The 1,108,523-nt window shown below is 43.1% G+C and overlaps 10 protein-coding genes and 1 non-coding gene across 23 annotated transcripts; 5 read left to right on the forward strand and 6 right to left on the reverse strand.

The window, feature by feature from the left end:
- The first annotated feature begins 4,512 nt into the window (after positions 1-4,512).
- Positions 4,513-533,237, forward strand: FBRSL1 (fibrosin like 1). 7 transcript variants are annotated; one of them, XM_066603438.1, is made up of 20 exons: positions 4,513-4,608; positions 86,761-87,709; positions 202,729-202,929; positions 267,455-267,556; positions 276,847-276,882; positions 399,681-399,710; positions 493,008-493,056; positions 508,342-508,720; positions 508,920-509,182; positions 511,920-512,080; positions 513,102-513,152; positions 516,687-516,782; positions 517,031-517,102; positions 517,924-517,953; positions 518,364-518,435; positions 522,823-522,952; positions 527,211-527,294; positions 528,386-528,469; positions 529,178-529,403; positions 530,529-533,237. In XM_066603438.1, exons 2-20 carry the CDS (start codon positions 87,422-87,424, stop codon positions 531,766-531,768), a joined length of 3,594 nt encoding a protein of 1,197 aa, XP_066459535.1. In that variant the 5' UTR covers positions 4,513-4,608; positions 86,761-87,421; the 3' UTR covers positions 531,769-533,237. The 7 variants fall into 7 exon arrangements, with proteins under 7 accessions (XP_066459535.1, XP_066459532.1, XP_066459533.1 ...); XM_066603435.1 differs by lacking the exon at positions 511,920-512,080 and adding an exon at positions 512,171-512,400; XM_066603436.1 differs by lacking the exon at positions 511,920-512,080 and adding an exon at positions 512,171-512,400 and having other exon boundaries at positions 527,211-527,288.
- A 53,886-nt stretch (positions 533,238-587,123) lies between these two features.
- Positions 587,124-649,823, forward strand: CHFR (checkpoint with forkhead and ring finger domains). Of its 2 annotated transcripts, XM_066603444.1 has the most exons (19): positions 587,136-587,208; positions 597,973-597,996; positions 598,238-598,370; positions 601,254-601,353; positions 606,277-606,386; positions 606,603-606,662; positions 620,699-620,866; positions 621,048-621,212; positions 625,235-625,385; positions 627,046-627,200; positions 627,362-627,524; positions 627,800-627,939; positions 628,366-628,485; positions 628,734-628,817; positions 631,093-631,163; positions 641,473-641,560; positions 643,172-643,279; positions 644,844-644,916; positions 648,946-649,823. In XM_066603444.1, the coding sequence occupies exons 3-19, from the start codon at positions 598,250-598,252 to the stop codon at positions 648,986-648,988; spliced, it is 1,920 nt and encodes a 639-aa protein (XP_066459541.1). In that variant the 5' UTR covers positions 587,136-587,208; positions 597,973-597,996; positions 598,238-598,249; the 3' UTR covers positions 648,989-649,823. The 2 variants fall into 2 exon arrangements, with proteins under 2 accessions (XP_066459540.1, XP_066459541.1); XM_066603443.1 differs by lacking the exon at positions 597,973-597,996 and having other exon boundaries at positions 587,124-587,208.
- Positions 649,824-657,421: 7,598 nt separating this feature from the next.
- LOC136627925 (uncharacterized) lies at positions 657,422-707,444 on the reverse strand. 2 transcript variants are annotated; one of them, XM_066603445.1, is made up of 7 exons: positions 707,310-707,444; positions 682,477-683,411; positions 672,381-672,435; positions 671,860-671,965; positions 667,214-667,356; positions 663,845-664,078; positions 657,422-659,861 (listed from the first exon to the last, which is right to left on the reverse strand). In XM_066603445.1, exons 1-7 carry the CDS (start codon positions 707,382-707,384, stop codon positions 659,181-659,183), a joined length of 2,229 nt encoding a protein of 742 aa, XP_066459542.1. In that variant the 5' UTR covers positions 707,385-707,444; the 3' UTR covers positions 657,422-659,180. The 2 variants fall into 2 exon arrangements, with proteins under 2 accessions (XP_066459542.1, XP_066459543.1); XM_066603446.1 differs by lacking the exon at positions 707,310-707,444 and adding an exon at positions 692,744-692,792.
- A 16,717-nt stretch (positions 707,445-724,161) lies between these two features.
- GOLGA3 (golgin A3) lies at positions 724,162-780,610 on the forward strand. Of its 2 annotated transcripts, none has more exons than XM_066603447.1 (24): positions 724,162-724,388; positions 726,178-726,488; positions 739,746-740,018; positions 741,529-741,641; positions 744,154-744,836; positions 758,675-758,786; positions 759,077-759,383; positions 760,151-760,353; positions 761,210-761,347; positions 761,542-761,703; positions 761,814-762,182; positions 762,326-762,403; positions 764,326-764,589; positions 765,341-765,435; positions 766,450-766,666; positions 766,799-766,942; positions 767,662-767,859; positions 770,107-770,223; positions 770,467-770,606; positions 771,180-771,312; positions 773,381-773,503; positions 774,176-774,340; positions 776,757-776,917; positions 778,168-780,610. In XM_066603447.1, the coding sequence occupies exons 2-24, from the start codon at positions 726,374-726,376 to the stop codon at positions 778,376-778,378; spliced, it is 4,521 nt and encodes a 1,506-aa protein (XP_066459544.1). In that variant the 5' UTR covers positions 724,162-724,388; positions 726,178-726,373; the 3' UTR covers positions 778,379-780,610. The 2 variants fall into 2 exon arrangements, with proteins under 2 accessions (XP_066459544.1, XP_066459545.1); XM_066603448.1 differs by having other exon boundaries at positions 739,746-739,904.
- Positions 780,611-790,275: 9,665 nt separating this feature from the next.
- Positions 790,276-823,063, forward strand: ANKLE2 (ankyrin repeat and LEM domain containing 2). Of its 2 annotated transcripts, none has more exons than XM_066603451.1 (13): positions 790,276-790,337; positions 801,302-801,736; positions 803,313-803,504; positions 805,581-805,774; positions 807,188-807,376; positions 807,458-807,580; positions 810,403-810,469; positions 813,094-813,266; positions 815,338-815,444; positions 815,569-815,759; positions 816,025-816,670; positions 821,433-821,564; positions 821,661-823,063. In XM_066603451.1, exons 2-13 carry the CDS (start codon positions 801,313-801,315, stop codon positions 821,890-821,892), a joined length of 2,670 nt encoding a protein of 889 aa, XP_066459548.1. In that variant the 5' UTR covers positions 790,276-790,337; positions 801,302-801,312; the 3' UTR covers positions 821,893-823,063. The 2 variants fall into 2 exon arrangements, with proteins under 2 accessions (XP_066459548.1, XP_066459547.1); XM_066603450.1 differs by having other exon boundaries at positions 790,294-790,908.
- Positions 823,064-840,691: 17,628 nt separating this feature from the next.
- PGAM5 (PGAM family member 5, mitochondrial serine/threonine protein phosphatase) lies at positions 840,692-849,207 on the reverse strand. 2 transcript variants are annotated; one of them, XM_066603453.1, is made up of 6 exons: positions 848,982-849,207; positions 847,062-847,240; positions 846,271-846,396; positions 844,187-844,275; positions 843,489-843,619; positions 840,692-841,402 (listed from the first exon to the last, which is right to left on the reverse strand). In XM_066603453.1, the coding sequence occupies exons 1-6, from the start codon at positions 849,119-849,121 to the stop codon at positions 841,252-841,254; spliced, it is 816 nt and encodes a 271-aa protein (XP_066459550.1). In that variant the 5' UTR covers positions 849,122-849,207; the 3' UTR covers positions 840,692-841,251. The 2 variants fall into 2 exon arrangements, with proteins under 2 accessions (XP_066459550.1, XP_066459549.1); XM_066603452.1 differs by having other exon boundaries at positions 843,489-843,622.
- Positions 849,208-864,329: 15,122 nt separating this feature from the next.
- ZDHHC8 (zinc finger DHHC-type palmitoyltransferase 8) lies at positions 864,330-946,353 on the reverse strand. The gene is made up of 11 exons (XM_066603454.1): positions 946,118-946,353; positions 901,726-901,847; positions 898,477-898,634; positions 895,417-895,589; positions 894,133-894,235; positions 893,660-893,751; positions 886,583-886,715; positions 886,386-886,503; positions 881,598-881,707; positions 879,274-880,307; positions 864,330-873,600 (listed from the first exon to the last, which is right to left on the reverse strand). Exons 1-11 carry the CDS (start codon positions 946,219-946,221, stop codon positions 873,420-873,422), a joined length of 2,328 nt encoding a protein of 775 aa, XP_066459551.1. The 5' UTR covers positions 946,222-946,353; the 3' UTR covers positions 864,330-873,419.
- Positions 946,354-970,838: 24,485 nt separating this feature from the next.
- Positions 970,839-987,910, reverse strand: RANBP1 (RAN binding protein 1). Of its 2 annotated transcripts, none has more exons than XM_066603457.1 (6): positions 987,763-987,910; positions 980,440-980,576; positions 979,877-980,034; positions 978,473-978,601; positions 976,320-976,385; positions 970,839-972,335 (listed from the first exon to the last, which is right to left on the reverse strand). In XM_066603457.1, the coding sequence occupies exons 1-6, from the start codon at positions 987,775-987,777 to the stop codon at positions 972,211-972,213; spliced, it is 630 nt and encodes a 209-aa protein (XP_066459554.1). In that variant the 5' UTR covers positions 987,778-987,910; the 3' UTR covers positions 970,839-972,210. The 2 variants fall into 2 exon arrangements, with proteins under 2 accessions (XP_066459554.1, XP_066459553.1); XM_066603456.1 differs by having other exon boundaries at positions 970,839-972,338.
- Positions 976,165-976,293, reverse strand: LOC136630993 (small nucleolar RNA SNORA77). Its single transcript, XR_010792994.1, has one exon. It is a non-coding gene; the product is annotated as a small nucleolar RNA SNORA77 (small nucleolar RNA).
- Positions 987,911-988,073: 163 nt separating the features above from the next.
- TRMT2A (tRNA methyltransferase 2 homolog A) lies at positions 988,074-1,030,598 on the forward strand. Its single transcript, XM_066603455.1, has 12 exons — positions 988,074-988,222; positions 998,295-999,047; positions 1,008,148-1,008,256; positions 1,010,519-1,010,700; positions 1,012,523-1,012,637; positions 1,012,715-1,012,830; positions 1,015,647-1,015,758; positions 1,016,605-1,016,727; positions 1,020,073-1,020,148; positions 1,021,630-1,021,746; positions 1,027,678-1,027,774; positions 1,029,890-1,030,598. The coding sequence occupies exons 2-12, from the start codon at positions 998,308-998,310 to the stop codon at positions 1,030,131-1,030,133; spliced, it is 2,031 nt and encodes a 676-aa protein (XP_066459552.1). The 5' UTR covers positions 988,074-988,222; positions 998,295-998,307; the 3' UTR covers positions 1,030,134-1,030,598.
- A 4,590-nt stretch (positions 1,030,599-1,035,188) lies between these two features.
- Positions 1,035,189-1,066,733, reverse strand: DGCR8 (DGCR8 microprocessor complex subunit). Its single transcript, XM_066603458.1, has 14 exons — positions 1,066,647-1,066,733; positions 1,060,860-1,061,855; positions 1,060,401-1,060,560; positions 1,059,009-1,059,151; positions 1,058,314-1,058,575; positions 1,056,656-1,056,853; positions 1,051,545-1,051,646; positions 1,050,522-1,050,620; positions 1,050,349-1,050,431; positions 1,049,113-1,049,213; positions 1,048,887-1,048,993; positions 1,048,152-1,048,279; positions 1,046,962-1,047,075; positions 1,035,189-1,041,164 (listed from the first exon to the last, which is right to left on the reverse strand). Exons 2-14 carry the CDS (start codon positions 1,061,589-1,061,591, stop codon positions 1,041,081-1,041,083), a joined length of 2,313 nt encoding a protein of 770 aa, XP_066459555.1. The 5' UTR covers positions 1,061,592-1,061,855; positions 1,066,647-1,066,733; the 3' UTR covers positions 1,035,189-1,041,080.
- Between the last annotated feature and the right edge of the window lie 41,790 nt (positions 1,066,734-1,108,523).

The raw sequence follows: 1,108,523 nt of genomic DNA on the forward strand, positions 1-1,108,523 counted from the left end.
GCATAAGACGACCCCCGACTGCAGAGCAGATTTTTCGGGGTTCAAAAGTCGTCTTATACGCCGGTATATACGGTACGTGAAGTATAGTGCAATCCCGCAGTTTTCAGTCTAGTCACTGAGCCCTCACAATGTGCGGATGCTTCCTGTTCTGTAGAGATCACTTTTCAGCAGATATCTCATTATCATCACAGGTAGGCTTAAAATGAAAGCTAGGCCATCACTATCACATCAGTGGGTGTCCAACTCTCCAGACTCCTACACCTACAGCAGGTGTATCGAGCAGTGTAAACAGTGAAGAGGGCACAGCACTCACCAAACTACTTTGGCCCTTTCAAATTATTAATTGATTGATGGTGGGTGGACCCCTGCCAATCTGATATTGATGGCCTTCGTATAAGCTATCAAATCCTGGAAAACCCCTGTAAATGCTAACTATCAGAATGATAGACCTGTGTCACCAAGCTTTTAAGCATGTTCATCCTGCAACATAAAATGCAAATAGTTCGTTATAAATTAACATAATTTCAGTTCTAATCAAATGATGATTCTGTAGGGACAATACAGCTGTGCTCATTAATGTGCTTTTTAAAACTTTATAAAGTGTTAAACTTAAGGTACTGAGAGTGCCCACTCTACCCCATGAACCATAGTTTGGGGAGCTGTACACTGTGTATTTTACTAGCCAAATAATATATACTACATTATAGTGTTTTTAGAGGCTTTGTAAGAAACACCATGAATTTTATGCGCTTTTATCCAAGTGTGTTCAAAGGTAACTTTTTATATACCCTTTTTTTTTCAGGCGCTTTTTTCTGTAAAGAAGAAGTCTACAGGTAAAACGCGGAGAAAACTCCAGACCAAGAGCGTGCTGCATTTGAAAAAAAATGTTCTGAACCCAAAATATGCAAGACAAGTTAAGAAAAATGCCACAAAAACAAACAAAAAAGCTTTGCATAAATCGAACATCTACTTTAGGCCCCCTGCACACGGGCAGAAATTCTGCAGTGGGATTTCCCACAGAATTTCTACCCCTGGACGCCTGCATAAGATTGCATTGCAAAACGCAATCCTATGCAGATAGCCGCGATTTGTCCGCGTGAAAATACACGTGGAAAACAAATCGCGGCATGCTCCATCTCTAAGCGGGTCTCGCAGAGGCCCGCACAGAAATGTCTCTCCCGGTGCCCCGGCTCCGCTCTGCGCATGCATCGGCTGGCACATCAAAGAGCCGGAGGTGAGGCGAGTACCACACTGGTCCCTGCAGGGGCTCGGGTTGGGTCCCGCTGCTAGAATTCTTGCAGCGGGATCCGACCCGGCCGTCTGCAGGCGGCCTTAACTATGGTAACATTGTGATGTAGTGTATTTTGACACAAAACGCTACATGTTGCAACCCCTTAGGGAAGCTCTGCATTGAGTTTCCTGTGCTCCTTATGTTTATGGACTTTGAATGCAATGACAGAACTTGCTCAAACTGTGTTATTTGCTACAACATCTTCATTTACCATAAAAGTGCAAGCTGAACTGTCAGGGAGGTTCATTGCCTGGGCCCCCCCTCTGTTCTCCTGATTGTCAGCGACCATAGAAATCAAAGTATGTTCACTTCAATTAGTTTCTTGCAATGTTGTGTTTTCTCAGTAGCCAGAAACTGTTTTCAGAACTGGAAACAGGGCAATTGCCAAAGGACGGGAAACCAGAAGAGCAAACTAAGACCACCCAGTATATTTTAGCCGTTTTTGGAAATTAAATTGCACTAGTAGTTAGGCTCTTTAAAAGGATTATTTTGGATATAGCAAGCTATATGGTGGTATCATCCTAACATTATCTGGCGGTATGATGATCTTAGGAAGGCTCAAAACGGTTTTAAAATGGAAAGCAGGTGGGCTTCTGTGTTGTTGCCTACAGCCTCATTTTTACAAAACTAGCTCTTCCTGCAGTGGCACTAAAGGGATATTTAGCATTTCAAATGTTCTGCATGCAACAATAGCTGATTGCAGCGAGATTGCAGTATCACGATTCACTTACTGGTTAGTTCATCTTCCAGAGCCCCAGAAACTTAACTCATTAGAGACTTAAAAGAACACACAAAAAACCCACAAAGCATATGGACTGCAACTGTTGTATTATAATTGGAACTCTTACCTGAATTTTGCCTACTCAGGGCATCACATAACTGTACCTACACTGACATCCAAGAAGGGAATTGTGATTAACTGATTTTAACACAGGCACAAACAGTTAAAATAAAGAAGCCGTATCTTATTAAAGTCAGGGGGCATAAATCTATTGCAATATATAGTTGGAGAACTATACAAACACTATAAAGGCTATTTTTAAAAAGCTTTTTGGAAAATAGCTGCAATTATATAATGGTGGTGATCACAGATACTTCTTATTCGTCTGACTGAGCACGATGAGCAATTGAAAAACTGAATCTCAAGTAATTTGACCAATTAATGCTGAAATAAAGTAATCTTCTATCCAGGCAAGACTGCACTGAGTGGAATATGGTGACAAGCCAGTGCTTGTCTCTGATTTACAGAAACACTATGGTCATTGTCAAACATACAGTAAGAAATGTGGGAAAGCGTTTAGAGACTTGTGACGAGTGTGACAGAACACTTTTAAGCCTACGGCTTTAGTTCAGACTTGGCATTTTTCAAGCTGTGTAAAAGCTCGATATTCGTTACAATTTTAAGATCTGTAGCATGAATGTCATTTGAAAAAATAAATCTCATTGCCATTTTGTGTTTTTCTTAGATCATACATGGTCTGCTTGTTAAACATTTTTTGTATATCTTCCTAATCGTATTCAACAGGAAAACACTACAATGAAAACCAAAGTTTTGGGTGCTGTTCACAACCTTTGTAGTTCCTGTAAAAAAGGATACAAGAGGAGTGCATGAGAAGGAAAACCCTATGGCCAGATCCGCACAAGTGCATTATCACACATCCATCCGTAATACGGACGTGCCACAGATGACATTACGGTCGTTTATCATCAGTATTTCATTATTGCTTGACTTCCATTTACCTCCATATTCGCCATCATTGATTTTATTTTCTACTGGCTAAACACAGATCGGTATTTGCCAAATAGAAACTATACCAATGAATGCGAATACGGAAGCAAAAAGGACTAGAATGATGCCAGTCTTGCTTCTGTCATGTGCTCCAGCATTTTCCCAGACAAAACAGAGCACCATGCTGCACTACTTTGTCCGGGATTTTTGGACAGATCTGTGCTGGAGGTTCCTAGCGGAGCCTCTGACGCAGATGTGAACGGAGCCTTGAAGAGTGGGCATAAACAAATGTGCAACGACTGAAAGCGCAAAAGGAGAAAGTGATGGAACAGATATGTATGTATTATGTATGTAGTGCGTGGAGAGACTAAGCAAAAAGACAAAGTAACAAAAATGAACTGAGAGATGATAAAGATTGTATAGAAGAACTCGAAATCTGGGTGACCAAACATTCACAAATTCCCAGAGATTCACAAATTCATAGAAAATTAAAGCCCACGTGGTTCATCCAGTCTGCCCTAATATTATTTCCTGTTTCTTTCTTAGAATAGATCATTTATGGTTGATTTTCCAACCACCTCTGCTTGAAGTTTGTTCTAAGCATCTACTACTCTTTCAGCAATATAATATTTCCTGACATTGCTTCTGATTTTCTTAACTAAACTCAGATTGTGCCCCTTGTTCTTGTGTTGTATCTCCCCTCCTGACCTTATCTACCCCTTTAATATATGTAAAGTTTGGATCATGACCCCCATCCTTCCTCCAGAATATACCATTTAAGTTCTTTAAGTCTTACTGTGGCGCTGGGGGAAGTAGTCCTTGTATTTTACAGGTCACGGGCTACTAATGTCTTCAGATCACTACTCTCACTTATAGACAGAAGTCACTTCTAATCTGTAAAATTCATTATTGTCTTCCAATCAGTCATTAAATCCCACAAGGCAGATAAAGTCAGACATAACACATTATAATCGCAGCACATTACCTGACTTCAAGCTGTGGGGCCCATCCAGTCTTATACCTCCCCCACAATCCTCAGCAGAACTCCCCCACTTACCTTCCAGGTACTTACCTGCATGCACCTTCTCACTGGGATCCCTCTCACAGAGACAGCAACTCCAGAGGAAAGGATGGAAGGCGGCTAGAAATGACAAGAGGACGTTACAGACTCCTATGTACAAACATCCAGAGGACACAGCCGAAAACAAAGCACCTGTCAGGAGCTCTGCCTGTCACTAGCTGCTGACAGGTCAAGCGCTCCCGCACCCACAGCCGTTCCGTTCTCCGCAGGTTATGGGCATTATGCAATGACTGCCCATAGACTATAGGACTACTTTCTCCTTCTCACTGGCGCCCCTTCTCCTTGTGCACAGGCAGAGGTACGTGCGGCTCCCCTCGCCTTCGTCTCCTGCTATCACTGGGATTGCAGGTCCCTCCTCCTCAGCCTCCTCGTACAATCAAGCTTGGGACTTCTTTCTGAGGCTGGTGCCGCGGAGTAATCTCTCCCCTCGTATCGTGCGGAGGAATCCCTTCCGTGCTTTTCTGTCAGCTCGTCCCCATAGAGACCGCCCGGACCCGCCGCCGTGCAGTTAAGTAACCGATTTTCTGTCTGTCCTCCCGGAGACTGTTCCTTGTGGTGGCCGTTACCTCAGAGATAACGACTGGAGAGCGTGAGAGGGGCCCCTTACCGAGACCTCACAGCCGAGGGGTGCGGGGGAGGGGAATAAAACGTAGGGCTACCACACAAGTGATGGGTCCTCCGTGAAGGAGCCGGTTCTGTCAGCCCGCTCCCCTCACAGAGCGCCAAGTTAGCGGCTGTAACCCCTTCCCTGCTGGCAGGTGACATGTGCGCCTCACACAGCAGGGAGGACGAGTAGGAGTTGAAGGGTTAGTCAGTGTAAACAGTCAATGGCCACTGAGTCCTGTAGGGGCTGTGAAGAAGGGCACATTGTACACTGACCCCACGGAGGGCTTTCTGACAGACAACCACTGGGGGCCTTCTGAGGTGACAGGAAGGAGGCAGCATGTTGTCATGTGGGGCCGTCTGTGGAGACTTACAGCTCCTTGTTTATTCCAGTCACTCCAGCCAGAAGTTAGAGGAGCCCTGCCATACGTCCGGAGCGAGCGCAGAAATTCTAGGAAAATCACATTAAAGGGATATTCTGGGACTTGTACTCTTTGTACTATTGATCAGCTGATCCCAGCCCAATGCTAACATCACTGTCCTCATTGTGGTCGGAGACGGAAGTGTAATAGAAGGCATAGCGCCCATTGATTTCAAAGGGAGCTATGCCTTCTACTACACTTCTGGCTCTGATTGCAGTGGGGACAGACCTGGCTTGGACACAATAAGGCTGGGTTCTCATATGGTGGAATCCCGCCGGGAATCTCATAGTTTTGCCGCAGTGAGATTTCCTCCGGGAAAGCGCTGCTTCAAAACCCGCAGCACTTATCGGTGGGTGTTGGAGCTGCTTGGCCGCATGCTTTTCCGTTGCGGACGGCACTTCCATAGAGAGCAGTGCGGTCGCAACAGGAAAAAAAAATAGACATGCTGCGGCTGGAGAATCCGCGCCGGCTTTGCCACAACGGATTGGCCGTCCCATGTAAACGAGATTTTTGACAAATCTCGTCCACGTGGCTGGCTAATACCGGGCTTATCGGCTGCAGGCAGATTTGCCGCAGCAAAGTCCCGCACAGAATTTCCGTGGCAAATCCGCCCTGTGTGAACCCAGCCTTAGTGCAAGGGCTGACATTAAGCTGATTGGTGGGGGTCCCAAGCAGTAGACCTTTACCTTTGCGATCAACTATTGCTGACCTACCCTGAGGAGGATAAAGGTACCTGAATACCCCTTTAAGGGAGGTGGACCAAAGTACCCTTGTCTGGAATCCTGCAGTGAAATGTTAAAGGACCACTCCAGTGAAAATAGGTTTTTTTCATGCCTGCCCCCCTTACCTGATGGCCTGTCACACTCTGGAGGTGTCCTCTGTGTATTCCAGTCACTTCCATGCAGTGTAGCCCCTGTCTGATGCTTATCAGGTACTATCTTGAGCATAAGATTTTTTGCTTTCAGTTTCACATCTATCCCATGAGGCATCCGCAAAGCATTAGTTGAGGCAATACCATTGTGCCTGCTTGGGTGGAGAGCCAGTTCAACTATCATTACATTCTATATTTATCTAAATAAGCTACAGACATAGTGAGGACGATGAGCTGTGATCTCCTCTAATATAACTGTGTGACAGGAGCTGTGTGGTCATCATCATCAGTAACTGTGACAGCAGTGCCTGTATCCCCCTCTAAGGCTCTATGTCCGTGACGGAATATCGCTAGTGATGTTCTGCTGCGGGGGAGTAGGGGGAGAGCTGTCAGGTCACCGCGCTGAGCATGCCGCAGTTTGAATCCTGCGAGCGGAGAATTGCTATGATTCACTGCTGGTGAACATCGGGGCTGCGCTTTTCATAGCAGCGCTATGGAAAGCGTTCACTGCGTTACCCGCGGCCGGATTATCGCCAGTTTCTGCAGTATGGATTATGTAATGGTATCACACAAACTGAGAAATTGACTAAAAAATGTATCTATAACCCCAAGCGGATCTGAGATGGTCAGAATTGAGGTCACATGACCTCCTGAGGAGGCTGGGAGTTTCAGATAGAAATGACTAACCAAGGTAACACTAGCTCACTTATATATACTGGGGGGTTAGGTACATAATGATTGAATTAAAAAAATCACTGGAGTGGCCCTTTAATGCTGTCAGTGAGGGAACTGGTCAAACTGCCAGCTGTACAGCATGACACTCCTTTTGTTTGCAAATGGTTAACACATTTGTTTAAAAAGCTTGGAATTGTGTCTAGAATCTCTTCTACAGAAGAATGGGAATGTGATGATTCATGAAAAAATAAAGGTGGTTATCTGTTCCTCTGTTATTCCTCCAAGAAATGAATGAATAAACTGAGACCTGGATGTTATCATTTGGGAAAAGGGCGGAGTGGGGGTCTGCATAGAATCCCATCCTCCTATTAGTGGGGACAGTACCAAAATGTAAGGACACAACTGTTTGAGGAGGAGAATGGTAACACCCAGTTGTCAGCTTATTCAAAAATGCCTAGGAGGAATAACTGAGGAACAGCAGAACACACAGCTAAAGGAAAATCTGCTCCAGAATTGTTACATGGTGCAAAATACAACTGTTTACTAAAACAGACCTGTCAGGAGAGGCGACAGGTCCTCTCTAAGGTTAGGTTAGGGCTCCGCTCTTACCTGCATAAGAAGCTTATTTCATTCAGATTCTAAAAACTCCGGTAAGAATGGCATTGTATGCTGCTGTCCAGCGCCAGTGTTTACCCTGACCGCAATGCAGCCTCTTCAGCCCCAGACAGCTGTTGTATGTCATCTTAGGGCCGTTTACACCAAACGATTATTGTTTGAGCGAGCGATGTCAGAGTTCGCTCTGTTTATACAGGCAGATACATCGTTGGCTCGTTCAAATGAGAAATTATTCAGTCGTTCACCATATAAGTGGGAACGGCTGAACGGGCGGTATGTAAACCGAACAATTAGTGAACAAGCCAATGATGATTTTTATGCCTGTATAATAGGAACGGGGAACAAAAGGCGATCGATTTATTGTTCGATTGTTGGCTGCGTTTACACTGAACAATTGTTCATTTTTGCTTGCTTGGACGATTTTTTGAAAGATAACCGCTGCGTGTAAAAGGGGCTAAACACATGCTAGAATGAAGCAGAATACTTAATAGGAAAAGACTGAAAATCGTCCTGTGCATCAGCCGTCTTCAGTTTTCTCAGAAAGAATGAAAAGCTGATGGATGGTGAGGGTTTACAGCCCAGTATCCAACAAAGAAAACTTCATGTATGTCTCTCTGAGAAGTAGAGGTACACCTTAAGTCCAGTGTATCACTAGCACAGGCCTTAAACTTACAGCGCTGAGTTCAAATTGGGTTAAAGGAGTGAAATCCGCTGTGAAAATAAACGGCATACATTAACATGCCGCAGATTAAAAATCTGCAGTGGTTTCTGGCACAGAAATTTCCAGTACAGTATAGATGAGTTTTTTAAAATCCCACCCATGTGGTTTGTGTTGTCGATGCTGCATATTTTCCATGTGGACCATACACTTGGCATCGCATGTGGACCATACACTTACTACACAGATACAACTAGTCGATGGCACAAACAATTTTTTTCAGTTTGAAAGAAGAGGACAATTTGAGTAATTGCTGAGGCTTTTGGGAGAAATGCTCCATAACGTTAGGAACATAGTTAGATTTTATTTGTTAATATGATAGTTTTATGGTGGAGAATATTACTGGAAGATGATCACTATGAAATTTAGAATAAAGCATCTTTGAATCAGTAAATAAGTTAGTAGACTGTAGAGCAAGAATTCGGAGCTTGGTGATCTAGTTGGATGACACTTTTTTTTTGCAAAGTTATTGCTGGGTCTAGGTTAATCAAGCGTTGTAGAATTTTCCATTGAGCAAATACCCCAGCACTTGATAATGACGTGGAGAGTTATACTGATTGAGGTTCTGTTCATATCTGCTTTGTGGCCTGGGTTTCTAATAGAAACTGAAGCAGCCGAGTGATGGATCCCAATGGCATCCAACAGACTTCATTGACTAATGTGCTCCCTTGTGTGATAGAAAGAATAGCGTTATGCCTTTTTGCTGTCAAAATGGACAGAATTGCTGATAGAGCCTCCAGCACATGTATGGCTTTAGATATGGGATTAGGCTTTGTCAGATCACTGCTTTCCTCAAGATGAAGTGAGTGGTCTCTAGTAACAACTGTGGTAGTTGATTCAAAGTAGATCAAACTGATTTTTGCCAGTTTCTGTTCTCTATGTATTTTCTGCATAAAGCGGCTTTTAAAAGTATCTTTATAATTGTTTAAGGGGATAGCCACCTTATATATAAGTTGTACAGGAGTGCAGGGATTGTGGGTATTGGTAATTTACTAATATACATTCCTGAGACGTTCTGTGCTGTTAACATTTCTGCAGCCATGCCCCCACTTCTCTCCATTGCTCCTGTTCTTCAAATGGCCACTGATGGAGGGGCACGTAATGCGATCCTGTCCATCAGCGCCCCCCACTGAAATGCATTGTGCCTGCGCCATTTTCCTTCCTGGATGTGCAGGAAACTGATGCAGGGGAAACTGGGCAACATTTTACAAACCACCAATTGTTGGTTGTTTGATAGATCTTTATGTGTAGAGGGGCCTTTGCACAAACAAGAAACAGCAGGCATGAACACTAAAGTTCAATTAGCTTGCAATCTGGTGGAGAAGTAATACAAACAAGAGATAAGGAGCAAGTTTGCAGTGTGTGTATTCTGTGCCAGACGGAAGTGAGAGAATGTTAGATCAGATGAACAGAGAAACGCCTTATGAGCTAGCCATACACATTATTCTGTGTACACATCTGGTGCATTTTAAGACTCGGCCCTTATTAGAAAATTTTCAAAATTGTGTAGTCAGGCGTAGAAGGAACCTTTATATAGGCCGATAGTCACCCGAATAATCACTCAAACAAGCAATTATGGTTGTCTGCTTTTCAGGAGCTTACACCAAGGATAGCATGAAAACGAGATGTGAACTGGGCTGTAGAACATGAGTGGCTCTTGACTGATCGTACATATGATGGATCAGTTGTATGAATAATTATCGCTCCCATGCCATATGGCATTGATAGTTATAATACTATAGTGGAATCCTTCACACCCCACATTTTCACAGAAGTGGTGTGTGAATATAATTCTAAAATAAATGTATGTACATACTGAACACATACCATTGCAGATGCTAAATGTCTAAAAACACTTAACTTCTCATACCAGACCACATTTTCACAGATGTTTCTAAGATGATCATGGACCATACATGCAATATTTCTGCTACACAATTTCAACTAGTTTCTATCTAATAAGCAAAGCCAGTGTTGTTGTTGTAAAGTTATGACTTGTGACCCCCATAAATATAATGTTTCTCCAGAAAGTCCTTTCTTCTTTATGGCATGTTCATCATAGGGACTTAATGTTATCTGAGGAGGTAATGTTAATTGGCTTTGCCAGGAGAAAGAGAAGAGGCACAGCACTGAACAATCCTGGAAGTGTGTGAGCAGAAATAATAAAGGGGTAGGAAGGGACTGCATGTAAGTGTATGTTCTGTTGAAATTCAAGGATATGGAAGAGAGATCAGGAGAGAGCTGTCTGTAGACTGTGTGTAAATGAGGAGGAATGTGAAGATCAAAGAGCAAGAATACTCATTATTAATCCATATAGATTGTCTCATAAACAGTCCCTTTCCCTGCGGACACTGTAGAGGGTGTTCCTATGGCTAGAATTCACCTCTGTGAGCCAAAACAGATAGCCAGTCTTTAACGCCGTTTTCACGCGCTGAGAAAATCGCACAAGATTTGTGCTTTGTGAATGGGGTCATACACATGAGCAATTTTATTTCCCACATCGTAAACAAATCGCGGCATGTCCTATCTTTGAGTGTGCTTTCGCATCGCCCGTTGTTTTCCCCAAAGTGATGCCTGGCAATTTTGAGATAATGCTTTTAATCTGCAGGGAAATTGCATGTTGGCGGGCGCGATATTGGGCTGTGATTCACGGCCTGATATTGCACTCGCCTGTGTGATATTAGCCAAAGAGTGGTTTCTGCTCAGGTGAACTCGAATAGGCACCAAGTAAGGCCTCCTTCCCACGAGCGTGACGGGCTCCGCAGCGTAATATTCCGCTGTGAAGCCCGTCACGGCGCCCCCCAGAGCCCCTATACTTACCTGCGGGAGATAGCGTGAAATCGCTTCCCCGCCCACCACCGCCGCGTCACCGCTCGTCACCGCTCGTCACCGCCCACCGCTCTCGCGTCACCAGCCGTGTCACGTGACGCGGCCGGACCGCGTCATTTGGCGTCATATGACGCTCGGCGGTGGGCGGGAAAGCGTTTTTTCACGCTATCTCCCGCTGGTTACAGCGGGAGATAGCGTGAATGGACGGCTTCCATTGACTGCAATGGAAGCCGTCAGTGCGTACAGCCCGTCCTCACCCGCAGAAAATAGAGCATGCTGCGGGTGAGGACGGGAGAAATCGCGGTGCGTAATTCCGCGGTGGAATTACGCATCGTGAGCATGGAGCTATTAGGTTCAATAGAACCTAATAGCTGCGTGCAACGCAGCGGATTTTCGCCGCGAATTACGCGGCGGAAATCCGTTCGTGGGAAGGAGGCCTAAAGCTGCAAGGGAGTTTCTGGTCCAATGCAGCTTCCCCAGCTATTACTGATCACCCATGTGCTAGAGATGCCAGATCTGCAGCAATCAGCTAGTTGCAAGCCTGGTGTCTGTTTCAGGGCTCCTTCACACTGGTGAGAAAAGTGAGCTATTTTCTCGTGAGAGGGAATAAAAACACATGATTATGAAACCAAAAATTTTCAATGGTTTCGTTCTCATTTGTGATATTTTCACTCCTGGGATGCTGCGTGAAAACAAATTGCAGCATGTCTTTTCTTTTTTGCGATATTGCCTATTGTTTTCAATGGGGCCGGCGGCAGCAGCGCCCGCTCCATTGAAAACATTGGGAGAACTTTGTGATCCCTTGGCGCGGCTGTGAGAGCTGCGGGGCTGAAGGGATTCCCTGCAACGTGGATGCTAACGTTTTGCCAAAAACAGATCAGATGTCCTCATATGAAAGCAGAAAGGTATATGGATCAAAATTACAGCTGAGTGACAAAAGTGTTATGTTTATACTGGGCATTTGGTATTTTACACATTAAAGCGGCAACCAAGTAATGCATGTCATTCAACGGGATACTATAAATTCCCATGCATTTTATTTTCTAAAATCGGACTACACTATTCCTTGTGTTATTAGTTCCCCGTCGTCTATAAATAACTGAGGTTCCACATGTGTTTTGGTAATGTGTATGCTTCTTATTGCCCATGCAAGATGAAAACATAAAAAGGCATGACAAAAGCATAAAATAAACACTTGTATAAAATACCCAACTCTGAGTGTGAATTCACTTGAGATCGCCTCTCTTGAATTCCAGGTGAGGATATATTTGTTTTATCAAGCTTCTTGTCTCCTACATCTTTTTTTGTCAAAATGTCCCTGTCCTTTCAGAAACCCATGTGTGCACAGCACAAAGTTGCATGAAAGATTTGTACAAACAAATGTATTACTTAAATGCCATTTGCTGACAAACTATTGAGAAAGTACTGGTCCCACTACAGAAAAGAGGTCATGGTCAATACCTTGAATAATGGGAACAGAAATCTGCTACTAGCCGTTGAGTTTGCACCCGGGCTGTGGGGTCTCTGGAGGAGAAATTAGTACAGTTCTCATATTCACGGAGGTGAGAGTCCTGGGAGACGACTGTGGAGGCTTTCTCTTGAGAATCCTAGCTTTAGCACTGAGAACACAATCGCAGGCCTCTCTCTTTGGCTGGCTTGTGTAGGCTTCAAAGGAGGCTTTTGTTTAGATAAGAATGAGAAAGACCCTGCAGCTGATATTTGCCTTTTTTCTTTGTCACATGTCACTTTGAATGTTAACATTAGTGAAACAAACTGGTTTGGTTTCCTAGAAATTAATTCATAACATGTTTTCTAAATAACTTGAAGAAATGTTTTAGGAATGCCTTTATCTGATACAGTCTGTATGAGACTTGTCTGGGGTACTCTGTGCAGCCACCTTGGGGTACATGTTGGATGTGTATTATATGCTGAATTGACTGTACTGCTTTTTTTTCTAATTGCTCACCCTGATATATGAGGAACAGAATTAGTTCATATGCACATTGGAAATAATGGACAGATTTGCTTGTATCTGGTTAATAATTAACTAAGATTACTACTGGGATACTCCTAAAAAAACAAGCTTACTACATTGATGCAGTACCCAATATAGCTCAGATATGCACCTATCGTATTAAGAGGCCTCTTAATAAATTTGGGACATTTCACTCCAGCGCATATACCTACTAGTAAGGCCCAGAACTAGCGCTGCAAAAAGAAATCCTTTTTAAACTTTATTAAAACCTAGATAAAATACAAAACCCTAACAAGTTGAAGATCTCATACTCTTATCTGATAGCTCATGAGAACGGAGAATGCAAGCAAACATGCTATAATCTGTAAAACGTGTACAGTCAGGTACAGTATTGTTCACCACCTTCAGGACTGACCCTCTTAGAACCTATGTTTTTTTTTTTTGTTTTTTTTTTAAATGCTGTAATGACATCAAGTGCTCAGTATTGCACACAACATTTAATATGAACTTTTCTTTCATTACGCTATGATGATTTGTCTTTATACATCTAACACCTTAAAGACAGACCACTTTTTTTTTTTCTTTTCTCTTTTTTTCCCTCCCCATTTTCAAAAATCCTAACTCTTTTATTTGTACATCAACATATATGTCTGAGGACTTTTTTTTGTTGGACGAGTTGTATTTTTTAATGGTACTATTTAATGTACAATATAATATAATTCTAAGTGGAGTGAAATAGAAAAGAATACGGTATTCCAACACCTTCGGGGGGCTCTTGTTTCTTTGGCATACACGCTGCAGCATAAGTGACTTCATAACTTAATTCTGTGGATCAGTATGATTTCGACAATGCAAAACTTATATCGTTTTTGCTTTACTACTTTAAAAAAATAAAATATCCTTGAAAAAAATTAACAATTTTCTCCTGCCATCTTTTGACAGCCATAACTTTTACATTTTTTCATCAACTTAGCTGTGTGAGGGCTCGTTTTTTAATGAACGTCCTTGTACTATTTTGGAGTGAATATGACTTATTGATCGTTTTGTATAACATTTTTCTTGGAGACAGGGTGACTAAAAAAGTTATACTCTGATGTGTATTTTTATATATTTTTTTCTGACAGCATTCACCCTGCAGGATAAATAATGCACTATTTTGATAGATCAGAATTTTATGAATGCAGTGATAGCAAATATGTTTTTTTTAATCTTTATTATAAATATTGGATAACCCTCTTTTTTTTTCAAATTGCTCAACATGGGAGGGCCGTTCAGGATGTCCGAACTCTGATCATGGCATTTAAGTGCCGCTCTCAGCGGCATTTAAAGGGTTAACAGTTGTGAGCGCTGAGTTCGGCTTTTGCCAGTGGGTGATGGCTGTCTTTGGAAGGATCAGGGTCAACCCCCAATCCCGTTCCATACAAACCCCAAACCTCTATGGAATAATGTATGTCCTGGAGCGTTAAGGGGTAAAGGTGTATAGGCGTTCTTGTAAACCCCCTTGCAGTGTCTTTGTTGCTTCTGAATACAGCACTTAACATTGTGTTTGCAGATTGATTACTAATGGCTGCATGGTTTTGAATGGAAAATTACTGTTTACCTGCAAAATCATGTGGCCATTAATGAATAAACCTTTTAATGTATACTGTTTTTGTTATGGATGCAGTAAAGATGTTCTGTGTGGTTCCAGTTTTCAAAAAGGTCTTTTTTTTTTTAAAAGTAAAACCAACATGCAGAGGCGTAACTTGAAGCTTCTGGGCCCCAATGCAAAACCGGTAACAGGGCCCCCAACTATAATGCTTTATTCATAGTGCTGGGCTCCCTGTATGGCAAAGAGATGCTTTATGGGCCCCCTAAGGCTCCTGGGCCCGGGTGCAACTGCATCCCCTATAGTTACACCAGTGCCAACTTGGCTTCCCTAATATACCTGATGTGAAATTGCACAAGAATACCAAGGCAGTCAAAAAATACCAGAATATCCGAAGTAGCCATATATGAACAGAGCTGAAAGGTACCCTTTACATTATTGGGGGAATTCTTATCCCAAACATATATGGTATATCCACAGGATATGCCATACATGTCGGCTAGATGTGGGTCACTACTCTTGCACCCGTACCAATCTCGAAAACATGTCTCACCTGGCCCTTCCCTTCGCATTCAGACAGCTAATTTCATCTCAGCCATGAATAGCTGATTTGGGAATACTCCTTTTAGGCTGGTTTCACACAAGTATGTTAGAGGTGCATATACAGTATGCGTGTCCCAGACTCACCTCGGGGCTTTTGGCCCAAATTCAGAAGATCCTAGGAGTCTGAGGCTCTGCGTTCGGGTCAGGATATCCACAAGTCAGCCGGGGTTCATAGTAGAAACTGTAGATATGGAGAAGGGCTTCAACCATTAAAAATAATAACTTTATTAATTAAAATGCATACATTTTACAGGTAAATGTTGAACACGTTTCGGCCAGACAGTGGCCTTTGTCAACAGCTGAAAAATGTAGTTAACACATAACTTTTATAGCAAGATACAAATCTATGGGTTCATAGTACTTGTTCATATAAGGGACACATAAATGCACCTGTAATATCCTTGCATGACCGGTCTTAAATCAAGTTTGTAAATTAGTCTATTTTAAACCACTTCTTGCCTCGTGCCTTATGGTTTTGTGGTGTTTTACGTTTTCTTCCCCATTTACTTTAACTAAAGAAAGTTATTTTATATAAAGCTGTAATTGAAAACCACTACTAGTTTATATTAAAATAGTTTAGTAAAAGTTCATGGATATCAGTGATACGCGGTATGAATGAGCAAACGTGCTCCTAGACTCATCCTTTTGTAAAACAAGCTGAGACTGCCATTAAGGGCACAATGTTTTGCCCAATATTTTCTAAGGAGGACCTTTTCACTCTACTGACATGCCTGTTTTAGTAAATTGTATTCCTCATGACATAACTATTCTGAAGCCTATTTTCTTGTATGTTGTGTTGTTCCTACTAGACCAGTTGGGGTGTCCTTACAGCCTGATACTGTCCATTCATTGCTGATAGTATCAGACTGTGACAGACACATCTTTTTAACAAAAGGAAAAGCAAGACCCAGTTGTCAATTTCACTGAAACAGACATGTCAGGAGAGCTGACTATTCCTCTTTAATTTGCAATACTTGTTAATTGATACAGCTTTCTATACTCTCATTCTTCTTTAAAAGTCCAATGCTAGAGGTTCTCCTAAATGTAAAACCCCATGCAGGTTCCCTAATACACTTGATGTAGAACAGCCCTTACTGGATAAGGGCTAATTAAAGAAATAAATAAAGTGTATGCAATAAATTGGTAGTTAAAACTTAACATTTATATTTTGGGAGGCGTCAAAAACATTGAGTTTGCGAGCAATGCCCAATTTTATTTATAACCCAAGTTATTCTGCCTTTATGGATTAGGAAACAAAATTGCTAATATGGTTACCCATGAAAAAAATATTATAAATATAAAGTGTTGGCTTATTTGGCAACAGCACGGTTTAAGGATGGTTTCAACTTTTTAGTGCTGTTTCTCTATTTTCTTTTCTCTTTTTTTTTTCGTGCAAAAGACACCTACTAAGCCCGGTGTTGCAAATGCTGGGCTTACTAAGTGTCGTCCATTGTGCTTCAGGTAATCACAGAAGTGGTGGGGCCATCTTCGTTTGTCTGGGACTACAGGGTCACTTTATTTATTTTTTCCTGATTTTCTACCTCTCCCTTTGGATGGGAGGGAATTAGAGATGAGCGAGCATACTCGCCAAGGGCAATTGCTCGAGCGAGCATTGCCCTTAGCGAGTACCTGCCCGCTCGAGACAAAAGGTTTGGGTGCCGGCGCGGGGGAGCGGTGAGTAGCGGCAGTCAGCAGGGGGCAAGAGAGGGAGAGATCTCCCCTCCGTTCCTCCCCGCTCTCCCCCGCAGCTCTCTGCCTGCCGCCACCCGAACCTTTTGTCTCGAGTGGGCAGGTACTCGCTAAGGGCAATGCTCGCTCGAGCAATTGCCCTTAGCGAGTGTGCTCGCTCATCACTAGAGGGAATCATTGGATTGCAGGGAGAGGGGTATTCGTGGGTTCCTGTATTGTGAACAATTGGTTGTTTATGGCTGCTTTCAAATAACCATATTTTAGCTCTGTATTTGGTTTTTGTTTTAGGACCCATTAACATGGGATGGATGACCTGTCAGGCGCAGATTCCCAACAGGCCATCCTAGCGATGATCGTTCCTATACTTTTACACACGGACAATCATCGCTGATTGAATGGAGGCGAAGCAGGCCTGGGATTGTTCCAGACCCCCATGCCTCCATTCACAGTACACAGGCAGTCGTTCGCAGATGAATGACTGCCTGTTTACATAAACCGGTTATTGTTCAGTTTTTATGCATGCATAAATTGAACAACGAACGATCAGAGAATAAATGTATCATTCATCGTTCAGTCGGTGCATGCATTTGGAATGAACGGCAATTTTTCTGATTCCCACTGGATCGCAGGAATCTGAACGATTTAACTGGGCCCTAATACGGAGCTAATGTCAGACTATGTAGCTATTCACATGGCTGTATTTTAAATACAGAAACAGTATTTGACCATTAGAAAATAAATATGATGACAGCAAATACTGATAAAACACTGTTGACATACAGCTGTGATGTCATTTGTATTACGGACATATTACAATATGCTCTTCTGAGACTGTCCTAGAGGAAATGCTGTATATATTTTGTTTGTATTATATTTTAATTTGTGAGATCTCTAAATCTCTGTAGTCACACACACAATGTATTCTATGAGAGATATTTGCCAGAAACATTACTTCATTCTCTTCTTTTCTACCAGTAAATGTAGTCCTTTTTTATTCATTATTAGCTTTGCTTCCTTGGTCTGCAAAAGGGTTAAGTACAAAAATAATGATTTCAGCCCAGAAAATGGAGTACATAGCACAGCTATTTCTAAGAATAAATTCATTGTACAAAGGCTTCTAGCCTTCACAGGGAGATAACCTTTATTGTTAGCAGTGTAATGTAGAAGCAAAAATATACATTACCTGACATTAAAGTTAGAACCCTGGGGACTTAAATTGTATAATAAAAAGGTACTGTAGGAATGTTTTATTACAAGAAGCAAATCTGAATTATTCTTAGCGGTGGGAAAGGTTTTAGACTTATTTGGAAGTCTGTTTAAATTGCCTGATAACTATAAGTAATTTGAACAATAATCACTGTTGGAGACTGGTCTACAAGAAGTAGTCAAGATCTGAAGAATATTGTTGGAAAGTTAATTCGCATCAACTTAAATGAATTATGGTAAATATGCACTTGAGGCACATCAGTATTTTTTTTTAAATGCCCCTCTTTTGTAGAAGCAATTGGAGTAGGGTGATAGCCCATCTTCCATTTAGAAGAACTATCTGTTCTAGTGCCAGGGATATTCAACCCCTTAAAGGGGTTGTCCTGCGAAAGCAAGTGGGGTTAAGCACTTCTGTATGGCCATATTAATGCACTTTGTAATATAAATCATGCATTAAATATTGGCCATACAGAAGTTATACACTTACCCCCTCCGGTGTTGGTGTCCCCGTCTCCATGGCGCCGACCGAAGCCTTCTTCTCCCTCGATTAGACGCACTTGCGCAGTCTCCTCTTTTGTTCTGTTGAATGGGGCCGCTCCGGTGTGCTCGCGCCGCACAGGTCTTCTGCGCATGCATCCCTAAGAGTTGTCTATATAGTATATAGTCACGTCATTCAGCCAGGCTGTTTATTTGCCCCACTGAAATACTGCTCATTACTGGTATTAACACTGCTGTACATGCTATAATTCGTGCCTTGCATTGGAGTGTATGGACATTTTCTCCAATAGTTGAGTCTGAATTTTCTTTTTCAGCATCCTAATGCATTTCTTTCCAAACCAAATGACAAGCTGTCTGACCTGTCTTTATTGTACTGCAAATATACTTAGGCAGCTGATGTAGAAAGCTTGCCTTTATAGTCTGCGATGGCTACATTTATTTAGTGGCCAATAGGATTTTATATACAGTTATGCAGTTGTACTTTTCCAGTTAAATGGATGGCAAAAAAATTATGCCATATTTAAAGGTCCACTGAAACTTCATGCATGATCACACAGCTCCTGCCACAAAGCTATAATCAAGGAGATCACAGCTCATTAGGTATATAAAAGGTAATGATAATTGAACGGCTGCCCTCTTACCTTACAAAAAAAGAAGCATAAAACGGTAACTAATTCTGTGTTGATGCATCATGGGATTGATGTGAAACGGAAAGTAAAAAAATCTCAGCCTCAAGATGATGTCTGGCAAGTGTCAGACAGGGGGCGACACTGCATAGAAGTGACTGGAATACAAAGAGGAGACCCCAAAGTGTGACAGGCGAGGGGGCAGGGATGGAAAAATGTGTTTTTGCCAGAGTAGTTGTCTACAGAACAGAATTTGCCCTAATCAATAAAGACTCCACTATAGTTTGATGATTTAATGGATTAGAGGTTTAACCTGTTGATAACATCTGCTGACATCTCAGTATAGGCAGACTGATCCTAGGTGTGCTTTTGTCTGGATGGATTTGCAGTGGCTATTGCCCTCGTGAAATAAACAGGTGGTTTCATTTATGTGCATAGCTTGATGCTGCATGACGTTGAAGCATTCCTGCTCAGCAGAGTTCATGTCTGAGTTTGCTCCAGACAACAAATAAATGTAACATCAGCGCTTGGACTTTATCCCATATCTGTTCACAATAAAGATTGTGTTCTGCTCCTGCTCGCTGAAGCCTCTGAAAAAGATTTACTTTGGTGCTCATGAGCCAGGGGGCTTTGCTTGCTCTATAGCCCAGGAGGAGCTTGGCTGCTTGCAAATCTGAGTTTATTTTCTTCGCAGAATGATTGCTAGACATAAGTGTCAGAGACCGTGCATGGAGTGGCAGCGAGGCGGGCGGAGAGAGCAGCAGCTGGCAGACATCAGACGTGGGAGGGGTCGCTAACAATCAGTGGTTGGAGGCACAATGGTACAGAGTTGAACAGAGTTCCCTGCTGGCTTTATTATCATGCTTAAAAAAAAAAAAATTACTGGATCGAATCACTGGAACATTTACCTCTGTAAACAAATGCTGTAAGGTGGCCATGCACTAAAGATGGCTGTCGACCAACACCTACTTCTCCAGACCAGCCCATACACCTGTACGCTAACCTCAGCCGCGCATACTTGTATTTTCGATGGGCAGAAGCTGCTGCTAAACATTTCTGGAGTTGGCTTTTGTCGTGTCACCACAAATGGCTGTAGTGCCAGCCCAAAGCACTATTGTGACGCCACAAAGCGCTATGGTGAGCGCTAATTTTATTATTTCTTTGTGGCTGGCAATTCATTGTGATTTGTTTTGTTCGGACGCCAGTGCACTTTTGGGCACAATTTGTAGTTGAGTGGTGAGGTGTGGAATAATACAGAGAGTCAGATATTTTGCTTAAATTGTTGTAACCACGATATTATTAAATAAGGCAGTAAGATGAGGCCATTATCTTCATCACATTCAGTGCATAAAGGATACTTCAATTGCAACAATGTAGAGATCTGTGTCTAACTCATCCATATACTGGGAGTTTACTCTGGATTTCTTCTATCTATCCTTCTTTGTATTTATATCTCTTTATTTCTTTATCTCCCTCTCTTCATATTTACATCTTTTATTTTCCCTCTATTCACTGTCAAAGCTGTCGCTCCTCCTCAGTTACTCATGGTTTCTCTGATTTGTTTCTCTCTTTTTCTCTCTCTGTCACGGCTGATCTCTCTCTCTTTTCACTTCTCTCTCCTGCCTGGCACTTTCTTTCCTCCTGTCGGGCACTTCTTTTTCTGGCGCTCTCTGCCTGCTTTGCCTGGTGTGTCTCACTCACTAACTGCTCACTGTGACCGTTGTCCGGCTCTTTAGAATTTGTCACCTGACCAGTTTGTCTGCAGCCAATCACAGCCTATTTGGTTGCTAAGCTACCTGCCTCATCTGAGTCTCTATGCATTTTTCCTATGTTCTGCAGCTGACTAATGAACGTCCTAACTGGTTGCTAGGTTACCTGCATCCCCTGTGTAAACTGACTCAGATTAAACTCTAGGGCCGGTTATTATATTACCGGTCCCCATAACTAAACAGTGCAATGTAGTGCCTGTTTCCAGGCCACTACAGCTTATCTCCTGTGAGAACAAAAAATTTTTATGTTGAAATCCAACATACCTGATCCTTCTTTTCCCCAGCATCTGCTGTTAGAGAGAAACTTGGGCCCCCATATGTATTAGATGATCAGTCAGTCCCACTGAAATCGGTGGGTTTGGCTGATGTTCATCTAATTTATGTGGGCAACCATATTGGCTGACCTTTTTGAGTTTTTAACTAGAATTTTATATTTGTGGAATCTGATAAGCACAATACAGTTGTCTTCAGATGGCCATACACAACAAATCAATATAAACTGATGATCATCTAGTGACCAAATATGTATAGATGGAAACCATTGGAGAGAGATAGAAATACTAAGCATGTTTGATTTCAGTTTTCCTATCCTATGAAAATTATTACTCGGGTGAATGGTAGCTACTTATCTCTTTCTCTCTACTGAAATAAGCACACATGCTCAGCCCATCTCAGAAGGTATGCTTAAGCTGGCCATACATTTAGGGTCTTGATTGGTTGTGGGATCATTAGTACAAATGAGTCGACCAGCAACAGTAAAAATGGTTACCCGAGGAGGAAAGAAACTAGTAGAGTGATGTAATAGGATAAAAGTCTTAATACTTGCCTTCCCTCCCGGCACTCATATTCTTCCAGCCGCCAATCCCCTACTAGCTCTCATTTCCTTAAGCAATGGTGGAGCGAAATAGCCTTTATTGGGGAGATGAGAGCTATAGCTGTCAACCAGTGAAATATTCAGCTGACAGCTGCCTTATTTATATGTCCAGCTTTATCATAGTGATGGATAACATAACGTGGACCGTATACAATTAGCAAGCCCTTTTTTTTAAAAAAAAAAAAGCCAATAAGAACATCCGAATATCTTAAAAGATAACCGGGTAATTTCAGGACAAATCACCCAAGAGGTAACACCTGACTATCTTCGATTTTTACAAAACTTTACACATTTGTTATTTACTACAATATATGTATAGAATCTCAATTTTCAGACCCATTGGATCATGGGGTCAAGAAATACAAAAAAAATTAATTCTTGACCTCTTACTGACAATAACATAATGCACAATTAGGCCTCACGCACACGGGCGGATTTGCATTGATCCGCTGCCCTTCCGCAGTTGACATTGCGGAAAAACTGTAGCTTCTGTGTCATCGCTAGGCGATGACGTGGAAAGAGCAGTAGTTTAAAAAAAAAAAAGCGAACCATCTGCAGTACAGGAAAAGCAAAGAAATTACAGATACGCACGGATGACGCTGCTGCCAGGGCCGGATCCCACTGTGGGATTCCACATGCGGAATCCAACCCACCCGTTTGCAGACGGCCTTAATGATACTGACAGGTGATGGTCACCTGTCAAATTTGTGAAATTTCTATATCTAATAGACCTTAAAGTGTTAAGAAGCATCCAGTGGTTTAAGCTTGGTTTGGTCTATGATAAAGCATTAAAAAGCTGAATGAAGAAATGCGGGTTATATTCAACTGAAGACCAGTGACAGAAAAATCAGTAGTAAGGAAAATAAAAGATGGAGAAAATTAAATATTGCACACTTGCACAGGCAAGTCCTATGAAGAACTGGAGGATATTTGCACATACCATGCCAATAAGTGGATAAAAGAATTTTATTCAAAAACAACAAGCTTGCTGCAATCCATTTATAAACCATCCAGCAGAACACAATCTCTGAAAGTGATAAACTCAGCTCTGTATGGGAAGCTGAAATGTGTGTATCCAGATGCTGTGCTGGGTAAGAAGCTATGCATAACATAGTAGTAACATACCGTAGTATGCTAGGCTGAAAAAAGACAAATGTCCATCCAATTCAGCCTGTTTCTAACACCGCTTGTTGCTTCAGAGGAAGGAAAGAAAAAAAAACCCAATGAGGCAGAAGCCAATTTACCCTATTTTGGGAGAAAAAAACCCTTCCTGACTCCATAATGGCAGTTAGAATAATCCCTGGATCAACATTTGAATAGTTCCTACCTGACTCCAAGTCCGGCAGTCGGAAGATCCTCGGATCAACAGCCCTTCTGGTTATTATATATAAATGCAATAAGAAACCAGTTTCCTTTGGTGAAATGGAATTACATGCTGAAGAATATCGACCTGAGGAAGCGCCTGGGGATGGGGGTGAATTGGGTATAGCAGCAGCTGCAGAAAAATCTGTAGCTGGACCATCATTGTGATTATCAACATGTTATGTCCCTACAAAAAGATGCAAACTCTTTGTTACTGTTGTTGCAGTGAACACAGTTTTAACCTCACTAGATGACACCCCTGTAAAACTGAAATAACTTTCTGCATCACAGAAGAAAACTAAAGTGAAAACTAAATTTTACAGAGAGTGACAGGCTCTTTAAAAACAAAATTAGAACAAAGTTATGATGTCCAATTTGATTAATCTGATGAGGAAGATGAAAATTTCAAATGCATGAAGTTGGATGACTTGAAAGCATATATCAAAAATTAAAAGAAACGTTCAATTCAGAATCCTCATACCAAGAAAAATTAATGATTCTTACCTAGTCTCTATTTGAGCTTTAAAGAACAAAGGAAACATTCGGTGCATCAAATTACTTAGTAAAACAAAGTAGGAAACTTGTGAAACACGATGTATTATCCCAGAGACTGAAAATGTGCAAAGGAAAAGTCTTGGCCCAAGAAACAGTTGATAAAATCACTGGAACATATGAAAGTGATGAGGTCAGTTGTATTATGCTGGGGAAAATCACTGAGTGTTAGAGACAAAGACAGGGGAAAAGCAACACAAGCAGAAATGAACGTGAAAGAACTTTATGAGAAGTTTAAAGAGGATGAAGATGCTGCGAGAACAGGCTTCTCCACTTTAGCACTACTGAGACTTTCGTGTTGCATTTTACCAGGCCCAAAGGGTGTGTGTGTGTGTGTGTGTGTGTGTGTGTGTGTGTGTGTGTGTGTGTGTGTGTGTGTGTGTGTGTGTACGTACGTACGTATCCTTAAAACATACATCTAATGCTGGCATCCATTCCGGCTGTGCAAAGTTTTTAATATTTCAAACATTTGGAGAAAGTAGTTTGTCTTGTTGAATCAGAAAACTGCATGATGCAGATGTGTGGCAACTACCCAGGAACTGTCTGGAATTGCAAAGGATGCAGACTTGATACAGATCTTTGAATTACAAGATGAAGTGCACTAAAAACAATGAGTTTCAACAGACTGAACCTGCTTGACAGATGTAATGGAAACTGTGGATGAGCTTCTGGATACACTCAGTTCTACAGTTGTAGCATTAACCCGTCATCACTATATAGCAAAAGCACAGTTCACTATATGAAAGAACTGTAAAAGAGTCTGCCAAATTCAGAAATGGTACAATGTAGCTTTTCAGAAAATTATTCAATAGTAAATCAAGATGAGAGCCAAGGATTTCATTGGGAAAGTGCACAGGTCACAGTTATCCTTTCAGAATACTGTATATTATCGTCACACTGATAATACACTTGACCATATGAAATATCATGTTTTATGTGACTCAACTGAACATACTGCAGTTCACTTGTATTTACAAAAACTGTCTCTGCTTCTTACTGTAATGATTTGTGGAAGTTTTGCTTTAAGTACATTATTTTACTGATGAAAGTGCTACAGAATACAAAAAAAAAAAAACTTCATAAATTTGTGTCATAAGGAAGATTTTTGACATGGAATATGAGTGTAATTTTATTTGCAACTTCTCATGGTAAAGGGCCTTGTGATGGAATAGTTGGAACAGTAAAAAGGACCGTGCCCAAAGCTAGCCTACAGTGTTTTGTCCATAATCAGATCTTGAATGCCAGTGACATATTCTCTTATTGTTCTGGGCAGTTTACAAACAAAAAACTTTATATATGTGACAGTAAAGAAAATACTACAAACCGGCAATCAACTGTCAGACAGGTTTCAAAAAGCACTTCCACAGATTTAAACCATTTTCACAAAGTAAACTTAAAGCGTATGAAGCTGACATCTTCAGAAGATTTTTACTGGTTTGGGATCATATTAAAGAAGTCAGGGTTTTGTGACTTTTAAAATCATATATAAAATATTTTTTTCAGCTTTCTCTCTGGAGTGGCTCACTTCCAAAAATAATTTTGAAATTTTTGTTCTAATTTTACTATCACTTGTATTGAAATTACAATGTTAAGAAAAACTATATATATGTTATAATTCTACATATTACGAAGATGACACCTTGCACATATTCCTGCGCCCAATAGTTTGAGATCTGAATTCTAAAAAATGATAGTTCTTGCTGACCTTTAAAAAAAATTGCCCCCGCCCCAACCCCCTGTATTTCTTGACCCCACGACCTGATGGATCTGAAAATTGAGATTTTTATTTATATATATATATATATATATATATATATATATATATATATATATATATATATAATTTATATTTTCTACTAATGAACAAATGGGCAGAGTTTTGAAAAAATCCGAAATGGTCAGGTATTACCCCTCTGGCTGATTTGCCCTGGAATCACCCAACCCCTAAAATTAGACACCAAAATTTTATACAATATACATTGGAGACCAGATTCACAATTATTGTAAAGTTTTCATGTTTGGGACATGCTATATCATTGTTAACACATAGAAAAAACAAGTTGTATTGAGCAAGTCCTAGTAACTGGAATCCCAGACACTATCTTAATGTTGAGATTTGGATCTGCTTTCCTTTCCTCTATGCTATGCTAGCATTCCATGTTGCATCAGCACAGGATCACATGACTAGCTAAAACCATTACCATCTCTGCCTGGGTACTGGTGTATCTTGACATCACCGGAAGCTAGGGGCTGACCTGGCTTTGCTGGGGTTTACGCCCCCTGGCCAGCCCCTAGCTTCCGATTGGACAATACAGCAGCAGGGAACAGTGACAGCAGGGCTAGGTCACGGGCGGCATTGCGCTCCCCCTTCCTGCGCTGCAGGCTCACGTATTTTGGCCATGTAATGCAAGTAAAGTCGCTAGAAAAATCTAGGGGGTCATTAGGAGCTCACATGACCCAATTGAAGAGAAGTTTTGCAGGTAGAAAGCAAGAATTAAACAAGCTAATACTAATTGACTTATATATACTGGGGGACTAGATGGATAATGAATATATAAAAAACAAACACTGAAGTGTGCCTTTAAATAGTAATGTGTATTTGTAATAAATGGATGTCCATGATGAAATCTTTATATAGTGTCAGCATATTGACCAGTACTTGATAAACACTGTAAGTATGACAATAAAAACAAGTGGACAATTGTGGGAAAAGGAAGAAGTTCTTGCCCATAAGAAATAATGTAAACGTGACGTAATATGTGCATAGTTGTAATTCTGTCCATTACTCTGGTCCCTTGTGCTGACATGAGGAATATACATTTTCCCTGTCGCTGAGTGCCTTTCAAAATATGCAGTTTCTATGTCATGTTGTGGTATTTCTTTTTTTGTTTGTTTTTAAGCCCACAGATTTTCCCATTCAATTTAATATGAAAACCACAAAAAGGATCTCAACCTACTTGGGTATTTTCCTTCCATGTGGTTTTCCTATTACATTTTCCCTCCTGAAGTCTATGTAGGAATAAATAGCAGGCACATACAAAGGATAGGGCATTCTCTGCTTTGATAAATTTGCAGATTGATGAAAAAAGGTGTATTTCCCCTGCACCGCTGTATGTAACTAGGTTCCATAAACTGTAGGTTGGGACATAGACAAAAATGCCAAATGTTAACTACTTATGATTGATTGAGTAGGAATATTCTAGCCCATTGGACAACCTGAATATGATCTGCTCAGTGCGTTGGAGAGTGTGGGGATGAAAGAAATAAGCAATAACTGCTTTAATATTTAGGGGGATTTTCTTTGTTAAATTAGGAGTAAAAAGGAAACACTGCTTCTGTTGTCTAGTCAAACGGTGATTTAATGTTCTCTTTTTCACTTTGATGCAGAAAATCAATTCTTTACTATGTTATAGTAGTTCAGTGTATTGAGCAGACTGAGCATGGATGGGAGTACTTGAACCCGCTGGAAAATGGTGTGGGATGCAGGAAAATATTAATTGGACACGTACAACACTCTCTAAGTATTCATAGTATAATGTGAAAAGAGATAATTTTGTCCATCAAATAAATAGAATTGTGATCTTCCAAACCATTGTTATAACATAGTAATTATGTTTAAGCCCATGTACAGACTTGTTGTGCAGTAGCTGCATTAGCAACAAGTGGTGTCCACACGACTAGCTAGATTTTTGCAATTACTTTTTTGTACTAAAATGCCTTTCCTATTCTTATATTCTTTGGGGCAACCATGGCATGAAAACCTCTAGAATTTTGCTACATGCTACAAAATTTACTTCTATGAACTGCAACAGTCGCATTGCAAAATGTTTTTTGCATAGCTCCAGCTTTCAAGGAACACTAAACACAGAAAATGGGTGCTGTATGCTAATTATCATTAAAGAGTCATCCGGTTATTGCTGCTTGCGGAGGAAGAGTAATGAAAAGTAAATGAACAGTAAATGATTTACTTGCATTTGGATGTAACAATTAGCGCGCATCTTCGTTCGTTTGAACGAATTTTGAGCCATAATCGTCCTGTGTAAATGGCCTTTTAGGCAGTCCAGTTTCCAAATCCACCCCTCAAGTCTTGATTGACATTCCCTGGCTGCATTAAGTCACTAGCAGTCTCCTCAGATCTAAGGTGTATGGCATTGCCTTGTACTCCTGTGCTGAGGTGCACTGTGCCCTCCTTCATCATTGTACTGCGCAGACAAGAATCCTGTACTGATAGTCCCTCATTAACCAGTACATGTGCAGTACAGGGATGACCCGATCTCATCCATATGGGCCTTCAAGTGAGTTAAACTTTATGGAGTCTAAGATTACATTAATCTCCAATAAGCACAAGAAAAATATATTTTCCAACCATTCCCATGAGCACATATTTCTTTACTTCCTCACTGTAGAGCTACGGTATTGCTAACACAAATGATAGGATTTTATTTAAGCATAAAAAGATATTTTAGAGTGCATATTAAAAATTCCTTTTTGATTTACTAGCAGGTTAGCACTGCAAAAAATATGGAAGATGCCCTGTTATATATGGGTGATAAAACAGAGTGATAATTGTTCTGAATAGTCTAGCTCTGTGTTCTCATGCAAAACATTCACTCCCACATAGCATCACATTTCCTCCATACAAATATTTTATTGCTGTAGCTTGTTGTTCAGGGTTTACAATACATTTTGTCACATGATATTCTTGTGTGGAGCCATTAAGGACACATAGGGGTATAATTGCTTCAGTAATGGGGCTTATATGCTAACATACACTGATCAGCCATATCCTTAAAATTAATATTGTGTGCGTCCTCTTTGTGTCACCAAAATAGAAATGACCTAGAGAGATATGGACTGTGGGGAAAAAAACCTCTGAAGCTGTCCTCTAACACCAGCATGTTGGCAGCAGTTCCCTTAGGCTAGGGCTACATGGTAGTTTTTGGCAGTAACATGGGTTGAGCAACCAGAATTCGCTCTGTAGCTCTGCAATGTTGAGGTTGGATTTTTTTGCGAACTCTGACCCCTTTTGATCTGAATGTGTGCAACATCACAGGGCTGCACAGCAATTTCTAGTTTCGCAACCCCTGTGGTGGCCAAAAGTCACTGTTGTAGCCCTAGCCTGCTGTAAGTTGCAAGGTGGGGGCTCCATAGATCGGACTTGTTGTTCCAGCGCATCTTACGGATGGTTTCAGATTTGGAGAACTTAGAGGCTTAAAGAGGTTGTCTCACGCCGAAACAGTTTTTTTAAATTCAATAGGCCCCCCGTTCGGCGCGAGACAAACCCAAGGGATGGGTTAAAAAAAAAAAAAAAAAAAAGTTTATTACTTACCCGAATCCCCTCGCTGCGGCGACTTCTTTCTTCCTTTACCAAGATGGCCGCCGGGATCTTCACCCACGATGCACCGCGGGTCTTCTCCCATGGTGCACCGTGGGCTCTGTGCGGTCCATTGCCGATTCCAGCCTCCTGATTGGCTGGAATCGGCACACGTGACGGGGCGGAGCTACAAGGACCAGCTCTCCAGCACGAGCGGCCCCATTCACCAGGGAGAAGACCGGACTGCGCAAGCGCGTCTAAAAACGCCAGAAGACAGCGAATTTAGACGGATCCATGGCGACGGGGACGCTAGCAACGGAGCAGGTAAGTGAATAACTTCTGTATGGCTCATAATTAATGCACGATGTATATTACAAAGTGCATTAATATGGCCATACAGAAGTGCTGAACCCCACTTGATTTCACGAGACAACCCCTTTAAACACCTTTCAACTCTGTCCTGTTCCTCAAATCATTGGTGAACATATTTTGCACTGTGGCAGGGTTTATTTATTGGGGAATACTGTGCTTTTGCAGTGAAGGGATGTATTTGGTTTGCAACAATGTTTAGTTGCATATCCAGTTAGCCAATATTTTTTTGCACATTTAGCTAAATATACTTAACCCTTTAATAATAATTTTTTTATTAATCCGCCAATGTAGCTGCCTTTTATTTGCATACGCAACTGCTGCCACTCGTTTATTCATTCTTGGAGCAATGTAGTATTACATTATACCGTGATCTGGCAAGTAGTCTTCCATGCCATGCCACAGGTATGGCTTTATAGGCAATCTGCAAATGCAGCCCTGGGAACATTCAGAAGGCCTCCAGCTGCCATGACAGCTGAATGGCACTCCGAAATCTCATAGCATGCTGGGGGGTGGAGGGAGCGTTCTGGACCACCAAACTCCGATTCAGGCATTTAAATGCAGCTGTCAGAATTGACTGCGACATTTAAAATGTTAACTGACACGATCGGCGTGAGCCCTGATGGAGGCTATTGTGGACATTGTATGGAGCGAGATCGACCCCCATTCCCGCTCGATACAAACCTCCTTGATGTAATTGTACTACATAGAGCGTTAAGGGGTTAATATAATTTCTGTTGGAATCAGCTGATTGTTACATAGTTATGGCTGTCTGCCTGCAATGGAACAGTCTGGTTTTCAACTATCTAATCTCTATGAAGCCTAGCAAACCCTCAATTGAGTTCTCTGGTAAAGGGAAACATCATCTTACTGATTCTTATTTTTGCTATCGGTGAATGTGTCAAACTGTAAGGTTGTAAGTGATAGCAATTTCTATGCTTGATTCCTTCCCAGCGATTTGGTGATTCTTAGTTTTCTTGGATATCGGCAGTATATTAAATAACAGATAACATGCACTCAGTCAAACCGAATATGCATGGTAGCATCGTGGTTCACAACTGCTGGCCAGGCAATCGTTCAGCCTACAGTTATGTCTATCCTTGCCTAAGAGTAATTTTTATATGGTTTCATTGGATTCATTTAGTAGTATTAAATTTGATACTTTTATCTAGTTTTCAAGATTTAAAATAAATGTAATCTTTTGCTCAGTCTCTACCTCTTTTATTTTTATTTATTTTTTCCATAGTTGCTACTAGCAAGTATCTTCTTAAGGGCTCAGTTAGACGGGCGTTTTTTCGCGCGATTTGCGCATGCGTCCGGCGATTTTATAAAACCATTGCTTTGCAATGGTATCGGACACATGAGCGCTTTTTATGCGCTCGTCCGATAAATTATAGAACAGAAATCGCAGATCGCACCTATCTGCGATCTGCGATTACTGTTCTCTTCTCTATATGCGCTCAATGGGGCCGGCGGCAGCACGATGAATTTTCGGGAAGGGCTTAAAAATATAAGCCCTTGCCGGAAATTCATCCAGAAATGTGTAAAAACAAAAAATATATATATACTCACCTGGTCCCGGCAGACAGAGTTCAGCGCGGCCGGCAGTTCTCCTGAGCTGCTCTGAGTAGTATTCAGCAGCCGGGGATTTAAAATCCCCGCCTGCTGAATGAGCTGCCTCTGATTGGTCACAGCCTCACCAGTCAGAGGCAGCTCTCACTCACACCCATTCATGAATTCATGAATGGGTGAGTGAGTGCTTGGTGAGGCTGTGACCAATTAGAGGCAGCTCATTCAGCAGGCGGCTGTATTGCCGGCTCCATTGAATTCAATGCGCTGGACAGCTCCGGCCCGTTTCTGTTGAAACGCGGCTAGGAGCAGATTTTTCGACCGATTTTTTTTTTTTCGGCCCCGGTCACGCGATTTGCGGATGTGCATCCGTCATGCGATCCACAAATCGCGGCAAAAAACGCCCGTGTGACTAAGGCCTAAAGGTGAATGTAGACTGGACTTTCATGCATTACTTAATTTTCATACCACAGGTCTTGCTGCCCTCCAGTTAGGCCAGATTCACACAAGCGTATTTGCACGTGTAGTCAATACGCAAAAAATGGAACCCATTGATTTCAATGGATTCATTCAAATGCGCGTATATGGCGGGCGCAATTCAGTCACGCAAGAAACCCCCCACAAAACGGCATGCTATATTTTCCTGCGCATTTATGTAGGGGAAAAAGAGCATTTTGAACTTTGAAACTTTGGCCATATCAATGGCTAAAAGAGTCAGTATGTGTTTTACTGCACGTGCAATTACGCATTACTTGTGTCCGCAAAAAGTACAGTAAAATACGCTGATGCACATTCAGATGTGCAATGCCCATTCTACAAAAATGCTCGCAAATACACGTAGGTTCTTGTGAATTCAGCCTTGGGCCGGCTTCATACAAGTGTAAGCACAATTTCTCACGCTTTCTTATGACTTTTATGGACTATGAATGATGCTTTTTTGCACGGAAGTCTGCATGTTTCTTTCGGAACTGTTGATGTGTAAATACGAGGAAAGGGAGAACATATTCCATCTCTTTTAGCATGACAGAAATGTGTTCTATTCTCCGCATATTGTGCTCATAACCTATGAGCCGGCCTTGGGCCTCCTTCACATGGACGTATGCGTGCCTCAGTGCTCTGTTTTTATGGAACGTATTGGCGTTTTTTGTGCACGTGTTGGCGAATTTTTCAGTTCTTTCTCTGCCCGCAGGGCATGTTCATTTTCGCACAGTACACAAGACGTACCACTTGAATCGACCAAGGCTGCCTGTCCACGGGCGATAGTCATAGCGTTATCTGGGTTGATAAATCGCCCGTGAATAACGCTATGAAAAGATTTCCATAGGCTAACTATGGAAAGCGCAGCCCGACGTCATAGTGATTCTCTGCTCGTGTGATTAAAATCGCTGCATGCCGTGATTTGTCGTGATTCTCCACGGTGAGCCTATCAATTAGATAGGCTCATCAGACACATTACAGTGCTCCTCCCTCACAGCGGAATATCGCTAGCGATATTCTGTCCTGGCCGTAGGCAGGCGGCCTAATTAGTTTCAGAAATGTTTTTTTCCAGTGGATTTATGCAGCATATTGTGCATCTCCTTGCATACTGTGTGCACCCCCCATTGACTTCATGTCGGGACTTTTGGTGTGCAAATGTACTGAAAAGTATAGCATGCTGGGGTTTTGCGTAACCGAAATGCGTGCAAATATGCCTGTGTGAAGGAGCCCGTTCTGCTAACTTTGCTTTAGTAGATCATTTGTTCCTGTGTCACCCTCTTCATAAAGGAATCTCTGCAGGAGTGCTGAACCAACCTTTCTACTTTCAATAAAGTTGTGTATTATAGACAGTTTGTTAGAAAAATCTGACTTCCCAAGGGAGCGTTGTAAAACGCACATAATATTTTATCACCGTTGCTTTATTGGTAAAGGTCGAGTGCCACTTGTCTGCTGTGCAGATTTCTCTGCTGCTAGCAGTTCACTCTAGTCTTTTAACAGACGTTTTACATGATAATGATATGCTTGAACCATCCACTTTGGAGTCCATACCTCGAAAAGATATGAAATGGTTATACAGCTATGCTGGATATTTTAGTGTTCAAGTATATGCCCCTCGTGGAAATGCACATATATTGCTGTGTACATATAAAAAAATCTTTATGTATAGTATATGTTTACTAAACGTGTTCTGCAGATTGTATTCTCACAATTTCCCATCAGCATTTTTTTTTCTAAGGCAGTAAGATGTACATATTCCTAAGAAATTAGTCTGTTTTCGGCCGCTTTCACATCTGCTTCGGGGGTTCTGTTTTACCTGCTCCGTTATTGGCGCAGGAAAGGAAAGTCCCTGGCTGAATGGACCCACAGCACTGATCAGCACCAAATGGGCTCCCTTGACTTTAATGGGGTCTGTTTTGGCTTACACTCAGCTGTCTGGCATTTTACCAGATGAAAAAGCGCTGCATGCAGCTTTTTTTCTTTGGCATATTGTGCTGGATCTACAACGGAACCTGAGAATGGAGGTTCTAGCGTAGATGTGAAAGTGGCCTAGCATGTTCTGTCTCCTGCTCTTTCTCTGATGAGAGGCACATGGCAAAGATCAAGTGATGCAGCTTCTTCTAACTATCAATAGAGTCTCAACAACCAGACTTACAAAGGTCTTTTGACATGTCTCTGATATGTTAGTAGATGGTTTTGTGCAAATTTACTTTGAATGTTGTGGAATTGGATAAACCGCAATCAAATCTATTAGCTACTAATCAGAATTGCTACTTACCAGAATGGCTTTCATTACCGTTCAGGGTGATTTAATAAAAAGCTATTAGGACTGAAAAGAATTGAAATTCTCTGCTGTTGCACGGTCTGTCAGCAGTTTGTGACAGCAGGTAGTGTATAGAACACCACACGCAGGCAGGTGTTGAAAAATTGCATATGCTTGCTTACAGGTTGACAATAGATGAAAAGTCCTTATATCTTGTATCTAATGTATAAGAGAATTTGCTTTTATGCCATTCGCTATTATATTAGTATATAGCAGTGGTGGGAAAGATTCTGTTTAAAAACAGTAAACAGTAACAGCTTTGATAGAAAACAAGCCAAAAATAATGGCCATGCACATAAGAGCGGCTGGCTGAATGCTCATTTGGCAGACTGTTATCTCTTACAAGATTGGATCAACCAAGCATTAAAGGGATAAGGTCCTTTTATACGGGACTTTAACTCTTTAGTGCTCATTCCTTGACGATGGGCAGTATAGAGAGAACAACGATTAGCCAACAAGCAAGCAAATGATTGTATTTGAGATGGGGTTTTTTATGGCCCAGTTACAATATTTACAAAATAAAATTAATTGTTGAAAACACCTCCTTCTCTAAGCCAATAGTTAGTCCATTAGGGGGAGTGCTGTTTATCTATGTTATTGGGGCCGTCCATCAGATTATTAGTAAAACGAAAAAAGTTTGGTACCGCACTAGCCAGTAGAGCAAAATGTGATTGAGAAACCAAGTAATCTTGTAGATATGTCTTTTTGTTAGCCATTAAAAGATATGATGTTATAGCGAGCTTTTTGTATTTTTGTTAGGCATTAAAAGGTATCCTATCTACAAGATTCCCTTACTGAGAACCATCACATTTATTAGTAGACATGCATTCATCTACACAGGAGAAGCGGAGAGATGCTGCTCAGTGAAAGAGCTTTTGACAGATTTATTGATAGCGGCAGTATGGCTCAAGGCTTTTACTTTTGCCTGGAACAGTGCTGCAGTGAATTATCATACCCACAACTGCCCCAGATGTGATAAGAACTTAGTAAGGGCTGAACTTTCATTTGTATTTTTCTAGCAGTGCAGGGAGAGACCTGCTTTCAGAGCACTTTAGACAAATGAGTTCTGTTTTATTTAGCTGGCAGCAGTGATGTAGGACTAGACCAGGGGTGTCCTGCCCGCAGGGCACATGTAGCCCAGGATGGTTATGTGTGCAGCCTAACACAAATTGGAAGGGGGCCCGCACTGGCTAAAACTAAAGGAGGCGAGGCCACAAGCAATACCTGGCAGCAGCAGGCTTCCGCTCACAGACAGGCTCATACAAATGATGAGGCAGTGGGTTGCATTTGCAGCTCTGTGACTGTCTGACTTAGGGTCCAGCGTGTGGCAGTGATTCTCCTACCGGTCATCCTGAGTCCTGACCGCTCTTGGCCAGCCGACGCTCGTGTCCTTCCACCAGTGTGAGAAATGGGCCTGTGGCCGTGAACTGTATGTGTGAGCCTGAACAGGTTTCTGTGTTTAGGCTTGTATGTAAAAGCAGTCACTAACTCCAGTCTGGAGGAGGCAGTTATTTTGGAGGATGATGGGGGTTGTTTGGAGGACTATGGGAGATGTTTGGAGGACTATGGGAGATGATGGGAGTTTTGTGGAAGACAATGAAGGATAATCCCCTGCATTTTTAGTGTTTGTGTGTTCAATGTGTGACCCAAGACAACTCTTCTTCTTCCAATGTGGCTCAAAGACTCCAAAATGTTGGACACCACTGGACTAGACTATTGACCTACCCCCCTTACCAAAAAGTCTATTGAGATAAACCTGTAACAAGAAAAATTAAAAGAAGGGTTTGATTAGTATGAAACATTGCATAAAGCATATAATTAAGTTACATTTTGCTAAAACTGAATTTATGACTGAAAATGTAAGTACAGCATAAGAGGAGACAATGTCATCAGAGTGTGTCATCACAAAATAACCGTATAAATCACATCTTTATCTTAAGGTAAAGGACTTTTGGTGATTTTGTTTTTTTCTCCAATTTTCAATATCAGTCTGCATTATAAAAACAAATCCAAAAATCTTTGAGTTTTCCCACAGACCACTAAAGGCCCATTTAGACACAACGATTATCTCTCAAAAGCAATTTTTTGAGCGATAATCGTTGTGAGCATTTACACGGCAAGATGATCGCTCAAACGGCAGTTTGAGTGGCAGTTTTGAGCGTTTACTTTGCATAAGCTCTTAGGTAGCTAATTAAATACTTAAGAGCTTATTAGTGTGTTAATGAAGGCTCCCGCTGTATACAGAAGACAGCAGGAGCGCTGTCTTCTGTATACAGCTGCTGTGTTCTCGGAGCGCTCAGCTGGTACACAGCTGAGCGCTCCGAGCGGGTTATGCAGAAGACCGCTGGAGCACTGTCTTCTGTATACAGCTCCTTTCTTCTCTGAGTTTTCAGCTGGTATCCAGCTGAGAGCTCCGGGCAGGGTATACAGAAAACAACTGGAGCGCTGTCTTTAGTATACAGCTAATGTGTTCTCAGAGCACTTAGCTGGTATACAGCTTTGCGCTCCGAGCAGGGTATACAGAAGACAGCTGAAGCGCTGTCTTCAGTATACAGCTGCTGTGTTTTTGGAGCGCTCAGCTGGTATACAGCTTTGTGCTCTAAGCGGGGTATGCAGAAGACAGCTGGAGCGTTGTCTTCTGTATACAGCTCCTTTCTTCTCCGCGCTTTCAGCTGGTGTCCCGCTGAGAACTGACTAGAATTTTATTAGTGCTACCAGCTGAGATATCAGCTTGTGCACCACTGATAAGAGTCATCGCTCATTTCTAGAAAACTAGAAGTGAGCGATGAACGAAAAGTGCAGGATGGGCAGGCGTTTGGACGCAACGGTTATCGCCCAAAAGACGGTGTTTGAGTGAATTTTGAGCAATAATCGTTCCGTCTAAATGGGCCCTAAGCCTAATAATTGTCTGACATCCTGTTCTGTAGAGAGAACTTTTCAGCGGTTATCTCATTATCATCACAGACAGGATTATCATGAAAGTTGACATCTACATATACCGTAGTTTGCATTGGATGCAACACTCACAATAGGTGATGAGCTGTGACTATCTACTCCCTCTCCCTGCAAAATGACCTCTGCACGGGTCAGAGCATGTCTAGAACAGTCCTATACAAGTCAATGAGTACCCTACAGTCAATTGTGTGAATGGCCCATGGGCTAGTTGATACTGCTGATAACATTTATCTTCCAGGGGAACAAAGGAGCAGACGTGTCCAACACACAACATGCCTACCTGATCTTGTGTTCCCCTCTCCCCCAACTGCCCTGACATTTATCTAACATGCCTGCCAGAATTGGGCACCATTTCTAAATTTCTAAGCGGATTGTTGGTGAGCCCATTAACACATGCCCATGACAATCAGATTAACTATTTCTTTACTTTTTATTTTGTTTCAGTCATTTAAAGGGGTTGTCCCGTGCCGAAACGGTTTTTTTTTCTTTTTCAACCCCCCCCCCCCCCGGTCGGCGCGAGACAACCCCGATGCAGGGGTTAAAAAGGAACACCGGACAGCGCTTACCTGAATCCCCGCGCTCCGGTGACTTCTTACTTACCCGGTGAAGATGGCCGCCGGCATCTTCTCCCTCGGTGGACCGCAGGGCTTCTGTGCGGTCCATTGCCGATTCCAGCCTCCTGATTGGCTGGAATCGGCACGTGACGGGGCGGAGCTACACGGAGCCCCATTGAGAAAAGCAGAAGACCCGGACTGCGCAAGCGCGTCTAATTTGGCCATTAGACGGCGAAAATTAGACGGCAACCATGGAGACGAGAACGCTAGCAACGGAACAGGTAAGTGAATAACTTTTGATCACTTCTGTATGGCTCATAATTAATGCACAATGTACATTACAAAGTGCATTAATATGGCCATACAGAAGTGTATAGACCCACTTGCTGCCGCGGGACAACCCCTTTAAGCATTTTTTTACATTTAGTTTAGTTTTTATAGTAATATTGTTGCTCTGTAATACTTCAATCAGTAGCTTTACGTTGGTCATACCCGCGTTGACCAAATTGTGCAGAATGAGCAGCGGCAACCTTTATTGAGGTCTGTTGAACTCGAGAGAGAGGCTAATTTTGTTCAACTGCACTTTTACATGCCAATATGCTGCTCATTGTATTACTGTAACTCTTGTAAAGCATCATTAATGCATGTCCTCTGATCATTTCTATTCGAGAAGAAAGGCAGAAAAGTAGTAAAGCATAAATATTTGTTATTTAATGTAATGAGCTGCATCAAAAATTAATTAAACATGGGGGCTGGTGGGATGGAGAATATATCTGCCTGAGGTTTTTGGAGTAAGCACTAAACATCATTTGTGCCCTATGCTTCACCGCCCTACGCTTGCCTTTTGGAGAGATGAGCTTTAGTGCGCTTTGAGAGTTAAACGGATAAAAGGATAAATTGTTATGCTTCAGCAGTCCAGAGAGTACAGCTGTATTTTTGGTAATCAGATCTTCATAGCGGTAGGAGTTAGGATTTATCAGTTTATTGCTAGCATGATATGACTTTGGGTTGATCTAGAAACAATTTGCTGTGCGTTGGCTGTGACATTTGAAGAGTGTAATAAGTGTCAGTTCGTATGACAGTACTGTGATCTGTGGAGCGTTCTTGTAATTCTACCAGTCTGCAGCATATGCTCTAGTGAGAAGACTTATCTTGACAAGATCACGTTTGTTTTGATAACACACATGATAAGGTCACAAATGACTACAGAGCTGGAACTCGCAGACATATTCTGTGGGACAAGGTTTGTTAAATTAAACACTTTAAGAGTATTTCAGGCCTTTTGCGGTATGTTAATTTGTTACATAGAACATTCACGTGGAAACAAACTTCCTTATGCTTTTCAAGATTTCCCTTCACGGACAAGCAAACAGCTTAAAATATGAAGAACTCTTCTACTTAAACAGCCAGAAGTCTGATTAGCTTTGTTCCAGGAGTTTACACAGTGATCTCCAAGGTTGGACATGCAGTTCTGATAGCTGTGGGCTGAACGCGCGTTCAGCTGACGGCTACACAGTTGCAAGAAAAAGTGAATGAACCCTTTGGAATTACCTGGATTTCTCCATTGATGATTGTTGCCAGTGTTCCAATTATAGATAAACACAATCTTAACTAAACTTACGGTACTAGTATCTTTACTCAAGGCAATTATTGCTCGAATAATCAAAGGAAACTGCAAATTCGAGTGATCATTGCCCCTTGTAGAAGCAGCTGCTGACAGGCCCTGAGCGACAAGTAGCTCACTTGTTGGAGTCAGTTGGTTTTTAATGGAACTAAAAACCAAGCGACTATTGGCCCGTGGAAACAGAAGTTGCTCAATCTTTGAGCAAATGCTTGTTTGCAGTGAATGGAGGCTGGCGGCTAGAAGAGATCTCAGGCCCACTCTGACTCCATTCACTGAACTACTATTGCTCTTGTGTAAAAGCACAGGAGCGATAGTTGCTGGGATGGGTGCCAGATGCTAATGCGGCCAACAGTCGTCCCGTTTAAAGGGACCTTAACACACAAACATTTGTATCTTTTTTTTTTTTGATAATATTGAGTCAACCTCTATAATGCTTAGAGAAAATGTAAGTGAACCTCTAATAATGACGTCTCCAAGAGCTAATTAGCAAAAGGTGTTTCAGTGACGGAGAGGAGATTGGAAGTGTGAGTTTTAAGGTGCTTTGCCCATTAAATTAGGACACACAAAGAAAGATGAGTTGGGCCACTCTCACACATGCGTTCAGTTAAACGCCGCTCGGAACTGCAGCATTTTGCCGCGATTTTCTCACGATCGCCCATGTGTAGCCAGCGTTAGTGTCAACCATGCTTTGATGCAAAAAACTTTCAGAAGACCTCAGAAGATGTGTAATAGGACTGCATGAAGTGGAAAAAGGCCACAACTGCATTGTTGAAGACCTGAGTGTGCATGAATCCACTATTAGACAAATTATCTACAAATGGAGAAAACTCATTACTTTTGCTACTTTTCCTTAGGAGTAGGCTTCCTTTTAAAGATTACTCAAAGAGCACAATGGTCAATCCTGAAAGTAGTGAGAAAGGACCCAGAAGTAACAGCAAAAGACCTACACAAACTGAAAAACCTCTGTTCACATGACTACTTAAAGAAGCACCAAGGAAGATTCCCACTGTGCAAGTGATCACTGGGTACCAGTTTCCCAACATGAAGACACATTGCAAAAAAGGATCACAACATCACATGAAATTTCTGGACAAAAATGTTGCTGTGTATGCAAAAGTATATATCCATAATAAAGTGCAACATTTAGGCAACACATACATGCTTTGCTTGTAAAATAGAATGTTTATAGCCAGCTTTAGGTGCACATTCATGTTCAGGTAGATATATTAATGTTTTGAAATTTATGAAAGGAGCAATCTATGCACTAATTTCTGATCTTTCAAGAGATGCCCTATAAAATAGCAAGCTGCATCGACTAAATAGAATATCACAGGGACATGGCTCAATAAAACATAGCAATTAATTGTAAGGTAAGTACCAAATCAAGATATCAAACAAATCCACAGCCCATAATACACTAGTGAGATGTACAATAGTAAATAAAAAAACAAGAGTGGTGCTGTCCAGTATGGACAAACAATGAAATATACAGCAATAATTCCCAGGCTGCCCTTGCGAGTGCAGCCGGCAAATCGTACTACTATATGAATATTCACAGTACTCCTGTAATGGCACCCACAGGAGAGTAGTAGTCTGATTTAATGTTAAATTGATGTTTTTGCTTATTCCACAAACAGACTGCTGCAGTAGAGACCCTGCCATGGGGCTGTAGGCATAAGATGCTGGGAAACATCAGCACTGTATTCTTGTACTCACTACTAACATACATGTATACAGAAGTACACCACCCATCCAAGGAAGTTTCTAATAGGCTCCTCTACTAAAAACCTTTCCCATTTTCTCTCCCCATGAAATTAGGAGGCAGATTTGGCCTCTTTCCATTGATGGGAGTATACTTCAGTCTGAGGCTTTATCATTTGTTTCCTTATATAGTCACTATGGCAAGTGGTACCAACACAATTTATATTAAGGGTAGGTTCACATGAGTAGGATTTTCTGTGGACAATTTACACAGCAAAGCATTAGGAAAAGCTGCATCAGGAAATCCACACCAAATTGGGCAGACTTGTTGCTGCTCATTTCCTAAAAAGAGAAAAAAAACCCATCCATTTAAAATCTGAACTTGTAGACTTTGCTGCAGGTCTGTCGATTATTCTGCAAAGAATACACAGCAGTACAGTACATTTTATTGTGGATTTTTACTTTACCATTGAAGCGAATGTGGAAAATCTGCAACAAATCCGTGCTCGGTCCACAACAGAAATTTACGTGCTGCGGATACAAAAATCCACACCACAAGTCAATTTCCATGCAGAAAACTTTAATGGCTTGTGAATGTGATTTACTGAAATTTATCACTTATCTTCTAATGTATTCCAGGTCTTAATATTGTAGAAGTTATTTTTGGCATGGGAAGTGTCCTATAATAAGGCTCATTAAAGGGGTTATCCCGCATTTAAAAATTGATGGCCTATCCTCAGGCTGGAATTGTTTGTACTGCTTTAAGGTCCATTTACACACATGGATCATCTCTCAAAATTCGTCAGAAACTGACAGTTTTGAGCGATCATTTTGCATTAGTTACTAATGGGCTAATCGGCCCATTAGAACTATTTTCATTTGCATTTATTTAGAGAACAGCGGGTGGTCTGTTCTCCAAATAAATCGCTCACTATTGTTCTCCAGTGGGACAGCTGCTAAAAGAATCTCAGCAGTGTGCGGTCCCTCTTACCAGGGACAATGGATTTTAAGTTGAGCTGAACTCAGCGATGGACGAAAAGTGCAAGATGGGCACACGTTTACACACAATTATCGCTCAAAAGATGGCTTTTGAGCGATTATCATTGTGTGTACATGTACCTTTTTAGATGTGAGTCTTTTAGATTTCAAAACGTTTGCCTCACACACTTTTATCCAATTTAGTTAGAAGTTTCCTTATATAGAAAGTGTAAGAAAATTATGGAATGTGCAGTGCCTTAGGAAGGCACCATGTTGTGAAACAAAGAATGCCTACAAATCTATAATGTGGATCAGTAGGAATGCTGTGTGCCACCATACACGGTCCATGTGTGCATTAACCCTGATTTTAGCTAAAGCTATGCGAATCCCTGAAAGTGCTTAGTAACCTGCCTTCTCATGGACAAACTGAATTTTATCCGATGATAGCATCTTCAGTGTTTCTATAGTATCTTTCTTTTTCTTTTTTTTTTTTTTACCTTTGGATCGCAACACTAAACTATATATTTCAAGATACATTGCTGTATCTGTTGGTGTAATGTGTACATACAACTTCTGTGTGTTAGGTAAATTGCAGCTGCTCACGTTTTAAGCTCTGGTAAAATGGCACACGTCAATGCTGATGTGATTTACATAGGAGCTGCTTTGTTCAAAATCAATAGTGCAGAATGGAAGAGCTTTTTGTAGTGACCCATCTGCATTGTAAGAACATACACATGTATTGCACTAAGCAACAAGAGAGCTCTCTGTGAAGAGAGGCAGGGGATTAGACACTGAAAAAGCAGAGCTCGAACCCCTATAAGGTTATGAAGCTAGAAAAAGACGGCTGAGGGGCGACCTAATAACTATGTATAAATATATCGGGATAAATAGATCTCTCCCGCGATCTATTTATACCCAGGACTGTGACTGAAGCAAGGGGGCATCCTCTACGTCTAGAGGAAAGAGGATTTCTACACAGACATTGAAGGAGGTTTTTTTTTATGTAAGTGCAGTGAGACTATGGAACTCTCTGCCTGAGGACGTGGTGATGGAGAGTTCGATAAGAGTTCAAGAGGGGCCTGGACGCCTTTCTTGAGTGTTACAATATTACATGTTATAATCACTAATAACTACAAAAGGGTGGTTAATCCAGGAATTAATCAGATTGCCAGATTGGAGTCGGGAAGGAATTTTTTTCCTTAAAAAGGTAGAAACTAATTTCCCAATTTTTTAAGTTTTTTTTTTGCCTTCCTCTGGATCAAAATTGGGGCGGTAAAAGGCTGAACTGGATGGACATATGTCTTTTTTTTTTCGGCCTTATGTACCATGTTACTTTAGAATTTAATGTACAGTATTTAGGTAAAGGAACAAAGCAAACTAAACACTTTAAGAAATGGCATACGAGTTATTGTCAACATAAATGGATTGTAGATGCCGAGGATATTTTGTTTAATTAACTTTGACCTTTATCCGAACAAATGTTATGTTAAAATGACTGTAAACATTGGGTGACTATGGTCTGAACCATCCAGTTCTCTAATGTGCATGGGGGCCTTGCAACTCCCCTGACAGCAGATATTGGAAAACATTAGTACAGGGCACGGGACTCTAACTGCCTAATCTTTTTGTTGTCCGGGTACAAGCTGCTGCCAGGGGTGTCTGACATCGACTTTATCCGTTCTCCATATTTGTAACACATGTACCCTCAATTGATCTGATCGTACATGTGTATGGACACGTCGAGTGAGATAGCCGTTGGCATAACAAGCTTTTGGCAGATTGCTATCAAATGTGTATTGGCAGTCTTAGGAAAGTAGTTGATTTAATAAAAATTGAATCGCCATATATTTTGACCAAAAGACACTAAAAAAAATCTTGCTAAAAAATGCTTTCACCTTGTAGTCTGAAGTCCAGACCTCCCTCCCGACTGCTACCTTAAAGGGGTTTTCCCATGACCTAAAATTTCTTGACAACCACTCTGTCTTACCTGGTTCCTGCTGACCAGGACATGTGACTGCTACAGCCAATCACTGACTAAGAACTTCTCTGCTGTGCCCAGTGATTGGCTGCGGTAGGCACAAATTCTGGGCAGCAGCAACCAGGAAGGACAGAGTGGTTGTTGAGCAGTTTTAAGTCATTGGAAAACCCCTTTAATGATTTGAGAAGAGCTGGTTAGGCGCTCTGTGAGATCACTGTACACTAAGGGCCCTTTACTTATCAAAAGTGGCTAACAGTAAAATTGACTATTGTCCATAGCAACCAATCAGAGCTCAGCTTTCATTTTTCCACAGCAGTTTAAGAAATTAAAGCTATGCTCTGATTGGTTGCTGTGGGCAAGAAAGACAGTTTTAATGTTAGGGCCTCATTTATCAAAAATGTCTATTTGACTGTACACTCTCTTCTCTGCCTGTCTAGTACCAATTTGTGTGGCCTGCGCTGGGCTGGAGAGGAAGTGCTTCCAGAGAGCACTTATGTAGAGAAATACTGACCACCCAACTGGCTGGTAGTCCTAAATGCAGCCCAAATAGGAAATTGGTAGGCAGCATGGTCAGCAGCAAGGAGATGAAAGGTCCTGGTCTGAAGAACTGTTCTGATGTCACAATCATGTGACCAGTTAGGAAGGAGTTAGACTCCTTATTTGCATATTACCCAGAGGAGCATGGATGGCCTTATAAGTCTCCTCACTCACCTTCTTGGTGCTCTCCCTAAGAAGAGATATTACCCCTCCCGACCTATGAGCAAAGTAAGATGAGGTTTTAACACTAGCTAATTGCACTTTTTATGCCTAGTCATTTTTTATTTTAATAAGATGCTTGCAGCACAGTGCGTACAGCAGAGCTGTGTGTTCATAAAGTGAAAAAATACTTAAAATAATGCAGTAAAATAAAAAGGATAAAACGGGACAAGAACACGTGCTACCCAGAGGATTACATGGCTAGAGTGTAATGAGGCTTCTACGTGCACCATTGCAATTTGTTTTAATGGTCAAAAAGATGAGGACAGACTACATTTTAGCAAAAGCAAACTGTTGGCTATTAACCCTGAAATATATAGAAAAGAGGTGCTGCCATAGACGACCAGTTATTGACATTGATCCCTTCACTTCCTTACACCACCAGGGAGGTTCTAATTAATATGAAATGTCTGTTTTTCCTACTTTTTGTTGTCTAAACCCATGGTGCATTTTATAGTCCGAAAAATCCAATAAGTCCTTTTGAACTTTAAACAGTGAAAGTACATGCTTGTAAATTCACTACACACAAATAACGTAAGAATGAAGAACCAGTGTAACAAGTGTAACTTCTTCCATATAATGACTTTAAATGGGAATTCTCGGACTAAACTATTAACTGCCCTATAAAATCAGAGTGGTGGGGGTCCACCTCTTGGGACCCTCGCCAATGAGCTGTTTGAAGAGGCTTTGGCGCTTGGGTGAGCGCCGTGACCTTTTTCCAGGCCAGTGATAGCTTTTTCATTCATCACATGACCTGATTGCCGCTTAGTTCCATTCAAGGGAATGGAATTGAGCTGCTATACCAGGCACTGTAGCAATGAATTATATGGTGACGTACATTGTATGTAGAGAAGAACCTGCGATGCTCACATAACTGATCGGTACGAATTCCAGTGGACTTTCCCTGATCTGATATTGATTATCTATCTTGGAGACAGATAATCAATATTTTCATCCTGAAAAATCCCTGTAACTTGTCAAATGCATGCAGCTACTGCAACAAGTGAAAATCAATAATAGCATTTGTGACTTCCAAAGTCCATATTGTAATTGCTTTGTAACTGTTTATGCTAACAGGAATAATTAGTCCCAGAGGCATAGCTTGGCTGTCTGTCACCCAGGGCAAAGAATCAGCTTGGCGCCGAGTCTACTCCCCATTCTGTGGAAACTTCAGTTTTCACTTTCAGGTGTAGGGAGGCCCCACCCCTGCTCTGCAACAGACATGACAGCTGTAAATTCAATATTCCCAACCCCGCTTCAGATGGCTGTAGCTGATTCTATAAGGGCTATAGATATGGGAATCCTGGCTTTAGAATGATACCAAAATTATGTTGGTAGCACAGACAGAACCGGAGCTACAGCTGTTTGAATTTGACCTTATGTATAATGGCCAACATTCCACAGTAACTGTTAGGATTGGAGAAAACTCTGATCTCAGTCCATAAAGAAGTTTTGTCATTTAAAAAAAATTTTTAAAAAAAATTCTATACTCCCCTATTCCTCCACAGGCAGTCTCTTTACTGCATCCTCTCCTCCCTGAGCTTCTCCAGTGCCCTGGGTCATGTCACCTCCAGGCGGCAGGCTTGGGATATAGCATGCATTCCTCATATTCTTCTTCCGGCAGGTTAGTGAAGGTCACGTCCCTGTGACCTAGCATTCACTGGTGGGAAGGAATGCTGATCTATTGCAGAGACAGAGCACATGAGCAGTCTCTGCAATAGCTTGGCACTCCATCCTAGACTGCGAGCTAGTGACATAGCTTACATTGCCAGGCAGGAAAAAGACTACCTGTGAATGTACGCTTCATGACAGGAAGCAGAAGAATCAGCCAGCTGGAGTTGAGGTTACCTGGGGGGACAGCAGGAGACAGGAGAACATAGGTGAAGTGAAGATCTGGTAAGTAGACTGATGGGGAAGAAATAGGTAAGTATAGAATTTTTTGATTAATCACAGAACCCCTTTAATGCAGAACTGGCCACTTCCTTATGGGGTTAAAATCAATATGCATTAACAGATTATTGTTAACTTCCATTCACTTCTATTGGAGTTATGTAAACCGCTTAGAACAGGTGACTTGGCTGTTTGTGTATCACCTGGCCACTTCTGTTCATGCTGACTGAGCTGAGAGTACCCCTTCAAAGGGCCACTCTGGTGATTTTTTGTATTCATTACTCAGGTATCGCCCCCCCCCCAGTATATAAAGGTGTGCTAGTGTTACCTTGCTTGGTTATTTCTTTCTGGCTGAATCTTCCAGCCTCTCTTACCTCAGATGGTCATGTGATCTCAGTTCTGACCAGCTCAGATTTACTTGTGGGTCATGTGTTCATTTTCTAGGCCATTTCTGAGTTTGTGTGCTGCTGTTATAGGTATCTACCACATAAACAGCCTAGAGGGGGAACCCAGACTCTATTGTCACAGTTACTGATGATAGTTATAATAGAGGAGATCACTGCTCATCCTCTTGACTTTTACTTATGGTCTGTAGCTTATTTAGCTGAATATATAGGGTAATGATAAACTGTCATGCCCCCCTCCCCTGCAACAAAAAATGGTATAGCCTTAACTAATGCCGCACTGATGCATCATGGGATTAATTGAAAGTAAAAAAAAATCTTATGATCACTATGGTCTCTGATAAAGGGGCTGCCTGGCATGAAAGCGGCTGGAATACACAGAGACCTCCAGAGTTTCAAAGGCAATCAGAAGAGCGTCAGGCATGAGAAAATGTGTTTTCGCTGAGTGGCCCTTTAAGGTTAACGTTTAAGACAACTTTCATGTTTGCCATTGCCTTCCCCAATCCTCTTTTTCTGGTACTGCGCATGACAACGTATCTCACGCACACGGTCATGCGCAGTGTGCCTTTTGCCCTTTTTTTTTTAAATTCCCCACTCTGTCTCATAGCGGGGTTGCGTATGTAGCATCACCCATACACAATGTATTGACTGCGGGATACGTGGTAAAATAGAGCATGCTGTGATCTTTTTCACACGCGTATCTACAAGCAGCGTTTGCATGCTAATGTGAATGATTCATTGAAAGTACTTTAATTGACTCCATTCACTGCGTATCACACGGTCGTGCATTGCTTGCATAATACTCGCCATAATCACGGTCATGTGAATAAGCCCTTAGAAGAATTCGTATATATATATTTTAAACAATCTTGATGCGATCTGCGGTAATATATTTTATGCATGAGCTTCTCATTTTCATTCAGTTCACTGGAATCTTTGGCTTTCAGATTTTCATTACAGTTGAATAAAATACTGCAATGTTCCTGAGATTGATTGGGTCATATTTTCTAGGGACTGGTTAAATCAATCAGCTGCGGCAGGCAGGATACAAGGCTGCTGCAGTGAGACCGTGGAGTTTTCTCATGCCTAAAATGAACTACTGTGTTTATGGTACATATCCCTTAAGAATAAGGTTGTCATATTTTCTTTAGCTATCACCACTTCATTTATTCTCATTTGTCTCTAAGCCCAACTGGAGAAGGTGTGATCACACTTTGGTCTTATATCTGAGCAGTGAGTGAGGCATAATAGGCCATCAACAAACACTGTCCAGGCGCGGTGTGGCGTAGAAGAACAGGTGCATTCAGTCATCGAGCCAAATTGTAGATTTTGTGTTATGTTTTGAATAATGTAAGTAAATGTAAAATATTTAGGGGGTGTTTTTTTTTTTCTTTTCGTACTATAGTGCACAGTTGTAACACTATGTGTCTAAAGACAGTGTGAATTTAAGTATTTCACCGCTTAGAGACCAGACTATATTGTATTTTCATCATCCTATTTCAAGACCATAACTCATTGATTTTACCTTATAAGGGCTTATTTTTGTGGGAATAATTTTTGTGGGAAGAGTTGTGATTTTTTTTTTTTTAATGGCACCAATAACTTCTATTGCATTTTTGGGGGGAGAAGATGGGAAAAAAATCCTGAAATTCCACCGTTGTTTTTGGGTTTTGTTTTTACAGTGTTCACCATTTGGTAAAAACAGCTTTCTTATCTGGATCAACACTATTACTGCAGTACCAAGTTTATATAGATTTTTAAAAAACATTTTTTACTACTTTTGTACAAGAAAAACACGTCTTTAAAGAAAAACAATTGACTCTGCATTGTCGCCTTCTATGACCCATAACATTTTCATTTTTCCAGTAACGGAGCTATCTATGTGAGGTCTTGTCCCACTCCAGGGCGTAAGTCTACGTCCTGGCAGCTGGGTGCTTCCCGCAACAGGGCGTAAACATACGTCCTGGGGATAGCACGAGATAACATATGTCAGTCGCAGCCGGCATCCCACTGCAACCCCTTCCCTGCCACGATCTAAGTAGATATAAGTAGCGCGCTCCCTCTGTGTCTTCAGCCGGCTCCCGCGATGTTATCCTGTATTGCCAGTGCCTATTATCGCTCTATAAGCGATAAGGCATGGCAGGGCAGTAGCCCTGCCATGCCTTATCACAGCGATGGGGCAGTACTGTGGTCAAAGTCCCCCAGGGGGACATAAGTTGTGTGTTAAAAAAAAAAAAAGTTAAAAAAATACCCTTTTTTTTAATGCTTTTTCTCATATTAGCATAAAAAAAGGTTAAAAGAAATTAAAACCCCACATATTTGGTATTGTCACGTCCGTAACGACACGTACAATAAGCTGCACATGCTTTTAAGTGTGCACAGAGAAAAACGTTAAAATAAAAACGCTACAAAACAGGCAAAATGCTAATTTTTAGCATTTTGCCTCCCTAAAAACACAATAAAAATCATCAAAAAAGCCGTATGTACCCCAAAATGGTGCCAATAAAAACTACAGCTCATCTTGCAAATAATAAGCCCTGAAAGAGCTCCATACATAAAAAAATAAAAAAGTTACAGGACTTTGAATGCAGTGATTTAGAAAAAAAAACATTTCCAAACAGTGTTTTTATTGCAGAAAAGTGCAAAAAACTAAAAAAATGTAAGAATTTTGGTATTGTTGTAACCGTACCGACCCGCAGAAAAAATGGATTGTCATTTATGCTGCATGATTAAAGGGGTTGTCCCGTGAAAGCAAGTGGGGTTATACACTTCTGTATGGCCATATTAATGCACTTTGTAATGTACATCGTGCATTAAATATGAGCCATACAGAAGTTATACACTTACCTGCTCCGGAGACGAGGACGCTAGCACCGGAGCAGGTAAGTGTATAACTTCTGTATGGCTCATATTTAATGCACGATGTATATTACAAAATACATTAATATGGCCATACAGAAGTGTATAACCCCACTTGCTTTCACAGGACAACCCCTTTAACACTGTTAAAAAAAAAAAAATCTATGGCAGAATTGATGCGTTTTCTCTCCCTGCCATCATAAAAAATAAATAAATAAGTTTTACTATATAGTCAAATGTACCTAAAAGTGGCACTGATAAAAACGACAGTTCGCCACGCAAAAAAACAAGCCCTCATACGGCCACGTTGACGGAAAAATAAAAAAGTTATGACTTTTGATAAATAGAGAATAAAATCCGCCAAAAATCATTGCATCCTAAAGCCCAAAATAGGTCATGTCCTTAAGGGGTTAAAGCCCCATTAGTGTGGTCAGTAGAAAGTCATATTGTGGTCTCTAATGGGTTAAGTCATGCTGCTCGGTTTCAAAAAGTAGCAGCATACTTTCATTCTTCAACAGGTAAAAAATACAGTATACAAAGCCTTGTACCTCAGCTGGCTTTTTCAAAGAAACATTCACTAGGTATGTATATTACAATTGTTACTTAGAATAACTTATATATATATATTTTCAGTAAATATGAATGGATCATTTGCTATTCCAAGCCACACATGGGAATTGGATAATCATAAGTGTAAATATACTGTATATACATACTAAAGAGAATGGTGGAGATTTATGAGAATAAGAAAAAGTCTAGGAGTTGACCATAGCAGCCAAAGAGGTCGCCAGTTTCATTTTACAATGCACTTTAGAAATATGAGTGCTGAAATCCGTTTGTTGTTGTTAGCCGTTTCATGGCCTTGTATGGCTTCCGCTTTGAGTTGTTTGTAACGCTCATTTCAGTTCATTTACTTGTCTTCCTTACTGCTCACTGAAAATTGGCATTTAGTTGCCCAACTTTATCTTTGTTGCCGGCCACTTTTGCTGCCCTTCGTTTATCGGCTATTCTGAGGGTTTTCTGGGATGTAGTTTTTCCTGCTTCTTATAGGTGAGATGCTTACTGGCCCGTTCCATAACTGTGGACTGTATTTCGTGCGATAGTTCCTCTGGATGCTTTTCTGATGTGTCAAGCAGTTCAAATCGGTTTGCCACCTCAATAGTGTATGATAGGGGGACTTTAGAGTATCCTCTGGGCTGAGTGGCCTACCATTGGATATCATATCTGAATAATGTGGTTACTATGTGGCAATTCCTTTCATTTACCTTTGTATTAGTTGTATCTTTTTCTGTTGAATTTTATGGGGTTTTTTTTGTTTTTGTTTTTTTAGAATTTAAAAAAAGGGGGGGCACTGAGTATGGGTCCATAAAGTGCTATGTGCCCCATATTATGGATACCTAATAAGGTGTGCATGAAGCCTTAGGGCTCCTGCACACTTGCAAAAAAGTCGATATGGCTTCCTAATGTTAAAAACTGATTGTAATTTTTGTGCGAGGCGTTTTTAATATTCGAGAGTCCTATTGACTTTTGCGTTAAAAAAACACAGCAAAATCGTGTGAAGAAAATTTGTGAGAAAAACACAAGTGTGCAGGAGTTCAGAGCACAATGGATATGTATATTTTGTCTGTTTGCTGCATTTTAAAACATGTAACCAGAGACTGAAAGGAGAAAGAGAACTGATAAAAATGATCAATATGTTGTTCTGTATTTTTTTATTACAGGCTTTTTGTTTTAAAGTTCAGGCAGACAATTTGATACACTTTTATAAGGCAATATGTTATATGCAGCAGACATAAAATAAAAAATTGTTATAAAACTCTTTGATGTTTAGTAATTTGTTAGTTACAGATTATACTGACTTCCATATTCTTGTTCTGTGTACTGTCTGTATATTTGACCAAGTGCTCATGGACACATAATAAACAATGAGGTTATTCACACAGGTGATTTTACACACAGGTCGAGAGAAAAACGTTGCAGCCTGTCCTATTCTTGTATCTTTCTATGGACAGGAACAGGACATGCAAGGCCGGGCACCCTTATACTCCACAGTGTTTTTTGTGTCTGATTTATACGGGCACAACATGGGTATAGTCATCTGAATAAGCCCAAAGGGTTAATAAAAAGATTGCTCACTGCACCCATATAAATTCCATGGAACTGGCTGATACCAGATTTTGTTACTGCATGTAATTCCAGTGCAGTTATTGATGGGCACTGTCTCCTAAGAAGGAGATATCTGCTCTTATTAAAGGGAACCTGTCTTCACCTATAAGCACCATAAATTAACCAGTGCTCATAGAATAGATCCTGAGGAGTCTGGGGGTGAGCTTTGCATACTTTAGCTGGCTCACCATTCCTGTACTGTCACCCTTGGAAGTTGGTACTTGGTTTGTGAGCATAAGTATTTTTTTCAGTCCCTATGCGATCACATCCATAGAGAACAGTGTGTACTGACTGAAGAGAAGAGTAATGTTCTTAGACCAAGCGCAAACCTCCATTGATGACCGTGCAGGAACAGGGAGCCAGCAAGTATGCAAAGCACATCCCCAGACTCCTCCGGAACTGTCCTGTGAGCACCATAACTAAGCTTATGGTGCTTATAGGTGATGACAGGTATCTTTTAAATATTCATACTTCTACAAGAACACTGCATTCCTCTGGAAGATTTATAAGAGCAGGTACACAACTTCATAACCTCATGACTACTGTAATGCCCTAAACATAGGCCACCCAGACAAAGTAATATGCCAGTAACACCAATCCTTCACACAGTGCACTCACTGCCCATAAAATGCAGAATAACTTTTAAGATCTGTTTGTTGATCTTTAACCCCATAACCAATGATGTTCCATACCTAGCTACATCTATTTCATGTAGCTGCCAGCCTCCAGCAATGGAGCTAGTTGACTGTGATGTCTAAACATCTAGACAAAGGAGGCAAAACCAAGCCTGATATGATTTCAGCCTATTAGGACTTAGTAGTCTGGCATTAGAAACACAATACGCTGAAGTATTGCAGTATATTGTACAAGTGATTAGTTTATCACAATTTTAAGTCTTCTGTGGGTTCTAAAAAAAAATTAAAAACAAGTTTAATAAAATTTGTTCTTAAATATCGTAAAAAAACTGTCCAAATAATCTACTTGATATCGCTGCTTCCATAAAAGTCCAAAATAACAAAACGTCACAATATTTATTCTGCATTGCAAATGCCGTAAGAAAAACATGATATGTTTTTTGAAACTACATCACTCAGAAAAATTGAATAAAAAGTAATCAAAAAGGTATAAGTACCCCATAATGGTACCAGTAAAAATTACAGCTCGCCCAGTGGACAGAAAAATAAAATTAGGGATGTCAGAATGTGGTGACAAAAGGCTTTTTTTTTTTTTTTAATTTAAAAAATCTTATTTTTGTTTTGTTTTAAGTGCATCATACTGACCTGCAGAATGAGGGCTTATTCACACAAGCACATATCGGCACTATTCTCAGGTGCAATTCAGATCGAACACCACACATTGACATGTACTATATTTATCAGAGAATCTGGCAAATAGAAGACATGCTGCAATTTTTTGTTTCAATTTGGAGTATTCGTCTAAACTAAAAGAAAAGGCCATGTGAATACACCCATTCAAAGGTATGAGTCCTATCTAATTTTGATTTTCAGACCGATTTTTTTTGTGTACCCTTACTCAGTTAAATCTGACCTAAGGAAACAGGGCTGGACCATATTGTTTTGGATAAGCCAAATAAGGTAAATCAAAATGACAGTCTTGCCCCGTGTTTACATGTCTTCCCATTAATGTCCCTTTGATGGACCTGACAGATATTCGATAAGCAATCTCTAGTTTTATCTGGGGACATAAAAACCCCTGCATTAAACAGAAAATAACATACTGTTATAAAAGGATAGGGACTGGTCCCATTATGGGTAGAAATAGAATATTCGCATCTAGTCCGAATAAAGTTAAATTTCATGTTCTGGGACAAAAATTTGGACCCCATATTCTTCCATCCTATCTCTAACCCACCATGTCTTTTTGATGTGTAGAAAAAGCAGATTTCAATATTCACTTGTTAGCTTCCTGCCCCGCTTGCTGCCTATTATTTCTAGCCAGGTCTTCCCCATGAGCATGATATTCCCAGCAACTTTGGTGGCAACCTAGAAGACTGACACTGCTGTTTCACTAATTGCCCCTCTGCAGAGTCCTTAACCCCCCCCCCCCCCAGCAACTTATGGATGAATTTGAAATGCCAATACAACGCAGGCTCAAGCTGTCCCAAACCTATAGCTTCATTCTATCTCTGTTGGGATCATCCCTCCCAGATGTGCCTACCACCTCTTCAACCTGGGGTCTTCTCACTTTTTTATATGTGAATGAACCAGTTTCTGCCTGATGTGAAATAGCCATACATGCAGAGTTGGGGACAAAACTAAATATTACCCTTTTGAGATAGCATTATTACTGTACCCTTTTATCTTCAAGTCATCAGGTCACTTTGTCTGAGCCTTCAATATAAATCCTACACAGAACATATCTAGCATTTTCAAGGATGCTGCGATCAGGGATCCATGCTGCATGTCTGGTGGACATGTCCCAAAATAAGGCCCTTCAAGAGTTTAGTGGCTAACCTTATTACAATAGTTTTTAATAAACCCTCTCCTCTTAAGTCCTCTATAGCTTTCCTCACTGAGTAACCATCTGGGTTTAATAACAAACATCATAAATTATCACAAATTGTTTGCATGGCAACTAGAATTCATGTGGTCCCTTGGTGACTATTTTGCCAACTTCTAAATTCACAAATGTAAGGCTTGAATTTCAAGAATGATGCCATATGAAAAGTTATCATCTATGAGAGATTAGATTTGAATTATTTAGGACCTGGCAACCTTGGGCGATTTACCTACACATACCAGGTCTATCCCATTTAAGTACTCACTTGACAAATGCCTTAATGCTGAACTGTCATGAATGAGGGGCATCACATTACTATTCCTCAGCCTACCCATAACATTTATACATCACTGTAAACATGCAACAGATACTCTAGCTCAACCATTAACTTGTGGTCGTATCCTGTTATACTGTTCGCGGTTTTCTTTTTGCACCCTTTACATGGGGACTGTGTTGGCACTCAAGCCTACTATGTATCTTGTTAAAACTACAATAAATTGTTTAAAACAAAAAGAAGTGCGTGAAGGAAGCCTTGTTCAACTTTTCACATAGAAATTTGATGGCAGAAAAAGACCAAATGGTCCTTTTAGTCTGCCCTTATATTACTTACTTGTTATTTCTCTTTGGATAGATCTATGCTTATCCGAGGCACGCTTGAATTAATTTATTGTTGATTTTTCAACCACGTCTGCTGGAAGTTTGTTCCAAGCACCAACTACTCTTTGAGTAATATTTTTTTGACATTGCCTTCCTTTGTTCTAGTGTTTAGCTTCCTAATAAAATCACTTCCATCCTGAACCTTATTGATACCTTTAACCTATTTAAAGGTTTCCATCGTGTCTCCTCCAGGCTGTACAAATTAAAGCCCCATTTACGCAAATAATATGCCGCAAAATTCATTCAAACGATGGCATATGAGCGATAATCGTTGCGCGTAAATGCTGCCATCATTTACCTTTTGGCTGAACGATTATGTTAAGGTGAGCTTAAAATCCATCATTTAGCCGGACAGAGATAACAGGACGCCACGCTGTGTTCTGCATGGGAGTCGGAGATTACATTGTACTCCCGAACAAAGGAGCTGTGTGCAGAGCTCAGACCACAGGCTGAGTTCTGCAAACAGCTCCCTCAGGCTCATTTACACGGAAATGAAGATTATAAAGTGCTAATGGAAATAAGTGTCCATTAGCTTTTTATGCAAAATAATTGCTAAAACTGTCAATCTTTCAATCGTTTGAAAGATTGTCTTTGCGTGTAAATGGGGCTCTAGTTCTCCAAATCTTTCCTGGTAAGTTTACTGCCTTAGGGCTTATTTACACATTTGCTCCTGAGAACTCACATTGGACAACAAATGGACACACATTTGTGTGCTGTCCAAGCGGCAGGGACATTGCATATCCTACTCTAGGACATACGGCAAACTTTTTGCATGGACCATGGTCCTGTGAAAAAAATTGCAACTCTGAAAAGGCCCATTGAAGTGTAAGAGTCCGTGTGCTGTCTGTGTACAGCCCATTGCAAACACAGACTTAAAATGGACAAAAAAAATCAGCTGTGTGGATAGGCACTTTCTTTTCTTGGTCTTCGTGCATTATCCAAAGCTTATCTTGCCCAAAGCTCTGTACTGATGACCACAGCAGTGAAACCTCTTTAAAGTACAACAAAGCCCAGTTGGTGAATACAAAGCTACGTTGCCTAGATTTCCATGCATACTAGTGTTCTCATCTCATAACCCGTACAGTCTAATTGTATTGAGCTCACATAGTATTTTCCTGAAACAAACTCTATAAATCATTGTTTTCAGCCTTACTGAACAGCCATGTGGAGCATTTTGTCTTTTGATTGTGCTGCAAATGAGGGATCAGAGAGAAGCTCTTGCTGGATATTTGCAGTATTGTTTTTGAGCTGCTCACATGGTTCCCTGTCACTTGCAGGACCATGTTCTGATGGTTATCTAGATTATGTAGAGAGTTGGAGCAGTAATTCACTATGTCTGACGAGCAGGCTTTCTAAGCCCCTGGATAAATAATCATCCCTCTGATACTAAGCCTGCTGTCAGAAGTGCCTTTCTGCCTTTAAGTCAGACAAAGTGTACAGCTGGCTTTCAGGTAATAACCTCTTTATAGGTCTATGGGGGTGTAAAACTCCTTGCTGTCAAATTAACTCCTTGTTAGTTGGAAAGCTTTGTATAGCTGTGCAGGATAATATAGAATAGGCTATTCATAAATGAGCCTTACTTGGTGACTGGAAATGATCTCTCACACGGTTATCCCCCCCCCCCCCTTTTTTTAAGCTGATTTGTAGTTCTATAAGTTAAAACATTAAAATATATCAAAGTTCACAATTTTGATTCATACAGCTCTGCTTTACCTATTCTGTTCACTTCTTCACACTTGCTAATATTGTTTTGGAATAGTTATTACATGTTATTTATACATTGGTATACATTTGGTAGCCGATTTCAACAAGCATAATAACTTTTTCAAAGTAATCTAAATGTTTTTCTTGGATCTGATCTCCATTTTGGTAAAAACTGTATGAGTCCAATATAGAGCCATACTACTGCCCAATGAGTGGCTTAAAGAGGACCTGTCGCATCCTCTGACAAGTGAAACTGGCTACATACCGCTACAGTCAGTTCTTTACTGATTCCATTACTGCTTTTAGTATGTAGATAGGTGATAAATGTTTTATGGTAAAATCCCTTTAATAATGAGATGACTCTGAGGACCATCTCCCAATCTATACTGAAAAGTGAGCTGCAGGAAATGTCATTCTGTTGTGCTTCACTGACTAGCCTGAAAACTGGATTATTTCTGGATTTTTTTATGTAGATGAAAAACACTAATATATAAATAATAAACGCCTGATTTAAATAATTTCAGATTATTTTCTGACAGGTTAATTCCAATGATTGTGAATAATAGTAATGAGTACGGAATAATTAAAGGAAGTCTGTCAGATGAATTATGGCTAATAAAGCAATATAGCACTGGGTGTGGCCTTTGAAGCAGTCGGACTTTCAGACAAAGCGAAATGTATTTCCATATAAAAATGAGCTCACAAGTGGCCAGCAAGCAAGTGGGGCAATTGGTGTGACGCTCCTCATTGAACTCTCCCCAATGCCTTCGTCTGAGTGTTGGTTAATTGGCTCTCGCGTTATGTCAGTGTAACAGGTACTGAAATCTTGCTGGACCTGTTAATCAATACCAAGGAGGAGGTGTTCAATAAAGAGAGCCAGAGCCCTCGCTGCGCTTGGGATCCGCTCACCAGGTATTTGGGAGATTCTTACCATTTCAATAGTTTTTGTCTGAAAGTCAACCTCTGTCATAAGCCACGAAGTGATGCTTTTACATGTGCTTAAATCCTCATGGAAAATCTGCAGCATTTACGCCACATGGGAGCACACCGTAACAACATGCTGCGGTTGGCACAATATGTACAGTGCTACATGACCAGCACATATCCCAAGTAGCGGAGTGTGGAGCAGAAACAAATGCCCCAACAAAATCTATAGAAAAACTTATAAGATAACAAAATCATCTGATTGTCTCATCTTTTTTTTTTGTTTTGTTTCTTAACTCTCGTTTCTATTTGACCCCTGCCTTGTTCATTGCAGTCCTGCACTTTGAAACTGACATCACACAAGGGTTAAGCTAGTGGCATATGGGCATATTTTAGGGCGATGTGCTGTCTGTCTACGGATAGCACAAGGTCCCATTATAACCTATGAGGTGATACATATGGACATTGTATAAAAAAAGACCCATGGTCAGCATCAGAGGTGTAACTTGAAGCTCCTGGGCCCCAATGCAAAACCTGTAACAGGACCCCCAACTATAATGCTTTATTCATAGTACTGTGCTCCCTATATGGAGAAGAGAGGCTTTATGGGCCCCCTAGGGGTCCTGGGCCTGGGTGCAACTGCATCCTCTGCATCCCTTATAGTTACGCCAGTGGTCAGCATTAAAAAACTCATGGCGTGCCCTGTTTCTGTCTGCAAATCAGAAAGATGGAAAAATACCTTTACAGCGCCATCTATTAGATGGCAGCATTCCTTCAATTACCTTATAAAAAAGTCTGGCTTAGTCTATGATGGGCCTATGACGTGGGTCAGAGGTGGTGTCGTGTCTCCTTAAGGAGAGCACCCAAAACGTGTGTGGGGACACCTAGGGGGTGAGTGGATATGGGGATGGTATAGAAAGCCAGAGATCTACTGCATACTGATGAGGGGCAAACACCCCAAAAAAGTCTGTATATGCATGGTTTCTGGCTTGGTTTAAAAATCCCAATCATTGTAGACTTTTTTTTTTTTAATAAGGTCATTTTGAATTGAAGAAATGCTGCCATCCAATAGATGGTGCTGTAGAGGTATTTTTCCCTCTTTCTGATTTGCATAAATTTCCAAGAGGAGCATTGCCTTATAAGTCTTACTTGGCTTTTAGGTGTCCCCACACCCTTATTGGGTGCTCTCCTTGGGGAAAGACTATACCATCCCCATATCCACTCGGTATTATTGTATCTTGTCACCACCAGGAAGCTAGGGGTTTGACAGGGCTTACATGTAGGAACGCCCCTGTCAGACCCCTGGCTCCTGATTGGTAGACATTTTTAAGGTCCTGGAAGGTGCTACCAGCGTCTGTATTGATTGTACCATCCCCTGGATGGTTAGGGTTAGGGTTAGGGATTAGTATTGCAGGCTTATTTTATGTGCTGTAAATGCTTCCATGTCACAGCAGTAACATGGAAGCACTTACATTTTATAATCTAAGGCTAACTGCAATACTAATCCCTAATCCTCCAGGGAATGGTACAATCAATACCGATGCTGTGCTCCCATATGCTGTAACGCAGAGAAAACTGTGTGGCAGGGCGGGCGGCCGGAAACACTGTTTTGCGTCTGCCTAACATACAGCCTGATGCCGCAGCTCTACCCTGTGCTCTAGCGCTCAGATGCGAGTGCTCAGGGCTCCTGCACTCCCCAGCTACATCTCAGCAGTGTCGGCGCTGACACGTGGTGAGCGCAGAGAAGGCAAGGGAGTAGAGTATCCAGGAGCGGCTGCATCCCCTTTCACGGCGGAGCAACGTGGAGTGTCGGCGTGCAGTCCCCGCAAGGCACCAGCGTAGCACAATCACGTCGGCCGGAGATACGGAGGAGCGGGAAGCAGCGCTGTACATTAAGGACGGTCAGAGAGAGGAAACAACCGCTACAGCCACCGAAAGGGGGCAGCCCAGTGCAGCACATCCAGTATTGCACGAAGGGGTGAGTGTGAGCTGAGGGGTGAACATCAATACGCAGCTAGGACCTTCCAGGACCAGGAAAATGTCTACCGATCGGGAGCTAGGGGTGTGACAGGGGCGTTCCTCAATGGAAGCCCTGTCAAACCCTTAGCTTCCAGGTGGTGACAATATACAATAATACCTATCCACTCACCCCCTAGGTGTCCCCGCACACTTTTTGGGTGCTCTCCTTAAGGACACCCACGATACCGATTCTGACCATTTTCTGGATTTAGGTTTATTTTTACATATTATATTCACTGACTGCAAGCTATAAGAAAGGTCAAATGCCAAGAAATCTTTTAAGACTTTGTTAAAATGACTGTATTTGTACAGATATCGAAGAAGGCTGTAGTGATGTTACTAACCAGTAGGTCTGCCTATTTAATGGGAAAGTCCAAATGCTAAAAACGCAAAAAGCATTATGTGCCTACTGATAATTTGCTGTGCATATACATACTTTGTATTATTGCTATTGCCTAGACAGCATGGACACACTCATTTCTCGGTAGTCATAACCTTTGTATGTTCAGTGTAATATATAACAACTCACACTGTGAAGTGTCAGGTTAAGAGCATTAGCCCTATTAAATAGATTGATGTGCGCTGTCTCATTATGGCATCCTGAAGATGGGCTAAACACCAGCTGAGCAGGGTTGATTGTGTTCATGTTTAGACACTATGTAACATATATAAAAATGTTACTCAGAATAGATTGCACAAACACAATACTTACAAAGGCTGTTATTAATGACTTTGTAGCTATGAGGCTGCTGAGTCAGAAGGGGTGCAGTGAAAATTTCCTGCACATCTTTGATTATTGGAATGGCACCTCTAAACAATGTCACTAATTATGACTAATTTGTTCACCGAAGCCTATAGTCATGATGTTTTACAGCTTTCCTGAATACCCTTCAGCTGAGACGTTTTACTGGAAGAAGCAAAAAGTACCTTCTAACATTTTAATTGAGAAGTGACAATGGTTGTAGCTTTCAGTAACCCTCCCACAGACAGCAAGGTGTGCGTTCTGATTTCTGGCTTCCACACGTTTTCTAATACGAGCGCTTACAGCAGTTTATACTGAGCAGGAAGTATAGAGCATAGGCTGATGCATTCTGAAGTGTCAGACTGGCAGAAGTTGATCATTGCTCCTATAAACAAACAATGAAGCCTATTCAAAAATGCTTCATAAATCCTATTTAGTCCTAAGGTTACAGAGGCATTTTTTGTTTTTATTACCACTAGAAATCCCAGTGATGCATCGCCATATTTATAACCGATTTTAAAGGGAATCTGTAACAAGTTTTCTGTACATTAAACCATTACCAATGGGAATTTTGCAGGCTTTCCCCGACTCCTTTTATTAATTTCAATTAAAGCATACCTGTATAATCGCTGTTTTAAAAATCTCCCACACAGTATGCAAATACAGCTGAAGTGTGCAATGGGTGTGCCGGACTACCTCTCCTAGCTGCATTTTTTTCTACAACGACCGCCTCTTTTGTCCCCTGTGACGTGGATGATATAATTGTCATCCACCCACCACTCTGAAATCTCATGTGAGAAAACTGGTAACAGGTTCCCTTTTAAAGGGATTGTTTCTGAAATCCCAGGCTATTACCGGTGTGGGAAGTTGGGGCCAGTTATGCATTTTCAGCCCATGTAGTATCTCTCTGAAAAAATAAAAATCAAGTACCTAGAAGGAGTTGTGGTTCGGTTGCAAAACTTGGCATGTAGTTACATCTCACACAGCTATGCAAATGATTAGAATTGTGACATGATTAGGTGAATGGTCTTGCCAGCTGAGGCACTAAAAGTGGTTCCACCCTTGGCCTATAAAAAGGCTCTTAGAGGCTACTTGTCTGTGGTGATCTTTTTTTTTCCGATTTGTTGTAGATCGTGTTGACCACTAGACGCCTCTATGATGCAATCAAAGAGATGTCACCCAGTTAAGAGTTTGAGATGGGGAGCATTATTGGAATGTGAGAAGCTGGATGGTTGTATCGATAAATTGCCTGCTACCTGTGCCGTTCTGTTGTTGGCACCAGTGGATGCATGAAGGCACACACACAATGCAACTGGGTTCAGGATGCCCTCAATAGACCACCAGTAAGAGGATTGTCTGATTGTCCGACAAGCAGCTCCCACTTTTTTCACTGCCATCCATAGACAGGTAGTGCCATCGTTACAGGCCCCTTTGTCTGTCAGAACCATTTTCAGGCGTTTCGCTGAAGGACATTTGGTCTCATGGCGCCCATTACATGTATGGCCTTTGACACCCAGCACCGCTCTGTATATGGTAATGTCCTGAACGACTAAACTGGACTGCTACAGAGTGGAACTAGGTTGTTTTCAACAAGGAATCCTATTTTAGTTTGGGCACTGATGACTGCAGTGTTCGTGTCTGGAGACCTAGGGGTGAACGCCTCAATCCTATCTTTGATGTGGGGCGGCACACTGTCCCCACTGCCTGTGCGATGGTGTGGGGGATCATTGCATATGACAGTCGGTCACTCCTAGTAGTGATATGAGGGACAATGACAGCTCAGCGATATGTTCAGGACATCCTGCAGCCATGTGTGTTCCTCTCATGGCAGCTTCCAAGAGGCATTTCCCAGCAGGATAATGCTCGTCCGCACACACAAGGGGATCACAGGAACGTCTCCACAACATTGCCACACTTATGTATGCCATACTGTATGCCTTCATGTCTGCCCGTATCACATCTTGCATCCAAGCTAGAGGCGGTCCAATAGGGTACTAAAGTGTTCAGTTTTGCGCAATAAATTATCATTGTCCTCTGATATTGGAATCACTTACTTATATCAACATTACAATCACACACACGTTTCATTTGATTCTGACAACTCCTTCTAGGTGCTTGATTAAGCCTATATTCTCTAATGAGGATAGAAGACTAGAACATTAGCCGTGGCAACTAGGGTTTGATTCTTGCATTCATTGACCGCATCCAGATCCACAACTTCCTGCTGATGCAGATAACATGCAAGGACTGCACTGTGCCGCTTCTGCATTGATTAGCAAAGATTAATGCTGGGAGCTGCATACAGCAGCCAGCAAATAGGTAAGAGTCCTTTTAGACGAGCCAATATCATTTTAATGAGCAGTAAATTTACAGCGCCTGGTCCTGGGCTTTAATTCTGTCCGAGAGCAAAAGTACAGCGCAGGATTAAAGTGGAAAAGTGTGAAATTAATTAAATAAAACAAGACAATGTCATTGACCCCCAGAGGCCTTATATGACATCCTGGGGGGATATAGATGCTAAAAAAAAACTGTTAGAAAACTAATAAAAAATAAATAAATGTAAAAAAATTACAAAATAAAATATACTGTATTTTCCGACGTATAAGACTACTTTTTAACCCCGGAAAATCTTCTCCAAAGTCGGGGTCGTCTTATACGCCTGGACTACGCTGTAGAAAAAGAAAATCTATACTCCCCTTCCGCTGCGCTGCTGCAGGTTGTCGCTCCCTCCTCCACGCTGACAGAGCATTGCTTTCTGGATGCGGGGCTTGAGTGCACTGCCTCCAGAAAGCTAATGCTCTGATTGGCTAACTCAGCGCGGTGTTAACCAATCACAGCCATTCAATGATGTGAGCATTGATTGATTGATTTATTTATTTTTTTCTACAGCGTATTCCCGGCGTATAAGTCTACAGTTGGGGGTCGTCTTATACGCCGGAAAATACGGTGTATATGAAAAGGAAAATGACCCACCGTCGACACCAACCCAAACCATCGCTATATGCACCCTGTAGTCCAAAACTATACACATTATATATCGAGCTCTCTGAAACAAAATGAGGAACCCGTTCGCATACTTTATTTTAGCGTAAATATGCAAATTTTAAAAATATTTTTTTTAAAGTTTTACCCCTAATAAACCTGAAAAACAGAAAAAAGTCTATGTTAGATGACATAAAAAAAATAGCCCTATATGTCACGGTGGAAAAAGGCCGCAGCAAAAATAATTTTTGTAGCTGAAGAAAAAAATAGGGCAGTAAAACCACTAAATGGGTAAAATAAAGTGTCTGGTCCTTTAGGACCAAAACACTGGACCTTAAGGGGTTAAACTGAACGACAAGTGAAGGAGCCAACGATTATTTCTATACCTGCCTAAAATGATAATCGTTCACTTTTTGCTCGTCATTGGCTCACGTTTATACTGAATGATTATTGTTCCCTTTCGCTCCTTTGGACGATTTTTTTCAATGATAATCGTTCTGTGTAAAAGCCCTTTATCTTATTTCTATGCTGCTTTCTGCCTGCATTAGGTGCATCGCAAAAGGTAAGTACATGGGAAGAGAAGGCCTGCTATGCCTACTGTGATGGAGAGAGTCCTCTGACTGCTGAGAGGGCTTAGGGACGCCTGTAGAGGGTCCTGCTGGGACTACTGAGAGGAGATGATAGGGCTGCCTGTTGTGATCACTACATGGGGGGGAACTAAGGAAAGTCCTATTTTGTCTACTGAGGGAGAAGAAAGTTGGAGGAAGAAGTCTACAATGACCGAGGGAGGGAACTGGGTGCAAGGCTTGTTGTGGCTACTGAGGGGTAAGGGGTCGGGATCTTCGCTGTGAATACTGGCAGAGTGGTGGGACACAACGATTAGCACTCAATTCGCCCTAAAGCCATCTTTTGAGTGATAATCGTTGTGTCTAAACGTGCTGCCATCGTGCACTGTTCGTGCACTAGTCGTTCATCGTTGATTTCAAGTAAGAAATAAATGACTGCTCAGTGACAGATTTTCTCAGCGGGCGGTGCTGATAGCATTCTTTCAGCTGGTATTCCACAGAGACTTCCCAGCGGGATACCAAATGAAAGCTCTAATAACAATGCTCCTGCTGTTTCTCTGAGCTATCAGCTCAGCGGGACACTGCTGATAACTGTGAGAACAAAGCAGCTATTTGCAAATGCAAAACAGCTGCTTTTCTAGGAGTTATCAGCGGTGATTTAGCTCTTTAAGTAGCTAATTAGCTACTGAAGAGTTATGCAAAGATGATCACTCAAAACTGTCACTCAAACTGTTTGAGCGATTTTTGAGCGATCATCTTTCAGTCTAAATGCACCTTTACTATTACTGCCTGTAGATAAAGGGATAGGGGGGTTGGACCTGCTCCTATGCATAAATGATGGGTCTTCCTGTGAACACTAAGGTGGGAGAGGAGAAAAGTTCTGCTGTGACTACTGAGAGTAGAGGAGGTTTGGGAATTCCTGTTGTGAATTACTGAGAGGGGAGATGTCTTGCTGTTATTCCTGAGATGGGGTTGACTACTATTTGAAGGGGGGCTGGAAGAGGCCCTGCTGTGCTTACTGAGGGGGGGGGGGGGGGGGGATGGGTTGGGAGTTTTGCTAAGAGTAGTGAAAAAGGAGGAAGCTGAGAGGGTCACTGTGAACTACAAGAGTGCATTCTTGTGAGATGGCATTCATACATTTCTAGAATAAATGACAGAGGAACATCTTAAAATAGAGTTCTAAGAAAAGACATTGCATAATTATTATTTCATGAGGATACAAGTATTTACTAAAATGCACATTAGGAAAGTTGACAGGTCCTCTATAAAGAAAAAAAAACAAGAAAACTAAAAATGAATTCTAAAAATAAACCGTAGATAATCTTGTCCACACTATTTGTCAGTATGCAGGATTTTCTGCATGCTCCTAAAATACAGTTTTGAAACTCCTGTAGAGAGAGCACAGGGGTTTACAGCAGTTGTCCAGCCCAAGGGCCTGACACCCACCCCACAAAAAAAAAGGAAATGTTTCTGATTATAATATATTTGGAAAAGGCTGGGCTCCATAAGAAAATTCTAGATGGGCACAACCCAGTCCTCTCTCCAGCATTTACATTGATCAGCTCTATGTAAAAGTCCAGATACGTGGACACTTTCCTGCCGACTTATGCTTAACAACAACAACAACAAAAAAGACCGTATGTGTGCCCTTACCCTAACTGGCTTAGGAATAGTGTACAAACAGCTAAGTGTTAATAATGTTACCACAGACCCCCAAATAATATTACATACCATATATACAAGATGCAAATGCTGTCACCATTCATGCTACGTTCATACTGTCGCTGAACAAAACCCACTATACCAAGACCTGCATTACTAATAACACTGAGGGTCAAATAATACCACCTGAACATGATCACATGTTGCCATCACATAGGGACTGAATAATACCACCATACTGTTGCAGAAAAAAAAACCTCAAATACGGTGACCATATATACCATATGATAGATACCAGCTCTGCACAGGTGCTTTGCATACCATATAAATGATTACAGTGCCGTTAACTCCAGTGATCAAAAGCGAATTTGTCTGATTTGGAGTTGTTTACTATCCCTTTTCTTCTCCGTCCAGCTCAAACCACTGTGATGACTTCTCCCAGTCACAACTTCTCCCTGCAGAATGCTACACAGACCTTACTGGCTTCTCAGTGTTCAAACACGCTCCATATGTTTTCCACGACTCCACTCAATCCCCTTAAAAGTAGTAATGTCACCTGTGGGTGCCCCATACAGTAATAGTATTCCCTTTTTGTGCTCCCTGTAGGTGCCACATAGTAAGAGTTTCTTATAGTGACCCCAGATAGTAAAAGTCCCCATACCTAGTAATAATGCTTTCTTTATGCCCCCACTCAGTAAGAATACCCCATTTTGCCCTTTTCAGTAATGAGCCCCCTTTTACACCTAGCCAGTAACAATGTCCCTTATAGCTCCCAGCCAGTAATAATGCCATTGCTCCTTTTACATAGTAGAATAAAAAAAACTGACTATACTCACATCACCCTGGGTATTGCGCTCATCACTGTTCCTTTTCAGCTCCCCCACTGACTTCCGGGTTGTGTGATCACCTAATACCAGACACATGATTGATGTAGCTGGTTTCCTGGCCTCACTGACACAGGCCGGGATTGGATGCATCAGTCTTGCGTGCTGAGTCACGTGTCCGCACAACCCAGAAGGCAGTTGTGGGACTGGCACAGAATGGAATGGCACCAACTGCACGGAAAAGACAAAAGGAAGTATAGTCAGTTTTTAAAAAATGTAACTAACTGGGTCCGACTGCTATGTCTCAGCTGGTAGCCTGGGCTCCCTTTGCCCTTTGGACCCTTTTTCAGCCAGAGTGGCTCAGTGAACTAAAATTATAAAGCAATATTTCTGTGAGTGTTATAGAAACTTAGCAATGATACTCAATTTTTACTACTTCCTTTATCCCCCCTTTTGCCCAACAGTCATGTGACCCCCAAACTGCGGTGTTTGTCGTGGCAAGATGTCCAATCTGCTGATCATGTGACCTCCCCCTAACTTGCTGAGCCCCTTACATGGAGCATGACAGTGCCTGCCATGTGGACAAACTGCCTACTCATTTCTATAGTGCAGGTGTACTGTATGCCTCAGCTATCTTTAGCATTCCTGTTGGAATGAATATAGCAACAGCACCCATGCTGGACAACAGCTCCATTCATTCAGTGACCATTGGGACACTTATTCTTGTGATCAGTGGGGGTTCTAGCAGTAGGTTCTTCATCAATCAACTAATTATCCCATATGCTGTGGACAAAAGATAAACGTCTTTTGGTGGGTCAACCCCTTTAAGTTTACGAGACTTTCTAAATTATCTATTGACTGTTTCAGGAGTTCAATCTTTAAGATTAGATCAGTGTTGCAAACTGCTCGGCAGTAGATTGCAGCCATTCTTTTGCCTTTAATTTATATACCGGGCTCCAGGATGGTCACCAATGCACCTAAGATTGTGCAAATGGCGACAAGGTTTTTCAATCTTGTTGCCATTCGTGACTGGCCTTGCTGCCGTGCTGAGCACGTGCCTGAGCGCAAGAGATGACTCTTCTGCATGTAGCAGACACATACGCTGGGCCCAACAACTAACCCTAGAACTGCCTACCAGGAGCTGAGGGGGGCAACATCCATGTTACTTCCACATTCTGGGTCTTCTCCTTAGTACCGGCTGCCCACCTGAAGAAACAATTAATTTGAGCCACACATCTCTTAAGAAAAGAAAAATGTCATGCCCATGGTTGTGGGCTGGGGGGGAAGAGAGATAAGTGATTTGCCTATGTACGAAAAGGGAGCTTGGAAAAGACAAACCGCTTGCCTACAGATGGGGAGGGGGGGAGTGGATTTTAGCCTAGTTTATCTTTATTATGGCGCTTTTGATTGTAGTAATGTATGGGAGAGAGGGGCACTGGATGTAATTATATTGTATGGAGGGTGGTGGACTGAATGTAATTATACTGCAAGAGGGATATGGGACACTTCACACAGTAAATTTTATTTATTACTAGCTGATATACCCAGCTTCGCCCGAGTTAATTTGGTACAGGTGTTTACGTGTTGTTTGCACTGAAACTTTTATAAAGTTGAGGAACAAAATATGTATACACAGAGGAGTGTTACATTCTCCTCAGACTCCTCCCACTGCAAAATGTTCCACCTTTCCCACTGTACTCACTTTATAATTTTAAGGGTAACACCCCTTTTTATTCAAATTTAACCTCCCACTGGAGGTTTAAAAGCTTCCTCCATCCCTGCAGTTCATGGCCGCTTTCTTCTGCTCAGTAAATGCACACAGAGATGACTTAGATTCTTTTTAGTATATACACATAAAGGAGCTATAGATCGTTCTCAGTATATACACGTAGAGGAGAGGTAGATTCTTCTCAGTATACAAATCCTTTCTCTAAGCTTTAAGGTTTCTGAGAAAAGAACTATGTCAAGTATCGTGGATTTTTTCACACTTAAAATGGATTATTAAAGTTGCGACCCCTTTACTTTTCTTATTTAGGATGTAAAGAATGAATGTGGCAAATTTCTTGTTTGTGCGGTTCAGATGTGTGTTGTTAGTTACATTACATAGGGGTGCACTTACTTTTGCACTTGGCATTGAATAATCGAGTTGGGACCCCTTTACTTTTCCTATTAGGACCTAAAGAATGGTCGTGCCAAATTTCATGTTTGTACGACATTGAGAATTTAGAGAATTAGTGGCGAGTCAATGAGTGAGGGCTTTCACACACATATTACATATGTAAAAAAAAAATTTTATTTGGCTGCTAAATTTTTCAGCTTAGAAGCCAATGCCTTCCAGGTAATTTTTTAGTCTAAAGCCCTGGGAAGGGTGGTTTTACACACAGTGGGAAAATGCCACTACAAATTTAAGTGCAGTTTTTTGAGCCAAAGCCAGAAGTGGGTCCAGCATGCAGGAGGAGTATAGGTCCTTTCTTTATTTCCAGTTTCATTTTGAAACTACTTCTATCTATGGATCAGAAAAAATTTGGTGCGCAGAAAGCACATTCTGCATTTTTTTTTCCGTAGCAAAATGGATGTGCAAAATACGGAAATGTGAACAAACCTATTGAAAGGAATGGGTTTTATTCATTGCATAATGCGTGTGCGAATACACCGTGTGAAGTAGCCCTAAAGGGAGTATTGACTAATTCCGTGAAATAGTATATACTGATTTTTTTATTTTTTTTTTAACAATGCAATAATGAGTTTCTGAAAATCTTTAATTTATAGTTATCAATTTACTTATTGATCTATTTTTGAAACCGCCTGCGTAGATGAATGGTCTTCACACTTGTTTGCTCACATCGTTTCTGACAGCTCTTTTAGCATCCTCGCTGACTCAAATAGCTTGCTTTCTCCTGTATGTGTAGGGAGTAGAGATGAGCGAGCGTACTCGGAAAAGCACTACTCGCTCGAGTAATTTGCTTTATCCGAGTATCGCTGTGCTCGGGTCTGAAGATTCGGGTGCCGCTGCGGCTGACAGGTGAGTTGCAGCGGGGAGCAGGGGAGAGCGGGCGGGAGAGAGGGAGAGAAAGATCTCCCCTCCGTTCCTCCCCGCTCTCCCCTGCAGCTCCCCGCTCCGTGCCGGCACCCGAATCTTCAGGGACGAGCACAGCGATACTCGGCTAAAGCAAATTACTCGAGCGAGTAGTGCTTTTCCGAGTACGCTCGCTCATCTCTAGTAGGGAGATAAAGCTATTTTGCTATACTGCGGCAAAACGACTCTCTACTGACTATAAAAAGTAAAATTTTCAAAAACTAAGTTGTAGGCCAGTTTTCATTTTTTGCTTCTTGTTTTAATTTGAACCATATGTCGAGGAACATTAGAAAATGCAGCTACATAAGAGAAAAGTTTCCTGTTGGGGAAAAGTAGCTTTAAAGAGATAGATATTCCATCTGAGACTTTCATGGCATATTCAGTTTGCAATGAAACCCAAATCTCTTGTTGTGGCCCCCACTCCCCCCCCCCCCCCCCCGGCCTGGCTGAATGTGGTGGTGCGAACCTACGGAAACGCAAAGTGGGCTTTTCTACACTGTTTCCTCCACGTCCGTAGACATCAGTGGCGGTTACGGAAACGGCACAGCTCTGTTATTTTAATTTTTTGGAGACTGAATAAGTGAGCTGGGTCATATTTTGAAAATTAGCTCCGTCCCTGTCACGCCTCTTCTCATTGAAAATAGTGCAGGGGGTTGGAGAGGGGGTAGAGAGGGGGCGGGAGCTAAGAGCACTGCTCCTGGCTCTTTCAGCCTCCTCCCTCTGCAGAGAGAGACGCCGTATATCGGCCGGCTTGAATACCCGGCCGCTATACGGTCGTCTGAATACACCCTTAGTTCCACAAGACGTCGCTAATTCTGCAGTGGTAACCGTTTCTGCTACGAAAAAAAGACCAGCGGATTTGAAATTATGCAGATTTCAAGCCTCTATGGGGCTGCAGAATTGTCCACGCAGACTAATTCCGTCCCTTGTGAAAGGTCCCTAAGGGATCAAAGTGTGCAAAGTTCATAAATACTACAACATCTACATCAACATGAGCTTTTGTTCTCAAAAACCCTAAAAACCAAGGTCATGCAATATTTAGCTGTCATTCACAAATGTGTTAAAAGCATGTATGGCTCAGAGCAAACCACTACTATTCTACCAAAATCACATTTTTTCAGATTGCACAAGCAACTTTTATACCGTGACCTCTTCAAACAGCTGATGACTGACCCCCGCCAATCTAATATTAATGACTTATCCTGAGGATAGGTTGGCAGTATCTTATTCCTAGAAAACACTTTTAATAATTTATACACACCACTTTCATGCAACTTTGCATCAAACTTGATTATAAACAAAAAGATTGCTTGAAAATTCAAATTTGCAACTACAATGCATACTCAAGCAGACCTCTTAGGGACATTTCACACGGACCGAAATTAGGATGCATGACGCACCACAAGCTGCGGTACATCCAGCACCAAAATGCACAGACTACCTGATGAAATTGGCCTAAAACCTACTTGCAATTCTTCATCAAAATCTGCAATTAGACCTGCATTTTTGGGTTTGTTGTGCATCCTAATTCCAGCTTGTGTGAAAGGTCCCTTAGGCCACATTCACATGACCACATGTGTGCGTACAATACGCAGTAAATAGAACCCATTGTTTTCAGTGGGTTCGTTCACAGCGCGTATTTTTTGTGGGCAATTCCATCACTCAAAAAAATATGCATCATGAGCTATTTTCTTGTGCGTTGGCTCAAAATAATCATACGGAACTAATTACACTAATTGGCTATTTTAAAAACGTATAGTAAAAACAGAGCGTGATCCTTCTCAGTGAGAGAAACCAAGTAATCTTGTAGATATGATACCTTTTAATGGCTAACAAACATACATCATGCAAGCTTTCGGATCTTCTATTGATCCTTCCTCAGGCTAAAATGAGAACAATTACACTTTGCTCTACTGGCTAACACGGTACCAAAACTGAGGCGCGTGCAAAAACGCAATGCCCGATGTGTAACCGCCAATGATGTCTATGAATGTTAAGGAGTCAGTGAGTGAAAATGTTTTTTTTCCTGACTGATGAAAATCTTTTTTCTGTCAGAGACGTATTCCACATGAACATAAATACGCAGGATGAAGCTCATTGATTTCAATGAGTTCATTTATGGCTGGGATTTTTCACATTACTCTCAGCCATGTGAAAAAACCGCAGCATTCCCTATCTTGGTGCATATAACGCACTGAAATCATCCACTGAATTTAATGTGCGCACGGAATTACACAGGAAACCTGCATATTTGTGCACAAAATCAATGGGATGTCGTGTTTTTTTACGCACTTTAAAAAACTGCAGATAGACAGAAACACAGGGAATTTGCGTATTTTGGTCTATGAATGTGCTGAAATACGTAATATTGCCTTGTAAAAGAGTCCTTAGACATTCCCCTGTAGTGATGCTCGTTATCTCTATAACGGGTATTGCTAGAGAAGCAGTGAAGACTGGCCAGAGACAGGGCACGGACAGTGTACGAACTCTAAGGAGGTTTGTGCAGCCTGTTTGATGCTGTGATCCGGATGCTGGTGCACATCCTGGGTTGTAGAGTCAGTAAACAGCCTAATTAGGTACAGAGGGGCGATTAAAAGAGGAAGAGCTCATCTTCTAAAGACTTTTCTGATGGAAAGAAAAAGACCCTCGTATGTGACAAAGATTTTGTCCAGTTTGCCTGCTACTGCAATGGCCGTATTCCAGTCCCATTTACCAGAATTAGTCTATTGATTGTGAGAAATGATACTATCATCAGCTAAAGAGTATTCTTATAGCCTAGCACTGTGGGTGAGTAAGGGTGCATTCACACAGGGCGCTTGCAATGCGGTAAAAACAGTACCAAAAACTGCATCAGAAGAAACGCATGCGCTTAGGCACAATTTTGCAGCTTTTTTGCTGTTTTTTCCAGCGAATGCAACAAAAATACATGCACATTTTTTTCCACTGCAGTTCTTCTCACTATATCAAAACCACCCCATGTGAATGCACCCTTAAGTTACATTTGTTTTCTGCTGAGAAATCATTTGGTTCTTCACGGTGATTTGTCTATACTTACTTTTCTGTATAAGGGCTTATTCACATGGGTGTATATCGGTCGGTTTTCACGCCCCAGCCGATATATGCTGCCCCTCTGATGCATTAGTTTACAATGCATCAGTGCACAGGGGAGTATCTCCGCAGCGTAAAAGTGCCCGGCCAGGCGGCAGCTACATTGACTCCTATGGGAGCCAATGACAGGTGCAGGAGAAGGGAGTTTAGCAGCGTGACTGCTAAACTCCGTCTTCCTTCTCTTTTCCTCTCTGCCCCATGCTGCTGTTTGCAATGGGAGGGGTGGGATAGGGGTGGAGCTAAGGCCCTCCCCCACTCATTGCAAACAGCGGCAAGGGGCGGAAGCTCAGCACACTAGCTCCCACCCAAACCCGCCCCACCTCTTTCCTTTGCAGAGAGCCTGTGAGGGGGAGGGTAGGGCTGTGTCCCCCTGCCAGACGACATATATGTTGGCCTGTGCATCACACGGTAGCGTATATCGGCCGGCCGATATACGCTTGTGTGAATAAGCCATATGTAGCAGTTGCTGTGTTTTTACTGTAAACTTCAGGGCTCTGTTCTCAGCTCTATTTGGGTTGTTATGTAGACAACTATCTTTCTAGCATATTATAAAAGTCTAATTTGTGTTCAGCACAGAGAATTGTAGCACAAAGCACAACATTTTAATGTAACTGGAGAAGCTGTAAACAAACCAGGTTGCCTAACTTCAAGGTTCAGACTGTCATTTAATGGGTAGATTGCAAGGTCATTGAGTGATGAAGCCACATAATCTAATATCCGCTAAGAAGTACTTGTCTCAGCAGATCATTAAAGAGAACCTGTCATCAATTGGATCATGAACTGCACTAGTGCTACACAGGAATAGTAATGGCTTCCTAAGGCCTCATTTACATGAGCGTATTTGTGCACTGTATTACCATGCGTAATATGGATAGCATAAACCCCATTGATTTGCATTTGGATATTCCCCAAAAAATTGCAGTATGTCTTATTTTGGTCTGTATTTGGGCTTATTCAGACGACCGTATATAGGCCGTGTATTCACGCCGGCCGATATACGGCGTCCCTCTCTGCAGGGGGAGGAGGCTGGAAGAGTTGGGAGCAGTGCACTGAGCTCCCGCCCCCTCTCCGCCCCTCAGCACTATTTGCAATGAGTGGAGTTCGGACAGGGGCGGAGCTAATGCCTGGAACTTAGCACCGCCTCCGTCTCGCCTCCTGTCATTGCAAATAGTGCAAAGTGGCGGAGAGGGGGCGGGAGCTCTGGGCACTGCTCCCGGCTCTTCCAGCCTCCTCCCCCTGCAGAGAGGGACGCCGTATATCGGTCAGCGTGAATACCCAGCCGATATACGGTCATCTGAATAAGCCCTTAAAGCCCAAAATTGTCCATTATAGTCAATGGATCATGTAACTACATAGTGAATATGTGTGATACATGTGTATTCACTGTGTAATTATGCACAAAAGCAGGAGAAATTTATGGGGCCTTCCTGCGTTTTTTGTTTGAGTGAAAAGAAAAAGGATATGCGCACAAAAAAGAAATCAGAAGGATCAAATACACAGTAAATAAATGCAGTTTCAGTCCATAAAAACGCTGCGTAGTCCATGAATTGAAACCGCATACGTCCGTGTGAATGGATGTATTTTTCACAGGCTTTTTTTTTAACTTGGACTATTGGAGAATCTTTTTGGCGCAACTTTTAAATCACCCATTTGCAAGTAGATTTAGTCCAGATTCACACAAGCATATGCATATTTGCGCATCGGGTGTTGTGTATTGTGCGCGCAACTGCATTGTTTGCACACCCCCCAAAAATGTGCTGATACTCTCAGCCATTGAAATGGCCAAATAATTTATAGAGTTCAAGATGTGTCCATTACCGGAGCATGCTGCATATTTTTTTTTGGGCACAACTGAATTCCGCACACCAAATACGCGCATATGAATGAACCAATTGAAATCCATGGGCTCTATATTCTGTGTATTGCGCCGCAGATCTGGCCTTATGAAGAGGAAATATTCATGTATATTCAGTCATATCTTCTTATGTTTACCTTGTTAGACCATTTTGCCTTCAGGGTACCTTCACACAAGACGTTTCAGGTGCAGACAATCTGCTACAGAATTTGTTACATTTCTGTAGATGGCTGAAGTTAATGAGCTTTTTTCCGTGCGGATTTTCCTCTACAGAATGTTTAGCATTCTTGTGATACGCTACTAGCTTCTGCTTTTAAGGTCACACCAGCAAATTTTATTATCAAACAGCAACTCAGATTTTCAAGTGGATTCAGAGCGTTTCCGCAGCAGACAAGCTGCAAAAAACACAACATTACTCTATTTGTGAATTATAGTGTGCCTCTTTTTTATGTAACCCATTGATCTCCCTGGCAAAAAGCCTCTGCAGATACGCTCGGTTTCTGAAACATAAATGAACCTACAACGGATTCGGAATCCACAGTGTTTTTCAAATGTCATACTTTTTTGCAGCAGAAATAATTCGCAACGTGTGAAGGAGATTTGTAAGATGTCATTCACTTGCCTTGTACTTTAAACGCTGCGGAAATTCCATGGCATTTACTGCCTGTGTGAAGGCAGCCTAAGGATTCACTCAGACAAGGGTATTCAGCCTGGGTATTACGCGCTTACGTGTAGTATGCAGTACGCAGCGAATATGCATGTAACGTATATTTACAGTGGGTTTTTTGTAACCAGACTTAGTAATGGTGCGTAATACGCGTGAAAAACACAGGTCTGAATGGCTCAATGTAAATAGCTTTTAGCACTTCATATTGGAAGCGCAAAAAACGTGCGTAATATGCACTTGTTTGAGTGAGCTGGAAAGCCGGCTTAACACTAGTGTATTTGCAATGTGTAGATGGAACACATTGATTTAATTAAGTTTGTTCACATGAGCGTATTTAATGTGCGCATGCTCTTTCTGCTTATTTGAGCACCAAAGATTCCCATAAAAGTCAATGGAGGGTAAGCAAATTTGCGTGCAATATGTAAGAAGATGCGTGAAACACTGCATAATTGCCCTGGAAAAAACACATCTGGAACTAATTAGCCATTTCAATCTGTGCTTGCATTTAACGCGGGCAGATGAACATGCCCTGCGGGCAGAAAGGGTCCGGTAATAGACACTTGACACATGCACAAAAAAGCTATGTTCATTGCGCAAAATACATCGCACTAAGACACGTGCAATCTTACGCTAATTTGAAGCCGACTCAAGGTTATATTCACACAAACGCATTTGTGCAGTGACTAGAACTAGAGATGAGCGAGCGTACTTGGTAAGGACAGATACTCGAGTGAATATCATCCTTACAGAGTACCTGCCAGCTCGCCCGCAAAGATTCGGGTGCCGGAGGGGGGCAGGGAGAGGCGGGGGAGAACGGGTGGGAGATCTTTCTCTCTCTTCCCCCCGCTCCCTTCTGCTCACTCCCGCAACACAGCGCTCACCCACGCCGGCACCCGAATCTTTGTGGGCGAGCAGGTAGGTACCCGGTAAGGACGATACTCGCTCGAGTATCTGTCCTTACAGAGTACGCTCGCACATCTCTAACTAGAACCCATTGATTCAATGTTAGTTTACATGAGTGTATTTTGCATGTGCATTTCATTTGCAGCATGTTCTACTTTTGCGCGTTTTGCGCTCGAACATAGCACATATTAAACTCATTTAACTTAATTGCCTATTGAAATTAATGGGAGCATGCTTGCATACAAAGACGCAAGCCCATCACGCTTACCTGAAGTGATAGAAAAAATACTGCCACTCTTCCATCCTTGCTGATCAGTGGGGTTCTAGCGCAGAGTACTGTGCATTTATAACTTGTAATCATATAGCTCACAAGACAAAATCACGGACTTTCCTAACAAGAAGTGCCTGGGTGCACTGCTACATGTGGATACACTGAAAGGAACTGCAAGCTACGGTCACTAAGGGTACACGCACATGGATTGCAATGCTGTGTCACTTATTCCTTGCTGTATGTTTTTATAAAATCAATTTCTCTTCTTCCGCGGAAGCCAAGGTTATCGTTCTCGATATTCATGAGTGACAGGCTAACCCCGCCCTCCATCTCTAATTGACAGCTGTCTTCCTATACCGTGAAAGCCGCCAATCAAAGATGGGAGCATCATGAGCTCATGAATATTGTAGATTATACTCCACACACATCATTATCGGGGCTATCTTGTTCCGCTTGTATGGCATCAGTGATTTTATGAAAAGCACAGCAAGAAATAAAGTAAGAAACCCAGTTTTCGAATCGGGGTCTTTTGTCACTAGTTTATGCTGCCCTCAGATAAAGGCAATGTAGCTACACACCGGACCCAAGCCCAGATAAATAGGGAGGGGTGGAGAAAGCGATGGCAAACTATTCCACTATTTCTGTCAAAATGCATCAAGGTTCACAGCCAGACAAGGTTAAGAAAGCAAGGAGACCGATAATCCATAAAGTGACTGAAAGTCAGCCTCCACTGAATAGATAATCATCATTTGGAAATGCAGATTAATCTGCGGGCAGCAAGGTATAGAGCAAGTAGGAGCTGAGCAGATCTCGGAGAATAGATGAACATCTAATATTTGTAGACAGTTGTAGAACTATTAATTATTTAAAAGCCTCTGCTTGTTCTGGGATTAGAAGCCCAGTGGGTGATCCTACCAGAGTGATGGGCAGCTACCTCCTTATAAGTGTGCTTACAGAGATGGCTGTCAATAACCACAATCCGTGTGCTAGAAAAATTATTTTGTGAAATGACTTTTTGTGAGACTTTTCTAAGTCTAGGCTACAAAACAAAATGTGGCACATGATGGGATACATTGTTGCCACACAGTGATGCCATAGTAAAATGATTGGTGTGGGACATGGCGCAGCTGGAACTCCACACTGTTGCAGGTGGTGTAGTCACTACTGCAGGCATTTTTTCACTTCAGTTTTATATACAATGCATCAGTTTTTATATACATTTAAAAAAACATTTCTCAAAATGAATATTTATTAAAAATGCAGTTTTACAGTACTATAGCATGACAGATTTCAGTTAATCTAGCAATGGGTAAGATGTATAGTTTTTCTTACAGTATGTGGATCACGTTGTGTGGGTGTGGATGGAGAGAAGCTTGGACTGCAACTTCATTTTATAGTCCAGTCTTCGTTGTCTACTTTGGAGCATATTTTTGCTTTGTTGTAGTGACCGGCATTTTCTTTTCCATTTTACTCACTGTTTTAGAACAGGAAATTTTATAAATCTACTTCAAAAATAATGAAAGAGGATATAAGAAATTTCAGGTCAGAAGAGAGACTCTTTTATAACTTGTGGATGTATAATGCATTGTAAACCCGCACAAATTGCATTGCTAACTGTTCCCCTGGCATCGGTAGTAATCTCAGTGCTTTTCTGTGCTAGAGGCTTGCATCCCTTATCATGCATCTCATTTTACAGCCCCTGATCACTTAGCATTTGCTTAGAATTGTAATGCATAATGAACATGACTGTGGAAAGCCATTGGTTTCAGCGTATAACCCCAGATGTACTTTCTGTTGTGAAATGTGGGATTGATTTGGCAAGGGAGAGTGTACATTTCATTTATACAATCAATGTCTAATAGAACATTATTGTTTTTCCTCTGTTCTTTGCAAATTGCTTATTATTTATATGTTTCAGTCCTTCAGACATAATAGGTGTGAGTGCAATGCATTTCCCAGGGATTCACATGATGTTTTGTTTTCTATCCTTAGGCACTTAATTTGCTATCTGCTAAACATATCTGAACTACTAATTTTTAAAACCTGAAAATGTGAATGCACTGGACCAGAGATGCAGCAAAAACACGTTTCCATCCCTGCTCCCCTCACCTGATTGCCTGTTACATTCTGGAGGTCTTCTTAGTCACTTCCATGATGTGCAACTGCCTGTCTGATGCTTACCAGACACCATTTTGAGATTGATGTTAAACTGAAAGTTAAAAAAAAATCAATCTCATGATGTATTAGCAAATATTATACTATTCTGCTTCCTGGGGGACAGTTTAATTATCATTACCTTCTGTATTCACCTATATAAGCTACAGATCATAGTATACAACCAGGATCAAGGGCTGTGATGTCCTCTATTATAACTGTGTGGTTATCATCCATAACCATGATAGGAGTGTCTGCAACTCCTTTTAAGGTCTCCCCCACAGAGGCGTTTGCAGAAACGCAGTGTTTCTCAACGCTGCGTTTACTGCTGTTTCAGCAGCGCTGGTATGCGTTATGCCAGCATTTTGGCTGCGTTTTCAGTGCAGCTGAAAAGAAAAAATAAATCCATACTCACGTAGGCGGTGTCGTCTGTGTCCCCGCCGGTGTTCTCCCGTAGTGCTGGGTACTTGTCAAGCCGACAGAGGATCTTTAACGTGGTTAAAGAGTACCTGCACTTGTACTTCGAAGCCCCCCAGTTCTGTCTGCCATTTTTGGCTCCTGGCAGTCAATAAGGCCAATCCGTGTAAAGCCGGCTGGCGCATTTTCCACATAGAAGCTGTGTCATTCATGAATTGTCAAGTCTATTATTATTTTCTATGACTTGGATTTCAATATCTGCAAAAAAAACCATTCAATATAATGCTCAGATAGTTGTGATTTGGGCGCAGAATCCATGCTGAAATTGCGCTGTGTGATCGGGGCCTGACAGTGTGCTGAGATCTTGGGATTTCAGTGCACAGGTGTAACATTAGTGAAGGGGAATTTATAACATTTATGTCTGTGAATTTAGATCTTGCTTTTGGAGAATTGCAGAATTCACTATATGTTGGTAGTAATAAATAGACTGGTGATATTTTTCCAAAGAGTGTGTGGGGGAGGGGCATGAGAAAAAGACCATGCCTTTAAATTTATTTGTATAATCAATTTGTTATTATGTTTGAGCTTGATAGCATATCTCACGCACGCTGTCATGGCAGTCTAACAAATTTTTTTTTTTTTTTTAAATTCCCCGCTTTGTCTCATAGCAGCGTTGTATATTCAACACTGCACAAATGTATTGCGTATGTACCGCATTGAATATGCAACCTGTAGAGAACATAATACCTGGTAAAATAGAATATGCTGCATTCTTTTTTTGCGCAGGTACTATACACATTGACCATTCTCAAGTGTGAATGAATCTATGAAAATCAATGTACTTTCATTGACTCCATTCACTGTGTAATACACGATGTAAATACGTTTGTGGGAATGAGCCCTTACTAGAGTGCCTCCTCTTCATACACTGTTGATGGATAGTTTCCTGTTAGCGTGATTTTACATGCAGGTTGTTTTTATCTCCTAAAATGCAGTTTTTAAGCCAAAGGTGGCTAATGCAGGAATAAGAGGAGTGTAAGGCTAGCTTCACACAGGCGAGCGTAATATGGGGCCGTGAATCATGGTCCCCTATCGCGCTCGCCAACATGTGAATTTCCTGTGGATGCAAGCCTTTTTTTATTTCAAAAACAGCCTGGCATCACTCAGGGGAAGAAGCGATCCTCCACCGCGGCTGACAGGATTGTGGAGTTTCCCCCCATTGTTTTTAATGGCAGACGTCGCATCGGGTGCCCCAAGCATGTGGTGCGATGTGAGAGCACGCAGAAAGATAGAACATGCCACAATTTGATTTCCGCATCGCTCATGCGTACGACCACATTCAAAAGAGTGGGGTTCAAATTTGTGCGAGATTTGTGTGTCTCACAATGCACAAATCTCGTGTGATTTTTCTCGCCCGTGTGAAGGCAGCCGAAGTTCTTCCTTTATATTTCCCATACCCTTGAATCCTTTTGCTCAAAACGTTGCATCAACAACTGCCACAAAAACCAGTGTGTAAAAAACCTCCCTAGAGCTATGTTCACATGGGGCGGATCATCTGTGCGCAATTTACACACAAAACCCACTGCATTTACAGTCTTTCCTTGCAATTGGACAGAACTTGTGTGTGAAAACTGTGTGAACAACAAATACTGGGACAGATAGTAGTCATTGTTATAGGCCAGATCCATCAGTGCTCATCAGTCCTGACATCACTTTTGTCATTGAAGTGCGCCCATCATTTCACTCTCCCTTCATAGGTACTCTATGCTGCCATACAGAGATGCACTTTTTATGGCAGTTTTTCTTTTTTTTTTTTAAACTGAAGCCAGAAATGGATTCAAAGGGAATAGTAAATAAAAAGAAAGAACCTGTACTTCTCCTCCCTGTTGGACCCACATTTGGCTTTGGCTCACAAAACCCCATCAAAGACTGCAGTGGCAGTTTTCCAAAAGATGCTGTACGTGAGACCATCCTACTACTGTATATATGAAATCACAGGCTTATGTAGGTACCGTACTGTTGTATTACAGCTCCGCACTATTTGTCATTACTTTATAAAACCAGATTAGTTGTTAAACAAGAAAATGTGACCTTAAAGTCCCCCCCCCCCCAGTTGTAAAGAGAAATTATTAGTGTAAGAATCTACAAAATAATTGTATCTCTTAATTATGTAATTGAAAATTCAGCTTTTAAACAGCAGCAGTAATGTGCCGCGGGCCACCAAGCACTAGACTACTATGCAGTAGGAGACGGAGCTTTCTAGGTCTTCAGTATGTGAGCTAATGCTGTAATTTGTAACGTGATCCTACAGTGCTATAGTAGCATTCATAGTAGCAGCAATGTGGACGAGCTTTTATAAAGCTCATCCTCATGCTATAGAAAAAAATCTGCGCTAAATCATTGCGGAAATTGACACGTGGTGCAGAATATACATCTGCGGTATGTCCATTTTAGCAGCAGATTTACAGTACAGACTACACCTGTTTAAATCCGCACCAAATGCTTAATCTGCAGTGAATCTGTCCCGTGTGGACATGGCCTAATATATTCATTTAAATCTCGTTCTGGGCTTAGAGGTCCAGTGTGCGGTCATATCAGTGATTGACAGCTGTGTATGACACTACATAAGGAGCTGTCAGTCACTGATGGGACCTCCCATTGGACCCCTAAGCCCAGAACGAACAGAATTGAAAATAAATAAAATACAAGTTAGAGCTCACTCACATGAGAGTATTTTCTGGTGGATTTCGACCATATTTTGGAAGATCCACAAATGTCTGCAACTGCATGCAAATGCAATTTGTGTTTTTAAAAAAGTTTGTCTTAGTTTTTTTTTAAACCCCCTCAGTGACTGGCCTATCGTGTTTTTACGTCATGCAGATGCAGGACGTGTATGAAGGTAGATCACGGGGGGACCTCCCTTCATACATCCTGGGTGCTGGCTGTTTCTTACAGCTGACACCCGGCAGCAATAGCTGTGATGAGCCGCAGGGCTCATCAGAGCTGTTAACCTTTTAAATGCCGCTGTCAATTCTGATAGCGGCATTTAAATCCCCCGAACGAAAAAATATTTTAAAAATTATTGCGCGCAGAAGATGGTGGCAGAAAATAATTTTAAAACATTTAACTAGCTTTGAAAATAAATACAAGTAGTACAGCAAGAAAACAAAAAAAAACCTAGAAGTTTGGTATCTTAGTAATCGTACTGACCCATAGAATAAAGTTATTGTGGCAGTTTGTGCGCCGTAGAAACAAGGCGCACCGAAAGATGGCGGAATGTTTATTTTTTTTCTATTTCTCTCAAATTAGAATTTTTAAAACATTTTTTAATACAGTATAAGATGCATTAAATAGGACCATTGAAAAATACAACTTGTCTCACAAAAAACAATCCCTCATGCAGCTACGTCGATGGATAAATAATGGAGTTATGTTTTTTTAAAAGCAGAAGGAAAAAACGAAAACGGAAAATAGCTTTGTCACTAAGGGGTTAAGATGCAGACTGTATTTTCAAAATAACAGCAGGCTCTATGGCATATTACAGAACTTTTCACTATCGAAAGCACTGGAATATGTTCAAGGGCTTATTCACATGAGCGTATATTGGCCACTGTTAACGGCTGCCCGATATACGCTACCATCTGATGCATTGGATTCCAATACATCAGATCACACAGGCATATTCCCACAGCGTAAAAGCATCCGGCAGGAAGGATAGTCCTGGAACTATCTTCCTGGCCAGACTATGGCCATTGCCATAGACTCCTATGGTCGCTGCCATAGACTCCTATGGTCGCTGCCATAGACTCCTATGGGAGCCAATGACCGTGACTGGAGAAGGGAGGTGGTAGGGAGTATAGCAGCGGGACTGCTAAAGTCCCTCCCCCTTCTATTCTCCACCCCTTGCCACTGTTTGCGACGGGAGGGGGCGGGATGTGGGCAGAACTAAGCCCCTCCCCTCCCATTGCTGGTTGCGGGGAGGGGGCGGGTGCTTAGCTTCACCCCTGCCCATTGCAAACAGCCGGAGAGCAGAAGAGACAGCTTAGCAAGCTGTCTTCCCATGCCTGATGGCATATACGTCAAGCCCGTGCATCACATGGTAGCGTATGCTGGCCGTGAAAATGCCGGCCGATATACGCTCGTGTGAATAAGCCCTAAAATACATAATATGTGCTACTTTTGTCCACTTTTGGCTGTATATTTGCATTCTTTGGTATTACTTTCTTTTGAACAAATACAAATCTGCATTTGACCAGTAGAAAATAAAACCAATGAAAGTAAATCCTGATGCAAATTCATCTGTAATACATCCATATTACAGAAACATACAAATACGCTCGCCTAAATGAGTACTTAGGCTTAGGATTTTTTTTTTCTTAAACAAGAATTGCAAAAAATAGTACATAGTGATTTTTTTCAAACTTGAATGAATTGGTTTGACAGAAAAATCGCTTGTTGAATTAACCCATTCATATAAATGTGTTCTTTTCCTGTACGAGTTCTGTCTATCTCAGAATTGGACAGAACTTGCACAGAAAAATCACCCATGTGAATATACACTTAGGCCAGGCTGACACTAGCGTAACTGCATGCTGAGTTTTGTAGCAAAGCGACAACCTTTAGGTGCTTTATTTCTTGTTTTGTTACATCCACGTGGAACATAAATGGCGTGGATATCCTGTTCTAAAATTCCACAATCTTTACAATTGCAGTGAAGTACATGAGATTTAAAGGGAACCTGTAAACTAAGTTGGGGAGGTGACAGGGAGCCAATATTTTGTATACTCTTCCGCTCTGTGGTTCCAGCACTGTCACCTATTGGAGAGCGTGTGCACAGCAATCTGAAGAAGGGTCAGCGTGTGAGTGGCATCATGAGAACCAGGAAGCGGGTGGAAAAAAAAAAAAACATTGCGTCTCCTCGTCACCTCCCCTAACAGTGCCATAGCTTGGTGCTGGATGCAGGTGACAGATTCCCTTTTAAATAAATCTCATCTATGCACTGACGAAACAATTCACAGAAGATCTGCAGCTTATCGATTTATGCTGCAGATTTTCAGTGCAGAATTAATCTGTGGCAATGCAAAGCTACGGCCAATCTGCACTGCGTTATGGCACTTAACGCACCACATCACCTATTGCAATGATGGAGTGTTTTAAAAACGCTGTTGATCGTGGCGTTTAAAAACACAGCGTTTTTCAAAACGCCTTTGTGAGACTGGCCGTAAGCATTGCGTTGCGGAATCCGGAGTGGGTGTCTGTCTCCGAATTCCGCATCAAATACCTTTTATAGCATACTATGGAAAAGCAGTTTTTCCTGCCCACAAGCGAAAGTCAATTGCGATTTTTACACTCATGGATGGAAAAAAAATGCAGCATGTTCTATTTGAAGGCGGATTCCGTGCGGACGGCTTCCATATCAATGAAAGCTGTCCGACCCGTGGCACTTCCGCAATCATCATTGCAAAAAAGTCGCAGGATCTGCGTCACAGCCTGACGATGGCGTGGCATTATCTGTACTGTGCATGTCCGACGGCTCGCTGGCCGGCAAATCCTCAATACAGAATTGAAGAATCCGGACAGGTACGCAATGGTCACCTGCCGGGCATCAGGTGTGATCCCGCTGTGGGATTCTGCATGTGAAATCCGATCCAGTCGTGTGCAGGTGGGCTTGCTTTGGATTTTCCGCTGCAGAATATTCTCAGTGGATCTGTCTTGTGTGGTGTGTGTGTGTGTGTGTGTGTGTGAATATAGTCAGATGTTTGAGGTATATTTTCTAAATTTGTTACTTTAGATATTTTCACAATGTTTTCAAATATATTCATGTATACAACGAAATATGATGCAACTGAATGCCAACTATATGTTTCTCATAGATCCATTTGTTTTTGGTTCTGTTACCGTATCTGTGCAGTAGCCTTAGCCCTTGTACCATATCTATACAGTATGATCGCTCATCTCTAATCATCTATTTACTAAGATTGATTTAGTTACTGTATATGTAGTAAGCTCAGTTCTGTTACTATATCTATGCAGTAATATTGGTTCTGATACAGTATTTATGTAGCAAGCTTAGTTCTGGTATTGTATCTATGTAATCAGATATGGTGCCAGAACATATCTATGTAGCAAATTTGATTCTGGTAACGCATTAACATATTAAGATTTGTTTTGGTCCTGTATCTATGTAGTAAGTGTGTTTCTGTTACCATATCTATGTAGTAAGCTTGGTTCTGGTATTGGATCTATGCAGTAAACTTGATACTGGTATTGTATTTATGCTGTCAGTTTGGTTCTGGTACAGTATATAGTAAGCTTTGTTCTACAACTGTACGTATGCTAAATAGGATAAGGGTGGAAACACATGGTGTGGCTTGGCACATGCGGCGGTAGACGGCAACACCATTTTGTCGGTGACTTGTCCGGTCGGTACGGTTGGCTACATGTGGCCAGTTGCACTGTGTTTCTATCCTTAGGCCAAGCTCACACGGCCATAATTAACTACATGCCGCTGCGAGAGACGTGTGTACGTCACGCAGCAAGCACACGATAATGCATACTCGCTGCGTGCCGCCAGTCACCATGTACTATCCTGGCGTATATGTGCATGTAATACACAGAGATAGAACATGCTGCGATTTTTATAATTTTTTTTTTAAATGCACATCTTTTGCATGCAAAATAACAACCCGCATAGAGTGGTGTGAGCCGGGCCTTAATAACACGAGCGGGAGCCGCAGCGGAATCTGACTGTGCCCGGATGGCATCGCTGTGTACCTCCATCTGTACTGCAGATGGTTCGCCGTCTGACATGCGCAGTACAGATTTTTTTCCCCTTTTATACGCCTGCTTTTCCCGTGTAATCCGCGGCCCGTCCACCTTCCATTGACTTCAATGGAAGCCGTCCGTGCGGGAACTGCAGGAAAGTGGCGCATGCTGCGGTTGTATTTTGGTCAGCAGAAACCGCAAATAGGTTTCCGCTCGTGTGCATGAAGAATCATTTTTCCATAGCAGCTATGGGGGGTTATTGCTGCGAACCTGGAGGCGGGCGCCCAATTCGGATTCCGCAGCAATAATCCGCCTGTGTGCGTGAGGCCTTAGGCCTCATGTCCACGGGGAAAATCAGATCCGCTGCAGATTCTACATGTAGAATCTGCAGCGGGTCCCTCCTGCCCCGCGGACATGAGGGCTGAAAATAGCAATTTAAAAGCATTTACCTATCCGTAGCGGGCGGCGAAGGTCAGCTGTTCCTCACGGCCGGATCTTCATTTTCGGCCGGCGGATGAATTCCTGACGCCGGCGGCACGTCGTCGACGTGCCGCGCGCATGCGCCGGGCACATCCGCCGAGCCGAAGCAAGGGAGATGCGGCCGTGAGGAAGAGCAGAGCTTCGCGGCCCCGCTGCGGGTGAGTAAATGCTTTTAATTCCTATTTTAGGTCTCCCGCGGATCCGGACGGCTTCCATAGGCTTCAATAGAAGCCCGCGGGAGCCGTCCCCGCGGGAGACCCGCATGAAAATGGAGCATGGTCCAGATTTTTTCATGCTCCATTTTTTTTTAAATGCCTTTTATTGACGATCCGCGGGTATTTATGTACCCGCGGGTGGTCAATGCATCCCTATGTGGTGCGGATCCGCGCGCGGGAGATCCGCTGCGGATTTTAAATGTCATTTTGCCCGTGGACATGGGCTAGTGGTGCGGCTGGACTTGCCTCCAGGCTACAATTTGCTAACTAGCCCCTGCCTCCTGGGGTCTGAAGCTAGACTACCCGGCAGGGCCGCCTCGGTGTACCGCCTGCCGCCATTGTTCCACCACCGGACAGCGCTTCTTTATTTTGTTCCGCTTGATATGCATTTCTTGGCAGAGCGGCCCCGTGACCCTCGGCGTGAGGGCGGCCGGTCGATCCGTGTGACCCCCTCCGTGGCGGAGGTCGGCCGGTGTGTATGAGGACTCTGTTAGTATGGCGACGCCCCGCCCCCACGAGCCATGGCTGCCGCCCGCTCTGCGCCGAACGGGTTAATCCCGGAGCCCGATGTGAAGTGTAATAAAGTGTGTGACTTCCTGTGGTGATTACAGGCTGCCGGAAGTACGTCACTTATCTGCTTTGGGCTTTTTTCTGCTGCACTGTACAATTCAGAGAGGAGAACATTTCCTCCCCTCCTCCTGTCTCTTTAAGAGCTCCGATCGCTCATCTAACCTCTCCCCCATTTGTGTCTGCTTGTAGGATCGGACGATCGGTGACCCGCAGGAGGCCGGGGACTTCCGTCCAGCACCCCATCCGGAGCCAGAATGGAGGGGATTTAAAGAGAGAATGGCACCAGCGGCGGCGGCGGCTCGGCGGTCGGTGTGACTAGGAGCTTCCGGCTGTCTCGGTGTCCATCTGCCGGGATCCACCCCCACCCGAGCGGAGGATCCGGGTGATCTTGGCGGAGGGGTGTCCTCACTTCCCTCCTTCTCCCTCCCAGCAGCAGCAGCACCACAACATGAGGGCTGTGTGACCCCCTCCTTCTCCTTCTTCACCAGGATGCTGCTGCCTTTAAAGCTTCTTGGGCAGTGTCTCAGCCATGCAAATGGGAAATATGGTGGCAATTTAATGGCACGGAAAAGTTGCAATCCAAGTGGTTACTGAGCAGAATTGGGATTTGTGTGCAGGAAATCTTAGCAGGTAAACAGTAAGCCTGTCCTGCTGGGAGGGATCTGTACACTTCATTGTGGATTATTCTCTATTTATACACGGATATTTCCCATTCAATCTTTCCTCCATGTAAGTAGCCGTCGCGTCCAGTGTCACTTGTGCTTAGTAATTGGATTGCTTGGATTCAAGGTCACTCGTTGGAATTTTCCCTGTGGATTTATAATTAGCTTATTTTTTTATTGAAAAGAAGATGGATGTCAAAATAAAACAGCAGAGCAGGAGATCCAGGTCTCAGAGGGACAGGGTGAGGAGAAGAGACCCATCTGTCAGGGATCCCCGAAACCAGAGCCCCTCCTCCGGCTCCGAAGCTGAAAGGGGCCTGGGAAAGGAGAATTCCAATCAGAATGGTAAAAATCCAGCTGCTTCAGCCAGAAATGCCAGACCGCCCAGACGTAAGCGGAGAGAATCCAGTTCTCAGGAGGAGGATATAATTGATGGTTTTGCAATTGCCAGCTTCAATACCCTGGAAGCCTTAGAGGTAAGAAGAATTGGTCACGTCACCTTCTGTATAGTTGAGGCGCTGTTTATCTCCAGCTCCTATTTTACATGAATCCTGGTGAAGTGTTCTTTGTCCTGTGTGCCAGCAGTATATAGCATTGTGTGCCGGGCCCGGCTTTTATGTGGACACTTAAGTGGCAGCTTTCTTTCTAGGCAGTAAATGATGTCATTCTGTCACCTGTACAGTAATGAGAGGGTTCCCTCATTGTTCTCCTCCGACCAGTACTTGCAAGTATATTCTCACAGGTTTGAAGTTGATACTTAATGACATATGAAATTCAGAAGCTACAATAAATCATCATCCTGTTCCGACCAACTTGCTTTAAAGCACTTTTAGTACTGCGGTTCTTGAAAAGTGTTCTTGACCCGACTGTTGAACTTTCAACCCACTGCTTAATTTGTCCTATTTGTGCAGTAGTAGAAGTGCCATGTTGGTCAGTGAATAAGTATTTAAAGGGCTTGTCTGAATGTAAAGCAGTATTTAAAAACAAAACAAAAAAAACCCCTTTATCCACACCTGTTAAAACAATAGAAGCAGCCCCAGTAATCTGGCTCTGGGGTCCTCCAAGGCTTTTTTTTTATTTTTATTTTTTTTTTAGAATGGCTGCATCGGTCAGGGAGTAGCCAATTGGAGCCACAGCGGTCAGGTGCTGTTCTCCTGGCAACATGGCTCCCAGTACCTGAGTGGTGATGCCAGGAGAATGGCAGCGGTCGGGGGGTAGTTGTTCCAGCACTGCAGCCCCCACAATCTTTGTTTTGGATTGCTGGGGCAGAGGACAGGTAAGTCCTTTAAAAAAAAAATTGCCTCACACCCGGACAACCTCTTTAAGTGCCTATTTTTAGCTGATTTGTGACATTCCTTCCTAGTTATGTTCTGCCTTGTCAGTATATGCAGTGTAAGGGGGGATTTTGATAACAATCCCTGGAATTGTGTTCGGCAGAATATGATAATGTTTCTATGATAACCCTTCTTAGGAATGTCCTGCTAAGAGCTGTCCCTCATTGTCCTGTAATGTGTACCTTTTAAATTAGGCTTTAAATTCCATTCTGTCTTGAGAGGTTCCTTAACAGCATACTACAAATAATCAAGTTGACAAAACTCTCACTAGGGAACATTTATGAAAACTTAGTTGCCCACAGCAGCCAATCACAGCACAGCTTTCATTTTCCAATGGCAGAATGGGAAATGAAAGCTGCGCTGTGATTGTTATGGGCAATTAAGACAGTGTTTCTTTCAGACCGATTCATCAATTCCCCCACAGTTTTTCTTTTTTAAACTGCATTCCATTTTATATATTAAAAGTGACAGTTTCTGGTTTGTTGAATGCAGCAGTTTGGAGAGTCTGAACCTTAATGGGGTTGTCTGAGATGTGTTTTTTTTTTTTCCCTTCAAAACCACATTCCCCATGCAACACATAGCAAAAAGTGATATACTCCCCTCTTCTTGCTCCTTACTATGTCCATGCCAGGCCTCCCCTGTGACATAATGTTCACAAGCAGCAGCAGCCTGTTTAGAGGACTTTACAGGCTGCTGCAGCCAGTGACAGAGTTCAGGGATCAATAGCTGAGGTCTGTCATTGGCTGCAGTGGCCTGTGACATCCCATAAATGGGCTGCTGTTGCTTGTAAACATTGTTATTGGGGAGGCCTGACGTGGCGATGCTGGACACAGTAGGGAGCAGGAAGAGGGGAGTAAATCGCTGTTTATGTTGTTGCATGGGGAATGTGCTTTAAAAGAAAACTGACAACCCCTTTAATTAAAATAAATTAAGATAGTCATTAAGGCTGGCTTCACATGGGATGGATTTGCTGTGGAATTTCCGTGCGGATAGTCTGCACAGAAATTCTGCTCGTGGCTCCTAATCCCGGGATTAGCCGGCAAAGTGGACGAGATTCTGCAAAAATCTTGTCCACGCACTGCGGCCAATCCGTTAGGGACGTATGGTGCGGAAACTGCCATGCGGCACGGAAATTAAGAATGCAGTATGTCGGTCCCCCCCCCCCCCCCCCTTCCCTTTTTTCTCCCGCCGTGGCCTCTCTCTCCTCTATGGGGAAGAGATGGCCGCAGCAGAAATGTAGGCGGCGAAGTAGCTCCAAAACCCGCAGCTGCGGTTTTCCAACGGAATTCTCGCGGATTTTCGGTGCGGCCAATCTGCGAGAATTCCGCTGGAAATCCATTTCATGTGAACCCAGCCTAAAGGTGATTGTGGATTCAGCACATGGTATATTTTATTTCGTATGCAAAGTATTGTTTTTGTGATATTCTTGCTGCTCTTGGTGTTTTGTGCATATTGTGTGTATATAAATATTGTGGTGTCTTTCATTCTAGTTGTTAGGGATTCTGGAAGTACTTCATGACTCGGCCTGCATATAGTCTAGCTGATAACACCCAACTTCTTAATGAGAAAATTACCATGGCAGGAAAGTATACCACTCCGCGAATCAATCTGACACTTGGCTTTTAGTGGCACAGCAATGTGAACTGCGATTTTAGTCAGTGAAAAACTGGCTGATTTCATTGCAAGTGCATCTAATGGGTATTTTACATCAGTCTGTGGTTTTAATGCACAAGTGTCATTCAAGTGCAATCCGGTTTTCAGGTCTGTGAAAAGAAAAAAGAACAAAATTGGTGGCTGAGTTGATGTAATTTAAAATTCCCATTGAAGTCAATGATTTTTTTTTTTGCCGCCACACCCATTGACTTGATTCTGGTCTGAGAATTGCACCAGAGCAGGACCATTTTAAAATCACAGAGGTGAGAGAAAAAACCGTTCAAAGACATAACTCACAGAAAGAGAAGCCAAACCTGCATCCCCTGATACGTTGCAGGATAGGCTCAATCACCATGTTCCCTGATAGCATGCAGAGAGACAGACCGCAATAAGAGGTAGCAATTGCTCAGTGCCGACTAAAATGCAGCCATACACCTCAAACCAAATTGGGGAAGGGGTGACTGCCGACAAAATAATTTGCACATGGGAACTGATACCAAAGATGTCAGCCACTTATCCCCCAATTTGGTTTTGTGGCGTGTGGCTGCGTTTTAGTCGGCACTGAACAATTGCTGCTTCTTATTGCTTTTCATTGACCTACTCACACTTGCGCTTTTTTTTTTTTGCGCATAATACGCGCCTAGAAAGGAATGCTGCATGCTCCATTTTACGGCGTATTACGCTCAATAAAGCCCTATTGTTCTCTATGGGTGCGTAATAAGTACTGTATATGTGCAATCATATTGCATATGTCCAGCATTTATACGCAATGTTGCTAAGCGTCAGAGCGGGGGGGGGAAAAGTCAGACTGCATGATAGCATGCGTGAGATACGCTGTAATGTGCAGTGTAAAATCGCTGCAGCTCACACAACGGTGAAACGTTTTCAGCATACGCTCGTGTGAGCCGGTCCTGATAGACGGCTGTAGAGCCCATCCTAAGGCTACCTTCAGACAGACATTCTGCCGCAGAATTTCTGTTGCTTTTCTGCAGACGGCCAGAGATAACTTTGTGGAATTTGCTGCAGTTTTTGTTGTAGATTTTGGATATGTACTGCATGTGCAGATTTTCTGCTGCAGAACATGTTGCTTTGTGCTCTGGTAGTTCACGCTGGCAAACTGTATTTTCAAACCTCAACAAATGCAGATCTCTATGCAGATTCAGTGCGTTTTTGCAGCGGAAACTCCTCAAAATCAGCAACAAAAGTGCATTAACAGATTTTGTTGCAAATTTTACGCTCGCCATCCATCTCTATGGCAAAACTTGCAGCATTTTCGCTCAGTTTCCATAACCTAGACATGCTACGGATTTGTAATCCACAGCAGTCTTCAAAATACCAGCGTTTTCACAACAGAAAGATCTGTGATTTGTGAAGGAGATTTGTACTGCAAATGCTGCAGAATGTTTGCAGCTATTCCGCCAGCGGATCCTGCATGTGTGAAGGCAGCCGAAGGCCGGGCTCACACGCCTGTATGCAGAATCTGCTTGCGTCCCTGCGTACGGCCGCGTAATGTACTGCGCATAACTGTCTACTTGCACAGGCGGCCATGTGCAGAACACCTTTTTTGTTTGTAATTCCCGCGCAGTCGCTTATTAATGGCGCAGGTACCCACAGCCCACACATAATGTTATTGCGTATGGGCTGCGGATATATCTGCCAATAGAGCTCAATGGGCTCTATTTCACGGAATCCGCGGTATTATAGAATATGCTGCGTTCTATTGTTCGTGAGGAGATTAAGAAATTCCAACCCGCTAATGTAAGCAGAATTGTGTAATCCAATGCATTTGATTGAACAGCGTATTGCCGCAGACCATGCGATTGTGGAATCAATGCAGGCTTGTGAGACCGGCCTAGGCTCCAGAAACGGCCTTCCATCTGCACTGGAGGTTCTGACACAGATGTGGACAGGACCTAAGCTGTATGTACTTATCTCATAGTGTGTTAGAATTGTACCTCGAGTATGGAGAGCTGCACTCGCCAAAGCAATCATACGATGATGGGTGAGCATCCTGCATGGGTCCTATTGTAATTTGGCTTTGTACTGTTGCTTCTGCATCATCCAAGGTGCGGTTGCATCTGTTCACGTACACCTTAATATGTAGAAGTAATGGTCGGTGTTGTGCTGATTTTCTGGCTGCACTTGTACTGGAGGTCAGCGCACGCTGTACACCTCGCTGCTCAGTACTGGGAGGCAAGTCACCAATTCTTAAGTAAACAGCACAGCTAAGTAAACAGTACTTGTCCTCACAAAGTAGAGGGAATGTTTATTTTTATTAAAGCCTTTTCTTCTCCTAGACACAAACTGCTCCAGATTTCTTTCCTTCTGTTTCCTCCAACTCTTCTCCCTAATATATACAATTTGTGTTGGTGTAAACTTTCTTTTTTCCCACAGTCTTCTCCTTTCTAGTTCTTGCAGAAATGTAAATCATTATTGGTTTTTTTTTTTGGTCTGTTTTAACATCTTTCACGACAATGGCCCACACTTATTAAGTCACAGTTACAAGGTTGCATCTAAATTTGCACTATAATTTGTGACATTTTAATTTCTTAAAAAACTTATCAGAAGTGGGTGTGGCCACGTGGTACACTAATTTTTAGACTTTTTAATCATTGAAAAATTAAAAATGGTGTAAATATACAGCTGTCCATAGCAGATGTAGAAAGAAATCAGTAAAGTTTTAGTGCACTAGATTTAGTGTTGGCCTTTTAATAAAATGAGGCGTACTTCTTGCCAGCGGCTCACTAACTTCATTGGTGCAAAAAAGGCCATCATTTAAAACAAACATTGGGCCAATGTGTTTGGCCCCCAATGCTGTCTTTTAATGTACATAATATTAACGCATACCAGAGTTTTCAAGATTTCCAAAGCAGCCAGGTCATCGTAGGCTACTTCATTTGCACCCAGTTTAAGCTCTTATCAGTTCAATTTTCCATGTAAATGTTACTATTTTTCTGCGGTCCTGCTGTTTGCAATCCATCGGTGGTGGTGGTTTTCTGTTGAAGAAATGCCTAGCAGGCCGCAGCTTTCCACTGCAGAATCGGATGTTTGCTGGGACCTCCTATTCTGAAAGGGATTGTCTTTGCTGATTTACCCGTTTAACTCCTTCCTGACACGTATGTGCATGTTGTCTGTCATTGACAAATGACACCCGCCCCCGCAACAGCCATGATCAGATTACATGAATGGCAATCTAAAAAGAGATTTTTGTGGAACACACAGGCTTCACTGGTGGACTTTGCGGGAATGGGAGAGCAAAGTGCTCATATGGCACAGCAGATTCCTTGAAGTCCGGGGAGATATTTCTTATACTTGGCTCCCCGATGCAGAGCCATCAACCCTGAAAGTCAGTCCAGACCGTCCAGCCAGACCCCCGTAGCCATCAATAATGTCTATGCTTAAGAAACGGCACGTCACTCTCTGTTTATGTGTTTCCTGCAGACAAACCAATTGTACCTTTCTACTATGCATCATTTGCAGGATCTTGGACTGTCTTTTCTGGTACATTGAATCCCCTCACATTGAAGGATACCATTATAAGGCACGCCATAGCTTTAGGAGGTTAGGTGTCACCTTGGTGGGTCTCACCCCTCTGTCTGGCCACAGGGCACACCAAATAAAGGAAGAGTCTGCAAGGATACAAAAATTTGTAATAAAATAATTTACAGCCAAAAGCACAACATGTACCCTACTGTTAAGGCAGCTAAAAAAATCAAGAATTCAACTTAGAGATCAGAGGGGTGTAATTCACCCATATCGGGCCTCATGCCTTTTGGGGAGACTAGGCAACTAAGCATGTAGAGAACAGAAGCACTCCCAATTTTTGGGAAAAATAAATGGAGGCATTTAATTTAATAATAAAAAAGCTTAATGCTTAAGGGGAAAAACTGGAGAAGAAAGGGAGTATTCCTCTGCCTATTGGGGGGGTCTAGTGTTCGGCCCCATAACCATATTGTAAACCAAGGTCTTCTAATGAGGTAGTGGGGGCTTAAGGTGAAAAGGCCAAGATAAAACCTGTCAAGTGAGGAAGAATGTCAGCAGAAAAAGCACTGAGACAACGGAGTACTAAGATGACCCGGCTGTTAATGTGGAGGCCTAAATCACGGAGTCACATGAAGACACAAAACATCGATGAAGAGTTATTTTGATGGCGGGTGAGCCGACAGTCTACCTGGAATACTGGGAGGCAGTCCTTCTTGTGAGCTTTGTAGAGACCGAGGAGTGAGATGGGATCCCCGAGAGGAAAGGGGAAATGCTGTATGCCAATCTGCCACATTCATTATCAGCAAGTCTAAGGGGTCAGAAACGCTCTTTTCTCCTTAGGGAGAGCAACTATATACGATAAACTAAGTGAGGAGACTCAAATGGCCACGCACGCTCCTCTGGGTAATATGCAAATAAGGGAGATGGAATAAATCCTCCACAGTGCCACCTATTGAAAGGCAGCATTCCTTCGAGTCAAAGTGGGACTTTTTATACAAGTCTTGTTACAATGACTGGGAATTCTTTTAGACAATTTTCATAAAACTGCTCCATTGACCATTCATGAATATTTTGTCTCATCTATTCAGAATTCGGTTTGGGTTTCAAAGTGGTTGTCCCACAAAAACAAGTTATCCCCTTTCCCCAGGATAGGGAATAACATGCCGATTGGACCCCCATGGATCCCGAGAACATGGGTGTGGAGTGTCCCGCAATTTAGTTACAGTTGCACCTGTGCTCCATTGACTGCTGGAGAGATCCAAGTTCTGAAATGTCTGACTGCTGTAGACCCCTGTTCTTGGGATTAGTGGGGGGATAACTTGTTTTTGAAGGGGTATTGCGGCAGTAATTTCTTTTTATTTTCTTCAGTTATGATCCATACACAGTGCTGTGCTATCTATCTGCACCATTGAAAGGATTGATCAGTTGTAACCCATTTAGTGGATGGCTGCAAACTGAAAAATCTGCCATTGGATTAGCCCTTTAAGGCTCTGTAGAATTTCTGTTGCCTGGTTTGTTCATGAACATGAGGCTTGTATGACTTGGCTCCTAATCCCAAAAAGTGTGATTCGGTCTCTTTAAAGAATGAAAAGAAAACCTTTCCCACAGGAAGCTGCTTCTTTCATTCTCATACTGATAGCCGTTTCCATGTTCGTAGCAAAAATACAACAAAAACTCCAGATTCAATGCACCTTAGATGTATATCTAAAAAGTTCAGCATTGGATCTGTTTAGTAGCTGTGAGCAAAGGCCTCCTGGTTTATTAGATCTTACAAGCTGTTCATTCATTTTAGAAGACCGTTAAAGGGGTTGCCTGGATCGATCCAATTTGGTTAATACGGTATAACAAAAACAGCAGTACTTGCCTGTGCTAATCTCCGATGATTCAGCGCTACAGCTCCTAGGGTCCTGCCAGGCTTAAATTAAGAGCGGCTACCACCTAACTGCTGCAGTGGTCAAGTGCTATTCTTCTGGCATCATGGCTCCCAGCATCTGAGCGGTGATGCCAGGAGAATGGCAGAATGGCACCTGACCACTGCAGCAATCAGTTGGTCGCTGTTCCTAAACCAAGACTGAGAGGACCATGGGAGCTGCAGCGCTAGATTGCCCAGGTAGATGATGGACAGGTAAGTAGTGCTGCTATTTTGGTTTCTAACATTTTAAGATCAATTTACAAAAACAATCCTATAAACCCCGGACTGCTCCTGTGGCAAGTTTTATGATCTGGACAGTGAATAATAAAGTGAGCTGTTCTACTTGTAGCTGCTGATCCGAATACTTTGCATCCATTCTTGCTGCAAGTGGCTGCAGAGATGTCTATAAGCCGGGTTGTTAATCCGCTCCGCCGTGATGAACCATAGAGTATACCGAGTGGCCTCATTCTTCCTGAGGAAGGGCAGCTGTACAGCAGTACTTACACTGAAGAAATGTCATTTTATGGTGTCCTGCGACAGAGGAAGACACAGCAGTGCATCGTATGGTACCGGTAGGAACAGGTTGTTTACCATAAACCTGCTGGAGAAAAGGGCCATTAGCAAGGGTTGGCATTCTTAATGTACTCATTAAAAGTGCTTGAACAGCCAGTCTTTTTTTCTGGCTGATTTTTAGAGTTCCTGTTCTGTCTTCTATTTTTATTTTTAATTGCAGACTTGAGAAAAACATCTAGTTGGAAGCTGTAACCACTCGGTTTTGTCTCTGCTTCAAGTAGTTCTCCTTTTGTTTTCCATTCACTTTTCCAGCAGTCAGTGATTAGGAGAGATTGGCCTTCTCAGCTCCCTTTCTTGCAGTAATTAAAATGCCTTTTGTTTTTACTTTTTTTTAGTGTTGTAATTTTTTTAAAAGTGGGATTGTGGGAAAACAAAGGCATCTCAAAGACAGGAGTGTATTATCCTCTAGTAAGTCTCTTGTACAATGTAACAACTTCCACTTGTGCCGCGCGATCATCCATCTCTCCGTCGTCTGTTTGAAAATGAATGCAGAGTCCATGTTTATATTACTGATTAAGCCCAGATGCTTACACTTTTTTTTCCCTAATCTGTTTTTATTTTCTGATGGTAAATATTTTTTTATTCTCTCTTCTCTACACGAGGCGATGTTCAAACAGGTCAGAGAAATTTTGGTCAGTGAAAAACTGACTGTTTCCTATGCTGTTTTCTTGCAATTTTCACACAAGTGAAAAACACACATTTTTAACTCCTTGTTTTTCTCTGCTTGGCCCTCTTGGTTCTTTTTTCATGTGGTCAAGTGAATGTTTGTTTTTTTTGTTTTTTTTCCCCCATGCAAGTTCTGTGAATCTTGGAATCGAACAAAACTCATATGGAAAAATCACTTGTGAATGCACCCTAGCTGCGTGGGCTGCCATCTTGCTTGAGCTGCAGTTTTAGCTTTCAGAGAGATGCTTCAGAGCTGAACTTGCAGGCGAGAGTTACCTATAGTTTGGAGATGACTTTTGAACTTCTAAGGCCAGCTTCACACGGGCGAATCCTTGACAGGATACGGGCGTTGTAAACCATATAAAACCACTTTTTCACTCACATTCACGGATACGATTTGCATATTCCGTGAGTGGAGGAAAAATTGCAGCATGCTCTATTTTGCAGCAGACTCCGCACAGACTGCCTCCATTGAAGAATGGAGGCCGTCTGACCCACAGCCCATACACAATTAACATTGTGTATAGGCCGCGGGGACCCAGGTTGTCGCTAAGCAATGATGCGGGCAATGTAAACCATGCAAAAAAGTACTGCGCATGGCCGACAGCGAGCTGCCGCAATCATACGCAATACAGAACATTCAGATGCACGGGGTTGCTGGCCGGCTTCACAGCCTGAATCCTGGCATATGGAATCGGATCCGGCCTAATGGAAAGTATTCTTGGCATGATCTGTGACATGTGGAGGTCCTTTGTGCCTGGAGGGGGAGAACGTTTGTTGTGACCATCGCCTTTTTTGAATGGTGGTGGATCCTGTGCGGTCTGTGAGTTGGTGTTACTTTTCATTGTATTGCTGGCTGTAGTGATAAGGAGAGGACTATGGAAAGTGTTTTTTTTGTTTGTTTTTTTTTCCCCTCTACAAGAGAGAGGCTTAATGACCATTGTGCAAACTGCAAGATTTTAGGTTTTTTTAAATTATTATTATTTGGTGACATGGAATTTAAAAAAAAAAAAAAAAGTTAAAAGCTTGTCTAAGGGCAAATACACAGGGGTGTTTTTGTACTGTGGGGTCCGGGGCTCCGGATCCCACAGGGTAAATACAGCTCCTAAGACATGCATTAAAAAATGCATTCCCATGAGCGTAAATCAACTGTGATATTCCGCTTGCGGGGTGGATATTGCAGCATGTCCTATTTCATTGCAAGCTCTGCACTGCGCATGCGTAGCTGTGCGCCAGCCGGCACATCCACAGTTCAGAGAAAAGACGCCGGACAGGTAAACGGGAGGTCACTACAGGGGCGGGCACAGGTCGTATCCCGCTGCGATAAATCTCGCAATCGGAATCCGACTCGGCCGTCTGCATTCGGCCTTAAAAATGGGAGATTTTCTGATGACTCGTTCCCTTTGAACAGATTCATTGTCTGATTCCTTTCTATTAGCCACTGCTAATAAGCACTCGTCCCCACCATTAGTAAATTATCGGTTTTAGTTCATATGTCTTAACGATTATTGGGCTTGAGCGTCAGCAATGCGCGAGCAGATACCATGACATTGCTGCTGATTTATTTTCCAAGCATTGTCTTGCAAGAAATTATGCATGAACTGTTGGTTGACTAGCCATCAAAAGAGATTTTGAAATGTCCTGGCATTGTTTATTGGAGGCGATTATGAATATATGTATATATTCCTATACAGTGGTCTTTTTCCTTGAGGGAAGTAGGAGCACAGAAGGGATTTCTGTAGTTCGAGTTATTTAAATTGTAAGGTTCAGGGCAATCTCTGTGAAATCTTACCCATAATCATGTTGTCTGAAGCCAATGCTGCATAATGATACCTGCTGGAATTTGTGCCACGGCTGCTGCATAACAATCCTTCAAGAAAATTGAGAATTGCTATTCTCCTGTGTCCTCTGCATTTGTCACCAAAATATAAAGTTATCACCTATCCACAGGGCAGAGGATAAGTTTACGATGGGTGGGGGTCCTACTGCAGGGACCCCAATTAATTTCGAGAATAGGGGTCCCGACGGTTCTCACACAAATTAAGTGGTAGTTGTACAAGTGTGCTGATGCTCCATTTATTTCAGTGCTAAGCGCTCGTACTAGGCAATACTGGGTGTACACGTGTAACTGCCGCTTCATTCATGTGGGTCCCACTAATTGGACCTCCCCACTGATTATAAAGTTATCACCTGTTCTGTGAATAACTTTATATTTTGGAACGACCCCTTTAAGTATTTCCTTCTAGATCTCTCCTCTTCAGAGCTGCAGATTTTATAGTGTCCAGAAGTTCAGTTAAATGGCTTAGATTTGTTCTTTGGGGAAGAGGGAGGCATTATGGTCGGTATTAGTGTATCTTGACGTCACCTGAAGCTAGGGGTTTGACAGGAGGAACACCCCTCTCACACCCTAGCTTCGGATTAGCTCAAGAGCTGAAGGTCCTAGTACTCTGGATTTGTGACAGAAGCCGGCGAGGCTCAGCGAAATAGGCTACGTCCTGTTTCTCTCTGCTTACTGATAATGACTCTGCCCATGTGTCCCAGTCTGCACAGCCAAGCTGACAAGTGAGCTATAGAAACAAAAAGCAAAAGGCTATTGTTACTGCTCTAGTAGTTAGTGTGAAAACAGAAATATTTTAAGATTTTTTATTTATTTTTTTTTCTTTTCTGTGTGAATATTCACATAAACACAAGATGCTGCTAAAGTAATTTTAAAAATGTTTACAATAAAAGCCCGGTTTTCAAATGAGGTAATTTTCTGATCTATTCCCTTTTAAAGTATACTTACCTTCTCAGTTGACTTTTCGAAATAAGCTGCCATGCGTGTTCATGAGAAATAACACAATTTCTGGTCATCATATGACTTGAATGCTGTATTTTTCACTCATCTCTCTTAGAACTGGTGGGAGGAGCCTGGTGGCTGTACTGTGTTCTATACACTGCACACAGAGGAAACTATAAATTCTGCTCTGTCTGGAACACACAGGCGTGACATCATGTATGACAGTTTACAAAAGTACAGAGCAGTATAGATGTGAATAAACAGAGCAAATGTCAAATTATTTAGGGCTAACATCACCTTAGTATTTTTGCTTTCATTCTTCCTCCTCCCCTCTGCCCCTCTAGACTCCAATGAGCAGAATCTCTTATCCTCCTCCTATACTTCATGTTCACTTGATAACAGGTAGTCTATAACAGGTTAGAAGGAAGAGAGACCTCTGGCTGCCAGCACTGTAGAAGAATTATTATTCAGCACCATTTTCTTTCACTTAAATGAATGTATTTTGAGCTGACAGTCATTGTTGCATTAGAGATTAATTAACAATTTTGCACCATTTGTCTTCCGCAGCTTCTACATATAAGGCCTCCTTCCCACGAACGGATTTCCGCCGCGTAATTCGCGGCGAAAATCCGCTGCGTTGCCCGCAGCTATTAGGTTCTATTGAACCTAATAGCACAATGCTCACGATGCGTAATTCCAGCGCGGAATTACGCACCGCGATTTCTCCCGTCCTCACCCGCAGCATGCTCTATTTTCTGCGGGTGAGGACGGGCTGTACGCACTGACGGCTTCCATTGCAGTCAATGGAAGCCGTCCGTTCACGCTATCTCCCGCTGTAACCAGCGGGAGATAGCGTGAAAAAACGCTTTCCCGCCCACCGCCGCGCGTCATCTGACGCCAAATGACGCGGCCGGCCGCGTCACGTGACACGGCCGGCCGCGTCACGTGACACGCTCGGTGACGCGGCGGTGGTGGGCGGTGACGGGCGGTGACGCGGCGGTGGTGGGCGGGGAAGCGATTTCACGCTATCTCCCGCAGGTAAGTATAGGGGCTCTGGGGGGCGCCGTGACGGGCTTCACTGCGTAATATTACGCGGCGGACCCCGTCACGCTCGTGGGAAGGAGGCCTAACTGTTTCTAAACACTGCAGTCTAAGTCTTCATAGGAGAGCCATCAGCCGGAAATACATGCATTTAAGTGAACAAACAAATTGCCTCTCAAAGGAATTTAAGGGCAATATATAATGTCTTGTGTAATATATAATGTCTTGTGTAATATATAATGGCTTGTGTAATATATAATGGCTTGTAAACACATGCTGTTAGAGGTAAATATATTTCAAAGAGAATGGGAACCTTTATCCTAGTGGCTCGCTGTGTTTGTGGTTCTTCTTGTTACTGTTAGGAAATACCCTTGGTAAACTTTTGCATATTCATAGTGAAGCTTTTGTATTTCGTTCTGTTACCTGGAAGGATGATGTCAGAGGGCTAAGTATTCAGCATACAGTATGAGAGTAAGACGCTAACATCAGCAGGCCCTATATGACGAATCAGAAATGACAACTTCATTAGCAAGCACATCTGAGACCTGATGAGCCATAGCAGGACTGCAAGTTTAGCGCAAACACCATATCTTTTCTGTTCAGATAAAATGTCTAATCTCTTCTGACAATATGTGGCGAGGCGACGTGATCCACAATCAGATGAACTGGTGGATTTTAAACTTGGTGGATCCTGTGTATGCTGATGTTGAATATACATTGGCTTAAACCAAGGACAGCGGTGAATCAGATTTTCCAGATAAATTCATTGTCACAGAATGTTAGAAAACAATATTGTTGATTCATTGTACCTATGAATTGCAGGTTACTTCCACACTGCACACGGCTTCTGTGCTTTATCTGTCGGAGACCGTTGGTGCATATGAAGATGTGTGACTAATGAGAGTGATTCTTTTTATCTGTGGCAAGATCTGGATAACCTGAGGCCAACCACACATGAGAAGTTAAGAGGAACAGCTTGGGGCTTTTGTCAGCCTCTTGCATCTGTTTGATGCTGGCTTGTGTTTGTGTAGTGACTAGAGTGCTACCGACTTGTACAGCATCCTCGCTATGTGATATCTTAGGATACCAAGATTGCCGTCCGGATGGCCAGAATGATTAGTTTTCTCTTGCTTATGGCAATGAACTAAATTTACAAGAAGCGGGGAGGTGATGTAATTATTATTCTGAAATCCCTCTAAATCTGTAAGGATTGTAGTGGCAGTCAGCAGGGCTTTTTCTGATAAAAGGTGACTGTTTTGAACAGTTGAACAATCAATTGCAGTTTTTCCCCTATGACGATGTGTGTGTACGTGTTGGTGGAGTGTGTGGGCTGTGCTGGAAAACCCCATTATGTATGTTGCACTGTTTCAAGATTTGGCATTGTTTTGAGATTCAATATGGTCTTTAAGACTGCACATTTACAGTAAGAGTATATGTGTGTATGAGCGAAAAATAGGCTGGCAACAGAAATATTATTACATTAATATGAATATAGTATTCCTATCTTACACATTTATGGCACATGCACCTCAAATACTTGATAGGTGAAATGCAGGCCACACATCTCCTCTAACAGGAGAATAAGGACCCAAACAACCACTGCAACCATGATTAGAATTAAAGGAGATGTCCCGAGGCAGCAAGTGGGGTTATACACTTCTGTATGGCCATAATAATGCACTTTGTAATGTACATTGTGCATTAATTATGAGCCATACAGAAGTTATAAAAAGTTTTATACTTACCTGCTCCGTTGCTAGCGTCCTCGTCTCCATGGTGCCGACTAATTTTCGGCCTCCGATGGCCAAATTAGCCGCGCTTGCGCAGTCCGGGTCTTCTGTAGTCTTCTATGGAGCCGCTCGTGCCAGAGAGCGGCTCCGTGTAGCTCCGCCCCGTCACGTGCCGATTCCAGCCAATCAGGAGGCTGGAATCGGCAGTGGACCGCACAGAAGAGCTGCGGTCCACGAAGGCAGAGGATCCCGGCGGCCATCTTCAGCAGGTGAGTATGAAGACGCCGGACCGCCGGGATTCAGGTAAGCGCTGTGCGGGTGGGTTTTTTAACCCCTGCATCGGGGTTGTCTCGCGCCGAACGGGGGGGGGGGGGGTTTAAAAAAAAAAAAACCCGTTTCGGCGCGGGACATCTCCTTTAAGGGGTAAGCTAATTTTTCACACTCAATGGAAAATTCACAAGAGATGTCCTAAATCTCTGATGGGTGAGACCCGTACCTATCGGTCAACCAGTGGTCATTTTCTGTTCTCTAAATCAGTCTGGTCACTTGACCCACTGACATCGGGTACGCAGCCGGCAGCTGCCTGGCTCTTTCTGTACATGCGGTTCTCCCAGTAGGATAGGTGCACATTCCTATCTGTTGTCCATGCACTAGAGAATTTAGATGCCTGTGTTGGCTAATTTAGAGAAGGATCAGGTATTTTGATAGTAATGTGCTTGACCTTTGTTCCCAGGGAAGATAAGTCATCGCCAGAGCTGTCTGGCAGTGGTTTATTCCCCTCTCCCTTGAATAACACATGTATTCGGCCAAGCATTTGGCCAACAGCAGTCTAAAGTATATGGCCAGCATGAGGATAAAGCCATAATTGTCGGATCCGCAGAAAATCTGCAGTAGTTAAAGCAGCACCAAATGGTGCAGCTTTTGGTGCATAAGTGCTACCGCATTGCAAAGGGTGAAATTTGCACAGGAAACCCGCAGCATAAATTGACTGCAGCTGATTGCATGCTTTTTTTTGTCTCCCCACACCATGTGGATAAGATTTGTTAAAATCTCACCCACGTGGCTTGTATTTAATTCCTTCCAGATATTCCACACAGAAAATCGGCAGCTTTTATGCTGTTCGAACATGTCCTTAGTAAGCAAAGTAATGTCTTTGTAGGATTAAGTCATGTTCAAAGAGGGAAAAAAATGCAGCATCCAAATGTTAGTGTACCTGGCCCTTCAGGTAACTTTTCAGATTGAGCTACCATATGAAAGTACATGAGGAATACCATCTTCCATTTTCCTCTCTGAAAAACATATACAGGCTGCAGTTTTCTTTAAGCTAATGGAAGTTATGCTGTATTCTATACACTGCACCCAGAGCAAAGTGCAGATTATGCTCCCAGTCTGTCGAACCAACAGGCGTGACACAATCAGGGAGGACATTCGAGAAGTACTGAGCAGTGGAGATGTGAATAAATAAAAGTAACTTGCGACTAGTTCTAACAGCATGTCTGTGTGAGTCGTCTTCTCTCTTCCTCCTTCCCACTATACACTTCTATGGGCAGGATAAGCCACCCCCTCCTTTACTCGCAGTTCTCAGTCTTGTTACTAGAGACAGTTGTAACTTAACAGGTAATGGGCGGCAAGTTAGAAGGAAGGGAGACTCCTAGTGGCCAGCACTTTAATTTTTCAGCACAAAAGTTTTTTTCTTTAAGTAAATGGCCAATGTGATAATGTGTAATGCTATCATATTAACACAAATTGCTTGAAAGGTCAGGCACCATTTAAATAATGTGAATGTGATTTTTGTATTACAAAAAGACTTTCTTGCATTCGGCAGTCCTATATTTTAGAGCTACAGTCACAGTGGTTCTCAGGGGGCATTTATACAAATGATTTCCCTGCGCAATTTGTGTGCTTTGGGAGATGCACAGGAAAAGAGCCCGTTGTTTTTGATGGTTGCATTTCCATGTGTGACTTATCTCTCTCAGCGCTGCGAGGAGAAGTGATGCGAGAGAGAAATTGCAGCTTGTCATATTTTTGGAGATTTTCTTGCTCATTCTTCCCTATGAGAGCAGAGAAAGTTACATAGTGCTCACATGGACATGCGAATTTAATGTGAGTGCGATGCGTCTTTTGTTCGCATAAGGAATAATGGTAATGGTCAATTTTCACATGTGTAAAAATCGCATTGCAGTGCAATTTATTATTTTTTAAATCTGCCCTCGCAAAATGCATTTCACTTGCGTAAAAATTGCCGGCTTGCAAGTCTGATATCAGCTCGAGTTTCTCAGGCGGAGGGCTCTTTCACACAGGCGCATATATGCCACCTTTTTTACGCCCAGCTGTATATACACTACCGATGTGAAGCATTGGTTTCCAATGCATCCGTTCACACGGGTAAATATACGGCGTGTAAAAACGTGGAACCGTGAAAAATGAAACCTATGTGCCGACGCATGTACGTTGGGCAAAAAGATAGTTCTGGAACTATCTTTTGGCCAATATGCACTGGCGGGTCCCATAGACTCCCATGGGAGCAGGAGAAAAAAGGGAGAGGGGGGGGGGGGGCATTTTTGCAGCAGCCACCACATTTCGAAAAGCTTATAGGTGTCTCTATGTAGGCATTAGAAGTCAATTCAGAGGCTTTAAGCCGATCAAGGGTTTTCCGGGGTGCAACGTATTTTTTTCGCTAAACACCACGGTCATATGAATGGGGGAGAAACCGCTAATTACCCTGGCGGAAAAAAGTCCCATCACGCGATTTTACAGCATCGTCAAGAAAACGTAAAATCTTATATGCCCGCGTGAAAGAGCCCTGATATTGCACTTGGCTGTGTAAACGCACCTTAATGAGGCGGCTGCACAGCATGAATCTTAGTATTCACCCTCCCTAAATGGAGCCGCTGCAGGAGTGTCTGACCTGTGCAGGAGCCGTATGTCTAACTGCTCCCTGAGGCTTTAATAACCTGCTACTAATGGCCTGAAAATAATATAGGGTAGAAAGCAAGCAGACGCTGATGTAGTTACCTTGGTGTAGATTAACCTAAGCCGTGGTGGATCTTGTTGCTGTGGTTTCGATCACTGCTGCATTGTACTTTGGTTCTTGACAGTACTCTAGTCTTCGTTTCCAACCTATATCCACAGAAAAGGATTTTATTTTAGATTGTCATTTTCATATGTTGATTTTTTAACTCTTTTTCTACTTGCAGCGCAGGAATGTTTTCTAAATTGTTCACCACTTGTAACAGGCGGCGCAGACACTTGTCAGGATGGCGCGCTGAAGGAGTCGCACAAGTGCAGCTAATGCTAACGTACGCATTCTCTGAGTAATGCATGGAATGTCTATTATCACATGGAACGCCCTAGACTTTGCTATGCCCTTCACAAATATATTATCCTGTGTTGTAATAATTGTTACGTCACTTCAGTCACAGCGAACAGCATGCTTTGAGCTAATGTAGATAAGATACACGTGTCAATAAATCTGCCAATTCAGCCCCAATTAGTAAGGATGGTAGACCTTCACATATTGGTTACCTTTTTATAATTATATAGACATTTCTTTCATTCCTCCAAAAAGTTGTATAGTGTTTTTTTCCTTTTTCCCTTATTTCCTTTTTAGCACTGGTTGCAGTCAAGTTTCCTGAAGGTGTTGTGTATATAGATAAGGCCACATTCACACAGGCAGGCGTGATATTGGCATGCAATGTGTTTCACTGTCCCATTGAAAGCAATTGGTGATACGTTCCAAGGGACACACAAAAATAGGCCTCTGTGAAGTCAGCACCCCATCTTTCAAAAAAGTTATTTTTTTTATGAGTTCTGGATGCACCCCAAAGAGTTCTAGAGTTCCCTATTAATTTTTAAAATAGTTCTAGCGAATTAGGCAAAAAAATCAACAAATGTATCTCTGCGGTGCTAACTTCCAAAAATGATATTAATAAATCAGCGAGAACTTTGTAAATATGGGTATTAGAGCTTCGAGCATTAAGAGTTTTCTTCAGAACTCTTGAGGTGCTACCCAGAACTCTTATAAAATCGCGGGATTTCCCCAAATTTTTTTTTTACACAACTGAAATTTTTTTGATCCGGCATTTGAAAATCAGCGAGAACTTTGTAAATATTGGTTCTAGAGCTTCAAGCATTAAGAGTTTTCTTCAGAACTCTTGAGGTGCTACCCAGAACTCTTATAAAATCACAGGATTTCCCAAAAAATTATTTACACATAATAACTGAAATTTTTGGATCCAGCATTTGAAAATCAGCGAGAACTTTGTAAATATTGGTTCTAGAGTTTCGAGCATTAAGAGTTTTCTTCAGAACTCTTGAGGTGCTACCCAGAACTCTTATAAAATTGCAGGATTTCCCCAAAAATTATTTACACATAACTGAAATTTTTGGATCCGGCATCTAAAAATCAGCGAGAACTTTGTAAATATTGGTTCTAGAGCTTTGAGCATTAAGAGTTTTCTTCAGAACTCTTGAGGTGCTACCCAGAACTCTTATAAAATTGCGGGATTTCCCCAAAAATTATTTACACATAACTGTAATATTTGGAGCCGGCATCTAAAAATCAGCGAGAACTTTGTAAATACTGGTTCTAGAGCTTCAAGCATTCAGAGTTTTCTTCAGAACTCTTGAGGTGCTACCCAGAACTCTTATAAAATCGTGGGATTTCCCCAAAAAATATTTACACATAATAACTGAATTTTTTTTTTGATCCGGCATCTGAAAATCAGCGAGAACCTTGTAAATATTGGTTCTAGAGCTTCGAGCATTAAGAGTTTTCTTTAGAACTCTGGAGGTGCTATCCAGAACTCTTATAAAATCGCAGGATTTCCCAAAAAATTATTTACACATAATAACTGAAATTTTTGGATCCGGCATCTAAAAATCAGCGAGAACTTTGTAAATATGGGTTCTAGAGCTTCGAGCATTAGGAGTTTTCTTCAGAACTGTTGAGGTGCTACCCAGAACTCTTATAAAATCGCGGCATTTGAACAACAAACAATATCGACTTTATATCAGATGTTGGTTGAGGAGGACACGCGCAATTGCGGGAAAAACATTGAAAGGAATTGTGAGCGAGAACTAGGTGGCGCCCCCAGAGGAGTCTTGGGAAAAAAATCATACATCCTGTCACATAAAATGTCGATTTCTAGCAAGGTGCAGGAGTTAAACTACAAAATACTAACAAGATGGTACCAGACCCCAGTGAAACTAGCCAGGATATTCCCCCAGTATCTGGATAAATGTTGGAGATGCCAATCGGAAAGAGGGTCATTTGTTCACCTCTGGTGGTCATGTCCTCTGATGCGCCCATTCTGGCAGGAGATCAACACTCTTTACTCCACGGTATGCAGAACTCAGGTCCAGTTTACGCCAGAAATAGTAGTACTGTCTATGTTCCCAGGATCAGTGGCACATTTGAAAAGCTCCCTACTCAGATTTTTTATACTGGCCATGCGACAGATAATCCCCAGAATATGGAAATCTACGACACCTCCCTCTAGAATAATGTGGTTGGAAGCTTTAGATCACCTGAAAGATATGGAAGAGCTCAGTGCCAGAGACGAACTAGGACATGAGAAATGTGCCTCTATCTGGATGATCTGGAACCAGTTTCGATTTTCTCCGGACCTAACCACATGGTTTCATTTCTTTCTTTTTTCCTTCTCTCTCATCTTATTTCACTTATATTCCCACTCCATGTTTGCTTGATATACCGTATATACCGGCGTATAAGGCGACGGGGCGTATAAGACGACCCCCCAACTGTCACCTTATACGCCGGTATACAGTGGAGAAAAAAAAATAAATTCATTACTCACCTCCCACGGCGTTCTGTCGCGCTCCGGCAGGATGTCGCTCGCTCCGGCAGGCTGTCGCTCGCTCCTCGTCCCCGGCGCAGCATAGCTTTCTGAATGCGGGGCTTGAAATCCCCGCTTCCAGAAAGCTAATACACACGCCGGCAGCCATGACATCATTGAATGGCTATGATTGGCTAAAGCACACGTGGCTTCAGCCAATCACACTATTCAATGACATCATTGAATAGGTGTGATTGCTAACACGTGCGCCTTCAGCCAATCACAGCCATTCAATGATGTCATGGCTGCCGGCGTGTGTATTAGCTTTCTGGAAGCGGGGATTTCAAGCCCCGCATTCAGAAAGCTATGCTGCGCCGGGGACGAGGAGCGAGCGACAGCCTGCCGGAGCGAGCGACATCCTGCCGGAGCGCGACAGAACGCCGTGGGAGGTGAGTAATGAATTTATTTTTTTTTCTCCACTGTATACCGGCGTATAAGGTGACAGTTGGGGGGTCGTCTTATACGCCCCGTCGCCTTATACGCCGGTATATACGGTATATCAAGCAAACATGGAGTGGGAATATAAGTGAAATAAGATGAGAGAGAAGGAAAAAAGAAAGAAATGAAACCACGTGGTTAGGTCCGGAGAAAATCGAAACTGGTTCCAGATCATCCAGATAGAGGCACATTTCTCATGTCCTAGTTCGTCTCTGGCACTGAGCTCTTCCATATCTTTCAGGTGATCTAAAGCTTCCAACCACATTATTCTAGAGGGAGGTGTCGTAGATTTCCATATTCTGGGGATTATCTGTCGCATGGCCAGTATAAAAAATCTGAGTAGGGAGCTTTTCAAATGTGCCACTGATCCTGGGAACATAGACAGTACTACTATTTCTGGCGTAAACTGGACCCGAGTTCTGCATACCGTGGAGTAAAGAGTGTTAATCTCCTGCCAGAATGGGCGCATCAGAGGACATGACCACCAGAGGTGAACAAATGACCCTCTTTCCGATTGGCATCTCCAACATTTATCCGGATACTGGGGGAATATCCTGGCTAGTTTCACTGGGGTCTGGTACCATCTTGTTAGTATTTTGTAGTTTAACTCCTGCACCTTGCTAGAAACCGACATTTTATGTGACAGGATGTATGATTTTTTTCCCAAGACTCCTCTGGGGGCGCCACCTAGTTCTCGCTCACAATTCCTTTCAATGTTTTTCCCGCAATTGCGCGTGTCCTCCTCAACCAACATCTGATATAAAGTCGATATTGTTTGTTGTTCAAATGCCGCGATTTTATAAGAGTTCTGGGTAGCACCTCAACAGTTCTGAAGAAAACTCCTAATGCTCGAAGCTCTAGAACCCATATTTACAAAGTTCTCGCTGATTTTTAGATGCCGGATCCAAAAATTTCAGTTATTATGTGTAAATAATTTTTTGGGAAATCCTGCGATTTTATAAGAGTTCTGGATAGCACCTCCAGAGTTCTAAAGAAAACTCTTAATGCTCGAAGCTCTAGAACCAATATTTACAAGGTTCTCGCTGATTTTCAGATGCCGGATCAAAAAAAAAATTCAGTTATTATGTGTAAATATTTTTTGGGGAAATCCCACGATTTTATAAGAGTTCTGGGTAGCACCTCAAGAGTTCTGAAGAAAACTCTGAATGCTTGAAGCTCTAGAACCAGTATTTACAAAGTTCTCGCTGATTTTTAGATGCCGGCTCCAAATATTACAGTTATGTGTAAATAATTTTTTGGGAAATCCCGCAATTTTATAAGAGTTCTGGGTAGCACCTCAAGAGTTCTGAAGAAAACTCTTAATGCTCAAAGCTCTAGAACCAATATTTACAAAGTTCTCGCTGATTTTTAGATGCCGGATCCAAAAATTTCAGTTATGTGTAAATAATTTTTGGGGAAATCCTGCAATTTTATAAGAGTTCTGGGTAGCACCTCAAGAGTTCTGAAGAAAACTCTGAATGCTCGAAGCTCTAGAACCAATATTTACAAAGTTCTCGCTGATTTTCAAATGCCGGATCAAAAAAATTTCAGTTATTATGTGTAAATATTTTTTGGGGAAATCCTGCGAATTTATAAGAGTTCTGGGTAGCACCTCAAGAGTTCTGAAGAAAACTCTTAATGCTCGAAACTCTAGAACCAATATTTACAAAGTTCTCGCTGATTTTCAAATGCTGGATCCAAAATTTTCAGTTATGTGTAAAAAAAATTTTTGGGAAATCCCGCGATTTTATAAGAGTTCTGGGTAGCACCTCAAGAGTTCTGAAGAAAACTCTTAATGCTCGAAACTCTAGAACCAATATTTACAAAGTTCTCGCTGATTTTCAAATGCCGGCTCCAAATATTACAGTTGTTATGTGTAAATAATTTTTTGGGAAATCCTGCGATTTTATAAGAGTTCTGGGTAGCACCTCAAGAGTTCTGAAGAAAACTCTTAATGCTCCAAACTCTAGAACCAATAGTTACAAAGTTATCGCTGATTTTCAAATGCTGGATCCAAAAATTTCAGTTATGTGTAAAAAATTATGGGGAAATCCCACTATTCTATAAGGGTTCTGGGTAGCACCTCAAGAGTTCTGAAGAAAACTCTGAATGCTTGAAGCTCTAGAACCAATATTTACAAAGTTCTCGCTGATTTTTAGATGCTGGCTCCAAATATTACAGTTATTATGTGTAAATAATTTTTTGGGAAATCCGGCGATTTTATAAGAGTTCTGGGTAGCACCTCAAGAGTTCTGAAGAAAACTCTTAATGCTCGAAGCTCTAGAACCAATATTTACAAAGTTCTCGCTGATTTTCAAATGCCAGATCAGAAAAATTTCAGTTATGGGTAAAAAAAATTTTGGGGAAATCCCGCGATTTTATAAGAGTTCTGGGTAGCACCTCAAGAGTTCTGAAGAAAACTCTTAATGCTTGAAGCTCTAGAACCAATACTTACAAAGTTATCGCTGATTTTCAAATGCTGGATCCAAAAATTTCAGTTATGTGTAAAAAATTATGGGGAAATCCCACTATTTTATAAGGGTTCTGGGTAGCACCTCAAGAGTTCTGAAGAAAACGCTGAATGCTCGAAGCTCTAGAACCAATATTTACAAAGTTCTCGCTGATTTTCAAATGCCGGATCAAAAAAATTTCAGTTATGTGTAAAAAAAAAAAATTTTGGGAAATCCCGCGATTTTATAAGAGTTCTGGGTAGCACCTCAAGAGTTCTGAAGAAAACTCTTAATGCTCGAAGCTGTAGAACCAATATTCACAAAGTTCTCGCTGATTTTCAAATGCCGACTCCAAATATTACAGTTATTATGTGTAAAAAAATTTTGGGAAATCCTGCGATTTTATAAGAGTTCTGGGTAGCACCTCAAGAGTTCTGAAGACAACTCTTAATGCTCGAAGCTCTAGAACCAATATTTACAAAGTTCTCGCTGATTTTCAAATGCCGGATCAGAAAAATTTCAGTTATGTGTAAAAAAAAATTTTTGGGAAATCCCGCGATTTTATAAGAGTTCTGGGTAGCACCTCAAGAGTTCTGAAGACAACTCTTAATGCTCGAAGCTCTAGAACCAATATTTATAAAGTTCTCGCTGATTTTTAGATGCCGGATCAAAAAAATTTCAGTTATTATGTGTAAAAAAATTTTTGGGGAAATCCCGCGATTTTATAAGAGTTCTGGGTAGCACCTCAAGAGTTCTGAAGAAAACTCTTAATGCTCGAAGCTCTAATACCCATATTTACAAAGTTCTCGCTGATTTATTAATATCATTTTTGGAAGTTAGCACCGCAGAGATACATTTGTTGATTTTTTTGCCTAATTCGCTAGAACTATTTTAAAAATTAATAGGGAACTCTAGAACTCTTTGGGGTGCATCCAGAACTCATAAAAAAAATAACTTTTTTGAAAGATGGGGTGCTGACTTCACAGAGGCCAAAAATAGGACCTGCAGCGATATCTTTTATCTCATGCGAATGACTGCTTTCAAAAGAATGGAGTTCATATTCGCAGGAGTTTCGTGCGCCTCGCACGTACAAAACTCGCGCTCGTGTGAATGTAGCCTAAGTTTTAATATGTTATACACAGTATGCTGTGTGTTCTCCAGTAAATTGTGGATTTTGGTAGCATTAGCCGCCTTTGTGGAGTGCGGTATAAAGTTTTAACAGGGTGTTTGACAAATATTGCATGCCTTATGTTTCATCCTCTTTGAGAATAGAGGCTCTTGTTGATCGTGGTTCGTTTGAACTTTGCACACCTTGATGTGTTATATTTATATTATCTTTGGGCTCATTCACACGGACATATGCATGAGTATCCTGCAGAGTTGTACGCATCGCCGCCATTTAGCTCTGCCGGCAGAGACCGTGTACGGGCTCTGATTGGCACTGCACATGCCCAGGTATGTGACGTCACGGACGTGCAGTGTGATGGTAGGCTTGTTTCCTACATTGTCAAGAAGTCTTTCTTTGCATGTAAAGCTGGGCTGGATTATGACATTTGGTTGCACATGAATCAATGTAAAATTGAGGCATTAACGTGACACAGAATTACTTCAATGTTCCCCCGTGGGGAAAAGGCTACTTGTCATTTTAGTGAATTATGTTTCCTTCTACAGACTCTTGTAAAATGCTCACACAGGGTGTGCTAAATACATACATAATGATTGGCCACTTGGACTCTTTTTCGTCTTGAAGCTTAATTTCTTTTTAGCCTCACACAAAACCTGCTTTGTTCTGAGCTGGCAAAGGAATAGTTTATGGGTATTGGAAGGTGTTGACGTGTAAGCGCTGCAGCAGCCATGTACAGGTAGAACCAGGGTTGTCTGGACATGCTACTACACCTTGGTGCTCACACCTATGTCAAAACTGCAGACTTAAGTCTATGTAGTTTTTTTTATGGAGTTAGAGAATGGGTCACCTCATTTTAAATTTCAATTTTTTTCCAGTATCAGATTTTACATGTTTTTATTTTGAGGGTAGATTTTTTTTTTTTATTATACATAATAATTAGCGATTTTATAGAAGGTGAACATTAGAGATGAGCGAGCATACTCGGAAAAGCACTACTCGCTCGAGTAATTTGCTTTATCCGAGTATCGCTGTGCTCGTCCCTGAAGATTCGGGTGCCACTGTGGCTGACAGGTGAGTCGCAGCGGGGAGCAGGGGAGAGCGGGCGGGAGAGAGGGAGAGAAAGATCTCCCCTGCAGCTCCCCGCTCCGTGCCGCCACCCGAATCTTCAGGGACGAGCACAGCGATACTCGGATAAAGCACATTACTCGAGCGAGTAGTGCTTTTCCGAGTACGCTCGCTCATCTCTAGTGAACATCTTCATTGACTACTATGGGAGAGGATTCTAGGCATGTTGATTGACTTGTGCAGGGAGGGAAGGAGGGCAGCTGTGACCATTAACTGCATGATGTAGCATGATGTAGCCTGAGTAATCTACATATAGGTGTTACCTTTCCTTGCAATCATACCTCTAATGATAATGAAATGACTACTGCGGAAAGGGAAGTGTCAACCTATTATGAAGCTCAGAAGTCAGGTTGAAAACGTCAAGATTTTAGTTTTTTGTTAAAAAAAAAAAAAAAAAAAAGATATAGATCTCTATCTCGTTGAAATTTTCACCAAAGCTTTTTAAGACCTATTGAAAATAAAACAAGCACAGCCCCTTTCAGAATGTGGGGCCAAGCTTGGGCCAAGAGCCAATTTGTCCCAGATCTCACTGTTGCAGAAAGTTGCTAGCAAGCATTTCATTACGAAATCTAGTATTACAGGATGGGCACTCGGATGATCGGTTATCCTGCAATGGCACAAGGTTTGCCAGAACGACAGTCTTGATATTACAGGTCTGATATCTGACCATATGAACGGCGTTGTTTCCTTGCCACAACCCCTTTAGGACGTTTTTACTGATGACTCGTTCCCTTTTAACTATGAAGGTGTATTTGAAAGCCACCCTCACACAATATACATTTTGCATGCAGGGCCTTCTTTGGACTCAGAGCCCCATATAGTTGTGGTCGGTAGAACTACAGCTTGTAAAAAAAAATAAAAAATAAATGTATTAGAACTATGTATAATTTAATTCAATGCAGAATCCGTTGCTTATCTTCTTTCATAGTTAGTAAAATTTTGTGTTCTGAAATTGTATCCCAATCAATATGTTTAACGTTGTATCTAAATAGCTTGATTATTTTATCTTAATGCTGATGAAACAGCCTGATGATAGCATTTTAGAACAGTAAATTTATCACTTAAGAGTCTTGGAAAATTGAGTCCAAGGGATGGCTTACCGATTCTTCAGCCCTGCTTGCATGTATTACAAGTCCACGGACAAGTTAATGCCTTAATGCTGCATGATGTATAGTTACGGCATGGAGGTTCGGGGTTTGTATGGAGGGGGATCGGAAGCCTAAACAGGCTGCACGAGAGCAAACGGGTTAGCGATGACGTCATTCGCTCGTGCGCTCTTTCAAAAAAGAATCTGATCGTGTAAAAGGGGCATTAGTTTTTGGGGAGGACATGGTAGCTGCTGAAGGGAGACAAACAGAGAGACTCGTGTAAAAACCTGCTGTAGCTTTTAGTAAGTGTTTTTATACTTGCACACCTTAGTAGTGCTGTATAACATCCTCCATGCTTCAGCTGCTCCTCTGTGTATGAGAGGTAGGGGACCAAAGTCTATTGGGCTTCCCTCACACATGAACGTGGCAAAGCGCCGCTATTTAAATCATTGCACTTTGATGCATTTTTACTTTTGAATTTGGCTGCAGCATCAATTGATTGAGGTGCACTAAATGCCAAAAAATTGAACAGATTTTTCAGTGCTGCGATCAAGCGGCCGTCTATGAGGCTCCATTAAAAAGAATGGGAGCCTCTCGCAGCGTTTAGCGCAGTGCTGGAAGTGCAGCGCTAAACTCTGAAAAAATTGTCTGTGTGAGGGAGGCCTAGTTCCGTGTCTGCAATGTATGGGATACATCATAATAATCATAATAGCGTGTCCCCACTCACCAACCAGGGAAAGCTGAAAATTATAAATGTAGACTGCTGTGGCAATGGTGCAAAGTGCTGAGTACAAGTCTTACAATGGGCAGAAATAGGTGCTGCTCCTGATCAACACAACAGCGCTGAAAAGTTTCTTGAGTCTGGGTGTGCTTCATTGTATTAATATGTAATATTTTTAGTTTGAAGCCGGACTTGAGAGTACAGATATTTCTACCAATTCCACTCAAAACTGACTCTGAATCCAGCTCAATAAAGCCACTGTTTCTGGCATTTTAAGTTGGAACGGTCGCTGTAAATAATCTTGTTACCCAAGGAGCCGCAGTACTACCCAGTTGTCACACCTGACCACCTATCCCGGCCATAGACACAGAAGAGCTCAACTTGTTACAGACAGTGCAAAAATGTGATGTAATAGTACCTAACATAATTAAGCAGCAGAGTCTGAGTGTTGCATCAAGCATGACCTAAAATGATTTACTGAAGCTCTTAAAGGGGTTGTCTCGCGGCAGCAAGTGGGGTTATACACTTCTGTATGGCCAAATTAATGCATTTTGTAATATACATCGTGCATTAAATATGAGCCATACAGAAGTTATTCACTTACCTGCTCCGTTGCTAGCGTCCCCTTCTCCATGGCTCCGTCTAATTTCGCTAGCTTCTGGCGTTTTTAGACGCGCTTGCGCTGTGCGGTCTTCTGCCTGGTGAATGGGGCCGCTCGTGCCGGAGAGCTGGTCACCGCGTCGTCATTGTAGCTCCGCCCCGTCACGTGTGCCGATTCCAGACAATCAGGAGGCTGGAATCGGCAATAGAACGCACAGAGCCCATGGTGCACCATGGGAGAAGACCCGCGGTGCACCATGGGAGAAAACCGCAGTGCATCCCTGGGAAAGGACCAGCGGCCATCTTAGGGGGAAGATTTTTTTAAACTCCTTATTTCGTCGGATCGGTGAGTAGCAAGCGGTTTAAAAACCGCTTAAGGCCGCCTCCACACGAGCGGAAATCCCGCCGCGGGATTTCCGCCGCTGAAAGTTTGCATAGGAGTGCATTAAAATACGCACTCCTATGCAGACGGCCGCGCGAAATCCAGCGCGGCAAACAAACCGCGGCATGTCCTAATTTTCTGCGGGGCACGCACTCACCTGGCCGCCGGCTCCGGTCTGCGCATGCGCCGGCTGCGCGGCAGCCGGCACATGAAAGAGCCGGGGCCGCCAGGCGCGGGTGAGTACGCGCTCGTCCCTGCAGGCGCTCGGGTCGGATCGCGCGGCGAGAATTCTCGCTGCCAGATCCGACCCGCTCGTCTGCAGGCGGCCTAAATTTGCTATTTTATGCCAGGGGGGTGACAGGGGGAATGGGGTAAGGTAAAATTTTGATGCTTGCCGCGAGACAACCCCTTTAAGTACTTCCATTCTTAAGACGTTGCAATGGAAATAACCCTGTCAGGCACACGGCCTCTTTTTTTTTTGCCAGGTTATATAAGTGCCTTGTGATTCAGACTCATGTCTCATTGTGCTGATCTATAGAAAACTGCATTTTATTTGACCAATGGTTGGTAAGTGGAATATTACCTAGCTGAAAACCAAACGTGAAAGGGTGCAAACAGCCCCGGAGCCAAGAAACCCCCCCCCCCCCTCCCCTCCCGTCCTACACCCATCTCTCCTGATGCTTCATAGACCCTTGTGCAACATGCGCATACAATTAGGCGCGGTCCACGACGGCCATCCTTCGCACCCCTGCCACCCCCCCCCCCCTATCGGGGGCCTAGGGGATGCCGAGGTAAGGCTGGGGGCCAGCCCCTACCCCATGTTCAAATAGTTCCCCCCTCCCATTACTAACACACCTTAGACCCCTCCTACCCCTTTTCCCTTCCATGATGTTACAAAGTTTTAGAATAAGACGATCATAATAGTTTACTAGAAGCAACTACAAGTGTAATTAGCAGGGGTGGGTGGGATGAAAACCTTTATTAAGTACAAGCAAGAAGCTTAATGAGCAAGAAAGCAATGGAGGCTGTTGAAATGTTTTTGGAAATGTTTTTGAAAATGATTGTACAACTGAGTATTGAAAATTAATAAAAACACTTTTAAATACAAAAAAAAAAAAAAAGAAAACTGCATTTTGTTGTGTGGTGCTGACCAGCTGCTGCCGCTGATCCGTTCAGTCGCATCCGACCGTCGGTCACTCTATGGATCAATGTTCTACACGCATTTCTGTCTTTCACGGCTTCTTTCAGTTCGGCGATTGACATGTTGGTGATGGCCCTTATAGTATCTAGCCATCTTGTTCTTTTTCGTCCTGATCTTCTCTTTCCACTGACTTTCCCAAGCATCAGTATTGTTTCCAGGGAGTTAGCGCGCATCACATGGCCAAAAAAAGAGCTGCTGTTTGACTTTGCCCTCTAGGAATATTTTTGGTTTGATGCGATCTAACACTACTTTGTTCATTGTCATGGCAGTCCAAGGTATCCGTAGCATTTCCCTCCAGCACCATAGTTCAATAGCATCAATTTTCCTTCTATTTTCCTGAGTGTCCAACTTCTGCAACCATACGTCGTTATGGGAAATACGATTGCATTGACCAGTCTGGTGTTTGTTGCAATGCTAATACCCTTGCTTTACCAGATCTTTTCCATTCCTTGCATTGCATTCCTACCAAGTGTAATCTGTCTCTTGATCTCAGGTCCAGATTGCCCGTTGCAATCGATTTTTGGATCCAAGGAAGATGAAATCTTGGACCGACTCGACTTCTTGTGGAGTCGTTAATTTTTATGTTCCCTGTACCGTTGCTCACTGTGGTCATGACTTTCGTTTTCTTGCTGTTGAGGTACAGTCCCATGCGTTCGCTTTCCTTTTGCACTCATTAGATAAGGTATTCCAGGTCCCTTTCACTTTCCACAAGCAGGGTGGTGTCATCTGCATATTGCAGGTTGTTGACATTTCTGCTACCTATTTTGACTTTGATTTCTGATTCGTCCAGATCACATCGCCTCATGATCGTTTCTGCGTACAGATTGAAAGGACTGGTGATAGAATGCAGCCTTGCCGTTCGCCTTTCTCGATTCCGAACCAATCCTTGTTTCCATAAGCTGTCCTGACTGATGCTTCTTGGTTGTTGTAAAACGACCTTATTAGCTGTTCAATATGTTCTGGGACGCCCATTTGCTTCAGACACTTCCAAAGCTTGTCATGTTCAACACAATCGAATGCCTTACTGTAGTCGATGAAACACGTGTACATGTCCTTATAATACTCTCTGGTCTTCTCCATGATCCAGTGCAGGTTCGCAATTTGGTCTCTGGTGCCACGTCCTTTACGGAAGCCAGCTGGAATGTTCGTCAGTTCCCTTCAGAAATTGTCGCGGTGCGTTTTTGTATGATCTTTAAAAGACTTTTGCACACGTGAGGTATGAAGGGTGATGGTGCGGTAATTGGAACATTCTTGAGCATCACCCTTTTTTGGGGAGAGGGGGGCGAAGACAGATCTTGTCCAGTCTTTGGGACATGATTTGGAGCTCCAGATCTTTTGACATAGGTCAGTTAGGGTCTTGACTGACACTGGTTTGAGCAGTTTGGCTGGTATGTGATCAACGCCTGGAGCTTTCCGGTTAGGAGGCAGTTTCAGGGCCTGTGACTTCTTCCTCTAGAATGCCCAGTCCTCCCATAATTGGTCAGGGTCTTTTTCCGATGGTGCTGAGCATTTCAAATCAGTTATTCATTTCGACTGCATATCATGAAGGGATGTTGTCTACATCGAAATGCTGGTGACCTTTTGTTGTTGCTGAATCTGAGCTTGATATTTGCATCTAGTATCTGATGTTCGGAGCCGCAGTCTGCAACCGGAAGGGTTCTCATGGCCAAAATAGAGCTTTTCTAATGCATTTGACATAGGAAGTAGTTGATTTGGTTTCGGTGCTCACCATTTGGGGCCGTCCATGTGTACAAATAGCGTTTTGGCTGCTCAAACTATGTGTTCATAATCGATAGGCAGTTTTCCGTGCAACATTGGACAATACAGTCGCCTGCATTATTCCCCTCACCCAATCCAAATGTGCCAACGACCGGTAGGGCTACTCCAGAGCTGATTTTTGCATTGAAATCCCCTGTTATAAAACGAATATCCTTGGCAGGGGTCTGATTGATTGCTTGCTAGAGATCAGCATAGAATTTTTCAATGTCCTCATCTGTTGCATTGGTTGTGGGTGCATAGACTTGTGGAATTGTGATTGAGCGAGGATTCCCATTGATGCGTATGGATACGATCCTGTTTATGGCATTGAAACAATGGACAGCTTTGGCGACTGCCTTCTTTGCGATGAATGCCTGATAGTGTCATTGCCCGAGTAGAAAGCGGTTTAATCATCGCTATAGAAAAAAAACGTTTCCTGTCCAGTGAAACTCTCCGATACCCAGCAGGTCAATGTTGAGCCGTTCCGTTTCAGTTTTTTAGGATTTCCAATTTGCCCGTGTTCATGCCACAGATGTTCCACGTGCCGATGTTGTGAATCTTTGAGAAACGCAAATGAAGCCTTTCACTAGCAGTGCTTTAGGATTAAACAATGCCTGCCTGCTATGCACAGTGTTCCGGCCTCAGACCTGCCTCCAGGCACTTACAGCATGGACTATTAAACAAGGGCTTTTGCGCCTATTCTTAATTCTGCCATTTCTTTTTAATCCTTGTTAGAGGGCTTTTCAGTTGCTCGGCCAGGAAAACTCTTGTTGTGATGGCAAATTTTGCAGATTTTTTTTTGACATTTGACTAGCGTTAATATAGCCTGTCACAGCCTGGGACATATGACGACACTAGAGACTTTCTTTGTAGAAGTCCTAGTCATAACATCCTGCTAGTTTTAAATCTCTGCATGCTGTGAGCAGCTGAAGAAACTGTGCTTGTTATTGCTGTGTGTGGTGTGAATACGTTCTAGTCAGGGTGCCAGTTCTGCAAATGGAAACACATGCGGGGCTCTCCTCCTATAAATGTTCACTAATACGTTCACAGAGGTCCTGTGCCAGATAAATGAATAGGCTCATTTGAGAAACCAATAAAAACAATAACATTTTTCCCTCTATACTACCAGTTTTTGGAGGTTGCTGACATGTGGAACGTGTGTTCTGATTCCTCGGGGACATATGTAGTAGAATTGGATAACTGTATTCCAACAGAGAGTGGCGGTTTATTACTCCTTTTCATTAACTGCTACAACATGGCAAGTATTTTCTCACTTCCATATTGATGTCTCTGTTTTGCCTAAAATATCCCATGTATGAAGTTAGGTTCTTTTCATCTCATTCACAGCTAATATGTAGCTCGTTGCTATGGCTGCTCAACGTCTTATCCAGCATAAGTGATATTTTCCACAATTTTTAGAGGCCCTATCCAGTGCGTACCAGTTGTTGGGGTCTCTTCACGTCCCAGTTTAGCCATCTGTTTAATAGAAAAAAATATATTAATATGCATTGCTCGACGTACCTGTAGACTGTAACTGGTCAAACAGTTCAAAAGTGCACACTGTTGAGTATGCTTGACCTCCCTTATATTTGTGAAGAACCAAGTGCAGTATGTCATACTTTTCCATCCCACAAAAAAACACGTCATGCATTCTTAATTTGTTTTTAAGATTGCAGTCAATGGCAACTGTGAGGAAGCGAGCAGCTGTACATCAGCTTATATTTAACGTATGCGTAAAGAAAGTAGTGATTACAAAACCTCATTTAAAAAGTCCACACAGTGAAGAACGTACTTCTTCAAAATGTAAAACGGAGCACAAATGCCTGGAAACTTATACTCTTGTATACATTTATCTGCAGTTCTTCCATGTATGTTTAGTGCATATGTGAAACGTACATTAACATCCTAATGAGAACAGCCCCTTGGATAGTTACTTTCTTTTTGTCGTCTGACGGAAATTACTGGGAGAATCTGTGATTGATGGTTATGATTTAAGATTAGTTTTTTTTCTTCCCTCACATTTCAAATGTTTTCCTTAGTGAACCTACACACGCGACGACTATCACATGTATAGCATGAAAGAGCGAATTCAAACTATGGTAGTTCAGTGTAAACATGGCCACCGACAGGGTGTTAGGCCGCTAGTCATTTTATTTCAGCTTGCTAAATAAAAGTGATTGGCCAAAAGCTGTCTGGTGTAAAGTCACTGTCCGTATTTGAATGACTTGCCACAAAATCTGCATGGACATCTCGTCCAAGCGATATGTCGGCAAACCGCTAATGAGCAATTATCGCTCTGTGTAAAAGCTGATGAACGACTGCCATTTGTACGCTTCAACGACTTTTCTGATTGACTATATGAACTCCGTGTAACAGTATTTTATCTGGATACGTGATGCATGCTGCTTTGTTCTGTTCATCAAAGAGAAATGGGAACCTAAGGCTGCCTGTCCACGGACGAGGTGGAATATCTCTAGCGATATTCCTCCGCGGGGAAGCAGGGGGAGAACCTACAGGTCTCCACAGTGAGCCTATCCGATAGAGCGGAGAATCACTATGATTCTCAGCTCGTGGACATTGGGCTGCGCTTTCCATAGTTAAGTCTGTGGAAAGCCTTCACTGCAATACCCACAGCCAGATCATCGTCGTGGATAACGCAGTGACATATCGCCCGTTAACAGGAGCCCTAAAGGAAAGGGAATACAAGGATGAAAAGAACTGAACACATCCCAGTCTTTAATCCTTATAAGCAAGGCCAGTCATGTCTCATAGTGACCCTAGATGTAGCAGCGAGGCCACATGTATGGTAACTATATGCAACGTTGCTGCTAATCTGTGCAAATTCATTATGCAAATTTTTTTTTTTTTTGACCTTGCATGTTTTTTCACTGCTACGTAACATGTTGTACATTTAGAAACCTAGCCGTAAATAGGGTGTATTGCAAAACCGCCCCAGTTCAGGGTAAAACTGCATATGGTTAACTGTAATTGCTGTTTGTATAAAGTATAGGACTTGAGATTCTCTTTGCTTGCATTCCTTGCTCCTGCAGTTACAGGAAAGTTCAAAAGACAAGGCAAGGCATTTTAAGTCAACAAGATTAAGAACAGAATGCTTAGTGCTGGTTGTTTCCATTCTTATCACAAGGACAAAGTATTTACTTCTCAATGAACCATACCAAGATTTGGTGGCATTCATAGGATGTAACCTATGGCCATGAATATCCTGGTGCCTTTTATCTGACCATGAAGAGTTCTATGTCATGTATCTTCACCTTGTATCTCAACCACCTCTGCATCAGTAAAGGAAGCATTTACCCTTTTCATTTACACAGGCCAATAATCTTGAATGAGCTGTTTACTAAAATGCTGTTTCACCTGATCATTGACCTGTGTAACTAAGGCTTCTTTCACACGAGCGCATATCGGCCAGCCGATATACGCTACGTTGTTAGTGAAAGATTTGGTGAACAGGCGCACAAATCAAACATTTGTGCGCCCGTTCATATGGCCTAATGAGTCCGGCACAAATGTGCCGAGCTCACCAGGCCATCTCCTCCCTCCCCATCGCAGACTTATCCTCTCTTCCTTGTTCTGTGCAATGTGAGGGGGCGGGATGGGGTGGAGCTAAGCATCGGTCCGCCCCGCTTCCTCCCATTGATGGCTGTGGACAAGGGGTGAGGAGAGAGCGGGCACTTAGCTCCTCCGTCCCGCCCCTTGTCCATAGCATCAACGGGCAGAGGCCCCCTCCCATTGCACAAAATGAGAGGGGAAAAAGACAGGTGAGCCTGCACGGGTGGGGGGGAGAACAGAGCGAGGAAGTTTAGCAGCCACGCTGTGTGAGTAAAGCCTGAGGCTGGCTGGCTTCATATGAGCATATATATGCAGCTATTTACCCCCATAAATATGCCGGCCATCAGAAACAATGCATTAGATTCAGTGCATTCATTTAGCTGGCCCGGCGTATTTACATAGGTAAATAGTTGGGTATTTACGCTCATGTGAATAAAGCCTAAAGGCTCATTTAAACACAGCGATTATCGCTCAAAAGATGTCTTTTGAGCGGTAATTGTTGTGTGCCTTTTACAGCGCAAGGTGATCGCTCAAACGTTGAGCGATCACCTTGCACTCTGAGCGGGGTATGCAGAAGACAAGTGGGGCCACTTGTCTTCTGCATCCAGCTGTTCTCTGCTCGGAGCGCCCGGCTGGTAGACAGCTGAGTGCTGCAAACAGGGTATGCAGAACACAGCTAGACCCCTGTGTTCTTCATACTCCGGCTGTTCACAGAGCGCTCAGCTAGCATACAGCTGAGCGCTCTGAGCGGGGTATACAGAACACAGCTGGACCACTGTGTTCTGCATACCCGCCTGTGTTCAGGGAGCGGGGTAAAGCTGAAACAATAGTATCAGCTGTATCCCGCTGTGAATCCCTGATAAGGCTCATCGTTGTCTTTCAGCACGCTAAAAAACAACGATCAGCGACTGCTTAACGAAAACTGTACGATGTCAGTGCAGTTACACACAACAATTATCGCTCAAAAGACAGCTTTTGAGCGATAATCGTTGTCTAAATGGGCCTTAAGGCCGTATTCACAAGAGCGTATTTGTTTGTGCAAGAGATCAGAATTTTTGCTGAACGTAGTTGCTTTTTTGTGCGTGCATTGGCGTATTTTACTTTATTTTTTACATGCGAAAGTTTTCAGCAATTATGCGTGCAAATGATATACACCAATTCTCAAATCCTAATTAGTCCAATGATGGACGATGAGCTGAACAATTAACATTCAGTGTAAATAGCAGCCGTTCAGTATTGAACGACCGCTATGTTAAGTCAGTGGAGAGTAAAGAGAGAAATCTCCTATAGCCTCCCCACTCCCCTGCTGGCCGCTCTGTGAGCGAGCCAGCGATACTGGCTCCTTGATTCTCTCTGTTTCCAGCCAAAACAAGTGAGATGCTACTTATTTCCATGTCAGATTGTTTTTTTTTTTCCTTCATTTTTTGCTGCATTACATATAATATTCTACAGAGATTCTCCATAGCATGTGAGGAGCGTTGTGGAAACCCCATTCGCATTAACGTCATTAGATTTGAAATCCAAGTCAAACCTGATGTACAAATGGAGGGTTTTTTTGTGGCAATTTTTGACATAATTAACATATTTACGGATTCTGTCTAGTATCACAAATTTTTTGTTTTCTGTTCATTTTGTTGTAAAAATGATGGCGTTTTGTGTTTCTGTATGAGGCATAGTCGTTGGCACTTTTTAACTTTGCCCTCTTTATAGACACACAGAAATCAAACAGAAAAACCTGAAAAAATACACAAGCATTACAAAATTGCTTGCACCGCTGGGACCCTCCCCGCTGTCAGGGTCCCGTGTCACCCCATTTGAATGGCGCTCTCCGGCTTCATTCACCTCTTTGGTAATAAGCTTGTACTTGGTTATCTCTGGCAGTCCTGCTGAAATGCATGAAGCAGCAGCGCACATGCCCCATCACCGCTCTCATGGTAGGTGGGGGTCACAGGATCAGATAGTGTAGTTATCCCCTATTACTGGAATGCCTCCTTAGGTCTGATGAACTTTACAAAGCTTCTGCCTTAAAAGCCTGAGATATTCTGTAGTGACGCTTAGGAAATCCAGCAAGAACAAGGTCTCACAGCAGCCACCAGACATGCAAAGTTTTCTAATAAGATCCCAGAGGACGCTGAACTGATCTCAGCATTATTATTGTTTTTCAGATAACTCATTTATCCAAACAACTTGTAACCTCTCAGCTGCGGCTGTGAACGTCTTCACCCTGCAGTCATGAGCGTAATTCACAGTTTGCAGGGTTATCACAAATATTTACAGTTCCTTCACTCTAAATTATGTGTGTGTCATTACCATCGCTGTATCCCCAGTGAAGAAGCTACTTGGCTTTCCTTTTATCGCAGGAGGCTGTAACACGAGGGCTGCTATGTTATTTTACTAAATGACTTTTACCCCTCAATGGAATTTACTTTGCCTGGGCAGCTAACTCCTAAGCGCTTATTTAGGCAGGCGCCTCTGATTTTGATTGGGGAAAAACAGGCTGATTTTAATTTGCATTGCATGTGTCCCTTTTTTCTTTTACTACTTGTATTGGAGATTCCGTGATCGGCGTCCGCGCAGACTTCCTGCGGAAAAACGCAGGCATTGAGAGGCATGTAGTTTTGATTTTTCTTTTACACTCGCGGGTACGAATTGCGTATTTCATGAGCTGAAGAAAAATTACAGCATGCTCTATTTTGGCGCAGAATGTAGGCGTCCGCGACGGCGTGGGAAATGCAAGCAAACTGAACAGAAACAAAACTGTATTGCTCATGACCTCCTGCGAGATTCCGCGGTACAGTTTAGTGAAGTACACTGGGTCACCGGCCAGGCTCAAATCCGGAATCCGCTGCGGGCCTCCCATATGCACAATCTAACCCGTTAGTGTTATCCATATTTCTTACACATAACAAAAATGAAAGGAAGCTCATACTTCTTTTTTTTTTCTTCTAGCATTGATTAGCAATGATTTATGAAAAATAGAGCACTCCGACTTATTATTTATGCACATCTACTGACTTGAATGGGTGACTGATGTCCAAGAAAGCAGACCAGCATGGGGTGTGTTGTGTTTTATATACATACATACATACATACATACATACATACATATTGATCCTCATAAGAGAGCGAGAACGTGACCTGTCTGCATAGCCCCAATGACTGTCATGGGTCAGCATGCTGTCCTTATGTAGTTTGCTGTAAACACGGATGTCATGAAAATAGTCTGGGTGAATAAGGCCTGATGTCCCGGTCTTACCAGTAAAACACTTCAGGTCTCCCCACAGCGTCTTACAGGTGTTTGTAAATATCATCTCTGCCGGCAGACACTGCATATGGGCAGTGAATATACTGCTCATGTATCGTGTATGGACAGCGTTTGCATACGCTGTGTGGTATGCAGAGAAATAGAGCATGCTGCACTCTATTTCTCTCATCTACATGCAGTGTCTAGATGCATATGTATCAATGAAAATCCATTGAATTCCGTTGACCGCATTCACCGCATATCATGAGAAAACATCTGTGGACATGAGTCCTCTAGCAAAGTGGCTCTTTTTTCAGAAAGTAATGCATACGTTGATGTACAGCTCATTAAAATGTTTAGACGTGTCTTAGTCAGCTTTTTCGAGTAACTATTGAGGGAAAACCACGGTCTTGGGGACTACACATGCAGGGTGCACCAAATTTGTGAAGTAGTCATTCAGGGCGACGACTTACTAGACCGGCTTCAGTGCCAAGGCTGGGTGCAAAGCAGTTTGAGTTTTTTGGGAGTTGGTGTAGACATGAAGAAAGTAACACACAAGGAGATGGATATTAAAGCTACCTGTTAGATTTCAGCTTTAATTGTCAAAAGATCCTTTGCTTCTTTCATTCTGAAATCTAGCTGCCCTGGCCAACTCCTCCACTTTCCTTTGCACCGCTTGTCAAGGAATCTCTCCCATAGAGTTTCAGTATTCATAATTTACAATAAAGTGGGCAAATTCACCAGTTTCTAAAGAATTATCAAGACATCTGTGTTTTCATGTGTCATGAACTCATTCTGCTTTAGCTGAAAATAACAGACAAGTTTACATAATACGGTTACTATATTGTATCTTCAAGATGTATAATTGATACATTTTTTGGCTTTAATAGAAACCCTTTGCACATAAAAATCAATTTTGGCCTCTTGTTTAACAAAATGCCAGAGAAGGCACGTAGGGGAAATTCAGAAATGACTTTACACCAGGATTCTAGCATTAAAAAAATCCTGCCTTTCCTGCATTTTTCTGCCACCCTCACCACTTTTGTAAAATAAAAAGTGGACCTGGCTTGGAAAGAGGGGTAGGGACTGCCCATGGCTTGCCATTCATTCACTACATTGTACACCAGAAACTGATGTAAATGATAGCACAGACCTACGATGGGCTTTACATCCTGTAGATTTCAGCATATGGCGAACGGCTGGCCGAAAATGCAACAAATGTACTGAGAGGCTTTTGCCTCTTATTATATTTAGTGTATCTTCTTCATCACAGATCTATGAAGATCAGTTATAAAACATTGGTCTTAGACAAATACCCCCATAGTGTTCACTCAGCATAACATATTTCCCCCCAATCATAGCAATGTAAAAGGTCATTTGAATCCACCCCTCCCCCCCCCAAATACATATAGCACTAGATACAAGTTCTGGTGTACCACACACTCCATTGTATTCTCCCTGTCCATATTTCTCATTTCACGGTCTTGTTTTCTAAACTGCTCATATGAAAGACTTGTGTCCTGTATCCATTGTGCAGAATAATCTTCTAGCTACTATTGAAGTGGAAGATCCATGCTTGCAGCTGTACCCCAACCGCTGTGGGCAGCTCAGGAAATCCGTGTGCACCAGCTCAGTCCTGCCCCACAGTCTTCCTTCTGCATGGCAGCACACGGCTCAGCAGCTGAGACAACTGGGACGTGTGCCCAGCACCGTATCCAGTGTGACGTATGTGGGGGAAGTGATCATGGCCGCTGTTGTGGAAAAACTCTGAGCAAGCTTTTTGTTTCACAGTCAATAGTGCGGCCTCATGTCCTTTTAATAGCTGCTTAATTCTCTCTCTTTGAGGAAAGGTGAATGCATTCTTATCAAATTCCGTATAATAGAGCTGCACTTGTAACAGGTGGCAAGTGATCTTCTCCCAGTGAAAACATATTGAACTGTCTTTACTGCTACTTAGCCCTCAATTAAGGTCATAGATTAAGGTTTAGTAGCCTTTATGCCTTGCAGTGTGAACTCACAGCTGTCTTGTCTGGAATAGGGGTTAATTTACACGGTCAGATGACCTAAAGGGTCCTCTTGATGTACAGCCCCAAAATGGTGACTGACAGCAAAATTAGATCTAGAGAAAACCGCTACAAAAGACTTATCAGCTCACACCTATGGCGCACTGCCTGTCGCCATACAGCCCTAGTGACAGGCTGGCAGCATATTAGCCAGATACTGAACCTGTATTATAACAGGGGTTATAGCTTCAAAATGAAAGAAAGAGAGCTATAGAAGAGATAGATGGTCGGCTGCCGGCCTCACATTCCAGATAGTTCTTGATTATTTTGTTTTGCGTGCCTTGATTTTTAATAATATTAATAAAAGTTACATTTTAGGAGTTTTATTTTTTCCTTTTGTTTTTGTCTGAGATTTAGTTTGTGTCCCCTTCTAAAGAGCTTGTGTGGTAGGGTCCATCCCACAAGAACTATGCTGCCAGAAAAAAAACTGACTAATTTGAGAACACATAAAGCCAAGTAAATCTCAACTAATCAGAATGAGATCACATGACCGCCACTTGAAGAGGGGGAGGCAAGGAGCTTCAAATGGAAAGATATAAGTAAACAAGGTATATACTGGGGGCTGATTATTAGAGATGAGCAAACGTGCTCGGCCCCGCCCCTTTTTCGCCCGAATACCGCGATTTCAGAGTACTTCCGTACTCGGGCGAAAAAATTCGGGGGGCGCCGTGGCGGCACGGGGGGTCGCAGTGGGGAGTGGGGGGGGGGAGAGGGAGAGAGAGAGGGCTCCCCCCTGTTCCCCGCTGCTACCCCCTGCACCGCCACGCCTCTCCCCGCCCCCCGGCGCCCCCCGAATCTTTTCACCCGAGTACTGAAGTACTCGAAAATGGCGGTACTCGGGTGCGTAAGTACTCGAAACGAGTACGTTCGCTCATCTCTACTGATTATATCATTAATACAGCAACAAAAAAAAATCACCGGAGTGGCGCTTTAAAGGTAATCCTTTCCAAGCCATTACACGGTCTTGCATTGATTTTCAGGCGAGGTTGCCAGGGTTGTCACTAGCATAACAAGGTTTGGTGTATTACAATAAACTCATCTGATATCACTTTGGCCATGGTGTGTTTTTTTTGCTTTTGTTCCTAACGCAGCTAATTGCTTTGCTGTTCCCTGCCAGGGATAAATGCGGCTCCCGCTGCACTTAAGTGGGGGCTGTGGAAGAAATGGATGCAATCAGAAAACTGAATAATGTGTCCTCTCCACCTTCGTAATTCACAGGCTTCTATAATTACAAGCACATATTCGATTCAGATATTATCCAAGCCCTGCAAGAATCAAACAGGTCGGTCAGAAGAGTGTAATCTATCTTGCTGTTACTAGCAGGACCTGTGTTGGATGAATCGCGTTGTAAATGAGATGCAGAGGTATAGTGTAAAAAATACTAGGATCTTCCCGATCTTCATTTGATATACACTCTTTGCCAAAAAAAAATCCAGCCCTAAGAAGTTGTGTTGCTGCAAAACTCGGCATGCAGTTACATCTCAGGCAGATATGTAAATGATTAGAGTTGTCGTGTGATTAGATGAACTGTCTTGCCACCTTGAACCGTAAAAGTAGTTCCACCCTTCGCTTGTAAAAAGGCTCTCAGAGGCTACTTGGGTGCCGTGACCTCTTTTTCCACTTGTGTAGAGCTTGTTCACTAGACGCCTCAATGATGCATTTGAAGAGATTTCGCCCAGTTACCAGAGTTTGAGAGGGGCACATTATTGGAATGTGAGAAGCTGGATGGTCGTATTGATGAATTGCCGCCACCTGGGCTGTTCTGACCAGACTGTCAGGAGGTGTTTACACCAGTGGATGCATGAGGACATGTATATAAGTGACTCCGTTGACAGACCACCAGTAAAGAGTACAAGCAGCTCCAAGTGTTTAGTTGTCTACCATCCAGAGACAGGTGGAACCATTGTTACAGGCCCTGTGTCTATTGAAAAAATCATTTCTAGACGCTTGACTGAAGGACCTTTTAGTTGCCTTCATTTGCAGCGGTGTCATGAACGATAAAACTGGACTGCTATGGAGCGGAACAGAGTTGTCTTTAGCAACGGATCCACTTGGTTTGGACACTGACGGCCGTGTTTGTAGACCTTAGGTTAAGAGCCTCAATCCTGCCTTTGCTGTGGAGCAGTACACTGCCCCCTGCTGGTGTGATGGTCTGGGGGGCCATCACATATGACAGCCGGTCACCCATAGTAGTGGTACGACGGACAATGACAGCTCAGCGATATGTTCAGGACATCCTGCAGCCACATGTGTTCTTATGGCGGCTTCCAAGAGGCATTTTCCAGCAGGATAATGCTCGGCCGCACATACAAGGGGGTCACAGGAATGCCTCCACAATATTGTCTCACTTCCGTGACCTGACTGGTCTCCAGATTTATCACCAGTAGAACATGTATGGACCATCTGGGATGCCAACTTTGACAGCCTACGAGTTTACACAATCTAGAAGTTCAATTACAGCAAATGTGAAGCAATTGCCATACAGAACCTGTATGCCTTCATGCCCGTCTGTATCACATCTAACATCCAAGCTAGAGGCGGTCCAACAAGGTACCAGTGCGTCCCTTCAGTGGGTCAGTTTTCTGCAATAAATTATCCTTTTAGTCTGATATTGTAATCCCTTACTTAAATCAGCGTTACATTTGCACATAGGAGGAGTTTATCTTTTTTTTTTTTGCTTTTCTCTGGAACAACGTTGAGGGGTAATAGGCGGAACTGGATGGACATGTCTCTTTTTTTTTTTTTTGGCCTTACATACCATGTTACTAAAGTTTCACTCCATTCTGACAACTCCTTCTAGGTGCCTGATTTTTTTTTTCTTCATTCATTTTATTTTTTTTTAACAATGAGTACAATCAGGTGCTGCTGACTTTCTGTGAGTTTTGTGGTTGATCATTAACCACGTTTTAAGATGTAGTTCAAAGACAGGAATACAAAAGTGAGTAACACTCTTTATGCTACTGATTATATATTGGTTGTGCCTTTTTACAGCATAGGAAAGTTGGCATAGTATCTGGGAAACCTTTAGATGCTGTTTGAGTGAGTGCTAACTCGTGCAACCTGTTTAGATAGGCGGATCATCGTTGAGAATGTGTTCACTTCTCGTTCAGTGTTTCACATGCCTATATCGGGAGGGCTTACCTCACTCCTTAGGGAGAGCACCAAGAAGGTGAGTGAGGACACCCATAAAGCCATCCATGCTCCTCTGGGTAATATGCAAATAAGGAAAATGGAACAATACCTCTGCAGCGCCACCTATTGGATCGTTTTTCAATTCCCAATCATTGCTCTACAGACCTGTATAAAGGGTCAAACAATAATTTGAAGAAATGGTGACATTCAATAGGTGGCGCTGCAGAGGTATTGTTCCATCCCCCTTATTTGCACATTCCTTTGTGAAACACTGAGTAGGAAGTATTTGCATGCAGTGACAAGTGAACGAGGCAACAATTATTTTTATGCTGGATGAAACTGAACAACGAGCGAAAAGCGAACTATTCTCATTCGTCGTTGGCGTTTAAACTGAACGATTATCTTTCACTTTCGCTCGTTTGAGCATTTTTTTTTTTTTTAAACGAAAATTGTTACATGTAACGCAGTATAAGTCTGTTTTATCCCTACAGCCATTGCAGACCTTGATGCTATATTGACTGCGGAGCTTCATGCTGTTGGTCTGTGCCACTTCTTCTCTAACCACAGGCAGCATGAACCCAGGACAGGGATGCCGTTGCCCATGTGTGCTTCTTATTCTAAAACGCTGTGGTGATTCAGAATGAATACACTTTAAAGTTTGACTCGAGTTGAGGTCTGAGTCACATGGCGGACCACGCCGCCTCTCCTCACCCACATCATGAGAACTGACCACTTTCTCTTTATGCACAAAAGGGGAAAAAAAGCTGCCTGTCTTCATGCATTGGGCAAGGAGAGGCCGGCGCGGCCCGGCATATGACTCGGACCTCCGCTCCCAGTCAAACTGCAAAGCATATTCTGAAATTCTGCAGAGTTTGAGAATATAACGCACACGGTCATCCCTGGTTGCTGTTGTCCGTGGTTCAGGCAACATGAAACATACAACTATTGTATGACTGCATTAAAGCAAAATCTAAAAAAAACACCTGTTATTGGCTATTAAACTGCAGTTCTTGCCATTTCATCTGTATATAATGCCCAGCCATGCCTGAGCTACGTTTCATCCAACAGTGAATGCCAGGGACATTTTGCATATTTCAGTATGTGGAGGGGTGCAACATTGTCTTTCAGTTGCTTCTTGATGAATACTGTATTACATATTTTCATATAAAGTACGGATAATATGTGTAACTTTCAAACACTGGGCATTTGTCTTTTCGTTTCAGTTTTCAATGAAACCCAGTTGTTTTAGAGTGGTTACAAAGGCGGCTGATTGATAATGTGTTTTTTCTGTAGCACTCCCCCCTCTTCTCTGCTTAAACATTGTCTGCTGTCAAAGCTGTTATTAAGCTGTGGCTCTGATTTTATCCCTCCCTGATCTGTGCAGCTGATTTTTCCTCTTCCCTATTATCATTGTACTGTAAGCCTTTCACTGAGTGGGCAGTAATGCCATAATCTTTCATGTCTACTGCAGAGATTTTCTATGATGTAACTGGTTGTTAACTGATTATGAACACATTAATTGTTCCTTTCTCCCCTTTCCATCCTCGGGTTTTCTATCAGGCAAAATACAAAAGTGATCAAAAGGCAAAATGTCAAAAAATGCCTCTGGTTCAATCGACTAACTTCAGCAGTTTAGAAACTTTCGGGTATAATTGTAATGTTTATAGCATGCATAGACAACATGATGGGAATTGTTCCTTCTTCTAAGTTCCTAAGAATGTCTATTTTCTTTGATGGTTTCTCAGAGGATTAAACCTGCGGTAGGGCTGGGACTTGTGACCTTACTGCAGTAACTGCAACGTAGGTTGCCTGTCCACAGGCGTTTTTGCATTGCGTTCTCCGCAGCGATAATCTGGCCGCGGGGAACACAGTGCATGCTTTCCATTGTGTTGCTATGGAAAGCACAGCGCCCATGTCCACGAGCAGATTTTCGGCTCGCAGCAGGCAAATCGCAGCATGCTACAAATTGCCGCAATTCTCCGTGGTGAGCCTATCTGTCAGATAGGCTCACAGCGGAGATCCGTCCTCTGGCTCCTGCTTCCCGGTGGAGATCCGCCGTGAGATACCGGAACGCCCAGTAGTGATCTATAGAATAGCTATAAATGCATTTCATACATTTCAAAATATATCAACCCAGAAGTTAAATGTTATTCGAATTTTCACTAAAGTGTGCTCTTTATGTAGTACAAATCTATCATTGTGGCCTAGAGCAGATGGAAAAAAAGTTTGTGCTCCCCAATTTGCTCTGTGAGTGTGTTCCAAGTGCCAAGGATATTTCAGATAGTTACTCAAGGCACATATGTAATGATGCCATTTGGACACCGCAGAACTTACCTTCACCTTTAACAATTGCTTTTATGGCTATTAACTGTGTCTCTCAGTAGTCATATAACCACAGGACGTACTGTAGAGCTAAATAGTGTAAAAACCAACCAACCTTTAACATCCTAGTTTTTATTTGTGTCTTGCAAGAATAGATATGAAGCACATAACAGAAAATGCAAAAACTAGGGACTTGCCATTAGAAACGGGGGCAGAAGGTGGTGGTAATTGGATGAAACTTTCAGTGGAAGCTGGTAACCAGGGAGATGCTAGCTCCCCTCATGTCTTTCTCTAATCTCTCCCCGACACTAACCCTAACTCCAGACACCAGTGTCCCTAAATAGTGATTTACCTTCAGAGTGTTACAATGTGGTAAAGACATACAGTATAACACTAATAATCATCACACCAAAAAGGTTTATGTAGCACAAAGTAAAGGTGGTTTTTGTAAGACTCCATGTCATTGGTACAACCAGGTGGCAGTTTGAACCACTACTGCCTGTGTGACGTAGTGCACATTCCTTCCTATATGAGCCCCGCTGTGTTTATTAAACTCACTAATGCCTTTTGGATATACCTGAAATCTCTGCAGCTAATCACTACTGAATTCAAAGGCTCAAGCCTTAAAGGGGTTGTCTCACGAAAGCAAGTGGGGTTAAGCACTTCTGTATGGCCATATTAATGCACTTTGTAATATACATCGTGCATTAAATATGAGCCATACAGAAGTTATTCACTTACCTGCTCCGTTGCTGGCGTCCCCGTCTCCATGGCTCCGTCTAACTTCAGCGTCTAATCGCCCGATTAGACGCGCTTGCGCAGAAGGGTCTTCTGCCTTCGGGTCTGTCCGGCAGCAGCTGGCTCCGCCCCCTTCAACGCGTCATCACGTAGCCCCGCCCTGTCACGTGTACCGATTCCAGCCAATCAGGAGATTGTGAAGACCTCCCTAGGTCACGCTGACGCATCACATGGTGGGATCTGTGGCAGATCCACATCAGATAAGTGTCCCATTTATTTGAATAGGAATATATGCTGCATAGATTTGAACTGTCTCTTCTTGGTGAGAAACCTTCATCTGCTTTTCTGCATGCAGATAAGTCCCAATGGATGAGGTAAATCTGCGGCTGCTGTATTGCAAATCCTCAGCAGAAATCTGCACTTAAATGTGCAGATTGCAATTGAACTCCATGTCAGATTTTGCTGACATACATTCCTATCGTTGGAAGACGGCCGTACACATTGCAGTCAACTGTCAGTAATAATTGTGTTCTGAAAGATAAACGCACGTATGGCCAGGCTCACACAAGTGTATTTCAATTGTGTATTATGCACACAGACTACTCAGTCCATGGAAGGAATTCAGATACATTGATTTTTGTTGTTACAATCACACTAGCATTTTTTCATTTATGTATAATATGCAAGTAAAAGAAGAACATTTTGGGCATGTACAAAACGCTGTACATATACCATTACATTGCATATGGGCAGCGTTTATACGCAACATCGGTAAGCAACAGAGCGGGAAATGAAAAAAATAAAACCAGGAAGCCTGTGCATGACGGCGTACGTGAGATCCTATGTCAGGCGCACGCAGGGTGGTATAAAGCTGCATTATATACGCAGCGCTTTACCACGCACTGCTGTGAGCCTGCCCCCAGTGGCGGGTTTGTTTTTAGCCTGATATTCTGCATAGCAGGAGCCCAGTTTCAGTGACTTTCTGCTGAACGTCTATATTCTACAATGTTGTCTTTCTCCATATATTATTACATTGCTTTTTAGCCGCATTTAACCCATTTATTTCTTTAGAATCCCTGGAGAAAGCTGTTAAGTAATGTAGTAGGTGTCTCCTGAGTAAGTGCAGGCATTGATGGAAGGCTTCATGTTGAACATGAAGTGCCACAAGGTCTCCAGGGCTAGCCTGAATGTTTGTAAAGCAAAAGGGAATCCTTTCTTTTTTTCAAACTCTCTTTAAAGCCATCTGAATCAGAGAGCAAAGGAAATCTTCTTACAAACACGCTGGAACAGAACGAGCTCAAAGGAGGCGAACATCAAGAAACCTGAAAGTAACAGCAGCGGCATAGAAAATTGCAGGAAGGATGCAATTACAGAGAGAAGCTGGGTGCCCACACCTGTAGAAGATGGGGGGTCACAGATGACCAGCTGCTTTATGGAAAGATGTTGGGTATATTGCCTGAGAACGCAGTCCAAGTTCTTTAAGTAAATTGTGTGCCCATTCTTTCTACTTGCAGCTATAATGAACCAGATGCTTAAAGAGTAACTGCACTATTTCAATGTACAGAATAGGCCTTTTGTATCAGAAATGTAGCAATGCAGAAGTGTCCCTACATATCCTTTAGGGCCAAAGCAGGCAACTGTTTGCAACCCTTTGTTCAGCAGAGGGTCTAATTATCTAAGTAGGATCTTGTCCATGGTCATTAACTTTGGAACTACAACTTGGCTCATCCCATAATTTGTGACAGCACTGGTCTAGTGGCCTTGTGATGCCAGAGTCACATTCCCCCTGGTAAATTTATATAGCCTTAAGGGGTTGTGTCATTTAAAAAACAAATATATATATTATATATATACACATACCGCATGCTGGCCAGCCTCTTATGAAGGCTGCATTCCTCACATTCCTTCCGGCTGGGTCAGTGAAGGTCACATCCCTGTGATGTAGCGTTCACTGCCTAAAAAGAAATTCTGATCTATTGCCGAGATAGCTCGTATGAGCAGCCTATGATGATCGGCACTCCCCCTGCCGGCCTGTGAACTGTGACGTAATGTACATTGGCTGGAAGGAAGAAGACTGTCGGCAATGTATGTAACCCCAAAGGATGGAGAGGAATCAGCCAGCTGGAGGTGACACCCCCCCCCCCCCCCCCCCCCCCCCCCCCGGACTGCAGGAGATAGGAGAAGATAGGGGAGGTGAAGATCTGGTAAACAGACCGACAGGGGAGGAATAGGCAAGTATATATAGAATTTTTATTTTTTTCTTTTATTTTTTTTAATGACAGAACCCCTTTAAGTTAAAAGGGCTTTCTGGGACTCAAAAAGAAAAAAGTATATTTTCCTTAATCACAAACCATGTAAAAGTAAAGCTGGCGTGGAAGAGCAATGGTAATTCTAAGTCCCTTTCTTTTTTTTAATTAAGATATGTGGTTATTTTTATAGCGTTAGTAAAAATCTCATTCTCTCCATAATATCTGTTGTATAAATGAGCTTTTCAAGTGCTTCTCCTACTAATTAGGCTAATTAAAAAAATTTAGAAAGTGGGTAGTTTTACAGGAGATGTAATATTTATCAAATAAAGCAGAAAAACATGTAAGCACAAATATATGTCTGCTCATAGCGAGCTTAAAAAGATTATCAGACCGTAATCACCAAAACCGAATCAGAAGATAGAAAAGTAACATCTTTATGAAAAAAAGTCAAGTAAAAACCTATACAAAAAAAGTAAAGTCCTAGTCCTATAAAAAGCCAAAAGGAGGGTAGTAAGTAATATTATATGAGGGATACCCATAAGAAACAGGAATCTTCTTCTGGTGAGGGCATTACTAGTTCAGGCTTCTGTTGCTAGGCGAATGGCTGCAGAACCCTTCTCAGGCGGTGTGCCAGCTGATGATGTTGGCGAAGGTTATGTTCGGCTCCAGTGATTTTTCTTTTTCAACAAGTTGTTCAGTTTTTCATCTATTTTGTGATGGCTGATTCATACAAGAAGTAAAGCTAAAGGTGAAAACAATGCTCATTTGTTTCTTTGACGTGAGCGGGATCGTGCACTCAGCATTTGTACCCCTGGGTCAAACAGTCGACCAAAGGTTTTATTTCAAAGTTTTGAAAAAGGTCTTGTCACGATGTACGGAGAAAATGTCCCGATTTCTGGCAAAAGGGTGACTGGTTCTTCCATTATAATAACGCACCTGCTCAGAGAGCCGAGCGTGAAGCAATTTTTGACGTAAAGTGGCATGACACCCGTACCTCACCCTCTGTATTCACCCGATCTCGCTCCGTGGGGCTTTTTTATTTATTTTTTTGGGGGGGTTAGAGACCTCAAAAGAAAACATTTTGCTGATGTTGAAGAGGTGAAAAAAGAAATGGCACAAGTAGTAAAATACATCAATGCCAAGTTTAAAAAATGCTATGAGCAGTGGAAAAATGTATTCCTTACATGGAGGGGACTCTGAAGGAGACTGAAGGTTCAAGATGTACAAATTAGATTATTTTTAATAAATTTGATTGTTTGTTTTTCTTTTGGGTACTTCCTCGTATAACTCAAATATAAGCCACCAAAAGTCTCTTAATGTTGTTAGGTCCCCATAGAAGTCAATGAGGGGTATGCAAATGCATGCGCAATGGACAAGGAAATGTGTGAGACACTTGTGTAATTAAGCAGAAAAAGAACACATCTGGAACTCATTAGACAACATTAGCTATTTTAATCAGAGTGTATTTGTGTCCCGTGTCCAAAAAAAAAAAAAATGCCTTGTGGGCAGAAAAAAGTACAGTAAAATATGCTGACATGCAAAAAAGTTGTACTAAGGCGTGCGCAATTGCCTATACTCTAGTGTGAAGCCGGCCTTACTCTAAGGACATTATAGACAATTCTATTGTAGCTACTCCGTGTGTCACAGTATGGGCCCATACATGTCTCTAGGCATTGTGTTACCAGGTCCATGATATGGCCTGAGGCAAAAGTGTGGACCAGTCTCCATAGTCTGTTTATTGGGGCTTCTACCCACTTGCGTCTCTTTTAACGCTGCTTTCTTTTAATGTGATTGTCAATAGGACTTTCTAATGTTAAAATCGCATCGCACAAAAATCGCAAAGCACAAACTTGCGATGCTTTTTTAACATTAGAAAGTCCCATTGACATTTGTGTTAAAAAAAACGCAAGTGGGTAGGAGCCCTCAATGTCATCGATTTTCAGTTTTTTTTCCAAGCATGTTGATATTCAAGCGGTTGGGTCCTAGTTTCCGTTTCTGAAAAATGTTTGGCAGCCATTGGGCAGTTTCCATAGATAATGTATGTCGGCAGGATCTAATATTCATGACCAGCTTTACTCAAGAGGTGCGTAGGCACACGAAACAGTTGGGCGATGTCCACACGGGGCGCAGGCTACTGCAGTGTCCGCAATGGCCATTCTTCAGCGCAAAATCCACATCAAAAGTCACACTTTGAGGTTGAAATCACCGCCCATTTGAAGAGGTGGCATTGGCACAGAATTTCCTCTGCTGTCATTAACATACCGCAGATTTAAAATCTGTGAATTTCCACTCAGGTTTTACGTGTGTTATTTTTCTGTGGCATGTGGATGAGATTTATAAAATCTCACCCCCTTTGCTGCTACTATAAATATTGCGGATTTTCCATTCAAGGGTGCCATATTGAAAATCCATGACAAACCCTCCCTGTCTGCATGTGGGCATGGGTGGGGAATTCTGCGGAAAATCCCATTGGTGCAGGTTGTAACGCAGACTTCACCCTCTCATTTGAAGAAGTGGAATCAAGCCTGAAAATATGTGGCATAAATTGACATGCTGCGGATTGGGGCCGCTCTCTCGCATGCATCAACGAAATGCTGCGTCCAGAGCCGTTGCGTCTTTACTGTGATTTTGCGATTTTTGAACGCATGTTACAGCGTTGGACATCGTTTTTAATGCACACCATCATTGTGATGGGTGATGAGGTCTGTTAAAAAAAGCGCTTAAACGCATGAAAATAGAGCAGATAGCACTCAAAAATCACAGCGCTAGTATCCCGCGTTCGAGCGCTAATCTGCAAAGCCCCATTAAAATCAATGGAGGTGTTGTACCGTGGTTAGTGCGGTGTTTGAAACACCGCAGTAAAAAGCGGGCTGTGTGAGGGCGGCCACGAAATCTCCACCTCATATTCATTCGGCTGTGGATTTTGTATGGAAGTTTTCAGCACAGGATTTCTTTTAACCTCATCCACGTCGCTTGTAATGTGAATTCTGCAGAAACTCTGTGGGAACATACCCGAATACGTCAGCTGACCTGTTCATAGTGTATCTTTCATATAATGCCAGTGATGCTGAAGTGTAAACTGTCCGCCATAAAGGGCTAATGAGAATATTTACAGATGCACTTGGAAGGACGTGGGATATTTCACAGTGTTTACATTAGCCGAATGATGATCTGTGCAAGACGTTGTGGTTTCCGCCAGTGGAAAGTTAATTCTAAGGACTATTACCTCACCCCCTTCACCACCAGACTGTTATTTCCCATCAGATAAGCGTCTGAAATATAATCCGCTACATAATAACCCAATGTTACATAATTGAGTAACAATTAGTGCTTCTTTATGTAGAATGCAGAAATGGTATTGATAGATAGTTTTATGGCTCTCCTGCATGGGGTGTTATTACTTTAGGCTCGGCTTGGATTTGTTACATTACTGATGAAAAGCGTTTCATGCCTGGTAACTGTATACTGTATATCTGACGGGCTATTATTGAAGTAATTTGTCTAGTGTTTACTTACAATTAGGATTTAATTAGCCTTTACCTGAAGGCTCCATTACTATGAAGACCTTGAACGGTGCTATCCTTTAACACGCTGCCAGGCGTACACAAAAATCTGTCAAGAGTCGTTCCCTGCAAAGGAAAATAAACAATGTTTTAGGCATTTCCAGGACAGAAGGACTTTCTAAGTGTCTGACTTCAGGTCTGGGAGCTCATTTTTCAGTTCTTGTTGTCTGGAGCCGTTCCCAGTCCCAGACTCGAGCTGACAACTGTAGACTTCTTTCACGGCTGCTAATGTAAGCGCCGCTAATGAGGCAAAATAAGCAGCGCGATTGTGAGGAGGGGAGAGTTTCCTAGCAACTCCCGAGGACGGAGCCCCAGACACACTCCTCTGTCCGCGATCGCTCAGGAGTGCGGTGCGTATTATGTCTTCATGTGTTGTACCTTTTAGTGTTATTTTATATACTATCATTTTTTTTGTTTCTACTAGTCCAGATCACCGCTAAACATGATTATGCTCGTTAGCCCCTCACCTTCCATCAGATGTCTTTATCTGCAGTACTTGCCACACGTACGGTTTTAATGAGTGTTGTAAAAAAGGGGCGCACAACCTTTCATGTCTGAGGGCCACAATGTCCTATTAAACCACTCCCAAAGTCTGTGCTATATTAACAAAGGGTATTGCCATCAGAGGCATTTATCACATAGCAAAAGTATTAAATCATAAATATCTGGTAATGAAGGTCCCACTTCCAAGACTCCCACCTATTGGGAGAATATGAGCCTCCTTCTCCCCCAATCCTCCCCCATTTAAGAACCATAACTTCGTTTTTTATTCTTCTGTTAACATTAACTGTACAAGGGCTTGTTTTTGTGTGATCAGGGCTCACCTTGAGAGCCATAGGTGGTTAACTGGTAAGCTAGGAACAGATTTAGACCGGAGGGGTGTGGGTATGGAGCTTCAACATTAAAGACTTTAAGTTCAAAGCCATTTGGGCTCAAAATACCATGGTAGCATAATTTTATGTCTTCCTGATCTCCTCCTTAAACTCTCTTGTGCTAGTTAAGAGCCGCAGCAGGAGTTTGGGCTGTAAAGAACAGATAACTGCACCCACTGCCAACCTTCACTTTACAGCCCCAGTCTGCAGGGGGTATGAGTGGTTAGCTCCGCTGATAGTCACTCATCTTGGACAATATGGCGTGAAGACTTGATTCCCATGGTAGCCACTGAGCCTTGTGTGGTTATTTGCACCACTATGTCATCTAGCCTGGCTTGGCCTCTGCCTGGCATACCAACGAGATCTCCAGGCAGTGCATCTAATACCAAGACAGTCAGGCAATTACAACAAGGGTGACTTACTTACATCTGTGACCTACCCTGCCATTGCAGCCTGAGCAAGGAAAAAGCCACATGCTTTATTCAGACTCTGCCATCATATTGCAGTTTATTACTGCAGAACCACATCAACATGCTGCTTCACAAGTCCATTCATTCCTCTCCCTGTCATTCATAGTAATGAAGCTATCTACAGTAATTGTAGATACCCCTCCCCCGGGGTCTGTAGTGATTGAGGCTGTTAGTGAATTGGTAGCATGGCGCAGGTTACTCATTTGTCAGTTGGCAGCAGCAAAGCGCTGACGTTATCCCTCGTAGCGGGTAGGAACTCTCAACACTCCAGTTAGTTGCAAATGGTGACCAGGTTGAAAAAGCTTGGCGCACTTGCGGAATCTTGGGCCATGTTGGATGCCATCTGGAGCTATGAACAGTAGTGCCGCTTCCGTGTCTTCTACTCTTGCTTCTTGTTGAATGTGGCTCAGTGTTGTAAGTGGCTGTCATAGTAGGAAGGGATGGAGACTGGTGATTTAAATGGTCTGTCCGTCTCCCCAAGCTCTTTGCTCCCAATGAGTAAATGTAAGCAGTCCGTGGCCAGCTTCCTTATGGCTATGGAAGTATACTACTTGTAGGTGATTTCCTCAAATACAACCTAAAACTAAATTCTAAAGATTTAAAGCAAGTAGTTTCATAGACATCTGGTTGATAGAACTATATTTTACCTTCTAGAGTACAGACGTACAGTGGGGTGGGGGCAGTTCTGCTGTTAGTGGGGCACCTCTAAGCTCCTCCTCTTTACTTAAACTACTTATTCTACATACACTAGCACTGGATACTGCCTAAGAATGGATGACTTCCTTTCCATTCTCTATTGGCCAGACATTAAAGTGGGTATCCCATAAAAAAGGATCATCTACCCATTGGATAGATGATACATATATGATCTCCAAGGATTGAGAGTGGTGCATTCCTCTTAGTGAATGGAGCGGCGGTGCGCATGCATGACCACCACACCATTCACGATCTATGGAGATAGCTGCGGACATATTACGCAGTCTCTTAGAAAGTAATGCATCGGCGGTCCCTTGCGCGCCACTGCCTTATTCGCTAGTGGGACTTGTGATCTTTGGACAGGTAATTTGGAAGATGGGGAAAAGGTTAGAAGGTGGGATTGCGGTTTTTGTCACGCATGGATAATCCACGGATGAAAAATCCACAATCTCCCGCAAGACAAAAAAATACAATTTAAAGATCACCCACAGTGCATCTGTTGCGGAAATCCGCATCAAATAGCCGCGTGGGCCATATTATACCCATGGACATGAGGCCTAAGGGCTCATGCCCACGGCCAGATCGGATTTCGCCTGGGAAATCTCGCAGCGGAATCGAACCCGGCGCGGTTTCCTTAGATACCTTCGCTGGGCCCAGAGTGTGGAGTATCGCGGGTCCAGATGGCTTCCATTGACTGCAATGGAAGCCGTCCGTGCGGTTTTCCGTACAAGTTAGAACATGTTGCGAATTCCCCCGCGAGCGGAAAATCACAGCTGATTTTCACTCCTGGGCACGGGAGAATCGTTTTACACAGCATGTCTATGGACGGACATTTCTGCAGAAATCGCGGAGGATGTCTGACCGTGATTTCCACAGCAATAATCCGCCTAGGCATTCGGTGTGGTGTGATGGTAGCAGTGTCTTTCTAATCTCATACAATCCTTTCTATTAGTTAAGGCTTTTGACCTTTTACATTGCTCAGCTACCCGCTTGGACATGAATACTAATCTGCATGTGGTATTGGGTATTGATATGACAGGTTTTGTTATATGGAACTACAGCAAGGACTATACAGAACATCGCTAACCCCATTTTTCTACTTTTTTAGATAATATCCAAAAATCACTGACAAGTCAGATTTCTTTCACGGACAGTGGGGAAAAAAAGTGCCCTATTTTGACGGACTGTCCACAGAGTATTGCGGACTGTTGGCAAACCTGATATATTAATAATCTCTGTATCTTTCTTAGCGTCACACTTGTGTTATCGCTGTTGTAGGCCCGGTTTCCGCCTTTTCTTTGACGACCCAGTTGTGTGCAGCCATCGGATAGATTTAGTCCGGCTAGCATTAGTTGGCTAAGTGCTGTAATTCTCCGGGTCCCAGAGGGGTTCACATTCTTTCATCATACCAAGTGCAACCTATCAGACTCTCAAAATATTCACAATCTTTCAATTAAACTTCTGTTTCTAATTTTATTTTGAGCTGTGCTCAGACCAACCCCTGAATTTGTGCCAAAGCTAATTTCCTATTTTCAATCAGGAAATTGCTTTGCCTTATTTTTCCTTTTGCTATGAAAGAAATCCTGAAAAAAAGTCAGACAGACTTCTGCGCATTTGAGAAGGTGAGAGGGGCTCTGCATACCAACGACGCTCACAAAGCCCGAGTCTGGCCGCCTTGGCTTTGTGGTTTATCTGTTCTGTGCGAGTATCCTTGGCCACTTCCACGCAGCAGTATTTTAGTCAGTATTTTGTATCACTAGTTTTGTCAGCCAAAACCAGGAGCAAGAATAAATAAATAGAAAGAAAGTAAGATGGAAAGATTTGCACCTGTGCCGTGTTTTAGAGCAACTCCAGGTTAGGGCTTACACTGCTGTGTGAAAGTGGCAAAAATCACGGTAAGGCCCCCTGTCCACAGGCGAGGCCTGGGGGAGCAGGAGGGAGAAATAACACGTCTCCGCGGTGAGCCTATCTAATAAGCCCACCGCAGAGAAACGCGGCAAATCGCAGCATGCCACGATTTGAATTCCGTGAGTGGAGAATCGCTATGACTTTCCGCTTGTGGACGTCGGGCTGTGCTTTCCATAGTTAAGTCTATGGAAAGTGTTTACTGGATTATCGCCACGTATTGACATATCGCCCGTGGACAGGAGATCTAAGGCCTCGTGTCCACTAGAAAAATACAATCCGCGCAGAATCTGCTGCAGATTTCCGCAGCAGATTCCACGCAGATTTGCTTTAAATGGTTTTTTTTTTTCATGCGGATATCCGCACCTATTGATAGCAATGTGGCCGATGCGCGCGAAATCTGCGGTAAAATGGAGCATGTCGCATTTTTTTCTCCCACACGTGAAAAACGCAAATCTATTAAAATGCCATCCGCGAGTGCAAAATTTAATTTAATTGACCGCGGATGGCCAATGATTCCCTATGGGCAAAATTGAATGCGGATTCCGCAGCGGGAATCCGCAATTCAATTTTGCTAGTGGACATGAGGCCTACGGGTACATTCACTCAGGGGAATCTAATGCCACAGTTTTAGCTATTGTGGATGGGCAAACTCCACATGTAGAGTTTCCAATGCGGATCCATGTTAAAGCGACCCTCCGAGCCTGAAGAAACAAAGATGGCCGCACCAGCTCTTCTGGCTGCCTGGTACACACTATACATTAGTATGCATCATTCCTCTAAGGGCCCTTTTACATTGGAGGACTTGCTGGGTGTAGATGGCCAAGAGGCTGTCCCAGTGATAATAGTTCCTGTACTTGAACATGGGAACAATTATTGCTCAGTGAATGGAGTTGGAGTAGAATGATTATCATTCCAGACTGTCCGCCTCCATTGACAATAAACAGGCAGGCGTTCATAAGTGAATGGCTGCCTGTTTACAGATGTCGATCCATCGTTCAGTTATCTGCATGGAGAAACAAATTCTCGTTGGTCGTTGAGTCGGTGCATGCATTCATACTAAACAATGATCGTTCAGGTTCTCCCTAGATGAGGGAAGCTGAACTATTTATTGGCCCCTGTAAAAGGGCCCTGAAACACTACACCCGCTTTGATGAACTAGTGCTGTTCGCTTGGCCGCTGTCATTGTGTACAGAGCTGGGAGCAGATGGCGCCATGCTCTTCGCATCGGCGCGGTTGGCGTTACAGGCATTGTTCCTGTTGAATAGGGGAAGCGCATGATTTCAATCTGCCTCAACTGTAGAAACTAAAAAGTGCATCAATTTATGGCATTTCACAGTAAAACAGTGTTTTGATGTGCAATAACCATGCGCATCAAAAGCGCTTAGAAAACCGTGTAAAAATACAAAAGAAAAGCCGTGGAACGGCCCAACGGGGTTATCATTAGAGATCTTTAAAGGGATTCTGCCATGAGGTTTGTGCTGCCCAAACCACGCAGAGCCTGAACCCAGGCAGGGATGCCCGTTACCCCCATGGGTGTTTCTATACTGAAACACTGCAATGTTTCAGAATAAATACTCTTTGAAGTTTGGCAATTAGGGCAAGTCTAAACTGGGTACTTCAGATGCTACTTGCAGGCTGGACGCTATGTGCACCTCCTCATCCACAATCTGCTTGTCTTCACACGGGACGACTCTTGTGCACATAAGCGCCCAGTAGCCGTCCCACGGACGTGTGGATGAGCACTTAATTCAATTTCTCTGCTTCAAAACTGGAACAAAGAGAGATGGGGAGCAGTAATGCAGATGTGAACGAGGGCTTACCTACTTTCCCTCCACGGTCAGCTGGAAGGACTAAATGTCTTTGTGACAAGAAAGGAGGGAACAGACATGAAATGCATTTCTATTTTAGTTAGCTTTAGATGTGATAATGGTTTGTGTGCCCTTTGTCTGGGCGGTAGGTGGGCGACTACCTCACCCCGGCCTGCACACAATGGCAGCACACATCGCTTGGTGAAGGGGTTTACTTTGTCACTATGCCTTCCCCTAAAATTTGTCTTTTATTGCTACTGTCGAACATGCCTGTAGGTGTTTACACATTGATGTAAGTAACAGGATTAAACAGCTTTTCTACTAATCCCTTCCAAATAGCAGAAATTTCCAGCCATATTGATGGCGTTTATGTAGAAGGGGAACAGTTTTCAACCGCAGGGGAGTTGAGCTGAATGCACAGGCAGCTCCAGAGAGGCAGACAATCGAATAATAGCAGTCAAAATATGCCTCTCAAAGCTGTTTAAATCATAATAATACACAATGCGAATTTATTACTAGTCCAGCCTCCTCAGGGGATCAGGAGCCAAGTAACGTATTAAACGATGGAACAATAAATATATCCTGCAGAGCCGCTGCGGAGTGCTGTGTGGAGTGTGACATCTCGGCACACTGTGTGCTTGACGCATTTCTCCAGAGACGCCGTCTCCTCGTGCGCCACAGTTGTAAATATATTGTGAAAGTACACCTTCATTGCCACATCCATTGTACTCGGGGCTCTCCTTCCGAATGCATTTATTTCTATTGTATCTACTAAATACACAAGTACTGGTCGTCATTTTCTAGAAGAGCTCTAATATTTTAGGGCTTAGTCACGCACGCATATTTTGCACATAATGGGCAGTGAGTAGAACCTATTAATTTCAATAGGTTCATTCATATTAGCATATTTTTTCATGTAATGTGTGATCGCGTGACAAAATGTGCATGAGATCATGTCGCGTATTTGCAATTGGTGTAAATGCGCATGACACAAACAGAAAACCTGTGTATTCGCTGTGCATATACACACAAAATCAATGTGGTTCAATTTGCGCACACATACACGTGGAAGCAGGTAAAAGCGCATTTCAGTCATGCAAACATATGGCGTATTTGCGCAGCCAAAATGCACTTACGCCTGTGTGAGCCCGGCCTTATATTGAAGTAGAAGCGATAGCCTGAGAGTTTTCAAAATTCTTTCAAAATGTTGTTCGTACTTTATTGCAGGTAGCATTAGTTTCTAGTATATTTGCCTTGCTGTTCTGTGCTTTTTGTAAACTAGATAAACGCAATCTGACTAAACTAAGGTGGATTTAGGACGAATGTCAGGCAAACGATGCCTGACACACATCCACGCATACACTCGCTCCCACGCTGTTGAACAGGAGCTAGTATCCCTGGCTCGCTCACAGAGCGACCAGCAGGGGGCGCGGGGAACTGCAGGAGATTTCACTCCTCTCGCTCCCCCGCCCCTCTCCAATGACATAACACAGCGTCCATTCAGTACTGAACGGCCGCTATTTACACTGAGCGATCAGGTCATCGTTCATTTATGCAGCATAAACGATGGACGATGAGCTGATTGTTCAGTGTAAATAGCAGCCACTTAGTAGGCTATGTTATGTCATTGGACAGGGGCGGGGGAGCGAGGAGTGAAATCTCCTGCAGCTTCCCCGCTGTGAACCAGCAATACTAGCTCCCGTGCAGCAGCATGGGAGCTAGTAGTGCGGGGATGAGTGTCGGGCATCGTTTGTCTGACATTCGTCTTGTTTAAATGGGCCTTAACAATGCAAACCGTTGCACTATTCATGTATTTTGCGTAAATGACCATAGTGCAGGGAGAAAAAGCAAGCCATTGAATTTAATAGCTTGTTGGTCTCCCTAAGCCGAAATCCCTTCTACACGAAACGTCTCTTGTAGTTGCAAATAAGGTTTACAGAATATTGAGAAGAAATTTTGGACCATTGCTCCCTGCAGATGTGTTTCCGTTCATCAATATTTCTGGGATGCCTTTTGTGCACAGCTCTCTTCAGGTCATGCCACATCTTGATGATGTGATGATAAGGGCTCAGACTTGGCCATCCCAAAACACTAATCCTCATCTTTTTAAACTGTTCGTTAGGGCTCACTCACAGAAGCATAATTAGCCTGCGTATTATGCCTGTACTTTTTGCACACGTAATATGCAATGCTGAAAGCCCATTGATTTACATGAAACAAGTAAAAGAAAAAAGTTTTGTTTGGCTCACCTTCTCAAGCGGGACCTCCCAGCTGCCTGATGCAGATCCTCCACGGAGCTCAGACTTAGGCCTCCAGCTTCAACAGGGCAAGCAATATGCAAACATTTTTAGTAAGAGTCGGCTGCACGTGAAGTAATCTTCTTTATTTACATTTCTTTAAAACAGAGACATGACAAGCTCCGTAGTGCCAGACATGTTTCGGCTGCAAACCAGCCTTTTTCATAGCTGTGAAAATTGTTTTTGCATATTGATTGACATGGGCCATTCAAACCTATGTTTTTCACAGCAGCATGTCCTATTTTGGTGCATATTACACATTATTATGGTGTGATGTATAAAATGCACTGTAAATATGCATGTCACGGTGGTTTCGCATCTGCGTCCGAACCTCCAGCTGGTGGGTCAGTCATAGATGTGGCTGAAAATAACAGTGCTTTTTCTTCCATCCAAAAGCTGGGCAGAAAGCGGGTAGACCCCATTATAGTAAATAGCTTCTGCCTGGGGCTGTTCGGTTCTGGCCAGAGACTGAACCATTGGGCTACGTAGATTCCCCTTTTTCGTATTACACAGACTAAATATGCTCGTCAGAGTTGATTTACTTGTGTGCTTTGGGTCATTATCATGTTCCATCCCCCAACATCTCTTCAGGTGGAGGGTATTTACAAGTCTTCCCTTAAGGCCCATTTAGACACAACGATTATCGCTCAAAATCGTCTTTTGAGCGATAATTGTGTGTAACTGCACTGACATTGTGCAGATTTTCGTTTCCCCCCGTCGTTCATCACCTTCTTTCAGTGTGCTGAAAGACGACTATGAGCCTTATCAGGAATTCATAGCCAGATACAGCTGATCCTATTGGTTCAGCTGTATCCCGTCCCTGATAACAGGCTGGATATGAAGAACAGAGTGGTCCAGCTCTGCTCTCCACACCCCGCTTGCCCTCTGCATCCTCCGCTCTGAGCGCCCGCTGTATAACAGCTGGGCGCTGGGAGAGGGGGAACAGCTGGATGCAGAAGACAAGCGAGGACACCCCGCTTGTCTTCTGCATCCTCCGCTGGCAGTGCAAGGTGATCGCTCATCTTGCGCTGTAAATGACACAACGATGATCGCTCAAAAGTCGCTTGAGTGACATCTTTTGAGCGATTATCGTTGTCTAAATGGGCCTTACATTCTCTTGTACAATGTTTGGCACCAGCTTTTAAAAGTGTTTTTTTAAGGTAACAAACGATATAGAAAAGTACTTCTAGGGGTGTGAATTGTGGGCAGGAGATGCCAGTGCAGCGCCGAATATATTTCATCTTACTCCGCTCTGTGCAGCTCATGTTTTATTGCCAGGGCTTGTGTGAGTGAGATTACCAATTAAATAGGACTACAGTTCCCATGATTCCTCTCTTCTCACGCGGTCATTGTCTCTATATACTGCTGCCTGCATGCTCCTCATCTATTTCAAGGCAGTGCTGTATTTGCTCCCAAGTCTTCCCAGATTCCCCCGCTCTACTCCATGATCTGCTGCCCAGCACGTAAAAATGGCTTCCAGAGGCGTTCCATCTACAGATAGTCCACTAGTAATACACTATACTGCACGGAAATAATTAGAACAACATTTTATGGACTATAAAACCCCTTTATGGCTAACTTCACATAATTTTTTTTTTTTTATAGAAAAATACAACTGCAAGTTTTGATGCAGTTTTTTGAGCCAAAACTAGGAGTGAAACCAGCAGGTCTTTGCTTATATTTCCATATTAACCCCTTGAGTGGCACGCCCGGAAATTTTCCGGGACGAGCTCCACTGCTCATAGCAACATAGCCCGGAAATCTTCCGGGCTATGTCTCACTATGGGAGCTGCAGAGCACAATGCCATAAGCTGTGACAGTGTGCTCTGCCTGCACAGTCCCACAGAGAACAAAGCAAGGGCTTTGAAAAACCAGCAGAAGATATTGCCGATATGCCGGCAATCTCCTGCACTGGTTTGTTTACAGGTTGCCATAGAGACCATCGGCTTGTCAGAAGCAAGCCGATGGTCTCTGTGGCAGGGAGAGCTGGTTGTTAGCTGTCAGAGGACAGCTAGGTACTAGCTCTTACAGCAGAGATCAGAGAAAACCTCTGATCTCTGCTGTGTTAACCCCTTACATGCTGCAGTCTATGTGACTGCAGCATGTAAAAGGGCTGTCACCATCGGACCCCCGGAATGTGATCAGGGGTCCTGATGGGTCCCTGTGGAAGTCCCCTAAAGGGACAAAAGAGAAAAAAAAAAAGTAAAAAAATTATAAAAAAAATAATAAAAACACTTGTCTCCCTTTACTTTGTAAAAAATCAAAAATACAATCACACATGTGGTATCCATGTGTCGTAATGACCCAGAGAAGAAAGTTAATACATTATTTAACCCCTTAATGACATGGCCCCTTTTTTTCTTTTTTCCCCATTTCTTTTTTTCCTCCCCCCTGTTTAAAAAATCACAACTTGTCCCGCAAAAAACAAGCCCTTATATGGCCGTGTCAATGGAAAAATGAAAAAGTTATGGCTCTTGAGACGCAACAGCAAAATTAGTTGAAATTCAATGATTAGACCATTTTAAAAAACCTGCCCTGGTGGGCACGACAGGGTGGTAGGAAACCCGCCACTCAAGGGGTTAATGCACAAATCCACTTTTGGCTTTGGTTGAAAAAAACTGCTGCTTGGGGGAAAAAAAAGCTGTGTGTGAAACCACGCTGATCATGTATGTCTGCCCAGGAAAGAGGACCACAAATGATCCCTAATAATAATTTGTGTGTTAAGCCCAGGACAGTCCTATTAGATCAACCGAACATCTAATTTTGGTAAAAAGTACATCCCACTAGTAGCCATGAGCCTGTTATGGATTAGGAGCTGTAAAGCCGGGAAGTCATAATGCAGTGTAAAAAAAATGGTGTAATTTCCGGCCACATTCCTATGCATTTTAGCTAAAATATGGGTCATTTACTTGGTGCAAGAATATTACATGTTCTGCAGGGAACTAGAAACGCTAATTTCACCTTTAAGCATGTGCTTGCACATTGTGGAAATGTTATGTATTTGCAGGATTTCCGCAATGCATTTGCAGCAAATCTTAGGTTAGATTACAGTACCGTTAGAGCAGAAAATCTGCAGTTTTTCCCTCTACATGTGGCCAGGATTGGCTTTAACATCCTTCACTTTGATAGTACACTTTTTGGCTGTGGGTTTTCTGCAGTGTGTGAACGCACCCTAATGGCTCGCTGTCCTTCCTTGCCTTGAACAATACAGACTGCATGAAGATCTTCTATTTCCTGCTATTTGCACAGAACGGTTTCCTGCCACTGTGGAAGAACATAGTAGCATATTAACCACTTAATGACATTTTCCCTGCTGTGCTTGTTTGTGGTACCTATAGGATGCCGCACTGTTTGGCGGTAGTAATGATAGTAGCGTTTTTCAGATTGGGCAATAAAAGTATCACCTCAATAATACTTCTGCCTCTTTGATGCCAGCGCATTTAACATCTCATAGATTTTTCCAGCTAGCACAGTAGTGCACGGTTTTTGTTGTACAAATTTAATGATTGATGCCTGGATACTCTGGAAAGTGGGCAGCCAATATGCCTGGTGTACAGGCACCCTTAGGGAGCTTTCACACGGGGTGGAATATTGCGTACCAGCGTTGCAGAATATGCCCTCTTGCAGAATATACAGAACCAGAATCCAGGCTGCTAATTGTGCAGATTTTGGTACAAAATTGAAAATGGCTGAACTCTGTCGTTAATTCCACATAAAAACCTTCATTTACATATGCAGGTTTTAATATGTAACTCTAGGACATTGTATTCTGCACCCATAGGGACCTTTCACACATGCAGAGTATTTCTCCAAGACACTCCTGAAGACGAAGAAAATTCTGCACTAAACCCTCATATAAACGCGGGGTATGTGGAAGAAACCTGCAGCAGGAGGTGAAGCGGTGTCTTAGGTGCGCCTTGTGAATATTCTGCATGTGTGAAAGGTCCCTTACAGTGTAATTAGCTGAGTGTAAGAATTTTTGGAAAGGTCTGAGCAAAGTGAAGTAGGTCTGTGCATGTATGTTGCAAAGGACGAGGTTACAGACAAAAGCTCCTATTGTTACGATTTTGATTGATTAAACTGACAAATTGGCACAGCATTTACTTTCCAGTGGGCCATATGTTTCTCTTTAATCATCCATAAAAGCCTTTGTGCTTCTCTGGGTAACCTAACAGGTGTGGAATTAAAAACTTAACCCCGCAGTTGTGGGTGACGCTGCTGGGTTTTCATCAACTTTAGTCTATTGCATTCTCGCACGTGCATCCTGCTTTCTAATGACTGCTTGCACAGTACACTTTTCCTATGTCCTTTTGTATAGAAATACATGACTCTTAAAGTTGTGGTTGAAGTTAAATTCTTGCCGCACGGCCAAGTTCGGTGCCGTAAAAAATGCATACTTTTTTCTTTTTTTCCACAAATTGCTGCGGTTTTGCAGTTTTAACGAGCTTCACCCTGTGCCATCTGCTGAACAGTGGTAAAACTGTAGCAAGAACTAGGCCTCAACTGAACTGTAGGCCCTAAAGCTCTTCTTCACCTACACCATAAAAAAAGCTTGTCTGACCGAGGCCTTGTTTTTTTTTTTGTTTTTTTTTAAAGCACATGTTTAGGCGGCTATAAGAACCAATGCTTTCCAATGAAAACAGTCACATGTCTGATTTTTACAAGCAAAAAATAATCGCACCTGTAAAGGATAGGACAGCGTTTATAAGCGCACATCGCATCGCACTGAAGGATTCCCCTGCCACAGCTGAGGCAGAAGAGTGCGATGCTATCCCATTGCTTTGTGACCAATCAGAGGCAGCGCTTTCAGGAGGCAGGGATTTTTCAATCCCCGCCCACAAGAAATAAAGAAGAGGAGTATCGGGGACCATAGAGTAGAGCCGGAGTGCCGGGGCAGCAGAGGTCCAACCTTCCTCTGGAAATCACGTTGCCACAAGAGCTACATTGTTTTGTAAACAATAGTTTTTTATTTTAATACAAATAAGGCAGTGAGTCGGGAGCCTATAAAGTTGGTCTCCATGGTCAATCAACTGTATATAGGCCTAAAATAATTGTATGCAATGGTGACTATTAAGGCTGTAGTGGTGTAAGGGTGCTTTTACACGTGACTAGTCGGGTGCAGATGTCCGACAGGCCGTCCCAGCGATGATCGCTCTGTGCCATTACACAAGAATGATCATTGCTGAGTGAGTGGAGGCAGAGCGGCCCGGGGATTGTTCCAGTCCACCCACCTCCATTCACAATAGAGCAGGCAGCCGCTCATAACTGAATGGCTGCCTGTTTACAGGGGCCGATCCATTGTTCAGTTTTCTGCTTGCAGAAACTGAAGGACGAACGATAACTGAATGAATTCTCGTTGGTCATTCAGCCGAATGTACACTGAACAATAACATTCAGATTCTCGCTGGATTGTGGGAATGATTTATCGGAGCGTGTAAAAGGGCCTGAAGGCACGCTGTCACTGGAGTCATGTAAATGTGTTTTCTGGGGCGAAAAATCACATTTTACTTTTTGGCAGTCTGATGGATGAATCTGAGTTGGGGCTTGTGTACACAGGTGATTCTCACGTCCTTGTGCTGCCCATATTTCCAACTGACTGCGCACGGATAGCGCTCTCCTCTATGACAGTCAATGGAGTAATGCAGACATGTTTTTGTTTTTCAAGGGCTAGTGGTCTGTGTTACAAAAAAACTAAACTGGTAGCATATCCTATTCTGGTGCAATGTTTCAGATATCGGTCAACCATTCAAGTCAATGAGGGCCCAAAAAATGTAGCGCACAGAGAGGTGAAAGAATCTGCAACACGGACATGTGCATGGATTAAAATCAGACATCCTCGTCTAAATAACGGGCGTATGCATAAAACGCTGCGTAAACATCACAGTATTTTTAAATGTGGTAAAAATACACCCATGTGAATGAGCCCTAAGATGAATATTCGAATAATGCTACTTACTGGAGTGCATGGTGCTTACTGTAAAACTTGGTGGAGTAGAGATAATGGTATGGGGGGCTGAGCTTGGACTAGACCTATTACTTCTAGTGAAGGGTAATGTTGATGTTACAACGTACAAAAAATTTTTGGACAATTGTATGTTTCCAGCTTTGTGTTGACAGTAAGAGGAATTCCCTTTCCTGTTCCAGCGTGACTGGTCGTCTTCTGGTGCCCTTTCCATCCCCATTCTACTGATGTAGCCAGTTGTGATTACTTGTATCGTTAGAGTAGGACACATTTGTAGATGCCTGTGCTGCCAATAAACCCCCAAATGTTTAACTCTTCCAACACCAGGGAAATTGGTGATCACGACAGGACTGGGCAGAGTTCACTTGAGGCCATTCATATGGCTCCTCTCCAAACTGTAATCCTACCGTACAGATCAGTGGCTTAACACCTCAAACGAGAAAAGTCAAACACAAAAGCTTACTTTGTGTCTAAAAATAATTAATGAAAGTAGAAGTTTTCCTCTTTTTGTCATCGTCGTCGCTTCTTACCTCTAAAAATGAGAGCGCGATATGGAATGTAGTAATACCTAAAGCATTATTAATCAAAGCACAGGGTGCAGCAAACAGAACATAAGCCTTTATTCACACCATTGTTTGGCCATCACATACTCTGTACTGAGCAGCACTTCTAATGAGAAAAACAATGCAAGTGATTTAAAAGTGAGACATTTAATAGCCGCTAACGGAACAACAAATGTAAGCTTTCAGGGCTCGCTGAACACCCAATCGCTCTTCTTTTATGAATTGTCTGGGGATTGTTCTGTAGCTGTTAAATGAAAAGCTTCATGTCCCCTTACTTGTATTGTAATAGCAGCAAGAAAACATATAGCATAACACAAGCCTTTATTTAGCCGTACACCACCTACATGTGCAGCCACTTCCAGAAAACTAGGGGACATAAATAGTCTTATTGAATAGCTGTTCAGGATCAAGCTTGTCCTTACAGGTAGGAAATACTGTGGATTCCCTGTGGATGAGTACCTTACACTTGTTTTCCTTATCGCACTATGGTGGAACAGTAGTTGTATACTGTCCACATAGATAATTTGGAACGCTGAGTTTTTAGGTGACTCTTCAGATAACCTTTCGTATGTGTGTGTATGTATTTATGTATGTACATGAGCAGTAAACTTCGGTTGGAGGTTTCACTGCAGATCCGGCTTAAAGTACCCCCAAGAGAAAGCGCTGCATGCAGCGTCTAAAGGCCGGACAGAGCCCATTCTAGTCATTGGTGTCCATTCGGTGCTGGTCGTTTCAATCCTGAGAGGGGACAAACGGAACAGGAAAGCGGAATGCTGGGCACAAATGTGAAACTACCCTTATATGACTTGTATCATGCATTTTTACCAGTTTTCACCTCTCCATGTTCCAGGTCTAATGTTCAGTTTTCCATGAACAGGTGAGTGTAGACTAGATGGGCTGGGCCAGGGGGCAGTAGGGCATTAGCCCCCTTGGATGGTCCCCCAGTGGATGTTTAGAGCCACCTGAGTTGTGCTGTGCTTTTTTCTGCTTTCCTCTGCTGTAATTCCCTGTGTGATGCTTGCAATAATTAAAGGGGTTGTCTCGCGAAAGCAAGCGGGGTTAAGCACTTCTGTATGGCCATATTAATGCACTTTGTAATATACATCGTGCATTAAATATGAGCCATACAGAAGTTATTCACTTACCTGCTCCGTTGCTGGCGTCCCCGTTGCCATGGCTCCGTCTAACTTCGGTGTCTTCTTGCTTTTTTAGACGCGCTTGCGCAGATCTATCTTCTCCATTCGGCTCGTCTCGGCATCACCGGCATTTTGGCTCCGCCCCCTTGTACGCGGCATCGCTAAGCCCCGCCCCCGTCACATGTGCCGATTCCAGCCAATCAGCGATGATGCGTACAAGGGGGCGGAGCCAAAATGCCGGTGATGCCGAGACGAGCCGAATGGAGAAGATAGATCTGCGCAAGCGCGTCTAAAAAAGCAAGAAGACACCGAAGTTAGACGGAGCCATGGCAACGGGGACGCCAGCAACGGAGCAGGTAAGTGAATAACTTCTGTATGGCTCATATTTAATGCACGATGTATATTACAAAGTGCATTAATATGGCCATACAGAAGTGCTTAACCCCACTTGCTTTCGCGAGACAACCCCTTTAAGTAATTACAAGCATCACACGGGCCAGCAGTACATGTCAGAAAGCCCTAGGTTATCAGATGTGCGACCTGGCTGTCACCTATGTAATCCCCTGCCCCTACCAGCACTGCAGTGGATGTGTCTCACTACCCGCCCCACCTTCCTGCTAGCGGTGACTTCGGGGCAATACACCCTGTCAGAGCAGAATACTGTAGCTGCCCTGTATCTTCCCCTATGCTCTCCTCCAAATCTTGCTGGAGCGGTCATCAGTGCAGCCAATTCATACTCTTCGCACATATGATTCTTTGTTGTGACAATGGATGAAGGAGCCACATACAGACACACAGATCAGCAGAAGGTGACGAGAGCTCAAGAAAGTGTCTGTTTTTGTGATTTTACACTTTCGTAGTGTGATGGGCACATGCTTCTTATGGCAGAGTTCAGATGTCACAAACCACAGTTTTGCTGTTATTTGCACAAACCTAGCAAAATAGCGTATTTTTGCTGTGATTTGCATGAATCATGGCAAAACTGTGTCATTTTACTGTGATTTTTCAAAAAGTTGTTGTAAATACAATGTAACTGTAATGTTCAACTCACCCAATGATTGGGTTCTCATATTGTGGCTTTGGTGCAATTTATGCCACGTTTTTCTAAAACCTGCCAGGAGCTTTGCATTTAGCTGTGATCTTAGAAGCATGGCTAAAGCTGTTTGGTGGTCACAACCTGAGTAACCCGACCGAAGGGTATATCCAGACATGTTCTGGGAATGACGTGGCTTATTACTATTACCAAAGTCACAGCAAATCTAATACACAGTCACAGCAATAGCCCCCCCCCCCCCCCCCCCAACACATCTTAGATGCCTTTCACCCCTGTGTTTGGGCTCCGTTAGGGCCTTCTGTTACCCTTTTGGAAGCAAGAAACTGAATTTAAACTGATGCCTTTTTTTTTTTAAACTGCAATCAATGATAGGAAAAAATGGAAATGTTTCCATTTGAATCCGTTGCGTTTGACTTCTGTTTCATCTGCAGGACCAATGGAGCTGCAGGCTGTGTTTTTGTTCAAGTTAAAAAAAATGAAGCTAAATGGAACTGAAGCAAACTAAAAGTAATCGACTTTTTTCCCCCATCGATTTCAATGGGTTTTCAAAAAAAAACTAAGTTTTTTTTTCCATTTTATATCAGTGTCTCTCCTCAAAAAAACTAAGCAGAGAGTCAGAGACCCTGAACTGAGCCCTAACACAGATGTGAAAGCAGCCTTACTTGCAGCAAACATGTGGCTAATAACCACATGGTAGAACCACAGAAAACTGCATTAAAACGCATTCAGCTCTTCTGCACGTTTTTTGGGGGTTTTTTTTAATCGTGCAGCACAGTACCTGTCCGTGCGAATAAGCCATTAGTGATCAAGGATTGCAGCATGTAATATCAATATGGGTAGCAGAAATCGAAGCAGTTCTTAAGTCATGCCCATGCCACTTTTTTGGAACAATTTTTGCAAAAAAGGCAAAAATGTGTGTTTTTACCACAAGTTTTTATAAAGGTCAGCAACAAAAACTTTCTCAGTCCCCCTTACTGTTCTGTACATGTCACCCACCACAAGTGTCAGCAGTTTATGTTCTTCCACACAATCGCACATGAGGCATCTAGAGATGTAGATGGCATGCTGAGTGGTATAGATGCCGAGCTGCCTTTTGTAAAGCACAATTAAGGCGCATCCAAATGGACGTAGTGGAAGAAATCTGTGATTGATTCACGACAAAATTGGTATATACTGTACCTGTGGGTTTTGTTCCATATTCTGCAGTGATAATTCACAACATCAATAGATACAGTATGCTGCGATTTACAACCCGCGCCACATATTATTTTCTGCAGGCTACGCTCATATTTTCTTAGCAGATTTGTTAATATCTCATCCACTTTGTAGCTGCTGTGAGCAGGGTGGGGGAACAAAATGCCTTGGGGGGCTTCTGCCTTTTATCTATTAAGATCTATCATAGTTAATGGTGTCTGCTGTGCAATCATGGTGTGCAGCATATGATGGATCCAACACTGCAGTTCATTTCCCTGTGTTTGTTAAACACTTGGTTCTGGTACCGTATTTATGGTCTGTGCTTGGTTGTGGGACTGTATTTATGTGAATACCGGTGGAGGTAAAGTTAAAGGTGTTTCCTAAATAACTAAATTATTTTTGGCCGGATAATTTTTCTTCTAAACTCTTATACGCGCCCGTCGCAGGTCCCCAGAGCTGCAGACGGACCACTGTGGTCTGTGGTTAGCTGCAGCATCCTGTGACGTTCTGTAAGCATTCTGACTGCAGCATGTATATAGAGTGCCAGCTGACAGAGATGTGATGTGGGGCTGTAGCTGTGGGGACCTGGACGGGGGAGTATAGGCTAGTTTTTTGCTTTTAGACATTTACTCAGAAAACCCCTAAGTCTGGGCAGCTACTTGTGGTGTTGCCTCCTTGGCTAAAATTTGCCATACAGCCCCTGGCTGAGTATTCCGGTAAGAGTTATTCCCTATCCACAGGAACTAGCTAATTGGAGGGGTCTGACTGCAGGGGCCCCACTGATAGCTAGAACGAGGGTCTCTTGTTTCCTTAAGGGACTGGCAAATGCATAGAGCAGCAGTGCGCATGCCTGAGCCCCGCTCCTATTGAAATGACCAGAGCGGTGACTGAGCATGCTCGCTGCCACTCAATACATTTGCTAGTCTCTCAGGGAGACACTGGTTTACCGTTCTGGCGATTTGATGGGGGTTTGAGCAGTCGGGGCCTCCACCGATCAGCTGGGTTATCCCCTATAACTTGAATACCCCTTAAATGATTCAATAAGTGAACAATTTTCTGCCCATGCTTGTACCCATCTCTATATAGTGACAGTGGAAATCAATTGGCTAAAAATTTTTTTAAGAAATGACAAAAAACTTCCAGCATAGATGACGTCTGCTGTCCGTTTTTACGTCATTGCAGACTGACCCAGTTACAAGCTGTCGTTGGCTAGGCCATGTTTCTGCATTGCTGTTCTCACGGCCGTGCCCTGTGTTTCCCGTGTCGTTAGTACATTAGAGAGCCTCCACCTCTGGAGCGCAGGCAGTTAGTACCACTGAGAGCCGCAGGGCCTCGCATGGCTAACGAGGATGGTTTTCACAGGCCTGTGGGCTCCGCGTTCTGCAGTGCGGTTATCGGGAATGAAATCAGAGCCGCGCTCCTCCTCACCTGGATTACATTACTCTCTACTCTGTCCCATTACACTCGGAATGTTCTTGCCTTTCTGCCTTCTGGAAAACAATAATGTTTTTCCATTGCACTCGTGTAAAGGACATGCTCTGTTTGTGATTAACATTACATTGCAATAGCTCTCATTTGGCACACGGGAAGCAACATCTGCAAGCAACGCTGAAGCAGACAAAGCCCACTGATGATATGCTGTTACCTGGCATCACATTGGCTCTGCACTTGCTGGTCTATACAAGTCTGTCTGCAGTGTCTGTAGCATCTGGTCACCGCGGTTTGGGGATTTTTTTAACATGTGAATGGCCAGAATATCACAGTATCACATAGTGTGAACACAGTCAGAACGTCACGTTGCATACACCAGATCCCGTTTGTAGAGTATTCAAAGTCATACAGTGCAGAAGCATCATTTCCTTCATTACATCCTACCCATTCAGCAGAAACTTGAGCTGTCAATGTAAGGGTCCTTTCATATGGTATTGAATTACACCTCATAACCTAGCCAAATCTGTGGAATTTCACATCAAAATTCGCAGGTCTAACTTGCAGGCAGGGTTTAAGCCATTTTCAATTCCCCATCAAAATCCGAAATTTACAGTGGCTTGCATTGGATCCCGTGGCGTAATTCCGTCTTGTGTGAAAGGTTCATAATTCTCCTCTTGTGGTAGCGGTGTCAGAAACTAAATTGACTTTGATTCACACTGGAACTTCCAGAATACTGCAATAGGAACCGCTGTGCACGTTGCCTTTCTCCTTCATTTCCTAAGGCTGGGTTCACGCGGGTTGGAGTTTCAGCACGGAAGTTCTGCATGGGTTCTGAAGCCCGAGACAAAGCAGCCGTGTGGACTAGCTGCGCGGAAACTGAAGCTGCCTTTCCACTACATACACCTCGTGGAATTTCCGTGCAGTCCCGCTGTGGACACTCCGTGGGATTTCCGTTCCGTGGCAACCGGCCTAATGGTTTTGACAGAATTTTTTGATAGTATCTTTGTAGTGTGAATATTCATTTTTTTTTTATTTATTTATTTTTTTTTTAAATCCTAAAAAAAAAATCACACCTTTCTTTTTAAAAATACAGATTTGTGGGTTAAAGAGGTTTGCATCTTGAGGTCTAATAAAGCTTTGTGAGCCAGTCAGCCAGCAATTATCTGCAGTAACCCGGATATAAAATGCATGGTAATAAAGGAACAGCTGTCTGTACGCTCTCTGCCTCCCGCGTGCAGCTGTTTTCTGTGGCGCAGCGCTCCCTTAGAGATGCACGGAGCCTTTACTGTCTCTCTATGCTTCCAAATTCAGACAGAGGTTTTGTCTGTCAAATTTCATGAGACTCTGACATAGAAATTGTGGCATACACCCGTGTCGTATCTTGGAAATTCTGTCCCCAGCAGCATTGCTTCTAGTACAGAATACAGTTATACCTCTACTTTCGTCGTCATCTTCTTTTGCTGGTTTCTAGTTTCACCGATTCTTCAGCGCAGAATTGTGCCTCTACTTGCGTTGCCTGTTTCTAGTTTCGCCGGTATCCGCTGACCCACGTGACCTTGCTGTCCAATGACAGCTATTCATGGATGAATGGCTGTGATTGGAGCATCTAGCGCTGGCTGTGATTGGCTGAGCAGGCTGTGACTCAGCCAATCAGAGCAATCTCTTGCTGGGAGGCGGGGAATTCAATTAGCAACAGATGCTTTGCCAGCTTCACAAGCAGCCGGCCAGAAACTCTGAAAGCAGCGGTGGGGACCCCGACAGCACCTGAAAGATGAGTATTGATTCCCCCCCACCCCGCCAGGTTGTGTAGCTAGGGTGTTTAGCGCTGCCAAAAAGGTGGTACCAAGTTGTCGTGTTTTCGGGAGCACTGAAACCGCTGCCCATTAATTTCAGTGGGGGACGCAGGGCCAAAATAGCTTGTATTGAAATGAATGGGAGCATTGTACAGCGTTTAGTGCAGCGCTTAAAAAGCAACACTAAACGCAGTACAAAAATGTGGTTAGGTGTGTTTTTGGAATGTCTAGAGCTAATTAATTAGATTTACATTGATTCCTATGGAAATAATTGCCTCGAATTTCATTGATTCTCAATTTTAGCCGATTGCTTTCGAACGGATTACCAACGAAACTAGAGGTTTGACTGTATCTCTACATGAAGACAGAGCGTACTACAGTAATATCTAGGATTAAGATGTATAAAGGCTGCTTTCAGACAAGCGTATTTTAACTCCGTATTTGGGTCGTGTTTTGCGGACCGTAATGCAGAACTAATTTAAATCTATGCATCCATTCGCATAACAGTATTCTTCATGGCAATTTTTTTTTTATTTTTTTTTATTTTTTTTAGCGTAGTATAATCCTATTTTTTTTCAGTTTTTGCCTCAATATTACTATTTTCTGTTGGGCAAATACGAATCCGTATTTGCGCAATAAAGAATAAAATACGGAGGTGAGTACTGATAAAATACTGATGACCTATAGTTGTAACATCTCTGTATTACAAAAGTTACAATGCACTCTTAAAATGGCCTAAAGCCCCATTTACATGCAAAGATGATCGTTTAAAATTTGCTCAAAACACAGTTTGACAGTTTTGAGCGATTATTTTGCATAGCTACTAATGGGCACTAATAATGCCTATTAGTAGCTTATTAGCTTCATTTTCATGTAAATGAAGCTCCCTTCACTGTATGCAGATAACAGCAGGTGGTCTGTTATCTGCATACAGCTCAATTGTTTTCCCTGCGGAACAGCAGCTGAAAACACCGGAGAATCACAGTGTGTGGTCCCTGCTATCTGCTGGCCATCCGAATGATGGTTTTTATACTGAACTAAAAATCATTGTTCGGCCGAAAATGCAACCGAGGCCAAGTAAGAGGAGTACAGTACATTTATTTTTTTGCTTTTGTATTGCTGAAACCATTACTTAAGGCCCATTTACATACAACGATTATCGCTCAAAAGACATTGTTTGGACAAAATATAAGCGATAATCGTTGTGTGTAAATGGGCCTTAAGTAATGGTTTCAGCAATACAAACGCAAGAAAATTAATGTACTGTACTCCTCTTACTTGGCCTCGGTTGCAGGTCATTCCTGATCACTAAGCAGCATTTCCACCCTCAAGTTTGTGTTCCTCATCTTCATGTAAATGATATTCCTTCTCTCTTCCCTTGTGTATGTTTCACTCCAGGCTTCCTTTCCTCTGCTCATTTTCATATCATTTATTGGCGGTTGCTACAAATCACTTGTGCTGGCATAAAGCATTACAAGAATCGCACCTCCACAAGGTATAGATTCCCCCTCAGCTGAGTCCTTTCACAACACACCGGGTACGAGCAGCCGCTCTGATGTGTTTTGGGTCCCTGGTGGATTTTGTCAGCTCTGCTGTTCAAATGAGTGCAGTGATTTATTACATAGGAACATCCTGTTACTGTCAGATTCCTAATAACACACAAAAATCTACATATGAATGTATTTGCATTTTGCTTTGTCTAGGCTGCGTGCTACAGAGATTGGGATAGAGGTTGATGTGAAGCATATTTGAAGTGCATGCATGTGCCCCTAAGTTTAATTTTTCCCCCCCAGTATTTACATGTACTGACTTTTTTTCCCTATAGAGAAATCTAGTGAAAAACATGTTACAAAGAGCATGCCATAAAAACAATGCCATGAACCAAAGAAGCCACCAAAAGTGAGGTAAAATACAGCAAAGAAAACTGTTTGCAGAGCACTTTCTATTGGCCTGTTGGCTCACAGTTTACATCTTACTGCAGCAAAAAGGGAACAAATACCAGGATACAATGCTGCAAAATATGCAGAAACTGCATCCATCATTGCCTGCAGAATCCCTGACCGTTAAATGGGCAGGATTGGAGTTCTATCCCATCATGGCTTCTGCAGTCACAGCTGACATCTGCTCCGGAGCCCCCTCCACACAATTACAACATGCATCGTTATGTCTACGGAAGATACCTGGAAGGGTTAATGTACACGGTAGTAGTTTGGTCACGATTTTGTATTTGTAAACCAAAAGTGGGTTTAAAACATAGAAGAAGTACAAATCTGTTATTTATTGTATTGCTTCTTTATGTATATTCCACTCCTGGTTTGACTTACAAATACTGATGCGAAACACAGACCCAAATACTGCCGTGTGAAGGAGGCCTAAACAGCATTCTGTATGCTGGGATGCAAAGCCATTTTTCAGAGGAATTGTGTTTTATTGAAGATATCTTTGCATGTATACCCCATTCAAAACTATTGTCTCAGCACTCCACAAATCACATCTGTAGTCAGCCTGAGGTTCAGTTCACCGGGAATGGCGGTGGGACAAAGCTGTACCACTTCCATACCAGAATAAAAAAAACCTAGAACTGTGGCAAAATATATCAATGCTGAGGAACGCAGCATGTTGGTATATAGGACTACCAAGTGCATAAACAGTCAAAGAAACAAGGGCATTTCCCAAATAGTGATGGTGTAAACATCTCTTTCTGTAGCAAGCTCAGATACAATTCCACCTGCAGGTAAGTGCTTTGCTACAATGTGTTCCTTTCAGCTACAATTCAATTTCTTGGAGATGTGTAATTCAGTGGTAGCCAACTCTCTAATACCCTCATTTGAGTTTTATTGAGTTGATTCCTCTTCTTCTTAACAGGACTCTCTCTCAACATAGCGATTAGAGCTTTTATGGTCCAAGTCATAAAAAATGTAAAAAAAATAAATAAACAACCTTTTGCGCACTTTCCCCTCTTTGTATAAAAAGTAAATAAAATTTTATTTTAACACACTATTCTGCAAGGCAAATAACATTTAAAAACACCTCTAAAAATGGAGGCTAAATACTTCCCTTGTTTCTGGTCCCAAAAACAGCAATAGAAGTGCTAAAAAGCCGTATGTACCCCAAAATTGTACCAATAAAAACTACAGCTTGTTACGCAAAGAACAAGCCCTCATAATTTTGGTATTATCATAATCGTATCAGGCCGCAGAAGAAAAAATATCATGTTATTAATGCTGCATGATTAACACTGTAAACAAATACGGCAGAATTGATGTTTTCTCTCCCTGCCCCCGAATAAAGATTAGTAAAAGTTTTACAATACACTATATGTACTGAAAAATGGTACCAATAAAAACTACAGTTCACCACGTAAAAATCAAGCCCTCATGGCCGTGTTGACGGAAAAATTATGGCTTTTGAAAAGTGGAGATTAAACTCCCCCCCAAAAATTGATGTGTCCTTATGGCCAAAATAGGCAGTGTCCTAAAGGGGTTAATATCCGTTTTAGGTTGATGCTGTACTTGTCACAAAATAACCCAGCTCACAGACAAGCCTTCTGCTTCTCACCACAATCCAATGTGTCATTGACATTTGTTCAAGAGGTTTCCTTTTATGTGTTTGTAAGCTGGGTTGAGCTTATCAAGACGCTACTTGGCATAAGTATCAGTGAATGAGTCAAAGCTGATTTCCTTCTTATGCATGGTGAGCAGCTCTGAAACTGCAGCTCTGCCCACAGCTTCACCCATCAGTAGCTCTTCAGAGCAGCTGTCACAACGCTGCTGCACTTTTCAAAAGACTCCTTTTGTTTTTTAATGAAATGATTTCAAAGTTGTCTGCTGCAGACCTGAGACATCTAGGTGTCTGAGCACAGACCGAGCCACGCCAACCAAAGTATCCAGACAACAGCCTTTCAATGTAAACTGCTAAGTGAAACAATGCAGGGGCTTGCTCACAAATAACTATCAGGGAGTTGACTGTCTGGATAGCTGCAACCCAATCGTCCCTTTCTAGGGTGATTTCAGAAATGGCAGATTTGGGGCAAAAATTTCTGCAAGTGAAAATAATTTCAATTCAGCTGAATAAGGTTGATTTGATGGATACCAAGGGAGAACTAAGCGAAGAGGGGTGCCCACAGGTAAAGCAAGTACGCAGACAGAATGTACAGCAAGGACAGTGACAACAGCGGGGAGGCGGGGGAAATTACCTGGGAGTCGCGGACCAATAGCCAGCTGTGTCCCATTTTACTCCAGCAACACAACCCCTTGTCTCCACCCACAGTTCTGATGGAGACAAGATACAACAGTACCCACATGAGCCACCTGAGGAGAACAACTCCAGGAATTTTCAGTTGGAAAAGAATAACTAAACAAGGTAATACTAGCTGACATATACATTGAGAATAGAGTTAAATAATGGATAAAACATAATATTTCACTGGCCCTTTAAGAGGAGTCTCATGGGAGTTACATGAAATACAATACTATCTTTAACATGTAGTCAGGCGTCCTAAATGTATTGTAAAGTCATGCAGTTGATTGCAATGGGTAAAGTGAGCATGTTGTTGACTTATTTCTTTGGCTATGGAGTCTGATGCCATTACTCTTCTGCAGTCTGTTGGGGTGCGTCCTGTGGCATTGTGCGCTGCAGGAAATCTGAGGCAAAATCTGCATGTTACATACAGATTTGTCATGGATTCTCATCCTCTCAGTCAAAAGGATGGAATCAGTCTTGATAAGCCGTACTATATAGTGATATGCTGCAGATTTAAAATCCGTACCACAGGTCAGTTCTGAAAAAGCTTTTCCGCATTACTTGTAATATTCTGCAGTTTCTTTGAAGCAACAGAATAGCACTTCCTATGAAGGAGTGTAAGGCCCATTTAGACACAATGATTATCACTTAAAATCCACTCAAAAGCCTTCTTTTGAGCGATAATCGTGCACTGTTCGTGTACTATTCGTTCATAGGTGATTTCTAGTTTTTCTCAGCAGGCGGCGGTGATAGTATTCTTTCAGCTTGTATCCCGCTGGCAGTTCTCGGAGGGACACCAGCTGAAAGCTCCGAGAACAATGCAGCTGTTTGCATATACAAAAGAGCTGCTTTGTTCTCTGCCTGCATTAACTCTTAAGTAGCTAATTAGCTACTTAGAGTTATGCAGATGATCGCTCAAAACTGTCAAACTGTCGTTTGAGCGAATTTTTGAGCGATTATCTTTTAGTGTAAATGGGCCTTTAAGCACCTACTACAGAATGTATTGGTGTTATGCAACACAGAGGAGATGCTAAATAAAGAAAAGTAATCCTATTGTGAGAAATTCTGCAGATCAATCGCCGATAAACCTGTATGTAACATGTGGATTTGTTACGGTTCTTGCCATTTATCCGTTGAGAATCCGCTGTGGACAATTTGCCCCGTATGCGCGTAACCTAAATTGACTTTTTTCAGCCACGATGGCTTAGTAAAATCTGTTTACAAACCGATTCTAGCAGATTCTGTTAGATCTCTTTGACTTATTATGGGTCTTGTGGGGTGTTTTGTTTACATTTTGCTATATCAAGAATAGTATTTCACACTCTGGTGGTATTGCCATCAGAAAGCAGCAGAAACGCATCGCCAGCATAATCGGCTTTATGAGCGATAGTGGGGAATTGAACCATATAGCTGAATGTTTACAATCTCTGTGGCAAAACATACTCTGTGGTCTTTCAAAAAAATAGTATACCAGCCAGAGAAGTGCCGGAGAACAAATGAACTGAGGTTTCTGCTTCCTATTCTGTATCCGTGGTATGCAATATAAGGGCCCATTCAGATGACCGTGTGCTGTCTATGTATTCCATGGACAGTAGGCGGCCTCATAATAGTCTGAGACTATTGACCTGGCCAGTTTTTCACAAGGATTGACAATCCAAGCAAAAAAAAATGGCCGCATGTCCTATTCTCGTCCATTTTTATGGGGGACAATAGTACATGCACTTTGCAGAGTTTGTGCGTATTGAATGGCATACAGATGCAAGTTGTGCCTGAGTTTTTTGGGCACCATTTACACGTGTCTGTCTGAACACAGATTTTCTTTGAGGTGGAGGAGTGCACCAGATTACAGGACAATGAAACCCTGCGGCTCCGAGGAGCACATCGAATAATGAATACATGTTAAATAGCACACTCTATAAGGTCTTGTTCACACATGTTTGGTAGGGGGGGATAGTGGTATGTACGGGTGTCAGGTTGTATTCTCATGATTTTTGTAAAGCGGCAAAAAAAAAAAAAGGGGGTTGCTTGAAAAATAAAAGTCGCTATACTATACGACCGTCTGTATGTCCGCTATTCTCTTGCACTGCTGGTACAAGAAGAGTCCTCTTTGGAATAAGTGACCTAATCTAAAATGGTTACATTCCAAGTTACACAGTTTCATGTTTCTGAAGTGTTTGATCTTTACACTGGAATTGTACAGATTTGTATGCTGCAGTCATAATCTAATATGCCACTGGCAATGAACTTGTGCGCTTCTATTGAAGGGGGTCAATTAATGAGCAATTAGTGTAAACTTTCACAGACTTGGAATGATAAATGAGCTCAGGTAATAGTTTTCTTTACAATCCTGATTATTGCTTGCATATATTCCCCTCTCCGTTCTTCCTCTTGAATCGCTCACCCAGTGCATTTAGAGCTATTGTGTAAAGCAGCAGTATTCGCTGTTTGAAGTAATCTGTCATTAATTCAGATAATAAATCACACTGCTAGAACAAGAGTCGAGCAAGATTAACATCTACAATCAATTAGGAGTTACAACATTGGCACTGTAACATCAGACAGCTGCTAGGGCACACAGTTTTTCCTGCTTGAATTGTAGTATTTTTTGTTTTTTTAAAATGTTCAGATTACTTTTTTTTCTTTCGTTCAAGTTTTTGGGTGGCAATAATATTGAATTCTGCGGCGCTATTCTTGCCATGAAAAATGCCAGAACCCTGGTTGAATCCTGACAGCCCACCGGGTCAGTCACTGGCTTCAGTATTCATGTAGATCATTAAGAGAGGTTTTTCACAATTTTAAGGGAACCTGTCAGGTGTAGTGACGTGTGATGGTTTCCACAGTCTGTCACTTATGGGAGTAATGTGCAGTGGTATTCAAGAACTTACAGCTTGTTCCTGCAGCTCCCAGCAACACATCAGTCCGGTGTATTCATAAGCTGCTGCTTGCCTTGACCATCCATTTAGAAACGCAGTTTGGCTATTACACTGCATACTGAGACTAGTGCCAATTACAGGGGGTGTGTGGGGCTAGCGGCGCCTCATGAATAAACTGGACTCTTCTCTTGGTGGGAGCTGCAGGAACAACCTGTAAGTTTTTAACCACTGCACATTACCCCATACACTGTTCAAAACTAAACCCTGACAAGGTTAGGGCTGTATGTTCATGTGAGCCAAGAGAATGGCATTGAATGAAGTAGAGAAAAAAACTACAATCACATAAGTCATATTGAGGATCTACATTGTCTGACAGTTCATTGCTGTAGGCTTGTAGGTGGCACATTCACACAGCTTTTTTTTTATTTTTCATTTTGCATCTTAACCCCTTCATCCAAAAAGATGCACGTGTACGTCCTTCGGGTGCAGGATTTGTATGGATCGGGATCATCAGCCTGTTGACTTTGACAACTGACAGCCACGATCAGGGCAACTGCTGTTAACCGTTTGAATGCCCTGAGATCAGATTGCGAGGTGCCATTGTCATAGCAGCCCATGGTCTCCTGAAGGCCCCCAGGGCTGCCATGAATGAATGACAGACTGACGATCAGAATACTGATATTGCATTATGCTGTATGACAGATTAAGCCTGGGGTCACACGGGTCGGATTTACCGCGGAATTTGCTGTGGCAGATCCGCCTGTGGCCGTTAATCCCAGTATTGGCCAGCCATGTGGACAAGATTTGTCAAAAATCTTGTCCGCACAGGGCGGCAAATCCGTCGCAGCAAAGCCGGTAGAAGCTGTTGCTGCGTCGTGGATTCCTGGGATGCAGCATGTCCATTCTTTTTTGTTTGTTTGTTTGCGGCGGCTGCGCTCTCCTGTATGGGAGAGCCATCTGCAACAGAAAAGCATGCAGGGAAGTCACTCCAAAACCCACAGCTAAGTGCTGCAGGTTTTGAAGCTGTGCTTTCCCGGCAAAAATCTTGCGTTTTTTGTGCTGCGGCAAAACAGTGAGATTTCCCCGAGAATGCGACCCATGTGACCCCAGTCTAAACACTTTGTTTAATTTGTGTAAAGGTTTGGGGGAAAAAAACACTTCCCATGTTTACAATAATAAAAGAAAATCTCAAAAACTTATTTGGTATTGCCACATCCATGAAAGTTCAATCCTTCAAAATAATGTACTACTTAGTCCCGGAATTTAGCTCCGCCCCTTCCCATTGCAAACAGTTGCAAGGGGCGGAGAGGGGGCGGGAGCTCAGTGCACTGCTTCTTCTAGCCTCCTTCCCCTGCAGAGAGGGAAACCGTATATAGGCCGATATATGGTCGTCTGAAGCCGCCCTAAGCAACCTGCATGAGATCTAACAAATATTATCCGCATGGTGTGGAAGTGTTTTGTGGTGGAATTGGCATGAGTTATAAATTTTATGCTGCGGGAATTCATGTCCCATATGGGTCCAGACGGAGCCTGAGGCCTTATTCACACGGGCGTATTGTTCCTCAGTATTTTGTGAGCAGAAATCAGGAGTGCGTCCAAAATATGGAAGACATGCAAATTTTCCCGTTATACTTTCTCTCCACTCCTGGTTTTGGCTCACAAAATACTGATGTAAAATCCACCCGTGTGAAGGAGCCCTAAGGCCGCCTGCAGGCGGCCAGGTCAGGTCCTGCTGCCAGAATTCTCGCTGCGGGACCTGACCCGCGCCCCTGCAGGGAACAGTGCGGCTCTCACCTTCTCCCGCCGCTCCGGCTCTCTGATGTACCTGCGCATGCGCAGAGCAGAGTCGGGGCCCGGTAGTGACATTTCTGTGCGGGCCTCTGCAAGACCCGCACACAAATAAACATGCCGCGATTTGTTTTCTGCGTGTGATTTCACACGGACAAATTGCGTCTGTCTGCAAAGGATTGCGTTTTCTAATGCAATCCTATGGCAGCGTCCACGGGCGGAAATTCCGCCCATGTGCAGGGGCCTAAAGGAGTGAAAATACTTGCCCAGGTCCCTTTTCCCTGCAGACTTTTCCACAGCATATCGACAAGGTTTCTTGAAATCTCTTCTACCCTGCTGGCACTATAAAATGTTGCGGCATTTTCACAAAGTGTGAATGTACCCACAGGGCGCCTTCACACTTGTGAGAAAATCATTCATTTTTTGAGCAATGTGAGAGTGAGTGAAAGCGCAGAATTATGAATCCCGTGCTTTTTCGATAGTTTCATTTGCATCTGCGATGTTTTTGCTCACGTGATGTTGCAAAAGAAAAAAAAAAACGCAAAAAGCAGAAAGATGGGACATATCACAATTTCTATCTTCCATGTTTCCCAATGGAGCCTCCTTTTTATTGTATTGCAAAGCATGAACTTGCGACTTTTGTGCAATGTGTTTTCAACATTAAAAAATCCTATTGACTTTTGCGCAAAAAAATTGCAGCAAAATCACACGGAAAAAAACGTGAGACATCGCCTGCGGCAGCAATGTTTTTGTGAGAAAAAGCAGTGCTGATGCTCAAAAATTGCAGGGAAAAAGTTGCGATTTTCCCACGAGTTTCTCAAAGCGATATTACGATCGCCAGTGTGAAGGAGCCCTCAAACTCATGCTTGTAGAACATAGAGAATTTTTTTTCCATTTTTTTTTTTTTAAATTTTGGAATGTCTTTTGTAAATGGTTTTTCTGCTGTTTTTTGAGTTTCTGGTAAGTTCAAATAACACCACTGAGCCCTGAAATACTACAAAAAAATAGAGCAAAAACAACTGTGTATGTAGACAGTTTCACATTGTAGACTTTAAAGGGCTACTTCCATAAGAAAGGGGTGTTTTTTAAACCTCAATATTTCATGGAAAGCAATTTTTGTCAATTTCAGGATTACTATGCAATTAAAGGTCCACTCCATTGAAAACACACTTTTTCATCACTGCACACCTTACTTATGTTGCTTCAGCACAGAATTATATGCTTAACTAGAGCCATTACCATCTCTGCCTGCAAGGATGACAACGTGATTTATCACTTCTCTGTATATTCACCTAAATAAGCTACAGACCATAAATATGAAGTCAGCAAAATTAGTGGTGATCTCCTTCATTATAACTGTGTGACAGGAGTTGTGCAATCCTCATCACACTCCCTCCCCCAATTATAAAACATTTAAAGCGCAGTGTTTGTTGTTCGCCTCATAACTTCGTATTAACCTACAGCAACCATTTGGCTGCTAATGGCAGGAAAACACTGCAAGAACAGCTCCTTGGAGATCGCACAGCGCATGGTGCTTCCAGCGTGTTCCTATTGTAGTTATAGCATTTCCGGGCTGCATGTTAATTGCACATCAAAAAATGCTTTCTCAAAACACAATCTTGCAATGTGGTTTTCAGCTTGGTGGCTTGTAGAGCGGAGGAGCGTTAATACAACGTGCTTCACCTGTAGAAACAGAATGGCTGAAAACTGCATCGAAAAACTGCAGCATGTTGTGGCAAAATGTATTTTTGATCAGCAATTAATATGCACATCCCAAACCCTGTAGGACTGTCGTAGAAATGCGCTTGCGGCGCCATGTAGGGACGCAGCCTGGTGGTAACCTCCTCTGATGACTGGCTCAGAGCAGTCATGTACGATGTGCAGGAAAAGTAACATAACTTGGGAGCAAAGTTGACCTTTTGGCTTTCAGTCCGTAGAGCTTGATTTTTGTTGGCAGAGCACGGTGTTGTTTCCCCTGGCTGTTGGCACTTGATGGGTAACAGGGCATGCATTGATATGCAGTGTGCAGAGCCTGTCGCTGCCGCCAGCACACTTGACATGGAGAGGCCTCTTTGTGCTTGTAACTCCCATGCGAGCAGCAGGTCAGGCAGTGAGCGGAGTGTGAATGAGCAGTCCTTGTGTCTCCCTCGCTGCGTCCCTCAACACACGGCAGCAGAAATGTCACCCGCGCAGAGGCCAGCAGAATACAAAGGGGAAGCTTACTAAAAGGCAGGCTTCCTCCATTGTCTTAATCTTATGCAAACCTTTTTATTAAGGACCCGGGAGTGTATATGGAGAAAAAATACTGTATGTATGCTGGCTATCAACTTCACCGTTTTATTGATGCATAAACTTGCAGTCTTGGTAGATTCCTAAATACATAAAACAACGTTATCTTCAGCTGGTTAGCTGGTAATATTTACCTTGGTTTGGCGTGACGGTTTCCGGGGGTCAGGCTGACCGCGAGTCAAACGGCTTGAATAGCAGCAACAAAAGGAGAAAAGCTGGCTCCTTAAAAAAAAGAATAAAAAGTGTTCTTAAGGAGCCGGCTTTTCTCTTTTAGTTGTTACAGTCTTGATACCTGAAGAACTCCGCACCCTTATCACTAGGACAACCCCTCCTCTATGGACACATTGACTGTTTGCATATATCCTGGTTTATGGCCATATTGGATATAGTGTAATGGGAACATGCTGCTTGTACACGGGATGATTACCGCCTCAATTCGCTGTTTCCAGCAAGGACTCAGATGACAATCGCCCCATGTAAAGTTACCTGAAGGCGTGCTATTCTTCATGAAGGATGTCGGCTCATAAACACAGTGATATGTGAATTAGGATATTGTACAATAATGTCGAGCGGTGTGGATCTTTATTTATGATCTCAGCAGCTTATAGAAGGAGTTTGTGAAACCTAAGCTGGTTGCACCAGTAGTGCCAAGACCGCTGTCCCCTGGATTAATGTGTAACCTTTGATCTGCTTCTCATTGCTGTTGACTGTGGCAGCCGCCCATTGTTTGAAAAGAATTAGGAAAGTGTGTCACAGCACTCGAAGCCAACTCTGGTTTCTGTAAATGACTCCTGCAAGTAGCGCGCTTTAACTATATGAATACTTCTGTTTTTCTTTTTTATTGGAAGACGCCTTACGTTTATACACCCTCCCGTTCTGTACATGTACTTACCATCCTTTGTAAAACGGTACTTTGAGTTGTATTACCTCAAAAATATTTTGCAGTTTTGTTTTTTTTTTCAATGTGTTTTAAAATGTAAAGATTGTGGATTTCTTTTTGTTTCCAAGTGGGATAATTGGGGTATGATATGATCATTTACAGCTAATGGAGTGAAGACTTTAGGCTGGGTCCGCATGGGGCTGATTTTTGGTGGAATGTCCGCAGAAGAGGTGGCGATAAAGTTGACATGCTGCAAAATTGAATCCCGCACTGCAAGTCAATTTCTGCACGTGTTTAGGCCTCATGTCCACGGGGAAAATAAGATCCGCTGCAGATTCTCCATGTAGAATCTGCAGCGGGTCCCTCCTGCCCCGCGGACATGAGCGCCGAAAATAAGAATTTAAAAGCATTTACCTATCCGGCGCGGGCGGGGAAGGTCAGCTGTTCCTCACGGCCGGATCTTCTTTTTCGGCCGGCGGATGAATTCCTGACGCCGCCGGCACGTCGCCGGCGTGCCGCGCGCATGCGCCGGGCACATCCGCCGAGCCGAAGCAAGGAAGATGCGGCCGTGAGGAAGAGGAGACCTTCCCGGTCCGCTACGGATGGTAAATACTTTAAATTCCTATTTTAGGTCTCCCGCGGATCCGGACGGCTTCCATAGGCTTCAATAGAAGCCAGCGGGAGCCGTCCCCGCAGGAGACCCGCACGAAAATGGAGCATGGTCCAGATTTTTCCATGCTCCATTTTTTTTAAAATCCCTTTTATTGACGATCCGCGGGTATTGATCTACCCGCGGGTGGTCAATGCATCCCTATGGGATGCGGATCCGCATGCGGGAGATCCGCTGCGGATCTTAAATCATATTTTGCCCGTGGACATGAGCCCTTAGTGCAGATTTATTTCTGCAGCTTGTGGACGAAAATAAACAAAAAATTAACCACTTTGCTGCTACATTAAATTCCACAGCAAATCCACCCCATGAGAACCACACCCTGTAGTGAATTATAGGTTAGGCTCTCTTCACAGTTGTTTTAGGCCTTCAATCAGGGATCCAGTATTTTTGCCATTAAAGATACACTGTTTCCCTTAAGATAAGACCTACCCTGAAAATAAGCACTAGCATGATTTAACAGGATTTTTAGGGATGCAAAATGATTTTTTAGGATTTTTGAGGATGCTTGAAATATAAGCCCTACTCCAAAATTAAGCCCTAGTTAGTTCATAATAAAGTCAACTTAAATAGTGTCCAGGCAGCTATACATGTAAAAAAGTGAAATCTTTTTGAGCAAAAATTAATGACACTGTGTTATTTTGGGGAAAAAGGGTACCATAACCAGAAAAGAAACCTGATTGACCCTATTATAGGTTGCAGATGGAATACACGACATTGTAGATAGTCTAATTAAGGAAACTTCTTGGATTAGTTGGTTGTGCAGGTTCATTTCTATAGTGATATGGGGACCTGCAGCTGCTTATTTTCTAGGGAACTAAAGCCAGGCTCACCTGGCTGTAATTAGCTGCACGCTAGCACACAGCAAGTATGGAATGACCTGCGAATTCATACCCTTGCACATTTATACATGTGGGATTTTATTTTATTCCCCCCCCCTGTTATTTCTCACCGCTCATTTGAGCGGCAACATGAGGGGAGTGTATGGGAGATTGGCACGGCGTATTGTGCGCACAAAAACTGCGCAGATGGTATACAATTAGCATGCAGTCATGTGAGCCTATCCTATGGATTGTTTCCAATTAAACGTACCAGATCCTGACAACTGACTGATCCCCATACACATTATGAGCTGGAATATGGTTTTCTCCAGCAGGTTTCGGGGTATTTTGTAGCTTCCAAATTGTATAGTGTGCACACATCATCGACCAGATCAGACACAAGTTATTAGTCTCATATCCAAAATGGCTATGGGCAGGAACGTCCAAACAGCCTCTTTTATTACAAGACATAACACCTGCCCTTTAATGGGCGTGCAACAGATTACATCAGTAACATATAGGATTCTTATTTGTCGGATCATATAGAATCCCCCGCCTCCCCCTCTCCCCACCTCTCTCAAGTAGGAGCCTTTGTCTTAACAACATGTGGCCAAAACTGAAAGTAAGTATCTCTTTGTTGAAGAAGATTCTGTGTGGGGGATGGGGAAGGACTGGGAAAACACAAGATGAACACAAGCAATAACATATAACACTGTGATTTAACTCTTTCCTTATGCAGCAGAGTTCCACATTAGGCTGAAGTCACAAAACACACATCTTTTCACCATGCCATTGTCCAGCAATTACTATAATGAAATTATGCAGTCATTAGCCTCTAAGAGTTAAAGTCACTACAGCTGCGTAATACATCTAGTTTAGTACAAATCAATAGACATTTTACACTGACTAATCATCATGTCTATCACAATTACTTGGTTATTGGATCTACTGACACTTGTGTATGCGTAATGATAAATCTCCCGTGTAATGCTGTGCTGTATCCATTGCTATCTCTACTGTAAGAGCAGACTCACTGCTCATGATTGCAGACCTGATGGAGGACAACTTGTATGGGATCTGGAAGGGCAGCTAAAATTTCTTAAGAGCACATTTCCAAAATTCTGAAAGGGTTTGCACAAAAGCAATCTAGATTTTTGTGAATGCCAAAGCTTATAAGGAACAAGAGGCATGTATAATTTATTTTTCTACATTGGGCAATGAGGTGCATTTGCACATAGAGCTGGTCCTTTGCCATCCTATGAAACCATTGTACCGGCTTAGTAATTGTATAAGTGCATTTTCTCTCTGATTGTTTTGTGGTTAAATTGCATTTAAAAATTCTGACCCTCTAAAAATCTATTTAGCGATCTGTGTATAATAGGCATTTTATTGTATATGGTGTATTTATATATTGTATTCAGGTTTAGGTAGATATAAACAATCTGCAGATTTATCTTTTTGTTACTTCTTCTTTCCCTTACATGTTACATATCACCTGACACAATGTAAAACCTTCTGTATGAAACGTGAATATTATCCTGGTAGAAAAAGAGCAGTGTTCATAGAACCATTAATTATAACTACAGTTCAGCACAAGAACCAGCAGACATGAGGCAGACAGCGGCCACAACCTTCATCTGGCTCGTCACTTACCATACAAGGTGTAAGATGAGGGGTCCGTAGAGGAGAACACAAGCGTCTCTGTCGTGCTGTGCAGTAACATTATGTAACCCGTCCGCCTCACACGTCCCTCAGGGCAAAACATGCTTACTTAACAAAGAGAAGGGTTTTGCACGAGGACTGTTTTCTGCTCCGCTGACCCTGCGTATTGTGCGCACATCTTGTATGCCGCCGAGTGATTTCTACTTGACAGTGCGGTTTCATGTACAATATGTACTGCTGGATTCTACATCCACCCCCACCGAATACCAAATGTAAATGGATTATATTTAGTTGTCACTTTCCACTATAGGTTTTATAGTGGTACGCTCTATTCCAGATGCAGCTAGAAGAGATTGTTGTCTTCTGTCTTATAATTGCTAGGCCCTCTTGCCAGTGGCATCTGTATTGTCTATGTGTAAATGATTGCAGTACTCTCTATAGCTTCAGAAAGTGGAATTAAAGAGGTCCGTTTGCAGCTATATGGTATTCTGTTGTATATAGGCTCAGAATTACATTACTGAAAAAAGCCCCATTAATACTGTATATTGTAGAAATCTCATAGCATGCAGTGCTGAATGTTCTTCTAATACATATATCTCATCTTAAAAATTTTTTTTTTTTGATACCCTACTTTTCTTCCATTATTAAGGTGGCTGACCAACTGATTTCAGTGGTCATGTAACAATACACGGAAGGCCGGGCTCACATGGCTGTATGCAGAATCTGCTGCGGGCGTTCTGCAGCAGATTCCAGCTGTGAGGCTGTGTTCGTCCACGTAATTGTGCTCACGCAGGCGGTCATTCGCAGTACACCTTGTTTTGTTTATATTTATCCCGCCGCCGCGTAGCAATGACGTGGATACCTGCAGCCCATACACAATGTAATTGCATATGGGCTGTGGGTATATCCACGACCACAGAGCACAATGGGTTCTATTTTACCACGGCTGCTTTCTATTTTCTGCGAGTGGATTATGCAATTGAGACCGGCCGAAGAGTTTGATCACAGTCTTATAGCAGTATTCTGCCTCAGTATTTGTAAAATAAAAGCAATAATGGGATCCACGGAGAGAAATTATAGTGTAAAGCTTTTTGCCGTCTCTGTTCTTTGACCCTCGACTGGTTTTGATACAAACTTCCCAAGGTTTCAGGAACCGAAGGTTGGACTAGGTAAGCGTTACATATAGAACTTTATGGGGTTATGTCACGCCTCTAATCATGCTCGGTTCCCACCCAGTTACATAAACCTGTGGATTATAGGGGTATTCTGGCAATTGAAAGTGAAAGTTCTCTGCTTCATAAGGTGATAACATGTAAGTTTGCAATATAATGTTATAACTTGTTTTATGAAGCTGCAGAGATATTGCTTTACCTCTTGTCTCACCCCGGCTTACTTCTCCATTGGTCTCCAATGGTTACGACCTGTACGCTCCTCTGTTTACTGGTCGGGCATGCTCAGTGGCTTCACATTCTGTAATGATGACACAGTTTGTACAGTTGTGAAGGTGCACTAGTCAGTAACTGGCAGTAGGGCATTGTGGGAGATGTAGTTTTTGCACTCCCCAGCGGCCGTTTTAAACAACAATGTGGAACTCTGAAGCTGGCTGGAAAGCTGCGGTGGTGCAGAACAGCAAAAGAAGGTACTGGAGTTCAGTTAAACTATTTACATGCTTGTTTGGAATAATGGCAATAAGTGGAAATGTTAGGGAAATTTCACCCAGTCTCCGGAAAACCTTTTTAACTGACCACAGCGTTTGCACTGAGCCCAATGAAAACGGAGAGCTGGCAGCCAGCCAATCAGCTCGCTACTGTTCATATTGGTACAAAGACTGCAAGTGATGGGAGAGAGAGACTGCCAGCTGGCTCACTGCACTACCCCAGGGGTCTGATCACATGGGGGACAGAGGATGGGGCAGGGGCTGAGAGAATGGGCTGTAAATAAAACATTCTGTACATCTCCGGCTACTGCCAGTACAGGAAACGGGCAGCACATCATGATCTCCCTAATCTCACTCCCATATACCCCAAAATATAGGCAGTCCAAACTTACATATACTTACTGATCTCTTCATGCCGCACCCTCAGCTCACTGGAAAACCCTTCTGCATCCTGGTCTTCCGGCTGCTCCTGCTACCCATGTTCCTAAATGACTGCAACCATTAGGCGATCAGAAGACACAAAGAAGTACTTCTGTATTTCAAAGTAACCTTATCTTTCATGTTAAATCAGTTGAGCTATAAATGTTAAAAGTTCAGAACACCATCTAACTGTTTTGGTAAAAAGGAGAATCTTTTGCCTTGAGGGCCGGGCAGAGAGTATTGCCCACATATACTAAAGGCCCACCTGTAAACACCAGCTCTGCATGCTTCCACTTTTTCTTTCCCTCTAGCAGTAACCTACTTTCTGTAGTCCATCTGTTCTCTACAATAATGATTATTATTATACATTTCCTGATTTCATCATGAGTTATATTTGGGCACTTTGTTTTCCTCTGCTGGCTGGATGGCATATCTATAAGTACTGTGGCATAGCATTTTATTTTTGCTTTTGCATTCATCACTAATCACACGTTATCGTTAACGTAATTGGCTGCCCATAAATACTTTGTAAATTATACTCCGAATCGAAGTTGAAACAAATAATCTCGTGTTCATTTTCTGCTTTGGCCCAGGTTCAAAATGTATAAATGTATTTTTTGTATAATATATATGTGTATAACTTTGTTTTATTATTACATAATGTGTTTTTATACCTTGGAAATAGTCCTTTATACAAGAAGGGAAAAACTAATGTCAAGGAAACCTTGGCGGGAATCTCCAGTTACCTTTCCAAGAAGTAGCTCTGCCTAATCACATTACAGCTTGCAGCATTTATGTTATCACTCATTATATGTGCTGCTGGCCAGTTTTGTATTTGCAAAATGAGATTACGGGATTTTATGATTTCCCTGGTCTTTGTAAAATCTCAGGATTTTTTTCAACTATATTCACACCTACATATCACTAAGAATACAGATATTTTGTGCTAACGTTTAACTGTTTTCATGTGGCTCTTCAGAATAAACTGTAATAAGCTGTTAGGTGGAGACTAGCTGCTGTGATGGCTGCCATACACAGCACACATGGGAGAGCAGGATATCTTCTCTGTAACGAACCTTCATAAACAATAAGACCTCCTGCACACGGGCGGATTTGCATTGCGAAATCCGAAGCAGGATTCCGCCTCCACATTCTGCAGCAAATCCAGCCCATAGCATGCTATGGCAAAACATGATTTTCTGCCCACAAGCGGAAATTGATTGCAGGAGAGAAATCGCAGCATGCTGTGATTTTGTGCTGGCTATGAACAGCTGTCTTCCATTGAAATCTCTGGAAGCCAACCGTCTCATGGCCATTCTGCAATTCTCATTGGAGAATGGTCACAGCAGACGCGTCATCGCCATAGTGACGGCACAGTATCCTCTGTAATGCGCATGTACGCCGGTGCGTTGGCTGGCACATCTGCAGCAGAAGAGAAGATGCCGGACAGGTAATCAGGGGCCACCGGCCGGGCATAGAGTTGAACTCCACTGCGGGGTCCAACCTGCCCGTGTGCAGGCGGCCTTATACAGCAGTACAGAGCAGTGTAGATGTCATTTAATTAGCTATGAGACTGTATACTACTTACAAGCTAGCATTTTTCTGTGTGTCTCTGTGCTTCTCTCCCTCCAGCTGCTCCTCCTTCATCTTTCCCTTTCCTTAGACTTCTATGTAACCTGTTATGTCTGTGAGCTGCTGACTTGTCTTAACTAAAGATGAATTAATTTTGTAAATTGAGATCAGGGAAGGGTGAGGGAGGTGGAGACAGGAGCCTGATATTTGGAGAAAGAGACTTTGTTCTGTAATAAGCTATATAACGGACTTTCTTATATTCGCCTATACTATTATTTTATGAAGAAAATTACATGTTCGTCTTTAAAATAGACTATGATGGGCTACATACCCTTACAGCCCTTTTGTTTTGAAACTTATACGTTTTGAGTTTTGCAAATTTTCCAGCAATTCCCAACTTGGGTATTACAATACAATAACAGAATAAACCCAAATTAAAAGAGAAAACTCTGTCACTGATGGACATAGCGGCAAAGAATATAAATTCTAAGAAGGGGCCTGGAAACAGCCCAGCAACAGTGGCACACAAGGAAAAACATGAAATGGCAAAAAAAAGTAGTCGCCCATTAGACTGCCATTATGCAAGTATGTAAAACTAAAAATTCAGACAGCCTAGCTAGCTTGTGACAAAGTGCAGAGATGGGGAAATAAAAAGGAAAGGTGACAGAAAAGCTGGAAGGAGCTGAGGGCAGCCTGCGCAGTACTACCCGATTGGGAAAAAAGCTAGCCGGACAGCCAACAAAAATCAAATCAAAAAGGGCAAATGGTGCCACCGCATAGAAGGTCCAACCAGAACTGGTGTAGTCAACCCAAAAAAGGATCCTCTCCATTTTATCTAGCAAGACGACCATAAGCTTCTCATTAATCATGTACCACGACACAAAATCTGCAGCGTCTGTCGATTCCACTACAGATTCTGCATGGCCTTTTTGCACACTGGATTTGTTAAACTGTCACCCACATGGCTTGTACTGTAACGCTGGGTTCACTCTTCTGCAGCAGAAAATACACAGTAAATTTTGGGTTAGAATTGTTATGCATTTGCTGCATTGAAATCCACACTGAAAATCCACAAGGCAAATCGACAGGCTGCAAATGTAAAATCCGCACCACAAGCCAACTTATGTGGGAGGTTGGTGCAGATTTTTTGAGAGCGAGGAGTGAAATCATCTGCAGCCGCCCCGCTGTGAGCCAATGATACTCGCTCCTGTGCAGCAGGTATCATTTGCCCAACACTCGTCCCGTGTAAATGGGGCTTAAGGGCTCATGTCCACGGGCAAAATGTGATTTAAAATCCGCAGCGGATCTCCCGCGCGCGGATCCGCACCCCATAGGGATGCATTGACCACCCGCGGGTAGATAAATACCCGCGGATCGTCAATAAAAGGCATTTTTAAAAAAATGGAGCATGAAAAAATCTGGACCATGCTCCATTTTCATGCGGGTCTCCCGCGGGGACGGCTCCCGCGGGCTTCTATTGAAGCCTATGGAAGCCGTCCGGATCCGCGGGAGACCTAAAATAGGAATTTAAAGCATTTACTCACCCGCAGCGGGCCGCGAAGCTCTGCTCTTCCTCACGGCCGCATCTCCCTTGCTTCGGCTCGGCGGATGTGCCCGGCGCATGCGCGCGGCACGTCGACGACGTGCCGGCGACGTGCCGCCGGCGTCAGGAATTCACCCGCCGGCCGAAAATGAAGATCCGGCCGTGAGGAACAGCTGACCTTCGCCGCCCGCTACGGATAGGTAAATGCTTTTAAATTTCTATTTTCAGCGCTCATGTCCGCGGGGCAGGAGGGACCCGCTGCAGATTCTACATGTAGAATCTGCAGCGGATCTGATTTTCCCCGTGGACATGAGGCCTAACAAAGCAAGCAGCTTCATTGCCAAACTCTGAATTAGACAGGTGTCGGTGTAACCATCATAGTTATCGGCACCCATGTTTTTACATGTCTCCCAGTGCTTTAGGCAGCAGGTTCTGCAAGCAAACACGTCTCTTTGCATGTGATTAACTGTCTGACTGTCAAAGGTTTCATTTGTAGTGAAAATACAATCTAGATGTAATGGCATCCAGGGAAGTACTAGGCTCATTTTCTTAATATTTTTTCACAGATAGTTGGGAGAGGTCCACATGACTGTCCTATCACGTACCCACGGCAGCATATACTAAGTAATCTATTTTTTATAATCCCCTGCTTCTGCGATCCAGAGCTGTCACCTGCTGAAGATCGTGGCGCACATGAAAATAGGACTACAATCAGGTTCTCTTGTACGGGAGAGCACGTACACAGAATGCTGACGAGAGATTTCTGTGCGTCACATGATCTTCAGCGGGTGACGACGCTGGATCGCAGGAGCTGGTGAGTATGAAAAATACATCACCTGACTCCCTGTCACGTCCCCTAACCGCGCCAGAACTTAGTGTCTGATGATGTGGGGACGTGAGAGGTCCCCGTAAAGACCACACTCAGATGTGCTGGAATCACTGTAGATCTGTTTTATACAGATTCAGCACTGAAAATCTGCAGTGATTTATGCTACAATACATGTGGATGCTTTTCCTCCCCCTCATCCACATATAGCGGGAAAAGCTACGTAGAAATCAAAGCTGATTTAAGTTTTGTAACACGATCATTCTGCCATGTAAACGCCGCAGATTCTCACCACAGATTTCTGCAATGCATGGTATAAAATACATGTCAGAATGTAATTCACGGAGGAGGAGTAGGACGTAGATGTGCCGTGTCTATGTATATCGTGCAGCACACATAGTGGTGTCCATGAGCTGTCCGATGCACGTTGTGCCCGAAACGCATGCTATTGCGATTTTTACCATTGAAATCTAGTAGAAGCACTTGTGATCTTTTCAGGTGCCTGAAAATAGTAAGTACATAGATACAAGGCAATGCTTTTTTTAAAGCAAAAATGCATTGCGCTCACGCTCAAATTCACAATTTTACAAGTGTGATATCTGTCTGAGTTTCTTAGGCCAATATTGCGCTCGCTTGTGTAATTGCAGCCTCAGGCTGCATCTGTACTGGCTACAAAATCTCGCTACTAAGCATCGCTCATGTACATCGCTCATGTAGTCGTCATGCACTGCGACGACTGTTGGTCATTTCTGCACCTGACAATCATCTTGTGTGAAAGGGCCCTAATTTAAGACTTGTTCTTAGGTGTTACAAAAAAAACAAGCCTGCGGTACAGACAATGGGTAGTCTAAGGCTGGACTGCGCCAACAGAACAAGGTGTAGGTCCGCAATCTCATATAATAGAAGTTAATGTGGGTGGTAAGTCCCTGTTCATTAATTACTGTGTGGCCTGCATTAGGGAGGTGGCTTCCTGCACATTTGTTTTTTGGGAAAAAATCAACTATATTTGGAGCTTTTTCCTAGTATTTTTTCCCATTTAAGCAAAAAAACAAGTCAAAAGGAATCAAATGTGCCACAGTGGGTTTTTTTAATGGCATTTCCTACCTTTTGGAGCATTTACTGGATGAGTGCTTTTTTCATAAGTTCTTCATTCTCCATAGGACTGGCAAAACACATTAATAAAAACTCATGTTAAGAGAGTCTGTGGAGGAAAAGCGTCACCAGAAAGTTCTTGTAAAACCCACCTGAAAGTTGTAGCCTTTTTTTTAAAAGTCTGAATAAAAATCTCACTTTGAGTGGTTTACCCCTATAAAGCATTTAACCTTTTCATATCCTATTTAAAATGGCAAGCATCAAGGGATATAGGATAGATAAAGGTTAAAAAGCTACGTTCACTGAAGGGAACTTGTGAGAGTTATTTGAGTGGTCAGGAGCTTCTGGCCCTCTACAGATGGGCAGATTTTCCTATCAATGACATTGCTACTATATATGATATGTAGCAAGGTTTCTGCATATACTGTAACAGATAGCTGCATAATGTGTTTCCAGTGTGTTTCACTGGTCATGGATCTTCTAGGCTTTACGGCTACTAAACCTATAAAGAAATTAGTACCCTTTAAAATTCCAGCATGTTATTACACCTCCATAGCTAAAAGGCACTGTGCCATGTTATGTGAGAATAAAAGGCCCCATTGTGAGGCATTCCTCCACTGTCCTGCTGCGGCTGCCCACTGTTTACTGTTCATGGTTTGTAATATTGGAGGACAGATCTTTAGAACAGATGGCAGATTTCTTAAAATGATGCTGAGCAAAATCAATGTAGTTTCGCAGAGATAGTAAGAACTAATCTCTGCCGCACTACGTCAATTTCCTTCTTACTTTCATTGCGGTAAGGTCTTCATGGAGGTCTTGGCACTCGACATGATAAGGCTGGGCTCATATAGTGGATTCCAGAGGAAGGGATGCAGGATTTCTGCTGCTTTAAACCCCCAGCAATTTGGGACAAGCCCTGCTTCAAATGGCTGTATGTCCGTTCTATCTGGGGTACCAACATGCTTTTGGTGTTGTTTTCGAAGCTCTCATTGTAGCCCTTACAGAAGCGGAGTTAGAGCCGTTTGAGGTGGAGTCCGGAATACTGGATTTCCAGCTGTCATTTGTCAGTGTGCAGGGGGAGAGCAGCCCGCAGCAGAGAAGATTTGTGATTCCCCTGTATATCTCTTTCCCAGCAGAGGGGTGACATGAATTCTTGTTCATCCTATACCACCCCATTAGGGCTCTCTCACTGAGGTTTTTCTTTACAGCATTTTACACTTGCGGGTTTTGTGCGTGGAATATGCGGTAACTAACTTTATATTACTTTCATTGTCGCCTCTCACACACAGTGCCCAAAATATGTGTGCAAAAAAAAAGAATGTGACATTCTCTCTTGGCGTGTATTATGCACACATACACGCCAAGATAGTGTGTGAGGATTTGTCGACATGCAAGATATGATACAGCCGGGCATGGAGACAGACAGGTTCTGTATGGTATCCTGCGACGTATCGCTTCACATTTGCTGTAACTGAGCCTCTAGATTGGCATCCCAGATGGTCTCATACATGTTCTATTGGTGATAAATCTGGTGAGCAGGCAGCCACATAAGTGTAGCAATGTTTTGGAGACATTCCTGTGACACCCCTGCTGTGGGCGGCCGAGCATTATCCTTCCGGGAAATACCTCTTAGAAGAAGCCTTGCCATGAAAGACAACAAATGTTACTGCTAGACCATATCATTCAGCTGCCATTGTTCCTCGTACCACTACTAGGGATGGATGTCAAAGGCTGTACACGTAATGGATGCTGTGAGTCCAAATGTCCTTCAGCCAAGCCCCCGGAAATGGTTCCAACAAACACAGGGCCTGTAACAATGGTGTCACCTGTCTCTGGCTAGCAGACCATGAAGCATTTGGAGCTGCTTATGCTTGTTAGATGATCAGATAATGATCTTTACTTGTGGTTTGTTGAGGGCGTTCTGAGTGCGTTCGCCTTGTAGGCATGCTCCCAAGCATCCACTGGTCCCAACACCACCTAATAGTGTGGTCAGAACGGCCCTGGTGGCGGCAATTCATCAATACGACCATCCAGCTTCTTGTACTCCAATAATATTCCCCTCTCAGACTCTGGTAACGGGGTAAAATCTCTTTTCTTTGTCGAAGAGACGTCTAGCGGCCAACAAACTCAGCAGAAGAAGAGGTCACTACACACAAGGAGCCTTTCAGAGCCTTTTGTATTGGCCAAAGGTGAAACCACTTAGGTCCTCAGGTGGCAAGACGATTCATCTAATCATGTCACATCTCTAATCCTTTTCATTTCTGCCTGAGATGTAACTGCATGCCGAGTTTTGCAGCAACAAAACTCCTAGGGGCCACTTCTTTTTAATTGTATCCGCTGTATGACACATTGTACACAGCTTGTCAAAGAAAGGGAAAACAAATTTTATGACCACTGAAACACAAAAGGGTAAATGATTTTAATGGCTCTTAAGACTAAAATTAGTTACGTCACTAAGGGTTTAAAAATGCACTTAAGGTGACTAAATTTCTTTAACGGTTTAAAAAAATAAACTAATTACTGTATGTAATCCGTGGATTTTGACACAGATTTCACCACCTCATTTGAACAGGGGAAATCGGCAATGAAAATCTGCAGCATAATTTGACAGGCTGTGAATTTAATATCCACATAGCTTGTCAATTGTGCTGTAGATGTTTTTCTGTACCGTGGTGATAAGATTTGTTAGCTGGTCATCCACATAGCCTGTGCTGTATATTCTGCGTGGAAATACCACAGCATTGATGCTACTGGTTTATATACCGTAATATTTCCCCCAAAACATCATCCCTAAAAACTGCTTACATTTTTCATTAAAGGGAGTTTGTCATCTTCAGTCAGCACCATAAGATAAATGTATGGGGTTATAGGAGCTACAACACTGTATCTAGGTACAGGAGTCTTATAATTGTTCTTCTTGCTGTCCCCCGCCTTGCACTGTTGAAGCCTCCGCTGCTTGCACCTGGCGGGCTACATAGGCATACGCATGGAAGAAGGGGTTCACAGCTGCTCCTGGTTGACATCAAACACCCGACATGTATGTAGTAGGCTCGGATCCATACAACCCCACTTCTGGAGAAAGCACATGCATGCCCTTTTGCCTGCAGGGGTTAAGTATTACTGTTTCCAGCTGTTCTGCTCAGTTAATAGAGCCGAGGACATACTGCTATTCCATATAATAATTTTTGCTTCCTGAAATAGGCTGCAGCTCTTGTAGACATGCCAGAGGTTGCATAGAATCTGTCCCTTCTCATTATGGTGTTGGCCTTGACATAAAGCATTCTTTATCCCTCGCTGCATAGGCTTCCTGTTTTGATCTTTTCCTCTAATCTTTGATGTAATCCAGTTTTCTGCACTTGGTAAAATGATTCCATCTTCACAAAGTAAATATTGTTCTTTGTCAGCTGGTTGTCAGTTCAGCAGCACGGTGTCCCTTCAGCTGAGTAGTATATATGTGTATCTAATGGCTTGTTCACACATTGTTTCCAACTCGTGGTGCTCCCATATAATGCCATTCAGGTGTGCTTTCTCAAGGCTTTACTAATGCAGCACTAATATTTCTCATCAGAGGACTAGAAGGCATGCCTATGAAGACATTGCATATGAATTACATTTTTCTCAACATTTTAAGCTTTTTTTTTTTTCCTTTTCTCGCTGCGGGATGTGGACCCGTGCCGCTGCAGAGACCTGCTGCTCACCCGCTCCCGGCCTCTTCTGTTTTCTGCTATGTGCCGGCTGCCAGCCCGTCGGTGCATGCGCAGAGCAGAGCTGGCGCCTCACCAGTGACATTTCTGCGCGGGCCTCTGCGAGACCCGCACAGAAATAAAACATGCGGCGATTTGTTTTCGCGGCCGTCTACATAGGATTGCGTTTTGTAATGCAATCCTATGCAGGCGGGCACAGGCGGAAATTCTGCGGGAAATCCCACAGTAGAATTTCCACCCATTTGCAGGGGGCTTTAGGCCTCATGTCCACTGGGAAAATAAGAATTAAAATCCGCAGCGTTTTTCCCGCACGCGGATCCGCGCCCCATAAAAATGCTCTGACAACCTGCGGATAGATAAATACCCGCGGATGGTAATTTTAAAATTTCTGGAGCATGAAAAAAAATGGACATGCTCCATTTTAGTGTGGATCACGCGTGCGGGAGTCTCAGAGCACATAGCTCAATTGATCTCCCGCATGAAAACAAAAAAAGGAATTTAAGTTCATCCGCACTGCATCTGCAGCCCAAAACCGTGTTACAAATCCGCTGCGGATCTGATTTTCCCTGTGGACAGGAGGCCTTAGGCCTCCTGTCCACGAGGAAAATAATATTTAAAATCCGCAGCGGATCACCTGCGTGTGTGAACCGCATGTAAAATTTCCCATAGGAATGCATTGACCACCCGCAGTTATATAAATAGCTGCAGATGGTATTTTAAAGGGATTTAAAAATTCCATGTGTGTGAAAAAAACCGCGACATGCTCCATTTAAGTGCGGATCACGCATGCGGGAGCTCATGGCTCAATAGATCTCCCGCATGAAAAAAAAAAGGAATTAACATTAGAAAGTCCCATTGACAATCGCGTGAAAAAAACACAGCGATATTGCGTTTAAAAAACGTGCAAGAAAAGGGCAAGTTTGCAGGAGTACCGAGGGATGTTTTTTCCTAACCAGGTTATAAAAACAACACAAGTGGGAGTCAGACCTGGGTTCTCCACTGTTCACAAAATTTGGTTGGCTGTTTAGGACAGTACTTTTTACCCCCAAGAAAATTGGCTTCTCGCACATGGCAAACTTTCTGTCTGAAAACAAAGATTTGGGGCCCTTTGACCTCTGAGAACACCAAGGGTTACAGATAACTCCTATTTAGCAAATGTTTGTGGCTTATCAAGTACAGTGATGTTGGCAGTAAGCCAAGCTCTTTAAGGTATGTTTGATTATTTGAAAATTGCTATAATCTGGTGGGAATAAGAAACCAATCCTCTGCTCTTACTGCTCTTCAGTACTCCTGAGCACTTGGTGGCTTCGCTGATTCTTCTGCCAGCCATATGCCCCAAACATATATAACTGTATGCTGAAACAGTTACATAGGCCAGTGACTTCCACTAAGCAAAGAAATATATATTGTTTTGTACTGAAGTGTAGTCAAATATACATTTTAATACAGCTGAAAGAAAAGGTAAATCTGTGTATCCGAAAGATTTTTGGCATGAATTTGCTGAAGGGAACCTCTCGGGTCATCTTTGAGCCCTAAACTGCTGTTGTGGCTATATATATATATATATATATATATATATATATATATATATATATATATATATATATATATATATACAGACAACCCATGTATGGTAAATCTGATGCAGCCAAATCACAAAACATTTTTAAAAATGTTGTGTGTTTTACGCAAATTACCATTTAGGATGGTCTATGGGCTTATTTAATATATATCCTACAGCGTTTCACAAGTTCTAATAATATCATACAGTAGTAGAGTTGGAAGGGACCTCCAACCCCCTGCTCAGTGCTGGATTCACTAAATCATCTCTGCTTCTGTTTGAACACTTCCATTGAAGGAAAAACTGTTCCACTCATTGATCACCCTCACTGTCAGAAAGTTTTGTTTTTTTCTGGTATCTAATCTGTGTTTCCTCCCTTTTAGTTTCATCCCATTGCTTTTGGTCTTTCTTGCTAATACAGTGTGAACATACCGAGATGTTGAACTTTGAAGCCTCAATTTTAGTGATCATTTAAATGTTTGTTTTTACATTTCTTTTCTTTTTGTTATCTTTATAAACCGAATACAAACATAAAACATTACCTTATAGCTAGAGATGAGCGAGCACCAAAATGCTCGGGTGCTCATTACTCGGGACGAAATTTTCGAATAACAAACCCCATTGAAGTCAATAGGCGACCCGAGCATTTTTGTATATCGCCGATGCTCGCTAAGGTTTCCATTTGTGAAAATCTGGGCAATTCAAGAAAGTGATGGGAACGACACAGCAACGGATAGGGCAGGCGAGGGGCTACATGTTGGGCTGCATCTCAAGTTCCCAGGTCCCACTATTAAGCCACAATAGCGGCAAGAGTGGGCCCCCCCTCCCAACAATTTTTACTTCTGAAAAGCCCTCATTAGCAATGCATACCTTAGCTAAGCACCACACTACCTCCAACAAAGCACAATCACTGCCTGCATGACACTCCGCTGCCACTTCTCCTGGGTTACATGCTGCCCAACCCCCCCCCCTCCGCACGACCCAGTGTCCACAGCGCACACCAAAGTGTCCCTGCGCAGCCTTCAGCTGCCCTCATGCCACACCACCCTCATGTCTATTTATAAGTGCGTCTGCCATGAGGAGCAACCGCAGGCACACACTGCAGAGGGTTGGCACGGCTAGGCAGCGACCCTCTTTAAAAGGGGCGGGGTGATAGCCCACAATGCTATACAGAAGCAATGAGAAATATAATCCTGTGCCACCGCCATCAGGAGCTGCACACCTGGGCATAGCAATGGGGAACCTATGTGCCACACACTGTTCATTCTGTCAAGGTGTCTGCATGCCTCAGTCAGACCGCGTTTTTTTATAAATAGTCACAGGCAGGTACAACTCCGCAAGGGGAATTCCGTGTGCACCCACAGCATGGGTGGCTCCCTGGAACCCACCGGCTGTACATAAATGTATCCCATTGCAGTGCCCTGGACAGCAGAGCTAACGTCAGATTAAATGCAGGTGGGCTTCGGCCCACACTGCATGCCCCAACCTGACCGGGGTTTTAAATTCATAGACACAGGCGGTTACAACTCCCTATTGTGAAGTCCCTGTGGACCGACAGCATGGGTGGGTGCCAGGAAGCCACCGGCGGTACATAAATATATCCCATTGCATTGCCCATCACAGCTGAGGTAATGTCATGTTTAATGCAGGTGGGCTTCGGCCCACACTGCATGCCCCAGTCAGACTGGGGTTCTTTAGAAGTGGACACATGCAGTTACAACTCTGTGTGGACCGACAGCATGGGTGGCTCCCTGGAACCCACTGGCGGTACATAAATATATCCCATTGCAGTGCCCATCACAGCTGAGGTAATGTCATGTTTAATGCAGGTGGGCTTCGGCCCACACTGCATGCCCCCAGTCAGACTGGGGTTCTTTATAACTGGACACAACTCCGTGTGGACCGACAGCATGGGTGGGTGCCAGGAAGCCACCGGCGGTACATAAATATATCCCATTGCAGTGCCCAGCACAGCTGATGTAACGTCAGCTTTAACGCAGGTGGGCAAAAAATTTATTGGATTACACTGTAGGCAAGGGCCCCAAAAAATTGGTGTACTAATGTACGTCAGAAACATTGCCCATGCCCAACCAAGAGGGCAGGTGAAACCCATTAATCGCTTTGGTTAATGTGGCTTAATTTGTAACTAGGCTTGGAGGCAGCCCAGTTAAAATAAAAATTGGTTCAGGTGCAAGTTTCAACGCTTTAATGAGCATTGAAACGTATAAAAATTGTTTACAAAAATTATATGGCTGAGCCTTGTGGGCCTAAGAAAAATTGCCCGCTTGGCGTGATTACGTCAGGTTTCAGGAGGAGGAGCAGGAGGAGGAGGATGAATATTATACACAGATTGATGAAGCTAAAAGGTCCACGTTTTTGATGGTGATAGAGAACGATGCTTCCATCCGCGGGTGCAGCCTACGTATTGTTTAGGTATCGCTGCTGTCCGCTGGTGGAGAAGAGAAGTCTGGGGAAATCCAGGCTTTGTTCATCTTGATGAGTGTTAGCCTGTCGGCACTGTCGGTTGACAGGCGGGTACGCTTATCTGTGAGGATTCCCCCAGCCGCACTAAACACCCTCTCTGACAAGACGCTAGCCGCAGGACAAGCAAGCACCTCCAGGGCATACAGCGCGAGTTCAGGCCATGTGTCCAGCTTCGACACCCAGTAGTTGTAGGGGGCAGAGGCGTTACGTACTCCCTCACCATCCTTTTACAGTGCTCCCGCCGACTCAGCCTTGACTGGGGAGCGGTGATACAGTCTTGCTGGGGAGCCAGAAAGCTGTCAAAGGCCTTAGAGAGTGTTCCCCTGCCTCTGCTGTACATGCTGCCTGATCTCCGCGCCTCCCCTGCTACCTGGCCCTCGGAACTGCGCCTTTTGCCACTAGCGCTGTCGGATGGGAATTTTACCATCAGCTTGTCCGCCAGGGTCCTGTGGTATAGCATCACTCTTGAACCCCTTTCCTCTTCGGGTATGAGAGTGGAAAGGTTCTCCTTATACCGTGGGTCGAGCAGTGTGTACACCCAGTAATCCGTAGTGGCCAGAATAACGTGTAACGCGAGGGTCACGAGAAAGACATCCTAACATGAAGTCAGCCATGTGTGCCAGGGTACCTGTACGCAACACATGGCTGTCCTCACTAGGAAGATCACTTTCAGGATCCTCCTTCTCCTCCTCCTCCTCCTCAGGCCATACACGCTGAAAGGATGACAGGCAAGCAGCATGGGTACCCTCAGCAGTGGGCCAAGCTGTCTCTTCCCCCTCCTCCTCATCCTCATGCTCCTCCTCCTCTTCCTCCTCAACGCGCTGAGATATAGACAGGAGGGTGCTTTGACTATCCAGCGACATACTGTCTTCCCCCGCCTCTGTTTCCGAGCGCAAAGTGTCTGCCTTTATGCTTTGCAGGGAACTTCTCAAGAGGCATAGCAGAGGAATGGTGACGCTAATGATTGCAGCATCGCCGCTCACCATCTGGGTAGACTCCTCAAAGTTTCCAAGGACCTGACAGATGTCTGCCAACCAGGCCCACTCTTCTGTAAAGAATTGAGGAGGCTGACTCCCACTGCGCCGCCCATGTTGGAGTTGGTATTCCACTATAGCTCTACGCTGCTCATAGAGCCTGGCCAACATGTGGAGCGTAGAGTTCCACCGTGTGGGCACGTCGCACAGCAGTCGGTGCACTGGCAGATGAAACCGATGTTGCAGGGTGGCAGCGTCCGTGTGGGACTTGCGGAAATGTGCGCAGAGCCGGCGCACCTTTCCGAGCAGGTCTAACAAGCGTGGGTAGCTTTTCAGAAAGCGCTGAACCACCAAATTAAAGACGTGGGCCAGGCATGGCACGTGCGTGAGGCTGCCGAGCTGCAGAGCCGCCACCAGGTTACGGCCGTTGTCACACACGACCATGCCCGGTTGGAGGCTCAGCGGCGCAAGCCAGCGGTCGGTCTGCTCTGTCAGACCCTGCAGCAGTTCGTGGGCCGTGTGCCTCTTCTCTCCTAAGCTGAGTAGTTTCAGCTCGGCCTGCTGACGCTTGCCCGCCGCTGTGCTGCCGTGCCGCGCGACACCGACATCTGGCGACGTGCTGCTGCTGACACATCTTGATTGCAAGACAGAGGTTGCGTAGGAGGAGGAGGAGGGTGGTTTAGTGGAGGAAGCATACACCGCTGCAGATACCACCACCGAGCTGGGGCCCGCAATTCTGGGGGTGGGTAGGACGTGAGCGGTCCCAGGCTCTGACTCTGTCCCAGCCTCCACTAAATTCACCCAATGTGCCGTCAGGGAGATATAGTGGCCCTGCCCGCCTGTGCTTGTCCACGTGTCCGTTGTTAAGTGGACCTTGGCAGTAACCGCGTTGGTGAGGGCGCGTACAATGTTGCAGGAGACGTGGTCGTGCAGGGCTGGGACGGCACATCGGGAAAATTAGTGGCAAGTGGGAACTGAGTAGCGCGGGGCCGCCGCCGCCATCATACCTTTGAAAGCCTCCGTTTCCACAACCCTATACGGCAGCATCTCCAGGCTGATAAATTTGGCTATGTGCACGTTTAACGCTTGAGCGTGCGGGTGCGTGGCGGCGTACTTGCGCTTGCGCTCCATCACTTGCGCTAGCAACGGCTGGACGGTGCGCTGAGAGACATTGGTGGATGGGGCCGAGGACAGCGGAGGTGAGGGTGTGGGTGCAGGCCAGGAGACGGTAGTGCCTGTGTCCTGAGAGGGGGGTTGGATCTCAGTGGCAGGTTGGGGCACAGGGGGAGAAGCAGCGGTGCAAACCGGAGGCCGTGAACGGCCTTCGTCCCACCTTGTGGGGTGCTTGGCCATCATATGTCTGCGCATGCTGGTGGTGGTGGCTTCCCGGCTGATCTTGGCGCGACAAAGGTTGCACACCACTGTTCGTCAGTTATCTGCACTCTCAGTGAAAAACTGCCAGACCTTTGAGCACCTCGGCCTCTGCAGGGTGGAATGGCGCGAGGGGGCGCTTTGGGAAACAGTTGGTGGATTATTCGGTCTGGCCCTGCCTCTACCCCTGGCCACCGCACTGCCTCTTCCAACCTGCCCTGCTGCTGCACTTGCCTCCCCCTCTGAAGACCTGTCCTCAGTAGGCTTAGCAAACCAGGTGGGGTCAGTCACCTCATCGTCCTGCTGCTCTTCCTCCGAATCCTCTGTGCGCTCCTCCCTCGGACTTACTCCAATTACTACTACCTCAGTGATAGACAACTGTGTCTCATCGTCATCGTCCTCCTCACCCACTGAAAGCTCTTGAGACAGTTGCCGGAAGTCCCCAGCCTTATCCTTCGGACCCCAGGAACTTTCCAAAGGTTGGGCATCGGTCACGACAAACTCCTCCAGTGGGAGAGGATTCGGAACCATTGCTGCCCATTCTGGGCAGGGGCCCGAGAACAGTTCCTGGGAGTCTGCCTGCTCCTCAGAATGTGTCCTTGTAATGGAGTGAGGAGGCTGGGAGGAAGGAGGAGCAGCAGCCAGAGGATTCAGAGTTGCAGCAGTGGACGGCGCAGAACTCTGGGTGGTCGATAGATTGCTGGATGCACTTTCTGCTGGATGCACTTTCTGCCATCCACGACAGGACCTGCTCACACTGCTCATTTTCTAATAAAGGTCTACCGCGTGGACCCATTAATTGTGAGATGAATGTGGGGACGCCAGAAACGTGCCTCTCTCCTAATCCCGCAGCAGTCGGCTGCGATACACCTGGATCAGGAGCTCGGCCGGTGCCCACACCCTGACTTGGGCCTCCGCGTCCTCGCCCGCGTCCACGTCCTCTAAGCCTACCCCTACCCCTCAGCATGCTGTATTACCAGTAGTGCAGAAACAGAACGCTGTAATTAAATGTACCGCTTATTGGCCTGTGGTTGGAGGCTGACTTCGCTTACGGAACGCACAGCAGAGCCAGGAAAGAATTTTGCGCAAGCCTACTGTAACACTTAGCTGGCTGCGTATGAATTAGGACAACTACCCCCAGCAGAGACGCAGTACAGTCAGGACGGTCACAGGCAGCCCAAATAGATTTTTTTCCCCAAAATTTTTTTGGAAAAGCCCACTGCCTATATAGACTGTATATGTCTTTCACTGTCCCTGCCTCACCACCACTACTGGCCCTGGACTATGTAAAATTACTGCAGACTGTTTCACTCTGGACAGGATGACAGCGGTGATGTAAGAGGCAACGCGGAGCCAGGAAAGAATTTTGCGCAAGCCTGCTGTAACACTTAGCTGGCTGCGTATGAATTAGGAGAACTACCCCCAACAGAGACGCAGTACAGTCAGGACGGTCACAGGCAGCCCAAATAGATTTTTTTCCCCAAATTTTTTGGGAAAAGCCCACTGCCTATATAGACTGTATATGTCTTTCACTGTCCCTGCCTCACCACCACTACTGGCCCTGGACTATGTAAAATTACTGCAGGACGCAATGCTCTGCACGGCCGATATACAAAAAAAAAAAAAGTGCAACACTGCAAAAAGCAGCCTCAACAGTACTGCACATGGTCAGATGTGGCCCTAAGAAGGACTGTTGGGGTTCTTGAAGCCTAAAATCAATCCTAACACTCTCCCTATAGCAGCTCCGGCATTAGCAGCACTTTCCCTGATCTCTGTCAGAATGCATCTGTGGCGAGCCGCGGGAGGGGACGATTTATATACTCGGGTGACACCTGATCTCGCCAGCCACTCACTGCAGGGGGGTGGTATAGGGCTTGAACGTCGCAGGGGGAAGTTGTAATGCCTTCCCTGTCTTTCTATTGGCCAGAAAAGCGCGCTAACGTCTCAGAGATGAAAGTGAAAGTAACTTGAACATCGCGTGGTACTCGCCTCTAGTAACGAGCATCTCGAACACGCTAATACTCGAACAAGTATCAAGCTCGGACGAGTACGTTCGCTCATCTCTACTTGTAGCACAAGCTGATACAAACAGGCACCAGAGTGAACATATATTGATTGTTGGTTAGGCTTAATCATCATGCTCTTCAGATAAAGAAAAAAAATCATGACAGCAGGCATTTAGATTTTTTTTTATGAAGTTGCAAATTCTAAGTAAGAAGAAGCCTAGTAACAACTGTGGAAAAACCCATGGTGGTTATATCATTTCTCTCAAGTGAAGGCAGAACATGCTTGAGGTCAAACTATCCTCTGAGATCAAGCGCTTAATGGATTTGCATGTTTTAACATTTCTGAGGATTTTTCAGGTTGTACGCGTCAAGTTGTTAATGTCACGTTGTACAATGACCAGCTGTCTAGATTCAGATCGTAATTTCTGAAAACTCATTAAGTTCATAAATATGTCAGGCCGTGTTCATGCAGATAATCTTTCTGATAGGCTGTGGTAATCAATTTTTTGAATCCCCTTTAATCATTGTATTATTGACTGCTGCGATACGGAGCGTTCGTTTTTTTATTTTAGTTTTTTTTTTTTTACTGCAGTGTATTCTGCTGGTTTTTATATATAAACTCCCAACTATAAAAATGTTCACTTCTAGAACATTAATATATTTGGTAGTTTTGCATTAATGTTATGTTTAGTTGACTATTGGAGTCACACTTGTGTCTCTGTAGCCAACTTCCCATAGTAAATAATAACAGGGATGACCTTTTGATTACCCTCATTAAATATTTTATTGCTGTCATTGTTTTCAAAGCATTAACCTTGAATATGTCTAATGATGTCACTGTTTACACTTGTGTTGACAGCTGGGTGTGCCACCTTTGTTGGGGCATGTTCACACCACATTCAGGCCTCTGTTCTTGGGTTCTGTCACAAGTTTTCTTCTGGATTGCAAAAACTTACATCCAAACGGAAACTTAGAAGGAACCGTAGGCTTCCATTCTTCACATGGCGACCAGTAAGGTTTCCACGTCAGCAGTGTTTTGTTTGTTTCAGGAATTTGTGCTGGAGAAAATAGCGCATTCGCCTCTGTTGAGTAATGGAAGCCTATGATTCCATTTAGGAATCTATCCGGATGCCATACTTGGGGATGTAGACTGAAACCTGTGGAAGAATCTGAAGACTGAGGTGTGAACCATTGTGTGAACAGACTCTTCAAAGGGTTTTCTAGGCAGCGGTTTTTGCTGACCTAGCCACCTCAGGATTACCCCTGTGCCACATGGCTGTCACTGGTAAGTGCAGGCACCACTCTCAGTGATTTAAATGAGAGCTGCACCTGCAATTACCAGCACCAGCCCATACTCGGGTAAAATGATCTGCTTTTGCTCCATGCTTTGTCTTGTATGGTGCTTTCAGACGCCCAAACAGCTGATTGGTCGAAGTTACGAGCAGAGCAGTGGACAGTCAATCAGCTATTGATGATATACCCAATATCAATTGCCTGGTATGGTGCATACTGATATGTGCCACCAGCAGCCCAGAAGGGTGAGGTGCCTGCCTTGCCTGATATTAGTGTATCTTGATGCCACGAGGAATGCCTTGTGGAATCAAAATTGACAAGGGGTGCAGCCCCCTGATGCTGATTGGCATGGAGGTGTGTTGGCTGCAGGTCCTGCTAGGCCAGTAAAGTAAGGTTGTAGCAGCAATCTAGGGCGGCTTGCAGCACAGTAGTTTTGCGGCCCCCTCGCTGTAGAAGAAAGCCCCTTTCCCTCCGCCGGGCGTGAGCGCGGCCCCCCCGCTCTGTGTAGAAGCGCAGAGCGGGGTGGCCATGAGGGAACGGACAGTGCCATAACGCGGCTTTAGCGCTAAAGCCGTTGGCCGCATGCTGCAGCTGTGTCTCCCCTCCGCCGGCCGTGAACGCGGCACCACGCTCTATGTAGAAGGGCAGAGTGGGGGTGGCCATGAGGGAGCGAACCCTGCCGTAACGCGCCTTTGCTGCTGAAGCCGCATCCCGCAGCTGTGTCTGACATAGCGGTCGGCTGCAGGGAGGACAGAGCAACGCTGTTCCAGGATGGTGGAGACGGCGACAGCAGCACCAGAGCACTGAGCTCGACGTTCCAAGTTCGTTCCCCTCGCACACGGCGTAAGCAGCACTGAGAGCTGGAGGCAGCGGCCGCACCCAGTAGAATTAGGCCTCCCTCACACAGGGCATTTGCAGAAACGTAGCGTTTTTCAACGCTGCGTTACTGCAGATTCCGCCCGGTTTCAGCAGCGCTGGCATACTTTATGCCAGCGTTTTGGCTGCGTTTTCAGCTCGGCTGAAAACGCAGCGAAGAATACTGAAAAGAAAAAAAATAGTAATGCTCACCTAGCCGCTGCAGTCCGGGTCGCAGCCGCTGGTCTCTGCCTCTGATCCGGGCTTCCTCGGCACTCCCAAGTCTATTGCCGGAGGCCAGGTTTGAGAACCCCGCCTCCGGCAATAGAGTGCTGTGATTGGTTGTCGGTGCTTGCTCGATGCCGAATCACAGCCCTTCATTGACTGTCTCAGCCAATCAGAGCTTGCCGGCGCTGATTGGCTGAGACAGTCAATGAAGGGCTGTGATTGGTTATCGGCACGCTCGATGCCCAATCACAGCACTCTATTGCCGGAGGCGGGGTTCTCAAACCTGGCCTACGGCAATAGACTTGTGAATGCAGGGGAAGCCCGGATCAAAGGCAGAGACCAGCGGCCGCGACCCGGACTGCAGCGGCTAGGTGAGTATTAACTTTCTTTTTTTCTCTCTACCTAGCTGGGGCACATTTTCGGGGTAGGGCTTCTAATACAAGCCCTCACCCCGAAAATCGGCCAGCGGTTAACGCTGCCAAAAACGTGGCACCAAGTGTTGCCGCGTTTTCAGCAGTGCTAAAACCGCTGCCCATTCATTTCAATGGGCGACGCAGGGCTGAAAACGCCCCAAAATAGAACTTGCATCGCTGTCAAAGCGCAGCGTTGCAAGGCGCTGTGTTTTCAGCCCTGTGTGAGCAGCCCCATTGAAATGAATAGAAGCCTTGTACAGCGTTTAGCGCTGGGCTGAAAAGGCAGCGCTAAACGCTGTACAAAACACCCTGTGTGAGGAAGGCCTTACGGGGACATCCAGGGACCTTCACTAACAGCGCTGCGGTAGAGCGACATGGCGGGGGGCTATGACACATCTAGGCAGCAGCCCCAGACACCCGAACGAGGAGCACACCTGGGAGGGTGGGGGACAGGCGATGAGCTGCGGTAACAGCGGGGGAGCACACTGGTTAACATAGACGTACGCCTGCTCACTTACTACCTCCTATGCCGCTTCCCACATAAATCCACTTTTGGTTCTTCCAGGACCTTTGTGTCTTCACCCTATCGGGAACTGGGGGTGTGACTGGGGCGTTCCTCCTGTCAAACACCTAGCTTCTGGTGGCATCAAGATACACTTATACCGTCTTGTCCTAGGGGCATGGATTGCTACAGTTGAGTCTGGAAGTTTTTGGACAGTAACACAAGTTTCATTATTTAGGCTTAGGAGGGTATAGACACCCTTAGCATACCGCCACATGGGGCGAAATGTCTACAGAAGAAATTCCATTGCAGATTTTGCCACAAATTTACTGTAGAATCTACATGTCACACATACGAAGTTGACGTGGAATTCACCCCGTTTATTGAGAGGGGTTAATTCAGCAGTAAAAATCCACAGCACGCAATTGACATAGGGTGCATTTACACTGGCGCTTTTTATTCCCATGTGAGTTCTGTGCGTTGTGAGACACACAAAACTTGCATGGAAATAGAACCCATTATTTTCATTGGGTCTATTTACATAAGTGATGTTTTTTTTCTCTCGCAGCGATGCTACGAGAGAAAAACGTTCCAGCATGTTCTATTTTTAGGGCGAGATCAACCATTATTTTCAATGGACTTGCAGAAAATGGCATAGCAGATCATGTGATTTTTTTTATTTTTTTTTTAACATGAAAATTACAGGTTGCATCAATGCGATGGGTTTTTCTTGCAAAGTGTCTCGGAGCAATATCGCGTTCACCGGGGTAAAGGTGTAAATGCACCCATACTGTGGATCTCCCATTCCTATTGCAGGTTAATTCCACGCTGACTGATTCCACAGAATGTGGATGAGATCTGTTAAAATCTCAACCACTTTGCTGCTACTTTATGGCCTCGTTCACAGGGGCTACAAAATCATCACTGTTTTGTAGCCTGAAAGAACCCTTTGGAAACCACAGCCTTCACATACATGCGTTTTGTAGCCCGTGTGAACAAGGCCTCATGCTGCATGTCTTCCACATGTAGGTCCTTTGCAGCGTTTACCCGTTATAGAAATACCCTTAGGGCAGAGAGTCCCTAATCTTTTGTACCATGTCATCCACATCCACCCTTGAGGGATAGTCAGGAGTCAGATTAAATTCCCAAATGAAAGAGGGGCATTTTAAATGTGCAGATACAAGAAATCATGAATTCACAAACACTTGCTGCTCAGAATTTGTCACTAGTGTTATGCAATTCAGTATGTCCAATGGTTCGGACATGTCTAAGACCGGTTTCACACAAGTGTATTACGTGTGAGTGTCCTGGCCTGACCACTGCTGTTCTAACTCTGAGCATCAGGTCAGAATAGCTGTCAGGCGGGACAGCTGTCTGTATGATGGATGCACCTGTAACACGCTGATATGAAACAGACCTGATGTACAATAAATTGCCAGTGCATATGAGACCTCCACAGGCCACCGGTTACGGACCACTGCCTTAGGGTGTCCATACACGTTCTAGTATTCAGCAAACCATCCAGCAATGCTGCGCAGTCTTCTACCAGGTACCATACGTCAGTTTGCAGACTCTTATATTAGTATCTTCTTAAAAATCCAATTAGTTTCAAAAAGGCATTTCATTTGCCGATTAATGAAGCTTATTAAAAAATCTTAAGTAAAACAGGAGTTCAGAAGCCTGTGTTCTTGTAATGAAATTACCTGATGGATGTGTCAGAAGGGATGCCTGGTGTTACTTTATAATAAGAGCTAGTCACTCTGGAGAATCGCTGCCAGCTCATTCTGTGACAGCATTGTACATTTTCCTCTCAGCTTAATTGCTTCTCATTATTTTTCTTCAAAGTTCTGGACACTGTAAAATAATCTGCGGATATTTATAGGCATCTGCCTTTGTCTGTCGGTATCAAGAAATTCAGATCTGTGTTCCAGCGATGCATATAGAGTCTCCAAATAGTGCGGTCCGTGTCCCAAGACTTCTAGCTCTCCCCATACCTGCACTGAACAGGACTTCTTTGTCTTGTTAACGGCTGAGATTTTGTTTTCAGAGATGGACTCCCTTTTACTAGATTAGCTGTAGACTTCAACATAAATGACATTTCAAAACACAATTGGATGAATTTCCCAGGGGTGGATCGTGAATGACATGACCTGGCTGCTGCCATGCTGCTTTCTCTGCTCTCTTGTAATTAGTGCCAGTGCAGTTTTGTGCGGACGCCGTGAGTTGTTTGAGACGGTCCGGGCGCTGTGACTGCCGCCTTGCAAAGATCTAGTGATTTTAAATGTGGATGTTCAGTTGCAAGTGCCTAATAACTAGTCTGTGCAAAAGCCGTTTATCGCGATGTGTGGGCAGGAATGCAGGACTCTGAGGGTTTCCCTAGGAGTCCTCAAGGCATATAAACAAGTCTGTGCATAAAAATACCATATCGGAATACCATTGAAAACTGCTGCCCTCCGATAGGGAAGGATAGGAAACCTGACAGAGCCACTTCAAGCACAAGTGTCAAATCACTGTAGTATTGGTGGCCATACACATTTGACATCTGCTGAACTGTCGTTTTCAGCAGGACAAGCCACTCATCTAATGTGTATGGGAGTGTTCTGGCCCTCACCCGATGGCAGATATTGGGGAAACATTGTACACGCTTATTGGATTTGTTCTCAGAGGACATAAGCTGCCACCACAGGTTGTCTGGCGGCAGCTTCTCCCTACTGAAGAACACATGCCCCCTTGTCAAACTGATTGTGGGTGGTGGGGAGTTGGACGAAATAGCTTTAGAGAAACAAGCTCATTCAGCTGACTGTTATCTAGGCTGCTGTACAAGTGCAGTTTTTAATCAGGTTTTTTAAAATGACGTTTTTGAAGGCAAAACCAGGACTGGATTGAAAAAAATAGTAATTGTATTTGTTTATACTTTCTTTTTATTATTCACACCTGGTTTTTGGCTTCAAACGCTGCATCAAAAAACTTGAGCAAAGTTTGCACTTGTACTGGCACCCCTAGGCCGTATTTTACACGGCCGAAAGCGACTTGCGCGAGATACAACTCTCATTGCACAGCACAAGGACACCCCGTCTGTGTACTGTGCAATATTCTCATGTGAGACGAAAATAGGACGTGCTGTGATTTTTCAAAATCCGTATCAAAAATTGCGCGGGTACATGAACCCATTGAAATGGTTTCTAGTGTCAGATACTGATACTAGACATTAATACATGCATCAGAGCAGATAATGGCGCCAATATGTTATTTCATGAAACATTTTATCTTCTTACCACTTGTTACTTTTTTTAGTTATAGACGATGCTTTTCTGAATATGATACAAATTTACCAGCAAATATTGTAGCTCATATAGCACTATATAGTATTAATAAAAACAATGGGGATTTTCTGCCAGCCTCCCAAGTGAGTGGTTGTCACAAGCAGAGATGGCTGAGCAATGTTATCTAAGTGATACATGTTCTTAAGGGTTGGTTGCGATATTTCACTGAGACACACTGGATATATTGTCTGTAGACTCTGAGGGAAAATCTTTGTCTTCATGATTCTATTATATGGTTTTGGATGTGGAACAAGTGGCTATTGTTAAACAACTTGTAATAACTTTGATGTAAAAAAAAAAAGGGTAAATGGTCCAGTTTTATATAAGAACCATAAAAGGATTGTGTTGGCAGCTTTTGAAGCTTCAGAAGAGCAGTATGCTAGAGAATGCAATCTGCCAGGCCCTGGCATTGTTACCTCGTTTATTTCCTTTACTCACCGATCTTCTTTTCTTACCTTTGCAGAAAGACCTGGCCTTGAAACCACCTGAACGAAAAGAGAAATTGGAAGGACATCCGGCTAAGAAATCCAGAGAGTCAGGGAAATACATTTGTGCAGAGCCGAGTGAGAATGGACACAACCATGATGCGGGTAGCTCGGAGAGGGAGATGGAGAGAGGAAAGGAGCGTGACAAGAAGAAATTCCCCCTGAAGACATTCAATCAGGTACGGCTGTAAACTCACACGTGGTTTGGGAGTGACATGATTATTTTTATACTGCTCAAAAATTTGGCCGAAGTATTTTTTCCACTACAATTTGCGTCAGTATCATTTTTTCTTGAACGTTTTAATAGTTTGTCTGCATTGTTCCAGGTTTTCTTCTGAATGAGGCTGTGTGCGCCCAGCATGTGAGCCTTCTGTGGAGGTATATACTCCCAGCAGGTAGCTCTGATGTATGCCCTTGTGTAGGCCTACAGTCATATAACTTTCTTTTGCTGTAGATCTCTAGATAAAGTGCAGTTTTGTGTGATTTCCTAGACAGTTGAAAATAAGGTATGTAAACGCATACCGGACCAATGTAGGCTAAAAGGGGAAACCTGTTCTCCAACATGTGATTGGAGATAGATAAATAGATAGATTATGAATATATATAATATGAATATGCCTCCAATCACATGTTGGAGAACAGGTGTGTGTGTGTGTGTGTGTGTGTGTGTGTGTGTGTGTGTGTGTGTGTCGTAGGATAGACATTTCTCTGGACTATGCTGGACGATATACACTCATTGTAAAAAAAAAAATAAAAAAAATCCCCCCCTCCCCCCAGAAGGTGTTGTCAGAATCGAATAAAACTTAGATTTATAATGTTGACATAAGTGATTACAATATCAGAGCAACAGAATAATTTATTAAAGCCTGCTTTGCCCAATTCCTCCCATTCTGTATGTGCTTTTTTCATTTTTCTTTTTTTTTTCTTGCCCAGATGTAGGACTTTGCATTTCTCCTTGTTAAATACCATTCTGTTAGTCGTCACCCATTGCAAGTTTTTCTAGATCTTTTTAAATACTCTCTCTTCCCTAGTGTTAGCTATCCCTCCTAGCTTTGTGTCATCATCAAATTTGATCAGTTTCCCATCAATTCCCTCCTCCAGATCATTTATAAAAATGTTGAACAGCACTGGCATAGGACAGAGCCTTGTGGTGCTCCACTTGGTACATTCTTCCACTTGGATGTACAGCCATTTATGACCACTCTTTGAGTACGATCACCCAGCCATTTGTGAATCCACCTAACAGTTGCCTTGTCAATCCCATATTTGGTCATTTTTTTCAATAAGTATAGTATAGATACTTTGTCAAATGACTTTACTAAAGTCAAGATATACTATATCCACCACATTTCCCTGATCAACCCAGTCAGTAATTCTGTCAGAGAAGGAAATTAGATTTGTCTGGCATGACTTGTTTGTTACAAACCCATGCCGGCTCTGGTTAATTTTTCCATTTTTATCTAAGTACGTGCATACATACCGTATTTTTCGCTTTATAAGACGCACCTGATGATAAGACGCACCTAGGTTTTAGAGGAAAGTAGGAAAAAATATTTTGAACTAAAAAGTGGGCTTAAATATTTAATAAAATAACAGAATAATATGTAAACATGAACAGCAGTCATTCAACAGCCGCATTAAGAACTATTATTACTGTAATTAACAGATGAGCAGAGTTTTATTTTAGAACAATACACCTCTAGTCATCAGGAAACCCCAAAAACTCCTCACTGCTGTCCGAACTTCTCAAGCTCAGTGACTCACTATCACTGGTGTCAGCATCTTCATAAAGGATTCCATCCTCAGAACCGTCCAAGGCATTACTGATGCCACATTTTTTGAAGGATCCTACAACAATTTCCTCCTTCACAGCCAGCCACGATGTTTTCACCCACTCACAAACCTGAGTGATAGTGGGCCTTTTCATGCGTCCGGTGGGTGTCAGGTCATGATTCCCAGCAGCCATCCACTTGTTCCACTCCTCTCGCATGAACACTTTAAATGGCTTGTTAATAGAAACATCCAGAGGCTGCAACTGGCTGGTAAGGCCCCCAGGAATTACAGCTAGATGGGTCTTTGCTTCTTTAAATATTTTTTTTGTGTTTTCACTGATATGTGCCCTAAACTGGTCAAGTACTAGCAGGGCAGGTTTCTTCAGAAGCCCTCCAGGGCGTCTGGACCACACTTTTTCGATCCATATTTTCATTCCACCTTCATCCATCCTTTCTCATCAACATGGGCAATAACTCCTCGTGGGATTTCCTCTTTTGGCATGCTTTTTCTGTTGAAGATTAGCATTGGTGGAAATTGGGTGCAATCTGCACAGCAGGACAACACAACCGTGTAATGCGTTTTCTCATGACCTGAGGTTTTCACAGTTATGGATTTTGCACCTTTCAAATCAACAGTCCTGTTTGATGGAACATCAAAAGTTAAAGGGACTTCATCCATATTCCCAATCTGGCCTATTTCAAAGCCATTTTTCTTTCTTGCATCAATTACAAATTTATGAAAAGACACAATCTTGGCTTCATATTCTTTAGGCATTTTTTGCCAAATCCTAGTTTTGGTGCGCATAGCAAGGCCACATCTCCTCATGAACCTGTAGCACCACGATGCGGATCCAGTGAAGTCCTCAATGCCTTTCTCTGCAGCAAGACGCTTGGCTTCAAAGATGATCATTTTTGTAGAGACTGAAAATCCGTTGTTCCTGTGACGTATTATCCACTCTTTCATTTCCATGTCTAGCTGTGGCCATTTTGCAGTACGCCCACAAAAAGTGTGCTTACGTTTATTTGCTTTTTGCAGCTCCTCCTCCTGTTTCCTCCATTCACGTATCATTTTTTCTGTTTGAGGCGGCCCAAAATGTCTCTCAGCTGCTCTGTTCCCATGTTCTTTGGCGTATTTCACTACCTCCAGTTTAAAAGGGATTTTATATGCTAGTCGTTTCTGCTTTGACATCTTTCTAAAATTGGATGGATGCAGCAGGAGACTAAGGTAGCTTTGTCATGCAATAATGAAAGAACTGTAAGCACTTCCTCATAGGAGGAAGGGGTCAAGCTGGTTGGTGGAGGAAGGGGAGCAACAGTTGTTCCCGCCGGCGCTCACCACCAATCAGCGGGCGGCAGTGCAAAGGAGAGAGAACTGATTCTTTGGCCGAATGTTCGCATGATTGCGCGTTAAACTCGCGATCGCGCGAACAAGCGGCACATTCGCTCTATAAGATGCACTGACTTTTCTCCCCCACTTTGGGGGGAAGAAAAGTGCGTCTTATAAAGCGAAAAATACGGTACTGTTTAATAATTTGCTCAAAAATCTTTCCTGGTATAGAAGACAGGCTCACAGGCCTGTAGTTATGTTGATCCACCTTCTTCACTTTTTTGAAGAAGGGGAGAACATTTTCTCTCTTCCAATCTTCTGGGACTTCTCCTGTTCTCCAGGAATTTTCAGAGATTATGGTGAGTGGTTCAACAATTACCTCCACTGTTTCCTTTAGTATCCTAGGATGTAATTCATCTGGACCTTGAGACATGAATTCATTGAAGTTAGCTAAGTGTTCCCTCACCATCTCTCTGCTTACAGGTAGCCTGCCTTCTTTTATTCCCCCAATAGCACAGGGTAGATAAGTTGATGCTCAATCTACTTTCTGAGAGAAAACAGATACAAAATAGGAATTTAAATGTTCGACCTTCTCAACATCATTCTTAACCAATTCACCATTTTCCTCTTTTAAGCATCCAATAGCATCTTTGACTTTTCTTTTGCTTTTGACATACCCCCCAAATCCTTTTTTATTGCTTTTGGCCTCTGTTGCAAGCTTCAATTCATTATCAGCTTTAGCTTTTCTGACACTCGTCCCACAGTTTCTGCAGATCGCATTATATTCTTCTTTAGATATTCCCCCCATCTTGTGATAAACATGTTTCTCTTCATTTTTAACATGTGTGCAAGTTCTGTGTTAATCCATCCTGGTCTCTTTAAATACTTCCCATTCTTCCTTCTTTAAGAGATTGCAAATGATTGTGCTTTGAGAATCTAATTTCGCAATATTTCCCAACCTACTTGGACATTTCTGTCCTTTAGGCTGCCTGACCACGGACGTTGCAAAATCCTGCGCCGGAGAGCCACCGCCCGTGAGCAGGAGCCAGCAGATGGATCTTTGTGGTGAGCCAGATGGGCTCACCGCGGAAAATTGCGGCGATTCGCAGCATGCTGCGAACTGCCGTCCGCGAGTGGAGATTCGCTATGATTCTCCACTTGTACGCAGTGAGAATTCACCCGTGGACAGGACTCTTAAGAACATCCAGCCATTGGATTCTTTCTACCCTTTTTCTGAGTTCATTAAAATCTGCCTTTTTGAAATCCAGCCTTGAGGTCTGAAGTTTCTTAGGTCTTCCTCCTCTTTTTATCCAAAATTGAAGGATAGCATGATCACTGCCTCCTAAGGTCCCAGCCACCCTTACTTCCTCAACCATTTCCTCCCTGTTGGTAAGAAGTAGCTCCAAGATACCAGATCCCCTTGTTTTTTCTTCTATTTTTTGGAAAATAAAGTTGTCAGCAAGAGCGGATAAAAATTTGTTGGATCCATTACTTTTACCTGAGAGAGATTCCCAACAAATGTCTGGATAGTTAAAATCTCCCATTATCACTATGTCATGCTTTTTTGAGAGCTTGGCCAGCTGATGTAGAAAGAGTTCATCAATATCTTCTGCTTGTCCAGGTGGCCTATAGCAAATGCCTACAATAGTGTCCTTTCTGTTAGTCTCTCCTTGTATTCTTACCCAAATAGTTTCAGTAGTATTGTATCTTGTCCCCACGCTGCTAGAACCTTTTGAGGACCTTGCTGCACACAGCCAATCAGCAATGTGTGGGCGTGCACTGGGCGCATACAGGCCATCACTAGCTCTCCACCCATTCTGCTGGTGGTCACAAGACACAAGAATACTAACCGTTTCTACAGAACTACCAAGCTCTGAAGCTTGAATCTCTGTGGAGATGAATGATTTCCTAACATACAACACAATACCTGCTCTCCTTTTTTTTTAGGTCTGTTTCTTATAAATAAGTTGTATCCTTCAAGCCTTGTGTTCCAATCATTTGCATCATTCCACCAAGTTTCCGTGATGCCTATGACCTCTTATTTCTCTTCCTGTGTTTAGGAGCTCCAATTCTCCTTGTTTGTTTCCCATGCTCTGTGAATTTTTGTAGAAACCTTTTAGTTTGTGATCGGTGTCTCTTGCTCCTCTACTTTCCCTCTGAATTTTTTTGTCTTTGTTCTTTCTTTCCACTTCTAATAGCAAAATTCTCAACTGTATTAATTAGCTGTATATTTTTACCTGGCCTTTCACTTCCCTTCCCATATTGTTCTAGTTTAAAGCTCTCCTAATGAGTGAAGCAAGGCGCCCACCAAATATATGCTTACCTGTTTTTGTAAGGTTCAACCCATTTCTAGCAAGCAGTCCATGATACAGGTAATTCACTCTATGGAGGCTCTAGTACCTCTAGCTTGGATGCAAGATGTGATACGGGCAGGCATGGAAGCATACAGGTTCTGTATGGTATCCTGCGGCATATCAGTCCACATTTGCTGTAACTGAGCCTCTAGATTGTGAAAATTCCTAGATTGACGAAGTTGGCGTCCTAGCCGGTCCTATATATGTTCTATTGGCGATAAGTCTGGTGACCAGGCAACCACAAAAGTGTGACAATGTTGTGGAGGTATTCCTGTGACATCCTTGCTGTGTGTGGCTGAGCATTAGCCTGCTGGAAAATGTCTCTCATGGCGGCTTCTAAGAGTCAACACATGTGGCTGCAGGATGTCCTGAACATATCGCTGAGCTGTCATTGTCCCTCATACCACTACTAGGGGTGACCAACTGTTGTATGCGATGCTCCCAGACCAACACACCAGCAGTGGAGGCAGTGTGCCGCTCCACAGCAAAGGCAGGATTGAGGTGCTCAACCTTAGGACACGAACACGTCTGTCAGTGCCCAAACTACACCTGGATTCATTATTGAAAACGCTCTGTGGCAGTCCGGTTTCGTCACTAACCACACCACTACAAACTGAGGCGACTGTGGGTGTGTGTCAGAGGCAGTACATGTACTGATGGTGCCACCTGTCTATGGTTGGCGGACAACAAAACAGTTGAAGTTGCTCATGCTTGTTGGTGATCAGACGATCTTCTTTACTGATGGTCTATCAAGGACATCCTGAGCCCGGTCACCTTGTGTTCATGCCGTCAAGCATCCACTGGTCCCAACACCTAACAGTCTGGTCAGAACAGCCCAGGTGGCGGCAATTCATCAGTATGAGCCTCCAGCTTCTTGCACTCCAATAATGCGCCCCTCTCAGACTCTGGTAACGGGGCGAAATCTCTTCTCTGCGTTACACAGACATGTCTAGGGGTCAACAAGCTCTACACAAGTGGGAAAAGAGGTCACTACACACAAGTAGCCTCTGAGAGCCTTTTATAGGCCATGGGTGGAACCACCGTTAGTGCCTCAGGTGGTAAGACCTTCATCTAATCACCCCACAACTGTAATCATTTGCATATCTGCCTGAGATGTAACTGCATGCCGAGTTTTGTAGCAAAAAACGGCAACTCCTTCTAGGGGCTGGATTCTGTTGTCATACATTTCATGAACTTCAAGTAATACCAAAGAGCGTGCAAATCTATATCTAAGAATTTTATATTAATTATGTTTAGCACTGGCACTATTGGTATTAATGAGATATTTTTTAAACACTGCAACTAAAAAATTCTCCATACAATATCAATTGTAAGTGCATGTAAACTTAGAAGAAGCAATTAGGGAAGCATCTGTATTGTGGAGTGTTGCTCATCTTGGCGGTGCGTCACTGTGGATTTGAAGGTTAAAATCAATTAGGGATGTGGGGTTGTGGATTTTTTCTCCCGCGGATGATCCGTTGTGCATCTGCGTGGGACAAAAAAACCTCAATCTGTGATCTCCCGCAAGCAATAAAAAATCAATTTACTGATGACTCGCAGTGCATCCGCTGCGGAAATCCGCATGAATAATCTGTGCGTCCCGTGGAAGGAGGCCTTTGTGGATAGGTCTGTCATAGTGACAGGTTCGCTATAGTTCCGCATTGAACGCTGAAGCCTTTGCTGTATTTATGAGTGATTCCAGCAGCTCATTTACATGATGCAAAATCCCATTTTTATTGTCTCTTTAGAAGTTATTTGCTTGTGTTTGTGTGTAAACATGTCTGTTCTGCCCATTTGATCATAGTGTATAAAGCTTGTCATGGTGAAAGAATTCTGTTTACCACCATAGTGATTTTCTTGTATTTCTGGTTTTATCTTTTTCTTCATTTCAAAGCATTATATCATTGTCTGATGACAAACATATGGCTTCTACATTATTGATGAAAGAAAATGGGTTTTCCATAGAAACTGCGAGGGGTTTGTTTTGCATTCCTTGGTACAAGGGAGTAGTGTAAGCCAGTTGTCTGAGTGCAAACAAATGGACGAGGATTTTATGCCGCTAATGAGTAGATCTTGCAAAATTGAAACCAACACATTGTGGCCCAGTGCTGTCAAGACGGTGAATTATTTGTGTCAGTCCGATAATGGAGGGGGCCATTGTGGGGTTGCAGGGTCTGGAGGAAAGGAACAACGGCGCACTGTGAAGAGGGCACAGATGGCTGTCCCTTCTACTGCAACAATAATCTTTGACTGCATCAAATTCACAGCTGCTCACCCAATTCACGAGGGGATCCCCGGCTCGGATGTAGCGCAGGGAAGCTCGGGATACAGAGCTTGATTGAACTCATTTCCAGCCAGACCATGTAATATAGCGGCTCCTCCATCAGAACTTACTTTAATGATCTACAGTGCTGATGACAGATGGATTAAGCTAAAGCAGTGAAAGGGGGATATGCTTCTCTTATAACGGTACCTTAAAGGGAATGCATCACCTACTTTTAACTAAAACCAAATGCTGGCATGCAGCTTTTAGATTTATTTTTTTGTTTTTCAGTACATGATTATGAGGTAGCCATTTGCTGATGCTGCAACTCAAAGATTGGTTTGGCAGCAACCACATGGACAAAATAAACGGTCTGGAAATGACTCATTAACTTCTATAGGATAAAGTTCTAGGCATGCTTTGTGATCTGAGTAGAGGTCATTCTGCAGGGAGGGAGAGGAGGTGACCTGTGATCATCACCTATAGTCAATGGGGGATCCCATCCATACACATTATATAGCCATTGGCCAAATGTTTTGATTTGAACAGGACCAGTCAACCATCTAATGTTTACAGGGTATTACTATTGTACTTTGATGGCAGATGTTGGGGGTGGGGGGATCAGGCAGTTGGATTTCAACATGCCTGATCCTTTTGTTCTTAAGTATGTTGAGGAGAGAGGTAGCAGCAGCCTATTCCCCTCTATCAATTGAGAACACATGTACACTCAGAAGAGCCAAGTCTACGTGTGTAGGGAAGGGGAGGAATTAGATGGAATAGCTGTTAGAAGCATTTGGTACAGTATCTAATGAACATTACCAGTTTCTGTTGTCTACCTTCAGCTTTACAGTAAAGGTTTTGTCTTCCTTCCTGTGATAATGGGATGACTGCTGAAAATTTGTCTACAGAACAGGAAGTGTCAATCTATTAGGCTTAGTGGTCTGAGTGAAAACTGCAGGATTTCAGGAATTTTTTGAACTATAGTGACATGGAAAACTAAAAAAAAATTGTTTAAATGTTTAAAAAATATTTTTAACCTAAAAGCTTGAATGAAATAGTATGTCAATTTGTGACAAAGCATCCTGTCTACTAGGGTCACTCACCTTGTAGGGATAACCAGTGCAGTATAGAATTGTTCTTTGGAGACATTTAGAAGACTGCAGGATTGATGTCTCCATAACCGCACATTATAGAAGAGGATTTGAGTGGACCTAGCATGTGCCATAGCCACCTTAACCTTTAGTTTTTACTGTAAAGCTAAAATTTTGATATTTGTAATTGGTATAACATGTAGGTATGCCTTTTGTGTAGGTATATTTATCACCATGTCATAAAGTCCTGCTTTTGCATTGTTGACCTCCCATAGCCACACCTGATGTTAAACTCTACAGGTATGAAGGTATAAAGCCTTTTAGATATGGAATACAGGGTTTATATATCATTCTAGAAATAACTTCAGTGACATTATATTGCCTTATGCAATTGTTCAGCTTAGTCTACTCATGGGAGAAGCTGCTTTTGCAGTTCTTGTTATGAAGGGGTTGTCTGGTTGACAGCGCTTTCGATAGCGCTCACTGTAGTAAGATAACCAACTGAGCTGTACCTACCCCTCCTCTGCCGTGATCCTGCGCTGCAGCCCTTCCATTGTCCCGGAGTTGTTTGTGACAGCTGACGTCATCGGAAGTCAGATGGCTGCAGCGAATCGCTGCTCATTCTGCTGCTATCAGCACTCACATCCTGGCCGCCATGATGTTGTGAGATCCAGATGGTGGTGATGCAGTGGTGACGTCGGTGATTGTCACAACAAACACCGGAACCACAGCGGGGCTGCAGCACTGGATAACGACTGAGGAGAGGGGTAAGTACAGACCAGTACAGGGAGCACTAATAAAGGCATGTGGTCCTGTAACTGGACAACCCCTTTAAGAGGACACACTTTTTTAATTACAATATTAATGAAAGCATTTATTTAATCTAAGTAGTGCCAGTGCGGTACACAAGTTGTCCTAACTCACTTTAGCTCCAATTCTTGGAGGGGCTCATAGTAGAATATCCACGTCTCCGAACACAGAACCTGCTCCAGTTTCACATAAAGCCTATTATTATGCCTTTTTGGAGTGTGCGGGTATCCACAACTATGTGATGAAGATACAGTTGTGGCTCTGGTTGTATTAGTACTTATTGCTACTGATGTGATGAAATACAGAATGGAGAACGTTAAGCCTTATGTACAGTGGTTTCAGAAAGTTTTCAGACCCTTTCACGGTTTTTACATTGTGAAAATTACCAGAATTCAAGTTTTTCACGATCATTCTGCACTCACTACCCCATTATGACAATGTGAAAACAGAAAGGTAGAAAGCTTTGTACATTTAAGTCTGAAAAACTAAATGTTTTGCATTGACATAAGTATTCACACCTTATACTCTGTACTTAGTTGAAAGACCTTTGGCAGTGATTCCAGCCTCCAGTCGTCTTGGGCATGATGTCACAAGATTTGTACACCTGCATTTGGAGATTTTCTGCCGTTCGTTTTTCAGATCCTCTCAAGTTCTGCCAAGTTGGATGGGGACCATCTGTGGACCGTCATTGTCGGGGCTCTGGCTGAACCACTCGAGGACATTCACGGAGTTGTCCCTAAGCCACCCCTGTGTTGCCTTGCTGTGTGCTCAGGGTCTTTGTCTTGTTAGAAGTGAGCATTTTTCCATCCTGAGGTTCCTTGTGATCTGGATCAGGTTTTAATTAAGAACATCTCTGTACTTTGGTCAAGAATGATAGAAAGCTGAACGGAGCAGTCTGCCTTTCCCAAGCCACTGAAAGCACCCTCCCATCATGATGCGGAGACCACCATACGTTACTGTAATGCTGGTATTGGGCAGGTCATGAACCTCGTTTCTTACAGACCTAATGCTTGGAAATGGGGTCTAAACGTACAATCTTGGTTTCATCAGACCAGAGAATATCGTTTCTCACAGTATGAGCGTTCTTTAGGTGCTTCTGGGCTTTCATGTGCCTTTTACTGAGGAGCGTCTTCTTTCTGGCCACTCTGCCGTAAAGCTCGGATTGCTGGAGAGCTGCAGAGCTGTTTGACCTTCTGTAAGTTTCCCCCACCTGCACATAGGTTCTTTGGCACTCAACCAAAGTGACCATTGGGTTCTTAGTCATTTTCTAACCAAGGCCCTTTCCCTTTGATTCCTTAGTTTGGTGGGTTGAACTTTGGAGGCCGCTGTGTGCTTTGGAACTTTCAGTGCAGCATAAGTTTTTAGTAGTGTTCTCCCACACAATCCTACCTCTGAGCTCTACAGGCAGTTCTCTCCTCGGTATTATTGTATCTTGACGCCACCGGAAGCTAGGGGTTTGACAGGATGAACGCCCCTCTCACATCCATAGCTCCCGATAGGGTGAAGGCTGGAAGGTCCTAGCTGCACAGTGTACATTGGTTAGTGCCTGGCCTGAGCCAAGCCTGAGGGTTACTTGTCTTTGTAGGTGTACATTATTAGATGTGAATGTTGCCATGTTTGGCAGCATTAACATCTAAGAATGTAAGGCTATGCTGGAAATTAACCCTCAGGCTAAGGCTGCAGCCCAGGCACTATTACATACACACACCGCAGTGATTTGGCTGTCAGGTCCATGCCACGTGCCACCTCTGTGCTGCCTGACGCCCGTTCCACCGCTCTCTATTGTTGCCACAGGCCGTGCATTTGCCTCACCGTCTTGACAGCCACCTGGCTGGCCGCCGTCTCTGTGCCACGTGCCGGCATCCGGCTGTTGCCTCCGTACCACCCGCTGCCTTAGGGCTGCATATTGTTAGCTCCCCCACTCTCTCTGGTCCCAATTGTGCCTGCAGGCCGCGGTATAGCCGTCCAGCGTGTCTGTGCTGCATCCTGCCATCCATCCTGTCACCTCTGTGCTGGCCGCCGCCTCAGAGCTCCATTATGTCAGCTCCCCTAGCTGTGTGCTCCGTTGCTGGCAATCCTTTAGTGGCCTTCCAGGACCTTCAGGGCAAGCAGCTGTGCAGCCAATCACATTCAGGGGGCATCACCCCCTTGTCAATCTTGACTCCACCAGCAGTGCCTGGTGGCGTCAAGATACAATAATACCTCTCTCCTCCTTATGGCTTGGTTTTGGCTCTGATATGCATTGTGAGCTGTGAGACTTTATATACACATCGGTGTGTCTTTTAAGATTATGTCCACTCAACTGAATTGACCACAGGTGACTCCAATCAAGGTGTAGAAATTAAATCAAGAGTTAAATTTCAAGTCTTATATTAAAGGGTCTGAATACTTATGTCAATGCAAAATCTTCGTTTTTCATATTTTAAAAAATTACAAAGATTTCTAACATTCTGTTTTCACTTTGTCATTATGGGGTATTGAGTGCAGAATGATGGGAGAAACTTGATTTCTCCCCCCCCCCCCTCTTATTTTGCACATGACCACAACATAACAAAATGTAAAAACGAAGTGAAAGGGTCTGAGTTTCCGGATCCACTGTGTACTTGGCACTTATTTGCACATTGGCACGCGCTGTCCCTGTGGCACCAGAATCATAGGCAATCTGTGTACAGAAAAGGGTTAGGTAAACATTAGTACTGAACTGTAACCAGCCAGGGTGGCAAGCTTCTGTATTTGGTTGCTAGTTCTCAACATTTGTAATGAATCAGAAAAAAATGCAATCTGTGAGCTTTACACAAAAATATGTTTAGGGATCTTCCACTTACACTTTTAGAAGTTTTTTCCGGGCTGCTTAACCATAAGGCCTCCTGCAGACAGGCGGATTTGCACTGCGGAATCCCGCTCCGGATTTCGCAATGGGCTTAGGGCTCAGCATGCTATGAGAAAACGCAGTTTCCTGCCCACGAACGGAAATTGATTTGTGATTTTCTGCTCGCAAGGGAGAAATCGCAGCATACTGCAATTTTTGTGCGGGGTATGCACGGCCGGCTTCCATTTAAGTCAGTGGAAGTTGTCAGTCCTGCGGCCATTCTGCAATCATCATTGCAGAATGGCCACAGGAGCTGCATCATCGCCATAGCGTCCTCTCAAGTGCGCGTGTGCCGGCCAGTGCTCCGGCTAGCACATTCGCAGCTGAAGAGAAGACTCCAAACAGGTAAGCTGGCGTCACTGGCCGGGCACTGGGCCGTGTGCAGGCAGCCTGAGCCAAATGGTGCATCGCCAGCGGCATCAGTTGAAATGTATTGCAGAGCTCCAAAAGTAATAAAACCAAAAATTCCTCGTGTACCTGACCTCTCCATACTGCTGGTCTCCAGTCATATGCTCGTTCCGCTGCAGCCAACCACCAATCGCGGTAATGATGACACCAGTGATTGGTCGCAGCCGTCACGTGCTTGGACAGGCACATGGCTGTTTGTACCAATTAGGCAGCGGAGACTCAGAGATGAGGGGGGGGGACCCATTTTAATACCCTTACACTTATACATTAAGACCGCCTTGAGTATTTGGCCTCATGTCCACGGGTACGCACGGTTTCCAAGTGTGGATTTCCGCAGTGGTTTCAACCCGTGCCCATAGCCATGGCGGATCTCTGTCCACGGCCAGATCTCCTTTCTTCTGCACTGAACATGCGCTCAGCACTAACTCCTGCTTTACCGCGGATCCGTGGCACGTTCACAGTTTCAGTTCTATTGACTTCAATGGAAGCCATCCGTGCGGGAATCCGCAGAAAATGGAGCATGCTGCCATTTTCCTCCCATGTGTGTGATCTGCATGCTGGGGGGAAAAAATCACATCCGCATGCTTTAAATTGTTTTGCGGATGCTAATGCATCCCTATGGACAGCTTGATTTGTGGATCTCCTATGCGGATATCTGCCCGTGGACATTGGGCCTTTCAGCTTGTTTTTAGTGTATCAACAATATGTTGAGAATACACAGTAGAAAGGATAAACTGATTAAAAAGAGATTAGTGAGGGTATAGTTACATAAGATTGTTTTTAGCACATGTAGTATTGCAATTTCATGGCAGAAAAAGTAATAAAAACTGCAAAGAAAAAAAACAGTGCGCCCCAAAAATAAGACCCTGTCTTATATTAATTTTTGCCACAAAGACGTACTGGGTCTTATTTTTTGGGGATGTCTTATTATACTTGCCTAGCAGGCTGGGTCCTTGTCTCTCCTGCTGCTCTCCACAGCTCCGACACGCTTCCTGCAGTCCTCTGCTGCTCATGAGTGGTAATTGGTTTTTCGATCTCTGCTCAGCCAATCAATGCATTGCTGGATGAACCAATGCGATGGCTGTGATTGGTTTATCCAGCGCTGCATTGATTGGCTAAGCAGCGGTCAAAGTACCAGTCACAGCCATCGCTTCCTGGAAGTGGGATTTATGAATCCCATAACCAGGAAGTGATGTACGAGTGGCCGAGGCCTGCAGGAACCACACTGAACCTCTAAGAGAGCAGCAGGAGGGACATGTACCAAGCCGACTAGGTAGTGTATTTTTTTAATGTAGTGTAAATTAGGGCTTATTTTTTTGGGAAGGGTTTATATTTCAAGCCTCCCTGAAAATTAGGCATAGGCTTATTTTCGGGGTAGGTCTTATTTTCAGGGAAGCGGGGTATAGAATTCTTACTTTGATCACCATTATTGTTGCATGATGATGTGGGTTATTCTTTTCTTGCAGTTGTGTGTTTTGCCCCCACCTTTCCCCTCCATCAGCCGACATATCTATACCTCGCCCTTGTGCTTGCAGGGAGCAACTGAAACACACAACCAGAATGTATCAGTAATTAATTAAATCCTTGATAATGAGAAACCTCTTGAATATTGTTGGTATTGTATCCATGGATATGAGGATTCATCCACCTACTTATTGTGGAAAAGCAGCACGAAAACTATTTTAATAGGTAAATGTGTGTTATACGTATCTAAGGCTAGGAATGAGTGGCAGTGTGTAATCTATTGGGAAGCAGCTGTGTAGGTTTACTAGCCGATTGAGTGCATATTGTGCAGGTCAGTAGAATCCATGGGTTGTGCGGGCAGAAGAGGTGGCTGTCGGGACAGATGGCGCTATATGTCCTCCTTATGCATCTCCTTGCTGCCCCCTCTAATCTCTGCTCTCTGGATGTCATCCAGCATCATAGGAATATCACAGTAACTACAATTCAGGCTGATACGACCGTTATTACAACTGTCTCTGCGTGGCACACTGTATTTTTCAGTTACTATAGGTTATGGATGACGGGGACTTGGGGTTTGCTGGCAGAGAGCATTTGCCATCCCCTCCTATATTGCAACTCTCCTAGTGATTCCATCTTTTCAGGGTTGGACTGTTGGGAAATTTCCTGGCGTAGCATATAATGCAACTGTAGTCTTTGATGTGGGATGTTTCCTGTCTTGTGGTGATAATTGATATACCTTGTAGACATACTGTCAGGGACAGCAGGAAGGGGAACTCTTGTAGAGGTCAAAGGAAAATTGGTCTCAAAATGAGGAATTGTTGTAACGGGACATTGAGTGGTTTCCTTGTATCAAAGAAGTCAGTTTACACCATAGTCCGGTGTTGTCTGCCAAGTATCATGTATGTGCCCGTTCATACACAGCAGATATTTGAGACCATTCTGATTATATAATAATTTTTTTTTTTTAAATTGATCTCGGGAAGAGTTTTGAGTCGGCTTCTATCACAACTCTAATATGCGTTTATAATTTTAATTTTCCATTTAGAGAGTGATTGGTAGGATTTGTGAGTAGAATGTATTGTAGTCAGCTTCCAGTCCTAACAGCTCCTATCTCGATGATGCAATGGGTTTGTGGATGGCTCAAGGGGTTCTGTAGTTTTAAGTGAAAGCCAATGCCTTGGGGACATGCGCTATGTACTTGTGTTGTGTGATGATATCCGTATAGCACTGTATTTAGGCCTTCCGTATGTACTAAAGTCATGAAAACTAGTACAGATAGTGTTAAGGCCCATTTACACAGACCGATGATCGCTGAAATGACAGTTTGAGTGAGAGCTTTGAGCGATCATGTTGCATAAACTATTAAGTAGCTACTCGGCTACTTAATAGCGATTTAATAACCCGAGGGCTCTTATGTGCGCTCAGATCCTTTGTTCTCCACGGGGAAGCAATGCTGATAAGGCTAAAGGACGATTTTTAGGTTGGACTTAATTTAACAATCAGCTAGCAGTGCACAAAAGTGCACGATGGCCGCGCGTTTAGACGCAACGATTATCACTCAAACGATCGCTTTTTAGCGATTTTTAAACGATCATCGCTTTGTGTAAATGGGCCTTTAGTCCTGGCCGTGATAAGGACCAAAATAGGACTTATCATATGAACCTAATGGGCTAAATTGAAATACCCGGACCGCACATACAGGATATATGCCTTTCTGAATGGACCCTTAGTGTGGGCAATTTTAATCAAGCGGATCACTGATTGCAACTCCTAACCTGCTGAGGACAAATGAAAGCTGAAATCTTCTATGAAAGCGCCACTTAAAGGGGTTGTCCCGCGCCGAAACGTTTTTTTTTTTTTTTATAACCCCCCCCCCCCCCCCCCCGTTCGGCGTGAGACAACCCCGATGCAGGGGTTAAAAAAACAACCCGCACAGCGCTTACCTGAATCCCGGCGGTCCGGCGTCTTCATACTTACCTGCTGAAGATGGCCGCCGGGATCCTCTGTCTCCGTGGACCGCAGGGCTTCTGTGCGGTCCATTGCCGATTCCAGCCTCCTGATTGGCTGGAATCGGCACGTGATGGGGCGGAGCTACACGGAGCCGGCATTCTACACGAGCGGCCCCATAGAAGACTGCAGAAGACCCGGACTGCGCAAGCGCGGCTAATTTGGCCATCGGAGGGCGAAAATTAGTCGGCTCCATGGGAACGAGGACGCCAGCAACGGAGCAGGTAAGTATAAAACTTTTTATAACTTCTGTATGGCTCATAATTAATGCACAATGTACATTACAAAGTGCATTAATATGGCCATACAGAAGTGTATAGACCCACTTGCTGCCGCGGGACAACCCCTTTAAGGGCTCCTTCACACTGGCGATCATTTTGCCGCGAGAATATTGCAGTAAAATCGCATCTGTGTTCCCGCTGCCTTTGGTGGCAATGATGCTTTTTCCTGGGAACAATCCCGCATTGCATCGCTGCCACCCACGATTTTCTCAAGCGATAATATCGTGCGAAAGTCAATATGAGTTTCTAATGTTCAAAATTTATCACACAGAAATTGCATGTACGTGCGTTGCAATGCAATAAGAAGGAGGCTCCATAGGGAAACATGGGAGATAAAAAAAGAAACACAGAAAGATGGGACATGCTGCGATTTTTATTTTTATTTTTCTCACTCCACATCGCATGAGTGAAAACATCGCAAATGGGAATAAAACCATTGAAAATCATTGGTTTCATAATTCTGCGTTTGCACTCACTCTCACATCACGCAAAAGTAGCATGATTTTATTGCAAGTTTGAAGGCATTGCATCTGTACGTTATGTCACGCATCTGCAAAAAATCCAACCGTGTTGGACTGAGATCATTGTGAATCCTGATGGGTTTCCCACCTCCTTCTTAATGCAGTCCCGGTAAGTGTATTGTATGTAAAGCTCATGCCTTAGGCCACTCTCGCACAGTCGGGTTCCTACAGCGTTTTTAATGCCCGCTACGAACACTGCACTGAGCTTCCATTCATTTTAATGGGGCTTCTCAGACAAGCGCTTTAGCGCAGCGTTTCTACCACGTGCTAAAATAATGCCGTATGTTCTATTTTAGGGCGTTCAGCACATTTTTTGACGCCCTGCATCATTCGTTGAAATGAATGGGGTGCTTTAAAAACACTGTAAAATGGTAATGCTGCTTACTATGCCACCACTACGACATCAGCCGGCTTTGCCTACGTTGTTTCGGCAAAAAATATGTAGTAAAACGCAGGCAAACGTGCACAAAAATGCAGCTAAATGTTGCTCTTAACGCTGTAAAACGCTGTGTTTTTACAAACGCTTGGTGAGAGCGGCCTTAGTGAAGCTCTGGTATCTGCGAAATGACGTGTCCATGTATAATCTAGTAGAAGTAGTATATAAAAATCATCTGATTGTATATTCCCCCTCCACCTTGGCATGCCTTGCAGTTTGGCCTCATGCACACAGCAGATTTGGTCAGTATTTCGCATGTTAGAAGTAGAAATGAATCTGAGAGATAGAAGTAGTTTATTGGAAACATTTATACTGTTCTTTTTGCATCCATTCTGGCCTAATAAGTAACTAGTAGAGAGCTGCGAGGCCTTCCTGAGGAGTCGTGTGCAGGAACAGGTGCAGGAGCCTCGCTGCCCAGAACACACTGATCACTTCTCTGTCAGATGCTGTCTGGCAAGTGAGGTCACCGGAGAGAGCTTTGGCCTCGGGCGCAGCCGGCGGACATGCAGTAAAGACGTGCGGGCTGTTATTGTTTAGAGGAACACACTGCGAACATTCAGGATTTGCTCTTTGTTTTTATTTTACCCTTTCATCTCCTTATCCCGGAGAATCCTACTTTGATTTATATCTAGCGGCAGCCGTATTGATCAGCACACTTCTTGCCTTCTGCGTGCTATGAAGTATTCGAGTTCTTTAACGGTTTGGTGATGCTACATTGATTCTCAATAACCAGGTCATAAGTATTAGCAGCTAGATTGCATTACATTAACCTTGTTTCTGGCTACAAAGCCTACACCGAATTCATACATGCCATTGCTAGCATGCAGGTGCAAACCGGTAATGTTATATTATACATTCTGCACACAATATAAGGAAGTACCATCTAAAAACACTCTGCAAAATCTATGGACAACCCGAAGTCTAAGGCTGGCTGCACACGACTGGGTTTCAATTGCGGAATCTGTGATCGTCACCTGCGTGGATGAACCGCAGTATTACGCATCTGTTAAAAAAATAGACCATTCGCATGTCTGCTCAGATGAATGGATAGCGATTTGCAATTTCTGTGAGCGGATTTAAAATTGCAGCATGTTCTATTTTTGTGTAGAATCCTCACAGACGGCTTTTATTGAAGTCAATGGAAGCCTTCTGACCCGTAGGCTAGCTGTAAAGTTAGTTGTGGATTGGCTGGGGGTACCCGCATCATCACCTAGCAATGGCGCAGGAAATATAAGTATTAAAAAAAACCTGTACTGCGCATGACCGACAGCGAGCATACGCGGACATCCGCAATACAGAAAAGAGGAGGTACGCAGGGTCGCCGGCCGGGGTCAGAACCGGATTACACTGCGGGCTCGCCCGCTGGCTTCATGCATGCCGAAATCACTGCCACCATTCTACAAATGAATACCCACTGTAAATCTGCAATGGCCAAATCAATATAATTTAGGTGCAGACTTGGCTGCATTTTTAACTGCAAACCTGCTGCAGGATTTAACACTTTTATTCCGAAGGTTGAATTCTGTTGCATGAGTTCACAGAAAGGAAAGGCATGCTGTCCATTTAGAATCTGCAGCATTAAAAAAAAAAAAAAGGGTTGATACATTGCAGAAAAGTTTTGTATCATGTAAAGATTTTTGTTTTTTTAAATCCCCTCCACATAGCTTGTATTGTGAATGCCGCTGAATTTCCTGCCCATGTGAATCCAGCCTGGTCATCAGGTGACATCTGTAAGATTTCCAGCAGAACCTGCTCAAATCAACTGGTTGTCAACAAAAGCCCTTTAAACCCCTTGGAGTTGCAGCCTTTTTTTTTTTAATTTTTCCCTTTTTTTCCCCTTCATTTTACATCTCTGCCTTTTATAAGTTGTTTGTTTTTTCATCAACATAGCTTTGAGAGCTTATTCTTTGTCGGACGAGCTGTTTTTTTTTTTGTTTTTTTTTACTGGTAGAGTTTAAGGTACCATATAAGACCTCCTGCACACGGGCGGATTTGCATTGCGAAATCCGGAGCAGGATTCTGCAGCAAATCCAGCCCATAGCATGCTATGAGAAAACGCAATATCCTGCCCACGAGCGGAAATCAATTGTGCCAGCTGTAGCTCCGGCTGGCACATTCGCAGCAGAGGAGAAGACGTCAGACAGGGCAGCTGATCATGTTGTTGGCTTACCTTTTTTAAACATTTTGATAAAATTTGAATACTTTTGTGAGGCTATGTTCCCAGTTGATGTCTGAATCCTGGTTTTACCTCGTTTCTGTGGCCATTTCTAAATGTGCATGTTAATTGCATATGATATAATGAAAACAAAGATCTGGTACCGTGTTAGCCAGTAGAGCAAAATGTGATTGTTCTCAGCAAGAGAAACGACGTAATCTTGTAGATATGATACCTTTTAATGGCTAACAAAAATACATGATGTTATAATAGCGAGCTTTCGTACCAACGCAGGGTACTTCTTCCGGCTAAAATGGATTGGATCTGAAGAGGCATGCATATTTATACACACTTATAACATACATACTTATGACAAGGCACAGATATGGATGTGATTGGTTCGCACTTAAAAGGAGTTCTGCAAAACAGAAAACAAACTTTTTTTGTCTAGGCACTGATAGCGGAGTGAAAGTTTTATGATCCCTAAATTACTGTTGGAGGGGGGGAGGTCAGCAGGCTTGACTTTCTACAAGAGATACACAAACATTTTTAGCTAAATACTGATAAGGGAGTGAAAGTTAATGGCCCCTGAATTACTGCTGATGGGGGTCTTATCTGTGCAATCAAGTCTCACACTTCCCATTCACGCATAAATCCTGGGGAATAATTTAACCCAGTATTCAGCGTGTCAAAGGTTGTTATCAATTTATATTCCCAAATTCTTCTGTGGTTTTGTGACTTGAAACCACCCTTCAATATCAAAACTCTCATATCTCCTATGTCATGACCGTGGTTAGAGAAGTGTTCGGCCACAGGTAATTCTCTTCTTCTGTGTTCAATCGTGTGGCGATGAGATCTCATCCTGGCTTTGAGTTTCTGTCCTGTTTCTCCAACATAAAGACCCCCAACAGGACATTTACTGCACATGATTAGGTACACCACATTGGACGAGGAACATGTAAATGTCCCTGGGATCTTATAGTCCTGCTGTGTGTTGGGAATCCGTATCCTGTCCGCAGTCAGTATATGTGAGCAGGTCTTACAGCTCCTTACATTACAGGGATAAGTTCCTTTTTGTGTGTCAGAGGGTAATGCACTCCTGATTATAAAGTTCCTCAAGTTAGGGGGTTGCCTGTAACACAGAAGCGGAGGGTCCGGGAATATGGTTTTCAGACGGTCATCCTTGTGCAGGGTATGGTGGAGTTTTCTTGCGGTTTTCCTTAGTACCTCTAGTTGCGGATTGTAGGTCACTACTAGAGGCACACGATTGTTTCTTTCCTTCTCCTTGTATTGGAGTAGTTGACTTCTGGGTATCCTGGTGGCTCTGGTGATTTGGTCATCAATTGAGGTGGGATGGTAGCCCTGATTTATAAATGTTCTTTTAAGATGGTACAAGTGTTCCTCTCTGTCTGTTGGGTTGGAGCAGATCCGGTTGTATCTGATGGCCTGGCTGTAGACAATGGACTTTTTGATGTGTTTAGGATGGAAACTGTCCCATCTGAGGTATGTAGGCCGATCAATCGGTTTTTGGTACAGGGATGTCTGTATTGAGTTATTTGAAATCTTTATGGTGGTGTCCAAAAAGTTGATTTCTGTATGCGAGTAGTTTAATGTCAGGTTTATGGTGGGGTGGAATGCATTGAATCTTTCATGGAATTTTATTAATTCTTGTTCGGTGTTGGTCCAGATGATCATGATGTCATCAATGTAGCGGAAGTAGGCCAATGGTTTGCTGGGGCAAGAGGCCAGAAAGTCACTCTCCAGTTTTGCCATAAAAAGGTTGGCATATTGCGGTGCCATTTTACTGCCCATGGCAGTCCCTGTGAGTTGCAGGAATTTCTCTTTGCCAAAGGAGAAATAATTGTGTGTGAGAATGAATCTTGTGAGTTGTAGCACTGCATCAGAGGCAACCCCATTGGCCTCAAGGTGCGCCTGGCAGGCAGTCAGTCCATCCTCGTGTGGGATGTTGGAATACAAGGATTCCACATCCATAGTGGCCAGGATGGTGCCATTGGGGAGGGGACCTACAGTTGACAGTTTGTTCAGTAGGTCCGTGGTGTCTTGCAGGTACATAGTGGCCAGGACCACGGACCTACTGAACAAACTGTCAACTGTAGGTCCCCTCCCCAATGGCACCATCCTGGCCACTATGGATGTGGAATCCTTGTATTCCAACATCCCACACGAGGATGGACTGACTGCCTGCCAGGCGCACCTTGAGGCCAATGGGGTTGCCTCTGATGCAGTGCTACAACTCACAAGATTCATTCTCACACACAATTATTTCTCCTTTGGCAAAGAGAAATTCCTGCAACTCACAGGGACTGCCATGGGCAGTAAAATGGCACCGCAATATGCCAACCTTTTTATGGCAAAACTGGAGAGTGACTTTCTGGCCTCTTGCCCCAGCAAACCATTGGCCTACTTCCGCTACATTGATGACATCATGATCATCTGGACCAACACCGAACAAGAATTAATAAAATTCCATGAAAGATTCAATGCATTCCACCCCACCATAAACCTGACATTAAACTACTCGCATACAGAAATCAACTTTTTGGACACCACCATAAAGATTTCAAATAACTCAATACAGACATCCCTGTACCAAAAACCGATTGATCGGCCTACATACCTCAGATGGGACAGTTTCCATCCTAAACACATCAAAAAGTCCATTGTCTACAGCCAGGCCATCAGATACAACCGGATCTGCTCCAACCCAACAGACAGAGAGGAACACTTGTACCATCTTAAAAGAACATTTATAAATCAGGGCTACCATCCCACCTCAATTGATGACCAAATCACCAGAGCCACCAGGATACCCAGAAGTCAACTACTCCAATACAAGGAGAAGGAAAGAAACAATCGTGTGCCTCTAGTAGTGACCTACAATCCGCAACTAGAGGTACTAAGGAAAACCGCAAGAAAACTCCACCATACCCTGCACAAGGATGACCGTCTGAAAACCATATTCCCGGACCCTCCGCTTCTGTGTTACAGGCAACCCCCTAACTTGAGGAACTTTATAATCAGGAGTGCATTACCCTCTGACACACAAAAAGGAACTTATCCCTGTAATGTAAGGAGCTGTAAGACCTGCTCACATATACTGACTGCGGACAGGATACGGATTCCCAACACACAGCAGGACTATAAGATCCCAGGGACATTTACATGTTCCTCGTCCAATGTGGTGTACCTAATCATGTGCAGTAAATGTCCTGTTGGGGGTCTTTATGTTGGAGAAACAGGACAGAAACTCAAAGCCAGGATGAGATCTCATCGCCACACGATTGAACACAGAAGAAGAGAATTACCTGTGGCCGAACACTTCTCTAACCACGGTCATGACATAGGAGATATGAGAGTTTTGATATTGAAGGGTGGTTTCAAGTCACAAAACCACAGAAGAATTTGGGAATATAAATTGATAACAACCTTTGACACGCTGAATACTGGGTTAAATTATTCCCCAGGATTTATGCGTGAATGGGAAGTGTGAGACTTGATTGCACAGATAAGACCCCCATCAGCAGTAATTCAGGGGCCATTAACTTTCACTCCCTTATCAGTATTTAGCTAAAAATGTTTGTGTATCTCTTGTAGAAAGTCAAGCCTGCTGACCTCCCCCCCTCCAACAGTAATTTAGGGATCATAAAACTTTCACTCCGCTATCAGTGCCTAGACAAAAAAAGTTTGTTTTCTGTTTTGCAGAACTCCTTTTAAGTGCGAACCAATCACATCCATATCTGTGCCTTGTCATAAGTATGTATGTTATAAGTGTGTATAAATATGCATGCCTCTTCAGATCCAATCCATTTTAGCCGGAAGAAGTACCCTGCGTTGGTACGAAAGCTCGCTATTATAACATCATGTATTTTTGTTAGCCATTAAAAGGTATCATATCTACAAGATTACGTCGTTTGAATTGCATATGAAAAACACCAACCAAAAACCACAGGCATTTTACACACAAAAAAAAAACACCTTAGTTTTGTGATGCGGTTTTCTGATCAGCTTCTGCAAGTGTAGCACATTGAAATATCTAGAAGATATTGGTAGAAAACTGAATCAAAGTTAACATGCGCATCAAAAACTCTTAGAAAACCGGGATTCAGATGCCGTGTGGAAACGCAGCCTCGATTACTTGTGGATTTGTCATCCCAGCTGACATATTTCACTTGGTGCACTGCTGCACCTCAGTCTCCTGTCCACTCTAGTAAAACTGTTCAGGTGTTATGTGCTATAGCCCTGCCCTTAGGGCTCATGTCCACGGGCAAAATAAGAATTAAAATCCGCAGCAGATTTTAACTCCTCTTCTGCCCGTGGATCCGCACCCCATAGGGATGCATTGACCACCCGTGGGGTAGATAAATACCCGCGGATCGTCAATAAAAGGGATTTTTTTAAAAATGGAGCATGAAAAAATCTGGACCATGCTCCATTTTCGTGCGGGTCTCCCGCGGGCTTCTATTGAAGCCTATGGAAGCCGTCCGGATCCGCAGGAGACAAAAATCGGATTTTACTCACCCGCTCCGTTTCTTCTCTTCGCCGCGGCGCCATCTTCTCTCCGTCGCGGCCGGATCTTTTTTCTTCGGGCCGGCGCATGCGCGGGGCACCGACGTCATCCTGCGCATCCGCCGAGCTGAAGAAAGAAGATCCGGCCGCGACGCAGAGAAGATGACGCCGCGGCGAAGAGAAGAAACGGAGCGGGCGAGAGGTGAGTTTATTCTTATTTATTCTTCTTTTCAGCGCTCATGTCCGCGGGGCAGGAGGGACCTGCTGCAGATTCTCCATGGAGAATCCGGAGCGGGCCTGATTTTCCCCGTGGACATGAGGCCTAAGGGTTTATTCACCAGATGTGATCAGGTCACATTTTATGCAGCGATTTTTCTGAAATTGTAGCAAAATAATGTGATTTTAGCTTTTAAATTTGAAAAAATTGCAGCAAACAATGCAGCATGGCTGTGACCTGAATATACCGATACTATGTTCACATGGCTGAGTCCACATCAAATTTTTCTGTGCGGATTCCACTTCAAAATCCATGGCTGAGCCAAAGCTCTTAGCTTCAAACTAGCAGCTGATCTGCATGTGGATTTAGCACTTCTCATTGGACAAATTCTTATGTGAATGTGGCACAGAATTTGGGTCAAGAAGTATGTTATTCTCCCCCCCCCCCCCCCCCCACACACACACACTGCTTTCAAATCCGTGTGTCAAAAAAAATAAAAATCTGTGCATATATACTGCAGTGCAGATTCTGATTAGAAGCATTGGAAAACGGAAATGATGCGATTTCGAAATGGAATCTGCGCAGATTCCACAAAAAAATCATGGCACTATCCGCTGCATGAATACACCGCAAGTACTTGCTCATTGGATGAGCTTCGGTATTTTATTATTCAGGTATCTGGATCATAACACACCCAACTTTGGCTTCACTGCCCACTACTACATAGACTATTTCAGACAGTGACTGGCGTATCCCGTTCCACCATTAGATGCCCGAGGACGTTTAAAAAGTTGCACCTGAAAATCTGCACCATTCAATTAAAAGGATGAAATCTGCTGCGGATTTGTGTCAAAATCCGCAATAAATGGTGGGGGTTTTGACGTGGATTTTGGTGCGGATCTGTACCAAAATCAGCAGCGTAAAATCTACCGTGTGTGAATGAACCCTAACTGCAGGGTTTTTTCTGACTATATTATTGATGGTGTGGTAAAACGGGACTAAATATCACCTCTAGAGAGAAAGTTGGCACCTGACAAGGTTTGGTAAAAGGGAGATGATCCCACAGCAGTCAGGATGAGGATCCCGAGGAAGAGCGCAGTATCCCTTTATTGGTTACCAGGCACACGTCAATGGGTCTGAGCTGCTGTACCCGGTAACCCACTACCAAATATATGGAGCTGTGCTTGGTAAACAATAAGGGGCACACCACGCTCACTGCATTGCTGTAGTCCCTTCAGCTAGCTGATTGGTGGGGTGCCACGAGTTGGACCTCCACTGATATGGATGGCCTATACTAAGGATAGATCATCAATATTCTAGTTCTTGTAAGACCCATTAAACCTTGTAATTGTTTAAAGTAAGAGAAAAGAATGTTCCTAGTCATTTTACATGCACGTATTTATGCAGCAGCCAATAGGGAAAAGACACGTGTGAACAGACGTATTCATAAGTCCTGTGTGAATCCAGATGCATAGAAACTAAATAAAGTTTCATAACAAATATTTATTTTTATTCTAGATTTAAGGCATTCATTAACTTACATGTAAAGAAAAAATAAAATGTGATGTTAAAATCAAACCGTTTTTTCAGCATTCCCACCCACTGAGCACAATATATATTCATTTATGGGCACACTTACTATAGAATAGGATGTGTGATTTATTTAATTGGCAAACACCGGTAAGGAGCCTCGTGCCTGGCCTCTATGAAATGCAGTGTTATGGAAACATAAAACTGTGAATTGAACATACCTCTTGGGAAATCTTGGCAGACTGTTCTGAGGCCTGCTCTAGGTCATACTGCATGCAGCAGAGCTGTTGGACTGACGCATGAAGACATCCAGCAATGAGTGAAGCACTGAGGAATGGACATGGTCTTCATTCAGCCTAACATACTATGTAATGTGCTGCCCCACAATCTGCTGGGGAAGTGTTATTATTCCAGATCAGTGTAATGACTTCACACCACCTCCACTGTCACCTACAAAACAATCTGAGCTCCTCTGCTCTCTAGTCTTAAGAAGTAGGACCCGGTGGGGCAAACCTCCCTCCTGGCAGACATTTCTGTGATTCCCAAACCGGAAAGACTCATTAGATAAGCAGAACTACCGCTCTAGTTCCCTCATCAAAGTGGATATGAAACTTTTTACTAAGATCTTAGCATCTCACCTAAATGTTGCTCTTCCACTGATGGTAGGAAAAGAACAAGTTGGACTTGTCTCTGGCCATCAAGCCTCAGATAATTGCCAAATCACCCATCTCACTTACATCTGTCGCTCTTGGTATCCCTGCCTGTTACTCTCCCTGGATGTATAGAAAGCTTTTGATACTCTTAGTTGGTCAGATCTGTTCTCAGTGCTTGAACATAGGAAGTTTCCACAGAATTTCGTACCTGGTTGAGTGTGTTCTACACTTCCTCCCCCAAGGCATCTGTCTGTTACAAAGGCTCTGTTTGGATAACATTAGCTGAGGCACACGACAAGGTTGTTCCTTATTCCCCCTCCTTTTATATCTTCGCTATGGAACCCTTGACTATCAAAATTTGCCATAATCCAGACATCACAGGGGTTGAGATTGTTAATATCCTATTCCTAATTTGTTGACAGAACTGTTCAGGTCTGGGTTTCTGTCAGGCCTAATAATAATACAAAATCATGAGCCTTTAATCTTGCATTGTCTCAATATTTGGTTTCGCAACTCTAGTCGAACTTCCCCTTTCAATGGTCATTCGGGTCATTGGAATATCTGGGCGTTCACCTAATCAACTCATACGCATCATATGCTCAGAATTAGCCTCCCCTCCTCTGCAAACTCAGGTTGCTCCTGGAAAGTTGGAAGCGTTACCATAGTTCATAGATAGGAAAAGTTTACACATTAAAAATGACATTCCTTCCAGAACGCTTTTTTCGTTTTTTGAGATCCTCCTGTCCGTGTCTCGGGACACATTCTGAAAACATCCAACAAATGTCTCCGTTTTGTCTGGAAAGATTCTGTTCCATGGGTCTCGCAGTCTACTTTGTACGGGTACACGCTGAAATTAGGTCTAAGCCTTCCAATTTTTTTTTTTTTAACATTACAAAGCTAGCACTTCTCCAATCTAAATCTAACTGGCCTCTATAGAGACCATGATCTTGTGGACCCTACCAATACACAGACCCCCTATTTCATACCCTATTAGGAGACATTCTCTTAATGTCTGGGGCTCCATTAAGTATTGGGGTAATTTTATTTCCCTCACTTACCCCTTCTGCCTTTTCTACAGGACCCTATTTTCTACAGCCCTATTGACAGCTGTGAGGGCTGTCAGGGTTTCTACACCTGACAGTCGTTCCGTGTATAGGGCCCTTAAGCTGGCCACACACATTAGACACAAGTAGTTTGATGGTTGAATGACAGTTGAACCAACCATCGTCTGGTGAATGATCATTTTGCCAATGCAGCCATTCACATTTTTATTTAAATAATTAAAACTTGCCAAGTTCAATTATATAGGGCAATGGGCAAATGATCTTCTCGGAATGTTCTTTCAATATATAAAAGAGTTCAGGAGGGGCCTGGTTAGTGCAACAATATTGCATGTTATAGTCACTAAAGACTTCAGAAGGGTTGTTGAGCCAGGGAGTGATTTTCACTTCCAGATGGTAGTCTGTAAGAAATTTTATTTCCATAGAATGAGGAAAATTGGCCTCTAGCTCCATGGTTTGTTTTTTTTTTGCCTTCCTCTGGATCAACTTTGTAGAATAGGCTGAACTGGATGGACGTATGCCTTTTTTTGGCCATACATACTATGTTATGTATTCGTGTGCGATGAAGTCAGTGTGTTATTGGTCAGCTAAAACCCAATGGATGAAATCATCTGTTTTGGTCAGCTAAAACCCAATGGATGAAATCATCTGTTTTCATCAACTTTGATGTGTATGGGCACTTAAGGCAGCTAAATGTAAGGAATCTGACGTAGGAGCTCAGAATCCCAGATCCTGTTTTACTGCTAATAATACTGTGTGCTCTACAAGGTGTGGAATAATTGCCTTCATCATTTGTTTGCCTGCACTCCTGCTGTGCCACAATATTTCTGATTGTATTGAAAGCAGATTTTGTTTTATGACAATGACCATTGTTAGTGCAGTTATTAAAGGGGTATTCTGGGTACAGACTAACCTTTTAAAAACTAATGTATATCAGCACAGTAAACCAGCTCTACGCATGCCAGAAGCAGTAGGTAAGTCTGTCACTGTGTTTACTGTGGAAGTGATACATCTAAGCACAGCAGCAGATCGATGGCTGCACGTGACGAAGAGGAGGGTACAGAGTGCCAGATAAAGGTAAAGGTAGTGCTACTTAGCTGTACCTCCCAAAAAACCCTTTAGGTTAGCGAGCAGTGTCCTTTTTCTTTTTTTTTTTGTATTGAGGAACTGACTATAATATTGCTTGCATAATTTGTATAGTGCTGACAAAATACTGTTGTGGTGTACGAAAAATATAATTTAATGTATATTTGGATGCAGGTTAATTTTTTTCAATTCGTTACCGTGTCCAGATCCCGTAAATTACACTCTTAAGGGCTTATTCAGACGACCATATATCGGCCGGGTTTCCACGATAAAAACCCGGTCGATATACGGTCGTCTGAAGCCACCCTAAAGCCCAATTTCCACTAGCAAAATCGAATTAGTGAATCCACGCGGGTGTCCCACACACGTGATCCACGCCCATAGGGAATCATTGGACACCCGCAGGTAATTAAATACCTGTGGATGTAATTTTTCCCCTGCTGCGCGGATTGCACGTGCGAGAAACCACCCGCAGCATGCTCTATTTTCTGCAGGTTTACCGCACAGACAGCTCCCGCAGCTTCCATTGAAGCCTATGGAAGCGTCCGGCCCTGCGGCACACTCACAGCTGTCACTGCGTCCGTGCCGTGGGAAAGCTGGAATTAAAAAATAAAGTGTGCACGGCGCATGCACGCTGCCGGCGTGCCGAGCATATCCGCCTGGCAGAAAAATAGAAGATACGGCTGCAACGGACGGGAATCCGCACCATCAGGACAGGTAAGAATATTCTATTTTATGGCCTCATGACTGCGGGAAAGGAGGGACCCGCTGCGGGATTCTGCAGGAGGAATCCATGCGGGCTCAAATTTCCCTGTGGACAATGAGGCCTTAGGGCTTATTTACATGAGCATATATCAGCCGGTGTTTTTACAGCCAGCCAATATACGCTACCATGCGATGCACGGGCTCAGCGTATATGCCGTGCGGCAGGGCTCTGCTAAGCGGTCTTCCTTTTCCCTTCACCTCGCCTGCTCACCTCCTCTGACCTCCCCTCCAGCTGTTTGCAATGGGAGTGGTGGGATGGGGGTGGAGCTAACCTCCCACCCCTTCCTCTCCCCTTGTCCACAACTAGCAATGAGAGGGGGCGGAGCTTAGCTCTGCCCCATCTCACCCCTTACCATTGCAAATAGCGGCAAGGGGCAGAGAAGGGAGAGGGAGTTTAGCAGTCACGCTGCCAAACTCCGTCCCAGTTCCCTTCTCCGGCCGCTTTCATTGGCTCCCATAGGAGCCAATGGCAGCGGCTGTAGTCCGGCAAGGAAGCTGGGCGCTTTTACGCTATGGGAATACGCCTGTGTGATCTGATTCATTGGAATCCAGTGGATCAGATGGTAGTGTATATCAGCCAGCTGTAAAAACACCGGCCGATATACGCTTGTGTGAATTATCCCTAATGCTGTTTTGCGTGCTGTGCATCATATTTATAGTATTTTACACACACTTTGTTGTGTTGGAAAAAGGTGTGTGGCCTAGGCCGGCTTCATACGGCTGAGAAAATCGCGCAAGATTTGTGCATTGCGAGACGCACAAATCTCACACAAATATCGTGAAGGAGGCCTTTAGCTGTAGTGAGAGCGTGATCACAACACGCACCGCCAACAAGGCACCAAATATATTACTATACTGCCTACATTTTGACGCATCTTTTGCCAGCAGGCTGCAGATAAAGACCCGCAGCTGTCTGACTGGTTGCTAATGGGCGCTAATTTTATGCGCTAAACTGCTTACTTTAAAAAAAAAAAACAACCTTTTCCCTATTCACAAAATAAGTTTGAAAACTAAACTGATTTCCAGTAAACTGCCTTTTGAGGTGGTTTTCATCAGTATGATAGCTGCTACATGGGAGCTCCTCTCTCAGGCCACAGGTCTGTTGATCACCCATGAGATTATTTTACCTTCTTTCTATTTGTAAGCGCACAGCACCACCTGCGCCTCGCTGAACCGTGTGCTGCTTCACAGCAGTCAGAGATTGCTGTGTCTTCGGTGCCCTCTAGTGGAATAAAACGGAAACTATAGAGCCCTTTGAACTCCAGAAGTCACATGCTGTAGCTGAACGATTGCCAGAGATGTTCTCTTTACCTCATTACTTTGTCCTACTGTAAAGTGCACACAAATATCGTTAGGTCCCACATAAATGAGAATAGCTATGTGTCTCCTATCAGAATAGCTTGAAATGCACTTGTAAGACTTGGGAGGAAACTTAAGGGCTGGAACAGGATCTGTGCAATAGGCAAGCTGATCTTCTTGCGTTTAACCACAGCAACACATATCAAGTGCCCTGAAGCTAGTGAAACTTCATTGTGTTGAGTTGACTCCTGTTGATGCCAGTCACCCATCTCCAGCACATTCCAGAGTCATTTCACTGTCTGCAGAACATGATACAGGAGTCTAATCCAATAGACAGTAACTTCTGACCTTAGGGGAAATCCAATTTGATATGCAAAGATCAGTAAACCGTTCACATTACCTACCAAATGCAGCTGCTGATGGTGGAAGTATTATACCCATATAACCCATTGTCCTTTATGACTGTATATCATTTGTTTCTTCACACTTGATTTTAGCATTTACAAAACCCATAAAGGGACAGATCTCTATTAGTTGTGCTAATCCGTAGTCTTGTGATGTCCTGACTGATGAGTTCAATCTCCATTTGTTGAGGCAAAGACATTGAGTGATAGTAGTTAGCCCACAGATCTGTCGCTGCCTGCTACACAGTGACTGTCAGGAATTTATGTCCGTTCAGCACAGTTAACAATCCCCGACAGTCCATGAACTGTAAGGAAATGCTAATAAAGAAAGACAAGGGAATGGATTCACCCTCTGGACACAAAGATTTGGATTTAAGGAGGACTAAACTGCTGAAACAAAGTTCATTTTCACCCTGCATCTGACATTAGCCAGATGAGCAATACATTTAGGGCTCGTTCAGCCTGTATCCAGAAGCGGAACAGAGACGGAATTAAAATGTTCTGTATTTTTCCCCATTCATTTCAATGTTTTTTTTTTTCTTTTAAATAACTGATAGCTTTCAGTTTACTTTCATTCCATTAGGTTTCTATCAGTACAAATAGGACAGCCTGAAGCTGTAGTGTGCGAGAATGACTTAAAAGAAATTCCTTCCTCTTTACCTGCTCTCCCTCTCTGTGCGCTTGCCCGCGCTCTCCCTCTCTGTGCGCTTGCCCGCGCTCTCCCTCTCTGTGCGCTTGCCCGCGCTCTCCCTCTCTGTGCGCTTGCCCGCGCTCTCCCTCTCTGTGCGCTTGCCCGCGCTCTCCCTCTCTGTGCGCTTGCCCGCGCTCTCCCTCTCTGTGCGCTTGCCCGCGCTCTCCCTCTCTGTGCGCTTGCCCGCGCTCTCCCTCTCTGTGCGCTTGCCCGCGCTCTCCCTCTCTGTGCGCTTGCCCGCGCTCTCCCTCTCTGTGCGCTTGCCCGCGCTCCCCCTCTCTCCCCCTCTCTCCCTCCAACAGTTATGTAGTGAATGGGACTCCATGAATATTGAACAGTGCAAAATTAGGGGTCCATGTGCTGTCTGATGATTCTTGTGTTAGAAATTCTCAGACACCGCCCAGCCCAGGCCCGTGTTCATACAGCTGTAAAGGGAACCGGTCACCAGGTTCATTCTACCCGAACGACAGGCAGCATTAACCAGATACAGGTATGCGTCGTGTTTATTCTTAAATGCTGCAGCATTTTAAAATAAACACACTTTGAAGTTTGACTTGGAATGGTACTCGGGGTCAGAGGTAAGTCGCTCCGGACCCAAAACCCCCCAACTACTGCCGTGCGCATCATGCAGAGTGATAGTTCTCCCCTTTTGTGTATAGGTAGAGGGCGGTCGGTGTGCATGCTATGGTGGAACTCAATTCTGAGACGAACTTCAAAGTTTTTATTCTAAAACGCCGCAGCATTTCAGAGTCGCACCCACATGTGGAAAATGGGCATACTTATCCCGGGATCATGGTGGCCGTGGTCCAGACAGCTTAAACCCGATTACAGGTTCCCTTTAAGCCGTCCATACACATCCAGCAGCTGTCGGATGAATGGTTGTGTTGGTTTGACCGCTCTTTCCTCTGGCTGCACCATACACATTAACTTTTGGCTTGGTTGAATGTTCATGCGTTTAGGGAAGAAGTGCCTTAGCATGGCAGCTCTGGCAGAGGTGGCATATCTTCTGGGGATGAAAAGCATCGGGCGCTGAATTTCAGTGTGCCCGTGCCTTTTTTCCTCTGACATTTGTTGGAAAAGTTTAGTTGCCCCCCTACACATCAGAGAGTCATCTGACCCTGCCATTATCGGCAGGTTTGGCCAACTAAAGTCTGTGTATGGGTACAATCTACTACAGTTCTTGTGTTCTAGTAGTATGGCCGGCAGGGAGTACAAGCCTGAAGGCGCCTGCTGTCTTTACACAAGCACAGTCCATTATTGCTCCATTCCTAGATAGGAATGAACAAAGTTCTGTGCTCCTGACATTCTGTAATCAGACCCTTAGCTGGGAGAGATTACAAGGGGTTGGGCTCATGATTTGTCTGGTTAATGTTACACACGGAGAGATAAGATAGCAAGATAGAAATGTCCCTGAATTCTAGCGTCTTATCACTTGTGGCTCATTAATACTTAATTGTTCGATTTAATAACCTGGCATATTCTGAGATAAGTTTCTCCTCCTTGTGGAATAATCACCTGTGAGTTACCAGCTTCATTTGGGTTTACACCTTCTCTGCAAGCGGGCAATGTATAAGACAGGTAGGTAGTTGGTGTCAGTGGGAGTTGCACAATCCGGGCTGGTTATGTCTACAGGTCCCTGCTGGAATAGGCTTTCACATAAAAAACAAATCTGTTCCTAGTGCTTGTAGATGTGGAGCTTGTATCGCTCTAGTGAGATAGACATGGTCGTAGGAATGCTTTATATCTGTGTGAAGGTAATGTTTCCAAACATACTGTTTAAGATCTTCTTTGTCCTGCTGTAAAGCTTTGATATCTTTGTAAGAGGTTGTTTACCCCACAAAATGATGTAAAAGTTTACTGCATTCACAGATTGTAAAAGTGAAAGATTACAGGCAAAATCCGTTCTCAGATAATGTCCGGTATTGCTGGAGAATGTGTTGCTGCAGCTCATTGCTCTACCGCTCATGGCGGGCTCACACGCAATACCTAGACTTAATGTATAGCGGTATCTAGTTGATATTGATTAGAATCCCTGTTCTTGCCCCTAATTAACCCATTGTTATAGTTGATGGAAGCTGGCCTTCTAGAATGACTGCACAAACATGCAGAACGTTTCGAGATACATTTACATGGTGGGGTGAGGGGGGGGGGGGGTAGGATGCAGTAAAAGCCGCACGAGAAAAAGTGTCTGCACTTTTGTTTTGAAATGTTTTTCTTTTTCTGTTATTTAACCACAGATGCTGCAAAACGGTGTCAGAAATACAAGTGTTTCAGTCCTGTGTGGTTTGTGATGCAGTCTTTACTGCACATAGCCCTGTGTGAGTCTTAAGTCACTTGAACAAGAGTTCCTTAGCATAAAATTTGTGATAGTGTCCGGTTTGATTATAATTACCTGGTTGTTGTCATGATTGGATTTGTGCTGGCTAGATAGACCAAGACATGGAGTCTTAAGAAATGTTTGCATTTTACCTTTAACCCGTGCAGGGAGGTTTGGCTGCAAGGTTTCTAGGTTGCTTTTCCCAGAATGGTCTCCAGCAAGCAGCACCTTGCAAGATGCTGAATGCAGTGGTCATAGTCTGGGACTTAGCCAGGATATTGGAGCAAGATGTGCCAAGGGATGCTTGATGGACATGAACCAGAAGCTGTGGCTGGAGATGAATAGAGGTCAAAACTAACCAGGAAAAAGATTGAAAACCAATTGTCAGCTGCATATAGGAGATAAGCAAACTCTGTTTACTCCTATAAGCTCCGAAAGCTAAATTTAGGGGCTTATAAGAGCTGACATGCTGAGTCCGGGGATGTGAGTCTTAGGGCTCATTCACACGGGCGTATGCAGTTTTCGGTCCGTGAATACGCAGCGTTTTCACAAGTCGACACACTGTGTATTTTCTGCGTACTTGCCCCTGCTTGTGCTTTCTTGTACACATATTAACAGCGTTTCTCATGCGCGCAAAAGAAAATGCAAGCTGGTACATTGATTTTATGTGTAAATATATAATGAATATCGACAAAAATAGGACCTGGTTTTTGTTTTTTTTTGTCACGCGCTAAAATAACACAAGTCTGAAAACCCCAATAAAATCAATGGGAATTGAGCACTGTGTATTATGCATGCAAAAACCACATGTAACATGCAGCGTATTTACACTAGTGTGAATGAGCCTTCATACCTGCCTTACTAGCCTTCCTTTTTTAGTCAGGTCTAAACAGCTACACCACCTATACCATTCCCACAAATCTAGACAATGAGTGATGCAGCCAGGTGTAAATCATTTAGAATAGGTGTGTGAGGTTCCAGAGTAAAAAAAAGCCTAATTTTATATTTAAAAAGCGCAAATTCTTTCATAAATCTCCCCATCGTGTATAAAATAACCCGTCAGCTGGGATCAATTATAAACTCAGATAACATCGGGTGACGGTTCCCAAGGACTAGAGCCTGTGAGTGGCTGGCTAGAGCTGTGCAACAGGTATTTAAATAAAGGTCACCTGAAAAACCATTTACTAAAATTCCCTCTTGAATGTTTTTTGTGACCTCAACACAAGGAGGTATGGTCGGCCAACATGGATGTGTTGTGGGCGGTTCACTATACTTGCTGCTTTTGAGTCACCTGCAAGACCTATCTCTGACAAAGGTCATTGATTCCTTCTGGGTCTGTTCACACTGGTTAAAGCCACATCTGCTTCACTAACTAGTGATTCCTGTGAGAAGAAGCAACTTCTCTATTCTGCCCTAAGATAGAAAAGGGAAAAACACACAAGAAATTTCTCTATTCTATGTTGTTCACACTCCTAGGTAGTGAAAGAATCACATACTGTGTTTCCCTGAAAATAAGACCCTGCCTTATAGTATTTTTTTGCCACAAATGAGGTACTCTGTTTTACCTAGCAGACTCGTCCAGGTCCAACACGCTGGTCTCCGGCATTCTGGCACCCTTGCTTGTAGTCCTCGGCCGCTGACACAAGATTGCTTCCTGGTAACAGGGGTTGTAAACCTCTCCTCCTGGAAGCAATGGCCCTTATAGGTTCCTGAGCCCCGCGGCGCAACCAGTCAATGCAGCGCTCAAAGAACCAACCCCGGCATTGCATTGTTTCATCAAGCGCTGTATTGATTAGCTGAGCCGCGGCACTCGAGAACCAGTTGCAGCCATCACTTACTGGAGGCGGGGTTTACGAACCACATTACCAGGAAGCGATCTTATGTCGGCACCTGAGGACTGCAAACAAGTGTGCTGGAACTCTGGAGACCAGCAGGAGAGACCTTGACAAGCCTGCTAGGTAATGTATTTCTTTTTAAGCTAGGGCTTACATTTCAAGCCCCCACCCCTGAAAATAAGGGTAGGGCTTATTTTGGGGGGAAAGGGTAAAACCTATTTCTTAATTCTAACAAACCTTGCAGATTGGAATCACTGACCTCAACAAGCCAGCATTTTAGTGGGTTAACACCAGAAATAGAAATTCCTAAATATTCAGTCTTGTAAGATATGATTTTTGGTTTCAGCTAATGAAATATTCTCCAAGGCCACGTTGGTTGCCTATAAATACAGTGAGGACCTTTTAGCCGAGCAGTAAAAATAAGCATTCAGTGATCGCTGTCAGCCACACAGTGTCTGTTCCAAGACGGAATTGAATTTTGTGCAGTAAAAACCATTTGAGTAAAGAATAACAGATCTATCAGTAATGTACACGGCCAGGGCAGCAGTAAAGTCAGGCATTATTACTTTCTTATCATACAAGGATGTGTTTACAAGTTCACGGAGTTACAAGAGCATTGCATTAGAGCTCAGTGAGATAACGTATTTCATACAAAGGCCGCACAGTACCTCATGCTAATCTGGGGTTTGAGTGGCTGGAGAGAGGTGGCCTCTTGTATTAAGGGTTCGAGAAGGACGCTGAATGTGAAGTCCCAGTTTTTAGTAGTAGCCCCTGTATATAAGCATGAAGTTTTCTGTGATTGCAAATGGCCATAAAATTCTAGCTGCTGTTTTTATGAAGCACACCTTTTTAATGGGGTGATAGATGTTAACAGATCCAGATAATGTGTGCACCATCTAATAACTTTGGCCCAGCATAAACACTGGGTTAATGATCTAACCTAAATTTACCACATTTTCCAACAAATATGTAATTATAGCCCTTGACTGTTCTTTTGTCCACTTTTTTATATATGGCAAGACGGTGTAAGCTAAATGGGTTGTTCACTCATAAACTATTGATGGCCTATCCTCGGGCTAAGTCCGCAATAGTAGATTGGCGCAAAGCTCCCTGCCCATGAGCTGTTTGCCAGGCCAGCATGCTTATACACTGAATTGATTTCTGCAAGAAGCAGACTGCTCCGTTGTTACTCTAGTGGCCAGGCTTGGTATTGCAGGCCAAGTTTACATTCATTTCAATGAGAACTTGGCCTGCAATACCAAGCCTGACCGCTAAAGTAAGAACAGAGCTGTCTGCTTCCTGCAGAAACCAATTCAGTGCATAAGCATACAAGTGCATCAGTCTGATGAACAGCTGATTGGCAAAGGGGCCAAGACAATGGACCCCCAACAATCTGCTACTGATGACCTATTCTGAGGATAGGCCATCAATAGTTTACAACCGGGCAAAAGTGCTTGGCTTGTTGTAAATGAAAAACACCTTACTGAATTGCTAATAAAACGTTCTCTTCAGAACCCTAACACTGATGGTAAAACTTAAGTACAAGTTTTTCCATTCTTATCTAGAACGCCAGCTCAAATGATTGTTAGCATGTTGCATGAGTGTTCTCAGATCTGCACAAACTCATCTGAGACCATGCACGATGTGATCACGATGTTGTGTCCTATAGATTATAATCACAAAACGCCGATCTACAACCCTCTAGATGTCAGTAAGATGGGTCTGTCGTACTAAAGGATGGGTTTGAGATGGACAGTGAGGCGTACGAGACGTTTGTAGCCATTTTGCATATTTTAAAGGGCAGCAGCCCAATACTGTGAAATATTTAGTATTCACCTCACTATTAGTAATTGTGTTGTCTTGAGGGTCAATTTTATTTCTATGGTATTTTCTCACAAGTTATAGCGCAATCCTTGAGAGCTTGTTGCTGGATGCCAAATTGATCCTTAAGGTCCAGAAACTGCCTTTCCTGCAAGTATAGAATACGGTATAGTATGTCAGAGACCTGCAAATCATTAACTAGTTTGTCTGTGGGATGTAACACTTCTGCAGCTTATTAATGGCGCTGATAGGCGCTCATAATCGTAAACCAGCGCTCCCTGGAATAGCGTTGTTCCAGACCTTTGACCAGTTGGTATTCTATTTGTAGCTGAATGTAGCGACTCAAATATGTTGGATGTTCGGCTAACTAATGACTAAGGTTTATGGCATACTTTAAAATGTTATTACTCTGACATTGTTTTTATGTTATGAGTTACCTGTAATGTTTATCTTTCCCTCAGCGTCTTCAGCTGCAAATCTTAACCACAAGCTAGCTGCGTGGCACGTATTAGGGGAATTATACTGGGCTGCATGAGACCCAATGTTTACGGGACCCTGTTAGCAGATTTACATCTCGGGTGCCTTAGGGCTCATTCACACCGGCATAAGCGCAATTTGGTTACATAAATATGACTTTCTGCGTATTTACGCACACTACTTGATTTCATTGGGCTTCTACAGTGCGTTATACGTACCAAGATCTGATATGCCGTGCATTTTTTCACACGATCACACATCATGTGACAAAGTATGCTCATGTGAACAAACCCATTGAAATCAGTGAATTTTATTCACTGCATATTACATGCACTACAAGTGGATGCATAATGTTGTTGCTGTTAGCAGTTTAGTTGTTCACGAGCCTAAAGACGAGCTCTCTCCATTTTTTAATAGCTTTGCACTGCTTCTTCCTGTTGTGTGATATCCATGCCAGTATCAGCTCTGACAGTATCAGCCATCGTGTCCTTTGGCGGCCATGTCGTCTTTTATCACTGATCTGTCCAAACATTCTAGATTTTTCTAGCAACTCTGCTCGCATTACATGGCCAAAATATGTGAGCCTGAGCCCGGTCATCTTACCCTCCAGTGATGTATAAAGCCTCGTGTGGCGCAGAGTGTAAGCTCTCGCCTACGACCTGAAGGTTGCAAGTTCGATCCCCACATGATTGAGGTAGCCGGCTCAAGGTTCACTCAGCCTTCCATCCTTCCGAGGTCGGTAAAATGAGAACCCAGCTTGGTGGGGGGCAATAAGTAATAATTACCCGAAAGCGCTGCGGAATAAGTTGGCTCTATACAAATACCAAGATTTATTCTAACATTCAGGACTTGTCTGTTTGTTACTCTTGCCATCAAGGGCATACGCAGCAGCTTTCACCAGCACCACAGCTCAAACGCATCAATCCTCCTCCTATCAGCTTTTTTCGCAGTCCAGCTTTCACATCCATGTGGGGAAAGCAATGGTTTGTAACCTTTTTTTACAATACTGATATCCCTACTTTTCCAGATTTTGTCCATGTTTAGCATTGCGCTTTGCCCCAATGCTATCCCACGTTTTATCTCTGGCATAGATTCTCCAGCCTGGTCAATCTTTGAATCAAGGAAGATGAAGTCTCGCACACATTCTATGGCGCCAGTGTCCATTTTTTACAGTTGTCATAATTTTAGTCTTCTTTAAATTCAGGTAGAGGCCAATTTTTCACTTTCAGTTTAAATCTTACATATCGGCTGCTTAAGACCTGCTTCTGTTTCTGCAAGCAGAGTTGTGTCATCCGCATAACTGAGATTGTTGATGTTTCTGCCACCTATTTTTTACCCCAGTTTCCAATTCGTCTAGGTTTCTCATGATCACTTCCGCATATAGGTTAAACAAAACGGGGGAGAGGATTCAGCCCTGTCGGACACCTTTGCCAATCCCAAACCAATCTGTGTGCCCATACTGTGTTCTCACAGTGGCTTCCTAATTGATATAAAGTGATTTTATCAGCTAGACTAGATGTGCCGATATGTCCAGCTCTTGTAGGGCGGCCCATGGTTGATGCATTCAAAAGGCCTGATGTAGTCGTTGGTCTTTTAGTATTCTCACGCTTTTTCCATTGTCCATCACAGGTGTGCAATATGGTCGCGGCTGCTGCGTCCTCCTCAGAATCCTGCCTGCGCATCAGGGAGCACCGCTTAAACTACTGATCTCAGTCTTTCTTGTATTATTTTGAAATGGATCTTGCTTCCATGCGGGATGAGGGCTATTGTTCGGTAGTTGGGGCAATTCTGGCAGCCACCTTTCTTTGGTAGAGGGATGAAGACAGATCTTTTCCAGTTCTGTGGACATTGTGTGGATGCCCATACTGCCTGGCGCAGAGCTACCGGCATGTTATCTATGCCTGGCATTTTATTTTTGGCTAGTTGTTTCATTCATAATGGAGGGTTCCAAGTCCACAGGCTCCACCTCATACAATAGTCCAGGTATGTGATTGCAGGCATATAGTTCCTCTGAGTATTCCCTCCACCTATACTTGATACTTTGTTGGTCATTTAGTTTGTTGCCATTTTTGCCTTTGATTGTGCTATTGCGTGCCATGAAAGGCTTGCAGGCTATCTTGACCTGTGAGAATAGGCCTTTCATGGCTTCTGCTTAGAGTTGTTTGCAATGCTCATTTCAGTCCATTTACTTGACTTTCCTTGCCACTCGGAAAAAATCGGCATTTTGTTGCTTACCTCATTGCTGCTGCTCTTTTATTGGCTATTCTGAGGGTTTGCACGGACAACTAGTTGCGTTGTTTTTCCTGCTTCTTATAGGTGAGATGCTTACTGGCTGTTTCCATAACTGTGGACTGTATTTGTGCCATAGTTCCACTGGATGCTTTTCTGATGTGTCAAGCAGTTCATATCTGTTTGTTACCTCAATAGTGTATGATTGAGGGATTTTAGAAGTTTCGAATTTTCTCAATGGATTACGTTTCTAAATGTGCATTTACACATAAAGATGATCGCTCAAAAGATGGCTTTTGAGCAATCATTTTGCATAAGCTACTACTTGATAGCATGTGAGCCCCCAGGATCTGTATTCGGAGAACAGACCACCTGATGTTCTCTGAATAAATTCCCTTTGTTCTGCCATGGTGCTGACAGCTGAGACAATGTAATCAGCGCTCTCCAGGCAGAACACAGCGTGCGGTCCTTCTTATCTGCTGTTCTGACGAATGATGGATTTCATACTGGACTGAAATTCATCATTCAGCAGAACAGTGAAAGATGGGCACATTTACATGCAATGATTCGCTCAAAAGCCATCTTTTGAGCGATAATCGTTGTGTCTAAATGGGGCTTTAATGCTCCTGTCTGACTTTCTGTTCCTATCACAGCACAGGTATGACAATAAATCTAGCAGGGCTGCGAATAGCAATCGACACATCTGGCTTTTAATAGTTGAATTACTACACTGTCACACTATTGTTTCTTTACTAGATATCAGGTTAATCCCCACAGTATGTTCAGACACAATTATGATTTTATCCATTATATTGCAGTGATATTGATATTCCGGTATTGGCATTCGAAAGTATCAAATTTAAAGATTTTTTTTTTCTGGGAAACACTATTCTTGCTTATCCTTAGGTTAGGTCTTTATAATTGATTGGCTTGGGTCTGTCGCTCGAGACCCCGGCTGATTAGCTGACCAGTTTCCGCTGTCGTTGCCACTACAGAAAGCTTGCGTAAACTAATCCAACTAAGTTCGTCCTCACACGACTGTGTTTGCGTGGGTATTTGCACGAGTAAAATCTGCGCATGCAAAACGCATAGAATAGAAACCATGGATTTGAATGGGTTCGTTCTCAAGTGCGTGTTTCACACGCATTTCACACACATGCAAATAAAAGTAGGTCCTGCTCTATCTTTCCATATTTTGCGCACCAAGGGCCTCCGTAGAAGTCTATGGGGTGTGCACAATCATGCAAGGGGGAAGCGTGAAGCACTGCGCAAAATGCGGAGAAAATAACATCTGGACCTCATTAGACTAAATAACCTTTTTGCCACGGAAAGGGTATGTCGCACGAGGGTGTGAACTGGTCCCATGTGCGCAAAGAATGCCTTCCTATGGGTAGACATACACACAAATCAACCTCATCCAACCTCATTCATGGCAAATACGTTTAGCTGCAGCAAGTGTTTTTGCACATACGGTCATCTGAATAAGCTCTAACCCAATGGTATAAAGCTGCACTAGATTTATTATCCAGCCTTAGCCAGTGTGTGATGAGCTGGCGCATTTTAGTCAACGTTTGCATGGTCTTAGGGCTCCCATATGCATTTAGCCTGCATATTACCCACAAGTTTTTTGCATTCGTTATGTATGGTTCTAAAAGCCCTTTGATTTAACCTGGCCCATTCACACCTGCATTTTTCACGCACGCGTATTATGCTTGTGACAAAAACTGCATGCCCTATTTTGGTGCATATTATGCACATAATGCACACCATTATCATAGTGTGGTACAGTAAATACACATGTTACGTGTATATTTGCTGTGTACTGTGTATTACATGCATTAAAAAATCCATGTGTAATACACAGGCTGAGTACGCTCGTCTGAGTGAGCTCTAACCATTTGACAGGATAGTAAATCTGCCCCATGTCATCATAGTAATTTATTGCAGTTTTCATACCTTGCTTGTTCTGTTAAACTTGAGCACTAATTGATTTTAAGGATTGGTAAATGAAAAGAGACAAAAGGGATAATCGGCTCTCTGAGTCAGCAGGTCGCATTATGGGTAGAAATACAAAAGGAGTGCTGCTGGCTCTTAAGTGTTTACCTCGCGCATTGCTGGATTTACAGCTGCACTGCTCAGTCCTGCTCTATGTCCTCTCCATGCTGCTGTGTATGGGAGACCTTACAGCTACTAGTCACCACCCACCAGCTATGTGAAAACTGGGAATTAGAGGGAGAGTTCACAATGGGGAAAACTGGTGCAAAATTCCATATACAGTATATATGTCATATAATGCTCAGAAACCTGTATAGACATGGCAGCCTATTGAAAAATTGATGCCTGAAACAATAGGTACACTTTAAAAAGACTAGAAATAAGCAGAAGTCAGTCAAGTCACGGACATGATATATCGTACATGATTTTATTAAAGCTGGATTTCATAACAACTGAAAAAAACAAAGAACATGATATGTAAGGGCCACTCAAGTACCACCATAGGGTATACGTCCCTATCAGCTGTTCCCAGTTTCAAAAGAGCTGTTATCTGCAGAACCTTATCAGGTTATTATCGCTCTCCAGTGCTTATCTAAACCAAACAATCACTGAAACAGCAGCAGATAAGCCGGCCTCAGAGTAGGTTCAGCAATTAAAGCTGAATAACAAATCCCAGCCCAGGAGAATAGTTTAAAGTCCTTTCTCCTCTTGATGCTTTTACACATACAGATATGTGACCAATTTATGTCCAGTCAGACTAGTATCAATCTAATGCTACCTTTAGACTGCACAATTTTCCTTCTGAAAATCGTTAAATAATAAAATAATAATCAATAATAAATAATAAAACCCAGCACAAACTTGTGCACTTATCGTGGAGCTCAAACACTGATCAGCGTTTCACGTAGGAATGTAAAAGCTGAACAATTAGTGCTAAAGAACTGCATGATTCGCATCGAGAATCGTACGGTATAAACGCTGCCTGAGCACGGACGATGGTGATGACATCACTTTACAGGGGACTGTCGGACACATTAGCATCTGACACATTAGCATCAGACAGCCCTTCCACGGACTACAGCCCGATTATTGCTGCTGTGCTTTACACAGGAGTGATAGTCCTTCAAGTGATTGGAGGTGGAGCGGCCAGGGATTGTTCCACGCGCCCGCCTGACTTCATAGTGAACAGAAGTCGCTCAAACATTCATATGGCCTGATAGTTACTTTGTTTTTAGTTCTGCTAAAAACCAAGCAACTCCAACAGGTGAGCAATTTCTCGCTCAGTGCCACATCGGTGGCAGCATGTATATGGCACAATTGTCGCCCAAATTTGCTGCTTCCGGTGAGAATTAGAGCGATATAATCGTCCTGTGTAAAGGTACGCCATTGTATCTTGAAAACAGCGGTCATTTTGTACGCGCAATAACTTTTTTATTTTTCCGTTGACGTAGTTGAGCAAGGGCTCATTTTTTGCGGGATGTCCTGTAGTTTCCGATAGTATCAATTTGGAATACATACGACTTTTTGATCGCTTTTTATTGCATTTTTTCTGGGAGACAGGGTAACTAAAAAAGTGCATTTCTGGCGTTCTTTTTTTATTTTTCGGACGATGTTCACCGTGCGGTAAAAAATAATGTGCTACTTTGATAGATCAGACTTTCACGGATGCGGCGATACCAAGTACATATTTTTATTTTATGATTTAGATTTTTTAATAATCGATCTGGCAAAAGGAGGGTGATTTAAAGTTTTATAACTTTTTTTTTTACAATTAAAAAAACCTGTTTGTTTTTTTTTTTGTTCGTTTTTTACTTTACTTTGAAGTCCCCCTGGGGGACTACAAGCAGCGGTGCTTTGATCGCTCCTGCAGTCTCTCAAGCCACCCCACAGGGATGGCTTAATAGGCAGTCTGGTAAGGCAGCCCTGGGGTCTTTCATTAGGCCCCCTGCTGCCATGACACCTGCACGGCTCCCCCGATCTCACCAATTTTCCATCCCTGGCCCCCTCATCTGATTGCCAGTCACACTCTGAAGGTCGCTTTGGTGTATATGCAGTTCAGCCTCCTGTCTTTTGCTTGCCAGGCACCATCATGATTGTGCTTTCTCTTTCACTATTGTGTACTATCAATCCCATGATGCATCAATTAGAGGCTGTACCATCTCCCTTGCTGGGAGGATAGATCAATTATCATTGCCTTCTATAGTCTTCTAGATAAGCTACAGACCATAAGTATAAAGCCAGGAGGATGAGCTGAGATCTCATTCATTATAACTATATGACAGAAGCTGTGTGACCATCAGCAGTAATTGTGATAGTCTTTGTCCAGGAATTATGCTCACTGCAAAACTGACTAGTTTGAGAACACACAACCCCAAGTAGATCTGAGCTGGTCAGAACTGGGATAACACGGACACCTGAGAATCAAGACGCTACGAGTTTTAGATGAAAATAAATAACTAACCAAGGTAACACTAGCCGACTCCTATATACTGGGGGGTTAGCTACATAATAAGAAAAGAAAATTCACCCGAGTTGCTCTTTAAGACAGAAGTCCAGAGAAAAGTATATGTTGTGAATACACAAGTCACAATCCATGTGATGATTATGCTTGGATCACTGGTGTATTTTCTTCAGCTGCAGACTTCGTTGGCAGAGAAGGGTTAAGACCCCCTGGGGTGAAGCAGCGCCTGTGACAGGACCCGCAGCTGGTGAATTCTAATCAGGGGCAGATGTGCAGCAGGATCCATCCCATCTCTGGCAACATTTATACAGAGATAAATAGGTCTTAATCATCTATAAATAACAGCGTGTCATGTCTAAGAATCACTAACCTTCTGTGCATCTCCCTCGGGACCCAGGGCAAGACTTAATTACTGTAGCCTAATGCAAAGGACCAAATAATCAGATGTTTGAAGAAAGAGTGGAGTCTCTTATCCTGGCTTGGCAATACAGATGATGAGGAGATCCCCATGTGGTTAACCCCTGCCTCACTGATGGGTGCCCCACATTCATGCCTTAGTGGATATGGGCTTATTTACAGGAAGTGAGAAGCAGCTCGGCGTCTGGGCTCTGCAGCGGGTCTTTCATCTCATTCATTTTTTTCTGCATGATGATGGTGGTCAGAAGCAAAATGTAGGATGCATATTTATGATCTGTATTTCATGGTGGTGCATTGGTGCCACACTGTGGGGAAAGTGTATAACAATCCTGTAGGTAATGGCTTTACACATAAATGACGCATGTAAGCTAGGGCCACATGATCTGAGAAATATCTGCTCGTTAATACTGCTGATTTGATTTTTAAAAAATGTACTTATTAGAAATGTTTTTCCCAAACACTTATGATGACTTGGCACAAGCCTCATACATAAGGCAGGGAAGGATTTCACATGTGGTTTACAATAGAAAGGTCTAACCGAGTCGGCTAAACATATATTGTGTGAGAAAAGGGATTAGACCTAGAATAAGTATGCGGCTAGTGGCTCAAATCATTAGAAATAACAGAATTATGTGCAAATGTAAGCTCATTTGTTTTTATTAGGAATTCAGGGCCTTTCTTTCATTCCCGCTGTCAGTATTGTCTTCTTCTTTTGTACTGAAGCTCCGTTTCACACTGAGTTAGAATTGTGATGGTATGGCAAGAGCCCAATAGCAATATGTGGGCTGTGTCTGGATGCCGGAGTCAAGAACAAGACATAAGGGCTTCCCTTGAGGGAGGTCAGGAATGTAACTGGTGTCTGGGGTGACATCAGACTTCCAATCCTTCTGTCTGTGTCTAAAGCCGGGCTCAGCATCAAGGAGATGTGATGTTCACGGCTTTACAAGAAGAGCCTGCAGACATCACAAGAATCTCGCATTCACATATGTAAGCTATTAAAGTTGGACATTTTGTCCCATAAGCTGTGCCTTTACACATTCACTTAGTGCGTTTTAACTTGAGGATAAAGCATTGGTCAGTACTGTATATTAGAAATCCTCAGTTATTTTGGAGAGAGCAAATTTTTTTCTTCTTGGGGGCTGAAGTTCAAGCACTGCAAATGTATCTGGAGCTTTAGTCCAAAGAAAGCTTTGTGACATAGTAGTTAACCATCAGCCGCTTGCATTCTTTAGGCTAACCACATTCTGCTATGTAACTCCCCTACGCATTGCCGTACAGCATGGACAGATTTAGCAGAACCCATCTGAACGCTCATCTGTTTCTTTGTGCACATTAATGGCCCACTAAGTTAAAGCGACCCTCTGGTCCTGGACAAAGCAGGATGGCCACACAACTTCTCTGACTACCTGATGAACACTGTGCATCAGTAGACTAAAGCAATACATGCTGCTCTGATTGGCGAGTACTGCTCAGGTCCGCAACAAAATGGTCAAACAGCACAACATTCAGTGTCTTAGACTATGTTAACATGGCAGAGTGCGATATCGGTCTGAGAAAATGGAACTGATATCGCATTTGTAAACCTGCACTTTTCCAGCGATTGCAATGCATCACAGCGTTTTACATGCGGTTTTTTTTTTTTTAAATTAATTTTTTTTTAACATGCATGAAAAAAAATTACATGTCTTTCCAGTGGTTAAAATGGGGAAAAAAACTAGTCCTGGGATACGTTGGAGAAATGGCCGTACCAGTGGTTCCACGACCAATTCAGTATAACGCTGAGCTGTTATTGTACCAGGGATAAAGATTAGAGGGTTCCGGCTACCCTACATTATGCCACCAGACACCAAAATCCTTGGAGTAGGACCGGTGTGACGTTCCCTTATGAAGGCCTTTTCATGGCTTTCTCACATGGTCTCCAAACCAATCTCCCACTATCATTGTGTTTGAGACAAAAGTGAGACCCGTCACCATCTTCTCCTGTACCGTGATAGCCTTTTGAGCGTTGTGGCATCCAAGTGCCTTCTGATGGTTTGTGTAGACACTGTTCGAGGCCCTTGGCTTGGGATGTGATGGGATCAATTTTAACTCTCAGTACAGAATGCATCGCTACGCGCCATTCTTCTAACCTGACAATCCGTCATGCAGAGGTTCACCGCTGCAGATTCTTGCTATCATTCGAGTTTGCCATTGTTCTCCAAACCACTGGGACACGCAAAGTAGAACAGGTCTCACACCTCGGCCTACCCGCATAGAGATCTGCCGGAGGGATAAACCAAGGTGTGTTCAAGGATTCTGTCCCTCTCAGTTGGCAACAAGTGGCCATAATTGGCACATCGATTAACAGGAGGCACCATACATTCATATCACAGGATTTATGTAATTTTTGAGGTTTCATCTGGCTGAAAAACCTTTCTTTCAATCTGGCTTTTATACCATTGAAGCCCCTCCCACATGCCACAGATTGCAGCTAGGTGCTTGAAAATTTGATCAGTTGTATATCTTAGTGACACCTTCTACTTCCTTCTTGGTTTTGCCATTTCTATAATCAATTTCTCCCAGATGACAAACATCAATTAACGACTCTATTAGGGGACAAACGTTCCCCATAGTGTTTCAGCAGCGCCTTGCCTGTTCCCATGGGGGGAGACGTGCAGCCGACTGATTTCTTTTGTGCCTCATCAAAGAATCAAACATTCAACAAATGAACATTTGCTCTTCCGTCAGCTGATTGTCTGCACCTTCTTATCACCCCATGTTCAGGTAAGCGATCATTCCTGGGAATGTTCTTGCCCGATCGATGGGCCATGTAAAAGGCCCTTAACAATGAGTTATGCCAGGTGACAAACCCATCTCTGCTACAACTAAATACATGAACCAGTAATGTTTATCTTCCAGCAGCGAACAGGTAAATAGAGTGTGACGCTCCCTGAAACCTTAGGTAAATGGTTCCATATGTATTACTGTAGCTGCACGCTACAGTCTGACAAATGTTTTTGTATGGCTTGTAAAATCATTTGTCTTCCCTTTTACTCCCTGATGCTTCCCGCACCTGGGACAACATGGATTTAATGGAATAAAGATGCTGTCACAAAAGACTGCATGCAGATCCTGACGGTAACTAATGGGGTCCTGAATCTCCATAACTAGATGTACTGTGCATGTTTAGAACCACCAGGCAGCTCACTATTTCCACCAGACTTTGGCTGCCATGCCATCCTATTCATCCTTTTTATTTCTTATCTATTGATTATAAAACTCACGCCAGTGACTGTTATTAAACTGAATTTTTGCATTGGATTTTAATATATTTAAATAAAGTATATTTTGATACCTCGACATATTAGTTATTTTATCTACTCTCAGCGCTTCATTTTATCTGAATTTATTTACTGCAATACCCTATGTCGTGTTATGCAAGCAATTCCCATTGCCTCCGGGTTCTGGTGGCTTACTTGCCGTTGTAGTACTTTACAGCAGTGACTAAAGATGTGCAGTGCTAAGGCCCGTTTACATGGAGCGATGATTGCTCAAAAATCGCTAAAAGGCGCTCGTTTGAGCAATAATTGTTGCGTCTAAACGCGGGGCCCTCGTGCACTCTTCGTTCGCTGCTGATCGTTAAATTTAGGTCATCCTACAAATCGTTGTGCGGTCTTATCAGGACCGCACGCTGAGTTCTCCACGGGTTGCGCTGAAAGTATTGTTTCAGCTATTTAACCCGTTGGAGAACAATGGAGCTGAATGGAGATAAGAGCCCTCCGACTATTAACTGCTTTCAGCTAAAGGCTTCATTTGCAAACTAAATAGCTATTAAGGAGCTGAGTAGCTACTTAATCATTTATGCAAAATGATCGCTCAAAGCTGTTACTCAAACGGTCGTTTGAGCGATCATCGCTCTGTGTAAATGGGCCTTGAGTGACTTTTACTTTAAACCAAAGTGTAGTCTAAGTACAGTTATTTTTGTGGTTGTTTTCTTATTGTTTTAACGAGGAAAATACACTGTAGAAAAGTGCACTTGAAGTAAAGGGACTTCACATGTTGTGGATTGAATGTGTATTTTCGGTTCATAAAAGTTCCACTAAAAAAGTTGAAGGGATTTCCTAGTTAAGGGAACCTCTGTCACGGGGTCCCCTACACTGTAAAATAACAATCCAGTGGTTACTTACCTCTCCCTGAGCCCGTCTGCAAACAAGCTGCAGCAGCCAATGACAGCGCTCAGCGATCGTGAGTGTTGTCATTGGCTGCTGCAGCAGATCTATGCAATGTCACAGCAGCCTGTAAATAAAGACAGCGGAGACCGCAGCGGGTGGGGAGGCGAGTAATCGCTGATTTATTATTTTAACCCATGGAGGACACAGTGAAAGTGGTTGGGGTTACCTGAACTTGGACAAAACCTGACACACTGTGAAAATGCTACCCAGTAATTTACACTGGCACCTTCATACAGTTTGGCATCAAGGCTTAATATTTTGTTAAATGATAAACGTCTGGCCCAAAGTCTGAGCTGCACAACCCACCTAAATACACTGTTCAAAAAACCTTAAAATAATGCAGTATGACCCCAAGTTACTTCAAGGTGGTGTCTGGGACTCTTTGATTTATTTATTTTTCCTTATGTTGATGACCTGTACTAAGGGGATTGTGGCATACAGCAATTGCGCATATTATTTCATGCATGCTCGCCAGCAAACACATTCATATGAGCCCAGCCTAAGTATGTTATATTCCTCATGAAATAACAATACAGAAGCACCTTTTAGATTCCCCTTATTCCTCCTAGAAATGTACAGAATGGAGAATCTGACAACTATATACTTTTATTCCCATTGTTAATGGAGCGTGTTGCTAAGCTCAGTGATCTTGTACAATCGTAGCATTGCCAATATTTGGCATTCACGTGACCTCTTGTTGTGCTTTCACACATGCTAAATATTGGCATCATTTTACTGTGTGGCAAAACGCCATTTGGGTTACCATGAGTTGCCGTGGTTTTGTCACATGGCTGCTACAGGTCAAACAAACTGAAAAATCTACTAGTTTCACCTGTAGGAACTATATGGGCAAAAACCACAATGCAAATCTGTGGTTACTGTTGAGATAACGCTGATACCGGCATTACAGCAAAGGGTAATATGCAGCAGACACCCACTACAGATGGTGTCACGGCTCTCCATGCTGCCTCATACGTGTCACAGCTCTCCATGCAGAATCCTACATGTCACGGCTCTCCATGCTGCATCATACATGCCACGGCTCTCCATGCTGCATCATACATGTCACGGCTCTCCATGCTGCATCCTACGTGTAACGGCTCTCCATGCTGCATCCTACGTGTAACGGCTCTCTATGCTGCATCCTACGTGTCACGGCTCTCTATGCTGCATCCTACGTGTCACGGCTCTCTATGCTGCATCCTACGTGTCACGGCTCTCTATGCTGCATCCTACGTGTCACGGCTCTCTATGCTGCATCCTACGTGTCACGGCTCTCTATGCTGCATCCTACGTGTCACGGCTCTCTATGCTGCATCCTACGTGTCACGGCTCTCTATGCTGCATCCTACGTGTCACGGCTCTCTATGCTGCATCCTACGTGTCACGGCTCTCTATGCTGCATCCTACGTGTCACGGCTCTCTATGCTGCATCCTACGTGTCACGGCTCTCTATGCTGCATCCTACGTGTCACGGCTCTCTATGCTGCATCCTACGTGTCACGGCTCTCCGTGCTAATCATACGTGTCACGGCTCTCCGTGCTAATCATACGTGTCACGGCTCTCCGTGCTAATCATACGTGTCACGGCTCTCCGTGCTAATCATACGTGTCACGGCTCTCCGTGCTAATCATACGTGTCACGGCTCTCCGTGCTAATCATACGTGTCACGGCTCTCCGTGCTAATCATACGTGTCACGGCTCTCCGTGCTAATCATACGTGTCACGGCTCTCCGTGCTAATCATACGTGTCACGGCTCTCCGTGCTAATCATACGTGTCACGGCTCTCCGTGCTAATCATACGTGTCACAGCTCTCCGTGCTAATCATACGTGTCACGGCTCTCCGAGCTACATCATACGTGTCACGGCTCTCCGTGCTACATCATACGTGTCACGGCTATCCGAGCTACATCATACGTGTCACGGCTCTCCATGCTGTATCATATTTGGCATGGCTCTCCATGCTGTATCATATTTGGCACGGCTCTCCATGCTGTATCATATTTGGCACGGCTCTCCATGCTGTATCATATTTGGCACGGCTCTCCATACTGTATCATATTTGGCACGGCTCTCCATGCTGTATCATATTTGGCACGGCTCTCCATGCTGTATCATATTTGGCACGGCTCTCCATGCTGTATCATATTTGGCACGGCTCTCCATGCTGTATCATATTTGGCACGGCTCTCCATGCTGTATCATATTTGGCACGGCTCTCCATGCTGTATCATATTTGGCACGGCTCTCCATGCTGTATCATATTTGGCACGGCTCTCCATGCTGTATCATATTTGGCACGGCTCTCCATGCTGTATCATATTTGGCACGGCTCTCCATGCTGTATCATACGTGCCAAGGTTCTCCATGCTGCGTCATAGGTCTCACGGCTGTCCATGCTGCGTCATAGGTCTCACGGCTGTCCATGCTGCGTCATAGGTCTCACGGCTGTCCATGCTGCGTCATAGGTCTCACGGCTGTCCATGCTGCGTCATAGGTCTCACGGCTGTCCATGCTGCGTCATAGGTCTCACGGCTGTCCATGCTGCGTCATAGGTCTCACGGCTGTCCATGCTGCGTCATAGGTCTCACGGCTGTCCATGCTGCGTCATAGGTCTCACGGCTGTCCATGCTGCGTCATAGGTCTCACGGCTGTCCATGCTGCGTCATAGGTCTCACGGCTGTCCATGCTGCGTCATAGGTCTCACGGCTGTCCATGCTGCGTCATAGGTCTCACGGCTGTCCATGCTGCGTCATAGGTCTCACGGCTGTCCATGCTGCGTCATAGGTCTCACGGCTGTCCATGCTGCGTCATAGGTCTCACGGCTGTCCATGCTGCGTCATAGGTCTCACGGCTGTCCATGCTGCGTCATAGGTCTCACGGCTCTCCATGCTGCGTCATAGGTCTCACGGCTCTCCATGCTGCGTCATAGGTCTCACGGCTCTCCATGCTGCGCCATACGTGCCACGGCTCTCCATGCTGCGCCATGCGTGTCACGGCTATCCATGCTAACTGCATAGTCCCAGCACTGTAAATGTATGACGTGTGGCACTAAGGGTTTAATAAAAGTATACTTATAAATAGCAGTGTATTTGCTCCTGGTGGTTTGTTCAGATAGATACTTTGATTTAGTGCAGATACAGTGTGCACTCTTCACCTTACTTGTTAACATCACATCTGTCCGCTGAGCAAAAGCATCTTTTCCAATCAAAGCAGCCTATAGAAGATGGTAGGGAAACAAAGCCGTGTATTTTTGTTGCTGCAGGCCCGTCTGCTGCCTTTTTTTTTAATCATCTATGTTGCAGCTCATTCCCAAACTACAATTAAAATGTTGACACCTGGCTCGACTGAGCCGATTAGGCTTTGATTCTCTGTAATTATACGTTATCGCTCACATCCAGTGGCAATATTACCTTCTGTACTGTACGATAACACTTATTAATTCAATAAAAGAAATCAATTCACAGGCAATTTTCGATGTAACACCTTGGAAACAGTGCATTAACCAATCTCAGTATGCATCAGAAGGCCTTTCTTGTCATTTAATCAGGACGGGCTGATTACAAAGCTGAGCCATGTCGGAAGCTAATTAAGAATAGCAGAATTCAAGCTTTGCTGCTGTTGCTGTGCTGGCTTTCTGAAGACCATTTATTTTAGGTATCTGCTGAAGAGAAGATGGGCTTTCTACCAGCTGACATAAAAGAAACTTGGAGGGTTTCTTAAAGGTTGACCAGTCACGTACACACAAGACACGGACTCACTTTGGCTCGGGTCACTAAATCTTTAAAATGTTGCACATTTCTGTTATTCTGCCATCTGCCTGATAAAAAGGCCTCTCTGCTCTGAAAGCTCACAAATACAGTATATTTTCTTTGGTATCACCTCTTGAATACTTGTATTATTTTACAGAGAAGTATTTAACCTTGCTTGTATCACTTATTAGACATGCAATAGTCTGCAGCTATTCCCACTGAGGCAGATTTGCCTGCATTGCTTGAAACTGAAGTTGTGTAATGATGGAAATTAGCAAACTCGGTCACACTTTAAAGATACAACAACGGAGTACAGATATTGAGTGCTATTGGCCACAAGACCACTTTTACTCCATGAATTGTGACACATTCGAGTTAACAGAGGTAGCATTGGGAACACAGTGCAAGTGCTAATCTCATCATCATCAATGAATGCAGAGTGAATACGAAATACCACATACAGTATGCGTTTCCTTTCTAGTTAATGTGGAAATAGTGAAGTATTGTTCTACACATCAAAGTAAAACGCCTCTTTGAAATTATTGCAATTTCTGTAAGCCACAAACCATTTTTTCCCAATATGTTTTAATGCTTTACACCTTCTTTTATTGTCAGCTTCAGCAAAGACTACATAAAGTACTACTGAAGCTTTTAAAACACAGATGGCGTCCAATAATCCCAAGTGTAAGAACAGACTTCTCTTTTCTAACTCGGATTGTGTTATTTTTTTTCCTTCCATCTTTTGGTTCATGGCAGGCTTTGACAGATCAGAAGAAATTTTCACAGCTTGATGCTGCTGGATTTTTCTCTTGCATGAAAGAGAAACATCTGGAGCAAAATCAGTGAATTTTACCAAAGGGCTCCAGTAAAGTGTTCTTGCATCTGTTGTAGTGACACTTGTCCCACTGCATACTCAGCCGGTTATGGCTTTGCTTTAAGACATTGCTTTTGGATCTCATAATTTCTTGCTTCTCTCATCATTAAACATTAAGGCAATGGAATTGTGCTTCATTGTTCTGAGAAGGAAGTGATGGGAGGAGAGTAGGACGCTGCCTTTAATAGCTATGAGGAGCACCAAAAATGATCATGTCGTTTGACCCCCTTTTTTCTCTATTATGCACATTTCTATAGGGTAACATGTTTCTGAAATTGTAAAAAGTAAAGTTGGCTTCAGCAACCTATAATATTCCACCACATGTTTTTCAGATTGCATAATCAATTAAAAAAAAAAAAAGATTAAAAGGATATGGGGATATTTTTTCTGACCTGCTATTATGTTGGAAGGTAATTTACTTCATATTGCAAACATTACATGCAGTTTTGCCCGTACATAAATTTAACAGACGCTGCCACCCCCAACTGAACGTTGCGTTCTATCCGGCAGCCGAGTGAACAGTTGTGTGACTCACCGGTCACAATAAATCCCAACAGAAGTTATTAGCAAGCTGAGTTACTAGAAGCCCACCGTTATAAATGGGAGCAGCCTCTCCCATGAAAACAAACCAGTAAACAACAGAGTTTGCTGGTCAACACCACAGCCAGCCAGATATTTACCCGCTCGCAATGCGGCTACGTTCTTTTTCATTATTTGTGATGCAGGTAGGACGATACCGCATCTTGCCGCACAAGAAATGGCTATACCAGCACAGGAATTGTCAGAGTACGTTCACCAAAATCTAGGACAGATGGTTACAAGCCACCACAACTACATGGCCCCTTCAGAATATGTTGTGTGACTTGCCTCCCAGTCCTCAACTGTGAGTCATCTCTGCTTACTAGGGTCTTGCTATAAAGTTATAACTATTTGCTTTCCCACCCTCAATTTCTAATAACCCCGTGCGAGATAACTGCCTGTGGACCTTTAATGTTGTTTTATGCAATTGTTTGTATATATAGAAGACTTTTGTTCATCAACATTTTGGGGTTTTTTGCTTTTTGAGTATGCTTACACAGTGCATTCAAATTTTAAGGTCTCCTATTTTTTTTCCTAAAAAACTTACACCAGACAGTATTGTCACTTCTCAACATGGTCGTCCTTTTGACGTACACATTTTTCACAACGTCTACGACATGATTCCATGGCCGCTGCAAGTGCTTCTTTAGGAGTCTGTTTGGCCCATTAAAAAAATTGTTAATGTAAAAACAACATGACTAGAAAATGTGTGATCACGGAGATCGTCCTTCCGAAAAACGGCATTCATTCATTATGACAGTTGATAGAATGAAGGCACCATTCATGTCATCACTTGTCAAGACCACCTGGCACATTGCTGCACGCAACCTTCTGTCCATCACTCAATATTTGCAGCACCCACCTGGAGGAAACGTTCCACATCTTCAGATCTTCACGCAAGATGGTGTGCACAGATCCTATGGAAATACTGACTTTGCAAGCAATCTCTTTCAATCGGTGGTCCTCCATAATCACTTGAGCCACTTGCGTAGTCATGTTGTTGGACCAGTTGACAGGCCGAAGTTCCCTTGGTTGGTTCTCACACAACGTTAGGCCTTCTGTAAACTGCCGCACCCACGAACGCACATTTTTTTTGTGTGTGTCCATGAAACCTTCACCACATGCGTCACTCAACTGACGATGAATGTTCTTGAATGTGAACGGCAATATTTTAAGTACTGAAAATGCTACTAACCCCAGCCGCTGTCAAGTGGGTTCTGGACACTGGATGATGCCGCCATTTGTCTCACTCATTGCCGAAGAATGCCTGCATCTTATAAAATGTGTCATATGTTTCTATCTGCTGCTATTCCCAAGAAAATACTTAGGGGACCTTAGAACGTGACTGTACCACGTACAAACCTCTTGGGTTTTGTTACGGGATGCATGTGTTATAATGTTACAGTATTTCCTTACACCCTGTAAAGCAAAGATACAAAACCACAGGTGCAGATACTTCTGTTCATATTGTGTCACCACTTCCTGATACTGTGCACTTTTTGTATGTTTTATATTCTTGCTAATTATAATTCTGTATCATTTACTCACACATACTGGCTCAGCTATAATAAAACTGGATTTTAAAAAATCTTGTGCATTAGAGTGATCCTTAGCCTTTAGTACTGCAATGGTACTTCATCATTGGCTCAAATTCCAAATCTGTCTGTTTGCGAATCTCCTAATCTTTGTCCATGCTCTGCATACTTTACTTGTAGGAAAACTGACTAAAAGCAAAAGTATATATATGCAGTTCTTAAAGCCTTCCATTAGCCTAAGTTTGTGTTATGGCCTCTGTTTAAAAAGGAAGCTCAAGCAATCTGTTTCATCTGTCACACAGCGGACACCACTGGTGCCCAATGGATCAGGAATTATTCTTCACATCAGAACTGTTTCTTGAAAGCGGGGGTTCTCTGTGCATTCCACATGACGCAATGAAATCTGACGTTCGCATGTCATGTGGTTACAGAGGATCTAGGGGAATAGGTGATGTCCAAAGTGCCCGTCTACAATCAGTCTGAAATACACAAGCAAGCTGGACAAGGTTCCCAAGTGATCTCATTAGATGCTAGGACAGTCCAGTGCCCCCAGGAATGCATTCCATTTCACACACTGAAAGGAGGAACTCAACGGAGCTAACCACTACAAATATACTGACTGTGTCTCTCAGGAAGACAACTAGGAATGAGTGAATAGGACAATGGAGTGTCAACTGCTCCATTACTGCATCAATAATTCCAAACTTACTGACTTTTTTCAGATAGCAACTATGGGATATTAATCATATCTTGCAATATGGTGTCAATGCGGCGCTTCAGGTTTGACATGACTGCATCATCTTCCTTTTAGATATGACCTTTATTTAGCTCATGCAGGTAATGGAAGTTTACACATATACTATTAGCAATACAATAGAGGAGATTATCGTGGACGCTTTGGTTAGTAGCACAAGGTCGTGCTGCTTATGTGCACAATGTGCTCACTTGGAATGATAGAAACACCCCGAAACAGCTATATGTGCATGGTTCTCTGGCTTACTATTCCCAATCATGGTTAAGACTTGTTGAAGAGTCACATTGATTTGAGGCAATGCTGCTATCCAATAGATGGCGCTGTAGAGGTATTTTTCCATCTTCTTTATTTGCATAAATTACCCAGAGGAGCTAGCATGGCCTTATAAGTCTCCTCACTCTCCTTCTAGGTGTCCCCACACCACTTTTGGGTGCTGTCCTTGGGGAGAGACTATACCAGCCCCCGACCCACTCACCCCCTAGGTGTCTCCACACACCTTTTGGGTGCTCTCCTTAAGGAGACACGACACCCTTCCTGACTCACTTGGAATGATTACACACTGTATAGACTGTAGATAATACTCCATAAAATACTAGATACAGTAATATTTCATATTAAAGGAGATGTCCCGAGGCAGCAAGTGGGTCTATACACTTCTGTATGGCCATAATAATGCACTTTGTAATGTACATTGTGCATTAATTATGAGCCATACAGAAGTTATAAAAAGTTTTATACTTACCTGCTCCGTTGCTGGCGTCCTCGTCTCCATGGTGCCGACTAATTTTCGCCCTCCGATGGCCAAATTAGCCGCGCTTGCGCAGTCCGGGTCTTCTCCTCTTCTCTATGGGGCTCCGTGTAGCTCCGCCCCGTCACGTGCCGATTCCAGCCAATCAGGAGGCTGGAATCGGCAATGGACCGCACAGAAGCCCTGCGGTCCATGAAGACAGAGGATCCCGGCGGCCATCTTCAGCAGGTGAGTATGAAGACGCCGGACCGCCGGGATTCAGGTAAGCGCTGTGCGGGTGGTTTTTTTAACCCCTGCATCGGGGTTGTCTCGCGCCGAACGGGGGGGGGGTTTAAAAAAAAAAAAACCCGTTTCGGCGCGGGACATCTCCTTTAAATTCATCTGTTTATAAGAAACATGGGATAGCATTCTATAAAAATACCTTACTTGCAAGTTTGCTTCAAATGATCTGAACATATCTAATATGTAAGTGTTGGAAGAATGTCTGTGCGTAATAGCACTTTTGTGTTTTCCATATATATATTTGCAAATAAATGTTCAGCTTGAATTTGGCAGTAAATTGCCTAAAAAGATTGCTGATGGCTACTGAAGGTAATTTAGTGAGTACTCAGTAAGATGCTCCCAGATACAGAGGTTGTGTCCTTGGTTTGCAGTTCACATAAAGGTAGATCGTTTCAAGGCAGGACCTTTTAGGTACTTGCTTATGGCAAGCTATTTCTAGTGCCTAACTCCAGCTGACTTCCACTTCTTTCCTCCAGGACTATAAAGATCTGTGTTCTTTTGATGTCTCCAATCAGTAATAATTTCAGTTACATATGTAATTACTTTGTCATGATTTTTTTGCGTCATCTTGTAAAATTTCTAAAGTCTGTTCTATTTGGCACACATTTTTTCATTGAAGCCTTTCTAGTTGGCATTCAGGATGCCCAGTGAGTAGATATTAGGGCCGCTAGCTATATCAAGCATATTACCGGTTTGTATATATAGAATTGTTGCTTTCCATTGTGTTTGTAGAAGGGTACAATGCTATATTCTGGAGAATATACAATACACTTGACTAGACAGCATAGAAAAGGGTTAACACAAAATATCAATAGTACAGTTTGTACCTTTAAGAGAGAGCAAAACCAGCCGCCTATATAAATAAATAAACGTTCAGCCTGTTTGCAGCAGCTGTAGCCGTGGTTCGTGCGGAAAATGAAGGCAGATGATTCAATTTGGCCTGTGCCCCGAGTACATTTCCAAATGCTTCTGTGTGTGCGCAAGATAATGAACAAATATATTGAGATGGCACAAGATCAGTGCGAGTTTACCGCTGTGAAAGCATCTCCCTCTCCCCCCAGTGGGGGCAAGCAAACTCTGCTGGGTTAATGGGGGTGAGGGTCCCTTCGCCCGCCACCTTTCAGAACAACTTAAGAAAAGAATTTGTCTCCTTTTGCCCCAGGCTCCCTGTTGTGCTCAAAGGGAGCTTTTGATAAATGGAAGTGTATTTATTAATAATGAGCTGGGGCTGGCTGTCTGTGATCTGAAAAGTGATGCTTATCAGACACTGTTTTCCTGTGGCATTCAAATGCTTTGAGCACTCTAAGGTATGGAGAATGTGCAGTGAGGTGAAAGCTCTCACCCAATTAACACCCTTTGATTTAGTTTTCCAGCTACAATTATATTGTATTTAGAATAAAAATTAACATTTTCACCACCAGTTTTCAGGATTCCTCAAGTTGACTCACTCAATAGACCCTTTAGAACATTACTCAACCTTCTATCTTGGGTTATGCTACTGGCTTGTTAGCTGTGTGGTCACTATGTATGGAACGCTAAAGGGATTGTCTCCCTTTCAGATTGTGGCTCTCCGCAAACAGCTGACTTTGCCAGGTAAAGCTGCGACCACTAAAGGTTAAATGTAGTATTACATGGCAGCTATTCAGATAAATATCAGTCCTTGAAATAATAAGATGGCTCGAAAAGGAACCGCTCATACAAAGGGGCTTTTATATATACAGTGTTTCACCCGAAAAGAACACCATGTCTTATTTCAATTTTTGCCCCAAAAGAGGCACTAGGTCTTTTATTTCGGGGAGGTCTCATTTTACTTCCCTTGCAGGCGCAGTCCGGGTCCATTACGCCGATTTCCGGAGGTCCGCTCTGTTCTTCAGTACTAGCCGCTCGTACATCATCACTTCCTAATGATGGGATTCATAAATCCCGCCTGCCGGAAGCGATGTCTGTAATTTGCTCTTGAGCGCCGCACTCATCCAATCAATGCATGGATAAGTCATCAGCAGGTGATGGATGGGGATCACCGCTCGGGGGACGCCGTTCCTCAGCTTACTGTCACTGGAGTGGCACCGGACGTTGTCATCAGTGAACAGGGAAGGAAATGGGAGCACCTGCTTAACTTTCATTGACATCTATGGGAGCACCGATCTTCTATTGCACTTCCTGCTCCTCATTACGAACAGGATAGTACGTCCGAACCCGCCTGTAACAGGGGCAGAAAGTGTAATAGAAGCGCGGCACTTCCATTAGTGACGCCAGTGCTTCCACTTCCTCTCCTGTCCCCTGATGACAACGATCAGCTCCACAGTGACAGCGGGACAGACGATCAGCAGATGGACGGAGATCCCAAGTACTAGATCCTTGTCCATCAGCTATTGATGACACTGTTGACCACAAACTCCTCCTCAGTATGCTACGCTCCATTGGCCTAAAGGACACTGCCCTCTCCTGGTTCTCCTCTTACCTATCTGACCGCTCTTTCAGTGTCTCCTTTGCTGGCTCTACCTCCCCTCCTCTCCCCCTTGCTGTTGGGGTCCCCCAGGGCTCGGTCCTTGGCCCCCTTCTCTTCTCTATCTACACAGCCCCTATTGGACAAACCATCAGGAGTTTTGGCCTCCAATACCACCTGTACGCTGATGACACCCAGCTATACACCTCTGCCCGTGACATCTCTGCACCCTTCCTCCAAAACATCACCGACTGTCTGTCCGCTGTCTCTAACACTATGTCCTCTCTCTACCTAAAACTAAACCTCTGTAAAACTGACTTACTGGTATTTCCGCCCTCCACTAGCCAACCTCCTCCTGACATCTCCATCTCAGTGTGTGGCACCACCATAACTCCTAGACAACACGCCCGCTGCCTTGGGGTCATATTTGACTCTGATCTCTCTTTTGCCCCCTACATCCAATCTCTGGCCCGAACATGTCAGCTGCACCTCAAGAACATCGCAAGAATCCGCTCTTTTCTCACTGTGGAGACGTTAAAAACGCTTATTGTCGCCCTCATCCACTCCCGGCTCGATTACTGCAACTCGTTGCTGATCGGCCTCCCCTGCACCAGACTCTACCCTCTCCAGTCCATCCTGAATGCGGCAGCCAGGCTCATCTTCCTGTCCAGCCGCTACTCGGACGCCTCTGTCCTGTGCCAGTCACTGCACTGGCTGCCCGTTAAATACAGAATTCAATTCAAACTCACTACCTTCATCCACAAAGCCCTCCATTGTGCAGCGCCCCCCTATATCGCCTCCCTTATCTCAATCCATCAACCAGCCCGGGCTCTCCGCTCTGCTAATGAAACCAGACTGAGTGCCCCTTTCATTCGAACTTCTCATTCCCGCCTCCAAGACTTCTCCAGAGCAGCACCTGTCCTCTGGAACGCACTACCAAAGGCTACCCGAGCAATCCAGGAATCGCAGAACTTCAGGCGTGCTCTAAAAACGCACCTCTTCAGGGAGGCATACCGCATTCCCTAAGAAAAAACCTCTCTGTACTCCGCCTGATAACATGCTCCCTGACCTACTGACTGCAATCCCTGCTAGCCATCATAAACCGCTCCTGCAGTCACACCGTTTCTGCCATCACACGGCTAAATGTCTGACCATTGTCTATGTGTATAACATCGCTCACACTTCGCCATACCGTGCACATCTCCAGCCCCTTTACCTTCTGTATCACCCCATTACTTGTAGTATGTAGGCTCGTTGGAGCAGGACCCTCACCCCTATTGTTTCCATCAACTGATTACTATATGTAACCGTGGTTCTGTAATGTTTGTATTTTGTCTTTCTGTATCCCCCCCTGTCTATATGTAAGCGCTGCGGAATATGTTGGCGCTATACAAATAAAGATTATTATTATTATTATTATTGATGATCTATCAAGAGGATAGGTCAGCAGTGCAAAGAAGATGCCTTTTAATAAGGCATATAGATAGGAGTTGTCTAGGTGATATAATAATACTAAATGTAGCCAGGAGAACTGGTAAAAAGTAAATGATATGAAAGAAGATAATCTTCAGTCTTGCATATTGCCCTTGTGCTTGTCTAATGTGCAGGGATCTAGGTCTGTTTTTGTGTCTCTTAAACAATTCTTTCACTAGACTTCTCATTGAAAGGTATAGATTTTAGCACTTGCTGACTTGATTCATTTTGAAGCTCAGCATCTGTGTTGATACCAATTGATGTAAATCTCTGTTATTTGTTACTTTGTGGTAATTAATACTTGTGTGAGCTGCTCAAGGACTTGCATTATTAGGGTATTTACTGATGAATTTAGGCAGGCGTCACCCCTAGTCATAAGCAGCAGGTGTAAATGAAGATGATCTGTCACAGCCACTGGCAGTGCTTCCTAATTCCCAGTAACAAATAGAGACCCAGAAGCCATGGTACATCTAAAAATTGATATTCACTCGGGCAGGTTAATAACGTCAGCCAGGCCTCTAATTTGATTTCCATTGCAGAGCGTCATTAAAACTGACAGATTCCCTTATAAAACTGGCCCACTGTTATACCATAACTAGTGACTTCTTAATCATATTTGGAAAAGAACAAAGGTATTAATAAAACTGATGACTAGATCAGCTCAAACCGTTTGTTGGTAGGTGATTCGATGTGCTCCAAATCAAATGGGTGTATAGGCAAACTGCACTAGTATGCGGATGAATATAGAAGGTGAACCAAGTATACCCAAGAGCTTGAATCAACTCCTCTGTAAGGCCCTAGTCACATCTGCGTTTGAGCTATGTTGGGGCTTTCTGATTCTCTGTTCTGTTTTTGAAACAGAAAAACTGAAGTTAATCTGAGTTTAAATGGATCAGTTTTTTTAAATTGAAATCCATGTTTAAAAAAGGGGGAATGTTTCTATTTGCATCTCTTCCGTTTTGAATTATTATTATTTTTACAGGACCTTTTTGCCTTTTTTGCTGTTGCATCACATTGTTGACTCTTGTTCAGTCTATGATCTATTAGTATACTCAAGTCTTTTTCACGTGTTGTTTCTTAGCCCAATTTCTCCCATTCTGTATGTGCTTTTTTCATTTTTCTTGCCCAGATGTAGGACCTTGCATTTCTCCTTGTTAAATACCATTCTCTTAGTCACTGCCCCCTGTTCAAGCTTGTCTAGATCTTTTGGAATCCTCTCTCCATCTTCTAGTGTTAGCTATCCCTCCTAGCTTTGTGTCGTCAGCAAACTTGATCAGCTTCCCCTCAATTCCCTCCTCTAGATCATTTTATAAAAAATGTTGAACAACACTGGGCCTAGGACAGAGCCTTGTGGTACCCCACTTGCCACATTCCTCCAATTGGATGTGCAGCCATTTATGACCACTCTTTGAGTATATCTTGGGGTATGTTGAATTGGTTGACTGAATCACGCTACAGTAAAGCCAGCTTCACACGACTGGGGCTGATTCCGAAAGCGAGATACCACACCGAAATCCGACCCATGACCCCACATACCTGCCTTTCTTGATCTTCTGTACTGCGGATGGTCTGGACAGCTCACCGTCAGACATGCGCAGTACTGACTTTCCCGTGCCATCGCTAGACAATAACACAGGTCCCGCAACCTTTCCGCAATGTTAATTCCTGCGTGCGGAGCCCGTACAAAAATAAAACATGCTGTGATTTTTCCTCCGCGAGCAAGAAATCGCAATTGATTTCTGCTCGTGTGCCAGCAAAGTCGCTTTTCAATAGCATATTATCGGTGGTGTTTGCTGTGGAACCCGGGGGTGGACACCTGCCCTGAAATTCTGCCGGCACTTGGTAGAAAATGTTGACATTAGAGATCCCCCTATCAAATCAAAACAGATTTATCCTCAAAATGAAAGATGTTTTTATTTTTTAAAGGACATGCGTACATCGCAAAATATTTATTTCAAAACTCCCTAGTGTTTAAAGGGAATGTATCGCCTATATGTTTTTATACTTATTAAAGCGAGATAGTGAAACATTTAAAAAATTTTTAATCTGTTTTGATTTTCTGATTTGTAGTTTTTTTCCGTTCTATCTATGTACATGAATGTAGGGGGGCCATCTTGTTTGAGTCGCAGTTAACCGCTTTTAGATATATGCTTTGCAACATTCTCATGGGGTCATTCACATAATGACAGAAGTTAACTCATTGACTTCTATTGGAGAGCATTGTGGGCATGCTCTGTGACATATCAGAGTTCATTGTGCAGGGAGGGGAGGAGATGAATTGTGAACACCTCCTATTTCGAATGATGGATCAAACCTAGCTGTGATGATAATGAAGTGACTACTGGAAATAAATCTCCACAGAACAGGAAATGTCAGCCTATTATTAGGCTTAGTCTGTTTTTTTCTTAAACCAAAAATAAATAAAAAAATCACAATCTTGATTTATATAATAGATCATCTATTTTAGCAACTTCTTTCTAAATGTGCTTCTCTTTATTTTTCAGGTCAAAGCACCCAGGAATAGAAATGGCAGAAGCAATGATGACAGCAGTATCAAAGAAGCCATGAGTTCTCAGCGCAGCAGCTCTCATGACTGTCTCAGTGATGTAGGTATTTCTGTATTGTAGGATTTTACTTGTGTGGTTTATTTGTGTACATCTTCACTACATTTCGCCCCCAAACCCTCATGAATAAATGTAGTCCAATGTTAAAGGCTGATAAAAGAAAAGGAAAATTCAGAAATGGTCCCAAAGTCTGTGCCCATTACAACAAATAGTATGCCAGGTGTAAACATGACCACAGTGGCTAGTTGGCAGGATGCTTAATGGTGTTATCCTATTAGGACAAACCGTATCCATAAGCCCTTTGTGCGCATATTAACGTCATCGTGCTCAGGCGCACCTCTATTTGACAGAGCAGAAAACTATTTCAAGAAGCAGTTTCTGTTCTGGAAGTTTCAATATAATTCTCTATTACATTTGGATTAGAACTGAGTTCAAAATATGGATACATTCTATCACTAGACGTTAGCAGATGTTTTCCATCTGCAAAACTAAGGACAGTAGGGCATCCTGCATTTTTAAATACTCTCATTCTATACACTCATGTGAACTTCAACATTAGATAACATTAGCTTTGTATTGCAGAACTAAAGACACTTGTGTGAAAGCATCCTAAAAGCTATTTGCATGCAGTACAGTTTGCTCTATCACATCCATAGATTTTTTTTTTGCACCAAACATTTTAATTAAAGGAGTGGCTCTGAGCACTTGGGATATTCCCCCCCAATGTTCATCAAGAGGAAGGCGGAAAACCCCCAATAAATTAGAAGGCAATTTTCCCCATTTAAGGCTGGCTGCACACGACCGGGTCAGATTCCGGACGCAGGAGCCCACACTGGTATCTGACTCCCGTGCCTGGCCGGTGACTCCGCATACCTGTGTTTTCTTCCGTTCTTCTGTACTGCGGATAGTCCGGCCAGCGAGCCATCGGACATGCGCAGAACAGATTTTCCCCGTTCCCTTGCTAGGCGATGGCACGGGTCCCTTGACCTTTCCGCAATATTAATTGCAGAAGGGCCACTGTTCGGATGACTTGCATTGACTTAAAAAAAAGAGCATGCTGTAATGTTTCCTCCTTGAGCGGAAAATCGCATTTGATTTCAGCCTGTGTGCGGTAAAAGCTTTTTTCCATTGCATTCTATGGAATGTATTTGCTGCGGAATCTGGAGGCAGACTTCCGCTCCGGATTCCACAATGCAAATAAGCTTGTGTGCAGCCCCGTCCTTAGGGAAAAAATTCCTTCACGACTCCAGTCTGGCAATCTAGAATAATACTTGGATCAACAACCCTTCTGAAGTAATTAGAGACTTTAACATGTAATATTGTATTGCTCAAGAAAGGTGTCAAGGTGCCTCTGTAACTCTTTTATAGAATTTGCCATCACCACATCCTCAGGCAGAGAGTGCCATAGTCTCACTGCTCTTACAGTAATGAACCCCCTTCTATGTTGGTGTAGAAACCTTCTTTCCTTTAGACGTAGAGGGCGCCCCTTGTTACAGTCACAGTCCTGGGTATAAATAGATAGTGGGAGAAATCTTTGTATTGTTCCCTGATATATATTCTAAACTCTCTCTGGGTACTGTAGTCCGCCCATTCCATTTATTACTTTATTTGCCCGCTTTTGAACCCGCTCAAGCTCTGATTTGTACTCCTTGAGTGCCAGTGCCTAAAACTGTACACAATATTTCATGTGTGGTCTAACCAGTGACTTATAAGGAGAAAGAACAAGATTCTCGTCATGTGCCCTTAGACCTCTTTTGATGCACCTCATGATACTATCTATTTGTCTTGGCAGCAGCAGCCTGACACTGGTTGCTTTAGTTAAGCTTACAGTTAACTAAAATCCCCAATTCCTTTTTCCATATCAGTGTTATCCAGTGGCTTCCATTTAGTGTGTAATGGTGACATGCATTTACCTGCCCGTGTGCATAACCTTACATTTATCCGTGTTATACCTCATTTGCCACTTTTCTACCCAAGTCTCTAACTTATCCAGGTTCTCTTACAGCTGCCTTGCGTCCTCTCTTGTGTTAATTTCTTTATTATAGTTTTGTATCATGTGCAAATATTGATATTTTACTGCACAATCCTTCTACCAGGTCATTAATAAATACATTAAAAAGAATAGGGACCAGTTACACACATTCTCATTTTATATACCAACCTTTTATGTGGCACAGTATCAAACACTTTGTAAAAGTCCAGATACACCAGATCCAATGACTCTCCCCGGTCCAGTCTAGAACTTACCTCCTCATAGAAGCTGATCAGATTGGGTTGACAGGAGGGATCTTTCATTAGCCCATGCTGATACGGAGTTATACAGCTATTTTCCTTGAGGTACTCCAGGGTGGCATCTCTTAGAAACCCTTTAAACATTTACCCGCAATAGAAGTAAGACTTACCGGCCTGTAGTTTCCAGGCTCCCTTTTTCACCCTCTGCTCCTCTACCAGACGCGCTACTACACTCTTGTAAGAGCATCACAGTGCCAGTCAATCACATGATTTGATGATAAATCAATACGAACAGGACAGTAAATCTGCTTTCAGTCACATGGGACTCTGTTGACTTATTGACAACTCTAAAGGAATTACTGTTTTTTTTGGGAACACATGCCCAGACAGCTAAAAAACAAGTTTATTCACTAATTGCTCTACATATTCTATGGGATCATTGGGAGATCATTTTAAGACTTTGGATAATTCTAATCAAGCAGTAATGGTGATAAGAAACTTTTTATATGCAGATCAGTTACTGATCTGAAATCTTTGTGCGAATGCAAACTAGGATACATCACCCAAATGTGTGCTTTAAGGAAACCTGTCACCAACTAGAAGCACCATAAATTATGTTGTGGTGCTTATAGCTTAGATGATGTGGAGTCTGGCGAGCTGTCCTTCATACTTACACGGTCCCCCACCCCTGCGGTGCCCCCCTACAAAATCGGCATGCACACAAACATCAAAGAAGAATCACATGACCATGAATACATTTTACAAAATGTTGAAAAGTCTGTGTGATCAGGAATGCTTGTGATAACCATAGAAGGGTCTAATTATCAGTTCAATTATTGATGAACTATTGCACCCTGTATGGCTGTCATTACTGTGCTTAGCATAGGGGAACATATACGCTAGTTGGCTCTACTTATATAGAGGTAAAGGAAAGAAGTCGAATTCCTCTAAATCTGTAATTAGCTCCCTTATTACGACACCTTTTATCCTAATGAATTAGAGTGGAAAGCCTTGCCTGATATTCTGCAGAGGTTTAGAGAAAGAAAACAGCTAGAGTTTCTGAAATATTGGATTTAACATTTCAATAGCTTTGCATGTAACCCCCTCCGTCTACCACCCTACACGTGGGACTCATGTTGAGTTCTATTAATGTAAAATATGCTTCATAAGTACAGCCTGTCACAAGGAAAGCTTTGTGCCAGCTAGATTCAATTGGACAGCTAATTTAGGTTTTAAATTGAAAACACTGCCTCTTTTTCAGAATGCAAAGCAGTAGGTGGAGAGGTGGAGGTCTCCGAGGTTTTCAAAACAATAACATTCGACATTAACCAGCTCCATGCCTACAGTGATGAGCTGAAGTGCTCTGCATGCAAATCTGAACCATACGTTTAGAGTATATACATTAAATGTATCCGTGGGGTTTCAGTCACTCAACAAACCTCTATCAGGGTGGTATGTGTCAGCATATCTTTTTTTATTAGCTGTGAAAAGCAGACTTCACTTTCATATCCATATCTGCATGCAACAATGAAAAAAGGAAAAAAATTGTCACATCCCTAAGGCCAAAATAGGCCACGTCCTTAAAGGCACTCCGTCATCCCCTTTGATCCTAATATTTAAATTATTGGGCTCATAGAAGATGTTGCCCTCACTTCGTGGATGTCTCACATATATATATACTTGCTTTCCTCGTGTTTTTTTGCTGTTTGCCCACAAAGCTGCCGCTCCATGCAACCCGCTAACTACCAAGGTGCGCGCTCATAATGAGAGAGCTTGTCCTACTCTTAAGTAATCCGCAAGATGTGTGGAGCAGCGCTCTGTGGGTGGTCAGTAGGGGAACATTGAGGAAAGTAATTATAGGAGAGGCATTCCCAGACTGAGGGCTGCATCTCTTATGAGCCCATTTGCTTATTGGGCTCATAGGACATAACTGATTCTCATTAAGGGGAAGGGATAATTCAGTGTGTTAGCCTTTTGTTTATCACTATTTCCAGGATATTTCTTGTAAACACTTTGCCTGTTTGTCTCTTAAAAAGGACAAGATCCTGATGAGGTTTGTCTGCACAGGAAAAAATAGTTCACTTCTATCAGTTACTAGGTTTTTCAGTCTTTTACCATACATCACTCATGCACTAAACACTCATTAGTAGAGATGAGCGAACGTACTCGGATAAGCACTACTCGTCCGAGTAATGTGCTTTATCCGAGTACCTCTCTGCTCGTCCTGAAAGATTCGGGACGCGCTGCGGAGCGGGGAGCTGCAGGGGAGAGCAGGGAGGAACGGAGGGGAGATCTTTCTCTCCTTCTCTCCCGCCCGCTCTGCCCCGCTCCCCGCTGCGACTCACCTGTCAGCAGCGGAGCACCCCGAATCTTTCAGGACGAGCGGAGAGATACTCGGATAAAGCACATTACTCGGACGAGTAGTGCTTATCCGAGTACGTTCGCTCATCTCTACTCATTAGCCATTATATTCACCTTATTATTTGTTAGTCCTCGCTCACACAGGTGCTTGGAGAATCGCAGCATTTTTCAACACTGCGTTTACTGCGGTTTCAGCAGCGATGGCATGCATTTTGCAAGTGGTTTGGCTGCGTTTTGAGCACAGCTGAAAAAGCAACCAAGGAAGCTGGAAAAAAAGCAAATACTTATCTAGCAGGCTCTGTCCGGGTCCCTCCTGCTGCTCTCTGGAGCTCTGGACACTTGTTAGCACCGACAGAGCGTCTTTTACTGGTAACGGGGTTTGAAGACCCCGCTTCCAGCAAAAGATTGCTCTGCTTGGCTGAGTCGGTGACAAAGCCAATCAGAGACAGCGCTGTATGCAGCAATCACAGATGTTCATTGATTAGCTGTGATTCGTTCATCGAGCGCTGACTCTAATTGGCTGAGCCAGAGCTCGAGGAACCAATCGGAGCAATCTCTTGCTCGAGGCTGGGTCATCAAGCCCGTTACTAGCAAAAGATGTTTTGTCTGCACTGACAAGTGCCTGGAAGCCTTCCTGGAGCTCCGGAGAGAAGCTGCAGGGACCCGGATGTTGCTCTGAAACCGCTGCCTATTCATTTCAATCAGCGACTCACAGCTGAAAACAGCCAGAGATAGAACATGCATCGCTGTCAAAGCGCAGCGTTGAAGACCCTGCGTTTTGATGCTTGTGTGAGCAGCCCCATTGAAATAAATGGGAGAGTTTACAGCATTTAGTGCAGCGCTGAAAAGGCAGCTCTAAATGCTGTACAAAAATGCCTGTGTGAGATAGGCCTAAGGCCCAATATCCACGGCACGCAGTGCACCCGCTGCAGATCTAAGCTTCAGATCCGCAGCAGGTGCACGGTGGATCGTGTTAAAAATGATTTTTTAATAATTGCGAGTGGTCGCGGATTCTGTGTTTTTTCCGCACTGGTTACACGGATTTGAATTGCGGATTCCGCGCGGAGAGTAATAAAAAACAAAGTGGCCGACATGATTCTGAGAAAACAGCATTTCCCCACCCACCAGGCTTCAAATCCGCGCTTGTGAGCCGCAAATGCATTTAAATGTATGCCGCAGATCCGCAGCTCCCATAGACTTCAATGGAGCAAGATCCGCGATGAAAATGGAGCATGCTGTAATTTTAGATCTGCGCAGATAGTAAATAAATACCATAAAACAAATCCACGGACCTAAAATCAATCGTGAAAGCTCCATTCATTTCTATGGGCGGCGAATCTGCGCGGATTTCGCAAATAAAATCCACCCATGGACATTGGGCTTTAGTCTTTGTAGACTTTATCCATGATTATTTGTGGTGTGTTACATTAATATTCATGACTTCTATAATGTATTAGCCTAGAATCTTGATCTACATATTTGGGTTATCCAGGTTAAAATGTTTGTTTTTACATCATTCCTAAAATAAAACTGCTAATACTCACCTCTTCTGGGTCCCCGCATGTGCTCTGCCAGCAGTGCCAGGTCTTCCCTGTGCTTGTAGTCTTTACAGACTGCAGCAGCCTGTGCACAGAACGTCACAGATGGTTGTAGCTAGCCACAGAACTCTGCCATCAAGCATTGGGCTCTGTGATTGGCTGTGCAGCCTGTGATATCCTGTGAACAGGGGAGACCAATGACTGCAGTGCAAGACATGCGGGGAGCCAGGAGAAGGGAGTATTAGCTGTTTTATTATGTTGGGGCATGAGAGAGATTTTTTTTTTTTAATTTAACTCTGACAACCCCTTTTAATTTCATTGCACCATCAGAATGAAAGCATAAAGGAGCACTCCATTTTTTTATTGTTTTTGGAGACTCCTCACAATATCATTGACTACTCCTGTGGAGAATTCAGTTCTGCAGCTCATGTCTTCCAGGCTGTGTATTCTGCACTTTACTGTCATCTTCCAGGTCACATCAGTCTGCCCCATTAGAAGCAGGGCATTGTCAAAAGTGCTGGTCATGTGACCTGGAGGCCAGAAGAGAAGTGCAGAATCCACAGTCTGGAGGGGACAAGCTACAGACCTGGATTCTTCACAGCAGAGGTCATTGATATTGTGAGGAATATGTCAGGAAAAAACGCAGAGTGGTTCTTTGAGGGTAGGGTTCACCCTGAAATAGTGAGCACAGTGCTAAAGATTTTGGAGTGTGCAGCTTGTATCGGTTTACACTGCAGCACGATCATTCACTGTATGGGAGAAGTTGATTCCCAAACAGTATTTTCTGCTTTTAGTCTCCCTGCCTTTATTCTGCAGGGAAGGAGAGGGAGTACGGGGGGAGGCGGGAAAGGAGATATCTGCAGCAAATGTGTTTAAGAGCTGAAAGTATTTATTAAAAATGTCAGGAGAAAAGTGCTCCTGGCAGATTAAAGCTGTATTTGAGTTGACAGCTTTGACAGGCGAAAGTGATGGGAGGGGAGGAAGAAAAAAAGGGGCGGGGGACTGTAGCTGCACATTTCCTCTAATGCGGATTCCTGGGATCAGGAGCAGAGTCGTTGTGATTCAGATACGGGATGTTAATTAAGAAGTATGACTTGGGGAGGCATGCAACGGTTCTTTGCAGGCAAAACAATCTCTGCCATCTTTTCCCGCTTATTCGCAGATATGTACTGGGGCCGAGATCGATGGTACGTGGAGTACACCAAATATGAAAGTTTATTCTTATTTAATATTAGAAGCAGCCCCCCCCCCTCCTTTCCTTCAGGAGGTGGAAGAATGAAACATAATAAAGAGCTGTGGAGGCCAGAAGTGTTACTATAGCAACAGCGGAACCTATCCTAGTTCTACGTAATGATGTGCTCAATGCAAGCTCGCCATGTGGGGCATTTTGATTGGTGGCAGTAATATATTATTAAGCATAGCGGCCAATGAGACTGTATCATTTTATCTGTGAGCAACGCAGCTAAGTGTTCATAGGACAAAATATGCTTATTACTTTCCCACTTCAGAGGCCAGTATCAACCTGTTTTATCTAGTATCGCAGATTTCAATCTAGTAATATGATATTTTTTTTCCTCCGGTGTATTTAAACAATTATGCTCTTTAGGCCCTTCGTTGCTCTGTACCTTGGCATGTAAATAAGTCTAACGTCCCTGTGTAATTGTTCTCTTAATCTTTTGAGATGTTGCGACCCGTGTTAAAATCTATGCATGGCCTCGCATAATGCCTGTAAGACAACGGGGAAAAAAAATTGTATTCCTTTTTTTTCTTTTTTTTTTTTTTATCTGTTCATGACCCAGCTTAAGAGCTGCCTGTGTTTTAATGGATTTTCTCCCTCGCTCAATTGAATGGATTGTCCCTCATTATCATTTAAATAGAAGCCTCAGTCCCTGTGAACATGGAAAATTTGAATGTGGTTGTAAAGCTGTGATAATGTGAAATATTCTGAAGGTGAAGGGAGGGTGTGAGGAGGCAGGGAGCGGAAAGGGAAAAGAGAAAAAAACCTAATGTAATTGTTGTAGATTTCTGATTTCCCTAGCACCACCCATTACATGATGCGAAAATAGACTAATAATTGTCTCCCTGGCCTTGCCAAACTGGCTGCCCTAGTTAGCTGAAGCTAACACTCTAATTGTCAAGTGCAAACTCCCCCAAGATGAATGAAGATGTATTCAGGGCACAGCAAGGGCTAAACATGAGTGATACCAAGAGGCAAAGATTAAATTGGCAATTATTGGCTTAGCAGAAAAGGTTGGCAGGTGCACTGTGCTCCTCTGACTCACCAGGGAAAAATAGGAAATGCAGCTGCATTATTCACCCGTATGCTGTGCTTAACTACTTCATCGCCATCCGCACGCGCATACATTTGTGGCTTTTAGGGAGGGATGTCTTCATTTACATAGTTACATATGAAATGTTGGAAGTGTAGTTTTGCAGAAATGTCACTTAGTTGATAGAAATATGTTGTGGAGACTCCATAATAATTTTTGGACCCTAAATTTTAAGTCATCTTTCACAATTTGAAAATCCTGTTTAGTCCTTTACTATATCTCTATCTCCTTTCTGCCGTTGAATGTTTACATTTACTCCCAGCAAATAGATGATACGAAACACAGAGATTGTAAGAAAGTTACTAAACCCACTGGAGATAATCATTTGCATGTCCATTTTTCAGTTTGAAGGTAAACTATTAACACTGACTATACGTTCTAATTATCAAGTCTCGGGGACAATCATATGCATATGGAGGCAGCCCTCACTGTCCCTGTAATGTCGAGGACTGAACCTGTTGCTGTCACTGAAGCAGTAAACATGCAGGGGTGATGGTTGCAGATTGTCTAAAGTTTATTGTATTTGTAACATACACAGCTTTTGCAATATTTCTACGTTTGTACAATTTTGAGATATATCTTCCATTTACCATTTGATGGTAGAGCATCTTGATATTACAGATCTTTTAACTATGTGTAAATAAAATGGGGAAGTACAGATTACCATGGCAAAGAATGTTGCAGATGTCCTTTTTATTCATTCAGCACCAGTATGTTTTCCTCATTTTGAGACTCTCGCCTATATTTACCCTCAGCTATGTCTGATGTGAAACTACTTGTGAAAACAGCTAAGAGAATTTTTATTTTGGCAGTTTTCAAAGTTCAGAAACTTGAGTTTGTCTTCGCTGACCTTGTTCTCCTTCCTTCACAGAGCTCAGCTCAGTCACTTTCTGGACGCGGCTACTCAGTAAGTGTTTTCTTTCCTTGTTATACTGTACCTGCTAGTGAGCAGATCGTTTGGTTTAAAGAGTAATAGTCCAATTGCTCTAGATGTCCAAGAAAAAAAATATTCCTCTTCTACTTGTGTAAATTCAAATCTTATCTCGAGTCGTGAACTTTGTATAAAGCTGATCACACACATTAGGTTTGAAGGGGCTGACAGATGAACGAACAAATGGTCGCTTGTACTTTTAGGTAATGGCAACACGAACTTTAGGAAAATCAAGAGATTCTTTAGGGGAAAAGGAATGTAGAGAATAAATATTTCCATGAAAGATCATGGCCGAGAATTAGAGGAAATAATTAAAAACATGCGCTGTGGCTGACACATATCCCGTGTGTGGACAGCTTCACTCTTTTCCACTGTAGTATTCCACTTTTTATTTTCCTGCGACATAACTAAGTTAGGGCTTGTTTTTTGTTGGGCGAGTTTTATTTTTCAGTAGTGCGTTTTAAGATACCATATAATATATTTCGGAAAACTTTTAAAAATTTCTGAGATGAAATGGAAAAAACACAATTTCATCATTTTTTTGTGTGGGTGTATGGGGGTTTACAGCATTCAAGGTGCGGTCAACTAGACATTATTTCTATTCTGCGGATGCCTTCAATACCAAATATCCATTATTTTTTTTATGGTGTACTAATTAAAACTAACATAACTTAGTGCTGTGTGAGGACTCAATTCTTGTGGGGAGACGTTTTGTTCTTTTGGTTCCATGTTGGGGTTTATAAGACTCTTGGAGTACCTTTTTATTCAATTTTTCATTTGAAAAATAATAATACACAATGCTTTTTTGGTTACCCCATTTCAATGTGTGGTATAAACAATATATTGGGACCTGAGTTATCTCTGATCCCAAAAGATCCGACTGGGTGTCAGCTGTCAAAGACAGCCTACACCTGCCAGGTATAGAGCAGTTTTAGTTTTTTAATTGCCATTATATTGTCATATAATGTGTCCTAACCAACAGTTATATGTTATGTTATTGGTTTGTTGGTATTATTGCTTTTGGGGATGTTTATAATTGAAGTGCACCTTTTAGATAACTCCAGTTATGATAATGCTTTTTATTATATGGCACTCCCCACAATGCTTGACTCTCTAGCCCTGATGTGTTTCACATTTTCTTTTGTGATTAAAACCGTTTCCCAACCAATGCTTTCTTACTCTTTTATCAATATGAGATTTTTCTTCCATCATGCAACAGCCATTATCATTGGCCTGCTTTTCACATGGCTGACAGCAAGCTCAACATCTAATAGGCTGTAGTATAAAAGAAAGACACCAAATCAGGAACTAATGAGGAGCTAAAACTCTGAGATACATCAAAATGTATGAACTAGAATAAAAGAGCCTTCCTTGGCAATTGTTCCTCTGCTTATATATGTGGCACAAAGTAAAAACCTGTATTGCTCACCCCTCATCAGTAATACAGGCTATCATGTAGCAGACCTTGAAGAGAGCGAGAGATTGGAAAGGATAAAAGCTGGAAATGGAAAATGAGCAGCTCAACATAACTCATCCCGCACGTCCTTCTTTAGCCAGTGCTTATTTTAATGGTTAGATTTCTACTTTTAGTTGTTAGAAAAACTAAATTAAGACGCCTTTTGTTGGAAACCTACTTTAATCTGTTTTAATTCCAGTAGTATATTTAATACCATATGTTAGAAATGCCAAATCCTATTACCCGGTTTTGAATGGTGTGTTATGCATCATTCGGTCAGCAACTATGTGCCCAGACTCCCTCATAAACTTTGACACTCAGATTATACATAATTGCCTACACAGGGAAAAGAAGAATATTAATAGCTGGATTTTTGTGTAGTTTTACCTAGAATGGGGGGAAGAAAATCACCAAAGTGCTACTTTAAACATTGCTTGTGGGTGCTACCACAGACACTAAATAGCCCCCAAAAATGCGTCCAGCTTAGGCCGTTCAAATGTACTCCCTGGATGCTGCTTTGGAGTACTAACTGCATGATCCCTCTCAGAAAGTGCCTTTTGGGTGGCATGTTCATTGGGTACACCTATTAGACATGTGCCCTTATGCATCCTCCAGGCCGGTTTCACACACCTAAGATTCTCGCGCAAGATTTGTGCATTGCGAGGCGCACAAATCTCACACATATATGAACGTCATTCTTTTGAATGGGATCATGCAAATGAGCAATTTTTTTTTCTCACATCGCACCTATTACAAAAACGTAGGGAAATCGAACGTTGTCGAGCGCAGTATTGGGCCACTATTCACGGCACTCGCCCCCTGTTAAATTGGCTTAAGGATGCAGTCGTTGTTTTCCCCAACATTTAAAAAAAAAAAAAAAAATCATAACTCTTATTTATCAATCAACGTAGCTGTCTGCAGGCTTGTTTTTTGTGGGATGAGTTGTGTTTTTCAGTGGTAATATTTACTGTACCATATAATGTACTGAAAAGCTTTTTTAAAATTCTAAGTGGAGTGAAGTGGAACCAAACAAAATTCCACTATCTTTGTGGGGACTTGTTTCAACAGTGTGCACTGCAGCAAAATGACATAACTTTATTCTATGGGTCAGTATGATTACTACGATACCAAATTTATTTAGGCTTGAGGCTTTTTTTCTTTTTTTTTTTTGCTGTAATAATTTTAAAATATCTTTGGGCAGAAATAGTTATTTTTTGCCGCATCTTCTGACAGCCATAACATTCTTTATTTTTCTGTTGCCCTAGTTTTGTGGGGCTCATTTTTTGAGGGACATCCTGTAGTTTCCACTGGTATTATTTTGGAGTACATGACTTTTTGTATCCCTTAATTACATTTTTTATTGGAGTTGGTGTGACCAAAAAACCCCCAAAATTCTGGCATTATTTATTTTATGGACGACGTTCACTATGTTGCTTTCACTATTTTTTATCGTTGATAAAACAATAGGGGACAAGAACTTGCTATGGTTGGATTGCTCCTGCAGTGTGATGTAATACCATAGTATTACATTACACCACGATCTAACAGGCAATCTATCAAGCCACTCCACAGGCATAGCTTGATAGGCAATCTGCAATGGCAGCCCTAGGGACTTTAAGAAGGCCCCTGGGTGCCATAGCAACTGCACGACACCCTGCAATTTCGTCACAGGGCGCAATTCGTGACCCTTAAATATCGATCGGGGCATTTAAATTCCACTGTAAAAATTGACAACATTTAAAGGAAAGGGAGCGGCGATCAGAGCTGTTGTGGGTGGGTGTCTACTGTAGGAAACAGCCAGCACCCACGTTGTATGGAGTGGGATCGACACCACCCCCACCCCCCGATGCCTCTTCAAACATACCCTGAACCTCCATGATGTAAATGTACATAATGAAGCGTTAAGGGGTTAAATGGAACCTGTCTTTGGACCAATCCTTCTAGGATAAAGGTGTAACGTTCAGCACCCATAACCATAACCATTGGGTCCATTACTTCAACAATGCCTGCTTTCTAGTATTAGTATAGTGTTGTTACATGACATGCTATACAACTCTCCTTCAGTAGGCTAAATGAGTGCTCACATTATATAGGTGGCTGCACGTTTTTCTCTTGCTTTTTTTCATGGTGAAAAGTAACTGCAAAACTATTTTGCATTTCAGGGAATCGGACATTTCACTATTTGGTTCCCAGTAAGCCGCTCACGCTTCCATGCAGTTTTTAGGACAGGCTTCCTTTCTGTAGCATTAGAAGATTGCATAAAAATTGTGACCGCTGCACCATGTTTTATTATCTATAGAAGCATTTCTAGGAACATTTCCCAGAACTACTAATATGGGGAAAACATATTTGGATTGCAGCCAAGCTTGCGTGTATTAATAATATGCCATTTTTCCTTGGCTTATAGAGGACATTATGAACCCACCCTGCCCATGTCAGATTCTTGAAATTCCCTCTGGCAAATTGGCAAAATAATGCATCAAGTGATATGTTGAGCCGACTATTCACGCCAATTGAAAGCATTGGCCATTCTAATTGCTGGATATTTTTTAACCCGTCTAAGTAATCTGGACATTTTGATCAGTGCAGCGTACATAAGTGTCTTACTACTGTAGCATGCCTTACTCCCCTTGTACTGTAAATTGTCCCAACTCCAAGATCCGCTGAAGTGACATGTGCGTCTTCTGTGATCAGCAACTAAACCCACAGTGAAAGTAATATCCAGTAGGATCCCATCTCCTTTGTGTGTTACAAATACCTTAAAGAATAAATGCTCTTTGCTGTCTCTTTGAAGCGCTGTCACATGGGATAAGCACGCTTACCGGATCTACACATTGTGGCGGTGGAGGAATAAACAGCCGTAAATAATCCGCCACTTGTCTACGGAGATGTGAAAATTGAGTACAGGGGGATTTGGCTTCTGTGCAGATGCTGGAAGGGGAGGGAGGAGAGGTTATGATCTGAGCTGGGATGCAGGCTGGAGCCATAACTGGATTTCACTTTGACACATTGATGTACGTGGCAGGATTTTCACTCTACATCAACTGTTGAAAATAAAAACTCCTGAGCAGTATGCACGAATTTATCTACATTCACTAAACTATTGTCAGGTAGATTGTACTGCAGCCCCAGCCTTTATAAAGAGGAAGTGAAAGAAATGGCAGTTTCAGAGCCTAAACTCTGATGCTACTTTCACACGAGCGTGAATCTCGCGCGTTGCAAAATGCACAAAACTCATGCAAATATGAACTCCATTCTTTTGAATGAACTGACTATGTGGACCCTTGACCGAAAAATATAAAAAAATATAGCTTTTATTAAAGAAATAACTAAAAGGAAGAACATACACACATAAATCTAGATCCAGGAAAACCCATGGAACCGATAAAAATATATTGATACCACTGTCCATAAACAGTAATAGACCGGTCAGTCTGAGTATCGTTATGACTCAGCCAATTAGTGTATTCGGTCTCTTTGCAGAATCTGACAGGATTATCAGAATCTATTGTATACACGTCAACCTAATCAGGAGATGAAAAAGTGACATAAGTCCGACAGTTGGATGTTACAGAACGTGACCCAAACTCCAGAGATCAGGTTCGGTGATGTATACGTCGTTCACATCGAGAAAATAAGCTATGCCGGACCACTAAAAATTGTAAGCGTAACCCAACGCGTTTCTCCCACAATGTGGGTTCATCAGGGGTTTCAATACGCAAAAAATGGTACTTTACTGGTTTAATGACTCCCAGTCAGAAATCGGATAGTGGTACAAAAATAAAAATTGATGAAGCCTCAAAATGTCCAGCACTGTCAAATAAATGACACACTGGATATAGAGGGATCAATCAGAGTAGAACTGTCATTTCCACTGGTGACGATTATATTACTAGATAGATTATTGTCGCCATATAAGATAAATGAACTGACAGGACTACTCCATGGAGAATCCGTAGCGGGCCTGATTTTCCCCGTGGACATGAGGCCTTAAGCATTTGAATACATGTTTTCTAAAATTAGAAAAGTATGGCTGCTTTCTTCCAGCACCACATCTGTCCATGGGTTGGGTGTGATATTGTAATTCTGATCCAATGAAGTGAATGGGATGAGCTGCAATACCAAATACAAAATGTAGGTAGGTGTAGTGCTGGTTTTGGAAGACAGCAGTCATGTTTAACTAATCATTGCTAACCCCTTTAAGGGTAGGATAATATTTTCCACGTTAGGTGAGGCCTCAGGTGGCGCCAACTCCTGCAAAGATGGGAGGCATGCATAATAAGCATGGAGTTACAGATATAAGGCTGGAGAAATAGCTGCTGCCACAATTATGCATCTAGCCCCTCCGTTTCTAAGTTTGGCCATAAGATATGCCAGAAATGGACTTTAGTGTATTTTGTTCAAAATACATAGTTATACAGACTCTGCAGCTTTATCCCCATTGACTATGCTTTTGTCGTTTGACATCTGATCGCTGACACAATCTTACCCGGCAATGTTTGGGTGAACGCATGTTCAGACGAACATTCATCCTTACTCATTGGACCCTCTATAAGGGCCTTAAGAATGGCCACTTTTTGTAGCAGCTTTTAAATCTACCTTATTATTAAGCGATTTATCACTCAGTATCCACGCTATTAGCCAAAACAAACCACTTCTTCTTGTGGACTTGGTGCAACCATGTATTATTTTCAATTCCTTAAATAGGCACCATGTCTAAATTTTCCCTGCAGTTCCTTGCCCAGGACTCCAGCAGACTCAACATAGTACAAGACAAACTCTGAGAAAGAAGTTCTTGTGAAAATATATTCTGCTAAGTGATAGTTGACAACCATGAAACCCATCAATGTATAACTAAGGCCCCCTTCACAGGGCCGAGAAAATGTGTGAGATTAGTGCGTTGTGAGGCGCACAAATCATGTACAAATATGAACCCCATTCTTTCGAATAAGGTCATATACATGAGCGATTTTTTTATTTTATTTTTTTTTTCTTATCACATCGGGGTCCTGGAAAAAAATCGTAGCATGTCTTTTCTGAGTGTTCCCTCGGAACGCCTTGCCCATTGTTTTCAGTGGGGCCAGAAAACACATCGCACAGCATGCAATGTGCACACAATGCAAGGTTTCCCATTGAAATGCTTGCCGATCACAACTACTCTGAACTGAGGCGAGGCGGTTTTAACACAAAAACACCTCATATCTGCAGGGAAATCGCACATTCCCAAGTGCGATATCGGACTGAGTTTCACGGCCCAATATCATGCTTGCCCATGTGAAATTAGCAGAACTATCTGTCTGTAATATCCGGCAGCGGTAGTAATTTTTTTTACTTATCCCATTAACACTTGGGTGGTTTCACTTAGTGACATGTAAACTATCAGCTAGGAGGAGGAAGAGGGGCACAGCGAAACTATGGCCTCCGGCTGCACAAGGGGTCTGACAATGTGTTTGTCAGAAGAGAAATGTGTTCATCAATATTCCTGAGGTGAGAGTCAATCATGAATGATGCTAATGCCGCTTCCGGGGAACTTGTTTTACTCCATTATGATAAGAGTCAGAGGAATGCATAGAAAGGCATCTTACCAGACCTTGCTGAGCACAGGATAACGGCACCTGAACCGGTTCTGGGAGATGAACAGCGGGAGCTTTTTTTTGCACCCCCTAGTTAACCATTGATGAGCATTTTATCCATTCTTCATATTTAAATCGCAGATTCTTTTGGCAGCAGCACTTTAAGACCAAGAAATGACTATATTATTAAAATGCATATTAACCAAAATATATCAGCTTGATGCCCCCCCATCCATTTTAAAAACTGTACTTCACACAGGAAAAGATAGCTGTCAAGAAGGCTAATGCTGTGTTATCATTGTGCCAGTTGTGGTCATAGTCCCATAGTCTGCGGCCAGCCAGCCTCAGCTTTTCTGCACAGTGAGTCACTTAGCCCTAAATACATTCTCCTTCCTGCTGAAGCTTAGGGTTGTGTGGGGAGGCGGAGGAGCCCTGGCTTTCTCGCTGTGGTTTCCCCCTTGCAGTGCAGCGGAAAAGCTTAGGCTGACTGAGACGGAAATCACTTGGTTAGCTGACGGCCACCATGCATTTAGATAAAATCGGCTTAGCAGGTTTTTTTTTTGTGTGTACGTCTCAGAAAATGAATGAAAAAAATATCTATTATATGTAACCTGCAGTAAAGACTTCACTGTCTACAGCGTCTCAAGAGTCTTTTTTTTTCCCTCCTGAAACATGAAGGATTTACCAGGAGAAATATCACTATCCTTTTTTTTTTTCCTTTCTTTTTAGAGAGTATACATGCGGGAAGCCTCTGGGTTTTTTTTCATCACTATCTCATTCATTCACAGTACCTTTATTCTTCTATTCACCATTTTCAAATGTGCTGCTAAGGTTATATAAGGCACATCATTGAAATCGGCCCTTCTGTCAAGACCTCACACGGAGAAATCTGAGGTGCCTATGTGTGAATGACTACATGAGATTATTACTCATTTCAACATCTTTCAGAGGTGTAAAGATAAGACAGACACGACAAAAAGCCCATGTAGTATCCAATGCCCGAAAGTAGCTATGCTTAAGCTGGTCATACACGTGATATTTATCTGCAGACCACCAGCAGATCCAGCCAAAGGTGGCCATACATATTCGATACAGATCAACCAAAACCACTGTTTCAGAGACTAGAGAAACGGCACCTTCTGGCCAAACAGATCTGTCTTATGATGGAACAGACCCCCTAGGGCCTAGGCTATAATGGGCTCCATTCGGTTTCTGCCAAGGCTTCCACCTTTTTAACAGGGAAAATAGCACAGCATGCTGGACATGGTGTCACTGTGACCTGAATGTCACATACAAACCCAAGTGGGGAATACGTCTTATGATGAATGGGTGTGGGGCAGTGAGAATTTGATGTCTCATTGAAAAACTACATTTAGCCGTGGATTTTAAAGACCACCTCTCTCCTGTCTCGTCTCATCTTATGTATAGAACACGGTGGACTGTAGTTATACTTTCATCAGTGGCCACTGTGTGTTCTATCTATCTATCTATCTATGTATATATATATATGTGTGTGTGTGTGTGTGTGTGTGTATATATATATATATATAATATATATATATATAAAATTATAGTGTCAGTCTCCCAATTAATTAAAGTTTAAAAGATGAATCTCCATTTTGCCAGTATTCCTCCTCCGGGGTCTGGGGCATATTAAATCCATGCTCTGCAATGAAGCATCCATTTTAATCCCTGAAATATTTATTCGTGCTGCACAGTAGCCATAATTCTCCTGCAGGCAGTGTCTGTTAATATGCATGTGTCTGGCAATTACATGTCTGCAAAAGATTTCTTGTCCTAGTAGTCTGAAGATAGAAAGAAAATAACTCATCCTAAGATTTCTCAATTTTTACCACATTATTTACATATTGCAATTATCATTGACGCCTGGGTTCTGTCAGGGTTTTGTTATTTCTACAAACTAAAACTAGCTAATATTTGAAAAAAAAAAAGTGGATTCTGTGTGTCTTATCAGCTCCACCCTCCAGTCAAAGTTTCACTTAGTTGTTCATCACTGGACCTGGAATGCAGATTGCTATTGGTTAAACCAATACATATACAACGCTTGGTTCTAGGCTTTAATCATGGTCCATAGTAAATATATGGGGCGGGATTAAAGATTCTTCTCCTCACAGGAGCATGAGGGTTCCTCGGGTGTCAGTGAGAGCTGAGGACCCTGAGGAGAAGGTAGAAGCATTTTTTAACCGCTTTTGCCTTCTCTTTTGTGGGCTACATAGCGCGCAGTGAGCGCTATGTAGTGAATATAGAAAGCGGAAGTTCTGTTTCCACTATTTGACCCGGCAATCATGTGATTGCTGGGGGTCCCCTGGCATATCAAAGTTGCAGGGTCTTATCAGACTCAGATCAGCTCTGCCAGTGACTATTGTCACTACAAAGGGATGTTTTCCCCTATAATTGGGGCTCCAAGGATGCCCCTGCTACAGTTGCAAAGTGTGAAATAGAAAAAGAAGAAATTGTGAATGTCCCTCAGAGGGTTGTGTAAGGTGTCATGGTGGACATAGATGTCTATAATAAAAAAAAAAAAGGAAAAAAGTATTATAGAATAATAAAATTTATATATATATATATATATATATATATATATATATATATATATATATATATATATATATATATATTGTGGCCAGCTGGGGTCACTCGCCTGCGGATTGCCGATTCTCGGTCTAGACTTGGGCAGCACACATGTAGAAACTGCTCCAGCCACTTGGATTTCAGTAAAACTCTGGCAGCTGCCAGCATTTATTTATCAACACAGCAACGTAAACAGCATATCATACAGTCCAGAATACACGAACGCACAGGGTCCCCGTCACTAACCCTGCCCGGGGTGTCTAGAGAGCGTCATCCTCTTTCTAGACTAGATTAACAGGCGCAGACTGCTCCGAACCGGACCTCAGGCTCCGAGTTTCTGACACGGCTCCTCACACCGCCTCTCACTCTGGCTGGCAGCCAGCATTACACCTGAGTATGGCAGGAACTGTTCTTTTTCTCTTACTTCCTTCCAACCCCCATCCCAGGTGTTCTCTCTGTCTTTTAGTACCAGAAGTCCTGTCTGCAGCCCTCTAAATGCCCTTCTATGTACTGCACTGCCACTAATATATATTTATACAAAATGTATAATAAGCAAACTACCCACCACCGACGCCAACTTATAAAATAAATTTAAATATGAAAAATAGCCCTTTATGTCACTGGGGGGGGGGGGGGGGGAGAGAATACAGCAAAAATGGTTTTGGTAGCTGAAGAATAAAAATAGCCTCAAAACCACCACATGGGTAAAATCCCTAAAAAGGGTCTGGTCACTTAGGACCGAAACACCGTGGTCCTGCACAGGTTAAATTAATATCACAGCGCAGGAAATATTCTTAAAGCAGCACATTTCATTGAAAATCCAACAAAGGAACCTAACAAAGGCTTTTTAGGAAAGAAGGGTAAAATGACTGAACCATCTCCAAACTCTGTGTATTGTGGCATGTTTATGTTTAGCATGCTATGTGTAATTGGATTGTGTGCTGGATTCTATCCAGGTTTACTGCCCTCATTCTCTGTCATAACGAGCCACCAAACCGAATGTAACATAAGTGGAGAGTAACTGAAAACAGGTCTGTCTCACCGGAAAGCCAGAGTAGATGGATCATGGCTTTGAGAGAATTTTGAGACCTTGGGATGGAGGCAGACAGACCGAGTATAATCAGTCTCAGGGAAATGAAGACGTATTCTCTCCATTATTTCATTTGCTGGCTACAAACATTTAAGGCTAAGCGCTAATAATAGTTGTGGAAAAAGAAATGCATTCTGAGAATCTGATAGTTTAGAAATTCTGATAATCCACAAGTCACATTTTCTGTAGGATGTGATTAAATTGGGAGAAGAGTCTGTGGTTTCACACACAGGTTGTTTCAAATAAAAATCCAGTTTTTGTTGCGATTTTCCATGGTTTTTTAAGGCAAAGTCATAAGTGGACCCGACAGGGAGGGGAAGTACAGTATAAGCTTATCCATTTATAGTTCTCATTCCTTTTGAATCCACTGCTGGCTTTGGCTAAAAAAACACCAAAAAACTGTGGCTTTAAAGGAAACCTGTCAGGTCCCCTAAGCGCAGAGTGTTACGGCAGCAGAAATGCAGTCCTAAGCTCTCACTCACGACCTGACTGTTGTGGGTTCAATCCCCGCATGGTTTAAGTAGCCGGCTCAGCTTCCATCCTGCCGAGGTCAGTAAAATGAGTACACAGCTTGCTGGGGGGTAAAAGATGACTGGGGAAGGCAATGACAAACCACCCCGCAAATACAGTCTACCAAGAAAACTTCACTTCAGTCATGATTCGGTGCTTGTACTAGGGGACTTTACCTTGACCTTCACTTATACCAATCAGTTTGGTGGTTTTGCAAACCTTACTTTTCAAACTTTGCAGGGCTGGACTGCTGGACATCCTCCAGATGCTCATTGTCAGGTACTTCTGTGTTAATGTGCACAGGAAAAAACCTGTCAATCAACATCTGTGGGGCAGGAGATTGTGCATATATGAATATGCATGAGCTTCATTAGATGCATCTTCCGGCTATGCACAGTTTCAAAAGAAAGATTTGCAAAACTACTAAACTGATGTGCATAAGTGACAGACTGCTGAAATCCTTGTGCCTGTCACTATCCTGTGCTTCCAGCAGCCTGGGCAGCTTACGGACCTGACAGGTTATCTTTAAGGCAGGGGTCACACAGGACCGATTTCCAACAGAATTCCCACAGAATGGCCGCACCAGAAAACCACGAATTCCGCTGGAAAAGCGCAGCTTCAAACAGTTCAGCGGTTTTGTAGCAGTTTCACCATCAGCATTCCGCTGCGGCTTTCTCAACTATAGAGAGGAGAGAGGCCACTGTGGAAAAGAGAAAAGAATTGACATGCCGCGGAATTGTATTCCACGCCACATGTCAGTTTTTATGCGGCTTGGACGAGATTTTTGCAAAATCTTGTCAATTTTGCTGGCTAATCCCGGAATAAGGAACCGTGGGTAGAATTGCTGTGCGGACGTTCCGCACGGAACTTCCGTGGCAATTCCGCCCCATGTGAACACATGGTTTTTTTTGTTTACTTGTACGAATAGTCAGAGTAAAAAAAAGAAATACAGCAAGTCCTGTTCTTGTCCGATTCTCGGGTGAGAAAAGCACATGTAAATGTGTGGGGTCAGACATCTGACTGTTGTCTGATCCGAGTTGCGCCCAAGAATATCAGACTCAACTTGTCCAGCATCGGCGTGCATGTGCCCTAAAAAAAAAACAACAAACCCCTGTTTGTGAAACCACCCTACAGCCGCACTTGATAATTGAAAACCTTCACTAAATTGAGTTTCTAGTAAAATTCTAGATGAGATTTTTGATATTCTGTAATACCACAATGTTTCTGAATAACACTTACATGGGGGCAATGGACATACCTATCCGGGGTCAGCACGAACCCTGTGACGAGTCCCTTTAAACAGTAGATGATAAATAGATTTTTTTCTATTGAAAATGTTGTGGCCAGATGTTACCATAAAGTCTAGAGCAAACTGTTGAAAAGTCTACATACACAACATGCCTCAGGTGTGAATTTTCTAGTGTTCTAGCCATAGTCTTCTCTCTAGGACTTGGAAAACCTGTAGGAAAGACACGTTTTGCTTATTAAATGCTTATAAAAAAATTATATATGAAAAACACACACACACTATATATATATATATATATATATATATATATATATATATATATATATATATATATATATATATATATACACACACAGAAAATAGTATATGCAAAGGAGTCTGATCTTTTAGAAAATCAGTTACAAAAAAATATTCTCTGCCAGGAACAATCCTTGCCCTGCAAATAGTGGACAATGCCGGCCTGGCCTCTCCTCAGGAAAATTAGCTTTTCCCATAATGCATTGCATATCCTCTTGCAGGTGTTCCCGCAGCTCAGCCTCTCACATCTACAGCAAATTAGTAACAGAAGCTAATGGCCCAGCAGGAGCCCATCAAACCACTGACAATTCCAGCCTTTCTAAAGGGCCTTTTATGTCAAAACCTCCATGTGAGACCTGTCCAGCTGTAAAGCCTATTTGTCTGTCCTGGTGTGGGGGCTGGCATTAGCAAGTAGACCTGCTGCTGGAGCCCACGCTGGGACCATGACTGTTGCCTCTAGCAACAGAGAAGAATCACTGTTAACCACTGCAGGGATGGCAACACATCAGTCATGTGCTTACAATAAAGGCACAGAGGTCTTCAGCCCGGCTTTAGTTGTCGCTAAATAATTTCCAGTGGTTGAACATACTATGGTGTAGGTTGGGTAATTTAGTCCACAAGACTTAATTTAACTGAGGTTCTTTGATGCCATCCCTTCCCCCATTCTCCTGCCAACTAGACTAAAGACTTTTATCCTCGCTTACTAGCCTGTTTGCCCCCTCCCACCCATAAATGAATAGGATTATATTGCAGAGAAACAAAGTGTGAAACCGTCTTATCCTTCAATGTGCTAGTCTTATTTGTAGTCGTTTGTGCACCACATATTGGAATTAACAGCAAAAAGCGATGCAGGGCCCTGATGGATGACACTTGTATAGATAGTATATGTGGCTGCTAGCAGTGGCGCAGGGGTCTGTGAAGTTACCAGGGCTCTAAACACTTCACACACTTGGAATATATAGGTGCTTCATAAACTCTTTAACTTGACATTTGAAATGGTATATGAGGTGTTAAATGTTAGCCTAAAGTGTGTTACTGCTGTACATGGTATGTAATGTGTCGAATGTAAAGTTAATATATATAATGTTGCAGCCTGTACATAAAATTGTACTAGAGAAATGGGGGAAGCATGCATACACCTGTAGAGAGCTCAACGAAATAATACTTATGGTTAGTAAGTAGTTTCTTCTTGTACAAATATTGTGCAATTACACTGCTTTGTACAGCCTATAATTATTTTTAAAAAGTTGTAGTTATACTTATTAAAAATGTTACTATCCCCAGATATTCCAGGACTAATGTTATAATAGTGCCACCTGCTGTTTCTGTTGTGTCCCCTCAGTAATTGTTCCAACCACTCCATCTTGCTTCTCTCTCTGCTTCATGGCAAAGAAGAAAGCCTGAGCATGTGTGACCACTTTAGAACATTCACTAAGGTGGACCATCCACAGAAAGGCTCTTCAATAGAAACAGCAGGTGGCGCTATTCCACATTATGCCTGGATTGTCTGGGAATAGAATTTTTTTTTTAAATAATTGTAAATGGAAAAATATAATTAGGCGCTATAAACAATAAATTTGGGTGACCATTTGGTATCTAATTTGGTTGCAAACTGCTTTTGGTCAAAACAAATATGTAGACTCCTTGGGTAACTATTACCTATCCAGCCAATTTAAGCAGGGTTTGGAAGCAGCCTTCACCTGTATGAGTTGCATCAGAAACACAAGACCAACTGATTTTGGTTGGAGCTTTTGTTTCAGCCTATTATTTTTCCTTGAGGGGGTTGTTGTGGACTTTTGTTTTCTATTGATTGAAGACAGGTCAGGAACGAATGATCAACAGGGTTTTACTGCTTGGGATCCCCGCCAATCAATTAAATGCTGGTGCCGATGTCACTGCGAAAAGCCAAAGAAGCAGATTGCTCTGACCATATCGCAGTGGTCCGGATTGGTATTGCAGGCGCAGCTGCCATTCAATAGCATAATCTGCTTCCTGCACTTTTAATAGTGACAGCAACGCCTGGCATCAGCTGATTGGTGTGCATCCCTAGCAATTTACCCATTCAGCTCACATACCTTCATGGGAAATAAACTTGTATAGTTGTGCCTTATGAACACGGATTCCCATACGGCTTCATATTATCAAGCCATTTCATTTGCCACCACACCATGCTCCATTGAGTGCTGTATGTATGGATGAATACTTCTATGAGAGGAAATCTGAGTATACAGCATCCTTTAGAGCGTGTCACAATTGTGTTTGTGATATTCACATCTGAGATACCGCAAGGCCCATGCACTCCTATTGTTACGACCCCTTACAAACTAGGACCATATTGTGGTTGTGTGCATGAGGCCGCCCGAGTACACCTCTTCCTTCAGGCTAAACCTTTTCTTGGGGTACAAAATGTCTACATCGTCATATATACGGATTAATTTACATAGTTATATTTTTAATCAGCAGCCAGAAAGTAATATTTCACATGAAGGCATATATTTAAGAGGTGAGCTATTGCCATAGTTTAAAACAAGAAGAAACCCCTGATAAAATGTCTGTTTCCATTCCAGCTGTTGAACACTTCTACCCTGCAGGGTCTCTGGGTACAATGAACATTAGATAACTTGCACTTGATTCCCTGCTGTTTCCTGTTCCCAAAATGTAATCCCTTCCTTGTCTTGCTCTATTGATTGGGATACACACAAGCTTGTATTGCTTGTGTAATGCCGTTGTAAAACCAATGATGATTGCTCAGTATGCGCTCACCCTGATAGGTAAATTAATTCTCTGTTGGCAGCAAGTCTTGCTTCAAGAACAGGTTAATACCCAGTTGGAGTACTGAATTTACTTAATGAGTAAAAAATGTACAGTGCATTCCTGAGCACATTTCTATTAATCATATTAATGCCAGCGGCTGGTAATCATAAAGCAATTTTTTACCTTTGACAAGGACACAATATCTATTTTTTTCCCCCTCCACAAAGTAGCTGAGTGCCAGAATAGGTCCCTCCTCAGGTACATAAACCTCCCCTTTGGCTGCAACAAAGAATAAAACAAGGAACCCAAAGGCATCGGCTCATCCTTTGAGCCCTCCTCATGACTTTATTTCATTAGACCTAAAGTATAAGGAGGAAAGTTAATGACATCATAAAAGCCAGGACTCCATAAAAGATGTTTCTGCTGATTTACAGCCCGTGTACGCACAGCGGGTCGTATAACTGCCCATTAAAGATGCTGGGTCCTGCTTTGCCTGCAGCTCTCCTTATCTGCAGTCTTTTATTTATGGCCAGAATATTGAGACTGGCTGTGCACTGTAAATCATAAAACCTATTTTATTGCCTGTGTAATTAACCCCTCAATTATCCGCCTCTGCAAGGGAGCTGGCGTCCTTCTCTAGGCCTTTATTAAAGGCTGCAAGCAGCTATTGTCTTTGTGAGAGGTGCAGCCCTTCTAGCCTATGTATTTACTGAGGTAGCAATAAAGTGGCAGCAGTAAGCGCCTCCTATATTGTTTCTAATGCTAGATTATATTGTCTTCAATGGACTATTGTTTTCTAAAACAGGAAGAGTTGAAGAATAACATCCTCCATCCTGTGATTCACTCTCATACACTGACTACCTCTTTATTTTGCATCTACATTGATATTACATATTGGTGTTCACAGTTCGATAGTATTTCTGTTGTACTACAGATAGCGGCGTAGTTTACTTGCATCAAGAAATACGACAACTCAATTATTATGGTCAAATACAGTATATTCTTTCTTCAATCGCAATCCAAGTATGTAATTTTCAACATGGTTGATATGATTAAGTAGCAAATGTTATATTTATGTGAACAGTAAATCCATGGAGCCATACGCCACTTCTCTGTACGTCTGTATTACCAGCATTCATCATCTCCACTGTAAAATAGTGCTCCTTGGTGCTCCCTTTATGTATATGTCCCCTCTCTCCCAGATTTATATGCATGGAATGATTAGGATGATTTGCCCGGTGATTCATGTACATATTTATGCTTTACACATATCCTACATGTTCTTATTCTTTCAGAGTAGCAATGATTTCCCCTTATTAATTAATGCTCATATATATGAAGTTAAAAGTTGAGAAGAGTTGTGTGAAAATGATGAACAATTATTATAACCACATCCTAAATTTTCTACCAGGGGCATTTACATAGCTGGCATAAACACCTAGTATTATTTTTTTTAAGTCCCTGACTTTCACAGCACTGACAAGTTGTTCTTGGAAGAGAAAACCAATGTAAATATCTTCCGTCTGCTAGTTGGGTAGGATCCGGTTCCCACAAGCAAGGAGACATTTGACTTTCAGCACTAATAAGGGAGAGTGTTTGATAAAAATATGTTAATGTAGTTCAGGGAAAAATTGATAACAAATATCTAGCTAGAAAATTATTAGGAAAATATGCCAGGCTGTATTTAACATATGTATTTAACATATTGCTCTCGTTAGAGAACACTCAGCATTTCCTCTGAAATAAATATAGGGGATAGTACATATCTTCCATACGATGCTACAGGGAACTGCTTTTCATTCTAGAAATCTCTCAGTAGAAAAGAACAATGTGGTCTATTTTCTGCTAATTTTGCTCGCAGGAGTCTTATGTTGGGAGTTGCCCAATTGTACAACCTCTTTTGCTCATTCAGAAGACAAAGTAACCATACTTTACATGTGAAAGATTTGGGGCTTCAGATCTCTCCCGTAAAGTATTTTAAAAAAATCAAAAGTTGTAATCCCCTATTATTCTTAAGTGTATAGTTTATCAATCTTTTACTACTGGGGCCTCAATAATCCGAAAACGCTGACTTCTGGGCCCCAACATTGGTCGTCGTCCATGCCGGAATTAATAAAAATCCCTGCAGTTTCTCTCCTGAAATCAGTAGAACATTAACATAACCCCAAAAAGGTAAGTGATCTTGCCTAAAGGGGTTTTCTGGACACAAAATAGCAATTCTAAAAATGCTGAAATCTGATACAGATAAAAGGGACAGGTTGCCACTACTTATCTGCTGCTCTGGACCCTCTTCTTCATCCCTTGCAGCTGCCAATCTGCTGCAGTTTACATGCATCACTTCTGCAGTAAACACAACAGACTGTTCCCTACAACTCCCAGCATGCATAGAGCTGGTTTACTGGCCACCACTGTAGCTCCGCCCACAGCACCAACCCCCCTCTCACTGGGTGCCAGAGAAAGCTCCTGAAGCAGACAGACCGGACCCACTGATACTCTGAACTGCACATACAGCACAGTGCCTCCGCCCCTGTCCTCCCATCATGCACTGCTCACAGGATGTTTGAGGCTGTACATGGGGGAGGAAGTAGCTAATGCAGACAAGATGTCAGAAAAAGTGGAGTTACTTTTCAGGCAGAGGGTCACGTGACCTAGATTAAAACTGAAAAAAGTAGCTAGACCGGGTACAGTGAACCTATTATAAAATGACTTTTTTTGGTGATGTACATTCACTTTTAAATGTTAGTTTGTGCTTTGAATATTCCTTTAAAGGGACACTGTCAGCAGGAATACCACCATAAACCGTTATGGCGCTGTTCCAAGTGGTGACGTGGTGGGGAGCTTTTTAAAACACTTGCTGCCTTTTCCCATGATGTTCCTCCATGAAGTCCACAGAGCCTGAAGATTTGACCCCCATAGGCTTGTATAGGAAAGCGTGCGCACATGTGGGCACCATGGTGGACTTCACAGGTGGGCACCATGGGAACCCAGTAGCGGGTGAGTATGAAAATTGCAGCGCCCAGCTCACTGTCACCTGTTACTTTTATGGTGCTTTAGCCAAGTGACAGGTTCCTTTTAATGGTACTCAGATACATACATTTGATATTAATGAAAACTGTAAAAAAATTTCATTAAGACTGTCCTTGTTGTTGCTCATAGCAACCAATCACAGCACAGGTTTTATTTCTCAAGCCGATGAGGTAAAAAGGAAACAGCTCTATGATTGGTTGCTATGAGCAACAAGGACAGTCGTAATGTTAGTTTCGCTAAATGAGGACCAAAACATGGTATTCTGCAGACTTCGTCACTGGGGGGGATATGAGACAAAATGTCTGCCAACAGAAGCTGGAGAGCGTTTTGTTCCTTGGTTTTCACGTCTCCCGGTCGGTCGTTAGTGCGCAACATCATTTTCGAACAAAGTTTGGTGAAGATTCACCCAGTGGCACACAATTCGTAAGTCGTACTCCAGTTTTAATGAAAAATATAGTATCTGTAAGTGAAACTCATCCGTCCGTCCACCAGTCGGCGTGGAGACAGTGGAGCGCGTCGGCGCAGGCCCCACAGAGTCTGCAAACTCTAATGGGAAGTGATGGCTTCATGGAATCTGTAGTGATGAAGCCGACATCCATCTTTTGGGAACAGTTAGCAAATGTAATGTCAGAATCTGGGGAGGGTAAACCCACCTGTCTACGTGCAGCGTATGCATGACTCCCCCACGGGGAATGTGTTTTACACTAGAGCCTGTAGGAAAGTGAATGGACCCTTTTTCAATGAAGATACAATCCCGGGGATTTCGTACCTGGATGCTACAGAGATGGCTTCTACCGCAGCTGGATAGGAAATCCCAGGTTTCATCTTCTAACCAGATGGGGCACCTCTCCATTTTCACAATTAAGTCAGACGTGAGCTCAATAGGCAACTACCAAGCAGATGAATTGGCCGTGCCGGTCATGACGATAGTGATCTTATTCCTTGGCCTCCATGTTCCCCAAACCTTACAACTTGTGTTATTTTTCTCTAGGAGACTGTTAAAGATAGTCTACAAGCCCCCATTACCATCCACTATGTATGATCTGCGAATACGCTTCACTGAAGCCATTGCGTTAGATAATCGTGACGCGCTACAGCGTGTATGGAAGGAACTTAACTACAGACTCAAGCGACAAAGGGGCTCACGTTGTTCACCTCTGATGTGGAGAACATGTTTGATGTTGTGCAACAAAACCTTCTGAGCTGAACAGTCCATTGGGCGGTCCTATCAGTAATTGACAGCTACCCCAGGAGTTTGGTAGTGGCTTCGGGCCCTTTTACATGGGCCAACCTGTCTGGTGCACATGCCCGACAGGTTGTCCTAGAGACGATCATTCCTGTGGCTTCGGGACCTTCCGTCGTTACGTTTGCGCATTTATTTACACTGAACAATACTCGTTCACATTCTCGCTGGATCACGGGAATTCGAACTATTATCGGCCCATGCAAAAGGGCCTTTACTCTGCCAGCCCATTCCAAGCACATATGGAGGGGTTAAGAGGAAGAACTTGTTCTGGCAACGGTCTAATGTGTATGGCCTGCTTAGTAGTGTCACACAGTCAGTCTGCAGCTATTATATTACAGGCCAGATAAAACAGTACAGCACTGATGAAGCAAGTTGAAGACTGTAATTCATTACACCTAAATCCATTGACTTTTAGTCGATGTCTAATTGTAGTCATTAACCATCTTTTACTTCTCCATCTGTTCCTGACCATTACAAAGGATTCCTCATGTTTGGACACTGCGTTAGCCGATTGAAATTCTGACTGTGGTTCCGTGTTAAGTTACCTGACCAAAGGCGTTTTTGGATTGCGTTCCCCACGGCGATAATCCGGCCATGGGAAACGCAATGCCCGCTTTACATAGCGTTGCTATAGAAAGCGCAGCCCCCCTGTCCACAAGCAGAGAATCATAGCGATTCTCTGCTTGTGGGATTCAAATCGCAGCATGCCGTGATTCTCCGCGGTGAGCCTATCTGTCAGATAGATAAGCTCGCCGTGGAGATCCGTCAGCTGGCTCCTGCTCCCCGGCAAAGGCTCCCGTGGCAGAGATCCATCGCAGGATATCGCAACGCCCGTGGACAGGCAGCCCTATTGTGGTTACAGGCACACTTCCTTCATAGACCTCCTTACTAGTGAAAATTGTGCCCTAGCCACAAAACACGTGTTTATACTCTCTCGGACTCTTTAATTTGGTTGCGTCGATCATGTCTATTTTTTTCTCCTCTGCACTTTATATCCATCTAAACACAGACAATGGGCCGTCCACTCTGATTGGGTTTTTAGATTGACATATTGCAGTATAATTTGATACTGACAAGGGGTGCCCGACCATATAAAAAGCTATGACCATCCCCTATCCTTTATTCCTATCATGCAGTGCAGTTCATGAGTAGAGCTCTATCCAACCCATCATCCCTTCTGAAGAACAGACGCAGCTGCAGTAACAAAGTCCGCCTGTGGTAGCTGTGGGGCTGTGATTTGTTGTCCGTTTGTAGGGGTGACGTGTGTGACTAACAAATTGTAATTATTTAAGAAGTAATGTTTAACTCTCCCAACACATTATTATTTCTGAGTTACATTTTATGTTCTCATCTATAATGTGCATACTGTCTGCCAAGACATAAGCTAAAAAAGGTGCTAGTGTCTGCTATTCCTGTTTTGGCAGTCTCTGTAACACTGATAAATTCACGTACTGATGTAGAGCAGTGGGAGCTTTTTATGTGATGGAAATCCATCATGGTTACTATAAAATTATGGTGTTCAGCTGCATCCTCCGGCAAACAGAATATCTGTCAACGTGCCTTCTTTCTGCAAAATCTCATCTACAGACCAGTAGCTGCTCCTCCGTGTCTCTGTTCGCAGTTCCTGCTGGGTGACATTACAGAGCTCCAGGCATCATTAGCTCAGACAAGTGGATTCCCAGCATCACTACTGCATCTTTTAAACCATTTAAATAGTCTAAATGTTGTCTTGATGTTGTAAGGGAAAGAGGGGAAAACATTTCTCTAATGTGTGTGTATATAGCCATTTTACTCAGTAGCTAATAAGGGATGTCAAGCAATGTGGCACCTTGCCAAGGATAATAGGTACTAAAATCACCTGTAAGACGTAGTAGATCTGTCTGCTGTACTGTCATAAAAGGGAATGTCTTAATATATACATTTTTTAAGAATTTTTGATTTTTCTTGTCCAAGTAACGGTTTATTTTTATAAAGGTAAAGTCCCCTTGTGCAAGCACCGAGTCATGGCCGACTCCTAGGGTGACATCAGATTGTGACGTTTTCTTGGCTTTTGCGGGGTGGTTTGCCATTGCCTTACCCAATTATCCTTTAACCTCCACCAAGCTGGGTACTCATTTTACCGACCTCGGAAGGATGGAAGGCTGAGTCAACCTTGAGCTGACTACCTGAACTACATGGGGCTTCAACCCGCAATGTTTAGGTCCTGAGCAAGAGTTTAGGACTGCATTTCTGCTGCTTTAACACTCTAAACACATGAGTCTCATGTTTTTATAAAACAGTCTTGGAATCTAGTAGTTCCTGTTCTGTAGAGTAAACTTTTCAGCAGTCCTCTCATCATCACAGGCAGGATTACAATGAAAGGTAATATGTGCGGACTTCCGAAAAGTCTTCCAACTTGATCACGGGTCTCCTGACCCAAATTCGAAGCATCATGTGCATGATGCTGCATGCTTGGGTCTGGAGACCAGTGGTCAGGCCGAGAAACACCTCAGAAGTCCATTGGTGAAACAGATGGAGCTAAAACCAGTGTGGTTAGCCCCTCACTAAGGGCATGTTATCACAGTTGATTTTAGCAATAGAATCTGTGTCGATTCTGCCGCACATCTGCATCCATTACATATGTGAATATGTGCTATTATCTATATAGAAAAGGGGACGTCACTTCTTGACGCAGATTACACACCATTTCAGTGTTGGCCATTCTGCATGCAAAAGGGTTAAATCCGCAGGTAGATCTGCAGGTATAAATGTGCATAGCTGCGGTTTTCTGATGCAGCTTTTAGAAGATCAATCTGTCCAGAAAGATCTATATGGGATTATGCTGTGTGAATATACTCTTTGGGTTGTGGCAATGAGACAGCTGGACATGGTGCACTTACTACTGGCATGGACTTAATACTTACCTGGCATGTACTGCAGCCAGGGAGGTGGTTATTGCTGCTATATGTACAGTATAAATTTGTCTTGATGTATTAATAGTTTATGATGTAAAGCTTTAGTTTCATAGATGAAAAAATTCACAGAGTAGATAAACTGGATCTTGTAAATCTAAGTGGAGACGGCACAAGGATTACATAAAATGTAGCATGCTGATATATTGCCATACCCAAGCTACTATGAAATTGGCTGTAGGTGGCAAGAAATGGCAACCATCAAATGCCTATTGCTGGCCTGAAATGTGAAAAATACTTACGTTGATTGTAGGTGCTTACGGTAGGATTTTCTGTAATTCCCTCATACATATGGTGGACGTTGCAAACGCCAACTTGTTCAATATACTAATGCCATGTTACGAATGTGTGTATCTGTGCATACATGTATGTATGCTGTATATGTCATTTCAGCTAATTGATATGAGTGTGTCTTTGAGGATGTATGCGAAACATCTGAAGGTTTGTTACAGTGTACACAGCGCTCTGATCTGCATGCAGCATTCTCATTAATGTCTCTTCTGTCCTGGACTCCAGACTGACAGGTCTGATACATTGTAAACAGTAGCGACTCTGCGGGCATGTATTTATGCCCATGTATTTTTTAACTCCAGTGTAACAGTGTTTGTGTACAGCACTGCCCACAAATACTACTCTGCGCCTCTCGGCATCTGGTGCCTGGCAATGAGTGGCACCCTGGAGGACGACCTTGCGCCCATCTCTGACAGTTATTATTTACAACCCATAGACATTGGATAGTTGCTGCTGAGATGAGACAATAAAAAAGGGCAGGCGCCTCATACTTGCTGTGGTGAGAAGGTCTGTTCTCCAGCGACAGCGCAGGCCTTACCCGTGTGGGCAGCTTCAGTGCACGTCCCTGGTGCACCTGGCCAATAAGAAGCTATTCTTGTGTGACTTGTAATAAAGCCCCGCCGTCCAGGTCCTGTTACGCTGCCACTGTTGTGTGGTGTATAATACAGCAGCTACAAAGTGCTGACTGCATTGAATTGTAACCAGCAGTGTTCTTTCTGCTTCACTAACAAAGTAAGAGACCACACAGACCCCGTAGGGCTAGGCCTACATAGTAAGCGACTTTCAGACAAGTTGTATGACTTGTGTGATTTGCTGCTGTTCTACTGTTTAAGAGATGTGATTTGGCTGTTGAGAAAAAAGACTGGCAAATTGCAGATCGGTCGTAGGCAAGTCGAAGTTGCAAGGGACTTGCATTGTAGTCTGGGATGGCAAATGAATTATATAGTCTAGTGCATTTTATATTTCCCCAGTACCTTGCAGCTAACATCTGGCCGCAGCATTTAGAAGACAAAAGAAGAAAAGAAATAGGAAAAAAGCTGCAAAGAGCATGGCTGTTTTATTAAAAATGCTTTGTGTGGAACCTCCCTGGGAGCTGATAATCTACTCTGCAGCATGCTGTCTGGGGCAGTTTTCAATGAATTTCACTTATTTAATAAACAGGTGAAATATACAGTAGTATATACAATACATGTAATTTTACTGATGTGTGTGACCCACCTTGGCTCCGTCACTCGAGGTCCTGCATAAGCCTGGGTACCACCTATATAAACACAACATAGGCTCCACCATTCACAATAAGTGGTTACAATTCACCTCCTCCCCTTCCCTGCGCAGGTCACAGAGCACGTCCATAACTTGAAACCTTCGTCTTTGAATTATAACCTATCTAAACAACTTGGTATGGGAATAACTTTAACCTCAAATCCAGACCAACTCTTTGAGCTTAATTACAAACCGGCGCTCTCCAAACTAGAGAAAGACTTACAATTGTGGAGGTCCTTAACAATGTCATGGTTCGGTCGGATTAATGTCTTAAAAATGGTCTCCCTACCTAGACTTTTATATCTATTTCAGACTCTTCCCATTAAGCTCCCTAGAGACTTTATGACTCGTGTCAGACGAATAACGACGAAATTTGTCTGGGGGAGATCCAGGCCACGACTAAAATTTAAAACACTCACTAGAACTAAGGAAGCGGGAGGAGTAGGCCTTCCAGACTTTGATTTATATTACAAGGCAGCAATATGCAAATGCATCCTGGATCTTCTACACAATAGAAGCACCAAACTTTGGGTGAATATGGAACAGGAAACAATACCAGGGGAAGCAAGGGGTTTGTTCTGGATACCCAGGGGTGAAAACAGGAAAGAACTGAGACTGCCTCCCCTCTTAACAAATATTTTAGAAATTTGGGACAGGTTTGGGAAAAGAAAAGGCTTGGTGTCGTGTCCTGGACAACTCACCCCACTTGTAGGAAACCCTGGGCTGCCAATTCCGACAGATGACGGATCGCTAGTAGCTAGGCTAGGGGTCACCACACCATGCATCAGAGATGTGATGGAAAATGGGCATCTCAAAACATTAAAAGACATTCTGGGATCCGGGGGTCCGGTAGCCGGAGCGTGGTTCCAGTACTTGCAGATTCAATGTTACGTTCGATCTCTGGGTACAGTGGCAACACTAAACAAACCATTGACGAGGTTTGAGGAGTTGTGTGTGGCGAAGGTACCACCAATGAAAGAGATCTCCCTCTCATATCGCATACTGCTAGCGGAGGAAACAAAAGACGAAGCAGTAGGGTTCAAGGCACAGTGGGAAAGGGAACTGGGGAGACCAGTTCCAGACGGAGATTGGTCAAAAGCTATGACTCTGACACATAAGATGTCAATCTCGGGTAAAATGCAGGAAATGAACTACAAGTTGCTTTCCCAGTGGTACAAAACACCATCCAAATTAGCCAGAATATATCCTCAGCTATCAAGTAGATGCTGGAGATGCGCAGTAGACGAAGGGAACTTCCTACACATATGGTGGTCGTGCCCTGGGATCAAGAAACTGTGGGAAGATGTTAACAGGCTATACAATGCCCTGACCCATGCCGGGATCACCTTCACTCCGGAAATGGCCCTGCTATCAATATTCCCAGGTTCCATATCAGGAGCAAAGAAGGGCCTACTCAGATTTTTTATCATGGCCTTGAGGCAGGTGATCCCTAGGCTATGGAAGTCGACAACAATCCCAAATAGAATTACCTGGCTGGAAAACTTAGATAGTATAAAACAACTAGAGGAAACCATCGCCAAGGATAACAACAGGCGCCAGAGGTTCTATGCGACGTGGGCGACATGGGTGGCATTCCGATCTTCCGACCGAATTAAGGAATGGCTCCTGAGAGGGGAAATATCTAGATAAAACACTACGGCTCCAGGAAAATATAAAGTATAAGTTGACGGGGGGGGCGCACCCACCGGGCGCGTGGGAGATCTTTTTTACCTATCCTTCTTAATCTATATCTCTTACTTTCAAGCTCTAATTTCTGAAGTTCTTTCTCTTCATACAATTATTTGGTTAAGAAAAACTAGTCATTTCTTTTCTATGCAAAGTAAGATATATGAACAAGGTTTTTATGTAACTGTTTACACAAGTTGAAAAAATGACTAAATAAAATCCGTTTGAACTTAAACAACTTGGTATGCAGGTTGTCAATTCGCAGTTCAACTTGCCAGCATTTCCTGTGAGCTTTCATAAGGAACGAAAGAAGCATTCCATTTCCTTGTTCATCACAGTTTCATTATTCACACCACTGGCTTCATTAAGTTAACGTGTCTGCAGTATTACAGCTGAAACAGTAATATGACTTGGGGGAGAAAAGTACATCTCCTTCACTTGCAATATCGTCTCGCTGCTTCTTGGTTCAATACATTCAGAGGCATATAATGTTGGATGACACATGGTTCCTGTTTAATGCCCATGCTTAGATGTAAGATTTTATATAGATCTCAAACTCTTGCAGAATGGTCAAAATCTCTGTGTTTAGGTAACATCCTAGTGTGTGAGTGTGTGTGTGTGTGTGTGTGTGGGGGCGGGGGGGGGAGATTATATAATAACCTGCAGAATTCTGGATAGAGCATATACATGTTGCGCTGTCTTATAGTGAAAAGGCATTGGGCAGGTTCCTTTATGTCTTATTAATCCAACTAAGGTACTTTTTAAGTCTATTTCACAAATTGTTCTCCAATGCATATGCGTAAAAAAAAACAACACTATTTATTTCTTAAACCCTTTTTATTTCTTCAAAACATAAATATTTGTAATAATATTCAGGTAGTATAAATACGGCAATATCCTGCAAGATAGTGTTGAGTGGGTCGTCTCCAAAAAGTGATTGACAGATAACCCCCAATAAATGCTCTATGAAGCTAGGGCTACACAAGGACATTGCTCATATGTTGAAGTATCCATGCAAGTTTGACACCACTTTCTTATGACTTTGTTTCTTGCCTGTTTTTCCCTAGTTTATTCTGTATGGTGTAGTATTGGTAAGTGGGACACGTCCCCCATTGAAATGAATGGGATGCACTGCTGTGCGACTGATTGCATCATACTGAATTTGTAGTAAGCTTTGGTGCAATCAGAAGTAGCAAAAAATAAAACACAAATTGTGATACTCAGTGCTTTTCCCTGAAAACTTTAAGGTATCTTTACATGATGGGACTCTCAGATATAGAAGTACTTTTACACAGGAGCAATAGTTTGACAAAGAATGGAGCGAGACAGATCTCTTCCGACCGCCTGCCTCTGTTCATTACAAACAGGTCGTCGCTCAGAGATCGAGCAACTCCCGTGCCTGTGTAAAGATACCTTTAATTACATGACTTGTAGTCCTACTCTTAGTGTCCTTCATTGACTGGCTGCCAGGATTAGCCGGACTCTGGACTCTCTTGGCTCGTCAGCATAACTTGTGCAATACTTGTGCAATACTTGAGACTATAAATAAAGACACATAGAAGTGAATGAACGTCAGCAGACATGAGAAAAACCAAACGTATGCTTTTTGTACAGTTATTCTGAAACCCAAGATTGTTATCATGGTTGTTTTTGTACTTTTAGCGTTAGTGGGAAATCAAGTGATATGGTAGCTTCTGTATGTCCACAGAAGATAGAGTGAAAAAGTTGTTGTCACGAACATGTCTTGGAAACCTCACACCTGATTTTTTTTCTTTACTGGAATTGACTGATAGCATCTAGTGAGGTTAGCCGCAGAAGTCACAAGTCAGAAAAAGTGCTGCGCATCAACAAAATATACTCACTCGAAGGCTTATTTGATCCTCTATGTGGGCTGACATTCACATCGCCAGATTTGGTTACAGAGTTTCACTGATCTCATAGAATGGTTTTCAAAAGATGCTGGCAAATAATGAACACAAATATGACCTGTTTCAGTAGAAAAGCCTCTGCTATGTTTAATAATCTGAGTGCCATTGTTCAGGAAAACCTTAATAATGTTGCTGTAGAAGGGATGGTGCCTTTGCGATTCATTGAAATACAGCCTTCACAACAGAGGACTCCTGGGTTTTCATACCTCTTTTATAATGTCCTGCGTATCAAAAGCTCGTTTTAATGAGTGTTTTCTTTAATGTTGTGTGTAGTGTATACGGCTCATGCAGGTGTGATGAAGCACTGTGGTATCCGTAAGATGTGTACATATTAAACACTGCTACAGTTTCCAAGCTTTCTTCTGCATTAGGCCGCCTGTCCACGTCTGCGACGGAATATCGCAAGTGATGTTCCGCCGCAGGGGAGCACTAAAGGTCACCGCGATGAGCCTATCTTAATGATAGGTTGATTGCGGATAATTGCAGCATGCTGCGATTTTTAGACGCGAGCGTAAAAATCACTATGGATTTCCCGCTTGTATACATCAGGCTGCGCTTTCCGTAGTTATCCTATGGAAAGTGCTTCAAAAGTGATCTGCGTGCGATTTATCGCCCCAGATCGTGCTATGTAATATCATCCGTGGACAATTTTATTGTGACGGACAGTGTATCCTTAAAATTACAGCTACGGAAACTGCATCAGGGGTGTAAGTTTGTGTACAAGAAAAGTAGAACATGAATCACATGAATTTACCGTCACGTTAAGTGGTTTGGTATATCATACTCTGCTGTTTCGCTGTAAGGCTCTAATATGTATACGGGCTTGCTGAATTTGTCTGCCAACATGAGTTGTTGGAACAACATCAGATATGTTGGATTTTGTCCTGTTTTATTTTACCTTGGCAGATAGGCACTGCTAAAGATGTCTGACAGGAGCTCCTCATCCTATAACTGTATGCAGCCTATCCAAATATTAATTTTACATGCAACCGCTGTCGTTTGGGAATAGTGAGTATGACCGTCATCTCCACCCATGCAGGGCCAAGTGAAGGGTAGGTAAAGCCGGCTGCAGTGGGGGGAGGAGCACAATTTATTACTTTAAATGAGTTCCTCGGTCAGCTGCTTAAATGTGCTGCAAACACTGTGTCCCCAGAACAGCTCTGTGCTTTAACACATTGAGTGCCCAGTGCTTTGCTTTTAGACTGTACCCCCGGTGGGGCCAAAATTATAGCGCGTCTCTCACGCTTCTCATCTTTACACTCAAACACTCCACTCCAAATGTCTACAAAGTTCTATTCACAGTATCTCCATTTTAGGGTAAGCTATTGACACAAAAATGTTACAAATGCAGTAGTAAGAAGTTAAGATCATATTCTAGGCTTAAAACATTTATTTTAACACCATCACAAAGTATAATTAAATAGGTGTTCATCTTTGGAACGGACAACCGTATAGAATCAGCCTACAACTGTTAAACGTAGTCCGAAGTACTGCAAGTGAAAGTGAGACAGAAGTCTCTGAAAAAGTTAGATAATTCAAATGATAACGAAGGAAAATAAATATCAGATTTGTCCAGTTCTGAAGAAAGTGACTCTAATTTAGCAAATGATGAACCAGAAAAAATTATAGAAGAACATGTGCACAGGAATGAAGAAAACATGCAGAAACATACTGGTCACCCACTTTTGGGTGACGTGGCACTCCTTGTTGAGTAGCTGCTCAATGCCATTTACTTGAATAGAACAAAGGTGTAGTAAAACTAATATCTGGCACAGTCTCTACTAAAATAATGGAGTTGTGCTTGGTAAACAATCAGGCACTTTTGGCCCTTCAAACAGCCGATCATTAGGGTAGCTTAGAGTCGGACCCTCACCGTTCTAATATCCGTATTATAGGCTATCAATTTTAAAGACCTGAATAATGTTTAAAATAATTTTGGGGATTTTAATTTCTTTATGCAACCAATACGTCCCAGTTGTATCTGAGCTGTTCTCCGTGGTCTAAGGGTCATGGTACAAGGAGTTCTTTCCTGTAGTAAGGAGCAGCTGAGTGAAAAGAAAAATTGTTGGGAGGCCTTATGTCATTGTGCAACTATGTATCTATATTATACAGGCAACCTCGGGCTACAAACAAGATGGGTTCTGTTGGCTTGTTATTAAAGGGGTTGTCCCGCGAAAGCAAGTGGGGGTATACACTTCTGTATGGCCATATTAATGCACTTTGTAATATACATCGTGCATTAAATATGAGCCATACAGAAGTTATTCACTTACCTGTTCCGTTGCTAGCGTCCTCGTTTCCATGGTGCCGTCTAATTTCAGCGTTTAATCTCCCGATTAGACGCGCTTGCGCAGTCCGGTCTTCTCCCTTCTGAATGGGGCCGCTCGTGCCGGAGAGCTGCTCCTCGTAGCTCCGCCCCATCACGTGTGCCGATTCCAGCCAATCGGGAGGCTGGAATCGGCAATGGAACGCACAGAGCCCACGGTGCACCATGGGAGAAGACCTGCGGTCCACCGTGGGTGAAGATCCCGGCGGCCATCTTCGCAAGGTAAATAAGAAGTCACCGGAGCGCGGGGATTCGGGTAAGTACTATCCGGGTTTTTTTTTTAAACCCCTGCATTGGGTTTGTCTCGCGCCGAACGGGGGGCTATTGAAAAAAAAAAACCCGTTTCGGCGCGGGACAACCCCTTTAAGTTGAATTTGTATGTAAGTTGGAACAAGTACATTTTTTAACTAACTCCAGCCAAAAAATCTTCATTTAGTTTTGGATAGCACAGGGAAGAGTTAGCACCCCTATATCATTTGTTTTGCTGTCTGGACAGGAGTGAATTTCCCTTCCTAGGCGCTATATCCTCTCACTTCCGGGTTTTCTCAGGACCGGAATGAGGATATAAACAGCAGTAAAAACTTCACAGTGACTCTAACCCCATACCATACTAACCAAGACTAAAAAAAATAAATTTGCATGGAGTTCTACTTTAAATGTAAGTTGGACAGATGTTGCTCTTAACATATTACATGTAAATGCTTAAACATTTTCAAATACTATACTACCTTATACAATCCTAGTAGAGGACGATGGACTTGTTGGGTAGGATGGGTCTAGTATTAGAGAGTCAGAGTCTGATTCTACTGCTGCAGTCTGTTTCTTGAAGTAGACATCAGGGGAGGTTTGCAGTGAGCTTTTCTTTTTGTCATCATAAATAGCCTTTTAGCATCTTAGGCCTTCAGTAACTGTATGGTGAACCTCTCTGTACTAGGATCTTTCTCCACTAACTTTGCCATTCCTGTTTCAAAGCATCCGCTAACTCTTTTGTTGAAAACTTTTTCAAGTTTGGAATTTTTAGGTCCGGAGTTTCCTCCCTAAAAGCGATCATCTGCTGCTCTAGTTTCATAAGGTCTACAATTGCATATTTCTTTACCAAGGGAGTTGTCTACATCTGTAATATCATTTTCATGGATGTCCAACTGCAGTTGATTACCAGTAGCAACCAAAGCTTGCCTGGTTTCAGCAATGTCTTTATCTGTTAAAGGAGATGTCCCGAGGCAGCAAGTGGGTCTATACACTTCTGTATGGCCATAATAATGCACTTTGTAATATACATTGTGCATTAATTATGAGCCATGCAGAAGTTATAAAAAGTTTTATACTTACCTGCTCCGTTGCTGGCGTCCTCGTCTCCATGGTGCCGACTAATTTTCGCCCTCCGATGGCCAAATTAGCCGCGCTTGCGCAGTCCGGGTCTTCTGCAGTCTTCTATGGGGCTCCGTGTAGCTCCGTGTAGCTCCGCCCCGTCACGTGCCGATTCCAGCCAATCAGGAGGCTGGAATCGGCAATGGACCGCACAGAAGAGCTGCGGTCCACGGAGGAAGAGGCCATCTTCAGCGGTGAGTAGAGAAGTCACCGGAGCGCGGGGATTAAGGTAAGCGCTCCGGTGAGCTTTCTTTACCTCCCTGCATCGGGGTTGTCTCGCGCCGAACGGGGGGGGGGTTGAAAAAAAAAAAAACCCGTTTCGGCGCGGGACAACCCCTTTAACCCCACACTTTTTGTGTAGATTGGGCATGCAGTTTGTTTCAAACTCCTCTCATATTTGGCTCTTTTACTTCATCCCAAGCATCAGCAATATTTTTGATGGCATTATGTTGTAATTCTTCCAGAACTTCCTTAAGTTCATGTCATCATTTTTGGTAGCTGTGACACCTTTTGAAAATGTCCTCTATAATAGGCCTTAAAGAAGGCTATGACTTCCCTATCCACTGGCTGAAGTAGTGATCCAGTGTTAGGGGTGAGTGGGGTTAGAAACACCACCTTTACATTGGGGCGCATGACATCTAAAGACTTTGGCCTAGAGGCATTGTCAAGGATAATTGTGAAAGGAATGTTTTTGCCCAAACAATAAAGTCAACCTATGCTTTGTTACCTTATGTCCTAGTGCACTATTTTTCCTATTTTGAAATGTAGATCCTCAGGGCTTTTTTTTTCTAAAGCAAGGCGATTTTGTCTACCTTAAAAATCTGGCCTGGCAAATATCCTCCATCTTCAATAATTTCTTCCAATATCTTGTGAAAATCACTTGCAAAACTTACATCTGCACTCGCTGCTTCACCTTGAACTTTATTATGCAAATTTGCTCTTTCTTTCAAGCAACTGAACCAACCTCTACTTGCAACAAATTTTTCATTGCAGTCGCCTTCACTTGCTGTACGAGCAGCTTTTAAATCCTTGACAAGGCTGTTCTTGCATTACAGAAAGACTGCCAGGCATGTTATACTGATTTTAGTCTTCTATCCAAATTGCACTTACACCTGTGTGAACAAGCCCTAAGATTTGTGGAATGGAGCCAAGAGAGTATCTACAGGAGCTGGTGGGTTCTACTAGATATGTGGTGGAGTAGCCAGCTGGCGCTGTATTGAGAAGTGCTCAAATAGGGAGGAACTGTACATGATGGAAAATTACTATGTACAAGTATATGGATGGCAGTAATTCAGAGGGCAATTAAATATGATTGCCAATTGACCGGTTTTCATGCAGATCTTTAGGTTCTGCAGGGTTGAGTGGGAGGCTCACTCTGGAACCCCTGTCTAGAGCACCATGAAAACCTGTTTCTAACCCTGTATGCATGTGAATATATCGCTATACAATTGCATTATGTCGCCCCTGCATACCACAGCTACAATGCCGCTGTTCTCTTATGTTATGGATGAGACGTTTTAGCCTGTGCCAGGAAAAATCTGTACTGCTGCTTAGTCTTTTGTGTCATTTTCCAGGCATGTGACACTTGTATTATTCAATACCACACATACATTGTCAAGTATCTACAGGGTAAAATTGTGCAGGTGTATTAAATAGTTCTATAAATTATAGAGAGTTGTGTAAATTATAATTTTAAAAATTATGGTTTGTAAGTAAAATGTGTTAGAGAGGAATTTCTACTTTTGACTTAAAATAATAATGCAGTGAACCATTAAATAGAGAACATGTTCAACATCTTGTGACCAGTTCAGTAGCTAGTCGTCTTTACAAACCTGTCATTATAGAAAATTCTTGACAATTTTCTGTTTTCTCATTTCATTGTATTATACTTTTTCAAGCTGATAATTTCACAAAGGACTCAACACTTGGGGCCCTTTTACACACAACGATTATCACTCAAAATTCGCTCAAAAGCCATCTTTTGAGTGATAATCGTTGTGTGTAAATGTGTGCCCATCCTGCATTTACCGTGCACTTTTCATCCATCATTAAGTTCATCTCAGCATGAAATCCATTGTTGCTGATTAGACGGACTGCACACTGTGTTCTCCGCAGCAGTTCTGATAACAGCTGATAACACTCTTTAACAGCTGTTAACAGCCACTGTCCCACTGGAGAGCAATAGCAAAGTATTTAGAGAACAGACGACCCGCTGTTCTCTAAATACATGCCCATGACGTACTAAAGGGCTGATTAGTCTATTAGTACCTATACAAAATGATTGCTCAAAACTGTCAGTTTTTTACCAACTTTGAGTGATCATCTGTGTGTACATGCACCTTTTATTTTTCGCTCAAGTCCTATTTAATTCAAAATTTCAAAACCTGTTATAAAATGTATTTTTATTTCCCTAATTTTTCTAAAATAGTCCATATATCCGTTATGTAAATCTTATCTATAAACCCCTTACAATGCAACGAAGTTGATTTATCAATGCAGTTATGGCATTTTTTTTTTTTTGCTAAAGAAAACCTGTAATCTGCCCAAAGCACCATAAACTAACTTATGGTGCTGTTAGGGCTGGTGACCGGGATCTGGGTGAGGTATTTTTCACACTTGCCCACTTTCTGGTTCCCATGATGCCCATCTATGAAGTCTATGCATTGGGCAAAATTCTGACTCTCTTCAGAGTCCCGTGTACACACTCTCCCATAGAATTATATGGAAGAATGCACAGGATATAGAAGAATCAGATTTTGTTTGGCACGCAGGCTTCACAGACGGGCACCCCGGGTACCAGGAAGCAGGTGAGCAAAATGCATCAAATGCTTTGACCATTGTGTTTGCATTACTGAGAGGTGCAATGATGCGGTGAGGAGGTTGGTAGAATTTGCTTGCTCAGCTCCTGCAAACCCAGTAGGGTAAGCATGGCCCTTTTTTATTTACTTCATCTGCATTTGCAGAATCTATTATGCAGGCTATTTAAGCACAAGTTTATGGTGTGGATATGCAAAATGATACTCAAAATGAACCTACTCTACGCAATGTTTTTCTAGCTGTAACTGAAAGCAATACTGTTTTGGCTTCCCTCTCTGCTCAGGTTGGTAGCCTAAAAGAGGAAGTTGGATTCATAAAACACAATTTGCAGACAGTTACTGAGAGATTGTCTAAAGCAGAGATATGTATTAATTAACTGGAAGAAAAAAATGTCCCTAAGCAAGGATACAACTAGTAAATGCGAGCAGTCTATCCGTATTTTGCAGTATAAAGTAGATAATCTGGAAAATAGATTAAGGGGAAATAATTTTCGCCTGGTGGGGGTTCAAGAATAGGTGGAAGGATTATATCCGAGAAAATTTGTTTGAGGGGTGGCTAAAATCAAGTGTTGTGGAAGATATTTTGTCAGCTTTCTTTGCTGTGGAAAGGACTTATAGAATTGCTGCTAACCCACCTTGTGCCACGCCGAGAACTGTTTTGATAAAACAGAAAGCGAGAGAAACTAAAGAGTTAATTATGGACAGTCAACCTATAGCCATCTTCCAGATTATTCAGTGCATATACAAAAAGTAATGGATGCTGTTTCATAATATTAAGAGAAGGTAGCAGGGTTTACAGCTGCCTTATGCCGTTTTGTATCCTATACAGCTGAGAGTTGTGATGCAGGGGCAGACCTTTTTCTTTGCTAACTCTAGGGATGCTCCTCCTGGATTGATAAACATGAACAGCACTTATATAACAGTAATAAGTAGTCCTTTTTATTAGTGGATTATGCATGGAGTATTTGACCACCTGAAATGACATTATTTGTTAGATAAATGGTGGGTTCCTGGGTACTTCTACTTAGTATTACTGACCTTGGGGCAGCCTCACATGACTGTTTGGAGATTGTGTATTACACGTGTGGGTTTTGGGCACGTAATATGCTGTACTAATATTGCATAGGCGGCCATGTTGCTCTATCTTGGCGCGTATTACACGCACCTTCATGCCAAGATAGTACATGTCGATGGCGGTCTACAGCCCATATCCAATGTCATTGCATGCAGGCTGTGTGCTGCCCACATATATCTTGCAGCCCGCACACTGTGAGATAAGCTTGTGTGAGTCCTGCCTTATTGTGATATTGTGTTTTTTTGTTTTTTTTTTTCTTTAACCATTGTCACTACACCTACGTGCTTAAAGACCTAGGGGATAATTGTATGGGTATGGGGTTGGGGTTGGGTGTGGCGGAATGTTTGTTTTTGAACATTGTCACTACACCTAGGTAATTAAAGCCCTGGGGGATAATTGTATGGGGTTGGGTGTGGCGGAGTGGTATTTATTTATTTTTTTTATCCACTTCTCTCTCTTCCCTCTCTTCCTACCATGCAATGCCTTGGTATTAGTGTATCTTGACGCCAAGGTAGAGGGACGCCCTGTCACAACCCTACCTCCACATTGGCAGTTAGTGAGCGTGTAGTGCCATGCCCCCGCAACAGTGTTACTCACCAGCCGGGCACCTCGTTGCTCTGTGGTTCAGCGCGGGTCCGTTGGGTGCTGCTTGTGGTGCGGCAAAGGACTTCAGTGAGGCCGTCCACTGCACGGCCGAAGGAGCGGGTGAGGCATAGCGGCAGTGGGGAGCAGCGCCGTGGACATAGCAATGGCGCAGCCTCCAGGGGAGACTGCAGGCGGCCCCACCTCAGACTCCAGAACCCAGTGGTGAGCGTGGAGCACAGCGGGCGACAAAGCGGAACACTGCACATGACGGGACCGGAGGCGCTAAGCTACTTCTGGAGTCGGCCGCAGCACGGATAACTGAAGGCAGAGGGGAGCTGAGGAACGCCTTGAAGTGCACCGCCAGAGGCTGCAGAGCAGCCGGTGATGAGGTGGTGAGCAGCTCGATCGGCCGATCACGGAGCTGAGACGGGCACATGAGCCTTTAAGAGCAGCGCTGTAGCCCGCAGTGCAGCTGGGGGAGGTGAACATCGCAGGCTGGGGACCAGGGAGCACAGAGGAAGGGTGGGAGGAACTGAAGCTAGGCTATCCTTCAGCTCTTGAGCCAATCGGAAGCTAGGGGTGTGAGAGGGGCGTTCCTCCTGTCAAACCCCTAGCTTCTGGGGGCGTCAAGATGCTCTAATACTCAATGCCTCCAGTGTTTTTAATAATATGTGTAAAACATAAATAATGAATATTATTTACCTTGGTTCATGAAGTTAAGATAATTTTGTGGAATGTGTGATTATGGGGGACAAAACTAAAAGATACGCAATTTTTTTCATCTATTCAACTATTTCAACCAGCTATTGTTTGTCTATTAGAAACACATTTAACAAGATACTATACGCTTTCTTCACCATTTTGTTTAGGTACATTCTTTTCATTCTGTGTACTTTAATAGATTCCATGGGGAGATTCGTTTGTCTTAAATGTACTATTGCACAAAAGAAATATTTTTTGATGGTAATATATATCCCCCCTGCAAATCTCTTTAGAAAGTGATTGAGTTTGTAGCTAGATTCCCTGCTGTTCCTACATTAACTGTGGATGATTTTAAAAAGTGGCTGGATCCCAGTTTGGATATATTTATTAAAGGTCCTATAGTGACTTCTCCTTTCCCAACTATGTTTTCATGTTTATTAATGCGATTAGGTTTATTTGATCTGTGGAGATTAAGAAATCCAGAAGTTCGACAATACTCTTGTTATTCAAGTTCATCTAATACATATCCAAGAATATATCTCCCAATAGGTATTTCATCCATCTATGTTTGTAGAGTGGAATATCTACGAACTGTGTCTGATCACTCTCCAGTCTACTTGTTGTTGATTATGAATGGTGGGAGACTTAGTTTGAATAGGGTTTGGGGGTTAAGTCACTTTTGGCTGATCTGCTTGATGATAATGCTAGAATGGAAGAGACTGTATTGGAATTTTTTCAGTCTAATATTGGCTCTTATTTAGTGTCTGTATTGTGAGATACTATAAAGGCATGTATACGTTATTATATACAGAAGATTAGCTTGTACAAGTCTAAATCTTGGAATGCCACTAAGGCCCTTTAGCGACGAGTTTTAGTTGCAGAGCAAGTGTATTTATATTCTCCCACTAATCAGGTGGAAATTAATTGGAAAGAGGCACAGTCTCAACTTGCGAATCATCTGAGAGGTGTTGTAAAAAATAAGCGCCTTTTTATGAAGTGGAAGATCTTTGAGCAAGGGAAAGCAGGGGGTCGTTTTTTGGCTTCTAAAATCAAGGTATGGGATTTACATGGCAGCATCGAGAAGTTTATAAAGGAGGATGCATTTTTGGAGACATTTTTTCTCATTATTTTAAAAATCTGTATGCTTCTACTTAAGATTGGATTGTGAAGATCTTTATGAATGTTTGCCTTTGGTGCAATTGCCAACTTGGCTGATCAAGGAGTGATGTTAGAGGCTCCTTTTGGTACTGAATGAGTTAAGGGATGCAGTAACAGCACTTTCTAATGAAAAGTCGCCTGGGTTGGATGGTCTTCCAAATTAATTTTTTAAGTGCTATCAGGATATGCCTCTTCCACATTTATTGCCGGTGTTTAATGAAACATTGCATGACTGCATACTTGCACCATCAATGAGATGCTATGATTGTTTTAATTCCTTAACTGGGAAAGGATTTGTCTATTTCTGGTTCCTGTCGCCCAATATCTCTTCACCACTGGTGTTAAAATCGTGGCGATGGTACTTGCAAATAGATTAATTTTAGTAATGACTCGTTTGATACATGAGGGTCAGTCCAACTTCGTGCCAAACAAGTCAACTGCTATTAATATCGGAATCTTCAGGGCTTTTTTTCACTCGACACTGCCAAAGTTTTTGACAATATCAAAAAGTATTTTTGGGCTGTTCTTCATATGATTGGTTTTGGTTAGAAATTTTTGGCATGGGTTAAACTGCTATATTCATTAACTGGGGCAAGAGTGAGAGCAAATAGCCGTATTTCTGGTCTGATGGCGTTAGAGAGGTGGAAAAGGCAGGGGTGTCCCCTCTTCTCTTTGCCTTGACAATCGAGCCCCTGGCTGGTTTGATAAGGCAATCACCCGATATGGTTGGATTGCGGAATGGAGAAATTGATGAATGTATCTCACTATATGCAGATGATCTGTTGTATACAGGGGATGTGAGTATATCAAGGAGTCCTATTTTATGTCCATTTTTATATATTTGGTAAGATGTAGGTCTCGCTCTTAAATGGGGGAAATCTTTGATTCTTCCTTTAGATCCCTTGTCCGTGGACTATTCATTGGAACATACACAGCTTCAAATAGTGAAGGAGTTCAAATATTTGGGAGTTGTGGTATTTTCTAAGCCTCAAGACTAGATTTCTGCCAATTTGCTTTCATTGGTACGAAAGTTCGAAGATGAGGTCCAGGTTTAGAATCGTAATAATTGGAGGAAAATCTTATTAAAATGGTTTTGATGCCACAGCACCTTTATATACTTCAAAACTCTCCTGTTACTTCTGGATATTTTTTAGACACCATACGATATTTAGGAGTTTATTATGGAATAAGACCTCTGCAAGAATTAAATTGGAGACCCTTTAAAGGGATGAACAGTCTGAAGGGTTGACGATTCCAAATGTTTGTATATTATTTCCCCCTGTGGGGGACCCTAAATTGACACAGTTTTTTTAAGTTGCAGAAAAGAGGGTACTCTTTTTGGAACAGAAAAAATTCTGGGGTACTTTTTTATAGTTTTGAACAATTTAGAGGGCTTTATGATGATCCCCTTAGTTATTTTTTCCAGTCCCTTCAGTTACAACATGCATTTGCTGCTCAGGCCCGTTCAGTTTCTGTGCTTACAGTTCAACACCCTTTGGTGAATTTTCTTAGATGTTCTGGAGCTACGAAAGGTATAATATCTTATTTATATATACTAGATGCTTTCTTACTATTTACAGCAATTCCGAATAAAGGTACAATAAAGATGGGAAGAAGATTTAGGTCATATTAGTGAAGATGAAAGCGCCGTAGTGTTGTCTATGATTCTAATGATATCTTTATCATTTAATGATGTGACAGTCAATGAGTATCACAATTGTATTTAGTCAGTAAAGTTTATCGTAATCCATTAAAGTTGTTTAACATGCCTATTCGATTAAACTCAGTGTCCGTAAAGTTAGATAGATGGTGCAGATTTAATGCATATGGTCTGGGATTGTGTGTATTTTGAATAGGGTATAAGAGATAACTACAAAAATATATTTCATTGATCTTGGTTTTAATCCTAGAACTTGTATATTTGGTATTGTTGATGGGCATACTCTTTTGGGAATTCAGAGAACATTGCATCAGGCACAAGGTGATTACTGTGCGTTGGATACTGCCTGCCCCCCAACAGAAGATTTTTTTGAATAAAAAAAAGTTACATCTTTGGAAAGATGATTGGGGGGGGGGGGATATATATATATAAACTGTTTGACTAAGGCTGGCTTCACACAAGGGTAAGTGCAGTTGTGTGTACCTCAGTGCAGCGTTTTTGTACACTGAACGAGGCTTTTTTTACACATGTATCAGCATATTTTACTGTCCTTTTTAATACCGCAGACTGTGTTCATTTGCAAACTAAAGCACTGATTGAAATAGCTAATTAGTTCTGAATGTGTTCTTTTTCCAGCGCAATTACACAGCGTTTCACGCTTTTCTTTACATATAGCGTGCACATTTGCGCATCACCTATTGACTTCTATGGGGGACCCTTTGGTGCACAAATATGCAACAAGATAAAGCATGTTCTATTTCTTTTTTTGCAAGGCTGAAATGAGCACGCAAAATACATACATGTAAATGAACCCATTGAAATCAATGTGTTCTATACACTGCGTATTGCACATGCAAATATGTCTATGTGATATATAAATTTGGGATTGTTGTAATCGTACTGACCCTTAGGGTGCCTACTCACTAACGTTTTTTTCTGCTGCGAATTCGCTGCGTTTTTTTTCCAATTGTCAATGGGACTTTCTAATGTTAAAAACGCAACGCACCAAAAATGTAAGTTGCGTTGCGTTTTTAACATTAGAAAGTCATATTGACAATTGGGGGGGAAAAACGCAGAGAATTTGCAGCGGAAAAAAACGCTAGTGGGTAGGCACCCTTAGATTATATTTATGGGATTTTCCCTGCAGTGTGCAGGCTATGAGAACAAGACCCCTCCACCGCGAGATGGCGGAATTGCGTGTTTTTTTTCCCCCATTTCACTCCAATTAGAAATTGTTTAAAAAAATTTTCAGTATATTATATGATACATTACGTAGTGCCATTGGAAAAAAAACAACTCACCCAGCAAAAAACAAGCCCTCAGGCAGCTGCATTGACAGAAAAATAAGTATTACAATTTTTTGAAAGTGGGGAGGAGAAACCAAAAATCTAACAAGTAAAAAGGACTGTGTCCAAAAAGGGGTTGACGTGTAACTAAGCTTTTAATGGACAATATATTCTTTGTGACTGCTGTGGCCTTTGTTTCCAGGGTTGATGATCATACTGCTGAAATTATTATTAGACCTTGGGGAAAGGCTCATGAAGAAAACTTATCTGGAGAGACTTAAAAGAACTGGCAGGGGTTGGCCACTTCATATAATCCAGCACCAACATTACAGGTTATACGCTTTATTCATTTCCAGTAAAAGGATATTGTTAAAGTCCACATCTGTGTGAGTCCACACGCTTACATACTTCAAACTGAAAGCCTTTATTGTTCTTGGTTGTGATCAAGATGTGTAAAGGCTAACTTCACACGGGCGAGTTTAATATCGGGACGTGAATCACATCCCAATATCGCACTCGCCCGCATGCGATTTCAGAAGAATGCGGTTCATAGTCATGCGAGATTTGTGCATTTTGCAACGCATAAATCTTGCACGATTTTCTCGGCCGTGTGAAAACGGCCTAAGTGCTTGGAGTAGTACTGATAGTACCCGTGTGGTTAGTACCAATGTGGACTTATAGAATATACTTTTACGGAAATTAATAAAGTATATCATTTGTAATTCTAGTGGCAGATTTAAGTACCGTGCCACAGGCCAGTGGCTATTCCTGACACAGAAGCTTCTGCGCTGAGTGCATGAGTCCATGGAAGCATGGCAGTGAGGATATTTAATATAACACTTTATTATATTATATTAGTAAGCTACCAACTAAGTGCTCATGCCCACGGGTGCGTTTGATTCTGCATTCAGGAGCCCGCAGCGGAATCACACCCTGCCCACGGCCAAGGGCCCTGCTTACGTGTTCGGGTCTTCTTTTTTTCTGTTCTGTGGATGTGTGCGAAAGCGCTGGACGGCGCACGTGTGCACTAGAGGGTTTTTATGGTCAAACTCCTGCTTTCCCGCGGAATCCGTGGCTCATCCGCGGATCAATGGAAGCTGTCCGTGTGGGAACCGCACTGAAATGGAGCATGCTGCGACTTTATTTCCTCACCCAAAGGTCCGCAAATCAAATCTGCATGCTTTAATTCAGTTGCGGACGCCCATGTTTCCCTATGGGCGGCTTGAACTGTGAATCATCCACACGGGTCCCGCAATTCAAATCCACCCTTGGGCCTTACAGTACACACCATCTACTGCCCTGCACTTATTAGATATGACCCGTTTAATTTGTATAGCCTGGAATAAAGAGGGGAAAGGGGGGACTTAGTCGGAGTGGTCTAAACCTTATGTTAAGGGTATAAATAAGGTTCAGGTGGGAAATGTTTTTATTAGTAAACTAAGCACTAGAACAAGACAAGCAGGCACAACCAGAGGTTAGTTGGGGGGAGATCAGAAGCAATAACAGAAAAGATTGTACTGAAAGAGTAGTAGATGCTTGGAACAAACTTTAGGAATAAACTTCCAATAGATATTTTTGGAAAATCTACAATAAATGGATTGAAGCATCCTGGGATAAGCATAGAGAGAAATCAAAAGGACATATAAGGGTAGGCTAGATGGACTGTTTGCTCTTTTTCTGTCATCAGTCTTCCATCTTGCTATTTGCCTTGCTGTAAAGAAACCTAGGATCACCCTAGTGAGCGTCCGAGATACCATCTTACTTGACTTGACCTGAAACGGTCAAATGTCAAGCAGTGGGGATGACCTATATGTGGCCCTATTTAGTGTGCAATTAAATATCAGATCAAAATCGTCTCCCACCCCCCTTCCTAGTTAATCCTCTGAGGCATTGGGTTTGTGGCCTCCTGACCTTGCTAATGAAATATCTAGCTCTGATGGAGTTTTCCTCAGCTGTCATTGAAAACGTATGTTGTACTTAGTATCTCAGGGGAGATGTAGCAATAATTTCTGAAATGTAAATGTAATCTTCTCTACCTGCGGTTTCAGGCAGGGACATGGATGTGGGGTGGGGAGGAGGCAAGCAATGTCTTCTTTATGCTAGCACTGAATGGGGAGAGAACATCCTTGAAAGCAGAATAGAAGCTCATGATGGAGTATCTGCTGCTGCACTCCTCTAAATCCACAGAGGAATCTTAATCAGGGGCTGAGAGGATAAATGTATCATTATTACACATAGTCTGTCCCTGAGAGTAGAAAGAATTAAAAGCTGTATTCTGTGCTCAGAGTCAGTAATTATTCTCTTTGAAGTCTTCCTGCCAATGTTTTTTTTTTTCCTTCTGAATTAAATGAACTCTGGGTGTTTGTCATTTTGACCTGGTTTTATAGAGCACACTTACGAGCCGTTTAATTTTGTAAAGATTAATTCACTGTAAATTACCACATTTTTTCCCACTCTGCTGGTTCGGTCTGACATCTCTCTGCTTTGGCTGAACAAAAGGACATAGTTTATTCTTCCATGAACAGCCAGTATCAGACGCTCACCTGAGTAACTGTTGGGAGAGAAAACATGATTTCCACAAGAACCGTCACTAAATGTTGTTTTTTGTGAGAGGAGTTGTATTTTTCAATAGCACCATTGAAGTACATGTAACTTATTGATTATATTGTTTAACTTTTATTAACTCTCTTTTACACCTTTCACCATGTAGCATAATTTAATGTTACTTTTATTCTATGGATCAGTGCGCTTATGGCAATGCCACATATATATAGGTTGCCACATTCAGAGAGCCATACTTTTTTAATATTTTTTTTGTTAATGCATCTGTATGTGGACATGCTTTTTTTGGGATGAGTGATATTTTTTTATTAACAAACGATCACAGAAAAAGGCCATATACTTTGGTAGTCTGCTACCTGCATGTTGAGGGGATGCAGCTATCTGCATCCTAAGGAGGGCAGATTGCTGCATCCCCTCAACATGCAGGTAGCAGATTACCAAATGAGGGAGCTAGTTACACCTGTGAGGGACACCGATGAGACAGCCACTCACACTGCCTCTTAACATAGAGTGGGGTAGCTGCTTGGTGTATACTCCCACACAGAGTAGATACAAGGTGCCAGACCTTCTGATACATGCAGTGCACCATGCAGTCTAACAACCTATTATTGAAGCCATAATAGTTTGGCGGGCTGCTCTGTACCTCAAAAAGTGAACCACATTGGTACTGCCACCCTGGGCTCCCCGGGCATTTTAAAGCCGCACTGCATGTGAATAATAGATAATAAATGCAAGGTATTAGTTGGATTTTTTTTGTTAGAACTATTTTTGAGGTACATATAACTTATTGATTAACTTTTATTAACTTTTCTGGAAGAGAAAATGAAAAAAAAAATAACAGCAATTCCATCATTGTTTCTTGCACTTTAAATTTACACCATTCACTGTGCAGCATGACTACAGTATCGTGTTCCTTTTATTCTATGGCTCAGTATGATTATGCAGTACCAAATATGTGTACTTTTTATGTTTATCTACTTTTGCACAATAATTGCACGTCTCGTACAAAAATATAGTTTTTTTAATCATTGCATTTAGATTGGCTTAATAATAAACAAGTTATTTTAGTATGTTAGGCTGAAGGGAAACAATGTCCATCTAGTTCAGCCTGTTTCCACCCCCCATTGCTGATCCAGAGGAAGGTAAAAATAAAAAAAAGAGGCAGAAGCCAATTTAGCCTATTTGGGGGGAAACCTTTCTTCCCAACTCCATAATGGCAGTCAGAATAATCCCTGGATCAACGTTTGAAAGTTCTTACCTGATTCCAAGACCCGGATCAACAACCCCGCTGGTTATTTAATGTCTATATCTGTAATATCATAGTGCTCTAAAAAGACATCTAGTCGCCTCTTAAACTTCTCTATGGATTTCACCATTACCACGTCGTCAGTCAGAGAGTTCCACAGTCTCATTGCTCTTGCAGTAAATAACAACCTTCTATGTTGGTGATGAAACCTGCTTGCTTCTAGACGTAGCGGATGCCCTCTTGTTACCATCGCAGTCCTTGGTATAAACAGATCATTGGAGAGATCCTGGTATTGTCCCCTAATGTATTTATACATAGTTATTTCGTCCCACCATAACCGCCTTTTTTTCCAGGGTAAATAATCCCAATTTTGTTAGCCTCTCTGGGTATTCCAGTCCTCTCATTCTGTGTATTAATTTATTTGCCCTTCTTTGAACCCTCTCAAGTGCTGCAACATCTTTCCTGAGCACCGGTGTCCAGAACTGTACACAGGATTCCATGTGGGGCCTGACAAATGCCGTATATAGTGGATGAATAATGTCCTCATCCCTCGCCTCTATACCTCTTTTAATGCATCCCAAGACTTGATTTCTTTAACAATTTTTATTTAGTCCCACTAAGGGACATAAAAATATGACCATTTGATTGCTTTTATTAATGCTTGGTTATGTTCAGTATACGAAAGCATTATTCTCCTTTGCCTTTTAGTTTTACACTTAAATTATTAGATGTGGTGAAAGCACAACCTAATAGACACTCGGCCCCTGGTTGCCATGGCAAAGCATCAGCACCCCATTGCAATCATGTTGGCTGATGGAGAGAGAGGGAGTCCTGTCGCTGTTTTAAACCACATGGATGCCGCTGTCAGCATTGACCGAGGCATCTAGGGGGTTAAACTATGACAATCAATGTGACATAAATGTCTTTCATGGAGGCCTAATACAAACCTTTCCATGAAACACATTTACCTGCTGATGGGGAAAGGGAATTCTATGCATATGTAAGATGTATCTCTTCAGAGTCTCTTACATGAATGTCAAATGGCTTATTTAACTTCTTAACTGGCTGCATAGTGGTCCTGCGATCCCCCTGACATACCCTGTATTGATATGTGTGTGACTGACTGAAGCTCTTGGGCTCCCAAGCTGAAAGAAGAGGTTCTGTGTGGAATGCTACTGTCCTCAAAGCACGGCAGGGAAAGAGACACTCCGTGTGCATTGTTTGTGTAATGTTTTGAGGTGCTAAGAGAGTTGTAGAGAGGGTACAGTGAAACGTGTAGTAAGAGGCCAGACGGCCAGGACTTTGCTTTATGTGCCCATGCACTGTAGTGGTGTGGTGTTCTGAACTTGCTGTGAAGGCATACAATAAAGCTGGCTGAGGCCAGAGTTGATTAGAACCTTTATTGTGGACTGAGTTCCTGAGCATGTGCTAACTGTATTTCAAGAAAAGATGGCTGTCCCAAGATGGTGGCAAATCCCCTAATGTCACAACATACATTCAGGTTTCCTACATACACGGGTGTAATGCATCCTGCTAGACAGCCAAAAAAGTTACTAGTAATCGCAAATTTAATAAAGGCAAATAAGCCTAAATTGTTCATGCTAGATTAATTTACTGTTTATTTCTGGGGAGAGTTTAGAATGTGTTTTGCTTATCAGTAAATATAATGTATACACAGAATGATAACGTGTAATTGGTGTGTGAAAGCTTTGCTTTTCTCTGAGGTATGAACCGCCGTTTGGTTAATTTCCATGATGTAATCTGCCCTTCCAGGATATAATTACCTGATTTACTTGATTGCCTTGTGGGATTTTTTTCTTTCTATATTCACCTCCGCTCCCAAATTGACTTAAAATTGTTTATACCGTGGCAGTCTGATAATTTCATCAAGCTTTTGCCTGTTTATATGCTTGAAGTTATCTATGCACTCAGAGGAGGCTGGAGAAACAAGAACCTGATTAGTTCTCTCTGTTCCACTAGACTAGGGACGGTCATAGTGCTAAACAACCTGTAATGATATTATAAAGGCTGTGGTCCGAAGAGTTTGACCCTGCACAGTATGAAAATGGAAGTGCCTCCCCATATGCACCAACATATTTATAACCTTGAAATTCGCACGGCTTCCTATGTGCCCATCTGAAATCTGGTCCCAGCATCCTTTTTTTTTTTTTAACCTCAACCAGTGGCCATCAAGGTCATACTGATAGCTCAAATCACTGATTCTTGGGTTAGAGTAAAGTACTGTGCAAACGTCTTAGGCAGGCGTGGAATGATGCTGCAAAGTAAGAATTATTTAAAAAAATAGAAGTGTTTACTAGTTTTTTCATCAGTTAACAAAATGCAAAGTGAATGAATAAAAGATAAATTTAAATCAATATTTGTTGTGACCACCCTTTGCCTTCAAAACAGCATCAATTCTTCTAGATACACTTGCACACAGTTTTTGAAGTAACACGACATAGAGGTTGTTCCAAACATCTTGGAGAACTAATCACAGATCTTCTGTGAATGTGGTAGGCTTGCTCAAATCCTTCTGTCTCTTCATGTAATCCCAGACTGAAATAGTGATGTTGATAGCAGGGCTCTGTGAGGGCCATACTATCACTTCCAGAACCCCCTTTTCTTCTAAAAGCTGATGATGGGTGTTAATGACGTTGGCCTTATGTTTGCAGTTATTGTCCTGCGGCAGAAGAATTGTGGAGTCAACCAAATGTTTTCTATTTTTGAAAAAATTCTTACTTTGCTGCTTTGAAGGCCTGTTATCTTTAAAGGTATTGACTCATTTCTAGCTGTTTTCCTGCAGGAAGCAGACAGTTCTGTACATTGTGAAGTGGCCTGGGTTGGTACTGCAGACAGAGTTCAATAGGAATCACCCTGCATTACCAATCTGGGGCACAATGTACAGAGCTGCATGCTTCCTGCAGCAAAACTAGAAGTGGGGCACCCCCTTATTAAATAACAAAGACCAACACTAGCCAATATCTTGTGTGACCCCCTAAACTATCAAAGATAGAGACTCTGTGCTATAGGGTATAATTGCAAATATTGATAATGGTATAGTTAAATGTCACACCGTCAGCACACCACAAAATATGCTGTTTTTAAGTGTGTTTTTTCACAATTAGGTGGCTATTTTGAATATAATAAGTTGATTATCCATTGAAAACCGTTACTGTAATTGCAGCAAAACTGCAAGAGATTGTTTACCCTGAATTCTGCATTGCCCGTAATAGGTGATCTGGTGCATGATTACCACTGCTTTTAACTATACATTTTTTGTAGCTTATGAAGTGATCTTAAGGGCTTATTCAGACGACCGTATATCGGCCGGGTTATCACGCCCAGCCGATATACGGTGTCCCTCTCTGCAGGGGGGGGGAAGGGGCTGGAAGAGCTGGGAGCAGTGCTCTGAGCTCCCACCTCCTTTCGTAACTTAGCCCTGCCCCCTCCCCACCCTTCACCTTGGAAATAGTGGTGAGGAGTGAAGAGGGGGCAGGAGCTCAGTGCACTGCTCCCGGCTCTTATAGCCTCCTCCCCCTGCAGAGAGGGACACCGTATATCGGCCGGGCGTGAAAACTTGGTCGATATACGGTCGTCTGAATAATCCCTTAGACGTGGGCTATACTGGTAGTTATAGTCCAATTTCACAGGTGATGTATCAGTCTTTTATAGTCTTTTTTTTTTTTTTTTTTTTCTTGTAGAGATTTCCAAAAAAAGAGCACGTTATATTCAAAGTCTCTAAGCTGCTGTTAAATTTTCAAAGCAGTTTAGCGTGCACTTTTATCTGCTTTTTACATTTTGTTTCTAAATGTGTCTATTTTCAAAAATTGGAATTCTCTTTGGAGACTAAACTTGCAAATTTCTGCTTTACACTTCTGAATGCGTCCACAGCAGATGAAATGACACAAAATCAGGCTTTTTAATATAAATTTACAAATGCATATTTTGAAAACAACTTAAAAAAGCCCTACAGGATGGCAAGTACTCATTAGCATGTGCTATAATGCAAGCTCAAATGCAGTCTAGTGAACGCAAGTTCAAAGCCATGGTGGGCTAAAGGCTTCCAGCAGGCATGTTTCCAACTGTGGGGAGATCTGGCACAGAGAGATGAGAAATAATGTTTGTTTCCCTGCTTCCTTTTAGCACCTTTCTTTTCCTACATCAGACAGCTGTGAACGCATACAATTAAGGAAGAGATAACAAACCACAGCTACCCCTTTAATTTGTTTAGACTAAGTGAAGTTTCTATTCACATGCTACTTTATATACTCTGCTGCTTAGTAAGTTGGAAAGATGTACAATATTTTATAGAACCTGATCTGAGATAACGACGTGAAGGAATATGAATCACAGTTTCCACAGTGTAGAGATGTATGAAGGTGTGATAGAGCACCCGTAGAAGGCTTTGAGGCCATGCTATGCCTCCATATGCTTCTAATTTCATATGAAGGCATACATATGTATTCTTAGTTTATTAAATAAGGTAGGGAATTGTCATGCCCAATTGGATGACCTATTGCAGAGGATTGCTTATAGTCCAGGTCTAGTGACACGTTGTGTCTATAGCTCTGTAGTATTGTACCTTAGTAACCTCCTTCCTATGCATGATTCAAAAATATAGTTAACATACCTGGTGCCCGTCTTTTCAGTATTTCTGCCACAGTTCATCCAATTCCTAGTCCCCTTTTCATGAATGTAAAATGCTTACCAGATTCTGAGATTATACAATGCACAGTGCGCTTTGGTAGTCTTGACTAGCCAAGCCAGAAACCTACTACACACTGATGGAGAGCAAAACCCCTGAAACAGCTGACTGTGTATGGTATTCTGGCTTGGTTTTCAATTCCCAGTCATTGTTATAAGGCTTGTCTCATCCATGAGAGAGGGGAAAAAACATTTGGCCAGAGCATGCCATGGGTGGTATTTGCTGCTGAATCCAGAGGCAGGCGCCCGCTATGGATTCCGCAACACAAATCCTCCCGTGTGCAGCCAGCCTTAGGTGTAGTTTTATCATTTTCTTATCTTTCAGAAAATCGAAAGATTATGTTCAGTTCTGCTGAACTGCATCATTGCTTATCTCATCCATATATGACCCTAAGAAAAATCAGACTTTCTGGCCAGCATTGACATAGTGATGGGCAAAGTATATAAAAATCTGTACTATCGAGATTTATGGGGTGACAGTCACTAGAGTATAAGAGGTGCAAATAGCTATTCACTGTTCTACTTCTGGGGAAAGATTATTCCCATAAGGGCCCATTCACACCAGTGGTTTTTTCATCCATGTGCTGTCTGTGTTTTTAGTTGACAGCACACATTAAAGTAAATTGGGCTATTCACATGGCCATTTTTATTTTAATGCAGCCTAATGGTACATGTAAAAAGTACTGCAGCATGTCCTATTCTGATCCAGATTCATGGACCGGAATTGCCCATGAAAGTCTATGGGAGTGTGAAAAGAGAGGTGAACACGGATGTTTTTTTTTTTTTTTACAAGTGTTGCCAGGAGGCAGTGACAAAAAGAAGTTGCATCAACTTCATGCGCCTTCATGCCGTTTTCTAAAATCTTTTGAATGAAAAACGAATGGCACAAGGACATAAAAAAGCAACAAAAACACATGCAATGAGATCAGGTCCTTTTTTTCCCGGACCAAAATTGCATACGCCGCTGTGAATGAGCCCTAATTGGTTGAATAAATGTAATATTTTATCACAGCCTACTTGTTTGGTTTAGTTGCTAATTGTGTCGCATGTCCGTGCACTAATTGTGAAGTCTATCATGTGTAATCTTATACATCATATATAATTTTCCATTTTCCTAGTGGCATAGTAACACTCAATCTATCAGCCATGTCTTGAAAATACCTGCTTGAGAGGAAGGTCTGCAGAGCTCATCGCTGCACTCCTCCTAATGGTCTACAGCTGTGTTCCAAGGCATTTACATGTCATTGAGATTCAGTGTGGGCAGCGCCAAACAGTTTGAATTTTTATAGAGCAGAAAGGTAGTTTTGATATCAATTCAGAGATGGAATCCGTAAGGTGACCTCTGAAATGAGACTGGCAAATCTCCCGGTGTCTCATAAAGTTCTGTGGGGAGGCAGACACATGCACCGTAAGATGAAAATAATTGCTGGATCTTAGCAAGTGGAAATCTTTTCATATCAATCCATCATTTATCAAAACGACAACTGTTCCTTCAGTTCGTTGGCATTAATACTGCGGAAGAGCTGTAAAGCAGAATAAAACTTTGACTTTAAAATATCATAAGGTGAAAGTGTTCTTGGTGAGGGAATGTAGGTTAGCCTGACTTATAGCAGAAGATTCTACAAGAAATACAAGGAGAATGAAGAGCTTGTATTTCAGTAGCCATGTAAAGGCTGCTTCACGAAGCATGGCAGGCATTTTGTGTGCCAGTTGTCTTTTGGTATGAAACCATCTTGTGCTAGTTGGTAATATTAATATTATATTATTGCCTTTTCATGCTAAAGTATTTTTTTTGTATAAAATCAGTATAGCGATGTCCGCCACAGATTTTACATATGTACAGATTGTATCACCATTTATGATATAGTTCTGTCTGTATTAAATTGCCTGCTCAGATTATACCCTCAGAAATTGTGAGGGAATTTGGTTACACTGTTGATTCAGGGATATGCCATCTTTAAAAGGATTCCTAGAGGAAAAGAGAAAAAAAAAGTTACATGTTAAAATAAAAAAAAAACCTTTGTACTCTTATTAAATCCCCTCCAATGGTGGTTTACATCCTAAAAGAGTGATGACATGCTGTTCTAGCATATGACCCCTGTGGCTAGTACCCGGCCTCAGCAGTCATTTACTGTACTTTCCGCCATTGATGGGCTACACTGAAGACATTTTGTTACTTGTCTGTGGGATTCTAATTGAATTAAGCAGTTGTGCTCATGCATGACCATCATTCCATTCACTGCTCTGGGACAGTGGGAGATCCATGAACTTGGCTGTCTTCATCCATCATCCCATAGAAGTCAATGGAGTGGTGGTAACGCATACACACTGCCCTAATAGACCCATTCCAATAAGGTCCACCTTTCTCAGGATTCCTTGGGGACCGAGCGATGATGGATACATCCCCTATCTTGTGACTTGGGATAAATTTTTGTAGTGGGAAAACTTTTCAAATTTGTTTGCTACAATTTCTTCTTTACTCCCGGGCAATCCCCAGTTTTTACTTTCCACTTTCAAAAATCATAACTGTTTTATTTATCTTTTGACATACATGTCTGAGGGCTTGTATTTTTTCAGGATGAGTTGTATTTTTCAGTGATACTTTTTGGTACATGGTATACATACTATGCAAAAATGACATAACTTTATTCTGTGGCTCAACACAATTACGACGATATGAAATCTATATGAAATCTATATGACAAAATATCTTCAGAAAATTATTTTAAAAATGTCTGCTGCCATCTTCTGACCGCCATAACCTTTTTTTTCTGTCGACATACTTGTGTGAGTGTTTGTTTTTTGCAGGACATATAGTTTCTATTGGTACTATTTTGGAGTACATATGACTTTTTGATTGCTTTTTATTAAATTATTTCTTGGAGATGGGGTGACCAAAAAAGCGCAATTCTGGAGTTGTGTATTGGCCTGACCGGCAATCGGTCATGGCAGCACTGGGGGCCTTTAATAGGCCTCCAGGCTGCCATGGCAACTGAACATCACCTTGTGATCGCAGAGGGCTGTTCAGGATCACCGAACTACGATTAAAGGATTTAAATGCCGATGTCAGAACTGACAGTGACATTTAAAGGGTTAGCAGCCGTGATTATTAATCACACTGATCGCAGCCATTGCCAAAACGTGCCATGTATGCAGCGGGATCGGCTCTCGATCCCCCTTACATACAAAGCCAGAATGCACAGAACATAAATTTATGTCCCGTGTCGTTAAGGGGTTAAATTCAGCATTTTGCCTTTAAATCTATTAGTAAACTGTTATTTCCAACAACATGTAATTTGCAAAGGGACTAGAGGCTTTTGTAAAGCAATATAGTCTGCTGACAAGAGGAGAGCCGCCTTGTCCTATGTTCACATCTGTGTCGGAAGCTTTGTTCAGTGTCTCTAGTGCAGACGCAGCACAAAATCCCTGCCGAAATGACGCAGCATGCAGTGCTATTTTATTTTGGGAACTACCAGGTGACCTGCCAGAAACTGGATTATAGTCTGTCCAGTGCCCCTCAGATTAGTATATGTTGGCATTTCAAGCTTTTCTGTTGTTCTGCTTCTAGGACAGAGCCGAACAACAGCAAGACTTAGTACTGGTGTTTACAGACAAGGTTTAGAACATAATTACAGCTAAATATGTTAGCAAGACATTAACCCTTTCCAATCCAATTTGTATCCTGGTTTTCCTAGGGGTTTACTTTTTTCTGCTGTCTCACAATGCCCCTATATGCTGGCTAAAGCCAGTACTGCATGAGGTGACACATTAGATAGGCTCTGACAGAAGAGAGGCTGGCAATATACAGTAAGAGAACCCCGACGGATGTCTTCCAACATCGGAGCTGTACAGCCCTAAATCATAATGTCTTCAGAGGTCAGACAATGGATTGGAAAGGGTTAAAGGGTTTTACCAAGATATAGTGTTATTCCTATCCACAGAATAAGGCCGGCTGGACATGGCTGGGTCAGATTCTGCTTGTGGAATCCGTCCCTGGCGGCAGCGGTGTCAGTGCGTACCTGCTTTCTCTTTTCTTAATCCGTACTGCAGATGGTCTGCATGGCTCACTGTCGGACATGCACAGTACAGATTTTAATTTTTTTTTTTAACGCCTACTTTTCCTGCGTCATTGTGGAAGGGCCGTGGATCGAATGGCTTCCATTGACTTCAGTGAAAGCTGTCCACGTGGAATCTACGCAAAATTAGCACATGTTGCAATTTTTCCATGTTCACAATTGATTTCAACTCGTGTAGAGAAAAAAGCGTTTTCCATTAGCATGTTATGGGCGGTATTTGTTGCAGAACCCGGAGGCGGACACCCGCTTCAGATTCCGCAATGCAAATCTACCCGTGTGCAGTCGGCCTTAGGGATAACTTTGTGACTGGGGGGGTTCAACCGTTGGGTTCCCTACTGATGTGAAGATTGAAGCTCAACCAGTCCCCGCATGAGTGGAGTGGAGGACAGACATGAACTCGATTAATTTCAGTGACCACGCTGGACATTGCAGAGCAATTGCACTCACGGCAGCGCACATGCATGTCCTCCCTTTTCATTCATGCCAGGAACATAGGATCGGTGGGGATCCCAGCGGTCGGACGTCCGCCAATCAGTCATGCAGCCGCTTCAATGCAAGTATAATATAATTGTGTCTCTTAACCCTATAAATATAGCTTCCTAAAACTGGTAAAATCTGATAAAATTTGGACATATTATAGGTGTTAATTTAGTTGTTTTTTCGGCTGAACTCCTAAACTATGGCCAAGAAAATATGCGGATAAGGTGGTTAGATTCCTCTATTTTGGCACCCGCAGCATTATTTCCAGATCATGTAAATGGATTATGCTTGAACTATCATTAAAAAGCAGCATATGCTTGCTCTTCCTTTTTATGTCTTTATTCTTAAGAGGTTGTAGAAGTCAGAGCTCTGCTGATTGGGCCAGAAAGGGGTCACATATCATGAAATCAGCCTGCCACAGACATGAGCATGTGAAGTGCTTCAGCCATTGACCTTGGTCCACCTCAATATTTCCACTGAGGCTTCCTGACAGTTCACACACAGTACAGCCAACTGCACTGCCTAATAAGGTTGTATAATTTTGATATAACAGCCTAGCTCTGTTGTACTATTAAAGATTTAAAATATTAATGCTTATTAATGGTGTCATTCAGCCACTTTATATGATTAGTTTTAAGCCTCTCTTGGGCCAAAAAGAAGGGGAATTTTTAATGAAATGTTCCCTGCACATCTGACCTGCTATATTACTGCATGAATGCCATTTTTATGAGGCAGGTTTATAGCATTCATTACTCTGCTCTTTCAGCCACTTCATGGCTGCTGTAATTTTTAAAGAAGAGATAAAAATAAGTCAGTTCGTTCCTTGCAGTCAAGACACTCTGCGTTCTGGCATTGACCTTTAAGCTGTCATGCATGGATTAATCACATTTCTTGTGGAGATTGTCTTAGGCTTAATACAAGCTGCGTAGTGATTAGCTGACTCGCCTTGCCCGCCTTGTGTTAAGGAGGCTTGTCAGTGCCGACAGAAACCATGTTCTCTTCTGCCTCCTGCTTTCTGGCCTTTGACACCCTGTTATCTGCTGCTTGTGATGTGATTTGTGGAAACAAATCACCCATAACGTCACATATTGTATATGTGTTTTGATTAATTCAAGTGAAGGCACTGTTCACACAGCAAGAGAGGTTTCAGATATTGCAGAGTGTATAAAACACACCCAGTTTATCCTATTCTCATTTTCTTTGTTCTCACAATGTGTTCTTAAAAGAAACACATCCGGGTTGCAATATGGACACAAACTGCTGCATTAAAGGAGATGTCCCGCGCCGAAACGGGTTTTTTTTTTTTAAACCCCCCCCCCGTTCGGCGCGAGACAACCCCGATGCAGGGGTTAAAAAAACCACCCGCACAGCGCTTACCTGAATCCCGGCGGTCCGGCGTCTTCATACTCACCTGCTGAAGATGGCCGCCGGGATCCTCTGTCTTCATGGACCGCAGGGCTTCTGTGCGGTCCATTGCCGATTCCAGCCTCCTGATTGGCTGGAATCGGCACGTGACGGGGCGGAGCTACACGGAGCCCCATAGAGAAGAGGAGAAGACCCGGACTGCGCAAGCGCGGCTAATTTGGCCATCGGAGGGCGAAAATTAGTCGGCACCATGGAGACGAGGACGCCAGCAACGGAGCAGGTAAGTATAAAACTTTTTATAACTTCTGTATGGCTCATAATTAATGCACAATGTACATTACAAAGTGCATTATTATGGCCATACAGAAGTGTATAGACCCACTTGCTGCCTCGGGACATCTCCTTTAATAGTTTGTAGTATTAGAATTGCCACAGCCCTAGCCTGATTTTCAGGAAGGCTTGAAATACAAGTCCTACCCCGAATATTAGCCATAGTTATATTACATGGAAAAGAAATAAGAATACATTTACCTAGCAGGGTTGGTCCAGGTGTCTCCCGCTGCTCTTCAGAGCCCAAATGCAGCTCCCGTAGTCCTTAACCGCCCACACAAGATGGGCTCAAAAAACCAATCACAGCTGTCATGTCATGGAGGCGAGATTTATGACCTGGCTGAGCCTCGGATCAGTGAATTTATAGATCTAGTCTCCACGAAGCGTTTGCTGCGATTGTTTCATCAAACGCTGCATTGATTGGCTGAGCAGCGCTCAAAGAATCAATCACAGCCATCATGTTGGTTCGAGTGCTGCATTGATTGGCTGAGCAACGCTCAAAGAACCAATCGCAGCCATCGCATTTGTTCATGGAGCACGGTTTTCATTGGCTGAGCAGCACTTGAAGAATTAATTACAGGCATTGCGTCGTGGAGGCGGGGGGATTTATGGATTGGCTGAGCCGCAGCTCAGAGAGCATGAGAGGTTTGAGTTAAAGTTAGTAAGGGCTCTAACCCACTAGCGATATGTTTTCTTGCAATGCGAGAGCGAATGAAAATGCATGGTTATGAAACCAATGATTTTCAATGGTTTCATACTCGTTTGCGATGTTTTCACTGAAGCCTCGCAGCAATAAGAAAAATATGTGCTATCGCCCATTGTGACCAATGGGGCCGGCGGCAGTAGCGCCAGCTCCATTGAAAACATAGGGAGTACATTGCGCTCCCCTGACACAGCTGTGATAGCTATGGCAGGGGATTCCTTCAGTAAACCTATCGCTAGTGGATAGGAGCCCTTAATCTGATTTTGTTATTGGAGTGGAGGGCGCGGGCTGGGTGGTGGATTGAGATGAGGGATGCAATATAGGGGGGACGTGGTGCTGTTGGGAGCTTTGTGGATGAGGGTGGTGAGTTTAAAATGAATTCTTTATTTGACGGGCAGCCAGTGAAGTGACTGCTGGTCAGCAGGAACCCGAGCAGCGGGTCCCCATCAATCCTCTAGTTAATGACCTGTCGATCATCAATAGAAAAAGTTAAAGTCCTGGAATACTCCTTCAATTCCAGAGTTCTATTCACATTCACACACGGACACTGTGTTTCTTGAGAAATTACTATTTTTTTTACCTTCTGTATTCTTTGAAAAGAAAAAAGCGAGGCAACAAACTTGTTGTGCTGTTTAAGTGTAATTTGGATTTTAAAAAACTGATTAACCTCTTTTTCTTCTGCCGTCAAACACTATCATGTCATCAAATTCTCTTATGCTATACGGGCAGTACCTACGGTATATACCTTAGCACTGTATGTACACAAACCTCTTCCCATGTTCCTTATGGTGTGTATTGTCTATCTGCATGCACCAAGAAGTTCATCAGGTCAGAAGCAGAATGTTGAGCATCCTCTGAGGCCTGAAAACTTTTGACATTTCATGACTCAGTGATCAAAGAAAACAAGTAAAGTGGAAAAATAAGGAAATGCCAGCGTGGAGCCCCTAGCTATTGCTGCTTAAATGTTTTATGAACTTGGGGAATTCTTAACTGAAATTACATTATCATCATCAACATAAGTAGTATTTTTAAGATTATTATAACTTTAATTCAGTGTAATTGTACATGTTTTCCCAATTAATTTGTGAATTATAAATGTGGTTACCGATGGTTCACAGTGTTAAAATTGTTTTCCGACAATTTAGAAAATTGGGCAGATAGGTATGCAAAATAGAGGAAAAGAACATGATTCGCCTCTTAAATGTTCTGCTGCTTTGACATGGTCCTGGAAAGTCCTGAAACCATTCAGCTGCCCTTCATCATTCATGTGACCACTGCAGCCAATCACTGGCCACAAGGGTCATGTGCCATTCATGAACACATGAGCACTGAGGCCAGTGATTGGCTGCAGCAGTCACATGAAGGTTGAACAGCGTGCAACCCCTGCAGGCACTTCAGAGACCTGACCAGTTGCACTGAAGTGGTGGGACATTTAAATTGTGACTCCAGTTTTTTTTTTCTTCTTTTAAACACTTATTTGTGATCTGCCCGATTTTCAAAATTGGTGTAAAACCTCTTTAATGTGGAACTTTGCAACTTGACCTCAAACTTTGCTTATGAGGTTAGTAGAGATAAGGATGGGACCAGCCAAAGAAACTAGAATGTCATGGGAATGGAATCTCTGGTGGTTTGAGTTTGTGGCCCATAACATCATATTAGGTCTCATGCAAACACACGTGTAGATGCACATGATCCATATTTTTCTATATGGTGCCACCATGCATTATTTCCAGGGGGGAATACAACTGTATTATGACATGTGATGCAGTATACCTTTATTTAAAATCTGAAGTACTGTATGGGCCTATAGCAGTTAATGGGTGCTGAATTAGGGGCGCACACAACAGTTGTGTACATGAGGCTTTATAGCCTTGGTGACTTAAGGCCCTTTTACACTGAACAGCTATGGTTCAGATTCTCACTGGATCATGGGAATCTGAACGATAATCATACAGTGTAAATTATACTTGCAGGATCTGAATAACAAATAGTTTGTATGGTGCAGGCATAAAAATAAAATGATCAGCCTGTTCATCTGTGCACAACTGCCTGTTTACGGTGGGCTGAGGCGGACGCACTGGAGCGATTCCCAGTCAGCTCCTCCTCCATTCATTCCTGTGTAAAAGCATAGGAGCAACTATCACTAGAATGGCTGTTATGTTTCAGACACACTTTGTGCCTTACCGGTGGTGTGGTCTAGTGGGGACCAGGCATGGCTTCAAATGCTACAATGTGTCAAATTAGACAAAAGTGCAGTGAGCTACTGTGGTAAATTTGGCACTTTCATAGACTGCCTACAGTAGTGCCTAAATATTAGACAGAATTAGTAAATTTGTGCCACTTAATCAAGATTTCTTGTGATTCTTGTTTGGATGCAGAATCATTATTTAAGACCATCCAAGATGCTAAGGTGGGTGGAGATGATGCATCCCTGAGGATGTGAGGGAATTGATGTGGTGGTGGGGGGGATAAGATGCTAGAGAGGCATTGCTGAATATGGGATTTAGTTCTGATGAGCGAGGGCACCCTGCTGATAGTAGATTGCGCAGCGAGCACCCAGAGAATAATAAGACCTATTCAATGATTTTATATTTATTATATTTTACATTATTTTCAGTTTACGGCATATATGGCTTTGTTTGACCTTTTAGACCCCGTATGGCTGTTTATTCACACTGGTTTGGATATTTGCTTGTTGTATGGCTGTTATCTGCGCCCTGTATGAATTTTGTGGTCTGTTTCCTGTATGAATTTGCTGTCTGTATCCTGTATGTATGTGATTATCTGCATCCCATAACGCTCTGTTTGCATGCTGGCACTGTCCTATGCGCTGGCTTGTATTTGTGTTCAATGTGGTCGTGGTGTACATACCATTCTATTTGTTGCATACAAAGAAATAACCTTCTCAAGAGAGCATTAGAGACATTCTGAGCAGTGTAGATGTGAATAAATAGTAAATGACTTACTAGTAGCTTGAACAGCACATATGTATGTATTTCGGCTTCTCTCGGTCTACTCTAACCACTCCCCCCTCTATTGACTTTAATAAGCAATATTAGTCATCCCCCACCTTCACTTCCTGTTCCTCATTCTACTTTCTCTGTTACTAAATGGGTATCGGGTAGTGAACAGGAAACTATAAGGAAGGAAGACCCCTACTCGCTAGCACTTTAAACTGATTTTTCAGAACAAAAATGTTTTTTTAGGTAAATAAAGGGAATTGCTCTTTTGCTAGTTACCACATTGGCCATCCTGTAAGCAAAAGTTGTTTGAAAACTTAGTGACCATTTAAATTCCAAAGCTTATCCATATTTTTTTTTTTTTTTAAGTGTGGGAGAAAACCAGAGTATGTGGAAGAAACCCACACAAAGTTCATGTAGATCCCCATTTTTTTTAAGATTGTGTCTACTAGATAGAATAGTATAGCATCCTGTGTCTGGCTTGTTGTTGGACAACAACTAAAGCCTGAAACATTTGAGAGAAAAATAAAAATAAAGTGTCTTAGCATTAGAAATGTTGTGTTTCCTAATAGATGCTGTAATTAAAGGGGTTGCATTAGAGAAGCCATTCTTGTGATAAAGCTGGCCCAACAAGCAAACTGATCACTGCAAGTGGAGCTTCTAAACCTCCAAATGATCAGCCGCACCACCAGAGAGAAGTTGTGGCACTGTTTTCTATGGCAGCCATTTAAATCCACGTCTGTTCTTGTAATGTATGACTAGGCAGGGTCTGATGGAGCGTTAGTTGCTCATACTTGGCAACTATGCTCTAGCTGCATATGGTCTAATAGGAGATGTATTTAGCGGAGCCCGTCACGGCCGTGGGCATAAGGCTTAGTGTTAGGATGCATGTGTGTGTGTCTGCAAGCACGGCAAAGCCACATCAAAAACACATGCGTTTTTTCCAAAGTTGCTTTGGTGCAGCTTTTACAGCAAGCAAACCACCCCGTGTGAATGCACCATTCTTCAGATACCTCGCTGTATTTCCTATTCTGACACGTATCACAGATAAAGTAAGACATACAATGTACGCTGCCGCCACCACCCAGACAGCACACAGAGGTAAGTCCATGTGCTGTCCGATGCAAGTTATGCCCAAGAATCTCGGGTGAAACTTGCATATGCCCATCTGAATCCGGCTTAATTTGGGATTATAGCTTTGCTAATTCAACAACACCATGTTTCACAGTTTAACATTAGCTATTAGGACTGCTGTGGGTCTTAAAAATAAGCTACTTGTATATTATGATCAGTGCTGGTTATTCTTTGTATCTGCCAGATTATCCCCTTATGCAGAGGTTTAGGTTGGTACTCTGGGGTCTGGGGTGTATATGCATTTGTGCTGTTTTTAAGCAACTGTTTGAAGGCTGCTGACTACACGGACCTTGTCCTCCACGCTGCTGTTTTATCTCTACATTTTCCTTACCTTCTAGCCTTTCTCCGCTTCTTCACATTGCGGTCTTTGTCAGGGCTATAGTGCTTCCCTTTACCGACAGAAGGTTATAAAAACATGTCCTTCATTTCTATCTATTCTTAGATTTTGCTAAGACAAGGCAGTTAAACCAAGACCTACAGAATGGGGCACAGAGTGTACATTTAATGTGCTTATCTGTGTTCCACCCATGCAGGTCAATCAGAGATGTAGGCAGTCAGTCATATAACATGTTTAATCCTATATACTTCTCATTAAGCACCTAAGTGCGTCTGTATGTTTTCCATGGGTTGTGGAGTAGAAGTTGCCAACAATTAGTGGTGTGTTATTATTGCTTATATAACCCTTCTTTCCCAGCTAATATACTGTTGTTATTTTATTATCAAGTGATCAACCTTCTAACTTGAATGTTAATAAAGAGCTCCATTTGATTGTTCCCTTTTGGTGCCGTACTATGTTTGTGCGCCTTCCTGCTTTATTTATTGGGGTTATGGCCAGGTTAATTTGGCGCTGTCATGATTAAGTATTCACACGGCAGCAGCTGCTTTGAGCAGTAAATATTCAATTGATTTAATTGATCTAAATTTGAATTTAATTACGCAGCACTACCTCGGATAAAACATCCGGACTGCAAAAAGAAGCCGATGCTTAACCTTTTTTTTCATTAATAAATGTTTACATTGAAAAAGTTACTTTTCATAAAACATATTAGATATGTCATTTGTTTTATTTTTACTTTATTTCTTTAATATGGTGCTTAGATTTGGCTTAGTACATATGCAGTAAGGATCATAGAGAAGGGTCAAATGATATGTGGGATTCTTAAATGCAGCAACTTGACAATAAATGATATTGACAAATGGATATTTGCCCTTAAATTGGTTAACCCAAATGGTTTAAGGCTGGGTTCACACTGGGCGTATTCCCGTCGGAAATCTCGCGGTTTGGCCGCAGCAAAAACCGCAAGATTTCCGCCGGGAGAACCGCCGCGGAAAAAGCCGCGGCGGCTTTGAAGCGGCCCGGACGCTCGCTTTTCCGTTGCGGCCGGCGCTCCATAGAGGAGAGCGCGGCCGCGACGAAAGTAAACAAAAAAGAAAGGTAAATAGACATGCTGCATATTCTGAAGCGGCGGCCGCAACCGCGGTTTCAGCCGGACTTACCGCAGCGGATTAGCCGTCCCGTGTGGACGAGATTTCTGAGAAATCTCGTCCACATGGTTGGCTAATCCCGTGATTAGCGGCCGTGGGCGGATTTGCCGCGGCGAAATTCCGTGCGGCAAAACCGCAGCAAATCCGCCCTGTGTGAACCCAGCCTTAAGGTGGGCATGCATATTAAATAACTGAACCAAATGCTTGTTTGGCCTACAGCGATTCCTCCCAACTCTACCAATTATTCAGCCCACTGTGTACTAAATGTTTATTTCAGTGCGGACTGGTGAATACGCTGCCTCCAGACCCCTCCAGCAGCTCTTTCACAGGATCAGCACTTTGAAATCCAACATGACCCTTTTACACGGAACAATGATCGTTCAAAAAATTGCTTATACGGGCAAAAATGAGCGATAATCTTTTAGTATAAACACGGCCAATAATTGAACGATGAATGATAATTTGTTCACATATCGTTGGTTGTTCATTTCATTCAAGCATCAAAATCACCGTTGGCTCATTTGCTGATCGTTCAGTTTGAATACCCATCGTTTATTCGTTCTCATTCACTTATCCAGGAAATAACTGAACGATTTAGTGAGTGAACGAGTCACCGATGTGTCTGCCGGTATACACAGGCTGTACGAGCGAACTCTGACATCGGTCCTTCATTCGAACGATAAATCGTTAGCTGTAAAAGCGCACCCGGTCCTGCTTTCCCCCACATCTGCCATTGGTGGAGAGTCAGGAGACCCCCTTATAGTTTTTGTGCTCTTCCTTCCTCTTTTTGTCTCATAGTAGCTCCCACTTTTGTACTTGTAGGTGGGTGCCTTGCACAAGTTATATTAGCCTACATCTGTGAATTACTGCACTATTTGTCTTCTGCCCTCCTAAAGGGCTCACCTACCTATGCATACATACTCTAGGTTCTTCTTGTAACAGCTGGCAGTCATTGGGATTGTTATCGATATTATTCTTCAGCTTTTGACATCAAGCTTTGCAGAATTTGATATAAAGGCATTTAAAGCTAAAGATAATTGATGAAGTGAGCTTACCTGCAATTGCTATGTGAGCATTCATTGCATGGTGCTTGTACAATTTTGTTTTTCCTTCTCCTGAATGTGTGAGCATTCACACTTCTTGCCATCGCACTTGTTTAATTACAGCTCCAGGAACATAAAGCCTGTTATTATTTTAATGGAAGGAACTGAGAATGAAATAAAACTGAGCTGGGCCCATGTCTTCTCCTGGCAACTAGCAATTTCACGGATGAAAAAAACACCTGTTCAAAACTGAAAATCCTTATCATTATCGTTTTTATATTTGTCTATTAATTTATTTTTCAGTCCCTGAGGAGAGTGAAACAAGCAATCTTCCTATGTGGTTATCCTTCATAACATTTGGATTTAATAGGCAGTTATAGTACATGGTTGTTTCCTTTTTATGCAAATTAACTATTTTGTGTTGGTTTTTATGTTGGACCCACACATACTTTCTCTGTAGAGGTTAATATGAGCAGTTGACGACGAAAAAACAAATCATTCTATGCAGCTGCATTTCATTGCTACAAGGTTTAGAACTCCTCAAAATGATTGGCCACATGCAGTGGTCCCTCAAGCTACAGTGGCCTCTGGTTGCAGCCATTGAAATGAATGGGAATTTGGCCTGCAATACCAAATCTGGACACTGCAAAAAGAATGTAGCTGTCTGCTTCCTGCACAAATCAGCTCGGACCACAAGTGCTGATCTTAGCGTACTACTGTTCAGTTGGGGTCCTAGAAGACTGGGTCCCACTGATCTACTATTAATAACCTGTCCTAAGGATAGGGCATAAATAGTTTACAAGTGGACAACCCCTGTAACTAGTAAAGAACGCATATTACTGAAGTGTATGCACAGACTTGCTGTCTAGCAGCGCCTCTCTGTGATAAAGTACTACGTGTTCTGTACTGCTCTTTACCTTTGCTAAGATGAGCTCCCCATTTGGACACCAAGTGAGATGTTTAGTAATAGTATCATATGGAATACGTAACATGTGAAATAGTGGTTGAAGATTAGGACATCTATACACTGAACAATCACATTCAGATTCTCGCTGGATCATGTGATCTGAAAGATCATTCAGTGTAAATGCCGCCAGCGATTGGCCGATAATTCATTCACTTATCGTTTGTAGTTTAGTTTATGCAGGCATAAAAATCAAACTACCTGATTACTGTGAATGGAGGCGGGCGGCTGGAGGTGGTCTGCGGCCGCCCCGCTACATCCACTGAACGATGATCGCTCCTATGTGAGCGCAAGAGAACGATGATGGTTGGGATGTCTGTCGGTGCTAAAGTGCCCAACAGTTGTCCATGTGAAAGAACCCTTACAGAGATGTCTCGCCAACCATTGCTGGTTTTTCTCGTAATGTATTGTGTTCACATTACAATAATGTCACTTTTGTGTTATTGTTTTGAAAAAATATAAAATTTGGGGTGCTTTCTGATAGACGGGATGATTTCTCACATCACTGGAAGCCCATACACCTCTATTTATGGTTTGCATTGAGCAAACTGCAAACCATTTACTAATCTTCCCCTATCTGTATAAGGATGCCTGTCCACGGGCACTTTTGCATTGCGTTCCCCGCGGCGATAATCCGGCCGCGGGGAACGCAATGCACACTTTCTATGGCCTTCCTATGGAAAGCGCAGCCCCCCCTGTCCACGAGCGGAGAATCACAGCGATTCTCCGCTCGCGGGCGGCAAATCGCAGCATGCTGCGAATTGCCGTGATTCTCCGCAGTCGACCTATCTGTAAGATAGGCTGATTGTGGAGATCCATCTGAAGGCTCCTGCTCCAGGGCGGTGGCTCCTGCAGTGGAGATCCGCCGCGGGATACCGCAGCACCCGTGGTCCGGCAGCCATGTGTAAAATGAGCAGTAGAAAGGCCTCAGACATAGGATTAGAATGGGGCTCATATGGATAATTCTAAATTCTCATTTATGTATTACTGCAGACATATATTGCAGAGGTTGGCCACTTTATAGCTAATATTAACCCTTTCCAATCCACTGTCTGACGTCTGAAGACATTCTGATTTAAGGCTGTACAGCTCCGATGTTGGAAGACGTCCGTCGGGGTTCTCTTACTGTATATTGCCAGCCTCTCTGCTGTCAGAGCCTATCCAATGTGTCACCTAATGCAGTACTGGATTTAGCCAGCAGATAGCGCCGTTGTATAACGGCAGAAAAAGAGTAAGCCCCCTAGGAAAACCAGAATACGAATTGGATTGGAAAGGGTTAAGGCCTCCTTCACACGGGCGACAAAGTTGCGCGATTTTGTAGCATTGCTATGATGCTACAAATCGCATGTATGTGAAGCCCATGGTTTCCTATAGGTTACTTCACACATGAGATGTTTTGTAGCATGCTACAAAACGACACACAAACCTCGCAGGTCCGGCGATATGCCCGCGACACGCGAGGTTTTGTAGCCCATGTTTCTCTATGGAGCCTTCCTCTCTGTTGCATTGCATCGCACGAAAATGCGGTTTGCATGCGATGCAACTTTGACAGTAGCAGATGCTCCAAAGTCGCGTGATTTTGTAGCATCACATGCGACTTTGTATCGCTACAAAATCGTGGTATTGCTGAGAGAAAATCGCAGCGATGCGGTGTCGCCCGTGTGAAGGAGGCCTAATGTCTTAAGTTGACTGAGGCGGCACTGCAGGTGAAATGATCAGTTGCTGTCCCTCCCCCTCACAGAATATGGTGATCCCTGGAGGTCCCAGCAGGACTCCCTGAACCAGAACCCTTCTAACGAAAAGAGTTTGGTCATGTTGGGTTTTTGAAGTTCCTACTAGATAAAAACAAAAAGCTAGGGGTTTGGGATTTTGTAGCGACTATTCTTAGGCTGCACTTTTTTCGGTACAGCCTGGCTTAGGTCTGTAGCATGTGCCATGTTAGGAAATTCGGGACACTACTGGGCAGTGCGCCAATCTTTGTAAACCTACTCTGGTATGCCTTGTTCTCTTTAATAAATAAAATTACACATGTAGACTTATATGTCCGTGAATTGGCACAAAAAAAAGGCTTTGATGAAAAGAAAACCCAATAAATATACTATTACGTTGTGTTTAATTAGCTTTTTATTTATTTTAATATTTAGAAAACACATCAACTCTTGGTGAACATATAAAATACTGCAGCTTTGCCAGCTGTAAAGCTTTGTGTCCTTTATTAGAAAAATCACAAGTGAAAACATCAGTCATACAAAAGGTGCCTTCCATCTTCCATGTTCTCTTGGATCAGAGTGCTCACGTCCCCTTGGTCTTCTAGTTTCAGTCTGCTGCATGGAAATCGACAAGCTTTTATCACAGTTTAAACAAATGTTTCCGTGGAGCACATGAAAGGATCACTGGACCAAGAAAGAGTTTAATGTTTTGATGATCGAGCCTCTAAGCTTTAGGGGGAAAAAGAAAGACGAGAAAGAAAATCAGGCTTGTCGAGATGCATGGCGCAGACAGATGCTTTGCATAGCTATTTATTTAGCTTGTAAACAAGCCACCAAAAACATTTCTCATAATGACAAGGAGACCGCAATTACATTGTTGTGGGGATTTAGAAAGGATTTGGCACACAGCTCTGTTTCACAAAGCAGAAATCTTTCATTCCCTGTGTGGATTGAGCAAGACGCTCCTTTTACCTTGGAAGTCTGAGGCCCGCGATTGAACACGTCAGATCTAAAAACGCAGAAGAATTTTGGCTTTCCTGTAACTTTATTCTTTCCATTATTGGAGTTAGTTCTTTTCCAATATGCTAGGTTTTTCATTTAAATATTGTGAATGCTATTTAAAGTGGAGATAAATATCCAAATATCTTGAACTGCAAGGAGCGAGGGGTAGCTTCCAAGGATCCAGCAAGTGTTAGGCATCTTGGTGTTTCAACACTGTACTCTTTGTTTAGGCTTTGGGTAAACCTACAAACCTTAAAGTCAGTCTCCGGTTGCAAATGAGAGTTTTTGTCAAGAAATTGGATTTCTGAATCTAAAAGCAGCCCTACTCAGGCTGTATACTTTAACCAAACCCCCTCCAGTCCTGCCCCATGCTCAGGCCTTTAGGAATGTTCTCACAGTGGATTTTTGCAGCAGATGTGACGTATATGAACATACTCTTACACTGGATTTATGGACTCCAAAGTTGAGATCAGAGTAAGGAGCTAAGTTAAGCTAAGACTACTGGTGAAATATCTGCTAATTGAGGGCACTAGAGGGAAAACTTAATAGTGGAAAGAGACCTTAAATGGAAAAATCCATTTTATTGTTGGGTAAATGAGTTATGGAGCACGTTCCATAGTTTATATGACCATGGTTAAGTGGTTCTACTTTGATGCACAGTTACTAATGTATACAATAACATGACCGCCGGCAGTGGTGTTCAGTGGCAGTTGCCGGTGTGCGCTGCGCTCTTGGTACAGCGGCGCACAGTATTGCGAGGTGAGAGGAGCGCAGCACAGGCTGAAATCAGCTGCAGATTCACAACTGATGTCAAATCCAACTCCACACCAAGGGATTTTGATGGGACTTTTGATGTGTAAATGCTGTGGATTTCGCCACAGAATTTTCCACTGCAGAAAATCTGCAGCATTTTCGCTACATGTGAATGTACCCTAAAGCAACTCTTCAGTCCTGCACAAACAAAGATGGCCACACCGCTTTTCTGACTACCTGACGTACACTGTGTATTAGTATGCATCATTAGTCTGAGACCCTACATGATGCTCTGACTGGCCAGCATTGCTCATCCGGACTTGCACTGGCCAATCACAACCGCATGTAGTGACGTAGACTACCGATACACACTAATAATGCACAGCATGCATCAGGTAGTCAGAGGAGCCATATGGCCATCCTTGTTTAGGACCTGAGGGTTGTTTTAGGTTCAGCACAAAATATATGTAGTAATTTACCTTTTCCATAATTAATGAGACATAGGGGACGTCTACCTGCTGAACTCTTCAGTTCATTTGTATTTTATATGTTCCTCCTTTCTCCTCTTTTCCTCTCAAAGATTTCTTCTGTGAAGCTTGGTTATGCGAAAATCCTCCCATTAGTTTCCTGGTTTTGTGTCAGTAAATATACAGAATAGTGTGTGGCGAAAACCATCAAGCACTGATATAGAAGAACAGAAAAAGATGGAACCAGCCAAATTAGGCTATAGATGGTGTAACTCTGATGGGGATCCTCAGTACACCCATGTGAATGAGGCCTAAAGATGGAGGAACAGAAAATAGGTTGTTGTTGGTGTTCTACAACCTCCTACTCCCCCAAATTGTATTGACACCTCTATATAGAATGCTGGGATAAGAGAAACCAGAAATCGGTTTTCTTAAATTGAGGGGCTCAGTGAAATAAGTGCACATTGCAACAGACTGTTTTTGAGAAATGTGCAGTAAAAACCTTTTTCAAGAAAGGAATTCATGTAGTGCTTATATCTGAAAGATGTTTTTTTGTTTTTTTTTATTCTTAACCCAATCCATGTGAAAATCTTGCTTGAGAATACATTCTTAGAGTGGCAGCCGATGAAATCTCACTTTTGGCCGGGGTTTGGGATATGCCGTTCTTGCTCTCGGCCCCTGAATTCTTACTCCTGTACTGCAATTTCATTCTTTTCTGGCTGAAACAATATCACATTTGTTTACGGTTTCCATCCGTGAGATCTAATGAAGAATCCAAAAATCCTATAACCTTGGGCTATTCGAGAGGGCTTTGATTCAATCTGCCAGCCTCATTCCACTGAGAGTCATTGCTCTGACTTTCTGAATTTGGACCAAGTCCGCTTTCCTGGGGCTCTCCTGGAACCTTTCTTACACTTGTCGGCTTGATGAAGAGAAGCAGTCAAACCCTTTACTCTTTCACCTCGTGCACCTTCCCCAAAGCGGTTTTAAAAGGTGTCCTGAGGTGGTTTATACAGAGCTCCCTTCTCCAGAACTGATTGAATCCAGATGACACAGACCCCAAAACACAGTTCCTTTGTTAGTGAAAACAAAGGCTCCGGTAATTGGATTCACATTTAGGGAGGCACTTAAAACAGTCCAGTAACAAGAACAGTCTGCGGGGTTATGTCATAACTGCCAGAGATGGTGTCGTGTTGTTTTAAAAGAGCATAACAGAGTGATTTTTACGAGCTTAGTCTGATGTATTGCAGAGGGAGATTAAATAATAATAATAAAACAAGATCCAGGCTTGCGGTGTACACGTTATGTGAATGCCAAGCAGGGGCATATTGGACATATTGCCTTTGAGGGATTTTTGCCTAATCCCTTTGTTATTTCGCAAGCAGTAACATGGATGCTGCTTGAATATATACAATTAGAAGCGGTGTAAAGCAGACTTGGCCCAGTGTTTTCTGACCTGAACGGGCGCTTGCTGCAGTGCTCGTTTGCATCCCGTATTATCGTTCTGATCCAACATGTATTTTGGCAGACATCTCTGATTTCCATCAGGCTGCCGTATCCCCCTGTAGCGCAAGCAAGTCTCTTTCCTCTATTCACTTCTTACCCAATGAGCAAGAGAGAATTAGGCAGAACATACTGGAAGTGGATTCATGGCAGTTAGCGGTTTAATTTCACTTGCCATGTCTTGTGATTTGTAATAGGGGAATTAAATCTTCTGCCGAGTCTGGTTGGCCTGAAAAGTCTGTCCCAACATATCACTCATTTTAAAACCTAATTTGCTTTGCTGCAGTGTAAACTTCTCAGCTTCCAGTTGGCTCTGCCACCAGTTTTCCATTTGTGCAGCCGTCCTGGACAAATCAGTTGGGGATCAGGTCGTTTCTGAGTGTGCTGGAGCCTCCTGTAAGTGCTTAACCTCTCTCCTGCCGGAGCAGCAACAGAGCTAAGGACAGCTAATAAATTCCAGTCTTGGCAGGAGATTTAAGTGAACAGATGGTCATTATGTGAAAGTGTTTCCAGCACTTGGAAAAAGTCTGCTTCATGGAATTTAGCACTAGAAGGTGGGGACATTTTTAAAGCCCCCCTGTGCCATGGTTATCTCAGGCTTTGCAGGGGTAACGTTTACCCTCTGATAATTTGCAGCCAGTGGATTTGTTCCCTAAACCTTATTTTGCAGACTTCACTAAGACCTTTTCATAGCTGTATTTAGTGGATTTGTGCATTGCTTTGCAGTTGGCAGCTGTGCAAATTTTTATTATATGTATTTGAAATATGTGCTCAGGGAGCCAGGAAAGGCACTGCCATTAGTTTTGAAACACTATAGTTTGATGCTTCTTAAGCCCCTTAAGCTGTTCACTTTTATCTTGACTATTCGTTCCAGTCTACTACTTAAAGGAGCAGTGCACATAGCATTTTGTTTTAAATTTGCTCTACATTATAAAACACAACTGTATGGCCTAAGAAGCAGCTCTTATGTAGTCCCTTAGCCCGGGCTCAGACGGCTGGAATTCACTGAGTGCCGCCCCTGAGAGACACATGCAGCAAGTACACAATGACTTTGCCACCCATCGCCATGCACTATCTTGGAGTATATGTGTGTGTACTATGTGCCGAGATAGAGCATGCTGCAATTTTTCTCGCATGCGTATTTTGCACAATCTGTATGATTGGCAACATGGTAGCCTATGGGGGACTGGTACAGCGTATTACTGAAGGAAATCATGCTGTGACCATACGCTCCTGTGAGCCCAGCCTTAAACTGCTTATATCCTCTACAGGGTAAAGAAGCTTAAATGTTTATTTATGCTCATCCTTAGAAGTGTGAGGTGACTACAGGGATCTATGTATATACTCTGGATATGTAAACCAGCAAAAGCAACCAAACAAATTTCTTCCACCTATTACTATCTATTAGCATCTGTTTTTCATTTACTATTGACTTATAATGCTTCCACTGAGAAAGCAACATGGGCCAGCATTTTCGAAGTAATTTCCATGCACACTTTGTGACTCATCTTGGCGTAACGCACTCGGTGTTATCAGCATTCCTTGAGCCAGTCTTTAATCTAGAGTTAATTGAATATTAGGGATATACATCAATTAGCCATAACCTTAAAAGCACTGACGGGTGAAGTAAATGGCATCAATTATATAGTTACAATGGCACCTGTGAGGGGGTGGGATATTTTGGGCAGCAAGTTAACAGTTAATCTATTTTAAAGGCTATTGGGGGCAATTTTGTTTTCTCTTAATGCATGTATTTTCGTCTGACAGTCTTCTTTGGAAAAGCCTTTGATTAAAAGAAAATTAGCACCATTTTGCCTTCTGCAGCTTCTGTTTATCACTGTACATGGTAAACTGCAAACTGAGTCTCTGTAGGAGATCCGTCAGTGTGCTGAACTGATTTAAGGCCCATTTACGTGGAGAAATTATTGTTCCAAAAAATCATTCAAATGAATGAAAATGAACAATAATCGTTGAGTATAAACGCCGCCAGCAATCAAACAACTAACAAATTGTTCATCGTGCGTTTTATGCAGGCACAAAATGTTCATTGGCTCATTCACAAGGTTTAAATACCAATTGCTCAGTTGTTCTCACTTATACAGTGAATGTGAACAACTGAACAATTTTTCGTTTGAACGAGCCGATGATGTATTTGCCTGTATAAACAGGCTGCCCGAGTGAACTCTGACATTGTTCGCTCATTGAAACGCTAGATCGGCAGGTGTAAATAGACCCGTAGTTTTAAGTCCTTAATAGCCCATTTACACGGGACGGTTATCATTCAAATTCCTGCAGTCCAACCGTAATATGAATGATAATAGTCCAGTGTAAATGCATGCAGCGACTGAACAAGAGTTGTTCAGTCGTTCAGTTCCTGTATGCAGAGAATTGAACGATGAGCCATTTGGTATAAACGGCAGTCGCTCACTCCTGAAGGGCTATCTGTTTACAGTGAACAGAGGTGGGCGGGGGGGAGAACGCTTCCCTGGTCTGCCCTGCTTCCATGCTCGTAGCGCTGTGAACGATGTCAGCGATACTCGCTCCTATGTAACAACACCGTAGCCAGCATCACGACGATTAAAGTTGATGTGTTGAAAGGAGGCACAATGGCAAGTGTAAGGGTCTCTGACGTGGTAAAAATTGTAATGGCTAAATAATGGGTCAGAGCATCCAAATCGCTGGTTTTGTGGAGTATGTCCCACTGTGCAGTGGTTACTACTTACCATAATTCCAAAAAAGACGAACGGAGAACTGGCAACCGGGTCATGAGCGCCCAAGACTAAACAATACATGTGGAGGTTGAATCCTGTCTGGGTCAATCCTACGGAAAAGATACTGTAGCACAAACTGGGCAAAGTTTCTATTGACTTTAATGTAAAGATATCAGAATACACAGTGCATTACAGCTTATTTCCTATCAGCCTTTGTAGCCACAGACTCTTCAGAGTGCCTAATCTACCTCTGTCCCACTCCAAAAGTACCAACAGTGGGCATGTGAGCAACAGAACTGGATCACAGAGTAAAGTAAGTGGGCTGCTTCAATGAATTATGTGGTTGGCTCGGTGCAATGACATCAACATATTTATAGGATGTATAGGAGGAAGGTAAACTGGCAGAAGCAGTGTGATGCTTTGGATGATTTTCTGCTGGGAAAGCTTGGATTCTGGTTTCTGTGGATGATACTTTGACATGTGCCACCTACCTTACAGAGAACTTGTTGGTATTTTATGCTGTGCCCACTGAGGGCAGCACACTCTAGTGACAGACCTGCTGATTCCAGTGGTGTGTCACTTACAGGGTAATGTGCAGGGATTTTGGAGAACTTGTAGCGTGTTTCTGCAGCTCCCCACAAGAGTTGAGTCCAGCTTATTCATGAGAACCTAGTAACCCCACCCACCCCGACTGACAGTCCTCTCGCTATTGCACTGAATTCTTAGGAAGCTACCAGTCATGGAGGTTGGATGGGGTTAGTAAGTCCTCATGAATAAGATAGAATCAACTCTTGCGGAGAGCTGTAGAAACATACAGAAACAAGCTAAGTTCTTTAAAATTCCTGCACTTTACGCTATAAATGACACACAACTGGAATCGGCATGACTGACACTACAAGGTGCTGTCCTCAGTGACCGCAGCATAAAGTAACTGAAAGGTTCATTTTAACATTGTTTCATGCAGAGTACAGCCCTTCATGGCAGTGAGATTTGCTAATGGCAAAGGCCTCTTTCAGTAGGATAATATGCCCTCCCATACTGCAGAAATTGTTCAGGAATGATTTGATGAGCATGACAAAGAGTTCAAGGTATTGACTTGGCTTCCAAATTCCCCAAATCTCAAACTAGTTGACTATCCGTTTCAGAAACAAGTCCAATCTATGGAAGCCCCACCTTGCAACTTACAGGCCTTAAAGTATCTATTGCTAATGTGTGCCACTACCAAACTCCCTCACCACCTTCCTCCAAAGGTCAAAGTACTCATGCATCTGACACTTGCAGCAGACACTGTGTTCTCTTCCATCACTGCTGCCTCAGGGGTCTGTGCCAGTCCGCCTCTTGAAGGGAGAGTTCCCACCCAGCTCTCCAGTTTCCAGCCAGTGCGAAAAGACTGATCTACTTAAGGTGACCTCCCTCACTATAGGGTGCCTAAGTGATTAGTTTATTAGTGTACAAAGGTGTCACAGTGTCTTCTGTTTTCCTCATTTTGAACCATTCCACTTGGCTTTTCTGACTTCTCCTTTTCTGACCTCAGCTAGTTGTTTAATCATGATTATTCTGTCTGCTGCTTGCCCTGACCTTTTAGCCTGATTCTTCATTCCAAAAGTACTCCACCTGCCCTGACCTCAGCTCCATTACATTAACACGCCTCTGTCTACACCATGCTCTGGTACCACGTTATTGAAAACTTGACCAATTTGCGTCGGCTGCCTCTTAACTGAGACTGCTGCATGGGTCTCCAGAATTTATTCCCAGAAGTAAAGACCATATCCTGATTGGGAGGTTAAAACCAGGGAACCCCAGGTACAGCCCCTGGATCAAGTCCTAAGCCGAATTAGAGGCACAGCGGATCTACTTCCACTGTCGTGGCATATTGTCTTCGTGGAATTACTGTTTTTATGGATCATTAACCTACACAATATTAGCCTTTTAATGGTTTTGTTCTTGTGGATGATCAATGTATATTCAGAAATGTAATATCTTCATTGTCCACTCCTATGACATGTAATATGAGAGGAAGCTACATGATGTGCTAACACACATTCTAGATGAGTTGTACAAGAGCAGCTACAGTAAGATGCTTGCTAAATATAGAGCATACTCCATGTCCAGTGACGGCTGGTGCCATACTAACATGTGGAGATTAAGTGGACATGTTGGGCATTAACTGCCTATCATTAACATGGTGGGTTATGATGTTGTTACTGTTTAGGAATCCCTGGACTTTCCTCATTGGATGCCTTTAAGGTCGGGTCCCATTTGGGAAATTTATCAAAAACGTTCAACTAAAAGTAAAATTAAAACAAGGGGGATAGAATCGATTAAGAACAGCATTTCAAACACATTAGTCCTAATATGATTCCTGGAGCCAATAGATGCGCCTGTTGTATGAGGAGGCGCACACCTCTCCATGCATTCGGCACATCTCAGGCTGTTCATGCGCCTAAAAGTAATAACGTCAGCTGAAGTAGCCTCCTTGTATAATTTCCGCCTGCTTATGTTATGTTATAAATGTTGGGGTGGTCACACTCCCTTTAGAAACAAAAAAAAGTGCCTTATGCTGGTGTGAATTAAAAAGGTCACCAATTTTTGTGCAAGCAGGGTTTACACCAAAATTTGTGGCTGTTGTACGCAAATTCTCCATTCATAAATCCCCACAACCACATATACAAGCTTTAAATGCCGGTCCTTCGTTTTTTTCCTATGAAGTTGTCCAATATTTTAATCAACATTCTGAGTGGTGGCAGCCATTACTATAGCTTTTAGAATATTGTCGCCTGCCTTTCCACACTCCTAAATAACAAATTTGCTTAGTTTTGCAGTGACATAAGCTGCGTGACAATCCCTCTAAGAGCTGTAATGAATGCTATTACTGGTGTATTAAGAAATGGCTGAATAGAATTTTTTTTTTGCAAAATACTACTTGGCATGGACTTGTATTCACTGGTTTAGGTGTAAGTGGCCTTCTTAGCATAGCTCCATATACTGTCTTCCTTATAGGAGGCAGGCTCCTGGACAGTAGTATTAAGATTATTGTAAAATGTCGTCTGAATTGTGATGTATTGGTTTTCTTCGCTCTGTGAACCCCAGTAGGATGGATGAAGTTTCAGGCTTCTATCAGCGAAGTCCCAGATATGTTCTGCATGGTAGGACCACTCCTGCTGGCAGACCTGTCTTGCTGCAGACTCTCTTAAAGCAGCACCACTGGCTTCCCTGATTACATGTCTAAAAGTAAAATTCAATTATGAAGCGCATGCAGGCTTTGCTGTGACACAGAGGGTTAGAAATTAATGTTAACACTGTTTCTGGTTAAGACTTTTTGTGTTTATAAATAATTCATGAGGCAGTTAGCTCTTTGAATCTTGACAACACAAGAATATATTAATACAGTAGACACTGTGAAAGGTCAGCGGCGTACAGTGAAGTATCAGAGGCATCTTTTATTCATTTTCTGACACAGACTCATTAATTATTAGCGCATTTGAAGGTCTACATGGGAAATGTGCTAATGAGGAAAAGAATATTGCATTCAAAATCTGACACTCGCTTCTATAATAGTTTAAACAAAAATGGGATTCTCATTATCTGGCAGATACTTTCTGAAATTCTTTTCTGATTAGGCCAGCCCCACACCTTCTCATGTGTGCCATATGGCAAAAAGCAGAAAGGATGTCAGGCTGCATTTGTTTTTGATCACTGTTTTGATTAGAATCATTCGACCACTGACAACAGGTGGATCATCCTGTGTGGTTAAGCCCAAACAAGGCATTGCCGATTATGGGTTATAGTGAAAAACAATTATGTAGGAATAGTATAAGTAGAGTCAGAAGTGTAACTATGGTAGGTTTTCCCACACCCACGTTTTTAGCCCTTCTCCCATAAAGTGAAACTGCGGTTGTTTTCTCTTCCTCCACACCCCTAAATAAATGTGAAATAACTTAATGGTGGTGTCTGAGTTTACAAAACATCTTGTCGGCAAAGTTCTCAAAAATAAAGCTGATTACAGGTTTGGTCTAATGGAGGATATTCTCGAGAAAAAGGGGGCCCTTTCTATTAACTCACTATGTCAAGAGTACTTAAAAATGGATTCTCTAAACCAGAGGATCCTTTGTACTTAAAGCCTATGTTCAATATGGGTGATACTCAGCGGGTATCACATCCTTATCAATCAGGTACGCCCGATGCATCAGAAAAGAAACCATGAGAAACACTCAAGTGATATTTCCAAGCTCTTCTGAAGCGTTTTATTTTTTACATAGTTTATATAGAGAAATGCAAAGCAGCAGTAAAAATTGCCTAACTATCATAAGTAACAAACATGCAGCATTTTTTCTCCAGGATTTTTTGCAAATCATAAACAAGGTCTTCTATGATGTTTGCATGCATTAGTTCATTTCACATGCTTCTTACAAACTGGTTCTAGCCATCCTGTTCTGCTTTTGACCATTTTCATGAGTCTCTTTTTCAGTGAACTATATTAACTTTGGGGAATAGTGCCTAGACGGTAAGTGAATTTTATTAACCTGGGGGATCATGTGCAGAAATAACTGCTAGGTTCCTCTTACATTTTCCTCTTTTGTTTCTACGCATTATTCCTGAATTGGGTATATCCCTTAATCCAAGGGGAGGGCTTTCATCCTTCCCCGAGCCAGGGATAGTCTCTGGCCTGGACTCGTCTTCACCTCGTTTCCCAGTTCAGTGACCCTTAGGGTTGAGGACAGCGCTCATAATTTTGTGGTACAGTGTTACAACTTGCCATTGGATAATCATAGTCATAAGGGTGTTGTCTAGGGTTTACCACCCTGGTAACTGTCTTAATTCCTTTCTTGCAAAAGATATGGTATGCAGCACATAAGCAATTTGAATACAACTTAGGCAGCCAAACGTGGTAGCAATATCTGAAATATAGCCTGCATTCTGATTTACCAGTTGCAAGACTGCAAATATGTGGTCATCTGAATAATCAGTGGCCACTACCAGCTTCTCCCACATTTGCATAAGCATGGGATATAAGAAAAAAAAATCTTATTAATTATTACTCATAAATACTACAAGGGGCTTACCATTGGGCCTTCAGACATTGTCTCCCGATCTCCTAAAAAGGGTGTATTTAGGGATACTCATGTAAGAGAGACCATTGTGTGAAAGTACAAAGGTGGCAGATGTAAGGTGAGCAAGGGTACATAACTCTGTCTTGTTCAACAGAAGCCCTCCATAGGCCTCAGGTTGGCATACAATTTAGATGCTTAGAGGGTGTGCTAGGATAGTATGGTTGAAGAAAACCACTAACCACCAAGCCAAAACGATATCTACTGTCTCTTAACTAACTGTCTTGTCTTATTGCAATGACTGCAAGACAGTTTAACTGATCTAAAGTAATTACAGGAGTAGACACTTTTAATTACGGTTCTCCTCCTGTGTGTAATGAGTTTCCTACACAAATTGTATGTGGCGCGTGTGGAAAGAGTGGATCTCCTGCACTGATACTTGTGATCTGGACACAAGAGCAATTTGACCCAGTGGGAAAGCATGCCGCTATGGTCGTTTTCTGAGGGCTGAAGTGAGAGAGCACATTTCTACCTTGCTTGGTTGACAATAACTGGTTAAGGATCAAAGCGTTTTCATAGCATATGGCTACTGGGAGCTTGTTGGAGCTCACTGGAGCGTATGGGGTGTTGGCCAGATCTTTTTATTCGAACCTGTTAAGGGGAATTGCTATATATGGCATAGTTTTTTTTTCCGTTGTATGACTATGTACATCTTCAGCAATTTTTACGTTTCTATGATTTATCAAAAGTCTAAACAATAAGCTCTTGATGCTTAACAACTCATTGTCCCAATTCTTTATTTAGTGCTTTATAGAGTTGTAGAATCCCTTTATACTGAGGACTGTCCATGACAGTAGAAACGGCCTTCTAAGCATTCCTGAGGTTCTGGAGCTAAAACATTTTTTCCCAATAACTAGCCTGTTATTACAGGGGTCCTAGCAAACAAACCTTCATATGGGGACAGCTTGGTGTTTCTATTAGGTATGGTTCTTACTGAGCAGAAGGCTAAAAATGTGTACCTATATTACTTTCTATGAAGTCTGATACACCATATGTACAATTACTTAATTCAACAATTTCTTGGCCTTAGCCTGCGCTCACATGACTGTATCATAAAATGCTGTATAAACATCGCAGCGTTTTACTTATGTAGGGAATCTTGTATCCCCACTTATTGTCGTGTCTTTGTTCGCTTATGCCTACGCATGTACAGCGTATTTTACGTATGCTGTCATGCACTGGCTTCATGGTTTCTATTATTTTAATTTTCTACGAATTTTCAATTTATAGCCTCGTGTGACACAGAGAGCTAAGCCAGCAGAAATGCAGTCCTGAAGGTTGCGAGGCGATCCCCGCATGGTTCAGGTAGCCGGGTCAAAGTTGACTCAGGCATCCTTCCGAGGTCGGTAAAATGAGTACTCAGCTTGGTGAGGGATAATAAATAAATTACTTGAAAGTGCTGCAGAATAAGTTGGTGCTATACAAATGGCAAGATTTATTTTTCTCATGTCTCCTGCAACATGCGTAAAAACGCCATACATTTGCAATGTAATTCTGTATGCGCTGCACTCTAAACGCACCCGTAGAAAACCATAGGGCTATAGACTCTGAGACCCAGTTTTGCAGAACTGTCTGTATGGCCTCTGAGTATTGCCCTTAGGAGTTAGCTGCTCTTTGCGGCAACACACGCCAGCAATATTGCTTGCCACAATGTGTGGAAGTGAATAAGAGTTGGGCACTCTTTCGGGGTACACTTAAAAAAGCGTTTGCAAGTTCCACCACTGTTAAGAAGCTGGAGCTGGACAGTACCTGTGATAACATATGCTGATTTGGCATCAATTTTGACAATATTTACTGCTGCTAAATCTTGGATCATGAAAGAGGTTTGAGGTTACCCTTGGCAACCTTTTTCTTTACTGGTAACAATGGAGTGTTATAAAGGGAATGACATAACTGTATGATCCCCTTTTCAAGGTAGTCGTAGAACTGCTTATGAATACAGGCTTCCTATGCAGTACTCAAAGGGTATTGCCTGTTGTTGGGTAGCTGTTGGCCAGGTTTGACTTTAACATCCACCAGAGTGATATGCAGTTGTCCAACATCCATTTTGTCTTTGGCCCACAGTGCCTCTGTTACCGATGCAAGAATTTGTTGCGTGTAAGGAGATCCTTTTTGGGGGAATCTGTAAAAGTAAACACAGTACTAATGGTAGTTAACTGTTAGTTAGGGGGATTAGTCACCTTAACACTACTTGGGGTATACTCAATTGTTGCTTGTATCGCTGTAAGCATGTTGGCCCCTAATAAGTTGACATGGCAGGTCTTTGACTAAAAATCTACCTACATTGAAAATGTAATATATTTTAAGTAAACTCTCATTATTGATTTGATTCTGTTTGTAATGTACTTATTGTGCTTTTCAAGTACACAATTATCTCATTACTGTTTTGGCAATATAATTCAATAGTATTCAAAGATGTAAAACCCAATATATATTGAATATACCATGTACTCGTGTTGTGCGCACATCAAGAAAATATACATATACACACAATCCATTCAAATGGAAATACGCATCTTTTTTGCTATGTTGGTCTGTGTTAAGGATTCTTCACTGGAGCAGAGAGCTTGAATTGGAACACCCTTCACAGACTAACTAAAATATATTTTATTAATTAAATAAGTGCTTAAAAAACATGTATCGGGTACCTAGACGAACACTTGCATATAAATGATACTAGCAAAATGTAAATATCCAAATAAACTGATGAGAAAAACCACTGTTGTTAAATTAGTGGTAATAACTATTCCTCATTATTGTCTCTATACCCAAACATAAATTCTGGGTTCTGATGTGATATAGGAGAAGAAAAAGGATTTTACCAGAGTATAAAGCACCTTTCCGGGTGCCAGATAATATAATACTACTAAACCTCTGGGATCGTGTAGTTCTTAGGGAGCTAACTACTCACGTAGTTCTCAACCCTAATATAACTAGTCCTGGTCTAACACGTTTCTCTAGAGGTCATAGAGCATCAGGGACCTCAATAGACCTCAGAGATAGTCTTCAAATATTGGTTGATAAGTGGGTTGGTATGTACAGTAACAAATTTGTACCCCCAGGTCGGGTATCCTTTCAAATATACATTCTTCCCAGAGAGAGGTCTAATTCACCTTGACAGCCCACCTGTTGGCTGGAGGGATATAATACAAGTTGAAGACGTGGCGAAACTTCAGACCTCAAGCAAGCTGATCCCTAGTCTTCAGCTGTATCCTACTGGAGAATTAATCCTAATTTAAACAGTCTTGATCTTTATCTGGTATTCTAAGGCAGCACTGTGCTATCTGTATCTAAATCAAGCTAATACGTAATGCTAATAGCCAGGCCCTAGCTAACTAAATGATGTTAGTGCATACTAGCTAGCTCGCTGCCCATACTGGATTGCTAGTCCCTAGATCTAGCTTGCTACAGCATGATAGTCTAAGCTAATATAGTTTAGAGGTTCTCTGAAAGCTAAATCAAAGAAAATAAATAATAAAATGGCCAGCAGTCCTGATGGTGGGCTGGTGTTAAGGAGGGTCAAAACTATTACATCTGAGAAATCTTACTCCTCTTTCCTCCCTCTCCTTACATCACCTAGTTCCGTCCCTTTGTGGTCTAGCTAACTGTTTGGACGTGTCTTTCTTGAAGGCCCTTCCCACAAAATCAGAAAAATAAGAAATCCATATATTTTTTTTTTTTATAAATTCTTTATTTATAATGTTTTTCTCTTTTTTTTTTATTCCTCCTTAAAACATCATAATTAACATTGTTAGGACATGTAAGGGTAATAACAAACCAAAACAAAAGTGGTAATGCACATTTCACATTGCTGATGTGTTACATAATACTACTAACCAAGCGGGCCCACCTAACTCTAGACCATGGAGCTACTCGGATGGTGAATAGAGAATTGGTGGAAAAAAAACGGGGGGTGGGGGGGAGTGAGTATTTTGAACCCCGATTAGTGAATTTTGCTGGAGATAGAGGATTTATGTGTAAGTATTCGAGCATTAAATAATTTATCCTATTATAAGAGTTGTGAGGTGGCGAGAAAAATGTGTACTTTGTTAGATAAGTGCAAGCTTCGCCATACATCTACTAATTAGTGTTTGTGTAATGTTTTGCGGAATCTACGATTGCATGCTGGTAAACTACCTGACCCTCTAGATCAGTGGTCCCCAACTCCAGTCCTCAGGGACCGCCAACAGGTCATGTTTTCAGGATTTCCTCTATTGCACAGGTGATTGTAATTATTGTCAGTGCCTCAGGCATTGCCACAGGTGTTCTTACCATAGGATATCATGAAAACATGGCCGGTTAGTGGTCCCTGAGGACTGGAGTTGGGAACCCCTGCTCTAGATGAATCTAATACTGGCTCTAGAGAAATATTCTATTTCACATTCTCCCCTCCCCCCTACTTTACCCTCCAGTATTAGGGTGCCCTCTCTGAATTCATCCAAATCCTCCAGAGCCACCTCAAAGAAGGAAATCTGGCCGGAGTTGGGCTGGTACACAGCAACCAATGTGACCAACATTTTGGCAAGCTTACCCTTTATGAACAGGTATCCATCCGCACCATTTTGTCGCGTCTCAAGGTATTCCCAGGTGATTGAACTGGTGATTAGAATAGAGACACCCTTCGTTTTGGAGTCCTAGCATGGACTGTGGTAGCCATCTGGAAAACAAGCATCTGTGAGTCTAGGAATGGAGTCTCGGCGGAAATGTGTTTCTTGTATAAAGGCAACATGTGCCCTTTTCTGCTACAGGAGACGAAGGAGGGAGGACCACTTTTCAGGAAAGAAATCCACATTATTTATGATCAAATAAGATCAGATTTGACAAAAAAATTGCATCCTAATTCTCTTGTGTAGCAATATCACAGTCTACCAGCTCACACATCTCATGCATGCAATCCCCCTCCCTCCAGAATGCACTTGATCTCTTGTGCACCCCACACTGTGGAATGCACCTTCTCTGTCATAAAATATTTAACTCTTTTTCACAATTTGATGCAACCGAGAGAGGCACAACATGTAAATTTAAAACTGTGAAGGTGTTTCCAGATTCTGTAATCACTGTAGGGAAATATTGAACTGTTACACAAGAAGGATCAAATGATTCTTGTATATGTAACAAATGAACACTACAAACACTGTCACACAGTCTGGACATCGTTTATTCATTCACATAAAGTACACAGAAATAGAGGGCTTTACCTTTCTCAAGACAGCAGACAGGACTAACAAATAGGAAGAAGAGTCCTGCTCACCGCGGTTTTCTGTTTGTCCAGTGTCTACCGTCCGAAGACCTAAACAGTCCCTAGAACATTCCACTTGCCTGCAGTCTCTACCAAAATGTTAAAGTATACGTTCAATTTAGATTATACTCAATGGGTATTGTAGCCTTATCAATCAGGCATGCCTAATTATTCAATACATCAGAGAAGAAACGAGAAACACTTAAAGGGGTTGTCTCGCGAAAGCAAGTGGGGTTATACACTTCTGTATGGCCATATTAATGCACTTTGTAATATACATCGTGCATTAAATATGAGCCATACAGAAGTTATTAACTTACCTTCCCTGCGCTGGCGTCCCCGTCTCCATGGCTCCGTCTAACTTCAGCGTCTAATCGCCTGATTAGACGCGCTTGCACAGAAGGGTCTTCTGCCTTCGGGTCTGTCCGGCAGCAGCGGCGTTCTGGCTCCGCCCCCTTCTACGCATCATCACGTAGCTCCGCCCCGTCGCGTGTGCCGATTCTAGCCAATCAGGAGGCTGGAATCGGCAGACGTGATGGGGCGGAGCTACGCGATGACGCGTAGAAGGGGGCGGAGCCGGAACGCCGCTCGTGCCAGACCGAGCCAAAGGCAGAAGACCCTTCTGCGCAAGCGTGTCTAATCGGGCGATTAGACGCTGAAGTTAGACGGAGCCATGGAGACGGGGACGCCAGCGCAGGGAAGGTAAGTGAATAACTTCTGTATGGCTCATATTTAATGCATGATGTACATTACAAAGTGCATTAATATGGCCATACAGAAGTGCTTAACCCTACTTGCTTTCGCGAGACAACCCCTTTAATTGATGTTTCCAAGCTCTTCTGAGGTTTTATCATTTGCATATTAACCCTGGGGGATAATGTGCAGAAAGAACTGCTAGATTTCTTTACAAGTCCTATAAACTAGTTATCAACTCATAGGAGAGGGGGCAGCAAGTCCAGGTTTAGGGTATTTTTTATACTTGCCTGCCTCACATTTTACACGGCCTGATCCTCTACTGTTATGAGTGAGTGCTGATCGACATAATAACAGATTGGTAGATGCTGTTCTACTTTTTAAATTGTTCATCAATATATCGCTAATTCTCTGCCAATTGTCACTATATTCATTTGTCCCCATACACAGTTCATTCTTCGGCAGCACAGCCAACTGTTCACACAGGGAAATGTACTGCCAACAATGAGTTTTATGCCTGTATAAAAGATCAAATTATCTGACAAAAGAGCATTTTACTCATTCGGCAGCTGATCACCATCATATTAAGATGCGCTGATGATTGGGCAAGTGAATGTTAATGCACGATCATCTGCCTGTGTAAAAGGGTATTCTGATGAGATTAGGTAACCCCTATCTTCAGGTTAGGTGATTATCAGCTTTCTATTGGGGTCCAACCACTTTGACCCCCAACTGATTGCCAGAATGGTGGTTCCATATCTCTACAAGAGAATGACAAAATGAATGGAGCGGCAGTGTTTATGCTCTGTCACTGCCGCTCCAATGAGACCACCGGAAATTGATGGGCGCTTCAAATCTACTAAGTTCTGCGCACTCTCATTGAAATTAATGGAGCGGTGACTGAGCATGTGCGCTGCCTTTCCATTCATTTTGCCAGTTTCTTCCAGAATATGGGACTCCTGTTCTGACGATCAGTGGTAGTCCAAGCTGTCAGTCTCGGTACCTATCAGCTAGATATCCACTATCCTGCTGATAGAGGGTAACGTAATGTCTCTGGAATACTTCTTTAAAAGAAAGGAGGCAAGTGGAGCCTATGCAAGGAAGTTGGTGGGACATATATTTTTGAGACAGGACAAAGGCACATGTGTAGTTCCAATAGGGGGAGTAGCTCAGGAAGAAAAGGACTACTGTGTCTCCCTTTTTTCAAAGTAAAAGTGCCTTCTTGCATCCTCTTATCTTCATCTGCACTGAACGGCCAGGGTACATGCCTTGCCTGGCCATCAGCTTCGCCCCTGAGTAGAGCCTCCATGTTTTGGGACTTGCAGGTGAATAGTACAAGTTATGTAGTAATGCTGTGACATTAGCTTGGTTTTCTGGTGGCAGTTGGATGGTTGTGGCACAGTCATTGCCGACACAATCTGGACAAGCCTTGTGACAAGGAACAATTTCTACTACTTAGTAAATTAGAAGTAAATCTTTTAGACATTGAAAAGTCCAATCGAGTATTCTTCTATCCAGCATTAAGTATCTAAAAAAAAAAAGTTAATTATTGTCTTTATACACATGTTCTTAAAAATGGAAGCCATGTTATACTGAGCTGTTGAGGATTCACATACTCGCATATACTCATGTTATTGTATCTTTTTCACTCACTGTATGGGAAAATGTCATTCTGGTACCGTTACATAATTATTTCGATCAGCTCAATTTACACCACCAGGGCCTTTGTCGCATGTAAATTCCTGTAGCTTTCAGCACTGCTCCCAGTTGGGAAGTTCTGATATAAGCTCGCTTGTAGCCTGTAATGAAGGGTGTGGGGGTTTGCGTACATTATAATGTGACTAGTCTCAACTCCCCCAGTAAAGCAGGCTGTGAAGTGAAGAAAAAACCCTGAGCATAATGTAACATCTCTTGGTATGTCGTGCCTGCTACAGCTGTGTATAAATTTGTTTAATGGGTCTCTAACTCACCATCAAGCTCATAAAGGCAGCCACTGTACAGGCTATTAGGCTGCAGTAACTTAATTGCTCGTTAATTGGGTAATTAGTGCTTTGTTTTGCTTTAAAGCCTAAACACTCATAAAAAGTGAATTAGCTGAGTAAACAAGAATGGGATTTTCATGATATGCAGTCCCAGATACAGTGCATAATTAATCAACCTTTTATTATGAAGCTTCCCCAAACCCCCCACCCCTGCTCTCCTCACTTATTTGATTCGGGGTGAACATTGAAACAGAAGGAATCCCGGTACACAGATATGTTGTTCTGTCATCACAAGTTTTTCGGAACCCTGTAATTTTATCTGTGCCGCTTGCTTTAGTGACTTTGTTGATTAAACTTGGGGAAACATTGCTTGTGGCTGTTTATTTGTAATGTTGTGTGACTTGATTGTCTTGCATGTGGGAATACAACTATCCAACCATTTGAGTGGCTTTTACATTATGTAGTAATGAGAAGGCTTCATTTCTGGAATTGCTTTTCTTTACCTGCTTTCACTATCCAGTAACCTGGGGACTTGCTGGCTGCTCCAATGCCTCAAGTTGTTTTACCCTGATCTGCTTTTCTCATATGGAGGATAGCCCTTAAGAGACTTTAGACGTGGAAAGATTTTAGTGTTTTAGATTCTGCATTCACAGTTCTAAGGTAAAATGTATCTTAAACACTTAAATAGTAGCCATATGATAAGAGACTTCGAAGTTAAAGGCTCATGCACATATACTAATATTATATTTTATAGTAAATGCTTTAAAGGAGAACAAAGGCCTATACAGATCTTTACTAGGTATAATTTAAGTGTTCTGTGTATCACTGAATTATGTCTCCATTAAACAATATATTCTCCCCAAGAAGCAATATTCTATAATTTGGCAGACCCCTTATTGTAAGTCCGAGGCAGGTACAGTATGGAGTGATAGCTGCCGGTGATGCCAAATTACCGATCTGGAACAGAGACGTGCATGAACCCTACTTATTATTCTATTGCTACACAGCAACCTAAGAGTAAGGCTGCCTGTACATGGCAGAGCCCGATTCCGCATGCGGGAGCCCATAGCGGAATTTGACCCCGACAGCAGGCAGTGTCCGCATGTACCGGTCTCTTTTCGACTTCATCTGTACTGCAATTAGTCGCAGCAAGCCGCTGTTGGACATGCGCAGTGCAGATTTTTTTTCTTCGAATGTTTATTTTTCCCACGCCAATGCTATGCGAAGACGCGGAATCCGCGACCTGTCCGCAATCTCGCATGAGTTTTGTACGTAACGAGACGCATAAAACACACGTGCATGTACTCCATTCTTTTGAATGGAGTTATTCACATGAATTATTTTTTTTCCCTCACAGCGATGCTGCAAGGTTAAAAATCGCAGCACGTCCCATTTTCTGGTGCTCTCCTGGATCGCCTTGCCTATTGTTTTCAATGGGACCTTTAAAGACCTCGTATGCCATGCGATGTAATGTTTCTCATGGAAAACAATGGGCAACACTTGCAATCCTCTGATGCGTGTGAAACACGTGCCCGAGGATCAGAATTTCACAGAATTTATGCAAGCCGTTATTTAATGAAAAACACCTCACATCCGCGTGTGTAACGCACATTGGCAAGCGTGATATTGGGCCGAGTTTCTCGGCTCGATATGGCGTTTGCTCGTTTGAATGCAGCCTCAGGGTCCCATGTAACAGCAGCTGTATGTGACTGAGAATGACACCCATGTTTATTAGGTGGGGTGTTCAGATAGATTGCTAACTGGCCACACAATTTAGCTGGAGAATAGTAGTTTTACTTAAAACTGAGCGACCATTAATAGTTAATGAGCTATATGCTTAGTAAAAATAATGGGATTGGATCCTGTTCTTGGAGACCAGGAAAGCCTTTCCTAGAGGCTTTCCGATCTCCCAGGATGGGATCTGATCCTGTCCTTGCTACTATGTAGACGGTATCTGCATGGAGCTGTGGTACAACACTGTGCATTAGCCAAAAATCTGAACTCCTGGTCCTACATTTCAGTGGTCTCATGTATAATATCTCTTTATTCTGTATTAGAAGGCTGTCAGATAAAACTCCTTCCCTCTGTTTGAATAGATCTAATTTACAGGACTAAGGTAGGTGTAAAAAGATGAGAAATGACCTTTTCAACATGACTCCAGATATTAAAATGATCTTACAATCTTATTATCATGAGAACATTTCGCAAAGTATTAAGCTCAATAAATTACCTTTTCCCCAAGCTTCTAACCCACGATCCCCACGGGCTGGAAGAGGAGCTCCGCTGATTCATGGCCTCCTTATTTTAGCTGAATTGCTTAATTGGTATGTGTTCTACATCCTCAATTGAGTATTTGGAGCACAAATGAAGGTTAGAACCTTTGCACTAGTTATCGACTGAAAGAAAATTGATTCGAGCTGAAGAGTGCAGGAGAAGCATGAATGTCTCCTAGGAATGAAGGTTTTTTCTTCTGTTAGTTATTAATGTGCTGAATACAAAATATCTTCTATCTCGGTTACCTATGTTGGAGATGCAACATGTTTGTATTCATAGCACTGAATAATTTCTTGTTTATCCTCAGAGCTCAACATCTTAAGACATAAGGCAGCCTTTCATTATGGCCTTTCTATGAATGTGGCCCAATGTAGTTTCTAGTGATTTCGACTGGGAAGCAGTTTCTGCTCTCAGATGACCCCATACATCAGTTGTTCTTACTGTTCTGTTTTATAGCCTAATAATCCTCTCAATTTAGGAGAATTATTGACACCGTGAAATTACATGACCATTCATAGAACAGCACTACAGTATTGCTTCCCTTTTATTTAGGAATTACTTATGTATTCATTTCCCACTGTACCTTGCCTGAAGTTGGCATTACTCAATGTCCAGACAATACATACGTGGGGTATAGTTAATGTCAGAATATCTTTGATGTGAACGCGTATAAACTGTTAACTGTAATGCTTATTTTCATTCTTTTACACAATTGCCTCTGTATGCCATTCGTTTTCCGAATCCTGCATTAATATTGAGCTTAAGCCCACTTTTTCATTGCCGCCGAACAAGTTTTCTTCCAGGCTTAGTGCACAGATTAGTCAGAATTCTTCCTGGCACATAAAGCTTATCAGGTATGCCAACACTTACGCTAGAGTGCCAAGCTGGTCAAGTCGACTCTCTTTCCATAAGCAATTGACCGTAAAGAGAGAGCATCTCTTTGTACTTGTGTAAAGATGACTTGAAGTCATTGGCCTGGGACTTTACAACTACTGAATTAAAAAAGGCTAAATATTGGCTTTATCCCTGTCTTTTTAATAATTTTTCTCTCAATTCTCTTGACCTAGTACCATCTGTAACCTTAAAAGAAGCATTGCCAGGCCTTCTACATGGTCAAAGTTCAAAAGTTTTGCTCAGCAGTTAGAGTTGTATAGGATTAGAAAAACATGGCTGCTTTCTTCCAGACAGAACTCCACACCTGTCCATGGGTTATCTGGCATTGTAGCTCAGCACCACTGAAGTGAATGGAGCGGAGCTGTAATACCACATATAATCTGCGGACAGGTGAGCCACTGATTATGGAAGATAGTCACATTCTCTAATCCTGTACAAACCCTTTCACTATTATACCAGGTTATGATTAAAGCAACCCTCCAGGCCTGGAGAAACAAAGATGGCTGAGCCGCTTCTCTGACTGCCTGATGCACACTGTGTATTAGTATGCGTTGGTAGTCTAAGACTCTACATGCTGATCTAACTGTTCAGCACTGCAAAGGCGGTGTAGTGTCTTCGGGTGCTTTTACACAGGACAATCTATTGGGCAACAAATGCCCTACAGCCGACCCAGCAATAATCGTTCCTGCGCTTGGAGGTGGAGCGGGCCGGGATCATTCATAAGTGAATGACTGCCTGTTTGCACGGAATGATACGTTGTTCAGTTTTCTGCCTGCAGAGACTGAACGAGAAACGAACGACTTCTCTTTCGTTGCTCAATAAATTTACGCATTTACGCTGAACGATAATTGTTCAGATTCTCGCAGGATCCATGTAAAAGTGCCTTTAGACTAATGATGCATATTACTGCACTGTGTGCATCAGGTAGTAAGAGAAGCGTGCATCAGGTAGTAAGAGACGCATGCAGACACCTGTGTTTTCCAAGAGCGGGGAGTCTCTTTTGTAAATGGAGTCACATAATTTCAAAGAAATACAACGAATTACTATTGCCTGTGTTTATCAATAAATCCTTTAGCAGTAAACTCACTAACGGGACAACTAATGTATATGGTTTCTGCTTAGTATATCCTGCGCAGAGCAGCAGTTGGGCTGATAATATCAGAGTTTGGCACTTTACAGACATATATATGTAGTAAAGTTTAACTTGACTCTTAACGCTTTTACCCTTTTAATATCTTTTAATAGTGTTTTTTGTATTACAATAACAATAGCTTTTCACTGACTTAAAATAAGCAGTCGCAAAAAGTTGTGACAGTCGGGTTACATATACAGATGTAGCAAAGTTTAATGAACTAATGCAGTTTAGGGATTCTCAGCAAAAATTTGTTGAATCACTTAAAAATGGACCTACGTGTCATTCAAGAGCCTAAAGGGATGGAAATTATGCATATAAATGGCAATCGTCCAAGTTGATGAAGCAATTCTTTCACAGTTAGCGGGGAAGTGCAGATAATATCTCAAGTGTGTTTCTCTGGTAGGCCAGAAATAAGAGATCACTGCATCAGTCAGAAACAGAGATTTGGAGAAGGTCCATATATCGTATTTCTTATTCTATGCTACGGAGTGGCTTTACAGGTTCAGTTTGCCTAATAATAATTATTCAGTGATGCAGGCCGCTGTACATTGCTTGTGCCATATGCTTCCACAGAGGATTTGGCTACACTGGCTTCATAGTGTGGTTGTAGCAATGCGACTGATATGCAGGAGCCTAGCGGATACATGCATTAAACACTTTGCAGTCGGGTCATTCTGAAGTAACAAATTTAGCCCTGACTTTACAGACATATGGAAGATCACAAGTGGGTTTGTCACAATGGTTTTTAATGTATGAAATATTTATTTTAAATTGACAGCATATGGGGAAGGTTTTAATGACATTCAGATGGGCAGATGGAGATTTGCTTCTGTTTATAAAAAGAACACACAAGCTTTCCTAGTTATCCACTCTACCTTCTTTTGAGAATTTGCATGTTTCTTGATGTACTTGTATTATTCTGTATTGCATGTTTTTTTATTCTTTGCCATCTACCCTCCCCTTGCCCATTATCCGACTTTGCTTGGAAGACATGCTATGTCTATAGTAATCATCACTTTCATGAAACACTGTGGTAATAGAGAAATTCTCTTCTTTATTGACCTTTGTAGCACGCTGCTTATCCCGATCAATACAGAGGCGAGCAGTGGGAAGCACTGCAACATTAGCTGTTCAGGCAGTAAACAACCCGTAGAGCTTACACGCCTCGCGCTCTGCATGCTCCTGCTACAATCAGTTTGCCAACTCTCATCCTGCCTAACAAATAGCATTGTAACCCTTGCTCTACTAGAGGATTCACATCAGAGTTTGTGCCATAGACAGAGGGGGGCCTTTCTTCCAAAAATGGATAAATGTTAACATATAAAGACCAGGGTGATGGGCAATGTACTTGTTGCTTATGATAGCTTGAAAGGGATATTTCACAGAGTCGTCTTTATTACTTGTTCTTGCACTTTAGGCTCCATTGAGGTCTCATCACAAAAGTTCTCAGTCTAGACAATTCATGATGTGTTAACATGAATTTTTCATTCACCTGACTGGAATCCTCTAGAATTAACAGCATTTTTACCATAATTGTTGATCTGATTTGCTCATGGCTACCTGAGATTTTATCCATGAGGGATTTTATTTACAACAGTAGCAAATGAAGTATTTATATTTGGTTTTTGAATTGAAGTGAACATGGATGGTCAGCATGAACAACACTGATCATTGAAAGCTTGTATGAGGAGCTGCTTGATATGCCTACAGCTTTGACTACAAAATATTGACGTAGAACAACTACATTTCACAGTTCTACCTAGTCCCCTCAGATATGAATCCATCCAGAATCGCTTGTGTTGGGTTGCAAACGAGGCGTCGGCCTCTGTAATTATGTTGGGGGCAAGGTTGGGTTCCCTTGAGGCTTTTCTTAAAATTAGAAAAAAGATGATAGTTCGAGGGTGCCAGATTAGGTAAGTATGGAGGATGATGATCCAGCACCTCGTAGCCCAGCTTGTTTGCTCTGGGTGATGGTTGCTGCGCATGGGACGATATGTTGTCATGCAAGAACACAACACTTTGGATCAAATGTCAGCACATTTTTTACTTCAATGCCGCCTTCAGTTTATCCAGAAGTGTTATGTAATGTACATCCATGATAGTGGACCACTTTGGAAGGCAGTTCACAAGCATTATCCTATGTTTATCCCAGGAGACAGACACCTTGGATGATGACTTTTGCTATGGTGTCGGGTGCATATGGCGGTTACAATATTTTTGTTGCTCAGCTTTGAGGATTGACCCAAACACCAGAAATCTTAACAGAGGCAGGGTGCAGGTCTGCGTGAGACCTAAGAAACATATTGTATATGTAGGACATATCTTTCAGGTCTGTGTCACACGGGGGGGAATGTGCGCAATCTGCAGTGAATAGGACCCATTGTTTTTAAGGACCCATTGCTTTCACATAAGCCTATATTTGCCTCGGATTTCTTTGCGCAAAATAAGCAGCAGTGTGCTGTATTTTTCTGCGCATTTGCGCACGGAAATAGCACGTTGGACTAATTAACCTAATTGCGTATTTAAATAAATGGGAGGATGGTCTCGTGTTTTTTTGCTCATGCAATATTTGCACACGATTTACGTGTATAAAAAGTATAGTAAAACATTCAAATGTGTGCGCAAATGTGCTCGCCTGCATGTGACACTGGCCAAGTTGACATTTTTCCTTTTGTTCGATGTGACTTCACATCAACTTTTGTATTTCATAGTGACCCTTTCTCTGCTTTCCTGCCCCAAAAATTAATCTTGAGTGCACTAGTAGGTGCAAGACATCAAAGAGCGGACGCTTTAGTGGGATCTCGCTGTCCGTATGAGAAGCATGCTGTGAGAGGACAGGAAGGATGATATAGGGAGCATGAGTCCTCCATACACATTAGAGTTTAGTCATCCAAACACACCCATAATGTGTATGGGGGGGCGGCTAAACTAAACTCTCCTAATAGTTGATGCTGGCAAAAAGAATAATAAGAGGTCTTGAATTTCAGCACCTTATCCTTTTGTTTCCAGGAGATAATTCGGCACCAGAACTGTGTGGTTGCAGCTTACCTCCCTAAATACACCAACATTCGGCTGAACCAAAGATTCATGTGTATGGGACAGCAAGGGAAAATAGCTGTCTGATGAACCAATGTTTGACACTTGTTGAAGGTATATGGGCACCTTTAGGGGATGTTCAGAAGTGCTGGAGTGAAACCTGCAGTGAATTCACATCAAAATCTGCACCAATTGCGACAAATTCTTCAGATTTTTCCACTGCAGGAAAATCCACAGCAAACCCACCACATGTGAACATACCCTTAGTGTGTCAGTCTTTGTGTGAGCCTGCATGGATGGAGAATAGCGGTAGGAGCAGCAGGCAGATATACCGTAGGCTCAGGGAATACAACTTGGCTCGGACATCTCTCCAGGACCAGCTCACCCACTCATGGAGAGGGAAAATGAACAGAAATGAATCTTCCGTGTTATATCATTAACAAAAGAGATGTGAAACATACGTTGTGTTTCTAATCTCAGTTCCTGATGAGTCAATACAACTGTTTCATAAAGCTGCAGTAGGAACATAGACGTTAAAAGGGTATTCCCACTTTAGACATTTATAGCACATAGAGAGGACCATATATAATAGATGCAGGTTCCTCCTGTGGGATCCACACCTATCTCCAGAAAGGTGGGAATACTTATTTTAAAGCGGCTGCCTTTTTTTCCTCCACTGTGCTTTAATGGCCCGTAGGGAGAGTCGAATTCCTGCTGTTGCATCCACAAGCTGCTGCTGAATATGTATCACTTCAACAGTAAAGGTTATAAGCGATGGAACCATGCTGAAGACACAACCAGACACCATCAAAACAATCTGAAATGCTTTGTAGGACTAATTTTCCTACAATAGACATTCTTATCACTCTTCTTGATAGTATCTGGTGAAGATGTCATTATTTCATCTCAGAGATGGATATCTTATGTAAATTAGACCTCATAGCTGATGGCAGGCATGCACAAGTTTTACTGAGGTCATAGTGCTGACTTTGTGGAAGTACACTTAAGTAAAATAGCTTTAAGGCCACTCTCACACAGGATCTTTAAAAAGCGCTTTGTTTTTTGACGCAGCTTTTACTGCGTTTTCAGCTGTTTGGACATGGTTTTTTTTTATACAGCATTTGACTGCATTTTCAGCACAGTTATAAACGCAGCCAAGCAAGCTGAAATGCCAGAATTGAAAAAACGCAATAAAAAAGCACCGTAACCCCATTTTACTGCATTTTCAGCAGCCCTCAAAACGCACCCCATTAATTTCAATGGGCAAAGTATGCTGCGTTTTAATGCTTGTCTGAGAAGCCCCATTGAAGGCAGTGGTAGTGATTGACAGCATTTAGAGCTGCATCAAACACAGAAAAAAAACGCCTGTGTGAGAGTGGCCTAAATGAGGTTTCTTATTACACAACCCATTTCCATATGTCAAATTAGATCACATATAGTGGATATGATAGAGAAGATCAGGCATTCAGTTTGATTGGCTAACTCTTTAAATTGCATTAACATTTTATAAAGCAAAACATGTTGTATTTCACTGTAGATACTGTACTTTGAGACACAGTGCTTGCCCTGACTTTTATTTACTGGCTGATGTTTGGCTGAATAGTGAAATGCAATTAATCTAAGATTAACCCCTTCAGTGGCAGGTTTATTATTACCATGTCAATCCTCACAGGGCAGGTTTTTTAAATCAACAATGCAATTTAACCACTTAAGTGATGCATTTTTTAGTTATTTACGATTTACAAAATGTCATTTTTTATTAGCAGTTGAAATTCTATGATTTTTTTTCTGAACTTGGGAGTGTAATGTTTTTAAAAATATTTAGTATAGTTAAGGAGATATGATGCTACAGCAGTCGGCCCCATTGAAAGCAATAGGATGCAGGCAACCCCAGCAGTGATTTTTGGGCAAGGGTTTGAAATATAAGCCCCTGAAATAATATCCCTGAAAATCATCCCTAGCTTGTGTTAAAAAAAAAATGTAAAAAAAAAATGTAAAAAAAAAATAAAAAAATATATACCGTATATACCGGCGTATAAGACGACTTTTGAACCCCGAAAAATCTGCTCTGCAGTCGGGGGTCGTCTTATGCGCCGGTAATACAAAAAAAAAAAAAAGTGTAAAAAAAAAAATTTATTACTCACCTCCCACGGCGTTCTGTCGCGCTCCGGCAGGATGTCGCTCGCTCCGGCAGGCTGTCGCTCGCTCCTCGTCCCCGCCGCAGCATAGCTTTCTGAATGCGGGGCTTGAAATCCCCGCTTCCAGAAAGCTAGTACACACGCCGGCAGCCATGACAGCATTGAATGGCTGTGATTGGCTGAAGGCGCACGTGTTAGCAATCACACCCATTCAATGATGTCATTGAATAGTGTGATTGGCTGAAGCCACGTGCGCTTTAGCCAATCACAGCCATTCAATGATGTCATGGCTGCCGGCGTGTGTACTAGCTTTCTGGAAGCGGGGATTTCAAGCCCCGCATTCAGAAAGCTATGCTGCGGCGGGGACGAGGAGCGAGCGACAGCCTGCCGGAGCGCGACAGAACGCCGTGGGAGGTGAGTAATAAATTTTTTTTTTTTTCTCCACTGTATACCGGCGTATAAGGTGACAGTTGGGGGGTCGTCTTATACGCCCCGTCGCCTTATACGCCGGTATATACGGTATATATATATATATATTCATTCGCCTCTCCAAATGGTATCCTAAAAATCTTCCATAGCCTTTGTAAAAAATATATATACTAACCTCTCCGTCGCTGTATGGGTCCGGCGGGTCTTGCCGCTTGTCTCCCTGCACTGCTCTGAAGATCTTTCAGCCGGGGGGGGTTTAAAATCCCTGCCTGCTGAAAGTGCTTTGTCTGATTGGCTGAGCGCTCAGCTAATCACAGGCAGCGCTCAGCAATTCATTGGCAGAGAGGAGAGTGTATATATATTTTTTACACACGTTTGGAATGATTTTTGGGGAAGAGCTTATATTTCCAGACCCCCACCCCTTCCCCTTGAAAATCATCGCAACGGGGAGTCCCCTCATCACTAAACACTGTGACAGCACTGTCACAGTGTTCAGCGATGAGAGGACTCCCTGCGGGGGTGAAGGAATCCTCTGCCACTGCTGTTACAGCAGTGGCAGCGGATTACGATCATCGCCTATTGATTTCAATGGGGCCCGAGCCGCTCTCACGCATCACATGGCATGTGTTGGAGACCAATTTAAATTTTTTTCTCCCTAACGCATGCCTGATGACGGAGTCAGGCAAGTGGTTAATCTTGCAAGTATTCAAAAGTACTGGACTACTTTGACAGTTGATATTATGGCAGGGAAATCTCCAGGGCTTGCCCCAGGAGATTTCCGATGACAGCGCAGTGCTCTGCACATTTCAACTGTATAGTCAGTGCAGCAAGCCCCAGAGATTTTCCGGGCGTGGCACTAAAGGGGTATTTTGAAAGTTAGGATAGGTTGTCAATATGAGATCAAGGGGGGGGGGGGGGGGGGAGTCTGACGCTTAGCTTTTTTCAAAGGGCCATGGTGCTCTGGCAAGTACTGTAACTTCTTCGTTGCATATTAGGCATAGTGCCTTACAAGGTGTATGGGCAGTGCCTAGTATCGCAGCTCAGTTTAATTCACTTGAGTGTTAGCAAGCTGCAGAAAGGAAATGTGACTGATGTATTGTCATAGGTCGAAAAAGAGGCTTTGGCCCACCCCTGAGCTATGGATGGGACAGCAATATTCAAGTTCTGGATAACTCCTTTAACACTAAATTTCATTGAAATAATGTACTATTTTGCTAAGCCACAATTTTAGTTTGAAATTTGCTGTTACTGAGATGCTAAGCATGTACTATATGTTTTATGTATACAGGAGACTCCCAGAAACAAGCTATTGTAGGATCATTTTGTCCTCTGCAGAACAAATATTTCCCATTATTAAATCTAGTTTAGCTTAGAGCCATTTGGCTGACAGTTTTTCCTTAGTGAGCATTTGAAATGTCCTCTCTTAAGTCTGCTTTCACTTCCCGTTTCACCTTGTCTGTACAGTTCCCTTAGGCCCTTTATGGATAATCATAAATTCCGACGAGAACTTTTCAATTCTTTTTATCCTTGCTTAATATCCTGCTCTGTTACCGTTCTCCAGGGAACTTCTCTGGAGACCTATTTCAGGCTGATTACAAGGTACTGCATACTACGAGGAACTGCATAGCAGGAAATACCATTAAATCAGCACACCTGTAAATCATATTAAAGCCATAGCATGAATGAAATCTGAAGTTAGCATATTGTTGTGGACAATGCAGAGATCAGATGAGGACACCATTGAGTTTTGCATTTTTTGGAAGCTTTATTCCATTCGCTAATACCGATTAAATGCCACACAAAAGGCTGAATGTCCTCTGGTGCCATGCTTTCCTTTGTGTGATATAATTCATGTGTTTGTCACACTCACTCAGTAAATGATAGCCTGCTCTATATGTACAGTCATACACACATGGCTGCCAATCACTGATAGCTCCGCCCATTGGACTGTTCAGCTCAGAATATACTGAGGTTTAAATGAATAAAATCCAAGTTATACTGAATCTTTCCCCATAAATCTATATATCATTCTGCTCAGCTCCTCCTGCTCTATAACATGTTGTCTTTAATTTGGAGCGCATGTTCAAGCTGACAGACTCGCTTCAAGTGCCCAACAGTCATCCCAGCGATAATGGCTCCTGTGCTTTTACACAGGAGTGATGATCTCTCAGTGAATGGAGGCGGAGCGGACTGAAGATTTTCTTACATGGACCCACTACCTGTTTACACAGGTCAATCATCATTTGCTTTTTATGTCTGAAGAAACCGAACAATGAATGAAAAGCCATCACATTATCGTTCATCTTTCAGTTTCTGATAGCGTTGACTCTGCACAACCCAGCCAGAATGTGAACAATAATCGCTGCGTGTAAAAGGGCTCTAGCTCATTGACATTGGTTGTGGAATACCTAGCAATGCTTCTAATTCATTCCTTTTCATTTCAAGTCCTTTATGTTTTTTCTATTTGCTGTTTTGGCTGTAGCTGTCATAATTCAAACACAATGTAGTAAAACTATGCAAAATACAATATCACGCTCCAAGAGAGTGTATGTACTTCAATGTTATACTGGCTAGTGAGAGGTATAGATACTGATTTATGTAGCTTCTGTATCATTAACCCCTTAATAACATGGCCTATTTTGGCGTTGAGGACCAAGCGATTTATTTTTTGGGTATTTTTCCATCTCCATTTTTCAAAAGCCATAACTTTTTAATTTTTCCGTGGACGCCGTATAAGGGCTTGTTTTTTGCGTGGCGAACTGTAGTTTTTATCAGTGCCACTGCGGGCCGGTACAGTAACAATGATACCAAAATTGTTATATTTTTTTTTAGGTTTTTACACTTTTTTGCAATAAAACCCCTTTTTTTTGGAAATCTTTTTTTTCCTCTATAGCTGCATTCAAAGTCCTGTAACTTTTTAATTTTTTTATGTACGGAGCTCTATGAGGGCTTATTTTTTGCGAGACGAGCTGTAGTTATTGGTACCATTTTGGAAAATGTACGGCTTTTTTGATCACTTTTATTGCGTTTTTTGGGAGGCAAAATGCTAAAAATTAGCATTTTGCCTCTGTTTTTTAGCTTTTTTTTAACGCTGTTTGCCGTACAAAATAGAAAGTGTGTTCAACTTTTTGTACACGTCGCTATGGCCGTGTCAATACGAAATATGTGGGGTTTTAATTTTTTTTACCTTTTTTTTATGCTAATGTTAAAGAAGCACAAAAAAAGGTTATTTTTTTACATCTTTTTTTACATTTTTCTTCTTTTTTTTTTTACATTTTTTTACCTTTTTTACCTTTTTTAACTTTTTTTACACTATTTGAGTCCCTCTGAGGGACCTATGATCGCTGTGATAAGGCATGGCAGAGCTACTGCTCTGCCATGCCTTATCGCTTATACAGCGATCATAGGCATTGGCAATACAGAACGCCAGTGTCTGGCGTCTAGTTGCCATGGCGACAGGCCAAGCTCTCGCGATAACATCGCGAGAGCCGGCCGGAGACACAGAGGGAGCGCGCTCCCTCTGTGAACTCTTTCCCTGCCGCGATCTAGATCGCGGCAGGGAAGGGGTTAACAGCGGGGGGCACATCTCCGATGGTCCCCCCCCCTCCCCGCGCGCGCTGTTGCAGCGGGACGCCGGCTGTGACTGACAGCCGGCTCCCGCTGCGGGATAGCGTGAGGTCAGTCATGATCTCGCGCTATCCCGATGACGTACCAGAACGTCCTGTTGCGGGAAGTACCAGGCTCCCAGGACGTACTGGTACGTCCTGGGGAGGGAAGGGGTTAAAGGAGATGTCCCGAGGCAGCAAGTGGGGTTATACACTTCTGTATGGCCATAATAATGCACTTTGTAATATACATTGTGCATTAATTATGAGCCATACAGAAGTTATAAAAAGTTTTTTACTTACCTGCTCCGTTGCTAGCGTCCTCGTCTCCATGGTGCCGACTAATTTTTGGCCTCCGATGGCCAAATTAGCCGCGCTTGCGCAGTCCGGGTCTTCTGCTGTTCTCTATGGGGCTCCGTGTAGCTCCGTGTAGCTCCGCCCCGTCACGTGCCGATTCCAGCCAATCAGGAGGCTGGAATCGGCAGTGGACCGCACAGAAGAGCTGCGGTCCACGAAGATAGAGGATCCCGGCGGCCATCTTCAGCGGTAAGTATTGAAGTCACCGGACCGCCGGGATTCAGGTAAGCGCTGTGCGGGTGGTTTTTTTAACCCCTGCATCGGGGTTGTCTCGCGCCGAACGGGGGGGGGGTTTAAAAAAAAAAAAACCCGTTTCGGCGCGGGACATCTCCTTTAATGCAGCACAATCTGAGCCAACTCGTGATTTACTTTTAGACTGGGTTCACACCATGGTCCACCAGTGGGAAGGGTAATGCAATTAAGGTTTTTGAAGCTAAACTTAAAAGATTGGTCTCATACAGTGTTGGTTTAGGGTGGCTTTACACGAGGCAACTGTCAGGGACTAGTCTTTCCAAGACCATCGCTCCTGTGCTCTCACACCGGAGCGATGGTCATTCAGTGAATGGAGGTGGAGTGCACTGGAGATCTCTTCCCGCCGCTTGCTTCGCTTCCATTCACTGTGAACAGGCAGTCCTTGAAAGATGTTTACATTGAGCAAGAACTCGTTCACTAGTTGCTTTGTTTCAGTGAGCTGGCACAAAGTAACTATTGACTACTGAGCGATTTCTCACTCTGTACCCTGTCAGATCTTATTATTTACATGGGACAACTATCCCTGAAAGTCACTAGTTTGAGAAACTTTTCCACATGATAATTGTCCCGTATAAATCCGCCCTTACAGCTGTCTTTTTTTTCTTCTTACAAATACGCAGATTTGCATGTGGAAAACAGCATATCTGTCCTGGCCACAAGTATGTTATTCCAGGAAGGTTAGGTATATTGATTGTAGAAATGAATGGAGAATAAGGATTCCTTCATCCCAGCCTTGGAGACTTACAACAGTTCAGTACAGACATAAACTTGTGATCTCATGAGAGCGTAGCAGATACTTGCTTTATTTGTTTTAGTCCCCAAAGTCTTCATGTAACGGCTAAAAGCTAAATCACAAGGAAGGGAATGACAAGAGATTAGTGTTCACATGTGCAGGAGGGTGATCTGAACATTTTGATATTTGCACCTGTGCAGCACCACCGAGAGTTACAGACAGCGACTTGTTTCCCCCTATCGGTATTCGCTAAACAACCACAGCATCGGTACTTTTAAATGGCATTTCATTATACTGTATAAGTCCAGTCAAAACCTGGCTAGTGATTTTCTGATTTCAGTTCAGTCCTAGTCACAGTCACACTGGCTATAACCACACCTTCGCTAGGATGTACATGGCCAGTGTGAGCAGTAATGCTGGACAACTTTGAACATGATTAGTCAAACCCATACTTTGGGGGGGGGGGAGGGGGGAGGTATGCTTGTCTGGTTCTCTAATTGATCTGATCTGTGAAAGAAAACCTGGATTTGATGATGCACTTTTTGCTGGACCCTAGATTAAACCACGCCTATAGTTTTTGGCTTCTGTCAGTCCAGAATCTGCCTTGTTGTTCTGCATTTCCTGATAACCTCTTCATCAGATATTCTGAAAGTGTGCAAAGGGTTTTTTATATTTGTGGCATTGAGGTGAGTTGTTGGTGAATGAGTAAGAATATCTGTTCTCTGTCAACCATATGAGATGCATTGATCTTCCTCATTTTACCAAGAAATGGTTAATATGAACCTGGTCACAGCAAAACCGCATATTAGTCAGACTGAAAGTGATTGAAGAGGGCAGAAATGATTCAGTTTATGAGGAAGTCTGTGAAATGATAATGGTACAAAGTGAAGACCTCAAGCTTACACAGTGCATTCTTGTCAATATGTTGTGCCAGTTTGGACACTGATTATATTATAATCCACACTTTGGATATTTTAAAAGCCTCCTGTTGAGTGATGCCAGTGCACCGCATGGGTGAGGTAAGTCAGTGGCAGCGCGTCACCAGCATAGTACAATTATGCTGTTAACTTAGTGGTATATGACAGATTTTCTCTCATTTTTCCATGTCTAAATTGCACACAAAATAGTGAATTAAAAAAAATAAATCAATAAAACGACATCGTGTAGCGTGTATGAGTATAATATGACTAAAATGGTATCCTAGTTTGTGCCCTTTTGGCACATTGATACTTTTTGTGAATTTAGACATTTTCTTAAACACTTGGATTGTATGTGATATTGCGACTTGTTGCTTTTTCATGGTATGTTGAATAATGACCATTTACCTATGCTCTATTATCCTCTTTTTACTTGAAATGTCTTAAGTTGCCTGTCAACAGGCATTTTTGCATTGTGTTGCTATGGAAAGTGCTTCCCCTCTGTCCATGAGTGGAGAATCATAGCGATTCTTCGCACGCGGACGGCAAATCGCAGCATGCTGCGAATTGCCACGATTCTCCGCAGTCAGCCTGTCTGTCAGATAGGCTCACCGCGGAGATCCTTCAGCTGGCTCCTGCTCCCCGGTAGAGATCCGCCGCGGGATATCGCAACGCCAGTGGGCAGGAACCCTTAGGTGTTAAAAGTAGAAACATCTTTGAACCTAAGGTGTATATGAACCATACAAGTCTATGATGAATACACTTTTCATAGGTTGAGGTTGGTGAAAGCATCTTAAGGAATGGTGATGTTCAATAAGTCTCTATGTGATCTATAAAGTACATATGAGTAGATGTTTTCATTCTGCATGTTATCATTGAAAGCATACCAAAGCTTTACAGTTTAATGGCCTCATTCACATATAGTGAAAAAAATAAACTTCTTTATATATGTTCAAGGGATCATACACATGCCTGTTTTACAGCTCCATCCCACAGCTATATATTCAATGTAAAGGACAGGATCAGATCACATCTTGAGATTAGAAAAGCCTTCCCAGATCCCATCATTGCTGCTTAAAGTAAACCTGACATGTCCTCATATGAGTGGGGTGGCTGCATAGCTTTGCAGCTGTGGCCCTGCAGACTCCAACGATGTCTCAATTTTTTTGTTCTCCCATATGGGCTCATTTTAGTTTAGCTGTGAATATATCAAGTGGGTGGTCCTCACCACCGGTTGTCAATCAAGTCTGACATCAACCATTGATAGTCAGAGGTGAGGACTGCCGACTCAACACGCTTAGGCTGGGTTTCCACAGGGCGGATTTGCTGCGGAAATTCCGTCCGAAATTTCACCACGGCGTATCCGCCTGTGGCCGCTAATCCGGGGATTAGCCAGCCATGTGGACGAGATTTCTCAGAAATGTGATGGCGAATCTGTCGTGGCAAAGCCGGCAGAAGCTGTGGCGCGGATTTGCTGGTCGCAGCATGTTAAATTGTTTTATATTCCACTGCGGCTGCGCTCTCCTTTATGGGAGCGACAAACGCAGCGGAAAAGCGAGCAGCCAGGCTGCTTCAAAACCCGTGGCTAATTGCCACGGGTTTTGAAGTAGTGCTTTCCCAGCGGAAATCTCGCAGTTTTTCACTGCGGCCAAGCCACGGGATTACCGCCGGCATTCCGGAGTGTGAGAACCCAGCCTTTCTCTTCTGAGATCTGAAACTAAGAAGACCCTTTATGGTGAAAAGGGAGAAAAGACAGATCTCATGGAAGACAGTAGGGCCACAGCTGCAAACCTACACATCCACCATGCTGACATAAGAACATGACAGGTCCACTTTAATATACAGTACATCCCTGTACATGGAGCATTAAGCTAGGGGTTTACTTTTTGCCATTAGGATTAAACACAAATTATTTCAATAGTCAGGTGGATTCTTGTCCAGTTGCATCTTCCAGAACACTTTCTATAATAAAAATGTTAGGCCTGTGCAACTTCATGAATTGTAAGGGTATGTGTACATAGAGGAATTGGGCTGGGTGGTGCACGGACAGGAGAGAAACAATGTTTGGTGGCGTGGCGCCATGCAAATACACAAATACGCTTCAAAAAAAGGAATTTGAGGTTGAATTCACCTGGAATTTTTCCACTCTGAATTCCACTATGTGAGCATACCCTTAAAGGGGTTGTCCCGCGGCAGCAAGTGGGGTTATGCACTTCTGTATGGCCATATTAATGCACTTTGTAATATACATCGTGCATTAAATATGAGCCATACAGAGGTTATTCACTTACCTGCTCCGTTGCTAGCATCCCCGTCGCCATGGTGCCGTCTAACTTCAGCGTCTAATCGCCCGATTAGACGCGCTTGCGCAGATGGGTCTTCTCCCTTCGGCTCAGTTCGGCAGCAGCGGCGTTCTGGCTCCGCCCCCTTGTACGCGTCATCGCGTAGCTCCGCCCCGTCACATGTGCCGATTCCAGCCTCCTGATTGGCTGGAATCGGCACATGTGACGGGGCGGAGCTACGCGATGACGCGTACAAGGGGGCGGAGCCAGAACGCCGCTGCTGCCGAACCGAGCCAAAGGGAAAAGACCCATCTGCGCAAGCGCGTCTAATCGGGCGATTAGACGCTGAAGTTAGACGGCACCATGGCGACGGGGACGCTAGCAACAGAGCAGGTAAGTGAATAACCTCTGTATGGCTCATATTTAATGCACGATGTACATTACAAAGTGCATTAATATGGCCATACAGAAGTGCATAACCCCACTTGCTGCCGCGGGACAACCCCTTTAATGTCTTGGTTACAGAATGCCAGACTTTCAAACTATCTTACATTTTGTACTTCAGAGCCGGATATTTACCTTTTTTTTTTTTTTTTTTAATTTGCATCTTAGGCTAGGTTTATACCAGAGTTAAGGGCTCTGTTCAAGTTTCTGTTTTCTTATGGGAACAAGAAACTGGAATCCCTGCCCAAATGTATCCTATGATGAAACTGAACAACCTTTGTTGACTAGAATGAGGTCTGTATAGCTTTTGTTATGCTGGCCAGTATATTTTTTCAGATAAAATGCCCCAGCATGGTATGCTACTTGGCAAAGAACCATCCAAAAGTCCCAGACAGAGGCCCTGAATGGCGCTTCCAACACAAATCAGAACGTAGTCATAATTGCTTTGTTGATTATCTGTAGTATTAGGGGTAAAGGTGGTAATACACATTGGATAGAAGGCGGTTGATGGTTGAACAGCCGTTGAACGATCATCTGGTAAAGGATTGTTTCACATTTAGTCTTTTAGTAGTGTTTTAATGCATATTTTTTAATGACGCTGGGCATAATGGAGGACCCTCTTTTCTGAGTGCCATAGGCACCATTTACACAACAAATGCAGCCTTCCTCCAACAATGTAATGCCCATCTCCCAGGTGTTGCATATACAATTACTATTTCTTATATCTCTATAAACATGCTTGTATTCAAGTATGTTAATAAATCTTCATATCAAGCAGCAGATCTTGCCTGAGAGAGACGTGATTTCATCTGCATACCCAAGATATATACCTTATATACTATGATATATGGGCGAGCAGTCTACTGGGTCATGGGAATCAATGTTCATTAGAAACAAGTGTTTTTACCTAGGGAAAAAGTGAAATAAGCCCTTGTCGCGTCTCCTGTGATCTCCTTTCTGTGATCTCTTACCGTAATTTATATTATGTCTTCCTTTCACATGAAGCCATCTGATGTTTATTCTTTCTGTCATAACCGACGCTAGTTTCACTCTCAGAAGATGCTTGTGACTCACAGTGAGATTACTGAGATGTGGGTACGATTCAAGAATCTCATTTGTGGGATTCCACCTTGGGTGAAAGAAAGAAACAGTACAATTTTTCAGCTCCTCTCTTGGTGAGAAAGAAGAAAAAGTAGGCTGTACAGCAACACTTGTGTTTAGTTTCCATCGCCCCATATAGGCAGAATAATGGAGTCTGCTGGTCTATTTAGTCCAGTAAAGAAGAAAAGAGCTAAAGTCAGGCAATCCCCCATTCAGTCAATTGGGAGGAGATGGGGGAGGGGTCGAATCCTGGAAAGATACAGCTAATGCATTTTTGGAGATCGATCACCGGAGGGCAATGAACATAACGGGGATGCTGTAATCCTATTGATGAATCTATTCTTTTTTTAATGCCCATAGATGCTACAGTGTCTTTATGATACTAATAAGCAGTCACAGCTAATATGACTGACTCAACAGCCTACATTATATGACCATGATGCTTTTCCCTGCTGCTGTTCTCTGCCATACACCTACATAAGCAGCCAATTCGCAATACTAGGGATCACTCCGCATACGTGGAGGAGCAACAGGAGTCAAGCTTGAGCATGTCACCACCTTGGAACATTTTGGGAGGTGGACACAGAAAGTCGATTCAATAGAAACAGCAGGGGGGGCTGTTCTAACGTTCTTTGTGGAATAGCTGGCGATAGAAGCATTTTTTAATAAGTCTAAATACAAAAAATGTTTAGAATTCTGCGCTGGATTTAACTATAAACAATATTCTTTGTGGGGCAACTCCTTTTATAAAATCTAATGTAAAAATACAGATCTGGTCATTGCTCCATTGATCCAGATTTAAAGAAGATGCTTGGCTTTCCTTCCCCTTCCATACTGCAGTACCTGTGTGACTGTCGGACATCTTGTGAAGGTCGCTGTGCTCATTTATTCAAAATGGGATAAAATCAAAGACAGCTATTCCCTCTTCTCTCATGCCTCTGATTAATTGCCTCATTCAGTTTTAACTTTATTGCAGTTAAACATTAATTCACCAGGACCTAATAACGGATTCTGTTATGATCTTGCTTTTGCATTAATGAAAATGCTGCGTAATTTTTTTTCTTTGTGGAGGGATAATACATAATATAGCATTATCCAAACCTTCTACTCAAAAATTTGGTGTTTACTGCATAGTAAAAGACCAAAACTGTATCATTTGACATGAAAGGATGCAGTACTGCAAATAGTTAATTTGTATTTTCTTTAATTATTTCTTCATATGAATGTGCTTGAAACACCCAGTGCAGCAGTGTAAATCAGGAAAAAGGTGTAGATCCTGCGCTCATAGGAATATATTGCATATGTAACTGTTGAAAGAGACTTCTAGGGGAGGTCCCAATCCTTGAGACCTCCCTAAAATGTCCAATGGCAGGAGAGAAAGAGGAGATTCCACAGGTCTTCCAGCAAAGGGGTTTATTTTCTCCAAAGAACAATCAAGATTTCCAATATGCAAGCAATGCAAACAAGGTGCCAGAGTCCAAATTGTGTAGATAGCGCAACTCATTTCAGAGGGAATCAAACAGAGGGCCCCTTTATTAAGCATGTCACCTACCAAAGTATAAGCAGTTTTAAAGTGGTGATTCATGTGTGTAGCATTCTTCCTGGAATGGCCACACTCCATGACATCATCAGAATAGGACAGTATGTAGTCAGCAGACAGATTACTGCATTGGAGTCACTAGTGTAAAATACATGTGTCCCAATGCATACAGCGGTGCTAAAAATGTTAATCAATAGAAAATATAACCTGAAAAAAGGGGGAAGAGAAACCAGGAAGCCGTCGGGTTAGTAATATGACATAGTGACGTCATGCGCACTCAACGTTACATCCCGTTGTGTGTTCCACATGATGTTGCGCTGTGTTCCAAAGCAGCAGTGATCTCTTCTAATGGTTTTCCAATATGAATCCTTGCTGGTAACGGGTATTGTTAGGTATCCAATGGTTTTCTCATTACCAGTAACAGGTCTTGAAACCTTTTTTTGCTGCATATAATTAATCAAATGTACAATGTCTCTGAAAAAAGTAACATAGTTACTAGCTTATCACGACCTTTGGGAGTCATAGGAAAAAAATATTCGCTCCTTCCCCAAACTTTACAGTGTATGACCACTTCTTCATAAAAAAAGCCCCAAACATTACTATTTGCCTGCTACTTGATTGTGAATCTGGTCTCCAATGAATATTGCGCTCAGCCGTGTACTTTCTGGCTGGAGTGAGAGTGAGATATTAAAAGTGATTTACTCCCAGATTACACATTAACTTTTGATCAAATCTTTCTTCAAATGCATAACTAAAAGGTCCCCACAGGCATTACCCCAATGACAGCTATTGTATAATGCTCAGTCACATGCATCTAATTTCCCAATTGTAGATGTTGTCTACATCGTGTTTATCTTGTTAGTAGAGTAACCAGTTAGTTCAGACCTCGGAACATCAGATAGATTTCTAGATAATGGATATTAAAGGGAATGGACTGCAAAAATTAAGAAGGCATAAAATATTCTTTCATGCATGGTGTGTACGGCTACAGTGGCAGCAAACATCTACTTCCCTGCATTTCCGGGTTTTGCCACCATTGTTCGGTTTGAAAAGCAATAAGAAAGAGACCTGAGAAACCTGTCCGCGGAATATCGGCCCTGTTGTCCATAACCAACAGTAACTGTCCATCTGCTATGTTGATCAGTGTAGTTGAGAACATGGAAGCCAAGCTCAGGCTGGTTGGTATTGGCAGCAGCTTTCACGTAGGCCTACGTGTTTCTGTGAGTGATAAGACTGCTGTTTACTGCATTCTGCACGGCTGTGAGGATAACCCTTATATGTTTTCCAATGAAAGGTAAAAAGCACATTTCAACAAGATGCGTTATGTTTATTACTGTACTTGTCACAGTAGGGGCTGTTTTTTGTTTTAATTGTTCCACACTTCTGGGAACCCGTTTGTAATACCCTGGAAATCACAAAAACACAAACAAACAAGGGCAGTGCAACTGGCAAGTCTTTTTCCCAACAATAGGATCTGTCCCAGAGCCCTCACATCATCACTGTGCTGAAAAAATGTACAACCCACTTAATAACAATTATTAAAGAAGAGGCTTTGTTGAACATTGCACATTAATTAGAAGGTTTGCTTTGTTGTGGCTTCATTTTGTTGGATTCTTTTCATTAATTGTCTGTTCCTTGGTGCTTAAATATGGCTTCTAGTCCATGAGTACTTCATACCATTGTTTAAACACTATGTAGAAATTCCTAGCTTAAAGAAAGCTGCCGCCTTAGTATAAGAGAATGTCAAGCCCCTACACCCTTTGTACCAGTGTCACATTTCAACACATCATTACTGTTAGCAGAAAGCCATGTATTTTCACACATAGCTGCACAAGTTCCTAAAGTGCAGCTCAACCTTTGGAAACCCTTCGCTGCAGGTTCCCTCTGAGTGCCATCAGCAGGATGTAGACACCGGTTATTGCTTCAATATTCTTTGAATGGAGCCAAAAGGAGCCATTGAATGTGCACCTCTCGTCTACTGATGTGCGGGCTGAACAGCTGTAGAGCAATGTTTTTAATGCAATGTTAAAAACCAAAGGTGGTGCTCCACTTAAACTCAAGGATCTGTCACCCCTCAAAGTTAAATAGCATTAGCAAACCTATTCAAAGTCTAACAACTTAACTGCGTCATCCATGTTCTTTAAAGTTTACTTAATGATACAGATGACTTTTTAACTGCCAATATTGTCTGTCAATATGCTGCAATGAGTTTGTACATGAGGAATAACATTATTTTTGCCCCTTTTATGACTTGCATCCTGTTTGTCTCAATTTTCCCCTTTTCCGGGTGTACATCTAATTTCCAGTCCTCAAGACTGGTGGTGGAGTCTGGCTGCTGTGCTGTGTTCTATAGATTGGGCCACAGAGAAGTACAGATCCTGCTGTCTGTCTGTAGCACACACAGAGCCACACATCATCATCATTATGTAGGAGTGTATATCCTTAGTAAGCAGTGTATATGTGAATAAACAGCAGCAAATAACTCACCATTAGCTCCTGCACCACTTTGTGTGTGTCTCTCTCCTTTCTCTCTGCTCTCTATACAGTTCAATGAGCATCCCTCTCCTCCATCTCGTTTCATCTCCAGTTACTCATTTGACAACAGGCGGGGGACAGCAGGTTAGTCGGAAGGAAGACTCCTAGTGGCCAGCACTGTAGAGAGATTTTCAGCACATAAACATAATTTCTGGTAAATTCGTAGCAGTTTTGCTAGTTATCACACTGGCTATCATATAATTAGAAGTTGTTTGAAAAGTTTATGAGCATTTAAAGTTTATTTGCAGGTAGTCACATTGCTTTAGGTTTTATTGCCAACATTTCAGAATAATTTCATACACAGTAGTAGCAATTCCTATTGATCTCTTCTTCACCCCTGTCAAGTGTAATAAAATAAATCCTATTTTACAATGCTTCATGCTATAAAAGTGTTTTCTTATTTCTACACTTCCTGTCAATATTCCTTACTAAGAGCTCTTTTACACTGAATGATTATCAATCAGATTCTTACTGGATCGCCACAATCTGAACGATATTCAGTGTTAAATGCTGCCAGTGGCTAAAGGGCAAATAATTCATTGGTTGTTCAGTTTCTTGAGGTATAAAAATCAAATGACGATTGGCCTGTGTAAATAGGCCGTCATTCCTATATGAACAGCCTGCTTACTGTGAAAGGAGGCGGGGAAGGGGGGGGGGGGGCAGAAGAGATCTCTGGGGACACGAGGACCCTTGTTTTAGTGATTCTGGGGTCCCAGCGGAGGGACCTCCACCGATCAGACACTTAGTTGTAATTCAGGAAATACCGCTTTTTAAATAGAGATTTCTATTGGAGTCCTGTGCATTCCTGTGCCTACTTAGCACAGCCTTCTTGCCAATAAAGTTAGCCTTGCAGCTGGGGTATGCGCAATAATGAAGTGACCCTGCCAATCAATGCACTCTGCTTTATATTACTTATTACTAAATTGAAAAGGGTGTTTTACTACTTCAATAAAGAGCTGATACGGCATGAGGTACATTTTTATACAACTCTATGAACTTTGTCATTGAAAACATTATAGCCTTGAATGTGAGAGCACAGAGAAAAGCAATATAATTTGATTACCTATATTAATCAAGTAGAGTACAACATATAAAACCAGTAATGCGAATGTCTGACTGGAGCCAGATAACAGTCTTATGCATCTTAGGAAGATTTATTTTCAGTAATATAATTCATTTGACATGAACGGATCATCATAATTGCTGTTGCCATGCTTTTTTTTTCTTTTAAAGGAGCTGACTGTTAGTGAGAAAGCGTTGCTGACTTGAAATTAAAAACAAAGATTTGTGCAGAGTAATTGTTCTGGGTTTTCATTAAATGTCTAAGCTGGCAGGGTAATTGTGCCTTAAATGCTGTGTAGATGGAGAATGGCATACTGGGGCATGTATGGGGAACTGAGCAGAGATGAGGAGTTTACAGTAGCTCAGATTGTAGTGAGGCAGGGGCGTAACTATAGGGGATGCGGTTGCACCCGGGCCTAGGAGCCTTAGGGGGCCCATAAGGCCTCTCCTCTAAATATGGGGAGCCTAGTACTATGAATAAAGCATTATAGTTGGGGGCCCTATTACAGATTTGGCATTGGTGCTCAGAAGCTTCAAGTTACGCCTCTGTATAAGGTGCTGCTTTACACTTTGCTTATGATTTCCAAATCACCAGAGATTTGCACCCCTATTACTTAGTCTGTATGACTGTCTGCTCAGCATAATAGGAGAGTGTAAAATTTATATTAAGAATAATAGGATGACCCATCCATGGTTGCATGTAACCGCCTTGTTGACAATAACTGAAAGTTACAATTTCATGATAGAGAAGTGTAGGATACTGTATGTTTATAAATTTAAAATATGTGGCTAAACCAATATATTTCAGTTTCCGAATTTAGGACTGCCCAAAATGCTGAAAATTCACTAATTGTAATGAATTTGAGGTATTTCACCCATGCCATATATGTATATATATATATATTTTTTATAAATCTGCCCCAATGTCTTTCCTGTAGTGCTGTGAAAAAAAAAACGGTTCTTCATTTAACTCCAGGATCTTTTGTGAAATATACACTTCCATACTGATATTTACTTAAATCGAAGATAGATGGTTTCATTGTGATTTTGCTACTCCAATTATTGTAACTAATGCTTTGGGATTGTCTATACAATGTATTTCATTACTGAAAATTATGTTGAGGCAAATTATGTTATACCTGTTAATTTAATTTGGTTTCTTAACTCATTTTTGAATAGTATGATTGTAACTTCAAAATTTAAAATTGTAAGAACTGTGATACATTTTGGTCATGAAGCTGTAGTGCTTCACATATAGATAAAAATGTAGCCAATGTTAACATGACTGATGTATCGTGATAACCTTATAGCTTTGCTGTAGATTGTAGGTAATTCATCATAACGCGTTAAATGACAAGTTAATGTTTGCTACTTCTGTAAATGGTAGGCCTTTCATGTCTCCTGAGTTAGTCCATATGTAGGACAGGCAGATTGGAAGACTTCTTGAAACTACTACTCCTTAGTGCTCTCTTCTGTATTCCCTGCTCATGGGCACTCCAAAAAATCCACTTCTTGATTGCCACTTCACAACAGGGGCTCCTGAGAGCTCACAGCAAACAGACCAGAAGATGCTTCATTGCCTCTCGAAATGAGCTCTGCCGCTCAGGGCCATCGGCAGCTGACAGAAGTAATACAGAGCGTGTTTCTCCGTTGTTTTCCTCCTAACTTGCTATCATACCTTCTTAGTCCCCAAAAGCTGCTATGTTAAAACCCAGCGGCAAATGTAAGGCTTGTTATTGGATAGTGCAAGCGGTAAAAAAAAAAATCATTTTTCATAACATTGATGCAAAATATAAGCGCTGTGAAATATGTTGGCGCTATACAAATAAATATTATTAATATATTGAAAACGAATGAAATTCAGGTGTAACTTAAAATGTAGAATAAAATTCTGTTTAAAAAGCATTGATTATTTTATCAGCTCACAGTTTATACTGTTAACCATTAGTGACTACACAGAAATGCAAGGGTGGATGTCAAGTATTTTTTCACAGTAATGTACAGTTTATGATCTTGGAAGCCCTACACGTTAATAAGTAAGGGTACTTTTACATGGACCAACTATTGATCGTAAAACTCACATGAGCGATTTTGACCAAGGACCCGATAGGGTACTGAAAAAGAAGTCACTCCTTAGTTGTTTAGTCACTTTGTACAGTTCACTGAAAGTGACTAGTGAGCAACTTCTCGCTTAGTACAAACAGGCAGTCGTTCATCTTTGAATGACTGCCTGTTCATAATAAATTGAGGCGGGTGGCCAGAAGGGATCTCCAGTGTGCTCCGGCTCCTGAGCAACTATAAGCACATGAATGATACTCATTGGGACACTCGCCCTATCTAAAAGTACCCTAAATGTTATAAAGTGTCTTGGCTAACTGGTACAGCAGTCCTTCAGGTTACAATATTTGTTCCTGGACGACCATTGTAAGTTTGCGACTATGATATTATGGAAAATTAGTAATTGGTTTCAGGGTCTGCAAAATGTCACCCCAAATAAGAAAAAATGTAGAGTAAGGGCTCATTCACATGGGCATATTGTCACGGCGTATTACGCATGCGTATTTCCCGTGCATAGCAAGCCGTGAATGGAGTCAATGAAAATCAATGGACTTTGATTGATCCATGCACACCTACGTATGGGTACTGCATATCAATATACAGGAGAAACAAATTGCAGCATGCTCTATTTCTTTGCGTAACATACGTAGCCTTAGTATGGGCAGCGTATGATACGCTGTCCATACACATGCATTGCATATGGGCAGCATTTCCATACGCATCCGCATTCTACCAGGATCTGAGTTCTCTAATGTGTTCAAATTAATTAGCGATAATCATCGGAGAAAGAACAAGAGTCCTCAACTGTGTGAAGTCACTATTGTCCTCTTTCTGAGGACCTAGTTCAGTGTTAACTTTATTAATATTGCAAAGTAGAACAAAGAAGTGTGTAATGGTTTAATCACAGGGGACAACACCCGAAGTTACACCTTACTGCTGCAGAAAAATAGCAAATCATTACAAAGTTCAGTACTGACAAATGAATACTTAATATGACATAGTGTGCATTAACTACATTCGTAAGAGCGAAGAATGTGGATGCAATGACTTAATATAGTCTCCAGGAAATGCTCAAGACCCCAATATCAAGGACAGATCATTCTAGTATATGCCGCTTTACGAGCTTTGGACTAAACTCTATTGACCCCTGAATAACAAGTGTAACGCAGGTCCTCTTAATACTTTCACAACAGTATGTGTCATTTTGTGTTGAATGTGGTTTCAAGTTACATTGGCCCTGGAAAGGTTATACTGCAAGTGTTGTAAGTTGAAGGACCACAGTACATGTATACAAATATATGACTAAAACCCCTCTTGCACTCAGCTATTATCCTTCAAAAAATCGTTTAGACGAGCGAAAATGAATGATAAACATTTAGTGTAAATGCAGCCAGTGATCAAACAGCGAACGATGAATTGTTTGCTTTTCATTCGTCGTTTATTTTATGCAAGCATAAAAATCATTGTTGGGTTTACATACCAATCGTTCAGTTCTCATTCACGTATACAGTAAATGTGGTCAAGTGAATGATTTCTCGTTTGAATGAGCCAGCAATGCATCTGCCTGCATAAACAGGCTGACCGAGCGAACTCTGACATTTTTCGCTCATTCAAAGGAGAAATTGGTAGGTCTAAATGAACCCTTATGCACAATGCCGTGATCTCAGAGTTTCCTGAAAAACAAGTTTGTGCTTTTTATTTACTTTTTAATTTAGAGCTTGGTGATTTAAAACTTCCTGAACTTCATTTAAATTGATGTGTGACTACAAGGAAACGACTCGTGTTGAATATCAGTCCGTGTGCATTTGGTGTAGTCTAAGGAATGCAGCTATTATAAGGACAATTCAATAAAATCATTAAGAAAAAAACTGTTCTTTTGCGGACGTTTGCTACATGACATTTCCAGTTGTCGGATGCTGCATGGCAACTGACTACAAAATGACTTTTTCTTAGCATCACAGAGTGTTGACTCCATGCCCAGTTTTTAGTCTGCCGCTAATGCTAAGGAGCAGGTAACAGACTTTTCTATTTCACATTGTAGATTTCAGCAAGAGGAAAATTTTACCCTAAAATTCTCCAGTGGAAATTCTTGGTTGTCACAGCTTAATGTACAGCAATCTACTATTCTGCAGTCCTAAGGAAATTTATGTTGTGAGTTTTTCACCCTACAGTTCAGCTGTTGATATAAAATCTAATTACAACAATGCCTGGGGCCCAATGCCAGGGTGGTGTGTTTTATTTAAGTTTTTTTTAAGGTCTCTGTGAGTTATGGGCCATTTAGACACAATCGTTGTGTGCATTTACACAGCAAGACAATCGCTCAAAATTCGCATAAATGGTAGTTTGAGTGACAGTTTTGAGCGTTCACTTTGCATAAATGTGTAAATGAAGGCTTATGCTGTATGCAGAAGACAAGCGGGACCGCTGTCTTCTGCATACAGCTGTTGTCTTCTCAGAGCGCTCAGCTGGTATACAGCTGAGTGCTCCGAGCGGGATATGCGAAGACAAGCGGGGCTACTTGGCTTCTGTATACAGCTGTTTTCTTCTCAAAGCACTCAGCTGGTATGCAGCTGAGCACTCCAAGCAGGGTATACAGAAGACAGCTGGACTGCTGTCTTCTGCATACTCCTGCTGTGTTCACGGAGCGCACAGTTGGTCTACAGCTGAGCGCTCCGAGCGGGGTATGCAGAACACGCTGTCTTCTTCATACTCCGGCTGTGTTCTCTGAGCAGGATACCAGCTGAAACAATAGTATCAGTGGTATCCCGCTTGGAACTCAGTGTGTGGCATTGAAAAGGCTCACGAAAGGCTCATTAACGAAAAACTGCACGATGTCTGTGCAGTTAGACCCAGCGATTCTCGCTCAAAAGACTGCTTTGAGTGATTTTTGAGAATTGTTGGGTCTAAATGGGCCTTTACTTAATGTTTTAGTTTTTATTCTTAGAATTATATACAACACACATATATTATATATATAATCTCAAACCCGTCCTTACAAAATGTGTCCAGTAGTTTTTATTGCCTGTAAAGGTGAATACTTTATTTCAATTTGTTCCTTCGGAAAGCAAAATAGTTGCAAGCGTTACCCTACATTACTGTTTCTATGACATGCATATGGATTGCTTTGACACTTCCTAAGCAACAGTATTGGGTGGTTATTTATGTCTGTTTGATCTACAGTATCACAGACACTTATTGTTTGTTGTGTGTGAAGTGTAACCTCATAGAGATCTAATTAGAAGCAATGCAGAGGTGCAAAGCTCCACCATATGGAGACCTGTGTTCTAAGTCTGCAGACGTTCTCTTTTCAAATAATGTATTACAACATTTATGTTCTAGAAATAAACTCAGCAATGGGTTTAGTTTGTGACTATTGTAAAGTTGTGTAATAGTGGTCATGAGAGGACCTTCAGAAATGTTCTGACACTTTTTAAATATTTTATTCTATTGTCCAACCCATGATTTTAGACACAGACAGTGATATTACTATATAAATAAATAAATAACATAAGGGCTGCCTAAGGCTCAATCTGTTCTTCGTAGCTCCAGCCTTGCTCACTTCATCCTTTCTGCTGAAAGGCCACAGGGAGGCCCAGGCTCATTTTATCAAACTGTCAAGGAGCCGCTAGAGCTAAGAGAAGCCCTCTGATGCCTGGGGTGAGATCGAGACAGCATTCAATTTCCAGCCCCGTTTCATTTCCGTGTTGCTGCCGGGCAGCTTTGGATCTGAACTCAGTGGCTCAATGCCATCCAAAAATGGCTTGTGGGACCCTCCAAAGGATAGAGTGCTGAAATTGCTGCTATAAATCAGCATCCCCTCCTGACTTGGCAAGAGCTGGAAGTTCTGGCACTGTGGCTCTGCGGCTGCTTTGAGTCCCATTAGCAGGTTTTGCTGTCAGCTTGGCTCCGGATAAAACCCTCCTCTCCTATCATCGTCTAGTACCCCTGCAGACATGAAATCTGTGCCAGGCTGAACAAGTCTCTCCACCTTTCTGCAATCCCATGCCAAACTCAAAAGGAGTGAGATCCGGAAAGAGGAGGAGAATGTGGGGGAGTGCCTAGGCTCACAAAATATGTAACAAAGGCTGCTAATTACATTCTTTCTCTATCATTTAATGAATAAGAGCTTTGAAAATTGAAATGGAATCTACAGAGCTAAATAAAAAGCCTATGGAGATGATGTATAGGCCTCACACTGGACCTGCTCCCTGTAGAGAATCTTAAACATTACAATGTTTTTAAGCTTCTGACACAAAGGTTTTGTTTACAGACATACAAGTGTGCTAATAAAATGTTAAATTATAGGTTTTGGCTTTCATGTGTCTGAAATGACAGATTTTGCAAGAATCTATGACCTATAAACTGCATTTTCTGTATAGAAAGGGCAGCTACCTAGCAACTGCTATTTGGATAGGTTTCTAGCCGCCATTCTTGCTGCTGTGAAAGCACAGAGATTGAACTTGTACACAAAGTGCCACATAGTGAGGTGCTTTTCATCAGAATCCTTTTTTTTTGGCCTATCTTTTTGTTAAGTACAGTAGATAAGATAGCAATGCAACATAGCAGCTGCTACCTTCAGGGTTCTTTCACTATACATCTTGCAGTGTTTGTCAAAGATATACTTTTCCCAATGTATACCTCTGATGAATGCCCCCATGGTATCCTTTTTTTTTTTTCTTAAATGGCACTTTACATAATTGAGCAACAAACTACATTATTGTATACAGTGCAAAAATCTATACCAATGACTAGCAGCCTGGGCCTATGGATACGTTGGGTGTATGCATTGACAGCTGTTCTGGCACATCGAGCAAGCAGACACTGCAAAGCGTAGTGTGAAAGCAACCTAATTTTGCAAATAGACAGAATTGGGATGCAATGGGGACAGTGTTAAACTGTAAGAGAAAGATGAATATGTAGGATACAAAGCCGAACATCAAAGGCAAATAAAACTGGGTCATGCTTTAGATATGTGCTAATGTTATGGCTGCTATTGTAGCTCACTAATAGTTCGGGTCAGTGTTGGCTTCTTGGTCTTTTGTAAAAAGACATTAGAATGTGAAGGAATTCCGAAAATCGTGTATATTGCATTAACATTTACTACAAAGAGAGCTGAATGTAAGAGGAAAGTTTGAGGCATTGTTGGGTGAGAACTTTTAGCTTGGAAAGAAGCCACCCATGCTCAGGGATTGGGCAAACTAGAACTTTCTAAGTGGGTGGTCTCACAAATTGGAATTTCTTTATATTGGCACTAAAAATGCCTTATAAATATGCCACCTAACAACTTTAAAAGAGCGATTTCAGCAGGGAGACAAAATATCCTCTTGAGTGCTGCAAAATTTGTTAGCACTGTATAAATAAAGATTTATTCTTGTCTTGCCATCATTTGCTCCCAAGGTATAATTAAAACTAAAGGAAGCGCCCTATGGTGCAACACAGCAATAAAGGAAGCGCCCTATGGTGCAACACAGCAATAAAATGGTGGCAATCACTTAGGAATAGTGCTACCTGGCTGGGTTGTGTTACGTAGCTGCAGTTTCCCTCCATGGAATAGTGATGCCTCCAATGTACGTTAAAGAAGTAGAAGAAACAGCTGGGGAACCACTGCAAACATCGTGAAGGACTCAGTTGGATAGGCCTTCTTCATCATTTGCTCTGAAACATGCACCATTAAAATAATACCATGCAGTCCACAGTTCAGCAATAGTTGGCAGACATCCAACTGTCCCTGGCAGCATAGTTTCACACGCCAACAAACCTGTTTAGTTTAAGTGGCACTGGTGGGGTTCTCTAAAACAGTATCTAGAGAGATCTAACCATGGCAATCACCAAAAAGCTCCTATCATAAACATGAAGATATCCAAGTTGTTGTGTCATTTTTCACTAGGAAGTAGATTCCCTGATGAATGATCACAATAACTGTTTCCCTTTAAACACAGTTAGTGGGGGGTAAACCTCTGTAAGGATTACTCTTTTGGCAAATAAAAGTTTTAGTTGTTGCAGTCTCAGGAAAGACTTAAACTTAATTGTATGGCCTGGAGAAAAGAAGGCAAAGGGGGGCATAATTGAGACCTTAAACTACTTTAAAGGTTTAAATAAGGTTCATGAGGGTTTTTATTAGGAAACCAAACACTAGAACAAGAGGGTACAGTCTGAGATTAGTTGGGGAGAAGATCAGAAGGAAATATTATTTTACTGCAAGTCTAGTAAATGCTTGGAACAAACTTTCAACAGAAGTAGTTTAGAAATTAACTACATAAATGTAAACCTGCCTGGGATAAGCACACATCTACCTAAGGCCGCTTTCACACGGGCGACAGAATCGCACAATTTTTTTTTATGATGCAACAGTGCTACAAATCACATGTATGTGATGCTTTCCAGTGGGTTCCTTCACACTAGCAATGTTTTGTAGGGTGCTACATTGCGAGAAAAGAAAATCGCAGCATGCTGAATATTGCTGCGATTTGCGATGTTTTGTAGCCCATGTTGCCCCGTATCACACAAAATCGCGATTTTGCGGTTTTACAGTAGGAAGTCCTACTGTTTGTCCCTAAAATAAGCCCTGGCTGCATAAAAAAAACACATTGAATGGCTGTGATTTGTTCGAGTGCTGCAGTAATTGGCTGAACCGCGGCGCTCGAGAACCAATCAGTTGGTGCTTCCTGGAGGCGGGATTTTTAACCCCCCCTGACCGATTAAGAACTGGCTGAAGGCTACAAACAAGTACCGTGGAACTGCATGAGAAGAAAAGCACAGTGAAGCGGACAGCGCCTGTTAGGTTATGTATTGTTTTTTTTAAATGCAGCTAGGACTTATTTTTGCGGAAGGGCTTGCATTTCAAGCCCCACCCCTCTACCTCCGAAAATCCCAGCGAAAGAGCGCTACAAAGTCACGTGCGTTTTTTACAGAACCACAAAATCGCGATATCGTTGCAAGAAAGCGTACCGATATCACACATAACACAGCTGTAAAATCACTGCGATTTTCTAACGGCAATATCGTATCACCCATGTGAAAAAGGCCAAAGAGGGAAGTAAAAAGGAGTAAGGGTAGACTAGATGGACCATGTGGTCTTTTGCTGCTGTCAGTCTTGCTGTGTTCCTATTTAGGCATAAAATCATGATTGCTTGGTGTGAACTCTGCTATTCCTGATGTGACAGAGTAAATGGGGCACCACTGATAAATTCACATTGATACAAATAATAATGTTTTCCTGCCCGAAACAGATTGTATGGCTCTCTGTAGATATGAGCTAAATTTTTGGCCTTTTTGGCTGCTTTCAACTCTTCACACCCAATTATCAGTAATTAATTTGCAATGTTCTTTGAAAGGCCAATCAGTAAGCCATCTGTTGGGAACTTTAAATATCTTCATAACTAAATATGTCTACTGTTACTTTAATGAGACATACATAATCGTCTGCCTAGAGTTTTGGCCTTTGGGTTGAAGAACATTGTTATAATTATTATAGTATTGCTCAATCTGCCGAAGAGTAGCGTTCTCCCTTTCTCAGAGTAAAAGTCCATTTACAAGGGCCAAAAATTGGCTTGTGTAATGAATGCCAATTAACAAAGCATGTCGATCAGCACGCATTCACCGCCTTTCATATGATTGACTTTATGTGGGTGAACAATCGTTTATACGATCTTTCTTTCACACAGAGCTGTTGTCGGTCAGCGGTACATCTCCCTGTTCACATAGGGAATGTACGGCTGACCAGTGAGCATTTTTTAGCATAAATGAGCATATCAGCTGATGAACAATCATTTGATCTTTTGCACATTCAACCAGGCCAGTTATTGGGAAACAAATGTTCAAAATATTAAAATGAGCATATTTGCACTATGGTCACCCACCCCAAATAGTCAACTGAAGCATGCGGGAGTGGCATTAGAACGTTGAAGGCACATGTAAACAGTAACAGCCTGTAGTATGTTGGAAGAGAATAATGGGATCAATGTTTGATAAACAGATATGCACATGCATTCAGAATACCTGCCTTGGCCTGGCCACATACATGAGATAGGTCAGCCAGATCCATTGATTTTTGTAGGACGGAGTTGATCTAATGTGTATGGTAGTCATCCTCCTCCAATGGCAGATATCAGGGGAAGAGGGATCGGGTATGTGGGATTTCCACAAGCCTTATCCTCTGTTATCATGGGAGATTTCACTCTCACCTTGGACATAAACATAATATAATGTATATAGTTTATAATCCTGCTACACCCGGGTAGAACACACTCCGTAAATCTCCCTAATGCCCAATTTACATGGCAGTTTTTACATTCGAGTTCTGTCTGGATTTGTAACTGAGTAAATTCGTGCAGAACTTGGACCCATTAAAATCAATGGGGCTATTCAGAGAAGTGATCTTTCACATAGACCGTGTAAAAGAAATCGCAACATGTCCTATTCTCATCCCTTTTCATGGCCTGCGTGGTCTGAGCAGCTCGGACAGCAGGTGGACAGGAGGTCCGTGTGTTGTCCTAATCTCAGGCATCACTCTCACACACATGGCTGTCTGAATGCGGCCTTACAGTGTGACCAAGAATAGACCTGTGAGGTCCTCATGCTTTAAATACTACAAGACACCTTCATTTGTGTCTGTCACATTCCAAAGTTAGTGTCCCAACTTGAACCTGCTAAGGGAGGGTTTTGTTTACAAGATGAGGGGGCAATTAGCTTGTGCTTTACAAACATTCTTGGTGGAATTAAAAGGCAATTGGCACAACTAAGCAAGTAATCCCTTTACAAGCTTTTCTGAAGGAGGCCCACTGGGCTGTTTACTGTTTAGTTTCTTCTCTGGGAGTGTTAACAGGGCCCTTTGGAAATTCCAGGTAATTGAGGCTCTTGTCTTTTACTGAGCGCTCCCAGAGCTGTCATCAGTTGCTATTCTGTACATTTCTTTACCTCGATATTTTGACAAGGGCTTTTGTCCTGATGACAACAGCTGCGTGGGAGGCAGAGCTGAAGGTCTTTTTTTCATCTCCTTTGTGCAGGCCTTTTTCTCCATTGTTGACATTCCTTTGGGCAAAGCTTGTGTGCAAACTTGTTGTGTAACTTGTGAGTTGTGTTCTCAGACTTTTTTGTCCTATAATGAAGCATAAGAACCTTCCCTAGTCATCTTTATAATGCAGTTTCCAGAATAAATCAATGGATTTTTCTGTAGGTCAGTTTGAGAGGAGTATTTTCTTTGCTTTTAACTAGAATTGTGATCTTAGCCAAAGGCAGAAGATTAGTAGATTAGTCACCCGACTATAGACTTTACAACTATGTAGGCAAACATCTCCAGATGCACTAGGTAGAATGAGAACATCCATCTTATGGTATACGTTCCATTTTCCAGCTAATTGAAGTATTGTACCATAACGGACATTACAATTTACAAACCGTTCAATGCAACATTGTGATTTTTCAGTTTTTTTGCATTAAAGAACAGGGCGACTAATGGGTTGAAAGTGGTTAAAAACATTCAGAATCCTATGTTTTGTCTGTTTCCAGCTTTAAAATGGTCATACATTAGATATTTTGGAATTATGAAAACACCATGTAAGACAGTTTTCTGCCAACCATAAGCTTTTTCATGACATGACGAAGTATAACAGATGGTGAGCAATTCCAGATATCCATTGAAAAGTTGATCTGCCATGTTGGCTTTTTTTCAATCGTTGTTGGTTGTTGTAGTTGAACACTTTAGGTGAAACAAATTATGTTTTGATTGATCAAAACATCTGATAATCCCATTGAATTGCATTCATCCAGGCCTTCTGCTTGTTTAGCTGTAACTACTATGGTTTTTGCAGAAATTAGTTTGTCTGTCACCACCATTAGAAGTGAGTATTATCACAATTTCAGCTGTAAATAGAGTTGTGACAGTTAATGATTAAAGGAGTTGACCCGTGAACAACATTTATCGCCTATCTACAGGATGGGTGATAAATGTATGATCCCTGGAGGTCTGACTGCAAGGCCCCCAAAGATTGAGTATGGGGGTCCCAAGTTTGTGTGTGAATGGAACAGTTTTATAGGACTGATGGAGATAGCCGAAGCATGTGTCTTGCTATTGGAGGATCTCTGCTGTCTTGTATTACTCAGATACCCCAATGATTGGAATAGGCTCATACAATGCTTAATCCCTGTAGACAAAAGTTAAGAATGTGGACAGAGCTCCGAAATAAGCGATAGAGGGTTCACGCTCTCCTAGGGGGATTGAGCGTCCATTTCATCCAAATATGGGTTTCAAAGATAAATAGAGAATAACACCCAGATTATTGTTGTGAATTCAAAAATCCAGTTTCTTATTGGATCTAATGTATTATGCATCTATGTAATAAATTAAGTTTTTGAATTTGCAACTACAGTCTGGGTGCTGGGTATACTTCATTGTTAGTTTTCCATATAGTGGTGGTGCAAAGAATTTAAACTCTTGCAGACAAGTTTCCTAGTAAATAATAGCTGTTTGCTTTGTATTCCAGCAGAGACTTTGTGAACAGCTTATTGTCAATTTGGGGATTTTCCAAAGCGAACAACCCTTTTAAATTGGTGAAAAATGTTTTGGTACAAAAATGCTAAATATTCAGGTTTTTTTTTCTTCTCTAAAATAGGAAAGTGACCCAACATAATTATTCTAAGAGCTAATTCACTACTTCAAAAGGTAAAGACAGGTTGGTCTAAGCATACTACAAGAACATTTGAAGCTATGGGCATACCTAGGTCATATGTAGAATGACCATGTGCTGATAACTAGCCTAAATCATGATTGTGTAGTTATTTATTATATATGTTATGAGTATGCTTGTCTAAATGGTATAAACCACTTTGTAGAGTATTATCTGTATTCTAATAGATTACTTTCCTTTTTATTACAGTGTGACAGTGAAAGTGATATTGACGATAAGGTAAGACTGCAATGTGTAATTTGTATTTTCAATTAAAGTTGTTTTTAAAACCTAGAAACTCTGGAAAGTTTTTAGTTATAAAATTCTTTTATGGTTGGTTGTATAACCAAGGCTGCGTTCAGGGGTGAATGGAAGCCTAGGAATTCATTTGCCATATGTGCCAGGAGCTTACCCTATACATACATTGAATGTGAACTGCAAATATCTAAGACTTTATGAGCAAGAAAGCATTGGGAACTGCTGTCATAGTCCCAGAGAATGGGAACAGAGCTCTTCCTTGGCTCCACGTATTCGTTGCTTCCACAGAGCTGTTATATGACCATGTGCACAAAGAGGAAACAACTCTAATGTAAGGTGCATCCACATGTAGCTGATTTGCTGCAGATTATCCATAGTACAAAAAATCTGTAGCAAATCTGCACTAAAATCCTCACCATTGGGTGCAGTTGTTGATGCCGATCCACAGATTTCACCCTTTCAGTTGTTTACTCCACATAATAAATGTGCCCCCACTGTGCTCCTACAAAGTAAATATGCTCACACACAGTAAATACAGATCCTCTGTGTCCCGAAAAGTTAAATGTGGTTCATCTCTGTTCCCCTACAAAGTATATGTGGCCTCTCTGCTTATACGCCCACAAAGTAAATGTGGTCCCTCTGCCTGTGCCCTCACAAAGTTAATGTGCCCCTGAAATTTCAGCTGCTTCATTCATTCCATATAACTTGGTCTCACTCATACTGCTGCCTACCCTACAAAGTAAATGTGGCCCCTCTATGCCCCGGCAAAATACAACCCCAATTCCCAAAAAGTTGGGACTCTTTGTAAAATGCAAATAAATGTAAAGAAAAAAAGGATGCAATTTGGAAATCTCAAATAACCATGTTTTATTTACAATAGAACACATATCGGAAGCTGGAAGTGAGACATTTTTCCATTTCCCTTAAAAAAAAAAAATTGCTCATTTAAAAATTGATTGCAATAACACATCTCAGAAAAGTTAGAACAGAGGTAACAAAAGGCTGGGAAAGTGGTACTAAAGAAAAAAGGCTGGAGGGTCAATTTCATATGACTCAAAAGGGCATGTTAAAGAGGCAGAATCTCTCCGAAGCAAAGATGGTCAGAGGTTCACCAATCTATAAAAAACTGTCTGTATAAATTGTGCGACAATTTCAGAAAAATGTTCCTGAACGTAAAATTGCAAAGAATTTGAATATCCCGCCATCAACAGTACATAATATCAAAAGATTCAGAGAATCTGGAGAAATTCAGGTGCACAAAGAACCAGGCCAATGGTCAGTAATGCAAATCCCTGCATGGGCTCAGGAATACTTCCAGAAATCATTGTCTATGAACACAGTTTGTCGTGCGATCCACTATTGCAAGTTAAAGCTATATCATATAAAGAAATAAACATATATTTTAACACAATCCAACAATGCTCATGTCTTCTCTGGGCCAAAGGTCATTTAAAATGGACTGAGGTAAAATTAAAAACTGTTCAGTGGTCAGATTAATAAAATTTGAATCTCTTTTGTAAACCACGGACGCTGTGTCCTGTGTTCTCGAGAGGAGAGGGAACATCCAGCTTATCAGCACACAGCTCAAAAGCCTGCCTCTCTGATGGTATGGGGTTATATTAGTGCCTATGGCATGGACAGCTTACACATCTAGAAAGGCACTGTCAATGCTGAGCCGTATATAGAGGTTTTAGAAGCACAGAGTCTCCCATCCAGACAACATGTCTTCCAGGGAGGGCCTTGTATATATCCGCAAGACCATGCTAAACCACATACTGCATCCAACATAACAGCATGGCTTCACAGAAGAAGAGTCTGGGGGCTGAACTGGCCTGCTTGTAGTCCAAACCTTTCACCAATAGAAAACATTTTGGCACATTATAAAACAAAAAAGACGACCCCGGACTATTGAGCAACTCAAATCTTAGATCATACAAGAATGGGACAACCTTCCTCTCCCAAAGCTTCAGTAATTGGTCTCGTCACTTTCCAGACGTTATATAGACTGTTGAAAAACAGGAGGGAATGCTGCACAATACATACACAGCCCAGTCATAAGTTTTTTGAGGTGTTGCTGCCATCAGTTTCTAAATGAGTTAATTTTTTTTTAATTAATTGCAGAAATGCCTCACTTTCACCTTCTGATGTGTGCTCTATGTTCTGCTGTGAATAAAGTATGGTTACATCAGATTTCCAAATCATTGCATTCTTTTTTTTTTTTATTTACACTTATTTACATTTTACACAGCCTCCTAACTTTTTGGGAATTAGGGTTGTAAACATGTCCCATCTGTGCCCCTACAAAGAAAATGTTGTCCCTCTGCTTATGCGCCCACAAAGTAAATGTGGTCCCTCTGGGCCTGTTCCCTCACAAAGTTAATGTGCCCCTGAAATTTCAGCTGCTTCATTAATTCCATATAACTTGGTCTCACTCATACTGCTGCCTACCCGCCCTGCAGTGAGTACATGCCCTCAGACTCCTCCCCCTTTCCTTCTGTCCCGGACTTCACTGAACTCTGGGACCTGGATGAAAGGAACAGGGGAGGAGTCAGACTGTGTATTTCACGGAGGGCAGGCAGAAGCGGGAGTGAGAACAAGTAACACAGAGTAAATGAAGAATTCAGGGGTCGAGCATAGGCTGTTGCATGCCACTCAGGACCAACCTAGCTGGCGTGCAGTTGCATAATTACATGGGTGAACGGTGGGTGTCATGAGATGACCAGATGAGGAACCAAAAAACTTGAGTGACTCCCTCGTAAACCAGGAGACTTTTCATGTCTAGTGTGAGATTCTGTACTGTTAACAGATAGTTATTCATCTAACCCCCTTCCTGATGTTCAGGACATCATACATTACATGCCTGTTATCTGAGGAGGCTATTGTGTTTCACATGCTGGGTAGCAGATTGTGCATTGAACAGCAAAACATTTTTCAGTAGCTGATCTGTGTTGTCTGTGAAAACATGGAGTAGTTACAGCAACCCCTTATACTCTGTAATAGAAGGGCATGCTGGCAGCTGGAAATAGCGACAATAACAGTTGAGACAAGAAAGATGACTCTTGGGAGCTGTAGTCTTTCCCATTGGTAATCCCACCCATAGCAAGTAGTGACAGCATCAAAACAAGGGTGCTAGACAGAGCTGGGTGAGATAATGAAAAATAGCCACTTCTGAACTATGGTGGCATCACCTGGTGAGCATTCAGACACATGTAGGTACTTTTCTGTGTTTCACTAGGCCATTTTGGTTTGGGATCCACAATTTGAAATTCTGACTCGAGATAGCTGATAGATGAGTGTTGTGCTCAATAATTAAGTCATTTAATTTGCATCTTCACAATTTTGTCCGATATAATGGCATGTCCATGCTATTCATCCATTAAAGGAGATGGATGAGGGGGGTTATCACTGGAAGATAATGCATAACAGAGTTTCTCATAACTGCCAGCTATTGGGCGATGTAATGAGGACTGACAATCTTTCTATTTAGCCTGGGAGATAATGCACAACAACATTTTTGCACTAATTAGTGCCTTCTTACTGTGAGTAAAAGGCTGAGACCATGTGTTCTAAAGCTGGCCATACTCGCGAAAGAATGGTCACCTGAAATAACCATCCGTTGGACAATGAGTATGAAGATTGATGACAGACTATAGTGTGCTAAAGATGCGATTTATCCTCTGACAGAAGGGGTGCTGATCTGTTCCCGATTATGCAAAAGGGATTGTGCTGCTTATTTGTCTATACATGTGACATATTATATATATGTAATATATTTAATTCTGAGAAAGGGACAGCACTCCAAAGATTTTCTAATGAAAAAAGTTGATCTCTATTTTTCAGCCACATGTGCAATGAACATGTGGATTTTGTTGTGGATTTTTCTGCAGCATCCTGTGGACTATGCTGTCCCATGTGAAAGTGCCCTTACTGCTCCATGTACTGCTATACAAGCTCTATCAGCTGCATTATGTACATAGCTGTTCTCCCCTAGAAGCATTGCTTTAGGGGGGAGAATTGCTCCAGATTCAAATGGCATCGTGTGGCTCATGACATATCCTGTCAGATTCATACTTGTAAGATAGCACCATTAAATGGCTGTGTGCATGAGGCATCAGTTCGTTCAACAGTGGTTTTGGTCAAGAATAATAACTAGGTAGGCCAGTTTTATATTGTCATATTTACTGCTCAAAAAGATTAAAAATATCCTTAAAGGGGTTTTATTATGACTATAAAAACTTTTCTAGTAGCTGGACGATACTCAAAGGTGAACCTGCCTGTCTAAACAGGCTGCACTCGTTGCGAACGGGCTGGTGATGGCGTCTACACCTCGTTCACTGATGCAAACGATTCTCGTTCAGTGTAAAAGGAGCATTGCAGTCTTTTTACATGGCTCAATTTAAAAGGCTCATTTTAAAGGCCGTTTCGCTGCCTGATGTGCTCCGCAGTGTTGATGAACAATCATTAAAGTGATTGTTTGCCCCCAATACGATATTATTGTTGGCAGCACATCCCCGTTCACACAACGAGATGTGCTGCCGATAGTGATATTTTTCAGCTGCACAAAAGATGCAATCAGCTGATAAACAAGCTTTTATATATTCATTGGCTGATTGCTTGTAGCTTCAGACAAATGTTCCTACTGCGTGTAAATGGGCCCTCAGGAGTCCAATAGTTTATCAGAAGACACTGTTTGTTTACAAGAACTGTCATCTGTGCTAAGAATTTGTTTTAAACCAGAGCCCAGGAAACACTTGAGATTTTACTTCCTCCCTCTTTATGCTTCTGGGGTTAAAACCTTTTTTTCCCTTTTTTTTCACAATTGAATGGACTAAAAGCAATTGCTCAGAAAGCTGTTTAAAAGATCTGCCTGTCAGAGTTGAGATGAAGTTGTAAGTGGCATGTAGTTTTATAATACAGCTCTGCTATTAATGATTGTCTAAATTACAGCAGCAGGCCCAGCCAGCTGCATTACATTGGAGACTGACGTCCGCTAGATTAGGTTTGACTTCACCTTGTAGTGGAGAAATTGAAATCTGAACAACATTGATTAGCTTTCAGAATGCGAGATCGGAGGTTACCTTCAGGGGAGGCTGCATTGTGTGTGACTGGTAAGTTAGTGTCACAAGCAGAGCACACAGTAATAGAATTCCATATTGTGATTACTCTATTTCCTTGCCTTTCTGCTCTGCAATTGAAGACTTTTCTCTCTTTAGCCGTGTGTATTAGTCCAGTCCCAGTGTTGGGTTTATAGAAATGCAGCTTTTTGTTGTAGGCAACAAAAGTCAACAGTTTGACAATCCTCATAATCTGAAACACTTCCATTGATTCCTCTGCTAAATAGAATGTGAGCAAAATAGTGGAAATAGTCCCACATGGAACCCTTTTGAAGGTAACGCTCTATGAGCGCACATTTTTCTGTCAGCCTGTGCCTGTTCCACAGCCTTCATATTGGCCATGAGTTTGGATAGATGAGTTATTGTAAAAATAAAGTAGGAACGTGTGCACAAACGAGATTTTATTTGGGCATTGAGTAACCATTAGCATAATATCATGCCTCAACTGGATTACCGCAGCTTCATATCCTGCCACTTGTAAACAGGTTGGCACTTCTTGATTTTTATACCAAACACTGCATTGCCCTCTTTTCTTATACAATTCCCATAAGTCCTTCCACCAATCACTGTGCGAATACATTTACAACTACAGACTGGCTTCTATACACATTTGTCCACTAATCTCTTGATAACCACCCAAAGCACATCCTACCACCTCCTTATATTATCTCCTCCAGGACTTTGATGGTGTCTGTTTTGTCTTCATATTGTAATCCATCCATCACTCGCCCAACTCTCTACAGGCATACAGTCTGGTAGTTTATTTCATCAGTTTCCACTACACTGCTACTACCCATCAAGCAAGTCATGTCTCCTATTGTAAATATGGTCTACACCTCTCGCCTTATGATTCTATCCCTTGTCCTCTAGAACACACATGCCAAACACACTGGTCGAATCCAGCCTGCCATCTTATTTTATGTGTCCCACTGGCTGGGCAGCATCCCTACAAGCATTACTGGAGCTGTAGGCTGGGTGAGTAAAATGCCTGTAGGGATGCTGTCCAGCCAGAAACCAAGAGGGGGGGGGGGGAGTCGCTATTACTACTGGGACTACAAAGGGGGTCACTTATTACTACTGAGGCCAATAAAGGGGATACTATTACTACTGGAGCAACTATGGATTGCAATATTACTACTGGGGCCACCAATATAGGGAATACTTGCTACTCAGGCGACTATGGAGGAGGTTACTATTACTAGTGGGTCCACGATGGGGAACTCTATTACTACTGGGGCCACTATAGGGGCCAAAATAAACTGCTGTTCTACGTTTTTCTTCCTATCGGCAGTCTTTTTACTTGTCTGAATATGCATGCTTGAAGTCTCATTCATTTTGTGCGTACATACGCAGCAAATTTGCCGGTTTTGTGTGTATTTTGCAGCGAGGCTTGAGTGAACACATCACATATGAGAATGAAACCCTTGAAAATCATTGGTTTAATAATCATGCGTTTTCGCTCACTCTCGCATCGCTAGAAAACCTATCGCCAGTGGGTAAGAGCCCTAAGGCTGATGTGGCCTGCGGTGAAAATGTTCGACCCTCCTATTCTAGAATGCAGGGGTGGGTTCACAAGGGACAACTATAGTGCAAATAGTCGCTGGAAATATCCACTATAGCGAGTTGTTAGCGTACAAACAACTGTTAGTGTGTTTTTGCGCACAGCGATTGTGGCCATGCTTACACAGAACTGTTATTTGCATTCACTCAATCGACTGATTATTCAGACAATAGTTGTTCCATTTAAAGCCCATCCTAAGTCTATGTTGGCATTATTCTGTCTACTATTGTATTTTACCACTGCCATTCTTAGATTTAGGTTTGTTACTTGTTTGTAACTTTGCTTATTTTACATCTTTTTCCAATGTGTAAAAAATAAAGGTGAAGGCATTGTATAATTATTAGTGATACTTTACCGGAGTATCGTGCTGGTCTTTTGAATGAGCACAGTCAATAAGAAAAAAGCCACATAAATGCAAGGAAAAGGGTATGCTGGAGTTGAGAAATCTACAATAGGTCCTAAAAATTGCACAGCTTTCTACCACATTGTGTAAAAGAGACTTCAAAACATTCTCCTAATCATCTTTGAAAAATCCCATGCAGCCGGACTGGGCCAAAAGCAGTGTGGATTGGATCTATTAAAGTATTAACTATGTATGCGCTCGTGTGTTGTACAGTTCTTTTTTTCTTTTTTTAATCACCATGACTACAGATGAAATGTATGTAGAAGAAAGTATTTTCATAAGGGAACATGCATGTGGCATATGCAAGGTAAAGATCCTAAACAGCAGCACACAGAGTACCTACAATTTTATATTATATGTGCCAATTCTGTAAGGCCCAGGATCTCACCTATAAGCCAGGCTTGTAGAATACTTCCTCTGCAATATGGCATGTATTAGAACATGTTGCAATTTTCTTTTATATGGAATCCATAAGGTGAAACTACTTGCCTATGTTTAAAAATAGGAAGTCTAAGCACTTTCCTGTAAGACCGCTAGGTGTGCACAAGGTGCAATACATCTGCCTACTGCTATAGTCTGAAGATTCAAAATATTGCACTAAGATGAGACGGTTTCAGAATGTTTCTTACAAAGATGCATTGTGATTCTTCTGCCATTTTGGCCTCATGCATTCTAAACATCACTACAGAAAATATATACTTTCTTTAATAGCAACAACAGCATTAACAGACAGCAATTACCCTTCATTTTCTGGAACGATAAAGTCTCCATTAATTCAAGATTTATGTAGTTATAGCATTTAGCTCAGAAATAACACCGCAGAGAATTGGGTTATACACATGTAATGAGAGAGCTTATGGCATACTTTAGTGAACATTAACATAATAGAGTAATATAAACCATCAACACTTCCACTTATTGTCTCTTACCTACTTCAGGATGGCAGAGAGCAGGCTGAAAATATATTCGATCTATTAGCTTTTATAGTGAAAAAGAGGTATACTTGGCAGTGTCTATAGGTAATCAATTACTCTTAAATAACAAGCATGTCATACAAAAGTAAGATGGGAAGTGGCCCTTCAGCTTGTACCTTTTTCAAATCCCTTTCCAAAGTTTTTAGGTAGATGTTGGTACCTAGTAAATTATGGATAACTTGATCCTCACAGAGCTCCCCCCTTAAAATGACACTGCAAGTTACCTGGGTACTACCCTGCTTAGAGGTATTAACCTTCCCAGTCTTAAAGACTGTGTACCTCTTTTGAGTCACACTTTTGTTTTTCACTTCAAAGCATGTAGTTTGGGCAGTCAATTGAAAAGGTTGCACTTTTTTGTCTTCTGCAGCTCCTGTACCTCACTGTACATAGCCACTGTACTCCAATGGTCCTTTTAATATGAGCCTGATGTAACAAGTGCCGATTTGACATGCATGTCAAACAACACTTCTTTCTTTTACACAAGCCAAGAATCCGCTTATGGGGACAAACAATCGTTAATACGATAGTTTATCTCCATAGATTGGCAGTATATCTCCCTGTTCACACGGGGTGATGTCCCACCGATCAGTGAGCAAGTCGACTGAAGGATGAAAGTTTGTCAGCTGATTGATGATCCTTTTACACAGCCTAATTGTCGGGCAAATGAGTGTTTGGAGAAACACTTAGGCCTGATAATTCCAAAAGTCTCAATAGAAGATCTGTTAGTGAAACTGGCTTAGGGTGCTTTTACATGGACCATAAGTCACCTGAGTACTTGTTCAAAAGAGCAATTTACAAGTGAACACAGAGACCCAGAAGGGCAATTGAGTGAGAATTGCTTAATTGTCACAGTTACTTGGTTTTTAGCTCACTTAAAAACCAAGCAACTGCGGGCCTGGGCTGTGTAAACAGGCAGTCATTCATCTATGAACGACTGCCTGATTACTCTAAATGAAGTTGGGTGTCTTAAAGAGATCTCCAATGCACTCTGCCTCCATTCACTGTTTGATCATCGTTCCTCTGTGAAGCACAGGAGCGATAATCACTAGTATGGCTGTTGTCCCAAGTAAAACTACCCTAAAGGCCCATTTAGACACAACGATTATCGCTCAAAAGCAGTCTTCTGAGCGATAATCATTGTGTGTAACTGCACTTACATCGTGCAGTTTTCGTTTTTCCCCGTCGCTCATCGTCATCTTTCAACGTGCTAAAGACAACGATGAGCCTTATCAGGGATTCACAGCGGGATACAGCTGATACTATTGTTTCAGCTGTATCCCGTCCCTGATAACAGGCTGAGTATGAAGAACAGAGCGGTCCAGCTCTGTTCTCCATACCTGGCATGGAGCGCTCAGCTGTATAACAGCCGGGCTCTCCGTGCAGAAAACATCTGGATGCAGAAGACTAGGGACAGGGACACCCTGCTTGTCTTCTGCATCCTCCGCTCCGAGCGCTCGGCTGTATGACAGCTGGGCATTGGAGCTGGGGAACAGCTGTATGCAGAAGACAAGCGGGGACACCCTGCTTGTCTTCTGCATCCTCCGCTCCCAGCACTTGGCTGTATAACAGCCGGGCGCTCGGAACGGGGAAACAGTTGTATGCAGAAGACAAGCGGGGACACCCTGCTTGTCTTCTGCATCCTCTGCTCCGAGCGCTTCGCTGTATAACAGCCGAGTGCTCGGAGCGGAGAACAGCTGGATGCAGAAGACAAGCGGGGACACCCCGCTTGTCTTCTGCATCCTCCGCTGGCAGCGCAAGGTGATCGCTCATCTTGCGCTGTAAATGACACAACGATGATCGCTCAAAAGTCGCTTGAGCGACATCTTTTGAGTGATTATCGTTGTCTAAATGGGCCTTTAGTTTCCCTCTTCTCTCCTGCAAGTTTTTCTGTGGTCATAAATTAGCTGATAAAAAGTACAATAGAGGAAGTCAGCCTCTTAAGGCCTATTTACACGAGCCGATGATCGCTCAAAGATCGTTCTAATGACAGTTTGAGTGACCGCTTTGAGCGATAATTTTGCATAAACCTTTAAGTAGCTACTCAGCTACCTAAGAGCAATTAAGTCTGCAAATGAAGCCTTAGCTGAATGCAGTTAATAGCAGGAGGGCTATTATCTGAATTCAGATCCTTTTGTTCTCCAGCAAGAAACTATCCCTGTGGAGAACTCCTGATAAGGCTGAACAATGATTTTTAGGTTGGACTGAATTTAACAATCAGCTAGCAGTGCACGATGGGCGCACATTTAGACACAACTATTATCGCTAAAACGATCGCCTTTTAGCAATATTTTTTTTAGTGATGATCGGTTCATGTAGATGGGCCTTAAGTCCAGCCTTGCTAACAGATCTCCTACTGAGACTTGGACTGTAGTTTCTTTATACTGTGATTCATAGAAGCTGCAGAAGACAAATGGTGCAAAAGGTTTCATTAAACTTTATTGCAAAAATGATTGTCAGCCCAAAATGCATACATTTCAGTGGATAACGTTTTTCCGCTCAAGGTGTCCATAGCCTTTAAACTGACCAAACATGAGATTTTCCCGAGTCATTTTTCCAAACTGCTCAGAAACATTCCCATTCAGCTCATCGAGCAGGCACGAGGACTTCGATAAGTAACTGTGTCAAGGAAAATAATACAACTGGGGAGGTTGAAATCCAACCTCTCCAACTTCTGTTTTGCATGCAGTGGACATTAGGGGTCAATCAGGCCATTCCTATAGATATGTACAGTATTTTTTTCTGCAGGAACTATCCACCAAGGCCTTTTGCCTACGGCCATCTTTATTTCCCACTATCTGTTTGACAAGTAAAAGTGACAGTAAATGAGTCGATTAGACCCAAATGTATACATATATAGCAGGGCTCAGTGGTATCTTTCCATTTGACCAGCATCGACTCCCTAACAGTTGAAACAACACTTTTGCTTGTTCCTAATTAAATCAACATGCATCATTTTGACTTGTACAGTGTCACAATTTCCTGTCATAGTTGATATAAGAGGTAAGGCCAAGTCACTTAAACTATTAAGTGTTTGGCACCTAGTCAGTTGATCTCATGGTCCTTTATAAATCTCCATAAGCATGTAGCATGCGCTCTTAAAACAGGAAGGGTATTTTTATTACACGGAGGATAAAATGCGCTTAGATAAATAGTACCATCATATACAAGCTGTATTTCAATCAAAGGCTGTTACATGGTTGTACTCAATTTAGCAATTTTGCAGTTTCAAGGAAACTGTAGAAATTAAAGGGGTTGTCCCGCGCCGAAACGTTTTTTTGTTTTTTTTTCAATAGGCCCCCCGTTCGGCGCGAGACAAACCCAATGCATGTGTTAAAAAAAAAAAAAGTTTAGTACTTACCCGAATCCCCGCGTTGCGTCGACTTCTTCCTTACCTTACTAAGATGGCCGCCGGGATCTTCACCCACGATGCACCGCGGGTCTTCTCCCATGGTGCACCGTGGGCTCTGTGCGGTCCATTGCCGATTCCAGCCTCCTGATTGGCTGGAATCGGCACACGTGATGGGGCGGAGCTACGAGGACCAGCTCTCCGGCACGAGCGGCCTTATTCACCAGGGAGAAGACCGGACTGCGCAAGCGCGTCTAATCGGGCGATTAGACGCTGAAATTAGACGGCATCATGGAGACGAGGACGCTAGCAACGGAGCAGGTAAGTGAATAACTTCTGTATGGCTCATATTTAATGCACGATGTATATTACAAAGTGCATTAATATGGCCATACAGAAGTGCTGAACCCCACTTGCTTTCGCGGGACAACCCCTTTAAGTTACTGAACTCATATTGAAATACTGTAGATTGTATCTCAAAATGCTCAAGTCCTTTATAACATGTAATATTTAGTGAGTGCAATGTTAACAGATGCATGATAACCTATAACAGGGTGATAAGCTCTTATTGGAGGAGTATGTGAACCTGGGAACTTCCCTGTCTCCTTCCTAATATTTCCTTTGAGGTTGTCCATAACTTTTTTGCAGTGAAGTTAGAGAAGACGGCACCAAGTTTTTATGGTTTCCCAGCTGTCGGTATTGAGATGATGACTCTTGGAGGACAACTCCATAGGTAGCATCAGGCAATAAGAAAACCTCTTTTGTTCTCTATTAGAGATGAGCGAGCATACTCGTCCGAGCTTGATGCTCGTTCGAGTATTAGGGTGCTCGAGATGCTCGTTACTTGAGACGAGCACCACGCGGTACTCGTCTCGATTAAACGAGCACTGACCATTGAATTCAATGGAGCCGGCAATACAGCCGTCTCTATTGAAAGCAATGGGCTGCCAGCGTACGCGGGATGAATTGTCGGGAAGAGCTTAAATATATAAGCCCTTCCCTGCAATTCATCTAGAAATGTGTAAAAATAAAAAATATATATATACTCACCTGGTCCCGGCAGAACGATGTTAGCCCATTGAATTCAATGGAGCCGGCAATACAGCCGACTCCATTGAAAGCAATGGGCTGCCGGCAATCGCGGGATGAATTGTCGGGAAGGGGTTAAATATATAAGCCCTTCCCTGCAATTCATCCAGAAATGTGTAAAAATAAAAAATATATATATACTTACCTGGTCCCGGCAGACGGAGTTCAGCGTGGCAGGCTGCAGTTCTCCTGAACTGCTCTAAACAGCTGTGAGTAGTATTCAGCAGCCGTGGATTTAAAATCCCCGCCTGCTGAATGAGATGCCTCTGATTGGTCACAGCCTGACCAATCAGAGGCATCCCTCACTCACACCCATTCATGAATTCATGAATGGGTGAGTGAGGGCTGCCTCTGATTGGCTCAGGGGCAGCTCTCAGCTGTCCCTGCGCTGAGCCAATCAGAGGCAGCCCTCACTCACCCATTCATGAATTCATGAATGGGTGTGAGTGAGGGATGCCAATCAGAGGCAGCCCTCACTCACCCATTCATGAATTCATGAATGGGTGTGAGTGAGGGATGCCTCTGATTGGTCAGGCTGTGACCAATCAGAGGCATCTCATTCAGCAGGCGGGGATTTTAAATCCCTGGCTGCTGAATACTACTCACAGCTGTTCAGAGCAGTTCAGGAGAACTGCAGCCCACCGCGCTGAACTCCGTCTGCCGGGACCAGGTAAGTATATATATATTTTTTATTTTTACACATTTCTGGATGAATTGCAGTGAAGGGCTTATATATTTAACCCCTTCCCGACAATTCATCCCGCGATCGCCGGCAGCCCATTGCTTTCAATGGAGTCGGCTGTATTGCCGGCTCCATTGAATTCAATGGGCTAACATCGTTCTGCCGGGACCAGGTAAGTATATATATATTTTTTATTTTTACACATTTCTGGATGAATTGTAGGGAAGGGCTTATATATTTAAGCCCTTCCCGACAATTCATCCCGCGTACGCCGGCAACCCATTGCTTTCAATAGAGCCGGCTGTATTGCCGGCTCCATTGAATTCAATGGGCTAACATCGTTCTTCTCTGCCACAGCTGTTACAGCTGTGGCAGAGGAGAACGATCTTTACGCTGACAGTGGGGGGGGGGGGGGGTCTCACTCTTGCCGCTATTGTGGCTTAATAGTGGGACCTGGGAACTTGAGATACAGCCCAAAATGTAGCTCCTCGCCTGCCCTATCCGTTTCTGTGTCGTTTCCATCACTTTCTTGTGTTTTGCAGATTTTCACAAATGAAAACCTTAGCGAGCATCGGCGATATACAAAAATGCTCGAGTCACCCATTGACTTCAATGGGGTTCGTTACTCGAAACGAACTCTCGAGCATCACTGAAAGTTCGACTCGAGTAACGAGCACCCGAGCATTTTGGTGCTCGCTCATCTCTATTCTCTATACAATTTAAGTCCAGGTTCTATACCAGGTTTTTGGTCTTTTGACCTTGAGTATCCTAGGGACCATGTGAGGATGCTTTTAAGACAAGGCAGTAAAGAATCTGCTAACAGTTTGGTAAGGGATGGTACTATTACTACTGTAAAGCAAACGCTATTCAAGGAGGGAGAAGATGATGCAATACAGTTCCATAGCCAACCACTAAAATGATTAATACTGATAGTGATTGTCACCAGCATTGACACCTGCTAAGCAGAAGCTGTGGCCGTGTTAAACCGACAGAGGAAATCCCCCACAAAAGGTGTAAATGTCCTGTAATGCTCCATAAATATCTGTAAAATGTGCAGTGAAGAAACGATCATGGTAATAGAAGAGATGTGCATTTGGCGTGCAGTTGTGCCTTTTAGAAAGAAATGAAATACTAGCACTGTACATGGAAGCCAGTGAGCGAAGAGGAAGGAGTTAACGGGCGCCGTCTGCTAGAAGGTTCTTTGCTTCAGCATTTGACAGCAGCTCTGCGATGTGCTCTAGTGATCCCGACAGCTGACGGGGGAAGCAAAGCGCAGCCTTCATGTGCAATAATAAAGAGCCCACCCGCAGACGCCATGACAGGCTTAATGGCTTTTCATAGAGAAACGGACAGACTTAATGTTTGGACCGTAGCGATCATTCGTTCTGATCTTCTTAATGAAATTAGATTAGGCGCACCTGGGAAATTGCTGAGACGGCACATTGCTTTCATCACCTTCTTTAATTTAAAAGCAATTTGCAGGGAAAATATTCTCTGAAGTAAAGAGACGTGAAGAGAGAGAAAAATCTGATGTAGAGCAGAAGAGAGACAAAGAGAGACAGAAAAGTGAGGACAGTGCTAAGACCAAGGAGTGAATTATATACCGAGTGTGGGCTGTAGATGGGGAATACAATGTCTTGGGAGGACATACCGTAAGAAGACAACAGATGGGACTGGTGCCCATGTCTACACCTTTATCTCAGTTCAAGAACTCGGTCCCTTAATATTGTGTCGGAGATATTAATGGACTCCAAGAATAATTTAGTGTGTTGGACCTCATAGATACGGCAGCAATAACCCCAGTTTTGTGGGCATTTTAGCTGCATGCAGAAGGCAGTAATGCAAATGCCTGAATACCGTATGCATCCTGTACACCGGGAAAGGTGGGTGGGGGAATGGAGTCAGGACAGATACACGAGCAGCAAGCTATGTGCCAGAGCAGGAGTTCAGCGAGAGTGCAGGCTTATTGAGGAACATTAATGCTAATTAGAAACAGCCCGTGGAAATTAAGTGCTGCTGCGATTAGCCACCAAATTTATGCTTCTGTGCATCTCCAGATCTCATCACTGCTTAAAATGATTTTAATTGCGCCTGCAGAGCTGTAGAAAATCAGAGGGATCGTTTTATGAGTATTTCCTCCTGATGTCTCTGCTGAAACACAAGAGAAGACACTGATCCACAGTGTTCCTATCAGGGTAGTACATGGGGTACAGTATTCGGAGGCACAGTCCTCTCGTTTGGGGAAGCTATACAAATAAGAGTTGCAGAAATAGCCATTTAAAGTTACATATATTTTAAAAATGTCTGTTTAGTACCGGTAAATATTAGCTAGATATTACATTGTTAGAAGCAGTGAGCTTAGAATTGTAAAAAAGGTAGTTTGTTTGAAAGGGTCTTAGTAAATGTAGCTTTCACTGTAAATGCTATATTTCATGCAGTTATGTCAGAAATCTGGCTTAATTGCACTAGTAACTAAATAACCTTAGTTTAGTTTTTTGGAAGCTTGACCGATGATCGAGGGGAGGAGAGAGCAGAATAAAGTCAGCGTGTCTATACTGCACCGTGAACATCTTTAAACCAGACTTATAAAGTTGCATTAGGCCTCATGTCCACGGCACACGTGGATTTTTCATGCAGATTTCCACAGTGGATGCACTGCGAGTTATCATAAAATTTATTTTTTTTATTGGTTGCGGGAGATCGCGGATTACGTTTTTTTTCAGCATGGAAAAAATCCGCAACCCCACTTCCCAATTGATTTTCACCTTCAAATCTGCAAATGTATTTAAATGTATTTGCGGATGCACTGCGGATCGTAAGCTCCCATAGAGATGAATGGAGCTACACTCCGCACGTGATTTGCGATATAATGGAGCATGCTGTGATTTATTATCCGCACGTGGCATCCGCAAATCATTTGAAATCAAATCCGCAGAGATGGGAGAAGACCCTTCTGCGCAAGCGCGTCTAATCAGGAGATGAGACGCTGAAATTAGATGGAGACGGGGACGCTAGCAACGGAGCAGGTAAGTGAATAACTTCTGTATGGCTCATATTTAATGCACGATGTACATTACAAAGTGCATTAATATGGCCATACAGAAGTGTATAACCCCACTTGCTTTCACGGGACAACCCCTTTAAATGAAGTGCAGATGCTCCATGCTTCTCTATCAGCGGCTTGAACTGCAGATTGCGCAAATCAAATCCACTCGTGGACATTGGGCCTTATTGTTGTTTTTCTATTGCCCCACCCAAAAACTACTAAACATTTTTACATGCACTCCAAAATAGCACCATTAAAACATACAACTCGTGCAAAAAAACAAGTCCTGACTGCGTCTACAGAAAAATAAGAAAGGCCTCTTGGAAGGCAAGGATGAAAACTAAAATTGCTGCGTGTTGAAGCCCAAAATAGTCCAGATCCTTCACGGGTTAAAAGCTTTAATGGAAACTGTTCTTTGTCTGAAATTCTACCAGAAGCATGTGATCCTAATGTTTGAAGGGCGCACTCAATGTTTTTCTCATGTCTGTGAACATTACATGCACGTGTGGCATACATGTAGGCATTTGCAGTGATTAAGCTCTGATGCTTTCTGTTTTTCTTCGACCCCCACAATGTGCCTAATTAGACAAAGATTAAATAAAACCAAGACCTCAGAAGTCTCCCATCAGCTCAGTGTCTCTGACAGATGTAATCCATATGGGGACATGAGTTGGGGGATTCCTCTTAATTGTTCATGTTTAGCTTTTACATTATGAAGTAATTCTAAAATGTAGCAGCTAAGTGCACTTTATCCAGTCATTATGGTCCTAGCAGTAATTGCTTGCAGGTTTGCTGGGAGGCAATAAACCAGAGATTTGTATGTTTTGCTTCCTCAGGTTTTGGAAAGATTCCCTGGACGTTTTATGTATTATTGTGCGTGCGAGTGTCATCTGTTGTGTCTTTCATGTGCAGTACAGTGTGATGAAAGATATGGCATTGTAGACCTCAGAGGTGGTAAGGGGCTAACTGCACTGTCTTTAGCTCCGTCTATTATACGGACAGAGTTCCTAAGTTGGGGCCCGGCCTGACCGCAAGTCTCCGGACCCAAACTGTAAGCATCATAGGCGTGTATGATGATCCAAGTTCAGGGCCAGAGACCTGAGGTCAGGCTGGGACACACTTGGGAACTCTGTCCGTATAACACACGGAGCTAAAAACAGTAGGGTTAGTCCCTAAGTTCGCAATGGACATTGCCACATTTCAATAGCCCGTTAAAATGTCCAATTTCTTTCATTAGTCTTGGAAGCTTCTAAAACCTTCATTCATATTTCTCAATAAGGGCTCATTCACGTCAGCACTGAAGGGTTCAATTTTCCTGCTCCGCTTTGGGAGCAGGAAAATTTAACCCAGTGGCCAGATAGAATGTATGATGGACACAAACAGCAGCAAACAGACCCCCTTGATGGTAATGGGGTCTATTCAGTTTCCTGCCAGCCATACAACATTTTACATGATTTGACAGAATGAAAGCGCTGCATGCAGCTCCATTTTTTCCTATATTTTAATGAAATTCAGCTATAAAAGTTTCGAACAGAACCTCCAACACTGACGGGAACAGGACTTTAAATAATATGATACATCACTGGATGTATGGGTTGTTTCCATGTAATAACATGTTTTTTTAAAATTTACCTTGTTAAAGTGGCATGTAAAGCCCACCGCACACGAGATCTGATTGTCTGACAGATCTCTCACCCAACCTCCCTCTTGGATTGTCCAATGTGCACCTTTCAGTTAAGGGTTTCACAGTTACAGGACGAACACCTCGATGAAAAAATGGATATGTCACAGTAGGGTTCAGTTAAGTCTCTAAAACATAGCTTTTATTGAAAAACTAAATAAAAAGGAGTTTGTAACACAAAGTCCTAAACTCTAGACACAAATACACAAATAAATAAAAAACTGCACCCCTATGTCAAATGAGGGGAAAGCAGTATATACGTTGCCTAGGAACCGATATTTTCTCCCAACGGAATTAAAGTTTCTATTTTTGTTCTCCGTGGTATATATCCTAGAGCTAGTTGGATAGGCTTGTTTAAGAATGGTGTTCCAGCTTGTATAGACAGCTATAGATATTCAATAGATGGGGGACTTGTATCCGCTTTTTAGAGCACGTGCGTTATTCCTCCCAAATAGAGAAAAATACATAGACTGTCAAACAATGCCGTAGGTGAGAGAATATTCACGCTACTTTGGCTAGTTTCAGAAAAATCCGATATAAAGCTGATATCAGAATGCTGTAGCTTGCCAACGTTTTTTGCGAGTTGTAGCCACCAAAACAAAAGTTATAATGCAGTACACCAAACTGCCAGCTCAATTATTTTGTAGGTTCAAAAATCAGTGGTTCAACGCGTTTCCGCTACCTGTTACGTAGCCTCATCAGGAACCATAAGAGAGTTTTTACAAACAAATCAGCTTCCAGCTAAATGGTTAATCCCCAAATTGGGATATTATAACCTTTTAGGAGGAGGGAGGTAGATAATCCTATCACTAGGTAGATCAAGATAAATGAACCCAGTTTCCCCCCAGGAAAAATAGCTTCCAGCTAAACGGTTAGTCCCCAGATTGGGAAATCATAACCTTTAGAGAGAGGGAGGTAGACAATTCTATCACTAGGTAGATCAAGATAAATACTCCCAGTTTCCCCCCAAAGATAGCAGGAACAAAAACAAAAAGAGGCAGCAGCACCAGTCTCTGTGGTAGATAGCCGCCAGTCTACCACAGAGACTGGTGCTGCTGCCTCTTTTTGTTTTTGTTCCTGCTATCTTTGGGGGGAAACTGGGAGTATTTATCTTGATCTACCTAGTGATAGAATTGTCTACCTCCCTCTCTCTAAAGGTTATGATTTCCCAATCTGGGGACTAACCGTTTAGCTGGAAGCTATTTTTCCTGGGGGGAAACTGGGTTCATTTATCTTGATCTACCTAGTGATAGGATTATCTACCTCCCTCCTCCTAAAAGGTTATAATATCCCAATTTGGGGATTAACCGTTTAGCTGGAAGCTGATTTGTTTGTAAAAACTCTCTTATGGTTCCTGATGAGGCTACGTAACAGGTAGCGGAAACGCGTTGAACCACTGATTTTTGAACCTACAAAATAATTGAGCTGGCAGTTTGGTGTACTGCATTATAACTTTTGTTTTGGTGGCTACAACTCGCAAAAAACGTTGGCAAGCTACAGCATTCTGATATCAGCTTTATATCGGATTTTTCTGAAACTAGCCAAAGTAGCGTGAATATTCTCTCACCTACGGCATTGTTTGACAGTCTATGTATTTTTCTCTATTTGGGAGGAATAACGCACGTGCTCTAAAAAGCGGATACAAGTCCCCCATCTATTGAATATCTATAGCTGTCTATACAAGCTGGAACACCATTCTTAAACGAGCCTATCCAACTAGCTCTAGGATATATACCACGGAGAACAAAAATAGAAACTTTAATTCCGTTGGGAGAAAATATCGGTTCCTAGGCAACGTATATACTGCTTTCCCCTCATTTGACATAGGGGTGCAGTTTTTTATTTATTTGTGTATTTGTGTCTAGGGTTTAGGACTTTGTGTTACAAACTCCTTTTTATTTAGTTTTTCAATAAAAGCTATGTTTTAGAGACTTAACTGAACCCTACTGCACCTTTCAGTTAACAATGAATGACTGAGAACTAAGTGTGTCCGACGTCCCAGTAACAAATGTATTTTGCCCAGTACCAGTTGTCTCACTTGTGCAGTGCCCAGTCCTTGATGAGCCAATGGCACTAAAAACTGAAAGGATGCATTGAAAACAATAGATATGCATTACATCTTATGGGTGTCCTGTTGCCCTAAGTTTTCCTGCCTGGGGGGCTCCAATAACCTATGCCTGTTGTTCAAGAGATCCCAAATAAACTGCTAGTAGAACTTTTGGCAGTCAATCATGAGGTACAACTCCATTTATCAACATTATGGAGATCTCCTGCTGCTCCACCATTGCCAATCTTTGATGCCTAGAAAAGGACTAACCCAAGATTCTTGTCACTTGCATGCAGCTCACTAAGGGTCTTAAGGTCTATATCTCTGGACCAGCACTGGTATCAGTGATGGATTAAAAGCTGTCAAAATGGGGTGAGCTGGGGAGGATGGAGGCTTTGTTGCTTTACTATTTCTCATAAAAGAGAAAATTGCTTAAAATGTATCAATAGTGAAAAAAATCTCTCCTGTGCTTCTAACAGATGTGTTGTATGCTAGGCAGGTCTGCAAGAAGATCTGCCCCTGGACGACACACTGTCAAACTGTCATGAAGGGGCTAGATAGTGACATGCAAGCTGCCCTTCCTGATGTGTTCAACTTAACTTACATGGCTGCACACCACGCTATCTGAGCCGCACTGCCAGCGGCTTCTATTATTGGAGGGGCGGGGGGGCTGGCTGCGCTTACTGTGGGCATAGAGAGACCCCAAGCTGATGTTACTGTGGGGATTGGTGGGGGAACCTGGCTGCTGTTACTTTGATTGCGCGTTGTTGGCTGGCTACATGTGGGCACAGCGCCTGTTAATGGGGGAAGCTTTGAATTAAATTATTATGCTGTGGAAGAACGCTGTGGATGGCATTATTATACTTTAGGGGTTCACTCTTGGTACGATTTTTTTTTCATACAGCGAGGGGGACACTACAGGTGCAGTTATTCTACTGCAATGGGGAATGCTCCAATTGCAAATATATTGTAAGGGGGGACACCCAGGGTACAATTATTTTATTGCGAGAGGGATGTTTTGGGTGTCCTACTGCAAGGTGAGCATTGGATTTGTGTACTATACTGGGGGCTTCACTCTGGACGTCTACATGAATACACACAGGAGAGCGGTGTTTTGGGTGATGATATGTGTAGATTATACTTGGAGGGGATTCTGGAAGTGCTTAAGTAATTTATAGATTAATTTGTATTTGGCAACTTTTTCAGTTTAGTAGCAAAGTGACTTCTAGGTAATTTTTATTTTATTTTTTGGCTGTTAATGGCTACTCAGTCTCAGGCAATGGGCACAGCTATTAACAATTAACAGCCATTTATGGCTTAATCAATTAGCTCAGTGGCTAGCACTGTTGCCTTGCAGCACGGGTGTCCTTAGTTCAAATCTGACCAAGGGCAACACCTGGATGGAGTTTGTATGTTCTCACAGTGTTTGCATGGCTTTCCTCCATATACTCAGGCTTCCTCCCACACTCCAAAAAACATACTGATAGGTGAATTGAAAATTGTGAGCCCCAGTGAGGACATAATCCAAAAATATCGAGTGATGTAAAGTGCTGCGGAATATGTATACGCTATATAAATAGAGGTGATTATTATTATTAATTTGCGAGGCACACAGACTCGGAGCTTGCAGCTGCCTCGGCGTGGGGCGCTACCCAAAGAACGTTCTGATTGGTTAGAATTCTGTGTCAACCCAGCTTTACTATACTTGGCAATTAATCTTTTAGTAACCTTAACAACATATAATTAACACTACATTTTAAAAGTATGATAATGATCTGAATAAAGACCAATCGAAGAAAATTTGTGGGAGAGAAGTCAATTAATGGTGTAGCTTGAAATCCAAGAAATGTTCTCACTGCTGTAAATAAATAAGTACACTCTTCCTAACGTCTATCAAGATAGCTACAGTGTGTAAAACAGAATTAGCTGCTGTTCATAAGAGATTCCTTTTAATTACTACAACACTTCATTCCTGTAATCCTCCCACGGCAGAGGTGTAAAGTGCTTTAAACATTGGCGCTTCCATTGATAGTTATGAAAACAACACTTACCCCAGCCATCTTCTTTAATGACCAAATCACTGTTGACTATGTAAACAAAAACACACCACTGGTAATTTTGTGTCTGTCCCCCTGCAGGGAACTTCCTTGACAGGAGCTGTGAATTTAGCTGCAGGCACTGTTCTTGTTTCTTTGTGAAACATGACCCTGGGCATTGACCTTTCTGCTGCCTGTCAGTCAGAAGTCAACCTGGCTCCCTGTTAACCTGTTCCCCGCATGTTGAGTGGCAAGTCTGCTGCAGCGGGCCTGTCTGCTCTCTGTGCAGCGTGCTGCTGCGGCTCTTTCCTCTTAATAACAAGTATGTATATAGTACTATAGCTGACATGATGCATGTGTATTCTACTTATAGAATTTCTGTATACAGGATAGGAAGTAAATTATAATTATCCCCATTTTTATCATTGTGGCATTTCTCTCTCAATTTAAAAGGGCCATTAGGATCGTTGAGTGGTCTTCAGAATTCTGTTTTGCGGGGTTTTTTTTTGTAATATCAGTTTTGGATTGACAGTATGGTATTTTTTTCATTTGTTACCCAGAATCGGGAAATATATTAGATATACAGTTATACTAGGGTAGAAGATCACTGCCAGACTAAGCAGACGTTGAATTCAATACTCTTGATCTGAAAAGCTAAGTGAAAACAATGCACAGTCTGTTATAGAAAATATATTGGTTGTCAACAGATATAACAGCTGACTAACTCCTCTGATACACTTGCCGTGTGCCTGAGTTGCGCTGGAGAGGCTCGGGCGCAACTCTCATCAGAAGCCACGCGGATACCTGTCCGTGTGCTGTCCAAGCACAGACTTGCCCGCACATTGACATGTGAGACACACAAGAAAAGCACATGGTGATGAGTTTTTCATCGGCTTGCATAAAAAATGGCAGTGTCTATAGCCCCTTAGGCTATAACGGGTGCATCTACTGCCCATGAATTAACACAGACAGCACAAAACCCAGATACGGTGGTTTGTTGGAGGCCAAAGACTTATATTTATTGGTATCTGGAGCAACAACTTGGTATGACTATGTATTACTTGGTTGCCCATTCATTTATTTAGGTAGGATGAAACAAATAATTGTGAGAAGATCCAGTAGCAGAACCTGCAATAGTTTGCAAATGATCAGGGGATCTGCAAATTAAAAGTGAGCTGACTGGTCCTCAGTTCAACAAAAGCTTCAATATTTGGCTGTTTTTCATACAAGGCATATTGCCTACGGACTTTCCATAGCAAATCCGCACTAAATCCACAGTAGCCAAATCCACACTTAAATGGTGTGGATTTAGCTGTGTTTTTAATTGCAAATCTGTTGTAGGACTTAACCCTTGTATTTAGAGGATTGAATTTTGCAGCTTAAATACACATGAGGCAGATTTGGGGTGCTGTTGCAGAAATATTCTGCATCATATAAAGAATTTTAGAAATATATTTTACATGCCTAAGGGTGCCTTCAGACGACCGTATATCGTCAGGGTACCGATATACAGTGTCCCTCTCTGCAGGGGGAAGAGGCTAGAAGAGCCGGGAGCAGCGCACTGAGCTCCCGCCCCCTCTCCGTCCCTCGCCACTATTAGCAATGGGAGAGGAGGGGCAGAGCTAAGTTGCCCCAATTAGCTCTTCCACCATCCCACCCCCTCCTATTGCAAATAGTGGCAGGGGGCGGAGCTCAGTGCACTGCTTCCAGCCTCCTCCCCCTGCAGAGAGGGACGCCGTATATTGGCACCCGGCCGATATACGGTCATCTGAAGGCGCCCTTATACTGTAAATGCTGCAGTATTTCCACAGCAGAATCCACTGTGGACATTCTACAGGATTGACGCTACATGTGAAGTCGCTGGTTCACGCAAAATTTTTAAATCACAGCATTAAAAAAAATGCATTAAAAAAAGTTAAAAAAAAAAAAAAGCATGCATTGTTAAAGACTGCGCACAGGGTAAATTTACAAAAAAGCATGCGCGTTTTAACAGTGCATGTAATTTTTAAAAAACAGCATGTGCTTTTTGAAAAACATATGCTTCTTTTCGCAGTTTTTTTGCTATGGTTCAAAAACGTAGCAAAGAAACGCTAAGCATGAACGCAGCCTTATTCACCTATTAATAATAATGTTCTAATTGCAAACGTGTTCGCTTAATATTTAGTTGTCAGTTGTGGCAAATTGGGACATCGTAGAGCATTTAGTGCAAATTGTTGTTAGGTAGTGCTGTGATATTTGTCTTCAGTTACAATAGAGCTGTCTCTCCTCTCAGGGATAGAAAGTCATTGTTAATTGATTTGTTGTTTATCAGTAAATAGGCTGAATTGACATTGAAACCTTTAATAAGTGGCTGAGTGCTTTGCCTTGGGGCATATGATTCAACACCCGCCTGCAGTGCTTTGCCTTGGCTGTTTTCTCCAAGTCCTTGCCACAATAGAGATGGCGAAGCACCATTACACGTGTCAATAAGGGTGCATTTACAGGACATCTTGTAATGCACAGAAATCGCAGGAGAAAAGAACCCAATGTATCTAATGGGGGCTTTTACATGTGTGATTTTTCTCTCGCAGTGCTGCAAGAAGCAGTGCGAGAAAAAAGTTGCAGAATGTCCTATTTTTAGGCCATTCTGTTCAAGAATTGCCCATTCTTCCCTATAGCAATAGAAAAAAATAAATCTCATCACGTTTGCATGTACATTCCGGGAAATTATTCCGATACGTATGCCTATAGATTACATTAACCTGAGTTCTGTTATATATCTGTATACATTTGCCTCAGCGTTTCATTCTTTTGAATTTATTTTCGTAACATGTCACACGATAAAGGACTGCTTCACACTAGCGTAGTTCGTTACATGACTCCTACACAGGGCAGCAAGTATGCAATGATATTATGTACTTGCTGCATGCTGACGATCGCCATGCGCTATCCTGGTGTGTATGCGCGCATAATAGGCAACAACATAGGACATGCTGCAATCTTACTGTGAGCAGCAACATGAGAGCCTATGGCAGATAAGTACAGCATATCACACGTAAAACCTGTGTGCGTAATAGGCTGTAACCATACATTTGTGTAAAGAAACCCTAAACGCAATGAAAAATTAATAAAGTTGGATATTGATAGCCCATAAATAAAACATATAAAAAGCATACACATCGTTTGATCACATGGAATATCTGAGACCTAAAGGGAAGGTGTCATCCACTATAAGCAACAGAAAATAAGTAATGGGGTTTATAGTTTAGGTGATGGAGAGTTACTCATCAGGTCCTCTGTTCCTGCGGTGTCCCCTGCAAAGTCAGCGCATGCACAGCAGCATTCATCTCCATGGGAGTGTGCACACATAGCCTTGGGATGAGAGCAATGCTGGCTATGCGCTCGCTGATTTTCCCAGGGCCCACCACAAGAATGGGGGACCGGGTGAGTATGAGACACAGCTTCCCCCCATCATAATAATAATATATAATAACCTTTATTTGTATAGCACCAACTTATTCCGCATCACCTCAACTATAAGCACCATGACTTTTATGGTACTTATTATAGTGGATAACAACTTCCCTTTAATTTATAAAATTTCTCTGTATTAATAGTTTAGTTTTCTCCTCTTATGGAAGGTAGTTGGGGAGATATTAAAGGCTGTGAAGCGCATTACTTATTATGACAAGCAGGTGGGGAGGAAAAAATGTAGTCCCCTTTTCTAGACCTAAAACTCAGGTATGTTGTGAGGCCATGGTGTCTTTTAATCTTACATGTAGAGTCTAGATCTTGCACAGAGGAATGCCATGGAGGCTCTTATAAGTGCTTTTGGTAGGACTCTGATTGAATTAGACCATTCTGGTCATATGTAGATCGATGAAGTAGGTGAAAATATGTTGTTTTTGTAAACCTAATCCCATCAGTCTCATCATCTTCAATGGACCCTTGTGGTCCCAGTTAATTAAAGCCACTAAGGCAATGATCCAATTCTATTGGTGTAGTATAGAAACACCATAAGTTTCCCATTTATTGAAGGTGTCCCAAATATCCAGACTGGCAGGGTTGTGTGCTTCGGATAAAGGGAATCCTCTTAATCATCTTAGTCAATTACATTTTTCAACACAACTGTATGTAACAAAAAAAGGTCATATTTCAATGTGAGTCAATGATAGATGAATATATACAGCAAAATCCCCAAATACAGTGTGATCCTTTTTGGTCAGATCATTACTAGCTATCATTTACAACCCCAATTCAATTGAGTTTAAAGTGGTGTCCCCATTGTAAAGAATCTGTCTCATATTACTCAAGTTCCCATTTCAGAACTAAAAGCAAAGAATGGGAAAAGGTCTAGTACCAATCCATTTCTTTCTCTATTTTCACATAATGCCATTTTGATGCAGTTTTTTGAAGTCCAGGCAAGAGGTAAATTAAAAAAAACAAGAGCTGGAGTGTTTCCTATACACCTTCCCTACTTTTATAATCCACTCCTGCCATTGGCTTAAAAATTTGCATCAAGAAGCATGTGTGAAAGCACTCTGATGATTGATTGAAAGGGCCCTTTACATGGCTCGATGACTGGGCAAGAACGTTCATAGGAACATTCAATTGCCTGATCATTGGGCCTTGTGAAGTTGCGTCTGATCAGCCATACAGTCATTTGTCCCAATGCATTCTGAATTTGCTTGTGTGAAAGCCAGGTAAATTAGCAACGATCTCGTTAAATGGCAGTCATAATTGGGTTGAGATCAACATGTGTAAAAGGACTTTTAAAGAATTTGCTTCTGGTCATTCCCCCTCACTGCTAATAAGAGCAGAAAATCCACCCATAGTGAATTACAGCCCTTTGTAATAGTAGTTCTCTCTACTCTTCTCCACCATTCCCCGATATTGTCACACAGCCCTCCATAATAGCTCAGTGGAAGGGTAGTCAACACACCTTCACAACAGGGGAAGAGACTATGGAAGGAGCCCTGATGTGTTGGTCACTGCATGTGACCACTCAGCCACTCGCAGGCTGCATTGGTGATTCTGAAATGAACGGTTCATGACTGCTGAATCATATAATTGTCTGAAAGCCATGTTACAATAGACAGCACGACTGAGCTGCTTCTGGGATTACAGTGGCGGGGACCAGAGGTACATTTAGGGACAGGACAATGCCTTCTTTTTCTATTATATTAGATTTCCTATTTTATCGGTCTTGGAAAACACTTATAATAGCCAATTAAGCTCCATTTAGACAGGACGAATGTCAGGCAAACTATGCCCGACAATCGTCCCCGGCAGCTAGTATTGCTGGCCCATGGCGGGGAGGCTGAAGGAGATTTCTCTCCTTGCGCTCTCCCGCCCCTCTCCATTGACATAAAATAGCAGCCAATCAATACTGAATGGCTGCTATTTACATTGCGATCAGCTCATCGTCCATCCTCTCCGCTCCCCTGCTGGCCGCTCTGTGAGCGAGCCAGAGATACTAGCTCCCGTGCAACAGCATGGGAGTGAGGACACACAGGGACAAGTGTTGGGCATCGTTTGCCTGACATTCGTCCTGTCTAAATGGAGCTTAAGTCTGCAGTTAGTCACTTAAGGCCCATTTAGACCTAACAATTTTCGCTCAAAGCCGTCTTTTGAGCGCGAATCGTTGGATCTAACTGCATGGACATCATTCAGTTTTCGTTAGAGAGTCATTCATCATTCTCTTTCAGCGAGCTGAAACAGAACGATGGATCTTATCAGTGCCGCGCGCCGAGTTCTCAGCGAGATACCACTGATACTATTGTTTCAGCTGGTATCCCGCTCAGAGAACATAGTCAGAGTATGAAGAAGACCGCACTCCTGCTGTGTTCTGCATACCCCACACGTAGCGCACAGCTGTATACCAGCTGTGCACTCCGTGAACACAGCAGGAGTATAGGATGCCGGCACACCCGCAGTGATTTTCGGAGAAGGGCTTTAAATATAAGCCCTTCCCTGAAAATCATCCATAGCATGTGTAAAAAATAAAAAAAATGTATATACCCACCTCTCCGCCGCTTCTGGGGCTCAGCCACGTTTTCTCCCTTAACTGCTCTGAAGTTCTTTCATCAGGTGGGGAGTTAAAATCCCCCCCTGCTGAAAAAGCTGTATCTGATTGGCTGAGTGCTCAGCCATTCAATGAATTCAATGAATGACTGAGCGCTGTGACCAATCACAGGCGGCGCTCAGCTGTCATTTTAATATTTTTCAAAAATGTAGATTATGCCCCCCCCAAAAAAAATAAATAATCACTAACAACTCTTAAATATGTCTAACACAAAAATGTGATTTGTATTTGTTCATTGTCTGTTAACAACTCCTCTTTAAAGCGACCCTTCCGTCCTAGACAGAGAAAGATGGCCACGCTGCTCAATGCATTATTGTACATTGGTAGTCTAAGACCGTGTTTCTCAACTCCACTCCTCACGGACCCCCAACAGGTCATGTTTTCAGGATCTCCTATAGTAAGAACACCTATGGCAATGTCTGAGGCACCGACAATAATTACATCACCTGTGCAATACTGAGGAAATCCTGAAAACATGACCTGTTGGCGGTCCCTGAGAATTGGAGATAAGAAATGCTGGTCTAAGATGCTACATGCTGCTCTGACTGGCCAGCACTGCTCATGTGGGCAGTACTGGTTAATCAAAGCAGCGTGTAATTTTATAGTGTGCATCAGTTAGTCAAAGAAGGTGAAGGGTCATCTTTGTTTGTCCAGGCCCGGGCGTGTCACTTTAAAGGAACACTAAACCTATAAATTAAAGGAGTTAGCCACTTTATACCTAATAAAAAAAGTGGCTTTGCAAGATGCTTAACCCCTTCATGACATGGCCTATTTTGGGCTTAAGGACGCAACAATTTTTGGCGGATTTTCTTCTCCGTTTATCAGAAGTCATAACTTTTTTTATTTTTCCGTCGACGTGGCCGTATGAGGGCTTGTTTTTTGCGTGGCGAACTGTAGTTTTTATCGGTGCCACTTTGGGGTACATAGACTATATTGTAAACCTTTTTTTTTTTTTTATGATAGCAGGGAGAGAAAACGCATCAATTCTGCCATAGATTTTTTTTTTTTTTTTTTACAGCGTTAATCATGCAGCATAAATGAGACATTCCATTTTTTTTCTGCGGACCGGTACGGTTACAACAATACCAAAATTCTTACATTTTTTTTTAGGTTTTCCCACTTTTCTGCAATAAAAACCCTTTTTTTTGGAAATCTTTTTTCTATTCTAAATTGCTGCATTCAAAGTCCTGTAACTTTTTTATTTTTCGATGTACGGCGCTCTATGAGGGCTTATTTTTTGCGAGACGAGCTGTAGTTTTTACTGGTACCATTTTGGGGTACATACGGCTTTTTTGATCACTTTTATTGCGTTTTTAGTGAGGCAAAATGCTAAAAATTAGCATTTTGCCTCAGTTTTTTAGCGTTTTTTTCCGTGCACAGTCAAAAGCATGTGCAACTTATTGTACGCGTCGTTACGGACGCGACAATACCCAATATGTGGGGGGGTTTTTACCTTTTTTTATGCTAATCTGAGAAAAAGCCTAAAAAATGTTTTTTTTTACTCTTTTTTAAATTTTTTTTTTAATTCATTTTTTTAATCTTTGTTTTTTTTACACTGTCTGTGTCCCACTGCCCTGATGATCGCTGTCATAAGGCATGGCAGAGCTACTGCATTGCCATGGCTTATCGCTTATACAGCGATCATAGGCATAGGCAATACAGGATGCCAGTGTCTGGCGTCCTGTTGCCATGGTGACAGGCCAGGCTCTTGCGATGACATCGCGAGTTCCAGCCGGAGACACAGAGGGAGTCCGCTCTCTCTGTGAACTCTTTCCCTGCCGCGATCTACTTAGATCGCGGCAGGGAAGGGGTTAACAGCAGGGGGGCACATCTCCGATGCCCCCCCGCTGTTGCAGCGGGACGCCGGCTGTGACTGACAGCCCGCTGCGGGATAGCGCGGGATCATATGTGATCCCGCGCTATCTCCAGGACGTAAGTTTACGTCCTGTTGCGGGAAGTACCAGGCTGCCAGGACGTAAACATACGCCCTGCAGCGGGAACGGGTTAAAGGAGTTGTCTCACTTCTAGCTGTTTTTTTGCAGGAAGCAGACCGCTCCATCCATTGCACAGTGGCACGGGTTGGTACTGCAGGGTGAGTACCAACCCGGACCACTGCCCAATGTACAGAGCTGGCCGCCTTCTGCAGCAAAACAACTAGAAGTGGGACAAATACTTTAATGTCAACTTATATTGCTTTTATTGAAATTCTGCATCTTCCTACTGTACTAGTGAAGCCATGCCCCCTCGCTCGGTCAACTTTTATTTTCACCTTCTCAACCTCCACTGTGCCATGTATCACTATAGAGGAGGCTGAGTGACATGCATGGTAACATACCCATCCATGTGCAGCGATCATATGGATGAAAGAGTTGTCAGACCAAGGGGGCATGGCGTCAGTAGTACAAAGGAATGACGCAGAACTTCAATAAAGGCAATTTTATCAAATTCACATAAAGTTGAGAACCTGTCCTTGATGTTTATCAGTTGGAAGAATTTTCTGCATACTCCCAAAGTCTTTAAGAAATCTTGCAGAAAATACAAGGGGTTAACTTCTACATTTACCCTGCAGTTGCAAGGATGCTATATTGTAACATTACATGAGTCATTCAGATAAGTCTTCATGCATGTAAGACATGGAAGCAATGGGTTGGGTAGATCAGTAGCCAGACTTATAGAGCATCTCTCCGTTCTTGTACAAATAGGAGGGTCCTCGGCTCTGAACATGCGTCTGCCCTAGTAGCCTAGGCACAGGGGTTGTAGTCCTGGGGGAGCTCCTTATTGCGGTTGCCCAACCACTTAAAATTATTTAAGAACCACTTAGAAAGCTTTAAAATGAAAGAATGAATACTCGCCTTACTGATCCCTCGCAGCTTGTCTGTTAGGTCAAACGCTAACGGTTTTTCTTCACAAAACACTAGTAGACGTCTTCAATGAATCATTCAATCTTGTCAATGCTTCCTAGCAATCGTTTCTGATTCTTTAATCCTCTGTTGAAGAACTATACAGAATCAAGGCCTTGAGCTGGTTATACACCTTAGATATCTGTTGGCCAAATGCTCGTTCTACTGATAGCTATTCCCACCCCCACCCCCAAATACATGCATGTGTTCCCAATAGAGGAGAGTACAAATCAGCACCAGACACCTCTAATGATGCCATATCTCTATTGTGAACGAAAGGATCAGCCATATTGAAATCCAGCATGTTTGATTCCTCTTTCCTTCAACATGTGCTATCAGGGGAGAGTCAGGACACACTAATACATATTAGAAGGGGCAGGCTGGGCTGGACAGCGGTCCATGAGCTTAAGGGTGCGGGCAGACGAGCGTAGGCGTATTTACGTTCGCACGAGCGCAACGTATAATCGCCCGAGCGATCGTTTTTCTCCGATCACGACCAGAGCTAGAAAGCGTATTTTCGTTTGTTCCTACTTTGCAAACGGTCTTTTCGGCGATCGAATATGCGTTAGCGCGTATTTCGGTCGCATATGTTCCGTTTTTTTTCGAATTGCCGTTTTTACGCGCCGTAAAATTGCCCATGTGAACGAATACATTCGAAACCATTGCCTCAGATGGTCACGTATATACGTTTGGTCGCAAAAACGCGCCGTTTATGCGCTCGTCTGCCCGCACCCTAAGGGTGAAGTCACACGAAAGTATATCGGCTCGGTTTTCACGCCGAGCCGATATACGTTGTCCTCATCTGCAGGGGGGGGAGGATGGAAGAGCCAAGTGCAGGCACTGAGCTCCCGCCTGCTCTCTGCCTCCTCTCCGCCCCTCTGCACTATTTGCAATGGGGAGAGGTGGGACGGGGCGGGGCTAATTCGCGGACCTTAGACCCGCCCCTCCCCGCCTCTTCCCATTACAAACAGTGCAGAGGGGCGGAGAGGGGGCCGGGAGCTCAGTTCCTGCACTTGGCTCTTCCATCCTCCCCCCTCCCCCCCCCCCTGCACACTAGGACAACGTATATCGGCTCGGCGTGAAAACCGAGCCGATATACGTTCGTGTGACTTCACCCTTAGGCCTTAGTCACACGGGCGTAAATACGCGCGTATATACGCGCATAAAAACCCACGGGCGTATTTACGCGCGTAAAAACGCACCTACAAAAGATAGAACATATTGGTGGCAATGGACATGGTCAAGCGTTTTTTTTACGCGCGTATTTACGCCCGTGTGACTAAGGCCTTAGGGTGCGGGCAGACGAGCGTAGGCGTATTTACGTTCGCACGAGCGCAACGAAAATCGCCCGAGCGCAACGTATAATCGCCCGAGAGAACGTTTTTCACCGATCACGACCAGAGCTAGAAAGCTTTTCGGCCATCGAATATGCGTTGGCGCGTATTTCGGTCGCATATGTTCCGTTTTTTTTTCGGGTTGCCGTTTTTACGCGCCGTAAAATCGCCCGTGTGAACGAATACATTCGAAACCATTGCCTCAGATGGTCACGTATATACGTTTGGTCGCAAAAACGCGCCGTTTATGCGCTCGTCTGCCTGCACCCTTAGGGCCACCTGCTCCTAAAGGACTGACTGCTGGTACCGCTTGCATTAGCTTCTTTCACTTATGCAGACAGGATTTCAGTCTCCTGTCTGATGCTGTGCAGTGCGCGCTATATATCACTGTTTCCCCCTGCTGCAGTGTTCACTCTGCTCTGTTTGCTGCAGCAGGTAGGAGGAGTAATAATATAATACTGTGATAGAGAGAGTGCATACCGCACAGCATCAGACGGACGTCCGGTGTGTATGAAAGAAGCTAATGAAAGCAATCCCAGCAGCCAGATATTTAGAGCTACATAGAGGTCAGGGCATCAGGCATATTAATTATAGAGCAGAGGGTGAAGGGGACCTATTAAAGAGCCACAGGTGGGATCCTATTTATTATGGAAACAAATGGAGGTCATTTTACTAATAGGGGCCACAGAGGATGTGCTATTAACTAGGACAACAAAGAAGGGGTGGCCAGAGGTTCTATTGCTAATTAGGATCTCAAAGGGGAACATATTACTAATTGGGTGACAAAACAGAAGTTCTATTACTAATTGGGGCCACAGTGGGGGCTCTGTTACTAAATGGGGCCACAGTGGGGTTCATTTTACTAACTGGTCCATAGAGAGGTCCTATTACATATGTGGGGCCACAGTAGACACACCATTACTTAGTGGGGCCACAGCCAGGGCACCATTACTTTATAGAGCCACAGTGGGGGTGCTAATACTGAGGACCCTCACTGGGGCCCTATAAAGCCACAGAGGTTTTATTACTTAGTGGGACCACAGCGAAGACACTATTATTATGGTAATGGGCCACAGTGGCACATTGTTACTATAGGAAGGCACTGAAAAGTCCATTAGGGGTTGTGGCAGCAGGATTGGAAGAGTGTGCAGAAGCGAGTCATGGCTGGAAGAAATCTCAGTGTACCCAGAGAGAAAAAAACAAATATGGACAACTTCAAACAGATGGGACCTAACATTTGATCATTTGAAGTAACTGCATTGTAATCGCTATCGCTAGAGAAGAAATATATGCTGCATTTATGTCATAAGCTTAGTTCTATGGGTGTATTTGTTAGCTTGGTTCTGGTGGTATATTTATATTATGAGCTTGTCTCCAGTGCTGTATTTGTTCTGAGCTTGTCTCTAGTGCTGTATTTATTTTGAGCTTGGTTCTGGTGCTGTATTTATGTTAGATAAACAAGTTAAAGATGGAAGAACAGGGTGTGGCTACACGTATAGAGGCAGACCATGTCCACCTGCGGCAGCCAATGGTCATACAATCTTCCCAGTAATATGTGGCCATGGTTTGGCAGGTGTATTTTTCTGTCTGTGTGCTATCTGCAGCTCAAAATCCACACCATTTGCTGCAAATTTTGGTGTGGATTTTGCCATGGAATTTGAAGAGGTGGAGTTCGCACCGTAAACCCACTGTTAAAATTGGCATGCTGCGGATTTAGATTTCCCACCAAAGGTCCATTTTAGTAGCACATTTTTTATGAAACGTATGGGATTTTGAAAATCTCATCCACCTTGCTGCTACTGTAATGCTGCGGATTTTCCGTGTGAACAGTCCTGATGGAAGATTTATAACAAATAGGCACCCATGTGAGCATGGCTTTAAAATAAATGGGTGTATTCAGCCGGTTTTTGTTTATTTTTTTTATATATTGTTTATTTATCAATATGGTCAAGGAAAAAAAGAGGGGGGGTGTTACAAAGGTGGGGGTAGAATCACATTATAACTCATTTAATTCTGTAAACAAACAAGGAAAAAAGACCGTTCTATTGATACTCTATAGTAAGGAGTATCAGAAAAAGATTAAAACAAAAATACAAATAAGATATTCCTGCAGTGTGATCCAATAGTGAGGTAAAAGTAAACTAGAGGGCATTAACGTGGTGGTGTTTTAAAAAACAAAAACAAAAAACATTGCACATGATCTCTTTTGGTCTGTATTGATGGACCAAAATTGTCGACGAAAGTCTATGAGAACATAAAAAATGCAGCCAACACGGATAACATTTTTTTTACACATACTGCTAGAAAAAGTGACAATTGGTGGTTTTTGCAAACTAATAATGCACAATTGGCACACAGGTGTAAAAAGAAAAAACACACATATGCAAAATGCACACACTCTGTCAAATCGGGCCGTTTTTCACAGACCCAAATTGTCTACACTCATGTGCTATCCTCACTGCTTGCTGACTACCATTGATAACCCTTTTTATGATGGTGTATTATTCATAGCGTGCATCTCCTTCAGCCGCTTAAAACACAGTCCCAAAACTTCGCTGCCGTCTTTGCCCCCCTCCCTTATCCTCCATTTCTCTCTCCACCCTCCTTCCCGTTCCCTGCTCTCTCCAAAGAGTTGTCAGAAAATTCGTTCCACATCTGTAGAGAGAAAGAGAGGTGTAAACTGCCAAGAAGTGTTTTTAATGATGGCTGGAGATAAAAGCTGCCAGATGGCAAGCACTGCTGGGGCTGCGGTTGGTATTTAACTGCTTTTTTATTGGAAAAATATGGGGTGAAAAATTGTGTGGGACTCATTAGGCAGCCTGCTGTGATTGTGATCAGCCCTGCCAATCTGTTCAGGATGGCACCGTGCCAAGCAGCCACACATTTTAGCAGTGTCTTATAATCGACAACTTGGAGTGGATTACGCTTTTTGTTGTTTTTTTTTTTTTGCCTTTGCTTTTCTGTCTTTCTGTAAATCTCAGGCGCCTTCTTCTCCTCATCTCCCGTACCTGCCAGTCAGCAGGGGAGCAGAGACTCCTGTTTAGACCAATCTGAGCTATTAGACTGTTTGTTTCTCTTTTTGATTTGCAGTTGTTTTTGTGAACATTGTTTTTTAAGCTAATATAGCGGAAAACGGTCATATTTCCATCTCCATTGTTGTTGATGGGAAAAGATGAAGGGGCAGAGGCAGTTTTGCCCTAAACTGCTGCAGTATCGGTTCCTCTTGGATGTGTCGGCTCATCTATACGGCTCGCGGTTTGTTGCATATGTACATGTTCAGAGTCAGGTAGGTCCATAGAAATAGTGAGGCTCAGTAGGTTGTGTCATTGAAATGTGCAGCTTCTAACCCAGGAACACCTCCTCCCGCCTACCGCGGGCATCCCAGGAGAGCGCTAAGATTATGAAGGAATTCTCTGAGGCCATTACTGGGAAGAGGGAAAAGGCTTCGCTACAGACAGCTTAATGGACTAATTTGTAACTCGAAGAGCAGGAGAAATGAGTTGCTGGCTGCGTTTTAATTTGACAGCGAGAGGCAGAACGAATGTGAAATGGGTTGACAGAGCAGGAGGATCTCAGAGAGGGAGCACCAGCGTGGCATGGGGGCAGGGCTGAGGAGAAGTGTGACTGCCAGCATTAACCCCTTCCACCATTATCAACAAATATGAAGTAGGAGCACTAACTACAGATTAGACAAATCCACGGTGACTGGGTTATTTTAGTTAGCTTCATCTTAACGATTTGCTCCTGGTTTACTAGAGCCGGGCAGTAAATCCACCCTGGAGTCGTAAACCTCCCTTCTCCTGTGCTGATGCTCCGCTGTGACTTTTTCTTGCTATTTTGAAATAAGTATTGCCAGTAAAAGCAAAGACACGGAAGACTTTTTAACCCATAAACAACCCAAAGATTACTTTAATTCTATCTTTTACACTTCATTCATAATGTTAGAAATAAATTGATTGCCAAACAGCCCATACTTTATCATTCACCGAAAGCCTGCATGTTCAGTATATACCACAGCTCTGATTGTCCTCACACATCCAGTTTGTGCGGATAACGGAAGGGATTTTATTGAGATCCCACTTTTGTCAAAGTTCGTAATTTCTCAGAGTTCATTAAAACAAAAATCAGTTCATCTTTTGCATATTTCAATACAACTGTATGTATATAAGCAAAGGGAAAACTCAACAAAGTGGTATACTTTTTTTTTTTATTAAATGATAATCAATAGCAGACACAAAAACCTCATGAATGGACCTTTTTTTATACAGGACAGAATATGCCTTCCTGCAGAATATTCAACTGCAAAATCCGCACCGCTAACATGCAGAATTCAGGAACCGCATATTCTGCAAATCTGTTGTGGAATACTCCATCCCGCGTGAAAGGTCCCTTAGGGTGCGTTGACACGTAGTGCAGATCTACAGCAGATTTCACCTCTTCAATTTGAATTCAAAGGAAAGAGTAAAATCTGCTATAGATCCGCAGCAAATCAGCTACGTGTCAACGCACCCCAATTCAAATTCAGGATCATTGTATTATTTTTTTCAGATTCTCCATTGTGAAGTATAGACATGCCAGTATTCTAAATTCTACATAGAATACACTTTTTTTTTCACTTGCTGCACATAATGAAGGCTAGAAAATATTGACGTAGCATGGGGGCTTTTTGTCTACCCTAATAATCAGATGATCCCCACACATGGAGAAAGAATAGGGGAAAAAAAACTCCTTCAGAGTTAGCTGTCTGTTCTCCTTGTGAAATGTCCTCTCTCAGAATGGCATGGACTGCATAGATAACATTTATGTAGAGTTTAATTCTTCTCGGGTCACCATGGTAACTATTGAAATGCTTTACAATTCCAAACTGAAAGGACAATGACAATGGAGTAGAAGTTAGAAATGTTGTTTGAGGTGATCAAACCTTAACGCACAGAGCAGTTGTGCGTGTATGTTAAAAATAATGATAATAGTTTAGAGAATACATAAATATTTTTTTTCTCAAGCGCTCTACAGAGCTTTCATACACAACAATACAAAAGAGCAGTGCCCAGCGTGCATAAAAATTGCATGTTTTACACTAGGATGTTTTTTCATATATTTCAGTTTATTAGTATTCCAAACATTAAATGGAGACAATGCCTCCATGAAAAAGATCAGCTGTAGAAATTACTGTATACACTTAGACAAGGGCTATATAGCAACTTTGGTCACAGTAGGTGTTGCACGACCAAGGATCGTTGTGTAGCCCTATGAGCACCTGTGAAGTCAATGCTGGTCATATTACAGGTCGCCACAATCCGCACATAGTAAAAATCCAGCTTCACTGGACTTCTCGAATTTTGCAATTTGTTGGTTCACAATACAAATCGGTTCTGGACCGTTGGGCTGCCTGTATACACATCAGATGGTCTGCAGTGAAGTTCCATCGCTAGCTTAGGGCCCTTTTACACAGGATGACCTGTCAGTGCAGATGCCCAGCAGGTCATCCCAGCAATGATTGTTCCTATGCTTTTATACAGGAACGATCATCGCTCAGTGAATGGAGGTGGAGTGGTCCGGGGATCGTTGTTCTCCAGCAGCGCTCATCCAAGAGCCAAGCTTCCAAGTGGCCCTAGGGGTCATATGTCCTTTTGTAATTCCTTTTCTTAAAGGGATTTTATCATTACTATAAAAACTTTTCCAACAGCCAGGTCCACCATAATATAAAAAAATAGATAGTACTCCTCTCTCCTCGGACAAGTGGAGCTAAGTGGCTCACTCTGCCCTGTCTCGTAAGTCGACGAACTGGTGAAAGCATATGACTTCTGCGGCCAATCAGAGGCTGCAGTGTCACATCCTCGAACTCCTGGCATCATGGCGCCTAGGATATGAGCACTGATGCCGGAACAACTATAGTGACGACGTGGCCTGTGGTAGAGCACCGCAGTCACATCCTTCTGTCAAGCCGTCTACCCAGAAGCCAATGCATGGGCAGTGTCAGTCGCTCAGCTCCGCTTCAGGGGTCTGAGGAAAGGTGAGTATTATCTTTTTTTTATTTTATAACTGGCTCAGCTGCTGGAAAAGCTTTTTATAGTAATGATAAAACCCCTGGGTTCACACATGGCGGAAGTCCCACGGAATGTCCGCAGCAGGATCGCACGGACATTCCGCAAGATTTCTGCAGCTTGAAGTTCCGCGGGTTTTCAAGCGGCTTATTCCGCTGCAGCCAGCTCTTCCCCATAGAGAGGAAAGATGGCCACAGTGGAAATGGCGACCAAATTGACATGCCACGGCTTTGAATTCTATGCGGCATGTCAATTTCAAAGCGGCTTGGCCGCAGCGTGTGGACGGCCTTTTTGCAAATCTTGTCCACTTTGCTGCTGTATCCCGGGATGAAAATTGCAGGCTTAATTTCCGTGCAGAGAGCACACAGAAATACTGCGGCAATTCCACCCCGTGTGAAGCCAGCCTTAAGGGTACATTTCACACGTGGTGTAATTGGTGCAGATTTTTCGCAGCTGAAAATTCGTATCAACATCCACACCATTGGTGCAACTTTTGGTGTGGATCCATAGCCGAATTCACCCTTTCAATTGAATGGCTGAAATGTGCTATAGATGCATGACCAAAACTATGTTAAAATCCGCACAAGTGAACCTACCCTAATAGTCCTGAACTACTCATTGCAAATTAGAGCCACCTCTCTCATGTAAAAGTATCTGAAAAGTTTTGATGGCTCAGGCTATTATTAAATGGTTAAATAATGCAGTGCTGTAAAAGTGTATAGTTCTCATTTAGCTACAGAGCTGACAGCTGTCACTGACATGATGCAAGGATTAATGGGTACAAGTTAATGCTGCTTGTTTTTTTCCTTCCCTTCGTTCACTACTACACCAAAGGTTTTTCCTGTGTGTGTGTGTGTATGGTATGTCTAAATCCTCTATACAAATTGGTGATCTCCAGGAAGTCCCAGTGGGGCCTATTACTGCCTGCAGGGCAGGGAAGATCATTAATAGCACTGTCAGCCAAGGCCGCCAGTTAAATTAATCCATCTCCTTCATTAGCACAGCCGGGAAGGGTTGGCTTTGTCTGAAAGCAAGAAGAACAGAGATCTGGAAGCATAAACTGGGGTGCAGCATTCACCCTTTACATTCAGAATAGTCCTGCTGTAGACAGATTAAACTACAAATCAATTTAAATGGAGTTAGCCATACAATAGTGATTGTAGACTGCAGTATGGTGAATAGTTGCTATGAAAGGTCATCATTTTTAAACAATAACCCCTTACATCACACTGAAAAATTGCAAACGGTGCACAGATTGATGCCTTGTTCTGTGACCAGGGCAGGGCAGGAAGTGTCCGAATGTCTGTGCCATGCCCACTGGTGTGATGGTCTGTCTTTTGTCATGAATCATGCCAAAGACGGCACCTGGCAGTGATTGAACAAACACTTTAGATTGATCTCTACACAGATATCTGCCTTTAATCAACGCCAAGATACACAGGGGTCAGAGCGCACCTGCAATTACAAGAGCCGGCCACTACACAGAAGTTGGAGCCGCGGCTTTAGCTCCAACCCCCACAAACCAGCGGCTTTAGCTCCAGCTGTCTCTGACAGTGGGCCCCCAATCAGCTGAGTGGGGCGGACCCCAGCCAGTCAACTTTTGATGACCTATGAGGATAGGTCAGCAGTAGTATTTTGCATGAAAAAAAAATCCTTTTAAGGGTATTTCGGGGAAATGCTGTTAATTTTACACAGCAGAAAATTCCACTGCATAATCCGCAGCATTTCTGCATCAAAGAGTCAAAATCAGCTGCGGATCTGCTTGTGCAGTGGTCCTCTTACCTCCCAAATACTGCCCGTACCCAAAGCACAGCACACACTAGGATGTCCTACTGAGCGGCGCTGGTAGTCACTTAATGCACAGGTCATGTGATGCGACTAATGTATCACATGACCGGCTGCAGCGCTCAGTAGCAGTTTCCGGCATGTGCTGCGCTCTGAGTGCAGAGCAGTTTTTGGGAGGTGAGAGGAGAGCGCTGCACAGGTTGAAATCAGCTGCGGAGCTACAGCTGATTTATTTTCATTCGGTTTTGTAGAAATGCTGCAAAATTTGCTGTGGATTTTTCTGCTTTGAAAAATCCTCTGCATGTTCACTACCCTAATGAAAAATTATCTCACCTATAGAAGAGCTTTGCGGTACTTGTAGTTTGTCTGCCCAAAGGAAAAACAACCTTAGATCCGTTGAGCCATCCGGTCCTATGGCTTGTTCATTAGCAAAAAAAGGTGTGGGAATCCGGACACATGGATAAAAAATTTTTACGCCGATACGCGTTCTTGTACTTGTAAAACCATGTACCTGTGAAACCATGTACCTGACTATGCAAGCCTGATATGGAAATAAAGCAAAGGAAAAATTTTATCCATGTGTCCGGATTCCCACACCTTTTTTCACTACCCTAAGGCTGGGTTCCCACAGGACAGAAATCCTGCAGAATGTCCGCAGGCGGACTGCACGGGAATTCTGCATCATTTCTGCAGCGGAAAGGCTGCTTTAAAACCCGCGCCATTTGGTAGGGGTTTGAAGCGGCTTGTCAGCCTGTATTCTGCTACGGAAGTCTCTCCCCATAGAGAGTAGAGAGCTTGCAGCGGAAACAGCGATACAATTGACATGTCGCCGTTTCTGCTTGGCTTGTGTGGACGAGATTTTTGCAAATCTCGCCCAGTTTGCTACTTAGTCTCAGGCTGAAGATTGCATGCGGAATTTCCGTGTGGAACGTCTTCCCGGAAATTCTGCTGCAATTCCGCCCCATGTGAACCCAGCATAGGGCTACTTGCACACGGGCCTGCGCAATATCGGGCTGAGGCAAATATGCCTCCCATCACTCCAGTAAAGGAGCCATCCTCCGGCGCTGCTTTCAACTACTTTAGAGGATTGGCAAGTGTTTCTCTTTGTTTTCAATGGAAAACCTCGCACTGCATGCTGTGTGGTGTGTTTTACTTGCCCATTAAAAACTATGGGAGATGCATTCTGAGGAGCGCGAAAAGATAGGACATGCAGCGATGTGGTGCGGGAAAACATCTCTCTTGTATATGACTCTATTCAAAAGAATGGGGTTCGTATTCGTGCCTAAGGCCTCCCTCACACAACGTTTAGTGCTACTCTAAACACTGTACAAGGCTCCCATTCATTTCATTTGGGCTGCTCACACAAGGCTTAAAACGCAGCATATCCAACGCTGCGTTTTGAAGGCGTTGCATGTTCTATTCTTGGCCGTTTTCAGCTGTGTGTCTCCCATTGAAATGAATGGGCTGCATTTTTAGCACTGCTAAAATCGCGGCACAACGTTGTACTGCGTTTTTATAGCGTTAAACGCAGGTTGCTCTGCCAGTTGGCTCAGCTCTGGCATTTCCTGCTTTCTTAGCTGCGGTTTCAGCTGTGCTAAAAACGCAGCCAAAATGCACTCAAAACGCATGCTAATGCTGATGAAAACGCAGTAAACGAAGCGATAAAAAAGCTGCGTTTTTCTAAACGCCTGTGTGAGGGAGGCCGTAGTCTCCTGGCGCCTGCTAGGAGAACCTGTAATCCTCCTGATCTACATTATATCCCCACCCTGCCAGGCAGAAACCTACACTGATGAGGGACAAAAACTACCAAACAGCTGTCTGTACCTGGTTATCGTAGCCTTCTGTAGAAGTCTCTGGTTTTGGCCCTCTGCACACTGGCGGAAATTTTGCTGCGGGATTTCCCGCAGAATTTCCGCTGTGCCCGCTGCCATAGGATTGCATTAGATAATGCAATCCTATGCACACAGCCGCGATTTGTCTGTGTGAAAACACGCGTGCAGAATAAATCGCGGCATGTTCTATTTCCGCTCTGCGCATGTGCTGGCTGGGCGGCACCTGGCACACAGCGCAGAGAGGGGGAGCGGGTGAGCCGCAGGTCTCTGCAGGGGCACTGGTCCGCATCCCGCTGCAAGAATTCTCGCAGCGGGATCCGACCTGTCCGTTGTCTGCAGGCAGCATTTGGCTTATATTCCCAGTTGTGTTGCTAGGCCTATTGAAAGGTCAGACACTGGCTTTTGGGAAAGCCATCTTCTAATAGGAGATGTTACATTTGCCTCGGCAGTGCAACCTATTTGTGTACTAACATTCTTTACGTGTGATAAAAAAATGAACAACAGTCGGCAAGCAAGACGTCTTTTTTTTTTTTATGTAGCCAGCTTTAGGCCAGAACATGCGCTCGTGATTTAAGAGGGTTTTCCGGCACTGTAACATAGATTGCTTAAGCTTTGGATAGATCATCAATATCTGATTGTGGAGGTTTGAACTTCCGTCACCCTTGCCGATCAGCTGAATAATGAGACTGAGCTATCCTGCACGGCTGCAACCAAATACACAGTGCTGTGCCTGGTGAAACATGAACGGGATGTGGAGCTCAGCGAGCACCTCATCATTCAGCTAATCTGCAGGAGTGACTGGAGTCAGGTCCCCACTGTTCAGACATTGGTGAGCAATCCAAATGATGGTCATTAAAGGGGTCTTCTATGTTTTTAATTTTTTTTTATCCTGCTCCCAGCGGACAAAAATAATTAAAAAAAAAACAGATTACCTTTCCGAGGTCCCTGTATGTCCAGCACCGCAGCTCCATTCTCCGTGCCCGGTCTGTGTTGACAGGTTGCTGTCAGTCTTTTTACAGAACGTGACAGACTGCTGCAGCTAATGCCTATAATACATCTCATCACTTTCAGATTATAAAGTGTTAAAAAAAAATGTTAGTTATTGCAAAAATACAATTTTCTATTCTATAACGATTATGCCATGGTGCAGCAAAACCTTGAGATGGACCACAGTACCCAGAAGGTAATGGTATTGTCACGCACTCCCAATTACTACTGTAAATGTTAGAAAACTATTATTTGCGGGATAATAGGCAGAACTGCATGGAAATATGTCTTTTTTTTCAGCCGTACAGACTACTGTACTATGTTCCATGTATATTGTGGTTTGTACAGACAGACCTGGATCTATACTGCTAAAGTACAGGAAGGGTTGTGCCCATAACATGTGTTGAAGGCTTTTCTACATCAAAGCGTATGCCTTCCTGACCTCATTTCCCCTAAAATTGTGCTGCTCCTCTCCTTTCCCTCCACAAGACCTGCTATAAACAATTAATTGTTTTCCTGAAGGAAGTAAGATAAAATGCACAGCTTTATTTCTGAGCCAAATCCTCAGCAGGAGGAAACGCATATACACATTTATCCACAGAAAGCCCAAAGCCTGTGTTCAAACAAGCTCTCGCATAGCTTACAGAACTGCTTTTACTGGTGCCAGTAACCACAGATGTGAGGACCGTATAGAGGTTCTCAACTGGAAACTAACATTTCCTTATAGATTTAAAGGGAATCGGTCACCTATCTTTAACCCTATAAGCTAAGCTTATGGGCTGAAAGTAAGTGACCTGCTGAATCCGGGATTGCAAGTGTTAGGTTGGGCTCTCACAGGCGGTTTTAGATTCCGGATTCCGCGATTGCTGTCCACGTGGGGGATCCATGGTAAAACGCAGGCATTAAAAGGCATGCATTTTTGCTTTTTTGTTCACACTTGCAGATACGAATTGCGTATTCTGCAAACAGAAAAAAAAATCGCTGCATGTTCTATTTTAGTGCAGATTCCGCTCGGACGGTCCGCATTGAATTCAATGGATGGGAGTGTTCCGTTGCCGATACACAATTAACATTGCGTATAAGCAGTGGAAACACGCAAAGGCAACCTTTTAAACGATTGCTGAAACTGTCAATCTTTCAATCGTTTTGCATAAAGTGTTAATGGACACTGTCCATTAGCACTATCTGCTTCATTTGTGTGTAAAAGGGCCTCCAGGAGCTGTTTGCACACAGCTCCTTTGTTCTGGCACGGGCTGTCAGCAGAATACAATGTAATCTCCGACTCTCCTGCAGAACACAGTGTGCTGCCCGTGTTATCTCTCTCCGTCTGAACAATGGATTTTAAGGTCACCTTTAAAATCATCATTCAGCCGAAGAGCTAACGGTGGCAGCGTTTACATGCAATGTTTATCGCTCCTATGCCATCGTTTGAGCAAATTTTGAGCAATAATCGTTGCGTGTAAATGGGCCTTAAGGGTGGCGAATGAGCGAATACAAATGCTCACTAGTTGCTAGTTATTTTTTTCTTAGCTCACCTGAAAAATACCCGCTGGTTGATCAAATTTCTGGAGTAAAGTCGTTCACATTTAAACAACTTGCAAATGAATTTGCATGAAGGTATCGTTCATAGTGAAGCTTGCTCCTGTGCTGTTACACAAGAGCGATTATGGCTGGCATCGCTGAAAGCACTGCCGGGAAGAATGGTGAAGCGGGAAAGGGACCGCTTTATCCCCGCTCGCCTACATTTACTGTAAGCAGACAGTCGGTCAGAACTGAATGACTGCTGTTTACACTGAGCGAATCTCATTCACTTTTCTGCATGCATCTACACAGGACAACTATCGTTCAAACTCCTACGGGAGCGCAGGGATTTGAACAGCTCTGAACGATAATCATCCTTTGTAAATGGGCTTTTAGAAGAAGGGGAAAGATGAGCATTGTTTGCCTATTGTGTGTTACTAGACTTATGAGTTGAACCTATGTTTAATGGAGCCCCTGCCCTCTCCAGATGTGTGGAAAACAGAGCAGGCATCAAATGAGAGCCATATGGATGCTTAGAATTTATAGTTTTGCCATTGTTGACACCAGAGGCTTATCCTTCCTGTCTGGGTAGTGGAGGAAGGATACAAAATTGGTCTCACAACATAACCCGACCAAACGTGTCTGAGAGATAGGACCTTCAGTTATTTAGCGAAGGAAATAGTGAAAGATTTATTAATAACCCCGGGTGGCTTCAATAACTCTAGTGCTTTCCATATGTGACCCAGAGAACAACTCTCCTTTGGCCGATTAGACTTAAAATGTTTAACTGCCTTCCACGATAATTCTCAAAGGCAATCCTTGTAAAATAACAAGTCAAAGATACCTGGAGAGGCTGTGCTGCAACACGTGTAACCTTTGGCCCCTCCAGGACATGGTGTGCTATGGGCCATACTAAATCATGGTGTCTGATATTAACCTTGAACATTGGCTGCATAACTCCTCAGAGTTAAATAGTGGCAGCTGTCATGTTTTTGCAGCGTTGGATGCTGCTAAACTTCCTCCCCCTCCCTTTTTTGCAACTGTCATAGGAGTCTATGGGAGCTGCCAGCATATATCGACCCGAAAGATAGGGCAATACCTATCTTTTCCAGCTGCAAATAAAATCGGGCGCCGTTTTTGGTCGTTGATGTCCTATTTATCTCAGCGCAATGTTTTTGCGTAGCTAAAAATCGCTTATCTGTATGAGTACATTGGAAACCAATGCTTCAGATGGTCGCAATTTTTGATCGCGGCTAAATTAGTCGCGTAAAAACGCTTGTGTGAATAAGGCCTAATATGCAGCTTGCTGATCACATCTGAAGGATGGGTGAAGACAGCGAGAGGCAGGGGAGGGGGTACTCTCCTCGTGACGACACAGAGTTCATAACTATATAGGGCAACATATTAAGCTGACAGATCCAACCAAAGCTACATAACTGTAGTATATGGCGCCCCACAAGGGCTGGATGATTAGTTTTCAATGTAGGTATTTTAATGAGCATCAGTGAAAGTTTGGCTATTGGTGTTTTTAGACGTACAAGAACATTCCGCCAAGAAGGAAGTACAAATTGAGGCTAGAACGTGAACATCAAATCTATTGCACGTTATCCGTGTTGGTGAATAGGTATTTAAAATTCTGTTGCAAAGTAGTTGTGTGTCTGGAAAGAGCATTGCGGTTTCTCTGCTTTATACAAGCCCTCAAGTCTACCAAGCAATATCCTTTCCCCTCTATCTTCTCTTTTGCTCCTAGAATCTAATCAGGTTTCACTTCTTGCCGACTGTATTGATCTTCAGCTCTGGAAGATGCAAATTACCCCAGCTGCCAGGATTCAGGGTGTTTTATCATCAATGCAGAGTAATTATCTTTGGCTGCACTGATATTGGATTGTTAAGCCCGGGGATAATGCACCAGGTAAAGACATTTAGAAAGCAGTCCACCAAGGGGATTTGTGTAAATTTGATGGATAGAGTGAGAGAAGTGCTGCTGACGTGCAAGCCCCAGGGAACATATAAGGCTTCAAAGGGGTACACACAGAGCATATACTGGAAACAGATAGCAGATATGCCTGAGGCCTGATGATTCCTCATGTGTAAAGAGTGCTGTACAGCCACCATGCAGATTTTCTCCTGGTAATAACATGCATTTGAATGTAGACGCTGTGTGAAAACAAGTATAAAAACAAATCGCTACCATACTGTATATTTTTAGGTGGACTCTGGTGCTATCTTGCAAAAGTCTAATATTAATGGTGGGGAGAACTGATAAGGGGAGGTGAACCTTGAAAATTGCAATTTAATGCATCAGTGAGTTTCCTACTTAGGAGCTCTATATGCTCCATTTAAGGCTAACGCTACACTGCTACTTTGGGCATGACACTGGTCGCACAGCCAAAGATCACAGTATAGTCATGTAATCTCCTAATCTAATTGAAGTAAATGTGGATTACATTGTGTTCCCTTAAAACGACCGGGGAACACTCCGGGACACAATCTCATCCCACTGCTGGGAGTAGATTACCTGCAGTTGTTCTTCTCTGCTGTCCCTCCGATTCACTGGTTCCCAGGCCAGTCATCAGCCGTCCAAGATGGCCGTTGCAATCTTCAGGTTGACTAATCCCTCAGTGTTAGACTACTATGCTAAAAAAACATAGGTCTGAATGGCCCAATGTAAATCAATGGGATCTAAAAACTGTATTATATGTGTGTAAAATATACACAGGCAACATGTGCCCGTGTGAGTGAGCCCCTTAGGCTGGGTTCACACGGGGTGGAATGACCACAGCAGTACCGTATAGAAATCCCGCAAGACAGCTGCAGCGGAGATGTAGCTTCAAAACCCACGCTGTTCGCTGCCTGTATTCCACTATCGCCATCTCGCCCCATAGAGAGGAGAGAGCAGTTAGCGGAACCGGTGATACAATTGACATGCCGCCCTGTGTGAACCCAGAGGAGGTATAATCAAAGTTTTTTGTAGCAAATTAGTTAGGGTTACTAAATAATTAGCCCAAAAAGCCTCTTTACATTACAGCATTATTCAGAATCCAGATTTATCTGCTATATGCATTAATTCCCCACTTATCTATGACTCAGTAGTTCTTACCCTTAGGAGCTTTCTGTTGAATGAGTGGCACGGTCCATTGTGTCCCGTCTAGTAGGCTGTCCTGCACGTGTTCCCAGCTGTTAGATATTGTATATTTGGGAATCCGTCATCCATTCAGACCGGGAAGGGAAGAGCACTGGGTGGCATCTCACTCAGTGAGCAAGATGTGGTGGAGACATGTGTCTGCCTGCCTAAGGCCGGCTCACACGAGCGGGACAGATTCCGCGTGCGGACATCCACAGCAGAAGACCTGTGAATGCACGCGGAAACGAGTTGCATATGGACGCGTATGCATGCAGTTTTCTGCACAGATGTAAGCATATTGTCCGCACGGAAGAAAGATCGCAAGCAGGGAATGAGACTAGAAAGTAGCCTGACATTGCTCAGACGACCACCCAGGCGACATATTCATTCTCTCTCTCTCGCCACCCATACACAATGTTAATTTTGTATGCACAGCAGATCGAACGCTTCCATAGAGATCAATTGAGTCCATACACGCGGAATCCGCGGTAAAATAGAGCATGCTGCCATTTTTCTTCCACTCGCAGAATCCGCAATTCCTGTCTGCAAATGTGAGCGAAACTTCAAGTCCATGCCTTTCAATGCCCGCGTAGCGATCACAGAATCTGCAATGCAAATCCGCTCGTGTGAGACGCTCCTTAATCAGATTATACACTGGGTACATTGGTGAGGGTATATGCAGGGTACACTGGTAGGGATTTGTACTGGCTAAACTGATGGGGAGTTCACATTGTATTTGATGTACAGGGGGTTCTGGTGACCTCTTGCACACTCTAGCCATAGGGAAAGGATAATGCTGTGTCTGACACCTCAACCTGAGCTCCATGTAGCAGCAGTGCCTGCTATTTAACATAATCCCATTCACTTGAATAGAACTGGGCTGCCTGTATGCCACGTGGCCAATGAACGTGATGATAAGAAAAGGCCGCTGTGCTCACCCGAGCTCCGTGGCCCCTTCAAGCAGCTTATCAGTGTGGGTCCCGGGAAGCAGACACCTACCAATCGGATATGGATTATCTAACCTTGGGATAGGTCATCAATATCCAAATCCTGCAAAACTCCTTTAAGGGCTTCAAACTGTTAACAATTAAAATTAGCTTTTTCTTGAAACAGTGTTAATATTTTTAATGTTTGTCTTACGCCCTAGTTGTGAAAATTCTATCACATTTGGCACAGCATAGCTCCACTGAAAGAGACATGAAGGAGTTAAGGCCGGCATATCTTCCCAGACACCCAGTAGCACAAAAACACAAATGAACACTGATGCTGTGAAATGACAGGCGAGAAAGGCCACAGTTAATGCATTCAAGAGACAATGGCATGATTTGATTCCCCAGGATCCATACATACTGCTGTTATTTAGAAGGATTTTGCTGCCCCAGGCAAAAGCAATCAAACTGGAGGCAGCACCCTCCCAGATCCTTGTTCCCTTTAATTGGAGACACAGCCTGGGATGCCCGCAGGCAACTGACAGTGTTTAAATGCAGCGTGTGCTGCGGAGGAATGTTCTAGAGAACAAAGCCGAGCACGCTCCTTTGTGTTCTTGTTTTATTAGATTTTTTTTCACTTCTGTAGTGTGTGAAGGAGGATGGAAGGGTGTAGATTCATTATTACAGTATGAGATGTAAGAAATGTTGAGGATCAATCTTTGCTTCTTCCCTTTCTTCTAGATGCACCGGCATCCATATATGCAGATAATAGTATTTATACCATATCTGATAAGTAGTAACGCTGCCGTAGATTTGCACAACACAATTATTTCAGCGGTTATATTTTTAGGTAGTGTATGTATTTGATAATGTATATTTGATTATTGATGTTGACAGAACTGTACTCCTGTATAGAACAATGCTGGGGTGTAACTAAAAGGGACATTACGATGGCCAATTAGGACTTAAATAACCTTCGGAAACAAGGAATCTGGGCGATGGTCGCCCTGTGTACAAAAGGACACCGGCAGGGCATCGTTAAGAAGGAAAATGTGTTCAAGTGATACAGATTTCAAAAATTACCTTCACAAAAACCTGTGTGAAACCACCCCGACAAGGAACTGACACAATGCCGAGGTCTAAGATACCCCAGAATTATTTCATGAGTAATACAAGTATTTGCTAAAATTAAGCTGTCAGGAGAACGGAGAAGGTCCTCTTTAAAGGGGTATTCTGGGCACAGATTAACATTTTAAAATGGACTGTACATCATCACAAGTCATTTTGTAATAGTTTACTGTACTTGGTCTACATAGTGTATTGCTTTTCTTGTCCGCCTGAAAAATATCTCCACTTTCTCCGACATCTTGTCCGCATTAGCTACTTCCTCCCCTGGTCATAGCCCTCAACATCCTGTGAGCAGTGCATGATGGGAGGACAGGGGCGGAGGCACTGTGCTGTGTGGCTCATGTGCAGTTCAGAGTGCTGGAAGGTCCGGTCTGTCTGCTTCAGCAGCTTTCTCTGCCGCTCAGTGAGAGGGGAGGTTGGTGCTGGTAAGGTGCTCCTATAACACTTCCTGCACCTCATTATGGACAGTACCAGACTATGCAGAAGAAAAACCAAAGAGACGTCGGTCCCTTCTTTCTGGATGTGGATCCTATCCTACCAATATTGTATAACATAAGATGTGGGAAAACCACAGGCTAAGGGAGTTCTCCAGCTTTAAACTATTGGTGATCTACCCTCTGCATAGGCCATCAGGAGTAGATTGGCGGGTGTCTGCCTCCCAGGGCTCCTGCTGATTAACCGTTCGTCAGGCCAATGTGTTCATGCACTAAGCTGATTTCTGCTGGAAACAAGACAGCTCCTTTCCGCTGCAGGGTCCTGGGTTGGTATTACAGGCAAAGTGCTCATCGAAGTGAATGGGAGCTTTGTGTAATAGCTCTGATCCCACTGCAGTGGCCCAGGTTGATATCTGCCTCCAGGAGATATCCGCTCCATATACAAACTCATCTGCTTGATGAACATCTGATCACTGGTGGTCCGGGGTGGCAGATAGCTGCTGATTTACTATCGATGGCCTATCCTGAGCGTAGACCATCACTAAGCTGGACAACCCTTTTAAGTGGTAGCATTTCTTGTTGTAGTCAACATTGCGTGAGGTTTTGTTCCAGAATAGAGGTAGGCCAAAAAAATCCCTAAAGTGTGACCATGCATTTGGGATGATTATTTGTAGCATTGTAAAATAACACTTTTCAAAACCTCATTAATTCTTCTACTTAGGATCCTTCACTTGATGTTTTGTTGCTCTACTTTTCTGAAATCATCTAAATCTGTGGTTTTCCAAGCAGGCTTCGGGCTGTACAAGGTGCTGTGATAAAGTACAGATCGGCAGACAATGATTAGAAGGGGAAAAACACCATCAAGAGAACTAATTGTTGTTCCAGTAAAAACCTTGATAACCCCTAAGCAAATAAATCCTGGCCTGCTGATCTATATCTTTACACACACAAATTACTTAACCCTTTCATGACCAAGAGACATTGAAGCACCTGCATCCAGTCACATTCTGCAGTTCTAGTATTCCCACGTTCAAAAAAAATCATAATTTTATTTTTCAAGTGACATTTCTCCATGCAGGCTTGCTTTTTGTAAAATAAGTTGTATTTTTCTATGGTACCATAGAAATTTTTTAAAGTCTTTTAGAAGTAGGGTGAAGGTGGAATCCGGTAAAATTCCAGACAGCTGAACACAGAACAAGCTAGGATACCATTCTAGTCAATGAGGACCATTTGGCGCTGTTTGGTTCCGTCATAAGATGGATCCGCTCTGCCAGGGGATTCCCCTTTTCTGCTTCAAAACAGAACCCATCAATGTAGATTTGAACATAGGCTAAAGGGCCATTTACACGGGATTATTATCACTCGAAATTCGTTCAAACAAACCAAAATGAGCGATAATGAGGAACAATTTTGAACAAAAAGTTAAACTTGGTGATTAAAACAAGTCTTGGGCCCCTCACAAGGTGTGCAAGCAGTTTGTCGAGAGTTTACAGATGTGGACGAAGACATGTGATAAGTTACCATTTGGTATGCCTATGGTTTGGCAGAGCCAAGAGATCATTCCAGTGATCATTCCAAGTTATATCTTGAAGTTTTCACTATACAAGATTAACGCAAAAAATGCGTCCCGTGTCTCATTCAGCTGAAATCCCAGTGCTAGTTTTCATTGAACCACCCTCTCTTGAAGAACATGATTATGGTGAAGAACTAAGTGACAGCAATGATAAAGATTTTGAAATTAAAAATGACTTAGTTTGTAAGGCATTTGATCAGCATGAGCTGAATGCTTTTTAGCATGAGATTTGGGACTATTAAAAACAGCTTCAGAACTCCTAGCATCAAGACTGCATGAGAAAAACTTCCTTGAAAAGGAAGCGAGGATATCCTGCTTTCAATCCAGAGAAATTGCATTAATGCAATACTTTGTGTATTGCCATAGCATACATGGTTTAATGGAGGGATTGGGAAATCCAATCTATAACTCAACCAACTGGCGACTGTTCATCGATAGCTCAAAGCGGAGCTTAAAGTTTGTCCTCCTCTACAATGGCAATTTATTTGGTGCAGTACCAATTGGCCATCCAGTTTCTCTTTGTGAAGAATATGGAGATATAAAGAGTCATTGAGTTGTTGTAATATCACAAACACCATTGGATCATTTATGTTGATTTTAAAATGGTATGCTTCCTTGGTTAGCAACACGGATATACAAAGTATCCCCATTCCCTTTGCATGTGGGACAGTAGAGCGTGTGAGAAACATTGGGTAGAAAGGAATTGGCCTCCAAGATCTGACCTCAAATCTGGTGACCCAAATATTCTACATGAGCCACTTGTAGACCGAAAGAACACTATATTCCCACCCCTGCACATGAATCTGGGTCTCATGAAACAATTTGTTAAAGCTTTGCCAACTGAAGGAGACTGTTTCAAGTACCTCATTTTGGCATTTCCTGGCCTGTCATTTGACAAAAAAAATAAAGCCGGTGTGCTTGATGGTCCACAAATTGGGCAACTCATCAAAGATGAATATTTGATTGGGATAATGTCAGAACTCCTAAACAATGCTTGCTTATCATTCAAAGACATTATCAAGGAATTACATCGAGTGTCCAGAAACTCTTGGAGAGCTACAAAATGCTTGGTTACAACATGGGCATCGAGGTGCATTTTCTGCATAGCCATTTTGATAACGTCTCGGAAAACCTTGGTGCAGTCAGTGATGAACAAGGTGAACGATTCCACCAAGATTTGAAGGTCATGGAGGGACGGTAACAGGGTAGATGGGATATACACATGATGGCCGACTATTGTTGGAGCATCAGGCGCGATTGTCCACAGATTGAACACTCCCGGAAAAGCTATAAGCGGTTCATTTTTACCTTAACTGCTACTACTGGCACACAATTTGATGTACAAAAACAATATATCCTTTGTATGAACAAGAGAACGTTAAATAAACATTACATCCAGGTAATTTTTTGATTTTCCATTGTATGTACATGTTGTATGGTTTTTGAGAAAAATGGAGGGTATCCTGTATCATAAAAAGTTGATGTGATAGAGAAAAACGGGGGTCATTTTTGGATTCATAAGCCGAACGTCCGTAAAAAAAAACAAATGTAAGATCTAAGTCAACAAACCTTGTGATCCCCAGTGAACCATCCTGTGTAAATGGAAACAGTTTACTATTCGTTCACTTTTGGTTGTCGCTGACTTTCAGTCAGCATAAAAAGCATTGCTGGATCCCAGGTTTCTCACTGTGTGTAAATGCTCAGTGCTTCACATAGAATGTGAAACGCTAAGCAGGAAGCCCACCATCCAGTGGACTTCTCTGCCTGTCTAAACGCTCTGCACGAGCGCTAACGACCTTAGCCGTGACGTCAGTGCTCGTGCAGTCATTTACCCAACTGTTGTCCCTTCTCAATGGGACTTAAGACTAATGATAGTCTGACACTATGCTGTAGAGCTTTCCAGTCATCTCTTTATCATCTATATATAGATAACACAGGATCCACCAGTCAAGATAGCAGACAATCACATCTGTATCTACTGCCCCTCCTTTCACAATGACATGCATAGGTCACAGGGCATGCCTAGGATTTCAATGAGAGCTATGCCTGCAATTACTAGCACTGGCCACTACAAAAGGTCGGGGCAGCAGCTTCCGCTCCGGCCTCGGTGTATTTCAGCACTGACCGCTGGTGCTGCCTGGAAAGCCATTACAAGCGCGGGCGTACATGGGTGGAAGCACATTTTGACTGCCCAAATATGCCGCATGTTTGTGCAACCGCAATGCGCATTCGCAGGTAGTCTGCATATGTTGTGCGCAACTTGCATAAGACGCCACTCTGGCATTCAGTCCAAGTGCTGTCCAATGTCCTGAACACTGCCCATGGACATAAGCTATTTTCATCCAAAAATCGGTCCAGAATAGGACATACTGCAATTTTATTTTTACTCTATTCGTTCAAGTAAAGAAAAAAAGCCAGTGTGCCTGCACTCGTCAGAATGAATGGGTGCTATATCTGTCCAATTATTATTGGACCAATTTTTCAGTCCAAAAATCAGACGGAAAAAGGCCTGTGTGCATGTACCCTAAGAAGGGTAACGTTTGGGATTTCAATGTCCCAAGTCTGTAACTTGAACATAGAATGGCCACGGAGTCCTATAGCCGATACAGCACATATAGCAGGCGGTGAGGGGGGCACATTCTATACTGACCCCCCTGAGGGCTTTCCAACAGACAACCAGTGTCTGTCATTTGTAAATTAATGTTAGTGATGATGGGGTCCCCTGAGCCCCTCCTATCTAATGAGCCCGGTTGCAATCGCAACCCCTATTGCTCCACCACTCTATGCAGTTGCTGAAGAGGCTGTGTACTGGCGCACAAGCGGTTAAGTTCCTGTAGCAGCACGCCCAGCCTGTGAGACTGCTCATGCCTGCCTCTAGAGTGCAATCGTGATATCTGGGCTGGATTGGTCAGGCCTGGAGGAGTCTGCTGTGAGCAGTGAGCACCGCATTCGCCTGTGCTCAGCCTCGGGAGGCATATTAACTTTTTCTTCCCCAGTTCTGCCCTAATCAGCAATTCCAGCAACCTGATTGGTTGTTTGGGTTGGCTGGATGTGCATGAGGATACAGTTACAGAGATGTGCACATGAAGCATGTGCTGAGCCGTCAGTGGCAGTGATCGGAAGCTCGGTGCTTATGTTTATGCATGTGTTATGTGGCGCATATTAGTGTGTGGATATGTGTGTATGCAGGTATGTGTGTTAGGCTACTGCGTGGTGGTGTGCTAGCATGTGCTCATCGGTGTATGTAGTTTGCGTGTATGTGTTGTGTTAGTGTTTTTATACAGTACATGTGGTGTGGTCGTGTGTATGTGGTACATATTAGCGTGTGTAGGCTGCGTGTGGTTCTCTGTGTATGTGTGGTCGTGTGTATGCGGTATGTGTGGTGTACTAGCATGTGCTTGTGTGTATTCAGTATGTTGAAGCATGTGTAGGCTGTGTATGTGTTGTGCAAGTGCATGGTCCTGTTTGTGCAGTACATGTGGTGTGTGTTATGTGTATATGGCACATATTTGTGTGTGCGCGCGATGCATATTACTGCGCGTGCGCGCACAGTTCATATTAGCGCATGTCTTTGAGCACGCAGTGTATATTAGCGCATACGCGCGGTGCATATTAGCACGTGTGTGTGCGCACTTTAGCGTGTGTACATTAGCATGCATGTTTGTGTGCACGGTGCATATTAGCGCATGGGGTGCATATTAGGGGGTGTGCACGCGTGGAGTGCATATTAGCGTGTGGTTTTGTGTGTGTGTGGTGGGGTGCCTGTTACCGTGTGGTTGTGTGTGTGGGGGGGGGGGTACCTGTTAACTTGTGGTTGTGTGTGGTATGTCTCTTACCCCACACACACAACCACATGGTAACAGGCACCCCACCACACACACACACAACCACACACTAATATGCACTCCATGCGCGCACACACCCTAATATGCACCTCCTGCGCTAATATGCACTGCGCGCACAAACATGTGCTCAAACACGCATGCTAATGTGCACGCTAATGTGCGCACCAAACGTGCTAATATGCGCTCTCAAGCATGCCTAATAAGCATCGCACGCACACGCGCTAATATGCACCACACGTGCTAATATGCAGTGTGCGCGCACATGAGCTGATATGCATCGCGCGCGCACACAAATATGTGCCATATTTACACACCCCACGTACTGCATAAACAGGACCACGCACTTGCACAGCACATACACAGTCTACACATGCTTCAACATACTGAATACATACAAGCACATGCCAGTACACCACACATAGCGCATACACACGCATGACCACACATACACAGAGAACCACACACTTATATGCTCTGGCTACACCACACACAGCCTACACACGCTAATATGTACCACATACACATGACCACACCACATGTGCTGTATACTAACACACCACGTACAGGCAAACTACATACACCCATGAGCACATACTAGCACACCACCACGCAGTAGCCTAACACACATACCTGCATACACACATATCCACACAGTAATATGGGCCACATAACACACCACATGCTAATATGCACCATATTCACACAACACACCATCTGTACTGCATAAACATGAGCCCCGAGCTCCGATCACTGCAACTGACGGCTCAGCACGAGCTTCACGTGCACAGCTCTGTAACTGTATCCTCGTGCACATCCAGCCAACCCAAACAACCAATCAGGTTGCTGGAATTGCCGATTAGGGCAGAACTGGGGAAGAAAAAGTTAATATGCTCCCGGGAGCCGCATTCTCCTCGCCAGTCCGGCCGGAGCCATGGAGCCTCAGAGCTCGTTTGTGCGCGACCCCGCCGGATGCCTGCGTGCATAGAGCTCTGTGCGGAGCTCCCCGCTGTATGGGCACTGCGCTGGGATATGTATGCTCGTGGATTTGCTGGAAGTCCTAAGATAAGCAGCAGCAGCAGCCTGGAAGGAGCCGCTCCTTCCTCCCAGCCGGGGATCTGCTCTGGGGACAGAGGAAGTTTGGATGTACAGGGCTCCGTGATTGTATCCTGGGCTCCCGGGCGACGCCGCCGCTTCTGGGCTTTACGCTTGGGGATTTATTGTTTGGGATTTACCTTTCCGCTTGTGGATTATTGCAGCTGTCCGTGATCTCCGGGTGCTGGACTGTGCCGGTAAGTGGTGCTCGGTGCCGGGATGTGGCAGCTCCGCTGATCAGAAGTTTACTGCAGTTATCAATCGTGTCCTTCAGCACCCTTTATTGCCCGGGCACCCCCGATGTGCCCCCCTGCAGGGTACAAGGTTTGACTGGCACCACAGGGCGTTCCTCTGCGGGTCTGTTCTCTACATTCTCCATTAGTAACAGGGATTACCGATAAATCACATCTGACACTAAAGGTCAGCCACATTGTATCATGTTATCACATCCTCCTGCAGGCTGGAATCCTTGTCAGATTATCATATATATATATATTTCTGCATAAAAACTGTAAGGAAATGATCATTTATATTGAGTTAGAAAAACACAAGAGATGATTGTATTCTGCATTCACGTCAGTCGGGTGCAGAATATCCCAGTGTGTGGCCATATGGAGACACACAATGGTAGGATGGCATACAGATGAATGGACGGAGACTTTGGACTTGTGGTCATACTGCTTTCCAGGCAGATAATTTGTTTATGCCTTCTTGTTTCTTGAAGTTGCAGAAAACAGAAAAGCCTGGGGGATGTTACTAATTTAATATGATCCTGTTGACCGACCAGACACTCCCTGGATGGGAGCCAGGGGGTTAGTGGGTTGGCAGGAGTGAAGCAGCCCTGGTGTCATCACTCCAGATGAAGAGAGCAGTACTGTTTTGGCACATTGTCTGCTAGCTTAACCCTTGCCAGTGTAAAGTGTAATCTGCAGCTGTCAGGTTTTATAAACGGTGTAAATATGTTGCTGTGTTGGTGTTGCCATCTATCTACAGTACTTGGTGAGGAGAAAACATTTATTTGTTTGCAGGGCTTATTTCCATCTTTGTAGCAAAGGTAATTCTGCTATTGTGTAGTCTGCTGCCAGTAAGTGCAGAGCTGATAGATATCAAATACAGTGACACCTCTCACCTTCCTGCTCAAAAGCTGCATGAGCACAAAATGTTATACCTCTACATGAGCCTGAAATCCAATCCCTAAGTCTCCCGCATATGAGCATTACATAGTCTGTGTGGTATGTAAGCTGTTATATTCTTACCTCTCCTGGAATCTTATTTACTTGCAAACACTGCGTTGGTGAAAAGGGATGTAAACCTAATTTATCCTTCAATCACCTGGCTGCTGAATAGTCTGCAAAGTTGATCATTGCCGCCTTCCATGCCACAATAATAACCCTCAACTCCTGAACTAAACCTGACCACACACAGCACAATCTGAGCCCTGTATAAAAGATCGAAATGTATCTGATATTGTGGTGCTCCTTGAAGAATGCCATTATTTGGTTCCACGTATAGTTATTTAAACAAATATAAAAAAAAGAATAAAATGTAAAGGCTATAGAATAAATGTAAGTATAGGATTGTTGTAGCATATAAGTGTCAGTTCCTCCCCATCTGCTTTTGTGTGTGGTCACTTCCAAATTGCAAGTTCTTTAATGTTTCATTAAATTGATTTACAAATAGTCATCCCTACCGTATGTAATATAACTATTAAATAGAAAATAAAAAATGGCCTTGGATTTATGCACAGTTCAGTTTGATTTACCCAATGCAATGCTGTGCTAATGGTGCCCGCTTCTTCATCCAGATCTGAAACATTGCATGGGTGAGAAGTGATCTGTTCGCTGCCATCAGTTTTTGCCTTTGTCAAGGAGCTGTGAAGATCAAGCCCTGAAATGCTTGTACCCAAACACATCAGAATAGGTTGTAACTGTGTAATAGCACATTTGTAAATCTAATTAAATAGGCTTATATTAGTAATGTTGGCAGTCACGGTACCAATATATGGAAGGAGCTGAAATAACAATTTTATGGCAGTGCCCATTTTTTGAATGCACAACCTGCACATGCTACAATCTCTCCTCTATCATGGCTGTGTAAACTCTTTATCTTTCCAAACCATATCAAATAATGTCTTATCTCCGAGGATGTTAATGATTAACACTTGTTATTTGGATGGGTGAATGCTCATAGTAATGCTTACTGTAATGTATTCTGTGACAAAACAGGGATAGCCTTGGTCTTGTACTATTTCCAAATGTCCTGTATATTCAGGCGTCAGCTTTAATACGTATTGTCAGTCTGGCCCCTGTGCTGCATCAGTCGCAGTTTTTTAACAGATTGGTGTTGGCCACTGAGGTAAAAATGAGGAAATCTATTCCTTGCACATTGATCAACCATGTCTAACATTAAATGTGCTCTGCTCAGTGCTTGTAATTGTCCCGGAAACGGCATGAAATGTGGCTGTGTAACCGCCCTTTGGCTTTTGAGGGGTTAAACTGATCCTCTTTTAGCCAGCACTGCTAATCCCTTTATATCCCCTCTCCTGTGCAGATTACCCAGCAAGGAATAATTAGCAGCTTACAGTTCACCTGTCACAAGCAATAACTCCAGCCTTGATTTACTGACAGGTCTGGCATGCGAGTGATCATCTTTCTTCAGCCCTCTTTTTAGTCTTTGAGAGACCGGCTCCTTTGGGCACTTAAAGGACCAAGAAAATGCCTATTAAGAAGTAGATTATCTTTTAACATGCTCATATGTATCGAATGTGTCAATCAGCCAAAAAACTTTGCCATCCAGACTTCACCTTTTTGGGGGGTAGGGGGGAGTGAATGAGCTTTTGTCCCCCCTCCTTCCCATCTCGAACACTATGGGTGTCATAATTTTTGCAGAATGTTCTCATGTAATTTAATGTAGGGAGAGTATCAGCGGTCTAATCCTGCCTAGTTCATTTGTTGTGTCTACAACTTGGATGAACAGCTGCTTGGCATGACAGATAAGCCACAGTACCCAATGATTATGAAAAGCCAGATATGAAGTATAGCAGAGCAGTCTAGCTCTATCAGTAGAGTAGCAAGGGAATATGTTAACCCATTTAGCACTTTAACTTCATTCTACAACATGGCCACCTTTTATCTAGACAAACTGCCAATTTGTCAATGTTCATTATTTCATTTTCCCCCAAGGCATCTACCAGTTTACATCAGTTCTACAGTGCTGCCCAAAAATGGGAAGAAATGTCCCATATAGACCGATGGAGAACACACAAACTCAATTCTGTTTTACTGGGTCTGTGGAACAGTGAAAAGTTGCAAGAAATAGTCAATTTGTAATGGTGGAGTAGGACTTTTAATGGATGCACATATTCTGTACCTTGATGTGGTATGTGATGCCGGTATGATTGCTTGGCAAAGCTAACAATAGTATTAATAAAAGCAAGACTTTGGATTAGCAGGGGGTCTTGGTCACATTTGTAGCAGTTTTGTCATGACTGATTTTTAAAAAGGACAGGTTTAATTTGTGCGCTGCTCATTTTCTTGTCAACATGTAAGTCACATCACAATGCGACATCTATTACTACTTATGAGGAAATGTAGTTTGCAACTATCCTAAAATTTCCAACTATTATTTCTTTTTAGCGTGGGTAGTGATAGTGGTTGTATTGCTCCTGTGATTTTAGTCAAGTTTCTATGTAGTCTTTGTTTCTGAAAAATGTGTTTTTGTTTTTTTTGAGTTGCACAATATTCAATATTATTATTATCTGTCTATTCTATAATCCTTCTAGAATGTTACAACTTAAATTGTTTAGCGTTACTGCGATTTATTCTGGCATTTTTATAGTACACAAACCCATAACTTAGCGTTGGTGGTTCCATTACCTTTTTTAGGGCTGTATTTTCACTAGAGCATACATTTATCATATGTGCTATGGAAAATTAGATTTCCATGTTTTAAATGCATATAAAAATGCCTGCTGTTTACTCGCTATGTTATGTCTTAGGTGTGTGTTTAGCCTTAATATAGTATGTTGCCAATAGTTGCACACCATCTATAGGCCTGAAGCTGTTGGCATGGTCAATAGACGACCGCACTGATGTCTGTAAACAATATTCGCCGATCATATTGTAGGTTCATATAGACAGATATAGATATTTTCCATCCTACTGTATAGCAAGTAATATGCTATTGAAACCCAATACAATATAAACATGGCCGTGTAACGCTACCGCAGTCAGCGGATTGTCCTATTTAAAAGTTGCTTTCAAGACAATTGAGTTTTCTATCATTTTGATGTAATTCACAAAGAGATTTGTAGCATAAATCATGTTTGCCTTTTGTCAAGGGCTAAACATTGGCCTTTGTATATGCAGAATTGCTTGCTGCTCTGGCCTAGCCACAAGGAAAGACAGGCTCTGCTCTTCATGCTGTTTTACATTTTATGCTGCTGAATTTTCCATTCCATGTTTAAAACATCCCAATCACCTCCCAAAATATAATGCGATAACTATGTTTGGTTTATGCATTTTACCTCTTCCCATCATTTAAATCCTCTCCCCGGGGAAGGAGAGCCTGGCACACTGAAATATTGGCTGCTTAAAATGCAGGCACTTTTACAAGGATTTAATGTCCTTGGGAGCTGAGGTGTAGCAGTTTTATAGCACAGTGTTGTGTTCTGGCAGACTCCGAGAGCCACAAAGTCACTTAAAAATGATATGCTGTAAAATGAAAGCTTCCTAGTAGATTCATATGAGCTGGACTTCTAATTAATGCGCCAGATGCATGTTGCCACACAGATATATTACGTGGTACTTGAAAACCTGTCATATACAACCCTTTTATTGTGGTATGTGATACTAAAATCTGCCATACTACAATTTCTACGAAGATTCTTGAAGCTTCTGAGTATTCCTTTTCTTGACTCTTTTCCGAATTTACCCCCTTACTGCTAAAGCTGATACCAAAATATCACCTGACTCTACAAATGCCGATATGAGCAGAATCAAATGTAACTTATGGCAGAGTACTACTTGGGCTCTGTTCACATCTGCATCCTGGTTTCCATTATAAATGGAAACCATGGCATGGTGCTGGGTCTGTGACCCAGAGGACACTGGCAGGGACCTACAGATCCCATTTACTTGTTACAGGGGTTCGTAGGGCTTTACCGAGGTGTCTGCCATTTTGACGAAAAAATATGTAGCTACTTGCTGCACTTTTTTTCTTTTTTTTACATTTTCCATCACAGTGAATGCAATTCATGATATAGGCACCTAACAGAGCCTAAAACACAGATGTGAACATGTCCTAACGATGCATTCAAATTATAAATATGTGTCTGCATTTTAGCAGTCATATTATGGTCTCCAGACCAGGTGACCAATATTCCTACTGAAGCTTATATTTAGGAACCTATAGACTGGAGATCTAGGCATAATCCACAGGTCACTGTGCAGGGAAGAGGGGGAGGTGAGCTGTGACAATTATATGTTGTGAACTGTTTGATCTTCCATTGATATAAAAATATAATTTAAACAGTAGGTTACTTTCTGACTATACATTCCCTTTAAGTCTCAGCTGTATCTTTTTTTTTCTTTACTTGTATTCTAAATTAATTTTTTATTAAAGCTATTGTGTCAAACTGAGTCCTGGCTATTACAGAGGAACAGGACTTGAAAGGGTTATTCAGGGTTAGAAAAAGAGGAGCCGCATTACTCTTGACCATGGTGTTGTAGCTCAACTCTATTCAAGTAAACGGAGCCAAGCTGCAATACTAGACCCTGATACCAGATCCTCCTACTACCCCATCAACTTGTCTTAAAGGTATTTTGTGGCAGACATATATAATTTTTTTTCGTTATGCTTAATCAGCTATTATTAAAGCATTTCAGTTTTACATAACCATAAATATATATTTTTGTTGTAAGGCTACTAGTGGAACACTATGAGTGGTGACAGCTACACCCCGGCTATGTGGAATCCGCAGCACAGCTAACATGTGTTGGTAGCAGCAGTAAAGCTGTGAAGTATGTTTCATTTTAATCAGTTGACCTTTTTTAGACTGGAGAGCATTTTGCCGAATTCTCTGCAATTAGAGAACAACACAGCTTTTTTTCCCCAGCCATGTCTGGATGTCTGCATGGAATTCTGTGTCATTGTATTGTCATGCTGTGCCCTTTGCAGAGACAAAAAAAAAATAAGCTAAAATGTGAACAAAAGGTTTAATTTTTTTCTTGCCTTTTGTCTTTGAAAGCAAAAGCTATGCTTATGACAGCAGCGTGATACTCGCTTCATTTATGACCATATCAGTTTTACTGAAGACATGCCAGGCAGCTGATACATCTTTACTAATCATCGTATTATTGACGCTTAGAAGGTCTGTCCCATGATGTGTATTTAAGCAGTTCTGGCTGTATAATTGGAAGCGATCAAAGGCTGGATTCACACTTTGTTTTTGGCCTCTGTTTAATGTATACGCTGGGAAAAGCTCCAGACATATACGTTAAATAAGGGCTGTGACGGATGCCAAATAGTGGCCTCTGTTTAAAGGATACTTTGAGCTTTTTTTGTGATGGATCCATTAAATGGATACCATTATGGTGTATGTGCCACTGTTAGGTATCTGGTTAAGGCATCCATTGTCCATAGGCTATAATGGTATTCATTTACGACTCTTGATGAAGAGCTATTGAAAAGCTCCGTTAAACGGATGCTTAAGATGAATACCATCGAGTGTTATCCATCACCCATAGGTTGTGTTATTTAAAGGGAACCTGTCATGTCCCCTAATAGCACCTTAACTTTATGGTGCTGTGTGGACGTGTCAGGTTCTCGTTAATGGAAACCTGCTTTCAAACGACGTTCCTGCGAGGATTAGCATAGTCTAACAGTCTAGTCTTATATTTTTCCTTTATTTTATTTTATTTTTTAACACGCTTAGTGTAGGAAAAACCTTAGGGCCCTTTTATAATGCAAAATAAATGAGAACGAGCATGCAACAAGAGGTAAGGTAGTGATCCTATATCGTTCGCTTGGCGTGCATTTCCACCAATTGGGTAGATTTGATTGTTCATCCCAACATAAGCACGCCTCTAGTCAACCCTTGTACCTCCGCTTTCTATTTAGCAAATTGTTATAATGCCTGTTTACACAAAAAGATTTGCAGCTGGTGAACAATGATTTTTAGGTCCGCATGTAAAATCCAATCTGCGATAATTGTAATGATTTATTCGGTCAGCACACGTTTTTACACCTACCAATTATCATGCAGACCACTCAATGATCGTGCCATGTAAAAGGGCCCTTAGTGTGAACCCGGTCAAGAATCTTACTCTTCTTCCTGGTGCCCGGAATCCTCTACAATATTACTATATGTTGGTAAGGTTGATAGGAAAGTGTTAAAATAAACATCGACAAGGGAAATCCCTGCAGCCAGAAAGAAGTCTTGAAGCCATCTAGAAATTTACAACTGATGCCAGACTTGTTGTGTTTTCTATTTGTGTAATAGCCATCTCACAGCTTTCCACTGTACTGACTGGCTGTATTACATTGGTACAATCGATTATACGGCATATTAACACGGCATATTTGCACAGCTTATTACGCAGTGAATAGAACCCATTAATTTTACATCTTTTTTTCGCACGATTTCCGGCCATCAGGCACCAAAATGGGCCAGTACATCTACGCGAGAAACCTACTTATCCACTGAGTAAATGCGCAGCAAAGCAATGGGCCCTTCTGTGTATTCTTGTGTGCGTGCAAATATGTTGCATATTTGCACATGCAAAAGCCCACAGGAAGGGCCGAACTACGCATACACCCATGTGGACTAGCCTTAGTGTTGTGGAATTCAGTTTCCAATATAGTTGACCTGTCAATAAACCATCAATTGTTTTCACCACAGAACTACAAAATAATCTCGCTACCCAAGAGCTTTTTATCTTTATAAAGCAATTTTCCGTGCTTTTTTTGTTGCGGTGTGGTAATCCAGAATATTTGATGGAACTTTTGGTTTTAGAGAGTGGGTCCCTGATCAGAGGGCTTATACCCTCTAAGTGGATAGAGGCTGCGTGCATGTGCTGGGTCTGAAGCCGTGCAGTTTGGTGTAGCTTAGAGCATGTGTTATTGCTGGATCTCTTGATAAAACCATCTGGATAGACCTCAAGAGGGCTATCTTTGTCAGTTAGTCACACATGTGCTACAAGGTGACAATCCATTTAATCTGTTCACTGCAAGTCAAGAGCAAGATGGAGTGTTTGTGCTCCTCGCACCTGTTCTGCTGCTGGTTCTGTACAGGGCTACAACACAAACTGTTTGGGCAGCAAATGCCGCTTTGATCTCTGGCAGTCAGGCCAAAGGTTCATTTACTGGTTTGTCCAAGGAACTCAGTCCATTAAACACAGTATGCTGAGACAAAGCGATTAACAAGCTTTCAGCTGCAGACTCTCTAGATCCTTTTGTACAGCTTTTACGTATTGGACACAATAAAAAGCTCATATGAAATCCTCTCAATAGAGACAGAGTTTGCGCTGTTTACAAATTTTCAGTTTTTATTTTATTTTATTTTTTCTTTCACCATATTTCATTCTGTTCTCAGGTTTTCTGGACTACCATTCACTATGTCAAGGATAGATCAGTTACTCTAGACATCATAGAGTTGACAAGGAGGCTATTCACTAAGTAGCCGGAGAATAAGAACTTTAATAGATGTCAATAGAGAGCAGCCCAAAAATGTAGTCACCAGGAACACATAGGTACAGTGCTGTACTCCAGGAACTGGCTTAGACCCATGCTATATAAATATATACCATACATATGAATTTGAAGTCTTCTCCTTGTGACCTGTCTATTTTAGTAAATGTGTTTTCTCTAAAATATTTCTGAAGCATCTTTCCTTACAATCTATGTTGTGCCATTCCTGTGTTATTCCTCCTAGAAATTTATAAAATTTGACAACTGGTTGTTAACATTTCCATTGTCAAAGAGATCTGTCCATGCTGTGTGCTGCTGCAAACCCTGATTGGGCAGTCAGACTGTGTGGTAACACCCAGCTGACTATTTATTCACAAACTTCTAGGAGGACTAATAGAGAAATGGAACAGCATATATGCCCACATTTATCAAAAGTGGCGCCATTATAGCCAGTTTCCAAAGGTACATTTACACGGGACGACTGTCGGGTACATAAGCGCCCAACAGTCGTCTCGCAGCTATGCTTTTACACAGGAGCAGTGAGCGGTAGTCGTTCAGAGAATGGAGATGGAGTGAGACGGAGATCTCTTCCAGCTGCCCGCCTCCATTCACTCAAACAGGTTGTCATTCAGGGGCAAACGACTTCCTGTTTACATGGGTAGACAACTGCTTGGTTTTTAGGTGAGCTAAATCTTGCTCAGTGCCATGTCAGTGGCAGCGGGTTTCCAGCAATTATCAAGCAATAATCGCCCCGTGTTATGGTGCCTTCATACTTACCGTTGCGATATCGCTGCTTTTTTTAAACTCAATAGTCAATAGGTCTTTCTAATGTTGAAACGCATCGCACAAAAATCGCAAAGCACAATCTTACGAATTTTGTTTTTAACATTAGAAAGTCCTATTGACATCTGCGTAAAAAAATATCGCGTTTTAAAACGATATCGCGATCGCAAGGGTGAAGGTATCTTAAGGTAAACGTAGACTATTGATGTATGTTGTAAAACATTTATCAGTGAAATATCCTTTCTCTGCTAAATTGCGTCACTGTAATTAAGCTGAAATGACGCCACCGTTTGTATGCTAGATCTTCATGGAGCAGAGATACAATTATTTTATTTTTTAAGGAAAACTTGCATTCATAAATCCTGTTAAATCAACAAGCCGTGCCCACTATTCACTCCATTTACATTGCATACTGTAGATGGCTGTAAATTCTGCCGTAAATAGTTAACATGTCCCAAAGCAGAGAAGACGTTATTTGGGAGTAAAATGCACCATAATTTAAAAAGATGCAAATACATTGATAAATGTGGCCCGAAATACTGAGAAAAGATACTCCGGATTATTTGTTGGTCAATCAAGTATTTTGTCAAATAGATGAGTTAGGAGAGCTCACAGCTCGTTAAGTTCTAGTAGTTTGAGCTGTAATGTATACTAATTATAAAAAATGTACCAAGCACTTAGAAGGAGTTGTTGCTTTGCTGCACAACTCGGCATGTACTTATATCTCGGGCAGATATGCAAATGATTTGAGTTGTGGCGTGTTTAGATGAAACCGTCTTGCCATCTGAGGCCCTAAAAGTGGCTCCACCCTTTGCCTATAGAAAGTCTCTCGGAGGCTCCTTGTGTATAGTGACCTCTTTATCCGCTTGTGTAGAGCTTGTTGACCATTAGACATGCCTCTACAACTTAATCAAAGTCGTTTGCCCCGCTAATGGAGTTTGAGATGGCACACAATATTGGAATGCAAGAAGATAGGTGGTCATGTCGAGGAATTGCCAGCCACCTGGGTCGTTCTGACTGTTAGGAGGTGTTTGGACCAATGAATGCGTGAGGGCATGCACACAATGTGATTGGGTTCAGGGTGCCTTTGGCAGACCACCGGTAGAGAGGATTTTCTGATCGTCCAACAAGCACGGGCAGCTCCAACTGTTTCGTTTTTCACCATCCAGAGACAGGCGGCACAATTGTTACAGGCCTCTGTGTCTGCCGAAACCATTTCCAGGTTCTTGGCTAGAGGACATTTGGTTTCATGGTGCCCATTACGTGTACAGCCTTAACACTCATCTTCGCCTCCGTTTGCAGCGGTGTTGCTAACGATATAACTGGACTGCTATGGAGTGGAACTTGGCTGTCTTCAGCAATAAATACAGATTTAGATTGGGCACTGACAACAATTGTGTTTGTAGACCTAGAGGTGAGCTCCTCAATCCTGCCTTTGCTGTAGAGCGGCACACTGGGGGACCATTGCATATGACAGTCGGTCACCCCTAGTAGTGGTACAAGGGACAATGACAGCTCAGCGATTTGTTCAGGACATCCGGCAGCCACATGTGTTCTCTCCTGGCGGCTTCCAAGAGGCATTTTCCAGCGGGATAATACTCGGCCGCACACAGCAAGGATGTCACAGGAACGTCTCCACAACATTGTCACACTTCCGTGGCCTGAGCGGTTGCCAGATTTATCACCTATAGAACATATATGTTGCCATCTGGGAAGTCAACTTCGACAGCCTACGAGTTTGCACGATCTAGAAATTTAGAGGCTCAGTTACAGCAAATGTGGACTGATATGCCGCAGGATACCATACAGAACCTGTATGCTTCCATGCCTGCCCGTATCACATCTTGCATCCAAGCTAAAGGCGGACCATCAGGGTACTAGAGCCTTCATGCCCACCCGTATCACATCTTGTATCCAAGCTAGAGCCGGTACAACGGGGTACTAGAGTCTCCCTTCAAGGGTTCAGTTTTCTGAAATAAATTATCCTTTTGCTCTGATATTGTAATCAGTTATATCAACCTTTTAATCAGACATAGAAAGTTTTGTTTGACAAGTCCTTCGAGGTGTTTGATTATTTATTTTTTACAATGAGTTTCTATAGAAATAAAGTAGACTAGTTGTTTATAAAGGCCTTCATTCATGTAAGCTACAGTGTATAATTCAGGCTGTGTATACCTGGACTCTACTAGCAAGAAGCAATAGTTTGAGCCGCATCGGTGACATCCATGAGGGGAGATAAGTGAAAGTGTAGTGACAATACCCATGTTATAGATGTCTTCAGATACAATTCTAGCAAGACGTTCATGATTACAGGGTAATTTCCGAAAAAACAGCAAAGCAATGCACCTCTTGTAAGCTGAAGGACTGCCTGGCACAATAGTTGGTTTAGCTGACACACATTAAAGTGGCTTTCCGGTTATAAACTATTTATATCCTTAAGACAGGTCATCAATAGTAGATTGGCGGGGGGTCACCAAGGACTGCGCCTGAACAGCTGCGTGCCCAGGCCAGCATGCTCGTGCACTGAGCTGCTTTTGGCAGGAAGCCATTCATTTCAATAGGAACTTGGCCAGCAATACCAAGCCTCGCCACTGCAGAAAGAACGGAGCTGTCTGTCGCCAAAATCAGCTCAGTGCATGAGTACACCAACCTGGAAAATAATACAACTGGACATCCGCTTTAAAGAGGTGTTTCCATCTTAGACATTGGAGATATCCTCTGAATGTCTGATAGATCTGCGTCCTATATCTATCTTGAAAATGAATGTCACCTGAAAAGATCGCCATCCTCGAGCTAGATGTGGGTCACTGAGGTGAGACCCTGATCTATCGGACATCCATAGCATGATGCCCATGTCAGATCTATCATACCTCCCGACCTTCAAGGCAATAGTGCAGCTACTTAACCATGTGATCCTTCCAGTGGCTTTGTGTTCTGGTGCTGTTCCCGTGTCAAGCCAAGTCAGTGACAGCAGTGAATCGCATGCATTGATTTGTCTTCTCCTTTCTTTGTCCTGGATAAATGTACTGGAACAAACAATCCTCAATTGAAATGGAGATCATTATCCAGTTACAGGCTACAGCCCCAGGGTATCTCGCAAAGGAACCTCATTCACCTCGTTGCACCAGGAAGGTTAAAATCCGGGATGGAATCCAAACTGCTCAGAGCATCTGGAATGACATACTTTCCAAAATAAGCACATCTGATTTTATCTGTTTTACAAAAACAGGCCTTTTATTTCCATCATTATTTCATTTATTTACATTTCCCTACCGGGGGAGCATGGCATCGCATACCACAAAGTGTCTGATCTGGAAAACGTAAGGGGTTGTACCCACGTGTCAGAAAATCCAGCGTAAATTCACAGCGGTGGGAATATTTAGTGCAGATTGCACTCCCCCATTTCAAGAGTTGGAATTTGCCCTGAAAATACCTAACATAAATTGACATACTACGGATTTAAGCTCTGTACCTCATGCTCTGCGGTGGCTTTCGTGAAGAATTTTTCCATCCCATGTGGATGAGATTTTTTTTAAAATCCCGTCCACATAGCTTGTAGTGTAAATGCTGCAATTTTTTGTGTAAAATCCACAGCATTTCTCCCCCATGGGAATACTAATGCCCACTAAATGCTTTAAGTGCTTGCTGACTGTGCATGCTTAATGGTCATGCGGTTTGCCTAAAACCGTGTTGCCATTAACCATGCACTGTCCCAGTCAGTAAGCACTTAAATCAATAGAAAACCAGAGTTTACTGCGGCAGGACGACTGCATCTCGGCCACGCGGGGTGAATTCTTCATGGGATCCTACCCTATCACAAAAGTGCTTAAATGAAAATTTGTTCTTAAGCAAATGCAACCACCTCAAAAATGTGTCTGAGTCTGACATTTGATTGCCAGTTGATTTCACTGCAAGTACGCAGCAAAAGCCGTTTGTGTAACAAGTGGATTTCGGCTCTTATTTCACCCCTTGAAAATGCTGTGCAGTGGATTCCATGCAGAATAAATCCTCAGTAGAAGGATGACATTTATTCACATCTCATCCACATGCCCAGTACTGTAATTGGCTGCAGATACTCTGGATGCAAATCCACAGCTTTTCAGACACGTGTTGTGGGAGAAAAGTCTTTGTTTTAGGCACCATTTACATATTGCATCTAGGCTGGCAGTTTTAGCCATTGCAGCTGTCTTACTGCAGAAACCAGTTGCTTCTCGTCACTCAGTGGTGTTTGCTTTGTGATCCTGATTGCGTTGTGTGGCTTTTTTTTTTTTTTTTATCCCTCAGGCTGGATTCACACGGGCATATGCGTTTTTACATGTGCCTGCCGGCGCCATAAAAACACGTGCATGGGTGCACAAATCTAACGTTTAGCTCTGCTAAGCTGTCTTCACTCTCCCTCCTCCTTGCCGGCTCACCACCTCTCTCCTCCCCTCTGGCCGTTTGCAATTGGAGGGCGCAGAGCTAAGCTCCCACCCCCTCCTGTTGCAAACAGTCGGAGGGGAGGAGAGAAGGGGCAGGGAGTTTAGCAGTCACGCTGCCAAACTCCCTCCCACCTCTTTTCTCCGGCCGCTGTCATTGGCTCCTATAGGAGTCTATGCAGCGGCCGACGTATTCTGGGCAGAAAGATAGTCCTAGAACTATTTTTCCTGCCTGCGCTATATTTGCCGGCTGGGTGCTTTTACGCCGCGGGAATACGCCTGTGTTATCTGATGCAGTAGAATCGAATGCATCAGATGGCAGCGTATAATGTCCGGCCATGAAAATGGCGCCCAATATACACTCGTATGAATAAGCCCTTAAATTTTAACCTGCAGAGGATGAGAAATGGTTTTAGCTTATTGTTTTCGATAAAAATTAAGAGGGGATTTTAATTAAGACTTTGTAAGTTTGCCGTTTGTTGGCATAAGTTGGGCCAAATTTATTAAGAACTACAGCACTTTTAATTAATTTGGAGCATCTTTGGCTAGTCCCTATGCCAGAAAGGTAAATCTCCAACAACTAGGAGCTGAAATCTGCGCTGTAATTTACACCAGTCTTCAGGCTACGCCTTACATCAAGCACTGGTCAGGTTTCAGAAAATATCAGTTGTGGCGCAAAAAAAAAGTTGATAATCTTCACAAAATAGCATTGTGCCAAAATTTGTGACTTTTCCGCCATAACTCCCCCCTGGTACTCAGAAGGAATAAGGGGCTCATTCTTTATGCCACATTGTGTGATTGACCGTGGTTATAAAGACAATACATACTTCTCTACACGGCATGTGTTTATGTGTAATTGGTAACCAATCTATATATCGGGTTAAAAATTGAAACTTGCAACGCAATGAAAAGGATTATTGCCCAGTGACAGGAAGATTCCTTCCTATTAGCGGATAACTGTTATCTGCTCCATATTAGAGCAGTTATCACAAGTACAGATTGCTGAACATCTGTGCAGTTTAACTTTGTGGCTACATCATGCAGATTAAGCGAGGTTGTGAAGCGCCAAAGTCGAGGTAGCATGGAGAGATCCTCCGAGGCCTTCTGACTGGAATGTTACACTCTTGTTAGGGTTCTGTGATTACTCCTGCACCTGTTCATCTCTCGAACAGACCGCCTTGCTTAGCATTAAGTGAAAAAAGTGCTGTTTTTGTGCTTCTGGATTTTAAATCTGCCGTGATGCAGTGTAAAGCCCTTGAATTATGCATGACCATGTTCCAGAACCACAGTTGAAGAGCCGCCTGTGTCCTTGAGAAATGTTTACTGCAGTTTGGCGCCCCCATCCCTTTTGATCATCATCTTCAGAGTGTTTTTGTGGCACAAGCGCTGCAGGTGTTAGCTGTAAGTCATTAGGAAAATCTGAAACCAGTTCCATATAGTGTGCTTCTCGTGGAGGTTTTTTTCACAGTTGGTGATTTTTTTTGGGGGGGGGGGGGGGGGTCAGTCATCTTTGTTTTTTGCAAGAGATTGTGCTCTGGTTATGGCGTTTTTTGCTTTGGTTTTTTGCCCCGTAGATGTTCTATCATAAGCTTAAAAAAGTGACACAACTTTTGCAAACGGTCTTTGGTTAAAGACTTTTTCCTTTTGTGTATGCCTTTATGCATATCTAAGTTTCTCTCTGGTAACAGACTACAAATAAATTCTATATAGCGTGATCCTCTAGTCATATCTCCATCTGTCTATGGTCGGGTCCACATGCTGCAGAAAAATCCACAAACCTACCATGCACTTGCAGCAAAATTTGCATGTGTAACGTTGATCTTTCTGCTAATTTCGCTCCTCTACATTTTTCCGGAGTGTGGATGAGATTTCAGTCTCGCCCGTTTCGCTATTACTGTATTCCAATGCATTTTCTCATGCACAAATCCACACAGAAAATCCTCAGCATTTCCAGCCTTTGTAGACCTACTGTAAGGCATCATTCACATCAGCATTATGTATCCGTTATAAAAGTAAAGCAAACTGATGAGAAATGGAGGCATAATCTAAGTGTTGTTTTTTAACGGAAAAGTTTGACGTATCTGTAAAAAAAACGGACACTTTGATGTTTGTTTCCATTGTGCTTCTCATCAGTTTGTGACTGTTCCCTATTACTTTGAGCGTGTGCAGTTGATAAAAACTGATCTGTTAAATTGAATAAATAACGGATAGAAATGAAAGCCCCTCCCCTTACATCGGTTTCCCATGGACTTCAGTGTTTAAAAAAAGAAAAGAGAGAACAACCGAATCGACCGTTCTGTCATAGTTCCGTTAGTTTGAATGGAAGAAATAGCGCTGCAGGCTGCCCTATTTTCTCCATCTAAAAACAAGAACCATGATTGAACTGATGCAAACTGTAGTGATTGGAAGAGCTTCACCCCTTCACCCAATGAAATCAATGGGGCTTTTTTAACAGATCCATTTATTTTCATTTTTCTGGCCCGAGAATGGAACAGAAGAAAGAAATCCTAATGCTGATGTGAATTGAGCCTGATATGCATTTGGCAAATTAGCAAGAAGTGGACACTTGGAGAAAAGGCTGACTGCAGGATCAGACTGCACACGGGGTTTGTTTGTAGTCTGCTACCATGGAGATGTATCGGAGCTGTAGGCATAAAACATTTAGGGCTCACACACAAGTGCATTTTCTTTGTGTATTACATGTGTACTTTTTCGCATAGTACACAGTGCTGAAACCCACTAGACTTGCATTAGGATATTCAAACATGCATTTTTCACGTGTGTATTTTATGCACATGAAAAAATTGCAGCAAGTCTTGTTTTGGTCCGTATTACAGACCTAAATCACCTGTGTAAGTCTATGGCAGCGTTAAAAATACACTGAATATGCATGATGCACCCATATTCACTGTGTATGTACGCAATAAGGTGGGAGAAATCCCCTGGCCCTTTTCTTTTTCATGCACGTGAAATGTGTGTGCCAAAATCAAGTAACAAGGATCAAAATGCGCAGTAAATGCGTCTGTGAATGCGCTGTGTATTTTATGGACTTAAGCTGCCCATGCCTCTGTGAGCTCTTAGGCCAGTCTCGCACATGGCGTCGGCAAAATGGTGCGATTTTGATTGTGGCATTTTGCCGCGATTATACCGCCGTTTTTGGACTCGGGTTACTGCGTCTGACAGTGTTTTTAACACACCCCATCATTGTGATGGCTGAGGTGCATTTAAACAGCACAAAGAGGCTGCATAATAGAGCAAACGGTGCGTTTGAGTGCAGGTCTGTGAGTCCCTATTGAAATCAGTGGGAGCGTTCTACCACGATTACTGCGGCATTCAAAGCTCTACGGTAATCGTGGTCAAATGCGCATGTGTGAGAGCAAGGACACGTGGTCCCGCACTGCACATGGCTCAAACATCTCTGCAGCCGGTAGAAATGGGAACGCCTTTGAATTGGAGTAGAATCTTAAGAATTTGCAGCTATGCAGTAGAAGGGACATGAGATCTGTCATATTGTTCCTGTTGTAAAGTGATATTTTTCTGTAATGACAGTATATTAGAAGACTGATACTTAATTAAATGTAGACTGGGGAGAAGCATTACTCTGAAGCAGCGCTAGATTTTTATTAGCTTCAGCCATCTTGGTGGGATTTGTCTTTGCACCATGTTCTCTACAATGTTTACCCTTCGAGACGGTTGATGTGCAAAGAGCGCTTAGTCTGCAGCAGCCCTTCCCAGCCTTTGTATGTAGCAATTTAGTACTAAATGATATTGTATATTTAATTTCAGAAACAAACAATTGTCCAAAGCCCATCCTGTTCCCTAATGTTACAGGGAAGTATAATTTGGCTGATTCTGGTGCCAGATTGTCCTCTGGAGATGTGACATGAGACAGAGGAGCTGGGAGGGAGAGGAGAGAAAATACGATCTGTTTGGGCTGTCTGACTCAGAAAAGCCCTGAATGCTCATTAACAAGGACATTATTGGTGTAGAAATTACAGTGAGGATGACAGGAAACAGAAGAAACTGTATCCAGGAGAGACAGCAACAGTACTGGGATCTAATTTTCTTGTGCTTTTCTTCCCTTTTGTCTGAATTTTATATACAAGGGTCAGTGTGGTTATAGTGGTGGTATAGTTTTATCAGGTAAGGCTCTATTCACATCTGTGTTATGGTCGCGTTACGGCTTTCCGTTTCTCTGTTCCGTTTTTTGGAAAAACTGAAAGCAAACTGAAAAGAAGAAAACTGAAATTTTTCCGTTTCCTTATCTGTTTTCTTAGAAACCCTTTGAAATCAATGGAGGAGATTGATCTGTTTATTTCTGTTTGAATTAAGTTTCTCTGTTCCAAAACCGGAATAGAGAGGCACAAGCCCGCTGTACCCTAACGCAGATGTGAATGGGCCTAAGAGACCGCTGTTGGTGGAGTTGTGTATTTTTGCCATGGGACCTCAGCTGCACTCCGATAGTATTTTCAGCATTCTATGTATTCTAACCCTGTGTCCACACAAAATGTGTTTTGTTTGGGTTTTTTTGCTGGGCAAAATCCTCAATGAATCTGCAGCAAAAATCCACATTTGTTGTATGTGGATTTTGCTGCAAATTTCTTATGAAGCGCTGCGGAATATGTTGGCGCTATATAAGTAAAGATTATTATGATGTGCCATGGATTTTACCACATTCATTAGAAGGGGGGAAATCCAAGGTGAAAATGCGCAGCATAAATAGACATACTGCGTATTCTGTTCTTGGAGAACGGTGTAGGATTTTTGGTTTTTTTTTTTTCCTACCGGCAGCATTTCAGAATGAAACCAACATGGCTACCTACGGTGTATGTACCTGTCCCAAGAGTTCATGCTGCTTGTGGCTTGGGCAGTATAAATCTAGTGACAGGTTCTCTTTAAAATAGGAACTTACTGGCTAATAGACTATAATTTAACTAATAGTATTTTACTGGGCTTTACAATATTTTTTCCTGTCTTTATTTCAGTTTCCTCTTCTTCTTTTTTTGTAATACTTTTTACTGCAAAATAAACCACAACTATATGCAAAAAATATTACCACCCCCACCAATACCATTACTCACATAGTGCTGCAAGCTAGCTTCCATTATTATTATATACGACATGGTTGCTCTTCAGTGTCACTTTGATGTAGCGAAAAGCATATGAATACTATTCCTCCTTTCTCCCCTTCTCATTTTCTTCTCACTCAGAAGGCCTTGTGAACTTGAGGAGAAATCACCCCTGGCAGCACATCACATTCTCAGTATGCATAGCTAGGATGGAAAGAGCACTTTGGCTGTACCTAGCAGGGAAGCAGAAAATAATTTTGTGAGGCAAGTTGGGTAGAACAGCGACCTCGGGAAACGGATAATACAATCTGCTGGAGAACAAAATCCACAATGGAGCAGATTTACTATTGAAGATTTGTCACCACATTTATGAGGTATTTTTGACACTTTTCACATTGCCTCTGAAAAGGGACGTGGCTTTGTGGAAAGTGGGCATGGCCTACAAAAAATTGAGCCAAAATTTTGGCACAAAATCTGGTGTAAACGAAGGCGACTTATGGGTAGTTTAAGTAAGGGTAAGTTCTTATTAGGACAGTTCGTCCCCATAGGCCAGCTGGACATCTCCCTGTTCATACAAGAAGAGATGTACAGCCGATGTGCGAATACTTTTATGTTCACTGAAACCAAATGATCAGCTGACAAATGACTGTTTGCATGTTTATTGGTCCTTTTGCGTGGCTTAATTGTCAGATGAACAGCCATTCACAGAAACATTCAGGTTGCTTGTCTTCTGCATCCAGCTGTTCTCTGCTCGGAGCGCTCAGCTGTTATTCAGCTGAGCGCTCCGAGCAGGATATGCAGAACCCAGCTGGACCGCTGTGTTTTTCATACCCCGGCTGTTCACGGAGCGCTCAGCTGGTATACAGCTGTGCGCTCCATGTGGAGTATGAAGAACACAGCTGGACTGCTGTGTTCTTCATACCTTGACTGTTTACTGAGCGGGATACAGCTGAAACAATAGTATCTGTGAACTCCTGATCAGGCTGTTTGTTCTCTTTTAGCACGCTGAAAGACCACGATCTGCGACTGCTTAACGAAAACTGCACGATGTCAGTGCAGTTACACACAACGATTATAATCATAATATATAGTTATCGCTCAAAAGACGGCTTTGAGCGATTTTTGAGCGAGAATCGTTGTGTCTAAATCAGCCTTTAGCTAGGGCTTTCTTACATTGTCCTTAGACTTAGTTAAGCATTTCCATTTATATTTTAGTTTCTTTGCTCATTAAACGTTTCCATTTTGTTCCCCATTGATTTCAATGAATTTTCACTAAAAATAAAAACATTTCATTTTTAATTCTGTTCTTTTTCATTTCCGTTTTTCGAACAGAACAAATAGCACAGCTGACTGTTAGTTGTTCTCCTTGAAAAGCGGAACAGCAAGATTTCTATTTTTAACGTAATCCTATTGAAATCAATGGGGAACAAAATTGAAAGGTTTAATTCCGTTTCTCTGCTCCTCAAACAGATCAGAAACGCTTAACTGGGCCTGTTTCTCTAACTGTAGTATGAACAAGGCCTTACACTGTCTATTACCCGGTATAAGTAAATCTGCCCCAGTAAGAGGGCAACATGGACAGCTTTGGAGTTAAGGTGCCCATACAGATCAATGTTCCAGACTAAAAAATATTTGTTAGGAGTAATTGGCTCCTAATCTGAAAACTTTAGCAGTCAAATACAATTTGTAGTCATCAAATGTAAAGAAATAAATTATAGAATGCTATAATAAATGTGACTTAATGTGTGGAGTGTCCTCCTGCATCTGCCATGCACAATATAATTACAACCAGCCCCCTCCTCCACACACAACACAACTACATCCAAACTGCAGATAAGCAATCCGCTCATCTACTGCTCCGATATATGGACATGCAGCTTATCTCCCCCTCCTTCCACAGGCAAGCTGCTGTTCTTAAAGTCCATCCAGTGATTACCTGCTCCTGGCAACATAGCTCAAGTTAGTTCACAAGGGCAGACGGTGCTAGGGAGAGAACCTAGAATCAGAGCGCAGAAAAAAGATCTTTCACATTACAACCATGAACAGCATAGCAGCCGGGCTAATCGCAAATGGCAACAAGATTGAAAAGTCTTGCCGCCATTTACAAAATTGTAGGTGCATTGGCGACCATTTTGGCTGCTTTTTGGAGGCCGCACATCAGACAAAAGTTGTCAATTTAAATAACACTATTAGCCAATATCATCAAAAATTTGTGGCTACATTGGCATAAAGATAGTTCACCAGACAACATTCATTCAGTGGTTGCGCAAAGAACAGCCATTTATCTACTGTGTATGGCCACCTTATTGTGCCAGCTGTGACCTAGTCTGTTATACAGTCTCTGTTTTTGGGCATAACAGCGATATTTGCTACTGGGATTCCAAAGTCCACATCCCTAAAACAAGGAGCTGGAGGACATTCTAAGACCTATATTTGGTTACTTTACCTTCATGAACTCTTAGTTAACGTAGAATGTAAAAACCATGGACCCCTTTGGGGGGGAAGGGTTTTTTTTTTCTCCTTTTCGCTTAAATACATGTATTTTGGGCTCACAATTATTTTTTGTTTCCCTCTGCTCACTTGCTCTCCTGAACATTTCCTGTCAGCTAATTTATGATCAGAACAGAGTTTGGTTTTTTTGTCATAAATCGGTGGATTAAAAACTGCAGGAAAGAGAGTAATTCTATACAGTCTGATGCTCGCCTAAGTAAATGACGATTATGGGCAACCATTGTACCATGTAAGTCTCTTGGTTTTTAGTTCGCCTAAATTCCCAGCAACTATTGGACCGTGTAAACAGGCAGTCGTTCGTCTTTGAACGACTGTTTATGCTAAATGCAGGCGAGCAGGCAAGAGATCTCTGGCACGCTTTTCCTCAAATCCAATGAGTGATTATTGCTCTTGTGTAAAAGCACAGGACAAGTTGTGCCGTGTAAGAGTACCTTAACTAGTCAGTCCAGCTTAACTGATAGATCTCCTTTTGACACTTGGACTGCAGTGTATATACATTGATATGTAGAAGCTGCAGAAGAGACCGTGCAAACTTCTTAATTAAACCATATTGCTAAAATGATTGTCAACCCAAAATACATTTGGCCTTTAACATCTTGAGACCTTAAAGGGATTCTGCACATATGAGCCCAATAAACTAAAGTTATGGGCTCACGGGAACTGAAGTGCAGATTCCATGCTTGTGACACTCATATTTGCCTTCCTTTATGTTCCCACGGTGTCTGCTTGCAAAACAGCCACTGTATGCATCTTGGGGACTACATAGACGTACGAGTATGATGATAGGACTAGTCCTCTTATTATGAGCACACTTCTAGGTAGTCCGCAGGACACATGCATGCAGCAGCAGCTTTGCAATCAAATGGCGAGGAAGGCAAGTATGAGTGTCACATCCCCTGATTTAACAATTCAGTTCTCATGAGCCATAACTTTAGTTTAGAGGGCTAATGGAAGCTGACAGATTTCCTTTAACCTAGCCATACACATTAGATTTATATCTGCCAAACCCACCAACTTCTGTGACACTGGACACTCTTCTAATGTGTATGGTGGACTCTTGACCCTCCCTAACTGTAGATATCCAAAAAAGGAGGATTGGGCTGTTGAATTTCTATCTGCCTGATCCTTCTATTTTTGGGAGATAAGTCACTCCCAGAGGTGTCTCTACATGCAAATCGCATGCATGCTCAGCCGTACATGTGTATGGACAGAGTGGGGGAGATCTCATTCACCCAACAGCTATCTATTGTACATGACCAGCCTTACCCTACTGTACAAGGGTTAATTGTTCAGAACCCATTAATGACCATTCTCCCTGTGTATGTTGTGAACCTTGCTGAAGTATTGATGATTGCTTCCTGTCTGCATGGCTCCCACCAATGTAATGCTCTTCCTGATGCTCCTTCTACCTCTGTCCTTTTTTCCTGTGTTCTCAGCATGGCTCAAGACCACTTTACACGCTTGAGCTGATGCATCCATTGAAAGTTTCAGCAGGACTGCTATCGCCTGTGGAGACTAAGGGCATTTGCCATTGCTCCCATCCCAGCATGCAGCAATCTACTCCTGTCAGAGGAAGCCACCATGCAGTGCAGAATCAGAGAGATTAGCCTAGGCCTCCATTCTTTCATCTCCGAGGGAGTTTTCTTCAGTCTGCAAATCTGCAGCTTCCAGCAGTCCTAACACGGATCCTGTTTTATTGATTGATTGTGCATGCAGGGTTTGAGAAGCACCAGTCTATGTTTCGAAGAGATCTCTATGGACCATAGGAGCCTGTTCCAAAAATAATTTGTCTCTTTCATGTATTTGGGTTCCTCTGGCTTTTATTTTATTAACCTTTTAAATACCAAGCAATGGTAAATGAGTGCACACGAGATTTGATGTTTCCAATAATTTAGGACTGGGCTATTCACAAAAGGTAAACTACTTTTGAGAGACTTGAAGTATAACTTTCTAACACACAATAGATCCCTGCAAGAATTGGTCATACATGGCATTCAAATGTGGTGTTGGTGTTTCTTGAGGTTTTACAAGCTACAGTGCAGGAAAAAAAAGCTGCCCTGACGTTAAGGCTATGGTCACAGGTTCTGAATTTGATGACCATGTAGGTACGGATCCTAATCCTCATAAAATTTGTTGACATTTTGTCTTCAGTGCACGTACATGGGGCTTCTCACATTACTTGTTTACATTTTTTTTTTCAATTATTGGAAATAATGTAACTAGACCCATTGCAAATAAAGAGTTCAATTTCCTCAACGCACAAAACTCGCGTTTTACCACTTTATGGTAATACAATGTCATGTTTATATGCAGAACATTAAAGGGAGTCTGGCGTCTCTGAACAGCACCATAAACTAAGTTATGGTGCTGTTCGAGGAGGTGACTGGGAGCTTGGGGATGTATTTATTATATACTCGCCCACTATCCCAATCCCACACTGTTACCTGGTGAAGGGCACTTTTGGCATGAAAATCTGACTCTTCAGATTGCCATGTGTGCGCTCTCCCATAGAAGACTATGGCAGAGCACGCACATGGCAATCTGAGCTTGTTTTTTAACTTTATTCTGTGATTCGGTATAATTATGGCAATATCAAATTTATATAGTGTTTTTTTGTTTTGTTTTTTTTAGTGCTACTTTTGACAAGTTAACTTTTTTAACCCCTTCCCCCGACCCACCATCTTTTGACAACCATAAATTTCTTTATTTTCTGCCAATAGGGTTATGTGAAGGCTTGGTTCTTATGTGAAAATTTGTAGTATTGATTGATACCATTTTTGGGCTACATATGACTTTTTTGCATGGAAACAGGCTGACCAAAAAAATAAAACTGTAATTCTATTGTTGTACATTAGGTTTTCTTATGGCATTTACTGGGCATGATACATTTTTTAATGTTAAAAATGAGAAAGGTGTTTAATTTTTTTTTGGGGGGGGGGGGGAATAACTTAGCTTATTGGACTACTAATTACTTGTTAGCCATTGCAATGTACTATCGATAGGTGTTCTGTTAAGCCTTTCCACCGACAGGGCTTAGTACACAAACAATCATTGTATCCCTAGTGACCTTTATAAAACTCCAGGCTGCAATGACCTATAAACGGCCACCTGCAATCTTGTTGGTGGTGAACCATTGGGGTGACAGTGGGAGCTGTCTCCCTCTGTTGGGCCATTTAAATTCTGACAGCAGCATCTAAATAGTTAAAGGGGTTTTCCAAGTTGTTAGTATATAAAAGAAAAATACTCACTGTGGTGGAGGTCCAGCATCTGACAGGTGACATCCCCTATCTCGTAAACCTGCCACGTAGAAGCCCCACTGCAGATTTACAGAGTGTCACTCTTGACATCTCTGCTGGCCTCCTATTGACTGCAGCGGTCACGTGGGTGAAGAACTCATGTAACCACTGCCGCCGAGTGAACGGAATGGCAGTGGCGGGAGGGGAGTGTGTAAGTTATTATCTCCAATCTCGCCAGGTATGCTGCAGGCTCGGCTGCATGCGCTTCCTGCGCACATGTACAGTGTTACACTGGTAGTACAGAATTTTAAAAAATGATGGCTTTCTTCCTAAACTAGTGCTGCAGCAGCGGTCCACTGGTTGTGTCATAATTTCAGCTTAGTCTTTTTCAGTTCAATGTAACAGAGCTGCAGTACCGGACACAAACCACAGACAGTGGTGGTGCTGTATTTGGAAGAAAGCTGCCATGTTTTTATAATCGTGTACAACCCCTTCTATGTAGGAGCTATAGCTTTTCCCTACTAATAAAAGGCTACTAAATAGTGATGAGCGATGCCGGCGGCGGGCAGGGAGCTGCGGGGGAGAGCGGGGAGGAACGGAGGGGAGATCTCTCTCTCCCTCTTTCCCCCGCTTCCCCTGCTACCTGCCGCAACTCACCTGTCACCCACGCCGGCACCCAAACCTTTTATCTCGAGCGGGCAGGTATTCGCTAAGGGCAATGCTCGCTCATCACTACTACTAAACATGTAGGGTTAGGCTCTGTTTCTTCATAGCAGGGGTGCACAACTCCAGTCCTCAAGGGACCCCAACAGCTCATGTTCTCTGGATTTCCTTAGCATTGCGGTGATGTAATTATTGTCAGTGTTCTTACAATGGGATATCCTGAAAACATGACCTGTTGGGGTCCCTCGAGGACTAGAGTTGTGCACCCCAGCTATATATGAATGTGTTGTATTGGGTGATCAGTTCACATGAACCATGATTTTTCCTGTGTTCTCCATCTTGTCACTTGGTTTCTATCTATACATTATTTTGTACATTTATAAACCTTGGGGATTTGGATTTTCTATAAGTTACAAGACTAAAGGGGGAAATAAAAATCTTCTTCAATCCAAGCGCTCCCAGCACTTAGGCAGTTACATTATGTGAGATGTTTATCCTTTCTTCTGAAGCTGAAAGAAAATTGAGAAGCTCATTTTCTAGCCCAGTTGGAATCCTTGATATGATTTCCCTGTACTATGGGCTTGGTTTTCAGTTCAAATCCATTACTTAACCCATTCAGCACTGGAAAGGCATGTGCAATGTGTTAGGACTGGGTAAATATATATTCAACCGTTTATATGGCGTTACCAAGTTGCACATTTTTGGGTTTTTCACACTTGCACACACCTAGCTAGTCCTGTCCGGGCGCCACAAGCAGGAGCAGAAGGTGTCAGTCATTCAGCAAGGGGTAGGGTTTGGACACCGTCTCGGGGTGACTTGCATATCGTGTGCTGAAGGACAAATATAATTTTAGGGGTACAGTAGTAGTTTGAACTGAAAATGATGTATGTATATACTGCTGTTTATCTCCCACCAATGGTTTGGGTTGTTTTTTGTTGGTAAATACTGATGACTGAGCTGGCGATGGAAATGATCTTTTGGATAGATTACTCCTTTCTTATCTGTCAGTATTCAATAGCATTGAAATATACAATCATTCAGATTACAGCAGACTTCCAGCCAGATACGACAGATCACATTGACCATCTACAGCTATTATGTCAGATGTAAGAATGTGCAGTATTAAGGCCAACAATCGGGCAACAGTTCTCTTATGGCCAGCTTTAGTGGCTAGTGCAAGGACTTGAAGCATGTGCAGTGTATTAGAAACAGGCCTACGGTGTCTAGTAGATGAATGTATAATTTATAAAACACTAAGCATATTACAGATCCTATGCATGAGTAAACGCCTACATTTGTGGTGTCAATGCAGTTTATTCTAGCACACTGCATCCACACTGGGAGAGAACCTCCGATTCCTGAATTGTGTGTCATTACATCCGCAACGTTGCCCATTGGAGAGCTCTTCTATCTTGCCTCTTGATGCTGCTCTGTAGGCCACTATTAATTCTTGTCCACATGATAAAACTATGATTTGGTCACCCCAAGAAATACAAGCATGAATGTGTAACATCGAGCTGTCTGTCTCACACATATGCTGTATGAAACTATTAATTACCTTGTGTGTGCTTTTTGTAAATATTAGTACAGTATGTTATCCAGCTTCTGTATTGTTCAGGCAGTCGTTGGGCAGTGATATGTGGCCATTGTTGGCCCACGGTTCTGCTACCTGAACAGTTAATGGTTGTTACCATAGCTGCAGAATTGCCAGAAGGGATGAGGACGTATGTCACCATATGCATTATGGGTATGGGGGTTGTATCTGGCTTTTTATATTTTCATTAGAAGATTTTATTTCTATGATAAGGCTAGAAATCGTTGATTTTTGCCAAGTGCAAATTGATCTATACTTATGTAGAACTGAGAAATCTATGAAGTATAAATATTGCTGTCTGATGCGATTGTCTCGATTCCTACACACCTGATAAGTTTGGGTTTATAAGATGGATGATGTCAAATGCTTTTCATACTGTAGTAGTCTATATACAATATTATTTTTAGGATCTTCCTGTTTTAATTTTCCAAGACCGATCTCACACATGCGTTCGCAAAACGCGGCATTTTATTGAAAAGTCTCATGGAATTTTATGAACACTTGTTACAGTGTTTGACAGCGTTTAACTTGGGGTGCGATAAAGAACTCTAAAGTACGCAAAAATAGAGCAGATAGCGCTCGGAAATCGCACATTGGAAACAGTGTTCGCGCTGGTCTGCGTTCCCCCATTGTTATCAATGTGAGTGTTGTAACACGATTAGCTCAATGTTTCAAACCCCACACTTATCGCAGTTAAAAAGCGGGCGGTGTGGGAGCAGCCTTAGTTGCTGATTTGCTAGCATTCTTGACTCTTAAATATGGTTTTATGCAGGCTATCTTCAGCCATAATAATGGGAAATGCGACCATGTGTGCAAGTTGTACATCACTTGTCGTATGATAACAAATGGGCATATTAGTTGTAAGCGACTTGACAGTGGCCAAGTTCTCTTACTCCTCTGCCAGTCGTATGCAACACAAGCTAGGGTACATGGATGTACACCAAGTAAATCATGCAGCCTGGCAGCTTGTAGTGCTGGAGCTGCCTGCGGTCCAGGGCTCTATTGCCACAGGTGCATTGGCACGGGCACCCACACAGATGCAAATTCGCTTCCTGCAAGGGAAAGTAGCAGGCGCAATAAGGGGAAACTGAGCCCATCTGTATTAAAAACTACATGCTGGAAAATGCCAACTGCTTCCAGGCATGCTGCATGCTTTATACCCCTATTTTTAACAAATGCTATTTTTCTGCACGTGATTTAAGAGACTATCCAGTTAAAGCCAGTTTAAAGATTTACATTAGGGCACTGCATAGTCTTTTGATTTAATGTTCTTTAAATGCTCCTTTACCTTGTCAGCAATGTAAAATGCTCTGGCACCTGAACTGTCCTGCCGGAGGAGCAGCCCTTAAAATCCAAAGCTGTTGACTCTTGCAAGACAGGTTTGAACCTTTTTAGCCGTGATTGTGCTAAAAATAAAATAAAATGGTAGTCTAGTTGCAAACTATTGATAGTTTATGATGGCTGGGGAGACGGAGGAGCGCAGATAAACACCCGCTTCAGCCGCAGGAAGGGGGCAGTCCATGTTGCCAGGACCTTCCAGGACCTGGAAAATGTCTACTAATTGGGAGCTAGGGGTGTGATAGGATCGTTCCTCCATGGAAGCCCTGTCAAACCCCTAGCTTCCGGGTGGTGACAAGATACAATAATCCCCTATCGTTATTGATAGGTCATCAATAGTAGATCTGCTACCCAGGAGCCCTGTCAATTAGCTGTTCGTTGTGTCAGTGCATTTTGCAGGAAGCAGAAAGCTTTATCCCCACTGCCCTGGCTAGACTTTGTATTACAGGTTTAAGTTTTTCTATTGACATGAATGGGAGAGAGCTGCAATACCAAGCCTGGCCACTGCAGTTGGAATGGAGCTGTATGCTTCCTGCAGGAATCTGTTCAAAGCACAAGCACTCTGGCCTGGAAAACAGCAGGTCAGTAGGGGCCTTGTGTGGTGAACTGCCACAGATCTACTATTGATGACCTATCCTAAAATAACTTGTTGCTGGATAATTCCTTTAAGGAATTGCTAATTTGTAGATACATCTCTTAAAGGTGATAAGGTTGCCCAGTACAACAGCTTCGCTTAATTTTAAATGGGTTTTCCAGTTGTAACTAATAAAACCTTAATTGTCTAACGAAAAATGTTATACAGTTTTAAACTATTTCTTTCACTTTCTCACCACTTCAAATCTGTGTGAAGTTAACCGAAACAGTCTTGTCTTGACACACAGTATGTATTACTAGCCTCAAAGCATATGTGAAAATGTATCTTTTGTCACCTTCCATTTTTCATCTTGGGCTACAGTTACTCGGTGACATCACACTCCTATGAAGCCTGGACATTTCCTCGGGAGGGAAATCATTGCGGTCAGCTTGTGATGATCACACTGTGCAGCTTTAGCCTCAATCATTTATGTATAGTCATCTAATATTTAATTTTTTCTAAATATTCACTGAGGGATTTTCTGTCTTTTGTAAATATTCAATGAATGTTTCTGTTGTGGATACATTAGTACTGGGCAAGTTCTGTGGATGCAGCTTTTCTCTAGTGTACTCACTGTCAGTACGGAGGGAGAAGAGAAGGAAAATGGGACATTTATACGGTTGGGTTGTCAGAGTATGGAAAACCTAGTCTGATGTGCCAAGTCTTTGTTTTTGAATATAGTAAATTGTATAATTTTCTTTTAAGATACTTTATAAAAGGCAGATTTACTAAAGAAGATCCATTTACATGCCACTAATTGCCATTAACGCTTTATTATTTTCATTTGCATTTAAAAGGGCCTCCAGGAGCTGTTTGCAGAGCCCAGCATGTGATTAGTCACACACCCAGCTGTGCACACAGCTGCATTGTTTTTGTTGGGGCTGTTGGAAGAATACAACGTAATCTCCCAACTCCTGTGGAGAACGCAGCACACGGTCTGTTGAGAGATACTTTATCGTTCTGCAGCTGGACCAAAAATTTTAAGTTCACCTTAAAATCATCGTTTAGGCGACAAGTGCACAATGCCTCCGTTTACATGTAATGATTATCGCTCATCTTCAGTCGTTTCTACGAATTTTGATTGATAATTTTTGCATGTAAATGGGTCTTAATGCTGTCTGTTAGATCGGGCTCACACAAACACCATTTGCATTGTGTATTATGTGCGCATGATACAAAATATACGTATGTGTGAGTGGAACAATGAAAATCGATGTACTTTCATTGACACCGTTTACTGTGTATGTTATGCGTGTAAAAAGCATGTTCTAGTTTACTGCTTATTACGCACGCAGGAGCACTATTATTCCCAATGGGTTCGTTCAAAACGCAGTGCATGCGCAATCACGTTGCAGATGTGCAGTATTTTTTTACTTATGCTGCTAGGAAACTTGAGAAAGAAATTGAAAACAAAGTAGAAACCAGGAATCCAGTGCAGGATAGCATGAGTAAAATACGTTGTACATGCGCAGGCATGTGCCAGTAACAATGACCATACGCAGGGAATAAGGAAGATGGAACAATACCTCTGCGGTGCCACCTATTGGATGGCAGCCTTCCTGCAAATCTATGTCCGACCCTTAGGTATTGTTCCATTTTCCTTACTTGCATATATTTCCGAGAGGGACATGCATGGCCTTATAAGTCTCCTCACACACCACCGAGGTGCTCTCCTCAAGGATAGATGATACCCCTCCCGACCCACATCATAGGCCTCTCACTAGCCAAGCCAGAATCCTACTGCAGACTGATGAGGAGCAAAACCCCCAAAACAGCTGTCTGTGTGGATTCTAGCTTGGTTTCCAATTCCCAATCATTGTTATAAAGACTTGTATAAAGGGTCGGACATTGATTTGCAGTAAGGCTGCCATAAGGTGGCGCTGTAGAGGTATTCCACTTACCCTTATTTGCATATATTTCCCAGCGGAGCATGGGTGGCCATATAAGTTTCCTCACACATCTCCTAGATGTCTCCTCAAGGAGAGATGATATCTTCCAACAATACACAGAGCTATGGAGTTCCCTACGCTGGTAAAACACTGCAATTTCCCACAAGACACGCAATGCCAATAATCCATTGATTTGTATTGGACCACTCACACCAGCATTTTTTTTTCCACACGTTTACTACTTGCACAAAAGATATCGCAGCATGCTCTATCTTGGTGTGTGTTACGCTTGCTTACATGCCAAGATGGTGCGTGGGGATTGGCAGCACGCGTATTTGCGCATCACACAACGGCACAGATAGTCAAGTAAACCTGGCCTTAAAATGTGCAAAATATATCACCGTGGCTCTGATGAATGATAAGTTGTCTAATAGAGGGTCTAGACTAATAGCCCCTTTCCATAGAATGATTGATTCAGTTTATAGCTGGTTTATAATCTTCAGTGTAAACACAGCCTGTGACTGAACGATGAATAGTAATTAGTTTCCTTATCTTCGTTCCTTCAGTTTATGTAGGCATACTAATATGACAATCGGCCCATGTAAACAGGAAGTCGGTCATCTATGAAGGACTGCCCGTTTACTGCGAATGGAGAAGGGCAACCAGAGCGATCCTTGGCCTGATCCACCTCCATTTACTGAACGATATCGCTCCTGTGTAAAGGGACTCCGAAAATTACTCTAAAATTGGGCGCACAATGTTCCATTTAGGTCATGACCATTTTTTAACGCACAGTAAATGTGTCCCAAAGCATGTTCCCCAATTTTTCTGGCACAATTTGAACCATTAAATGGTCGAACTCCCAATAGTAAATCTGCTGCGCTGTATGCAGCTATAAAAGACCAGGACTACAGTAGTTAAAGAACCTTGTCATATAATGGTGTACATGGAAATATTATGGGTCCATAGGCGTTCCTATTGCTGCCACGCACATAAAGTAGCCTTGGTCAAGTAGATCTAAACACACACATACATGAGGTAGAGAAAAATGGTTGCCAAATACATCAGACATCAAGGGGCTCTCAGGCTGAATATACAGGTGTATATAATGACCGTTGGCTGAAAATGGTGGATTGTGGTGACCAGCAGGAGTTCTGATTTGCGAAGTAATAGTTATGTAGTACCAAGCCGCAATATAATAATCGAGGAGGATTTGTCTGGATGTCACTCCAGTATATGAGGATCTTTATCTTTAACAGAATTCCAGAGCCACATGGATGGAAATGTACTAAAGCCATTGGGTCCGAGGCCAAGAGAGCTGCTCAATTGAATAATCATGTTCTGGTGCACCGTGCACAATTCCTGCTAATGCCTTAAACAGTGTTATGACTTTCCCAGTTACTTGTCCAGGGCTGGCTCTTGCACAGGCTGATGAAACAAGACCTTACTGTGACAGGGTGGCGGGAGGAGGGGAAAGATGGTGTTTTGGATGCTGAGACAAGGCCCCATCCTTTTCAAGCTGGCAAAGATTCCTCCGTGGGCATCCATCACTAACACTGCACCTCGGTCAGCACTGCCAAGAATTTCTCGCACCTGGTATTAAATCAGCCAATGCCTTCCACCTCCTGCTGCCTGCAGTTATGCTCCACGCAGCACAGTTCTATGCTTGTTATTGCAATTTTGTGGAGCTCTTTTGATTTACAGCTGTTTTTACGACCGTTGAGACAGCCACAAATTGAGGAAATCTCATAAAACAGAGAGCAAACGTCTCCTTCACAGCTCAGGCAGAGTTCTGGCAACACTACTTTATTCCACTGAGCAGGATGTGTAAACAATATTGAGTCTCCCGAGTGACTGTATCAGTACAGTTAAGTGGTAACAGCTTGAAAAATGCCTTTCCCCGAATTAGAGGTAAAACTTTCAATGGGCCCCCAGGCTAAACTAAATTGGTGACATTTTGCAGAAGGAAGAAAGGGATAATCTTATGCATATAAATACAGAGGGCAAGAGCTGGAAAGATGTCAGGGCTTAAACTGAACTTAGGATAAGCTATGGGAAAGGGGCCAGTGCTGGATTTGGACCCTTCTGTAATGGATCCTGCACATTTCCTTCCAACTCTGATCTTCTGTGCGTCCAAAACGCCTTTTATGGAGTATCAAGGGACAAAGCAATCAGAAAAAAAATATTCTTATGTTCCATTTAAAACAAAGCTTATAGTTTATATGAGATAATTTGTGCTATAGGCACTTTATATTGAAGAATTCATCTGCATGGTGGAGTTCTAGTCTGGTCTATGTCTTCCTGATGTAACCATCAATCAGATAAGTCCCTGCTCTATTGGGTATTATATGCCTTGTTCCTATTGCTGCTGTGCTATTGGTATAAATATCTGTCACCACCTTTTACCATCTAGAGACAGTCTAGATTGTCTACTGGTTCTGGACGTGAGGCCACCATTGTCAGGTAGGGTTTTCCCATATTAGTGTGATGGGGTAGAGATTTCCTTTTTTCGTGTTTACAGTTTTGTTCTCCACGTTTTCAAAACTGTGTGTATATCCATCCTGTTGGACATCATCTGATTCAGAAGATGTGTATTGGTGTTTGGCTCGGACATAACACTGGGTTTCCATATATCCATTGTGTCCGGCCATTGTTTTTATGCCAGAACCAAATACAACTGAACGGGTCCAGCATCCATAGCAGGACAGTAAAATGCTGCATGCAGCATATTCCAGCCAATGCAGCGAGGCATCCAGCATCAATCATGATGATCCCGGATGCCTTGAACGTTTTCAATGGGATCAGTTTCCCTCCTGTATTGTACTACCAGACAGTCGAATATATGGGAACACAACCATGCACTACATTGTCCTTTTCCTTGCACTTTGTCCCACAGTTATCTGTTCCTGTATGAACGGTGCTCAGTGTTTGTTCTGTATAATAGACAAGCAGCATATAAAGTCTTACCTCCTGTGATTAATCAGTTCTCATGGCACGGTTGGGGTGTTAATTTATACAGACAGAGGACAGACCGCCATGACAGAATGTGACAGCTGCTATATGTCATAAGGTCACTACATCTGAGCAGTAATACTAATTGGTGCATGTAGCTAATCTCCTTTTAACTGTCACGGTGTGTAAATGATCTGAAACATTACTATGCTGCTTTGTTGCAGTTTGCCCAATAAAAATGCTGGTTTTGGGTTTTTGTTTTTTCTTTTTTTAATCTTCATTGCAACAATTCTATAAAATATTACCGCATAGGATGCCATGGACTTTGTTTTAGGAATAACCCTAATTCAGCATGGTCTGTCTTTGTTACAATCCACATCTGCTCTCAGCATTTTTAATGAATTAGGGTGTTGCCCTTTTATACGCACTGTATCCACTTTCAGATGCTTGTGTATTCCCATTAGGCCTCCTTCCCACGAACGGATTTCCGCCGCGTAATTCGCGGCGAAAATCCGCTGCGTTGCCCGCTGCTATTAGGTTCTATTGAACCTAATAGCACAATGCTCACGATGCGTAATTCCACCGCGGAATTACGCACCGCGATTTCTCCCGTCCTCACCCGCAGCATGCTCTATTTTCTGCGGGTGAGGACGGGCTGTACGCACTGACGGCTTCCATTGCAGTCAATGGAAGCCGTCCGTTCACGCTATCTCCCGCTGTAACCAGCGGGAGATAGCGTGAAAAAACGCTTTCCCGCCCACCGCCGCGCGTCATCTGACGCCAAATGACGCGGCCGGCCGCGTCACGTGACACGCTCGGTGACGCGGCGGTGGTGGGCGGTGACGGGCGGTGACGCGCGGCGGTGGGCGGGGAAGCGATTTCACGCTATCTCCCGCAGGTAAGTATAGGGGCTCTGGGGGGCGCCGTGACGGGCTTCACAGCGGAATATTACGCGGCGGAGCCCGTCACGCTCGTGGGAAGGAGGCCTTATGGCTCTTACAGAACTGAAGGGACGCCTTTGAAAGGTCTAGACTGTGGGACATGTCTGCTGTTGTTTCTGCATGTGTATCTTCCACATTTATGATGCATGCAGTATGTCTACTGGGTCTAATTAGTTGTTTGACGCACAACATATCAAATGAAAAGGAAATACCAATGTGAGACAAACAAACGCTGCTGTAGTGGAGAAAACTTTGTGTTATGATCCATGTGTTTTCTTTTTGAGTATGGAGGTAGACACTTTGTGCATTTTTATTCAGGAGATTGGATCTAACATTTTGGATACCCTGAAATTACAAAGAACTTTCTTTTTAATATCTATTTCTAAGAAGCTTTGCAAATGGAAAGCTTCTCCAGCTAAATCTAAAGTTGTATTGTGGAGTATCAGCCACATCATCTTCTGCTTCCGTTCCTCTTATTCACTCCATATGCCATGTCTGCCCTGATAAATACAGAGGCTTTGCCAAGACTGCGCTGGGAAGCTTCTTGGCTTTGCCAATCCTGTCTGGTTCTCAGTTGAGGCTGATGTTTACTTGTTGACTTCAGCTGATCGAAGCCAAACCCTGAAGAGCAAATCAATGACCACGGTCTTCAGGGAAATGGGATTGACTTTTCCCCTAACATTGCTATTATTATGTGAAACCTTTGAGGAACTTTCTGCCGCTGCTGGGTTTTTCTGCTAACAGGACATCTGGTCTATGTTGACCATGTAACATTATATACAGTACGTAAATGTACGTGCTTTAAATGTAATGTATTCTAATTTGTCAGTACAGCTGAATTTTCTCTTCAGTTTGTTTGAAAGTTGAAAATCTTTCCCCCTTCAAAATCTGCAGCATGCATTTCTAGAAAAGCTGTCTGGTGTTAGAGTTCAACCCCTGCAAGTAAATAGAATTGAGCTATAATACCAGAAACGAACTATGAACTCAGTGGTGCTGCTTCTGATAATTAAAAATCTATTCTACAGTGTCTGCTAGGGTTACACCATTGTTCAACTTTGAGAAGACTTGTTGTTTGGTAGCGAAGTGCATGTAAGAGAAATTAGGATGATCATAGGGGTTAATGATGTAACGGTTTTCATGTTAAACTGGTAAATCCAATACCACTAGTAAACCACGGGTAAGGGCTCACTCACATAAGCGCGTATGTGGCCCGCACATAATGCAGTGCTAAAAGGCCATTGATTTCTTTTGGGCTACTCACACCTGCTTTATTCACACCTGTATAAAAAAGCAGCATGTCCTATTTTGGTGCATATTGTGCATCTATATAGGCTATGGGGATTTAACATATGCAGCAAATACGCATGTTACATGCTTACTTACTGTGTACTGAGTGAGCCCTTACAGCACTACATTGGTCACTGTTGTACTTACTGTAGGTCTTGATGACCATGTCCACCTACCATTTAGCCATCAAAGTAGCTTTCTAGTAAGCTCTATACAGCACATTATCTAGCTTTTGGGCTTAAATGATACATATGCAACCTAAATTGCCATTTATACATATTAACCAGACTTCTGATGGTGCTGAAAGTACCCACTATGAAGGAGCAGCTCCAGAACTGAACGTGGAAGTTTGTGATAGAATGCAATTAATCATCTGTATCTGTTTACCTTGTGTTGTGGTTGGGGAGCTGTAGCACAATATACACAATGTTGTAAAACAACTCCCATCAGTTTAATATTTCACCATTGCTAATTGTGTTCTGTTTGATAGCTCAATGTTGCACCCTTGAGGCCAATAATAAAAAAGCCGCTGCATAGAACAGAGGCTGGCTTTGTTTTAGAAGGAAACATTAACAAACAAAGCATGATTTTTTTTCCAAATCTTATATTTAACCAATGTGAAACTTGTAAACTATCTGAAGTGAATAGAAATAAATGCATATTGTGATCTTAAATGTAACCACTCTCTCTTTTTCTTTTTGTTAGTGCTCCAATGTTGGCTCTGAGATACTCTTTGCCCCAGCTGCGTCCGCAGGTAAGCATGTCTCAATTAAATTCACCTTTAATAACTGTAGCGCAGAATGGACATATTTTTTGCATGTTTTGCATATATTACATGACATAATTAGAACTGAAATGTCCTCTTTAAAATGTTGTTTTCTTATATTACGCACGGTGACTAATTCTATACACAATGTTGCTTGGTGGTGATGTAGTTTAAACCTACAAATAAAATTTAGGGTGGGAAGTTACATTTTATTGGTGGAAGTCTATGATTGTATCATAAATGGTGATATGACCAATGCAATGAATGAATGGATCCTTGACCTCCTGCAGCCCCCACGCACAGGAGGCTGTGTGTTTTGCATTGTTTCCTCTTTCCCTAACAGGTCAGGCATTGATCCTGGGGTCAAACTCTTCTGTTTGAACTTAATAAACAGGGAAGACCTGGTATGGCCCATAGGAAGAGCTCCAATCCTCTATATATGGTAGTGCAGTTACTTACTAGATCAGTCAAGTAGATGATGGGACATATATTTATGTTCTTTTATGGTCTTTTACTCTATTTTACATGTCTGGGTGACTTTCTTTGTGTTGTAGAACTATGGTGAGATTTCTGGTAACAAATATTAGTATGTATGTAGGCACAATAAGTATCTTAGGAATTTCCAGCTCCTCTATATGGGATCCTATTTATCTAGCAGAAGTACAAAATCTTATCCCTATATTCTGACTTGTTTTCTAGACTAGCTGTCTGTGTCGTCTTTGTAGGCCTGAGACAACCAGTACTATTGAGAACCTCAGTATCTGCAAGGCCTCATATACAGTACACAGTCATTAAAAAGCAAAGCCCCGTGAATGCTCCGTAAACGATACACTAGCGTTTGCCAAGCTTCACAAATGCTCTATGAAGCTATTGAAGTAAATGAGGAAATCAGCGCTGATTGCACATGAATCTTGTAGTCTGTGTTGGTTTTGTCAAGAATCAAGTATTCATAAAAATCTCCCCTCGCTGGGCCAGAACACCAATGTGTTATAAGATGTGTCCCTATGGTGTACAGCAAGTTGCCTCTATTAGGGCTTTGGTTTCAGATTCTACTCTTTAGGTATGTGCAGACGAGTCGGACCCGCCGCACATTTTCTGTGTGGAAACTACTCCACATTTATGCCATGTATGATAATACACTTACAGAAATACTAAAGCTAAAAGCCATAGCACACAACCCGTCTCCAAGAATTGGTCTGCAAGGGAATGATGAGCCGTGCTAATCCACCCTGCAGTATCCCAGACATCAGAGACACTTATTGATTCTCAGATTAGTGTTTTCACCAGTGCCAAACCTTGCTCTGCTTATGAATAGACATAGCTCCAATACCCAGGAGATAATACCCCCTCAGTTAATAGATGCATGCGGAGCAATAGTTATCTTTCCTTACATTGTCACCAAGCAAAGCATGACATGAAAAGGTGAATTTTTGTCCACATGTAGGATGATTGGTTGCATCCGAGGACTTACTGCTGTTCCTAGTGGTTACATATAATTTATTATCATTTTTAATACTGAAAATTCATTAGCCACCCCTTGGCATAGAGTTTACATTCTGGCAACCAACAGGACCCTTGTTGCAGGTTGGGCAAAAGTAACCCACCTAAACTGCAGCAGCCAACCGTCTGCTCGCTGCACGGGGTGTTATACCCGTCCTGCTACCCTTACAGAAGGCAATCTGTCCAAATCTGACCAACAACGTAATTATGTAACTGCTGTGATGAACACCTTCCGACGTTGCAGATTTCTTTAAACGAGTGTAATAGTTATGGTTTTCAAAGTAAAACAGAAAAGATGGGGAAAATAAAGAGCAACCGTTGTACACAGTCCTAAATAAAGCCTGTCTCTGCCTATAGAGTCTTACCTAGTAGTGAAGAGGTTAAACCATCTTGACTGCTCACACTGCTACACTGCGTTGCCATGAGAACAGGATGTATGGGACACTTGCCATACAAATCAAGGGTCTTAATTAGCAACTGGTAGCTCATCTCCTCCTGGTTTTAGGTTGTAAGCCTTCACTGTGGTCACATTTATCTCGCATTTTCCTGATCCTCCCCAGCAGACTCAGAATGATCGCAGTGTTATGTTAATAATCGATGGATTAATAGCACTACCTGCTGCCCCCTCTGTTTCCCCATAGATGGATGTGTAGAACATCCTGCTTCAATGTGTGATGTACATTTTCTAACACCTTTATAATCAAAGCTGTTCCTAATTGTTATGTATTGTGGACGGATGTTGCGGCTGCCTGGACGCTTTGGTGGACATCAGTAACGCCATTTTCCCACCAGAACTAGAAACATGACTGCTGAAACAGGATTGTCAGTGTCTACAGAAACCACAACTAGTTTTTATATATGTTCTCCATGATGATCGTGTACTTTATGATGATTGTGTAACTAGTATCTTTAATATGTGGTTATTTGCAAAATGTGTTTAAAATGGTAAATATTTGCAGAGAAGGTCATGAGGATAAATGATAGCTATGGGATGATTGCTGAGCAGATACCTTGTTTCTAGGCTGATTGTACATTCACAGGTTGTGTGTAGCAGTCCAGAGATGTCTTGTTCTAAAGGGATATTTACACAACACCCAATAGGTCAACTGAAAAACTGTTGATTGTCGATTAAAATTGCTTGTGCATACGTACAAATCATTGCTCTCAGCCATCCCTCCCCACAATCACATTTTTCCAGAGCTTTTTTGATGGTTTTCTGGATCCTTTAAAAATGGCCGCTTGGTTCAGGTAGCCGGCTCAAGGTTGACTCAGCCTTCCAAGGTCAGTAAAATGAGTACACAGCTTGCTGGGGGTTGGGGAAGGCAATGGCAAACCACACCACAAAACAGCCTGCCAAGAAAACATAGCGATGTGACATCACCCTAGGGGTCAGCCATGACTCAGTGCTTGCACGAGTGGACTTGACCTTACTATGTGTCATGCCAATTCTGGAAGAAGGCCTTTTTTATTACCTGAACCATTAAACCCTTTTAAGAAGTTTTTGTGCGCCAGTAGAAATAATGTAAGGATGGTATCACGTTTTCACTGTCTGAGACTTCTTGGGGGTTCTGTGGTCAGATTTCACTTACCCATGAGCAGTGGTGCAGTGTTTCCTAGATCCGGTGCACTCAAGTCACTTTTGTCAAGCAGTTAAGCCCCGCATGATATGTGATCCATTTAGTGGGACATGTATGAAAGGACTTCTTCGGATCCTGGTATTTGTAACTTGTGTGGTGCTTCGTAGTAGAAAAGAAATGACCAGTATCATTGTTTAAACATGTTTGTTTTTCTAATGTATCACCTTGACCCCAGGGAACACAATATTATGTAGTTATACAATGTATCTTATTAGTCATCCTGTCTTTGCCCATAATGGTCCAATAGATTGATAGAGGCAAACCATTTGGTAGTTCTAGTCTCAATGTATTGCCTCCTTGAAGATGTAGCTTGTAAAGCTCTGTACATCTGCTCAGCTATACTGTAGGTCCGTGTATCTATGCAGTATTTTACACGCTGACAATCATAAATATGTTACACAGACCTGAATTATGAAATCTTTGCAGTATGACACACAGCCCTAATATTCCTACAGCCGGCTTCTTGCTAGGCTCTAAATAATAGGCAGCCGCATTACAGTGAACAGTAATTGCTTCAGGAGGTTTGCTGCTATCGATCTGTTGGTAGGAGCTCAATATGTGCAGCAGGGCCGTGTTCATGATTTAATTGCTGTGATTAATAACTCACTCAGAGGGCTAGATTACAATCAATATGAATAGTAAGTGACAGCCGGCAAGTCTTGCTCTTTCTATACATGGCTTTTGCGGTTTGTCTCCCTGTCTGCCTTAGAAGCAGCTGGTAACCCCTCCACTACTGGATGGATTGTCAGGGTGCAGTCCACTGATGGCTTACAAATTGTGAATAGTGGCACATCACTTAACCGCTATTGCAGTAGTCGTAATGTGGATCGCTAGGATGCCGCTGTTGTAATAAGGTTAATGATTTAGAGTCTCCAGAGTGCTGCAGAAACACATTTCATGATTTGTTTACTTCTGTGGATCAGATGCAGTTGAAAGAACCAGATTTCTTCAATATACTTAATCTAATACCTATCACCCTGGAAGGGATAAATCCCTGTATGTAGCTGTCAGTTGCATCCTCCTGTGGCTCATGCTGTCACAGGCTTTCACAGTATGGAGATATATATATACAGTCTCAGATGTTCCCGCTGCCCCAGAGCATCTTCTCTCTTTCCCCTGACGTGCTGCTTAGCTGCCTCCATCAATTTATCTCTGTCTGCAGCTTGTCCTGGCCATCAGGCTCACACCGCAGGTGCTGAATCCCTAATGTGGGGGTGGGGGGTGTCTTCTGAAAAGCTCTATGGCCTATGAAAGGTAAGGTAGCCTTGAGAGAATAGGAACTGACCTCTTTCTGGACCATTCAATCCTAGTGCTAAGGACTAGGGCCTGATAACTCTGAGGTATAACTGAGAATGTGACGGTTACCTGTCCACTGTGTTTTCCTTTAAGATATATGCAGTACAATGGTTTGTAAATGTAGATAATGTAGGTTTGTTTGTATATCTTACAGCAGGAATATAACATTTGATGTAGACCTTTAGGCATCCCTCGCACAGGCGGTTTTGTACAGCGTTTAGCGCTGCCTGTTTTGCACTGCGCTAAAGGCTGTGCAATGCTCCCATTCATTTCAATGTGGCTGCTCACACAGACGTCAAAACGCTGCGTTTTGACAGCGATGCATGTTCTATCTTTGGCCGTTTTCAGCTGTGCGTTGTCCATTGAAATGAATGGGCAGCAGTTTCAGTACTGCTGAAAACATGGAACAACTTGGTACCACTTTTTGACAGTGCTAAACACAAGCGCTAGCCTACAGTATAAAAAAAAACAAAACAATACTGACCAAGCTGGCCCCATCCTGGTCCCTGCTGCTGCTCTTCGGAGTTCTGGGCAGGCTTCCTGGCACTTGTCATCGCCGACAGAGCATCTTTTGCTAGTGACAGGGTTTGAAGACCCCGCCTCCAGCAAGAGATTGCTCTGATTTATTCATCAAGCGCTGGTTCAGCCAATCACAGCCATTCAATGAATAGCTGTGATTGGTGCATTCAGCGCTGAGTGTGATTGGCTGAGCCTGTGAGCTCAGCTAATCACAGCAATCTTTTGCTGGAGGCGTGGTTTTCAAACCCCGTCACTAGTAAAATATACTCTGTCGGTGATGACAAGTGCCCAGAAGTCTGGTCTGCCCAGAGCTCTGGAAAGCAGCAGCAGGGACCCGGATGGCGCCAGCTAAGTGAGTAATGATTTTTTTTTCAGCTTCCTTGGCTGCACTTTTAGCTGTGCTGAAAACGCAGTGAAAACATTGTCAAAAATGCTGAAACCGCAGTAAACGCAGCATTGAAAAACGTTTGTGTGAGGAAGGCCTAAGAGTTTGTAAGAACTTCCAGGGAGTCAGTTTTTGTAGTAGCCAGGCAATAAGAACTTCAGAGACCTCTATAGGAAAAAAAAGCAAGAAGTTAGGGTTATGTAGCCGATTTCTTGGTGCTTTGACTATATGACACTTGAAGCTTCTTCATCACATTCTTACAGTAGACTATTCAGCGATATGAAGTATTCCTGAAGATATGGTTATTAACTGACAGAAGGACTACAAATGACTTGGAAGGTTTTTTAGTTGTGTCAAAGCTATCGTAATGTCTAATCCTAAACAAGTGTATAAGGTTAGCGGCTGCGAGACCTTTTTGCTTCCTCTTTAGAACTTGTTGGGCCTGTGGCTGTCTTGCAGCTAACATCACCAATCCCGCATAGTTTATTAAAACTGGCAAATGTCTGTTTCACTTCTTCCCTTGACAGTCAAGGCAGACAATAAGAGAAAATTGACAGTGACATCTGTTATAAGGTTGTAGCTATTGTGTTTATTTCTCATGTTGTCTTCCACTGGCGCATATATATTTACTAGAACAATTTGTTTTTCTGTTCAGAATACTGGTGTTCACTATGTGGAATTTCGCCTAGTTGTTATAGATCCTTCAGTCTAAAACTGGCCATACACCTCAGACTGTTGTCAAGTCATCAGCCCCAACTCCTGCATAAAATACATGCCTAGATTAGCTGAGCATGCCTGTTAATTCCAGTTGATAGAGGAGATCACAGGGCACTAGCTTTCACAGCATTTATCTACTTGACGGCGGCAAAGGTTTTGGTATTTGAAATCAACATTTTAGATAATCATTCCCTAAAAAAGAACCATCAGGCTACCTGATCCCCACACGAGTATTGTTTTGTCATCGAGTCTACCAGTAGTTGACCAGTTTAAGACCACTTTAAGACGGCTATAATACATGCACATTTAAGCATCTGTAAGATGGCCACAGTTCTCAAGACTTCCCAATATTTCAAATGAACAGGGGTTGTAAAACTAGAGCATTAATTGGCCTTCAAGCAACTTAAGTTGACTATTTTGTATTGTAGTTTTACCATAAGGGTCATTCCAGGACAAGACCCCAAGAGGAAACGCCCTACCATCTCAGAGTTTTACGTAACTTTGCACATTTGTTTGTTACTAGCTTGCATTTAAAAATCTCAATTTTCAGACCCATCGAGTCATGGGGTCAAGAAATACAGGAGGGTCAATTTTACAAAGGTCACAGAGAACCAGAATTTTTGATAATTCGTGTCTTGGAAATTATTAGGCATAGAAAGCAAGGTGTCGTTCTCTTTATGATATGTGTAACATATTTCCCCTAATACTGTAATTGTGCTGTTAAAAATGTTTAGAAATTTCTTCAATATCCGTATAAAACATACTTTTCTTGCCATAAGATGCATTTTTTTAGCAAAAATAAATCTTGCTCAAGTGTCCCTGTGCATAAGACCCCATTTACACTAACAGATGATCGCTCAAAAAAGTCTCTCAAACTCCATGTCAAAGTGATCTTAGAAGGGGATTCCCCTTACCCATCATTCAAATGGACAGTTGTCATTCCAATTTTACTTCAACTTGTATTGGAATTACAGTGTTAGGAAAAAATATGGACACATAATGACCAACAGTTAATATCCAGAGTAACTGCCATGTGCCGCATGGACAGCAGCTAGATTGGCTGGGAGTGACTCAATAAGGTGCTGGTAGGTTATCTCATTTAGCTGGAGTCATGCTGACTGCAGTGCTTCCCACATTTGCTTGAAGGTGCGTGAGGGAGGATCCATAGAGTAAACCTGATGATTGAGATGGTCCCACAGATGCTCAATTGGATTTGTGCTCTTCCAACCACTGCTGGATATTTCTAGCCATGGGACATGTTGCATTGTCTTACTGGAAAATCAAATCTGTCCCAGGGAAGACAAACCACATATGTGGGTGTACATGACCTGCAAGGATGGATTCATAATCAAATAATTTCAGAGTGCCTTCCACATGGATGAATGGGCCCAGAGAATGCCACAAAATTATTCCCCAGGCCATAATGCTGCCAGCTTGCAGTGTTGTAGCCTGAAGCCACAATGAAGCATAACTATCGCCTTTATAAATTCCCTACCAACCTGCTCGCTCTCACCATCCTCCTGTTACTAGCAGCAGGGGATATTTCTCCCAATCCTGGCCCACCCTCTAGTGCCCCTAACTATTGCCTCCAACCTCCCCAAATCAGACACCCTTCTAGCTCAACTACTAGTCCGTGCATACCCTCTCCGGTTTTCCTTTCAATGTGCACTGTGGAATTGCCAGTCTGCATGCAACAAACTTCCTACCATCCATGACGTTTTCACTGCTAAATCCCTTAACCTGCTAGCTCTCTCAGAAACGTGGATGCAGCAATCTGACACTGCCTCCCCTGCTGCATCGTCTTACAGTGGCTTGCAGTTGTCCCATACTCCAAGACCGGAAAACTGGTGTGGTGGAGGAGTACGTGCTCTTCTCTTCCAGCAATGCACCTTCCAGGTCATCCCCCCGATACCCTCACTCACTTTCCCATCATTCGAGGTACATGCCCTACGACTTTTCTGTCCGCTATACATGCAAGTAGTCGTTATCTACCACCCATCCCTACCCCCGGTCCTGCTCGCCTGTTTCTGGATCACTTTGCCGCCTGGCTCCCTCACTTCCTCTCCTACGAAAGCCCAAACCACCTTCTAGGAGATTTAAACATCCCCACCAATGACCCCATCTCCCTATCTGACTCTCAGCTTCTATCGCTCACCTCCTCGTTTGGTCTCTCTCAACTCACTGCCTCTCCCACTCATAGGGATGGCAATGCTCTGCATCTAGTCTTGCTCCGTCTCTGCTCTGCTTTCAACTTCACTAACTCCCCTCTCCCACACAATAACCTCCTCTCTTTCTCTGTCAAGCTTCCTAGCATATCTCCAAACCCTTCTACCTACCGTACGTACAGGAACCTTCAGGCCGTTCACACCCAAAACTTTTCTGAGTCCTTATAGTCCTCTTTGTCTCTTTATCTCTCCTCTTCTGCCCCAAGCTGGCTGCCGCACACTTGAACAGCACTCTCAAACATGCCCTGGATGAAGCTGCACCCCCTGTCACCAAGCCATTCGGTGCAGACCGCGGCAACCATGGCTCATGCCTCAAACGCGCTTCATCCAGTGGTGCTCTAGATGTGCTGAACGGCTGTGGAGAAAGTCCCAAAAGTCTGCAGACTTTCTCCACTTCAAATTCATGCTCAGAACCTACAACCTAGAACTCCACCATGCCAAACAAGTCTACTTCACCTTTCTCGTCTCCTCACTATCGCAAACAGCTCTTTGATACTTTTCACTCTCTTCTCAGCCCAAAATTGCAGCCTCCAGTGATGGATCTCAGAGTAGCCCTGACCCTAGTCTCTTCAGTACTACATCTAGCTCCTGCTCACTATCTGACAGAGGAAAAAGTCTCCAGTTTGTTTTCTTCTGCTCGCTCCACCATCTGCGCTAGCGACCCTTTTTCCTCACACCTCGTTCGGTCTCTGTCTCCGGTGGTCATCTCCCACCTCACCACTCTATTCAACGTCTCTCTGGCCTCTGGCAACTTCCCTTCCTCATTGAAACATGCTGTCATATCCCCACTGCTAAAGAAACCAAATTTTGACTTGACTGATGCTGCCAACTACCGACCCATCTCAAATCTCCCGTTTGTCTCCAAACTATTAGAACGCCTGGTTTACTCCCGCCTTATAAGCTATCTCTCAGAAAACTCTTCTCTACCCACTACAGTCCAGCTTCCGCCCTCTACACTCGACAGAAACCGCCCTGACTAAGGTTTAAAAGACCTTCCTGAAGGCTAAATCGAGGGGCAACTACTCCCTACTAATCCGCCTCAATCTTTCCGCAGCATTTGACGCTGTTGACCACAAACTACTCCTCATTATGCTTCGCTCCATCAGACTAAAGGACACTGCTCTCTCCTGGTTCTTCTCCTACCTATCCGATCGCTCGTTCAGTGTCTCCTTTTCTGGCTCCACACCCCCCCCCCCCCCCCTCCCCTTGCTGTTGGGGTCCCCAAGGGCTCGGACCTTGGTCCCCTCCTCTTCTCCATCTACACAGCCCCCCCCCCATTGGACAAACCTTCTGGAGATTTGGCTTTCAGTACCATCTCTATGCTGACGACCCCCAGTTATACACCTCTTCCCGTGACATCACAGTAACATTCCTCTAGAACGCCACCAACTGTCTGTCTGCTGTCTCTAACACTATGTCTTCTCTACCTAAAACTGAACTTCTCAAAAACGGAACTCATCCTGTTTCCACCCTCTGCTAACCGACCTCATCCTGACATCTCCATCTCAGTGTGTGGCACCACCATAACTCCAAGACAGCACGCCCACTGCCTTAGGGTTATATTCGATTTCAATCTCTCCTTTACCTCCTATATCCAATCTCTGTCTCGAACATTTCAGCTGTACCTCAAGGACATTGCAAAAATCTGCCCTTTTCTCACCGATGACACGCTAAAAACGCTGACTGTTGCCCTCATCCACTCTTGGCTCAAATACTGCAAATCGCTGCCGATCAGCCACCCCCACGCTGGACTCTCCCCTCTCCAATCCATCCTGAATGCGGCAGCCAGGCTCATCTTTCTGTCAAGCCACTACTTGGATGCTTCTACCCTGTGCCAGTCACTGCAAATACAAAATTCAATTTAAACTCTTCACCCTCATCCACAAAGTCCTCCACAGCACCGCACCGCCCCACATTGCCTCCCTCATCTCAATTCACCACCCAGTCCAGGCCCTCCACTCTGCTAACAAAAACAGACTAAGTGCCCCTTTAATTCACACCTTTCATTCCTGCCTCCAAGACTTCTCCAGAGCAGCACCAATCCAATGGATCTCGCTACCCAAAGCTATCCAAGCAATCACTGACACAAAAGTTCAGGTGTGCTCTAAAAACGCACCTCTTCAGGGAGGGTTATCATATGCCTTAAACCAAACCCTCTTTACGCCGCCTGATAACGTGCTCCCTGTCCTACCAACTGCAATCCCTCCTAGCCGTAATGAACCTCCCCCTAAAGTCATACCGATTCAGCCACTATACGGCTCAATTTGACTATTGTCTATGTGTATAGCATCCCTGACTCTCTCTCTCACCATACCGTGCACATCTCTAGCCCCTTTACCTTTTTGTAACACCCCATTATTTGTAGTATGTAAGCTTGTTGGAGCAGGACCCTCACCTCTACTGTTTCCACCAATTGATTACTTCATGTAACCGTGGTTTTGTTTTTATTACTCCTGTCTTGTAAGCGCTGTGGAATATGTTGGCGCTATATAAATAAAGATTTTATTATTATTATAATAGTAATTTTCGCAAGGTGTCTGTTCTCTGATGTTTCTCACCCTACACGCCAACGTCCATCTGTTCGATGAAGCAGAAAACGTGACTCATCGGAGAAGGCAACCCTTTGCCAATTGGTGGTGGTCCATTTCCAATACTGCCGTGCAAATTGAAGCCTTTTTTTTCCATTGCGCCTTTATTAGCGTAGGTACAGTGACCATCCATCTGCTTTGGAGACTTATATTTGGTAGGGTTCACTGAACTGCTTTAGACATGTCTGGTAGCCTCTTGGTTTATTTACGTGATGAACTGCTCCACTGTAGCATATCAGTCAGCCGCTCACACACCTTCATAGCCGTTCACCATTTACATTAATGGCACGTGGTGCTCTGTAGTTTCCACATTGGTTATTCGCAATGCAGCCATTTGTCCACTCACAATACAGTTGATACACTAAGCCAGCCCACGACACATCCCTTCCTTCATGGGCAATGGGCTGCCAACGGATGTTCATAATAATGTGACTAGACTGTATGTTTGTATCTAGATATTATTATGAAGACGCCCTTTTACAAATGACTTTTATCGTTCCCCACTGTGCTTTTGAACGATAATCGTCCCGTGTAAAAGCATGCAGATAGTTAACCACTGGACAAGAATCATCCAGTCGTTCATCTTTAAGCAGCTTAAAAGATGATTGATCATCGTTCGGTGTAAGCAGCAGCTGTTCAGTACTGAACAGCCGCTGCTTACAGTGAATGGATAGGGGTGGGAGGAGAATGGGGACAGAATGCTCCTCCAACCGCCCCACCTCCCTGCTGGCCACACTGTTAGCGATCCACCAATACTCGCTCGCGTGCAGGGCGAGCATCACAGGGACGGATGTGGAGCATCGTTTACCTGGCACTCGTATGTAAAAGCACCCTAAGCCCACTTATTTCTAAGATGAAAATGATCAGAAATTATGGTTCTCTGTGACTTTCGGGAAATTGACCATCCTGTATTTCTTGCCTGCATGACCCAATGGATCTCAAAATTGAGATTTTTATATTCAAGCTAGTAACAAACAAATGTGCAAATTTGTGTAAAAATTGGAGATGGTCCCTTGGGGGATTTATCTTGGAATGACCCACAAATTAATTTTTGAATTGTGAATCTTTCCACCTGGCACAAATTATACCTTATTGATACTTACTAAAATTATTCCCCAAGCTGCATATGGGACTTTATGGACTACAAAAAGTATCTTTTTTTTCAATTTCCAAAAAAGGATTGACAAAATTTTCACTCACATGATGGATTGACAGATTTTCATGTGTATTACTAAGCTATTTCTTTAAATAACCATGGTATGAAAATGAATAACCAACCTGAACAGCAATTTATTTGTGAATAGAAGGTTTATTGCTATTTGGCTATGCTCTCTTGATTTGCTACCTGTTTTGCATGTTAAAAAGCTGTAAGAAGGATGATTTTAATTTTTTAAAGTGTGTGTGGAGGGGGGAGGGGGAGGGGCGGCTCATAGTACCTGCAAGGTAGATGTGTGGACCTCATGGGAAACTGATGATTTGTAATAACAGATAACTTTGAAATGGATTAGAATCATACTGTAGAAAATTGACAGCAAAACAGCACAATGTGGTTCATTTAGTCTGCCCTAATATTATTTTGTTATTCTCTTCAAATGGATATATATTTACCCTATGCATGCGAATCCCTTTCAAGACTAGATGTTTTAATTTTTTCAGAGCTGCTGTCCAAGAGCCCATTACTTTTTTCTTCTGCTGTGAGCATAGCTGTATGAGTTCTTGTTTTTCATTGGACAAATTGTATTTTTTAATGCTATAGGCCGCCTGCAGACCGCCGGGTCGGATCCCCTGCGAGAATTCTCTGCTCTCACCTGCTCCCGCGGCTTCGGCTCTGATGTGCCGGCTGCCACCCAACCGGCGCATGTGCAGAGCGGAGCCAGCGCGCCAGGAGTGACATTTCTGTGCGTGCCTCTGCGAGACCCGCACAGAAACAGAACACACTGTGATTTGTTTTCTGCGTGAGATTTCACGCGAACAAATTGTGTCCAGCTGCATGGGATTGCGTTTTATAATGCAATCCTATGCAGGTGGGGACGGGCGGAAATTTTGCGGGAAATCCCGCCGTGAAATTTCCGCCCGTGTGCAGGGGGCCATAGTTTGAAGGGGCTCTCAGATTACCGAACAATGTCCCTTCAATAGCACTCACTGTAGTAAAATAAATTGATTAGTACTTACTGCTGTGGTCACGGTGTCTGTTGTAACAGCTGACATCACTGGAAGTCACCTAAAATGTGTGCCCCAATGCCAGGAGAATGAGAGGTAACACTGCAGCCTTTGACTGCAGTGGTCACATGGCTTCTGGTAACGTCAGCGATTACAAGAGACAGCGGGATAACAATGGGGCTGCAGTACTGGATCCTGGCGACGGACGGGAGGTAAATATCTGTTTATTTTACTACAGTGAGCACTATTGAAGGATGCTGTTTAGTAATTGGACAACCCCTTTAATGTACCATATAATTGAATAACTGAAAATTGTTTGAAGGCCCCTCCAATGAAAAAAGATTTTTCTATCCCTGCGCCCCTCACCTGACTGTCTTTCACACTAAGGAGGCCTCCTCTGTGTATTCCAGCCACATCCCTGCAGTGTATTCCCCTGTCTGATGCTTATCCGCCACCATCTTGAAGCTGAGATTTTTTTTACTTTTAGTTTCGCATCTATCCCATGATGGATCCGTATCCGCTTTGTCTGCAGGGGGGCAGTTTAATTATCATTCCCTTCTATATTCACCTAAATAAGCTGCAGATCATAAGTATATGGTCAGGAGGATGAGCTGTTATCTCCTCTATTATAACTGTGACAGGAGCTGTAAGGTCATCAGTAACTATGACAGGAGTGCCTGTATCCCCCTGTAGGCCGTTTCTGTGGTAGGATTCATGCAATAGCATCACAGAGACTGAGAATTTGACTAGTTTTAGAGATCATAACACCAAGCAGATTTGAGCTGGTCAGAATTGAGATCACATGCCCATCTGAGGGGAAAAGGGCTAGGAGTTTCAGATAGAAATAACTAACCAAGGTAAAATTAGCTCACTTATATATACATAGGGGCTAGCTACATAATGAATTGAAAAAATCACCGCAGTGACTCGTTAACATTTTTAAGTGAGGAAAAATGAAAATAAAGCAACTGCGCCATTTTTGTGGGTGCTTTGTTTTTATAGCTTTCATACTGTGGTAAAAATCACATGATTAATTTATTCTGTGGGTTGGTATGAATACAGCGATGCCAAATTTATAGATATAGCGGTAATTTAAATTTATAATATTTATACCTTTTAACATATATAAAGGATTTGATCATGTCCCCACTTTCCCTACTTTTCTCCAGACTATACAAATTAAATTTTTTTAAACCTTTTTAAATTAAATTCTATGTTTGAGACTTTCCACCATTTTTGTTGGTCGTCTTTGGAACTGTTCTATTTTGTCAGTTTTTTTGTGTCCAGAACTGAACAGAGTATTCCAGATGTGATTTAACCAGAGCTCTATACAGTGAGATCACAATCTCCCTCTTTCTACTAGTTATATCTCTAGCTATGCTGCTGAGCATCCTGCATGCTTTCCCTACTGCCTGACCGCACTGTGGACTGATTTTTAAGTTGTCAGAAATCGAAACCTCTAAATCCTTCCCTTCTGAGGTCCTGGCTAACACAAAGCTGCTAATACAATATTTAGACTGAAGGTTCCGATGGGTGTTCTTTTATGATATAGTGTTTTTATTCTTTGAAGGGAACCTGTCATGTATCTTTATAGTATCTTTACTGAGGGCAGTATAAAGTGGTGACAGATATGCCGATTTTAGCAGTCTGTCACTTACGGGTTATTGTGCAGTGGTTAAAAACTTACAGGTTGTTCCTGCAGCCCCCAGTAAAAGATAAGTGCAGTTTATTAATAAGGTGCTTCAGTTCCACCAACCTGTTCCTATTCACTGTTTTCTAGGTATTATACTTTTTACTGAGAGAACTAGCAATTGGGGCAAGTGAGCAGGGTTAGCATTACCTTATGAGTAAACTGGACTGGGACCTGCAGGAACAAGCTGTAAGTTCTTAAAAACCGCTACACATTACTCCCATAAGTGACAGACTGCTGATAACAGCATGTCTGTCACTACTTTATGCTGCCCTCAGTGAGCGGACCATGAAGTACATGACAGGTTCCCATTAATATTTATGTTGTTTTTATCCTTTAATATTTCTGTAGTAGTGGTTTTTACTTGCTTTTAGCCTGTTTGCTAATAATGCCTATGCATTGTTCTCAGAAACGTTGTACCCTGGTGTCAACACGGCAGTCATGTATTTTTATTTATTTATATATTTGCTGTTGGATAACCACTGTGCATTACAGTTTATTTTTCCTTACAGAACAGCTGTTCATACTAATATCTATGCCACATTGGTGTTTTCAGGTGCACTTGTGAATGACAAAGCGGAGTCACAAACGACTTGTCTACCTAAAGTATCTGGGCTGGAGCGCAGCCAAGAGCTGAACACGGAAGTTCCATTTATTCCTCCTGTGCATAGTCCACAACCTCCTGCTGCTGCTATTGTGACCTCTGCCTCATCCACGCCAGCCTCTAGTACCCGGGCCAGCCCTCTAGTAAAGAAAGAGCCAACTCTTGTAGCTCCTGCTCCACCACGACTTACACCACAACCCCAACCTCGTCCCCAATCCCGACCTTTGTCTCAACCTCAGTTGTTGCCTCCAGAACTCCGAACTCCGAATCATATTCCTTCACACCTCAATTACCCTGTACATTCACAGATCAACGGAATCACCAGCATCAGGTAACATTGTGGAGGAAAAAAGCATGTGATTGATACAAAGTAAATGTCATTTGCATGCTACATATGTTTTCAAATGTATGTGTGGAAAATATTAGAAATAGCCTTGTTGTGTTAAAAAATGACATTTGATGCTGAGACCTGGAATTAATTAATTGTGAATACTGAATTATTTTCTGTTCTTTTGTTATCTCCTATGCAGCCGCAGCAGTAGTGCTAGCAGTGCAGCAAGTATCAGCCTCCCCAAGCACCTTCCGTCTTCCCCCCAGATTCCTTCTCATCACCCTGCGGGGCCGGGTCTGCCCCTATCCATACCCAACCTTGCTACCTCGCACTTTGCTATCAGATCTCAACCCCAGCACCATCCGGCCATGTTCGCTACCCCTCCTTCACTGCCACCACCACCATCTTTACCTACTAATGGCCTTGTAATCCCCGGCCACCCTGCTGGGGCAGGATATTCGGGTAAGTATATCTGTACTACTGTCTGATTGCGGTGTATGCCAAGAGACTGATTAGGAAAATGTATGAGGTGCCTGTTCTTGAAACTTAATGGTCCTCATGTAGCAGTTGTTTCAGAGAAAAAGCTGCCTTTTAGCCCTGAGGAATTGGTCAGAAATATTTTATTTTCCTGTCTGCTTTAGAAAGGTTGAATTCTACTATAGGCAACAAAGCCACTCTTTCTCTGAAAACCATTTTGATACATGAGACCAATCTGTGCATTATTCAGAACTTTGATGAATTGATCACCTAGTTAGTTCAACTATAAAATACGGAGTCTGATGCACTTAATTAGGTAGTATTATGAGTAATGATAGCTAGTAAACATCCTCAAAGTACTATTGAAGAGATCACTTATGCTTTTGTAGCTTATAAACCAGTTGCTACATACTAGTGTTTGTATTTATATGCAATACGTTTGAAGTTTTAGTTGCCCCCATAATGCACCACAGCAGCTACAACACATCAGATTTTCCTAGTAACATAACTGAGTAATACAGTAAAATTGCGCACACTTATGTCCCTGGGCAACAAACTAAACACCGACAAAATTTACAGAAAATGAAGTGCACTTGTGTGTATTTCTCTTTTGTAAGAGCATCTTATTACGTCAAAAACCTTGTGTATCAGTCTTAAGGCCCTTTTAATCAGGCTGATGATTGGGTGAATGTTTGTTCCTAATCATTGCCCCATCTAAACATTTCCAGGAGTCAGCTGGGAAAAGAGCAACCATTTGTTTGTCATTAATCTCTTTTTTTAAATTTTAGCATTAAAATCATTATTTGTCGGCAGCACATCCCCTCATCTAAACAGGGGATGTGCTGCCAACAAAGGAAAAGTGTACGGCGATGAGCAGTCATATTAACTATCATCCCCATGCACACGATACATGTAAAAAATGTTTTAGTCAAATCAGCCCGTAGTGTTAAACTTGGTTGTAACTGCACTTATTAAAAATAGTTTCTATCCCCAAATATTGCAGAACTAATGTTAGAATAGCACCACCTGCTGTTTCTGTTGTGGTCTTGTGCTCTGTCTTCTTGCTCCATTGGCTATGTGGTGAGCCGCTGCTTCTGAAGTTGCAGCGTCTTCTCTGATGTCAGAAGAGATGCTGAGCAAGGGATAAGAGAACGAGACAGAGCTACTGCACAGAAGCAAAACTTATGAAATGTTCCAAGGTGCGCATATCTAGTATCATAGTAGAATAGTAGGTGGTGCTGTTCTAACATTCGTCTTGGAACATCTGGGAATAGAAACATTTTGTAATAACTGTAAATACAATGTTTAGAATTATGGGCTGGATTTCATGACAAACAAGGTATTTTATGGGGCAACCCATTTAAATGATCGCCGATCAAACTGTTATATTTCCATCACTGCTCATTGCAGGCAGGCAATCTGCCTGTGTAAAAAGACCCTTAGTTGCTAACATTTATTACAGGAAATGGTTGACTTTAAAAGGGCAATTACAGCTAAAATAATTACCTGATATCCAATAGACGCTTGTCAGAAGTTTTGACCAGTGCATGACCTTAAATCGCCTCTGATTTGTAAAATCAACGGACCCTAGGATGTTGTAGAGCAGTCAAACCTTATTTAAACCACTTGGTGATTACTATTACTAATAGATGAGACTACATTCTTCATTCTTCCTATTTGATTGACCCCTTAAGGATATGTTCACACATTGCAGATTTTCTGCAGTGACTCCGTAGCAGCATATCTACACCAACTAATACAGCTTTGCCACAAATTCACCCCATTCATTTGTAGGAGTGAAATTGACATGCAGCGGATTTTAAAATCTGCTGCCCAGGTCAATTTATGCCACAGTTTTTCTCCGTACGCTAACTGTAATGCACATTATGTAAAAATATAAAGAACTGGGATCAACTGTTAAGTAGCATTTATTTAAGCCATCAGTTCTATACAATATTGATACTACTTATATGCATTAAATGATATCACTAATGTAAAATTAATTAAAAAGGGGTTGCTTATAACTACGTGTTAGATACATTTGGTACTTGCTAAGAATAGTGCACAGAGTGGTGAATGAATGCTTTATTTACTTAGCATGCTTTTATTTCTGAATCAAGCAATGTGTTCACTTACAAAACCTAATGTGTGTTCTGCTTCTGCTATTTTTAAAGAGTAAATGCACTTTTTCAAAAATGTTTGACATGTCAGAGCAACATATCAAATGTTTTGATCAGTCGGGCTCCAAATGTTGAGGCACACACTGATTGCTCAAATGACGCTGAAGACGGACGCAAAAATGTCTGTAGAAGTCTGTGTCTGTCTTCAGCTGCCAAAAGGAGCTGACTGCCAGCGAAGACAGATGAAGGTGTACAGGGCTCAAGTGAGCACTGCTGCCCCTCATTTTAGTAATCAGCAGGGGTCTTGACAGCCGGACCCCCACTGAGCAAGTTTTGACATGTCACTCTGAAGTGTCAAACCTTTAAAAGTGCAATTACTCTTTAAGTCTCATGGCTTGTAACTTCTTGCCGTTTTTAGCATCAATACCCTAAATTTATATAATTTTAAATGTCACTGCAGTGTCCAATTTAAGATTAATTGATCAGGCCAGTATTTGGGAAGAGGGTTGGAATTGGATTGGTATAGTTTGTTATACTGCTTTATAAAAAGCCCCATTGTGTTTTCTCCTGAGATGACTCATGGTGTTCTTTCTTGTCTTTAGATACCAGCCTGTTGATATCATTCAACCAACCAATCATGTATTGCCAGCCTCATTCGGGGATTCTGATTGGTACTTTGTCACAGGCATCTCTCTTACCTCCACCAATGAGTCCTCACGTAGAAAACCACCACAGCATGACCTGCAGAAACAGGGAATGCCAGGTGAATATCTGCGCTTTTTCCTACTTTTACTTTGGGGAAACTGATGGGCCGATGGGCCTCTGTGTTTTTTTGTCTTTCTGTTTCTTATAGATCATGAACTTCTCAGGCAGGAGCTGAATAACCGTTTTCTGGTTCAGACCTCGGACCGGGCCAGTGCCCCCCTCAGCTCTGTGCCGTTGCTGAGGGCGGAATTTCACCAGCACCAACACACGCACCAACACACGCACCAGCACACATTTACCCCTTTTACATCCAGCCTACCCCAGACGCAGCTCATGCCGCCAAATGCACCCCATATGGTGCGTAACCCAGCTCGAAATGTGAGGATAAGTAGAGCACATAAGTCCAAATCCACTTCCCTATCCCCCCACTTGCTTATTGCTGGGGACATTTTTTGGTCCAGTTGGTATGTGTTTCTGCACATGTCTGGTCTTGGAACATATTTGCACAACATTAACACTTTTTTTTCCCACAGCAAATGTACTAACTTTTAGTATTGTCACCGGAATTGTCATGTATTTTTATTTGCCGTACACATTTAGGCAATTACGCAGAAGTATATAAAGTAGATTTACAGACCAGATAATTGTTCAATGGTTTTGTAGACCACTTAGGATTTTGAACTGAAGCAGTAAAGTGGTTGGGGGAAAGTGGTCTATTTTCATGGTTTAGCTTCATTTACATGTTGTTTTTCATTGACATAAAATATCCATTTAGGCAATTTGATATGTTTACAGAACTTGTGCATGCATAATGTTGCTTGTATTTCTTTCGCTAGAGGGGGTGGTGTACCATGCATTCTGCTTTTTAAGGATATAGTTTAATAACAAGTGAAATGAATTCTTGAATGTTTTCCAAAGTTTTAAACCCCTTTCAAAGTTGGTTTATTGGGAAATGGGCTACAGTCAATATGGATATAATTTTGTATTAGTGTAAATCTGACAATGTTGGCAGCTAATAAATGATGCTGCCATGCTTTTTACCCTGTACCCATTTGCTATTGTTTTCTCTTCCATTTTAGTTTGACAAGTACGCTCCCAAGTTAGACAACCCATATTTTCGTCATACCAGCGTGAGTTAATTGTGTTTTCACAGCAATCTGCAGTACTTGCACCCTGCACCTAAAGCTTATTTACTGTAGTGTACCTGTGATTTTCTTTAATTTCTGTTTACTGATCTCTATTTCTTGCTGCCATGATGCAAACATCTGTGACTGACAAGGCTAAACACTGTAGGCTTCTAATAGAATCATACACAATGTGATATGGAGCATATCCGCTCCAATCTCATTTAGTGGCCACCATAATAATTGGTTATAAACAATAATCTAATCACATTTGTTTGAGCTTTTTCTAATTAAGTAAGATTGTCACCTATTATTAAACTGGGGATTTGATCCATTACAATCTGTACTTGAAGACAGATTGACTAGAATAATCATGTCCCACAAAACATACATAACTCTGAAGTCCTCAGAATCAATTTTTTCTTCTTTTTTTAAGCTTATGAAGCACTGCTATATATAAATCTAAGAGCAGCTGTATGATACCAGCATTAGTGTGTTAATTCTTTTATTAGAGCGGTCTGAGATAGCAAATCTATTTTTTTTTTCATGTTTAGGCCGGCTGCACACAAGCGGATTTGAATTGCGGAATCCTAAATGGGGCGTCCGCCTCTGGATTCCGCAGCAAATACCTTCCATACATGCCATTTCCTGCACACGAGCGGAAAGCAATCGCGATTTTCCGCTTGCGGAGAGAAAATTACAGCATGCTCTATTTTTGTGCGGATTTCTTCCATTAAAGTCAATGGAAGCTCTCCGACCATGGCCCTTCCGCAATTGACATTGAAAGGTTGCAGATTCCGCGTTATCGGAATTTAATTTTAAAAAAATCTGTACTTCCCATGTCTGACGGCGAGCAGTGAGGACCATCCGTAGTACAGAACAGGAGAAGAAATGACAGTTACGCACGGACGCCGGCTGGACACTGGGTCGGATTCCGCGCGGGTTCCCCCATGCGAAATCCAACCAGGTTGTGTGTAGCCAGCCTTACAAAAGAAAGGCCTATTTAGTATCTAGCTTTACATGGCCTATGTTCAGAAGATGGAAAGTATAACTGTGGTCCACTTTGCTATGGATAGTTACAAGTCTGTAACATCCATAAATTTATTTCCATCTAAAAATAAAACCACTTTTTGACTCGATAGATTTTTATCAGTTGTTAAAGTAACAATGTTATAATAATGAGTGAAATTGTACTTATTGACTAGTTCCCATAACGCCTGATTAAGACCCTAGATTAACCTCTTATGTACACTACAGCTCATCAATTTCAGTACACCACATATAGGACAAATAAACATACTTTATGCCCATACACATTGCTTACTGATGAATTGAGTCTTTGATTTCCTTGCGTTTTTCTCTCCTCAAAGTACCCACCCCTAGCAGCGATCGCAGTATGTATTCGCCTAAATAATTCCATATTTCTCACAAACTAGCTTCTCTTGTTCATTTTCAAATAATCAGCAATTTGGGTGGCGTATTGAAATTAATGAGCTGTAGTGTATGTAAAACACCGTATCTCTCTTGTGTAGGAGTACAGGTGAATTACAATGATCACTGAGAGTGAGTTCTCACTTGGCATTTTGCTGATAATTTTTATGTACAGTATGTCGAATTTGATACTATTACAACCGCATATTAACCCTTTCCAATCCAATTTAGAGTTCAGGGTTTCCTAAAAGGCTTTCTCTTTTTGCTGTTATACAACGGTGCCATCTGTTGGCTAAAGCCAGTGTGTGTGTGCCAGAAAGTCTCTGATAGCGGAGTGGCTGGCAATAGACGGTAAGAATACCCTGTCGGACGTCTTCTAACATTGGAACTGTACAAGCTTCAAGCAGAATGTAGGAAGACGTCAGACAGTCGATTGGAAAGAGTTAAAGGGGTTTCCCAGGTGGCGCCTGTCTGTTGGTGTTGGGATACACAGCGGTCGAAGCAGAAGCCACTGCTCTGACTCCTGCATAGTGGCTGGTGCTCATAATTGCAGGCACAGCTCTCATTGAAATTAATGGCTGCCGCGCTTGTAATTCTAGGCACTCTGACCTCAGTGTATCTTGGCACTGACACTAGGCGCTGCCTGGAAAACCCCTTTAGGTCGGCTGTCCACAGATGTTGCGATATACAACTGTGGATTTCCGCCGAGGGAGAACACCTTGTCACCGCGATTTTCTGTGATGAACCTATCATTATGATAGGTTCATAGCGGCATGCCGCACATTTTATACGTGAGCGGATAATCGCCGCAATTTTCCGCTCATGTACATCAGGCTGTGCTTTCCATAGTAATCCTATTGAAAGCGTTCATTGCGTTACCTGCATGCGGATTATCACCACTGGTAGCGCAGTGAAATATTGCCCGTGGACAGGAGGCCTTAAGGCTCTGTTCATATTTCCATTCTTACATTCCATTATGGAACAGAAGAATAAAAATAAACCTGGATCTGTTAAAATAACAGATCCCAGTGGCGTATAATGGGACCCATTGACTATAATGGGTTCTGTGCGGTCATTTTACCAGAAAAAAATTGCACAGCATGATGGGCTATTTTTTAAGGTATATGTGACAAAACGAGCTGATTGAGAAATGAACAGAGCGTTAAGCACTATATGGGCATCTACTAGATCCCCTGGTTTAAAAGAGATTGCAGCAACTTTTTATGTTGCAGACATCCGTTGTCTGTCTGCCCGCTCCATTTTAAGAGTAGGTGCGAGCAAAGCCCAAGGGAAGGGTTTAGATTACTGTGTACTCCTCCTATGCATACTGGTCAATAATACTGTACTATGATAAAATGCTTTTTACTGTCTAAATAAAATGTTCTTCATTTTAGCTTCTTAGACCATGATGTTTTAAAGGTTTTATTTTACTTTGACATGGACTTTTGCGTAATCACTTGCCAGAATACAAAATGAGATCTACAGAGCAGACGTATTTGTACAGAGTAAATAAGCACTACTGTAACTAACCAGTAGCTTGGTCAAGATAGAGGACCTTTTACACTACTTTTGTATTATATTTATACACTTACAAAGCTATAAAACACTGCATTTTATATTGTTTCAAACCACTTATGATTCATAGACATAAACTGTTCTAAAGTATTCATATATACATAAGAGATCCAATGTAAAACAAATTTAGACTTTACATCTACTGAGTTGTAGCTACCATTACTCAAACCAGTCTTGAAATTTTGGATTAATGAACTTGGTAAAAGTGACTTGTTTTGTTCAATTGACAGGATGTGTATCTTTCAATAATCCATTACTCAAGATCAGTTTGTATGTTTGAAACATGCAGCGTTTGACCTCCTCATTGCAATTAGTAAGGTTAATACTAATGCATAATCAAAACTGCTGAATAGACTTTGAAATGTACCAAGATTAGTGGAGCATATGATACGGAGAGCCCAGAGTTTGCTTGCCTTACTTGCTATGCATCCAATCTTCTGTCCGCTCAGAATCTTTTCATTGATGCACATTATATCTTACGCTATTCTCCTCTTTGCTCATGTCAATAAGAAACATTCTCTGTTCTTCTTGCAGTTCTTTCCGTCATATACTTCTCCTATGCCCGGAATGCCCACAATGCTTCCACATTCAGGTCCTTTTAGTTCTCTTCAGGGAGCTTTTCAGCCTAAGGTGAGTGGATACTGTATAATTGCTTTTGTTTTTGAGGGGAACATATTAAGGGGAAGCTATATCTAGAGGTCATGGTTAAATTATTGCAATCTTCCATATTATGTTCATATAATAAGTCTTTCAGCAGTCTATTTGTGTTGTAAAAAATAGATATAATACAGAAAACGATTGTAGCATGTAAATTGGTTATTACACAATTTTTTAAAAAAAAGCACAGACCGATTTTTTTTTTCCTTCACGCACAACAGACCTCAAACACACTTGATGTCACTAGTAGGCCTGGAGCAGTGCATCCCACCCTCCTGCAGAAGACTCCTGGGGTTTGTACAACTTTGTATACATATTGTATATAAGATGTGCAGTATAAGATGTACTAATCTACAGTTGATGATGAGAAGCCTGAAACATAATTATTACTTTACTGGTTCTGTAGTGAGTTCAGGTTATACAATTTTTTTTTGTTCTCTGATACGCGCCAACATTTTACATATAAGGTGGCCGATAGCAGAAGAAATTTAATCCTTTTTTTTCCATTGAGGGACAGTCAGGTTGGGTGACCAGCTTCAGAAATAAATGGAGAATAAAAACCAAGTAACTCAAAGTCAGAACAAGACAAGTAAAATAAGGGATAGATTTTAACGTTGGAGTATTGCCACTTGCTTAGAATTTTGTAATGTGCATTTTCATCCATGAAGTTGTATATTAATGTATTCAGTCTGCATGCATGAGAAAATGGGTTATGTGGTTATGTACTCTTCCCTGATAGGTTTCCAATGTATTGGAAAATACTCTTGTGAGATATCCAGTGACCTTATCAATTCAACAGGGCCTAAATATGTGCTTTTTTATTTAGGGACAGAAAGTGACATTAAAATAACTGTAATGTATCACACCGGATTATTTGGTTATCCTGCTGTAAAACCTAGTTGTCATATTTCCGTGATTTATGTAAGAGACCATTTTTGACTCTAAGCAGAGTATTCTATCAATGTCTTGTTAAGTGTATTTACAGGCTTTACAAAATATTGACAATAGTTTGGATATGCTATACAACAGAAATGTTGGTTTACCTAATATTTTCCCGTGTGTTGCCAAGAACTACAGCACAATACAAAGACTAACATATCTGTTTCCATTGCAGGTAACAGACCCATACAGGACATCTGTAAGAGTATGTATTATAATGCCATTAATAATAATCTAAGACTCTATAAATCATATTGTTAAACAAATCTGCACTCCTTCTCTTACCTCTGTTCTTTGAAATATACCTGGACATAGTTTACACCGCTCTTCCTATGATTAGTAACCCTTTCACTTCTGAGAAAGGTTGTCTAACAGCACCGCAGTATACAGCAGTTGAGAGTTAGTCCCCAAGCCCATATCCATCAAGTAGTCCATGACAAAATGTACCCAAGCATGTAATGGAACAGTTACAAATAATGCTAATTTACTAAGCTGAAAAGTTCAAGTTTACATCTATCTAATATTGATTCAGTTAAACTTGTCTTGTGGCCCCTGTGAACTATCTTTGGCACAAAGCCTTTCCCGTACTCACTTGCAATTTCCTTGCTTTTGCAGAAACCAGGCAAGTGGTGTGCAGTACATGTCCAGATAGCTTGGCAAATCTACCACCATCAGCAGAAAATGAAGGTAAATGCCATGTGTTAGAATTTGTGGTTCTGAGGTTATACTTGATGGCGAACCCTTCTTAAGACCCTTACCTATTTAATCCCAATGCCTGAAAGCAAACTCCACAAATGTCATACATGTATTATGCTTTTTCGAACAAATCCCTGAGGATTTATGGAGAAAGCTTCAGTTGAACTTTAAAATAATGCACTGTTAGTGTAGCAAACAGTATCCGTCTAGAGCAGAAAGGAAGTTTGTGCAAATCTGTAAACTAAAGTAGAGGGACATTAGAAATTATTCCATATTTGCATGCTCTAATCTGTTGGAATTGTTTTTCTTTTTTATCCTTCAATAAGCAGGAAATAATTACATGAAATATAGTCATAGCCTAGTATCATATTGCCTGACACAGCTCCTGTCTAAAAGGGGGGGAAACTGCGTCTAATCTGATTTGTGCAGGGCTACTATCCAGGGTCTCTCAAATTCCCTATTCTGGCATTTTTGGCTTTAATGTGTGCTGTCTGCTCCCTTTACTTTAAGGCAAGGCACTTAAATATAAAACATGTATCAGTAATCTGTAACATTTACTAATTGGAGAGTGCTGCTAACAGCAACGTATAGTTTGACACACAAACTACAACCATGTATCTGTTTCATTAGAATCTTTTTGCATGTTATCCCTCCTCAAAAAACTGGCCAATTTTTTTTTCAGGACTAAGCTGTCTTTTTTTCCCCGTCAATGTATGCTTTGTCAAAAAAAATCAAGCACCTACCCTGTTTCCCTGAAAATAAGACAGCATGATTTTCCAGAATTTTTGAGGATGCAAAATGATTTTTCAGGCTTTTTGAGGATGCTTGAAATATAAGCCCTACTCCAAAATTAAGCCCTGCTAACAGGTAATTAAAAAAGTCAATTTAAATAGTGTCCAGGCAGCTATACATGTAAAAAAGTTAAACCTTTTTGAACAAAAATTAATATGACACTCTTATTTTCGGGGAAAGACGGTAGAAGTTGGCTTTTTGCATCAAAACTCGGCATGCAGTTACATCTCAGGCAGATATGCAAATGAGTAGAGTTGTGGTGTGATTAGATGGACAGTCTTGCCACCTGAGGCCCTAAAAGTGGTTCTACCCATGGCCTGTAAAAAGGCTCTCAGAGGCTCTTTGTGTATAGTGGACCTCTTTTACTGCTTGTGTAGAGCTTGTTGACCACTAGACATGTCGATACAGCTCATTCAAAGATATTTTACCCAGTTAACGGAGTTTGAGAGGGGACCCATTATTGTAATGTAAAGCTGGATGGTCTTATTGACAAATTGCCCCCTACCTGGGCCGTTCTGTCCAGACTGTTAGGAGGTGTTGGGACCAGCAGATATGTGAGGGCACACACAGAAGGTGACCAGGCTCAGGACACATTCAACAGACCACCAGTAAAGAGGATTGTCTAATCATCTACCAAGCACAAGCTGCTTCAACTGTTCTGTAGTCTGCCATCCAAAGACAGGTGACACCATTGTTATAGGACCCTGTGTCCATTGGAACCATTTCCAGGTGCTTGGCTGAAGGATATTTGGTCTCATAGCGCCCATTACATTTACTACCTTTTAACTCCCACCCACCATCGCCTCTGTTCGTAGTGATGTGTAAGGCCACTGTAACACGGGCTACAAAATTGCACGATTTTCTGGCGATGCAGCAGCGTTACAAAATGCATGTTTGTGAAACCCATGCTTTTCAATGGCTTCCTTCACATTAGCGATGTTTTCACTGATGCTATGTTGCGAGAAAATAAAATTGCGGCATGCTTTATCTTTCTGCGATGTGCAATATTTTATCTCCAATGTTTTTCCTATGGAGCCTCCTTTTTTTATTCGTTCGCAATGAACGAACGTGCGATTTTCGTGCCATGCGTTTTTAAAACTAGAAACTCCTACCGCAAGCAGCAGCGATGTGAGATTATTCTCAAGAAAAGGCATCATTGACGCTACAAATTGTGGAAACAAAGCTGTGATATCGCCGCAATATTGCTGAAGCCCGTGTGAAAAAGACCTAAGGGTACTTTTATGTGCGCCGACAGTTGCCCAAGTAATTGGCCAAGAGCGTGATTACGGGCGGCTGTCAGCCCATGTAAACACTGGACCCAACTGCTCAAATGATCAAGAAGAACTCTCTTGCTGGAGTCACTTGGTGCGACTGTCAGACGTGTAAACAGGCAGTCGTTCATCTATGAACTACTGCTTATTTACTCTGAATGGAGGTTGGTGGTCGGAAAAGACCTTCGGGCGGGATCAGTCTCCTTTTAGTGAGTGATTGTCGCTACTGTTTGAAAGCACAGGAGGCGATGATCATTAGGACCAAAGTCGGGCACTAAAAATACCTTTAGTATGATTACATTAATACCACATTTAAATACTTTTGCTGAATAATAATGTACATTATGGGGAATAAATTTTTGTGTTGCCACATTCCCAGACTCCTGACGTTTTATTATTTATTTTTTGTCAGCACAGATGTATGGGGGTTTGTTTTTTGTTTTCATTTCTTTTTAGTATATAATATATGTATGTTGACATAGACTATGCCCCTTAATTTTTTTAAACTTTTTTATATTTCTGCTCTTTTTAAAATAATCAGGTATTCAAAGTTATTTTATTGCCTTGTGCTGTAAAACTCTTGCCTGTAGCATGGCCTAATAGGCAGATGCCTATGGCAGACTTTGGGGGGGGGGGGGGCATTGTCAGGTTCTAGGCTACCATCAAATCTAATACCCCACAAAGATATCGTGGGTGCTGATTGGCTAAAAGAGAGAAATCTCCTCCCTCTCAAAGTTTTTTGATGCTGTTGACCACAGAATTTTAAAGGGTTAGAGGGTTTTTCTGCGCCTTAGAAAAAAAAAAGGTAGAAGGACTTAAAATTTAATAAAAATTGAATACCGTACTTGTCTATCCTGGCGGATCCCCCCCCATCGAGCCCCGATGCCCACGGCACACAGAACCTGAAAGGAGCAGCAGGTGGTCACATGCCATTCATTGTGCACGTGACCGCTTAGCCACTTGCAGGCTTCAGCAGCCATAGAAGAATCCCCGCCGGAGCCTGTGTGTGGCTGTGTGAGTTCTTGTGCCACTGGACTTAATACTAGATCCATTTGTAGTAATAACCTGCAATTTGTACATAATAGGACTTCTGATATATCTGATGGAAGAGGTTCAAGAAATTGTTCCCATGCCTTGAGTGTAAATTCCCATCCGCGGTTTTGTGATTAGAGACTTATGCATTGTGGCATTTTACACTTTTAGTGAGTACTTGGGCATATCAAACTAGAAATAACAAAGCTGCATTTAATCATACTCCTTTGGTGGAGAAGAAGGGTGGTTGTACAACAGTGGATGACATTTTCAGAAAATATAAATTTCAGTTCTGTACATCTGGAAATACTGAAACAATCCCCTTTTCCTCATTTTGACATTTACTTATATCATTGTATTTACTTGGATGAGCCTCACGGTGCCTGCTCATCAGCTGTTAATAGTTTTGTTGTACAGGTTGCTTTTAGGTCCAGTTCTTGATGTAATTCTCAAATTAGACGGAGACTTAGTGGTTTTATGGGATTCCTTGTTTCAATTTGGAACTGTAGTCATTGTCTTGTACAGTACAGAATTATTGTTGCATTGTGCAAAGAATCTAATTATAATTGATGGCCCACAGGGAATAACCCAAATAATGAGGAGCAAAGCCTCAGACCTCACTGGCATAGTTCAGTTCATTGGTGGGGGATGGTGCCCCAGTGCTCTAGGCCTGCTTTGAAACGAAGCATAAGTATTTAATACCGCTCCCGTGGATCAGTAACCTTTTCACAAGCCTATTGAGAGAATTGAGTCTGACAGAGCCGGAGGTGTTAATCAGAGTATCGCTGGGTCAAATTATTTTCCAAGGGCATATGCATATGTAAAACCTCAAAGGGAACTTCCCATATTTCCAATATTATTGCAAACATGTATGCAGTGTAGCAATGTACTGTTATTAGTATGATAAATCATTAGACTAAAATGAAATAGTAGGTGCAACAACAGATTAAAGCATAAAAACACACCGGTTTTAGGAGATTAGACTAAAAGAGGTAAGAGAAGGTGAGGATGTGGAAAGTGGCTGAACTGTTCTTGGCCTTTTTCATTAATCATATTTCTTTGCCCGTAAAGCAGTGTTTGTAAAGTTGTTTCACAGAACCCTTTTTTTTCTGTGATACCTGTAAAGGTTAAAAGCAGTTGAATGTTTTTGAAACACCTTGATGCTCAGAAGTTGATCTAGTAGACGCTGATATTTTTACTAACTGCATGTTAAAATGTGATCGGAGTGAATAATATATTGTGCTCTTGTATTATCCCTGTTTTTTGTTGTTTTTTTGTAACAGATGCAGATGGATCCTCATAAGCTGGACATTTGTGGCAAGCTTGATTTGTTCAGTAGACCACCTGCTCCCGGAGTGTTTCCAGGATTTCCGTACCCACATGATTTAGCCAGGCCTTTATTTTCTAGCACTAGTAAGTTGGCAATGACATTCTCATTTAGCTTGCTAAATTGTGCTGCTATAACATGAACCACTTGAAAATTAAAGTTTCGCTTTACCTATCATTAAAGTGATTACCCCATGATAAATATTACATTTTAGTGCTGGATCACACAAAACGGAATAGTTGCACAACTAGAATTATGTAAAGAAAAATGCTCATGTGTAGACGTTGCTGTTTCAATCACTCTGAGCGTCCACACATAATGTGTCGGTGGTCACACGCGCTCAGTCCCTCTGTGCTGCTAATGTGTAGACCAGCCATTAAGAATGGTGTACTAGGAGCCGCGGCTTCTCACCAACACTGAATACATTGAGTGAACATTCTGAGAGGCAATCAAAAGAACACCAGGGGGCACCATAACAAGTTTGTAACACAAAAAGGGGTTGTGTGATGTAACTGTAAAATACTTAATCGTGGGACAAACCTTTTAATCTTGGCTATAAAATCAACAAATGTACAGTATCTTTGTGATATATCGCCATTATCTTTTTTTGCTGTTTTGACTTACTAGCGTCTCTCCTGTTTTTACCAGGAAACATTTGACAAGTTGTTGATGGATCTGTTAATCTCATATATATCTTTTTCGTCATTGAAATGCTGAATTATGTTTTGAAGTGGGTCTGTTGGCTCGTTAACAGCTTGGTACCTCTGTACCCTGCTCATTAACACATACGCAATGCAAGTATAATTGCATAAGTTTATTTTCACTATTTGGAGATTCCTGTGTTAATGAGAATTAGATATTTGTGTGTTAGGGAGCACTCCCACAGCGTTCTTCACTGCGCTCTGGGATTCCTTCTAGGGGTTACATCACAGGTGCCAAAAACAGCACTAGAATAAAAGCCCCAAATGAAAACATCCACTGTTATTAGTGAAGCGGCCACCACCTTCATGTCTGTTTGACAGGGTTTGCGTTTGTTTCCGTTATATTTTCTGTATAGAATAGCTCAGTCGACTATGTTATTCTATACTTCAGATATAACGGAAACTAACAGAAACCCTGTCAAACGGACATCAAGGTGGTGGCCACTTCACTAATGACCGTGAATGGTTCTATCCAATTTCCATTTGGGAGTTCCGTCACAGTGCTTTTTTCGGTACCTGTGTGATGTAACCTGCACTACCTCGTAGTGAGAAACGCTGTGAGAATGATCCCTTACTGATCCACGTTGCCCTGGGTTTTTACACCTGTCAAATCTGCCTGAAGCCATGCACCTACTTACTGATGGTTTCCAGGTAGTTAAAAAATGAACTGAAAGTAAAATGACAAACAAGAAAGCGAAGATATACTGAACATGTAACCATTTGTGTGTTCACCTTAATTCTAGGTACTTGGATATTTCAGTGCTTAAAAATTCTACTAATGGTACTTAGAGAGGAGCGGCTTCGACCTAAGTAATAATTGAAGCCACTCAATTATTTCTTAAACTTTAACCCAGAAATAGTTTTTAAAATATCAGACATTGACAGAGTTCCAGCCCCTGGCATGGTGTATCATAACAGGAGAAGACTGATTTATCATTAGGACTACAATGCCATGAGGAAGACCCCACAGAGCATAATGTCAGTGTAACACGTTCTAAACTATTCTTTAAACGTTCTCAAAGTGCGCCAACGGTCTTCTAGCTGCATAATGGAGGCCTTAATGCGTGGTTTTGTCTGGCCATGCTCGTAGCAGTGTGTCAGTGAAGACAGATTCTTTACACTATCGTTGCTCCTTAATGGCATATTATTATTTGGATATATGCGTTATTAATATCAGCTAAATTTGTGAAAAATAACCACTTCAAAAGGACACAATTTTCCTAACAACCATTTGCTATTCACCATTTTTAAAGTCCATTGAAAACAAAATTGACAGACTACAGGTAGTAAACGCCAGGCTTCCAATTTAGATAGCAGAGCTGAGGCGTTGCAGCATCAATCAGGGAATAAATAAAATGCCTTCCACACAGTATCTGTGTCATCCTTCTCTCCTTATCAGACAGGAATGTCACAGCATGAACCATTGCTCCGGCTGAGCTCCCTTGTTACTCACGGGTGCGCCATCTATCTCCAGACTCGCCGTCTGTAAGATGGATGTGCAGCCGCTTGAGAATTGTTCCATTTAATAAGCACAAGACAGCTCTAAGGGCTCTGCTGCCGTCTTCACTTGGAGAAGGCTTTTTTTTTTTTTTTTTTCACAAGCCTTGAGTGAACAGCGCTTGGAAGCGCTCCCCGCACCGAGCAAATCCCCCATTATTAACAGTCAGGGATCTTCAGGGAGCAGAATAGCCAGTTCCTGGTGCAAACACTGCTCTGTGAAGTGGAAAATGGTTGTTTAAAGCCTTTACCAGCTCAGTTTGACTTTGGAGAGCTGCTTGTCCTTGACCTAGAAGAAATCATATCTAAGACAAAGATGAACAGTTCCTGGTACTGTCCTAAGTGGGAGAATAACCACTAAATATTAAATGCTGATATATATATATTTTTTTCAAAACCAGAGACTAAATGTTTTTCACATGAAAAGATATTGACGTATTTGGCTAGTATGCAAATTAGATGGTTATTCAGAATTAGGAAAAGCCTGTGCATTTGTTCCAGAAATGGCTCCATGTCTGTCCAGGGGCTGTGTCCGGTATTGCAGTTCTTTGCCGTTCTAATGATTAGGGCTGTGCTGCAATACCACGGTCCATGGAGAGTGGTGTGGGTGAGTACACCTCTTGAAAAAAGTACACTCTTCTAATCCTGGCTGACACATTTGTTGCTGAATTCATGCTATACCATCATAGGCCGCCTGCAGAGGGCCGGGTCGGATCCGGCTGCGAGAATTCTCGCAGCGGGACCCGACCCGAGCGCCTGCAGAGAGCAGCGTGTACTCGCCCACGCCCCGGCCGGTGAGTGACGCTTCTGTGCGGGGCTCGGAAATAGAACATGCTGCGGTTTGTTTGCCCCGCGATATTGCGCGCGGACAAACCGAGGCTGTCTGCATCGGATTGCGTTTGCTAACGCAATCCTATGGTAGCTTCCAAGGGCAGAAATTCCGTGGGAAATCCCGCCGCGGAATTTCTGCCCGTCTGCAGGCAGCCATACTGTATTGCTAAACTCTTCTGGCTCCATAATAATAGTTTGTTACTACCTTGCTTCTTGGAAGCTCTGGTCCCATAATTTTAGTCTTTTAACCCTTTCCAATCCAATTTGTATCCTGGTTTTCCTTGGGGGGTTTCTGTTTCTGCCGTTATACAACCTTGCTATATGCTGACTAAAGCCAGTACTGCATGAAGTGACACGTTGGATAGGCTCCGACAGCAGAGGGCCTGGCAATATACAGTAAGAGAACCCCGACGGACGTCTTTCAACATCGGAGCTGTACAGCCTTAAATCATAATGTCTTCAGAAGTCAGACAGTGCATTGGAAAGGGTTAGGAGCAGAAGATAATATGCTGAAGTGTCTGTCACAGTACCTTATAAGAGGATGAGCCTGGGACAATACTGGGGGTTCATAGCATTGAGGCAGATTGTAGTTTTAAAAGTTACACAACGGATATTAAAGGTTTTAATTTTATTTTTTCAACCTGATCAGTCCCTGGTGCTTGTGGTACAACCAGGGACAAGATTTCCATTGGGGTACAAGCATCAGGCAGGATCCTTTCTTCCTGTCTAATGCTTTTGTTTCCTCAGTTATCTGGCTGGGCAAGGGAATAGCTGTCGGGGAAACGCTAAGCATGTGGGCCGTATGTTTTTAAAAAGAGAATTTTTAATCTTTTTAAGATATTAAGAAAACTGCAGATATGAAGTGGGAATATGTGACACATACAACTTTGCACTTTTTAAAATATTACCAACAACAGTTTTACAATATCACACACTGCATAACTAAATTCAGATTTATATCTTTTTTGTCAACATGTTCATTTTTTACTAATTATAAAATTTCTATAAGGAGGGGGCGTTGTTAGTAAAGGAAAAAAAAGGCATAATTTGTTTAATTATTTGGATGTTGCGATGAAAATTCTATAGCTTAAGATTGTGGCAATTCTTGTTCTGCCCATATGTGCAGCATGCGTACGTCGGCATAAAGGTAAAATGCCACTGGGACTTGTGTGGTTGAAGATTCTGAGTGTTCCAGCGGTCGTTTACAAGCCGTCTCTTCTAGCTGTTCTGATGGATGAATAGTTGTGTATATACAATATATGGGCGTTCTCTCTGTATACTGGTTGCTGACCCAGGTTATTCTCTGTATGTCCAGATTCAGCACACCCTGGAGCCACAGCATATGGACCTTCTCCACATCACAGCAGTTTTCTACCCACAAGCCATCTGGCTGGTAAGTGTAAGTAAAATCCATTCCTCACTTTCACATAGTTTGTGGCTGTGCTATCAGTATGGTGGTATAGTTGATGGAAGGAAGGTAGGTGAGAGAACCTCAGGGCACTAGAAGCAGGAGTTGCAAAGACACCCTTCAGCTTTATACTCTTTTTAAAGTGAAATCTCGTACGTCACCTCCAGTTCATAAGGTTATTTTATACGACATTCAGTTTCTAGTATGCCAATGTTGGAGGGAGTATGTTGAGTTTGGATCCATCTTCACAAACCTGTGTACTTTGTCGTACCTGTTACTCTGACACACACTTGTTCTGTCAGAAGCTGCTATTTAATTCTACAGCATTGACACTTTACAGTTGTTGGTGTCGCACTCTAATCATTATGATATTTTATAGAGGGATGCCCAAAGTGCTGGACCAAAAAAAAAAAAGTTTAATTTTAATGGATGTTAATTTGCTTTCAGAATCTATACTTAATTGAGTATTCTGCTGGGATTTATTTACATTTTTTACAATTGATGGCTGGCGTAGTGTCATGCCCCAAATCCCCACCATTCAGCTGTTTCCTGTGATTGTTGTTACCGCTGTCAGATCAGAAAGCACTGACCATGGCGCGGTGGCCCTAGTTGGTATTGCAGGCGTAGCTCCCATTGAATTCGGTGAGAGTTTAGCCTACAATACCAGCTGTGGCCGCTGCGCTGACGACAGTGACAGCGGCCAAAGGAATCGGCTGATCATGGGGATCTGAGTGGCAGGTTCCCCCTGATCATCTATAGATGACCTGTCAGCCATCAATAGGAAAAATAAAAAAAAATAATCTCAGAATACCCCTTTAACTAATGTTGGCCTGTCCTCTCCCCGCCCCCACCAGCCCCTTAAAAAACGCATAACACAAATGCATCTTTTTTTTTTTTCTTCCTTTTTTTGGCTGTCCAGCTATCGCTGCTAAATAAAGAAGCAGCATTGATAGGAAAATCATGAAAACAAGTAGAACTAAGGCCCAACCATATAGATAGGACATAGTGAGAGGGTCAGGAGCGCGTTTCATTCTTTAGTGCTCTTGGATAAACGCCTCTTCAATCCCTGTTTGCCTTTCCAGATCCATTTAGCAGGTCAAGCAGCTTCAGCGGCCTTGGGAACTTAGGCAGCAATGCCTTTGGAGGATTAGCCAGTCATGCTCTAAGTAAGTACTGGCTCAGAGTTTTGCAGTCAATCGTAAATTAGACTGGGTACGTCCGTATAAATCCTTGCATTTTGATTGGTCACCTGCTGCCCCAGGGTAGATGAGTAGTAATCATTTCTGGGTCACACGGGCACCTTTCATTTGCATATCCGCTGAAGTGCTGCAAGGCAATTCTAAATGTGCTTTGGTGGCAGTGGTGCTGTGCTTGTGATTTGCATAGTAGTGCAGCCAGAGAAGTATCAATGCTGATCTTTGTTGTACGCTTTTTACGATACATAAGTAATTCTCTAAAATGAGAACATCGCCTGCCAAGCAGAGCAGGGAGAATGAAGTGTGACGTTGAAAGCAGCTATGCCTTTTACTTAATGCCATCTATTTAGGAAGGAAAATCTTCATGCAGGGTGTATTCTGTCCACCACTAAAATTCATCTTTGCAGTTTCTTTGTCTCGTCTCTGCATGAGCACAATAGCTTAAAAAGCTCATGTGGGTTGTGCAAGGGCACATACGCACTGCTCATACTGTACTCGTGTTCTGGAGCTGAAAAGCTTTTAGACATATTATTACAATTATTGGGATTACACGTTTGAGCATTTTTATCTGATTTCCAGCAGAGCAATCTCGCTGGCACTGCTGCTTTTAGGCCACACTGTTTTAAGCAATTTTCTTTTCTCAATCATAACAGAGTTTATATTTCCATACTTCTACAGCTCACAACAGCTTATTCGCTCACAAAGAAAGTCCAACTCTGCAGAGCTTCACCAGCCCCCATGAACCATGGAACCGACTACATCGGACTCCGCCATCTTTTCCAACACCACCACAGTGGTCTAAGGTTGCAGACCCGGAGAGGAGTTCATCTGTGAACAACCATGAGAGAGACAGGGAAGACAAGAGGGAAATCTCTCTTGCAAAGGATGAAAGAGACAAAGAAAGGTAGTTGCCAAGAAATCGGCCATTATTTTCCAGTTATATTTTACAAATGTTTATTAAAGGGAACTTTTCATGTTAAACATGTAGTGAAGTCAACGGGCAGCATATTATAGAGCAGGAAGGGCTGAGTAGATTGATATACGGTATAGTTTTGTGAAAAAGATTCAGCAAATGTGTAATTTGTTCATTTTAAATACCACTCACTCTGGGCTTAAAGCCCTTTTACACACAACTACTATAGCTCAAAAAAACGCATGATTGAACAAACTGCTGACATCTTTGAATAAAATTAAACGTGCAGATAATGGCTTTTAATCATCTGCATTTCCTCCACAAGTTGTTTGCTCAGCTGGGAGTGTGTTTATGCGATGGTTATCTGGGCTGCAGGATTCCATTGTCTCCTCCTGGCAGAGTACATAATGAGTCAACTGTGTACTCATGTATGCGAGGCAAACAAAACCCATCGCTCAAAATTCTATTCACACTGAACGACCAAACGATGGTTTTTATGCTAGCTAAAAACCATCGCTAAATAACAATTGAATGAATAGTAGACAACTGCCCGTGTTTACATGTAACGGTCACTCACTTTCAGCCTTTTAAACTAATTTTGAGCGATAATCGTTGCGTGTTAAAAGGCCTTTAGCCTAGCTAGTAGTATTAGCCTTCCTTATGAAAGAGATACAGAGCTAGTCATCAGTTACTGACTAGTATTGCCTGCTGGATTCCTATTGTCCAGAACAGGTAGGAATTAAAATGAAAAAAAAAAACCACTTGAGGCATGGACAGCATTACCATATGTATGTATCCCAATATGCTGCTGACTAACTTCCAGCATTCTCTTTTGCTAATGATCTAAATTAAGAAGTACCAAGAGACAGACCTGCTGCACAAGCTGGCCCAAAAACCTACTGTAGAGAAACGTGTAGCAAAGTACTTTTGTATTCACTGTTAACGAGCAGGAAAAATAGGAGTAGTCCAAATAAGCTGAGCCGTGTATGGTCAATTTGAATGTCATTGTGCTGTCTTTGTATAATAATTATAGTTCTGTCATCTAGACAGTAGCTGCAACTATTAGTGAAAATTGCATAAATATAATTAAGTATCCTGTCTTTTTTTTTAACTTAGGGACATCTTGGATAAGAACAGACATCATTCTAACAGATCTTCTCCAGCATCTGCCCCAGTCAGCCACCAAATAAGTAACCTCATACGCAGCAATAGCCAGACATCCAGTGATTCCCTGAGACAAGGCAGTCTAGGGGACAGATCCAAAGATATTGATCGAGAGAGTGTAGATCGGCTACGAGACGTTCCATCCACAGAGCACAAGATCAAGGAGAGTCGTTCACCAGTAAAGGAATCCTCAATTCATGAAAAAAGGACGATGGAAGATGGCAACAAACCAGTCATACAGTCTGTATCACCTTATGGTAAACAAATCCTAAGTGAAAGCTTAAAACTGAGCAGCTTAGGAAAGGAGACTGAACGAAAGCCTGAGTTGCCAGCAGATCTCCAGAAAATAAAAAGTGATGTCAAGGTTAAGGAGGAACGCAAGGAGGATTCAGATGTGTTAGTAGTGGGCTCAGAGCCTCCTCATCCAGTTAGGACAATGGAACATCAGCCACCTCACCCTCCTACTTCCCTCCATGGGTTATCGTTGCACCATTCAATGGCGGCATCTATGCCTATTCCAATGGGTAGTGTCCACCAAATGAACAACTTGAATATGCTGGACCGCAGCAGGGTAATGACCCCACTTATGAGTATGAGTCCCCTGACTGGCAGAGAGAGGCTTCCACATGCAGGTTTTGCCTGGGACCCTGTGAGAGATCCATTACGTGATGCTTACCGCACCCTTGACTTGCAGCGGAGAATGGATTTTCACTTGCGTGCTGATAGCATGCACAGATACCCAACAGCTCCTGCCAGCTTCTATGACCATGAGAGATCATACCGAGATCGTGAGCCTCATGATTACAGCCATGAACAGCTCTTAGAGGCAAGGAGAGAACAAGAACGGTTGCGTCATGCAGATGAGCGAGAGCGGCTGCACCTAAGGGAAGAGATAGAAAGGGCACGCATGCACCATATGCACTCTTCTCCACTAGAGAGCCATCTGGCACATATGCCCTCCTTTATGCCACATTTGAGCAGTGTACCTTATCCTAGACTAAGTCCTTCAAGCGCCATGCACAATGGGATCCTTAACCGGACCCCTCCCACAGCAGCACTAAGCGCACCTCCACCCTTGGTGCCTGCTAGCAACACAAGGCCCGCCTCTCCCCGAAGGACTAATCCCCTCACAAGTTCTGAAGCACGGGACTTCTCACCCTCCAGAAACCCTAAGGAGGTTGAGGCTCGATAGTCTGCTCCTTTGGAAAGGAAAAAAAAAAAAAAGGACCCACAGGAATCAAATACCATGAATTTTAAACTTGTATATAAAATCTTTTACGAAAAGTGCACTGCTCAAAACCTTCTCTTTTCCTCTCCTGTTTTTGTAAATGTAAATTTGTAGGTTAAGCACACCTTTTTTTCTTTAGCCAGGGGGGACAGTTTAGGGGTGATAAATGTTCCAACCTGGAAACCAAGGGTTCCACTCTAAAGGTCTCTGGTCATGTGACTTTTTTCTTTTTTTTGACATGGGAGGCTCGGTAGCTTGTGGGACAGGTTTAGCCAGGGGAGGGACTTTTTAAATGGATTTTTGTAGTTTTTACAGTATTTTGTTTTTCGCTACGGTGTTCCTAGTCTCCTCCGTAAAAAAGAAAAAAAAACACAACACAGAAAAAAAAAATTCTTTAATTTTATATTAGTTGCATTTTGCCTCTGGTGAGGGAAAAAAAAATAAGTAAATCTGTTCTTTCCATGAAATTGCATAAGAGTTTTTCCCCTTCATTACAGGAGGTGTCCTTGAAACACAGCAATGCATATTTATACCTATGGTCTGTTGAAGACACCTCCAGCACTGAAGGGTCATAATGAATTACTATGTTTTTCTTTATTCTACAGCTAACAGATCAATCTTGCTATGATTTTGAACAGAAATCGCAGATCTATTATTAAAATAATAAGATTAATGTACAAAACGGTTGCTTTTTTTGCCTTATTTTATCATAAATTTTTATTGTTATTTTTTTTTTGCTGTTTTTCTGGAAAAATTCAAAGATTCTTGCAGGATTGTATATATTCATTTTACTATGTTCCTACGCCTCATATGAATTGGATCCACCACAGACTTTGTGACATCCACACACGAACAGAACACACGGATTTCAAGGATCACACTCGCAGCTTCATTTACACCTCGTCATCTTACTATGCAATCAGTGTGAGGCGGGTCCTGGAAGAGGGAATCCTACTATCTCTCCAAATTCTGCCTTCTACCCCCATGTACCATGGCTCTCAAAGTCCCCCAACCACTGTCCAAAAATATAAAAGGCACTTGTTGACTTGGAACACTGGAAGAACCAAAATGCATCAAGCTGAGTTGGTGTTTCTGATGGAGTGGGCAGTAAAAGGACTGAAGAAACATCTTCTATTGCCATCATTATTGGAAAGGTGGCAGGTATCTTCCACCTCTAATTGCCACCTCAGCCGGGCCAGCAAATGGACCTGATTTATTTTCCTGTGAACCCTTTGTGCTTTAAACCTGTGCAGTGTTTTCATTGAAATCTGTATACAAGAGCGGTAGAATCTTAGGAGTGCACAAAAGCAAATATATATAAATATATCTATAATATCTATATATATAAAATGGTGGAAAGAAAAATGTTTAAACATGAGCAACAATCTTTTGGTCCCCTTTATTATTTTCTTCAAACATGATCCTGCAGCTTGGCTACCGTGTCTCGTGTTTTACTCTGTTTAAGCTATGTTTTAAAGGTCCGTTTCACACTCAGAATTCTGTCCTATCACAAGAGAAGAATTGTTATAGTCAAAAGAATCAGCCTATTTTATTTCTGGCGTAAAGAGATTTTGATTGCCAGTGCTGGTCTACATGCAGTTTCACTAGTCAACCCCAAATGAAGGCTTGAAATTTAGGTTTCCTTCTGGTTAACCCATTCGTGATCACAATACGGCTTTTTACTGACTTTACTTAATGGGCTTTAAACCTGCACATACATCTTGATAATGTGGTGGCTTGACTTACTACTGACTGAAAGGCTCCAGCTCTAACCACCAGGAGAGAAGAAACCTTAGATCCTGGCTGATTAACCCCTTACATGCCATAGTCAATAGCATCTGTGGCAGGTAAGCAGATGACAGGGCTCTTTCTATCACCCATCGACCCTCTCAGAGTGATCGCAATGTACCAATGGGTTCCCATGGCATCCGGAAGCCTGACAAAGGCATCCATGTTTGTCATAAATTTCAGCCTCAGACTCCTCTACCACAGAGTCTAATTGCCTGTTGTTATAGGCCTAGTAGGATGCACTACATAAGTAATGCAGCGTACTATCCAAGCAATCAAATGATCGGATATTCAGGTCCCCTTCAGGGAATAAAATATTGTGTCAAAAACAGCACAATAATGTTTAATTGAAAGCAAAACATCAATAAAATACACCCAAAATCTTTTTGTAAAGCAACACACATGTATTGCCGCATTCGTAATGACCCAGACAATGACAATATTTTTCATTTATCTTGCATGGTATGATGGTATAATTTTTAAAAAGTACCAAAATTGCCATTTTTCTTTTGTTTGCCTCCCAAAAAAATGTAATAAAGTGTTATGTACGTCAAAATAATACAAATGAAAACTAACTCTTCCCACAAAAAACAAGAACTCGCATCATGCTGTTGCAGTTGTTTTATGGTGCAAAAGTAGTAAAATAACTTTAAAAATCTATATGAACTTGGTATTGCAGTAACCGTGCTGATCCAGATAAAGTTATCACGTTATTTTTACCAAATTGTGATGCTGTAAAAACAAAACACAAAAACAGTGGCAGAATTTCTGGACTTTTTTTTTTCCATCTCCTCCTCAAAAATGTAATACATTATACAATACACTATATGTACCCCAGAATGGTGCAATTACAATATACAACTCATTCCCAAAACAACAAGCCCTCACATGGTTATGTCAACAAGTTACAGCTTTTGCAATGCGGCAATGAAAATCGTTTGGCGTTTTAAAGGGGTTTTGTCATTAGAAAAAAAAACAAAAAACAATTACCGATTACTTCCCAGGCAGTCTTCTTCCCACATCTTCTCCTCGCTGATCTTCCCCTGGCTTCTGCCGTTTCCCAGGTCACCTCACTTCCAGACGGCCGGATCCTCTTACTCCTGCAACGTTATGTACATTGCCGTCATTCTCCTTCCTGCAGGTCAATGTATGCTACGTCAGTGATGTAGCGTTCACTGCCTAGCAGTGAATGCCGAGCTATTGCCAAGACTGCGCATGGGCGCTGTCTTTCTGCAATAGTATATGAACACTTGCCGCAAGACAGCACGCATGCGCAGTCTTGGCAATAACTCGAATTCCCTGCTAGGCAGTGAACAGTACATCACTAGTTACCTAACGTACACTGACCTGCAGGAAGAAGTATGCAGAGAATAGACGCCACATAACAGGCAGAAAAGGATCTGGACGGCTTGTGGTAAGGTGACCCTGGGGACTGGAGGAGCCAGGGGAAGATTGGCGTGGAGAAAATGCAGTAAGAAGACTGCCTGGGGAGGAATTAGGTACGTTTTTTTTCTAATGACAGAACCCCTTTAAGGCGCAACATAGGCTGGTCACAAAGGGGTTAACTTTTTTTTTGTCTTGTGGCATTATTGCTCATTTTTCGTACAATTTTTGGTCCGTGGTGTAGTTTGTTTTTTTTCTTTCAGACCTCTATAGAGGAAAAAAAACTGAAAAGCTACATATGAATATAAAGAAAATCACTACCCAGAAAATCCTTATGAACATGAAATACATGAGTTCTTTGTTTTTTTTCTTACAAATTTGAAAACAAAAATGCCCCCCCAAAAAACTGTGAAAAGGCAGCCTTACAGAATCTGTCTCAGAGGAATTTCTCCCATACTAGATAAGGGAGGCATTTTTGTCAACCGATCGGCAAACACAGGCGCAGTATTTATGTGTATTTTGCCTATCTGCAACATGCATGAAATAATGCCATATTTCAGAAGTTCAGCCTGTTGGCAGATCACTCCGGCTCATGAGGGAAACAGTTATAAGAGGATTACATTTATAGTACTCAATTTCCCTGAAAATAAGACCTAGCATGATTTTTCAGGGTTTTTGAGGATGCAAAATGATCTTTCGGGATTTTTGAGGATGCTTCAAATATAAGCCCTACTCCAAATTTAAGCCCTGTTTACAGTTAATTAAAAAAGTCAATTTAAATAGTGTCCAGGTAGCTATACATGTAAAAAAGTTAAATCTTTTTGAGCAAAAATTAATATAATACACTGTTGTATTTTCGGGGAAACTGGGTATCTTCTATGAATATCATTTCCCCTTTTGGTGAACCTTAACTTTTAGCATAGTGTTTGGTACATATTCTTTGGGGCTGACCAGACTGGCACCAAACATTATATAACCCAATTTGGTTCGATAACTTTATGAACAAAATTAAAATAGGCAGTTTCATCTCACCCAACATTTCTTAGCATCTAAAAGGTATTATACCCGCTTGATGTATTAACTTATCGAATAACCTTTTTTTTTTTTTTAATTGAAACTGTGGTCCTTTATAATTTCATGTATGAAATATCCACGCAAACAAAAAGACATAAGCTGCCGTAGATGTAATATTTTAGCTGCCGCAGTTCCCAATCTGCCATTACATCACTGCTATAAATTTTGGAACTATACCTCAGGCTGTGTACATGGTGGGGAAACTGACAAACATTCCATGGTAAAATCCTCTTTCCCAACAAAGGACTATGTGTCAATGCCCCCCCGCTCTCGGCTCTTTAGGCATGCAATTTTTCGGCATACGCTCAAAAAAATTGACAATTCCATCTTTCTAGCAGCATGGAAGTCGTGGATTTGCATTACACTGCTTTTGTATGGCTTGCAGTTGTGTGCAGGAGATATGATGGTATAAACAGGTCATCTAAAAGTGTCTGAGCTAGTAGAATATTACAACACATTTATGAAAACTATTGCAGAGAGAAAAATGCAATCTAATTATTTGCTTTCAGCGTTGCAAAGGATCTAGTTCCATGGGACAACTGTCTAGTGCAGGGGTGGGCAATTAATTTTCCCATGGGGCCACATGAGAAATTGGAATGGTTTTAGAGGGCCAGACCAACATACGAAGGCTCCATGCACATTGCCTTAATGGGGCCGTATTCCAGCCGCCCGATTTGCGGCCAGAATACGGCCGCCATTGAAAATGAATGGCGCTGTAATACGGCTCCTCCAACAGTGCAACAAATTGTCTGTGATTTAGTGCTCTTGCCCTGATGAAATTAACTATCTTTTGCGAATGCTTCTTTTTTCTCAGGACAAATTAGCGCTGCAGAGTCCACCAAACATTCTTTGACAAACTCCCCATCAGAGAATGGTTTACTGTTTCTTGCAATTTTGTAGGGTACTACAAAGCAGGTCTTTACGGCTGCATCCCTGGATGAGTGAAGCTTTTTAAAAAATCCTTGCTGACTTTGCAGTTTTGCTAGCAAATCTTCAGATACCCGTGCCCGCTCTGCCTCCGTCAAGTTCTTGTATTTCTCTCCGTGTTTAGTCTCATAATGGCGATGCAAATTGTAATCTTTAAATACAGCTATCTGCTCTCCACAAACTAAACACACAGCTTTACCTTTGGTTTCAGTAAATAGATATTTAGAAGTCCATTCTTTGTTAAAAACTCGGCATTCTGCATCAATTTTTCTTTTTTTAATGTTAGCCGCCATATTTAAGGGTTAACAGCTAACCTCGGAAAATAGATTTTTTTAATACACAGTAGTATGCTCCTAGGAGAGGGCACAGAGAGCTGCCCGAAGAAGAGAGATTAAAAAGTGAATATTATTAGTATTATTATTCTAATTACAATGCAAAGGGAAAAGTCCTGACACTTACCAATGACGAGCGTGGAACGATTGTCCTGGCACTCCCCAAGGTCCGCAACGAGCATCCTGGCACTCAGAAGTTACAGTGGCATCACTTACTCAGCATCGGGAAGCAGTGAAACTACAAACTCCGAAGCCTTGTCCATTTTGTTAACTTATGTGCTGTTTAATAGTTATTCAAGCCTACGTCATTGGTAGAGGTGCTTGAATAAGTAAGGCCTGAATAACTATTAGCACAGCACAGAAGTGAACAAAATGGACAAGGCTTCGGAGTGCATAGTTTCGCTGCTTCCCGTTGCTGACACCGGACTCATTGGTGAGTCACCAGGACACTCTTTGCGGGCCGGTCCGAGCTATTCAGCGGGCCGGATGTGGCCCGCGGGCCGTGCTTTGCCCAGGTCTGGTCTAGTGCCTAAACGCCTAGTCTTAACCCTTTACAATCCATTGTCTAACGTCTAAAGGCATTATGATTTAAGGCTGTACAGCTCTGATTTTGCAAGACGTCCGTTGGGGTTCTCTTACTGTATATTGCTAGCCTCTCTGCTGTCGGAGCCTTTCCAAGGTGTCACCTCGTGCAGTACTGGCTTTAGCCAGCAGATGGCGCTGTTGTATAACGGCAGAAACAGAAACCCCCCTAGGAAAACCAGGATACAAATTGGATTGGAAAGGGTTATTTATCACTCCTGTGCTTAAAAATGTACTAGTATTTCCATATAAAGTGCTCCTGTCCTTTTATCCTACATGTCTGTTTTAGTGAATACTTGCATTCTCTATAAAATAATTGTGCTGCTACTCTGCTAACACTATACAGGATTATTAAAAGAGCAGATATTTATTTACAATGACAGGTGCACAATCCGCACATCACTGAAAAGACGTAGGTTCAAAGTGTTTTTTATGACATACCAGTAAGTTCCATTTTCTGCCACATTGCAGCGCTGGGTGTCTGATTTACAGTGTTATGGTCCCCAAGGTGCGTGGGGTGGTATGTATTCATTTCTTCATTTTCTTTGACACTCATAAATTTGCTTGTGACAAGCCGCCTGTTTTGGGAATTGATGCCAGAATTCACGTTGCACTGGAACAATGGATTCACATGTGGCAAACTCAAGCACACAAAACTATTTCTCCTGTGGTGTCACTATTTTCCTATAAACTACAAACAACAAAAAAACAGCGCTGCGGTGTGGCAGAAAATCAAATTTACTGGTACGTCAAACTTTAAACCTTCCTCTTTTCAGTGATGTGTGCCTGTCTTTTGTACTTTCTTCAGAATTAAATCCACAAATCTGCACCTTCTTTTTGAATATCCCTGTATAAAAAGACAGCTGTGCATTACCATCCCCTATAGATCTGACACTGTCCAATGATGATGCCACACTTAGGAATGGTAATGCCTAATTGTCAATCTCCTAATGCATATTCAGGAGGAACACCCTGTCATAAGAGAAGGTACTCTAGAATTTATTTTATGCAAGGATTTACTAAAACCTGTCAGGTGCATTGGCGGGTCCCTAGAAGAACAGGTTTGTACAAGAGCCAGACTTTAGGCCTCCATCAAACTCAAAATTCAAGCTGTTCTAATCGTTTCACCTGATTTTTACATGCTCTATTACACAAGCGTCTATAGTTGCATGCAGCTAGAATCAAATACATTGCAGCTCCCTCTGTTAGTAGAGACAACTACGCTATGATATTTAAAGAAAATAAGCAAAAAGGTAATATTGCACTAAGGGACCACATCTTTGTATTTATTACATCCAGGGGTTTTGTTAACGTTTACGTCTAAACTGAGGCCAACTCCTGTATGAAATGCTGGAAATAAATGAAAATCTTTTGAAACAAGAGAGCGTAATGTAGCCTATCATTTTTGAAAACTGGGATTTCAACAATAATGATCTGTTCTGTTTTTAGGGGTTTAGCCATAACCTCTAAAACCTATGGATGTAATAAATAACTAATGTGGATGTAAGGCTACATTAAGGCCCCCTGTCCACGGCCCGAGAGCAGGAGCCGGGAGACAGATCTCCGCTGTCAGCCTATCTGACAGATAGGCTGACCGCAGAGAATCATAGCAATTCGCCGGTCAAATCACGCCCGTGGACAGGGGGCTTAAAGCAAAGTTAAATAATTGTGTAAACATAGATCTGTTCACCCTTACCTTTACTCCATTTTAATTTAACGACTCAATTTCTTAGGATACAAAATCAATACCATCTCACACCACCTAGTAAAAAAAAGTATATGATATATGTATATATATTTTTTTTAACATGGGATCCTTTGCCCAACGCATATTATGTGCCACAGGTATACATTTGTTCCATCCAGTAAAAATATACATTCATACTTTACATTTTTTTAATTTATTTTTTAACATGGGAGCCTATGCATAGAGGGTGGCCGACAGATATCATCTCTTGGGGGCATCTGTCACAGGTATACATTTTTTCTTTGACATGGGAGGCTATATCTTCTTGCACCAGTCATCTTGGTATTTAGTATGACCAGCCAAGAGGAAAGTTTAAATAGTTGCCCCACATCTAGCTGGTTTGCTGCAGGAAGCAGGTGCCTCCGTACATTACTCAGTGGCCTAGTTTGCTATTGCAGGCCGAGTTCTATTGAAGTGAATAGGATTCAGCCTGCAGTACCAACCTGATGCACTGCACAATGTACAGAGCAGTCTGCTTCCTGCAGCAAAACAGCTAAAAATGGAATAAACCCTTTAAGGGAGGATACTTATTTACATTGTGTGAGTTACGTTATACACCTAACATAGTATGTTAGTCTGAAGAAACACACATGTCCATCTAGTTCAGCCTGTTACTTCCCCCCACCCCCCCAAATTGTATAACACCGAACTCCATTCGTAATGTTCCTGTTGTTGTTGGAAAGGATGATCACACGAGCTTCTCTGACTGCCTGATGCACACTGTGTACTAGAATGCATCATTAGTTGCAAGACCCTACACTTGCTTTGAATAACGAGTGCTGCCCATGCGAGCAGTGTTGGCCAGATCAGCATGTAGTGGCTTAGACTAACAAAGCATATCATGCCCAGTATGCTTCAGTTAGTCAGAGAAGCCACACAAGCTTCTCTGCCTACCTGATGCACGCTGTACTTTAGTATGCATCATTAGACTTAGACATTACACCTGCTTTCGATTAACCAGTACTGCCCACATCAGAAGAGCTTAAGAGCTTACTAGCCAGTGCAACATGTGTCTTGGACTACCAATCCATAGTGCATCAAGTAGACAAAGATGGCCACACTGCTTTTCCGGCTAAGGCTGGGGGGTTGCATTCAGGGGTGTAGCTAAAGGATCATGGGCCAGGTGTGAAAGTTCAGCTTGCGCCCCACCCCCCTCCTCCCTCACGAATTTCCTTTGTCTGCACAAAAGAAACTCTGCAAAGAACTTTACGTTGCGTCACTGGGTTTTTTAAGTGACCTATTGATACAGCACTTGCAGCCAGAGATGATCATGATGGTGGTATCCCTTGACCCCCATTCCCTCTACCCTCAAAAAAAAATTATATATACATACACATTTTTAGACCGATAAGATGACTTTTATAACCCTGGGTTCAGATACAACAGCTGTGCTCTACTATAATGCAGTCACAATATAATAGACTAGTTCTATGCTGTCATAGAATGGTAGAGTTGGAGGGGACCTCAAGGGTCATCAGGTCCAACCCACACCTCAATGCAGGATTCACTAAATAATTCTGGACAGATGTCTGTCCAGCCTTTATTTTAAGACTTCCATTGAAGGAGAAGTTACCACCTCCCATGGCAACCTGTTCCACTCATTGATCACCCTCACTGTCAAAAAGATTTTTCAAATATCCAATGTCTCTCCTCCCTTTCAGTTTCATCCTAGTCTTCTTCCATCTACTTCTAGTCTTTCCTTATGCAAATGATAATAGGGCTGATCCCTCTGCACTCTCACAACCCTTTAGATACTTGTAGACTGCTAATACGTCTCCTCTCAGCCTTCTTTTTGCAAACTAAATTTTCGTAGATCCTTTAACCGTTCCTCATAGAGGATGATTTGCAGATGGCTCACCATCCTGGTAGCTCTTCTCTGAACTTGCTCCAATTTGTCTATGTCGTCTTTTAAATTCCGGTGCTTCGAACTGGACACAGAATTCCAGATGAGGTCTGTTTAAAGTAGGGTAGAGGGGGATAATTACCTCACATGATCTAGACTCTATGCTTCTCTTAATACATCCCAGAATTGTATTTGCCTTTTTTGCTACTGCATCACACTGTTGACTCATGTTCAGTCTGTGATCTATTAGTATACCCAAGTCTTTTTCATGTGTTGCGGTTTTGCCCAATTCCTTCCATTCTATATGTGCGTCCTTCATTTTTCTTGCCCACATGTAGGACTTTGCATTTCTCCTTGTGAAATATTAGTCTGTTAGTCGCCGCCCACTGTTCAGCCTTTTCTGGATCTTTTTGAATCCTCTATCTCTCTTCGCTATTGTTAGCTATCCCTCCTAGCTTTGTGTCATCAGCAAATTTGATTAGTTTCCCCTCAAGTACCTCCTCTAGATCATTTATAATAATGTTGAAAAACAGTTGGTCTAGGACAAAGCCTTGTGGTATGCCACACTCTGCATCCTTGCATTTGGATGTGCAGTCATTTATGACCACTTTTTGAGTACAATCACTCAGCTAGTTATAAATCCACCTAACATTTGCCTTGTCAATCCCATATTTGGTCATTTTTTCAATAAGTATGGAATGAGATACTTTGTCAAATGCTTTACTAAAGTGAAGATATACTATATTCGCCGCATTTCCCTGATCAACCCAGTTCGTGATTCTGTCACTGAAGGAAATTAGATTAGTCTGGCATTACTTGTTTGTTGCAAACCTATGCTGGCTCTGGTTAATTATTCCATTATCATCCAAGTACTTGCATACATGCTGTGTAATAATTTGTTCAAAGATCTTTCCCAGCATAGAACTCAGTTTCCTGGGTCCACATTCTTCTCTTTTTTGAAGATAGGGACAACATTGTGATAGTTATTACAGTACAATTACCTCCAGTAATCACAGGTGGTTGTGATAGGTGTTATTAACTTTTCCTTCTTGTAAAAACAAATATCTGCACACTTTTCTCATCCTGCCACTATCCCCAATGCGCCTCTGTGTCTTCCCATTGTTATAATGCTAGCTTTTGTATCCCAAACTAGTAGTGTCCCCTGTTGTGCCCTGCAAAGTAATAGTACTTCACTACGGTAAGGGTATATTCACACATAGTGAAATTGCGGAAAATCTGCATATAAACCCATACTATTGGCGTGTATCTTGGTATTTCATAACCGAATTCACCCCTTCAATTAAAATTGTGAATCTGCTTCAGATCCGCATTAAAAACCATGTCAAAATTCACAGCAAATGGTGTGGATCTTGACATGGTTTTTAGTATGGATTCACACCAAAATCCACAACACAACTTATATTGCAGATTTTGGTGCAGATCTACACCAGAATTCGCAACGTGTGAACATAGCCTTATTTATCCTATTGTACTCACCACAAGAACTAATTCCCCTTCTGAGTCTCCCTCAGCCCCCTCATAGACAGGATGGACCCCCTACTGCATCAACTTCTGCACCCCCATGCTCAGTGGGGCCTCCCTCCCATCCTCCTTGTGGTTCCACTTCTCCCTCTAGTCACACAGCTCCCTTAAAGCTCGAGCCAGGAAAATTATAGGTTGCTGCATTACTCACCTTGCCACGCCACAGCCAGTCACAAGCTTTGGATAAGGGGAGGAGCTAGTCTGTGCTATGCGCCCAGACATTCTGTGACTGGCTGTGGTGTGGCAGTGTGAGAAACGCAGCAACCTGTAGACTTTCTAGTGGGAGCCTCGGGGGCCTGCAACTGTTGTGAGGGGCGGGCCCCCACAGCCTTAGGGGCCAAGTTGTATTTGTGACCCCCTATAGATACGCCACTAGTCACTTTAATGAAACTGAAAGTAGAATAGAAGAAGGGTGTAGAAAAATTAGGGATATATTTAAAATAAAAAGTAACCAGCCGTCCAGCCGGCACATACGCAGAGCGGAGCCGGCCATCCCTAGTGATATTTCTGTGCGGGCCTCTGTGAGACCTGCACAGAAATAGAACATGCCGTGATTTGTTTTCCGCGCATGTTTTCACGCGGACAAATCGCGGCTGTGTGCATAGGATTGCATTATTTAATGCAAGCGGACACGGGCGGAAATTCTGCGAGCAATCCCGCTGCCGAATTTCCGCCCATGTGCAGGAGACCTATATCAGAAGAAAAGTATGATTTAGCAGGAGTAGTTGAAATATGGCTGGACTACATCTAGGACAGTACGGTTAATAGGATTACAGTTTGTTCAGAGTAAATCCTGAAAACTAGAAAGGTGGGAGGGGTTTACCCTTATGTAAAGTCCTGTTTAAAGCCCAGACTACAGACAAGTAAATGGGAAGAAGGTGAATATACTGATAAGGGTTTGATTTAAGTTACTAAATAAAACAATAGCCACAGAATATCTATTTTGCATCAGTATTTGTAAGTCAAAATCAGGAGGGCGTCCAAAACACAGAAGGGTTACAGATCTTTTCATTTATAGTTTTTTTCTCTGTTGGTTCCACTTTCAAATACTGATGTAAAGTACTTCTGTTTGAATGAGACCTTAGGGGGTTTTTACATGAGTGCTAGCGCTCATGTTTCCCCAACGGCCGGGCTGAATGTGCAGGTGCAGCCTAAAAATTAGCACTATTAAACATGCATTAAAGGCACTACCATCCACTAAATGGAATGTTTATAAGGGACCTTTCAAACGGGATGGAATTCATTAAAGGACGCAGCGCAGATGCGGACTTTGTTGAGGTTTTAACTGTGGAATGTCTTGCGGGTTTTTTACACAGATTTTAATTACGGAATAACATCTCCTGTGTGTGAGAAATGCACAACAACAACTCCATAAGAAATCCTTGATTCCTCAGCAGAAAGCTTTACTGCTGCAGAATGTAATCTCGTGGTTTTGAAGTAAAGACGTGCGGATTTTAACAAGTGCGGAATTCAAGCCCCATAGGGATAACATTGTGACGCAAGAATGTCTGCTCAAAACTAATTCCATCCAGTGTGAAAGGTCTCTAACAGCATCTTGAATTTTCTTTGCGAGAGGTGCATATGGGAATAAAATATAGTTAGAAACACAATGTGGATAAATTAAAATCTAAAGGGGGCAATAACTACACTCCTCAGCATTGAAATTACAACACCAAGAAGGAAAAGTCGTGGAAATCACAGGACTGATAGATACGTAAATAAGAAAAAAAATGGAAACAAAATATTCAAAACGTCTCGATTTATTCAGTATCAAGTATGAGAGCCATGTGCAGAAATACACGCACTTACACGCCTGGCATGCTATCAATGAGGGTATTAATGGCTGTCTGAGGAATGGTCTGCCGCTACTGGCAGGTCCCTGTGCAATTGCTGACCAATGACATCCCAGATGTGCTAAACGTGACACAAATATGGAGACACTGCAGGCTATGGCAGTACATTTTGGCCTCGCAGGATACTCACAGTTGTGGACTGGCGTTGTATTGAAAAAGAGCTCCTGGGCCACTTCAATGAAATGACAAGCCCCACTCACTTTTTAAAAAGTGCTGAAGCTGGCACAAAGAAGTCGTCATATTGCGTAAATACCCACTTGCACAAAAATTGGGGACTTTTTTTTACACAAGAAACTGGCGTAAAATGCTCTAGAAATGTTCCCCATAATGTATTGAGAAACTTTAAAGAATTATTAAGTGGGGTGAAAATGAAAAAAAATACAGTTTTGCCATTGTGTGTTCTTTTTACAGCATTCATGGTGCAGTACAAAGACTTGTTAACTTTTCAAATTTTTATATATAATATAATTACCTTTTACTGCTTTTAAAGTGCATTACTTTCTGTCACCATATTTTGAAATCATTAACTTTCTATTTTTTATTTATTTTTTCTTGTTGAGGGCTCTGCGAGGGTTTGTTTTTTGTGGGGCAAGCTGTGGTTTATATGAGTAACTTTATGGAGTACATACAACCTTTTGATCGCTTTTTGTTCAATTTTTCTGTAGAGATGGTGACCAAAAAAACCCCATAATTCTGGCACTGTGCATTTTGTTTTAGAATTTTCACCATGCAGGATAAATAATGTGATATTTAATGATTCAGACTTTTATAAATTTAGCAAAACCAATTATGCTTAAATAATTTATTGCATCCTACAATCACATCAGAGGCGGAGGATGGAGGAGAGCCACCTGGTTAACTGTTTAGATACTGGGGTTAGCATTGACTGGACATGTAAATGGTTAAATGGCCGCAATCAAAGCTAGCTCAGGTTGTTTGATGCAAATGGGTGTTAGCAGTTTAATAGAGCCAGCATCTGCTAAGAATGGTGTGGGCTGAGCTCTAGTGATGAATGAACTTTTCAAAAGTTTGGTTCTGCCAGTTCACCCAATGCGCACACTTTGTAGTGGTTTCAGGCACTTGGTTGGAGCCTCAGGTGCAATAGCCGCAGGTCTGGAGAGTAGTCAGGAAGAGCCAGGAGTCAGCAACGGGAGGTCTCTGTTTGCAGTACAGATAGATGAGATGGGTAACATAGTCAGAAGGGAAGCCAGGGATTGGCAATGGGAGGTCTCGGTTGGCAGTACAGATGGATGAGGCGGGTAATGTAGTCAGAAGGGAAACCAGAATTTGGTATCAGAAGGTCTCATAGCAATAGCAAAGGAGCAAGCAGAACTGGAGCTTGATCAATCAATGCTGTGGAGCAGAATAATCACGCACTGGTGCAGTGACAGGTTTAGGCTTTTATAATTATCCCAATCAGGAACGGAGACAGGGTCACGGTCAGGAACTAGATAACTGGAATCATGAAACAAGGCTAAGAGGCAAGGAAACTGTCCACAGGCTGTATGGCTCAGTAGTGAGAGCTATCGACTGGAGCGCAGGAGGTCCCTGATTTATTTTGTGACAGTGGACCCCTCCTTCGAGGATTGCCTCCGGACACCCCAGGGCCTGGTTTACTGGGGTACCTCTTTTGGAACTCCCCTGTGAGCCTTGGAGCATGTATATTTTCTTCTGTCCCCCAAGAGTTTTCCTCTGGCTCCTATCCCTTGCACTGCACCACATACTGAAGTTTTCCTCTGTGTTTTCGGGAGTCCAAGATTTCCTCAATGATGAACTCGTCATGCCACTAAACCTTTACAGGAGGGAGAGGCGGTTATTGTCTCTCCGTGGAGGTATTCTCCCAGAATGGCTTTAGCAGGGACACATGGAAGACTCGGTGGATCCTTAGGCTGCCCGGGAGCTTCAAGTGGAAAGCTGCCTGACCGAACCTTGCTGAAATTTGGAAAGGTCCGATAAACCTTTGCCCAAGTTTGGTAGAAGGTATGTGGGTCTTCAGATTTCTGGTGGGTAACCATACCTTCTCTCCAACCTGGAAAGGAGGAGCCGTTTGGTGGTATCAGTCTGCCACTTCCTTGTAAGCATCCTGAGCTTCCCGTAAAGCCTCCTTTAGTTTCTTTGAATATCTGCCAATGCTGCCAGTCTGTGGTTGACTGCCGAGACAGGAGTCTTCGTAGGAAGGCGAGGAATGAAAACGATGCATTTCCTAGTTTGCATAGAATGGACTCTGGGTGGTTGAACTACGTTGGGAATTGCTTTACGTAAACTCCACTGTTGATAAACGGCATGCAGGATACCTAAAAAATTATTACAGAATTGTGTAATCTGTATTTGACCTCTCTTTAGGCTCCGAAAATATTTTGGACAATGGATCCGCCTTACCATTGCACAAGGCATGTAGCTGCATCTTATTTCTGACTCTTTGTGACAGGATAGCTCCCATTGTTGAGTCGGAGATGGCCTGGGGGGGGGGGATCAGTACTGGTGCTGAAGTAAACAATGTCTTTAGTTTCTCCAAAGCAATTTGTGCCTCTGGGGACCAGGAAAACGTGTGCTTTCTTTGTGAGGAAGGTGATGGGAAAAATTACCTTCGGGAAGTCCTTTAATAAATCTTCTGTAGAAGTTTGCAAAATTGATCAGGCGCTGTACTATTTTCAAATTTCTTGGAATGGGTAAATCCAGGATGGCTTTAATCTTGCTAGGATCCATATTTAAGCCATCTGGGGAGATAATGTATCACATGAATTGCATTTGGGTCTGTTCAAACTCACACTTCTCTAGTTTGATGTAGAGATTATTCTTTTGGAGTCGTTCCAAGACCACCCAAACATGCCTGCGATGTTCCTCCAAGTTATCAGAGAAGATGAGGATGTCATCGAGATATGCCACTACAAATTGGTCCAACAGGCCTTGAAATACATCATTGATAAAGTAATAGAAGGTGATAGGAGCACTGCGAAGGCCGAATGGTATCACTAGGTATTTGAAATGTCCATGTTGCTGTCAGGATCGGCGGCTCTCGAGGTCTCCGTACCCACACCACCGGTCCTATCACCCGAGCTGATCGGGTGCGTCGCAGGGAAGCCCTGTCTTGGTGACCTCCCTTGCCCGCTGGGGTCCCGGACACTGGCTCCGGGCGCACGCTCCCTTGCTCAGGGGGTGGCGCCTGGGTAATCGATTTGCTGGGGATGCGGTGGATGCTGTCCCCGTTGCCATGACATCCTGATTAGCATGTTCTGCACTCGCTCCTGGATGTCTGGGTCTCTGCACTCGCTGCCTTATGTCTTGGTCTGGCTGCTGGCAGGCTCGCCGCGCCAATCAGTTGCTGGGGTGGGAGTTCTGACAGCATTTAAATATGCCTGTTTCCTTCCAGCATTGCCAGTGTATGTTTGTCTCCAGGCTACACCCTCGTTATTCTGATCTCATTTCCCGTTGTGACCCTCTGCTTTTGGACCTGACTTTGACCTCGCCTGATCCCTGGTACCGTGTATTCTCCTGTTGCCGACCCGGACTTCCTGACTTGCCTCTGTGTCTGTTTGTCTCTGTATTTGTTTGTAAGTCTGCCCCCTTGCCCAGCTTCCCTAGGGAGTATAGGGACCGTCGCCCAGTTGTCGCCCTGGGGCCTAGCTCAGGGGGGCAAGTAGGTAGGGACAGGGGTTGCGGATAGCTTTTAGGGACTTCCGGTACCCGGACCCCAGTCCCTTGACAGTCGCATTCTAAAAGCAATCTTCCACTCATCCCCTGGGCGAATCCATACAAAGTTATAGGCCCCTCTTAGATCTAGCTTAGTGAAGATCTTGGTAGAGTAGTCTCACTAATAGTTCTGGAATCAAGGGAAGGGTGTGGCGATTCTTGACCATTAGCTGGTTGAGTCACTCTTTTCCATGAAAAATATGGACGCCCCAGCTAAGGAGAAAGAAAGACGAATGAAACCTTTTTCAAATTTTTGTCCAGGTATTCTCGGAGTACCTTCATCACTGGTTCTGAAAGGTTGTAATGCATCAGACATTTGAACCATAGTAGTCGTGAAGGCATCGAGACTCTCAAGAAGATTACTGTTGATCTCCATGTATGGTGAGGACCAGACAAGCGCCTCATCGGTGAGGAGGTTGATGATAAAGAATACATTTTTCCAGTCACTGGTAAACAAGGTGGGCTGCATCTGAAAATAGATTTGACATGGAGTTAGGAAACCTCAGAATTGGCAACGATCTACCGCAAATCTCGCTTGCAGTGGCATGCGGACGTCTGGCGCTGAATTGCGCATCTCCAGGAGTTGCCTCTGTACTCCCTCGATCTCTCATTGCATACTTGCAACCTTTTCCGGGCAGGAGGCATAAAATTCCTGAAGCTGCGTAATGTGTTTTCTCAGAGTCGCCACTACGGGCTCCATGTTTGGGCATGATTATTTTGTAGTGGTTTCAGGCACTGGGTTAGAGCCTCAGGTTTAATGGCCACAGGTCTGGAGTGTAGTCAGGGAAGAGACAGGAGTCGTCAATGGCAGGTCTCGGTTTGCAGTACAGATGTATGAGGTGTGTAGCGTCAGAAGGGAAGCCAGGGGTCAGCAATGGGAGGTCTCGGTTTGCAGCACAGATGGATAAAGCAGGTAACGTAGTCCGAAGGGAAGCCAGAAGTCTGTATCAGAAGGTTTTGTAGCAATAGCAGAGGAGTAGGCAGAAATGGAGCTTGATCAATCAATGCTGTGGAGCAGAATAATCATGCACTGGTGCAGTGGCAGGGTTCAGGAGTCGTCAATGGCAGGTCTCGGTTTGCAGTACAGATGTATGAGGTGTGCAGCGTCAGAAGGGAAGCCAGGGGTCAGCAATGGAAGGTCTCGGTTTGCAGCACAGATGGATAAGGCAGGTAACGTAGTCCGAAGGGAAGCCAGAAGTCTGTATCAGAAAGTTTTGTAGCAATAGCAGAGGAGTAGGCAGAAATGGAGCTTGATCAATCAATGCTGTGGAGCAGAATAATCATGCGCTGGTGCAGTGGCAGGGTTAGGCTTTTATAATGAGCCTAATTGGGAACAGAGGTGGGATCAGGACCAGGGGGCAGGAAGTAGATAACTGGAATCATTAACTCATCTCAATGAAAATGTGGCACAAAATATGCATACGTACACAACTTCTGGCATATCATGGGCTGTTGCCATGGTAACCCCTTCCCTTAACCTTGTATGGGAGCGCCTTACAAAAGTGTGAAATTCTCAACTAATTTGCACCAAAATCCATGTCAAAATTTGCATGTGTGAGTGACATGGTATTTTTAGGAGATCCATGCAGAATTGCTTAAAAAATTCCATGTGGGGATTTTGCCCATAGACAGGCCTAAATCTGTGGCAAAATACATGGCAGAAATATGTGGCTTACCCATGGTTTAGCAGGCGGATTGAACATGGAAAACTTTGTGTCGGATTCCATCGTGTGAACATACCCTTACACTTATTTCTGTTGGATCCTCTTCGGGCTTTGATACAAAAAAATGCATGAAAAGTTGGCACAAAACTATTTTTTTCTAATAAAAAAAGTGGAAGTACCCTATGGCTGCTCTCACACAGGCGCTTTCTACCTCGTTGCAAACGCAGTAGTAACCATGGTATAACGCTTCCATTGATTTCAATGGGATCTCGCAGACATGCGTTCGATCGCAGCACTGGACGGCACTTTACTCATCACCCATCAAAATGATGAGGTGTGCTACAACATGCTATTGGCTGCAGGAACCTGCGGCCAAGAGCTAAAGTGAAATTGTAGCGCTTTGCCTTGTCCATGTGTGAGAGTGTTCTATGTGTGGAAAGGCAGCAGAATTGCATGCGGAGAATTAGCAGCATTTACTGTAGCAGCAAAGTAAATGAAACTTTAATAAATCCGATCCACATATTGCAGAAAAAAAGTCAGTGTGGGATTGACCTATGGTGCAGACTTGAAATCTTCTGCATGTCATTTGTTTGCTGCAGATTTTCATCCCAAACGTCACTGCTTTAGATCGGTCTCCCATGACCAGATTTGAATTACAGATTTCGCGAGCGTATGATTCGCGGATCAATCAAATGCATTAAATTACACAGTTTTGATCACATTTATATGTCAAAATTGCGTAATCCGCGAGTGGAAAATAAAATGTAGCATGTTCTATTTTACCGTGGATATCCGCGACAGAGCCCATTGTTCCTGTGATCCTGTGACGTCCGATCCTGTGAGCTCGGACGTCATCGGGAGGACCCTAAGAAGATATAGTATTTTTGGAAGCCATGTCATTTTGATTGCAGGGATGCGTCTGATCCAGGATATAGGAAGGGATCTCCAGGTATCATAGAATGGTAGAGTTGGAAGGGACCTCCAGGGTCATCTGGTCCAACCCCCTGCTCAGTGCAGGATTCACTAAATCATCCCAGACAGATATTTGTCCAGCCTTTGTTTGGATATTTCCATTGAAGGAGAACTCACCGCCTCCCGTGGTAACTTGTTCCACTCATTGATCACCCTCACTGTCAAAGTTTTTTCTAATATCTAATCTGTCTTCTGCCTTTCAGTTTCATCCAATTGCTTCTAGTCTTTCCTTGTGCAAATGAGAATAGGGCTGATCCCTCTGCACTGTGACAGCCCTTCAGATATTTGTAGACAGCTATTAAGTCTCCTCTCAGCCTTCTTTTTTGCAAGTTAAACATTCCCAAATCCTTTAATTGTTCCTCATAGAACATGATTTGTAAAGTGGGGTGCTTAGAACTGGACACAGTATTCCTGATGAGGTCTGACTAAGGAAGAGTAGAGGGGGATAATGACCTCACGTGATCTAGACTCTATGCTTCTCTTAATACATCCCAGAATTGTGTTTGCCTTTTTAGCTGCTGCATCACATTGTTGACTCATGTTCAGCCTATGATCTATTAGTATACCCAAGTCTTTTTCACATGTGCTGCTTAGCCCAATTCCTCCCATTTTGTAAGTGCTTTTTTCATTTTTCTTGCCCAGATGTTGGACCTTGCATTTCTCCTTGTTAAATACCATTCTGTTAGTCGCCGCCCACTGTTCAAGCTTTTCTAGATCTTTTTGAATATTCTTTCTCTCTTGTCTACTGTTGGCTATCCCTCCTAGCTTTGTGTCATCAGCAAATTTGATCAGTTTCCCATCAATTCCCTTCTCCAGATCATTTATAAAAATGTTGAACCACAGTGGGCCTAGGACAGAGCCTTGTGGTACCCTACTTGATACATTCTTCCACTTGGATGTGCAGCCATTTATGACCACTCTTTGAGTACGATCACTCAGCCAGTTGTGAATCCACCTAAGAGTTGCCTTGTCAATCCCATATTTGGTCATTTTTTAAATAAGTATGGTATAAGATACTTTGTCAAATGCGTTACTGAAGTCAAAATTTACTATATCCACCGCATTTCCCTGATCAACCCAGTTGGTGATTCTGTCACTGAAGGAAATAAAATTAGTCTGGCATGACTTGTTTGTTACAAACCCATGCTGGCTCTGGTTAATTACTCCATTTTTATCCAAGTACTTGCATACATGCTGTTTAATAATTTGTTCAAAGATCTTTCCCTGTATCTTTCTAGGTGTCTATCAAAGCCACAAGGGCCCTAATAGAAGGGGGATAGTTAGCAGGATAAAGGTTGAAGTAACAAGGACAAAGATTAACCTTCAGGTATGATAGGGAGTCCACCCAACAGAAAAACATCAGCATAGTGACCAATATAAACATTGGAGTTGTCTCAAAACCTAGAAGGTAATTAAAACTTCACTACTTTCAATTAGCAAAGTGAATTCTCCAGTAAATTCGCAGCAATATTTGTGACAAATCTGTATTTAATATTTGTAGATTTTGTAGCAGTTTTTGCCATGGAATCGCTTAGAGTACTTCCACACGTAATGTAAATGCCAAAATTTTGTGCAGCGAAATTGCATGAGGAAAATCTGTAGCATTTTAGTGTACAAGAAATGCGGACGAGATTCCAAGAAATCTCATCCACATGTTGCAGTTGGGTAGTACTATGGCATGTTGGTGACAGCACTGAGGCAGCACATATGTTTGTTTGGTTTTTTTTTTATATAAAAGCAAATTTTACTTAACATCAACAGAAAGTGTGTTTTTTCTTCACAGGAGGGCACAAATTACTTAAATGTTTCATAATATAACGACTCTCTCGGTTATGAGCCACAACGAGTTAGCTTGCAAACGCATGCTGGCCTTTGTCTGTCATCACTGATGCTGCTAATTTTTGCCTTGACCTTTTTCCTTTTATCTCGTAGAAGGAGTGTCTCCACCCCTAAGACACCAGATGTTGTAGACGTCAACTATCACAATTGTCGCAGGTTTCTACCAGGCTTTAACACATTAGATATGCTTACTGTTCCCAGTGACTCGTTGCACCCTAACATATAGCATTGGGCTAATAAAACAAAACAAACATTCACATTACATCACAACTCAGGAACCAAGATACATAACTTTAGTTAAAGGGGTTGTCCCGCGCCGAAACGGGGTTTTTTTTTTTTCAACCCCCCCCCCGTTCGGCGCGAGACAACCCCGATGCAGGGAGGTAAAGAAAGCTCACCGGAGCGCTTACCTGAATCCCCGCGCTCCGGTGACTTCTCTACTCACCGCTGAAGATGGCCTCTTACTCCGTGGACCGCAGCTCTTCTGTGCGGTCCATTGCCGATTCCAGCCTCCTGATTGGCTGGAATCGGCACGTGACGGGGCGGAGCTACACGGAGCTACACGGAGCCCCATAGAAGACTACAGAAGACCCGGACTGCGCAAGCGCGGCTAATTTGGCCATCGGAGGGCGAAAATTAGTCGGCACCATGGAGACGAGGACGCCAGCAACGGAACAGGTAAGTATAAAACTTTTTATAACTTCTGCATGGCTCATAATTAATGCACAATGTACATTACAAAGTGCATTATTATGGCCATGCAGAAGTGTACAGACCCACTTGCTGCCTCGGGACATCTCCTTTAACTCAGTCCAGGCTCAACTCTGGTACTCTTGTCACTATGAAAATGGAGCTTTTATACTTCCTACACAGCTAACAGGCCTGATAGCTAACTATCAAGTCTCTTACATGGTGTACACCGATCAGTTTTGTCTTAGCCCAGTCTATTTGTGATCTAATGTCCAGCTAAGGACTTAGTCCTTTCTGTGGTACCTGTTTCCCCATGATGCCATCCAGAGGTGTAACTTGAAGCTTCTGAGCTCCAATGCAAAATCTGTAAGAGGGCCCTCAACTATAATGCTTTATCTATAGTATTGGGCTGCCTGTATGGAGAGGAGAGGCCATATGAACTCCCTAAGGCTCCTGGGCCCAGGTGCAACTGCATCCCCTACAGTTATGCCCCTAATGCCATCTTTTTCTGACAGTCTCTGCTCTCCTACTGCAGCACAATCACACAGTCTCTGTGCTGCCATGCTCGCTGCTCTTCGCAGCATCACACACTGGGTTGCAATACTGGGCCTCTTGTCCCCCACCGTCCTGCTGGCCCACCATCATGTTTCCTTGTAGGTCTCAATTGCTGCTCCTTCTAGACACTTTTGCACTGATTCTCCATTGTCTCACTCACTGGCCAAGATAGTCACCATCATGTGATCTGGGAGCAGGGTCTGGCCCCATACATAGCCCCAGCACTTTCTCAAGCCCTCTGGCTCATTCCATAAGGGGGGAGGCGGAACCTCCCTCCCTTTTATTCCTGCCCTATCAATGGGATTTCTTCTGGGCGGTGATGTGCTAGCCATATCGCCACCCACATTATCAAAGGGGTAGAACCTCCTCTTGGCAGCGCGTAACTAGCACGCTATCCTGAGCAATTTTCCACACTCCTCCCCACCCCTGTCACTAGGCCAGTGGTCAGCGCTGTTTTCACTAATGGCAAGCGCCTTGCTGACCCTCCTCGCAGATGGGTACTGGTCCCCATAGATGGGGATCTCCTCACAGCATGGGGGTCACATAATACAAGCTCCTGTCAGCTACTACACTGTAAAGGGAAGAGTGGTAGTGCTACCCCCTTACATATACACCTAAGAAAAATCTGCTAAGTAAATTGGCCTGTGCTGCAGATTTTAAGAAGCATGTTGCAGATTTTCCCAGTTTCACCCTTTCAAATGATGGGGAGAAAACTGCAGAAAATTCATACCAAAATCTCAAGTAACACAAATTATGTGGACATACCGTTAAGATACACAGCAAAAAATATGCAGCCCATCTACAGTGGAAAATCAGCACCAATATCCACATGCATAATTGAATCGCGGATGATCCGCAGTTAAATTTGCCCATAGACTATCATTAGGCATTTTTTTCCATGTTTTTTTTCCATGTGCTCCATGATTCTGCAGATCCCGCAGGGACGGCTTACACTGAAGTTAATGGAAGCTGTCCGGTCCACGGCACGCCCACAGCTGACACTACCAATGTTCCGCAGATCCATGGGAAAGCAGGAGATTTTTTTAAAAGGCATGGCACATACGCACGCATGCTGACCGGTGTGCTGAACGCATCCGCCGTGCAGAAGAAAGAAGATCCGGCCGCGATGGAGGAGACCCGCTCTGCGTCCGAACAGGTGAGTAAATGTCTTTTTTGCTTCATGGCTGCGAGCACGGCAGGTATCCGCTGCGGGATTCCACACTCAGAATCCGTGCGTGCCCGTGGACAGGAGGCTTTATTTCACCACTTCATTTGAAGAGATATAATCTGGACTGAAAATATGCAGCATAAATTGACATACTGGAAATGTAAAATCTGCAGTGGTCAACTTATGCTGTGGATTTTGTCTAAAGTGTGTGGGTGGGATTTCTAAAATCCCATTCACAATGTTTGTAGTGTAAATGCTGTGGATTTTCCACAGCCAATTCCACTGCAGAAATTCTGCAGCATTTCCAACCTGTAGAGCAATGTGGGGAAATTCTACAGCATTTACAATGCACCCTAAGGGATCGGTCACACGGGCGCATCTTCAGACACGTCCGTCTCCTTCCTGCAGTCACACGGGCGAATCGGCGCTGGTGTACGGATGCCGATGCGCCCATGTGACTGAGCCCTAAGGCCTGTGTCACATGAAGATATTTGTGCATTGTTTTGCGTGTACAAAATGTGTGGGCTCAAATACACTACACAGTGAATAGAACCCATTGATTATGGGCCATGTGTTGTCCGAATCTAAATCTGTGTCTTTTTGATGCGATTATTCACACTTCTGCATTAAGAAGTGACAATATCATGTGTGATAGTCTTCTCCCCTAAAACCACTCTACTGGAATTGTGTATCTATTCGTAGGGTATCTCTGAGGTAAATAATAAATCCGAAAATCGGATCAGAAAGGGCTCACCGTTCTGAGGCTTGACAGTTCCATTGAGCTGTGCTGAGGAGATCTAATGTGGGGACTTAGTAGGCTGCTAGCTCATGCAGCTGACAAACCGAAAGAGCAGGTAACCTGCTGCGTAGATCTCCAATCAATGATACTTTATTTCATCTTCATACAGGGCAGTGAAATATAAACTTTAAAAAGTTAAGCAACCTAAATTCAGCGAACTTAACTCCACTTTCTTCAGGGAGTTTCAGCGGCGTTAACTTCGCGTAGATGGCTTAAGGGAATGCTTTTTAAAGTTTATATTTCACTGTCCTGTATGACGATGAAATAAAGTATCATTGATTGGAGATTGACGCGTTGAAGCAGGTTACCTCCTCTTTCTATCTCTAATGTAATCTCACTTGGATTAAAGTAAAGAATTGTAAGCAAATGCTTTATCTTATCATAGGCGAAGCAATTGGTGTACTGAAGACAGGTAATCTTATCTGCATAAATTGGTGTCAAAGTTTGAAACCTCTGAAGGCTGCTGACTGCAGCCTGTAAACAAACAGCACAGTGGAGACCCAGTGAGGGACAGGCGTGGAGAGGCAAGTATCAGCTACGCTGTTATCTTACACCACAGGGGACCTGTTGAGACACTCTTTAGGAGACACGCTTAGCTCCGCCCGTGCCCCGCCCCCTGTCCATAGCCATCACTGGAGGAGGCGGGGCAGATTGACGCTTATCTCCGCCCCCTCCCATTGCACCGAACGAGCGGGGAGGAAGACATGTAAGCCTGCATGGGAAAGAGGAGGAGAATAGAGGGAGTGCTAAACTCCCTCCCACCTACAGCCGCTGCCATGGGCTCCCATAGGAGGCCATGCAGCGGCCAACGTATTCCGGCCCAAACATAGTTGCATAACTATGATTTGGGCCCAAAGTAAAAACGACGGGCGCTATATTGGCTAGGCCGGGTGTTTTAACGTCTCGCAAATACGCCCATGTGATTTGATGCATTGCACTTGGCTGATATGCACTCATGTGAAAGAAGCCTTAGATACATTTGGACACTTTATTTTTTTTTTGCTGTGTCCAACAAATGGGATGTGGCCTAAATTGCAGCAAACTGCCAGAATTTAGACACAATTTTTGAGGTAAACTAAACCAACTATAAGGTGGTCTAAACTTTCATTAGATTCAACAGATTTATCATTCAGCAGAGCTACTGGTGCATTTTAAAACTGTCTTGTCTAAGGGATTTCTCATACGGATGTATGTCGCCCACGTATTATGCGCTGATAAAAGCCCATTGATTACTATTGGGCCACTCAACTTGCGTTTTTTTTCACGCGTATGGAAAAAAAAACAGAGCATGTGCTATTTTGTGCGCATTATGCGCCAATATAGGCTATGGGGATTTAACATACACAGCAAAAATGCATGAACATGTATTTGCTGTTTACTGTGTATTTTACATGCTTAATACGCAGGACACATATACCCATGTGAGTGAGACATAAGTTTGCACTGTCTTTATTAGTAAATAAGCCTCATGTCTATGGCCGTTTTTTTAAAACTGTTTACCAGTGTTTGTAAATACCCAGTCATCTGGCAGAAACCACGTATGGCTGCGAGTGTGCTGCACATGCCCGTATATCAGACGCACGCAGTCATGCACAGTCTGCCTCTTTTTTTTTTTATTCCCTGCTCTGTTTTATAGTGGGGTTGTGTATGAAAACGCCATTCATACACAATGTATTGCATACGCTGCCTATACAAATGTATAGGGCTAACACTGCGTCCTACACATAGCATTAGAGCATGCTGCGATCTATTTCTTGTGCACATTTACACGCAGTGTCTACATGCACATGTGCACGAATCAATGAAAGTCCATTGACTTTCATTAACTGCATGCACTATGTGTTACGCGGCCGTAAATCACACGCGTAATACACAGTAAAAAAACACCCCACTGTAGCCTATGTGGCTATACACATTGCCATTCTTTCACACAGACCATTACATATCCTATTTTTTTTTTCTGCATCACGGACGAGAATTAGGTCATGCAAATGCATGTCCATGCAGCCTGTGAATCAGACAGCATACAGATTGGTATCTATGTGTTGTCCAATACAAGTTGAGCCTGAACATATGGGCGCAACTCGCATACACAGCAAGTGTGCACCTGGCTTTCTTCCGTGGATTTTCATGTGAATCAGCACATGGATTTAAGCCAAGTCCAGGTTCAGTCCAGCAATTGGCTGGGCTGTTAATGCTTGTGTGTTAGCTCTAATTGCTGCTTTGCACCTATTCCAGCAGGTTCAGCCCATCAATTGTCAGGAAGCCGCCAGCTGCCTAAAACCAAGATAGGTTTTGTGGACAAGTGGTCAAAGGGCTACACTGCGACTTTTTGTAGTGCTGCTGATTGATTTTAACTATCAAGTGACTGCTGCAGTTTACATGATTGCATAAAGCTCAATGGACTCTTTTGGGCTGCGGTTGTAGGCTGGATTCAGACGAACGTATATCGGCTGGGTTTTCACTCCCAGCCGATATACGTCGTCTCTCTCTGCAGGGGGGGAGCCTGGAAGAGCCAGGAGAAGTGCTCTGAGCTCCCGCCCCCTCTCTGCCTCCTCTCCGCCCCTCTGCACTATTTGCAATGGGGAGAGGCGGGGCAGGGCAGGGCCAATTCTCACAACTTAGCCCCACCCTGTTCCGCCTCCTTTCATTGCAAATAGTGCATAGGGGCGGAGAGGGGGTGGAAAGGAGGCAGAGAGGGGGCGGGAGCTCAGTTCCTGCTCCTGGCTTTTCCATCCTCCTCCCCCTGCAGATGAGGACACCGTATATCGGCTCGGCGTGAAAACCGAGCCGATATACGGTCGTCTGAATCCACCCGTAGCTTGAAAAATCTAATTTAAAATCAATAATTTTGTAGCACTACAAGAAGTCTCAGTGTAGCCCAGGCATAATTGTGATCTGCTGCATTCTAATTAATAGAGCAATAATGATTGTTGCTTTTCTGCCAATCTGATCCATTTGCCCATTGCAAGTTCCCGGATATTGCCTGATAAGTAATCAGGTTTTTTTTGTTTTTTTTAAAGAGCTATGTTCCCAGTGCCAAGTAAACCTGCAGTTTATGGCTTGTATCTTTTCTATGGTTTTATTATGTATCAATAGACTTTGATATAATAAACTATAAAACAGTTGATAGTAGCAGTAATCTTATGTAGCTTATCTAAGGAAATTTAGAAATGTAGCTATAATTAGACATTACTATCAAGGAGTCTGTTTTGCAGAAGAACACAAAAGATAACATTTCAAGGAGATAAAAGCTACAATGTTGTTATTGGTTATTAATAACAAGGTTTGGTTAAGGCTGAATTTGAGAACTAGAATAGACAAGTAGACTTAAGACTAGTAGTTAGTTTTGTTTTTTCAGACTTTTTTTTAGTCCAAACCCCACAAGCAGTGAGTCCCTGGTGCTAAACTATTGATAACCTATCATGATGCTAGATCATCAATAGGATTTCTGTGGCTTCTTGTTTCCTGTGTATTCACTGTGTATTTGTGCTGGCCCGTTCACTTCTATGGCCTATTTTGGTGCAAAATATGCACCAAAATAGGACATACTATGTATTTTTTCACATGACTGAAAATCATAGGAAAATACGCAGATGTAAATAAACCCATCGAAATCAATGGGTTCTAATTACTGCATATAATGTACATGTGAATGAGCCATGCCTCCTGCTTCCCAGGGGAAGGCTGCCTCCAAGAACATGGTGCAGACTATACCTTGTGCTTGTCGCATATATCTATATTACACTCAAGTTCGGCACTATGGAGCAATTCCAGCAACCTCATTAGTTCAGATTCACAATTCCAGCAACCTGATTGGTTGTTAGTGCCGAACTTGAGTGTAATATAGATATATGAGTACTGTTCAGGCAAACCAGAAACTGAAAGGTACCTTTCAGGTGTTGGTTTAACCCCTTGAGTGGCACGCCTGGAAATTTTCCGTGACGAGCTCCACAGCCCATAGCGATATAGCCCGGACGATTTCCAGGCTATGTTTCACTATGTGACATGCAGAGCACAAACCCATAAGCTGTGGCAGCGTGCTCTGCCTGCACAGTCCCACACAGAACAGTGCAGGACTTTGAAAAAAGAAGCAGGAATATATTACCAATCTGCCTGCAACTTTCCGCTTCTATTTTCAAACTCCTGCACTGCTTTGTTTACAGGTTGCCACGGAGACCATTGGCTTTTCAGAAGCCAGCCGATGGTCTCTGTCGCAGGGAGAGCTAGTGCTTGGCTTTCAGAGGATAGCCGGGCACCAGCTCTTACAACAGAGATTAGAGAAAACCTGAGATCTCTGCTGTGTTAACCCTTTACATGCCGTGGTCTATGCAACTGCAACATGTAAAGGGCTGTCACCATCTGACCCCCAGAATGTGTTTAGGGGGTCCTGATGGGTCTCTGTGGAAGTCCCCCAAAGGGACAAAAAAAATTTTAACGTTTTTTTAAAAAGTTAAAAAATTATTTAAAAAAATAAACACTACAATTTTTTTTTACAAAAGTTATGCAATACATTATATATATCCAAAAATGATGCCATTAAAAAATACAACTTGTCCCACAAAAAACAAGACCTCATATGGCTGTGTCAATGGAAAAATGAAAAAGTTATGGCTCTTGGAACGCGACTGGAAAATAAGTTTAAATGAAATAATTGGCCCATTTAAGAAACCTGCCCTGGTGGGTCTAACCACTCAAGGGGTTAATGGTTAAGAATAGAGATGAGCGAGCGTACTCAGAAAAGCACTACTCGCTCGAGTAATGTGCTTTATCCGAGTATCGCTGTGCTCGGGTCTGAAGATTCGGGTGCCGCTGCGGCTGACAGGTGAGTCGCAGCGGGGAGCAGGGGAGAGCGGGCGGGAGAGAGGGAGAGAAAGATCTTACCTCCGTTCCTCCCCGCTCTCCCCTGCAGCTCCCCGCTCCGTGCCGGCACCCGAATCTTCAGACCCGAGCACAGCGATACTCGGATAAAGCAAATTACTCGAGCGAGTAGTGCTTTTCCGAGTACGCTCGCTCGTCTCTAGTTAAGAACTACATCGCCTTCAAGCTTAAAAACCTACCAACAGGTCACTCCGACCATATCATCTCTTTGCGAGTTCCTCCAAAATAGTCAGTATACCAAAATCTTCAGTGTGTATGCTCCAATTCTTCAAGCAGATCCTGCAGAAAAGGACAAGTTCTACACTGACTTGCACAATCACACACAGAACATTTCTATAAATGACAAGATCATCATCCCTGGTAACTTCAATGTCAGTCGGCAGAGATTTAGTAGCATCAGAAAGGGGCAATTGGCAAGCATAGTGTTGGAAACCACAATGATAATGGGCATCTCTTGTTAGACTTCTGTGTGGAGCAACAATTCGCTACAGTGGCATTGGCATCAACCCTCTTCACGATCTCCAGTATGATGCTTCTGTAATGGGTAGTGGGTGGTGGTGCGACACAGGTTCAGGATGCCGCAGTGATGACAGACTGAGTCAGAGGCGGCATGTATTTTTAATAATAAAATATGCGTTACTAAAAGAACTGGTAATTGGGTACTTACACTCCATAGGAGGTCACAAGTATTTTTAACATTTCATAATTTAACTGGAAGTCACCCTCTGCAATTTGTCACCCTCATGGTATGCCACTAAACTTTGGAGTACTGTGGACCTGCTACACATAGACTCTTGGAGGCTACAACAATATGGCACCACCCAGCTGTGATGAATTTGTTGCATTTTAAGCTTGTCTGTCTAAGGGCCCGTTTAGATGGGACGGCTGTTGGGCAAACGATGCATGACACTCGCCCCTGCACAGACTTGCTCTCGTGCTATTGCACGGGAGCTAGTATCACTGGCTCACTCACAGAGCGGCCAGCAGGGGGGCGGGGAAGCTTCAGGAGATTTCTCTCCTCGCGTTCCCCCGTCCCTCTCCATTGACTTGACATAGTGGCTGTTCAATACTGAATGGCTGCTATTTACACTGAATGATTTATGCAGCATAAACGATGGACGATGAGCTGAACAATCAGCGTTCAGTGTAAATAGCAGCCGTTCAGTATTGGACGGCCGATATGTTAAGTCAATGGAGAGGGGTGGGGGAGAGTGGAGAGTGAAATCTGCAGCAGCCCCACTGTAAACCAGCGATACTACCTGCCGTGCAGCAGCACAGGAGCGAGTTTGTGCAGGGACGACTGTCCGGTATCATTTTCCGCCATTCGTCCTGTCTAAAAGTCTAGTTTGGTGAAGATCTTGGTAGAAAAGTTTTTCCAGCAACTCAAGAATTAATCCGTATTTACATGCCTGATATTCTGATGTGAGTTTTGTGTGTTGTGAGATGCACAAAACTCAAATGAAAATAAAACCCCATTGTTTTCAATGGGCCTATTTACATGTATGATTTTCCTCTTGCAGCGACGCTGCGAGACAGAAAATATACAACATATCCTAATTTTTTATGAGAATGCATAAAACTCACTCATTATTTCCAATGGGTGAAAAAAAAGTTTCCTGCAAGTGCAATGCATTTTTTAAAATTCTGCTATTGAAAATATATGTGATTTCCATTTGCATGAGAAACATAAGTGAAAATCGCATGTTCAGCAATGTAATGCGATTTTATCACAAAATGCATGGCACTCGCATTAAAAATTGCGGGATGCAAGTACTATATTAGACCGAGTTTTTCAGGCGGATATCGAGCTCGTCCACGTGAATAGGGCCTTAAGGAGAGAAGATAACTATTTTTAACAATATGTTACTTAGCTCTCTGTAGTCAATGCACGGCCGCAAGGTTGAATCTTTTTTTTTTCTACAAAGAACAAAGGTGCCTCTGCTAGAGATGTAGAAGGTTGGAAGAAACCTTTCTTTAAATTCTCATCACTGTATTATCTAAGTACTTTTAATTCTTGTTCACAGTGGTGTTATGATCAGAAGGAATTCTGCTGTATCTTCATCTTGTGTTGTAGTTTGTTGTTGGGGCAGTTGCTATGCACTTGTCCCACATCTGTTCTATTAGGGTTCGTTCAGACAAGCATAATGCACGCTTCTAAAAGAACTAATGGGTTCCTATAGAAGCATTCATATGCGCAGAATTTAAAGCGCAAAATAGCACGCACCTAAAAAAGATAGGACATGCACTATCTTTAGTGTGCGTTTTGCAGGAGGTTCCATTGACTCATAGAATGGTACAGTTGGTAGAGTTGGAAGGGACCTACAGGGTCATCGGGTCCAACTCCCTGCTCAGTGCAGGATTTACTAATGGACTCCTATGGGAGCAGAAGTTAATTGAAACTGTTGCACACAGAATAGCTTCCCTGCTGCTTACAGCAGGACATTTAGTCCCCGCGGGGATGAGGGGAATCCCCGAGGGTTCCGGCAATCCCTGCGGGAAGTCCCCTCATCACTAAACACTGTGACAGCACTGTGTCACCTCACTGCTGGAGCTGGCTCATTTGGAGAGGCGTTCCTGTTTGGCTAGGCTCTCTTTAAATATTCTTGGCTTCTGCAATGGTTATAGTGTAAGCTATGTGCATTTAAATCCACAATTTCTTGTTTGCTTCTAGCATCTTGTACCTTATTTCTTGTCAGAGAAATCTTATCGATGTGATCATTTGTAGTTCAATCCTTTTTCCTGTTTGTATTGGTCTTTATTTTCATTATAACTCAGCTTTAATAAGAAAAACTAAGTACACCCTCTTTGAATTCTATGGTTTATATATTGGGACATAATAAAAAACATCTTGTCCTTAGAAGGTCCTAAAACTAGGTACATACAATCTCCGATGAACACCACATGGCAAATTACATTGTGTCATGATTTGTTTTCTGTATGACTTTATAAGTCTCTCACATCATTATGGAGGAATTTTGGCCCACTTTTCTTTACAACATTGCTTCAGTTGATTGAGATTTGTTTATGTACAGCTCTTAAGGCCCCACCACAGCATTTCTATTGGTTTGAGATCTGGACTGTAACTGTATCGTTGTAACACCTCAATTCTTTTATTTTTTAGCCATTTTGATGTAGATTTGTTGGTGTGCTTGGGATAATTTTTGTGTTGTATGACCCAGTTTTAGCCAAGCTGTAGGTTTTGGAGAGTTGACTTCACATTTGACTCTAGAATATTTTGATTGGCAGAGAAGTTTATGGTCAACTCCATTACTGCAAGGTGGCTGCAAAATAAACCCATATCATTACTCCTCCAGAACCATGCTTGGCAGTTGGTATGAGTTGTTTGTGTTGATGTGCAGTGTTTGGTTTTCACCAAATGTGGCCCTGAGAATTAGAGCCAAACATCTCCACTTGGGTTTTGTCTGTCCAAAGGACATTGTTCCAGAAGTCTTGTGGTTTGTTCAGATGCAACTTTGCAAACTTTGCCATGTTCTTTTTAGAAAGAAAAGGCCTTCTCCTGGCAACCCTTCCAAACAAACCATACTTGTTTAGTCTTTTTCTAATTGTACTGTCATTAACTTGAACATTAAACATGCCGAGGCCTTTAAGTCCACTCTCACACAGGCCGCTTTTTACAGTGATTAGCTTGGCATTTCAAATGCTGACTAACAGAATGCTCTTTTCCCACTACTCCCCTTCAACTCCCCCCAAACGAGCAATCACCACAAGCACCCCTGCTTCCCCCTTGTGTAAGGCCCAATGTCTACTTGCAAGCACGGATTACACTACTGAATCCAGCCGTGCCCGCAGACATGGAGAGTGAAAAACATTTTCTTACCTGTTCAGGGCTGGATCTTCTTTATTCAGCACGGCGGATGCATACTGACGCACCGGCGACGTACCGGACAAATGCGCAGTGCAATTATTTATTTTTTTAATTTCCTGCTTTCCCGCGTATCTATGACATGTCCACATTGACCTTTAATGGAAGCAGTCCCGCAGGATCTGCAGAAAAATGGAGCATGCTGCGATTCCTTTCAACGCGTGTGATCTGCATGCCGGGGGGAAAAAAAAACACGCATCCACAAGCTCTAAATTGTTTTGCGGATGCTAATCCATTCCTATGGGCACCTAGAGCCACGGATCTCCCACGGATTTTAAAATTAAAATTCGCCCATGGACATTGGGCCTAAGTGCTATACTTACACTGGCGACAGTGCTTCTTCTTGAAGTCTCCTGCGGCACTGTAGGCACACTGCCCGATGCCTGTGTTTCTTCATGTAGTGCAGACAGGACGAGCTGTGCTCTCTGAACTGTTACAAACCCCATTCACTAACAGTGGAGAAAATCCACCGTAAATTTCGGTGATGTGGATTTTCAGATTTGTTGCAGAAAATTCACTGCAGATTTTAAATTACCGAATTAAATTCTGCAGCTAAATCTGCACCAAAGTCATGTGTGAATTTCATCACAGATTTTGGTGCAGATTTTTGATGCAGAAATGCAGTGGATTTTTTCTGCTGTGTACGAATTTAGCCTATGGCTCTGACCTGAATGAGGATTACATCCTTGTAAGGTTTGCACATTTGCATCTCAACACAAGGTATTTACAGATTCAAACTATCCAAACAGAGGATGAGCAGGCAGGGGACCATGTTGCTGTACTATTATTTTTTTCAAAAATATTTAATTTTTTAAATAATTTTCTGTTGTCAGCCATAACCTTTTTATTTTTCTGTCAACATAAGTGCACGAGGGTTAATTTTGTGCAGGATGTCCTGTGGTTTCCGTTAGTACCATTTTGGAATACATACATCTTTTTGATAGCTTTTTATTACATTTTTTCTTGGAGACAAGGTGACCAAAAAAGTACTATTCCAGCTGTCTTTTTTATTTTTTGATGACGCTCACTGTGTGGAGTAAATAGTGTGTTATTTTGATAGCTCAGACTTTACGGACACAGCAATGCCAAATATGTATTTTTGTTTTATTATTTAGATTATTTATTTTATTATAAATATGGCAAAAAGTTTAAAAAAAAAATAGTTATTACTTTTTTTTTTTTAAATCAAATTTTTATTAGGTTTTACATTAATTGAGACATTCAAATTTCCATAGACCATACACAGAGATAGTTGTTAGTGTAAGGATACAGCAGGAGTGCCAGAATGCATTGAAGAAAGTCTGTATCTGCCGTTCCACGGTCTCTTGCATATGAATATGCTGTAGCTGTAACATCAATGAAAACGTTATATTTCCTTTAATATAATATAATTAACTTTTTTTTCTCATCACTGGGAACGGGATACCCAATACAAAAGGGAGGTTAGCGCCTTTTTCCCGTGTGGCGAAGGTGTGCCATTGTGGCCTACGTTTCCCGTGAGAGAAAAACAAACAGGTTTATCCTCTGAACAATTATTATGGGTGGGGGGGTCGGGAAGGAGGGGGAATAGGAAAGACAAGGTAGAAGGGGGGATAGGGAAGCATAGAGTGGTCCACCGATGTCGTAGTATGATCTGAGGGATTGCCCTCTTCGGGACCTGATTTACGTTAATAATCAAACTTTTTAAATCTTATTTTTACCTCTTCTTTTTTAGTTCCCGTAAACTTTGACTGCTCCTGTAATATGATGTAATACCATAGCATTACACCATACGACGATCTGACAGGCAATCTATCAAGCCACGCCACAGGCATGGCTTGATAAGCCATTTGCAATGACAGCCCTGGAGCCTTTCAGAAAGCCCCGGCTGTTATGGCATCGCAGGGCAACCCGCTATCTTATCACGTAGGGAAGAGCGGGACCTCCGAACATCGGTTGGGGCATTTATATGCCACTGTCAGAATTGACAGCATTTAAAGGGTTAACAGCTGCGCGGCTTATCGGAGCTGTTCTGGCCGGGTGTTGGCTGTAAGAAACAGCCGTCACCCAAATTATATGAAGAGGATGCGCCCCACGATCTCCCTTCATACATACCTCGAACCTGCAGGACATAACTGTACGTCCTGTAGCATTAAGGGGTTTTGGATCACCTTGAGGCTACCTGCACACAGGCTGCTTCTCGGTCCAATTCTCGGACTGAAAAACTGGTCTGAAAATTAGACAGAAATACCAAAAATTCATTTGAATAGGTATATGTACACAGTCTTTTTTTTTAACTTGGACTGATAGTCCTCGTAAAAAAAAATGGCTGCATTTCCTATGATTTGATTTTCAGACAAGAATAGCACGTTAGTGTGCGGCGTTCACACATTGAACAGCACATGGATGTGATGTCCGAGTGCTGTACAATGCAAGTTGCGCCCAAGAATCTCGAGCGCAACTTTTTAATTGCCCATTTGCAAGTAGCCTTATTTAGTTTCTAATCCTCAAGACCGTCCTATGTCTAATGCAGCCAAACACTTCAAAGGTCAGCATGAGAGCCATGTAAATTCATTTACAGCTTATGGCATTGAAAAGGTCCATTGTCCTCTTGGGGTGGATATCTAAAATGATCTCTATTAGATTGCGAAGCATACTGGATTTTTAATCTCTGAATCAGAATGCCAGAGTCACTAAAGTTAAAGAAGAGAAATCATGCTTGATTATTGCAGCAGAACAAGTAGAGGTTTCTTTGTTCCTCATGTTTATGTATTTATTAATCTACTGTATTTGGCCATGCATTCCATTGATATATAATTTAGCAATTCAACATTTTTTTAGTGTATGCTATTAGAATGTGTGACAATCTGCCTTTTAACCTAGAACATGGAAGAGCTGTCATGTGGATTTTACCTGTTTAATATTCATGACATACTCTGACACAGCAATCAGATGACCATGTTTCATTCTCATGAATATGTATGATGGTCCTATGTGACAGTGTAATCTACCTTGATTGGTTATAGCATTTGTTATATGTCTGACAGGTTTTAACATATGGGAGCTGCGATTAAGGACGCACCTTGTGTCTGAAGCATGTAAGTGATCCTGTTTTTTCATTTCAGTTAGAACTATTAATATGGATCAAATAAAGTTCGGAATGTGTTTCACCTCCACCAACAGACTAGATCCTTTGGACTGTTTGAGAAGTGACACACAGTTCAAGTGGGATCCGTGCAAATGTAAAGCTGGAGGTCATGAATAATGGGTGAACTGGTCTTTACCATCATTAGAATCGGAATGCAGAAACATAAAAATGCATTAAAAAAACAAACAAAAAACATGTTTTTATTGTGCAAAAGCACTATACCAAAGAATAATACAGTTAAGTTTATGTTTTTACCGCACAGTAAACAGTAAACAAAAAGCAAAACGATTGGTGAAATTGCTTTTTATTTGCATTTCTCTCCACAATAAAGGCTAATCATTTCATATATATTCAAAAATGGCCCCATTGAAAACTACGACTTGTCCTGCAAGCAAGTTATTACAGTGCTATATCGATGGAAGAATAAAAGCTTTGGTTTTTGAAATCTGACAATGAAAAAAATGGGAAAAATATATAGTTTGGTCCCTAATGTCAAAAATATATGCGGGTTTAATGGTGTAACTAGTTTTGATAGTCTTTGCCGAACGTTTTTCCTGCCAAAGATTATGCAGTTTAGTTTCGGTTGTGGATTGGAATAATCAGAAGCTTGATTCATGGTAAGGCTTCTTTCCCACGAGCGCATATACGCTATGTTGGGGGCAAAAAACTGGTGAGCTGGCGCACAAATCAAACATTGTGCCGGCTTCACCAGGCCATCTCTCATTTCCCCTCCCTCCCCATCGCAGGCTTACCCTTTCTTCCTTCCTGCTCGGTTTGTGCAATGAGAGGGTGCGGGGCTAAGCGCAGTCTGCCCCGCCTCCTCCCATTGATGGCTATGGACAAGGGGCGGGAGAGGGCGAGCGCTTAGCTCCCCCCACGCCCTGCCCCTTGTCCATAGCCATCAATGGGAGGAGGCGGGGCTGATCTGTGCTTAGCTCCGCCCCATTGCAGAGACCGAGCGGGGAGGAGAACAGAGGGAGGTAGTTTAGCAGCCATGCTGCTAAACTCCCTCCCATCTACGGCCCATGCAGCGGCCCGACGTATTCCGGCCCAAACATAGTTCCAGAATTATGTTTTGGGCTCGACGTAAAAATGCTATATTTGCCGGCCGGGCATTTTTACATCTGGCAAATACACCCATGTGATCTGATGCATTGGAATCCAATGCATCAGATCACCGCGCATATTGGGCGGCTGTGAAAACGGCCGTCCTATATGCGCTCGTGGGAAAGAAGCCTTAGTCATTCAAAAGATTACAATACTTTTCCACATAAGGAGAGGCCAGCGCTAAAGCTTTATCTATCAGAAGCTTGATAATAAACTGTATTTGTTTCCTATCACTATGTTTGGAAATGTATGGATAATGGCAACATATCTGGCACCAGTATACCGCTGTACATAGTTTGTAGTTACTACCATTTCCAGGACTGGCTTTCACAGTCTAATTACTCAATCTCAGACATGCCAGGTGGTTTGCCAATAAATGTCTTCATATATTTTAGGCATGTGGAATGACCTGAAGCACGCTAAGGAAACCCACACAAGCAAAAGCGTAACTTGAACCTCCTGGGTTCTGTAATAGGGCTCCTAACTACCATGTGTCATGAACTCTGCACACCTTGCAGTTGTTTGATCTGGGCAGCTCTGCTCTTCTGTGCCCCGCTCTGCTTTATTAGTCAACTAACAGTTAATCTTCCTGCTTTGGACTCCACCAATGACCAGTCAACATCTGCTATATTACTCACCCACACCCTAGATACTTACTGATACAAGAGGGCAGATAGCTACATCCCCTCAACAGACAGGCGGCTAAACTGCCAAATGAGGGTGCCAATTACACCTGTGCTGGATACCGATGAGACAGCCGCTCACACAGCCTCTTCATATAGAGGGGAGTGGCTGCCTGGTGTATACTCCTACACAGAGTAGATACAAAGTGCCAGACCTTCTGATACATGTAGTTAAAATCCAGCTAATACCTCACATTTATTATGTATTATTCACATACAGTGTGGCTTTTAAACGCAGGGGGAGCCATGGGTGGCAGTACCAATTTGGTTCACTTTTTGAGGTGCAGAGCAGCCCGCTGAACTATTATGGCATCAATAATGGGTTGCTAGACTGCATGGTGGACTACATGTATCAGAAGGTCTGGCACTTTGTATCTACTCTATGCAGGAGTATACACCAAGCAGCCACCCCCCCTCTATATGAAGAGGCTGTGTGAGTGGCTGTCTCATCGGTGTCCAGCACAGGTGTAATTAGCTCCCTCATTTGGCAGTTTAGCCGCCTGCATGTTGATGGGATGCAGCTATCTGTTCTCTTGTATCAGTAAGTATGTGGCTGTTTTGTAGAAATCATTCAAGTGAATGGGTTCATTTTCCATTGGAGTTCCGTTCCTGTCAGACAGTACAAAGCTCAAACAAGTTTATCACACAGGTACGGCCCTATTGACTATTTGTGACTTCTGTACTCCCTGACCTCGGCTCTGTATCTTGGACTCTGCTTTTGTTTGCTGTTTGCCCTGACCTACAACCAGGACATCTTTCACACACCTTTGCTGCAAGCCCTTATTCCAGTCTGTTTCTATACTGCGTGCCTGTTCAGACCTTCAGGTACCGCACTCCAACCTAGTGCAGCATCAGCAGCTGCATTACCAGGACTATCTGTGTGGACCCTGCAGCAAAGCCAGGGTCAAACATGAAAATCGAAGCTCCCCAGGTGCTGCCATCTCAAATAATCCGAAGCCGAACCAGTGTGTGGCAAGGCAGATCCACATCCATCTGCCTGACACTATGGACCATTTATAATCGTGGTGGATGAAACTGCAGCCTGTATCCACTACAGCTATGTCCCTGCTCACAAAAATGCTGGTTTTTAACACATATTCATGCTTTCAATGCAAATATCTAGCTCCAGTTTAATTATAAGTTAACTGGAATAATAGACCAGAGCCTATGTCAAATTACTGCTGTAGAAACCAGCATTATATTGAACAGGATACCCACCTTTGTGTTATTTCAATAAGCATCCACTAGAGGGCAGCAGAGTAGCAAAAATCCCACTCAAAAGTCTCCCTTACTTGATTAGTTAGGAGATGTAGCAGAGTTTAGGGGCCTAATCACACAGGCATATTGTCACTGTGTAATATGCACGTAATACCCAGTATGCAGCAAATACACATGCATATTTTCTGTGTATTTTAGGCTCACAGAACACATAATAGGCATATTACATGCCAAGATAGAACAAACTGTCTTTTTCTTTCTTTTTTTTTTTTTTTCATGTGCATGAGAAAAATGAAGGTGTGAGGAGTGCCCCAATGTAAACCAATGGGCTTTTAGCACTGTGTATTATACACATAAAAAATAAGTGCGTAATACACATTGATGATACGCCTATGTGAGTGAGCCCTAACCTGCCTGTGATAATTTGTTACATGGTTATCTTCAGCCATGAAAAAGCTATTATTCTCAGGGGCGTAACTAAAGGCTCAGGGGCCCGGGTGCAAAAGTTGAGCTTGGGCTGCCCCACACCACATGTACCTGTACCCGTAACTAAACCTCACTGCGTACAGCTGTAAAACTAATTTACATACATGATCTTACCCCTTGGCATAAGCTTTCCAAACATGACTTATTTCCTGCACTACGTGAAACTTTGTTTGCAGCCCCTTAGGGCTCTTACCCGCTTGCGTTTTTTTTAACGCAATTGTCAATGGTACTTTCTAACGTTAAAAACTCACAGCGATATTGCAGCATTAAAAAAACGCAAGTGGGTAAGAGCCCTTAGGCTGTGTTCATATATATATTTTTTTGCATTCTTGAACCACAATAAAAAGACACATTAAAAAAACTGCATGCAGTCTTCAAAAACTGTGTGTTTAAGAAACTGCACATACTATTAAAAAACTATTAAATTTTTTAAAATTGCATGCAGGTTTTTGATGCATTTTTTATTTGTGTGTAAAGTGTGCAATCATATACAGCAGATACCCAGGTTATACGAGCATGCTCCATATCGCTATATATAGGATGTATAACTTATACCAGCTGTGCGTATATAATCCTATACCGCAGATACCCAGGTTGCACCAGCATGCTCCATATCACTACATATAGGATGCATAACTTATACCAGCTGTACATATACAGTAAAACCTCTACTAGCATTGACAGCTACTAAGGCTGATTTCGAGTAAGGCTGGTTTTTTTTAGCCCAAATTTTGTCTCTAGTAACATTGGTTGCCTCTAATAACACCAGCGTGTGCCGGCCCTTGCTACTGAACCCACGTGATCTCCTGCTCAGCGTCTCCTCCTCCTCTTGCTGCTAATGCAAACCACCCTTCTTAATCATAGGCCATGGGTAATACACTAGTACAGTATTGTATAACTGCATTCCAATGTAACAGCACAGAGAACACAGTGATAACCCTGAGGACAGATAATGATGTCACTTGCAGTCCTATGTAGCACTATAGAGAACACAGTGATAACACTGAGGACAGATATTGTACTGTAGTACAACAGATGTCACCTGCAGTCCTATGTAACACCACAGATAACACAGTGATAACCCTGAGGACAGATAATGATGTCACGTGCAGTCCTATTTAACACTATAGAGAACACAGTGATAACGCTGAGGACAGATATTGTACTGTAGTACAGCATATGTCACCTGCAGTCCTATGTAACATTACAGGGAACACAGTGATACCACTGAGAACAGATAATGATGTCACCTGCAGTCCTATGTAACACCACAGAGAACACAATAATAATGCTGAGGACAGATGATGTAACCTGCAGTCCTATATAACATCACAGAGAACACAGTGATAACGCTGAGGACAGATGATGTACTGTAGTACGGCAGATGTAACCTGCAGTCCTATGTAACATCACAGTCATAACGCTGAGGACAGATAATGTCAGCTGCAGTCCTATATAATACCACAGAGAACACAGTGATAATGCTGAGGACAGATGATGTAGTAGAAGTGACCTGCAGTCCTGTGTAACAGCACAGAGAACACTGATAAGAGATGATGTACTGTAGTACAGCAGATGTCACATGCAGTCCTATGTAACAGCACAGAGAACACATTGATAACACTGAGGACAGATGATGTAGTAGATGTGACCTGCAGTCCTATGTAACAGCACAGATAACGCACAGTAACATGTTCAATAACATGTTAAATGTTAATATATTCTTACAGTAGTCTCGTATATTCATTTATTATTGTTTTTGGTATTAAATACCATATTTATTCTCCATTAAATGTGGTTTTGTGTGTTCTTTGGAATGTCGAGAATGAATTAATTGGATTTACATTGATTCCTATGTAAATAATTACCTCGAGTAGCAATGCTTTCAGGTAAAGCAGATTTGCTTTTGGACAGATTACCAACGTTAGTAGAGGTTTTACTGTATAATCATATACAGGAGATGCCCAGGTATACCAGCATGGTCCATATCACTATATACAGAGAGATATTTAACTTATACTAACTGTACATATATAATTATATGCAGGAGATGCATAACTTACACCAGTTGTACATATATAATTATATACCCAGGTTATACCAGTATGGTCCATATCACTATATACAGGGGTGTGTACATCTCCTATATGTAGTGATATGGTCCATGCTGATATAACATGGATATCTCTTGTATATAATTATATATGTACAGCTGGTATAACTTATACCAGCTATACATATATGATTACATACGTTACACCTCATGGTCCGTTTCCCTCCTCTGCTATCAGCCACCGCTGACTGGACCAATCATGCAGCCAGCAGTGCACTGAAAGACTGCAGTTGTAGCAAAACATAACTGCAGCCTCTCAGGGGAAGGGAGGACTATGTGTTGGAAAAGTCTGCAGCCTGTAATTGGCTGCCGACGGCCCCGAGTAACAGCACTCCCCTCCCTGAGCATTGGCCGAAGAAGGCCCACGGGCTGCGGCGGTTAGGCAGCATATGGCGGGGTCACCATGGGCCCCCTTAGCCAAATTGCCAGGTCTCAAATGAGACCCCTGCGACCTCTAGCGATATGCTGGTTATTGTAAAGTAATTGAAAGGATAAACAAACAGAAAGTTATCCTAATGCGTTAAAGGTCATGTTAAACTTTGCTGCATATGTACATGCTATTGAGTGAAAAGGACTTATTGGTATATTGCTTTGTTTTTCCGTTCTACGTGTTTAATCTATAGGAACACAAAAGTAAGAACCCATACAGCCCTAAAACACATACACACACATGCTTTGCCTACAAGCAGGTGGGACTGAAAATTTCAGTTTTCATATCTGGTAAAGTCTGTCAGTATCCAAGTGGCAAGGGTGGCTTCTGAAGGCTTATGCTATGTTCACATCTGTGCTGGAGGCTGTGTCCGGCATGAAATCCCAGATAAAATAGCACAGAATGCTGCGCTGTTTCATCTGGGAACATTTCTGCTGGCATGCCTTAACAGACAGACCCCATTATTCTCCATGGTATTTGTTTGGAGCCACCCAGTCTAGCATATGCCAGATTTAGTGCTTCGTGTTTTTCTTTTGTTCCAGTGATTGTTCTCAGTAAGAGAAACCAAGTAATCTTGTAGATATGATACCCTTTAATGGCTAACAAGCATACATGATGTTACAGCAAGCTTTCAAACCTCTCGGGATTCTTTATGCAAAAGGATCATGTATTTTTGTTAGCCATTAAAAGGTACCATATCTACAAGATTACTTGGTTTCTCTTACTGACAACAATCATATTTTGCTCTACTGGTTAACACCGTACCAAACATTTCTTTCGTTCCTAGGATGGTGCTGAACATGAAGCAACATAGAATCCTAGAATGGTAGAGTTGGAAGGGACCTCCAGGGTCATCGGTTCCAACCCCCTGCTCAGTGCAGGATCACTAAATCATCCCAGACAGATATTTGTCCAGCCTTTGTTTGAACACCTCCATTAAAGGAGAACTCACCCCCTCCCATGGTAACCTGTTCCACTCATTGATCACCCTCACTGTCAGAAAGTTTTTTCTAATATCTAATCTGTGTCTCCTCCCTTTCAGTTTCATCCCATTGCTTCTAGTCTTTCCTTGTGCAAATGAGAATAGGGCTGATCCCTCTGCATTGTGACAGATATTTGTAGACGTTAGTATGAACTCAGACTTATCTGAATTTGCAGAACATGGTGGTGTCTTTAAAATAATTATACCGCCTGAACTTTAATCCTTATGTGACTGGATGTGCATGTTTTAATGAGCATTATGTATTCATGCATTATTAAACCTGGCTGTCTACAAGGTTGCTGCCTTTTTCACAAAAAAAATACTGGCCAGGGTAAAAAAATTTGAGGCATGGCTTAACATGGTGTGTAATGTTACCTCAGTTACTCCACCTGGAAATGTATGGATAAAATGACAGCTGGCTGTTACCATTCATTTATTATGGCACTATGTTTTAGGGCCCCTCGTACTACTTCCAACCGCTAATGTCTTCTATGTAGTCTTGCCAGCTGGTGATAAGCCCTGTAAGGCACTAGCTACAGACATCCTTCAGACTGGGGCAATAACTACTGATGCATTCATAAAAATGTGCAGGTACTTCAGGGACTACTCATAACCTACTATAGTCAGTGCCACCGGTGTAACTATAGGGCAATGGTGGTGAACCTATGGCACGTGTGCCAGAGGTGGAACACAGAGCCCCACCTGCTGGCACGTGCGCCGGCAGATGCTCACCACGGTAGTGAATACCTGCTGGGATGCCGCAGCTCACCAGACGGTATTCACTCAGCGACACTGCTAGCAGGGCTGATTACAGTGACGTCAAAGTGCACCCGGGATCCTCGTCCCCCCTCCCCTGACGTCTCCTCTTTGGTTCCGTGAAAGCGTAGGGGAGAAGGCGTCTGGACGCACACACTGACATCACAGTGTGCAATATTTCTGCCGAGGCCACTGTGGAGGTGACTATTACTGCTGTGGTCGCTGTGGAGGTGACTATTACTGCTGTGGTCGCTGTGGGGGTCACCATTGTTACACAATCTCGGTTAGAACAGCAGGTAAGTCGTTTGAAGGCCCAATTGACACAGGCTTTTCTCCCTTCAGATATCTGCAGAGCCGGAATGAGCCTGAAGGGAGTTTGACTTATGTTTAATAGAGAAGGGAGAGCAGGTCATATGTTGGTCTCTGCAGCGTCACTGTAAGTTGAATAACATGTATTTCCAGCTTGGCCCGTAGTCTCCGATGCCTTGTATTCACACGCCCCCTGCCAACACTTTGTACATTGGCCAGGTAACCTCTAATCCTCAGACGTTTGTGCGTGAGATCCTGTGTCACTTCCAGTAGTTATATTCAGAGCAGTCTTCACCTGATCTTGTGGCAATCTGAGACCTTCTATCTTCCTTCCTCTGCCCACTATGCTTGACACACTAACAGTTTTAAGGAGCTCCTGAAGACTATTAAAACTTTGAAGATAAAGAAGAAACCTGGCCATGATGGCTTTGTGGCTATTCTAGTAATTATTAGGAAATTATAGAACCAGTGTTTCTGGTGGCACAACATGCACGTCACACACGCAGGGCTCTGCGAGATGCACGTCACACACGCAGGGCTCTGCGAGATGCACGTCACACACGCACGGCTCTGCAACATGCACGTCACACACGCACGGCTCTGAGTACTGCTGTATCCATAGCAACTGAGGGCATGGGAGTTTGTGGGGGATATAGTCCACCCATAATCCCTCATTCAGCTCAGAGACCATGACGGTGATATCATCACAGGCTCTGTCAGAACTTGAGCTATGTATGTGTAAATTTGTGAGGTGTTATTTATTGGACTCTCCACACAGATGTCCAGATGTCTCACAAACAGGTACAAACTGCCATACGGAGTACTGCTGTATGCGTAGCAACTGAGGCCACAAGGGTTTATGGGGAATGTTGTCTGCCCATAATTCCTCATTCAGTGCAGAACCTGTATGACATCACTATCATGTGATGAGGAGGTGGAGCTAAGAGCCGGTAACTGGCATCACAGGTGCTGTCAGGCTCTGCATGTAACTCGCACAAATTTGACAGACAAGTGGTCATTAGTAGTTTGACGCTCCCATCCTGTCTGGTCCTATTACTAAGTTTTTTAAATCCCTTCGGAATGGTAAACATTTCAATAGCACTACATTGATCCCGGCTGTCTCCGTGATCCCAAAGCTTAAAACGTAAAACAGACCATTCAGAGTGTCTAGTTATCATCCCATATCTTTAATAAACGTGGATGTTTACATTTAGTTAAAATCCTTGTCTTACAAGGGACTAGGAAAATTGATTCATCGGTTCAGGTGGGCTTTGTGCCACAACTACAGGCCTCTGATAATATGCGGAGGGCATCCCACCTATGTACTTTTGTAAACGCAGAGGCTTGCAAGCTATGTTTCTTTTGCTTGTTATTAAAGTATTTGACAGTGTGTCCTGGACCTCCCTCTTTGCAGTACTAGATCGTTGGGGCTTCCCTCTGGACTTTGTCACCTGGTTTAAAATTCGTTACAGTTACCCTAAAGCTATTGTCAACTATGGTCGGTTTATCTCAGATTTTCTTTTCCCTATAACTTGTGGTACTCAGCACAGTTACCCCCTCTTCACTTTGTTTATTCTTGCCCTTAAAGCACTAGCGATATCTATTAGTCAGATTATGATATACATGGAATAGAGAGCTTCTGTGCATCACAGACATTATGTCTTTTTGCAGATGACATGCTGCTGATTTTAACTTCACCGTTTTTTTCCCTCTCCCTTGTCTTCTCCAGACATTGCCCGGTTTCTGGTTGATTTCAGAACTAACAGTTCTAACATCTTTCCTCTTCAGTGGGCTGTGGGTGATTTAGACTATCTTGGCATTCATCTAAATAGCAACCTGGGAATCCTGGCCTCAGCTAATTACCCCCTATGCTATGGTATATTATGTCGCTGTTGGAAGTATCATGTTTTCTGGTTAGGCCAGGTGCACATATTGAAAACAGTATTTTTGCCTAAGCTATTGTATCTTTTTTGTGTGCTACCAGTCCTGTCCCCCAGCATTATCTTTCAATATTTCAGAACCTAATCACTAAATTTATCTGGAAGGGGGGTATCTCCAGAATTAGTAGGGAACTACCTAATACAAACATACGTCAAAGGGAGGGATGGTGGTGTCGAACATAACCAAGTACTATCAGGCACCCAGATAGCTCAGTTGGCCCTTTATCATGTTGCTTCAGATTCCCTCCCCTTACCCCATTATGGCATTCGCTGGAGGCCCTAGAGTGCCACCCACTCCCCCTGGATGGATTGGCGTGGCTTTTGCCATCTCAAAGATCATTTATTGACAATCCGATTTAGTGACTCTGTGTGGGATTCAATCAAGTATTCCACTGGACTGATGTCCCGTTTCTTCCCATGGCCCCAGTATGCTATAATGTTCTATTTCCGCTGGGACTGGATTCCCCTAGTCTTTTTTACAGCCTGGTCAGCTGTAGGGCTTACCACAGTATTTCCTTTTTTTGATCATTCAGGGATTAAAGCATTCCCCGCACCTCAGGAGACATACTCCCGCCTAGCAGGGACCTTTTTTGGTATTTACAAATAAACCATTTCCTCTTATCTTTTACAAGGTGCAGTATTGCATCTTTCCTCCTACTCAATTTGAGTCACACTGCATTTGAGATCCACACTCCCCTCTAATTATCTTTTTACTCTTGCCTTACTGTAGCTCAGTCTTGTCATTGCCTGTCATATGTTCGGAAATGGGAGGATGACATGGGTACAAAACTCAAGGAAACCAAATGGTCCCAAATTCGGAACTCATGTTCTATTGGTTTGTTGAATACCTTGATGCAGGAAACTAACATCACGGTCCTCACAAGATGGTACTTGACCCCTGCTTGTAAAGCTTAAAAATAGTCCCAGGTTACTCTACCAATTTTTATAGGATGCCAGGTGCATCCTGGGAACATGTATTACATTTGGTAGCTCTGTCCTAAGGTATGCAGGCTTTGGATACGTACATACTTTTTTATGCTTACTCTCATAGGTTGCAATTTGGCTAAGAATCCATGGGAAGCCTTGGTGCCACGTCATTTTCGTACCCACATTTTTTTTGCTTTCTTAGCTGTAAAGCTGTAAAGCAAACTATAGCAGTGTCCTGGCACAAGCCCATCCCAGACTTCTCTGAGTTGAGTGAAATGTTATGGTACATAGTGAATGAGAAGCATACAGTTATTCTGTTGGATAAAATGGATACATTTTTTTTGTTTCAACATATTTTATTGAAAATTTGCAATATGACATATTGAAAAGCTGTAAAAAAATTCTCCACACTGGGGGCATCTGAATATCAGTGAGAAAGAGAAAAGAAGAGAAAACAAAACAAAACGAACTGCACTGAGCTGGGGGTTCGACCCAATGACCCTAGAGGTCCCTTTCAACTCAACCATTCTATGATTCTATGAACTACACAAATTAAATACACACACTTTGTCAAAGTATAGTAAGATAGTCATGACTTTTAGTACTCCTTTTCCCTCCCTTCTCCCCTTCTCGTCTCACTTTCAGTATGTGTTATGTTTGCCAATCGTCCCCTCTTGCCCCTCTCTTCCCCGCCTCCCACAGTAAGCCCCATTCACTGGCCACACCTCTCTCAACTCTGTGGTTTCTTTATTTATTTAGATCCCTTGTCTTCCTATCCCTCTTTAAATATTCGGGGGGGAAATGACAATCATTCCTGGTCCGGTGCCTCAGGTGTTAAAAAGTCTATTTAAGCCAGGTATGTCTAGGAAATCTGCCCATGGTTTCCAGGTTTTGAGGAATAATTCCATACTATCTGCACTCACGGCCGGCAGTTTTTCGTGTAACAGCATTCTTGACACTCTTGCAGTAACTGGGTCCAGTGAAAGAATGTGAGACAGCCATTGGGAAGCAATGTAGATTCTAGTTGCCATGCAAATATGCTGTGAAAGCTTATGTTGGTTATTAAAGCCCAGGGGTTTGTCCGCTAGGAGGCAGACTGAAGGGGAAAGGGGGAGAGTTTTACCCAGAACTCTAGAAATACGTCTAGTCACCCGTCTCAAGCGACATCACCAATGGGCACATCCACCATGTATGGGCTGTAGAGCCCAAGCTATCACATCCCCTAAAACAGTTTAGGGATATGGAGGGAGACTATTTATGGATTGTTAAAGGGTCTAGGTAAGATCTATGCATAATTTAAATCAAGGATTCAGCAAGTACCACTTGATGGCTACCTTTTGAGATGAAGGTGCAGAAACGCTGCCATCGGGGTAAGCAGAGCGAGATACTAAGATCTGTTTCCCAACGCTGCATATTTGGAAGTTTGGCTCCTGCTGGGGGCTTGTTTATATAAGCATATTGTAACTATATCATGCCTGATCGGAGTGAGGACCAGGTACAGGATATCTTGAATACTGTGGGGATGGCGGTGGTGCTAGTGGGGCCCTAACAAAGAGTGAATTAAACTGTAAATTTGCTTCACTTCAAACCATAGATAATCTGGGACTGAATATTTTGTCAATCAATTATTGTGAGGTTAGAAGTTTGCCATGTGGCATAAAATGGTAAAGAAGAGTAATGTGCCTGGTTTGCCACCACTGAAATCTGTCATCCTGTAAGCTCAGAACAAACACTTGGTTAGGGATAACAGCTAACAGTGGGGGAACAGGCGACGACATGGAGTATTTAAATCTGTTTCTCCTCCCGATCAGAAACAGGTGGTAGGTTAGTGGAGATAGGTGATGAATATCTGAGTTTTATATTTTTGTTCCAACCCCCCCTAAGATCCATCGGGGCCAGGAGAGAGGCCTCCAGATTTATCCACAAAGGTCTGCTTGTGGCTGCAAATATAGGGGGAATTTGTGACAGTTGAGCTGCTAAAAAGTATTTTTTCAGGTTGGGAACAGATAGGCCTCCGACTCTTTTATGATAAGGCATTAATTTTGTTTCATTATGAGTCTTTTATTCCCACAAATAAATTGGAAAATAAATGTCTGCATCTCTTGCATGTCTTTTGTGGAAGATCAATGTGGAGACATTTAAATAAGTATAGAAGGCGGGGCAGATTTGTCATCTTAACAGAGTTAATGTGGCCTATTCACGAAAAGGTAGGTTGACTCCATTTCTTAATTTCCGTCTTCTAAAAACAAGCAAATGAAGGGGTTATAATTCCATTTATATAATGCATCTAGAGAGGGGGTAAGCTTAATGCCCAGATATTGTGGGCAAGCCTTTAAGTCAAAGTTCATCTCTGAGCTTCTGTGAGTGTGGGGGGATATTATGGAAGAGGGCTTCCATCTTGTCCATATTTACTATCAGGCCGAAGACTTCCGCAAATGAGCCTAAGGTTGCTATTAAATTTGGCAGAGAAATGAGGAGAATATCATCTGCAAAAAGACTAGCTTTGTGTTCCTGCTCCCCCTACTGCAACGCCTGACATATTCGGGTTTTTTCTAATAGTCTGGGCCAGAGGTTCCATCGCCAATGCAAAAAGGGCTGGGGACAGCCTTGCCGTGTTCCTCTTTGAACAAATATTTTGTTAACTGATGAACAGGGGAGTTTTAGTTCTGCTGAGGGGGTTGAGTAAAGGGAGCATAGCGCTGTGACGAAGCCCCCTTGAATAACTGCCTTGTCTAAAACTGCAAAAAGGTAATCCCAAGAGAGTCTGTCAAAGGCCTTTTCAATATCCAGGGCCACAGTTAATAGCGGGGTTCTGTGTATTTTTGAAACGTGTATAAGGTTGAAGACTTTTCTTATGCTGCCTGGAACCTGTCGGGAGGGGATAAAACCAACCTGATCTTTGTGGATCAGTGAAGAGAGTAAGGTGTTTAGACGGCTGGCTAAAATACTGTTCAGGAGTTTATAGTCCAGTTTTAGGAGAGTGATTGGTCTATAATTTTTTTGGCGAGGTGGGATCCTTGTTTACCTTGGGGATAATTGTTATATGGGCACTCAAGAACTCCTCAGGGATAGTCTTTCCTGATAAAATATTGTTATAAAGATGCGTTAAAGGGTGAGACAGGGTTGCAATGAATTTTTTTGTAATGAAGGACCATCAGTCCATCTGGGCCGGGGCTTTACCTAGTTTTAGAAGCTTAATAGTCTCCTTCACTTCCTCCACTGTAATATGTTGGTGTAAGAGTTCACTTTGTTGCGCCTCAAGGTGTGGGAGAGTGATATCTTGCAGAAATTCCTGCGGGGGCTGAGGAGGATTTTTGAGGTTTATATTTATAAAGATTATTATAGAAGTTGTAGAAAGTATGGGCTATTTTGTCCGGGTTTGAAGTGCAGGCCCCACTTTCTGCTCTGATAGTGTACAGAATTAATCCTTTCCTTAGTACTAAGTCGGGCGGCCAGTAGTTTATCGGGTTTCTCCTCTAGTTTGAAGTAGACTGACTGGGTCCACTGAAGGGCCTTCTCTGCCTGAGAGATGTACAAAAGATTAATCTGTAGTTTTGTGTCTCTAATACTTTTAATCAGTGCCATATTAGGGCGTTCCTGGTTGGCTATCTTCAGCAGAGCAAGGCGTCTCCAGGGCCAGTAAAGCCTGAGATTTTTCATTCTTTTTAATGGAGGCTATCTAAGAAATTTGGCTTCTCATAAAGACTTTATGTGCAAGCCAGAGCCACAGGGGCTGTGTATCTCCATTATCATTTGTTGCCATGAATATTGCTAATGCACAATGATGCATTTCTCATCAGACAATGGCTTTTTCTTTGCACTAATTGAAAGCCTTCTGACCAGAGATTCTTCGCATAAAACACGCCCGCCTGAGCAAACAACATACGCAATGTTTACTTAGCTAAAGAGGAAAATGGAGAGGATTTCAAATGTTTATCTTTACGTGTAATCGCTCCGCATTTGAAAGCAAAAAAGTAATTCATTCATTTATTCAAACGACAATTGTTGCATGTAAATGGGGCTTTACTTATTGGAGTGGCTTGGCTTTCAGCTGACCTAAGAATCCAGTGACTGTTAGCCTGTGTAAACAGGCAGTCATTCATCAAGGAACTACTGCCTGTTTACTCTGAACAGAGGCGAGCGGAAGAGATCTCTGGCATGCTCAGTCTCAATTCAGTACCAATTATCGCTCCTGTGTGAAAAAAGTTGCACAGAGCGAAATCAGGTGAATACGGAGGGTGAGACGGGTGTAATGCTGTTTCTTGTCAAAAATTGCATAACAGTCACCACTGAGTGGGCAGGTGCGTTGTCATATTGCAATAGCCAGTTACCTTTTTGATTAAAAAAAACCAGTATGACACTCTTGCTCCACCCTCCATATTCACGCAATCTCGTTCTGTGCAACTTTTGCTCTGAGCAATGGTAAAGGAAACAAAATGTCACAGTTGCATATTGTTCGCATGAATCAGCCATCACAAAATTGAACAACTTGTTAAAAAAAAAAATCACTGGAGCCGAATGTAACCTTTCTCATCATCATCAGCTGGCACACCGCCTGAGAAGGGTTCCGCAGACTTTCACCTAGCAACAGAAGCCTGAACTAGTAATGCCCCACCAGAAGAACATCCTGTTTCTTATGGGTGCCCCCTAGTATTTTCCCATTTCCAGTTCTGGCCTAGCAGTACTGGTACTTCCACCATTGGTTCTGACACAGATTCACATGGTATAGATCTTCCTAAACCTCCTGCTGGGGTCAGTATCCATTGAATTGGGTTCGCTGACTGCCTCATTTCAATAACTACGGTAAGCAAATCTTCTCTGTCCCTGCATTGGCTGATGCTGAATAAGTATATTTCTCCCTTTAATTCTGGAGTGTGATAAAGGAAACAGATGCAGTACTGGTAAGTCAAGTCAATTAAAAATTAAAGCGACGCTCCAGTCCAGGACAAACAAAGATGGCCACACATTTTCTCAGGCCACCTGAGGCACATTGTGTATTAGCATGCGCCATTAATCTAAGTGCACTTTTACATGGGCCAATAAATTGTTCCAGCAGAAATCCCGAATAATTATCGTTCAGTGTAAATGACTGCACCGACTGAACGAAAAATGAGAATTTGTCTACTTCTCAGTCGTCGTTCAGTTTCTACATACTGAACAACGTATCGGCCCGTGTAAACAGGCAGCCATTCACTTATGAATATCTGCCTTCTTACTGTGAATGGAGGCAGGTAGTCCGGAACGATCCCCAGCTTACTCCACCTTCATTCTCTAAGTGATGCACATTCCTGTGGACAAGCACAGGAATGATTATCGCTGGGACGACCTGTTGGGCATCTGTGCCTTTTTAATATAGTAATCTTCATACAGTCAATTAAAAAAAAAAAGCTTAACACCCTAGAAGGAGTTGTCGGAATCAGAGGAAACTTTCTATGTGTGATTGTAACGCTGATATTAGTGATTACAATATCAGAGCAAAAGGATAATTTATAGTGGAAAACTGAACACTTGAAGGGAGGCTCTAGTACCCTGGTGTACCGCCTCTAGCTTGGATACAAGATGTGATACGGGCGGGCATGGAGGCTCTAGTACCCTGTTGTACCACCTCTAGCTTGGATACAAGATGTGATACGAGTGGGCATGGAGGCTCTAGTACCCCGGTGTACCGCCTCTAGCTTGGATACAAGATGTGATACGGGTGGGCATAGAGGCTCTAGTACCCTGGTGTACCGCCTCTAGCTTGGATACAAGATGGGATATGGGTGGGTATGGAGGCTCTAGTACCCTGCTGGGCTGCCTGTAGCTTGGATACAAGATGGGGACAAAGCTTCTCAGTGGACTAATTCAGAATTTACTCCTCTGTTCATCCTGTTCTGTTAGTGTGATTAAATAGCACTTAAAACACTGTCTGTGCCCTTATATATGTGTAATATATGCACTTCTTCAGATCTATCCTATTATACCTGAGGAAGACCCCCAAGTAGGATAGAAAGCTCATTATAACATCAACTCTTTTTGTAAACCATTAAAAGGCATCATATCTGCCTGAGAACAATCACATTTTGCCCTAGTGGCCGACATGGATTTGTGAGCCCTTAGGGTGCATTCACACGAGCGCATATACGGCATGTTTTTACGCCCAATCGTATAAACGTGACCATCTGAGGCATTGGCTTCCAATATATTCGTTCGCACGGGCGATTTTATGGCGCGTAAAAACGGCAACCTGCAGAAAATCGAACATACGCGACTGAAATACGCGCCAACGCATATACGATGGCCAAAAAGGATAGTTTGAAAAGTAGGAACAGACGAGAATACGCTTTCTAGCTCTGGTGGTGATTGCCGAAAAACGTTCTTTCCGGCGATTATACGCTGCGCACATGCAAACGTAAATACGCCTGTGCTCTTGTGAATGCACCCTTAAAATGTGGGCAATGAATGATCAATAATAAATTGTAAGATTATCGCTGATTGGATTTAACATGACGACCCGGAAATCATTGCCGCCACTGCATTGCTCAATTACAACACACAGTCGTTACTCTATGAATAATGGCCTGTTTATTGCGAATAGAGGTGGGCTGGAACGATCCCCGGCCCGCTCCGCCTCCACTGAGCGATCGTCGCTACTGTGTAAAAGCACAGGCGCGATTACGACCGGGATGGCTGTCAGGATCTCTAGTTTCCAACAGTAGTCCCATGGAACGGTACCTTTAGGCTGGGTTCACACTGGGTGGATTTGCTGTGGAAATTCCATCCGGAGTTTCACTGCGGAGAATATGCCGGCGGCCGCTAATCCCGGGGTTAGCCAGCCATGTGCATTTGTCAAAAATCTCGTCCACACGGGATGGCCAATCCGTTGTGGCAAAGCCAGCGCTGTGGCGCAGATTCCCTGGCCACAGTAGGTCTATTTTTTTCCCGTTGCTGTCATGCTGCTCTCTATGCCGGCCGCAACGGAAAAGCATGTGGCCAAGCCGCTCCAAAACCCACGGCACTTTGCCGCTGTACCGGCAGAAATCTTGCGGGTTTTCGCTGCGGCAAAACCGTGAGATTTCTGTCGGAATTTCGTCCTGTGAGAACCCAGCCTTAGGCTAACTTCACACAGGTGGGTGTGATATTGGGCCATGAATCACTGCCTGATATCACGCTCGACAACATGTGATTTTGCCACGGATGTGAGGCTTTTTTATATCCAAAATGTCTTGCATCACTTCAGGGAAGTAGCGATCCTGACCACCGCAGCTGAAGATCACAGAGTGTCTCCCACTGTTTTCAACAGGAATACCTCGCCTGGCATGCACCTAGCATGTGGTGTGATGCTGCCGCCGGCCCCATTGACAACAATGGGGGATGCGATGCGAGGGCACGCCTAGATAGGAAGAACCACGATTTGTTTCCCGCATCGCGATGCAATACAGGAAAGAATCGTTCTTGTGTATAACCCCCCATTCGAAAGAATGTGGTTTATATTCATGCCAGATTTTCTTGGCCGTGTGAAAACCTGCCTACTGAGGCATACTAATAGTCAGCGGGCATCAGGTAGTCAGAGAAGTGGGCAGCCATCTTTGATTCCAGAAATCTCCCTATTACTACTTAAAAGCTGACAAGTCCGTTATGCCCACTAATAGACCATCTGGGGCATCTTTTACTTGTTGGTAAAGTGAAAGTGCACGTCTGAGAACCCAACAGCCAGTCTTGGACAACTCCTCATCACAGCCCTGCCCTCCCCCACCCAAGCACCAGGCCAAGCAAATCAGGGAGGAAAGTGAAAGTGTGGCTCTCGGTAACCAATCAGATGGCAGCTTTCGTTTTGCTGCTAGCATTAGACGGGCGCTGATTGGCTGCGCTGCACGTCGCTCCGCTGACACGTCACACGTCTCCCAGCCGCCCTGTTTTCTGCCCAAGTCGTTTACTAATCCAAGTTTTGCCCAATTTAAAAATGGCTGTTGCAGGCGCAACATGGCCGCACCCATCCTATGTCTCGGAAGGAGGTGGTTTCCATAGGAGACGCCACGTTCCCCGCTGGCTCCACCCTCTGATCAGCTGACGTTCCTGGCTTGTGTTGTGACAGGGAGGCGGCCGCGGATGAGACGGCGGAGACAGAAGAGCCGGTAACTACCCGGGGCCGGGGGTGTGCGGGGTACGGGGGGCACTGGCTGGACATGGCTGGCATGCTGCTGCTTAAGAGTCAGTACTGGCAGAGGAAGAAGGGAAAGCGTTGGCAGGCCCGGAACAGAGGCCACACACACCCTGCTGCTTCATCCTCACCTATGCCCTGCAGACTCTGCCCTGCCCACAGCATGTGCCAGGGCCTGCACACTGCCAGGTTGGGCACATGGTGATATTTCACCCATCTTTACTTTGACATCAACGATTGTTTCTTGTGCCCACTGACCCTGTAATGACAATTACCCCCTCCTGGTGTGAACCCAATCTTCACGCAGGTCCTAGACTGGTGGGTGCGGAGATGCCAACCTGATTTTTTTAAAATAGTTTTTTCTGGACAACCCATCCAAAAACCACAGTGAACAGCCAATGTTTTTTACGGAAGCGTTGGAAGTCGGTAATGATTGCGGAAGATTATAAGTGCTACATAATGCCCACGGGTCAGATACTGATGTGAGGGGTGACATGATCGTTGGTCACAAGGAGGGTGCTCTCATCTGCGCCCGTTCAGGGAAAGGGGAATCCCCACGGCCAAACTGCCCCGTCTCAAGGCGGAAACAAACAGCGCTGAATGGACCCCATTGACTATAATGGGGTCTGTTCGGTGTCTGCAGAGCTGCGCGGTTTGTAGACGGGTGCATGCAGCCCTTTTCAGGTATGCTGAGACGGATCTGTTGCAGTGTCGCCGGCCGTAGGTTCCACCGCATAGGCTCCTCTTGCTTCAGAAAAAAAAAACCTGAACTTGTCCTATTAATTTAATTATTTTAAAACTGACAAAGTGCCATATTTCTACAGAGTGTTGGAGAATTTACGGACTGTTGGCACCCTGACTCTGTAGTTCTCCTGGCTCATTCACGCAGTCTGAGTTTCTGTTCTCATCTGTTTCCAGATTCTGCCAAGAAAGCCGGTAACATAGCGCAGCATTCTGTACTTTTTATTTTCTGGTATAGTGACAGAAACCATGATGCAAAACGCAGTGGACCCCATTATGGTCAGCGGGGGCTGTCGTGTGCCCGTTTTGTGATGGAACCATCCCAGGCTTGCGTTCTGTTTTTCTTTTCCTGCGACAGAACAAAAATGTGAAATATCCAAGTTTTCATCCACTTTTTAATCTTCCTATTTTTCCCCAAAAGCTGAAACATCCCAGCAGAGAAAAGTAGGGCAACCAAAGAAATGACAAAATCTTCTTCCATGTTTTACTATAACTGTGCGCGGAGGATGAGTGATAACTGGTGGTGTGGACGGAAGATTACTCTGTCGTCAGGTCATTTCTATAGCGCTTGCACGCTCCTTTGACTTTGGGCATTTTTGCTTTCTGCTGGGGTCCTTTGGGGGCTGAATACTGGAGATATATACTATATAGGAGGTGTATATCTGAGCGCCCACTATTTGCTATTCTCAGCTTTGTCTTGCATGGACATTCGGGTACAGACATGAGGTAAATGAGTTTTACCTACAAGAACCCCACGGACACTAACAATCTTTTAATAGCTGCACCAATTTGCAGTAAAACCACATGTTCTTTGGATAGAACCTCATGGGGAACCCCAGTCCTTGAGTGCCCGGCCATGGAAACTTTATGGATTCTTGCATATACTCTAAGCTCTGGAACTCTGTATTGTGTTTAATGCTGCTTCAGAAATCCCTCTGCCTCGTAGTAGGGACTGATTAACATCCAGGCTGTCAGGTTGAACCTCTCTAGATGTGGGCAGAGCAGCGTGCCCTGAGACACCAGGTTCTGCATGGGGGGGGGGGAAGCCTGCAATAACACCCTCGACCCATGTGCATGAGTTGGCAGAAGTACAACTTCCTGGGCCAAAATGGTATGATTGCTATTACCATGGCCGGGTCTTGCCTGATCTTCATCAATACCCTTGGTATCATGGAAACTGGAGGGAATATGTAGGCCAGTCAGAACCTCCAAGAGATGGACAGAGCATCTACTGTCAGAAGGGTTGTAGTCCTGGTTTCGGGAGCAAAATTTCTCCACCTTTGTGATGAGCTTGGTTGCTATCAGGTTGACCTCTGGTATACCCCACCTGAGAGTGATTTGACGAAAAATTTCAAGGTTCAGAGCCCACTCTCCTGAGAGAGAGACCTCGGCTCAATCTGTCTGCTATTAAATTGCATGTCTCTCAGATGTGCATTGCTGTAAGGTAGGTTAAATTCTTCTCTGCCAATCTCATGATCTTTCCCACCTTGATTTGGAGAGGCTAAGATCGAGTGCCTCACTGCTTGTTGATGCAGTGGACTGCAGTTAGGCCGCCTGTCCACGGCCATGACAGAATATTGCTAGCGAAATTCTGTCGCGAGGGGGGAGCACTGTAAGGTCTTCGCGATTAGTCTATCTAATTGATAGGCACACCGCAATTTTAATCATCAGCTATGATTCTCTGCTCATGGACATCGGGCTGCGCTATCCATAGTTATACTTTGGGAAGCGTGTCATCGGGCTCTGTGGGCGATTTATTGCCACAGATCTCGCTATGACATCTCGCCCGTGGACAGGCAGCCTAATGTTGCTGACCTGACCTTTACCACTTCCACCTTGATTCAAGGGGCAAAGTGAATTAGGGCAAGGTAGATTGCCAAAGTTCTTTCCTGGCATGTCCAAATCCCTCATACCGGGTGCTTGTCCAGATGGGCACGCCAATATAGTTGCTATGCATCTGTGGTCAATAGAGTCCAAAGAGGTTGGACTGTTGACTTTCCGTCTATCGGTGCTCCACCAATGAAGGTAGGGCCGGGTCTCGCAAGACAGTGTGCATGTCTTGTTCAATCCCTTAGGAGAACGGTTCCAGCGGCTCAAGACCTCTTCCTGTTAAGGCCGTAAATGCCACCGGGCCTATGGCACTGCTTCTATAGTTATAGCCATAAGGCCTAGGGCCCTCTTTAGGGTTCTTATTGCTGTTCTGGCAATGGTCAGAAGTTTGGCAACAGCTTTCACTTTCTCCTTCCTCGAAGGGGTTAGTTATATGGTCGTGCGAGTGCAGTTTGTGATAATCTGGGATCTTTTCTCTGTTTCTGGCAGGGTGTTTGTCTTGTCAAAGTTTATCACCCAGCCAAAGTGTTTGAGGAACTCTGCTGCTTTATGAATCTGGTGTGCTAGGACCTCCCTGGAGGCTGCCAGCAGAAGCCAGAGTCCAAATTAGGTACGATAGATAATCCCCGAACTCTAAGGACCATTGCTACCGCTTAAATCACTTTAATGAAGGTGTATGGAGCGACCGAAAAGCAGAGCTCTAAACAGGTAGGGTTTGAACACCCATACCATATGTACAGCAATCCTTAGGTACTTGCTGTACTGACTGGCAACTGGAATATGTAGGTAAGCATCCTTCAGATCCGAAGGCCACTCTCACCCATGTGCTTTTTAGAGTATTGAACGCCGCGGTAAAACGCTCCTATTGATTTCAGACTGGGCTCAAATGCTGCTTTTTCGAGCTCTGTCTGCCCTATTTTGCTGTGTTTTTTGCCCTTTTCAATGCACCTCATCACCCATCACAATAATGGGGTGCGTTAAAAGCCGTGGTAAAATTGCTGTGTTTTGCCGACTGTGTGTGAGAGTGGCCATAAAATCCCCCGGCTGTAGAATGTTTATAACAGATCTTATTGTCTCCATTCTGAATCCCCTCTTCCATATGTAGCAATTTCAGTATCTGAGATCTATGATCATCCTCCACCTCTCTGAATTTTTAGATCAGAAAAAAATTGAGAATAAACACCTTTTCCTCTCTCTGCAAAAGGCACTTCTTGTAGTACTACCTTGCTTTGGTATTTGGAGATGGCACCAAATGGGAGGTGCAAACAAATCTGTCTCTTGGGAATGCTATGAATTCTATAGCATAGCCCCAATGGATTATCTTTAAGACCCATCGGTCCTGAATTAATTTTATCCACTTTGGAGGAAGAGGGTGAGACTCCCTCCTACGGGAGAGTCTAATTTAGCCAGGGGAGGGACCGCAGACATGGCGTAAGAAACCGGCTGTCTTTTCTTTGCCTGGCCTCTTGAGCGCCTCGCACCCCGTCTCTGACCAGAGCTATGCTAGTACTGTGCTCTTGTTTGTTTGGCTCCTTGGGAAAAACCAATCATTCCTTGATGTATGGCTGCGACCCAAAAAGGTCTGGGGTAAATATTTCCTTTTCTTGTCCCCTTGACCAGCCAGGATTTTGTCAAGCTCAGAGCCAAATAACTTGCCCAGTTTGTACAGTGGGCCACAAAGATGATACTTTGAGGCATAATCTGCCATCCAAGGTCAGAGCCACAAAGCCCGCCTAGCCGCCATGGCAAGGACCATACTTTTGGCAGCAAGCTTTGTTTCTTGCGCTGATGCATCACAAAGAAATTCAGCCTTAAGGTTGAGAGAATATAATCTTTGGGTACTCCCACATCTCTATCTGACTGGACCTGAGCCAGGGTCCTTCCTTAATAAATAAGCTGCCGAATTGGAGACTACAGTGACCCTTCTCGGGGTGCAATCTGTCTGCTGGCCATCGGATCTTGCAGACCTGATCCATCCTTTGCTGGGACCACTGTATGACTCAATAGCTTCACAGTTTATTTTGGGGGGCAGTCCCCAGCTGTAAGTTTGCTTCTCTTTAATGGGGAACAGAGACCCTAGGTCCCCTAAAGATGCACTTTGAGGCTTCCCCCAAATCAACATCCTGGTCTCTGAAGTTTGTTGATCTTCTCCACTTGAAAATAAAATTTTCCCTCAATGTCCTCCTCTTCCGAGGATGAAGCAGAATGATAATCTGCCTCGTCCAGAGTCTGGAACTCTTCATCAAACGAGGGTCTATATAAGGAGAATTCATGCCCGTCAGGGAGGTGGATGCCGCGTTGTCTGCAGCTAAGGTATCTTCTCTTTGATACTGCCTTTCTACCCACAGATTTACGGTCACCAGAGCCCCTGGCCGACATATCTATGAACATATAAAAGTATGCTAGTATCATAATACAAACTATATGAAGCATCCTGCCGTGTAAGAATGTTTTATATCTGTATGTCTACACAAACGTGCAGCTGTCTGAGACCGTTTAGCCATGATGTAAGTCACAAGGAGATTGCAATGTGAGAGTGTTGGATCTAATGCAGACTGCACATGGCGAGATTTGCATTGCGGAATCTGGAGCTGGTGTCCGCCTCTGGATTCCGCAGCAAATACTTTCCTTAGCTGCTAAGGAAAAGCGGGTTTCCTGTACACAAGGGGAAACTAATTTCTGATTTTCCGCTCGCGGAGGAAAAATCGCGGCATGCTGTATTTTAATGTGGATTTCGCACTGATGGCCTCTATTGAAAATCAGTGGAAGCCGTCTGACCAATGGCTCATCCGCAGTTACCATTGCAGACCGTTCGCGGATTTCGCGTCATCGCCTAGCGAAGACAAGGGAAAATCTGTACTGCGCATGTCCGACGGCTTGCCAGATGGACCATCCGCAGTACAGAACAAAGAAGAAAATGACAGGTACGTGGGGTCACTGGCTGGGCACAAGGTTGGATTCCGTTGCGGGCTCCTTCATGTGGAATCTGACCTGGTTGTGTGCAGTGGTCCGCCTCTTCCAAGGTGTGCCCTTCACCCAATCCGTTACGTTAACTTTACAAGTTATAGAATCAATAAATCCCAGCAAAATAGGGTTTAATGTATAATAAAACTTTTAGAAATCCTGCGACTGGCACGATATAAGTCTATCTTGTCACTCTGCATCGTCACATTCGGTTTGTTACTTCAGGTCTCCGTAACCTCCAAAAACACTCCGAATGCCCGCTGGAACCATCGTCCGACAACCATGTGGTAAGGGAAAATCCCTGTAGACAGTAGTGGAGGCTAGCATCCACCTGTCACAGAAAAACACTGAAGGGTTAGAGGGGTACTGCCCCGATATAGGTGAGTGGGTGGCAGGGCCTTCTGTTAGATTTTATTTATGTCATTGAAAATTCCATCTGTCCTGTCAGTTCACAGGGGCAGAATACCCCATTATTGTGCTGCTAATGGATGTAAGGGAAGCAGTAGTGCCCTTTGTTCTATTGGACCTGGCGATCATGCGATCACCGGTGACCTTCGGCATGAGAGACTTGCTGTGAAATAAGAAAATCTGCAGTGTGAATGTCCATTAGAGGTCTGAAATGACGTCATGTGGAACAAAAGGTTACAACAATAAGGCCTCATGTCCGCGGCCGTATTGGTAAAACGCTGCGTGTCCCCCCCGCAGCGGTTTACCAGTGCTTGTAATTACTGGGTCTGCTGGCGGAGACTGGGGTATGGCTGTGATTGCTTTACGCATGCCTGCGTGTCACACGCAAGCGTTCATGCACAGTGTGTTTTTTTTTTTTGTTTTTTTTAAATCCCCCTCTGTTCCACGTATAGCGTATAGACAGTGTTGCTCACGCTGTGTGGTACGCAGACGAATAGAGCATGCTGCGATCTATTTCTCGTGCGTACCTATACGCAGGGTCGACACGCACATATGCATGGATCGTTGAAAGTCCATTAACTTTTATTGACTCCATTCACCCTGTATTGCTTGCGCAATATGCGGTGAAAACACGGTCGTGGACATGAGCCCTAAGTAAAAAGAAACTTACAGAATAAAATTCAAATATATTTATAGACATAAACTCCCTTCCCACACCAACTCAAACCGCTGACATATGTGCCATGTAATTCAAGACTAGACAAACTATATATCAAAACGTCCGAATCAAAACACACAAGCCAATTCTTGTACTTTTTTTCAGCGTAAATATAGTAACTTTAAAATAACTATATATAAATTAGAGAGAATCTTTTATTTACTTATTTATTTATTTATTTTGCACATTACCCCTTTAGAAAACAGGGGGAAAAATGAAAAAAGGTATTTAAAAATGTGTCTATATATCACGAAAAAAAGGCAGCAAAAATAATTTTAGTAGCCCAAGGGCTTTAAAACAACCACATGCATAAGATCGCTATAAAGAAACTCTGGTTCTTAAGGGGTTAATTAAAGGGCCACTCTGGGGAAATGGTTTGGAGTTTCTCTTGGGTGCAGTTGGCATACAGAGTATACTAGGGCAGATAGCATACCTACTGTCTTCTTCATTAACGGAATGCCCGTACCTTGTCATCCCATGTGACCCACGCTGCGCTGAGTGTAATCCCCACAGACCAGAATTCACTCTCGGTATTAATTCCTATGAAACTTGTGTTGCTGCCTTCGTAAAAACAAATAGAAAAAGTCACTTCTGGTCACAGAGCACACCGGGTACAATTCAGCTACTCCTGGGGCTCCACAACGCAGCTGATACTGCAGCAACATAGCATTTGGTATCTGTCAGCTGCCATAGTTTATTTTTTGTGGCAGTTGCACCCCTGGGGAAAAGGTAACAATTTTGGAGTTGCTTTTTTCTATTGTGTGTACGTGACTATGGAAGCAGCTCGAGCTGCAATTAAAGGGTTTGTCCAGTTGTAAACTTTTGGTGGCCTTTCTTCAGGACTGGTCATCAATGGTAGATCAGTGGGGGTCCATCACTATGGACCCCCGACCAACCAGCTGTTCACTAGGCTAGTGTGTTCCTGGGCTAAGCCCTGTTCCTACAGCAGCAGCCAGGCTTGGTATTGCAGACCAAGTTCCTCTTGAAATAAATGAGCACTTGGCCTGCATTATTAAGCCTGGCTGTTGCTCTAAGGACAGGGCTGTCTGCTTCCTGCAGAACTCTGCTCAGTGTACAGTTGCATTGGGCCAGCAAACTGCTGACATCGTATGGGCCCCTGGGCACCGGACGCATGCCTATCTAGTATTGTGGGCCTATCCTTAGGATAGGCCACCTGTAGTTTACAACTCAAAAACCTCTTAACAACATTTAGAGACCTGCTTTCCAGCAGATCCCATGGGATATCGATACAATGGACAGTAGAGCACCCATTGACTTGAATGGGAGACTGTTCTAGGCATGCTCTGTGACCTGTGTAGAGGTCATTGTGCAAGGGGGAAGGGGGGGAGGGGACATAAACTGTAATTATTGCCTATTGTAAATGGTGGACCCTGAGTTATCTATGTTATAGGTATTACCTTTCATTGTTATTCTGCCTGTGATAACAACATGACTGCTGAAAAGCTTTCAAGACAGGGCAGAAGTATCGACCTATTGTTTGGTTTGTGAACATTGCAGGGTTTTTGGAATTTTTTTAATATACATATTAATGTCCAAAATGTAAAAAAAAAACTCACCAATTATTAAAAATATGTAACAGAAAAACTTGAATTATACACTTGGTCATTTTCTGATGACACATTCCCTTAGGCCTCCTACACACTGGCGAGAGCGATATTGGGCTGTGACTCACGGCCCGATATCACTTTCGCAATCCATGGGAAACCCCTGGATGCGAGGCGTTTTCATGTGAAAACAGCCTCGCATCACTGCGGGGAATCCCATTGCTTTCAATGCAGGCTCCATTGAAAACGATGGGAGAAGATTGCGCTTCTCTGCCGCTGCTGTGGCAGGGGATTCCTTCATCCCTGCTGGGAGTCACCTCATCCCTGAACACTCTGCCGCTGCTGTCACAGTGTTCAGTGATGAGGGGACTCTTTGCAGGGATGAAGGAACCCCCTATCACAGTCGCAGCAGGGGATAGCGATCCTCTCCCATTGCCTTAAATGGGGCCGGTGGCAGCCATTGAGAACAATGGGGGATATTGCAGAAAGAATGTTCATGCTGCGTTTGTTTGTTTGTTTGTTTTTTTACATGCAGCATTTCAGGAGTGAGAACATTGCAAATAAGAATTAATTGGTTTCATAATCGTGCGTTTTTCACTACCTCCGCATCACACGAAAAACGTGTGCTTTCCTCGGCAGTAGAAAGAGGCCCTTAAACTGTCTGACTACACTGTAGTTTTTGCCTCTGGATGGTTGTATGTGTTTGTAATGCTACCGGTCAGAGGTGCAGTTGGACGAATGGTTATGCATCCTCCCCCATTACACACACACACACACCTCTCCCCCCATACCTAAACAAAGATGGCCGCACCATTTCTGAGTACCTGATACACTGCTATGACTGCCCAACACTGCCCACATGGGCAGCACTGGTTGATCAAAGCGTTGTGTAGTGTCTTTGACTAATGATCCTTAAAAATACACAGTGCACGTCAGGTAGTCAGAGAAGCGGTACGACCATCTTTGTTTCTCCAGGTCTGGAGGGGTGCTTTAAAGGCATTCTGTCAGTGGTTTTGCCCATGCAAAAAGATCTATGTAGGGTCCGGGGAGCAGGCCTGCACATACCTTTAGTAAAGCTGTCAGCAGAAGCATCGCAGAGCAAAGTTAATCTTTTACTCCGTGGAGCGCGCCCACCATCAGTGGTCCGCGGGCGGGACGTCTCCCCTCTCTGTCTAATCCGATGCTCTACAGCAATGACTGATAGCCAGAACGGTCTCTTGATGGGATGCTACAGCTGTTAATCACTGCTGTAGATCATGGGTGTCAAACTCATTTTCACCGCTGGCCACATCAGCCTTATGGTTGCTTTCAAAGGGCTGATTGTATCTGTAAGACTGTCTGGTAATAGTGACCCCAATAGTAATAGGGTTCCGCATAGTGGCCTCAGTAGTAAAAATAGACCCCCGTAGTGGTTCCAGTAGTAATAGTGACCCCTCATTTTATGTGGCCCGCCACCTGTACAGCATCCTTACAGTCATTGCAGTCATCCACCCAGCGCTGCAGTGCAGTCTGACCGCTGACACCTTCCCTCGGCATCTGCACTGCGTAGAAGACAGCGCACAGACACTGGGCATGGGGGAAGAGGTCAGCGGTCACAGACTCGGCAGCATTTGCCGCCACCAGACCGGAGCTGCGGGCTGGGTGAGTGGAATGCCTGTATGCATGGTGGGCCAAATTCGGCCTGTTGGGCCTTGTGTTTGACATGTGCAGTAGAGCATCTGATTGGACAGAGAAGGACAGCATCAGACGAAGAAGTCTGCGGACCACTGATGGTGGGCGCACTCCAATGAGTAAAAGATACATTTTTCTCTGTGACGCTTCTACTGACAGCTTTGCTGAAGGCATCTTCACTCCCTGCTCGCCGGCCCCTACCTAGATCTTTTTGCATGGGCATAACTGCTGACTGAATCCCTTTAACAGTGTTTCCTTTTCACTAAAGCCCTGATGTTCTCTGATTCCTCCCCTTCCTCTGTCCATCCCTTCCTGATCACTGCAGGATATAAGAAGCACTCTTGCATTCTCTCGGTTTCCCACACCTAGTTTTTTTTCCAGGTTTCATTTCAGCAAACTTTATTTTTTTTGCGTTTCCCCCAAACATAATGAAGTCTTCACAACAAATCCCGCACCTCCCACTGTAGACTGAAATTCCATGGCACCTCATCACCCAATCACAGCGCTGCACTCACAGACAGCTGCCTCCAACCCCCACTCCCGGCACGGGCAGTCCAACCTCCCCGAATAATACAACAGGCAATCCTATCTCTCTGTAATGTATTTCTCCTGCTAGCAGGAGGACCGACAATGTAATACCTTCTATCTATTGGCTTACTATGTTGCTTTTCCATATATCGCTCCCATGACGGCGTCTTTTGTCTGATTGGGATTGTGTCTGCCTTTGCTGATGACATAGAGAACCAGATCTAGTTTCACACTGCTTCATCTTTTCTAGAACCAGCTAACCATTTCGGAATATAAACTTTCAGCCATGTTTTTCTCTTTTTTTTCCCAAAAGGATCATTTTTCATCCCATCCCATAGTAAGTTGTCTTTTGTTATATTGGACCTACATAGATGTTGCTGATGGTGAAAGGGTTAATGCTGTTCCGCCCATCTCCAATACCTTGGATGTTAGCTCCTACCATAATAGCTAGTACTCTAGTCTGAGCGCTGCTACTGTTGTGTCTGGTTGGTGGGGAGGGGACCCTCTCCTGTCTCTCTGATGCATAAGTTTGGTCTCCCTGCCCCCAACTCATTGTGGTTTTCTCCCGATTGTTTCAGATGTGAATTGAGATGGAAGGCTTAGGGGAGAAGAAGCCCTGGGGGAAGCTGAGCAGGCTGCTGGGAGCTGAGGCCGAGGCTTCCTCTGAGCTTTTGCTTTGCAAAAAAGAATGGACGATTGGAAGAAAGAAAGGTAATTGTCTACATAGATATATTGTGCTGGCACCAATGTAAGATGTAAGGACTACAAGGCTGGCACAGGGGCTATTGCAGTTGTGTGCACTCCTGACTTCCTTCACACACTGACCTCTTACCACCCCTGAGAAGAAGCTCCTTCCTGGATCCCTCCGTCATTTATGCCACAAGCTTCCTTACCTGTCATCCCTCACTTAACAGCTTGATCTCTGACTGCTGCTCAACGGAGGCTTCTGGATGCTCCTTTTATGTACTGCACAGTCTACATGTCATGGATTGCAGTGCTAGTGCCATGTATGTTCAGCCATAACATTAAAGCCTGATCGTGTGCTCGTCTCTCTCATGGCACCATAACCGCTCTAGACTCCAAGACCTCAGAGGGATGGATCTGGCACCCAGATGTCAGCAGCTGATCCTTAAAAGGGCTTGGCCACTTTACAGCAAGCGATAGAAAATACTTTTGCAATCTCATTACTGTTAACTCATTAATGCAGACTTTATTTCCATTCTGCTGATGTGCGTAAGCCATGGCACTCACCCTGCCCTGGCTGCTCCTCTGGCCATTGAGGGGCTTATGGCCATAGACCTCACTCAGGGCCCTCCTATGGACAGAGGAGCAGCCTGGACAAGATGAGGGGGTAGGGCCAGTAGGGGGCATAACTTAAGCAAATCAGCAGTATGGACCACTAAAGAAATAGACTGCATTAGTAAGTTAAAAGTAATTAAATTTCTAAAGCGTTTACTTGTTGTAAAGTGGCCAACCTCTTTAAAGGGGTTCTGTCACCAGGTTCATGCCGTGCTGCCTCCTCCCGCCTGCAGACTGACAGCTCTCCCCCTATGCCCAAGTGAAGAGAGCTGTCAGTCTGCATAATGCGGGCCAGGAGAAGTTGGCACGGTCTGCCTCCGTGACTTGGAGCTCTGTTTCAAACTTAATGAACCTGGTGATAGAATCACTTTAAAGCGACCATCCGGTTTCGGGACAGAATTTTGTCCTGGGGCAGTTATCTTACCTGCTGTTGGTCTTCTGTACTGATGACCCTCTGATGCCTCCCCCCACCCCCGGTTCCAGGTCGCATTTTTAGCGGTGCAAGTTGGCCAACACAGTTTTCAGACCACATGCAAGGCATTTTAGTCAGTTTGTGATGTTTTACTCACATAAATATAATCTCACAGTTGGACTAGGTCTACATGGCATCTTAAAATCCCAGAAAAATCATTGCGGTCAACACAGCAGACTGTGAACCATAGGACAGATTAAATGAAGGTCCCTTTCAGGTGCTGCTTAGAACCATCAGACTTCCAGCCATATGTGAGGTCCTGTAGGGCCTCGCATGGCACAGAGTGTTAAGGCAGCAGTCCTAAGCTCGTACGACCTGAAGGTTGCGGGTTCATGATTTGGGTAGCTGGCTCAGGGTTGACTCAGCCTTCCATCCTGTGGTCGGTAAAATGAGTACCTAGCTTGGTGGGGGGTAATAAACAAATTACCTGAAAGCGTTGCGGAACAAGTTTGCGCTATACAAATAAGAAGTCCCTTTCCCCCTTTCCCTGGAGGGAGGACGGTGATAGCATGCTGTATCAGCAATTCACATCATGAAGTCAGCTGGAATTTAGATCAATTAGTACTATGGATTAGCCTTTTAACAGTCATTCAGTCACTGGTATGTTGTAAGAGGACCATTTATGGTTGAGGTAAGCTGTTTTCTCACAAGATTATTTGCACAGAAAAAATCAAGGTTTTCCAGCATTGTAATATCCTATACATCAGGGGCAGGTAACCTTGAAGAGGTGAAGATCTCTACCTTTTGACTTGGGAGGCTCTTCAGATATACTTGGCAATGAGTCGTGACAGGATGAAGAAAACGACCCTAGCAATGTTCTTGGTACACCACGGGAGGAATGGTGTGTCAGGTACAGAGACATTGCTAGGGTCGTTTTCTTTATGTTCACAATTTGCCTGCAGCTACTTTTACAGCCACAACTTGTGCATCAATTCCACTGCTGTATGCATAATAGTGATTAAACTAGCCAGACCACAACTAAAACAGGCCATGCCTGAAGCTGCACCCATGTATCGCCCCTACCAGGGCACATCCAGTGACGCCTAGCATGACGATCCACCTGCTAAAGGGGGAACCAAGAAACTCACTGCCACAGTGCCCCCTTCATTGTACGCCACCTCCCCTCTTGCCTACAACGGTTTCAAGGTATGCACCCAATTCACATTTGTAGTGTTATCAAGATGTCAACATGCTCTGCAATGGTTTTTCTTTTATTTTTGTTTTTCATACTGGTGCCAATAGTCTAAGAAATGGGGTGAAATGGTGGGATATGGAAAATATGTAAGGCAGACCACTGAGATAGTGTGAAGTGGAAAAAAAGGAGAATGATAGCTTCTTGTTGGTTGGTCTGTGCTCCGAAATAATGTAGAGCTTAGGGCAAAAATCAGTGTTGTTGGGAAGAAAACGTTTGCAGGTAATGCTTGTACCACTGGCACACAGAGAAATAATGTATTTTTTCTGTTACCTTCCAGATGGCACCCCCTGGGCTATTACCTCTGGGGATCCTGCTAGCGGTGCTTGGGGCCATATGCAGGTGCAAGCAGCCATACTTTGCAGTGAGACATGTTCATGTCTGCAGAACAGGGGGGGTGAGGTGATGCGAGTCAATGGCTCCCAAGCTCTACCGCAGTTTTCAACTTCATCTGCGTTTTGAGGACATGGATGAAGTTGAAAGCGATGTTTGGTCCGAGTTCTACACAGCACCCATCAGCGATTATTGGGTTGGTGACCCCTACTCTATGTGCATTCCACGGAAGTGTTGAACACATGTCTTCTTGTAAGCTTGACAGAAGATTGATTGTAATTTTTTTTTGTCTTCACAGGTTGTGACCTTTCATTTCCTGGTAACAAACTGGTGTCTGGAGAACACTGCAAAATAAGAGTGGATGAGTCCTCTGGGGTTGTTTTCTTGGAAGACACCAGGTAACGTAACAAGAGTTTGACGAGTGTTGGTTTTGCAATAAATTGGTTCATAGATACAAACTAGTCCTTGTGCAATTATAGAAAACTAGCTGGCATTTGTGAAATATAGATGAGGTCATCCGCTTTGGACAGCCTTCCCATACAACCTATTAGGGCATATTGAGGTAAGTAAGGGCCTTTTTACACTGCACGATTCTTGTTTGCACAATCAAAGTAGCTGATGACGTCATCACCAGCTCGTTCTCGCTCATGCAGCCTGTTTAGATAGGCAGATTCATTGTTGCCTCGTTCAAAGAGAATTGTCCCGTGTTCCTAATCCCCATGTAAAACACTGAAAAAGATGTGTGTAAATGGAACGATAAGGGAACGACCCAAAGATGATTTTTTTTTTTCTTAGTCTTGCAGAAGCTGAAAGAACAAGAAATGCGTGATTCTCATTCATCGTTCAGTCCTTGGCTCTTATTTAGACTGAACGATTATCGTTTACTTTTGAAGAATTTTTTTGAATGCTAATTGTTCTGGCTAAAAGCACCCTTACTTGAGTGGTATTCGCTCTGTAGGACTTTGTTTATATACATTGCATGGTCCATTGATTGCTGTGTACTACTTCATTTTCTCTCAGAGGAAATGTTCAATCAACAGCTGTTTCTGTCTGCAAAAATAACTAAGCACTAATGGTGCCGGCAGCTGGTCCCTGCCTTGGATGAGTTAATCATTAGGAGAAAGAGTTCACTGCACAGGCGGTTTTCCAAAGGCCAGTGCTACTCGCCAAGGATCCTGACACATTGCTGCTCATACTGCCTCTCTGATGAACCGGTCAGAACCCTGCAAAAAGCATAGGAGCTTCTGAGCCTGTTCTTGCTAGCATTAAGGGTAGGTTCGAGTGTGGTTATAGTGGTCACTCTTTTCAAAGCAGGTGCTCTGCCAGAAATGCCACCATCAGGAATATGCTTGGTCCGATCTGCTAGGGTGTAAAGCTATAGAAGGACCAGATTTCAGTGCTCGTCATCACCCCCTGGGAACTCATTCTCAGGACTGTTGCTTGCAAATTATGCATGCAGGCAGCAGGAGAGTTAAGGCTGATTTTAGACGCAACGATTTTCGCTCAAAAATCGCTCAAAGCGATCTTTGGAGCGATAATTGTTGTGTCTAACTGCACTGACATCGTGCAGTTTGCATTGTTGCTGATCGCAAATCTTTCACAGCGGGATACAGAGAATACTATTGTTTCAGTTGTATCCCGCTCCCTAAAGACAGGTAGGATATGAAGAACACAGCTGTCCAGCTGTGTTCTTCATCCCCCGCTCAGAGCGCTCAGCTGTATAACAGTCGGGCGCTCCGAGCAGAGAACAGCTGGATGCAGAAGACAAGCAGCTCCGCTTGTCTTCTGCATCTCTCGCTTGGAGCGCCAGGTGATCGTTCAGCGTTTGAGTGATTACTTTGTGCTTAAGAAAGCACACAACGATTATCGCTCAAAAGATTTTTTGAGTGATAATCGCTGTGTCTAAACCAGGCCATAGGCCTCCCTCACACAGATGTTTTTTTTACAGCGTTTAGTGCTGCCGTTTTAGCGCTGCTCTAAACACTGTACAATGCCCCCATTCATTTCAATGGGGCTGTTCACACAAGTGTCAAAATGCAGCGTCTTCAACAGTGATGCATGTTCTACCTTTGGCCGTTTTCAGCCCTGCATCGCCTATTGAACTGAATGGGCAGTGGTTTCAGCGCTGCTGAAAATGTGGCACAACTTGGTACCATATTTTTCCGCGGTGCTAAATGCAAGCGCTAGCTACACTACCTATCAAAAAAAAGGAATACTCACCTAGCTGTTCCCCGGAGCTCCGGGCAGGCTGCAAGGCACGTGTCAAGCCAACAAAGCATCTTTTGCTAGTGACGGGGATTGAAATCCATGCCTCCCAGTGAGAGATTGCTCTGATTGGCTTAGCCAGCGCTCCTGAACCAATCAGAGCAGGCGCTCGATGCACTAATCACAGCCATTGAATGAATGGCTGTGATTGCATCCAGCGCTGGCTGTGATTGCATCCAGCGCTGGCTGACACTGGCTGAGCCTGCTGACACTGGCTGAGCCTGCTGACACTGGCTGAGCCTGCTGACACTGGCTGAGCCTGCTGACACTGGCTGAGCCTGCTGACACTGGCTGAGCCTGCTGACACTCAACGGGCTCAGACAATCAGACAATGCCGTCTTTTTTTTTTTTTTTTTAAACTCCTTATTTCACACGGTCCACAGCATGGACGCAGTGACAGCTGTGTCTGTGCTGCAAATCAGTACGGCTTGCATTGGCTTGAATGGAAGCCGTGGGAGAATCGCACAAAAATGGAGTATGCTGGGGTTGTTTTCCTGTGCGTGCGATCCGCACGCCAGGGGAAACTGACATCCGCAGGTATTTAATTACCTGCATGTGCTCAATGATTCTCTATGGGCGTGGATTTATTAAATCTATTTTTTCCGTAAACATTGGGCCTCAGACACCTGTGGATCTCCTAATCGCCAAATGCCTTGTATTGCATTCACCATCACAGAGATCTCCGTTACAGCTCTACATTTCCTTTCATTCTTACACTTTTTTGTATTCTAACTGCCCAGTTAGGTTAACCTATTAGTGAATTGTGAGTTAATAGAGCAGGGTCTTCTATTCCTCATCATTTGGCCATAGTGGCGAGTGGTTACAAAAGAGCATCTCTTGCTCTGAAGCTCTGTCTTGCATTGCACAAACAACTCATTAAATTGAATAGGCACTGTGTAGAAGCTTATTGTCATAAGAACCTTCTCACAAGTAGGGATTGTTCAAAGTGGAGAACCCCTTTAAAATACTTGCACGTGAAAAGAAGAGTACATAGAATATAATGGCATCAAATGGAAAAAGCAAAAGCTACCTTAAGAGAGCTGTAAAATTGTAGCTAGTCTAAAGGAAATGTGACAAAGACTTCTCAGAATTGAATATGTTAGTGGACCGTTGTACTTGGATCAAAGAACTACAAGGCATTCTCATCATGTATCTCTTTACATTATGTTTGGGGAATATGAACACTTCGTTCCTCACAATGTCAGTCCTGTTCTTTATTATGTAAAGGTTTTATGTTTATATGTAATATGTGTGGTGTGGGAGATGATCTAGGGTTTCAGAACAACATGATCAGTTGCAACATCTCTTAAGATTGCAAAACACCAATTCAAGCCATCGCCGTTTCTTTCAACTTTTTTTCTTTTTCTTAGTTTTTCTATAGAAGACAAAAAACAAGCCTATCCTTTCTGGGCCAGAGGTCATGTCCCTGGCTAATTACAGCAGATGTAGATATAACTTGCTTGTACAAAAATTCACAGAAGCGCCTCGTCAAATAAAATGGGATTCACGCAATCTATAACTTATTGGGGGAAATTGATGAAGGCCCGTGCACCATTATTGAGGTGTAAGAGCTACATATAATGTACGCCAGGAATTGGTGAAAACCCATAGCAGAAATCAGTTGGCTCATAGCTTGCGGCTGCTAATACTTTTGCTGCATCCTCCTCTAGTGAGCTTCAGAGCAAGATCAGTATTAAAAAAAGGCCTGTCTTAATAAATTACCCCCAATGTCTCATGCTTACAAAACTGGACTAAAAATAAATGTTCAGAAGACTTTTTGCCCTTAGGTTCTTATTTTTCTGCACTACTCTTTGGTCTTTCACTTTTTCAGCTTGTTTTGGAAAGTATATCCAATGGCATATTGACAGATTTAGGGTGCGTTCACAAGAGCGTATATCGGCTCGGTTTTCACGCCGAGCCGATATACGTTGTCCTCATGTGCAGGGGGGGAGGCTGGAAGAGCCCAGAAGCAGGAACTGGGCCCCCGCCCCCTCTCTGCCTCCTCTCCACCCCTCTGCACTATTTGCAATGAAGAGAGGCGGGACGGGGGTGGGGCTAATTCGCGGACCTTAGCCCTGCCCCCGTCCCGCCTCCTCTCATTGAAAATGGTGCAGAGGGGCGGATAGGAGGCAGAGAGGGGGCGGAAGCCTCAGTTCCTGCTTCTGGCTCTTCCAGGCTCCCCCCCCTCCCCTGCACATGAGGAGGACGTATATCGGCTCGGTGTGAAAACCGAGCCGATATACGTTCTTGTGAACGCACCCTTAGGGCTAGGTCACACTAGTTCTGAGGACTCCTGTCCATGGGCGGATCAGATTCCACATGCAGATTTCTGCAGCGGGAGACCTGTGGAAACCATTTGCAAGAGATCGCGGATGTAATGGTTTTTCTGCACATAAAAAACCCATCTGCAATCCTACCTCCCAGCCTTTTCCCCACCTCCCTAATTTATTTTAGCCTTTGCATCCGCAGTTGTATTTGTGGATGCACTGAGGATTGTCCACACCCACATCCATTGACTTCTATTGAGCCCTTCCGCATGGAATCTGCATGGAGCGTGCTGCGATTTGTTTTTCGTACCAAACTGTCCGCAAATCAAATTCACATGCTTAAATTCAGTTGCGGATACCAGTGCTTCTTTATGGGCACTTTGAATTGCAGATCTTATGCGTGGGTGACCCATGTAGATTCCACAAATCAAATCCGCCCGTGGACATTGGGCCTTAAGGGTTCCGTTTTCCTGGAACGGGGAAACTGCATCCACTGACTGAACTGAACCATCATATGATGGAAATTAACAGTGCCGAACAGATCCCATGTAGTAGGGTCCGTACAGTTTCCGACCCGGCTTTCAACATGTTCCAGGATAAAACCGTGCAGTATACTGTGCTATTTCATCCTGTTTTTTAATGGGATTCAGCGATGAAGGTTCTCAGCGGAACCTCTGATGCTAATGTGTGACAGCCCTTAGCTGAACCTTAACAATCTTGTACAGTATATATTTGTAAATGTTGTTTGACTTCTGCATATGACAGTGCTATGTTCATGTATGTTTGCAGTACAAATGGCACTGTGATTAACCAGCAGAAAGTGGTAAAGAAGCAGTCCTACACCTTAAAGAATGGCGATGTGATCTATGTTGTTTTTAGGAAGAATGAGCCAGAACAAAGTAAGTTGGAGGTCTAGTGTGCATATGCTGGGGTGGAGGGAGGGATTGATCTTAATACTGTACAAGCAGATGTTTGTTCTTGTATTTTTTTTTTGTTTTGTTTTTTTCTTTTTTTAATAAGGCGAAAACCATTTTAGGGACATTTGTTTAGGATTTTCTCTTAATTGTCTTTTGAATAAGCCATTAATTATTCTGTAAAATTACTTTGTTTTGTAGATGTTGCTTTTTTGTACAGATCGTTGAATTCAGCACAAGACAATATGCAAGAGTCTCCAGGTGTGTTCACGTTTTATATTTATGCCTTTTCTCATGTCTGTCTGCTATTTAAAGTAACAAACAGGGTAAACCAGCTCATCCACAGGGATACATAGACTTTGATTGGAGTCAAGGCTTGTTAAAATGTCTGACATTGACTTTCAGGTTTGCTGCCTTCTAATAGTTGGCGCTGCAGAGGTATTGTTCAATCTTCCTATTTGTAATTTTGCCAGAGGAGCATACATGACCTTACAAATCTCCTCACACCTACTCGGTGCTCTCCCTAAGGGCTTATTCAGACGACCGTATATCGGCTGGGTATTCTCGCCGGCCGATATATGGCGTCCTTCTCTGCAGGGGGAGGAGGCTGAAAGAGCTGGGAGCAGTGCCCTGAGCTCCTGCCCCCCTCTCCACCCCCTTTCCGCCCCCTCGGCACGATTTACAATGAGGGGTGGGGGCGGAGCTAAGCTCCCGGACTTAGCCCCACCCCTCCCCTTGCAAATAGTACCAAGGGGCAGAAAGGGGGTGGAGAGGGAGCAGGAGCTCAGTGCACTGCTCCCAGCTCTTTCAGCCTCCTCCCCCTGAAGAGAGGAACACCGTATATCGGCCGGGTGAGAATACCCAGCCGATATACGGTCGTCTGAATAAGCCCTAAGGAGAAACGATGCCCTTCCCAACCCACATCTATAGTTCTCTCACTAGCCAAGCCAGAAACCTGCTGCACACTGATGAGGCGCAATCACCCCAAAACAGTCTGTCTGTACATGGCTGTCTTTTCCTTCTGGAGAAGATTCTGGCTTTGGTTATATGTCCCAGTCATTGTTATGAGGCTTGTTAAAAAGTCTAAAATTGATTTGCAGGAATGTTGTCTTCAGGTGGCGCTGTAGAGGTGTTGTTCCATCTTCCCATTTTTGACAGAGGCCGCTCTTACCCATGCATTACGCCGCATTCAAAACCGCTGCGTTTTAGAACTCATTCTACTGCATTTGACAGGGTTATTTAATGCACCCCATCATTGCAATGAGTAATGAGGTGCGTTGGAAAGCACGTAAATAAAGCAGATTGCGTTAAAAAAAACGCAGCGTTGGAAACGCTGCATTCGAGCGCTACTCTGTGAAGCCTCATTGAAATCAGTGGAGGCCTTGTACCGCATTTAGCGTAGCATTTAAACCTGCGATCTAATCGCGGTAAAAAGAGGGCTGTGTGAGAGTGGCCTAAGAGCTGCATGACAGCACTAAATGTGTCCGAAAACTGCTTTCCTCTGCTTGTCTCTTTCCTGATGGGATTTTAATTTTAATTCAGTAAAGCTGCTTTTTAATGCATGCTGGATTCCTGTTTCCTGTGTTTTGCTATTTCTCTCCCGTTGGATTTCTCTTGTTCTTTGACAACAGAACATACCATCCTGTGCTATCGTATCCTGGAAAAAAACATGACACCCTAAGTGACTCAGGTTAAAGGGGTTGTCCGGCCATAAACATTAGGTCTCATTACTTCTGTTTGCCCAATACGATGCACTTTGTAATATACATTGTGCATTGTAAATTAGGCAAACAGAAGTTATTCACTTACCTTTCTGATGCCCCCCCCCCTGTGTTGCTCCTCGGTTGCCATGGGTTCCGACAAGTCTCTTGTCCTCTTCTTGTCGGGACAACGGGGACACGCTTCTCCAGCACAGCTCTGCGCATGTGCAGAAGAACTTCAGCCGCTGGGAAGCTCAGTTCTGCCTGCAGGGGAGGCGTGGCTGCTGGCTCTTCATCTCCAAGGTAAGAATGAGTGGAGGGGCAGGCTCTCGTGGGGGGGGGGGGAGGAGGGGGGAGGATGGATGGATGGATGGATGTGTGCAGGGGGGGGGGGTGCAGTGATGTGTGTGTGTGTGTGTGTGTGTGTGTGTGTGTTCGTGGTGTCTGGAGACCCGGCTGTCAGAAGTCCCGGGGGAAGGGGGGGGGGGGGTGGAGAGGGAGAGATGGATGGATGGATGTGTGCAAGGGGGGGGGGGGTGCAGTGTGTGTGTGTGTGTGTGTGTGTGTGTGTGTGTGTTCGTGTGTGTGTGTTCGTGTGTGTGTTCGTGTGTGTGTTCGTGTGTGTGTTCGTGTGTGTGTTCGTGTGTGTGTGTTCGTGTGTGTGTGTTCGTGTGTGTGTGTTCGTGTGTGTGTGTTCGTGTGTGTGTGTTCGTGTGTGTGTGTTCGTGTGTGTGTGTTCGTGTGTGTGTGTTCGTGTGTGTGTGTTCGTGTGTGTGTGTTCGTGTGTGTGTGTTCGTGTGTTCGTGTGTTCGTGGTGTCTGGAGACCCGGCTGTCAGAAGTCCCGGGGGAAGGGGGGGGGGTGGAGAGGGAGAGATGGATGGATGTGTGCAAGGGGGGGGGGGTGCAGTGATGTGTGTGTTCGTTCGTGGTGTCTGGAGACCCGGCTGTCAGAAGTCCCGGGGGAAGGGGGGGGGGTGGAGAGGGAGAGATGGATGTGTGCAAGGGGGGGGGGGGTGCAGTGGTGTGTGCGTGCACTCGGCTGGCAGAAGTCGGGGAGGGGGTCGCTGTGGGAGGGGCACTATGAGGGCATGTGTGTGTGTGGGGAAATGTTTTGTTTTACTTTACTTTAGCAGGGTGGGGGGGCAGTAGGTAGCTTTGCAGTGGGGGGCTGCAGGAGAGTTCTCTCTCGGCTCTCCCCAGCCCCTCTCCATTCACTATACACTGTGCTGCTGTTTACACTCATGGTAGGATTTTATCGTGAACCATGACAGTCTCCCCTGGCCACAACCCCTCTGATTATAGTATGCAGCAGGGGGCGGGGCCTGGGCGGGGAGAGACTGTAGATCAGTTCAATAGAGGTGGGCGTGTCGTGGGCGGGGCTAGAACGTGAGCTGAGGGAAATCCTGCCTTTTCATGTCTCTTACTACCATCGAGAGCGCGCACACAGAAGAGGGAGAGCGCAGAGCATTGTGGGAAGGCAGCACAGAGGCGCCATCTTTGAAAGCTGCAGTGAAGATCAGAATCTAAGGTAAGAAACTGACATTCCAGCTGATCTGCCGGCCGGTTTGAGCCCCTGTATGCTGTCTGTTACTATCCTTACTGAAAGGAAAGCAGCAGCATTATAAAAATTTTTACCCTGTGTGGCCGGACAACCCCTTTAAATCAATGAGATGAGCCAATACCTGTTGCAGAATGGATGTGTGTACTACTTGGCTTCTGTAAGAAATAAGACTATGACATTAGTGTGAACACCGCTGAGAACACCTGAAATCAGCCCTTTTGCTTCCTTCTTTATTATATCATACAGGTTAAGGGCATTTCACATTATTACAGGTTTTATATTACAACTTAACATATTGTACCTTTCTAGTCCTAAACCTGATACCTATGTAAGGATCGTGTCTTTTGTTTTAGTCAATGCATACTGTTTTGTGTATTTCTTGCAGATCAGTAGTGACTGGAGTCGCAGACATTTTACTTGTAGATAAACTGAATTTTACTTCTTGAGTAGTTTGTAAAGGTGTTGTCCTATGATCAGTTCATTAGTCCGAGCTGCTCCTTGTGTTAACGAAGGCAACCTCTACCATCTGCTCAAGATTATCATCTCCTGCAGAGGATATTGGATGACATAGAAGATTGCAAGTGACCTCATTGTTGGGCAGATGAGGGGGTTGCCGTCATTAACACTAGACACTTCATGGATGAAGAAACACCCAGCAGACACTTCGGGAGTCATTTGCTTATAATGTTGGGGTGGAGAAAAGTTGATTTTTCTTTTCTTCTTTTTTTTCACCCCAAGGTATGTTTTATTTGTGATTGCAAACAAGGATATGCAGGTCTATACTTACTAGCACCTGTTTAGTAGTGATAGTCATGTAGAGGGGTCAAACTGTGTGCCAGTAATGTTTAATTTACTCTTTAATTTGTATAGCCTGTAAGAGGTAAGGTATTTAAAGGATCATGTCCCCCCTTTCCTTCTGTTAATGGTATTTCCTTGGCCCTTTTTCCACAGACTTTAAACCTTAATTACCAATTGTATCTTGAAAAAAAACGTGTCCCAGATAAAAATATGATATTCTAGCTTGTATCAAATTGATAGAATGGAGGTATAGGTATGCCATATTTCAACATATATCACAAGGCAGTTATTGGCACATGCATATTAAATATTTTTCATAACCCTAAACCTGGGTAGTTCCAGAAATTGCAATGTGTGCTATACACATGACCACCGTATTATGCACTGTTCCTTCAAACTGTTTCTTTTCACTAGAGCCCTCCCTATGGGCAATACCTGCCCTTTCCTAATGTGATTGTATGCTACGGCGGTGGCCACTTTTAAGGCCCTTTTACACAGAAAAATAATCTTTCAAATGACTGAAAGATTTGGCAATCTATTTGCATAAAGTGTTAATGGCCATTAACACTAGATCTTCATTTGCATGTAAAATGACCTGTAGGAGTCCTTTGCAGAGCCCAGTATGTGTTTAAACACACTCCCAGCTGTCTACACTTTCCTTTGTTCTCCTGGTGGCTGCTGGCAGATTGCATTGTTCTTCTCCTGGCTAGTGTAAACATGCCACTGGGAGAACATACTGCAGTATTTTGAAAGATGAATGAAATGCATTCAAATGGAATGTATTTGCTCAGTGTTTCAGTGGCTGGATGATGGATTTTAAGTTTAACTCAAAACGAGCAGTCAAACGTAAAGTGCATGATGCCCACGTTTTGAGAGATCGTTGCATGTAAAAGGGCCTTTATCTAAACTGTGCCCCTTTACTCCACTAAGCAGTAACCTATTATTTTAAGCTGGTCAGGGATTTTTGTCTTTGTCATCTCTCTATCCTCCTGCTTTTGGGTAAATGTTCTCATGGGTTCCTCTGGCCTACATTCCTTACTAGATTTATCTACATCTGAGAAGGGATTCCCATACTCTCCACTTCAACACTTCTTATCTACATTGCCTGCTCTTACACAAACCCCTTACCCAATTCAGATAAGTTTGCCTTTAATCTTCACCACCATTCACATGCGGATCTGTGCACTGCTGTGGGACGAAGGTGATATTGTAACACCCCGTGAAGATCCATCCTTTATAGCTAAATAGGAGTGACAGGTTAATAGGACCTTTTTCCTCAGAAGAAGAAAAATATACAATATTTTATTTGACACATAAATCTACTATTTCTGGAAGATGTCCGGAAAGGAATTTTAAAATCTTATCTCGGGGAGATAAATGCCCAGAGACTCTCCATAAAAGACAACTTCAGATTCCTGTTGGTATTCTCTTTCTGTAGTTGGTTCCTGTTTACACGTCTGGTGGAATTGTTTGGTACTGCCAGCTTTCTGGAAGGTGATCTTTGAACTGTACAATATGGTATATGACAGTTCTATTCCTCCTATTCCTGATAGGATCTGAGAACAAGGACAGTAAGGCAAAGAAAGGGCTAATGCAACACTTGACAGGTACAGCCAAAATTCTGATTCCTAAATATTACAAATCGTGTTCTATCCCATCCAGAACGGAATTTGTAGCCTGCCTCAACCATATTATACGACTGGAGGAATTAATGACCATAGTTAGGGATACCTATAATCCATTTACCAACACCTGGAATATTAGTTTTCCTTCTAGTCCTCTGCAGCCATGCATGTCTGGATTTAGGGTGGAAATCCAAAAAGTTGGATACATCTTCTTACAGAACACGCTCCAATATTTCCTCTTTCCCTCCCCATTTTTATCCCTAAATTTCCCCTTTTTACAGATTTGTAAAATTCCTCTTACACGCAACGATATTGCTCAAACAACCGCATGACTGAACGAACTGCCGACTATTTTGGATTAAATTACACGTACAGATAATGGTATTTAATCGTATGCATTTCCTCCACAAGTTGTTTGCTCAGCTAGGCATTTGCTTATGCGATAGTTATCTAGGCGTCAGGATTCCATTGTCTCCTCCTGGCATAATGAGTAAACCTTGTACTCAAGGCAAACAAAACCCATCGTGTAGCCACTCAAAAGTCGCTCAAAAGTCCATTTAAGTGGAACGAATTTTGAGTACTCAAACAAGTTTTTTTTGCCGGCTAAATGACAATTGAAAGAATAGTGCACAACTGCCCGCGTTTACACATAACGATTATCGCTCATTTTCGGCCTTTTAAATTTTTTTTTAATTTTTAATTCTTTATTTTTGCATATAGTAGTTCCATAAGAACTGAATTACAACTTTCAAGTTCAATCTTACTCGCATTTCCAGTTAACCTTGATATTAGGTGACTGGTAAATTAGATAACTTTTCAAATAATCATAAAAACATGAAAACATGCCATTAAGGTGCCTTATAATAAATCAGAACTTGCCCCACTTCACGGCTCCGTCTGTGGTTCTTTCCATTGTGCACCGTGTGGGGCTTCGAACCTATATTCACTGTATGATATATTCAATAACAACTATGAAAACAAACAGGACACATGAGGGGTATACAACAGTAGTTACAGGTGAGTATGTTTCTGATTCGGGAAGACAGGAAAGCGCAGTTGGGTAAGAGAGAGTGGGTTAGCTAGTTAAGTAACTGGCGATATTCTTCTGAATCCTGGAAAACTATCCAGTGGTACCATGTTCTGCGGAAACTTTCTTGAGTGCCCTTAAGTGACGCAGAAAGGTCCTCCATCTCCTTAATCCAGTTAACTGTATTTAGCCATAATGCCAGTGATGGCGGTTCTGTCTGCCCCCAGAGCCTGGCAATGCAAGACCTCGCCGCCGCCACCAGGAAGCGTACCACCGTTTTGTTTGTTTTTTATTTTTTGTTTGTTTTTTTTTGTATGTAGCCAGCAGTATATCAGTATGGTGTAGGAGGAAGAGGGCTGGAGATTTTGGCAGGGAGAAATGAGTAAATTTGGAGGAGATCCGACAGACTTCTGACCAGAAGCCCGCCAGCACCGGACAGTCCCAAAAGACGTGTAACATGGTTCCATGTCCCTCTCCACATCTCCAGGACGTGGAGGAAACTGATGGGAATAACCTGTGTAGTTGGGAGGGCACCCTGTACCACCTGGAGAGGATCTTATATCCAGATTCTTGTATTCTACTGGATATGGATGAGGAGTGTGTGATAGTAAAGATCTTGTCTCTATCTTCCGTGGTAAAATTGATTCCCAGTTCCTCTTCCCATTTCTCCATGTATTTTGGGGGCGCGGCTTCCGGTTGTGAAGTGAGAATATTGTATATTCTGGATAAGGTGTGTCTAGCGGGACCCTCTTCGGTACATATGGATTTGAATTTTGTTTTTGGTCGAGAGAATGCTTTAGGTTGGAGTAGTGACTGTAGGAAATGTCTTAGCTGTAATGTCTGCCATAATGGGAGCGGGGTTGGAACAGTAGGTCCCCTCAACGTGTCCACCGAGAGCCACAGGTCGTTCTGTATGAAATGTTCAGCTCTATATCTACCCTCTGTGAGCCATGTATGAAATACTCCCTTCTCCCCTCCCGGCTGGAAATTCGTGTTACCCAAGATCGGGAACAGTGGGGATGGCCTGGGGGATATGTCTGCCCTCTCTAATACTTTGGAGGCTACTGTTAACGTTGGTCCGATAGTGGGGTGGTGCTTCAACGCCTCCAGGTTAGGGCCACTAGACCACGGGAGAGCCACCAGCGGCACTGGAGAAACGGCTTGCTCGATAGCTATCCACTGCTTAAGTGCGGAGTGCCGGTGCCAATCTATTATTTGTACAAGGTGGGCCGATTGATGGTATCTTGCAAAATCCGGCAGCCCCAGCCCGCCCTCTTTTTTTTGGTCTGGCGAGCGTGCTACGTGCAATCCGGGATGCCTTTCCTGCCCAGATGAATGTGGAGATGAGTGAGAGTAGATGTTGGAAAAATCCCTTTGGGACATGTATGGGAAGGGCTTGTAATAGGTATAGTATTCTGGGGAGAACGTTCATTTTAATGATTGCCCCTCTGCCGAACCAGGAGAATGTACCTTTGGTCCATGAATTAAGATCCTTTCTGATCCGGCTTAGAAGCGCTGGGAAATTGGCCGTGTATAGGTCCGCATTGTTCGGTGTTAAGTTAGTCCCCAAATAGTGGATATGGTCCCTTGCCCATGTGAATGAAAAGAAATCCTTGAGCTCCTCTATTTGGGGTTGTGTGAGCGAGGCATTGAGCGCTGCTGATTTATGGTAGTTGATTTTAAAATTAGTCAGTGTGGAGTATTGTTTGATCTCGGTCATTAAGTTTGGCAGTGTTACTCGTGGGTCTGAAATGAAGAATAATAGATCATCTGCATAGGCAGCTATCTTATGTTCTGTGTCTCCCGCGGTGATCCCATGAATGTTTGGGTTAGCATGGATTTTTGTCAGTAATGGCTCTAAACACAGGATGAATATCAAAGGTGATAGGGGGCAGCCCTGTCTCGTCCCGTTCGAGATGGGGAATGATGTTGAGAGCTGGCCATTTACTCTTACTGCTGCTGTTGGGTGGGAGTATAGGCTTGTGATCCACTGTAACATGTTAGGTCCTATTCCCATGTGTGTCATCGTTGCAAACAGGAAGTCCCACTCCACCCTGTCAAAAGCCTTGTCCGCGTCTGTGGACAGTAGGCATACCGGCAGGGGAAGTTTACGTGCTATGTGTATTAAGTTGATGGCTTTAGTTGTGTTGTCCCTAGCCTCTCTCATTGGGACAAATCCGACCTGGTCCTTATGAATTATATTTTGTAGTCTGTTGCAAGTATTCCCTAATTACGGCTCTCTTTTGCTCTCTAGCCTGGCTGGATTGTGGTGGAGATAAGTTGTACAGGGAGTGGTAGTATTCCCGGAACGCTTCGGATATTTGTTGAGGTAGGACCTGCATGTGGCCATTAGGTGCGGTGATATGTGGGACATACGTTCGTGCTCTTGCGGTACGCAGAGCTCGTGCTAATGCGCGACTGGGCTTGTCTCCAAATTCATAATAGTGGCGCTTACATTTCATTAGGCTTGCTTTGGCCCGACCCAGGCAGTAAGAGCGAACCTTTTCCCTAAGTTGAGTTAACTCTGCCTCCCTAGTGCTGTTGTGGGTAGATTTATGGGAGGACTCTAACACCTGGATCTGGACCAGGAGCTTCTTGAGGTGTGCGGATCGCTCTTTCTTAATTCGGGAGCCTATGCTAACGCAGAGTCCCCGTATCACGCATTTGTAGGCCTCCCATATCGTTAGTGGGTCCACATCCGGAGTGGTGTTATGGGTAAAATAGTCTTTTATTGTTTTGTGGATCTCTTCTGAGATTTCTGGGTCGTGGAGGAGCGATTCATTGAGCCGCCATTGCCATGTTCTGTTGTATAGCGAGGGTAATTTCAGTGTTATCGTGATCATGGCGTGGTCCGAAAAGGTGATATTGTCTATTCTAGCCGATACTAGGGACACTAGTGTGGAATGCTGGAGGAGAAAATAGTCAATTCTGGAATATGTGTTATGTGGGTGGGAGAAGAATGTGAAGTCTTTAGTCTCGGGGTGCAATACTCTCCAGGCGTCTACAAGTTGGTGTTTATGGAGTGTTCTTTTGATCCTGCGGTGTATAGGTGTAGAAATACTGTCTGACCCTTTCGATGTATCTATCCGTGGGTCCAGGGGGACATTAAAGTCTCCACCTAGCACCAGGGTGCCCTCTTTGAATTCGTCCAGGTCCTCCAGGGTCCTTTCGAGAAAAGACACCTGGTCGGAGTTGGGGGAATAGATTGCGGCAAATGTTATTGGTGTGCTGGCGAGCTTACCTTTAAGGAACAGGTATCTGCCTCTCGGATCGTACCGCGTCTCCCCGTGTTCCCATGGTATGGAGTTGGACAGAAGGATTGAGACCCCCTTGGACTTGGACTCAGCATTCATACTGTGGTACACATTTGGGAATCTGGCATCCGAGAACCTTGGGCAGGCATTCGTGCGGAAATGGGTTTCCAGGATAAAGGCCACTTGTGCTCTCTTCTTCCACAGTAGATGGAGGATGGAGGACCGTTTCTCTGGAACGTTTAGACCTTGTGCGTTAAGAGACACTATTAACAAGTTATTAGCATCTGTTGACATGGTTGCCCGAGTACCTTAGGGTTGTCAGAGGAAGAGGGGGGTAAAAATATTGAATATAAGGGGGATAGTCAAGATAGAGATCGGGGGAGGGGGGATAGTTGGGGGACACAAGACACACTAGGGAGAACAAGACAACAAGGAAATTAACCTCTAACCAGCCTAGTGGTTAGCAACTATAATTTAATCAGGGAGCCTGTCAGCCCAACACTTAAGGGCAAAACCAGGGCCCCTGATACCCTACTGGGGGAAACGTGGAGGACCACCGAGTCCGCAAGGCCGCCTCCGAGCTTCAAAGTCTTTCAACTTGATATATCAGATAGTCAGTCCTTAATAGTTTCTTCTTGTGGTTGTTTCTTTCCTTTGCAATCTTGCCTAGGAGCTCCTAGCCGCTACAGGTGAAAGCGCTAGTTGTCCGAGAAACTGTGAGTGAATCTAATACCGTGTAGTCCGCCAGCCGTGAGACTGCTTCAATCTAAGGGCACTTTCTGAAAGAATTTTGACTTTGAAAACTAACAAGAACATGGTTGTCAGATCTCTGGTTCGATGTTCAGGTTACGCAAGGCCGTTTCCATGCTTGTGTCATTGGTGTCTTCCTCACTGGGGTTCTTTTGGCTCAGAGTTGTGTCGGGGCAGGGTCCCAGGGTTCTGTCCAGTCCGGTATCGGGACTGCCGGGACCTGCAGGAACTGAAATGCACCTTCCAGGTCTGCTGGGGATCTGACTATAAAGATGCGCGTCCCCGCTTTCGGAGGATTAGCTGAAAAGGGTGACCCCATTTATATGTGGCATCTGCTCTGCGTGCTGCCTCGAGCTGGGGACGGATCGTTCTTCGGCTGTTGAGGGTCAGTCTGGAGACATCAGGCAGTATTGTAATCTCCGCTCCGTGGAATTTGACTGGACCTCTTTCCCAGGCCAGACGTTGGATCTCCTCTTTTTGCCTATAGAAGTACACCCGGCAGATTACGTCCCTAGGCAGGTTAGCGTTATGTGTTCTACCTCCCAGCGTTCTGTGAACCCTGTCCAGTTCTATTGCTCTGTCCTCTGGACGCTGCAGCAGTTTATTGAAAATGGCGGTTACACATTCATGTAGCCCGTCTGGGGGTATGTCTTCTGGGAGGCCTCTTAGTTTTAGGTTGTTACGGCGACCTCTGTTCTCGATGTCATCAAGATGAAAGGTCAGGTCTCTAATCTGTTTCTGCTGCTTTTCTATTATAGTAGAGAGCTGTTGGAAGTCTGTAGACAAGACCTCAGGGTTTTCTTCTAGTGCTGTAACCCGTTCTGTAAGGGCCTGCACTGAGTGACTGACTGTGGCGATGGCTTTATCATGTTTCTCTTCAATACGCCGCAGTTGTATCTCTCTAGGTCTGTCTTGGTAGGTAATGCGCGAATCATGACCCACAAGGCTTGTAGAGTTTGAGAATCATCAGAGGGTGGCGATATTGGGTCATCTGGAGCCCCTCTTGTAGGTAGTTGTGGGGAGTTAGGGCCGAATGCGTTGCTGTAGGCTCCTGTATTAACCCCTTCCGTACAATGGAATCGGGTGTGGGGGGACATGGAGCTCTCCTGCACTTCTTTAGTGTTATCTGCATTTTCCATTCTGGGTTGGGTAGGGACTGTCTCTTGACTGTGTGCACTTGTCTTTGCTGTGACATGGTGCCCTTGTCTGCTCGCCTCCTGCGGCCCTCCTTTCTTTGTGCTCATCGTGGGTATTAAACCCTCCGGTGTCTGAGTGAGGGCAGCCTCAGTACCTCCTGTGTGAGTCTTCCCGACGATGCTGTGCCCTTGCCTGGCAACCACAACTTCCCCCCTTCCCCCTGAGTGCTTTGGTGGGTTGGTGGGGTACTTCTGTGTTGTCCCCTGCTCTTTAGCCCTTTTCCCCTTACTGACCGTGTCTGCAGCCTCCTCTGGCGAGTGGGTTCCCGCTCCTCCCGCAGTCTGCCTTCTTCGCGCCTCGTGGTGCCTCGGCGCCATTATGTATGGGGGAGGGGGGGCTCTCCTTGCTCCCTCGGAGTCTGTGAGCGGAGCCTCCGCGCCCTTGTCCTGCTCTTCGGCCGGATCTGCTGTGTTATGCCGGATCTTGTGGCTGGTAAGTTTCCCTGCCCCGTTGATGCCTGGCTCCTGTGTCTCCGCATCCCCTGCTGGCTTTCTGCTTGTTCCCGGCGTCGGGGTGGTGTGGAGGTGCTGCGCTCCTGCTGTGCCCGATGTCGGCGCGCTCGTCTCCCTGCTCTGCAGCTGTTCGGGTTCCCCTTGATGTGCCGTGGTTTTCGGCTCTTCTCGTTTGCAGCGGCGATGAGGGAGCCTCCGTTCTCCTGAGCGGGTGCAGCGCGGGCTCCACGTGTAGAGCCGGCGCCATTCCGGTGGGTCTCTTCTCTGCTCCGGCGCTTGCTCCTTGCAAGTATCTGCTCAGGGGGGATCTATAGGCGTGTGTCTGGCTTGCTCTTCTCTTCCCCACTCTGGTCATCATTCGTGGGGCTGTTTTCTGTGCTGTTTCTTGGTCTGCTGGTGTCTAGCGGCTCCGGAGCTTGCGACCTTACTCCTCCATGTCTAGCCACGCCCCCCTCTGCCGTTTAAATTAATTGTGATACGTTTCTACATTTTTTATTTTTTTTTATCCGTGTTGCTTTTGCTAAAGTCACCTATATTTAAGAATACAGGACTCTTGACCTAATATCTGTAATGTTAGGTTGACGTGTAAATTGATACCCAGCGTGGATTAAGGTTGCTCTCTCACAGGCGTTCCTTGACTTAACGATAAACATTCATTCACTTCCCATTCATTGCTCAGTTTATGCATGCATAAAACTGAACGACTGATTGTCCCGTGTAAACAGACAATCGTATGTTTCTGAACAACTGCCTGTTAACTGTGAATAGAGACGGGTGCGGGCTGGAACAATCCCAGGCCCCCTCCACCTTCATTCATTCATTGATGTTCATTTCTATGTAAAAAGAAACAGAGGAACAATCCTCACTGGGATGACCTGTTGGGTTTCTGTGCCCGACATGTCGTCCCATGTAAAAGGGCCCTAAAGCATTCTATAATTCTTGTGCTGTGCCGTCATGTTGGCTGCTTTGCTAGGTATCTTGGTACAGGCTGAAATGCTTTTCTTTTCTTTCGTAAAAAGTGACAGGTCTTGTTGATGCTGTGTTTTGGGAAACCCCTGAGCTGGAAGCCCTGTTTGGTAAAGACTGATCTAGACACACAACTTTTTAATGGGAATTACTTAAATGCTTATGTTTTGTGTGATCACAGTAAATTGGTATATAATCATTGGACAACTCCTTTAAGAATTAATCTGTGAAGTAAACTTTTATTTTAAGATACAAACAAAACATGCTCTTTACTCCTTAAGATTAAAGGGGTTGTCTCGCGAAATCAAGTGGGGTTATACACTTCTGTATGGCCATATTAATGCACTTTGTAATATACATCGTGCATTAAATATGAGCCATACAGAAGTTATTCACTTACCGGCTCCGTTGCTAGCGTCCCCGTCGCCATGGTTCCGTCTAATTTCGGTGTCGTCTTGCTTTTTTAGACGCGCTTGCGCAGATGGGTCTTCTCCCTTCGGCTCGGCTCAGCAGCATCGGCGTTTTGGCTCCGCCCCTTGTACGCGTCGTCGCGTAGCTCCGCCCCCGTCACATGCCGATTCCAGCCAATCAGGAGGCTGGAACCAGCACACGTCATGGGCGGAGCTAGGTGATGACGCATACAAGGGGGCGGAGCCAAAACGCTGATGCTGCTGAGCCGAGCCGAAGGGAGAAAACCCATCTGCGCAAGCGCGTCTAAAAAAGCAAGAAGACACCGAAATTAGACGGAACCATGGCGACGGGGATGCTAGCAACGGAGCAGGTAAGTGAATAACTTCTGTATGGCTCATATTTAATGCACGATGTATATTACAAAGTGCATTAATATGGCCATACAGAAGTATTTAACCCCACTTGATTTCGCGAGACAACCCCTTTAACTCTATATTTGTCAAGCAGTTGGATTTTGTTTCAGTTCAGCACTTAATCTGTTGTACATTTTTCCAGATACCTCAGGTGAAGCAGATGCAACTCGGGCATTGTCTCCCTTCCAAGACACATCACTGACGTCAGAGGAACCTCAGCCTTCCACGTCCACCTCTAACCTCTACAGCACTCCCACTACCTCCTCCCAAGAGCCACTTTTTTCCATGCAGATTCAACTATCTCCAGCAGGTTTGTAAAATTGGCTTGATATACGCATACATGCAATTCAAAGCCACCTATTTCCTAGCATATTTTATTCTCTCAGTATTAGGAAAGGCTTTGTGGCAAAGGAGTCCTCCTTTTACTCGTGCGTAGTATGTGCATGTATTTACACTGTTCGACAGTACAGTATGTGCTCCCTTTATTACAGATGCTGCTTGTACAGCAGCAAAACCACAAGAAGACAAACAATCCAAAGTGGACTGTGGTGGACAAAGTTTCACAAGTGTGACAAGTGACACAAATCAGATTACTACAGAGAAGTCCAATAAGGAGCAAGATAATCATCCTCCTCCCAAAAAGAAGCTCAAAGTTGGTTAGTGTTTTGTTTCCTAAATACAGATACTTGATACAGTGTAAACCTTGAAGGCTAAGGGCTCCTTCCCACGGACGGATTTACGCCGCGTAATACACGGCGGAAATGCGCCATGTTGCCCGCAGCTATTAGGTTCTATTGAACCTAATAGCTCAATGCTCACAGTGCGGAATTCCATCGGGGAATTCCGCACCATGAAATCACCTGTCCTCACCCGCGGCATGCTCTATTTGCCGCGGGTGTGCGCGCGGACGGCTTCCATTGCAGTCAATGGAAGCCCATCCGTCACGCTATCTTCCGCTGTAGCACAGCGGAAGATAGCGTGATACTGCTTCCCCGCCAGCCGCGTAATATGACGCGGCCGGTGCGTCATGTGGCGCTGTGGGTGTGTCATATGACACGGCCGGCGTGTCACATGACGCTGCGGTGCATGCGCGCCGAAGCATCATGCGGGATGGGAGACTTCGGATCCGGAGGTAAGTATTGGGGTCTCTGGGGGCACCGTGTGCAGCCGGCCTAACTTGAGCCCCATTTACACGCAACGATTATCCCTCAAAACTCATTCAAACTAGGGCTTTTGAGTGATAATCGTTGCATGTACATGCTTCCATCCTTCACTCTTCGGCTGAACGATGATTTTTAGATGAGCATGAAATCCATAGTTCATTCTAAAAAGTGATAGCAGGAAGCAGCTGATTATATTGTATTCAGCTGGCAGCCCGCGCAGCCCATGTGAAGACAATGCAGCTGAGTGCAAGTCCAGACCACATGCTGGGATTTGCAAACAGCTGCTGGAGGCTCATTTACATGCAAATGAAGCTGATAAAGTGCTAATGGGCATTTGTGCCCAATAGTACTTTATGCAAAATGATCTCTAGAACTGTCAGTCTTTCAATTATTTGAAAGATTGTCTTGCATGTAAATGAGCCTTAAGAACTTCAAGTAGTGTTCTTATCCTGGGCAGAAGACTATTAATACCCCTAAACTGATTAGGCATTTCACTTTTGAGTGGCAGTGCATACAAGTTGCAAATACATGGCAGAATTTGTCACACGTATGTGAAAAAATATGTAGGTGTGGATATTAGTGCTGCTTTGTCATGTTTTTTCACTGTTTGAAAATCTACTGCGAAAATATCTGCTACATGTGTATGGGGTTTTAAAAACTCCTTTAACATACTTTGTACTATATATAATGCTTTGATTCTCTTGGTGGAATCTGCAACACCTTACCTCTGGATGTGGCCGAAATGTAAGTCTAGAATTTTGTAGCAAAATCTGCATGTGTTACTTGGGATTTGAGTACTTTTAATCCACAAGATTTACCCTTTGCATTGAAAACTCTGAGGCAAACAGCAACACAATATGAAAACCAAATCCTGGTCTAAAATCCACACAGGTATCCACTGTATGTGTGGCGCTTTGACATCCCAATTCACTCATGTTCTACTGAAATTTGCTGCAGATTTTCAGAGCACCAAAAATCTGCACCAAATTTACCCCATCTGAACACTGCTTTAACGCACCCCCCTACCTTAGATTATGTTGAAATCATTTTAAAGATACAGTAAAATCATTTTAAAGATACAGTAAAATCAACCGAAGTTGAGCGTAAAGTCTGTATTTTGTTCAGCTAATGTACATCATCCTCTTCCCCTTCATCGTTAGTACAGTTTTCACCTATCTACGATACATACAAACACATTCCTAGGATGTCTGTTTTTGTGTTGGGGGAATAAACTGGACCATGGAGAGGATATCCACTGAAGAAGATTGATGAAGAACAAGCCTTGTTTAGATCAAGTACATGATCTGTACTTCAAATATCACTAAAAAAAACCCTTTTAATTAATAGTTTATCTTCAATTAAAAACCACTTTCACAAGTAATATATCTTATTACAGAAAATGCTTTCTCCACTTATCAGACTCCTCTCCTCCTCCCTACCTCCTGCACTGATGACTCACTCTGAGCTCTTCTATTACCTCATGAGGGACATATTAAGTTAAAAAATATATTAACATACCAATAAGGAAAAAAGACTAAACCACGCCAACACAAACATTGCCATACCCACCCCAGTTAGCGGAAACTGTGCATATCAAATAATCCAATACAAACAGGGAACACATTATAATATATTATTTTAATAAGAACTTGCAAATTTAAAGAATTAAAACCTAAAATGGTTTTACGTTTGGTACACATTACAAGTAATCAAACTAAAAAATATCAATGGGAAAAAAGCCATAAGTGTTACAAAAAAAGTTATTTTGATAGCCCAAGAAATTAACCTGTTTAAACTACCGTGTGCAGAAAATTTGCGAAAATGTGTTTAGTCCTCTATGACCGAAATATTGCTTATTAGGAGATTAAGAAAATCTGTAGTATCTGGGGTGAAGCCCCATTTACGCAGAATGACTGTTGGGCAAGTGATGCCTGACACTTGTCCCCGCATGTACTCGCTTCCATGAGGTTGCACAGGAGCGAGTATCATTGGCTCGCAGTAGGGTTGCTAGAGGAGATTTCTCTCCTCGCTCTGCCCTCCACCTTTCTATTCACTTTAGCAGCAGCCGTTCAGTGCTAAACGGCTGCTGTTTACACTAGTTTATGCAGCATAAAATCTAAAATCCTGTACAATCGCTTTTGATCGTTCAGTGTAAACAGCAGCTGTTCAGTACTGAACGGCTGCTGCTAAAGTGAATGGAAAGGGGCGTGGGAGAGTGAGGGAAAAATCTTTTCCAGCCGCCCCACTGCGAGCCAACTATACTCGCTCCTGTGCAACAGCACGGGAGCGAGTACATGCAAGGACGAGTGTCGGGAATTGTTTGCCTGACAGTCATCCCGTGTAAATGGGGCTTTAGGCTAGTTTCACGCGGCTGAGAAGATCGCTGAATTTTCGTGCAATGCTAGAGCGCGTGAAAATGCAGAACTATGAAACCCCGTGCTTTTCAGTGGTTTCCTTCACATTTGAAATGTTTTCACTCATACGATGTTGCGTAAAAAAAAAAAATTGCGGCATGTCCTATCTTTCTGCGTTTAAATCTCCCGTGTTTCCCTATGGAGCCTACTTTTTATTGTATCATAAAACACGAATTTGCGATTTTCATGCAATGCATTTTTATCATTAGAAAGTCTATTGTCTTTCTCACAAAAAAAAGTGTGAGAAAATTGCAAGTGGCGACTATGGTTTTGCGAGTAAAAAGCAGCTCTGATGCTCTAAAATCACGGGAAAAAAGATGTAATTTTTTTGCAATTTTCTCGCAACAATATGGTGAGCGCCCATGTGCAACTAGCGTTCGACTATTCCAAAATCTGTCATACAGTGCATTAGATCTTTGTAAACCACTAGATGTCTTGATACTTATGAAGGTTAGCTAATATTAAATGGTCACTAACTTTTCTGACAACTTGTGCATATGTGATAATGAACCAAAGTGCAAATAACTTTACCTAAAATTACATTTTTGTGCCGAAAAATCCCTGTAGGATCCTTCTAATCATCCTTCTAATTTGCTTTCTATTGGATGTTGTGAAGCTTGTCTCCGTTAGCAGAGATAATAACACTGATAACACAAAGTATAGGAGGGAGCAGCTCATGCTGCCAATAGCTGTTTATGGAGAAGAGAGGAGAGGGAGAGTAACTCACGCATACATATCTGCAGCTAATAAGTGATTGCTTACTGTGTTACAGCTACCGGAATTACACCTAGACTTCTCAGTTCCTCTTTAGTGTCCTACATGCCGGTATCTCTTTGTGTGTGCCATAGAGTTTGAGAGCAAATACACTGTGTTCACATTCAGTAGTCTATAGAAGATGGCTAGACTGCTCCCACTAGCTCAGAGACAACTGAAAAGTAGATACACAGCCTGCAGAGGTGAAAAATTCTGAAAATGCAGGAAACAAGTTATATAATGGCCAGAATGATGTTATACCTGATGTACACATGGCAGCTTATTCTGAAAAGTCAACTGGAATATTAGGTGTGCTTTAAGTGTAGTTATGTCTGTCTTCTCATTTAGAAACTGACTGTTCAAGCTCTCATGGTCCCACACTTCTCAGTGACTCAAAAGGAACATCTGAAGATGCTAAATCAGCTAGTGTGAAGCCAGACAAAATGGAAGAGACCCTGACCTGCATTATTTGCCAGGAATTGCTGCATGATTGTGTTAGGTAAATTAACAGATGTTTCTGCTCGCTGTTCTTTCATGTTTTGTATCGCAGCCATGTCTATGTGGATGCTAGAATGTTTGTTGTTCTGCACTGAGAGATTGTAATGATGATTGCCCCATTAAAAGCATTGTTTATCATTGTTAAAAATGTGTTCATACTGTGAAGGCTATGAGCATAAAACTTGTAAATATACAATTCATCCTGTCTCCTATGAACATCTTTGATATACGCTTGTACATTCATATGTTGTTTGCACGGCAAGATTGCATTGTTACATGAATTAGAAACGGAGAATAGTACTTGGCAAACGTATATATAACTTACATTCTTCTTTATCTTCTGTTACACTGTTCAAAGGTCAGTGGAATAGTGTCCAGTAAAGACAAGGCCTTAATGATTAACTGCTATCTATGTAAAACATATGACTGACTAAAGGGAACGCATATGTTGCAGATTTCTGTTGTGAATGCACTATAAGGCCCCCTGTCCACAGCCGTTGCGAAGTCCCGCGGCAGAACTCCACCGCACGGGAGCAAGAGCCGCCGCCGAATCTCCACCGGTCAGCCCTATCTGATAGATAGGCTGGCCGCGGAGAATCGCAATGAATCTTCGCTCGTGGACAGGGGCCGGCACTTTCCATCGTCCGCGGACAGAGGACCTAATTGTCTTTTTTTTTTTTTTTAAATCATGCGGGAGATCAATTGAGATATGAGTTCTATGAGCTCCCACACACATGATCCGTGTTAAAATAAAGCATGCTGCTCCCCCCCCCCCCCCCCCCCCGCGCATGAAATCCGCAAATCGCTTCAAATACCATCTGCAATTATTTAATCGTGGATGGTCAATGCATTCATATGGGATGCAGGTTTGCGGTTTTTCTCCCGCGCGGATTTGCTAAATATAATTTCCCCGTGGACATGAGGCTCTAATCAGTTTTATGTGTTTCAATATGTTTAAATTGATTATGCTTTTGCAGGAAGCAGACAGCGCTGTTCTCACTGCAGTGGCCCCTCTTGGTATTGGAAGCCAACAGCGCTGTCTACTATCATCAGAAACTGACTCCGTGCACAAGCATACCTGCCCAGTGAACATCTAATCTGTATGGGAGTCCGTGGCATTGGACTACTGTCCATCAACTACTGATGATCTTGAGAATAGACCATCAGTCATTTTTAAATTAGACAAACTAATTGCAATCCTATGGCAGCAGGCACAGGCGGAATTTCTGCAGGAAATTCTCCGGGATTGTCTAGTTTAAAAACAACTGATGGTCTATTCTCAGGATAGGTCATCAGTAGTTGATGGGCAGTAGTCTGATGCCAGAGATTCCCATACAGATTAGATGTTCATTGAGCAGGTGTGCTTGTGCACGGAGTCAATTTCTAAAGAAAGTAGACAGCGCAGTTCCCACTGCAGTGGGCAGGCTTGGTATGACAGCCAAAGTTTGCACTGAAATGAATGGGAGCCTGGCCTTCAATACCAAGCGGGGCCACTGCAGTGGGAACAACACTGTCTGCTTCCTGCAGAAATTAGCTTGGTGCACCAGCCCAGAGAATGGCTGATTTGGCAAAGGTCCCAGATGACAGTCCTCTGACGATCTAATATTTATAACCTATTCTGAGGATATACCATCATTTTACAATCAAACAATCCCTTTTAGTTTGCAGCCTTGTATGCACACATTCTGTGCTGCCTGTTACTCTGGCTGGATGGAGCGCTCATCCCTCTGCCCTACATGCAGATGTCCAGTGGAACGTATTTGTAAAAACCACATTCTTAATAATCTTGTGGAAGCCTATCTACTCCAGCATCCAGGTAAGTCATTTTCTATGACTGACTTCCTTTGCTGTTAACTTGCCAATTGATATGCAGGCATGATTTGTTGTCATCATTTCAACCTGTAATTGTATATAATTGTCAGTAATAATTCTATATATGTGCTTTATAATGTTTTGTGTTTCTGATGCTAAATCCAGAAAAGTGTCGAAGTGAGGAAGATAGACGTAGTATGGATGCTCGAAATAAGATCACACAAGATATGCTGCAGCCCAAGGTGCGTCGATCATTTTCTGATGAAGAAGGAAGTTCTGAAGATCTCCTTGAGCTGTCGGACGTTGACAGTGAATCCTCAGACCTTAGGTTTGTGATTGGTGTCGCTGCTATTCTATACTGTTGTATCACTCTGTGGATCTTCAATGCTATATTTTTTTTTTTTTAATTTAGTTTTTCTCTTCTTCTCGAAACTTGATTTGCAATATATACTTGGTTAAAAAACCATATATATGCCAAAAACTTTAATCTAAAAAATATTAAAGGAGCTTGTATGATATTCTATTGTCTCTGATTATTTATGGTATGGAACTAACCTAAATGTATGTAATTCTTATTCCCTTTACATATTTGTAATCCTACAGCCAGCCCTATACAGTATGTCGACAGTGCCCGGGGTATGGTAGGCATATTATACAGCCACATCCTTATCCACTTCCCATTGAGACAGAAGCTGTGCGGACATTAGGTGATGCCCCTTCTACCTCTGCTAATTTTCCTGCAGGTTTGTATGCACATTACTTTATGCCAAGAATGATTTTAATTTTTTTCTTCTTCTACTAAATAGATAAATGCGGTTCACACATGCACAACCAGTCATAATGTCCAATGTGGAAAATAACAGAAACCTAGAAATGGATGATTTAAGCTAAGAAGAAGCATTGTCTGATAGAACGGGTGTTTAATGCCTCCTGGTCCCTTCCATTTTTAGCTGGAGCATAGCTGTGGGATTACCATATTTGGTCTCCAATTAAAGACAAATGTATAGGAGGGCACCTGTTGTAGCCAGTTACTTTACAACCAAAGAAGGTCTAATCTGAGGGGGGGATATATATAATCTGGGACACATGCAAAGTAATTCTTTATCTAGACAAGAATGTCTATTACCAACCAACCAACATACATGATGCGTAAATGTTTTTCTCTGCAGCTGCCCAGGAATATGTATGTTCTTCCCAGGGAAGTCATGTGATATGTACATGTTGCTTCCAACCGATGCCAGACAGAAGGAGCGAACGAGAGCAAAACCCACACGTGGCACCTCAGCAATGCAAGTTTAAAATTTTGAGCATTTCCTTCTTCTTATTGTTTTGCTTTGATATGCTAGTGACCTGAAATCTGTATAAAAGCTCTTGACTCTTCATATTTTGTAAGTTGCCTAAAAATAAGTATTGTATAGTGTCTTGCAAACAGCACAGATGGCTTTGTAAATTAAAAGGCACTCCTATTGCCTTCCTGCCCATCACAAGGTAAACTCTTCCATGTATGCATGTACTTGACCTTGTTTTGCCTTCACAGGCACTGTATGTTTGCAGTCTTTCTGCCACATGTATTGGGGATGCACCGGAATGAGCTGCTTAGGCTGTCTGGCTCCATTTTGTGGTAAGCTGCTTATGCCTGTGCCAGATTGTCTTGTCATTTTCTGCTGCGTTTTACAGTTCCAGAACAATAGAATATAACCATATGTTAACAGCTGATTTTTTTTTAACATCATAAATACCTTTAAGGCCTCCCTCACACAGGGCGCTTTCAGTAGCGTTTTCAGCAGCGTTGTCAGCCCTGTGCTAAACGCTGTACAAGGCTCCCATTCATTTCAATGGGGCTGCTCACACAGGGCTGAAAACGCTGCTTTGAAAAACGCTGCGTTTCGAAAGCGCTGCATGTTCTATTCTTGGACGTTTTCAGCTGAGTCTCCCATTGAAATGAATGGGCAGTGTTTTCAGCTGGACTGAAAAGGCAGCTGAAAAGGCAGCGTTTTGCAAACGCCCTGTGTGAGGGAGGCCTAAAGGGCCACCTTGGCTAACGCACTTTTTTTCATTACCCTCACCTGATTGCTTGTTATACTCTGGAGGTCTCCTCTGTGTATTCCAACCACATCCCTGCAGTGCAGCCCCCTGTCTGATATTTATCAACCACCTTCTTGAGAGTGAGATTTTTTACTTTCAGTTTAACATCAATCCCATGATGCATCAGCACAGCAATAGCTGAGGCTGTATCATTGTTCCTGCTGAGGCGATACTTTAATTATCACCACCTACATTTTTCTAAATAAGCTACAGACCATAAGTTTACAGTCAGTAGGATGAACTGTGATCTCCTCTAATATAACTGTGTGACAGGAGCTGTGTGATCATAATCAGTAACTGTGACATGTGACAGGAGTGTATGTGTCCTCCTCTGTGCAGTTTCTGTGGTAGATCCATGTAACAGCATCACACAATTTTAGAATCTGACTAGAAAATGAATCCATAACCCCTAGTAAGGCCTCATGTCCATTTGCACGCACAGACTCTACTGCTGAATCCCGCAGTGGTATCTGTGCGTGCCCGCAAACCTGGAGAGGAAAAGACAGTTTCTTACCTCTCCAGATCCAGCGCGGGTCTCCTCTGAGCCGGCAGATCTTCTTTCTTCAGCACGGCGGATGTTTCTGGGAGTGCTGGCCAACTGGCATGCGCAGGGCTTTCTTTTTTGTTTTTGAATCTTCTGCTTTCCCGCGGATCTGCGGCACAGCGACAGCTGTGGGTATGCCGCGCATCAGACAGTTTCCATTGACTTCAATGGAAGCCGTCCCTGCGGGATCAGCAGGAGGATGGAACATGCTGAGATTTCTTCCCTTGCGTGTGAGCCGCACCCCAGGAAAAAAAAAAAAATCACATCCGCATGCTTTTACTTGCCGTGCAGATGCTAATACATCCTTACGGGCGGCAAGAGGTGCGGATTTCGCACGCAGATTTGTAATTAAAATCCACCCATGGACAGTTAATCCGAACTGAGATCACATGACCATAAGAAAACAGGACCAGGAGTTTCAGACAGAAAGGAATAACAGCAGTGTTTCAGAATAAAACCCACATGTCCCAAATGGGCATTTCTGTCTGGGGTTCATACTGCCTGTGGTTTGGGCAGCATGAACTTGGTGACAGTGTAAGGAGTTGTTCAGGGAAGGAAAAATGTACCCAATCCAGTCTGGGTCTAGCGGGACCATGACCTACACTTATGCTACATTTCAGACAAATGCAGTATATTTTCTACTTGCCCCCTCTAGTTGTTGGTGCCATTATTGCAGGGGTTTGGCTGGCTGGCTCATTTCAGTAACTAAAGCCCCCTTTCTCTGTTACGGCTGGTGTAGAGACAGAGAAGAGGGCTGACTTAGTTATTGAAATGAACCAGCACCCTGTGATGGTGTCCCCAACAGCGAGTGGTGGGGTGGCAGAATACATACCACATGGCCCAGTGTTAGCACCACTGCATTAGTTAAATTGTTGTTTTTCCTCCCTAGATAATTCCTTTAATGACATTCTTATTTTGAGTTGTATCAGTGACTTTTTCTTCCTAACACATTCAGATGCTGCTTTCTAGTAAGGCCACTGAGCAATTGAAACTCTCTGGATAAATCTAGATCTAATTCCCTTTCTTTGTATTGCTCAATAGACTTACATTTCAGCATTGTAAGCTGATTTCCTTGTAAACATCAAGCTTTACAAATAAGCTGGATGTGCTGTCCCACTGTATGCTGAACTGCCTTCCCAGTGATCAAATAATGCAGCATGTGCGTCACTTAGTATTCTAAAATCTCTTCTGTCCTCAGTATTATTCCCAAATCCACAGCTTGCATCAAGCACGTCAGTCAATTGCTTTTGTTCTTTCTTCCCTTCAGAGTTAAATCTCGGAGAAAAATGTTTGGACTCTGTGTTAAACAACAACAACTACGAGTCTGACATTCTAAAGGTAAGAACTAACTACTAATGCACAAGGTAACACTAATGAGTAGAGATGAGCGAACATACTCGGTAAGGCCGATTTCGCAATCGAGCACCGCGATTTTCGAGTACTTCACTACTCGGGTGAAAAGTACTCGGGGGCGCTGTGGGGCGGGGCGTGGCATGGTGGAGGCGGGGGGGGGGGGGTAGCAGCGCGGAAGAGGTGGGAGCTCTCCCCCCCCCCCCCCCCCCACTCCCCTCTGCAACCCCCCGCTCACCCACAGCGCCCCCGAGTACTTTTCACCCGAGTAGTGAAGTACTCGAAAATCGCGGTGCTCGATTGCGAAATCGGCCTTACCGAGTACGTTCGCTCATCTCTACTAATAAGGTCTCGTGTGAAAGCAGAAAACTCTGACATGCTGTCCATATACTTTTCTATTAGGCTTTGGGGGTTTTGGGTTTGATGAAGTAGCTATTATTTCTTCAGACAAAATATTCCCTACTTACAAGATCTTGTTACCAAGAATCTTTACTTACAGACTAGTAGTTATTAGGAAATGATATAGTACCAGTTTTTCTGGTGGAGAAATGTGCCACATGGTACACACACACAGCACTGCTACATGTACATCACATACAGCTCAACTACATACATTCTTCATACAACAGAGATCAAAAGCAGAACAGCAGAGTCCTGTACACACTGATCATCCATTGGCCATGTGACCTCCGACTCCTCCCACACAGGTAACTAATCACATGATGGTGACCTCATCACAGGTCCTGTTAGCACACAGCAGCTGTGTGGTGTTCGTTAGTATTCCATCCCCTACAAACCCCTGTGGCTTCAGTTGCTATAGCATACTAACGAACACCCAGCCAGACAGCAGCCATGTTCTTACAGGATCTGTGATGACATCACCATCATGTGATCAGGGGCGGAGCATGTAACTCACTCGGATGAAGGACCTTTGATGTTACAATTATGTGATGAGGGGCGGAGCATGTAACTCACTCAGGATTAGCGTTATCATGTGATCATGGGTGGCACATGACAGTGACGTCATCACAGGTTCTTCATCCAGAGTGAGTGAGTTATGCATCCCCTACAAACCCCACTGCCTCAGTTGCTGTGGATTAGGACCTGTGATGATGTCACCGTCATGTGATCAGGAGCTGAGTATTTAAACCACTCACTCACGTATGAACAGGTGGCCATTGGTATTTTGATTAAGCTTCGGTTATGCATTCTTTGTCATTGGTCACTAGTATAACATGCTGACAACTTTAGGTCAAAAGAGGATAGGCGAGAGTGGTGATTTTGGAGTTTTTTGGTAAAATGTATACTTTCTTGTTCTTTCCGGGTCTGAGTGTCAACCTCTCTGCTCTCCAGCATCCTCAGTCCAACCAAATGTACCTGTTAATGGTCGGTCTATAAACTTTGATCCCGCTGACATAAAATAATACACTATTTATACAGTACTTATTAGAAATGTATAGGTTACAGCTAAAAACAGTGAGATAATAGAGTAGACCTGTATTGGCAGAAAATACATTAAGCGACTACTGCTCTGTATTAGTTTGATATGTCTCCAGGCCGGCCAACCCATGTCTCCACCCATACTTCCGTTGGAGACATATTAAACTAATACCCTACTGCTCTGCAATCTGTTTGCAAACATAGGTTTTCATTAAAAACGTTTTAGAGTATAACCAGTAAAGTCAGGGTGTGTCATCATTTCTCTCCTATATCCTAAAAGTATGAGGTTTATTCCATAGTTTAGTGTAATTCCTACTTATCTGTGCCTAACAGGTTTGAGAACGATTGTGTCTAATAAAAATACTGTTTACAATGTACTGCCAGCTATTCCAGCCTCCATGCCGTCATCAGGAAAGATTGGTCACTTTAAAAATACCAATATAAAATTGTATTTTTAGAGGGAAGAAATTCCTTTGAGTCCCTGACTTTGAATACGGCACATACACCTATGTCCACTAGATGGGGCTATGCAATCATCTGCACAACACTTGATGTATTAATCAAAACAACAGTTTATGTAGAGCCTTGTTTGTTAGGAAATTTCCCCTTCTAAATCTTAAGTGGCCTCTTCCCACAGCTTCCTGACTTTTTTGTGCAATGCACTATGTAAAGTGTTGCTACAAATAGTCTTGTTTGGTTCCAGTACTCGGCTGCTTCTTGTTTGCCTTTCTGTATCAGCTATGTATAATAATGTTTTATTCTAAAAATCATAATTTTTCCTAATTCTCATTTTACTTTGTTAATTTCTAGAAACCACAACTTTAGTTTTATGCAAAATTCAGTGGCAAGCAGCATTGAAATCAATGGGAGCCTTGTACTGCGATTACAACGACATTCAAAACGCCATTGGTATTAAATGGATGTGTGAGAGTGGCCTAAGGGTGGCTTCGCACACTTATTATAGTTTCTGAACGTTAAGGCCGCTCTCACACATACGTTCACAAAACATCATGTCCGAAACCACGGCGGTTTACCATGATTCTGTGCAGCGTTTTTGAAAGCATATTACAGCGTTTGACAGCATTTTTAATGCATCTCATCATTGTGATGTGTGATGAGGTGCGTTACTCACTAAAAAGCACAAAAAAATAGAGCAGCCAGTTCTCGAAAATCACAGTGTTCGAAACGCTGTGTTGGAGCACTAGTCTGCGAAGCCCCATTGAAATCAATAGAGGCGTTATACCACGGTTAGTATGGCGTTTCAAACACTATGCCAATCGCGGTTAAAAGCGGCCTAAAGGAAGGACTAGTACAAATCCCCTTCCTACTTAATCCACTTCTGGCTTTGGCTCAAAAAACTCCAAGTGCATTTTCCAAAAATGCTTTGTGTGAAGCCACCCTAAGACTTCTGTTGACCTGGAGAAATTTTCTTCCTCACCTGATCACACTTTCATGTCTGAGACCTTATATCACACCAGCAAGGAAATGGCTAGTTTCTGTATGGTCTCTAATTTCCCTGCCCCCTGAGATTGAATCCAATTCATTAATTTAACTCTACCTTTCAAAATCTGGATCTATACACTTTTTGTAATCACCAGCCTTACGGCTCATTTAGACACCACGATTATCATTTGAAATTCGCTCAAAAGCCAATCATTGTGTGTAAGAGAGACCATCTTTTAGTTTTCTGCTGAACGGTGGACTTCAGTTCAGCTTGAAATCCGTGGTTTAGCAGAACAGCTGATAAGAAGGACCGCACACTGTGCTCTGCCCAGGGACCACTAATAACAGCTGATTGCATTGTCTCAGCTATTCTCAGCTGTTAGCCCCGCCGAGCAGAGCAAAACGAATTTATTCAGAGGACAGCGGGTGGTCCTCTAAATAAATTCAGCTCCTGGCGGCTCACATGCTACTAATTGGAACTAATAGGCGTTAGTACCAATTAGGAGACTATGCAAAATGATCACTCAAAAGCCATCTTTTGAGCGATCGTCTTTGTGTCTAAATACACCTTTAATCAGCTTTTCTTTATTGGCCAGGGTAAAACCTTTGGCAGCTGGCCTCTAAAGGGGTTTTTCAAAGAAATACTATTGATGACCTATCCTCAGGATCTAGTTGACCAGCTCAAGTCTGCTGGGGCCCCCGGCTGACCAGCCGGCTCAACACCTCGCCGGTCAGCTGATTGGGCATCCGCTGCCAGAGCCACAACACACAGGGGTCTGAGCAGACACTACTGCTTCAATTTCTGTGTAGCGGCAAGTTCTTGTAATTGCAGGCACTGTTATTAAAGTCATTGACAGCTGCACCTGCAGTTACAATCCCCAACCACTACACAGAGTCTGAGCAGCAGCTTCAGCTCCATCCCCTGTGTGTTTTGGCGCTGGACTTGGATGCCCAATTAGCTGATCAGTGGCGTGCCTGATTAACCATTGATGACCTATACTGAGGATAGGTCATCAATAGTATTTACGCATTTTAGTTCTTTTCTTCACATTTCAGTTCCACTCGGAATGGAGCCTCTCACTTCATTCTCTCGACAACTCAATGGCCAATTTAAAGCTGCTTGCTAATAATGCCCACTGCTTCATTTCCTCTAATAAACTCTCTAAAGCATTTCACTTCTAAAAAACCTATAATGCAGATAAAGAAACTACATTCTCCCTATCTTCTAAACCTAACTTCCTTAGCTCTCCCTTTCCCCTTTTCTACCTAGCATGCTCTAATAATAAGAGGAGAGCAGTAACTATGGCTTTAAAGGGGTTGTATAGAAGACAACCGCATAGGTGATAACTTGCTGATTGATAGTTGTCTCAACGTTAAAGGGGTTGTCTCGCGAAATCAAGTGGGGTCATACACTTCTGTATGGCCATATTAATGCACTTTGTAATATACATCGTGCATTAAATATGAGCCATACAGAAGTTATTCACTTACCTGCTCCGTTGCTAGCGTCCTCGTCTCCATGGTTCCGTCTAAATTCGCTGGCAGCTTGCTTTTTTAGACGCGCTTGCGCAGTCCGTTCTTTTCCTTTCAGCACGAGCCGCTTCAGTGTGCTCCCCGCTACAGCTCTTCTGCGCATGCGCAGACGAGCTGTCACTGCTCGGGAGCGCGCTGGAGCGGCCGTTCTGTACCATCCTTTGTTAGAGGAAGGTGCAGAGCCGCCCAGCTGTCCCAAGAAGCCGCCCAGCTGTCCCGCCGTCCTGCCGTCCTGCCGCCCAGGTAAGTGATGGGCCGGGGGCGGGCTGCGCCGGGGGGGCTGCCGCTGTGATGGGGGGGGGGGGGGGCTGCCGCTGTGATGGGGGGGGCTGCCGCTGTGATGGGGGGGGCTGCCGCTGTGATGGGGGGGCTGCCGCTGCGATGGGGGGCTGTCGCTGCGCCTGGGGGGGCTGTCGCTGTGATGGGGGGGCTGTCGCTGTGCCGGGGGGGCTGCCGCTGTGATGGGGGGGCTGTCGCTGCGATGGGGGGGGCTGTCGCTGTGCCGGGGGGGGGGGGGCTGCGCCGGTTACCTGCTGCCTGGCGGTGGGTGACTGGTCGGCGGCGTTCAATCCAGGGGTCCGGTCGGCGGCTGTGGGGCGTCTGGTTGTCAGGGAGACACAGCTGGTAGCGTCTCGGGAGCGCGCACGTCGGGCTACAGCAAGCGAAGGGAAAAGAGCCGGCGGCCATCTTGGGGAAACTTTTATAAGTTGCTGAAGCGCTGGAACTGTAAGTACAAACCAGCTAGAAAAGTCATTTACAGGGGGGCTTAGTAATGTATTCTTAATTAGGGGGACTGGGCAAAAAAAAAAATTCACTGCTTCCTCGAGACAACCCCTTTAAGACCTCCGCCGATCTTAAGATTAGGGAGTCCATGTTCCCCTGACCACCTCACTGCAGGGTTACTGCCACCCACCCTACGCAGTATGGAGAAGACTGAATGGGAGCGCTGGTTGAGCAAGCACACCAACACTCTCCTTTCACTGTTGATCGAACTGCCGATATATTTATAACCAAGAAACCATTGATCCCACAGGATATTCTATTCTTATTCAAGGGTCTCTGAGGTCAACCTCACAATTGTTACCAACAATTTTTTTTCTCCTCTACATAAGGTAATTCTTGCCTACCAAAGAGGCATCCTCCGCATGGCGAGTGATCCTAACTTTATCATAGATCACACATTGGACAGGTCAGCTAGCTACCCAGTGTTGTCCCTCGATGTCACATTAGCTTCTATCTTTTTTAATTTCTCTGAGGGTAGTTGCAAAGACCTGTGTCCTATCCCTAAAGATGAGATTTTCTATTCTAACCTGCACTCATCTTTTTTGTCACATTGACCGCATTTTATGAACTACTGCTTAACTTCTTTCTAAGTGTAAATTAGATGCACTGAAGGTAGAGCTTAACCTATTGCTCAGTGCAGATACTGAAAAACACCTTCTTTGGACCAAACAAAGATTCTGTTTGTTGAGCAAGAAACCAGGCCTCTTACTGGCCAAACAACTTTAATACAATCTCAAACCTTTTACATTTCCTATCAGACTTAGGCAATCAAACAGCTCCCCTACGATCAATTCATCTAAAATTGTCAATATTTTTACACGTACTCGCCCTTTCTGTATACAAAACCTTGACTTTTCCTGCTTTGATTGTCTTTTTTTTTTTTTTTTTTTAATCTCTCTCTACCGTCATTGTCGCCTGGGCAGAAAGATGATGGCTTCTGAGATTACATTGTAGGAAGTTATAGAGCACATTAAGTCACTGAGATTGGCCAAAACACCAGGGCCTAATTGTTTCATATTATATATATCTATATACACACACACACACACACACACACACACACACACACACACACACACACACACACACACACACACACACACACACACACACACACACACACACACACACACACACAGCCCATATCATGTCTAACAGGGGCCTACAGTCTCTTGCTATCACTGTTTATTAATAAAGTCTGATTCTCTGGCTTGGGAGTGCATGCATTTATTTCTTCAAAGGTGGGTATTTGGCCAACATTTTTTTTTTTTTTTTACATTGGCTTGCTTCATTATATGCAAACCCTTCCACTACAGTCCAGTATACAGGCTTCTCTTCCCCATCTTTTCCTATTGAGACAGGGATGCGCCTTGTCCCCTATTCTGTTTGTGTTAGCTTTTGAACCCACCCGACCATATTATTACAGAATAGTCCAAATGTAAAAGGCATACAAGTAGCCGGAGTTAATCACAAATTAAATTTATTTGCTGACAATATTCTCACCTATCTCTCAATCCCATGCCTACCTTGAACTACTTTAATCTAATTTTGCCTCTATTTCTGCCCTCACAATAAATTTATATAAATTGTACACCTTTTATTATATCCCTTTCCTATCAGGAACTTGATCTCTTAAAATCTAACTATACCTTTCATTATGCAGGATCTTCCCTATACTATCTTAACATTAAGCTCAGATCGCTATGCTGCCAATCACCCACTCTCTATTTGATCCCTCCTTGCCCTGATGGAACCTTACAGTATATTGGTTTAGACGCATCCATGTGATTTTAGGTGACCTGGCTTTCAAAATTGCTCTTTCTTTTTTGGCTTTTCCCGGTGTCCATTTCAGTTTATAGCTTTTGCAACTTCCAAAGGAAATTTCTCTCCTTTATTTGATGTTCCTCTAGACGAAGAATCTCTCTAAATATGCATTATATACTCACAAACTAGGAGAAGGATTAGGGCTTCCAGTTATTTTGAAGGTACTACCTAGCAGCAGTAATTGCCAAACTCTCTCTCCTACATTTCACTACTTCATCCCCCCCCCCCCACCCCTGTGGGTCCTTTAGAGCTTTCTAATGTTGATCCAATCACCATTGACTCACTCCTTTGGCTACCCCCAAATCTGTCATCTTATTCCTCACATGTTTCCTCCCCTTTTGTCCTGAACATTGTTAAATGTGCCTGAAACCTTTTTGTCCCCATGTATGGCCTTCACATTTGGAATAACCCCAGTTTTCCCCAGGTTATGGTCTCCTCCCCTCGTTTGGTTGGTGATGTGCCAGTGGTTTTTCCAAATTATATGACTTACTGAAAAGGATGATTGTATCATTCCAATCTTCTCCTGCTATTCTTAGTTTGGTGATTTTCAGCAAAAGCCTTGGGTGTTCACCTTTGTGCAGGGTGGGGAAGAATTCCAAAAGTTTATCTTCTTTTGAGTGCAGTTGAATTTGCTCTCCTTATTTCTTGGGCCTGATCTGTCTGGTATTTCTACCTGAACAAGTCTTTGCACCTCTCTCAACGCTGTTATGTTTGGGTTTTGAGCGCAAGAGCAAGATCTGACCCAGAACAGGGACACTACTGCCTGGAACAAAATATGGCTTATGATCTCTAAATGCTCCATCAACGCTGTCTCTCTAGAATCAGTTTACAAAGTGTTGATCTTTTGCCAGCAGGGATAGCACATTATGTACCCAATTTACCCTTCACACCTGGTTGATGTATCCCAGGGTGGTTTGCTTCTGGTCTGGAATCTATGATGGTCTGTTTTAATGTTGTTCTCCGTCACAATTCGTGACTATACCAAGACACACAAGCTTTATCTCCTATCCAATTTCACGTTTTTACCTTCCTCCTTTTGGTAGCAAAGCAAAGTGTGGTCCACTCTTGCAAGAAAATGAATATCCCTTTCAAGAGGCTGACTCTAGGATTGATGGGCTCTTTAAATAAATAGGAGACTAACTAGTATACTTTTGAATAAACATGAACAGTTTCTCCTGATTTGGTAAGTCTAGATTGACTATGCCCAATCACACATCTCTCCTCTTGCGCCAGCCCTGGCATGATGTTCTGATTACATTTTCTACATGGTAAATATGGTAGGCTCGCCCAGGTCCCCTAGATCATATCAATATGCCATCATTCTTCCTTACTTCTCCCCCTTCCCCTCTTTTCCCTTCGTCTCTTGTCTCTCTGCCTCGCTATCTATAATATATAAATATATCCTATTCTGTTCCTTTTTTTATTGTTTGAGGTTTAATTGCTGTGTTGTTGTTGTTGTCCTTTTTATGGTTCCCCCACTATTTTGGTTAGAACTGAAGCTGTTGTTCATCAGCTTACCGATTTATCTATTGGGTATCATTGTACATCCCCATATGTGACTGTACTTTCAAATGATGCCTTCTCTGGTGACTTGTTTTTCTAACCTTAGGAGCAGCCTGCCCTGACTCCTTGACTTTGTTTATTTGTCTGTTCATATAGTCTCTTATTAGTCCAAACCTTTTGTGTTTATAATGCTAAGGCATTGAATTGTATTTGAAGTTACTTTATTGGATAATCAATAAAACATTTGATGTAGAAAAACTGGATCTATAAACGCCGAAGTAAGGAAACTAATCTGGAGTAGATGGATGAGTTCTTCAGCTACCCTCTTGTCTCAGTATTATTTTCATGACCCATAAATACATCCCTGATGGTGTTTCTTCCCTACCTCCTTCTTATGGCGTCACTTTCATGTTACACTCTGGTTTTCCCTCACTTTTGCTCTATCTTTATCATCTCCTCCCTAGTTTTATTGGATGAGCTGTCTATTGATAAAGCTGACTTGGTTCAGTGATTCCATCAACTGTGTTGTCTATAACACTGGTCAACAAGTTTTTATAAAAGTTATGTTACTAAAATAAAATTGGTAATTTCTTATCAATTTTTATGTGCTCAATATGAATGACAAATGCTAAATTGTTTCTGTTTTTTTTTTTGTAATCTGCAATAATTGTTTACATCACGAAATGCATGCCAATAGTAATAGGCCTCTGGTTAATACCTGTAAAAAAAAAATCCTTTCCTGTCTCTTGTCCAGCTGTTCGGGGGCATCTCTGTGGAGTGCCCAGCAGTTGTCAGCCAGCATGGTAGTGGACCATTTTCACTGGTATCTTTATTTTATTTTTTTATTTTTTTTTTCCATTGTTGCGATATCTAGATGAAAACGTTCGCCATGTTTAACCACACCACAGTAGACTGGAAAGAAATCCAGATGGGAATGAAGGAAGTGGATCTTTAGAGTCATATTGCAGCCAGGTGTCTGATACTACATCAGCATGTCTTGTACTAGATCCTTGTAGTTTTCTGCCCTAACATTCCCGAGAAAGTTTGTAGACACTAGGCGAAAAGCATTCCATGCTTGTTTCGCATCACCCTGCAGCAAGTTGTTGGTCATCTTTGAAGAGCTCTTGAATCTGAGGACCTACAAAAACTCCCTCTTTAATCCTTGCATCACTGAGTCCAGTGAATTTTTCATGAAGGTATCGGAAAGCTGACAAAGTCTGGCCCATGGCTTTCACGAAGTTCTTCATCAAACCTAGTCTGATGTAAAGGGGTGGTAGCAGGATTTTGTTAGCCACGACCAGAGCTGGGTGCTGGATATTCTTCTCTCCATTCTGCTACATTCTGTCTGCGAGTTCATTCCGTCTGCAAGTAGTGCAATTCCCTTGCTCGGCTATCCCACTCACATAAGAAACATGTATTTTGTATATCCCTGCTGCAGTCCCCTTTTATAAGGGCAACTACCTTCAAATCACCACAGAGGTGCCAGTTGTACTTGTTATACCTAATGGAATTTAGTAGCTGCTTTAAGTTAGCGTAACTTTAAGGATGTTGTTAGAGTCCTAATGGATAAAGTAACACTGTGAAATACAGAAAATTAACTAGATAAAAAATGTTCATGGTCATATTTGTGTTCAGCACACTATGATACTACAGATTAGGACCTTTTTAAGTCCGTAACAATTTCAGTGTCGACCAGTGTTACATGCTTGCTTTTATTGATGTTACATGCTTGCATTTTTGTTGATGTAGAAAAAAATACTTCTTTCCTCAGAGTTACCTGGCATCCAGGGGTTTAACATGGAAAGACTTATTGCATGAAAGTCTTGCAGCCGTTCAGCGAGGTGCTTTTATGCTTCCTGGTACGTAGACATTAGATTACACTCTTATGCTACAGTTTTATAATAATGTTTTATCTGTGGACTATTTGTAGATGCTTTTTCCTGTAAAGTCTTGTTTTAGCATCAGTCTAAAGACTCTACAAATCATTCACAGTTCTAGGCCTTCTCTAGATGCACGCAGAACTTATGTACACCACAAAACACATTTTATCCTAAGATCTATTTGCTTGAATTGTAAAATGCTGCAGATTTTCTGCTGCCAATTCCACTACAGAAGATTTGCAACATTTCCATAATGTCAATTAAATGTGATACATCTATTTAGATTTCCTTGTCTAAGAACCTTTGATAGGATGCCTTTTTTTAAATTTACTTGAAGCTTTGTTAACACCACACACATACAATTACAAGAAAAAAATAAGTGAACCCTTTTGGAGTTACCAGCTTTACTTTATTAATTGCTGATGATAAAATGTTGGTTGATTATCTATAATTATGATGGATAGGAAACACAACATTGCAAAACTTATAACACACATACGGTTTTATCTTTTTTTTTTTTTTTGTATATTGAGTATGCATCCAAAGTGCAGGGAGAAAAAATAAATGAACCACCTTGTTAATGACCTCCAAGAGCTAATTGGTAAAATGTAGTTTATTTAAGCAGATAAGAGTGGAATTATGGGTTAACTTGTGCTGTGCCCATTAAATAAAGGTACGCAAAGCCTGGTTACTGACAAATCTGTTCTTCTCAAGAAAGATTGGTTAGTGTGAACTATACCAAAATGCACTTAACTTTCAGAAAATATGTTAGGCTGATTTCACATTGTGTTTTGTCACTCCAGCACTGGTTCAATCCTGGTTTCCGTCTTTTATGCAGAAAACTGCATTGGGACAGAGACCAGGATGGAACCATAGGGGTGAAAAAGTGAGGTAGAGATCTCCTGCAGACTGTGCCTACGGGCTATATTCAGTTATAGCCAGCAAAAGCTCTATTTCAAGCAGCGAAGGCAAGAGAGGCATCTGTAGCAGATGTTCTGCACGCCTAAAGAAAATAAGCACATTTAACCACTGCAGTCCTGATGACGCAGCTGCAATCATCCACTGGTTAGAGGAGAGAGAGCCGAGAAAACCCTGTGGAAGACGACCTGGTGTAAGTGTGTCTCCCCAATCCTTCCTAACTCTGCGCAGAGGTACATGCCCTGCTTCTTACAGCTGTCTTTTTTTTAAAGATTAAATTTAAGAGGTTTTCCAGGCAGATCGTCAACAATCAGCAAATTGCCAGGCCTGCTGTCAGTGTGGATGGACAGGATGTCATCATCTAGGTCGGAGAAGGAGTCTAATAGGCGGTTTTACGTCGTCTATCACACATCCAGCTAAAACCCAATGCTGAACCCAAAGCGTAGTCTGGCCCCACGACACATACTTGGGTCAGATGATCAGCTGATCGGTGGGGATCTCAGGCTGTGGATCCCCGACCATCAATTATTGATGACCTCTCCTGAGGAAAGGTCATCAGTAGTGTTTGCCTGGAAAACCGCTTTATTAAATGTAATTTTGTGGTTTGTTTTGCATTTTGTTTTCTCCTCCCTTTCTTTGATTACAAATCTTTCTTTTAATTTTTTTGTTCAGATTATAGAATTAACAGTAATACTGTGCTTTGCTACTTCTGTGGCCTACGCAACTTCAGAGATCTTACCTATCAATACAGACAGAACATCCCACCTTCTGAGTTACCAGGTACCTGGAATTTTTTTGGCCTCTTCTATGGTGTTCATATTACTAATTTTAGCTGACTTCTTTGGCTGAGGACTGAATATCCATATTAATCACTTATTTGAGAAGTCAACCAATGATTTCATCCTGGCTCCGTTAGGGCCCTTCTACGCTGAATGATAATTATCATTCTCGCTGGATCTGAACGATATCATTTAGTGTAAATGCTGGCAGTGACTTACAGACAAAAAATAATTTGTTTTTTTTTTTTATGCCTGCAGAAACTGATCAAACAACGATTGACCTGTGTAGACGGGCAGTTCATCTATTAGGCCTCATGTCCACGGGGAAATTATATTAGCAAATCCACATCCCATAGGAAAGCATTGACCATCTGCAGTAATTAAATAGCCGCGGATGGTATTTTACGCGATTTGCGGATTTCACTCGCATGAAAAAAAACGCGACATGCTCAATTTTAGTGCGGATTACACGTGCGGGAGCTCATATCTCACTTGATCTCCCACATGAAAAAAAAAAGACATTCACAGCAGAAATCCGTGCAGGCCTGATTTTCCTTGTGGACATGAGGCCTGACTGCCTGTTTTACTGTGAATGGACGCAGGTGGCCATAACAATCTCCAGCCCATTCCACCTCCATTCACTGAGCAATTATCACACCTATGTGAAAGCACAGGAGCGATTATCGCTGGGATGACTTTCAGGCACTAAAGCGCCCAACAGTCATCCCGTGTAGAAGGACTCTTGCGGAGAAAAGATGGCGATCTGACAGACTGCACACCGTGCTCCATACAGTGACTAAAGTGCTCGCAGTAGTAACCAAAAGTTTTCAAGTACCACTACAATGTTAGCTGCTCTGAGAGTGCAGTACAAAAGGATGTTTGGAGAAACCTAATCATTGACGAATTATCCCTTAGTTACCGAACAGTGGGGCAAATTTATTAATATCCGCATTTAAAATGTCAGTCTTTAATGGGATTTTCCCCGACACATGATGCACCTAATAAATGAAGAAGTGCATACCCGTCCATGTATTGGGTGCATCTCAGTAGCTGTGTGTGCTTGAACAGAAATGTACACCAGGTCCGACCTGACATACATTTCTGGTATAATTTCTCCCAGTTTGTGATGTAGACTATGCATAAATATGTTGGTTCCTAGCATCCACACCCTTCCTGAAAAATCTACCTATTTTTACAACATTGGCAAGGGAGGCGCAAAAGTCGCAAATTTCTGTGCGAGTTGTCGTTTGGTTTTTTTTGTTTTTTTTGTTTGTTTTTTTTTGTTAACACCCAGAATTCTTATGGTGGAATGTCTTAAAAATCTCCCTGAATTTTGTAGGTGAACTTACACAGCTGTGCAGGATAGGACCGTGCAGAGCTGTTTTATACTGTCGCAGCATTGTGCCTAAACAATATTGTAGTCCGAAAATACATGTTACTACTGGTTGATATGGAGGAGTTGATAGAGGTTAAGCTGTTACAATGGTTTTTCGATAGAATTTCACAACTCTCTGTGGGAATTTAGTAAATCTTTGAAAATAATGAGCTTCTGTGTTTATTTTCAGCGGCAGTAACATCAAGACCAAATTGTTACTGGGGAAGAAACTGTAGAACTCAGGTTAAAGCACACCATGCCATGTAAGTATTGCAGAGCATGTCCCATGCCGTACCTCCAGCATACTGTATTGTCACATGAAGGCATAACAAGACCGCTACATTTATGTACATATAGTAGGCTCTGTTTATGGTAGCAACACGCTTCCATTTTTAACGCCACCTTTTCCCCTTAGGGAGTGCACCTAGTTTATGCTGCCTAAACTATGGACGATGAGCTGATCGCTGATCGTTCAGTGTAAATAGCAGCCGTTCAGTATTGAACGGCTGCTATGTTAAAGGGGTTGTCCCACGCCGAAACGGTTTTTTTTTTTGCATAGGCCCCCCGTTCAGCGCAGGACAAACCCAAGGGATGTGTTGAAATAAAAAAAAAAATTTTTACTTACCCGAATCCCCTCTCTGCAACTTCTTCCTTCTTTTCCTCCAAGATGGCCGCCGGGATCTTCACCCACGATGCACCGCGGGTCTTCTCCCATGGTGCACCGTGAGCTCTGTGCGGTCCATTGCCAATTCCAGCCTCCTGATTGGCTGGAATCGGCACACGTGACGGAGCTACGCGATGACGCGTAGAAGGGGGCGGAGCCAGAACGCCGCTCGTGCCCGGACCGACCAGAAGGGAGAAGACCCTTCTGCGCAAGCGCGTCTAATCGGGCGATTAGACGCTGAAATTAGACGGCACCATGGAGACGGGGACGCCAGCGCAGGGAAGGTGAGTATATAACTTCTGTATGGCTCATATTTAATGCACGATGTATATTACAAAGTGCATTAATATGGCCATACAGAAGTGTATAACCCCACTTGCTTTTGCGGGACAACCTCTTGAAGTCAATGGAGAGGGAGAGCTAGGAGAGAAAACTTCCCTGCAGCCCCCCTGCTGGTCGCTCTGTGAGCGAGCCAGCGATACTAGCTCCCATGCAACAGCACAGGAGCGAGTGTAAACAGGGATGATTGTCGGGCATCGTTTGCCCGACATTCGTTCCATGTAAATGGGCCTTAACCCTTTTGACCGCTTCCTGAGCTTGTAAAGAGAAGCTTGTATACAAGTTTGAGAAAGGAGGGGAGGCTAAGCCACCAAAGCCATGATCATGGTCCTTTATCGCTGAGATGAATGTCAGGTGCTGAGGTGCCTGACAGTTCTCCTGCGTAAATCATTACCTTGCTTTCAGATAGAAGTGAGGATCACTCTGTGAATTTCATTTGCGCATGTGGCACTCTATTTTATATTAGGAGGGTACTGAGCATTTTGACAAATGTTGAATTGTGGGATTACCCCTTTGAGTGCAGGGTGGCATTTTGACGATGTGCCAGGTATCCTCTTTCAGGAAATGACCAATTACACAGGAGTACAGGCAGTGAATATGACTGAACGATTTAGCCAGCAAACCATTTCTCTGCCTGTACTGAGCTCTGACATTGTTTATGTGTGCGAATTATAGATTGTTGCGTGCATAAGCAACATACGTTTATCGTGCTATTAGGAGGTGACGGGTACCTTCTTAAATCAACAGGGATTTAAAATACATACAAAGATCTAGAAACCCTCTGGGTTTGCATGCAAGCTAAAGAGAGAACTGTGATTAGAATTGGTGTCATATATCGGATTCTGGGGAAAAGTGAGGATTATGATAACCTGTTGGTGGATGAAGTTACTCGAGTGGCAAAAAAGGAGATACTGTAATAATGGGGAACAGATGTTGATTGGAGTATTCCTAGTGTTCTTACAAACAGGAGCATGAAATTGATACAGGCAGTTAAAGAAGGGTTTCTAAAACGGCCTGTCAGGTCATCAACCAGAGGAGATATTCTACATTTAGCATTTGCAAATAGAGATCTGATGTCTGAGGTTAAGGTGAAAGAGAATTTGGTTTCCAGTGATCACCAATGTTTATGGTTTTTACATAAGAACCAACTTTGAGCAATCCATTACTGCGATCAAAGTATTAGATATTTCAATAAGTAATTTCAAGGATATGGTTGAGTTAAAACAGCAGGAGTGTATGCCCAGTAGAAACTATTAAAAATGCCAATCTTAACTCCTTAAGGGCCAGGCTGTTTTTGGCTCTAAAGGACCAGACACTTTTTAGGGATTTTACCCAAGTGGGGAATTTCTGCCCCTTTATTTTTTCCTTTAGCTACCCAAAAAATTTTCAGCATTTTTTCCCCGACATATAGGGCTATTTTTTTATATCTTTTTTTCACTGACTTTTTCAGGGCTTTTTTTGTTTTGTTTTATTGGGGGGTAAGTAGCTTATAAATTTTGTTGTTTTTTGTTTTTTTTAAATTAGTGGATTTACGCTAAATTAAAAGTATGGGAATGGGTTGCTCATTTTGTTTTGATATAGAATATGTATAGTTTTAGATTACAGGGCGCAAAAAAAAAAACCTCTGCCACCGGTGGGTCACATACAAAAATGCTCGAGTCTCCCATTAACCCCTTGAGTGGCGGGTTTCCTACCACCCTGTCGTGCCCACCAGGGCAGGTTTTTTAAAATGGTCTAATCATTGAATTTCAACTAATTTTGCAGTTGCGTCTCAAGAGCCATAACTTTTTCATTTTTCCATTGACATGGCCATTTAAGGGCTTGTTTTTTGCGGGACAAGTTGTGATTTTTTAAACAGGGGGGAGGAAAAAAAGAAATGGGGAAAAAAGAAAAAAAGGGGCCATGTCATTAAGGGGTTAAATAATGTATTAACTTCTCTGGGTCATTACGACGCATGGATACCACATGTGTGATTTTATTTTTGATTTTTTTACAAAGTAAAGGGAGACAAGTGTTTTTATTTTTTTTATTTAATTTTTTTTTTCCTTTTTTTTTTAAAATTTTTTTTTTGTCCCTTTAGGGGACTTCCACAGGGACCCATCAGGACCCCCTGATCACATTCCGGGGGTCCGATGGTGACAGCCCTTTACATGCTGCAGTCACATAGACTGCAGCATGTAAAGGGTTAACACAGCAGAGATCGGAGGTTTTCTCTGATCTCTGCTGTAAGAGCAGGTACCTAGGTGTCCTCTGACAGCCAAGCACCAAGCTCTCCCTGCCACAGAGACCATCGGCTTGCTTCTGACAAGCCGATGGTCTCTATGGCAACCTGTAAACAAACCAGTGCAGGAGATTGCCGACATATCTGCAATATCTTCTGCTGGTTTTTCAAAGCCCTTGCACTGCTCTCTGTGGGTCTGTGCAGGCAGAGCATAATGTCACAGCTTGTGGCATTGTACTCTGCAGCTCCCATAGTGATACATAGCCCGGAAATCTTCCGGGCTGTATCGCTATGAGCAGTGGAGCTCGTCCCGGAAAATTTCCGGGCGTGCCACTCAAGGGGTTAAAGTCAATGCGGTTCGTTACTCAAATAGAGCTCTCAAATTTCCGAAAAGCTTGACTCGAACAACAAGGACCCGAGCATTTTGGTCCACGCTCATCTCTAAATGAAAATGAAAAAAAAGCTGAAAAACACATGATAAAAGCATCTGTATGTATGTGAAGAATTAACAGTACTAATAAAGTTCTAAAGAACTGCAATTAAAAGTATATGTGAAGAAAGCCTAACAGGACTTACAGATACAGAGACAAGAAGTAAGACTTTGAAACGAGTGCTGCACCCTGAATATTACACCTAGGTCATTGCCTAAATTCCTGAAAACCCCTTTAAGTACAATCTGGATCAAATTTACAGGCTTAAAATGGAGTAAAGAAAAAATGTATATTCACCTATTCCATTGGCTCCCCGTCCACTTGCTAAAGCCCTGGTCCCTACCACTCGGAACCCGGAATAGTTGCCAGGCAGGCTAGTTCCATTCATTGTGTGTGTGACCAATCAGCCAGTCACAGGCTTTAGTGGTGAGTCTTCTATGGCCACTTAAGCCTTTGATTGGCTAAGTGGTCAGGTGCATATTGTACAGTACATAACAGGCTGCCAACTTCTTACGGGTTCTGAATTATTAATCTATATATTGAAGGCCGGTAAGAAGTCTGTTAGTAAAAATATATATCTTGGGTATTGATGGTGAACTGAAGTTCCAATAAAATGTTGCATCTTTCCCCTTTTCAGGAAATTCAACCACATCTGTGAACAAACACGCTTCAAGAACTAGGTTTGGTGCCATGTGAAAGTCCAGCCACCTCTAGGACTGTACTATGAAGAGGAGGTGTCAGCGTTTCCGGAGAACAGGAAGATGCCTGTGACCTTCTAGTGTGCAGGAGCCTGTTCCTGGCCTCGGAGAGCAGGCTGTTTACACCGTGCCAGATTGTTTTGGCACACTGATGGTTGCCAATTAAATTGCTGTTGGATTTGTTTAACTTGTTGAGCTGTGGTTTGGAAACGGACAGAGTCAACTGATATACAATGCAAAATGTCTTGCTTCCAGCTAGGGGCACTGATTGGTGTGAGACACCCACTCAATGACTGTGGGTTTTACAGCTTTCTGCTGCACATTGCTGTATTGCTGTTATTGATGGACGTTACACTATTGTAAATGAGCGGTTTTGTTCATGAGTTAATATTCCTTATTTAAAGATTCACACTGAATATATTGCAGATGATCTGCTATTCTAGTGCGCTTTCCATTCAGGGAAATTGGTTCAATTTACAGCCATTGGTTTGTTATGCACATGACTAGTCTGCTTCTCTTTTTCTGTATAAGGGCTAGAATGAAGCGAATAATTTTTCCTGACAACTGAGTCCTGGAAAATCCTGCTCTGCACTGTGGTTCCTGTGTATGTGATCTGCATAACTGAATATGTTGCTCATGGAATATGCCTGCAACACTGAATGTTCACTTCTGGAACAGCTATATAACCTCTATCACCTTTGATACCATATTTGTTTTTCTTTAATGGACTACCAACATGTTACAAGAAAGATGAGAACACACTGTATAGTACAGGGAAATTTAAGCAATCATTCTAGTAAATGTTTATACCTCAAAAGTTGGATTCTCTGTCTATTACACAATGTTGCTTACTACTGTAGTTGGTGCAATGCATAAAACATGTATTATACTTTTTGGTAAACTTTAATTTGCATAGAACGTTGCAGTGCTGACTTTTTTGGCATATTTATCAAATATTTGGGACTAGAGTCTGATTCCACTACTCTTAGAAATAGAAGTGCTTAATGTCTTTTATAACATTGTAAGAATGTGATATACTGTATGCTGCCAGCTTTACTTGGGTATCAAGTAGAACTGGTAGTATTTACTGTTCTCCTTGTCCTCCAGCGACATCACTTATGCCAAGATTCGTGCGGCCACTAGCATACAGGACAGGCAGTCGTTGGGGGAGCTCTCATTATTTTAAAATGCACACTATAAGATATTGGAAGGAAAAAATGTGGCCAACAGAAAGGTAAGCAATGGTTCTAGTCTGCTGTCACGTCCATTGAAGCCCTTGTGGAAGGTAGAGACTGTTTACAGTATTAAATTACGGCTTTGGTAATGCTACATTTACATGGGACGACTGCCGGCTAAACGACTAGGTGACGTCACCGCTAGTTGTTAGCGCTTGTGCAGAGCGTTTAGACAGGCAGATGCCCGCTTGCTTCTCACTCAGCACTTTACATTCTATGAAGCACTGAGCAAGAAGTCAGCGATCCAGCGATGATCTTTATGCTGGTTCAGGGTGAGCGGTAAACTAATAGTGAACGATGTTTTGCATTTAGACTTGACAATTTTCACACATTTTCGTTCGTTTGAAGGAATTTTGTGCGATAATCGTCACATGTAGATGGCCCTCAATTGATATTGCAACTGACTATAAGTGGTTATTGCAAATGAATGACAAGAAGCGCAGTCAAATAAGGCTTCTGCACATATACCCTGGTGTTCATATGGCACAATACTGTCTACACTCACAGAGGACTTGTCATTAAAGGTGCAGCCAGAGAAGGCTTCTGCACATATACCCTGGTGTTCATATGGCACAATACTGTCTACACTCACAGAGGACTTGTCATTAAAGGTGCAGCCAGAGAATGGCGCTCCACATGGCTGTATGAGGTTATGTTTCACTGGTTACTGGCAGTAGCGGAGTCTTGCATACATGTCAGGCTCTGCTCCTGCCAATCGGCTCTTTGGCATTGTAAAATCCAATTTAATTGCTGGGTTCGTAGAAAGACTTTAGTTTGGATAGGAATTAGAAAAAGGCTGTAGTTACCCTCCTATTCCTATTCCTGAGAACCTTATCTTAAAGACCGTTTCAAACAAGCGTCATACATGTGTATTTCTGGGACTGTATTGCAGCCAAAAATCCCATTCCACCTGCGGGTCTAAGCCAACAGCATGATACGATTGCATCACGCTTGTGTAAAATTAACCTAAGTAGGAAATTTGTCTGTTGTGGAGGTACATATCTTTTTAATACGGCATGAGAATAAGCCTGGGCTCGTGTCTATCCACTGGCAGCAGTCTGCGCTTCCAGCAATGGAGCATTTAAGCTGCATGTGTCTTTACATGTGGACTCAGATGAAAACATTCCTGTTATAGTGAAATCTGCCAATTATTCACATGAACTCCTTTATGGATAGGGCATGCAGTGGCTTTGAAATCTGCCAAGATAGCTTTCCTAGTATGCAAATGAGATTTTTGAAAATAAATACATACGTATAAAGTTATATATGCACACATACTGTATGTAAAGGAATTCAGTAGCATGGGATGCATGTATACAATAACTCGCAGATCTAACATGCAAAACACATGGGTGTAATACATAATTGATTGAAGTCCTCCTGAGTGTAAGCTGCTCTTTGCAATGTCCATCTACCCCATCTCATTTATGTGCCTCTAATGAGGTATATGGACAAGGGACCTCTTTAGCGACTGGACTTGGTCAGTTTCACATGACCATATTACATGATGTTGAGTTTGGGTCAGTAGACCCGCAGTTAGGTTGGAACTCTCATCGGTTTTATGGACACACATAAGTTTGGTGTTGTAAAGCTGGTTTAAATGTTTGATGGATATGAATGCATCTAATGGCATAGAACACTGCCTTATTTCACTTTCCATCAAATCAACAACCCTTCTGAAGTAATCAGGGACTGTTAACGTAATATTTTATTAGCTTTTGTAGATAACTCCCCCAAGAAAAGATCTTTTTAAATGTATAGTTCATTTTTAAAATGTGTATACTTATGTTAAAGTACAGGAATGGGTTCCCAATTTTGATATATCATTTGTATAGTATTTTTTTTTACCATCCATGTCCCTCATGAGGTCATAGAAGACTTCAAAGACATTCACACAGTCCTTTTTAAAAAAAAAAAAAAAAATTCCCACACGCTTTCCCTGGGAGCCCCAGTTTTAGGGTAAAACATGACCCTCTAGTGCCAATAGTGACAAACAGAGCTGATCTGGGTCTGTTAAAATGCAGCAGCTGAGCCATGCCCAAGGGTCCTTTTTGCCAGGGTTGAATAACAGAAGCAGCACTTCCTATTCTCTACATAGCAGCGCTCAGTGAGCACGATGTAGCCTGTAAAAGAGAAGACAGAAGCTGTTAAAAACCACTTCTGTTTCTTTCTCTGGGTCCTTGGCTGGCAGACAGCTGAGGACCCAACTTGCTCCTATTAGATTGGAGAAACTTTACCCTTAGGCTTCTTTCCCACGAGCGTATATCAGCCCGCCATTTTAATGGCCTGCTGATAAGCTGTGATCTGATGCATTGGATTCCAGTGCATTAGATCACATGGCCGTATACCTGAGACGTAAAAACTCCCAGCCAGCCCAATATAGCTCCAGGTGTTTTTATGTCGGACCCAAAAGATAGTCCTGGAACTATCTTTTGGACCGGAATAAGTCAGCTGCTGCCATGGGCTTCTATGGGAGCCCATGGCAGTGGCCACAGGTGTGAGGGAGTTTAGCAGCGTGGCTGCTAAACACCCTCCCTCTGCTCTCCTTTCCCCGTGCAGGCTCCCGTCCTCTCCTCCCCGCTGGCTCTCTGCAATGCGAGGGGGTGGGACGGACCAGCCCATCCCACCTCCTCCCATTGCTGGCTGTGGACATGGGTGGAGCTAAGCTCCCACCCTTTGTCCATAGCCATCAATGGGAGGAGGCGGGATGGGCTGGTGCTTAGCTACACCCCTGTCCCATCTCACCCCCTCCCATTGCAAGGAACGAGCAGGGAGGAGAAGAGGTGAGCCTGTGATAGGGAGGGAGGGAGGGAAAAGGGGCGGCGACATGGTAGTCTCAGCACCTATGGGGTGGGGGACCCATGCCGTCTGAAAGGGCGCATAAGTTTGATTTGTGTGCCAGTTTACCAATTTTATCTCTCCCAACATAGTATAAAACGGCTGGCTAATATACACTTGTTGAGAAAGAAGCCTTATGCTGTATTTTTACTATGGTGCGGGGTTGAAGCCTAGGACAAAGCACTGTATATTTACAGTGCTGGCTCTTTATAGGATTAAAATACAGAATGACGTTTTGTAGCGAATGAGAGTGTATAAGCATATGCCATAGTGAACAAGCTTTATTGGTTGAAAGTGGAACTATCTTGTAAGACTACATGCTAATAGTGTTTTGGCACTTTCAGGTATTCCAAGTCAGGGCTCCATCTGGAGGTAGAGAACAACCATGCTATTCTGTCTAGCCAAAATACCAGAATAGAATTGGAAAACTGCTAAAACAGAGCAGCGCTTGGTCTCCCTTTTACTAATAACAGCCTGTGGCCCCATCCAAGAAACTAATGTGAATATAGCCTAAGACAACGCAACCTCAAGCTTGGGAGGTACACTGAATGGCTACTTTAAGAAACTCCCATCTAGGACAGTATGTTGCATGGTCTTCAGTATTATTCTTGACATCCTTTTCAAACCCCTATTGTGATCATTTATATACAGCCTCAGGCTTTTTGTTGTTGTATGTTTTCCTTGATCACTCCATTCCCTGTATCCTACCAACACTGCTGCATGAGAAAATCCAAAGGGGTAAGTATCTAATAAAGTGGCCATTCAGTATGGATGCAATCAGGCATGTACAACACTGAGAGAAGGGCATTAAAAAAGAAAAAAAAAACTTATACCTGATTTAGTACACACTGTGTTTGACCTCCTGCACATGAGGTTACTGTGGCTTTATACTAAGGAGGGTACCTCTTCTCAACTATATCATGCTCTCTGTGGTGCTGCCTTAGAAGACTATTTATCAAGTTACCATACATTATATCACAGCATCCACAGGAATCCATCAGAAAACACTCACTATGAAAGCAAAGGCTTGAGAAAGTACAGTACAACTTCAAAGAAGTCCAAGGGTGTTGGATTTCAGTTCTGTATACGCATAAGATGCTTAGTGCACAAACACATGGAAGCTGATATGGGTGGCAGGAAATAGCTTTTTGTGAAGTTCAAAGCACATATGGCTGAAACAACTGCTGCTTGGGATGCTGCATATAAAAACCGTATTCTAGTACGAGGGAGGGGGGCTGTATTAGGCTATACCCATACAAACAGCTAATGGTACAGCATCCATATACATTTTGTTTGTTCTTCTCCTGCAATGGTGTAGAATACAATACCCATACCTACAAAAAAAAGTGGCTGTAAGTACAGTTTTGTTGATCATTACCCACTTACAGTACTGTTTAAATATATACAAAAGGTGGTTTCCCACCGTGCCTTTTGCAAGCAGCTGTTATGCAGGCAATAGCCAAAATATTAAACACTATAAACTATAGGGGTTTTTCCTCACTTTTGCTTTTTTTCTTCCTCTCTTCAGGCAGTAGCATATGTAATGTGCTGCCATTTTTCCATAGGGGGGGAAAAAACCTTGTAATTTTTATGCTATTTTCATGCATTTTTACAAGCAAATACAAAAAAAAATAGCCCTGCAAGAAACAGCAAGTTTATACATTTGTTTTTCTATTATCCAGTAACTCATAAAACTGATGTAACTTCACAAAATGCCAACCCTAGAGCATCCTGCATTGGAGTTTAAGAAAATAAGTGGGTGTAGGGATTTCATATGGACTTACAGCCAACATCTGGCTGTGGAAAAATGCAGTGTTTTGAAGTGTGTGGATTCCTAATTGACCAAGAGTGCCAGATCAGCTTTATTCCTCTTCTAAATGCTTTAATGCTGGTTGGTGAAATATTTACACGGAGAACCATATAGTCTCTATTCATTCGATTTGCTTCTACTTGCATATTATAATGCATTCTCCAGCTACATTAAATTAATCCCCACAGGAAATATCTGCACATGCCAATAACTAGGGAAATGAACAGTAAATTAGTGTGCACTACACTGATTGAGCATAATTAATTTATACTAACATTTCTTATAGGTCAAGAGGTGTTCAGAATCATGGTAAGTCTTGCACAAACTATGTATGCCCGCCTATAACATACATCACAACATTTTGGAGAAAAACTAATCTGGAAAGGGAGTTGCGTACAGAACAAAAGTTGATTTCTATAATCCTCTTTAGTTTGCATCTAAATCAGGATTAATTAGATTAGTTTCTACCCATAAAACTACTCCGTCACATGTTGCAGCTGCAGTGCGTTTGTCACGATTTTAGAAAAATGCAACAGGGAACATGAAATTGAGTGAACCCAGCCTTACTAAAATATCTAGAATGACTGAATTAGATTACCTATTTAAAACAAATTGCCTTCTCCATATTCCAATTGAAAGTAAATGGAGCACTTGTGCAACCCGTACTCCATTCAGTCTCTTCCTCAGTGCAGGGATGCAGTAACCCTGCAGTGAGGACGATTGAGGACCCCAGTTCTTAAGATCGGTAGGATGGTGGGAGGAGGGGGCTCTCTGGGAAAACCCATGCCAATCAGCAAGTTTTCACCTATCCTGTGAAAGGGAATAAGTTCCACTCTTCCTACATCCCCTTTAGGGTGCATTCCCACGAACGTATATCGGCTCGGTTTTCACGCCGAGCCGATAAACGTTGTCCTCGTGTGCAGGGGGGGTGGGGGGGAGGATGGAAGAGCCAAGTGCAGGAACTGAGCTCCCGCCCCCCTCTCTGCCTCCTCTCCGCCCCTCTGCACTATTTTCAATGGGAAGAGGCGGAGCGGGGCTAAGTTCCGAGAATTAGCCCCGCCCCGTCCCACCTCTCCCCATTGCAAATAGTGCAGAGGGGCGGAGAGGAGGCAGAGAGGGGGGCGGGAGCTCAGTTCCTGCACTTGGCTCTTCCATCCCCCCCCCCCTGCACACGAGGACAACATATATCGGCTCGGCGTGAAAACCGAGCCGATATACGTTTGTGTGACTTCAACCTTAAGCTGTGATTTTCCTGAAAATATGTACACTGCAGAGAGTGTGGGGGGGGGGGGGGGGATTGACGCACCAATGGTCCCTCTACAAGTCAATATACAAGAGGCTTCATGAAACATAGTGTAATTCCACTGGGAAAAAAGACGAAACAAACATATCTTGACCTCGGACAAATTACGAAAAATAGGCCCCGATTTAAATGGCTAATGTATCAAGTGGGCTGTTCCCTCCACTCACTGTCAATGGGTGATGGTGGACTTGATGGACAGGCTGATATCTCCCACTGACATCAAGTGTAGGGGACTGCCCGCTTCACCCAATGGAAGCACAACTGGGTAAAGGAAGGGGACTATGAAAAAAAGATAGAGCCATGCAGCCAGCTTTGCCAATTCTATCCTGTGACAAGTCTGCTTAAAGGTTGCAGTAATACTCAACAAAAAAGGGCGTTAGCAGTAGGACCTACTAAACTGCAGAGGACCCCTCAACCAAAACGATAACACCAGGTAGCAGCTACAAGCCTTTGACCTCGAACAAACGCAGAATACATAAGTTACCACTATGTGAAATGACTAATTTTATTGGGTCATAAAAAGGTGGCAGTTAACACTATCAGTGAGGAAACTGCCGAATGCGGCCTCAGTGCAGTTCCCCACTCAGCCTGGTCACTCAAAACACCACTGTGCCGGGAAAAGCAGCCAAGGGGTGGTGCACTGATTTAGCGCTGTGGCCCCTTCATTCTCAGGAGCGGTTGGGAGGCTCAGAGGTCAGACCCCTATCAATCATACATTTATGGCATATCCTTGAGATATGCCATAAATTTATGAGATGGAATACCCCTTTAAGTCTTTTCATTGATAGCTTATAGCCAGTTTCACATGGTCACCACCACTTAGACATGTGCGGTTTCACTGAGCCAAACTTAGATCTCCATAGAATCCTATGGCGCCATTTCTTAACGCCAATCCTCAAGTGCCCCCCCCCCCCAAAAAAAATCATGATCTGAGGATATCCCATAGAGAACACCTGTAGCAATTTATGATGTGCTGACAATAATTACATGACAGAGAAAATCCAGTGCAATACTGAGGAAATCCAGAAACTAGGATTTATTAGGGGTATTGGGAGGACTGGAATTGCGAAGAACTGTACCATGGTGATTTTAGTTAGGTTTATAAGTTGAAACACTCTTTCACAGATTAGTTATGAATGAGTGAGCAGAAAAATCTGCATTCACTCAGGTGCAAATTCTACATTGTAGTGAAGATTCTATAAAATCAGGTTCATACACATTCTTAGGGCATTGACTTTAATAGGGGTGAAAATGTAGCATAGTAAACGTACAAATATCACAACTCAGATAGCTAAATGTGATAATCAGACTGCGGTTTCACATTACAGCAGTAGTGCTTCATTAAAGCAAACACTAATTTCAGTAAGACTAAAATTAAAAAAAAAACTGCAACATTATGCATGTGTTGTAGTGGTGCAGTTCTCTTATACACCACTGCTTGCCTGTATGAATATACTACAAAGCACCCTAGAGTAGCAGTACAGTTAGATTTCAGAACATGCAACCATCTAATAAAGATACCCATCAATGCAACTGCTTATAAGGTCATGTTCACACATCCAAGGAAAGGAAAGGTCACCAGCATGCATGTAAAAGTCTATTTAAGACTCTGTATCATCACACCATGTAACCCTTACAGGGTCTTTCTAAAGGGCACCTGACAAAGATCCCTCGAAGAGAGTCAATACAGGAGGTGCAAATAAAGTTTTACATGTGGATGCTGGCGAGTCCTCTTCTTTTTTTGATACGTTGTTTGGGGAGAAGCTGGACTGTTCAATTGTTGCATCTGAGATCGATGTGATCTCTGCTTGTTGCCCACATTTTTTTTTCCTTTATGCACTCAAAATTCTCTTTGGATTTAGGCCCGTAAACCACTGGCATTCAGAGCTAATGCAAGTGAGTGGGGTATTTTAGACTACATTCAGATGCAGCAGAAAAAAAACAGGCTGTGGTTTTTAAATTCTACAGCATGCTTATTATTGCCACGAATTGTGCACGGAAAAACCACAGATTAGCCTTCCTGAATCACTATGGGGCTAGTCTGCATGCGGTTCTGCTAATTTATACGGCAGAAATTAGAGTTTCGGTCTCGGATTTCTCCTGCAGATTCTTTGAAAAATCCACGGCAGGCTTTCCGATTGCAAATCTAACATATGAACATAGTTTAATTACCTTTCTCTAATGATCCTGTATTTCTTCATTACTAGAGTAAGTGATAGTCCAGACAGTGAGTAAATACATACAAGTTAGATCTGGGCAGGTTACTATTTCAGTGCTTATACGGTCTGCCCCTAAAATGGGGACTACAAACTTAGATACCCAAGTAGTGTGCAGAAGTTGATAAAATACAAGTGAACTGCAATTGTGAGAAGAGAATTGTCCTTTAGTAAAAGTGCAGTAAAAAACTAAGGTCTGTGCAATTATGGCTACTGCAGCATGTAATAAATATAGTTTCATTGTGCGTTAGTGAGTAGTCTCATCCTGCAGTGCCTTACGACTAGTGAGGAAAAATAAGACATTGTGCGTTATATGTATACCCTACACCCAGTTGATGAGCACAAGTCAGTCACTCAGATCCCCCAATCCAAATAAATTTGAAGCAATTTAAGATCTTAAAAGTCTGACTTAAAACAAAGACCAGAGACCGGACTGTTACCGTGACAACACTTCATTTAATCGCCGTGTATTTCTCACCGATTTGTTTCTGTCCAATGACTGATCTGTGTCATATTTGGACAATACAGAATTGCAAACATTATTAATGAAGTAAGAATATGAAATACACAGCGGAATTACTATATGAATGATGTGCGGCAGTCATTATGGCAAGTGGCAAGCTGTAACTACAACAACAGAGATGCCGCCAATTGACTTCCATGAAAACAGTTGGCACGTTTGACTCGTTTCCTAGTGACTTTATCAATGTTCCCAGAAAAAAATGGATTTCCTGATCACCATGAAATATGAAATAATTGTCATTAAGTGCAGTTATTCTGTAACTAATCCTACTTGTGCGGACTGGAAATCTGTGCTTCCTGCAGAGTTGGATCTACCCACAGTTGCAGTGCAATGAGGGTTGAGACTCCCAGAAGGACCCAAAGAATCAGTGTTTTGTATACACTGATAAATGGAAACATCTGAAGACTTCATCCAAGGACTTAAAGGAGTGCAAGACCTTTTGGATACAAAGGAGCAGTTATTAGCTTTACAACCCAAATCAGAAGTGTGTGATTGGCATTCTGTAGGAGAGCTCAGCTGGTCATCAAATACCAGGGGCTGCTGATCATCTGCCTCTTCACAGATCACAAAAACGGTGTTTGGCTTTTCAAAGTCCATTGAGAGCTCTCTGGCTCGCACTCCGTTGGTTGCTGTTATTTTGAGTGAGCTTGGATACTCTGTGGTAGGCTTTTGGCACAGACTGTGATTCTCCTTTGCAAAGGCAGATGTTTGTTCAGAGGAATCATTTAGCAATGCAAAACATGGCCGTGTCCTCTTGAGGTTGCCTGATGGGAGATTTCTATGGAGGTGTGCAGAATGTGTAAGGGGATAGGACGCATTACTGTCTGAAGATTCTGAATATAAGCGACTAGGATTTTCCCCAATCTGTGCGGCAGACCCAGCTCTCCTGGGGATCTTAGGACTTAAAGTCTTCACAGGTGCAGTGCAACTCTGAAAAAAGCAAAAAACTGTCTGTTACTGACATCACATAAGAAATTGGGAACAAGGATTAATGAGAATGATGACAAACTGTATACAGTGCTGCAGAATATGACGATACTAAGTAAGCAATAGGAAATAAAAGCATCTGGGTCAAGGTTAATATACAATAGTAAGAAAATCACATTTTTCAAGGGCATCGCAATGAAATCCACTATCTAACGGTCTTTGTGCTATGGGCGACACCATGTGTTCTGTATAGTGTACTAATTTTTATATATGTATAATCCCTGCAGTCTATGCTAGAGGTTCAAAATTGCTTTACATCACAGTTCAGTTATGCTGGCTACACGTGACGTGCCCAAGTAAGAAAGCTCCTAATGTAGTTGTGATAGTCAGACCAAGTGTGCAACACATTTCTCAGCAATCTGCAGGATATGGTGTGTACACGGGGCTGTGATCTTCCAGATGTATTCTCTGCTCAGCTGAGTAGGATGGCCGTTTCAAGTCTTTATCCTTACGAGTTCATACTATGGCCACACAATGCCAGTGCTATAAATGAAGAGTTATAGTTGAGAGGTCTTCTTACAGATCATGCACTGGGGCTCAGTAGCTTCAGGCTATGTTTGTATGTAAGGAGGCTATGGATTTTGGGAAAATTTCAATTAAAGCAACCCTCCGATTTCAGGACAAAATTCTACCTGCTGATGTCACTTCAATCTGCCAACCTGGGATCCTGTTTTTACCTGTTCAGAATGGCCATTGCAATTTTCTAGCTGCTGATGCACACTGCTCTCTGATTAGCCAGCAGTACAGTGCTGGCCAATCAGAGATCAGGTATAGTGCATTGGTAGTTTAACACTACCAATGGCGTATGGAGCTTAGGTAGTCTGAAGATTGCATCGGCCATCTTGGGCAGCTGAAAAACGGGACCCAGAATAGGTAGATCACAGGGGCATCAGCACAATAGACCAACACCAGATAATATAACTACCTCCTTTGATCCCTGCACAAAATTTTGTCCTGAAACCAGAGGGTTGCTTTAAGACTGTAAAGTTTTTAAAGATACATTACATCTAGACAAGAAAAAGCACATACAGAATGGGAGGAATTGGGCTAAGCAGCACATGTAAAAAAGACTTAGGTATACTAATAGATCATAGACTGAACATGAGTCAACAATGTGATGCAACAGCCAAAAAAGCAAACACAATTCTGGAACATATTAAGAGAAGCATAGAGTCTAGATCACGTGAGGTAACGATCCCCCCTCTACTTTTCCTTAGTCAGACCTTATCTGGAATACTGTGTCCAGTTCTGGGCACCCCACTTTAAAAAAAGACATAGACCAACGGAGCAAGTTCAGAGAACAGTTACCAAGATGGTGAACAGTCTGCAAATCATGTCCTATGAGGAACGGTTAAAGGATCTGGAAATGTTTAGGTTGTAAAAAAAGAAGGCTGAGAGGAGACTTAATAGCGGTCTACAAATATCTGAAGGACTGTCACAGTGCAGAGGGATCAGCCCTATTCTCATCTGCACAAAGAAACACCAGAAGCAACGGGATGGAACTGAAAGGGAGTACACAAAGATTAGATATTAGAAAAGAAACTTTCGGAGGGTGATTAGTAAGTGGAATAGGTTTCCACGGAAAGTGGCGAGTTCTCCTTCAATGGAAGTCTTCAAATAGAGGCTGGACAGAAAATTGTCTGAGATGATTTAGTGAATCCTGCCCTGAGCAGGGGGTTGGACCAGATGACCCGGGAGGTCCCTTTCAACACTAGGATTTATTAACCCTTGAAGAGGGTACACTTTGCCTAATCCTCATTTGTTAGAAAAGGTCTTCCAACAATAAACTAAAAAACAGGAAATCCTACTTTACGGGACCTCCAAGTGATCAGCTATAATCTGTAGGGAAACCTGGCAGCAAGTATTCAATTCTGCTGCAGTTCCACCAAGAAAAAAAAAATCAAGCATTGCATAGTATGTATTTAAAAAGGGAACCTGTTACCACCAGCAGGGGCCTAACTATTGGGGATGCAGAGGATGCGGTTGCACCTGGGTCCAGGAGCCTTAGGGGGCACGTAAGGCATCAGTTCTCTATATAGGGAGCCCATAAAGCATTATATTTGGGGGCCCTGTTACAGGTTTTGCATTGGGGCCCAGGAACTTTAAGTTATGCCTCTGACCACCAGCACACCCCTAATACTAATGTCACTGACTGGTAGGCGATTAAAAAAAAATAAATCACTTCTAATGCCCTTTATTTTCCTAATGAGCCCCTACATCTCCACAATTAGATAACAAAGTTTTCCCATGTCGTATGTAAATGAGGAGAGGAGCCATGCTACCTAATAAGAGACATGCTGATTCACAAGCTGCCATGCTAACCATGTCCCCTTTCTCCTGATAGACAGCTCATCACATGCCCCATTACACAGTAAACCCGGCTCATGAACTAGTGCGGCTCTTCGCAAATGGAGGATTTTTCTCTCCTCATTTGCATATGTCACAGGATAGGATAACTTTGAAAACTAATTCTGAAAGTATGTGGGCTCATTAGAAACATAAAAGGCATTAGAAGGAATTGATTTTTCATCTTCTGCCATGCAGTGAGGTTAGTTTTCAAGGTGAGAGGGTCCCTTTAAGCTGCTATATGGCAACAAAGTCTCAGAAAAGTCATGGGACCAAATAATTTGTGCGACTTGTCTGAGAGCTGATATTGGACAACGATTTCAGAGCTGCAATTTGCCTGTTAAAAAGCAGCCAAGTTGGAGGCAAGTCACAGTCACATGCAAATTAAATTCAGATCTATGGTGGAAAAGTCGAATGTGACTTCTGACCAAGATCCAACAGAGTTGAATTTTCTGCAACTGTTGTGTCACGTCGCAATGCAACATCATTGGCAATCATTAGATGCAACATCACAGCATGACACAATGATCTTTGTGTTGTGTGACACATGTCACCATGGTGCCCTAGCCTTACAGGAAGTCTGTCAGACAAATGTAAAACTAATCCCAATATAGGATGTCCAAAAGACAGATTCAAGTGACTGTACTATTTTTTTTTTTTTACCTTTCTCCATTATTTCAAATTGTGAAATATCCCACTTTCTAGGCTTTCCATGCAGTATGTTAATTATTACAGAATTGTCTCATGGGCGGTTCTAATGTTAAAGTCATCCAGGCTCTCTTTCCCCTTTGTGCTTGCAAACATTTCCCCTTCACTCTCATGATGGACGTCTCCAGCTCAGGTTGAAGACACTGTGTATCTGCGCTGCACCTCTGACTTTGGCGCATGTGCAACAATGCCTGTAACCTCAATAATGTTACATGCATGCACTGAAGCTAAACGTGCATCACAGACACACTGAGTATGGAGTCTCCGATAGAGATGTCAATCATCAGGGTGAGCTGGTGTGGTAACAAACATGGAGAGAGAAGCTAGTTTGGTCGACTTTGGCAATAGAACTGCCTACCGGATGGTTCTATACAGATTTACATACCGCGCAGGAAGCACAGAATGTGGAATATTTTTCGTCTGCAACAGAGAGGGGGGGGGGGGGGGGGAAGGTACAGTAACTTGTATCCGTCACTGTCCCCTATTGTGCGTTATTCATGGACATGTCAAGTCCACCAGAAGTTCTCGGAGGTGCATGCCTCCTGAATCCTGTCAGACTTTGTTATCACTCCACCTTACAGAAATGAGCAGTGGGGTATTACTCTATCCCCACAGTTTCCTCGAGTCTCAAGCAGCATGCGACTCATCCTAGTTAGATCCTAGGTTGGGTTTTTATAGACAATGGCCATTTTAATTTTACAAGAGTAATTACCCTCTAAACAAAACACGCTTCTGTAGCTAAATAAAGATTTATTTATAGTTACATAGCTTTCCTTTCTTTTTTAATTTCCTGGACAACTCCTTTAATTAATAGGGTAAATAATAGGCTTTCTAAAGAAGACAACAACTTTAAGAAAGGAAAATGAACTTACATTGTCTACTAATTTTGTGAAGGAACCACTGGAGGTACGACTACGCCATTTCATCTGTAGCTGAGGCAACAGGCTGTTAAAATTGCGAACACTCCAAGCCCTCTGTCTGGCTGCATCTACTTCTTCACATTCATTTGCTTTGTCCTCCACAGTTAGATCCACGCTTGTATAATCTGAGGTAAGCCAGTCGGATACAGAGGCGGGGCTGGTTACACTTCTCTTTAGGTTTCCTACCTAAAATGAGAGGCCAGAATGAAAAAAAATACATTAATGCAGCAGTGTGAACCCGGCCTTAACTGGCTACAGGGAATATACTCGAAAAACAAAATAAAAATCAAGCAATCAGCATTTTAGGATTACTCTATTATCACACGAGGCATCGGTATGGCACAAATATACCTACAGTAATACATAGAGTATAAGATATAGTGATTGAACAAATAGTAACTCCCTAATATAGAGATATTATTGTGATTATTCCCATTAGTTGCTTTACAGATTACAGGCTGCCACAAACAGCAATCCGTAGTCTACTGTCCGAATAAATACATGGTAACAGCAATGGATATGAAATCCCCTTGAAACCTACATGGGTATTCTTGCATTCTTAGGTAAAAGGGAGCCAATCCAGTGATAATTCTATATTAGGAAATTGCCATTTAAAGGGGTTGTCCAGTTGAGTTTCATCCGCACATGGATAAGCCCAAGGAGCAAGGTCCACCGCAAGCTTCAGAGTCCAGCACAACAGTAGAGTCCCAATAAAATATCTGGTCTTAGAAATGAATACAAATTGCCAGCACCAAGACCACCAACCACAGTGGCTTGCGCATTTTTGTAGTTAACTTTGCTTATAGCGGCTATGAGCAAGATAAAACTGAAATATGTAAGCCACTGTGGTTGGTCCTTGCACTGACAATCTTTCTTCATTTCTAAGACAAGACATTTCATTGGGACTCTGCTGTGACGCTACACTCTTTCTTTGATGTCTGCAGCAAGAATGGTAAGCAGAACTAACTCACAAGAAGCTTATTCTAAATACTACTAAGTAGCGTGGGAGCAATTATGCTTTACCAGGATTTCAATAAAAGTATCTTATCAGCTGAAACACAGCATTGTTCTTTCTTTATACGTTTTACATGTATAACGATCAGAACGTTTTAGGGCACCTGGGTCAGACTGACACACCAGAGGATATGCTACTGGTCCCATCCACAAAGAGGTCTAGCATATAACAACCACATGTGAAATGGATCATTTGATACTTGAGTCGTTCACATTCAGTATTTCACAAATAACTTGGGCTCTTTTTACATCTGCATTGGAGGGACCTCCAATGCAGATCTGTACAGAGGTCAGTGACAAAATAGAACTGCACGCTGTGTTGTTGGTCTGAGACATTTCCAGAGGTCATGATAGAAGTCGCACAGACCTCCATTATCGTCAAAGGGGCCATTTGTCTCATTCATAGGAGATGGACAGACAATGTTGTCTATGTGCGCATAATGATACAGAGGTCCACTAGCTATTTGTACACCAAAAACCATGCCCCACTTGTGAGAGATATGGCAACCCGATGGGCTTGATTCATTGATGCTAGTAGACCGTATAAATCTAATTAAAGTGAAGCTACTGCCCAAATTCTTGTATGTATTGCAAAACACCCCCATCTTAATCCCTTAAAGGTTTCTTTAAAAAAATTGTACAAAATACTCCTTTGCATATTGTGGCGTGGCTCCACTCGGAGAATTAAACTGGAGGTCCTTCGCTTGTCTGTGGAGGAGGGGAGGGGGGTTGGCCCTTCCTCACTTCTGCTGTTACTATTTAGCTAGCCAGTTGGTGTGTTCAGGGTAGTGGCTGTCATCCATTGACTACAATCCAGTGATAGGACTTAAGCGTAGAATAGTAGGTCCCAAACAGAGCCCGAGAGGCTTATTGCCAAGAGGCCAACCTCACGTACAAGTGCTCTACCTGCACCTATTTGGGTGACTCTCAAGGTCTGGAATATCACCTACTATCCGTTACCTGATGAAGTAGCTAAATGGTCGCCTCACACTCCCATAATTCCAATCTTCCGCATTTACAGAGCATGCTAGAGACAGTCTTCTGGAGGCATAATTGAGTGACTACTCTCTCGGATGTAGTGGAGGGGCACGATCTCTGTACCTTACTATAACTGCGGATACGTTTTGGCCTTGCCAATAGGTCCCTCTTCAGATACTTCGAACTCTGACATGCCCTTAGAGCCCAATTTGGGGGCCTGACCATCCTCCTTGCCTTGACCAGGTTGAAAGATGTGGCACAGATGGCCAACTTTCTGAAGCCTCTCTTCAGTTTTTATAGGCAGTTGACACGTAGCCTTACACCACTGAAGGATGAGGCTCTTGAGAACTGGGGCTCAGATTTACTGGATCTGGACTCAGATGGCTGGAGTGCCCCACCCGATTAGTACTAGAGACAGATTCATACAGGTTAAGTTTCTTCATAGAATCTATTACACCCCTACGTGTTTGCATGCTATGGGCCTGTGCCCTGAGGCGGTCAGTCCAAGATACCTGACGGAGGCGGGCACAGTCATGCATAGGTTCTGGGAGTGTCACGTTTTACACACTAGCGAGATATTCTCCAGTTTATGGAAACGAATTTGGGAACCCCATATATTCTAAACCCTAAAAATCTGCCTCCTTGGCCTTGTGGAGGACAGTCCGGTCGACCTGACAACGTGCACTCTATACAAATTATTGCTTTTCTATGCAAAAAAAAAAAGTAATATTGCTTAACTGAAAGCACCCCAAAAATCCCACTAGGGCTGCCTGGTTGCGTGAGATAAATAGTGTTACCCCTTATATTAACTGACATACATGGCTAGCGGTTGCTCTGCCAAAATACATAAGATATGGGATTGAATACCCTAACCTTGTATCAAACACGTCTGACTATTTCCTCTAGGGAAATTTACGTCCCCCCCTTTTCCTCTCTGTATAAAGACTGAATGTCTTCTGTACCAGCAATCATGTTGTGGGTGAGGTTAGAGTTCTAAAATATATTTATAATAATAAAATATATTAAATAATCTTTATTTGTATAGCGCCAACTTATTCCACAGCGCATATATAGTAGTTTATTTTAATAAAAATAAGAGGTTGTCATAAATTGTCAGGGATTGACACTGAAGTATTACTGTTGAGTCTCTCTTTATGCTCTTTTTGTATTGTAATGTGTGAAATGCCCAATAAAAATGTTCCTTTAAAAAAAATGAATACATTTTTAATTAACAAAAGTCTGTGGGTGCAAAGTGAAGAGAACATATCCTAAATACTGCAAGGACTTCTAACTGTTCCAGCTTAAATACAGTACATAGTATATACTGACCTGTAAATGGGAAGAGTTTAAGGTGATATAGTTTGTGTGATCTCCAGGTGAGATAACAAAGACCTCATCACTATTGGAGTCGGTCACTGCAATAGTACACGAAGAAGGATCATCCTGTTGTGACTGCTGAGAAACATCTGCAACTACATCAGAGAACAGAAGTAAGAAAACAGGAAGACCATAAAGGGAGTCAGGAGAATATGCAAAGTCTTAGGGCCCATGCACATGGGGCTGTTAAATTATGCAAACAATAACTGATGTTTTGCTTTTATTCTCACTTTTTTTTGGTGCCAACCATGCCTTAAAGTGACCCCCCCAAAAAAATCTAGAAGGTAAAAAGAAAAAAAAAAAAAGACTTTATGCAGTCTGCTTTTCTGACGACTTGCAGAAATCAGCCATAGAAAACAGCAAGCTCTCTCTGTGTGAGCCTGGCCGTGACACTGCGTATGGCCACATAATGTACTGTGTATGACCGCGTACTCATGCAGGCAGTCATGTGCAGCACTCCTTTTTTTGTTTACATTTTTTTTGTTTACATTTCCTGCACCGTCGCTTTAAAAAAAACAAAAAAAACAAAAAAAAAAAAACAACCTCACTCATCGAGCAAAAACCAAAACCAAAAACCCCTCACACAGCACCATTGACAAAAAAGAAAAATTTATATAATTTATTTTTATATATTAGTATTGCCCCAATTGTCCTGGCCTGCAAAATTAATTTTACATATTTATACTGTGCGGTGAATGTTAAAAATAGAAAGAAAAAAATAAATAAACAGAATTGCAGATTAGGGCCCATCATTGAATGGCTGCAATTTGTTAATCCAGCATCGGCTTTCATTGGCCGATTCGGCGCTGGATTAACCAATCAGAGTATTAGCTTCCTGGAGGCAGGGTATGCATGCCCCGCTTACAGGAAGAACTGCTCTATCGGCTTGAAGAAGGACGCGACAGCCTGCAGCAGCGATAGAGGCAAGAACGCCAGCGGTAGGGTTTTTTTTTTTTTTTAACATGTAGCCTAGCTAGGACTTCTATTTGAAGCCTCCCCCGAAAATCGGGATAGGTCTCACTATCGGGGACACACAGTAGCTAGGATTTCAAAATGCTGTGTATTGTACGCCGCAAATTGCGCAGTAGAGATTCCTCAATGTAACTGCGCCATGTGAACAAAGCCTGAGGATAAGAAGAAACCTCTTCACTGTCCCAAAGAACACCAGAGAACTAACAATTAACTTATTTCCTGCCCTGAGCATAATGCATTTTCAATTAAACTCTCTATTGCCCCAACACTACACAGTAAGGGGCTATCATTTTGGAATTGCATGACAGTATGTGAGCACTATATGTCGTAGTATTTGAATATTCTAAAGAGGTATTATATATGTATTGTATGGTGCGAGTAGTTGGACACTGTATCATAGTGCTATATAGCATTGTAAGGTGATTTTCTGCTATAACCATTTGGTTACACAGTTCATATGTATGTGTGTATACAATATGCATCTACAGTAGCTAAAGTTCAATATTTAGGAGAAAAAAAAATGATATAAGGAAAACTTGTTATGGTCAGCTCATTGAGCTTGCATACACTTAAAGCCCTTTTACACAAAACGATTATAGTTCAAAAAATTGTTGCATTTTGTGAATTTGAATGATAATTGTTCGGTGTAAACGGCCAATTATCAAAACAACAAACGAGTAGTTGTTCGCTTATCGTTCGTTGTTCATTTTATGCAGGCATAAAAATAATAGTTTGCATGTCATTGCGTGTGAACAGTGATTGTTTAGTCTTTCACATTCACGATTCACTGTTACAGTGAATGTAAATGACTGAATGATATGCAAACGAATTTGCAAATTTATCTGCCTGTATAAACAGGCTGCCAAGAGAATGAGCGAACTGTCATTGTATAAAAGGCGCCTCACCCCCAGGTTGTACAGCAGCACAAGATAGCTTGCAGATCCAGCTGAAGAAAAAACATAGTGTCCAGCACTCTGAGTGGTCGATTAAAACTCGTAGCTTAAAGTTACACGGGCAAAATTATCTTTGTTACAAGTAGCTTACACTTTTCAAACAAAGTTATTAATCATATTTTCTACACCTACCCATATGTTATACGAGGGGGTACCCAAAAGAAACAGATGAGGTTTAAAAAAGTAATTCATTTGCACATTTTGAATCTGATAGATAAGCTGACCGCGGAGAATCGGGGCAATTCGCAGCATGCTATATATTTGCTACTAAGACAATCAATGAAGTGGAATCATTAAAAAACAATCTGAACAATACCGATATTATTGTAACATTTGGGTAGCTTGCATAAGTAGAAGTGGAAGCAGCTTAAAAGTGCTAAAATTAAATCATATGCGCCTTTCAATCCTGTAGGATATTCTTGTATTTAGAGCAAAAAGCCTCTAGGCTAAGCAGTAACCCCTTACAGTCATCCACCTTTCTGATAGATTAACTGACAAAGTGCAGCAAGTTCAATCACCAAAGCAAAAATTGTCACAGCGGCACTACCATGAAAACCACAATAGTGGGAGGTAAATAAAAGAATGCACAAAGCTCATGGTAGAAGACCAGACTCACTTAGTCCTTTCATATTCATCCAGCATAAGGGTAAAGATGAGCGGCGTCACAAGTGTCTTCTTTAAAATTGCATCCATTTGTGCAATTTTAAAGAAGACACTCGTGACGCTGTTCATCTTTACCCTTATGCTGGATGAAAGTGCAGCAAGTTGACGTGATATCAATTCCACAATTAGGACATCTGGAGGGATGTTCAGCCAAACCACCAACTGCTTCATAGTATTTGTATATGCAGGATCTCAGGTGCAAAAGGACCTTTCCACCACATCCCAAAAATACTCAATTGGGCTTATGTTAGGCAAACATGTAAGCAACACCATTCGTCTCTTTTAACCAACTTGGCAAAGTGCATTATCTTGTTGGAATATCCCATCATTGTGGGGGTCCATCAAGTCCATGAAGGGCTGCAAATGGACACCAAGCAGTGAAATGCAGTATGCACCAGTCAATGATATGTTTGGGTGAAGCAGTGGACACAACCCATGTCATCGCATGAGAACACAATCCACACCAGTATGAAACCAGCACCAGCCTGCATGGTGCCTTGTTAACTGCAATCCGTGGCTTCATAGGGTCTGTGTCAAGACACAAACCCTACCCTCAACCCAAAACAACTGGTGCCGACACTAATTGGACCATGCTACATGTTACAAGTCCTCTATGGTCCAGTTAGCAACTTCAAGAGCCAAGGTGAGGTGCTGTGTCCGGTCTCATGGTGTTAACAGAAGTACTCTGGTGGGTCTTTCGTTTCCTTATCCCATGAAAGGTAAAGAACGCTCCAGTGACCGGCAGTATATTTGTGTAAGGCCTCCTGCATTGAATGTCAATGTGATTTCTGAATTGCTTGTCTGTACACATTGACAATTCTAGCCAGATTCCGCTATTCATGATCATTAACTACCTGTTGGTTGCCACTACACTGCCAATGTGGGTGGTAATGTCTTTTAGGACATGTTTCCAATACACATGTGAAACTGTGGATTGAAAAATGTTAAACACCCACATAACTTTGGAAATGGAATGTCCCATCTGCCTGCCACACACTATCATTGCTGTTTCGAACTCCAATAATATTGCCTTGCCATGAGCATGTTGGCCAGTGTAAGAGGTAATTTTCTGAGTTGCATTCTCTCACTATGGAACAAGTGAAAAACATTTTGGAAGCATCTTTTTGATAATGAGAGAGAGAATGCTAACAACCTGTCAGCGGCTCCCAAGCTCCATAATGGTAATGTGTTTTTCTACGTTTTTTTTTTTTTTGAAGCACAGAAATAATTAATTTATTAGAAAGAGGTGGTGACCGCGAGAGGTTAATGCTTAGCCAAGAGGCATTTTTGCTCCAGAAGTACAGATATGGATTAAAATGGATCACTGTTAAGGTACCTCCAGTTCTACTTATTGTAACATCTGGGAGTTTAAGTATTCTGTGTTTTCATAATTAGTATTGTGCTTATTTTAATTTATTGTACTTTATGGTCATTTCTGCCTCAGTGAGCAGTATATAACACAAGAGTTTCCATAGATTATAAATAAAATACCTTGTTTGAAAACATGTAAGATACTTGTAATGAAGGTGATTTTACCTGCTGTGGATCCTTAAAAAAAGTTGCAAGTCTTAAGCTAGCCATATACATTAGATGGAAGTAGGTTGTTAAATGAACTACCATTGAACGATCATCTGGTGACTATTCATTTCATAGGCACAGACATACACATTTTAGTCCATATTGGAATGCAGTGTTGAGTGACACTTGGTGATGGGCAAAAAGATCTTTTTGGGAACACTCTTTCAGGAACTTAGATGAAAATTTCAAACTTGACCAACTTCTTTCCACACAAATGATGATATGTCATTGGTCAGCTAAAATGATTGTTTATAGTTAAATTTCACCCAATGAATTATCATTTTGTTGAAGTTTTTCATTTTAAATCAACTTTAGTTTGATTGGCACCTTTAATTAAAGGATTATAATCGATAAATCACAGGAGTGCTCGACATTTTTTTTCCCCCTCCGGAAAGATTAAAATACAAAGAACAAAAACTGAGAAACTCTTACCTCCCTCAACCTGACTGGCATTTTCCAACTCTCTGCTTTGCAAGTCTTCATCGGATACCACCAACTGTAGCTCGTTGACTTCTAGGGCTGTATTCTGCATTCCATTCTGATTAAATACAGATAGCAAAATATTTCAGTAGTCACACAGCACATTCTGATCAACATGAATGTGCAAACAAACACTTATCCACTAGGTTTCTAGCAAATAGATACTAAGAGTTTATAGTGGGCACCAAGGTAGCCATCACAATAAGGCACTTACTGCTAAGGGTCCCAATGTGACATAAGCACTGAATGTGGGAAGCTTAGAGGCACAGCAAAGTAATCATCCTATGCAGGGTTCTCTCACTATAAGAGTGAATACAATTGTCATGTTCTATATGGAATATAGTATACAGCATATGGTGGAATGTCAGGGTTCATTTTTATATTCAGTAAAACTTGAAGCCATTGTATAAACCAACACTTACTCTCCCACAGATGTATCTGAAGGCATGCAACATTTCTAATTTCGTACTCACCACTTGTGTAGTTATTTGGCTGTCACTGTGTTCTCTTTTGTGACATATCTTCTGCCTGAATGGCCCAACATATAATAGGTGGCATTAGTGTATATGTAACAAAGTTTTCTTTATCTCATTAATTTCTATCTCATTTAAAATAGACCTCTACTAAACTGACATTTGAAAAGACTATAATATATTAGTATGCAAACGTTCAGACACCCTTTATTAAATTATAGGTTAATACAATTTCTGCAAGTAGTAAACTTAAATCTGAAATATTCCAGCAAATTTGGACATGCCATTATTATTTTATTACCCGAATTTTTCATTGGGAAAAATAAAAACAAACAGAACAAACAATTGAAATAGATAAAAGTTTGAGTATCCTATAAGTCAATACTTAAAAAGGGAAAAATGTCTCTTTAAACACAGGCGACAGCGTTATTCCTGCCAGTTAAATACTTTGTATTCTTTATTTCAGCTGGTTTCAAACGCAGCATTTTTTCAGAAAAGTATGACTCTTTAGTGGTGTTTTTTTAGGAATTTTTGTCTGCAACTAGTACTATGGTCAGAAGTTAGCTGTAGGTCAAGAGGGAAATACTAAACTTACTACAGTGTGTTCTTGGTGGCTATTTTCCCCCTTTGCACTTGTGCACTTTTGGGTTAGTGGCCCTTTTTTTTTTGCAAATCGCAGAACTTAAAAAAGGTTTGGTCTTTTTTCATAAGCTCCCATGGAAAAAAAAGCCAGAAAGAAGAAAAAAAAAAAGGAGCATTAAATAAAAGTGGTAAAGTGATCACATATCTCAAGTGTCAATTACATCATAACTGTAATAGTAAGCAGGGAGCAACTGGGGACTAGGTGAAGAGAATATCACTTCTTGGTGTGTGTGGTACTCAGAGAAAATTTCAAAAACGTCTTCTTTTTACCCAGATAGACCTCTTAAAAATGGGTTCTCTCAACACTAAAAAATAAATAAAAAATGTAAAAATATAAAGGGGCGGGGTATGATTTTTAAAAAAAAAAGAATTAAGGCATACTCACCTCCTTAAGTGGCCCACAGTCTAGCACAGGAGCCATAGTCCCTGCTGCAGCTGAGCCAATTACTGGCTTCAATGGTGATTTTGCTGTGAAAGGCACATGACAATTGAACCTTGTGATTGGCTGAGTAGTTATATGTCTAATAAATGGCATCTGACCAACGGCAGCCTCTTCTAAGACTGAAGTGACCAGGTTTGACATGTTTGTTTAATTAACACTTAAACAGTGTTGTGCCATTGCTCCAACACTACTCCTGAATATTTATGAATACACTATGTTGACAAAAGTATTGGGACACACTTACAACGTGCTACACCTAAACAAGAATCACAGCATAGCTAATCATTATAAAATAAGACATTTATTACTAAGCAATTTTAAAAATAGCCAGTAAGGTATAATGCCATAATAAAAACCAGATTAAAAGTATACATACTCATAAAGTGCAAATAAAAGATAAATAGATACAAAAAGACACTAATTAAAATTAGTGGAAAAAAAAACCAAAACTCTCATACTAACAAAGATGGTAAAGTGCAACTGCAACAGTACTTCGAAAAAAAACCAGTGTGACTCAAAGATGGCTTTTGAGCGATCATTTTGCATAAATTACTACTTGGTACTAATTTCTATTAGTACCAATTAGTAGTGTGTGAACCACCAGGAGCTGTATTCGGAGAACAGACCACCCGCTGTTCCATGATTACATTCTGTTTGTTCTGCTGTGGGGCTGACAGCTGAGACAATGTAATCAGCTGTAATCAGTGCTCCCCAGGCAGAACACAGAGTTCAGTCCTTCTTATCAGCTGTTCTGCGGAACAATGGTTTTCATGCAGAACTGAAATTTATCATTCAGCATTTACACCCAACGATTATTGCTCAAAAGATAGCTTTTGAGAGACCTTTGAGTGATAATCGTTGTGTCCAAATGGGCCTTAAGTTTACGAGGTCTCCTTGAATGTGGCTACACTTCTTCCCCCCCCCCCCAAATGTTTTCCCATCTTCAAATAACATTGGCAACAGTGGACTTTGGAAGCTCCAAAAGCGCTGCGATATCCTGTACTGGTTGGTTGCTCAGGTGACATCCCACCACCAGAGCCCATTAGAAGTCTGTCTACTCTACATTCTGATGATTTCTGTATTGGCATACTCTCCTTTATACCTAATACTCACACATAGGATTTACATAATCCCTTCATCTGACAGTAGAGGATTGGTGGCTGTCCCAATACTTTTGTCACATACTGTATATATTGATTAATGGGTATTATCTCCATTTTCAAAAGGTGTGTTCCTAGAGTCTACCACCATCAGCATAGTTACAATAGTGTCAGACAGTAGAGGGACACGCCCTCCCCAACTGGGAACACCCACTTGTCAATTTATTCATAAATTTCTAGGAGGAATAACAGAGGAACGTCCGTTGAACACTGATGTAGATGGCGGGCTGCATGTGTGTCGTTTACCAGGGAAAGATATGGCACCACAATGTTCAATGGCAGGGAAAAGGTGAACCCATCTCCTCCAATCAGCATTCCAGAAAGGAGCATACCATGCATGCTGCTCTCTCAATTGTCGATTACGGATGTTGGAGCAATAGCCTAGCATTTCACTAGTCTCAGACTACAAGGGAGACAGATGCATGCACAGATGATCACCCCAATATATCAATATATTATTTGATGAAGTGATAAATAGGGGGTCAAGGGAACCCCTTGTCTTTTTAAAGTGGAAACTAGTCATGAGCAGACAAGTATTTCTGTTTCATGATGGTTTTGGGGGGGGGGGGGGCAGAGTGAGCAACGGCGAGACGGTATACATGTATCATGCAAATTTCTCCATTTCCCCTTCCTTTACATAACTGAAGATACAGCTCTGCACATATATCTATAGTGGGATGAAACCTGAGGTACATTTCACTCCACAGAAATTGTGACATTTGCATTAACCAATATAATACAACTAGCGTTTGTAAAATAATGGATAGAATACAGTATGCTAGGTCATAATAGCATTTAAAATACAGAATACTTTTGGTCCTGCCTCCTGTTGGCAGGGTACTGCCTAAGAAAGGATAAAAGGAAAGCTTTCTTTCAGGCCAACTCACATTGACCAAATAGGGTTAGAATTTCTGGCTAACTAACAAATGACCCTTTGAAACGTAGCACACAGTAAACACGGAATGCAGTCCAGCATATCCTAGTGGCAGACAGAGATGAGCCAGCAAAGACAGTCATTGGCAGCATGCACTGTGCCCTCCCTGTGCCTGCTTGATGGCCCACATAAACCCTGTGGCCTGTGAGAAAAGAATACAGCCAAATGCAATAGACTAGACTGAAGTGGATTATATCTACAGACAATTCTGTATTAACTTCATGAAGTGCTACATGGATCTAGGTCTTTGAAGTTTTAGTAGTTACGGTATTCCAGATAATTTTAAATGAGTCGACCAAGCAAATCTTAAATAAAAAATGCACACATAGATCAACGTGATTAGACATTTACACTATGCTCGCAAAATAGTTGAAAATTATTTGCAATTAATGTTTTCTGGTTTACAATGCGTTTTAGTGCTTTTTGGTAAGATCACTCATTTATTTTACACATTTCTTGAAGTGTAAAATTAAACACATACTATGACAATAGAATGATTCAATTAATAGCATGACCAACATGTGTAGCCAACTTGGACAGGATTCATTGTACAGTGAATAGACCATGTCATTGGAATAAAGAGGGACACGTTAATAGAACTGATTATTGACAGACAAAAGGTTATAATTTCATTGAGCCTCCTGATGCAACAGACAAGCAGCTGCTCAATCTTTTCAATTACCTAATTATGTGAATGGCCAATTTGGAAATGGATCCTGTTGCTTGGGCCAATCCAAAAGACAAGAGCATAAATGAGCCAACTACAGCACAAGCAGTCCTGCACCACTGTACAATACTCTGTCCAGTGCCATATGTACAGAGATCTTCCCTGAGCCTCAAGGGGGAAAATACTGCCATACATATGGCATCTTATGGAGCATGCCACCATTTTCATATTTTGTTGAATTAGTACAGTATCTGCATAGTCACAGGATCCAAACAAACAACAAAATATACATGTCTGAGATGTTCCACTATAGTCCCTATAGCCAAAACAACAAATTAGGTTAATAAAATCAAAATCAAGACAGACCGTCATTTGAAAAGATTACTGCAAACAATTGAAATGGTCTAACTAAATCGGATGACTGCTGAACATATTTCCACGATTATGAATCTGAATGGTTTTCATAGATGAAAGAATAAGGGAATAATTATTGTGGGATGGTTCCTTTCCCTAGTTCCTTCTGGTGATGCATTATCATACCCCATGATCTAAACTACTGAGCCCCATCCTGATAAGTGCAACCCTGACAGTAACTTTGCCCTGATGCTAGATGGAGCTAGAATGTCCCCATTTACATCACTGACATGACATGCTTTTGTCCATGTAACAGATTTCTTAGTATATATACACACATAGAAATAATTGCCTTCAGAAGTATGAACAGGGTATTTTATTCCATCGTGTTTCGGTGGTACAGCCAGACAACACCCTTTTTCAAGGATATATGCCAGTTTTCTTAAGGGGGTTGTTTTTTTTTTCTTCTATACCCACTTGCGAGTTGGCATTGATTCTCTGAAGCTCTCTCATATTATTAACCTATTTATACCTTGGCTGATTGAACGCCCTGTCTGTTTCTTTGGACCTGTGTTGGAGGTGGCTGTACATTGGCATTGGAATAATAGACCTGTGACTATTCTGTGGCAGGCATTTCAAGGCTTTAGAGGATTTACCTCTACACACATCGATATCTTTGAAAAAATCATTTTCAACTAAATAAGGGTCGCTGAGGTTCCTCAGAGAATTCGAAACAACCTTACCCCCGATGAATTAAAGGCTTTGGAATTATTGGAACAAAATGAAGCCCTAGTGATTAAACTATCAGATAAGGGGGGGGGGGGGGACGTTGTTGCGCTGGATAGGTCCCAGTATATTTCAATGTGCAAAAGGATATTAGATGACTGTGAAACATATCGGAAATTATCATCAGACCCGACCGATACTTTCCTAACGGATCTCAGAAAAATCCTGCTACAGGCCAAATCTCTGGGTTGTATCAACTCCTCGGAATACGATTTTCTCTTGCCATCACATCCTAGGATCTCTACCTTCTACAGCCTGCCCAAGGTCCATAAAGGTCTGGACCCCCTGAAAGGCAGGCCTATAGTTTCGGGGGTAGAGAACCTCACACAAAATGCGGGTATCTACATTGACCGCATTTTGCGTCCATTCGTGACGGTGTTACCATCATACGTCCGTGACACCACTGATGTACTAAGATTGATTGATGGCATTCACATTGAACCAGGCACCCTATTGGCTAGTTTGGACGTAAAAGGGCTATACAGCTCCATTCCTCACAACATCAGAAATGAAGCAGTCGGATATTTTCTAAAACAGAGAGGGAATGCTTTCCTACATCACAATCAGTTTGTTCAAAATCTCCTAACTTTTGTACTAACAAAAAATTACTTCCTGTTTGAGGGCCATCTATTCCACCAGCTCAGGGGCACCGTGATGGGGAGTCCATGTGCCCCATCGTACGCAAATTTGTTCCTGGGCTGGTGGGAGACACGGATGGTCTTCACAGAGGAGCACGCCAAATGGACGGAAAATATTCCGCTTTGGCTGAGGTTTATTGATGACATCTTGATTCTGTACAAGGGAACTAAAGATTCCTTTGCGGAGTTTGTTAACATTCTGAACATTAATTCAATAAACCTCAAACTAACCATAGAGATCCAAGAAAATTCCATCTCATTCTTGGATGTTCGGATCAGCAAAACAACTGATGGCTATCTTGAATCCTCCCTCTATAGAAAACCGACTGCTTCCAATAACCTCTTGGCCTGGGACAGCGCCCATCCCTATTCCCTGAAGAAAGGGATACCTAAGGGGCAGTTCCCGCACCTGAGACGTAACTGTTCAAACTTAAAGGATTTTGAAACCAAAAGCACGGATCTAAAAAAAGAGATTTGCGGATAGAGGGTATCCCAGTAATTCTATTGAAACGGCATATCAATTCTCCAAACAACAAAGTAGGCCAGCGTTGTTAGTCCCAAAGATAAAGAACTCCGACAGTCAACTACGTATTATATCCACTTTTGACAACGGAGTCCCTTACATGCGTAACATTCTTTCCAAGTATTGGGGGATCCTTCAAGAAGACCCAGACCTTAAAACTGTATTACTTACGAATCCACTACTTACCTTCAGAAGGGGTCGTAACATCAGGGACAGAGTAGTAAAGAGCCACCTGAGGACACAATCATCTGAAAATTGGCTCACTATGTCCAGACCCACAGGCACTTTTCCTTGTCCTGATTGTTTAGCGTGTCGCAACATACTAAAGGGGGACATGATTACTAGTGCCTGTACAGGTAAAATATACACCTTGAGAGAGTTCTTCAATTGTCGCTCCTGCTATTTAGTCTATATGGCAACATGCCCCTGCAAGAAGAACTATATAGGGAAGACAAAGCAGGAATTTAGGCGTCGAATCCTAGCCCATGTGGGAAATATTCGACGGGGTGACAAAACGCCTGTGGCAAATCACATGAGGGATTACCACGGGGGTAACCCAGACCTTCTCAAGTTTCAGGGAGTGGAGTCCATTAGGAGTTATGGAAGGAGGGGAAACCTTGATAAGAAACTCCTTCAAAAAGGAGTCACAATGGACGTATCACATCGACTGTCTACAACCAAAGGGCCTCAACAAGAACTTGTCATTTGCATGTTTTCTTTAAACTGGGACTAAACTAAATCCTGACTCTATATCTTTTACATGTTGAGCGAGTATTATTACACTACTAGCCTTTATGAACATGGAGAATCCCTTTGCGGATACTTAAAAAGGTGGTTTCTAGGCGCCAATAGTGTGACCACCTCCCCTAATTTTTGTTTACAGAGCCATACTTGAGTAAAAATCTGATGGGCACAGGTACCAACAGATTACAGATAACTCCACTTTCATAGGGGAAAGAAAATATGCATGCATTATTTAGATTGCAATCCTGTCGTATGTATGATATACATCATGGGCTGTAATGGGTCTCTTTCACTCCATTTATTAAGTCAGCATTCACCCAGTGTCTGGCACTCGTAGTGTTAAAATGTATTCAGGCATTTTATCTGTGCATTTTGACATCATTGACAGTGCATATTCTGACACTCTAGAATTTTGTAGTAAACAAGATCCGGCCGGTTAGGTTCTGCTTTAATTGCATAGAACCACTTCAGGCCCTTTATGGAATCAAAACTGTATGATCTACTCTAGTATCATCCTTTAAATTGCCGTTCAATAACTCTGTCATAGCACTGGGCTACACTGCAGGTGTCACTTACATAACAATATGGGGAGTGAAGCTAATCCGCCCACTCCACGCCCCCGGAGCAGGTCCGATGCTATGCTCTGATGTGTGCACGTGACCGCGTGATGCACCCGGTCACGGGATCGCTATAGCGCGCACGTGACCGCGCGGGGTGTAAACAAACCCTGCCATTCCTTCCATACAGCACGCTGACGTCACGCGTCGGATCACGTGACCAACTATGAACACGTGATCACGCTGTGACGAGGGATGCTAGACCAAGCCCCCTAGCAACGGCCTGTTTATAGTGCAGCCGTTTGCAGATAAAAGAAAGATCGGCACCAAAATCGCTACTGTCTTTAAGGAGCATATGAGACCTTGAGTGGATGCATAATACACTCCTATCTGTAGGCTCTTTACTATCTTTGTCACACATGCATGTAAAGTTTTCCAGGATACAGAACGCCCAGTTGGGCGGAGCTACACTATGTTGAAACCCTAGTGGCTAAAGACATCATACAACCTAGTTAGGGGAGGAACCACTCCACTATTTAAACCCCTCTGAGACACACAATGGGTCATTAGCCGCCAGCCTACCACAAGGGCTGGTGCTGCTACCACTCTGGTCTTTATTATTTTAAGGGGGAATCTTTGGGGAATATCTAATCCTTCTTAGTGATAGCATCATCTATCTCTCCTCTTTGATCTCTAGCTACAGTTTAGCTTGCGCTACTGTTTAGCAGTTGAGGATATCTCTATCATTCTGTCTGACATATTGCTAGGAAATAGGTTCCTGATGACGCTGCGATGATTGCAGCAGAAACGCGTTGAACCGCGTAATTTATTGGAAAGAGACGTCTTTAATCCTCTACATGCAGCCTATGGCTGTTTTTTGTTAGTAATGGACCATTGATATCGTCCTCCTTCTTGAAAGGAATCTACCCAAAGTCCTTTATAATTCCGGTCAGATTGTGCACAATACGGGGATTTATCTATATCCCGTGCACTTTCTCCTGACAGGGTAAGATTCCTTCCAGTAGAAATTTCCGTTTGGTTTTAACAAGAAAGTGTGCTAGAAAAGGGAAACTATACATATCCCAGGCACAAACCAGACCAAGGAATTTTCTATCAGTAGACCAAGGAAATTTCTGGGTAACTTTGAATGTACTAGTCTGGTTGACCCTTCAATCAAACGGCTTTAGCTACACTATATGCATTATAGGGTAGCCTCTATCCATTGCCAAAGCCGTAGTACATACTCTTATTAAATTGGAGCGAATTGCTCTTCGTGAAATACGGTATCCCTCACCAAATAGTACTGTTGGGATCACCCACTGGGGAGCAATTCTTTTATGTTCTTTGTGTGTCCCTAGGAAACTTGTATTCCAAGTTTCTTTTTAATGCAATATCTAATAAAAGTTATATTTTAGTTTTTTCTCGAACCCTACAGTGACAGAGCTAGAATGTCCCCATTTACATCACTGACATGACATGCTTTTGTCCATGTAACAGATTTCTTAGTATATATACACACATAGAAATAATTGCCTTCAGAAGTATGAACAGGGTATTTTATTCCATCGTGTTTCGGCGGTACAGCCAGACAACACCCTTTTTCAAGGATATATGCCAGTTTTCTTAAGGGGGTTGGGTTTTTTTTTCTTCTATTCCCACTTGCGAGTTGGCATTGATTCTCTGAACCTCTCTCATATTATTTACTTATTTATACCTTGGCTGATTGAACGCCCTGTCTGTTTCTTCCATTGGTAAGTTTCTTTGGACCTGTGTTGGAGGTGGCTGTACATTGGCATTGGAATAATAGACCTGTGACTATTCTGTGGCAGGCATTTCAAGGCTTTAGAGGATTTCAGTGTGGTATCAATCGGGTACCACACACCTGGTGGGAAGCTTTTATATTTTCCCACGACCATCTTCTTGGAGCGGCATTTGGGTAATACCCATCCAACGTCTGTATAGACTCTAGTGGATTTCCAGACTAAAATATACCATAAATGGACTGGAATTAGCAGCTGCACACATCACTTGTGGGCAGAGCACACAAAAATGACCCAAAATGTACAGATAGTTTCAGTTGTTTGTAGGCCTTTTTTTTTTCCTCGGATGAAGCCGACGTGCCCCGTTGATGCAAATGTGCTCAGATGAGATTTACTAATTGGCAGTTGGGTACAATATTTGTTTTGTTGTATTCATATAAGGGACACTGGTCATATGAGCAGCGTAGTAGAACATCAGACTTTTTTTTTTACTTTGTGGTTTCTAGTTTGGATCCTGTGGCATGCAACTATTTAATTAAGAAATCAAACAGGTCATGCTTAATTGTCTCACCCTTAAGTTTATAGTACAGTATCTGACAAAAACCTTTGAATGAAATCTGAGGTATATGTAGGGCTTCTGTACAAATTAAAAGTTACACAGAGCCGTAATATAACCATGTGCATGAGGAATTCATTATAACAAACCAGCATTTGTGCTTTTGTTCATGTCAAACCATGAAAAGTAGGCGTTATGCAACAGGCACTTGTTATTAAAAGTTAGCTTAAAGATTATACATGATTTTACTGATATCAACATCCATTCATGGCATTTCATATCAAAAGGATACACAATTTTAAAGTTTTACAAACAGTATTGAAAGATTCTTACCTACAAGTCAAGCAAAGTACCAGCAGAAGTACCAAAGCAAATGTGATGGTAGCAGCAATCACAGCCAACAGCACTACACCTTCCCTGCCCCGTCTTTCCTGAACACCCATAGTGGTAACCAAAGATTGGTTATGGTAAGAGAAGAGGATTGCAAAGCCACGGCCACGGTTAGTGGTTGTAATTAGCTCCAAAATCACCTCGATCATCTCAACAGGAGACCCAAAGGTCAGACTTTTATTTATGGGAGAAATGGATCCACAAAACCGAGCAGAGTAAGTGACCAGATCAGTGATATAGAGGACATCAAGCGGGCACATTTCCAGCACTGCAGGTGGTGTAGTGAAGGGATCCGTTCCAATGCTTACTGATGGTGCACCTTCACTCACCTGTTCAGAAGGAACTGTTGCCATTCCATTTGTGACTGCTGCTAGAAGACGCATTGGTCTGTTGAATTCTTCACTCGGGATTTCATATTTCCCTGTGGTAGCAGAAAGTGTACTTGACATTTCACTGATAAGGTTTTGATCCATTGCCAAATCTTGTACTTCTGTCATTAGTTTATTTCCTCTATCACTCCTTGACCAGGTTTCTGTGGACACCTGGTTGCTGGTTTCATTTTGATAACTCACCTTTTCTGCAGTCAGCCCTATTTCTAGATCATTTGACAAATCACCTGCTGTATAAGTGTCCTTTCTATCATTCTTGTACTCAGAGTGAGAGCTGAATTCAGAAAAGGAATAGGTGGTTGTAGATTCATCATTATTAGAACTATCAAAAACATCAAAATCCAGAGTTTCCAGCACAATGGTGGAACCTGCAGGAATTAAAATCTGCCACAGACAGTGAGAGCCAGGGAGGTACTTGTTAGGAAATCCTGGAGATAAAATAAGGTCTCTGCCTGAGGGATTCAGTACAGCTCCACAATCAGAATACACCTAGAAGAAAAACAGTGTAAAAACACAAATTAAAATCTTCAGCGGTCACATAGTAGACTCATACCAACGAGACACAATGTTGCAGTCTACCCATGGTGCAAAATCATCAAGAGATGGGCTGTGAATAAGACCCAATGTCCACCGCAGATTTGATTTGCGGAATCCATGCGGGAGATCAGATCCTCAACTCAAGCAGCCCATTGGGAAGCATGGGCATCCGCAAAAGAATTAAAGCATGCAGATTTGTTTTCCAGATCTTTTGGTCCGGAAAACAAATCGCAGCATGCTCCATTTCAGTGCAGTTCCCACATGGACGGCTTCCACTGAAGTCAATAGAAGCCGTCTGATCAGCAGCCCGCAGACCGGCCACGGATCCCGCGAAAAAGCAGGAGATTAAAAAAATAAGTAAAAATCTGTATCGCGTATATCCGACGGCGTGCCGTGCAGACCGCCTGCAGTACAGAATCTGAACAACTCGTAGACATGAGGCCTTACACAACTATTTAACTTTTTTCTGTTCAGTCTGCAGCCTGGAATAACCTATCAAACAATCTAATATCACCCATTTTAAAAGGGGCTGTCAGGGTCTTCGGGTATTTTTACTATTGATGACCTGTCCTCAGGATAAGTCATCAAGAGATGACTAGCAGGGGTGTGCCTTTCAGGATACCTGCCAATCAGCTGGTGCTTGGTGCTGCTGTCAATGTGGTCAGCGCTAGAAGCAGATAGCGCTGACAACACCATAACGGCATGGTTTGGTATTGCAGCAGCAGCTCCCATTGAATTTAATACTAACCCAGTTAGCTGCACTACAGAAAGAGCAGTATGCTTCCTTTACTGTCTATACTGACAGCAGCACTGGAAATGAGCCAATCAGCAGGGATCCCAAGCAACTGACCCCTTTGATTTATCTACTGATGACCTCCCCTGAGGACATCAATAGACAAAAAAGCTCCTTTAATGTGAGTTTATATTGATGTCAATAGCTAAATCACATAAATTTGGATTTCCAATCCTCTGATTTTCTATCTCAGGCTCTGTACAGTAGTGTTAGATCTTCTGCTTATAACAGAAGCCATTGTGCTGTGACAGTTTTTCCCATGGATCCAAATTGACACTGATGAACCCCATTGACTGTACTGGGGTACGTCAAAGTTCTTGATTTTCCGAAAGCAAAAGTGCTGCAGCTACTGTTTTAGTCAAATCTATCAGAAAAGCAGATGGAAGACACGATGGAGGCTCTGAGTTCAAGTGTGGACAAAACACAACACAATACAGGAAATAATTTTCTTTCCTTGCACATGCAACACATAGTATGCAATACAAACTTGTTAGTGGGTTAGCAGCAAAGCATTAACAGAGAGGGTCGGATGTGGCTATTTCATTGAAGAAAATTTTTCTTTTACCTAATAAAATCAGCTTTGCTTGGCAAAACTGAAAAAAAGGCCAGCTGGTTTCAAAGACATGTTTAATATGTACAATATGGAGAGCATCTATAGAATACTAGATTGTTACCTGCAATGTTGTCTGCCTGGAATTTGTATTTTTTTTAAATCTAATCTGTGTTTTGCTGTATATTGAAACGTAAAAAGTTGAAATGGTGAAAGGAATGTAACTGCGATCTGTCGTCAGCACAGTTCTGTACACTACGTTTTTGGTCTTTTGCTAGGACACTGCTTCAGGGTCCCTACTGCTCTAAGAACACCCTGTCTTTCAGCTGCTGGATAGGAAATAAGATTATGAAAAGGAAACCATTTCTTACACAGCTGAGGTAAAATAAAAGCAGTGCTGTGATTGGTTGTTATTTGTTACTTTCACATTTATAATATATTAGTATGGATAGTTTTAAAAGTTGCGCTCAAGATTCTCGGACGCAAATCGCATCAGACAGCATTTTCTGACATCCCGCCCACGTGCTGTCCGATGTGCTGAACACTACACATTGACATGATCTATTTTGTACGAAAATCAGACAAGAATAGGACTTGCTGCAATGTTTTGTACTCAGACTATCAGTCGAGTACAAGAACAAACCTGTGTGCATACACCTATTCAAGTGAATGGATACCATTGCCGTCTGATTTTCACTCCAAAAATCAGAGATGGATACCACGTCTGTATGCATGTAATAATAAAAAGATATACTAGCGGTCATTTGCAATTCTGAAAGATTTAACATATTACCCTAGAAAATATGTTACACTGATTTGTAACAACCTCACATATGAAATGTATAAAGCACAAGCCAGCAATAGCCTGTTTATCTAATATGTAAGTAATGGCAAACAGCACTCTTTAACAGTAAATAGACTTAATGAAATATGAAGGCTGATTCCTTTCTGTGGTATAACTAGCACATTATCTGCCCATAAATTATAATTTTTCTGATGCGATATGGTACTGAGTAATTTTAAGAGAATAATAATTCACTGATCAGTTTGGTCAGTAAAAAGAGATGATATGTTAGCAGCATGTGTTCATGGATGCTAAGTAAAGATGAGCGAACGTACTCTTTTGGGGCGTTTTTGCACTCGAGCATCGCTTTTTCCGAGTAACTGACTACTCGAACGACAAGATTCGGGGGGCGCCGGGGGTGAGCGGGGGGGGGGGGGGGGGGAGAGCTCCCCCCTGCTACCCCCGCTCCACCATGCCGCCCCCCGAATCTTTTCGTCCAAGTAGTCAGTTACTCGGAAAAAGCGGTGCTCGAGTACAAAAACACCCAAAACGAGTACGTTCGCTCATCTCTAATACTAAAGGTATACTTAGCTAAAAATTGGAAAAATAGTAACTTATCAACACAACCCCAGTTGATTCATATGGACAGCATTCCATGTGGTGAAAAGAAAACAGAGTCCATTAGGCTGGATAGAAGAGAGGAGCTTAAGAGCATGTGGAGTTCTTGTTAAGTAATGGATTTTGAAGATTTGTAACAATATAATCAATTCACTTGAGAGATTGAGCAGAGTCCTTTGAGTATAGGATTTATTTTGGCAATTTGATTATCATTGTTACATAGCAGATTTTTTGACTCTTCCCCATTTTCTTAGACCTCACTCTTAAACTTGTCCTCTACCTTCAACACAATCAACCAGTCCCTCCTGCTACAAGCTCTCTTGTCCCTTAGCATTATAAATTGGCCCCTGGATCTGCTCGTACTTGACTGTCCAAAATTTTATGTGTCTTGCACACCACATCCTTGCCTCGGCCTCTGTTTTGGCTTCCCCTAAGGCTCCAAACCTTTACACTGACAACAGGCAAATCTACCTCTCTGGGCCAGATGTTACTGCTGTCCTATGCAGAATGTCTATCATCTACACCTTCCTTCTCTTACCACTTCCTAAAACTTAACATGGAAAAAACTGGACTCATCATCCGCCCCTCCCACTGCACTCCCAGCAGACCTATCAATCATCATTGAGGACTCAATACGCTAACCAGTTCCAGTTGCATAAACTATGGACGATGAGCTGAACAATCATCGTTCAGTGTACATATCAGCCGTTCAGTATTGAGCAGCCGCTATGTTAAGTCAATGGAGAGCGGTGGGGGACAGCGAGGAGTGAATCTTCTGCAGCCTCCCTGCCTCCCTGCTGGCCACTCTATGAGCAAGCCAGTGATACTATCTCCCATGCAATAGCATGGGAGAGAGTGTATGCAGGTACAAGTGTCGGGCATAGTTTGCCTGACATTTGTCCCGTCTAAATGGGCCTTTACACTCTGCCCTCGCTTTCAAATGGCACATACAAGCCCTTTCAACCCTTGCTGCCTCCAGCTCAAAAAAAAAATTCTCGGATACAATCTTTCCTCATCCACAAGTCAAAAAAAATGCTAGTGCACACCCTCATGATCTCCTGTCTAGACTACAGTAATATTTTCCTTTGTAGCCTCTCTCTTCCATTACCCCTGTACCCTTTCAATCAGAGGTGAAACTTGAAGCTGCTGGGCCCCAATGCAAAATCTGTAATGGGCCCCCACCTATAATACTTTATTCATAGTACTTAGGACTCCTATATGGCACATAGGGCTTCCTATATGGAAAAGAGAAGCCTTAGGGGTCCCCCCTAAGGCTCCTGGGCCCAGATGCAACCGCATCCTCTATAGTTAGACTCCTGCTTCCAATCCATCCACAACTCCGCTGCCTGGCTTATCCACCAAGGTGAAGTATAGTGTATTATATACACTTATGGTTGGGGGAAAAAAACAAGCACCAAGAAAAAGATGTCAGGATAGAATGTAACTGTGTAATTGTAACGTTGACATAAGTAAGTGATTACACTATCAGAACAAAAGTATACATTAATCGTGGAAAACTGAACTATCATATCACACTAGGATGCATCCTAACGAAACTGCAGCAACACAAAATGTAATTTTATTCTGTGATTTAGTACTAATCTGGCGATTTCAAATTTATACTTTTTTTTTGGATGAACTACTTTAAAAAGAGAATTTAATTATTTTTATAAAAAATATATTACTTTCTGTCACCATCACTTTTCTTTTACCATTAACCCCTTGAGTGGCACGCCTGGAAATTTTCAGGGACGAGCTCCACTGCTCATAGTGACATAGCCCAGAAGATTTCCGGACTATGTATCACTATGAGAGCTGCAGAGCACAATGCTACAAGCTGTGACATTGTGCTCTGCCTGCACAGTCCCACAGAGAACAAAGCAAAAGCTTTGAACAACAGAAGAAGATATTGCCGATATGCCGGCAATCTCCTGCTTTGTTTACAGGTTGCCACAGAGACCATCGGCCTGTCAGAAGCAAGCCGATGGTCTCTGTGGCAGGGAGAGCTGATGCTTGGCTGTGAGGACAGCTAGGTACCTGCTCTTACAGCAGAGATCAGAGAAAACCTCCGATCTCTGCTGTGTTAACCCTTTACATGCGGCAGTCTATGTGACTGAAGCATGTAAAGGGCTGTCACTGTAGCATGTAAAGGGCTGTCACCATCGGACCCCCGGAACTTAAAAAAAAAAGTTAACAACTTATAAAAAAAATTATAAAAACACTTGTCTCCCTTTACTTTGTAGAAAATCAAAAATACAATCACACATGTGGTATCCATGCGTCGTAATGACCCAGAGAAGGAAGTTAATACATTATTTAACCCCTTAATGACATGGCCCCTTATTTTCTTTTTTTCCTCCCCCCCCCCCCCCCCCCGGTTTAAAAAAAAATCACAACTTGTCCCGCAAAAAACAAGCCCTTATATGGCCATGTCAATGGAAAAATGAAAAAGTTATGACTCTTGAGACGCAACTGCAAAATTAGTTGAAATTCAATGATTAGACCATTTTAAAAAACCTGCCCTGGTGGGCACGACAGGGTGGTAGGAAACCCGCCACTCAAGGGGTTAATGGGGTTGGGTGAAGGCTTGTTTTTTGTGAGAAGACCTGTAGTTTTTATTGGTACTATTTTCGGGTACATATGTTGCAATTCTAGCATTGTGTATTTTTTTTTCTGACAGCACACACTGTGCAGGATAAATGATGTGTGTTTTAATAGGTTTTATTTTTACAGACGTGGTGATACCAAGTGTGGTTCCTTTTTTTAATTAATTTTAAAAATGGGAAAAGGTTTTTCAAATTAAAAAAAATAAATAAATATGAGAAATAAATGTTAAAAATGGAAGAAAATATGAAAAGAAAACAAAATGCGCCAGTCTGACTCATGAAGTATAAACAGATGCTACTCCAACACCTAATTAGCTGTGTCTGCCTTCCAACACTCCCCATAGACATTGCGATGCTGTCTACCGTCGCTACATTGTTTCCTCAGCTCCCTGCCCACAAGCATTGCCGTCTTACAGGACTTAGGACCAGCTTGGCTTGCTGCCATGGCCCAAATGCCCAGCGCATGCTATCAGTGCCTGTATGATGCAAATCGGCCACTGCCTGTGGCCAGGTTTAAAGTTATGAGCTTTGCACCAGTCTCCCGGATTAAATGATTGAGATGGTTTCCTTGGATTGTTTGTTGATATTTAGAGCCGCTAGACTTGCATCAGTCAGTGCACCAAAAGGGACTCCTTCTGGTACTGTACTCCATTGTCAATCCAGGTTGGTGCTGCACTGTTGATAGAAACTTTGCTTAAACTATCGATGATCCATCCTAGTATTTTTATCTCAATACAGTCTATTGATATGGTGAGATAACTGACCTAAAGGCAACACAGATGTGCGGGTCAGGACAAAGTATTAACTGTGCATGCTAATTTTCACTGCCATTTTAAAACAGAAGGCGGTTCTGTTCTACTAGTACAGCAAAGATATTGGGAGTAGAGGCAGGATGCAATGAGGGTGAAGTCAGGAGTGCAGTCCTTTCCCTTCTTACTAAACAAAGGTCTTATTTTGCCAACCATGTCTGTGTATTGCATCACCAACCCCTCTGAATGTTTTTGTCAAAAAAAAATGTACAAAATTTTTTTAGAGTTCTGTTTAATTCAGGAAAAGTCATACTTTTTCTGTGGTAGTTTTGTCTTGCCACCCACATTTACCTGACTCTGCTCTGCTAACCCTAATGTGTAGATTCCCAGTGGCACAATTTATTGGAACCAGTTTGTATTGCATATTTCACTAATTGCAAGTAGCAATTGTTTACTAATTAGACAACATTCTTTACTAATTGCGCACTAAATGTACGCATTTTTTAGGCGAAAAATTATTTTCATTTAAAAAAAAAAGAAAAAAAAAAGGGACTATGGAATTCCTTGTCCCAATTCCTCAGAGGTGGAATTTAGAACTCAGCATCTTTTGTTTTCATTTTTCAGAAGCCAGGCCTTTTGACGAATACATTAGACCACAACTTTCTCATCATTTGTAACATCCTTTTATGCATATGTGCAAATGTTAATAAACACAGCAATACATTACATTCCTAAAATGCTACTTGACTTAGGCTGAAATGCACACGGCCGGGTCTGATTCAGGCTGCGAGATCTCACAACGGAAACAGACCCTGTGCTCCAGCGGTGACCCCCGTATACCGGTGTGATGTCTTCTTCTCTGTGCTGCAGATGTGCTGGCGGGCGCCCCGCTGCACATGCACAGTGCAGAGAATGATGAGCTGTTGCACCCGGCGATGATACGGATTCGCAACGATTTCAAAATTGACATTTTGGAATCACCGCGGGACGGATGGCTTCCATTGACTGCAATAGAAGCCGTCCGTGCGAGGCCCACACTAGAATAGGACATGCTGCGATTTTCCCCCCAAAGAGCGAAAAATCGCAGTTGATTTCCGCTCGTGGGCATTGAAAAGCGTTTTGCATTGCAGGTCTATGGGCAGTATTTGCTGCAGGATCCGGAGGCGAACGCCCGCCGAGGATCCTGCAGTGCAAATACGCACCCCTGTGTGCATTGGGCCTTAAAAATGTAAAATTCTGTGACAATTGGTTGCTAATCCAAAATACAGAATAACCAATTTTTTTCTCAAGGTAAGCAGCCAGAAAATCCACTAGCAAGACCTATGAGAGCATCAGTGGACACAACAAGATTACTTACCAATAATCAGTTTTCCATGAGCCCATGACAGCAGCAGTGAGAGACAACCTCTCATCATGACAGGAAACAGGAACCTCCCAAATCTCTTTAAAGGCAGGCACACCCTTCACCACCTCAGCTCTGTAGCAATATCCATGGACTAATTCCTTTTTGCTTACATTTATACTTTAAATTTAATAAAAATGTATTTATTTGTAACTCACATACTGCAGTAAGATGGGGAAGGGGGGTGGGGAATCAGTGGAGCCATCATGGGCTCATAGAAAACAGATTACCGGTAAGTAATCTTGTTGCTTCCATTACGCCCATGACAGCTCCAGTGAGAGATTAAACTAGATTAATAACTAGGGAGGCCCAATAGTCTGAAATAATATACTAGCGATAGCTAATAACTCATTGGATGGGAGAATCCACTAATAAAGTACCAGTGAAACTCCAACCAAAACTGCCAACCAAATAGATGTTCCAAATGACAGATTATATAGTAACTCGCCCCAATTGTACTGGTTTCTCTACTGTATTAGACTATGGAATACTCTTTGGTGGTCTCTTACTGGCGCCGTCATGGGCGTAAGAGAAAATTAAGTATGGTGTGATAAAAAAAACATAAAGTGAAGATTTCTGCATTTGTACAGTGTTATAGTGATCAATTACTTTAAATGAAACCTATCACAGCCAATAAGCACCATAAACTAAAGGTCTATTTTCACACAAAGATTATCGCTCCAAATTCGTTTAAACAAACAAATTTGTTCAAAAATAGTTACATATAAATGCAAAGTCATCACGCATTTATTCGTTCACTTTGAGTTTCAGCCTGCATTTAAAAAAATAAATAAATAAATAAAATATAGTCCTTAGTTTGCTCACTTTTTGTTTGGTTTAAATGACATTTGTTCAGTCCTTTGAAAGACCAAAGGACTTGAGGGAAGGGGTGGTTGTTTGCCTTGCTAAACACAATGACTACTTCTCTACTCATGCCAGCAGTAGACAATGGCTTTTCTTCACACTAATTAAAAACCTCTTGGCCAGAGATTCTGGATTTACCCCAGGGAACTTTAAAAATTTCATTAGCTAACTGGCTATAGTCATAATATGGGTCTGCAAATATGCTTAGGTGGACACACATGCTCAGTCTTGCTTCTCTCTGCTCTACTAGGTATGCAGAGAAATCTCTGATGTAGTGAGCGGATGCTTCTGAGGCTCCAGCCTTGTTATCTACTTATCAAAGGAAATGTTCAAGAAGTGATGAGTGAGGCTTCCTACACAGGGGAGAGCACTATATTGGGCCATGAACGTGCAATGTTCCCAGCGGATACGAGGCGTTTTTCAGGCAAACACGCCTCTCATTGGTGAAGTTCCAATACTCTTGCGCGTGTTTCCCACACAATAGAGAATCGGAAGGGTTTCCCATTGATTTCAATGGGAATCCTTGCATGCACACTGCACGGCATGCGAGAGACATGCAAGGCATTAACCCCTTAACGCTCCAGGACGTACTTTTACATCCCGCTGCGTCGGAGGTATGTATGAAGATAGATCATGGGACAATCTCTCTTTACACAGCGCGGGTGTCAGCAGTTTATTACAGCTTACACCCACGAGCAATAGCTGCAATCAGCCACGTGGCTGATCAGCACTAGTAACCCTTTAAATGCCGCTGTCAATTCTGACAGCAGCATTTAAATCCCCCTAACGATGTTTGGGGGTCCCGTATGGCCCCCACTATGAGACTGCAGGGAGCCATGCAGGTGTCATGGCAGCTGATGTCCTTCTAAAAGACCCCAGGGCTGTCTTAGCAGACTGCCTATCAAGCCATCCCCTTACCGAGTACGCTCGCTCATCTCTAATCGCTATTTGTGGTCCCATAGGAAGGCTAAAAGGAAAAAAAAAAGTAAAATTAAGATCAATAAAGTTTTACTAAGAGTAATAAAAGTTTAAATCACCCCCCTTTTGCCATATCTATATCATAAAACAAAAATTTGGTATCGGCGTGTCCTTAAAAGTCTAATCTATCAAAGTACTGCATTATTTACCCCGCACGGTGAACATCGTCCAAAAATAAATAAATAAATAAATAAATAAATAAAAAAATTTTAAAAAAAAGAAGAGCCAGAAAAGCACTTTTTCGGTCACTCTGTCTCCCAGAAAAAAAATGCAATAGAAAGTGATCAAAAAGTCATATGTATGGTACCAACGTAAATTACCGGACGTCTCGGAAAAAAATGAGCCCTCCCACAACGATGTTGACGTAAAAATAAAAAAAGTTATTGCATGCAGAGGATGGCGGAAGAAAATAATTTAAAAAAAATAAAAATGTCTTGAGAAAAAAAAATAAAAGTAGTACAGCAAAAAAAAAAAAAAATCTATACAAGTTTGGTATCGTAGTAATCATACTGACCCATAGAATAAAGATATTATGTCATTTTTGTTGCAGCTTGTGCGCCGTAGAAACAAGACGCACTGAAAGATGGCGAAATGTGGTTTTTTCATTTTAGTCCACTTAGGATTTTTTTAAACATTTTCAGTATATTATATGGTACATTAAATTGTACTCATCCCGCAAAAAACAAGCCCTCATACAGCTTTGTCGATGGATAAATAAAGGAGTTACAATTTTTTAATCTAACAGACTGAGTTTTTTATTTAAGTATGGGAAACCCATACACAATACACATCATCTGTACAATATACAATAAGCACTGTATTTGTGATGGAAAGTACTGGTAAAATCATTCAAGTTATTCGGCAGCGCTCTCAGGTAATTTATTTATTACCCCCCACCAAGCTGGGTACTCATTTTACCAACCACGGAAGGATGGAACACTGAGTTAGCCTTGAATTCTACGTCTTGAATTCAGGCGGGGATTGAACTCACAACCTTAAGGTCGTGAGCGAGAGCTTAGGATTGCATACTGTTGCCTTAACACACTGCACCACACGAGTGTAGTACTGCAATTAGTGCGGTACTGAGGACATTGCGCTAATCGTAGTAAAATGCGGCCGGTGTGAGAGCAGCCAAAAACACACTGTTTTTTACAGCATTTAGCACGGCATTTCAAAAGTAAACGCCTCCATTGAATTCACTGGGGCTTCTTTCACGAGAACATTTCTAACGCTGTCTGCTCTATTTTGGTGCGCTTTCATTGTAATGATGGGTGTGTTAAAAAACGCTGTTGAACAGGTGCCCAGGCTGCTTGCACTACATATTCCCCTCCATGTCGAACCGGTGTTGGCGCTGTGGGACTGAAAGAGACACTATGATGCATGTATGGTGGAGCTGTGATCAGGTAAAGCCCTTTTGGGACAAAGTGTTCTTGATATACAAAACAATGTGTCGGAAGACAATTAAAAATACCCTGCAAATAATACTACTTTCTATTTTACCGGGATCGATTGGGTCTCAGAAAAAGGGATTCTGTCTGGCTGCGATAGCCATCCATGTGCCATTCATGAGTGAATGGCAGCAGGAGATGGCGCAACTGTGCCGCATGGAGGAACTTTGTGCTGAATGCAATAGGGAATCGGGTACATTTATAGCACTGTGGCAGCCATGGGTGGAAATTATGTCCTCTACGGAGTTGGAGACCCTGTTTGCATAAATCCAGATTTCTTGAAAGTGGGAATCTTGCGGTGACATTATGCCTAGATCTAAAACTTTTGGTGGAACAATTATGGAGCGGTTCTACTCGTCATCCCCGCCTCCTCTTGGGTCTTACCCTCCCTCCTTTTACTCATGTTATACCCCTTTGCCCACATCTTTTTTTTACTTTCCTTCCTTCAGGTGCATTTACACACAAAGATGATCGCTCAAAAGATGGCTTTTGAGCGATCATTTTGCATAAACTACTACTTCATACTAATCCCTTTTAGTACCAGTTATTAGCGTGTGAGCCGCCGGGAGCTGTATTCAGAGAACAGACCACCCTTTGTTCTGCCACACAGTTGACAGCTGAGACAATGTAATCAGCAGTCCCCAGGCAGAACACAGCGTGCGGTCCTTCCCATCACCTCTTCTGTCGAACTATGGATTCTATGCTGAATTAAATTTATGGTTCTGCAGAAAAGTGAAAAATGGGCATATTTACAAGCAATGATTATCGCTCAAAAGATGGCTTTTGGGTGAATTTTGAGCGATAATCATTGTGTCTAAATGGGCCTTAAGTTTGGCTACTAAAATTTACTTGTCTACGCCTGAACTAGGTCTCCCCCTATGTTCCCACTACCTCCCCACGCTGGTTGTTTCAAGCAACAACCAGTGAACTTTGAATTCTTTCATCGGACATTGCGAGTATTTTCTATCAAGGAGTAGTGACTAACACATTTTCTTTTTTCTCTCTCTGTAGTGATAGGCCTGCAAGGACATGGTAGAATCATTTGTTGGCTACATGCTCCTAAAACAAACCATGTGAAAAGACAGGCCTAGATTTAATTTGACACAATGGTCTTGCTCCGGCATGTAAGGTTTCTGAATGTTACGCTATTTTAATAATTTAAGATGCCACTTTATTATACGCGGTCCTGCGAGACTCGATTTATCTGTTTGTTTTTCAAAAACAAATAGCCAATAAAAAGATTGAAGATAAAAAACGCCGCTGAACACATTTGAAAACATGTTAAAATGCCGCCTATGAGACTGTATACTAAGCAAGCTATATTAAATGTCCCCTATGCATATGCTAAAGATGTTGTTGTTATGCTTTGTATAGCTCATTGTCCCTTCCTTTATAAACTTCAATAAAAAACTATTGGAATCTAAAAAACCTCGTAGTCAAGGGTAATGTACACTGGAACCAACATGGCTCTTTATAGGGTTTATCCCAAGATAGACTTACCTATTCATAGGATAGGTGACAAGTCTGATCAGTGCGAGTCCCATCACAGAGACCCCCACTGATTCTGAGAATGGGGGTCCTGTCTCCCAACCTCCTTCTCACTGCGTATTCGCTCCATTCCCTGCAGTGGAAGAGGAGATTGAAAAGGAGCGTAGGTTGCACATGTGTGGTTTTGCTCTATTCATCTTTAATGGGACTGATAGATAGCCAAGCACTTGCACTCTGCTATTTCTGTCAGCCCCATTGAAATGAATGGAGCTGTGCTGCAGATGTGCGAATGCTGCTCCATTCAATCTCCAAGTAACAGCAGGCGGGTGCATTGAATTTGAAGAGAGTAGAAGAGGGGCGCATGAAATACTTGTTTTCAAGATTGGTGGGGATCTTAGGGGTGAGACCCCACTGATCAGACTTTTATCACCAATCCTAAGTGATAAAAGTCTATTTTGGGACAACTCCTTCAACCAATCATGGGCTGCTAGTTACTGAAAGACAATAAGGCCCAATGTCCACGTGCGTCTTGCTGCCCATAGGGATGCATTAGCATCCGTAGGTCAGCTAAAAGCATGCGGATGTGATTTCTTCCCGGTGTGCGGGTCGCACGCACAGGAAGAAATAGAGACCCGCACAGACATAGAACATTCTGCGATTTGTTTTCCGGGTGAGATTTCACGTGGAGAAATCGCAGCCGTCTGCCTAGGATTGCGTTTCTATGGCAGCTTCCATGGGCGGAAATTCTGTGGGAAATCCAGCTACGGAATTTCCACCGGTGTGCAGGGGGCCTTAGGGTATGTTCACACTGACAGATTTGTTGCGGAACTGTTTGCAACATAATTTCCCTGTTATGCCTCTGAATGGGGCCGATTGAGCTGCGGAGTGCATTCATATAAATGGGGCCGTCACAAACATTTTTGCAACAAACCCGCCACATGTGAATTTAGCTTAATGATCTTGATATTTGAGAAAATGGCAATCTTTAACTTCATCGACTAATATGGAGTCCAAAATTATGGAAAATATGCATCTATGCAGCTGTAACATATACATTTTCTCAAATAAAAGGCTTGAATGTAATATGATTTAGCATGATGGTTTTCATGTAGGAAAATATGTATATTTAATTTTGCTACCTCCAATCTTCTAGCCAAGCAATGCACTTTTAATTAGATTGAGCTGCAGAATCAATGCAGCCCTGTGTCCTCAAATAACTGGACGGCATTCCAAAGGGGGGTGCACTTCTCTGGCTAAGGTAGGCGTGAAATTGATTAAGAGCAGCAGTTATAGACAAGCAGGAGGAAGAGAAATCTCAGGTTCCAAAGCACCACTTCATACATATAATACAGGCTCCAAAATATTATAGTCCTCATTACGTACACAAAAGCTGGTGAGAGATACATAGTTGTGCTAAATACGGTAACTACCTCTGACCCTTGGACAAATTTCACTGCAATGCGATAAACAATTACATGCATGATAAAAATAAAATGTAAGATTCTTTATTATACCCGTTCCTGCAAAAACTGAGTGGCAACTAGTATGGCCAGTATTAAATAGTTCATTTTGGTTTCTTTTTCCTTTTTTTTTTCTTCAATTGACAGTAGCAAGAAAAGGTACCTTGGGCCACTTTCAGACTCCAACCAGAAGTTTACTGACCTGAACTCAGTCTAGTATGGATCTATGATGCTGTGAGTTCAGGTCTGGGACACTCATCTGTAATATGGATGCAAATATGTGCCTGAAATACACTTAGCTTCCTTTTGCTCACTACAGAGCACAGGCGCATATATACGATATTTGTCTGCGATTGTACTATATTTGTATATTGTATATAGATCCTATACAATGTAACAAGTTGTCACCTATTAAATGTTGGGCCCAAGTGAGGGTATTGTCCCTCATGCAGGTTTATGCAGTTTTTTTTAAAGGGAACTCGTCACGTCCCAACAGCACCATAAACTAAGTTATGGTGCTCTTAGGGGACAAGACAGGAAGCCGGGCGATGTATTTTTATTAGAGATGAGCAAGTATACTCGCTAAAGGCAATTGCTCGAGTGAGCATTGCCTTTAGCGAGTACCTGACGCTCGAGACTGAAGGTTCGGGTGCCAGCGGCGGGCAGGGAGCTTCGGGGGAGAGCGGAGAGGAACGGAGGGGAGATCTCTCTCTCCCTTCTCCCCCCCCCCCCTGCTGACAGCCGCTACTCACCGCTCACCCGCGTCGGCACCCGAACCTTCAGTCTTGAGCGGGCAGGTACTCGCTCGAGCAATTGCCTTTAGCGAGTATACTCGCTCATCTCAAATTTTTATTTATTTATTTATTTATTATACTCGCCCGCCCACGCAGTGCCCCCCTCCAAAGTCAGTGCATAGGACAAAAACCTGACTCTTTTCAGAGTCCTGTGCATGCAGTCTCCCATAGACTTGCATAAGAGCACGTGCGACTCTGACAAGAGTCAAATATTCGTGCCGCTCGCCAACTTTACTGGGTGACAGTGCTGGATTGTGGGATCGGGTCAGTATAAAAAAAAATTATATATCACCTGTCTCCTTGTCAGGTCTCCTAGCAGCACCATAACTTAGTTTTTGGTGCTGATGGAACGTGATGAGATCCCTTTAAAAAAAAAAAAAAAAAAACTGCATAAAGCTGTATGGGGGACAACACCCTCACTTGGGCCCAACATTTATTAGGTGACAACTTGTTACATTGTATAGGATCTATATACAATATAAAAATATAGTATTTGTATAATAAGAATGCTTTGCACAACATGTGCATCCACACCACATACATGTAGTGCTGCATTTCTTTAATGAACCAAAAAGGGGCCGGGCTGCAATTACTGCGCCTACATCTGAAGATACTGGAGGGCTAGTGCCTTAAGGCTCATTTAGACACAATGATTATTGCTCAAAATTTGCTCAAAAGCCATCTTTTGAGTGATAATCGTTGTGTGTAAATGTGCCCATCTTTCACTGTTCAGCGACCGATGGAATTCAGTTCTGCCTGAAAACCATCGTTCGGCAGAACAGCTGGTAAGCAGGACCGCACGCTGTGCTATGCCGGAGGAGAGCTGATAACAGCTGATTGCTTTGTCTCAGCTGTCAGCCCCACTGGCAGAACAAAGCGAAAGTAATCAGGGAATAGCGGGTGGCATGTTCCCCGATTACAGCTCCCTGCGGCTCACACACTGCTACTTGGTACTAGTAGGCAAAAGTATTGTTTATTCGTTCAGTCGCTTCCGACTCTTTGAGACCTTGTGGACCAGCCCACGCCAGAGCTTTCCGTCAGCTGTCTCCACCCCCAACTCCACCAAGGTCCAGTCCGTCACCTGAAGGATATCATCCATCCATCTTGGTTGGCCCCTCTTCTTTTTGCCTTTCACTTTCCCCAAGATCAGCATCTTCTCCAAGGTATCCTGTCTTCTCATTATGTGGCCAAAGTACTTCAGTTTTGCCTTTAATATCATTCCTGCATAAATCATTGTTCATCTGCAACCCAGCTTTTACACATTCTTCTTTGACTTTGGTAATAAAGGCTCCTCAGCTCCTCTTCACTTTCAGCCATCAAAGTTGTATCATCTACATATCTAAGATTGTTAATGATTCTTCCAGTGATTTTAACTCCAGCCTTGGATTCACCAAGCCCTGCTCGTCACATGATGTGTTCTGCATACAAGTTGAATAGGTAGGGTGAGAGTATACACCCCTGCCGTACTCCTTTCCCAATCTTAAACCAATCTGTTGTTCCATGGTCTGTTCTTACTGTTGCTACTTGGTCATTATAGAGATTCATCAGGAGGCATACAAGGTGACTTGGTATCCCCATACCACCACGAACTTGCCACAGTTTATTATGATCCACACAGTTAAAGGCTTTAGAATAATCAATAAAACAGAAATAGATGATTTTCTAAAATTCCCTGCCTGCCTCCATAATCCAGTGGATATTGGCAATTTGGTCTCAGTTCCTCTGCCTTTTCTGAACCTGGCTTGTACATCTGGCAATTCTCGCTCTATGAATTGCTGCAGTCTACCTTGCAGGATCTTGAGCATTACTTTATTGGCATGTGAGATAAGGGCCACTGTGCGATAGTTAGAGCATTCTTTAGGGTTTCCCTTTTTTGGTATGGGGATATAAGTTAAAGGGGTTGTCTCGCGAAATCAAGTGGGGTTATACACTTCTGTATGGCCATATTAATGCACTTTGTAATATACATCGTTCATTAAATATGAGCCATACAGAAGTTATTCACTTACCTGCTCCATTGCTAGCGTCCCCGTCGCCATGGTTCCGTCTAATTTCGGTGTCTTCTAGCTTTTTTAGACGCGCTTGCGCAGATCCGTCTTCTCCCTTCGGCTCCGCTCGGCAGCATCGGCGTTTTGGCTCCGCCCCCTTGTACGCGTCATCGCGTAGCTCCGCCCCATCACGCGCCGATTCCAGCCAATCAGGAGGCTGGAACCGGCACCGCCATGGGGTGGAGCTACGCGATGACGTGTACAAGGGGGCGGAGCCAAAACGCCGATGCTCCCGAGCGGAGCCGAAGGGAGAAGACGGATCTGCGCAAGCGCGTCTAAAAAAGCTAGAAGACACCGACATTAGACGGAACCATGGCGACGGGGACGCTAGCAATGGAGCAGGTAAGTGAATAACTTCTGTATGGCTCATATTTAATGAACGATGTATATTACAAAGTGCATTAATATGGCCATACAGAAGTGTATAACCCCACTTGATTTCGCGAGACAACCCCTTTAATTTTTTCCAATCTGATGGCCATTCTTGTGTTTTCCATATTTGCTGGCATATGGCATACATTACCTTGACAGCATCATCTTTATTGCTATTAGCAATGCTTCTTAAGGCCCATTCAACCTCACTCCACAGGATGTCTGGTTCTAATTCACTCACTACACCGTCCTCGCTATCCTCGATATTATTATCCTTCATATACAGATGTTCCGTATTCTCGCCACCTTCTCTTGATCTCTTCTACTATTGTTTAATCCTTGCCACCTTTGATTTTGATCATACCCATTTTTGCCTGAAATTTAAATCAAGTAGTAGCTTATGCAAAATGATTGCTCAAAAGGCATCTTTTGAGCGATCATCTTTGCAGTGTAAATGCACCTTAAGGCATTGTTGGGGGGCCGCCCCCAATTGTTGGGGGCAGCCCCAGAAGCAGCAACATTTTTATTTCTTAGGGGTTTTTTTTTTATTTACTTTTTTCCCAGACCCTTGTCTCCTACCAGACCTTAGAAGGGGTGTTCCATCTCCACTGCACAGCAGCCAGAAAGAGGTGGAAATGAGAGACTAGGTCAGCAGTCTGCTGCTCCACCAATCACATCTAGGCGCTGCTCTGCTACTCATCAGTACACAGGCAAGTGTTGCTGATGACGGCGGACAAGGTGTTTATAGCTTGCTATGGAGGGGTCATTTCTCTCAAGAGTGCATGATCTGGAGGCATACTCCATGGTCCAGCCTGTCTGCTCATTAGTCTCAAGCATCCCTCCTCTACTGTCTCCGGTGGGAGAAAAGACAATTGAGAAAGAACTGGGCAAGGGGAACATAGAGTGTGTAAAGTATGTACACATTGGGTGAATGAATAAGTGCAGTGTGTGTATTTGATTTTCTGTGTAATGCCCCTTTTATACAAGCCGATTCTCGCTTGAATAAGCAAGTGATGTCTTCGTTTGCAGATATTTGCACTGATGCAGAGTGTTTTGACGGGCAGATCATACTTAAAGGAGATGTCCCGAGGCAGCAAGTGGGTCTATACACTTCTGTATGGCCATAATAATGCACTTTGTAATGTACATTGTGCATTAATTATGAGCCATACAGAAGTTATAAAAAGTTTTATACTTACCTGCTCCGTTGCTGGCGTCCTCGTCTCCATGGTGCCGACTAATTTTCGCCCTCCGATGGCCAAATTAGCCGCGCTTGCGCAGTCCGGGTCTTCTCCTCTTCTCTATGGGGCTCCGTGTAGCTCCGTGTAGCTCCGCCCCGTCACGTGCCGATTCCAGCCAATCAGGAGGCTGGAATCGGCAATGGACCGCACAGAAGCCCTGCGGTCCATGAAGACAGAGGATCCCGGCGGCCATCTTCAGCAGGTGAGTATGAAGACGCCGGACCGCCGGGATTCAGGTAAGCGCTGTGCGGGTGGTTTTTTTAACCCCTGCATCGGGGTTGTCTCGCGCCGAACGGGGGGGGGGTTTAAAAAAAAAAATAAACCGTTTCGGCGCGGGACATCTCCTTTAAGGATCGTTCTCGCACTTCTCGCTCAGCGCTTCACATTCTATATGGAACACGGAGCGGGGAGCTTTCAAACATAACGAGAAGTGAGTGAGCCGACAATGACTTTTATGTAGGCTGAAACTGAACAGCAAATTAAAAGCGAAGGAGAAGTGCATGACCAGATGAAGAAGAAAAACACAGGACGTACATTTACGTTGTGTGCATTCAGGGTTTGTATGGAGGGGGATTGGGAGCTAATCTAGCTCCATCCGACGTGGATGCCAGCTGTTTCTTACAGCTGATACCCACCATCAAAAGTCACAAACAGCATTAATGCTGATCGCAGCTGTTAACCCTGTCAAAGCCATTGTCAGTTCTGACATCGGCATTTAAATCTCCCGATCGATTTTGTGAGATCCTGAACTTTCCCTGTGATGAGATCACGAGGTGCCGTTCAGTTGTCGTGGCAGCCTGGGGTAATTTGATGGCCCCCGGCGCTGATTTGGCCGATTGTCTATCAAGTCTTGCTTGTGGCGTGGTTTAATAGACTGCCTGTCCCCCGTAAGAAAAAAAACAAACAAAAAAAAAAAACACCAAAAAAAAAAAAAAAACACCCTTTCCCCATATTTAGGCCACCTGCACAGAGGCGGATTTGCATTGCGGAATCCAGGGCGGTTCCCACTCGTGGAAGGTCGCAGCATGCTCTATTTTTGAGTGGATTCCACCTGTTCCACCCTTCCGCAATTAACATTTGTAATGACGCAGGAAAAACAGGAGTTTAGAAAAAAAAAAAATCTGTACTGCACATGTCCAACGGCAAGCCATGCGGATCATCCGCAGTACAGATGAAGAGAAAGAAAGACGGTTATGTACAGACGCCGCTGCAGAATCTTGTTCTGTCATGTGCAGGCAGCCTTACATCTCAAAAAAAAAAACAACAGACAAAAAAATATTTGGTATGACTGCATCAAAATAATGCAGTATTTATATACCTGCTTGATGAATGTAATAAATAAATAAAAAATTTAAAAAAAAACACAATCACCAAAATTGCACTTTTTGGTCACACCGACTCCAAGAAATTTTTTTTATAAAAAGTGATCAAAAAGTCCTCCACATTGTAACCAGTATAAACTAAAGGATGTCTCACAAAAAAATGAGCCCCTGCACAACTCTGTCAATGACAAAAATAAAAAAAGTTATGGCGGTCAGAAGATGATGGCAGAAAATAGTGAAATATCTTTGGAAAAAAAATTCAATTTTCTACAACTAGTACAGTAGAAAAAAAAACTATGTACATTTGGTATTGTCATAATCATACTGACCCAGAGAATAAAGTTATATCACTTTTGCCACAGTGTAACATAGTTCGTAAGGCTGAATGAAGACAATGTCCATCTAGTCCAGCCCCCCAAAGATAGCGGAATTTCGTTTTTTTTCAGTACATTATGTGGTAAATAAAATAGTACCATTGAAAAATACAGCTTGCCCCACGTAATTACAAGAGTTATGATTTTTTGAATGTGGGTAGAAAAAACTAAAACAGGCCATATTCTTAAGGTGTAAGCCCATTCTCACACACTCCATTGTTAAAACGCAGCATTTTAACACTTTTTCTAACTGCGTTTTCAAACACGTTCGAAAATGTTTTTTAATGCACCTCATCACGGCAATGAGTGCTGAGGTGCGTTAAAAGGCTCCAGAACAGAGCAGACAGCGCTCGAATGCTGGTCTGCCAAGCCCCATTGAAATCAATGGAGGCGTCGTGGTAAATGTTGTAAAAAGCGTTGTGTCCAAGAGCGGCTAAGTTTACACATACCTGATTTATTTCTGCTGCAGATTGTGGTGCGGATCAGCAACAAACAATCAGATTTTGATACCGATTTGGCACAAATTTTGGTGCGGATTTTGATAAGGATGTCACTCCTCGTGCGCTACAGATTACAATCCACAGCTCCGCTCATTTTACTCTGCTGTGTTTCCAGCAACATGTGAACCTGCAGCCTGCACATATGCTGTTTATTTTCTGTGGCTTTGCTGAAGATGTCCTGCTGTAGAGAATTTGCAGTGGGTCCGGTGTGTGTTGCTGTAGCATTAGGGCCGGCTCACATGAGCGTATCTGTTAAAGGGTGAATGCAGACGGCCGAGACCGATTCCGACTGCGAGATTCTTGCAGCGGGATGCGACCCGTGCCCCTGCAGTGACCAGTGGCTTGCCTGTCCGCTGTCTTTGCTCTGCGGATGTGCTGGCTGGTGCACAGCTGTGCGTGTGCGTGTGCAGTGCAGAGCCGGCACCCCATAGACGATGCGGCAGGCCGAGCCTCTGCGAGACTTGCTCTGAAATAGAACATGCCGCGATTTTGTCTTCCGCAATCAAAAATCGCAGCTGTCTGCATAGGATTGTGTAAACCAATGCAATCCTATGGCAGTGTGCAACGGTGGAAATTCCACGTGAAATCTCACTGCGGAATTTCCGACCAGGTACATTCAGCCCAACGCCGAATGCATAACGCAGCGTTTTACAGCTGTGTGAGCAGGCATATCGTTGTGTAGGGCAATGATTTTGCACTGTGCATGACGGTGTATCTCACACACGCTGTCAATGCGCAGTCTGACTTGGTTCTTTTTTACTTAAAATTTCCTGCTCTGTTACTTAGCGACATTGTGTATAAATGCAATACCCACATACGTAATGTACTTGCGTATGTACAATGTTTATGACGCACCCATAGAGGACAATAGGGCGTTCTTTTTTTATGCACGTATTATACACAATAAAAACCTGCTAGTGTGAGTGGTTCAATTAAAATCAATGCAATTTCATTGACTCCATTCAACGTTTATTATGCGCATGTAATGTACGATGAAATTACGTTCCTGTGAGCCTACCCCTTCACGCTGGCAAGAGCAATATCTGGCGGTGAGTCACATGGCAACGTTTTCACGTGGAAACAGCCTTGCATTGTAGGCATGAAGGAATCCCCCACAGCGTCTATCACAGCTGCGGCAGAGGATAACAGAGTTCTCCCATCGGGTCCAGCGCTGCTGCCGCCGGCCCTATTGGAAACAATGGGCGATATCGCAGAAAGTTAAGGCATGCTGCAATTTTTTTTTCTGCATAGCATTGCAACACTATGCCATGCAGGAAAACATCACTAATGTGAATGAGCCCATTCAAGAGCAAGGAGTTCATATTTGTGCGTCTCGCAGCGCACAAATCTTGCATGATATTCACGCCAGTGTGAAGGCCCTCTATAAGCCATGCAATGCTTGACTCAATTATCAGATTTTTCTCAGGTCTTGTGTATGAGTGATAAATATTAATGTATATACACACACCAGGATGTATGTGTGTAGAGGTAGATAGTTTTGTGTACAGTAATTACATGAAGGATACAGCAAGGAGGATACAGGTATACAGCAAGGAGGAATACATTGGTTCGCATGGATGCTTCCATAATGGGAGATGGTCACGTCCCCACGGCACCATAAACTAAGTTCTGGTGCTGATAGGGGATGTGACAAGGAGCCGGGAGATGTATTTTTTTTAAATTTTTAATACTCACCGACTTCTGGAATTCAGTGCCGTCACCGGGTGAAATTGGTGTACAACACGAAAATCTGACTTTTTCAGAGTCCTGTACATGTGCTCTCCCATAGACTTGTATTTGCAGAGCGTGTGCTATGGGGACCTGACAAGTTCCCACCGGACTTGGATCACCACTTTATAATCTAAAAGCCCCCACCGAAACCAGTATTTTTTCTTTATACACCCAAGCCTGGATACACATTCTCCACTTAAGGGCTCATGTCCACAACCGTGTTTTCACCGTGTATTATGGGTGTGTAGCACATCCGCGTAATAGAGTCAATGAAAGTCACTGGATTTTCATTGACCTATGCAGAAACGCGTGCAGACACTGTATCGATACGCACGAGAAATAGATCATAGCAAGCTATATTTCTATGCGTATCACGCAGGTTGAGCCCTATACATTGGTATATGCAGCATATAAAAACGCTGTCCATACACAACACACTGCGTATGGGCGCAGTTTTTAAACAGATCGGGAAATTTAAAATAAAATTTTGAAAAAAAAAAGTGTCACACTGTGCATGTCCTTGTACGTGTGATACGTGGGCATGCGCACTGCACTTGCAGCCATACACGGTCTCCGCCGACTCTTTGCCGGTAGAACCATTGTTTACAAAATCATTGAAACGTTTTACCAATATGTTCGTGCCCCTGAGTCCTTATTATAAATTTGGGCACACAATATGAAGGTGAGCGACTGTACTTTAGTTGTATATTTACTACACTGCAGACCTGTGATTTGCAACCTTTGGCTGTATATTTGTTATAAAGCCACCAGTACCTTTTTTTTTTTTGCCTAGGCTCGGTTTACACATATGGATGCCTGACCAGTAAGGATTTGTGCACACTGGTGTTGATTGATTTAATTGTTTGGCTCAGTCTTGGGAGGCAACAACATCAAAACTAGAGGCGCCAAATGCGACACATGTTGAATGCATTGACTATAATGGGTTCCATCCGGCTGCTGTTTGCACTCTGGCAATGTCTCAGATAAAATAACGTTGTACGCAGTGCTATTGTATCTCGGATTTTAGCGAAAATCTTCAACGGATGCGAATAAAGCCTTTAGCAGACTTCAGACAAGAGGATTGTAACACATTCATAATATGGATCCGTATGTTACAGATGACATTACAACTGTTTGCCATCAGTATTTGCCTCCGTATTGTTTTTATTTTCTATTGGACAAATACTTATCCTTATTTGCCCAATAAAAATAGCAAAAATTTGGCGGAAACACAAAATAAATTGGTCATGCTGCATTTTTAAAAAAACATAGTAAAAAAAACAAATACAGCCATGTGAATAAATACATATAGATATATTAGGTCCGCAAAACACTAACCAAATACCGAGTTAAAATACGCTTATCTGAAAGCGGCCTAAAAGACCAATTTCAGTATATGTACAACTCGTCTAAAGCTGCTTGAAATCAAACGTGTATGTTCAGCCTAAGTCCTGGCTTAATTAGGAATAGTTTCCATCGACAGAAGCATGGAGTAACACAGAAGTATAAAACATTTAACTCAAGCATTTCACGCCGTGAGAAATCACATGGAACTCAGCAGAAGTCACTGAAAAAGAAATTCATTTAGAGCCGCATTTTGCTTTGCTGCACAGGATATTAGCCAGTCAAACAAAGGCGGATATTTCAGAAACACAAAAATTGTAAAGAATTCCACTACATGCTCTAGGAGACTACCTGAGGGGTATACGGGGGATAATCAGATATTACCTTGCATTCCCCTGGCTCTGTGAGTCTCAACAATAAGCTTGTCAGGAAGATCCATGCTACTGGAGGGTTCCCCATATCTGGAGCTGCAGCTGTTTCAAAACAGCACAGCAGCAGTGATGTGAGGCTCTTAGATCTTGGCTTCCCCACCGTGGACCCCTCTCTCTGTCTCTGACTCAACCTTCCTCTCTCATTTTCACTCCCTCCCCACATGGGTCAATTACCTGCTGTACTGGGATAACAACTTCTGCGCCCCCTGGTGGTCTCACTCTGTATTACTATAAACTAGTAAAGATACAAAGTGAGTTTCCTCAGTTGTTGAGGCTGCAGAGATGAGAAATGTTAGTTTGTTTCTTATACAAACTAGTAACAATATTTTTATATGAGGACTCATGTATGAAAATTATTGGTGCTAGAATGTTTCCTAATTCAAATGAAGCATATACTTGTACTATAGGCATAAAACAGTTTGTAGCATGTTTATACACCCCACTAAAACTTTTGGCATGCATAAACCTTTTTCCATTGATTTTAAGGCTTTGTATAACAGCAAAAAGCTGCACTGAATTCTAGAGCATCCTGCATTGTATATCTCAGGCCTTGTTCACACAGTGCACTTTGTTGTTTTTTTTTTAAACTATAGGCAAAGAAATAAATAAGTTCCTTCTTTACCCTAGAATCACACATGCCGTTTTCAAGCAGAACCCGGAGTGGATTCAAAGGAATGAGAAATATAAAGCAAGGACTTCTACTTCTCACATGGACTTTGCTGTGCACGGATTTTTTTTAAACATGCTATGTGTGAAGCCACCCATTTAGAAAAGCCAATGATTTTTTAAATTGCTACATGCGTTTTCAGGTGTTTTGTTTTATTCACACATTTTTACATGCATTGTTTTCTGGCTCTTCTTTTTCCTATAGAGCAGTGTTCGCCAACTCCAGTCCTCAGGGACCGCCAACAGATCATGTTTTCAGGATTTCCTCAGTGTTGCACAGGTGATGGAATTATTGTCAGTGCCTCAGACATTGCCACAGGTGTTCTTACCATAGGATATCCTGAAACCATGACCTGTTGGTGGTCCCTGAGGACTGGAGTTGGGGACCCCTGCTATAGAGGTTCTCATGCAAGAACAGTAATAAAACTGCCAACCCTACAGCCTACTGAGATTGCCAAACACCCCACTGACCTAAAAAACAAGAGTGAAAAAACAAACACAAAAAACTGCACTGTTAGGGCTTATTTAGACGACCGTATATCGGCTCGGTTTTCACGCCGAGCCGATATACGGTGTTCTTGTCTGCAGGGGGGAAAGGATGGAAGAGCCAGGAGCAGGAACTGAGCTCCCGCCCCTTGCCACTATTTACAATCCGAGGTGTGGGATGGGGCGGAGCTAAGTGGCGGTACTTAGCTCCGCCCTCATCTCACCCCCTCCTATTGCAAATATTGGAGAGGGGCGGAGGCTCAGTTCCTGCTCCTGGCCCTTCCATCCTCCTCCCCCTGCAGTCAAGGACACCGTATATCGGCTCGGCGTGAAAATATATGGTTGTCTGAAATAGCCCGAACAGTGCAGTTTTTTGTGTTTGTTTCAATAGGTTTCATATTTCAATAGGTTCATTCATATAAACGTATTTTTTGGTTGTGCAAAAAATACGTAGCATGTTTTATTTTGCTGCACATTTGTGAAGGAAAGGTAGCACATCTTGAACTAATTACACTGATTGGCAATTTCAATGAATGGGTGCATAGTGCCGTGTTTTTTGCGTGCACAAATGTGCACAACTTGCACACGGAAGGAGTGCAGTAAAACCCACACATGCACAAGCAAATCCGCAATGCCTACTGTACAAACACGTGGCTCAAATGCACGCGTAAATGCGCTTACGCCCTTGTGACACCGGCTTATGCAAGATTCACATGGGCGAGTGCAATATCGGTCCGAGCCACTCGGAACAATATCGAGCGTGTTAACATGCGATTTTCTATGCAAGTTTGATGCGTTTTGTGAAAGAAAACTGCATCACATTGCAGTCCATGCGATTTTCACATGTATTTTTCATGTGCGTCAAAATTGCACGTTATTTTAATAGATACATTTAAAAATCACATTGTGCTCATAGGAAAATCGCTTCCGCATCCGAGTGTGTTGCAATTTTTTTTTTCAGTCCATAGAAAATAATGGCCAATATCACCCCAAAAATAGGACATGCATCAATTTTTCTATCTCAAAGCATAGCTGTAATAATAATAATCTTTATTTGTATAACGCCAACATATTCCGCGGCGCTTACATAGACAGGGGGAATACAGAAAGACAAAAGTACAAAAATTACAGAACTACGGTGGCGTGGCCTGGCCGATGGAGAGCTGAGACGCGCCGCGCTTGAGCTCCCTGCTCCCCACGGCTGAAAACCATCATAATTAGGCATTCAGACCTCCTAATTACACCTAACCCTGATCATAGTAAGGAGAAGAAGAGGCACCAGCCTCAGCAGGACCAGAGAAGAGGACTCCGGGCCCCTAGATCGCTTCATAACCGCCAGCGGGGATCGCCTCGGGCCGGAAGGTGGAGGCGGGAATCGGCCCCCTGCAGAGCGGATGGAGGAGAGTGAGGGGAGAAGGTGTCGAGTCGAAGAATCCTAGGACTCAGACTACTATGAAAGACCCCCGGACGGGGAGGGTGGCCCCAGACCCCTTGCTTACACGGCGCCTGAGCCCGGTCAGCCGGTCGGCCCGCGCGACCACAAGATGGCGCCGGATGAAGCTGTGCAGCCGCACCCGTCAGCTACAACAACAGAAGATCAGCACAAACCCACGCTGGCGTACACCGGCTCCTCGCCACACAAGGCACACCACTCACCATCCACAGAGTCTAGCCGGATGACACTGTTGGAGCCGCGAACCCGGGGAGTCCTGCCGGAAGTGCGGGCCCAGCCGCCATCTTCTCCAACCAGCGCGCCGGAAGTGGAAGAGGAGCAGGGCGCGAGGCCACAGAGAAATGAGCCAGGTACCTCCGGTAGCCTTTAGACACCTGGTGAGCTATCAGACACATGGGGGGAGCCCAGACTGATCCCTATACCCACAAGGAAACCAGTTGAGCCCCTAGGGACCCAGCTGCACTTATAAAGGGGACAAATGAGGGACAAAAGAAGCTAAATGTCCCCTATGAGCCCATATTAGAGGGAGAGGAGGAGTGGGCAGCCTTTCCTGGACCCCCACCTACGATCTGGGGAGGCAGCGGCAGTACGCCAACTACAGACCCCCGCCCCGCAGTCAGGAAGGAGCAGTGAGACTCCGACCCCCCCACACCCCTACCACCTAGATCAGCTCCAACACACAAGGGAACGCCACATGAACAGACACCCCACAACGGAGATGGCAGAGACAAACCCCCCACATACGCCCACATAACCAAGCTCCCGCAAAAGCCACAGAAGCCGGGCATGCGATCCTCCGTAACGACTAGCAGTCGAGCAGGGAGGGAGACCCCTACACATCTTACCGAGCCATCCAATGACAATTGGGATTGGAAGGATCTCAGATCTATCCCAACCAAGGGAGACCTCGACAACCTCTTTGCCCAATTCGCCTCATCACAAAAATCAGCACTAGAATCTCTACAAAGAGAAATCCAGCAGATGGGACACCGAGTAGGAGAAACGGAGGAAACACAGGAACAAATACTTCACCACGTGAACGAGCACCACGATATCCTATGCGAGCATGCTAACCTGATCTCAGAACTCGCCACCCATCTAGATGACATCGAGAACCGCCACAGGCGTAACAACTTAAGGATCAGGGGTCTAGGTGAAGAGATTGAAAGCAGACACCTGGAGACCTGGGCGCAAAAGTGTTTTGGTGACCTCCTAAACAGACCCTCAAGCACACCGATCGAAATCGACAGAATTCATAGAGCCCTGGGTCCCAGACCGACAGACCCTGAAAGACCACGAGATGTGTTATGCAGGATACACTTCTATAAGAATAAAGAGGAGATCCTGCGCCAGATCAGAGCGAAAGGCCCAATCAAAGTCAGAGACAAAGAACTATTGATACTGCCTGATCTGTCCAGGAGAACACTACAACAGCGCCGGGCACTTCGGCCCCTATTAACAGCCCTGAAAGAACACAGTATTCCCTACCGCTGGGGCTACCCGTTCCAGCTGGTGGCCGGCACAGGCAACGAGACAGCCATCTTTAGATCCATAGGGGACCTCCCTAGGTTCCTTACGGTCCTGAAACTTCCAATGGTCTCGCTCCCGGAGTGGCAGAAGACGAGCACTCTGACACTGTCCCCACCTAAAAGCCAGTGGCAAACAGTACAACCGAATCGAAGAAGACAGAACAACAAAGGCAGAGCCCAACCACCTCAAGATTCCGACCCATGAAAGGCGGAAGGACTTCATGACAAGAGAGACTTTCTTTCTACCCTGGATCTCAATGGAACCGCGATGATGTTACAACCCGGCGCGATTTCAATCCGTCACCCCCCCTTGCACAAGATACGCCGGGAAAACCCCGGAGAGGTTGACCTTAGAACCAGGCCCCGGACCGATGCCCAAGGAGACTAATTCTTGGCGCCCGCCACACCACAATCGCAGAGACAGAGCCCCATCTACGAGGTCACCCTTTCTCAAACCCGAGGCTCACGTTGGACTTACCTATCCAACCTAACCAAGACTTCCGACAATCAAGCCCCTCCTGATGCATCCAGCGGGGAATCTTCTTCTTCATTCTTCCTCCTCTTCCTCCCTGCTAATAATCTGCGCTCTGGGAGATACCACCTACAACACTAATCTCCTGGTCCTCCGTTTCTCCTCTCCTCTCCTTTCCTCTCCTCTTCTCCCCTTCTTTTCTATCTGCCCTATCCTAATGCATACAGTGTTAAGGTTTGGATGCCCTTCACATAGTTATTTTTTCTCCTAGCTGCCGTGAGGGAGGGGAGCTACGTCGGAGAGACTCGACTCAGCCGCCCTCCCCACTAGGGACCACAGCAAGTTTTTGCTGCAGAGACGTTTGTCGTTTGATAGTTAGTGTATTTCACCTAAGGTGCATGGATTGCAATGTTCAAGTTGTCACTAGGTGGATTGATGTTACCCTGTCTCCCCCCCCCCCCACACCTTTCCTCGTGTGAGTCTCCCACCCCTTTCAATCCCCAACCCCAGGTATTGCATACGAGGGGGTCCTCGTCTCAAGTTACCTTCTGGCCAGCAGCTCGTCTTCCTAACAAGCCCAGATGGCCCGACTAACGATTTGCTCTTTTAACACAAAAGGGCTCAATTGCCCCAACAAATGGAACCAAGTGTTGTACAGACTCCACAGGAAACTGGTCATGGTTGCAATGCTGCAGGAGACGCATTTTCCACGATCAGGTCCTCCAGACTGCGTCAGGAACAAATTTTATCCCTTATGGTTCCATTCCACACACCCCGAAAACAAAACCTGTGGAGTCTCTATAGCATTCTACAAATCGGTAACCCTCGTGGTGCTATCTCAGGAGGGCGACGAGGATGGGAGGTATATGTTCCTTAAGGTGTCTATCAGTAATAAAATATATACGATTGCTAATTTGTACTTCCCTAATCAAGGACAAGCGGGCTTTGCTGCCAGAGGTCTCCGGGGCCTCTCAGACTTCGCGGATGGATCTCCGGTCATACTGGGCAGCGACTTTAATATGTGCTTGGACCCCCGACTGGATTCCTCTACGGGACGCTCCGCACTCTCAAGAACGGCCATTCGTAAGGTTCAGAAAACTCTCGTGAGTATGGACCTGATAGAGCTTTGGCGCATTCTCCACCCGGGTAAGCGAGACTATAGCTTCCACTCCATGGCGCATAATTCTTATAGCAGAATTGACTATATATTCATCTCACATAGCTTGCTAGACGGGGATTCCCAATGTTCCTTAGATGTCCTGCTGTGGTTCGACCACTCCCCGGTGCTTGCATCCTTGGGTCCAGGGGACACGGAGGCGAGGGCGCCAATGTGGCAACTAAACGACAACTTACTTAAAGGGGTTGTCCCGCGGCGAATTAAAAATTTTTTTTTTCTACATACCCCCGCATTGTGCCCCGTTAAAACCAATCCCTTTGTTATTTAAAAAAAAAAAATCGCTTACTTGCATCCCCATTCGGGCAGCTTCTTCTTTTCTTCTTTTAAAGATGTCCGCCGGTCCTTTCCCAAGGTGCACCGCGGTTTTCTCCCATGGTGCACCGTGGGTCTTCTCCCATGGTGCACCGTGGATTATCTTCCCCTGTCTTGCGTTCCACTGCCGATTACAGCCACCTAATTGGCTGATCGGCACCACGTGATGGAGGCGGAGCTACGATGACACGGAGAAGAGGGAGGAGCCAGGACGCAGCTCGTGAGCCCGGAGGTAGACAGAAGAGGAATCCTTCGGTGCGCAAGCGTGACTGTTAATGCGACTAAAGAAGCAGCTTTAGTCGGCGCCATGGAGACGGGGACGCCAGCAACGGAGTGGGTAAGTGTATAACTTCTGTATGGCTCATATTTAATGCACGATGTATATTACAAAGTGCATTAATATGGCCATACAGAAGTGTATAACCCCACTTGCTTTCACGGGACAACCCCTTTAAGGACGCCGCCTGTATGAATGACGTCAAAAAAACGATTGAAAATGTCAAGATAGATCATGAATCAGACCCCACGCCCGCCCCGTTAAAATGGGAAGCATTAAAATGTGTTTTGAGAGGGGTGTTCATTTCGCACGGTGCCAGGATTAAGAAAGAACAAACAGCTAGGCTTACCCAATGGATAAAAGACCTCCACCAAAAAGAACTGTTAAATAAGTCCCATCCGTCCGCCATCCTTCAAACAGAAATATCAGAGATCTAACATAAAATCTTAGATATCCTCGACCAAAAAGCCCTTTGTAGAAGAGACAAGCTCAAAGCGGGTTACTATGAATATGGGGACAAACGTGGAAGATGGCTAGCTAGAGCTTTACACCCCAAACTGTCCCACCCGCACATACACTCTATAAATTCAGCTGAAGGCAGACAAATTCACACCCCAAAGGGAATTCTGGATGAATTTTGTCAGTTTTACTCCAAACTGTATAACATCCCCGAGACACGAGACATCTCCGACACCCAACACACACAATCGCTTGAGGAGTATGTAGATAAGCATGTCCCGAGACGATTTACGGCAGAAGAGGCCGGGGATCTAGACAGAGATTTTGAAACAGAAGAACTCACAAAAGTTTTAGCGGACACTAAACCAGGGAAGAGCCCAGGCCCAGACGAGTACTCCCCGAGAATTTACAAAACCTGCGGGGACCTGGTCTCAGATCTACTACTCCAGTCCTTCAACACAGTTTCTAGGGGATGCCCATTCCCTCCACAATCCTTACAAGCCCACATCGTTCTGATACCCAAACCTAGGAAAGACCCCTTGTCTTGCAGCAGCTACCGCCCAATATCATTGATCAATTGCAACATAACATTTTTTTCAAAAATAATAGGAAATAGACTGAACCCCTCGATCCCGCGTCTCATTCATAACAATCAAGTGGGTTTTGTACCTGGGAGAGAGGCAAGAGACAACTCTACCAAAACTCTGTCCCTGATCGACCGGGCCAGGAAAAAGGGAGTCCCACTCTGTCTGCTCTCTGTCGACGCTGAAAAAGCGCTCAACAGAATCAGCTGGAGATTCCTGGAGGCGACCCTCGGGAGGCTGGGGATGGGGTCTAGGGCATTATCCTGGATACTTGTCCGTTCCCTTCGAGATTAAAGACGGTAAGAGACAAGGGTGCCCCCTGTCCCCAATATTGTACATACTGGTGATGGAGACCCTCGCTAACGCCATCTGAAACAACCCCTCAATAAGAGGGATGCAGGTGGGGCAGGTTGAACACAAAATATCACTTTTTGCAGATGACCTTCTAGTGTATGCCACCGACCACCGAGTGGGCCTCCCCAACATTATACGAGAATTCGCTGCCTTTGGTAAACTCAGTAATTACAAAGTTAATGCACAAAAATCCGTGATCCTTAACGTCTCAATATCCCAGAAGGTCGTGGCCGACTTGTCCTCAAAATTCCCCTTCCTATGGAAGCAGGGATCAATTAAATACTTAGGGATTCAGATCCCAACAGACCCGACCGCGACTTACGAATTAAATTATAAACCTCTACTACTAACTCTCAAAAAAGACCTGGAGAAGTGGGAAGGAATACCACTATCATGGTTCGGTAGGATGAGTGCGATCAAAATGGATATCCTCCCTAGAGTCCTATATATTTTTCAGACTGCACCATGTAACCCTCCAAAAGCCTTCTTCGACAAGCTACGTAGCCAAATCCTCCAATTCATATGAAAAGGGAGGCTCCAGGCAACTTAGCCATAAGAGCCTAACCAAACAAAAAGAAAAAGGGGGAGTGGGACTTCCTGACTTGCGCCTCTATCATAAAGTGACAATAGGGACCCTCATACTAGACCTCTTTCATCATAGATCAGACAAATTGTGGGTACAAATAGAGAGTGAGAGCAATAACTTCGAGACACGGGGGGCGTTCTGGGTCCCGGGTTGGACGAAACAAGAGAAGCTGGCGATCTCGACCTTAATGTATTCACTCTTGGGGGCCTGGCATGGGGAGTGCAAGGCGTCGGTACGAGGGTTCCTCACCCCACTTGCTGGAAACCCGCAACTTCCAGCAACACAGCTCACACATAAACTGGGGTTCCTGCCGCGCGGAGTAGAGGCTAGGGTCGGGGAGGTGCTGGAGTCTGGGAGGCTATGGGACATGGTGGACATGTCGGAACTTCCCCCGGGCTCATGGATGCAATTTCTCCAGGTCCGTAGTTATTTGGGAAGAATAAAACCCGCCCGGGGCTGGAACATGAACCTCACCCCCTTCGAGAAGCTATGCTGCGCATCAGAGACACCTAAACACACGGTCTCGCTGCTCTACAACCAACTGCTAGACGAAAGACTAGATGAACATCGTCCCAGGTGGTTGGGGGCATGGGAAGAGGTGTTGGGCCGGCCGGTCCCCGGAGAGCTCTGGTCCAAGGCGTTCCAGCTCACCCATAAGATGTCCATTGCGAGCAGACTACAGGAGCTAAATTTTAAAATCTTATCTAGATGGTACATGACTCCGGAAAGGCTACACCCCTTTTTTCCTGCAACCTCGAACATCTGCTGGCGCTGAAAAGCTGGGATTGGCTCGATGCTTCATATATGGTGGGAGTGCCCCATGGTTGCGCCCATCTGGCGTAATATGAAGAATTTATATGAGAGTACATGCAGAGAACCCCTGACCATGATGCCCGAGTTGGCACTTTTGTCCATTTCCCCCAATGCCTTGTCTCTCAGAAAAGGCCTCTTAAAATTTTTCATCCTGGCAAGTCGCCTGGCAATTCCTAGGTTCTGGAAACAGGACAAGGAGGTTCCCAGACACGCGTGGCTGGGGGCGATGGACGAAATAGCTCAGATGGAGAGATTGAGGCTAACCGACGACCCTCAGGGTCATGACAATTTCTATAGGACCTGGGCACTGTGGTTAGACATACGCGATACAACCACATTCTCTAGATGGCTGCAAACTGGTTCTTGCACATAAATTGTACCGACCAAATCCAGTTTCAACATTATTGAACACATCACCTGGTTACCCCGCCCCCTCCCTCGTCCCCCCCCCCCGTACCCCTTTGACCTCATCCCCTTCCCTTTCTGTATGTTAATGTTTGTATCAAAACAAATTACAAGCAAGATGTGTTTATCTCCATAGAAGTTTACTATAAGTGTATACAAGGAGTCATTTACGCTTTTTGTATAACAACGACACCTCCTCAATGTAATTGCTTTGCTTTATTGTTTAACTCCAATAAAAATCTATTGAACCAAAAAAATTACAGAACTACGGTTACAAAGTAATCAGTTGATGGAAACAATAGGGGTGAGGGGCCTGCTCCAACGAGCTTACATACTACAAGTAATGGGGTGATACAGAAGGTAAAGGGCTGGAGATGTGCACGGTATGGCGGAGTGGACAGTGAGGGATTCTATACACATAGACAATAGTCAGACATTTATCTGTGTGACGGCAGAAACGTAATGGCTGCAGGGGAGGTTTATGATGGCCAGCAGGGATTGCAGTCAGTAGGTCAGGGAGCATGTTATCAGGTGGCATACAGAGGAGATTTGTTTAGGGAATGCTGTATGCTTTTCAGAAGAGGTGCGTTTTTAGAGCACGCACAAAGTTTGTTGAGTCCTGGATTGCCCAGGTAGTCTTTGGTAGTGCGTTCCAGAGGACCAGTGCTGCTCTGGAGAAGTCTTGGAGGCGGGAATGAGAAGTTCGAATTAAAGGGGTGCGCAGTCTAGTTTCGTTAGCAGAGCGGAGAGCCGGTGATGGATTGAGATGAGGGAAGCAATATAGGGTGGCGCTGCGCTGTGGAGGGCTTTGTGGATGAAGGTAATGAGTTTAAATTGAATTCTGTATTTACCAGGTGGCCAGTGCAGTGACTGGCACAGGGCAGAGGCGTCCAAGTAGCGGCTGGACAGAAAGATCAGCCTGGCTGCTGCATTCAGGATGGATTGGAGAGGGTAGAGTCTGGTGCAGGGAAGGCCGATCAGCAACGAGTTGCAATAATCGAGCCGAGAGTGGATGAGGGCAACAGTAAGTGTTTTTAGGGTGTCTACAGTGAGAAAAGAGCAGATTCTTGCAATGTTCTTGAGGTGCAGCTGATATGTTTGGGCAAGAGATTGGATGTAGGGGGTAAATGATAGATCAGAGTCGAATATGACCCCAAGGCAGCGGGCAGGCTGTCTGGGAGTTATGGTGGCGCCACACACTGAGATGGAGATGTCAGGATGAGGTCAGTTAGTGGAGGGTGGAAATATCAGTAAGTCAGTTTTAGAGAGGTTTAGTTTTAGGTAGAGAGAGGACATAGTTAGAGACAGCGGACAGACAGTCGGTGATGTTTTGGAGGAAAGGTGCAGAGATGTCACGGGAAGAGGTGTATAGCTGGGTGTCGTCAGCATACAGGTGGTATTGGAGGCCAAATCTCCTGATGGTTACATGTGGATAAGCACATCAAAAGTGTTGTTTTAATGTGTGAGTTCCATCCTTATCACTATTGGACGGAACTGGAGCATGAAAATCGTTCTTGTAAATGTACCCTTAGTACTGCTTTTCATATTTTCCTATTGACCTATGGTAGCATCTTGAGCAGCAATTTTTGCTGTAAAAAAAACAAACACAACTAAAACACCTAGAAAACCAATGTGTGTGTAAAACCAACCATAAAGAGGCTGGGCACTAGGCCTGTGTTTGCCCAGAATCATGAATTGCACTTGCTCATGGTGCACAAGCCCTTCCACCAAGACAGCTAGCTTAGTGATACATACTAGCAGGTGCTCAGTTGGTGCTGACCTGGGTACACACCAGTAAAATGTATTCCTGACGGCCCACTGAACAGCTGCATGCAAATATTAACTTTATAAAGGTATCTTTAGACAGGGCGGTTTTCACTGAATTATCACTGGAAACAGCTATAAATTGTTCTCATAGGGTCTGATCGGCTGCATCAGCTTCCCTAGGGTCGGCATGGATCACTGCTTTCATGTCTTCCTGCAGGGATAAGGCGTAATCTCTGAGAGATTCGCCTGACTTTTGCCTTTTATTAAAGAACCGCTTTTTGATTTCGGACATGGTGTGGGCCTTAAAGATAACTTGCAGCCTTTCTAAGATTTGTTCTACTGTTTTCTTTTTGCGCTTAGTGCCAGGTTTTTACTTCCCGGGCAGATGCTCCTTCTAATTTTCCCATCAAAATTTCCACCTTCTGCTCTATGGTGAGCGGGTGGAGCCGGAATATGGCCTCCATCTTGTTCCTGAACTCCTTCAACGTATGCCTCTCTCCGCTGTATTGCGGCAACTTTGGGGCACCTAAACAGTAAGGCATCATCAGAGGTGCGAAACTGGAAGAACTAGGGGTTGGAGGAGTGCTAGACTGTTCATTATCACTACTGTCAGACATGTTGGTAGGTTATCTGCAGTCAGCTTCACTTTTGGCATGAATCCTAAAAATCGGACGCTGGTCTTTTAAATTTTGCGCTCAATCTCAGGACAGGTCACAGAGGTCTATATCCTGTTCGTGATGCCAAAAATTCCCATACTACAGCAAGCAGGAGTTGGCAGGTGTAGCTCAAGTGGGTACACTAACTCTGACCTCGTCAAAGTGGTTGCTACTCTGCCTAAAATGGTGGCTTGTGCAGTAGGTAGGATTGCAATAGGACTCTTGGTGAGGGCAATTGGTTATTAGTACAAGTTCGGTGTGACGCCAGTGTCTTTTCATAAAGGTGTCATGGTAATGAAATAAAGAAACCAGTCCAAATAGCGTTAGTAAAACCGAAGGCACACAGTTTACTTGAGATTTCGGACTGAGTACCATTCCCAATTGGCAATTTAGCAAACAGTAAAGTTTCCAGTTACTTCCTAACAGTTGCAATGCCGTTTATTTATTCCTTGACTTTCTCCTAACGAATGGGATGAGTCTGCCCGACCAATTTAAGTGGTTGCTACATTTGGAGGTGATTTGTGGAGGAATGGAGGGAAGGGTGTAGGCTCTACTCTGGAGACTCTGACTTCTGCATGCGCAGGGACAAGTTACACTCACAGTTGCGATGGCTGACTTCCTTGCAGCTCCTGTGGGGTGAGCCCTGTCCCAGGTTCCCTCTGGCAGGCTTGAGAAGGACTCAGCTCTCATTCCGCACACTCCCGGACCATGACTCCTGCACAGCTATTGCTTTTTCCTCTCTTTCTCTTGCTGAAGTCCTCCCACTCTCTCCTCTTCCTCCCTGCTGACCAGCTTACCTTCCTGAGTTTTTTCCTGACTCTTCCTACTCTCCCAATCCCCGGGCGCTCTCTCTCGTAACATGGCCAGTTCCTCCCAATCACCAAAATCCTCTCTAAAGGAGCAAATGACTAATCAGATAATTAGCTGATGGCAGCCAATCATAGGGGGGTGATGTTGCTAGGCAGATACCCCTTTACCCGGATTTCAGGGTAAAGGATAGGTGCCTCCTATGCCCCCCTAAGGGCTCATAGCGAGGTCCCTAGGACCTATTAACCTTTTGCCTATACTGTAGGACCCTCCGGGTCACTACACAGGGCACTGAGCAAGAAATCACTCACTTGGCGGAGTCACTTGGGTTTTAGCAGAACTAAAAACCAAATGACTATTGGCCCATGTAAACAGGAGGTGGTCAATGTTTGAGCAACTCCCGTTTACTGTGAATGGAGGCAGGCAGACTGGAACGATCCCGGGCCTGCTCCGTCCCCATTAACTTAAGTAGGGTGTTAGTGCAAGGTATGGCAGTTGAGCATTTATGACCCCAACAGTCATCCCATGTGAAGGGATCAAAAAGTCCAAAATTGTACCAGCAGAAACTCCAGCTCAGCCAACAAAAAATAAATCCTCACACTGCTCCGTCAATAGGAAAATAAAAAAAAAATGGGGATGTTAAAACATGGTGACAGAAATAAATAAAATAACATTTTTTAATAGCCCTCCTAAAATAGCCCTAAATCAAACTGGTGTGTGGCAAAGTGGATCCACATTCGTCCACCTGACAGTTTGCTTAGGCCATGGATCCTGTTCACGGAGCAACGACCAAGCCGAATTCAGCTTCTGCACTTCTGTGCCTACACCAAGAGTCCAAGACAGTTGACCAGTAAACTATGAAATTTTGTACATTTGCTGCACAACCGGAATGGAATAGCCTGGCCCTTCAGGCAGCATTCTGCAGGGGGCTCTCTGGAAGAATTGAAGATAAACGAACTGGCAGAGATCTACCTTCATCCCCAGAGAACCTCCTCTGTCTTGCTTCCAGAATCAACATACGTTTTGAGAATGTCTGCATGAAGCTACCTGTGATACAAAGAAAATTCATGTGGCTCCTAGTTTCTGTAAACTACTGCAGCCTCCCTCTGCCCCCTCTACTAACAAACCTTTGGAGGTAGAAAGAAACAAGCTCTCGTATGTTTGTACTGTGGTGGCAATGGACATTTCTTAAGATCTTGCCTAGTTAATTCCAAGGAATCTCTGCCACCTGGGGCCAATCGGAAAGGCTGCCCTAGATGACACTGAGTTCTCTTCAAAGTTTCTGCTTCCTACGTCCCACATCTGCGGTGACATCCAGATCTCTCTGGAGGCATACCTGGACTCCATTTCTGCTGAACACTTCATCCAGCAGGCCAGTGATTCCCAACCGGGGTGCCACGGCACCCTGGTGTGCCACGAGAGGCTGCCAGGGGTGCTGCAGCTCTCTGGCTGGAAATCACGTTGGTAGTGGCGTATCTTGACACCACCGGAAGGTAGGGGTGTGACAGGGCTTAAATAGAGGGATGGCCATGTTACACCCCTACCCCTAGGTGGCGATTGGCTCTTTGGCGCCACCCGCTGGACTCTCAATGGCGTTGCGGTCCCCCCTGCCAGCATGCTAAATACTGGTCTCCGCTGCGCTTCCCCCCTGCAGATGCCGACAGCACTCTCATCCTCTATGTCGGCTCCCAAGTGTGCTGCTGTCTCCCCTGCCGCCGTGGTTCTAAGTGCCGTCCACTCTCCTTGCACCTGGGTCCGCTGCCGCCGCTTTAGCCTTCCATGTCCCCCTGCATCCGATGCAGCCAGCCCGCTTACAGCGTCAGTGCAGTTACACTCAACGATTATCGCTCAAAAGATGGCTTTTGAGCAAATTTTGAACGATAATCGTTGTGTCTAAATGGGCCTTAAGTTGTGGAATCTATTGTAGCTGTAGCAGCAAAGTGTATGAGATTTTGAAAATCAACCAAACTGCGTGGAAACATTCTGCACAAAACCCGTGCGAACACTGACATGTGGTGCGGGATTTAATTCCACAACATGTTTATTTTAAATATAATGTATATCAATAGCCCACCCAGCACTCTTCCCTGTGTGTTTCTTTAAACAGACATGTCCTTTTTATAATGATGGAGGTAAAAATCATGTCGTAATAAGCCACACCCTAGACACGCCCCCATCACACCATAGCCACTCCCCTAACCACACCATCTTTTGGTAGGGGTGCCGCGCTGTAAAAATTTTTTTACCCCAGGGGTGCCCCATGGCTGATAAGGTTGGGAAACACTGCACCAGGCCTTGGTGATGAAGCACAGAATACCTGCACTACGCCTTAGAGATCATCTCTGTCACTTCTGCTATGTCCAACACAACAATTTCTTGAAGTTTCTTCCCTAGATATTATAACACAAGGACGATTTGTGAACTAAAGTTAAGGCTCTCGACAAAGACTCACAAGAAAACAATTGCTGTAATTCCTCCATCCAAGCTTTCACATACGGTAAAGTTGAGAAGGAACCTGACAATTCCATAAGTAGTCCATTAACCCCTTCCCGCCCCATGACGTAAGGGTACGTCATCGGAGCGGGGTACTTCCTGCAAAATGACGTACCCTTACGTCATAGGGATAGCGCGAGATCATAGCAGCTGCGACGGCGGGGGGCGTCGGAGTTGTGCCTACCCGCCGTTAACCCGTTCCCTGCCGCGATCTACTTAGACAACCAGCCTCTGTGACAACCAGCCGGCTCTCGTGATAACATCACAAGAGCCCCGCTGGTTGGTATGGCAACAGGACGCCGGATACCGGCGTCCTGTATTGTCATAGCCTAAGATCGCTGTAATAAGCAATAAGGTATGGCAGGACAGAAGTCAAATGCGCTAACACTCATTGCATGCGCACATGCGCTAATATGCACTGCGTGCTCACATGCGCTAATATGCATCACACGCACATGTACTAATATGCAGAGCGCACACATGTGCTAATATGCACAGCACGCACATGCGCTAATATGCACAGCACGCTCACATGCTGTAATATGCATCACGCGCACATGCGATAATATGCATCACACGCGCTATGTACCACACGTGCTAATATGCACCTTGCGCTCACATGCGCTAATATGCATCGCGCGCACACAAATATGTGCCATATTCACACACCACACGTACTGCATAAACAGGACCACGCACTTGCACAGCACATACACAGCCTACACATGCTTCAACATACTGAATACATACACGCACATGCCAGTACACCACACATACCGCATACACAGAGAACCACACGCTTATATGCTCTGGCTACACCACACACAGCCTACGCACGCTAATATGTACCACATACACATGACCACACCACATGTGCTGTATACTAACACAACACGTACAGGCAAACTACATACACCCATGAGGACATGCAAGCACACCACCACGCAGTAGCCTAACACACATACCTGCATACACACATATCCACACAGTAATATGGGCCACATAACACACCACATGCTAATATCCACCATATTCACACAACACACCATCTGTACTGCATAAACATGAGCACTGAGCTCCGATCACTGCAACTGACGGCTCAGCACGAGCTTTACATCTCTGTAGGGTGCACATCCAGCCAACCCAAACAACCAATCAGGTTGCTGGACTTGCCGATTAGGACAGAAGTGGGGTGGAAAAAGTTAATATGCTCCTGTCAGCATATTATTAATTTCTGCTACAGCTGTGCCCTAACAACCAATCAGGTTGAATCAGCCAACCCAAACAACCAATCAGATTGCTGGAATTGTGAATCAAAACCAATCAGGTTGCTGGAATTGCTGAATAGGGCAGAACTGTTGCAGAAATTGATGATATGCCTCCTGTCAGCGAACAAGTTAACCACACGAGCCCTCCTCTTGTTTCAGGTGGCACCGGAAGTTCTCGGTGTCGCTAGGATTGTCTTCCTCCCGGAAACATTACACAGCTGATATTTCATGAGAAGCGACGTGGCGGCTTCTGCGTCCTTGTTGTTGTCGGCTCCCCCGGGTCACACGGCGGGGTGCTGTGTGCTCACAGCTCGGGGCTCTACAGGGCCGCTGCCCCCCGGGGCTCACCGCTTCCTGGGGGAAGGGAAAAATGTCTAAACAGCAGGCCGGTCACCGAGAGCCACGTCTGATAGAAGAGGAAGAGAGGGGGTCGAGTGTCAGCAGCCTGTGATAGGGCTGCACACGCCGGTGAGTAGTGCCATATCGCTGCCACGTCTGCCTGCCAGCCTGTGCCATGTCACATGATGCTGCAGCCCAGTATCTGCTGCATGCTGGTCAGCCATGGTGCCCCTCTGTGTGGTATGTGCTCATCCAGTGCTAGCTATCCATGGTGCCCTCTGTGTAGTATGTGCCCAGCCATTGCTGGTTACCTAAGGTGCCACCCTGTGTGGTATGTGCCCAGCCAGTGCTGTTACCTATTGTGCCCTTCTGTGTGGTATGTGCCCAGCCAGTGCTGTTACCTATTGTGCCCTTCTGTGTGGTATGTGCCCAGCCAGTGCTGTTACCTATTGTGCCCTTCTGTGTGGTATGTGCCCAGCCAGTGCTGTTACCTATTGTGCCCTTCTGTGTGGTATGTGCCCAGCCAGTGCTGTTACCTATTGTGCCCTTCTGTGTGGTATGTGCCCAGCCAGTGCTGGTTATCCATGGTGCGACCCTGTGTGGTATGTGTCCAGCCAGTGCTGGTTATCCATGGTGCCACCCTGTGTGGTATGTGCCCAGCCAGTGCTGTTACCTATGGTGCCCTTCCGTGTGGTATGTGCCCCGCCAGGGCTGGATATCTATGGTGCCACCCTGTGTGGTATGTGCCCAGCCAGTGCTGGTTATCCATGGTGCCACCCTGAGTGGTATGTGCCCAGCCAGTGCTGGTTATCCATGGTGCCACCCTGTGTGGTATGTGCCCAGCCCGTGCTGGTTATTGATGCTGCCACCCTGTGTGGTATGTGCCCCGCCAGGGCTGGTTACCCATGGTGCCCTTCTGTGTGGTATGTGCCCCGCCAGGGCTGGTTACCCATGGTGCCCTTCTGTGTGGTATGTGACCAGCCAGTGCTGGTTATCGATGGTGCCACCCTGTGTGGTATGTGACCAGCCAGTGCTGGTTATCGATGGTGCCACCCTGTGTGGTATGTGCCTTTTATTCCAAGTCATGGACAAACCCTTTAATTTACCAGCATCGCTCAGTAAGTATTTGACTTTCTACAGCCAACATAGAGACTGGATCAACGACTAAGATGTAGGATTTTGAAACGCCACTGGCTCGAGAGAGGGTCACGTATGTGCTTAAAGGGAACCTATCATTGGGTTCATGCTGCCCAAACCACGGAGGGCATGAACCTGAGGCAGGTATACACAGCGCCCCCATGTATGTGGTGGTCTGGAATTCTGTGACCTTCCAGAATAAACACACTCTGAAGTTTGCCTGTTTGACTTTGGAATGGAGCTTTTAACTAAGAGGGGGGGCTGCGTCGTGTCCCCCTGACCCTCCTCGGCATGTGGACTGACAATCTCTGCGTTCCCAAGTCACAGGCTGCCTTTCAGAATAAAGCCTCCATAAGGGGACGGAGCGTACCTGTCCTAGGCTCATCCTTCTGCCAACATAAGCCCTGGGATCCCTTTTAAAGGGTATTCCAGCCTGAGGCTTTTATCACCTGTCCACGGAGCCCCCCCGAGCGCCCAGCTCTGCTGGTTCCCTGTGCCAAAGCCTTTGGATTGCGCAGCGGGGTGCATGCTTGATGATGCTTCATTCAAACTCCCCATAGTTACAGCCTTGCTGATTTGGGGAGGGTAAGCAAAGTCTCTTTCTGGCATTCGGTTGGGGTCCCGGCAGTCTGTGAAGACAAGTAACGTTCTCCATCTGCACCGTTACTTGGCCTTGTGCTAACTGCATGCTGTAAAATGTTGAAGCTTATAATTAGCTTGCCTAGTAGTGTAAGGAGATGTTTAGGCATGCGCTCACTAATACTATGTTTTTATTTTCCAGGAAACCCACAGATTTAACCAGCCAGATTTATACGGTGTTTGTCAATGACTGGGCCAATCTTCCCATGACAACCAGCTCAGCATGTTCATCCGGTTTCACAGATGAGAGTAACCGAACATTGTAAGAACATATGAAACGTCTGAACACAAAGTGTTCCGTATACCGTATAGCAAAATAACGCGTAAGAAGTGCATTCATGCAGCCTGTGCCCAATTCACCTGCTGTCTTATGTGGCACAGTGTCTGGGAATGGCACTTCTGATGAACTGTCTGCTGCCAGTGTAGAAAGTAGCAAGATGAATGGAGAAAATGGTAAGTTGTACTTTTGTATGTTTTCTTTCTTGATCACTTTGGTATTCCATTATGAAGTTCTTTAATGCAATTGTTGATTTTGGCCTTTTGTTTTGATAGATGTATATTGTATTTCTTGCTCTATTTAGTGATATCATTTTTTTAGTATGAGACTCTTAAAGGTAATTGAAACTTTTTGTGCATGTAAATAAAAACACATGTATCTTATTAAAGGGGTTGTCCAGTGTTAGAAAAACATGGCTGCTTTCTTCCAAATACAGCGCCACCTTTGTCCGTGGGTTGTGTGTGGTATTGCAGCTCAGCTCCATTGAAGTGAATGGGAGCTGAGTTACAATACCAGGCATGAACCATGAATAAAGGTTGCATTGGCTTTGGAGGAAAACAGCCATGTGGTGGGGTTTTTTTTACAATTTTTATTGCAAATTTTCCATAATACAAACAAATAGCAGTATAAAAAATGTTGACGTAATATAAAAAAAGCTATCACATATCAATATTTCATCTGGTTTGATAAACAATACCAAGTTTTGGTGTTCCAATGTAACCAGAGTTTTCTGCTGAAACAGCCCTGTTTTTCTAACCCTGGACAACCCCTTTAGGTCCCTGTATAAACAAATGATGCACGTATCTGCTTTTTGCATTAAGTTTTCCTTCAACTGTGTTTAGAAAGCCTCATACTTTGTTTTTAGGTTCTCCTATATGCAAGTTTCTGGCTGGGGGGTATTTACAGCACTGATCCGCTGGTCTCTCATGAATGTACACTAGCTCGGCTCTCCTCTTCCACAGGCTGTGTAGCATACCCATGCCTGCTGAATGCTACACAATGCTATCTCCTCATCTCCTGGTCCCTTCCCCCTCTCTGTTGATAAGGGCTCCAGATCTCCTCCATCGTTCCCTGGCAGTGTCATACAGGCCTCTGTAAAGGGCTCTCAGACATGAAGCAGCACTTCCCGGCACAAATTTCGCAGTTTTTCACTGCGGCGAAACCGCAAGATTTCCAGCGGGATTCCACCCTGTGTGAACCGAGCCTTATAGTAATCTTCTGATTTGACAGGGAGGAAGCTGAGAAACAACCCGTCAGTTTTAAGGCCCTTTTATACGGGCTGAGAATCTCACGATTCTCGTTTGCCTGAGCAGACCAGCTGGTGCCGTTATCAGCTCGTCCGCGCTCGTGCGGCCTGTTTAAGCAGTTCCTGTGCACTAGTCGTTCAGTGGCTCACAGTCCTATGTGCAAATAAGGAAGATGGAACAATACTTCTGCAGCGCCACCTATCGGATATTTCCTATCGGAGTATGCATTGCCTTATAGCTCTCTTCACTCACCTACTAGGTGTCTCCTCACACACCATCTAGGTGCTCTACTAAAGGAGAGATGACACCCTCCCAACCCACATCATAGGCCTCTCACTAGCCAAGCCAGAATCCTACTGCACACTGATGAGGGGCAAAAACACCAAAAACAGCTGTCTGTATGGATTCTGGCTTTTGGTCAATATCCAATCATTGTTATAAAGACTTGTCTAAAGGGTCAGATATTGATTTGCCTGAATTCTGCCATCCAATAGGTGGCGCTGCAGAGGTGGTGTTCCATCTTTCTTATTTGCATTTATTTCCCAGAGGAGCAGCATGGCCTTATAAGTCTCCTCACACATCTCCTAGGTGTCTCCTCAAGGAGAGATGATACCCCTTGCAACACATTCCCATGTGAGACACTGAACGATTAGTCTTTAAACAGCACGAGAAGTGCATGAGCCAGCGCTGATTTTTATGCCGGCTGAAAATGAACGATGAGTGAGAAACTCACAATTCTCGTTCGGCGTCCAGTCGTTTGCCCACGTTTAAATTGAATGATTATTGTTCAGTTTCGCTCATTTTAAAAGAATTTCTGAGCGATAATCATCCCGTCTGAATGGGGAGTTGCTGTGATAGAATTTGCTCCAGTCTGTAGTGCCTTGGAAAACAATAAAGCATACAAATCAAATCAGATATTTTTAATGAAAACCAATTACAAAAATTCTTGATTTCCAAAAACCTATTGATAAAAAAAAACCCAGCACATAGCTTTAAGGCCCATTTACACCAGCCGATAATCGCTAAAAAATCACCAATCGGCGATCGTTTTTGCGATAATCGGTGCATGTAAATGCGCGCCCATCGTGCACTTTTCGCGCGCCGCCAGCTGATCACTTTTCGCGCGCCGCCAGCTGATCACTTTTCGCGCGCCGCCAGCTGATCACTTTTCGCGCGCCGCCAGCTGATCACTTTTCGCGCGCCGCCAGCTGATCACTTTTGCGCGCGCCGCCAGCTGATCACTTTTCGCGCGCCGCCAGCTGATCGTTAAATTCGGTCTTGCCTAAAAATCGTCGTTCACTCTTGTCAGCAGTTTTCCATGGGTAGTGCTGATAGCATTGTTTCCAGGTGGAGAACAAAGGATCTGAGCGCAGATAAGAGCCCTCGGGCTATTAACTGCATTCAGCTAATGCTTCATTTGCACACTAAATAGCTACTAAGTAGCTGAGTAGCTACTTAATAGTTTATGCAAAATGATCGCTCAAAGCTGTCATTAAAATGGTCGTTTGAGCGATCTTTGAGTGATCATCAGCTGGTGTAAATGGGCCTTTTAAGCTCCTAGTCAACGCAGTTCACAAACGTCAATCACTTACAAATGCACAAGCGCCATTTAGTTGTTAGTCCTCAGGCATGCTGCACAATAGTGTTGAACTCCGCTAATCACTGCCACAAATATGCAGAAAAAGCTATGCACTTTCTAGGCTTTGTTCTCACTGCTATCATGGCTTACATGTCATATATGTCAAATCCTATTAAAGGGTTTTTGAAGACTCTATTATTGATGGGCTACCTTAGGGCGCATTCAGACGACCGTATATCGGCCGGGTATTCACACCGGTCAATATACGGCGTCTCTCTCTGCAGGGGAAGGAGGCTGGAAGAGCTGGGAGCAGTCCTCTGAGCTCTCACCCCCTCTCTGTTTCCTCTCCACCCCCCCCCCCCCCCCTGCACTATTTTCAAGGAGGAGAGCCGGGGCGGGGGCGGAGCTAATTCCCGGAACTTAGCAGGCCCGCGCCTCCTCTCATTGCAAATAGTGCAGAGGGGCGGAGAGGGGGTGGAGAGGAGGCAGAGAGGGGGCGGGAGCTCAGAACACTGCTCCCGCCTCTTCCAGCCTCCTCCCCCTGCAGAGAGAGATGCCGTATATTGGCCGTCGTGAAAAACCAGCCACTATACGGTTGTCTGAATGCGCCCTCAGGACCGGTTATTTAATATATAGGTGGAGGTCTGACTCCTGGCACATCCACCAATCAGCTGAGTTACGGTACTCAGGCGAGCGCTGGAGTCCCCATTCTGGACACTTTGTAGCGGCTGTGCCTGATACTGTAGCTTACTGCAGCTCAGTCCCTTTCAAATGGGGAACATTCGCAAAAGTGTTTGAAAAAAACCATAGCAACCAATCACAGTTCATATGGAAAAAGAAAATGGTCATGGAGGTGAAACTCTTTAGTGAATTATGTAATGCATGTCCAGCTGCCAGTTTATATACAAGACTGGGAAGCTATCATAAACGCAGCGTGACCCTGGTCTTAGGCCGGCTGCACACGAGCGTGACGGGCTCCGTCACGGCGCCCCCCAGAGACCCCATACTTACCAGCGGATCTGGCCTCTTCGCTCCCGCATGACGCTTCCCCGCCCACCGCCGCCGCGTCACATGACACGCCCGCCGCGTCACGTGACGCCGCCCACCGCGTCATATGACGCGGTGGCGGTAGGCGGGAAAGCGTTTTCACGCTATCTTCCGCTGTGTTACAGCGGGAGATAGCGTGAACGGATGGCTTCCATTGACTGCAATGGAAGCCGTCAGCGCGTACACCCACGGCAAATAGAGCATGCCGCGGGTGAGGACGGGAGATTTCACGGTGTGGAATTCCGCACCGTGTGCCCTGAGCTATTAGGTTCAATAGAACCTAATAGCTGCGGGCAACACAGCATATTTTCGCCGCGAATTACGCGGCGGAAATCCGTTCGTGGGAAGGAGGCCTTAGGCTTCATGTCCACTGCATAATTAACATTTAAAATCCGCAGCGTTTCTTCCGCACGTGGATCCGCGCCCCATAGGGATGCATTGGACACCCGCAGGTGGTTAAATACCTGCGGATGTCATTTTTCCCTTCAGGCGTGGATCCGTGTGCGGGGAAAAAAACCGCGACATGCTCCATTTTTGTGCGGGTCTCTGCGGGGACGGCCCCCGCAGGCTTTTTGTTGAAGCCTATGGAAGCTGTCCGGATCCGCGGAACACCCGTACATGAATTAAAACTCACCTGTCCTGGACGCTGCGGGTCTCCCCTCCGTCGCGGACGGATCTTCTTTCTTTGCCCGGCGGATGTGCCCCACGCATGCGCGCGACACGCTGCCGGCGTGCCGAGCACATCCGCCGGGCCAAAGAAAGAAGATCCGGCCGCGACGGATCTTATTTTTATTATATTCTTATTTTTAGCCTCATGTCTGCGGAGCAGGAGGGACCCGCTGCAGGATTCTGCATGGAGAATCCGAGGCGGGCCTGATTTTCCCCGTGGACATGAGGCCTTAGTATTCTAATAGCTTTGTTGGACACCTGTAGGAGTTACTGCTGGATGTTACTGGAAATGCTCGTCTAGCAACTTCCCAGCGTCTAATGTGTTAAGTGTGGAATGTGGCATGTCTTCACTGCAACAAAATAACTAATGAAACTGAAGGTAATGAAATAAGGAGACTTTATGTTAGACATGAGCAAAATTGGAAATCTGCAAATGGTATTCATATATACATCTCAATGTAAAACTTTCCCGTTCATATATTCATAAATTCACTTTTTTTATTTGTTACTAATAATTTTTTTTCTTTTTCTCTACACCTTCTGAGGTCTCAGTCATATGATTGTGATTTTGCGGCGTGATGTATGGCAACGTGACATGCGGTTAATGAAGTCAATGAAAGTAAATGGACTTTCATTGATCCATTCACATTAGCGTGTAGATACGCACAAGAAAAAGATCTCAGCATGCTCTATTTTTCTGTGTACCACGCAGGATGAGCCCTATTGTCTATCGGCAGCAAATGCAACACTATCCATATGTAATACATTGTGTATGGGCGGCAATACATGCACAACCCCGCTATGAAGCAGAGCTAGGAATTAAAAAAAAAAAACAAACAAACAAAAAGACTGTAACACTTCGCATAACCGCGTGCATGAGATACGCAATCGTGCACAGAACACTTGCAGCCACACGCACTCTCTGCCGGCAGAGCTCACACAGATTGGTAAAACGCTGAGGCCATGTGAATGAGGCCTTATAGTAATTTCTTTCTTTTTAGTTAGTGGTATTTTATGCAAAAAGTAGAAGGATTTATATTCTTAATTTTACAAATTTGCACTAAAATAACACTTTCCCCATTTTTCTATTCATATTTTGGATAAATGCCTGAAAAGCTCCTTTTTAAAAGTAGTTGGAATAAAATAACATAGTTGTGGAGTTCATTCAAACCCCGTGTTAACAGATGTCTAAAGTATATAGTGTTAATAACTTTCCCTGTAATTGTTTGCATTGATGCCATGGAGAAATGTGAAAGATAAGCCGAACAATTACCTACTTATAAGTAGATTTATGACTTTTGGGATTCCTTGTATGTGAAAAATGTAACTCTCATCTCTCCAGTTGTAGAACAGGGTTCTCTGAAGGCGCATCCGCTTCATTAGTGCTTTCTGCTCTTACACAAGGATATCCTATTATAGGTCATGTTAGACTTGTGAACAATCTGCTCCGGTTATTGTCAGAACTCTGCAAGCTTTAGTAGAGGCATTCTTCTTCTATTGTAGGTCTGCTGAAGGCTTGATGTAACCTTGTGGTCGGTGGGTTTTTAAAGTTATCATCACATTATTCAAATGAATCATTATTTTAATTTAAAACAACAAAAATCTAGCAATTCAAGTCTTTGAACACTTTTTGTAGATGAACAGTTTTTTTTCTTTAATTGCATCTGTTTTGGGCTACAAATCACACTTATGGGGGCATTGCTTGGCTGCTGGACTGAATGGCTGCCTAGTCCGGAGCTTCGGAATCACCAGCGTCCAAAGGTGACATTACCGCAGCAGAACAAACAGCTACATTGGCCTGACCTGTTTACACCTCCAAGATGTTGTGGTGGGGGAAGTGGTCGGCTGTCAGTCCAGTCCTGTTAGTTTTCCCTTCCTTGGAAGCTCAAGGGCCGCTCTGCTGCATCAGTGCCTGTGGAACGGTTGCCCAATTGCATGGATTCCGTAAAGTGGCAGCGAGGGAACACCCTACAAATCTTTGTGCAGCGAGGCTTTCTTTCCCAGCTACGCAATTCTGATTTGCACCTGGCCATTCGGAGGACCGCCCTGCAGAAACCAAGCAGAAGTCCTCTCAGCAGAAACATCAGCATCTTCTCTGCTGCCTCTTCTCCCTCGGCTAGCCCCAAAAAATCAGAGGCAAAAACTGGACACCCTGGAAGGACCCTCTGACACAAAGGTTAGCGATTTATCACATACCACTGCTACATCCTCCTCCTTAGAGGACATTTTGGATGGCATCCTAGTAAATCGCACATCAATCACAGATGCCATCTTGAAAGCTGTGTGACTCTCTATACAATCTAATTTAGCTCAGCTTCTCCAACCCACCACTACAACCTGGAGTCCGAGCTAGATCAGCTTACAGCTATGGGGGCTGACTTGGAAGACGGGTCACACTGCAACAACATGAAATTCCGAGGGACTCCAGAAAACGGGTCTGCCTCTGAACTAATGCAATATCTGCAGCTCCTTATGAAACAATTGCTGCCGGAGTGTCCAGTACAGTACAAGACTTTATAATTGACAGGGCACATTTCTTGCCCTAAACTTCTGGAAGAATATATATATATATATATTCGAGAGATATTTTGGCCTATGTTCATTTCTTCCACATGAAGCAGAAACTACTGGAGGCCACTAAGAAAACACATCCTTGACCCGCGCCATAGCAATCTTTGTACACAGACTTGTCTGCGGCAACCCTGGCCCAAAGGTGACAATTACTCCCTGTTAGGCCTAATGTCCACGGGCGGGTCAGATTCCGCAGGTGGGAGCCCGCAACGGAATACCAAACTGCCTATGGCAATAGGACATTACTTGCCAAACCTGTTCCTCTGTGTGGCAATGCAAGTCTTCCATCTTCTCCCCTGCGGATGTGGACTGGTGCTTTCCTGCGGAATCTGTGGCCCGTCTGTTGTGTCATTTACGAGTGGTCAGCAGATTGGACGGTTTCCATTGACTTCAATAGAAGTGTGTGTGTGACGCGCAGCAAAATGGAGCATGCTGCAGTTTGTTTTGCGGTCCAAAAGGTCCGCAAATCAAATCTGCATGCTTAAATTCAGCTGCGGGCACCCATGGTTGTCAATGGGCGGCTTGAACTGCGGATCATCCACACAGCTGCCGCAATTCAATTCCTCCTGTGGACAGTGGACCTTACTATGATCGGGGATCACAAAATCCCATGAAATGTGCATTTCCTGTAGGTTTTCTGATCACCAAAGAGAACACCAACTTTGTTGTCAAATCCTTAGACGATAGAGTTAGCCTTCTAAGACAATGAAACTAAAACGTTTCGTTACATATCAAAGACCCTAACAACTGTCGGGAAGCTGGCACACCGTGAAGTCTTGCAAGCAATCTAATCCTTTACTGCTTGGCATGCTCTGTCAGTGTGTTACGCTAAGTAAACCAGGATACACCTGAGAACTTTTCACTCAATGGCACAGTCAGAGACTGATGTTAATTTTTGCTCTTTTTAATTTAACATTTTTTTTTCTTCGTCATATATGGGTACACCCATTGGTTCTTATGGCAGATGGTTCCACACAGCCAATTCTCTACAGCTTTGACTGTTTGAATCCCTGTGTATCTATGCCTTTTTACCTACTGTCAAATGGCAATTAAGATTGTTTCGTTAAATATTAAAGGGCTAAAATCACATTGCGCTGGTATTATACTTCAGTCTGACTATCCCAAATGTATCCTAAATGTACAATTAACTGCTGGAGGATCTGTGGGAGTAGAGGAACATTGTTGCATATCTTGTGGAACTGCCTACTTCTCCAGCAAAATACTGTGATTCCGTATTTCAAACACTATCCTCTTTGGTGGGTCATGAAGCCCCCTCCTCTAGGCTTGTTGAATATTGGCTCATACATTCCCACTGAGGTTTCCGATATTAGGATATTAAATACTAGCTTTATCCAGCCCTACCATACTGAGACCAATAAAGTGTGGCCGTCTCTAGCATAGGATAAACTATAAATTTGATAAATCAGACATGTATATGAGAAAATGCTTACATGTAATGCCTTTTTATGCTTCCCAAATTCCATCATACATGGAGAGCATGGTCGTCTAGTACCCAGTTTGTAGCCAGTGCCAGAGAGGCAGAGATGTACACAGCCGCATTAAGAGAGACCCTGCAATTCGTGCCACCTCAAAGCCTTCATCTGGGGGTGATGCTCATGTGTGAAACTCTCCATTTAAGGTCCATGCCCACCAGTCAACAGAACGTATGCTCAATGGAAGGCTAAATATCTTGTCTCCTAATTTGTGCCATTAATTGCTGACCTCAAAAATCAATGCAGTGAAAGTGAAGTCACATGGAGCCGTAAGTTGGCACGTAAAGGAAGAACGTCCTTGGCAACCAACCTTTCACAACATATCACATGGGAGTACGATTAGCAGAGGTTGGCACGCATTAGTCCTGAGACAGAACAGCAAAATAAATCGCCGTGGGAATTTGTGCCCATTAATGTTGGATGAGAAGGTCTGGCTGGCTTAGGGCTCATTTACACCAGCCGATCGCTAATTGGTGATCTTTTTAGCAATAATCAGTGTGTGTAAATGTGCGTCTATTGTCTGCTTTTCGGGCCTTTGCTAGCTGATCGTTAAATTCAAGCTAACCTAAAAAGCGTCGCTCACTTATATCAGTAGTTCTCCACGGGGAGTGCTGATAGCATTGGAGAACAAAGGATCTGAGAGCAGATAATAGCCTGGGGCTATTAACTGCATTCAGGGAAGGCTTCATTTGCACACCTAATTGGCATTTAAGTAGCTGAGTAGCTATCGTTTGAGCGATCATCGGCCCGTCTAAACCAGCCTTTACAGTTGATGATCCGTCTCATCCCAAAGATGTTCAATGGTGTTAAGGTCAGGGCTCTGTGCAAGCTACTTGAGTTCCTCCACACCAAACCTGCCAAACCATGTATTTCTGGATATTACTTTGTGCACAGGGACACGGTCATGTTGAAACGGGAAAGGGCCTACCTCATACTTTTGCCGCAAACCTAGAAGCACAGAATTGTCTAAAATGTCTGTTGCAACATTATCCTTCACTGGAAATAAGAGGACTGACCCAAACCCTGAAAAATGGCAAGACTGCTTTTCTCCTCTTGCTTTACTCTGTGACTTGGGAGGTTGCTGCAGTTGTGGGCACTGGACTCAAGTGGGTGAAACATTTCACTGAGTTGCCAGCCTGGCGCCGTTGGCTTTTTCTATTGTTGCCTCACAGATGCATATACGGGGCGTTACTGGCTCAATGTGTTGGCGCGTGACTGATGTCATAAGATACTACCCTGGTGGTTTTGCGTAAGCTGCTCTGTTTGAATGTTAAAAGCAGTACATAAGAAGAGGTTCTGAGAAACTATTTTATCTCTCTCATTGAGCTGCCAACACAGTCCTCCACCAGAAGTGAATTCTGTCTCCCGTGTAAGAATATGCATAGAACTGAATTTTAAAGCACTTAGGACCTTTAGGCTGGCTTCACACGAGACAGATTTGCTGCGGCATTTATGTGCGGCAAATCCACCTGCGTCGCGGCAAAGCCGGGTGGAACTGGCGATGCAGCGCGGAATTGACAGCTGCAGCATTTTAATTCTTTTTTTTTTCCCATTGCGGCATCACTCTTCTGTATGGGGAGAGAAAGCCGCAAGGGAATGCCAGCGGCTGAACTGCTCTAAAAACCACAGCGAAATGCTGCAGGTGTTGAGGCTGTGGCTCTCCGCGTCTTTTTTTTTTTTTTTTGTACGGTAAAGCCGCAAGATTTCTGCGGGATTTCCGTCCCGTGGGAACCCAGCCTTACAGATGGTGGCAATGTGCTTTTATACCACTCCCGCCAACCCTTTCCATTGTCTACTGCTTCTTGCCTGGACTGTTACTTCTGGGCTCTTCCATATCACAAAAATAGCACTTATACTTGACAGAGCAGATCAGAAATGTTAAAAATGCGACTTGTGGTGAAGGTGACATCCTGTGAAATTGCCACTTTTTTATTTATTTATTTTTCTTTTTTGCAAATCTTTTTATTTAACTGTTTTTGAGAAAGCATGAAATTCTAACAATGACAAACAATAGCAATTCCTAGGTGTATCGCCGGCTTGGTGTAAATGTCTTGGGAAAACATTCTGAACCACGATGCCACGAAATGGTATGTCTGTTTACAGCACAACAGCTGTAGCATAAATGTCCCTGAGGAGTCCTGTACGAGCGGGAAACACAGTTGTGACTTGCAGTGACGCATTTAGATTCAAGCTAGACCGAATATACACTGCTAGAGTTTATATCTGACTCCCATTGGAATTCAGGCTTTCATTTATAGAAGCCTCAGATTCGTACTGTCGGGTGGGGATTAGGAGGCCTGATTAATTATCCAGTGCCTTCCATTACATCCACCCATCTGACTAGCGCTGCAATATAAAGATACTGGGGAATATATACTAATACAGTAACACCAGATTTGACATCATTGAGAAAAATAACATTTGTTCTTAGTTTCATATTTGATGAGGCCTGTCAACATTTCTTACCAATAGAAAAGTTCAAAATACTAATTTGACTTGGCCATCATAAATACTTCGAAGGCTCTTTTCACGCTGTAATACTTCTATCCACCTCAGGCTCCATCCTAGCTTTCTGTTTTATACATGAAACTGCATAGGGACAGAAAGCAAGAAATCGTAGGAGTTAATACGTAAGTCGGAGACCTCTTTTGGATGGTGTAGCTGTTGTCCAGTTTAAAGGACTGACTGGGAAAGAAACTGAGACCTCTTCAGCTCACATGTTGACCCTTAAGGTTCCGACCGCCTTTCTGTCCCTTTTATATGTTTCTGCTTTAGAAGAAGGAAAGCCACGATGGAGGCTGTGCTAGATAGAAGACACAGTGTGAAAAGATCCTAATATGTCTTAGCGCTCACATTGGCTGGTATGACTGGTCTTAAAGGGGTTGTCTCACGCCGAAACGTTTTTTTTATTTATTCAATAGGCCCCCCGTTCGGCGCGAGACAAACCCAAGGGATGGGTTAAAAAAATAAAAAAAGTTTATTACTTACCTGAATCCCCGCGCTGCGGCGACTTCTTTCTTCCTTTACCAAGATGGCCGCTGGGATCTTCACCCACGATGCACCGCGGGTCTTCTCCCATGGTGCACCGTGGGCTCTGTGCGGTCCATTGCCGATTCCAGCCTCCTGATTGGCTGGAATCGGCACACGAGAACGGGGCGGAGCTACGAGGACCAGCTCTCCGGCACGAGCGGCCCCATTCACCAGGGAGAAGACCGGACTGCGCAAGCGCGTCTAAAAACGCCAGAAGACAGCAAATTTAGATGGATCCATGGCGACAGGGACGCTAGCAACGGAGCAGGTAAGTGAATAACTTCTGTATGGCTCATATTTAATGCACGATGTATATTACAAAGTGCATTAATATGGCCATACAGAAGTGCTGAACCCCACTTGATTTCACGAGACAACCCCTTTAAGTGGAACCTAAGCTATGGTGCTCACAGTCGCCCCTAAAAGTCAGCACACAGACCATGCACTCAGCGAGTGGACTGTGCCATTGGACTCAAAGCTCCTGGCTGTGCGTGCACAGTCCCATTGATCTCTGTGGGAGGGCATGCACACAGTCTGCACCTCTTGAGTCCGCTGCACGATCCATGCATCAACTTTTGGGGCTGACAGTGCAGGCAGCGTGAGGAGGGTAAGTATAAAAGAGACCTCCCTAGGAATCTGCCCTGTAAGTACTATAGCTTAGTTTATGGTGCTTACAGATGGTGACTGGTTCCCTTTAAAGACATCACTTCTCGACAGCATAAGTGATAAATTATATGATTGCTGGGACGCACAGGCATAAGTGATAAATTATGATTGCTGGGACGCACAGGGGTCATGAGAATGGAGCACCCAAGAATCCCCCTAGTGAATGGGCCAGTAGTGCACATGTGTGAACACCATTCTGTCTTCTATAGGACTGAGGGAGAGTACTCTTGGCTATGTTTACAGACCATGAATAGAGCAGTGGTCAGTCGTGCACTGCTGCTGAAGTAAGGGGGGGGAATTCTGAAATATACTTAATGTTGGAATTCCTTTTCTGTTTTCTGCTATCTCCATTGCTCCTATGTTTAACTTTGGCTTGACCTACGGTGGATGTGATGATATGTATGGATGTGGTGTTTACGTAGTAGACTATAGATATATGCATTGTTTGTCTGAGCTGAGATTAGTCTCTGGGGACCAAATATCCTCACAGTATAATAACTAACTGGGGGTCATTATGTGAAAAATCTAAAGGCCCGTTTACACGGAGCGATGATCGCTCAAAGATCACTCAAACGACAGTTTGAATGACAGCTTTGAGTGATCATTTTGCATAAACGATTAAGTAGCTAGTTAAGAGCAATTAAGTGTGCAAATGAAGCCTTAGCTGAAAAACTGTTACAGAGGGCTCTTATCAGCTTTCAGATCCTTTGTTCTCCAGCGGGAAACAATGCTATCAGCACTCCCCCTGAAGAACTGCTGATAAGGCTGAATGTGAAATCTAGCTGTTGCCTTCTATAACAGTGACGGGCTGGTAGTATGTGTTAATTGGCTCAAAGTAAAATGATCGCACGTTCCCAGTGCTAATGTTTTAAAAGTTTCAGAAATAATATGCTTGTGGTATGAAATGTCTGAATACATTTAGGAGATATAGGTGTCCGTTTTCCAGTCCTCATGTAAATAGAAGTATTTTCTTACTAACAGTAGTAAATATGAAAGTTATCGGTGTAATGCAATATATATTAGAAGCTGGAATGATTAAAGGCAAATAACTCATGTTTGTTTTTTTTTAAAGCATTGACTTTTACAATGTTCTCTGTTATATTTAGTATAATATATTGTCTTCTTTTGCAGTGATGGATATGCATGCAGAAACGTTGCCAAAGCTTGGATTCAATACGGAGATGAACATATCTGGAGATTTATGTCAGAATGGACCTCAACCTCATTACTCCGATCATCCAGCATTTTCAGACTCTGCCATTGGTTCCTGTAGTACAGCAGCACCCCCAGGTGTGGCTGGTTTCAATGACCTCATATCGGAGTCTAGTACTAAGGGTCTAGTTCTTAGAAAAGAAGCTTTGCAGTCGCTGAAGCTAAGCCTTCATATGCAGGAAACTGACCTGTGTAAGCACTTTTTCTGGAGAGCAGTTCCATCTATTGCTTTGCACCATTTTAACTTTCTTGCAAACTGCATGTGGTGATTGTAGTGTAAAACTAAACCTACACCATAAGGAACGTTTTTAATGTAATGACTCCCCATTAATATGTAAAGTATACCTGTATGTCTAAAGGCCCATTTACATGGCCCGATGATCGCTCAAACAGTTTGAGTGACCGCTTTGAGCGATCATTTTGCATAAACTATTAAGTAGCTACTCAGTGTGTAAATGAAGCCTTCACTGAATGCAGTTAATAGCCGGAGGGCTATTATCTGTGCTCACATCCTTTGTTCTCCAGCGGGAAACACTGCTATCAGCACTCCCCATGGAGAACTGCTGATAAGGCTGAAGGACGATTTTTAGGTTGGACTGAATTTAATAATCAGCTAGCAGTGCATGAAAAGTGCACGAGGGATGCGCATTTAGACACGATTATCGCTAAAACGATTAGCTTTTAGCAATTAAAAATTTTTTAAGCGATCATCGCTCCATGTAAATGGGTCTTAACATTAATGACAACTGACAAGCCAAGAATAAAGTTTAGAGGACATGCCAGATTTATTAGATACTTACACAACAATTCTAGGGCATCTTTTCTTCTAGCTCTGCATTGTGCCATCACTTTGTTTTCTCATGAAAATGTATCGTTCACAACTGGTTGTTATTAGGCTGTGTTGCCCACTTGGCATTTCCATGGCTTTGTTTTTGATATGCATGTTAATTGCACATTAAAACTCTGCTGAAAATCATATGCTTGTTTGCCATGAAACACTGCAGTTTTGCATTGCGGGTTTCAACTGATCGGCTTCTACAAGTGAAGCACATTGACGTTTATCAGCTCAAAACCGTGTCATTTCACTGTTACATGCATATCAAAAATATCCTAGGAATGCCAGGCTTATTCCTCCTCTCCATGACAGTTGGTGCTGATTGGTCAGTCTTATGCCAAATGCACATGGGTGGAAATTCCATGGCAAAATTTTCCACAGAATTTCCGCCCATGCCCGCTGCCATAGGATTGCATTAGATAATGCCATCCTATGCAGACAGTCACTATTTAACTGCGTGAAAACCCGCGTGGTAAACAAATCGCGGCATGCCCTATTTTCTGTGCGAGCGTCACTGGTGACGTGCCGACTCTGTTCTGTGCATGTAAGAATACCATGCCGGACATCTTCTGACATCGGAGCTATACAGGCTTCAATCAGAATGTTGGAAGAAGCCAGACAGTGAATTGGAAAGTGTTAATGTAACTATCTTGCCAGTCTACCCTCTTCGGTTGGCTATTGGCAACATAGATGCTTTTTTTCTTTTTCTGTTTGCCTGCATCCTTTTACTCATGTTATTTTGTGTGTTATGCTTGTTGCATTAAGTGTATTTAGATTCTGCGTTTGACTGGTTCTACATATCAAAACATTCACTGGGTGCTTACCAAAGAACCCAACCTACTTTTCTGATGGATGTCTTCTCTTTAGCCTCCAGTGATGCACCTCTTCCACTTGAGCGAGAGGAGCAAATACGTTTGCAAGCCAGGCGTCGCTTGGAGGAACAGCTGAAACAGTACAGAGTCAAGCGCCAACAGGAAAGGGTGAGCACAAAGCTCCCAACTGGAACTGCTTTAAGGGGAATTTATTGCCTATTTTATTGTTTTGCACAAATTAAAGCGATCTTCCAGTCCTGCATAAACGAAGATGGCCGCACCGCTTCTCTGATTACCTGACATAAACCGTGCTTTAGTACGAATTGTAGTCTAAAGACCCATTTACACCAGCAGATTGCTCAAAGATCGCTCAAACAGTTTGAGTGACAGCTTTGAGCGATCATTTTGCATAAACTATTATGTAGCTGCTTAAGAGCAATAAAGTCTGCAAATGAAGTCTTAGCTGAATGCAGTTAATAGCAGGAGGGCTGTTATCTGCATTCAGATCCTTTTGTTCTCCAGTGAGAAACTATGCTATCAGCACTTCCCACGGAGAACCGCTGATAAGGCTGAAGGACGATTTTTAAGTTGGACTGAATTTAACGATCAGCTAGCATTGCATGATGGCCGCGCGTTTAGACGCAACAATTATCGCTTAAACAATCACTTTTTAGTGTTTTTTTTTTTTTTTTACTTTTTTTAAACGATCATCGCTCCGTGTGAATGGGCCTTTATACCCTACATGCTGCTGTGACTAGACAGTGGTGCTCACATGGACTGCACTGGTTAATCAAAGCCAGTGTGTAGTATTTTAGACTAATGATGCACACTAATATTCAGTGTGTATCAGGTAAGCAGAGATGTGCAGCCATTTTTGGCCTCCTGTCCACGGCACGTGCAGACTTTTTTAATGCGGATTTCTGCAGTGGATGCACTGTGAGTCATCGTTAAATAAATAAAAATATATATATATATATATATAGCTTGTCGGATATTACAGATTGCAGGGGGGGGGGTTTCTGCGCAGTTCTATGCAGTTCCACCTCCCAGCCTTTTCCCCCACCTTCCTAATTAGATTTAACCATCAAATCCGCAGTGTATCCGCAATTGTATTTGCGGATCGCACGCTTCCATAGAGATGAATGGAGCCCATCCACGTGTCATCCGCAGTAAAATGGAGCATGCTGCGATTTCTTCTCTGCGTGTGGCATCTGCAGATCAAATAAAATCAAATCTGAGGTGTTAAGTGCGGACGCCCCATTCTTCTCTATAGGCTGCTTGTACTGTGGATCGTCCGTGCGGTTGACCCATGCGGATTCTGAAATTCTATTTTGCCCGTGGACATGAGGCCGTTTGTCTGGGCGTGGAGGGTTGTTTAAAACCATAGGAAAACCTATTGGGGAAGATTTACTTTTTAAAATACAATAGTTTTCTGGCACTAATTGAGCCAGAAAATTTTTTTGCATGCTTTGAGCCACATTTACTATATATTTTTAGATGCTTTCGGACACTTTCCCTGCTGGTCTGAAAAAAGGGGAGTGGCCTGAATTGTGCAAGAAATTGCTCCAAATAATGGCATATTGCACTATGATTTTAGTGCAATTTTTATTGTAGAGTCTTAAAATTTGACACTTACCATCCAGCTATGATGGCCTTGCACTTTTTAAGACTGTTTTAGTCTGCACTGTCTAACTTTTATAAAGTATGAGTAAATTCCCCATTCTGTTTTTCTAGTGTGTGTTTTTTTTTTTTTTTCTGATTTTGTAGATTTTTATGTTTGTAATTCTGTTTTTTGTACTATACGGAATTTTGGTTACCGCTATGCTGTCGGTACTGCAATTAACAGCCTTCAGAGATGGGCTTTAGAGCAGCCCCATGGGCTGTAAATACAGTTCACAGGAAGGAGGCCCATTGGTTTCTAAAGCCCCACTTACATGCAACAATTATCGCTCAAATTCATTCAAACGATTGCTTTTGAGAGATAATTGTTGCATGTAAACGCTTCCATCTTTCACTCTTCGGCTGAATGATAATTCCTTCCCCCTCACAGGCTCTCTGCCTCTCTCCTCCACTCCGGGGTTTGCAATAGGAGGGGGAGGGGGCAGATCTAAGCTCAGCTATGTCCACACACTCCCATTGCTGGCTATGGACAATGGGCCTGCGAGGGGGTGGGAGCTTAGCTCCGCCCCATCCTGCCTGCTCCCATTGCAAACCGCTCAGAGGGGAGGAGAGAAACAGTCGGGGAGGGAAAGGGGGACTGCTCAGATGGAAGCGTATATCGGCCGGCCGTGAAAACGCCGGCTGATATATGCTCATGTAAATAAGCCCTTAAGGCTCTGCTCCTGAAATAAAGGCTGTGTTAACGTGCTATTTTTGGATGTTGTGTGTGCTTTTTTTTTGCTTAGTAGAGTAAAAACTTTAGTATCAATTTTTACTAAAAATAACACGAGAGATATGTACTTATCAGATAATAGTAGTAATTGCAATAGCAAAACTGTCACTATGATTGATTTCTTTCCTGCTGCCTTTTCTTTCTGATACAAGACACAAAGTGGTGTGGTAAGGCACATATTTTGCTTAATGTCAGTTTGTTAAAGAAACCTTTTCCCCTCTCTTCCCCTTTTATGTATTGAATTTGCATCTGTGATTCCCCTTTTTTTTTTAATTTATTTTTTCTCAGTCTAACCAATCAACTCCTAAAAATCGGCCCTCAAGCACTTTGGATCCTGAACTTATGTTTAATCCAGATACTCTTCCTCGGGCTAACACTGTTGCAATGACCAAGGAGTATTCCTTCTTACGCACAAGTGTCCCACGAGGACCCAAACTGGGTAGTCTTGGCCTACCTTCGTCTTCCAAAGAGAAGAAGTCATCCAAAACCTCAAAGTCTTCCAGCAAGATACGTTCATTGGCAGATTACCGCAAAGAATCTTCAGAAGCAAACAATGCCAGTATAGCTTACTCCAATTCTTCTCCTGGCTCCCTACAGCCCAACAGGGGAAGTGTTACATCTGTAGTGTCTGAGATCAGTGTGGAAGGAGGACAACGACCAGAAAGTATTAGTTATATTGCTGACAATAGCTCTGAGTTTGATGGAAGCGATTTGAGCATAAGGCATGATGGCAATGAGAGTGATAGCTCTACTTATAGCAGTGTATCTGCAGGACAAGGCACTTACTTGGGTGCTTTGTCTCCAAGGAAGGAAGAAGAATACATTGTAAATGGTAAGAGCATATCTGTAGAAGATGTAGGACAGTTTCCATCACTCAGAGATGTACTACAAGCAGCTGCTGCAGAGCAACATGCCCGGGAACCTGAAGGAAATGGGGAACCCAGAAGTAGAAGAGACAGTATATCAAGCAGGTAAGAAGTGTTGGTCCTACTATTGACACACAAGCTTTGATTGCCAGAAGTTTAACAACCTTTTTTTGCTGTCCTATTGAAAAACTAAAATTGGCAACTTTTATTTTTGTAAAATAAATTTTAGTTCTTTCACAGAAACCATGGACATAGGCTGCTGCGACTAGGAGGCGAGATGCTAAGAAAAGAAGCTGGCCTCTTCTATGTAGGCTTTACCCAGCCTGCAGACACTGAGCCAATTCGTTTTAGCTGGGCATCAGTTGGAGGCAGACACAGATCTGGGTTCACCAGAGCAGTTCTACCTATAGCAATTTTTCGTTTAATTAGTTTTTCTCCTTCCTTCTTCTCATCCTTTTCCCCCTTATACACGCACGATGAGATGATGCATAGGAAGTCATACCATTTATACTTGCTTTACCAGTGCCTGGACTACAAAAAAACAGGCCAATTCTGTCTAATTTTTGCTTGCAGAGACAAAGACAGTATTTCTAGTGCGTGGCATATTGCAGTGAGGCCTGCTTCCCTGCCCATCATGATGCCTATACCCTACCCTTCTCAACTACTTCTCTCCAGGGCTCAAGCTTCACCATGTGCCCCCACAGCTCTGGCACCCCGCTATCCCTAGTAGGTGGGGCTTAGGGGGAAAATGACTTTGGAGGCCTTACAAGGCTGCTCCTCTTTCCGTTTGGCTCCAGCCTTGGCAACCGCTCCCTTCTGGGCAAGAGTCACTAGTTTTAGGCCTCAATTCCTTGCAGTCTAAGCTGGGAACTGGATTGCGGTTACACTCTGGCTCACATAAGCCCCACCACTCTATGGTGGCAGTCACAACCTTTTGGGGCTGCTTTGACTCTTGATTCTTGCCAGATTTAAGTGCCTATGCTAGCTCCTTATTTTTAACTTTTTTCATTTGTGGCACAGTTAGACCTCGACCACAGCCATGGCATCTTCTGCCAGGAGTGACCCACTAATTTAGTCGCTCTGATCTCCTCCTTCCTATCCCTCCTTTCTAGTAGGGTTTTTGGGGAATCTTCTCCAGGATTGACCTGACTACTCGTTTTTTTTTTTTTATTATTATTTTCAACCCAGATGGCACTGGGTCATGGCCACGGCATCGTCTGTTAGCCCATTTCTGCTAATTTATTTATTGGCTTTGTGGACAGGTGCCGGTGGGTTTCTTCACATCCATTCTTTCTATCCAGAGGAGCTAAAAGTGCTTTAAGATGGAACGATTATCGTTCAAACAAGCGAAAGTGAATGATAATTGTTTTGTCTGATGACAATCATTCTCTTTTCGTTCGTCATTCATTTTATGCAGACATAAAAATCATTGTTGGCTCGTTCACTTATTATTCGGTGTAAACTGCAATCGTTCAATCCCTCTCATTCACTTATACGGTGAATGTGAAAGACTGAGTGATTCTCGTTTGAACAAGCCAACGATTTATCTGTCAGAATGAACAGGCTACACGAGAGTGAACTAACTAGCAGTAATGTCACTCACATGTTCGCTCATTCAAACGATAATCGGCTGGTCTAACATGACACTAAGGTGCCGACTCTGTAATTCCACTTGCCTTCTCTTTACACTTCATGAACACAGGAACCTCCCTTTCTCCGGTTCCTGCTTCAAAGAACACCTACTGCAGTTGTCAATAGCTTGTGACAGACTACCACCCTCATTCTGGTAGGCTCCTGACTTTTCTTTTTTTTTACTTTTCTATGAGGACCCTAGCTCTTTTCTACTTTTATTGGTCTGTTTTTCCTTCTAGCTTAAATCTCTTCGAAACCTAGAGACGAAGGGTCCCAGTAGATAATAGTAGTCTTCCTTATTCACCCGCAGACCACTCAAAAGACTTCCTCTACCATAGATACAGTGGTATGGATCTCTTACCTATTTAGCCTGTATCTTCTGGTTCTTTTATTCACCACTCAAAGTGAGTCCGAGTTAACAGAAGAACAGTCAGGCTGAAGGTAACCACTCTGCAGCCAGGATTGCAGTCTCCTACTTTCCATGGGTCTTCTCCCTGTTGCAGTTTGTTAGCCATAATTTAAAAAGTGGTTTAATGGGTGATAGCCAGCCACCTCTAGCTCTCTATGCACCACCTAGAGGGAGTTTGAACTAACAGAAGAACAGTCTCCATGAGGGAACCCTATCATTACCCAGGGTTGTGTGGCCCCAATTTCAGATAGGCCCTTGTTCTAATTTGTTATGGACCTTATCAGTTTTTCTCAGTCCAAGGCTTATAGCTATGAGGCATTACTCAGTCACCTCTAGCTCTCTGTCCTCCTCCTAGGGTGAATCCAAGCAGCTAGGCAGGAACACTGTGTGGCGGCATGTCCTACCTGGTTTATCTAAGGGTCCCCTATGGGCCTAACCACCACTTCAGTTTCCACAACAGATTCTCCCTTTTTCTCTAGGTGATTCTCCTTTCTCTAGTGAGAATTCGCCTTTGCATTTTAATCTTTTTTTTTTTTTAAACTCGTTTTATTGAACAGTGTGTATTCCATACAAAACATGAATAAACAACTTTGGTTACATCATAGGCTCCATGTGGTCATACATTCGCTCTTAAATACGTCACATTAACATATGCAGATATTAAATACATTGTGTCATTACATTTGCTCGTGGTTTCAGTAGAGGCAGTAATGTTTGCCTGTTTTACGGGTTCATTCTAGGTACAGTTGCTCTCATCAGGCTTTGGAATTGGTCTTGCGTGAATACTGTGTCAGTTGACCCACACCATCTTTCCCATACCTTATTGAATTTTTCTGGGCACTTTCTGTTTTTGTAAACTATTTTTTCATACGGTAGTATGGCGTTGATTATATTCTGCCATTTTACGGGCATAAAATAGCACCTTGGTGAGAAATATCTTGTGATATTGCCACTGTTCTTCATCTAAGATACCCAGGAGGCATATCGCTGGATCATATGGTACCGGTACGCCCATCAGTTGAGTTAAGAATTCAGTGATTTCTCCTCAGTATGTGGCAATGTTAGGGCAGCTCCATATTAGGTGGTTGAAGTTTGCGTTAGGTGCTCTGCACCGATGGCATTGGTTTGTAGGTGTCCTATTCATTTTGTGGAGTCTGGTCGGTGTCAGGTAGCATTGGTGCAGTATATATAATTGTGTTAATTTATTATTTGCGGCTGGTGATACCGCGGTGTACGTGGACATCGCAGTTTCCCAGTCCTCATTAGTAAGGGTGGGGATGAGATCTTTCCATCTCTCTACTACTGTCATGGGCGTATCGGGGATCTTAGATCGTAGTAGATGGGTGTATAGTACCGATATCAGGCCTTTGGGTCCCTGGGTGCGCAGTATACCTATTAGTGGGTAATGGGAGAAAGGCTGTCTGGGTTCTGGGAATTGTGCTGTTAAGGCGTGCCTGAGTTGTAGATATCTGAAAAAAACGGATCTTGGGATTTGGTATAGTTGCTGTAGCTGTTTAAAGGAAACTAATACTTGATCGGTGTATAAATGTTCTAGAGTAGTGATTCCCAGGTTTACCCAAAATTGTTTTGTCTGGTAGATTTATCAGATGTGGTAGCTCTCTGTTATCCCATAGGGGGGTCTCCAGGGGGGTGTCTTCCCGTTTGGTCAGATGCTTGCACACCTGCCACACATTGGTTGCGAGTCTATGTATGGGAGCATCTGCTTGGTCAATAGTCTCTGTTTTTCTAGGAGGATCCAGAGCGATGCCTCTGAGAGAAAGAACATCAGGTGGTGCTCGGAGTTTGGGAGAGGAGAGGCCGATAACCAATGTCGGATGTATCTTACTTGTCCCGCTAGGTAGTAGATTTTGAAGTCTGGTAACGCCATTCCTGTCATTTCTTTAGGCCGCTGTAGAGTGTCCATACGGAGTTTGGCTCTAGAGTTCCCCCATATAAATGGTGTTATTAGGGAGTTGGTTTTTTTGAAGAATTTCTGTGGTATGGGTGCTTCTGCACGCTCTAGGCAGTATAAATACTTGGGGAGTATTATCATTTTAATGAGGTTAATTCTACCTGCTACAGACAGTGGCAGGGAGCTCCAGGATTTTAGTTTCTGTTGTAGGGTTGTCAGTAAGGGGGTGATGTTTAGGTCTAGGCTTTGCGTATGATCTCTAGTAATCCAGATTCTTAGATATTTAAATTGGGGGGGGGGAGGGGGTAACTTGCAGCTTACAAAATATGTCTCCTATCTGCCATCCTTCTGTTCTTAGGGGCATAAAAACGGATTTCTGCCAGTTTATACGTAGTCCTGAAAAATTTCCAAATTCGTCTATTAGGGAGATGGCTAACGGGAGGGTGTTTTTGGGGTCCGACCTATACAGTATTATATCGTCTGCGTATAACCCGATTCTGTCCTCTCTGGGTCCTATCAAGATACCTCTATATGCAGTGTGCTGTCGGAGCTTCAGGGCCAGGGGTTCTATTGCGATCGCAAATAGGAGGGGGGAGAGGGGGCAACCCTGTCGGGTCCCCCTATGTAGCTGGAAGGAGGTGGAGGCCAGGCCATTTACCGCTACTTTAGCAGTCGGGGATCTATAGAGTATAGAAATCCACTTAATAAATGATTCTCCCAGCCCAAACCTCCGTAAGATCTCTATCAGGTATGGCCACTCGACCAAGTCAAATGCTTTGGCCGCGTCCAATGAGGCCAGGGCCCAGTCTGACCTCCACCCCACCTGCGTGATTACTTGCGTCCTTCTAATGTTGTCTGATGTAGACATTCCGGGGGTGAAACCTGTTTGGTCGGGGTGAATAATGTCCTTTATAGCTTGGTTTAGGTGGGCGGCTAATATTTTCGTAAGGATTTTATAGTCTGTGTTTAACAGTGATATAGGCCTGTATGAGCCACAGTCGTCTGGGTTTTTATCTGGCTTTAAAATGAGCACTGTGTTGGCTTCCAACATCAATTCTGGGATCTGATTTTTATCAAATATATGTTCATATAGGGAGAGCAAGTGTGGTATTATTTCTTTCTTGTATTGTATATAGACTTCTATCGGCAGGCCATCTGTGCCCGGGGTCTTGTTTTTTGCCATGTCACTTAATGTTTCCTCAATCTCCTCTTCTGTAATTGGGGAGTCTAACAGGGACTTATGGGTGTCCTGCAGTACTGGGAATGTTATGTCTGTCAAGTATGTTTCTAGTTCTTCTGGTAGATAACCTATATCAAACACGGACTGATTATCGTAGAATTGTTGGAATCTAGTTAGGATCTCTTTTGGGTCTGTAAGTGTTTCTCCTTGGGCTGTTTTTATTCTTAGGACGGATGGGGGGGCAGTCTCCTGTCGGGCCATAAAGGCTAGTAGTTTGCTGGATTGGTTTCCCAGCTCAAAAAAGGATTGTCGGGTGAAAAAGAGGTTCCTCTGGGCTTTTTCTCTCAAATATAATAAGTAATCTCTACCAGTCTGGAGCCATCTGTCTCTTTTGATGTCTGATGGGTCAGCAATAAACTTTTTCTAGCAGTTGACATTGCTCTGCTAAGAGCTCTCCTTCTCGCGCAGAGGCTTTTTTAATAAAGGAGATTAAGGATCTGAATCAACCTCTAAGATAGGACTTAAATGTCTCCCACACTAACATTTTGTCTGTATGCGCCTCGTGCGCCTCAAAATAAATTTGGATTTGGTCTGGTATGCGGTCATTGGGACTGAGCAGTGAAAGCCAGAATGGGTGTAGTTTTATTCTCTTGATAGTGGCCAGGCCTTGGTTTTTAAGGATCATGCGGATCGGTGTATGATCAGAGATCCCTCGAGGCAGAAACTCTATGGAGCTGATTTTGGGGAATAGTAAAGGGGACCCGAATATATAATCTATTCAGCTGAGTGCGTGATTGTGGGCTGCGTGGCAAGTGATTTCCTGCTTTTGTGGGTGAAATACGCGCCACAGATCCAGCCAGCCCGTCACCGAAATGATAGAGGCCAGGCGAGTTCTGCTCGTGTCCCCCTCCCTCCGAGCACCACCACTGAATCTGTCCATAAAGGGATCCATCACCAAATTCATATCTCCCATACAAATAATTGTTGCGTCTGGTGAGAATGCTGCAAATTGGATGCCATCTGCCAGAATGGCTGTTGTTGCTGGCGGTGGGTTATAGCAACACAGGAGGACATATGGGTCGTTATTAATTTTGGATCTTACGAAAATGTATCTACCTTCTGGGTCTCTCTTGATTTGTTCTACTTCCCATCTTAGTGACCTTGCTATCAGCAGGGACACCTCCCTGGAGTAGGATGTATGACATGAGTGAGCGGACCACTGTACCCACGGCTTCAACAGAACTTTTGTGGTTTCAGGTGTGAGGTGGGTCTCCTGCAGGCATAGTACATGTGGTCGCCAGGAGCATATTAGAGAATTTATCGATGATCGCTTCCTGGTTGACCCCATTCCCCTGACGTTCCAGGACACGAAGGTTACCTCCGCCATAGGCAAGGACAGGTCAATCAGGTCCGGATAAATTTCTTTGTGACATTCTGCCTGTCAGGAGTCCCCCCGTGACACACAATTACATCTTTAACATACGTCATGCAAGAGTATTTCAATGCGTTTTTACAGATGATATGGAGCTCTTGATGCACACAATTCATCAACATTACGGTAGTATACTACCAACTTGGAACTTAGATAACTTGTTTTCAACAGACTTTAAATGCTTCCTCTGCTGAGATAGCGTTCGTGGCTGACTAATATTTGGGGGAACCTACATAGTATAGCTATATCCTAGACTATACCTGAGGTATTATTGGATTAATGTGGTAATGATAGAGGCCGTTACTAGCCTAGTGGGCTTATACTGGGTGGGCCCTCTTGGGGGAGGTGGGGGAGGAGGGGTTTGGAAAAGTGTGTGGATACTCCCATTTCGATGTTTCTCTATATAGGTATTAAGATGTATTTTTCCCAGAGGTGGGGGTGGGGGTGGGGAGGGAACGGGAAAAGTAGGGGGTTAGGGGGAGGTATAATAGTGCGGGGAGAAGAAATTATTAGCGTTGTTGCCAATACTGGGGGGGAGGGTGGTCCACCATAATTTGGGGGGGGGGGGGGGGGGGTTAGACCGGATAATAGTAGTGTACAATAGGGATCTCAGTCCCGTGTCTCGGTCTCGTATATGGGCAGGGTGCAGCTAGGGTATAATTTCTAGCGAGCATTGGGGTAGCTTTTGTTGCATATTTACTTGTTTACATTAGAGTCCCGGTACCTGCAGGGGAAAAGAAAGGCGGTGGTTTATACGTTACAGTCCTTCTGGTGGACGTCTGGTGGCCAGCCACTCTTCTGCTTCGGTTGGTGTAGAGAAGAAGCGCGTGTGGTCTCCGTCTATCATCCGTAGTCGCGCCGGATACATCATGGAGTATGGAAGTTGCAGGTCTCGTAGCTGCCTTTTAATTCTGGTGAATGAAGCCCGTTGTTTCTGGAGGTCTGCTGAGAAATCAGGGAAGATGGATATTGCGGCGTTGTCGTATCGCAGGGGGCCTCCTTTTCTGGCAGCTTGTAGGATTATGTCTCTATCTCAGGAGTTGAATAGTTTCGCCAGCAAGGGTCTAGGCGGTGCTCCTGGTATAGGCGGCCTCATAGGGACCCGGTAGGCTCTTTCAATCACGAAGACTTGTGATAGTCCAGCATTGGGGAGGAGTTCACGGAGCCATCTTTCCATAAATTCTTCGGGTTTCTGCCCTTCAGCTCGTTCTGGTAAACCGTCTATGCGCAAATTATTCCGTCGTGAGCGGTTTTCGAGGCGTCCGCTTTTTGTTTCCAGTATTCGGCTTTTTGTGTGAGGTCATGTATTGCGGCCGACATTGGAGGGACGGTGTCATCCAGTGTAGAGATTCTGTCTTCTGTACTTTTAACTCGTTCTCTCAGATTTTGAAGATCTTGCCTTAATAGGTTTACGTCAATTTTTACTTCGTCGATTTTCCCAGTGAGAGTGGTCGTAGATGTCTTTATTGCGGATAGAAGCTGCTCAGATAGCTGTTGTAGAGTTTGGACTGTGCCCTCGGAGGAACCTGAGCTGGCGTCTTTCGCCGTTGATGTTCCTGCCGTGGCGAGTTCAGGGCCAGAGTCTTTGCGGGTCTCCCCTCTAGCAAACACTTTTAGTTTGTCAACTGAGGAGCTCTGCCTAGTGGGTCCCATAATGGGTCTTTGTGCTTTTCGTTTTCTTATGGTGGATGACTCTGCAGGGTGTTGGATTCCCGGTAGGGGGCCTATAAACGGCTCTGCTCTGCAGTGTGTTCTCTTTGGGGCGTGCGCCTTATGATGCCTTTTGTCTAGTAATTCACAGCTTTATGGGTTGCTGTGGCTGCTTATTGGTGCTTGTTGTGCCTTCAGTAGCACCTTTAGTTTAGGTGTGTAATGCTCACACCAGAAGGTTCTTTGCTCTATTTCTCCCTCTCTTCTTCCCCCCTGGGGTGGCTATTGGTTGTGCTGCACCCTTTATTTATCAGGGGTTAATGGTTGTGTGCTTTGGGGCTGACTGCGGTGTAAGGGTGCCAGCATATGTCCCTTTCCAGGGGTATGTATGCAGCTTTCCTTTCTGTTTTGAACGTGCAGCTTCCCCCTCGCCCCCCCCCCACGCGGTTTGTGGCGGGAAGGAGCGCAGCTCTTACACTTGGCGCTGTATGGGGGCTCCGGTTCAGCCGCTCTCCCCTCTGCACTGCTGTTCACCCTACCCCGGTCTCAGCGCTGCCTTCTCTGCCCAGGAGTCTCCTCAGCTTCTTCCCCTGATCTTTTTTCCCCCGGCGGCGCTCTCAAAATGGCGGCGGCAGCGGCCGCGGTGTCGCGGGTCTGCTGCCGGCGTTACCTCTGCTGTGAGTGCCGCGCGGGTGTTACAGGTGGCTCTGTCTTCTCTTCCTCTACTTCAGGAGGTGTTTGGGTGGGTTTGGGGGCCCACAGGATTTGCTCAGGATGGCAGGTAAGTCGGCTTGTCCGGGAGCTTCTCTTACATGCGGCCGGTCTCCTCGGCTGCTTGGCCACGCGCCCTTGCATTTTAATCTTTAGTCAGACTGAGTACTCCTCTGTCATGGAAGACACTGACAACCCTATCTCGGCCATCTGGGTAGACCCTCCAATCAAGGTCACCAAAGCTGATTCTTCATAAGGGGTTTCTTTCCGCACCTCATGCATACCCCCAAATACTTCAGTAACCATTCTGAGTTTTATTGCTAGGGGGCGAGACTTCACGCATAACTACCCTGCTTCTACCAATGTGGGTGACCCTTAAAGTTTGGACTATAGCCCTCCACTTGATACAGGATGAGGTGGCAAAATGGTTCCCTTTATATTCTCTTGTGGAGAAATCCTAACCTTCTGCACTTGCAAGAAATGCCAGACCTTATCTTCTGGAGACATCATGCGATAACTACCCTCTCTGATATGGTTGAGAATGGTGTTCTTAATACCTTTTCCCAACTATAGATGAAATCGGGCCTTCCTAATAACTCCCCTTTTTAGATCTTTCCAACTCCGTCATGCACTCTGAGCCCAATTTGGAGGCCTGAACATACCCCTCGCACTGACCCAACGTGAGATGCTGGCACAGATGGCCAACATTCTGAAGCTGCTCTCCTGTTTTTATAGACAGCTGACAGGGGTCTTGCTTTGCTGAGAGATGGGGCTCTTGAAAAGTGGGGCTTGGACATACCAGACCTGGACTCGGATGACCGAGAAAGCCTTTTGGCCAGCTCAGGGCCGCCCTTGATCAATGCAAGAGACAGGTTAATCAAAGTCAGGTTCCTACACAGAATCTACTATACTCCCATTCACTTGTCTACCATGGGCCCAATACTCAATGCAGACTGCCCAAGATCCTTGATTAGTGCAGGCACAATCATGCATATGGTTTGGGAATGCCGTGTTTTGCAGCCCGATTGGAGAGATGTCCTCGAGTTTATGGAAGTGCATAAATAAAACAGTCTATGTAAACTACAAGGGACGGAAAGAGTGCAAGAGTTCTGATTATTGAAATTTAACAAAACACTGCTGATGTCTCTTCCTACGCATATTTGTATGAGAATACCCACTAAACGTTTCTTTAAGGCCTTTTACAAAATCTTCGCTACAAAACGCATGTATGTGAAGCCCATGCTTTCCAATGGGTTCTTTCACATGAGCAATGTTTTGTAGCCTAAAAGAACTCATTGAAAACGCTAGGCTTCACATAGATGTGTTTTGTAATGGGATTTTGTAGTCCGTGTGAAAGAGGCCTAAAAAAAATTCTGAGTTTGCTGTTGTCCTAGCCAGGGAATGGAAGCACGCTGTCAAGTGTTTTCAGCATCCATATGCCTTGATGTCCTTTACCCCTTTTATGTCCTCTTGGTGCTTTTAATGGGCTGTCCTAGCTCACCGTGAATACTTGGGTCTCCAAGAGAGTTTACTGCATGGGATTACAGTTGGGACTCTGGGAAAATAATTAGATCCCCCTGACTGCCTTGTATACTACTTTGGCACCTTTGGAATTAGCCAGGTCAGATGATTGTGGCCTTTTATAGGTGTCTGTAGCTGGAGATATGGAGTACTGACGCCGATCCTAAACACTTTGGCTGGACAGCCTTTTACAGAACCTGTCTTTGTGACTCCAGACTTGAGTTTATCTATGAAGCCACCACTGGCAGGAGATTTCCTCTGTTATCCCATCGAGTTGGTGGTTGCCTGCTTCTCTTTCAGGGGACATTATTCCCTATGCTAGAGATCGTTGGCTCAAGGACATTGTTTCTGCCAGTTACTTCATCTCTTTTGTTGAGACCAGCGACATACATGACATAGACTTACACATTCCCATCTTCACTCCTCTTCTCCACATCATGGGTCGTCTTTAGCCCAGGGAGAATCGGCATATTCACATACCGGATAACCTCTTTATTGAGGCCTCTCATCTGGAGGTATGTTTTCTCCTTCCCACTGCATACAGTTTTCCTGCGCGTTAAAGGTGTGTATGTCTTTTCAGACCAGAGTCCAGGCCCTCTGATGACCATTACTTTTGCCTGACATTGTTTAAAGATCTTGGGTAAAATGGTAGCTACCATGAGTACAGCTCTCTTAAAGGGGTTGTCTCGCGAAAGCAAGTGGTGTTAAAGGGGTTGTCTCGCGGCGAAAGCGAAAAAAAAATTTTTTCACTTACCCCCGCATTCTGCCCTGTTAAAAAGAAAGCATAGGTTAGTTTTTAAAAAGCACATTGCACTTACCTGCATCAGCGTTCTGCAGCTTCTTCTATTCTTCTTTTAAAGATGGCGCCGCTGGTCTTCTCCCACGGTGCACCGCGGGTCTTCTCCCATGGTGCACCGTGGATTTTCTTCTCCTTCCTTGTGTTCCATTGCCGATTCCAGCCTCCTGATTGGCTGGAATCGGCACACGTGACGGGGTGGAGCTACGATGACGACTCGGTGAGCAGCTCTCCGGCACGAGCGGCCCCATTCACCAGGCAGAAGACCGGACTGCGCAAGCGCGTCTAAAAACGCCAGAAGACATCAGAATTAGATAGATCCATGGCGACGGGGACGCTAGCAACGGAGCAGGTAAGTGAATAACTTCTGTATGGCTCATATTTAATGCACGATGTACATTACAAAGTGCATTAATATGGCCATACAGAAGTGCTTAACCCCACTTGCTTTCGCGAGACAACCCCTTTAAGCACTTCTGCGTGGCCATATTAATGCACTTTGTAATAGACATCGTGCATTAAATATGAGCCATACAGAAGTTATTCACTTACCTGCTCCGTTGCTAGTGTCCCCATCTCCATGGATCCGTCTAATTCTGCTGTCTTCTGGCGTTTTTAGACGCGCTTGCGCAGAAGGGTCTTCTGGCTTCTCTTCAGCCCGGCACGAGCGGCGTTCTGGCTCCGCCCCCTTCTACGTGTCATCGCGTAGCTCCGCCCCGTCACGTGTGCCGATTCCAGCCAATCAGGAGGCTGGAATCGGCAATGGAACGCACAGAGCCCATGGTGCACCATGGGAGAAAACCGCAGTGCATCCCTGGGAAAGGACCGGCGGCCATCTTAGGGAGAAGATTTTTATAACTCCTTATTTCGTCGGATCGGTGAGTAGCAAGCGGCTTAAAAACCGCTTTAAATTGCTATTTTATGCCAGGGGGGTGACAGGGGGAATGGGGTAATGTAAAATTTTGATGTTTGCCGCGAGACAACCCCTTTAAGAGTCGTCATAGGCCTCTTCAGGTTTTCTAGTGGAGCAAGCATGTAGCTCTTTTTTCTCTGGACCAGCCCACACCACTTCTACAAACATCTACAGTAATGGCTCCACTTTCCTCTGCTCCTTACACATTACTTTTTCCCTGTTCTTTGACTTTGTCCATCCTCTTAAGACAGGATGTGTTTTTTTTTTTTTTCTCCATCACAGAACGCATGGTAGGTTGACCACTCATGAATCTGTTCTGTCCACCAGGCTTCCACTCGTATCGATCGGTCAGCTTTTCTTTTTTTTTTTTTCTTCAATAGAAGCAAGCCTTTATTGCAGAAAGTCACACAGTGGTTCCTCAGCCATCTTCCTAGACAATCCATTTTCTTCACTTCAATGGGACATCTCCTAGTTTCTGTGTCCCCCAATGACCGAAATAAGAGAATCTTTGTACTCTCCGTAAAATCACTTTCTCGTACTCCTCATTGAGGGACACTGCTCCCTTCCATTGTTCTGGGGTGAAATTGTTCCTTGTTTGTTTGTTTTTTTTTTCTTCAGTTTTCTCGTCTTTCTCACATTTTAATTCTGCTTCACCTACTCCTAGAAAGGAAATTGATTAGCTCAGTGTCTATAGGCTGAATATAGCATGTGAATGAGGAGCCATTTTTTCTTAATGTCACACCTCTGTGGCAGCAGTCCATACACATGGCTTCTGTGTCCCCCAATCAAGAGTACGATAAGAGATTTCATTATGGGTACAAAAATTCTTTAGATCCCAGAAATTGAACTACTTTTAAACTTGTTGGAATATAGCCACATGATTATAGTATTAAAGCACTAGGCACACATCAACTGACTAAATAGTTATAGAGAAGTAGGATTTTCTTTGTATCTATCTTTGTTTTTTTTTTCTTTCCTAAGCTATGAATAGTGTAGTCGGTGCAAATAATTGAAAATAAATCTGTCAGCTGGAACATGCTGTAAACTGCTGGCATGATGTTATAGAGCAGGAGGAGCTGAGCAGATTGATATATAGTTTATGGGGAAAGATTCAGTATAACTTGGATTTTATTCATTTAAACCTCAGTATATTCTGAGCTGAACAGTCCAATGGGCGGAGCTATCAGTGATTGGCAGCTATCTGTGTATGACTGTACATATAGAGCAGGCTATCAATCACTGATAGCTCCGCCCATTGGACTGTTCAGCTCAGAATATACTGAGGGTTAAATGAATAAAATACAAGTTATACTGAATCCTTCCCCATAAAACTATATGTCAGTCTGCTAAGTTTCTCCTGCAGTTTTGACAGCAAGTTGAAGCTGACATACCCCCTTTTTAAAATGTGTTTTAGCTTGTAATGTACTGCACATTATGTAAAAGAGCATAATGCATGCTTCTCTGCTAATGCATAACAGACTTCGATTCTGGTTATATTTGCACATTTCAGGCAGAATAAACTCATTTTGAAAACTGATACAGAGAGTGAAGTCTTTCCATAATGTACCTGTTCTAATGTGATGGGGGTAATGGATTTTACACTGACTGCAATTTCCAGACTTACTGATAATCTACATTTTCTTTCATGCTGCCTTTAGGGCAGTGCTTGTCCTACTTTTATTATTATTAGCATTATTTATCATAATTGTTATAATTATTAGCAATATTGCTATTTTGAATTTATGAGTTTACAATGTTTTCCTAAATATCTGTCTTTTGATGTGTAGTATTTCTATGGAGAGCTCCATTGCTGGCACCCATGATGAACTACTTCAGGTCCTGAAGGAAAAGATGAGATTGGAGGGGCAGCTGGAGTCTCTAACAACAGAAGCCAGCCAGGTAAAAGCACTGTTGGTTCTTTACACGATAATAGGACATGCTGCGATTATTATTTTTTTTTTCCGTCTTGCAGTATCTCTGCAAAAGAAAAATGCTCCGTATAAATGGACCCATTATAAATGATGTGTTCTATTTTTGTGTCTCAACGTTTGTATACATAAAAAAAATTTTCTAGCGGAATTTTTTTTTTTTTTTACTGGAAAGACTTCCCTTTTTATATGGAGACCTGTTTTGTCAAAACGGAAGAACAATTCTTACTATAACCTTTACATTGTGTATGGTTTGAATAGGCACTCAAAGAAAAGACTGAACTTCAGGCCCAGTTGGCAGCAGTAAGCACCCGACTTCAAGCAGAGGTTGAGCACAGCTTGACCAGCCAGCAGAAGCAACATTCTCTAAGTTCAGAAGTTTTGATCCTGAAGAAGTCATGCACAGATCTGGAGAAGGCAATGGCAGATCTTCAGAACAGCTTAGAAGCTAAGAGTAGCAGCTTGATTTCATTGGGCAATGACTTGCAGGTTGCAGAAGAACAGTACCAACGTCTGATGAGCAAAGTAGAGGAGTTACAAAGGACAATCCTTCAGAAAGATAATGTTGGTGAGATTAATATGGTACTTTATCATTTTTGTTTGGCCATATTTCATTGATGCCCGACAAATCGCTTCTAATCGATTGCTTGCAGGTGTTGACAGTTATTTTTTTAATATATGGGAGCTACATTCAGATTTTTAATATACATGAGGAAGCAGGAGCTAGATTCAGAGGGTGCAAAAATGGGAGTCTGAGTCGGGCGATTGGCTTCGCGACTCCACAGCCCTGCTTGTACATGTTCTCTTTCAGATTAGCGTATTTCAAATGTGTATTTAATCCTGCTTTGCAGACTGTCACACAAAGTTATTGAAAGTCTATGAATCTACTTACATGGGTGTATAAAATATGCATGTATTTGAGAAAAAAAAACATGCACTAGTGTAATCTGTTTTGCAGATGTAATGAGCCCATTGAAGTCTATGGAGAATGATTAAAATACAGATACATCTATATTTGCGTTCATTAGTATTACTTTCTATTGGTCTATTAAACAGATCAATGTTTGCCCAGTAGGAAATAAAACCAATACAAGCAAATGCTGATAGTTACATCTGTAATACGTTTGTATTATGAATCTGTATTGTGGACGTATATACATGAATGTTCATCTGAAAGAGGCTTAAGGCCTTAGTTATGCAGTTATACTTTTCTGTACTTTTGAAGTCTTGACTACCTATAAAATGCTCTAAAATGGCTACTAAAAATTCTTCTTTCTGCATTCAGCTACGGAAAATTATTGCTGTCAATTTAAATATGTTTTGTATCCCACATAGTTCATGATCTGCGACAACAAACTATGTCACTTCAGTACCAGCTGCAGCAGGTGCAACTGGACCGCACAACCTTAACAAACAAGTTGAAAGCTTCAAAGTCAGAAATAACGTCTCTGCAGCAGACACGTGAGTGGTATCAGCAGCAACTCGCACTGGCTCAAGAAGCACGGGTCCGGCTCCAAAGTGAGATGGCAAACATACAGGTAAATTCCCTCAGTCCTAAAAAAGTTCATTAAACATTTTTTTAAAATAAATAATTGTAAGAAAATTCATCATCCAAGTACAATAATAAAAAGTTGCACGATGGAAAATTTCTGGGCAACCAAAACATAGAAAAGGAGGAGGGGGAAAAGGGTAAAGGCTATAGAAGGAATTTGCAAAAAGAAGGGCAAATTTGCAGCATTGGTAAATACTTAAGTTATAATCTAACATAAGTATCTACTGGCGGAAAAGTGCAGACCATTAAAGGGGTTGTCCCGTGCCGAAAAGGTTTTTTTTTTTTTTTTTATTCAATAGGCCCCCCCCCCCCCCCCCCGTTCGGCGCGAGACAAACCTGATGCATGTGTTAAAAAAAAACAAACGTTTAGTACTTACCCGAATCCCCGCGCTGCGGCGACTTCTTACTTACCTTACTAAGATGGCCGCCGGGATCTTCACCCACGATGCACCGCGGGTCTTCCCCCATGGTGCACCGTGGGCTCTGTGCGGTCCATTGCCGATTCCAGCCTCCTGATTGGCTGGAATCGGCACACGTGACGGGGCGGAGCTACGAGGACCAGCTCTCCGGCACGAGCGGCCCCATTCACCAGGGAGAAGACCGGACTGCGCAAGCGCGTCTAATCGGGCGATTAGATGCTGAAATTAGACGGCACCATGGCGACGGGGACACTAGCCGCGGGACAGGTAAGTGAATAACTTACGTACATTACAAAGTGCATTAATATGGCCATACAGAAGTGTATAACCCCACTTGCTTTCGCGGGACAACCCCTTTAATTCTTCAGGGGTAGTGTGTTTGAGACCACTGGGGATTGATTTAGTTGATCCATGTTTTCACAGGCTGGACAGATGAACCAGGCTGGTGTTCTGGAGCATCTGAAAATAGAGAATGTGACCCTTTCACACCAGTTGACCGAGACCCAGCACAGGACGATAAAGGAAAAGGAACGGATTGCTGCACAACTGCAAACTATTGAGGTAATGGAGAATCTCTTAATTCAGCACTAACACTTCCAAATACTGTACTACAGTTACTGTCCTATTGTCTCTAGGAATATTTAATGCATTTTAAAAGGTTGAGAAAAGTTTCTTGAGACAAACCCTGTATGTGTCGGGGGAACAATAAGACATTTCGCTCAAATATAAATATATACTTTTCTTATTCTTTGCAGGCTGACATGTTGGACCAGGAGGCTGCATTCCACCAGATACAAGAAGCAAAACACATGGTAGAAGAAGACCTTCAGAAAAAATTGGATGAATTTGAGATGGAGAGAGAGCAGCTTCAAAAACTTGCAGATTCTGCTACTGCTTTGGAGCAAGAACTAGAGCAGGTTTGACTTTGAATTTATTGGCATGCATTTAGGTTTTGCCTATACATACTATGGTAGAGAATTGATACAATGTATTTTAGATTTACATTTCCTTTTTTTTTTCTTTTTAGTTAAAGCTCAGTTTGGACCAGAAAGACTTGCAACTTGAAACACTCCAGCAGGAACATCTTGAGGTCTTGAGACAGCTTACTTCAACCCAAGAAACTCTTCACACCAAAGAGCAGTCGCTAAGTGATCTCCAAGTGAGATATGATGAACTTGAAACAAGGCTTGTAGAGCTACAAAATGATCTAACTTCAAAAGATGATTCAATCCAGTATCTTCAAAACCAAAAGATCGTTCTTGAGGTTGCATTGCAGGCCGCTAAGTTGGAACAAAATGACTTGGATCAGGGAACCAAAAGATTAGAAGAGGGAACTGAAGCTGCAGCAGAAATCTTGGAAAAACTGCGGCACGATATTGCTGTCAAATCTGGACAGGTAACAGAATACAACTGTAGTTCAGTGTTAATGTCATGTTTTACTTGAAGCATTTAAGCCTTCCCCAATCCAGTAATATGTTGAGTATGGTTTGTTTTTAACTGAAAAGTAGACTTGTTTTAAACTATGCTTACTTTTTGTAGTTAGAAGCCCTGCAGCAAGAGAATAATAACCTCAAAAAGCAAACCCAGAAAGTGAAGGAACAGTTTGTCCAACAGAAAGTGAGTCATAAAACACCAATTAATAACCATTTATTGCAGAAATTACTTCAGTATAAATCTACCTTGCAAAGTTATACTGGTGGTGGGTGAGCTTATACATATCTTTTTTTCCTTTCTTGTTTTCTTGTCTGTGTCATTAAGGGGCACGGCTCAGATGGTGGGTATAGCTACTACCATTAGGAGGTGGACACTAAGCAAAAATATTAGCTTGCTCATACAGCTATAACCCTCCTGTAGGCACCCAGCTAATCCGTTTTTGCTTGATGTCCGTAGGAGGCAACGCTATCAGTTACCGGTCTTCAGTCCTCTTTTCTACAATTTACCTTTTGAGAATACAGGGCAGCCACTAGACTCTCCCTGTTAATCCACAGAGCAGGGCTAAAGGCACACATGTCAAGCACAAGGCCTGTGGGCCAAATTCTGCCCGCTACCTCATTTAATGTGGCCCCCTGGCTGTGCAGCAACCTAAAAGGCATTCCGCTCACTCAGCAGAGTCTGTGACTGCTGACCTCTCTTCCCTGGTGCATGTTTGCACCATCCTGTTTACAGCACAGATGCTGATGTGGGAGGTCAGTGGTCACAGGCTCAGAAGTGACTGTCGTAGACTGGACCTGCAGGCTTGCTTATTGGAATACCTGTAGGGATGCTAGCTGGCCATAGGCCAATATGGAGGTCGCTATTACTACTGGGACAACTATGTGGGTCACTTATCACTACTGGGGCCAATATAGGGGACACTATTGATAATGGACCCCCCATGGGAGATCCTATTACTACTGGGACTAACAATAAAGGGAATACTACTGGGGCCACTGTGGGGGGACCCTTTTAAGTACTGGGGCTACTGGGGGAGCCCTCTTTTTAGTATGGCTGTCACTTTTATTATACAGTTTTACAACTATAATTGGCCTTTTTGAAGGCAACCATAAGGCTGATGTGGCCCTCAGTGAAAATTAGTGTTCTATGCCTGTTCTATTGGCATAGAAAACCCCTTTAAATTCCTTAACCATACTGAATTCTGATATACTGCTCTGATATGTGGTTTTATTGCTAATCGGCAGAGTTATCAAATTGATAACGCTGTACGGTTTTGCAGATAGAACTATTTACTGCAAATCAGATTGGCTCTTAACAATTGGAAAACCAATCTGATTTGCAGTACTGCCGCATTTTGGCTCAGTTTATGGCTGTGCTGTGGCCATTCAGAAACCAACTTGGAAAAAAAGGATTCTGTGGATGAGATATTTCTGTATCTGCTGCATGCATCTGATTGAGGCTTGCTGCCAAAATAACTACATCTAGACAAATGGAGCAGATTCCCGGTCACAGAAATTTTGGCAAGAAATCTATCACGTGTGAATGCTCGAGAGTTCGGGCTGAGAGCCCTAAAAACAAAGGTGCATGATGGGAGTTTCTCTAGTGTGGATAAGGATGCTGAACATTCTCGGGTCATTTAGGTAGACGTGCTCTGGTGACATAGATTTTATTCTAGTGACTGCTGTGCTTATCAAGGTTAAGTTTAGAATAATTGTCTATTATGTTATGCTACTAGCCAATAATTAAGATACCTGAAAGGAATGTGTCCGATATATGTTTATGTAGGCTGTGTGTAAGTTATTCTACGTGCTACACAATACATAAAATATAATCTGAGGTCATAGTAAGGATCAGTTCATACGTGGCATTTTAATGCTGTTTTTTTTTCTTTATATCCAGAATTTTTAAAAAATGCAGAGACTTGTAAAGCCTTCAATTATACTTCTCCACTCTTGGCTATAAAGAAAAGTTGTGAAAAAACAAAACGTGAAAACTGTAACATATAAATTTTGACATTAATCATTCATGCAACTCTTTCATAAATTAATGCATTTATTTAGCAACATTGGTCAAGGTTCTGTTTTTATTTATCTTTGCTATGGTAGGTGATGGTAGAAGCCTATCGCAGGGACGCTAGCTCCAAAGACCAACTCATCAGTGAACTGAAAGTTACCAAGAAAAAGTTAGATTCAGAGGTAAAGGAACTTAGAAGAGAGCTAATGAAGATTCAGGGTGAGAAGTCTGCAGCCGAGGTGGAAAAAGCCCGGGTTATGAAGGAAATGTCTAAACTGCAACAGCAGATGGATGAACTTGAATCCCATCTCCAAGCTGCACAAAATGACCGAGATGAAATGGAAATCCGTTTACAGGTAAAGAGGCATGCGTCCTTGTAGATTGTATTTCTGAGGGTGGCATTATGAGCCAGGATACTTACTGTTTGCACATCCTGAAGGTGTATAACATTAGAGTGACTCATGGAAAATCATTTAATGAAATGTACATATTGATGCAAGCAATTAGCCCTTTGTTCATAACATTTTAGTTATGATGGATGCCTTTTTTTTTCCAACAGTACACTTGACACTTCACTGTGTTCTTGATATATATATATACTTAGAGATTTCTATCCCATGCACTAAAAAAAAAACTACATTTGCGTGAGATGATATGAATCTATTAATTTTCACATAGTTATGAAGATAATGGATTCTGATGGAGATGTGACTATAACCTTTGTAGATGCTGCAGAAGATTTTTATGTGAAGTCTGCACTAAATAAAAATAGCCCATGCTCCACTGGAAGCGGTTTATAACCTCGTTTTCTCTCATAGAAGCATTGATTCGGTGCTTTTCAGAATTGAAATCGTGCACTATATGGTGCACAATAGAGAACACAAAGTGGTAACTTGAGCATTCTTTTGCAGTTGTTGATGCACATGTGTGTTTGTGATCAGGTGTCCATATAAGTGAGAAATAGAAATGCTACAACGCCTGTCTGTTTTCTGCTACACTATAAATTTGATATTTTTCAACTGTAGTTGTCCAAAATCACCTCTGTTGCTTAGTATGCAGATGGTCAAGAAATTTTTTGAAAGTGATGATATATATATATTTTTGTAGTCCATACAGTTTGACAAAGATCAGCTAATGGCTCTAACCAACGACAACGCTGTACTAAAAGAACAAATAGAACTGTTACAAAATGAGGCTAAAAAGTAAGTGATTTTTAGCATGATTTGAAAATGCACTAACTTCTTTAAAATCTATATTTTGCCTTTATAACCTTCAACCATGAAAATCATGGTTCAAGTCCACAGTTAAACAATAACCAATGACACCCGCTGAAATATATTTCAAATTCATAATACATCTTGTTTTAAAGAATATTGACTTTCATCCCTAAAAAGTAGCCTCTGGGAAAGGTGATGCGTGTTAGAGGTTTTGGATATATCTACCATATATACTCAAGTATAAGCCTAGTTTTTCAGCACATTTTTTATGTTGAAAAAGCACCCCTCTACTTATACTCGAGTGAGGTTAAAAAAAAAAAAAATAAAGCAATACTCTCCTCCCAGCCTGCGTCTGTATCCCCGACACAATGGTCTTCCCGGCGGTGCGGCAAGCTGCTTGAGAATTCTTCCCATTGTCATCTAACTGCTCAGCTTTGAATTCCCCCTCCATCAGAACTGAGTAGGTAAGCGCTGTGATTGGATTGAGCGCCAGCCAATCACAGTCGGCGCTCGATCATCCACAGCCATTCAGTGAATTACATCACTGAATAGCTTTGATTGGTTTATCGAGCGCTGGCTGTGATTGGCTGGCACTCCATCCAATCACAGCGCTTACGGCGGGGGAATTGAAAACCGAGCAGGGAGATAAGAGTGGGGAGAAGTCTGAAGCAGCTTGTTGCACCGCTGGGAAGACCATCGCGCCGGACACACAAACACCAGTTGGGAGGTGAGTATTGCATTTTTTTTGTTTACCTGGTATATACTCGAGTCTAGCTAGTCGGCTAATACTCGTGTGTGTGTGTGTGTGTGTGTGTGTGTGTGTGTGTGTGTGTGTGTGTGTGTGTATATATGTATGTATATATATATATATATATATATATATATATATATATATATATATATATATATATATATATATATATATATATATATATATATAGTTGAATAGTAGTCAAACTGAGAAATCCTAAATTAGTCCTTCGTTTCTGTACTTTTAAGTGCAATTACAGAACAGAAGCAGAGAATGAAGAGACTGGGTTCAGACTTGACAAGCGCTCAGAAGGAGATGAAAATCAAACACAAAGCGTATGAGAATGCAGTTGGGATCTTGAGCAGACGTCTTCAGGAAGCACTGACTGCAAAGGAAACAATGGAATCTGAGCTCAATAAACTCAAAGTGCAAATTTCTGAAGGAGGCAGCAGTCAAGCTTTTCAGGTATCTTGGGAAAAGACTAATAGTTGGCCATGATTTGTAGATAAAAGTGGAAAAATACCTTCTTGAACTTATTTTAATTTTACTGTTAATTTCAAACACCCATGCTTTTAATACCTATACATATATATGCAGGAAAAGCTGAATGGATTAAAAAGTGAATTAGAGACTGTAAACCATAGCAAGGCCATGCTGGAACGTGAGCTACAAGAGGTCATATCACTCACCAGCCAGGAACTTGAAGAATATAGAGAGAAGGTTCTTGAGCTGGAAGATGAGGTGAGCAAAGCTGAATATTAGATTGTGCAGTAAATGAATTATTGTGGTTTTACTCAAATTTGCTTTGATACTACCGTAAAAGTATGACAGTGGTGCTATAGAATTCTGGTATGAATTGTGCCAAAAAAAGTGCTGTGTTTTCTACTTTTTAAGCCTCATTAGATAGTATTGAAAAGTGTTTAGAAAATAAGATGCAACTAAGTAGAATCTTAAAATGTACCCACTTTATTTGATTGTTTGTACCATTAATTTGGCAAACCTATTGGTGTACAGTAAACCAACCATGAAGTGGCGTAAGTAGGAGAAAAGTGTTTAACATGTCTATCAAGATGCCCCATATTTGTCGTACAGCATGCACCACTTTAACTAATTTGGCGCACTTTCTGCCGGTCTTAGCTTAGTATCATCCTGACTAACTTTAGGACAGTAATAATCTCCCCTAATGTTTTTTTTAGAAGGCTTGGTCAACAACAAAAAAAAAGACTTTGGCTCCCTCAGTAGAATAAATCTGTACTGACTCTACAGTCCTTGCATCATGGATCAGAACTGTTGCACACTGGCAGCCCAATAAGAGTATGAAAATGAACTGCCAAATGTATATTGTAATGTACAGTTTGTATAGTCTGCATGCCCAATTTACTTTTTGCCATTTCTGGTACATATGAATGTGTACTGTATTTCAATCATCTTTTAACAAATGTTAATATTCCATACTGCAGCTGCAGGAATCTCGTGGCTTCAAAAGAAAAATAAAAAAATTAGAAGATCTCAACAAGAAACTGACACTGGAATTAGAGCATGAACGAGGGAAGCTGACTGGACTAGGACTATCCAACGCTGCTCTACGTGAACACAACAGCATACTTGAAGCGGCTTTGGCAAAGAGGGAGGCAGATTTGGTTCAATTGAACTTACAGGTGCATATATACTAAATGCAACTTATGTCTTCAAAATGTCAGTCGTGTAATACAATTCATCTGATTTATCACTTGGCATGTGAAATTGTACGTCTTACAGTGAAGTTGTAGTTTGTAGATGCTTTAAATAGGAACTGCACTTTGAACAAACCTGTGCTTATGTGATAACTAACGAAAGTGCACATCATTTTATTTACATAGAAATGATATTTGTTAAAAATTCATTCTAAAGTGCTGACTGCTTCCTACTTACTTGCTGTACACTACATGTTATGCGAAATCTGTCTCTACCAGCAGAGACAGATTGCAGGAAGTGGAGGCAAGTCTTTGCTTGCTGTTATCACTTGCTGCCCATAGAAATCTATGGAGAGAAAGGGTTGAGGAGGAGGAAGCTGCTGCTTGAGGGAGACAGAGGGAGAGAGACTCACAGATGTGGCTGTGGCTTCTAGTAAGTGATTTATTGTAACTCTCTGCGGGAATCGCATCTACATTGCTCAGTACTGTTGTATGTCGTCCTACATGCTATTGCTGTGTGTGTGACCTCATGGCAACAAGTCTCCACTCACCAGCTCAGAATACTGAGTATTAGATATAAAGCCTAGAGAGGGGAAATTGGAGAAAAATGCAGAATACAAGTCATATAATGAACAGAAAGTGTTATCCCTCGTGTACATACACAAAAGTTTTATTCTGAAAAGTTAAGTGAAAGTATGACTATGTCTTAAAGAATGGGATAATGATTACAACAATACTATGTATTGCTACTAGGCATTTAAAATGCTCCACAGTCACCCTGTATATTGGCTGACCTAGGTGGTATTACAACAGTCTGTACCTGCAGTCCACACCAAAACCAATTGTAAGAAGCAGCCCATAGTATGCAGACAAGTCTACACTGCAACCCTGGGTTACAGTTACAAGTATGGTATTAGTGAAATAACACACTCACATGATGAGGGAAGTCTTGAGGGCCATCAAAGACTTCCCTAGTCAGCAACCGCAATCAATCCTAGAAAATAGTGATCTACTTGCAAGGTTTAGGAGTTACTTGGTATTTAATTGCAGATTACATCAGACAGAAACACTTAATGTGCTTATATAATGTGCACATATCACAAAATAGACTTAAAACAAAAAAAAAAGGAGAAAAATCCTATACAATGCAATGCGTTTTGGCCCTTGTCACTCCTAAACCTTGCAAGTGGACCATGATTTTCTAGGATTGATTGCTGTCTAGGGGAGTCTTTGACCTCAAGACTCCCCTCATGTGAGTTTGTGTTTAATCTTCACTGTATAAAGTAAGCACATATCTGGTAAACTTTTTGATAGTCTCCAGCCAAAGTTTCTGTGAAACAATCTCTCTATATTTCATGATTCCTGGATCCTTTTTATAGTTTCCAGTGTTCAACCAGCTGTGCTGCTCTCCACTAGTTAATGGGTAAAAGAAATACTATTCTTTCTCTTGGTTGAGACACACAGATTTGTATCCATCACAAAGTATAACAATTGTGGTGTTTATTGGTCCTCGATTTTACCAAAGCGCTCTCCTGTTCTTTTTTTCTCAAGCATGGCGTTAGTGGAACTCTCCTCCTCTTAAGGGGGCCTCCACTTTTTAATAGCTTAACCCCTTAAGGACTAGGCTGTTTTGTACCTTAAGGACCAAACACTTTTAAGGGATTTTACCCATGTGGTGGTTTAACTGCCTTTTTTTCCCCCCTGTAGTGGCAATAGTCATTGGCAGAGCTGATCTGCTAAGACCCTGCAGTTCTGCTCTAACAGGGTATCCTGACTGTCACGTGACCGCCAGCTTGCGTAGTGGAAGAAACACTTCTACTTTCACTTTTTAGTACATAGCACTCACTGAGCGCTGTGTACTAGGAAAAGGAGAAGGTAGAGGGGGTTAAAAATCACTCCTGCCTTGTCCTTCGGGTTATCAGCTGTGACTAACAGCTGACAACCGGACCTGCTTCTGATTGATTGCAGAAGCAGGGGCTTTAATCCCGCACCAAATTTTTCATTATCAGCTGGGATTAAAGCCTCGACCAAACATCGTAAATTTACAGCTTGGTCCTTTAATGGATTAATAAATAGAAATTGCTATGCCATTTATGCATATATATACACTATGTGGTGCCAAGGTGGAGCTTTACTAGTACTGAGACTTAAGCAGGGTCCATATGTCATTATCATATAACTTCTAAACTAGTCCCCTTCTAGATGTGTAATTGTTCAAATGTCGTGTAACAGGTTCAAGCAGTCCTGAAACGTAAAGAAGAAGAAGACGGGCAAATGAAAGAGCTAGTACAGAGTTTGCAAGATGCTCTGGAAAAAGAGAGGGCCAAGGTCACAAATTTGGCTGAGCAGGTACATGATGTGCTTTTGGTGTCCCAGGCAAAGCAGTTATCTACATGGATATATTTTTTGGGAGGCTTTATTCTTATTTGATAGGTAAAGTAAAATTCGCAAATCATCTGTCAGGTTGGTGATGTACCAGTGTTTGTTTGTAAGGTTCCTTTTGTGTACTCTGTATTATAAGTGGTACATTTGTAGCATATTTGTGTGTGGTTTACAGTATGAACATTTGATAGAATTTTTGGCTAATTCTAGGTTGCTGCTGCCAAGGCAGAAGCTGCACACAACCGAAGGCACTATAGGGCTGCAGCCCTGGAGCTAAGTGAGATTAAGAAAGAACTTCACTCAAAAGAACAGATGATTCAAGCACTTCAAGCTGAAGCTGAAAAGCTGCAGTAAGTAATGGGAAGGAAAATTAGATGATTCTGTGCCAAATGCTAATGGATTCCAAATAAAGGCCCTTTTACACGGGAGGATTATCCTTCTGATCGTTCAAAACCCCGCACTCCCACAGGGTTTTGAGCAATAATCATCCTGTGTAAAAGCATGCAGAAACTGACTGACTGGTCGAGAGTCGTCCAGTCGTTCAGTTTAAGCATGCTAAAAAAACTGAATGATATATCGTTCAGTTTAAGCTGAAGGCCGCTGCTTACAGTGAATGGAGAGGGGCGGGGTAGAGTACTCTGTTCCAGCCGCCCCATTTTCCTGCTGCCCGCGCTGTGAGCGATTCAGCGATACTCGCTCCTGTGTAACAGCACGGAAGCAAGTATACACTAGGACCAGTGTCGGGCATCGTTTGCCCGACGCTCGTCTCGTGTAATGGGCCTTAAGTCGTTATGGGTAAACTAGGTTTCCTACTCTGCAGTTTAAGCAGGATGGGGTATTTGAACTGTATGTACTACTTCTTGTTCAACAATTGGCTATTGTAAATCTTTGTCCTGAACTTTATGATGTTTGTTTCATTGCAGGTCTCAGGATGTGAAGCATTCTCAGGAGCTGTCACAGTTTCAGCAGGAATTGGCTGAAGCACGGTCCCAGTTAGTACTTCTCCAAAACGAACTAGATGATCAACTTGCTAAGAAGCCACAACTCAATCAAGAGGTAATAAAAAAAAAATTTGAAAATTGTTCAAGATCTTTGGTCATCAATGGAAATCCAAGTGAGGCCTTAGCTCAAGTTTGTTCATACTATATTGTATGGCTTTATGAGAGTAACACATGCAGGTCTTTAATCTTGGGAAAATCTGCATATGTACATTCACCTAAATCTATATTTTCCAGAAGTGCTCTAGAGATATACTTACCCCTCCATGGCCGCCTGGATCCAGCACTGTAGCTTGTTGCGCTCCTGGTGATTTCTGTGACAGATGATGTTACAAGAAATGCAGTGACTGCAGCAGCATCATCACCCGTTCTTCTGGCATTGGCCCTCAGATCTTAAATGCTGTGATTCCAGGAGTCCAAGAAAGTGACGCTGCAGCTGTCACGTGATATCCTGTGACATAATCTGTCTCAATAAACCCCGGGACACTAATGACCTGCAGTGCCAGATCCCAGCAGCTGCGGAGGGGTAAGTATAGCTCTGTTTATTATTTTCACACAGGGGATCCTATTGAAAGAGTTGTCCAGTAACTGGACAACCCCTTTCAGATGTCTCCTTTTAAGCTTACAGTTACAGATTTTTCCTAGAAACAAAAAGATGTTGATAAGCATTCTAAAATCAAATACAGTACACTATCATACCAAAAGTATTTGGACACTCCTATTGGTAAAATGGATTGTCTTAACAGTTCATGTGACCTAAACTAGGCTACATAAGATTCAGACCCTTGAAGGTGTCAGCTATAGTTTGTGACGGAAACTGCGCACTATTGAATATATAGGTTACGCCGCTGCACACAAGCTATCCATCACAAACTGCAATACATCGGACCAACTAAAATGGTGTAAGGAGCATCGTCCTTGGACAACTGAGTAATGGAAGAATGTTCTATGGCGTGTCGAATTGCGGTACTCCATTTTAAAATCAGATGGATGTAAGTAAAGTGTGAAGGATATCTGGGGAAGGCTTTTGACTGAGTTTGTTTTGTCAGCAGTTAAGTACGGCAGAGGTTCCATTATGGTCTGGGGATGTTTTACGTGGCATGTTCTTGTCCATTGGTTGTAGTGACAAGCATCATGAATATGCAGGTGTACCTTGACATTCTAGACTTTTAGTCTGGGTTCCCATGGGACGGGCAAACTTGGGGAATGTTCGCAGCAGGACCGCACAGAAATTCCATGAGATTTCCGCAGCAGAAGGCTGCTTCAAAACCCGCGCAGGTTTGAAGCTGCTTTTTCGCCTGTGTTCCACTGCGAAAATCTCTCCTCATAGAGGGAAGAGATCCTACAGCAGAAATGGCGATACAATTGCCATGTTGTGGATTTGAATTCCGCGCTGCGTGTCAGTTTCTGTACGGCTTGTCGGCAGCATGTGAATGAGATTTTTGCAAATCTCATCCACTTTGCTGCTTAGTTTTGAGTTTAAAAATGCATGCGGAATTTCTTTGTGGAAAGTCTGCATGGAAATTCCTCGGCAATTGCGCCCCGTGTGAACCCAGCCTTAATATGCTACCAACAATGTGGCAGTACTCTGCGAATGGTCAGCAATACTTCTACTATGACAGTGCGCCTTGTCACAAATTCAATGCCATTTTACGCTGGTTTTAAGATATGGATTGGACTGGCCTGCACAGAGTCCCAACTTGAGAAACTTACTGAACATCTTTGGGATGAACTAGAATGTCGGGTCTGGAAATATGAGCAGCATCGATCTTCTTTGAGAGAACTCACCAGAAGATTGCAGGATGATCTGCGGGAAATACCAGCTGAAATGTAGCAGACGTTAGTAGAAATTATGCCATGGAGATTTCTCCTACGCTGGGCACCACTTTCCTGAATCGTGGGTGGGACTTTCTAGCCGGGGCGTGGAAGCCTCTGACTGACAGATTTATGCATAACTTAGACCACAAACCATTCATGACCAGGCGTACATTTTGGTCTAGGCGCATGGAGGAGCCTCTTCATGTATTCACTGCACGTTTGCCGGCAGAAATCTTAAGTAAGCCTGGCGCGAGGAATGTCGGGATTAGTAAAGTTCTCTGCCTTTTTTTTTGTCTCGTTTTTTTCAGGTAGAAGATCTAAAGTGGGAAGTGGAACAGAAGGAACGCGAGATTCAATCCCTGAAGCAACAATTGGATATGACTGAGCAGCGCAACCAAAGAGAACTGGAGAATGTTCAGATATTGCTTCAGGTATATAAAGTGTTTTTTTTTTTTTTTATACTTTTCTCTGGTTAGGGTTTTTGAGCAAGCGAGTAACTGAGTATTTTTACTTAATTTTCATTATCGCAACACAAGCAGTACCCCAAAATCCAATCGGCTTAGGTGTAAATAGGAAAATGCTGTGATGGCTTGTACACAAATTCCTATTAAAGTGATATTCACATCTTATAATAAGGCATATTGTTTAAATATGCCATAACATTCTTATCAGTGGATGTCCAACCCCTGGGACCCAGCCAATCCTGAGAACAGAGGAACACTGGTCCCTTCAGCTTTTCCCCTCCAAAGCAGTGCTTCTGGTTACCCATTGTGCAGGACATTGCACCACACTCCCAATCAAGTTAATGCAGCTATGTTGCAGTTTGCTGTATGGTCGGTTCCTAGGAAAGATTTTGGCTTAGTACGGGTCCTGGCTGTTGGGCCCCACCAATCAGTAAGTAATGGCATATCCTAGTACTGGATAGGGATTACTTTTTAACTTTGCCAAAATCTTGAACATTGTGGATGCATGGGCAATTTTTACAATTCTCAGCTGGTTGAGTATGTCTTGGTTTGGTGGCCTACACAGCCATAACGTGATATTTTCATTTGTTATAGTAAATCTTTGTTGTTGTGTAACACTATTCTCTTATTACCTGACAGAATCTCAAAGCTGAACTTGAGGTTGTACAAGAAGATCTAACGGTGACTCAAAAAGACAAGCTCCTGCTGCAGAAAAAAGTGACTGAACTGAAGAACAGCATGAAGACATTACTACAGCAGAATCAGCAACTAAAATTGGATCTTCGCCAAAGCCGAACTAAGAAGGTTAAAAAAAATACATACAAATTTACTGACAAATCATATACAAATATTATCTTGTTTACAAAACACTTAAGTTTCTTTACCTTGCTTACAATACATGTATTTCTCCTAGGGCTGATTTATTTCTACTGAATAGAATAGTTGTCACAGAGCATTAAAAAAACACCAGCACACCATGCAAACAATGATTTTTGTATATGACATTATAACTTAATTTGAATGTGTTGCCTTATCAACACCTTTGGTCAGCGAGATTCCACTTAGGCCGCCTGCATACGAACAGGTCGGATTTCGGCTGCGAGATCTTGCAGCGGAATCCAACCCTGTGCTCCGGCGGTGACTCCCATGTACCTGTCCGCTGTGTTCGTGTGCAGGCGGCTTCTATACTGCGGATGTGCCGGCCAAAGCACATGCGCAATAAAGAGTGTGACGTGCCATCGCTAGGCGATGTCGTAGATCCCGTGGCCCGTGTGCACTGCTCACTGCGGAGGGGCCGCGGGACGGATGACTTCTATTGCCTTCAATGGAAGCAGTCCATGCGAGGCCTGCACCAACATAGAATATGCTGTGATTTCCTCACCCCACCACCACATGAGTGGAAAATCGCAGTCGATTTTTGCTCCTGGGCAGGAAAAAGCAATTTAACATAGCATGTTAGGGGCAGCATTTGCTGCGGGATCCAGGGGCGAATGCCTGCTCTGCATACTGCTGTGTAAATATGCCCATGTGCATTGGGCCTTAGTGTACATTCACACAGGCGTATGCGTATTTCGTTCAGTGAGTATGCAGTGTATTTACAGGCCAAAATATGCTGTTGCCTAGTTTTTCTGCCTACTGGCAGTCTTTGTATGCACGCGACGAAACGCCAGAAAATCCCATTGATTTTGTGCAAGTTTCCTGCGTGCCTATTGATTTCACTGGGCTATTACGGTTGCATAATATGCACCAAGATGCTGCCATCTGTGCAAGCTGTGGAAACCCATCCTAGGATGGGAAAATGCATATGTAGACCCAATTGGCGAGAGGGCAGGGACGCAGGCAGGGACAGAGCCTAATTCAGCACTATTCACCTTGAATCTACACATGCCTTCTCCTGTCCTAAGGTAGCTGTACAGAGTCCAGAAAGCTTTCAGCATTGCTAGACAAACCTTTTAAAGTACATTTGCTGTAGATTGGAAATCCACAATACAATGTTAAAATAGGCCCTGTTCACACAGTGGAAAATTGCCATGGATTTTATGTGCAATCCACTTCAATTCCTTGGCGAATCCACATCCCATTACTTTCAATGGGAATCCATGTCATACTCTGTATGGTGTGAATTTTTTCCACACACAAATTTCAAATCTGTCTTGCCAAAAAGGGACATGTCCCTTCTTGATGTGAATACTGCATAGTCTCTGCATGAGTAAATCAACACTTAGATTTGCATATTAAAAAAGAGCACCTGTGTATCCTAAGCATTACATTTGCATAGCTGTAGCAGAAACCTGCAGTTCAGATGCAGATTTCTGCCACAGTTTTCACTTGGTGGAATATGTTGATGAGTTTTCCAAAGTTTTATATCCACCTTTAAAAAAAAACAAAACGTCAAGATCCACAGCTTTTTTTTTTTTTAAATCAAATTTTTATTTGATCCACAGCTTTCTGCTACGGTTTTTTGCAGGGATCTGCACATGGAATTTGGCCTGTCAGTGGGCAAAATCTGTGCGGAATTATGATGCGAAAGGGTGATTCAGCACAGCTGAAAACGCAGCCAAGAATACTGAAAAAAATATATATCAATACTCGCCTGGAAGGTGTCATCGGGGTCCCCTGACCTCCGTACAGCCTTCCCTGCACTTGTCAAGCTGGAAATCCCAGCCTCTAGCAAGAGATTGCTCTGATTGGCTGATTGACAGCCCACATAAGCCAATCACAACCAGCGCTGAAGGAATGGCTGTGATTGGTGCATTCAGCATTGGCTGTGATTGGCTGAGAGGGCTGTCACTCATATCTGACTCATCAGAGCAATCTCTAGCTGGAGGCAGAGAATTCAATCTAGTTCAGTCCAGCTTCGTTTCTGTAGTTTTGAACATGTGTTTTGTTCACATTTTTACTTGGACTCTGGGGTTCAGATCCAGGCAAGAAAGTATAGCATTGCGCTATTTCATCCAGGAAAATGTCTGAGGCCTGGACAGAAGTCTGACAGACCCCATTATAGTCAATGGGGTTTGTCCAGCACCGTTCTGTTCCCTCATAGGATGGACCCGTTCACTTGCAGGTATTAGTTTTTTTTCTGCCAGGATGGAGCAGGAAAACTGAAACCCTGTACACAGATGTGAACAAAGCCAGAGCTGTGTATATGTAGCACAAAACCTACATTATTAGTGCATGTTTCCTAATAAATTATTGCTTTATTTCTTTCTTTTGTCTGCAGAGGAAGGAGTTTAAAGGAGATGTTCCGTCATCCAATCCTGTGACTCCAGTTAAGATACCGGACTGCCCTGTTCCTGCTTCCTTGCTAGAAGAGCTCCTGAAGCCTACAACTATCAGCAGAGAGCCTCTAAAGAACCTCAACAGCTGTCTTCGCCAACTGAAGTAATAATACTGTATTAGTGTTAAAGGGCACAATAAACTGGAAAATTCTTGAATCAATCTGACTGTGAATACATAGATGCTTTCTCTTTATAACGAAGATCATTTATGAACTACAGAAATGGGAAATGTCGGAATGGTTCTCCTTTGTGATGTCGGCTACCCATTTTTGTGCTGCTGCTTCTTTTCTTGTTGGCGCATGGATTTTTGTACGAAACCTTAACGATTGCACTAGCATAGATCAAACATCTAAGCCCCTTTACACTGTTGTACAAACAAGAAATGTTTAGAATTTGCATACACAAGAGTGTTGACTTTTCAGAAAGGATTAAATTTCTGGCCATAGTTGTCTAGTAATTTGTTTGTATTTCTATGATGTACTGTTTGCACTATTAACTAATATTTGTAATATTTAAAAGAATTGGGAAGCTATAAATAAGTAATTGATGAGTTCCTTAAATTGCAGTTAGGGTTTTCTGGGATGTAAAAAAGAAGAATGAGCAAGAAGCATAAGATTAAGAAGTAAACATAATCTATACTCGCCCGTTATATGTTCCAACGCCACCACTCTGGTGATACCCGCTTGTGCAGCAATTTTGGCATTGTGTACATCATTCACATGACTGCTGCAGCCAATCACTGACCTTGGTGGTCATATATTGTACATGCATTATCACAGGGGGCATATAACCAGTGAGTTTAGGTTATTTTTTGTTGTTTTTATCCAGAAAAAAAACCCTTTGATGTTGAGATTGACCTTCACTATAGTGGAATGGAAAAGTAGAAAGAAATGGCTGCATATGCCCCTGTTTTACAGTGGCTGTGCAGCCATTTGTTTTATTCTACTTCTATGAAAAGCAAATCTTTTTTTACATAGCGCCAACTTATTCTGCAGCGCTTATTGGCCTTTAAGGATTTGGTCACCCTCTAATTTTTACAATCTGTATTAAATAGCTATAAAATCCACTTGCTACTACAATTGCATTACCAGAGAAGCGCCTATGTTGAGTACTATTTAATTCACTTAATACAGGGCTCCTGTCTAGAACATGGTCACTGTTATAGGGCATGTGACCAGAGCCATTTATCACTTGCCTCCATTGAATAACACTACGTAATGTATTAGAAAATAGTGCCTGCACGTTGCTCTGCATGACTTGCGTATGATCTCATTGTGTACATATACATCTAAGGAGCTTGTGAATAACCAATGTTTCTTTTATTGGTTTAATTTTGTTATGTTTGTTTTCCAGGCAGGAAATGGACAGTCTCCAGAAACAAATGGAAGAGCACACCATAACGGTGCATGAATCTATGACTTCATGGACTGAAGGACAGTTACAGGACTTAACGTTACCTGACACACAAGTTATGACCAGTGCAAGACCTCAAATGCAGGATCAGAACCTCAACACTAATGACGCCGAAGAAAAAGAACAGGCCACAATAGAATATAATATATAGTAGACTGCTTTTGTCTCTTGCGGCTGCTTTTTATTTCTTGAGGGGAAACTCTTCTATATATATCGCTGACAGTCAGCAAAAGAGCACAGCACATTTTTTTGATAACTAACTATATGAAGGCAGGAAACATGATTGGCTATATGGTGATCTGATGGATTGTGTATTGTGTAAGTCGTACACATGTTATGTGCCTTTTGTAACAAATATCAAAGGATGGATGTAGCTTATAGTCTTATTTGCAACTTTCTCATGGCCATATCCTTTACTTTTCTTCATGTACGCTCCCCACAGAATGCAGAGAAATATTGAAAGGCTAATATTACAGGATGCATAGGCACTGTAAAAACATATGCTGTGCCCCCCTATGCCTGTTTTATTAAGGAACTCGTAATGGTCAACAATGTACTTATATGTAATAACTGACTGTCATAAAGATATGGAATATCTATGTGATAACTAGTACACACGAAGATGAAGGTACCATGTAAATCTCACAAATGTAAGGTTTTCTTATTTATAGTAAGCTACAGATAGAGCCCCCTGTAGTCCGCTTCCATTTCTCTAACTTTTGGAAAATTCCAGAAATTTGCTGACAGCCAACTACAGGTAATTCGTTCTATGTAGAAAGTTTTTTGGGTTTTTTTTTTTTTTTCTACAAAGGATCTTTTTAGACTGAGTGTTAGTATGATGAGTTCACACATTTGCATAAATGTTTAAGGTGAGCCTGTCACCAGGTATGAACACCATAAACTAAAGTATGGTGCTCATAAGGGAGGTTCCCTGGAGTCTGTAGAGGTATTTCTTATTTTTACCCAACTCCCCGATCCAGCACGGTTGCCCCTGAAAGTCAGTGCGGACAATGCAGCCGGACTGCTATGTTGAATTTCAAGGGTGACAGTGCTGGGTGCCTTTTCATACTATTCCTGGGTGTGCATGTCATGGATTGTAAGTATTTGGGAGAACCACTAAGAAATTTATGCTACATTTATGTATGTAATTTACTTTTATAAGATGTCTTTTTTACAGGTTCTATACTTTCTTTTTTTTTAAAGGCAGTGCATCTTCTTGATTCTGCATGGCTTATTTTCTCTGGTTAGGCGTTTCCAAGAAATGATCTGCCTTTTGACTTTTCATGTAGGTTTTTGCATGGAAATTGTTTGCAGTTCATTGGTTAAAGCATGTTGTTGTGAGTTTTGTCACCGCTTTACTGCTTTTTTTTCCTGTAAATAAATAAATTATTCTTCTTTCAGGTTGGAAAAACCATACCACTTTTTGTTTTTTTTTCAAGGTGCATTATACAGGTTTAATATAATAGAAATGGCCACTTTCAACATTTTATATAAAACACAAAACGTTAAATAGATATATATGCAATATGTGCAATAACATAGTTAGGATAAAGTGACTGCAGCTTTTCCTGATGTCTTCATATCGTAAGTGCCAACGGAGAAAGAAATTTCATAATTGTGATTTTTATGTAAAAGAGAAAATTTCAGGAGACCTCCCCTCTAGCAGAAGAACGAGTGGATTATCTTTGTGAAGGCACACACATTGGACATTTGTAACTTAGTCATATATGGTTTTAAAGTATATGTCTTGAAGTTTGTAAGTATTTTGGTTATATAAATAATGCACGTTTTTATAAACTGTTGGAAGTGTCTATTTCTTTTATAGTCACCTTGTTGTATAACAAAGAGCCACAGTTCTTGTCAAATTCTAAACCCTGTTCAGCTCAGTTGATATTAGGCAAGCATTTGTTCTGTTCTCCAAATGCAGTAAAATTTAGTCAGGTTCAAGATCCTGGCCCAGAATTGCCTGATAAATTGAAACTTCGGCAGAGATACTTAAAGAAATATTCCATTTTGACATTCTATAGCATATAACAGGATATGCCAGAAGTCTGATAGGTGTGGGTATCAGCGATGAGCATCTCAAATTGTGGTACCCGCTGCCCCCGACCTGACAGAATTTGCTAGCTGGGGAATATTGAGAAATATAGAAACAGCTGAGCGCACCACTTGGTTTCTGTAACGCCCATGGAAGTGAATGGGAGTTAAAAAATAAAGTAGCACAGCGAGCTACTGGTTCTGCAGCTCACAAGTTAGAGACTGTGGAGCTCGCCATGCTATGCTGCTTATATAACTCCCATTCACTTCTATGGGAGTTACAGAAAAGTTGTAGCCCAACTATGTTTGACTGTTTCTGACTAAGGATGAGTGAGTATACTGGCTAAGGCACTACTCGTTCGAGTAATGTGCCTTAGACGAGTATCTCCCTGCTCGTCCATAAAGATTCGGGGACCGCCGCAGCTGATAGCTGAGTCGCGGCGGGGAGCAGGGGAGAGCGGGCGGGAGAGAGGGAGAGAGAGATCTCCCCTCCGTTCCTCCCCACTCTCCCCTGCAGCTCCCCGCCCCGCGGCGGCCCAAAATCTTTAAGGATGAGCAGGGAGATACTCGTCTAAGGCACATTACTCGAACGAGTAGTGCCTTAGCCAGTATACTCGCTCATCCTTATTTCTGACCTATCGTTCAACTCGTACACAGCGGTATTCCCATCGTGGCAATGTTTGGCCGAGATGGAAACATCACTTTTAATTAGATTTCTTTCATTATCTGATTAATTTGATCATGATCCTTAACATTATATCCAGATACAAACTAAGGCACCCATAGTAGACAACTCATGGATATAAATTTTAATATATCGGGCTTCAGACAGGCAAATATTAATGCTCCCCAAACAGTACATGGTACTTTGTAGCGGTAACAGGCTATTGTAGGCCTTTAACCCATTCCCGCTGCAGGGCGTAAGTTTACGTCCTGGGAGCGGGGTACTTCCCGCAACAGGGCGTAAACTTACGTCCTGGAGATAGCGCTGGATCATATGTGATCCAGCGCTATCCCGCAGCGGGAGCCGGCTGTCAGTCACAGCCGGCGTCTCGCTGCAGCAGCGGGGGGACATCGGAGATGCGCCCGCCACTGTTAACCCCTTCCCTGCCGCGATCTAAGTAGATCGCGGCAGGGAAAGAGTTCACAGCGGGAGCGCGGCTCCCTCTGTGTCTCCGGCCGGAACTCGCGATGTCATCGCGAGAGCCCGGCCTGTCACCATGGCAACAGGACACCAGACACTGGCGTCCTGTATTGCCTATGCCTGAGATCGCTGTATGAGCGATAAGGCATGGGAGAGCAGTAGCTCTGCCATGCCTTATGACAGCGATCATCAGGGCAGTGATTAAAGTCCCTCAGAGGGACACAAACAGTGTAAAAAAAAGAAAGATTTAAAAAATGAATTAAAAAAATGTAAAAAAAAGAGTAAAAAAAACATTTTTTATGCTTTTTCTCAGATTAGCATAAAAAAAGGTAAAAAAAAAACAAAACCCCACATATTTGGTATTGTCGCGTCCGTAACGATGCATACAATAAGTTGCACATGCTTTTGACTGTGCACCGAAAAAAACGCTTAAAAAAAAGCTAAAAAACTGAGGCAAAATGCTCATTTTTAGCATTTTGCCTCACTAAAAACGCAATAAAAGTGATCAAAAAAGTCGTATGTACGCCAAAATGGTACCAATAAAATCTACAGCTCGTCTCGCAAAAAAGAAGCCCTCATAGAGCTCTGTACATGAAAAAATAAAAAAGTTACGTAACTTTGAATGCAGCAATTTAGAATAGAAAAAAGATTTCCAAAAAAAAGGGTTTTTATTGCAGAAAAGTGGGAAAACCTAAAAAAAATTTTAGAATTTTGGTATCGTTGTAACCGTACCGGTCTGCAGAAAAAATGGAAAGTCTCATTTATGCTGCATGATTAACGGTGTAAAAAAAAAATAAAAAAATCTATGGCAGAATTGATGCGTTTTCTCTCTCTGCTATCATTAAAAAAAAAAAAAAAATTTTACAATATAGTCTATGTACCCAAAATTGGCATCGATAAAAACTACAGTTCGCCACGCAAAAAACAAGCCCTTATACGGCCGCGTCCACGGAAAAATAAAAAAGTTATGGCTTTTGAAAAATGGAGATGGAAAAATACCAAAAAATCGCTTGGTCCTCAACACCAAAATAGGCCATGTCATGAAGGGGTTAAAGGGGTTTCTGGGATTAAATTATTGATGGCCTATTCTCAGGAGTCATATCTCTGTTAGTTCCACTAAAATGCAATCACAAAGGCACAAAGTTTAAATCCCTTTGCAATTATAGATATATTTCAGTCCAAATTCCAGACATAATGCCCTAATCAACTATGTGCACAAAAGAAATGTCCGAGGGCTCAGATATTCCAATGGAAGCTGAAGGAATGTGTGGAATATCTGAGCCTACTGACATTTCTTCTGTGCACTTGGCTGATTATGCCATTGTCTGGAATTTGGACTATATATGATTGAAAAGTGATTTAAATTTGGTCTTGTCTCAGTCACTTCAGTCCTGGAAAAGTCCCCTTTAATAAACTCTTAATACTAATTTGTCTATTTTAGATATTTATGCCTGGGAGGCAGTTAAAATACTGTAAGAAAACCAGTATTCCTTTCATGCATTATTCACTAGGAATAAATACTTTTGCACAAAAAAAAAACTAAATATATTTGTAGATTTTCATAGATGGCAACAGATAAACTGTCTTTTATGTATTAAAGTTTAAAGGGGTCTTGCTATGAAAACAAGATGTTTGACTGAGACCCCCACTGTTCCTGAGGAATGGGGCTCCAGTGTGTCCCTGGATGAATGAAATAGCGGTGGTACATACACATTGCCACTCGAATCCTATCATTGGGACCTCCAGAAATAGCCAAGAACTTGAACATTATCTCCGGCAGTCCTATTGAAATGAATGAATGGCAGTGTGCATGTGTGACCACCACTCCATGTAGCGATGCTTCAAAGCCCTGCTCCTTGGATCGGTGGGATCTCAGGAGACCCACACAATCGTCATGTTATCCCCTAACTTGTAGATAGTGAAAAACTTGTTTTTGTTGTAAGATCCCTTTTTAATACATGTTTTTGCAGAAAAAATGTGGATTTGTGTAGATTACGTTTGTCCTGGCACTGTTACTGGCTTTTTATAGAATTGCTCAATTTAGTCATGGGAATGATCCAGTGATGCTGGTTCGCAGTGTTAGCTATGTTGACTCTGCCTCTTGAGGTCCTGTCTGAATTGTTGAAAACTGTAATCGGACTGAACCCTGAATTGAGCTATTGATTTTAGCCAGACACTAAGCTTACAAACTCTGGTCTCCGTTTGACCAAGTTTCTGTTCTTTTCTGCTAGTTTTGCAGCAGAGAATTGTGTAGTTGACTATAGTAGTGAAACATTTAAAAAAAAAAAATTCTCATATTTGATGTGTTGTATATGCTGTTCCATGATACAGACGCTTACCCATCCGATGTACCTCTTTGATTTTATCTTGATAAGGTGAGGTATTATAAATTTATTAGTGGTTGTCTAGTCCTTACACCCAGGTAATCCATTCAAAATTCTAAGTATGAAAGGCATTTTAATATTATCAAGAATCTCTCATCACCTTGGGGTTTTCATAACCTTTTTTTAGGACAAATAACTATGTTGACTTTTGTTTGTCAGCTATAACTGGCCAGTAATGTACTGACTGTTTCCCTGATGGTCACAAAAACACTTTTTATCCTTGTAGGGCCAAAGGACACACAGGTGCTTGAAACCCTTCATTGTCGTGCATTTCAGGACATTGTGTGTTTAGTTTGTTATACCCTTCATGATTGTAAACTGACCCTGTATTCTCTGTTTAATCTGTACATGTTGAAAGCTCACAGTTGTAAAGTTACAATGGTTAATTTATGTTTCCTATGTTAGTCCAGAAATCAGTTAAAATGGGTTTCCCTTGTACCTGCTCCCCACTGACAGAGGGGGCGGGGGAGCTCTTTTCTGGTCTGTATAGAGTTATTGCCTTAAGAATATTTAGCCAAGCATCGGACAGTATTTTAAGGCAACAAGTGGCAATCTACATTGCTTGTGGGTCACAGGCATGCTTTAGAAATGAAGGATATTGTCCGCATACTGATGTATCCAGTATATAATTTTAATAGATTACATATTTGTGCATCTAACTTTTCAGGATTATGGTACGGTTAGTTTCTTTGGAGCGCCTAGCTTAAAGGGGTTGTCCAGGATCCAAAAAGAGACTGAATGGGGACAAATTGCAATACCAGAGATGGCCCATGGACAAAAGGTGCTGTTTCAGTGTTCCTGAACCATCTCTTCAAGCTACAGATTTAACAGTTTAGAATTATTTTCTGCAAAAAAGGGGTACTAATGCTGAGGGATGTATTGAGTAGCAGGTTGATTTTTAGGTAGCTTCACATTTTCAGTAAACTCAACAGTAATCTCCATAGGTGATCTCTACTGGAACCTTATTACCACAAGGGATGAAAACGGTTGATTCTGTAAAAGTGGATTCGCACATGGCTTAATTTTACATCACAGACAAATCTGCATGGCTTACGCCCCATGCGCAGTGTAAAAGGTGAAATACACAATTAAGACATTGATCTTTTTGGGGCGGATTTGTTCAGGGTGTAAAGTTATGCCATGTGTGAATCCACCCTGTGGAATATGCAGAACTGCTTTTGAACCCACCTTGTACCCTCATTTTCATCAGACTTGCATGTGCATTTTGGAAACTGCTCTCTTGCAAGTGAAAAAAATCCACTCTTTACATCAAACATTTAGGATGTCTGTTATTACACAGGATGGCTATTTGTAGTGAATTCTGAATGGTTTGTGATGTTACAAAAGTCTGTGGCATATACTGATTAATATTTGATGGATTGCTTCAATACCTATTGCAATGTAATGTTTTTCCATTAACAACTTTAACGTGCTTTTATTTACAGAGAGAAGAAAGTGTATCCTGATTTAAATTTATTATAAAATGTGGAATATCTATAATATAAAGTCACAACTTTTAACCTATTAAAACTGTACATACTATAACGCTGTGTAAAGCATGTGGATACAATATGTGCATAAGATTCCTTTCCGGGTTTTTTTTTCTGTGCAATAAACTATTTTTGTTAAAGTGCTGCAGTATTCTTTGTGTAGAACCAATATATCACCATTTGTTACACTAAAACTTCAGTATTTTATCTGGCACAAAATGGAAGCCTCATCCAATTATGCCAATTCATCAGCTGGTGCCATTCTCAGTGAAAATGTTCATAATTCATAGTCCAGGCTCCAGCTCACCAGTGATATACAAGCTGGTGGTGGCAGTGAGCGAGTGTGTGGGGGTATTGTAGAGTGCAGGAGAAGTTAGAGCGACCAGGGGGTGTTTTGAGCTTTCGTTCTGCATGCGTGCAGGAGCCTGGGAAAGCTGGCTACAAACTCTCCTGTATTCTAACTACCCCGCACTTGCAATCCCACGAGAGTGATCGATCGAAGCTCTGCCACGACAAATTGGTGGCAGTGAGTGTGCTTGAATTAGTTGATTGTTGACAAATCAGCGATGGAGGCAGGATCGGCTGGGGTCCCCCCACACACACTCTGACAAATTGGTGGCAGCAGTGGGATATTTAAAAGGTTTGTGCCAGAACTAAGCAATTAATTCTCGTATGAGAAAGTTTAGTGGACTCTTTGCGAAGATCGACGCAAAAATTTTACAAGGTTTGACTCTGTGCTAATACATAATTTGTCTTTGGAGCCAGGGAGTCTGTGGGAACCACCCAAGGTGTGACATTTCCCTGGCAAGGGGGTAATTAACATCCCCCTGCCATTGCCTTAACTTTATGGCCATCTAAACAAAGCACTTCCTAAGGCCACATGGTCATCAAAGGCCTGGCAGTTGTGAGGGAAGGGGAGGAGGACAAGTGGAAAAGATGTCTGTTCAACTTTCCCAATGTCCTGAACAGCAGCTGGTTGATACTGCATCAATCCTTATACCACAAATTATTAGCTAAGCGCATGCTAGTTATAGGTGTATAAGGCTGGGTTCAGTGCTTTATAGCTTTCCAGCAGGGAATTCCATTTTTAAATACCCCAAAACATTATCCAAACTGAACCAGTCACTTTGTGTGACTTGGTTTCCTTTTTGTTTTTTTTTCTGTCTATGCTATTTTGGAAGATGCAATACAATAGTTAACCAGTAATTTTATGTTTCAGCTTTATCATGCTGGCGTTCTTGGATTGCTGATAGATATACAGTATGTGTTTTTTAAATATTTTCAGCACATCCTGGTGACTGAGTTTCTGAAGGAGGAAAATAATAAAGTACAAGCACTTTATCGCAAGGATTGTGATATTCCCTTGCCTGCTAGCTATGTAATTTTGTGACCTTGCTGGTGAACCATCTCTACAAGATAGGCTGATGCAGGTTAAACACTAGGTCTAACCATCAGTGCGGAGATGAGTCGGTCTAAAGGTTGCCATGTGCAACACACAGAACAGTTCACTGGTGGTGAAGGTGGTTTCTGCTTTCTCAGATTGCAGATCTTGCATGGGTGCAGGTCTGATAGGTGCCAGCATGGGCGATGTGTCCATTGAGAACAAATGGAGACTGTATATTATGGAATGCTTTTCACCATAAACCAAAGAATGGAATGTCAGTTGAGAAGTGATTGCTGCTCCAAGAATCCCGGACATGAGCCCCAAACTTCTATGCTGGTAGCTTCCTCACAGCTAGACCAGTCTGCTTCCAAAACTATCTGCCATCTCCTTGTACAGAGGTAGAAGACCAGATGTAGTGCAATTAAGGCTTTGACAACAAGAGAAGTAGGTCCCTTTTATTTTATTCACAAACAACCAAGTTTAAAAAGCATAAAAACAATCCAACGTGGAGAGTTCTTCTCTCCCGACTACCCAAGAAGAAGCTGTGGGAGCGAAACTCTAATTGGGCAAAGGAGGACTTTCCATGTTGGATTACTTTTATGCGGTTTTTAACTTGACTGTGAGCCTAATAAAAGGGATGTACCAATATACAGACATTGTTGATGTCCAGCTGGTCAAAAAAACAGGACATTGGTCAAGGGAAGCTCAGGTCCCCTATCTAGGGAGCCTAATGTCTTCAAAGTGCATGAAGCTTTAAGAAAAAACAAAAAAAATGCTATGATGGCAGTTTTTTTAATTTTAAACCAAATTTGGAAACTCATTCCATTTTTATCTTTTTTTTTTTTTAATATATAAATTCTTTTTGTAAATTTTGGGATGGATACAAAAAGAAGAGGGAAAATTACTTCTCAGGATTGACAAAGGGGAAGCGTCTGTGGGGTTGGGGGGGTAACCAGTTTCTGTGAACATGCAGAGGGCTAATAGAGTAACACAATAACAGTGGACGATCCAAGTATGTTGAACAGAAAAAATGGCACATTTAATTTAAATTGTAATCGAATATCTATACTGTGTAGATAGGTATCTAAACACTTTTTTTCTTTTTTAGAATGTTTTTATTTCCTGATTTGTAGAGTTTTTTTTTTTTGCTTTAAATTTGGGATCTATACATGACTAGGGGCTGCTGTCATTGCTGAGCTACATTTAAGTCACTCTCGCACAAGCATTTGTTAAAAAAAAAACAAAAAAAAACCTTTTTTTTTCCCAGTGTTGAGGGCAGCGGTTTCATGAGAGTTTGCCTGCATTTTTACTGCATAGTTTGTGCAGTAATGACGCAAGCAAAGCAAGCTTGATCTCGCCATTGTTTTTTTTTGTGAACCAGCGATTGTATGGCGAGAGATCGTTGCGTGAACCTTGTTCATACATAACCCCTTAGCCCACCGATACAGGCCCTCAAAAGGCGTATCGGCGGTTACTAAGTTCAGGTTCCTTATCGCTAGAGTCGGCACCATACTAAAATGAATGTGTCTGTCCCTGGTGATTTGCACATTCAGGCCTGGAGACTACAACTTAGAGTGGGGTTCTCTCCCAAAAGCTGATATGACTTGCCAAATTATCTGGGCACACTCCTGTATCTGGGTTAAATCTTCAAGATGCTATGGATTACAGCACTCAGTCTGCAGTATGAATGGCTTACCCTGCAAGAGCTTTCCAAGAAAATGGGTGCTGCAAATCTAAAAAAATACTATTGCCAGAGTTCCATGTGCTGCTGTCGTATTGTAAGGGATGCCGGCCCTTAAAGGGGTTGTCCCGCGCCGAAAGGTTTTTTTTTTTTTTTTCAACCCCCCCCCCCCCCCCAGGGACGTAAAAAAAAAACGCTCAGCGCTTACCTTAATCCCCGCGCTCCGGTGACTTCTATACTTACCGGCTGAAGATGGCCGCCGGGATCCTCTTCCTCCGTGGACCGCAGCTCTTCTGTGCAGTCCATTGCCGATTCCAGCCTCCTGATTGGCTGGAATCGGCACGTGACGGGGCGGAGCTACACGGAGCCCCATTGAAGAAAGCAGAAGACCCGGACTGCGCAAGCGCGTCTAATTTGGCCATTCGACCATTTTAGACGGCGAAAATTAGGCGGGCTCCATGGAGACGAGGACGCCAGCAGCGGAGCAGGTAAGTGAAAAACTTTTTATAACTTCTGTATGGCTCATAATTAATGCACAATGTACATTACAAAGTGCATTAATATGGCCATACAGAAGTGTATAGACCCACTTGCTGCCGCGGGACAACCCCTTTAACAAGTAAGGTTGGCAGTCAAGCCTATAGCCATAACTACCACAGCTAAATTTGCTCTGAGGGTTGCAGTCATGTCAGCAACCATAGAGGCATGGTCATTGAGTATTAGGGCACTTATGTCCTCTATAAACTGACTTGGTTCCATAAACTCTTCACTACATGCCAAATATTAATGTGGTTTATGGGATTATACGATAGATGACCTAACCTCAGGATCGGTTACCAATAGTAGCTTGGCCTCTTTATGATCATGTAACCTCACTGTCATTGGTCACATGACCTGAGCGCAGCGCTGTCCCATTCAAGTGATGGCGCTGTACCTGATGTGCTGAAGCATTCACCTGCTGTCACAAACAGCTGATCAGCCTTTCACCAATCACCTACTGATGACCTACTCCACTTTTTTCAAACTTTTGACATGTTGGAGTGATGGGTCAAAGGTTATTTATTTATTTTTTTTTTAATGTTGCTGAGACCCTCACTGACTGCTAGAATAAGGGGACTAGAGCACTCACCTGTACCTCTATGCCCCCTCAGCTGTCTATATTGCTTGCTTGGCTCCTTTCAGTGGCGGAAGACAGACTCAGTGGTCTATATACCTCTGTGTCTGTCTTCAGCTGTCAAGAGAGGCCAGAGACCGCTGGATGGGCACCGTGTCTCCGAAGAGTACTGTAGACGAGTTGTTCTATCAGCGGGGGTCGCGGCAGTGGGCCCAACACTGATCAAAACTTTTAACATATTGAAATTTTTTTTTTAAAGTTCAGTTACTATATAAGTTTTCGAAAAGCCTTTATTGTGATAGTCATTCAACTCAAAGATGCAAGGCAGAAACTTTTAGGTTGGGACTCGAGGACGACTTTGACAGGTCGTTCAGCTGAAGATTGCGTTACGGCCGTGAATCATCATAACCTGTTGTAAGAAAACAGTCACCTTGCAACTAGCAAGTTGTGCGACTCAATGAAATTCGTGTGACCGTTGGGTCATGGTGAGTCGCAATATGGCACATGTGATGGAGCATTGTGCAGGCTATATTATAATATTGTGCAATTTCGTCGCACCCTCCATCGCTGTAGGAAAGTGGTTGGGTTTGCCACAGTAAAGCCACACAGCAAGGAGCCTGAGGCACACTAGGCCCCTCAGCCACAGCTTGGGGGCCCCTGCAGTAGACAGAGCACTTCTAGCCATAGATATCGAGAACACGTCGGTGATACAGGCAGACCTGTGCACATTGCTTCTAGTGTCCCAGCACTACACACAGGCGAGCCGCGGACAGCCCCACTGTTGGCGCGCGAGCCGGGGTCCTATCAGGCCGTACCGGAAGTGTCGCATGCATGTTTCGCTGTGGAGTCGGGTGGATCCTACTTAAGGCGGAGGAGGTAGGGAGGACCCGAGCTGGAGTTGGTACCTTCCGTGCGGCGGGCGCTGTAGTGCCGGCACTAGTCTGCGGAGGATTAGGTGGAGCGGGGTGCGGCGGGTTACACCTGAGCAGAGCGCATTAATAGCAGTGATCTGCACCCGTACGGATAAGTAGTCCGGCAGGACACAGCTTTGCTGTGGCCTCACACTGCGGGCAGCGCCGTGTTATCCGTGTAGTCAGGCTCTATTACAGCCGGCCGGACAAATTTCGCCGTTTTGTTTTTTTTAGCCGGTAATAGGCGCGTATGGGAGGACGGGTGTAGAGCGCCCCCCAGTGGAGCGTCCTAAGTAGCGCAGCAAGGTCCGCGCGGAGGCTCCAGCGGTCTGTGTGTGACAGGAGGGCTAGGAAGTCACCGGCGATGTCTCTCTCCGAGCTCGTGTCCGGCTGGGACGCCTCCGTGGGCTGCTCGGTGCTCGTGGCCTGCGTGCTGGTGCTGCTGGCTTGGCTCTACCGACTGGCGGAGCGGAGACTGTGGAAACAGTCCGAGTCATCTGGGGGCGCCGCGCCGCCCGGCCTGGAGGTTCTGCTAGGTGAGGAGCTGTGTGTCTGCGGTCTTCACTAACGCACTGCATGTGTGCACGGAGCCACTAATACTGCCAGCCTCACTAATCTGCGGGCCAGCCAATCACAGCGCAGCTTTCACTTCTCAGTCTGCTCTGGCGAAATAACTAGGCTATGATTGGTTACTATGGGCAACAAGGCTGGCTGACCTCTGTATCTACAGGTTGTGCTGGTGGCTGCCTACAGACACTTGTTGGCGGATGCCAGTACTGGGACAGCCTTGCAGAAGGTGGGAGATCGGTCATCGTTCCTGTGGAGCCTGTTATGGCCTCGCTCACAGTTGAATCTGTCGTAGGAGCCCAACAACATACATCACAGGGGTGCCGAATACAGCACTTCAAGGGGGTTCTGGGAACAATGGGTTTTTTTTCCTCCAGGTTTTAACCTAGTCACTTGATAGACCCACCCCAATCTATAACCGTCAGGGTATTATTGTACCTTGACGCCACCATCTAGTAAAGCTGGAGAGGGCAGTGACAGGCTCGTGACACCCCCTGAACCTGATTGGCTACTGACATGGGTGCCCTGCAGGTCCTGGAAGGCCACAGTGAATATCCCTGGCGCATGCTGCTGTCTTCCCCGCTGCTGTAACTCTCCCAGGCTCCCTGCAGTTCTGTGTTCCCCGGCTGTCTCTCTTCTCTCACCTTCCCCGTTGCTGCTGTAGAACGCCGCTGTCATTCTCTCCCCAGGCTCATCGCCGCTGTCCGTGTGGCTTCTGTCCCCTTCCACGGTCCTGCTCATCGCCTCTGTCCTTCTCTTGCCAGCAGCGGCGGCAGGACATGCAGTGCATGGTGAGGCAGCGGCGGCAGGACATGCAGTGCATGGTGAGGCAGCGGCGGCAGGACATGCAGTGCATGGTGAGGCAGCGGCGGCAGGACATGCAGTGCATGGTGAGGCAGCGGCGGCAGGACATGCAGTGCATGGTGAGGCAGCGGCGGCAGGACATGCAGTGTATGGTGAGGCAGTGGCGGCACGACAGTGGAGTGCGGTCCTTCCCCGCTGCAGCTGCTCCTACCTGCTGTCACTGTCCCTTCTGTCCAGACTGACCGCTTGGAAGGGGCCGGCTGCCAGTGGCAAACACATTGCTGCATGCTGTGTAGTGATTGTTTGCTGCTGAGACCGGTCGGCTTAAGGATTGCTTAGCTGTTAGGCTTACATTACTACCTGTAAATATGCTTCCATGTTACAGGGGTCACATGGAAGCATTCACTAGTAATCATGTAAGCCTAACAGGACAAGTATCCCTTAGGCCTCATGTCCACGGGGAAAATCAGATCCGCTGCGGATTTGTAACGCGGATTTCGGCTGCGGATGCACTGTAATTGTCTTTTATTTTTCATGCGGGAGATCAATGTAGCTATGTGCTCTATGAGCTCCCGCATGCGTGATCCGCACTAAAATGGAGCATGTCCATTCTTTTTTTTTTTTTTTCATGCTCCAGAAATTTTTTAATTCACTTTTAAATACCATCCGTGGGTATTTATCTACCCGCGGGTGGTCAATGCATTCCTATGGGGTGCGGATCCGCGGGCGGGAGAAGAGTTAAAATCCGCTGCGGATTTTAATTCTTAATTTGCCCGTGGACATGAGGCCTAACTGTCCACGGCAGACAACAATCGCTACACGCTGCTGCTAGGACCTTAGACAAGACAGCCTATCGGGAGTTAGGGGTGTGACGGGGCGTTCCTGGTGGCGTCAAGATGCAATAATACAAACCATTAGTACACCCACCGATCCCAAGGATGTGGTCCAGTTGGCCCCCAAATGAGTGTGCCACCGCCACTCCATTTACTTACACACACATTTTAGTGACTGGATCGTTATACTCTCCGTGACTCAGTTCACCGCAGATATATTGTGCATGTAATACGCAGTGAAATTACGCTCATATGAACCTGCCCTTAGATGCAACGACGATTACTATGTTAATTTTCCAGGGGTCGTAACTATATCTAGGCTAAATGAATAAAAAATAAAGTCCTTCCCACATCATAAGAATCGTTGGCAGCAGTGTCTGATTGGACGCGCGTTAGGAAATTGTTACAGATGGAAGATGATTGCACAGATAAGAGTCCATCCGAAACTTGTAATCATACCCATCGTGTAGAATTGGTCCATGTAACTAGTTAAAGGGGTAGTTATCTGGTAGTTATCAATATCTGGAGATTGATTACGTGTCTTCTGGATGGGTCATGAAGGGTCATGAATGGCTGATCAGCTCTGGCCATCTGCCCATAAGCCGCTGTACCAGTATACAGAGCCGGTAATACAGCTTCGTACAATTTGCTGGGTCCCTGCACAGTGTATTGTGCCATGCTCTTCTGGGTCCGTACACTGGCACAGCTGGTTGGTGGATCCCTGCCCACCTCCCCTGAGGATCAGTCTTCAGAGCTCAGCAACCCTGTTAAACAATTCTTTTCTCCCTTCCTTCCCAGCAGCGTTGACCCTCGTGGCCCGAGTAATGCCGCAGTCAGTATTTGTATGCTACATCACAGAGCAGCGGTACAATGGACAGATTGGCATGTCTTCAGTATTTTGGACACTCCTGGTTTTGGCTTAAAGGCCTGATGCAAAATACTAACCAGAATGCTGCCACGTGAAAGACCCCTAAATTAGTAGAAGTTTCTTAGGCCGTATCTACACAACCGATGTTCTTGCGCAAGCTTTGTGAGGCATACGAAAATATACCCCATTGTTTGTAAGAACAGAACAGAAGAGCCGCAATGTTGCCTGTTTCCATGCAAGTCTTGCACTATAAGGCTGCCTTTCCACGGGCATTATTGCATTGCATCCCCTGTGGCGATAATCTGGCCGCAGGGAACGCAATGCACGTTTTCCATAGTGTTGCTATGGAAAGCGCAGCCCCCCCTGTCCACTAGCAGAGAATCATAGCGATTCTCCACTCGCGGCCGGCTAATCGCAGCATGCTGCGATTCTCCGTGGTGAGCCTATCTGTCAGGCTCACTGCAGAGATCCATCTGACTGCTCCAGCTCCTGGGCGGTGGCTCCCGTGGCGGAGATCTGCCGCCGAAGACTGCAACGCCCGTGGACAGGCAGTCTAATACATATAAATGTGTAGTGTCTGGTCTGTGTGATGGTAGTCGTGCCTGATCATGTCAGGGAAGACTCACTATCAGCTGTGTAAGCATGGCCTGGTACAGCTGGTAAAAAGTAGTCTTTTCTTTATATTACAAAAGAAGCCACCCCATAACAGCAGTTTTACACATGTATCGGTTTTATTTTTATATGATTTTTTGGGGGGTAAACAAAGCCATCCAAAAAGAGTGTGTATGACGCAGGCCTATGGTGATTAGGCCTGTAGACGGCCGGGTCGGATCCCGCTGCAAGAATTCTTGCAGCGGGATGTGAGCCGTGCCCATGCACAGACTAGAGCCGGCACATCGCCAGTGATGTTTCTGTGCAAGGACATGCCGCGATGTGTTTACCACGCCAGTTTTCACGTAGTCCAATCACGGCTGTCTGCATAAGATTGAATTATTTAATGCAATCCTGTGGCAGCAGCACGGGTGGAATTTCGCCTGTGTGCGTTTGGCCTTACTTGGATTTTTTTTTTTTTCCATGTCCCCTCTTCATTCCCCCAGGGGGACTTGACTATCTGACAGCTTGATTGCTTGTGTAATACATTGAACAGATGTACAAAGAGAGGAGACCTGGGGGCCTTCATTAGGCTCTTGGCTGCCATAACACTTGGGCACTTCGTGGGCCGTTGGCCGACAGAGGGAGCTTCCTCCCTCTGGCTAACCTTTTAGTTGTTGCAGTCATTGTTGACAGTGGCATCTAAGGGCTCCTTTCCACTGGCGAGGTAATCGCACGTTTTCAGTGCGATGCGAAAGTGCGAGCTCTTGCAAGAAAGTCCCACATATGTTGCTCTATGACAACCTTTCCACTAGCGATGTTTAGGGCAAGCTGCCATGCGAGGATTAAAAATCGCAGCAGGAGGATTGTTTCAGCGTTTTGCTTTTTTTTTTTTTTTTTGTCGCCCATAGAGAGCAATGGAAAACCAGATGTGTCTCATCGCAACGCAAAAGCTTGTGTTTTGAGCAGCGATGCGATTTTAACATTGTGATTTTTCTCGTAGCGATATCGCTATCGCCAGTGGACAGGAGCCCTAAGGGTGAAGACCCACTTGCATTTTTATTGCGGGTTTTTTCCACGCGATTGTCAGTGGGACTTTCTAATGTTAAAAATGCATTGCAAGTTTGCATTTTTTGAGCAATGTGGTTTTAACATTAGAAAGTCCCATTGATAATCACTTAAAAAACGCAGTGATATTGCGTGAAAAAAATGCGCAAGAAAAACGCAAGTGTGCAGGAGCCCTAAGGGGTCTCCTATCCTGCCTGTTGCAGCAGCCTTGGCTATATTTTACAGCTGGCACCGGCTGCATGATGGCTCAGCTTCCCCACAGTACTCTAGGTATGCTGTGTCTCGAAAAGGGAGTTAGACAACCCATTTTCATATATCCTATTAGGGAATTCTGGGTCAACTCATGAGAACGCTGCAGTACACAGACTGCAATTCTTTTTTTATAATGACTCTAGTATGAACCAAACTGCGAGCCGCTGTGGATATTGAAGAGGCTGCAGAGCTCCCACTTGCACCATGGTCCCTTTTTCAGCACCAGTGAACTGCTCAGTCGGACCCTCACTGATAATATATTGATGGCCTGTCCTAAGGATCAAAGATCAGTTTTAAAACCATGGATAAGCCCTTTAATCGTATAGGCTGTCTTAGTTATTGGAATACAGATGCGCTTGCTGCCAGGTGATATTTAATAAACCATAAATTTATTTTATTTTTTTGACTTGCTAATGAGTATTTGCACTACCTGCAGCTGGACTCTAGGGCTGTTTGCTTGTATTGCTTTTCGGAGATTCTGATCCTTGCTGTTAAGGCCCAATGTCCACTTGTACGCACGGATTCCACTGCTGAATCCCACAGCAAAATCTGGTTCTTATCTCTCCAGATCTTCTTTCTTCAGCATGGCGGATGTGTCCGGGTACAGTGTCCGACGCGCCCGGCGCATGCGCAGTGCTTACTACTTTGTTTTTTAAATCTCCCGCTTTCCCGCGCGAGAAAAAAAATCACAGCCACATACTTTTTACTGTCCTGCGGATACTAATGTATCCCTATGGGTGGCTTGGTTTGCGGGTTCTGCAAATCAAATCCACCCGTGGACATTGGGCTTAAGGCCACTCTCACACACAGCTTTTTACCGTGATTAGCACAGTGTCCTGAGCGCCACGCTAATTTGGTACACTCCCATTGATTAGATTGGGGCTTTTCAGACCTGTGCTTGGTTGCAACATTTGTAATGCGCTGAGCGCGGTCTGTTCTATTTTTCAGCGTTTATTTTATTTAATTTTTTTTACCCACCCCTTCGCAATAATGGGGGTGCGTTAATGCATGACACAACGTTTGACAGCGTGTTAAAAAAATGCTGCGGCTCTGAGCAGCGTTTAACTGAACGCACGTGTTAGCGTGGCCTAAGAGGACAAGTAGCCGCGTCCGTGCTTTTGATCAGGTGGGACTGCTACCATGCTGCCGGATTTGCTCCAACTTAAGTGCACATGCAGAAACTGCCTCCAGTAACTGTTTGCTGGTGCTGAGCATGCAGCGTCTTTCTCTCAATCAGTTTTAAGTCTGTTAAGGGGGTCTCACACTCTGGATTGTAATTGCAAAATCCGCGATCGTCTGCATGGACTTTGGGCAGCAGAATGCAGGCATTGAAAGTCATGTTTCAATCTTTTTTCTTCACACTTGTAGATACAAATTGTGTATTCTGCGAATGGAAAAAAAAATAGCAAGCTCTGTTTTGCAGAGGGATCCGTGCAGACGGCTTCCATTGACGTCAATAGAGGCGTTCAACCTGCAGCCCATACGCAGTTAATATTGTATATGGGCTGTGGGTACCTGCGTTTTCGTTAAGTGATGGTGTGGGAAATACAAACAAACATGTACTGTGCATGACTGCTGGCGAGCCTAGGCGGCCATACGCAATTCAGGTTAGTCCTGTACATGGGGTCAATGGCCGAGCCCACAGCCTCCCGCATGCAGAATCTGATCTGGTCATGTGAGCCCGGCCTAATTCAGTGTTCATGTAATTATCAGGAAGGCCTAAAGGTCCTTTTACACGCAAAGATAATATTCCGAAAGACTGAAAGTGATCTATTTGCATAAGGTGTTTATGGCCATTAACACTTTATCATCGTTATTTGCATGTAAAATGACCCCTAGGAGTTGTTGCAGAGGCCAGCATGTGTTTAAACACACTCCCAGCTGTGCAAACAGCTGCATTTGTTCTCTTCATGGCTGCCTGCAGATTGCATTTTTCTCCTTTCGACTAGTGTAAACATGCCGTGGGGAGAACATCCTGCAGTCTTTTGAGAGATGAGCAAAATACATTCTAATGGAATATATTTGCTCAGCTTTCAGCGGCTGAATGGTGGATTTTATGTGAATTGAAATCCATCGTTCAAATGAAAACTGCGCGATGCCTACATTTACATGTAACGATTATTTTCAGCCATTTGGACGAATTTTGACCAATCGTTGCGTGTAAAAGGGCCTTTTCTTGGGGATATTGAATACTTCTGGCTGCTGTAACTAGATTTCTATCACTGCTGCATCTTGTGAAGGTGAAATATCTATGTGCAGCTCAGGGGAAGTAAGTTTCCAATCTGCTTTTTCCGCTATCCAGTTGTAATATGACCCCCCTGTAAAAAATAATATTTACACAGTGTACTAGCTTGGCATCATCTTCTATGGAAACTGTATTCTTGGCCTCTGAATAGCGCATTATTTTAAGATCTGTCCTTTGGTGTAATCCTCATACTTGCAATGCAGGAATGTTTTGCTCTTCCGAAGAATGACTCATAGCAAGTTTTATCTATTTTTAAATGGGTTGTCATGGCAGGCGCTCCGCCCCAAAATGTGTTCTAGGCACTGTGTGTTGCATATCACTTGAGCTGGGTCAATTTTCTTTTTCTCTTTTTTTTTTATTTATTTTTTTTTTTGCATGAGGGGAACACTTGGCAGGAAGTTTTTTTTAAAATACATTATAATGGAAAAGCTTAACTTGTCGGCATAGAAAACACTTTGACGTGATAGTTGTACAAGAGTTCTGAAATACCTATAAAGATTGAGTCTGAGTTGGCCAGGTTATAGATAGATTTTGGGGTTTTTTTTGCCATAAGTGGCAACTTTACTAGATATCAACAAGTTTCTGAGGTTCATAATGGAATCCACAGCATTTTTTCCACTGTGGATTTTGGTGTTAATCTACCCTGAAATCCACACCAGATTTCACCCTTTTAATCGATGGGGTGAAGTCTACTGCCGATATGCTTCAACATCTGCACCAAGCGGTACGGAACTTGAAGCAGCTTTTTCTGCTGTGGAAAATTTGCTGCAAATCTGCCACATGTGAACACCTCCTTACTGGCCCAGCAGAAAAACTGTCCGTTGTAGAGGGCTCTGTATCTTATAGCGCCATCTTTATTGGGCGCTGTACAGAGGGGGTTGGGTGATGTACTGGCTGCACCAATCTTAAAAATATCAAGGGAACAGAATATTATACATTCTCTAGTAAAATGGTCAGCATTGGGCAAGGCAAAAATATCATTGATTGTAATCTAGGCTAACTGCTTTAGGTTGCGGTATCCTGTGGCGGGTCTCCATGCAGAATCCCGCAGCAGGTCCCTCCTTTCCCGCAGACATAAGGCCAAAAAAGAATTACCTACCTGTCCGGACGCTGCAGATCTGCCCTCTGTTGTGGCTGGACCATCTTTCTTCGGCCCGGTGGATGTTTTTGGCACGCTAGCAGCGTGCTGCGCGCATGCGCCATGCATGTTGTTTTTTTGTTTTTTTTTTAACCCCTGCTCTCCCACGCCGGAGAGCAGGAATTCAGCTGCGGGTGTGCCGTGGATCCAGACGGCTTCCATAGGCTTTAATAGAAGCCTGCGGGAGCCATCCCCGCAGGAGACCCGCACTAAAACGGAGCATGCTGTGGGTGTTTTCCCGCACACGCAATCCACACCTCAAGGGAAAATGACATCCGCAGGTATTTAAATACCTGCGGGTGTCCAATGCATCCCTATGGGGCGCGGATCACGCGTGTGGGTGACCTGCTGCGGATCTGTCCCGGTGGACATGAGGCCTTAATCTGTATTGCTTATGGACCCGGCAGCTCGCCATCAGACATGCACAGTACCGGGGGTTTTTTTTCTAGCGCTGTCACTAGACGATGGCACGGGTACCCATGACCTATCCACAATGTCAATTGCAGAAGGGCCATGGGTCCAACAGCTTCCATTGACTTCGATGGAATCCACCAGTGCAGAGCCCGCACATAAATGGAACATGCTACAATTTTCTTTCTTTCTTTTTTTCCCCACGCTCGCAGAAACCACAATTGGTTTCCGCAAATGTGCAGGAAGCAGCGGTTTTCCATAGGCTATAATGGACGGTATTTGCTACAGATCCATGGTGTGAATGCCGTCCGAAATCCGCAATTCAAATCTGCTCGTGTGTGGGTGGCCTTGCTTTTCTTTTAAATGCAGCCTGTAACCTAACACTGCCAGTCTGAATTCCTAATGGAACATCTTGGCGGCTCGTTGTAGAGTTTAACAATTTATCAAGGGTTTTTTCTCTTTCTGCATATTAGTGATATTTTGTGTCACATAACCAATGTGCTTAAGAAAAACGTCTACTGGTGCTTCTTGGGTCGCCTTCTATTCAGATCTGTAGACTTTTTTTTTTTTTTTTTCCTGGTCAGAACTGTTGGCCTCTCTACAAAAAGTAGAGTAAGTTGCCAATTTCTGGTTTCAGTAGTCTGTGGATTGAGGGATGACAAAAACTCTGAGAGGGAAATGACAAGTTTTGTTTTGTTTTGTTTTTTTCTTTCTTTAGCACAATGAAATATTTTAGTGAAAAACTTGACAGGTAACTTCTTGTACTGTACTTTGCATGTCGTAGATATGCAGTAAAATTCCTTTAATCTAGCATAAATGGAAAACAATCTAGTAAATCTTAACCATGCTTTCAGACAACCTTTTGAAATGTTATAGGGGCATGTCAAAGGTTTTGATCGCTGGGGGTCCGGGTGCTGAGACCGCCAGGATTGTTAGAACAAAGTAACTGAAGCAGCCATCTGAGTGCTTATCACTGCTTGCCAGCTGACGACAGGCTGTACATAGTCTATGGGCCCATCTTCAGCCAGCATTTAGGAACAGCACTCAGATAAGCACTTTTGATGTTTTCAGGTGGTTTTTTTTTTTTGGTTTTTTTTTTGTACTGACATAATTTTCAGAAAAGAAGTCCAAAGTAGGATCTCAACCCAAAATATGCTGCTATAAGGTTTCTTTACCACAATTCTTTTGTGGCATGTGATGCTTGACTGTCCCATTGAAAACCATGGGCGATGCATTTCGAGGGACGCTAAAAAAATAGGATATTCAGTGGGAGTTTTTTCTTTACCTTGCAGCATTGCTGTGTGGAAAACATCGCTCATGAGTAGGACTCCATCCAAAAGATTGGAATTCATGTTATGTGCGTCTCAAGGGACAAAACTCGTGTCAATGTAGGCTTACACAGACATGCATTTTTTTGTCAGCTCTTCCCCACTCCTATTGAGAAGTCTATGGAAAAACACAGTAAAGCCCCCTGTCCACGGGCGTTGCGGTATCCGCAGACGAATCTCCGCCAGTCAGCCTAATCTGATAGGCTGACCGTGGAGAACCAGGGCAATTCGCAGCATGCTGCGAATTGCCGTCCGCGAGCAGAGAATCGCAGTGATCCTCCGCTTGTGGACAGGGGGCCGGCGCTTTCCATAGCAAGCTTCAGACTGCGTGATTCGCCAGCGGTCACTGCCGTAGACAGGGGGCCTAAGAGGAGACATCCTTAAAGAATTCTGTTACAAAAAAAGAACATGCATCTAAAGTAAGCAAAAATGACACCAAAAAACCCTCGCTGTAATGCGTTTCACAACTCCCTACGGATGACATCTGGTTGCTACATTTTTGCCGCAGAACAGTTTTCCCTAAAAATGTGGGAAACCTCCCATTTCTAACTTGTTTTCTCTATCTAGTCATGTGAAATTCCTACACATTGACTTTCTGTACTGGAAAGAAAGTGTCAGATGGCTGATTAAAGGAATTTTACGGTTTCACCTTGTTGCATATTTTGTGCTTCTGGACGACTGTTAATGTTTATGGCATTGGTCTGAAGGTAAAACCACGTGCATGAAAGGCATAACCCCGCCATCGCACTGCTGTAACTGTATATTGCTGCGCTCTCTAATGGCTTTGTCGTCCTGCCTATGAGAACTCCTGTGCTTTCTTCCAGCTGAACAGAGGATGGAGAAGATCTTGAACAATTTAAAGCTGCTGGATCCAGATGAACTGCGACAAGAGATATTGAAGGCCGGGCTGAAGTGTGGGCCCATCACATCCACCACCAGATATCTGTTTGAGAGAAAGCTAGCCCGGACTTTACTGGAGCAGGAAGGCATTGATGTAGAGACTCTGCGCACAAGTGACAGGACCGCTACATCTGATCCACAGAATGCTGCTTGCGGCTTCCAGGCCAAATACTCTGAAGACAGGGACTTTGGATACGGTGTAGGGTTAAACCCTCCTACAGAAGAGACCTTAACCAGAAGAGACTTTGCAGCCAGTGGCAGTTCAGCAGCTGGTCAATTCTCTGCAAGTTCTCATTCTAATGACCCCCCTGTGTTTTATGCTGTCTTCCCTGTGTATGAGGAACCCCCAACTTGGACTGGTAAGTTACAACGCTTCTGAATTGAAATCCTTTCTTAGGGCTTTGTATTCCAGGGTATGCTCACCTTTCAAAGTGTCTTCAAACTTTTTAAATTGTTTGTGTTTAAAATGTAACGCAGTTCGATACATCAGTCAGCACTGAAGTGGTTAAGGACCATTTAGACAATGATTCTCGCTCAAAGCCATCTTTTGAGCGATAACTGTTGCGTCTGAATGCACAGACATCGTGCACGATTCGTTCCTCGCTCAATTCTAGTGTTATCACGGTCGGCGGCGCTGATAAGATTCTTTCAACTCGTGTTTCACTGGTAGTTCACATTTCAAAGGATGCAAAAAGGAACACTGCATCACAGAACAAGTCCAGAGGAATATTGCTGCTTTATTCAAGTAACCCCAGATAAGTCACACTGTGCTGGCACTTTACGTTTCAGCAAAATTGCCTTTATAAAGGATGCAAATAGGTCTCATAACTGCAGTGATGGCTTTTATCAGATTTTTTTTTTTAGTGTACAGTGGTCATACATGAGATGGCTGATCATCTCTGTTAATGGGTGGGGCCTCCTGGATATCTCCATCCGCCCCCACCCATTGGCAGATGTTGAAGGAGATGAGGGTATTAGGGTATCTTGACGCCACCAGGAAGTCCTGGTGGAGTAAAGATTGACAGTGGGCTGATGCCCCCTGAACCTGATGGGCTGCTCAGCAGACTTGCACAAAGGTCCCCCCTAAAAGTGCCCACAGGAAACATACAGTGGGCCCAAAATGCAGGGACAAAACATACAGCAATCCCTGCAGCTAACGGCGTAACCGGCCTCCGTTTTGGAGCACTGAGGCAACAGCGTACTGCATCGGCTTTTGCTGGCCCACCACCACCGCACCACTACAGGCACCCCCACCAGATTTCACAGTGCCATACCGACTGCTGCAGGGCTGGGGCGACAGACTGTCTCATGCCCCGTCCGCAGACTGCATTAGTTACAGCGCTAACATGGCAGTGTTTTGCAGGACCTTAGTGCCTTGTCCCTATGGGGACCTGGGCGTGTGAGAGGGGCATTCCCCCTGTCAAACCCCTAGCTTCTGGTGGGGTCAAGATACACTAATACCGGAGATGAGGATCAGGCAGTTGGATTTCCCTATTCTTTAGTTACTCTAGCAGCAGCAGCAGCTCAGCTCCTAATATGTTTACGCAACTTATTTTGCCACAGATTTAACGCAAAAAAGCCTTTAGATTCCGTGGCAAGTACTGACCGTGGCATATAAAAGGGCTTGACAGACAGGAAAGGGTTACCGAAGTCTCTCAGTGCATTATATAGTATAATAAAAATAACACCATTAAACTCTTATAACTTATTCCTTCCCCCTTCCCCCTCGAAAAAAAAAAAAAAGCTGTCATACAATTGTTTCGATGGAAAAAACAAAAAATGTTATGGCCTTTGGAAGGCGGGAACAAAAAAATGGGGGGAAAAAATGAGAAATCGCAGTTCTTGGAGGGGTTAAGTTATATATGGCCAGATTTGGCTTTGCATTTCATCCGTTCTTGCTATTCCAGACACTTGCACCCATGCTTTTTGTTTCAGAAAAACCCCACATTTATGCTGACAAAAGGGAAGCGCTAGAGGTTGTTAAAATGCTAAAAGGTTCCCGGTTCAAAGCCTTCCAGTCCAGAGAAGATGCGGAAAAGTTTGCTAAAGGGATATGTGACTACTGTCCATCACCCAATAAATCATCCATGTCCTTGTCACCTGTGAAACTTGCTTCTGGTCTTAGAGGTAAGTGGGACAATTAATAAAGAATTCAATCCTTGTTAAGCAGCCTTCAGTACTTGCTTGTGGCTGAAGTAGATTGGTATGATAGAGACAGGCATAAGATGATGAGGAGTCATAAATAAGAGTGGGCTAATCAAAATGGGGAAGCCGAATGCTGCACTATTATGACTGCTGACCAGCTTTTGATGGCCGGTGGCACAGACCCTAAAACTGCAGCTTTTTTTTTTTTTTTATTCTTGTCTCAGGACTGCTTTACTGCTGTGTTCACAAGTAGCTGATTTGCGTCAGAATCCATGTGTAACACGAAGTTTGATTCAGCCATTACCTCTTCATTTGGAGAAAAAAATGGCCCTATGTGACACACAGGGCACAACAAATATTTTTGTAGCCCAGCCAAAAAAACTAGAGCCCATAAAAAAATCACGTGGTTAAACTTGATAAGTGTCTGTTAATTTTGGACCAAAACAATCTGGTCATTAACCCCTTAAAGGGGTTGTCCCGAGGCAAAACATCAAAATTTTAAATTAGCCCATTCCCCCTGTCACACACCCCCCCCCCCCCCCCCCCGCCCCCCTGGCATAAAATAGCATTTTAAAGCGATGTGATGAAAGATGAACTTATAAAATTCTTCTCCCAAGATGGCTGCCGGTCCTTTTCCTGGGATGCACTGCGGTTTTCTCCCATGGTTCACCGCGGGTATTCTCCCATGGTGCACCATGGGCTCTGTGCGTTCCATTGCCAATTCCAGCCTCCTGATTGGCTGGAATCGGCAACCATGACGGGGCGGAGCTACGCGATGACGCGTAGAAGGGGCGGAGCCAGAATGCCGCCCGTGCCCGGACCGACCAAATGGGAGAAGACCCTTCTGCGCAAGCGCGTCTAATCGGGCGATTAGACGCTGAAATTAGACAGAGCCATGGAGACGAGGACGCCAGCAACGGAGTGGGTAAGTGAATAACTTCTGTATGGCTCATATTTAATGCACAATGTATATTACAAAGTGCATTAATATGGCCATACAGAAGTGTATAGACCCACTTGCTGCCGCGGGACAACCCCTTTAAGCACCCATGCAGCCGTTAACAGGCTTTACTCTGATGCAGTCACCATTTAATGGCTTATTGGGTAACCTCGGATCCCTGCTGTTTAACCCTTTACATGCTGCAGTCAGTGTGACCGCGGCATGTAAAACGCTGACAGAGGGAAGAGGGCTCCCTTGCTTATCCCATTAGACGCTCACGATTTGATTATGGGGTCCTGATGGGTTGCTATGACATCTGAAGGCTTGAATATGGCCTTTAGGTCTGCCAGTGACAGTGGGCTGTGAGGTTCAGCCTCTGGCAGAGCTTCACAGGCTTTATAATATACTGCTATACTGAGGTATAAGAGTGTATTAGAAGAGGCGTAAAATATGATAAAGTCCCCTCGTAAGACAAAAATAAAAAGTTAAAGTATTAAAAAAAACCTTGTGAAATAAAAACCTCAAAACTCCCCTTTTACTATGAAAAAAATCATAATTCTGATATTGTGTTCGTAAGCACCCAGAGAAAAAAAGTTAGTATGTTTAACCCGCACAGTGTAGGTCTTAAAGGGAAACAAAATAAACAAAAATCATGGCGAAAATGGATAATTTTGCCTCTCGCCTTACCAAAAACGTAATAGAAAGTGATCAAAACATCGCATAGATAAACAAATTGCACCATCTAAAAATAAAAAATACAACTCCTCCTGCAAAAACCCTTAAACAGCACAGTTGATTAAAAAAAACAAAACGTGCTAGAATTGTAGATTTGGTCTTGCCTCTAGGAAAAAATAGAATAAAAAGCAATCAAAATGGTATGTTCCCAAAAATTATGCCATTAAAAGATACAACTTGTCCCGCAAAAAACAAGCCCTCATTTGGCTGTTGACGGAAAAATTAAAACCTTTTAAGGCATTAGGAATGCGATGATTTAAAAAAAAAAAAACTGAAAAATTAGTTGGTCATTAAGGCTTTGCCACAAAGCAGTTAAGGGCTCAATAACCATGATACAAGAGATTAATTGCCTTCTGTATTGCACTATATATTTAATTTTCTAGATGGATTGTCTGCTCAGGAGGTTGAAAGCCTGAACAAGGAGAAGGCAAACAGCTTCAAGAGCCCTAGGACACAGGATTTGACAGCAAAACTAAGGAAGGCTGTTGAAAAAGGTGATCTAGCCACCTTTTCTGAGCTGATATGGAGCAATCCTCGTTATCTTATAGGGTCTGGCGACAACCCAACTGTTGTCCAGGTAAATTTGTTAATAAAGTCATCATTATCCCATTGGTATCCATTGAAATTGCTATTCTGGGGGACCACAGTAAATAGACATCACAAAATATTGTTGCTTGGATTGTGATTGGTTAGGCTTCTTCTTGTCCATTGCTTTTTATGAAAACGGCTGAAGACCACGGGTATAGCTACTGCCACTAGGTAGATGGACACTAAGCTTAGTTAGTTCCTACCAGCTATACCCCTCCTACAGACACCAAGCTAACAAGATTTAGCTTAGTCCGTAGGAGGCAGACCTTTTATTTTACCAGTCTTTAGTTTTTCTTTTTGATTCCTTGTAATAGCAGGCTGGTATAAGACACCCCCCCCATTACCTCAATAAGGAGGGCAAACAGACTGGAATTAACCAGTCTTGTCGGCCCGACCCTTGGAAGAAAAAGGAGCACAGTCAACTCTCCCACCCCCTTCCACGTTGCAGCTCTTCCTCCTTATTAAAGGCAGAAGTCTGCACTTCTGGAGTCCTGGAGCTATGTTTCAGTTGTGGAAAGGAGAGTATTCCTCAATCTAGGTAAGTGTTGGCCCATCCTACTCCTTCTTTTACTCCTTCCACCTTCACCATCCACTTCAGGCTTTGCTACCTGCACTGCAACAGATTTCCTACAGCCCAGCTTCCCTTATTGATCATGAGGCATACCTTTCAGAGATGTGGGGGCCCTTCTCCTGCCCCCTCCCCCCCTTGTTTCGTTGTTTTTTGGGGACCGCCTCAGTGTTCCCGTTCAGGAGGGGGCCTTCTGCTGCAAGGCTAGTAGCTACCACAGAGGCATACTACCCGGGGAAGTTTTTTACTCGTCCCTTGGGTAGTGGGAGAGGGAGGAGAGAGATCTTAGCTTCATAGACACTTCCTGGGTTCCCTCCTCTCAGTATCATGGTGTAACCGTGTGCCAGACAAGGCATTTACAGGAGCTCCCACGGGTGGCTGTGTGCCCTCTTGCGATCCCCACACTACTCTTGCTTCTGGGCTAAGTTAGGCCCTGGCTTTAGTCTATTCAGGGGCATTTCCTCTTGGGCTGGATGCCAGAATCAGCTGCAAGCTCCCAACCTTCATGCCGAGGTCTCGGGACACCCAGGCTTCAGCAGTGCATGCCTTCATAATTTCCTGGATTGGAAGTTCTCTTGCGTATTTCCTTTCCACTCAAATCGCAACTTATCAACAAGATAAAGATGGAAGGCCTCGACCATGGCTCTCGACCTGCTTGTCGACACTCTGTGGCAACTCCCTCCTCGAACACTTTCTCTTACAGGAACCCCTCTGCCACCTGAGTTTATCCTCGCTTTGCCACACCCCTAGCTCCGGATTGGGAGACAAGATACAGCAGGAAGGAGTATTGGCCATGGCAGGTACTCCCTTACCTCATTTTTTTTCTCATTGCAGGAAGGATGTAGATACAATGTCATGCATGTGGCCGCTAAGGAGAACCAGGCTGGGATTAGTCATCTCTTATTGGATACTTTAGAGAACCCCGAATTCATGAGACTTATGTACCCTGATGATGAAGAAGGAATGCTTCAAAAAAGAATAAGATATATTGTTGATCTGTATCTCAACACACCTGATAAAATGGTAATTTGCCAAGGAATACTGCAGTGTGTTCCTTTTAGTTTTTCAAGGACAGATTTACCAATTATCATTGATTTCTTTTAGGGATTTGACACTCCTCTTCATTTTTCTTGCAAATTTGGCAATGCTGATGTAGTTAATGTGCTGTGTTCACATCCTGACATCATAAAGAACCCAAGGAACAAATATGATCAGACACCGGAGCAGGTAATTGGTTGTTTCAGTGTTGTATTATTGCTTGTTGCTAGTGCATTTAATTTAATTCATGTAATCACTCTCCTTGAAATCAGTATTCCAGACATTCAACCTATTTGCCCATGGTTGGGGGCACAAGAGACGCTGCTGTCCCCTGCATGCAAATGGTGTTGATCTGCGCAGATAAACCCCATTTCAGTTTATAAATGTTAGTGTCTGGAATACCCCTTTTAACCGCTACCCAACATGTGAGCCCACTCCATACATGACAGGTGCCAGCTATAGAATACAGTTAATGCCTGTTTGCAGCAGCCATTGAACCCTTTAGGTGTCACAGTCAGTGCCGATAGTTGCATGTAAATGGCTGGACAGAGAAAAAGTGCTCCCTCTGTCTCTGTATTGGTGCCCTACAATCATGAGTTAGCGGGGTGCTGTTTTAATGGCACTCTGTGTGGTGGAGGCGCTTAGGCCTATTACTTTCTCCCAAAGAACTTGTAACACCTTCCTATTGAGTACAATGTACGATAGCATTGAAAATGCCAGGTTATTGGTCAAACAATTTGAAAATCGCACATTTGCGTCCTAAAAAACATTTTTAATTACAATAGCAAAATATTAAATTTAAAACTTTTTTTTTTTTTTCCCCTCATCCGTGTCATTGGGGAATACAGCAGACCTTGGGATATAGCTCCTGCCAGTAGGAGGTGGACACTAGGCAAAGAAAATACCCTCCTGCAGGCACTGAGCTAAATCAGTTTTAGCTTGGTATCCATAGGAGGTAGACCTCCTGCTCTGCAGGTCTTTTCTGCTTTTCTTTTTACTTTTTTACTTTTTACCCTCTAGGTGGGAATCGGGGATGAGCTAACTTCCCTGATGGTTCATAAGTGGAGACAGCAAACCGTGCTACATCAGACACTATTACTACCTCCTCCCAAGAACGCAAAGTGGAACAGAGCTGCACTAATAACTCTGCTTCCTGCTAGCCATGGGGTCACCTGAGATTCCTGCCTGTTCCCCCATATTCAGCGTCTCTCACCATTTAGTGATAGCTGCTGAAGCCATGACCTTGCTGGTAGGCTGCGGAAGCTGAAATGAATAGGTTAAGGTGAGGGGAGTAAACTGGATCAATAATCTTATATAGCGCCAAACCTATTCCGCAGCGCTTACCAAAACAGGAGGATACAGAAAGACAAAAATGCAAAAACCACGGTTACATGTAGTAATCAGGTGATGGAAACAGTAGGGGTGACGATCCTGCTCCAATGAGCTTAGACTACAAATAATGGGGGGATACAGAAGGTAAAGTGGCTGGAGATGTGGGGAGTGTGGGATGCTATACACATAAACGATGGTCAGACATAATTAGTCAAGTATTGTGCCATCGCACCTCACCTTCCATACACTCATTGATGTCTCTCCTCTAAACCCCACCCCCTTTTTCTGGCCTAACCTCATGGTCTGTCAACCATACCAGCTCTGTCTCGGGCGTAGCTTCTGCTCGCATGCACGTGTGGTCGGCGGAGGCACAGGACCTCTCCAGTTCTAGACTCCCAGGAGACACTGTGCTTTATCTCTGCGCTCGGCACATTTTGGTCAGGCCAGCTCTGCTGTTTGCATCCCGGCCACTGGGACTCACGATCTGTGGTGAAGTGGGGTACTGATGCCTGCGATGCATGCCTGCCTTGGGCCTGATGGCAGGGAAGAGACACCTTTTGTAGGCTAGGACTACCCCTGGCCTGGAAATCTCTAATTGACTGCCTGGCTTGTAGGCCTATACAGGTCGCAAGAGGAGACAGGACTTCCTGTTGGCATGCTGGAGGAGGTGGTACTTCCTCTGCCTTATTCTGTAATGCTATGGGCTGTTGGCCGCATCCAGATTCACCTTCCCAGCTCTGTGATCCTCTTCTCCTCATAAAGGGGCACATAGCAGAATATAACGGTTTCCATATTGTGCTGTGCTCCTCACTCCTGCTGAAGGGTCTCCAGCAGCACCCATAGCAGTTTTGCAGCAGATCACGAGCTTTCTGGTATACTGCTTTGGTCCCGGTAGCCTACGTCCTATCGGTGTTTTTCCTTGCCTTCTCCTTTCCTGGGGCTGAACTGTTGGTTCACCGATGATTGTAGTCTGCCTATTTTGCCAGTAGCAAACTGGAGAACACCAAGTTCTTTCCCCGCAACTTTTTTCCCCTGTTCTTCAGTCCCTATGAGGTTTTCAAATCTCTTCATATGTTTTCAGCAAGGCGTCACCGTCCCTAATTGATACCACCCTACTAAATTTGCTAATGCTTTCTTGACAATTGGCAACTTCTGCCTTCCTACTGAAAGGAACACTTTCTGTCCTACAGAAAGCTTTACTTGGCAGCTTCCTGTGGCCCCCCAAAGGGTTCAAAAAGTCATATATGTATTCCAAAATGATACCAATAGAAACTACAGGACGTCCTGCAAAAAAACGACAACTATGTTGACGGAAAAATTTAAGAAATTATGTCCGTCAGTGGATGGTGGCAGAAAATTAATTTAAAAAAATCTTTGGGGGAAAAAAAAGTAGTACAGTTAAAAAAAAAAAAAAAAAAAAAAGGATTTAGTATTTTAGTAATCGTACTGACCCATAGAATAAAATGTATTTAATTTTGCTGCCAAAGAGGCATCCCACAAAAAAAAGCCTTCGGACAGCTGCATGGAACGATAAAGAAGAGTTATGACTTCTTACAAGTGAGAAGGAAAAACAGAGACTGGGTGGAACGGGGGAGAGAGAAAGGTCTGCGTCTTTAAGGAGTTAAGTAAATTCTGGTTTTCTTCAACGTAACACCTTGTTTTTACTGTTTCTCAAACAGGTCATATGTGAACGAAGCAAAAATAAATCGCAAGAATTAAAAGAAAAGATTAAAGAATATCTAAAAGGTTGGTGTGGTAATAGAGATGTATTATAACATATTATCTTTCAGGGATGTCAAACCTCTTTTCACTGACTGCCACATCAGCATTATGGTATCCTTACAACTACAAATGGCACTTTGAAGGCAGTGCTAAAAAGGGAAGGGAGGAGAACAGACGGACCAGAGCAAGGTTCAAGTCCAGCAAAACTGACGCTTGACTGTAAACTTCCAGGTAGTTGGTGAAAAGGCAAAATAACGAGAGTTCGAAAAAGCTGGTGGAAGGTTCCCAAAAAATTCTTTAGAGCAGAACCCTTATTCACTAGGTTAAGTAGCAGTATAACGTAGCATCCTCAGATCCATGCAGCAGGCTCACAGGATCTAGACAGGTAGGCTGGAACAGACTGTCCTCTGCACGATGGTAGCAAGGACCAGCCAAGATGTACAAGCGGCCTCATACAAACTGCACTGTACTGCAGGACAGGTTCCGAGGGAGAAGCATACGGAGTGCAGAACAAAGACTGGAAGGGCTGCAGTTACTGCACTCAGTATGCATCGGACTTCGCAGTGTAGGACCAGTATGGCGGCCACGATCCTGGTACCTAACAGCAGGCCGCAGACCAGTGCACAGTGCACCAAAGACTCTTCCTGGCACAGCTTGGGACCCTCCAATCTAGAAAATGCTTTTCTGTGGCCGGCTCTCATGGGCCACAAAATAACATGGGGGTTCGGATTTGGCCTAAAGGCCTTGGGTTTGACAGATGGGGGAGGTAGGTAGATATATAGTGTATGTATTTAAGCTGTGGTAAGGTTGGGACATTGACACAAAAATATCGATAGTCGATACTCTGGATTATAGTAAAATATCGGTGGAAAACTATATTTCGACTTTTTAAAATGCTGTATAAAAATAAAACCGGTCTAGGGTTAATAAAGCAACAATCAACAAAAAAACTATAGTTTTCTTTTAAAACTTTAAACTGTTGAATTTTATTATTAACTTCTAACTATTAATAACATCATGAAAATAAAAAATTACAGATGAAACATATAATTTAAATTAGGTATATGAAAAGCAGTTTTTTTATCATTGGCCCCAATAATCGTTATCTAATGAGCCAAGAAATATTAATTTGCTCACATGCTCTCCCCTTCGAGCAGACATAATTTCACCAACTTTTGAATATATTCTTTCTGCAGGAACTGAAGTAGCAACTACAGAAAGATTTTTTTCTACCTAGCTGATACAAATTGGAGTAGGGTTGGCATATTTCCCTCCATATTATAAAAGGGTTGTCTCCTAAACAACCTGGGGGTGGCATTTTTAAGTACAAAAAAAGTTCTGGTGGTGTTTCATCTAAGGTTATTTTTTTCTTTTCTTTTTTTGAGTTTCTACGAACGTTTGTGCATTCAGCGCATCCCTCCATCTTTCATTTAGAAAGCATTGCCCACAGCCATTGCATTAGATGCAAGCGTTCAGAGCCTGCGTCTAACGCCATGAGCAAACGCATGTGGAAAAGGGGCCTAAGACCCCACTTTTTCTGAGAGTCGTTTTGCCTGGAGCAAACCTTATTGGTGACAGTCGCCTCACACTTTCCAAAAGTTTCTAGAACTTGTTTATAAGTTCATTAGTGCCTCGAGCAAAACTCCATCCTGTACCAACACAAAGGAAAGGGCAGAATGTGAAGAAAGCAAATCTGGTCACCGGACCACAAGACACGCTTCTTCTTTACAAAAACCGATATATCGGTAACATTAATAGTTCAAGGCGATATATCAGACATAACAATATCGATGAAAAGTATCGCCAAGGCATTAGCGATATATCCATATTTCGATATATCGGTTTTCGATGTCCCAACCTTGAGCTGTTCCATGCCCCAAAGTGGCAAAATTTCATGGTTAAGAATGTGTATATTTTTTTTATTTATTTTTTTAGATTAAAAATAACTTTTTACTTAATTTTCAAGTTGCATCCAGACTTTCTGAACATTTAGAATCTTATGAAATTTCATTAACTTCTATATTTTGAAAAGCATGACTGAAGGAAAGAAAGGTTAAACATTTCAAAGGGCTTCATCAACAATGTCCATATGCCCTATCAGGACTTGGGGGGTTCCCTGCTATGGACTGCATGTTTGCCAGAACACACTGCTTTCTCTGTAAGAGCAGCTCCTGCTCTTCCTTTATACATTTAAAAAGTCTTAGCAAATACTTTTGAGGGGAAAATTGAGCAAAAGCCAGCTTTTCCGTGTTGTGGCACTTAGCCATCTGCTAGTTATGATTGAGAGATCTCAGGATTAGCAAAATGTAGGCAAAATTCTTCTAGGATTTCTAGTCTTTGTTCCTAAGTGGAGCATAGAAATAACTGAGTATTTTATGCATGGCCTACAGCAACTGCTTCTCCTGAAAAGGAGGACCTATTTATAACCAATATAATTTTAGAAAATGGAGGTTCTACAGAATTGTTTGAAAATACAGTTTACAGACTTAACTTCTAACTTTAGCACAATGGCTGCATCACTAACTGTTGTAAGATCAAATGCAAAGTAGGTTTTTATACATCATTATCTATAGGAGTTCATTGATGGGTATGGTAATTTAACTTCTAGGGATCTGTGCCAAACATAACATTTTGGCTTCGTTTTCTAGGCCATTTTTATGTCCCTTTATTGCGTGCTGAGGATAACTCCTCATTTCCTATCATTGGTGTACCATGGTCACCTGAGCAACCGGATATTCTCTCTCAACCTCGGTACTTTGGAAGCCCAAAAGATCCGTTGCTTGCAGTGAAGGCCTTTGCTGGACCCATGAGCCCTTCCAAGGTGAGAAACTTTATCGTGGGAGATTCTGATGCCAAAAACTCTTTCCATTGCGTGTTTTGAAGTCTGAATGTTGGACATGCAAAGCGGTGATTTCAAATCAGTGTTTCCAGGTACTCAGATGGGTTTCCTGGCATAAAGTGGACTTTAAAAATGCAATTTACACACTGCAGAATAAAGGTGCACGTTTACAGTCCGCAGATTGGTTGCAGACGTTCTCTACGTGTTAGGTCTGCTACCTGGGTCTGCCGCTCTCTTGTTGTTCCGGGTCAGATGCGGGCATCGCTCTGTTCCTTCTGTATGAATGTACTCCTTGTTTCTATCTTGTAACTTCCCGGTGTCGTACAATCGTGAAATTTGGCACAAGCATTCTTTAGATCCTAAATAGGAAAAGTAAAGGTGTCACTAGATGGACATTGTCTTCATTCGGCCTTACGAACTATGTTACTATGTTACTACTCGATTATTCAATGCTAAGTGCAAAACTAAGTACACCCCTATATAATCTGACTTCCCAGTGTTGTACAAGCGTGAAATTTTGCACAACAATCTAACTGACCTCTGTGTGTGTATATACTGAGGAGAATCTACCTCACCTATGTGTATGTATTGAGAACAATCTAGCTGACCTCTGTGTGCATATACTGAAAGGCTGTAAAGTACATAAGGAAGCGGCCATGGACTGCAGGGATGGAGCATGCCTTTTAGGCTAACAAAGGGCTGCAACCTCCTGTCTGGGTTTAAATTTGAATAAAAGCGGTGTTCTCTTTTAAGGGTAAAAAGTGAGGAGAGTGGGAGGGGTGGCGCATTCTGCAGAGGGACATCGGTACATGCAGTCTGAGAAGAATCTAACGCTCCTTTATGTGTGTGCATATTTTATTCCTCGGTTCTTCTGAAGTAACCATGACTTCATGAAAATTTTCCATGCGAACAGGTAAACACCTGTACCAAACTAACTTGGGCGAAGCCAGGTATATCAGCTAGTCTCCCTATATAGCTGAGCTTTATCTTTAGCCTGTGCATCATTCCCGTCTCTGTGATAAGTCAATTCTGTTTTGTGCGTCCTGTGTTTACATCGTCCCTGTGTCCTAACGGGAATAGTTAGCTCCGAGGTTCCAGTCGTGGGGCCGTTCGTATCAGGACACCTACCCTGCTTTTAGGCAGGAGTCTTCCCATCTTCCTGATTAGCTAAGTGCAGGGGGGTGGGGCGTATGTCCTTAAGGTGTTAAAGGGGATTTCATCTTGGGCATGATTTGAGATTGGAAATACCAATCTGTATTTCGTGTGGTCAGTGGTGGTGGGGATTAGCAGAAAGTTACTGAAGTTACAGAAACTGCTTTGCACAGCGTTACTACACTTGTTTCCGTAACTCTCATTCACTTCTATGGGAGGTAGAGAAACTGCATATGGAAACAAACTGAATATTTTTTTTTCTAATGCACCCACATTTGGCTGCCTCATACAGAATAGGTGAATAGAAGTTTAAGGAGCAGAACTCTCATCACTGACAGACCTGGTGGAATGATAAAGGAAGTGTCTGCAGCGCAGCTCTTACATGCCTCTCCCTGTGGTCCCCCCCCCCCCCCCCCATGGTGTTTTTTTTTCCCAGTTAACTTTTTGTGTGGGTTTCTTTTTTTTTTTTTTTTTTTTTTTTTTAAACCGTTAAATTTAACAAAAACAATGTGTTAAAGATGGTGATATACTGCAGATAGTTATACTAGGAGTTCTGCTGCTGAATAAATTACTTTTTAACTATTGGATGCCTGATCAGTGTCGAATACAAGGGGTCACAACCTGTTTGGCGGGTGATTTGACTAAAGTCTGTAGTAACGTACAAGTCCATGGACTATACCGTTCTACTATGCAAGTGGGGGCTGTTGCACTGATTTGATACTGTATATATGTTCTCTTAGAGCAAAATTTTAAATGCATATATATTTGAAAATGTCCTATTCAATGACTGAAAAAACGGTAAAAACAAAGTGGACAACCCCCTTTAATTACATAATTCTCTCTGAAAATGAAGTGGTGTATTATGATTATAGAGGGGTCTAATATCAAGAATATGTTTTAGGCTGAGGATTTTAGAAGAACATGGAAGACTCCGCCACGGGATAGAGCTGGATTTTATCATAATGTCAGGAAAACTGATCCAGAGCGAGGCGAGGAGAGAGTTGGAAGGTAACGTTTAGTCTTCTGTATTGTGCAGAAGTGTGGTTCTAATTTAGAAGATGCTTTTCAAGAAATTCTAAACTTAGCTTGATTGCGAATATCTCCCCCCACCCCTATTCTTTATCATTGCTAGAGATCTAGCTCATGAGCTGGCCGTCCCGTGGGTGGAATATTGGGAATTTCTCGGTTGTTTTCTCGATCTTTCTTCCCAGGATGGTTTAGGGAAGCTTGAGGAATTTCTTAGTAAAAGGGAAGCAAGTGAACGAATGCAGTTGGAACAGGAACATGAGCTCTGCAATAAATACAAGACTCCATCACCGGCAGGTAATGCAGCTTTGGCCTGATTTGCTGTGTCCATATTGTAAACTTACTTTTTACTAATGGCTCGTACCTTTTTGTCCTGCTGGCGTAAGTTCTGCATGTCTGAAATGAATTGTTTGGTGAAGCATATAGTGTACATCTGAGAAATTGCTTTACTAAGTGGTTGTTTTTTTTTTCTTCTGGGTTTTGTTTTTTCGCATTTTTTGTTTATGGCCGAGAACAAAGTTATTACAGTTCAGGATACTTACAAAATTAATTCTCTTTGTAGGAAAATGCAGAAAAATCTGTAATTCGGTTTCTGTTGGGGCATTTTTAGATGATGAAGAAGAAATAAGTCTGGAACAGATAAAGAACCGTCAGAATGCAGCTCTGAAAAATAGCCTTCCGTTGACTTCTACTAACACAATCTCAATCCCAGAATGCATCATGGATTCAACACCCCTGCGAAGCAGTTGCCGCATTGACGGCTCAAAGCGGGGCTACTGCAGTCCTTTAAATGACGATATGAGCCCTCCTGGAGAACGTAGACATCCGCAGGGTTTGGAGGCGCTTTCTCCTGTATCTAATCTCATGGCAGAGTTTGAAAAACTTTCAATGAGTGAGCTGAAGGAAGCCAGTAATGAGGAATCTCCATCAAAAAGTGCATGCTTTATGTCACAGAAACTAGGAGAGATGACTATTTCTAATGATCTCGTAGATCTGGACTCCAGCAGCCCTACAAGGAGGACAAAATCTTCTCCATTAATGGAGATTGAGAATCCTTTGCCTACTTCCAGCCAACTGGACCAACCTTTAACCCCAGGGACCATCAATGAGCCATCCTCATCAAATGCACATTCAGGTTCTCCCAGTCAGCAACTGGTCATGAAAACTTCAACTAAACCTCAAAGTAATAGGTTACTGTTCCTCCTTGGGTATGTATACTATGTATGAGTAGTTAACTCAGTAGTACCCTGAATTTGTACAATCGGTAAAATGCCTAATTTTAAAGGGGTGTTTATTGTCTGTGCCATTAGGGGACACAGCTGAAGACTGTGTATAGCTGCTACTACTACTATGAGACTCACTAAGGGCCCTTTTACAAGGGTAACAGCAATAATTGTCCTTGTGCTTTTACAGGGAAAGCCTTCCTTTAAACCCTGGCATCCTTGTCCATATACTTCTTCTGAGTCGTCCTCTGCATGAAGGGCTGCCCACCCTAGTCAGTCAGGGTGGGTGGATGACTTCCTGATTCATAAACACCTGGTTAACCCTCACCCATTTCAGAAACCTGCATCCAGGAGATAATCATCTCCGGCAGCTATGCCATAGTTTGTCTACAGTCCTTCAGGTCCCCACTTCCAAAGTCTCCTTCACGGATCAACGCTTTGGATCAGGCAATATGCCATCTCTTCACCCAGGATATCCTCGTTCTGGTTTCCTTCGCAAAGCGTTTCACTGTTTTTTATTCCAATATTTTTTTGATACCCATGAAGGTCTGAACCATCAGTCTTGTTCTGGATTTGAAAAAACTGAATTAATGACCATCTTTTCTCAGTGGGACAATTCTGCACGCTCACTTGACTGAATAAATCAGTCTACATGTGGCACTTCAACGCTCCCTGCAATGATGGCTAGATTCCCCTCAAGTTCACCATGGGCAATCATTTCTGGCATCTCAATGGCTGGTGCTCACGACAGATGCCAGTCTCCTCAGGTGGGGAGGTACGTTACAAAATCTCAGTGCAAAGAACGTGAACAGTACGGGATGTGTCCCTCCCGATAAATGTGTGGAACTTTGGCCAGTCCTACTGTCGCTCTGTCACTTCACACAACAACCTATGGGTTTCCAGTCCATGTCCAGCTGGACAGTTCAACGATGGTTGCGTACATAAATCTGGATAGGACCCTTAGTACAGCAGTCATGGAGGAAACTGACCTGGTTCCAACTCAATTTCAACATATTTCAAGACCTGTGGCACAGATGGGGTTGCCCAGATGTTGACATGCTGGGTCCAGAATCAATTGCAAGCTTCCAACCTTCGTGTCAAGGTTGCTAGACTCCCAGGCTCGAGTGCTGGATGCCCTTGTAATTCCATGGACCAGCTAAAGCTTACCTACATATTTACCCTGTTCCTGCTTGTCCATCAACTGCTCAAAAAGGTAAAACTTGGAAGGTCTTTCAGGGGTCCTGGTGGCTTGGACTGGCTTCAACTAGTCTGGTAGGTGGATCTGGTCAAACCTATTCATCGACTCTCCATGGCACCTCCACCTTTCTTAGGACTATCTTTTCTTACAGGGATCCATCTTTTGCCTGAGTTTAGCCCCTCTTCGTTTAATGGCGTGGCGGTTTAAGCCGCACTCTTGAGTGTCTGTCTGGTTTTACAGAACCAGTCATCCAGACTATGCTAAAGGCTAGACAGACCTCAACATCTCGGGTTTACCACTGCATGTGGAAAGCTTTTTTCCTCTGGTCTAAACAAAGTTTTCATTACATACGCTTTTCTCTATCCCAACTAATGTTCTTTCTTCAAGAAGGTCTTCACATGGGGTTGGGCCTCAGTTCTTTTGAAAGATCCGATATCAGCTCTGTTCATTCTTTTCCAGTTCCCTTCGAACCTCTGTGCAACATCCCAACTTGCCTCCTAGCCTGGAAGATGGCTTTCTTCCTATTCTCTGGGTTTACGAACTTACAGCCCCGCCAGCCAAGCCTCCCTTCACCATACTATATCAGAATGTTCTGTCATCTGCCCTCCTTCCTGCCAATAGTGGTATCATCCTTCCACATCAATGAGGACATTGTTCTACCCTCCATCTGTCCTTCAGGCTCTAACCCAGAGGCACGCGCACTCCATAATTTTGAATTCGTTTGTGCTCTGGGAATTTACTTGTCTCAACTGTCCGCATTCACGCATCCAGAATCCCTTTTCATGATTCCAGATGGTTCAAGACAGGGCCTTGCAACATCCAAAGTTGTCATTTCACATTGGATCAGGTCAACCGTGGTGGAGGCATACTGTGCAAAGGAGAGGGAACCTCGCTTTTTCATGACTGCTTATTCGACCTGGGGTGTGGGTGCTTCTTGGGCGGCACGCAACAACGCTTCTGCTTTTCAAGTCTGCAAGGTCGTCATGGGCTTCTACACACTTTTGCAAAGTTGTACAAAGTTCACATATTTGCTTCTCTTGGTTGGTGCATTTTATAGATGGCTATATTTTTGGCCGTATGTCGTCTTTTCCTCCTAGTTGTAGCAGCTATACCCACAGTCCTCAGCTGTGTTCCCCAATGAATGTGATGAGAGGGCTCATAAAATAATTTGGACAACAAGGTTTTTCTGCACTTATCGTATGTTTTGGGCCCTCCCCTATGCCGAAAGCTATATAAAATAGTCACCGAACCGCCGGTTCCCATGGCTTCTGACAAGTGATGTTTTGTAAACCTCTCGTGGTGTACAGGACATCATCCATGATATCCCTGTCGGGCCTTCTGTTGGCTGCAGAGGTCATGTGGGTTAACAGCCCATGTGATCGCTGCAGTGCTTGTAAACAGAATAATGGGGGAGGGGGGGGGGGCAGCAATGTCCGTGCTGTTTATTTTTATAGATCTTGCATCCACCATTGTCATCCATACTCCCCACACTGCCACCAATACGGAAAACCCTGCTGAAGTTTTTAGGGGCCTTGTCTTTAGCTTTTGGTTTTGTGAAAAGTGCCCTGACAATGTGCTAACCTTCAGCATACAGCTTTAAAAGGGATAATTTTGTTCAGATTACGGTTCATAGACGGGTAACAAATCTTGAAAACAGGAATTTAAAGTACTAAAAGTCTAACCTAGTGATATGCCTATCACGCAAGTACTAAGCGTTCTCTGTCTGTGTTAGTAAGATGTGGTGATCAGGCCAGGATCTCCGTCTGTAATCCGTGCATAAAAACTTCTTCTTTTTCTTCTACACGGTTCTTACTTTTAGATCCATACAGATCTTTGAATTGATGAAGTGGAAGGAACCTCCTATATACCATATAGTAGTAATCCTTTATTTGTATGGCGCCAACTTATTCCGCAGCGCTTTCAAAGCACAGGGTAACAGACAATAAAACAGTTACACCTAGTATTCAATTTTAGGGAAACACAGGTGGGGGGCCGACACAAAGTAGCCTACAAACAGAGGTGATGCAGGAGTTATGGGGGCAGGGGATGTACACTGTAGACAATAGTCCAGGGGTGCACTAGTGTTGAGGTGCAGTTCAGGAGACTTGATATGCTTTTTTTTTTTTTTTTTTTTTTTTTTTTAAAGAGGTGCGTTTTTTAAGGTGTGTCTGAAGTTCTGTGCGTCTGTGATTGTCTGAAAGTTTTGGGGTAGTGTGTTCCAGAGGACTGGTGCTGCTCTAGAGAAGTTCTGGAGGTGAGAATATGAGCTTTGGATTTGTGAGAGGTGGGGGGTTGTTTAGTTTTTGTTAGCAGAACGTAGTGCGCGGACTGGGTGATGTATGGAGAGGAGGGAAGCAGTGTACGGTCCAATAGAGAGCTTTATGGGTTAGATGAGTTTCAATTGAGTTTGGTAGTGGATGGGCAGCTAGTGCAGTGACTGGCATAGTGCAGCAGCATCCGAGAAACAGCTGGGATAGGAAGATGAGGCTAGCTGCAACATCAGAGGATCGCAACCTCGCAGAACTGATTGGAGGCGTTTTTGCCAGAAGAAAAACTCCTCTCCTCCAGTGAGAACGCATGTTGGTGAGCATGCTATAAGCCAGAATCGGACATGTGTAGTACAGATTTTTTTTTTTTTCCTGCGCCGTGAGTACGTGCTACCAATCCGCAATATCAATTGTGGACGGGCCAGGGGTTGGACGGCTTCCATTGACTTCAATGGAAGCTGTTTGTGCGGACACCACACAAAATAGAGCATGCTACGATTTCTTTCCTCCGCTCGTGGAAGCCGCAATTGGTCTCCATGTGTGTGCAAGAAGAGATTTCTTTTTTTCCATAGCATGCTATGAATGGTGTCTGCTACGGATCCACGATCCAGCCGTGGATTCCACAATGCAAATCCGTTTGTGTGCAGACAGCCTTACAGGCTACTTAGGTTCTCGTAACATGTCCAAGGCAAGTTCCATGCTTAGGGCATCCCTTCATAAGCCCGAGGTACTAAGCTGTGGCTGTCACTGACAAACTTGAAGATATCTGCATTACATGGTCGCTAGCTAGTAGTACATTATGGTGGTTTGGACCTTTTAAATCGGGTAATAACTGGATCTTGTTATGACATAACTCACTGTGCATGATTACAGCCGTTAGGGCCTTTTGACATTTGCAAATAATTAGGAGTGAACATTCATTTTACTAATAATCTGCCCATGTGTAGGTACCAGTGATCAGCCAACAAACACATGATGTTGAGGGGATTTGCATCTTTATTTTTATCGCCACGTAAAAAATAAAATTTTGGGGAATCCTATCACTCTATAAACTGGGTTGTGCTGCTGACAGCAATGGACGTGCTTGGGCCCTATCTGTGAGCACATACAGTAGTGCTAATCCCTCTCTATATAAATGGATCTGAAAGGACCCTGATAGAGATGAACCCTGGTAGAGGTTTTCAAGTCAGTCAGAAAATCTGTCAGTGTAAATGCACCATTACTCAAGTCTTGGAATGGCTTCTATTCCGCCATGGATAACGTATATACTTTTCTCTTTCAGTAAAGAGCCAACCAAATTAGACAATGATGTGCTAACTGCTGTTGAAAATGTGGAAATTGATGCACAGAAATACCCCATGATTTCCAAGTGGATGAAGTCTGTATTGCCGTACTCCAGTACAGAACGACACAGGTTTTTATAACATTACTCTTTTTATTCTGTAGGCCAATCCAAGTGTTGGTCTTGTCTTTTTGTCTGAACTTTGTGTATTTTTTTTTTTTTTTATAGTTGGCCAAGCCCAGCTGTTCTGACCGGAAGAAACCGTTCCCATACTTTTGCTTGCAACTCTCCTGGTGGCAATGGATTTTACACTCCTGGTAGGAGCAGTCCAATTCTGGGAAGCCCCGGCAAATACATGAACACATCTGATTATTGCAGTCCAGGAAGGTATAGCCCAGCCTATGCCAGTCACATACAGCTTCTACGGTTACGTCACTTCACAGACCAGACTGGCCTTTGAAGAGGTTTCTCAATGCAAAACGTGACCGACATGAAGTATCCCAATACATGAAACGACCCTCTGCCAAGGTCCGCTACACTGAGCTCAGAGCTGTCCAACAGGGTTGATGCAGCAAATTGTATTAAGAAACAAGACACTGACAATCACATGTGTCACTCTAGAAAAGTTGTCTGTGTCAATGCTTGCTTGACCAGATTTTCTATGGTGATGACCCTATCCACTTTAAAAGATGGAAGACCTAGATCATGGTGTCTGACATATTTTGTGAACTTTTAAAGAATAAAAAACAAACTAGTAGTCACAGTCAGGAAATTTGTCAATGAATCTCGTTGGCACATACTTCTCTTAGCTAATGATGTGGTTTTATATGCCTAGTTCGTCACTAGCACTCAGCAATAACTAGCAGTGTCTGACGTGTGTAGGGCTCTCCCAAGTTAACCCTACTGGAGCCGCCATCCTTAAATTCTTGCACTAATGCAGTGTTTTCAGCCCCACACATGCATCTATTTACTATCAAGAGCAGACTTGGTAAGCTCCTATGGTTTTAGTGGCCTTTCTATGTTTTAATTTCCAGTTTGCTGTGTTTTAAGTATTTGAATACTTGGGCCACTTAAAATGCTTTACCAGGCTACAGATGTAAAACCTGGTCTTTAACCTTAAGGTACTGGTTTGATATTAACGTGGAGTAACTAATATTGATTACAAGGTTGGGTGCAATTTGTTTTACTATTTCTTGTGATCTATACATAAATATTTTTTCCTTTTGCTACAGCGTTTTGAACACACTTAATTACTACGACACATGTTGCTGTGTTACATTGCACAAGGGAAACTGAACAATCAATGTTTTTTGCAGTCTTCACTCCAAGGTTTTTGTCATTTAGTGTTTTCCAAACTGCATTGTATCAGTCCAGTGACGGTTCTTATGAAGAACCTTTTTGGTAATTAAACAGTGTTGGAACTCGTCCGTACGTATGTAGGATACATGAGATGCATTCCAAAAAATTGTTCATGTTCTCAGTAAAGGACCAGTTAAAAGGCCTTATGACACCGCTTCAGAAGTAACCTTGTAATATAGCTGTCAATGTCAGTGTGTAACCCAAAGTTTTTTTGTTTTGTTTTCCTGTTCCTATGGATAACATGTTGCTATTACATTGACAAATATACTTCAGGATAGAAGTTTTAAGTTTTATTTTCTGAAGATGAGCAGGCCAGTGCCCCAGTTCTCTCACATGGACCGAAAGTCTTGTGTGGATTTTAAAGTCTCCTTTTAAGGAGAGTTCATTGCATTTCTGTTTCTGAATAAGATTATGCTGCAATAGGTTTAACTGTAATGTTAAAGAATCACTATTACCTTTCTAACAAACCCAGGATTTGCACTATCCATATCTTTTTGCTAATTTATTTAGACATCCAAATACAATGGGCCTAATTAGGCCATTAATTGTAACTCTTTATATATATATATATATATATATATATATATATATATATATATAATTTTTTTTTAAATTATTGTATACATGTAAAGTTGAAAAATATATCTTGAAAGGCTGACGTGTACAGCTGATCACTATTGCTAATCAACATCCATCTTCAGTTGCATAGGGACTCTGAGCATGCAGGACACTGCTTCTCTGTGCCTGCAGTCTTCTGCACTCTTGCAAGGACAGTACTCATCATGCTCCTATATGGAGATTTACATTCTAATGATCTAGGCCATGGGCAGTGTATGTGTAGTGGTTGTAATATCCCCATTCAGCTTCTCCTCTTCCTCACATCATGGATGCACTGATTCACTGTCCCAGTGCATCTGGTGTAATACTGAATACATCTCAGTATTACACCAGATGCACTGGGACACTAAATATGTGCATTGGGTCTTGACAGAGTGGGCAGGATGTGAGGAGAAGGTGAATGCAGCATAAGAACAGCCTTTCCTTAAACATTGCCTGTGGGCAGGATAATTGGAAAAATATCTAGGGGAATTTTAAGTGTGTTGTTTTTTTTTTGTTTTTTTTTTTCTTGTTTGTTTATATATCAATGTTTTCTTTGAGTAGCTATGATTAACATAAGTCCAGAACTGTCTGCAACACTGCAGTCCCAGTGAAGCAACATCCACCATACTTTATCTGCAGCTGAATAGAGATGCCTATTTTACTTGGTAACCATCTACAGAATAGACATAAGTGCAGCCTTTCAAGATGATAGTGGTTTTTTTTTTCTCCTCCTAACATGTACCCAATAGGTTAAATATATCAAGGTAAAACCTAATGTCTTGCTCATTTAAAAAGAAAATCTTAAAATGTAACAACCATTTTAACTTTTCTCTCTAAATCCCTCGAGGAGGTGATGAGTATTTTTGCAATATTCTTAATCCGCCTATTCTGTAAAAAAAAAATTTTAATTTGAAAATCTCCTATTCAGCCATGCAGTTTTGAGAAGTGTTGCTAGAAAAAAGTATGCTGCAATAGAAGTATGTAGTTGGAGAAGAACAGAGCACAGTATTCGGCTATGCAGCTAGCTGAAGACTGATTTCCCTAGCAATGATTTTGCTAGCTGCATTAGTGGTTTTACTTGTGTTTTATCAGTTACAGCAAACAAACTGACATACAGGAGATTTAAGCCATCTTTTGAGCGATAATCGTCGTGTGTAAATGTGTGCCCATCGTGCACTTGCCATACACTTTTCAGCCATCGCTGAGTTCAGCTCAGCTTAAAATCCATCAGGACTGATGAGTGACCGCATGCTGAGTTCTCTGCAGGAAGTGCTGATAACATTCGTTCAGCAGCTGTCCTGCTGGAGAACAAGAGTGATTTATTTAGAGAACAGACCACCCACTGTTCTCTAAATACACAAAAATGAAGCTAGTTAGCTACTATTGGGCTAATTAGCCCATCAGTAGCTAATGCAAAATGATTGCTCAAAATTCGTCAGAAACTGACAGTTTTGAGCGATCATCTGTGTGTGTAAATGGACCTTTAGTCCTCCAGTATTCATGAGCTGCAGGCCTGCACCGTCCAGCCACTGATATCTGTCTCTCTATGCACAATAATAGCTACACAACTGTCAATCGGTGGCTGGAGGGTTGGTGGGGTTTAAGGCCCTTTTACCCGGAACGAGTGTTGGGCAAATGATGCCTGACACTCATCCCTGTGTACACTCGCTCCCGTGCTGTTACACAGGAGCAAGTATAGCTGGATCGCTCACAGCGCGCTAGGCAGAGTGGCTGGAGGAGAGTTCTCTCCCCTGCCTATCTCAATTCACTGTAAGCAGTGGCCGTTCAGTACTGAACGACTGCTGTTTACACTGAACGATAGTCGTTTGGACAAGAATCATCCAGTTTTAAGCATGCTTAAAATCCCAGTCATTCAGTTTCTGCATGCTTTAACACGGGACGATTATCGTTCAAAACCCTGCGGGAGCCTGAACAAGCAGAGCGTTGATCATCCCGAGTGAAAGGGCCTTTAGTCTGCAGATCATCAATATTGAGGACTACTTCCTGTAATACTCCGTGTAGCTGCTACTGATAAAATGTAAGTTTCTGATACTTCAGTTTCTGTCATATGAGGGGAATTATTCTACTAGAACGTTGCTGATTCTGCGTTATTGTGGAACATTTGGCCTTAAAATTTACAATGCAGATGTCTGGATTTTGATGCAGAATGGAAGTGGCAAAATTCTGACAGCAATTCTGCATCAAAATCTGCATTTATCCATATGGATTTTGGTGTGGAATTCCAGGATGGCAAATTCCACAAGGTTGTTGCAGAATAATTCTGCCCATGTGAAAGCACCCTCATTGATGGCACGGAAGACTGAGTTATGCAACCAGCAAGCAGGTCACTACCTTATGCCACCCTGAGAGAAGGCTGCATGAAGGTGGTTGCAGATTACCTTTTAAACCTATTACATAAAGGCTTAGATATGCCTATTCTGTACACTTATAGTAAACAACAGTTAACATTTTAAGTATATATTCAATTTATTTTTCCATCAAGAAATTTGCACGGTACAGTGAGGGTTAATCCACAAATTGCACACAAACTCCAGAAGCACATGCTAATGAGCGATCATCATCCCTCTGCACTGTTTCATTGGGAGGTTCTATCCTTCAAGAAACAATAGTTTGCCATTTATTGTTCCACAATAAATTATATGACAATGTCAGAAGCTTTTGCAAACAGACCCTGGTTAACTGTAATGATTTCTCCAGCCTACTCCGTGTTTAGCTCTATAGGCTCCTATTTAAAGGGATTGTGTGTGGGTTTTTTTTTTTTTATTTCCTTTTTGTTAAGAGCCCATTCCTCATGTAGTAAAATAACTAATCAGCATACTCTCCTCATCTCCTGGGACACTGGTTGGTCTACCACTCTAGTTGTTTACAGGCTACAGTCCTGCCTGTTTACAGAATGGCTGCAGCAGGAAGTGACCAGGACAGAGCTCAGCGATCGATCACTGAACTCTGTCATTGGCTGCAGCAGCCTGTGACGTCATGTAAACAGGCGAGGCGACCTGCAAATGTGATGTCAAAGAGACCCGTAGCGGCGATGCAGTAAACCTAGGGGAGAGGCGAGTATATGCAGCTTAGTTATTTCTCTGCATGGGAATGGGGTCTTAATACGAAAAAAAAAACTACCCTGACAATCCCTTTTAAGGCCACTGGGAGCTGTATACAACTATAGATGAAGGTGGAATCCCCCCTTCTTACTCCATTTAACAAAAATTATGCAGACTTGAGGTGTTGTCCAGGATTAGAAAACAAGCTTTCTTCCAAAAATAAAAATTCCACAGCTATCCTCTGGTTGTATGTGGATGTTGTAGCTTGGCCTCATACACTTTAGTGGGTCTGAGCTGCAATATCGTACACAACCCATGCACAAGTTTGGCGCTCTAAGGGCAGCCATGTTTTTGTTTGTTCTTGTACAATCTTGGCTATATTTTCAGCCCATTTAAGCAACGTGAATCTGTATGTGATGAATGTATTGTATCAACCAGATGGAGTGCAGGCCTAATGAAAACGTACAATCAAACTACACCCTAGTTAAACCTAATGAATGGGAAGTACACTTTGGATGGAAGTGGTTATTTTGTTGACTTCAGGCTTAAGTAACGGCCAATGAAAGCTTATGTTTGAGACGAATTGGAATTACCAGTCTTCCAGATGCACAACCTGTGAAAAATGTGTTGCGTTGTTCTTGCTGCTTTTTTAGGAAATGAAGAGTCCGTATTAACTGCTCTTAATCTGGCATAGTTTTTAGCTGGTGGGTTCATCTCCATCTAATGCATCTAGTTGATGTGTACATTAATTGTTTTGTGAAATTTTTTTCTCACCTACAGTTTTTGTTTTTCATTTTGTGCATTTATACCTTAGTGCCAACTGACTGCCTGATTCAGTGTGTTTTTTTCAGCTGTTATATTTGTCTAAAATGTCAAATATTTATGGTTCTTTAAAAAAAAAAAGTGTTGGTTAATAAAGTGTCACCCACACTGCATTCATATTTATTGCTTTTTAAATATATGGAGACCCCATCATAAAGTTAGGGACACTGTCACCATCTTTTTGCAACCCTCTCGGAGAGCACCATGAGGTAGTGCCTCACACTGATTGCAGTGCTGTATGCATCTATGCAGTAGTTTGGGAGAAACTTGCATTTTATCAGTAGCAGCAAGCACCTGCACTAATTTTATGGTTCAAACTGATTTTATTTGGTCATTCAGTAAAAGCTGACAGATATATCCTACATACAGTAACAGCAGGAACTCTGTCATGTAACTTACACTATAGACATCGCGTTTTCTAAACATAAAAATATAGCCAACATTTAGAAAATATACAGGGAGGTCTTCGGTCTTCCTTTCGAAGACAACCCTGCTTTCTAAGAGTAGAGTATCAGAACAGAGAACAGCAAGAAACAAGTGTCAAAGGTGAAAGAAAAGAGAATCTCCCCTATGCTCGGCAGGCCAGGCTGTCTGCCTCTAGTTTTTTTTTGCTGGAGTCTTGCTGCTTTTAAGGGGGAATTTCACCTCTAAGGAGTTATTCTTTAAGACGACTGGATGAGTGTAGTGTCAGCCATGTCGCATAGAACTTTTGAAATCTGTTGTCCTCTCTAGCTATGGTTTCTTCTAATTGTCTCAATTTATCCACGGTTTCCAACTAGATCAATCTGGATGTGGTTGTTGATTTCCATAGTCTCGGGATTACCTGCCTTATAGCTAAAATGAAAAATCTAAATCTTTTGCTCCTGAGATGGGACCTGGGACAATTAAGTCCATTTCCGAGGACAACGTGATCCCAGCGTGTGTCAATGCATTGTAGAGTTTGTTTACGTCAGTCCACAAACTATGGATCAAGGGGCAAAACCACCATATGTAAAGAAAGTTCCTCCTTCTACTAGGCATCTCCAGCATCGATCTGATACCTGGGGATATATGTTGGCCAGTTTAGATAGTCCTGTAGCATTGAGATACTAATTTGTAATTCACTTTCTGAATTTTACTGGAAATGGATAATTTGTGTGTCAATGTCAGAACCCATAAAGGACTACATTAAAGGGGTGTTCAGAGTTACTACTTTTTATATAGTTTTGGGACCCGTGTGCCCAAATGTTATATTAAGTATACTCACTGTGGCACCAGACCAGCAGTCTGCTGCCATGGTATCTCTCAGGTGATGGCAGCTGGCCATAAGGCTGGGTAAAATCCTGTAAATATGTCACATGGGCTTCTAATGTAGAAGCCCTGAAGCAGGTTTACGGAACAGTGCTGATGGCCCTGCTGGCCTCTCACAGGCTGCTGCGGCCACATGGGTAAACCCTTGTCACTGCTGCAGCCAAAGTAAATAGTTCGGAGCTGTATGTATGTACTGCCCAGTTGTGGGGTTTGAGTGGAAGATGCTGCTCTGACCCCTGAGTAGTGGACAGCACTTGCAGGTGCAGCTCCCATTGATTTCAACAGGCTCCATTGTTGGAGTTTTGTTTTCCTGTGCCTAAAAACCTCCATAATACACCCTCCTATAGCTTATGTTGCTCTAGTTGTAACCACAGTTCAGGAGAATGCTGTGATTTTGTGCAAATGCCACTTACCATCAATTTTTAAAGGGAGGAATGCTCACATAAGTAGTGATTTGATTACTTTTGAATCAACATCTACCGGTATGTAGAGGGCCATTTCACATGGCTGAGAATCTCGTGTGAGTTTGGCAAGTTGTGAGACTCTCAAAACTCATGTGAATATGATCACCATTCTTTTGAATGAGGGCATACCACAAAACATTGCACCTCTATATGACTTCAAGTTCCTTAGAATACATTGCCCTTTGTTGTCAATGGGACAGTAAAACAGCCCTGCGATGTGCAATGTGAGGTTTCCTGTTGAAAACTATGGGAAACGTGCCTGAAAGCTATTTCAAAGGATCGCTGCCTCTTCTGTAGACGCTCTTTTCATGCACCTGTGCATTGTAAAACTGTTGCTACAGTCATGGATAGATATCATTCCTATATTATAGACTCCCTAGTATAGTAAAAACCACTTTCCATGACTCAAGAAGCATTCAGCCCACGGACAATGCGTTAGACACTACTGCTGTACACCTTTCCTTGAGCACCATTAGGTCTATGCCTTCTCAAAAAAGTTAGGCCTTCCTCTGATCCCCCTAACTCTGACAGACTTGGTCAACCAACCCGATCACTCTCTCCTAACCTACACTCCGGGGCCCCTTGAACTCCGAGAGGCTGTTTTCTTGCAGGGTGTGATCTTCCCAAATTTAGATACTAATTTGATAGAATGACTCTTGCTAGTGTGACTCTTGCGCAGGCATGGTTTTGATGCATGCACAGAACTGTTCGTTCTATGTATTGTAGTGTGATAATTGGGTGATTAGTACAGTGACAGAAAAATGTTTTTGCTGAAGTGCTGCTTTAAATAATGTAGGTACTAGAGTAAAGGCCCGTTTACACGCAAAGAAATATTTCAAATGATTGAAATGCTGAGTTTTAGTGATAATTTTGCATAAAATGTTAATGGGCACTAATGCCTATTAGCTTTGTGTGTAAAAGGGTCTATAGGAGATGTATGCAGAGTACATCATCTGGTCTGAGCTCTGCACCCAGCTCCGTTCTTGCACAGACTGGCAGCAGAATACAATGTAATCTCTGCCTCCCACGCAGAACACTTACCTACTTTCCCGCTTAAGGACAGCTTTTTTAAGCGTCAACAATGGCAGTGTTTACACACAGCGATGATTGCTCATGTGCCATCATTTGCATGAACTCTGAGCGATAATTGTTATGTGTAAATGGACCTTAAGAGTTTTAATTGAGGGACAATCAAAACTGGTCACACCCTATGCCATATTTAGACCTTAAACTGAATATGTACATTGCACATTACTATTTTTCACTTTTCTTTAATTTCTAAAGCTTTCCCTTTAGGGTGGTCACATTGGAGGTCAGCTGTACAGGGTCAAACTCACCTGTATGCAGCCCTCCCTAGTATTAGTTACCATCTTGTTACGCTTTGTGTGCTTGAGTCCAACAACAAAGCTGGTCTGTTACTTACCTGGACCTTGTAATGTGCAGACACAAGGAAGTACATTTTAGCCACGCATGACCGGGTGCTTTTTGACATATTGCTGCTCCACTAGTCAGAATAACGCTCACACTTTTGCCATTAAAATAAATCTTAAAATTATAACATTTAGTAAAATCCTACTACCCCTCCATACTCATATTTTTCTGAATGTAGAGAACCTGCTCTGAGCTGGCAACAAACCTATCAAGACAACTCCACTATCCATCTTTATGTAACTTTTTTTTTATGCATTAACCTACATTTAAAACTAAAAACTTGCTGTATTTCAGGCTGTGCTGCTGCTAGTACATTGATTTTAGGGTTTAAAAGACATTGTTATGGGGGTGCGTTCATACACCTAGCTGACTGGGTGCATATTTTCTATACCAAAATCTGCCCATTTGGTGTGGATTTGCAGCAAATTTCACCTCTTCAATTGAAGGAGCGAGATCTGCTTTTGATTTGTGTCAAAATTCACACCAAATAGTTTTCTGCTGAAAAAACCCCCCCACACCAAATACATAACATTTTGACAGGGATTTCAATGCCATGAGAACAAATAAGAAAATTGGACTCTGCTAAAGAACAGTTTTCCATTATCGTTAAGACATCCTTTCTAAGCTCATTATCTACTTCCTCCTACACTTTGTGTAACATGAATTCTGAATTAGCTGGGTTCAAAATGTAACACCACTTAAAATATACCCTTTTAGGCTGCATTGACACGAACGTATATCGGCTGGGTTTTCACGCCAAGAGCCGATATACATCGTCCTCATCTGTGGGGGTGGGGGTGGGGGGGGATGGGAGAGCCAGGAGCAGGAACTGAGCTCCCGCCCCCTGTCTGCCCCTCTGCACTATTTGCAATGGGGAGAGGTGGGGGCAGGGCCAATTCACAGAACTTAGCTCCACCCCCATCCTGCCTCCTTTCATTGCAAATAAAGCAGAGGGGTAGAGAGGGGGCGGGAGCTCAGTTCCTGCTCCTGGCTCTTCCATTCTCCCCCCACAAGATTATCATCATTCTGGTTGTTCAAAACCCCACGCTCTTGCAAGGTTTGAACGATCATTGTCCTGTGTAAAATCATGCAGAAGTGAATATTGGGGGTGGTGGGAGTGGTTGAGCGGTGAGTGAGCCAGTGATACTCGCTCCTGTGCAGAGTGAACATCACCGTGACGAGTGACACATGATATTAGTGTGGCTTGACACCACAGGTACAGGTGGAGCCAAGCTGCAAGGTTTTTTTTTGACGGGGGGGTTGACGCCCTCTGTTACGGATTGGCTGTCCTGCATTCTCCCCGGCCTCGCCCTCACAGTTCCTGTAGCCAGCGCCGGCCGCCGTGGAGGATGGCTGAGAGGCAGCGCGCAGTACTAATGAGCCATTGTGGTGGTCAGTGGACGAGGTAGTAGAGATCAGTCACCCTGCACTCTGCAGCGCTGCTGTGACAGGGAGCGCTGACCGGCGAACTTCAGCTGTGGTGTGGGGCGCACCGGTCACCGCTCAAGACTTCAGACGCATGTAACTGAGCTGTGCAGAGTTGGTGGGGGGACATGTATACTCAAGTTTGCCGTTGCTGTCCTCCCACAGCTCCCCTACACTCCCAGCGCGGAAGGGTCCACAGGGACAGTCACAGTGGCCCCTTGTAACGCAGCAGAGGTGACAGCCGGGCCAGCAGGAAATTCTGTGAGGCCGAAAACGGGCCGGCAGGGACAGTGAAAGCGTGGCTGCTTGGACGCCTGCTATACTCAGCACTGGGAAAAACACCAGGACCTGTGAGTCTGAGAAAGGGGATAGTGCTCTGCAGCAAATCACAAACGGGGCGTCAACCCTGTCAAACTCCTTGTATCTTGCCTCCACCAGGACTTCTGGTGGTATCAAGATACACTAATACCATGACACACAACACTCATTATGTGTAAATGGACCTCAAGATATGAGAACAAATAGGTTCACATATATACGGACTCGATGTGAATGAAGTTTACTAACAATGATAGAATGTGGATTTACATACAAGATATCAAAAGATTTCAAAGAGATATAAAACATACAAGATATTACCAAAAAGACATACAAGATCTAAAGGATACAAATAGGATAAACAATTAGTAGATCAACAAGATATGGAATAACAAAACAATCTCACACTTAGCATACATCATATGCAGTAAACAATCTGTAGGAGTCATGGATTTATCCATCAACCCCAGGGTTTGAGAGTCTTTATCCTTTCTTTGTCTGAAATAACTTTTTTTAAAATACAACATATGACATGATTTTTTTTTTTAAGGAAAAAAAAAAAATCATGTAATAAGACATATACAACCATTATATCACTTGTGAGGTCTCTGTTAGAGAGGCTCTGCGCATTTCCTATTTATTAGGAATGGAAACAATATTCAAGTAAATGCTAAAACCAATTAACCCTTCAGCTAAATACATGCTAAAACCAATTGACTACTCATACAGCTAATAGCTTTATTTATAAAGCGCATACGTATTACATCAATTAACATTCTGGGTTCTGTCCTCATTGGGGCTCACAATTTTTACATTCACCTATTAGTATGTTTTTGGAGTGTGGAAGGGAACCAGAGTAGCTAGAGAAAACACGCAAACACAGGGGGGAAAAAAAACAAACATACAAACTTTATGCCGATGTTCTTAAAATCAGATTTGAACCTGGAGACCCCAGCGCTACAAGGCAAGTGCTAACCACTGAGCCTATATGTGAATGCACCCTAAAACTAAAATCAAAGCTCTATTTGCAATGCAGTCTGAGAAACAGTTGGAGGTGAGGGCTTCAGGTATATGCAATTCCAGGTTCAAAGGGCTATATCACAGGCTCTATTGCAGAAAGGGTTAAAACACGACCACATCCAAAGGTCTAAGAATCTATCTGCAGTCCAGCCCGAGATAGATACAGCTGGCTCATTTCTCTTGGTATTTTCTCACTTTACAGATATATCTACTGTATAGAGACATGTACATCAGGAAAGGTATGGTTTCTCCTTTTAAATCTTCTCGCCTGGTGCTTGCCCTAAGGCCAGCTATGCTTCTCTGGGAATTTATGCAAATGGTAAGATGGAACAATGCCTCTGCAGCGCCACCTATTGGTAGGCAGCTTCATTGTATGGTTTACGTTTTCCTTCTGGAGAAAATTCTGGCTTTGGTTTATATTCCCAATCATTGTTGCAAGTCACTGAGTTGCAGGAATGCTGCCTTCCAATAGGTGGATCTGCCGAGGCATTGTTCCCAATTTTACCATTTGCATAAAACACCATGTAGATCCCTACAGCAGAAACCGGTGAACTGCATTACAGAAGTCAATTATAGCCCAGTGCTGAGGACTTTCAGTAATCTCAATTTTAAAAAATAACCCAACAGTGAGCTAGAGCTGTCAGTCACATTCACTTCTATTGATTGTTTTGTAATCCTGACGATCAGGTTTAGGTGGGCTGGGGAGGTCATAGTGGTGTGGGAGGGGCCAGTTGTAAGTCCCAAATGTGGAACTTGCATCTATCAGACTTTTATGGACTATCCCATTGATATGCCATTAACATCAGAGATAGGAATTTTTCCCTTTTTGTGAATTGTGTATTAGGTAAAAACTAATTATTCTTTCTTGTGATAACAAGTTGCTGGATACTTCTGCTGTAGTAAGCTGATGTGAAGGGTCAGGACACTGCTTATCTCTGGATCATCTGCAGGATTCTATAGTGTGCTGTCTGTGTTTGCTCCATTGAATTTCAGTGCAAGTTATACGGTAGCAGCAGCCTGAACTTTCATACAAACTGGGTCATGCCTCACAGATATACAGACTGGATTCCGCTAACAGTTCGGGCTGCTGCTCTAACTTCCATTAAACCTCTGCACAGCAGATGCCATCACCAGTGCAGAACCCTGCAGAAGATTTAGAGTTGACCAATGCCCCGACCAATCACATCTGCTCATACAATACTCTAGCCATCACCTTCACTGTCACACTGCCTCCTCTACAACTTCTTGTCCACCAGCTGGCCGCCATCTCCCCTCGGCCCCAATATCGGCTCCACCTACAAAATATTGATTTCACTATCCTGATGAAAATTAGAGTTGTGCTTAACTGAAATGGGGAATTAATTTGATTGCCCAGCCTGCCTTCCTGTATTATTACATTTTACCAGCAGCTACCTCTGCAAGGGAAATGACGGCCTGGCTGTGGCTTCCGCGGGGAAAAAACAAAACAGTTGCTTGCTGGGGTGCTGTGAGTACAATTTAGGCAGTTTCCCCTAGCCCCCCACCTTCTTAAAAGGGGTTGGCTAGGGTTAGAAAAACATGGCTACTTTCTTCCAAAAACAGCACCATACTTGTCCATTAGGTTGAATGTTATTGTTGTTCAGCTTCATTGAAGTGAAGTTAATGGGAGCTGAGCTGCAAGACCAGACAACCCCTTTAACTCATCCATCCTCTGAGGAGTCTCATCCTACACCTGCCTTGTCCTTCTCCTGCTGGAGGAACCATACCCCACTCCAAAACACATTGAGCCTTGTTCTTCGGTTTAATAAATGTGGGTTGGACTTGCCCCAGTGGTCAGAATAACTGGCTTTTTACCTAACAGTTAGATTTGGCATTACATACATACTTGCATGGATCTGAAGCGTGAGCTTTACTATACAGTCTGTACATAAAGTTAAAAGTTTGATTTCAACAATAGCTCATTTTCTGAGCACTCATTCCATTTGAGGTTGTGTTCATATTGCATTGAAAATTTCCATTAGTGGTATGCATCTGGAGGATTACCTAATCAAACTACTAACGACCACTTGTCTGTAGTATGTGAGTGAGTGCTTCTGATGCGCCGCCCCCTGCTGACACCATCGAAGGTCCTACAACATATATAAAAAACAGAGTCTGACTGACAGAAGAACACCACAGTTATGGCTCTTGGAAGGGGAGGACAAAAAGAACATACTGAGAATACAACTAAGCAGTTATCTCAGAAGACACAACTCAGCAGTCCTGGCAGAAGACAACAACCTACCACAGAGATCCGGTGGGCTAAAGGACCTGTGGTGATGTCACTGTTGTGGGAGGAGCCAAGCTTTGTGTGAGGTATAGCAGAACTGTGTGGCGCATTGCGCCACCAGAAACAATGGTACTATAATTTCCTACACAACTCAGCAGTCCTGACATTGACCTACCACATCGATCCAGTGGGCTGAAGGACCTGCGGTGATGTCACTGCTGTGGGAGGAGCCAAGCTGTGTTTGTCTTTTGTGGTAATCAAGCTAGTGTGAGCCACCAGAAACAATGCTACTATAAATGTCCTAATAATTACTAGTCAAACTACTAACGACCACTTGTCTGCCAAATTTGTGTGCGTGTTACACGCAGAGCCTTGACAGCAACTGTAAAGTCAGTTATACCGGCTCTTAGCTCCACCCACTGATCACAAGCTCTTTATCATCCTCCTGCACTGAATAAGAAGTTATGGGCAGGCCACATCCCCCACAAACCCATGTGGCCTCAGTTGCTATGGATACGGAAGTACTCAGTCTGTCAGTTTGTACCTGCTTGTGAGACATCTGGACACCTGTGTGGAGACTCCAATAAATTACACTTCACAAATTTACACATACATAGCTTGTGTGCTGATGTCACTGTCATGTGATCAGTCACATGGTCTCAGCTAAATGAGGGATTATGTGTGGACTATATCCCCCACAAATCCCCATGCCCTCAGTTGCTATGGATACAGCAGTACTCAGTTGGCAGTTTGTATGTTGTGAGACACCTGGACACCTGTGTGGAGACTCCAATAAAAGGACACCTCACAAATGTTTACATACATGCTGGCGGTATATATTGAACAACAATGAAGCATAGTCCTTCACATCTGAACGTGATATCATGTCATCTCAAGTGCTAATGCCGCCAACACCAGTCCAGCCTTCATCTAATTGTCGCTGTTGTGCAAACATGTCACCACAGAGGGTTCAGCGCCGCCGTGAAGCTAATGCAGCTTACATGACACAGCGACCAGCCATAAATTTCACCTCAGCCACCAGTTGAAGTTTGTAAAACACATACAGCTCATATGTGAAAGCTACGAGCAAACATGTCTCCTCAGCGAGCTGCTGAAGTTAGTAAATCACATGCAACTTATACACAAAAGCAACGTAGCAGAGCTGTGTGTGACAGGCATGTAGCAGAGCTGTGTGGCGCATTGCGCTACCAGAAACACTGGTACTATTTCCTAATAATTACTAGTATATGCTTATCCAGTGACAAAAGTTAATGAGGGTCTATGAATCTATTTATGTGCCAAGGACTGTCTTAGAGCATAGGCAAACAGGCTCTGCAGAGTGTAAACATATCCTAACAATGCTAAGTACCACATACAAAATGCATAAAACTTACTACAAAAAAAACGAAACAATTAAATACAAATACACTTTAATTTTATAAAATCCATTGGCCAGGTTTACAAATTATAGCAAAGTAGAGGATGTGACAATTGAATAGGAAAAAGCTAAAAACAATGAATATTGCATTTTTATAACTAAATCTGTTAGTAGCATCTACAATTTTTAAAATTCTGTTTGCAAGAACTGAATTTTTAGTGCCAACAACGAGAGTGGATGCCAATCATTACTAATAGAGATGAGCGAACGTGTCCGTAACGGACACATCCGCACCCGGACACCGGCTTTAGCGAACACTGGAGTGTTCGCGCGTAAGTGTCCGGGTGCCGCCGGGGGGCGGGGAGATGCGCGGCGGCGCGGGCGGCAGTAGCGGGGAACAGGGGGGAGCCCTCTCTCTCTCCCTCTCCCCCCCGCTCCCCGCCGCACCCCCCCGCGCTGCCACGGCGGCCCCCGAACTTTTTCGCCCGAACACCGAGGTGTTCGCAAAGTTCGGTGTTCGGGCGAAAAAGGGGCGGGGCCGAACGTGTTCGCTCATCTCTAATTACTAAGCAATAAAATTTCCACAGTCTGACTATTAGGTTCCAAGGGCAGGTGTGAGGAAATAAGTTAGGGTACTTTTGCAAGGGCTGATAGTAATCTAAGTGATTGCTCAAGAGAGTGATTATGGGCAACAGTCGTCCCGTGTAAATATGGCACCCAACACAACAGGGCAAATGAGTGAGAATCGCTCGTCAGTCACTTAGTTTACAGCTCACCTAAAAACAAAGCAACTGTCTGTCCATGTAAAGAGGCGGTCATTCACCTATGAACAACTGACTGTTGACTCTAAATGGAGGCGAGCGGTCAGAAAAGATCCCCAGTGGACTTTACCTCCCTTCAGTGAGCGATTATCTCTCCTATGTAAAAGCACAGGAACGACAATCGTCCCACGTAATAGTACCCATAGAGCGTTCCAATACACCCCAGAGACAGGCCAGCCAGCAGCCAGTCGGGAAAGACAGCAACACGACACTCTGCCCTTAGCTACTGTGGACATAGACTGTCCAATTCTACCAGGTCCTGCAGTGATCATCAGTGAAGGAAGTGCGGACTACTAGCCCCTTGGCGGAGCGACACAAATGACTGAACAGTCTACCATTCACCAACCGCTGGGAGGGAGAGACTGCTGAAACGCAAGTACCAAGAGCACCGTATGCCTCTGGATAAGTGCCTCACGGACAAGGGGACCTGATCGTCACACCAGCTCATTATACTAAAAGGCAGAATTAAAACATAACAGGGATACAGCCCAGCCACAGTGAACATGGACAACCTGCTGTATGCTGAATGTTTTATTGATAGACATCCCTAAAGATGAAAGTACTGTATACACAGCGACTCCAGCAAAGGTCCGACACACAAAGGGTGGGCTGACTGTTGCTCCAGCGTGAAGGCACAGGAGCAATTGTCGTTCAGTGAATGGAGGTGGAGCGCATAGATGAACCACTTGTTTACACGGGCCAATAGTCACTTGGTTTTTAGGCGAGCAAAAACCCATACAATTCCCAACAAGTAAGCAATTCTAGCTTACTTGGCCTGTCGGGTTCCATGTTCACAGCAGTCACCCCATATCACTCTTTTGAGCAATTGTTCACGCAGCTATCAGCCCATGTTAAACCACTTCACGAAAAGATAATGCTAACCAGCCAAATACGGTCAAGATTTAAAAGAGCCATCATTACCCATACAGAACACACTCTTACAGGGGCTAAAAATGAGGCAATTGCACTTAACAAGAGTGCATTAACACATAGCAATACTGATGGATAAAACTTGACACACTACAGCTTGGAAACCATCTAGGGTACTCTTATACCCAATAGGACACTGCTAGATACCCTAGGCAAGCTATGTTTTGCCAGATTTGTACCCTTCTGTTCTGTAAATTATCACCACATCAAGCGCCTTTTGTGTAGCATCCAAAAATCACATCAAAAAGCTCATTCTCCAAATGCCTCATAGAAGAGCCATAACAGTAATTCACCACCTGCCACATAAACCCCTCCACACGTCGACATGTTCTCTTAAGGAATTGTTTCAGTCAAAAACACCCAGCTAAAAATCAAACCCTCACTTGGACTACGTGTGAATGAGGTTGATAAACAAACAGCCCCAGGAGACAACTGTCCAGTCAACTTTTCTGCATCCACAAACAGAAAATAAAAAAGGCTGCCCCACAAAAAAACAAAAAAAACAAAACACAGAGCTAGAGCATATTCCCTCAAATGAGTGGCTGAGAGGCAGAATCAAGGCAAGACTGTGTGTTAAATGTGGAAGGTGACAGTGCCTTAGGAAGAAAGGATGACACAGGATGCAGGACCAACTTGTCCTAATGGAAGATGTTGAATAGAGGTTTGTCTAATAGGCTGTCAGCTCAAAGACCCGGCGGATGGAAGTGATCGCCACCAAAAAGACTACTCTGCAGGACGCAAGACGAGCCAGAATGCTGCGTAATAACTCAAATGGATTAGACTGCATGGCATCCAGTACCATATTGAGGTCCCAAGGTGAGGCAGGGGAACAGTATGGGCAACTCCTTATAGAGAGGAGGAACACTGAGAAGCCAGGGTACGTTGAAACAGAATGTACATCACAGAAATCTGATCCTTCAGGGAGCTGAAGCCCAATCTCATATCCAGACCTTCCTGAAGAAGGGCAGAAGGCGGGATAGCAAAAAAATACATAGGTTGGAAATTGCACCGTCCACAGACACAATGCTAAACCCTGAAAGGGGCATCCAAGCCTTAATCATAGTCTGAAGGGATCCACGTACATCAAGGCCAGTCTGGAGCGATGAGAATCACCCAGAGGCCTTCCATCTTGACCTTCTTTAGAAGTCATGGGGTGAAGACGTACAAGAACTGGAAGTTGGTCCAAGGAATTAGGAGGGCATCCATTGGTCAAGCCTGGGAATCCTGAGACCTGGACACAAAGTTCGGGAGTTTGAGCTTCATTCTGAACACTATCAGATCACCATCCAGGTGACCCCATTTTTGACAAAGTGCTTGTAACACTTGGGGATGTAACTCCCATTTTACCAGGTTAACTGCCTTTCTGCTTATAAAATAGGCTATCCAATTATCCACGCCTGGAATGTGAACCGCCGAAAAGCCTGGAAGGTAGTAACTTAGCCCTTGTCAGAATTTTCGCTGCCTATGCCATGACCGTCGAGCTGCAGGTCCCACCTTGATTTATGTATGCATTTATAGCTGACAGGAGGAGTTAACATTTTTTTTGCTTAGTGTCTGCCTCCTAGTGAAAATAGCCCGGTCCCCCCAATGCAACGGACGTGAAATTCATTCAGTCATGTCTGTGCTCACTTTTTGCAAGAAATTGATTTTGTTTCTCACTTCTACGGTTATAAAAATTACAGCAAATTTTAAACCTGAGGAGAGAAAATTTATGAGGAAAAATAAACAAACAAAAAAAACTCACTACCAAATAATAGAGCGTTTGATGAGAACATGCCAAGAAGTGTTATGTTGCTTGAGGTAACTAGCTTGGTCCCGAGACAGGATAGAGAAGGGCACATTTCATGTTTTACCAGTCCATATCACACATTTGCCTATTACACCACATACATAAAGCCATGTGCACTGACACTGGACTGCACCACATCCCTAGAAGTCCTCTAGGCACCAGATTCGGCTCTAGAAGCAGTGCAGCATGCAATGGAATACAAACTTTTTAGATTCCATTTGAAATCACAAGTGTCCATGTATTAAGTCAGAGACCCACTAAGGTACAGTATTGGGCACGGTATTACAGATCTGAAATGCAGCCATATGCATGAGCATTTATTTGTATACCATATTTGAGGTTTGCTTTTAGATATATCAGCAAAACGAGAGATTAGGTAGAGTTAAAAAAATGCTCTTTCATCTCTATAGTTATGATTGTGACATTTAGCATTCTTCATGGGTAGATCCCACGTGTGAACATATCTCCCATTCACTTCCATGCATAAAATATTGTGGGATAAAAATAGTGATGTCAACTACAAAAAGACAACCAAGTTGTGTGTTAAAAAACGGTGTTTTGTCTTTTTATCCATCCCATACATTACTTACTGGTTTACAGATATAAGTGGAGCCTGTATAATAAAAATGGAGACCTCCTTAATGTGCAAAGTCCTAGGTATCTCATATCTGCCTCATGTTTTTCTTCATTTCCAATTACAGGACCACCGCCCCCAAAAAAAGAAGACACCAGTAATACTTGTCAATCCCTGATGAAGGCACGGAGACTGGTTTGCTGGTTCTACATAATGCAGCATTAGCTCTCATCCAGATATCGTCAGGGCAGGCAGTGAGGAGCTGGAGAGGGCAGCGAGCCGTCATCCTTACGTTCGGCTGAGTTTTTCTGGAGGCATAAAACCAGAGTCACCGAGCATCCTCAAGGAGACATTACCGTTGGGACGGATCACCAAATAAGTAATGCTGCAGTTATTAAGTGACATGCGAAGCCATGCTTGTGGGGGTAGCTGTAATGCCCTGTGCGGGAACAGAAAGGTAGAACACATTAAGTCTACAAGAACTTCTCTCAGTGAAAATCAGTCCTAAGTATCATTCTCACATAGTACCAGTGGGGAATTCGGGGTGCAATTCATCCATAAAGCACCCAAACATTTTTTTTTTTGCTGCATTTTCATACATTGAAAGCTTCTTTAAAAGGGATGTTACGGTTTCAATAAATATAGCTTATGTATTGTGTAATGAAGAGTTCTACAATTTGCCAATGTAGCGGAAGAAGATTCAGCTGCAGAATTTCACCACACAGTCATCCTCTGCAAATCTGCAGAAAGAGCCACATCTTAACCCCTAAACGGCCGCCCATACGTATTTTGACAGCGGCCGTTAAAAGACGGTGTTGCATTAGCAGCCTGGCACAGATCTCCCGTGTCGGGGGGAGCAGGTACTAAAAGAAGAGTCTGGCACTTTCTCTAATAGCGGGGACCGAAGAGACTTTTGATTCCCGCTATTTAACCCCCTTACAAACCACGGTCAGTGCGACCGCAGCATGTAAAAAAGAGTTGCTATGGCACCCAGAGGTTTGGCCATTGCCTCTGGGTCTGCCAGCTACGGTGACCTATAGTCTCTGGATGACACTGAAGTGTAGTAGTGTATTAGAAGAGTGAGAAAAGAGGCTGATAATCAAGTCCCCTAGTGGGACAAAAATAAAAAAAAGTTAAAACCACACTCATGACAAGTATGTCAAAATTCCCCTTTACTATGTAACACACACACACACACACACACACACACACACACACACACACACACACACACGGCATTGCTGCACTCGTTATGACAGAGAAAAAAAAAATAGTACATTATTTGACCCATACATTGCACGTCAAGGAGAAATATAAAAACAAAGAAAAAAAAAACCACAACTTGGTCAATAAAGCTATTTTTGCCTTACAAAAAGCATTATAAAAACTTGTCAAAATTTCACATGGATCAACAAATAAATAAAACCTAACAGTTGACAAAGCAAGAAAAAAAAAAAACAACATTAGGTCTTTGAATGCAGTGACTAAAAATTATATATACACATTTATATTATTTGCTCAACAATTACTCTAAGAGCCCTAGCATTTTTATTTTTCCCCCGATGGAGCTCTACGGGGTCTTGTTTTTTGCGGGATGAACTCTAGTCTTCATATATCCAATTTTTAGGAAATCTATAACATTTTGATTGCTTTTTATTCCATTTTTCTTTCTAGAGGCAAGACTAAATCTGCAATTTTGGAATGTTTTTATTTTCACCAGCATTCACCATGCAGTATAAATAATATGTTAAATTAATTCTGCAGCCCAGTACAACACATTTTATATAGTTTTTATTTTCTGCAACTTTTTCAAAATGTATTTTTAAATGTTTTTTGTATACAAAAAAAAACACACACACACACACCCCCCCACAAAAAAAACCAAAACACTTTATAAAATTTGCTATAGCTAAAATCATGCAGACCCAGAGAATAAATGTGATCACATTAAAATATAAATCTTGTTTATTTGTATAGCGCCAGTTTATTCTGCAGCACTTTCAGGTAATTCAGAGCAGTCAACCTTAAGCCAGCTATCTGAACTATGCAGGGATTTAACTCGCAACCTTCAGGTCATGAGCGAGAGTATAGGACTGCATTTCTGCTGCCATAGCACTCTGTGCCACATGGGACTATTTTTTTTGCACATCGCATGCTGCAAAAACGAAATCACACAAATGACAGAATTTTTTCTTTCCCTCAACCCCCCCTAAAAAAAGTTATACAAATACATGTACCTAAATAGGATGCCATTAAAAGTACAACTTGTCCGCAAAAAACAAGCCCTCATACGGCTCGACAGAAAAAAACTAAAACGTTATGGCTCCTGGAATGCAAGGATTATAAAAAGTGAAAAATCCATGACTAAGGAGTTGGAGTATAAAAATGTACTGAATGTCATTGAGGCGTCAACATCATGTTATCCAAATACAACTTTATATTCAAAAAACAATTGTTAAAAAGGAGGTAAATTCTGTAGCAGAAGAAAAAAATGAAATAAAGAACAGAATTCAATGTTACGTTACCTGCACACTAGGTAGCGTATGACATTGGCGTGGCAAATAATGATCTCATAACTATCCTCTTCTTGTTTGGGATCAGCTCGATGAATGAAATTCCTGAATGCAGCCTCAATACGGGGTCCATCCACATAATACTGCTAGAGACAGTCACATGGTCAGTGGGTCAACATTAGCATAGATTAAACTGTAGCATGGATCCATACAATCTCAGTGTTGTATGGAGCCATGGTAGGACACTCTTTGAATTCATATGGGATCAGTCTCCAAGAGTGGCCAGTGACCCTGCGTACCTGTTCAATCCTGTATTGTGGACGACCACAGATGCTCATTGTCAGTCATGCACAACACAAATTTTTTTTAAATTAGTTTTTCCCGTGCAGTCGTTAGGCTATGACACGGGTACCCGTGAATTATCCGCAATGTCAATTACTGATAGGCTGTGGGTCGGACGGCTTAGATTGACTTTATTGGAAACCGTCCGTACGGAACCCGCAGAAAAATAGAACGAGCTGCGTTTTTTTCTCTGCTCACGGAAATCACAATTCCTTTCCGCAGGTGTATAGGAAAAAGCGACTTTGTATAGCATGTTCTGAACGGTATTTGCTGCAGACGCCAACCACAGATTTCGCAATGCAAATCCGTTTGTGTACCGCCAGCCTTACTCATAATATATGCATATAGAAACAGGAAACACTACTTACCTCAACATCTGGCTTCCAGTGAGAGACAGGGGGTTCGGGTTGAATGGGAGCTCCTTCACGAAGCAAGTCAGAGCTACTTTTTTTAACACCTACAGATGTTGCGTAGAACAAAAATAAAAAAAATGCAACATTATTAATTGCAATCACTATAGCTGGGAGCTAGAAATATAGCGATACCAATAACGGGGAAAGTAGCAGACTGCTCACAACAGGCAGCACAGCAAACAGATATAGGGGTGGTTAGGTTTAAAAGAAAAAAAAAAAAAGTCACTCACCCAATCCCCTGCAGCTCCCATTCTGATGGTACCACGTCCCCTACTGCACTACTCCCCTGGCTCCAGCGATGACATCCATCATAGGGACATGTGACCGCTGCAGCCAGTTGGCAGCTAATACAGTTACATGCATTCAGTAATTAACTGTAGTGGTCACATGGCCCTGTGACATAGGGTGTGGCAGGTATGACTTTTTTTTAAAAATGTTTTTAATATAGCATGTTTTGGTTATTTTTTTTTTCTACCCAAAGTATCCTTTAATGAACAACACTAAACTATACATACATTATTTTAAATACACTTTTACGTGTGCAACATAAGGAATCCAGCGGTACCTTTGTTCTGATTTGTGGTCCACCTCTATAAGCGGTACAGGCTCTCTCTCCACCTGTTCAACTAAAAAATGCCCTCTTACTTGCCAAGCAACGGCTCCACCTTTCACTGCACCGATTATGGCACGTGACATCATTCAGACCCAAGCAGGAGTCACGGCACAGGCACCCAAATGATCAGTGCTGAGAAAGTGGAACGCATGACATCTGCAGCAGGCCGAGCTGAAGACGTCACTCAGCATAGCATTTTGTAGTTGAACAGGAGAAGGCCCAGACTGCCAGTAGAGCGAGACCACCCGGATGGTCCGCAGCCAAGTACCACACCACGATATATGTGCAAACAGCTTCCGGGGCGATATCCCAAGATGGGAGCGAGAAGGGAACAAGATAAAAGTTACCACTGCATTCCTCAGGATGTTCAACATGTAGAAGTATATTCTGCTACTAGGCAAAAAACAAGGTGAAATGCTTCCTTTAATTTCTGCATTGATGGGGCTTTTTTGGGTGGTCTAAGGGGTCATGTCCATGACCGTGTTTTCACTGTGTATTACACGTGCGCATGATACGCGGTGATTGGAGGCAATGAAAGCCAATGGACTTTCATTCTTCCATGCACACCGGCATGTGGACACAGCGTATCCATACGCAAAAGAAATAAAATCGCAGCATGTATCATCTCTCTGCGTATGATATGCTGTCCATATGCAATACATTGCATACGGGCATCGTTTTGATACGCATCCCCACTCTAAACAGAGCAGAGAATTAAAAAATTAAATCACACTGCGCAAGTCCGAGGCATTAGATTCACGGGCATACGCTGTGCCATACTCAGCCCATACGTGGTCTCTGCCAGAGCGTATGGGCTGTAATGCGCAAAACGCTAAGGGCATGAGCCCAAAGCTGTGGCTTTTATTGGTACTGGTTTTGGGTACATATGACGTTTTGAACACTTTATTCAGGTTTTTTGACTGACAAGGTGCTCATAAAACCACAATTCTAGCGTTTGTTTTTTTTTTTTACAATATTTACGGTGCAGGATAGAAATTTTGATTTTAATTAGTTCAAAGTTTTAGTGACGCAGCGATATTTATAATGTCTTTTTTGGTTTGATTTTTTATTTGAAAATTGTGTTATAGGATTGAGCTGAAAATTGTGTTATAGGATTGAGCTTTTCTTTTTATTTTTCAATGTTTTGCTTGTACAATATACTGCAATACTTTGGTATTGCAGTATATTGTACTTTACTGATAGCCTTAATATGGTAGTATATTAATCCATGGCAGGCCTGTGAACCTGCACTAGGCCCCAGGCTGCCATGAGAAGTCTTCGGCATCCCATGATTACAACATAGGAACCCCTTCCAATAGCCAACTGCTTAGACCTGGGTCAGCTGTTCCATTTTCACATTACCAAAATGTAATAAGGCTATATTTAGAATTGTAGGCCATAACAATAGAACGACTGCTCCTCTTACCTGGCAGGTATTTGCTGATGATTTCCGTCGTCTCTCTGGCTCTCGTCATAGATGAATGAACAATCTGATTGTACTTCAGTCCTAGGCATGCCAGCCGTTGTCCAGTGAGCTCAGCTTGTTCACGACCTGCAGCAAAACAGCATAAGTGCTCGCCTATACAATTCTTATTCTTCTTGCAGAATTTACAGTCTGCCATTAAGTGGAATTCAGTGTATTTGTCAGGATTTGGCCTCTCCCTTCCATTTTCTAACACTATAATTGTAGATGGTTCTAAACTTCCCATTTCATGTTCATTCATTAATCTAGTCAGTTCATGAAGGTTTTATGCACCTTTGAACATCATAACATGATGATTAGGGTCAGTGAGAGAAGAACGCTCCTCGGCCCGCACCGTCTCCATTCCGCCAACACTGTGAGAGATGCCAGCGGTACTCGCTCCTGTTAAACAGTACAAGAGTGAGCAGCACTGGGACGACCTGCCGGTCACGTTTGCCCAACAACTCATCCATTGTAGATGGACCCAATTAGGAAGAATTCTGTTCTCAACGGAGCTAGAAACTTCAAGGTTGCCTGCACACAAACGGGTCGGATTCCGCATGCCGAAGCCCGCAGTGGAGACCAGCCCTGACCGTAGCTGGCGTCCTCTGTCAGACAAGCGGAAATTGCAATTGGTAGAATCGCTTTTACATAGCTTGTTCCAAGCGGTATTTGCTGCGGATCTGCGGCAGATATCTGCTCGCGTGCAGACGGCCCAACTGAACTATATTTAAAGTACTTATAAACATACTAACCAAGACAAGTAAGAATTCTGTCCGCATCAGTCTTGCCATCCAGCTTGTATTGCGAATGTCTTATAAGAAAGATGTGACGAGTGGCTTTGGCCTTGTACTTATTCAGGCGCGATTTGAGCTCCTCCTCTCCAATCTCACTATTGATCTCGCTCGGATTCATCAGACACTTCGGCTCTCGGCTATAAAATATCACAAAACAACAGATGCTTCATTAGAAGGCCCTCCTGCAGCAGCGAGATCTACAAGGCTTCCCTCAGCTTTCATAACTTAAGGAAAAGTAACACATTTCACAATAACCCCGGGGCAGAGAAACATTGGCGTTATCTGCTAGAATATTCCTTATTTTACCTGTTATGCACTCCTCGACTTCCTATTCAAATCCAGAGTTACATTCACAAGTCTGCTAATTGTTAGAGTGCATATACTCCATGGACATAGTCCTTAGTCCATTGGAAACCATGCCCCAATGGCAACAAACAGCATGTCCCCCTCCCACACACAGACCTGCCCCAATGGCAAAAAAGCAGCATGTCCCTGTACCTATTTCCCACCACACACACTGTCCTTCCCACTCATCGGCCATAGGACCCGGTCATTAATTTTCACCCAAAAAGAGGCATGGGGTCTTATTTTCAGGGGGTGTCTTATACTCACCTAGCAGGTGCCATTAAGGTCCCTCCGGCTGGGCTGCGACGCTCCAGCAGGCTTTTGTGTAGCCCTTCAAAATTCACTGAATGACATCATTGGCTGGCTGTGATTGGTTCCTCAAGCGTCTGCTCTGATTGGCGCTCTTGAACAAATCAGGGCAATTGCTTGCTAGAGGCGGGGTATTCAAGCTCCATCACCAGCAAGAGATGCCCCATTGGCATTGAGGACTACACAGAAGCCTGACGGAGTGCCAGAGGCCAGCAGGAGGGACCTGGATGATGCCTGCTAGGTGCAGTGTAGCTAGGGCTTATTTTTAGGGCAGGGCTAATATTTCAAGCCCCCCACAAATTCAGGGTAGTAGAGCTTATTATCAGGTAAACACGGCAATAGAGCCCCCACAGTAGCCTCAGTGGCAATACTATTACTAACATGGTCCCCTATACCGGCCCCAGTATCAATAGAGACTCCCACAGTAGCCCCCCTGAGACCGATATACTTACCTCTGCTTAGCGCTGCTGGGGGGGGGCAGTGTGTGCATTCGGCCGCAGCGCCAGAGAGCGATTACCAGCTGGGGAGCAGTGGCACACTGGCCAGTAATCACTTAAGGCTGGGTTCACACAGGGCGGATTTTCCGTGGATTGCCGTTGCATATCCGCACTGCGGCAAAACCGCTGCGTTTGCAGTGCAATGCAGCACAAATGTGTTTGGGCAAAAAGCTGTTCTCACAGGACGGATTTTTTCCGCACAGCCGCAGTGCGGAAATGCAACTGCGGCGCGGTTTTAAAAGATGCAGCATGTTCATTCTTTGGTCTTTTCCGCAGCACTTTTTTGTCTATAGACCTCTATGGACGCAGCTAAATCCGCACCAAAATACGCTGCAAAAAGTAAAAAGCGCTTGCGGATTTTTCCGCAAAAAAAAAAATCTGCAAGACAAAATTAACCTTTGAAGCGGTTTTGCCGCAGAAGCAACGGAAAAAATGCAGCAAAACCGCGGCAAATCTGCCCTGTGTGAACCCTGCCTAATGGCGACTCCACATCCTGACAGACGTCCAGAAAGCGGGACACATGGCCGTCCTGCTGGAGACCCTGGGGAAAGCGGGACTGTGCCACCTAAATGGGGACATCCTGTCACCTTACTATTAGTTATAAGCTTTGTCTGACAAGGCTGGGACCCCTCTAACATGAGCGCCCCCAGGTGGGAGGCTGCAGCACTCACACCGCTCACAGCCTGCACGGACCATGCCGGCTGCACATGCGCACAAGCACCCTCACCGATCCCAGTTCCGGTGCCATTTCCCGGTGACTGCCGGCGCCGTGCAAGTAGAGTCTCCTCCTTTTTTCCCTACTGCTACAGCGGCGAAGATGGCGGCGGTGGCGGCAGATCCTCCTAGCAGAACTCTGCGTAGATACATGGTGAAGACGCCAATGAATAGACACAGGCAAGCACTCCGCACAAGGCAGCGGCAACACGGCTCCGCCCAGCTCGTCAGGCATTGTGGGAAGTGTAGTCCGGCCTATCACGGCTCCTGGGCTGCAGACGCTGGAGGGAGAGCAGCCCCATCACTGCTCGACAGATGGCGCTACTGGGTCGGCTGCTCGTGCACACAGCTGTCACAGGAATGATGGAGGGCTTGTAGCAAGATATAGTGGGATCACCGCGCTCGGATTGGGGAATTACTGGTGTGCTGTACCACTGTATCTCATATATATATATACAGTGTTATACTATATGAGATACAGTGTTACAGCATATATATATATATATATATATATATATATATATATATATATATATATATATATATAAATTCGGTTGCTTCTCTGGGGCCCTATGAGTTCTATGTAAGGTTCCCACATCTGTCAGTAATATACGGCATATACTATGGATATGCCATAAATGCATGAAATGGAACTTCCCATTTAGAAGGGGAGATGGATTGGATACGTTGTGGATACTTTTCCCACGATTTGCAGGTAAAATATCCACAACTTATTACTGTAGCAGCAAAGTGAATGCCAGTTTCACAAATTTCGTGCATACTCTGTTGAAGCAATCTGCAGTTTGACCTGCAGAGTGGATTTTAACGCTGCAGCACGTGAATATTTGCTGCACATTTTCATGTCTTTCAATAAACAGGTGCCATCCACAGCAAACTCATGTGTAACATGCGGATTTTGCTACAGATTCCACAGAAATTCCACTGCATAAAACCCGCCCCATGTGGCCATACCGCATTAAAGGGATTTTAGAGTTATTTATTTTATATAGTTTTAGGTCCCCTGTGCCCAAAGCTATATAAAATAAATATACTCACCACAGCGCCGTACCGTCATTTTGACATCTGACAGGTGACATCACCCGGCCAAAAAGCCAGCGATATCCCACAAATCTGTCATGGGGGCTTCTAGTGTGGAAGCCCCCAGCAGGCTTATATCATGTCATCAGTGACATCCCTATGGGGGCTTCTATTGGCTGCAGCAGTCGCATTAGTAAACAAGCATTGTGACCGCTGCAGCACTTGTAAACAGAAGAGCGGTGCGGTGGGAGAACATTTCAGCAGCAGGTAGTTTTCTTCTTGGACTCTGCATCTTCCCACTGCCACCACTAGCTTGGAAAACCCCTGTAACTTTTTCCCTTTGCCCTTTCCCCCCTGGTGTGGTAGTGGTACAGTAAAAGTTAATGAACTAAAAAGTCTTTAATTTCTCACCAAAATGAATGGCCACTTGAGCCACATGAAATTTTTTTTAGTCATTTCAATAAATTATATTTCGAGAAGTTTCTATGGCTTTGAACCTTTGGGTACTTCTACACGGGACGACTGTCAGGCACTTAAGGTTCCCTTACACTGCGTGATTATTGCTGGCAACAGGGAATTCGGGTAATCTTCCTGATTACGAGGTCACAGACCTGGCACTGAGTGAGAAATCGATCCCTTGTCGAAGTGGCTTGGTTGTTAGCAGGACTACAGACCAGGTGACTATCGGGCCGTGTAAACAGAAGCTGCTCAATGTTTGAGTGACTTCTGTTTTCGGTGACTGCAGGCGGGTGGCTGGCACAACCCCAGACGCTCCACCTCCATTTACTTGAATGACTGTTGCTCCTGTGTAAAACACAGGGGCAATAGTTGGGCCGTAGTCCGTGGGATGGCTGGCGATCGCTTGTGCACCTGACTCTTAAGTGCCTAACAGCCATCCAACTATTATTGCTCCTGCGGTTTTACACAGGAGAGATAATCGCTCACTGAATCTAAGCAGAGGAGATCTCTTCTAGCTGCCTGCCATCAGTCAGAGTAAACGGGCAGTCATTGATTTATAGGCAAGTTGAAAACCAAGTGACTTTGGGACAGTTTTCACAGGACAACAGCCACCTGTAAGCAATCACGCGGGTTACTATTGGCCTGTGTAAAAGTACCTGTAGACACTGGCATAACTATAGGGGATGAAGTTGCACTCGGGCCCAGAAGCCTTAGGGGGTCCATAAGGCCTCTCCTCTCCATATAGGAAGCCCAGTGCTATGAATATAAAGCATTATAGTTGGAGACCCTGTTACAGGTTTGGCATTGAGGCCCAGGAGCTTCAAGTTACACCTCTACGTTAAGGGGTTAAGAGAAGTTGGGGGGTCCTAAGATAAACTTTTGCACCCGGGCCCAGGAGCCTTTAGCTATGCCCCTACCCGTAGATCTAATATTGTATGTGCGTAGGTAAGAGAATCTGATATAAGACAAAAGGAGTACCATTGTCATTCAGTGCACTTTTACGATGGCAGATTTTCTGCTAGAAAGGAACACTGAATTACATGGAGCAGTTGGCACTACTTTACGTGTCCAAACAATTGTTAGGGCACACACAATTCCATTGTTGGCAGAAGCTACAACAGATGATATCTAGTGCCGCATAAAAGATACAAGGTCCTGTAAGGCTTGAGGGACAGTTAGGAGGGAAAGCCTCATGGGATCTGGGAGCTTTATGTACATGATGGATGGATATTAGAAAAAAAGGTCCTGCGCTCAGGGAGTGAGGATGGAAAATATGGAGAGAATCGGTGCAATGACGAAAGATATACTGTTGATAGGCACTTACTTGAAAGGAGGTGGATATGGTAAACAGAAGCCCCCTCCTCTGGATATTATCAGAAGATGTAAATCCACATGGACGTCAGGATGTAGAAATGAAGTGGAACTTTATTAGGGCGGCGACGCGTTTCGGTGCTATAACACACTTTTCTCAAAACGACATATAAGTACAGACAAGAATAGCATACATTTATATAAAGAAATATATGGGGTAATACCTTTCAGATGTGTCTCCTGCTGCTGAGCGGATCCGGCACTGAAAAGAAGGCGCGGCCTGAGGTCACGCTGATCCTGACATGTCATGTGACTGGAATGAGAGTCACATGATCATACTGGACATCGTTAACGGCACAGTTCATTATGACGTCAAGAATACTTACTGCAGGGGGGCGTGGCTAGGCATGGGAGAGTGAGGACGTGCACCTCGGACCTCCGCTGCCGCTTATCTACCAGCCGACCGGGAATCCCACACAAAGCCACCGCCATAAATGATGACGAGAGTGGGGAAACGCAAGACGGAACATCCACAGGCTCTGGGCTCCCCGCTGAGCAGATTTTTGAAGGGGACGAGCGCCGGGGACACAAGCAGGAGGCTCTCCAACATGGCGCCGGGAGCGCAGAAGACTCCGACAGCGTGCGCAGCTGCAGACACCCCACCCCCTCCCCGGGGCAGAGAGGAGAAGCTACCGGCAGAGGGGACCGCAAAACAGCAGGGGAAGCCAGCGGACCGCCGCGTCAGAGAAGAGAACACCCCGCTCCAGCAGCATACGAGCGCAGGGGGAGGCACACAGGACGGGGCACCGGGACCACGTGCGGAGCCTGCACCAAGCACTCCGACTGACCCAAATGTCGGGCGACGGCCCTGCAGTGATACGACGGGCACCTCAGCCGACAGAACGCCAACGGGTAGCCCAGAACACGCTCCTATGCAGCCCAGTGGCACCGGAGCCCCAGCCACAAGGAGACAGCCTGCCGAGGTAGAGCGGGAGGACAGAGAAGCGCAGGAACAGCTGCATACCGGGACCACTCGTGCCTCACCCTGGAAGGGACTGCACCTGCAAAATACAGTCAGTAAGGGATCCGGGACTGATGACCAAGGGCCCCCCATGCCACCTCCCGCCCACCTACCTCCCTACCGAAAAGATAAAGAGACACAGAAAGCCCCCTGGCAGAGCCATAGCATTGATAACGCAGCCAGTCAGAAGAGATACCATGGCATACACGGGGAGGACACAGCAGACATGGAAGAGGAGAGGCCAGAGAACCCAATAACCCCACTCATACGCCCTGCAGTCGCTAAAGGGGCACACTCGGAGACCAACCATGCGGTCCCAAACCCCCATACTACGCAGCTTCCCGCCACAAGATCAATGACACACCTAACAGCACCACCTGCAGACGACTCCCAGACATTGCAGGCACTGTGGCTCATGATTCGAGCCTTGCCTACCAAAGCAGACCTAGAGACGCACCTGCAGCGTATGGAAGAAAAGCATGACAGAGCCATCAATACAGTTAGTCAGTCAGTACAGGCCCTCGCCGAGCGGGTTACGGCCCTAGAAGAGAAACCCGAGACCTCATCTGTGGACTTTCAACAGCTCTCGTCCATCGTAGAAAAACAGCAGAAACAGATAAGAGACCTTACCTTTCACCTGGACGACGTAGAAAACAGAGGTCGGCGTAATAACCTGAAGCTACGAGGCATCCCAGAGGACGTACCCCTGGACGCACTGCATGACTGTGTCACGGCGATATTCAATAGACTTCTCCAACGCCCAGAAGACAGAATTATTGAGCTAGACAGGGTCCACAGAGTACTAGGAGGAAGAGCGCGGAACTCAAATCTACCCAGGGATGTTATATGCCGGGTACACTTCTATAGACAGAAGGAAGACATCCAACGACTGGCATGGGAGAACGGCCCAATCAAATTTAACGGTGCAGAGATCTCCATCCTTCCAGATGTCTCCAGATTGACCCTCAACTGCAGAAGAATAATCCGCCCGCTACTAGAGGCCACACGCCAAGCAGAAGCGACCTACAAATGGGGACATCCATTCCACCTGATACTGAGAAAGCGGGGCCGCCTATACACAGTCAGAACTCCAGCGGACCTGGAGGGAGCCTTCAAGTTTCTAGAAGTTCCAGCAGTCCCAGTCCCAGACTGGACCGAACCCGTAGACACCACTCCAACAAATCTTTAAACCGCAATCTCCCTCCCGAATGACTCTACTCCAAAGTACAAAGAAGAAACACAGCCCCCCCACCACCCGAACAGGGCCCACAGGAAAGTTTGTCCCCCCCATCAGAACTGCCTGACAAGACGGACACCCACGATCTGTCCCGCCCCCCCCCCCCCCCATCTGACTGGTCGGACCCTATCCAACCCACCCACCGAAAAATTCCCGTAACATGAACCTTACCATAAGCGGCAAACCGGAGCAACAGACCGAGGACCCACGCGACAACCGATAAAAGGCTTAAAGACAAATTCGGTCTAGGCTTCTCCAACCTAACGATCAGTGGAAGCCGGCTACGATCCCTCCGATCCGGTGTTCTTCCACGTACCCCCAGTAGGGTATCAGGGTACCGAGTTCTACCCCCTTGTTGTGGGGGAACGGGCATCCTGATTAATAGTCCAAAGTTTAGCACAACAACTAATTTCTCAGGTTCCGATTGTTAATGTGTTCACCCCCCTAGTGTGTCACTTGTCTCTCCCCCCTAGCCCTCTCCTTTTTTTTTTTTTTCTCTTTTCCTCCCCCCTCTCTTCTTCTTTTTCTCTTCCTTTGGCTGCTCTGATTCCCCTCTCTACCTCCTTGGGCGGCTCCCTCTTCACCTACGAATCCCAATCCTCTAACCCTCAGTAATACCAACCACCATGCCACCTGATCTCTCTAATCTCTTAGTAACCTCAATCAATGTACAGGGCTTGAACATCCCGGAGAAACGGTCCTCCATCCTCCATCTTCTATGGAAGAAGAAAGCGCATGTGGCCTTCATCCAGGAGACTCACTTTCGCACAAACGCCCACCCCAGATTTGAGGATGCAAGATTTCCAAACGCGTACCACAGCACGAACGCAGATTCCAAATCCAAGGGGGTCTCAATTCTAATAGCCAGCTCCATCCCATGGGAGATGAAGGAGATCCGACGCGACCCCGGAGGTAGATACCTGCTCCTCAAAGGTAAGCTCGCATGCACACCAGTCACACTGGCGGCAGCATACTCCCCCAACTCCAACCAGGTGACCTTCTTAGAGGGGATCCTGGAGGAGCTGGAGGACTTTAAAGAGGGCACTCTGATACTCGGCGGAGACTTCAACATTACCTTAGACCCAAGGATAGACACGTCCAGGGGGAGCGATAGCCTCTCATTGTCAGCACATCGCAGAATTAAAAAAACACTCCACAAATACCAAATAGTAGACGCCTGGAGAATCCTACACCCCACGACCAAAGATTACACGTTTTACTCCCAGCCACATAACACATACTCAAGAATTGACTACTTCCTCCTCCAGCATTCGTCGCTGCAGATGCTAGTCGCAGCATCGATAGACAATATCACAGTCTCAGACCACGCCATGATCACTATAAAACTAAAACTCCCCGCCCTACACAGGAGAGAGTGGCACTGGAGGCTCAACGAATCACTAGTCCACGACCCGTCAACCTCAGAAGAAATACACAAAGCACTAAAAGAATACTTTGAACAAAACGATACACCGGAAGTAGATCCACTGACTGTATGGGAGGCTCATAAATGTGTGATCCGGGGAAGATGTGTGGAGATTGGCTCCCGCATCAAAAAAGAGCGGGGTGCACACTTAAAAGGGTTACTAGACCAAATCCAAGTGTTAGAAGCAACACACAAAACCACCCAGGACAGCGCGAGGGGAGCGGAGCTGCTCCAATTAAGAGAGAAGGTACGCACATACTGCCTGGGACAAGCCAAAGGAAACATAGTAAAGTGCAGACGACACTTTTATGAATTTGGCGACAAACCAAGCCGTGCACTAGCCCGGGCACTGCGCACCACAAGGGCCAAAACCTACATCCCACACATCAACGACTCCAAGGGCCAAACACTACACCTACCGAAACAAATAGCCGAGGCATTCCGGGAATACTACAACTCACTGTACAACCTTACACCGCCACAATCAGAGCAGGAAAAAGTACATAAGAAGGCCCTGATCAAGGAATACCTGCAACGAGCTAACTCCGGTAGATTTACTCCAGGAGCGATCGCCTCAATGGAAGAACCAATAACCCCGATAGAACTAGCAAACGCACTAACAGACTCTCAGACAGGGAAAGCGCCAGGCCCAGATGGTCTCACTTTAACTTATTATAAGAAATACGCAGAGACCCTCTCCCCCACCTTCATAAAAGCCTTTAACTCTATAACATCCGGGAAACAAATACCAAGGGATACTTTATCAGCACACATAACAGTTATCCATAAAGAAGGGAAAGACCCATCACAATGCCAGAGCTACCGACCTATCTCCCTATTAAATGCAGACCTGAAATTGTTCTCTAAAATTCTAGCGAACAGGATCTCCCCCCACCTGCAATCTACAATCCACAAAGATCAAGTAGGATTTGTCCCGCTAAGAGAATCAAGAGACAACACAACAAGAGCCATTAATTTAATACACTTAGCTAGAAAACGGTCCCTACCAACATGCCTTTTATCAACAGACGCGGACAAGGCATTTGATAGAGTGGAGTGGGATTTCCTGTTCGCTACCATGACACACATGGGAATAGGCCCTAACATGATGCATTAGATCACGAGCCTATACTCTGGCCCAACGGCCTCAGTGAGGGCTAATGGTCAGCTTTCAACACCGTTCCGGATCTCAAACGGCACTAGGCAAGGCTGCCCCCTGTCGCCCCTGATATTTATCCTATGCTTAGAGCCCCTGTTAACACAGGTCAGGTCCAACCCAAATATCCACGGGATCAGAATAGGGGACACAGACCACAAGATCGCGGCATACGCGGATGATCTTCTGTTCTTCATTTCGAAGCCACGAATCTCACTACCAAACCTAATGATGGAAATAAATAAATACTCTGCACTATCCAACTTCAAGATAAATTACCACAAATCAGCAGCACTGAACATCTCCCTCCCACAGCACCTGGTAGAAGAACTAAAAGGGCACTTTTCGTTCTCATGGGCGAGGGACCACATCCAATACCTGGGGATTCACCTAACACCAAATGCGGAAGATTTATTCGCGGCCAATTTCCCAAGATTACTAAGTAAGATCAGACAGGACCTTAATACATGGACGAAGGGGACTTTCTCCTGGTTTGGCAGAGGAGCAATCATAAAAATGAACATCCTCCCGAGACTCATATACCTATTACAGGCTCTCCCAATCCACGTACCGAAACAATTCCTCAAGACCCTACAATCACAGGTAACATCATTCATCTGGGCAGGTAGGGCCCCACGAATAGCAAGGAGCACACTGTCCAGACCAAAAAATGAGGGGGGGATGGGTCTCCCAGATTTCGGGAAATACCATGAGGCAGCTCACCTAGTAAGGATCATTGATTGGCACCGGCACTCAGAGATTAAACAATGGGTCATTATAGAGCAGGCAACATCCTCCATACCATTAGTGGTTCTCCCCTGGATAGACAGTCCAGCGGCCACAGACATCGCGCAGCACCCCACTATTGGACCGACACTGAGGGCATTCACCAAAGTGTCAAACAGAACGGACATATCTCCCAGACCCTCCCCAATGCTACCAATCCTGCATAACCCAAGGTTTCCACCCGGATGTGAAAACAAAATTTTCCGTACATGGTTTGCTGAAGGCAAATATAGGGCAGAACACTTCCTACAGAATGAACAGTGGCCCTCGATGGAAACGCTAAGAGAAAACGGGGACTCAGCTCCATTACCACTATGGCAGACATTACAGCTAAGACATTTCCTGCGAACACTACCACATCCTAGCGAATTTAGGAAACACAAAACACAATTCGAAGCTACATGCGGCGCAGATGGCCCCTCCAGACATACATTATCCAGAATGTACAACATCCTTAACTCACAAACAGGGGAAACACCACCAAAATACCTAGCGAAATGGGAGGAGGAGTTAAGAATCCAGCTAACCCCAGAAGATAGAAACAGAATATTCACTATGACACACTCTTCCTCAGTCTCGAGCAGAATTCAAGAGTCAGGGTATAAGATACTCACCAGATGGTACAGAGTGCCCTCACACCTACACAAGCTATTTCCATCAGTCTCCCCAACATGCTGGAGATGCGGAATAGGTCAAGGGACTATGCTGCATGTCTTTTGGGACTGCCCAGTGCTAGCGGACTTCTGGGCAGGGGTATGGCGGATCACCTCGAAATTTACCCAGTATCCATTACCAAAAACACCAACATTTTTCCTGCTACACCACAGTGATATACCACTAACGGTATACAAGAAATCAATAGTGTGCGCTCTGGTAGGCGCGGCGAGATCATGTATTGCCAAGCTCTGGAGAAAAACAACTCCACCCTCGATAGGGATGTGGCTTAACAAAATAGGATGGATCATGGAGATGGAGGACCTATCGGCAACACTTAAGGGCACACAAGAGAGATTTAGGAAAACATGGTATCACTGGATAGAGTTCCAAGACTCAGTTGAATACCGCTCGCTACTTAGCCCCCAACCCACCTGAACTAGCTACAAGTCCACATGCATATCTCGCCCTCTCACCCCCTCCCTCTCCTATCAGCTCCCCCCCACTAAAGGAGTCAGTCTCTCTCTCTCTCTCCCTCCATCTCGCTCTCTCTGCACACGCTTCACCTCCCCACCCCACCCTCCCACATACAAACCCCAATCGTCTAACCCTTATGTGTCCTGTAAGTCTAGTTAGTAACCCGGTTAATATGGTACATCACAAGACAACCCAGTTGTATTTGTACTAAAACGTACCAAAGGTTAAGTTAAGAAGACATTTAACAAGATTTCAAGTGTTCCAAGCCAATTTATTATAGATTTGAGATATATTCGGAAAAATTTTCTTATCCAAGCTACAGTCATTGAAAGAGACTTGCAGTTCGAGTTACTCAGACTCCCGGAAATGACAACATGATTGTAATGGAATATGTTTAAGCAATAAATAAAGAATTTATAAAAAAAAAAATAAAAAAAAAAAGAATACTTACTGCATAGAATTAAACGCTCACTGCGTGTCACGTACTCAATGACGCGCATTGAACGCGTGACTCACAGTAACGTCACATGATCATACTGTACCGTTAATAACGCCCAGTATGATCATGTGACTCATTCCAGTCACATGACACGACGTCAGGATCAGCGTGACCTCAGGCCGCACCTTCTTTTGAGTGCCATTTTCAACTATAAGAAATTCCTCATATGCCACCTAATTCAGGCCACCAAAGCCATGAACTACTGGTTTCATGAGATTTCCCGTTTCCAGAGGATGGTGAAAATGATCACTCTAACAATAGAGGCTATTAGACATTACATACAGACCTGTGGGAATGGGTCTGTTACTATAGTTATCTGCTGCGCACTTGCTAAAGGCCAGTTTACACACCACGATTATTGCTCAAAATTCGCTCAAAAGCCATCGTTTGAGCGATAATCGTTAGGTGTAAATGCTCCCATCTTTCACTCTTCAGCTGAAAAATGATTTTTAGGTGAGCATAAAATATTGTTCAGCTGGAGAGAAGATACCAGACCTCCTGCTGTGTTTGCTCTCCATGGGAGCTGCTGATTACATTGTATTCAGCTTGCAGCACTGTGGCAGAATAAAGGAGCCGAATGCGGAGAACACACCACCTGCCGTTCTCTGCATACATCTCCAGGAGGCTCATCTATATGCAAATGAAAGTGAGAAGCTGCTAATGGACATTAGTGTCCATTAGCAGTTTATGCAAAACAATCGCACAGAACTTATCTTTTGAAGGATTATCTTTGTGTGCAAATGGACATTTAATGAGCCACCATTTCCTGTGCTCTACACCTGCAGTGGTTACCATTGAGGTAAGCAAACCCGGTGGTCAAGTAGCAGCAGTGTTTCTAGCCTTGGTAGAACTTGTCGAAAAATCATAGCCAACTTTTTGTTTTGCGAACATATTGGAAAACCAAAATTGTGAAGATCATATAAGTGGTATAAGTCTATAGCTGAGGATCCCATTAAGAGTACATTAGCAGTATTTACAATGAACTGGAACATGCTAATTACAATGAAAGTAATCTGTACAAGCTCTGTGGGGCTTAAATTAAAAAATATATCAGTTTTTATTCATAGGCACTGTAAGTCTTTCTAATTGTCTGTCCAGAAATTTACAGTCACTTGACAATCCTATCAACCACGTGTTTCCTATCTGCTAAAGGCCTCCCCTTCTAATTCCTTTGCTGTAAAGATACTATCTAGAGATGAGCAAGCATACTCGCTAAGGACAATTGCTCGATCGAGCATTGTCCTTAGCAAGTATCTCCCCGCTCGGAAGAAAAGGTTCAGCTGCCGGCGCGGGTGACAGGTGAGTTGTGGCAGTGAGTGGGGGGGGGGGGGAGAGAGGGAGAGAGAGATCTCCTCCGTTCCTCCCCGCTCTCCCCCGCCGCCGGCAGCCAAATCTTTTCTTCCGAGTGGGCAGGTACTTGCTAAGGGCAATGCTCGACCAAGTAATTGCCCTTAGCGAGTATGCTCGCTCATCTCTAATACTGTCCCTTTCTTTCTCTACGTAGCGTAATGTGCCTTGTTGTTACTCTAGTGTCACATGTCATTGGCAAAATGGTCGGTCCTTTACGCTGACTGCCTTTTTATGATCCGGCTTTGTATATTGTTTTAATTTCAGTAAAGACTATAAAGATAAAACACATTGGAGCAGATTTACTAATGTGACGGCAACCAGACCACGTTGTAAAATGCCACAACGTTTGACGCATTCCTGGCACATGTTGCATCTATTTTGAAGACGCGCCAAAAAGAATAAATGACGGTGCTTCGCTTGATAACGGGGCGTGGTCTAAATGCGGAAAGGGTGCCAAAAGTGCACCACAATTTTAGTGCAAACTAAGCTACAAATAGGTAGTATAATGATAGTTTTGCCTATCTAAAGATGCATCACATTTACTATACAGTATTAGCTACAGTAATAAACCTGGCATATGTTTAGACTGCCTAGAGTTGGTTTCCACTGCCTGTTAGGCTAATTTCACACAGGCAAGTGCGATTAGGAACATACTGAATGTATGACTTTAGATTGAATTTCAGTGTAATTCCTTCTGTCAGGAATATACCGAGTAGCTAATTATTTCAGACATGATTTCTGAACTATCGTTGTTCTGGACAGAGAGCAAAGAAGGTAAATAGCCACGTCTGGGGAAGGCATTTATTGGTGTATGCACACAAAAACATGCTGAATGTCTATGAACTTTTAAAATATATATCTTATCTTGGGTTGAAAGTCGAGCTCATTTCTGGGAAGAGGCATTCTTAGTTTGCATACAAGGAGTCAACATTCATGGTTTGTAGATTAAGGTGTGGCTGTGTATACTTAAAATAAGTGTATATGCAATGTCTGATTAATGTCTGATTTCCACTTCAAACACAGATGTGCTGACATTTTGTTTTAGAAGACTTTGAATCACAGATGTGTCATCTGGGTTATAATAGGTCCCATTATATAAAACCAAGTTGGAAGCTCAGATAGTGATATGGGAGCTTTGGGGGCAGAATGAGGATGTCCTATCTGTCAAACCCCTAGAAGCGAGGGGAACCTTTGATAACTGGAATATGTAAGCTGTAGACTCTTCGGTAATAACTAGAGATGAGCGAACGTACTCGTCCGAGCTTGATGCTCGGGCGAATATTAGGGTGTTCGGGATGTTCGTTATTCGTAACGAACACCACACGATGTTCGGGTTACTTTAACTTTCTTCCCTGAGAAATCATTTCTATATGCGCTCAATGGGGCCGGCGGCAGCAGCGCCAACCCCATTGAGAACATATAGAAGACAAATCCTTCTCTGCCACAGCTGTAACAGCTGTGACAGAGAAGAACGATGTTTGCCCATTGAATTCAATGGAGCCGTCAATACAGCCGACTCCACTGAATGCAATGGGCTGCCGGCGATCGCGGGATGAATTGTCGGAAAGGGGTTAAATATATAAGCCCTTTCCTGCAATTCATCCAGAAATGTGTAAAAATAAAAAATATATATATACTCACCTGGTGCCGACAGACGGAGTTCAGCGCGGCAGGCTGCAGTTCTCCTGAACTGCTCTGAACAGCTGTTAGTAGTATTCAGCAGCCGGGGATTTAAAATCCCCGCCTGCTGAATAAGATGCCTCTGAATGGTCACAGCCTGACCAATCAGAGGCCAGCCCTCACTCACACCCATTCATGAATTCATGAATGGGTGAGTGAGGGCTGCCTCTGATTGGCTCAGGGGCACTCTCCTGCCCCTGAGCCAATCAGAGGCAGCCCTCACTCACCCATTCATGAATTCATGAATGGGTGTGAGTGAGGGCTGGCCTCTGATTGGTCAGGCTGTGACCATTCAGAGGCATCTTATTCAGCAGGCGGGGATTTTAAATCCCCGGCTGCTGAATACTACTAACAGCTGTTCAGAGCAGTTCAGGAGAACTGCAGCCTGCCGCGCTGAACTCCGTCTGTCGGCACCAGGTGAGTATATATATATTTTTTATTTTTACACATTTCTGGATGAATTGCAGGAAAGGGCTTATATATTTAACCCCTTTCCGACAATTCATCCCGCGATCGCCGGCAGCCCATTGCATTCAGTGGAGTCGGCTGTATTGACGGCTCCATTGAATTCAATGGGCTAACATCGTTCTTCTCTGTCACAGCTGTTACAGCTGTGGCAGAGGAGAACTTGCTGTGTCGTTCCCATCATTTTCTTGAATTGCCAAGATTTTCACACATGAAAACCTTAGCGAGCATCGGCGAAATACAAAAATGTTCCGGTCGCCCATTGACTTCAATGGGGTTCGTTATTCGAAACGAACACCCGAACATCGCGGGAAGTTCGTTTCGAATAACGCGAACCCGAACATTTCGGTGTTCGCTCATCTTTAGTAATAACGTGTAGCTAATGATGCGATGTAACTTGCTATCCTTATACTTTGTAATGTGATGTAAGCTTCAACCTTTATACTTAGTATATAGATCTAATAGTTTACAAACGTCACACAATTATTCACCACTATGCTTATCACTTAATTTGAATCAATTCTTATTCTTACACCTTCCATATTGTTGTACTCTTTAAAGCGTAATTTGAACGTAAGTCTTGCTCCTTGCAGCAATACAGCCTGATATTATGCATGATGTCCCGCAGATGCGAGGCGTTTTTGTGTGAAAACGCCTCCCATCACTTCAAGGAAGTAGTGATCCTCCGATGCGTCTTTCAGCCGTGCTGGGGGAGCGTCAAGTGTTTCCTATTGTTTGCAATGGAAAACATTGCCTCATACACAGTGCAATGTTTTTTCCGGCCCCATTGAAAACAATGGGCAAAGCATTTTGAGGAACTCCCAAAGCTAGGACATGGCACGATTTTATTTCCCGCACAGCGATGCGGGGAAAAAAAAAGATATAAGCGGGAAAAAAATCTCATGTATATGACCCTATTCAATGGAATAAGCAAGATTTGTGTGTCTCACACCACACAAATTGCACACGATTTTCCTAGCCGGCTTCACATAGGTGAGAAAATTGTGTGAGATTTGTGGATTTGGAGATGCATAAATATGAACCCCATTCTTTTGAATGGGGTCATACACATGAGTGATGTTTTCCTGCATGGCCTTGCAATGCCATGCGGGAAACAAATTGCAGCATGTTCTATCTAGCTGCCAGATCTCGCATTGCAGCCCCATTGTTTTCAATGTGCCAGTGGCTCCCTGCTTCCCCATGAAAACGCCTCACATCTCGATATGGGGGCGGGATTCACGGTCTGTGCAAACTGGTCGCATCCGCTGCTGAAAATCTGTGGTGAATCTGCACCAAGTGGTGAGGATTTAGCTGCAGATTTCATCTTTTGTATTGCAAAGGCTAAAATCTGCAGGAAATAATTAATATTCTGCAAAATTTTCAATTCAATACGTCAAATCGGTGCCGATTTTTTTCTGCACCATGTGGATGAGATTTGTTCAAATTTCATTCACATAGCTTGAAGCATACAACTTGCAAATTTTCCATAGCCTGCAGACTACGTGTTGACATACCCTCAGGCCAGGACTACATATAGTCCGATTTTCCAATTTTAAATAAACTGCAGTCGAAGAGAATCCTGCAGATAAGTACAATGCTATGAACTCCAGCTGTCACTAAATAGTTAAAATCAGAAAGTCACACTACAAAAAGTCTCTATGTGGCCCCAGCAGGAGTAATTCTACCCCATTATTTCTTTTCTACATTCTTACTTTGCCATTAAAAAGGGAAACTCCAGAGAAAACCAAATTGTGCTATTGTTAAATGACCGTAAATGTACAAATAATGACATAAGAGGGGAAAAAGGCAAAAAAAAATTTATTTGTGGGAATAACTGAAAAATACAGAGAACTTTATAAATTTTAAAAAAAGAAATTACAGGGAAACAGCAGAAATTAAAAAGGTACATTTTCAATGTAGTTACAGATACTGAAAAAAAAACATAAGCTTTCTGCTCTTTAATACAAGAAAAAATAAATATCTTGCTTTTAACAGTTAAATTAGCTCATGCAAATTCTTATTTACACATACACACAATTCATAGGAAACCCTTGTTGTAGGGCACACCAATTTATGATACTGTTGCAAGTGTTCATATTTCACAACCATGTCTGCTTTTCGTCCTCAGGACCCATAAAAACAGGGTAACAAGTTACTCCCCCTGCAACGGGAAGCTTGATCCACCTATGACTGCAGTCCACCGGGCATTGTGGGCTAATCCAGCTGGCAACATCTCTGTGAAATGGTTAGATAACAAATTTGTGAGAGTGACCTTCTATACCTTTATATCCATGAAAACACTAGTAACGCTTGTACAGTATGCCACTACTTCAAGATCAATGACCGTCACATGGAAACATGAATGTATCCCATATTAAGTAGGTAAAACTGTAAAATAGAACAGTTTTTAACATTTCTGGGCTTTCCTTCTGGTGAATTGAGCAGATAGCCCTACCGAGATAATGTTGGCTATGGATAAGGTATTTTGGTCATGGAGAAAGACCTATGTAAATTAGACTAAACTTTTGGTAGTTGAAGCAAGCAGAAACTATATTCAGCATTTTAGCCCAAACTTGTGACCATTCAAAGTAAGGTTTCACACCTAGTTCTACTAAACCAATCTTACGTCACAAGGAACTCCTGTCTGCGTATGTTCCTGTCGTAATCCGGATGCCAAGATGCAGTCGTATCACGAAGGTGTGAAACCACGGCTGCATTCATGTAAAATACTGATTCTGCCCACAAAATGGGGTAAAGGTGCATTAAACAACAAGTTTGACGCATATGAATTCCTTTTTAAGAACTTCCCATTTTCCTTGCACATATCCAGTAAAATACTGTATATACTGTACTATCTGTAGACTGAAGATAGAGGTGGCACAGCCCATCATAGCAGCAAGACAAAACTTACAGGATCCTTGTAGGCATACAAGTACTTTTCTTACAAGGTTTACATTATCAGGTGCAGATGTTTAAAACAGATCGTATACAAGAAGTAATGCCAACGGAAGTCCAGGTCACCCAAGATTGCCATCAGTTTATTAAAGTGCTTGTCCCATGATTAAATATTGCATTACTCTGGTAGATCACGCTACATGTTGTGTAATTTAACATAGTAAATTAGTATGTATGTTAGGCAACCCCATTAAAGCCACTATAAATATAAGGATTAAAAGAAAAGATACTTAGTGACCCTTTTACACAGGATGACAGTCAGATCAACAACTGTATAAGCACTGACGTCACGGCTAAGGTAGTTGGCGCTCATGCAGAGCGTTTACACAGAGTTTGCCGCTGGATCACGGGCTTCTATGTGAAGCGCTGAGTGGGGAGCATTTACACGAAACGACAAGCTGACTTGCGAATGAATATTGAGCGATTTTTATTTTTGCATTGACACTGCATGAATATCGCTCAAATTCGTTCAAATGCTTTTTGAGCAATAATCACTACTTGCAAATGGGCCATTACTTCCTGGATCGCACAAGCTTTTCTGCAGCAAATCCACCTATTTGTAGATACTAATTTAGGAACACTATTAGCCTGGTTTTAATGATTCAGTTCCAAATTAGAACTAAATGGAACGAGTTACCCCTTCTGATTGATGCCTTAAACAAATAAACCATAACTAGAGGACATAATTATGCTCAATAAAGGACCCCATTGTACTGCAAATCAGGGGCTAGAAGATTTCTGTTTAAAGAGCTACTCTGGTGATGTGCTTTTTTTCATTCATTATTTAGTTATCCCCACGGTATATACAAGTCCGCTGGTATTATCTTGGTTAGTAATTTCTTTCGGTCTGAAATTCCTGGCCGCCTCCTCCTCAGATGGTCAATGGATTTAGGATTTACTTGGGATAATGCAGTTTGAAACTAGTCAATTTCTCAGTTTGGCCTAATACACATTGGCGGATTTTTGCTGTGGAATCCGGAGCTGGTGTCCGCCTGTGAATTCTACAGCAAGAACCCTCCATAGCATGCTATGGAAAAATGATTCTTCATACACACGAGTGAAAACCAATTGCGGTTTCCGCTCACGGATTGAGAAAAATAAAAAATAAAAAAAAAAATCGCAGCATACTCTATTTTCTTGAGATTCCAGCACGGACGGCTGCCATTGAAGTAAATGAAAGCAGTCTGATCCATGGCCCATCTGCAATTAACATTGCAGATGGGCCACCGATTCCGCAGGAGCAGCAGGAGTTTAGAAAAAAAAACCAAAACTTTACAGCGCATGTTTGACGGCGAGCCGGCTGATACAGCCGCACACAGGTCTATAGGGTCAACGGCGGTGGGCGGATTCCGTGCATGCCCGTGTGCATTCAGCCTTATGCTGTTGCATGGATCCTAACACAGAAACTGCCTAGAGGGGCACTCTTGTTACACAGTTATAAAAGAGGAGATCACAGCTCATCCTCCTGACTGTATACTAATGGTCTGTAACTTATTTAAGTGAATACATAAGATAATTAAAATGTCCTCCAACAGGCAGAAATGGCATAGCCTCTAGATAATGCTGTGCTGATACATCATGCAATTGGTGTGAAAGCAACACCGATTTATTTTACTTGCCCTGCATGGAAGCGACAGCAAAACACCGAGCAGATGTCCAGAGTGTGACAGGCAGTCAGGTGAGGGGGCAAGGATGGAAAAATCTGTTTTCTCTGGAGTGGCTCTTTAAAAGCAATCAGGGACACAAGTAAATCTGTCATGTTTTCTGTTGGCTTAAGGGTTCATAAACTGGTAAGAAGCCATGACATTCATTAGCATGTATGACAAGCTATGACAATTTTTTTGAAACCTGTTCAAGGTGTTGGAAAAGAATTTTAAAAATGCAATAATCACCTCATCCGATACCCGTGTTGCACCACTAGCATTTCCCTGCTCTTCTCTACTTCGTTCTGCAGCAGCAATAATGCGCCAACACTGGGAAAACATGACGGCTGCAGTTAATCACCAGCTGAAATGAGCCAGTGATTGGCTACAGCGGTCACATGTCCTTAGTGTTAGTGACGTCATCACTGCAGCAGGGGACTAGCATCAGCAGAATGGAAGGAGTAGGAGATTTTTTTTTTCTATACTTCAAACTGGGGTGGTTTACAAAAAGCATCAAGGGCTGGACAATCCCTATAAGGCTGGGTTCACACGGGGCGTATTTGCCGCAGAAATTCTGTCCGGAATTTTGCCACGGCAAATCTGCCTGCGGCCGCTAATCCCAGGATTAGCCAGCCATGTGGATGAGATTTCTCAGAAATCTCGTCCACACAAGACTGCGAATCCACTGTGGCAAAGCCGGCAGAAGCCGGTGCTGCAGCGCGGATTTTCTGGCCGCATGTTCATTTTTCTTCTTCTTCTTCTTCTGCGGCCGCGCTCTCCTCTATGGGAGCGCCGGCCGCAGCGGAAGAGCAAGAGGCCAAGCCGCTTCAAAACCCGCGGCTAAGTGCCGGGGGTTTTGAAGCAGCGCTTCTCCTGGCGGAAATCTCGCATTTTTTCGCTGTGGCCAAACTGCGAGATTTCCACCGGGAATCCGGGATGTGAGAACCCAGGCTAACTCTTCCCAAAGAAGTGAAATATTGTGAGGGCTTAGAGGACTCATTTTTTGGCACAAACCGTCCAGATCTCAGATTGACAACCCACATACAATTTAGGGCCCTTTTACATGGAACAATTATCATTCAAAAATGTTTTGAATCCCCCGACTTTGAACGATAGTCGTTCTGTGTAAAAACGGCTAACGATTCAATGATGGATAATTAGTCCGCTTATCTTAAGTTCACTGTACAATGATCACTGTTCAAAGCGAACGATCAAGTAAAAGAAAAATGTAAATGATTAATCTGTATTTAAACTGCCAGTATTTTAAAGCAAACGACTGTCAGCGTTTAGGTTGTTCGTTCGTGCGAACGATTTCTCGCTCCGTGTAAAAGGAGCCTTTCACTTAGCTTCTGAGGGCCACTTTACCTTACAGAACAAAGACTAAACTGTATGTGTGTACAATAATATATAGCTATAGAAAGAGAATAAGCGATTACAGACTATTTAGAGTTGCTTAATTTATACATGTTAGAGGGCACTTGGGAATCCATTCCAGACACGACGGGATACGAGATGTTCTTCAGACATATGGTGGTTCCTGATAAAAAGAGGGGTTGAGAAACCCCGATATAAAATCAATCAGTTCACACAAAAAGCAGCACAGATGCACCAACCACAACAAGATAAATGGAAGTCCAACTAATGGATAGTGTTTGATTCTTTTCATTGCTACTGAGCTATGTGACATCTATACAATCACTGTACTCTTCGATACATTCCTAGTAACAATGAAAAGATATATTGCACATTTCCAGGAAATATTAGTTTGCTGCAATAAAAGGGTTTGGTCCAGAAAACCAATTTCATGATATGTCAAATCATACAGGTAATGGAAGTTGAACTGGTGTGTCCTGAAACTGGGACTTCAACCAATCCCCAGAACAAGAAACGCAGTCTTGATCAGATCCCACTTTCAATGGTGACCTCGCTACACATGAAGTCATCCTCCATGGAAATGACCAAGTTACTGCAGCTCCAATGCAATCTGTGGAAGTTCTAGCTACTGGACACAAAATTTGACTTTCATGATGTCCTAATTCACGAATCATGAAAAGTGGTTTCTGGGAAAACCTATTTAACATGGCACATGTGTGATATATACATGATCTGACACAATTCTCCTATTAACCGTTTCAATGCAATTAACATACTATATCTTATTTTTAACAAAGGCCCTAAAAATAAAAAAGCATCATAATAATGACATGATGGCAATTAAGCACTAGAAAGAAAAGAGTTAAGCAGGCTAAAATGTTTACACCGCTAGGGCATTTTAGAAAATCATTGAGAGGTATGCAAGGTTTCTAAGCAATTTGGGAAGCCTAGAAAGCGACTGGCTGTGTAGAGGTGCTAGCAGCATAAAGAGGTAGTAATGCTAAAGTACATATCTACAGACCTCACAAGGAGTTCATGCTTAGGTCTAGACAGAGGGCTCTATAAATACATGCCAATGTACGTCAAGAAGAAGTGGTAAAACTCTTCAAGGTCCGGATCACAATTGGAACCATAAAATACGTTAAAGAAATAATAATAAAACAAAATGGTCTTACCAAGAGAAGCCAAACGTAGCTATTCCTTCCTTAGGCCAGATTCACACAACCGTATTTGCGCACATTTTTGCGCGTGCAAAATGGGTTCATTCACATGCGCAAAAAATACACAGAATGCTCTTTTTCCTGCCAATTTGGCAGGAAAAGAGAAAATATTGAGCTCATTACACTAATTGGCCATTTCAATAGCTGAGAGCATCACTGCGGTTTTTTTTGGTGTGCATTTTCGTGCATAAAAAAATACGGTAAAAACCGCAAATATGCAGCGCCCATTCCGCAAAAACATAGCGCAAATGTGCACATAAACACGCATATGCTCGTGTTAATCTGGCCATAAATTGCAAGTTATGCATGAAAGTGGTATGTTGCAAATTGTAACCATTGAGATCAGTGTTTTACAGGGATTCTATAGCAGTAATCAATCGCATCACTGTAACTCCATGCTGTGACATTGTTAATGACATGCTGTTGAAATTCAGTCCCTGAGCTGAGATCTCAAAAGCTGCAGAACTACGACGCTTTGATGTTTACAAATGAAAGTTCCATAAAGTCTGCTCTATATACATGTGCCAACAGGGACTAATGTGCGAAGCAGGTCCCCTGCAATGGAAATTTTGGGAGCAAACTAGAAGCTGGAATCTCATTTGTTGCTACAAGCAATAGGCACCTCTAGATTTAACAGATAGATCCCATTTCAATATTCTACCGATAAACCTGTTCAAAATACTACAGAAAATTTTGGAAGATTATGGCAAATATTTAGATCAGAAAGGGTCTCTGCGAGTGCCCAAATGGGTTATACCTCGACAGAATACAGAAAAAAGTACTAGCAGACATTTGTGAAACGAGAGTGGACCAGCTTTTGTTTGAACATTCACACAGCTAAGCCATTATACCATTATGAGAATATAAGACACACGAGACAGACAAGATATTTCCTTCATTAAAAACAAAAATAAATATAGAAAAATGTTAAAAAGGACCTGTAAAACATACACTGTTTTTGCAACAAAGGACTAACAACAAAAAAAAAAAAAAAAAAAAGAGGATTAAGGGAAAACAAACAAAAAACAGTGCATCGCTTATTAACCTGTACAGGGTACATATAAACTTGGCCATAGAGATTTAACAAACACACCTCCTGCTTCGTTGCCATGGTTTATACATCACTTATTATTACATTTTTAATTAGTTGAAATATTGTTTTTTTTATATTTCTGCATATTTTTCGTTTACTAAGTACTGTGGTTATGTAGCTAGATGATACAGTGGCGTAATGTCATTATCGCATAGTTTTCACTTGCAGGGACCCTTCTCTGTATGGTACATCGGGGTAATTAGCTGGTTCAGAGTAATTACATTGACACGGGAAGAGCAGTATGCTAGAAATATTAGCAGCCACACAGCACCACATTGCTTAACCCCTGTTGCAGAGGTGAAGGTTAAGGCAAGAAGACATCTACATGTATAATAACACTGATGCACCACGGCAACAGAGCGACAAAAGGACAAAACACAATAATATGTTGCCTAAACGTGATATATAAAACCAATGCAAAATGTTACCTAAGGATAAAAACATACCGCAGTTCACAGATAAATCGCTTCTGTTGTTTTTTCTTCACATAATACCTTAATACGACAGTAGAGCTTTACAGGGGTGAAGTATAGACATTGGTAATTGGTCTCCAGAAGAGAGAATTCTCAATATAGTGCAATGCGCCATTCATATTTTAGAAAGTATGATTATCTAACACTCCTTTACAGAGGTTCTCCACCTAAACATGTTTAGGGGTACGTTCACATGTAGTGCAATTGATGTATATTTTGCGCTGCAGATTGTGGAGTGGATCCACATCAAAATCCATGTTAAAAACCACACTAAATGGAACTCCAAAATCCGTAGTGCAGAACATGCTGCGGTTTTTGCTCCGGATCCGCTCTAAAACCCTCTACGTTTGAACGTACCCCATGAAATAGGATTATAATCAGTGCGGTAGTATGAGATAGGCATGGTTTAAGTGCTGCCATGTTTTCACTCAAGGCAGATCTGCTTGACTGACTGGATGCGAAAGACATGCTTCACAAGGAACCAGGCTCTCACACATCACTTAAAGGGAACCTGTCAGTTAGCCTAGCTGTCTAGGCTGGGGCAGCAGGGTATAGTGACAGGAACACTGATTTCAGCAGTCTGTCACTAAGGCCTCAGGCACATTTGGGTTTGTGTGCTGTCCATGTTAATTCACGGACGGAACGCAGATACATTATAAGATCTATAGAAAACTCTTAGCACGTCCTATTCTTGTCCGTAACGCGGACGAAAATTGGGACGTGAAGACAAATATCAACGTGCGGGCTGTCCATATATCGGACAGCGCACAAACAGGTGTCCTAGTGGTGTTTGATTTTAGTTGCACACGGCAAGGGTGTTGGAAGTATTATGCCGATTGGTTTAGTAGTTTTGCAAATCGTGCTTTTGAAACTTTTCAAGGCTGACACCTATGCATATTCACATATGCACACTCTCCCCATCCTACTGGTTGGCTAGTGTCTGTGTGAGCATAGTCACATGGGAGGTCCTGTCCGCCAGCATCTGGAGGCAAGAGGAAGGTGTGCCTATATGAATACGCACCTGCATCACTGCATTCACCTCCAGTCCAGCCCTGCAAAGTTTCAAAACTAAGATTTGCAAGACCACTATAAGTGACCGGTATAAGTGACAGACTGCTGAAATCGCAGTGCCTGTTACTAAACCCTGCTTTAAGCAGCCTGGGTAGCGTAGGGGACCAGGCAGGTTCCCTGTACTCTTCAAATCAAAGTTAGGCTGGTGACACCAGAGTTTTCCAGCTGCAGTTATGCATGCATAATATGGACCTATATCCCAGCTTGATCCTCGGAGTTCAGGTCAGAAGACTGGTTTTCAGGTCAGCACACAGGTCCATAAAACGTATGCATAAATGCAGACGGAATACGCTACTGCGTCACTGGCCTTGAAGAACAGAAGAAAAAACAAGTTAAGGGCCATCATGTCAAGTCATTTTTCATCTCAGGCTATAGTACTAAATCAGATTTTTTTAAATGTAGGGCATTTCTAAGTTCATTAGGAATTAGGTTCCACAATCCTTCATAATGTCCCTAATCCATAGTGAATTCTAATATAGATTAGTTTAATACACAGAATGGCCAATTCCATTTTGTGGATGGATGAGGAGTACATTTTAATGAATGAGGTATGATAAGGGAATCAGACAAACAACAAACCCTCACAGCATAAGAAATTTATCAAAGTTACTATGTGAAGAAGAAATGGACACGCCATAGGTCCTCCTCTGGGGGCTAATGTTTTGTGTACATATCCATTGATCCTGGGATTTATGCTTTCAGAAGAACTTGATTCTTTTATTGTGGCCCAAATCTTTCAGACCCTGCAACTCACAAAATTTAAAAAAAAAGACAAAATAAAATATAAAATGTCCCACTGCTCTCACAAGTTTTAAAATATTTCTTCAGTTTTTTTTCACGGACAGACAAATGTACAATGGCTTTTTTTTCACTTCTTGTCATGTAACCAATGTCTTCTCATTAATTAATGTAGTCCTTGTTGTTAGAGGTCCTTCGTCGGTCACGACTTAAAGCTCCCGTTGACCGCATTCTCTTCTGCACGGCCCAAAAAATATGCCTTGTACTTTATTGGTTCATTACCTGCAGCGTCCTAAGTGCTCAAGGCACTCAAAAGCAGGGACTTCTACACTGATATTTCATATGTAGTGCCTCCAACTCCCGAAACTTTTTTTACACTAGAATGCCGAGAAGGACTCACTGTGGTAGTGCTCTGTGAACTAGACGTGGAACCCAATCGACAGTCAGGCCTTGATAATCCCTTTGGCTGTCCATTTATCTTACCATGAGGTGTCTTCAGATCTTCCCTGAAGAGAAGACAGTAAGATTATTACAGTTCATTGAATCAACATTCTGTTACACTTCCATAGAAAGGATAAGTAGTAGAAGGAAACCAACTGAGCAATTATATGAGAATGTAAAGGAGGACTCTACAATGTAAATGTTAGTTCCATGTATTTAAATAGAATGAATCATAATTTTAATTTTATTAATCAAATTTAAGTTGAGATATAATGTGATAAAAATATCTACAACAGTTAAAGTAATTTAAAAAAATACACTTTCCTGAAGATGGCTAAATTGGAGACACTTTCCCTTTCTATATTGTATGCATTTATTGAAAGTAGGGTTAATTGCCAAATACAGCAATAAAGGGATACCACTGTATGCCTTCTACCATAAAAAAAGGTAATAAAACCAGATTTCAATAAAATGCCATTTTCTAATTGTGCATTCCTTTTAATCCATTCAAGTGACCCTCCAGTTTCGGGACAAATTTTTGTCACACGACAGGAGGGTCAGAGGGTATATTACCTGCAGTTGATCTTCTGACACCCCTCCGATCCACCGGTTTCGGGCCATATTTTCAGCTGTTCCAGATGATTGCAACAATTTTCTAACTAATGCATACCGGTGCACTGATCTCTGATTAGCCAGTACTGATCACATGAGCAGCTCTGGCCAATCATATAGCAAGCATAGTGCACTAGTAGACTAACACTTCCAACGCATTGTAGTGATTAGGTAGTCTGAAGATTATGTCGGCTGTCTTCAATGGCCAAAAACAGGATTTGAATCAGAGGATCGGAAGAGAACAATGGCAGGTAATATATTTTGTCTCAAAACCAAAGGGTCACGTTAGAGGTGTCATCTGGGACTTAAAATATTGATGACCTATCCTTATGATAGGTCAGCAATATCAAATTGGTGGGGGGCCAACTTCCTGGCACTGCTGTCGATTAGCTGTTTGAAGAGCTTGCAACACTGGGGTGAGCACTGTGCCCTTCAGCTTATGACATAACGTTCCTCAATCACATGGCCTTTCTCAAGTTCAGGTCCCTTCGAGTGAATGGAATACCAGGCATATCGGCTATGCAATACATGGCCCAGAGCCCGATATACAATGAAGAGGCCGCAACTGTTTCAAACAGCTGATCAGTGGGGGTGTCATCAATTTTTAAGTCCGAAATAACCCCTTCAAGAATGCAACCAAGTTTAAGCCTTAAAGATGCAAGTTTTTCTTCTTCCACCATTGCTACATCCCAAAAGTCATAACCAATTTCCATCGATATAACTGGATGACTGTTTTTGTGGGGTGAATTGCACCTTTTTTTTTTTCTTAGAGGGGTTCTGACACGAAAAAGGTTTTTATGTTTTAATAGCCATTGTTCCCTGGTCTGCCTAATGGACACAGGGAACCCAGGATTTATGGCTTGTTAAAACATAAAAACCTAATAGTTCCCTTTTTCTTCTGTTGTTCTGCAGCAGGGTCATCTCCCGCAGACGAGCCAGGACAGGCCGCTCCCCCTCCGGGATTGCGTGCATGCGCAGAAGAGAGGTGCCCTCTGACAGGAGTCAGGACGGGCCGCCTCTCCACTGTGCATGTGCAGAACTCAGACTTCAGCCAGGACAGACGGGCTGCCCACAGCAAGCACTGCTTGTGACGTGCTTGCTGTGGGCGGCCCATCCGTTCACCTCAGAAGTGGCTGACGGACGGAGCAGAGTAGGAAGCGGTCATTTTGACCGCTCCAGCTCTGCTTCAAGAAGCAAAAGAAGAAAAAGCCGGATGGAAGAGACATGCCTGGCGATCGGTTCTGGCCAGGCAAGGTAAGTAAAACTTAAGGGCACCATTTTGGGACACATTTGACATATTGAATACCTTTTATTACATTTTTGGAAGGGAATGGGGAAAAGAAAAGCTAGCAATTCTGCCTTTTGGGTTTATGTTTACATAAGGTTATTCCCGTATTGCAGTGTATTCCATGTTACACTGATAGAGAGCCTATTATATCCTGTGCAAGGCAGGGCGTAATAGGGTTCATTATGCAGCCAAAGTAAAGAGAAGATTGGAGGACCACAGCAGCAGCGAGGAAGTTGTGCAGCAGCGAAGAGTCAAGCAGTTTTCTTTTCTTTTTGATGTACAGTTAATATCCCCCACCGCCGTCAATGTGTTTACTGCTCGGAAAACCCCTTTAAGTAACAAACTGAACCCTATCACTTGTCTATTCAAGCTAAGGAACCTGCCCCTCAGTTACCAAATCTTACTTCTGTATATTTATCAGTTTCTCTGAGAAAGGTCAATCGAAATAGAGAAATTGATCACAGCCTGTAATACAAAGAGATTACTACTCTTTTTACGTCCGTGTTCTTTAATACAATGTTTACTCTCCAGGTTTGTCATTTCTACCATGCGGGAAACTGTAAAGAATTTTTATGGACCTGTGGAACCCCTACTTTTTCTTCATGCCTCAAAATAAAAAAAAAATTAAAAAAAAAAAAAAAAAAAAAAAGCTTGGCGTATGGGCAGGTAAAAAGCATTTTATGAAATCCTTCTAGCGCTAGATTTAGGCTTGGATGTTTAAATTGAGCAGCTTGCCATCCCTACTGTAATGGTGGCAGCATCTAGTGCGTTCCGAGATTTCCCTGCCAATGCTCCAAGAAGCCCTGGTTGGGAAACTGCTATGCATTGTAACCTGTGGTGTACATGATGTGGCACTAGGGGGCGCTGGACATTTTATAAAAGGCAAAAATCTGCATAGGTCATTTCCTTTAACACCTAACATACCATCTTAGCTCTGCATAACGATAAACGTGGCACATGCCTGATTAAAATGATATATAAGGGCTTTTACAATTAATGCATCATGGAAAAGCGTATCTAAACTCCATTCCAAATGCAGAGTTTGAGGTCTATATTAGTACACCAGTATTTACATGAAATGGTGTTTTTTGTCATCTGGCATTTGACACCTATTCCATTATCAATCTTCTTCAGATTGGAGGCTCTAGTGAGAACAGTCTCCTCCATTTCATATAGTTATTAAATATTTGTTCCGCAAGACTTGTAATTTTAACATAATTTTTCCATATTGCCTTTCCAGAATGTAATAAATAAAAGTAGTGGCGCAATATAAATAAAAGTTTTATTAGCATGAAGAAATCAGTCTCATGCCACATTCAATTTGCCAAAAGAATAGAGATCAAATAGAGTACAGAAAAAAATCACTAAAACACTTGCTAATGCGGTTCTCATCAACTTAGGTGGGCACGCTATACTACATGTCAACTGTTCCCAAAACTGTACTTAATTACTTCAGAAAGAGCTCATTTGCAGTTCAATCTGTTCCTTGTCATTAAACATTTCTTAATCATAGCGTCAGGCTCCTTAACTCTAACACCCTTTATCCCTGTGAAGCAGGCTGCTGGTTGTGTGGCAGGCCCAGCATCTGACCAGCGGATACCCGCTGCCCCAGTACAAGTGGCACTTTTCACCTTTGCTGTATGTGGGTGAAACCAACAGGTAAAAGTATCCGACTGTGCTAGAATATGTTCAATAGAGGTAAACTTTTACCTGCATAAGTGTATATAGCAATGTGAAGGAACATCCATATGCCAATATTTCATCAGGCAGGTATAGGCATATCTGTGTAGAATGGGTCATAAGTCAACTAGATTTTTTATAAAGAATTCTTTAATGTGAGCATGGTATCCATCATTTGCTAAGGGTAAATGGCACGAGGCACATAAGTAATAAAGGTCATTCAAAACATATGTTGAAAGCCAGAATAGGGCGTTTCAGCACTGAAATCATGCCCTCCAAATACATGAGATGTTCAGTGTTCTACCCAAAAAATTAAAACTTGTCTAACATTCAGAAATCTGTTGGCCATGGTAGGCTGTGTTTAGATGTGTTCTGTGATCTCTTCAATTAACGTCTACGTCAAGAAACATGCATATAGATGGTACCTGGAAACTGGACTTTATTACAACAGATGGTTTTCCCTTTAAAGGGAATCGGTTACCTACTTTTATCCCTATTAGATAAGCTTATCGGCTGAAAGTAGGACACCCACTGAGTCTGGGAATGTAAATGTTATACTTGCCTTCCCAGTCGTGCCCCTGGGGTCAGCACCAGAAGCCACTGCTCAATGCATTGAGTGGTGCTGCCAAGTAGTTCACCCATTGTATAACTAGAACAGGTGGACTACTTAGCAGCGCTCACACTGGGGGACGACAGTAGAGGCAAGTACAAAACTTGCATCCCCGGACTCCACGGGTCACCTGCTTGCAGCCCATAAGCTTAGCTGTTGTAAGGTTTTATGTCTGTAATAGTGTGTACATAGCCCATTTTATTTTATGTTACTGGTGGTGGCTGCTCCTTACCCACACAGCACAATATGGTTATGGTCACAAGGGGTGGAATGTGCTGCGGAGTGTCTGTAGCAGAAATTGTGCAGCAAATCTGCAGAGCAAAATCCACATCAGAAGTCGCACCACTTGATGCACTTTTTATTGGGGAATTTGGTGCAGAATTCAATCCCTCATTTGAAGAAGTGGAATCCGAACTACAAATCTTCTGCTATAATTGACATGCTCTAGATCCAAAATTCATTCAGGCCAGCCTCACACACCCGAGAAAATGGTGCGAGTTTTGTGCGTTGTGAGACACACAAATCTTGCACAAATATGAACCCCATTCTTTTGTATAGCGTGATACACATGAGCGATGTCTCCCTGCAATGTCTCCCTTTATCTGTAAATGCCACAGATAAAGACGAACCAGCACGTCTCTAAATAAATGGGGCATCTTTGGCTGTCCACATGGCAAATGATTTGTATGCCTGCTATGAGTAAGCTTAGGTTCACACTATAATTTATACCAATTTCATAAGTTTTAGCATATTTAAGCCCTGCCCCTCCCACTAAGCGCCACTCACTTTTATCGCTAGTATTAAAAAGGGTAATCTGAGAAGCATAAAAAAGCAAAAAGTCACAAACCTGGTGTACTCCAGAATGTTACTTAATAATTCCTTGCTATGACATTTGGCAACAGATCACCTGGCTGCAGTATTTGGGTTAGTTGTCCAAAGATACAAATAATTATTCAAGTGTAGAATAGATTCACAGTGTCAAAGCACAAAAATCGCCGTTTCTTACTCTTCTTTATTAAAAATTGCATAATGTCACTTTAAAAATAAAATAAAAAAAAACTTAAATGGATTTTCCAGTTTATTCGTGGCAATAGGTAGCATTGATGGCAATGGGTAGCATTGGTGGTAATGGGAGGATGTAGTACATATAAAGAAAACAAACACTCACCTCCTGCTGCCGCTCAACGCGCTTTGGTCTTGTGTTTACAAGCCCTTCATCAGTCTATGGTTTCATACTCACGTGACCGCTGCAACCAATATAAAGCTTGACAGGGGATGTCACCGACTACGTCTCGTTAATCCACCATGTGACAGATTTACGGGATGTCAGAGTCTTCACGCCCGGTGATGTAATCTGTCAGATGCTGTTGCGAGTAGTATACTTATTTTATATAGTTTTGGGCACGGGGGAGGGGACCCAAATCTATATAAAATAAATAACTCAGACAACATAAACTCTTATACAGTATATTCAATAAGGTCATAAAAAAAAAAAAACACCAAAAAACCCACACACACTATATATGCGCGACTGAACGACATTCTTACCTCTGAATTGCCATGGAAGCTCCTTCTACAAATTCCATGGTATTTAGAAATGTGACAGCTTTCCCTCCCCCATAAGAGGGTGACCTAGATATTCCAGAGGGTGAAGATGGAACCTGATGTCCAGGGGACTTGTATGACCCATTACTAACCCGTCCTTGCAACGGCTGATGACTCTGGATATTGTTATTGGCCAGATCAGCCTGTAAAGATGTGGTGGAAGTCCTAGGAGCTCTGGAGACTGCACTAGAAAGAGAGGATACAGAGGTCTGTAGAATAGGATTCCTGGAGCTGAAATTTGTAGCCCCTGCCAAAAGATTGTCCTTTGAACTAAACTGGCCTGAAGTAGCACGTGGGTTCTCCGAGAGCGAGCTGACCTGCTGTAAGCTGTATGTGCTCGGGGTATCATAGACCCCTGAGTCTGCAAAAACAGAATCTGTGTGAGAATGTAGCAGCTTCTCCCTTTCCTCCATCTCCTTCCTTTCTTGGATTGAGGCCATGATGGATTTGGAAAGGTTGTCATAGCGCACGGGAGAAGGATCTCTTTGATGTCCGGCAGCCCTGCTTAATACAGGACTGAAACTTTGAGCTGGCTGCCGCTCTGCTCCTCTTAGATGGCACATTTTGGCAGACATATATGGTGAATGGTATCCCACAGAACCAGCGGCAGTGTGTGCAGTGCATTTACCAGATGCTGAAGACACTGGGTTGAGCAAACTGTCATAAGATAAACTCCCATTACGGTTAGACAAGGCATTGGGGGAAAAAACACTCTTGTATGGGGTAGTAGTGTCACCGTCTGATTTTACCATCTGAAGAGGAATTTTCTCGGACTCACGACGCCCAGAATTCTTAAGGCTCAATGAACGTGAGTTGGCAGTGAAGTTGTCAAGTTGTAGAGGGGATGACTGGTAGGACTTATGAAGGGAATTCTTGCGATACTCGTGAAAATCCAGGTTGGGCTCTGACTGGTAATCATGATTCCTGCAGTCTTCCTCCAAGAACACACTGTCCTTTAGCCCTTCTTGCATAGCAATCTGAAATAGATATTGACAGTTTCTGCAACATGTGGTAAAAATTTACATCCCAATTTAAAAATGTAACACTACAGGCATATTTACACAGATTTTTTTTTTCTTTTCATTTTTATTGTGACCTTTTACTGGAATTTTTTTTTTTTTCTTCAAAAGATGCATTTTTTTGCCACCAATTTAAAAATTTGCAACACTAAAATAATATCCCTTTCATTATCATCAAGTGGATTTGGGGAGGAAAAAAAATAAATAAAAACCGCTGAATTTGTATTAAATCGCCTCCAATGGTTTTTTTTGAAACAATTTACCACTAAGTCCATTACCATTATTGGCCATTTTTTTTTCTTTTCAAACATCTCTTTTATTTTAAACTTTTGCAAATATTTTTTTATTACAATTTAAGAGAAAAAAAAAAGGAATTAATCTTAATAGAATAATATACAAATAAAATACACCTTGGAAAAATACAATGACATATTAAACATATTGATCCTTTGTACTATTTCTTGTTACAGTTTACTCGGCACTTTCAATCCTTCCCATTCCAGTCTGTCCCGTTATCCTGTCCTCTGCTGATTTTCAGTCTTCCCATAGAGTCTTTAGCCTCCTCTATTAGGTACCAGGTTGTATACTGAAAGGAGGTTACTATCTTTCTAATTTCTTGGTCAGTGTAGTGTGAATGGAGGAAGATCTGCCATTTTTTGAAAAATGTTTTTGCTGCTTTCTCTTTGTGTCTCTGTCTCGACTCGCTCATGCTTAATAGGTATTTTAGTTGGGCTACCAGCTCTGTTATTCCTGGGATTGTTTGAAGCCAATGCTTGAGCAGAAGTCTTTTCGCTACTAGAAGAACTATGTGGATGAATCTAGGGAATTTTAGAGGAGTAGATCCGTCCGGCCCTGTCCTCTCGTCATTGTGGAAGATTACAGTTTGTATCTCTGGGTACTACTATTCTCCATTGATTGATCCTGTATTGGACATTTTTAATAATAAAAATGGTGTCCTATACTGTTGTGTAAACAGCTTCCTTTAAGACAGTGCAGGAATTTAAGAAGAAACTGCCCTGGTAAAGTGGGGTTGGAAGATAAATTAATCACCAAACAGAAAATTAATGAGGAAGACACCTTTTCTCCTTGTTAATGCCCAATTATGCCTTCATAATGTTTAAGATATTTGTTTATGATACAAAGTGCTGATTACTTATAATGCATTTCTAAAAACACAAAAATGCCAATAGCACGAGGAAAAGAAAAAGGCACTTGTGGTTCAAATACAATGGTGGCTTTTAATTGTACCTGTTCTGTTGCTGGGTGGTAGTGTACTTTGGGATTTGCTCCAAATCCTGGTCGGTATTTATACATGGCTGGAGTTGCAGGACTCATCATTTTTGGCGATAGTCCACTGTCTATGAGAGAAGACATTAAAATTCCATAGTCATAAGAAACACTTGTGCAACCTTCAAGTAATTGTTTCAAATCATGTAATATCCACGAGGTACTGCTAAAGGAGATGTACCAGTATCCTATTTTTCTTTGCTAAATTAAAACCAAGTAGAGAAACAGGTTCCATTTTTCTGATTTTTTTTTTTTATTTTCTGATTGTAGAATTTTTTATTCTGTTGTCTATGACTATGGGGGCAGCCATCTTTCCTGAGCTACATTTAACAGCATTTACAGATATGCTTTACAGCAGCTTCATGGGCCATTCACACAATGGACAAGAGCATTGAATTATATGGTAGACTGTTCTAGGCATGTGTGACCTGTGCTGGGGTCATTGTGAGTGAAGTGGGGAGTAGATAGTCACAGCTTATCACTTATTGTGAATGATGAGTCCTGTGTTATCTGCATGCAGGTGTTTACCTTTCAGTGTAATCCTGCCTGTGATGTTAATTCGGTGACTGCTGCCAAGTTTTCTCTAAGGACAGGAAGTGACAGGCTAGTATTATGGTACTTTTACACGGACCAACTATCGACCGAAAATAAATCGCTTGAATGAACGATTTTAAACAATAGTTTTTGCATGTAAGAACGACAGTCATCCATTGTAAAAGTAGCTTTAGGCTTTGCCTGTGGTCAGTGTGAAAAATGCAGGATTTAGGATCTTAAAAAATATTGTTTAACACAGAATTGTGATTTATACAACAGGTCATTTCCTGATGACACCCTCCCTTTAAGGCTGGGTTTACACAGGCTGGATTTGCTGCAGAAATTCCGTGCGGAATTTTGCGCCGCATATCCCAGGATTAGCCGGCCATGTGGACGAGATTTGTCAAAAATCTCGTCCACACGGGACTGCCAATTCGTCGCGGCAAAGTCGGTGCTGCGGCACGCATTCCCTGGCCACAGCATGTCAATTTTTGAAAATGGAATGGTAAAGCATGCGGCTAAGCAGCTCCAAAACCTGCGGCTACGCGCCACACAGACTTTTTTGCGGCGGCAAAACCGCGAGATTTCCACCGAGAATACGTCCTGTGGGAACCTAGCCTAATAGCTGATTGTTATGTTATTCTTATTTTTTGTAAACTCTTGTTTTCACTATGACAGTTGCAATAGCATAAACACTAAAAGTTGCAGGAATTTAAAATTTGGCATAGCTGCCCTACCGACTCTGCAATAGTCTTAAGTCTACTATATATGACAGTTTGTCTGACCTATACAAAATTAGTTGCTATGTGAAACCCAACACAAGAATATGCATCAACACGTTGGAGATTCTTTACCTCAGAATGTTTAAGTCAAAGTTGTGACCATAATACCATTAAAATGCTGTACGATGATCTGAAGTTCAGAAAAAAACATGGCACACACAACACCTAATTGCTCTACCCATTTGATGATCAGCTACAGGAAGCACTTCTCTGAGGATATTGCCAACAGAGAAAGTTTCACTACACAATAGAGGATATTAGCCCTTTAACCCCTTGAGTGGCGGGTTTCCTACCACCCTGTCAGACCCACCAGAGCAGGTTTTTTAAATGATCTAATCATTTAATTTCAACTAATTTTGCAGTTGCGTTTAAAGAGCCATAACTTATTCATTTTTGCATTGGCACAGCCATACGAGGGCTTGTTTTTTTGCGGGACAAGTTGTACTTTTTGATGGCATCATTTTTGGGTATATATAATGTATTGCATAACTTTTGTAAAAACATTTGTAGGGAGTTTTGGGAAAAAAAAGAAATATAGTATAAAGAAATCCTGCCATTTGTTTTTTGGATTTCATTTTTACGGCGTTCAGCGTGCAGAATAAATAGTGTGATAACATTATTCTCTGAGTCGCATGATTCCGGCGATACCAGGTTTACACAGTTGTTTTATGTTTTGCTATTTTTGTACATTTAAAACATTTTGTTTTTCTTAAAGGTTTGCTTTTGTGTCGCCACATTCCAAGAGCCGTATTAATGTTATTTTTCCATTGCCAGAGCTCTAGAAGGCTTTGTTTTTTGCAGGATGAACTCTAGTCTTCATTTATCTAATTTTTGGAACATGTAAATTTTTTATTGTTTTTTTTATTCAATTTTTTCTAGGGGCAAGATTAACAAAATCTGTAATTCTGGCATGTTTTTTATTTTTCACTGCATTCTCTGAGCAGTATAAATAATATATTAAAGTCATTCTACAGGCCAGTACGATTATGCCACTACCAAATTGTAAGGTTTTTTTTTACTTTTTCACAACTTTTTCACACTTTAAAAAAAAAAAAAAAAATAAAGTTGTAAAACTTTAAATCACCCTTCTTTTGCCATATCTATAATTAAAAAAAATTCTAAAATCATAAAAGAAAAATACATATTTGGTATCGCCGCGTCCATAAATGTCCGATCTATCAAAGTAGTGCATTATTTACCCTGCACGGTCAACGCAGTCCTAAAAAAAAATAAAGAATGCCACAAATGCACTTTTTCAGTCACCCTGTCTCCCAGAAAAAAATGCACTAAAAAGCGAACAAAAAGTCGTATGTATTCCAAATTAGTACTAACGTAAACTACAGGACATCTCGCAAAAAATTAGCCCTTGCTCAAGTACGTTGATAGAAAAATAAAAAAGTTATTGCGCGCAGAAGATGCAGCAGAAAATAATTTAAAAAAATTAAATGTCTTTTAAAAAATACAAGTATTACAGCAAAAAAAAAACTATACAAGTTTGGTGTCGTAGTAATCGTATTGACCCATAGAATAAAGTTATCATGTCATTTTTGTTGCAGTTTGTGTGCTGTATAAACAAAACACACTGAAAGATGGCGGAATGTCATTTTTTTTCATTTTACTCCACTTGGAATTTTGTAAAAAAGTTTTTCAGTACATTGTATGGTACTTTAAATAACATCACTGAAAAATATAACTCGTCCCACAAAAGACAAGCCCTCATACAGCGACGTCAATGGATAAATAAAGGAGTTATGATTTTTTAAACGGGGGGGGGGGGGGGGGGGAGGGGGGGAGAAACAAAAATGGGGAAAAAAGCAAAAAAGGGTCCCTGTCATTAAGAGGTTATATAATGTACTAACTTCCTTCTCTGGGTCATTACGACACAGAGATACCACATGTGTGATTTTATTTTACATTTTTTACAAAGTAAAGAGAGACAAGTGTTTTTATAATAATTTTTAAACTTTTTTTTTTTATTTTTGTCCCTTTAGGGGACTTCTACAGAGACCCATCAGGACAACCTGATCACATTGCGGGGGTTCGATGGTGACAGCCCCTTACATGCTGCAGTCGCATAGACTGCAGCATTTAAAGGGTTAACACAGCAGAGATAGGAGGTTTTCTCTGATCTCTGCTGTAAGAGCTGGTGCCTGGCTGTCCTCTGACAGCCAAGCACCAGCTCTCCTTGCCACAGAGACCATCGGTTGGCTTCTGACAAGCCGATGGTCTCTATGGAAACTTGTAAACAAAGCAGTGCAGGACTTTGAAAAACAGAACAGGAAGATATTGCCGATCTGCCAGCAATCTCCTGCTTCTAAATTCAAAGTCCTGCACTGCTCTGTGTGGGTCTGTGCAGGCAGAGCACAATGCCACACCTTGTTGCATTGTGCTCTGCAGCTCCCATAGTGAAACATAGCCCGGAAATCTTCCGGGCTATATCGCTATGGGCAGTGGAGCTAGTCCCGGAAAATTTCCAGGCGTGCCACTCAAGGGGTTAAGGACCAGCAATTTCTCAAATTTTCCTTTTCATTTTTTTTTCATCCCCGCTCTTCACAAGTTATAACCCTTTTTATTTTTCTGTAAACCTAGCCATATGACGACTTTTTCTTTGCCGGATGAGCTGCATTTTTTAATTGTACTGTTTACTGTAGCATACAACGTATCGAAAAGCCGTAATTAAACCAGTTGGTATATGCCGAGAGTCATAACAGCTTTAATTTTGCCACGTTGGGGCTGTATAAAGGCTTGTCTTTTGTAGTTTTAATATGTACCATTTTGAAGTAAATGCGACTTTTGAATCACTTTCTATTCATTTTGTTAGGAAACGGGATGCCTTACAAACTGCAATTCTGGCATTTGTTTTTTTTTTTCCTTATGACATTCACCATGAAGGATAAATAATAATATATTTAATAGCTTGGAATTTTACAAACGCAGCGATACCAGTTATTTTAAAAAAATTTAACAAAAACTAAGAAATGAGAAAGTGGTAGGGTTGAACTTTTACATTTTTTAAACATACTTAAACTTTTTTTTTTTTTTGGTAACCATAAGTGATTTAAACTTGGAATCACGTAATCACGTCTGCAATACACTGCAATACTTCTGCACAGCAGTATCTTGTACATTTCAATGTTAATCTTTAAAAAGACTACAATACATGGCAGCCCTGTGCGTCTTCACCAGGTTCTGGGCTGCCATGCGATCCCATCGGCGTTGGGAGGCATGGGGCACTAGAGGGCCCCCTCTCCGGCTGGCTGCTTAGGTGTGCTATCAACTTTGACAGCAGCAGCTATGCAGTTGAAAGCCACAATCAAAGCCACTTCTGATTATGGCCATTGCAGGCGGGTGAGGAACAGGGTTAATCCGTTTTTCAATCAGTGCCGTTTAACTGTGAAAAACATTTCTGAATCAAGTCCCTTCTTGCTTTTACCTTCACTACTTCCTAATGTTACTTTCATGTCTGAATATTTGGTGGGGTCACCCTTAGGAGGTAGAGGTGGCTGTATATCCAGAGATTTATCATTGATACCTTCAAGACTTCCTTTGGACTGAAAGATAAGAAAAATATGAGTTAAACAATAGAATAATAAAGGATTGTGAAGATATTTCAGTAGGTCTAATAATTACCTTGGTGCGGTGTAAGTTAGCTTGGATACCATTGTCGCTTATCTTTACCGTTATTTGCCTTTCTGACAGATCTTGCCGTATAAATGGAGGCTTGAGAGTGATTTGTGGCCTCTTCTTTGGTTCAACCACATACCTTATGAAGAAGGTAAGTTCTTATTAGAAAATATACTGACTGACCATAAACAAAAACTCACTTTTAAACAAGGACTTAAAGCGTACCTAACTTTTCAGAATCAGCTGCCATGTGTATACATGAGAAATAACACTATTTCTGACCATTATAGGTCTTGTATTCTGCATTTTCACCACTTTTCCCATCTGCAGGCTCGATCACAAAATTCTAATCCTCCCGGGGCTGGTGGAAGGAGACTGCTGTTATGATGTCTTCTATAAACTGCACTAAGGTGAGCAGAATCTGTTTTCTTAAATATTCTGTAGCACACACAAATAGCGGCTTCATGTTGGACAGTGTACAACAGTACTGAGCAGTGTAGACGTAATTCCAGTAACTGTGAGACAGTAAATCACTCATTTTCTTCATCAGCCATGTTTGTATGAGTCTCTGCTTCTATCTCCCTCCTCTTTTCTCCCTCCCTATAGACTGTGGGCAGCACAGCATCTTCCCTCACTTCCTGTAATCTGTCTAGTTATCTGTGTTACTAGAGACAGACTTCACTTGACAACAGGAGTGGACAGTAAATTAGAAGGCAGAGAGACCCTTAGTGGCTAACACTTTAGAGATATTTTACAGTACAAAAATGTTGCTTCAGGTAAACAGATTTTCACTTTTGCTAGTTAGCACAAGCTTAAATCTGGTTATGGATTATAAAAGTGAGAAATTAACTTAAATTCACTATAACAAATTAATTTGATATACGCTAGTTACATGACTGAGACACTTCAAGAATAGTACAAGCTCCCTAGGTTGAAATAATTTAGCTCACGCATTTTAGTGCAGTACATAAAATGTATACATTGCAGACAAATAGGACAGGTTACATGTATTTAAAACTTTAGACAAGGTTATTTTTTTTAAAAGGGATTTTCTTCACAAAACCAATTGATGACCTATCACTCCCACTGATTGCAATGCAAGAGAAGCTGGCTATGGCGCTTCTGCCCCATCACTAAAGATGGCGTCTGGTGCCGCTGCACTGACAGCGGGCTGGGCAATCAGCTGGAGATCCCGAGCGGTGGGTCCCCGGCGATTAACTATAGATGACCTTATTATCATGAGAGGTCATTAATTTTTGCCCCCAAAAAAACCTTTAAACATACCAGCAGGTGCACAGCTACTACATTCTGAAAACAAAACTGCAAACTCTTAACCCCTTAAAGGGGTTGTCCCGCGCCGAAACGGGTTTTTTTTTTTTCAAACCCCCCCCCCGTTCGGCGCGAGACAACCCCGATGCAGGGGTTAAAAAAGAACACCGGACAGCGCTTACCTTAATCCCCGCGCTCCGGTGACTTCTTACTTACCCGGTGAAGATGGCCGCCGGGATCTTCTCCCTCGGTGGACCGCAGGGCTTCTGTGCGGTCCATTGCCGATTCCAGCCTCCTGATTGGCTGGAATCGGCACGTGACGGGGCGGAGCTACACGGAGCTACACCGAGCCCCATTGAGAAGAGAAGAAGACCCGGACTGCGCAAGCGCGGCTAATTTGGCCATTAGACGGCGAAAATTAGTCGGCTCCATGGGAACGAGGACGCTACCAACGGAGCAGGTAAGTGAAAAACTTCTTATAACTTCTGTATGGCTCATAATTAATGCACAATGTACATTACAAAGTGCATTAATATGGCCATACAGAAGTGTATAGACCCACTTGCTGCCGCGGGACAACCCCTTTAATACCACAGGGCGTAACTATGTCCTGGCTGGGTGGTACTGGGTGGCCCTTAGGATAGCGCGAGATCATAAGAGATACCGCACTTTCTGGCAGTGGGAGCCGGCTGTCACTGATAGCCAGCCTCCCGCTGCAATAGCGGAGTGCATCAGGACAGTGACCCCCGCTGTTAACCCCTTCCCTGCCTATGTAGATCGTGGTATGTAAAGGGTTTACAGAGGGTGCATGCTCCCTCTGTGACTTTACCATGACAGTCCGATGACATCACGGATTGCTGTCGGGTTACCATGGCAACAGTGCGCCAAATACAGGCGTCCTGCTTTGTCATTAACTTTGATCGCTATAACAAACGATAAGGCATTGCAGGACAGAAGTCATTTATGCTGCACGATTAACACTGTAAAAAATGGCAGAATTGATGCGTTTTCTCTCCCTGCAATCATAAAAAAATTCGTAAAAAAGTTTTACAATATAGTCTACGCACCCAAAAATGGCATCAATAAATCTACAGTTCGCCACTTAAAAAACAAGCCGTCACATAGCCATGTCGATGGAAAACTAAAAAAGTTATGGATTTTGAAAAGTGGAGATGAAAATCCCCCAAAAATAGTTGTGTCCTCAACGCCAAAATAGGCCATGTCCCTTAAGGGGTCTTACGGTTGTAATCTATTGATGGTTATTACTAGGATAAGACATAAGTAGTGGATTGGCAGGGGTCTGTTGCCCGGGTGCCTTGCCTATCAGCTCTTTGCTGAGCCTATGCACACGTGTATTGAACTGAATTCTGCTGAAGCACACAGCTCCATTCATATTGTAGTGGCCAGGCTTGGTACTGCAGACCAAGTTCCTACAGTAACAACAGAGCTGTCGGCTTGCAGCAGAAATCAGCATAATGCACAAGGACACCAGGCTGGCAAATAGCTGATTGACAGGGGATCCTAGGCAATGGACTTCCGCAAATCTACTACTGATGATGTATTCTGGAGGTTAGGCCATGAATACTTTGCAATCCTCCACAGTGCTTCTAATGTACTCAAAAAAATGTAGCAATAAGTTAAAGGTTAACTTGTTGCCTGGGACTACACAATATTGTTGTTACAGAGTGTGCTACTTAGACCGCCTGCACACGGGCGGAAATCCCACGGCGGGATTTCCGCGCACTAAAAGCCTGCATAGGATTGCGTTAACAAACGCAATCCTATGCAGACACCCGTGGTTTGGCCGCGCGAAATCTCACGCGGCAAACAAACCGCGGCATGTCCTATTTCTGTGCGGGGCTCGCAGAGCCCCGCACAGAAACGTCACTTGCCCGGCCGCCGGCTCCGGTCTGCGCATGCAGCCGACACATGAAAGAGCTGGGGCCGCCGGGCGCGGGTGAGTACGCGCTCGGCCCTGCAGGCGCTCGGGTCGGGTTCCGCGGCGAGAATCCTCGCCGACGGATCCGACCCGCTCGTCTGCAGGCGGCCTTAATCTGTAATAAAATGTTTGTTTTTTTCTTTTACTCCTTAGCCCCAGACTGCAAAAGTAGTAGGTCAGCAATGAACTGAAATTCCGCTTACATAGCTTAGAAATACACGTACTGTCAAGAAAAATCAAACACCTAGAAGTAGTTGCCGTAATCGAATTAAACTATCTGTGTGATTGTAACATTGATATAAGTAAGTGATTACAATATCAGAGCAAAAGGAAAATTTATTGTGAAAAACTGAACACTTGAAGTGAGGCTCTAGTACCCTGGTGTACCGCCTCTAGCTTGGATACAAGATGTGATACGAGCGGGCACATAGGTCCACATTTGCTGTAACTGAGCTTCTAGAAAGTGCAAACTTGTAGGCTGTTGAAGCTGGCATCCCAGGTGGGCCCATACATGTTCTACTGGTGCTGAATCTAGCAACTGGGCAGCCACGGATGTGTGGCAATGTTGTGGAGGTATTCCTGTGACCCCCCTGTATGTGCAGCCGAGCATTATCCTGCTGGGAAATGCCTCTTGGAAGCTGCCATAAGAACACGTGGCTACAGGATGTCCTGAACATATTGCTGAGCTGTCATTGTCCCTTGTACCACTACTAGGAGTGACTGACTTTTATGTGATGGCCCCCAGACCAGCACTGGGTAAAGTGTGCCAGTACACAACAAAGGCAGAATTCAGGCGCTCACCCAAAAGGTTTTTTGACACAAACATGGCCGTCGTCAGTGCCCAAACTAAATCTGCCTCATCACTGAAACCATGTTTCACTCCATAACAGTTCAGTTTCATCATTAACAACACCACTGTAAATGGAAGCAACAGTGGGTGTTAAAGACAGTACAAGTAATGGGCACTGGTGAGACACCGGGGCCTGTAACAATGGTGCCACCTGTCTCTAGATGGCAAACAACAAAACAGTTGGAGCTGCTCGTGCTTGTCAGACGATCCTCTCTACTGGTGGTCTGTCAAGGGTGTCCTGAGCCCAGTTGCCTTGTGTGCCATCATGTATCTACTGGTTCCAACACGTCCCAACAGTCTGGTCAGAACGGCCCAGGTGGCGGCAATTCATCTATATGACCATCCAACTTTTCACATTCCAATAATGCGCCCCTCTCAGACTCTGTTAACTGAGCGAAATCTCTTTGATTGCGTTGCAGAGGGATGTCTAGTCCTAACAAGCTCTATACAAGCGGAAGATGCCCACTACAAGCAAGTAGCCTCTGAGAGCCTTTTCATAGGTCAAGGGTGGAACCACTTTTATGGCCTCAGTACAAGACCCTTCATCTAATCATGCCATAACTCTAATCATTTGCATATCGGCCTGAGATGTTTTGCAGCAAAACTACAAATCCTAGGCGCTTGATTTTTTTTGGGAAAAGTGTACAGATTTTTTAATATATAATTCAACTAAATAGTAAAATAATGGAGAAAAGATTGTATTTTGGCTATTCAAATCTATCAACAATTAGTGTAAGTGATGAAATGCAGGCTTCCCTGTGTTATAAGGACTTAGAAAAAGGAAAAGTCAATATACAGGGTAATGAAAAGAATACATACAATATGAATACAAAAATGTGCGGCTGTCACAATTAGTACCATATGGGTTATGTAGACAATGCATAACATTTTATAAATAAGTTTAGACATTTTCTGCTCTCCACAAATATTCCATCAGACGTTATTTTCTGACATTTCAGGAAGAGCAGTCAGTGAGCTGGAAGCTTCACCATTTCTTTACATTGATGATAAGTTATAAGACCAGCATTACAGCTCTAATATGGTTTGTCACCCAGTCACTAAAGCGAAATCCTAAACTAATTTGACGGGAGAGGACATTTTAAAAGGGGCGGTCCAACGATCAAATATTCATTTACTAACATGCAAAATATACTTGTTTTTCAATTGGAATCATTAAAAAAATAGATAAATGCCCCCGTGCCTAGATTATTTCTGTTACAAACTTCTAATGACACCCCTTGCTTTCCGCTTTATTCCCTCTCAGAACAGCTATATGTTAAGTGTTCATGAGCATTAGTCAATTCTAGTGCATCAATTCTTTTCGGTTAGTCTACACAATAACAGGAATCCTCAAGTCAAAGAGGATCCAAGCAGTTGGACAGCTATTGAGCATGTGTGCCTACCGATATCAGACATGTAGGTGGACATTCTGAGACGGAATCAAAAGAGCAACAAGTATGTAAGACTTCCTTCACACAGCATCTACACCCCAGGCTTCCATTGGCAGGATTTATGACAGAGGCACTGTACGTATAAGTATAGCAGGTGCCACTTAGTGGCATTCATGAACCAATAGGCTGTCATTGTAAAATAAAAGATAATGTATAATAGAGGTGTCCAACATTTTGGCATCTATGGGCCACATTGGAAGAAGAAGAGTTGTATTGGGCAACACATTAAATGCACAATACCTAACAAAAGCGGATTAGCAAAAAAAAAAAAAGGCTGTGCATATTTTTCATGATATCCGCCACCATAGATAAGCAAAAAAATCCAAACAGCCCCCATCATCCTCAACACAACCACCATCATCCACCACAGTCCTCTAAACAATCCCAATTGTACTCCAAAGTCCTTCAAATAACTGCCATTGTCCTTCACTGTGCCCCTAAACAACCTCCATAACCCCCCAAACAACTGTAGCCGCCAGCTTGAGAAAGACCTGTTGGTCGAAACGTCGCTGCTACTTGTGTTTTATGGAGTGATAAAGTCTTTTTTCTACTCGGAGATCTTGCATCTTGGATTGCTGCTATACCCTTTACTATTTGGGAACTTTTGTGGATTGTGGTCCAAACCCATTTTGGATAGCGTGCATATGGTATTCATACCAATTCAATATATGTGTGGATTGACCCATTGTTTTTGCTGCTGACCTCTCTTTATATATCTTCAGTCAGGCAGTCAAAGAACTGCAAGTGCCGCCCACTGCCTCGTCATTTGTATGATCCTGTCTGAGCGGAAGCTCACAGCCTGCTGCTGTCAGGTACCACCTGCAGCCTTGCCTTCTTCAGATTCAGTCTCCCCTTTGTGTTAGCCTGCAATAGACACCCTTGACGTACAGTATACGATTCTTTTACTAGATGCCTCTGCATTAATAGTGCATTCAGCTTAGCTATTCCCTGCAGTGAAAAAACAGCAACCCTTATAGATACTATCTGAACGGAGGCCAAATTGGCTTCCCCTGGGTGAAAGAGCACCTATAGATCTGTTTACAGTATGCGCCGATGCTTTGCTAGTGTATATGGTAAACATACATTGCAAATAAGACCCCAATAGCAATATCTTAAAAAAACATGTTTCTATAGTAAGTATTTCAATTGAAAACTTGTTCCATTTTGCCTGACCTAACAGAGTAAATTAATATTTATTGATGGGCCAACACATTAAGACGTTACACAGTCAGCTGCTTCTCACTGTCTGCTTGGCAACAGACTACAAAGTATCACCTTTTTACATTACAGTGAACATCTGACAGTTTGTAGTCTGTTGCCAAGGCAATGATAAAGAACAACTGATAATCTTCAGCAACACACAGCAAATCTGACAGAAACTGGACCTGCAATGTGAGGACCTAGATTTACTAATTATTATTCTGATGTGCAGGGGTAAATCCTCTTAGGATAGAACGCCTCTTCAAGTTGACTGTACAGGGTAAGACATCTTACCAACATCCATGAAGAGTAACCCACATCAGCAAAACCAGAAACAGGACACAAAAGTGGTATCCAGCCAAACAATGTCTTACCTTGGTGATAATGGACTGCACAAAACATGTTGTATGTTCCCACAGCATCCTCTGGTGAAAGGATTAACTCCTCCCCGGAATTTCCCCGTAACCTGGGCAAAATGTTTACAATGTAAATATGTGAAAATTAATATTAAATGGTTAAACAATCAAAACATATTGTGGATGTTCTTCTTGGCTTTAACTTCATATAAATTGTGTTGTCTAACCAACAGTCATACAGTAGATGGAAGTTGTAGGCCGGGTCTCTTACACCTGCAAGCCTCTTCAGAGCTCCGTATCTGGTTGATTTCAGGTCTTATTTCACCAGAACATTTTTTTTTTTCATTTTAATTAGTTGGGATTTCTCACATTTATAATACGGTGCTTTGTCAAGCACTGTTTGACCCAAATCTTGGTGCAACTTAATAAAACGGAAGCTGGAGCTTGTATGTCCTAAGTTTTCAGAACATTTCAAAACACTTTTTTTTTACCTGTTCATTGGTGGTGCGACCTCGTACAACAAGAACAATATGGAAGCCAGTGAGGCCAATAACAGGAATGAAAAACAGGCCAGCCACACACATGACCGATATCCTGGACCCACAGGCTAAGGATTTTAGTGCTTCAGAGTTTTTAGTAAGCTATAACTCTTCTAGAATAGAACGCTGGTCTTGAACCACACCAGCCACATTCTGATTATAGTTCATTACTAGAGATGAGAGAGCGTACTCGTTAAGGCAAAATACTCGAGCGAGTATTGCCATTTTCGAGTACATGCCCGCACCTGAGAAAAGATTTGGGGGTCGGCAGGGGTGAGCAGTGAGTTGTGGGAGTGAGCATGGGGTAGCGGGGGGGGGGGGGGGGGAGATCTCCCCCCTATTCCTCCCTGCTCTCCCCCGCTGGCCCCCGAATCTTTTGGCACGAGTGGGCATGTACTCGAAAATGGCAATACTCGCTGGAGTATTTTGCCTTAACGAGTACACTCGCTCATCTCGATTCATTACAATGCTTGGCAATTCTCAACATGCTTTTACCAACTCTTCATCATTGTGACCCAAGGCGCTTCGCTTCTCAAATTAATTGGTTATAAAAACAAAACGACCTGCAATTTCCATGGTACCAAGTGAATGTTCAATGAAGAATTCTATCTGAACAGGGGTCCATGTTTTTTAAACCCCCTACCATGTGGGGTCTATTTGCTGAAGTCAAATTTAGCTTGCTTGGTCTCCAAATTTAGACAATGTAGTGCCCATATGTTTCTTCCTCAGCAGGCTAGCCTCCAGGCAGACATTAGAGCTGAAAATGGCCACGATACAAAAGATGTCTGCCTTCTGGGACACATTTAGAAGAATTTTTCCACTATTGATTTATTTAGATTATGAAATTAGACAAGACAGAACAACATGTTGTACCCTTTTAAGCCTGGGACAATCTAATAGCTCAACGTTTGGTTGTTTGTTTTTTAAATTAATGAAAAAGTAGCAAATATATACAATAGTGCATACAAGTAGAGAATGAGCATCTGCTGACATTATCTAACCATGTCTAGCGATATCAGACATTAAAGTACATGGTATTTATTTTCTGGGCAATTCAAAGCAATATTGCACCAACTAGTTGTTTCTGGCTATGATATTCTGATATCATGGCAGAAATTCACTTGTAGAAATATGGAGCGTAAATAAGCAAAGAGAAATTAGCGTGAAATATGTCAAGCTGGCAACAGAAGGTCAACGAGAATCTACATGTGCTTTTTCTGTGCACTGAAAGGATACGTAATACTGGTATGGGCTTCTCCCAGAACCTCCAGATGGTGTAGTACAAATATGAGGCCAAACGAGAAGACCCCGACCATGTGTGTGCTCAGAGACAGCAGGAATAGGAAGAAATAGCGATAATTCCTGCGTCCTATGCAGTTATTCACCCAGGGGCAGTGATGATCAAAATCCTACAGAAAGAAATAGGTTCACATAAACACAATATGGAATATTTCATAGTATGGAGTTCATTAAAAATGCATGATAGCAATGAGCATCTCTTGAACTTTCTAGTGCTACTGTATTTGATTTATGCACACACAGAGTTATTGATGACTAGTAGAATATTAGTACTAAATGTGGCTATTGTATGGGACCCGAATAGCTAACAAATTACACATGAGCTCTTGAAATGCAGAAATGTCCAGCTTGTTTATGTCAAGTTTATTATATTTGCTGGGATTTTTTTCCCTCACATTTTTATTTGCAGTACAGATCAGAGGTGCAGCTAAAGGCTCATGGCTGGTCCCCCCTCCGCCATGCAACTCTTCACAGCCGACGACCACAGCTCATCCACAATTTTTAGCTGGCTCTCTTAAGTGACCTACTGATGCAACACTAGCAGCTATGAGTGTTGCTTGGTTCTTAAAAAAAAATTATTTTTTGCAATTCCATAACTTTATTTCTATTTTATTATCTTTCTCTATCATTCAGTTTAGGAGGGCTTGTTTTTTGTTGGATACTTACTTCGGGACTTAATAGAAATGGAAAAACATATTTTAACATTTCTTTGTAACTATTTTTTGGGGACCTACGCATTAAAGAATAGAAGCTCTCCCGTGATGAGAGCTCTGGCATCTGGCAGCTGGTACCTCATTTTCTAGAAACTATGCCTAATATAAGAGGTGTTAGTGTACAGTGCCATATAGCAGCCAACAGGTGGCCGAAAGCCTTGCAGCAATGGACATGGAAGTCTGCATGGTTTTCACATTAACTTTAAAGATCATTAAATGGCAAAATTATTTTCCATGCCTGCCCAACTTACCCGATTGCTTGTCTAACTCTGGAGGTCTCCTCTATGTATTTCGGCCACTTCCATGACGTGCAGCCCCTGTCTGATGCTTATCAAGTACCATTTTAAGGCTAAGATTTTTTTACTTTCAGTTTCACATATATCCCATGATGCATTAGCATAGCTTGCTTGCTGGGAGAACTGTTCATCCTTACCTTCTATATTCACCTAAATTAGCTACAGACCATAAGTATATAGTCAGGAGGATGAACTCTGATCTCCTCTAATATAACTGTGACACAGGAGCTGAGTGATCATCATCAATAACTATGCCAGGAGTGCCGATGTCCCCATCTAGTCCGTTTATGAGAAAAAGATTATGTAATAGCATCATACAAACTGATAATTTGACTAGAAAATGAATCAATAACCCCAATCTTCTTTATTTATGCCTTTCTTTGAATCAACATTGGGGTTTTGGGGGGGGGAGAGGGGGGTGTTTGATGAGTGGGAGTGGGGTAATAGCTGAACTGGATGGACACTTGTCTTTTTCGGCCTTATATACTATGTTACTATAGGAGGGGGAAAAAAGGCCAGGAGTTTCAAATAGAAAGAATTAACTAAGCAAGGCAACACTAGCTCACTTATATATACTGTGGGGATAGCTATGTAATGAATGAATTAAAAAATTCAGGGGCCCTTTAATTGATAGCTGATTCATAGTGGCCATGCAGTTTCGCAGGTCTAGCAGAAAAATCGCAAAGTCATTATCAACTGACCATGTTAAATACTCAATATGAAAACCATGTATACTTGTCACTTTTATGCCCACTACTGCGTGGTTTTCAGCTACTACATGGGACCGTAACCTACCTTACTGTTCGATACAGCATCTGCTAGACTGACCAACATCCAACAATGGGAGCTCTGAGGTTGAGCTCTCTATATATCACTAAAAGGCGCTGTCAGAATTCAAAAGGGAAGAGGACATGCATGTGGCAACTTTACCAACTACCACATGTCCACTTGGTACCTCATATTAGTTTACCTTCTATTATATCCATATGTTTTCACAAACCTCCATTATGGATTCTGGGACCAATACTGTAATTTCCTTCTATGTATTGTACAAGTTACATTTACAAAGAGGTGTCAGGCAGCTAGATTTGCTTGGCTCAGGCCAACACTGCAGAAGATAGGTGCTTAGCAAGTTTTGTATACCACGATTAGGTATACAAAGTTGCTTGAGTTTGAGACTACTGACCAGATGGGCAGACAGGCAAAGCACTTGGGCACTATCGGCAAAGCAGGGCACTGGGCAGTAGTCTTGACTTGCTCGCCCCTCCTCCTCCATCTCTCCACGAACGGAGAGACCCTATGCCCAACTTGTCACCTGGCCACCTGGTGGGTTGGAGTCTCCGGGTAATGCAAGTGAAGCAATATGAGCTTTAATCAAGGTATGCAACATGCCTACAGCTAGCCCAATGAGTCATGAGTGATGCTGACACAACCACACCACCAAAAACAAACATTTTTCACTTCTGCACAGAAGCCTGTGTACATGGCTAAATGATGCATCAATTGGTGTCTCTATAACCTCGCGATACAGGCAAGAAGTAACAATGCATAGCATGGTGCCTTGCTTGTGGACTTGGTCACAATTACAACCACTGTAACCCTTAAAGCTTTGCCACTGGTGGAGATGTTATATAAATGTGAGTAAATCTTCAATTGCTAGAACACACACACTGAAGCCTAAAACTAAAGTATCTCGGTGCTAGAATTCAAAAAGAGTGCAGCTTTGCACTGGTGGGGATTCCAATGGCTGGAAGAGATTGATGGCATATAAAAGAGATATGCTATCAACATATTATGGCACAAAAACCTTGCTAAAGGGCACCTGCAACTTTAGAAAATAAGTCAGAAGTTTTCATTGGTGGAGGAGACACAGTCAGATTTCACAGACTTGTAGAGAATTTATGGTGTAAATTCAATGAATGTGAAATTTATGTGTAAATGAGAACACACACACACAATAGAAATAGGAACTAAAACAGAATACTTACTTCCACACAGTTATCACAGACACTGCAGTGTGAACAGCGAGGAGGCCGATAAAAGTGACAGGTGGCACACCATTTCATCCGTACTTGTATTCTTTTGATCTCCACATTCTTGTAGAGAGGAGCTCTGAAGTCATCATCTTTGTCTTCATCTTCATCAGCTTAAACAAAAAAATTTAAAGAATCAAGAAGATTCACAGAGCACATCCTAGTAAACCGTAGGCACACACTATGCCACCACATGGTGACTTCTTACAGATAATACTCTACACGAGTATTTATGGGAGGATACTTCCATAATATGGTATATAATAGGTCACTGCAAGGATTCATGCAGTGTCCAACAGAGAAAAGCCTCCATATAAAATCAGAGGCATATGCAGGTATAGCATGGCCCCAGAGACTTCAATGGTTGCTGTATTATAACTCCATACAACTCATGTAAGTATGAAGCAGTAATAGGACTATGAATCCTACAGCTAAATGAAATAGCAAAATTATGGCAGCAATGGAAGATGCAAAAGTACTCTTCGCATCTTCTATTGCTGCCATAATGTTGCCATTTTATTTACCTATGGGTTGCAGTCCAAACCCTCTTTGTGGCATGCATTAGCTATTCTTATTGAACTATTGAGGTGTGTAGTTTCTCCACTGTTCTTTTGCTGCTGACCATTACTTTATTTTCATATAAAATCCTACATCTGACATTAAGCTCTAGGTTGAAAGATAGTTATAATTCTGTACAATTAGTGGGGACATTCTATTAACTATAGAATTACATAATGTTATAAGGCGATTTAAGGATATATGAGCTAGTGTTAACTTGGTTAGCATTTCTTTCTGTCTGCAACTCCTGGCCTCCCTCTGATGGTCATGTGATCTCTAGCTCAGATTTACTTGGGGTTATGGATTCATTCTGTAGTCAATTTCTCCGTGTTATGCTACCCTGTATCCCCAAAAATAAGACCTACCCCAAACATTTGTCCTAGCCTGATTTTTGGGGAGGCTTTAAATATAAACCATACTTCAAAAATAAGCCCTAGTTACACTACATAAAAAAAAGAATACATTATCTAGCAGGCTCGGTCCAGGTCCCTCCCGCTGCTCTCTAGAGCTTCGGTGCGATTCCCACAGTCCTCAGGCGCTCGTACATCATCACTTCCTGGTTACAAGATTCATAAATCCCACCTCCAGAAGCAAAGGCTATGATTAGAGATGAGTGAACGTACTCGGTAAAGCACTACTCGTCCGAGTAATGTGCTTTATCCGAGTACCTCCCCGCTCGTCCTGAAAGATTCGGGGAGCGCCGCTGCTGACAGGTGAGTTGCGGCGGGGAGCAGGGGAGAGCGGGCGGGAGAGAAGGAGAGAGAGATCTCCCCTCCGTTCCTCCCCGCTCTCCCCTGCAGCTCCCCGCTCCGCGGCGCTCCCCGAATCTTTCAGGACGAGCGGGGAGGTACTCGGATAAAGCACATTACTCGGACGAGTAGTGCTTTACCGAGTACGTTCGCTCATCTCTAGCTATGATCGATTCTTTGACCGCTGCTCAGCCAGTCAATGCAGCGCTGGATGAAACAATGCGATGGCTGCGATTTGCCGCAGCTCAGCCAATTCATAAATCCCGCCTCTACAACATGGCGGCTGTTGATTGGCTGAGCAGCGGTGGAAGAACAAATCAACAGCCATCGCATTGGTTCACCCAGCGCTGCATTGATTGGCTGAGCAGTGGTCAAAGATTTATGGATCCCGTAACCAGGAAGTGATGTTTTATGAATGGCCCAGGACTGCAGAAAGTGCATCAGAGCTGTGGAGAGCAGCGGAGGGACCCGGACTTTTGGGGCAAAAATTGATATAAAAGACAAGTCTTATTTTTGGTGAAACACGGTATTACATGGATCTAGCACACAAACTCTTTAGGAGGAGAATACAGACACTCCTCTTATAGTTCCTGATGATGATCACACAGCTCCTGTCACACAGTTATAACAGAGGAGATTATAGCTCACTCTCCTAACTACATACTTCTAGTTTGTAGCTTATTTAGCTAAATATAAAATTATGCTAATAATAATCTAACTGCTTCCCCTGCATGTGAAAATGGTTTCATCTTAGCTAATGTGTGCTGATGCATCATGAGATTTAATATACTGAGAAGACCTCCAGAGTGTGACAGGCAAGCAGGTGAGGAGATCAGGGAACTTTTTTAGAATGTGAATCTTTGTACAAGTCCGCTTTCAGACTAGCATATTGTAGCACATCCGCAATACATATCTGTATTACAGATATGTTACGGATGACATTACAACTGATGTCATGAGTACTTAATCTGTTTTTGCCTCCGTTTATTTATTTTCTTTCTTCTGGACAAATATGGATCTGTATTAGCCCAATAGAAAAAAAAAAAAAGAGAGAGAAGCAAAATGAAGCCAAAAATGGAAAAAAAATAAGCCATGCTTTTTTTTTTTTTTTTTTAAAAGACAGCCGAGAAAAGCAATACATAGATTTACATTAGCTCCATATTAGGGTCCACAAAACATGGACCAAATACAGAGCGAAAATACGCTCATCTGAAAACGGCCTAAGAATTACAAAATATTTCAGCGAGCACGCTCAGTGTTAACCAAAATTTGGGAATGTGAGTGGGAGCCAGTGACAAATACTCAGCGAAGGGCTGAGCGCCATCCGACATCATCCAGCGGAATCAAAATTTGCACTGTACTTTGTAGGACAGAGCTGCCATGTACAATTAATGAGTGCCCGATCATAAGAATTACTTCACCATATGTTTAAAATTAAAAAATTCCATTATAACCTTTTATTTCTTTAACCTCTGTTCTACAAGCTGGCAGCCCAGGATTAATCTTCAGCAGGAAAAGACTTGCTACGTAAGGCAACTTTGGTAAAAATGATTCTCTTTGTGCTGAGCAAAGGCCTGCGTCCTGCCCGGCTCCGCTAATCCGCAGCCTCGTTGTCTTATTAATATTGATTACATGGAGCCAGAGTTCAGCTTGAGGTCTCCCTGTGATGCCAGTCAGTATACAAGGCAGATGGGAGCCTGCAGCCACAATCCCCATATAAATATTTAATAGATACTAGAAGATTCAAAACGGCGCAGTTATAATAAACATTAGAGCTAAAAATGGCCACTTCAGCTACATTGAAAACCTCACATTAAATTCACTCCATCTGCGGAGCAACTATATTCCTAATTATATTAGGTTACATGTATATAGGAATATCACTAGGAGTAGTTACCTCTTGGGAAGATACCAGGATCCATAAAGGTTGCCATGCTGAAATTTGCCAACACAAAGAGGAACATGAGCCCATTGTACACTGGGATAGCTGGGGAGATCTCTCTAGTTAACCAGGGGCACCTGCGGAGGAAGAGAAGGTGCGGAATAAAAGATTACTTCACTGAAAGATGAGGTACAGTAAAATATATACACATATATACACTCAGGATGGGCCACAAGAAAGTAGTCCGCTTCCGGCCCTGGCACCACACTCTTAAAGAGAGCACTTTAAAAGGAAATCTGTCTTTGTTGCCCACGAGAACCAATCACAGTGAAGCTTTCATTTCTTTTATTGCTGAGGTAAAGTGAAAGCTGTGCTGTGATGGGTTGCTATAAGCAGCAAAGAGATTTTCTTTTAGGCCCAATGCCCACAGACAGATTCTTTTCGGCGGAATTCACCGCCAGACGCCCGCCGCGAATTCCGCAGCAACGTCCGTCCATAGCATGTAACGTTAAGTGATTCTTCCCTGCACATGAGCGAAAATCACTTGCGATTTCCGTTCGCGGAGGAAGAATCACAGCATGTTCTATTTGGTGTGGAAAATTTCACGCATGGCTGTCCGATCATTTGGTTCCAAAATGTCAATTTTGAAATTGCCGCAGATCTGCATCATCGCTGGCGCATCATGCCCTGCACTGCGCATGCGCGCTGACCGAGATATTCGCTGTGGATCGCTGACTAAAAGTTAGCAAAAAAAACATTGCTGGCTTCTCATTGCGTGTAAACGCTCCCCGCTCAGTGCCTTATGTAGAAGGTATAGGCACTGAGTGAGAAGCGCGCGATGTCTTGTAGTCTAAACGCTCTGTGCGAGCACTGACGACCTTAGCAGTGACGTTGGCCCGTGTAAAAGGGCCATTAAATTAAAATGACACAAGTCTTTCTGCTCCCCATTTCCCACTTATTACAAGTACTATCTTTTGTTCCTACTTATCAGCCATTTCAGACAAGCAAAGGCAACATTAGATTAGTTGACATTTTACTTTAGAAGTTTGGCTTACAGGTCACTAGAGATACATTTCTATTTCATATACTATTCTAAACAATGTAAAACCAATTAGCGCCTTCACACTAGTGTTTTTATTTGTTTTTGCTGTTCCACCATGGGAACTGCAAAACGGAATGAAAATGCCTCAGTTTTCAGGCCCATAGAAATGTATTGAAGAAGGTGGTCTTCAATTTCAATTCGTTTCTGTATTTTTCTTCTCCATTGTGTTTTCTTTTTTCCACACACTGGATCAAAAAGCGTAGACTGCTACGCTTTTGTTTTCACTTTCGGAAACGGAATACAAATGAATCCTTTTATATGTACTGCAAGACAGCAGTGCTAACAACTGAGCCACCACATGTTCTTTCTTTGCTAGACAAACAGGAGAGCAAGAGGAATAATCACAAAGAGAACATAAAAAGCCAATATAGAGATCACCCTTGGTTAGATATGTATGTTCTCTTTGTGTTGTTGTAAAGCCATGCTGTCGTGTTGGATGCAGTATGTGGTTTAGCATTGTGTTGCTGATATATACAAGGCCCTCCCTGGAAGACATGTTGTCTGGATGGGAGAATATGTGCTTCTAAAACCTCTATATACGGCTCAGCATTGACAGTGCCTTTCTAGATGTATAAGCTGTCCATGCCATAGGCACTAATACAACCCCATACCATCAGAGAGGCAGACTTTTGAACTGTGCGCTGAAAAGAAGCTGGATGGCTTCTCTTCTTGAGTCCGCAGGACACAGCATCCACGGTTTCCAAAAAGAATTTCAAATTTTGAGTCGTCTGATCACAGAACAGCTTTCCTATTTTGCCTCAGGCCATTTTAAACGAGCTTTGGCCCAGATAAAACACTAGTGTTTCTGGATTGTGCTGATATATAGCATGATACAACTTAGGCTGCCTGTCCACGGGCGTAGCGATATCCCGTGGCAGATCTCTGCCGCCGGGGAGCAGGAAACAGCTGACTGTTCTCCGCACTGAGCCTATCTGACAGATAGGCTCACCGCAGAGAATCACAGCAAATTGCAGCATGCTGCGATTTGAATCCCGCGAGCGGAGAATTGCTAGGATTCTCCGCTCGTGAAAGCCGCAGAATCATGCCCGTGTACATGCAGCCTTAAACTTGCATTTGTGGATTGCCTTGCAATTTGTGTTCATAGAGAATGACTTCTAAAAGTATTCTTTAGTACATGAACTTACATGATGTCATTGAATGGCTGTGATTGGTTAACCCAGCACTGGCTTTCATTGGCTGACGCGGAACTGAGTTGGATTCCACATGGATGGCTAATCCCAGGATTAGCGGCCGCAGGCGTATTTGCCGTGGCGAAATTCCGGACAGAATTTCCACGACAAATCCGCCCTGTGTGAACCCAGCCTTACATTTATTTACATTTAACAGTGTCTCCACTTTTTTGAAATAGGGGTAGAATAAAACAATAATGTGCCAGTCTGCAGCTGTCTATTTACTGTGGAACTACAAGTCCATCTGTGCCTGGGCGCCAAAGCAGAAACCTGTATTTCCCAAGTTATAAACCATCAGGTTTTCTGAAGCATGTGTTCTCCTACTCCTGCTAGTTCGTGCATTGTTCCCATCAACATATGGTTCGGTTTTTTTGCAACTGGTAGATGAAGGGACCTGGTACTGTTCATGTAACTGAGAACAGATCTTTGGTATAGTTACAGTACAAAGGCAATTAAAAGCTCTCCCAGGAGGCTAGTAGCTGAACTAAATGGTTGTGACAATTGTAACCTTCTCATATCAGTACAAATGCCTCACGGTCCCTCAAGGACACAGCAAAGCGACCCACTCGCCTGTTCTCAGATTAAATATAACATATGAATGTTGACAGCCGCACAGGAAGGTAAAATTTGCCATATGAATACACACTGCCAGCCGGAGGTCAAATACTGGAGGGACAGGTGTCCATTACGGAAACAACATGCTTGACGAGAAGTAACATTTTGTATCATGTGCTACAAAAGAACAAATAAATATTAAAGCATGTAGTTTAAGGTTGGCTATATTACACAAGAGATAGCAGTCCAGCTAATTCTCCTGTCTCCAGCATAAACATGCGTTTGCCTGAAATGCAAGTTTGCATCCACTAAACAGGGAATAAGCCTTTCACCACGCTGGTAGCAGCTAGAATTCCATGGCATATTACAATCCGATATAACCCTCATATCGGCCATCAGTGACAGTGGAGAGGCCCCGTTAGATCCTTGTCTGCTCCTGACATAGTTGGTGGGGTAGGTGCATTTTCTCTCATGTGTAGGCCAGTTAAAGTGCCTTTATGGAATTGTTCAACTACGGAATGTGCACCAAAATTCTGCAACAATGTACAGTTCAACAAGCCCCATTTACTTACAGTGGGCGAAATCCATAGTGGAATCTATTGACACTGCGGATTTTCACGTGTGTTGCGGAAAAGAAGAGGATTTTCACTGCTTATTTCAATCATTTCATTGGAGCACAGTGAAATTTGAAGACAAAATATGCATTATAATATGCAATTAAGCCATGTGCGAATTTCAATACAGATTTTGGGTTGGATTTACATGTTGAAAATTTCCATTAAGTGTGCACATACTCTAAGGGTATGTCACTTCTTGATATGGAGACTCATTGAAACTTGATTTTCCGCATCAAAATTCTGCATATGGATTTCGCCAATTAACAGGGCGAATTCCACTTACAACTCTTAAAAAAAAACGCAGGTACTGCAAGGCAGAATTTACGTAGAATCTTTACATGTTGAGTTTTGCCGTGTGAACATACCCCAAGGACTGCTTCACACGGCCGTTATTTTGCCTGGATTCATTGCTGAAGACATCCCAGTTCCACTCTGTAGCAGTCCAGTTTCGACACCACAGGAAACAGAGGCGACTGTGGGTGGGTGACAAAGGGTGATATACATAATGGGCACCATGAGACCAAATGTCCTTCAGCCAAGCCCCTGAAAATGGTTCCGGCAGACACAGGGCCTTTAACAATGGTTCCACCTATCTGTGGATGGTGGACAATTAAACATTTGGAGCTGCTCGTGCTTGTTGGATGACCGGACGATCTTCTCTACTGGTGGACAGTCGAGGGCGTCCTGAGCACTGTTGCCTCGTGTGTGTACCCTCACACATCCACTGGTCCCAACACCTCCTCTCTATTAACGGGGTAAAATCTCTTTTATTGCATCATAGAAGCATGTCTAGTGGTCAGCAAGCTCTACGTTAGTGGAAAAAGAGGTAAACTATACACAAGTAGAGAGCTTTTTTAAAGGGCAAAGGGAGGAACCACTTTTAGGGTCTCCGGTGGCAAGACCGTTCATCTAATCATGCCACAACTCCAATCATTTGTATATCTGCCTGAGATGTAACTGCATGCAGAGTTTTGTAGCAAAACAACAACTTCTTCTAGGGGCTGGATTTTTTTTTACAAAGCGTATATATAGTTTATTCATTTAGGACTATAGTATCTTTAGTACAAAACAAGTACTCCTGTCCTTTGTCTTTACCGATACTCAACGCTGTCCGGTATGGTAAAAGTAGACGACGTCTGTTCTGGAAGTCCTGTCCAACTTATTCCTTATCCTTTCACATTTGTAACTCAACATGACTTTTCAGGACAACCCCTTCAAATCACAAGTCTCCCACCCAACGCTGTGTGAGCCAAATCCACCTCCCTCTGTCCTTCTACCATGTCTTTGAAAACAACTCTGCTGCGTGTATGTACCCATACTGCAAACACAGACAACTACTTGCTAGCTGGGATGTCTGTATTATGTATACAGATATATGGGTGTCTAGATTAATGGCTTTCTACTGGTTCATTAAATAGGTTGTTTTGTACGGAGATTGCAAGTTATCCCCTTTTTACAGGACGGGGAAATTTTTTCCCCCTGACAACGCTAATCGCACAGGATAAATAATACATTACTTTGATAGATTTGGACTCTGATGGATGCATTGGGGATCTCTCACACAAGGGATTTTCGTGGGCATATCTTCCACGCAAGGAGCTCACAGCAGTACGCAATGCATTATGTACTACTGCATGCAGACAAATTCCCATACACTAACTTGGTGTGTATGCGCACGTATTCTGCGCCAAGATAGAGCATGTCACGTTATTATTTGTGTGCCATTTCATGCACTGTGTCCGAGAGACACAGCTAAAAGTAATGTAAAATTACCATGGTATAGCATTATACCGTGATCGGACAGACAGTATATTAAGCCATGCCATAGACATGTCTTCATAGGCAATCAGTCATGGTAGCCCTGCAAATGGAAGCTTGCAATCTCACAAAATTTAAAGGGTTAACAGCTATAATCAGCATTCATACTGATCATGGCTATTGTGGGCAGGTGCCAGCTGTCAAAGACAGCCAGCACCCACACTGTATATTGTGGGCTCAGCGACCAATCCAATTCACTTTAATGGAGCTGAGCTGCAATACCACACACAACCCTATGGACGAGGGTGGCGCTGTGTTTGGAATAAAGTAGCTATATTTTTCTAACACAGAAAAACCCCTTTAAACACATATTCAACACCTCAAGCGCAAGGAACGGTGACCCAGCACTACTGCTCTGCACACATGCATGAACCACGGACGGCAGAACATTTTTCTCTTGCCTACACGTCCTTTCCTGCAGACTGAACAGTACGTTCCATTCTGCTAAGCTCCGAGAGAAACGCTCCAACATTTACTAATATATAGAGCAGTAAAATCACAGCATGTTCCCCTTACTGTAGGCGCAGTGACAGTTTAATAACACGGATTTCATCTCATGTAGGCCTTAAAGGCCCTCTAGGTTTTGAACACCAGAAACACCCTATAACATGTGTGGAACTTTGCTTTATGTAGATGAAGCTTGTTTTGCCATTTTTGCCTCAATGTGTGCACCGTAGAGACAAGACCCTCCCAAAGATGGCCGAATTGATTTTTTCCAATTTACTCCACTTAAGACATTTTAAAAAGTCTTACAGTAAATTATGTGCACATTAAAAAAGTATTACTGAAAAATACAACTCAACCTCCAAAAAACAAGCCCTTATGTAGCTATGTAAACAGGAAAAAAAAAAAAAGTGACACGCAAAAACAAAAATGGGAAAAGAACCACGACCTTAAGGAGTTAAAAAGCGTGGTCTATTCTTCAGTAATCAAACCAGTCACCGGAAGTATTAAATGTTCTAAACACACACTACACCAATGTGGAGCAGAACATTTCCAAAAGTGACTGCACTGGAAACAAATTCAATACTCGTAGGAGGAAACACTGCTACTCAAAGTATCAACATGCTAATGCCATGACATCAGTGCTGGAAACTGATACCAAATAGTGAAGAACAACAGCCATCTGCCCAATATGTAAATACTTCATACATGTGTAATTAAGTTATGGAAATAGTCATGCAAAATAACCCGACCTATAACCGCTACAAGGGAAATGTGTTTTCAGGATTTGCAAACTCTGCTTCTTGTCTATAGCAAATGGCCAGTACATGCATACCGTAGTATTCTTACCTGACCGTGGAGCGTGCCCGTTGATCAATACACTCAGCATTGGTTACACAGAAGAGTATAGGCATGTGTCCTCTCGCAAAACATCTGGCACTTTTAAAGAGGCAAAGGATTCTGAAGGGATATATACGGCATTAAAGCAACCTACCGGTTTCAGGACAAAGTTCTGTCCTATGACCAGAGGAGGCTGTATTACCGGCAGCTGCTCTTCTCTACCGTCTCTCCGATCAGTTGATTTCAGACACTTTTTTGACCGTGCAAGATGGTTGCAGCAATTTTCTATCTACCTACTGCCCACTGCTCACTACTCTGATTGGCCAGTACCGACCACATGAGCCGTTCTGGCCACTCGTAGAGCAGGTATGGTTCATTAGTAGTCTAAGGCCATCTGCACACGAACGGGCCAGTTCCCGTATGTAGAATCCCACACTGGAATCCAACCCTGTGCCTGGCCGTTGACCCCATGTACCTGTCAGTTGTTATCTTTATCTGTACTTCGGATGGTCCAGACGGCTCGCTGGACATGTGAAGCACAGATTTTTCCTGCGCCGTTGCCAGGCGATGATGCGGGTCCCGCAACCTTTACACAATGTTAATTGCCGAAGGGCTGTGGGTCGGATGGCTTCAATTGAATGGAAGCCGTCAGTGCGGACATCGCAAAAAATAGAGCATGCTGCGATTTTTCTTCCGTGAGCGGAAAAAAAAAAGAAAGGATTTCCGCTCATGTGCAAGAAAAAGCGATTTTCTATAGCATGCTATGGACGGTATTTGCTGCGGACCCGTGGAGGGTGGGGGTATGGGCGCCTGATCCGGATTCCGCAATGCAGATATGCCTGCGGGCTAACAGTACCAGTGCACTGTTGGCATGCAACGTTGTCCAGTTTAGGATGGATGATGTAAATCTTCAGACATCCAAAAACAAGACCTGGAATTGACGGATCAAAAACGGCAGAAAAGAACTGCAGGTAATGTACCCCCTGCTCCTCCTGTACAGTACTGAATTTTATCACAAGACTGGAAGATCGTTTACCATTGGTCTGTAAAACTGATCACTCTCTTTTTATAGGCGAACCTAAAGTTATGCTGCATAAAAGGTGAGCGATGAAGCTCATTGTTCAGTTTAAACAGCAGCTGTTCAGTAGCGAACGGCCGCTGTGTTATCTCAATCGAGGGGGGGCCGAGAGGAGAGAAATCTCCTGCACTGCCCAACTCCCCTCCTGGCCGCTCTGTGACCCTGCCAGCTCTGCTAGCTCCTGTGCAGGAGCACAAAGACACAGAGACGAGTGTCGGGCATTGTTTGCCCGACACTCGTTCTATGTAAATGGGCCTTTATTAGCATAGAGCTGATCTGGCACCACCATCACTTTCATTGTTCTATTGGAGCAGGGAGTACAATAGAAGGTATAGCTTCTACTGATTTCAATGGGAGTTATACCTTCTCCAATCACTGGGGTTGGTAATTGGTTGCATTACCAATCTGAGCTGCAGCAATGTTTATGGAGGTGTCAACAGCTTAAGGTGCTTTCAAACGAAGCAATTAAAGGGGTTGTCCCGCGAAAGCAAGTGGGGGTATACACTTCTGTATGGCCATATTAATGCACTTTGTAATGTACATTGTGCATTAATTATGAGCCATACAGAAGTTATTCACTTACCTGCTCCGTTGCTGGCGTCCTCGTCTCCATGGAGCCGTCTAATTTCAGCGTCTAATCGCCCGATTAGACGCGCTTGCGCAGTCCAGTCTTCTCCCTTCTGAATGGGGCCGCTCGTGCCGGAGAGAGCTGCTCCTCGTAGCTCCGCCCCGTCATGTGTGCCGATTCCAGCCAATCAGGAGGCTGGAATCGGCAATGGAACGCACAGAGCCCACGGTGCACCATGGGAGAAGACCTGCGGTCCACCGTGGGTGAAGATCCCGGCGGCCATCTTAGCAAGGTAAGTAAGAAGTCAACGGAGCACGGGGATTCGGGTAAGTACTATCCGTTTGTTTTTTTTAACACATGCATCGGGTTTGTCTCGCGCCGAACGGGGGGCCTATTGAAAAAAAAAAAAAAACGTTTCGGCGCGGGACAACCCCTTTAATGTTCAAAAAAATTGTTCAAACGAAGAAAAGTGAACAATAATTGTTTGGTCTAAACGCGAGCCAACGACAAATGATAAATCCTTCACTTTTCATTCGTTGTTTATTTTATGCCGGCATAAAAATCATCGTTGGCTCGTTCACTTGGTTTAAACAGCGCTTGTTCACTCCCACTCATTCGCTATTACAGGGAATGTGAAAGACTGAACTATTCTCGTTTGAACGAGCCAACAATGTATCTGCCGGAACAAACAGGCTGCACAAGAGCAAACGAGCTAACGATGACATCACTTACTCATTGAAATGATAGTCAGCTCGTCTAAAAGGACCCTTTAGTGGGGGTCCCAAGAAAATAGGTCATCAATAACCAAAGGGTAGCAACCCTTCAACAACAGTCATAACTTTGCTTTGCATTGTACTTTATGTTCTTCATCATTTAGTATCACAGTCATAACGGCTGTACTAACAGTGAATAGCAAATAGAACATGTCTGTCAAATAATGAAAAGCAATGTCAGATTTATAAAAAAAAAACGAGTTCCAAATTCACATCTGTTCTAACATGGTAAGTACTGAATGAGTTAAGAACTTGGTGCACAGAACAGCAAAGTCCTCCTATGAAAGGCCAGCAACCCACACATGGAGCAAACAATACATGTGCAGGCGGATCTTACGCACTGTCTTGCTACATTAAGAATGCCTAACAGATTAGTACTGAAGGGTCACTCTAAAAGAAGGTGAAGTCCCTAGCATTTCCTTAATTAACCTTTATTGTGCACTCTCTCAGTCTGGGTCCAAAAATTATTTGCAATTATTTACTACAAATATGTACTGACCTAAGGTATCACCCAGTCTACAGATTAATCACTTTAGATATAATTAAAGTGAGTTACAAAGCATTACCAAAGAAAAATGACCACCATTTGGCCTTTCCAATATGGTGTATTCTCCCCTCCCTTTACTGCCATGTTGGCTCTCTTCACTGTTGCATTTTCCTGTTCCAGCAGGGTCCAGTCAGTTTTTAACAGCGAGACTAGTTTAATTTGCAGAGCTATACTTGAAGAGTTCGGGGAAAGAACAAAGTCCACTTTTTTACATGAAACAAAAAAAAAAAGGAATTTTGTACATTATTGTTGTAGTCTGCATTTTTCTTTTACCATGTTTCCCCTGAAAATAAGACAGTGTCTTATATTAATTTTTGTTCAAAAAGCTTTAACTTTTTTACATGTATTACTGCCTGGACACTATTTAATTTGACTTTTTAACTGTTAGCAGGGCTTAATTTTGGAGTGAGGCTTATATTTCAAGCACCCTCAAAAAGCCTGAAAAATCATTTTGCATCCTCAAAAATTCTGGAAAATCATGCTATGTCTTATTTTCAGGGAAACAGGGTAACTCCTACATAATTGCTATGACAGAATGCCACAGTCAGGTAATAATCCTAGATGATGATTAAGGGAAAGATAAAAATGCTTTCTTTTTATTCTATGGTTATCCAGTCATTGTTATAAAGAGTTGTATAAAAGGTCTGACATTGACTTGCAGAAAGCAAGAGGTATTGTTCCATCTTCTTTATTTGCATATTTCCCAGAAGAGCATGGATGCCTTATAAGTCTCCTCACTCACCTTCCAGGTGTCTCTTCACACACCTTCTAGATGCTCTCCTTAAGGAGAGAGGATACCCTTCCCAAATTTTCTTCTGTAACTTGCAGCAGCGTTTTCAACTTTAAAATGTTTCATGCCTGTATTACAATGTTCAAAATTCCATTTCAATGTATACTTTAGGCTTGACAAATTGTTAAACTTTAAAATTAAAATGATCAATTTTGAATTAAAGTGAAATCTGATCATTCTTTCTCCTGGCCCTGCACTTTGTCAACAATAACCGAACGCTGATGGAAAGCTAACGGACCTCGACCCACCAGTTTTTAGGGTTCCATTGGGAGCAAAAGCCATGATACTAGCAAAATCTAAAGGCCCATTTAGAAGGGACGAGTGTCGGGCAAACGAAGCCCAGCATTCATCCCTGCACATACTCACTCTTGTGCTGCTGCATGGGAGCTAGCATCGCTGACTCACAGCGGGGCAGCAGGAGGAGATTTCTCTCCTAGCGCTCCCCCGCCCCTCTCCATTGCCTTAACATGTTATTTACACTGAGAGGATCAGCTTATCGTCCATCGTTTATGCTGCATTACAGCGAAAAATTCAGTGTCATTTGCCCGACACTCATCCCGTCTAAATGGGCCTTAAGGGTCCTTTTACAAGGCAAGATAAATTGAAACCAGCATTGACTCAGTGATTGTATATAGTTTGCTTAGCAGCATTGACGCTGAACAATAATTGGGTAGTTTTGATCGTTTATTCGAACATAACCACACCTCTAGTCAACCCTTCTGCTACAGCTTTCTATTCAGCAAATTGTTACAACTCCAGTCTACATAAAAGGATTTGCAGCAGACGAATGAGGATTTTTAAGGGCCTTTTACGCTGGACTGTAGGGCGCCAAAGGCTTCCTATCCATGGGCGAGAAAAATCGCCTGCGGATCACGCTCTGTAAAGCTTTCCATAAGGTTACTATAGAAAGCGCAGCACCGGCATCCACAAGCGGACAATCATAGCGATTCTCCGCTCGCGGCATTTAAATCGCAGCATGCTGTGATTGCTGTGATTCTCCGTGGTGTGCCTATCTATTAGATAGGCTCATCTCGGAGACCTGTCAGCTCTCTCCTCTCCTATCCTGCGGCGGAATATCACTCGCGATATTCCACCTTGGCCGTGGACAGGGGGCCTAAGTGTTCCACACTATCCCAGCGATAATAGCTCAGTGACTGGAGGCGGTGCAGCCCGGAAATCTTTCCCGCCCGCCTGCCTCTATTCACAGTAAGCATAAATGCATGACTGCCAGTTTACACAGAATGATGAAGCGGTAGACCAACAATGATTTTATAGGTCTGCATGAAAGATCTGCAATTTAATGCTGGGTGTTCTTTCACTGCAAGCATTTACATCTAACAATTATCATGCAAACCACTTAATCTAACAAGTAGTTTGCACAATAATCGTACTGTGTAAAAGGGCCTTTAGGTCTGCGTGAAAGCGCCAATCAGCGATAATACGCACACATTTACTCCTAATAATTACCATGCGCTCTATCTAACATTTATTCACACAATTGTAGTAATGTGTAAAAGGGCCCTAAGAGTCCTCGGGTAAACTAACAACTCTGTGTACGTGTAGAATATTTATGTCTCGCAATTATTGTTGGAAAGGGCCAACAAAAATGATTGTGCCCCTCTCCCCTCAGTTTTAAAGGGATTATACCAGAATTTCATGCCATAGGTTAGGGGATAACTTTCTTATTAGTGGGGGTGTCACCGCTGAGACTCTTGCCGATCTTGAGAACAGTACTCCTGTGTCTCCCTCTCCTACCACGGTAGGGCACATGCATGGTCAGTGCTCCATTCATTTCAATGTGGCTGACGTATGCGGGTGCCGCTCAGGTATCTCAACATTCACATTGAAAGTGAATGGAGCGCTGATGTGCTAGCATGACCGGCGCTTCATTCAGTCTCCTCGTCACTGCAGGGTGTGCAGTAATCCCGCAGTGAGGATAACGGGAGACACGGGACCCCCGTTCTGCAGATCGGCGTGGCTCTTAATAATGATACCCGCCCTGATCAGCAAGTTATCCACTTTTCTGTGGATAACTTGAAATTCTGGTACAACCTCTTTAATACCCACACAGAAGACGAAATAAACAGGTCTTTTATCAGTCATTTTGCTATTTGTCCATATTTTCACTGGACAATAGGAACAATTAGGGCAATTATCACCCTGTTAACAAGTCCCTTAATATTATTCTTTCCATGATAGCACAGAATGTATTCATAGATTTAAATTAGTCACTTTCAATGCGTTCCTGCACTTTATCACTGCCAGGGACCAAAGTAACTGACCATCAATAGCCACTTCACTCATCTTAAGGATCTTGATCACACAGGCAGGATGTCTCTTCTAAAGTCAGTAGAGAAATAACAAATCTAGAAAATGCTGTAATGCCATCAAAATCACAACAATAAATAATGCTGTTATTAGTAACTCAAGACATCTCAATTTACTAACATTCTGCAAGTTTCTGCTATGCCACATTGCCTAAGCCCTATAGTTTGGCTCAGTCTAAGATTCTTTTACAGGAGAAAAAAAAAAAAAAAAAAAATGCTTCAGTTTTCTTATGGCATTTTTCTGACACAATACTGTTCTTTTGTGCAGGTGTTTGCTTCATTGACTTCAATAGGTTTGTCAGTATGCCTACAAAAAGGTCTGGAAAAGATGCCATATCTTCTGTGTATAAACCTGTGCATGCTTATAAACTAATCAAACTATAAACTATCAGCAAATATTTGCCCACAGCGTTTAACAAAAGAAAAAAAAAAACAAAACATGCAAAAAACCCAGTTGTCAAGCACTGTATGCTTATGTTCCCCAGCTCTACAACAATAAAACCTTTGTACTCCTTGTATTCATGGTTCAGTTATACTAATAATGTCTACATTGAAGCTTATGTCCATGACATACTTTCTTTTAACGCTACCAAGAAGTGTGAATACAGTGACCTTCCCCTACGCATGGGGTGGCATTCAGGTACCGTCATGTGACAAGTACGGCTGTGTTTGCAAGCCCCTCTTTGTCATGATACATTATGCTTTTATTTCTTTTCTATACTTCTCTGGTAGCAACATATTTCACTAGAATGAAAAATAAGCAAACAAAAGGAAACAAACACAGTTGTGGCCCGATACTAAGTTGCAATACTTCAAACTTGCTCAACTGAATGTACTTCATTTGTTGCTCTTCATGATCTGATTAGCAAGGCTGAGCTCCCCATCAAGCAAATATTTATGACCTAGACGAAGGTTAATGAAGAAAAATCTGACACTCAGTGTTTAGAAATATTACTTAGATTTGGATTTCATTTACACAATCCACAGTCAGAATTAGTTGGTCGTTTCATCAAATAATCAGGATTTCCCAAGTAAACATCTAAAGGTCCATTCACTGTAAACCGGAATCATTCAAAGATTGAGTGACTCCTTTTTACACGGCCGTCAGTCGCTTAGCTTTTACGCAAGCTAAAAACCAAGGGAATCTGACAAACGAGCACTTCGTTGCTCAGTGCAGTCATCGGCCGCTTGTACATTGGACGACTATCACCAAAATTTGTTGTCTCCATTGATTATTTGGGCAATAATTGCCCCGTGTGAAGGTACCTTTAGGGTGCCTTCACACTGGCGAGAAAATCTAGTGATTTTCCCATGCTGCAAGAGTGAATGAAAACGCATGATTATGAAATAAATGAATGTCAATGGTTTCATTCTCATTTGCAACATTTTCACTTCTGTGATGACCAGCCCCATTGAAAGCAATGGAAGAAGATCGCAAACCTCTGCTGCAGCTGTTACAGCTGCAGCAGGGGATTCCTTCATCCAGGAGTTTCATCTTGATTTCAGCAGCACCGTCCCCATTGAAAACTTAGAGAGAACACTGTGATCCCCTGCCGCTGCTGTGACGACAGCAGCAAGGAATTCCTTCATCCTCGCCAGGAGTTCCCTCATCATGGAACACGGTGACAGCAGTGGCAGAAGATTGTGATGTTCTCAATATGTTTTCAAGGTTTCACCTTGAAAACAAGGTGAAACCTTTGGATGAAAGAATTCCCTGTTGCAGCTCTCACAGCTACAGCAGGGGATTGCGATCTTCTCCCATTGCTTTCAATGGGGCTGGCGCTGCTGCCACCCCATTGAAAGCAATGGGATGAAGGGAACCCCTGTAGTAATGCGAGGTTGTTTTCACATGAAAACGCCTCACATCCACGGCCCGATAGTGCTTTCGCCAATGTGCAGGAACCCTTACTGATACAGAAATACAGCAAAAAGAAGCAGCTTTCTTTGCTTCTAATCCATACCAGTAAAATGTTTACGGATTATCTGATGAAGGTCTTAAATTGACCGAAATGTCAAATGAATTTTGACTGAGGACTGCATAAATTAAATAAAAATCTAAATATTTCTGCAATATTAATCAGTGCCAGGTTTTTTTTCATTAGGCTTACATTAGGGTTGGGACCCTAACCTAGCACCAAAGTAGTACCACCTGTTGTTCTGTTTCTGTTCCAAGATTAGGCTACAAGTATTAAGGGCCATTTACATGGGACAATTATCGCTCAAAATTTGTTTTAACTAACGAAATCGTTCCATGTGAATGCAAAAAAATTGTTTACTATTCATTCACTTTTGTGGCTGTAGTCCGAGACTGGATTTACACGGGCGATGAAATTGCGCGGGATTTGTGCATTGTGAAACACACAAATATGAACCCCAATCTTTTGGATGAGGTCATACGCATAAGCGATGCGAGAGACAAATCGTGGCATGTTCGATCTTGTGTGTGCTCTTGCATTGCAGCACTCAATGTCATCACAGGGGCTGACGGCAGCAGCGCCAGCCCCATTGAAAGGAATGAGAGAAACTCTGTGATCCTCTGCCGTGGCTGTGACAACCACACCGGGGAATCCTTGCACCCCCCAAGTGGCTGTTTTGCCATGAAAACGCCTCGCATCCACAGGGCTTTTACGTGGATGGCGAGGGCGGTTTGGGGATGGGATTCACGGCCGCGTGAAGTTAGCCTTTTTATACAGGCAAGAATTGCCATTCAAGATGCAATGAAATCTGCTGCTGCGGAATTCCCTTCCAAAATCTGCAGGCCTAACTGCAGATCTGGATGCGGAACTGCAGGCAGGTTTTAAGTCATTTTCTATTCTGCATCACAATCCACAGGTAGCCTGCAGATTTGGGTGCGGAATTAACTGCGGCTTGTGGCGTGTCCTGTTTGCTAATTTCGGCCTGTGTAAAAGGTACATTGGGGGAATCACACATAAAATGAAGCCCCATAGAAACAGGTCAATCCACCTTTAAAACAATCTTAACCTGGTCTCAACTTTGCCCTTCCTCTCAGAGGATTTGAATGAATTAATGCTGCTAGACTCACTGGAAATTATTTTCCAGTCTTTATCTCCAGTGAATATGAAGGAAAATCTGCAGAGACACACGACTTATTTTTAAATATACATATCCTATGAACTGGTTATGAAATGTGAAGTGACTCAGGCCCACATGACAAGTACTGCATGCATCATGGTGTAGAGAAACACCAACAGAATGACAATGCCTCCCAGCCTCCATGGACTACTAACTCTCCTAGGGGGGTATGGATACAGGTGAGGATAATTTGCAGACTCCATTATTTGGCAGAAACAACTATAAAGGTGCTTTTACAGGAGCGCTGCCAGGCTGTACTTAGACTTGCAATCAGGCCAGCAATTAGCGGTAAACCGTAAGCACTAGCGGTGGATACTCACATACTAGCACTCTATGGGTGCTCATACAGCTACAGGTTTTCATCAGGTTTGGTTCAGGTTGTTTGATAAGAGGTTTTAAAGCCAAAGCCAGGAGTAGATTATAAAAGGAGATATAAAAGACAAATACTACTTCCTTTTTTTGTATTCACTCCTGGTTTTAACTTCAAAAACTGGAGCACAAAACCTGATCAAAAACTAAAAGGAGAGGGGATATGCAAGAGCTGAGGCGGCCCACTACCCCCTTTGAGAATTTATGCACCTCAACCCCCACAGATCAACATAAAATCTCAAATCTATATCGGATGCTCCTAACCGAAGACACACGACATTGTAACAGAGCGCTGGAGCGGGAGTGGGAGGGGGAACTGAACACCATACCCTCAGAGGAGTCATGGGCAAAGGCCTATACATTAACCCACAAAATAAACATGTCCAGCAAACTACAAGAATTAAACTATAAAATCTTAACACGTTGGTACCAGACACCTGCGAGATTGGCGAGAATATTCCCCCAGTATCCGGATACCTGCTGGAGATGCACGACGGGAACTGGAACACTCACACACATCTGGTGGGGGTGTCCACTGATCTGTCCTCTTTGGCGGGAGATCAACTCCCTCTACACTGCAATTAGTAGGAATCAAATACAGCTGACTCCTGAGATTGCATTACTTTCAATGTTCCCGGGCTCCCAGAAGCAAGCAAAAGGTTCTCTATTGAGATTTTTCATTCAAGCAATGCGCCTGGTAATCCCAAAAAAATGGAAGTCATCAACTCCCCCCTCCAGGCTAATGTGGTTGGAGGAGTTAGATCACATAAAATATATGGAGGAGCTTTGTGCCAGAGACGAGATGAAACTAGAGAATTTCCAAGCCACCTGGACGCTATGGAATCAGTTCCGTTTCTCCCAAGACTTAGGCCCATGGCTTGAAAGGGGGTCACTCCCCAACACAAACACAACCAATGACCCTTCGGATACTACCAGACCCTGAAAACGTAACCCTCAAATCAAGATACGAGATGACTTCCCCCCCCCCCCCCCCTCTTCTCTCCTCTCGCCCCTGACCAAGCCTCCCCCCCCCCCCACTCTCAACATTCCAGCCCTCTTTACTTCCCCCCCTTCTTTCCTCAATCTTTCTTCATAAGAAGCTGTTATATTAGATATGTTTAAGTTTTCTTTTTCTCAGTTTAACCAATCAGTAACTGAAGCTAGAGTTACCAGAAATTAATCTGAGAGGTTATAAGCTATGAATGTTGATAGCAGAGTTCATACTTGTATTTAAAAAAAAAAAAAAAAAAAAAAAGAGTCTGTTTCAAAGAATAAGACAGAAAACTAGACAAAGGAAGACAATTGAGGTTAATGTAAGAATGTTTGATGAAAATGACACCACAATTTTGTAATTTTCATATCTGCATAACAGACAAAATAAAAAACTTTTGAACCAAAAAAAAACTAAAAGGAGTATAGGCAGGCTCGGGCTGGATTCACACGGGCGTATATCAGTTAGATTTTCACGCCTGTGAGATATACGCTGCCCCTCTGATGCATTGGTTAACAATTAGAGATGAGCGAGTATACTCGCTAAGGCACATTACTCGAGCGAGTAGTGCCTTAGCCGAGTATCTCCCCGCTCATCTCTAAAGATTCGGGGGGCCGGGGGAGAGCGAGGAGGAACGGAGGGGAGGTCTCTCTCTCCCTCTCTCCCATCCCCGCTCCTCCCTGCTCCCCGCCGCAACTCACCTGTCACCGGTGCCAGCCCCCGAATCGTTAGAGACGAGCAGGGAGATACTCGGCTAAGGCACTACTTGCTCGAGTAATGTGCCTTAGTGAGTATACTCGCTCATCTCTATTTACAATTCATCAGTTCACATGAGCATATTTCCGCAGTGTAAAAGCACTCGCCGGCCAAGATAGTGCATTTCGGCCAGGCGCTTTTACGCCACCTCGGCTGCATAGACTCCTATGGGAGCCTATGACAGCTGCCCAAGAAGGGAGGTGGGAGGGAGTTTGGCTAGTTTCTAAGCTCCCGCTTAGCACAGTAGCTCGCACCCAGTCCTGCTTCTTCCCATTGCTGAGAGCTGGAGAGCGAAGGGGGAGACAGCTTAGCAGAGCTAAACGGTCTTCCCCTGCCCAGCGGTATTGCGGGCTCAGCGTATATGCGTCGGGCCAGCGCCATCTCAACAGGGGCACAAAGTTAGATTTGCCCATTCACGCATTTATACTTCACCGGTGGGCGAATGTAAAAATGCAGGTGGCTGTGTGAATAAGCCCTAAGACCGCCTTCACACAAGCTGCAAACACTGCAGAAATTCCCCAGCGATCACAGTAACGCTGTGTGAAGGAGATTTCAGATATCTTCTTCAAATGATGTGGACATTTTCTACAGCGAATTGCAGCATTATTATTTTTTTAAAGCCGCGGATCCTAATCTGCAGCATGTTTATTTATGCCACGGAATTCAACCCTTGAAATGCAAGAGTTAAATTCCGCAGCTGATCCGCAATTAAAAACACATCCAAAATCTGCACCATTTAGGTGCGGTTCTGGCCAACGCAAATTTATTAGTGGAATTGCTGTGAGTATTCCCTTGTGGAATCCCCGTGTGTAGGTACCCTTACAGTCAAATGGCCTAGTGCTGTATAGTCTTATGAATATTGTCTTAATTTGCTATAAATTAGACCATGATCACATAAGTGTATAGTCATAGTGTATTAAGCGCATAACACACTGTACCAACCTCCCATATTTTGCCATGTTGCCGCTCACGCGAATTGCGCAAGGTACTCACACAAGAAAAATCACAGCATGTTCAATCTGGATGATTATTACGCACCCCTGGGCGAATCGCGGCACGCAGCAAGTGCGCATTGTCATTGTGTACTTGCTGTGTTCCACACTATCTTACATGTCCCACATGCAGTGAATTACAGCCATTTATGCCCGGCCTTATTAGAATTTTAGATTTAGCAAGACTTCATCACATGCTGCAGAAAGACTGCAACTATCTCAAAGCATATGTGTGATATCCTGTCCATATTTGCAGCAGAAATACTGTTTTGAAGCAGAAGCTGAAATATGTGTGAAAGTCATAAGCGTATTTATTTTTTTGGTGCAGCGATGTGCGTTAGGGCTTATTCACACGAGTGTATATGGGCCGCCGTTTTCACGGCCGCCCATTATATGCTATTATCTGATACATTGGATTCCAATGCATCAGATCACATAGACGTATTCCTGTGGTGTAAAAGCGCCCGGTTTGCCAATATAGCGCCAGGTGCTTTTACACCAGGCAGGAAAGATAGTCCTGGAACTATCTTTCTGCCCCGAATATGTCGGCTGCTGCATAGACTTTTATGGGAGCCTGTGACAGCAGCCGGAGAAGGGAGGTGGGAGGGAGTTTAGCAGCGTGACCCTCCCCCTTTTTTCCTCTGGCTGTTTGCAATGGATGGGGGCAGGACAGAGGTGGAGCTAAGCTCTGTCTCTCCCATTGCTGGCTGCAGACAAGGGGCGGGGGCTTAGCTCCACCCTGCTTCCTCCCAATGCAAACAGCTAGAGGGGAGAAGAGAGGAGGCGAGCCGGTGAGGGGGCTCCCCGCCCAACGGCATTGCGGCGGGCCTGGGTTGTCTGAATGGGTGCACAAACGTGCGCTGGCGGGCGCACATAAAAAACGCTTACGGCTGTGTGCTAGGTGCCTTAAAAGAATGAAGAAGAGAGTACAGACAACATTACTGCTCACCTCAAATGAGGAAGAGCAATGAACGTCTAATTTTAACAAGCTGTCATTCCTTCTGCATGTTGAATTGTGAATCACACATGAATTAGATTTGTACTTTGCCGTTTAAGATGACCTGACACCGACTTTAAAAGCTGTGATGCCAATTGGAGATTTTTAATTTACGGGAGAACAGATCCATCATCCAGTATGCCATGAAACATGTTGTGCTACAGTATGAAAGCAGAGGTGCCCAGATATACAGTATGGCCCTATAGATGTCACAATCCAAAACATGTTCTGTAAGATACATGACGCTAATGATTTAAAGGGGTTGTCCCGAGAAAGCAAGTGGGGTTCAGCACTTCTGTATGGCCATATTAATGCACTTTGTAATATACATCGTGCATTAAATATGAGCCATACAGAATTTATTCACTTACCTGCTCCGTTGCTGGCGTCCCCGTCTCCATGGTGCCGTCTAATTTCAGCGTCTAATCGCCCGATTAGACGCGCTTGCGCAGAGGGGTCTTCTCCCTTCTCTCGGGTCTCGGCACGAGCGGTGTTCTGGCTCCGCCCCCTTCTACACGTCATCGCGTAGCTCCGCCCCGTCACGTGCCGATTCCAGCCAATCAGGAGGCTGGAATCGGCAATGGACCGCACAGAGCCCACGGTGCACCATGGGAGAAGACCCGCGGTGCATCGTGGGTGAAGATCCTGGCGGCCATCTTAGTAAGGTAAGGAAGAAGTCGCCGCAGCGCGGGGATTCGGGTAAGTACTAAATGTTTTGTTTTTTTTAACACATGCATTGGGTTTGTCTCGCGCAGAACAGGGGGCCTTTTGAATTAAAAAAAAACCCGTTTCGGCGCGGGACAACCCCTTTAAATGGGGCAGAATTATTCTGCACTCAGCACCATTAGATGTCAGTTGAAAGAATAAAATCTGCTGCATATTTATGCCAAGAGCAGTGTTCAAAATATGCCACATGTGAAGGTACCCATAGGGCGCTTTCAAACGGAAGGAATTATTCTGTATTCTGCACCCAGATTTTGTACTTCTCAGTGCAGATTTTGATGCAGAACCAACATGGCTTGAATGGGTCGGCAATTCTGCATCAAAATCTAAAATGAGACTCGCAGTGTTTGGTGCGTAATTCGCAGAGGTGGAATACGATTTGGGTGCGGAATGTAATTACGTGCCATTTGTATCTGGATTCTGCCATAATTGACAGATGCAATTCAGTGCAACTCCAGGAAGGATGTAAAATATATATTGCATTACGCACAAATTAGTATAACTTCAAAGTATACTTCATTATATGATCTTCGAAGAAACAACAAAACAGGTTAATGAAGAGGTGACAGGGTCTTCAATACTCTTATATTTGGCAAAGGACCCCATTGAGACTTCTGTTGGAGTTAACAGGAGCTTTACAGCAGACTCTTATACATTGAATATGGACGCTAAGGAGGGCATGTATTTCCATTTCAATAGAGGAACAGCATTCATAATGGATGCTACAGTGTCCAACCTGTAATACAAGACAAGAAAAAGGCAAGATATTCCGGAAAGTGCTGCCGCTTGGCAACAGCGTCACTATTATAACATATCCTTAAAAAAAAAAATCCTGTCCATATCAATGTAAACATCTGGCGCCAAGGTAAATACCTGCAGTGGCCAAAGCAGCCGAATGAAGTGAATCCCAACACTTATGTACCATTTAGAAGTACACTAGGAAAACATTTCGGAGTCCATTATATCCCTAAGGTGACATATGCATTATCAGGAATATAAAAAGTCGGCTAGTGAACAATTGCACAAAAGAAAAATTGACAAAGTAGCTTTAAGCCATTTTAATCTCTTATATATTAAAAAGGGAAGGCCACCAATTGAGTACAAACAGTCTAGAAGCAGCAGTGAAGGGGTTAATTATACTTAGCAGCTGCTGTGATCTCATTGTAACCCAATCCTAGACTGTCTGGAATATTTCACAGCTTGTTAAATAGAAATGGACTAACCATTGCCATTATTAACCCCATCAGTGCTACACCTTAAAAAAGTTATTTACCCCTGAAGTTTTTAATAGACTAGTCATGCATGCAAACTGCTAATAAACAAAACTAATTGTCTTAAAGAAACTGTTGAAAAATTGCATTCCCATTCATTAGATGCCACATCTAACAGAATACCAGATAAAGTGATGAAAATATTCTAGCTTCATTAACACAACATGACATATGTGCTATGTATACATGTACATTTCACGCTCCATGTTCCCTGGATCCTCTTCCTATTTTCCCGTCCCATAGGCTTAAATTAAAGGTCTTTTACACAGCCAGATATTCTGCACAGCACTGATCAACAGTATAGCATGTTGATTAGCACTCATTATTGCCATTTACATGTGGATGAGGATCACAAGCATGCAGACTAATGATGAGTAACTGCATTCTACAGCAGCACATCCCTATTCACATGGCAAAATGCGCTGCCCAAGAAAGAGCATGTTTATAAACGAGACAATCAGCTGACCAACAAGTGTTTGCTTATTTGTTGGCTGATCACGGATATATTTCCACAAGCCAATGATCAGCAAAATGAACATATGTATTAAATCATCAGCTGATGTAAAAGGGCCTTTAAATTGATAAGCTACCCTTAGACCGGCTTCACACGGACATATTTGCGCGCATATTGGCACAAACAATACACAGTGAATAGAACCCATAGATTTCAATGGGTTCAATCACATGCACGCATTTTGTGTACTTATTTTCAGCCACGCAAAAAAAAAAAAAAAAGATAGAACATGCTCTATCCTTCTGCACATGTGTGCGCCAAAGGTCCCCATAGAAGTCAATGGGTGTGCGCAAATAAGCATGTAATATGCAAGGAGATGCTTGAAACACTTGCCTAGTTACGCTGGAAAAAGAACACATCTGGAACTAATTAGCCATTCAAAATCAGTACGTTTGTTTGCCGTGTGCAAATTGACGTGCCTTGGGGGCAGAAAAAGTACATAAATACATAGAAGATGCCGATAGGAGTGTGAAAAGAAGCCTCGTTCATAGTGCTAAAAAGTTGCACCACGTTATGCTCAATGGCGGTTACGCTAGTGTGAATCCGGCCTTAGACTTCTGTGTCCTGTGTGGATCAGCACAATCATGTGGCTGCTGTATATGGGACAAGCTGCAGTAATAAACATAAGCACTGCAGCCTCCCCCTTGTGGTGATCAGCGGGATCCGCAGCCCACACCGATCAGCTCTTGCCGATCAATCTTGAAGATCTGCACACGCATTTCAGTCGCAGCTATGGTTTTAAGACTGCAGCTCTATGTCCCTGTTGTTTAGGGTGCCTCCACACACACCATAAATGCTGCAGGATTTCCGCTGCAGAAAGCCCACAGCCAATGTGTTACATATTAAGGTACCCGAATAGTGAATTACTATCCTCATTGGAAAGAAAAATGTGTGTTAAAAAAATCAGTTATGGGGGACATTTTTATTTTTTGGATTGTTTTCTACTGCATTAATAAGGACTTGTTGACATCAATGTTGGAGTTTCCGTTCAGAACCTCCGTTGCCAATTTCCTCTAGAAAACAAGACGAAATAGCACAGTAGGCTGCGCTATTTTATCCTGTAAATTCTGGCAAAAGGCCGGACTGCTGGCTGGAGATCGAATATACCCCATTATAGTGAATGGGGGTTGATTCGGAGGTGTTCTTTTTCCTACCCCTGTGTGTGCAGAGGAGGACCTGCACCCCTGGTAGGGCAGGGAGAGGGAGGACTGTGCTGTATATATGGCTGTAGAGTTCTCTCAATGTTTGATCAGTGCACTGCCGGATCATTAAGGCTGCAGTCAGGGGTCTCTGGATCTGTCAGACCCTCCTGATTCTGGACAATAAGGCACAGGCATATTTTAGCAAGATTTTATCCTGCATGTTATAGTCAGATAAATAAGGTATATAACATAAAATTTGCTAATTGATGTGTTTCTCAAACACACCCAACATCCCTGTGTGAATTATGTCTGAAGGGTTATTACCTAACATTACAGTGCGCGGTGACCAGCTCTGTGGACAAACAGTAGGCCTGTGTGACTGCCTCCGACAGACTGCAGGCATTTTGCAGACTTCTATTTTAAGCTAAAGGTGAAAGATGCTCTGAATTTACACTGTAAATGTAGCCCAGTGCTTCGATCTTATCTTTGTATGCAAGCTATTGTCACAATGGAAAAAGAAAAGATGAAATGGTAAAATGGAAGTGATCAGCCTGCCGAATGAGTCACTTCCAAAATAACAGTACTCTGCCACCAGTACACTTTCAGATGTACTATTTTTGCAGCATTTTTAAAAGCTTTTAATAAAATGTTTTTTGCTTCTTTGGGTTTTTTTTATGTTATTTGATGTTTTGGGTTTTTTTTTTTTAAATTAAAATAGGAATTGTTTTCTGATGTTTTTCCCGTGGGCTTTTCTATAGAACTTTAACAAAAAAAAGCATATCTGAGATATTACAAAACACCACACTAAGAGCCGGCTGTATTTTGAAAAAAAACAAACAAAAAAACCCAAAATGTCACAAACTAAAACCATCTGTATATACAGTGGTCCCTCAACATATAATATTAATTTGTTTTGGGACAATCACTGTGTGTTGAAACTATTGTAACTTGAGATAATTATGCAATAGAATTGCCACAGGAAGTGGTAAGTCTTCCTTCAATGGAAGTGTTCAAACAGACGTTGGACAGACATCTGGATGATTTAGTGATCCTGCACTGAGCAGGGGCTTGTACCCAATGACCCTGGAGGTCCCTTCCAACTCTATCAGTCTATGAATACTGGCAACTGGTTTCGAAGCCTCCAAAATATCAACCAAAACTAATAAAAAAAATGAAGATTGTAGAAAATGAAACATATAAGACGTATACAGATAAAGCAAGTCCATGCAAATAAGTCAGAAAGAGCTGCTGGGAGCTATAATCAGTACACAGTGTACCAGAACAATAAAATAGCACCGTCCTCATCTGGTGTACAATGGTGCAGCTCACACCGGTAGAGGTAAAAGGCTGTACAGGGCATGTAGTACCGCACTGTACTGAGGAGAGGCGCTAATAGCCAGTCATAGCATGCACGTCAGTAATTCTGGCGTTTTACCAGTGAACTGCCCATGCCGATTGGTTGGATTTTCAATCAAAGTGCACATGCTGCAGATCAGGATTGTCCGTGACATTATATATGGAGCTACAATGTTCCTATAAAGACCATTATATGTTCAGAACATTGTATTCTGAAGCCATTGTAACTTGAGGGCTCACAGCAGCTTGTCGCTTCTCACTTTATGAGGTGAACAGCCTGGCCTCTAGGCTGAAGCACTTTTATAACACCAATACATTGAAGCAAATCAGGATGAAGATTAGTGTTGCAGATTAGCTCAGGAGGATTGTCTAGATTAGACGTCTGTACGGATTTTTGAGTCTTTGGATATAAAATGACACAGAACATTTGAGTTGCAAAACTTTTTTTTATGATACAATCAGTAAACTTTATGTACATAACACCAGGAAAGTCTTCAAATACACAATCCTAAATAGAAAGAAGTAAAAAAAAACAACAACAAAAAAAACCTCATGTCATAGGCCCCCTGCACACGGGCAGAAATTCCACGGCGGGATTTCCCGCAGAATTTCGGCCTGTGCACGTCTGCATAGGATTGCATTACCAAACGCAATCCTATGCAGACGGCCGCGATTTGTCCGTGTGAAAACAGATGCGGAAAACAAATTGTGGCACGTTCTATTTCTGTGCAGGTCTCGCAGAGGCCCGCACAGAAATGTCAGTGGTGACGGGGATCGGCTCCGCTCTGCGCCGACGAGCCAGCTCCGCTCTGCGTATGTGCCGGCTGGCCGGCACATATCAGAAAACAGAAGACGCCGGGAGCGGGTGAGCCGCCGCCCTCTGCAGCGGCACAAGTCCGCATACCGCTGTGAGAATTCTCGCAGCGGGATCTGACCTGGCCGTTTGCAGGCAGCCATGGACAGATATAACCTGCTTCTACATGCAAAATATAAATCCACATATTAAATACAGAAGAGCAACTCCCCTCTTTTAAAGTCTCACTTTAGTGACAAGCAATACACAATTACAGTACAGCAGTGATCCTGTGAGTAAAAGTACTGTGGTTTCCCAAAAATAAGACAGGGCATTATATTAATTTTTGCGCCAAAAGATGCTCTAGGATTTTTTAGGGGATGTCGTATTTTGATGACAGCAGGACTACCCAATCTGTGTGCGAGAGCCTGGCACTTCCAACCCTTATTGTCCCTCACACGTGTTTTCGCTGCGTATTCTGAACAAGAAAAATGCCGACAAAGCCTTGGCTGTCCACTTCACACAGGATCACTTTCTGGTTACAGGATACATAAAGCCCGCCTCCAAAAAGCGATGGCTGTGATTGGTTCTTCGAGAGCTGCACTGATTTACCGAGCCGTGGCTGATCCTGTAACCAGGAAGTGATCCTGTGTGGGCAGTGTCTACACACTCATGTGCATGGATCAGTGAAAGTGCATTTACTTTCACTTACTCCATTTACCAGGTATCACACGCATAATACATGGTGAAAAATACCCATGGACATGAGGCCTTATTCACACAAACGCATTTGTGGTGCAAAATTTAAACACAAAATATGCCGTGAATAGAATCCATTTATTTCAATGGGTTCGTTCACATGAGCGTATTTTGTGCATGCATTTAATTCATGCAAAACAAGTAAGCCGGATGTTCTGTTTTAGTGTATATTGCGCACAAAATTAGCACATATTAACAAATTAAGGACCAAACACTCTAAATTTATGGTGCTTGGTCCTGGGCTTTAATCCCAGCTGATAGCAAAAATATGGTGCAGGATTAAAGCCCCTGTTCTGCAATCAAGCAGAAGCAGGACAAGTTGTCCCTTCTGGCTCTCCTTTCCCTGGTACACAGCACCCAATGAGAGCTAAGTACTAAAAGGTTTAAAAAAAATTACATAAGTTAAACAAAAATTACAGAATTAAATAAAAATATATGCATTAAAAAAAGAGGGAAAGGGACTTGCTATTCGTAAAGTGCCAACTTATTCTGCAGCGTTTTCAGGTAATTTATTACCCACCCCCCAGCAAGCTGGATACTCATTTTACTGACCTTGGAAGGATGGAAGGCTGAGTCAACCTTGAGCTGGCTACCTGAACCTTCAGGTTGTTAGCGAGAGCTTAGGACTGCATTCTGCTGCCTTAACACTCTGCGCCACACGAGACCCGTAAAAAGAAAATAGCCCAAAGCAGACGCCAACCAAAACCGTTGCCGTATGCACCCTGTAATCCAAAACCATACATATTATATTATATATCAAAACGTCCGAAACAAAATGAGGAACCCATTCCTATACTAATTTGTTTTTTAAATTAGTACATTTAGGCTAAAATAAACTATAAATGTAAAAAAACAAAAAAATTTTTTTTTAAAGCTATTTACCCCCAATAAAACTTAAAAACGGGAAAAAGTCAGTGAATAAGATATTTTAAAAAAAAATTGCCCTACATATGTCACGGAAAGAAAAAAAAAACACAGCAAAAATTATTTTGGTAGCTGGAGGAAAAAAAAATATGGCTGTTAAACTACCACATGGGTAAAATCCCTAAAAAGTGCCTGGACCTTAAGGTACAAAACAGCCTGGTCCTTAAGGGGTTAAACTAGTTCAACTTAATTGCTATTTGAAATCAATGGGATCATGCTTACTTTTTTTTGCAAGCAAAAATCACAAGGCATGTGCGTATAAAAAAAATACAGTAAAAAAGGCACACGCGCAAAACCGCAATGCCTGTCACGCAAATGCAAGCATAAATACACTTCTGCCTGCGTGAAGCCGATCTTGAGGCTGAAGCAGTGAGGTGGTTCTGCACACTTAGAGCTTATTCCGACGTGTGTATATTGGCCGGGTTTTCACGCCCGTCCGATATACGCTGCCTCTCTCTGCAGGGGGAGGGGGCAGGATGGGATGGGAGCAGTGCACTGAGCTCCCACCCCCTCTCAACTGTTTGCAATAGAAGGGTGGGACGGGGGCGCCCCGTCCGGCCCCTCACATTGCAAATAGTGGTGAGGGTGGGAGAGAGGGCGGGAGCTCAGAGCACTGCTCCCATCCCATCCTGCCTCCTCCCCCTGCAGAGAGAGGCAGCGTATATCGGCTGGGCGTGAAAACCCGGCCAATATACGCATGTAGTTATAAGCCCTTAAACCAGTGTTTACAGCCATAATGTGTGCAGCGACAGGAAGTTGTATCCCGTTACTGTGACATCAGGATGAAGCTGATGCAATGAACCTCAAGCATGCAAAAAACAAAAACACAACATGGCAATAAAAAGGCCTCTAATTAACAGAGTATTAGTTTTGAGCAAGTGGCATTCCTTGTAATAAAATAAGCACCTGCTGTAACTGTATACAGAGAGGAGCTTAAAACATTTCTACATCATACATGGAGGAGACACAACAAGGGAGAATGGGTGCGGCACGTCTTCCTTAGGCCCATTCCTAACCGGTTATTTTAAGACTTCAGAAATGCAACTACTATATATAAAGGGAGTTCAGGAATCAAATTCAACAAAGTCAACCTAAAGCAGAAGAGGACAAATGATATAGAGACCGTACGCAGGGCACCATGGGCTACCCAACAAATACTGGTTTTCGCTGCTACTAGCACCAACAGCCTATATACATCACTACAAGGCCTTAAATAAAAGATTCTCGAGTCTGAAGAGAATGTTGCACACCTAAAATAAGATTTATTATTTACTATTATCTTAAAACAGATATAAAAAGTCAAGACACCACTGTTAGGCCGGCTGCATATGAACGGATTTGCATTGCAGAATCCCCGTGGTCATCATCGAGGATTTGCAGCAAATATCGTTCATAACATGCGATGCAATATATATATATATATATTGCTTTTTCCTACACACTTGCGGAAACAAATTGCGATTTCTGCGAGTAGAGGGGGGAAGAAAAAAAAAAAATCACAGTATGTTGTATTTTTGTGCCGGCTTCCATTGAAGTCAATAATAGCCATCCGACCCGCAGCCCATTCGCAATTCACATTGTAGATTGACACGGGTACCCGCGACCTTCGCCTAGCAAAAGAATGGGAAAAAGAAAGATTTAAGAAAAAAAATCTGTACTGCGTATGTCTGACGGCAAGCTGCCACGGCTATCTACAATACAGATGAAGAAAGAAAGAAGACAGGGTCGTCGGCCGTGGTCAGGGCCGGATTCCGCTGTGGGCTCCCGCATGCAGAATCCAACCTGGTCAGCTGGCCTTAGAATATCATGTTTAAACGATCTGACAGATGAATCATTTCAGATTTATTTCTACCTTCAATGTACAATTGGTGGTAGAGCATTTTCTTAAGCATTAGAAGAACAATACATTTAGGTCATGTGTGTCCATGAGAAATTACATAATCTGGCCAGTATATGACTTGCAGTTGTCTCCTCTGCATTCTCCATCGCTAATTATAAGTTTTCCCTGATCTGGTGGATGTAGACTAGCCACTATTAGTGCTCCTACGCATTGCACAAAGAAAGTAGGAGATTCTGCTGTCCTATCACTATCTCCCATACAGAAGAGCAGCATGAAAGACAACATAGAAATACTGAGCAGTGTAGATGTGAATCCAGCAGCTGTGAGACAGTAAAACACTTACTATTGGTTGCAGCAACATTTGCTTGTCTATCTACTTCACAGGACACACCACAAACCATTGTAAAATCTACATCAAAATCTGCTGCAGAATTGAAAATGGCTTGAGTCTGCCTACAATTTTGTATCCAGATCCACAGTTAAAACAGTGGATTTTGGTGTGGAATTCCACAGTGGAAGAATAAACTTCGGGTTTTGGCATGTATTGTTGGCTGATTCTGCATGGAAGGAGTGTTCCTCGCAGTCCACTTACAGCTGGGAAAGGGGGCATTTTACTTATAAAAGTATACAACTGGGAAGAGGGGGTTGAAAATCATTTGGCAGCTTTTATTACAACATTTTCATTGTTTAACCAAGCTCAGAAATTTTGGTCTTATTGTAATTACAAGCGCTGGCCACCAGGGTCCTATCAGTGAAGTAAGCCAGGTCTGGATTCCGTCCAAGGACATTTTCACTGCTCAGGGATTGGGTAGCTGAGGGTAAAGCCCCATTTACATGCAAACATGATCGCTCAAAATTCATTCAAAACTGATTGACAGTTTAAGCGATCATTTTGCATAAGCTGCTAATGGGCACTAATGCCCATTAGCAGCTTATTACCTTCATTTGTATGTAAACAAGCCTCCCTGAGTTGCATGCGAAGAACAGCAGGTGGACTGTTATCTGCACACAGCCCCTTTGTTCTGCCGCGGGACTGCAGCTGAATACAAGGTTATCAGCGCTCCTGTGGAGAATCACAGCGTGCGGTCCCTGCTATCAGCTGGCCGGCCAAACGGTGGATTTTAAACGCAACTAAAAATAATCGTTTCGAGAAAAAGCAAACAATGGTAGCCTTTACACGCAACAATTATCGCTCAAAAGACATCGTTTGAGCAAATTTTGAACGATTATTGTTGCGTGTAAATTGGGCTTAAAGGAGCAGGACCATGGCAGAAGAGAGAGCTGTCAAAATTTAAAAAAAAAACAAAAACTCAAATTCTGTCCTTTGATATGAGACAGGACTCCACTGACAGGAACCCTGGAGGGCAGAGCTTGTAACTACAAGCACGTAGCAGCGCTAACCAACGGGACTTCTGAACTCTGCTAAACAAAAATAATCAGTTATATTATAATAAAAGCTCCCATGTAAGCGCTGCAGAATATGTTGATGCTATATAAATAAAGATTATGTCATCTTCAACCTCCCCCATTCCCAGCTGTATACTTTTATATGTAAAAACCCCTCCCCTGCTTTAAGTGCTACAGTGAAGAACATCCCCCCCCCCCCCCCCCCCGACACATATCCCATCAGTCCTCCAACTTGTAGCGTACAGCTGTTCACTACAAGCGTAGGAGGAAAACTGAAAATTTTTTTAATCAATACCAATTACAAAAAGAAAAAGAAGTAAAAATAGGTTGATTAGAAAGAAAAAAGGGATGGACAAAGATGTCCGTAACCTTTAAGTCATCTTCTGCTGACACATTTCCTTTAAGTGTTCTGTCCACACATCCTATACAGCCTGGAAGTATGTAATATAGGATGATTCAAATACTTCTCCGAATAAATCTCATGCGTGGGAGTTGTAAAGCCGTGAAAAAAAACACATCATACAATAATAGACATCAGGATTGTACGCTGCTTCCATCTACAGATTTAGGGCACATTCGGACGGCCACAACACAGCTGCATTTTATTGCCTGCATTATAGCCACAGGACACGGATACTGTGAGCGGACTACAGATCTCAGGTCGTCTGCACATGGCTATGCTGGAAGCGGCCACACTTCCTCTTTCTCATACATAAGAAAAGGCTGTTTTGGAAGAGGCTTGGTAACGTGAGGACAGGAAGACGGCTCGCTGACCGCAGGAGTCATGAAACATATTACCATGTGCAGCTTCAGAGGTTAATGCTAAATACAGGGAACAGAGAATGAACTATACAAAGCCCCAGAAAGACAAGTTTTTAGCCATGTCTGACTAGCAAAAAGGATAACCCCGCGGCTGAACGGCTTTGAACCCAACAGTGTCGGAGAGACCCCATTGACTACAATGGTGTCTACCCGCTTTCCGTCCAGCTGCCCGGTTTTGAAATGGAAGAAAATCGCTACATGCAGCACTGTTTCTTCCGGTATTTGCAGCCGCATCTGTGACGGAACCTCCGATCAGAGGGTCTGACGCATATGTGATATCACTCTTACAGCTCTAAAGGTTTAAAGAGGTATTCTGGTTATATCAAGTTATTTTCTAGCCACTGGATTGAGGGTAAGGCAGCCTGTCAACGGGCGTTGGCCGATCTCTACCGCAGGAACTGCCGCCAGGGAGCAGGAGCCAGCTGACTGATCTCCGCGATGAGCCTATCTGACAGATAGGCTCACCGCGGAGAATCGCGGCAATTCACCGCTGCGATTTGCTGGCCATTAACGGAGAATTGCAATGATTCTCCGCTCGTGGACAGGGGAGCTGTGGAAAGCGTTCACTGAGTTCCCCGCAGCCGGATTATTGCCGAGGGGAACACAATGAAAATTCACCCGTGGACAGGAGCCCTAACTATCTGATCGGTGGAAATCTAAAGGCCCATTTACATGTAACGATTATCGCTCAAAATTTGTTCAAATGACCAAAGATGAGTGATAATCATTACATGTAAATGCGGGCATCGGGCACTTTTCGTTTGAACGATGATTTTAAGGTGAACTTAAAATCCATTGTTCAGACACTGAGAGATAAACGCTGTTATCTCCAGGTGAGCCAGCAGATATTATAATCTGCTGGCAACCTGGAGCAGAATAATGCAGCTATTTGCACAGCTGCGAGTGAGATTAATCACATGCTGGGCTCTGCAAACATCTCCTGGTGGCCTTTTTACATGCAAATGAAGATGATAAAGTGTTAATGACCATTAAAACTTTATGCAAATAAATCGCAAAATCTTTCAGTCGTTTGAAAGATTATCTTTGCGTATAAATTGGCCTTAACTGCTGGGATGCTTACTGATTGCCAGAAGGGGGGGGGGTCTCATTTCCTTGTGTAACTAGCAATGAATGGAGTGGCAGTGAGCATGCTTGGACACCGCTCCATTAATTTCAATGGAACTGCTGAAGATAGCTGAATTGTGCTGGCCACGGAGGTTTACAATGTGAGAAGCCGAGTGGGGGCCTGTGACCAAAGTTCTGCTCTTAGTTTTTAATGACACAGTCCTGTACAAATACATCACTAGACACAAGCTACAGTACCAGGCAACAAGTTTACATATATCTGTGTATAGTTGTGTGTGCGCGCATCTGTGAAAATTATGTTAGATCTCATGCATACTGCTATATTACTGTCGTGTATAAGCTTAAAAGTTATACAGAGCCATAATACAACACGCATAGAAGTATATTAGGCTATACTGCACCTCCCGATGCCTTCTTTCTGTGGTATATAGAGAATACAACAGGGAAAAAAGCAGGTAGCAAACTATACCGATTCTCTGTGCTGCAGCATGACTGTGCATATGGCTCTGTATGTATATGCCCTTAATTCAATGATGGCCCTCGCTTAAAATTAGTTATCCCACAAGAAAAAAAAATGGACCACCTATCCAAAGGCTAGGTAATCAATGTACAATCGCTGGGACCCCCAGGAATCATGAGAAAGACACATCCCAAGTCCTCCTTAGTGAATGGAGGTGCAGTAGGCACATATGACTACTCAATTCACTATTGGGCTGACGGAGATAGCAGTACGCACTGTTGTTGCATTCACTCAGGGGGAATAGGGGGTACATTATTTTCATGATCTCTGTAGGTCCCAGAAATCACATTTCCAGCAATCATACATTCATGACCTATCCAATGGATAGGTACATTCTTTTGGTGGAATTACCCCTTTAATGGCCCTACTATAGTCAAGGCAGCCGCATGACAACAATAATATTCTGATTGCAGGAATCTTTTCATAGTTGTCACTACTGACTAGAGGTATATTGTGACACCCAGATGTCAGATAACCTGATCTAGCAGCAAAGGCTGTTACATAACAGAAGACATCAAAAGAGATTAGTACTCGGCATAGATAGGAAATGTACCAACTCATTGCACACAGTGCATTTTATAACTTTACAGCGCATAGAGCTCTCTTGGTTTCTTCAAGTAGAACCAATAACATGGTTATATCTGAGATGTATTGGATCTAAGTCCTTGCGTGCATCCATTAGACTTAGGATTCTAAGTCATTATCATATAAACCCAAGAATCCTCGGCTATGATGTATAATCCATTCACTGCATGGATATTGGCTAGTCTACTTTGCTATAAAAGGCAGAGCGATCTTCTTATCGTCCTGAAATCCAGGATTAGCCACTTATTAGTTTAATGTATGGGGAGATGTTTATACAATTATAAGATCAAGACAATGAAGCAGCAGGGATTGCAATCACAAGAATAGAAAGAAAATTCGAAACACAATAATCCTTTCATTGTCATCTACCTAAACTAGCGTAAAAATGCCAAATGTCATGTATATACAGTACACGCAGCAGTATTCTACCTTTTATTAACTAGAAAATTCCCTTATTTGTGCCAATTTACACCGAACAGCACTGACCTGCTGAGATGGTCATTTAGAACAGGCAATAACCTTCTCTGCAATACATGAAGTCAAAGGGGAAGAACAAAGCAGTCACAAAACATTCTTATGGCCCATTTACACGCAATAGTTGTCTCGCAAAATCGTTTAAATGAACGAAAATGCGCGATAATCATTACGTCTAAATGCAAAGCCGTTGTGCGCGATTTGTTTACTTTTCGTTTGTTGCGGAGTTTCAACCAGCATAAAAATCATTGCTGGATCGCCAACTTCTCCCCCGCTCATTGTTTCACAGAGCAAGAAGTGAGCGATGATCTGCCTGTCTAAACATTCTGCATGAGCAACTAGCGGTGGCATCATTCACTTGTGCGCTCGTTTAAGCGACGGTTGTCCCATGCAAAGGAGCATTAGTTCATTCCATTAATATAACTTGAAAAAGCGAAACTATACTGTACCCCAGATAGAAAAGCCAAAAAATTAACCCTGTTGCTAATAGCAATCAGAATCCACACTTCTCTGTATAGTTAATAAACATCTCTATAGGCCATCACACTATATTTCCAAACAATACCCGTTTATGTAGCTTTTTAAAAATTTCTGCTGTATAAATTATAACAACATTGACATTTTCTAAAAACACCACAATAAAATAAATTAACGCAATTTTCCTAAGCATTACATTTGTCCAAACTGCAACAGTCTGGTCTTAAAGTAGAGAAATATTAGAAAATAGTATCAATTGGGAAACCAGAGTTACAGAGATCCCCATCATGCCATTAATTACAGAATATTTTGATGCAAAACTACCAGATTTCACAATTTTTTTTAACAGGATATTTCACTGTATGCCGTTTCAAATCATATGCAGCTTTGAGGATTACACTGTTGTTACAGAAGAGGAACAAACAATTAAATGCCATTGACCCAAAGAAGCATTTCGTAGACCAACACATTTTGTAACTCTGTCTCAATATAATATCACTGTGCTGCAAGGCAGGGAGTCATGTATCAAAAACGTATCACAATTGTCCCCGTCACCCATTCTACAGTCTGTGTTTTATTACAGTCGTATTCTCTCAAAGCAGAGCTTCTAGGGGTGAATGGCTCCATAATCTGGCATCCTAGAGAATGTATTTTCTATGTGCTGTACAGTTATAAAATCCAATGTACAGAATGAGTTGGGAGATATTCTTTTTCTGGATTCACACAGAATCAGTGAGGAAAAGAAATCTAAATACGGCCGCCTGCACACGGGCGGAAATCCCGCGGCGGTATTTCCCGCGGGATTTCCGCCACTGAAAGTTTGCATAGGAGTGCATTACAATACGCACTCCTATGCAGACGGCCGCGGTTTGGCCGCGCGAAATCTCGCGCGGCAAACAAACCGCGGCATGTCCTATTTTTGTGCGGGGCTCGCACTCACCCGGCCGCCGGCTGCGCCGCAGCCGGCACATGAAAGAGCCGGGGCCGCCAGGCGCGGGTGAGTACGCGCTCGTCTCTGCAGGCTCTCGGGTCGGGTCCCGCGGCGAGAATTCTCGCTGCCGGATCCGACCCGCTCGTCTGCAGGCGGCCTACCTCTGTATGAAATCAGAGACATACAGCAATACAGCAGGCCGGTCTCATACGACTAGATTTCAATTGCGGAATCCACAATCGTTACCCGATCTGCGGTATTTCATACACATTGAAAGAATAGAACATGCGCATATCCGCTCAGATGTTCTATTTTTCTGCAGGCTCCGCACGGACGGCTTCAATTGACATTGCGGATAGGCCGCGAGTATCATCACCTAGCGATGACGCGGGTAAAATAAAGATTGCAAAAAAATGTGTACTGGGCATGAGCGACGGCGAGCACCCGTGGTCATCCGCAATACAAAAAAAAGCAAAAAGGTATGCAGGGTCGCCGACCAGGGGTGGAGCCGGATTCCGCTGCAGGTTCCCGCATGTGTAATCCAACTAGTCCATTGTACAGTGGCTGTGCCTAGCATAGCGGCTCAATAGCATTCATCTAAAATGAAACCGAATTATTCTCAGGCCATGTAATTAATGAATGCGAGTCATTTACCTGAGAAGAGACCACAGCCTATTCAAGCAGCTGATCAGTGGGGGTCCCGGGGGTTGGATCTGATCTGATCTGATGAGGATTTACACTGAAGACAGGTCATCAATATCTAGGCCGTATTCTCAACTGCGCTGGAACCTTGTCACAGATCTGGCACAAAATACCGGAAGGAACAACACTATATGCAGCGCTTATTCTTCCAGTAAAATGTTGGATAGCTGAGCAGAAACCGAACAGGCCCAATTATAGTCAACGGGGTCCATTCGGTGCTGTTTGGTTCTGTCATTAGATGGATGCATCAGCCCAGGGGATTCCCCTTTTCTGCTCCCCGAACCCTGAGCTCAGAAAGCAGCCGTGGGCTGCATTCACACGAATGTATATCGGCTCGGTTTTCACGCCGAGCCGATATACGTCGTCCTCATCTGCAGGGGGGGGGGGATGGAAGAGCCAGGAGCAGGAACTGAGCTCCCGCCCCCTCTCCGCCCCTCTGCACTATTTGCAATGAAAGGAGGTGGGGCTACGTCCCGAGAATTAGCCCCGTCCCCATCCCACCTCTCCCCATTGCAAATAGTGCAGAGGGGCTGAGAGGAGGCAGAGAGGGGGCGGGAGCTCAGTTCCTGCTCCTGGCTCTTCCATCCCCCCCTGCAGATGAGGACGACGTATATCGGCTCGGCGTGAAAACTGAGCCAATATACGTTCGTGTGAATGCAGCCTTAGTCCTGGAAAAACCCTTTAATTCAGTTATCTGAAAAACAAACCCGTGTTCCTACTAATAAAATCGGAGGCATAAAGAGGTTTAGTAAAGGCCCCATTTACTAATTATAGGAACCCTATTATGTCTTCACTATTCTGCAATAAAACATTTCTTCATGAAGCAGTAGTCTTGCCAAAATTAAATTAGTAGTTGCACAGTGCAGAACTCAGAAAGTGGAATCAAGTCTTTCATAAAGGCCAAGAAGTAAACCTTGTAAAACCAGACTGCTGAGGTTTAGGCACAACGTATCACTCAGATGCTTCCACAGAGCCAAACACAAAGTAAAAAGAAATAATTAAAAGGAACATGCGGTAATTATTCGCTGGTACAAAAACGTCAAGACCTGCATAGTGCAAACATGATAAACGTAAAAGAAATGCGCAACTGCTCTACCTAATCAAACTTAGGGCTAATGCCCAAGGATGGATTTATGCCATGCTCCCTGTGGCGTAAATCCACGGTGCAATAACGCAGCTAATAGGTCCTATTGAACCTAATGGCTCAGTCCTCACATGCGAGATTCTGCCGCGGATTTACGCAGTGGGGAAAAAAACGCGGCATGTTCTATTTTTACCGCGTTTTTCCATGGCGGGAGGTCTCCACTATTATGGTAATAATAGAGGCCGCGGAAAAACACGGTAAAAAGCGTGTTTTTCAGTGATTGCCAGAGGGGGCTTTTTTATTTATCCCCACTGGATTCCCGCGGCGTAAAACCGTGGGCGTATCCCGCTCCATCCGTGGGCAGGAGGCCTTAAAGGTTTAAGATTATTTTTACTGATCTGAAACCTCACTCAACTGCCCCCTAATCTAACGTTTAAAAGGAACCATAACTCAGTAGTACATATACCGTGTTTCCCCAAAAATAAGCGCTATATACACTACATTAAAAAAAACAGAATACATTACCTAGAAGGCTTGGTCCACGTCTCTCCCACACCACTTCATAGCTCTGGCGCGCTTTCCCACAGTCCTCAGCGCTCGTACATCACTGCCTGGTTAAGGGATTCATAAATCCCGCCTCCAGGAAGCAATGGCTGTGATTGGTTCATCGACCGCTGCTCAGCCAATCACAGCCATCGCTTCCTAGAAGCGGGATTTATGAATCCTGTAACCAGAAAAATGATGTACGAGCGCCAAGGACTGCTGGGAAAGTGCGTGCCAGAGCTATCGAGAGGAGCAGGAGGGATCTGGACCAAGCCTGCTAGGTAAGTATAAGACCTCACCCAAAATTAAGACCTAGTGCCTCTTTCAGAGCAAAAATTAACATACGACAGGGTCTTATTTTGGGGGAAACTGTATTACATCAATAATATATGGACACTCAAATATCATAAACAGTCTGAAATTACCATTCCAAAATCAACAAGAATAATTAAACAAAGGCTGTCAGTGAACACATTCTATGCAATTGGCTGTGTAATATGCTATATAGTGGCATCGCTAGAGGGTGCACAGTTAATCAAAAGCCCCATTACTGCATAAAGTATGGTATGGAAGCAGTGTTGCCAACAGAAAGAGCTAACTTAGGCCCCATTCCCATCTGCACTTGAGGCTCCAGGACATTTTTGTTGTCCAGCTCCATCCTTCAGGCCAAACATCAGACATATCAAAACTGGCACATACTGGAGCTGAATGGCACCAAAAAGGACTCAGTTGACTTTAATGGGTCCGTCTGGCTTCTGACCAGCATTTTATTAGGTGAAGCAGTGCTGCATGCTGCATACTGCACTACTGCGTCTGAGATTTTCTGTTAGATCTGTGCTGGAGGTTCTGAACGGAACCTCTGGCACAGATGGGAATGGGTCCTTACTATACAAATGCTTCTTTTTTAATCCCACACAGCAGGAGGTCATCACACACAACAAAACATGATGGCTGGTAAGCCCTAGCAGAGATCTAGCACTTGGGCCCAGAATCTTGAGATTGTTTTCTTTAAGACTTGCACTGTGAATCCACTGAGTTCAGTGGCGAGGCTGGAGGGCTACACTGTGATCTTTAGTTGTGCAGCCAAAGTCGCCATATAGCCCTAGCTTTAAGTTGCCCATACACATTCAATAACTGCCGGATGACTGAATGATTGTTCGTCCAACAGTTCTCCCTGCCTTTCCCATGTACATGAATGTGTTTATGGAGATAAGCCACAGACAGCTTTGGCACTGGCTTATCTCCTGGGAAACAACAGAATCAGGTGTTGAGTTGAAATTTAGCAGCCCTTATCCTTCTTTAGGGCTAATACCCACAGACGGATTTCTGCCGCATTTCACGAGGCGGAAATTTGCGGCGTTATCCCGCAGCCATTAAGTTCTATTGAACCTAATAGCTCAATGTTCATGCTGAGGAATTCTACCGCGAAATTCCGCAGCATGAAAGAAATTGCGGCATGTTCTAATTGCCGCAGAAAAATGCGCAGCCTGCTTCCATTGTAGTCAATGGAAGCAGTCTGTCATGCAATACTTTCGCTGTGAGCACAGCGGAAGTATCGTGTGATTATGCGTCACCACCCACCGCATGCACATCGGCTCCCAGACGGGACTCGCGTGGCGGATCCAGGGAGGCGAGTATGGTGTCTTTTTGGGGGGGAGGGGGGAGCTGTGTCAGGCTCTGCTGCGATATTCCGCTGGCAGAATCCGCCATGGCCGTGGGCATGATGCCTTACCCCAACATAATCTGTTAGGGGAAAGTTGAGCTTCCCCCATACATATCAGAGAGTCGTCGGGCTCTGCCATTATCGGTAGCTTCAGATGATGAAAGTCTAAAGTATATGCGGGCCCTTAATTAAGTTTTCGGTAGTGAAGCTGCCCACACACATATGATAATTGTGGATGAATCATAGTGACAGTCTTATGTGTATAGGGGCGGGCAGATTGTCAACCCCAAACGTCTGCTGTCAGGAGAAACAAGGATTGGGTATGTCGGTTTCTACATGCCCAATCCTTTGTCCTGTCCAAATATGGCTCATTTACCTTGACATTGCATTTGAATTCTTTCCATCATGTAATAATCCTATGTCTGGATCCCATAAATCCCAATGGATTTGAAGCATATTGCAGGATCCTCATTTATGTTCACAATATACACCCATTGTCAAAAAAATAAAAAATAGCCCCTAGAAGGAGTTGTCATTTTGCTGCAAAACTCGGCATGCAGTTACATCTCAGGCAGAAATGAAAAGGATTAGAGATGTGACATGATTAGATGAATCGTCTTGCCACCTGAGGACCTAAGTGGTTCCACCTTTGGCCAATACAAAAGGCTCTCAGAGGCTCCTTGTGTGTAGTGACCTCTTCTTCTGCTTGTGTAGATGCATAACATGCAATTGAAGAGATTTTGCCCGCTTGACAGAGAGGCGGTGTTGTGACCAGTGGATGTGGGAAGGGCACACACACACAAGGTGACCGGGCTCTGGATGCCTGACACACCACCAGTAAAGAGGATCGCCTGATTATCACGAGCAGCTCCAACTGTTTTGTTGTCTACCATCTAGACCCAAGTGGCACCATCGTTACAGGCCCTGTGTGCACTGGTAAAATTTACAGGCGATTGGCTGAAGGACATCTGGTCTCACGGCGCCCATTACATGTACTGCCTTTGACACTCGCCAACTGTCTCCTCAGTTTGCATCGGTGTCACAAACGACGAAACTGGACGCTACAGAGTGAAAATGGGTTGTCTTCAATGACAAATCCAGGTTTAGTTTGGGCACTGATAATGGTAATGTTCTTGTCTGGAGACCTAGGGGTAAGCACCTCAATCCTGCCTTTGATGTCTCCCCATTGTTGGTGTGATGGTCTGCGGGCAATCACATACAATAGTTGAACACCCCTAGTAGTGATATGAGGGACAGTGACAGCTCAGTGACATGTTCAGGACATCCGGCAGCCACATGTGTTCTCTCCTGGCGGCTTCCAAAAGGCATTTTCCAGCAGGATAATACTTGGCCGCACACAGCAAGGGTGTCACAGGAATACCTCCACAACATTGTCATACATCTGTGGCCTGCCTGATGGCCAGACCTGTCACCAATAAAACATGTTTTAAACAATCGAGATTGCAAACTTTTGACAGCCTACGAATTTGCACAATGTAGTGGCTTAGTTACAGAAAACGTGCACCGATATGCCACGGGTTACCATACAGGGGTACTGATGTATCTTGTCCCCACACCCACAGCTGTTGATTGGCAATGTTGTTCAATACCCTCCTGTCTCAGCTTCAAGCGGCTTCCCCGCCGGCGTCCCTGCAATGGGCCCGGCTGTAATTGTGTTGCCCCCGGCCTCCCTGCAATATGGCATACCGTCCCCGGGCCCCAGAAGGCGGCCCCACTCTCTGTCTTAGCGCAGTTGCCAGAGAGGAGACTGACAGCAGGCGGCAGCTGGGAACACAGAGCGCCAGGGAGAGTGGGGGGTGCGGGGACGCTTGGAGAGGAGACTGACAGTGGTGTCCGGGGAGGACACTGAGAGCGCAGCCGGTAGCATAGAGGGGAGGACAGCGCCGGGGTAGAATGAGGGAGCGTGGCGCCGTCACATGGCTCGGCGCTGGGGACACAGCGACAGCAGGGCCATGAGCGGAGGATGGCAGGGGGTGGAGGAGTGACGGCGGAGATGCGAGCGGGGATGCCAGGGCAGAGGGAGCTGATAGACAGCTGATGGTAGCTGACAGTCACAGCGGTGCAAGGAGCACAGGCAGCGGGTTTGGCACAGGAGACTCACAGCAGCAGCGGGGTGACGTGGGGTCGGCATGGCAGATGGGAGACAAGACAATGACAGCAGCATCTTCAGCAAGAGAGATGGGAGCGCTGTGGTGGGTGTTAATAAGCCCTCCCCTACAATCAACCAGGCCAACCCGTGTCTCCACCCATTCTTCCGGTGGAGACAAGATAAACCAAACTTGTATGCCTTCTTTCCCGCCAGTATCACATCTTGTATCCAAGCTAGAGGTGGTCCAAGAGGGTAATAGAGCCTCCTTAACCACCCATATCACATGTTACATCCAAGCTAGAGGCGATACAACAGGGTACTAGAGCCTCCATGCCCACCTGTATCACATCTTCTATCCAAGCTAGAGGCGGTACAACAGGGTACTAGAGCCTCCATGCCCACCCGTATCACATCTTGCATCCAAGCTAGAGGCGGCCCAACAGGGTACTAGAGCCTCCATGACCACCCGTATCACATCTTGCATCCAAGCTAGAGGCGGTACAACAAGGTACTAGAGGCTCCATGGCCGACCGTATCACATCTTGCATTTAAGCTAGAGGCGGTACAACAAGGTACTAGAGCCTCCATGCCCACGAGTATCACATCTTGTATCCAAGCTAGAGGCGGTACAGCCGGGTACTAGAGCCTCCATGATCGCCCGTATCACATTTTGCATCCAAGCTAGAGGCGGTACAACAGGGTACCAGAGCCTTCTTCTAAAGGATTCATTTTTCCACAACAAATTATCCTTTTACTCTGATATTGTAATCGCTTATATCAACATTACAATCACACATAGAAGGTTTCGTTCAATTCCAACAACTTCTTCTAGGGGAAGGAATTTTTTTTGCATTGAGTGTACTTGCTCTAAGTACGGATAACCATTCTGACCTCTTTATCAAAATCTAATAGCGATATTTATATCATTATCTCAGCCATCGTACATTGTGTAGTATGACCCAAGTGTGTTTCAGGACATCCCCCTATTAAACATAAGAATTACAATATTTAAATAAGTGATACTAATGATCGCTGTTGTAGCCGCTCTCCTACAGATTACACAAAGATTAAACAGTGATTTACGACCACTAAGAATACAGTCATATGTTGCTTTCATGTCGGTTTTTCTGCAGTTTGCTTGTTTTTTTTTCCAAAAAGCAACAGGCTATAACAGGACTGTGACATGTGAAAGGGGATGGACACAGCAGCCATGGTACAGCCAAAAACTGCGCCAACACGCTTTTACCGCTAACCAGTATGGTCTTGATATTATTGTAAACATCTATACATTTTTTACTGGTAAACAGCAGTTTTACCTGCAAAACCCAATGCAGACATTAACAAGAAATTCACACGCATCGGTCTATAGTAAAAACAGGTTGGCGTGGATTTTGGTTGCATTGTCTGCACCCCAACGCTCAGCAGAATAAGAGTATTTGCTCACATGCCATTTTCATGCAGTTTTTGAAGTCCCTGCCAGGAGTAGATCATAAGAAGGAAGGGATATACTCTTATTAAAAGTGCTTTCGGTGGTGGCGATTTTGTTTTATAATATTTAAATGTTTTTTCTGCCTAAGTTTGTGTGTAGAACACCTTTCTAATAACTAAAACACACCACAGATCCCCAAAAAGCAACAAACCAAAATGGTCTGTATTCAGACTTCACAATATCTTAATGTAGACTCTAAAGTAACATCTGGCCGTGGTTCTCCCCCCCAATAATCGTAAAAATAAAATAAAACAAAAACACTCTGAATCCATTCTTAGACTGTTCCACTTATGGCGCACATGCAATAATCTAATGAGGTCCGGTTCACATCAATGCATTCTGTGTTTCATAGAAGAGCATTGAAAGAAACAAAATGGCTAGTGTGCGACCACCAATCCTTTAGCTTTACCCCTAATCCAGATGGGGATTAAATGCACCAAACATGTCTGCAATTAATGAGATCTGAATGTTAGGAGGCGATATATAAACAGAATACATAACACAATGGAGCTCAGCTGTAAAATAATAATGGTTATTATTTACATACATGCAGTAATAGGACAGCCCTATAAGAATGACTGGCACACTTCAAGCAGCGACTGACCGGGCATTCTTTATGAGTCCTGGTAGAGTACAACAGATTGAAAAAAAGTTATCAGTCCCATCTAATAAGTGGTAAACGGGCGCAGAAAATTCCGGCGTACAAAAAAAGTAAGTGAAATCAGTATCTTTCTAGTGAAATTAGTGCAGATTAGGTGGATACTCCATTGTGGTAAAGATGTGTAAGAATACCAGAAAGCTGGTTGGCAGTGCCCAGGGTCCCACCATGTAGAGAAACAGATTTTACAGTAAAAGGAAAAAAATAAAACTGGAGGCTATATCTACCGGGAGTGACGGATATGCCCTTTAACAGGCTGAAAAACAGAGCATGCCAATAACACAGGGCAGATGATGGCACTGAACAACACAGACCATCTTATCCAAACTTTATGCCAGCCTGGCCCCAGTGCTCCTAACCTTCCCCAGCTCAGCATGTACCCATCCCAGGCATCCAGAAAGCCTTGAGCTGGCAGAAGTGCTGCATACCCTCCCCCAACCCCGGGCCCTTCCATACCCTGCAGGAACAATAGGCCATATATACTCCTGCCATCCATCCATCTAGTGACATGAGCCGAGCAGCGGTGCCCCTGCCGCTGGAGCAGTAAGGCCTAGCACAATCGGCTACAGCAGAGGACTGCCAACACTTCTACCCACACAGCTCCTACACCAGCAGGGCCTGCTGCCAGCCCAGATGCCATGCCCCACCCGCAGCAGAGCCCACCGGGCACAGCCAGCTTGTACTTACGTGAAAACAAAAAACAAAGTGGTGGAGCCCACTAGTAAGGCAGCGGCAGTGGAGACAGGGATGTATTTAGTAGGTTTAAACCTTTTTCCAGTGCTGCTGGGCATTCTGTAGGTTACACATCACTAGTCAGATCCCGAGAGAGAGGCACCAGGGGGAGAGAGGGGCACTGACCGCACGATCCACGGAGGAGGGGGACGGAGAGACTGAATGGGGAGGGGGAGCAGACAGACACAGAACAGCTGACCCGCTCACACAGGAAATCCCACCCCGCCGAGCCCAGCCCTCCGTGCGCGGGAGCCGGCCGCTTAAGGTGGAGCCGCCGAGTTCTCCCGATACAGAAGAGACCCGTTACATGGAGCAGGCGGGCACTGGCACTGAGGTGGTGAGGGCGATGTGTGCTAGCAGTAGGTACTCTGCCTGTCCAACAACACAGCACACAGTGCCCAGCCACAGCTATAAAACCCTCACATATATATATATATATATATATGTATGTAGGGAGCCTGTCCCAGTATGGTGACATCTATCTATCTATCTATCTATCTATCTATCTATCTATCTATCTATCTATCTATCTATCTATCTATCTATCTATCTATCTATCTATCTATCTATCTATCTATCTATCTATCTATCTATCTATCTATCACTAATGGGGCCATTATGGGGGACACTGTTATTACTAGGGGCATCATGGCGGTCACTATAAGGCTGGGTTCTTACAGGCAGGAATCCAGCGGGAAATATCGCAGTTTTGCCGCAGCGAAAAACCGTGAGATTTCCGCTGGGAAAGCACTGCTTCAAAACCCGCGGCACTTAGCCATGGGTTTTGGAGCGGCTTGATGGCATCCTTTCCCCTTGCGGCCGGCACTCCCACAGAGAGCAAAAAAATAGACATGCTACAGCCAGGAAATCCGCGCCGCAGCACCGACTTTGCCACGACGGATTGTCCGTTCCGTGTGGACGAGATTTTTGACACATCTCATCCACATGCTTGGCTAAGCCCGGGATTAGCGGACGCAGGCGGATTTGCCGCAGTGAAACTCCGGATTGAATTTCTGTGGCAAGCCTGTCTTGTATGAACCCAGCCTTATGGCGTAAGTGCATTTCGTGCAGATATGCTGTGTATTTGCATAACTGAAAGCCTATGGCTTTCAGCAACTCCAGCGTGTTTTCGTGTGTGCAAATACACTTCGTATATGCACACAAAAAGGAACACAAACGGGCCCGTGCGTATTCACTGCGTATGTGCACCAGCTCATTCACTGCGTATGTGCACCAGCTCATTCACTGCGTATGTGCACCAGCTCATTCACTGCGTATGTGCACCAGCTCATTCACTGCGTATGTGCACCAGCTCATTCACTGCGTATGTGCACCAGCTCATTCACTGCGTATGTGCACCAGCTCATTCACTGCGTATGTGCACCAGCTCATTCACTGCGTATGTGCACCAGCTCATTCACTGCGTATGTGCACCAGCTCATTCACTGTGTATGTGCACCAGCTTATTCACTGCGTATGTGCACCAGCTCATTCACTGTGTATGTGCACCAGCTCATTCACTTCAATGTCACGTATTATTTCACGCAATTACACGTTCTATTCACTTCTATTGTGTGAACAAGCCCTTGCGATACAGTCCAAGGCCGGGTCGGATTCTGCATGCGGGACCGACCCTGTGCCCGGACGGTGGCCCCGGTGTACCTGTCCGCAGTTTTCTAATCTGTGCTGCGGACAGATGTACATGCGCAGTATAGATTATGCCGTGTTGTCGCAAGGCGATGACGCGGATCCTGTGACCTCTCAGCAATGATGATTGCAGAAAGGTTGGGTGGTGAACGGCTTCCATTTTACTTCAATGGAAGCTGTCGGCATGGAAGCCTCACAGAATCACAGCATGTTGCAATTTCTCCTCTACGAGCGGAAAATCTCAATCAATTTCCGCTCATGTAGAGGAAATTGCGTTTTGCCAAAGCATGCTATGGGCGGCATTTGCTGCGGAATCCGGAGGTGGATACCCGCTCCAGACTCAGCAGTGCAAATCCACCCGTGGGCATTGGGCCTTACAATCGGCCTATTGCAGGCAACCGTAAGGCTGCTGTGGCCCTCGTTGAAAATAAGTTTGACACCCCTGTGTTAAGGCATATATATATATATATATATATATATATATATATATATATATATATATATATATATATATATATATACACACACATATACACAGATTTGTATATCTTCTTAATAGGTGCCTTATTTTGGGCCCTAATGTTGCATGCCAAGAGCCATAACTTTTTTTGTCCATGAAAAAAAAACAACTCCGCTATCTGTGGTGCATTTTTTTTCTTGGACCTATGATACAAAAATCACAATATCCAATTTTTGGGGCGATTCTCTTACAGAATTGACCATTATTGCCTATGACAGGAAGAAAATTGCATTGCAGTTGTATGTAAATGTGAGTTTCATGTAAGTGCTATACGATTTTTCTATTTTTACTATTAAAACAACATGCGATAATCACTAACGTGAAAAATGAACTTGAAAATCACATGTGCGGTGATGCAATGCTTTTTTCTCGCAAAACGCATCTCAGTAAAAAGTGTTGGTTTACACGTGCGATATCCGTCCAAGTTTCTCAGACCAATTTCACACTCACCCGTGTAAATACGGCCTAAATAATATGGTAACATTATTCTCTAGGTTTGCACAATTTCAGCAATATCTAGGGGTGGGATTCAATATTTTAACCTCAGGTCCCCTACCTGCCGGTTATGGTTTGGTGGCGATGCACAGAGCACATCGCAGAAGATTATTTATACTCCAAAACATCAAGGCAAACAACTAAAATATCCAAATATACTACAAATTAATGGTGACCTCAAAAATAATTGTATAAAAGATATATATTTTCCTAACCATACTCCAGTAATGACTGAACATAACGCAGAGGACTACACCTAGTCAAATGAATTTTAACCGAATAACCCAAAATAGATCATTGATTCAGTGCCAGAACCAAGCTTACTGCATAGATATGGTGACAGAAACAAGCTTACTCACAGAACCAAGCCTGCTACATAGATATGATGTCAGAACAGAACTGTGCTTTCTACATAGGTACAGTAACAGAACATAGCTTACCACAAAGTTACGGTAACAGAACTGAGCTTTCTACATAGACATGATAACAGAACTGAGTTTGGTACAAAGTTACAGTGAGGCTAAATGCACATGGCCAGGTTGGATTCTGCATGCGGGGATCCCTCAGCGGAATCCAACTCTGTGCCCGGTCGGTGACCCCTGCGTACCTGTCCAGATTCTTCATAATCTGTATTGCAGATGTGCCGGCCCGGGGCGACCGGCATGTGCAGTACAGATAATGCTGCGCCATCGCTAGGCGATGAGGCGGATTCCGCGGCCTGTCCGTAGTATCAGCTGCGGACGGGCCGCAGAACAGACGGCTTCCATTGACTTCGATAGAAGCCGCCTGCGCTGCGATTTTCCTTCTGCGATTATACCATGATTACGATATATTAAAAAAAGGAAAAAAGAGCTTTTAGAGTACAAGCTACGTGGATGAGATTTTAAGATATCTCATCCACATGGTGCAGAAGAAATGTGCAAAACTGTTGTTTGTTGCTAATTTCATGCTTTGCAATACAAAGGGTAAAAGGTCTGTGGCAAATTTGCACCCAAATCTGCAGAAAATCCACATCATTTGGTGTGGATTTTGGCAATGTGGATTAATGCAGATCCGTCCCGTCTGATCATAGCCATACAATTACATTTATGGAATTCTGCATGTGCAGGGGGGGTTCTTTCTAGATTTTACAATATATAGAACAGTGTAATGCACTTTTTTATTTTTCAGAACCTCATATAACTTTACAGCGTATAGTTGTAAACAGAAGGCAATCAGGAATAGGCTAACGTGTAAACTACCATAGTATAAATAATACACAATTAGCTAACATTAATTCAAACATTCTTATAGTTTGTACATATAGAACACTTGTAAACCTGACTTCCATAACACGTTGGTGAATAATATAAAAAGCATGGAGCCATATTTACAGAGATGTATGTACCCCCTCTAAGGAAGGCAGGCAATTACCCTAAGTATAGAGCCATTAGTTCTGCTCTCTAGGACAAGACTGGAGGCAGAGCCAAAGACTTATCACTCCTGACAGGCACAGGCAAGCCTTATCTCCACCTGCACAGAACATCCAGTGACTCTCCAAGGAGGAGGGATTGTGTGTCTGCGGCGGCCCCAGGAGGACCAGTAGGGTCTTTACATTGACGTTGTGATGTAATCCACCATGCAATTTCAGGGGAACTGTGATCCATTGCCCACTGTGCTGTCAGGCAATTGGACTACCAGGAATCCGCACAGTAGGGCAGATTGCCATTGCCGGCCTGCCGGCGGTACTCTATACGGTTGTCAATAGATGTCAGCACTATACAGAACTATGTCAGGATTTTGCCAACAACTAGTTCTACAATCTGCTTGTCATTTTAACAAGCAGTTTGAGAGAACCAGCTTGAGTTGGATGAATCCCCCGGGTGATGCCAAATGTAGTTTTTCAGGTTCTACTACTATTACAAAATAAGAACACTGTTTTTGTTTGAGTCATTACAAAATGTGGTGCTAACAATTTTGTGGTGCTTTTACATTTTGTTTAACACTTTTTTTCGCTTTTTATTTTAATCGCACCAGGGAACGTGAACTTCAGTTATCACAATTGTTCATATAATATACTGCAATACTTCTGTATTGCAGTGTATTTTATCGGCCGATTAGATCCTGCATGTAGCACATCTAGCAGGGCTTTTCATATATGGCAGACCCTAGCAGACTCCATTGTTAGACCTCCAGCTGCTATAGCAACTATCTACACCCTGCAATCATTTCACATGGGTGCAGGGGAACCTTCTTCATTTTGCAAAGCACGTAGCATTAACCACGGCATCTAAAGGCTCATTCATACATGCGTACATACGCCATAAATTTAAGCATGCTTTTTTTGTGCGCGTAATTCCTGTGAATAGAACCCATTGATTTCAATGGGCTTATTCATATTTGCGTATTTTTGCTAGATAGTTTGCTTATGTCAAAAAAAAATTACAGCACGGCCTTTCTTTGTGCGAAGTTACGCACCAAAATACTATATTAAGTATATGGAGTGTGTAAATACGCTTTACAAAAATGCACGCAATTGTGTATATAAGCTTTGTTTTTGTGCGGCATATTTACAAGACCGAAACATGCAATACGTCCATTGGAGAATATCAGACATAGAAGCAATGATATCACTGTATATAGTAATCCCTCGAAGAATAAACACAATACCATTAGCTTTTGGCAAACAAATTTGTGAGATCGTACCATCTTATCTTACATCACCCATGAAAATACATGGTTAGAGAAGTCTGAACCATGACAACAATGTCTGTCTGCCACAGCTGTTTCGCCAGGCAGCCACTGGACTGCCATCCAGCTTTCATGCCTGCCCAGCCCCAAAACTGTCCAGGGACCTGCCATTCAATTAGTATCCCCTGTTCACCCTGCCGTGTATAACTCCTGGTAAATGCACCATGATCCGTCACTGAACTGCTCTTAGCAGGTGTGCAGAGCTGCAATCCAGTGTTAGCTAAAACCAAAATACTAAAATACTGCCATTAATGGGGTTGTCCAGTTGTAAACTAGTGATGACCTATCCTTTGGATAGGTCATCAGCAATTGATTGTCGAGAATTCGTCTGCAGGGACCCCCACCTATCAGATCTTCTCTGGGTAGGTGTGCTTGTGTACGGAGCTGAATTGTACAGAAAGTGGACGGCACAGTTCTTACTGCAGTGGCCAGGCTTGGTATTACAAGCTAGGTTCCCATTAAAATGAATAGGAACCTTGCCTGCAATACCAAGCCTGGCCACTAAAGTTAGAATGGAGCTTTCTGTTTGCTGCAGAAATCAACTCAGTGCAAAAACATGACGGCCTGACAAAAAATTTATCTGCATGGGGCCCAGATGACAGATCCCTGCAATTTACTATTGATGACTAGAGATGAACAAGCACGCTCGGATAAGTCAGTTACTCGAGTGAGCCTCGCCTCGCTCTTCTCGAGTACCTGCATTCTTGTCCGAGCGTGCTCGGGGGGGGGGGCGGCAGGGGGATAGAGAGAGATCTCACTCACTCTCTCCCCCGCTACCCCACGCCGCCACCCCAAGCACACTCGGACAAGAATGCAGGTACTCGAGAAGAGTGAGGCGAGGCTCACTCGAGTAACTGACTTATCCGAGCGTGCTCGCTCATCTCTATTGATGATCTATCCTTAGTGATGGCTAATCCACCTTTTTACTGACCTCACTAATGGGCTTTAAACTGACAGCCAGGCTTCTGCTCTAACTGCCAGGAGAGGAGAAACCTCAGATCCTGACAGTTTAACCCCGTACATGCCACAATCAATAACAACGACAGCATGTAAGCAAAATACAGGAGTGGAGGTTCCTTCTGTCACCCATTAGCACCCAGCTGTGTAATTGCAAAGTACCAATGGGTTCCCATGGCAGCGTGAAGCCTGAGAGAGACTTCCATGCCTGCCATGTAACTGAGCCTATTAGACCCTGCCTCCAGCAAAGTCTAATAGGCTACTGTCATAGGCTTAGTAGAATACACCAAAGGTATCCAAAAATAAAATGCAGTCTTTATTTATCTCATCCTTTAAAAATGTGTCGCAGTAGGGGCAGGCGACACAGGAATCAGGGCACGATACAGATACCAGGCACACAAAAATATATATTTTTCTTATTTTAAGATGAAGTTGGCAGTAGAAACTTCTGTTAATAGATAAGCAATATGTGGTTATTTAGAAACGTTAGACAACCTGACTGACTCTAACTAAGAATATGCTGTAACGTGAGTTGGGTATGGCAACAATCTGTTATAAATTACAAAGATGGGCAACACACTTCAACTGTAGAAAACGTGGTAGAACCACCGAATGTTTCAATCCAACAATGGCAGTCACCCACACACAGTCCGAGAGTAAGGCAAGTGTTGTACAATAACTTGTCTGCAGCTGGCGGATGAATATGTGTTGCCCTGGTGTCAGCTCAAACTTTTATATTTTAACGGGCAGACCTACTTTTTAGTCATTACCCGTGTGCACACGTCTGGACTTTTCCTGAGGGCCCCCCTCAGTTACGTATCTCCAGCGTATTTGGTAATGTAATGTAGGTGACATGTCTGTGGACATCTGTCGGGGGTAACCTGATTCGCAGAGCTGCAGGCCACTGTAAATACTTTGTAGCAGTCTCCGAAGTTGTAGATCCTGCAGCTTTGTTCTCTCAGTGATGTTGGTTCTGTTGGGTTATGGAGCTGCGCTTCTCAAACACCAGCTGCTTCCTTTCTTATTCAAACGTCCATCTCCAACAGGCACAGATTCTCCAGGACATGTCTTACATGGCTGCCCAAGTTGACACCTCAATCTTTGGTAGCACTCTCACCCGGCAATGCAGTCTCTCTTAAGGCTCAGTACCACTGGAATTGCTCTCCAGCTTGCAGCTCTCTATCATCCCATGTCCTCCAGAATTCCCACCTGACCGCTGCAGCCAAAGGAAAGTCACATACAACATTCAATAGAGAAATACACAAACTGCAATAATGTATGAGGGCCAGTAAAGGTCGCCCTTTAAACATCAGGATTACATAACTATAGGAACAAAGCTCATTACAGTACAAACTCCAACCTGGACTCCCTTCTTACAAATGCACAGCAACACGTTTCAGCCATGCAGGATCTTGTCAAGCAGGCATGAGGTAAATGTAAGTTTGTATTTACCCTATACCTGCTTGACAAAGGCCACACGAGGCTGAAATGTACGCTGCTGTGCATATTTAAAGGATGAGATAAAGAAAGACTTTTATTTTTGGATAACTCCGATGCCTTGGACTTTTCTATCAATGGTGGTTTAGTGTAAAAACCACGCCGTGTAGCACGGAGGAGCAGGTGATGCATGGGGAATAATCTTGCTTTCTACCGTGTTTCCCCGAAAATATGACAGTGTCTTATATTAATTTTTGTTCAAAAAGGTTTAACTTTTTTACATGCATAGCTGCCTGGACACTATTTAAATTGACTTTTTTAATTAACTGTTAGCAGGGCTTAAAGGGGTTGTCCCGAGAAAGCAAGTGGGGTTAAGCACTTCTGTATGGCCATATTAATGCACTTTGTAATATACATTGTGCATTAAATATGAGCCATACAGAAGTTATTCACTCACTTGTCCCCGTCGCCATGGAGCCGTCTAATTTCTTCCTCAGCAGTCTGTTTTAGACGCGCTTGTGCAGTCTGTACTTTCCCCGCTGTGAACGAGCCGCTCCAGCGTGCCCGCGTGATACAGCTCGTCTGCGCATGCGCAGACGAGCTATCACTGCCCGGGAGCGGCGTTTCATTCATTACAAGTGCACGCCTCCACCGATGACGTCAGTCACCTGCTCACGTGACCGGCGTCTCGGGAGCGCGCATGAAAGCCTCCTGGAAGCACGGTGCACCGTGGAACGCACCCTGGGACATCACAGGCGCCATCTTGGAAGAACTTTATAAGTTATTATTTCTTCAAAACGGTAAGTAGGAAGCGGTTTATAACCGCTTTAAAGGGCTGCTTTATGCCGGGGGGTGACAGGGGAAATGGGCTAATTGAAAATTTTGAGGTTTTGGCTCGGGACAACCCCTTTAATTTTGGAGTAGGGCTTATATTTCAAGCATCCTCAAAAATTCTGGAAAATCATGCTATGTCTTATTTTCAGGGTATGTCTTATTTTCAGGGAAACAGGGTAGTAGAATGCTCTACCTAAGTAATGCAGTATAGTATCCTAGCAATTAAACAATCACATCTTCAAGTCCCCCTGAAGGACTAAAACTTAGTATCAAAAAGTTCAAGAAAAACATCCAGTTAAAAAATACACATTTTAAATGGATAAATTACAAAAAAAAGAATGCATAATAGGTTTTGCCACATTCATAACAATGCAGACAGTGGAAATATTTTGTTATTCATCTTGCATAGTGAATGCTGTAAAACAAAATTTTTTTAAATGATGCCAGAATTGCTATTATTCTTTTGTTCACCTCCTACCTAGTATCTTGATGATTTTCTGATCTTATTTTCTGATATCCACTCACATCACAAACAAGTCGGTACAGTACTCCGGCAGCTAAGTGAGAACCGACTCTATGCCAAATTCAAGAAATGCCTCTTTGAAAGAAGCTTTATCTCCTGTCTAGGGTACATAGTTTCTAACCTGGGCCTGCAGATGGACCTTGACTAAGTGTCAAACTGGCCTCATCATTCCGGTCTTCGTGCTATTAAGTGGTTTTGGGGGTTTGCAAACCATTACTGGCAGTTTATCCCTCATTTTTCCACCTTGATGGCGCCGATCTCTGCCCTCACCCGTAAAGGGCCGATGCCAAGCGGTGGTCTCCGGAGGCCCAAGCTACCTTCCAAGCCTTGAACCAAACCTTTACGTCAGCACCCATTTTGCACTGACCAGAGATTTCCAAATCGTTTTTCTTGGAGGTTGATGCATCTTCCTCCGGTGCGGGAGCAGTCCTGACGCAGAAAGTGCCTCTGGGAGAATGGTGTGACATGTGGATTCTTCTCCAAGTCCTTTTCTGCTGCTGAACGGAATTACTCTATAGGAGACTGTGAACTCTTGGTCTTCAAAATGGCTCTGGACTTTTAGTGATTCCTGCTTGAGGGAGCCTCTCAGCCTATAGTGATCTATACTGATCACAAGAATTTAACCTATTTACAGACCGCACAAAGACTCAACCCTCGACAAGCCTGGTGGTCCTTATTCTTTGCCCAATTTGATTTTGCTTTACACTTCCGGCCCACCGATAAAGTTGTCAAAGCAGATGCACTGTCAAGATCCTTCGATTCCAGTGATCTCCAGGAGAAGCCGCAGTACATCATAGATCTTGTCAGGATAGTAACCGTGGCTCCTGTTCAAATAAAGAACCTTCCTCCTGGGAAGACATACGTACCCGAACCTCAAAGAAGACTAGTTCTAAAGTAGCTGGGCACCCAGGTCAATGTAAAACTAGAGTTAATTTGTCGTCATTACTGGTGGCCGGCTAGGGTGAAAGATATCCAGAACTTTGTTTCTTCTTGCACCACTTGCACTTAAAATAAGTCCTCAAAATGAAAACCCACTAGTCTCCTTTGCTCTTTACACATTCCTGAGGCTCTATGGCAGCACATTGCCATGGACTTAATCATGGATTTGCCCTCATCCAAAGGGGACACAGTCATCTGGGTGGTCATCGATCAGTTTTCCAAGATGGCTCACTTTGTTCTGTTGCCCGTATTACCCTATGACAGTCAATTAGCAGGTAAGTTCATTGACCACGTCTTCCGGCTCCATGGTTTTCCTCTGCACATAGTGTCTGATAGGTGGTCCAGTTTTCTTCAACATTTTAGAGGGCCCTTTGTAAACTTATGGATGCATCCCTACACTTCTTTTCTGCTTACAATCCACAGTCTAATGGACAAGTTGAACGTACCAACCAGATCCTGACCAATTACCTCTGTCACTTTGCAAACGTACATCAAGATGATTGGTCCAGTCTGCTTCCCTGGGTGGATTTCTCCCATAGCCATCATGCCAGTGAGTCTACTAATAAATCTCCCTTTCTCATAGTGTGTAGTCATCAACCCAGGATTCCTCTGCCTATTTCTACCACGTCTGAAATTCCAGCGGCAGTTTCTTTGGTAAAGAATTTTTCCAAAATCTGGCAGGAGACCAAGACAACACTGAAAAGAACAACCATACAGATGAAGGAATTCGCAGCTTGCAAGCTTCGATCCCCTCCACACTTTGTCCCAGGTGATAAAGTAAGACATATCTTCCTTCAGACATATCAGGTTAAAAGTGCCCTCTTATTAACTAGCTACTCGATTTTTGGATCCATTCAAGGTATCAAAAGGGTGAACCCTGTATGCTATAAGTTACGGCTCCCTGCCTCCTTATGCATACTCAATTCCTTCCATGTTTCGCTTCTCAAACTTCTGGTTTTCAATAAATATTCCAAAAAGTCCAGATCTGCTACGGCCCAAGTTAGCTCCAAAAACATTTACGAGGTCAAGAATGTTCTGGATATGAAGAAAATCAGAAACAAAACTTATTTTTTGGTGGACTGGAAAGGGTACGGCCTTGGGAGCCTTTGGAGAATATCATTGCTCCCCTTCTACAAAAACTGTTACTAAGAACTGGCAGGAGGAGGGGGCATAAGGGTGGAGGTACTGTTAGGTCAGCTCCCCGGGTCTGCCACTCTCCTGCTCTTGCGGGTGTCGCCATGCCCCTGATGCATGAATAACTTTTCTATCAGCACTGCTGGAGTTAATTCTCCGCAGTGCTGTGTGCTTCCCATCAGCACTGCAGGAGTTAACCATTCTCCATGCTCTCAGCCCAGCTGCAGGGTTAATAGGCAATTACTCTCCTATTAAACTGGGCTGGGGAACTTCTTCCTTGTCAGAGTATTGGTGTTGTTTGTTTCCTGTTCCCAGCAAGCTATTCTGATATTGATCTACCGTATACTGACCTTGGACCTGTTTACCAGACTTGCCTGAACTCTGCCTGCCCTGACTCTTGGAATCGTAACCTGCACTGGCTTGAATTCTGCCTGCCTCGACCCTTTGACTAGTGACCCAGATTTCATCATATCTGCACTATGCTTTGGCCTGTCACGTGGTGCGTTGCACCAGTGTCGCCGAGCCCTGTGGGTCAGCTGCCAACTATACCGGAACTATTCTAGGAGGTAGCGGCCTGTTCAGTTCCCCGCAGTGGAGTCCAGACCCCTGTACAGGGGTTAAAAGGTGAATACCGGGGAACCGTTGGGATAACGCCCTCAGTCTTGCCCAAAAGAAAACCAGTTAGTTGGCACAGTGGGTTTACACTCAATGTTTTGTAACATCACCTTCCTCTTCCCAGACTCATTCGTGTGGCAGGCTATGCAGCCAGCACCATTTTCCTTTCTCTTAAGTACTCCTAGCTTGCAGTTACTGCTAGGGATACCCTAGCCTCTTATATGTCTCCCTGGGCCTAGTCGTCTGTTGTCAGAGGGTATGTTTTTGTGCATAGTCCTCAACCAACTTTCAGGATGCCATTCAAGGGTGGAACAGTAATTAAAGTGGACACCGATAGTAAACTTCAGAATACTTTACTCCACAGGAGGCACAAAGCGTAGCAGTTACAGTCACAATAGATATAAACTTGTCGATTACAGAGTCTTTACAAGGTAGAGAGCTTGGTGGTTACAGTAATGATATAAGGCTTGGTTATTACACTTTCTTAAAGAAGGTACATACTGTAGCTCGGGGGTGGCAAAGTACAAGAAACTGCCTCAATGAGGGCACAGAGCTTACTGGTTATGGTCTCTTTGCAGATCAAACCGTTCAATAATTACAGTCGCTTTGCAGGGCTTTCAGTTTACCGGTTTACAGTCTCTGTTACTTCCACAGGATACTCACTTGAACAGAACTTAAAACAGAGCAACTTGGTGCACGCACTGCCTTGGTCTACTCAGCAATTCTCCCAGCACTTGGCTAGTCCACAGTACAGACTTCTAGGTAGTGGTTCAGAGCCACCCCACTAAAGCAGAAAGGCTAGCTGAAGGGGACCACCTCCAGGGAATAGAGCACCCACCCTGACAAGGGCAAACCATACAGAATCCTTGCCTTATAGCACCATTACAAATCTGCTGGATTACCAGTTTGGGGCAACAGTCTGTAGTCACAGTGAGTTAGCTTATCATGGATATTATTCCCCTATTCAAGTTTAATGATTTTTGATGACTCCATGTACAGGTCACCTATTGTTCCATGAATTTAAGTATTTTGTCATGGATTATGTATATGATATGGACTGTGTGGTTCTATCCTTATTGATTATATAATTCTGAGCCTTTATTTACATTATTCCCTATGAATATAAAATATTTATTGTTCCTTTTGTGTCTTAGTATACAACTAAATGTTGAATTGCATGTTTATTTTTTCCCTGAGGAACCGTTGTTTATTGGGAAACGCAACCATTGTCAGAGCGGGTGCTCTGTGTCATAGAAGGGCCTGCAGAGACACTTATATAGATCAGATTGACATCCCAGTTGTCCTTTTTTGCCCCAGATTTGGTACTCTTATATGCACCAATTTAAGCACTTTTTCTGAGCTATTAACCAACTTTGGTATTTGGACCACTTTTTGTTTACATCTCTTATAGTATTTGGATTTTTTTTATATTAACATTAAAGATTATTCTTTAGCCTTTGGGCATCTTTAGAGTTCTTGCATTTCTCTAACATGATGACTTAAGGAATAAGATTTTGGTAAACGCTGATAACTTAAGAACTCCTACACAGAGTGATTATTATTTGAAATTTTTTAGATCGAGAGAAAATTCTCAGTAAATATCCAGTGAGCAAATGGTCGGTGATATTTCACTCATCTGTCGTTGATCACATCTTTTATGATACACTAAAAATTATCATTTGTTGGCAGTACAAGACACTGCATGATTTTGACACAGAACTGCGAGGAGAATTAATTAATTTTCAAATCAACACCAAAATCCGCACATTAGACATGCAGATTTCGGTGAGTATTTTTCCGCATGACAGAATATTTCACAGCGTCTTGCTTGTGTATGAAAGCAACCTTAGGCTAATTTCATGTGGGCAAGCGCAATATTGGGCCGTGAAACTCGGTCCGATATCACTCGGGAATGTGCGATTTCCCTGCAGATGCAAGTTTTTTTTGCGTCACAATTGTCTTGCATCACTTCAGGGAGGTAGCGATCCTCCGGCAAGGCTTTCAACCTTGTATCGCACTTGTGTGCACCTCACACACCATGCAATGCTTTTCTCAGCCCCATTAAAAACAATGGGCAAGGCCTTCCGAAAGAACGCCCAAAAATAGGATATGTCGTGATTGTTTTTCTGCAACGTGATGTGATGCAGGGAATAATCACTCATGTACGCAGTTTGTGTGTATATTTTTTTTATTGATGAGTATGAATAAAAGTTACGTTTTAGAAATCAGGTCAGTGAATTTTTACTCTAAAAAGTGGATATACCAGTTTAAAAAGTTATTTTACATGCAACTTTTAGAGTCAAAGAAGATCACAAAAAAGTGTGTGGGAAGGAAAATTTATACATTATCAACACTAGTCTCAGTGTGAAAAAAACCCCTATTGTAACAATTGTTCTAATCTGTCCATTCAGCATCTCATTCAAAGAAATGAAACCTTTTATTGTGATTTCTTATGTAACATACCAAGTAATTCAATGTTACAGGCAAACACATAATTGATTCCTTGTCTAAATTAAACCTACACACATCCTGTAGGATTTCAAACCAGAAATAGCGATCTTTCCGGTTTCAGGTCACATGTTCTACTGGTCATAAATCTGGCGACCGAACAGGCCACTGAAGTGTGGTAATGTTGTGGAGGTTTGCCTTTGACACCCTTGTTTGTGCAGCCGAGCATTATCCTGCTGGAAAATGGCCCAAAACTAAACCTGGCTTAATCACCAAAGACAACCCAGTTCATGACTGTAAACAGAGGCAACCACTGGGTTGGTGTAAAAGGCAGTACACATGTTGGGTGCCATGAGACTAAATGCACTGCAGCCATTCAGACACAGGGGCCTGTAACAATGGTGCCACCTGCCTCTGGATGGCAGACAAAATAACTGGAGCTGCTCCTGCTTGTCAGATGGCCCTTTCTACTTGAGTTTTGTCCATGAGTGGAACAGGTTAACACGGGAGGTGGTGAGTTCTTAACAAAGGCTGGAGAAATATCTGTCTGGGATAATTTAGTAAATCCTACACTGAGCAGGGGGTTGGACCCGATGACCCTAGAGGTCCCTTCCAACTCTACTATTCTATGAGGGCGCCCTGAGCCCAGTTACCTTGTGTGTGCCACTGGTCCCAACACCTAACAGTTTGGTGGCGGACAATTTTTCAATATGACCATCCAGCTTTTCACCTTAAAAATAATGCACCTCTTCTCAAACTCAGTTAAATGGGGGAAATCTCTTTATGTCATAGAGAGGCATGTGTGGGGGTCAACAAGCATGGGACCATTTTTAGGGCTTCAGGAGGCAAGACTGCTCATCTATCTTTCACAATAGCTCTAATCATTTGTATATCTGCCTGAGATGTAACTGTATGCTGAGTTTTGCAGGAAACCTACAACGTCTAGGTGCTTGATTTCTTTTTTTTTTCTTAGAATGTACATGGGCAACCAAGTAAGTCAGAGTGGCACTCCGTTCTGCCTCATTGAGAGGGGTGCCCAGTAGGGAACATAACAGAGGCATTCACATTCAGACAATTAATATATCATAAATTAGCATTTAGACTTTGTTTTCATTCATCTTATTTTAGGTTTATTTAAAGGGTAACTAAACTTTTTACAAACATTTGACATGTCAAAAGTTTTGATCAGTGGGGTCCTGCATGTTGAGACCCTCAACGATTGCTTAAACGAACTGGCACAAGTGCTCAGCTGAGTGCTGTACCTGTTCTTCAGTCACTATGAGCAGTGTAAGATTTTCTATGGAGCCCATGATCCACTCCAAGAAATGACAGAAACAACCAAACTAACCCAGAGCTCAGATGAGTGGTTCTGCCTGTTCGTTTTAGTGAGCGGTGGGGGGTCTCAGCACCTGGACCCCTACCAATCAATCTAAATAATATGTCAGAAGGTTCTAAAAAGTTTAGTTACTTGTCATGTTCTCTAAAAAGAAGTATTAGTTTCAGAATGAAAAAGCATGTACAGCTAGCTTTAGACCTTGGGCTGAAAACTGTTGTTTCCCACTCTACAAAATAATGCAGGAAACTTTTGATGTTAGTAGTAGCTCTCACCTAAAATTCTTGTAATCAATACTTAAGGCCCTTGAAAATATATTTAAATCAACCATTTCCTCGCTAAAATGATGCCTGTTTTGTAGCTAGTAATAAGACTATTCTCCTGCTAGATATACAATGTATTGGGTACAACATTCACCTCATTCTCCTAATGGATTAGTTTGCATGCAAAGCTCTACACTAGAAGTATGCTTCAAAGTCTGGGAAGATGTTTGGTTACATGAAAAAGTTGACATTATGTGGAGTCCAGATAAAACATTCCTGCGTTGCTGATTTGCCCGCAGGAGGTGAAGCGTTCAGAACCTCTCCCAACCTCAGCACATCTGAATCCAAATCAGAATATCCAGATAATCAGTTGCTGGGCTGTAATCTGGTGTCCGGTTTTAACACGGGAAACCCCTCCCCTTAGAAAGATGAAGACCATTTTTTATTTAAGGCGACACCAACTATTCCTGGAGAACTGCTAAACTCCTTTCTATACTTTCTACTGATGCTGGTAAACTGCAATTTAGAAAGATAATACCAAAAGATATATACTTGTTTTTGAACAAGCGTACGTAAGAAAATTAAACAAATTATTCAAATCTATTCCGTAAATTTACAATCAGCACCTCATTGACTTTCATTATAAAATACAACAACCACATCTCACACAAGCAAATGCCGAAAGGGGCACTTTACATAGATTGTGCCTATAGAGCTTTCAGGAACCTAATGTATATCCATTTTAGCCGGATGTAGTTCAGCTTATCAAAACAAATCTGCCCTCATGTGTATGTATTATGTACTACCCCACGCTATGCCTCACACAAGCGTATTTGAAATGCGTAATATGCGGTAAATTGCATCAATTCAAGTAAATTATTTTTCACTGTTCCATTTACACTTATGTATATTCATTGCGTATGATATGCGTGTAAAAAAAAAAGAATGAAACATGTTCTATTTTACCGCATATTGCACGCGATAGAGCCCAATTGTTCTCTATGGGTGTGTACGAGAATACTGTACAGTTGCAATTACACTGCGTATGTGCAGCTTTTTTCGCAATGTTGATAAGAAAAAATAAAAAGAAACCAGAGTGCATGACAGCGTGCGTGGGATACGTTGTCATGCACAGGCAAAAAATGCAACAATATGCTGTTTCACAACCTGGCAAAACGCAAATATATAATAGCGGAACCTCCATGTTGGTTTGTCCTGGTTATTTTGTGTACTCAAAACAGCCAATGAATAATTTTCCGGAGGATGGATGGCTATACCTCTCTCTCTCTCTCTCTATATATATATATATATATATATATATATATATATTTTTTTTTTTTTTTTGCAGTCGCCGTCCTGGGACAGGCCTAAAAATATCTGTATTCAGATACAACAATCTTACACTAATCTCCTTCAAAGTAGTCCCCTTGGGCAGCCACACACTTCCCCCAACGCTTCTGCCACTGTCAGAAGCAGTGGTGAAACGCCTGTTTTGTGATGGTGTGTAGCTGGTCCGTCACATTCTGCATGATGTCCTCTCTGGTCTGAAATCTGGTTCCTTTCAGTGGCATTTTCAGCTTGGGGAAAAGCCAGAAGTCACAGGGAGCCGCCGGGAGACTGACGAAGCACAAGTGTGTTCTCTTTGGCCAGGAAACTCACATGTGAAGAATGGGCGGCTGCATTATTGTGATGGAGCTGCCAATTCCCCTGCTGCCCACGGGTCCACCCATTTGTCTTTCAGCGTTACGAAGGTGACGCAGAACCTCTTGGTAGTACTCCTGCTTGGTGATGGTTGTGCCATGTGGTGCATACTAGTCATAAGCCACGCCACTGGAGTCAAAGAAGTTGGTCTTTCATCACTGAGGCAACAGATAAGTATATTGACTGCCCTAGTAAGCACTAGCTGTCATTTGTAGCCCAGGGAAATGACAAAGATTTCCTGGAGTAGAGCTGTAAGCATTTTTTTCATAAAACCAAGAATATCTTTTCATATTGTGTTCCCACTTTGGTGAGGGTCCAACTTCAAAGTTTAATCTCAACTGTGTATGAAACTGCAGCACAGAACCATTCACCTAGTGAGAAAAAAAATAGAGCATGCAACAATTTTTTTTTACCTTGCAGCATTGTTCTGAGAGAAAACATCATTCATGCGAATGACTCTATTCAAAGAATAGAGTTCATATTCCCGTAAGTTTTACACTCATCTGCATGTAGTCCTAATCCGTTGCAGTTTACAATACAAGTAAATGGGGTTTTCAAAACTTTATTCACCTGTGGCAGAAAAATTCCACCCATAAATGACCCTGATCCAGATTTTCTAATCAGCAGCTGGCTCACTCAGGTGTAAAAGCTGCACTTTCTCTCTTTGCAATTCAAACTGAATGCTACTGTGAATACGCAAAACAATATGAATTGTACGGCAAGATCTGCAGCATATTTCTGTCTTAACATACCCTCAAACTACAAGTTATATAGCATTTCATGTATGACCTGGTCTGTATCACTGCGCATATATGCACTGTTACCAGCGCTAGTAAAGTGGCAAATGATTCACCAGACATACGAAGGAAATTTCGAAAATCATCTGGGTTATTTTCACGTATCTCAATTTAGACTCATATGAGACAGTCTATTTCGCTGCTGAAGCCACTGCTTAAGCCAAAATCGTCGTTGGTGTTTAGGCGCAGGTGCTTCATCATCCTCTGCCCGCTGCCGTAACAAGGCCTCAAATATTTTGTGCAAGACAGCAACTTTGTCGGGGTGTGACATCTCTATTGTAATCGTGAACAACTGGAAAAGAACAACAATTTTAATTAAGATGAAATATGCTACACTTTAGTAAAAGGCCAGCAAAGACTGGTAAAAGCAAGTCAATCACTATGGTGTATATAATAAAACTAAACAGGTGAATACAGTCATTTACAGGAATTATAATATGGTACTACTGCTAACTACAGAAAACATAAAAAAGGTATTGAACATGCATGTATAAAAAATTTGCCAACACACAACAATATACTTCTAAAGAGGTTGAACAAAGTGAGTTACAAAAACATTCTCAAACACCTATCTGAAAAATTGTCGATGTATAAATCGCTGAAATCCACAATATAATGTCGCCGATATCAAAATATACAGGCACAATTTCAGGCTACAATAATTCAAGTACTTACCAGTGTCGCACGAAGCGTTTCCCCTCGCAAAACTGTCGCTTGGGTACTGGATGATGTGCAAGGAAAAATATTCGCTATCCGTTCTACCTGAAGTTTACACGTGGAGTGAAAATGGCGATTTGAAAGAGGTTTTGTTCCTTCCCGCCTTTGTGACTACGTCACTAAACCCCGGCCAATGGGTGCGCTGTAGGTGGGCGTGTCAAAATCGAAGACTTTGACGCCAGAAAAGCAATCACTGTGCGTTTGGGCGTGTCCAATTGTGCAGGTAAAATCCGTATAAAAGTTAATAAATCATTAGGTCTAATGTGCCTGCACAACTGACTTAATATAAGACGGCACTACAACATCTCTTAGCAGTAGCCTCTGACACTATAGGGGAAGCTATTGAGACCATTGCAGCCATTTTGGTAATAAATAAAAAAATTTAAAATGTTGGCTCTTTCTCATTTTTACACCACAGACCTGTCTTTTCCAAGAGTGGCCAAGGATTAATCAAGTATGCTGCTTCCTGCAGATCCTGGAATTTACTGGAATTTCCGCCAGGAAGTGACAAACTATGGCACATACCCTCACCAGCTGATAGCTGGCATAGATTTGTTTTTCTGGTTTATGGACGGACAACATATACTTCAAATTTTTTAATAGTGCATTTCTCAATAACGTTTTGGGCATCTTACTCCAGTAGATTTTATCTTGAGACAGGCGTAGGAAGGAACAATATTAGTTAGTCTCAGCCCACATTTTGTCAGATTTTAACCCAGCCAGAGTATAGAGAGGTGAAATTCGCAATGCATCTGCACATACTGTATGAAGATTCTGCTACAAAATAGATATGCATTTGTAGCAAAGCCAATAAGATTTCTTCCACTAGTTGTTGATTGGGGCATGTAGTATGTACCACTGCGGAAAAAAGAAAAAAAGGCTTTACAGTTTCCAGCTTTATTTTATGTTGTCCAACTTCACAAGTTAATAAATTTACCCCAGTAGCTATTAGTAATGCATACTTGCCATTTTGTTTGAAAATTTTAATATTCAACCCACTCTGCTTGTGTGGACAACAGTAACTGCAGCTTACGAAGGGCGTTCATTAAAGATTTCCCCTGACCCACTTCCTGCGGACTGAGAGCAACTAAATTTGTCAATTCGTAGTCCTCTACATAGGTGCCACCTTGGGGGACACACCTCATCTTTTTATGCAATTGTAAAACACCTTGCTTGTAGAAGTCAAGAGGTTGCTCCAAAAGCCTCATCATCTGGAAAATGCTTGTCCTTCAAAATGACTTCATTGTTGGAAAGAGGTGGACGTCTGATGGTGCAAGGCCGGGTGAATAAGGGGGATGGGATGGAATTTCATACCCATCAGGGCAACATGCGAGTTGCGAGCTGGGGCATTATCTTGCAGAAGGCGGACACCTTTGGTGAGCATGCCAAGGTTCTTTGTTCTGATGGCCTCCCGCAATTTCCGCAGCACTGAAGTATAGTACACCACAGTAATCATGGTACCCTTTGCTGGGAAATCCATAAAGACTACTTTGTGCTGGTCTCAAAAGACTCAGCATGATGGTTGGGCATGTGCCTTCATTAGAGACAGTAAGTTCAGATGCTTCCATTGCATTGATTGGAATTTAGTGATAGACCCAGCTTTCATCCTATGTCATCAGTCTGTTGACAAAGTCCTCCTGGTTTCCATGGCACATAGTCAAAAGAGCCTGGAAGCATTTGACTCGTTCCTGCTTTTGGAAAGGTGTGAGCAGCCGGAGAAACCCAGCGTGTGTATACCTTATGCATATGAAGATGGTGTTGGATGATTTTTTTTTTTTCCCCCCACAGACCCCACACTGATTTGACATTTTAGCCCAGGTCACGAATGGTTATAAGGCGATTTTCCAAAAAGGCAGCCTCCACTTGCTGAATGGTGCGTTCCATAGAGTGGAGGCACCCTGCATTTGGAGTTGTTTCCACTGAAGTCCGTCCAATTTTGAATTGACTATGCCAGTTCTTGACTACATCATATGATGGGGAATCCTCCCCATAAACCTCTTTTATCTCAAACATCTCCCTTGGTGTGAGGCCTTTTAAGTGAAAGGAACTTGATGACTGCAATGTATTCCACTGGGTCCATTATCAGATCTCACACCACTTCAGCACCTGTAAAAGAAAGGCCATTATCAGTGCAGAGTTGCAAATTGGCATGTAACCTAGTGCAGTTTCAGCATCCTGTGATAAATAGAAGTGGGTCAGGGGAAATCTTTAATAAACACCCCTCGTAGCCACATTGCTTTACAGCACGTGTCACACTTGCAGCCATCACGTCATTTTATGTGGCCCATGAAGTCCAGACGTAGAAGGACTAGCTCTTATCTTTCTCTGCAGCCAGCACTTGGCAGAGGGGGCAGCAAAAGCACAGGGAATGGGTGCCATCTTGGATTCTGAGCTTCAGCATGGACCTTCACACTACTCTGTTCAGCAACTCACAGGTGGTGGCACAGCTTTCACAGCCTTACTCAGGGACCCTAGTCACCCTTTAAGGTCAGAAGCTCGGTGCTAAAGAGGTGGAAGGGGCTAACTATTATCCAACCTGGTCCTTAAGGACAATTCAGCCGTTTATTGAGAGTGGTGCACCATAACCTTTCTGGTGGAATATTTTGGACTACTTTATGAGCAACCTATAAAAAAAAAAAGGTACATACACCATAGAGAGCTGCTAGGGGCACTTCTATTTGGTGCATAATACATCTTGTATAACTCCTGCGCCTCAGTTTTTGTATGCAATCCAGAGAAAGACTAACAGTGCTTACTCCATCGCCTACTTCAATAAATCTGTGAATACATTCCAACACCAGGTGCAATATTTCCACATCAGCATTTACCAATTACAAATGGCCCTTTCAACATAACTATAATGCTGATGTAGCCCCGGTGAAAAGTAGACACCCCTGCTTCACAGGTTTAAAGTAATTTGAAATCCACCTTTTGCCTCAACTTCATCCTTACACCTGCTTCATATTGCAGCTTTCCATGTTCACATAAGTTGCTATGAGTAGACCTACCTCCATTTTAGCAAATATAGGATCCTAAACTTTATTACATCCAATATTAATTGGCACCAGGATGACCATCATGTTGAAAATATTAAATGTTGAAACCATAATCATAGAAACTGGTAATTGGCTCCACAGCCAAAGTAAGTCCTTACATGTAAGAGTCAGAGTTGCTGGATGTATATCACTTCCTATGTAGGGCACAGGAGCTTCTTCAGAGTTCTGTACACAGTATAACTGGAGCTGCCCTCACCTGGTGTCTATAGCAGCAGCTCATCCTGGCACAAGTATAGAACTTGCAGTATTGTGCTATATCACAAAGGTGCACGAGCAGACAAGCAGTGTATTCACTTCATTAATACAGCTGTTGTACTATTGAAATGTCCATGATAATTGCTGCAAAATTCAGCCAAAGTGCTAGTACCAAAGCTCCAGACTGGCACCGCACAGTGCCTTGTGAAAGTATTTATGCCCCTTGGTGTTTTGCTTGTATTGTTGAATTACGACTCGGAATGAAAAGGATTTTAAAATTAGGCTTAAAGGGAACCTGTAATGACCTTTGAGCCCCATAAACAGGGCTCCAGGAAGGGGAAGTCTGGGGAGCATTTTATACTTACCAGGCACCCCATTCTTGCTCTGTCTCTCTGAAGTCAGTGTGTCAACAGCATTTTTCCTTCTGTATGTACATCTACAATTCATCTCTATGGAAGATGTGCATGCAAAGGGAGTAACGTAGTTGACGCACACAAACCAATACTACCTCACCCGGCTCCCTGTCATGTTCCCCAACAGCACCATAACTTAATTTATGGTGCAGTGGGGATGTGACTTGTTCCCTATAAACTATACACGTCACAGATTGGAGCTTTATGGGAGCATGACAAAAAAAAAAGCCAGTCCTTAAAACGAAAGCATAAAAAGTTCAGACACATGGATGAAGGTTCTCTTGTCAGAAGACAAAATTACCTTTTTGGCCATCATAGGTGCTATCTGTGACAGACACCCAATTCCTCAGAGTACAGTGGCGACAGCATCACGCTGTGGGGAGGCTTTTCATCAGCAGGGGCTGGAAAACTGATCAGGATCAAAGAAAAGAGGGATGACAGTAAATACAGGGCAATTCTTGAGAAAAACCTTTTCCAGTCTAAGACTTTAGGACTGGGACAAAGGTTCACCCTCCAGAAGGACAATGACTCCAAACACACTGCTAAAGCTATACTGGAAGGGTATAAGGGAAAACCCTTAAACATCTACTCAAAGACTAGACCTCAGTCAGATTGAGAATGTGGTATGACTTCAAGACTGCTGCACACCAATGGAACCCATCTAACTTGAAGGAGCTGAAGCAATTTTGTCTAGAAAAATGGGTAACAATCCAAGTTTCTAGGTGCTCTAAGCTAATAGACATATACTCCAAGAGACTTGCATCTGTAAATGCAGCAAAGACAGCTCCACAAAGCGTTGACTTTCAGGTGGCAAATACTTATTCATATTAAAGTTCTGTTTGTCTTGTTTGATTTACACAATACTGACCACTTTGCATCACAGTAAAATATTTAGCACCTTCAAATTGTTTAAACCCCAGAAAAATCTATAGTAATTCAAGGTTGCAAAGCTACAAAATAGAAAAAGCATCAAGGTGATGAATACTTTCATTGTATGTTGAATCTGGATGCAAGTTACAATAGCCTGGGAAAGATCATTGTATGTTGAAAACATTGTATTCCAAGGTCATTGTAACTGGAGGGTTCACTAGATGGTTTTACACGGAATGACTGCTGCACGCTTAAGGACGCGACTAACGTTACAAGACTTATCACCCCTGTGCTTTCAATCAGGAGCAATAATCAGTGAATGGAGGTGGAGTGCAATGGAAATGTCTTCCAGCCGCTCGCCTCCATTCAATGTGAACAGGCAGTTAAAAATGAACGACTGACCGTTTACAGCAAGTGAGAATTTGCTCATTAGTAGTTTCATTTTCAGTGAGCTGAAAGATATAAGGACAAATGAGCCTTAAGGCCCTTTCACAATCACGCTCAAAAGCAATCCTGCAAGCGATAATCGTTGCTTGTAAATGTGTGCCCATCGTGTCCTCTTCGTCCATTGCTGAGTTCAGCTCAGCTTAAAAATTAGTTGTCCCTGATAAGAGGAACCGCATGCCAAGTTCTCCGCGGGCAGTGTTGATAACATTCTTTTTAACTGCTGTTCCACTGGAAAACAAAAACAATGTATTTATAGAACAGACCACCTGCTGTTCTCTAAATACATACAAATTAAGCTAGGTAGTTACTAATGGGCTGATTAGCCCATTAGTAGCTAATGCAAAATGATCGCTCAAAACGGTCAAGTTTCTGATGAATTTTGAGCGATCAACTGTGTGTAAATGGGGTTTACTCAGGGTGAACCTTGGAAGATTAAGGAAACTACAATAGGTGAATTACATAAATTTCACCTGTTCTGGTAACAGGTTTCAAGTGTGAAAATTAGGATACCGTATCAAATCTTGTGATATTTGTTCAATAATCTGTATTGATATGTAGCTGCAATGATTTTCTGACATGCGCAGTCAAGAAATACATCTATTAAACAGTGGGTATACATGGCTTTTATTTCAGCGAGACTATTAGGACTGAGGAAATAACTTCTCTAAAATCAAAGTGATGTTTAAATTACATATTTAGTGCATTTAGCTCATTCTGAAATAAAGAAACTGTCCATATGTGTCCTTGCGTAGAAGTGTAATTCATCAGTCTTCTGCATATGGTGCTTCATATAGGCCAACAACATTCGGAAGTCACTGCATGCTTTCTATACGTTATGCAACATCTGAACTGCAAAGCACTTTCATAGATATAAAGCAATATTAAAGCCTTCAGCTGCTATTACTAATGCTCATGGCAGGATCCTTAAAGGCACAGCACACAGCTCACTAATGAGCAGGAGTCGTCGCTCCTGGAGTCATTTCTTTTCAGTAAGTGTTCTGCACTGCCAATGGTTCATCAACAAGTGACTAACATGAGGGGTTTCAGATTCTCATCCTGGCACGAAGGGTGCTTGCAATCAGAACAAAGGACAGGAGGCTTTTGGCACAAAAATTAACGGGCAACTAAAGAAACATGTTCATCACAAGGCTTTACAAGTGACTGAAGTTTTATCCTTCTCATAGCAGATAGCAGCTATATCGAAACATTTGAGGCAACAACCACTCTAATGTCCCAAATTATACTGCCATGTAAAAGCAGCAACCGTGCTATAACTGAGGCGCAGAGACCTCAAAAAAAAATGCAAATCTAGCCATTCTAAAACAACATTACCTACTCAGAATGTAACAGAAAAGATGGCGTTTCCAAGGTACAGTTCACACATCAGTCCGTCACAGGGAAGACAACGGATTTCTGGTAAAAGACAAAGCATTCTTTGGGGGTCTAGTAAATCTAATACCAACGTAAAATCCTCAAAAGCAAAGTTGTGCAGAGACTGAAGAGTTAGTTTTATCCAGAATAAAATGACATTTATGAAAACTCGCCAGATTTATTCATTCTCAGTTCAAATTTATTCAATTAAACAGTCATCCTAGCAGGGTCAGCACAAAAAATAACCCATTAAATTCTTTCCAATGAAACACCTCTAAGGAAATGTGATTTTGGACTTTTGAATGTCCACCTGCAAAGGATCACACCCATGAACATTCCTAGCCAAGATATAACCATTATAAATTCCAGTACATTGTCAAATTGGTTTTGTTACTTTGGATGACTATAAATAAGTGTTTCCACTATGGAAAAAGAAAGTGAACACAGTACATTTTCATGACTGGGGAATGGAATTGTTTCTGAAGAAGTCATCTGAAAGACAAAAGCTTAGAAAAAAAAACAAAACAACCTGAATGTTTAAACTCAGTTCGTTTTCCTTAGTTATAAGTCCCTTGTAAAAAATAAAAGAACAAGGCTCTAGCTGACTTATTGCTTCTCTTCCGTTTTTTCTTGCTTGGCATCCTCTTTGTCTTGAACCTTGTTTTCCTCCTTTACAGTGAGTTCTTCTAATTTCTCAGCCACTTTATCAGCACTATCATTTTTGGTCACATCTGCTGGTGGGGAGGGGGGGTAAGAAAAAAAATGTCACATAAACACCATCAAGTAGGGTTATCTTAAAGCAAGAGAAAGACTCAAAAAGGTTTAAAGTCGATAGAACAGGAAACACATCACAAAAAAAATATCTAGAAAGTCAGTTAATTTTTATGAGTGCGTTTCGAGACACCTTTTAAAATCCTCTACCCCCTGTGCAGCACTAGTAATCCGGCGAACGCGCAGCAACTCTGGTGGCTGCCCACATCAAAAATGTCATCACATACATGTGCTGGTTCCCAACTGACATCTCCTGTGGGGCACTTAAGGATCTGGAGCGTGCGTTATGTCACTGTTGGCATGCATGGCAGTCAGAGTCACTGTACAATAGCGTGGCCCATAGAGATATGGCAAAAAATATAGTGGCAGCTATACAGCAAGACACCTTCCCAATTTGTTACATCTGCTAATAGCGTTAGGGTAAAGTTTTAGCTTTAAATTCCAACTGCAAGATGGTGCTCAAAACTGATGAGAAATGGAGCTTATGCGCAAGATTTCCAATTACACAAGCTACAGAATTATTAACAATTTGCTTTTGCAAAACAACCAATATATTTCAAAACATTGACAAATGCATTTGTCATGCACTAGTATTAGTCCTGACAATCTACACAGTTGTGCTGTTTCAACAAAAATACTTCAAAATATATGAATAGTTAAAATTACGACACAAATACTTGTCAATTAGAGCTTAAAGTCTGGACAGCACACTTCTTAGTAATGTGTTGGAACAGCCTTGCGATTTGCTTCCACGACTTGAAGCAACAGTTTTTTTTACTAGGGAACTCTGCATGAGGATGTGGTGATGACAAAATCCATAGAGGAGTTTAAAAAGGGACTTGATGTTTTTCTAGAGGGGAAGGATATTACAGGATATAAATTTTTGGTTGTAGATCTGGTTATACAGACAGATAGGAACTATTAGAGGTTGATCCAGGGATTGTCCGATTGCCATTAGGGAGTCGGGAAGGAATTTTTTCCCCCAAAAGGGCTAATTGGCTTCTGCCTCTTGTTTTTTTTTTTGCCTTCCTCTGGATCAACTTAGGAGGATAAACAGGCTGAACTAGATGGACATTGTCTTCATTCGGCCTTACATACTATGTATTAGTAAGAAGTGTGTTGAATTCTTCAAAAAGCTTCACTGCTTGCTCGGCGGTGCCAATCACAACACGCAGTGAATTCAGTTGTGATTGGCCATATTGATGCTGTTCACTTGCAGGCCACTCTTGTGGTGCTGAAATAACAAGCATCAATGTTAGTGACAAAGGTGGTTCACTGTTCTGGGAGTTGCAAAGTCTCCTAAACTTATGTTCGGTTTCATCAGAGTTGACGAATCTCCGCACACTTACTATCCGCCAGGTTTACGGGCCATTCACTGTACAATTCTTGTCTTTTCGGCTGCTGACACAGATCTGATCTGAGAACAGAGCTAATCCAATTAGCTCATCTGAAAGATACCAGAGATTTTCTAGGACCTTTCTTGTGGCTGTAATGTCAGGATCAATCCATAGCTGTAAATCACTGGCTGGAGCTTCAGTTGCATGGGGAACACCTGCCCAATACTTAGTGTAAATCAGAGCACCAAACTGCACAAAGTGCTCAACTTGTGCTGCTTCTTGAGGTGTATTTTCATGGCCTAAATTAATTTTTTTCTTTTTTTTTTAATACTTCTATTTTATTTGATATTTTCAGATTTAACTTTGCCATTCAGCGAGCAGAATATATGGGTCCTGGAGCCCTCCAGTGGATTGCATTCGATGGGTGTCCCAAAACAATAATTCAATGAGCTCCGTGTAATCGTTTCTGACTTGTCCTTGTGGGCGCTCTTTGCTCAGGAATATTGCAGTTGTATCTGAGAAACCGGAAGTTTCAGGTGTCGCCTGCAATCCTGCAAAATGCTCTCTGGCAATGTCATTCCAACAAGCTTTGAACTGTTTAAAGAGGAGTTTGAAGGTGCACAACATATGGCGAAAACTTGACAAGATTACCTCCATTACATGGATGACAGCAGGCTAACCAATAAGTTCACAACCAAGCCTGTTTTCAAGACCAACACATACTCCGTTTATTCTGCCAGCGTTTACGGAGATTGTATCGAAACACATAGCTTGAACTTCCTCAGTCAGCCGCCATTCTTCCAACAGTTTGTTAACGGCATTTGCTTCATTTTCACCAGTTCCAGAGCTCACCTTTGGCACTCCCAACAGTTTGTCCATCCTATCACCTGAAAGTAGAACTGGCAGCCTGTCAACAGAGCCTCAACCAAAAATTTCTGGGAGCATTTTTCCATCCCAGTGAACTACTAATGGGCAAGTTAGTTCAAAATTATCCTTCATTGCCATTGAGCGTTCATGCCTTGCACTTGTCCTTGCTTATTGAATTGTCCTACATGAAATACGAAGTGCATTTAGATCATGACCAAGAGCAACAATAGGAATCAGTCGCACAGCTTCACGATCAGATGTTTTGTTGCAATCGAGGGCCCTTGTCACGCGACCATTATATACACAACTGATCGAGAGATTCTCTTTACCCGCTATACCTGGTCTTGCACTTCATTTGACTTTGACAGGCCTGTAGTCCATATCAGAATCCATTTTGTCATCAAGATCACCAAATTCACAATCAGACTGGCCAAGGTCTAATCCTTGGAAGCTGAAAGATGTGATGCCTTGCGCTTTCTTTCTTCCTTTTTGTCACCTCCATCCCGACCTTTGGTTTTTTTCAGCCAGCTGTTATCTTCAGTTGTCAGGATTATTTGTCTGTCAGTACGCTGATTGTTGAGGAATTACTTGTCCTGTTCCATTTTGACTGTGTCAGCATATGCAATATCAAACAGTTGATTCAACTGTTCAGCAAATTCTAGCTCTAGTTTTCTGAGCCTGATTTCCTTCCTTAATTCTTCTTGAGCAGCAGCCAGGTATCATGCAATCTTTCCAACTTTTCAATCGAGTGTCTTCAAAATTGTTGGGATACCAGCCTTTGACCAGTTAATCAGTAGCTCATCAACTGCTGCATGAAAAGCATTTCTAACAGACTTCTTTTACTCTTAGATGTTCGTGGTTCTTATTGAAGCACCTGTTTAATTATCGGCAACTGTTTTAGATTTGTCAGAAGTTCCAGTTCACATATCCCTATAAGGCTGCATGCACATGGATTGGTCAGATATCGCAGATAATCTGGCCCTGGCGGCAGCGGTGTTCGCTCCTACCAGCTTTTTCTCCTTTCTGTACTGTGGATGGTCTGTCGGACTTCGCCGTCAGACATACGCAGTACAGATTTTTGTTGATGCTAAACTCAATGGAATAGGTCCTGAAATAAATACATATAACCTACACATCAGAAAATGATGATAATTTTTGGTGAAAATCTACAAATTCATGGTCTTTGAGCACAACCTTGTCAGAAATAAGAACCGGAAACTCTGCCCAAAATAATGGTTTGTTAAAAAGAAAAAAATTAGAGGATGTCTTGCTTTGTAGTTGAAAGTTGAATTTTTTAGGCCACTCTTAACGCCCATCCCCTCTCTTCCTCAACATCTGCTCTCAAGATAGTTTGAATACTTTCCCAACCTCCACCTTCACCTGAGATTGTTGGATGATGCCACAAAATCTGTGGGCTTGGATGACATATGTATAGCCAGCTTGAAGCTGGCCATAGAGTATTAAAAAAGTATGTTTTTCACAAGGGTCACCATGCTGAGTGTCCCTTACTGTCAAGTTGCAGAAGGACATACCAATGTCCACTGGAAACTGCCTGAGACCAATAACACTCAGGCATTGCCATTCGATTAATATCCCATCATCAAACACAACTTTTCTACAATAGAGAAAGTGCACATATGATCATGGTGTTTATATAGCAGACCGAAAAAGCACTGAAACTGGAGTTTTGCAGTTGAGCACAGAGTGAGCCTGCAGCAAAGGAATTATAAAACTTTTTACCTTTAGTTGCTTTCTCTTTTACTTCATTTCTACATTCTTCAAATTTTGCCTTAAACTTCTGGGCATCTGTTTTTAAAGAAAAGAGCCAATACAAAAGCCGCAGTGATGAAACATAGCAATGGCTAGAACTGAAGTCATGTGTGAAAATCTTTAGCATATCGTCACCCCTCTAGCAGATATACCTGCTAGCCGTTTGTGTAGCAAGACCATTATTACATTATGTATGATGCTCGGAGTATATAAAGACATAAAGCAAGGTCTGCTGAAGCATAAGTAGACTAATGAGAGCACTCAGCAGTTACTACACAGACAAAAGATACATTGCAACTGAAGGGGAAATTGAGCATAGCAGTCAGATCACTTTCAGATTTGTTGGGATCTACTGGGAGATTCAATCAATTAATAGAAGGGATAGTCTGCAGAAATCTGATTTTTTGCCTGTACAACAGTGCAGCTCTCTGCACAGTACTACACACAAAAACACTAGCCAGCATTTGACAGCAAATTCTGGGTCAATTTTTATGGCTTCAATACCTCCATTCAAAAGGTCATTTCTCCCGTCTCCCAACATCTGCAAAACTTGTACTTAAGGCTGGGTTCACACAGGACGTAAATCTCGCTGAATGTCCACAGCAAGTTCACACGGAAATTCCGCAAGATTTCCGCAGCGGTAAGCCTGCTTCAAAACCGGCGCCCCGGTTTTCAGCGTGTATTCCGCCTATCCCCAGAGAGAGAAGAGAACCCGCAGCAAGAACTGTGCCAAAACTCACATGGCGCAGATTTGAATTCTGCGCTGCATGCCAGTTTCTGCGCAGCTTGCCCAAAGCGTGTGAACACGATTTTTACAAATTTCGTCCACTTTGCTTAGTCGCAGTTTTAAAAATGCAGGCGGAATTTCAGTGTGGAGGATTTGCACGGAATTTCTGCGGCAATTCTGCTCTGTGTGAACCCAGTCTAAGTTATCTGAAGCCAGTCTGGTCCCTGCTGCAGTCATGTGTGCACAAAGACTAGTGCAGCCTTCACTTGAATGGCACATAACTAGAGATGAGCGAGCATATTCGCAAATGCACATTACTTGAGCGAGTAGTGCCTTAGCCGAGTATCTCCCCGCTCGTCTCTAAAGTTTCGGGGGCCAGCGCCGGTGACAGGTGAGTTGCGGCGGGGAGCAAGGGGTAGAGTGGGAGAGAGGGATCTCCCCTCCGTTCCTCCCCGCTCTCGCCCGAATTTGTAGAGAAGAGCGGGGGAGATACTCGGCTAAGGCACTACTCGCTTGAGTAATGTGCCTTAGCGAGTATATTCACTCATCTCTACACATGACCACAGTAGTAGGACATTTAAAATGTAAGGGTTTTTTGTAAGAAGCAGAATATAACTCGCATTACAAACAGTATTTCTCCTACAAGGAACCATAATAGAGGTAGGTGCATGTGCTAGGCTTAACAAATCAGTTAACTTGTATGTGTGAATTGCTATAAATTTGTTTCAAGAGCCACATTATCAAACACTTCTTTAGAAGAGAAAAGCTTTCACCGTGTCAATTGTTTCTATCAGCTGTAACCTTTTTATAGTAAAGTGATTGCTTGTACCCCCATAATCTAACATTAACACACCATTACATAAAAACTAGTGCAGAAGTGGCAATGCCTAGCAAACAGGCTACAGCATTTAATAAGGCATGCTGCAGAATGAGAAAATGCAACCCAGAAACCTAACGACATCTCAAACCACAACAGTACATCAATTTATAAAATTTGTATTATCTAAGGTCACCATTAAGACAGTTGCTCAGTGCAGCAGCTCTAATTGAATGGCTTTGCAGTCACAGTCCCGCTGCCTCAAAAAATATATGTATATTTTTTTGCTTATACTTACCTGTTTCTTGTGTTCTTAGAGTCTGCTCCCAGCACTGTGAATGGGCATTCCCCACCATTCACTGATAATGAAGTCCACTTAACATTCACAGTGCAAGAAGCAGAATCTAAGAGTCCGTAGAAGAGAACCGGGACAGTATATACAAAAGACTGAGTCCAGAGTCAGCGGGGCCATAGCTGCAAAGCTATATAAGCTGGCCTGACTGACATGTGAACAGGACAGGTCGTCCTCTTGTTTTCACAAACTTTCGTTCTTATCCATATACAATATAAAATACTCACTCTCTGCATTTAAAAACCGAATGGCCAGTAATTCAGGTTTTGGTGCTTCATCTGCATAATCCGCATATGTATTCCAGACCCATGCTCTGTCACTCCCTGCATTGGGTTTCAGTTCCATTAATGGCGTCACTGGAAAACCAAAAAAGTTTTAATTTTACTTCTTTTCTAGAGATGAGCGAGCGTACTCGTTTCGAGTACTTACGCACCCGAGTACCGCCATTTTCGAGTACTTCAGTACTCGGGTGAAAAGATTCGGGGGGCGGGGAGAGGCGTGGCGGTGCGGGGGGTAGCAGCGGGGAACAGGGGGGAGCCCTCTCTCTCCCTCTCCCCCCCACTCCCCACTGCTACCCCCCGTGCCGCCACGGCGCCCCCCGAATTTTTTCGCCCGAGTACGGAAGTACTCGGAAATCGCGGTATTCGGGCGAAAAAGGGGCGTGGCCGAGCACGTTCGCTCATCTCTATTCTTTTCTATAGAAAGCACCATACATCCTCTATAAAGTAGTCTTCGGCTTCTGGAAGGAACCAAAAAGCAGAGAAGACAGCCGAGGGAGCACAGTTCTCAGATGAGTGCTGCAGCCCTTCCTTTTCAAGCAGTCAGCGTGGGTCTCAGCAGCAGAAGTCACACTGATCAATACTTTAAACACGTCTCTATAACGTGTCAAAAGTTAACTAAAAGTGCAGCTACTCTTTAAAGGGCTATTCCAGGCTATTTTTTGATAACCTATCCTCCGATTAGGTCATCAATAGTTGATCAGCTAAAGCCCATTTCTTAGGCCTCTGGATGATCAGCTGTTTGTGTGCCCACTGTCGGCAACAAAACAGTGTACACAGAGGAAGTAGATAACTCCGATCACTGTGTAGTGGTCAGTGCTGGTAATTGCAGGCACAGATACCATTAAAATTATTATAGCTACACCTGTAATTACCAGCTTTGGCCACTACAGTGTTCAAAGATATCTTATTCCGTTCCATAGTGTTTTGGCGCTGACAGTGGGCCCCCGAACAGCTGTCGGGCCCAGTGTCTCAAGCAGCCGATCAACTACTGACATACTCTGACAATAGGTCATCAATAGAAATGTCCTGAAAGCCCATAAAAAGAAGTTATGAGTAATGGGAAACAGAAAGCTAAAAAAAATAAGGTCAAACTGTCCATCCTCCTATAAAAGGGTTGTCCTTTAGCCCTTAAGCATGAAAAGGGTTTCACAAAACCCAATGATCTAATACCTTGCTGTCAGATTTTATTCTGGTTTTGCTGCACATTGCAACTATTGTTAAGAAAAGGTTGAAAATCTACAGCAAAATCAAGTCAAGTAGTCTAAAGGACTTTGTTCTTCATGTACTGAATAATGGAACACAAAATGAAGACTTAAAGCTATTTTAATGACAGCCATCTCCATCGCTTACCATAGTGATTAGCACAGATTTTCAGTGTCTTATCTCTCCTCATCAAGAGGCGGATTGTTCCCTTCTCCCTGTGTTTGAGCAGTTTAACATCACCAGTGCCTCGTTCTTTCCACTCTGGAGGGTCATTTTCAGAAGCAAATCGAAACAGCTTGGCTCTCCTGCAGAAAAATGCATTTATTTCACCGTCTCTACTCTGATAAAGTGACAGATAACAGAAATACATAAACTGGTCTTTTACAGTGCAAATGACAATGAAACCGATGCTGCAGCAGTTCCTGTATGCATTCCCAAAGGGGAATAAAGACAAATATTTAGACCGACTACTAGTTAGAGGTCAGTCCACAACTGGAATCTCTTCCTGCAATTATTAGTTTCCAACAAGACACTGTCTGGGTGGGGGGACAGGAATGCCCTTCGTGTTGGGGAAAAAAAGACAACGCAATACGAGCAGCAGATACGTTGGGTAAATGCAAAGAAAACTACCTTGGTCCACATTTGGGCATAAAGCTGACCAAAGCAATTAATTATGCATGAACTTATGAGCAGCCTCCAATTAAACATACATTTTAAATAACTCTTCTTCATCTTCTTCGAGTGTCTTAATCTCTTGCTCTGGCAATGAAACAATGGGTTCAAAATGAGGATCGTGATTGGTTTCTTCTGTGTTCTCCACAGAGGTCTCATGCTCCTCTTGGGGCTCCTGAAATGACAGAAAACTGACAATTAGATATAAAGTCAGAAGAAAAATCTTTACAAATATAGAAAGGCTATAGCTACAGAAATAACTGATACAAGTGTTCTGACAAACAGAAGCACAACATTTATTAAAGGGCATTTCCATATATACCAAATATCACTGCAGTCAACTTTTAAAAATATGATTCAGCTGTTTAATGAATTATTTTCTAATAGTTACTGCAGTAAACGTCCCCAGAGGTCGCTATAAAGGAGACCCAGAATAGCGGTTGTCTTGTGACACCTCCAAATGTGCCATTCAGGAGCCCGACAGCTCCTGTTGGACACAATAGCAACCATCAGATCCAGCTCAGCAAGAAACTAGATCACTAAGAAAAAGCTAAATGCAGTTTATTATACAATATATATATATATTTTGAATAAGACCCCATCTACTGCACTACGCAATTATCTATTCATTGCAACCTTGCACAACTATAGGGGTTTTTAAGCAGGTCATAGGCACATTCACATGAGCCATCTGTGTTGGTTCTTGAAGGGGAAGAGGGGGGAAGGTTGTGATGGAATTGTGCTGAACCAGTGCTCTGTCAACAAAATCTCAGCTGGTAACAAAAGCCATCAGTGCAGCGCAGCTTTAAGGGTTTAGAGAGCCACTAAATATACATTTATCTGAACGTCCTCTGCCATTTTTGAGCTTAAAATCTATAGTGACAATACCAAATGTGTGTCAATGTAATGCTTTGGGACTTATTCAATAAATGTTTACCCATTGTTTAAAAAAATTAAAAAAAATAATTCATTTCACTTTTTTTATATTCGATAGGTGGATTTTTAATTACCGTATTTTTTGGACTACAAGACGCACCCGGGCTGAGACAACAGAAAACAGGGGAAAACGTATTAATGTCACTAATCTGTCCGGAGTAATATCAGGTTTTGTTTTTTGGTATTGTAGGGTAGAAGGCGGCTTAATGTTGATAATAGTATTATATTTTGCAATAATAAAGGGGTGGTAAAGCAGAACACCTGTCTGATGAGCTCCATTTAGTTTTCAGCACTGATAGAATGTCCACACGGACTTTCTCTCTGATCTGCAATCCTGTTTTTAGCCAGACATTCTAATAAATGCTGGTTTTTAAACATTACTGGTGCTCTAGGAGCATATACTGGCATATATCCTCCAGTTCACTGTGCATTCACTCGTACCATCTCTGTGCACTGGGAGTTCACTGTGAAAATGGCTCTCTCTATTCCTGACAGCAGTGATTTCCTCTTTCCCGTTATTCTCCATTCACTTGATCATCATCTCTCAGTGCTGAATGCCCTCCTCAGTAATGCTTCAGCTCCAGCTTATTAACCCCTTGACGGCACAGGAACGTAAGGTTACGTCCAGCATCGGGCTATGTATTAAGTGTTATCATGCGGCGATCTCCCTCCATACAACAAAGGCGCCAGCTGTTTCTTACAGACGACATCCGTTAGCAACAGCTCCTATAAGCCATGCAGCTTATCGGAGCTGTTACCCCTTTATATGTCTGTCAGTCCTGACAGTGGCATTTAAATCTCCCGTCCGATGTTCCAGGTCCCGTACAGCACTCCCGCGTTGCGATTACAGTAAGCCGTGAGGGTGTCATGGCAGCTGGGGGCCTTCTGAAAAGCCCCAGGGCTGTAATGGCAGAATGCCTATCAAGCCATGCCCGTGGGATGGCTTGATAGAATGCCTGCCTGATCACAGTACGATGTAATGCTATGGCATTATATCATACTGCAGGAGAGATCAAAGCATTGCAAGTTATCCTTTCTGGGGGCTAAAAAAAGTAAAAGATTAATAAAATTTTACTAATTAAAAGTAATAAATGTCTTAAAAAAAAAAAACCTTTGCTATAATAATAAAGGTGTCTAAGTAATAAAGCAAAAATATATTTGGTATCACTGCATCCGTAAAAGTCTGATTTATCATAGTAACGCATTATTTAAGCCACATGATGAACGTCGTCTCCAAGAAATAATGTTTTGAAAAGTGATCAAAAGTATGTACTCCAGAACTACAGGACGTCCTACATAAAATAGACCGCAGAACTAAGTCGACGAAATTTTTTTTTTAAAGTTATAGTGGAAAACTGTCAAAAGATGGCGCCAGAAAGCAATTAAAAATTTAAATATCCTTGAAATTCAGATAAAACTAGCACAGCAAAAAAATAAATGTAAATTTGGTATAGTAGTAATCATATTGACCATAGAATAAAGGTATCCTGTCATTTTTGTTGCAGTGTGTACACAAGTAGAAACAAGATGTAGCCAAAGAGGCAGAATTGTTTTTTTTTCTATTTCACTCCACTACGAATTTTCATTTTTTATTTTTCATTATATGGCACCATCGAAAAATGCAACGCATCCTGCAAAAAACAAGCCCTCAGCAGCTACGTCGATAAATAAAAGTTATGATTTTTTAAAAAGGGGGAGGAAAAAAAATATGGAAAAAAGGGGGTGGCCCTTAAAGGGGTTGTCTTGCGGCAAACCTCAAAATTTTACCTTACCCCATTCCCCCTGTCACCCCCCTGGCATAAAATAGCAAAGTAAAGCGGTTTTTAAGCCGCTTGCTACTCACCGATCCGACGAAATATGAACTTTAAAAAATCTTCTGCCAAAGATGGCCGCCGGTCCTTTCCCAGGGATGCACTGCTGTTTTCTCCCATGGTGCACCGCGGGTCTTCTCCCATGGTACACCATGGGCTCTGTGCGTTCCATTGCAGATTCCAGCCTTCTGATTGGCTGGAATCGGCACACGTGACGGGGCGGAGCTACGCAATGATGCGTAGAAGGGGGCGGAGCCAGAACGTTGCTCGTGCCGGACTGAAGAGAAGCCAGAAGACCCTTCTGCGCAAGCGCGTCTAAAAACGCCAGAAGAAAGCAGAATTAGACGGATCCATGGAGACGGGGACGCTAGCAACGGAGCAGGTAAGTGAATAACTTCTGTATGGCTCATATTTAAAGGGGTTGTCTCGCGGCAGCAAGTGGGGGTATACACTTCTGTATGGCCATATTAATGCACTTTGTAATATACATCGTGCATTAAATATGAGCCATACAGAAGTTATTCACTTACCTGCTCCGTTGCTGGCGTCCCCGTCTGCATGGCTCCGTCTAATTTCGGTGTCTTCTTGCTTTTGTAGACGTGCTTGCTCAGATGGGTCTTCTCCCTTCGGCTGGGCTCCGCCCCTTGTACGCGTCATCGCGTAGCTCCGCCCCGTCACATGTGCCGATTCCAGCCAATCAGGAGGCTGGAATCGGCACATGTGACGGGGCGGAGCTACGCGATGACGCGTACAAGGGGGCGGAGCCAAAACGCCGCTGCTGCCGAAGGGAGAAGACCCATCTGCGCAAGCGCGTCTAAAAAAGCAAGAAGACACCGAAATTAGACGGAGCCATGGAGACGGGGACGCCAGCAACGGAGCAGGTAAGTGAATAACTTCTGTATGGCTCATATTTAATGCACGATGTATATTACAAAGTGCATTAATATGGCCATACAGAAGTGCTTAACCCCACTTGCTGCCGCGAGACAACCCCTTTAAGGGGTTAAACAGCATGGCTTCGTCCTCCCTTGACTTACATGCTCTGAGCCTAAACCTCTTACTCCTCAAATTGGACTCATTATTTTAAGTAATACATTTACTGCATTAAAATGGGAAAATTAGGTTTTTCATCACCATTATGATAAAATAAGTTACATCCTGGTTATCAATGAATTATAGTGCCCCTCCTCCCACAGGATAGTTACACTCAGTCTACACCCCCCAGCATGTTTTAATTATAGTCACCCCATTACATACCGCTGCCCCCCGATATAGTTAAATACAGTTGCACCTCCCCACGTGCATAGACAAACTGCTCCTCTTTCTTCCCCTGCCCATGGGCATACCACTTAGCTTATCTTGGCAGCTGATGCAGAGAAGTCCCAGGACCCAGCGCACGTCACCCCTTATCTCCTGATGGGCAGCATATGCCAGCGGCACACGACCGGATTTAGATTGTAGAATCTGTGATTGTCACCCGCAGCATTCTGCATCATTTAGCAAGAATAGAAAATTTGCTTGTCTGCTTACACGTGCAGAAAGCAATTGCGTTTTCCGCTCGTTCGCGCGGGGGGCATATTTTTGCGCATATTCCTTCCATGAAAGTGAATGGAAGCCATCCGACCCATGGCCCTTCCGCAATTGACAGATGGCACTGGAAAAACAGTGATTTAAAAAGAAAAATCTGTACAGCGCATGTTTAACGGAGAGTGGTCCAGACTATCCGCAATACAGATAAATACAGGTTCCCGCGCACGTCGGTCAGCCGGCCACAGGGGCGGATTTTGCTGCAGGCTGCCAAATCCGGCCCGTTCGTGTGAAGCCGGCCTTAGGGTCAGGGGCTGATGACGAATCCCAGGACCGGAGGTCACCCCTTCAGCTCTCGGCAGGCCGGCCAATCGTGTAGCAGATGGGTTTGCTAAATGCAGCAGAAACACATTCACATGGCAGAACCGGTCACAAATGGCAACAAGACTGAAACCTCTTACCAGCAGTTGCAAAATCTAAGGTGCATGAAGCACAATTTGGTCGCCATCATTTACCCTGTATAGTAGAATTTCCACTGCAGAAAGCCTGCCCCGTGTGGCCCCGTGGGGATGTTCATGTGGGCAGAACCTGTGTAAGATTATTCTGTCAGCCTGAAGAGCAGCAGTTACGGGATGAATGTTAGGTGCTTAGGCCCCCGGCAGTCATTCTGTGTAAGAGGAGCCTATGGGCAGGCACATGAGCGTACGGTAAAATGCCGCGTTTTACCGACATGTGGAGCTGCGATCACCACGATCTGATTGTGTTCGCCTGGGCATGACAGTAGCTCACCCACGCCGTCCTGCACCCGCTTCCGTGTTTTGTGTTTTTTAAACTTTCCATTGTTTCCTAGCAACACGTGTCTAAAACACGGCACATACACAATGTAGTTGAGGATGTAGAGCGTTCTCATTTGCACCCATGGAGAATAGTAAGACTATTGCGCATAATACATGGTAAAATAGAACATGCTGCGGGGTTTCTGTGAGCGCATTACATGCAGTGAATATACACAAGTGTGAAAGGGTCAATGAAAATCAATGTACGTTCACTGACTCCACCCACTGTGTATATTGCATGCATGATAGGCAATAAAATAACGTTGGTGTGAGCCTTCCCTAAGGCCTCATGTCCACGGGCGGATCAGATACTGCATGCGGGAGCCCGCAGCTGAATCCGACCCTGCAAGCTCTCTACTTACCCGTCAGCGGATCGGACAGCTTCCATTGACTTCAATGGAAGCAGTCCATGCAGGAAGTGCAGCAGAATGGAACATGCTGCGATGTTTTATGCAAATCAAATCTGCATGCTTTAATTAAAGGGGTTGTCCCGCGAAACAAAGTGGGGGTATACACTTCTGTATGGCCATATTAATGCACTTTGTAATGTACATTGTGCATTAATTATGAGCCATACAGAAGTTATTCACTTACCTGCTCCGTTGCTAGCGTCCCCGTCTCCATGGACCCGTCTAATTTTCAGCGTCTAATCGCTAGATTAGACGCACTTGCGCAGTCCGGTCTTCTCCCTTCTGAATGGGGCGGCTCGTGCCAGAGAGCGGCTCCTCGTAGCTCCGCCCCGTCACGTGTGCCGATTCCAGCCAATCAGGAGGCTGGAATCGGCAATGGAACGCACAGAAGACCTGCGGTCCACCGAGGGTGAAGATCCCGGCGGCCATCTTCACAAGGTAAGTAAGTCGTCACCGGAGCGCGGAGATTCGGGTAAGTACTACCCGTTTTTGTTTTTTTATCCCTGCATCGGGTTTGTCTCGCGCCGAACGGGGGGGCTATTGGAAAAAAAAAAACCCCGTTTCGGCGCGGGACAACCCCTTTAAAGCTGCGGGCGCCCATGTCTCCCTATGGGCAGCTTGAATCGCGGATGGTCCACACGGGTTCATATGAGGCCTTGGCCAGCAACATGTGATAATACTCAAGCACAAAAGTATTCTAGAGGCGACAACTTGAAGCCTCCTGCACACAGACGGATTATTGCTGCGGCATCTGGAGCGGGTGACCACCTCTGGGCTCCGCAGCAATAACCCTCCTTAGCTGCGATGGAAAAGTGATTCTTCTTCATGCACACGAGCGGAAACCAATTCTGGTTTACTCTCGCAGAAGGAAAAAAAAATTATCGCAGAATGCCCTATTTCCCTGTGGTTTTCGCACGGATGGCTTTCATTGAAGTCAATGGAAGACGGTCGGCCGTGGTTTCCATGGGAAAAATTATGTACTGAGCATGTCTGACGGCCAGCCATGCGGACCAGGCACAGTGCAGAGGAGCTGGAAGAAGACAGGCCCGTGTGAACGCCGGCGAAGAAGACAGGTCAGCAGGGCCACCCTCCCGGTCAGGGCCAGATTCTGCTATGAGAATCCAGACGCACCGTGTGCAGGCGGCCATAGTGGCTGGGCAGAACCACTCTGCCAGCTTTCATGGCTGCAGTAGAGCCTGATGATGAAGAGGCCTCCAGCATAACTCCTCTGGGCAGCCAGCAGTCCTCCAGGACACTTGTGCCCTGTAGGAGGCAGCGGGCCGCAGGTCCCAGCAGATGAATGGACAGTCAGTGTTTGCACCCAGTTGTCCACATGGCCCCCTGTGAAGCACCAGTGCAGCCGGCAGGGAGGGGACAATGGGGCCCTTCTTCCACTGGTCAGCTGACCCCACTTGGCCAATGCCCTGGCAGCTTCCATGTGGCCTGCACTTGGCGGCTCCTTCTTCGGGAACACCAGAGCCAACATGTCAGTTAGCACTCCAATGTCCAGCATGCAGGGAGGCGGCAGCCGCAGCCTGGCGGGATGTGAGGAGCAGCCTGATAACAGCGGACAATAGCCTACACGAAGGCGAGACTGTAGAAAGTTGAGTAGAGCCGTTATCCCGCCTGCTGGCTCTCGCCGCACACCCACCGCCAGTCTACGAGCCACCGCCCTTCCGTCATCCCTGCCCATCACCCGGCGTTCCCCCGGCCATGACGAGAAGTTTGGCTGCGGCCCCCGCCCCAACACTCGCCGGCGGCCCCGCACACAACACACCGCTCTCCTTCTTAACTCAGTCGGCAACTACACCGTGGAAGCCTCCAGAAGCCGCCATATCTACCTTGGTGTCGGCCATCAGGGGGAGGATGGAGGCGGATTACGCGGCACGGCTCGGGGTTGCAGGATGTCGCTCTGGGTCCGCGGTTTCGCGCTGTTTTTTCTCCCTCCCACTAGCAGCACGTAAACGCGTGCGTCACGCCGCAACCTCCAGCACTTATAGATTACGGAACGTCACGTCGTGCCGTTACCAATATGGCGACCTCAGGGACTTCTCTTTGACGTCACATCCGCTTCCGGTGCACGCTTGCTTGATTTCATGCATGTTAAAATGCAGAATAAAGAGCCCCGGCGAATCCAGCGACGAAGTACAGCACTGCCTGAGGCAATTATGTAACATTAACATGAGGTTTCGGAAGTTCATAGCTTCCAGTAAGCGGAAGTGATGTCACTACTAATGGTCGATGACGTCACCAACATGGCGGCTTCCATATAAGACGCTCATGCAGTGTGGAGTGGAAGAGGTAATTACCGCGGCTGATAGACGGGTGCCGCATGACTTGGACTTCGGCTTTTCGTGAGGTTGCTCTCTGCAGTAGTGAGCGGTGTAGCCTATGTACGAGCTGTCTACCTAATGTAGCCTCAGCAGCCTGGATAACAAGCCTGCATGTGGGCTAAGGGTGGAAAAACTCTCCTCCGCATTCCACTGCTGCGGCTTATCTCCCCGAGGGCCAAGGAATTGGGTGCATTTCAACGTGACTGGCCGATCCTTCTCTTTCCAACATCTGGTGGCGGAGTATCTCCACTTTACACCACACATATCAAACTTAGGGCCCGCGGCCGAATCCGGCCCACCGCCTCACTGTATGTGGGCTGCAGCAATCTAACAGGTATTCCACTAACCCAGTCTGCAGGTCCAGCAGCAGTGCAGAGTCTGTGACCGCTGACCTCTCCCTGCAGCGTGTGCTGTCCTGTACGCAGCACAGATGTTGAGGGGAGAGGTCAGTGGTCACAGACTCGGTATTATTGTATCTTGTCACCACCAGGAAGTTAGGGGTTTGACAGGGCTTGGATGCAGGAACGACCCTGTCACACACCTAGCTGCTGATTGGGTGAGTTATGTAAGGTCCTAACAGCAGCGTCTGTATACATAGTTGCCTGGGCTGGACGGTTAGGGTTAGGGGTTGGTGTTCATGTTAGGCTTAGATGATTAGCTCTAAATACTTGCATGTTACAGGGGTAACATGGAAGTGTTTACAGTGAATAATCTAAGCCTAACATCAACCCCGAACTGTCCAGCCCAGGCAACTATGTATGCAGACGCTGGCCCCCTGCACTGAGGGTCACATGCCGCCGCCCCCGAGCCTTCTCGCTGCTGCTGGTGGATTACGGACGGCTGCCTCTGCAGGGACCGGAGGCTTACCGCTGTCCTCCCCTGCTGGCTCACCTTGTGGCTCCTGTAGATGTAGTTGCCCTCTTCCCCGCCACAGCTCCTAGGTGTGACGCTCTCCTGCCGCCCGTGCCTCAGCATGTGCTGCTACCAGCGCGACCAACGGCCGCAAGGTTACTGCTGTCCTCTTTTGCCGGCTGAGCCTCTTTCTCCGTTACATCTGGTTGCACTCCTCCCCGGCATAGCTGCAATGTTTGCCACTCTCCTGCTGCCTGTTCCTCAGCATCTCCTGCCGACCCGTCCAGCGGCCGCAGGGTTACGGCTCTACTCTTCTGCAGGCTCAGCCTCTGCCTCCTCTGGATCTCCTAGCGCTCCTCCCCGCCACAGCTCCAAGGTTTGCCACTGTCCTCCTATGAACGCTGCCTCTGGAAGCTTTCTGTCCTTCCAGGACCTGGACGCCAGCCAGCTGAACAGCCAATCAGCTACAGGGGGCGTTACCAGGCTGTCAGTCTTGGCTCCACCAGTACTTCCTGGTGGTGATAAGATACAATAATACCCACAAACTTCACATTGGCTTTCACCACCGGAGCTGCTGGAAATGCCTATAGAGATGCTGCCTGGGACTAATATCTTAATCACATTATTTTGGGAGCCAATATAGAGGTCAGCATTACTGCTGGGGCCACTATGGAGGGTCAGCATTACTGCTGGGGCCACTATGGAGGGTCAGCATTACTGCTGGGGCCACTATGGAGGGTCAGCATTACTGCTGGGGCCACTATGGAGGGTCAGCATTACTGCTGGGGCCACTATGGAGGGTCAGCATTACTGCTGGGGCCACTATGGAGGGTCAGCATTACTGCTGGGGCCACTATGGAGGGTCAGCCTTACTGCTGGGGCCACTATGGAGGGTCAGCCTTACTGCTGGGGCCTCTATGGAGGGTCAGCCTTACTGCTGGGGCCTCTATGGAGGGTCAGCCTTACTGCTGGGGCCTCTATGGAGGGTCAGCCTTACTGCTGGGGCCTCTATGGAGGGTCAGCCTTACTGCTGGGGCCTCTATGGAGGGTCAGCCTTACTGCTGGGGCCTCTATGGAGGGTCAGCCTTACTGCTGGGGCCTCTATGGAGGGTCAGCCTTACTGCTGGGGCCTCTATGGAGGGTCAGCCTTACTGCTGGGGCCTCTATGGAGGGTCAGCCTTACTGCTGGGGCCTCTATGGAGGGTCAGCCTTACTGCTGGGGCCTCTATGGAGGGTCAGCCTTACTGCTGGGGCCTCTATGGAGGGTCAGCCTTACTGCTGGGGCCTCTATGGAGGGTCAGCCTTACTGCTGGGGCCTCTATGGAGGGTCAGCCTTACTGCTGGGGCCTCTATGGAGGGTCAGCCTTACTGCTGGGGCCTCTATGGAGGGTCAGCCTTACTGCTGGGGCCTCTATGGAGGGTCAGCCTTACTGCTGGGGCCTCTATGGAGGGTCAGCCTTACTGCTGGGGCCTCTATGGAGGGTCAGCCTTACTGCTGGGGCCTCTATGGAGGGTCAGCCTTACTGCTGGGGCCTCTATGGAGGGTCAGCCTTACTGCTGGGGCCTCTATGGAGGGTCAGCCTTACTGCTGGGGCCACTATGGAGGGTCAGCCTTACTGCTGGGGCCACTATGGAGGGTCAGCCTTACTGCTGGGGCCACTATGGAGGGTCAGCCTTACTGCTGGGGCCACTATGGAGGGTCAGCCTTACTGCTGGGGCCACTATGGAGGGGCACCTTTATTGCTGGGGCAACTATTGCTGCTAGGGGCACCTTTATTGCTGTGGCCACTAGGGAGGGGCACCATTACTGCTGGAGCCACTAGGCAGGGGCACCCTTATTGCTGGGGCCACTAGGGAGGGGCACCATTACTGCTGGGGCCACTAGGGAGGGGCACCATATACAAAAAGGTAAGTATTAACTTGTTTAGTTATACCTTTTTATCTGAAAATTCCTTCTCTTCCGGGTAGGCATGTGATCTTATAGTGAACAACTGGGAATTACTTGTCTTTTTGTTCTTTCCAGGAGTCACTACTTAAGTCATCAAAATATCCTGTGTGATGATGAGTTTCTGTCTGCCCACTACCCGTGAAGAGGCTGTGCAGTACAGTCCGCATACTATTATATATACTGCTGATGATTAGAGGTTTCTGTCACACAATTATAATGAAAATTAATAAGGGGTATGTCCTGGCCATCGCAGAGTGAGGACGGGGGGGAGGGAGAGCCAGAGGTAACTGCGAGGGGGGTAATGTTGCATGCACAGAGAATACCTAGTGTATGCAACTCAGCTACGTCAAAGTTAGTACCTGACAACTAGACCGCATGATCTCTACTATAGAGGCGTCCATGGAAGCAGATTCTGCCCAGGTTCTTTCCCACCAGCATTAGATGGATTCTCCTGCAGATCATATTAAGAACCTCTATAGAGCCGTCGAGGTGTCTGAGAACCGCTATAGATGCAATATAATAGAATTTTAGGCCTGGCCAAAGTCTCGAGTTCAGTGAATGTGTTTTTTATTCTTCAAACTATATTTGGTAAAATCCTGGGGTGTCTAATTGGAGCAGACTTGAAAATCAAAGGGCACTGAACCCTAAAGGCTATGACTCACTCCATCCTTGTGACGTAATATGCCATCTCCAACATTATCATACCAAAGAAGAAAATATGCACGAGGTGCATATTGTCAAACAAATCTGTCATCAAGGAACTAGTTGACAACTGTACAGTGATCTGTCTGGAGCTACTTTGGCCCAACCGCGATCTCTTGAAACCTTTGCTGGAGACTTGATAGAGAGGAATATTCCATACAGCTCGGGTTTTCACACTACTAAGAGCTCCAGCACTGAATGCAGAAGTTTATTCCATGCCTTAACGCTGATTTAGACACATCGATTCTTGCTCAAAAATCGCTCAAAGCCGTCTTTTGAGCGATAATCGTTGGGTCGAACTGCACTGACATCATGCAGTTTTCGTTAACTAGTTGCTGATCGTTTTCTTTTAGCATGCTTAAAGAACAAGCAGCCTTATTAGGAGTTCACAGCAGGATACAGTTGATACTATTGTTTCAGCTGTATCCCGCTTCGTGAACACAGCCGGGGTATGAAGAACACAGTGGTGTAGCTGTGCTCTGCAAACCCTCACAGAGTGCACAGCTGTATACCAGCTGAGCGCTCTGTGAACAGCTGTCCAGCTGTGCTATGCATACCCCGCTTGGAGCGCTCAGCTGTATAACAGCTGAGCACTCCGAGCAGAGAACGGCTGGATGCAGAAGACAAGCGGCCCGGCTTGTCTTCTGCATACCCCGCTCAGAGCGCAAAGGGATCGCTCAACGTTTTTTTGAGCGATCACCTTGCCTTGTAAATGCACACAACGATTATCGCTCAAAAGACGTCTTTTGAGCGATAAAAGTTGTGTCTAAACCAGGCTTTAGAAAGAGCTAAAAAGAGGAACTGAGAACGTAGTGGGATCAGAACACTTTGAAGAAATATGTAGAATTTAACATGAGACATAGGGGACTTCATCAGAAAAATTCCCACCACCATGTTCTCAGCAGAATTCATGGAAAAATGGAATTATAGTTTGACTACTTCCTCTCTGGCACTTATAAAAGTAACTGTGGAGTACGAACAAGACCAGCTCAAAACTCTTAAAAATGAGTATAAATCAATTTGTTCCGAACACTGTTGGATTTCAATAAATTCATACGAACTCTCACAGTTACAAAGCACTTTTGGGGTAAGAACAATGAGAATCAACATGATGACACCACATCGTGTCATGTTCATCAGATTATTGATAATGAATATAAAGGGAAGAAATTTGCAGAGCAGGTGTTATTGGATATACAGCAGCTAGATGTAACCTCCCAATGATTGTTCACAGGAGCATTGGCCCCTATTCTTCATTCTGAAGCCTCTCCCTGGATCTTCATGTAATTCTGTAGTTGCATGTTTCTAGTTCCTTCTTATGCTTTACTGATTAGCCTTCGGCTCTGCTTTAGCTTGGTGTCTGCAGGAGGGGTATAGCTGGTAGGAGGAGCCATCATTTCTTAAGTTGGTGTCTGCCTACTAGTGGCCGGTGTCATACCCAAGGTCTTTGCTGTTCCTCCAAGGAACAGACGAGAAAAGAGATTTTACGCTGAGTAACAAAAATCTTATCTGACCTACAAGCAGAAAAACTCAGTTTGAAAATTGGGAACTTTTCAAAATTTTCTGTAATCTTTTTTATTAATAAAGACAAATTTTATTGATGAAAATCTACCACTAATATAAAGCACAAAATGTCACTAAAAAGCATTCTCAGAATCGCGTCAATAACTAAAAATATAAAAAAATATACCGTATATTACTTCACAAAGTGACAGGTGTTGGGTTTTAAAAATAAGGCTCTATCCTTAAGCCCGAAATAGGCCATGTCCTTCAGGGGGTTAATCACCTCCAGGACCCTATGCACTTCCTGTGCAATGTGGGGGGCTCTGAAGTGTGTGCTTAAGGATATATTTATTAAGCATGGCACACGCCTTAAAAAAAGACTGCTCTTGTAAGTTGAAACCGCTCTTCTCTCGGTTACAACACCCTGAGTGTACCCATGAACTGCTTACATCTATGGCTGCGGAGCTCTTGGGGATGAAGAAACACATTCATACAATGATTGGGCGCTCAAACACTTTAATGAACACTCAGATTAATGTGGGAAATCCATAGTGAAGATGCTTCATACCAAGCCTCATCACCTATATTCCTAGTATAAAGACGTCTGGAGGCTCTTCTACTCATAGTCCTTTGGAGATTGCAGATGTCTTTATAACCTATAGGGATTTGTAGAATATCCATAACCATTACGTGGATATGCCTGTTATGACCTTGTAAGAGAAGGTGGATGCTTCTGTATCTCAGACCAGCCTTCCCACTATTCTAGAGGAGATGGCTAAATCTTTAGGATATGTGAGGGAATTGTGGCAGGATATTCCGCAGAGAACCCCACCTCGACTTTCTGGTGTGGATCTTCACACAGATTTTGCCCTGTCAATAGGCAAAATCCACATAGGAAATTTTTATGCAAAAACAAATATTTCCATGCTGCAATTCTGCATGCTAACTTTGCCCATTGACGGGGCAAAATTCGCGTGCAGATCCGCACAAAAAAAACGCAGCAGAAAGCTGTGGATTTGAACTTTTTTTTTTTTTCGGCGGAATTCGCAGCGGAAAATTTTGTCACGATTACACTGTGAAGATACCCTAAGATGACCTTTCTATGGAGGAGATTTTGGATACTGTGAAGCCAATGTCTCCTACAAAGAGTTCAGGGTCTGATGGGTTTATGTTAATTTCTCAGCTTTCTTCCTTTATACTCAGGCTTCATGTTAATGGGCGGGTTGGATTCCGTATGCGGGAACCCACAGCGGAATCCCACCCCACCGTGGCCGAGGACACATATTTACCTGTGCGGGTCTCCTGCGTCCTGTCTGGATCTTTTTTCTTTTTCACTGCGGATGCGCCGTTCAGCGCACTATGCCATGCACAGTATTTTCTTTAACTCCTGCGGTATCTGCAGGCTGTCCACAATTGAATTGCGGCTCGGCCGCGTATCAGACGGCTTCCGCTGACTTCAATGGAAGCCGTCCGTGCAGGATCCGCAGCAAAATGGAGCATGCTGCAATTTGTTTTCTGGACTGAAAGGTCCACATAACAAATCTGCATGCTTTAATGCATTTGCGGACGCCCATGTATCCCTATGGGCGGCTTGATTTGTGGATCTTTCACAAATCAAATTTGCCCGTGGACATGAGGCTTAAGGCCTCATGTCCACGGGGAAAATCAGATCCGCTGCAGAATCTACATGGAGAATCTGCAGCGGGTCCCTCCTGCCCCGCGGACATGAGCGCCGAAAATAAGAATTTAAAAGTATTTACCATCCGGCGCGGGCGGAGAAGATCAGCTGTTCCTCACGGCCGGATCTTCATTTTCGGCCGGCGGATGAATTCCTGACGCCGGCGGCACGTCGCCGGCACGTTGCCGACGTGCCGCGCGCATGCGCCGGGCACATCCGCCGAGCCGAAGCAAGGAAGATGCGGCCGTGAGGAACAGCTGACCTTCCCCGCCCGCGCCGGATGGTAAATACTTTAAATTCCTATTTTAGGTCTCCCGCGGATCCGGACGGCTTCCATAGGCTTCAATAGAAGCCCGCGGGAGCCGTCCCCGCGGGAGACCCGCACGAAAATGGAGCATGGTCCGGATTTTTCCATGCTCCATTTTTTTTTAAATCCCTTTTATTGACGATCCGCGGGTATTTATCTACCCGCGGGTGGTCAATGCATCCCTATGGGATGCGGATCCGCATGCGGGAGATCCGCTGCGGATCTTAAATCATATTTTGCCCGTGGACATGAGCCCTTAGGGTTTTTAATAGTAAAACTCTAGGAAACCCTTTCTCCAAGCTGGCCTTAGAAGCTCACATCTCCATGCACCTTAAGCCAGGCCAAGATTTATCAGTTTGTGGGATCTACCTTATTTCATTAGTTGTGACATTAACCCCTTAGTGACCACGTTTTTTTCCATTTTCGTTTTTTCCTCTCCCCTTTTAAAAAATCGAACTCCTTTATTTATCCTGCGATGTAGCTGTATGAAGGCTTGTTTTGTGCGGGACAAGTTGTATTTGTCTATGGTACCATTGAATGTACCATACAATGTACTGAAAAACTTTTTAAAAATTCTAAGTGCGGCTAATCGCAGCTGTTGCCGCCGGGTGCCAGCTGTAAGAAACAGCCAGCACCCAGCATGTATAAGGGGAGGTCGCCCCGCGGTCTCCCTTCATACACATCCTGCACCTGCAGGATGTAAAAACACGATAGGCTGGTCACTAAGGGGTTACATTTTTTTCCAAAATAAGTGCAGAATGCTTGCAGTAGGTGCTCTCATAACTGATTCATAAGCATCCAGTAGATTTTACTAGGGAAAGAGAGGTAACAGACAATATCATTAGGACCTTGACTCTGGTCTGTCGTGCTAAGGCGAATAAACATCCATGTATTTACTTTCTATCAATGCCGAAAAAACATTCACTAGGGTAAACCAGGGGTTCTTGGTGACCATCTTGAGACAGCTTGGGATCGGAGTGGGCCTACAGCAAAATATTTTGTCTTTTTATATACTAGTCCCTTGGCTAAAGTTCAGGTGAATGGGGTTTTAGCAGACTTTTTCAAATTGCCCCCTTTCTCCTTTATTATATGTACCTTTTAGAACGCCTTGCCAGTGCTCCTTGAAATTCAGATATCTGAGGGTTGAGCGTTGGTTGTTATCACAAAGCTGCACTGTATGCAGACGACCTCCTTTATGCATCGACCCTTGGATCTTGTTGCCTATTATTATAAAAGAGTTTGAATGTTTTGGACACTTCAGCAACTTCAAGTTTAGTTATTCTAATCAGAGGACCTTAATGTCTCTCTCTTTACCCTTACTGTTCAGCACTTGGATTCCAACTTTCCCTTTTAATGGTCTTTTCCTCATATTATACTTATTCCGGGTACAAAAGCCATGAGATATAGCTTCCCTTTATGATTTAAACTTCACTTCTATTTTCCGGAAGACTCGGTGACTAGGAGGGTTATTCGAGATAGTCCTTGTCTTGATTTGGAGGATAAATGCGCTAAAGATGGATGTTTTACTTATTTGTTTCAGATGATACATTTCTTTACCCTCTGTGTTTTGGTCACAGTTGGTGGCTGCTTTTTCTCTATTTTTCTGGAGTAGAGACAAACCTTGTATAGCCATGATGATGCTTACACAAGATAACTCTTGGAAGCACAGGACTTCTGGATTTGGGCATATCCCCTCCCTAGGCTAGCTAATTGTTTCCACCAAGGCCCTATTAAACAGGGGGTGTCTTTAGAGGAAGATATGAGCCTAGTACCACTTCATTCTCTTCCCTGGTTAAATGCTTCCCATAGGCCTTAACATTCTGCCTTCTGCTCCTGCTGCCTTTAGTCCAACATCTATGGGATCCGATCCTTAAAAAAATGGCCTCTTTCTTATAGATGAGGTTTGCTTACACCTTTGTTCCACAATCCTGCTTTCCACCCTGGAATGAGTACTTCATGCTTTTTAGGGTTGGTGAGCTAACCCAAATCAGGCATACTATGCACAATGGCACTTCCCCTCTCGATGCAGGATTTACGGGTCACATAGTGGATCGTCGGCTCTCCTGGCTGTCCAATGACCAACTACACTTGGTTTTGGATAGTTTATTCTCATTAGTTCTCTATCTGATGATGCTACCTAGGTTTGAAACCTTACTCAGACTGAATCGCCAACCTGCTGCGTATCCCTTCTATATGGCTTGCTTTTGTCTCTGACTACACTGGGCTATACCCTGTTCCTTGATTGTTGGGCGAGTGACTTAGGGGGACAACTAGATGACTAGGCCAGACCAAAAAATTGTACAATTTCACATGCACTGACAGTTATTTTTTGCGCTAAGGAGAACTATAAGCTTTTCCAATGGTACCACTATCCGGTCAAAGTAACACTTCTTTGCTGATATGATCTCTGACGTTTGGTGGCAGTGTATTTCGAAATGGGTGATGTTCTTATATGTCTAGTGAGAGTGTCCTTAAATCCACACTTTTTGGGATCTCGTCATGGAGACATACCACAAGGTAGCTAATATGCTCCTTTAGGCCTTCCTGTCTTTCTCTTGAGATTCTATAGAATAGATGAAAAGATCTGTCTTGTGCTTTTACCTGGTTGCAGCTTGATCTGTGATCCCTTGACACTGGAGATCCGCTGAAGTTGTGTCCATGACAGAATAGGTCCAGGAGCTAAATAACATTGGGGCACATTTACTAATACTGGCTAAAAGTTAGTGTAAACGAAGTAACTCCTAAATGCACCCGCTTTATCTGTTGAATTTTAAGACTGTCTAGTCTGTTTATAGCAACTTTTGGTTTAGTTATGCCAAAAATTGTGCCAAAATGTTGGCCAAATTTAAATCGTACCCCTTTTCAGACAAGTCAGAAAAAGTGTCTGAAAGTATCTAAAAACACCTAGTAAATGTAACTTTGTGAGGAAAAACAAAGGCCCTTCACTTTGTCCTCTGCTTCTATCTACTTGTATTGCATTTCAGACGTGCGCCTGTATGGTTGATATATAGTCTGACTAATTATTTTATCGAAACATTTTTTTTTTCCAGGACCAAATACAAGATGGAGGATTTGGGCTGTCAGACTGGCTGCTCGCATGATCAGGCACAGGGAGATGCCACTAAACTTGAAGAGGATAAAATAACAGATGTAGGTATGCTGGATAAGGAGGAGACAAAACCGCCTGAGGAGGCCGTTGAAGTGCAAGAAGATGTTCTAAAAACTGGAGATGGCGCAGTTTGCATGGAGGAGGAGGATAATGCAGCAGCACCAAGTGAGACCAAAGCTAAGATGTGTGATGGCTCAGCAGAGGCCAGTGATGCTGGAATGTATAGATATATTAAGGATGATCTTTTTACCTCGGAGATTTTCAAAGTAGAGATCCAAAACTTGCCAAAGTACATTGGCTTCAATGATGTTAAGAAATTCCTCGCCAAATATGGATTGAATCCTCATAAAATCAAACTCATGCAGAAACAAACATTTGCATTTGTGACTTTTAAAAGTGAGGAGGAAAGGGATAAAGCTATGAAAGTTATACATGGGGTAATGTGGAAGAACCGATTACTGACTGTCCGGCTTGCAAAACCCAAAGCTGATCCAATAATGAAGAAGAGGAAACAAGATGACGATGATAAGGAGCAGTCCCATAGTAAGAGGAAGACTCTGCCGGAGAACACTCAGGAGGTGCCGCTCAGCAAGCAGATTGCAGACGTCGTGACTCCTTTGTGGCAGCTTCCATATGAAGAGCAACTGAAGATGAAGGAACAAGAATGTGAAAATGTGCTGCAGAGGCTCACAAAGTAAGTCTTACCATCTATATTAGCTCAGCTAAACTGTTAAAGGGTGAATGCAGACGGCCGGGTCGGATTCTGACTGCGGGATGCGACCTGTGCCCCTGCAGTGACCCACGGCTTACCTGTCCGGCGTCTTCACTCTGTGCTGTGGATGTGCTGGCTGGCGCACATGCACGGTGCAGAGTCGGCACGTCAGCGATGACGCAGCAGTGTGAGGCTCGCACTAAAATAGGACATGCCACAATTTTGTTCCCGCACATGTTTTCCGCGATCAAAATTGCGTCTGTCTGCATGGGATAGCATTAACCTATGCAATTCTATGGCAGCATGCAACAGCGGAAATTCTGAATGAAATCTTGTCGCAGAATTTCCGCCCGTGCGCATTCAGCCATAAGCAGTTACAGCACAAATAGGGGTCTGTTAATACAGGGCAGAATGAGAACACTGGCCCACATTTGCTAATACTGGCTTATTTTATGCCAATGTAAAGGCTCTTTTACATGGAACGATCGCCGTTCAAACAAGCGAGAATGAACAATAAACCTTCAGTGTAAACGCAGCCAACAATAGAACAACAAATCATTCGCTTTTCGTTCGCTGTTCATTTTATGCAGATATAAAAATCATCGTTGGCTCATTCACTAATCGTTAGGTTTAAATACCATTTCATTTAGTCGTTCTCATTCACTTATACTGCAAATGTGAACAACTTCTCGTTTGAACGAGTCAACGATGTATTTGCCTTTATAAACAGGCTGCCTGAGTGAACGAACAACTTTGACATCATTCGCTCGTTCAGACGACAAATCATTTGGCGTAAATGGATCCTAAGTAAACTAAATTTATTAAAAGGCACAATCAAGTTATTTACACCAAAATTTGTGCTATTTTCAGGCTTTCTTAACAAAATTCAACTAAAGCTTTGGCCTCTTTCACACAGCAGTATTTTGGTCACTATGTTGCATTTATATTTGTTAACCAAAACGTGGAGTGGAGCCTGCACTAACAACTCCTAGAGGTCCTTTTACGTGCAAATAAAGATGATCAAGTATTAATGGTCATTTACACTTTATGCAAATAGATCGCTAAGGCTGGATTCACACAGGGCGGATTTGCCGCGCTTTTTCCGTTGCGGTTTTGCCGCAGAAGAACTGCTTCTACAGCAAAACCACTTCAAAGGTTAATTTGGGCTTGCAGATTTTTTTGCGGATTTTTGTGCAGAAAAATTTGCAAGCGTTTTTTTCCGTAGCGCTTTTTTACTTTTTGCAGCGTATGTGGTGCAGATTTGGCTGCGTCCATAGAGGTCTATGGACAAAAAAGAAAAGACCGGAGAATGAACATGCTGCATCTTTGAAAACTGCGCCACAGTTGCATTTCCGCACTGCGACTGTGCAGAAAAAATCCGCACTGTGAGAAGAGCTTTTTGGCAAATCTCATTTGTGCTGCATTGCACTGCAAATGCAGCGGATTTGCCGCAGTGTGGATATGCAACGGCAATCCGCGGCAAAACCGCAGCAAATCTGCCCAGTGTGAACCCTGCCTAAATGTTTCATTTGTTTGAAAAGAACCATTCACTGTATAATGTACAGATATCCGCATCTCCTAGGTTTGGCTAACAAATACTGCTACAAAATTCAGTGGTGTAAAGAGGCCTGTATGTTTTTGGAGAACGCGGACACTTGTCACTGCATATTTTGCGAGCAACAAGAAAAGTCACAAATTTTTGATTCAATTTGTTGCAGCTCATTATTTGAATATTTGTTTATTTTGAACAATTCAGACTAATAAAGTAAGTAAACTGCTTAGTCAGTCTGTATACGGGTTGGTGCAGACATCACAGGCCTCAGTAGTGCGCAGCAAGTGACTGCGGTCATTTGTGGCTCCATATACAGAGTGACTGTAGCTTCTCAACAGACTCGGCAGAGAGAACAGGAGCTGCAGCGACGGAGCTATGTGGGCTCAGGATGGGTGAGTATACGGTTTATTATTCTTCCTAATCGCTTGCTCATGTAGGGCTCATCCACACGGATGTATGCATAAAAGGCTGTGTAAACATCGCCGCATTTGAATTGTGTATTTGTTTAATTTTTCCCTGCTTATGATCGTGTATGGACTACATAATGTTACACACGCGGAAAAAAAAAAAACGCAAGTAGGGAAAACGACCTAGAGATGATGATCTTCCTGTGTTTTTTTTTTTTTTTAAATCAATAGCATGTTTCCTAGCAACATGTGTGAAAAATGCAACTGCTACACTAGTGCTTGCATATGCATTGCGTATTATACACACCTATAGAGAACAATAGGGCCCTTACGCGTGTAATACACGATAAAATAGAGCATGCTGTGATTGATTTATTTTATTTTTCAACTCCCTTTTTTTTTTTTTTTTTAATTGGCATTTAAGAAGATCATAAATGAGCAGGTCATAACAATCACAGAAAATCCTAGTCATAAAATGACACATTTTCATTACAGTAATGACATTGGCATTAGATATTCACATTAATTCTCTGTTCAGTGTTTACAGTGTATATATCTTACCTTACTCGTACCTATATCTTCCATTTTCCCCATTATTCCCCCCTCCCCCAATTCCCCAACAATTACTACAATGATGCAAAGGCAATAACATAAAATATATCTATAACATTCAGTCTTCCATGGTAAATCCCCCTCGCAGCCGTCTTCCCCCCAGTCCTGTCATCTAATCTTAAAGGAGATGTCCCGCGCCGAAACTGGTTTTTTTTTTTTTAAACCCCCCCCCCGTTCGGCGCGAGACAACCCCGATGCAGGGGTTAAAAAAACCACCCGCACAGCGCTTACCTGAATCCCGGCGGTCCGGTGACTTCAATACTTACCGCTGAAGATGGCCGCCGGGATCTTCTACCTTCGTGGACCGCAGCTCTTCTGTGCGGTCCACTGCCGATTCCAGCCTCCTGATTGGCTGGAATCGGCACGTGACGGGGCGGAGCTACACGGAGCCGCTCTCTGGCACGAGCGGCTCCATAGAAGACTGCTGAAGACCCGGACTGCGCAAGCGCGGCTAATTTGGCCATCGGAGGCCAAAAATTAGTCGGCTCCATGGGAACGAGGACGCTAGCAACGGAGCAGGTAAGTAAAAAACTTTTTATAACTTCTGTATGGCTCATAATTAATGCACAATGTACATTACAAAGTGCATTATTATGGCCATACAGAAGTGTATAGACCCACTTGCTGCCTCGGGACAACCCCTTTAAGGATTCCTAATTTATATCATTCTGGATGTAGTACCAGGACGTGCTAGTAAATTGGGTCATACACTCTTTGATTTCTTGAGGGTTAAGAAATTTTTCTACAAATTCTTTCCACTTTTTGAAAAATCTTTGGGCTTGGAATTCTACTCGTCTCTCTATTTCTATTCTATCCACTTTTAAAAGATGTTTTAATTGAAGTATAATATCCTTTAAACGCGGGGGTTTAGCCGACAGCCATTCATTTAAGAGGCACCTCTTGCTGATCATTAAAATAGTGTGGATCATTTTGGATTTTCTCGTCTGGTCAGGTAATTGGTGAAGAATAAACGTTTGTGGTGTCAGCTGTAAGAGCTGCCCCCTATATCCTGAATTAGTTTTTGCGCATCCACCCAATAATTTTGAATCTTAGGGCAGTGCCATATGCCGTGTAAGAAGTCAGACTTTGGGTGAGAGCATCTAGGGCAAGCTTGTAACCTAGCCAGACCATTGGGATTTTGTGGCTTGTCAAACCCATATATAGCGCCATGGATTATCTTAAAGTAGGTTTCCCTCCATCTCTCATTTGATCGCCTGCCTCACAGAGGTCCAAATCTCAATCATTTTCTCGGGTAACTCCGGATCCTGGAGCTCTCGTGCCCATTTTTTGAATAAGTTAGAGTTAGAATTGTTTTTTGGCCCCCCTCCCTCTCTGAATTTGGTAAATAATTTTGAGATTGAATGTTTATATGAGTAATCTTTTACCAAGATATCTATTGGGTTAAGTATTGCTTCCTTGGCTATGTCAACTAGTCTTTCCCGGAGGAAGCCACGTACTTGTACGAATGGTAGAAAGTGAGACGAAGATAAATTGTGTTCTTCGCATAACTCTTTAAAGGTCTTATATCTAGGACAATCTGATTGGATGGGATGGTGGACTTTCGTAATCCCCTTGTGCTGCCAAATTTCTATTTTCCCTCCCTTCCTTAAATTCTGGGTGTTGCCACAAGTCCATATGCTTGGAGATCTTAAACGGTAGACCGTAGGCTTTGCGAACTATTTTCCAAGCTGCTATAGTGTCCTTTGCCATAATAGAGTGTTTACATTCCAATGGAAGACTGGTGTAGCTTGTATGCAATAGGGCGTTTATGAGAGAGTTACGTCAAAATGGTTCTGAAACAGGCAAACTCTCCCCCCATGCAGCTGGCTCCCTAATACCTCTCATCATTAGCAAAAAATCTTCTCCACCCTCCCACATCTGGAACAGAATGTCCATGACAATATATGTAATCCTAAAAGGCCCTAAAATGTCACAGTGAGGGTTCTAATGTAATCTCTAAAACATAACTTTTATTCATCAAATAAAAAATAAAAAGAATTCTTAATCTCCAAATCCTAAATTCTAGACACATGAACAAAATATATATATAAAACCTAACCCCTATCTAAAAGAGGGGAAAGCAATAAATGAACTGCCTAGGCAACAAGGTATTTCGTATCAAGGATACCAATTTTCTATCCCTGTGTTCAGCCGTATACAGCTTATGGATAGAGAGAGAATACAGGTCAGTTCACTAAATTGATGTTCCCAACTTAGTTGTATTGCTGCGGCTATTCAATAGGTAGGGAACATATAAAGCCTCCGCCTTTATGGTAGGTGCGTTGTTCCTCCCATTGATATACGCTGCCTAACGTCTCAGAAAGCCATATGTATGAAAGCAAACACGCTTTCTACGGTTGATCCAGGATTTGAATAGAATCAAATGGCTTGCTGACCTCTTCAGTGTAGCTAAAGCTCCACACAATTTTTTGTGAGCTATAGCCAACAAGAGCAAAAAATGCAGTACACCAAACTGCCAAGATAAATTCTGCCGTGGGTTCAACGCGTTTCCGCTACAATGGCGTAGCCTCATCAGGAACCACTAAACTTGTAATCAGATAAGTCAGCTCTTGCTATTAAGTCAATCCCAAAATAGGGAAAATGACTTCAAATAATTGAAGGAGATAGACGATCCTATCACTAGGTAAGACAACTAGACCAACCCAGTTTCCCTCAGCCTTAAATTGCAGGAACAAAAATAATAAAGTGGCACCACCAGCCTCTGTGGTAGGCTGGCAGCTGTGAAAAATCTTCTCCACCCTCCCACATCTGGAACAGAATGTCCATGACAATATACACTACCGTTCAAAAGTTTGGGGTCACCCAAGCAATTTTGTGTTTTCCATGAAAAGTCACACTTATTCACCACCATGCGTTGTGAAATGAATAGAAAATAGAGTCAAGACATTAACAAGGTTAGAAATAATGATTTGTATTTGAAATAACATTGTTTTTACATCAAACTTTGCTTTCGTCAAAGAATCCTCCTTTTGCAGCAATTACAGCATTGCACACCTTTGACATTCTAGCTGTTAATTTGTTGAGGTAAGCTTGAGAAATTGCACCCCACGCTTCTAGAAGCATCTCCCACAAGTTGGATTGGTTGGATGGGCACTTCTGGCGTACCATACGGTCAAGCTGCTCCCACAACAGCTCAATGGGGTTCAGATCTGGTGACTGCGCTGGCCACTCCATTACCGATAGAATACCAGCTGCCTGCTTCTGCTGTAAATAGTTCTTGCACAATTTGGAGGTGTGTTTAGGGTCATTGTCCTGTTGTAGGATGAAATTGGTTCCAATCAAGCGCTGTCCACTGGGTATGGCATGGCGTTGCAAAATGGAGTGATAGCCTTCCTTATTCAGAATCCCTTTTACCCTGTACAAATCTCCCACCTTACCAGCACCAAAGCAACCCCAGACCATCACATTACCTCCACCATGCTTAACAGATGGCGTCAGGCATTCTTCCAGCATCTTTTCATTTGTTCTACGTCTCACAAACGTTCTTCTTTGTGATCCAAACACCTCAAACTTGGATTCATCCGTCCACAACACTTTTTTCCAGTCTTCCTCTGTCCAATGTCTGTGTTCTTTTGCCCATCGTAATCTTTTTCTTTTATTGGCCAGTCTCAGATATGGCTTTTTCTTTGCCACTCTGCCCTGAAGCCCAAAATCCCGCAGCCGCCTCTTCACTGTAGATGTTGACACTGGTGTTTTGCGGGTACTATTTAATGAAGATGCCAGTTGGGTACCTGTGAGGCGTCTTTCTCAAACTAGAGACTCTAATGTGCTTATCTTCTTGCTTAGTTGTGCAACGCGGCCTCCCACTTCTTTTTCTACTCTGGTTAGAGCCTGTTTGTGCTGTCCTCTGAAGGGAGTAGTACACACCGTTGTAGGAAATCTTCAATTTCTTAGCAATTTCTCGCATGGAATAGCCTTCATTTCTAAGAACAAGAATAGACTGTCGAGTTTCAGATGACAGTTCTCTTTTTCTGGCCATTTTGAGCGTTTAATGTGATGCTCCAGAAACTCAATCTGCTCACAGGAAGGTCAGATTTGTAGCTTCTGTAACGAGCTAGACTGTTTTCAGATGTGTGAACATGATTGCACAAGGGTTTTCTAATCATCAATTAGCCTTCTGAGCCAATGAGCAAACACATTGTACCATTAGAACACTGGAGTGATAGTTGCTGGAAATGGGCCTCTATACACCTTTGTAGATATTGCACAAAAAACCAGACATTTGCAGCTAGAATAGTCATTTACCACATTAGCAATGTATAGAGTGCATTTGTTTGAAGTTAGGACTAGTTTAAAGTTATCTTCATTGAAAAGTACAGTGCTTTTCCTTCAAAAATAAGGACATTTCAATGTGACCCCAAACTTTTGAACGGTAGTGTATGTAATCCTAAAAGGCCCTAAAACTACAAAATTAGAAGAAATTGTACCTCTCGCCCCAAACTACAAACTCAATTTCTTGGAAGCGTTAAATCTTTATAAACTACAAAATTTCCGGATCGCTACCATAATGCACTAAGAGACCCACCATGGTTTGAAACCTATCTGTCTTTCCCCAGACCTTGTAAAAAAGTAATCTCTAAGCCATGTAAGGGAGTACTCCTAGACTCGGCCCTGCACAAGCCGTGGTACTTAAGGGAATGGGAAAAAGAATTAAACATCCCCCTGTCTAAAGAAAATACAGACAAAATCCTAAGCAAAACTCATGGTTTCGCAAGATGTATCCGCATTCAAGAAAAGTCTTTTAAACTTATTACGAGATGGTACAAAACTCCCTATAAACTATTCAAACTGAATTTAACACCCTCCTCTAGCTGTTGGAGATGCGGCCACCAAGGGGGCACCCGCCTCTGCATTTGGTGGAATTGCCCAGGGATAGATCCGTATTGAACAAATATTTTGCCAAATCAACAAAATCTATTTGACCTCATTAAAATGAGCATCTGAGGAGGTATTACTGTGGCAACCATCTAAAAACTTTACACCAAGAAGACTCCCTGCTAACAATCCTATTATCTGTAGTCAAGCTACTCCTCCCTCTAATGTGGTGGAACAAAGAATCCCCTTCACTAACCCAATGGAAAAACAAAACACACCAAATATACCGCCTTGAGGAAATACATTTCTAACCATATGGTCACCATGGATTGATTTTAAAAGATAACCAGAAGGTCTCAATAATATAAATCTGATACCCCACTTCCATTCAACTCAAACACATCCCCCTCATCCATTGAGGGTTTCACATACAGTTATGGAGGAAATAGCTCACAAATAGGAAGTCTTCAAGTCAGAATCTATTAGGAACCAGTGTAGTTGACTCTCTACTAGAGATGAGTGAGTATACTCGTTTCGAGTAATTACTCGATCGAGCACCGCGATTTTCGAGTACTTCAGTACTCGGGTGAAAAGATTCGGGGGGCGGCGGGGGGAGGTGTGGCAGCGCGGGGGGTAGCAGCGGGGAACAGGGGGGAGCCCTCTCTCTCTCCCTCTCCCCCTCACTCCCCGCTGCAACCCCCCACTCACCCACAGCGCCCCCCGAATCTTTTCGCCCAAGTACGGAAGTACTCGAAAATCGCGGTGCTCGGGCGAAAAAGGGGCGTGGCCAAGTACGCTCGCTCATCTCTACTCTCTACCCCTCCCACCCTTACCTCCCCCCCTTTTATTGGTTTATAGGTTACTGTTTTTATGGTTATTGACATCATCATTGTCTTATGATGTGCTTAAAAGAATTAAATATTTATGAAAACATTCATAGCCATTTTAAACTGTGACAGATTGTATCTTCTGCGAGACCTGAATGTCTCAATAATATAGCCCAATGTCCATGGGCAGATTTGATTTACGGAACCCACGCGGGAGGTCTGCAAATCAAGCTGTCCATAAGGATGCATTAGCATCCACAAAACAATTAAAAGCATGCGGCTGCCATTTTCTTCCCGGCGTGCAGATCGCACGCATGGGGAAAAAAACGCAGAATGCTCAATTTTCTGGGGATTCCTGTACAGCCAGCCTCCATTGAAGTCACTGTGGATGTGCTGCGGGAAAGCAGGAGAGTTGAAAAAAAATGCCCTCTGCATGCGCGCGGCACGTCGGCCGTCTAGAAGAAAGAAAATCCGTCTGGGCCGGAGAAGACCCGCACCATAGCCGGGCAGGTAAGAAAATATCCATGGCTGTGGGCACAGGTGGAATCCATTGCGGGATTCCACGCTTGGAATCCATGCTTACCCATGGACATGAGGCCTAAATGTACGTTTCTTCCCGTATGTTTAAACAATCTGTATAGATATACTTCTCAGACATGTGTTCTATTTAGCATTTCTTAATAAAAAGATCTGCAAAACCCTATTAAAATCGATGGGAGTGTTCCGTGATTAGCGCAGTGTTTAAAAAAAGGGGGCTGTGTGAGAGCGGCCTTATTAATGTGCATACATTGAACGTTTCAAGACATGTTTGTTTGTATTAGTCTGATTTTTTTATTTTTCCTCACCAGGGAAATTGGAAGCAATAACAAGGCTCTATTACCATGGCTATTTGTGCAAAAGCAGAAATACAATAAAGTCTGCTGCCCCTTGGAAGAAATAAGGCCTTCCCCAGTTCAGGTAATTCTTCTTCATCTCATATGACTTTGCTGCGGACCAATACAACAAAAGGTGAATAAAACATTGGCAGAGCGCACCCGCTTCTATGTGATATACATGGGGTGTCCTGGGTCTGAATTTTGGAGGTGTCCTATCCCTGCGGAGTAAACATCCTGGCCGGTTACACTGCTCATCTTGCAAAGTTCTTCAACTAGCAATACACTGAAAATGCATGTGCCAAGAACAAAACTCCCGTTCATATATGCCCCATTAGGGCATGTGGACTTCATAGAGTGGGTTCTTCTTCATAGGACCCTACTCTACGATCCAGAAGGAAAGTTTCCGTTCTCGCAGACTGGGCCATCCATGTATTTCAACATAGCCATTCATTGCCATGTCATACTGCATTTACCCTGCAGCAGCTACACTTGGGAAGATGCCTGGCTGGCCACAGCTTACCCCGGTTGTTTGCCGGGCTGTGGGACCTGGGGTGATGAGCTGTTTGCCCCATGCCTAGCATAGTGAAAGGAGGTGGTCTCTGATGGAACAACCTATAGCTGGCCCACTAGTCCCTTTTTTTATATGGATGAAAGGAGATGAGTGGCTGCCTGACACTTCCAGCACCACTTATCAAGAGGTAAGAAAAAGTTTAATCCCTTTTTTCTTTTTTTCCCCCCATTTTGAAAAATGGTAGAGTAAGGCTCTATTCACATCTCATTTTCACCTCCACCCAGGAATCCCGTCAGGGTGTCCGTTGAATATCCTGAAAGCGGAACTCCTTGACAAAACCTCTCAGCCGTTAAAGAAAACTGCTGAAACACAGACCAAGAGGAATTCTGTGCGAGAAAGAAAAGCACAGACCTCTATCCTTTTCTTCCTGACACAGAATGTCAAAAACTGATGTCTATGCCCACCGTAAGGCTTTATCCAAACATGGTAAATTCATAGAACAATTCAAGTGGATTCAAAAGGCCATCCACATGTAACAGAAAATTTCCACAAAGAAATTAGAAAACACTGTGATTTTTCACATTTACAGTGTGCTCATTCTGTTGCTTACATGCTGTGGATGTTAACCTTTTGCACTGCAGAGGGTGAAATCCATGGTGAAGTCCATAGCAAAGTCTGTAGCAAAATCCACTGCATGTGTACCTGGCCTACAGCAACTATGTGTGATAACCTGAGCAAAGAACTCCTCATACCTGAGCTTCCTGTGACTGTGTGGGGAGATAGTAACGTAGTATGCTAGGCTGAAAAAAGACAAATGTCCATCCAGTTCAGCCTGTTTCCACCCCCCCTTGTGGATGCAGAGTAAGGGGGAAAAAAACCCAATGAGGCAGAAGCCAATTTGCTCCGTTTTGGGGGGAAAAAATCCTTCCCAACTCCATAATGGCAGTCAGAATAATCCCCGGATCAACATTTGAAAAGTTCCTACCTGACTCCAAGTCCGGCAGTTGGAAGATTCCCGGATCAACAACCCTTCTGGTATTTTAATGTCTATAATCTGTAATATCATAGCGCTCTAAAAAGACATCTAGTCCCCTCTTAAACTCCTTTATCGATTTTTACCATCACTACATCCTCAGGCAGGGAGTTTCACAGTCTCACTGCTCTTACAGTAAAGAACCCCCTTCTATGTTGGTGATGAAACCTGCTTTCTTCGAGACACAGAGGATGCCCTGTTGTTACTGTTGCAGTCCTAGGTATAAACAGATCATGAGAGAGATCCTTGTATTGTCCCCTAATGTATTTATACATAGTTATTTGGTTGCCCCATAACTGTCTTTTCTGGGGTGAATTATCCCAATTTTGATAGCCTCCCTGGGTATTCCAGTCCTCTCATTCCATGTATTAGTTTAGTTGCCCTTCTTTGAACCCCCTCTAGCACTGTAACATCTTTCCTGAGCACTGGTGACCAGAACTGTGCGCAGTTTTCCATATGGGGCCTGACTAGTGCCTTATATAGTGGTAGAATAATGTTCTCGTCCTTCGCCCCTATACCTCTTTTAATGCACCCCAAGACTTGATTTGCTCTTGCAGCAGCTGATTGGCATTGATTGTTCCAGTTAAGTCTACAGTCAACTAGTACCTCCAGGTCATCATGCCAGAACTTTTAGGGCAGAAGCAAAATTGTCCAAAATGAGCTTCAATGTTAAACTGTGTTGTGCTAATGTGCATCTGTAGTGCATTTTCAAGTGAGCTTCAGCACTACTTTATGTATAAAGTATGTAATACTCTGCGATATTTTAGTTCTTTTCATAAGTTGTATTTTATTTCTCTCAGACAGAGTATAGGAACAAATGTGAATTTCTGATTGGTGCTGGTGCAGATAACGAAGACAAGACTGTCGGATTTCGACTGGGAAAATACAAAGGAGGAACTTGTGCAGTTGTGGAGCCATTTGATACTATTCACATTCCCTCTGTCACCAAGAAGCTTGTGAAGGCTTTTCAAGATTATATTAGGTAGCATGAATATTTTAAAAGGTTTAAAGGTTATGTTCACACTGGCTTTTAAGGTCAGATTCACATTGGATATTTCCGACATGGATATGACAACTGAGCCTTGCGAGGTCTGCTGTGGATTTTCATATTTTTCAGTCAATAGGGCAAATTCATTCAAATAGATTTTTTGTTTTCTCTTTAAGGTTTTACACAAAAAAAAATTCAGTCCAACAGTAGTTATCCATATTTGCATAGAACTTGGAGAAGTGGGTGTAAAGACCTGTATATTTGAATGGTGGAGGGCGCTAGAGAGAGTAGTAATGTAGTTTCACTTGATGTTACTGGGGAGGCCATGTCTACACAAAGCCACTGGAACCCTGTGAGCACTGTCTCTTTTGAGATACGACTCTGGAACATCTGGGATTAGATACTTCATGAGCAAGCCTAAAATTGTACCTCATAGACTGATTTTCCGGGTCTCCTATACATGCATTTGCCACAACTGGCTGGTTCTGAAGCTTGTCTAGGAGTGTAGACTTCTGGTTAACTCAGATAATTGCTGGGTCCAGCTTCGATTCAATAGTCTCCATCTAGAAGCCCATTTTCTACAAATCCGGATATATAGCAGAGGTTTTGGTGCATAATGTTGTCACCATGCCTTTCACAGCTCTGGCTACACAAGAGAATACTGGTCTCAGTCAGTATTGCTGCCGGTGGGAGAGGTAAGGGGCGCCAGTGGAAGCGGCTCAGCCTTATCATGGTACTACGAGAGGTTGGCTTATGAGTCCATGGGGTGCTCTGATGATAGTGGAGATGGCGAATGAGCTGCCCTTTGTAGTGCTCTGAAGCTGCCAGGGAAGGAGGCTGTGTTGGCATTGCTGCATTAAGCTATTTTCACATGGGTGAGTGGTATATCAGGCTGTGAATCACTACCCGAAATAACACTCGTCAACATGCAATTTTCCCCCGGATGCTAGGCGTTTTTATCTTAAAACCGCCTCCCGTCACTTTGTGGAAGTAGAGCTCGGGGAGTGTCTCCCATTGTTTTCAACGGGGAAACCTCGCATCGCACAACGTGTACCTAGCATGTGCTGCAATGCTGCCACCAGCCCCATTGAAAACAGTGGGCAATACGAGGGCACACTCAAAGATAGGATGTGCCGCAATTTGTTTCCCGCATCTAACCACTCATATTCATGCAAGATTTGTGCGTCCAGCAAAGCAAAAATCTCGTGCGATTTTCTTGGCCATGTGAAAGCGGCCTCAGGCTCCCGATTCAGCATTGCGAACATTGTAATGCTGACTGTCTTTCCTTCTTGGAGTGTCCTTTGTCCATCTGCAAGAGGCTCTATTGTTTAATGGACAAATGGGTTGTACTTTGAAGTCCTTGGTCAGTGTTATAGCTGTTTGTAAGGTTGAAATGCCTGAGAGAAGTGCGGAGCTAAACAGCAATGCATCTGCCATGCCCAATCGTGCACGTGCGCCCTATAACATTGTTTTCTAGTTTGAAGGCAGTTCTTTTTTCGTATAGGGCAATTCTGCTCTACAGATTACATTTCAAGTTCATTTTAGGAAGGGTGGGAGTGGGGGTTTGTATAGATCAGTTATATCCAGCTAGCCTTATGCATTAGCCTGATGTTGATAGACAGAGAAATACCGAATGCAATATTGTCTTTTTATTTTTTTCATGGCGCGGTTCACGATTGATGCCCATCGACACAAAAATGTTCCTGTAGTAAAGTATACGATCAGTTTTGTCATTAGTTTCCTTCCAACGTGTTTGTACTATGGGGAGGTTGGCCTCATACATATCTGTCTTCATGTACCTGTCTGTTTATTGCAGAGCTTCCCCATATGTAGTCTACAGCCCAGAGTCCTATGAAGGCCACTGGAAGCAGCTTACTGTCAGGAGCAGCAGAAAAGGTCACGTCATGGCCATAGTGTATTTTCATCCGCAGGTATACACTGTTTCCTTTGTGTGCTGTTACAGTGTATAGGCTATGCTTTTTATATAGAAATAATCATTTTTCCACAGAAACTGAGCAAGGAGGCTCTGGCAGAGTTAAAGACTTCCCTAGCAACGTTTTTCACAGATGGACCAGGAAAGGATAGTGGGATCACCTCACTTTATTTTGTGGAGGAAGGACAAAGGTATGTTTTTTAATACTGACATTCTCTTAATTTATGGTTTCTTTGCTAATCAGTCTTGCTAAATTTACCTGAGTTGGTTTTCACTGTAGCATTGGGAATAGACTACAAGCTGTCAGTTAAAGGCAATGTGTCATCAGAAAATGACCTATTCTGTAAATCACATTTTTGTGTTAAGACATGTTTTAAGAATTTTTTGAAACATTTTTTTTTGGTCACAATTAGAAATGAGCGAACACCAAAATGCTCGGGTCCTCCTCATTCGAGTCGAGCTTTTAGTAAAATTCAAGAGCTCTTTTCAAGTAACGAACCCCATTGACTTCAATGGGAGACTCAAGCATTTTTGTATGGGACCTCCCGGTTGCCGAGCTTTTTTTTTTTTTCCCCTGTGTTCGTTCTCTCTCCCAGCCACAAACGTCTGTTGACGTTCGCAGCGGGGAGGGGCCAAAACTGGGGCGGGGTCGAACACAGCGTGATGCTCGCTCGAGTAGCGAGCACCATTGAGTATGCTAATACTCGACTGAGCATCAAGGTCGGAAGAGTACGTTCGCTCAACTCTAGTTACAATCTATATATTTTTTTATAAATCCTAAAATCCTGCATTTTTCACACTGACTACAAAGCCGAATACTAGTCTGCAACTTCCTGATCTCCAGAGTAAGTTTTGCAGCAGTCAAAGGAAATACCTATATATAGATAAGACAGGATCCACCATTCAAAATTGGTGATACGCTGTGACTATCTACTCCCCCCACGTCCCTGCAAAATGACCTCTGCACAAGTCACAGAGCATATGCCTAGAACTGTCTCCCATACAAATCAATGGCCCCTATACTGTCCATTGTGTGAATGGCCCATGAAGCTGCTGTAAAGCATATCTTCTAAATGCTCTTAATGCTGTTAAATGTAGCTCAGAAAAGACGGCAGCCCCCATAGTCATGTACAGACAACAGAACAAAAACTTCTACAGTCAGAAAAAGCACAATTGGAAAAATGGAAAATGTTTCAGTATCTGGTCTTAATTAATCCAAAAATGTTGGTGATTAGTCCCTTTAACATTCATTGTAATGATAGTCAGGAAAGAGACAGTGAGATGGGAAGAGACACATGGCAAGTGGACTGAATTCACAATGAGGGCTGATTCACACTAGAGTTTATCCTTCGTTCAGGCTTTTCGTCTCTCTGCTCTATTTCTGGAGAAGAGAGATGGAATTAAATGTTTCCGTTTTTACCGCCAAAGGTTTCAGTGGGGTCTTTTAAAAAAAACTGAAAGCTTTCCGTTTGCTTCCTTTCTCTTAGGTTTCTGTTTTGTAAATGGAAGAAATAGCTCAGTCTGCAGCACTATTTGTCTCATTAAAAACGGAAACCTAACGGAACAGTTTGCTCTCCATTTTTTTTTTTTTTTTAAAACCCCATTGAAATCAATGGTGATGAAAATGGAGCCTTTTAATTCCGTCTCTCTACTCCAAAATGGAAAAGAGAAACAGAAAGCCGGAATGGAGGTTAAACGCTAGTGTGAATTAAGCCTTAGGCCGACTGCAGATAGGCGGAAATTCCGCGGCGGGATTCCCTGCAGAGTTTCCGCCAGTACACGCCTGCATAGGATTGCATTACAATACGCAATCCTATGCAGACGGCCGCAGTTTGTCTGCGCGAAATCACACGCAGAAAACAAACCGCGGCATGCTCTATTTCTGTGCGGGGCTTGCAGAGCCCCGCACAGAAACGTCACTCCCTGGCCGCCGGCTGCCAGCTGTACACTATAAACTGGTTTCTTGTAAAACCTGTCAGTCAGTTCATGGGTCAGTTACAGCAGGAAAGGCGTCATGCCACATATAAAAATGTACTGCCGGGAAGAGCGAGTTTTAAGTTGTCCTGGAACCTCTTATGAGAACTTAAATACTTTTATTCTGTAACTCAGCTCAGCTGTCTGTGTGACCAGCACTGCTTCTGCTTGTAATGACGACCGCTGGCCATGGGGACCTGGTTCACATCACTGTCTATTCAGGAACATTATAGCTTTTTTTGACAGCTCTCTCTTCTGCGGCTGCTGCCCAGAGAGCAGTGGGACTACAGTCAGTGGCGGCAAAGAGCTGTCAAACAAAGACTATAATGTTCCCAGATGGACTCGGCTCATATCACTGACAGCAGCTCGGTCCCAGCAGCTCTGCCCACACAGACGTCTGAGCTGAATTACAGAAGAACAATCATTACTTGTGTTATAAAAGGTCCAGGACAACTTCAGTCTTCCCCATTCCTGGCTGTACATTTTATATGTGACAATTTCTCTCCAGCTGCAGAATCTGTCAGTAAGTAGGACTGATGGGTTGTGCAAGAAATTCAGACCTCCAGCTTAGGGCTCAGTCACACGGGTACATCGGCACCCGTACACAGGCGCCGATGTGCCCGTGTGACTGAGCCCTTCCTGCGGGAAGAAGACGGCCGTACTTCAAGACGGACGACTCCCCGCAGCGCTGAAGAAAGAACACGAGGGGTAATGAAGCCGGTCACATGTTCTTTCTCCCGGCGCTGCAGAGAGACGTCTGTCTTCCTCCTGCAGTAACACGGTTGTAAGAAGGCAACGGGTAAAAACTTTTAATTTAGTTCCAATTGCAAAAATTATTTTAGTGTACAAATATATATCCTTTAAAAAAGGTGACCACACACTGATTTACAGCAATTAGGTTTTTTTTTACTAAATAGAAATAACTTATTTTATAATGGCTTTGCATGCACAGAGCTATATGACTTGACTATGGTGCTTCAGTCAGTGGAACGGGAGCAATAAATCTTATACGTTGGCAATGTTTTTCTTGCAGAAAATCCCCAAGCCTGGAAGACTTACCTGTGGAACATGTGACTGGAGACCACTATATCTATGAAGAACTGCTAGGCTTAACATTTCGGATTTCACCCCATGCTTTCTTTCAGGTAGAAAATATGAATCTAGCTATTGTAAAAGGGCATCGAAGCGTACACCAAGAGTGCCACTAATCATGACACAGAGGCAATTTATGAAAACAAGTGCAAAGGAGTATTGAAGTTGTTGCTCATTGATGTTTTACTGTGCGAAACAGCCCCAGAATATTAAGAGCTGAAATATTAGTTGTTGTAGGCCACTGTTCATATCCGTGAGGGGAGATAAAATTACGTACCTAAGTCCCCCGGGACCTTACTCCAGTTTCGACGCATGCGCCCATCGCTAAAATGGCGGACGCAAGCACAGAGTCTGGGGAGGGCCTGCGAAAATGTTCAATCTCCTTGCTCCTGGCTACTAAAGGTAGCCGGGAGCCTGGAGCAGTTACCAAGGGCCTCAGTGAGTGGTCTACGATCACGTGATCACTGTTATCCAATGGATAATGGCGATCATGTTAAAGTTTAAAAAAACAAACCTGTAATGTAATGCTCCTTTCGGTTTGGGCCCGTTGTGCATACGGACATAATATTAGGGCCACAATGGGTATGTTTCTGAACACGGGACAAACGGGTATCCATTTTGGGGTGTAAATCCTCATTTTCATGTGCACTATAGAAAAAAAACTGCCTTTAAAATGACATATTTGCAAAAATATGACATTTTATTTTTTCTCTTCTAAATTGCATTAACTCCTGAAACAAAACTGTGTGGCCAAAATACTCATGATACCCCTCAATGAATATATTAAGTTTGTGAATACAGTTTGGGAAAGCACTTTATTTAAGGCTTCTTTGCACTTCAAATTTAAAACTGAGTGGAAGATACCTGTAGATCTCCTATTCTTATTAATGCACCCACAGGTTAACACACTTGCTGCAGAGGTTTTGTATTTAGCCATTGCAGACTGGGCTCAGCTGGACCACAACAGTACTGTATTGGATGTTTGCTGTGGCACAGGAACGATTGGAATCTCTTTAGCAAAGGTAAGTTACTCATGATATTAGTGTAAGTGGGGTAAAGATAACACCTTTACCTAGCATTTTTGGTCATATAGGTGTCACAGATGGAGGTAGGAACATACTCTCTTAGCCAGAGTACATAGCTGCTAACAAACAGTGAGTCTCACTTACGTGGACTTTGCTCATCCATATATTGTCAACTGTAACTTAGTATGCTCTTACACAGAACAATTATCGTTCAAACGAGCAAAAGCGAACGATAATCGTTCGGTCTAAACACGACCAATGACTGAAGGATGAACGAGAATCTTCACACTTTGTTCGTCGCTCATTTTATGCAGGCCTAAAAATCATTGTTTTCTTGTTATTTAAAGAGCAATCATTCAGTCCCTCTCATTCACTTGTACAGGGACTGAATGATTCTTGTTTGAATGAGCCAACGATGCACTTGCCTGTCTAAACAGGCTGCATGAGTGTGAACGAGTTAGCGGTGACGACACCAGCTCGTTAAAACAAGAATCGGCTCCTCTGAAAAGGACCCTTACTTCCCCTGGTGATAACAGCTGCTAAAGAGAGTTTCTGAAGTTTGACCCAGTGAGCTGGCCACAATTTAAAGAGTAACTACACTTACAGATGTCATAGAGACATGTTAAAAGTATCGATTAGAGATGGTTCCACTGCCGAGACCCCACTGATAAAGGGCCTGCCGCACTCACCCAAGCACTGTGCCCACTTGGCTATGTTTTTCTGGTTTTCGGTTGCTTATGGCCTCCTGCACACGAGCGTTCCGGATTCCGCTAGCGGATTTTCACGCGCGTATGGTACCTAAATGTGCTTGCGGATAGGTGCGGATGCGTGAAAAATCACGCGCGGATATACGCGGATGTGTTGCGGAAAAAAACGCGCAGAAAAACAAGCAGACACCCCTTATTGTAAACCCAACCCCTAGAGAACTGCCCATTCCTTGGAAAACAGCTTAAAAACCAACACCCAGACTCCGTTTTGTCCCTCTTGCTTGTGCGAGCACCATTAAATTATTGATGTCTTTGTGGGCATGGTTGATCCATGTAACTTTTTTCCGGCGCTTCTCCAGCGTGACTTTATTTCAGTCACTGCAAAAAAATTCACAAGAGGAATTCATTACTACACATTTTGCATTCTTACATCCTGCATTGGCAAGAAATACTACCTATCTCCCTCTACAAATTTGCCTGTGAAGCTCTGCTGTGTGTTGGGACGCCTCCTACCATGCCTACTTCCTGTAGTCATAGCAACCAGTGACTCCATCTGCAGCTGCACTGCGGATGTACTGCGTGAAAAAACGCACCCATTCACTTGTATTGGAGGCTTCACGCGCAGAATCCGACCCAAATTAGAACAGGTCGCAGATTTTTTTCACGCGTGTGAAAAAACGCGATACACATCCGTCCGTCTGGGGACAACTGCGGATCCTCATAGGAGTATATTGGCTGCGGTCTGGGGCAGATAATGTGCCTAAAATAACGCGCTGGAAATTCCGTTCGTGTGCAGGCACCCTATGGAAGTGGAAGACAGACATGTGGAAGTATATAGCGTTTTCTATAGCCCTTCATGTGGGCCGTCTCCAGCAGCCTGAGGCAGCCGAAAACCTTTGAAGTTAGCCGAGGTGGCACAGTGCTCGGGTGAGCATTGCAGAACCCTCATTCTAGCAATCCGCGGGGGTCTTGGCAGGAGGACCCCCCCTGATCAATACTTTTGAAGTGTCTCTATGACATGTCAAACGTTAGCTGAAATTGCAGCTTCTTTTTAAGAAGTGGAATTGATCAAACAAGCCCTTTAAAAGCTGTCAGATGTCCATAAATAGTCTGAGCAGTCAACCCAGTGCATCATTCAGGCCAAGTGTTGGGCTGAGGGCAAAGCAACCTCTACTGGTGATTAAAACTACGGCTACATCGTATTTGGCTGCAGTACAGATCCTGTAGCCAAAGTGTGTAGTGTGGCCCTGCTTCATCATAGAGTAGTAGAAGTCAGTGCGGTCACTTTGTGTCTCACAAGTTGATGCAATTGTCGGGTCATGGCAACGTATGAGCTGCAATGCAACAGCATTGACTTTGATTCATGGCCAGTCTTAGCTATGTGCGGTCATTCAGGGCATTGGTCTCCAACTTGTAAGTCAGCCCTGCACTGGGGAAAGTGAGAGATTATAAGGGGGAAGAAATGTATGCTGTGGGAGAGAGATATACTAACGGGAGGGGACATATATACAATAGAATGAAAAGTTATATACTAGGGGAGAGCGAAATACTGTGGGGAAGAAACAAGCACCTCAGGGGAAGATATATATTGTGTGTGGGAAAATGATGTGTTGGAGCTTCAAAGCAGGGTACACAAATATGTCATAATATTTGGGTACCCTGCTTTGCGGCTCCAACACATCATTTCCTGCCGGACTTTATAGGGATCACGGATCCAGACTCCTTTTGGGAGCTCGCAACATACACCGAAAGGAGCCTCCCTTATGTGATAAGGTACACACAAGTGCTGTTGTGTTTGCGTTATTTGGTTCTACTGTGGGTGGGTGGGTGTGTGTGTGTGGGGGGGGGGGGGGGGACTTGGAGGGAAGAGATATACATTGTTGGATGAGATTACTGTGGGGATGAGATGGTGATAGTCTGCTGGCGGATGTTATTTGGGAGGGGAGATGTTGCTATGGGGGTAAAATGATGCTAGAGGATATAAACCATAGTGGGAAGAGGTGATGTTGGGGTTTAGAGATAATACTGGAGAGAGGTAGATAGATTGAGGAAGAAATGATATTGGGTGTGGAGAGAATTTTAGGAGAGAGAAAAATGAAACCGGGGAGAGAGAATAGTGGAGGATTCAGATGATACTAGAGGAAGGGGAGAGATGACACTAGAAAAACAAGAAGAGATGATATCTGGGTGAGGTGTACTATACAGATCTCTATAAGAGCAATATATAAAAACACTTAAGAAAATAAAACTTACAAAGCGGTTTTATTTCTCATTTTTACTACATTTGAGAAAATTTTAAAAACATTTTCGACAGCGACATCGCCTTTAATATTCTTCCTTCGATAATTGTGGTGCAGGAACTGCGGGTACCTAAATAATTTCTGCACAGGGCACCATCACAAAAAAGATTGTCTAAAGCAGAATTTTCCATGGAAAACATTTCATATTGGAAAGGCTCCTGGCCGCTAACCAATTGTTACATTTTTGTAAATGAAATGAGGAGTATGGTGAAGTGTCTGTGGATGGGAAGATATCTACCGTGTAGTGGTGCCACCAACCACAGATTTGTATGTTGTGAGATTGTTTTATGTATAGTTACACTAATAAGATTTGATTTCTTTCTCACCTGCTAAAGAAAGTGAAGAAGGTTGTGGGGATTGAACTGTGTCAGGAAGCCATTTCAGATGCCAAAGCCAATGCCAAGATCAATGGTAAGAGCCTTACAAAGTGCTGTTATTTGCACTTTGTCACTTTTCAGATTTTTTACGTTTTCTTCCTTTTTTCTTGTAAATTGTGCTATAATAAAAAAAAAAGTTCTATTTTGCCTCATCTGTGATTTCACACTTACACTTTTGTTAACATCATATTTTTTATTGGAATGTTGTGTTACTTGTTCAGCTTCTTCTCAATTCCTACTTTATGTCCACATTATTCATGTGCAGATGTCACTAGATGTCACTAGAACTTGTTGAGGAGCACTGTGTCACAAAGTATTAGGATTTTAATGCTCCATAAGTAAAATGAATAAGGCCGCTCACACTGGACACTTTTGTACCGTGATTAGTTTGGCGTTCAGTACACTGCGGTACAACGCTCCCATTGATTTCAATGGGGCTTTGCAGACCTGCGCTCAAACACAGAGTTTCTAGCAGCACGATTTTCTAGCACCGTCTGCTCTATTTTTATGCGTTTTAGCGCTTTTCATCGTACCTCACCACCCATCACAACGATGGGTATGTTAAACCGCTGTCAAACGCTGCTCGAATAATGCATGTGTAGGAGCAGCCTAAGGCCTCCCTCACACAGGCGTTTACAAAAAAAAGCAGTGGTTTGATCAGCGTTGGCATGCATTTTTTACAAAGTTTTTGCTGCTTTTTCAGCACAGCTGAAAACGCAGCCAAGCATGATAAAAAAAAAAAAATCAATACTCACCTAGCTGGCGCTGTCGAGGTTCCTGATGCTGCTCTCCGGAGCTCCAGGCACTTGTTATCGCTGACAACAGTGAAAGACTTTGAAGACCCTGCCTCCAACAAGAGATTGCTCTGATTGCCTGAGTCCGCTGAGTGTCAGCCAATCGCAGCCAGTCATTGAATGTCTGTGGTTGGTGCATCGACCGCCAGCTCTGATTGGCAGCGCTGGTGTTCTTGAACCAATCAGAGCAATCTCTCACTGGGAGACGGGGATTTCAATCCCTGTCACTAGCAATAGATGCTTTGTCGGCTTGACAAGTGCCCGGCAATCTGCCCTGGGCTCCGGAGAGCAGCGGTGGGGACCCAAACAATGCCAGCTAGGTGAGTATTCCTTGTTTTTTTAGGTAGTGTAGCTATTGCTTGCGTTAATCGCTGCCACAAACGTGCTACCAAGTTGTGCCACGTTTTCAGCAGTGATGAAACTGCTGCCTATTTATCTCAATGGGCGATGCAGGGCTGAAAACGGCTAAAGATAGAACATGCATCGTTGTCAAAGCGCAGCATCTACAACGCTGCGTTTTCATGCCTGTGTGAGCAGCCCCATTGAAATGAATGGGAGTGTTGTACAAAATTTAGCGCAGCTCTGCACGCTGTACAGAAACGTCTGTGTGAGGGAGGCCTTAAAAAGTGAAATTTAGCTCTATTTGAAGTGCAGTATATTTATCTAAACTAATTACAGAAGCCTGAATATGTACAATATGCATGTTATTGCTTTAATGCAGACCTGAACAATATTGAATTTCGATGTGGCAAAGCTGAAGACATCTTCCCTACGCTTATAAACTCTTATGCTGGGCAGTGTCCGGTCGCTATAGTTGACCCACCAAGAGCTGGACTTCGTAAGTACAAATCTGCAGAATTTCTGATCAATAACTAGTTACTCAGTTTGGGTCACATATTAGTACATGTGTATGGGGCAGATTTAATATTGAAAATGCACCAGTTTTCTGGTGCAAATTGCACTGGAAACTTTATTACATGCTTTGCACCACATTTATGATCTGTTATAGAATTTAAAAAAAATATTAAGTGCATCAAAAAGGGGTGTCTGTGTAAAGTGCGTGTGGCCTAAATAAGAAAAAATGCACAAAGATTGGCACAAACTATGCCAACTAATAGGTTGCATGAAGTTAGACAAATATGTCTTAGCCCAGCTGCACACCAATGGGTTGGATTTCGCATGTGGGAGCCCACAATGGAATCCGACCCTGTGCCCACACGTATATGCTTCTTGACCACTTTTCCTGTATTGCGGATGGTCCACACGGCTTGTCGTCAGACATGTGCAGTGTAGGTTTTTTTTTCTTAAATCTTTGCTTTTCCCGCACCGTCACTAGGCAATGATGCAGGTACCCGCGACCTTTACACAATATATTTGCGGAAAGGCCGTGGGTCGGACGGCTTCCATTGAGTTAAGTGGAAGCCGTCCGTGCGGAGCCCGCACAAAAATGGAACATGCTGTGATTTTTCCTCTGCTTCAAACCGCAATTGATTTCTTCAAGTATGCAGGAAGCAGAGGGTTTCCATAGGATGTAACGGCACCAACCGTTGATTCCACAATGTAAATCCGTTCGTGTGCAGCCGGCCTAAAGGTGCTGAAGATCTATTATTCAGCATGAGTTATTGTAATAAATCTTATTTTTTTTTTTATAAATGGAACAAAATTTTCCAAACTATCCCCATACAACAAAAGACATATGACAAACTGCTTGCAAATATGGATGCTGTTATCTTTTTGTCAGTAGCAGCTAATAAATCTGACATATTTTAGAACCACCTGTCTAAGTTTGTACTGTCTATCAAGATGCTTTTACACTGGATGATTCTCTTCTGCTTCCACACAGAAGTAACAGCCTTCAGTGAATGAAGGTGGAGTGCTCTGGAGATCTCTTTCGGATGCCCGCCTGCATTGACTGTAAATAGGCAGTCGTTTAAAGATCAACAACTGCCTGTTTACGCTTAACGAGAAGTCTCTTTGTTTTAGTGAAGTGAAGCAACTAATGAGCAATTTCTTGCTCAGTCAAAATCGCTTGCTTCAGTGATTGATTTTCTTTTTTTTTGGCCAATATTTGGTCCATGTAAAGGTGCCCGTTGACAAAATGAGTAAATCTACCCCTATGTGTTTAAGAATAGACTATAGTTTTGATATTGTTTTAAAGAAATATATTGTGCTTGCCATTATTCATAATAGATGACTTTGCCACATAATAGCAACGTTCCAAAAAAGGCGGAACACTTCCTCTAAAGCCCCATTTACACGTAAAGATGATCGCTCAAAATTCATCAGAAACTGACAGTTTTGAGCCATCATTTTGCATTAGGTACTAATGGGCTAATCAGCCCTTTAGTAGCTAACTAGCTTCATTTGCATGTATTTAGAGAACAGCCGGTGAACTGTTCTCTAAATACATTGCTTTTGTTCCCGCGCGGGCTGTCAGCTGCATACAAAGCTATCAGGGCTGCCCGTGGAGAACACAGCATGCCGTCCCTCTTATCAGGGATGACGGCTTTTATGCTGAGCTGAACTCAGCGATGGATGAAGAGTGCACAGTAAGTGCACGATGGGCACACATTTTTCATGCAAAGGCCATTGCTCAAAAGCTGTCGTTTGGACGAATTTTAAACGATAATCGTTACGTGTAAATCAGCCTTAAAGGGGTTGTCCCGCGGCAGCAAGTGGGTCTATACACTTCTGTATGGCCATAATAATGCACTTTGTAATGTACATTGTGCATTAATTATGAGCCATACAGAAGTTATAAAAAGTTTTATACTTACTTGCTCCGTTGCTAGCGTCCTCGTTCCCATGGAGCCGACTAATTTTCGCCCTCCGATGGCCAAATTAGCCGCGCTTGCGCAGTCCAGGTCTTCTCCTGTTCTCTATGGGGCTCCGTGTAGCTCCGCCCCGTCACGTGCCGATTCCAGCCAATCAGGAGGCTGGAATCGGCAATGGACCGCACAGAAGAGCTGCGGTCCACGGAGGAAGAGGATCCCGGCGGCCATCTTCACCGGTAAGTATAGAAGTCACCGGAGCGCGGGGATTAAGGTAAGCGCTCCGGTAAGCTTTCTTTAGGTCCCTGCATCGGGGTTGTCTCGCGCCGAACGGGGGGGGGGGGTTGAAAAAAAAAAAAACCCGTTTCAGCGCGGGACAACCCCTTTAAGTGTTTGTCAGACAATAGGTGCCCTGCTCACATGATATTGTTGTATAAGATGGTGATCACCTTCTTCTGCTGGGTCCTCCAGGTTAGCGCTCCAATGGGTACTGAGCATTAGAATGTCAGATGAAAAAAAAAATGGAAAGAATCCTGGTCCCACCATAAAAGTTGGATCCAAAAGAAGTTAACATTTTTTTTTTTAAAGGAACGTTTATTTAGCCAAAAGACAAATATATAGTAACAGCAGACATCATAAAGAATGCACACCTTGCTGATACATTACAGTACATGAGAACTGGAAAAAAAAGGCAAAAGTGAAAACACGGAGTGTCTCGCATATTCGTGTGCATTTCTCATAAAACATAATACTTGGCTGTTCATTTTCACATTTATCAACTACTCATAATGGAACAAACCAAAACCAGGGAGAGCTCCTAGTCCGGAGCCCCAAGACACTAGGAGAAAAAGGAAGAAGGAAAAAAAAAGACAAAACAACCAAAAAAGGGGCAAAAAAATAGATAGAACAACCCCCCCCCTCCCCCTTAAACAACAACCCTGCGCGACTCTTAAAGAAAAAAAAGAATTAGCCTAAACAGTAAATCATTTCAAGCGGGTATCCCTCACCATATCCATTACCAATATCTAGACAGGCATCTCTGCTTCTGTTGCCGGACAGTTCATCCAGTGTCCCCAAACCTTGTCAAACTTCTCAGGACATCCCCTCGCCATATAAGTCAGTTTATACATTGAAAGCACAGAGTTTACCACCTGGATCCATGCATTTCTGGTCGGCCTACCAGGGTGCTTCCAATTTAACAAAATCACCTTCTTAGCATAGAAAAACAGTAGCTTATATAAGGTGCGGGTTGCGACTGCCACTGGTACGTCTTCAACAAGCCCAAAGAGGCACACCCCAGGGTGCATGATCCTCGGGGCCCCCAGGTGAGATTCCATAAATACAAGAATGTCCCCCCAGTAGTCTCGCATGACACCACAGTCCCAGAACATGTGCATGATGGTCCTATCAGCAATTAAGCATCGGGGACAGGTCGCTCAGGGAAGCAGACCTATTACATGTAGCCTGGATGGGGTGTAGTATATACGGTGTAGGAACTTCACCTGGATAAGCCTATCTCTAGCACTAATCAAAGGAGGACCAGAGCTCGCCAATATGTCTTCACTCTCCTCCGCTAACAGATCAGGAATGTCAATGACCCACTTCTGGGTCGCCCTCTCCCTCAACGGGGCAAGACACTGCACCAAGTGGGCATAGAAACTGGACAGTGGTCTTACTAGGTTGCACATCTGTGCCAAGCCTTCCAACCGAGTCAGGGACATCGGTATGGACAGGCCCTGAAACTGAGCCCTGATCACATGTCGTAGCTGGTAGTACCTGAAATAGGAGTGCTCAGGCAGGTTGTAGATTATCTGAAGCTGGAGGAAAGTGCAAAAGATGCCCTCACTGACTATGTCCGATAGTACATTAATACCATGAGCTCTCCAGAATGCAGACTCTGTAAAGCGCTGCAGGTGCGGCAAGTGTGGATTATCCCACAAAGGAGTATGTGGGGACCATGTGACTTCCAGTACAGGGGTCAGCTGCAAGGCCTTATGCCATATTTTAAGTGTTACCAGCATGGGGTCAGGTAAGGGGGCAATAGGAGAGGAGGGGCCACGCATCAGCAGACCCCTTAATCCAAGGGCGGAGCCCACCACCCTGCGCTCCAGTCCCACCACCGGATTGTAATCCGATGAAGTCAGCCACCACCCAGCATACACCAGCTGGCTGGCCAGATAGCAGTAGTAGAAATGGGGTAAGGCTAATCCTCCCCAGCTCACCGGGAGGCACAAGGTCTCCTATTTAATCCTGGGGGTGGAGCCTCTCCACAGGATACGCAGTACAATCCCACGAAGCGTGGCAAAGAATCTGGTTGGGACCAGGACAGGGGAGTTATGCAGGATGTACAAAAATTTTGGTAGTGGCTTCATCTTTAACAAATTGACTCTGCCCACTAGAGTGAGCGGGAGAGAGGCCCAACGCGTCGCCATTCCCTCAGCCCATTTAAGGAGGGGAGCTAAATTAAAGTCAAAGAAGGTAGAAACCCTCACCGACACTCTTATACCCAAATAGGTTGTCTGAGCTGTCCAGCTTAGTGGAGCGGGCAAAGGGAGCTCAGCCGCCGCAGAGTCTATCGCAATTAAATGGGTTTTGTCCCAATTGACCCGAATACCAGAATGTAGGCCAAATGTGTCAAAAATGGCGAGTGCAGAATCAAGAGAGGACTCTGGATCCTGGAGGAAGAGGAAGGTGTCATCAGCATATAGTGCTATGAGAAGAAGTTAACATTTTTAACGTAACTTTTTAACAGACTCCTGAATACACAGTGATATGTTTTTAGGCTTAAACCTTGCCCCTTCCACAGATACAGTGAGATAGTATGCTAAAAATGATTGGAATTATTTTGGATTATCCTTTTATGTTTGCGCATTTTAGTATATTTTTTTTCTCCATCTAATGTTGCTAGACAATAGGACAGGCATTTTAGTAGGACAGTTATATCCTGATATATCTAGCAGACAGTTTATGCATGAGCCATTAGACTGATTCAAATATAGGAGCAACGGAGTTGGGGTATGCCTAAGTAAAACAAAAAAAAGAGATCAAGACACATAAAAGTAAAACTTGTCATTTGAAAAGGGTTTCCCCCAAATTGTTAGTATAAATATAGTGAAATATGCCAATGAAAAACAAGGAAGAACTTTGTTTAGAAGATTTTTGTTTCCCCCCACCCCTTCTCTTTTACTTTCCCCTAATAACAACCCCTGTCCCCCCTCCCCCCCACCGCAATTTTTACCTATACCTACCCTGACCTCATCCACAGTACAAACGTCAAGAAAAAAAGTCCAAAAGAATGAGACCGTCATTTAATATTGTACAAGGATAAGTTAGCTAGATTTTTGCATAATGCGATTGTATACCATATATTGTATTTCACTAAAAATGTATCGGATAAAAAAAAGGTTACATCAAAATTAACTTGTGTCACCTGTCAACAGGATAGGTAATAAAAGTCTGATTGGCGTGGCTCTTACCACTGAGAATGGGGTTCCATATCGCCCTCTTCCCCTCACTATGGGCTCACTACACCGACTGCACTGAAGGGGAAATTAAATAGAGCAGTGGTCGCACATGCATGGTGCCACTCTATTCATCTTCAATGGGACTGCTGGAGATAGCCGAACACTTGTACTCTATTTTAGTCCGCCCCACTGCACATGTGTGACCAGTGCTCCATTCACTTTCCACATCTTTGCAGGTTTGTGCAGATAGTCCGCAGTGATGAGAAGAGGGGGACCCAGGACCCCCTATCTTCGGATCAGTGGGGGTCTCGGTGGTGAGACCTCCACTGATCAGACTTCTGTCACCTATCCTGTCTATCTTGGTACAGTCCCTTTAATTGAATACACAAATAAGAATTCATGTACAGCCTTGACTGAGAAATAAAAGGCTGGAGGTATGAGAATATATATTATCACAGAGAGACATCCTATTCTCCGTATATGACTATTAATATTCCACTATATATATTTGTAACTGTTGTGATACATTTTCAGATTCCAAAGTAGTTATTGCAATCCGAAGAGCTGAACATCTGAAACGTCTCATCTATGTCTCCTGCAATCCAAAGGCTGCCTTGAACAACTTTGTAGAGTAAGTCAGGCCATTGAAATATACATAATACTAATTGAAGCCATACCAATCAAGAGGGCTAAGATTCAAAGTGTAGAAGAAAACACGTCCCCCTTTCCTATTTATCAAGAATATCTGTCTTACATTGGACAAGTGAGTGTGCAGAACATGGACCGTACCCACTGCAGATAGTTTACATTGCCTCCAATTTTAATAAGTTTGAGATTAAGTAACACACAGTTCATTCATATTATAGTTACATAGCATTCGTCTAATGCATATATCCACCTCCAGTATTTACAGTTTATACATAGATAGGATTTACATAGATTGATATTTCTGTTTTTGGAAATCAAAGCTGGTTCACAAATCTTAAAACCTTGTAATCGTACAGGCATAATATACAGCTACCTTTGCTTTACAGCACATATAGCTGGTTGTTATTGGAAACTCAACCAATTTATTAACATAGAAATAACTAAGTTGTGTGCATGGAGCATGTAGGCTTTGTTAATAAGGAGCTGTTCACGCTCCACTGGTGCCTTATGTATGAAGCAATGCTTGTTAGGCCTCCCTCACACGGGGCGTTTGCAGAAACGCAGCGTTTTTCAATGCTGCGTTTACTGCAGATTCAACCCGGTTTCGGCAGCGCTGGCATACTTTATGCCAGCGTTTTTGCTGCGTTTTCAGCACAGCGCCGGCAAGCTCTGATTGGCTGAGACAGTCAATGAAGGGCTGTGATTGGGCATCGAGCCAGCGCCGACAACCAATCACAGCACTCTATTGCTGGAGGCGGGGTTCTCAAACCTGGCCTACGGCAATACACTTGGGAGTGCAGGGGAAGCCCGGATCAGCGGCAGAGACCAGCGGCCGCTACCCGGATCGCAGCGGCTAGGTGAGGATTACTTTCTTTTTTTCTCTAGCCTAGCTGGGACTGATTTTCGGGACAGGGCTTCTGTTGCAAGCCCTCTCCCCCCCCCCCCCCCGAAAATCGGTGAGCAGTTAACGCTGCCAAAAACGCAGCACCAAGTGTTGCCGCGTTTTCAGCAGTGCTGAATGGGCGACGCAGGGCTGAAAACGCCCAAAAATAGAACTTGCATCGCTGTCAAGGCGCAGCATTGGAAGGCGCTGCGTTTTCAGCCCTGTGTGAGCAGCCCATTGAAATGAATGGGAGCCTTGTACAGCGTTTAGCGCTGGGCTAAACGCTGTACAAAACGCACTGTGTGAGGGAGGCCTAGGTGAGAATACCTCCATAAACACGGCATCTGATGGAGTGTGCCACAACATCTTTTGAATACTCAGACAGATAACCTCAATGTGAGGTGCAGTAAGCCCCGTGCACTAGAATAGGACCCCTTTAATGGCTCTGTAGAAAACAAGCTGTAATACAGCCTTATGGACAAGTCCTAAGAGTATTAATGCAGTAAGATAGGTTTTTCCCCTTTTATTAGAGTATTGTACAGTGACCTGCATCTCTCTAGAATGTAGTTAACTAGAGAAGGTCCTGGATGGATGATGAGAATACAAGGATAATCGCATCATGTAATCGCGTAGTTGTAGTACACTTATGGAGCTTTTAGACTAAACTTCAGGGACGAGCAGGGAGATCCTTGTCTAAGGCACATTACTCGAACGAGTAGTGCCTTAGCGAGTATACTCGCTCATCCTTACTTAGGCCCAATGTCCACGGACGGATTTGAATTGCGGGACCCGCGTGGATGATCCACAGTTCAAGCCGCCCAAAGGGAAACATGGGCGTCCACAACTGAATTAAAGCATGCAGATTTGATTTGCGGCCTTTTTGGGTATGGAACTCAAATCGCAGCATGCTCCATTTCAGTGCGGTTCTCACACAGACGGCTTCCATTATTCGCAGTTTACCTACATTATCCCACCAGAGCAAATTATCACTTATGCACATACACCTTAGCACTGCATCTATATTTCATGTTTGACCATTAAATTGAAGTATCTTCATGAAATACAAAAAAAAAGTGACCACCAACAGCTTCATCTGGCAATAAAAGCAGACAGCCAGGGCTTACCACAGCCAGACCTACGTGATCAGGTGATGTGCATATATATACATGAATGCCATATATAATAATCTGCCCTACCTGTGTTTTTTTTCTTTAGTCTGTGTCGTGCTCCTTCAAATCGTGTAAAAGGTCGTCCATTCAGACCTACTAGAGCGATGGCGGTGGACCTCTTTCCTCAAACCCCACATTGCGAATTTCTCATTCTTTTTGAGAGAGTGGAGTATACGGAGAGCGCTGGTATTTCTGCCCCACAAACCAACAGTGACCATACTGAAGGGCGTCAGCAAGATGACAATCAGGAAAAAGAATGCCATGCTGATCCTGAAGTAAAAAATACCTAGATTTGTGGATACCGTGTTTTTTTTGTTTTGTTCTTTCAAACATTAACATTTCTGGCATATCAGTCGTTTAATATGCAGGTCAGACCTGCTGCCTATCACAAGCAGTCCTGCAAAATGTATCTCTAGTGTCATACTTGCAAGTACAGTAATTCTTTTAGGTTTATGCTACATGTATTGCAGGCTATGTACAATATTTACATACACCTGCCAGAGTAGGCAGTATGAGGACACCATAGGTGATTGCTGATTCCTTGCTACATAGTGTATAGTACACACAGGATGTTGTCTATTATTGTATTGCAGCTGAAAATGTCATTTAAATGTGTCTTTTTGTTCTATCAATGTTAACATGGAATTGTGCTTAATCAGAAAGCGTATGCCATGTCGTACTTTTATATTGTCGTCTCTGTGAAATAATGTCTTCACGTTTTCCTTTGCCAAGATAAAACATCTTTGTTTGAAATATGTACTAATGGGTTTCTATCTGAGCAATATGAAGAACGATGCTTAGGCTGTTTTGCCACATGACAATATTTAACCCTTTCCAATCCAATTTGTATCCAGGTTTTCCTAGGGGGCTTACTTTTTTTCTGCTTTTATACAACAGTGCTATATGCTGGCTAAAGCCAGTACTGCATGAGGTGACACGTTGGATAGGCCTCAACAGCAGAGAGGCTGGCAATATACAGTAAGAGAACCCCCGACGGACGTCTTCTAACATCGGACTTGTACAGCCTTAAATAATAATGTCTTTAGACGTCAGACAGTGGATTGGAAAGGGTTAATGTACTTCTATACAGTTTTGGCTTTTTTTTAATTGCACTCAGATACTTTCCAAAAAACCATTGCCGTTCTCCAATGCGGTTTTCAGCCATGTGGCTTCTATAGTTAAAGCACAAGGTTTCATTGTTCTTTACCTGTAGAAGTGGCATGGCTGCAATGATTTGTTGTAAAATGTTGGTCTCCGGCATAACTTGCTCTCAGCCGTGTGAATATGGTCGTAGACATCACGCACAATTCACATTGGACAGCCCGTTTGTGCGCTGTCCCATGTGTGGAACACTATATATTTGCATGCCCTAAATCCTGTCCAATTCTCGGTTTCACAAACTTGGACTGTGTCTGAATAAAAAATTGCTTTTTTGAATGAACCCATTTAAATGAAGAGGTTCTGTCCCTCTCGTACTGAATATTAATTGACCATGTGAAAGTAGCCTAAATGCAGTAAAAGCACCCTGTGGACACCCAATCTCATAAAGCCCCTTACTGCTTCCTCTACCTCTTCCAAATTATGACTTCACAGCAGCATTATAGGTAGCCGTGTACATTGGGGCATCCTGATTGCAGAAGCCTGGTTCTCGTTTTCTTTAATCTAACGAATAGAGATGAGCGAGCGTACTCGGATAAGCACTACTCGCTCGAGTAATTGGCTTTATCCGAGTATCGCTGTGCTCGGGGCAAAAGATTCGGGTGCCGCTGCGGCTGACAGGTGAGTCGCAGGGGAGAGCGGGTGGGAGAGAAGGAGAGAAAGATCTTACCTCCGTTCCTCCCCGCTCCGTGCCGGCACCCGAATCTTCAGGGACGAGCACAGCGATACTCGGATAAAGCAAATTACTCGAGCGAGTAGTGCTTATCCAAGTACGCTCGCTCATCTCTACTAACGAACTGTTGTTCTATTCCTACTCTCCATTAAGACAAACATGCGGAATAAGATGAACCAGGCATGCAAATCAATGGGGAAATAGGAGTTAGATATTACTCCCATTACTCCCATTTAGGGCTCATTCACACAGGCATATTGTCACCGCGTATTGTGCATGTGTATTTCCCGTGCATAACACATGGTGAATGGAGGCAATGAAAGTTGGAGCTGCTGCGTATTTCATACGCAGCCCTTGAAGGGCTGCTCCTGCGCAGTGCCTGCGAATGGACAGAGTTTAATACACAAGTTCCGCTCTGCACAGAGCAGGAAATTTGAAAAAAAAAAGGTCGCACTGCGCATGAAATCAGAATCCCAGGCATGCGCAGTGCCAATCGCAGTCCATAAGCAACCTCTGCTGCAAGACTTGTAGTGTTGTACTCATTTGCTCGTGTGAATGAGCCCTTAAAATGACAATATATTTTGTAGGAGTCCAAGAGTCTTGTAGCTATTACTGTACCAGTTGCCATTCATGAATAGAAAATCCAGGAGCAGGAATGAAGTTTGATATAATTTGTCTCAAGTTTTTCACTTGGACATATTACTTATATTGTTTTAGGTCAGGGCCAGCTGTTAAAAAAAAAAAAATGTAAGTGGGACAACCCCTTTAACGGTGAAAATGGGAGCCTATGGATTTCTAATGTTTCAAAGAGATTTATCAGATATATTGACAAATCCCCACCGTTAATGAACATTATCTAGTCATCCTCTGCCAAGACTTTAAGCCAAGTTCACACCTTGTAAAAAATTATGCTGCGAAACTGGCCTAAAAATCTGAAGTGAAATCAACATGTTGCCTGTGAATTGCGGTGGTGATTTTAGTGTGGATTAAGCTGCAGATTTCATTTATTCTGTATCGTTGGATCATAAAAAGCATTGGACATAGAGTTTGGCCTTAAACCCCGACAACTGCGGAAAACTTCGCTTTTCACCAACCATTGCAATCAAAGCTTTTCAACCCCCACTGCAAATGGTTTGGCAAATTTACAGCGGTTTGCAAAAAACTAAAATAAATCTACATAGCTCAACACAACTAAGAGAACAAGAGGTTTCTCCAAATTCAACACACAATGCCACATTCTATAACTAACTGCACTCTCAGAATTATTCAATGCCTTCATGATGATCTGCTCTCTTATCCAGCCGAACTGACGAAGGGGTTCTTCCCCGAAACGCGTATTCCATTGCTGGTTTTTAATTTCTGAAAAAATAATAAAAAAGAAGTGCTTTCACCATCACACATTGGACTTTGATCTACATCTTCTAGTAGCTTAGAGTGTTGCGCCTCCATACCAGTTCTTTTCCTATCCTTTTCGCTACACTTACGCCCACACTGGTGGAGCGTCATCTGGTTGGCAGCACCTCCACCATTCAAAATACTCAATCATTGAAAACTCTTTGTACTCCATAAATATTCCACTACCCTCACTGGGTCTTGCTCCACCCTCCTTTTTCATTTCTTTTACTCTTACGTAGTAAGAAAGTTGTATATCCAGACACTAGCTTCTGCCAGCATACCTCATGTTCAATGGCTTCTAGTTCACTAATTATTCTTGGGTTTGCACATGCTACAATCCCTTCAAAGATTTTTCTGTGGGGTTCAAGTCAGGAGACTACAGCAACTGCAGAATCTTCTAGAACAACTTTTGGAACAAAGCTTTGATGCATGTTTGAGATCATTGACCTGTTGGACAGTCTAATGATACCAAAGCTTCAGCTTCCTCACAGAAGACACGAGGTTCTCTCATAGGATTTTCTGATCCTTGATTGAATCTATCTTGCCCTCCACATGCTGCAGGTTTCCAGCGCCAGAGATAGCAAAGCATCACTGAGCCACCACCGTTCACCACCATAGGCAGGGTGTTCTTTTCAGCATATACTTCACGCTTCTTCCTCCAGACATACTGCTGACCTATAGGCACACAAAGTTCCATTTTTGTTTTCTACTTGTGAATCATGCTTGCAATTGTCTGTCATTTTTTTGTATCCTTTTCATTGTTTGTTCAACGTAATGATTTCAACTTAGAAATATGGCCAACGTGCAATCAAACAGTCAACAAAGCCCTAGTCAAATCAAGTATATAGTTTTCTCAAACATACCTGATGCAACTAACAAAGCCCTTGATTAGTTGCATCAGGTGTGCTTGATCATATGATTTGTAAGTGTGTACTTTGAGGTATTTAATTCAGGTAGTTGAATAATTGTGAGACTGCAGTAGTCATTAAAAGTAGCATGTTTGTTGAATTTGGAGATCCACTTGTTATACAGGGTCCAGTGTAAATAACACCCCTTCCTACGAGTTATATGCAAAAAATCTCCATGTAACGAATGAGCAGTTGCTGCTCCATTGGGCGAATGCCCATGGACGGATTTCTGCTGCATTATTCCTCAGCTATTAGGTTCTGTTGAACCTAATGGCTCACTGTTCACGCTGCGAAATTCTACTGTGGAATTCTGCCACGTGAAAGAAATCGCGGCATGCTCTAATTGCTGTGTAAAAATTGCACGGCCGGCTTCAATTGTAGTCAATGGAAGCCGTCTGTCACGCAATACTCTGAGCACAACGGACGTTCTGCGTCATCGCCCACTGCCGGCATGTCATGTGCTGTACTGCGCATGCGCGTCAAACAGGAATCGTGCGGCAGATCCGGAAAGGTGAATAGGGGTCTTTGGGGGGGGTGCCGTGTTGGATTTTGCTGCAATATTCCGCTGGCGGAGTCTGCCACGGCCGTGGGCATGAGGCCTTACTGCTCTAACTCGCTATTCCCTAGTCAGGCGACTTCCGTTAACCTGGAATACACACGTTACTAAGACAATGAGTCTGTTTATACTATACTGCTTAGACATTTATGCTAGACCCTGTATTTGTCATGTTTAGCTATTTAACCAGTTTCTTCCCTTTGAAAACATCTGACTTTTGATTGCAGCTTTACCTCCCTTATCAAGCCAACAACGTATCTATTGCTAGTGACGGATTGCTCTTATTGGCTGAGCCAATCAGAGCCAGCAGTCGATGCACCAATCACAGCCATGCATTGAATGGCTGTGATTGAGCTAGCGCTCAGCCAATCAGAGAAATCTCCTCCTGAGGCGGGGGTCTTCAAAACCCCATCACTAGCAAAAGATGCAATGTCGGCGCTGACAAGTGCCCGTAAGCCTGCCCAGAGCTCCGAAGAGCAGCAGCAGGGACCCGGACGGCGCCAACTATTTGAATATTGATTTTTTTTTCAGCTTCCTTGGCTGAAATTTCAGCTGTGCTGTGAACGCAGGCAAAATGCATGCCATTGCTGCTGAAACCGCAGTTAATGCTGTGTGTGAGGGAGGCCTTAGTGTAAATGTAAAAGAAACACAACGGTTTAATTGTAATATCAAACTTTATTGCTTAAAACTAATAAACCAAAAGGCTTTAAAAACACGATACCAAGGATCAAGTGCACAAGATTTACATCAGTATTAAAAGCGTAACCCCATTTCAAACATGTGACAAGTTTGACAAATCACTTATTTGACAGTCACTCCACATAATTCATACAACAACCATTGATTAAGTATAATCATATTACACATCATTACTGCGCAGACAATACTTATACCGGTTAATAGAGCTGGCAGGAGCAAAACAAAGCTTTTAAAATTTGCCATTGGCCTCACAACATCATGGAACATATGTTGAACATAATGTCTACTTTTTTTTTTTTATAGCTTAGCTTGGATATTAGTATTTATATATACACACATACATCAATACCAAAACATGTACATAAATGAAGGATATATGCCCGAGTGGCTTATACTGAAGTCTTTAAAAGCCACTAGCTTCTTAGATAAGGTTGCAAGCAGTCGAATAACTTTCTGCATTCACCAAGTACCAAATAAGTATAGCTTGTCTGCTCTTGTGCCTTTTAGGTGTGTGTATATTCTTACCCTAAGAATACCTTAATTCTAAAAGTAATGCAACATAGGGAAAAAGGGAAATGTTTTAATACTACACGAACTGCATTATTCTCAAAGTCTATAGAGGAAGAGGAAAAAAAAAATATCGAGGGGTCATGCAGCCAAAATAGATGTAAAAATTCCAGTATAACTTAGTAATATGAGCACTTTCCATGTAATCTACAAATTAAGCAATTAGTAGAAAATTCCATATGAGGCAAGTCTAGTAGTAATAATGCATAAAACTGTAAACAAATCGTACCAGTGAATTCAAGGCGTTCTCTACTCTCAAAGAAGCCAGTCAATTTAGGTGAGAGAAGAAATGACCCTTCAAAAACAGCAACAGACTACAGCAAGAAGACCCTTTTTCCACTCATTATGGCAATTTCTGTATTAAGATTGTGAGCATCTTGTCACTATATAAAATCATCCACTGAGGTAATAAATGTACAATAGCTGACAATATAGGTTAGAAACATTGGTCATGTGATCACCATAAAATATTATTTCTTATAAAAACTCACAATCATCTGTAAGCTTGAAGTAAATTAGTAGTCAACATAAAAATCACTGGGGGAAAAAAGATCTATAAAATGTGGAAACCAGGAAACTGCATATCCAAATGCATATCCACATTTTTTAATTTAGACTCCGCAGTTCATGTATTAAGTTTCTTGTTACTAGATATACATCCAGTGTTATATTTAATGAAAAACCAAGTGCCATTTACAGAGTCCTGCTGTAAATCTTGTACACATCTTGAGACTGCTCCATTATAGTCATAGAAGGGATGGTTAATAAAAATAAAGTGATCTATACACAGTGTGTATAAGAAAAAAAACTATTAAGACACAGTGGCTTTCTAGTTTATTATAGAAAAATAAGTAAAAACCGATGAACTGTTTTACCTGTCAATCAAGGCAACAGGGTGAATTAATAAATGGAATTTATGGTTTCCAGTAAATCTATATGGATAACCGAACCCTTAAACTAATCTCTCTACGGGTTCCATCTGTACACAAATAGATAGTCCTGCCAAATACATAACGCCTTGTGCTGTAAACCAGGGTCTGTGTTCTTGGACAACCAAATAAAATGGACTCAAAGGAACATGACAAAAATGGAGAAAACAGCAGAGAAATCCGTGGCATCGTTAGTAAATCACCACGGCCCCGTTTGGTTTTTTTTTTCACTGAAGAAATTGTATAGTTTGTGATTAGAGGCTCAAACTTATACAAGTATCCCGTATCAAAAGTAGAGTTACTTCTAATAGGTCATTCTCATCCTGGCGCTCACACTTTGGTTTGCAAACACTATCAAAGCTATTAATTGTAACAATGATGGACTTTCCATTTGGCTTCTGGGAGCCCACTACAAGCTCTTCCACTTTTCATTAGTTTTATCAGTCACGGGCCTAAAAGCAAAATGTTTGACTAGTTTCTGTTTTATGTTTCTATATTATATCTACAACATTATCCAAAAAAATTATTGTATCAATACAATAGTTAATTATTGCCAATGGTCCAATGAGAATGTGTATGGCAAAACATGCTTTACAACTAGCGAGCTATTTATGGTGTGATATGCTCATTAAAGAGGATCTGTCAGCTCTGCTGCTATGGCTGATTTATAAAATTGTTATTTCTGCATTGAGCCATTCCTCCTAGAAATGTATGAATATATTGACAACTGGGTGTGCCCCTACAGTGTGATATTGTCCAATCTGTGTTGACTGTACCAGACAGTGTAGGGACATATCCCACTTCTGACAAAGGGAATGGTAACACCCAGTTGTCAATTTATTCTTAAAATATTCAGAGGGGATAGCATAGAAATGACATAACCAAGAGTTCAAATACAATATTTACAGAAACAAACCTGGCAGGAGAGCCAACAGATTTGTCCTGTAAAAATACCCTGTAACGAGGTTATGGAGAGTTTTGGTTTTTTTTACAAACAAAAATAGAACAAAACTAAAGTATTAGATATACTCTTTATAAATTCCAAACATGGATTTCAAAGTTCTTTAAATCGTGTTGGATCCTTCAGATGGAACAGCATGAAAAATGAAGTCTTTTTTTGGTGCCGATGAAGAATTTCTTTTTCAAACATGTTCCAAAATAGGCGAAGAGCAATAGAATTTCTCCAAATCACAAACTATGGAAAAATTTCAAACTTGTGATAATGGTGAAAAGGAAACATTTTACATAACCCAAGGACAACTTGGCTGGTAAATGTCACTGGTTTGCCATCATTAGATTGCTACTGCAATACTACAGGGGCCGAACAGAACAAGTTCCAGGCTTCACTTCTGACATCAGTCACCGCTGGGTACACTCAAGGACAATCATTACGTGCCTCACTATGGATGGGAGCACATGAAAGCAGTTTGGGACAACTGATATCCCAGCTTGAGCCTGCCATCATGAAGTTGAAAGCCTCATATTTTAAAACATACAGAACCTCAAATGATTAAAAAAAACAAACTTTTTTTGTTCCTGTCTTCTAGGAGCTGCAAGAGATTTTGTACAGTATAAATACATTGATAAAGGCAGCTCTGGCTCCAAATCCATATGGAAGCATCCCATGTCATTTCCCTTTAACTTGTGAAACATTCCAATCCATTTTCTGAGCCCTGTTACTAGTCCATTTACGTGACATTATTCTTGTGCTATGTTTAAGGCTTGCTGTCTATGTCTCATTACTGGAGGAACAAGAATATAAACATGCATAGTAGTTGCATTATTTGTACATTCCTCCAGTGTATATGAATAGCACTGCACTCCTAACCTGAAATCACAACAAATTCTAGGGTCCTCTGCTTATGAGCTTTAACTGGGTGTCCAATAGTTACATAAGCATGACTACAAGAACGCAGAACGTTATCCATTAAAAATTACTACAATCAATCAAGAGAAATTAGATGCTTTGTTACCAGAGATGACATTTCTGAGATTCCGTAACAGAAAATAAAAGGATTGTTAGAAACCGCTGGAATGCATGCCGTACTGAGAGAGACATATTGGTTCATCATTGATCTATGTACTAGGGTAGCAAAACTGGATGAGATCCAATTGATCAGCTGGGTCTTTACTACTAAGTTCATACCTAAAAGGACACTTTTTGCATGCTTCTGCACAATATAAGCCTACAGGAACACTGCAGTATGCAACTTGACACTCTACTGTACACAGACGTACGTAGTATATATGCTGCTCCATTAGTCCAATCATCTGATGTAGCTGCCAAGCTGCGGCACTCCATCTACAACTGCAGTGTCACTTACTGGCTATATTTACAAGACTTTTATTGTCATATACGTATAGCTTACTATTACTGAATGATGAAGCCATCACTGACAAGTACTGAGAATATACAATCGAGGATATAAAAAGATATAAATCTGAACAGTTATACCTTTATTTCAACTACTTATGGGACACAACAGTATGGTTCTTACTGAGCCCCCAGACAAGCAGTCTTCGATAAAACAGACTGCTGTCAATGTGGAAGAAAAAAGACACAATGCTCTATTATATAAAAGTAAGCGCCCAGATGGGTTTTACGACTATATTGCATATAAAGTTGATTTTTTTTTATTGCCTAAATAAAAAGTTTTCACTACAAGAGCAAACAGCAATTGGGAAGCAGCAAAAGATGAGAATGAAAAAAGAAAAAAAGTTGTGGAAGAGCGAAGGGCTGAAATACGGGAGGATAACAGACAAAAAAAAACAAACATAAATTTGGCCACACTCACTTGGCTTTTAATGACGTTTCAGGGGAAAAAAAAGTTGGATTAATTCATCTAAAACAGCATGAGGATAAAGGTGTAAAGCAGCCCACATGGTGGTAGCAGACAGAACGTCATTGCCTTTGGTACATATAAGGCTTTACAAGACAGGCAATATTGATTAAGGTGGAGAACTTCTACATACACAAAGCTTACCAACATTCATATTTGTAACATGGATAGGATCCTACATACAATTATTGACCTTTCCTCATATCTAGTTAGAACATCAGAATGTGTTACAATTAGGAGAATAGGCAGCCTGCCCTACTTCACTGGGAATACAGGGAACTAAAAAGGTAGAAAATTCATCGAATGCAAGGAAGTTTGTATGACAGTTAATACTTCACCCCTCTCGAAGCGAGGGATTTAACTCAGTAACAACCTTCTGACTGATGTCCTACAGAAATTCTGAAAAAGCTCCAGAAGCCTTTAAAGCCACCCTGTGTGTGCTTAAATAGTCATTGTATTAAATAGCTTGAGCACCCTCTGTAACTTCCTGCTCATGTGACCTCTGGGATGCAAGGCAAATGTGACCCGGCTCCATACACTGCATATAATGTGTATCACCCTTACCTTAAAGTAGTATTTGCATTGCAGACTGATGCAGCTATTAAAGGGCATAGGACAACAACATTCATTCAGTTTGCATACAGGCTGTGCTTACAAGACATCTTTTCAGTAAACATCTATTATACAAGAGATGAATTACAGCAGTTGATTGCTCTGAACTTGCCAGGAACCAATATGGCTGCGACACGCAACCCCATCGAAGTCATCGAGGCAGAGCAACTGATGTGACCAAGAGAGACTGTCTACAGCAGAAGCAGCTGAGATGTGTGCAAAATAAAACCGTATACAATGTGCTGGATATTGTGCTGTGGGTCCTTCATACTTCAACTGTAGTAAATATCTAAAAGCTAGCGTCTCGATCATTTTTATTTTCACATGACCAGTAACCACAATGGAGCATATTGCAGTGGCTACTACAGTGTAAAGCTTTCCCACACATCTTGATTTGAAATGGTTAGACCTCATACTACCGGGCCTAGGTCACAAACAGGTACGGTCAGCTAGACTGATATCAGTAGGTAAAACATCACTGCAAAACATTGCATATGCCAGCTCCTTTATGTATCGCAATCAATTAGCTACTCAGTGCATTCAGTAAACTAAATATTTTAGTTTTTGCATTTCACAAACTGGAAACTATACATAGTTGTCTTTTCTACAGAAATAGACAGGTAGGACCTCAAGAGCGAAAGTGCATGATGTCCTATGTGTAATGTCTTCTTTGCCTTTTAGATTTGCACACCTCCGCTCAGCTTTTTCACATCAGCTAAAAAGAAAATGAAAACAAAACAGCAAGCTTCATAAAAGAGGTAATAGGTCTATTTTTTTTGTCCAGTTGATGAAGAAAAATGGACAATGCATAAGGAAGCAGCCCTGTTTATGGATCACCTTCTATACCAGATGAAAAGTTTGTCGAAGCAAGTCTTGGAGTTTCTTATTGCTCACTTCAGATCAAACGTCCACCGTACAGAGGGGTTCATTGCCAGGCTGTGCAGATTCAACAATCGTCATCTTAGGCTTTTTCCGTGTCTCTTCCTATTAGATAGAAGAAAAGAAGCACATCAGAACAAAAACAGTACAAGAAAATTATTATAAACATAACATACTACAAACCAATTCTGACACCGCAGAAAGAGAATTTGTTCTAACTACAAGAAGCAAACCTCTGAGAAATCTATCATCTGTAGCTCAAATTCCACTGAGCATAAACACTGATATAGTTTGACATGTTATGGTTTATCCTAAAGTTCTACTAGTCTTTATGATTAACATTTATGACAATCCAAAGGGAACCTGTGACCTCTCAACAGCACCGTAAACTAAGTTATGGTGCTTTTCTGGGAGGGGACAGAGTCGGGGGGGGGATATTTTTTTTCTACTCTTCCGCGGCGCTCGCTGGTGAAGTCCACATGCAGAATGAAGATCTGACTCCTCAGTTTGCCAAGTGTACTCCCCCACAGACTTCTATGGAAGAGCGCATACACAGCAGTCTAAAGAGAGTTAGATTTTCACACCGTGTGTGGACTTCAGCTGGCGACTGGTTCCCTTTTATAATCTTTATTTATAAAGCCCCAACATTGGCAGCAGCACTTTACCAAAGGATACATGAACAGACAAAACATACAGAATTATACAATTTGCAATGTGGGTGAGGGCACCGCTTACAAGACCTGAGAGTCTAGGAGGAAAGAGAGGTGACAGAAGAGGTAAAGGTTTTTAACGTTCCGGTCATCCTTTATAAACAGGGCAATGTAGATTAGAATTGCATAAGTCGGTCACCATCCAGTATCTGTGTATGTGCAAATATGAAGTGCAATAGGGTGTATGGAGTGTGGGGAATATAGTAGGATGAAGGTACCAGGTTTGAGGAACAATGTTGAAGGGGAAAGGTGGGGGTAAATGAAGAAGCGTTAGATTAAGGACTGAAAAGCCTGACTAAGAAGATTCTTAAAAAAAAAATTATGTTATACCTGTGGAACCTCCTGTGTCTATTCCAAGCAGAGGAGGAAGGCGCTACAGGTAAGCGTTTTATCTAGGGGTATACTGCATATTTTGGCCCTACAGTTTTGAATGAATTCAAGCAAAGCAAATGGAAAAGAATTGTGATTTTTGGCATTCTGTCATTTTAAAAACAGCTTTTCTTGCACAGCACACATATGAATGAAGACTTGCACCATAAAATGGATACCCCTGTTTGTTCCGTTTTCAGAAAAATACACATTATGGCCCTAATCTTATGTCTGGATGCACAACAGGGCCCAAAATGAAAGGCGTAGTCGGTGGCTTTCAGAACAGAAATTTTGCATTAAGGCGATTTAGGCTCCATTGCCCACTTGTAGAGCCCTTGAGCGGCCAAAACGACAGAGAACCCCCACAAATGACCCAATTTGAAAACTAGGTCCCTTAACAAATTCATCTAGGGGTGTACTGTGTATTTTTACCCTACAATTTTGTGAATAAATCTAAGCATAGCAATAGTAAAGAAATACGATTTTTTTGGCAGTTTAAAAACTGTTTGTTTTTTTTGTTTTGTTTTTTTAACAGTGTACATAGGAATGAAGGCATTCACCCCAAAATGGATACCCCATTTGTCCTGTGTTCAGAAACATTCCCGTTGTGGCCATAATCTACTTACAGGCCACATGGCTAGACCTTTAATCGAGGGAACACCTGTTCGATTGCAGGGCACAACTGAATAAATTCCAGGCCCCATTGCTGACTTCTAGGGAAAAAACATTGCCTCCCTAAAAATAATCCCCTCACCCGCTCCATGCTCTTTCTGGCCTTCCCCAAATCTTAGATAAAAGAAATAATGTTAACTGTGTGGTATTTCCGAGGACGGGTAATTACGGAGGCTGGTTGGGATGGGTACATGGGGCAATAAAATCAGGTATCACCCATCCTCTCATGCTTTTTGGGGAGTATTTCTTGACCTCAGCGGCAAGGTTGGGGTGTAAAAAGTGGCGCTCTGTGAGGCTTCGTAAGCTTGCTAAGGTGCGGCGGTCTCGCACAGAAGGCGTTCAACAAGCTGCTCCTGGAACTGCAGGACAGCGAGCATTCCAGAGGCTTCTTGTAAATTACGTATTACAGGTAGCGATCTGAATAACACAGGGCTCACGCGGCCGTGTGTGGGATTTGCTTGTGGAAGCCGGCAGCGGATCCCAGCGGTTAGCCTGGCCGTGACTCTGCGAACGGCCGCGTAATGTACTAAGCATAACTGCCTACTTACACAGGCGGTCATGCCCAGTACACCTTTTTTTGTTTTCATCTTCCACACCGTCGCTTAGCGATGACGCGGGTACCCGCAGCCCGTATACAATGTAGTTGCATATGGTCTGCGGGTACATCTGTGACCATGGAGCACAATGGGCTCTATGTTGTGGATATCCACGGTAAAATAAAACATACTGTGTTCTGTTTTCTGCTAATGGATAACGTCATCCTGACCCGCTAATGTGAGCGGAATTGTGTAATCCAATGTGATTGATCTACGTATTACCGCGGATCAGACGCATGCGGAATCCATAATTCCTATCCGGTCTTGTGAGACCGGACTAAGGTAGATCACTACCTTTTCATCACGTGACCGGGGACTGTTCAACGAGGCCACTGCTCCAGTCCCTTGGCAACTGTTGGTTGCCAGGAGCAAGAAGATTTTAAATTTCCTGAACTCCCCGGCTCCTGCGCATGTGTCCGGCATTTTGCTGGTGGTCACACCGATCGCATTGGTGAGGGGATATGAAACTTCAATTTTTTTTAATTTTACGTGATCGCCATTGTCCATTAGATAACGAGGCACATGTGACCAGGAACCGCTCAACGCGGCCCCCAGTAAAATCTCCAGGCTCTCGGCTAAGTTTTGTAGCCAGGAGTAGGGAGAATTTAAATTACCCTGGCAATCCACGGCTTTTGTGCATGCGTCTGCCATTTTGGCGACAGGTGCATGCGCAGAAGCCGGGGTAAGGTCAGAGGATAAATCTGGGGGCCTTAGGTACGTGATTTCATCCTCACTCACGGATATGATCCATGAGGGGAGATAAAAAAAAAAAAAGTTTTGAGAAGTTTGTTTTACCTTACATGATCACTGTTATCTATCAGATAACAGTAATGATGTCATTGGGAACTGCATACAGCAGTTACCGGTGAGATCTCTCTGCTCCTGGCTACACATGGTAGCCTGAAGCAGAGGGATTTTAAATTTCCCAGGGTGCAAGCCCCTCTCTGCACACGCCCAATGACTGACATCGGGCGCGCATGCGCAGAAGTCCAGGACATAACGGAGGACCGAAGTTGAGTATTTTCACCTCCCCCATGGATCCGATCCATCAGGGGAGGTGAAACTTGAACTTTTTTTTTTTAACTTCTTTAAGCTTTTTTCGTGTTCAACGCGGTCCCTAGTGACATCTACTGGTTTCCAGCTACCTTCAGGAGCCGGGAGGCAGGAGATTTTAAATGTTGCGGGGCTACCGGCCTTCTGCACATGCGCGTGACGTCATACGTCTGGTGTGCATGCGCAGAGAAGCGGTGATGGGTGAGTATGTTGGGGGGAGCTCCCCGCAGCCCGGGATGACAGCTCTAGGCTGTTGGCTACCTCCAGGTACCAACAGCATGGAGCTGTCACGTCCTCAGCCAACGGGGCTTTAATCCTAAAAGGATGCATGTTTTTATGTGCTCTAAGATTAAAGCCCACTTAGCAACGACGTAAAAAGGCAATGGAGCCGTCGCTAAAGGGTTAATAAAGAATTAAGATATTGTAGAGGGCGATGAAGAGAAAACAAAATCTATCAATATAGCTGTTTCTCCAGTGTATTCACAGAGGAAAATGAGATGTCAGATAAGATGGAGAGTGATAATGTGAACTCTACACTAAATGTCACCAGTCTATCCCAGTGCAGAACAGTCTTAAAAAGATCAAAATAGACAAATCGCCGGGTCCTGGTGGCGTAAAACGCTGATTTTAAGGGAATTAAGTACTGTATTTTTCTGTGTATTAGGCCTCCTTCCCACGTACGGATTTCCGCCGCGTAATTCGCGGAGAAAATCCGCTGTGTTGCCCGCAGCTATTAGGTTCTATTGAACCTAATAGCTCAGGGCTAACGGTGCGGAATTCCACCGCGGAATTCCGCACCGTGAAATCTCCCGTCCTCATCCGCGGCATGCTCTATTTGCCGTGGGTGTACGAGCGGACGGCTTCCATTGCAGTCAATGGAAGCCGTCCGTTCACGCCATCTTCCGCTGTAGCACAGCGCAAGATAGCGTAAAAATCGCCTCTCCGCCTACCGCCGGCGCGTCATGTGACGCGGTGGGCGTGTCACATGACGCTGCGGCGCGTCACGCTGAAGCGTCATGCGGGAGAGAGGACGCCGGATCTGCAGGTAAGTTTGGGGGTCTCTGGGGGGGCGCCGTGACGGCGCTCGTCACGGCCATGTGCAGCCGGCCTAAGATGCACCCCTAGTTTTCCCTCCCAAAACTCAGAAAAAAACATAGATGGTAAACATAGAATAGTACACATGTTTATGTAGTGCTGTTCTATGTTTAAACATCACTAAAAGTCACTGTTCTACTTACCAGCAACAATTATCACACAAAAAATTCTTTCAAACGGACAAAAATGAGCGATAATAGTTACATGCAAACGCAGGCAGTAGTGCACTATTCGTTCACTTGTCATTTAGCGCTGGTTTTTAGCCGATGTAAAAATAGTAGTCAGGCAGTTCAAAATTCTTTCCATTTGAATAGAAATCGTTCAGTCTTGAGTGGCTTGATGACTTGAGGGGAGTAAACATTGTTTACTCATGGCAGGAGAAAACAATGGAATCCTGCAGGCAAGATAATCCCTCGCATAAACACACGTCCACCTGAGCAAACAACTAGTTCTACTTCTACTAAAGTTTAGCTACTGCAGATTCAGCCTGGTTTCAGTTCTGCTGGCGTTCTTTATGCCAGCATTTTGGCTGCACTTTCAGCACAGCTGAAAACGCAGCCAAAGATGCAGAAAGAAAAAAAAAACAATGCTCACCTAGCTGCTGCAGTCCGGGTCGCGGACGCTGATCTCTGCCGCTGCTCCGGGCTTCTCCTGCACTGACAAATTTATTGCCAGAGGCCAGGTTTGAGAACCCCGCCTCCATCAATAGATTGCTGTGATTGGTTCTCGGCGCTGGCTCAATGCCTAATCACAGCCCTTCATTGACTGTCTCAGCCAATCAGAGCCGGACAACTAATCTGTGTGCTATGTGATGTGTGGCACATTATACATCCTGTTATCGTGCATGATAACCTCCCCAACAGGTCACGTTTTTAGGCTTTCCTTAGTATTGCACAGGTAAAGTAACTGGCAGTGCCTCAGACATTGCCACAGGGGCTCTCACTATAGGATGACCTATTGGGGGTACTTGAGGAGTGAAGTTGAGAAACACTGATTTACGGGTTAAAAGGAAACCTGTGTTCATCTTTGAGTCCCCTAAACTATGTTACGGGGCTCAAAAGGTGAGGGAACAGGGCTTCCGGAGAAATGTGTTGCATATTCACCGAGTTCCTGTTACAGCGCTCTGTCCCTGCAAAGTTGGCATGTGCAAACAGCATTACTCTTTTCAGCCAGCTGTGTGCACATGCTTTCCCATTCATCTCTATGGTAGTGTGTGCGTACACAGCTGGCTGAAAAAGAGTCATACTGTGTGCATGCGCCAACTTTGCAGGGACACTGCGCTATAAGAAGGGACACAGTGAATATGAAACACAGCTTCCATATACTTCCCAGTTCCAGCATCTTTGCGCCCTATACAGATTATGAGGCTCAAAGGAGATGACAGGCTCCCTTTAAATCATTACTTACCCTTTCTTGTGCCAGCTTTTGCATTTCTTCCTGCAGCTTATTTAGAATATGAAGATTTGGCTTGTTCTTTTTGGCATACTGATGAAGTTCTATCACACTTTTATCTGAGGTTTCCTGACAAAAGACAAAAATACAATTGATAAGCTCAAGATCTTCTTAAAATTCAACCCTAGTTAAATATTTCACAGAATTCCTGTAAATAAGCAGAGATGTTAACATAAGCTGGAAGAAGGTATATTAGAAGGAGGTTGTCCCGCTGTACACTACTGACAATGTATACTCAGGATAGGCTGTCAACAGTAGATCAACAGGAGTCTGCCGCCCGAAACCCCCGGTAATCAGAGGATTGCTGGGCCAGAGTGCTACTGCATGGAGCTGCTGGACTGCCAGAAACAGGCAGCTCCCATTCCAATGCAGTAGCTTGTGTTAATATTGCAGGCAAAGATCCCATTGAACTCAATTGCGCTTACGTTACGTGTGAACATATCCTAATTGTTTTGGACATTTTGATATATCATTTGTATAGTCTTGGATTACAGGGCACATATGGCGACTGTTTTGGTTGGTGTCGGCAGTGGGTCATTTACTTTTTTTTTTTTTTAACTTATTTTTGTCACTAGCATTGTTTTTTTTTTGTTTTGTTTTAATATCACACTTTTCCACTTACGTTGTGGCATCCAGAGGAGCCCCAGTAACAGCAGAAAATATCCCCCTAGTGTGACAGTAGTCACTAACAGAGCAGATCTAGATCTGCTAGGATCCCGCAGCTGAGCTGCGGCAGGGGGCACCCGACAGTCACGTGATCATCAGGTCGCAAAATGGAAGTAACACTTCTGCTTTCTCTATTCACTACTTAGCGCGCTGTGTAGCCTGTAAGAGAGAAACCTTCCGCCTTCTCCTTCAGGTTCTCGGCTGTGACCAACATCCTAGAACCTGATTTGCTCCTGTACATTGCAAAAGCTTTAATGCCACACCATATTTTCACTACAAGCCGGGATAAAACCCAGGACCAAGTGCCGTAAATTTACTGTGCTTGGTCCTTAAGGGGTTAACACAAAGTGAAGCACTGATGTTTTAAAACACCACATAATACTCAAGGTCCTAAAGACGGGGGAACAAAATTGCAAAAGGAAACGGTCGACCACAAAAGGTACACTTACAACCCACCTAAGGAAAATATGAAGACTCACCTGTTTCACCATTTTAGTGCTTTCCCTTCCATACATACGTAGAAGGGAGCCCCAGTTTTTCACATGGGGATGAAGGAGCTGAAGAATTTTTTGTGATGCCAACTGTTTTCCAACCCTTTTATTTTTGCCTGCAATAAAGAGAAGATTGTTTTGCACTCCTCCTTAAACAAACAAAAAGGTTCTGAGCACTAGATGGCCATGGGTACATTTATCTGTGAATTAGACATTAGAGGTGTAAATAATCAAGAGTACAGCCCTCTTCTCCACTAGCTGATTGGTAGACACAGCACCAGTGTTGACACTAGGAGGCGGGGTTTAAAAATAGTGTCCCATTAAGACAACTCCTGTACATGTGTCCTATTAGGGGATATGAACGTCCATGTATTACATAGGCTGCTAAAATTTCAAATACATAGCTATACTGCATTACTGGACAAAGGTCCCCTGGTACAGGTTTATAAAGTTGTACCTGCAGCAATAAGCCGATTGCCAGGACAGATTCTATACAGAAAATGAGCTGTGTTGATGCAACACAGAAAAAGATGCAAATCCCTGCATTGGAAATTATGCTGCACCAGTAAACAATTACATCTGCCGTGCAAGGGAGAAGCTTGTAGCATGACTATAACCCATCCAACATGGAGAAGCCAGAACCAAGTTAGATGCCTACTGCCTATGATAGGAGCCATAAACTGAAGCTCATGATTCAGGTAGATAAGAAAATCTGCAACTCACACCAGCCTCTCACAGTATGTTTTCCACAAGTCATCACATATTCACTCTTCTGGTTCTTTCCAGGAATTACTTCAAACTTGATTGATGTGTCACCCATTCCATGGTTTCTAAAATGATAAAAGAGAACATTTACTCGTTCATCTAACATCTTGCTGAACAACCACCATAGGAGCATTGTATAGATGCTCTTCATAAACTGGTGACAGATCCTCTTTCAAATACCAACCTCTTAAGGCACTCGTGAAGAATTTGATATGGTGACAGAAGTCCAGCTTTATTGGTGAGCTCATACACTCGGGAATCTTCAATACTGATATGGTTGAAATACTAGGAAAACAAGCATCAGGATAAAATGTTAGAAAAGTTATTTTTAGCTGTTACAACATTAACCCCTTAAGGCCATCGGACGTAAGTGAACATCCTAGCAGGGTGGTAGTTAATGCAACAGGACATAAACTTACATCCTGCGGATGGCACATTATTTTTTGACAGCCAAACCCCCACTACAACAACAGGGAGCAGTGTAATCGCAGAGGCACTTGTACCCTGGCTTGTCATGGCCTGTGATTGCTATTGTGAGCGATAATGCATTATCATAGTGATCAGAGCTTTTACAGTTCAAGTTCCCTACAGGGACATTAAAAAAAACTAAAAAAAAGTGTATGTGTGTATTGTAATACATATTACACACATACATACATACATGGTGGGAGAGTGAACAAAAAGTCTTTATTCTTTTACACTTCAAAAAAAATAAAAATGTACGCCCCTGTTCTTTGGGAGCATACATAATACAAACCCCACATATTTGCCATCAATGTTTCCATAACAACCCGTACAATAAATTGAACACACTATTTTTCTTGCATGTAAAGAAACGTAAAAAAAAAAACACACTGAAAATTGAAGCAAAATGCCTATTACAGTTCACCATGCAAAAACAAGCCCTAATATGGCCATATGGACGGAAAAATAAGAAGTTATGGCTTTTGAAATCTGGAGATGAAAAATCCCCCAAAAATCGTTCCTATGGGGTTAAGAAAACTCATTTAGGCTGTGGTCCCACGGGACGTAAATCCCAAGGAATGCGTTTTGAAGCGGCTTTTCTACCTGTATTCCGCTGCGGCCATCTCTCCCCATAGAGAGGAGAGAGTTCGCAGCAGAAACAGCAATAAAATTGGCTTTGAATTCTGCGCAGCGTGTCAGTTTCAGCTCGGACTGTACGCAGCGTGTGGACGAGATTTTTGCAAATCTCGTCCAGTTTGCTGCTTAGGCGCGGGTTTAAGATTGCCAGTGGAATTCCGTGCGGAAAGTCTGCATGAAAATTAGGCGTCAATTCCGCCCCATGTGAACCCAGCCTAACAGTTAACAGTAATTCTCTATGAAAGTCTGGCAACAATATATTGTACCATAAATAACACGGCTTGTAGATAAAGGTCAAAATTGAACCATTTTATCTGACCTCTAGCTCATCGCTGTCTTTGGGCTTTTCATCAGAGGTTTGTTTTATAAAGTCCGGAATGAGAATTTCCAGTGTAGAGCGGGCTACAACAAGTAGAAAGAAGAAATGAACTTTATTGCTTAAAAAAATGCAAATGATACATAAAACAAACAAAAAATTACAAAAGATATTACCAGCTTTGTTTTTTGCCAGTTTTTTGCTGCTTGCAGTTCCAGTACCATAGGTTACTCCATCAATAATTACAGATGCTCCAAAAGGTTCACTTGGGTTCTCTATGCGAAATCAAGAAATCAAAACACGGAAAAAAAGTTACTTCCAATAGTGTAAAAAAGTAAAAAGGAGGCACTTTATAAAATAAGGATGGCTTCAAAATAACAGTAAAAACCTGAGCAAATAAAATCCATTAAGTTCCTCAACTGTATGTCTACAAGTTCAAAAAAAGATCAAGAAAATCATCTTCCACTATAATGGCTTTAAAAGTTGCTATCTGGGTAATTTCCTCCAGTGCTAGGTCCCCAGGGCATATTAGCATTTTACTCCCTACCTCGGCCCTAACAACCACTCAGGTTGAATCAGACAACCCAAACAACCACTCAGGTTGAATCAGACAACCCAAACAACCACTCAGGTTGAATCAGACAACCCAAACAACCAATCAGGTTGCTGGAATTGCTCCATAGTACTGAGCTGGAGAGTAAAAGGATAATATGTGTCCCCAATTAATCTTCACTTTCTGGTTCAGGGAGCCAACCCTGATGTAGTCTGCATGGTCACATGACTGCTGCAGCCAAATCACAGTCTCAGCTCAGAGTCACTCACAGCGCTGCTCGCATGCAGGTGCAGGGGGCAGGGAAACGCTCTCCCCCCGCCTGCTTCCATTCGCAGCAAGTAGAAAGTCATTCACTTTTGAACGCCTCGTCATTCAGTTTTCTGCATGCAGAAACTGAACAACTCTCGTTCAGTCGCTGCATGCATTTACAGCGGACTATTATCGTTCAGAAACCTGCAGGAACGTGAGAATCTGAACGATTTTGAGCGATAATTGTCCCGTGCAAAAAGACCTGGGTGTTTTATCACCGACTCAAGTGAGTCTTATTAGTAAACAAGTATTTCCTCTGAACAGATCACCCGTACCGGATATTCTAATTTGCTACAGTTGCCCATTCACAACATAAAGAGATGTGCTGGCTCCTTACCACATTCAAAGAAGTTGTAAACAGGACGAACTTTCAAGACTCTCTGCATATATTCGTGAAGGATGCAAACTTCCGACTTTCCATTTGGATTAATAACAAACTCTATCAGATAAAAACAGTGTTTTTAACAATTTAAATAAGCATCAGCCATAACGCCTTTTAGATCATGTTCAGAAACAATGCAGTCATTACGAATTCAGCACCAAAAATCCATAACACCTTGATGGAGTTTTAACTTCTTAATGACGCAGCGCCTTCTTTTTCTTCTCATTTTTGTTTTTGCCTCCACACTTTCAAAACATAATTCAAATTAATCCATCAATATAGCTTGCTTTTTGTGGGTCTAGTTGTACTGTTTAATTTTAGTATTTAATGTACCTTATAATGTACTGAAAAATGTTTAAAAATCTCCAAGTGCCTTGAAATGGGGGGGGGGGGGGGGGGGGAAATGCCACAACTTCACCATCTTGGACCTCATAACTTAATTCTATTGGTAAGTACAAGTATGACCATATCAAATTTTTGTTGTTTTTTTTTTTGGGGGGGGGGGGGGGGGGAGGGGGGAGTTGGTGTACTACTTTAACCCCTTAGTGACCACCCTATAGTGTTTTTACGTCCTGCAGCTGCCACTCGTCGTTTTTGTTGCAGTTTGTGCGCAGTAGAAACAGGACGCACCGAAAGATGGTGGAATGTCGTTTTTTTTCTCTCCGCTAAGAATTTTTAAAAAGTTTTTCAGTACATTATATGGTACAATAAATAGTGCCATTGAAAAATACAACTCGTCCCACAAAAAATAAGCCCTCATACAGCGACGTCGATGGATAAATAAAGGAGCTACGATTTTTTAAAAGGGAGTAGGAAAAAACAAAAATGGAAAAAAAGCAAAAAAGCCCGGTCACTAAGGGGTTAAAAAAAAATCTCTTTGGGGAAAAACAATATATATAGGTTATCTGCCATCATCTTCCGACAGCCATAATTCTTAATTGTTCCGTCAACACAGTTGTGCAAGGGCTCATTTTTTGTGGAGCGGCCTGTACCATTTTGAAGTAAATGCAACGGATTGCTTTTTATTAATTTTTCTTCTTGGAGACGGGGCGAAAAAAAAAGCAAAATTCTGTTCCCCCTCCCCCTCCTTCCCAACGACATTCACTGCATGGGATAAATAATGCGTTCCTTTGATGGATTGGACTTTTACGGCACAGCAAGACTAAGTATGTTTTTCAGTTTGTTTAGGATCTTATTATAAATATAGGAAAGGGGTGGTTAAACTTTTACCTTTTAAGTAAATTTAAAAAAAGAAAAAAAGGTTTTATTTTCAATTTGCAAGAAAAACAAACGATAATTATCACCAAGAGGCTCCAAAGCAAGGCACGAGCAGAATAATAAATCTTACTCAAGTGAGGTTAATACAATGTAAAGGGAACAACGAGCAAATTAAAATAAAGTATTATGTATACAGACTTTTACAGCATGGAACACATGACTTAACTAGCTACAGCCCAAGACTTATCAGTCCCAGCACTCTCATGCAGTTGGGAATGGCCACTGGAGACTGGGTATGCAGGAAATGCACTTTCTACATTGGGAGCAGAACTCGGGCCAGTGTTGTGTAAAATGACTGTCCTAGAAATATCAGACTTTTGAGATGCTGAGAGGCAGGACTTTCGGTGGTTGATAATCCACATGAACCGGGACAGAGTGTCTAGAGTGATGTGGACACTGTACAGATTGTCTGTTAGTGTCGAAGTAAAGAATGGCTACTATCCCCTTGGAGTGGAGAAGAGCCGAGCCATCACAGTTGCCAGACTCTTTGTGAAAATTCAAGGAGCCATGGCCAACCTGGATGGCAGAGCAGTGAACCGGTAATGATCCAAGTAGATGGCAATTAGACGAATCACACTCGACATATGGGGACATGAAGATAGGTATCTGATGTCTATAAAGCGAAGTGTTGGACCTCGACAAAGGGATTCAACTTCTTCAGTTCATGAACGGGTCTGATCGTAGCACCCAAAAAGGATGGCACTAACAGGTTAGAATAACATCCAGAGGGAGGAACAGGGATGATTACATCCCTGAGAAGAGTCTGTGATGCCTAAGCTAAAGCGGTGGCCTGTGAAGGCGACTCAGGAAGTCTAGAGCTAGGGAGGCCATTTCTTCTGCATAGGTGTTGCAGATTGATTTAAGCTATGGAAGATGCGAACTCTTCCCCCCCCAATTTGGGAGGGGTGGGGGAGGGGCTGGACGCAAGCCGACAAATGGAAGACGAGCCAATAACCACTTAGAGGGGGCATCTGGCACTCAAGATTTGAGCCATAGTTTGCGGCACGAGGTTACCGAGGCGGGAGTCAATAGTCTGGCCGTATTTAGAGAGGCTAGGTAGGGAAGTTTATCTGCTGGGTAATGTCTGCCAATTCTTCCTGAGGGGAGCCAGAAAGAATGCTCCAATACAGTTGCTTAGCCCATTCAGTAGTGGCCCTACTGACCCAGCTAGAGGAAAAGACAGGCCAGAGTGCCGAACCCACAACCTCAAAAGAAAGCTTTGGCAAGGGATTCTAGCCTTTTGTCCCGTACATCTTTAAAGTACTAATCATCAGCCATAGGCAAGGTGGTATGTGTGGATATACGGGATACTGGGCGATCTACTACTTGTAAAGAGGACCACTTCTTCACCAGATCTGCTGGAAAGGGATAAAGGAAAGGCAAACACTTAAGGTTTGGTAAAGCATTTGTTGGGAAGGGTCCATTCCCAGGCTAAAATGTTTTTGAATTATGAATGGGAAGGGAAAGCTTTTGGGAAATGTTTTGGGCGCCTAAAAGATAACTTCTGCAGATGAAGTTGGCTGCTGGTTCTTCACCAGAAGGGTCTCTCTTACCACCACTAGAGGAGAACTTAGAGGCACGTTACTCATCCAGGTCAAAGTCCAACTGAGACTCAGAAAGTTCCTCCCTCGGAGCGACTTTAGTCTCTGGACGAGAGCTCTGAACGTGCCCCCGCAGGAACTGCATGGGGGATACTATTACTGGAGAGCTGGAAGGATGCCTTGAGCAAGGAGGCCCTGTTAGTTTCTGAGATCTACCACGTGGAAGGTCACGAGTGGCAAAAATCATCAGACACATTTGGTGGTGATTGACGTAAAGAGCAGTCCAGCCTATCCATGATGGCTTATCTAAGGCCCAATACCGCCCAAGAAAGGGAGCGAGCGAGCCTACTTTGGTTTGGAAGGTGGAGGAAGTTGCATAGGAGGAGTGTTTGCAGACAGTTCACCTGCCTCGATGGAAAACAGTTGAAGCATAAAGGCTCTAACTCTCTGCATGGGAATTTGGTACTACAGCGAGCGCAAACTAAAGTTGTGTCTTTGGTTGGGCCCTGTCTAGGTATGTCAGCCCTGCAGTTGGACATAGTGCCAAGTAAAATGAACTAGTGGTAGAACACTACTATACATGTCTGCTGCTGAGTGCTGAAGGAGAAGCAACGGAGGGGAGCTTGCCGCCAGGTAGTTCTTACCAGACCCTGGTCAGGTGTGGAAACGTAGCTGGAATGCTGATGACTGACTTGGAACAGAATAAGGAGCTCATCAGACGAATTACTGGTCCCAGCCACTGTAGAAAGCAATGTGTTCATGTAGACAAGAAACAAACAGGACCTGAAGGCGAGATCTACAGCAGAGGAGGGAGGGAGCCAATGAGGGAGAAGACCCAGGCGTCAAGGAGATTGGAGGAAAGACAGGAAGCCTGCCCTCCCAACTTCCAACCTCTTCCTGTACCGGATGCACACCCCTGCAGCAGCTATTGGACCTAGAAGGAGAATGGTTCCAACCTATACCGGAAATGCCCCTTAGTAGGCCACAGCAAAGGCCTAAATTTTGGTCTTGGAGGCTGGTAAGCCCCATGGGGACCACGGCCGCTAGATTTCACCCCAGAGAATATTGCGTGGAAGGAAGCACCTCCTGCAGTCAGAGTGGTGGTAGCGCTGCTGGGAGTGAGACTTGAGTGAGGAGGGCCATGCGTCCTCTGGAACTAATCCCCCAGCGCCAGTATCATGCTTAACACCATGGGAGTGGCGTTGTGGGGGGGTGGGAGGGTAGCAAGTGGCGGCTTTTCCAAGCAACACCTTCAACATACGCGAATGGCAGAGCTGTTGTGGCTAGCAGCAGTACAACTCCACGCGGGCATTGAGCAGGTGGGTTCCTCCTACCCTCAAGAGAGGCATGTTCTGAAGGAGGAAAGGAGTAGTAGGCAGGATGTCAGTAGTGGCGGAGCAGGGAGAAAAGAGAAAGGGAGAAGGTGGTAAGAAAGGAACACTTACCTTTCCACCAAAGGAAGTACAGCTCTTGGTCTCCAGCAGTGTATCTCACAGTGATCACCTGTCTTTCAGGAGGGAGTACTCCAATGTGGGGATCATTATGGCTAGCAGGTCAGGGTCAAAACGAACGTTGACCATGCCTCCTTGTCCTCTGAGAGTCGGGCTGCTATTGGAAGGTTAAATCCAGTCTGTTCGCCCACCGCAGTGGGGTAAACAGGGAGAGTGTAATTGCCAACCCTGTAGTCCTAGAGTCTGGAAGACTGAAGATCAATGAAAGAAGAGGTCAGCATACGTGGTGCAGATTAAAATGTTGTCTTTATTCCTCCAGAGTCAGCATACAATGTTTCGACTCAGAGTTTTTTTCAAGTACTTGAAGACGACTCTGTTGAGTCGGAACGTTGTATGCGGACTCTGGAGGAATAAAGACAACATTTTAAACTGCACCACATATGCTGTCACTGCAGTTCTATTTCCATTTGGATGAAGTGGGTCTCATTTGGATCAGGCCTGTTATAGTGGCTTTGCATTTACACTTGTCCAGCCATATTTTGGTGAGAAGTTGTGCTGCTGGCAGCTCCTTAGAAGAGGTCCGTCTCCTAAGGACACTAAGCTGAAACTGGTTAGCCTGGTACCTGCGAGAAGGTAGCTGGTAGGTGGAGCTAACACATTTTTGCTTAGTGTCTGCCTTCTAGTGGCAAGTAGTTATCTATACCCATGGTCCTAGGCTGTGTCGCCCAATGCAATGGAGGAGGAAAAAAAAAAAAAAGCATAACACTGTAATAAAAGTGTATTTGGAGAAACAAACCTTTCTTTGTTGGTGCATCCTGAACAGACAAAGTAATAAGTTTCTGATTGGCAGGTAAAATGGGTCGTTCCGACCCTGCTTGCTTGCGTTTCACTTCACGATTGAACTGTCTTCTTTCTGCCCAGGTCCTGAACTTTTTTACTGTAACCTGCTCAAAATCAAATCTTTTTTCCAAATAGCTTCGGAAATCCTCAAGTTCTAGAAAATAAATGTAAATAACCAAATAGTTTTCACTGAGGCAGAAACTTAAGTCTTTAACGAATTACTGAAGCCCTTCACAGTATGCACTAAGGTCAGAAACACTATCTTTTCTCCTTAGGGAGAGCAAATATATACTTTAAACTAAGTGAGGAGACTCAAATGGCCAAGCACGCTCCTCTGGGTAATATGCAAATAAGGGAGATGGAATAAATCCTCCACAGTGCCACCTATTGAAAGGCAGCATTCCTTCAAGTCAAAGTCAGACTTTTTATAGACTAATGTAAATGAAAAGTCTAACCTTTATTATTTTAAATTCTAAAAACAAAACTTAGGGCAAACATGTACCGACAGACAGACAGTTTTGTGGGGAATTATATGAAGCCACTAGCCAAAGTGAAAGGCAAAAATGGACGGTGGTGCCCCATCAAATTAGACACATTAATAATAAAGACTAAAGTCAGATGGTGAAATATATGCTGCAATGGATAAACAAGTTGCCAGCAATACTTTCGGCACTGAAATGAGGTGGTATAAGGTTCATGGACTTATAGGTCCCAGATAGAGTTTTCATCTATGTTAGATGTTTAATAAGTTCATAAGTTATTTTTGGATTCATAAATGTATCTGTATTCTGGGTAGATGTCACATAGATTTATCAATTTATAGGTTCGACGCGTTTCCCCGCCTATAGGGGCAGTTCATCAGGAACCAATTAGACGTAAATGTATTTTTAGGAAAAAACAAAGAAGCTAATAATTTAGCCCTAGGAAGGAATCTGAGCTAACTCTTTACGAAAAAAAACTAGGGACCCTGCGGTGCTCTTGGTCCATCTAGAACGGCAGAAAAAGGAGACACAGATCTGTTAGTAATGAAACTGTATCTAAGTGGAGGTAAATGTGACGAGATAACTACTAGATAGGGTTAGGAAGTCCAAACAGTATAGGAGCACTACTAAACTCTGATACAAGCTGCACACCGCATGCCCATTCTGCTGCAGATTTCATGCAGAATTTTTCTACACTATATGGATGAGATTTTTTTAAATCTTGTCTGCATAGCTTATACTGTAAATATGGCAGAATATCCCCAGCCAATCTTCTCCTGAGAACAGACCACAAGCCCACACGAGATAGGAATTCTTGTTTGCTGGCATTATGGGTGCAGTAGTTTTTGCATTACTAGTACCTTGGTACAAGAGTTTTTGACTTATCTTCCTCTGTCTCAGCCCTGTCAGCTCCTCCAAGCTAGGTATCTTGTACACTACTATTAATCTTTAATTTATCATTGAATGGACTTGGCTTGAGGCATTGATCTGTTCATTAGGACTGCCAGACCGCTACGAAGTGTTAACAGGACCAAGTAAACACTGCTTAACATATATCACATGTTTACCATCTATTCAGCTTAAAGCAATGCTAGAGATATGTTTATAGGTGCAACTAACTAGTTTCACTTACCAATGGATTCATCTTTGCAAACTTCCACTTTAGCTTTAACTTGCCCCAGTGCTCCCTGTGTGATTTCCAATGCGGCGGTCTCTTTATCATCTGGTGCGGCAGTGGAGTCCGGCTCATCGGGATGCTGCTCCAGGGTTTTTACAACTGGAGGTTCTGGTGGAAGACAAGCTGGAGAAGCGTCACTACTCTGTTCCTTCTCTTCATTTTCCTTCATTTTCTTGTAATGCAAGCAAGGAATACTACTGATAGGAGGATCATGTTTCTGAAATTAAAAAAAAAAAAAGGAGTTGAAATGTTATATAGTAAAATTTATAACACTGATATTATTTGACAAAGTTTTACGCTTGATTACCATCCCACAATTATGTTGGCAATCAGTGGTAGAACAGTACGACAACTGAAATACTGTCGTGTTAAAGTGGTATTGTACCTATATATCAAGGTGTTCAGCTCCTCCTACTCTGTAACAGACAGATGTATAATCAACATGACAAGTTCCCTTTAAGATGTACAGTTTAGCAGCAAAAGGAAAAAAAGCAGAATAAAGAGTCTACCACAATACTGTGGGGGAGAAAATGCTCTACGAAACAGATGGGGAGGCAAAGCAACTGCATTGAAAAAAGTTGGACAACAGAAATTATAATGCCATTTAAACCAAGAAACAAGCACTACTTTTTTTCCCTTGTTATACGTACTCTTATGCTTCCGGTTCCTAAAAAGTAAGGCCTGGACCATGTGACTACTCTTGTTTCTCTATGTAAATACACAGGAATGCCGGAGTTATGGAATGTCATGATCCATCCATCAGGTAAGGGCTCAGTAGGAGGACGCCCACGACCTTTAGATTGGAAAATAAAAGAATTACGATTTACTGTCCCTGAACAGCACATAATTACATCATTTGATAGTAAACTGCGTAACTTGTGGCACTTTTTTTTCGTAACCTGCTAGATTTAATTTCTTAAGTCTAAATAAACAGTCTGCTTTGATTTCCCTCTTGATGTCCTACCACTACACTGATTCTGCAGAGGCAGCAATCGGAAATAAGTTAGACTTTCCAGTATAAATCCTTCCTCATTTTGCCTTTCTGCACCAGCTGTGGGGCTTATACAGAATAATGCACGCAAAGTTTGGATGTCTCATTGAGAAAGTACTCTATGTGCAGAAATGCATAATAGATTAGGTTTTATGCCTGTTTCACATAAACTTAGTCTGGGCAAAATTTTGCACCCATATTATGAATGCAAATCCAGACCCGACTGTGGTCTAATGACCCAAACTAGCAGCATCAGATCCCTATCATGCTATCAGTTTGAGTCCGTAGGCCTGCAGCTGAGCTTTGCAACCATACCACAAAAATGCTTGTGTAAATCCAACCTTAGGCCGGCTGCACACGGACGGATTTGCATTGCGGAATCCAGAGCGGGCGTCCGCCTCCAGATTCCGCAGCAAATACAGCCCATAAAAAGCGATGGCAAATCACTTTTTCCTCTACATGAGCGGAAAACGAACAACTGCAATTTTCCACTCGCGAAAAAAAAAAAAAAAGAAAAACCACACCATGCTCTATCTTAATGCGAATTCCACACGGACGGCTTCTATTGAATCCAAAGGAATCTGTCTGACCCGCAGCCCTTCCGCAATGACATTGCAGAAAGGTCGTGGGTACGTACCCACATCGTTCCCACCCCCCCAAACAAAAACAAGCCTGTACTGCGAATGCCCGACGGCTCGTCCATGCAGACCAACCCAGTACAGCCGGCTAAGAAGAAAAGCAGATACACACAGATGTTGGCTGGGCACAGGGTTGGATTCCGCATACGGAATCCGACCCGGGTTGTGCGCAGCCGGCCTTACTATGCACAAGAGGAGAGGTTTTACTGAAGAAAATGCCCAGGTTATACTCTGCTGGAAATCCTACAACTCCTTATAGCAATAGATTCAGGGAGGTAGAATCAGGATATCGTCTGCCTTAATTGTTGCCTCATAAGCACCAGTTTTTGAGCATGTAGAAATGCCTTAAAATATATATAGTTGACTTATGCCTAGCACTGGTGCACAGTAGACAAGCAACAAGCTTTCCTTACTTTTCAACACAGTTTTTATTTTGGTTATCATTGGTTGAACACTGGTCTCGCCATCTGAACGGTGGTCACTTTCTTCATCATACTTTTCTTCTAGTCTCCTCTTCTTTGGGGTATGTAGGCCCTCTTCCAGCAGTGCATCCACATCGTTATCAAAATCATCCTGCAAAACAAACTATCAGGTACGTCCCCTCTTCCAAAAGGTGGGAGAGGCAAAAATCCCCTTTACATTGAGCACAGACATGTACCTCAAATCTGCGGCTAGAGAGGATGGCAAAGAATGTCTACAACACACTGTGACAACACGACACTCATATGTGGTCAGCAATACACGGTAAACATATCCGACCAAGGCATGGTTAGAAAGCATGTGACAAGGCAGTGTTAATTATAAAGACAAATAAAAATGAAATGCTTAGAATTAGTAGGTTATGGGTGTAGTGTTAGCACTTGCAGACATACCTCATAGTTGTATATCAGGGATTCGTCATCAATCTTATCACTCTGAAGAATGGAATCCGATATAAACTCTGCAAATTCTGCACCGTCCTCATCTACATCCATCACATTCTCAGTGAAATCCTCCAAATCATCGAGAACGGCGTATTCCACTTTCTTTTCCTGATCAGGTTCGGCCTCCTCAATTCGTTTATTTGCAATTTCATGATTATTGACAATTTTATCATTGCTACTACCAGCAAAAGGACAAACATGCAACTCTCCATTGACAGTGTTATTGCTATCTACCGCTGTCTGATCCTCTGCCTCTGCTCCAGTGTACAGAACCTTTCTATCTTTGCTCTTACAACTCTCTGTAAAACTTACACTAATTTTAACATCTTTAAGCAATTTAAGATCAGGAGTAAACTTCTTAACTGCTGGTGCATGGCGAGCTGTTCTGGGACTTTGGTCACTTTGTAACTGATCTATCACTGTTGGATGACTCTTGTAAGAAGACGACCCTTTTGTGAGTAGTTGTGTTCCGTAGTTTAGCTGCAGGTCCCCAGCTGGGGTTTGTGACTGTCCATCACCACCAGAGCCAACGTCCATTACCTCTGCGTCACTGGACGTTTGCAGGGGAGGTGGTGGAGGCTCTTCATTTGGCGGCAGTGGTGGGGGACAAGCAGGTATGAATTCCATTTCTTTGCTTCCAGGTTCATCAGGGAGAGGGGCTACATACTCACACTGATCCATATTCAATACTAAATCAGTACAACTAAAAACTACACAAATCAGTAAATTTCTAGTCTTAGTCCTTGGAGGAGAATGTCCAATACAGTGGATATATCATATCTCAATTGGCCTCACAGAAGATTCAGTTAAGCTGACTACATTGTTCTTTTCATTAATGTAGACAGCCTTCAGAAATACTGTCTCTATTACTGGAAATCACAATGTATTCAGCTTAAGAAGCGTTATCACTGAGAAGACATTGCTGTAGTTGAAGCTTTCTTTTACCTGCAAGAAAAAAAAACAGAAAGAGGAAAAACAACGTTAGAAAAAGCAAGAAAAATTCATTCAGAAGTTCAAAAAAAAACCAATCATCATCATCATCATCATCATCATCTGCTCTAACAAAACAAAATTCTGATAATGCCCACGGCCAGATTTCTGCCGCGTTTCACATGGCGTTATCCCACAGCTATTAGGTTCTATTGAACCTAATAGCTCAATGTTCACGCTGCGGAATTCTACCGCAGAATTCCGCAGCATAAAAAAAAAAGCGGCCAGCTTCCATTGTAGTCAATTGCATGATTACACGTCCTCACCCACTGCCGGTGCTTCATGTGCTGTACTGCGTTGGCTCACCAGACGGGACTCATGTGGCGGATCCCGAGAGGCAAGTATGAGGTCTTTGGGGGGCGCCGTGTCGGACTCCGCTGCGATATTTCGCTGGCGGAGTCGGACAAAGACATGGGCATGAGGCTATACAGAGTTTAAGCAACATACAAATACAAGGGCAATCGGCTAACCACCAACTTCAGTTGCGATGCAAGCTTCCAGGGAAATGAAAGAATGTTTCTTCAGCATTCAAGAATAAGCAGTTAAAAATGAAAATGTAGGGCATGTAGCATGCTGGTACACACTACACGCATATAACTAGTGGACGGAGATAGAGACGCTCCATCACCCCAGTTTTCTCACTTGGGGTGCCAGAGCTCTCTTCTATCATCTATGGAGTTTCCTAGGGGGATCTGACATCTCTGCGAACCCAGATTCAGGCTTTTCTATATAACATCAGTGCTCTCAACCTTTTTTACCCCAGATCTATCTGATAGTGGAACTCCCAACATATGTAGGCTGTGGTTTCAAGAGGAATCTTTGCTACAAAGAGCAAGAAATTCTTCCCTTGGAGCACGAAGTATAACATCCCTCATCACCCCTTTACATATCTACAGATATGGGACTTGGCTAGGGAGCGTTTTAGCTCAATCACTCGGCAATTAACTCCAATGCCTTAAAAGGTCCCTCCAATAAAGGACTGATGTCAAACATTTGAAAGAGGTCTCCCGGCTCCTGCTGTGTCCCGCACAGGGTTCGGTACCCCACTATGGTATACGTTCACAGCTGCAGACCCATCCGGTTTACAGGACGTCACAGGAACTGCAGCCAATAACAGAGCTCAGTGATGAATTACAACTGGAACAACCCGTTTAACCCATTTAGTGGCACGCCCGAAAAATCTCCGGGGCTTGCTGCACTGACCATGCAGTTAAACCCTGGAAGATTTCTGTGGACAGCTCTAGTGCTGAATGTGCAGAGCTCTCAGCTGTCATCTGAAATCTTCTGGGTCTTTTATTGCATTGTTGACTCATTTAAAAAACCTGCCCTGTAAGGCATGACCTGGTAATAATAAACCTGCACTGAAGGGGTGAATCAAACCAAGATCTGGTACATTTCCCCCTGAACGTCCTCAAAGGGAGTTTTGTAAACTGCAGACCAGGCTACTTCTCCGTCACTTCGCGGCTGCAAAATGTTTAATTGCACCCTCTAGATCTGACTATGTTACGCTCACTATTGTACTTGGGGCTGTGCTCTGTCTGTGCTAATCCTCGGACAGCCTCATTATAGGCCTATAAGGCTATGCACATGGGCACTTTTGCACATAGACTGATGGTCCCCATTAAACGAACGACTATTGTTCACTTTTCGCCAATCTGAACAATCATTCCATGTAAAAGCACCGTTCATCTTATGCAACTTTGTAAGAGAAAAAGATCCCCGCGCTGGAGACCAGCAGCATGAGGCACTGGGACGCCGCGGACCAGGTGGAGATTGCCGAAGTGTGTTGCATGGGTGGATTGGCCCCGTGAAGGTGCGGGTTTGCGGCTGGTCTTTCTGGATTCTGGAGCGCGGGGATCTTTTTCTTTTACAAAGTTGCATCCGTTTCAGCCCTTAGCGGGCTGTATTCCCCAGGATGAGAGCTGGATTTGGAACCAGAGGTGGATGTTCAAGGAAATCGAGGATATAGGTGCCGGTGGATTCTCCATTCAGAGCACCAGGTGAGTGCATATTTATTCATTCACCACTTTGCTTTTTGACCTAAACGAGGCGCTGATCTATTTGTTTGTACCTTTCATCTTATATGTTGACAAAAAGGCCACATGGAGAAGTAAAAAAAACACACTTAAGACGACTTTATGGCTGGGTTCACACAGGGCGGATTTGCCACGGAAATTCCGGCGCGGCAAATCCGCCTGCGGCCGCTAATCTCAAGATTAGCCAGCCATGTGGACGAGATTTCTCAGAAATCTCATCCACACGGGACTGCCAATCCGCTGCGGTAAGTCGGGCAGGAACCGCGGCTGCGGTGGCCGCAGCCACGGCTTTCAAATATGCAGCATGTCTATTTATTTTTTTCTTTCCACTGCGGCCGCGCTCTCCTCTATGGGAGCGCCGGCCGCAGCGGAAGAGCAAGCGGCCGGGCCGCTTCAAAGCCGCCGCGGGTTTTTCCGCAGCGGTTCTCCTGGCGGAAATCTTGCGGTTTTTGCTGCGGCCAAACCGTGAGATTTCCGACGGGAATCAGCCCCGTGTGAACCCAGCCTATGAATTTTCATTTTCAACTGAATATTCTGAAGCGCCGAAGGAACATTCTTTCATTTTTTTTACTTATTTTAGTTTAAGGTAAAAGGCTGAAAACTCCTGGTCTGGACTCCCTACAGAAATGCACCGAGAATCTCACAGGCTGCAGAGGGGAGCGAGGAGGACAGCAGTGTCCCGGGAATAAAGAAGGTGGCTGGGGATCATCAACCTGCACGTCCTTCTCAAAACACCAACAGATTTATTAAATGTATTTGCATCCTGAATTCTTTTAATTTTTGAGCCGAAAGCTCCCAGGCAGATTTTGCAGTCTGGAGCCCAGATACAGCCGTCAGCCCTGGGACAAAGCCTGAGGTTACACGAGTGCAGTCTGCACCGTCCTGCCATGGATTCATCGGTTCCTGCACCCCTTCTTCTATCCTCCAGGATGGCGGTGGCATTGCTCTCTCCCCCTATTGCACACTGAGCACTGGTCGCCCGAGGCCGCTCTCACACCACATTCAAACAGTAGAACATTCGCACGTCTGCTCAATTAGATCGCAGCATGTTCTCTTAGTGCGGACGCCGCACAGATGGCTTCCATTGAAGTCAATGGAAGCGTCCAACCTGCAGCCCGTCTGCAACTGACATAGCAGATAGATCGGGGTACCCGTGTAATCGCCTAGCAGCGGTGCGGGGGAAAAAAATGATATATATATTTTTTTTAATTCTGTACTGCACATTTCTGATGGTGGCTCACAGGTCCATGTGCAGTACGGAATTTGAAAGGCCCGCGGGGACACCAGCCGGGGACAGGGCTGGATTCTGCATGCGCAATCTGACCCGTCTGTGAGAGACCGGCCTAAGACACTGCATGCTGTTCTCTGATTGGTCAGTGTTGCTCATGAAATCAGCATGTGGTGTTAGACCCGCAATATACAGGGAGCACCGGGTAGTGAGAGCAGCGCTACAGCCGTCTTGGAACAAAGAAGATCTGCAGCAGGTAGGTGGGGGCGCCGTGTAATATCACATCATGTGCTGCGACAGAAAGTAACCTGCGGGTGCCCGATACCAGGAGGACACTGCCATCCGGTATGCCGCCTCGCCACCTATCTGCACACTCACTTCAAGTGATGAAAAACGGATGAGGATGGCGGCAAAAATCATGTTTTCCTATTAATTTTGACCCTTTTAGCTGAAAAAAAAGAAGAAAAAGCAACCCTGCGGCCGGTTTCACGGGCTGACAAACTCTTGTGAGATTTGTGTGCTGCGAGACTCGCGAATGTGAAGCCCATTCTTTTGAATGAAGCCATACACAGGAGCGGGACGGGGAAAACAATAGAGAAAATTGCTGCATGTCCATCTTTTGCGCTCATCGGAACGCATCGCAGTGTTTTCTATGGGACAGTAAAGGACGCTGCCCGCCGTGCGATGCCAGGTATTCCATTGAAAACAATGGTAAGCGCTCGCTGATCTTCCAACACGAATGAAGGCTGCGCTGGGGGAATCGCTGCTTCACAGATGCCATGGGAGGCGGCTTTTACAGAAAAACGCCTTGCATCGGCGTGAAAATGCACACTAGCGAGCGTGGGAGGCGCTACGCCAGCAGCAGCGGGCCCTGCGCGTGGCCCTACGCCCGCAGCGGCGGGTCCTGCGCGTGGCCCTACGCCCGCAGCGGCGGGTCCTGCGCGTGGCCCTACGCCCGCAGCGGCGGGTCCTGCGCGTGGCCCTACGCCCGCAGCGGCGGGTCCTGCGCGTGGCCCTACGCCCGCAGCGGTGGGTCCTGCGCGTCGCCCTACGCCCGCAGCGGTGGGTCCTGCGCGTGGCCCTACGCCCGCAGCGGTGGGCCTGCGCGTGGCCCTATGCCCGCAGCACTATACATTATACGGCACACAGAGGCTTATAAGCCGGGTGAGGACCCCGTGTGCCGCACACATGACCCCGCAGTCACCCATCGGGTGTAACAGGACGCTGCGGGGGACGCCCGCTACTATAGCCGGTAATGCAGTCCAACGTAGGCAGCATCACCGCTCGCACGTCTGCAGCTCGGGGTGCGCGCCTCGGCGGTCAGTACTACAGGCGCCACACAGAGCTGGAGGTCCCGGGACGGCACACAGCGAGGTCCCCCGAGTATAGCGGGTGGAGGGAGGCCGGGAGTAGCGCCATGCGGACGCTGACCCCTACAGAAGTCACTGGCCATGCAGCGCAGCTCTGGCCGCCACCACTCACCTCCTGAACGAGGCTCTCCGTCCTTATCACCATCCCTCAAGCTGAAAGAATCCCGTCGCCATCTTGCATAGACCAGCCGGCTCCAGACAACCGCATCGATTCGTTCTCCAATCAGACGCGTCCGGCGCAGCCCACCATCCAATAGCGCACGGCAACGTCACTACGGCCTAGGAGCGCTCGTCCAATCCTGTGGCGGCTGAGGCTGGACGTCTGGATGCGGACAGCCAATCAGAGAGACGTTGATGTGCCCGAAGAGTGCGGCGCTCTGAGCTCCACTGATGTGATGTGTGGGGTCACGTCCCGGGGTGCAAGGGGGGAGAGGAGATGGAAAAACCGGGCAGAACAGGAATTCCCGGCAGCAGCCATAGCAACACGTCCTCTTGTCTGCACCCAACTGCGCAGTGACGGCGGCCATAATCATGCCTAGTCACACTACTCCATGTGGGGGGGAGGGGTGTATTTAGAATTATTTGCACCCCCCATTGTCAGCATGAAGCTCTGTACCGTGTAGTTATAGAGGGTGCAGATCTAGCAGCCCTCCCCAGCTGCAGGGGAGCGGGCCAGTGCAGTCATGGCAGTGCTAGGCTACACGCACTAGTGCTGGAGGGCTTCTGTCCTCTTTCTCTGGTAAGGGCGGCTTCACACCGGACAGATAATCAGGCAGGATCTGTGCGTTGTGAGGCGCTCCACTATGAATCCCCTTCTGAATGGAATCACATGAGCCAAGTGTTCCTGCCCCGCCATGCAGAGAGCCAATAGCGCCATGTTGTGCCCCCCTCGTGCGCTCGCATCGCAGCGACCAGCGCTTTCAATTGTGTATTATACGCACGTTATTGTTGATGCGCGATAGAGCCCTATTGTTCTCTGGGTGCGGATGAAAACACGCGGTTACATTGTGTATGTGCGACATTTTATACACGTTACTAGGAAACAATACAAGGAACGTTAAAAAAAGCTGACACCAGGAAGCCGGTGCGGGGCTGACAGCATGCGGGGCTGAAGCCGGTGCAGGGCTGACAGCGTGCGGGGCTGAAGCCGGTGCGGGGCTGACAGCGTGCGGGTCTGACTGCAGCCTCGGGGCGTACTTAGACAACCGTATTTATGCAGGTATTTCCGCGTGTTTAAAAGACACATTAAACACGACCGTGCGATGCGTTGGGTTCCAATGGCTTCATTCAGACGAACGTTGTTTTTTTCACGCAAAATATTAGCGGCAGTAAAAATAGTACATCCTCCATCTTTTTTGTCCGTCTTTTGCCACGTTACGCAGCAAGCTCCCATAGACTTCTATGGCACCAGGGAAAAAAGGGAGTCGGAGGGAGTTATCCTGCGTACAACACTGGGAAAACACACCAGCTCGCCCTAATTAGGCATTAATTGTCATTCCGTGCATTTTATTCCGACCATCGCTTGCCCTCGCTGCAGCGTGTTTGTTTACATACCGTGTGAATGGCTTTAAATATGTAAATTACAGTCGGGAGTCGATCGTGGCAAAATCATTTGTGCGAATATACAGTGTGTACGGCGAATGTATAAACGCGGCCGCTCGTGTGAAGGAGCCCAAAGGCTGTATTAACATGGGGAGAAACGGATGCAGCAAGAACTGTGCTGACAGAACGACATGTGAGTACGGGACGGACAGAACGACATGTGAGTACGGGACGGACAGAACGACATGTGAGTACGGGACGGACAGAACGACATGTGAGTACGGGACGGACAGAACGACATGTGAGTACGGGACGGACAGAACCACATGTGAGTACGGGACGGACAGAACCACATGTGAGTACGGGACGGACAGAACCACATGTGAGTACGGGACGGACAGAACCACATGTGAGTACGGGACGGACAGAACGACATGTGAGTACGGGACGGACAGAACGGCATGTGACTACGGGACGGACAGAACTCGCGCAGGAGAGGAGCCACTCCCTTCAATGCGTTAATTCACACAAGCCATTTTTCTCTCAGACCGGTAGTCAAAATTTGAAAATTGCTGCATGCCGTGTTTTTGTGCGATGCTTGTTCAAGAATTGCCTATTTTTTATAGGAGCATTAAAAAAATCAGATTGCAAGTGCATGCCCTGCGATTTAGGTGCACGAGCGGAATGCTTTTTTAATGCATGTTACTATGGGGATCACATGTAAAAAAAAGGAAGTACAGAGCAGTTGTAAAATTTATGTAAGGGCTGACACTCACTGGGTTTTTTTTTCTCTCTTGCGCTGCGAGAGCAAGTGAAAGCACTCGCCTCGCAGCGCGAGAAAAATGCCGGGATGATGCTGGGATATCGCCAGTCTTTTCAATGGGGCCAGCGGCAGCAACGTTAGCCCCATTGAGAAAATATAGAGAGTACCGCAGGCTTCTGTGACAGCTGTGGCAGGAGTTTCCTTCATCCCCGAGGGGATGAAGGAATCCTCTGTCACAGCTGTGGCAGAAGTGCAGCATGCTATCCCATTGCTTTCAATGTGCTGATGGTCCCATTGAAAGCAGTGGTTTGTGGCAAACCACGCAGTATGATTTTCGGGGAAGGGATTGAAATATAAGCCCTTCCCTGAAACTCATCTATAACTGGTTAAAAAAAAGGAAAAAAAAATTTACTCACCTTTCCGCCACTCAGATGCGCCCTCCTGCTGGCTCCCCGACACTGCTGTCCAGCACTTTCAGCCTCCTTAAAGGGCTGTGCTGATTGGCTGAGCGCTCAGCCAATTACAGCTAGTGCCTAGCTATTCATGAATGAATAGCTAAGCTCTAGCTATAATTGGCTCAGCGCTCAGCCAATCAGCACAGCCCTTTCAGGAGGCGGGCATTTTTAAATCCCCGCCTGTTAAAGTGCTGGACAGCAGTGTCGGGGAGCCAGCCGGAGGACGTGTCTGAGCGGTGGAGAGGTGAGTAAAATTTTTTTTCCTTTTTTTACCAGGTAATGATGATTTTCAGGGAAGGGCTTCTCATACTGTGGGGTTTGCCACAAACCACTGCTTTCAATGGGAGTGGCAGCAGCGCCAATCCCATTGAAAGCAATGGGATAGCATGCTGCACTTCTGCCACAGCTGTGGCAGAAGTCCGCGGTATTCTCCCTATCTTTCCAATAGGGCTAGCGCTGCTGCCGCTGGCCCCATTGAAAAGACTGGCGATATCCTGGCCTCATCCCAGCGTCTTTCTTGCGCTGCAAGGCGAGTGTTTTCACTTGCTCTCGCAGCACAAGAGAGAATAAAACACCAGTGGGTGTCCAGCCTAAAACAGATGCAAATCGTGAGTGAAAAATGCATAGCAAAGGCATGAAAATCGCACAGAAAATGGTAAATTTTTCACTAATCAAAATCCCACTCTCCTGCTTGAATACAGTGTAAAGCTTCGTGTCTGTTTTGCGATGCATTTCTTGCACACACGGTTTTTAGAGGTGAATCATTTATTTTACAACGTTCACCTGCAAAAACTGCGGGCAACAATTGAATTGCAACACATGTGGTTGTAGCATGGTCAAAAATGTCCCATCTGAATTTAAAATGTCGGTATTTAGTACTACCATGAGGCACCATATTTTCTATAGAAGCAGTAAAAAATAACTCCCAAATATGGTATGCACTGTGGTTTTTTTAACTATTAAAAAAAAACTCCTGTGCGCGTAATAAATTAGAAACACTTTGCAACTTTGAGGCCTTATTCAGACGAGCGTGTTTTTTTGCGCACCTATGTGCGCAAAACAAATGCGCTCCTCGCTCATGCAGAAAACGCCCAAATGGGCAAAGTTTGCACGTGAAACTTTGCCCGTTCACTAGAGGAGCTGCTCCATGAAGGTCCCCTCAGTGTTCAGTGATGATGGGACTCCCTGCGAAGACTAAAGAATCCCCTGCCACAGCTGTGGCAGAGGACCAAGATGCTATCCCATTGCTTTCAATGGGGCCAGCAATGCTGCCGCCCCATTGAAAGCAATGGGATGAAGGCAACACTGCCAGAATTTTCGGGGAAGGGCTTGAAATATAAGCCCTTCCCTGAAAGTAAACCCTGGCTGCTGGAAAAATATTTTTAAAAATTATACATCACCTAGCAGCGCTGTCGAAGTCTAGCACGGTTCTAAAGCATTATCTTCTGGCTGGGGAATTAAATATCCCTGCTCTTGAAAGCACTGGTTCTGATTGAGCGCTGTGACCAATCAGAGGTAGCGCTCAGCCATTCATTAAATGACAGCTGAGTGTGCTGCCTCTGATTGGTCACAGCGCTCAGCGAATCAGAGCCAGCGCTTTCAGGAGATGGGGATTTTAAATTCCTGGCCAGAAGAAAATGCTTTAGAACAATGTCGGGGAGAAGACGCACCAGAGCTGGACAGCGCCGGAGAGGTGATGTTTGTTTTTTTTTTAAATTTTTTCAAGCAGCTAGGGCTTATTTTCAGGGAAGGGTTTATATTTAAACCCCTCTCCCGAAAACTACAGCGGGGGTTGGCGTCATACCATTACCTTCAGTGGGGCAGCAGCAGCACCAGCGTCCCTATTGAAAGCAATGGGATATTATTGAGGTCCTCTGTGACAGCGGTGGCAGAAGATTTTTTCATTCCCGCTGCAGTCCCCTTTATCACTGAACACTGTGACAGTGCTGTCAGAGTGTTCAGTAATGAGGGGACTCCTTGCGGGGATTAACGGTACCCTCGGGGAGTCCAGTCATCCATGCAGGGACTAAGGGGTTAACAGCGGGACATTTAAAAGGTGCTTCTGGCCAGAAGCACTTCTTAAATGTCCTGCTGTAAGCAGCGGGAAAGCAATTCTGCGTGCAGCAGTTTCCATTAACACCTGCTCCCATAGGAGTCAATGGAAACTCTGGCAAAACGCACAACTATGTCCTATCTTTTTTTTTATTGTGCAATGTTTTGCGCTTCAAATTCCGCGCATATGAACGCTTCTATAAGAACCTAATGGTTCTTTTAGAAGCATAAACTATGCGTGCGCAAAACACACGCTCATTTGAATGAGGGCTAAGGCCTCATGCACGAGTGGATTTTTGCTGCAGAATCCGGAGCGGGAGTCCCCCACCGGGTTCTGCAGCAATAACCCTCCACAGCATGCTATGGAAAAATGATTCTTCATGCACATGAGCGGACACCAATTGTGGTTTCTGCTTATGGATTAAAAATCGCAGCATGCTCCATTTTCCTCCAGTTCCCACATGGACGGCTTCCATTGAAGTCAATGGAAGCCTTCCGACCTGCAGCCTGTTCGCAATTGACATTGCCAACGGGACGCAGATTCCACATAAGAAGCAGGAGTTAAAAGCAAAATCTATACTGTGCATGTTCGACGGCAAGCTGTGCGGACCATCCGCAGTACCGAGAAGCCAGAAGAAGACAGATCCACACAGACGCTGGCAACAAAGACGACAGGTATGCAGGGTCAGCCGCCATGGTCAGGGCCAGATTCTGTGCAGGATTCCGCAGCCGGAATTGCTGTGATTGGTTCATCGATCGCCGCAGTGATTGGCTGAGCTGCAGCGCTCGAGAACCAATCAGAGCAATTGGTTGCTGGAGGTGGGGTTTACAAACCACGTTACCAGCAAGTGATCTTCTTTTGGTTCTGAGAACTGCAGGGAAGCCTGCTGGAACTGCGTAGACGAGCGGGAGAGACCCGGACAGCGCCTGCTAGGTAAATATAAAAAGACATCCCCCCCAAAATAAGTCTCTGTGCCTCTTTTGGGGCAAAAATTTATATAAGACAGGGTCTTATTTTGGGGAAACATGGTATCTCTATTTAGGACACCCCCCTGCTTGACGGAAGTAAACAAACTGAAAGATTTAGAATATTGTAGATAAACGTATCTCCCAGGTACTGTCAGGAATAGTGATAAAGACATTTGATGAACTACAAAGTTATTGTGATTTACCGCATACACAGTTTTATAGGTAGTTGTAGTTGAGACATGCTTACCAGGCGGAGGTGAGCTCCAAGGAAATGAAAACTACAAATTTTATATTGGCTGACATTATAGGTACGGCATCCACTACAGCAGGAAGGATATCCGAGTTAGACACTCATATACAAGGACATTTAAACCTACAGAACCAATCTTCGATTAAGAATAAATGGGAGGCTGATATTGGTCCCGTAGAGGACTCACATTGGGATGAAATCTCACAGATGACCCCTAAGTTGTCCGTAAGAGAATCATATAGACTGTCCCAAATATATTTCATATATAGAGTATATTGTACTCCAGCCTTTTTGCATAATCTAGGGGTAAGGAATAGCTCTTTATGTGGTAGCTGCAAAACTCAAGTAGCGGGACTGATATATATGATGTGGCGTTGTCCAAAACTCAACCGATACTGGAGTGAGGTCCGCTCTCTGATTAAGGCTACCTGCAGACGGCCAGGTCGGATCCCGCTGTGAGAATTCTCGCAGTGGGATGCGGACCCGCTCCCGGCATCTTACGTCTCTGCTATGCGCCGGCCAGCCGACGCATGCGCAGAGCGGAGTTGACCCATCACTACTGACATTTCTGTGCGGGCCTCTGCGAGACCTGCACAGAAATAGAACATGCCGCGATTTGTTTACACGCGGACAAATCGCGGCTGTGTGCATAGGATTACGTTTTGCAATGTAATCCTATGGCAGCGGGCACAGAGGAAATTCTGCGGGAAATCCCGCTGCAGAATTTCTGCCCGTGTGCAGGGGGCCTAACACTGTATATAAAATAAATCTGGGGTTTACTCTGTTATTATGTATCCTAGGATATATAAGTGATATACCAGTGGAGGAGCATGAGCAACTAGCAGGGGCGAAACTCTTGTATATCGCAAAAAAATTGATAGTGCAGCACTGGCTGGATGAGTTACCCCCTACACTCAGGGAATTTAAGGACACAGCCAACTGACTTCTTATGATGGAACAAGGCATATACTTTAAACATAAAGCATGACACAAATACAGTAAGATCTGGTCCAAATAGTTGGATGCATTTGGCTTGAAACAACTGAACTTGCACATTAGGTAAACTGAGTGTACAAGGGAAACGGTAGATAGGGTATATCCTAGTCACAAGAGAGAGCAAAGTAGTGACTCATGAAATTATCATAAAGCACGTACCTAAATGTATCTGTAACCTTTGCTATTGTAGTTCTACATTGTATTGTGATATAAAATTGTTGCACATGGGGGAGGGGTAAAGTACAGAATTCACTGAAGTGTGGATTGAGGTCATTGAAAGTACAACTGACTATTCTCAAAGGGACAAAGATAAAGAGGTAATCTGAAAAGACAAAAGAATTCATGGACTAATATTCCTGGCTGGACGATCTGTATATTGGATACACGAGAGAGACTCAAGGCAGGGGGTTACAATGCTGTTTTGTTTTTTTATTTATGTTTTTGTTAAATATTTAAAGTGATGAAAATTCAAACAAAAAATATTTCTTATGAATATATACATATAACCTCTCAGGCCGTCTGCACACGACCGTGTTTGAATTATGGAATCCAAAATCATTTCCCACCCGGACGATATGCAGCGTTCCACACCAGTTCAAACCAATAGAGCATCCACATGTCCGCTCACATGACAGCTGTGTGCAGCATCCGCAGTACAGATTATTAAAGGGGTTGTCTCGCGAAAGCAAGTGGGGTTATACACTTCTGTATGGCCATATTAATGCACTTTGTAATATACATCGTGCATTAAAGGGGTTGTCTCGCGAAAGCAAGTGGGGTTAAGTACTTCTGTATGGCCATATTAATGCACTTTGTAATATACATCGTGCATTAAATATGAGCCATACAGAAGTTATTCACTTACCTGCTCCGTTGCTGGCGTCCCCGTCTCCATGGCTCCGTCTAATTTCGGTGTCTTCTTGCTTTTTTAGACGCGCTTGCGCAGATGGGTCTTCTCCCTTCGGCTGGGCTCGGCAGCATCGGCGCTTTGGCTCCGCCCCCTTGTACGCGTCATCGCGTAGCTCCGCCCCATGACATGTGCCGATTCCAGCCTCCTGATTGGCTGGAATCGGCACATGTGACGGGGCGGAGCTACGCATTGACGCGTACAAGGGGGCGGAGCCAAAACGACGCTGCTGCCGAGCCCAGCCCCATCTGCACAAGCGCGTCTAAAAAAGCAAGAAGACACCGAAATTAGACGGAGCCATGGAGACGGGGACGCCAGCAACGGAGCAGGTAAGTGAATAACTTCTGTATGGCTCATATTTAACCCCTTAGTGACGAAGCCTGTTTGCGCCTTAGTGACGGAGCCAAATTTTGGAAATCTGACATGCGTCGTTCAACGTGGCATAACTCCGTAAAGGCTTTACATACCCCAGTGATTCTGACATTGTTTTTTCGCCACATGTACTTCATTTAGATTGTAAAAAGAGACCGATATAATTTGTGTATATTTATTAAAAGTACCAATATTGGAAAAATTTTGAAAAAATTGTCATTTTTTCACATTTTCAACCGTAATATCTCAAATATGTCCAAACATACTGTACAAATTTTTGATAAGATATGTATTTCCATCTGTTTACTTTATTCTGAATGCACACTTGAAAAACTTTTGTGTTTTTTTTAACCATTTAGAGGACGTACAAATTTAACATTACTTTTCAGCATTTTGAGGAGCACTTTGTTTTCCTGCACCAAGGCAAGTTTGCAAAGGCTCATAAGTGTCAGAATAATAGATACACCCACAAATGACCCCATTTTAAAAACTACACTCCTTAGTGTATTCACTGAGGGGGGTCATGAGTATTTTGACCCCACCAGTTTTTTTCAGGAATTAGTTCAATTTAGGGGAGAAAAAATAAAATTTCATATTTTTGCAAATATGTCATTTTAAAGACATATTTTTTTCCTATAGAGCCCATGAAAATGAGGATTTACACACCAAAATGGATACCCCCGTTTCTCCCGTGTTCAGAGACATACCCATTGTGGCCCTAATGTCATGTCTGGATGCATAACGGGAGCCAAAATGAAAGGAGTAGTCGGTGTCTTTCAGAACATAAATTTTCCTTGAAGGCGTTTTAGGCCCCATAGCACTTTTGTAGAGCTCTTGAGTGGCCAAAACCAAAGAGAACCCCCACAAGTGACCCCATTTTGAAAACTAGACCCCTTAACGAATTTATCTAGGGGTGTACTGACCATTTTGACCCCACAGTTTTTGAATGAATTCAAGCCAAGCAAATGGAAAAAATTGTGATTTTCGTTTTTTTGTCAATTCTGTCATTTTAAAAACAGCTTTTTTTGTACAGCACACGCATGAATGAAGCCTTTCACCCCAAAATGGATACCCCTGTTTCTCCCGTGTTCAGAGACATACCCATTGTGGCCCTAATCTCATGTCTGGATGCACAATGGGGCCCAAAACGAAAGGAGTAGTCGGTGGCTTTCAGAACATAGATTTTCCTTGAAGGCGTTTTAGGCCCCATAGCACATTTGTAGAGCTCTTGAGCGGCCAAAATCAAAGAGAACCCCCACAAGTGACCCCATTTTGAAAACTAGACCCCTTAACGAATTTATCTAGGGGTGTACTGACCATTTTGTTCCCACAGTTTTTGAATGAATTGAAGCAAAGCAAAAGGAAAAAATTGTGATTTTCGTTTTTTTGGCAATTCTGTCGTTTTAAAAACTGCTTTTTTGGTACAGCACACACATGAATGAAGACTTGCACCCCAAAGTGGATACCCCTGTTTCTCCCGTGTTCAGAGACATACCCATTGTGGCCCTAATCTTTTGTCTGGATGCACAACGGGGCCCAAAATAAAAGGAGTAGTCGGTGGCTTTCAGAACAGAAATTTAGCATGAAGGTGATTTAGGCCCCATTGCCCACTTGTAGAGCCCTTGAGCGGCCAAAACTACAGAGAACCCCCACAAATGATCCCATTTTGAAAACTAGACCCCCTAACGAATTTATCTAGGGGTGTACTGTGTATTTTTACCCTACTATTTTTGAATAAATCTAAGCAAAGCAGTAGGAAAAAAATTACAATTTTCATTTTTTTGGCAGTTTGTATCAATTTAAAAACAGTTTTTTTTTGTACAGCACACATAGGGATGAAGACTTTCACCCCAAAATTGATACCCCTGTTTGTCCCGTGTTCAGAACCATACCCCTTGTGGCCCTAATCTACTTAAAGGACGCATGGCTAGGCCTATAATGGAAGGAGCACCCGTTGGATTTTAGGGTACAACGGAATAAATTCCAGACCCCATTGCCCACTTGTAGAGCCATTGAGCGTCTAAAACGATAAAGAACCCCCACAAATGACCCCATTTTAAAAACTAGACCCCTTAACGAATTCATCTAGGAGTGTACTGCGTATTTTGACCCCACAGTATTTGAATAAATTTCAGCAAAGCAGAAAGAAAAAATTACGATTTTCATTTTTTGAGCAATTTTGTCAATTTAAAAACAGGTTTTTTTTGTACAGTGTACATAGGAATGAAGACCTTCACCCCAAAATGGATACCCCTGTTTGTCCCGTGTTCAAAAACATACCCATTGTGGCCCTAATCTACTTACAGGACACATGGCTAGGTCTATAATGCAGGGAACACCCGTTGGATTGCAGGGCACAACTGAATACATTCCAGGCCCCATTGCCCACTTGTACGGAATAAAAATTGACTCCCTAAAAATCCCCCCCCCCCCTCCGCGCCCTTTTTGGCTTTCCCCAAATCTTAGATAAAAGTAATAATGTGAACTGTGTGGTATTTCCAAAGACGGGTAATTATGGAGGCTGGTTGGGATGGGCACATAGGGCAATAAAACCGGGTATCCCCCCTCCTCTCATGCTTTTTGGGGGGTCATTTTTTGACCTCAGTGGCAGGGATGGGGTGTAAAAAGTGGCGTTCCGTGAGTCTCCGTAAGCTTGACGAGGTGCGGCGGTCTCACACAGAAGGCGCTCAACAAGGTGCTCCTGGAACTGCAGGAAGGCGAGCGTTCCCGGGGCTTCTTGTAAATTGCGTATTACAGGTAGCGGTCTGAATAACGCCGGGCTCACACAGCCGTAGGTGGATCCCGGCTGTGAGCCGGCCGTGACCCTACATACGGCCGCGTAATGTACTGCGCATAACTGCGTACTTACACGGGCGGTCATGCGCAGTACAATTTTTTTTTTGTTGTTGTTTGCATTTCCCGAACCCTCGCTTAGCGATGACCCGGGTACCCACAGCCCCTATACAACGTAGTTGTGTATGGGCTGCGGGTATATCCACGACCATGGAGCACAATGGGCTCTATGTTGCCGATATCCGCGGTAAAATAGAACCTGCTGCGTTCTCTTTTCTGCGAGTGGATTACACAATTCCAACCCACTAATGTGAGCGGAATTGTGTAATCCAATGCGATTGATCTGCGTATTACCGCGGATCAGACGCAAGTGGAATCCGTAATTCCTATCCGGTCATGTGAGACCGACCAAAGGTAGATCGCTACCTTTTTATCACGTGACCGGGGACCGCTCAACGAGGCCACCCGTCACTGCTCCAGGCAAGGAGATATTAAGTTTCCTGAGCTCCCCGACTCCTGCGCATGTGTGCGGTGTTTTGCCGGCGGTCGCATGCGCAGAATACGGGAAAGTTCACGGAAGAAGATTGCGTCGGGGGTGCAAATACGGAGGCCTCCGGTAAAAAGTTTTATCTCCTCTTACTGATCGCATCGGTGAGGGGAGATGAACCTTCCCCTTTTTTTAACTTTTACGTGACCGCCATTATTCTTTGGATAACGGCGAACACGTGATCAGGAACCGCTCACCGCGGCCCCCCGTGAAATCTCCAGGCTCTCGGCTAAGTTTTGTAGCCAGGAGCAGGGAGATTTTAAAAAACCACGGCTTTTGCGCATGCGCCTGCCACATTGGCGAAGGGCGCGTGCGCAGAAGCTGGGGTGAGGTCCGCGGATAAATCCGCAGGCCTTAGGTATGTCATTTCATCCTCCCTCACGGATATGATCCGTGGGGGGAGATGAAACGCAAGGTTTTTTTAACTTTTTAAAACTTTTTTTTACTTTTTGCACTTTTTTTTTTTTACCTTTTACCCCTTTTTTTATTTTTTATTTTTAACTTTTTGCACTTTTTTTTTACTTTACATGATCACTGTCATCCATTGGATGACAGTGATCATATCCCTGGTGACATCCCTCTGCTCTTGGCTACACATGGCAGCCAGGAGCAGAGCAATTTTGAATTTCCCGGGGCTCGAGCCCCTCTGTGCACGCGCCCGATGTCAATCATCGGGCGCGCATGCGCAGACGGGGATTTCGGGTCCCGGGACATCGGGACATCGCAGAGGACCGGGGGTGAGTATCTTCACCTCCCCTCATGGATCCGATCCATGAGGGGAGGTGAAACTTTACTTTTCTTTTACTTTTTCAACTTTTTCGCGATCACCGCTATCGCAATGGATAGCGGTGATCGCGGGCCCGGGGACCGCTCACAGTGGTCCCCGGTAACACCTCCTGGCTCCCGGCTACCTTCAGGAGCCGGGAGCCAGGAGATTTTAAATTTGCCGGGGACACCCGGGCTTCTGCGCGTGCGCGTGACGTCATCGCCTGGCGCGCATGCGCAGAAGGCCGCCGGCGGGTCCGGGAGGACCAGATCTCCGGGGAACACCGCCGACAAGCCGTGTGAGTATTTTCAGCTGCCGTGATGGATCCGATCCATCATAGCAGCTGAATTACTACTTTTTTACACATTTTTGTTTACTTTTTTGCGATCAGCGCTATTCATTTTATAGCGCCGATCGCAATACCGGGGGGGACTGCCCGCATCCTGGGATGACAGCTCCATGCTGTCGGCTACCTGCGGGCACCGACAGCATGGAGCTGTCACGTCCTCAGGCCAGTGGGCATCAATCCAAAGAGGATGCATAAAACTACGTCCTCTAGGATTTAGGCCCACTTTCTGAGGACGTAGTTTCCCGATGGGGCAGTCGTTAAGGGGTTAATGCACGATGTATATTACAAAGTGCATTAATATGGCCATACAGAAGTACTTAACCCCACTTGCTTTCGCGAGACAACCCCTTTAAATATGAGTCATACAGAAGTTATTCACTTACCTTCCCTGCGCTGGCGTCCCTGTCTCCATGGCTCCGTCTAACTTCAGCGTCTAATCGCCTGATTAGACGCGCTTGCGCAGAAGGGTCTTCTGCCTTCGGCTTGGCAGCAGCCGCGTTCTGGCCCCGCCCCCTTCTACGCATCATCGCGTAGCTCCGCCCCGTCATGTGTGCCGATTCCAGCCAATCAGGAGGCTGGAATCGGCACACGTCATGGGGCGGAGCTACGCGATGATGCGTAGAAGGGGGCGGAGCCAGAACGCGGCTGCTGCCGAGCCAAAGGCAGAAGACCCTTCTGCGCAATTAGATGCTGAAGTTAGACGGAGCCATGGAGACGGGGACGCCAGCGAAGGGAAGGTAAGTGAATAACTTCTGTATGGCTCATATTTAATGCACGATGTATATTACAAAGTGCATTAATATGGCCATACAGAAGTGCTGAACCCCACTTGCTTTCGCGAGACAACCCCTTTAAGAAAGAAGCCAGGTACGCAGGGTCGCCGGCTGGGGTCCAAGCTAGATTCCGCTGCAGGCTCCTGCATACAGAATACAGCTCTGCCGTGTGCAGGTGGCCTTAGAGGTGATGTCAGCCGATTTTTTTTTTTTTTATCTACAACTGCAAATGTGTTAAAATAACAAAAACAGCTGACAACTGCAGACAATTAGAAGCCACAGCAGTCACGTGCCATTTCCCTGGTACCACCACTCATTTGTCTTTCAATGACTAGTCAATAACTGTCAGGGCTCGAACCCACGATCTCTTGCGTTCCAATCGGCAGCTCTCCGCTAGGAAATCCATGACTTGGACAGTTCCCTTGCTGAAACCTAGCCTTGTTCTGTATTTCCCAGTTACATAGTTCCTGCCTCCTGGTCCTGACCTCGCTCCTGTTCCTGATTGCACTTTCTATATAAGCCATGCCACTTCTCCAGTGCGTGATCATTGTGCTCCACCACCTTGACCAAGCTCTTAATCCTGTTCATCTCCAATTGCACCAATACCTCCTGCTGCTGACCACTGACTTTCATTTGACTACGATTCAGTCTCATCTCATTGTACTGCATACCAATACCTTCTGCTTCTGACCTCTTGCTTCCATTTGACTACATTTTCATCTCATCCCATTGTACTGCATACTGACACCTTCTGCTGCTGACCTCTGGCTTCTATTTGACTACGCTTCCATCTCATCCCATTGTACTGCATACTGTGACTTCCCAATAACGACTCCTGGCTAGCTTGACTATTCTCCAATGAGCGGCATGGCTACTACACCTGGGCTCCAATCCAGCGCCGGTAAGACTTTACAATAACTTTGCAGGGAGGTGTGCACTTCACTTACCGCAAGGGTGAACAATTGCCCTGTGTAAAAGCACAGAAGTAGTTGGTACGTTTTTGCGAACATTTGGAGCAGACATTCAGTTTATAGTCGTCCCATATAAATTCACAATTAGTTGTCGGCATTAATATGTAGACCAGCCACATTTTATTTTCTGTTGAATTTCTGTTTACTACAAACACTGTATGAGCTAGTTTTGTATGCACCATAATAGAGGTAAGCTTAGACAGCAACAGCATACCTCTAGTGGAAAATGGCCTACTAATTGTACTCATGCCAAAAATGAAAAGCTTACACTGCTGCTGTCAATTTTGCTTTACAGAAGAAAAACCCATTCCTTGTAACCAATTCCTTGTAGGTTCTGTTCAGATCTGCGTCAGAGCTTTCATCACAGATTTCATCATATTTGACAGGTAGAGCAGCGCTGCATGCACAGCTCCTTCACATATAGTATAATCACTACAGGCTTTCTGCAGGGAAATACACACAGGAATTATGCTGGAAACTGCAGTGCCCAATGCAAAACCTTAAAGGGGTTGTCCCGAGGCAGCAAGTGGGTCTATACACTTCTGTATGGCCATAATAATGCACTTTGTAATGTACATTGTGCATTAATTATGAGCCATACAGAAGTTATCAAAAGTTTTATACTTACCTGCTCCGTTGCTGGCGTCCTCGTCTCCATGGAGCCGACTAATTTTTGGCCTCCGATGGCCAAATTAGCCGCGCTTGCGCAGTCCGGGTCTTCTGCAGTCTTCTATGGGGCTCCGTGTAGCTCCGTGTAGCTCCGCCCCGTCACGTGCCGATTCCAGCCAATCAGGAGGCTGGAATCGGCAGTGGACCGCACAGAAGAGCTGCGGTCCACGGAGGAAGAGGCCATCTTCAGCGGTGAGTAGAGAAGTCACCGGAGCGCGGGGATTAAGGTAAGCGCTCCGGTGAGCTTTCTTTACCTCCCTGCATCGGGGTTGTCTCGCGCCGAACGGGGGGGGGGGTTGAAAAAAAAAAAAACCCGTTTCGGCGCGGGACAACCCCTTTAAGGCTAAATCCGCACGGGCTAGAAAATTAGAGATGAGCGAGCATACTCGTAAAGCGACTTACTTGAGAGAGCATCGCCTTTTTCGAGTACCTGCTGGCTCGTCCCTGAAGATTCAGGGGGGCCGTGGGGGGTTGAGGAGGGGATGGGGAGAGAGAGATCTCTCTCACTCTTCACCCCACTCCCCTCCGCCGCCTCGGGCCGCCCCCTCAGCCGCCCCACTTAGCCCCCCCATCATAGCCCCCCCCCTGAATCCTCAGGGACGAGCCAGCAGGTACTCGAAAAAGGCGATGCTCTCTCGAGTAAATCGCCTTAACGAGTATGCTCGCTCATCTCTATACAAAATCATCGCTACAATGTGAAGCCCATGGTTTCCAATGGGTTCTTTCACATGAGCGATATTTTGTAGCCCGTGCAGATGCAGCCTAAGGCCGCCTGCACACGGAGCGGGATTTCCGCCACTGAAAGCCTGCATAGGAGTGCATTACAATACGCACTCCTATGCAGACGGCCGCGGTTTGGCTGCGCGAAATCTCGTGCGGCAAACAAACCGCGGCATGTCCTATCTCTGCGAGCCCCGCACAGAAACGTCACTCACCCGGCCGCCGGCTCTCGTCTGCGCACTCACCCGGCAGCCGGGCGCGGGTGAGTACGCACTCCTCGCTGCAGGCGCTGGGGCCGGGTCCCGCGGCGAGAATCCTCGCCACCGGATCCGACCCGCCCGTCTGCAGCCGGCCTAATAGTGCAGATTTGGCTGCATTGTTTCTTGCGTTTCTTATATGTTGCAGGTTTTTTGTTTTAATGTTTTTTATTGAATTCCTTACATTTCTAAAACAAGATACTACAAATGAAATATATGTTTTTCATGTACAAGATACTATGTCAATACATATTATGGAGCATATCAAGTCTGCTGTACAGTGGCTAACATTTGAGTTGAGATCTAATAATTTTAAGAAACTAGAAACAAAAGCAAGAAAAGGAAGTAAAAGAAGAAAGCACTTAAGTGCACATAAAAGGTTTCCAAAATTTAAAAATGTAATATTCATCTCTCTCAATATGGTCAGGTTGGATGAATCTAATAGTTTGCAGAATAATATCCTGAGTTTTGGTAGGATTACATGTGAGCCGATACTCAACAATGCTGGATAAGGGGATTTTCAGACTTTACAACCCACCAAAGATGATGGCATATTAAATAGAGAGTCACAAATTTTTTGAATAAGCGGACAATTCCATAAAATATACATTAATGTGCCCCTGTTACAATTTCTCCAACAATTATCTGTGCAGTTAGGATATTATTGGCTAAATGGGCTGGGGTATAATACCATTTTAGTGTAATTTTTTTTATTATTAGCGTTTCCACATATGTGCTTTGTTTAAGCGCTTCATGTGTCAGATAAAAGGCTTATTTCCAATCTCTATCATTGAATGTCTAAGCAAGATCCCCTTCCCATTTTTAATCCTTTTAGTTTTTCTAGGAAATATCTTAAATATGGATAGATTACCCTGAATCAAAAGTGGGTTTATGATCGCCTAGGAAGTAGCGGATTTGTAGATATTTCTAATCATCTTCAGGAGTTGCATGGTATTGCGATTCTAGCTGAGCATATGGTCTAAGTGTTTCTCCCTGGCAGAATTAAAAAAATAAAGTCCACTTGGAGATATTTAAGAAAGGGATAACATATTGGTGTAAGGCTCCTTCACACTGGCGATCGCGATATCGCCGGGAGAAAATCGCGGCAAAATTGCATGTGTGCTTATGAGATGTTTGACTGTCAGCAATGCTTTTTCCTGATAATTTCGCAGCGCTGCCACTTGTGATTTTTTTTTGCGCTATAGACAATAGAAGTTTCTAATGTTAAAATGCATTGCACGAACTTACAAGTCAGTGCGTTGCAATGCGATAAATCAGAGGCTCCATAAGGAAACATGGGCGGTAAGAAAAAAAGGAGTAAAACGCAGAAAGATAGGGCAGGAAGCGATTTCTAAATCTCACAACTTCGCAAGACTACAACCTTTGAAAATGGGAATGAAGTACTTGAAAAGGATGAGTTTCATAATTCTACATTTTCACGCACTCTCGCATCGTGCAAAAATCACACAATTTTCTCATAAGTGTGAAGGCGGTTTGAGTCCACAGGAATGTAGTCCTCTGGAAGAGGTCCTTGGGGTTTCGCATGGTTATAGAATAGTTTCCACGCTGATAAATAAATATTAGTTAATGGGGAAAGATAAGATGATATATGTAGCTACCACAGGGGGGCTATAAGCAAGGATTTAATTGGAACAGTAGTCGCTAATAGTTTTCTATATGAACCCAATGTTTCTGGGACTCAGATCTCCGCCATGGAGCTAATTGAGAGACTAGAGTGGCTAACTAATATAATCCTAGAGATTTAGAAGATTAAAGGCCCATTTAGATACAACAATTATTGCTCGAAATTCGCTCAAAAGCCATTGTTTAAGCGATAATCGTTGTGTCCATCTTGCGCCCGTCATGCAGTTTTAGTTAAAGATTCACTCATCGTTTGTCTTTCAGTCCGCCCAAAATCCATCGTTCGGCCGTTTGCTTTTCATTTGGTCAAAATGACATCGTTCAGTCGTTCAGCGATTTTAGGGGAGTTTTCAATGCAGACACTACACAACGATAATACAGCGACTGAAAAGACCGACATTTTCCAACGATTTTTGTTAGGAAAAAAATGTCTGTCTTTAAAATCAAAACCATCACTCACTTTTATCGTTATAACGAATTTCAAGCGATAATCTATGTGTCTAAATGGGGCTTTAGTTATCCTACCTATATATCCTTTGTAAGTACTTTACTAGCAAGGTTTCCGTTGTGCCCAGATGAATTGTGACAACAGTCAACTTAAAGCCGTAAAAAAGGTTTTAGTAATTTTTGTGTAAGGCGGTGATTGTGGTGCCCAGATATTTGATACCTTCTTTTTGCCAATCAAATGAATATTTACTTTGAAGATAATGTAGTGTAACCCCAGATAAATTCAGCAGTAGAAGCTGAGATTTTTGCATGTTTATTTTTAAAAAAAAGATCTTTCCAAATTCCTTAATAACTTCCAGTGCGGTATCTAGAGAGCTTATAGGGTCTGTTAGGCTGGGTTCACACGGGGCGGATTTGCCGCAGAAATTCTGTGCAAAATTTATCTGCGGCAAGTCCGCCCGCCGCCGCTAATCCCAAGTTTAGCAAGCCATGTGGATGAGATCTTTCAAAACTTTCAACCACACGGGGCAGCAAAGCCGGTGCTGCGGCGCAGATTCCCAGGATGCAGCACGTCCATTCTTTTTTTTTTCTACTGTGGCTGCGTTCCTCTATGGGAGAGCCGGCCGCAACAGAAAATCATGCGGCGATGCCGCTCTAAAACCGAGTTTTGAAGCTGTGCTTTCACAGTGGAAATCTTCCGCCGAGAATACGACCCGTGGGAAACCCAGCCTTTAGAGTTAATATAATGTTATCTGCTTAAAGTCATATTAGACGTGTACAATCTAATTTGGGTTCCTTTAAAGGGAAAAAAACGTTTTGGCGCGGGACAACCCCTTTAAGTGCACATAAAAGGTTTCCAAAATTTAAAAATGTAATATTCATCTCTCAATATGGTCAGGTTGGATGAATCTAATAGTTTGCAGAATAATATCCTGAGTTTTGGTAGGATTACATGTGAGCCGATACTCAACAATGCTGGGTAAGGGGATTTTCAGACTTTACAACCCACCAAAGATGATGGCATATTAAAGGGGTTGTCCCGCGAAAGCAAGTGGGTCTATACACTTCTGTATGGCCATATTAATGCACTTTGTAATGTACATTGTGCATTAATTATGAGCCATACAGAAGTTATCAGAAGTTTTTCACTTACCTGTTCCGTTGCTAGCGTCCTCGTTTCCATGGAGCCGTCTAATTTTCAGCGTCTAATCGCCGGATTAGACGCGCTTGCGCAGTCCGGTCGTCTTTTTTTCTGAATGGGGCCGCTCGTGCCGGAGACCGGCTCCTGGTAGCTCCGCCCCGTCACGTGCCGATTCCAGCCAATCAGGAGGCTGGAATCGGCAATGGACCGCACAGAAGCCCTGCGGTCCACCGAGGGAGAAGATCCCGGCGGCCATCTTCAGCAGGTAAGTAAGAAGTCACCGGAGCGCGGGGATTCAGGTAAGCGCTGTGCGGTGTTCTTTTTTAACCCCTGCATCGGGTTTGTCTCGCGCCGAACGGGGGGGCTGTTGAAAAAAAAAAAAAAAACCTTTCGGCGCGGGACAACCCCTTTAAGTAAAGGGTTTTCCCTAAAGATCCATTTAGACGGGATGAGTGTTGGGCAAATGATGCCCGACACTCGTCCACGCACATACTAGCTCTCATGCTGCTGCACAGGAGCTTGTATCGCTGACTCACAGAGGGAGACTGCAGGACATTTCACTCCTCGTGTTCCCCCGCCCCCCTCAATATTGGCCGTTCAGTACTGAATGGCTGCTATTTACACTGAGCAATAAGTGATCAGCTCATCGTCCATCGTTTATGCCCGACACTCGTCCCATCTAAATGGGCCTTAAGGGCTTGGACCAGTGGTTCTAATGATAATATAAAGATCAAGAGAGATAATAGGCAGTTTTGTCTAGTGCCATTTGTGATGTTAAATTCTATAGATAGGGCACAATTTGTAAAGACATGAATGGAAGGATTGCGGAACAGTACAGATATTACTTGAAGGAAATGAACCCCCAAAACCCATTTTCGTCAAAGCCACAAATGCGTATGCCTAATTTTTGAGGTTAAATGCTTTTTCAGTATTCAAAAATAATAGCATTGCAGGGAGCTTCCCAGACTATAAAGTGTGTAATATTTAAGTTTCTCCTTGTATTATCTGGTGCCTGATGGGTTTTCATGAATCCCACTTGATCTTCACCAATTGATGTTGGCAGAATAGGGGAAAATCTAGAGGCCAATAGTTTTGCGTAGATTTTAATGTCTTTGTTCAGTAATGAGATAGGTCAGAAGTTCTGGGGGACATCTGGGTTTTTCTCAGTTTTGAAGAGTAACTATTTAAAGCTGGTTGGTTTCCTTTGGGAAAGAACTTTATATAAATGCTAGCTGAAAAGGTCCACACAAAAAGTTTTATAGTAAGCATTTCTGAGTCTGCCTGGGCCCAGTGATTTACCCGCCCGTAGAGAATTAATATATTTAAGTACTTTTGGGCTGTGGAGAGGGTGGTAGATTAATCTTTTGTAAGAACGCTTGAACATGGTGGGCTGTGCTCAGAAATGTGAAATGGTCATCTTTCAGGTTACATAAAGCTGAATAATAGTCTTGAAAAATATTTGCTATATCTGTTGGATTTATTAATTTTCTGCATTATTTGGGCTTAGGTATGTATGGAATCTGAGATTTAAGATGTTGGGCTTTGAGGCGAGAAGCTAGTAATTTTCCAGATTTATTGTTTTGTGAATAAAATTGGGTTTTGATTTTTTTTTAGTTTCTTTTCGTAATTCTGAAGCAGTATGTTCCCAAGTGTCTGCCTGCATTGAAATAATTCTTCCACTTGTTGTGTTGTGAGAATTGATTTATTTTGTGTTTCAAGGACTTTAATTTTGTCTAGTATTTCTTCTAAGCATCCACGGTTGCTTTCTTTAACATAATGCCCTATTCTTTTATAAACAAGCCCTTTAAATATGCATTTTGTGCATTCCATACGAAATGGGGGTTTATCTCATGTGATGCATTGAGATTAAAATATTACTGTAAATCCCTTTCAAGAGTAATTCTATGTCATGATGGAGACAAAAAAAATCGTTACTTCGTCACAAATATGTTGGTATTTAGTGATGATGTGCCTCGATTAACCCTTTCCAATCCACTGTCTGACGTGTAAAGACATTCTAAATTGAAGGCTTTACAGCTCCGGTGTCAGAAGACGTCCGGCAGGGTATTCTTACTGTAGATTACTGGCAGCTTTGTTGTCTGGGGCCTCTCCAGCATGTCCCATACCGCAGTATTGGCTCTAGCCAGCAGATGACACCATTGTATAATGGCAGAAAGAGAAGGCCCCCTAGGAAGCCCTGAATCCAAAATTGGATTGCAAAAGGTTAAAGCTATCGTGGCATGATCAGACTATGTGATGGTCTCGATTTCCATAATAATGATAGTAAGTTTTTGTTGATTATAAACGTATCAATCCACAAGTATCTATTGTGAACATGTGAGTGAAAGGGGTAATCTTTCTCAGAACTATGCATGGCTCGCCAAGAATCAAAGAGCTCCTCTTTCCACTATATGTCTCCTAGGGACTGGGTGAGTCTGTGCAGTTCCGAGGTTGTATCTATATTGACATTTGAAACTGCATTAAAATCTCCACAAATAATGAGTCTGCCTTGTTTTAATTTGGAGAGAATGTGCAAAATTTTAGAAGTAAAGCTGCTTTGTTTCTATTTGGTACACAAATAGAGGCGAGTGTGTATATCACAATATTTATGGAACAGACTAGTATAACGTATCTGCCCTGCAGGTCTATATCCTCTTTAATGAGTTGGAATGCGACAGCGTTTTTTATCAAAATTAGTACCGCCACTTGATTTGTAGTTAAAATGAGGTTGAAATGTAGTAGGGTAGCACGGGTGCTTTATGCGGAAGGCATCTTTTGGGACTGTGTGTGTCTCTTGTGCGCAGAAAACATCTGCAGATAGTGATTTAACATTTTCCCACATATTTGCCCTTTTTTGAGGGCTATTCAATCCTTTAACATTTTCACAATACAATCTTGTTGACCATTTTTAACTGTAAATAAGAGGATAGTTACATAGCTGATCATACAGTTCAAATTGTAAGAAGTTGACCACATGGAGGTATCTTCCCTGTACTATCAGGTCCGATAAGTGTACCTGGTAAATAATGAGCAGAAAGAAAAATAGAAAACAAAAATATACAACATTAACATAAACCGTTTTTCACTGAGTGAAGAAGGAAAGCTATAGCTCACTAACAGTTGTAAATCTTTAATGCTTACGTGTTATCGCAGTGCGCCAATCTTCCAATAGAGGATGAGGAATTGGATTAAGGTTTTTAAGATGACATGATATCATGTTCAAGAGACTGTGAAGATAGTGGTGAAGGACTATGCTTCAATGTTATTGGTCAGTATGCACCACGAGCTATGTATGTGTACATTTGTGAGGTGTCATTTATTGGAGTCTCTACACAGGTGTCCAGCTGCCTCACAACCAACTACAATATGCCAGACTGGGTACTGCTGTATCCATAGCAACCGAGGCCACGGGGGTTTGTGGGGGATGTAGTCTGCCCGTAATCTCATATTCAGTGCACAGACATGAAAGACTTGTGATGATGTCATGGTCATGTGATCAGGGGTGGAGCTAGGAGCCCTGGTGAATTATCACATTCCCTCCTCCAGATCATTTATAGAAATTTTGAACAACACTGGGCCTAGGACAGAGCCTTGTGGTACCCCACTTGATACATCCTTCGACTTGGATGTGCAGCCATTTATGACCACTCTTTGAGTACGATCACTCAGCTAGTAGTGAATCCACCTAACAGTTGCCTTGTCAATTTCATGTTTGGTCATTTTTTCAATAAGTATAGTATGAGATACTTTGTCAAATGCTTTACTAAGGTCAAGATATACTATATCCACCACATTTCCCTGATCAACCCAGTCGGTGATTCGGTCGAAGAAGGAATTAGGTTAGTCTAGCATGACTTGTTTGTTACAAACCGATGCTGGCTCTGGTTAATTACTCCATTTTTATCCAAGTACTTGCATACATGCTGTTTAATATTTTGTTCAAAGATCTTTCCTGGTATATAAGTCAGGATCACAGGCCTGTAGTTTCCTGGATCCACCTTCTCTTTTTTGAAGATAGAGACAACATTTGCTCTTTTCCAATATTCTGGGAATTCTCCTGTTCTCCAGGAATTTTCAAAGATTATGGCGAGTAGCTCAGCAATTACCTCTGCTGCTTCCTTTAGTATCCTAGGATGTAATTCATCTGGACATTAAGACTTGGATTCATTTAAGTTAGCCAAGTGTTCCCTCACCATCTCTCGGCTTATAGATAGCCTGCATTCTTTTATTCCCCCAATAGCACAGGGAAGATAAGTTGATGTTCCAACTACTTTCTGAGAGAAAACAGATACAAAATAAGAATTTAAAAGTTCGGCCTTCTCAATATCATTCTTAACAAATTCACGATTTTCCTCTTGTAAGCATTAGAGATGAGCGAGCGTACTCGGATAAGCACTACTCGCTCGAGTAATTGGCTTTATCCGAGTATCGCTGTGCTCGGGGCTAAAGATTCGGGTGCCGCTGCGGCTGACAGGTGAGTCGCAGCGGGGAGCAGGGGAGAGCGGGCGGGAGAGAAGGAGAGAAAGATCTTACCTCCGTTCCTCCCCGCTCTCCCCTGCAGCTCCCCGCTCCGTGCCGGCACCCGAATCTTTAGCCCCGAGCACAGCGATACTCGGATAAAGCCAATTACTCGAGCGAGTAGTGCTTATCCGAGTACGCTCGCTCATCTCTAGTAAGCATCCAATAGCATCTTTGACCTTTCTTTTACTTTTGCCATACCCCCCAAATCCTTTTTTATTGCTTTTGACCTCTGTTGCAATCTTCAATTCATTATAAGCTTTAGCTTTTCTGACACTTGCTTTACAGTTTCTGCAGACCGTATTATATTCTTCTTTACATGTTCCCCCCTCTTTCCATTTCATAAACATATGTTTCTTCGTTTTTAACAGGTGTGCAAGTTCTGCGTTCATCCATCCAGGTTTCTTTAAATGCTTCTTTCTTCTTTTAGAGATTGCTAATGATTGTGCTTTAAGAATTTAATTTTGCAATATCTTCCAACCTTCTTGGACATTTCTGTCCTTAAGAACATCCAGCCATTGGATTCTTCTTACCCTCTTTCTGAGTTTATTAAAATTTGCCTTTCTGAAATCCAACCTTGAGGTCTGAGTTTTCTGAGGTCGTCTTCCCCTTTTTATCCAAAACTCAAGGATAGCATGATCACTGCCTCCTAAGGTCCTAGACACCTTTCCTTCCTCAACCATTTCCTCCCTGTTGGTAAGAATTAGGTTCAAAATAGCAGATCCCCACCCCCCCACCCCCTTACCGTCACCTCCATTTGAAGTTGTGTCGTGAACAACGAAAATGGATTACTACGAAATGGAACGTGGGTGCCTTTAGCGAGGAATCCAGGTTTAGTTTGGGGGAACTGACAACAGCTGTGTTGGTGTCTGGAGACCTAGGGGTAAGTGCCTCAATCCTGCCTTTGCTGTCCCCACTGTTGGTTTGATAGTCAGGGGGGGGGCAGAATAAAGTCTTGTGATCCCTTTGGCACTCTAGAAATGAGTATATGAGTTACAGACATCATATGTGCATGCAGCTCTCTCCATTGTAGCTTACGAGACTCATTAAATGCCAGGCTGTTACTTTGATATCGGTCATCTACAATGGAGAGAGCCACATGCATTGTTTCCTCCTCACTGGAGTGCTGATTGGGGGAAGGTGACAATATATAGGTGGGAGCCCTGAAAGCAGAACTTACTTTGATTTATTATGGCATATACTTAGGATATACTATAAATGTCCCAGATGGGAATACCCTTGTGGTCCTTGGAAGTGGTTCAGTATGGCAATGTGGCCCCTAGACCAGAAAACGTTATGCACCTTTGATCTAGAGGCTCAATTACAGCAAATGTGCACTGATATGCTGCAGGATACCATACAGAACCTGTATACCTCAATGCCCATCCGTATCACATCTTACATCCACGCTAGAGGCGGCCCAACAAAGTACTAAAGCCTCCCTTCAAGGGTTTTGTTTTCTGCAATAAATTATCCTTTTGCTTTGATATTGTAATCACTTACACATATCAACATTACAGTCACACATATAAAATGTAATTTATTCCGACAACTCCTTCTAGGTGCTTGACTTTTTTTTTTTTTTTACAATAAGTGTATATATTTATACACACACAAGCCCCCTAGGATAACACCCTGCTGAGTAGAAATAGATGGTGTGTGTTATATGGCTTAGGCACTAGGTCTCTGTTAGGGCTCTTCCACACAGGCAATAGGTTATCTATAGGGATGAGCGAGTATACTCGCTAAAGCACTACTCGATCGAGTAATGTGCTTTAGCCGAGTATCTCCCTGCTCGTCCCTGAAGATTCGGTAGCCGCCGCGGCTGACAGGCGAGTTGCAGCGGGGAGCGGGTGGGAGAGATGGAGAGAGAGATCTCCCCTCCGTTCCTGCCGGCTCTCCCCTGCAGCTCCCCACCTCGTGGCGGCCCCCGAATCTTCAGGGACGAGCAGGGAGATACTCGGCTAAAGCACATTACTCGATCGAGTAGTGCTTTAGCGAGTATACTCGCTCATCCCTAGTTATCTAGCAATGCGAGAGCGAGTGAAAATGCATGATTATGAAACCATTGATTTTCAATGGTTTCCTTCTCATTTGCGATGTGTTCACTCAAGCCTAGCTACGATAAAAAAAAAATCTGTGATATCACCCATTGTTTTTAATGGGGCCAGGGCCCCAATGAAATAAATGGGAAAAGATCGTGAAACAGCCGTGGAATCCCCTCCAGCAAGCTAGAGAGAGAGAGGGTGGAGCTACAGGGAATCTCCTACATATCTTGCCATATTTGGAGAATTAGGGGGTGGGGCTACAGGGCTTTCCCATGAGGGGCAGACTAGCAGATGGATCCCTCTAGCCCCCCACCCCCACTTTTGGGAAAGTCATGTAGCCCCACCCCCTCTCTCTTCAACTATGAGGAGATCCCCTGTAGCTCCGGCCCCCTCCCTCTCCTCACTAGGGGGAATTGCAAGGCTGTTTCACACTCTTATCCCATTGATTTCAGTGTGGCCCCGGCTCTATTGAAAACAATGGGCAATATCGCAGATTTTTTTTTAATCGTAGTTAGGCTTAAGTGAAAACATCATAAATGAGAATGAAACCATTGAAAAGCAATGGTTTCATAATCATGCGTTTTCACTCACTCTCGCATTGCTAGAAAACCTATCACCTGTGTGGAAGAGCCCTAACAGAGACCTAGTGCCTAAGCCATATAACACACTCCATCTATTTTTACCCAGCAGAGTGTTATCCTAGGGGGTGTCATGCTCCTTAGAGCTGTAGTCTTATGAACCTCACAGGTTCTTCTTTCAGGGACATAGAGTGTAGCAGGGCTGGAGGTTTAATTTCCTCCCTGTCACACCCACACAGGTGTTTCTCTATTTATTAGCAGAATAACTGCTCTACTGCTCTGTGCAGGTCATCTGTGCCACTACACTGCTAAAAAAATAAAATAAAATATAATATATATATATATATTATAGTGGAAGCCCTCACTGACTGACTCGCCACTAATTCTTTAACTTCCCGATGTTGTACAAACATGGAATTTGGCACAGCCATTCTTCAGGTCCTAAATAGGAAAAGTAAAGGGGTCATAACTCGATTATTCAATGCTAAGTGCAAAAGTATTGGCACCCCTGTGTAATGTACCTAATCTCATTCTCTAACTTCCCGGTGTCCTACAAACATGAAATTTGGCACAATCATTCTTCAGGTCTCAAATAGGACAAGTAAAGGGGTCACAACTGGATTATTCAATACTAAGTACAAAAGTATTGGCACCCCTATGTAATGTAACGTCCCGGTGTCGTATAAACATGATATTCGGCACGAGCATTCTTTAGGTCCTAAATAAGAAAAGTAACAGGGTCAAAACTTGATTATTCAATGCTAATTGCAAAAGTAAGTGCATCCCTATGTAATGCAACTTTCCAGTGTCGTACAAGCGTGAAATTTGGTACGAGCATTCTTCAGGTCCTAAATAGGATACGTAAGGTCCTAAATCGGAAAACCAAAAGGGGTCACAACTCGATTATTCAATGCGAAATTGCAAAAGCAAATGCACCCCTATATAATGTCATTTCCCGGTATCGTACAAGCGTGAAGTTTGGCGTGAGCATTCTTTAGGTCCTAAATAAGGAGAATGGGAGGGGTGGCACATTCTGCAGAGGGACATCGGTACATGCAGCCTGAGAAGAATCTAACGCTCCTCTATGTGTACACATATTTTATTCCTCGGTTTCTCTAAAGCAACCTTGACTTCATAAAATTTTCAGTGTGAACAACACGTAAACAAACACCTGTAACTAATTAACTCAGGCGAAACCGGGCATATCAGACAGTATTATATACCATTTAATATACACACAAATATATATGTATATATAAACACAAATGTACGTGTAAATTACTTATATACACAAATATTTATCTCCCTGTATATAGTGATATGGACTATGCTGGTGTAACCTGGACATCTCCTGCATATAATTTTATGTTTCAAAATAATTTATTAAGATTTAACTAGTAAGATGGCAACACTATGCCGCAATGACCCCACGCAGAAGGAAAAGACAGTTTTCAATGGAGTACAGAGATTCATCAACATTTTAGCATAAAAAAATGGAGACAGCAATAGAAAAAGTATAAATTGTATGCAGGGAATATTAAAAATAACTATATATTATACGAGGAAGGGATATATCAAAGTGTCTCCTTTGTCTGGGAAGTTTAAGTCGAGTAGTTCAGCTTGTATATTACCGTTCATCTCCAGGTGATTTATTCTCCCTATTAGAGTCTCACAAAATAATGTAGGTTTGGAACATTAACATAAGCTATCCAAGGCTCCCATATCCTTTCAAACTGAATTATTTTATCCTGACGTATAGCAGTAAGTTTTTAGTTTAAAAGAATTTTGTTCATGCGAGATATAAGTGGCTCAAATGGGAGTGTTGGTTTTCACCACTGTTGTGCTATCAAGATACGTGCTGCCATTGTAATGTACTGCAGAAGTTTAAAAGGGGCATTGCGCATACTCGCAGGTGTGTCTCCTAGTAATAAGACAAAGGGTTGAGTCCAGGACTCTTTCCAGTAACGGAGGCTATGAGGTGAGAGACTCTTTTCCAGTAAGTCTGTGCAATTGAGCAAGTCCACCAAATATGGTGGTGTGAGCCCTCGTCATAACAGCCACGGAAGCATAAACTGGAGACCTTTAAGGATGTCTTGGTCAGGGAGACTTGCCAGTTGCTTTTGCTCATGGTCTCATAACAGTGGTGCCAACGCTGTCAGTGAGGAGTGTAATTCTGATTACCATTGAAGCATGAAGGGAAGCTTGGAATCCTGTAATGTCTCATTCAGGATATTATAGAAGTGAGATAAGGTGCCTGGATGTATGGGGCAAAATTTACTTATAGCTTCCATGTGGTTCATCTCTACTTTTGTCGATGATGGCATAATAGAGGACCAAAAGTGGAAGATCTGCATTGTTCTCCAGCATTCTTCTGGAGGGGGTTTATATTGGCTATTAAAAGAGGATAACTAAATCAATTTACCATGTATAAGAAAATCATATAAAGAGGTGAGCTTATTTGTTTACCACCACACAAAGTGTGCAGCATCTAAGCCAGGTGAAAAGGCCGGATTATATAGCAGTGGGGTGAGAGGGGATGGGATATTACTGGGGGACAATTTGAACCTAACCTGTCTCCACAACAAAATGGAGAAAAATGAAAATGGAGTTATGCTTCTAAAGTTAGGCGGAAAGGGTAGCTTAGTCCATAGTAGGGACGGCCAGTTACAAGGAGAGAATTGCGTTGCCTCAATGTAGGTCCATAATGGGGCCCCTGGAGCCAGCATAGATGGGTGGAATCTGTGCCAAGTGGGCTGCTTTTTAATACTTAAAAATACATGGGACAGAGAGACCACCAAACTTCTTATGCAGATACATTATGGATTTGGATATTCTGAGGCGTTTATATGCCCAGATAAACGTTAACATTTTTCTTTGAAATAGTTGGAGATCCGATGCAGGTACAGGAATGGGAAGTGTTCTGAACAGGTAAAGCAGTTTCGGTAGTAAGGTCATTTTTACACTATGGATAGGACCCAACCATGAAAGGTACGGGCATTCCCATCTGGTTAGATCTAGGCTTATTTGACGGAAAAGTGGCTCATAATTTCATTTATAAAGGGTTCCTAATGTGTTTGTAAGTTCAATTCCCAGATAAGAAAGATAGTGGTGCTGAGTTTTAAACTGAAAATTAAACTCAATCAGCTTTTGTGTATGGGAGGGAGTGCTACAGAAGAGGATTTCCGATTTTGATTGATTAATATTAAGGCCTGAGATCAAACTAAATTTTTCAAGGAGTGTCAGCAAATTGGGAAGGGAGGTTAATGGTTTGGTTAACGTTAAGAGTAGGTCGTCAGCAAATAAACTGAGTTTATGGTTTATATTGCCGACCGATATACCAGTTATATTAGGATTTTCGCAGATAGCAATAGCTAGTGGCTCTATTGTGAGTGCAAACAATGCTAGAGAGAGCGGGCATCCTTGACGCATGCCTTCGAGAATTTGGATTGGGTTTGGGTGGGTTGATGGGATTTTAAGAAACGCTGAGGGGTTGGAGTAAAGGGCAGATATTACATCTAAAAATGGACCATCAAATCCTAATTTGCAGAGAACTAGGCGTAGGTAAGACCATGAAAGAGAGCCAAAAGCTTTTTCTACTGTGTTTCCCCGAAAATAAGGCACCCCCTGAAAATAAGACACCCTCTGAAATTTGCAGAAGTCACAAATATAAGGCACCCCCCAATAGTAAGGCATAGTAAAGTGTGCAGGCAAGTCAAGAGGCCTGTCCCCTGCTGCCATCCCAGTTGTCTCCTACCTCCAGATGTATAGGTAGATCTGCAGACAGTCTGCTGTTATCCTGTCCCTGCTGTGCTGTACGAGTGTGCTGCTGTGAGCTCCCCTTGCTGGCTGGAAAAGTCCATACTGTACGTTCTGTTCCTGCTGTACATGTCTGCTGGGATGAGCTCCCCCTAGTGGCCGGAAGCTGCAATACCATCCCTGCTTAAAAGTGGTACAGGAACTTCTGTCTGCAGACAGGTACGTTATTTTACAGCCCTTATTTTTTTATGGCTCTGTGTGGGAGTCAGGCACCCTGTGTGATTCTTAAGGCTGGGTTCTCACAGAGCGTATTTCCAGCGGAAGTCTCGCAGTTTGGCCACAGCGATAAACAGCGAGATTTCCGCCAGGAAAGCGCTGCTTTAAAACCCACGGCACTCAGCCGCTTGTTTTGAAGCGACCTGGCTGCACGCTTTTCCGTTTCTGTGGCCGGTGAATCTGCACCACAACACCGGCTTCTCCCAGCTTTGCCGTGACAGATTCGTTGTCCCATGTGGACGAGATTTCTGCGAAATTTCGTCCACAAAGCTGGCCAATTGAGAGATTAGCGGCCACAGACGGATTTGCCGCGGCGAAATAAGACACCCCCTGAAAATAAGACGTAGCGCATATTTGGGAGCAAAAATTAATATAAGACGCGTCTTATTTTCGGGGAAACAGGGTATATCTCATGCTATAACAGACATTGAGGTTTTGGCATTGATTGCGATATGAATAAGGTTGAGAATTTTCCGTACTTTATCGGGAGCTTGCCTACCTGGAATGAAACCCTCTTGATCTCGATGTATTAATTGGGCTAATAATCTATTGACTCTGTTAGGAATTATTTAGGTAAAGAGTTTAAGATCAGTATTGAGGAGGGAAATGGGCCTATATTTAGAGGGAAGAGTGTGGTCTTTTCCCGGTTTGGGTATGGCTGTGAAAGGGCTTGCAAAAAATCTGGATGGATGTGACCCTTCTGGAGAATATGGTTAAAGAGTTCAACTAGATGGGGTTTTAATATCAGGGCAAATTTTTATAGTATATAGATGTAAAGCCATCAGGACCTGGAGCTTTACCATTTTTAATTGCCCATTCTACATCTTCCACAGTTATATCAGAATTGAGATCCGATAGAGCTGTCTCAGTCAGGCGGGGTAGCTTGAGTTGGGAAAGTAAGTTTATATTATGGGCTTCTGGAGGGGCTAGTGGGGCTTTATACAATTTCTAATCTGCATATAATTTTATATTTATAGTTGGTATAAGTTTTACTGTATATAACTCATTGCACTGCATGGTTCCTGATCCCCTTCTCTGCTATCAGCCACCAACAGCTGAACCAATCACGCGGCTGCAGTGCACTGATGAACTGCCGTTGTCACAAATCACAACTGCAGTCTCTCAGTGGAAGGGAGGACCGCGCACACGGAAAGTTTGCAGCCTGGAATTGGCTGCCAGCTGCCCCGTGTAATGGCTCTCCCCTCCCTGAGCACCACAGCAGGCCTGCGAGCCGGGGTTGGTAAACAGCATATGGCAGGTGCCCGTGGGCCTCCATTCACTATGCAGCCACATTGCAGTTGCGACCCCTAGTGGTATACTAGTGTCTATATAATATACACATGTATACACATACACACCATTCATGCTTTTAGCCTCTGTACTTTATAAATAAATATTTTAGGTATTTATAGGACATTGCAGACATTACATTAATGTTATAAATTTTGCTTTAATAAAAATGGCTAGCTTGATGTATAGGGTGAAGAGGCATATGAAAATGCTCTGCTTTGACACTAAAGATTCACATACTGACGCTGCATATCAGTCAGCTATCTGTTTTAGGAATGCTAGTACAGATCCAATATTTCAGGCCCAATAGCACTGCAGATTAAGAAATACGAGTTCTTTGTATTAACGCTTCTAGTCTTCTGTGAACATCCACCAAATCATTTGCTCACCAGCAAAGAGATCAATTTAGAGGACGCAAATTTTTGCAGAATTGACTATAAGTGGTGAACTCCTAGCTGGCATAGTCCACCAAGCACATTTGCATGCGAGATAGCATACTTCGCAGTATCGCTCATCTACATGCCAGAAATCGGAAACCCACAACTGTTCACAAGTTCAAAAAGTTCTTAGGGTTCACCGTAAACATGGGACTTGTCAAGAAGCCGACAAAATTGTGATGGGTATCTAGTCCCACACCTTTCCCCTGTACTATCTGCAGTAATGGTTAGAAACCAGCAAAAAGAAATAATGTATTTTCATTGACTTTATCTAAAATCCATCCGTTGATTATATTTTTAAATAAGGCATTTAAAACTCATCACACCCCAGAAAAAATATTAGCGTTGATGAGTCCCTAATGAATTTGACGGGTAGACTATCCTTCAAGCACTATATAACCGCAAAAATGGGTTTGATTTTGGCTTAAAATTATATAAACTTTTTGAAAGCGAAACAAGGTATATTGTTACATTCAGAACATATAAAGAGAGGGACAGTAAAATCAGCCCTCCAGGGAGTCTAGAGGATCTGACCATCAGTGGTAAACTTGTCTATGAGAGAATCCATCCAAGTGTGCCCTTGTTCAAGCATCTGCACACATGAAACACAAGGGTCTGTGAAACAAGATGTAGAAATAAAAAGGGCTTTCTACAGCAGCTGGTAGGAAAACTAATTCCAAAGGGATCATCCTGCTTTTTTCAAAGGGATGAGCTGCTAGCAGGTAACTATAGGAACTGAAAATATGCTTGTCCTGAGTACAGCTTATACAGACGCACAATGGCAGAGAGGCAAAGAGGTTTAGAAAAGTAAACTCCCACCCTCAAAATCAGAAAATAAGATAAAGATGGAGAAAATCAAGTAAAAAGGAAACAAAGTTCCTCCAACTGAACTTTGTGTAAAAAGGAGATAATGTGGGAGAGCGTGTCATATTTTAAAGCATGGATGGATACAGAGGCCAGGGTTTGTGGGACACTTAGGGAAATACTAGCAAAAATATTTGTGTATTCCATGTTTGTTACACACAAAATATATGCTATAAATACATAAACACAAGAAATATTTATTATGTTTTGATTATAAAACTAAAAAATGCACAGCTGTTTGTGCACAAAAAGGGGGTAGAGTGAGATAATTGAGAGTTTGGATTTGGTGGTAACAGGTGATAAAAAAAAATTTTAATTGAATTTGTTCCATTTTAAATATAGGGCATGGAAAAAACATCTATTTTTGGTCATATTTAACAATATGCAGTGTATTTATTAGTGCAGTAGCTGGGTCCAGAGTGAAAAGTATTCATTTCACATAGTTTGGATCCTTTTATTTGTGACGACAATCGTCCCAGCAATTATCGCTCCTCTGTTTTCACACAGGTGCTATAAGTGTTCAGTGTACAGAGGTGGAGCAGCCAGAGATCAATTCCAACTGCCCGCCTCCATTCACAGTAAACAGGCAGTCATTCATAGATGAATGGCTTCCTATTTACACAAGCCAATCCTCATTTGATTTTTATGCCTGCCAAAATGAATGATGAACAATAAGCTAATGAATTATTGTTCGTCGTTCTGTCATTAGGAAACGCTTCTACTGAACTATTATCATTCAGATTCACACAAGCCAATGAAAATCTGAACAATAATCCGGTAATCGTTCCATGTAAAAGGGCCCTTACAGAAGATGATTTTATAATACTAAGTGAATTAAAAAAGATTCATTAGAAAAATCTCTAAATGATTCTCGATGGATATTTCTGTAATTTTGCACAGGTGATGTAATTATTTTCAGTGCCCACAAGTATTCTCTTTTTTGCATACACTCAAATGATGACCTGTTAACCCCTTCGTGACATCTGGCGTACATGTATGTCAGAGGTGTGCAAGCTTTGTATGAAGCAGATTCAGGAGCAAAGCTGGCTCAACATGTGGTTGGTGTCAGCTGTCTTTGATTAGAGATAACTTCAATCACTGCCCTTAAAGGGATTCTGTCAATTAAAAAAAAAATCTGTACTTGCCTATTTCTCCCCAGGCAGTCTTCTTACCAGATATTCACCTCACCGATCTTCTCCTGGCTCGTCCAGTCCCCTGGTTCACCTCACCTCCACGCGGCCGAATCCTCTTCTTCCAGTGACGAAGTGTACATTGCCTGCATTCCGCTTCCTGCAAGTCAATGTACGCTACCTCACTAGTGACGTAGCATTTATTGCCTAGCAGGCAACATTGAGCTTCAGCAGCCTGCTTTAGTGTGCAGACACGAAGCCTTGCCGCTATACATACTATATGAACACTAGCAGCGAGACCTGGCGTATGTGGACTAAAGCACTAGTAACGTAGCGTACATTGACCTGCAGGAAGGAGAATGCTGGCAATGGATGCTTCGTCACAGGAAGAAGAGGATCCGGCCACCTGGAGGTCAGATGACCTGGGGGACTGCAGGAGACAGGAGAATATCGGCGAGGTGAAGATCTGGTAGGAAGACTGTCGGGGGAGGAATAGGCAAGTACAGATTTTTTTTTTTTAATGACAGAACCCCTTTACCAATTTAGAAGCCTCTGTCAATTCTGACAGCGGTGTTTAACCTTTTCCAATCCAGCGTCAGACCTTGTCCAACATTGAGGTTTTTTCTGCATAGCCCTGATGTCGGGGTAGGTCCAACACGTTTCTATCAGTATGCATTACAGCGCCCCAATGTCGGAGGCTGTTCTGCATATGAATGTTACAGTATACAAAACAGCGATCCATGTAAGTTATGTATTGTAGCATACATATGTAGAACAGCCTCCGCCATTGGAGCGCTGTCCTGCATACTGTAACGGCCCTTTTACATGGACCGGCATTGTATTACAGGGATATCTATCTATTTATCGAGAAATTAGAAATGAAGAGTCTTTTTGTATAAATGTATGTTCAATTAATATACATATATTTACAGGATTAGAACAAATGATCTTCCTGATGTGAAACACTCATAACTCACATTTATTTTTCAAAAAACTGCTAATAAAAGCATCATTAAAGTTCATTTTTGTGTGTTTCTGTTAAGTAATTCCAAGGAATCCACAACGCGCTTCCCCACCCAAAATAAATAAGAGCTGGGGAGCGTGGGAGTGGCAAGGAAATTGGATTGGAAAGGGTTAAATTACCTGAGAGATGGAGGGGGCTCCATCTGTCTCCTGAACTACCCCTCTACAACAGGATTGCAAGGTTTATTCATGATATGTAAAGGCTCCTAGGGCTACCATGGATTTTTGCCTGCAAAAGTACGATATAATGCAATATCGAAGAATTATAGTATAGTGTATAAGTGATCAAAAGTGACCTAATGGTGACTAAATAAAAAGTAAAGAAGTTTTTTTTAATTACATAGAATTAAAATATTCAAACTTAAATTCCCCCCCCCCCATTTTTAACAAAAAATTAAGAAAAATAGAATTTTTTTTTGCTATAGCCATATCCAAGAGAGTCTGGTCTATTAATTTAACTCATTACGAATCCTGCATGGTGAATGCCATGGAGGAAAACTGTGCTTTTTTCGCCACCATATAACCTTACTAAGTTCTCCCATTACTGCAGAAGAGATTGAGGAAGCTCTATTATCTATAGCTAGGGGAAAGGCATCAAGACTGGATGGATGGTCTCCCTGTCAACATATATATGCAATAAAGAGACCTGCTAATTCCGGAGCTGCTCCCCCCTTATTGGAGGGTATTTGCAGAAGGCCATTTCCTGGACTCATTTTCTAAGTATCTGCCCCAGTTCAGATTGAGCTCTGATGCTCTCCAGCCCCCACATCCACCTATAATAAGCCTTACACCACTAAGCCACTGGAGTGGGCAGGCAGACATACTCGCATCATCGATCATGTGACCACCTTGTCACATGATCTCCCCGAATCCCGGAAGTAGTTTCGGTTTCACTTTTACTACAATCCAACACCGCACATATGACATGGAGGTCATGTGAGCGGCTACCACCCGGAACTGCAATGAGATAACCACCATACTACACTTGTAAGTAACTATATAAAGATGTATTATCATGTAATGCATTATGTACTTGATAAAGTCGTGTTCAGCGACGAAACGCGTTGTACCTAAATAAACCTTTTTAGACAATATCACTATTGTCAAAACCGGTCGTTTGTTTGAGGCAGCGCAGGAGCATTTTTTAATTTTTTTTTAACCTTATTACTACATCGTGGGCCCAATCCAGCATTGGACACAGCAGCTCTGCAGCGGCACTCCAGCGACCAGGGAACGTGTTGGACGCCATAGGAAAGATCCCATAGAGATCTGATAAGCCAACTCGGACTTGGAGGTGGTGGTGGGACTCCTCTCCACAGGAGTTTCCACCACACGCCGGGTGAGTCATTTTATTTCATTTTTATTTTCTTCTACGTCATGACCAATCATTACGTTTTTATCATATGGACACACGAATATACTCTCCCTATTAGCCACCTGAAGCGCCTCCCTGACTATTTCTCTATATTAATGCAAAAGGAGTCCCTGTTCAGGCTGGCTGTATATGATGGGACTGACGTAAGGGAAGGAGGGGTGTGTGTTATAAACTGAATTGGATGGACATGTATCTTTTTTTGGCCTGACATACTATGTTACTATGAGTAAACACGGATGTTCTCCATATACGCGCTTTTGTTGCTAAGGTTACTTGCAGTATAATCGGATCGCAATTGCATCAAATTAGTTCAATCCGTCTTTTTACCCACAGACGTGAATAGGCAATTTTTGTTTGAAAATTGCAACAAAATAGGCCATGCTATGTTTTTTTTTTTTTTTGCTTCTTCATCCAATAAAAAAAGTAAATAAATCATATGTGAATATAAACATATTAAATAATATGCATTATTTCTCTGAAATAAATTGGGCAGAAAAATTGCTAGTGTAAGGAAAATATAAAAAAAAATACTGTGTAATCATAGTCTTGATGGTTAAGCTTTGCACAAGAGTGAAGGGTTTTCTAGACCGCCCACCATAAGGGAGGTGCTCTATGATGTGCTTTAGTCAAACCAGCAGTTGGAGAGAATGGAGTCTGTATGCTGCTCTACATAATCACACCTGGGCTATATGTCTGTGCATCGTACACACACACATATACATTATGTATACTTTTTCTTTTGTGTTAGAATAGTTGCTATGGTTTCTGTAAAACTGCAACTCAAACAACGTGAATGAGTAATGAACATCATTCCTTTTTTATGTAACGTTTATGCAGTCACATTATCCACATTTAATCTATGCAGGTGCACTAACCCTTTGCTCAAGAGACACAATTTCTGGTTGGTGACATTTACACCTGCCTGAAGTCATCTGCGTTGCAACATTTAATGGACATTTTAACTATCTGTAGATGTTTGTGAACATTCTGTTTGATTTCATCCCTGCAGCGATTAAATTAAGAAATGTCTTCAGAGATCAGGTAATAATCAACAGATCCGCCTGACTAGGCAGGTGCTGGGATTTCGTTACCTAGCAATATAGAATTACTTGCTCTCCCTGTCTTCATCTCACTGAAAACTGCTTGGAGAAGAATGCACTTCCCTAGATATGTGGTTATTCATGGCTCGTTAACAATAATAGCTGAATCAATTCTCTCAGCACATATAAAAAATTTAACAAACAATCTAGATACTAAGATGATTGAAATAAAAAAAGTTATTTGTGGCTGAAAGAAGCCATCGACAGATAAAAGCAGTAGATTGCTAGGAATAGCATGCACTCAGAACCTCCCTTCTTTCAATATGTCCTCCTTATCATTGCTATGCCTACTTATATTCTGGTGGTAAGACCCCTGAAATTAAAGAGGTATCCACATCTTGGCTCTTCATAGCTAGGACGAGAAGCCACTGCTATAGTTACCAGCCAATTGTAGTTTAAGGCCGCACTGGTACTGATCATTTGTATCCAACGATGCCATTGTACTCTACGTATCCTCTATTAGCTTGCTTCATGTTGTCTCATATTGTAGAGACAATGGCATCGTGTGTCACAATCTGGTTCGCCTAGATTTCTTTTGTGATTTGTATCCTGGCCTCAGGTTAAGGGCTTTTTATATGCAATGATTATCGCTCAAAATTCATTCAAACGGCTGAAAATGAGTGAGAATTGTTAAATGTAAACATGGGCAGTCATGCACTATTCGTTGAATTACCGTTAAGGTCTTTAGGCTGGTATAAAATCCATTGTTTGATTGCTAGAAATTAGTTCATTTTGAATGCAATTCGTTTTGTCTTTCCAGTGGCTAAGCAATAGCTTTGTTTGCTTTGCATATTTAATTAGTGCAGTGTTTACTCATCCAGGAGTAGAACAATGGAATGTGCAGCCAGATGTTTGCTCAGCTAGGCGAAGTGTTTATGCAATAGCCTAAACATACACAGCTGAGCAAACAACTTGTGGAGGAAAACACAGATAAAGCTATTAACTGCATGTTATTTTATGCAAAAATATCGGCAGTTTGTTCAGTTGTTCTGCCGTTTAAGCAATTATCTTTGTGTGTAAAAGGGCCTTTAGAAAAATGCACCTATTACCGCTTATTTACAGTGTGATTGTCACAGGACCCTTTAATTGACTTATGCATTTCTGTGACTGCATTCATTTGTGGCATTTTTCATCACCAAAAAATAATGTTATGCTAATTAATCTTAAATTGATTTCCTTTGGTTATTTTAGCATTGGAACAAGCATGCTCCATACACATATGCTCGTGCAATGCTGGAAAGATCTTTTTTGCGCCTGGATAGGTATTTCTGTGGACACCCTGTATTTGGAGGTCCCAACACTTGCCTTCTCACGATTACAGCTTCCTGTATAGAAATTAGACACGTGAACCCTGAAAGCAGCATAAAATCAAATGAGCAAGTTTTCTGTGAATCAGTTTCAGTATGGGAAAATTAAGCAATTTCAACAAATTCGAGCTAGCCGTGGTCAACTTTGCTAGCCTAGCCCGGTCTGAAATTTAAAAACTACTAGCATTGTGGCATTGTCGTGTGCAAGTGTTGAGAGACTGAGAATGCTGTGAAAGAGGAAAACAACCAGTAAAAGGGGATCATGTGGGTGTGAAGAACTCATTGACAAATCTTGAGACTCCAGTGGGTAAAAGTTGGATCATTGAGCAACACCACTTGGTCAGATGAATCCAGATTTCGTTGCACCATGCTGCTAGGAGGGTAAGATGTTGAAGCAAGCAGCATGAATTGATAAACCCTTTGTCAGGTGTCAACAGTTCAAGTCATTGTCCTCTAATACCTGTGGTTGGATGCCACAATAAAATGCTGCTGTTCTGAAGGGCAAGGAGGTCTAGCATACTACTATATGGGCATCTGTAATAAAGTGGCAATTTAATGAATATATATTCACACTAATTAATCTTCTATATAAAATGCAAAATCTATCATATAAGTCATCTACAAATCCACAGTTTAGGTCCGATTTGGGTGAAATTTTACATGAGTGTTCTTCAGCACCAGGCGATGAATAATTAAAAACCAAAAACAACTTGATTATTTAATTCTAAGTGCAAAAGTAAGTGGCCCCCTATGTAATGTACTTAATCTAATTTTCTAACTTCACGGTGTTGTACAAACTTGAAATTTGGTATGATCTTTATTTAGGTCCTAAATAGGAAAAGTAAAGGGGTCACAACTTGATTATTCAATTCTAAGTGCAAAATTTGTTGACCCCCTATGTTATGTTCCTAATATAATTCTCTAACTTCCCGGTGTCATACAAACTTGAAATTTGGCACAATCTTTGTTTCAGTCCTAAATAGGAAAAGTAAAGGTCACAACTTGATTATTCAATTCCAAGCTTGAAAGTAAGTGACCCCATATGTAATGTAACTAAGAACACACACCTGTACCTCACAAACATGAAATTTGGTTTAGGTCCTACAATGAAAAAGAAAAGAGGTTGCAACTTGATTGTTCAATTCTAAGTGCAAAATAAAGTGACCCCCCCCCCCCCATGTAATGTACCTAATCAAATTCTTGAACTTTCCAGTGTCATGTAAACTGGAAATTTGGACGACCTTTGTTTAGGTTCTAAACAGAAAAAGTAAGAGGTGTTGCAACTTGATTATTTAATTCTAAGTGCAAAGTATATAGCCTTGCAACCTTGCACTAGACATATTCATTAGACTGACTGTTTGGAAATGATGTAATTTTAAGTCAGAAGGTCATTCCTAACAATACAGGGTGTTCTGTTCAAACCTCCCACATTTTATCGGTTCATAGACTAAAATATATAAATGGTAGGAAAATTAAATTACAGAAACTGTAAGAACTCAGTTTTTTTGTACACACTAATAAACCTACATGTGCCACATTGGTAGCATGAACAATATCCAGTCTGTGCTTAATTTCTTGCCACATTCTCTCCAACATGTCCACTGTTACAGCAGCAATCATATCAAGGATGTGGGCTCGCAAATCTGGAGGATCATTCACTGTAGTCAGGAATACATGGTCCTTCATGTATCCCAGAGACAGAAATCCAGCAGAGATAGATCTGGTGAATGGGGCGGCAAGCAAATTGGTCTACCACATCCAATTCAGCAGTTTGAAAAGCTGTTATTGAGGGAACTCTGAACATCCAAACACCAATATAGGGAAGCCCCATCTTGCTGAAAAATGATGTTAGGTTGCAGATTGTGTATTTAGAGATACAGAAACTCTTACATGTCAAGGTATACAGGGTCAGTTACTGGACAGTAAAAAACCCCCCAAAAAACGATAATCAAGTCTTTCATTCCACACCAAACATACAACATATCTAACACACAGTGTGTTCTCGGGAGATTTTTTTTTTTTTGATCCCCCCATATCTGAATATTATGGTGATTGACATATCCTGACAGATGAAATGTGGCCTCATCTGAGAACAAGATGTTTCCAAGAAAGTGACTGTCAGCGCTGATATGATCAAGCATTTTGGTAGCTGTTGCACAGTTGCCATTTTGCTTCATGAAAACTTGGCACTGCTTAGTGAGCAAAAACTTAAAAATGAGACAAAATTCATGAGACTAAAGACTTAATTTATCAAATCTGTCTAGCTATAAAACTGTCTATGCAGCCCAAAGCAACCAATCACAGCACAGCTATTTTTTTTTTACTTTTCAGGCTTACTATTAGACCGGTTTGATAAATGAGGCCCAAAATTCTTTGAGTTTTTCTTTCATCTAGTGCTAAATACAATCCATCATTCATCATAATTGTATCTTATTCAGTGACCGAAATGTGGGAGGTTGGAATGGAACACCCTGTACATTCCTTACTTTGGCCACTGGTTTAAATTTGTCGTCAGACTGACTTTATAGACCACAGATATTTTGGGGGAATGAACTCTAAATTTACCCAATTGCTTTTCCTTCTAATTTGCGGTCCACTGTCTGTTTTCAAGTAATGCCCGTCTCTAGTAACAGACGGATTACAGAAAGTGGGGGGTGAGCTTAGTTAGTATAAATGCAATACATACAGCTTTCCTCAACTGTTATACTATGTGCCTTGTGGGTGATTTCTCCTCCCTTCTGTTTCAGCTCTGTACAGTAAGTAGCTATCAGTCCTGATAAAGTCAATAGTTTCTGCTCTGGTCCTTTGGAGGAGTGCCATTTTGGGGATTTTAAAAGGAAAAACCAAGGGGACCACTGAACGGAGGCCAAAACAGTGCAGCAGCTCTGGGACACTTTTTGGGAAAAT

The sequence above is a fragment of the Eleutherodactylus coqui genome, chromosome 5 (assembly GCF_035609145.1).
Source record: "Eleutherodactylus coqui strain aEleCoq1 chromosome 5, aEleCoq1.hap1, whole genome shotgun sequence".
In the NCBI taxonomy this organism is placed as follows: Eukaryota; Metazoa; Chordata; class Amphibia; order Anura; family Eleutherodactylidae; genus Eleutherodactylus; species Eleutherodactylus coqui.

What these genes read in the sequence shown, in the direction of transcription:
- CHFR (XM_066603443.1), top strand. Translation starts at nt 598,250, where the DNA reads ATGGAAGGCTTAGGGGAGAAGAAGCCCTGGGGGAAGCTGAGCAGGCTG. An exon ending in GAAGAATGAGCCAGAACAAA is followed by an intron (nt 606,387 to 606,602) that starts GTAAGTTGGAGG and finishes TTTGTTTTGTAG; the next exon opens with ATGTTGCTTTTTTGTACAGA. An exon ending in CAAAAAGAAGCTCAAAGTTG is followed by an intron (nt 621,213 to 625,234) that starts GTTAGTGTTTTG and finishes CTTCTCATTTAG; the next exon opens with AAACTGACTGTTCAAGCTCT.
- FBRSL1 (XM_066603435.1), top strand. Translation starts at nt 87,422, where the DNA reads ATGGATGTCAAAATAAAACAGCAGAGCAGGAGATCCAGGTCTCAGAGG. An exon ending in TGCCCCAGCTGCGTCCGCAG is followed by an intron (nt 493,057 to 508,341) that starts GTAAGCATGTCT and finishes TGGTGTTTTCAG; the next exon opens with GTGCACTTGTGAATGACAAA. An exon ending in TGCTGGGGCAGGATATTCGG is followed by an intron (nt 509,183 to 512,170) that starts GTAAGTATATCT and finishes TGTTTCTTATAG; the next exon opens with ATCATGAACTTCTCAGGCAG.
- DGCR8 (XM_066603458.1), bottom strand. Translation starts at nt 1,061,591, where the DNA reads ATGGATCAGTGTGAGTATGTAGCCCCTCTCCCTGATGAACCTGGAAGC. An exon ending in GGATGCACCAACAAAGAAAG is followed by an intron (nt 1,051,647 to 1,056,655) that starts GTTTGTTTCTCC and finishes TTTATCTGATAG; the next exon opens with AGTTTGTTATTAATCCAAAT. An exon ending in GCACTAAAATGGTGAAACAG is followed by an intron (nt 1,047,076 to 1,048,151) that starts GTGAGTCTTCAT and finishes GTCTTTTGTCAG; the next exon opens with GAAACCTCAGATAAAAGTGT.
- GOLGA3 (XM_066603447.1), top strand. Translation starts at nt 726,374, where the DNA reads ATGCAGCCTGTGCCCAATTCACCTGCTGTCTTATGTGGCACAGTGTCT. An exon ending in GTGAGATGGCAAACATACAG is followed by an intron (nt 760,354 to 761,209) that starts GTAAATTCCCTC and finishes ATGTTTTCACAG; the next exon opens with GCTGGACAGATGAACCAGGC. An exon ending in AAATGGAAATCCGTTTACAG is followed by an intron (nt 764,590 to 765,340) that starts GTAAAGAGGCAT and finishes ATATTTTTGTAG; the next exon opens with TCCATACAGTTTGACAAAGA.
- PGAM5 (XM_066603452.1), bottom strand. Translation starts at nt 849,121, where the DNA reads ATGTATCTACGCAGAGTTCTGCTAGGAGGATCTGCCGCCACCGCCGCC. An exon ending in TGGCACCGGAACTGGGATCG is followed by an intron (nt 847,241 to 848,981) that starts GTGAGGGTGCTT and finishes GATATTTTATAG; the next exon opens with CCGAGAGCCGAAGTGTCTGA. An exon ending in ACTGGAAGCCAGATGTTGAG is followed by an intron (nt 843,623 to 844,186) that starts GTAAGTAGTGTT and finishes GACTGTCTCTAG; the next exon opens with CAGTATTATGTGGATGGACC.
- ZDHHC8 (XM_066603454.1), bottom strand. Translation starts at nt 946,221, where the DNA reads ATGCCCAGCAGCACTGGAAAAAGGTTTAAACCTACTAAATACATCCCT. An exon ending in ACTTTGTTTTTTGTTTTCAC is followed by an intron (nt 901,848 to 946,117) that starts GTAAGTACAAGC and finishes CTTCCTCCGCAG; the next exon opens with GTGCCCCTGGTTAACTAGAG. An exon ending in TCCTGGTATCTTCCCAAGAG is followed by an intron (nt 898,635 to 901,725) that starts GTAACTACTCCT and finishes TTTTTGTTTAAG; the next exon opens with CTGATGAAGATGAAGACAAA.
- ANKLE2 (XM_066603450.1), top strand. Translation starts at nt 790,737, where the DNA reads ATGTCTCTCTCCGAGCTCGTGTCCGGCTGGGACGCCTCCGTGGGCTGC. An exon ending in ACTTGCTTCTGGTCTTAGAG is followed by an intron (nt 803,505 to 805,580) that starts GTAAGTGGGACA and finishes TTAATTTTCTAG; the next exon opens with ATGGATTGTCTGCTCAGGAG. An exon ending in ATGATCAGACACCGGAGCAG is followed by an intron (nt 807,581 to 810,402) that starts GTAATTGGTTGT and finishes TTTCTCAAACAG; the next exon opens with GTCATATGTGAACGAAGCAA.
- LOC136627925 (XM_066603445.1), bottom strand. Translation starts at nt 707,384, where the DNA reads ATGGGGAACCCTCCAGTAGCATGGATCTTCCTGACAAGCTTATTGTTG. An exon ending in GCCAAATAACTACACAAGTG is followed by an intron (nt 671,966 to 672,380) that starts GTGAGTACGAAA and finishes GTATTTAATCAG; the next exon opens with AATGGAATGCAGAATACAGC. An exon ending in TGCCAGTCAGGTTGAGGGAG is followed by an intron (nt 667,357 to 671,859) that starts GTAAGAGTTTCT and finishes TCTCTGATGTAG; the next exon opens with TTGCAGATGTTTCTCAGCAG.
- TRMT2A (XM_066603455.1), top strand. Translation starts at nt 998,308, where the DNA reads ATGGAGGATTTGGGCTGTCAGACTGGCTGCTCGCATGATCAGGCACAG. An exon ending in TTTGTGGAGGAAGGACAAAG is followed by an intron (nt 1,012,831 to 1,015,646) that starts GTATGTTTTTTA and finishes TTTTTCTTGCAG; the next exon opens with AAAATCCCCAAGCCTGGAAG. An exon ending in CCCACCAAGAGCTGGACTTC is followed by an intron (nt 1,021,747 to 1,027,677) that starts GTAAGTACAAAT and finishes ATACATTTTCAG; the next exon opens with ATTCCAAAGTAGTTATTGCA.
- RANBP1 (XM_066603456.1), bottom strand. An exon ending in GAAGAAGAGTTATTTAAAAT is followed by an intron (nt 980,035 to 980,439) that starts GTATGTTTAATT and finishes ATTTTTCTGCAG; the next exon opens with GAGAGCCAAGCTGTTTCGAT. An exon ending in TCGGTTTTTAAATGCAGAGA is followed by an intron (nt 976,386 to 978,472) that starts GTGAGTATTTTA and finishes CTTTAAAAACAG; the next exon opens with ATGCCCAGAAGTTTAAGGCA.